A 1153433-nucleotide genomic window follows, 5' to 3' on the forward strand; every position below is an offset into this window, starting at 1 on the left:
CTCATACTTGTTTCTCACAGGATACTTTCTCTGTTTAGAGATATTGTGAATTGCAAACATACATTTTTTGCTAGTCTCTTGCCTTGTTAAGGATGGAAGTGTACATAGTCTCTAGATCAAAAGGACCAGAGGAATGGAAAATATTCATACTGTATGTATATTTATGGTTGTTGTATAATGTTTCAGTCACAGGCAAAACCTAAAACAGGGTGATTTGTAGGTGAGGCTAGATAACATCGCGAGTCCTAGTAGTCGTGTATATTGCCCTGAGTCTATGCAAAGAGTGTCGGACAGAGCCGATCGCCATGCCAGGACCGTTGTCTGGGATCATGCGACAGAACACTACAGGATTTATATTGACAGACAAGAGGATTATCTCCCAGAAAGTCTATGTCAGTCTAGACCCGAGTATCGCCATAGAGAAGCAGTTTAACGTGTCTCAGATCAAGTCACCGGAGATTAGGATGTGGTATCAAATGCATCTTGCTCATTCTCAAGGAAGGATCAAGCAGATATTGGAACCGACCCGGAAGACCTTGTCAAGAGATACATTTTCTCTGAATAAACGGCCAAAACGTGGCCGTGTGTCGGCTGCCAATTCTGTGTCAATCAAGGTTCTTGAACTTGGAATTGCTTCATTGAAAAGAAATCACATGGCTATACATGCCGAAATGGAAAACCAAAAACAACACCTGTCGGATTTGATTACTGTTGTAGAGGACACTATTTTGACTACTAATTTACATTCACAGTTGATCACCCATTCTACAATTTTACATGAGAGTCACGAAATGTTCTAACAAGAACTCATTTTGATAAAGGAACCTATAGACTCGCACTCACAAGTATTCCATGATGAAGTTCAAAACGGTATGGACGACCTCAGAGAAGGACGCATTCCTTTATATTTTGTGTCCTATGACATCATCCGCAAGATGTTGCAACAGGTTGACCAAGGCAGTTTGGAGGATATGCACCTTAATCTAGCCTTCAATATGGGGAGTGCTGTACCATTGTTTATTGACCCAGAAAAGATGGAGAATTGTTTTCTATTATTCATTCCTAATGTTACAGCTAATAACGTTTTTCAGATGAAAAAGGTCCATAATGTAGGTACATGGAAAGATAATTGTAACGCCGAGCGCTCCGGGTCCCGCGGCTTCCCCGGAGCGTTTGCAGCGTTATACCAACAGCAGCGCTCCGGTCTCTGTCTCTGACCATGAGCACTGCTGTGTTCATGCCGGCGGGGACGCGATCCGCGTGGCGGGTCAGACCCGTTCACGGATCGTGCCCCATTCTACTCATCCTCCTCCTCCTCCTCCTGTGGCTGTCTCGTCCCGGCACGCGCGGCCCCGCTCCCTTGGGCGCGCGCGCCGATGTTCTAACATATAAATGGCCAGCGCACTGCTAATTGGTGTCTGTCCCAATTAGTTCAATCACCTCCCTACACATAAATACATACTTCCCCTTCCCTTCCTTGCCGGATCTTGTTGCCTTGTGCCCTGAGAAAGCATTATAATGTTTTCCCAAGCCTGTGTACCCGGACCTTCTGCTATTGCCCCTGACTACGAACCTTGCTGCCTGCCCTGACCTTCTGCTACGTCTGACCTCGCCTCTGTCTAGTCCTTGTGTACCGCGCCAGTCTCAGCTGCCTGAGAGGTCGAGTCTCTACTGGGGAACACGACCTGGTAGTTACCGCCGCAGCAAGTCCATCCCACTTTGCTGCAGGCTCTGGTGAACACCAGTAACTGCTTAGAACCGATTCCCCAGTACAACCCGCATCATCGCCTCTCTGGCACAGAGCATCCACCTCCAGCCGCTAGTCCGGACCCTGACAATAATATCCATGTTAAGATACAGACTCCTGATGTTGTAGCGTATCAACCGTGGAAACTAGACTGGCTTTCTGTACCAATTTTGGATAATTGTGTGACATTTCGGGACAATAATTTTTAATGTGAAGGCAATCCGTTTATCTATGATGCAACAAATGCTTTATGTGGAATAAAGTATAAGAGATATGGTTCAGAAAAATGTCATGTGACAATGTCTAAGAACAATGAGGGCGATGTGGTAAATGCCATCCTAATACAAGATAAGTGGTTGGTTAGTACCCCTCTGCATAATATGTCCGTTTTCTACAAGGACCATGTTATGATGAAAGTCATAGCTTTGCCCTCCCCTGTATCCCTTATTAAGGTTCCTCCGAACTCCAGGATTACTATCGGAGGTCACACCTTATATCCCGTAGAGATAGAGGAAATTGAAGGGGAGGTGGGGAGTATTGATGTTTTTCAGGATCAGGACATAACAATAAATCCCAATTTAAAATTTCTGCTACAACATAAGCCTAATCATACAATACAAATGGTTATCCGGAAAGGAAATGTGACAGTAGATACTTTGCAATATACCTCACTTTACAAGGCCATCTTAAACCCTTCTATTTGGACATGAAGGTTAGAATATTATCCTTGGATGGTTAGGTTATTTATCAAGTTTGTACGCTGGATATCTGTTGTTAAGACTACTTTATCTCAGTTATGGTTCAAACATCATCAGTTAAGTCCTGGATCTTCGATTCCACCTACATTGGATCAAAGGCCCTCTTCTTGTATTCCAATACAATTATTTGGAAACATGATATTGGAATAGGGGGATTATGTCAGACTATATGGGCCAGAATTATTTCAGAAAATCATACTGTGTGGTGTCCATCTTAATTGTTGATACCAAAATCTCCATGTTGTATAACGTTGATTCTTAGTCTTAAATTCCAGAAGTTAAACTCGGGAGGGACCATTAATGTCAGATTCAGATTGAAGACTTGGGAAAATCCCGAAATGTCTGTTGTGAGTTTATGCTATATGCCGAAATCTAATACAGCTAACTATATTTATTGTCCATTAGTTGGAGAGATGACTTGACATGATATTTCTATATCTTAAAGGGGTACTCCGGTGCTTACACATATTATCCCCTATTAAAAGGATAGGGGCTAAGATGCCTGATCCCGGGAGTCCCGCAGCTGGGGACGCCCGGGATCATGCACGCGGCACCCCGTTTGTAATCAGTCCCCGGAGCGTGTTCGCTCCGGGTCTGATTACCGGCGACCGCAGGGCCGGTGGCGTGTGACGTCACGCCTCCGCCCCCCTGTGACGTCACGCTCCGCCCCTCAATGCAAGCCTACGGGAGGGGGCGTGATAGCTATCACGCCCCCTCCTGTAAGCTTGCATTGAGGGGCGGAGTGTGATGTCACACGAGGGCGGAGGCGTGACGTCACATGCCGCCGGCCGTGCTGTCGACCGTAATTAGACCCGGAGCGAATTCGCTCCGGGAACTGATTACAAACGGGGTGCCCCGCGCATGATCCCGGGCGTCCCAAGCTACACATTAGAGACAAGCAAATTTTTTAAAAAATTGGCCGAATTTACAAAAAAAAAAAACTCGATTGGATCCGAATAAATTCACGGCGAATCGATATAATAAAATGTGTGTGTTTTTAACATTTTTCACTGGCCGTAAATGTTGGCACCCCTGAAATTTTTCAAGTCATTATTCTACTGTTTACCGAAAACTGAATGAGGCCTACAAAGAAAAGAACAAAGGATTTTCGGTCACACTGTACAGCCCAGTGTCAGAAAGCTGGGTTTGTGTCCGAGATCTTGGGTCTTCCAGCAGGACAATGACCCCAAACATGTGTCAAAAAGCACCCAGAAATGGATGGCAACAAAGCACTGGAGAGTTGTGAAGTGGCCAGCAATGAGTCCAGATCTAAATCCCATTGAACACCTGTAGAGAGATCTTAAAATTGCTGTTGGGAAAAGGTGCCCTTTCAATAAGAGAGACCTGGAGCAGTTTGCAAAGGAAGAGTGGTCCAACATTCCGGCTGAGAGGTGTAAGAAGCTTATTGATGGTTATAGGAAGTGACTGATTTCAGTTATCTTTTCCAAAGGGTGTGCAACCAAATATTAAGATAAAGGTGCCAATAAATTTATCCAGCACATTTTTGGAGTTTGGTGTGACATTATGTCCAATTTGCTTTTTTTCTTCCCTTTTTTGGTTTATTTCCAATACACACAATGGGAATAAACATGTGTATAGCAAAACATGTGTTACTGCGAAGCCTTTTCTGTGAGAAATACTTCATTTTCAGAAAAAATTTCAGGGGTGCCAACATTTATGGCCATGACTGTATATTATACATATACGGCAATGCAGGGGACCGGAGAAGAGCAGCTGTGCCCTGCATTTATACATTATACAGGACGATCACAGTGGGAGCTGACTGTGCTCCATGTTGGGAGCAGTAGTACCTGCAGTTAAAGCGCAACTGTCACGGATTTTAACTCCCATAAACTAGCCCCAGGATGACAAAGTTGTTAGAAATTACAGTTCAAGCATACCTTTTGCTGCTTTCTAGCAGCTTTAATCAGGTTAAAAAAAATGCTTTTTATGAAAGTCAGCAACAGTTGGATATCCCCTGTCAGCGCTGGGTTGGCTGTGTGATTGACACACAGGTCCCAGCGCATAGGCCCCTTATTCTTCTTATATGCGGGTGGCACATAAACAGTGCCCGATCTCTTGTGCCCAGCAGTGATGCGATGCGGGCGGCCACAGCAAGCGATCGGTCCCTAATGCCCGTAATGTAGTAGCGGAAAGAGCCGGCCGTCCATTCTCCTGTCTTCCTACACTGCACAGCGGTGATACGATGCACACGGCCAGCTCATTCCGCTTCTGAATTATGCCACCCATGGGGAGCGAATGCTTGCTGTGAAAGCTGGCCGCCAGCATCGCATCATTGCTGTGCACAGGAGAGCGGACACTGTTTATTCTTTTTACAGTAAAAAACTCATTACTCACATATAAGAATAAGAGGCCTATGCGCCAATTTTAATCAAAGCTGCTAGAAAGCAGCAAAAGGTATGCTTGAACTGTAATTTCTAACAACTTTGTCATCCTGGGGCTAGTTTATGGGAGTTAAAATCCGTGACAGTTGTGCTTTAACTGCAGGTACTACTGCTCCCAACATAGAGCATACTCAGCTCCATGCTGGGAGCTGTAGTACCTGCATTAATAGACAGATAGCAACAGGTGTCAGAAGTGACACTCGCTGCAATCTGTCTATTAATGCATGTACTACAGCTCCCGGCATGGAGCTGAGTGTGCTTCATGTTGGAAGCAGTAGTACCTGCAGTTAAAGGGGTTATCCAGGAAAAAAATATTTTTTATATATCAACTTGCTCCAGAAAGTTAAACAGATTTGTAAATTACTTCTATTAAAAAATCTTAATCCTTTCAGTACTTAGGAGCTTCTGAAGTTAAGGTTGTTCTTTTCTGTCTAAGTGCTCTCTGATGACACGTGTATCGGGAACTGTCCAGTTTAGAAGAGGTTTTCTATGGGGATTTACTTCTAAACTGGGCGGTTCCTTAGACACTTAACTTCAGAAGCTCATAAGTACTGAAAGGATTAAGATTTTTTAATAGAAGTAATTTACTTTCTGGAGCCAGTTGATATATATATAAAAAAAAAAAAAAAAGTTTTTTCCTGGATAACCCCTTTAACCCCTTAAGGACGCAGGACGTAAATGTACGTCCTGGTGCGGTGGTACTTAACGCACCAGGACGTACATTTACGTCCTGTGCATAACCGCGGGCATCGGAGCGATGCCCGTGTCATGCGCGGCTGATCCCGGCTGCTGATCGCAGCCAGGGACCCGCCGGCAATGGCCGATGCCCGCGATCTCGCGGGCGTCCGCCATTAACCCCTCAGGTGCCGGGATCAATACAGATCCCGGCATCTGCGGCAGTGCGCGATTTGAATGAATGATCGGATCGCCCGCAGCGCTGCTGCGGGGATCCGATCATTCAGAACGCCGCACGGAGGTCCCCTCTCCTTCCTCCGTCCGGCTCCCGGCATCTCCTGCTCTGGTCTGAGATCGAGCAGACCAGAGCAGAAGATAGCCGAAAACACTGATCTGTTCTATGTCCTATACATAGAACAGATTAGTATTAGCAATCATGGTATTGCTATGAATAGTCCCCTATGAGGACTATTCAAGTGCAAAAAATTTTTTAAAAAAAATGTAAAAGTTAAAGTAAAAAAAAAGTGAAAAATCCCCTCCCCCAATAAAAAAGTAAAACATCTGTTTTTTCCTATTTTTTACCCCCAAAAAGCGTAAATGTTTTTTTTTATAGACATATTTGGTATCGCCACGTGCGTAAATGTCCGAACTATTAAAATAAAATGTTAATGATCCCGTATGGTGAACGGCGTGAACGAAAAAAAAAATCCAAAATTCCTACTTTTTTAATACATTTTATTTAAAAAAAATTATAAAAAATTTATTAAAAGTTTTTTATATGCAAATGTGGTATAAAAAAAGTACAGATCATGGCGCAAAAAATGAGCCCCCATACCGCCGCTTATACGGAAAAATAAAAAAGTTAGGGGTCATCAAAATAAAGGGATTATAAAAGCACTAATTTGGTTAAAAAGTTTGTGATTTTTTTTAAGCGCAACAATAATAGAAAAGTATGTAATAATGGGTATCATTTTAATCGTATTGACCCTCAGAATAAAGCACACACGTCATTTTTACCATAAATTGTACGGCGTGAAAACGAAACCTTCCAAAATTAGCGAAAATTGCATTTTTCGTTTTAATTTCCCCACAAAAATTATGTTTTTTGGTTGCGCCATACATTTTATGATATAATGAGTTATGTCATTACAAAGGACAACTGGTCACGCAAAAAACAAGCCCTCATACTAGTCTGTGGATGAAAATATAAAAGAGTTATGATTTTTAGAAGGCGATCATCCTGTATAATATATAGATGTGGGGCACGGCCGCTCTTTTCTGGTCCCCTACACTGCCGTATATATATATATATATATATATATATATATATATATATATATATATACCTATTATTCATATTTCCCACAGAGAGTTGTGATTGACTGGAACCATTTGGCCAATCATTGGAAATATGAATCTGTGATGTGAAGAACTTTACATCGCAGAACATAGTGCAGGACCGTGCAGAAAAGCGGCTGGCCACCCGTATCTATACATTATATAGGAGGATCGGAATGGGTGTCAGACCCCGGGGCGATCTGTCTATTAGTACAGGTACTACTACTCCCATCATGGAACAGTGCATTAGCTGTGAGCGCTCCAGACAAGGACTAAAGGGTTGATATAGGAGGGATTTACCAGGAGCATAAGTACAATTTAAATGGCCTATAAAAAAAATAGGATTGGCCCCACATCACCTAATAACAGGAAATGAAAACTCCAGCATTAGCAGCAATAATTAAAGGTATGAATAATAGCACCAGATTTTAGAAAACTCTTTACATTCTAGTGCAAGATGACAATAAACAACTTGTTATTCCCTACTAAAGAAAAATGTTATTGCTTTTTACTGGATGCCTTCCTCAACCTCTGGGCCCCTTAGAAGCTGAATTGGCTGCTATAGCTATAGTTATGCCTATGAGACTTAAATTACGGTCTGTGACAGTGATGCTGCCTGTGAACACCTCCACTTTCTAGTTGCAACAGTTGTGCCAAATAAAAACCCTCACCTACTACTGAAGATTACATTGTTAAAGGGGTATTCCGCCCCTAGACATCTTATCCCCTATCCAAAGGATAGGGGATAAGATGTGTGATGGCGGGTGTCCCGCCACTGGGGACCCTTGCGATCTCCCTGCTGCACCCGGCGTTCGTTTATAGCATAGGGTGCAGCGCCGGAGGCTTCTGACGTCATGGCCGCGCTCCCTCAATGCAAGTCTATGGGAGGGGGCATGACGGCCACCACGCCCCCCTTCCATAGACTTGCATCGAGGGGGCATATCCATGACGTCACGAGCAGGGCATGACCATGACGTCCCAAGCCTCCACCCCACATTGTTGGTTATCCGACACGGAGCGAAGTTCGCTCCATGCATCGGATGTCTGGGGTGCCGCAGCCGAGATTGCAGGGGTCCCCAGCGGTGGGACCCCCGCAATCAGACATCTTATGCCTTATCCTTTGGAGAAGGGATAAGATGTCTAGGGGCGGAGTACCCCTTTAAGTAAAGAGTTAACTTTTTATGCCACCCGACAACCTCCAGGGGGGCCTGTCCCCTGTCAGCCTGCAATACCAGTGCAGTAGAAGTGGGTCCACCCTTGCCCCCAGATCTACCAATTAGGATTGATTTCACCTGTGGAATGTTTATGTGTGTTTTTTTCTGAATGATGTATTATTTATAATGCATGTTTATGGACTTTAGACATTTCATGTTGTAGCAGGTTGCCCTGAGCTCAGCTGAGTTTCCTTACCGCTAACTTAGTAAGTCTAAACCCGTTTTACATTAACATACCTGCATTAATGTGCTTTAAAATGCATAATAATGTAACAGCATCTAGCAATGTTTTATTAATGCAGAGGAGAAAATGTTAAAAAGGGAATAAAATGTGCAGATCTAGTATACAGACATAAGGTGAGAGGAAGTGGAGCTTGCAGTAAGGTTGCTAATAGCACTGTCTAGGACCTTGTGTTTATGATCTGAAGTTATCTGGTCACCTTAACTTCACCTTTTTCAGTTCTAAATCCTCTGAAGTAAAGAGAGCTTGTACCCTGCCAAGCTTTATAGTGGAGATGATTGCTCGAACACTTAGAAGCACTGTAGTTTTTCATGTGTAAATTGCCGAGAGTGGAGAACTTTTTGCTGTCTGAGTCATGTATCAAGATATTTAACCCTATAATTGTTTACGGCTGCAGTTCTGTTGGGCAATATATATGTCCGGTTTATGGTGACCTCAGGCATTCTCATCAAGGGTTTTTGTAGGTTTCTTGATATTAATGTACTTCTTGCTCTTACATTTCCGGCTTACACACAAATGCCTCATATACTGGATTTTATTGCTGTTATTTAAGGTTTTACCTTTACTGTGAAAGTGTGGACTGTGGACCATCGAGATGTTCTCAGATAATCAAACCCAAACCTCACAAGGTATCTATCATAGGTATCATAAGGTATCTATCACTATATTTTCATCTGGTAAATGAATGTACAGTATAAACAGAAGGGGAATAATATTACTGGTGTCCAGGATTTGATGATGGGCAACAGCTTTACGGAAGGGAGTAATGCAGATTATAGGCAGCTCACTTAGTGTGGATGTGGCGCATGGCGAGAGTCTCCAGAGAACACTCTCTTGGAAATACTGTAGATAGCCAGTTCTGGTTATGGGCAGCGCTCCGGCCATTCATTCTGGCCCTGAGCGCTCCCTCTCTGCCGATACCAGTGGCTCGAGGACTCGTGGTGCAGGGCGTGCCCGCATGCGCTATGGGCAACGCTCCAGCCGTACAGCCCGGTTATGAGTGCACCACTTCCTATGCTTGCAGCAGCCCCGGGACTCATTGTGCGGGATGCGCCCACACACAGGTCCCGGGCATCTCCTTTCCCCGCAGTGCTCCTGGCCTCTCTCTGCACACCACCGGCACGCACGTCCCCTCTCCCTAGGGCACGCGCACTGTCACTGCTAGATTTAAAGGGCCAATGCGCCCTTGATCGGTCTGCTGCAGGGCGGACCTTATTTAAGTCCGGCACCTCCCTATCATTGTGCCGGATCCTTGTGCCTTGTGTCAAGAGAAAGTGTTTCTACTGTGATTGTCTATTTTGTGTTCCAGACCTCCTGCTTGTGACCTGACCTTGCTCCTTTGCCACCTGCCTCCCGACCTAGTGCTCGTGACCTGATCTTGCTCCTTTGCCTCCTGCCCTTCTTACCTGTGCTTGTCCTGACTATGTCTCACCAAGTCTCACCACTATGCAAAGTTACATCTGGGCAACCCGTGTGGACGGATCGTGCCAAGGGTAGCAACCTGGGTGCTGCCTGCCACAGCTTTGCGGCGGGCTCTGGTGAAAACCAGCGGCACCTTAGACTCCGCTCACTGGTACGCTTCAGCCATTGTCCACACAGGCCAGTGGATCCACTACCCAGCCGCTTACAGTAAGATCCAGCCAAGGTTCCTCTGCAAAGTGTTGCCGACCTCTCTATCATTGTTGCACGACAGTCTGCGCAGATTGAACAACAACCTGTGTCTTCTGGTGGCTCCAAGATTCACCTGTCTCTTCCCACCAAATATGATGGAGACCCGAAGTTGTGCAGAGGCTTTGTGACTGAGCGCTCTATGCACCTTGAACTTCAAGCGGATCAGTTTCCTACGGAGCGTGCTAAAGTGGCCTTTATCATTAGTCTTCTTTCGGGGAAGGCTTTGGCCTGGGCTACCCTGCTGTGGGACCGCAAACACCCGTTGTCCTCTGATCTCCGGACTTTCCTAGCAGAATTCCAAAATGTATTTGAGGAACCGGCCTGGGCTTCTTCGGCGGAAAAGGCCTTACTGAATCTCTGCCAAGGAGACTCTTCCCTGGGTGAATACGCATTGCAGTTCCGCATCCTGGCCTCTGAATTTGCCTGGAACAATGAGGCTTTGTGTGCTACCTTTAAAAGAGGTCTCTCAATTAGGATCAAGGATGCCTTGGCAGCTCGAGATCTTCCATCTTCTGTGACAGATCTCATCAATTTAGCCACTCAAATTGATGTGCGGTTCTCTGAGAGACAGGAGGAGCTACGCCAAGAGAGGGAGCCAGTCCGGTCACGGTGTTTTCCCTGTTTGTCTCCCGTGTTTCAACGTCCTCCACAACCAACGAGAACTTGTGCCTCTATTGTGCCAGTCCTGAGCATTTCCTTAAAGAGTGTACTCTACGTCCTCAGCGTCAAGGAAACGCTCACACCAAGGAAATGTAGGAGAGGCATCCCTGGGTGAGAATAGTTCCTCTCCACGTTTGACCATGCCTGTTCAAATCCATACTTCTACAAAGTCTTTGTTCTCTGCCTTCTTGAATTCTGGCTCTGCGGGAAACTTTATTGATGCTATCCTGGTCCAAAAGCACAATTTACCCATGTCTCGGCTTGCTAAGCCACTATATATTTTGTCTGTCAACGGAGAGTAACTGAAGGGTACGGTCTTATACCGCACTGAACCTCTCACCATGCAAGTAGGAGTGTTACATAAGGAGAAGATACAGTTCTTAGTGCTCCCTCATTGTACCTCTGAACTCCTTCTTGGACTACCTTGGCTTCAGAATCACTCTCCGCAATTTGACTGGAACTCTGGAGAGGTTTCTCATTGGGGAACTTTCTGTCAAGGTCACTGTCTGGAGTCCATCTTGCCTAAGGTTGTACCTTCGCCTCTTGTCAAATGGGGCATACCTCCTTATCGTGATTTTGCTGATGTATTTTGTGAGAAACAGGCAGAGACTCTTCCACCACATCATCCTTATGATTGTCCCATTGATCTCCAACCTGGCACTACACCTCCATAGGGAAGAATTCATCCACTATCAGTACTTGAGACAAGAGCTATGGCAAAATATATCCGATGTAATCTGCATCCATGAAGGCAATGAATGGGAAATGGCCTTTAACACCTGAGATGGCCATTTTGAGTACCTTGTCATGCCTATTGGTCTCTGCAATGCTCAATGCTCTCGCAGTCTTATAAGAATTTGTAAAGTACATCTTCCGTGATCTGTTGTATATCTGTGTGGTAGTCTATCTGGATGATATTCAGATTTTTTCTCCCAATCTGAAAGTTTGTTGTTTTCATGTCCGCCAAGTCCTGCAGGAGTCTCCAGGAGATTCATCTGTTTGCCAAGCTGGAGAAATGCCACTTTGAGAGAACAAGTCTTCCTTTTCTGGGTTACATTGTCTCCCATTAAGAACTTCAGATGGATCCTGCCAAGCTTTCTGCAGTATTGAACTGACCACGTCCTTCTGGTCTACGGGCTATCGAATAATTTTTGGGGTTTGTCATTTACTACCGTCAATTCATTCCTCATTTCTCTTCTTTGGTTCCCCCCAATTGTAGCCCTTAGTGTTGAGCGGCATAGGCCATATTCAAATTCACGATATTTCACGAATATATGGATGAATATTCGTCATATATTCGCTAAATTCGCATATTTGTAATATTCCCTTTTTATTTTCGCATATGCGAAAATTTGCATACGTGCAAATTAGCATATGCAAAAATTATTATAAACGAAAATTTGCCTATATGAAAATTTGCACATGCAAAAATTAGCATATGCAAAAATTAGCATAAGCGGAAATTCGCATATGCAAACATTTGCATATGTGAAAATTCGGACGCCAGTCTCACACAGTAGTATTAGAGCCTTCTTTACACCACACAAGCTGGAAGCAGAGAGAGATGATCACTGTGATGTGTACTGTGGAAACAAAAACAACGAATATTCGTAATTGCGAATATATAGTGCTAGATTCGTGAATATTCGCGAATTCGCGAATATCCAATATTCGCTAATAAAATTTGCATTGTGAATATTCGCGAGCAACACTAGTAGCCCTTACCAAAAAGAACAGTAACATCAAAAATTTGATAATTAGAAATGCGGATAAGGGGGGATCCGTGGTGCTGCTCAATGCTGGATTATATAGGAAATTAAATGAAACTATTCTGAAAGACGAGACTACCTATGTCAAGCTTGATGGAGACCCTACAGGTGCATGTCAACGTGAACTAAGCAGGTTGCTGGATATAGGGGTCAACATGGGTGTGCTCAACCAAAAAATCAGGGATTTTCTCTGTGTGGGTGAGCCTGTAACCCCAGTCTTCCACTCTCTCCCCAAGGTACATAAGGGGGAGTTTCCTCCCCCTATGCGTCCGATCGTGGCAGGGATCGGAGCCTTGGGGGAGAGACTGGGAGACTGGGTGGACAGCCACCTGCAACCCTTGGTGGGGGCAACCCCTACATATTTAAGGGACACAAAACATGTATAGGAGATCATGCAACATGTGGGGTGGCAGGAGGGATACGGTTGGGCCACATGTGATGTGGTCTCGCTGTATCCCTCCATTCCAAACCAAGAAGGTTTAAAAGCACTTACCAGACACCTAGAAATATACAGCAATTACTCCACGGACCTGAAGCGATTTATTATAATGGCTACAGAATTTCTCTTGAGCAATAATTTTTTTATGTTCAACGAACAATTTTTCCTTCAGGTCCGTGGAGCTCCAATGGGTGCGAAATACTCCCCGTCATATGCTAATATATATATGACATATTGGGAGGAAATGTACATTTTTGCCCCCAGCAATCCCTTCCATTCAGACATCAAATGGATAGGTCGATATATCGACGATCTGATCCTGATATGGAAGGGGGGTTCTAATAGGTTTGAAGATTTCATCCAGTATATTAATCAGAATGAACTAAGTTTGAAGTTCACTACAGCTATTTCCTATGTTAAAATTCCCTTCTTGGATGTGGTCCTAGAAGGAAAAGGTGAAAAGGTGATAGTCTCCCCATATCGTAAAGAGGTGGCTGGGAATACCATCCTACAGGCAAGTTCTTGTCACCCTCGCCATGTGGTACGTAATATTCCGTATGGCGAATGGGTACGCCTGAGGCGGAATTGTACTGACCAGTCCACTTTTGATGAGGAATCTAACAATTTACATCAGAGGCTAAAAGAGAGAGGGTATGATGAGGGAACTTTACAGGAGGCCCACAGAAAAGCGAAAAATCTAGATAGAGAGAATCTAATTAAAACAAATAATAGGAGACAGTTTTCAGATGCCCCCCAGAGAAACAAAAAATACTTGCCTAGATTTATTACAGCCTACAGTAAACAATTCTATAAAATAAAGAACATTATGAAAAGATACCTGCCCATACTGGAACAGGACCCGGTCCTTCGTAATTTTGAGGTATGTTCCCTACAGGCTGTGGCGAAGCGAGGGCCATCTTTAGGCTCACAATTGTCTCCCAGCCTGTTTGTGGACCCCGAAAAAAACAAAAATAAAATCAAACCTAATTGGTTGAATTTTCCAGGAAGTTGGAAATGAGGACATAAAAAATGCATCACATGTGGCCATATGGAGGTAACCAATACTTTTGTTTCATGCAGTACTAATAGAAGTTATAAAATTAAAACTTATATCAATTGTAATACTACTCATGTAGTCTATATGGCCACATGCGCTGCAAGTAATATACAATACGTAGGCTGTACCGTGAATGCCCTGAAGTGCCGGATTAGGAGACACATTTCAGATGCGAGAGGGACTGGTTTCAATGTGTCTTCTTTGTCCAGGCACTTCAGGGACTTTCACGGAGGGAACACAGATTCTCTGAAAATTATGGGCATAGAAAAAGTATTTAGGCACACCAGAGGAGGTGATCACCGGAGGACCCTGCTAAATAGGGAGTCTTTCTGGATTTTCCAGTTGGACACCCGTCAACCGCAGGGCATGAATCTGAGGCAGGATTTGATCCTATCATGCTGAGGTGGCAATAGGTGGCAAAAAATGCCACATATGGCTCTCTTGCAGATAGGTTTTTTCTCCTTTTTCCTCCTCTGTTTGTTTATTTATTTATTTAATAAATACATTCCCCCCCCCCCCCCCCTTTTTCAACCTGCTTTAAATTAGTGGAGTATCTGCATGTCTCCGTACGGGCTGAAATATTTGGCTTTGAATAATGTTCCATAATCTTTTCTATATACGAGCCATAAGCCCGTGCAGACCATGACAGCATGTGTAAAAGGAGGGTATGAACTCTAGTAGTGATGTCTATTACTATTACTATTATTACTTTTGGTCTCCTTCATAGGCTTTTAGCTTTATTGTATCTATCTTTTGAAATTATGATTTCCTTGTTTGCCGCTTTTTGTCCATGTTTTTTGCATTATACAGATGCTTTCTGAGATCCATGCCATGTTTTCCAGTTTGTCCTACATCTAATTGATGAATGGTCATGTGACCATAACGTTTTATATATATGTATCTCCTTTTTACTGAATATGTATGCCATGACTAAGGACAGAGTGTAGGTCCGAAACGCGTCGGCTTATTGTCTTGTCGGAACTGACCCAATAAAAGAAGAAGCTGTTTTTTACCTGCAAACCTGTGCTGGACCGTTTTTCTTACTTTTAACATCAAAAATTGGTCTCCTGAGGCTGAGGAGGCTTTCTCTTTTGCCTTTGCTTCAGCACCTCTTCTCTCAAGACCTGATGCTAAAAGGCCGTTCTTTTTGGAGGTAGATGCATCGTCTGTAGGAGCTGGCGCAGCTTTGACTCAGAAAACCCCTAAGGGCAAATTCATTCTTTTCCAAGACCTTTTCTCCTGCAGAGAGGAATTATTCTATTGTTGATAGGGAACTCCTCGCCATCAAACTTACCTTAGAAGAATGGCGCCATCTTCTAGAGGGTTCTACACATCCTGCCAGCATATTTACTGATCACAAAAACCTCTCATACCTACAGTCTGCACAATGCCTGAATCCCCGTCAGGCAAGATTGTCGCTCTTCTTCTCCCGATTCAACTTCTTCATTCATTTTCATCCCGCTAAGAAGAATGTTAGAGCCGATGCACTTTCTAGATCCTCCGATATTGTTGGTCAAGATTTCACTCCTCGTCATATTATTCCTCCTGAGTCCCTGGTTGCTGCGGCCCAGGCTTCTCTTCTTCAAGATTCGCCTGGGAAGACATTTGTGCCTTCTCATCTCAGACTTTGTGTCAGCTGGGGACACTCCCTGCTGCTGGCTGGTCACTCGGGGATCAAGAAATCTTTTCAGTTACATAGTTACATAGTTACATAGTTAGTACGGTCGAAAAAAGACATATGTCCATCAAGTTCAACCAGGGAATTAAGGGGTAGGGGTGTGGCGCGATATTGGGGAAGGGATGAGATTTTATATTTCTTCATAAGCATTAATCTTAATTTGTTCCAGGAATGTATCTAATCCTGTTTTAAAGCTGTTAATTGTTCCTGCTGTGACCAGTTCCTGAGGTAGACCGTTCCATAAATTCACAGTCCTCACGGTAAAGAAGGCGTGTCGCCCCTTGAGACTAAACTTTTTTTTCTCCAGACGGAGGGAGTGCCCCCTCGTCCTTTGGGGGGGTTTAACCTGGAACAGTTTTTCTCCATATTTTTTGTATGGGCCATTAATATACTTATATACGTTTATCATATCCCCCCTTAAACGTCTCTTCTCAAGACTAAACAATTGTAACTCCTTTAATCGCTCCTCATAGCTAAGATGTTCCATGCCCCATATTAGTTTAGTCGCGTGTCTCTGCACCCTTTCCAACTCCGCAGTGTCCCTTTTATGTACAGGTGACCAAAACTGAACAGCATATTCCAGGTGAGGCCGTACCAATGCTTTATAAAGGGGGAGTATTATGTCCCTGTCCCTTGAGTCCATGCCTCTTTTGATACATGACAATATCCTGCCGGCTTTGGAAGCAGCAGCCTGACATTGCATGCTATTCTGTAGTCTGTGATCTACAAGTACACCCAGATCCTTCTCTACCAGTGACTCTGCCAGTTTAATCCCCCCTAAGACATACGATGCATGCAGGTTATTAGTACCCAGATGCATAACTTTACATTTATCCACATTGAACCTCATTTGCCAAGTGGATGCCCAGACACTTAGTCTATCCAAGTCATCTTGTAACTTATGCACATCCTCTATAGACTGTACCGTGCTACAAAGCTTGGTGTCATCTGCAAAGATAGAAACAGAGCTGTTAATACCATCCTCTATATCATTGATAAATAAATTAAACAACAGCGGTCCCAGTACTGAACCTTGGGGTACACCACTAATAACCGGGGACCAATCAGAGTACGAATCATTGACCACCACTCTCTGGGTACGATCCATGAGCCAGTGTTCAATCCAGTTACAAACTAAAATTTCCAAACCCAAAGACCTTAACTTACCTGTCAGACGTCTATGAGGGACAGTATCAAATGCTTTAGCAAAATCCAGAAACACTATATCCACAGCCATTCCTCTGTCAAGGCTTCTACTCACCTCTTCATAAAAGCAAATTAGATTGGTTTGACAACTTCTATCCTTAGTAAACCCATGCTGGCTATCACTTATAATACTATTATCCCCTATGTATTCCTGTATGTAATCCCTTATAAGTCCTTCAAACAATTTACCCACAATGCACGTTAGACTTACCGCTCTATAGTTTCCTGGGGAAGACCTAGAGCCCTTTTTGAAGATTGGCACCACATTCGCCTTGCGCCAGTCCCTTGGCACAATACCAGACACCAGAGAATCTCTAAATATCATGAACAGGGGTACAGATATTACTGAACTTACCTCTCTAAGAACTCTTGGGTGTAGTCCATCCGGTCCTGGGGATTTGCTTACATTTATATCACTTAACTTACCTTGTACCAACTCTACATTAAGCCAGTTCAGTACATTACATGATGTGTTACCAGCACTGACCTGGCCAATGTCAGCTCCTTCTTCCATAGTGTATACAGAACTAAAGAACCCATTCAGTAGCTCCGCCTTCTCTTGATCGCCTGTGACAACCTCCCCATTATCATTATTAAGGGGTCCTACATGCTCTGTCCTTGGTTTTTTTGCATTTATATATCTAAAAAAATATTTAGGATTAGTTTTGCTTTCTTTGGCCACCTGTCTCTCATTTTGAATTTTTGCTGTTTTTATTACATTTTTACAGATTTTATTAAGCTCCTTGTACTGTTTAAATGTTATCGCTGACCCATCAGATTTGTATTTTTTGAAGGCTATTTTTTTGCTGTTTATTGCTCTTTTAACATCATGTGTCAGCCATGTAGGATTTAGTTTTAATCGTTTATATTTGTTCCCCTTTGGTATATATTTAGCTGTATAGTTATTTAGAGTTAATTTAAAGATGTCCCATTTACCTTCTGTATCAGTATTTGAGAACACCTCCCCCCAGTCTATGTCCTGTAGTGCAGCCCTCAGCCCAGGGAAATTTGCCTTTTTAAAGTTATATGTTTTTGCCTTCCCCGCCTGTCTTTGTTTTCTACATTTTAAGTCAAAAGTAACTATATTGTGGTCGCTATTACCAAGGTTTTCCCGCACAGTTACATTACCAACAAGCTCTGTGTTGTTGGAAATGATCAGATCCAACAAGGCATCACTTCTTGTTGGGTCCTCCACAAACTGGCCCATAAAATGATCCTGCAATAAATTTAGGAATTGTCGCCCCTTTGTAGTTTTAGCCAACCCCGGACCCCAATCTATATCTGGATAGTTAAAATCTCCCATTATTACCACTGTACCTGCCCGGGCGGCCCTCTCTATTTGTTTATGAGCCGAACTTCTATCTCTTCAGTGATATTAGGGGGTCTGTAGATTACCCCAAATATTATTTTTTCAGTATTTCCCTCCTTTTGTAATTCTACCCACAATGATTCCACATCCTCAGAATCATCACACACTATGGCATCGTTCACACTGACTTTCATACCACTTCTTACATACAGACAGACTCCACCACCTTTTCTGTTCATTCTATCCTTGCGAAACAATGTAAACCCCTGCAGATTGACAGCCCAGTCATGCGAGGAGTCCAGCCATGTCTCAGTGACCCCAACTATATCAATATGTTCCTCCAGTATCAAGGCCTCAAGCTCCCCCATTTTATTTGCTAGGCTTCTGGCATTTGTGAACATACACTTTACATTTCCATCCTTTATGTTATTGGGGTTAATGGGATTCAAGGGTGTAAGTTTTATTTTCCTATGAAGCCTATTCCTATTAACTATTCTAACCCCTCCCTCCGCTCCACCCCCAGGTACATTTATAATTCCCACCTCTCTATCTACACTATCTTCCCCCTCTTTGCTGTAGGTTCCCTCCCCCCAAGTCCCTAGTTTAAACACTCCTCCACCCTTCTAGCCATCTTCTCCCCAAGCAAAGCTGCACCCTCCCCATTGAGGTGCAGCCCGTCCCTACGGTAGAGCCGGTAACCGACAGCGAAGTCAGCCCAGTTCTCCATGAACCCAAACCCTTCCTTCCTACACCAGCTTCTGAGTTAATCTCTCGACACTGCTGATGGCCGCATCTCAAATGGGATGTCATTGACTACGTCAGTTCCTGTACTACCTGTGCTTGTGACAAGACTCTGCGGCTGAAACCTGCTGGACTCATACAGCCCTTGCAAATTCCGGATTCCCCATGGACACATGTAGCCATGGATTTCATCACCGATCTGCCAACTTCCGGTAACAATACCGTCATCTGGGTGGACTTTGATCGGTTCTCCAAGATGGCACATTTTATTCCTTTGCCCGGACTTCCTTCTGCTCCTCTGTTGACCAAACATTTTCTTCAACAAGTCTTTTGCCTGCATGGTGTGCCTTCTGACATCGTCTCTCATTTCCAAGTCCTGGCGTACCCTTTGTTCTCATTTAAAAATCAATCTGGACTTTTCTTCCACCATCACTCACAATCCAACGTGCAGGTGGAGAGAGTTAACCAAATTCTTGAGGGCTACCTGCGACATTTTGTTTTGGCTCAGCAGACAATTGGGTTGATTCTCTGCCTTGGGCAGAGTTCTCTTATAATCACAGAGACTCTGAGTCCACGAATACTTCTCCCTTTTTTGTTGTCTACAGTATTCATCCTCGTCCACCTCTTCCCCTGCTAGATTCCTCTGGAGTGCCCGCTGTAGATGCTCTAGTCTGAAATTTTGTATCCATCTGGCAGGAGACTCGGCGCTCGTTGCTTTCCACTTCCTCTCAAATGAAGTCTCAGGCAAACAAGAGGAGAAGGCCTCCTCCATCTTTTTCTCCTGGTTAACAGGGTTTGGCTCTACTCCAAGTATATACGTTTCAAAATTCCCAGTTACAAGTTGGGTCCTGATTACCTGGGTCCATTCGAGGTACTTCAAAAGATCAATCCAGTCTCTTACAAACTACGTCTGCCCTCCTCCCTTCGCATTCCAAATTCTTTTCATGTTTCCCTGCTCAAGCCTTTTGTCATTTATCGGTTTTCTCAAAAGGTCATTGCTCCCACTCCTGTCTCTGGTTCTTCTGACATTTACAAGGTGAAAGAAATTCTAGCAATGAAAACTGTAAGAGGGAAACATTATTTTCTTCTTTACTAGAATGGGTTTGGTCCTGAAGAGAGGTCTTGGGAGCCAGAGGAAAACATTTTTGATTGCATCCTGGTCCAGGATTTTCTAAGACCCAAAAAGAGGAGGAGACCCAAGAGTAGTGTGTACTGTTATGGGCAGCGCTCCGGCCATTCATTCTGGCCATGAGCGCTACCTCCCTGCCGGTACCAAAGGCTCTGGTGCTCACATGCGAGTCCCGGGTGTTGCTAGTCCCTATCATGGTGCCGGATCTTCGTGCGTTGTGCCAAGAGAAAGCGTTTCTACTGTGATTGCCTATTTTGTGTTCCTGACCTCCTGTTCATGACCTGACCTTGCTCCTTTGCCGCCTGCCTCCTGACCTAGTGCTCGTGACCTGACCTTGCTCATTTGCCATCTGCCCTTCTGACCTGTGCTTGTCCTGACTATGTCTCACCATCTGTGCCAAGTTACAGCTTGGCAACCTGTGTGGACGGATTGCAGCAGGGGTAGCGACATGGGTGCCGCCTGCCGCAGCAAGTCCATCCTGCTTTGTAGCGGGCTCTGCTTAAAACCAGCAGCACCTTAGACTCAGCTCCCTGGTATGGTTCAGACATTGTCCACACAGGCCAATGGATCCACTACCCAGCCGCTTAAAATTCTCTTGCGTAAAATACAAGTACTTCAGGAACACAAGATAAACCATGTCTAATTGTAAATCAAATACAGGGAAAATGCTCTGAAACTGAGGCCTTTTGGACCTTATGGCTCTTTCTTATGGTTAGGTTCCTCAAGAAGGGTCATTAACCACTTAGGGACCAAGAGCATACAGGTACACCTTTGCTCCCCGGCACTTAAGGCCCAAGGGCGTACCTGTACGCCCGTGGGAATTTCGGTCCCCGCCGCGCGTCGGGCAGCATCAGCAGCAGGCATCCCATGCATATTCCCAAGACCCCCCCCATGTTGGCGATCACCTCAAATCGCCAGTGAATTCACACTGGTGATTTGCGGCGATTCCGGTCATACAGGTCACGCTGTGAAAAGCTGTGAAAAGGAGCCAGGGACCTCCCCTCTGCCGAGATCTCTGCCCTTCAGGGCTGAAAAACTGTCCTCCAGTGCCCAATAGCTCAGGGTGAGTTTTATCTGCAGGGACAGGTAGGAGTAATAAAAAACAAATCCCCCCCCCCCCGACCTCCTAATAGGTCCTTAAGGGTCCGCCACAGATTTTTCAGCGTGACCTGGGCCATATTAGGGTTTCATGGCGCTGCATTTGGCCCCCCCATTTTTTTGGGGCCGCAGCATGTTTTTTTCCAATATAACGGTGTGTGAGTTATAATCACACACCGTTATATATAAAGTATACACCAAGCACACACACTACATACTTCCCCCCCCCACACACACATCCTCTACCCCCCCGCCACTGTAGAAAAAAAGAGGGATACGCTTTACTTGCCTCCGACTCTGAATCTGCCAGTGAGGAAGATCCTACTTTTCTGTGTTCTTCCTCATCCTTTTCATCATCTAGCACTGATGATGAGTCCCCTGTACGGCGGCGGAGACGCCACCAGGCGAGGCCACGCACCACCCATGAAAGGGACCCAGTGGCTGACAGTAGTACGAGCGTACCGGAGCCCCCTTCCAGTGAGCCTGTCTGTAGACCCCCAGAGGGATATCAGCCACGGATTCCTGAATTTGTAGGCGACTCAGGAATCCGGATTGCCACGGCCGAATACACTGAAATAGACTATTTTAGTTATTTTTTCAGTGACGGCTTTGTCAATCTAATGGTGGAGCAGACAAATATGTGCTCCCAAATGGGATTAATGGGAATGCTATGTCCCCAAATGGGATTAATGAAAATTGTAATTTTAATGTATTTTTGTAGTATTCTTTATTTTGCAATATTTTCAATGCTGTTCCGATGTATAGATGTGAGTAACACCGTCTATTACTATGTGTAATTGTTCTATATGATTTTAACCTGTAGATGTGAAATCTCGCGGGACTTGTCGGTCCATAAATTGTGGTGGTGGGTGTAATCACGTTAGGCTTAAGAAAGGGAGAGATCCTGAAACGTCGCCAATCAAGCTCACCTGCCGGTGAGCTACCAGACGCTGTTCTAGAGTCAAGCAAGGTTGCAGCTATAATGGACACTCCAAGATAAAGCTCCGGCTGGGGCATGGAAGGTTGAACCAACAGCTGCGTATTTGTCTCAGCGACTGAAAGCACTGGGTGAATATTCATTGTGCTCATGTATAATGTATCCATGTACAAAAGAGTTGTTCTAATGAAGACTGACATGTGAAGTAAAAAGTATTGAATTGGAACACAATTCGGTTGTTGGAGTGCAATTTTTACTAAATCTGTACACCCAGCAGTTCATCACCCACCACCCAAATTTGCTTTTGGCTAGGCCCAATGAATGGTACGCCATTGATGCATCCGAAATGAGGACATTTTGGGGCTTTGTGCTGCATATGGACCTAGTCAAAAAACAAGTGTCAGGCAGTACTGGAGCAGGGACGTCCTCTACCAGACCCTGCTTCACAGTATGGTCATGGCACAGTGGCGGTTCGAGGCAATTCGAAAATGCCTGCTGATTAGAGATGTCGCGAATTGTTAGACGGCGAACAGTTCCTAGCAAATTCAGCATGTTCGCATCACCGGGCGAACATATGTGAAGTTCGATCCGCCCCCTATATTTTAACATTGCAGTAAACTTTGACCCTGTGAGTCAGAGTCAGCAGACACATTACAGCCAATCAGCAGCAGTCCCTCCCTTCCAGACCCTCCTACCTCTTGCATTTTACCCTCATTCAGCATGCTGCAGGCTTAGGAAGTGGAGGGTCAGAAAAGCTGCTCCTGCTGTATAGGGAAAGCGATAGCTAGGTTGCTGCTAGGTGGTGTATTGAGGGTCCAGTTTACTCTTAAAGCACTAGTGTAACATCTGCTTTAAGGACAGCACCCAAAAAAGCAATTTTTAGGGCTGAAAGATATCAGTCCGTGTGTCTTGCAACAGCTGGAGGCACCATGGTTGGGAGGGAACCGCTGGGTAAAAGGGGTACTCCAGAATCCTACTTAAGTTCCTTCAAGCAACTAACTACTACAGTATTCAAAGGGCTGAAAGATATCAGTCCGTGTGTCTTGCAACAGCTGGAGGCACCCTGGTTAGGAGGGAACCGCTGGTTAAAAGGGGTACTCCAGTATAAAACTTAAGTTCCTTCAAGCAACTAACTACTACAGTATTCAAAGGGCTGAAAGATATCAGTCCGTGTGTTTTGCAACAGCTGGAGGCACCCTGGTTGGAGACCACTACATAAGAGAGGAACTCCGCTGGCAAGCTTTTTTTTCTTTAAAGCAACTAACTACTACAGTATTCAAAGGGCTGAAATATATCAGTCCGTGTGTTTTGCAACAGTTGGAGGCACCCTGGTTGGGGACCACTGCATAAAAGGGGAACTCTGCTGGCAAGCTTTTTTTCTTTAAAGCAACTGACTACTACAGTATTCAAAGGGCTGAAATATATCAGTCCGTGTGTTTTGCAACAGCTGGAGGCATCCTGGTTGGGGACCACTGCTTAAAAGGGGAACTCTGCTGGCAAACTTTTTTGCTCATTGTCACACTAGTGCAAATCACATTTGGTGTGATAGTTGTGCAAATAAAACCAGTCGTCACTGTCAGTTCACGTCACAGTTGCCAGTTTTTTTGCCTGCAGGGCAAATTGTGTCACCCTAGTGCAAATCACATTAGGTGTGATAGTTGTGCAAATAAAAAATAAAAAAACCTTTTTTGGCTGTTAAATAAAACCAGTCGTCACTGTCAGTTCACGTCACAGTTGCTAGTTTTTTTTTTGCCTGCAGGGCAAATTGTGTCACCCTAGTGAAAATCACATTATCACACCTAACAGGCAAACATCACAGGCAAAAAAAACTAGCAACTTTGACGTGAACTGACAGTGACGACTGGTTTTATTTAACAGCCAAAAAAGGTATTTATTTTTTTTATTTGCACAACTGTCACACCTAATGTGCAAATAAAAAAAAATAAAAAAAACTTTTTTGGCTGTTAAATAAAACCAGTCGTCACTGTCAGTTCATGTCAAAGTTACCAGTTTTTTTGCCTGCAGGGCAAATTATGTCACCCTAGTGCAAATCACATTTGGTGTGACACTTGTGCAAATTTAACAAAAAAAATGACAGGTAGAGGAAGGCTACCCCGCAGGGGCTGTCGTGGTGCTGGGATTCCCTTTGGCCGTAGAATGGCCAGTGTTAAGAGGCCACGCACCCTGAACCCCCAAAGTTCTGAGGACTTAGTTGATTGGCTATCACAAGACACCCAATCTACTACAGCTTCCGCTCGGAACCTTGACGCACCATCCTTCTCCTCCTCTAGCTTAGCTTCGGGCACCTCTCATGCTACCACTTGCCCGCCTGCCGCCACCACCAACACTAGCACCACAGCAGCTTTACTTGATCCGTCAGAGGAGTTATTTACACATCAGTTTGAAGACATGAGTGATGCGCAACCATTATTGCCACAGGATGTAGTTAACAGGGATATGTCTCAGTTAGGCAGCATTACACACATGGACGTACGGTGTGATGATGATGTTGTACCCGCTGCTGCTCCTTTCTTGAGGTGTCAGTTAGCGGTGAAGGTGTTGATGATGACGATGTGTCCGTGGATACCACATGGATGCCCACTAGAAGAGAAGAAGAGGGGGAAAGTTCAGATGGGGAGACAGAGAGGAGGAGGAGATGAGTTGGAAGCAGGAGGAGGTCGTCGCAAGGAGCTAGTGGCACAGTCAGACAGCATGCATCGGCACCCGGGGTCAGCCAGGTGGGATGCCAATCAACGCATGCTGTTGGCACCACCAGAATGCCGTCATTGCAGAGCTCAGCAGTGTGGCATTTTTTTGTGTGTCTGCCTCTGACAACAGCGAGGCCATTTGCAACCTGTGCCAGAAGAAACTGAGTCGTGGAAGACCATAACCTCCTCGGCCGAGTCCTCTTCCACTGCTGCGTCTTGCTCCACATCACCGGCTCCCCAGGTGCCATTCCACATCTTGGATACGGCAGGGTCACGCCATCTTGGGGTTGACTTGCCTCAAAGCAGAGAGTCACACCGCACCAGCTCTCCTGTCGGCCTGAATGCACAGATGGACCAGTGGCTGACTCCGCACCAACTGGAGATCGACAAGGTGGTTTGGGACAACGGAACAAATTTGTTAGCGTCATTGAGTTTGGGCAAGTTGACACATGTGCCGTGCATGGCACATGTGTGTAATCTGATTGTACAACGCTTTGTGCTCAAGTACCCAGGTTAACAGGATGTCCTGAAGCAGTCCAGGAAGGTGTGTGGCCATTTCAGGCGTTCCTACACGGCCATGGCGCACTTTTGAAAAGGATTTCTTTGTGTTTTTCACCGTCCTGCATTTTAGAGTCTTCTGGACTTTATGATAATTTAAACTTGAACCTACTAACCATTACACAAAGGAACGCTTGTTGCGTTTGATTTTTTAATTTAAATTTGCAAAAGTAAAATACAGAGAGGGAAGAACTCTGTTTCTTTATTTGATGAAAAATTTTATTTAGAAAATAATTTCTGTGTGTGTTTCTCCATCCTGCATTATAGAGTCTTCTGGACTCTTTGATATGCGCTTGTTCTTATATTTCAGCCATGTGTACATGACTAATTTTTCTGGCCTCTGGTGCTGCATTTTTTCTGCTGCTGCAATTTTTCTGGCCGCTGCTTTCATCTTGATTTGATGAAAAATTTTATTTTGAAAAGGATTTCTCTGTGATTTTCACCGTCCTGCATCATAGAGTCTTCTGGACTTTTGGATATGCACTTGTTCTTATATTTCAGCCATGTGTACATGCCTAATTTTTCTGGCCTCTGGTGCTGCACTTTTTCTGCTGCTGCAATTTTTCTGGCCACTGCTTTCATCTTGATTTGATGAAAAATTTTATTTGGAAAAGGATTTGCCTAATTTTTCTGGCCTCTGGTGCTGCACTTTTTATGCTGCCGCAATTTTTCTGGGCGTTGCTACAGCTGCGGTTGCAACAATACCAAATTTTTGAGCCATGTGTACATGCCTAATTTTTCTGGTACTCTCTGCTGACATCTCTGTCCATTTTAGCAACCGTGCATATTAGATGTATGGTAAGGGTAGCATGGTGGCTCAGAGGTTAGCACTGCTGACTTGCAGCGCTGGGGCCTTGGTTTCAAATCCCACTATGTGCTGCCTAAAGGGGGGCTCTAACTATGTGCTGCCTAATATGGGGGAATCTATGTGCTGCCTAAAGGGGGGATCTAACTATGTGCTGCCTAAAGGGGGCTCTATGTGCTGCCTAATATGGGGGAATCTATGTGCTGCCTAAAGGGGGGCTCTAACTTTGTGCTGCCTAAAGGGGGGCTCTATGTGCTGCCTAAAGGGAGGCTCTAACTATGTGCTGCCTAATATGGGGGAATCTATGTGCTGTCTAAAGGGGGGATCTAACTATGTGATGCCTAAAGGGGGGGCTCTATGTGCTGCCTAAAGGGGGCTAAAGCACGTTATTCCAAAGCCTTTAGAAATGTTAGATGATTTATGCCCTTTATGGATTAAAACCAGACTCTGCATCAACTATGTAATTTTCCATGGGAGTTTTGCCATGGATCCCCCTTCAGCACGCCACAGTCCAGGTGTTAGTCCCCTTGAAACAACTTTTAAATCACTATTGTGGTCAGAAAGAGTCCCTGTGGGTTTTAAAATTCGCCTGCCCATTGAAGTCAAAATTTTATCACTACTGCTAATAATGGGGCATGTCCCCCTATGACCGGCTTTACAAAGTGAGGCCGGTCATAGATCCCTATGGGTCCAAATTTTTGTCCTACATACCCCTCAGGGAGCTCTCGGTAGATGAGTCTCTTATCAGTTTTAAGGGGAGACTCATCTTCCGCCAGTACCCCTCGAAGCGTACGCGGTATGGCGTGAAACTCTACAAACTTTGTGAGAGTACCTCCTAGTACACTTACAAGTTTAGAGTATATGAGGAAGGAGATTCCCATATTGAACTCTCAGAAGGTCCCCCCACTCTGGGTGTTAGCGGGAAAATTGTTTGGGACCTTGTGCACCCATTGCTGGATAAGGGTTACCACCTTTTATACCAGCATCTCTCTGTTCACATCTCTTGCCACCAGATCCACGTCCGCTTGTGGGACCGTGCAGAAGAACCAGAGAGGCATCCCTCTAAATTTTGTTAAGACACCTATGCCCAAGGGTGAGTCCTGTGCCCTTACCCATGAAAAGGATAAGGGGGATGTCCTTATGCTGTCCACAATTCATGGTAACGGCAGCACCTGTCTTTGTGCGAGGTACCACAGCAACGGTCCTCATACCTGATTGTATTCTGGGCTACAATCAGTAAATGTGGGGAGTTGATCTTTATGATCAAGTCCTCAAGCCATATAATGCCATGCGCAAAACACGGGTATGGTACAAAAAAGTTGCGGTCTACTTGGTACAGGTTGCCATGTACAACTCTTTTGTACTGTCCCAGTATGCTGGCAACACAGGGACATTCCTCCAGTTTCAAGAAGAAGTCCTAAAGGCCCTGATCTTTGGCGACCGGGAAAGAGCAAAACAGAGTTCTCGAGGAACTGAAGTTATAGGTGCAAGGATCGTTCCAGGCCAACACTTTCCAGGTGGGGTCCCACACACTGGAAAGAAGGGACGATCCCAGAAAAAATGCAGAGTGTGTAACAAGAGGGGGATTTGGAAGGACACCACCACTCAATATGACACTTGCCCTGATCATCTGGGCCTCTGCATTAAAAACTGCTTCAGGGAGTATCACACTTCCATGTAGTACTAAATTTTCCCTATTCATTTTCATTTCCCATAATTTGACCCCAATGTACCAAGTCCAGAGTACATTCCAAATTTTGACCCCATAAAATCACTAAATTGGTATCCAGTATAGGAGATCACCATTGCACCACTACAGCCTCCAGCTGTTCCTAAACTACAACTCCAATGATGGAAGTTGTAGTTTTGCAACAGCTTGGGTACAATCTTTGTAAAACTCTGTTTTAGAGCTGTGTATTCCCCAGCTGTGTGCCTGCAAAACTACAGACAAAGGATGTGTGGGCATGCTGGAAGTTGTAGTTTTTCAACAGCTAAAGGCAACACTGCTCTAACAGTGCTTTATAAACACTGCAACTCAAGCTGCTGCAATGCAAAACTACAACACCGAGCATGATTGAACAGCCAAAGCTTTCTCTGACAAAGAAGCTGATCAGACATTCAGGAGTCTGTGAAGGTTGAATGGCACACACAGTGACAGCTATGCTGATTTGCATCCAGCTTTATGAGGAACAGATAGAAAATGTATGCATAAAAACTACTGTGCATTGATTTGCATACTGCCTGGCTGCTCCCAGACTCAGAGCAGATGAGTCATCCACAGTGAGGGAGAGAGATGGACACGCCCCCTCCATAAGGCAAGAAGACAAAGCTAGTGAGCAACATATAAATTCTATTTGTTAGGGATACATAGGTCCTAGACACATACAAATGATATTTACATGATCAGGATTCGGTACTGAGTAACACATCACTTTTTTTTGCATTATGACAGGTACGCTTTAAGTTCAAAACCCTTCAGAGCATTTTCCTTTCTCTGTTAATTAAACATTTTATAAGGTTTAAATCAAGTGTTTGGATTTTAGAGCTGGCTATCTACTATAAGGGAGGGATTTGTGTTTTGAGGGGATCACCAAGAATAGTTATCTGGAGCCAGATATGTTGATCACTTAAAGCGATTCATAAGAGTGTTTTCCAGTATAAAACAGCAGTGGCATTCTTGTCCTTGGGGTATATCTTGTATTGCAGTCCAGCCAATTAAAGGGGTTATCCAGGATTAGCAAAACAGAGCTGAAATGTTTTTTTTGGGAAACAAAAATACTTTTTATTACTGGATAACCCATTTAAAATCGGTATCGGTCACAAATCATGAATGGCACCATTTGGAAAAAAACAGACTCTCTTTTTACTATACTACATTTTAAGTTACTTATCTTGTTAATTATTCCCCAGTCATGTCTGAAGGATATTTAAAGGGACAAACATTGTCTTGCAGGGATACTATCTCAAATATCTGGCACCAGAGAGTAAGCATCCATTCTTCTGGAGGGTAGCTTTTTATTTTCCAGTGGAACTTGCATAGTCTATAGGTCTCCACATGTATTTTGGCACTCTTCTCAAGGAGAATCTTTACCCCTTTAATAGTACATTATTTAACTTATTCATTCAATAGTCTTAAAATCAGTATAAAAACCAGTGGAATGTTAGAGGAGAAGTTGAGAAAATCTGCTTTAAAATAATGAGATTACAGTATATGGAGCACATCGGGAGTGTGTACATGTAGTTTAAAAAGCAGGGCCATCACCAGCTAAATGTTACTTTTCCTGTGCAATAGGCCCTGCAGCTGTGGCCAGATGGATTGCCCACTTTTGGCCTCATTATCCCTCCTCCTATATGCCTATATTTTGGCCCTCCTCCTTTATGCCTGTTTCGGGACAAATGCACTACTCTGTTTTGCAGATTGGCCAGTTGGCACTATGTTGGTAGAGGATGCAGGATCAGACCATGAATCATTTTATGTCATTGTCCTAGTGCCCTGATTGTAAATGGAGTTCAGATCGCCTCCATTATTTTCTCACTTCATGAGACAGTAGATACAGGAACCTGGAATGATAGATTCTCTTTTATCTGCTATAGCTGACCCCAGTCTCCGAGGTTCCATACTTAATCATTCAGCAGCCTTTGATAAGACATTATGGTCATTTTGTACTCTTGTCTCAAAGATATCAAAGCATTAAATGTTCTCTTGAATTAATGGAAAAAAAAAGCTTCTAGATTGGAAAAAGCTTTAACATTATAAATTTTATATAGAGACATGTTAAAGGGGTAGTCATTTTTTTGCATGGTGATGTGCAGCCACAGTACCAAATACCCGGCAGATTATAAACAAAGACTGGTGTAGGACAGCTGGAGCATCTAGAGTAAATAAGATACTTGTATCTTCTTTTAAGAAATTAGAATCCCCTTTAATGTCTTGATGCCCACAAACCATGTTACGCAAAGTCAGCACTATACACAGTGGTAAAAGAAAACTGATGACTAAGCTGTTCTTGCTTGGTAATATCATTCTTCTTTACTATGAACACTTTAAAGAGTAACTTTACAGAGTGAATTTATTTTGCCTACAGCTCACTCTCTATATAACAAGAATTTTTCTTGCTACTGATTATATTGTTTTCCTGGAATCAAAACTTTATAAATGATCAAAATGCAAGAGGAAGTATTCATTGTATTAGACCTACTAAATAATACATTCTTTAGAAAATCAAAGTAATCAAAGTAAATAAATACACATGGCTAAGAACAACTGTATAAACAAGAAAGACAGTGTGTTATACACAGGTTTTAAAGCAATCACTGAGATGTTCTTTCACTAGCGTCAGGGAGTGAGAGAGCTCTCTGCCTCTATTGGTCGGAGACAGTGCATGCGCAGAGGGGCTGTATGTGGCTCGCACAGGGATGGTTCTTGATGTTTTTTAACCCCTTAAGGACCAAGGACGTACTGGTACGTCCTTGGTCCTGCTCCCGTGATATAACGCGGGGTTACATGGTAACCCCGCATCATATCACGGCGGGCCCGGCGTCATAGTGAAGCCGGGACCCGCCGCTAATAGCGTGCAGCGCCGATTGCGGCGCAGCCTGCTATTAACCCTCAGAGCTGAGCCGCGCGTCTAAAAGCGAAAGTGAAATCATGCCGGTTAACTCAGTGGGCTGTTCGGGATAGCTGTGGCGAAATCACGGCATCCCGAACAGCTTACAGGACAGCGGGAGGGCCCCTTCCTGCCTCCTCACTGTCCGATCGCCGAATGACTGCTCAGTGCCTGAGATCCAGGCATGAGCACTCATGTGGCAGAATCATCGATCACTGGTTTCCTATGAGAAACCAGTGATCAATGATAAAGATCAGTGTGTGTAGTGTTATAGGTCCCTATGGGAGCTATAACACTGCAAAAATAAAGTGAAAAAATAAAGTGAATGAATATCATTTAACCCCTCCCCTATTAAAAGTTTGAATCACCCCCCTTTTCCCATAAAAAAAAACACAGTGTAAATAAAAATAAAAATAAACATATATGGTATCACCACGTGCGGAAATGTCCAAATTATAAAAATATATCATTAATTAAACCGCTCGGTCAATGGCGCGCAAAAAAATTCCAAAGTCCAAAATAGTGCATTTTTGGTCACTTTTTATATCATTTAAAAATGAATAAAACGATCAATAAGTCCTATCAATGCAAAAATGGTACCGTTAAAAACTTCAGATCACGGCGCAAAAAATTAGCCCTCATACCGCCCCATACACGGAAAAATAAAAAAGTTATAGGGGTCAGAAGATGACAATTTTAAATGTATTAATTTTCCTGCATGTAGTTATGATTTTTTCCAGAAGTATGACAAAATCAAACCTATATAAGTAGGGTATCATTTTAATCGTATGGACCTACAGAATAAAGATAAGGTGTTACCGAAAAATGTACTACGGAGAAACGGAAGCCCCCAAAAGTTACAAAACTGCGTTTTTTTTTTTCAATTTTGTCGCACAATAATTTTTTTTTCCGTTTCACCGTAGATTTTTGGGCAAAATGACTGATGTCATTACAAATTAGAATTGTTGGTGCAAATAATAATCAATCATATTGATTTTTAGGTGCAAAATTTAAAGAGTTATGATTTTTTAAAGGCAAGGAGCAAAAAACGAAAATGTAAAAACGGAAAAAACCCCGGTCCTCAAGGGGTTAAGAAAGGCGTGGCATTGCAGACCCCCGGCAATGCCTCTCTGACTCTTTATGACTGTGGATAAAGGTTTTTTGTTTTTTTTAGCATCAAACAGCCACTGGTTAGGCAAACAAAGATATGGCTGTATTACAGTGCTAAACAGCTTTTAGATACTGTGTATAGCTTTAGGAGGGTAAATCCTGGTGACAGTTGCAGTTTAAAGGGGTATTTCGGGCAAGAAACATTTTTCCTATATCCAAAGGATAGGGGATAAGGTGTCTGATCGCGGGCGGCCAGACCCCCCCGCGATCTCCCTGCAGCACCTGCAATCTATGCGGGAACTGTGTCTTTAGTTTCAGAAACCTCCTACATTCATGACTATAGGAGGGGCGTGATGGCTGTCACGCCCCCTCCCATAGACATGAATGGAGGAGGTGTGACGTCACGTCCCCAGTCCCGGAAACCTGGAGGTTTCCAAAACTGGAGATTCAGCACCCGCATAGAATGTGGGTGCTACAGGGAGATCGCAGGGGGGTCTCAGCAGCGGGCCCCCCGTGATCAGACACCTTATCCCCTATCATTTGGATAGGGGATAAAATATTTTTGCCCGGAATACCCCTTTAAAGTCTTGTTCACACCATTTTTAACTTCTCAGCCACAGGCATATGTCAAAGTACAATGAGAAAGATATTTATAAACATATAGGGGGAGATTTCTCAAAACCTGTTCAGAGAAAAAGTTGCTGTGTTGCCCAATCAGATCACATTTTTTTCAGAGGCCTTTTCAAAAATGAAAGAAGCGTTGCTATGGGAAACTCAGCAACTTTTCCTCTGGACAAGTTTTGATAAATCTCCAAGTAACTAAGGAAATGGAAAATGGAGGCACCTAAGTAACACATCCGGAGCAAAAAACTTATGCATATGCAGATAGAGGTCCATGGTAATTATTGGTTCAATGGTAAAGCTGCATGTATTGGTGGTGCAAGGAAGTCCATAGAATCAAATATTGCAGTAAAAAAGAGAGAGAAAGAAGTAAAGTCCAGCAACTCACCGCAATGTGTAGATCAATGTCTTGAAGCCACCATGGATAACTGGGATCGTGCGGGAAGCTCAGAGGCTACAAACCGGTAGGTTTCGTGCAAAAGCACTTCTTCCGGCCTCATCTCATGAGGCCGGAAGAAGTGCTTTTGCACGAAACCTACGGGTTTGTAGCCTCTGAGCTTCTTGCACGAACCCAGTCATCCATGGTGGCTTCAAGACCCTGATCTACACATTGCGGTGAGTTGCTGGACTTTACTTTTTTCTCTCTCTTTTTTTACTGCAATATTTGCTAAATCTCCCCCATTCTGTGCAGTGACTGCGGTGTAACCATTACCAATCCTAGGCCACTTGTGTCTGCTTTATTTCCTTTCTGATTTATTTATTTATTAATTTATGCATTTTAGTTGAGGGATAGAAAAGCATAAGGCAGAAACATGAGATCAATGAGGCCTAACATTCGCTTTGAGCATTCCTCAAACACGTGATGTGGAATGAAAGGTCTACTTGTCTACTGTAAGTATGCATGGATTGCTTATTCTGACACAAATGCGTGATGTTTATGACTTTGGCAATGCATTTAGACTAGCCGCGCACTAAATGACTCATTGGAAGATAGAGACACATGTTGCTTTTTCCTTCTGTAAGTCTTTACTTCTCACAATAATGTTAAATATATTAACCACATTCAGGGTTTGGCCTATTAGCCCTCCAGCATGACTGAATGGGAGACAATTCCTACTGGGGCCTAAATTTCTCAATGAGCCACATATTGAGTAAAGGATTAAACAAACCCTAGGTCTTCTGACCCACAAATCTGTTAATACATGACAAATAGAAGAAGGCTCCTTGACAAACACAATTGAGCACTGTGTATGCTGACGTCAAAGGGCAAGACTGAACATCTCAACCTGGAACCGGATTAGAATTCAACTAAATCATAGTGAAAGGCTTAAAAAAATTCATTCACAGTGAAGGTAATATATATATAGCACATTTTGGAACCTTTGTAAGATATTCTGATATACGCTAAATATATTTTTTTTTCTTGAAAAAATTCTAAGAAGTTCCTAAATTTTTAGGCCATCTTTTTATAGTCGGTGTCTTTGGTGAATGAAAGTTTTGAGCCTGTTTTGATTTTCCATGCTGCCATATTTTATTGTATGGCATTAAAAATCTGAAATGACATATCTGCCGCAGAACTGTAGTAATAAGCAGCAAAATCCACAACTATACATTAAATTGCAGAGTTCACAATCTACTACAACATACATATATAGTAAATATTTATTATATGTAAAAGTGGTTAGAGTGAGGGGACAGAATAAAAATATGGCGTATTCACCTGCCGACAATCTTACTCTGTACTGTTCCAATTGTGCGGTCACACTTATGGGATCTTCCTGTTCTTCATCCCATCAGACAGAAAATGCCCTATCAGTCAACCACACTCTGAGGTGGGACAACCTCTCTAAGGGCTCAGAACCAAAGAACCTGTGCCCAAGAGAAATTCAATGGGGGCAACCGCTAAATATATACATATAACCTACAGAACAAGTGGTTTCCAACCTTTAAGTTAGACCCATGTACAAATAAGGTTATTTATATCAAAATTATTCTAATTTTTTTTAATTATCACAATAAAGTGTTTTTATTTGTTTTACAAAAGCAAATATATATATATATTTATATATATATATATATATATATATATATATATATATATATATATATATATATAAAAATTACCAGAAAAATGGCAGACAAGATGGAGGCTGTAAACAATACCAATGCAGAAATACAGCACCCCTTAGTGGTTGTGGGGACACTCGGAGGATCCCAATCCTGCAGAGGAGATGGATGAAGTAATAGAAACAGTCCTAAGCCGAGTGTTTGGAGTAAGGAGTATTGAAACCTATAGTCACTGGTCAGACCCAGCAACTATAGGTCACATTACTCCTTTCTCCTGACACACGGCTTAGGACTGTTTCTATTACCTCATCCATTTCCTTTGCTGCAATCCGGTCTGAGGAAGGTTTTTATGACCGAAATGTCACCATTTTGTTATTGCTTGTTTCAATAAATATAATCATTTTCACCATATTGAAGTGCCTAGTTGTCCATTTTGTTGTAAACAGTACACACTGCAAACTCAGGAAATCCATGAAATAAGAAAAATAAAGTGCAACATTCTAGAACCATACAGAATACTTATAGGGGTATTCTGGGAAAAAACATTTTATCCCCTATCCAAAGGATAGGTGATAAGGTGTCTGATCACGGAAGGCCCGCTGCTGAGACCCCCCACAATCTCCCTGCAGCACCCACATTCTATGCGGGGACTGCGTCTCTAGTTTCGGAAACCTCTGGGTTTCCGGGACTGGGGACGTGACGTCACGCCACCCCCCCTCCATTCATGTCTATGGGAGGGGGCGTGGTGGTCGTCACCCCCCCCCCCCATAGACATGAATGGAGGGGGCGTGGCGTGACATCACGTCCCTAGTCCCGGAAACCTGGAGGTTCCCGAAACTGGAGATTCAGCTACAGGGAGATCGCGGGGGTTCTCAGCAGCAGGCCCCCCGCGATCAGACATCTTATCCCCTATCCTTTGGATAGGGGATAAAATATTTTTGCCCGGAATACCCTTTTAATATCCAACCTACACTGTCACATAATACCAGGAAAAATATACATGTAAGGTCAATATAAATACAGCTACCTTCTCTACGCCACACACAAGTTATATAGAGCACAAGTGACACATAGGCAATGGCATGATTTATATCATCATTCAATTAGAGTCATTTCAATAAAGTACTCGCACTTTGTAGTTTTGGTCCATATTGAATAATTTATGCAGGTGTTTTGTGTGCTGGGTGAGACATTTTATGCACTACCACTTTGTAGCAATGACTCTTATTGAATAATGATATAAATCATGCAATTCACCATGTGTAACTTTTGCTTTTTAAACTTTGGTGTGACGTAGAGAAGGTAGCTGTGTTTATATTGATCTTGAAGGAAAACTCCAGACCATAAAAATTGTCCCCCATAGTGCCGGCAGTAAAAAAATAAAGATGTACATACCTTCCTCCGCTCCCCCGGGGTCTCCGGTAACCGGCTCCGATCTCCGCCGCAATCCACTTCCTGGTTGCCGGTGGTCTTATAAATCAGCCAATCACCAGCCGAAGCGCAGTCCGACTTGGCCGGCGATAGGCTGAGCGGCAGTGTGAGAACACTTCAGGGCACAAAATGCTTCACTACACCGGCACCTGCGGCCGGGGCCGAAAACGTCACACTGCCGCTCAGCCTATCGCCGGCAACCAGGAAGTGGATTGCGGCAGAGACCGGAGCCGGTTACCGGAGGCCCCCGGGGTAGCGGAGGAAGGTATGTACATCTTTATTTTTTCACTGCTGGCACTATGGGGGACAATTTTTATTGTCTGGAGTTCTCCTTTATGTGTATACTTTTCATGGTATTATGTGACAGTGTCGGTTGAATATTATACTGTATGGTTCTAGAATACTAAATTTTATTATCCACAGTCTATTGTTTATATCCTTTATCTTGTTTGTCACTTTACTGGTACTTTTTATGTATTTTCTGTTGTCACACTAATAAAAGGTAATGATTATGATGATTTAGAAATAAAAAAATCTATTTTTTATAAATACCCTATTTGTACATCTGTCTAAAACACATATGCTTTAAAACAGCTTACAATGGGTAATATTTAAATTCTCTAAGGAACTGCAGCTGCTTTAATGTCTGTAACAGGCAACGGGTTAGGTCTTGCTGTGCTATCGAACTGGTTTGGCTTTGGACCATGTCTGTGAGTGGAGTCTAAATTCTTTATCCATTATCCCACTGCAGGATGCAGGAGCTCACTGGACCGTATGATAACAGTATGTGGTGTCAAGGAGTTGTTAAGTAAGTGCAATCATCAGACTGGGTCAAACACAGGAGGATCAGCATGGTAAATTAGAGATAGGCAGAAGAGTAGTCAGTATCAGGTAAGAAGGTTGAAGCAGGCAGCACAGGTTCAAGGTAAACAATCTGGGATGGCAACAGGAGAGACAATGCTGTACAGGATGGGTCAGGAGAGCAGGATTAGGAATAGAACTAAATCTGCAATGCTCAGAAGAGAAGGAGCAAAATTTGACTTTTTGAAAGAGAATTTAGCTGAAATGGTTTTTGGGGGGCATGTTGCATTTAGGAAGCCCCCTTGGTGCCAGAACAGAAAAAAAAAAGAAAAACACATGGCATACAATTTTGGAAATTGCAATTTTCAAAGCTACCCTTTATACATTCCTGGAAAATAAATTTAGGAAACACCTGTGGGTTAAAAATGTCCTCTTTACCCCTATACCCATTCCTCGGGGGGGGGGGAGTCACATGTGGGTTTTTTATTTTTGTATTTTCCTCTGAATGTATGTAACCGTCAGCTACTGATATGCCATAGGCCTCAAATGCACAGACCTCTATGACTTCTGAGCCTTGTTGTGCGCCCGCCCAGCACGTTACCCCATGTACGGATGTCTTTCCATAGTTAGGAGAAAAGGCCCCAAATGATTTTCCCTCTAACACCCAGAGTGGGTGACATTCTGGGGGTTCAATATGGGAATATTGTTCCTCATACACCATAAACTTGCAAGTGTACCCTGAGGTACTCTCGCAAAGTTTATACATCCTCACGCCATACCCATACACGCTCGCATGGTTGGGATGTATTGCCGCAAGTTGAGTCTCCCCTTAACGCTGATGAGACACTCATCAATAGCGACCTTCCAGGGACATAGGCCTCCCAAAATTTGGCCCTGAAGTGATTGATGACCGGCCTGATTTTTTACAGGCAGTCATATGCGGGATCACTTCGGGGGGGTCATGCCGCATTATCAGCATAATGCAAACATTTCCGAATGGCCTCAAACCGGGGATGTGGCATGGCCATACTCTAGAGCGGGTTCTGGTAGAGGTTGTCCACACTCCAGTATTGCCTGACACTGTTTTTTTAACTAGACCCATATGCAGAACGAGGCCCCAAAATGTCCTAATTTTGGCTGCATTGACTGGGTACCACTCGTTGGGTCTAGCTAAAAATTAGCCCGGGTTTGCGGCGATGAACTGTTGGGGGTACAGGTTCGTCTGGTAAACCATCAGATTGACAAAGTCGTCACTGAAAAAAACCCTGAAATATTCCATTTCAGTGAACCTGACTATGTCAATCTTGATTCCTGAGTCGCCAACAAACTCAGGAATCACGGGCTCGTGGTCCGCTGGCTGGGTCCAGACAAGTTCGCCGGTACGGGGCACCAGTAAACTTGGCTGGTGGGCTTGACTAGTATGAACACCAGGGGGACTCATACTAGCATGGGGCACAGGGTCAGGAGCAGAGGAGGTTTGCGGGCCATTCCCCTACTCTAATGGGGGTTGAAGTGTATATATATGTGGGGGGGAAACTTTATTGGTGTGTTTGTTGCGTGTGCCACGGTGCATGACTTCCTACCCTAACCCGCCCTAACCTAACTAACTAACCCGCCCTAAGAATAAAAATATAAAATAAAACTAAACTAAAAAAAAAGAAAAATAAACTTTAAAAAAAAAAGACTTCTAAAAATCCTGCGCCCCAAAAAAAGCATTTACCTAATCAGTGGTGTGAACACTGATTAGCGCTTGGTGGTGGCAGGGAGCGCAGAAGTCAGTGGGGGGGTCTGGCCACTCAACCCAGAACAGTGGCTGGTGGCACGTACACAGTTCCCCACAAAAAAAACTGAAAAACAAACTATAAAAAGATAAAAACTATAAAACATGAAAAAAAGCACCCGCCTGAACCCAAAAAAAACCGCTGGTCAACGATAAATCACTGACAGCGGTGGGGCAGGCCGCACACACAGGAACGGTCCGTCCACACAGCACAGGCCTTCTACTGGTGGCACGGACCGCCTATAGGTGCAAAAAATAAAATAAAAAAGACGCTTTAATCCCTGAAAAAGCACCTTCACCACAAAAAAACACTGATCAGTACTACGGAACTGATCAGCGGCGGGTGGGCTTTAGCTAACGGCCACATGTTTAGCAAAAAAAAAAAAAAGGTCTGTGCCCCCCCCCCCCAAAAAAAAAAAAGCTGGGGGAAGACCGCAGCGACCCTGTAGGGCTGAGGTCACGCAGCTAAAAGTGCTACAGACCCGCGGACACCTACAGACAAAAATATAAAATAAACAACTGTTTCTTAACTCCTAACTGTCCCTACTTAATCTAATGCTTTCCCTGACTGCTTTCTGTGCCAAGGGGCCACAGAAAGGGGGCACTTTTTTTTACACTTTTTTAAGTGTGAGGGGGGGAGATGGCAGCACAAGGCTCTGTCCTGCACACCAGATCTCTAGGAAATGGTGGGCAGAATGGAGCAACATGCTCCTGCACCCACCTCCCCCCTCCCCATACTGCAGTGATTTGTGCAGTCACCACGGCCGCCCAATCACTGCTGTATGGATGATGATTAGTGGTGTATATTACACCACCGATCATCATCCTTATCCGGGTCATCGGGTCACACGTGACCCAGATGACCCGGAACCACCGCAGACCGCAGGTTAGTATTTACTCAGGATCCCCCTCGGCACTTTGCCGGGATGCCTGCTCAATGATTTCAGCAGGCATCCGGCTCCAATCCCCGCCTGGCGTGCCGACATGTGGTTTCAGCAGGCATCCTGGTCTGGTCCCCACCACTAGCCAGTCGGGGCGTATCCATATGCCCTCAGTCCTTAAGGACTTTAAGACAGGCGCATTTGGATACACCCGGCGCCCTTAAGGGGTTAAGGACAAATTGGTAAAAGTAACACATACACAAATTCACCTTTCATGTTTCCAAAAATTTATTTGGCGATGTCTTGCACTCAGCTCTTGAAAGATATAGTAGTCAAGTGTTTATATAAAGTAATAGCAATGAGCTGCAGATATACATAATTTCCCTTTAATCATAATTAATAACAATGGTGAATGTCAGTTTCCTCGACAGAATTAACATTTCTTCTCATTGACAGAATGTCTTCTCTTTCTAGTGTCAGTCATTGTAAGTGCTACAGCTGTAAGGTGACATCAAAGTTATAGACTCTTCTCCCTCTCCCTTTTATCATATAAAATAACCTGCTCTTCACTATTTATCATTAAAAAAAAAAAACATGTTTGTAACTATTTAACTGTAGAAGGGGTTGTCTTACTATAAAAAAAATCTCCCGAAAATAGGTGAGCGATTCTCCAACTGGGTAAAATAGCTATAAATGTAATAGGTCTCTGTTTCTGCTGGAGTTAAGGTTTAGTTCCCCCGTTTCCATTGCTTTCTACAAGACAGATTCATCTAATCTGCTGCAGGACCCATAATAAGTCAATAAGACCTGTCAGGATCCATTACACAACAGGATCATCATGACCGCTGTAATAAAGGAAGCCATGACACCACAGTAAACATAACCTAAGAGCGATAAAAATGTATCTCATAAAAACCAAATCGAAACAAAAGGTTTACAAATGGCTGTTCTTGAAATCCAAGTACAAACATTATCTCTATTATCAATACAGCATTAATGTAAAATATAACTCTGGTTATCGAGGAGCTGAACTCTCTGTCCGATGGAAAATGTACCTGCGAAGCTGAATGTTGTGTCACTTTGGATGAACCTGTGTTTGGTGTCAATTATATTTCCAAGTGTAATCAGAGTAGAATCTGGTAACTCAATGCACCGGCCATATTAGATTCCGCACTCCGGTAATCTTACTACAAGCCTCATGCTTTATTGCTTTATTTGATTATAAGATTAAACAGCACTTAGAGAAGAATTAAGGAGAGAGATTTTAAGGAAGGAAAGGATATGTAAATACAAAAGGGAACATGATGACTGAACTTTCAACAATAAATCATAAATTGTACACATATGTTCTATCATTTTTACTGATATTATCGGTCCCGGAGCAAGTGTCTCTTTATCAGTGTTTGAGATCATTGAGATGCTGTAAAAAGCACTGTAATGCATCAGGAACTAGCCCATAGCTCATTCTCTGACCTAAAGCTTGTCTGTCAACAGTAGTTTAATTCTCTTTTAATATATCAGGGCCTAGCAATGGCTATTGGTTCAGCTATTTTTTTGAACAATATTTTATTGTTATTTTCCAGTATGTAAGAAAACAGTGGGGAGTTGGGAAAGGGGAGAAACTGGTTGAACTGAAATGAATAGTCGGTTCATGGAAACATGATGCAACATGATATTCAGAGCATATTGTTAAGTGTTAGATACAGTAAGACATATTTAGACTCGTAGACTAGTAACAGCTGTTTTGGGGATCACATCTTAAAGGGAACTTATAAGAATGAGTAGGGAGAAACAGGCTGCTGAGCACTTCTTTCCTCATCTGTCTGCTCTTCCTATCTCACTGCAGAAGTTGGGCTGAATAGATTTAAAGAGTACCTGTCATGAGCTTGATAATTTTTTTAATCCAACAAGGTCACTCCCCTCATCATGATAAACCACCACCTGCCTTTGCTGTGGAGAACTCCCTCCCTCATTCTGCTACACAAAGCCGAATGCAGTTCAGTGTGAGATCAGCTATGATTGGCTGTGACCCACCCTCCAACACTCAGCTCTTGGCACTGAACTCTACTGTGTGCTCAGCTCTTCCCAGCAGCTGCAAAAAGGAGCTGAAATATTCAGCTCTATACACTTTCCTGAGCTGAGATCACACCTGCATTTCCTGACATTTGTCTCTGCCAATCTGCAAGCAGAACTGCAGGCAGGACCAGAAGAAGGACCCCTGGTGGCCAAACTGTTATGGGTTAATTTAACACATAAAGTTACAAAATTTTTAAGAAGTATATTAGAAAAGCAATTCAAATAGGCTAATATATAACATATACATTTTTAATACTAATGACAGGTACCATTTAATATAGAATCCATCTAATGCAGTAAGATAGGGAGAGAAGCCCAAAACCGTGTGCTTCTCCTGGTTCATGTTAAAAAACAGGGTTGTCCTATGATAGTTCTTCAGAGAAACATAGACAACCATTACCTATTATTTTGCCATATTGGAGATCTGGGTTTCGTTATGTGACTGCCACTAGCCAGAAAAAAAAACACTGATTTTATGAGTAATGATAAAGTAAAATTCATGGAGAATGGAGAATGTCTATGGCCATGTCCATATGGCCTGAAAATGCGTGGAATGTTTGCCCAAAAATAGTGGTCATTCTGCGTATTTGCTTGATTCGGCTGCACTTGGACCACTCGGAAATGGGTCGTCTTCATAGACGGCAATGCATTCCAGACTTGAACACTGAGATTTCTGCAGGGAAACACGAACAATGCCTTAAAGGGGTACTCCGGTGAAAAACTTTTTTTTTTTTTTAAATCAACTGGTGCCAGAAAGTTAAACAGATTTGTAAATTACTTCTATTAAAAAATCTTAATAGTTCCTGTACTTATTAGCTGCTGAATACTACAGTGGAAATTATTTTCTTTTTGAAACACAGAGCTGTCTGCTGACATCACGAGCACAGTGCTCTCTGCTGACCTCTCTGTCCATTATAGGAACTGTCCAGAACAGCATATGTTTGCTATGGGGATTTCCTTTTACCCTGGACAGTTCCTAAAATGGACAGAGATGTCAGCAGAGAGCCCTGTGCTCATGATGTCAGTAGACAGCTCTGTGATTCAAACGGAAAAGAGTTTCCACTGTAGTATTCAGCAGCTAATAAGTACAGGAAGGATTGAGATTTTTTAATAGAAGTAATTTACAAATCTGTTTAACTTTCTTGCACCAGTTGATTTAAAAAATAAATAAAAGTTTTTCACCGGAGTACCCCTTTAACGACGCAGGACGTATATTTACATCCTGCGCCGGCTCCCAAGATATGAAGCGGGATTGCGCCGCGATCCCGCATCATATCGCGTCGGTCCCGGCGCTCATCAACGGCCGGGACCCGCGGCTAATACCACACATCGCCGATTGCGGCGATGTGCGGTATTAACCCTTTAGAAGCGCCGCCGCTTCTAAAGCGAAAGTGAAAGTGACCCGGCTGCTCAGTCGGGCTGTTCGGGACCGCCGCGGTGAAATCGCGGCGTCCCGAACAGCTGACCGGACACCGGGAGGGCCCTTACCTGCCTCCTCGGTGTCCGATCGGCGAATGACTGCTCCGTGCCTGAGATCCAGGCAGGAGCAGTAAAGCGCCGATAACACTGATCACAGGCGTGTTAATACATGCCTGTGATCAGGATGAGAGATCAGTGTGTTCAGTGTTATAGGTCCCTATAGGACCTATAACACTGCAAAAAAAAATGTAAAAAAAAAGTTTTAATAAAGGTCATTTAACCCCTTCCCTAATAAAAGTTTGAATCACCCCTCTTTTCCCATAAAAAAATAAAACAGTGTAAAAAAAAAAAATATAAACATATGTGGTATCGCCGCATGCGTAAATGTCCGAACTATAAAAATATATAATTAATTAAACCGAACGGTCAATGGCGTACGCGCAAAAAAATTCAAAAGTCCAAAAAAGCGTATTTTGGTCACTTTTTATACCATTAAAAAAATGAATAAAAAGTGATCAAAAAGTCCGATCAAAACAAAAATCATACCGATAAAAACTTCAGATCACGGCGCAAAAAATGAGTCCCATACCGCCCTGTACGTGGAAAAATAAAAAAGTTATAGGGGTCAGAAGATTACATTTTTAAACATATACATTTTCCTGCATGTAGTTATGATTTTTTCCAGAAGTGCGACAATATCCAACCTATATAAGTAGGGTATCATTTTAACTGTATGGACCTACAGAATAATGATAAGGTGTAATTTTTACCGAAATATGCACTGCGTAGAAACGGAAGCCCCCAAAAGTTACAAAATGGCGTTTTTTCTTCGATTTTGTCGCACAATTATTTTTTTGGGTAAAATGACTAATGTCACTGCAAAGTAGATTTGGCTACGCAAAAAATAAGCCATAATATGGATTTTTAGGTGGAAAATTGAAAGGATTATGATTTTTAAAAGGTAAGGAGGAAAAAACGAAAGTGCAAAAACGGAAAAACCCTGAGTCCTTAAGGGGTTAAGGTAGGAACACCTCTGATCATACAAAGTCTGATGAAATATACCACAAGTTGTATCAGATTACTAAAATACTAATGTATAGTAAATGACTAGAAAGTTTCAGTTCCCAGTTTGAATTATTATAAGTGAACACTTTAATGTACAGTACTGGGGAACTAGATTGCAAATAGAAAGCAGGAACTTCCATCTGTTTTCTCATTTTCCTATGGCTTTCTACATCTCACTGTGTTCCAGAAACTATTTGTAGCGTGACTACACAAAACCACCTTAGACTGTGTTCACATGTAGGAATAAAGTCTGCATGTGTAACCTGCTTTTTTTTCCCCCTGAAAATTTAGTGGGTTGAGAGATTTTGATGTTGAGCGTTCCACTGAAAATCTCATAATACATTTAAACCCAGCCTTAAAGGGAAACTGACAACTCAATACACAGGGTTATAATGCAGGTGAACCAGATTAAAATGAAGTGTAACTTACACAGATCGACGTTCCAGTTATGGCTAATATTTTATTCACCGGCAGGACCCAACATGGAGGCATGGATGCTGGATATGCCAGGTCCCGCCTCTATTGCGATTAGCAATTCCACACTAATAAGGGGTCTATCTCCAGAAGGGAACTGTGGATCCAGTTAACACTTCATTTTAATCCAGTTTACTTGTACTATATGTATAGGGTTTAGTGCGGGTGAACCAGCAGTCAGTTTCACTTTAAACCCTTAAGGACCCATGGCCTTTGGCCTTAAGGACCCAATCAATTTTTGTTTTTGCACTTTTGTTGTTTACTCCTTCCCTTCTAAAAATCACAATGTTTTGCACCTACAGACCCATATAAGGGCTTGTTTTTCTTGCATCACCAATCGTACTTTGTAATGACAACACTTATTTTATAAAACCTAATTGTGGGGTGAAACTACCTTTTTATTTTTTTTTTATATTTTTTTTGGGGGGGGGGCTTCCGTTTCTACACAGTGCACTTATTGGTAAAAATGACACATTATCTTTATTCTGTAGGTCCATACGGTTGCAAGGATATCCAATTTATGTAGTTTTTATTTAATTTTATTACTTAAAAAAAAATTATAACTACATGCACCAAAATTAGTATGTTTAAAATCCTCTGACCCCTATAACTTTTTTATTTTTCCATATACGGGGTTATATATGGCTCATTTTTTGTGCCGTGGCCTGTAGTTTTTATCTATAACATTTTTGTTCTGAAGGGACTTTTTGATTGCTTTTTCTAAATTTTTATATGAAGTGGTATATGAAGAGGTATATGAAGTGATCAGAAATGCACAATTTTGGGCTTTGGTATTTTTTTATGTGTACGCCATCGTCCGTGTGATTCAACTAACCTTACATTTTAATAGTTCGGACATTCATGCACGCAGCGGTGCCGCATATGTTTATGTTTATTTTTGATTACATTATTGAAAAAAATGGGAAATGGGGGGTGATGCAAACTTTTATTAGGGGAGGGGCTTATTCACATTTATTAACTTTTCTTTTTTTACACTTTTTACTTTTTTTTTTTTTGTCCCCATAGGGGGCCATATCATGCCAGCTTTCAAATGCATACACTGTTCAATGCTGAGTTTTGGCTCAGCATTGATCAGTGTTATTGGTGCTCTACTGCTCCAGCCTGTCATTGCTGGCTGGGGACATTAGAGAACTGATCATATGGTGAGGAGGCCCTCCCGCAGTCCTCTCAGCTGATAGGGACATTGATATTTCACAGTGATAGTCCCAATCAGCTCAGCTGAGCTGCTGGAATTGTTTTCTTAACATTTCAGATGCCACAATCAACTTTTGGCCCGACAGGCGATGTCTCGCATTAACACTGAGTCCCTGGATCCACAGGCTATGAAGCGAGCCTAGTCAGAGTGGGTCCCTAACCAAACACTGGCGTAACGCCAGGCAGCGACAACTGCCTCCGAGACACCAAGCCCACCGGGGGGAACGACCCAGTGGCCAGGCCGCCCCACTGCTGCCCGACCAAGCCCCTGGCTTTGGGCTGCACCACCCCACAGACAAATCATCACAGATACAATGGCCGCCACAGAGAACCACACCAGTGTGAACACTTACCATGTGAACACTTACCAAGATACTGCAGATAATGCAAGCCATGAGCAAGAGAATTGGGCAAGTAGAGGATAGGGTCTTAGGCCTGCAGGACAGATTGGAGCTTCTCCTTGGTACTCTATCTGCATTACACAAATTGGTCAATCTTTGGAAACAAAATATAAGATAACATGGAGATTTTTTAACTGTTTTTATCACTAAAAGGGAGTAGCCAAGTGGGAGAACCACTCAATATTGCATGATGTTACAACATTTTTCTCTATGCTTCAAGCAGGCCTATAAAATCCCCTTATTGGTCTCCCTACTATCACTTTTGAGACCTCCGGGTTTTGGAGACATCAAAAGTGCCATATGCAGCCGTCTCCCACATACGCTTTCTGCACTTTAGACATTAGAGATTAGTTGGTGACTGGTGACTATTTATAAAACATGGCAGGACCAGTGTAACAATAAATCACTTTCTGCCTTTTGTCTCAACCCCTTTCCTCATAGTCTGTAAGCTCTCGCGAGCAGGGCCCTTACTCCTCTTGTTTGAATATTTACTGTGTAATATAGTATATTGTTCAATACTTCTCTTTATTTGTACCTTCAAAATCTTAAAGTGCTGCAGAATCTTTTAGCGCAATATACATAATAATATTATTATTATTGCAGCTCTGAGCACATATATTTTTATAATGGCACAGTATGGGTGCTGGCCACATTTAAGGTATGTTCACACATGGCATGAAATTACAGTAAATCATTCACAGATATAACCCCAGTGAGAGCTATTGTACAGATTTTCAGTCACAGAAATAAGTATGTGAATATACCCTAAACATTTCTCCACAGGAATGCAATTCAATGTAATTTAAAAGAAAAAAAATAAAAACAATTAAAATGAACTTTTAAAGGGAATATCAATTTTTTTTAAAGGGCCCTAAATGCATTAAAATAGCAAAGCAGCACTTTACCTCTTTAACTCCATGCCGATCCCTTGCTCAGGCTCCAGTCGACAACCCAACCTTCCTTTTGGAGTGGGGTTCATGTGACCACCATAGCTATTTAGCAGTAACAAAGGTAACGTGCCGTATTCTGGGTATTACTGCTCAGCAATAGGAGCCATGATGCCCGGAGTATGAATTTGTGAACGGAAACCCATTCACTACACTATACATTTTAGCAAGCGGAATTTCTGCCTGCAATTTCAAAGCGGAATTGCAGGCGGAAATTCTGTAGTGTGAACCTAGCCTTAGGCCGGAGATCGAGCCGGCAGCACTAGGACCGCTCGGACTACATTGCCGTCCCCATAGATTTCAATGCATATCTGAGCAGATCTCCCAAAAGATCCACCCAGAAATGCATTGCAGTCTATGGGGGCAGCTATGCAGTCTGCTCGGTCCTAGCACTGCCGGCTCGATCTCTGGCAGAAATTCTGCCCAGAAATTCTGCAGTGTGAACCCAGCCTTAGGCTACTGATTGGAGGAGTTATATATTGTCTGTTCCTAGCACCTCAATGGGGGATCAGTATGGGATCAGAAGGGCAAGGAACATTTTTGTGCATTTGGTGCCCTTAAAAAATAAATAAATAAAAAAAATGATATATATATATATATATATATATATATATATATATATATATATATATAAAACCTGGATAACCCCTTGAAACATGAAGATAATATTCTTGTATTCCTTGTCAATCAGAACAAACATGTTTTCGCATGCTGAATGTTCAGTGAGGATTAATCCTCTCTGTCTGCTTTCCTTGTTTTTACTGGATTCTTTTTAGTGCCATATAAACACAGTTCTATGATTACAATATCATATAATGATTACAATATAATATAACGTAATAAGCAATAAAGGATACAACTACAGTGCAAGGAAATATCCCATCGCTCTCTCATACATGTGTTGGAGGGGATTAGAGAACAGCAGTTGATGCAATAAAAATAAAGTATAGATTTTGCTGATCATGTCGGTGTATATCTATAAACTAACTACAGTATATTGTTAGCCTATATTATATATTATACTTTATAATAAATGATGTTGTAATTGTCACCTATAAATAAGCAGATGCTGAAATCATTTTAGAACTTAAAGTCAGGAAATTGAAGAAAATGTGCATAGTACTGTAATGACTGGGTGAGAGTTCTGCTATAGTTATGAAATCTGTTTTATGTAATTAGTATTTTTCATCAACTCATATAATGACAAGGAAGGAATTAATAGAAAATTACCCACAGTTATGCGAATATTAGGTGCTTCCTATTATAGTAAATGAATAATATATTTAGACTGGAAATATGATCATATTTAACTCTCACATGTACAGATCTGGCAGCTGAGGGGGCGGAGTTTGTCCTGGGCATGCTACCCAACAAAACACTGGGAAGCCACCAGATCTGTGTTATAGCTATAAAATCAAGTCCTAATATTCAGTAATCTGCAATCTTTGGACAATCCGATTTTGCTAAAAGCTATTTAGGTTCACACCCATATAGTAACAGAATACAGAAAAGAGAATGTACATGTCCTAAATTCATTGTGGAATGTGGTGCAAATTTAAAGGGGTATTCCGGGCTAAAACATTTTATCCCCTATCCAAAGGATAGGGGATAAGATGTCTGATCACGGGGGGCCCGCTGCTGAGACCCCCCGTGATCTCCCTGCAGCACCCGCATTCTATGAATCTCCAGTTTTGGAAACCTCCGGGGACTGGGGACGTGAAGTCACACCACGCCCCCTCCATTCCTGTCTATGGGAGTGGGCGTGATGGTCGTCACGCCCCCTCCCATAGACATGAATGGAGGGGGCGTGGTGTGACGTCACGTCCCCCCGGTGCCATATTACAATCATGTAGGTGAAACCACTCCGGTATGCGATGTTCATTAACTACAAAATTTTGCTAATGTTATGGCGACATCATGTAGATAGTGGACATTACATGCAGGTGTGGTTTCACCCGCACACGATGATCGCAATTTTTTATCTGCCCCCCTCTTGTCTCAAAAGGTATACTTTTTAAAAGTCAGCCCTGCCAGAGAGCAGAAGAGTTAAAGGGGTATTCCAGCTTTATACATCTTATCCCCTATCCAAAGAATAGGAGATAAGATGTATGATCGCAGGGGACCGCCGCGGTTTCGGTGCAGCAACCGACATTCTCTGCCGGTGCTGCCTCCGAGACGAGGATGGGACATCACGGCCATGCTTCCTAGTGATGCCATGCCATGGCCCCTCCATTTATGTCCCTTCCCCTGGACAAACCCTTTAATTCAGGTGCAAAGCTTCTGGAAACAGTATTCAGCTCACCTCGAAATCCTCTGTGTGTGAATCTACACTAGCCGAATGCATAAAACATCTTGAAGAAGAAAGGAGCTAGATCCAGCACTTGAATACAAGATACAGCTTTACAGGCCTGTGTGGATTGCATTGCATTTTGGTGTGTTATTCTGCTTTTACGTTTCTACAAATAAAGCTGTATCTTGCGTTCATCTCTTTTTTCTGCAAAGCTTCTGGAGGCTGAACCCCAATGTAACTAATAATAGACAGAAGAAGCAGCACTATTCGATTATACGAGTGATTCCCAACCGGGGTGCCGTTCGGCACTGCCCAGGGTGCCGCGGGATTTTGCAGTCAAATATATATATTTTTTAATTTCCCGCAGGGGGCGCTGCAGGGGGGAAGGGAAGTCTGTGTGTGCTTTGCTGTGCGTGCATCCCTCAGCGTCCCCTAGCGTCCTCCAGTGTCCCCTCCTTTCCTGTGGCCCAGTGAGTGAGTGCCCTGCCAAAAAGGGGAAGAACACGGAAGCTGCACCGGGCCAGTGTAGCGACCCGTGCCCCAGCGTCCCCCTGCGGTGCAGTGAATGAGTGCCCTGAGTCGGTGCCCTGCTGGAGAGGGGAAGAACGTGGAAGCAGCGACGGATTCCTGTACCGCTGTAGTGAAGAAAAATGGCTTGCTTAAGGTACTGTACCCTTTCCACCCCTCTGTTACCCCTTCTCAAACCTGTTTACCCCCCTCCCATCACCCATGTCCATCCCCCCCCTCACCCATGTCCATCCTCCTGTCATCCATGTCCCCCTTGTCCAATCCCGTCCATCCCTGTCACCCATGTTCACCCCCCCTGTCCGCCCCCCAATCTACCCCCCAGTCTACCCCGTCACCTATGTCCAGCCCCCATGTCTGCCCCCCCAGTCTATCCCGTCACCCATGTTCACCCCTCTGTCCACACCCCAGGCTACTCCCTGTCACCCATGTCCACCCCCTATCCACGCCTCTGTCCCTTTGTAATCCCTGTCACCCCTCTTTTATCCCCTTGTCATCCTTATCCACCCTCCTGTCATCCCTGTTCACCCCCATATCTCCATCCACCCCTCTGACCACCCCCAGTCTACACTTCTGTCAACCATGTCCACCCCCCTTTAACCCATCTGTCCCTTTGTCATCCCAGTCCACCCCTCTCTGTCACTCCTGTCCATCCCTTTTAACCACTTGTCACCCTTGTCCACCCCTCTGATCCCCTGTCTCCCATGCTCACCCTCCTGTCATCCATGTCCACCTTGGCCATCCCCCTATCCACCCCGCTGTCATCCCTGTCCACCATGTGTCACTCATGTTCACCCCCAATTGTCCACCCCTCTGACCACATCCTTGTCACCCATGTTCACCCCTCTGTCCCTTTGTCCCCCCTGTTACCACCTTATCACTTCTGTCCACCCCTGTCACTCCCAACGCCCCCCTGTCACCCATGTACACTCTTGTACACCCATCTGTCCCCCATGTACACCCCTCTACACACATATGTCACCCCCTACACCCTCTGCCACCCATGTACATTCCTCTACACCCCTCTGTCACTCATGTACACCCCTCTGTCACCCATATACACCCCTCTGCCACCCATGTACACTCCTCTACACCCCTCTGTCACCCATGTACACCCCTCATGTACACCCCCTACACCCCAACCTGTCACCCATGTACAATCTTCTACACCCCTCTGCCACCCATGTACACCCCTCTGTCACCCATGTACACCCCTCTGCCACCCATGTACACTGCTCTACACCCCTCTGCCACCCATGTACTCTCCTCTACATCCCTCTGTCACCCATGTACACTCTTCTACAACCATCTGTCACTCCTCTACACCCCTCTGCCACCCATGTACACTCCTCTACTTCCCCAACACCCCTCTGTCACCCCTGCACTCCCCTCTATCACCCCCTACACCCCTCTATCACCTATGTACACTCCTCTACACACCTGTCACCCATGTACACTCCTCTACACACCTGTCACCCATGTACACATTTCTACACCCCTCTGTTACCCTTTTAAACCCCTGTATTCCTCTTCACTTGTAAAAGGGGAATCTGGAGGCTGATGCTGGTAAAGTGCAGAGCCTAATAGGTTTGTTTTGCAGGTTTAAGGCTGGAAGGAATGGTGGGATGGTTCTGACCAGACGGAGGAGAACAGGGAATGACACTGATCAGAGAAGACGTCATTTATGAGTTGCTGTTTAAAGCAGCACTGTAACTACATGCCCACAGATAAATAGAAATTGTGCATTGCGTCTTTTTTCCCTTTTTTTTTTGCTCGTCAACTTCGGTAGGGGTGCCCTGCGAAATATTTTTTTTCGAGGGGTGCCCAGAGTCGAAAAAGGTTGGGAAACACTGGATTATAAATTGTCCTGTGTTATAAATGTTTCAACTGTGCGATAGAGTCTTTTTCAAAAAACAAAAAGACTGTTACTGGGTTAAATGTTGTCCTGCCCTGTCTGGTAAATAAAACATAATAGATTGCTTACCGGGAATCTGCCAGCTGTATTTGCTGCTAAGAGTTGCAGACACTGTTGGATAGCTGTTAAAGGGGTACTCCACTGCCCCAGCATTCAGAACATTTTGTTCAGAATGCTTGGTGTGGGATGCGGGGGTCGTGATGTCATGACCATGCCCCTCATAACGTCACACCACACTGCCTCAATGCAAGTCCATGGGAGGGGCATGGCAGCCGCCATGCCCCCTCCCATAGACTTGCATTGAGGGTGTGTGGCGTGACGTCACGACCCCCACAGCCCACACCCAGCGTTCAGAACAAATGTTCCAAACGCTGGGGCAGTGGAGTACCCCTTTAAGATATAAATGCAGGCTGTACCTTTTCTGAAGCTTTTGGTGGTTACCAAACTTTCAGCCAAGTTTCAATGAGAAGGGGTCAAGCAGCTCAAGTGCCACAGCCTGGCACACCTTCTCGCTTATGTTACATGTTAAAACTCCATTTATTAATACTGTACAGTACTATGTTGCAGCATATTGTTTATAGATTCCACAATAAAAATTCTGCAACAAGGCTACAAGGTGTGAATGCAGACAAGGGGTGTCCCATTGATAAGATGACTATGAAGTATTCTTTGAATCCACCCAGTTGTAAGGGGTGCTAAGGAGTGCTGCCCATAAGTGCAGAATGTAGGCAGGGCACTATATCCTTTCGGATCACCAAATGGTGAATCTGGTTTCAGGAAGTGCCACAATAGAGTACAGACAGAATAACACAACAACAAAAAGTAGGCTTCAGTTCTTTCTAGCCTAAAGGCGCACCCTTGAGCATTGAAACAGTACTGCTCTCCTTCTTTATCCCTTAGGGGCACCACCTGAATGTAACTTAAAGTAGACACAATGGCCCTTATTTACTAAGATAAAACCCAGTATATTGCCTTTTCATGAACCCCATTGCCACCCCCTGGAAAGGCACAAAAGCTAAATTTCACTTCCCAACAAATGAACAACCCATGGCACTAGGTTGCTATAGGACCTGGCTGTGAATCCAGGTACCATAACAATCCACCCCTCAAGTGTAAGCTTGACAGCTATATTATACAATAAGTTGGTTTAAACCCTTGGCACAGCATTATATATAATACAGATGTATGGCATATTATGATAGATATTCCGGTCTCACACGTATGAATATTAAAGGGGTATTCCAGGCCAAAACTTTTTTATATATATATATATCAACTGGCTCCGGAAAGTTAAACAGATTTGTAAATTACTTCTATTAAAAAATCTTAATCCTTCCAATAGTTATTAGCTTCTGAAGTTGAGTTGCTGTTTTCTGTCTAACTGCTTTCTGATGACTCACGTCCCGGGAGCTGTGCAGTTCCTATGGGTATATTCTCCCATCATGCACAGCTCCCGGGACGTGACATCATCATTGAGCAGTTAGACAGAAAACTTCAGAAGCTAATAACTATTGGAAGGATTAAGATTTTTTAATAGAAGTAATTTACAAATCTGTTTAACTTTCCGGAACCAGTTGATATATAAAAAAAAGTTTTTGCCTGGAATACCCCTTTAAATCACACATAACAGTATAGTGAAAAGACACTCCTGAGGTTTCTCCACCAGGGAACCCCAATATGAATTCCCAGTACTCTTACACAGTGATGAAAGGAAACTAAGAACATGTTCATTTCCTATGCAGCACCACAGAAGAAATGAAAAGGGTTGTCCCAATCTCTATATATAAAACTCAATGTGTATGTGTGTGTGCATGTGTGTGTATGTATTTATGTGTGTATGTTCCAGCATCACGTCCAAACGGCTAAAGATATTAACATGAAACTTGGCACACATGTTACTTATATGTCAACAACAAACATAAGAAAGTTAATTTAACCTTTACCCATCCCCATTTGCCAGGGTCAGGGTTTATGTTTAAAGTCCCATACAAGTCTATGGGAAATATATGTTACTAGCTGAGTACCCGGCGTTGCCCGATTTTTCCTTCCTAATCCTTGTTGGGGAGGAAAATAAACAAAGGAGGAAGCTTTTGACTTCATATCGCGTCCTCATATATTGTTGTCATATCCCGACCTCCTATCCCGTCATCATATCCCGACCTCCTATCCCGTCATCATATCCCGACCTCCTATCCCGTCCTCCTATCCCGTCCTCATATCTCGACCTCCTTTCCCGTCCTCCTTTCCCGTCCTCCTATCTCGACCTCCTTTCCTGTCCTCCTATCTCGACCTCCTATCCCGTCCTCCTATCCCGTCCATCTATCCCGTCCTCCTTTCACGTCCTCCTTTCCCGTCCTCTTATCCCGACCTCCTATCCCGCCCTCCTATCCCATCCTCCTATCCCGACCTCCTATCCCAACCTCCTATCCCGTCCTCCTATCTCGACCTCCTATCACTACCTCCTATCACGACCTCCTATCCCGTCCTCATATCTCGACCTCCTATCTCAACCTCCTATCTCGACCTCCTATCTCGACCTCCTATCTCGACCTCCTATCTCGACCTCCTATCCCGACCTCCTATCCCGTCCTCCTATCCCGTCCTCCTATCTCGACCTCCTATCTCGACCTCCTATCTCGACCTCCTATCCCGACCTCCTATCCCGACCTCCTATCCCGACCTCCTATCCCGTCCTACTATCCCGTCCTCCTATCCCGGTCCTCCTATCCTGGTCCTCCTATCCCGGTCCTCCTATACCGGGAAGGGACATGAGATTGGGATATGAGGACAGGATATGAGGTCAGGATATGAGGACAGGATATGAGGTCAGGGTATGAGGACGGGATAGGAGGTCGAGATAGGCGGACGGATAGGAGGATGGGATATGAGGTTGAGATATTGGGACAGGATATGTGGTTGGACTATGAGGATGGGATTTGAGGACGGGATATGAGGTTGAGATATGAGGACGGGATATGAGGTCCAGATATGAGGACAGGATGTGAGGTTGGGATATGAGGTCGGGATATGAGGACGGGATAGGAAGTCGAGATAGGAAGACGGGATAGGAATTTGGGATATGAGGACGGGATATGGCGTTGAGATAGGAGGTTGGGATAGGAGGTAGGGATATGAGGACAGGATATGAGGTTGAGATATGAGGACGGGATATGAGGACGTGATAGGAGGTCGGGATAGGAGGTCGGGATATGAGGACAGGATATAAGGACGAGATATGAGATCGGGATATGACAACAATATATGAGGACGGGATATGAGGTCGGGATATGAGGAGGGGATATGTGGTCGAGATATGGGTACGGGATATGGGGTTAGGATATGGCAATAATATATGAGGATAGGATAAAAAAAAGCTCCCTCCTGTGTTGATTTTCCTCCCCAACAAGGATTAGGAAGGAAAAATTGGCAACGCCGGGTACTCAGCTAGTTTACTCTATAAGATCACCCATAATGTAATGCTTTTAGTTAGATTTAGTTTGAAAAAAATTCTCCAGTATTTAGATTTGCACTTCATAAACTGTAAGGCTGATGAGGCGCCCCCTGGAGGTTTGTGAGGCACAGCTGTGGAGTTTTCACAGTGGTTATTAAAAGCTGCAAAACCCTTTCATGGCTGCAGCAATCTCTTGTTTAGCAACATCATTGACTCATTTTTGGCACATTTTAATTTCAACAATACAGTGGGGCAAAAAAGTATTTAGTCAGCCATCAATTGTGCAAGTTCTCCCACTTAAAAAGATGAGAGAGGCCTGTAATTTTCATCATAGGTATACCTCAACTATGAGAGCCATAATGAGAAAAAAAAATCCATAAAATCACATTGTCTGATTTTTAAAGAATTTATTTGCAAACTATGGTAAAAAATAAGTAGACAATTGTAGACCTGCACCAGGCTGGGAAGACTGAATCTGCAATAGGCAAGCTGCTTGGTGTAAAGAAATCAACTGTGGGAGCAATTATTAGAAAATGGAAGACATACAAATCCACTGATAATCTCCCTCAATCTGGGGCTCCTTGCAAGATCTCACCCCATGGTGTCAAAATGATCACAAGAACAGTGAGCAAATATCCCAGAACCACACGGGGGGACCTGCAGAGAGCTGGGATCAAAGTAACAAAGGCTACCATCAGTAACACACTGCGGGGACTCAAATCATGCAGTGCCAGACCTGTCCCCCTGCTTAAGCCAGTACCTGTCCAGACCCGTCTGAAGTTTGTTAGAGAGCATTTGGATGATCCAGAAGAGGATTGGGAGAATGTCATATGGTCAGATGACTCAATTTGTCATGTTTGGATGAAAACGAATGCTGAGTGGCATCCAAAGAACACCATAGGGACCAGGACAACTGATCCGTGTAAAGGAAAGAATGAATAAGGCCATGTATTGTGAGATTTTGAGTGAGAACCTCTTTCCATCAGCAAGGGCATTGAAGATGAAATGTGGCTGGGTCTTTCAGCATGACAATGATCGCAAACACTCCGTTGGGGCAACGCAAGGAGTAGCTTTGTAAGAAGCATTTCAAAGTCTCGTAGTTGCCCAGCCAGTCTCCAGATCTCAACCCCATAGAAAACCTTTGGAGGTAGTTGAAATTTCATGTTGCAAAGCGACAGTCCCAAAACCTCACTGCTCTAGAGGAGATCTGCATGGAGGAATGGATCAAAATACCAACAACAGTGTGTGAAAACCTTGTGAAGACTTACAGAAAATGTTTGACCTCTGTCATTGCCAACAAAAGGTTAATAACAAAGTATTGAGATGAACTTTTGTTATTGACCAAATACTTATTTTTCCAAATACCATAATTTGCAAATAAATTCTTTAAAAATCAGACAATGTGATTTTATGGATTTGTTTTCTCATTCTGTCTCTCATAGTTTGAGGTATACCTATGATGAAAATTACAGGCCTAGCTCGTCTTTTTAAGTGGGAGAACTTGCACAATTGGTGGCTGACGAAATACTTTTTTGTCCCACTCTATAAAAAAAAGTCCAGGAGACAAATTAAGGCAAATTGAGTAATATTTTTAATTTTACTATGGACTTCCATCACAGATGGTGAAGCGTAGGCATCACCTTGGTCTATCCGGTGAGGCCCCAGTAACAAATGTTAGAGACCTGGCCTAAAAATTTATTTTACACATTTGTTTTTGAGTCCCACAGTGTTTTTTGGATTCCAAATAAATGTGTTTAGTGCTGGAAAGAAGGAACTACTTCTAGTGCACTTACAGCAACAGGAATCACAATGCCTCACATAAATCAGCATTGTTTTTAATTAAATTTTTTTGAAGTTTCCCTTGTGGTAGCCCAGTACAGGAGTTGCTCACCTGTATCCTTTTCTGTCCTGTGTGGCGGACTCTATTTCAGTGTCCCCTGAGTTCACCTTCATTATGTGTATCCTAGATGGTTAACAATGTCCTATGTCCTCTATTGAATTGCCTTTCTAATGTTCATATGCCTTTAAATGTTGCTACCAAGTCCTGTGTAACCAGAGAAGATGCCAGTGACCAGGTGACTTGTAGGTGACCTATGGGAGTCTTCCAAATTGCTCCCTTATATACTTGGGAATAGCTAGTTAGTTTCAGTTGAGACCTTGCTGAGGAGCAGTACAGTCAAGACCTGAGAGTGTTTGGTGTTTTACGGGAGACCAAGGCCTAACCACGCAGCCACGCTTCATCACCAAGTGCCCCTTCAGGTGAACATCAAAGCCTGGTAAGCAACCACAGGGGTGAAATCTAGTCAGTCATAGTCAAGTCAGTCAAGTCTGCTAAAGGCAGCGTGGGTCTGCATAATTCAGTCCAAGTCCACTGCAAGTCTCATTGAGCTCGAAGTCTCCTAAGTCACTGGTCATCTCCTTGGGCCTAACTGAGCTGTAAAGACTATTCCATCTGTCTGCCTCAGTAAAGCTGCCATTGTTCCATAACTTTGCATCAGAGTGATTATTTCCCCCGTGCCTATCCCAGGAACCAGCAGCCATACCTCGGGGGGTGTAGAGGATAACCATGCCTCTGCGTCACGAACACAAGGGGTCAATGCCATCTGCCCCTACAGTAATAACATCTGCCCTTTCATTGCACCTTCACCACATCCCCATTTTCACACAAAGAGACTTTGAATTCTAGACATGCAGATTTTTTTCATATAAATAACATTCATTAAATGTTGCAGGAGTGCAGCAGATTTTAAGTGCAGAATTAACCTATTGAAGTCCACAATAAAAAAAATTACACCGCGGTGAATTGAAAAACTTTTTTTTTTTTAGTGTAGAATTGAGGATTATTCCACAATTCCATAATATGTAGGCCCATTATGTAAACATACACGCAGGTGAGACCAGACATGCTCATTTTTCTAAACCCCATCCACTTGTATTTTAGGGTAGTTTTCTGTGGCCTTGCGGTGTATATGTAAATACAGGATATAACACATGCGTTTCTTTTTCATTGTTTTAGCATTTTCTTTGCTGTTTCCCTGCAGCGAACAGCTCAGTTCGTGCCTAGCCACAGTTATGATAAGTTTTATATTACTTTTTGCACTTGTCCACAATGTAGAGCCATTGAAACATGTGGGAGTATAATTAATCAGACTGTGATAGTGCCAGGCACATTAGCATTACGTGGAAACTCCATGGGACCTTTATGAATAACGTCCTCTTTTGTTACACTTACATAGCAGCAAATCATAATGAACAAAGGAAGCAGCTGTGGAAGAAATGACTGTAAATTATTGTTTCTTAACTACTTTCAAGCCATAAAACTCATAGGAAAAAATAGGCTTCATCTTAAGGTGTTTACTCCTATATTAGAAACATTAAGGCACAAGGAACAGTAAAACTGGATAGTAAGACAGTCCTGAAAAATATTACAGGGGACTTGTTCTTTAATGATCCATATTAAGCAGTCTCCAAATATCACCTTCAGAAGAGGCACTGAAGGGGTGTGATGGAGACATGGCTTGTTAGTCACCACTGAGACACATATTTATCACTGTCACAAGACAGAACTTGTCATATAAGACTAGAGCACATGTAGTGAAGAGTAAAACCACACGCCTCTTTGAAACTGTGTCTCTTTTTTCTCGAGTTTGGCGCCCAAGTGGTGGCGCACGTGTCATGGGCCAAATTTTGCGTCCAAAAAATTAATAAAAAAACCTGGACAACTGTCCACTTTTTTTTTTAGCAATCCTGAAAAAGGAGTGTGTGTGTCCCAAAAAGGAGCATGCCTTAGAAGTTTCCAAAAACATCCCAACAACTTTACTAATGTTTCCATATAAAATGTGTTGGATTCATGCTCTGGGAAACCCCACAGCTTAGAGTAGTGGTAAAAACAGCAAAAACTTGGGACATGCACCAAATTAGTTGGAAAATGCTATGGAAAAATACATGTCGGGGAAAAAAAAAAAGACAAAGAAAACAACATTACATTAGTAAATGACCCCCATAGTGTTTTGTTAGCCAAAACCAGGAGTTGGTCTAAAACAAACTAAGATGCCAATCTTTATATAGTTTTCTCTGTGTCAGTTTCATTCCCAGTTTTGGCTACCAATACTGACCAAAATACTACATGAAATAGGCCATATACTGCAGAGTGTTGTATAAGAGACATTAGCCCAAATTTACTAAGCAGCTTATGCCAGTTTTCTGCCCCACCAACTATGCAAAGTATCAAATAGTAATCCCATTAACATCGAAATGTGGAGAAATGTGGAAGTGGTCGCCAAGTTTACAGGCCATGGACACCTTTGAAAAAATATTTTTGTTTTTACTTATTATGGTGTAAAAACATGCAAAATGCCACTTCAATTATTGTTTAAGGAGCTGCTCATTATAGCAGAGCGCTATACTTCGATATCTCCAGCAGCTCTATAGTGGCACATTTGTGATTCGCTGCTCGATTCCAAGGTGACTTTGCCTGTTCTGGTGATGTTTGAGCAATATTGGTAAAGGAGTGTGTGGTGATGATTTGGTAAGTAAAGCTGTGTGCCCAGAAAATACACCATTACACCACCACCAGCATGAACCATTGGTACAAGGCAAGATAAATCCATGTTTTCGCATTGTTTATGCCAAATTCTGACCCTCTCATATTAATGTGCCACCTGGAATCAAGATTCCTTCAGACCAGGCAAAGTTTTTCCAGTCTTCCATTGTCCTATTTGGGGAGCCTGTGCACGTTGTAGCCTCGGTTTCCTGTCCTCAGCTGACAGGAGTGACACCTGGTGTGGTCTTGTGCTACTGTAGCCCATTTCTGCATTCATAGATGGTATTTTGAATACATTGGTTACAACATATGGTTATATGAGTTATTGTTGCCTTTCTGTCATTCAAACCAGTCTGCCCATTCTCTTCTGACATCAACAAGGCATTTTCACTCACACAACTAATCCTCGCTGGATCTTTTCTCTTTTTCAGGCCATTCTCTGTAAACCTTAGAGATTGTTGTGCAGGAAAACCCCTGTAGATCAGCATTTTCTAAAATACTAAGACCAGCCTGTCTGGCACCAACAACCATGCCACGTTCAAAGTCACCTTAATCCTTGTTTTTCCTATTTTGATGCTCAGTTTGAATGTCAGCAAGTTGTCTTGATGATCTCTACATTCTTAAATGCATTGTGCGTTTATAAATACATATATATATATATATATATATATATATATATATATATATATATGTATATATATATATACATATATACAGTATATATATATATATATATATATATATATATATATATATATATATATATATATAGAAAATGGTAGAGCAGCACCTCAAATAAAGGTATAGAAATAGTAAGGGTGCACGTCGGTCTCTGGGACCCTGGTCCTGGATCCAAATTCATAGCATAGAGCAAAAGGGATGACCGCAGCACTCCATAAGGTGAAAAAAGAAGTGTCTTTATTCCATGAACAAAACTTGGTGCAACGTTTCGGTGTCCTCACCAAACACCGAAACTTCGCACCAAGTTTTGTTCTTGGAATAAAGACACTTCTTTTTTCACCTTATGGAGTGCTGCAGTCATCCCTTTTGTTCTATATATATATATGTAGATATATTGTGATATTGTGATAAGGTCAAAGGGATGGTGATTGAAGGACAATATGTGTCACCAAGGCCTTGGTGGAGTAAAGCTGAATAGTTTTCCAGTATTTGTGCTGCGGGGCAGTCTGATGCTGTGTTTTTAGTATGGCTGGAAGGCTAACATGGGACGGCTTTACTGGGAATGACCAACAACATGGTGGGAGTCATTCCCCACAATCTAGGCCTTCTTTTCCTGGCTTTAAAGCGAGGCTCCCTCACCTGGTGAGGGGGATTGTCTTTTGGGAGCTGACACAGCCAGGAGAAGCTGTGTGAAAAGCTCTGTCCTGGATACCAGGAAAAGCCATTGTTGCATGCCACACGACACAAACCTCGGGTGTGAATTAACACCAAAGAAAGTTAAGTTGGACTTTGTTATGCTGATTAATGTTTCCTACGTTAAAGACTGTGTTTGACGATTATTGGAGTGTGAATAAAACACTGGACTATGCTTTAAAAACGCTGTCTCCGTACCTCAATCCTGCTAACTGCACCTCACTGCAAGAACGAGTCATCACATTTGGTGGAGGATGTGGGCAAAGCAGTGAGGCCAGTGTGGGAGTTGCAGTACTCTGTTGTCAAGAGTTTATAATCGGCAGGCTAGGGTACGGAATTTTAACCTGGGAGATTGGGTTCTAGTAAGTTCTTGGCTAGGTGGCAGGGTCCCTACGAGGTGATTAAAAAAGGTAGGGGAAGTGACCTACAAGGTACACCAGACCAGGTGTAGAAAGCCAGAGCAGGTGTACCATGTAGATCTCTTAAAACCTTGGAAATATAGGGAGACTGGTGAGAATGACAGCCCCCGGCCAGGTTTGTTAGGGGAAGAGGTACCCGTCCCTCAGTCTAGTGCAACGGAAGCTGCGGCCACAGTAAAGATTGCTGACAGCCTTTCCACTGCACAAACTCAGGAGATCAGGGAGTTCATCAGTAGGAACACTGATGTGTTCTCAGATCTCCCTGGACGTACTTTAGTCATCCGCCGTGACATGGTCACTGAACCTCAGGTGAAAATACGCTTGAAACCATACCGGGTAGCTGAGTCGCAGCGACAGTTCATCTCGGGAGAAGTACATCAAATGTTGAAGTTGGACGTTATTGAGGAATCGAAAAGTGAGTGGGCTAGCCCTATAGTCTTAATACCCAAACCAGAAGGTACGATACGGCTCTGTAATGATTTCCGGAAACTGAATGAAGTTTCCAAATTTGATGCATATCCCATGCCCTGAGTTGATGAGCTTATTGAGAAGCTGCGACAAGCTCGATACTTATCTGTTTTGGATCTCACAAAAGGGTACTGGCAGGTTCCCTTGACGGAGGCTGCCGAGGAGAAAACCGCGTTTGTTACACCAGAAGGTCTATTTCAATACAAGGTGTTACCCTTTGGGCTACATGGCGCTCCCGCTACATTCCAAAGGTTATTGGAGATTGTGCTCCGGCCACATCGTCGATATGCTTCAGCCTACCTGGACGATATCGTCATTCACAGCACAGATTGGGAAAGTTGGACTTTGTAATGCTGTTTCATGTTTCCTGCATTAAAGACTGTGTTTACCGTTTATTGGAGTGATGAATAAAACACTGGACTTTGCTTTAAAAACGCTGTCTCCGTACCTCAATACTGCTAACTGCACCTCACTGCAAGAGCGAGTCATCACATTAAAGATATATATATATATATATTTATATGAAATTATAATAATATTAACAATAATATATATTACAGATGAGCAAATCGAAGCTGACGGACCAGAATTTGTTACGAATTTCATGAAATATTCGATTTGCATGAATGCTAATATCGACGTAATTCTATCACTCTAATCGCTTCATTAAACTCCATTTACTGCGGTCCAGGCTCCAGGGCATCTAAAATGACGGATCCACATGTCAGTACATGGGGCAAGGAACGCTGGGAAGGCGGAAAGGCAACGCAGGAAGGGAAGTAGGTGGGATGACCCTGAATTACATGCAGGATGCAGCCAATCAGCAGCCAGTCACCCCTGTGATGTCACAGCCCTATATATTCGGCAGCCATTTTGCGGCTCGTCATGTTATTCATTACACTGCATACAGATAGGATGGACATCGCTGTGTGTGTGTTATACAGAAAAGCTCATTCCAGCAGCGTTTCACATCCTAGTCACATCAGCGTTCTGGTGGACAAAGAGCAGTGTTTTTTTCACTGAAAAGGATTTTTACTGCAGTCATTAACCTCCCAGTCACTTTCTACAGCACAGTATTACAGAAAGGGGCAGATAGCTGTGTTTTGCCTCATACCTTTCACCAAGCTGCCTCAACTTCATAAACCTTAGCGGAGGAGGCAGGAAGAATTTTTCAGCGGAATTATGTGTCTTTGTTCCACAACAAATCATCTGCTGGTTATACTAGTCTGTAGACAGTATAATACCCAGCAGTCCATTCCTAATAGTCTTTGACAGAGTGCAATTTTGTGTTTAGTACACAGCTTTTTTTGTGCTGTAGCACTGTTGTGTACTGCTGGTGTTGTGCAAAAATACATTTTTTTTAAGTGTACTGTACCGCATTTTTCTGCCCTCATAAGTGCATAGCACATACGTACATCTAAGTAGTGTATTATTTTGTACCTGTTAATCTGTCAAGGGCCTAGATATTGTGAAAGTCCAGGCAAAAGTAATCACCGGCTGGTGTTTTACTAAAATACAGACTTTTTAAGCGTACTGTACCGCATTTTTCTGCCCTCAAAAGTGCATACCTGATACCACATACCTACACCTTAGTAGTGTACTATTTTGTACCTGTTAATCTGTCAAGGGCCTACATACTGTGAAAGGACAGCTAATAGTACACACCTGATGCTGTTCTAGACAAATATTGTTTTAAGCATAGTGAAGCGTATTGTACTCCCCTGATATACGCAATACGTATGTCAGGTAGAGTAGTGCCAGGATGTGCACAGTGGAGTGGCAGAGGCCTAAATTCATCAGGTGCAGGCAGAGGTGGCAGCAGAGTAGGGGGTGAGAGGCAGCCGTAGTGACAGCGAGAGGTCTGAGCTCCCGGTGTCAGCTAGCAGTCGTGTCTCGACCAGCAACCCAGCAGCCGTGATTCATCAGTTCACTCGGTCATCCACTTTATCCCAAGTGACATCTAACACCCCCAGTCAACAGTCGCTGGGTTCCTCAGACACAACCCTCATTTGGCATGGCCCTCATGCTGCTACTGCCACCTCAAGGCTCTGTCATTGTGCTGCACTATGGTCTCCTCATGGTAATGCTACCACCTCCAGGCTCTGTCATTGTGCCGCCATATGATCTCCTCATGCTGATGCTGCCACCTCCAGGCTCTCTCATTGTGTTGCTTTATGGTCTCCTCATGCTTATGCTACCTCCTCCAAGCTCTCTAATTGTGCTTCTCTATGGTCTCCTCATGCTGATGCTGCCACCTCAAGGCTCTCTTATTGTGCCACCATATGGTCTCCTCATGCTGATGCTACCACCTCCAGGCTCTATCATTGTGCCACTATATGATCTCCTCATGCTGATGCTGCCACCTCCAAGCTCTCTAATTGTGCCACCATATGGTCTCCTCATGCTGATGCTACCACCTCCAGGCACTGTCATTGTGCTGCCATATGGTCTCCTCATGTGTATGCTACCACCTCCAGGCTCTCTAATTGTGCTGCTCTATGGTTTCTTCATGCTGATGCGGCCACCTCCAGACTCTCTAATTGTGCTGCTCTATGGTGTCCTCATGCTGATGCTACCACCTCCAGGCTCTCTCATTGTGCTGCCATGGATACTGCAAAACTTAATTAAGGTGCCGGTCCCCAGTTTCACAAATTCCTCTGCATTAGGGTCACTTTCAGAACTCCTGATGCTGCTGCCACCTCCAGGCTGTCTCATTCAGCCACTATATGGTATCCTCATGCTTCAGCCACCTTCAGGCTGTGGGATTCTGCCACTATATGGTCTATTCATGCTTCAGCCAACTCCAGGCTGTGCTATTCAGCCACTATATGGTCTCCTCATACTGATGTCACCTCCAGGCCCTGTCATTGTGCTGCCATGTGACTCCTTGTTAAATTTGCTCCTTTGTACCCACACGCCGGGGCCGGGGACACTAAAACTTGGGAGTTAAAATTTCTATTTCAAAATCCTCAATTTCAATTTCAAAATCTTAAATCTAAATTTAAAAATCTTAAATTTCAATGGTCTCCTCATGCTTCAGCCAACTCCAGGCTGTGCCATTCAGACACTATATGGTCTCTTCATGATTCAGCCACCTCCAGGCTGTATCATTAAGTCAATATATGGTTTACTCATGCTGCTGAGCCTGGACTTAAATATTTTTCATGGTAGCACTAGCTACCATAAATCTTCAATTTAAATTTAAAAATTCATCTTTTAATCTTAGGGATTGTGAAGCCCTATTGTCTACTCACGCTGCTGCCAGCTCCAGGCTGTGTCATTCAGCAACTATATGGTCTCATCATGCTGCCAAGACCTCCAGGCTGTGTCATTCATCCAATATATGGTTTACTGATGCTTCAGTGTTAAGTTATGCGCTCCGGCCGCACACGTTGGCCATGAGCGCATAGTCCCGTTACCTGCTGCTGCTGGCGGGGCTGGAATTTGTGCCAAAGCTTTAAGATTTAAAGGGCCAGTGCGCCCATTAGTGAAGCTACACCTGTGGATCATTGATAAATTCCTCCACCTCCCACACTTCTCTGCTGGATCTTTGTTGCCCTAGTGCCTGAGAGCAAGCGTTCATGAGAGTTGCCTTGCCGTGTATCATACCCTTTTCTCCTTTGCTGCCTGCCTACTGACCACTTGCTACATTCCTGACTACACTACTGTGCCGCCAGCCCTGAACTTCTGCTATCCTGACCACGAGTTGCCTTATCCCACCTGTGCCTCAAATCTTCTCAGCCACCTGTGTGGTTGAGCCGTGCCAGGGGTAACGACCTGGGTGCCGCCTGCCGCAGCAAGTCCATCCCACTTTGCGGCGGGCTGTGGTAAAAAACAATGGTACCTTAGATTCCGCTCCCTGGTACGGTCCGAGTCATCTACCACACAGATCCAGCGGATCCACTATCATCAGTGTTACAGTCTACTGAAACGTTACTGAGTGTTACATTCAGCCACCTCCAGGTTTTGCCATTCATCCAATATATGGTTTACTGATACTTCAGCCAGCTCCAGTCTGTGTCATTCAGCAACTACATGGTTTAGTGATGCTGCCGGGCCTAGGACATTACTTATATATATATTTATGGTAGCACTAGGTACCATACATCTTCAATGGAAATTTCAAAATTCATATTTTATTCTTAGAGATTGTAGGGCCCTATTGTCTTCTCATCTGCCACCAACTCCAGGCTGTGCCCTTCAGCCACTATATGGTCTCCTCATGCTTCCACAAGCTCCAGGCTGTGCCATTCAGCCACTATATGGTCTCCTCATGCTTCAGCCACCTCCAGGCTGTGCCATTCAGCCACTATATGGTCTTTTCATGCTTCAGCCACCTCCAGGTTGTGCCATTCAGCCACTATATGGTCTCCTCATGCTTCAGCCACCTCCAGGCTGTGCCATTCAGCCATTATAGGGTCTCCTGATTATTCAGCCACCTCCAGGCTGTGTCATTCAGGCAATATATGGTTTACTGATGCTGCTGAGCCTGGTACTAAACATTTTTATGGTTGCACTAGCTACCATAAAACTTCAATTAAAATTTTGAAATTCATCTTTTAATCTTAGGGATAATGAAGCCCTAGTGCCTACTCATGCTGCTGCCAGCTCCAGGTTGTGTCATTCAGCCACTATATGGTGTCCTCATGCTGCCAACACCTCCATGCTGTGTCATTCAGCCACTATATGGCCGCCTCATGCTGCCAACACCTCCATGCTGTGTCATTCAGCCACTATATGGTGTCCTCATGCATCCAACACCTCCACGCTGTGTCAATCAGCCACTATATGGTCTCCTCATGCATCCATCACCTACACACTGTGTCATTCAGCCACTATATGGTCTCCTCATGCTGCCAACACCTCCACGCTGTGTCATTCAGCCACTATATGGTCTCCTCATACTTATGCCACCTCCAGGCTCTGTCATTGTGCTGCTCTGTGGCAGTGATTCTAATAGCAATACCTGTAATCTGCATGTCATACTGAATAATAGTGATGAGCGGCATTGGCCATATTCGAATTCGCTATATTTCGTGAATATATAGACAAATATTCGTCCTATATTCGCAAATTTAGCGTATTTGTTATATTCGCATATGTGAATATTTGCATATGTGAATATTCGCATATTCGAGGAAGAAAACAGAGGCGGTGGGCAACTTTACTATTGGTTGCTAGGGATGTTGTTGATAACCTCTGACAAGTGTATTTGCATAATTCTATTTGGGCCACAAGTGAAAAGAAGGAATATGCGAATATTCACATATGTGAATATATGCATATGCGAATATTCACATATGCGAATATTCACATATGCAAATATTCACATATAGGAATATTCGCATATGCGAATATGCACATATCCGAATATGCTCTGGAAAAATGTGAATATTCGTAATTTCGAATACATAGCGAACATATTTGCAATATTCGCAAATTTGCTATATTCGTGATAAAAATTCAAAATGCGAATATTCGCGCCCAACACTACTGATTAAACGTATTATTTCACTACCTCAGCACACTCCATATGCGTGTTAGAACAAAGCAAAGTGTTCTACACCCCTATTGAGGCTCTCTGTAGGCCAGAAATAGCCGTTTTTAATATAGATTTGCCACGAATAAATTCGACCCAGAACAAAATTTTTCGGAAAATTCGGCTAATCGGCCGAATCAAATCTAAAGTTCGCTCATCTCTAATATATATTAGTATTCTGCCTATTCTTCTCCTGTATTGTGACAGGTTCCCTTTAAGCATTAATTTGCCCTAAGTTACAATATTTTAAGCTCAACTGGAAAATGATTCCTTCATCCTTATTGTGCAGTACAAGGGTCCATTGCTGGAAGACTTGAAAGGAAACATCTATTTCTGGAATACTGCCAATTCTCTCAGTGAGTGAGGCATTTTTCTTCACATTACGGTGATGCATTTGACGATGTTTGTGTAAGCTTATTCATATTAGGCTTTGCTTTTGCTCTTCAGGCACATTACATTTACACAAGAAGCTTATATTAGGTTCATACTTTAAGTTTTTCCAAAGTGAAAAAAATTACAATAATTTTGGCACAAAGCACGGTTTTAGTCTTATGGTCCTTCAGAGAGACGTAGCTAGGTTTAAGTTCACCTGCAGCAAAAATTTGCTTTTCTTCCTTAGCTTTGTATCTCAATAAAATAATAAGAAAATTAGGGAGCGCCGCTATCTGAGCAAACAAGAAAAAAAGGGGGAAGGGAAAGGAATAAAAATGGTTCTATTATAGAAATGGTAAGGACTCACCTGGTGTGAGCAGTGAACACTCAGTTTGTATGGGATTCCCTGCAGACACCCCGGAGCCACATTGACATTAGCATTTGAAGTATTCCTCCAAGCACAACTGGAAAGCCCAGGGATGTAGGTTCGGATGGACTCCGAGGCATCCGTAAGAAGCAAGCAATGTACAGTGACCCCCCCCCGACCTATGATGGTCCTGACATACGATAATTTCAACATGCGATGGCCTCTCAGAGGCCATCGCATGTTGAAGCCAGCATCAACATACGATGCTTTTGTATGTCGGGGCCATCGCATAAACGGCTATCCGGCAGCGCAGACTGCTTCAGCTGCCACCGGATAGCTGTTTACGGTGCCCAGTGTGGTCCGCTGACCACCACTTACCTGTCCTCGGGCTCCGGTGCGTCCTCTTCGGGATCCCCTGCATGGTCGGCGCTCTCTATCGTCATCATCCCGTCACTGCGCACGCCGTCCCGTCATCCAATAGGAGCAGCGTGCGTAGCGACGTGATGGCGGCGACGGAAAGCAAGGATGCCGGGGAAGAGGAGGCCTTGCCGGAGCGTCGGGGACACCCGGGGACGCGGCGACATCCAGGGCAGCGGTGACGGTCCGGAGCGGCGGGGACAGGTGAGTACAACTTCCTATGCCAGTGGTCTTCAACCTGCGGACCTCCAGATGTTGCAAAACTACAACTCCCATCATGCCCGGACAGCCAACGGCTGTCCGGGCATGCTGGGTGTTGTAGTTTTGCAACATCTGGAGGTCCGCAGGTTGTAGACCAGGTCCTATACTTTACATTGCACGGATCCCTCAACATACTATGGTTTCAACAAACGATGGTCCATTTGGAACGGATTACCATTGTATGTTGAGGGACCACTATAATAAAGAAAAAAAATCCCATTCCAGCGCTCAGAGGGTTACCATATAGAATGAGTAGTACACTGTAAGCATAAGGTTCACTTACTCCACAATAATATATATATATATATATATATATATATATATATATATATATATATAAAAACTACAATACTCCACAACAATAATAAACTACATGGTCATCAGCCTCTGACCCATCATTGTATTCGGAATGCCCTACCTGAAATCTGGTGGAATTATGATACGCTAACCTGGAGGGGGGTATGGAAAATTCCCTAATGCTTACAGTGTACTACTCATTCTATATGGTAACCCTCTGAGCGCTGGTATGTGATTTTTTCTTTATTATATTGTTAACTTTGTATCTAGGACTGACCAAAGCAGAGGGCTTTCTTTGTGCCCATCCTTGGTACCCACCAACTTAGGAAAATGCCCCATGGCAAGTGTTTATGCATTTAGCCTGTATAGAGGCAAACAGGGTTCTGGCAGGCCTGTACTATGGTGCCTTCATAAAGCGTCACATTATGGAGATTTTTACTAGTTACATATACTCAGTAGACCAATCGTTCACAATAAAGGCCATTGTGATTAACGTCATGGTGTGCAGATGTATGTATGTCTATTGAATACATTGTAGAAATTAACAACGTAATGAATTAATTCAGATGCATTGTGGCGTCTGATATTTTGAACACATATTCATAATATGTGGACTGGGAATCATAATCCTTCTCATGGAAAATATGGAAAAACAACATTATACATAGTGAACTTTATTTTATGATGTCTAATGAAATCTGTAGAATACACCGGGAATATTCCGTAAGGCAAGTGACAGGCTGAATAAGACACGTGAAGTGGAAGCGCTGGAAGGTGAATATGATCTGTAGAAACATTTGCCTTCCCGAGTCTGGTTTGCAGATTTTTTCAGGCAAGTTGTTGGATTTTTAGGTTCCTGGTGTCAGCGAATCAGCAGTTTCGAGCATGACACTGTTCACAAGTTACATCTGCCGCTGCCCGTCTCCTCACCCATGACGTGTTGGCATTTAATTAAACTCGGCAAAGGTGCAATGTTCTTTCATGAGCAGATCCATGTGCAATACATAGTACAAGACCACTAGCTGAAATGTATAGAATGTCCACCTTAAAGGGAACACACATTATTTAGCTTTTACTGCTTAACAACTTATATTGGGGCATGTTTTATTGTTATATATTTTTTGTTCTAATCTGCTGACCTTGCCATCCATGTGCTTAGCAGAAGCGGAGAAGGGATCTCTACAGAACAAGAAACTTGAGCCCATTATGGGGCGGAGGCAACAGAGAATATTATTGACCTTTAATGACCTTTAACTTTGTGGATACAAAAAAAAAAAAAAAAGAGATCTTACCTTTATATATTTTAACTGCTTTCTTGTTTCACTCCTGGTTTTGTCTTAAAGGGGTACTCCGATGGAAAACAATTTATTTGAAATCAACTGGTGCCAGAAAGTTAAACAGATTTGTAAATTACTTATCAGCTGCTGTATACTACAAATGAAGTTATTTTCTTTTTTTCAATTTAGTTTCTATATGACCACAATGCTCTCTGCTGACACCTCTGTCCATGTCAGGAACTGTCCAGAGCAGGATAGGTTTTCTATGGGGATTTTCTCCTGCTCTAGACAGTTCCTGACATGGACAGAGATGTCAGCAGAGAGCACTGTGGTCAGACAGAAAAAAAAAAAATAAATAAATAAAAAGAACTTCCTGTAGAGCATATAGTAGCTGATAAGTATTGGAAGGATTAAGATTTTTAAATAGAAGAAATTTACAAATCTGTTTAACTTTCTGGCACCAGTTGATTTGAAAAAAAAAAAAAAAAAAACTGTATTCCACAGGAGTACCCCTTTAACTCTGCAATAAACAACACTGCCGCTTAAAATGCATGTGTAATTTCTGTCTAACACCACATTCACAGCGTAATTTGTGCGGAATGTCCGCACGAAAAACACAGGTAGGCATTTCCCACATTTGAGGAATCCGGCGGCCGCCAGGGCCGTTCAAAAATGCGCTGTCTCATGGACGCCAATGCATTTCCAAGCAAAATCGGCAAAAAGAATAGACATGTCTATTCTTTTTGCAGACGCCAGGATTTTTCTGCCACTAAAATTCCACTGCGTGTTCAGGAGAATCCCATTAAATTTAAAGGGACTCTGCTGCAGCAGAATGTTCGTGCTGAATGTTCATGCAGAATTTAGACACTAAAGCTATGTTTACACTGCTCTTTGAGCCATAAATGGCTGAAAGAAAATGAACTAAAAAACTGAACACTGTGTGTAAACAAAAAAAAAATGCTCAAAATAAGTCTCATAAAATGGCGTAGGGTTTTGTGAAACTGCTGTAACTGTAATGGCTATGATGTAGGATTCTGTTCACATTGTATTTGGGCTACAAGTTTTGCACTTATTCTGGGAAAATATCTAGGTGTATGCAGTAAACCTAGACCCCTCCTGTATATCCTATATAGTAGCGTATGAGGCATGTTTGATGCTTAAAAAAAGCAAACATGCCCCAACATTAAGAAACATATTCTTCTACACTTCTGATTACAGTTGAAAAAGGTGACCTGGCACAAGAACAATAAATGGGCCCCTTACTCTCCAATAACTACATAGAGCCGCCCTCATGGTCAACCATCGACCAGTCATTGTGAGCAATGACATCATACGATTAGCCTCATGTATGTAATCTTACAAAAAATTGCTTCTATTAACCCCTTAAGGATTGGGGCAATTTTTATTTTTGTGTTTTCATTTTTTTTCTCCCCACCTTTTCAGAGATATCTCTGTCTAATATTGCCAGTCACTCATCATAATTTTATTTATAATATTAACTTTTTTTGATGAACTACTCCATAGAGATCGTCTTTATAGTTCATTAAAATAAGTATCTGATCTTTGCTCTTTGTAAGTGATCTTTGCTATTCAAACCAAATATAACTAATGGCCGCAAAAAACTCTACAAACACATATTTTGTCCTGTTTTATTAATAACCTTTCAATGAGAAGCAGTAATGTATGAACAAGGATGAAATAGTGACATTCAAGCATAAAGTTGGAGGATATAACTAGTCTTTGTGTGGTCTTTCTAATGACCTGATTTCTAGGATACCCAGAGAAAGATCCAACACCCCATTTCACCTATAGCACCCCTCTTTCCCAAAGCTTCAGTTAGGATCCAGGTACTTATGGTACAAGTTTTCCCAATGGACAGGACTTAAGTAACCCAAGAATATTGGATGCTCTCAAACAAATATTTGTTCGATAGCTATCTCTCATGATACCTCCATAAACCTCAACTGAGTTTCCGTATGTTCTGGATCAAGGTAAGTCGCTGCCAGAGTCTTCTCTTCTCTCTGAAAACAAAAGGATTTAGTTGAAATCTGCCATACCCATTTCTTCTTTTACATGACAGCATTAGAAAGTTGGCACTAGCTAATCCAGTGGCTTATTCTCTGGATAATATAAGATAGCAGAAAACCATTACAAAAAAATGCACATGCACAGATGATTCTTGAAACGGACCAATAAAATGTTTTCAATACAAAGATAAATCCCTGGCAAGTAATACCTTCTCTTCAAGCACAGACCTGTAGCTCTGAGAGCTGTCTAGAAACACTAAAAAAAAAGAGGTGACGATAAAATCCAATTTTTTTCCCCCCAAATGGACAATACAGAGACATGGAGAAAGCAGTAACACACAATGTGAACTGGGGCTTACACTTTTCGAGATTCATTATCACTAAACCTCTCAATCTGTTGACTTGGCTACAACAGTCTGACACTGCTTCACCCACTGCTCTGAGCCCTGGTGGCTCACTTCTCTCCCCACATGCCTTTTTGGTTATTCCTCCATTACCCTTACTCTCTTTCCTCTCTTTCAAGATCCACACCATCAAACTCTTCCAACCATTGCTCGTCACGTTGCTCCGTCACGTTGCTCCGTCCCCTGTATTGCCCGTCATTACGCACAGAGCGAACTCGCTCTGTGCAGTAATGACAGTGGGGTGCCGCAATGGCGATCCCGAGGCAGGGCCGGATTAACGTAGGGGCAGATGGAGCGGCAGCTCCAGGCCCCTGCGTTAAAATAGGCCTGGCGGCCCGCACAGACCGACCGGCGTATAACTTGTATTGCCCGACGCCGAGACATGCAGGCATTTAGCGCTTCAGGCGAGTAGCGCTAAATGCTGGAAGACGTCACTTACCCGGCCCTCCTCCGCGTCTCCGGTTGGCCGGCCTGAGTCTGATGAGGTACGTTGCGCATGTTACGTCCCTCCGCAGACCCGCGCAGGACGTCAGTGACGTCACTCGTCAGGCCGCCGCTGTAGAGGAGAAGCACAGCGCAGGACAGGTAATGTGTCTATGTGTGTGTGTCTGTCAGAGGCGGCCACCGCCTAAGGCCTCGCACTGGTGGGGGCCTCGCTCTGGCCCCCACCCTTTCACTGATGGTGATCGTCCAGGAGTAAGGAGGAAGAAGAACTGGGGGAGTAGATGGCCTCTGTGTGAGGTAACTAGGAGAGTGAATGGGGGGCATGTAGTGGCACTGCCTACATTGTCAGTGCTTTTTGGCTGCCCAGCCTGGCACATAGATTGTAGGAATCACAGCAGTACTTATCTTATTATGCTGCACATGCTCTACAAGCGCTGTCCTGCTGACGGGTCCTAAAGCAGGGGAAGGATCCTCAGAGCACAGCAGCCTGCTAGCATGAAACATGAGAACAAAGTAGGAGGAGAACTGTCTGTGCCCCTCCTCCACATGACGTAATCCTGAGGTCAGAGGTCTTGACTCCTGACCCCCAGCACTGGAAGCCATATATGAGGATCCTGTCAGCATCTCTGAAAGTTATGGTATGTGCACTTATAGTTAGGGTATGTGCATTTATAGTTAGGGTATGTACACTTGTGTATAGGTGTGTGTATCTATATACATATGGATGGAGGTGTGTATGTATTTGTCTTTTTAGGCATCCATGGTACTGTAATTGCCAGGCTGGGTTTACTCTTGCATTGCGGCCTCCATCACTGCATAGAGGGCTATTTTGTCTAGTAATATTCCAGGCACCTTGCCAGAAACCTGCAGAGCCTGTGTAGACCTGGGGGTCACCATTATATGGACCAGTGTTTTCCAACCAGGGTGCCTCAAGCTGGTGCAAAACTACAAATTGCTGTCTGGGCATGCTGGGAGTTGTAGTTTTGCAACAGCTGTAGGCACACTGCTTGGGAAACACTAATATGGGATCTACATGTGGGATATTGGTCTGTATTTAGTATTATCCTGTCACTATATAGTGGTAATTGGAGTGGTCATAGTGTGGCTCAAATATTTGTAATAGTGGTGATATTGGTGATCCTAATCTGTGTACAGTGGTTATTGTTATTTTTTACTGATGTAGTAATATGTAATTCTGATATGGAGGTGTTAATTTGCTAGTAAACCTCAATCCTTGAGAAAATCCCTCTGCGTCCTCCCTTGTGAGTGGTGATACATACACTGAGGGACATTTATCAAAACCTGTCCAGAGGAAAATTTGCCCAGTTGCCCATAGCAACCAATCAGATCACTTCTTTCATTTTTAACAAGACCTCTGCAAAATGAAAGAAGCGATCTGATATGTTGCTATGGGCAACTGGGCAACTTTTCCTCTACACAGGTTTTGATAAATCTCCCCCACTGTGCGTATCACTGTTGTCTTACATTCACCTTGGGGGTGGACTGGGTGCTGCCCACCCATGCAACGTCATAACAGTTCATCAGCAAGGGCCTCATGTTTAAGCCACCTCGGATTTGGATTTAACTAAAATACAAAAGCTTGTGAATGCTATGCCCTATTATCCCCCATATGCACAGCGGCATCACAGTACTAGTACACTCTGTACTGTGACATCACTGTGTATATTATCTCTGTACTGTGACATCACTGTGTATATTATCCCTGTACTGTGACATCACTGTGTATATTATCCCTGTACTGTGACATCACTGTGTATTATCCCTGTACTGTGACATCACTGTGTGTATTATCCCTGTACTATGACATCACTGTGTGTATTATCCCTGTACTGTGACATCACTGTGTGTATTATCCCTGTACTGTGACATCACTGTGTGTATTATCCCTGTACTGTGACATCACTGTGTGTATTATCCCTGTACTGTGACATCACTGTGTGTATTATCCCTGTACTGTGACATCACTGTGTGTATTATCCCTGTACTGTGACATCACTGTGTGTATTATCCCTGTACTGTGACATCACTGTGTGTATTATCACTGTACTGTGACATCACTGTGTATATTATCCCTGTACTGTGACATCACTGTGTATATTATCCCTGTACTGTGACATCACTGTGTATTTTATCCCTGTACTGTGACATCACTGTGTATATTATCCCTGTACTGTGACATCACTGTGTGTATTATCACTGTACTGTGACATCACTGTGTGTATTATCCCTGTACTGTGACATCACTGTGTGTTATCCCTGTACTGTGACATCACTGTGTATATTATCCCTGTACTGTGACATCACTGTGTGTATTATCCCTGTACTGTGACATCACTGTGTATTATCCCTGTACTGTGACATCACTGTGTGTATTATCACTGTGCCCTGACAGCACTGTGTGCACATTAACCCTCTAGTGTGACATCACTGTTCATATGCATATTAACCCTGTACTGTGATGTCACCCTGTTCTTTGAGTGAGTACAGGGTTGATGCACAATGATGTCACAGTACAGGGATAATACACAGTGATGTCACAGTACAGGGTTAATATACACAGTGATGTCACAGTACAGGGCTAATATACACAGTGATGTCACAGTACAGGGATAATATACACAGGGATGTCACAGTACAGGGATAATACACAGTGATGTCACAGTACAGGGATAATACACACAGTGATGTCACAGTACAGGGATAATACACACAGTGATGTCACAGTACAGGGATAATACACACAGTGATGTCACAGTACAGGGATAATACACACAGTGATGTCACAGTACAGGGATAATATACACAGTGATCTCACAGTACAGGGATAATACACAGTGATGTCACAGTACAGGGATAATATACACAGTGATGTCACAGTACAGAAATAATACACACAGTGATGTCACAGTACAGGGATAATACACGCAGTGATGTCACAGTACAGGTATAATACACAGTGAAGTCACAGTACAGAGATAATACACGCAGTGATGTCACAGTACAGAGATAATACACACAGTGATGTGGGGAACCTGCTACTACCTAATGTGGGGAACCTGCTACTACCTAATATGGCGAGCCTGCTACTGCTTAATGTGGGGAGCCTGCTACTGCCTAATGTGGGGAGCCTGCTACTGCCTAATGTGGGGAGCTTGCTACTACCTAATGTGGGGAACCTGCTACTGCCTAATGTGGGGAGCCTGCTACTGCCTAATGTGGGGAGCCTGCTACTGCCTAATGTGGGGAGCCTGCTACTGCCTAATGTGGGGAGCCTGCTACTGCCTAATGTGGGGAGCCTGCTACTGCCTAATGTGGGGAACCTGCTACTGCCTAATGTGGGGAGCCTGCTACTTACCTAATGTGGGGAACCTGCTACTACCTAATGTGGGGACCTGCTACTACCTAATGTGGGGAACCTGCTACTGCCTAATGTGGGGAGCCTGCTACTGCCTAATGTGCGGAGCCTGCTACTGCCTAATGTGGGGAGCCTGCTACTTACCTAATGTCGGAACCTGCTACTACCTAATGTGGGGACCTGCTACTACCTAATGTGGGGAACCTGCTACTGCCTAATATGGTGAGCCTGCTACTGCCTAATGTGGGGAACCTGCTTCTACCTAATGTGGGGAAACTGCTACCTACCTAATGTGGGGAACATGCTACCTACCTAATGTGGGGAACATGCTACCTACCTAATGTGGTGAACATGCTACCTACCTAATGTGGGGAACATGCTACCTATCCTGGTAATTTAATGTGCATAAAACGTGACAAAATTGCTTTGTGTTGCATTTTCATTTTATATACTTTGATAAAAAGGCCCATCACAATTTTCAGCACCAGGCCCATGATGCTCTTAATCCGGCCCTGTCCCGAGGGTCCCCAGCAGCGGGACCGCGGCGATCTGACATCTTATCCCCTATCCTTTGGATAGGGGATAAGAGGTCTAGGGGTGGAGTACCCCTTTAAGGACTTTAATCTTTCCTGGTTTTTGTTCTTACTTTTCTTTTTCAATAGTAAAGTTTATTAAAGATTTTAAACATACAAAGTAGTAAATGTGCAAGTGACCAAGGGGCCAAAATATGTGGTGCACATGCGCCTAAAAGAAATAGACAGGCAGTATGGCAAACAAGTCATATTAGGAGCAGTAACACTAGTCTTTTAGGACTCCAACATGACAACAATAAACACTTAGGCATACATGGCAGACAATAAAATATCAGCACCTAGTCTGGCACAAGTGTTCCTACAAGAAAAAGAGAAGAGAAATAATAAATGAGAAAGGGAGGAGGCTCCCAGGTAGACCGGAAGAAAGACAGGAGGAGTTGGAAGGAGACAGAAAAACACAGGCAGACAGAGAGAGAGAGACAATAAAGAGGACTAACCTTTCAGCACGGTGCACTGGCGAGAACCCCAACATCGGACAGACTGACATCATATGTAAGGGCACACGCTCAAGGCATCAGTCAGTAGACATTTCTTGAGAGTTCAAGTGGAGAGTTCTGTATGTGTCAGAGGAGAGAAAGGATATCCACGGTCCCCGTATGAGATAGTGTCTCTCCACTTGCCCTCTGGAGTCTGCCAGCAACTCCTCCATCCTATGTAGATGGGAGAGTTCCTGGAGCCAAGAAGTGAATGTGGGAGCAGAGGAAGATTTCCACAATCGGGGGATGACCGTACGAGCCGCCAGAAGCATAAAGCTAATTAGTCGGGCGGACCACTTTGGCAAAGAGGGTGGGAGCATGGAGAGAATAAGGGGGCCTGGGGACACAGGTAAACGGATAGACGTCAATTGGTGAATTACATCCAGTACTTGGGACCAAAAAGGAGTCAGTTTCGGGCATAATAACCATATATGGGACATTGACCCTCCTGGCTCACCACATCTCCAACAGGCATCAAACACCTGGGTAAAATTTGGATAAAAGGGTTGGTACCCGGTACCATCTTGTTAGAATTTTGTAATTAGTTTCCTGTGCCCTGCAGGAAATCGACAACTTATGGCAAAGTCGGAATGCTTTCTCCCACTCTTCATCATGGAATGTTGTGGCTAATTCCCTCTCCCAACCGATCCGAAAAGGTAGTGAATCAGTCCGAAGCGTATCAAGAAGAAGGGCATAGATGGAGCTAATTGGACGGAGCGTCCGAGAATTTGAAATACACAATTTCTCAAAGGTGGAAAGGGGGCGGTGTAATTTAAGTGTGTCCCTGGCCTGTACATAAAAGTGACTAAGCTGAGAATATTGAAAGACATTTAGGAAGGAAGCTGGAGCCCCTCCCAAGATGTTGTGAAGTGGTCTCAAAGATGTTGATGCAAGGAGACTAGAGAAAGTGGGGGACTCTGATTCAGAAAGCCCAAGAAAGAGGGAGGTGGAAAGGGCGGGCAGAAAGGATGAGTTGCCAAATATAGGGGTAAGTGGGCCATCGGGAGTGAAAAGGGCCGTGGAGGCCAGGAAAACACTACGGACATGAGCCATACTCGCTAGGACCGGTGGCAAAGCAGCGAGAGACCGTGTTGTGAGCTTACCATCAGGTAGCCACATAATTGTTTTGGGGTCTAATTCAGAGGCATCACGTTCAAGACCTATCCATAGTTTGGCAGGGGAGGGTGAGAAACAGTCCAGGGTCCTGGCCAGAACCGCAGAAATGTGATAAAAGAGGCAGTCAGGCATGCCCAGGCCTCCATCCAATCTACGTCTGACCAGGATCCTGTGTGCCAGTCTCGGGTGTCTATTTGCCCAAACAAAGCCAGAAAGGAGTGCAGAGAGCTCCCTGAAAAAGGATCGGGGGAGGACAACTGGGATTGTGGAGAATAAATACAGGAGACGAGGTAGGATATTCATCTTCAGTATATTGATCCTCCCTATCCATGAAAAGTCCCTGTGCTCCCATCTGGCCAAGTCTGTCCTCAGTAGGTGTAAGAGAGGGGGGTAATTGAGGGTAAACGTGTCTGAGAGGGTAGCAGGGACCTGAATCCCTAGATATGTGATCGATTTGCTACACCATTTGAATGGAAAAGAGTCACGCAGCTGTTGAATAATGGAAGGAGGGAGTGTGACATTGAGGGCCTCGCTCTTTGATGGGTTTAGTTTGTAGTTGCTGTGGTGAGAAAAGGTGTGGATGGTAGAAAGAAGAGATGGTAAAGTAGTGAGGGGGGCGGATAGAAAAAGGAGAAGGTCATCAGCGAAGGCGGAACATTTGCAATGGCACGAGGGAGTCTGGAGTCCCTTAATATTCGGATTTTGTCGTATTGCATTGAGCAAGTGCTCCATACATAGAATGTAGAGGAGTGGGGACAGGGGACAGCCTTGCCTCGTGCCATTGCGAATGTCAAATGGGGTGGAGAGTTGACCATTGATGCGAACCTGTGCTTGAGGGTTGGAATAAAGGGCCAGAATGCGTGCTCTCATCAGGGCACCCAAGCCAATTTGAGATAGAGTGGCGTCTAGGAAACCCCAATCCACGCGGTCAAAGGCCTTCTCCGCGTCTAGAGACAATAAAAAAAGAGGGTGATTGTGCTTACGAGCACAGTGTATAGCTGAGAAGGCGCGAAGGGTATTATCCCTGGCTTCTCTGCCACGGATGAAGCCCACTTGATCCTGATGGATCAGGGCATCCATGTGTGTTGCTAATCTATTGGCAATCAGCTTAGCGAATAGTTTGGTATCGGACTTTAAGAGTGAGATTGGCCGGTAATTCTGGCATTGAGTAGGATCTTTGCCTTCTTTAGGGATTACCGTGATGAAAGCACGCAAAAAGGGTTGTGGTAGAGGAGAAGACCCAGGGACATAGTTAAAGGCAGTGAGAAGGGGAGGGGACAGTTCTGTCCGGAGGGATTTGTAAAACTTGGCTGAGTAACCGTCAGGTCCAGGGCATTTTCCAGCTGGGAGGGCTGATATTGCCAAGTCTAATTCCTCCGAAGAGAATGGTGATTCAAGAGAGGATATGACATCAGTAGGTAAGGTCGGGAGAGCAGTAGAGGACATATATTCACTCAGGGAGGGTTGTGTTGAAGGGGAAAGAGATGAAGGCTTTGGCAAGTTATATAGGGAGGAATAATATTGTGTGAAGGCTGATAGAATATCAGGCGTCAGATGGGAGAGGGTACCAGAGGGGGTAGTAATAGAGGGTACAAAGAGCGAGAACCTCTTCTCTCTAAGTGCTCTGGCCAAGAGCTTACCAGATTTGTTGCCCCATTCATAGAAGAAGCGGCCTGTTAACTGTTTGTAATATCGATGTTTGGAGTTCAGTAGCGTTAATAGGTCATGACGTACACGTAGAACGTCTCTGAGAGTCTGCTCATGTAAGGTTTGTTTATGAAGGGATTCTAATGCATGAAGTTCAGAGTGTAATGAGGACAATTTGGCCGAGTTCTCCCTCTTCAGTCTAGCCCCATGTCGAATGAAGACTCCTCGTAGGACACATTTTAGAGCCTCCCACTTAATGAGTGGTGACGAATCATCATTTTCATGATCAGTCTGAAAAGTAGAGATGGTACTTTTGAGTTCCTGTAGGCATAGGGGGTCCAACAGGAGCGTGTCATTGAGTCTCCAGGTAGCATGTGGCCTGGCAAAAGAGGGTAGCCTGAAGGAGAAATGAACAGGGGCATGGTCAGAAAAGGTAATGTTACGTTCTTACTTTTCTAACCACTCCTTCAGTGTATCATTTGCTAGCTCTACTTTTTCTTCTTCCCTTTCTGTTGGGGTTCCTCATGGATCAGTACTAGGTCCTGTCCTCTTCTCACTCTGAACCCCACCCCGATTGGACAAACAATCAGCAGATTTGGCTTTCAATACCATCTGAACACTGATGACACACATTTCATGTGATTTCTTGTCCGCTAACATCATGTCCTCTCTATATCTAAATATGAATCTTACTAAAACTGAACTTCTTGGGTTTCTTCTGTCTACTTACCTACCAAAACCTGAAATTTCATTTCCATGTGTGGTACTTCCATAACTTTGAGGCAACAAGCCTGCAGTCTTGGGGTTATGCTAGATGCAGATCTATTCAATCACTCTCTTGTCACCGGCATCTGAAAAGCGTCTCCAAAATTTCTCCATACTCTAATCAGCCAAAACTCTTAATGTCACTCTGACTCCAGAATGCTGCAGTCTGACTCATTTTAGCTGTTACACCGATGCATCCACCTTGCGCCAATCACTGCACTGGTTACCTATTCAATGTAGAATGGAATTGAATGTCCTCATCCTCACACACAAAGATCTCAACGGCACTGCATTTCCCAACATCGCTCCCTCATCTCTGTCTACCACCCTACCCAGCCTATACAATTTGCAAATGATCTACAACTAACACCATCAATAATTCAAACCGCACTCGCCCCAATGACACATAATTTAAGCAGGCTTATCAGTAACTCCTAATAGCCACCCCTACAATCGCCATTCTCTCATTGGTTATTCAGGATGCGTCCCAATGCTCCATGCATTTATACCTGTTCACACTGATATTTGCTGGTGACTGGTTCATCCACCTTTGCTTGCACTGTCCTATTTATAAAAGGTGGCTGGACCCTTGTTGAAATCTTATCCTAAAAATACCAATGTGTTGTGTTGTATGAGTTCAGTCCTTCTCATTAAAAGGAGAATTGTGCCTGTAGGAAGACACAGGGGCCTGCGGCTCACACCACTTTAGCAAAGACACAAATTCAACATTCCTAATGGACCAGGTTGTCAGTTTTTCATGCCTCACAACTTCTTAAAAGTAAAATAAGCAAAAAATGGAAGCCTGAGACATCTCCAGAGGACAGAATGTTGAATCAGTGCAGTTTTCCTGGGAACATAATGAAACTCTGACTAAAGCAGATTGTGTGACCTGGACATTCCCTGCTGTACAGATAATTAAATAACCTAAAGTTACATGTTCACACAGGGGGAGATCACTTTATACTTGTATTGCTGCAAAAGTTTCCATGTAGATGGAAAAAGACTATTTTTAAGGACAATACTCTGCATTACAGAGCTTTTAAAGTAAAAAAAGAAGGTTAGGCTGGGTTCACATCAGTGTTGAGCTCCGTTTGCTGAGTTAAATTACAGGAGTTAAGCGGAGAAAAAATACTGCATGTCCGTTTTTTTTCTCTCTCCTGTGAAACAACAGACACCAGACGGAAACGCTATGGACCACATTAAAATTCAATCAAACCTGTCAGGGCCAGTTGGTGTCCATCATGCAACGGACCGATCAGGTCTGCTGTTTGTCACAGGGGCAGAAGACCCCTGTTTAAACCAGGACAAGGTAGAATACCCATGGAAATCTGGGCAAGCTCTGGCCAATGGTCTAATCTGGTGACCTAGAAGATCATGGGGTCTGGGCTCATGGCAAGCAAAAAAGCATTCAACTTGCTATCCTCGCCAGTTTTTCCAAGGGCTCAGCTTGTTCTGCCTCTGACCCATAATGCCAAGGTTGGTTACCATGATCATCATAATTACTATCTTCTTGTTTGGGTTCCTCTATCGCCTCAACAGATTTTATCTCCAAATCCTCCTCAGGTCCCACTTCCCCATCCATCTTCTCCTCAAGAAAAACATTCATACTGCTGTCAGCCAGATGAGAACCTTCCTCAATCCCTCCTTACTCAGTCATCACAGTGAGCGTTGGGTAACAGAGGATACGCAATTCTATGCATGATGTCCGTTGAGGTGGACCTGGATAACGAGGATGAGGTAGGATGCAGGGTCAGAAGTTGAACAGGATCAGAGCAACCGTGGAGGTGTCACTACCTTTTCCAAGCCTCATTGCTGTGGAGCCTGCCTGTGGAAGAGGCCTGACTGCTAGACAGATCAGAGGGATTTGGAGGAGGATCAGCAGAGGTGGCAATGTTTTCTTCAGATTGTGGGATGTCTTGATTGTCCCACGCTGCCTTAAGATGCTGCGCATGTGTCTACATAGGGGGACATTTATCATTGTTTGCTTTGGTAAGCAAGTTTTAAAGGCATTTTTTTTTGCTTTAGTTTTGCCTATGTGCTACATATACATATTTATCATACTATCACAGGGGGTCGATACATTTGGAGCACATAAGCAAAACAAAAAAGTCTCAGCTGAGACATTTGTGAGACTTGTTTGTGACTTTTTAGACAAGGCTGTTTGTAATTGTTTGCTTACCCACAAAAGTCACACAAAAAAGTGCTTAGGGATACGTGCGACTTTTTGTGCACCCGGTGTAAGCAAAAAAGAAAAGAAAAAAAGGCTCTAAGTACCTTGATAAATGTCCCCCATAGTTCCTATAATTATACCCTGGCCACAGTTTACTGTTTGTCAAAACAGCACAGTGCCACATTTTCTGCATCTGATAAGGTAGAAAACAATTTACGCTTGGCAGAATACCGCATTAGTTCAACACCACCTGACATTGCCCCTCCTCTGGAAGTTTTTTTTTCTTGACCTACAGATGCAACAGTGTAACCATCACCTGCTCCTGTGTTGATCAGAACAATAGGCCTATGTCTTGTTTGACAGATGTTCTGACCCTAACTTTGATCCATTCTTCTTCTCTGACAGTACTACTAGCCACCACATCCACCATGATGCCTTACAGTATCACCACCACGCCTACCACCTCAACTCCCACTAGGGCTATATTCCGCCACTGCTTCCACCCCCATCACCTCTGGAACTCACTCTAAAGGCTGGCTGTCCTCGCACAACTCCTTGTGGTTAATGCCATGTTTCTGCTTAGCACAACTGGGGGGAAAGCAAAGACAGAAATGATGGAACAGACCATCTAGCAAGAACATTTCCACTGCGCCATGTAACCATAGATGATGAGGAATCCACTGACACTTGACACTTGTAAAGATAATGATAGCATGGAAGCTAATAATAACTTTCCCTTTATTTTTGACCTTTTTCTTTTTTCTTCCAGATGAAGCTCAAACAATGTTCTTCTGGTGCCTGTTTACCATTGTCTGAATTTTTTTTTAGAGATAATAGGGTTCCTTGGAGAAAATGTCATATTGTTAGACTCTTTCTCCTCCTGAGATGTCCAAAAATGAGCCAACCAGTCCACAAGGCCCAATTACCCTCCAAAACAACACAACCCCTGGTTGCTTGCTGCTGCTGCAGCTACTACTACTACCACCAGGCACATGGCTGCTGCTGCTACCTGTATTGGGCCTGGGAAAATGGGTGGTGCCTACAGCGCCGGTACATCTCTACCAGGTTCACGTCCAACCATTTCTTTTCCAGACATTTTTTTTATTGAAAAAGATTTGTTAGATATTTTTATGTTTTCGAGGCGCTTTTTCACTGCCACTTAACTTTCACTCTCAATGGTAGAAATGCATTACACCCAGGTAGAAATGCTATGTTTTTAAATATACTCAAAAAATTCAGGTAACTTGGTATAAAAGGCCAATTCCAGGTTTATTGTCAATGCTAGAAATGTGGATTTATGTAAAACACAGGTAGAAATGCTATGTTTTTGATTAAACCTAGAAAATACATGCAACTTTCTGGGTTCAAGAAAACTTTATATATATATATATATATATATATATATATATATATATATATGTGCGAAGGTTAATTGATTTACTCATTTAACCTGTGTTTGTGGGAGGGGCGGTACTCACTCTTAAAAGCCGCGGCTCCCCTTGGTCAGTACGCCACGGCTCCCGCGTTGTTTGGGTCCGTGACGTCAGACGCCAGAGGAAGTTCCCCTGTCGAAGCTTTGTCGCAGGTTAGTAATAGGCGCTGGATTAGGGGGTGTTGACGGAGGGTCACCGCTGGTATTCAGGTTTCGCTGGGCTCCGTGGTGACCCCCCGTGCTGTTATGTGCACTCGCTTCCGGCTGCATAGCTCTGCACTCCAGGGGCATGTCTTTGCTGTTTGTCGGGTGCCGGGTACCCTGCCTGTCGCATGCCTGCGTTGTTTTATTATTTAATGGCCACGTCGGGCTGATGTCAGATGTCGCACGCTTCCGGCTGCTCGGCTCTGCACATCGGGGGGGCGGGGTTTGGATTTCCAGATGGAGGTGTCTTTGGAGCTCAGGTTTTTATGGGGTTCCGCAGTTACCTCCCGTCCCTGTTGGTTTACGCTGCTTGTTGCTGCTAGCCTCAGTAGGTTTTCTCAGTCATGTTGTGATAACAGTGCTCGTTATTGCTAATGCTAGTCGCTACCACATGTTTGTGTTTTGCCTTTATAAATGAACTCTGCCTCGTTCCTGTATGTTCTACCATTCATACTATTTATTTCCCAGTCGCTTCTCAAATCCCATGCTATTTCCCATTTCATGTATTTTCTCTTGCTGCTTGCTACTAACTTTTAATCGTTTAGTTATAGCTCATGAGTCTTCCTGCGGTTGTTATTATGCTACTTGCTCTTTACAGCATTGTTAGTCTGTGCCTGCAGTTTGGTGAAAAAAAAAAAAAAAAAAGGGAGAGTAAAGAGTATGGGTTGTTAATGATGTTTGGTTCCCTGGGGGGGGGGGGGGAGGGGCTTCTGCTTAAAAAAAAAAAAAAATAGAGGGATGTGGAATAGTGGACGTCTAGTTTTGTTGGTCTGTACAGTTTAATTGTATATCGTGGTTTCATTTCCCTGCTGCTTTTCTTAGTTCACGGTTAGTTCTCACTATTAAATCACCGTGTGCGTAGCTTCCCAGGTTACGTTCCCACCTCATACGTTGCTGATTCACTACTACTACTCCACTGTTAGTATGATATTATAACTCGGTCTCACATTGTTGGTTTTCCTTTGCTGCTTTACTTCATTGTTATGGTCTGGTCTCCTTATGGCGTTTATGGCTAGTCATAGTAGTTACCATATTCGTTCTTCTGCCAAGTCGGCTAGTAGCCTTATCGCCAAGGTGGGCCGTGTCTGTACTGCAATGATATTCGCTGTTAACTGGTTAAGTATGTTTGTTATGTCTGCTGGCATAAAAAAAAAAAAAAAAAAAAAAAGCTCTGTCATGGTCTCCCGGTATGCTCTGTTGGGTGACGGTCCTCGCCGGCTCTTGTTTAGTCATGTGGTTTGTTTACCTTGTCTTGTTTCTATTCATTTATTTAGCTTCTCCCCTCTCTAGCCCTTATTCGCTGTCTAATTAGGCGCCCACTGTGTACCTGGTACTTGTCTTGTTGCTCCTGCCACTTTCCTCACTAGTCTATTTTTCGCTTTCCTCGCTGTGTTCCTAATCGTCGTCGTGTTCAGTACCCCAGTCGCAAGTATCTGTGGTACTCGTGGTTGCCTACATGCAGTTGTCCATTACAATCTTGTCGAGGTCTAGCTGTGAGTTTACACATGTTTTCTGTTTCAGCATATTTATCAGAAGTCTACCTCCTACATTAGAGAGTCATCTTTTCATTCAGCATTGGTTGTGTATCTGTCTAGGCTCAAAGTTCGTCTTTTCGTGAGTCCGTTTCTTCCTTGTCCCTGGCTCGGTCGCTTTAAAGGTATAATAAAAAAAAAAAAAAAAAAAGGGGTGTTAATAAATAAAGGTATTAGTTAATGTGCAGCTTGGTCTGTTCTCCCCATCTCGCCTTTGGGGCTCGGTACATTTTCTTCCCACTGACTCAACTCGTCCTTGGGTCTTCGTGTGGGTCTGTGTTAGCTGGTGTTTAGTTATATGCCTGTGTGTTTTATCCAGCAGTTGTCCACGCTCGTTCTAGTGGCTTGACGTCTGCCGTCATCTACGTCGTGTTAACATATCCATCCTTGTACAGGTATGTGCAGTCTACGCTGTTGGTCAGTTATGATAAACGTTCTCTTTGTACGGCTTTCCTTTGAGCTCACAGTTGTCACTCCGGTGGTCTCTTCTCGCTTTAGCCTCTACGTTGGTCCAGCGCTCTGTTCGTGTCAAGGTTGACCTACGTCGTTCAGTAATCAAGGTTGGTAAACTGTTCCTCCAGGCGCTGTCTTAAGTAAGATCGCGGTTCTTATTGCTTTTTCTTTTAGGCACAGTTGGTTTGGAACTCTGAGTAGCACAGGTATTCATGTTTTAGTTGTTACCCATCACGTCCTTGGGTATGCCTTTACCCCCTACCCACCACGTCTCTGGGCCAGGGCTTCGTTTGTCACGAATGACTCTCACGTAGCACGCAATTAGCATATTTTCTTCACTACACGTCACCCTTCACTTACTAGTCTAATTACGTTTTAGACTTAGTTCCTTCACTACTGTTGTGTGGCATCCGTGGCTTTGGTTCCAAGTTGGTTTTGCCCTGATTGGTGAATTTCACTGTGGTGGGCTGCTGCCTTCCGGTGTCAGGGTTTGATTGTTATGTGTCTAATTTTTTCAGAAATGTCTCACGCTTCAGACATTGAAGATGCAGCCTCTGTTCTGGACATCGTCGCTAGAACGTCGGATCTGGGTAGCGTCCCCTCACTTCGCAACTGGACTATTCCCAAGCTGACGGCTGAACTCGTCCGCAAAGGCATATCGTTCCCGGCCACTGCCCGCAAGGCGGAACTTTATCGTTTATTGGTCTCGGAGCAGTCAGGACTTTGTGATCAAGCAGGCACTAGCAGCGGAGAAGTGTCCATGCAGACACTTAATACGTCCATCCTGCAGTTGCATACTTTAATTAACTCGCTGTGTTCTAGAGTTGACACTTTGGAGTGCAAGAATTCAGAAGCTCCCGCTTCTGCCCCAGTAGTTGGTTCGGTTCCTGGCGTTCTGCAGACGTCCGTTCCCCCTCAGGTTTCTGCTACTCCGCAGGTTTCAGTGTTACCGGTTGGACTTAACATGCTTGTGCCTAATATCGCACCAGCTCATTTCATTCCGGCTAATCTGAAGAAGGACATTCTCGATGGTAAGGACGTTAACCTCGCTTCCTTGCTTATTGCATCTCACGATGTTTCTGAGAACAAGACTATTGCTTGAGGTGAGGTGTCAGTGATCCTGAAAGCTAAGGACGTTAGGTTAAGTCGCAAGCTTACGCTAGCTGAATTCAGTTTGGCGTTCGCCATTTATCGTGACGTCTTGTGCTCAGTCAGGCCAGAGAGACGCGAAGAGCTTGATATGTATCTGTACAAAGTCACAGAATTGGCTCATAAATACGGTGGGTCCACGTTTTATGATTATCATAAATCGTTTTAAGCTAAGGCTGCGGCCTCACCCACATTTCAGCCTAGGAATCAGAAACAGGCCGGCTTGATTGACAAACTAGGTAGACCCATTAAATATCTCGGTAAATCGCAAATCTGCAATAATTACAATTTCGGGTCTTGCAATTATAACCAGTGTAGACTTTTACATGTTTGCGCAGTCTGTTTCAGAGCCCATCCTAAGTCCAATTGTTCACAAAAGTCGAAAGCATGACTAGCTGTGATAGATGTCTTCTGTTTAGAGTATTTTCTCGCTGATCACCCAGATAAGAATTTTGCTCAATTTTTGCTTAATGGTTTCCGGTCAGGTTTCCATACAGGCTTTGTTACTTTACCCTCTGCTACGTATGAGTGTGACAATTTACGTTCTGCTCTAAGGGACCCTATGGTTGTAGATACCCTGTTACAAGCAGAAGTAGACAAGGGTTTTGTCATTGGTCCGTTTGATGAGCCCCCCTTTGACGTTTGGAGAGTAAGTCCACTAGGGTTGGTGGCTGGGAAATTCAGCAATAAACTACGTTTAATTTATGATTTGTCCGCCCCTTACTCTGCACACACACCTAGTTTAAGTTCTCTTATCCCCGCAGGAGAATTTTCCTTGAAATATGCTTCCATAGATGAGGCAATAGCGGTCATCCTGAGCATGGGCGGTAACACGTGGCTGTCCAAGATCGACATATCTGATGCCTTTAAGCTCCTGCCCATTTTGCCTCAGTTATGGAAGTGGCACGGTATTAGGTGGCGTAATAAGTATTATTTTGCTGTGAAATTAACTTTTGGCGCTAGAAGCAGTCCTTGGTTGTTTGATAAATTTGCACAGGCCCTACATTGGCTCTTGGAAAACAGGTTCGACTGTTCCCATGTTATCCACTACTTGGACGACTTTTTGTTTATTGAACCGGGTAATGAGTGCCCCAGAGATTTGAAGACCTCGTTAGCAATATTTCAGCAACTGGCAGTTCCGGTTTCAGATAAAAAAGTTGAGGGCCCTTGCAAGTCACTGACCTTTTAGGTATTATTCTGGACACACAGGCCATGGAAGCCAGATTGCCGTTTGACAAGCTCTTACGTGTTAGACAGACCATGCATGTTCTTGCCAATTCACCCAGGGTGACTAAGGTACAACTCCAATCCATTCTCGGCATGCTGAACTTTGCCATGCGTGTAATTCCACAGGGCAGGAGTTTTGTGTCCAGGTTGTTAGACACTATGAATTCTGTACCTGGCCAAAACGATGTAGTCAAGTTTGACAAACACGTGCTAGCTGATTTCGCCATGTGGCATACGTTCTTGGCTGACTGGAATGGGGTATCCTTTTTCACCCCTGGTATCGACAATGCCTCTCCTCTAGTTTTCTCTGATGCCTCCCCCTCAGTGGGTTTTGCAGCTATTTGGGAAAACCATTGGTTGGCTAGTGCTTGGCCAACCGTAGTATCCCTGTCTCCAGGTTTTAGCAGGTCATCAGCATTGTTCGAGTTGTACCCTATAGTTGCAGCTGCCGGGGTGTGGGGTCATCTATGGTTTAGGAAGTCAGTCCTGTTCGTTTCTGACAATGAAGCTACGGTGAATATTTTACTCAAAGGTAGATCCACATCCCCACAGGTTATGTCTTTGATGCGTAAACTAGTATGGTTGTCATTGTCGCATAATTTTCACTTCTCTAGTGCTCATATAGATGGTGTTAGATTCAATTTTGCACTCTTCTTCCAGGTGATGCCAGAGGCCGATCCGTCAGGATGCACGGTTCCAGCGTTCCACGATTTGATTTTGAATTAAATGCCTATATGTCTGTTGGTCAGGATTTGATTAATAGTTCACTTTCCCGTAACACTCTGAAAGTTTATCGTACGGCCTTTAATCTGTTTACCAAATTCTGTCAGTCTCACCCGCATGACGATTTCCTTTCTGTGTCTTTTCTTTTAGCCTTTATAGGGTTTTGCCACTCTTCCTTACGGCTAGCATATAACACCATAAAAATCTATTTGGCAGGCATACAACACTTTGTTACCTTGAAGTTCCTGGATAGGGCGTCGTTGTTTACATCACATGCAGTCAAGGCTGCCCTTAAAGGGGTTGCTAAGAGCAGAGTACCAAAGCCTCCAGGTAGGCAGCCCATTTCAGGGTCTCTATTTAGGCAGCTGGCAGATGCCTTGCATCACTCCCTTTTGGTTTACGTAATAGTTTGACACTAAAAGCAGCCCTCTTCTTAGGTTATTACGGCTTTCTGAGACCGGGCGAGTTCACGTGCAAAACTAGCACCGCACCGTTTCTCAAGTTTGGGCAATTGCAGAGTGCCACGGATCATTTCACTCTCGTGTTGCGCGACACAAAGACATCACTTCCCGGTCAGGAGGTGCACGTTAAATATTTTAAAACCTCTCACAAGTGGTGTCCGGTGTTGGTCTTCAATGCGTTACTTGCTCTCCGTGTTCACGACAGTCTAGGGAGCCCGCTGTTATTGTTTGATAATGCTGCTCTTACTTCCTCAGTATTTGTACGTTATTTACGTGTTGTAGTTAAATCCTTGGGTCACGATGCTTCAGTTATATCCGGCCATTCGCTTCGGATAGGGGCAGCAGCATCGGCCTCTCGTCATGGCGTTCCTGCTCATGTCATTAGGAAATTAGGTCGCTGGAAGTCCAGCGCGTATATGCGTTATGTTCCAAACCCGAAGGTGGAGATGCAATATGCTTTTGAATCACTTGTAATGTAATGCCTAATAAAGATTTGTGTGTTGATATCTGAGTTTTGCCCTATTATTTTCCAAGGTGTAGGCTCGCTATTCTATAGCACCGACCACAAGTGCGAAGGTTAATTGATTTACTCATTTAACCTGTGTTTGTGGGAGGGGCGGTACTCACTCTTAAAAGCCGCGGCTCCCCTTGGTCAGTACGCCACGGCTCTCGCGTTGTCCCACCCTGCCCTCCCCTCTCTTTTTTCTACTCCTTTTAAGGTATGCCCTCTTATTTTCCAAGGTGTACCCTTACGCGGCAGTATATGGCACAATTCAGACTGCCTAGTCTTAGCTGAGTTAGTTTTAGTTAGGTAGGCTTGCTATTCTATAGCACAGACCACAAATATATATATATATATATATCTGTATTCATGAATCTAGCCATCACAGTAATCATGAATATCATAGATTACAATTTATTTATTATATCAGATCAGACATGGTCTTCAGATCATAATTTGTTGGCTTTATTTGTGCATCTTCCCATGCAGTTTATTTAACTGTAAAGATAATAATATGGAAGCTAAAAATAACTTTCCCTTTATTTTTAACCTTTTCCTTTTTTCTTGCAGATGAAGTTCAAACAATGCTCTTCTGGTGCCTATTTACCATTTTCTGAAGATTTTTTAGAGGACATAGGGTTCCTTGGGGAAAATGTCATAGGTTAGAACTGAGACGGAAACCGGCTCACCCAGTAATTTTGAGGTTATAGCTTTATATTTGTCATTATTCACTTGTCCTCCTGGAATATGTTTAGTTAAAGTTCACTCAAAGAGTAAATATAAAGAAGAAACAAAAGGTTGCAGTCAAAAATCTATTCCCAGAGTTGGCCATAGGTTGCAGCCAAACAGTCCCCGCACTATTCCTGTTGTTTGTCAGGAGTCGTCATCTTAGAAATCTGTTCATTTTAATATTCAGAATTCCTGACACACAGGAAGATCACTGACACACAGGAAGAGCAAAAGAGATCAAAGAGCTGCAGGTAGAAAAAGAAAGTGCACATCAGCCCTGAAGAACAGTGGCCGGCATTTATCATTGTGTTTACCCTTTTTTTCCATCTATATTTGGTGGTATTTTGGCTCAAATGTCCTTTTTTTGTGCCGTTTGGTTTACACATTTCTGCAGATTTTGAATTGTAATTCACTGATTTTGGCAATACACATGATATGGACGGGTTTTATGAACTGCACCTTTTTGTGAAAAAGGTGCAAAACCACCAAAAAGTCTCTAAAATACACCAGCCCAGACTCAGCTTAGCTTTTTGGTGTATGTGAAGAGTGACCTGCACAACATTTATCAAATGCTCTGCGACCATTTAATACATTTAGTGCTCCTACACATTACCAGCACAAAAAAAGGTGTAGAAAAATGCTTCACTTACACCTACAATGATAAATGCTTCACTTACACCTACAATGATAAATGCTTCACTTACACCTACAATGATAAATGCTTCACTTACACCTACAATGATGAGTGCCCCCCCCCCATGTGAACAAAGGCACACAGGGTCCCTACAGCTGTGTACTATGGAGCCAACAGCATTCCATATGCCTTTGTATGATCCCTCACTTGGAGTAATGCTTCTACTTGGAGAATAGCTGTGTCCAGCATAGCAATATGCAGCTTTTTTTCTTTCAGAAAATACCTGTGTGTGGGTCAATATGAAAGCAGAGGCATATGAAAGGCCTACGGACTTGTGTGGATTCTAGTATGGTTTGTACACGTCATTCAAGTTCCGGTTTCCGTTGGGCTCATTGGAAGTTGCGACTAGAAAAGGGGCACATGCCCGTGAACAATGTGCCACGACTAAGAGCCAGATTTGGCTCGAAACGCATCAGTTTTTCCTTTGTGTGTTTTTTTTATTTAATATGGCTGTTTTTAATAACTATGGAATAAAAGAGAAGTTTTAATTTCTACCATCTACTGGTGGCCCCTGCTTTTTTGCCTTCTCTTCTAGTCTATTTACGGGATACGGCCCGCTGTTTGCCTGCCCTGCTTTCCTACCCACACTGGATCTTCAGTTGTTTCTACATGCTACAGTGGTGAGCTGAGTCTATTTTTCCTATGCTTTTTATAATAGTCCATTGATGTCACATTTAAGGAATTTGACTAAACTATATGTGCTAGGAATTTATAATATAGTGGTCCCTCAACATACAATGGCAATCCGTTCCAAATGAACCATCGTTTGTTGAAACCATCGTATGTTGAGGGATCCGTGCAATGTAAAGTATAGGACAGTGGTCTACAACCTGCGGACCTCCAGATGTTGCAAAACTACAACACCCAGCATGCCCGGACAGCCAACGGCTGTCCGGGCATGCTGGAAGTTGTAGTTTTGCAACATCTGGAGGTCCGCAGGTTGAAGACCATTGGTATTGGAGGTTGTACTCACGTGTCCCTGCCGTTCCGGACCGTCACCGCTCATCACCGCTGCCCTGGATGTCACCCTCCATCACTGTCGCCGCGTCCCCGGGGTTTCCACGACGTTCCAGCAAGGCCTCTGCTTCCCAGGCATCCTCGCTCTCCGTCACCACCATCACGTCGCTACGCATGCCGCTCCTACTGGATGACGGGACGGTGTGCGCAGCAACGTGATGACAACGATGGAGAGCGCCGACGATGCAAGGGATCCTGAAGAGGACGCGCCGGAGCCCCGAGGACAGGTAAGTGATCGTCAGCGGACCACACGGGGCTCTATACAGTCAGCAGTTGAAACAGTCTGCGCTGCCGGATAGCCGTTTATGCGATGGCCCCGACATACAAAAGCATCGTATGTTGATGCTGCCTTCAACATGCGATGGCCTCTGAGAGGCCATCGTATGTTGAAATGATCGTAAGTCGGGGCCATCGTAGGTCGGGGGGGGGGATCTCTGTATTTATAACATAAACATGTATAAATAGAAGTAATACTCACAAATCACATAACATATCTTTTACAGTTTTCACAATTGTTTGTGACACAAAGATAATGCTCAAGATTATTTTGGAGAATATTTATTAAAATGACTTTTAGGAATTCAAAAACAGCTTAAAAGTTTAGAAGAAGAACTTTGAAATGAAAACAAGAATATATGTAAAATGATAAAAGAACTTTGCATATAACAAAACATTAGTAAAAACAATATATTCGTCAACACATTCAGTAAATTGCATCATTCTCGGGAAGGAAATAAGAGCACAATAAGAATAACCTGTAGGGATTATTACATTGCAGGTCATTGTTTTGCTACATTTAGCTCATAACGTTGTGCATAGTAAAGCCACATTACCAATTATACATCACAACAAGACATTTAAGCCAAGCTGCATGTATTAAAGTAAAAAGACTTTTCCTTTTAAACCTGGTTTTACTATCATATAGCCCATGGAAATATGATATGATGTAAAATATACTATATTACATTATATTGGACTGAACCCATTGATTTGACATCTAAAGGGCTCCTATTCTACATTGACTATGTTAATTCTGTCCCTACGAGTCTATCTCAGGGACCGCTGCAGATAGAGAAGGAGCTGAAGTTTGTTTGCAACATCGATCCATATGGATGAGATAGACAAGTATTATCCACACAACTTTATATAGTACATCCTACACAGATGAACAATCTGTGCTGTAAATAAGCTGCCCGACCTCTTCAACTCCAGAAACAGTACTACTCGGTGCTAAGAATCATCTCATTTTTGCTATAAAAATAACAATCCAGGAGATGTTGCACAATTGAGTGTTATATAGGAGTGTTATCTAGACTTAGGTGTAAAATAGGGTATATTACCAAAAACAGTGCCCATGGCAGCAGCATTTCTAGAAATATTTCTGAACAGGATGTGTCTATTTACATATAAAATTCAATCTCTAACCATTTGCTGCATTTACTTATATGCTGCATTAGTATTGTAAAGTTCAGCTTTGTCATTTCCAGACCAGTTTTATCTCTTTACTTGGAAGAAAACCAGCATAAAACTTTCTCTTCTATGTCCCTACCAAAGAGGTTTCCGGGTCTGTTGCTCATCCCCTGACCAATGTCCTCTTCCCACACACTATCTGCTAGTCTTTTGCTCCCAGCACCAGGCCATTTGTTCCAAACCCTTGAGAAAGCCACCTGCTGGTGGTGAAACATTGGGGGTGGGAGGGGGGGCGATGTGATAACGTTTTTAAGATAACAGCAGCGTGGTTTCAACAAACAGGTTGCCTACTAGAGGACTGCAGCCGCAATGTCCGGGCACTATATTAGCATGTAGTGACATGCAATAGGGTACACTATCTAGAGACCTCCTGCTGAATTTTAAATCATAGGCATATAAGAATAAATGAATAAAAGTTACGTTTTATCTAGAGTTTATTGGATCGCAAAAATAGGGTATTAGTGATCACGCAAGTGATCAATTGTTGTAAGAAATTTTTATTCAACCCTCCATCCATAGGTCCCAATCTGTTCAGCACCATGCCTCGACATTGCAAACCAGTTTTGTGGAGACAATGATCAGAGAACTGTGACCATTCTATGTGTATTACAGTAAGAGAATAGAAGCTTGCACTCATCGCTCCTGTAGAATATTTCATACGGTCTTTTCGTTCCGGCAGGGAGACTTCATTGATGTGGGGGTGCTCAGAGGCAAACAGCTGTTTTTGCACAATAGGTGTGTGCTTCTTCCGGCCTCTGAGGCCGGAAGAAGCACACACCTATTGTGCGAAAACGGCTGTTTGCCTTTGAGCACCCCGCATCAATGAAGTCTCCAGGCTGGAACAGAAAGATTGTATGAAATATTCTACAGAAGCGATGAGTGCAAGCTTCTATTCTCTTACTGTATTTTGCATCGTGTCCAGCTATTTTGAGCTTAGCACCCCGCAGTAGTACTATATTCAAGTATACCGGCTGCTATCTTGTTCATCTCCACAAGCGTCTTTTTTATTCACACATAAGGAACAGTCTGATTGTGCCCTCTGAATGTGTCACTGCCTTTGGTTTCTATGTGTATTACTGCAACTGGCGTCCATATTGCGCTTTTATATTTTGTAACAAGCACAGTCGTCTGCATCAATAGATTAAGAGAGTGGGGATCAAGGGCTCGCATGTGTCTGAAACGTGTCCATTACAGCTGAGCGGTGTGACAGCACGGTGGTGTTTTATTCTCCATTTCTATGTTATTTTAAAAGGATTCTGATAAAGTGAAAATTTTAGCAGTACTGAATCGATATCTACTCTTCTTTCGTATACAACGTTTATCACTTGGCCATGTGAGGATCCGGTGCACGCACAGCAGAGGTGAGCTGAAGCTTTTTTCTATTTCTCACTATATGAATGGATTCAACTCAACTTTGTATCAGCTTAGTATTTCTTGAGTAAGAGGAATGTGGGACTACAGTATAAGTACATGAGTGACTAAATGACTGACAATGTCAAGGCAGGGGAGGAAGGAAGGGTGGTCATTGAATATGCAGTCGACCAGGAGTAGCAAGCCTATACAATTTGACGTATCACACACTTATTAATGATGAGTAAAAAAGCAATACAGGTATTGGAAGTCTGGAGAAAACAAAGGAGCACGGTAAGGCTTACATTTTTAAAGGATGTATACTTTATAGAATACCTTTGTGTGTAGGCGATAATTATATGTTCTGTTTGTTGAAGATTTTTAGGGAGTGTACACATTATTTAACACAGCTACAGGCAAAAGGGGACTATGTCACGATGATCACTACATAATTAAAGTAATAAAAGTGCAATATTATCTTTCAAATAAAAAAGCTGCCATAAATTTTCTACGAAATGTAAAATTTTGGGATCTTTATAGATTCATAGCAGCACAGGGGGTAAAAGAATTGTTGGTAACATAACTGGTCTAGAAAGTTGTAAGAAAATGTATCCCATGGTGGGGTGTAAGAATTTGAAAAGGCTAAAAATATCTACATAATATAAACATAAGTCCTATGTTTTTTAAAGGCAGATTTATGCTGTCTGAACCAATGGCAGGATAAAAATACCAATAGGCACTGTGGCATTTTTGAATAAAAAACAAGCTGTGACATGGAGGAAGTGTCCAGGAGGTGGTCTCCCTTGCTTTCTTCCATCTAGTTCAGCTTGACCCACAGGGCTCTCCTTAATCCCTTAAGGACTAGGGTTTTTTCCATTTTTGCACTTTTATCTTTTTCTCCTTACCTTTAAAAAATCCTAACTATTTCAATTTTGCACCCAAAAATTTGCTCCACCAATTCTACTTTGTAATGACATCAGTAATTTTACCCAAAAATCTACGACGAAACGGAGAAGAAAAATCATTGTGCGACAAAATTGAAGAAAAAACACAATTTTGTAACTTTTGGAAGCTTCCATTTCTAAGCAGTACATTTTCAGGTAAAAATGACACCTTCTCTTTATTCTGTAGGCCCATACGATTAAAATGATACCCTACTTATATAGGTTTGATTTGTCATGGCCCTCCTTATAGAAAGGGAGCGGACTGAGGGCGTACTGGTACACCCTGTGTCCTTAACAGGTTAAATGCAAGTTGAGTGAAGGGGGAGGGGTAGTTGGAAAGACTGCCTTGTGGACACTTCTCCGGTGCCGCGGTTTGTTTTAAAATGCGATGTGATTGACAGATGCTCAAAAACAGACATGAGAGACATGCAGATGCTCGCCTCTCCTGAGATGACCCCTTCTACAATGATCTGCTATTAGATGGACTTTCCCAGTTGATCTCTAAAAACAAGTAAGATAAATCCCTTATATTAAAGCAAAAACATGGTTAAAACAATTGTCCCATAGTGGCTCTGAAGACTGAAAGCTTTGGGTTATAAAAGTAGGTACTAAGGTAAGAGGCTGCATAGGTTTAATCTCTATGTTAATATCAGAAATTCCCTACACTGGAAGAGAATGTATTTTAACCCTTTATGGAAAGCAGACCTTTCTAAGCAAGGGTTCTGGATATCTTAGTGTCTACAACATTAAAGGTGTTATCTGGCTAAAGAGCAGCACCAGCATTCTTTTCAGGGCTGCATCACCAGTCTTAGAAAGAAATTTGTTTCTGGGACTGGGGACATGACGTAGCACCACGCTCCTCATGACATCATGCCACACCCCCTCTCTTCATGTCTATAGGAGGAGGTGTGACAGCCATAGACATGAATGGAGAGGTGTGGTGTGCCATCACGAGGGAGCATGGCGTTACATAATGTCCCCAGTCCCAGAAACAAAGAGCTTTCTAAGACTGGTGACGCAGCCCTGAAAAGAATGCTGGGTGCTGCACGGAGATCATGGGGGTCCCAGCGGCGAGCTCCCCGCAATCAGACATCTTATCTCCCATCCTTTGGATAGGTGATAAGATGTCTTTGGCCAGAATACACCATTAAGAACATATAACAATGTAATGTACACAAATAATGGTACAGATATGGTCCAAGACATAAATCTGTATGAAACCAAGGAAAAATATAAGGGTTGACACTACAAGAGAAAGCTCCTAAATGTGTTCCCTTATCAGCCATAGAACCAATTCATACTGTCATATAGTTCAGGATATTATACATTACTCAATTTTGCTTCAGTTTTGCTTTCACACCCATACATGTTTATATCACTGTATATTTTGTTATATGTGTTAGAAGATTAATAGTTACTAAACTGTCGACATATCTGAGAAATATGACCCGACTGAGCAGAACCATCATTTACTGCCAACTCAGTGCCACTTGCTGCCAACAATGTTCTTCTAAAAAGTTCCGTCAATCTGTTTTCTGCACAGCTCCTCCCACCTCGCCTCTTATACTTAAACACATATGACAAGTTAGCTGGCAAAAGAAATAGATACAATATGGTCCTAGCAACTTTAAAGAACTTTACTAGTAAAGCAGAAAACAATTGTATTATAAGTCACAGATGGTTCTGTCTACCCATTGTATATGTAACAGCATAATACAATTGTCATTTCTGTTCTACCTATTCAAATGGAATTAATAATATATTTTTGTAACAATAAGGCCTAGGAATAACTACAACTCATTGTTCAAAAGCTTAGGTGGTCACTGCCACTCGTTTTCTCCCCCATTTATATTGAAGGGTAGATGAGGCAAAGACCACTACATCTAATAACAATTCAGAATAAAAGTAAATTCCTAGTTTAGGGATTCCGAAGCAGAAATTCCAATGGGAACATGATGCAACCAAGCTGTGTGCCTTTGGGCTTAATGGGAATAAGGGACATCTATCATTACATATACACCGTTTTCACTGTCTACATTGTGTACATTTTTTTTGCGCAATTCAGTTTTTTGCATGTTTTTTTGCATACTTTTTGATAGTAGTTTTACTGTGGAATTCTATGTGACTGTGTACGGTAGAGCTGATTATACAGTGTACATCGATTTATCAAATCAACTGCGTCTTTAAAGTTTACACGCACAAACTTTGTGCAAGTCCCGATTAAATTGCACAAATATGCACCATCTAGGAGGACACTTAAAAAGCTGTCAGAATCCGTCCAGCAATATGTAATACAGATTTAGAACAGCCTCCAGTTATTTAATATTTTTGTCATAGACTGACTATTATAATACACTATGTGACAAATATTTACTCAATTTGATCATTTCTCATTTTTTTCATATGCTTTTTCCAATTTATTTATTTATATTTTTTACCCTTTTGGGACATTTACAGTTATAGTTTTAAATTTTCAAAGCATTTTCATTCTGTCATTGTTGAAGTTTACCATGCAGGACTGTCATGATCGGTGGCTTTACTTAAGTCTGTAAGCTTACTTATTTCCAATTATGCAAAAATGCTATGCAAGTGATGCATTCCATGATGACAACATTCCCCAATTTTCCACAGAGATATTTCCATCTGCCTCGTTATCTTTCAATCAATGAAAAGAGCAAGCCAGGTTTACTTGCACAACATTTATCAAAGGGTGCATTTTTAGTACATTTTTTGCAAATTAGACAGGGGTAGATCTGTGTCTCCAATAGACACCTAATTATAAATGTCCCCCTATGAGTACATAGTCTATACCAGTGGTCCCCAACATGTGGCTATTCATATGATGCATTTATTTTTCAGCTGTCTGGGCAAGACAGACATTATGATTTTTCAACACCTGGAGATTCGCAAGTTGACAAACACCCCTCTATACAATACACCCTCATTTTCTAATAATCCTGGAAGCTATATAAGGTATTATTGGTGATGTACTTAGGTCATTGAGCTCAATGTTACTGATAAGGAATACCATGATCCCTTACGATCTTACACTTCATTAGAATCTGTTATTTTTCTAATGACTTCAATAGTACCTGTCATCAAACCATTTTTCCTAAACTAACTCAGATTATGTTCCCTAACTACTCTTAACACCCCCACCCCTGCCCTTTCCAGCTTTTAAAAGCTCTGTATCATACCTTTCCCCTTGCTCTTATTGTGTGAGTTCCTGGCAGGAGAAAGTGGGCGTTTCCCAGCAGGCACGACGTCACTGAAGCCTGCAAGAGCTGTGCCCCACCATGCCCAGCACACACTTCCTGAGTTTGGTCTCCTGTCAGGTTGGGGGGAGAACAAACTAACTATTTGTCTTGCACAGGGCACAGAACAGAGCCAACTATTGGCCTCTTTATCAATCACATTAAAAACATATAAAGGTTGAGAATTTTAACACAAAGTAAATAGCAAAGTGTCTTATAATTACATAAGGAACAATATATTAAAAGTTTAGTTTGGTGATAGGTACTCTTTAAAAGAAGTCCACCAAGTTTCTGTGTGTGCTCTGCTCACAATTGTGTTAGGTTGGGTTAACAATATGTTTGAGGGGTTATCCAGGAATTTAAAAACAGAGCAAATTTCTTTTAAAAACAGCACCACACTTTTTAGGCTGTCTGTGGTATTACTACAGTATATTGATAATACCGGATACATCACAATTCACAGCAGAAATTAGAATCCCCCTCCCTGTAGAACGACCTCTGAAAAAGTCACAATGAATTCCCAGTATTGTCTCCAATTGATTTGAATGGGCCAGGTCCTATCTATCGTTGTCTATGGACCATTGGTCCTGTCTTAAAGCATGTCACTAAATGCTGCCTCCATAATAATGTACAAATAATTATATAATAAAAATTACAACATACCAGAGCCCGCACACCAACGCCAAGGTTTCTCAAATGGCACGGGACCTAACCTTAAACCTGCCTGTGCATGATAACCAAATAACAGGGGCCAGTGCGCAATTACAAAAGCATTTTTGCTTATCATGCACAGGCAGGTTTAAGGTTAGGTCCCGTGCCATTTGAGAAACCTTGGCGTTGGTGTGCGGGCTCAGGTATGTCCTTCATATAAGGATACACTGGCTAATGTCTCAATTTTACATCAGTTTTGAGGGTTAGCTAATGTCATTGTTACATCCACCACAGTGGTGCACCTATATTTATAGTGTTTTTGTACTACTGTACTTTATATGATTTACATCCACACCCATCATCAGGGAAGGATGCCATTGTGGTACTTGTGGTTGGTTGCAGGCATCCTCCATTGTATGCATTTTTTGCTGGTGATTGCCCATAGCAACGGACTACAAGGGCACGACTTGCTCTCACTTAGTATAAATGCACATCCGCATTTTGGTTTTGAGCACTTCCTGCCTGTCATCTTAGACCACGCCCTTGTAGTCGTGTTTACTATAAAAAAAATTACAATCAGAAAATAGAAACACTTTAGAAAAGTATCTGGCTCCCATCAGGAAAAAGATACATTACCTTTAAGTCTTAGCTAGTGTAGGATGTAGGCAACCAATTTTTTTTTTAGCTCTATGACCATGTAAAGGGAAGTGCACATTTAGGATTATAGTACAATTAGAAACAACTAAACAACAAAACTTAAAAATGCTGGTGTTTAAAGGCTGCCTGACTTCATTATGCTCTTAGATATTTCTTACAAGCTTAAAAGAAGCCTAGTGAGTTCACAGTTACTTATAATAAATAGCTGGGGGGTACTGAAAATGACAGCAGCAGACAATGCACTGCCATTTATAGTAAATCAAGTCCTTATTTTACTTCTGTGGTGTTTTATATATACAGTTTATCTTATTTAGGTAACCCATCATTTACAAATGCCATTTATGGATTTTCCTAAACATACTACACCCCCCATTAATTCAGTTTACAATGTAATTATGATAATACTGGTTTATTCTTTACTGTTAAAATGCAGAAAAGTAACATTTAGGCTACATTCACATGGTGGAATGCCCACGTGGAAAATTTCAGTGTGGACATTCAACAAACAGCGGAGCTTCCCCAGAACATGCAGGCGCTAGGACTACTCGAAAATTTGCTGTCTCACAGACGGCAATGCATTTCCTAGTGGAATCCACAAAAACATTGATTTAGGATTTCTGCTGTGTGAACAGAGCAGCAGAATCCCATTGAAATGAATGGGACTCTTCTGCTGTGGAATGTTAGTGCGGAATATTCATGCCGAATTCTGCACGGACATTCTGCTGTTTGAACATATCCTTAGAGATGTAAAATAAAAATAATTCATTCAGATATAGTTCTCTTCTGAAGTTTTCTGAGGATTTACTAGCGGTTCAATGCACATAATATAGGCACATTTCCTTCTTGCTATCGCTAGAACACTGCTCAAAAAAAAATAAAGGGAACACTAAGATAACACATCCTAGATCTACATCCTAGAAATACTTTCGTCTTTACATAGTTGAATGTGCTGACAACAAAATCACACAAAAATTATCAATGGAAATCAAATTTATCAACCCATGGAGGTCTGGATATGGAGTCGCACTCAAAATCAAAGTGGAAAACCACACTACAGGCTGATCCAACTTTGATGTAATGTCCTTAAAACAAGTCAAAATGATGCTCAGTAGTGTGTGTGGCCTCCATGTGCCTGTATGACCTCCCTACAATGTCTGGGCATGCTCCTGATGAGGTAGTGGATGGTCTCCTAAGGGATGTCCTCCCAGACCTGGACTAAAGCATCCACCAACTCCTGGACTGTCTGTGGTGAATGGAGCGAGACATGATGTCCCAGATGTGCTCAATCGGATTCAGGTCTGGGGAACGGGCAGGCCAGTCCATAGCATCAATGCCTTCCTCTTGCAGGAACTGCTGACACACTCCAGCCACATGAAGTCTAGCATTGTCTTGCATTAGGAGGAACCCAGGGCCAACCGCACCAGCATATGGTCTCACAAGGGGTCTGAGGATCTCATCTCGGTACCTAATGGCAGTTAATGGCACCATTACTGACCCACCGCCAAACCGGTCATGCTGGAGGATGTTGCAGGCAGCAGAACGTTCTCCACGGCATCTCCAAACTCTTTCACGTCTGTCACGTGCTCAGTGTGAACCTGCTTTCATCTGTGAAGAGCACAGGGCGCCAGTGGCAAATTTGCCAATCTTGGTGTTCTCTGGCAAATTTCAAACGTCCTGGACGGTGTTGGGCTTTAGGCACAACCCCCACCTGTGGATTTCGGTCATTTTGCAGGACTGAAGGTCTTTTTGCAGGGCTCTAGCAGTGCTACTCCTGCTCCTCCTTGCACCAAGGCAGAGGTAGCGGTCCTGCTGCTGGGTTGTTGCCCTCCTATGGCCTCCACCACGTCTCCTGATGTACTGGCCTGTCTCCTGGTAGCGCCTCCATGCTCTGGACACTACGCTAACAGACACAGCAAACCTTCTTGCCACAGCTCGCATTGATGTGCCATCCTGGATGAGATGCACTACCTGAGCCACTTGTGTGGGTTGTAGACTCCTTCTCATGCTATCACTAGAGTGAAAGCACCACCAGCTTTCAAAAGTGACCAAAACATCAGCCTGGAAGCATAGGAACAGAGAACCACTGCAGAATCACTCCTTTATTGGGGGTGTCTTGCTAATTGCCTATAATTTCCACCTGTTGTCTGTTCCATTTGAACAACAGCATGTGAAATTGTCAATTAGTGTTGCTTCCTGAGTGGACAGTGTGATTTCACAGAAGTGTGATTGACTTGGAGTTACATTCTGTTGTTTAAGTGTTCCTTTTATTTTTCTGAGCAGTGTATATTCCCAAGCTTTGTAACCATCAATAATACGGCAGCCATATAAAATATCTGGGCTTCATACATTTTAGGCCAGAGGTTGTGTTGATATACAGTTTTTTAGAATTTTCTTTTTGCTTTTGGTCCATTTTTTTCAAATAAGTATGGCTCAAAACGTGGCTCAAAAAACCATTCATGCGAAAAGCCTAAAGGCTGGATTCACACATTGTAAAATCAAAACAAGAAAACATATAGCTATAAAAAAAACTGCCTTTTTATTCTTATAACCTGTTTTCATAGTATCTATGGAAGACATTGGGGGACTTATTCAAAACTTTGTGAAACTTGGTAAAAAGTAGCACAAAAATCACATTTTCAAATGCGCTTAAATGAACAAAGCAAAAATTGACACGATGCATTCCAGTTTTGCAAAAGTGGGTATGATCTCGGATTTACTCTAGATTACAGGACATTTTCAAGGGAAAAAAGCAAAGTGTTTAAATGAAAATTCTGTCACAAAGTTTACACTACCTTTTGTGACGTGAAAATATAAAAATAAAATTAGATTTTTTTTCCAGTGCTATGTATTGCATTCTTAAACCTGACATACAGTATGACTGTTATAAGGAATTTCCATCTATATTTATATATTTTTAAATGGTGTCCGAACATACCATCTGATGTGACGTACTATGAACTTGAAGGCAAGTTTGGCTTTGCAGCTTTGCGGTACGTTGCATATTTTTGTCATATTTTTACAGCAAATGAAGAAAATTCAGATCATCGTGGTGAAAACACAGCGGTGCCGCAAATAAAACATAGGGTGTAAACACTGCCCAATGATAGGAAACATATACCTCCCGAACAAGTATATGTTTTTCAGCATGCAAAAATATTGTGTGGGGGAATTCGCTTTTTTGGCTTTTTTTTTTGTAGGTGTGTTCTCACTTACATTATTGGAGTTCAATTATAATGTTAAGATGAATCTTCTTTGGTGAACCTGAACAATCTCACAATTTTATTACATGTGATTTGCATTTTCTCACCAAAATTTTGGGGGATATTAATATAGGCGCAAAATGAAACAAAGTGGTGCGAAACTGAAACCTCCCATATTTTCAAAGAAACACAAGTGAACTAGTGAAATGTGGTGAGAAAAAAAAGGTGTAAAAAATTACTGTAACATAAATTACACAGGTGTTTAAATAAATCCCCCAAAAATGGAAAAACCCTGTGTCCTTAAGGGGTTAATAGAACACATTTTTATCAATCAGCCTGAAACCCTAACAGTTTTTTTTTTCACAACCACCAATCACAGCTCAGCTTTCATATCGAGCTCTTGTAAAATGAAAGTTGAACTGTGATTGGTTGTTAGGGGAAAACCCAGACAATTAGGGTGTCAGTATAATTGATAAATATGGGCCGTTATGTGTAAAAAATAAATAATGCAGTTTTTAATTTACTGCATTTATTTTATTTTGATTAAAACATGTGTGAACCCAGCCTCAAGGTCTCAAACCTCTCCTCATACACTTTATCCCAAAGATTTTGGAATCCATAGGTTTCACTTGTGTTATAACAGGGAGTAAAAAAAATGTTGAATACTATCATAGATTTGGTGGTTCCTTAAAGGGGTACTCCGCCCCTAGACATCTTATCCCCTATCCAAAGGATAGGGGATAAGATGTCAGATCGCCGGGGTCCCGCTGCTGGGGACCCCGGGGATCGCTGCTGCAACACCCCGCTATCATTTCTGCTCAGAGCGAGATCGCTCTGCACATAATGACGGGCAATACAGGGGCCGGAGCATCGTTATGTCATGGCTCCGCCCCTCGTGACGTCACGGCCCGCCCCGTCAATACAAGTCTATGGGAGGGGGCGTGGTGGTCGTCACGCCCCCTGCCATAGACTTGCATTAAGGGGACGGACCATGATGTCATGAGGGGTGGGGCCATGATGTCATGAGGGGCGGAGCTATGATGTAACGCTGCTTTGGCCCCTGTATCGCCCATCATTACGCACAGAGCGAACTCGCTCTGCGCAGTAATGATGGCGGGGTGCCGCAGCAGCGATCCCCGGGGTCCTGAGCAGCGGGACCGCGGCGATCTAACATCTTATCCCCTATCCTTTGGATAGGGGATAAGATGCCGGGGCGGAGTACCCCTTTAAGGAGGGACACAGAACTACCTGGGGCTTTTTCATTTATTACAAGTGTAACTGTTTAAGTCCCTTTAAGAGGTGGGTGTCAGACCCAGTGATTGTGCCCCATGTGCATTTTCCTTAACCCCTGAGTAGAGCACGCTCTATGCTCTTCTAATGGAGGTCCTGCCTATCAATCCCAAGAACAAAGTGACTGAAATCTAGGAATAGGATGCGATGCAGTTACACAGCATCAAAACAAGAGTGCCAGACTTTAAAAAGTAAAGAAGATACAGCATTTACCTGGCTGGGCCTCTTCATTCTTAGGGTGCATTCACACTGCGGAATCTCCGCTCGCTGAATTCAGCGAGCAGACATTCCATCTGGCAGCCACCGCCGAAAATACTTCAGCGATAGGGCCGCGGGGCACTGAGCCGTCACCGTTCGCAAAGAATGAACATGTTCTTTCTTTGCGCAGAACAGTTTCAGCAGCGGAATTATCTGCCGCTGAAATTCCGCATTGTGAACGGGTCTCTCAGAGACCCATTCACACTAATGTTAAGTTCACACCACGGAATTCTGCTTGCGGAATTCCGCGAGAATTCAGTAGTATGAACGTACCCTAAGGAATGGATCCTGGTAGGAGGATCTCCATTGATATCCTAGTTATATCCTATCACTTTTTATAACCGGAAAACCTATTTAATACAAGATTTGAATGATTGCAGCAATTTATTGCAATGTCTTACATGCCATGACATTTTAGGAAGTTTTACTTCTGATGTACATCTGATAACACTTTAGCCACAAAACTAATGACAGTCAGGGGACCATTTACACTGTGGAATCTCAGATTATGAGGGGGGCGGCTCAGACCATGTAGACATGGCCGGTCCCCATAGATGACAAAGTATTCTGCTGAAAGAGTGAGCAAATTCATTTGTTCAGTGGAGGAATTTCAGTGGCGGAAAGCTTGTGTCGCTAAAATTCCATAGTGTGCAGCAGAATCCCATTGACAACAATGAATTTCTGCTGCACCGGAGTTTCAAAGCGGAATTTTGCTTAAAAATTTCATAGTGCGAATGCAACCTCAGGGTCTGTACACACATACATTATTTTGAACAGACCCTCTGTAAAAGATGTGAACAAACCCTCAGGTTATGTTCAAAATGTGTAAAAAAGGTGTTAGATGACTTTTCATTAAAGTCGGATGTATAAATGAATTTTTTTTTTTCACCAAAATGCTGGTTTTCCCCCGAATTTTACATTTTTACAAGGGGTAATAGGAGTAAATGCCCCCCAAATTTGTAACCCCATCTCTTCACAGTATGTAAATACCCCATGTGTGGAAGTCAAGTGCTCTGCGGGCAAACTACAATGCTCAGAAGAGAAGGAGTCACATTTGGCTTCTGGAAAGCAAATTTAGCGGAAATGGTTTTTGGGGGGCATGTCACATTTAGGAAGCCCCAGAACAGCAAAAAAAAAAAAAAAAAAAACAGCAAAAAAATAAAAAACACACACATGGCATACTATTCAAGGAATGTAACATGGTGTACAGTGAGCCTTTACACCCCACCTCACTCCTCTGGGTAAGGGTAAATGGGGCTGTCTCAGACAGCCCCATTCACCCTTTTTTTCTGGGTCACTGAGTCACTGGAGACCCAATTGACCCGGAATCGCCGCAAATCGCCGGTCTGAGAGTAGAAGAGGTTTGCTATGGGGATTTGCTTCTAAACTGGGCGGTTGCCGAGACACGTGTCATCAGAGAGCACTTAGAAAGAAAAGAACAACTCAACTTCAGCAGCTCATAAGTACTGAAAGGATTAATATTTTTTAATAGAAGTAATTTACAAATCTGTTTAACTTTCTGGAGCCAGTTGAGATATAAAAACATTTTTTCCTGGATAATCCCTTTAAGTGGTTAAATACTCAATACATGTAAGCAATACAAGCAGTCTGAGATTTCAATACACTGTGAATGAACACTAAAACATGAGGAAAGGGGCATTATTTACTATATATATATATATATATCTGGCGGTAATATGGACATAATGATGGTCATGAATATAAATTGTGCATAGGTGTGATAAAAAAGTGCAATTATTTTCATATAAAAATTTAAGTAATAGAGACTGAGGCAACTGTATCCAGTTCAATAAGTAGAAGCCAAAGACTTAAAATCTCTGTGTCCCTAGTAAGAGCACTGCAGCTTGTTCTAGTAATTAAGGGGAGTCTTAACCCAAACCCCAACCCCCATAGATACCCTGTTCTATCCTCTTAGCATACCCCTAAATATCCCTATTAAAAAAAATATCAAGTAATGTCATTGGTCCCTGGTAAACTGACAAGCACTATTAACTATAAAATAGTTGGCTCTATGTCCATGTGACTTGTTTATCAACATTTTATAAAAATCCCTTTTTTATCCAGTATAATATTTCACATATTCAACAAAATCTGCATTTAAAAATACAACTACATGTGTACATGTCCCCCTGGCTGGCTGGGATGAGAAGGATTTGATACTCTATCAAGTGAAAAGTCATATTTCCCAAGTCCAAGATCTCCATCTTTTACGTTATCTGTACCCCCTGCCTGTACCGACGTGTGCTCATCTCTGCTCTGCTGTAGAGTAGGGGGCAGAGTAGAAGCTGACAGGGTGTCTTCGTATGCAGAGGTCAGTTCATCATGGCTCACAATGTAGTCCATATCTTCATCCTTTAGCTCCTCCTGCTTGAAAAGAATATCAGACATTCTACATAAGACCACATTTTAACAACAAATATTAAAGGGGTACTCCACCCCTAGACATCTTATCCCCTATCCAAAGGATAGGGGATAAGATGTCAGATCGCAGGGTCCCACCGCTGGGGACCCCCGGGATCTTGGCTGCAGCACCCACCTGTTGCGGCTTCCGGAAACGCTGGAGGCTTCAGCTCCCGACCACGGTGACGTGAGATCGTGACTTCATGATTCCGCCCCGTGTGACGTCACGTCACGCCCCCTCCCATAGACGTGCATTGGGGGGGGGGGCGGGACATCACACGGGGGCGGAGTTGTGATGTCACGATCTCCCGTCACCGTGGTCGTGAGGCGTTAGGCGTTAGGATTAATTAATAACAAAAATCCCTGCTCCCTTTCGATATTGGGGATGTGACCACAAAAGTGACCTCCTGATCACAAAAAAGGCTGTTTTATAAAGACTTTCAATTACTAGACAGCCCTGTTAATAGAAACATATCAGAACATATTATAACATTTGAACCTTAGAAGGTCCTAAAATAAGGGAGAAAAACTACCTAAGATGAACAAAAAAAACATTAAAATCCATTGTGTCATTATTTATTTAACAAAAGCTAGCCAAAAATGGAAAACCCATGTCTGATCAACTAAGTAGACGGCATGAATCTTGTGAAGCCAACTTTTTATCAGCAATAATCTGAAGTAATAGCTTTTTATATGACTATCAGTTCCGGTCAAAAACATTTTATCCCCTATCCAAAGGGGATAAGATGTCTGATCGCGGGGGGCCCGCTGTTGAGACACCCCCCCCCCCCCCGCGATCTCCCTGCAGCACCCGCACTCCCTGCAGCACCCTGCAGCGCACGTCACGTCCCCAGTCCCGGAAACCTGGAGGTTTCCGAAACTGGAGATTCAGCACCCACATAGAATGCGGGTGCTGCAGGGAGTTCGCGGGGGGGGGGGGCTGGGGGGTCTCAGCAGCGGGCCCCCCACGATCAGACACTTATCCTCTATCCTTTGAATAAGGGATACCTTGTATAGCACTACAGTACTCCTTTAATTCTTTTCTTTCTTAGCTATTCTTTTTTAGATTTGCTGGTGTGCCTGGGATCATTGTTCTGTTGCATGACCCAATTTCAATCAAGCTTTATCTGTTTGATAGTTGGCCTCATATTTGTCTCTAGAATTCTTACAAATTTAGAGGAGTTTATGGTCAAAACAATGACTGCAAAGTGTCCGGGTCCGAAGGCTGCAGTACAAGCCCAATCAATCCTCTACACCCCTGTTTGCCAATCAGTATGAGCTGTTTGTACTGTGCCGTGTTTGGTTTTTCCAAATTATGCTCTCCTGATCTGTCAAAAGGACATTGTTCCAAAAGTCTTGTGGTTAGTTTGTATTTAATGAGGTACTCCGCCCCTAGACATCTTATCCCCTATCCAAAGGATAGGGGATAAGATGTCAGATCACGGGGGTCCCGCCGCTGGGGAACCCCGAGATCTCGGCTGCAGGACCCACCTGTTGCGGCTTCCAGAAACGCTGGAGGCTTCGGTTCCCGACCACGGTGACGTGAGATCGTGACGTCACGACTCCGCCCCCGTGTGACATCACGCCCCGCCCCTCAATGCAAGTCTATGGGAGGGGGCGTGGCAGCCATCACGCCCCCTCCCATAGACTTGCATTGAGGGGGCGGGGCGTGACGTCACACAGGGGCAGAGTCATGACATCACGCTCTCACGTCACTGTGGTCGGGAGGCATTAGGATGAGAGCCTCCAACAGATGGGTCCTGCAGCCGAGATCCCGGGGGTCCTCAGCGGCGGGACCCCCGCGATCTGACATCTTATCCCCTATCCTTTGGATAGGGGATAAGATGTCTAGGGTGGAGTACCCCTTTAACTTTGCATAAGCTGTGCTGCCATGTTCTTTTTAAGAAACAAGAGGATTTCTCCTGACAACTTTCCCAAATAACCCATACTTGTCTAGGCCTGTAGAGTCTGTGATATACAGTACGGTGCAAATGTTTTAGGTAGGTGTGGAAAAAAATTCTGCAAAGTAGAATGCTTCCCATTATTAGAGAGGTGTCTGATTGGCTGTAATTTTTTTTTCTGTAGCTGTACAACCATCCCAAGCATACAGCCAATGTGATTAAAGGGAACCTGTCTTCAGACTTTATTATATAGACATATGGTAAAATCTTCTTCCTCCCCTTCCCTGGGAGACATTTCTGGCTGCAGGGATGGTGAGGATTTGATGTTTTAAATTTGGCCACCCATATAGATTGCAATGACACGTTCCAGTATGAGGACAAGAGGGTACTCAAATCCTTTAGGGCATGGTACCAATTTATAGAACAGATTTTCTCCCTTGATAAACGGATTCACCTGATTCACTGTTTTAAATATACCACTTGGCACTGTACTGAGAAACTTAACCCCTTTAGGACAGAGCCCATTTTGGCTTTAAAAGGAACCCGTCATGAGATTTTACTATATATAGTGCGTACCAATGCATTATGTATGGTAATATCTTCATTCTCACCATCCCCCGGGGGTACGTTCCTTTAGAAAGTGTCCCCTGCCGCCCCTGGAAGTTGTTACCTGGGGGAGGAGCTATACTCCCCCAGATCAGCTGCTCTGGCTGTAATCACGCCCCCTCTGCATGACTGACAGCCCGGGCAAAGCCTGCATCATCGCTCTGCTCCATCTGCTTAGGGAGCAGAGCAGTCATGAGGGCTGTCAATCAATCGGAGGGGGCGTGATTACAGCTGGAGAAGATGGGACTTTGTGAGTATAGCTCCTCAACCAGGGGACTACTTAAAGGGCCAGTGGGGGAGACTTTCAAACATAATATCCTCACCATCCCCCCTGGCAGTAATGTCTCCCTGAGATGGTGAGGAAGAAGATTTCTCATCTGTTCACTCACTTAAAATTTTTGTTATTTGGTAAAAATAAACTAATAACACTTCTATATTTTAATGCATTCATACGTTGCAGCATTTTTTCCACACATGCCTAAAACTTTTGCACGGTGCTGTATGTCTATCATAAGATAATAATAAATGTAAAATAATAGAAAAGAAAACTAAATGGACCATTGCTCTATATCTGCTGTCCATCTTCTACTGTATGTTCCTATGTTTATAGCCAGCCTTTTTCATATTTCTGTCTTAATAGATTGCCTTTTTTAATTACTTTTGTTAATAAATCATTCTATCATCCCCAATGTTAATAGATAACTATATTATACCCAACCCCCTTACTGTTTGTGTAATGTATGGGACACTTGTGCAGAGGCCTATTCTGCTTTGGTTGTGTCACACATACCGAAAGTATGTGTCATGGTTACAGTGAGAGGATTTAAAAAAAAAAAAAAACATGTAAAATTGAGAAGCTAAATGAATACTTACCGTATATACTCGAGTATAAGCCGAGTTTTTCAGCACGATTTTTCGTGCTCAAAACACCCCCCCCCCCCTCAGCTTATACTCGAGTGAACTCTCCGCCTGTCAATTCCTTCTCAGGGGTCTTCAACCTGCGGACCTCCAAATGTTTCAAAACTACAGGGAGTCGTAGTTTTGCAACATCTGGAGGTCCACAGGTTGAAGACCACTGATGAAGGGATTGACAGACGGTGATGATGAAGGGGGGGTGATGACAGGGTGATGATGACAGGGGTGTTAATGACAGGGGGGGATGATTACATGGTGGGATGATGTATTTCCCACCCTAGACTTATAGTTGAGTCAATAACTTTTCCTGGGTTTTTGGGGTGAAATTAGGGGCTTCAGCTTATATTTGGGTCGACTTATACTCGAGTATATATATGGTATGGCATGTTTTCACTGTACACCGCAAGTATAAGCCATGATTTTGTCATGTAGTAGTCAAGGGTAGTCTGACATATATTGTGGCATGCCAACAGAATAGCTATAGCGTTCGATAGCCCAAACATAGTCTACTTATAACTACATTTGCTCTATTTTACACCAGTATAGACTATTTTTGAAAAGTGTGATAAACTATGATCTCATGTCTCAAGGTAAAACAAGACTATGTTTGGTCTGGAACTCTATGGGCATGCATCAAGGATAGGAGAACCAAATGATTAGAAAGTCACCATGGAAAAGCTAAAATCATCAAGCAACTGTAAATGTCAGTGTACAGGGGGCCTCATATGTTTTCATTGTATCACCAAGTTGTATACATTTTAATATGGAATACGACATATATATCACATATACTGTATATATCACATTATAGTGTACATTACTATATATAGACTTACTGCGTATGCCCTGGGGCTGGTCAGCACTCTGGCGATAGGACTGCACCACTGCGGCAATGTGCTTGTGAGAGGAGGACCACTATGTGTTAGTATTGGCTTGAGGTATCTGGTTCTTAGTTAAGGATTGGATACCATAATGGAAAAAGAGACACAACAATTTTCTAGCAAGTCATAAAGAATATTTTCCATCCATCCTAACCTCAATCTGCTGTATTCTCTAACAGCATCAAAACGGTGAGGAACCCTGATCTCCTGAACAATGTAATGGAATCTAGTTTTTATACAGAAACCATTGCCAAGATGATGCTATTACATGTCTCCGATACAATAGTGATACAAAGGCATTGTTTCCTTGTGTCTTGAGACCTTGAGAATGAAAAAAGACACATACTGATGAACAACAAATGGAACTTATGAGGCCATCAACAACAAAACTGCAACCCAACCCTATACACTATGGGGGGTATTTATCAAAGGATTTATGTTTTTTTCACGTAACTTTGGCGCAATACTTTGGCGCAGTGTCTTTTTGTGCCAAAGTTTGGCGCATCTTCTCCACTGTCATTTTTACAACTTTCTCAAAATCACACGGTCCTGTGTGTGATTTCAACTTTAGTCAGTAATTCATCATTTGCGCCAATCGATCTTTGGCACAATTTTGGCGCAAATCCCATTTTTTTGGCGCAAATCCCCGCCTAGAAATTTTGCACATGGAAAACACACTTACCAATGTCAGAAAATGTAAAGGCGTCAAAATACATGAAAACATTTTTTTTGGGAAAGCAGCGACGCCTCCAGGGCTGCTCAATACTATCCTACGACATAGTTGTCTCTGAGGGACCTTCACCCTCCATTGAGCCAGCATTGGACATGGCCACACAGGTTCAGGAAAGGTAAGCACTAAAGCAGTGGTCTCCAACCTGCGGACCTCCAGATGTTGCAAAACTACAACTCCCAGCATGCCCGGACAGCCAACGGCTGTCCGGGCATGCTGGGAATTGTAGTTTTGCAACATCTGGAGGTCCGCAGGTTGAAGACCACTGCACTAAAGTAACAAAAAAATAAATAAACTACCCAAGTTGAAAATAAAATCCATTTCACATGGTGGCTATAAACCCCACAAAAGAAAATACCTCACGTCGCTTGCTGATATACTACAGGTGGGACTCCGAAATGGCTGCACTACAGGGTAAAATACGCGTCCTCTGTGGCGGTAAGTTCTGTGTAAAAGGCGCTGTGAACAGCTGATTTCAACATTTGAGCCAAAATTACTAACAACTTGTCCACGAAAACCAAAGTGAAAAAAAAAAGGGTAAAAAGAAACTGTCAACAGGCAAAATTAATAAATACCCCCCTATGACGTTTACGTTTCAGCACTGAAATGCTGTAATGTTTTATTGTACTTCAATGTATTGTTCTCCCAGGTCTTTAATGAGTCGGCCGAAGATTAGCCTAATAAGCATTCAGTATTATAGTTATCTAAAACAAACAAAAATGATTCTGCTATTGTGCTGAAGATGTCAGTTTTGTGACCACCTGGTTAGAAAATTGCAGTTTTGATGATTCTACATGTAAAGCCAGATTTACAAAATGCTGAGAAATAATGAGTTTCACTTAATTATGCAAATTAATAAAAGAATAAGAAAATTAACACTGTATCACCAGAATCTGAGAAGACTAGTCTTAAAGGGGTACTCCGTTGGAAAACAATTTTGGTCATATCAACTGGCTTCAGAAAGTTAAACAGATTTGTAAATTACTTCTATTAAAAAATCTTAATCCTTCCAGTACTTATCAGCTGCTGTATGCTCCATAGGAAGTTATGTAGTTCTTTTCTCTCTGGTCACAGTGCTCTCTGCTGACACCTCTGTCTGTGTCAGGAACTGTCAAGAGTACAAGGAAATCCCCATAGCAAACCTCTCCTGCTCTGGACAGTTCCTGACATGGACCGAGGTATCAGCAGAGAGCACTGTGGTCAGATTGAAAAGAACAACTCAACTTTCCCTACGGGTACACCACCTCTAGACATCTTATTCTCTATCCAAAGAATAGGGGATAAGATGTCTGATCGCAGGGGTCCTGCTGATGGGACCCCCATGATCTCTGTGCACCTGGTGTCACACCCCCTCCCATAGACTTGCATTGAGGGGGCGTGTTGTCACAAAGGGCGTGGTCGTGACATCACCAGCCCCGTCGCCCACTTCAAGCGTTCGGAGCAAAATGTTCTATACACTGGACCCAATATAATTTTTTTACTGCAGGTCAGGAAATCCAAGCTATGGCTCATAAATGATGGGATGAGAAACAGTGTATATGTACACTGAATTCAACAAGTAGCCACATAATTAAAAGGGATCACAACCCCAGTGGTGTACTCAAAGGGGGGGAGGGGGTACCCCTGGGTACAAATGACCTGGTGCCCCGTATAATAAATTGTTTATCTATTGCAATAAGCAAAATCATTTAAATAACTCTACGTGCCCCCACTGTGTTGTAGAGCTATGTGCTCCGTTTCGGTGACCCCTGTGGATGAGAAGATCAGGCAGCCTATTCTAAGGTATGCCTGCATATGGGGTGTGCCTAAATTGTATTGCAGAGCTATGTGCACTGTGCTCCGCCTCAGTGATGTGACAGATGAATGGGTGGGGCAGGGCTAGGCTAGCAGCAGAGCCTTCTGGTATTATGGTCAAATGGTTTTTATTGAATTTTTTCAAGAAATTTTACAATACAATACACAAGGCCATTGCAACATTAAGGCCCAAAAGTATTAACAGTATAAAACAAATAAAATCATAACATATGTTTGAACATAAATATATATAAAGTTATGAAAACATCACTCAGATTAAATGAATGTCCTGTATAGAACAAAAATGTTGCTGGGTCTCTGGTGTTTGTGTGCACAGTTAGTGGGGGAAAGCAACACTGCAGTGACAGTCTGATGACATCTAATTTATCATCTAGGGCCCATTCACATTACAGAATTTTCGAGCAGAAATGTATTCAATGGCTGCGCCATGCACACTGCAGAATTTTAGCAGCAGTCCCGGACTTTATTTTGGCAAAATACCGAGCTGACTGCATTGCCATCATGGGGATGGCATGATGGTTCTAGCACTGACTGATTTTAGCGGCACTAATGATGCCCACAATTCCTCCGGATGAATATTCACCTTATACAAGATGCATGTAGCGGTGGAGTGGAGTAGAAGGTGCTGTTTAAATGTATACAAACCTAAATTGTACCTTCAGTGGTTATAAGTAATAATAAAGAAAACTTAAATAACAGGCCCAAACAAAATGTGTTGTGTTTTTGATTGACCTTCAAAGCTACAGAGCTTTACAGCAGCAGCATTAAGTGCTATGCCTTTTGATGATGACTAGATAACAAAAGTGAAATAAATAAGCACATTGTTGCACTAGGTGAGGAATAAGTATAAAATATTGCAGTATCTGCCCTTTCAGTGTCGGCTGTATAAGAAAAAATAGCTCTCTACCTGTAAATGAAAAAACAATCTTTTATTGCTTTGAATAAAAAACTTAAAACCAGTGGCATACCGGGGGGGGGTTACTATGCATATACCTATGGGGAAGAGGGGGGTGGGTAACTCTGCCTATACTTATGGGGAAAGGGGGGTAACTCTGCGTATACCTATGGGAAAAGATGAGGAAAGAGGGGGTAACTCTGCCTATATCTATGGGGAAGAGGAGTGAGTAACTCTGCCTATACCTATGGGGAAGGGGGTGGGGGGGGGTAACTCTGCCTATATCTATGGGGAAGAGGGGTGAGTAACTCTGCCTATACCTATGGGGAGGAGGGGTGGGTGGGCAACTCTGCCTATACCTATGGGGAAGAGGGGGGGTAACTCTGCCTATACCTAAGGGGAAGGAGGAGGGGTAACTCTGCCTATACCTATGGGGAAAGGTGGGATAACTCTGCTTATACCTATGGGGAAGAGGGGGGGGTAACTCTGCCTATACCTATGGGTGAGAGGGGGGGGGGGTAACTCTGCCTATACTTATGGGGAAAGGGGGAGGGGAGGGTAACTCTGCCTATACCTATGGAGAAAGGGGAGGAGGGAGGTAACTCTGCCTATACCTATGGGGAAAGGGGGGTGGGTAACTCTGCCTATACCTATGGGGAAAGGGGGGGGGTAACTCTGTCTATACCTATGGGGAAGAGGGGGGTGGTAACTCTGCCTATATCAATGGGGAAGAGGCCTATACCTGTGAGGATGGGGAACAGGGGGGGGGTAACTCTTCCTATACCTATGGTGAAAGGGGGGGGGGGTAACTCTGCCTATACCTATGGGAAAAAGGGGGTTTAACTCTGCATATACCTATGGGAACGGGGGTTTAACTCTGCCTATACCTACAGGGAAAGGGGGGGGACTCTGCTGCCGTTCCTATACCTATTTGGAAGGGGGGTTAACTTTGCTGCCTATATCTATGGGGAAGGGGGATTAAGTCTTTTGCCTATACCTATGGGGAAGGGTGGGGGAGCTAACTCTGCTGCCTATACCTTTGGGGAAGGGGGAGTTAGAGGGGGGAGGGTATAATTAAGGGGGGTGCAGGATTTGTTCTTTTTTTTTTAAGGTGGTGCAGGGTTTTATTTTATTAAGGGGGGTAAGGGGTTTTATTAAGGGGGTTAAGGTGTTTTATTAAAGGGGTTAATGGGTTTTATTAAGGGGAAGTGCTGAGTTTTATTTTATTAAGGGAGTGTGCAGGGTTTTAATTTATTAAGGGTGTGTGCAGGGGGTTATTTTTTATTAAGGGGGGTGCAGGGGATTCCAATTAATGAGGGTGTTCAGTTATTATTTTTTTATTAAGGGGGTGTGCAGGTTTTTATGTGTAGGGGGTGTATGAACTTTATGTGATGGAGGTGCAGGATTTTTATATGAAGGGGGAGGGGGTATGGATTTGATGTGTAGGGTGGGTGCAGGGTTTTTGTGTGTGCCGGAGCTGAGTTTTATGGAATAAGGGTGCAGGGTTTTTGTATAAGGGGGAAGAAAGGACAAGGGTTTTCTAGAAGGGGGAAGACCAGAGATTTGTAGACAGGGACAGGGCAGGAGTTTTCTAGAAGTTTTTCACCAGCCCCTTTCTACAAAACCCCTGTCCTGGCCCCCTTCTGCAAAATATTATTGAAAACACTACTTTCTTGGTTTGGGGGGGGGTGGGAGCATACACAGGGTCAGCCCTGGGGGGGGGGGGGCAAACAAAGGGTCCGCCCCGGGTGCCAAATGCTCTAGGTACGCCCCTGCAGAAAACAAACAAGCCTTAGCATCATCAATATGGACACGTTTTGGAATGTCCCATTGGGTAAAGGAAGACACATCCAGTACTATGAACTAAACCTTAGCTGCACATTCCCTTTTCCTACCAGCTTTCACCTGAAGTATACGGTCTAGAATTGTATCAACCATAACAGAGTATGCTTTGAGCTTTAAAGGGGTACTCCGCTGCCCCAGAGTTCGGAACATTTTGTCCTGACCACTTGGAACAGGTGGCGAGGGTTGTGACGTCACCACCACGCCCCCTCTTAGAGACTTGCATTGAGGGTGTGTGTCGTGACATCATGAGGGGCGTGACTGTGACATCATGACCCCCGCTGCCAGCACCCAATGTTCTTAACAAACGCTGGGTGCTGTACCGAGATCGCCGGGGTCCCAGCTGCGGGACCCCCGCAATCAGACATCTTATCCCCTGTCCTTTGGATAGGGGATAAGATGTCTGGAGGCGAAGTACCCCTTTAAATATTACTAAGCCCCATTATTGTTGTCCTCTGCTGATAATACATGAGCCATACCTCATTTCATTGAAGTCCAACGCATACTTTTTGTCATGGACGCAATGTATGATCATAAACTTATTTGCTATAGTGCCAACTTGTAATATTTTCACAAAGACATTAGAGAATCACATAAAGAACTAGTGCAGAAGATAAGTTATGGTATTGATGTTGGCAACCAGTCAATAAGGGTTCTTTGGGACATCACTGCTTTAATGTACACCAGCTTTTATTTTTGGCACAAAATGTTTTTAAACATTCAATAAATTACTGGGACTACATGATGCCAAAACACTGGCTTACTAGTTGTTATTTCCATCCATCTGTTTGAATAAGGACATGATTTATATGTAAACTACAAAGTACTGTATTATTCTTTAAAGGATTATTCCGGCTTTATACATCTTATCCCCTATCCTTTAGATAGGGGATAACATGTATGATCGCAGGGGTCCCGCCACAGGAGACCCCACAATCTAAGAATAAAGGGATGTCCAGCGCACAAGATGCAGAACCTTTTCTTTATTTGCAGGTAAAACTTCACAGCATAGCAGACATGGACACAAACATGTGATGCGTTTCGGCCCTAGCGTCGGGCCTTAGTCATGACTAAGGCCCGACGCTAGGGCCAAAACGCGTCACATGTTTGTGTTCACGTCTGCTATGCTGTGAAGTTTTACCTGCAAATAAAGAAAACGTTCTGCATCTTGTGCGCTGGACATCCCTTTGTTCTTGGTCTACATACAGCGGCGCTGCCCACGCCAGTCTGTGTGCACAGGGCTCGGGAAGTGAGCTGGACTCCGTTTTGTGTTTTCTCTCTCACCCCGCAATCTAGGTGCAACACCCGGCATTCTGTGCCGGGCGCTGCCTCCAAGTAAAGGACGTCTTGGCCACGCCCCTAGTGACGTCACACCACGCCTCCTCCATTCATGTCTATGGGAGGAAGCGTGACGGCCGGGGCTCCACCTAGATATTCTAAGGTCAGTTTAACAGCAAGTAACTCCCGATCTCCAATATTGTAGTTCTTCTCTGCTAGAGAGAAGAGTTCAGAGAAGAAACTGCAGGTAACAAACTTCTCCTTGGAATTTTTCTGTAATGGGATCACTCCTGCTCCGACAGAAGAGGCACTTTGAGTAAGAACTGTTTAGAAGAGTCTGGACGATGTAGAACTGGGGTGGCAGCAAAACAATATTTTAGCTGTAAGAAAGCTGACTCTGCCTCAGGGCTCAACCTCTTTGCATTCACCCCTTTCTTGGTCAGAGCAGAAATTCGAGCAGCCAGGAAGGAAAAGGAAGCAATAAATTGTCTGTAAAAATTAGGGAAACCCATGAACCTCTGGATAACTCGTAGGCCCTGTGGGCATGGCTAATTTAATACAGCAAATACCCTATCTGGATCCATTTAAAAGCCTGTGCTAGAGAAAAGTATACAAAGAAAGGCAGGGTGAACTTTTCAAACTTGGCATATAGGTGGATATTTTAAGCTTGGCATATAGTCTGTTTTCACCTAAACAGATTTGGTGGGCTTGATATATATCTGGTGCTTGAGAGTTTTTAAAATGATTTGAGGATTAACTCTTCATGCACAAGCCTCACAATTCTGATGTTCTCAGTCCTTTTCCTGACTGAGGCGGCCCTACACAACGGGAGAGATTTATCATTAGGTGTCTACTGTAGACACAGATTCAGTCTAATTTACACTTTTGTGCAAAATTTACTAAAAATGCTCAGACCTGTGGCATTTTCCCACGGAAAAATAGAAAAAGCATATGAAAAAAATAAAAATGGTCAAGTTTAGTTAATATTTGTCACATAGTGCAGTATAATAGTCAGTCTTTGGCAAAAAGATTACATTGGAGGTGGCTCTAAATTTGTATTACATATTGCTGGACAGATTCTGACAGCTTTTTACGTGTCCTCCTAGATGGTGAATGTTTGCGCAATTTAATTGGGACATGCACAAAGTTTGTGTGTGTAAACATTAAAGACGCAGTTGATAAATCGATGTACACTGCATAATCATCTCTACCATATACAGTCACATAGAATTCCACACACAAGGGTCTATTCACACGTACAGTATTCTGTGCAAATTTGATGCGCAGGATTTCAAGCTGTGTTCAGTCATTCAGTTTACATTGAAATCTGTACCAGAAAATCCTGCGCATCAAATCTGCACAGAATACTGTATATGTGAATAGACCATAAAACTTCTATCAAAAAGTACGCAAAAGAACACGCAAAAAACAGAATTGCGCAATATAGACAATGAAAACGCTGTATATATATATATATAATGATAAATCTCTCCCAATGTGCCCTTTCCACTGTGAAGGAGACCCAGTAGTGGAGAAAGATCAGATGAGCACAGAGAGGCAAGTAGGGATGAGGTAACATGTCCTATTCCCTAGGTCTTCTATCTTGTCCTTGAGTTAGTTAGAGCTGGCCATGAAGCGGAGGTTAGCATTATGACAAGTTATCTTCTAGTACACAAGTGCATTGCTCCAATTCACTTATCTGAGCTGTGTGTGCAACTACATCGCAGCTCAAATGACTTAGGGATTCAGAGATATTTGCTTCCACAGTAACCTCTATAGAAAGATGTGCACTGATTCACATCTTTCTGATGCAATTTAAAGGAAAACTGTCAGCTTTCTTTCCCGCACTAACCAGCAGTACTGGCTGGTAGTGTGGGGGATGCTGATCAATTTGCTCCTTACAGTGCCCGTTCGGCCGTAATCTTCTATTATCGGTGTATTCAAATGAGGTGCTAACTGGTACCGGCCGGGCTAACTGGCACTCTGACGTCAGTGCCGCTGGCCGCAGCACCGCCCAGATCATCAATATTCCTCTCCACTCTCTTCATTACAGAGTGGGGAGAAGAGGGAGAGGCGGAGGGTAGGAATATTGATGACTTGGGCCACGTTGCGGCCAGTGGCACTGACGTCAGAGTGCCAGTTAGCCCGGCCAATGGCAGTTAGCACCTCATTTGCATCTACCAAAAATAGAAGATTAAGGCTGAACTGCGTGGCGGATCTGAGCACGGTAAGGATCAAACTGACCAGCGTCCCCCGCACTACCATCCAGTACTGCTGGTTAGTGCGGGAGGAGAAAGCTGACAGTTTTCCTTTAAGCCCTGCCTCCCAACTTAAAAAATAAAAAGAGGCAACATTTTCTTCAAGTCATGTGCATTGTGCCACTTTTTCGAACAATCTGGCACAAATTACACACAAAAACAAGCAAATTCAGTTTTGAATACCCTATAGCACTCCCCCTCCCCACCAGGTGACTTCAGATTGAATTGCATTTTCAATATGGTTTCCCAAGGGCACGGAAACAATAAAAGTTACATATTCCTCTTTCAATATGTCACATATTTAAATATCAGAACTATTACTTTGCTTCCAGAAAGTACTTTATGAGATCTGGTACAGTGGATGACGATTCAGGAAATAGTCAGTCTTATATATTAGGTACATTAGTTGGAAGGCGATGAGTTGATTGGAATCTTTACTGACCCACATTTTTCTGACTAGTAAATCACAATCTAATTAAGTCGCCTTCATGTTAATAATTCGTTTTCTAACTCCAAAAATGAATAATTAAATATACACGAATAGAGAACAACAAATAAAGACAATAGTCACAGGATTCTGTAATATCTGTGCAAAATAATTCTTGTGTATAAATTATTGATGCAATTATATATTGTTTACCTAGCTCCATAATGAGAGATGTAACAACTGCACACAAGATTTTGGTCTTCTTTCTATTTTAGGCCTTAGCATAACTTCTCGAAAATGTCTTCATTTTGCATTTTTATTGTTCCACGTTCACAGTCAAATCAGTATTCTCCATAGTTTTTGTTGGTCTACATTTGGTTCTAGCGACCTCAACAATGAGATTGGTTGGATGCCTCTCTCAGCTCCTTAAGTATCTTGCCCACCTTACATTTACATATTAGGTAATGAAGAAATGAGATATGAAGACACTGACCCAGATTAACTAATGGGTGCCAAACATATTATGGTCAGGTTGTGCGACATACATGTACCATTGAGCACCAGACAAAACTGAAGGACCTGACATTACCTCTGGAAACCCATCAAAAGGGGGTTCACACCATTTTCTTTTTTCCCACAAATCTACTAAATGGTTACCTACTAAATGGGTGATTTACATCAAGAATAATCTGACCAAAAAAATGGTGATCAGCAACACAATTTATCTACCTGCCATTGTGGTTTTCATAGAAATAATCTAGGATTTTTTGGGCTAAAGGGTACTCTGATTAAACTGCTTATTTTGTTTTTAAAGAATATTATGTTTTGATATTTTAAAATAATTTTTTATACTTATTTTAGGGGGAAAATTTAAACAACTATACAATATAGATTAAAAATTTATAGAATTTTTCTAAATTCATTTTAAAATATTTAAACTTTCATAAAGTAGATGTCTCACTGTAACAAAAAATGAAAACCTATGTGTACCAAAAATGACCGGCAGATGCAACAAAAGAGTAAATAAGTAGAATAAAACCCCACATAATCCATAAATATTCCCCTTAACCAAAAACTAACACTATTGGGCCATGTTGACACGTCAGACTTTCCGAGCGGAATTTCCACAGTGGAAACTTCTGCCATGGAAATCCTGATTCCGACCTCCATAGAAAGAGTTGGCATATTAATTCTTTCTTAGTGTTGCTCTCGAATATTCGCAATGCGAATTTTTGTATATGCTAATTTTCGCATATGTTAATTTTCGCATACGCAAATTTTCGCATATGCGAAAATAAAAAGAGAATATTACGAATATGCGAATTTAGCGAATATATGACGAATATTCGTCCATATATTCGCGAATATTCGCAAATTCAAATATGGCCTATGCCGCTCAACACTATTCTTTCTGTGGAATCCGCAATGAAGTGCACTGCCGTCTATGGAGCAGGCGCATTTCCAAGCGTTCCTACAAGGGATGAGTGAATCAAATCTGATGAATCCGAATTTGTTACGATTTTCAGGAAAAATTTGATTTGCAATGAATGCAAATATTGCCTCGATTCAATTGCGCAAATTGCTTCATTAAACTCAAGGCCATTTAAAATGGTGGATCCACATGTGAGGACATGGGGCAAGCAATCCTGGGAAGACGGGAACAAGGGTCGGCGGTAGAGATGAGCGAACTTACAGTACATTCGATTTGTCACGAACTTCTCGGCTCGGCAGTTGATGACTTTTCCTGCATAAATTAGTTCAGCTTTCCGGTGCTCCGGTGGGCTGGAAAAGGTGGATACAGTCCTAGGAGACTCTTTCCTAGGAATGTATCCACCTTTTCCAGCCCACCGGAGCACCTGAAGGCTGAACTAATTTACACAGGAAAAGTTATAAACTGCCGAGCCGAGAAGTTTGTGACGAATCGAATTTACTGTAAGTTCGCTCATCTCTAGTCGGCGGGATGACCTTGAATCACATGCAGCCTATCAGCAGCCAGCCACCCCTGTGATGTCACAGCCCTATATAATTGGCAGCCATCTTGCGGCCAGTCACTTCAGCCTTTTTTTTTTTTTTTTTACATATTTTATTGAAATTTTCAACAAACAACAACAATATAAAAACTTGCGATGTCTTGCAGGATCACAAAGTCATCAACTCAGTTTAGGCAGAGTAATATTAGATATTTCGCCTGTTACAAACTAAACCGTTGTTAAGTCAAGATTGAAGTCTGGGAGAGGGGTGGGGGGGAGCAAGGGGACTTGACGTGCTGAGACGTGGAGCATTTGTGGTCCTATTTATGATTGAGGCAGGCGTAGGGATCCCAAGGTATTCCCCATAGATTGTAAACAGTACCACTCTGTGAGGCTGAAGGGTTGGACTATGTCTGCTCTTTCAGGGGTCATATAATGTTTAACAATAAAATGTTTCCACTTGTCAAAAAATTTCTAAGTCTTAGTGTTTTTGTGTCGTTCCGTGTCAAGCCGGTCAACATTACAGAACAGTTTCATTTGTTGGATTACCATTGACAACGTGGGGATAGAGTTAGACAACCATGCAGTAAAAAGGCAGCGTAAGGCTACCAGTAAGATGACATGAATCAGTGTGGGTACCGTCGAGTGTTCTTTCTGAGATATTTCAGGGGGTCTCAGTTGGTGGAAAAGGAAAACCTGAGGTTGAAGGGGTAAGGTCAAGTTCCAAGTGTCTCTAAGATAACTTTGAATCATCGTCCAATATTCCTGAGTAGAATCACACGCCCAAACACCATGCCAAAGGTCAGTAAGCGGTGATGCATATTTGGGACAGGCCGTTATTCTGTCGGGGAAGTCTGGGGAACGGAGTATATTGAATCCATAGATAGCTCTGTGCGCCAATTAAAAAAAAGTCTCTCTCCATCGCTCATTGATTACACATGTGAGTAGTTTTTGCCATCCCTTCAAAATACCATCTGAGATATTGTCATCAGGGATCCACTTTCCCCAGGATGCAAACAGAGAAGAAGGGTCTGTTTTCAAAAGGGTTTGTCTAAATGCTGGATAAAGGTCCGAGATCGACAGGCTGCGTTGGCCCGAACCTATGAGGTCGTCCATGGGATGCGTGTTCGCCTCTCTGGACAGATCGCGTAATCGGTGTTTTAGGAAGGAGTAGATTTGATTGAGAGAATAAACGTGAGACGCCGGTAAGTGAAATTTATCCACTAGTTGCTCAGGCGTGAACCAGGTATGTTCCTGTACGTTCATCAGTTCGTTAGCTGTACGGATGCCATGATCTGACCATATAGTTAGAGTCCTTGCCGTGATTCCATCCGGAAGTTCAGGCAGGCCTGCAAGAGGAAGGTATTTCGATACTAAATAGGGAAGACGGTACAGCTTATGAGTCTCTTTCCATGTCACGATGGTATCCCTTAACAATGAGGAGTGCTTGATCAACGGGGGCAATCTGGAGAACGGCGTATGTAGCAGCGCCGCCAGATTCCATGGGGCTGCTAAGTCTCTTTCTAGGCCAAAGTTGACATGGAAAGAGGTACCGTGGAGCCAATCCACCACAAAGCGGAAAAGACACGCTAAATTGTAACCCCTAATATTAGGGAAATTAAGGCCTCCCTCTTTCCTTGGTATGGTCAATTTTTGAAGCGCTATACGTGGACGTTTCCCACCCCAAATAAATTTGGTAAAGGCTGACTGTAGGGAGCATATGTCCGTATGTCGTAATAATAAGGGGAGGGTCTGTAAGGGGTACAAGAGGCGCGCAAAACTAATCATTTTTATCAAATGACACCTGCCCATGAATGTGAGTGGTATTCCTGCCCACTTTTTCAGTTCTGTTTGTATCTTCAATATCAAGGGGGGATAATTAAAGCAGTACAAGGAGTCAGGGGTGCGTCCTATTTTTATGCAAAGGTAAGTTATAGAACCTGAGGCTAAACGTATCCCTAGGTTCGCTACGTCCGGCAACCAGCGAGGTGGAGAGGCACCCACCGGCAGTAGCTCGGATTTATCTACGTTAATTTTGTAACCAGAAAATTCACCGAACATTCGCAGCAAGGTCAGCACAGTAGGCAAAGAGACAGCTGGTTTGTCGAGAAACAAGAGGATGTCATCCGCAAACATGGTAAGTTTGATCGCGGACGTCCCCACCCGTATGCCCGAGAAAACAGCCGAATCCAGTAGATGTTTGGCTAGGGGTTCTAGGGCTAAGTCAAAGAGTAATGTGGAGAGTGGGCATCCTTGGCGTGTCCCCCTATAGAGACAGATGGGCTGGGAGAGGATACCCGGTGTGTATACTATTGCGACAGGTGAACTATATACCCCATGTAGAAAGTCTCTGAATCGACCATGAATACCGAACTTGTCAAGCACTAGCCACAACCAGTTCCATCGCACATTGTCAAATGCTTTCTCAGCATCCAGGGAAAGCAAGGCTGGTTGTTCGCCCACACGTGGTTGGTGCTGGACTCGATCCAAAACCGCTAAAACCGTGCGGATATTCATGGTCGCTGAGCGCCTCCGTATAAACCCCACTTGGTGTGTTCCTACCAATTCTGGCATAAGTCTAGACAACCTGTCCGCCATGATTTTGGACAAGATCTTGATGTCCTGGTTTATTAAGGATATCGGTCTGTATGATCCGGGGTCAGACAGGTCTTTCCCTGGCTTGGGCAGAACTTTGAGATAGGCAACCGATGCCTCTTTAGAAATCTGGCCCGTGGATATGAATTCATTAAACAGGCCTTTCAGGATCGGGGAGACCTGTGGCAGGAGTGCTTTGTAGAACTCCCCTGTATATCCGTCAGGTCCCGGGGCTTTACCGTTTTGTAGGGATTTTATGGTGTACTGAATTTCCTCCTCCGTAACCTGTGCATTAAGGAGTTCCCTCTGACTCTCTACCAAGCGCGGAAGCTCCAAAGAATCTAGGAACGTCCTACCTGAGGAAGGGTCAGAGGGTGAGTCCTCATAAAGGTCCTTATAGAATTGTGCGAAAATTTTGTTAATTTGGTGAGGGTCACTTTGAAGCATACCCAGTCCATCTTTCAATTTAGTTTGAAGGGACAGTCCAAAGCGACCTCCTGCTAGCCTGGCCATCAGGCGGCCCGCCTTGTTACCATGGCGGAATAAATCCGCTTCAAAATGGGAACGATGAAATCGTTCCCTCCTATCCAGCCATAATTCGAATTGTGTACGGGCTTGGAGCCAATCCTCTCTGTTTGCATCCGTAGGGGTACGTAGATATCCGACATAGGCACGTTGAAGATCAGCGCTAGCCTCGGTAAATTTGGTAGAAGCAGTACGTTTAAGGGCTGAGAAATGAGCTATCAATCTCCCCCTCAGTACTGATTTGCCCGTTTCCCAATATAGCCCTGTGTTAGAGTGGTGGGACCTGTTATCGTTTGCAAACTCTAGCCACCATGCCTGAAGAAGTTCTATAAAGGATTCATCTCTAGACATAAATGTTGGGAAGCGCCAGAGGATATCAGTGCCCTTCGGATATGTGGGAAGTAGGGAAAGGATCACCGGGGCATGGTCAGAAATCACTAAGTCACTTATGGTCACCTTATCAATGCGCTTGCTAAGTTGTCGGTCCATTAGGATATAATCTATCCGGGACCAGGACTGATGGACGCAAGAATAGTGTGTAAATTCCCTATCATTCGGGTGGGAAAGACGCTAGGCGTCAGTCAGGGCTAGGCTTGTCAGGAAGTCGGGTAGCACACAGTCACATTGTCTAGGGGTTGATTGTACCGGGGAGCGACCCTTTCTATCCGTCAGGGGATCTAGAACCGTGTTCAAATCCCCCCCCAATATCCTATGAGGCGTGTCATCAGTCAACATCGTATCTCGGAGACCCTCAAAAAATGTCTTATTTTCCCCATTAGGAGCATAAACATTATACAGACTATAGACCTCCCCATTATGGTCAATCTGTAGGTGGGAGAGCCTACCCTCCTCGTCGGCAGTCTGAGAGAGTAGTGTATGAGTGAAAGATTTATGCATTAAGGTGAGCACCCCAGCCTTGCCGTCAATTGAAGGAGATCCATAAACTTGTCCGACCCACTGCTGCTGCATTCTGAAAAAGTCTTGCTGAGACAAGTGTGTCTCTTGTAACATGACTATATCAGGGCGATGTTTTTTGAGATAACGTAGCAAGAGCCTTCGTTTGTGTGGGGAACGAAGACCCTTGACGTTCCAAGAGATGAGTGTAATCATGGTACCTTAAATAAGTTGATCGGATTGCAGGCGTAAAATAACTGGAGTATGTTTTGGGCGCAGATATCAGGTGCAGCAGCATTGGAGCGGACCTCCCGGACTTCATATTTTGTATGCCATGGGCGAGATACATGTGAAAAAAACAGTAACAAAACAGTATAAATAACGCATAACATAACAATCATAGGTACTATAGTGGAAAAAATAAATCCTGAGTGTGCCACCCGGGCAAGTAGGGCACATTCCAATAGGGTAGTGGACTCCCTTTTTTCAGGCGGTGCAGGTTCAAACATTATACAATATATAAGCGGTAAGAGAATGAGAAGCGACTTCTATTCAAGCATCTCCCCTCCCACGGCCCCATCTGACGGCGAGACAAAGCAGCAACCCACTGCCCTCGGTACAAGTAGATATTACAGTGAGACACGGATATGATCGGGGTGAAATAAAGGAGAAAGGAACAGAGTGAACGAAGGGGGGGGGGGGGGTGGGGGAGGTAGGTGGGTGAGGGGGGGGGAAGGAGGGGAGGGAGACGGTAGACACAGACGGGGAACAGAAAGGAAAATGAGGGGGAAGGGTAAGGAGAGGGGCGGGGGGGTTGATTTAGGGAATCATTATCCAGAGAAATAATTACTATTCGTTAGACAACCACACTCGGAGACCACATCAGACATAATATGCATTAGAGCGATCTGACCAATGAAAGCATGTCAATGCTCGTCGTAGAGTCACTCAAATATCCAGCACCTCTAAGATCAGTCTGGGGATGGTTGTCTGTCTCCTCTGCATCGTCTGGGTGAGCGTGGACGCTTCCTTTGTCCTGTTGGTTCAGGTGAGTAAGAATCATTCCTGGCTGGTACCTTGGGGGTCCTATCTCCTCTGGGTGAGCGAGAACGGCTGCCCGATTTCCTAGGTTGTGGGGTACGGCCCCTGGAGGGGGAACTCGATAAGTTCAGGGAGGCTTCGGCTGCCTCTGGGGTATTATAGATTGAAGAAGAACCATCAGCATTAAACACTCTCAGGACAGCCGGGTACTGCAATTGGAAGCGGCGGTTACGTCTGTGAAGGGACGTGCAGATAGCTCTAAACGCTCTTCGTTTTTTAGCGATTTCCACTGAAAAGTCTTCAAATAACAATAGGCGCATACCTTGAACTACTAGCGGTTGTGACAGACGCCTATATGCCCACAGCAGGTCGACTTTGTCATTAAAGTCCAGAAGACGGAGTATCACTTGGCGTGGGCGATGAGCTAGGGGGTCAGTGTCCCTTTGAGATGACATAGGAGCCAGTCCAATTCGGTGGGCACGTTCCACCCTACAGGGGTGAGGCAAGCCTAGAGTTTTTGGCAGGTCCCTCTCACAGAACCTTTGGAGATCTTGCTGTAACACTGACTCTTTGACCCCAACAATGCGTAAATTATTACGGCGGGACCTATTTTCTAGGCCCTCAACTTTATCAGATAGTCGAGTAATTTCCAGCTCAGCAGAGCGCATCCTGTTGGAAACTTTAGTGTCACTGTCCTCTAAGGAGGAGACCCTCTGTTCAACTTCCCCCAGTCTAGCGGTATGATCAGACAGTTCCAGTTGCAAGTGCTGTAGTGCATTTTTTAGGGCATCCTCATCTATAGCTTTCATACTGGGTGCCATCTGTTGGGACATCTCTAGGGCCAGGCGCTGATAGTCTATGTTTATAGAGCCATAGTAGGCATCACTGCGAACACTGACCTGCAGCTTGGCTTGTCCCTGCCATGAGGAGGCCGGAGAGGATCCTGAGGTTACAGCCTGTAGTGGGGTGTCAGCAGTGTCCATTTCTATTGCGGCTGCATCACCCTGAGTGGCGGTCACCGGTGAGTCAGCTGGTAATTGTGCTTGGGACAGAGGTGAGGGTACTATAGCCTTCTCCGGCGCTCGAGGGCGCAGCGCGGGTGGCTCCTGAGGCAGCGCTGATGCTGTGGCGGCCATCTTGGGCGCGCTGCTGCTGCGTAATGCGGGCGGCTCCGGTGGCTGTCTAGCGGACATTCCTCCCCTCTGAAGGTACCGGTCCATTCACCGGGCGTGTGGTAGTCTGGGGGGTGAGTGGTGTGGCCCCCTGTGTCGCCGGTTCGTGCGGGTAAGAGGCAGGTATGGGCCGCGGGACGGGAGCTCCTTCTCTACACATCCTGCATCCCCAGCGCCGGAACCGGAAGTCCAATTCTAGCAGGCATAGTTTGTTGCTGATAATGACTCATAGTCCTCAGGTAGGAAGGATCTAGGTGGGGTAGCCAAATTTCCTGGAATAAAGCTGAGTACAGGTCACTATGAGGCTCCGCCGGGAGACCACAACTCTTTCTGGTCACTTCAGCCTTTTACTGCAGAGAGAGAGAGAGAGGGACAGAGAGCAGTGTGTGTTGCACAGAAAAGCATTTTTACAGCAGCGATTCACCTCACAGTCACATCAGCATTCTATTGCAGAGAGGGACAGAGAGCAGTGTGTTGCACAGAAAAGCTTTTTTTACAGCAGCGATTCACCTCAAGTCCAAATCCAGCCTAGAAGCACTGATGGGGAAGGGAGTGTGCTGCAGCACTGGTGTGTACAACAACTGAAAATCTAATAGTAGCCAGCCAGTTAGGGTGAGCAGAGTACTAAAAGCATGTTGTCCTCTATTAAGTGTAACTTGTGCATACATCTAAGTGGTGTACCATTTTGTTCCTGTTAAAGTCTTAAGGGCCTAGAAACTGTGAAAGGCCAGGCAAAAGTACACACCTGCTGGTGTAAACAAACACTGTTTTGAGTGTAATGGAGCGTACTGTACTCTCCTCATATACTCACTAAGTATGTCAGGCAGAGAAGTGCCAGGACATACACAGAGGAGTGGATGAGGCCTAAATTCATCAGGCAGAAGTCACAGCAAATAGGGGCGAGTGGCAGCAGGAGTCGCAACGAGAGGCCTGAGCTCCCTGTATTAGCTAGCGGTCGTATCTTGACCAGCAACCCATCTGCCGTCATTGATTGGTTAACACGGTCATCCACTTCATCACAAGGGACATCTGACACCCCCAGTCAACAGTTGGTGGGTTTCTCAGACACAACCCTCAGTTGGCATAGCCCGGGAGCAGTCTTTGTTCTCCCATTGCCTCTGAAGTATCTTATGCTTTGGGTTAAGCTCCATTATTTAGTGAGGACGATCTACTAGAGGATATTCAGCAGCTACTGCCCAGCCAAGAAGTGGAGGAGACATCTGCTACTTCCTCCGCTAGGCAGGCAAGTAGTGATAAGGAGAGTGGCATGGGAGGTAACATAGTAACAAAGTTCATGAGGTTGAAAAAAGACCAGAGTCCATCAAGTTCATCCTATAACCCTAATGAGTCCCTACTGAGTTCCTACTCATGGTAAAAATTCCTTTGCGACTCCAAATATAGCAGTCTGAATAAATCCCTAGATCAACGTTCTGTCCCTATAGATCTAGAATTCACAACCTGTAATGTTATTATTCTTCAAAAATGCATCCAGACCCCTTTTAAATTCTTTTACCGAGTTAACCATGACTACCTCCTCAGGCAGAGAGTTCCACAGTCTCATTGCTCTTACAGTAAAGAACCCCTGTCTGTGCTGGTGTAGAAACCTTCTTTCCTCTAAATGTAGAGGATGCCCCCTTGTTATAGATACAGTCCTGGGTATAACTAGATCATGGGAGAGATCTCTGTAAGGTCCCCTGATATATTTATACATAGTTATTAGGTCCCCCCTAAGCCTTCTTTTTTCTAAACTATATAACCCTAATTCTGATAATCTTTCTGGGTACTGTAGTCCTCCCATTTCCCTTATTATCCTAGTTGCCCGTCTTTGAACCCTCTCCAGCTGCACTATGTCTTTCTTGTGCACTGGTGCCCAGTACTGTACACAGTATTCTGTGTGTGGACTGACTAGTGATTTGTACAGCAGTAGAATTATTTTCTTGTCGTGGGCATCTATGCCCCTATTGATGCACCCCATGATTTTATTTGCCCTGGCAACAGCTGCCCGACACTGGTCATTACTGCCAGGTGGTGTTGTGAGCGTTCAGGCTCCTGAAGCAGACACTGCTGAGGAACCTGAGGAGGACATCAGTGATGTGCAGACAAAACTCGATGATGAAGCCATGGTTGACAGTCAGCATGGTGGCAGAAGTGGAAAGTCTGGAGCCAAACGTGCTCGGGGTAGACCACTTGCTTTGTGGCAGCCTGCCTTCCCGGAGGTAGTGGAACAGGGGTTCATGGAGTCGGCGGCAGTAGCAGTCTATTAGTGCGGGCTGTTGGTGGGAAAATCAGCTACTCTGCGATGTGGTTTTTCATCAAACATCCGGAGGAGGTTAACATGGCAACATGCAAGATTTGTCGGCAGGTGAAGCATGGCCAGGGTCCCAATGTTGGCACCATGGCCCTGTGTCAACATATGCAGCGTCACCATAAAGTGGCCTGGGAGAACTGTGGCTCCGATGTGGTGGTCCAGCCTGCTGCATCAACCAGTGGCACGCCGCTCCCTGTTTCAGCCAGACAAATCTCCACCACCTCAGCCAAAAGGAGCTGTGTGTCTGCTCCTCCTACTTTGAGTCAGCCATTCCACCAACAATCAATCGGCGAAGCCATGTCCAAGAGACAATAGTATGCGCCCACTCATCCAACGACACAGAAGCTGAATGTGCTCCTGTCTAAGTATCTGGTGCTGCAGTCCCTTCCTTTTCAAGTACTGGACTCTGCACCTTTCAGCGAACTAATGGCTTGTGCCGAGCCGTGGTGAAGAGTCCCAAGCCGTCATTTCTTTGCGCAGAAGGCAGTACCAGCCCTGCACAATTTTGTGGAACAGAAGGTGGGCCAGTCCTTGAGCCTGTCGGTGTGTACCAAAGTACACGGCAGCGCCAACGTGTGGTGCTGTAACTACGGTCAGGGACAATACATGTCCTTTACGGCCCACTGGGTGAATGTGGTTCCTGCACAGCCACAACAGCAACCTGGACAGGTCACGCCGCTTCCGCCTCCATGCTCTCAGGCCGTTGGTCCTGTGACAGTGTGCGACTCTGCCTCCTCATCCTCCACCGTGTCCTCAGCCTCCACTGCACAGACAAGTCATAGTGCCCCTCCAGCATACCATGTTTGCAGGGCATGGCGGTGTCACGCTGTTCTTCATATGGTTTGCCTTGGCAAATGGAGTCACACAGGGAAGGAACTGCTGAGAGTCATTCATCAAGAAATAGAATCATGGCTTACTCCACGACAACTGGAAATGGGAACCATGGTGACCGACAACATGAAGAACATCTTGTCTGCGCTGTGACAAATAAGCCTGAGACATGCGTCCTGCATGGCACACGTGTTCAATCTGGTTGTCAAACGGCTCCTGAAGAGTTTCCCTCATCTGCAAGACATCCTAATAATGGGAAGGAAACTTTGCATGAACTTCAGTCACTCGTACACTGCAAAGCACACCCTCCTTGAGCTGCAGTGTCAGAACAGTATCCCCCAACAAAGTCTGATTTGCGACGTTTCCACACGTTGGAAATCCACCCTCCATATGTTGGACCACCAATACAAACAGAGAAAATCTATCGACAATTTATTGATGATCCAAACGGATGGGGGACTCCCCTGTGTAACTTCAATATCAACCAGTGGCAGCTCATACGTGACACCTGCCATTTGCTCAGGCCCTTTGAGGATGCCACATTATTAGTCAGTTGCCAGGATTACAGGATGAACAACGTTATTCTACTGCTTCATCTACTACAACACGTGTTAGAAACGATGGCTGGTCAGGGCACTGGAGACGTGGTGCCTAACTGGAGGAGGAGGGTGAGGGGTACAGTGGAGCACAGTTTATGTTTCGCGAGATGGGCAGTTTTTCTAGTCATCTGACAGGAAAGGAGGAGCAGGAGCAGCTAGAGGAGCTAGAGGGTTATGAGGAAGACGAGACAGAGGGCCCAGACAACGTGGCAGTATGCAGTGGAGATGGAGGCAGGGAGTCCCTCCGAGTAACTTGCACAAATGGCACAATGCATGCTCACTTGCTTGTGTAGTGATCGCCGAATTGTCACCATTCGGCAGCGGGATAACTTCTGGCTCTCCACCTTATTGGACCCTCGCTACCGACACAAAATAGGGGCCTTTTATACACCCACTGAGAGGGAGGGCAAACTGATCTACTACAGAGACATCCTACGTAGTCAGTTGGCCAATGCCTATCTGCACCATCATCCATCCTCGGGGGGCCCTTGGGGGGCCCTCTGTGTTCACCTTCCACTGCCATGGCTGCAGGGGTGGGGGGCAGGAACAGTACCAGCTATATCAGCAGCAGCCTGAGTCTACAGTCGGTGATGAGTAGCTTTGTTCACTCGCATAGTGAAGCAACTCACCACCAGCATGTAGACCTGGAGCAGGACCTGAACCAGCAGGTGGTGGCATACCTTGACATGACCATGCCAACACACCTTGAAGATCTGCTGGGCAGCCAAACTTTATTTGTGGCTGCAACTAGCAGAATTTGCCCTGGAAAAGCTGTCCTGCCCGGCCAGTAGTGTGCCATCAGAGCAGGTGTTTAGTGCGGTGGGGGCCATAGTAACCCTAAGGAGAACTCATCTGTCCAGGAAAAATGGGGAGAGACTGACCTTTGTGAAGATGAATCAGGCATGGGTCAGCCAGGATTTCCACCCACCAATGCCTGACGCATCAGAGTAGATTGACCATGGTGCCACACCAGCACTTCACAAATATGGATAGTGCAAAACATATTTAAGGTGCTGCATCCCAGTTACAGAAATTCCTCCGCATCAGACCACAAGTAAGTATTGAGGATATGCATTACATAAAACTTATCTTTTAATAATATTCTTAGGATAAAATATATGGACCCAAAAACTTTTTCAATCAAACAAACAGAAAGGTGTGCAAAAAACACCATGTGTCACCTACACCAGTGATGAAGACCTCTAAAAGGTGGAAGGGAACAATGCATGGTCCATTGTAACCAGTGGGGGTAAAAACTTCCCCTGTAATGCCCTACTCTCGCATTATTAATTCCCTTCTTGGCAAGTGTTACTCACCCTAAAAAGGGCGGCCTCACACAGGAACCTCTCCCTATTTCCCCCAACAAACACTGACATTTCCCAGGTGGAAATAGAGAGTGTTTCCTGTTTGGGGCCACCAGGGCTGCCGTCAGGGAGGTACAGCCAGTACTCCAGTAAGGGGCCCAAGCTTCCGGGGGGCCCAGGCCCCCACTGCACCCCCCATGCACCTGCCACAGCACATAAGCAGGGGACCGCTGTCTACACAGCTGTCTCCTGCCTCCCTGGCCAGTCCAGGGTGCATTAAACTATAGGTGCGTCTTACAGATGTTCCTATAGTTCAACGCGGCACTTGGGCTTGGCTAATCAACTAAGCGAAGAGTCATTGGCTCCTCGCCCTGTCAATCACTCTCGTGGCCCGCCCACATAATGCAGGTGCCGAAACCCGGTCTTCCGTCCTCTGTGCTCCGGTACATGAATTACTTCATCATCATGCGCCGGAGTACAGACTGGAGAAGAGAGAAGAGAAGAGGCCATGGACCATGCTGGAGCCAGGTAAATATGTTTTTTTTTCCTATTGTTACCTAAGGGGGCTACATATTTCTACCTAAGGGGGCTACATATTTCTACCTAAGGGGGCTACTTATTTCTACCTAAGGGGGCTACATATTCCTACCTAAGGGGACTACATATTTCTACCTAGGTGGCTACTGATTTTTACCTAAGGGCACTACTGATTTCTACCTAAGGGGGCTACTGATAACTACCTAAGGAGGCTACTTATTCCTACCTAAGGGGGCTGCTGGCTAATGATACCTAAGGGGGGCTACTGATTACTGCCTAAGGGGGCTGCTGGATATTACTACCTAAGGGGGCTGCTGGCTATTACTACCTAAGGGGGCTACTGATTACTACCTAACCGGGCTACTGTTATTACTACCTAAGGAAGTGCTGCTGGTTATTACTAACTATGGGGGCTACTGGCTACAACCTATGGGGACTACTGATTACCACCTAAGGAGTGTACTGCTATTAATTCCTAAGGGGGCTGCTTCTATTACTACCTAAGGGGGCTGCTTCTATTATTTACTAAGGGGGCTGCTTCTAATACAACCTAAGGGGTCTGCTTCTATTACTACCTAAAAGGGGCTGCCACTACTATTATGCTTCTATTACTACCTAAAAGGGGATTCCACAACTATTACCTAAAGGGAGATGCTGCTAACACCTACCTAAAATTGGTCTGCTGCTGCTAATACTACCTAAAGGGGGGACTACTACTGTATATGGGGGGCTGCAACTATATACAGGGGGACCTACCTACAGGGAGTAACCCCTACTTATAGGGGGCTGCTACTGCATACAGGGAGTAACTATCTACAAGGGGCAGCTATCTACACAGGGACCTACCTACAGGTGATACCTCCCTCCCTGGGCACCTGTGTTATGAGGGAAACTATGTTAAGGGACCTGTCTACTTTCTGGAGTGACCTGGAGCTGTGTAAGGGGCCCCAAAATATCTGATGGAAGCCCTGGGGGCCGCCCTTTTTAGGGTGAGTAACACTTGCCAAGAAGGGAATTAATAGGGTGAGAGTAGGGTCTTACAGGGGAAGATTTTACCCCCACCTGCTACAATGGACACCTTTTCGAGGAAAAACGTACTCATCTTAAAAAGGGCGGCCCCACACAGGAACCAATCCCTATTTCCACCTATTTTGGGAAATGGCAGTGTTTGTAGGTGGAAATAGGGAGAGGTTCCTGTATGGGGCTGCCCTTTTTAGGGCAAGTAACACTTTCCAAGAAGGGAATTAATAATGCGAGAGTAGGGCCTTACAGGGGAAGTTTTTACCCCCACCGGTTACAATGGACCATACGTTGTTCCCTTCCACATTTTATATATATATTATATTTTATAGGTCTTTGCATCCCATCAATACTTGGTGGTGTAGGTGGCACATGGGGGGTTTTGCACATCTTTCCTTTTGTTTGATTTTAAAAATAATAATTGGGGTCCCTATTTTTCATCCTAAGCATATTATTAAAAGTTACATTTTACGTAATGCATATCCTCAATACTTACTTGTGCACACTTACACTTTTACAAAAGAGCCCGTTTTCTTCTGCCTACCTTCCTCAGCTATTATTCTGATCCTGCCACCAGCCTGATGCCACACATCTGATGCCAAGTTCTACTTTTTTCAGCCACCTTCATCACAGGGTACTGGTATTGCCACCCACTGCACCACTCTGTCACCGGGTCACTTTCAGGACTCCTGATGTTGCTGCTGCCACCTCCAGGCTGTCTCATTCTGCCACCATATGTTCTCCTCATGCTGATGCCAGCTCCAGACTGTCTCGTTCTGCCACCATATGTTCTCCTCATGCTGATGCCAGCTCCAAGCTGTCTCATACTGCCACTATATGGTCTCCTCATGCTTCCGCCACCTCCAGGCTGTGTCATTCAGCCACTATATGTTCTCCTCATGCTGCCGCCAACTCCAGGCTGTGTCCTTCAGCCACTATATGCTGCTGCCAACTCCATGCTGTGTCATTCAGCCACTATATGGTCTCCTCATGCTGCCGCCACCTCCACGCTGTGTCATTCAGCCACTATATGGTCTCCCCATGCTGCCGCCACCTCCACGCTGTGTCATTCAGGCACTATATGGTGTCCTCATGCGGCCGCCACTTCCACGTTCGGTCATTCAGCCACTATATGGTATCCTCATGCTGCAGCCATCTTCCGGCTGTGTAATTCAGCTTATATATGATCTCTTCATGCTGCCACCACCTCCACACTGTGTCATCGTTACACTATAAAGTCTCCTCTTGCTGCCGCCACCTCCATGCTGTGTCATTCAGCCACTATATGATCTCTTCATACTGATGCCACCTCCAGGCTCTGTCATTGTGCTGCTCTGCAACAGTGATTCTAATCTAAAAAAGACCGAACATGTAGTATTTCTGTCCTTCGGTCCGAGCGACGGAGTTCCCTTTACCGGAGCCTTAGTAATCCTACAGCTCTGGGGGACATTGACTCCTACAGATAGACAAGGATCACTTGCCCATTGTTGTCTTCTTAAATGATTTACCAGAAATAGGTGGTTAATAGAATAAATAGACATATTTAGTAAATAAAATGGCACAGCAAAGGACATGGCTGTAATATGGTCATCCTTGGGTCTCAACAAGGTGGACAACATTTTAGAAAGATAAAAGTAGCACTGTGTGCCTTGTTGCTAAGCAACAATTCTTTATCCATAGAGCAGTTTTAGTCTCGGCTGCTTTGAAGTCAGTCAACAGATGTTCTGGATAAATACGTTCAAGCCATATATTTGACAAGATTATTTTTTTCCTATGCTACTGAATTTCAAAATGAGAGTCGCCTGTTAGTTTTAGTGCTGCTAATATAAATTAACTACAAGTTAGATATACTTACTGAGGTAAAAAAAAAAAAAAAAAGCCTTCCTCAGACCTAGATGTTTGATCTAGAGCAGTGGACTCCACACTGTGGACCTCCCGCTGTTGCAAAACTACAATTCCCAGCATGCCCGAACAGGCAACGGCTGGAAGGTGTAGTTTTGCAACAGCAGAAGGTCTACAGTTTGGACACCATTGATCTAGAGGGAGGCAGTACATGCCGGTGCTAGAACTGCTCAGAAATGTGCCGTCTCATAGACGGCAATGCCTTTCCTTGCAGGCTCCACAGAAAAAAAAAAGACTTAACTACTCTTTCTGTGCACAACGGAATCTAAATCTGAGACATCTGATGCAGAAATTCGGCCATGTGGACTTTGAGATCAATGTTGCAACGGAAATTCCATCGTGTGAGCATAGCCTCAAGGTTGACCTACATGGTGCGGTAGTTGCCCCAAATCCAGGCTTGACTGATAGATCTTTACATCTTATTTATGTACAGACAGAGATCTATCAAACAGGGTGGAGAGAAGCCAGCTGGGACAGCCCAGGTGACTTTTTGCCTTTTAATGCAAATTTCACATTGCTGTCGGGCTCCGCTATATGGATCTCCGTTGGCAATTCTGTCAAAACTACGGTAGTTTAGTGGAGAAAAAAAACAATGCATGCAATGTGATCTGTTGGGGACCAAGTGGTGTCCTGTTGGAGTTAATTGTGCTCCAACTCATTCTGAGGACAATTCGGTGAAAAAAAAAGAGCTGAATGGACCCAAAACAGGATGGAGCACAACAGCAATATGAACATAGCCCTAATGGCTAATTTTTAAACTATGGTATTCTTAAAGTGCTGCACAATGTGGAGTAAATCATATATGGTTGTAATTGGGGAGCATGTCCTTGTTTCCTACTGCTCGCAGTTTGGACAACACAAAACTTGCTAGCTGTTACCATATCATAATGTGGCAAAATGTTGTCCTCTGCAAGACACTTTGACTATATATCTTTGGACCATCCTTTAAAGGGGTACTCCGCCGGAAAACATCTTATCCCCTATCCAAAACATAGGGAATAAGATGTCTAATCGCGGGGGGTCCCTTTGCGGCACCCCAGTCATCCGGTGGGTGGAGCGAACGCTGCTCTGTGCCGGATGACTGGCGACTACAGCCATCACACCCCCTCCATTCATGTCTATGGGAGGAGGCCTGACAGTTACGTACTAGCCGTCACACCCTCTCCTATACACATGACTGGAGGAGGCATAGCGTGACATCATGAACACGGAAGCTCCAAGCTCCAACCCTGAGATCACGGGGGTCCCCAGTGGCCGGACGCCCATGTTCAGACATCTTGTCCCCTATCCTTTGGATAGGAGATAAGATGTTTTCTGCCATTGTACCACTTTAATCCTGCAGTGATGGGAATGCATAGGAGAAGTTGGTGAGCTTGAAGAAAAAGCACTAAAAATACTAGAAAGGTCATGAGAAACAAACAGTATAAACTAACAGTTTATTAGGATACAAATCTCCTGCAAATATATTCAGTGAAGATTCTGGCACATACCGGCTGGAAAGCTAAACAACCAGTGTTTCATTATGGCAACCCACATTCGTTTTCAACCATAAAGAGTAAATATACAGATGTTTCTTTGTTCACAGCTTGAAATGAGAAAATATTTCTCTAAATATATTGTATGATCCTTTTTTCTAAAAGTATTGGGGAGAATTTAAATGGGAAGTTGAAATAAGTGATAGATTTAGATTTTCATGGACTATGAAGGTAAACTGAGGATACTGTCATCTTTAGGATGACTGAGAAAATAAAAGGAAAGAATTTAAGATGTTTTGCTTTGTTAAAAAAAAAAGTTTAGAAATTGGAGAGGAGTGACTACGAGATTTATAAAAGGATTTGAAGGTCTTCTTGTAGGGCACGGAGAATCTCTAAAATATGGAAAGGTAGTGAAGAAGGTTTCAAGGTATACTGTATGTAAAATACTGACCGTCAATGCCGTTTTAATATTGGTGCATGATCTAGGTCAGTGTTTTCCAAACAGTGTGCCTCCAGCTGTTGCAAAACTACAACTCGGCGATTCATACAGCGCTCAGCCAATCACTGGCCGCAGTGAAGTCCCAAGTCGGCCGGCACCTGCTGCCGGGGCCGAAAACGTCACACTGCCGCTCAGCCTATGGCCGGCCGAGCCAGGACTTCACTGCGGCCGGTGATTGGCTGAGTGCAGTATGACTCACCGACCACGAGCAACCAGGAAGAGGATCGTGGCGGAGACTGGAGCCGGTTACCGGAGGCCCCGGGGGAGCGGAGGAAGGTATGTACATCTTTATTTTTTTCTGCCGGCAGTATGGGGGACAATTTTTATATTCTGGAGTTCTCCTTTAATGGAACTAAGCTGCAATACCAACCAACCTGTGGACAGGTGTGGTGCTGTTTTTAGAAGACAATAGCTCTGTTGTTCCATTCCCAGATAACACTTTTAGGGTACGTTCACACGAGTGGATCTGCAGCGTATTTTACACTGCAGATCCACCACTGAAGGACCCTGTGTATTCTGCCTTTACATGTACCTGCTCGGAGCGGCAATACGCCGCAACGGGGAGACACACTGAAACGATGTGTGAGTTGCCGCGCATGCGCGGTGAACTCGCACACATCACAGCCACTCCCCCTGGTCAATGAGCTGCCGCGATGTGCGAGTATACTGCGCATGCGCGCGGCGACTCGCACATCGCAGTGTGTCTGCTCGTAGCGGCGTGTTGCCGCTCCGAGCAGGCGCATGTGAAAGCAGAATACAGAGGGTCCTTCAGCAGCGGATCCTCAGCGAAATACGCTGCGAAAATCCGCTCGTCTGAACGTACTTAATGGGTCAGCAAAATCTGCAGGCTGTAACCCAATGAATGTTATATTGTTAGGAACTGTAAAAGTTATATAACCTAGCCTGAGTTGCCATTAGGTGAGCTCAGCACCATAGCCACCACAAGGAGGGAGTATGGGTGAAAAGTAGTGGCAGGAAACTGCAAGGACCTCACAAAATCCTTAGGTGTTGTACAAACTCATAGTGCGGAGTGTAATCATTACCCTTGATGATTTCACTCAATACATGGTGGCTGCCAAGCATGGGGACCCTGGGGGAACAATCACTTTCAGGGGGAACCCAAAAGGATCAATGTCCCCATCCCCAGCTTCACCAATCTGCCCCAGGATTATGACGGTCTGTTTCATACCTGTTTCTGGAGCATTCAGTGAAAGCTGTACAGCTGTTTATTTGGTGTTTCCTGCCGCTTGGCTCTTACAGAATCCTTTTTCTTTTGACGATATGTAAATACAATTACTGGAAATTTCATGTAGAGCCTAGCTACTGAGTATCACGATGTAGGAAGCTTTATTTTTCACTTAGGTTTTGTTTGACATGTAAGAAGCAGACAAACATCATAGTGAGGAAAATACCATATGTAGTTTACTTAACCCCATGACACAAAACACACATTTGAGTCTAAAAATATCGACAGGTTGGTATCAGCAAACAATGGAGATGTGAAAAGACTGTTCTCAAAGCTGTCCACCCCCTGCCCAAACACAGGTGACTTATCCACACAACCATCCATTATGGGGTCATGGTCGTCGTCACACAAAAACGTAATCAAATTGTATAACAGTTAAGGTAAAGTTAACATTTATCTTAAAGTAACACAAAGCTGACTTATCTTGGTTATAAATGTTATTTTTTCTAATGTTTTGCACCTAGCAACCTATAAACGTATGGTTATGATACTACATGGAAATAAAAAGGTATAGAAAAGGGTAAAGGAACAAATTAAAAGCAATGAAAAGTGAAAAGAATAGGGGAATATAGGGAATAAGCCACTCTAGCCCATGTATTCCTGTATAAATCCATGCTATATTAGGGATGTTACACTAGAGTCAGCTCCTCTGTAATTTGGTCAAGATAGTTATCTATGGAAAGTCTGCTGAAGTAGGTTTCTCATTTTAGAAATTTTTTCTCTAGTTCGCAGCAAGTCTGGCAGAGGCTAATAAGGGGATCAAAGAGCTGGTTGAAGTATCAGTCGAGTTAATGAACTCACACTGACAGACATATGGAAAGTTTTTTCATTACCAAAAGTCGGTGTCCCAGAGGTTAGGAGCGAACTCTGGACATTAATTATAGAATGAGAAAAATCACAAATGCCACGAGCCATTTCGGTTCTATCTTTTTACATCACATCTCGTATGTCACGGGGAAGATGGTAAACGCAGCCTACTAACTTGTCATTGAATAAAGCTTTAACTACATCGTTGGTGGGTTTTACTAGTTTTGTATTAATAATGCATAATGATTTTGTCACCTTCTAATATATATAGTTTCCATTCCCATTTTCAGGCTAAGTTTTCACTTGCTTTTTTTTTGGCAGTTTTTGAGCCAAAGTCAGAAGTGGATCCATAAGGGAGGAGAAGTGTAAGTTCTTCCTTTATATGTCCTATTCCCTTTGAATACACTTCTGGCTTTGGCTCAAAAACTGCAGTGGCAGTATTTCAAAAACTGCCAGAAAAAAAAAAAAAACAAGTGGAAACTTAGCCTCAAGATTGCCCCTCACATTTAAAAAATGGAAAGTTCATTGGTTCCATTTAAAAACTCAAAATCAGAAGGACAGCTCTGATCTGCTTAATGAGAACCTGTCGTTTCAGGTAACTGGTCAGGAAGAGCTGTCCTGTGTGTGCACATGAGGAATAACACTATTTCTGGCCGTTGTATAACTTGCATTTTTCATATTACTTGTTTCATATATGGTCTGCAAGCTCCTTCCCAAATTGTTATATCTCTATCCCTGAGCTAGGGGGTGCAGCATAACCTGTCTCCCATACACTGCACATGCAAAAAAGAGGGGATCCTGCTGCTCTTCTATGTCTCCATACACACCCTAAAAAAAAGGAGCAACATGGAAGACATTATAGAGCAGCAGTGGTGTAAGCTGTGAATTAAAATGTACTTCTCAAGCCTCATACATTCACTTCCTCTCCGTGTCTGTGCTGGGTCTCTTTGTCCAATCACTACAGGATGCTCTGTAACTCTCTCCCCTCTGTTGTTATACTGCAGTCTGATTTACAGGACAGGAGTGAGCCCTTACTGGACTTTGTTCCAGCCTGTGCTTCACCTGGTACAAAGATAATGCTGCAGCTGGACATGACCATGTTCAGGATGGTATGGGGACCGCTAGTGGTCCTTTTCTATAAAAAGTTGATAACATTTTATGAAGTTTATTAGAAAAGGCAATGTTCTGCCAAGATGTACAACTTTTAAAAAGTGCCTAAGTCCTGTAGTGAGATCTGATACTCACAGTAAACTCCTTTGTAGTCTTCTTGGAGTCTCTCTGTGTCGGTTTGCTTTTGGTTTCTCCACTCCCTACCATCCTCCTACCTATCCACCCTTTCTATAAATGTGTATGGGCAGCATGTAACTGAACTCTCAGAGCTGCTAGTCTGTCTTGTAAACAAAGGATGGATTTGAACGGAGTGAACAGTAGACAGATTACATGAGAAACAAACATTTTTCCCTGAAAAATGACTTGTATTAATTTGTACTATTAATTTATGCAAAACAGGGACCATTGAACAAGTCATATACCTGAGCGAACGAGACTAGGTCAGGACAGTACGAAGGCCAGGTTCACACAAAGCAGAAGTGTACCACAATGTAAATTACAACACAAAAAAAATTGTACACAATTACAACAAATTGCCACAATATTGTAATGCAGTTAATGGGTGTGTGTTTTCCACGGTGGAAAATGTTTAAAAAAAACGTGTTTCACATTAAAAAATCTCATGGTAAACATGTCAATTCTCTGGGTTGCGTTATAGTTCTTGAATACCGAAACACATGATACATTCTGGACATGTGCTTACAAAATGGCATCCACTGTGAGGGTATGTTCACACAGTGGAATGTATGCAGAATTCCTCCGGAATATTCTGCATGGACAGCAGCGACAATGATTTCAATGGGATTCTGCTGCACTGTGCACACAGTGGAATTTCCACTGCAGATGTTTCTGCTGTGGAAATCCCGATTCCGGCTTCCGACTTGTTCCTTGGTGGATTACACCAGAAAATGCATTGCCGTCTATGAGATGGCGCATTTCCGAGCGGTCCTAGCACCCGCTGGATTACTCAAATGATGCTGAAGTGCTGTAAAGGCGGACATTCCGCACATTTTCGGTTGTATGAACCTGGCCTAATTGTTATATGCCTAAAACAAAAAACAAAGGCGCTCCATGTGGTGTATCTCACGTGCTGGGGTGGAAGGGGAATCGGAGAGGGTACAGGTGGTCGCTTACCAACTCCGGTTGTGTACCGACATACACAACAATGGACAGCACATAGTGAATATCGGAAGTTCCAGTCTGCAGCCTTTCTGGTAAGACTCGAAAAGTGAAGCAAAACTTCAGGGGTAGCAGGAATTTGCGTGGCGCTGACCGGAACGGACACAATGCAGGTGCGGTTACTTGAGATAAAATTCTTTATTAACCAAGATGCAGCGCGTTTCACTGCGCCTGCGCAGTGAAACGCGTTGCATCTTGGTTAATAAAGAATTTTATCTCGAGTCACCGCACCTGCATTGTGTCCGTTCCGGTCAGCGCCACGCAAATTCCTGCTACCCCTGAAGTTTTGCTTTGCTTTAATTGTTATATAAGAATCCAAGTCTTTATCTCTGAAATGCAAACCCTCCCTAAGGTCGAAAGAGATTTCGATTTCGCATGTACACACCGATAATACCGACACAGAGATACTAATACTTTAATTATTTCATCTAGTAGACCAGTATTTCCCAAACATTGTGCCAACAGCTGTTGCAAAACTACAACTCCAGCATGCTGGTATGCTGGAAGTTGTAGTTTTGCAACTGTATTTGACAGTACAAATCATGGGCCTTGCAAATCCGCAAGCTGAAAATCTATGAGGCGTCGCAACACTGAGTGTATTTTGCTCCCCAAATTTGGTGAGCTTCTTCGCTGTACACCAAAACATCTCCTGCTTGTTCTAAATTCCGTAATCTCTTTTTAGCTGTTTTTTTTTTCTTTGCATGATCCTCTAAGAAGCTTTAGATGTGCAGACTAATGTAGTGCTGTATAATTATGTAACAATAGAGGAAGAATAATAATCAGTGCACATAACAGCTCTTCTACCTTTCTCAAGTTTGGTTTATAATTTAACATCTGAATAGAATTCGTTAAACTGAGAGACCTAAGCCGTTCTGTGAAAAGCCTAACGTGAGCATGCGGCACAATGCTCACCGCTCTCATTAAGATCTAATTATAGCAGATATTGTACCGGGCTGAAAAGGCCATTCTACTACACTTTTCACTGACCCGAGCGATAATCTCATCCCGGCACAAGTATGTTTCCCCAACACAAAACCAGGAGAGGGAGAGGCGATGTGCAGAGACACAGCAAACATCAGGTACTGAATTAACAAGCTGGATGACTGAACGCCATTCTCTACAGACAGTATGGTCGCAGATGTGCAGACGATCGTATGTTGGTTGAACAGGAGCCACTATTCCTCAATATCTTGCTATACATCTGTCTTTCTTCATCCCCTAATGCTATCCTATACTCTCGAATCATTATTTCTGTTCTGGATGATCTCCCACAAGAAAAAAACTCACAATTTGTGTTTTTACCACAGGGCTGTTTTTAGGCCATGGTGCAGCATGTCACAAAGTCGGTGGGTGATGAAATTGGACAATAAGTGATGTTTCGCTTTGGATGACATAATGCCTTCTTATAACAAACAAGTCAATTCTGAAAGTTGATATGTATCTGCTATGACTAGTGTTTTTTATCTCCATGAAATTGATTTAGTAAAACTTACTCTGAAGAAGTACCGGTGATTGGCTGAGCGGCCGTCACTGCTGTCAAGGACAAGTGTGTCTTCGAAGGTGGGGGCCGGAGCACGGAGAAGGAGGAGATGCAACTTGTAAGCTTCATTCAGGAGATGGCAAAGGTCCCAGCAGTTGGCCCCCTGCAATCAGACACTTATCCCCTATTCTGTTAGTTTTTCTAAACCAGAGTACCCCAATAGCATAATTTTCTTAGGGTAAACCCACACAAGTGGCCAGCTGCATGAATGTGGAAAATTTGGAAGCCAATGGTCGCACAATTTTGCTGGCAAAAATCATGAGGGCTATTGGCTGCCATGCTTCTGCCACAGGCAGGCAGCTGTTCCTGCAGCTTCACCATTGGTATTTCCCAGTTTCCCATTTGCATCAGTCCTTTTTATGAAATATCCTCAAATTCATATCAGTTGGGGGAGGGGGTCTTAAAGATTTGAGTTGGGAGATACTGCACAATACTGGCATGTGCTAGAGGCATGTTCCATAGAAATATATTTTTACACCAATGGTAGAAAGTGAATCGATTAAAGATGGGGAGAGAGCAGAAAAGCAATAACAACTTCTTTATTGATATAGTTGCACAATATTCTGTAGCACTGCACAGAGCTAGTCTTCACTCTTATCAGTCCCTATTCACAATGGGGACATGAGGAGAATATCGACACTCCTTGCAAATGTTGCTCTGGGTCAGATTAGAACCCAGAACCCAAATGCTACAAGATAATAATGCAAACCACTTAGCAACCGTGTGGAAATAGTAAATGGCCATTGGCATCATGACCTTAGGATGAAACCACTGAAACCAGCACACGGCAAACAAACCACTAGAAATCTGGGATTTAGTAACTAAACCACTGAACACCAGGAAATGGTGCATCAAACCCCTGGAAACCAAGGTTCAGTAACCAAGTCACCGACCAGCAAACTTCTTAAAGGGGTATTCCGAGCAAAAACATTTTATCCCCTATCCAAAGGATAGGGGATAAGATGTCTGATCGCAGGGGGGGCCACTGCTGAGACCCCCCGCGATCTCCCTGCAGCGCCCACATTCTAGGCGGGTCCTGAATCTCAAGTTTCGGAAACCTCCGGGTTTCCGGGACTGGGGACGTGACGTCACGCCACGCTCCCTCCTTTCATGAATGGAGGGGGCATGGCATGACGTCATGTCCCCAGTCCCAGAGGTTTCCGAAACTGGAGATTCAGCACCCGCATAGAATGCGGGTGCTGCAGGGAGATCATGGGGGTCTCAGCAGTGGCCCCCCCCCGCCCCGCGATCAGACATCTTATCCCCTATCCTTTGGATAGGGGATAAAATGTTTTTTCCCGGAATACCCCTTTAATACAAGGAACTAGACAGCTTGCCTTGGACACTGAGTAAGGATCAACTTAGCTCACCCAGTAAGGAACAAGTAGAAGATCAGAAAGCAGACCCTGTGACCGAATAGTGAACTGATAACTGCAGAACATTTGTAGCAAAATAAAAGACTAAAGGTAAAGTTATGTTTAGACAATTCCATGTTGTTCAAAGCTCTGTACTTTTTTCTTCTAGTTAGTTAGGATTTATTAAGGGAAGAACATGAGCCGCGGAGTATATGTAGCTGTGTAGGCCTTTGAACTCCACTCTGAAGAACATAAAAGATTTAAAAGCAATTAATATCAAAGTGTCCTTAGGACTTCTGGGTGAAGCCTCCACTGTGCAAACTGACATTAAAGTCCCCAATTCATGGTAAAATTAACGTTAGCCGCATTATTATTTTAAAATTTAATCTCAGAACTAATTGTGAGGTGAAATTACACGAGTATTGGGCATATTGCCATGGTAACAATGCTCTCATGGTACAATGAATCCATTTTTATTGAAGTTTAGAGGACATTAGACAAATTACCACTTTCATTTTTTACCACTATTTATATGTAGTAAGCATTCTGCATGGATACACAATATATAATAACATAACTATTTATATCATCTTAGAAATAAATTATGAACAGACTATTAAACTACGTACAGAGTTTGGTTTAGTTGAAGAAAATATAATTGTATAAATGTGGGACACTAAGATATTAGCATCTAAGCTTTATTTCTAGTGGGTATCAGTCTCCTGGACCGAGCAAGTAGAAAACTCCCGGACAATACCATAAAAGCTCTTCATCTTATCCACACAGTCAGGATGACTATACCCTTCCCATAAACCCCCCCCCCCCCAAAAAAAAACAGCAGCACATGGTTACAATGTTTTAATAGAACAGGGTAGATGCCTCACCGGGCTTGATCAAAAGACCATTATAGTAGTTCCACTAGAAGAATGGCGCTTGGTTACACAGTGTTCATTGTTTGAAATGTTGTAGGGTGTAAAATAATGGGTATGATGAAGAAAGATGTTGATCCAGCAATTCCATTAAAACATAGGCTTTATTTGTATCCAAAGTTAAAAATGTTGCAACAAACATAGCACACACGACTCACCACCTAGCCAGTGTTACACTGCAAACATGGACACGTTTCGGGCGCATGCGCACCCTTGATCACCACTACACCTGTACGCACCTACTCCTCCTTTATACAGAGTCTTGAGGGAGGCGTAACCAACTGTGAGTTAAGTACAATCTAAAATATCTTAAACTAAAAAACAGGTATGTACACAGGTATATTGCATGTATTCTAGAAAGACTTCATATATAACTTGATATGCGGTATTTTCTCATGTTCCAATGTTCGTATAGTTGATTTTTCAAAGCCACTGAATGCATGTGAATCGCATAAAAAAAACGCAGCCGGCCCTTATAAATGTGCACATGTTCCACCGCTTTGTTGCCCGAAATTCTGTAGCCAGATACAATAACGCTCTGGCTAGGTGGTGAGTCATGTGTGCTATGTTTGTTTATGTTTGTTGCAACATTTTAAACTTTGGATACAAATAAAGCCTATGTTTTAATGGAATTGCTGGATCAACATCTTTCTTCTTCATACTGCGTATCAGGCTGGGCCAGGCCGAGGATCCGTGCAAGACCAGTGGGAGGTGAGCTGAAAATTTCCTTTATATCACATTGTAAAATAATGGGGGCCATTTATTTAGATGGATTAAGGCTCTGCTATTTGCTAGCTATTGGTGCTCTTTCAGCACCCCATAAGTTAATAAGCACATAGGATGTCAACTGGATAGACATTAAAGACCTACCAAAAAGAAGTAAAAAAAATTCAATTATTTAACAATTCTTCTAAAAACCTTTCAATGCCAAAAATGTATATAGCATTTTTCAGAATAAAATACTATATATATTAAGGACATAACCTATTTTGACCCTCATTATCAGGTTCCAAAAAGCTGGAACTTTAAAAAAATGTTTTTGTCAATGTAGCTGTTTGATGGATTTATTTGTAATCCTTTTTTTTCTGGGGGTGGGGGGGTGGGTACATATAATTCATTCATTAACTTTATTGATTTCTTTGGTGTAAATGAAAAAAAAAAGTGATTTTTATTCAACAGTTAATTGCTGTGACCAATTAACATCTTTTGCATAACCCCTGAACTGTGATCAAGTTATGTTCAAAGGGGTACTCCGGTGGAAATTTAAACAGATTTGTAAATTACTTCTATTAAAAAAAATCTTAATCCTTCCAGTACTTATCAGCTGTTGTATGCTCCAGAGGAAGTTGTGTTGTTCTTTCCAGTCTGATCACAGTGCTCTCTGCTGACACCTCTATCCGCATCAGGAACTGTCCCTGGTACGAGCAAATCCTCATAGCAAACCTCTCCTGCTCTGGACAGTTCCTAACACGGACAGAGGTGGCAGCAGAGAGCACTGGGGTCAGACTGAAAATAGTCCCTGTTCGCACCTTGTTTGGGAAAATTTGCAAATGGGCCAGGAGGTACGCCAGTCATATACACTGAACAGTTCCATACATCCCTGAGTATTATATTGGCATTTGTCGGACAGTTGTACACTGTTATACATTTTTCACTGTATATTTGTTGACCTTAACATGCGATGTACTGTATATGTAAGAACACCTACTCATAGGGGGAGATTTATCAAAACCTGTGCAGAGGAAGAGTGGTGTAGTTGCCCATAGCAACCAATCAGATCGCTTCTTTCATTTTCCACAGGCCTCTAAAGAGGCCTGTGGAAAATGAAAGAAGCAATCTGATTGGTTGCTATGGGCAACTGCACCACTCTTCCTCTGCACAGGTTTTGATAAATCTCCCCCATAGTCCCTAAAAACAATAAAAACAGAGCCTTTTTATATGAAAACAGAAAATTCAAGATTTACAAAATATACTGTACTTGAATGTAAATTGATGTAAAATACACAGTCAATGTGACTTATATTGCCCATGATGTTCTGAGACTGAGATGAGATCAAAGTTCTTGGAATAGAAGAGCTATATCTATTTTTTATTGAAACTATTTTATGATGATAAAGATGCCAGGTACCATCTTCATAGCCGCAAATAAATATGGCTCAACTGAAGCCGAAATAAAAAGTGAAACATCATTACGCTCTATGATATCATAGACAGTTGGGATCTAATTTAGATGTGGAGGCCAGGATCAATAATACATTTTCTTTTCAAAGTGTTCCAAAATGACACGGATCTTCTCTTTCATGAGCCGCTATTGCCATGCTTTAAGTTTCTATTTATTTTAATAGGTGAGCAGGGAGCAGACTGTTGTGATACCAATAAATACAATGACAGAAGTGTCCTATTTTCTAAGTCCAGTATAATTATGGGATTTCTTCCATGGTAGACATGACTTATACATTTAGAAGGACCTGGTGAGCTCATAACAATATGAACACAGTGCAGCATTATTACCAAAACCCTTTAACAAGGCCAAAGACAGATCCTTGGCTTTACGCTGCTGGATCTGAAAAGCCTTGGGTGTGGACGGTGTTGCTGGAAACCACGCTGAGAAGCAGAAGAAATGAAATGTGTCTACCATTCATTACAAATGGTGGAAAAATGACATACTGTACTACAGCAGAGTAGGGGACACTACAGTGCAAACTGAATTGCCAAGAGCTGGCTTTAATAGAAACGCTTTACAGCTTAATGCAAAGACAAACACAACACATAGAGATGATTGATGAGATGAAAAACTGGATTGTGAAAAAAGAAAACATTTTGTCATATCTTTTCAACCATAATATAGATGTAGATGTAGCTGAATATAATCTGTACAACTAAGGTAAAGCATTCAAAACCATGTGTACATAGTGTATTTTCGGTCATATTTTTAGCCATAAAAAATTGTGATTGCTGCAGGTTATTTCAAATTTTTACAGCAGTTTTTTCTGTTGTATTGTTAGATTTTGATATTTTGGACATTTGATTATTTTAATGGCCATTAGGAATTACAGCTTTGTCATACGTGTGCACTTCAGACACTTTTCCATAGACTTATATACAGCACATAATGTTGCAAAAATATAGGCATTATTTTACACCATATTCCCACAATTGCAATGAACAAAGTAAAGGAACCAAGCATATTCCATTAAACCTCAATGGAGTCAAGCGGATACAATGTTTGTCTGTCCTTTTTTGGGTCTGACACTACCATCATAGTCTCTATTATTAAAGGGGTATTCCGGGCAAAAACTTTTTATCCCCTATCCAAAGGATAGTGGATAAGATGTCTGATCGCAAGGGGCCCGCTGCTGAGACCCCCAACGATCTCCTAGCAGCACCGCTTTCTATGCGGGTGCTGAATCTCCAGTTTCGGAAACCTCAGGGTTTCCAGGACTGGGGACGTGACGTCACGCCACACCCCCTCCATTCATGTCTATAGTGTGAACAGGGCTTTGCTTTGGCAAATCACACTGGAGTATAATAATAAAGATTATTATCTTATTAAGACAGGATATGCTTGCAGATTACTCAAAATAGGGAGTGTGAGGGCTCAGCAACAAAGAACACAAAAACAGGGTGCTATTGTATGTTCTTATTGTATGCACTCATGCATCTACATTTGATAAGAGTTTTTGGTATTCCTTGTGTATTCTGGATGGTGTTACATTTATGCAGCATGTATATGTTATCTCAAGACCATTGTACCCTAATAGGGTAAGCCTTGTCCCCCATATTGTTGTAGGTTAGCTCCTTTGTGGGCTATTTTTAATTGGTATTAGCCTTTCCCTTTTTGTGTTCCTCTGCTGTCTGTTGTTCTCACACTTGCAGATTAGGTCACAGTTGTGGTTTCCTCGGTAAAGTTAATGGGGAAGGATCATGGGTTACAGGAGCAGACTGCCCTGCTAGCCCGATGCTTTGTATCTTGGGCCTCAAACCAGATGGGGTCAACCAGTCTACATTCTACCTCATACAGTTTATCCTACTTGCTGCCAGAATTCATGTAGCTTCTAAATGGCGTTCCTCCACTCTGTCTGTACCTATAGTGATCAATCGGGTAAACAACATTGTGTTTTCGGAAAAGCAAAACGCTCTCCGTTTTGACATGGTAGAGAGGTTCACTAAGATTCGGCAGCCATGGATTTCCTCTTATCACACTGATGATATGTCCTATAATTTGTTGTGACTATTTCCCTGTATACTACTGTGTGCCCTTCTTTAATCACGCACGCCACTGTGTACGAAATTTTAATATGACATTGAGGGGGAGATTTATCAAAACTAGTCCAGAGGAAAAGTTGCTTAGTTGCCCATAGCAACCAATCAGATCACTTCTTTCATTTTTGAAAAGGCCTCTGAAAAATGAAAGAAGTGATCTGATTGGTTGCTATGGGCAACTCAGCAACTTTTCCTCTGGACAGGTTTTGATAAATCTCCCTCTCATGAATGTCTGTTTTGCTCTCTATTACACTTCAAACCGCCATACCCTCCCCCATCCCTTTCCAGATTGCATCTAGCCGGGTTAGTTCTGTTTCTTTATTGCATTTACTTGCCTTATTTGTACTTGTATTTTATTCTTGGATTGTCAGTACAATTTTTCATTTTGACACTAAAGTCAATAGGGAAAGAAAATCCCCAAAATCGGCACTTAACTGGCACAAGCCACATTCTTTTACCCCATGAAGACCGGGCCGATTTTAGCGTTAAAATGTCCTGAATTTTGACTTTTTGCATTGCAATAATCATAACTTTTAAACAAATTTTGTTCAGCATATGAGTTTGCTGTTCTCTATATGAGACTTGTTTTTTGAAAAACAACTTTATGAAGGTTTCAATTATTCGTTGGCACTTAATTAAATTTTTTTTGTTCATCATCAATGATGGTATAAATGTATTCATGTCTATGTATATGAAAAGCAACTGTATCGTCTAGACTTATCTTGGAAACTCCAAGATTTAAGGGTTGTTATATAATAAAGATATTAAAATGAAAACTTAAAGAGTACCTATCATGATCTAAACTTTCCCTAATCCCCCCCCCCCTCTCATCTGTCCCTGACTCTCACTGACACTATCCCTGTGTTTCTTTTCATTCAAATCCCCCTCTTTCTACATGATTTATTGTCTTCTTGGCTGCTCATTCAGCCGTCCTAGTGTGAGAGAGGAAGGGGGAATTGCCCAGCATAGGAGTGGGGAACACAGCAGATGGCAGCTCTGAATCTTCTCTCTGTTTACAACTGCATGTGCAGAGAGAAGAGAGATTGGAGCTCAGATAGTAAAAGGAATGAGGGCATGCAGTAAGGCAGAGTCAGGAGTAGACCCTACTTTTTTATGAGCACAGTGCTTGCTCCTGCCTGTCTGATTGACAGGCAGGGAACAGTGCTGAGCTTGTCTGTGTCCCAGCTGCTGTCTGAGATTTAGGACTCCAGCATGAGTCTGAAATCTATAACAAAAAAAAGGCTTGCGGCCAGGACTGGTAGGGAGACCCCTAGTGGTCATTTTTTCAAAGTGGAAAATTAAATAGAAAGAAGCATATTTTTTAATAACACGCTAATGGAAAGTTATTCTGCATATATTAATCTATAATGTATCAAAAGTTTTTTTGATGAAAGGTACCCTTTAAAAATAATTTTTTTAAATAATCTTAATAAATATGTCTCACATGAAACTTTATTAAAATGAAGGACATTGGTACTTTTTAATTGATTTTTGTTATTGACTTCTTCAGTTTTTTAAGGGGGATGTTTAAATGTGATTTGTTTTATAAATAATATCTATATGCCGTATGTTAGCCTGTATGAATGCAGGTTCTAATTTATGGACTCTTTCTTCTGCTCATTGGAACTGCTGTGCTCTGACCCCTGGCTTTCTTTCTGGTTTTCTGCTTCTGGTTACTGAATTTGTCCCTGATGTACCCTCCTGGTTATTACCTTGACTTCAGATACTGATTATGGTTTTGGTTCTGACCTGACTAGCTGACTATCCTACCCTTCCTTGTGCACTTTGCTAGGAAGGGACCATCGCCCAGTTGAGGACTGTTATCCAGAGGGGATTATCCGAGTAGGTGGGGACAGGAGTGTGAGGGGAAAGTTGGGCTGCACAACACTGTTCCAAACAATCTTTCTATGTATTTATGTCCACATTCTATAGCCATTTTAAAGAGCTTGAATCCATAAAACCAGGATTTATTTGGGCACATTAAAAAACATAAAGAAACCTCTTACACATTTTGAGCTTCCGAAGCCCTTCCCCGTAGCTTTAATAACATTACATATGATACGACATAGATCGGCTCATGATGATTAATTAACAAAGGCAAAACTATTAGCGTTTTAAATGACAAATGTACGAGCCATTATTTCCTATCTTAATTAGTACATGCGATTTCTAATTGGCCTGCCCATCATTGTGCCAGTTTTGTTTCAATCTGAGTTCCAAGTACAACTGGCACATAAAGTGTCTTTACTAATATGCAGACAATGATGCCAGTCATTACTGTAGTTACATTTTGCTGCCAGTTCAATCCAAAATTTGGGTCCAGGAAATAAAAGACACTTAACAAATGCTGCCTTGCTTGTTCTCTCACATCAGCTGTTTCGTCTGTTTTATTATGCCAGTTTGTCAACTTTTTTCAATAGCTTTTATTGTCAATCTTCTATGTTGAGAAAATCTAAATATAGGAAAGTTTGCTTCACATGGGCTTTGACCAACTTTTCTTTTCTAGTTTACATTAGTCAAGGCCATGTAACCTAGTGTTCTGTGGTGTCGTGCTCAAGGGGCTGTCGTGCTCAAGCGGCTGATAGTTGTTGTAATGTAGACTAGTAGTCCCTTGGGATTGTAAATGTGATGTCACAACGCAGGATAGTAGTGCTAACCTGAGGGTCCCTGCTTCCTGTAGTGTCAGGTGAAGGAGTGAGAAATCCAGACACTTGTGTAACATGGAAACAACATAGAACTTTATGTAACGTTCTTTGCAGATACAAGTAAAATACAGTCACTTTAACACAGGGAGGTTTGTTATGTCATAGGCAGGTGAGTAAGCAGTTGATCACTGTCCCTTTAAGAGTTGCTTTAATAGCAGATATACAGGTTGGGAAGCCTTTGGTTGGCTTTTTGAACTTGTAGGTTGTGTTACTAGTAAAATGCATGGTAAGTGAACTATTATACTCTGTTTAAGTTCACTCTCATCCAATCCTGTCTCTAAAATGGCTGCTGCAGCTGCGTGCATAGTCTTATCTGGTGCATCTGTTCCAACCCAATACTGCCTCCTCATAGGCTGGGAGCTGTATGTATGACATTATTGCCTAACCTGAGGTCATGTGATCTTGCAAGTTGCAAAGTATTCTGGGCTACCCTGACATGATATCTGTGAACTTACCTCTTCCTATGCTAAAATGGTGCCATAGCCATAGGCTCTCCTCCTATGTTCACATGGCATTTGTGCCATGTTACTAGCTTTGGCTGAAGCGAATTGGCAACATTCGCATTTGGGGACAAAGTGAATATTTCCCAAACTTCTGAATCCAGCTTCTACTGGTTTGTTTCGTTTAACACTACTATGATACAAAGATTAAAGCTATTGGAATACTGCATAGACAGCAGTAAATAGGATTCCAATTTATCTATATTACGTACTTGACATCTGCTGTTGGAGCTACTGATTCTTGTCTTCAGCCATGACCAAGGCAAAGAAGTGATACACATCATATCGTCCTATCTTTGCCAAATGCTTCCACTAGCTTGTTTCAGAGAATGGCATCCTATTGTGTGAGCTTGGCTTTCCATCTGAAACTTGGAAAAATGTGCTCTTGTATTGAGATTCCAAAATAGCATGCAGTCTGCTTTGTTTGACAGACAACCAGACAGATTTGCAATAGTATGCATTCTCAATTGGAATTCATCCCAGGGCCCTTGTAACACCTGTCATTGGGAGTAGCAATAGAGGAGGCAAGTAACCACTGGGCTCTGATGGCTGGAGGGATAACAACATTATAAATGGCACATGATAAAGTAGAGGACTGTCACAGGGTTTGCACTGGGGGGGGGGGGACTTCAGGTTTTGCCTAATCCTGGAAGATGACATGAAATCAGGATTTTATGCCTGAGATGACGTAGAAAGCCAGGAGAGCAACAACATGGGGGGGGGGGGGATTTATCAAAACCTGTCCAGACAGAGGAAAAGTTGCTGAGTTGCCCATAGCAACCAATCAGATCACTTCTTTCATTTTTGAAATGGCCTCTGAAAAATGAAATAAGCGATCTGATTGGCTGCTATAGGCAACTCAGCAACTTTTCCTCTGGAGAGGTTTGGATATATCTCCCCCAAAATGTGCTAAAATGGCAGCTTCCTCTCAGGACCTGTAAACCAGAAAGCATGTATCTGTTTCTTAACATGTAGGGCAGCAAAAAGGTTTTCTAAACATTACTATGTTGTAAATTCACATCAGCGAGGGCGAGAACCAGCAGGAGAGTTGGTGCTGAAGAGATGACAGCATTTTGCTTACAATATGGCTTTTCTCCCTGAAGCTCATGAGGCAGAGAACAGAATGGTAGTGTCGATCGGTATGCAGTGATAAGGTGGGATGGGAAAAGCACTACAGCAAAAGCAACTGTTTTGCTCTTGGAGACTAAGAAGAGAACTATGGAACTTAAAAGTACTATAGAGATTTCTATAATCCCCTTTCGTAGAGAACACGCATTGACCTCTCCTAGGCAATAGTTTAATCCAGAGAGAGTATAAAAAATATATATATATAAAATGTTGAGGAACTCCTGTTGGGAAAGACAACAATAGTACTGACCTAACCATTCTATGTTACTTGACTTAAAGTCAATGTTCTCTTTTTCGCAACATTTTTAACAGATCAGTTTCTTGACTGGTTAGATCTCTATTTTTTCATGCATATGTCACATCAGGTAGAGAACAGTGCCGCCCTATACATATGTCACATCAGGAAGATAACTGTGCCAACCCATACATATGTCACATCAGGAAGAGAACAGTGCCGCCCCACACATATGTCACATCAGGAAGAGAACAGTCCCGCCCTATACATATGTCACATCAGGAAGAGAACAGTGCCGCCCTATACATATGTCACATCAGGAAGATAACTGTGCCAACCCATACATATGTCACATCAGGAAGAGAACAGTGCCGCCCTATACATATGTGACATCAAGAAGAGAACAGTGCCGCCCTATACATATGTCACATCAGGAAGAGAACAGTGCCGCCCCACACATATGTCACATCAGGAAGAGAACAGTCCCGCCCTATACATATGTCACATCAGGAAGAGAACAGTGCCGCCCTATACATATGTCAGATCAGGAAGATAACTGTGCCAACCCATACATATGTCACATCAGGTAGAGAACAGTGCCGCCCTATACATATGTCAGATCAGGAAGATAACTGTGCCAACCCATACATATGTCACATCAGGAAGAGAACAGTGCCGCCCTATACATATGTCATATCAGGAAAAGAACATTGCCACCCTATACATATGTCACATCAGGAAGATAACTGTGCCAACCCATACATATGTCACATCAGGAAGAGAACAGTGCCGCCCTTTACATATGTCACATCAGGAAGAGAACAGTGCCGCCCTATACATATGTCACATCAGGAAGAGAACAGTCCCGCCCTATACATATGTCACATCAGGAAGAGAACAGTGCCACCCTACACATATGTCACATCAGGAAGATAACTGTGCCGCCCTATACATATGTCACATCAGGTAGAGAACAGTGCCGCCCTATACATATGTCACATCAGGAAGAGAACAGTGCCGCCCTATACATATGTCACATCAGGTAGAGAACAGTGCCGCCCTATACACATGTCACATCAGGAAGAGAACAGTGCCGCCCTACACATATGTCACATCAGGAAGAGAACTGTGCCAACTCATACATATGTCACATCAGGTAGAGAACAGTGCCGCCCTATACATATGTCATATCAGGAAGAGAACAGTGCCGCCCTATACATATGTCACATCAGGAAGAGAACAGTGCTGCCCTATACATATGTCACATCAGGAAGAGAACTGTGCCAACCCATACATATGTCACATCAGGAAGAGAACAGTGCCGCCCTATACATATGTCACATCAGGAAGAGAACAGTGCCGCCCCACACATATGTCACATCAGGAAGAGAACTGTGCCAACTCATACATATGTCACATCAGGAAGAGAACAGTGCCAACCCATACATATGTCACATCAGGAAGAGAACAGTGCTGCCCTATACATATGTCACATCAGGTAGAGAACAGTGCCAACCCATACATATGTCACATCAGGAAGAGAACAGTGCTGCCCTATACATATGTCACATCAGGTAGAGAACAGTGCCAACCCATACATATGTCACATCAGGAAGAGAACAGTGCCGCCCTATACATATGTCACATCAGGTAGAGAACAGTGCCGCCCTACACATATGTCACATCAGGAAGAGAACAGTGCCGCCCTATACATATGTCACATCAGGTAGAGAACAGTGCCGCCCTATACATATGTCACATCAGGAAGAGAACAGTGCCACCCTACACATATGTCACATCAGGAAGAGAACTGTGCCAACTCATACATATGTCACATCAGGTAGAGAACAGTGCCGCCCTATACATATGTCACATCAGGAAGAGAACAGTGCCGCCCTATACATATGTCACATCAGGAAGAGAACAGTGCTGCCCTATACATATGTCACATCAGGAAGAGAACTGTGCCAACCCATACATATGTCACATCAGGAAGAGAACAGTGCCGCCCTATACATATGTCACATCAGGAAGAGAACAGTGCCGCCCTATACATATGTCACATCAGGAAGAGAACAGTGCCGCCCTATACATATGTCACATCAGGAAGAGAACAGTGCCGCCCTATACATATGTCACATCAGGAAGAGAACAGTGCTGCCCTATACATATGTCACATCAGGAAGAGAACTGTGCCAACCCATACATATGTCACATCAGGAAGAGAACAGTGCCGCCCTATACATATGTCACATCAGGAAGAGAACAGTGCCGCCCCACACATATGTCCCATCAGGAAGAGAACTGTGCCAACTCATACATATGTCACATCAGGTAGAGAAAAGTGCCAACCCATACATATGTCACATCAGGAAGAGAACAGTGCTGCCCTATACATATGTCACATCAGGTAGAGAACAGTGCCAACCCATACATATGTCACATCAGGTAGAGAACAGTGCCGCCCTATACATATGTCACATCAGGTAGAGAACAGTGCCAACCCATACATATGTCACATCAGGAAGAGAACAGTGCCGCCCTATACATATGTCACATCAGGTAGAGAACAGCGCCAACCAATACATATGTCACATCAGGAAGAGAACAATGCCAGCCCATACATATGTCACATCAGGAAGAGAACAGTGCCGCCCCACACATATGTCACATCAGGAAGAGAACAGTGCCGCCCTATACATATGTCACATCAGGAAGAGAACAGTGCCGCCCCACACATATGTCACATCAGGAAGAGAACAGTACCAGCCTATACATATGTCACATAAGGAAGAGAACAGTGACGCCCTATACATATGTCACATCAGGTAGAGGATAGTGCAGCCCCATACATATGTCACATCAGGAAGAGAACAGTGCCGCCCCATACATATGTCACATCAGGAAGAGAACTGTGCCAACTCATACATATGTCACATCAGGTAGAGAACAGTGCTGCCCTATACATATGTCACATCAGGTAGAGAACAGTGCCAACCCATACATATGTCACATCAGGAAGAGAACAGTGCCGCCCTATACATATGTCACATCAGGTAGAGGATAGTGCAGCCCCATACATATATCATGTCAGTAAAAGAACAGTGCAGCCCCATACATGTCATATCAGTAAAAGAACAGTGCAGCCCCGTATGTATGTCATGTTAGTTAGAGAACAGTGCAGCCCCGTATATATGTCACATCAGTAAAGGAACAGTGCAGCCCCATACGTATGTCATGTTAGTTAGAGAACAGTGCAGTCCCCATACATATGTCACGTCAGTAAAAGAACAGTGCAGCACCCATACGTATGTCACGTTAGTAAGAGAACAGTGCAGTCTTCTACATTGGTGATGTCACTTTGGAGAACAGTGCAGCCTTATACATATATCACATCAAGTAGGGAACAGTGCCTCCCTATACTGAACCCTACTGCAGCCCCAACTGGGTGATGGCAGTCTACACTGGGCTAAGTGATCAAAGATATAAGGAAAAGTCAGACAAGTTGGGTCAAAGCAAATGGGCATGTAAAACACAAAATCAGAGAGCTAACAGGAGACAAGAAAGTAAGCCAAGGGGTCAATACCAGAAGAGCAATGCAGCACAGTCAGAACTAAAGGAAGAACAGAAAACAGGCAGCCCTCAAACCAGGAGAGTCATCTCAAGTCCAAATCAGCAGGTAAAATTACCGTCAAATGAATCCAACACAATGCTGAGTAGTACTAAGAATGCAGGTGAAGGCTAATAATAGACCAATCACAGGTGTCTGTGGCCAGCAGATGCGTGTTTAAATATGCAATACTTGGCCCCATGCCATGAATTCCCCCTGTCATTCACAGGAGCAGACAATTGTTCCTCTGGTTAATAGACAGTTTGCTAAAAGACAGGAGCAGTGCCCAGTAATGGGAAGGATGCGGCGCATGAGCGTGGTTGGGCAAGTTCCTGACATCATAGCTACAAGTCTTCTACATAGACAGAGATAAACAACCATAACTGCCTTTGGCCACCACTGGAGGGATCTTGGCTACAGCAAGGCATAGGAGGAAGTAAACACATTGAAATCAAGGCACAAGAGGGTACAAACTGATAAAAAAATAAATAAAACAGAATTTTTTTTTGAGATACCAGCGGTAAATGCTCATGAAATGCTCATGGGTGGATATGGGGTTTTATATGTAAAATACCTTTTTTTTAATTTATGTATTACTTAGCTCACTCTGCTTGCAGACCTCATTAAGGCTGGGGGCGCTTCTTCAGAACTATGACAAACTTTCTCCTTTCCTCCCCCCCTCCCTCTGCCTGCCATGAGGTCTGCACAAACATTTTTACATTTGCAAAGCTTTGTCTAAAGTGCATGCTTTATATAACTCTAATGCAGCCATGTGAACTGATATGGTGCAAACACATGAGAAGTAAGTTAATAAAATGACCAAAGAGAAACCATTTTGCATATTAATAATAATTTAGCACCTTGTATTGCTTGTCAGTGTGCATGAAAATGCACCTCTTCTAAAAAGACTGCAAACTGTCTGGATTTTTACAGGTGTTTAGCTTGCATTGGTGAAAGATGAATTATACACTGCTCTGAGGCACAGCAAGGAGAGAACCACATCCACTCCCCTCAGAAAAATGGTCCAAAAGAGCTAGTTTATGGACCAAAAAGGCTTGGTTTTCAGCGTTCGTTTGCAAAATTAAAGAGACAGAGACCCCTAGTGGTCTTTCTTTTAAACCAATTTTTTTCATCTTTAGCAATCAGATTTTTTAATGAAGTATATAAGGAAAATGTCTAGTTTTTAAAAAAGTATTAGATGAAAAAAAGTTGTTTCTAACGACAGTAAAGCTTTAATATGTTATCAGGCATTGTATGGAATATTAAACTATTTTATATATTTTTCTTCTTTTAACTGCCTTGCATGCTTTAACCCCTTCCCAACCCATGACATGCATGTATGTCATGACCGGGAAAGGTTTTCCTGACCTATGACGTACATGTACGTCATGCAGATACTGGCTGCTACTCGCGGCATCCCGCCACGCCCGGTAAGATGGTGGCTATCACTGATAGCCAGCCATCTTGCCTCGGGACCTAGGGGGGTTTTGTCCCCCCCTCACCGCGATCGCTACTATCAGCAAGTCAAATCTGACTAGCCAATTGCAGCGTTTCGCAATGTAAATCCTGAGCAGAGCAGTGTGTGTGTCCCGATCACAGGGATCGGGACACACACACTGCTCTGCTAAGTGACCTCAGTGTCCCGTCCCCCTTCCCCGATGTCCCTTACTGGTCCTGAGCTCCCTTAGCAGTGCCCTCCTGCATGCTTCACTTCTTGGTGAAGAGAGTGCAGTAATTTTTTTTTTGTGTGTAAATGAGATGTTTAGTTATACAACAGCTCCCCCTAGTGTCCTAAACCTGCTGCTGCATCTTGTGCTTGGCAGGGCAGACACTAGGAGGAGCTGTTCTACAGAAGTATAAAAAAAATTATATATATATATATATATATATATATATATATATGTATAGTAGTTAGGAGTAGCCGTATTAGTTAGGTGTAGCCGTATTAGACTTGATAAAGGGAGGAATCCCGAAAGCTTGTCTCTACAAAATCTTGTTAGTCCAATAAAAAAGGTATTACAGGATACTGCAACTACAGATGATTTTGCATTTTATATATGTATATATATATGAAGTCCAAAAACACAGCACCAGTCAGGTCATGGATCTTAGAGAAGCTGGGTAGTCTTTATTTTCCCCACAACAATAGCAACGCTTCGGCGATAGTAGCCTTTATCAAGCATTGCTTCATAAAGGCAATTATTGCCGAAACGTTGCTATTGTTGTGGGGAAAATAAAGACTACCCAGCTTCTCTAAGATCCATGACCTGACTGGTGCTGTGTTTTTGGACTTCTTGTACATTTATCTTGGGCTGGCTGCCCGGGTAACCACGAGCACAGAGGTCGAGTTTTCTTCGTGACTATTGTATCAGCTGTTTTGAGATAATTGACAAGATCCTCCCATGTAGTTCTGGACTTTCCTTACTGTTCTCATGACCATTAAAACTCCACAAGGTAAGAACTTGCATGGAGCCCCGACCGAGGGAGATTGACAGTAATTTAGTTTTTTTTACATTTGCATATAATCGCACTATATGTTGTAAACTTCTTATCAAGCTGCTTGGCGATGGTCTTGTAGCCCATTTGAGTCTTGTGTAGGTCTACAATCTTGTCCCTGACATCCTTGCTCAAGTCTTTGGTCTTGGCCATGGGGGAGAGTTCGGAATCTGAATAAATAATTGAGACTAGGAGCAGTATGGTGCAGTATGGTGCTCCTATTCTCAACTCATTATTTGTATCAAATCCAGAAATCTTGCTGATTGACAGGGGATCAAATCAATACATAACTTATTTTAAATGATTTTTTTCTGGATGTTTTTGTTGTTGTTTTTTTTGTCTCTCACTGTTCAAATAAACTTATGTTAAAATTATAGACTGATCATTTCTTTGTCAGTGGTCACACGTGCAAAACCAGCAGGGGTTCGAACACTTTTTTTTCCTTTACTTTAACCAGAATTAGTTTTCATTCCAAGCCGTTTTATTCCTCTTTCTAACAAACAGACTGAAGTCAGGAAATTATGCTGTTTAAATGATTAAAAAGACAAGTATTTGTTGTGTATTGCTGGCAACAAAGAGCCATTTAAATCCTTAGAATCCATTACAGTATCCATAAAAATGACTAGTCCTTTAAGATCTACGAAGGGTGGTGCCGATATTCCTGGATCTGCCATATGTATTTTTTTCTACATTAGCAGACTCAGACAATGTCTGCAGCCAAATTGAATAAGTCAATAGTGAAACATTGGCAGAAGTGTCTCAATATGTTCCTGCATCATGAGTTTAGACGTAGCTCATTGAGGTCTAAAATTTTATTATGCAATTACGTAAACTGCATAGATCTGGCACAATTAAAAGGAAATTATAGCAAATCTTATTTTATTTATTTACACTCTCTAAACAAGGCAATTACGCTGTATGTATTGCTGCATACAAGTGGGGGAAATAGTTTCTTCTTCCCTTTTTTAATCAATAATGAATTCTCCATTAGTGATTCTGGTTTCATTGTATTATGGGTACTTGTATAAAAAAGAACATTTTCTTTTCAATCCAATTTTGAACAGTACTTTGCATTTCCCCTATGTTTCTGCAATGACTTTTTTTTCCAGCCCATAAATTAAACAGCGCAGTGAATTGTTCCCAGAGTGTCTCAAATTAATAGGCATCATGGTTGGTTAGTAAAAGCAACACACTGAGTGGCATAGACTTCAAGAGCGACGCAGAAGAAATCTCACATTAATAAGCCCAAAAAAGCAATATCTGCATGTGCATTAGTACAAGGCGCAAGCACAGTACACACATAACTAATGTGGTGCTGTATTACCTCCACAAAATGTATACAAAATGTATACAATGAGTCAAAAGTATAAGCACACACACAGTGTATAGTGTGTATCAATTATACAATAAATGGGAACTCCACTGCCCCAGTGTTTGGAACATTATGTTTCGAACACTGGGTGCGGGCTGCGGGGGTCATGACATCACACCCACTCCCCTCGTGACTACGCCACGCCCCTTCAATGCAAGTCTATGGGAGGGGGCATTACGGCCGTTACACCCCCTCCCATAGAATTGCATTTAGGGGGTGGCGTTGCGTGACATCATGAGAGGGCATGGCTGTGACGTAACGACCCCCGCAGCCCGCAGCCAGCGTTCAGAACTAAATCCGGATGCTGGAGCATTGTAGGACCCCTTTAAACAATATATTTTCCCAAAGCTGGCCTTGGACATCAGATGAATAATTCCAAATCTTTGAAATTATCTAGTGTGTATGGGGTTTCAGTCTTACCCTAGAGATCTGCAAAGAAGTAATGAAGGCTTGAGCCGTACTACGTTTAATCCTGGCTCATGCCGGACATTATGTGCTGGGAAATGGACATCTATCCATGGTGATAGTCACAGGTATGCATCTTAACAGACAGCGGGTGATGCCTCCTAGAGGTTGTCCATAGAGCTGAAGGAATATTTAGCCACTCCAGAAAACATAAATGCCGAGTCTATTTGCCTGTTTACACACATTTTAATGAAGCTGGAACAAACTATGTGTTGAAATGGGGCAGCTATCCTTTTTACTGGTTTTGACCAAAGTAATTTATTTTTCTCTGTGTTATCTGTTACTTTGGGGGAGCCAGTACATCTAGGAGAACTGGTTTAGTGTGGACTTTTGCTTCTTCTGTGTTTTTTTAAAAAGCAAGATTTTCTTATCTAGTTTTGGATTAAAGGGGTTATCCAGGAAAAAAACATTTTTAATATATCAACTGGCTCCAGAAAGTTAAACAGATTTGTAAATTACTTCTATTAAAAAATCTTAATCCTTTCAGTACTTATGAGCTTCTGAAGTTAAGGTTGTTCTTTTCTGTCTAAATGCTCTCTGATGACACGTGTCTTGGGAACCGCCCAGTTTAGAAACAAATCCCCATAGCAAACCTCTTCTAAACTGGGTGGTTCCCGAGACACATGTCATCAGAGAGCACTTAGACAGAAAAAAACAACCTTAACTTCAGAAGCTCATAAGTACTGAAAGGATTAAGATTTTTTAATAGAAGTAATTTACAAATCTGTTTAACTTTCTTTAGCCAGTTGATATATATAAAAAATGTTTTTTCCTGGAATACCCTTTTAACCCCTTAAGGACCAAGGGCGTACAGGTACGCACTTGGTCCTGCTCTCCTGATATAACGCGGGGTTACACAGTAACCCCGCGTCATATCACGGCGGGCCCGGCGTCATAGTGAAGCCGGGACCCGCCTCTAATAGCGCGCAGCGCCGATCACGGCGCCGCACACTATTAACCCTTTAGCCGCGCGCTCAGAGCTGAGCCGCGCGGCTAAAAGCGAAACCGAAAGTGGCCGGCTAGCTCAGTCGGGCTGTTCGGGATAGCCGCGGCTAATCGCGGCATCCCGAACAGCTGACAGGACAGCGGGAGGGCCCCTACCTGCCTCCTCGCTGTCCGATCGCCGAATGACTGCTCAGTGCCTGAGATCCAGGCATGAGCAGTCATGCGGCAGAATCGTTGATCACTGGTTTCCTATGAGAAAACAGTGATCAATGATGAAGATCAGTGTGTGCAGTGTTATAGGTCCCTATGGGACCTATAACATTGCAAAAAAAAAGTGGAAAAAAAAAGTGAATAAAGATCTTTTAACTCCTCCCCTATTAAAAGTTTGAATCACCCCCCTTTTCAAAAAAAAAAAAAAAACACAGTGTAAATAAAAATAAAAATAAACATATATGGTATCACCGCGTGTGGAAATGCTCGGTCAATGGCGTGCGCGCAAAAAAATTCCAAAGTCCAAAATAGTGCATTTTTGGTCACTTTTTATATCATTTAAAAATGAATAAAAAGCGATCAATAAGTCCTATCAATGCAAAAATGGAACCATTAAAAACTTCAGATCAAGGCGCAAAAAATGAGTCCTCATACCGCCCCATACACGGAAAATTAAAAAAGTTATAGGGGTCAGAAAATGCCAATTTTAAACGTATTAATTTTCCTGCATGTAGTTATGATTTTTTCCAGAAGTCCGACAAAATCAAACCTATATAAGTAGGGTATCATTTTAATCGTATGGACCTACAGAATAAAGATAAGGTATCATTTTTACCGAAAAATGTACTACGTAGAAACGGAAGCCCCCAAAAGTTACAAAACTGCGTTTTTTTTTCAATTTTGTCGCACAATGATTTTTTTTCCGTTTCACCGTAGATTTTTGGGCAAAATGACTGACGTCATTACAAAGTAGAATTGGTGGCGCAAAAAATAAGCCATGATATGGATTTTTAGGTGCAAAATTGAAAGAGTTATGATTTTTTAAAGGCAAGGAGCAAAAAACAAAAATGCAAAAACGGAAAAATCCCCGGTCCTTAAGTGGTTAAGGACCAGGCCATTTTACACCTTAGGACCAGAGCATTTTTTGAACATCTGACCACTGTCACTTTAAACATTAATAACTCTGGAATGCTTTTAGTTATCATTCTGATTCCGAGATAGTTTTTTCGTGACATATTCTACTTTAACATGGTGGAAAATTTTTGTGGTAACTTGCATCCTTTCTTGGTGAAAAATCCCCAAATTTGATGAAAAAAATTGAAAATTTAGCATTTTTCTAAATTTGAAGCTCTCTGCTTGTAAGGAAAATGGATATTCCAAATATTTTTTTTTATTCACATATACAATATGTCTACTTTATGTTTGCATCATAAAATTGACAAGTTTTTACTTTTGGAAGACATCAGAGGGCTTCAAAGTTCAGCAGCAATTTTGCACAAAATTTTCAAACTCACTATTTTTCAGGGACCAGTTCAGGTTTGAAGTGGATTTGAAGGGTCTTCATATTAGAAATACCCCATTAAAGACCTCATTATAAAAACTGCACCCCCCAAAGTATTCAAAATGACATTCAGTCAGCATTTTAACCCTTTAGATGTTTCACAGGAATAGCAGCAAAGTGAAGGAGAAAATTCACAATCTTCATTTTTTAGTGAATTTTTACAAGGGGTAAAAGGAGAAAATTTATACTTGTATTTGTAGCCCAATTTCTCCCGAGTAAGCACATACCTCATATGTCTAGGTAAAGTGTTCGGCGGGCGCAATAGAGGGCTCAGAAGCGAAGGAGCGACAAGGGGATTTTGGAGAGTACGTTTTTCTGAAATGGTTTTTGGGGGGCATGTTGCATTTAGGAAGCCCCTATGGTGGCAGAACAGCAAAAAAAAAAAAACACATGGCATACCATTTTGGAAACTAGACCCCTTGAGGAACGTAACAAGGAATTAAGTGAACCTTAATACCCCACAGGTGTTTCACGACTTTTGCATATGTAAAAAATAATAATTTTCACTAAAATGTGTGTTTCCCCCCCAAATTTCAAATTTTTGCAAGGGTTAATAGCAGAAAATACCCCTCCAAAATGTGTAACCCCATCTCTTCTGAGTATGGAGGTACCCCATAAGTTGACCTGAAGTGCACTACAGGCGAACTACAATGCTCAGAAGAGAAGGAGTCATATTTGGCTTTTTGAGAGCAAATTTTGGTCGGGGGGCATGTCGCATAGGGAAGTGAATTTGAATTTGCTTGGAATGGTAGTCAGGGGCCATGTGCGTTTATAAAGCCCCCCGTGGTGCCAGAACAGTGGACCCCCCACATGTGACCCCATTTTGGAAACTACACCCCTCACAGAATTTAATAAGGGGTGCAGTGAGTATTTACACCCCACTGGCATTTGACAGATCTTTGGAACAGTGGGCTGAGCAAATGAAAAAAAAACATTTTTCATTTTCACAGACCACTGTTCCAAAAATCTGTCAGACACCTGTGGGGCGTAAATGCTCACTGCACCCCTTATTACATTACGTGAGGGGTGTAGTTTCCAAAATGGGGTCACATGTTGGGGGGTCCATTGTTCTGGCACTATGGGGGCTTTGTAAACACATGTGGCCTTCAATTCCGGACACATTTTCTCTTCAAAATCCCAATGGCGCTCCTTCTGTTCTGAGCATTGTAGTTTGCCCGCCGAGCACTTTACATCCACATTTGGAGTATTTTCTTACTCAGAAGAAATGGGGTTACAAATTTTGGGGGGCTTTTTTCCTATTTTCCCTTGTGAAAATGAAAAATTTTGGGTAACACCAGCATTTTAGTGAAAATTTTTTTTTTCTAATTTTCCCATCCAACTGAAAATTTGTCAAACACCTGTGGGGTGTTAATGCTCACTATACCCCTTGTTACATTCCGTGAGGGGTGTAGTTTCCAAAATGGGGTCACATGTCAGTATTAATTTTTTTGCGTTTATGTCAGAACCGCTGTAAAATTGGCCACCCCTGTGCAAATCACTAATTTAGGCTTCAAATGTACATAGTGCGCTGTCACTCCTGAGCCTTGTTGTGCATCCGCAGAGCATTTTACGCCCACATATGGGATATTTCCGTACTCAGGAGAAATTGCGTTACAAATTTTGGGGGTCTTTTTTTCCTTTTACCTCTTGTGAAAATAAAAAGTAAAGGGCAACACCAGCATGTTAGTGTAAAACATTTTTTTTTTACACTAACAGGCTGGTGTAGACCCCAACTTTTCTTTTTCATAAGGGGTAAATGGAGAAAAAGCCCCCCAGAATTTGTAGTGTAATTTCTCCCGAGTACGGAGATACCCCATATGTGGCCCTAAACTGTTTCCTTGAAATAAGACAGGGCTCTGAAGTGAGAGAGCGCCATGCGCATTTGAGGACTAAATTAGGGATTGCATAGGGGTGGATATAGGGGTATTCTACGCCAGTGATTCCCAAACAGGGTACCTCCAGCTGTTGCTAAACTCCCAGCATGCCTGGACAGTCAGTGGCTGTCCAGAAATGCTTGGAGTTGTTGTTTTGCAACAGCTGGAGGCTCCGTTTTGGAAATACTGCTGTAAAATACGTTTTTAATTTTTATTGGGGGGGGGGGGACAGTGTAAGGGGGTGTATATGTAGTGTTTTACCCTTTATTTTGTGTTAGTGTAGTCTAGTGTTTTTAGGGTACATTCACACTGGCGGAGGTTTACAGTAAGTTCCCTGCTAGGAGTTTGCCCTGCGGCGAAAAATTTGCCACAGCTCATACTTGAAGCAGAAAACTTACTGTAAGCCTACCCGTGTGAATGTACCCTGTACGTTCACATGGGGGGGCAAACCTCCAGCTGTTTCAAAACTACAACTCCCAGCATGTACTGGAAGACCGTGCATGCTGGGAGTTGTACTTTTGCAACAGCTGAGGCACACTGGTTGGAAAACCTTCAGTTAGGTTCTGTTATCTAACTCAATATTTTCCAACCAGTGTGCCTCCAGCTGTTGCAAAACTACAAATCCCAGCATGTACTGATCACCGAAGGGCATGCTGGGAGATGTAGTTAAGCAACAGCTGGAGGGATCGCAACAACAATTCCTAGCATGCTGGGATTTGCAGTTTTGCAACATCTGGAGAGCTACAGTATAGAGACCACTGCAAACTGTGGCCCTACAGATGCTGCAAAACTACAAATCTCAGCATGCCCAGACAGCAAACAGTTGTGTGGGCATGCCAGGAGTTGTAGTTTTGCAAGATCTGGAAGGCTATAGTTCAGAGCCTACCATATAGTGGTCTCAAACTGTAGCCCTCCAGCTGTTGCAAAACTACAACTCCCAGCATGCCCAAACAGCTGTCTGGGCATGCTGGGAGTTGTAATTTTGCAACATCTGGAGTGCTACAGTATAGAGACCACTATATAGTGGTCTCGGACTGCAGCCCTCCAGATGTTGCTAGGCAACTTACCAGCTTCCGTCGGATCCAGGGAGTTTTCTGCACAACATCGCCGCCCGCCGATCTCCAACGCCGATTGTCGCCCAAAGCCTCCGCAGATCGGTAAGTGGACTCTGGCGCCGGTCCTCTGTCATTTTCCCGTTCTGCCCCGCCTATTGTGGGTGGGCAGGACGGGGAAAACGAAAGTTAACCCCCCACCCCCGATCTGCTATTGGTGGTCGCGTCTAGACCACCAATAGCAGGGGGAGGGGTGGCACCCCTGCCACCTCACTCCTATCTCTTCAGGGGGATCGTGGGTGTCTTAGACCCCTTATATTCCGGGTCACCGGGTCACCATAGACCCATAATGACCCGGAATTGCGCAAATCAGAGTGTGAATTCACTTGCGATTTGCGGCAATCGTCGACATCTGGGGGTCCCGGGACCCCCCCTCGGCGTTTGCCTGGGACGCCTGATAAATGATTTCAGCAGGCGTCCGGTTTCGCAACCCGCCTGGCGCGTGGCGGGATGCGAAATTCGCTGGGACGTTTGAGTACGTCCCTGGTCCTTAAGACCCAGGGCGCAGGGACGTACTCATACGTCCGTGGTCCTTAAGGGGTTAATCTATTGATATAATATGTGTATGTATTTAAGAGTAACACCGGGGAACATAAATAATCCCCTTGCCACAGGATAAGGAAGTGTTTCCAAAACTGGGCACCTCCAGCTATTGTAAAACTACCACTCCCAGCATGCCCAGACAGTCAAAGGCTGTCCAGGCATACTGGGAATTATACCTTTAGGGACGGGGATGAGTGTTTTCTCTCCTGATCTCCTGTGTGGGTCTGTGTCTTGTTGATCAAGTTACCAAACTCCTGAGCACTCCGGAAATAAGAGTGATGGCCCAATCACTCAGGCAGTGATTGACTGAGCAGATTGTCACTCCTGCTTTGCACGAAAGAAGGAGGAGGAGGGGGCTAGACAGGGGACAAGTTGTGTTCCCCAGAGTATCCCTTTAACCCCTTAAGGACCAGGCCATTTTATACCTTAAGGACCGGAGCGTTTTTTGCAATTCTGACCACTGTCACTTTAAACATTAATAACTCTGGAATGCTTTTAGTTATCATTCTGATTCCAAGATTGTTTTTTCGTGACATATTCTACTTTAACTTAGTGGTAAAATTTTATGGTAACTTGCATCCTTTGTTGGTGAAAAATCCCAAAATTTGATGAAAAAAATGAAAATTTTGAATTTTTCTAACTTTGAAGCTCTCTGCTTGTAAGGAAAATGGATATTCAAAATAAAACATTTTTGGGTTCACATACACAATATGTCTACTTTATGTTTGCATCATAAAATTTATGAGTTTTTACTTTTGGAAGACACCAGAGGGCTTCAAAGTTCAGCAGCAATTTGGAAATTTTTCACAAAATTTTCAAACTCGCTATTTTTCATGGACCAGTTCAGGTTTGAAGTGGATTTGAAGGGTCTTCATATTAGAAATACCCCATAAATGACCCCATTATAAAAACTACACCCCCCAAAGTATTCAAAATGACATTCAATAAGTGTATTAACCCTTTAGGTGTTTCACAGGAATAGCAGAAAAGTGAAGGAGAAAATTCACAATCTTAATTTTTTACACTCGCATGTTCTTGTAGACCCAATTTTTGAATTTTTGCAAGGGGTAAAAAGGAGAAAATTTTTACTTGTATTTGAAACCCAATTTCTCTCGAGTAAGCACATACCTCATATGTCTATGTTAATTGTTCGGCGGGCGCAGTAGAGGGCTCAGAAGGGAAGGAGCGTCAAATGGTTTTTGGGGGGCATGCCGCATTTAGGAAGCCCCTATGGTGCCAGGACAGCAAAAAAAAAAACATGGCATACCATTTTGGAAACTAGACCCCTCAGGGAACGTAACAAGGGGTAAAGTGAACCTTAATACCCCACAGGTGATTCACGACTTTTGCATATGTAAAAAAAAAAAAAAAATGTTTTACCTAAAATGCTTGGTTTCCCAAAAATGTTACATTTTTAAAAAGGATAATAGCAGAAAATACCCCCCAAAATTTGAAGCCCAATTTCTCCCGACTCAGAAAACACCCCATATGGGGGTGAAAAGTGCTCTGCTGGCGCACTACAGGTCTCAGAAGAGAAGGAGTCACATTTGGCTTTTTGAAAGCAAATTTTGCTCTGGGGGCATGCCGCATTTAGGAAGCCCCTATGGTGCCAGAACCGCAAAAAAAAAACACATGGCATACCATTTTGGAAACCAGACCCCTCGGGGAACGTAAAAAGGGGTAAAGTGAACCTTAATACCCTACAGGTGTTTCACGACTTTTGCATATGTTAAAAAAAAAATTTTTTTTTACCTAAAATGCTTGGTTTCCCAAAATTTTTACATTTTTAAAAAGGGTAATAGCAGAAAATACCCCCCAAAATTTGAAGCCCAATTTCTCCCGATTCAGAAAACACCCCATATGGGGGTGAGAAGTGCTCTGCTGGCGCACTACAGGTCTCAGAAGAGAAGGAGTCACATTTGGCTTTTTGAAAGCAAATTTTGCTCTGGGGGCATGTCGCATTTAGGAAGCCCCTATGGTGCCAGGACAGCGAAAAAAAAACACATGGCATACCATTTTGGAAACTAGACCCCTCGGGGAACGTAACAAGGGGTAATGTGAACCTTAATACCCCACAGGTGATTCACAACTTTTGCATATGTAAAAAAAAAATAAAAAAATTTTACCTAAAATGTTGGTTTCCCAAAAATTTTTGATTTTTAAAAAGGGTAATAGCAGAAAATACCCCCCATAATTTGTAACACAATTTCTCCCGAGTACGGCGATACCCCATATGTGACCCTAAACTGTTGCCTTGAAATACGACAGGGCTCCAAAGTGAGAGCGCCATGCGCATTTGAGGCCTAAATTAGGGATTGCATAGGGGTGGACATAGAGGTATTCTACGCCAGTGATTCCCAAATAGGGTGCCTCCAGCTGTTGTAAAAGTCCCAGCATGCATGGACAGTCAGTGGCTATCTGGTAATACTGGGAGTAGTTGTTTTGCAACAGCTGGAGGCTCCGTTTTGGAAACAGTGGCGTACCAGACGTTTCTCATTTTTATTGGGGAGGGGAGGGGGGCTGTGTAGGGGTATGTGTATATGTAGTGTTTTTTACTTTTTATTTTATTGTGTGTTAGTGTAGTGTAGTGTTTTTAGGGTACAGTCGCACAGGCAGGGGGTTCACAGTAGTTTCTCGCTGGCAGTTTGAGCAGCGGCAGAAAATTTGCCTCAGCTCAAACTTGCAGCCGGATACTTACTGTAATCCTCCGCCCATGTGAGTGTACCCTGTACATTCACATTGGGGGGAGGGGGAACATCCAGCTGTTGCAAAACTACAACTCCCAGCATGTACGGTCTATCAGTGCATGCTGGGAGTTGTAGTTTTGCAACAGCTGGAGACACACAGGTTGTGAAACACCGAGTTTGACAACAAACTCAGTGTTTTGCAACCAGTGTGCCTTCAGCTGTTGCAAAAGCTACAACCCCCAGCATGTACGGACAGCGGAAGGGCATGCTGGGTGTTGTAGTTATGCAACATCCGGAGGCATACTACTTTGGCTGGGGATGCTGGGGATTGTAGTTATGCAACAGCTGTAGACACACTGGTTTGCTACTTAACTCAGTGTGCCTTCAGCTGTTGCAAAACTACAACTCTCAGCAGTCACCGACAGCCAACGGGCATGCTGGGAGTTGTAGTTATGCAACCAGCAGATGCACCACTACAACTCCCAGCATGCCCTTAAGCTGTTTGTGCAAGCTGGGAGTTGTAGTTACACAACAGCTGAAGGTACACTTTTCCATAGAAAGAATGTGCCTCCAGCTGTTGCAAAACCATAAGTCCCAGCATGCGCATAAGTGCATGCTGGGAGTTGTGGTGGTCTGCCTCCTCCTGTTGCATAACTACAGCTCCCAGCATGCCCTTTTTGCATGCTGGGAGCTGTTGCTAAGCAACAGCAGGAGGCTGTCACTCACCTCCTGCTGCTGCTTGATCGCCGCACAGGTCAGTCCCGCCGCCGCCGCCGTCGTCGCTCCTGGGGCCCCGATCCCAACATTAACGCCGGGGATCGGGGTCCCCAGCACCAGGGGTGCACGTCCCGCACCCGCTCACGTCCTCCGGAAGAGGGGCGGAGCGGGTGCGGGAGTGACACCCGCAGCAGGCGCCCTGATTCGTCGGCCGGTAATCCGGCCGACGAATCAGGGCGATCGTGAGGTGGCACCAGTGCCACCTCACCCCTGCAGGCTCTGGCTGTCCGGGGCCGTCTCTGACGGCCCCGATCAGCCAGTAATTCCGGGTCACCGGGTCACTGGAGACCCGATTGACCCGGAATCGCCGCAGATCGCTGGACTGAATTGTCCAGCGATCTGCGGCCATCGCCGACATGGGGGGGCATAATGACCCCCCTGGGCGATATGCCGCGATGCCTGCCTGAACGATTTCAGCAGGCATCGGGCACCGGCTCCCCTCCGGCTAGCGGCAGGGGGCCGGGAAAGGACAGGACGTACTCCTACGTCCTCGGTCCTTAAGGACTCAGAAATGGGGGCGTAGGAGTACGTCCATTGTCCTTAAGGGGTTAAATATAATATTAGATGTGCAATTACCGTATTTTTCGCCGTATAAGACGCACTTTTTCTTCCCCAAAACTGGGGGGGGAAAAGTCGGTGCGTCTTATACGGCGAATACACCCCTATCGCGGCAGTCCCTGCGGCCATCAACGGCCGGGACCCGCGGCTAATACAGGACATCATCGATCTCGGTGATGCCCTGTATTAACCCTTCAGACGCGGCGATCAAAGCTGACCGCCGCGTCTGAAGGGAAAGTGACACTAACCCGGCTGTTTAGTCGGGCTGTTCGGGACCGCCGCGATGGCGGCGACGGAGAGCGAGGATACCCGGCCGGCAGCAGAGACGTTCCGGAGCAACGGGGACACTGCGACAGCGATGGAGCGACATCCAGGGCAGCGGTGACGGGTCCGGAGTGGCGGGGACACGTGAGCATTACCTCCTATGCAGTGGTCTTCAATCTGCGGACCTCCAGATGTTGCAAAACTACAACTCCCAGCATGCCCGGACAGCCAACGGCTGTCCGGGCATGCTGGGAGTTGTAGTTTTGCAACATCAGGAGGTCCGCAGGTTGAAGACCACTATTGGGTTCAAAATCTTTATTTTTTTAGATTTTGCACCTATAAATTGGGTGCGTCTTATACGCCGGTGCGTCCTATAGGGCGAAAAATACGGTAAATAATGTTAAGTGCAGGTAGATTGATGTTTACTTACTTCTATCCATCAAAGTGGTATACTGAAGTCACAAGTATACTTACATTTTATTTCCGTTGTCGGAAGACTTTTGCTCCCTCCCTACCTATATACGTATCATTTCAAAATCTTCATAGATCATGTTGTTGATATTTGAGGTTTCATTACCCTATGGCGCCATTTACCCCTTAAGGACCAGGCCATTTTACACCTTAGGACCGGAGCGTTTTTTGAACATCTGACCACTGTCACTTTAAGCATTAATAACTCTAAGACGCTTTTACCTATCATTCTGATTCCAAGATTGTTTTTTCGTGACATATTCTACTTTATGTTATTGGTAAAATTTTGTCGATACTTGCATCGTTTCTTAGTGAAAAATCCCCAAATTTGCTGAAAAAATAGAAAATTTAGCATTTTTCTAACTTTGAAGCTCTCTGCTTGTAAGGAAAATGGATATTCCAAATTAAAAAAAAATTTATTCACAAATACAATATGTCTACTTTATGTTTGCATCATAAAATTTATGAGTTTTTACTTTTGGAAGACACCAGAGGGCTTCAAAGTTAAGCAGCAATTTTCCAATTTTTCACAAAATTTTCAAACTCGCAATTTTTCAGGGACCAGTTCAGGTTTGAAGTGGATTTGCAGGGAGTTGTAGTTTTGCAACATCTGGAGGACTACAGTTTGCAGACCACTAATACAGTGGTTCCCAATCTGTGCCATTCCAGATGTTGCAAAACTACAACTCCCAGTATGCCAAAACTGTCCAGGCATACTGGGAGTTGTAGTTCTGCAACATCTGAAGGGTCAGATGTTACAGAACTACAACTCCCAGCAGGCCTGGACAGTAAGGGCATGCTGAGGATGTGTAGTTTTGCAACATCTGGAAGGGCACAGTGGTCTCCAAACTGTGGACCTCCAGATGTTGCAAAACTGCAACTCCCAGCATGCCCAGACGCCAAGGGCTGTCTGGGCATGATGGGAGTTGTAGTATACAGGGTCCCATTACAGCAATGCATGTCGCTTTACGGCGACGTGCATTGCTGTAAAGGGCCCGACCGCGGCTGAAGATCAACTCACCTGTCGCCGCTGCCGCCGTCTGGATCCGGGTCTTCAGGGACGAGGTAAGTACCGGGGCTGGTCCCCAGCACTCCCCCGTCCCCCGCCGCATCCTCCGGTCTTCCTCCCGTCCTCTCCGGACTTCCAGGGGCCGGGCAGGACGGGAGGAAGTAACCGCCCCCCCTCCTGCGATTGGTCGGTTAGTAAACCGAAGGATCGCAGGGGATCGGAGGAGGTGGCAGGCTTGCCACCTCGCTCCGATACTTCAGCATGGTCCTGGCTGTCTGTGACAGCCGGGATCATGCGAAATTACCGGGCGGTCGGGTCCCAGAGACCCGATCAGCCCGGTATCGCCGCAGATCGCAAGGGCGATTTCCTACATGGCCCCCCTCGGCGTTTGCCCTGGATGCCTGCTGAAGGATTTCAGCAGGCATCCAGTTCCGATCTCTGCCCGGCGAGCGGCAGAGACCGGAAATACAACAGGACGTTCTCTAACGTCCTTGGGCATTAAAGCCCAGGTAGTGGGGACGTTAGAGAACGTCCTATGTCCTTAACAGGTTAAAGCATAGATATATGTATCGGAGTATCCGCAGTATTGGTTGTTAACATTCACCTACTTCTTGAGTTGTATGAAAAAAGGGTTAACCATTTATTGTCACTAATGTCTCCTTCAGCCTTTTCCAAGGACTGAGCGCAATAATTCAGATTCCATGACATTCACATTAGTCGGGAGGATATAATACAGCATTTTCTGGTGCAGAGCATATATCCACTTTGTGATGGTATTTATTTACACACACAGAGAAAATTATATTGGATTACTATGGGTGACATGAAATTGGATTACAAAATAGTGTGCAACTGCTTTTTTTTCCATTTTATTGACTCCTGTGTATTACTGCCATATTTGTCGGAATTAGAAGCGTTTCATGTGCTAAATCCCTCCACTGGATATGCCGCTATGGCTTCTCCCTCCCTCCTGTTTTAACTTCAGAAGGTAGTTCAGCTCGAGGACATGTAAAGATGAGAGATCAGAACTTTTTTTCTTTACTCAGGAGTCAGAAATATCTTCAAAGAAATGAGCGATACTATCTATTAAGCACACTCAAATCATTCTTATTCCAGATATTCATTGAATTGTATTCTCTGGATAGAAGCCAAAATATCTTTACTTCAGTTTTTTTTCTACCTCACATCGTGTTCCCATTAATGCACTGCTGGCTGCATCTATAATAATGCTGTTCTTTCTTTATAGTTGTTGACAACAAACAGACATGAAATGATGCTTGACTTCACAAATTGCAATGACTAGTATGATGGATTCCATTGTAACTCTGATAACTGACTACTGCCGGAACATTTTTCTTTTCAGATTACTTTCTTGTGTTTGTAAATTTTGACAAATCTCATAAATAACATAACTATTCTTCAAATACCAAAATGAGTCCGTCCTTGTTCGATAGAAATCGGATTTGTTCTTATGTCTGGGCAGCTGTCAAAGTATTCAGCATAGGATTATAAATTAGAAACTAGGACATGTGGCTGATAGAAGTGTGAAGGTTTATGAAGGTAATAGAACTAGATTAACACAATAATATTCGGCTCATTCAGCTTCACTTTCCTTCAATGCAGTAGCTAGAGGAGATGGCACAGTTTTCTCTATGATCAAAAAACATGGTACATGATCACTAAAGTGGTTGTCTGAAAAGTCTGGCATTACTATGCCCATTTGCCACCAAGGCATTAACATAAGTCTGCTCAGTCCCCGTGTCTTACCTGATAAGTCTGTCATCACACATGGCAGTTCTTGTTTTTGAACAGCCACTGCAGTTTTTGAGCCAAAAATAAGAGTAGATTTATAACGAATGGGAAATAGTAAGGACGGACTTATACTTCTCCTTCCAACTGGATCCATTTCTGGCTTTGGCTGCATATGATGGCAGCCTAATAGTTAATAATGCAGGAGTCAATGCACCCCATACCGTAAGTTAAATAAATATTTTAGGCCACAGTGGAGTATTGCGACTATACAGTCTCTTCTGTCGAGGACTCAGAATTCTAAGGTGATTGATAAATATGTAAGAAGATGTCCAGCGGTAAGAAATTATCCTGCGGATAGGGGATAAATGTCTGATTGCAGGGAGTCCAACTGCAGGGACCCCCCACAATCTCCCATACGGGGCCCTGTCTTGGCCATGTCCCTGTTCAAGGAAGTGAAGTTTCACACCCAGCACGTCAGTGGGCGGAAACACGTCCCCTCCATTTTTTTTCTAAGTGAGAGGCAGAGACACAGCGTTCATGACCAGCTGATGTGCTGGGTACGAAACTCGCTCCAAAATTGCAGAGCTGGGGCTGAGTCAGGAACTTGTAGGGAAGATTACTGGAGGTCCCAGTGGTTGGACCCCCTGCGATCAGACATTTATCCACTATCCTGCGGACCAGGGTACATTTCTTACTACTGGACATCTTCTTTAAATATTCTTATTATTTAGAGGGTTAGGTTCATAAAAAGAGCCCAGTTGTAATAAAAAATCTGACATGAAATACATTTTCTTCAAAACTGCAGCAGCCTCTGCATCTCAGCCTCTCCCATAGAGATACATGGAGGGAGCGTGTCTGCCGCGGCATCATCCTGCAGCCAAAACCACACGTGCATGGGGAGAGCCGCGGCAGAGCTGGGGCGCCATACAGGAGTTTGCGGGGGGGGTCCCAGTGGTCGGACCCTCCGCAATCAGAAAATTATCCCCTATCCTGCGTATAGAGGATAAGTTTTCTGTGGCTACAGTAATCCCTTAAAATCAGTGAAATATGTGCCAAAATATGCGTCAAAATGTTTTTCATGCATGAAGACATGGCCATTTTTGCGAACAAGTTGGGTTTGTCAAGAAAAGGATTTTTCACTGATCAAGACCTTTCAATTTCATGATGGAAATGCAATTTACCCCTATTTCTTAGTGAATTACATCAATTTTCATGAGTAAATTTTGAGAACTACTATGTACACAACAGGTAAGGGTGTATGTGTTCTCCTTGCAGAGAGCACAAAGTTTGGAGAATTTTAAGCCATTTAGCCCTTCACTAAGAACTCTGGGAAGAGGAATATGCAAAGCAGCTCATTAACATGCCACTGGTCCTGCACACAACTTCATAGTTTACAATATAAATTGATGTATAGACTTATGGAGCTACTGATCTTTCAGCACTTGTGAAAAAAAAATGACATTATTACTTCAGAATTCAGTATGTGAGAAATGATATATGTAAAGTGTTGGTGAAGATTTACATACACATATAAAAGAGAGGGGATCCCATAGCAAAGGTCAAAATAGACCCCCTGTATGGTGCCAGCTTTTGCCACCTAGGAAAGAAGGCCCTGGTGTTTGTTTTGTTTGCAGTTCCTAATCCCCTTTCCCGCTAACAATGCAGCTCCACCAGAAAGGGAATTTCTGCACAGATTCTGGTGGGAACAACAGCGCTAAGCCCCTTTCTATAGCCTTTTCCAAAGCACTGATGGATTTGTATGGGCAACAATAGTTGTCATCTCATAATTATTCTTTGTATAGTTATTTAGCACTTTAATGTACTTTATGTATTCATTTTTAGTTTTCAATGTCTCTATGTAGTAATTGAATAATAAGGATGATGTCAATAACGACAGACCACCATAGAGTAGTGGAAACTAGCCAAGCCTTTGCAATGCAATTCCCTATTTCTTTTCTGCCACTTTGTCACAAGACTTTGACAAGGGAATTTATTACGTCAGTTCCTCTCGCTTCAGACTTAACAAAATTGCAATTTTTGGCACAAAACTTCAGGTTGCATAGATATTTCAAACTTTTTTTTAAACTTTAAGCTGTGTTTGTCAATTCAGCAGAGCTTACCCTAAAAAGGCGGCGAAGAGGGCATGACTTTCTATGACACCAAATGTTATTACAATTTACACTAGAAAGCAGGGCTTAAAACACTTGAGGGGAAGCCAGTGAGACTTTAGTAAAGACTATCATGTAAAAGTAAACCATAGAAAGGCCCATTATTAAAATTTAGTGGCAGATATCCATAGATCTCCCTTTGAGAGAGAGAAAACCAATCTTGCATGAACGTTTTCCACTAAAACTTTAGTTAGATCATATTTCAAATGTCTTGAATGTATTTGTCTATGAATTCCTGGCTAGGCAGGACTTACAGCAAAGAAAAAAATATTTGATCCTCGGCTGATTTTGTACATTTGCTCACTGACAAAGAAAGGATCAGTCTATTATTTTAATGTATAGAAAAAACTGGTTGGTTACAGCTCTTCACTTGTGATGTCGGGTTTGCATGGAAGTCTTATCCGAGGTACATGGGACTGGAAGCACACAGCCGCTCTGTGGTAGTCATCAAGAGAAGTGAAAGCTTCAGACCGGAGAAAGTCAAGCACTCGGGGATAACATTAAAACATATCCAGTTTTATTTAAAACCTGGTTTTAAACATTGTATGTTAGTCCACTGGACATTTTTAAGAAGTTTCAATTAAAACTGGATATGTTTTAATGTTATCCCCAAGTGTTGGACTTTCTCCGGTCTGGAGCTTCCTCTTCTATTATTTTAATGGTCAGTTTAATTAAACAGTGGAATACATAAAATCCAGAAAAACTAATAAGTTGTTAATTTACTTGCATTTTACTTAGTAAAATAAGTATTTGACCCCTATCAATCAGCAATATTTATGGCTTCAATGCGTCTTTTATGCAGGTTACCAGCTGAGATTAGGAGCACTCTCTTAACGAGAGAGAAAGCTGTCCATAGAAACAATCAATCAATCAGTTTCAAACCTCTCCACCATAGCCAAGACCACACAGGTGTCCAAGGATGTCAGGAACAAGAAAGTAGACCTACAAAAGGCTGGAATGTACTACAAGACCATCACCTAGCAGCTTGGTGAGAAATGTACTGCAATTATTCGTAAATGTAAGAAACACAAAATATCTTGTCAATTTCCCTTTGTTGGAGGCTCCATGCAAGATCTCCCCTTTTAATGATCATGAGAACAGTGAGAAATCATTCCCGAACTACATGGAAGGACTGCAAGTTCTCCCTACTCAAGAATGCAGATGTACAGGCCCGTCTGAGGTTTGCCAATGTACATCTGAATCATTCAGATGAGTAAAATTAGTAAAATGCCAAACGATTCATAACTTATTTGAAATATGTTTTTCTGGATTTTTTGTTGTTATTCTGTATCTCACTGTTTAAATAAACCTACCATTAAATTTATAGACCGTTAATTTCTTTGTCAGTGGGTCAATGTACAAATTCATCAGAGGATCAAATAGATTAAAATAAAATGATCACATAGAAGTAACTTGTGTAGACTTTACAGGTCTGAGGCAGTATAGGAAATATGTTAAATTAATCATAGAGAATCAAGAAAAACCCTTTCCAACATGAATATTTATTAGTGAATAAACATATGGTTCAATTAGTGACTTAAACACAATTAGTGTAAATAACACTATTGTTATTGCAGCCAATATTATAAGAACAAGGGGCCCTGATCTCGCCCTTGTCTGATAATACCTGCCTAGTAACTGTAGGTCCCCTGTCCTTATGACCTGGGCCTACACCGGGACCTCATAGCTCACCCTTGGCTGAGTAGGCGAAAAAGTAATACAGATATTAAATGCAGGTATATATTGACTGCTAGAAACAACATTCCCATGAACTATAAACAGTTCCTAACACACATTATAAGCATCATAGGTTACATGTGATAGATAATGGATAAATAAACCCACCGGGGTCTCCCAGGGGTTATAATAAAGTATTCAACAATTGAACATAGACTTATCAACCAAGTACATAACCAATAGGATATCAAGATATATATATCCAACTAATTCCATATACATCCAAGTAAATCCAATGCGTTTCGCTAGTCTGTGACAATACAGACAGCTCCTCAGGGATTACTAGGGAATACTTTTGGAGTGGCATAACATCCATGCACGAAGGTAACATGGTTACACATTAAAATAAAATCATGAAAAAACACAACAAAAACCTGTTATCCTAAGGATCAAAATAAGCTGCATCCTAAGGGGATTTACAAGTAGCCCAAAAACATAAAAATAACTCTATCCCAGATGACTCCTGGATGGTACAATTCGAATAAATAGTCTTAAATCAGCTCTGGCCTGAAGCCACTTCCCTCCTGCCACCCTTAGAGGCCACGACTTGTAATAGACTTAAAAACTAAAAGTAATTACAGTGTGAGAGGAGATAAGAATTACTGTGGTTTTCTTATATTAATGAAGTTCATGTATAGTAAATATTAGGATAACCTTTTAGCAATGTAAGTTTATTAAGCTTGGCATTATTATTACACAAGTCCCTTTGCCAGTAAACTGGCCATGGGTACTTAATAAAAACGATACAGAAGCACAAGCAAACCCTCAACATGCTGGCAGGCAACTCAGGGAATGTTATAGATCCAGACAGAACACAAGGGAAGAGTTGGAGTCATGTGACGATGAATGATCAATGGGCTTTTGTCATTGAGCAGACTTTAAAGATGTGAGTCCTTTTGGTTAACAGGCCCCATGTGCAGCTGTGTCACTGCTATCACTTATTTATCGGCTCTGGAAATTCAGTCATGGACTATATTTTTCTACAACAGTACTTGGTAGAATATTCAGTGATAAAACAACCCTATATTTTCTACATAAGAAAAGCTCAAATCTAAGTGCACTCACCATTTTATTTTTATTCATGGTTTATTCAACTATAAACCAATCACATTGCAAAAATGAAGTGTCGTTTTCCTCTGGTTAAAAATGAATACATAGAATGTTCCATAAGAGTCCTTATTAAAATCCATTTTTTTTTTTTGACAGATGATTTGGAGTATGTTGCAGAAATAACTTATTATATTTCACATAGTAACAGCTAACGTGGTACCTATTAATAATAGAGCAGGTATTCTAAGAATATTTCACACTTTCTTTACGTGACAACTAAACTATTATGTTAATAAGATATTCGTATACTTAAGTCTAAGAATGTAAAATAGCAAATAGAGAGGCTCCTGCATATAAGAATATATGTATTCTTCTGAATGTATTATACATTTATACATAGGATAATGCTACATTCCACAACACAATATACATTTACAGTGAATTATGTTGGCTTTTTGAAATAATAAAATAAAAATAAGATATGTTGTCTACCGGTCACCTCAATTAATGACTGAGACCAATGGTCTCCAAACTACAACTCCTCTGGCTGCAAAACTACAACTCCCAGCCAGAGGAGGGTTGCAGTTTGAAGACCACTGACTTAGACAATAAAGTTGCAGAACAAACAATAAATACTTAGATCAGTGCAACAAAAAAATAAATACATAGACCATCAACAGCTTGCCTTAAGTACTTGTGCTCCTCAAAAACATACATTTTATGGCCCTCACTGAACTTCAACCAGAATCTTATACAATCAATAGGATCACAGGATGTAGATAACAAGTCAACGACTGTTTCCTACCTTAGTGCACTTTGAAAAGTTCTTGATGAAGGGTAGTTGTACATGAGATGGCCAATGATTATTTACAGGGACAGTGATGCATTGTATCAAGCTAGTAGGTCTATCCAATTTCGGCCACATAACTGTATACTGTGGGCTGCAAAATATATGGAGGTCCTGAAAAGAGTTGTCTTTAGTGTTATGGCTGGGCTAAATGAATAAAACAAATTGCTGTACTTGGCTCCTTCTTTCCCCTGCTGCTACTACTCCCACTGCTAACCACTTTTTGGTCCCTCGTCTAGACACAAAGTGACTGCTCAACCAATTTACTGGCTAAGATGGGTCAATGCCAGGAAGCATTGAGCAGCCACATTCAGATGGCAAAGAATTTCTCTGGGCCCCTTTAAATAGGAAGGTTATTTAAGGGGTTATGCATTTTTGTTTAAAATGTTTAAAAAGCCCCACATGCAGTAAAACAACATACTGTTAGATCAGCCTCTGGATGACAATCCAGTGTTACTTAAGAAGCGGACATCACATGACCCCTGAAGCCAATCAGGGGCCTTGGCAGTTACGCTTCGTACTTCAGGAATCATGTCTCCCATCACTGAATGGTAATGCCAGGAGTATGAAGTATGACCACTGAGGCCACTGATTGGCTGCGGCAATCACATCACATCCTAAAGTAACACTGTAGTGCCAACTGGAGGCTAACCGGGGAATAAGGGCAGGATTGGATGGGGGAATCCTTAACAATAAGTTAGTCATTTTATGCAGCAACAGTGTGCACCTTTTCATATAATGGATTTCTAAAACTGTTACCAAATGGTGGTGTTTGGTTAGGAATTTTGTCGCAGTTATATATTTACTATGTGCGACATTGCAAACAATAGCATTTTGCTAACGCAACTGGCCCCTAAACATCACAAAGTCACGCCACCTCCAAACACACTCAGGAAACTGACTGTGCTGAATCCAGAAAGTTATAACAACCAAAGTTACATCTGCCATGCAACAAAATTATAACTTTGGTGTTCAGCAGACAAATTTCGAACCAGAAAACATACTACACAAAAAGGATGACAACTACCCGTTTAAGTAAAATCCCCCCCATGATCCATACAGTATCTACCATTAGTGAACAAACAGTAGGCCTCCATAAACAATGGATCATTCGTTCAATCAAAAGTGTATGTTCACACGGAGGAATTTCCGTACGGAATTCCGCCGGAATACTCCCCACAGACATTCTGCTGCAGCAGAGTTCCATAGATTTCAATGGGATTCTGCTGCACTGTTTACATGGTGGAATTTCCACGCCAGATGTTTCTGCCACATAAATCCTGATTTTGGCATCCGTAGAAAGAATAGATTGATTTGTCTATTCTTTTTGCGCTCCTAGTGCACAACACATATTTTACGCAATGTGAACATAGCCTTAGGGTTTGGCTGATTTTGATCAGATGTGTATGGCTAGCTTAACCTGTCCAGGACCAAGGGCGTACAGGTATGCCCTTGGTCCCGTTTATGGGGTTTAAACCAATATCACCAGCGGAGAATGGGTTAAACATGGTGGGTCCCGGTTGCTATGAGCAGCCAGGATCCAAGCCTTTAGAGGAAGTTGATCGCTTCATCTGAAATGAAACTAAAACTATCCCGGCAGCTCAGCGGAGCTCATCGAGACTATCACGACAAATTTGCAATGTCCCGCTCAGCTTACTGGATGACTAGAGGGTCCTCACCTGCCTCTTCATCGTCCGTTTGGCGATCTGCTGCTCCAAGCCTGCTCAGCAGACTAGAGCAGTAGAGCGCCAACAACACTGATCAATGCTATGCTATGGCGTAGCATTGATCAGTATATGCAATCAGAAGACTGAATGTAGTAGCCCCCTGTGTAAAGTGTACAGATAAATTTAATAAAAGTGAATTAACCTTCCCTATTAAAAGTTTAAATCACCCCCCTTTTCCCATTGTTAAAATAAAATAATGTAATTAAAAATAATCATATATGGTACCGCCACGTGGTAAATGTCCGAACTATTAAAATATAAGGGTAGCTAAACCATACGGTTGATGGCGTACACGTAAAAAAAAAAACACCAAAGTCCAAAATTGTGCATTTTTGGTCACTTCATATACCATAAAAAACTAATAAAAAGTGATCAAAAAGTCTCATCAAAACAAAAATGGTACCGATAAAAACTACAGACCACGGTGCCTCATATAGCCCCATATGCGGAAAAAATAAAAAGTTATAGGGGTCAGAAAATTTTACAATTTACAATTTTACACATACAAATTTAGGTTCATGTAGTTAGGATTTTTTTTAAAGTAGTAAAATAAAATAAAACCTACATAAATTGGGTATTTTTGTCACTGTATGGACCTACAGAATAAAGATCAGGTGTAATTTTTACCGAAAAGTACATTGTGTAGAATTAGAGACGCCCAAAAGTTACAAAATGACGTTTTTTTTCAATAAATATATATTTTTTGGTTTTGCAGTAGATTTTGTTATTAAATGATTGATGTAATTACAAAGTACAATTGGTGGCACAAAAAACAATCCCTTATATGGGTCTGTAGGTGCAAAATTGAAAGTGGTATGCTTTTTAGAAGGAGAGGAGGAAAAAACTAAAGTGCCATAATGAAAACTGGCCTGGTCCTTAAGGTGAAAATGGGCTTGGTCCTTAAGGGGTTAAGAGTGGGTTAAGAGTGGGTGAAACCTATTTTACCATGACTACATTTCAGACTGTTTTGCGCAGTAAATTACATAGAAGATACATCTACAGATGTATCAGGTTTAAGCCTCATCCTCCACTAATTAGAAGCATCAGTCTGATTTTCTGGCATTTATAAAATTTGTAGAAACATAAATTTGTTGTAATTATAGCAGCTATAAGTGGGAAGGAGAATTTTATACACCTAGAAGTGTTAACGATATATCTAATGATACTGTAAACACAGCATGAGGCATAGCAAATCTACATGAAAGGCTGAAATAACACAAGATTATGTCACCTGCAGCAGCATATGTTTTCCAATATACACATTTGAGTATAGCAAGTAATGCATATAGTAAGGATCCTTGCTCCGGAACCTCCACCTATATGACCTTATGACACGTCAAATTGCATAATAATGAAACCTCTGAATAAAAATAAAAATACATAGATATTTTGTAATTTGAATCTATAAGTCAATAACATTACATTTTATGAAACATGATTCCTATATTTGACGTTATATGGAAATTTGACCCCTTTATATACCGTATTTATCGGGGTATACCACGCACCGGCCTATAACACGCACCCTCATTTTACCAAGGATATTTGGGTAAATAAAGTTTTTTACCCAAATATCCATGGTAAAATGAGGGTGCATGTGTGCGCGTGCATAACCCGATACACCCCCAGGAAAGGCAGGGGGCTAGAGGCCGTCGCTGCCCGCTTCTCTCCCCCTGCCTTTCCTGGGGTCTATAGCCCTGCTGCCGCCGCTTCTCTCCCGCTGGCTATCTGCGCCGCTGCCCTTTCTCTCCCCCTGACTATCGGTGCCGGCGCCCCATTGCCGGTGCCGATAGCCAGGGGGAGAGAAGCGGCGCCGACAGCCAGGGGGAGAGAAGGGGCAGCGGCACCCATTGCCGGCGCCGCTGCCCCGTTGCCTCCCCCATCCCCGGTTACATAATTACCTGTTGCTGGGGTCGGGTCCGCACTGCTTCAGGCCTCCGGTGTGCGTCCCCTGCGTCGTTGTTATGCACTGCGCGGCGCACTGACGTCACGCGCCGCGCAGCGCATAGCAACGACATTGCCGCGGTCCCATTGCCGGCGCCCCTTCTCTCCCCCTGGCTATCGGCACCGGCGTGGGCAGCGGCGCTGATAGCCAGGGGGAGAGAAGGGCCGGCAGCAGGGCTCTAGACCCCAGGGCAGGCAGGGGCAGAGAAGCGGGCAGCGCTGGCTGTCTCTGCACCTGCAAAGCCTCTGCAGTTCTTTGATTTAAAGTGCCTGCTTGAAATCATTGAACTGCAGCGGCTTATCAGCGTATAACACGCACACAGACTTTAGGCTAAAAATTTTAGCCTAAAAAGTGCGTGTTATACGCCGATAAATACGGTAAGTCAATTGGCAACTTTCAAGTAGGGCCTTTTTCTGGATCAACACTGTAGTATTAAAAGGGTATTCCAGGAAAAAAAAAAATTATATCAACTGGCTCCTGAAAGTTAAACGGATTTGTAAATTACTTCTATTAAAATTTTTTAATCTTTCCAGTAGTTATTAGCTGCTGAAGTTGAGTTGCTATTTTCTGTCTGACAACAGTGCTCTCTGCTGACACCTCTGCTTGTCTCAGGAACTGCACAGAGCAAGAGCAAATCCCGATAGCAAACCTCTAATGCTTCGGACAGTTCCTGAGACAAGCAGAGGTGTCAGCAGAGAGCACTGTTGTCAGCTGCTGATAACTACTGGAAGGATTATGATTTTTTTAATAGAAGTAATTTACAAATCTGTCTAACTTTCTGGAGCCAGTTGATATATGTAAAAAAAAAAAAAAAAAAAAACGTTTTTCCTGGAATACCTCTTTAATGCCTGGTTCACACATTTCCAACCAGAATTCCGCTTCTGAGTTTAGGTCGGAAATTCCGCTGCCTGAAGGTACAATGCAGGTCAGTGGGTTTTCCATTAACCCATTCACACTGCAGGATTTTCTAAGCAGAATTTTGGTCAGAAAATTGTGATAAAAAAATTCCACCAGAACATTAAACCTGCTTAATGCCCTGGCAGAATTTGTGCCACACACCTTGCCGTCTATAGGGACGACAATGTCCAACTGATTCAGTCGACGCTGGCTGCACTTGGTATCTCCGGCTGGAAACTCTGGCAAGAATTCTTCTGGCCTTGGATTTTGATGTGTAAACCTGACCTAAGGGTTTGCCTTGATGGGCCTGTGTTTTCCTTTAACCCAATCAACTATGTTACTATGTAAAGAGCTGTTCTTTAAAGGGGTACTCCACTGCTAGACATCTTATCCCCTATCCAAAGGATAGGGAATAAGATGTCTGATAGCTGGGGTCCCGCTGCTGGGGCCACCGTGATCTCCCGCAGCACCCAGTGTTCTAAATAAACAGCAGGTTCCTGCGGCAGTGGTCGTGGCGTCACGCCAGCGCCAGGACGTTTAGAACCCGGAAGCTTGGAGCTTCCATGTTCATGATGTCATGCCACACCCCCTCCATTCATGTCTATGGGAGGGGGCGTGTAACCGACACGCCCCCTCCCTTAGACATAAATGGAGAGGGTGTGGCGTGATGTTACAAGGGGGCGTGGCTGTGACATCACGATCATGGCCTGCGGCTCCAAGCGTTCTAAACCAAATGTTCAGAACACTGGAGCAATGGAGTACCCCTTTAAGATTCTGGCTTTCACTGAGATGTTGGTTCTTAATGAGCAAAATTATTCTGCACTGTATTGAGTGAAAACAATGTAACAACCCACAGACAACCAATTGGTATTTATCAAGGTGTTTTAACTGGGATCGCACTAGGCTGAAAATGGTAAAACTTGTGGCCCACCAGTGGTTGAAGTTCCTGTCACGTTTAAGGAAAATAACCAATGTATCTTTATTTTATTTTATTTATTTTATTAGAGAGTATTGCACCTCAAGAAAGTCCTGTGAATGAACAGTGATCAACATATGATCACACCCATCAAAGCTTCCTCCCAGGCTCACATCACAGCGGAGAGTCTTTAGCGCACTATGGCCCAGATTTATCAAACTGTGTGAGAGAAAAACTGTAGAAATGTTTCCACAGCAGCCAATCACATCTCAGCTAATGAGCTGTGGTAAAGTGAAAGCTGAGCTGTGATTGGTTGTTGTGGAAAAATCACTCCAGTTTTACTCTCACATAGTTTGATAAATCTGGGCCTATAAGTCTTGTTTGCATCCACAACACATTCTTTACACTGCATTATTATATTTTCTGAAACATTAACGTCTTCACTAGTATTGGTAATAAATCTATTTCAGAGACACTCAAGCACATGGTTTGATGTGAAATGTTTTTCTTTATTGCCTATTAGTCCTATTAACATAAGACCCTGTAAGTATTGTAGTTACCACAGATCAACAGTTGCCAACCTCTGGATCTGACTGGGATCAAAAACGGAAGGGATGTGTATCATCTATATTAGAACAGAGTGATAAAACATGCATAAGTATTCATGAGTATTTTATGCTTAGATGTATTTTTCATAAGCTTGAATAAACATCTCACATGAGCTGTCTAGAGAGATTAGCGATAGAAAGCAACAGCTGGAAGTGAATCCTCCACCAACCAGTTTGGAGCCGGAATGCAGATGGTGCTTGAAGAGAACACTACATACTACATAAACACAAGGTCTCGTAATTATATATGTATGGAAGATGTATGGTTTTCTGTTGTCACTTGTCACAAGCATATACATAAAGACAAGATTATACATAATTTAGATAAATCACATCCAGTTATGTAGAGCAGCATATATATAGTAATAGATAAAAAATGATATCCAACTAGCAACAACAAAATAAAAGGGGGAGATTTTCAAAAACTGGCTAAGTCTTCATCACAAAATTTTATTTCCTTTTTATAGAAATCATAGCTTATAAAAATCATGGCGTTGTCCAAGCTGAAACACAGGTATGGACAAAGTCCAGTAAGTGAAGGTGGGCTAGCACTCCTTTGTGCTCTCTGTCTGATAAGACAGGAGAGAGCACAGAGTAGTCCTATCAGACAGGAGTGAGCACAGAGGAGTGCTACCAGACAGGAGAGAGCTTAGAGGAGTGCTATTAGACAGGAGAGAGCACAGAGGAGTCCTATCAGACAGGAGAGAGCACAGAGGAGTCCTATCAGACACGAAAGAGCACAGAGGAGTCCTATCAGACAGGAGAGAGCACAGAGGAGTCCTATCAGACAGGAGAGAGCACAGGGGAGTCCTATCAGATAGGAGAGAGCACAGGAGTACTATCAGACAGGAGAGAGCACAGTGGAGTACTATCAGACAGGAGAGAGCACAGAGAAGTACTATCAGACAGGTGTGAGCACAGAGGAGTCCTATCAGACAGGAGAGAGCACAGAGGAGTGCTACCAGACAGGAGAGAGAGCACAGAGGAGTGCTACCAGACAGGAGAGAGCACAGAGGAGTACTATCAGACAGGAGAGAGCACAGTGGAGTACTATCAGACAGGAGAGAGCACAGAGAAGTACTATCAGACAGGTGTGAGCACAGAGGAGTCCTATCAGACAGGAGAGAGCACAGAGGAGTGCTACCAGACAGGAGAGAGAGCACAGAGGAGTCCTATCAGACAAGAGAGAGCACAGAGGAGTCCTATCAGACAGGAGAGAGGACAGAGGAGTACTATCAGTCAGGAGAGAGCACAGAGGAGTGCTAACAGACAGGAGAGAACACAGAGGAGTACTGGAGTATTGGATGACGGGACGGCGTGTGCAGCGACGTGATGACGACGATGGAGAGCACCGACGATGCAGGGGATCCCGAAGAGCAGGTCCCGAGGACAGGTAAGTGATCGTCAGCGGATCACACGGGGCACCGTAAACGGCTATCCGGTGGCAGCTGAAGCAGTATGTTGATGCTGCCTTCAACATGCAATGGCCTCTGAGAGGCCATCGTATGTTGAAATGATCGTATGTCGGGGCCATCGTAGGTCGGGGGGGTCATTGTAATTATATTAAAGTATAACATTGCACACACATTATAAACAAGGAACAAAAACAAGTCATAAATATGACTCAACTTGCCCTACCACTAGATATGTACTAGCAGGATTTAGCTATGATGTTAACTAACAGGAAAAAAACAAAGTTGTCAGCTTTAATTCTGCAGATTAATTATTACTGTGGTTAGCATAAATGCTGCAGCCCCAAGCACAGGCACAAGACCTTTCCTGAAACGGCCTTTTACTACTGCCATAAACAGCTTGTTTCATTTACTGAGGATAGCTTAACATGGAGCGACATCACAGGCACACACTGTATTCCAATGTAACATCTTCACTGAATGAAGGGAACGTCTTATTTTATTCCATTGTTCCATTTTGTTTGCATGCAGTATTGCTTAGCTAAGGTATTAAAAAACTATTTGTCAGTGTTGTCATACAGTGTACTGTAGGCAACATTACTAGGGCTCAGGGGAGGCTTCTAAATAAAGCATGATGTGGGGGGTATCAGACATTACACAGGTACAACCTCACAGCAATAGTCCAACAAAATACAGTGAACACTGTCACACACTGTGCTCCGAAAATATCACAATACAGTGCCCAAATAATATACATAAAATGGGGGAGATTTATTAAAACCTGTGCAGAGGAAAAGTTGACCAGTTTCCCATAGAAACCAATCAGACTGCTTCTTAAATTTTTCACAGTTATCTTTAAAAAAGAAATGAAAGAAGCAATCTGATTGGTTGCTATGGGCAATTGGGCAACTTTTCCTCTGCACAGGATTTGATAAATCTCCCCCATTGTTTCTACATAATACTGCCAAATAGTGTCCATAATTAATGCCACATATTAATGCCCTATAATGGAGAAATAATAAATAGCCAAGATTATATATATATATATATATATATATATATATATATATATATATATATACACACAGTAGAATCTCCCAATAGCGGACACTAACGGGCAATAAAAAAAGTGTCCACTATTGAGAGATGTGAGATGTCCCCTAGTGGGAAAAAAGGCTCAAAATTCTCCCTGAATGACTGAATACTGTCCTGTACTCACTCTGTAATGTAACTAGCTATAAAACATGATAAAGAACAATATTACAGTAGAAACTCCCAGTGCCGTTTAGTAGAGATGAGCGAATTTACAGTAAATTAGATTCGTCACAAACTTCTCAGCTCGGCAGTTGATGACTTATACTGCATAAATTAGTTCAGCTTTCAGGTGCTCCGGTGGGCTGGAAAAGGTGGATACAGTCCTAGGAAAGAGTCTCCTAGGACTGTATCCACCTTTTCCAGCCAACGGGAGCGCCTGAAAGCTGAACTAATTTATGCAGGATAAGCCATCAATTGCCGAGCCGAGAAGTTCGTGATGAATCGAATTTACTGTAAATTCGCTCATCTCTACCGTTTAGTCTCCCCTTATCCCTCCCCATATAATTTCATACCCCCTTTATACCCTTTGCCATCTTATTCCCCCTTCTCCTTGTGCCAAATTATCCCCCCTTACCACCTGTGCCACATCATTTCCCCTTGTTCCCCTGTACCATTTCATTCCCCTTTTATTACCCTCTGTGTAAATTCATCACCCCCTCTTTATGAAATAGCACAGGGAAAGGGGGGGACTATTTATGCAGCGGTCTTCTGCTTCTGTGCTGGGGCTACTGCAGAGGGGCTGCATCGAGAGCCTGGGGCCCTTAGGAGCCTGGGCCCATTACTGAGGTATTGGATGTACCCCCTGATGGCAGCCCTGTGTACGGCACATAAGCCTGGTTGTCCCCTATTGGGAGTGTTTGGTCCCCTATTTGGTGTGTCCGCATCTGCTATTGGGAGTGTCCAAGGTTGCACATAAGCCTGGTTGTCTCCTATTGGGAGTGTTTTGTCTCCTATTGGGAGTGTTTTGTCCTCTATTCGGAGTGTTTTGTCCCCTATTGGGTGTGTCCGCATTTGCTATTGGGAGTGTGCCCTATTCGGAGTGTGCAAATACATTAAGTCTTATGGGACTTGCAGAATCATTGATCAATGGTTTCCTATGAGAAAACATGGATCAATGTAAAAGATCAGTGTGTGCAGTGTTATAGTCCCCTATGGGAGCTATTACATTGCAAAAAAACAAGTGAATAAAGATCATTTAGCCCCTTCCCTAATAAAAGTTTGAATCACCCCCCTTTTCCCATAACAAAAAAAAACTGTGTAAATAAAAATAAACATATGTGGCATCGCCGCATGTGGAAATATCCGAATTATAAAAATATATCATTAATTAAACCGCACGGTCAAGGGCGTATGGTCAAAAGAAAAAAAATCCAAAGTCCAAAATATTGTATTTTTGGTCACTTTTAATATCATGAAAAAATTTATAAAAAGCGATCAAAAAGTCAGATTATGACAAAAATTGTACCGCCAAAAACTTCAGATAGCGGCACAAAAAAATTAGCCCTCATACCGCCCCATATGTGGAAAAATAAAAAAAAGGTTATAGGGGTCAGAAGAGGACAATTTTAAATGTATACATTTTCCTGCATGTAGTTAGGATTTTTTCCAGAAGTACGACAAAATCAAACCTATAAAATTAGGGTATAATTTTAATCGTATGGACCTACAGAATAAAGATAAGGTGTCATTTTTACTGAAAAATTTACTGCGTAGAAACGGAAGCCCCCAAAATTTACAAAATGGCATTTTTTCTTCAAATTTGTTGCACAATGATTTTTTTTCCGTTTCGCCGTAGATTTTTGGGTAAAATGACTGATGTCATTACAAAGTAGAATTGGTGGTGCAAAAAAGCCATCAAATGGATTTTTAGGTGCAAAATTGGAAGGGTTATGTTTTTTAAATGGTAAGGAGGAAAAACCCTCCGTCCCCAAGGGCATATATATATATATATATATATACATATATACAGTATGGGGGGTATTTATCATGCGTTTTACTCCGGTTTTTCGGCGGTTCTTTGGCGCATATGTCTTGCGTCTTTGTGTTTTTGAGACTTTGCTTGCGAAAATCGTGGTCCGTAAAAAAATCATGTTGAACCGTAATGTAGCGCGACATAGCTACTTTGGCTGCAGTGGACGCGAATCTATTAGCTGCGACAATGCTGGTTTGGCGCAACATAATTCACTTTTCCCGCAACTTAGTCGCATGTGGCCGCCATGAAATTACATGTCCAGAAAATCGGCTAAATCTGCCCTCTCCACATAACCCTTAGTTATCTTAAACTGTCAACCCGTAAACCTCTCTAGGTACCCCATTAAGCAAGAGTCAATGACAAAGGTTAGCGTTAGCATTTTTGGGAAATGTGTAACATATATATATATATATATATATATATGTATATATATATATATATATATATATATAAAGGACGTTAGAGGAGAACAGTTAAAAGCCCAATTAGTGAGTGACATGTTTAACATCACCAAAATTACATGTTTCAAACCAACAAGCTTCATTAACAAACTAATACCTACTGAAACTCACGATTAAAAGCAGCAGAGAAAGTGGTTTTGAAGCGCGGGAGTTCTGACTAATGTGGTTTTCGGAACTTGCGCCAAAGTTATTAACAGAGGTGAGACAATTGATAAATTTGGCGCACGTCCGTGAAAAACAACATGAAAAAAAGAAGGGTAAAAATTGACAAGGCACAGCAACTATTGATAAATACCCCAATATATGTATGTAAATATAATGGTAGGTTTATTTGAACATACACGTTTATCTGGTGTCAGGATGCCACTGTGGTACTTGTGACCATCTGCAGGCATCCTCCATTGTATGCAATTTTTCCTGGGGATCGCCCCTAGCAACGGATCACAAGTGCAGGACCTCCACCCCAGCGAAGGTGCACAACTGCACTTGGAGTTGAGAGTTTCCTGCTACAATCACCTGCATGTAACTATAATCAAGTATTCTGCTGTTTAAGGCTTATACTAATGCACCCTTTTATCTTATTGGGTAGCATTAAAGTTTCACCTGTGAGGCCGGCTATAAATGAACCAACCAGGGTGGGGCTTGTAGCTTGTCTCCCCCCTCCCATTGTATGTGTGCTTAGCCCACACTGGAGGTAATTGTGGAGCAGTCTGCAAGTCGGACCTAAGGCTGCCGTAATTCGGTTCCTGGCTTTATTTATCTGGCCAGGTAGGTTTAGTGTTAGGTCCCGCACCATTTGAGAAACCTTGGCATGGTGTGCGGGCTCAGGTATGTCTTTCATATAAGGATATACTGGCTAATGTCTCAATTTTACATCAGTTTTGAGGGTTAGCTAATGTCATTGTTTACATTTACCACAGGAGTGAACCCATATTGTGGTCCACAAGTGCAGGTCCTCCACTCCAATGTAGGTGCACAACTGCACTTGGGGTTGAGCACCTCCTATCACCTTAGACCATGATAATGTAATTATTTGAACAGTGAAAGAAACAATTAATAACAAAAACATCCAGAAAACACATTTCAAATAAGTCATGAATTGATTTGCATTTTACTCAATTAAATAAGTATTTGACTCTTTTGACTTAGTAATTGAGGCAAAACCCTTGTTGGGTCAGACGTTTCCTGTAGTTGGCACACATCTCAGGAGGGATTTTGTCCCACTCCTCTTTGTAGATCCCCTTTAAGTCATTATGGTTTCGAGGCTGGTGTTTGTCTCATGGTGTGGACAGTGTTCTTGGGGCCAAAGGCAGCTTCCTTCCTCCTCCAAACACAACCACTTAAATTCATCCCAAAGAGCACAGTCTAGTGTCCTTCACAGTGTAGTGTGTTACCAATTGTTTTCTTGGTTACTATGGTCACACAAACTGTAGCCCATTCCAGCCTTGTGTAAATCTACAATCTCGCCCTTGACATGCTCAGACAACTTTTTGGTCTTGGCCATGGTGAAGTGTTTGGAATCTGATTGATTAACTACCTTATTAAAAGAACTCCCTTTAAGAGAGTGCTCCTAGTCTCAGCTTGTTACCTGTATATACCTGGAAAGGCAAAAATGTTGCTGCTTAATAGGGGATCAAATATTTTTGTAAGTTTAAAACAAATCAATTAATTACTTATTTGAAATGTGTTTTTTTTTTATTTATCTTTCACTTCAAATAAATCTGCCAATAAAATAGACTAATGGGCAAACGTTCAAAATAAACAGGGGATACATTTTTATCTTTCAATGTAAGCTGGAGAGCTGAAGGATATTCAAACATTTTATACAAACACAAAGAAATAGCAGCTAAATGCTGCAGGAACTCTAATTCAAATGAAAGGCTCTCAATGTTGTTTAGTATCAGGTCCTATCCGAATGAAGTGGCCTTGTATACTTTAAACAAAAAAACAAAAACACAGCGTGAAGCTAGTCTAATGCAACTTTTGTTAACTGTTTTCCAACAACACTGCAGAAACAATCTACAACACAGAGACTACAGGCCTCCGTAATTGACCTTCTGTAGCTCGCACAGAGGTGCAGGATTTGTTACAGTTACAATACAGTTATCAGTATAGAGTCAACTATCTGTGCGTCCATCATATGATCAGTGAAGAAGCGGGATGGAGTCCACTGGAGACACAAAAATATGAATATTTGCACAACCATGCACTAGTCAATCTCCATATTGGGAAGTTACCTGGTGATTGGCCTGGGGACTTGGAGCTATGCTCCCAGATGGTATTAAAAGTACAGTGGTTCCTCACCATACGATGGTAATCAGTTCCAAATGGACCATCGTTTGTTGAAACCATCGTATGTTGAGGGATCCGTGCAATGTAAAGTATAGGACAGTGGTCTACAACCTGCGGACCTCCAGATGTTGCAAAACTACAACACCCAGCATGCCCGGACAGCCAACGGTTGGGGGTTGTAGTTTTGCAACATCTTGAGGTTCGCAGGTTGAAGACCACTGGTATTGGAGGTTGTACTCACGTGTCCCCGCCGCTCCGGACCGTCACCGCTCGTCACCACTGCCCTGGATGTCGCCGTCCATCGCTGTCACCGCGTCCCCGGGGTGTCCCCGACGCTCTGGCAAGGCCTCTGCTTCTCCGGCATCCTAGCTCTCCGTCGCCGCCATCACGTCGCTACACACGCCGTCCCGTCATCCAATAGGAGCGGCATGTGCAGCGACATGATGACGACGATGGAGAGTGCCAACGATGCAGGGATCCCGAAGAGGATGCGCCGGAGCCCCGAGGACAGGTAAGTGGTCATCAGCGGACCACACGGGGCACCGTAAATGGCTATCCGGTGGCAGCTGAAGCAGTCTGCGCTGCCGGATAGCCGTTTATGCGATGGCCCCGACATACAAAAGCATCGTATGTTGATGCTGCCTTCAACATGCGATGGCCTCTGAGAGGCCATCATATGATGAAATGATCGTATGTCGGGGCCATCGTAGGTCGGGGGGTCACTGTATTACATTGTGATATTTCGGAGTAGATCATAGATCTTTGTATGAGGGAGTCTGTCTCTGTTACATGCTACCTGTAGTTTAGGCAGCAAGAATTAGCTTTAGCTTGCATCTAAGTGTATAGTAGGAGGCAAATTAGGGGAGACAGATGCTGTAAATTGTTGAGCAAAGTGGAGTACAAAATACTTACAGTGCTGTATGGTAATGTGCTGCAATGCATGCTGGGAACTAGAGAGAAAGTTGCCGTTCAAATTAATCGTCGAATATAAATATTCAGCACTTTCTAACATCAAGGTCTCCTGTACTGCACACTTCAAAGAGTCAGATGAGCAAGAGAAAATCAATAAGTTGAATTAATTTTAAATTTCATCCTAGGGTTTTATAATGTATGATGCTCTAGCATATCTGTAGTCAGCTTATGTATTGATCTTCAGGTCAGGGTCTGTGTTTATAGCAAACATTACCAATATGTTTATAAATGGCACTCCAACCAGATAAAGCCCGTCAAATGTCAATCCCTGATGGATGGTAAAACACATGCTGACGAATACGAAACATTAAAGCAAAAGGTATATCATTGGATGGTTTCCAAAACATTTTGCTTGTGATGAAAAATTAAAAGCTGTTGTACCAATAAAGAGTTTAGTGCCTGGGTCAGGTATAAATTGGGACCTAAATTAGACTAATGGTTAAGCAAGAGAGAACTAGTTCTTCACTACAGAACCCCACTCAATAACCTGTTGTGATAAGCTTCTGAATCCTGCATTACGGGCCAAAATACACACACTTTGGTGCATATAGCCTTAGGAAAAAGGAATCTCTGGTTTTCTAAAAGGGAATCTGTCAGCAGATTTTACTCTTTATAAGGGAGCGTTCACACACTAGTAACTAACAGTGGGCTTCCCGCTGCGGGAAACCTGCTGTGAGTTACGCTACCATTAATCTGAATGAGTCCGCGGACAGTCCGCAAATCTGACACTATTGCGGACTGTCTGTGGACCCACTTAAATCAATGGTAGCATAACTCGCAGCGGGATTCCCGCAGCAGGAAACCCACTGCTAGTAATAGCGTGTGAACTCACCCTAAGGCGAGGTTGACACTGCAGAATCTCCGGACAGAATTTCCACTGAAGATCCAGCAGGTGACACTAGGACTGCGTGTACTGCATTGCCATTCCCATAAACGGCAATGCATTCGTGAGAAAATCTGCTGAAAGATCCGCTCAGAAATGCATTGCCATCTATGGGGACGGTAGCACAAACGCACGGGAACTTTGGTGGAAATTCCATCCGGATATTCCACAGTGTAAATCTGGCCTAACTTTTGTCAACACATTTATAAGGTAAAATCTGTTTTCTTACCATGTCTGGATGTTTTACATTGTGCCCTGTAAAAATGCCCTACGTTGTATGGGAATGAGCCCCAAGTATTCCTAGGGCTGTGCAGTATCCTCAGGTAGTCACAGCAGCTCCGGGCTGTATTCACGCCTATCCGGGATTGACAGTCTGGGTAGCACCAATGTCACCGCTCTGCTTCCTCTGCTGACTGTAATCTTGTACTGCCCAGAAGCATCTACATGGCCAAGGATAGAGCTGCTTCTTGGCCTGCACAAGATTTCAGACAGCAGAGGGAGCAGAGGTGTGATTGCAGGCTGTCAATCATGTTGGAGTAGGCCTGAATACAGCCTGAAGCTGCACACCCCTGGAACTACTTATTTCTATACAGTGCAGGACATTTTTCAAAGACATCTAACAGGAATTAATGCACCTAGACAACTGATTTTACCCTATAATATGTGTTGAATAGTTGAATAGGGTAAAATCTGCTCAAAGATTTACTTTGAAGAGGATCTGTAGCCTCTTCTGACCTTTCTGTTTTAGTAAACACTTGCATCCCCCCTGAAATAACAATTCTGGAACACCTTATAGCTCTGTGCTGTGCCATTCATCTGTTATTCTTACTGGAAAGGTATGACTAAATTGCCAACTGGGTGTAATCAGTTTGGGGCGTGTCACTATACTGTCTGACACTGTCAGCTTTGATTGGATAGTGTCAGACAGTGTAGGAACACGCACACAATTGGTAACACCCCCTTGGCTATTTAGTCATACATTGCCAGTAAGGCTAGGTCCAGACTACGGAATTTCTGCCGGAATTTTCGCTTTGAAATTTCCGGCAGAAATTCCGCTTACTATAATGCATAGTGTAGTGAATGGTTTTTCGGAATTTGTGAAGCGGAAAATCCGGATGAAAAATCCGCTAGAAAATTTCTGCCTGAAGAAAGGGGTTGCTCTTTCTTCAGACGGAAATCCTTGCGGAACACATAGCAGTTTATAGGAGACTGCAGTGTCCGCGCGGTCCTAGTGCCGACTAATTCAGTTGGCGCAGGCGGAACTCGGAATCTCCGGGTGGAAATTTTCTGCCCTGAGATTCCGTAGTCTGAACCTAGCCTAAGGGTCTATTCACACGGCAGAATTTTCACTTGAGTAATTCCGCCTCAAATTGAATCCCATAGACTCCTATGGGATTCTGCACTCCCATTCACACTTCTGAATTTCCATTTGCGGAATTCCGCCTTAAATTAAAGCCCATAGATTTCTATGGGACTCCATACACCCATTCACACTTCTGAATTTCCACTTGCGGAATTCCGCCTCAAATCAAAGCCCATAGACTTCTATGGGATTCCACACTCCCATTCACACTTCTGAATTTCCACTTGCGGAATTCCGCAAGCGGAAATTCAGAAGTGTGAATGGGAGTGCGAAATCCAATAGAAATCATTGGGATTTAATTTGAGGCATGTGAATAGACCCTTAGGATACAGCATAACTTAGAGCCTTAAAGGGTACTCCGCCCCTAGACATCTTGGTGGCAGTCACGACCCCATAGACTTGCATTGGTGGCCGTGACATCACAAGGGAGCGTGGCAGTGACGTCACGAGCCTCCAGTGCGGCAGTTGGCATTCTAAATGAATGCCGGGTGCTGCAGGGAGATCGCAGGGGGGGGGGGGGAGGGTTTGGTCCCCAGCGGCGCGTCCCCCGCGATCAGACATCTTATCCCTTATCCTTTGGATAGGGGATAAGATGTCCAGGGGCAAAGTACCCCTTTAAGAGAAAATGATTCTGAATAGTTTGCAATATATAGTTTTCAAATTGCAATAGACAGTTTATGAGATGTCACAGGATGTCTTTAAAGAGCTGTAAATAGGTCAAGTGAATAAGCAGTAATCTACCTGCAACCAAGAATGGCATGATAACAATAACTTTTTAAGCAAAAAATGCACTGCCCCCTCCAAATGCGTTGGAGCAGGAATTACTTCCATGGTACATGTGCCTGTAGTAAATAACACTTTGCTTTACGTATATTTGTAGCTTAAAAAGAAAAAGGGGGCAGAGAGGGAGAAGAGAAACAACTGCAGCCATGGTCAGACAACAGTCAGAGATTGTATGTAGCCTGTAATCATGGAGGCACATAAGATATTTATAAATAAGCTTAGTTGCAAAGTTACTTTCTTTTATTTTTTAGATGTAGTGGAACAATAAAAATAAATGGTCAGAGTCTTTAGGGAAAATTAGATCACATGGAACAATTTTGTGATGTGCCAGTAAGCTTTATTTTATTCCAAGTGAGATTACTGCACTAACTTTATGTACTGTACTACAGTGTCACACGACTTACTTCATACACGTACATTTTTCCATTCGCTGGTGCTGTCTAGGGGAGGAAATATCACAGCCAATATATATACCCCGTTTATGACCAATACCCTGAGGTTGTATATAGTCTGTTGTCCTTTTATATACACACATTTAATCCTCAGGTTAATAAATTAAATGCTATGTACACAGCTCCACTACTTCAACATTTTCAGTGGAAAACTGGCAAACAAAATACACAGTGTATTTTATGAAAATGGAACGATAACTTGATGAATGGCTCAAGGTAAACCTGAATGAAAAAACCCTACTGATTATTGTAATGAATACCAATAACACAAGCAGGGGGGGAGGGGGATAAGTTTGAGATTGCGGGGGGTTCGACCGCTGGGGCCCCCTGCGATCTCTCTGTACGGGGGCCAGGCTCTCTGTCCAGATAGCGGGTGTCGACCACCGCACAAAGCGGCGGCCGACACGCCCCCTCAATACATCACTATGGCAGAGCCGGAGATTGCCGAAGGCAGCGCTCCGGCTCTGCCATAGAGTTGTATTGAGGGGGCGTGTCGGCTGCCGCTTCGTGCAGTGGTCGACACGCCCCCTTCCCGCGGGCTGTCGGGGCTCCGTACAGGAGATCGCAGGGGGCTCCTGCAGTCGGACCCCATGCGATCTCAAACTTATCCCCTATCCTTAGGATAGGGGATAAGTTGTTTCCCACTGGACTACTCCTTTAATCCTTGTAGTACTTATTAGCTGCTGAATACTACAGAGGAAATTATTTTCTTTTTGGAACACAGAACTCTCTGCTGACATCTCTGTCCATTTTAAGAACTGTCCAGAGTAGGATAAAATCCCCATAGCAAACATATGCTGCTCTGGACAGTTCCTAAAATGGACAGATATGTCAGCAGAGAGCTCTGTGTTCCAAAAAGAAAATAATTACCTCTGTAGTATTCAACAGCTAATAAGTACTGGAAGGATTAAGATTTTGTAATAGAAGTAATTTATAAATCTGTTTAACTTTCTGCCACCAGTTGATTTAAAAAAAAAAAAAAGTTTTCCACCGGAGTACCCCTTTAACACCCCTTAGTACTCCCATGGCATAAATGGGTGGATCATGTAATGCCTGCTATAACAGCAGAAAAGTACAAACACCAATTTAGAAAAAGAAGCATGATTAAAAAAACATATTGACAAAGAGGAATGGCAGCTGAAACAGAGGACATCTGAATAGAGTGCATAATAATGCTACAATGGCAAGTGCCACACTCTATATTGCTATATAGTGAAGTAGGTATATACACGATGAACACAACACGTAATATGTATGTGCCAGTACAAATGGATCTGGACAATACAATGCTGAAAGTGCAAGTAAATATCAGGTATTAAACAACCTATAAAAAGTGCATTAGTACAAAAGGTACAAACACTGCAAAAATACCCACACATACAATGTAAAATGCGCAACCAGGAGACGTCCACCCCTACGGCCGTTTCGGACAGGAGTCTTTCTCCCGTGTCGAGCCGCAACCAGTCTTTTCATCTACAGTATTATCCCATGAATGAAAACGTTGACGCATTACATTAATTCGGGCAACCTTTCTACAAACATAGGAATAGTAATATGTTACAGTAGGAATAGTAATATCTTAAGCCTGGCCCAGCTTGGTACGTAACAGTAGAAAAGAACAGTTGATCCAGCAATTCCTCCTGAAGCACCAATTCTTTATTCCAGACAGTTAAAAGTTGCAGGACGAGCCCACATGACACAACCTAGCCGGTAACACACTCCAAATGTACGCGTTTTGAGCGGGCATGCTACTGTAACATATTACTATTCCTATGTTTGTAGAAAGGTTGCCCGAATTAATGTAATGCGTCAACCTTTTCATTCATGGGATAATACTGTACATGAAAAGACTGGTTGCGGCTCGACGTGTTGCGACCTCGGGCCGAACCACAACATGTCTTTTTCACATACAGCCTTATCGTGGGAGATAAAATGCTGAAGCATTAAAGGGTACTCCAGCCCTAAGACATCTTAACCCCTATCCAAAGGATAGGAGATAAGATGTCTGATCCCGAATGTCCCGCCGTTGGGGACCCCGCAATCTCTCATGCAGCACCCACCTGTCTCAGCTGCACGCAGCGCTTGAGGCTCCGTGCCTGAAGCCTCATGAACATAGGGCCGGAGTATCATAATGTCACTACTCACCCCTCTTGTGACGTCACGCCCCACCCCCTCAATGCAAGTCTATGGGAGGGGGCGTGAAGGCTTGCATAGAGGGGGCAGGGCGTGATGTTACAAGGGGGCAGAGTCGTGACATCACAATAATCTGGCCCTGTGGTTGTGAGGCTTCAGAAACGGAGCCTGCAGCGCTGCGTGCAGCTGAGACAGGTGGGTGCTGCATGAGAGATTGTGGGGGTCCCCCCGCGATCAGACATCTTATCCCCTATCCTTTGGATAGGGGATAAGATGTCTTAAAGCCGGAGTACCCCTTTAAGTGAATGCTGGCCAACCTTTCTGCTAGAACATTGTAATCCCCCACAGCATCTCAACAGAGATGAAGTGCCAACTATTTGCATATATCCTTATGTTTGTAGACGTCGATCACTTAATAGATAGATCAAATTACCTAGCAAACTTTTATTCACCTCTCTGAGTTTACTTATAGCAAAAGTATTAATAATAGGAATTCTCTTAGACAGCAATACATGATGGAATCACTGCTGAAGACAATATAGTGTATATGGTCATATGTGAGTAATAGACACAACAGGACATTATGTAACAGAATTTTTGACCCCATTGTTGGGAAAACGCACAAGTCCTCTATATAGCCGTCTTTATGCACATTTCATTGTGCATATTTACTCTACTTATTTATTGTGTCGTTTTCAAACTAACATCTGAAGTGCCCAAAGACTGATGTACTCTCCCTCCTGGATGATAGAAATGGGAAATCATAAATTGTCATACATTACATCCACAAAATAGAAACCTATTGCATTATTTAGTCATGAAGCTCACATTCCAGCCAAGTGCATTTGTGAATGCCTGTGAGAAAGCATCCCAGTCGACTTACATTCCCAGGAGGAACCGCAAATGAACAGAAGCCATCTGTCAATAGAAGTAAAGTAAGTAAGGTCTTTCTGTCCTGAAAGGATTAAAGAATAGTCGTGTAGACAGTGTCTGCTGTCACGCCAAAGATAAGAGTTTGTAAAATCAGGCAGAATGACATGGACAATCTATGTGCAAAATAAGAAAACCTAATGCAGCCGGCGAACATTCCAGGGAATCATAGCTCTTAATTAGAAAGCCATCAGTAAAAGCCTGGACTTATCAGGGGGCTGCTGATCGATATCAGGAACTCTTTACTCTTGTTCTCGCCTGTTACACAAATGCTCGGCTGAAAAACAAATTAGGAAATTCTGCAGGTTGTAAACTATCATTCCATAAATTATTGTGCCAGATCTTTTCTTCCATTTTACAAACAGTAATGTATAGACTTGAATGCAAAACAAAAACATATACATTGAAAATGAATACAAACATAATTGGTTGTTTTTGGTTTTCAGGGCCCATGCACACTACCGAAATTAAGCGAATCATTTCTTTGCTGAATTCCTTTAACGTATCTGCACTGCGTAGAATCAGTATTAATTTCGCACAGAATTTGCTGTGGAAATTAACCTCTGCAATTCAAAGTCCAATTAACAATGGGTTTTTCCAGCAGAGTTCTGAAATAATAACCATGATCAATCCTTAAGTGAAATCCGGATATGTGTCGGAAGTTTCAGTACGGAACTTTTATAGTGTGTACTTAGGACCCATTGGAGGGCTAATTTGGTGCCAGCACCCACGGTAATTCAAGCTCCAATAGTGTATAATTGTGCAGCGTATAAGTTGCTACAGTAAAAAAGCTCGTACTTGTATCTTAAATTCGAGGTGGCAGTCAAGCGAGGCCAGTTACCACCTGACCCAGCCCTTGCCTCTCAGTGCACCCCCATGCTCATGACTTAGTGTACACTTCAAAAGGGAGGGACTGCAGCCCCAGCAACTGAGACAGGAGCATATTCAGCTTCTGCGCTGTTGGATATGTGGGCGCATACTAGAGATGAGCAAAGTTACAGTAATTTGATTCTTCACAAACTTCTCGGCTTGGCAGTTGCTGACTTTAGCCCGCATAAATTAGTTTAGCTTTCAGGTGCTCCAGTGGGCTGGAAAAGGTGGATACAGTCCTAGAAGAGAGTCTTCTAGGACTGTATCCACCTTTTCCAGCCCCCCAGAGCACCTGAAAGCTGAACAAATTTAAGCAGGCTAAAGTCAGCAAACGCCGAGCTGCGAGGTTCGTGACTAATCGAATCACTGTAACTTCACTCATCTCTAGCGCATACTGCTATAAGTTGCTGCAGTGAAAAAGCTCATACTTGTATCTTAAAATCGAGCTACCGCTCCGCCACAAGGTGAGGTGAGGGGTTCCAGCCCCTGCCTCTCAGCGTCCCCCACCCCCTGACTGTGAAACTGCAAATGTTTCATTTAACCCCTCCCTAAAGGACCAAGCGTTTTTCTGTTTTTGCACTTTCGTTTTTTCCTCCTTACCTTTTAAAAATCATAAGCCTTTCAATTTTGCACCTAAAAATCCATATGACGGCTTATTTTTTGCGCCACCAATTCTACTCTGTAGTGAAATCAGTCATTTTACCGATGTGACAAAATTGAAGAAAAACACCATTTTGTAAATTTTGGGGGATTCCGTTTCTACCCCGTACATTTTTCGGTAAAAATTACATTTTATCTTTATTCTGTAGGTCCATATGATTTAAATTATACCCTACTTATGTAGGTTCGATTTTGTTGTACTTTTGGAAAAAATCATAACTACATACATGAAAATTAATACATTTTAAATTGTCCTCTTCTGACCCCTAAAACTTTTTTATTGTTCTGCGTACGGGGTGGTATTAGGGCTAATTTTTTGCGCTGTGATCTGAAGTTTTAATTGGTATCATTTTTGTTTTAATCTGACTTTGTGATTGCTTTTTATTCCTTTTTTATAGTATAAAAAGTGACCAAAAATACGCTATTTTGGACTTTTTGAATTTTTTTGCGCGTACGCCATTGACCGTGCAGTGTAACTTACAAGATATTTTTATAGTTCGGACATTTACGCATGCGGCGATACCACATATGTTTATTTTTATTATGTTTATATATTTTTTATATGGAATTTGGAAAAAAAGGGGGTGATTTAAACTTTTAATAATGAGGGGGTTAATGTGTGTGTTTTTAAACTTTTTTAAAACTTTTTTTTTAACATTTTTAGTCCCCTTAGGGACTATAATAAAAAACACAATTTATATAAAATAGATAGGTCACATGACCATTCAGCAATCAACTGAGGAGAAAGCTGGAAAAGCCGAAACGGAACTTGAAAACCCTTACTGGAATCAAGAGTACACACCATTCTGTAAAGAGGATTATAAATAAACAAAGCGCAAAAATATATAGACATTGTTCGGACAGAGAAGTGGAGGAGCAGCTTTACTTTACTATATTTTATGTATATTATATCAAAAATATACGTATATATATATATATGTGCACTCCCACACAGAATATAGGAACCCATGTGCAAGTACTAATAAAAACACATTGGGGCCTTATCACTGCACTTTAACAGGACAAAATCAGATCTTGCCGCAGGTTCATACCTTGCGGTTGACGCGTGTCCAATTGGAACATCCAAAATGACTCGCGATTAAGCAGGGCTCTGTGATGGTCCCCACCTCTAGTGTGCCTAAAAACTCTTTCTATACCTATTATCTTTAAGGAGTCAGTTACCTCCATGAACATCCCTGAAGTGCCGGGACAAGGAAGACACATTAAAACCCAAGCCTCTCGCGTCCGAAATATGCCTCCCAATCCGGCACTTCAGGGAGTTCATCGTGCAACCCACATATTGCATCCAGCATGTCTCACAAGTTGCGAGATACACTACGTGGTTCGCATTACAGTTGATATATGATTTAACACTATAACTCCTGTTTGTGCTGCAAGAAGAAAAAGTGTTTGTAACTAGAATGTGATTACATGTGATACATTGTTTATGACCACATTTAAAGCAGCCTGGAAAATTTAACCATGTGGGTTTGGCTTTGGTTTTATTCGGGTCTACAAAAAGGCTGGGTGACAATTGTGAACCCAAAGAGGGTCCCCGTCTGGCCACTGCTTGTATAGAATGGGTTTGAAAATTACATAGTACCGAATCCTGTTCTAAGATAGGTAGAAATTTTTTCATAATATTTTTTATTTCATAAAACTGTTGCTATAAGCTGTAATAAATCTGGTTAAAGATTGTTTGGTTCTCTGGGGATCCTCCCTCCTAAATTTCCTATCATTAGATTTAATGAGCTTATCTCTGTCCAGAACTCTAGCTTTTTGTCGAGCTTCTTGTAAAACTGACTCCTTATAGCCCCTTTCCACAAGTCTTTGCTGTAATTTATCCGATTCCTCTTCAAAGGTCGTGTTGCCGGCGACTTCTTTGGGAAAGGGTGAAACCCCTATTTTACCATCCCTACCCTTTAAAACCACATCTAAAAAGGAAATCTCATTGCATGAAGTGGTAGCTGTGAATCCGAGCTCCATGGACCTGAAGAAAAATGTGTTCATCAAACATAAAAAAGTTATTAAACAGGAGAAATTCCATAGCCTAAATTCCATAGCCAAAATAAACCTCTTCAGGACCGTGGAGTATCCACTGTACATGTCCAGATGTCTGGCAAGGGCCCTCATCCCTTCTCTATTAGGAATGGAGGGATACAGCGAGACCACATCACTTGTGGCCCAGCTGTAGCCCTCCTACCACTCCATTTGTTGCATGACCTCAAGGACGTGTTTGGCATCCCTCAGATAGGTGGGTGTTATATTGACTAGGGTTTGCAGGTGGCTGTCCACCCAGTCTCCCAGCCTCTCCCCCAAGGCTCCGATACTTGCCACTATCGGATGCATAGGGGGAGGGAATTCCCCCTTATGAACCTTGGGGAGAGAATGGAAGACTAGGGTTACAGGTTCACCTACAAACAAAAAGTCCCTAGCTCTTTTATTTAGGACTCCCATACTGACACCTTCTTCCAGCAATTTATCAAGTTCCTTTTGACAAGGCTTAGTGGGGTCATTTCCCAATTTTTTATAGGTAGAATTGTCATTCAAAATGGCCTCATTTAACTTTTTGTAAAGTCCTGCGTTTAGCAACACTACGGATCCCCCCTTATCTGCATTCCTAATAATTAAATCAGGGTTCTCCCGCAGTGCTGCCAAGGCTTTCTTTTCAGCTTGAGACAAATTTGAATGAGAATCATTCTTACCATTTTTATGACTTAATTTCACCAAGTCCTTCTCTACTAATTCCTGGTATCTATCGAGTGCACCCGGTCTAGATGCCACCGGATAGAAACCATGATTAGATATTTTAAAGTCATTATTCAGGTCACAAACCGGCTGGCACTCCATCTTTAGTGCATGTAGTGAAATTATATTACATTGGTCAAGAAAATCCACACAAACTTCATGCTCATTAGAAAGAGGGTTAGACAGTAAATTACTACATTCTTGTAAAGGAGACATAGAAAGGTAATTTTTCTCACATAACGCAAAGTGTCTCTTGAGTGTGACTTTCCGGGCCCAGCGGTTAATGTCCAATATAGTGGGGAAGAGTTTAAAGTCACAGGATGGGACATAATTCAGACCTCGACTAAAAAGAGAGATCTGTGTATCAGTTATAACATAACTGGATAAATTAATAACAGAATGTCCGAACAATGTCTATATATTTTTGCGCTTTGTTTGTTTATAATCCTCTTTACAGAATGGTGTGTACTCTTGATTCCAGTACGGGTTTTCAAGTTCCGTTTTGGCTTTTCCAGCTTTCTCCTCATTTGATTGCTGAATGGTCATGTGACCTATCTATTTATATAAATTGTGTGTTTTTTATTATATGTGTATGCCATGACTAAGGACCTGGTATAGGTCCGAAACGTGTCGGCTTTGTGATGTTCTGTCTGTATATGACCCAATAAAGTCTACCTGCTTTTACCTGCAATCCTGGGCTGGACCGTTCCTTCTGGTATTTCATGTTTGACTTTTCCAAATCCCACTATTCCATTTTCCACCCTCCCACACATCAGCCACCCCACCCATTTAAACATAAATGAGCTGCATCCATCAAAAGACCTGTGATTTTCTATCAGGGTGCCTACAGCTGTTTCATTAGTTGCAGATTGATCCTTCTCCCCACTGAAGCAGACAGGCTCCCTGTCATCAGCTGACTAGTGAGTCAGGTATCGGCCGCATTGCAAACTGGGAAAAATTTGAGACAACAGTAATTTTGCATGCTGATGAAAATAAATATTGGGGTGAAAATCACAGAAGAATTGAGAGAAAACCGTCACACACTGGTACAGACACTATATTATGAACTACACTAACTCTACAGCCCCTGTAGCATAGTCAAATAAAATAAATTCCTGAAATACTTCTTTAATTCCCTTCTTGGCAAGTGTTGCTCGCCCTAATAAGGGCAGCCCCACACAGGAACCACACAGGAACCTCTCCCTATTTCCACCTAAAGTTTTAGTTGGAAATAGGGAGAGGTTCCTGTGTGGGGCCTCCCTTTTTAGGAAGAGTAATACTTGAATCCAAAAGGTAGAAGGGTACAACATATTGTCCATTGTAGCAGGTGGGGGGGGGGGGGGGGGGGCAAAAACTTCCCCTGTAAGGCCCTACTCTCGCCCTATTAATTCCCTGGGAAATGGCAGTGTTTTTAGGTGGAAATAGGGAGAGGTTCCTGTGTGGGGATGCCCTTTTTAGGGCGAGTAACACTTGCCAAAAAGGTAATTAACAGTGCGAGAGTAGGGCCTTACAGGGGAAGTTTTTACCCCCACCTGTTACAATGGACCATATGTTGTTCCCTTCCACCTTTTAGAGGTCTTTGCATCACATTAATACTTGGTGGTGTAGGTGGCACATGGTGTTTTTTGCACAACTTTCATTTGTTAGATTTCACAACATTTTTGGGTCCATATATTTTATCCTAAGAAAAGTTAAGTTTTGTCTAATGTATATTCTCAATACTTACTTGTGGTCTGATGCGGAGGAATGTCTGTAACTGGGGAGCAGCACCTTAAATATGTTTGGCATTATCCATATTTGTGAAGTGTTGGTGTGGCACCATGGTCAATCTACTCTGATGCATCAGGCTCTGGTGGGTGGAAATCCTGGCTGATCCATGTCTGATTCATCTGGACAAAGGTCAGTCTCTCCACATTTTTGGTGGACAGACAAGTACTCTTTGGGGCTAGTATGGCCCCCGCCGCACCAAACAGGACAGCTTTTCCAGGGAAAACTCTGCTAGTTGCGGCCACAAATCAAGTTTGGCTGCCCAGAAGTCCAGTGGATCTTAGAGGTCTGTCGGCATGGTCATGTCAAGGTATGACACTGCCTGCTGGTTCAGGTCCTGCTCCAGGTCTACCTGCTGCTGATGAGTTGCTTCACTATGCGGGTGAAGAAAGCTACTCATCAGCGACTGTAGATTCAGGCTGCTGCTGATGGAGCTGGTACTGCTCCTGCCACCACACCCCTCCCCAGCAGCCATGGTAGTGGATCGTGAGCACAGAGTGCCCCCCGAGTCAGATTTGCGGGAAGATGGACTATGGCGCAGATAGGCATCAGCAAACTGACTATACAGGATGTCTATGTAGTAGGTCAGTTTGTCCTCCCACTCAGTGGGTGTAAAAAAAGGCCCCTATTTTGTGCCAGTAGCGAGGGTCAAACAAGGTGGAGAACCAAAAGTCATTCCGCTGCCGAATGGTGACAATTCATCAGTCACTACGCAAGCAAGTGAGCATGCATCGTACTATTTGTGCAAGTGACTCTGAGGGACTACCTGCCTTCATCTCCACTACATACTGCCACGGTGTGTCTGGGTCCTCTGTCTCATCTTCCTGATCACCCTGTAGCTCCACAGGATGCTCCTGCTCCTCCTCTCCTGTCAGATAAATACAATTTTGCGAAACCTTGCCTGTGCTCCACTGTCCCCCTCCTCCTCTTCAAGTTCAGCCCCCACAGGGCTCATGCGCCACGTCTCCATTGCCTTGACCAGCCATCCTTTTCACCATTTGTTGTAGGAAATTAAGCAATGGAATGATGTAGTTCATCCCGTAATCCTGGCCTGAGCAAACGGCAGGTGTCACATATGAGCTGCCACTGGTTGACATTGAAGTTACACAGGGGAGTACCCCTATCTGCTTGGATAATCAAGAACTCGTTAATGGCTTTTTTCTGTTCGTATAGTCGGTCCAACAAATGGAGGGTGCAATTCCAATAGGTGGAAAAGTCAGATATCAGGCTATGTTGTGCATGCCGTTCTGACGCTGCAGCTCAAGGAGGGTGTGCTTTGCGGTGTACGAGTAGCTTAAGTGCATGCAAAGTTTCCTTCCCATTGTTAGGATGTCTTGCAGATGGGAGGGGAACACTTCAGGAACTGCTTGACAACAAGACTGAACATGTGTGCCATTCAGGGCGCATGGCTCAGGCTTCCTTGACGCAGCGCAGACAAGATGTTCTTCCCGTTGTCGGTCACCATGGTTCCCATTTCTAGCCTTCGTGGAGTAAGCCATGATTCGATTTGTTGATGAATCACTTTTAGCAGTTCCTTCCCTGTGTGACTCAGTTCGCAAAGGCAAACCATGTGAAGAACCATGCGACACGGCCGTGCCCTGCACACATGCTGGAGGGGCACTGAGACTTGTCCATGCAGTGCAGGATGAGGAGTCGCACTCTGTCACAGAACCAACGGCCTGAGAGCATGGAGGCGGAAGCGGCATGACCTGTCCAAGTGGCTGTGCAGGAACGGGCTGTAAAGGACATGTATTTTCCCTGACCATAGTTACAGCTCCAGACGTCGGCACTGCCGTGCACTTTGGTACACACCGACAGGCTCCAGGACTGGCCCAACTTATGTTCCACATAATTGTGCAGTGCTGGCACTGCCTTTTTTGCAAAGAAATCATGGCTTGGGACTCTCCACCTCGACTCGGCACAAGCTATCAGTTCTCTGAAAGGTACAGAATCCATCACTTGAAAAGGGAGGGACTGCAGCATTAGCAACTTGGACAGGAGCACATTCAGCTTCTGTGCCGTTGGATGAGTGGGCACATACTGCTGTCTCTTGGACATGGCTTTGCTGATGGATTTCTGGCGGAATGACTGACTCGAAATGAGGGGAGCAGGAGCACCTGGACAGACAGATGGGTATGACACACAGCTCCCTTCAGCTGAGGTGGTGGAGCCTTGGTTGGCTGAAACAGGGAGCAGCATGCCACTGGGTGATGCAGCAGGCTGGACCACCACATCAGAGCCACAGTTCTCCCAGGCTGCTTTATGGTGACATTGCATATGTTGACAAAGGGCCTTAGTGCCAACATAGGGATCCTGGCCATGCTTCATCTTCTGCCGACATATCTTGCATGTGGCCATGTTAATCTTCTCCGGATGCTTTATGAAAAACTGCCACATCGCCGAGTAGCTGATTTTCCTGCCAACAGTCCGCACTGACTGACTGCTTCTGCCGCCGACTCTAGGAACACCTGTTCCACTACCTCCCAGGAAGGTAGGCTGCCACGAAGCAGGTGGTCTCCCCCGGGGCATGTTTGGCTCCAGACTTCCCACTTCTGCCATGATGCTGACTCCCAACCATGTTACCACCTTGCTGGCTCAGCTGCTGCCTCATGGGCAACCTGCAACACTCTTCTTCTGATGATGATGATGAAGCCCCTTCTGCACCCAGCTCCCAAGTGTGATTGGCTTCATCATCATTGAGTTGTGTCTGCACATCACTGATGTCCTCCTCAGGTTCCTCAACAGTGTTTGCCTAAGGAGGCTTAACGCTTGCAACACCACCTCCCACACCACTCTCCTCATCACTACTTGCCCGCCTAGCGGAGGAAGCGGCGGATGTCTCCTCCAATTCTTGGCTGGGCAGTAGCTGCTGACTGTCCTCTAGTAGATCGTCCTCAATAAATAATGGAGCTAAACCCACAGCATATGTTACTTCTGTGGGGAGGAAACAGCATAGGACAGAGGCTATTGGAGGACAGGGACTGCCAACTGAGGGTTGTGTCTGAGGAGCCCACCGACTGTTGACTGGAGGTGTCAGATGTCACTCGTGATGAAGTGGATAACTGAGTTAACCAATCAATGATGGCAGATGGGTTGCTGGTCAAGACATGCCCGCTAGCTGATACCGGGAGCTCTGGCCTCTCGCTGCGACTCCTGCTGCCACTTGCCCCTAGTCTGCTGTGACCTCTTTCTGCGTCTGATGAATTTAGGCCTCTGCCACTCCTCTGTGTAAGTCCTGGCACTTCTTTTCCTGACATACTTATACACCAGCTGAATGCGTATATGTTACACTTATGAAAGGAGGACTACACGCTTCACTATGCTTAAAACTGTATTTGGCTACAAAAGCAGGTGTGTGGTTTTTCTGGCCTTTCAGAGTAATTAGGCCCTTATGACTTTAACAGGAACAAAATCGTATACCACGTAGGTGTAAGTACAGTTTACACTTATGAGAGGAGGAGAATATGCTCTACTACGCTTAAAACAGTATTTGGCTACAAAAGCAGGTGTGTAGTTTTGCTGGCCTTTCACAGTAACTAGGCCCTTATGACTTTAACAGGAAAAAAAATCTAAACTAATAAGAGGATAATACACTTCGCTACAAACTGTATTAGGCTTCAAAAACAAGTGTGTAGCTTTGGCTGGCCTTTCACAGTAACTAGGCCCTTATGACTTTAACAGGAACAAAATCGTACACCATGTAGGTGTACATACAGCTTACACTTATGAGGGAGGACAATACGCTCCACTATGCTTAAAACGGTATTAGGCTACAAAAACAAGTGTGTAGCTTTGGCTGGCCTTTCACAGCAACTAGGCCCTTATGACTTTACCAGGAACAAAATCATACACCACGTAGGTGAACATACAGCTTACACTTATGAGGGAGGACAATACGCTCCACTACACTTAAAACTATATTAGGCTACAAAAACAAATGTGTAGCTTTGGCTGGCCTTTCACAGCAACTAGGCCCTTATGACTTTAACAGGAACAAATTCTTACACCACGTAGGTGTACGTACAGTTTACACTTATGAGAGGAGGACAATACACTCCGCTTAAAACTGTAATAGGCTACAAAAACAAGTGTACAGCTTTGGCTGGCCTTTAACAGTAATTTAAGTTAAGGCCAAAACTTAGTTTGACAGGAAAAAAATCGTACACAACCTATGTACGCACAGCTGACACTCATAAAAATGAAAGAAGCAAGCTGATTGGTTGCGATGGGCAACTGTACCACTCTTCCTCTGCACCGGTTTTGATAAATCTTCCCCTATATGATTTTTCATTTTAGACTTTCCCTTAAAAAGGTTATCTAGGAATAGAAAAAAAAACTGAGCTATTTTTTTTCCCAAAATGAGCACCACACCTGTCCTCAGGTTGTGTGTGGCATTACAACTTGGCTCCATTCACTTCAGTGGAACTAAGCTGCAATACCACATGCAACCTGAAGACAGGTGTGGTGCTGTTTTTGGAATATTAGAGCAGAGAACTCAGATTGATGGACATTAAACCTTGACATAGTGACTGGAACATCTGTGTGGTTTAGACACTTGGTCACCAAATTTAACCCATTCCCCCCTCCCCCCACTCATGCAATTTCAGGGTGTGAAATGGTTTAATGGGCACTGTCATGGAAAAACTTTAGATATGTAGTAGAGACTGATCACAAAAACAAGCCAAAAGAAGGATGTGTTAAGTTGCCTCCCTCTATCTCTGCTAATTCTCATCATCACTGGGGTTCTGAACACTCAGGCCCTGATCGGAAAAAAAGGAAGATGGGCGTGGCCTGGGAAAAACCCCCATTCCTGCCATCTTATTACTTCTAGTAAAGAATATGGAAATGCAAAGAAATTAATTTATTTACTTCGTTTTTTTTTTTTAAATTATTTTAAGCAGTGAGACATTACAAAAAACTAATTAAAATTTTATAGTGTTGTAATTATACTGAGCCCCGCAAAGAACAAGCCTTTATACACTATGTCTCACAATATAAAAATATAAAAAGTTATTACTCTTGGAAGGCAGGGATAAAAAAAATAAATAAAAAAAAACACTAATGCAAACAAATTGCTGTGAAGAAAAGAGAATGTGCCTGCTGCTTTTCTTAAAGGGGTACTCCGGTGGAAAACAATTTTTTTTTTTAATTAACTGGTGCCATAAAGTTACACAGATTTGTAAATTATTTCTATCACAAAATCTTAATCCTTCTAGTACTTATTAGCTGCTGAATACTACAGAGGAAATTATTTTCTTTATAGAACACAGAGCTCTCTGCTGAATCACAAGCACAGTGCTCTCTGCTGACATATCTGTCTATTTTAAGAACTGTCCAGAGTAATAGAAAATCCCCATAGCAAACATATGCTGCTCTGGACAGTTCCTAAAATGGACAGAGATGTCAGCAGAGAGCACTGTGCTCGTGATGTTAGCAGAGAGCTCTGTGTTCCAAAAAGAAAATAATTTCCTCTAATAAGCTAATAAGTACTGGAAGGATTAAGATTTTTTAATAGAAGTAATTTACAAATCTGTTTAACTTTCTGGCACCAGTTGATTTAAAAAATAAAAATTAACATTTCCACCGGACTACCCCTTAACCAGGGTGCCTCAAGCTGTTGCCAAACTACAACTCCCAGCATGCCCGGACAGCCAAAGGCTGTCTGGGCATGCTGGGAGTTGTAGTTTGGCAACAGCTGGAGGCACCCTGTTGGGAAACACTTTTATAGAGAAATGAAGGACTTCAAATCAAACCTCCAGTTTATAAAAAAAATATATATCTTATGTAGAGATTAAAGCAGATCAAATATTATTAATTAATCGGCAGAATAAGCAGAACTTAATTAAAATGTTCTAAATGATCTGTCCTTTTATCCCCAAGATTATTACAGATCTCTCTATATCTTGCTCTGAGATGTAATAATCTTAATGTACTGATTCTCTACCTCAGCGCTTCTTCTTTCCTTTAATAAAATCAGAAAGTATTTATTAAACAAATACAAATGCAGAACTGGAGACCATTCAGTATATCAGAGAATACCAAATAGGTGTCCCCTATGAGATAAAGATATGTGACATATACACAAGCACAAAAAGAATCTACCCCTGACAATCTCTATTCAGTCTGTGGTTAACTCTAAGTGGTACTCCGGTGGAAAAAAATTGAAAAGTTAAATAGATTTGTAAATTAATAGTAAAAAAGAAACAGAAGTGGCACCGATACCTCAAGCCTCCTAAGACCACGAGATGGAGACGGCGTCCCGCTAGTCTGGAAATCCACCCTGGCAGCGGAGGTGCTTGGACAATAAAGACCATAGTTACCAAATAGCAGTAAATAAAGAACAAAGGTGCTCTGCACTCACCGCTTCAGTCCAGGTAATCCTGCTCGAGGCCGGATGAAGCGCATTCCTATGCGTGAAACCGCCGGCTGTCGCCTCTGAGCGCTCCACTATCCATGTCCTCCGTGTTCGAGTCGTGACCCGAGATGGGAGCAGGACTGAAGCGGTGAGTGCAGGGCACCTTTGTTCTTTATTTACTGAGATTTATAAATTACTTCTATTTAAAAATCTTAATCCTTCCAGTACTTATCAGCTGCTGTATTCTCCACAGGAATTTCCTTTCTGTCTGACCACAGTGCTCTCTGCTGACACCTCTGTCCATGTCATTAACTGTCCAAAGCAGGATAGGTTTGCTATGGGGATTTGCTCCTACTTTGGAAGTTCCTGACATGGACAGAGGTGTCAGCAGAGACCACTGTGGTCAGACAGAAAATAAATTCAAAAAGAAAAGAACTTCCTGTGGATCCTACAGCAGCTAATAAGTATTGGAAGGATTAAGATTTTTAAATAAAAGTAATTTACAAATCTGTTTAACTTTCTGGCACCAGTTGATTTTTTTAATTAAAAAAATAATAATTTTTCCATCGGAGTTCCCCCTTTAACTTAATGGCAAACACCATTTATGCTGATAAGAAAATCTATTTATAAACAATAACATCTTTCAAAGTATATTGATTCTATAGCAGTCATAGGGGGGGGGTCAGGATAATCGTGTTCAAGGAGCTGTCACAACAAGGCAACCATCACCACCAAGACAACAAATCACCAGCGGTTTAGGTTTCAGACCTGTGATCGATGGTTACATGTGCTCGGCCATACATTTCCCCTGCAGGATAAATGTAGCAGTATGTGTCAGTCATTCAAATGAATGGCTGACAATGTCATAGCTAGGTCCTACACAGAGTGTGACAAGCTCAAAACGTACTGAAAACCAATACAATAAAGAAAAATACATGCTAGAATAAACACCATACACTTCTGAAAGTAGAATTATCCCAAGCATTCTTAGAAACAGGACCATTTCTATTAATCTCTAAATGAGCCATCTATTTTGGGCCTTAAAGGAGTACGCCGCCGAAAAACATCTTATCCCCTATCCAGGGATTTTCCTGTACTCTGGACAGTTCCTGACATTTACCGAGGTGGCAGCAGAGAGCACTGTGGTCAGACTGGCAAGAACTACACAACTTCCTCTGCAGCATACAGCAGTATTCCAGTAAGTACTGGAAGTCTTAAGATTTTTATATAGAAGTAATTTACAGATCTGTTTTTAACTTTCTGGTGCCTGTTGATTTGAAAACATTTCTCGGGTTACCCCTTTAGTCTATGCCTTAATTTTGTCTACTGAAGAAAAGACCTGAGGTCTTGAAATGCGTTTAGCCTGGTTTAACTTACCTCTATATTGTGCAAAGGACATTTACCGCAAATATTATCCATTCTATTGCTTAACCACTCGCAACAGCTGAAACCCCCCTCTTACAGTACCACTGTTACAGAGGGTGCACTGAAAAGACTCTGACATCTGACACTGAGATTTGTAAATTACTTCTATAAAAAAAAAATAAATCTTAATCTTTCCACTAATTATCAGCTGCTGAAGTTGAGTTGTTCATTTCTGTCTGGCAACAGTGCTCTCTGCTGACATCTCTGCTTGTCTCGGGAACTGCACAGAGTAGAAGAAGTTTGCTATGGGGATTTGCTTCTTCTCTGGACAGTTCCAGAGACAGGTATCATCAGAGAGCAGTTAGACAAAACAGAACGACTCAACTTCAGCAGCTCATAAGTACTGAAAGGATTAAGATTTTTTTTAATAGAAGTAATTTATAAATCTGTTTAACTTTCTGGAGCCAGTTGATATATATATATATATATATATATATATATATATATATATATATATATATATATATATATATAGATAGATATAACGTTTTTTTCATGGATAACCCCTTTAATCTCCACCTGTATCATTTAGCCTTATTTATTCTACCCCAAACTAATAGTGGGGAACATCTACTATATTGGCTTGCTATTATTGTTTGTACCTATATCTACAATAATTATCTGGAGCCTGCGCAAGGGCCCTGTGCTAGACTTCAGTTATTCTATGTAATACATTGCATACAAATACTCATATTTCATTGTACTAGATCTAAATATCTTCTTATCTTATATACCTTTGAGGACTGGTTACGTATTATTTGTATATATATTTCTATATATCATAATATTAATTTTATACAAATTTCTGGCCTATTTGGGTGTAGGCAACACCAGTAACCTTAGGTATATTTTGTTGCTAAGTGAGCTACACAATTTTTTCTGTCCAGTTTCTGACCAGGCAGAGGTGTCAGCAGAGAGCACTGTTGTCAGACTGGAAAGAACTACACAGCAGAGAGCTCTGTGTTCCAAAAAGAAAAGAATTCCCTCTGTAGTATGCAGCAGCTGATAAGTACTAGAAGGGTTAAGAGTTTTTAATAGAAGAAATTTGCAAATCTGTTTAACTTTATGGCACCAGTTGATTTAAAAAAAAAAAATTCCCCCCCCCCCCCCCCCACCGGAGTACCCCTTTAAGACATCATAGCTGTTTTGGTGGCAAGAATAAGACCTACACAATATATGGCAGGCGGTTTTATTGTTATGGTTGTTCAGTGTATGTGTGATGTGTAGAAGCGCTGAGGATTAAAACTGAATTTGTAGAAAGTTTTCTAGTCAAAGTCTACTTAGATGGCAATTAGTGTCAATATGCGTCTGATGATAGGTCCCTCTGCACCAGTTATAAGCTTTTCGGAGACATGAAATAAGTGGGTCGCAGGTAGCCATCGGTGATTAGATGTTTCCACTTTATTGTCATTGTAAACGCAGAACACGCACAGAGCTCTTCCCTGGTGACTGACAGGTGACCTCCAAATGAGATGCATTGCCCTTATTGTGTAGGAGTAAAAGCTATTTATGTCAAAACCACTGAAATTGGTATTTTAAAGTGTCTCTTGACAGAGCTGTTAACTCAGATACAATCTCAGGGAAAGAGCTGTTAATGTATTGCTATAGAACAGTGACAAGTACATACACAGCTGTGCTATTTACTGACAGACCGACACTATAACTAACATTATGCCAAACCATATTTATTAAGACATTTCAGAAATCCCCCTTGTTCCCTTGAGTTGTTTTTAGTTTTGCAGATATTACAGCCCTGAGTGTATGGCGGCCACTTACAGCCAGCTTCCCATGTTATTGTGTAGTCCTGATGGCTGGAGAAGTGCACCCTATTTTATTAAGTCCAGTTACCATAACAATATATTTACAGTGTTCAACGTTGGCAAAATATAGACTGATAAAATATTTGTCAGGGAAAGGCCTTAACCCCTTAAGGACTCAGGGTTTTTCCATTTTTGCACTTTCGTTTTTTCCTCCTTACCTTTTAAAAATCATAACCCTTTCAATTTTCCACCTAAAAATCCATATTATGGCTTGTTTTTTGCGTCGCCAATTCTACTTTGCAGTGACATTAGTCATTTTACTCAAAAATGCACGGTGAAACGGAAAATAAAATCATTGTGCGACAAAATCGAAAAAAAACGCCATTTTGTAACTTTTGGGGGCTTCCATTTCTACGCAGTGCATATTTCGGTAAAAATTACACCTTATCATTATTCTGTAGGTCCATACGGTTAAAATGATTCCCTACTTATATAGGTTTGATTTTGTCGCACTTCTGGAAAAAATCATAACTACATGCAGGAAAATGTATACGTTTAAAAATGTCATCTTCTGACCCCTATAACTTTTTTATTTTTCCACATACAGGGCAGTATGAGGGCTCATTTTTTGCGCCGTGATCTGATGTTTTTATCGGTATGATTTTTATTTTGATCGGACTTTTTGATCACTTTTTATAAATTTTTTTAATGGTATAAAAAGTGACCAAAATACGCTTTTTTGGACTTTGGAATTTTTTGGCACGTGCGCCATTGACCGTGCGGTTTAATTAATGATATATTTTTATAGTTCGGACATTTACGCATGCGGCGATACCACATATGTTTATTTATTTATTTTTTTACACTGTTTTATTTTTTTTATGGGAAAAGAGGGGTGATTCAAACTTTTATTAGGGAAGGGGTTAAATGACCTTTATTAACACTTTTTTTTAACATTTTTTTTGCAGTGTTATGCTGATCACTGGCGTGTATTAACACGCCTGTGATCAGCATTATCGGAGCTTGACTGCTCCTGCCTGGATCTCAGGCACGGAGCAGTCATTCGTCGATCGGACACCGAGGAGGCAGGTAAGGGCCCTCCCGGTGTCCGATCAGCTGTTCGGGACGCCGCAATTTCACCGCGGCAGTCCCGAACAGCCCGACTGAGCAGCCGGGATACTTTCAGTTTCACTTTAGAAGCGGCGGTCAGCTTTGACCACCGCTTCTAAAGGGTTAATACTGCACATCGCCGCGATCGGCGATGTGTGGTATTAGCCGCGGGTCCCGGCCGTTGATGAGCGCCGGGACCGAGGCGATATGATGCAGGATCGCGGTGCGATCCCGCTTCATATCGTGGGAGCCGGCGCAGGACGTAAATATACATCCTGCGTCGTTAAGGGGTTAAAGGGGTACTCCACCCCTAGACATCTTATCCCCTATCAGTCTCTTATCTCTTAGCACTTACCACCAGCTACCTAACTGAGCTTAGCTACCAGAGAACTCAGGGCAAGTGATCAGTATCTGGAATGCCCAAAAGCTTCAGTCTCTCCAGCAAGTCTCAAGTCTATGTCTACTGTCACAACAAATAGTCAAGTCCTGCACATAGTCAAGTCCTGCACATAGTCAAGTCAAGTCCTTCACATAGTCAAGTCTCATTGCCAGTCAAGTTAATTACAAGTATTGGTCCAGCAAGCTGCGAGGTCCTCTGGGTCCTGGCCACCTCTCTGGGAAATCTGGCCTTAGCTGTGAAGATAATTACACCTGTCTCCTATTCAGTAAAGCCTCCGTTTACCCCTAACTGGTTGTGGACTCTTTATTCCCTACTAGCCCATGGGATAGTGGAGAATCCGGGCGTGTGGTGTTCTGGAACCCGAAAACCACAATGGCGTCACGAACACATAGGGGTTAATATCATCAGATCCCACCACTCGCACCACAACACCCGTGGTCCCGCCATTCACCCAGTGGTTCAACACATATTCATGGAAATAACATCAGGTATTAATGTGTTAATCAGTCAGTCCATCTGCCCTGGGCACTGACAATCCATAACTAGAAGAAAATGAAAGGCAAAATAAAAGTAACAAGATCTCCCACCAGCAGACAAGTTTCAGGTTTGCTTAGAAGTAACTCAGAGCATAAACAAACTAAAAACAAGTGAAAATAAGAGAAAATATATCACATTCATTATAGAGGGTCTAGTATATTTTCTGCCTACATAACCAAATTAAATCTAAATTAAAATTGGAAACTGAGGTTTTCAGTAGCACAGGAGCTAAATTAAAATGCTGAAAAGTGAGGCAGAGGTGACCAGCCTGACCCCCAGACTATGTGAATCCCGGCTTAGCACAACCCTTCATTTGCTAAAACACTGCTTATTCGATATGTCAGAGATCAGATAACCATTTATCCCATAAGCGGTATCACCCCCCACTGTGATCTCACAATCTGTAATATGTACAAGTCCACTATCAGGATCTTCTAGCCATGTATCATTGTGTCACTATTCAGATCTATAATAGCATTTCTGTCTGTAGAATAATAAGCCTTTCACTACCCAAGTGGTCAAGCAGCATGCAATTTCATTTAATGCCCGGATACACATCCCAGGAAGGTTTCATCTCTCAGGTACATTGCTGGTTTGGGATAAATCTTAGATTTCACTTTCATAAAGTGTGTTGATGGAGGAGTGTATGTTATACAGGGGGCATCTGTGGAAAGTCTCTGTGAAGAACAGAACACAAATTAAGACTGAAACAGAAGACCAAGGACATCCAATCCTTTTCTCCTTTTTTATTACACACAAGACTTATTAGTGTAATCCTCTCTTATTCAGGGTGGTACAGTATGTGAAATGCATCTGTGTGTGGTATTCCTAAATGTGAACTGGTATTTAGGTCAATTAAAGGATAGTGTTGCTTTAAAGGGTATTTCTTCCTAAATCAATTAACTACCGTAAAACATGGCCTCATGTACACAATGTATTTGGGCTCCGTACTACTTCTAATCTTTATGGAATGTAATAAGGTATCTATGGAAGCCTTTGGGGTCAAATTGTACCTCAGTATGTCTCTGATTTCATACACAAAATGTGACATGCTTCATCAGATGCCATATTACTAAGGCCAGTGGTGTATTTACAAATAGGCCCACAAGGCACTGGCCTCAGGCGGCAGGTTTAGGGGGGTGGCAGAAATGTTTCCATGATACACCACTGGAAGCAACAAAAGGGACGGACACAGCTTCAGAACATGCTCTACACAGCGGCCAGCAGAAGGCATTAGAAAGTACACTTATCACTAGCCCACAGTGTGCATCCTGCCACCTCGCCCTGGAAGATTAAGTGAAGGAATTCTCTGCCAGCCAATGACAGTGGGCATAAGTTGGTCAGGTAGTTTGTCCGTGTGTGTGGGTGGAGCTGTGAAATTGTTGACTGTTATTGTATTGGTAGAATGAAGGGACTTTGGTGTCAGGCTATGAAATAATGATATAAGATATATAGTACCAGGCGAGCATGGGAGGTATCAGTCTGTTGGTGGTGGTATTCAGCATGTGTACAGGGAGTGGTGTATTGGGGCAGGTATTGCAGCCTGCAGTGCATGCCAGTCATATGACCTTGGCACAAGTCACCCCTGGCATGCTGTGTGTGGTACAGGAACCAGTCTAAATGCTGTTGCATGTGTCCTGCTTCATGTTACCCAACCGTCTTTACAGTCAGTGGTGAGCTACCCTGACTGCATCACAGAAAGGCACAGGACAAGTAATGGACAGCAGAATTTCAGCCTCATTTAGTGAATCACTAGTTATACTTAGTAGATGCAGTGACCCTCAGGAGTAGGGATGGCAATCTCCAAAGATAAGAAGTTTGGTCCCATAAACATACAGGTGGGACAGAGTAAATAACATTATACATAGAGATTTCCCATTGACACTTTTGTAATTAATATCCCTATTATCCTCCAAGGATGCTTGCAGTGGCTGGCAGCTGTGCAGACATAAGTGGTGCCATATGGGCGCTGCTGATCACTGCTGGTAGAACCTGTCACAGATGCTGTCTAAACTGTCACATAAGCTGTCACCAGTCCATACAGTAGGGATCAAAAGTTTGGCACCCCAGGTAGGAAAGATGGAAAAATCTCCAAAAGGCATCAAATTACAGATTAGACATTCTTATAATATGTCAACAAACGTTAGATTTTATTTCCATCATTTACACTTTCAAAATAACAGAAAACTAAAAAAATGCTGTCTGCAAACGTTTGGGCACCCTGCAGAGTTAATATCTTGTACTGCCCCCTTTGGCAAGTATCACAGCTTGTAAATGCTTTTTGTAGCCAGCCAAGAGTCTTTCAAATTCTTGTTTGAGGTATCTTTGCCCATTCTTCCTTACAAAAGTCTTCCAGTTCTTTGATATCTCTGGGCTGTCTGTCACGCACTGCTCTTTTAAGGTCTATCCATAGATTTTCAATTATGTTGAGGTCAGGAGATTGTGAAGGCCATGGCAAAACCTTCAGTTTACGCCTCTTGATGTAATCCCCCGTGGATTTCGAGGTGTGTTTAGGATCATTATCCATTTGTAGAAGCCATCCTCTCTTTAACTTCAGCTTTTTCACAGATCGCATCAAGTTAGCATCCAAAATTTGCTGAAATTTTATTGAATCCATTTTGCCTTCTACTCGTGAGATGTTCCCTGTGCCACTGGCTGCAATACAACCCCATGCTTAACAGTTGGACAGAGGTTCTTTTCATTAAATTCTGTTCCTCCTTCTTCTCCAAACGTACATTTGCTCATTCCGGCCAAAAAGTTAAATTTTAACCACAGAACTTGTTTCAAAAATGCATCAGGCTTGTCTATATGTTCATTTGCAAAGTTCAAACGCAGATTTTTGTGGTGAGGACGTAGAAGAGGTTTTCTTCTGATGACTCTTCCATGAAGACCATATTTGTACAAGTATTTCTTTATAGTGGAATAGTGTACCACAACTCCAGTGTCTGCCAGATCTTTCTGGAGGGATTGTGCAGTCAAATGTGGGTTTTGAATTGTTTTTCTCACAATCCTGCGAGCTGTTCTCTGATATTTTTCTTGGTCTTCCAGATCTTGCTTTAACTTCCACTGTTCCTGATGACTGCCATTTCTTAATTACATTCCGAACAGAGGATATTGACATGTGAAAACATTTTGCTATCTTCTTATAGCCTTCTCCAGCTTTGTGAGCGTCAACTATTTTCAGTTTCAGATTTCTAGACAACTGCTTAGAAGAACCCATGGTGCTGATTGTTGGGGCAAGGTCAGATGACTCTGGGCATTTAAAACCTTTGAGATTGACATCACCTGGTCTCCCCAGATGATGATTGAGAACAATCCATGACACTGGCAGGTCTCAGCTTTGCAAAGAGGCAGTGCATGCTATAAATTCTGCAGGGTGCCCAAACTTTTGCAGACGCCATTTTTTTGTTGTCTGTTATTTTGAAAGTGTAAATGATGGAAATAAAATCCAACTTTTGTTGACATATTATAAGAATGTTTAATCTTGTAATATGTTTAATAAAGTATGGAGATTCACAAGACGTTTATTAGGGATTAAGGGTAGTATGCACTACACACTAATGTGGGGTAATGGAAATTTTCCAGAAATGATGAAACTAAAGGAATATGTTAACTGGGAAAGAAATGGGGTTATTAGAGTTAAATATTTTGTGATAGAAAGCACGCTAAAAGAGTGGAAAACATTCAATAGGGAATTTAGTATTAGTCAGAGCGAATACTTTTCATACTTACAAATCAAAAGCGCTTTTGAGAAGGAGAAGAACAACCCTAGATGGGCAATAAATAGACATGAGTTAATTGACTATATGTTTGGGCTTCGGTCCTTCTCGACAAAGGTATTAGGTAACTTATATAAGGGCCTAGTTAGATTCTCCGTTGAAACATTTCCTCCAAAGAGTAGGGATAAATGGAAGCAAGTAGTAGGTCAGATTGATGGGGAAGAATGGAGGGAAGTATTCATAAATATTTCCCAATCATCTCTCAATATGAACCATAAAACCTCTATGATAAAGCTGATACATAGGATTCCATATACGCCGTGGTTCTTGTATAAGATAGGAAAAAGACTTGACTCTAAATGCCCGAAATGTAATATGGAAGGTGCGGATTTGTCACATATGGTGTGGAGCTGTCCAAAACTGCTTTCCTTTTGGACAGGGGTACACAATATGGTAGAAACAAAATTGGGTACTAAGATAAGCTTTGATATTAAAACGGCCATTCTAGGGATAGGACTTAGGATGCAGTGCAAGAACAGTGTTCTGATAAAGGCTTTCGGATTAGCTAGAATAATTATTCTTAGGAGATGGTTTGCTCCCCAGGGCCCATGTTGGGTTGAGTGGCAGAGGGAAGTTCAACAAATGAGAAGATTTGAAGCTATTTATTATCAGGGAAAAAAGATAGGCCAAAAAGTTGAAAACGAGTGGAAGAAATGGGATGAGGCATCCTAGCTGGTAGTGGGTGGGGGGATAGGGGTGTAGGTGGGATTATTTATATTGTGTAAAGCGAATTTTGAAATGCATTATTGTAATTTTGTAATTTGAAATAAAACGAAAAAAATATATAAATAAATAAAAATAAAAAAGAATGTTTAATCTGTAATTTGATGCCTTTTGGAGGTTTTTCCATCTTTCCTTGGCTTCTTTATGCACATTGATACAAATTTTTATCTGGGGTGCCCAAACTTTTGATCCCCACTGTATGTAATATCCTACCTGCCTTATGGCTGCAGATAGTTTTGGTTTACTTTACATCCTTCTTGACAATTCTTATATGTAAACCACAAACTCAACACAAGAAGAAAAATAGAAGTAGAACAAAGATGTACCTAATCTAATGGTCAATGACAAACAGTGACTTTTTCAGTAAGTGTATGCTATCACAATACAAGCACCAATATTAACAATTAAACCACCATACTGTGATCAGATCCCAGGTCTGCCAGGCAGTCTTCAGAATATTATCATCCTGCAGACTATAGACTACACAACACTGGTCAGGTGCAGTCACAGGCAGAATACAAAACAACGAAGAGAACCTTTCAACTTGATTTTGCTAACTTTATTAAATACAGTAACCCCCCGACATGCGATGGCCCCGACATATGATCAAATCGACATACGATGGCCTCTCAGAGGCCATCGCATGTCAATGTCAGCAACGACATATGATGCTTTTATATGTTGGGGCCATCGCATTAACTGCTATCCGGCAGCGCAAAATGCTTAAGCTGCTGTCGGATAGCAGTGTAATGTGCCCCAGCAGGTTCACTTACCTATCCCCACTGCTCCAGGTCCTCTCCGGGGTTCGGGCCTTGCTTTCTGGCGTCGTTATTACGTAGCTGCGCACGCCGTCCCGGCGCACTAACGTAATAACGTCACCAGAAAGCGAGGCCCGGACTCCGGTGAAGATGGGGAAGACGCCAGAGGACCCAGAAGAAGACGCCGGAGCAGCGGGACAGCATCGGGAGCCCCTGGGAGCCCCTGGGAGATCATCGGGAGCGGTGAGGACGCGGTCCGGAGTGGAAGGGACAGGTGAATATTTGATGCACTTTTTACATTGCACGGATCCCTCAACATACGATGGATTCGACAAACGATGGGTTGTTTGGAACGAATTACCATCGTATGTTGAGGGACCACTGTACTTTAGTAAATTACCGAAGGACACATCTTTTCTTATAAATTGAATCATGCTATTCCTCAATTGACAAATTCCTAAATCATCCTATTTTTGGGGGGATAAGATGCAGTTTCCACTGCTAAAAGTGAGAAAAGTATTAAAATCCAGTCAGGGTGTCTATCACCCTGGGCACTTTCCTAATAATTGGGCAAAGCACTGATTCAGCCCTGTGCCTGAACATTGACAGACCTGAGCAGAGACTAATAGATGCCCGGCACTGACCTGTGTGATCGGGGCAGGAGAGACCTTGATACCATGTGCACATCACATCCAGCTTTTAAAAGCAGAACATCTATATTCTGAAGGGAGGTAAGTGTGTTATTTTTTTTTTTTAAAGATGTTATAGAAAAAAAACAACAACATAAAATCCTCATTCTGTCATTATTTCTGCAATTGCGATCTTTGAATCGCAAGACTTTATTACCCACAATCTGTAGCATTGACACAGTAAGAGATTATGTTCAGAGTCAGAAAGAGCACAAAGCGACAACTTAGTAGTGTCATCAATAGAACAGTTTAAGGTGGAATAAAAATATCATTTAATTTAATGGACCAAAATTGAAGGTGCAGTTCAATAAAGAGCAAAGAATAGCTGAACAATGTGATCTCATAGTGTTAAGATGGAATTATATGTTATTAGGGTCACAGGAATAGGCGAAACAGAGCTGAAGAAAGTACAAAAATATGCTCCCTGAATGTTAACAGCAGAGAAAACATAGTCCGCAAATAAGACATATACAATGGATTCCTAGAGAAAAGCGAAAAGCAATATATAGTATTTATTCTAAGATAGGCAATAAAATACTACCATACAGTACCCAAAAATACTAACATACTGTGATCAAACAATGGCTCCATACATAAAATAACCTAATAATGGTAATATACAATTAATATTTGGATTTGTGGTGTTAGAAGTCTCAGGACCAGCCCTTTCATGTCAACCCCTAAAGCAGAGAAACCACATTGCCTCTTCTGTGTATGACTACAAACCTGTACTGCCTGCCCAACCTGTCTGCTTGTATCCAAGTACGCTAATTTACTGCCTGCCCAAGACCTCTGCCTGTACCCAGACTGGTCTCTGCCTGAACCCACAGTGCTTTACATTGGTGTCTCTTTGCCAACAATGCAGCTGTCACTCATACCATGAACACTTTCAGAGGTAGCGACCTGGTAGTCCTCTTTTTGCCAGACCAGATCCTGACAACAGAGAGTTAAAGGGGTTATCCAGGAAAAAAACTTTTTTTTTATATATCAACTGGCTCGAGAAAGTTAAACAGATTTGTAAATTACTTCTATTAAAAAATCTTAATCCTTTCAGTACTTATGAGCTTCTGAAGTTAAGGTTGTTCTTTTCTGTCTAAGTCATCTCTGATGACACCTGTCTCGGGAAACGCCCAGTTTAGAAGCAAATCCCCATAGCAAACCTCTTCTAAACTGGGCGTTTCCCGAGACAGGTGTCAGCAGAGAGCACTTAGACAGAAAAGAACGACTTTAACTTCAGAAGCTCATAAGTACTGAAAGGATTAAGATTTTTTAATAGAAGTAATTTACAAATCTGTTTAACTTTCTGGAGCCAGTTGATATATATAAACAATTTTTTCCTGGAATATCCCTTTAAAGAGTTCCTCCTGAGATCCGCTGCAATTGCTAGTTATAAGCCTAGAAAGTGACTGGCATCACGCTCACCTCACAGCCAGGTACAACATTTTTGCTGCAAAGACTTATATAGCTAAAAGGTTGGATTTGATTGAAAGTCAGGGAGGTGTACACTGCCGTGAACTACCCCTATAACTAGCTAACGCATCTGTTGCATATTTTTGCTGAATATTTTCTGCAGCTGATTTTGTTACCTATTGAAGTGAATGGTTAGCAAAATCAGCAGCAGAAAATGTGCAAAAGATTCTGTACATGTGAACACACCCTTGAAGGATAAAACCAGGAGGCTACTTCAACATCGCCCTCAGAAAAGTCCCAAAGCCAAACTGTTTAGGTGGTACATCGGATGCTCACACGCTACCTGTTACATATACCGTTCTGCTACCGAATCCCTTATACAGTGACCCCCCGACCTACGATGGCCCCAACATACGATCATATCAATATACTATGGCCTCTCAGAGGCCATCGTATGTTGAAGGCAGCATCAACATACGATGCCTTTGTATGTCGGGGCCATCACATAAACGGCTATCCGGCAGCGCAGACTGCTTCAGCTGCCACTGGATAGCCGTTTACGGTGCCCAGTGTGGTCCGCTGATGATCACTTACCTCTCCTCGGGGCTCCAGCGCGTCCTCTTCGGGATTCCCTGCATCGTCGGCGCTCTCCATCGTCATCATCACGTTGCTGCGCACGCCGTCCCGTCATCCAATAGGAGCGGCGTGCGTAGCGATGTGATGGCGGCGACGGAGAGCGAGGATGCCGGGGAAGCAGAAGCCTTGCCAGAGCGTCGGGGACACCCCTGGGACGCGGCGACAGTGATGGAGGGCAACATCCAAGGCAGCAGAGACGAGCGGTGACGGTCCGGAGCGGCGGGAACAGGTGAATACAACTTCCTATACCAGTGGTCTTCAACCTGCGGACCTCCAGATGTTGCAAAACTACAACTCCCAGCATGCCCGGACAGCCAACGGCTGGGTGTTGTAGTTTTGCAACATCTGGAGGTCCGCAGGTTGTAAACCACTGTCCTATACTTTACATTGCACAGATCCCTCAACATACGATGGTTTCAACAAACGATGGTCCGTTTGGAACGGATTACCATCGTATGTTGAGGGACCACTGTACTAGTATTATGTTTTAGGCTTCTACTACTGTAGATGGCTTTATATAGACACAATTTAAATGGTAAAGGAAAGAAGTATCAGGGAATTTGCATCATTGTCTTATAACTATTATAGTTTCCCACTGTCCTATTCTACCCTTCTTAGGTCACATATATTATGCAATGCCCTACATTCTTATAATAACTCATCATCATTGTGGTGCCCCACCAGAACATCAGGTTCAAGAAACTATCTAGCCAAAGCAAAGTACAAATAATCTGAATATATGTGCAACCTGTGCATCTGCCTGGGAACCACTGTTATCTTAAAATCAGGTTCCTACTGTCTTTTAGATTGCAGGAAGATTAAACAAAAAAGGGGCCCATATACTGTGCTTACACAGGACTCCTATGTTGTCTATGTCTTCACTGTATTGATGAGATAATTTCAGTCTGCCATGAAAACAGCAAAGTTAAAAGAGCATTTTACAATAAATTAGTCTAAGGGCCCAATGTATTGCAGTTCAACAATGTCTCAGTATGTCTTTGTAATTTACAAAAAAAAAAAAAACATTTCTACCATGTGATGGCTCATGTCCTGCTGAACTTTTTCAAACTATTATTTTCCCCGCTTGACCTACTTGAGCATCAGTATACGACTAGTCAGCCATGTGTTAAGATGTGACCCGCTGTCATACAATCAATCTAAGTCAATAACAAATAATGCGACATCTATTTCCGCACAATAGAAAATAACATTGTAATTTGTACCTGCAGAAACACCTTTCTGTGCTGTGAACTACGCAGCAGTTAGACGCTATGATGTGACTTGCCTCTCGTAATAGCATCCTTTCTGAGCTGCCATGTATGACACTACATGTCATGTTACATTTTCCAATGCAGAGGACAACAGTGTGAAATGTCAGACTGATGCAGACAGATATGCACTAACCACTCAGAGGCCTTGTCACTTCGCGAAATTAGGGATGCAGATGAAAATGCTTTTTAAGCCGTCAGATCAAGTCAATGACTTAGTTAGTATTATGCATAATGTATCCGGTTTATTTCTGAAGGGGAATACTGACCTATTCCTTAAAACTAAATATGATAAAATGATAGACATTTCCAAGAAGTCTATTCCCCAGAATGGTTGATACAACTCTCTCTAAGTATTGCATGTTCAAATTTGGCTATTTACTCTATAATATTTTGGCCTATATTGATAAATGGATAGTGTTTTACCCAAAAGAACCACCAACTAAGGCTTCCTTAACACTGCCGTTAGGACACGGCAGTGTGACGGCCGTCGGGGGAGCCCGGGGGTATAGCAGGAGAAAAAATACTGCTTGCACCATCTTTTTTTACCGCTACTCCTACTACAAAATAACGGCACCCGAAGGATCCCATTATAGTAAATGGGATCCATCGGGACCCGTTATTGCCTGTTGTGCCCCGTCCCGATAACAGTCGTTAAAGCTGAAAAAATAAAAAATAAAAGGAGCCTAACGGCCGTTTATGAGCTTGGCGCAATGGCGGTGTGAAAGTAGCCTTACATAATGACTATAGAAGAAAGCAGCAGTCTTCTTATTCTTCACTTATTCTTTATCGATGCTTTATTTGCGAATAATAGAACAGGGCATTTGGTTCCCCTCAGACTTTAGCCTCCATACTATACTGTTATGTAGATATTTTCCCTTTTAGAGTATGTTCACACTAAGGAATTGGCGTGGAATCTCACACGCGGTATGAACCCCTAACATTAGTGTCAATGGGTCTTCCGCAGACCCGTTCACACTGGGGAATTTGGCTTAAATAATTTTTATTGGATTTTTTTTTAGAAATTTACAACAAAGGAAAGATTGGCCAATTTGAATAGCGGAGAAATCCGCTGCTAAAATTGGTCAGCGGATAGAATTAATCTGTTCATCTTTAGCGTGGAATTCCGCGAGCATGGCATTGCCATCAATGGTGACAGCGCAGGGCCGTGTGGTGCTACAGTCTAAGGATTTCAGAGGCGGCCACCAGATGGAATCTCTGCTCGTGGAATTCCACTAAAACTACTCAATGTGAACTTAACCTTAAGCAATGCCAGCAGGGGAGAATGGGGGAGATTTATCAAAGCCTGTGCAGAGGAGTTGTCCAGTTGCCCATAGCAACCAAACAGATCGCTTCTTTCATTTATTTCACAGGCCTTCCTATGAAAGAAGCGATCTGATTGGGCGATATGGGCAACTGGGCAAATTTTCCTCTGCACAGGTTTTGATAAATCTCCCCCAATATCTTTGTTCCGTGGTGTATGATGGAGCATGTTACATTTGTTTTCTGTGGCATGAACCAGATACAACATCTATATATCTGAGTGTTAAATTGGGGACATAGGAGGCGTGGCACACAACCAGAAAAGTCTAGAGATGCCATATTATGGTTCCATACCATTCTACACTCACTTATGGTACTTTCCTGGGCATTAGCCCTGATATGTTTACCTTATGAATGAAAATAAAAATGAAACATATCTATCAAAACACTAAATACTGATTAATAATGCACATAGAAAATGAGGCGGCACTTACCGGTTCGGTTTTTCAGTGTTTTAATATCTTCAGTGCAGTGTCACATAAAAAAAGGGGGACGACAGCGCTGGCTCTACCAGCGTTGTCGTCCCCCTTTTTTTATGTGACACTGCACTGAAGATATTAAAGCGCTCTGCAATGGAAATGGTGAGTGCCGCCTCATTTTATATTTGCACTATTGGACTGTATGCACACTATGCTTTTGAAGCTGAGCACCACGGAAGAGCTTAAGCTTTATGCATGCTGCAAAAACCATTATATCACACACTAAAAGGGATAGCAAGACAGTGAATACCTTTTTTCCCCCTGCTGTATCTCTGTGATTATCTTGCACTAAATCCTGATTATTTTCACTATTCATTTTTTCCACCTCTATCCAAGTTCTGCACTTTCACATATCTATATGGCTTTATTCATATCAAACAAAAATAAGAGAAAAACAGTCACAGATGACAGTACCATGTATGGGGAGGAGAACAAATCTCATCCACATGCTGAGAAATTTTGCAGAGATTCCCCATTGAAGTGACTGCAAATCTGCAACCAGATCATATTGTGGACAGTTGAAGGCTGTACAGGCATTCTGGGAGTCGTAGTTTTACAACAGCTGGAGGCACCCTGGTTGGGAAACGCTACCCTATACCATACTGCCTTTATATAACACAGCACTGTCTGATGGAAATATATTGCTATAATTATATTACTGAAATTCGGCCAAGGTTAGGCTAAACAGGGGCAGATCATTGTATCCAGCGAGAAACGGGTCGTATTTCACCCAACTCCTTCCCACTTTCATCTCACCATAAGTGAATGAATTAATGGCTGGAATATGCATTCAACTATTGAAAAGAAATAAAAAGTAGGAACATCTGAGGTTCATATTGTGTTTAACATCCATTGATGTCCGCCCGAAGAATGTCCAAAGAGGCAAAGAAAGAAGCAGACAAGTCTGAATAGATGTTCTTGTTGGAGGCCTCTGGTTGCTAGTCAGGTGTCACCTCCTTCACATAAAGCCGAATGGTGAAGTGACAGCTATTGAATAATGAGCACATTGTACCCAACCAGAGTCATTAAGAAATGTGTTAGCTGACTTTGGGATGATAAGCTGGGTCGAATAGGGAAAACACTGAATAGGCAGAAACAAAGAACTGAAACGCGCAAATGAAATAAGTTGCGGCGATGAAAAAGTCTTTAGGAATACTTAATGCATCCGAGTATTTCAACAAGCCCAAAGTCTCCTGGGTACTGGTATCTATTTTCACACAAAGTAATTCTGTTCTCCGGGAACTGGGTAATGTCTCCAACTCAAGTGCTTCCAATATCTGCAATATGAACTAAGCACTGAATTACCTTCAGGGCACATATAAAGGCTTCTGAGACATTTACAGTCATAAGAAAAGAATCTCTGAAACTCATGGAAAGCACATGACATGTCTATTAATGAATGGAGCAAAACACGCATGAGGGTCAAGAGTTGAAGCAAGCATAGTAGCATAGTGACTGGTATTGAAGCTTAGACCAGTATTTTCCAACCAGTGTGCCTCCAGCTGTTGCAAAACTCCGAGCATGCCTGGATAGCCTTTGGCTGGTGAGTGTTTTATATATATATATATATATATATATATATATATATATATATATACTGCCAAAAAAATAAAGGGAACACTAAGATAACACATCCTAGATCTGAATGAATGGACTAATCGTATGAAATACTTTTGTCTTTACATAGTTGAATGTGCTGACAACAAATCACACAAAAATGATAAATGGAAATCAAATTTATCAACCCATGGAGGTCTGGATATGGAGTCACACTCAAAACCAAAGTGGAAAACCACACTATAGGTTGATCCAACTTTGATGTAATGTCCTTAAAATAAGTCAAAATGAAGCTCAGTAGTGTGTGTGGCCTCCATGTGCCCGTATGACCTCTCTACAACGCCTGGGCATGCTCCTGATGAGGTGGCCAACTCCTGGACAGTCTGTGGTCTGTTGGTTGATGGAGCGAGACATGATGTCCCAGATGTGCTCAATCGGATTCAGGTCTGGGGAACAGAGTCTATAGCATCAATGACTTTGTCCTCTTGCAGGAACTGCTGACACACTCCAGCCACATGAGGTCTAGCATTGTCTTGCATTAGGAGGAACCCAGGGCCAACTGCACCAGCATATGGTCTCACAAGGGGTCTGAGGATCTCATCTTGGTACCTAATGGCAGTCAGGGTACCACTGGCAAGCACATGGAGGACTGTGTGGCCCCACAAAGAAATGACACCCCACAGCATTACTGACCCACCGCCAAGCCGGTCATGCTGGAGGATGTTGCAGGCAGAAGAACATTCTCCACAGCATCTCCAGATTATGTCACGTCTATCACATGTGCTCAGAGTGAACCTGCTTTCATCTGGGAAGAGCACAGGGCGCCAGTGGCGAATTTGCCAATCTTTGTGTTCTCTGGCAAATGCCAAATGTCCTGCACCGTGTTGGGCTGTAAGCACAATCCCCACCTGTGAATGTCGGGCCTTCATACCACCATCATGGAGTCTGTTTCTGACCGTTTGAGTGGACACATGCACATTTGTGACCTGCTGGAGGTCATTTTACAGGGCTCTGGCAGTGCTCCTCATTGCACAAAGGCGGAGGTAGGGGTCCTGCTGCTGGGTTGTTGCCCTCCTATGGCCTCCTTCACAACTCCTGAGGTACTGCCCTATCTCCTGGTAGTGCCTCCATGCTCTAAACACTATGTTGACAGACACAGCAAACCTTCTTGCCACAGCTCGCATTCATGTGCCATCCTGGATGAGCTGCACTACCTGAGCCACTTGTGAGGGTTGTAGACTCCGTCTCATGCTACCACTAGAGTGAAAGCACCACCAGCATTCAAAAGTGACCAAAACATCAGCCAGGAAGCATAGGAACTGAGAAGTGGTCTGTGGTCACCACCTGCAGAATCCCTCTAACTGCCTATAATTTCCACCTGTTGTCTGTTCCATTTGCACAACAGCATGTAAAATTGATTCTCAATCAGTGTTGCTTCCTGAGTTATCAGTGTGCTTTCAGAGAAGTGTGATTGACTTGGAGTTACATTGTGTTGTTTAAGTGTTATTTTTTTTGAGCAGTGTTCACTAGTGTTCAGTGAATCTACTGTAAATGTGGCTGAACCTGATGGCTCGGCTGTTGCTTTAGCCTCCTTATATTAGGTTTTAAAGTGCCCTGGGTGCCTAGAAAAGATGGATATAGGGGAGATCTATCAAAACCTGAGTAGAGGTAGAGTGGCACAGTTGCCCATAGCAACCAATCAGATTTCTTCTTTCATTTAAAAAAAAAAAAAAAGGCCTGTGAAAAATAAAAGATGCAATCTGATTGGTTGCTATGGGCAACTGCACCACTCTTCCTCTATACAGGTTTAGGTTAGGCTGGGTTCACACCACGTTTTCTTAAATACGGTTCCCGTATACGGTTTGGAGGAGGGGGGCGGGTCTTAATCGCGGCGCCCGCACTCAGCCGTATTCGGGAACCGTATTTAATGCAAGTCTATGAGCCGACCGTAGTGAACCGCAGCCTCCGGTCGGCTTAGTTTTCGGCCGTATGCGGTTTCCCAACCGCAGGCAAAAACGTGGTCGACCACGTTTTTGCCTGCGGTCGGGAAACCGCATATGGCCGAAAACGAAGCCGACCGGAGGCTGCGGTTCACTCCGGTCGGCTCATAGACATACATTAAATACGGTTCCCGAATACGGCTGAGTGCGGGCGCCGCGATTAAGCCCCGCCCCCCCTCCAAACCGTATACGGGAACCGTATTTAAGAAAACGTGGTGTGAACCCAGCCTAACTCTCCCCCAAAGTACAAGGAGACCTAATACTGTCATTTTTGACTTAAAGGGGTATTCCTGGATTTTTTTTTTATTTGCCTATGCTACAGGGGCTGTACAGTTAGTGTAGTTCATAATATAGTGTCTGTACCTGTGTTTGACTTCTCACAATTCTTCTGTGATTTTCACTCCAATATTTATTTTTAACAGCATACAAAATTACTGTTGTCTCGGATTTTTCCCAGGTTGCAATGCAGCCAAGACCTGACTCACTAGTCAGCTGATGACAGGGAGCCTGTCTGCTTCAGTAGGTGGAGTGATCGCTTGGTGGGAAAGAGATTAATCTGCAACTAATGTAAGAGCTGTTGAAACCCTGATTGAAAACCACAGGTCTTTGAATGGATGCAGCTCATTAATGTTTCAATGGGTGGGGTTGCTGATGTGTGGGAGGGAGGAAAATTGAATTGTGGGATTTGTAGTAAAAAAAAAAGAAAAGTCAAACAGGAAGTTCCAGTTCACAAAAAGCTAGCCACAGTGTTATGGTAATCTCCCAACATAGCCATTTAGCCCCAAGACAAGTGCGAATCTTTCCTAAGCATGTTCATTACTGTCTGCCAGGTACGTACTAAAATCACCTTATGGTGGATAACCCCTTTAAGCTGAAAACAGAATTAATTTATGCAGACTAAATTAGCCAACAGACAAACCGCCAAATTTGCGTAACACTACTTTTTACTATGTCTAATAAAAAGTATATATACACAACAGTTAAAACCAATCCCAGAAGACTTAGGATGGGTTATCAAAACATGTGCAGAGGAAAAGTTGTCGCCACGCGCCCTCCCATAGACTTTCATTGAGGGGGCGGAATGTGACATCATGAGGGGGCAGGGCTGTGACATCACGATACTCCGGCCCCTGTATCACATGTCATCAGGCACGGAGCGAACTTCACTCCGTTCAGCAGATGATACATGGTGCTGCAGGAGAGATCGCGTGGGCCCCGCGATGAGACATGTTTTGGATAGGGGAAAAGATGTCTAGGAGCAGAATACTCCTTTAAGACTTACTGTGATTAAGCAATGGACACTCAAGTGCCCAGGGGGCATTTCCCAGCATAGCAAGACCCCAGGTAAGTCCAGCCCCTGTCCTATTTATCTAGTGGCTGTCAAGAAGAGTTGGTAGATACAAGCTAGCTGGGGGCGGTAATAATGGAGACATGGGCTGGACTTATTTGGGCTCTTGTGGTGCTGGGGAACACCCCCTGGGCACCTGAGCAACATAAAGTCTTATATCTCGGCACTGGAAAAGACTTTGGACATTTTAAAAAGAAAAGATATGTCCAAAAACCTGATGACTTACCCCATCCAGCCATGTGTGTATTTATATATATTTTCCTCTTGACAGGTCCACTTTAAGTAAAACACTATGGGAAACATTTATCAAAACTTGTGCAGAAGAACAATGGGGCAGCTGCCCATAGCAACCAGTTAGATTCCAGTCCACTGCTCCTCTATGCACGTTTTCATAAATCTCTCTATATATTTCTTCTATCCACATGCTGACAAACACATACTTAGTGGTCTAAGAGTCAAAAACATAAAAAATTTAAATTTCAATTATATTTGTCAAATTTTCCTTTTTATGTCCAGGAGCATGGGGCATATACAGTAGAATGAATAAGTTCTACAACCATGTTTAGTAGATTTTCTCTTCATCTGTTTTCTTGCCATAAAATATAATGGACATCATTTTAAATAATCTGTAGTCACTAATTATATGATCAATAACTATCTGACAGTTTTCTTGTAGGGATGAGATAGCATGCTGTGTTTTACCAATGCCTATCCCACCCACAGCAAATGCTGTGGAAAAAAACAAAACACCCAAGCAACACAATATAGATGAATGTAGCATGCGAGACTTGATGCTGTGACAGTAAAATGATGTAACGTTATGAAAAAGTGTTATTGTCTGATCTACCGTGTGTTATAATCTATGTGTCATTAAACACACTGAAAGACTTTTATAAAGAAATCTTTCAACTGGAAAACAGAGAACAAAGGTGAAAAATTCTGGAGAAAATCTCCTTTATTTTTAAAGACAACATCTTAACTAGATCTCATGAATGTATATAATACAACTGTTCTCTGTCATGCATTCACAAATTACAGTAAAATGCGCAACAGATGCGCAGCCAGCAGTCAAAGAGCCATGGCAGAGTTACATGTACTGCTGCTAACGTAGCTCTGCGTGTCCACTTGTGACTGGCGTCAGGAAATCCGCAGATACGAGCAGACAAACAGAGCTACGGCAGGAGCAGGGAGCCCACTCTGACATAGCTCTGAGACTGCCAGCAGTGTATTCGGAGCGTCAAATACATGTGACCCTGCCCTTAGGGTGTATTCACACGTACAGTATCTTGTGCATATTTGATGTACAGGATTTGAAGTTGCAGATTTTATGCTGCAGATTTTAATTTAAACTAAATGACGGAACGCAGCTTCAAATCTGCACAGAATACTGTACATGTGAATAATTCAACAGCATCATCTGCACTAACCTGCTGGTACTGGCTGTTAGTGTTGTGCTGCTGATCAAAATAGTCTTTATCTTGTATTCCTAGGTCCCGCTGTTGCTGAGATATCATTAAAAGTCAAAATATGTAAATGAGGCTCTTTGTGCACTCGGGGAGTTCTCTAGCCAGGAGGTGCACTGGTTCTTCTTGGCCAGTGCCCTACTCACTCCCCCTAATGAATATTCATATGTTCCCTCTTCTGCACAAAGCTATCCATCCAATCACTCTTAGATCTAGACTAGATAAGCGCATGCGCAGGATCTTAGCACACTGCAGCTATATCCAGCCGAGGAAATGTATGAATATTCCTTAGGGAGCATGAGTCATTGGAAATGGGGATGATATGGCAGGCAGCATGCATATGGATTTCTGCAAGATATGCTCATGGCAAAGACTATTGCATTAATTAAGTCCTCCTACTTCATAGGAAGTTTCATTGCAACGTTTCAACCACCAACTGCGGTCATTCTCAAGCAAGCCATGAAGCAATGAAACTTGGGTTGATAAACTTCACAGTTTCCACTTATCTTAGAGTGCTGTTGGAACTTTGTTCGTATATATATATATATATATATATATATATATATATTGTGAGAAGTATATCGTATGGCTGGAAAACAAATCCCGGACGGCTCTTACTGGGAAAGGTCAAGTGTTGGGTGGGGGCCATTCCCCACAATCCAGGCCGCCTTTTGTTGGCCTTAACCCCTTAACGACGCAGGACGTATATTTACGTCCTGCGCCGGCTCCCGCGATATGAAGCGGGATCGCGCCGCGATTCTGCATCATATCGCGGCGGTCCCGGCGTTCATCAACGGTCGGGACCCGCGGCTAATACCACACATCGCCGATCGCGGCGATGTGCGGTATTAACCCTTTAGAAGCGGCGGTCAAAGCTGACCGCCGCTTCTAAAGTGAAACTGAAAGTGACCCGGCTGCTCAGTCGGGCTGTTTGGGACCGGCGCGATGAAATCGCGGCGTCCCGAACAGCTGATCGGACACCGGGAGGGCCCTTACCTGCCTCCTCGGTGTCCGATCGACGAATGACTGCTCCGTGCCTGAGATCCAGGCAGGAGCAGTCAAGCGCCGATAATGCTGATCACAGGCGTGTTAATGCACGCCAGTGATCAGCATTAGAGATCAGTGTGTGCAGTGTTATAGGTCCCTATGGGACCTATAACACTGCAAAAAAAATGTTAAAAAAAAGTGTTAATAAAGGTCATTTAACCCCTTCCCAAATAAAAGTTTGAATCAACCCCCTTTTCCCATAAAAAAAATAAAACAGTGTAAAAAAAATAAAAAAATAAACATATGTAGTATCGCCGCGTGCGTAAATGTCCGAACTATAAAAATATATCATTAATTAAACCGCACGGTCAATGGCGTACGCGCAAAAAAATTCCAAAGTCCAAAAAAGCGTAATTTGGTCACTTTTGATACCATTAAAAAAATGAATAAAAAGTGATCAAAAAGTCCAATCAAAACAAAAATCATACCTATAAAAACTTCAGATCACGGCGCAAAAAATGAGTCCTCATACCGCCATGTACGGGGAAAAATAAAAAAGTTATAGGGGTCAGAAGATGACATTTTTAAACGTATAAATTTTCCTGCATATAGTTAGGATTTTTTCCAGAAGTACGACAAAATCAAACCTCTATAAGTAGGGTATCATTTTAACCGTATGGACCTACAGAATAATGATAAGGTGTAATTTTTACCGAAATATGCACTGCGTAGAAACGGAAGCCCCCAAAAGTTACAAAATGGCGTTTTTTTTTCGATTTTGTCGCACAATGATTTTTTTTCCGTTTCGCCGTGCATTTTTGGGTAAAATGACTAATGTCACTGCAAAGTAGAATTGGTGACGCAAAAAATAAGCCATAATATGGATTTTTAGGTGGAAAATTGAAAGGGTTATGATCTTTAAAAGGTAAGGAGGAAAAAACGAAAGTGCAAAAACGGAAAAACCCTGAGTCCTTAAGGGGTTAAAGGCAGGCTGCTCCCCCAGCTGAGGGGGATTTGCATGTTGCAGCTCACACTGACAGAGAGCTGAGTGTTGAGATCTTCCTTGTGGAGTGTGGAAGCTGGTGAGCAGAGTGCTTGGGAAAGACTTGCTTGATGCCGCATGGCATGGACTGAGGTGTGAACAAACACCTAAGGAACGCAGGTGGACTTTTGTCACTTTTTCTTTGATCTGCATTTAAGACTGTTTGCTGTTTGCCAAGTGTGAATAAAACACTGAACTTTGATTTGAAAAGCCCTGTTTCTGTGCCTCTATACTGCAACTGCACCTGTCTGCAAGAGCCAGTCATCACAATATATATATATATATATATATATATAGATATATATATATATATATATATATAGTTACATTATATAAAAAGTTTTTGCAAATGACAGTGCAGCATATATACAAAATATAACAGTAAAAGGCAAATATATTCACCGTATGAGGCTCTTCACAAACTCCGGAAAAAAATAAAAACCTCTCTCAGATTGTCAGGACGTGTTACTGTGCACATGAGATGCTGGTGAGTCTGTCCTATTTAGAGAACTGATAAAACTACAGCACAAAGTCAAAAGGTGAATTCTAGAATGACTTATATGAGGCATGACAGAAGGAAGCAAGATAAAATACACTCTGCTTAGAATAGTGACAGCGGTATTTATTTGGCCAGAAGATACCAGTGTAATCTCTTTAAACTTTTGATCTAGACTATAAAGCTCAGCTTGTTAGCTTGCTACACCAAGGGAAACTCATTTAAAGGAGGTGAAGTTACATATTATAAACTCCAAAAAAAAAGTCTTATCCAATGCTGTGAGTGGCATATCTCCCCAGAAATCAGACAGGCAGGACAAGACATGCTTCGAGATAAATTGTTTTTATGTCTTTGTTGGGAAGTATTTGATAGAAATTTCGTAAACTTCTTAATCTTAACCCTCTGCAGTTATAAATGTCAGTCTAAGCTGCTCTTTCCGTAGCCATCTTTGGATACAAGATAGATAATATTCTTGCAGCAAAACCACTACTTTTGCAACATTACATTGGACTGAATTGGTGATACTACTACTACTATGTACTATGCACATACTATTTTAACTCCCTAAAGTGAAACTGTCACCTCCGGGTACAAAGGTGCAGTTACCATTGCATAGAGCAGAATGTGAAGTAAAAGCAGGTGCTTTTACTCACAGTCGTCATGGTCTTTAAAGGAAAATTCTTACTTTTTCTGTCGCCGGACCACAGTTGGATAAGCCCTGCTTGTCCTCAGTGCACAGAGCCCTGCTTGCCCTCAGTGCGCAGAACCAAGCTTGTTGTAAGTGCAGAGAGCCCTGCTTGTTCTCAGTGCACAGAGCCCTGCTTGTCCTCACTGCACAGAGCCCTGCTTGTCCTCAGTGTACAGAGCCCTGCTTGTCCTCAGTACAGAGCCCTGCTTGTTCTCAGTGCACAGAGGAGCAGCAGGGCTCTGTACACAGAGGACAAGCAGCTGTCCCTACAGCTATTTCTTGTGTGTCTCTATGAGGAGACCACATAAAGGAAGTGACGGCAGGACAAGCAGGGCACTGTGCACTCAGGACAAGCAGGGCTCTGTACACTGAGGACAGGGCTCTGTACACTGAGGACAAGCAGGGCTCTGAACACTGAGACAAGCAGGGATCTGAACACTGAGGAGAGCAGGACTGTGTGGACTGAGGACAAGCAGGGCTCTCTGCACTGAGGACAAGCAGGGCTCTGTGAACTGAGAACAAGCAGGGGTCTGTACACTGAGGACAATCAGGGCTCTGTACACGGAGGACAAGCAGGGCTCTATGGAGTGAAGACAAGCAGGGTTCTGTGAAGTGAGAACAAGCAGGGCTCTGAACACTGAGGACAAGCAGGGCTCTGAACACTGAGGACAAGCAGGGCTCTGTACACTGAGGACAAGAAGGGCTCTGAACAATGAGGACAAGCAGGGTTCTGTGCAGACTCCTGGCTTGTCAATGGTACTGCTGCGTGAGCTGTGTGAGCATGTCACAGAGCCTCAGTGCACAGGGCCCTGTTGTTCTCAGTGCACAGAGCCCTGCTTGTCCTCAGTGCACAGAGGACAAGCAGGTCTCTGTACACTGAGAACAAGCAGGTGTGTGTGCACTGTGGTCAAGCAGGGCTCTGTGCACTGTGGTCAAGCAGGGCTCTGTGCACTGAGGACAAGCAGGGATGTGTACACTGAGGATAAGCAGGGCTCTGTGCACTGAGGACAAGCAGGACTCTGTGCAGGCTCTTGGCTTGTCAATCATCCTGCTGTGCGAGATGTGAGAGCTTCAGTGCACAGAGCTCTGCTTGTTCTCGGTGCACAGAGCCCTGCTTGTTCTCGGTGCACAGAGCCCCGCTTGTTCTCAGTGCACAGAGCCCTGCTTGTCCTCAGTGCACAGAGCCCTGCTTGTCCTCAGTGCACAGAGCCCTGCTTGTCCTCGGTGTACAGAGACCTGCTTGTCCTCAATGCACAGAGCCCTGCTTGTCCAGCCCATACTTCCTGTATTGTGTCTCCACTTGGAGACACACAGGCAATAGCTGCAGGGACAAGCCAAGATTATTTGTGTATACAAAAATATAGACATTTGTTAACTAATGTATATTACAAATATACATATAATGTTATTATCTACATTATATAAAAAGTTTTTGAAATGACAGGTACACTTTAAATACACGTAAAGGGGGCAGAACATGAATGGCAATAGCTGTGAAACACTTGCAGGGCTACTTTGTTCCTATGCATATTTCTTCCAAGTTGGGCTAATTGGAGTAAAATGTAATGAGAGAACTGATGCAAGTGTTATATGATTCAGCAAAAAAATCGAAAACTGTCTCTTAGCTTAGGCCTTATAATTTACACATGCAGGTTACAAAATAACTTTTAGGTAGTTTAGTTATCATGACTACAGAAACTACCGAAGGTGATATTTATGGAATTATACCCATGTGCAGTAAGTTATCATTACACTAAGAATTCCATCTGAGTGAAATTGTTGTTTATTTCAATGTTATCCAGACAGACCATTCTTCTCATGATGTCAGCGTCTATACTTCTTGCATATATTTATAAATTACAGTACGAGACTATCTCAGATCCTGGTATAAAATATACTTAGCCACTAGCACACATAATACGTACATATGCGACTTATAACAGCTAGCCCTCAGCTTTCCTGCCTCACACTTCACACGGCTGTAACTCTCAACCACAGCAGGTCTCAGCACAGAGATCCAGTGTGATCTAAACTTTTGACACATCTGGACAGCATGTTAAATGTTTTTTCAAATGACATTAAGTAACTACTTACTGCCCAGTGAATTTATTTTAAAGAGTGCCTACCATAAACTAATCTGTCCCTAATCCCCCCCCCCACATCTGTCCCTGACTCATCCTGACACTAATCCAGCTTTTTTTTTCTCCTTCAAAACCCCCTGTTTTACCTTATTTCATCCCTGTATGGCTGCTCATGGCTCTGTGCTTGTGTGAGGGAGGAAGGGGGGCGTGGCCCGGAAGGCGCAACATCATATGAAGCCTGCCTGGGCTCACTTCTGCCCTCCTTCCTATATGCTGCACTCCCTCTTGGGAGTGCGCATAGAGGAGTCTGCACAAAAAACGTCCGGCAGCTGCTGAGTCTCCTCCCCTCTGTTTAGCACTGCACGTGCCATATAGAGATGAGGAACATCGGAGAACGGGCTCAGTGTTACAGGAGGTGATAGAGGGGGCGGGCTCATGCAAATTAGGTGCACGCAGCATGTGCCCGTGCACTGCGCTCGCTCTCTGCCTGTTTCATATACAGACAGAGAGCGATCTTTGGCCTGACGTTACATCCTGAGTTTGAACTTCTGCCTGGCCAGCAGCAGTCCAAACTCAATGCGTGTGAGGTGGGGGAGGGGGGGTGAAATGCATGCTGGACCAGTAGGGAGACCCCTATTGGCCAGCATTTTAAAGTAAAAAAAAAAACAGTGTTAAAACTAAATATTTTTTTAAATAAATATATTAGAAAGATTTGTATTTTTTAATAAAGAATAAGATATCAAAAGTTTATTTTAATGAGAGTGCCCATTTAACTGGTTAACAATGACTTACAACTTGCCCACATTTATCCCCTCTAAACATCTCTGTGTGTAGGGAGATATTGTGAGACCTGGTCAATCTTTGTTCCTCACAAGACCTCTGTCAGTGCCCTGCTCACATAACCATCTTTAATATTTATCCTGTTCATCCCCCATACTCTGGTACTGACTGCCCCAACAATTCAAACTCTTACCATCCATCAAAACCAAATTTTAGCTCATCTCTTCAGAGAAGTCTACAACCTAAAATAACCCTACTGCTACTGTAGCACCATACGAAGAGCTGCTGTCCACCTACATTCACCTTGTAGATTGGTTGACCTTGAGTGCAGGGTCCCGTCTGAACCAGTCTGTCTTTTATTTTATTCATGCTTCTTGTACTTGCTTTTGTGTTATGTTATGTATTTTAGCCCCTTATATGTATGGGAATAAATATGATTATATGTGATTATTGGTGCTTTAAAATAAATACCGTAATAGCTATAATGTAGCTGCCCAACAATGTCTTACAGTCCTTTAGAGGGAAGTAAAAACTAGTATACTTCCAAGAACTTCAGGCCCTGATATGACGTGCAGGCTTGTGACTTCTTATGATTGATGAGGAGAAAATAAGATTAAAAGCAAATAACATTTCTAGTGTTTAACAAATGATTTCCTGTCTAAATGTATTGCCTTCTTATATAGTGAAGGGAGGTCACCTTCAATGATATCACTGGCTATAATCCTTAAAGCTCAATTTGATCCATCATATAAGCAAAACTCTCCAAATATCCTCTATCACTGAATTAATTCTTGTTATACTATAGAAGTCATTTATCTACATGACAAACATGTATAAGGTCCTCTCTTCATCAATTCTATATGCAGTCACTGACTCAGTCTACCCCTTTATAGAAGCAGACAAAAATCATTTAGTACTAAGATACTTTTTTGCATGCATACCCCAATGCCCTGCTTCCTAATACAGTGTATTCCACTTATAATATTGCAATGGAATAAAAATCAGCTAGAATGTAAAAAAAATAAATAAACGGGTTTAAACATTAAATGGGTACTCCGCCCCTAGACATCCTATCCCCTATCCAAAGGATTTGGACCCCCGCGATCTCCCTGTTGCACTCGACGTTTGTTTAGAGCGTCGGGTGCAGCGCCAGAAGCTCCTGACATCACGGCCATGCCCCACCCATGATGTCACAGCCACTCCCCCTCAATATAAGCCTATGGGAGGGGGCGTCACGCCCCCTCCCATAGACTTTCATTGAGTGGGCATGGCCGAGATGTCACGAGCAGGGTGTGACCGTGACGTCACGAGCTTCTGCATCGCCGGTTTTCCGGCACAAGGGAAGTTTGCTCCATGCACCGGATGTCTGGGGTGCCGCAGCAGGGATCACGGGGGTGCCACCGCTTGACAATCAGACATCTTATCCCCTATCTTTTGGATAGGAAATAAGATGTCTAGGGGCCAAGTGAAGAAGGAGAATTTTTTAAAGGAATGTATACTAATAGATACTGATAGCATATTACCAGGAAAGACAGAGGTGAGGATAATTTATTAACTTAACCATGCCAGTATTGTGATATTGTAAAATTGTAAGATTAAATCTGAAAATGTTGGTGACTATTGTATCATCAAGATGTGTATCAGTAAGGAAATCATGTTTACAAAGAATGACCTTCAGCGCTCAGGCTGTGAATGGAATGACACAACTAAACCTTGGGCTTCAATAAACAAAACTTTCTTTGGGTTAAAATTCAAGGGTTATCAGATAGATGAGGAATTTTCGCCTTCCTATGCTCATTACAGGAAAGGATACGCATCACTTTGACAAGTTTCAGCAAAGTAGATGTGATTGAAATCTTACAGGTCGTGTTACTTTGGATGACCGGGAGCCACAAACCTTCCAGAAAATTCACCAAGAAGCAGAAATGCTCCTAAGGTTCTAAAAGATAGTGGAGATTATTTTTCTATGATCAATGGGCAGATACCAGGCCTTTAGCTTTAGGAAACAGGCAAACCTTTGAAAGGAAGCACACGGACCAATTTCTGAATTTACTGTCAAGCTTAAAAGTGTCTTCAGGTTTCTCTTTTCTCTAGTTTGAAAGTCTATAGTTCTGTGCTCTCCGAAATGAACAAATGGGTATAGCAAGTGAGAATCCAGTATCCCTCTGTACTGTATGTCCACCTCAATGGAAGAGATATTTATATAAATCTATTGTGCTCAGCACTGTGTTATTGTCCCTTGTGCCATTGTTGCTGGACCATATCTTCAAATACCTGTGCTTACAATGAATCCTGTAGAAAGTTACACAATGTACAGCGAAAGTATAAAGTTTTATTGTCAAACTGTTATGCGTCAGCATGTTAACCCGATCTACAGGAGCAGACCAACAGAAAACTATACATGAAGAGGTTATATACATGATATATACACAATATCCATATGTATCAATATCCCAGTCATTTGTGGGACTGCCCTATAAAGCGGACCTCAGTTGATATCTGTGATCGTCTACAACGTCATTGGCTACATGGCAAACATGATGCATTTTTATATCATAAATAACAAGATTATGCATGTGAACTGGTAATTACTAATATCAAGGAACACAGACTGCTGAAATAAACATGCTAAGTCTATATATGACCCTAACTAGACCATTGTACAGTTTTTGGATTCACTGGTAGGTGTCTCTCTCTCGCTCTCTCTCACACACACACACACACACACACACACACACACACCACACACACACACATACACCAGACTCAATGTTTTGTGGAAGCTTCAGTTTCTGAGATTCCTATCCTTAGGATATGCCAAACCCACAGAACCTTATGATCGGCAGAACATGGGGCTACATTGCTTAAGATGCTGAAGAATACCGCAGTACAGTCCTATTCAAATGACTGAGACTGAGCTACAATACCTGACACAACAGTGTGTATGAGAGGCTCCATTATGTGTACTATGTAAGATGTATGATACCGGTAACAAAACAAAAAAAACATACTAATATAAATGGAAATATTATGAGAAAGCACCAAGTAAAGATACGTCCTATTTTAGAATTGTACGAAAGAGAGAATGAGTTATCTGATGACTTCCATCCAGGCCAACATGCGAATTTAACCACAACCCGGGAACATCATCTAAATCCCATAGTAAAAAATGTGCAAACTAAAATACAGCAATCTGGGTCAGTAAGTGGCGGAAGCGTGCAGTGCTTTACCCCACCTACTCTTCTAATAGAGAAATATGCTGGCAAATACATTATGCCTCAGGGTTCTACATCCTTTTAAAGCGCCAATTCAGTGGTTTCTTTGATTTTTACTCTAAAGGAAATGTATGTAGGTTCTATGGTCACATCAAAGGAACATATCGCTAGAAATATAGAAAGAATGCTTACCTTTGGAAAAAAAATACTCCTGGAGGAGAATCGTAATAAATTGGTTTTTAAGTAGCAAATTTTTTTTTTTTAAATATAGTGGGAAGTCTAATAAAGACTGCAGAAAATATAATATATATAATGTACTACAACATAGAGATAAGTAGGAATGAAGCACTCACCAGGTCTTGATAGGTGACGCCAACTCTTTATTAGTTATTAGCGTGCATCAATCTTGTACATGTAGGAAGAGCGGATAGATGGAGCTGGGTGGGGGAATAAGAAATGGGCGACGGTCCGTTATCGTGCTTGTGCGCTTCATCAGGCCCCTCAGGGGCCGTCGCCCATTTCTTATTCCCCCACCCAGCTCCATCTATCCGCTCTCCCTACATGTACAAGATCGATGCACGCTAATAACTAATAAAGAGTTGGCGTCACCTATCAAGACCTGGTGAGTGCTTCATTCCTACTTATCTCTATGTTGCAGTACATCGTGGACTTTTCTATATGTGAGCACCGGGAAGGTCAGTTTAGCCCAAACAGCCTAGCAAAGTTCATTTCATTTGTGGTGTTGCAGTGCCGGGTGTAATACTCTTGATACTGGACTGTATAATATATATAATGTTTCACAATGTTAATAATATGGACATGGTGTAGTACAAATATATATACATTTAAGGGGTTGGAACAAATCAAACTTTTTTTTCCCCCAAGAGCCCAGTACTCTCAACTTCTGACAAGTTGGTTATGCTCACATAAACCTATGCAGTCTCTTATGTTGTTTCAATCCTGTTCCTCCTATTATGTGCTGTCTTTGAATTACAGTTATTATAGTTGGGAATAAATATAAATTTTGTCATTGGTAGTTTCAGTCCCTACTGAAAGCGAGAATCTCCAGAATCTGTGCAATCATTATGGGGGAGATTTATCAAAACCTGTGCAAAGGAAAAGTTGCCCAGTTGCCCATGGCAACCAATCAGATCGCTTCTTTCATTTTGCAGACGCCTTGTTAGAAATAAAAGAAGTGATCTGATTGGTTATTATGGGCAACTGGGCAAATTTTCCTCTGCACAGGGTTTGATAAATCTCCCCCTATGTGTGCTTTACTGCATGTGCTGTCCCTATGCAGATAGGAAGAGAAGAATGTGCATGAATGGACTGCAAAGGAAGAAAAACATGAATTTAGGGAGGGGTCATGGCAGATAAATGGATTTGTTTTAAGGAGATTATATTGCTGGCTTAAATATCTTGTTTCAGACACTTTTGTGCCTCGCTTTGCAAGGGGACATGGTTTACTGGAAATTTGTTGAAGCTTAACTGGACACTTTCAGATCCAAAAACATTTTATATGTTGTTAATGATGCAAATGAAAGATTTTTTGTAATATGGTTGTTTAAAATTTTTTGAATATTTAATAAAGAAAATGGCTCATGAAAATCCCAGCACTGGGGTCCCCATACCTAGTGGGACACTTACCAGTCCTGCAGAAGCATCAGCAAGTCCATGAGTCATGGACAAGAGATAACTCATGGACAAGGCCACAGAAGCAGACACACCAATAACCTTCCACCACCACAAGGAGGGACATGCCCCCATTCGCCTGAGAAGATTTTTAACACTGTGAGCTATAATAAATATAGGTTATAGAGGCATAAAAATAGAAAAGCGTATCTGTCATTTGGTGAAAAAACAAACAAACAAACCACAAGCCTTACACAGCCTAGCCTACCTATTGCTATTGTTGTGCTATTTAGTTTTAATCAGGCTGCAGCATGGCATTGTACTCACTTACTTTTCATCCAGCAGAGAGGAAGGGTCGTTACCCTTAAAGCAATGACACTCAAAGCTGTAGCCTCCCTCCTCTCTCTCCAGACCAGAGCTGAGCAGGGGGAGCGCGCATGGCCCAGCAGCTTTCCCGCATGACCCCTCAGCCAATTAGTGCTTCCTTTCTGTGGACCTTCTGTGCGATGCTTAGGCAGGGGGATCATGGCTGCACTGACCCTGCGCTCGCTCAGAGGCAGGTTTATGCCCACGTCTATGCAGCAGCCAGTGAAGGTGCAATCTAATATACTAGATACCAACATGCTTTATGGCCAGTTTCCAGAGTGCTGTAAAATACAAAGTCATCAGTGTGGAGGAAGACAGACGACCTCTAGCGGCGGCAATATTTCAGGTAAAATGGGCATTTTTTTAAAATCACTATGAGAGACATTTATTAAAGGGGTACTCCGCCCCTAGACATCTTATCCCCTATCCAAAGGATGAGAGATAAGATGTCTGATGGGGGGGTGCCACCGCTGGAGACCCCTGTGATCTCCCTGCAGCATCCGGCATTCGTTTAGAGCGGCAGGTGCAGCGCCGGAAGCTCATGACGTCACGGCCATGCCCCATTCGTAATGTCACGGCCACGCCCCCTCAATGAAAGTCTATGGGAGGGGGGCGTGAGCCTCCGCCTCCAGTCATCTGGCATGGAGCGAAGTTTGCTCTGTGCACCGAATGTTTGGGGTGCTGCAGCAAGGGTCCCCAGCGGTGGGACCCCCGCGATCAGACATCTTATCCCCTATCCTTTCTATAGGGGATAAGATGTCTAGGGGCGGAGTACCCCTTTAAGGTATTTAGAGCCTTTTTGTTTTTTGCTTACTCCTTGTGCACAAAAAGTTGCACGTGTGCCTAAGCACTTTTTTGTGTGGCTTTTGTGGGTAAGCATAAAGCCTTAAATAAGCAATTTTCAGTTTTCACTTTGCAGTGATCACAAATTTATGATGTGTGAATGTTGCATGTAGGCAAAAAAAAAAATCGCAAACCACTTTAAAAAAAGTCTCAAGTCGACTCTAGGTCTGACCTTGAGAACAAAATGCCTGTGGTAAGCACTTATAAAAAGTCGCAAAAAAGTCTCAACTTTTGTGCTTTGCTTATGTAGCACATAATCAAAACTAAAGCAAAAAAAATGCCTTCAAAACAATGATAAATTTCTCTGTATGTATTTAAAAAAGTAATTTTATTACATGGTCTGCAAAATATAAAACATTTTGTATAATGACAGTGCCTCTTTAAATGCAACAAACAAATTGCCAGATTTCCTCTATGGAGAGGGTAAGCTGCAGCTGGCAGCTGCCGATCTCTTCCGGAATAATAGGGTTGGGTTTTGGAAATCCCACCCTCCCAACACTTTTTTAGACTTCATGTGAGAATCTTGGGACCGCCATACACCTTAGATAGTTTGCTAAAAACACTAATGGGGAGATTTATCAAAACCCGTGGAGAGGCAAAGTTGCCCAGTTGCCCATAGGAACCAATCAGATCGCTTCTTTCATTTTTAACAAGGCCTGTGAAAAATAAAAGAAGCGATCTGATTGGTTGCAATGGTCAACTGGTCAACTTTGCCTCTCCACGGGTTTTGATAAATGTCCCCCTAAATGCAGTTAGTCTTATCAACTTTAGTCTAAGCTATATGGGCATCTGTAGACTAGACAGTCTAAAGATTTGCCAGTTTTCTTAAGCATGCACTATGGCCCAGATTTACCAAAGAATGTCTACGGTAGAGCTATTTTCCCCATGTTTATTTGGGTGGTGGGTTTGACTAGCCTGCATCTTATTTATCAAGAAGGTATAGCAGGATGATGAATTTTGCGCAGCTCTGCTGTGGTGGGAAAAGCTCTACCACATACACTTTTTATAGACACTTGTGGGGGAGGGAAGGAGACACTTTCCCGGGTCCTGAATTTGTCCGGTTAGGTGTTTTTATTTACTTTCACAGAGCTGACGGGACATTTTTACTTAAACCGTGATCGGTGATGTCAGGCATTAGGAGATGGGTCCTGGTGGCAGATAGCCGCCAGGACCACTCAGTTATGACCCACGCTCAGCTCCTGAGCTCGTGTCATAGAAGGGGAGTGGGATGCTGTCGCCCACAAGAGGTTAAAGGTTGAATTGTGGAAAGTAGAAGTGATTCTCACGCCTACTGGTAGGTGGTGTAGCTTTGCGCCTAAAAAAGTACCTTTGCGCACAAAATAGCAACTTTTGACAAAAGTCGCATATGATAAATACGTGACCACTGCATGGTCAAAAAGAAAAAGTTCTACGGGTAGGCAAAAATAGTAAGGGACTGGCGCAAGGCGAATGTGGTACCAATCTTCAAGAAGGGCTCTAGGTCTTCGCCAGGCAATTATAGACCGGTAAGTCTAACGTGCATTGTGGGTAAATTGTTTGAAGGACTTATAAGGGATTACATACAGGAATACATAGGGGATAATAGTATTATAAGTGATAGCCAGCATGGGTTTACTAAGGATATAAGTTGTCAAACCAATCTAATTTGCTTTTATGAAGAGGTGAGTAGAAGCCTTGACAGAGGAATGGCTGTGGATATAGTGTTTCTGGATTTTGCCAAAGCATTTGATACTGTCCCTCACAGATGTCTGACAGGTAAGTTAAGGTCCTTGGGCTTGGAAACTTTAGTTTGTAACTGGATTGAACACTGGCTCATGGATCGTACCCAGAGAGTGGTGGTCAATGATTCGTACTCTGATTGGTCCCCGGTTATTAGTGGTGTACCCCAAGGTTCAGTACTGGGCCCGCTGCTGTTTAATTTATTTATCAATGATATAGAGGATGGTATTAACAGCTCTGTTTCTATCTTTGCAGATGACACCAAGCTGCGTAGCACGGTACAGTCTATAGAGGATGTGCATAAGTTACAAGATGACTTGGATAGACTAAGTGTCTGGGCATCCACTTGGCAAATGAGGTTCAATGTGGATAAATGTAAAGTTATGCATCTGGGTACTAAGAACATGCATGCGTCGTATGTCTTAGGGGGGATTAAACTGGCAGAGTCACTGGTAGAGAAGGATCTGGGTGTACTTGTAGATCACAGACTACAGAATAGCATGCAATGTCAGGCTGCTGCTTCCAAAGCCGGCAGGATATTGTCATGTATCAAAAGAGGCATGGACTCAAGGGACAGGGACATAATACTCCCCCTTTATAAAGCATTGGTACGGCCTCACCTGGAATATGCTGTTCAGTTTTGGTCGCCTGTTCATAAAAGGGACACTGCGGAGTTGGAAAGGGTGCAGAGACGCGCGACTAAACTAATATGGGGCATGGAACATCTTAGCTATGAGGAGCAATTAAAGGAGTTACAATTGTTTAGTCTTGAGAAGAGACGTTTAAGGGGGGATATGATAAACGTATATAAGTATATAAATGGCCCATACAAAAAATATGGAGAAAAACTGTTCCAGGTTAAACCCCCCCCAAAGGACGAGGGGGCACTCCCTCCGTCTGGAGAAGAAAAGGTTTAGTCTAAAGGGGCGACACGCCTTCTTTACCGTGAGGACTGTGAATTTATGGAACGGTCTACCTCAGGAACTGGTCACAGCAGGAACAATTTACAGCTTTAAAACAGGGTTAGATACACTCCTGGAACAAAATAACATTAATCCTTATGCAGAATTATAAAACTACATCCCTTCCCCTTATCCCCTTACACTCTTCCCTTCAATTCCCTGGTTGGACTTGATGAACGTATGTCTTTTTTCAACCATACTAACTATGTAACTATGTAAAACTGTCTATATCAAAAGTCACATAAAAGTCGCTAAATACGCTGCTTGCACCTGAACTGCGCCAAAACATAGACAAAAAAAATGCTCTAAAAGCAATGATAAATCTCCCCCTATGTGTTTTTCAAATAGTATGAAACCAGCCCTGTATATGATTCTGTGAACAATTTAGTGGTTCTGCAATTGCAAATCAGGGAAACCATATAAATGGGATGTAATATAATACCATATACATATTTTACTGTACATTAGATATGAAAGCTTAAAGGAACATTCTGTGAAAAGTTGATACATTCGGTCATACCTAGAGGGGTCTGTACCTTCCACTGATTTGTTCTTTCATAACCTAGAATCCATGTATTATGTTCTGTCCCTTCAGGTCTGCACTAGGCAGAGAATAAAGTAACACTCAAGGCAAAGCTGAGATCAGGCCAGTACTGTACTATGCAATCCTTATGACATCTTCTGCAGAGATTTTGTTTGTAAACAGGAATTTTTCATTATGCAGAAAATGCACTAACTCAATGTAAACAATAAAATACAATATTCTATTTTGTAAACAGTATACGGTATGTAGATGAAATGAACTATACAAATGTCAAGTCATATAACCGCTGCAGAGAAAATTCCAATTCCATATTGTAAAATGTCTAAGCCACAATTTAATCATGAATTTATACAAATCCTGAATTTGTTACAAGACAACCTAGGGGCAAAGCTGATACAACCAAAAAGTATTTAGCTTTAACCATGAGAATATTTCCATCATAAGGTTGTACATCCGAACCAATACCCACATCAGCAGTAGGTAGACAGGAGCCTGGTGCTCTGCCAGTTTCCACTTCCACACCATTGGGCAAGTACGGTAACATGTAGGACCGACAAATGTTGACTAAATATATCATATATATATAAATACATATATCATAATGTGATGGCACATCACTGGGATATGTTGTTGTTACAATGATTGGTGTGGGCTAGTGCTTAACTATATAGGTTGCAGAGGTAGCAGTTGCACTGGGGCCCTGTGACTTAAATGGCCCCAAGGCACCTTTGCCCCATAAAAAGCCACCGGTAGTATAAATGACACATGGGAGACATGGGGCCTTGTTACAGCTTTTGAATATGGGCCCACAAGCTACAGGTTACACCTCTGGACGTGGGTCCATTCTCTGGCACCCAACTGATCCTACAAAAAAAGGGGCAACACTGCACAACAGTACTTCTGATTATCTGGCTATTCAGGGATTTTAGCACATCCCAATTCACTTAAAGGATAGGGGATAAGATGTCAGATCGCGGGGGTCCCGCTGCTGGGGACCCCCGGGATCTCGGCTGCAGCACCCACCTCAACGGCTTGCGGCAATGTTGGAGGCTTCGGATCCCAACCACGCGAGCGAAAGAGCGTGACGTCATGACTCCGCCCCCGTGACATCACCCCCGTCCCCTCAAGCCCCATCCCCTCAATGCAAATCTATGGGAGGGGGCGTGTCGGCCGTCACCCCCCCTCCCATAGACTTGCATTGAGGGGCGGGGTGTGACGTCACACGGGGTTGGAGTCGTGACATCACGCTCTTTCGCTCGCGTGGTTGGGATCTGAAGCCTCCAGCATTGCGGAAGCCGTTGAGGTGGGTGCTGCAGCTGATATCCCGGGGGTCCCCATCAGCGGAATCCCCGCAATCTGATATCTTATCCCCTATCCTTTGGATAGGGGATAAGATGTCTAGGGGCGGAGTACCCCTTTAAATGGGACCACACTGCAGTTTCCTGCACAGCCAGGATTCAGTCATGGAGGGAAAAACAGTGCTAGACCTTTGCTGTAGCCCCTTCATCCTCAGGATCAATGGGGATCCAAGAGGTCCGACCCCCGAGGATCATTAGCTGATGGCATGTCCTACCAATATGTGATACCCAACCAGAGAGCCTCCAGCTGTTGCAGAACTACAACTCCCAGCATGCCTGGACAGCTTGCGGCACCCTGGTTGGGAAACACTGCTATATAATATGGAAATACCTCTTTATGTCCAGACACATGTACAATGAAGCTTTGTCAGAGAAAGCTGCAGTAATATAGACAAAGGATACTTGTGATCAAAACCATACCATATTCTGAACAGACGGGCACTCTCTTCTTTTGTGGAACCTTCAACTGGGATTTCCGTTCTCTGTTGAACAAAGTAAAAAAAAAGTTCATTAACTCCAATTTTAGGACATGGTCCCGTCCAGGATAAAACCCAGCCAAGCAAAGCAACTCAGTACAGACCTCTCATCTGTCAATGCTACTTATATTATTCTAAGTATTTGTACTGTATCTTTTGTTAAAGTAAGCTGAAGTCTGGCTAACATTTTGGAATTTAGCAAAGATATAAGAACAAGAATAATTATCATTAATCCTTTTCTTGTTCATATCATTTGTATGATCAGCCTTCATATGTAGATAGAAAAATAAAAGAACTATGGTTCTTAGAAGGTGAAACTAAAGAAACGAAAACCCCAAAAAAATAACACAACAATCCTGTCATTAAGAGGTTAAAGCTAATATGCCTTTGCTGCTAATAGCTTTAGCACCAGTGGGGTGATACCACCAAGTGGGAAGTAATCCCCTAATGGTGTCACCCCAGTAATGCTAGAATGGTGGAGCAGCAGCTGTCAGCTCCCGCTCCACCATTCACTCTCACACGCTGTAATCACTGTGATGTCATCGCGCCTGCCCGAGATCCCGTCCCCGCGGCTCACACGCTGCAAGGAAGAAAAGAGGGAGAGACCTGCTCAAGGCAACGTGGATTAGATGAGTATAGTTGATGTTTTTTTACTATGTTTTGGACACTGGGGCACTGTATGTGAGGGGCACTAGGGGAATTGTATGTGAGGGGCATAGGGGCATTATATGTGAGGGGGTACAGGGGCATTATATGTGAGGAGACACTGGGGAATTATATGTGAGGGGGCACATGGGCAATACATGTGAGGGGGCACATGGGCAATACATGTGAGGGAGCACAGGGGCATTATATGTGAGGGGGCACAGGGGCAATACATGGGAGGGGGCAAGGGGCATTATATGTGAGGGGGCACAGGGGCATTATATGTTAGGGGCACTGGGGCATTACATTTGAGGGGGCACATGGGCATTTTATGTAAGGGGCATATGACGGGGCATTGTATGTGTGGGGCACATGACGCGGCATTATATGTGAGGTGGCACAGGGGCATTTTATGTGAGGGGGCACAAGGGCAATACATGTGAGGCGGCAAGGGGCATTATATGTGAGGGGGCACAGGGGTATTATATGTGAGGGGGAACAGGGGCATTATATGTGAGGGGCACTGGGGCATTACATGTGAGGGGGCACAGGGGCATTTTATGTAAGGGGCATATGACGGGGCATTGTATGTGTGGGGCACATGACGCGGCATTATATGTGAGGGGGCACAGGGGCATTTTATGTGAGGGGGCACAAGGGCAATACATGTGAGGCGGCAAGGGGCATTATATGTGAGGGGGCACAGGGGTATTATATGTGAGGGGGAACAGGGGCATTATATGTGAGGGGCACTGGGGCATTACATGTGAGGGGGCACAGGGGCATTTTATGTAAGGGGCATATGACGGGGCATTGTATGTGTGTGGCACATGACGCGGCATTATATGTGAGGGGGCACTGGCACATTATTTGTGAGGGGGCACTGGCACATTATATGTAAGGGGCACTGGGGCATTATATGTAAGGGGCACTGGGGCATTATATGTGAGGGGCACTGGGGGATTATGTGAGGGGAACATGACAGAGAACATTATATGTGAGGGGCACATGAAGGGGCATTGTATGTGTGGGGCACATAACGGGGAATTATATGTGAGCGGGCACCGGGGCATTATATGTAAGGGGCACTGGGGCATTATATGTGAGGGGCACTGGGGCATTATATGTGAGGGGCACAGGGGGATTATATGAGAGGAACATGACAGAGAGCATTATATGTGAGGGGCCCATGAAAGAACATCATATGTGAAGGGCACATGATGGGGTATTATATCTCAGGGGCACATGACAAGGGACATTATATGTGAGGGGCACAGGACAAGGGGCATTATTATTATGTGGGGGCACAGAACAGGGGGCATTATTATGTTGTGGGCATAGGATAGGGGGAATTATTATATTTTATATGTGGGGTACAGGAAGGGGCATTATTACTATATGTGAGGGACACATAGGCCCTCATTTACTATTCTAAACCCGACCTCTTTTGTCGGGTTTTTTTGGCGCATCTTTGTCTGCGCCATGTCGCAGACATCGTGCGCCAGTCTGCGACACTATGCGACATTTTTTCCCGACGGACCCGATGTGGATTCTCCAAAACCCGAAAAAGGGGCGTTACCCGACATTTCTGAGCTTTCCCACGTATTTATTAAGGTTTCCAACCCGAATTTGTTGAATTGTTGTGGATTTTTTCCCGACAGCTCAGAGGAGTTGGAAACCAAAACCTACAAAACCCACGTGCGACAAACAGGATGCGACATAATAATAAATACCAGGGGAAAAAAGCAGTCGGGTAAGAAAGCAAGATAGACTTACAACCCGATTTTCTTAGTAAATGAGGGCCATAGTGTTTTGCATTTCAGAGGTATGGTGTATATTAAAAGGAATTTCTGGGGTGGTATGGTTTTTTTTTCCGTTTCACCGTAGATTTTTTGGTAAAATGACGGATGTCATTACAAAGTAGTATTGGTGCAAAAAAATAAGCCTTCATATGGATTTTTTGGTGCAAAATTTAAACGGTTATGATTTTTAAAAGGTAAGGAGGAAAAAACGAAAGTGCAAAAATGGAAAAACCCTCCGTCCCCAAAGGGGTTAAAGGGATAGTCCAGTGGAAAACCTTTTTTTTTTTTTTTAAATGTGCCAGAAAGTTAAACAGATTTGTAAATCACTTCTATATAAAAAATCTTAATCCTTCCAGTACTTATCAGCTGCTGCATGCTCCATAGAAAGTTATTTTCTTTTTGAATTTCCTTTCTTTCTGACCACAGTGCTCTCTGCTGACACCTCTGTCCATGTCAGGAACTGTCCAGAGCAGGAGAGGTTTGCTATGGGGATTTGCTTGTACTCTGGAAATTCTTGACATGGACAGAGGTGTCAGCAGAGAGCACTGTGGTCAGACAGAAAATAAATAAAAAAAGAAAAGAACTTCCTTTGTAGTACACAGCGGCTGATAAGTACTGGAAGGATTAATATTTATAAATAATAGTAATTTACAAATCTGTTTAACTTTCTGGAGCCAGTTGATTTAAAAAATATATATATATACACTGGAGTACCCCTTTAAGTGCAACACCAGAAACACCTCTCAGCTCTTCCTTGACTTACATACAGAGCCCTATAATCAGTCAAGTGGGGCTGGGAGTTGAGGTCAAGCGAGGAAGTATGGCAGGCTGTGGCACTTAAGTAGCTCGGACCCATGCACTTCAATGAGTCCAACAGCAATTTACAAATCTGCCACTATTGCATATTTTCTGCAGACTCATTGAAGAGAATGGTAGCAGAACTTGCAGTGGATTTATCAATGTGTAAACATACTCTTAATGCCCCCTATACTTCTTAAGGTCCCTTTTATTTAAAAAAAAATTATAAATAAGCTTCAACAGGATGCAAAAACATGTGAACATGGCCTTAGAGAGTTATACTTTAGGAGTGCAGAGATCTCCCATACTGCCCTTCCATCTTGACACTACTAATGACCCACAGTGCCTTTGTGTCTTCATCTCATTTCCATGGCATTTGGCCTAATTAAACCCTATTCTTGTCACCTGCAGGGATTGTGGTATACATATACTAAAGTACCTGTACATTTACTTACAGTGGGGCAAAAAAGTATTTACTTAAAAAGATACTTGTAAGAGGCCTGTCATTTTCATGATAGGTATACCTCAACTATGAGAAACATAATGAGAAAAAAAATTCATAAAATCCCATTGTCGGATTTTTAAAGAATTTTCTTTGGGAAATTATGTAGAAAATAAGTATTTGGTCACCTACAAACAAGCAGGATTTCTGGCTTTCACAGACCTGTAACTTCTTCTTTAAGAGTCTCCTCTGTCCTCGTTACCTGTATTAATGGTACCTGTTTGAACTTGTTATCAGTATAAAAGACACCTGTCCACAACCTCACAGTCACACTCCAAACTCCGCTATGGCCAAGACCAAAGAGCTGTCGAAGGACACCAGAAACAAAATTTTAGACCTGCACCAGGCTGGAAAGACTGAATCTGCAATAGGCAAGCAGCTTGGTGTAAAGAAATCAACTGTGGGAGCAATTATTAGAAAATTGCTGCTTAAGCCAGTACATGTCAGGGCCCATCTGAAGTTTGCTAGAGAGCATTTGGATGATCCAGAAGAGGAGAATGTCATATGGTTTGATGAAACCAAAGTAGAACTTTTTGGTAAAAAGTCAACTCGCCGTGGTTGGAGGAGAAAGAATGCCGAGTTGCATCCAAAGAACACCATACCTACTGTGAGGCATGGAGGTAGAAACATCATGCTTTGGGGCTCTATTTCTGCAAAGGGACCAGGACAACTGATCTGTGTAAAGGAAAGAATGAATGGGGCCATGTATCGTAAGATTTTGATTGAAAATCTCCTTCCATCAGCAAGGGCATTGAAGATGAAACGTGGCTGGGTCTTTCAACGATCCCAAACACACTGCCCAGGCAACGAAGGAGTGGCTTCAAGGTCCTGGAGTGGCCTAGCCAGTCTCCAGATCTCAACCCCATAGAAAACCTTTGGAGCAAGTTGTAAGTCCGTGTTGCCCAGCGACAGCCCCAAAACATCACTGCTCTAGAGGAGATCTGCATGGAGGAATGGGTCATTTGCAAATAAATTCTTTAAAAACCAGACAATGTGATTTTATGGATTTTTCTTCTCGTAATGTCTCTCATAGTTGAGGTATACCTATGATGAAAATTTCAGGCCTCTCTTTTCTTATTAAGTGGGAGAACTTGCACAATTGGTGGCTAATTAAATACTTTTTTGCCCCACTGTATAAACTGTAGTTGTTACGCCGAGCGCTCCGGGTCCCCGCTCCTCCCCGGAGCGCTCGCTTCTCTCTCCCCGCGGCAGCGCTCCGGTCACGTCCTCTGACCCGGGGCGCTGCGATTCCGCTGCCAGCCGGGATGCGATTCGCGATGCGGGTAGCGCCCGCTCGCGATGCGCACCCCGGCTCCCCTACCTGACTCGCTCTCCGTCTGTTCTGTCCCGGCGCGCGCGGCCCCGCTCCCTAGGGCGCGCGCGCGCCGGGTCTCTGCGATTTAAAGGGCCACTGCGCCGCTGATTGGCGCAGTGGTTCCAATTAGTGTGTTCACCTGTGCACTTCCCTATATCACCTCACTTCCCCTGCACTCCCTTGCCGGATCTTGTTGCCTTAGTGCCAGTGAAAGCGTTCCTTGTGTGTTCCTTGCCTGTGTTTCCAGACCTTCTGCCGTTGCCCCTGACTACGATCCTTGCTGCCTGCCCCGACCTTCTGCTACGTCCGACCTTGCTTTTGCCTACTCCCTTGTACCGCGCCTATCTTCAGCAGCCAGAGAGGTGAGCCGTTGCTAGTGGATACGACCTGGTCACTACCGCCGCAGCAAGACCATCCCGCTTTGCGGCGGGCTCTGGTGAAAACCAGTAGTGGCTTAGAACCGGTCCACTAGCACGGTCCACGCCAATCCCTCTCTGGCACAGAGGATCCACTACCTGCCAGCCGGCATCGTGACAGTAGATCCGGCCATGGATCCCGCTGAAGTTCCTCTGCCAGTTGTCGCTGACCTCACCACGGTGGTCGCCCAGCAGTCACAACAGATAGCGCAACAAGGCCAACAGCTGTCTCAACTGACCGTTATGCTACAACAGTTACTACCACAGCTTCAGCAGTCATCTCCTCCGCCAGCTCCTGCACCTCCTCCGCAGCGAGTGGCCGCTCCTGGGATACGCTTATCCTTGCCGGATAAATTTGATGGGGACTCTAAGTTTTGCCGTGGCTTTCTTTCCCAATGTTCCCTGCATCTGGAGATGATGTCGGACCTGTTTCCCACTGAAAGGTCTAAGGTGGCTTTCGTAGTCAGCCTTCTGTCCGGAAAAGCCGTCATGGGCCACACCGCTCTGGGACCGCAATGACCCCGTCACTGCCTCTGTACACTCCTTCTTCTCGGAAATCCGAAGTGTCTTTGAGGAACCTGCCCGAGCCTCTTCTGCTGAGACTGCCCTGTTGAACCTGGTCCAGGGTAATTCTTCCGTTGGCGAGTATGCCGTACAATTCCGTACTCTTGCTTCAGAATTGTCCTGGAATAATGAGGCCCTCTGCGCGACCTTCAAAAAAGGCCTATCCAGCAACATTAAAGATGTTCTGGCCGGACGAGAAATTCCTGCTAATCTACATGAACTTATTCACCTAGCCACTCGCATTGACATGCGTTTTTCCGAAAGGCGTCAGGAACTCCGCCAAGATATGGACTCTGTTCGCACGAGGCGTTTCTTCTCCTCGGCTCCTCTCTCCTCTGGTCCCCTGCAATCTGTTCCTGTGCCTCCCGCCGTGGAGGCTATGCAGGTCGACCGGTCTCGCCTGACACCTCAAGAGAGGACACGACGCCGTATGGAGAACCTCTGCCTGTACTGTGCTAGTACCGAACACTTCCTGAGAGATTGTCCTATCCGTCCTCCCCGCCTGGAAAGACGTACACTGACTCCGCACAAAGGTGAGACAGTCCTTGATGTCTACTCTGCTTCTCCACGTCTTACTGTGCCTGTGCGGATGTCTGCCTCTGCCTTCTCCTTCTCTACAGTGGCCTTCTTGGACTCTGGATCTGCAGGAAATTTTATTTTGGCCTCTCTCGTCAACAAGTTCAACATCCCGGTGACCAGTCTCGCCAGACCCCTCTACATCAATTGTGTAAATAATGAAAGATTGGACTGTACCATACGTTTCCGCACGGAGCCCCTTCTTATGAGCATCGGATCTCATCATGAGAGGATTGAACTTTTGGTCCTCCCCAATTGCACCTCGGAAATTCTCCTTGGACTTCCCTGGCTTCAACTTCATTCCCCTACCCTGGATTGGTCCACTGGGGAGATCAAGAGTTGGGGGTCCTCTTGTTCCAAGAACTGTCTAAAACCGGTTCCCAGTAACCCTTGCCGTAACTCTGTGGTTCCTCCAGTAACCGGTCTCCCTAAGGCCTATATGGACTTCGCGGATGTTTTCTGCAAAAAACAAGCTGAGACTCTACCTCCTCACAGGCCTTATGATTGCCCTATCGACCTCCTCCCGGGCACTACTCCACCCCGGGGCAGAATTTATCCTCTCTCTGCCCCAGAGACTCTTGCCATGTCCGAATACGTCCAGGAGAATCTAAAAAAGGGCTTTATCCGTAAATCCTCCTCTCCTGCCGGAGCCGGATTTTTCTTTGTGTCCAAAAAAGATGGCTCCCTACGTCCTTGCATTGACTACCGCGGTCTTAACAAAATCACGGTTAAGAACCGCTACCCCTTACCCCTCATCTCTGAACTCTTTGATCGCCTCCAAGGTGCCCACATCTTCACTAAATTAGACTTAAGAGGCGCCTATAACCTCATCCGCATCAGAGAGGGGGACGAGTGGAAAACGGCATTTAACACCAGAGATGGACACTTTGAGTATCTGGTCATGCCCTTTGGACTGTGCAACGCCCCTGCCGTCTTCCAAGACTTTGTCAATGAAATTTTTCGTGATCTGTTATACTCCTGTGTTGTTGTATATCTGGACGATATCCTAATTTTTTCTGCCAATCTAGAAGAACACCGCCAGCATGTCCGTATGGTTCTTCAGAGACTTCGTGACAACCAACTCTATGCCAAAATTGAGAAATGTCTGTTTGAATGCCAATCTCTTCCTTTTCTAGGATATTTGGTCTCTGGCCAGGGACTACAGATGGATCCAGACAAACTCTCTGCCGTCTTAGATTGGCCACGCCCCTCCGGACTCCGTGCTATCCAACGCTTTTTGGGGTTCGCCAATTATTACAGGCAATTTATTCCACATTTTTCTACCATTGTGGCTCCTATCGTGGCTTTAACCAAAAAAAATGCTGATCCCAAGTCCTGGCCTCCTCAAGCAGAAGACGCCTTTAAACGACTCAAGTCTGCCTTTTCTTCGGCTCCCGTCCTCTCCAGACCTGACCCTTCCAAACCCTTCCTATTGGAGGTTGATGCCTCCTCAGTGGGAGCTGGAGCTGTTCTTCTACAAAAAAACTCTTCCGGGCATGCTGTCACTTGTGGTTTTTTCTCTAGGACCTTCTCTCCAGCGGAGAGGAACTACTCCATCGGGGATCGAGAGCTTCTAGCCATTAAATTAGCACTTGAGGAATGGAGGCATCTGCTGGAGGGATCAAGTTCTCCTGTTATTATCTACACCGACCACAAGAACCTCTCCTACCTCCAGTCTGCCCAACGGCTGAATCCTCGCCAGGCCCGGTGGTCTCTGTTCTTTGCCCGATTTAATTTTGAGATTCACTTTCGTCCTGCCGATAAGAACATTAGGGCCGATGCTCTCTCTCGTTCCTCGGATGCCTCAGAAGTTGAACTCTCTCCGCAACACATCATTCCACCTGACTGCCTGATCTCCACTTCTCCTGCCTCCATCAGGCAGACTCCTCCAGGAAAGACCTTTGTTTCTCCTCGCCAACGCCTCGGAATCCTCAAATGGGGTCACTCCTCCCATCTCGCAGGTCATGCGGGTATCAAGAAATCTGTGCAACTCATCTCCCGCTTCTATTGGTGGCCGACTCTGGAGACGGATGTTGTGGACTTTGTGCGAGCCTGCACTATCTGTGCCCGGGATAAGACTCCTCGCCAGAAGCCCGCTGGTTTTCTTCATCCTCTGCCTGTCCCCGAACAGCCTTGGTCTCTGATTGGTATGGATTTTATTACTGATTTACCCCCTTCCCGTGGCAACACTGTTATTTGGGTGGCCGTTGATCGATTCTCCAAAATGGCACATTTCATCCCTCTTCCTGGTCTTCCTTCAGCGCCTCAGTTGGCTAAACAATTTTTTGTACACATTTTTCGTCTTCACGGGTTGCCTACGCAGATTGTCTCGGATAGAGGCGTCCAATTCGTGTCTAAATTCTGGAGGGCTCTCTGTAAACAACTCAAGATTAAATTAAATTTTTCTTCTGCATATCATCCCCAGTCCAATGGACAAGTAGAAAGGATTAACCAGATCTTGGGTGATTATTTGCGACATTTTGTTTCCTCCCGCCAGGATGACTGGGCAGATCTCCTCCCATGGGCCGAATTCTCGTATAACTTCAGGGTCTCTGAGTCTTCCTCCAAATCCCCATTTTTCGTGGTGTACGGCCGTCACCCTCTTCCCCCCCTCCTTACTCCCTTGCCCTCTGGTCTGCCCGCTGTGGATGAAATTTCTCGTGACCTTTCCATCATATGGAGAGAGACCCAAAATTCTCTCTTACAGGCTTCATCACGCATGAAGAAGTTCGCGGATAAGAAAAGAAGAGCTCCCCCCGTTTTTTCCCCTGGAGACAAGGTATGGCTCTCCGCTAAATATGTCCGCTTCCGTGTCCCTAGCTACAAGTTGGGACCACGCTATCTTGGTCCTTTCAAAATTTTGTGTCAAATTAATCCTGTCTCCTATAAACTTCTTCTTCCTCCCTCTCTTCGTATCCCTAATGCCTTTCACGTCTCTCTTCTCAAACCACTCATCCTCAACCGTTTTTCTCCCAAATCTGTTCCTCCCACTCCTGTTTCCGGCTCCTCGGACATCTTCTCGGTCAAAGAAATTTTAGCTGCCAAAAAGGTCAGAGGGAAAAATTTTTTTTTAGTGGACTGGGAGGGTTGTGGTCCTGAAGAGAGATCCTGGGAACCTGAGGACAACATCCTAGACAAAAGTCTGCTCCTCAGGTTCTCAGGCTCTAAGAAGAGGGGGAGACCTGTTACGCCGAGCGCTCCGGGTCCCCGCTCCTCCCCGGAGCGCTCGCTTCTCTCTCCCCGCGGCAGCGCTCCGGTCACGTCCTCTGACCCGGGGCGCTGCGATTCCGCTGCCAGCCGGGATGCGATTCGCGATGCGGGTAGCGCCCGCTCGCGATGCGCACCCCGGCTCCCCTACCTGACTCGCTCTCCGTCTGTTCTGTCCCGGCGCGCGCGGCCCCGCTCCCTAGGGCGCGCGCGCGCCGGGTCTCTGCGATATAAAGGGCCACTGCGCCGCTGATTGGCGCAGTGGTTCCAATTAGTGTGTTCACCTGTGCACTTCCCTATATCACCTCACTTCCCCTGCACTCCCTTGCCGGATCTTGTTGCCTTAGTGCCAGTGAAAGCGTTCCTTGTGTGTTCCTTGCCTGTGTTTCCAGACCTTCTGCCGTTGCCCCTGACTACGATCCTTGCTGCCTGCCCCGACCTTCTGCTACGTCCGACCTTGCTTTTGCCTACTCCCTTGTACCGCGCCTATCTTCAGCAGCCAGAGAGGTGAGCCGTTGCTAGTGGATACGACCTGGTCACTACCGCCGCAGCAAGACCATCCCGCTTTGCGGCGGGCTCTGGTGAAAACCAGTAGTGGCTTAGAACCGGTCCACTAGCACGGTCCACGCCAATCCCTCTCTGGCACAGAGGATCCACTACCTGCCAGCCGGCATCGTGACAGTAGTAAATTGTCCTGGCCAGCTGTATCAATACTTGCCATCCTCTGCATCAAGCCATCAACCTAACCTTAGTTTTTGGGATATTTCTAATTATATATTAGATTTTTTTATGACTTTTATATATTTATGATTTAAGTTTGTATACATTAATTTCCCTTTTCTTTAAGTTGTACATTTTACTATTAGTTGTTGCATATTTATCTTTATTTAATGAGCTATGAATTGATACTTGGTCATGTTACACTTGCACTTTATTATGTCCTGAGGAAATTATTATGTCCTGAATTATTATTAGTTATTTATTGTTAAAAACATTAGTTTAACCTGTCCTGTGTGGGTATATGTTTTCATCTGTGATCATGTGAGTATTTGTTTTAATACAGTATTTGAGAATCATTATTTGGTAAAATAACTCAGGTTTTATTAGTGAACGGTATAGGTTAGGTGCTGTTGATATGAGTTTTTGTGATATAATGGGATTTAGTCTTCTTATGTAGGTGGTGTCTCTTGTGATCTACTAGGGAATGGGTAAACAGTACTATAGTTTTAGATGGCTAGGGATCTCAGAATCAACAGTGATCAAAGTTTAAAGTACTTTAAGGTAGTTCAGTTATATAAACTTTATATTTCAGTTTTTTTTTATTTTTTATATATAACATTTATGATTATTCGCCGAGACACCATAATGATCTAATTCAATACTGGTTACCAATATGAATGCACAGCATGAGACTCATTATTCATAAATCACATCTATGTAATAATCTACATATACAAATTGTATGTCAATGTATGGCTCAAAAATGAATTGCACTTACCAATAGATTTTTTCTCTTTTGCATACGCTTATCAATCTTTACAATTTCCTTTACAACATCAAATTGCAAGCTGTGCAAGGTTAATCGAATCCATTTTTTGACAATGTGTATAATTCAATAATAACAAGCTTGTCATATGATAGCTAAACATTTACTGGTATCTTTTCTTGTTGGCTTGCAATAAATGTAATATAATCATTGTGGTTGAGAAAAAGAGAGTGATCATTTATCGAACACCCAATTTGATATGAATTTAAATGAATATTCTCAACTTGTCATGTTACATAATATTGCTAGGATATGTTATAAAATTATGACCAGTGGAGGTCCGACCTCTAAGATCCCAGTCAATTCAGAGGACAAAAGTCTCTTAACTTTTCTCGTGTACAACATAATTCCCCTTGTTGCACAAGGAACTGCAACACAGACCTATATATTCTAGAGAATTGCAATTCTCTGTGCAGTGGAAACCATGTAAAAACCAAGAAAACCATGTAAAAACCACAACACTTGGCTAGCACAGTGGCCATGGGTGTCCGCAGAGAGCGGCAATGAAGGGTACCTTCTTTGCCCACCTCAGAAAATTCTCATTAAAAAAGGGAAAGGCAGCCCAGCTGGGATCAAGGATATACACTGTTCAAAAAATAAAGGGAACACTTAAACAACACAATGTAACTCCAAGTCAATCACACTTGATTGACAATCAATTTCACTTGTTGTTGTGCAAATGGAACAGACAACAGGTGGAAATTATAGGCAATTAGCAAGACACCCGCCAATAAAGAAGTGGTTCTGCAGATGGTGATCACAGACAACTTCTCAATTCCTATGCTTCCTGGCTGATATTTTGGTCACTTTTGTATGCTGGCGGTGCTTTCACTCTAGTGATAGAATGAGATGGAGTCTACAACCCACACAAGTGGCTCAGGTAGTGCAGCTCATCCAGGATGGCACATCAATGCGAGCTATGGCAAGAAGGTTTGCTGTGTCTGTCAGCGTGGCTGTAGGAGGGCAGCAACCCAGCAGCAGGAGCACTATATCCGCCTTTGTGCAAGGAGGAGCACTGCCAGAGCCCTGCAAAATGACCTCCAGCAGGCCACAAATGTGCATGTGTCCACTCAAACTGTCAGAAACCGACTCCATGAGGGTGGTATGAGGGCCTGACATCCACAGGTGGGGGTTGTGCTTACAACTCAACACTGTGCAGGACGTTGGGCATTCCAAGAGAACACCAAGATTGGAAAATTCACCACTGGAGCCCTGTGCTCTTCACAGATGAAAGCAGGTCCACATTGAGCACATTTGAAAGATGTGACAGAGTCTGGAGACACCGTGGAGAACGTTCTGCTGCCTGCAACATTCTCCAGCATGACCGGTTTAGTGTTGGGTCAATAATGGTGTGGGGTGGCATTTCTTTGGGCGGGAGCGCACAGCCCTCCATGTGCTTGTCAGAGGTAGCCTGACTGCCAATAGGTACCGAGATATTATCCTCAGACCCCTTGTGAGACCATATGCTGGTGCGATTGGCCCTGGGTTCCTCCTAATGCAAGACAATGCCAGACCTCATGTGGCTGTAGTGTGTCGCAGTTCCTGCAATAGGAAGGCATTGATAATATTCAATAGTAGAAAGGAACAAACTCGGCACTGCTTCCTTAATTATTAGCACCTGACATCCAATGCCTCTGCTGGCTCAACCACGTCTGATGGTACTCACTGGTAAATAGCAAAGTCCAATGCAAATAATCCGTAGAGAAGAGAAAAGAAAACCAGGGCAACTCACCAATTCCGTAAACTTCAAGCTTCTTTATTGATCCATGAAGGGTATAAACTGTGCAAGACACGGGTGGACAAACAACAGGGGGACGTTCGTTCGGGGCTACGGTGCCGTTTCGCAAGATATGCTTCAACTGGCCCACATCGTCTTCCAGCCGGAAACACATTTAAATAACCCTCCCCTCCGTTGCCATAGAAATGAGCCAAACAAAAGGTAAGTGCAATTAAAAATGTTAAAAACAACTGTGTGATACTCCTAAGATTTTCATTTATGTTAGTAATGCACTGAGCTCAGTACGTTCATTAAGACCTAAAGGCCCCATTGCTTCCAACCGAAGAATCCATTTAGTTTCATTTCTTAACAGTATTTCTTCTCTATTTTTCCCAGCAACACCATGTTCGATCCTTTCAAGTCCGGCAAAACGGAATCCATATTTTTCTTTAGAATGAACTTCATTAATATGCTGAATAAATCTAGTGGCTCCGATGCCGGTCCTGAGGGATCGAACATGTTCGCGGATTCTGCGAAATAAGGGCCTTTTTGTCTTCCCAATATAAAATAATTTACATTTACATACCAATGCGTACACCACATGAGAGGATCTGCATGTAATACATTGTTTCACATTAATAGTATTACCTGCTAATTCTACAATTCTACATTTCATATTTAGAGAGCAAAATGAACATGAACCGCATATAAAATTCCCTTTTGGGCGTAATTCAGACAACCAATTCTGTCCCGCTGCGTTTTTTCCTTTTTTCAATAAGTCTCCAATTGTTTTCGTTTTTCTATATGTAACAATCGGTTTTTCATTAGTAATTACTGCTATGTCAGCATCTTCTTGTAAAATATACCAATTATTCGTAATAGCTTTTTTCACTACATTATTAATAGGAGTATTTGAAAAAGAAAAAACGCAACGTTTATTGTTTTTTCTATCTTTCGTTTTCAGCAACACTTCTCTTGGTACTCGATCTATTTTCTTTCTTGCATCTAAAATTAAATTAAGAGGATATCCTCTCTGTTCCAAACGATATTGTAAGTCATCTGCCTGTTTTTGAAACAGTATGGGATTGCTGTTAATTCGTTTTAGTCTGACTAGCTGACTGTATGGGATACTATTTTTGACCTGGGGGGGATGGGATGAATGATAATGTAACAATGAATTTTTGGCAATCGATTTTCTAAAACCAGATGTCACTATATTGCTGTCCACAATATCTATCTGTACATCTAGAAATTCAAGATGTTGATCTCCAAATACATATGTAAAAAACATATTAACTCCATTCACTTGGTTGAGATATTCAACAAAGGCAGCAAATTCCTTCTCTGAACCGTCCCAAATGATAAAGAGGTCGTCCACATATCTGAGAAAAAGTTTAATTTTACCAATAAAGGGGTTCTTGGATGTGAACACCCATTTGTCTTCCAACATGGAGAGGAAAATATTGGCATAAGCACATGAGGTGGGAGACCCCATGGCTGTACCATGTGTCTGTCTATACCAATCCCCTCCAAACTGGAAGACATTATTACTCAACACGAATGTAAGGGCTTCAGTAACAAATTCAATAAAGTCAGGTGACTTACCTGTTTTCCGTAGGATAGTGGTCATAGCCTCCACACCCGAATCCAAAGGGATTCGGGTGTATAGGCTCTCCACATCCACGGAACACAGTTTTAACCCAGGTTGCCAATGAAAATTATTCAAAATTTTAATTAAATCTCCGGTGTCCCTGAGATAAGAAGGTAATTCTCTCAATAGAGGCGACACTAACCAATCCACATAACTGGACAAATATTCTGTCGGTGACCCAATCCCAGAGACAATAGGACGCCCCGGGGGCTGGGTCACCGACTTATGGACTTTCGGCAAAATATACCAAGACGGTTTTTTAATGTTCCTAGGGAGGAGGCGTTCAGCACTTTTTCTACTGATAACTCCTTTCTCATGGAATTTTCTAAGTAGCGATCTCAAGTTGTTGATTATCTGTGGACAGGGATCTTTTTTTAATTTACAGTAAGTATTCTCATCTCCTAACTGTTTAAGAGCCTCTGTGTTGTAGTCAGTAGTTTTCCATAGAACAACCCCCCCACCCTTATCAGCCTTGGTAACAACAATATCTTCCCTTTTTCTTAATTTATCTAGGGCTAATTGCTCTCTATCTGAGATGTTGCTCTGGACCTTCGGGTAAATGAGGGCTTTAACTTCTTTTAAAACTGACTTCTGGAATATATCAAGTGGACTCCCTGGTGTAACAGGAGGATTAAACACCGAGGGATTACCTCCTAATAAAAACTTATCACTAGTATTCTCTGTTCTATCAGACACCTGATCATTAATATCAGCAAGGAACGTGACTAAATCCCGCTCCTCCTCATTAAATTCACTAGGTACACAAAATCCTAAAGGTCCTATTTTACAGCTCGTTTCACCTTCAAGTAAGACTACATTTTTATTTTCATTATTTACTGTAGAAAAAACTTTTTTTAAATTTAATTTACGGACACCCTTGAATAAGTCCTCTTGGAACTGGACATAGTCGAATTTTTCTCTAAGACCAAAGACCGAACGAACGTCCCCCTGTTGTTTGTCCACCCGTGTCTTGCACAGTTTATACCCTTCATGGATCAATAAAGAAGCTTGAAGTTTACGTAATTGGTGAGTTGCCCTGGTTTTCTTTTCTCTTCTCTACGGATTATTAGGAAGGCATTGATGTTATTGACTGGCCCACCCATTCCGCAGACCTGAATCCGATTGAGCACATCTGGGACATCATGTCTCGCTCCATCCACCAACGCCACATTGTACCACAGACTGTCCAGGAGCCACCTCATTAGGAGCATGTCCAGGCATTGTAGGGAGGTCATACGGGCACGTGGAGGCCACACACACTACTGAGCCTCATTGTGACTTGTTTTAAGGACATTACATCAAAGTTGGATCGGCCTGTAGTGTGGTTTTCCACTTTGCTTTTGAGTGTGACTCTATATCCAGACCTCCATGGGTTGATAAATTTGATTTCCATTGATTTTTTTTGAGTGATTTTGTTGTCAGCACATTGTACTATGTAAAGACCAAAGTATTTCATACGATTAGTTCATTCATTCAGATCTAGGATGTGTTATCCTAGTGTTCCCTTTTTCTTTTGAGCAGTGTATATGTTAGGATTCGGCAGGCTGGATGTGGATCCCCTGTGTCAGCGAGGGATTGGCGTGGACCGTGTCGGTGGACCGGTTCTAAGTTGCTACTGGTATTAACCAGAGCCCGCCGCAAAGCGGGATGGTCTTGCTGCGGCGGTAGCAACCAGGTCGTATCCACCGGCAATGGCTCAACCTCGCTGACTGCTGAGAAGGCATGGAACAGAAGGACTAGACAGAGGCAAGGTCAGACGTAGCAAAAGGTCTGGGCAGGCGGCAAGGTTCGTAGTCAATGGCGATAGCAAGAGGTCAGGAACACTGGTAAGGCAAACACTATAAACGCTTTCTCAGGCACAAGGCAACAAGCTAGGAAGTGAAGGGGAAGTGAGGTTATATGAGCAGGGAGCAGGTGGAGGCTAATTAGACTGATTGGGCCAGGCACCAATCATTGGTGCACTGGCCCTTTAAATCCTAGAGAGCTGGCGCGCTCGCGCCCTAAGGAGCGGAGCCGCGCACGCCAGGACGTGACAGCCGGGGACCGGGAAAGGTGAGTGACTTGGGATGCGATTCGCGAGCGGGCGCGTCCCGCTATGCGAATCGCAGCGCTCCCGGTCAGCGGGTCTGACCGGGGCGCTGCAGAGAGAGGAACGTCGCGAGCGCTCCGGGGAGGAGCAGGGACCCGGAGCGCTCGGCGTGACAGTATATCCCAGATCTCAGGACAAGCATGCCTTTCAGCTGTGTGTACTGAAAGTTACTGTTACTGCTATTTCATAGCTTAGGGTGTCCTTTTTACACATTCGTGACACGCCATTCCGTTCCAGAAATATGTAGGTTCATAGTTTGTCTGACAATTCAGAGAATCAGTCACATGGGCGTGAATGTGATTTTAATAATGGAAGTGACTATCAGGTAATGGGCAGGGTTTTATAGAAAGGAGGTGTGAATATTGTATGCTATGGGGGAGCGATGTGACAGGGGCCACACCTATTGTTCAGTATTGAATATGTGTTCCTAGCAATATATCTTGACTTACTATGGTAAAAAAAAAAAAAACTTAAAGGGCTACTCTGGCCCTAGGGAGGGTGTGATATCAAGAGGGGGTGTGTGGCCATGATGTCATGAGCCTCCGGCGCTACATCGCTAGTCATCAGGCACTGAGCAAAGTTCGTTCCATGCACTGGATGACTGGGGTGCTGCAGCAAAGATCACCGGGGGTCCCAGCGGCGGGACCACTGCAATCAGATATCTTATCCCTCTTGTCTAGGGTCCCAGTACCCCTTTAAGTATAGCAAAACACAGCATGAATGATGCTGTGTCGACCAGGGCACAAAGCAGTGGTCAACATACCCCCTCCATGCCTCATACAACAGTAAGTATAAAACCATGATCAACAAAGCAGGACAAAAAATTTATGGTGGCCTTAGATCTGTTTAATGGTGACAATAAAAAAGGATCCATTGACTTTAATGGGTTATGTCCCTTTTCTGTCATGGCCTCCAGTATTTTACCAGACAGAACAGGGCTGATTGCTGAGCTATTTTGTCCTGTACCTTTGATGGAATGTGTTACAATGATTCGGAACAGAATCTCCCATGCAGGTGTGAATGAAGCCTTACAATTCTCTGCCTGACCTTGACTCCCACAATGTATGTAAAATTAGTAGTGGTGGATATGCTGCAGATTTTTCTGTTGTAGAAAACCTGCAGTGTATTTGTCCTGTGTGAATATACTTGGATTTTGCTGCAGATCCATAACATATTGGCTGCAAAATCAGCAACACCTGTGAACTTGCAGATATTAAATTCCTTATTGAAGTCAGGAAATAAAATCTGCAAACCCACAGCAGATCTGACAGTGCAAATATTATGCTGCAATAGGCTTAAATCCACACTGTAGGTCAATTTCAGCTGCAGAATTGCTTGTCCCCAAAGAGTCTTTGCTCAGCATATATTTATTGCTCATATTGACACCATTTGTTTCCCAGATTGTGTTTATCCAGCCTATATTACAAGGATACTAAAACTAAATAAGCATATATGGTCCAGTCCAACCTTTTACTGTGTACCGTCAAAATGTGTGCCATGTGATTGATTTAAACTTCTTACATCATTTTTTGAAGAGCTACGGATGAAGGGTATAGGCTATAACCCCAAAACATGTCAAGTTAATTAAGTACCATCACAACTTTAACTACAATTTATACAACTATAATATACCAGAAGCCCTGGGGCTGGCAGTCACACACAAGAAAGCGGCATCTCCTAACCAGAGGCACACCAATATCAAAGTCCATTTCTAACAGCTCGTGCGGCAAATAAGCTAGACTCTTACTGCTGGCAGCAGCTGTTCACGTTGGTTGTCCCCACGAAAAAATGGAGGGACTTTGGATACAGCCTACCTACGTAAAGTGGTGGTGAGAGCTGCATTTACTTATTCTGCTGTGTTCATTTTTTTTTAACATGGAGTGAACATTATTACAGACTCATCATTTTATGAGTTTTATATGTAAGAGACATTCTGGCTTCTCTATACAATAGAAGTATGAATGTATGCATGAAATAAAATGATTGTATATGAACTTTATATGAACTGTACATGAATTTTATATGAACTTTACTGTAACATCATATGATTTAAGACTAAGTTGTGATTTAAGTCTAAGTGCGCGTTATGGACTTTTATTTAAAGTGTACTGTACATGTTATTTCCAGTGACTTAGTGACTTTTCAAAATAAGCTGCCCTGTGTGTACATGAGAAGCAGCAGTATTTCTGCCCATTATATAACTTATATGCATTATATGACATATATGGAATTTTTTGTAAATTTCTGCTCTATATGCTTTATCTATAATTTGCAGTTCTTCCCCAGCACCCAGAGAAAGAGATTCCGCATTTTTTGCCCAGACTAAACAGCAGAAGCCACATGGAAGGAAGAAAACCAGCAGTGAGCATTCTAAACTGTGCATAAAGCCCTGGGATGAGGTCTCTTACTAACAGATCTGCCTGTATTATAACCAATAGTAGACAGAAGGACCGCACTCACCGGTATCTCAGGTTATTTCTTTATTCACATACTCATGGCAGGGAGTACAAACATGGATCAATGTTTGTACTCCCTGCCATGAGTGTGTGAATAAAGAAATATCCTGCGGTACCGGTATTTGCGGTCCTTCTGTCTACTATTGGTTGTTTAGTTACGTTACTTCTGTGAGGACATAGCACCTCTGGTTGCGATGAAGCTGACGGCTCGTGACTTCTATGCAACATTTGTTTGAATGACATGGTCTACTGAAAGAGGACATGTGCAGAACTCCCGAAAATGACATTGCATTAGATTAAATAGCTTAGACTAAATAACTTTGGGTGCCCTGATCACAAATCCACTTTATAGTTTCTTGATACACCTTTCCGTTCTCAAGATATGATTTTTTAAAGTTTGTCTGACAATTCAGGGAATCAGTCAGATGGGTGTGAATTTATTTTAATAATGGGGGAGTGACAGTGATCAGGTGATGGGCAGGATTATACAGTCAGGGGGTATGTATTAGGCAGACACGCCCCCTAATATATAAAATTTACACCCCCCTGACTGTTTAACCACCCGACTTTACACACTTTTTACATACTTTTGTAAGAAGATTTTTTGAATACAATGATCATAATCGTAGGGAAAATCCTTCAGATTGTAGTACAAATCGCAACAGTCATTTACAGCAATATTATTTTTATTTGCATTAAATGAGGCATATCCCCCCTGAGTGAACAAACCCATTCACAGCGACATTGTTTCCCCACATTTCTTTAAAGGTACTGTAATAATATGAAAGTTATGTCTCAGAAAAAAACACATCTGTGTCTCCTGCTACCCACAGGTGACCCATAACGCCGGTGTTTGGCAACTGCTGTTTACCTCCGCCGTGCTGGGGTCCCCTTCTTGGATGCAGGATCCAGGCTTCCTCCTCTGGCTACTCTTCTGTTTCCACCATGATTGCAGTCCCTGGTTTGCCACGGGCATGCAATGGCTGCAATTTTGAGGGCCAGTGCGCGCTTCTCTTATGTGTCCCCCACTTATCCTTATCTGGTCTTCCTTTTTAAAACTGCTCCACCCACTTACATGTTAATGACGAATTGTGTTGTTTCTACTAGCAAAGGTGCCTGTATCTGTTTTGCTGATCTGTTTTGCTTGATATCCTGACCCTTCTGTACTTCACTGACCTCCTGTGCCTGACCGGGACTGTCAACTATTCCTTTGTATCCTAATCCAGCTTTCTGTCACTTGGCTGTTCCTGAGCCCACTCAGTTCTGCTATGCTACCACCACCTCCAGCATCAGCCCACTCCTGCTGCCTGAATGCCTGGTGTACCCGGTCACCATCACCTAACCAGGACCTGATAACACCTAATCAGGACCTGATTTCCAGAAGCGGGATAAAGGGTGAAAACAGGGGAATACTTGAGCTCAAGTTTGGCCCAAATTCCAACCAGTAGATGGTACAGAGGGGCCACACCCATTGGAGCATCAGCTAAACATAGCTAAAAACCCTAGAGGAGCATAGAGCTTTCGGGAGGATTGGAACTGAAACATGCACTTAAAAAGCATGTTATATCTGTAAAATGTTTATCAAGTTGCTCCACATATTTTAATATATCAGAAAAACACAATAAAAACTGTTAAATGGTAAAGTTTTCTGTTATGAGCATTTGTGTTCAGAAGAAATGCGAAGAAAAGAAGGCAAAGTCAAGGAAACCGGCGTGTTTGTCTCAAGAGGGAGAGCGCTGGCACTTGAAGAGTTCCCCTCTAGGAAAAGCTATTCACATTTGTTCTAAAAAAGATTTTGTTGCCATGGGTACTGATGTAACAGAGAGAATTGAAAAGGAATAAAAAGCTTTTAAGGAGCATGGATCAGGTTTGTTCAAACCATTTTACTTTCCTTAAATTTGCAATTAACCCTCTGACTTTTTTTTTTTATTTCTCCCCTGTTCATACATACAACTGCATATGGAATATGAAATCTCAATATATTTCTTCAGTGCTGAAGGGCATGCAATAGGCATCATACCAGAATGCTTCAGGTTTTAAAAATACAGGTCAGATCTCCTTGTTGTACTGTGTATGGCAGTGGTCTCCAATCTGCGGACCTCCAGATGTTGTAAAACTACAACTCCCAGCATGCCCGGACAGCCAACGGCTGTCCGGGCATGCTGGAAGTTGTAGTTTTTGTAGTTTTGCAACATCTGGAGGTCCGCAGGTTGAAGACCATTGGTGTATGGAGTGTGACTGAATTTCTTAGCATGCCAACTACTGCACATATTAAAGGGGTACTCCGGTGGAAAACTTTTTTTATTTATTTTTTTTTTTTTATCAACTGGTGCCACAAAGTTAAACAGATTTGTAAATTACTTCTATTAAAAAAAAATCTTAATCCTTCCAGTAGTTATTAGCTGCTGAATACTACAGATGAAATTCTTTTCTTTTTGGAACACAGAGCTGACATTACGAGCACAGTGCTCTCTGCTGACATCTCTGTCCATTCTAGGAACTGTCCAGAGTAGGAGAAAATCCCCATAGCAAACATATGCTGCTCTGGACAGTTCCTAAAATGGACAGAGATGTCAGCAGAGAGCACTGTGCTCGTGATTCAGCAGAGAGCACTGTGTATAAAAAAAAAATGAATTTCCTCTGTAGTATTCAGCAGCTAATACATACTGGAAGGATTAAGATTTTTTAATAGAAGTAATTTACAAATCTGTTTAACTTTCTGCCACCAGTTTTCCATTTTATTCATTTCAATAATTATCAGCTGCTGAAGTTGAGTTGTTGTTTTCTGTCTGGCAACAGTGCTCTCTGCTGACGTCTCTGCTTGTCTCGGGAACTGCACAGAGGTTTGCTATGGGGATTTGCTTCTAAACTGGGCGGTTCCCGAGACACGTGTCATCAGAGAGCACTTAGACAGAAAAGAAAAACTCAACTTCAGCAGGTCTTAAGTACTGAAAGGATTAATATTTTTTTATTGAAGTAATTTACAAATCTGTTTAACTTTCTGAAGCCAGTTGATGTATAATTTTTTTTTTTTTTTCCTGGATAACCCCTTTAAGGTTTTGGCAATGCATACCATTGTTATGCTTATAGATTAAAAAATAAGCCTATAAAGAAAAGCACACTCTACCTACAGAGAAACCTGTTAGAGGATCTATAATGTGTAACCGTGAACCTGTTTAAAGGGGTACTCCGGTGAAAACCCTTTTTCTTTTAAATCAACGGGTGGCAGAAAGATAAACATATTTGTAAATTACTTCTATTAAAAAATCTTAAACCTTCCTGTACTTATTAGCTGCTGAATACTACAGAGGAAATTATTTTCTTTTTAGAATGCTCTCTGATGACATCACGACCACAGTTCTCTCTGCTGACGTTATTATAATAATAATAACACTTTATTTATTGTTGTCCTTAGTAAGATTTGAACCCAAGTCCCCAGCACTGCAAAGCAGCAGTGCTAACCACTGAGCCACCATGCTGCCCTTAGCATACATCTGCTATGCATGGTTGCTAAAATGGATAGAGATGTCAGCAGAGAGCACTGTGTTCGTGATGTCATCAGTGTTCCAAAAAGAAAGGAATTTCCTCTGTAGCATTCAGAAGCTAATAAGTACTGGAAGGATTAAGTTTTTTTAATAGAAGTAATTTACAAATATGTTTAACTTTCTGCCACCAGTTGATTTAAAAGAAAAAAGGTTTTCACCGGAGTACCCCTTTAAGTAACTATAAAATCAGAGAATTATTACAGCATTCTAGAGTGAAATGTGCTTTCAAGTGTAAGAAAATTAGTTTTGGGTTAAACAAAATGGGTCCTACAGCAGGAGAGAGACCCAAAGTACAAATGTACATACAAATAGCTAATAAGGATAAAATTGACTGTTTTAAACTGGTCACCAATATGTCCTCATTTCAGTCCCAATCTTTGAAGAAAGCTGAAAATAAACCTTGCAAAGATCCATTGTAGTGGAAGAAACTAGACGTCTCACAGCGTCCCCAGACCTGCCTGCAGATATAATGGGAGCCTGATCATAAACAACTGATGCCAACTGATGCCAACAGGTGCACTCTGCCATCAATTGTGCTATTATTGGTGGCCAATTGTAGGCTGGATTCACCGAGCCAGATATTTGTAAACCTAGTCTAAACAATTAAGGGTGCCAATAATATTGACTGCAAATGTTTTCCATAGATGAACCTTATGATCAATTATTTACATGAAAAGCTAAGGAAAGCTATAGGCACATTCAGATGAGCAGGACAGTGACAGACCGATTGGTTGCTATGGGCAACTGGTCATCTATTACTCTGCACAGGTTTTGATAAATCTCCCCCAATGACTAAAATTTATCAAACCTCACTAAGACAAAAACGGTTTGATTTGCCTATAGCAACCAATCACAGCTCAGCTTTCATGAACCACAGACCTCTATTTTTTCCTTTAAAAAAAAAAAAAATAATAATAAGAAGAAGAAGAAGAAAAATTGTTAAATGTGTGTTGTGGTATTTTCACACTAAGAATTATGTGATTTAAAGAGAAATGATCACATCATAAGGTTTTTGAATCACACGCTTTGTCATGTGAAAAAAACAACTAAAAAATAAGACATCAAACAACACAGATATTAAAACATCAAATCACCGCAAAAAATGCCAGAATAAAATGCATGTAATAAAATGCTTTAGCCATAGTGTTGGTCGCGAATATTCGCATTGCGAATTTTATTCGTGAATATCGCATATTCGCGAATATAGCACTATATATTCGTAATTACGAATATTCATTTTATTTTTTTTTTCACAGTACACATCACAGTGATCATCCCTCTCTGCTTCCAGCTTGTGTGGTGTAAAGAAGGCTCTAATACTACTGCGTGAGACTGGCGTGCAAATTTTCGCATATGCGAAAATTTGCATATGCTAATTTTCACTTATGCTAATTTTGTATATGTAAATTTTCGCAGACGCAAAGTTTTCGCATATGCGAAAATAAAACGCGAATATTGCGAATATGCAAATTTAGCAAATATATGACGAATATTCGTCCATATATTCGCGAAATATCGCAAATTCGAATATGGCCTATGCCGCTCAACACTATTTAGCCATGGATTTGCAGGAAGCTGATGGCACGTGTACACCCCTAAGAGCCGATCATGATCACCAGGACTCCATGTAGCCGTGTGTTTATACTGAAAACATATTGGACTGAACACAACATACAGTGACCCCCCGACCTACGATGGCCCCGACATACGAGCATTTCAACATACGATGGCCTCTTAGAGGCCATCGCATGTTGAAGGCAGCATCAACATATGATGCTTTTGTATGTCGGGGCCATCGCATAAATGGCTATCCGGCAGCGCAGACTGCTTCAGTGGCCACCAGATAGCCGTTTACGGTGCCCCGTGTGGTCCGCTGACGATCACTTACCTGTCCTCGGGGCTCCGGCGCGTCCTCTGCGGGATTCCTGCATCGTCGGCGCTCTCCATCATCGTCATCACGTCACTGCGCACGCCGTCCCGTCATCCAATAGGAGCAGCGTGCGTAGCAACGCGATGACAGCGAAGAAGATCGAGGATGCCGGAGAAGCAGAGGCCTTTGAGTGGCGGGGACACATGAGTATAACCTCCAATACCAGTGGTCCTCAACCTGCGAACCTCCAGATGTTTCAAAACTACAACTCCCGGCATGCCCGGACAGCCGTTGGCTGTCCGGGCATGCCGGGTGTTGTAGTTTTGCAACATCTGGAGGTCTGCAGGTTGAGGACCACTGTCCTATACTTTACATTGCACAGATCCCTCAACATACGATGGTTTCAACAAACGATGGTCCATTTGGAACGGATTACCAGTGTATGTTGAGGGACCATTGTACAGTATAAATGCTAAATATACGGAGCTAATTCATTCCAGACTGAAGGTCTTCGCGGACTGTACCTGATGCTTTATTTTGGCAGTGCATTTTGTTGGCTTGAGCTCTTATAATTCTGACAGGTTTTATAATGATCTCCCAAACTGTTACCTTTATAAATCTGTCTTTCCTCAACCCTTAACCAATGTAGACATAAGTAATAAAGTGTCTGCTCCCATTTATCTGTGTCAGAGAGTTGTGATTCCCTCGTGAGCTTTAGATTTTCCTTTTATATTAAATATTCAAGATTATCAGATCCTCCTGTTTTAAAGACTTGGTGGTCACCGAGTTTCCTTCTCTGACATAAGGCAAATACATTCCCCCCAAATTCAAATCAATAGATTCAAATGGAGAGGAGAATAATCGACTACCAGGTTCCTCCAGCCATTGTGATGTAAGCCAAAAAGTCACTGGTGACCATGGATGTTATATTGTATGGATCCTTGTGTGTATATTGGGGGGGGGGGGGGGGGCACTGAGTGTGAGGAAGGATTACTATTAGATCTATATATAGCTGTTGCATGGAGCCTCATATAGCTAAATATTTACATCCTTAATCCTCCATTTTATACTATTCGCAGTATAACCAAGGCTAGGTTCACACTATGCTTTGGCATTAAAGGGGTATTCAAAGGATAGGGGATAAGATGTCTGATCGCTGGAATCCTGCCGCTGGGAACCCCCACGATCTCTCCTGCAGCACCCTGTGTCATCTGCTGTATGGAGCAAACTTCGCTCCGTGCCTGATGATGGGTGATACAGGGGCCGGAGTATCGTGACATCACGCCCCGTACCCTCAATACAAGGCTATGGGAAGGGGCGTGGTGGCCATCATGCCCACTCCCATAGACTTGTATTGAGGGGACGGACATGAAGTCACAAGGGGCGGGGTCATGACATCATGATACCTAGACCCCTGTATCACCCGTCATCAGGCATGGGGCGAAGTTCGCTCCGTGCAGCAAACAACACGGGGTGCTGCAGGAGAGATCGCGGGGGTCCCCAGCAACAGGACCCCCGCGATCAGACATCTTATCCCCTATCCTTTGGATACCCCTTTAATGCCAAAGCGAATGCGAATAGTGTAAAATGGAGGATAGGGGATAAAATGTCTAGGGGTGGAGTACCCCTTTAAACTCTGCTAGACATCTTCAAACAAATGTATGTATTAGACATATGCAAGTATATGCTTGTATATGTAAGTATGTATGCCTTTAGCTTCTGTTTTATTTTTTATTTATATAATATATATATATATATATATATATATATATATATACAGAAATCATGAGGCCCCATAGCAAAACGTAGACTCCATCCTTCTAGAGAATAGTGGTAAATGTAATGTAATTTGTTTTTTTTCCACTAATAATAGATCTTTATAAGAAGAGCTCTGTTAATATTGATGTGAAGGACAGTGTCCCCTCTGTGTACTCAATTTCTTTATGAGCATGGCACTAACACTGGGCATTATAATATCCAGGAAGAGATCACTTGAAAAAATCCATAGTGAAAAACTCCAGCACTTCCAGAGTGGATAAAAAAGTATAGAATTTATTCAATCTCCGTGAAGGTAAAAAGGTTTTTTACCTCCACGGAGATTGAATAAATTCTATACTTTTTTATCCACTCTGGAAGTGCTGGAGTTTTTCATGTGATCTCTTCCTGTATTATTTGCCTCGTGGAGCGGCCATGTTTCCTGTGCACCCAGACTGGATGAGCAGCAGAGACCGAACACTATGAGGGTGAGCTGTTTATATTTTCCAGTTTCATTATAATATCCAGCTGTACTACCCAACCAGTTTGACTTCGGACCAAATTCAGGAGTGGAGTCTAAGTACTCTGTAAGTTTTCACCATTTATTCCAAGATTTGGAAGCTGGATTACTGCTGTTAGACGGTACCAGTCTGCCTACCAAGAGTGGTCCCAGTGTGGGTAGGGGCCAGCCAGAGCCACCCTGCCAGGGAATGCATGTGAAACCTATGGTCCAGACCAGGAACTAGAGTGATAAAGGAGGAAGAAGAAGTAGGACTGTAGGATAAAGCCTGGACCTGGTGGTGGTCATGAGACAGAATAAAAGAAATCACATTTTAAAGGGGTACTCCACTGCACCAGTGTTCAGAGCAATTTGTGCTGCGGGGGTCGTGACGTCACGGCCACGCCCCTCGAGGCGTCACACCATGCTTCCTCAATGCAAGTCTATGGTAGGGGGTGAGGCGAGTACCCCTTTAAACCCAGCTTTTCCCCTTGTATTAATAGGAGATCATAGGGATAAGAGAAATTGCCCCAGAATGCCCAGTGCTCTGGCAACTTTGGCCAGAATCACACACAAAATAACTACATAATAGATCACAACAATGTTGTCATTTCAGGTCATTAGACACAGGGCTCAAGTCCTGCAGGAACGCATGGGAACGGAGTTCCTACACTTTTTCCACAGCAGGAACACTGTTCCTATTAGCAGGAGGCCTACAGGACCAGTTCTTGAGTGGAAATCTTGGACGAGTTCCCTCACTTTTTCCAAGGACTTAACTTGATTAGACACAACAGTTAGGCTGGGACTTGTGGTCATAATATAGACGCAAATGATACGCCCATATTATGTCTAGGTGAATGGTTTCCTGCAGTTTTGATAATGATGTTTTTACAACTGAGATAATCTATTGTTGTGCTGTTAATTCTTCCACTTTGTTCCTTGCGAAATCTAAGACAGTATGCGCTTTGGTGCCAAGAGGAAATGCAGAAAATTACTAACAGCTTCTGTTATTTACAAACAGTATAACCATATTTACCACGGTGCAGACTAAGACATTTAGATATAATGCATTTACTTGTGCAGATTTTGTGATCTTTTGGGGTCTAAATTTGTGCAAAATCACAGCAAAAACAAGTTAAACAAAACACTAGAAGAAAATCTGTATCTAGCTACAAAGTTTGTGAACTGATATAGTACGTTACTGTAAGGTACAGTGTCCAATGCATTAAAATGTCACAATGTAGTACATTCATTGAAAGCTCCCCTTCCAAATCCCAAATCACTTCTTCATAAAGTCAGGTAGATTAGATTAGTAGTTTTCTTTTGTAAACCAGTCTCACTGTTGGCTATTATTACCTCATTTTTCGTCGTATAAGACGCACTTTTTCTTCCCCAAAACTCGGACCGACGGCTAATACTAGACATCACCGATCGTGGTGATGCCCTGTATTAACCCTTCAGACACAGCGATCAAAGCTGACCGCCGCGTCTGAAGCGAAAGTGACACTAACCCGGCTGCTCAGTCGGGCTGTTCGGGACCGCCGTGGTGAAATCGCGGCGTCCCGAACAGCTTACAGGACACCGGGAGGGGCCTTACCTGCCTCCTCGGTGTCTGCTCCGTGCCGGGATCCCCTGCATGGCCGGCGCTCTCCTTCGACGTCATCGCGTCATCCAATAGGAGCGGTGTGCGTAGCGACGTGATGATGGCGATGGAGAGCGTGGATCCCGGAGAAGAAGACGTCCGGAGTGTCGGGGATACCACGGGGACGCGGCGACAGCGATGGAGTGACATCCAGGGCAGCGATGACGGGTCCGGAGCGGCAGGGACACGTGAGTATTACCTCCTACCAGTGGTCTTCAACCTGCGGACCTCCAGATGTTGCACAACTACAACTCCCAGCTTGCCCGGACAGCCAACGGCTGTCCGGGCATGCTGGAAGTTGTAGTTTTGTAACATCTGGAAGTCCCTAGGTTGAAGGTCACTGTTGGGTTCAGAATCTTTTTTTTCTAGATTTTGCACCTTTAACATTGGGTGCGTCTTATCTGCCGGTGCGTCTTATAGGGCGAAAAATACGGGTATCTTTCTAGCTTAATATGTTTTATATACTGATTTTTAGTTGCCCTGTCTTGACTCAAGTCACTTTACAGTAAAACAAAAAAAAGCACATTCTAGCTCAAACACAATGTGGATGCTTTCAATGTTTTATAACTTGTTTAGTATATAGTCATATAAATAATAGTATGTGGCAAACATGCTATAAATACTAAAGATAAGCTAAATGTTCAAAAAGATCCTTATACAAGGAATTGCTGTGTGGTGTTAATAATATAAATAGTCAAAATGTGAAAGAAAGTATTTCTAAAAGGGGTATTTTGATTTATTTTAAAACCATGCTACAGCCTGCTCTGTGCATAAAATAAACTAGCTTATACTCACCTCATTTGGTCCAGTGTGCCACTTTGCCCTGCTGCCTGTGTTTACTTACCTTGATGACACATTTTCTCCATTCTGCTGCTGATGTTCTGGAGTTGTTGCAGCCCATCATTAAAGGGGTATTCCAGGCAAAACCTTTTTTTTATATATATCAACTGGCTCCAGAAAGTTAAACAGATTTGTAAATTACTTCTATTAAAAAATCTTAATCCTTCCAATAGTTATTAGCTTCTTCTTCTTATTAGCTTCCCAAAACACATCTTCCCCATAACAGACCAGTAATATAATTGGCACATGGGGCCCTGTTGCAGAATTTACATTGGGGCCCATGAGCTACAAGTTACACCTCTGGCTATGGCAACTTTCTCCATCTACTTCTTTTCTCCACAGAGCCTCCTGAACAAACATCAGATTTCCAGCACCCTCCCCACCTTTATTTTCCAACAATAGTTCTGGAAAAGATAATAACCCTTGCTCCCTTTGTTTACCTGACATAGTAGTTAGTTCCCTTTCTGCCCCTTCATAATAGATAGCCCACTTTGTGTCCCCTCACAGTAGTTAGCAGTCCTTGTGGGCGAGTCTCCAGCTGCTTCCTAGGATGTTATCCAACTTGTTGCCACAGGCTTTACAGCCATAGTTGTATGGCAGGGATTTTACTGTTATAACTGATCACAACTCTCTACATTGGTTGGACAGAGTGTCAGGTGAGGGTTCACTCAGACTGTGTATCTGTTTTTTTTTTGTGTATTGCAATTTTATGGGGGGGGGGGCGGTTTGTGGTATACTTCCTTTGAAGTCAAGAGCCTTCTTAGCAGCAGGATATGAGATGTCTCTGGTTCCCATCAAACTGAGACCTGGAAGAGAGATGCCCCCACCTGGTGGGATCAGAGGGGAGAGGGGAATGGAGTTTTCCCTCCAGAAAAGCAGCTATAAAACTTAGATGCTGGTCACAAACCTTTGTTACAAGCATGCAGCAAAAAGCTGGATAACATCCTAGGAAACAGCTGGAGACTCACCCACAAGGACGGCTATACAACCATTATGCTGTAAGGACTTTATTTTTGTTTTCTGAACATGTCTTGCTGAACTCTTTTATATATGTGTGTACCTCTATGTCATTTCTGTATTTTATACATAGCACTGTGATACCTTTTTTCAGATTAAATGTTTAATTAATCAGCTCTTGTCTTTGATCTCTAAATATAGGAGCTCACCTTTCTGAAGGAAGCTCTGGTGAAACACGTTTATCAAAGGGTTAATTTGGTGACTTGCTGGGACCAGTAGTGGATACCCAGAGGTCTGGTAGCTTTAACCCTTGCACCATCACACTCTCTCTAGAATCTTGGCTGGACCGATAAGGTGTGATCATGACATGCCCCAAACAGTAATAAAGCCCTAAATGCTAATAGTACTTCTGCCCTTCACAAAGTTGTTTGGTAAGAGTCTGGTCAGATGGTACATAAGGTATATTATAGTCTATTTCAGTCTAGCCCCTAAGCTTAGATCCATATTAATGTCGAGGTGTATATAATGAGAGATAAGGTTTTACACAAAAAATAGTTGCTGTGGGACATGGATCTATGCTTCCACAATGGTCCTGAAAGGCAGCAAGTAAATACAGAGGCTCGTAAAAGATTGCTATCTGGCCACCCCTGGTATACAGTATAGTATCTTTTGATTTAGTGCATACAGTATAGTATCTTTTGATTTAGTGCATCTTTTGATTTAGCTCTAGACAGTTTCTGACAAGGACAGAGGTGGCCAGACTGTGGTTAGACTGGAAAGAACCACAAAACTTCCTGTGGAACGTACAGCAGCTGATAAGTACTGGAAGGATTATTAGTTAAAAAAAAGTTATTTACAAATCTGTTTAACTTTCTAGCACCAGTTGATTTGAAAAATTGTTTTCCTCTGGAGTACCACTTTAAGTTCCTCAAATAAGTGGTAACCTGTTAGAACAGTTTTTCTTAATGTATTAAATTGTCTTACTAATTCATGGAACCTCTCAGGGTAAATATTACAAAATAAGAAAAAAATTATTGGTAAAGACAAAATAATGACATTTGTGTGCCAGGAAACACATGACGGAGTCACATGAATCTCACACCACATTAAAGAGGTAATAAAAAGTCAATTTAAAGTACATTAGCATTGGCCATATATGATTTAATGCATTTCATTCAGCCTATTTAATTATGGATCTTTAACCCTTTGCTGTGAGGTGGTGTTGTCAAATATGCATCTCTGCTATAATTTTTTTTTGTTTAAACCCCTATCCACTGGGCTTTGACAAGTCCCCTTAACTAAGTTTTGTAAAAGGAAAAAGAAACACCAAATGAAACAAAAACTTCAAAGAAGAATTTCAGGTTTTTTATTTATATGTTTATTTTTTTGGGCCTATATTATGAACTCTTACCTTCACTATTCCTACAGTGCCATCTGTTTTATTCCAGCATAGCTGCATTGATGTGCTTCATTACTGTATCTGGGTCATGTGACCAGACATCAGGCTCAATGGGGGAAGTGTAGTTAATAAGATTTTCAACTGCTGCCTATGCTTACCATAATTCCTCTGGCTTTGCAGAGAGAGGGGGTAGAATCTTATCACTGCAAAGCCAGAGGATTTATGGCAAACTGTGGCAGCAGTGGGAAACCACTTCAGTGGGGAAATTTTAAACAGTATGGCTGAAAACTCAAGGATGCCACATCAGCCAATACAGGTAAGCACGCTAACCTCTACATTATTCTACACTATGCTTCAATGTGTGTGTGTATATATCTTTATATATAGATAGATAGATAGATAGATAGATAGATTTTTTTTCTCTTTACATTATTTGGCGGGGAAAAAAAAGCTTTTAAGGGGTACTCCGCTGGAAAACATTATTATTATTATTATTTTAAATCAACTGGTGCCAGAAAGTTAAGCAGATTTTTAAATTACTTCTATCTTAATCCTTCCAGTATTCATCAGCTGCTATATGCTGCACAGGAAGTTCTTTTCTTTTTGAATTTCCTTTCTGTCAGACCACAATGCTCTCTGCAAATCCAGTTTAACATTATTTTTATTAGGTTTTTCATAATCCCATAGCAAACCTATCCTGCTCTGGACAGTTCTTAAAATGGACAGAGGTGTCAGCAGAGAGCACTGTGGTCAGACAGAAAAGAAATACAAAAAGAAAAGAAGTCCCTGTGGAGCATATAGCAGCTAATAAGTATTGGAAGGATTATGATTTTAAAATAGAAGTAATTTACAAATCTGTTTAACTTTCTGGCACCAGTTGATTACATTTTTTTTTTCCAGTGGAGTACCCCTTTAAAACTTTAAACTTCCTCTTTGACTTTGCACTTTACCTTTAAATAAAATTTTTGTAGCTATATCAGTATAGGAGAAGCATTTACTTGTATATCCCCAATATATTTTGTGTATTCATGAAATGTAAAGCACTTTGTTCCTGAGCATTTTCTCCACAGTGAGAAAGGTGAATTCCAAACAGCTACTTCAGCTTTCTAAACACAATGATATGGTTGCGATTTCCACAGCTAGAGAGACATCAAAGAATTTCCAGCATTCATTAGAAAAAGCAACAATGGCTTTAAATACAGCGTACTGAAAAGGTGCTATAGCTAATAAGCCTCGTTAATGCACTAGGGTGATAGAGGACAGAACAAGAATGTAGCACTGTCCTCTTTATAGTCTCCCAAACAATTCAATGTTCTGTAGCAACTAATAAAATAATAGATGTCGGAGAAAAGTTTATAAAAGAACTCTTGCCTTAGATACTCTGTTCCCCACAGCTGGGGATAGAAGCTTTCATCATTTTCATGACAAACTGATGATTTTGCTTTATAAAAGATCACCTAGCCCTAGAAATGTCCAAACTAAACTTTTTTTTCAGATTTTCTGTCCCACAGAGCAAATCTGCTTTTAGTGCCACGAAGTACAGGTAAAAGTTAGTAATACATGCCATGGATTTTTTTGCATTGTTCATTTGCTTCCTAAATGCAAAATTAAAGGGGTACGGTACTTCACTGGAAAACATTATTATTATTATTATTTTTTTTAAATCAACTGGTGCAAGAAAGTTACCGTATATACTCGAGTATAAGCCGAGTTTTTCAGCACGATTTTTCGTGCTGAAAACACCCCCCTCGGCTTATACTCGAGTGAACTCCCCCACCCGCAGTGGTCTTCAACCTGCGGACCTCCAGAGGTTTCAAAACTACATCTCCCAGCAAGCCCGGGCAGCCATCGGCTGTCCGGGCTTGCTGGGAGTTGTAGTTTTGAAACCTCCGGAGGCCCGCAGGTTGAAGACCACTGCGGCCTTCAACATCATCCAGCCCCCTCTCACCCCCTTTAGTTCTGAATACTCACCTCCGCTCGGCGCTGGTCCGGTGCTGCAGGACTGTCCGGAGAGGAGGTGGTCCGGTGGGATAGTGGTTCCGGGGTGCTATCTTCACCGGGGAGGCCTCTTCTAAGCGCTTCGGGCCCGGCCTCAGAATAGTCACGTTGCCGTGACAACGACGCAGAGGTGCGTTCATTGCCAACGTACTTCTGCGTCATTGTCAAGGCAACGCCTCTATTCCGGGCCGGAAGCGCGGAGAAGAGGCGCCCCCGGTGAAGATAGCAGCCCGGAACCACTATCCCACCGGACCACCTCCTCACCGGACAGCCCTGCAGGACCGGACCAGCGCCGAGCGGAGGTGAGTACTCAGAACTAAAGGGGGGTGAGAGGGGGCTGGATGATGTTGAAGGCCGCAGTGGTCTTCAACCTGCGGACCTCCGGAGGTTTCAAAACTACAACTCCCAGCAAGCCCGGACAGCCGATGGCTGCCCGGGCTTGCTGGGAGTTGTAGTTTTGAAACCTCTGGAGGTCCGCAGGTTGAAGACCACTGAGGGCGAATGATGAGAAGAGGATGATGAAGGGGGGGGTGTGGGGATGATGAAGGGGGGTGGGGATGATGAAGGGGGGGGTGTGGGATGATTACAAGGGGATGATGAAGGGGGTGGGGATGATGACAAGGGGATGATGAAGGGGGGATGTGCGGGATGATAAGGGGATGATGAAGGGGGGATGTGTGGGATGATGACAAGGGGATGATGAAGGGGGGATGTGTGGGATGATAAGGGGATGATGAAGGGGGGATGTGTGGGATGATTACAAGGGGATGATGAAGGGGGGATGTGTGGGATGATAAGGGGATGATGAAGGGGGGATGTGCGGGATGATAAGGGGATGATGAAGGGGGGGATGTGTGGGATGATAAGGGGATGATGAAGGGGGGATGTGTGGGATGATGACAAGGGGATGATGAAGGGGGGATGTGTGGGATGATAAGGGGATGATGAAGGGGGGATGTGTGGGATGATAAGGGGATGATGAAGGGGGGATGTGTGGGATGATGACAAGGGGATGATGATGAGGATGTTAATGACGGGTCTGGATGATTACATGGGGGGATGAGGTATTTCCCACCCTAGGCTTATACTCGAGTCAATAACTTTTCCTGGGATTTTGGGTTGAAATTAGGGGTCTCGGCTTATACTCGGGTCGGCTTATACTCGAGTATATACGGTAAACAAATTTGTAAATTACTTAAAAATTACTTTAAAAATCTTAATCCTTCCAGTACTTATCAGCTGCTGTATGCTCCACAGGAATTTCCTTTCTGTCTGACCACAGTGCTCTCTGTCCAGCAACTGTCCAGAGCAGGATAGGTTTGCTCTGTTGATTTGCTACTACTCTGGACAGTTCCTGACATGGACAGAGGTGTCAGCAGAGAGCACTATGGTCAGACAGAAAGGAAATTCAAAAAGAAAAGAAGTTCTGAACATATAGCAACTGATCAGTACTGGAAGGGGAAGGATTAAGATTTTGAAATAGAAGTATTTTACAAATCTGTTTAACTTTCTGGGGCCAGTTGATAAAAAAAAAAAAAAAAAATATATATATATATATATATATATATATATATATATATATATATATATATATATATCCCCCCCCCCTCCACCACTGGAGTACCTCTTTAAGTGCCACACTAGAAACACCTCATTTCTCAGCTCTTCCCTGACTGAGTATATATTTACAAAGATGGCTGCGCTACTGCTTTTGGATTTACATCACATGTCAAATCAGGGCTAAAATAATTTTCTCTCCCCCTCCCTTCTTTTAAGTTTTATAGATTCCAACAGTGTTCGGATGGGAAAGAGAAAATGTTGTATTCAACAGAAAAAGCTGCAAAAATGAGAGAGAGAGAGAGAGAGAGAGAGAGAGAGAGAGGAAAGGATAGAAAGAGAGAGGAGGGAACCTATGGTATTTGGGGGAACGATTGCATAGACCAGTGTTTCTTAAGCACGGTTAGGCTAGGTTCACACTACGATTTGTAACTACGGTTCCCGTATACGGCTGGGAGGAGGGGGGTGGGGCTTAATCGTGGCACCCGCACTCAGCCGTATAGGGGAACCGTATTTAATGCATGTCTATGAGCCGACCGGAGTGAACCGCAGCCTCCGGTCGGCTGCTTTTTCGGCCGTATGCGATTTCCCGACCATAGGCAAAAACGAGGTCGACCACGTTTTTGCCTGCGGTCGGGAAACCGCATACGGCCGAAAAAGCAGCCGACCGGAGGCTGCGGTTCACTCCGGTCGGCACATAGACATGCATTAAATACGGTTCCCCTATACGGCTGAGTGCGGGCGCCGTGATTAAGCCCCTACTCCCAACCGTATACGGGAACCGTAGTTACAAATCATAGTGTGAACCTAGCCTTATTAAGTACCTCCAACAGGTCATGTTTTCTGGATTTCCATAGTCTTTCACAGGAGATATAACCACTTTAGGACCCAGGGCATACATGTACGCCCTGATACTTAGGGACCTGGGGCGTACCTGTACGCCCGTGGGAATTCTAGTCCCGGGATGCCTGCTGAAATCATTCAGCAGGCACCCCGTGCACACCCCTGGGGGACTCCAGAGACCCCCCCCCTCCACCATGTCAATTCAGACCGGCGATCAGCGGCGATTTCGGGTCAATTGGGTCTCCGGTTATTCGGTGACCCAGAAGAAAAGGGTGATAGGTGGTGTCCGAAATGCCACCTATCACCCTTTACCAGCAGGAGTGAGGCAGCACCGGATGACCGATCAATCACTGAGTTCCTTACCTGTCCATCGGGGCAGGCAGAGGTCCCTGGCATCGACGTGGAGGGTCACCAGAGTCGGCGGCGGCAGCAGTGTCCTCAGTGGAGGCAGCAGGATACAGCAGGAGGTGAGTTGTTTGCCTCCTGCTGTTGCTAAGCAACAACTCCCAGCATGCATAGTCAAAGGACATGCTGAGAGTTGTAGTTTTGCAACAGCTGGTGGCAAAACTACAACTCCCAGCATGCCCTTTGGCTGATTGTGCATGCTGGGGCTTGTAGTTATGCAACAGCTGGAGGCACTATTTTTCTATGAAAATGTGTGCCTCCAGTTGTTGCATAACTGCAACAACCAGCATGCACAAACAGCCAAAGGGTATGCTGGGCGATGTAGTAGTGCGCCTCCAGCTGTTGCATATCTACAGCTCCCAGCATGCCCTATGACTGTCAATGCATGCTGAGAGTTGCAGTTTTGCAACAGCTGAAGGCACACTGGTTGCGAAACACAGAGTTTGTTACCTAACTCAGTGATTCACAACCAGTGTGCCTTCAGCTGTTGAAAACTACAACTACCAGCATGCATTGACAGACCGTACATACTGGGAGTTGAAGTTTTGCAACAGCTGTAGGCACACTGGTTGTGAAACACTGAGGTAAGTAACAAACTGTGTTTTGCAAGCAGTGTGCATCCAGCTGTTGCATAACTAAGCCAAAGGGCATGCTGGGAGTTGTATTTTAGGAACAGCTGGAGGTTTGCCCACCCCCACCCTTACAGGGTACATTTACACAGGCGGGGGTTTACAGTGAGTTTCCTGCTGCAAGTTTGAGCTGTGGCAAATTTTCCACAGTGAGCATTTACACCCCACTGGTATCTGAAAGATTTTTGGAACAGTGGTCCGTGAAAATGAAAAATTAAATTTTTCATTAGCACAGCCCACTGTTCCAAAGATCTGTCAAACGCCAGTGGGATGTAAATGCTCACATTACCCCTTATTAAATTATGTGAAGGGTGTAGTTTCCAAAATGGGGTCACATGTGGGGAGGTCTACTGTTCTGGCACCACAGGGGCTTTGTAAACGCACATGGCCCTCAACTTCTATTCCAACCAAATTCTCTCTCCAAAAGCTCAATGGCGCTCCTTCTCTTCTAAGCATTGTAGTTCGCCTGCAGAGCACTTTACATCCACATATGGGGTATTTCCTTACTCAGAAGAAATGGTGTTACAAATTTTGGGGTCCTTTTTCTCCTATTACCCAATGTGAAAATGAAAAAATTGGGGTAATACCAGCATTTTAGTGAAAAAAAAACCAAATTTTTCATTTTCACGTCCAAATTTAGAGGAAATTTGTCAAACACCTGTGGGGTGTTAAGGCTGACTATACCCCTTGTTATGTGCCTTGAGGGGTGTAGTTTTCATGTAGTATGCCATGTGTTTTTTTTTGTTTTTTTGTTCTGGCACCTTAGGGGCTTCCTAAATGCGACATGCCCCCCCAGAAACCATTTTAGCAAAATTTGCTTTCCAAAAGCCAAATGTAACTCCTTCTCTTTTGAGCATTGTAGTGCGCCCGCGGTGCACTTGACATCCACACATGGGGTATTTCCATAATCAGAAGAGATGGGGTCACACATTTTGGGGGACAATTTCTCCTATTACCCCTTGTAAAAATGTAAAATTTTGGGGAAAAAACTGCATTTTAGTGTAAAAAAAAATGTTTCATTTACACATTCAACTTTAAAGATCAACTGGTGCCAGAAAGTTAAACAAATTTGTAAATTGCTTCTATAAAAAATCTTAATCCTCCCAGTACATATTAGCTGCTGAATACTACAGAGGAAATTCTTTTCTTTTTGGAAAGCAGAGCTCTCTGCTAACATCACGAGCACAGTGCTCTCTGCTGACGTCTCTGTCCATTTTAAGAACTGTCCAGAGTAGGAGAAAATCCCCATAGCAAACATATGCTGCTCTTGACAGTTCCTAAAATGGACAGATATGTCAGTAGAGAGCACTGTGGTCATGATGTCAGCAGAGAGCACTGTGTTCCAAAATGAAAAGAATTTCTTCTGTAGTATTCAGCAGCTAATAAGTACTGGAAGGCTTAAGATTTTTTAATGAAAGTAATTTACAAATCTGTTTAACTTTCTGGCACCAGTTGATTTAAAAAAAAAAAAAGTTTTCCACCAGAGTACCCCTTTAACCCCTTAACCCCTTAAGGACACATGACGTACTGGAACGTCATGTGTCCACTCCCGATCTATAACGCGGGGCCACGGCGTGGCCCCGCGTCATAGCGGGTCGGGCCCGGCCTCTAACAACGGCCGGGACCCGTGGCTAATAGCGCGCGGCATTGATCGCTGTGCCGCGCGCTATTAACCCTTTAGACGCGGCGTTCAAAGTTGAACGCCGCGTCTAAAGTGAAACCGAAAGCATCCCGGCTAGCTCAGTGGGCTGTTCGGGATAGCCGCGGTGAAATCGCGGCATCCCGAACAGCTGACAGGACAGCGGGAGGGCCCCTACCTGCCTCCTCGCTGTCCGATCGCCGAATGACTGCTCAGTGCCTGAGATCCAGGCATGAGCAGTCATGCGGCAGAATCGTTGATCACTGGTTTCTTATGAGAAACCAGTGATCAACATAGAAGATCAGTGTGTGCAGTGTTATAGGTCCCTATGGGACCTATAACACTGCAAAAAAAAAGTGCAAAAAAAAAGTGAATAAAGATCATTTAACTCCTCCCCTATTAAAAGTTTGAATCACCCCCCTTTTCCAATAAAAAAAAAAACACAGTGTAAATAAAAATAAAAATAAACATATGTGGTATCACCGCGTGCGGAAATGTCCGAATTATAAAAATATATCATTAATTAAACCGCTCGGTCAATGGCGTGCGCGCAAAAAAATTCCAAAGTCCAAAATAGTGCATTTTTGGTCACTTTTTATATCATTTAAAAATGAATAAAAAGTGATCAATAAGTCCTATCAATGCAAAAATGGTACCGTTAAAAACTTCAGATCACGGCGCAAAAAATGAGCCCTCATACCGCCCCATACACGGAAAAATAAAAAAGTTATAGGGGTCAGAAGATGACAATTTTAAACGTATTAATTTTCCTGCATGTAGTTATGATTTTTTCCAGAAGTCCGACAAAATCAAACCTATATAAGTAGGGGATCATTTTAATCGTATGGACCTACAGAATACATATCAGGTGTCATTTTTACCGAAAAATGTACTACGTAGAAACGGAAGCCCCCAAAAGTTACAAAACAGCATTTTTTTTTCAATTTTGTCGCACAATGATTTTTTTTCCCGCTTCACCATAGATTTTTGGGCAAAATGACTGACGTCATTACAAAGTAGAATTGGTGGCGCAAAAAATAAGCCATCATATGGATTTTTAGGTGTAAATTTGAAAGAGTTATGATTTTTTAAAGGCAAGGAGCAAAAAACGAAAATGCAAAAACGGAAAAACCTCCGGTCCTTAAGGGGTTAAGGACCCAGCCATTTTACACCTTAGGACCCGGCCAATTTTTGCACATCTGACCACTGTCACTTTAAACATTAATAACTCTGGAATTCTTTTAGTTATCATTCTGATTCCGAGATTGGTTTTTCGGGACATATTCTACTTTATTTTGGTGGTAAATTTTCGGCATTACTTGCATCCTTTCTTGGTGAAAAATCCCCAAATTTGATGAAAAATTTGAAAATTTAGCATTTTTCTAACTTTGAAGCTCTCTGCTTGTAAGGAAAATCACATATACAATATGTCTACTTTATGTTTGCATCATAAAATTGACATGTTTTTACTTTTGGAAGACACCAGAGGGCTTCAAAGTTCAGCAGCAATTTTCCAATTTTTCACAAAATTTTCAAACTCACTATTTTTCAGGGACCAGTTCAGGTTTGAAGTGGATTTGAAGGGTCTTCATCTTAGAAATACCCCACAAATGACCCCATTATAAAAACTGCACCCCCAAAGTATTCAAAATGACATTCAGTCAGTGTTTTAACCCTTTTGGTGTTTCACAGGAATAGCAGCAAAGTGAAGGAGAAAATTCACAATCTTAATTTTTTACACTCGCATGTTCTTGTAGACCCAATTTTTGAATTTTTACAAGGGGTAAAAGGAGAAATTTTATACTTATATTTGTAGCCCAATTTCTCTTGAGTAAGCACATACCTCATATGTCTATGTAAATTGTTCGGCGAGCGCAGTAGAGGGCTCAGAAGCAAAGGAGCGACAAGGGGATTTTGGAGAGTATGTTTTTCTGAAATGGTTTTTGGGGGGCATGTTGCATTTAGGAAGCCCCTATGGTGCCAGAACAGCAAAAAAAAAAAACACATGGCATACCATTTTGGAAACTAGACCCCTTGAGGAACGTAAAAAGGAATTATGTGAGCCTTAATACCCCACAGGTGTTTCACGACTTTTGCATATATAAAAAAAAAAATCACTAAAATGTGTGTTTCCCCCCAAATTTCACATTTTTGCAAGGGTTAATAGCAGAAAATACCCCCCAAAATTTGTAACCCTATCTTTTCTGAGTATGGAGGTACCCCATAAGGTGACCTGAAGTGCACTACGGGCGAACTACAATGCTCAGAAGAGAAGGAGTCATATTTGGCTTTTTGAGAGCAAATTTTGCTCTGGGGGCATGTCGCATTTAGGAAGCCCCTATGGTGCCAGGACAGCAAAATAACCCCCACATGGCATACTATTTTGGAAACTAGACCCCTTGAGGAACGTAACAAGGGGTACAGTGAGCATTTACCCCCACTGGTGTCTGTCAGATCTTTGGAAAAGTGGGCTGTACAAAATTTTTAATTTGCACAGCCCACTGTTCCAAAGATCTGTCAGACACCAGTGGGGGGGGGGGGTAAATACTCACTGCACCCCTCATTACATTCCGTGAGGGGTGTAGTTTCTGAAATGGGGTCACATGTAGGGTTTTGTTTTTTTTTGCGTTTGTCCAAACCGCTGTAACAATCAGCCACCCCTGTGCAAATCACCTCAAATGTACATGGTGCACTCTCCCTTCTGGGCCTTGTTGTGCGCCCCCCGGAGGACTTTGCGCCCACATACGGGGTATCTCCGTAGTCGGGAGAAATTTCATTGCAAATTTTGGGGGGCTTTTTTCCCTTTAATCTCTTGTCAAAATGAAAATTATAGGACAACACCAGCATGTTAGTGTAAAAAAATAATTTTTTTACACTAACATGCTGGTGTAGACCCCAACTTCACATTTTCATAAGGGGTGAAAGGAGAAAAAGCCCCCCAAAATTTGTTAGGCAATTTCTCCCGAGTATGGCGATACCCCCTATGTGGCCCTAAACTGTTTCCTTGAAATACGACAGGGCTCTGAAGTGAGAGAGCGCCATTAGGCATTTGAGGCCTGAATTAGGGATTTGCAATAGGGGCGGACATAGGGGTATTCAACGCCAGTGATTCCCAAACAGGGTGCCTCCAGCTGTTGCAAAACTCCCAGCATGCTTGGACAGTCATCGGCTGTCCGGCAATACTGGGAGTTGTTGTTTTGCAACAGTGACGTACCAGACGTTTTTCATTTTTATTGGGGAGGGGGGCTGTGTAGGGGTATGTGTATATGTAGTGGTTTTTACTTATTTTATTTTGTGTTAGTGTAGTGTAGTGTTTTTAGGGTACAGTCACACGGGCGGGGGATTACAGCGAGTTTCCCGCTGCGAGTTTGAGCCTCCGCGCAAAATTTGCTGCATCGCAAACTTGCAGCCTGATACTCATTGTAAGTCCCCTGCCCATGTGAATGTACCCTGTACATTCACAGGGGGGGGGGGGGGGACCTCCAGCTGTTGCAAAACTACAACTCCCAGCATGCACAGTCTATCAGTGCATGCTGGTAGTTATAGTTTTGCAACAGCTGGAGGCATACGGGTTGGGAAACACTGAGTTAGGAAACAGACAATGTTTCCCAACCAGTGTGCCTCCAGTTGTTGCAAAACCACAACTCCCAAACATTCTCAGGCATGCTGGAAGTAGTAGTTCGGCAACATCTTTAGAGCCAGATGTTGCCGAACTAAAACTCCCAGCATGCTTGGAGTTGTAGTTTTGCAACATCTGGAGGACTACAGTTTGCAGACCACTAATACAGTGGTTCCCAATCTGTGTCCTTCCAGATGTTGCAAAACTACAACTCCCAGTATGCCAAAACTGTCCAGGCATGCTGAGAGTTATAGTTCTGCAACATCTGAAGGGCCAGTTGTTACAGAACTACAACTCCCAGCATGCCTGGACAGTAAGGGCATGCTGAGGATGTGTAGTTTTGCAACATCTGGAAGGGCACAGTGGTCTCCAAACTGTGGACCTCCAGATGTTGCAAAACTGCAACTCCCAGCATGCCCAGACGCCAAGGGCTGTCTGGGCATGCTGGGAGTTGTAGTGTAAGGGGACCAGATGGAGCAGTCCAGATCGCTTTACGGTGGTCTGGACTGCTGCAAAGGTCCCGTGACGCCGCCGAAAATCAACTCACCTGTCGCCACCGCCGCCGTCTCCGCCGCCGGGATCCGGGTCTTCAGGGATGAGGTAAGTATCGGGGCCAGGCCCTAGCACTCCCCCATCCCCCGCCGCGTCCTCCGGTCTTCATCCCGTTCTCTCCGGACTTCCAGGGGCAGGGCGGGAGGAAGTAAACCCCCCCCACACTGCGATTGGTCGGTTAGCTAACCGAAGAATCGCAGGGGATAGGAGGAGGTAGAAGGCTTGCCACCTCGCTCCTATACTTCAGCATAGTCCGGGCTGTCTGTGACAACCGGGATCATGCAAAATTACCGGGCGGTCGGGTCCCACAGACCCAATCAGCCTGGTATCACCGCAGATCGCAGGGGCGATTTCCCTCGCGATTTGCGACGATCGCCGACATGGGGGGCCTACATGGCCCCCCTCGAAGTTTGCCCTGGATGCCTGCTGAAGCATTTCAGCAGGCATCCGCTTCCGATCTCTGCCCGGCGCGCGGCAGGGACCGGAAAACGCCAGGATGTCACAGGACGTCCTGGGTCCTTAAAGCCCAGGGTGCCAGGACGTCACAGGACGTCCTGGGTCCTTAAGGGGTTAATGAAAAGTTGTCAAACACCTGTGGAGTGTAAAGGCTCACTGTACCCCTTGTTACGTTCCATAAGGGGATGTAGTTTCCAAAATAGTATGCCATGTGTTTTTTTTTTTTTTTTTGCTTTTTTGGCACCATAGGGGCTTCCTAAATGTGACATGCCTCCCAAAAACCATTTCAGAAAAACTCACTCTCCAAAATTCCATTGTCGCTCCTTCCCTTCTGAGTCCTCTAGTGCACCCACAGAGCACTTTACATCCACACATGAGGTATTTCCTTACTAAAGAGAAATTGGGTTAGGAATTTGAGGGTGATTTCTCTCCTTTTATCCCTAACCTAAAGGGTTAACACACTTTCTGAATGATATTTTGAATACTTTGAAGGGTGCAGTTTTTATAATGGGGTCATTTATGGGGTATTTCTTATATAAAGGCCCTTCAAATCCACATCAAAATTGAACTGGTCCCTGAAAAATTCTGATTTTGAAAATGTTGTGAAAACTTGGAAAATTACTGCTGAACTTTGAAGTTCTCTGATGTCTTCCAAAAGTAAAAACACGATGCAAACAGAAAGTAGACATATTGTATATGTGAATCAATATATAATTTATTTGGGATGTCCATTTTCCTTATAAGCAGAGTTTCAAAGTAAAAAAAAATGCAACATTTTCACATTTTTCTTCAAATTTTGGAATTTTTCAGCAAGTATCGACAAAAATGTACCACTAACATAAAGTAGAATATGTCACGAAAAAACTATATTGGAAAAAGAATGAAAAGTAATAGCATCCTATAGTTATTAATGCTTAAAGTGACAGTGGTCAGATGTGCAAATAATGCTCGGGTCCTTAAAGGGGTACTCCGGTGGAAAACTTTTTTTTTTTTTAATTAACTGGTTCCAGAAAGTTAAACAGATTTGTAAATTACTTCTAGTAAAAAATCTTAATCCTTTCAGTACTTTTTTAGCAGTGCTCTCTGCTGACGCCTCTGTCCGTGTCAGGAACTGTCCAGAGTAGCATATGTTTGCTATGGGGATTTTCTCCTGCTCTTGACAGTTCCTGATATGGGCATCAGGTGTCAGCAGAGAGCACTGTGGACAAAACAAAAAAGAAATTTAAAAAATTAAGATTTTCTACTGTAGCATACACTGCTAAAAGGTAGTGAAAGGATTAAGATTTTGTAATAGAAGTAATTTACAAATCTGTTTAACTTTCTGGCACCAGTTCATTAAAAAAAAAGTTTTCCACCGGAGTACCCCTTTAAGGTGAAAATGGGCTGGGTCCTTAAGAGGATAACTGTGGTGATGCCTGATCTACTGACCATAATTATATCACCTGTGAAAGACTAAGAAAATCCTGAAAACATGACCTGTTGGGGCTACTTGAGGACTGGCATAGACTGTGTTGTTAAACAGGAGACCCCACAGCAGATTCTACATGATAAAACATCACACATAAGCTGCCCAAAAAGAGAAAAGAGAAGGCACTGCCACATTTTTGGAGGAATAGATCACAGAGATCTATAACAGAGATCACACTCTTCTCAGTATCATGTAAGAATGTCGATGCCAGGGATAGCAGATCTCTTATGGAATATAGAGGGCAGTTAGCAGCACAGGAATGAAGCTAAGCTAAAACATGACAGCTAATAAAGACCGCAGCATGAAAAACACCATCCAATATGAAGTACAGATAGCATTGGCTATTTTCAGTGTGTTAAACTGACACAGTAATGTGTTTCATTGGGATATGCTAATATTCCAGAAATCAAGTTATTGGCCCTGATTTACTAAGGGTGCATTCAAACCACGTTTTTGCAGTACAGTTCCCTTATACGTTTTCTATGTGAAAACCGTATGGAACCGTATTGAAAACCGTATGCATTTTGACTCTCCATTGAAAACCGTATGCCAAAAGATGCATCAGGTTGTGTACGTTTTGCATCCTGTAAGGTTTTGTCAGTTTTTTTCCTGTACCCAAAACCGTAGTCTACCACAGTTTTTAGTCCGGGTGACAAACTGTATTCGGCTAAGTTTCCACTTGGTTTTTTTTCTGGCAGTTTTTGGAATACTGCCACTGCAGTTTTTGAGCCAAAGCCAGAAGTATATTCAAAAGGAATAAGACATATAAAGGAAGGACTTTCACTTCTCCTCCCTTATGGATCCACTTCTGACTTTGGCTCAAAAACTGCAGTGGCAGTATTCCAAAAACTGCCAGAAAAAAAAAAAAAAACAAGTGGAAACTTAGCCTTAAACCATACACATTTTTTTTTTTTTTACATGGGAGTAAATGGGAACCGTACAGAACTGTATGTGCGTACGGTTCCATCCGGTTTTTACCATACGGTTTTTGACTTTGCACAGTTTTTTTCTTGGAATTTCAATCAAACAAGTGAAACTTTATTCATAATGGAGTGAAAAGTTTAAAACATACACTTTTTTTCAGAAAAAAAGGATGCAACCGGACATCATTTTTTAAACTGTATACAGTTTTTAACTGTATACGGGTTAACATTTGTACACACATTTTGATACAGTTTAGTTCGGTTTTGAGGAATCAGTTTTTCATCAAAAACCTTATACGGGAACTGTATTGCAAAAACGTGGTGTGAATGAGTGGAGTTTTCTTTGTGGGCTTTAATTCCCTACAAGTACTGTAATTTTCCCTACATTTTGCACTTTAAATCAGGACCAATGTTATACTTAGATGATATTGTACTACACTCCTGAACTTGGAATAGGATATCCCAACATGCCAGGGATTAAGATAAGCCTGGTTACATCTGTATTACTTGGAGAAACACACCAGCATGAGGAAAGTTTGAAACTAGGAGCAAGTTGCAAATTGCATAGCAGGTGATCTGAAAGAGAATGATGGAATGGAGACAGCAGCCTGAAACTTAACCATTAAAAGATGCAATATAAATGTGTCCATAGTCTTTAAAAATCACAGGCTAAGGCTGTGTTCGCATGTTGCAGCTAATTAGCAGTACCACAACGAATTACTGCATAGGTTTTTCATATGTTTTACCACAAATGACTAAAATCACCGCCAATAAGCCACAATGTGTAAACACAGCCCTAAGTGATTCCTAGGTCTGGTTAATAGATGGAGATGTCAATAAGAGGATCTTGTTCTATTACCATAACATGCTCTTATTAACTGTATTTTTACAGAGGGTTGTCTACAATGGAAATGTGTCATTTTTCAGTCATGAATATAATTTGATTTCCCTAAAGCATATATCATTGTTCTTCCTTCATTGTAATAGGATTCAGTGATGATGTGAAAAAGTAAGCGTTGTTATATAGCTGGTTCATTGTTAGGAATTAAATCAAGCATTCCCCATTTAAAGGGGGTACTCCACCCATAGACATCTTATCCCCTATGCAAAGGATAGGGGATAAGATGTCTGATCGCGGGGGTCCCACCACTGGGGACCCCCGCAATATAGCATGCAGCACCCACAGTATCTGCTTCCGGAAGCTCTGGAGGTTCTGGCTCCCGACCACGGGGACGGAAGATCGTGAGGTCACAACTCCGCCCCGTGAGACATCAGGCCACGCCCAATCGATGCAAGTCTATGGGAGGGGGCGTGATGGCTGTCAGGCCCCCTCCCATAGACTTGCATTGAGGGGGCGGGGCCTGACATCACACGTGGGCAGAGTCCTGACGTCACGATCTTCCATCCCTGTGGTCGGAAGCCAGACCTCCAGAGCTTCCAGAAGCAGATACGGTAAGTGCTGCATGCTATATTGCGGGGGTCCCCAGCGGCGGATCCTTTGGATAGGGGATAAGATGTCTAGGGGTAGAGTACCCCTTTAAACATACAAGCCTAGAAGTATGCAAGTACAGTATATGTCTTACTATGTAGAGAAAAGCTATGTTTTAAGTCTATGTCTTACTATGTAGAGAGAATTAACACCATAGAGGCTCACCTGATTAGCAGGTAGATCCTTTAAGTCCTGGTCTGGATCAACACCAACTCTGTAAGAAGACAGACAAATAAATCACATGAAACAGCTGTTCAATAAATAAATTATGTTTTTTTTCTCTTTCCTTTTCATGATCTTATACTTGCTACAGCGATGTAAATAAAAGACTCTAATACTTCCACACATGCAATGCTTTAAAAGGATAAAAAAAAAAAAACTTTACATAGAAGAAGAAAAATAAAATGGACAACAAACCTCTGCCAGGTCAGTGAAGGTTAAAATGGACAAGTAAATAAAAATGAAGCAGTATACATGTGTTAAATGTATAACATATTGTTCTGATATTGTATATAGTACTTAACCAAAACCATAATGCTACCTACAAAGTCTGGGATGACAGTCTTAGGTCTCCTAGGACTGTGTCCACCTTTTTCCAGGCCACCAGAGCACTTGGAAATCTGATCTAATTTATGCAGACTAAAGTCATCAACAGCCGAGCCGCCAGGTTCGTTACGAGCCAATGTACTGTCAGTTCGCTCAACTTAATACCCACATGTTAAAATATATTACCAGTATAAAATGACAATACAATGAGGCATGAGATGATACAATCCGCACACTCATGGATGTAGGTTTTTGGGACTCGGCGCTTACTAGATGAGAAACTAACTATTAGAAAGTACCTTTCAAAACAGAATGCCTGGATCCTGTTTTTAAACAAGATAGAAAAATGGGCCTGAATCATACCTGTGTCCTTTTTTTATCATGTTCTAATGGAAAATTTGCCAAGCAAAACATTATTTCAAAAGGATGCAAAAATGTGATGAGAACCTAGTCTAAGGTATATATAAGGCCCTGTTCACATCCTGTTTTTGCATCCTGTTGCTGTTTATTACATTATAATATCCATAAAAACTAACGTGTTTCCAACCCGGACTGGGTTCTTTATCAGGCAAATGGATGTTAGGGCTCGTTCAGATTACCAACTGTACCTGTAATCTCATGCCCGCTATTAAATCCGTTCTTGACCTGTTCAAACCGCTTGCAAACGGCATTGATGTCAATGGGATTTTTTCACAGTCCTTTGCAAGCCATTTGCACCCGTTTGGTTCCTAATCAGTTATTTTTGACGGCAGAAAGACGTTGAATGCAGTATTTTTTTCCCCATCAAAAATAACGGAATAGAAACGGATATTATAAATTTAACATTGAAGTCTATGGGTAATGGATTGAAAACAGATGAGCCTTTAAAGGGGTACTCTGGTCCTAAGACATCTTATCCCCTATCCATAGACGCCCCCTCCCATAGACATGAATGGAGGGGTGGTGGTGTGATGTCACATCCCCAGTCCCGGAAACCCGGAGGTTTCCGAAACTGGAGACGCAGCCCCGCATAGAATGCGGGTGCTGCAGTGAGATCGCAAGGGGTCCCAGCAGCGGGCCCCCCGCAATCAGACATCTTATCCCCTATCCTTTGGATGTCTATAAGCTAAAATAAAAAAAGGTCAACAAACACTATCAGGTCAGATGGTAAATGGGTCAGTGATGACGTCATGAGGTTAAAATGAACATGTAAATAAAAATGTCATCCTGATTTAATGGTAAATTTGTGTAGCAAAAAATGTTTTCAAGAGGATACAAAAATAAGATGAGAACCGAGCCTAAGGTATATATAAGGCCCTGTTCCCACCCTGTCTTTGCATCATGTTTAAAGGTGCTGATTACTAAAAAATTACTTTTAAGAACAGGGAACCCATCCTGTTGCCATTGACTTCTGTGTTACAAAACGCAAGGCATAAAACCTGCACCATTTTGTGTCATGTTGCATTCCATTGTAGTTGTAAATTTTCTCATCAACAAACTGAACCTTTTAACAGAATGCATAATTACAGTGTGAACTTAGCCTAAGACTCCAATAGCCATCTCAAAATACATAACTGATTTAAAGTGATAACTCTAAAAACTGTAGAGAGTGGAAGTGCGTTAAGCTTGTATTTACAGCGATGTTCTCAGGAGCTCATGTTAGTCTTGAGACATAATAACCGCTGATAACAGGACATTCTAATGACACCGGCATTAGAGAATCATTACTCTTGCAAAATGTCGACAAGTTTGCCGGGTGGTGATGATTTTTAACATTGCAATACAGATTAGAAAACTGTCTTGTATATATGAAGAAAGCCTCAGAAAGTGCTTATACAGATCATACAGTACATCAGACAAAAATCGGATCTAAGTGCACAAGATAAAGAGCAAATTATCAGATTTCTCCATCTTTCATAAATGTAGGTACAGGCTCCAGAGATATTACTGTTAATAAAGGCACCGGATAAGAAAAGAATGTACTCAGAATGGTTACAGAGATGCATTGTTACAGTGTTTCAAAAATTCACACAGTTGCGGCATTAAATTTAAATGGGCACTCTCATTCAAACAAATTTTTGCTATTGCACTCCTTATGGTAAATAGAAATTCTTTCTAATGTAAAAAAAAAAAAAAAAAACCTTCATGTTTAAAAAAAATGAAGTTTTCTATGTTTTGTTTGTGTTTAAAAAAGCTGCCACTTGGAGTCTCCTTACTTGTCCAGAGCACATTTCCCCCTATCTCTTGCACAGACTTTGGACTCCTGTTAGCCTGGCAGAAGTCCAAAATCAGGAAATGCAGTCTGGATGGGTGCTGAGGGGGGGGGGGGTGCAGTCTCATCCAATCATAGCTCATCTCCCACACTGAACTGCTCTGGGCTGTGTGTAGCAGAGTGAGGGAGGAAGTTCTCCCCTGTATGTCTTCAGATGATGTCACACCTGCTGAGGAATGCCCCATCCCAGTCTGTGAATCTGGCTAAGACTGAGCAGAAAATACAGAGCAATATCAAGGTAGAAAACTAAGAAATAATTAAAATAAAGGCAGGGGGTGGTTTATCATGATGGGGCAGTGAACTGGGAGGAGTATAAAATTTAACAAGATAGGTACTCTTTAAATATGCATTTGCATTTTGCCACATGGTGTTAGTGCTACGTAATTTACTTTCCTGCATTACTTTTACAGATCTGTAGACCTCAAGCTTAGACACTGCTATATAGAAAAGTATACAGAGTATTGCTGTATTAACAGCATCATACCATAGATAATACATTATTAATAGCAGGGATAAGTACCTATGTCAGAATACATAAATTGTATTGTTCTTTGGTTGCTTTTTATAAGCACTAATTATTTTTTGTATTTTTAGCTGTCGCACATTGGTATATTTTATAGACAAAAGGACTACATATTACAGCCACAGGAACATCTAGGACATTTCATTCTAAATCCATAGGCAGAAACATGGAAGTGATCCTTATTTTTGCTGGTAAAATAGCTTCTGCTCTTCCGGGAAGACTTTCTACATGGTTTGGAAGTATTTCTGTAGGAATTTTTTATCCATTTATCCAGAAAAGCATTTGTGAGATCAAGCACTGATGTTGGATTAAAGGGGCCTCATTGCAAAGGTGTTTTATTGGGTTGAGGTCAGAACTCTAATTCTTCCACATCAAACTCACCCAAACATGAATTTATGGACCTTGTTGAGTGCACTGGGGCACAGTCATTCTGGATCAGAAATGGGCATTTTCCAAAATATTACACAAAACAAATTTGGAAGCATGCAGTTGTCCAAAATGTGGCCTAGGTCAACTCTTAAAAAACCAACCTATAGCATTAGACTTCCTTGACCAACTTGATTGGTCAAGTTGGTTTTAATGTCAAATGAGGTTTGAAACTCTTAAGTCAGCAGAGTATTGGCGACTTTATGTGATCTGCCGCTTTGTAGAAGAGTTGCCTTGGTTCCTAAATGCTTCCATTTTTAAATAATACCATCATTGTTGGTCATGGATGATCTAGGAGGGAAGACATTTTACAAACTGACTTGAGATGGGTTTTCCAACATATGTATGGCCTGCATCATTGTTTCCCTCTGTTGCCTGCTAAAAAGTACTGGAGGGAAACTGATGTTAGAACTGAACCCATTACTTTGAATGGGACAGTTCACATTTATCCAGCATCTTTCTGCGCTCCTCTGTCTGGCATTCAGAAATAATGAATACCGGATGCTATACAACTGATGACAACTGATGCATGTTGCCATTAGTTGTAGCTTCAGTTGCATTGAGTTTTAGGCTGGATTCACGGCGGAAATATGTGAACCAAGCATTACAGTACAATGCTACAACTCAGTGAGCTCTTTAGGACACCTCATTCTTTCACAAATGTTATCAAATGTTTTCACACTCGGAAGAATTGTTGCAGATTTGATGCAGATTTTTGCTTCCTTATTGAGTTTAATTGGGAAAATCTGCAGTAAAACCCCACCAGACGGCATTGCTAGGAGATTGATTTTATACACTTGTAGACTGAATTAAACACCTACATTAAGAGGTGTATCTGATTTGTGTTGACATCAGATCATTGTTTTCAATGGGATGCTGCTGCACCTTGCACATGATGGAATTTCCACAACTGAAACATTTGTCGCAGAAAACCTGATTCTGGCCTCCGCCAAAAGAATTGACATGTCAACTCTTTAAGCCAAATCTGCTCAGAAATGCATAGTCGTCTATGGAGACAGAGCATTTCCGTGTGTCCCCAGTGTTTTCATCATATTGTAGTATGCTGCTGGGTGGCACCAATGCAAATTTGTAACTGCAATCTGCCCAATAAAACAATACATAGTGACTCTAAAGCCTCGTTTAGAATGCTATATTTGCTGGAATGCTTCCACTATTATTTATTTACTTATTTATTTTTGTATGACTGATGAGTGTGTTTCTGCATTGCATTGAGTGATTTAAAAAAAATTACAAAAACCTAAGCTCAAACACAAAAAATAAATAAAAAACATACTTTTTGAACAGAGTACATAAACAGATCTGGATTGTTAGAGATTAAAACCCAGAATTTTTCTTTTTCTCTAAACCCCCCCTCCCCCCCTCTTTATGATGAGCTCTACGAATGACCCAGAAAGATCTCCTTAGGTAGAATTAATCTAGTTCCTCTGCAGTACTTTGCCAACAGGCTGCAGGTTGTGACTGATTATGTGTAAAAAGCTTGTGATGGGTTTATTATTGACATTGCTGAGAAAACACAACTCGTTTTTGTGCTAATTTAAAAAACGGCACTACTTGATGTGAAAAGCTATTGATTCTGACAAGTATGAGGAGTCCCAATTTCTTTCTGAGCTAAAATTTGCTTTTACATTTCCAGGCTGGATGTAACACCATGAAACTGTGCTATTTTTTTATTTTTTTTTTGCTTATAGTTCCATGGTTTAAAAAGATAATTACTCATACAATGTAATTATTCTTGTAAGCCAATAAAATAATAGGGACACTTCTATAACCACAGAAAAATGCACACTACTTGAATATGGATCAACCTCTGGAGGTTTTCATTAAAGCCTCATGGGCAAAAGACAACTGAAAATATAGATTTTTAAAGATTTCTAAATATGTTCTTATATATATGCACATAACGTGTTAATTATAAATAACTATGATACTTTATTATCATTAAATAATTTTTCTTACATGCAGCTACAGGAAATTCAAACACCCCACTGTGACCCCGCCAATCCATCAACAGGATAAAAAGGTTTAGTATGGAGGAAAGAATTGTGCATAAAATAACAATAGTTTGCACTTTGCTAGTCAATGGTAGAAGGATATTAAAGGTAATATCATTGAGCCCCAACATGATTAGAGGGTGTTTTTCGACAGGGTTTAAACGGGTTATCCACCCCTTAACTATGTACCTGTCAGACAGTAATGGACATGCTCAGGAAGGATACGTGTTTGTCTTGGGCCTAAACGTCCACAATAATCTTGTGAGATTACCATAACACGCTGGCTATCTTTTTGTGAACTGGCTATTTCCTGTTGGAGTTTGTTCCCTTAAAGGCCATCTGTGACCGAAAACAACTTATGCTCTATCCACAGGATAGGGGATAAGTGTTTGATCATGGGGGGTCCGAACGCTGGGAACCCCCGCAATCTCCTGCACGGGCAATCTTCTGCCGCGGCTCTCCTGTGCAGGAGGCGTGCCGGCCGAAGCATGATGTTACGGCCGACACACCTCCTCCATGTAGTTCTATGGGAGAGGTGGGGAGGCAGCATTTGTGCCTCCCCGCCTCTCCCATAGAAATGTATGGGGAGGGGGTGTGGAGGGGGCATACCATCGACCTCTCTAGGTCGACGCTACGTGCATTAGCTCTCTCACTGAGCGCTAATGTGGGGGCCCCATTCAGGAGATTGCGGGGGGTCCCAGCGGTCGGACCCCACACGATCAAACACTTATCCCCTATCCTGTGGATAGGGGATAAGTATTATAACGCTGCAGATGTCCTTTAAACTACAAATCCCATGACTCCTTGTTTGTAAATGTGACATCCCTCCCAAACATCAGCCACCACACCCATTGAAACACACCTGTGATCCCTTCAATGCAATGCAATAGTCCAGTGTTTTCTGACCAGGGTGCCTCCAGAATGATCTTCCTCCCACCCAGCTATCACTCCACCCACTGAAGCAAAGACAGGCTCCCTATGATCACCAGAATGATGTAATGTCTCGGGCCACACCACAACCTGGGAAAACCTGAGACGGCAGTCATTTTGTATGCTGTTAATAATAAACCTTGGGGCAAAAATCATAGAAGAATTGTTAGACCATCATGAAACACAGGAACAAACACTATATTATGAACTACACTAACTTTACAGCCTCTGTTGCATAGTCAAATAAAGAAAATCAAGGTATACCCCTTAAAGTAGTTTTCCTGATTAGAGACAGATACTGAAACATTCTTCTTTCTAATCTGTTTATTTTTTGCAATTTGCAATTTTTCTTCCTTAAATTTTTTGCCTTAACAGCATTTAGTGATATGCTTTACAGCAGTCCCATGGACATTGGTGATAATGGAAAGGAGCTAACCCATTCATATGAATTGTAGATGCTACTGGTTCATTGTGTGTTGCATTTTCAGAGGTCATTCTACATGAGGTCTTTTCTTAATTCTCATTTTACAAAAAATAAATACATGCAGCCCTGGATGGCGTATTAAAACACCTCTCCTTAGGCTGGATCTTTTTGTGGGTTCATGATCGATCTTTTAGGTTTGTAGGACCCACCTTTCCCCCCCTACCCCCTCCTTTTCTCCTCCCACCCTTTATTTGTTGGTCTTGTTTGTCTTGTAGTGTATCTGTGGATGTGTCTTCTTTTCCTGGGATCCCTGGGATTTTCCATGTTTAAGTAAGGCTATTTGGTTAGTCAGCCTTTATGAACCTATGGCCAGGTTTATTTTGTCCTCCATTATGCTCAGAGGTGTACTCTCCTTTTTAGTTCCCGGGAAGGACCCTTAAGATCTTACGCTTTTTCTCGCTCAACACCTCTATTTCCGATGTTGTGTTGTATTAATGCTGCTTGTTGTTCTACTATATTTATTGTAGTCTACGTAAAAACTCAATAAAACTTTTTGAAAAGAAAAAAATGACATCAAATTACTAACTGCATATATTAATCAGGCTTTCATAAACAATTAGAGAGAATCCATATAAATGCAGAGTACATATCTCCATAATCTACAACATTGCACAAAAAAGGATATGTATTTGCCTAAAGTCCTATATACTTGCATCTGTAAATTGATAGTCTACCCCACAAGGGTTTAGTTCTCTAAAATGCTTTAAAGTGTACAATATTAGCTCACAATTCCCCATAGTAAAGTCCCAAATCACAAAGTTTTCTCGGTATCACATTGAAAGGAGGATGTGGTGTTTCTTCAGCTATCTGGCATCAGGGCTGAGGTTTAGTGCACAGTCGTCAGTCTCATGGAAAGCTTAAAGGATCGAGACACAGAGTCCTACCAGCTTGTAACACAAGAATACCCACTCCAAGTTGTCTTAAAGCCAATTCTAATCCACAAAATGTTATAAGAGGCGACGATGCACAGAAACTAAATTACTTGCTAAACTGTAAGTAGAATTTAAGCCTAAGAAAGCCTAAGAGAAACACATTTCATATTCTAGGCAAAGCTCTACACACCAAAGTGATAAGATTCCACACAAATTTATCACTTTTCCTTTTTCTTTAGATGGTCAATAAATATGTAAAGTCCTCATGTTGTGCCCACAAAGAGAATAGGGGGAATAGTCTGGCTTGCTAATGTTAGTAGTCCCTCTGAAAAAAGTATTTTATAGGGTTCCATGTGGTGGGCTGGTTTTGTTAACCTGATGGGTCCCTCTCTAAGCCAACGCAACTTTTGTAACTGGGGGTCTAGCATTGTTTAGACAGTCCATGACCCTGGGGTATACTAGCTGTAGTGTCTAGGGTTGTACCCATGGTATTGAGTGTATTAATAAGGCTTTAGTGACTCCAATAACTTGCAAACAAAATTGAGCTTTATGTAATGTCACTGTGCAGAATTCAGATATTAAAGTCACTTTAGCACAGGGTTGCATAGTTACAGTACTTAGAGTCTCTAATAAGCTTCTCGCATTTTGGTTGCTAGTGGTGATGTGCAGATAAAGATGTAGATGCAGAAACACATGTAATCCAATTACCTCAAAATGTACCGAGAAGGGTCTACACTGGTATATATTCCATGGACCTATACACATCTGTGTCATTTTCTTCACATTACATGGTTTTTCCTCTAATTTGGTTGGACACTGGTAAATTCATAGGACATATAAAGAAGCTTTAGTCATTTATATGAAAGCTGCAATCTGATTGGCAGATAAGACCTAACTGCTCTATTTCCCTTTAGCACCAGATTTGAAAAAAATTGGGGGCATTTTAATATAATGAATGTCAAGGCGCAGATTTATCATTAAAGGGGTACTGCACCGGCCAGCGTACGGTAAATTTAGTTCAGAATGCTGTGTGCACGCTGCGGGGGTTCGGTCACACCCCCTGGTGATATCACGCCCCCTCTATGCAAGTCTATGGGAGGAGGCGTGGTGGCGGTCAACAAGCCCCCTCCCATAGACTTTCATTGAGGGGGCATGGCGTGATGTCACGAGGGGGCATGGCCAACCCCCGCACATAACTAAATGTTCCGAACACTGGCCAGTGGAGTACCCCTTTAAAAAATCTTATACCACTTTTTTGCAGCAAGTTACATACATGAAAAATAGGGTGGTAAACTGGGTGGGAAAAAAAAACATATTTAAGAACCCCCTTTAACATTTCAACATTGAGCTTGGACTCCCATATTGCTGAGTGACAGACAACAGAGGGTTGTAGTCAATGGAGAATATTCAGAGCAAGATCTTGTTACCAGTGGGGTACCTCAGGGATCTGTACTGGGACACATTTTGTTTAATATCTTCATTAATGATATTGCAAAAGGTCTCGATGGTAAGGTATGTCTTTTTGCTGATGACACAAAGATATGTAACAGGGTTGATGTTCCTGTAGGGATCCGCCAAATGGAAAAGGATTTAGGAAAACTAGAAGAATGGTCAGAACTCTGGCAACTGAATTTTAATGTGGATAAGTGCAAGATAATGCACCTGGGGCGTAAAAACCTTCGGGCAGAATATAGAAGATGTGACACAGTCCTGACCTCAGTATCTGAGGAAAGGGATTTAGGAGTAATTATTTCAGAAGACTTAAAGGTAGGTAGACAATGTAATAGAGCAGCAGGAAATGCTAGCAGAATGCTTGAATGTATAGGGAGAGGTATAAGCAGTGGAAAGAGAGAAGTGCTCATGCCGCTGTACAGAACACTGATGAGACCTCACTTGGAGTATTGTGCGCAGTACTGGAGGCCGTATCTCCAAAAGGATATATATATATACTCTAGATAGAGTTCATAGAAGATACCAAACTAGTACATGGATTGCAGGATAAAACGTACCAGGAAAGGTTAAAGGACCTTAACATGTATAGCTTGGAAGAAAGAAGAGACAGAGGGGATATGATAGAGACTTTTAAATACGTAAAGGGAATCAACACGGTAAAAGAGGAGAAGATAAAAAAAAGAAGAAAAACTACCACAAGAGGACATAGTTTTAAATTAGAGGGACAAAGGTTTATGCAGTAATATCAGGAAGAATTACTTTACTGAGAGAGTAGTGGATGCATGGAATAGCCTTCCTGCAGAAGAGGTCATTGCAAATACAGTGAAGGAGTTTAAGCATGCATGGGATAAGCATAAGGCAATCCTTCATATAAGATAGGGCCAGGGACTAATGATAGGATTCAGATTATTGGGCAGACTAGATGGGCCAAATGGTTCTTATCTGCTGACATATTCTATGTTCCTATGAGTAAGATGTGATGGAAAACAGCTTTAGGTCAATGCCAGAGGCATTACCTGATACACACCGTTCTCCAGTATTACTAAATTACACCATTATTTTGATGTTTTTCCAAAAGATCTAAAAAAAAATGTAGTAAAAAAAAATCTAAGCATTCATGCACATTGCCATATCCAGTTGTCCAGGAATCATGAACAATGTAAGGCCCACTTCACATATGTCTAGAGATCCCGCATAGCTGCCATCTAGTGTACACACCCTGGATCAAAAAACATTGCATGCAGTATTTCTTGATCTGTGATGCCACACCAAAGAGCAACAATGCTGGGGGGTGGGGGTTGGGTTATTGATCTAGCACAGTTGCCCATTTTGGCCATATGGGGAAACAGATGAAACATTGGATGCAAAAGATCCAGCTTGCTAGATGTTTTCAATGGGATTCTGCTGCACTGTGCACATCATGGATTTTCACTTTGGAATGTCAAATTCCATACTTAGCTGAAAGAATAAACATGTTCATTCCTTTGCAGAGTCCGCTCAGAAATACATTGCCGTCAGTAGAAACGGCACGTGTCCAAGTGCCGAATGATATTGATGATATGATATCGGCAGCCGCTGCTACATGCAGAATATCTGCCCGGAATTTCTCTTGGCTGATATTCTGTAGTGTGAATGGGCCCCATGCAAGCAAGAGGCAAATGGTATTGTGAACAGAACCTTCGGTGGTTAATTTGATGAAATAGTAATACCCCTTTTACCCCCAATAAAATCCTTACTTTGTGTGGTTGAAATTCCTTTGGGAGCTGATGAAATGTAATACTGAATATATAATGTCATCTATAAACTGTGACTAGCAGGCGTCTTCATGAAAATGAATGAGATGGGGGAAGCTTGATTACATGTCTAATATATGCTAATACCAAGTGCTGTCAGCTTTCCTGAGAATTTATAAGAAAATGGCATGTGTCATGTACATCAGGCACACCGAACTTCAGAGAGGTACCGCACGGAAGACATGAAAAAAACATTTGTCCTGTTAAAAATAACAGAATGTCAATACAACTTGGGGATCAATAGAAGGGAATGGATACTAAAGCACTTTGATGGCCTCTGTATGCATTACCAGCTGATCGATGATGACGGGGGGTCACATGTTCTCTATTCTCACTCTATAATATAGTATATGCAAATGAGATGTATAAAATAGGAAATCCCATTATAGTAAATTATTGTACTCTATTTTCTTTTCTTTTTCTCTAAATAAGTAAAAAAAAAAAAAAAAGGAAAGGTTGGAGACCAGTTTTACTGATACATTGCTACATTTCCCTGTATAGCCATAGAGTTAAATTATAAGATTCTGTCTGTTTGTTGCTGCCACCCCCAGGGAAGTTTCCCTGTATACGGATTTATACAGCTCCCAATACACTCAATAATAAAATAGTGTAAAGGAAAACAGGGGAATCGGAGCTCTGCATCAGACAACTGGAGCTCTAACCCTTATTAAATTAAATGGCACAGAAATATGTGCCTGAAAAACAAAGGGTACTAAGAGGGCGATATTCACAGTAAAGTATTGAGCCACAAGGTTTAGTTCACATTCCTCTAAAAAAAAAGAATCCCGAAAGAAAACCATTACTGGAGGACAGCGAGACAGCAATTGTAAAGTTCTATTTTCTTAGCATTCATGGAATATTTATAGAATTCAGCCTTTAATGCAGGCATGTCAAACACGGTGCCCCAGAGCCACAGGTGCCTCTCTCTCGCCATCTCCGATCACATTTTCAATATAAAATACAACAGTTTCAAGTCAAGCTTGGAAAGGATACTGCCTTTAATATTTATGTGTTTAAAGAAACTTGAGGCAGTGTTATATGCACAGATCCTGTAGACACATCCTAGATCTATACCAATGGCTACAGTGTCCCTCCTCTATCTGTACAAGTGTGTGCTCTATACTAATAACCTTGGCTGGTGCACAGGGGTGGAGGAGTAGAGGGGCGCCAACTGCACGATCATAAAGTTACCACCCCATCCCCTGGACTAAGGTACTAGACTGACTCTGCCAAATGGAGGAGCAGGTGGCGCCAAATTCAATAGTGCTGTACTAACTACTACATTACAGTATACGCAATACAGTTAGCACCGGTGGGGCTTCTATTCAATACTTGGCTTTATTAATCAGGAGACGGCAGCTCAGGCTGAATCCTCACTGGATTATAGGGGTAGGCTTCTGTGTCCGGCAGGAGGCATCAGTAGAGACAAGGAGAGCCTAAGGCTAGTGAAGAGCAGAGCACAGGAGCTGACCGCATGGCCGCAGGAGTCCAAGAGGCAGCCAGTGTCCAGACTCAGCTGAGCCAATCTGAGTAGTGTTACAGGCTGCATTTAGTGTTAGGTACTATCTTCTATTCCCCTCTCCCTAGTAGTAACACTCTTAACCTAACAAAGTACAGTAGTCCCTCAACATACGATGGTAATCCGTTCCAAATGGACCATCGTTTGTTGAAACCATCGTATGTTGAGGGATCCGTGCAATGTAAAGTATAGGACAGTGGTCTCCAACCTGCAGACCTCCAGATGTTGCAAAACTACAACTCCCAGCATGCCCGGACAGCCAACGGCTGTCCGGGCATGCTGGGAGTTGTAGTTTTTCAACATCTGGAGGTCCGCAGGTTGAAGCCCACTGGTATTGGAGGTTATACTCACATGTCCTGCCACTCCAAGGCCTCTGCTTCCCCGACATCCTCGCTCTCCGTCGCCTCCATCACGTTGCTACGCACGCCGCTCCTATTGGATGATGGGACGGCGTGCGCAGCGACGTGATGACGATGATGGAGAGTGCCGACGATGCAGGGTTCCCGCAGAGGATGCGCCGGAGCCCCAAGGACAGGTAAATGATCGTCAGCGGACCACACGGGGCACCGTAAACGGATATCTGGTGGCCACTGAAGCAGTCTGCGCTGCCGGATAGACCACTGGGATAGGAAGTTGTACTCACCTGTCCCCGCCACTACAGACCATCACCGCTCGTCACCGCTGCCCTGGATGTTGCCTTCCATTGCTGTTGCCAAGTCCCCGGGGTGTCCCCGACGCTCCGGCAAGGCCTCTGGTTCCCCGGCATCCTTGCTCTACGTCGCCGCTCTCCATCACCGCCATCATGTCGCTACACACGCCGCTCCTATTGGATGACGGGACGACGTGAGCAGTGACGATGGAGAGCGCCGACGATGGAGGGGATCCCGAAGAGGACGCACTGGAGCCCCGAGGACAGGTAAGTGATCGTCAGCGGACCACACGGGGCACCGTTAAAGGCTATCCGGTGGCAGCTGAAGCAGTCTGCGCTGCCGGATAGCTGTTTATGCGATGGCCCCGACATAAAAAAGCATTGTGTGTTGATGCTGCCTTCAACATGTGATGGCCTCTGAGAGGCTATCGCATGTAGAAATTATCGTACGTCGGGGCCATCGTAGGTTGGGGAGTCACTGTACATTTTGCCCCCATCCTTAAAGGGGTTGTCTGAGGATCAGAAAGGGTCCCATCTGTTTACTGTGCTTACTTCTGCCCACTTGCTGTCTAAGAAAACCTTCAGAGATGACAGGAGGCAAGTGGCAGTCTTGGTCATTGCATGTAAATGAAAGGTCAGAAGTTACAATCGGAACAGGGGTCAAACCTAGAGGATCACTTAGTACAAAATGAGCAGGCAAAAGGCTATGTCAGAGAACAGGCAAAAGGCAAGGCCACATGAGATTAGATCAGGAAAACAGTCACAGGGAGAATGGGATTTCTAGTATAGGGAAAAACCTCTATCGCAGCACAGTATAGAGCAGCTGGGAGGTTTAAACCTCCTGAGCAACCCTGCAATGGTAAATCTCCTCTGTTATTTTAAATGGGCACTGTCAGATCCGAAAACTTTTTATATGTTGTTATTGATGAAAATGAAAGACATTTTGTAATATGGTTGTTTAAAATGTTTTGAATATTTAATAAAGAAAGCAGCTCCTAAAAATCCCAGTAGGTGTCCCCATACCTACTGGGATACCATCCAGATGTGCAGCAGCAACAGGCTTGTCAATGAGTAATGGACAAGAGATGACTCATGGACAAGGCTGCATGAGCAGAGGCACCAATCACCTCTAATGACCACAAGGATGGACTGAGGATTCCTAACACTGTGACCTAATGAAAAGAGGCATTTTTATAATAAATATAGGTGAGAGAGTCATACAAATTACATGTACATGTTCAGGATTAGGTACTGAGTAACATATAAAAAAAAAATTGTAGGATCTGACAGGTACACTTTAAATTCTTGGTTGCACATCTCCTGATACATATTAAAAACCCTTTACAGATTTAGGCTGGGTTCACACACATATATTTCATTCAGTTTTTGTAACCAAAACCAGGAGTGCAACCAACACTTTTTCGTGTTTTTTTTTCTGTGTTGCTTTTACTTCTGGTTTTGGTTACAAATACTGAGCAATATACTATGTGTGAACCCTGAGGTACTATTTACTTTCCATTTAGTGTGAAGAGATTTACAATATATATATATATATATATATATATATATATATATATATACACACAGTAGAAAGATAGATTTCTGTTGGACAACAATTTTCAAATAGTTGTCAATGTTTGTGTAACTCCACTGTGGACCAAAATTGCTAAGCAATTATGAAGAAATTTATATCTAATGTTAAGTGTGGGGTCACACATTTAGGTTCTTTAATTGCAATTAAAAACTTTTTTCAGATCCATTCATGGCTTTGTATCTCATAACTGCAATTAAAAATCTGAAAATTTCCAATTCAGAAAATGAGCAAATAGATGGGCAGTTCCATAACTCAGAATTGTAGCGGTTGCCCATCCCCCACTGACTGCAGACTGTTGGCAGCACTGTATGAGAGCCTGTTATCAGCAAGAGAAATGCTAACTACAGGCTAAAATAACATTTTAACCAACTGCAGTTGGGTGCCTGTAAGAATGTAAAAAATCTAAAGCTTTAGGTTCGCTACAAAAATAGAGCATATTTGTTATATCTAGTGAAGGATATTGAAGGATATGCACAAAGTCAATGGCTATGCTTGGTAAGTAAATCACCTGAAAATCTAAAGGGCTAGAACCATTACTGTCCATTTTATCATCATTATACTGCATGTAAGTAATATTTACTGGAACCAATAAAATTATTCTGTTTTGTTCTTTTGATGGTGAAAGTTAGATTTCACATCTGCTATTATTCTATAGCTAAAGTATAGGCAGCAGCATTATCAGCTCCACAGATAGGTAACACAGGTCTGTAAAATCAGGTAGGTTCTAGACACATGGCTTTAGGCAGCCAGACCAAAAGATGTTTAGTATATTACGTTAAAGGGGACATTAAAGAGGTACTCTGGTGGAAATAATTTTTTTAAAATTAACTGGTGCCAGAAAGTTAAAGGGGTACTCCGGTGAAAACCTTTTTTCTTTTAAATCAACTGGTGGCAGAAAGTTAAACATATTTGTAAATTACTTCTATAAAAAAATCTTAATCCTTCCTGTACTTATTAGCTGCTGAATACTACAGAGGAAATTATTTTCTTTTTGGAATGTTCTTTGATGACATCATGACCACAGTTCTCTCTGCTGACGTTATAATAATAATAATAATAATAATAATAATAATAATAACACTTTATTTATTGTTGTCCTTAGTGGGATTTGAACCCAAGTCCCCAGCACTGCAAGGCAGCAGTGCTAACCACTGAGCTACCATGCTGCCCTTAGCATACATCTGCTATGCATCGTTGCTAAAATGTAGGAAGATGTCAGCAGAGAGCACTGTGCTCGTGATGTCATCAGTGTTCCAAAAAGAAAGGAATTTCCTCTGTAGCATTCAGCAGTTAATAAGTACTGGAAGGATTAAGGTTTTTTAATAGAAGTAGTTTACAAATATGTTTAACTTTCTGCCACCAGTTGATTTAAAAGAATAAAGGTTTTCACCGGAGTACCCCTTTAAACAGATTTGTAAATTTCTTCTATTTAAAACTCTTAATCCTTCCAGTACTTATCAGCTGCTGTATGCTACACAGGACATTCTTTTCTTTTAGAATTTATTTTCTGTCTGACCACAGTGCTCTCTGCTGACACCTCTGGGGATTTGGTCCTGCTCTGGACAGTTCCTGATACGGACAGAGGTGTCAGTAGAGAGCACTGTGGTCAGACAGAAAAGAAATTCAAAAAGAAAAGAGATTCCGCTGGAGCATATAGAAGCTGATAAGTACTGGAAGGATGAAGATTTTTAAATAGAAGTAATTTACTAATCTATTTAACTTTTTGGCACCAGTTGAAATTGTTTTCCACCAGAGTACCCCTTTAAAAACACTGTTATTCATATGTCATGACCAGATTCTAAGCAGAATCAGCAAGGTAGAATTCCAGATGTTAAGTAGATAATATGAAGACATGAGCAGGGTTATTTGTTATTTAAAGGGTACTCCGGTGAAAAACTTTTTTTTAATCAACTGGTGCCAGAAAGTTAAACAGATTTGTAAATTACTTCCATTAAAAAAATCTTAATCCTTCCAGTACTTATTAGCTGCTGAATACTACAGAGGAATTTTTTTTAACACAGTGCTCTCTGCTGACATCACGAGCACAGTGCTCTCTGCTGACATATTTGTCCATTTTAGGAACTGTCCAGAGCAGGATAGGTTTGCTATGGGGATTTTCTCCTTCTCTGGACAGTTCTTAAAATGGACAGAGATGTCAGCATAGAGCTCTGTGCTCGTGATTTCAGTAGAGAGCTCTGTGTTCCAAAAAGAAAAAAAATGTCCTCTGTAGTATTCAGCAGCTAATAAGTACTGGAAGGATTAAGATTTTTTAAGAGAAGTCATTTACAAATCTGTTTAACTTTCTGGCACCAGTTGATTAAAGAAAAAAAAGTTTTCCAGAGTACCCCTTTTAAAGAGATTGTCCAGCAAAACATCTAAACAGCCAAATGAAAGCTATGAGGGAGCGAAGAAGGCGAGTTAAAGGTTTTATTGGTTCATTTGTCATCCTGGGCACACTTATATTTAAAAAAAATTATGTGCCCAATAAGAAAAATAAAACCTTTAACTTTCCTTCTTTGTTCCCCTGTAGTATCAGGGCACCCTGTCTGCAGCTCCGGCTCTGGGAAAGCAAAGTTCAGCAGTGAGGAGGCACAGACAAGGTGCCATGATATTGAAGGCTGCAAGAGTGAAAACAATAGTTCTTACTGTCTATTATGTTGTATGTCAGAGTCTCTGTAGGATGACTGTAATGCTGGGTTCACATATGTCCGGTGTCCAGCATAGGTGAACTCAGACTAGATCTCGATGCAACTGATGCCATAACTGATGACAAGGTGCATCAGTTATCATTAGTTGTATGGCATCCGGCATCCATTATTTCTGTGGCGTCAGGCGTGTCCAAATTGAGACGCTGGATGATTGTGAACTGTCCCAGCATGAATGGAATCAGTTCTACCATCAGTTTTCCTCCAGTGCACGACAGAGGGAAACTATGCCGGGCATATGTGAACCCAGCCTTAGAGAGATATTCCGCTGTAAAGAGAGGAGCTATCAGTTAGACATGTGCAGAACCATAAATTTTTTCGTTTTGTTCGTTTTAGTTTTTTTTTAATTTCCGGTTCTGTGAATATTCGGAATGCTGTGCATTCATCATATTCGGTTTTCGGATGCATCCGCAAAATTTTTTTTTTCGTTTTCGGATGCATTCGTTAAAAACAACGAATGCATTCGTTAATTCTGATTTTTGGTTCTGCACATGTCTAGTGATCCCTCAACATACGATGGTAATTCGTATGTTGAGGGATTCGTGCAATGTAAAAAAGTAAAGTCCTATTCACATGTCCACGCTGCTCCCGATGGTGTCCCCGGGCCTCCGCTGGGCTCTCCTAGTCCTCTTCGGTACTCCGCTGGGCTCTGCTGGGCTCTCCTGGTCTTCTCCGGTCCTCCGTTGTCTGCCGCAAGGCCTTACTGGGCCTCCGTAGCGACGTCATCACGTCGCTGCAGCACGCCGTTCCTACTGGATGACGGGACGGCGTGCGTGACGGCGTCATGACGACATCAAAGGGAGACCCGTATGAAGGCCCGGGACCAGCCCAGGACCCACCGGAGGAAGGCCCGGTGAAGCGCGGAAAGGTGAGTGAACCTGCCCGGGCTGGTTCAACTGCTATCCGGCAGCAGCTTAAGCATTATGCGCTGCCGGATAGCAGTTGATGCATGGCCCCGACATTCGGTTTATTGATAACGAATGCATTCGTTGTTCGTTAACATGCATATTCGTTATGCGTTAGTTAACTAATGCATTCGTTAACTGTATATTCGTATTCGTATGCTTTTTGGGGATTTTGTTATTTTTTTTTCATGCATTCTTTTCGTAACGAACATCCGAAAACGGGAAAAAAAATTTGTTCCGTGTTCGTTACGAAACAAATTGCACATGTCTACTATCAGTCCCTGAACATTCATTTATTAGAAAACAAGGACCTGGTATACACTGGGGAACTACAACCTGCAGATATAACTAAGACTGAATTCATTGTATAGGGAAATAGATGGCTAGCTTTGGAAAATGCATATCCTTGACTTTTTTTTCTCATTTCATTATTAGTTCAGATTCACGGTAATGTATTATAAAAAAAATCCTTTACTGATACATTCTCCTAAAGAATATTGTTCAGAGATGCTGGTTAGAATCAGATATGGCTATTATGGTTTCAATGATAAGCTGAATAATAGAAGCCTTCAAATACTAAAAGCTGATACAAAATCTGCCAATTGTATGATTATAATACATGTCTCCATTGCCAACATTACATGACTCTAAACTGAATCCCAAAAGCAATAACATGGCTGCTTCCAAGTAACATTTTTATGCCTTTCACAGTCCAGAAACCTCACAATTTCGGTGAACTGCCAATATCTGCAGTCCCTTGATTCCCCGGGGCTTGGATTGGAATCTGTAGAGTCCAACAAGCGCCAGATGTTGATGTAACACAGTTATATCTATAACAGCCCTCTACATTTATTTAGGTTGGAACTATTCAAGCAGACATGGAGAGTTTTTCCATACTACGGCACTGACAGCCATGGGAATTGTGTGATTCTGTTACTTACCAGGGGTTTGTTCTTATAATAAGTCTACTTAGAAAATCTTGTGAGTGGTGCAGCATAGTCATTCTTATTTATGTACTCAAAAATGTAAAGAATGAGCACAATCCTTCATGTACCGTATATACTCGAGTATAAGCAGAGTTTTTCAGCACGATTATTGGTGCTGAAAACGCCCCCCTTGGCTTATACTCGAGTGAACTCTCCGCCTGTCAATCCCTTCTCAGTGGTCTTCAACCTGCGGACCTCCAGATGTTGCAAAACTACAACTCTCAGCATGCCCGGACAGCTGGGAGTTGTAGTTTTGAAACATCTGGAGGTCCGCAGGTTGAAGACCACTGCGGCCTTCTTCATCATCCAGACCCCCTTCAGTTTTCTTCTCACCTCCCCTCAGTGGGAAGGGTGAGCTGGTCCGGGTCATCTATGCTGCAGAAACCGTCCAGTGGGGAGGGTTAGTCGTTCTGGGCTGTCCATCTTCACCGGGAGGCCCTCTTCTCCACTCTGGGCCGGCCCCAGACTAGTGACGTTGCCTTGACGACGATGCACAGGGACGTTCATGCGCAGGGACGGACGTCCCTGTGCGTCGTCGTCAAGGCAACGTCACTAGTCCAGGGCCGGCCTGGAGCGGAGAAGAGGGACTCCCAGTGAAGATGGACAGCCTGGAACAACTAACCCTCCCCACCGGACGGTCTGTGCAGCATAGATGGCCCGGACCAGCTCACCCTTCCTTCCCATCAAGGGGAGGTGAGTAGAAAACTGAAGGGGGGTCTGGATGATGACGAAGGCCACAGTGGTCTTCAACCTGTGGACCTCCAGATGTTTCAAAACTACCGATGGCTGTTCGGCCATGCTGGGAGTTGTAGTTTTGCAACATCTGGAGGTCTGCAGGTTGAAGACCACTGATGAAGGGATTGACAGGCGGTGATGATGAAGGGGGGGGATGATGACAGGGCGGATGATGACAGGGTGATGATGAAGGGGGGATGATGATGAAGGGGGGATGATGAAGGGGGGGTGATGATGAAGGGGGATGATGATGACAGGGTGATGATGAAGGGGGGATGATGAAGGGGGGATGATGAAGGGGGGTGATGACAGGGTGATGATGACGGAGGTGTTAATGACTGGGGTCTGGATGATGACAGGGAGGGGATGATGTATTCCCCCCCCAGGCTTATAGTCGAGTCAATAACTTTTCCTGGGTTTTTGGGGTGAAATTAGGGGCCTCGGCTTATATTCGGGTCGGCTTATACTCGAGGATATACATTAAATGTTTTTTTTTTTTTCATGGGTAACAAATGCTATGTGAATTTTGATAACAGCCATTGACATTTACTTCTCAGCAGATACTCAATGATAAATAATCTGCTTCGTTTCTTTATATACCTTTCTTTTCCTGTATCTTCACCATTACTTTACATTTTAATTTACATTACTTATATAAGCTCTGATGCACCTAAGCCATGGGTGCATAACCATAGCAGCTGTGATGGGGCCCTGAGGCTGAGGGTACACTATGGGGCAAGAACATAGCTGCTTCTCAACAAGTTGGCGTGAGTTGTTGGTACTATAGTATTTGGGTTCTCTGATACTTTGAATTATTATTCATGTCACTTTCTTGTCACTAGATGATGGGGGCCCCATCTCATTTTGCTGTAAGGTCTAATAAATTCTGTTTACACCTTAGCACATGGCTATATTGTAGCTTTGTACAACCTTCTAGTATAATGCACTTCCATATACCTTTGATTTCCTATACAAAAGATGATAATGAATCTGATGGAAACAATGTAAATGTGGCATGTTTCATTGAATGCAATATTATAAAGTTGTTCTCCTCTAGAAGCTTTGCATGTGGGAAGGGACATCACGATCAGTGATCTCCAAACTGTGGACTTCCGTATGCTGCAAAACTACAACTTCCAGTATGCTTGGATGGAGGCCCAAAGTTAGGAGACCACTGATTTACATTAAACAGTGCTATACTGTGCCACTATAAGGAGACACAAGGGGTTCCTAGGGCTCCACAGTATGGAAAAACAGGAGCTCCATATGTACATATTCTCTACACATGCCCCTCCAAGACACCTGTCAGTCTTCACTATAGTTTGTAGGATTCTGTTCATGGATTCATGCTATGGCCGTGGTGAATGATATAGTTGTGGTGTCCCAGCACTAAAGGCTGTACTGTGGCTTCGGACTGCCTTGGGCAGATCTGCACCAGAGGTGTTTGGCCCACTAAAAGGCTTATTGCTGTATTAATTATGTTTCAGCACTTTCCCAAGAGTTAATATATATTTTTTATTATTTTGTTATGTTGTTCCTATGTGTTATTTAAAAGTGTTATGGTACCTTTAAGAAAGGAGCAGTGTAAGCCCCATATGACCCTGCCTGCCAAGGCAGTTCATCTCCTATTGTTTCTGAGTAAAGGTGAGTTGTGTGTTGAAAGCTCTAAGGGAAGGCCCAGATCAAATCTACTTTATCCCGTCATTCTGCAAGGATCAACCGCACGGTGGAAGCATGAGGAGAACATATAGTGGCTGAATGACACAGCTTGGAGGTGGCAGCAGCATGAGGAGAACATATGGTGGAAGAATGAGACAGCCTGGAGGTGGCATCAGCATCAGGAGTCCTGAAAGTCACCCGGTGACAGAGTGGTGTGGTGGGTGACAAAACCAGTACCTGGTGACAAAGATGGGTGAAAAAAAGAAGAACTTGGCATCAGATGTGCGGCATCAGGCGGTGGTCAGGATCAGAAGAGTAGCTGAGGCAGGTAGGCAGAAAAAAACTGTCTCTTTTGTAAAAGTGTTAGTGTGCACAAATAAGTATTGAGGATATGCATTACATAAAACATAACTTTTAATAATATGCTTAGGATAAAATATATGGACGCAATTATTTTTTTTTTTAAATCAAACATAAGGAAAGGTGTGCAAAAAACACCATGTGCCACATACACCACTAAGTATTGATGTGATGCAAAGGCCTCGAAAATGTGGAAGTGGAGTTTTAAGTGGAAATAGGGATTGGTTCCTGTGTGGGGCTGCCCTTTTTAAGAAGAGTAACACTTTCCTCCAAAAAGTGGAAGGGAACAACGGGTTGTCCATTGTAGCAGGTGGGGGTAAAAACTTCCCCTGTAAGGCCCTACTCTCGCTCTATTGATTTCCTTCTTGGCAAGTGTTACTCGCCCTAAAAAGGGTGGCCCCCTTTTTAGGGCGAGTAACACTTGCCAAGAAGGAATTAATAATGAGAGAGTAGGGCCTTACAGGGGAAGTTTTTACCCCCACCGGTTACAATGGACCATACGTTGTTCTCTTCCACCTTTTAGAGGTCTTCGCATCACATCAATACTTGGTGGTGTAGGTGGCACATGATGTTTTTTGCACACCTTTCCCTTTGTTTGATTTAAAAAAAAAATGAGTACATATATTTTATCCTAAGAATATAAAAAAGCAGCTATTTTGGACTTTTTTTTTTTACGTTCACACTGTTCACCGTATTGTATCATTAACATTTTATTTTAATAGTTCAGATATTTATGCACGCGGCGATACCAAATATGTATATAAAATACTTTTTGGGGGTGAAATAGGGAAAATGGGACAATTTACGTTTTTATTGGGGGAGGGTGTTTTTCACATTTTTTTTTACTTAATTTTTTTAAATTTTTTACTTTTATTTTTACACTTTAATAGTCCCCATAGGACATAGCACTGATCAGGGTTATCGGTCATCTTCTTCTCTGGTCTGCGGGAAGGCAGATCAGAGCAGAAGACACCGGGAAGGTAGCGGAGCCAGGTGAGGGGACCTCCGTCTGCCATGCTGGATGAACGGATCGCCTCGGCAGCGCTGCGGGCGATCCGATAATCCATTTTAATGACCGTGATGCTGCAGATGCCGTGATCTGTATTGATCACAGCATCTGAAGGTTTAATGTCCGCGGGATCGCCGCGCATGATCCGGGCATCGATCCGATGCTCGCGGTTATGCTTAGGACGTAAATGTACTTCCTGGTGTGTTAAGTACCACCTCACCAGGACATACATTTACGTCCTGAGTCGATAAGGAGTTAAGACCTTAACAGGAACAAAATAGTACACCACTTAACCCCTTAAGGACCGAGGGGTTTTCCGTTTTTGCATTTTCGTTTTTTCCTCCTTGCCTTTAAAAAATCATAACTCTTTCAATATTGCACCTAAAAATCCATATTATGGCTTATTTTTTGCGCCACCAATTCTACTTTGTAATGACGTCAGTCATTGTGCCCAAAAATCTACGGCGAAACGGAAAAAAAATCATTGTGAGACAAAATTGAAAAAAAAAAAAAAAACATCTAAAGGGTTAATAGCACGCGGCACCGCGATCAATGCCGCGCGCTATTAGCCATGGCCCCCCGTTATAGATCGGGAGCGGACACATGACGTTCCAGTACGTCATGTGTCCTTAAGGGGTTAAATGTACGCACAGGTTACACTTAAAGGGGTATTTCGGGTATTTATTTTATTTGACTATGCTACAGGGGCTGTATAGTTAGTGTAGTTCATAATATAGTGTCTGTACCTGTGTGTGACGGTTTTCTCACAATTCTTATGTGATTTTCACCCCAATATTTATTTTTAACAGCATACAAAATGACCGCTGTCTCAGATTTTTCCCAGCTTGCAATGCAGTCGAGACCTGACTCACTAGTCAGCTCATGACAGGGAGCCTATCTGCTTCAATGGGTGGAGGGATCAATCTGCAACTAATGCAACAGCTGTAGACACCCTGATTGAAGACCACAGGTTTAACCCAAGACAAGCGCAGATCCTTCCTAAGCATGTCCATTACTGTCTGCCAGGTACGTACTAAAATCACCTTATGCTGGATAACCCCTTTAATATGCTTTTAGTGCTCTGCTCACCCTAACTGGCTTGTATCTGAGACGAGTGCGAGCCAGAGGAAGCGCCCACGTGCGCAAAACTAGTTGCCGCCCCCCTGCACGCCCCCTGCCTGTTACCATCCACAGCTCCCTGTTCACCTTGTCTCTGTAACCAGCACAGCACTTGAATAAAGCTACTTCATTGGTCTCAGCAAGAACTGGGTGAGTGCGTTTTCCTTACTGCTTGTCTCTGATACATGCCATTGCTGTTCCAGTTCATTGAATACTGCACTACTCCAGGAGACACTGCTTAGCGCTAACAGAGACATATAGGAATTGCCTTGTATCCTGTTCATTGTCCTTTGCCTTGGGACTAGCGGTGCCGGACATACCTTTTTTTTCTCCATTTCTATTGAGAATCACCCTAACTGGCTGGCTACTATTAGCTTTTCAGTTGTTGTACACACCAGTGCTGCAGCACACAGTCGCTGTGTACTACACCCAAAATTGCACTCTCAATCTTACTCCCTTCCCTATCAGTGCTTCTAGGCTGGATTTGGGCTTGAGGTGAATCGCTGCTGTAAAAAATCTTTTCTGTGCAATACACACTGCTCACTGTCCATCTCTGCAATAGAACGCTGATGTGACTGGGATGTGAATCGCTGCTGTAAAAATGTTTTTCTTTGCAACACACACTGCTGTCTGTCCCTCTCTCTGCAATAGAACACTGATTTGACTGGCCGCAAGATGGCTGCCGATTATATAGGGCTGTGACATCCCAGGGGTCACTGGCTGGTGATACGCTGCATGCTGCATGTGATTCAGTGTCATCCCGCCTACCCTTGTTCCCGCCTTCCCAGGATTCCTTGCCCCATGTCCTCACATGTGGACCCGCCATTTTAGATGCCCTGAAGCCTGGACCGCACTAAGTGGAGTTTAATGAAACGATTCGCGCGATTGAATTGCGGCGATATTCGAATTTGTTGCTAAATTAATTTTGCCTGAAATTTGTAAAAAAAATTCGGATTTGTCAGATTCAATTCGCTCATCCCTAATTACTACATTACAATTGTTGTTCTATTACGTTGAGGGATCACTAAAAATTATAACCTATCCCAGCTTCCCACAGCTCCTGTTCCAGCAACTGTCGGTTCCCCTCTTGTCACAGCTTGTTGCTACTTCAGAGAAAAGCCAGGACCTGCCCCGTCATCCAATCACTGATAGAGGTGGGATACCTCTGCAGCCAGTGACTGGCTGGGGGGGGGGGGGGGGGGGGGTCAGGTCTGGCTTTGACGACTGGCTTTGGCAGGTCTGGCTGAGATGACTCTTAGCAATGAGCTGTGACCAAGGAGGAAGACTAGGAGTTATTTGAATGGAAGCTGAGGGGGACAAAGGTAGGTAAGTATGTATATATATATATATATATATATATATATATATATATATATATATATAAATATGATGCTGTAGTATCCTTTTGATTCCACATTGAATAATTAATATACAGACATATTATAAAATGAATGTTTGAGTTGCTGCATGATAAAACCATGAAACAATTTTCTTCCCAAAATACATTGTTGAGTTTGTTACTACACTGCAAGAAAGCAGAACAATTACAATCTCAATCATTTATTTACTGAAGAGGTTGAACGCAGACTGGAAGGAGGTGAAAATCCAATTTAATTTATTGCATAAACCTCTGGTAACTTGTTTCAAGAGATTGCTTTAGGATAATGAAGAAAAGGATTCCTGACTTTTCCTGGATGTGTCCTTAGCAAAAAAAATAAAAAATACACTTCAGCAGAAAGCCATCAGCCATGTCAGTGACAGCCATATCTCCTGCTTCAAGCTATCTGCTTCTCAAGATAAATCCTGCTGCCCCACAGTTTTCATGGTCCAGCGGTCAGTCCTGCTGACTTTTGCAATGTCGCCTTTATTAAAAGAACGCGGCTCTCAAGCCAACTAAATCGCTACATAAGCCAAGGTACAGGTTCACGCACCTGATCACTGGGTTACAACAGCCGGTCACTGGCCCATAGGAATTCTTGTTACCACCAAATCTACTTTCTACTGATAGCTCAATAAAATTACGCTTTTACTGTTGTTTATTAGCTTATCTCCAATGAAAACAGGTAAAATTAAGAGGGTTTTCCAGGATTAGAAAAACAGAGCTAATTTCTTTAAAAAGAAAAAAAAAACACCAACAAGAATACAAAAAAAAAAAATTATCTTTTGTCCTCAGGTTGTGTGTGGTATTGCAGCTCAGATCCATTGAAGTAAATGGAGCCAAGTTGTAATACCACACTCAACCTGAGAACAGGTGTGGGGCTGTTTTTGAAAGAAATTAACAGTTTTTCTGGATAAATCTAGGAAAAATGACGGGTAAATGCACAGACTGATTTCTCTTCGGCTATTTTACTAAGAATTGTATAGATTAAGGAAAAATAAAATTAGTGTAATGTAAAGCATATCTATGGAATAGGTGTGCACATTACCTATTGGAGCAATGTTCCCCATCATGTCTTTGGCTTTTGAAGCCTGATGAGCATCAATTTTTTGCTGCAGCTGGACAGGCATCATTTTGGGGAAACACTGTATAAGGGTACGTTCAGATGAGCGGATCCACAGCGTATTTTACGCTGCAGATCCACCACCGAAGGACCTCTACATGGTGACTTTAGATGTGCCTGCTTGGAGCGGCCACATGCCGCTATGAGCAGACACACTGGGATTTGCGAGTGACCGGGCGCATGCGCAGTATACTGGCACATCGTGGCAACTCACAGCCAAGCTCATGGAGCAGGAGGAGCGGCCACAATGTGTGCGAGTATACTGCGCATGCGCGGCAACTCGCACATTGCTTCAGTATCTGCTCGTAGCAGTGTATTGCCAATCTGAGCAGGCACATCTAAAGGCACCATGCAGCGGTCCTTCAGAGGCAGATCTGCAGCGTAAAATAAGCTGTGGATCCGCTCTTATGAACGTACCCTAAGAGCATATAAACCTCACAGAGGGGGAAACCCCTGTTCAGACCTTCTCATTGAGTAAGAATAGAGAATCAGCTGTTCGCGATAACAAAAGCTTTTGGCGGCTTCATGACACATTAATACCCCACATCAGGAAGGTACTTAGGTATCATTTGGCAAATGCATTCAGACATGTGACAGCTAAGCTTCTCTTAGGTTAATATGTGAATATTGAATTGTACATCACCTGACCAACACTAATAATACGGCATGATACATTTACATTTTTATTCCAATAATCACTTGGATCCAATACCAAATATATACATGTACAATTTTAAAAAGACTGAAGATTTTCCTTAAAAAGGTTGTCCAGGATTAGGAAAACATGTCCCTTTTCTTCTAAACCAGTGCCACACATGTCCACTGGTTGTGAGTGGTATTGCAACATGGCATCATACCCTTTTAATAGACACTGTCAGATTCAAAAACTTTTTATACATTGGACATTTTGGCAAAACATCAACTTTTATGCTTCATAAAAAATTTTATCTCCTTTTCATAGAAAAGACCACTAGGGGTCCCAATACTATCAAGAACATGGACCTGACCAGCTTCAGCATTTTATTTGTCCCAGATGAAGCACAGGCTAGGACAAAGTCCAAGAAGTAAGGGTGGGACTAGCACTCTTATGTGCTCACACTGACAGACTGCAGCATGAAAACAGAAAGGAACACGGCAGACTCAGGGAGGAAGTGAATGCATGGTGAGTGAGGGCGGGCTCAGTGCTTACCTTGGACACATCCCTTCCTGAGCAGTGAATGTCAGAATGAGTGAGCAGCAGAAGGGAGGGCTTTGAGAGTCAGAGAATCTAGACACATAAACTGCACATGTAAAGCATCTGTATTACTTAGTAATCCAGTAACATAATTAACAAAGAAGCATCATTTTTATTCTGTGATATGACAGGTACAGTTAAAGGGGAACCTGAACCACAAACAAACAACGCATTTCGAGTAAACAACACACCTCTTTGTCAGGTCCTTTCTCTCCAGTCATACGACTTATAATACTGACAACAATTCCCAACAACAATAGAACATAAAATATACTTTTCACTTAGATTTATCTGAGCCACATGCGTACCTGTACGGGACAACAAAAGCTGAGCTCAAGCTGATATGTTTTTGTTCATTGTGCCATCTCACTGAGCTAGTTCAGAAGGTTTACTAGCTTCCCTAGGCTACACCATGCATAGCATCTTGATTTTGCAACCGTCACCATTCACTTGAATGAGGCTGTGCTGCAATTTGCCTCTCAGTGGGTGGCCAGGGCGCTGATGTGTAGGGAGAATGACAATGAAGGGGATGAAGAAATACGCTATAGAATTGTGTCCCCTTTATTCTGTGGATCTGTAAGAGTGTCAGAGGTTGAATCTCCCACTGATCATAAAGTGATGGCATTTCCTATCCATCCTCCACTTGAGAAAATGAGAAACCTCTTTACATTGTGTATAATTAAACCATATTACATAGTCTTCCCATGTTTTATCCATGGCAACTTCAAAAGTAGTGCGTCTCTGGGTCTTCATGCAATATCTGTAAATAATTCAGAAAGGTATATAAAAACAGTTAAAACACTGTTAATTAAATTGTGTATATATATATATATATATATATATATATATATATATTTATATTGTAAAGGGTTTCACTCTGGGATCATCCTTTGCCATTGCCAAAGGACACGTTTTTCCACAATAAACCGGCAAACAGCGAATGCTTTCTGCAATTCTGGCTCCTCGCCAGGTTTATTAAGCGGGGTGCAGGATAAGCAAAATAAACAAAACATAAAAATAACTCCTAGGCCGTCTAGCCACTCACTACACATGTAGCATGCCCTGACTAATAACTGTTGGGCTTTTCCCTGCCAGTTTAAACACAATAAGTCCTGCAGTCTTATAAGACACAGTTCACATTTGAACATAAAGTCCCATTCGTACAGCCACCTGCTATATGTTACAGGAGCCGCATCTCTCACTCCGGGAGTCCACACTTGTGTCCTCAGCAGCCCTTGCTGTGCCCGCCAGGCGGGCACTCTAACAGCCACTTCTGTCTAGGGGAGAGCCCAGATTATTCTGTTTCTCTTGCTTTTAAGGACCTTTCCCCTTTCTGCTGCCTCATTGATTAGTCCACAGGTGGAGATTTCTGCAGGATCAGTGTGGGAAATGCACCCTTTCCTTATATATATATATATATATAAACTAAAGAGGATGAGTATTTACCTCAGGGCGAGGCCACCACTCCTGGTGTAACGGAGCTTCAGAAGGCCATTTAGCACTCCGCGGGCATTCTGGGTAGGGGAATATGCAAAGCAGCTCATTTTCAGGTAATGTTCCCTGGTATCAGCTTACCTCCTGTTAAGGAATATAAAAAGCTGATCGGGATTTTATGCCAAGCCAGACTACTCCCCAAAAGGGAAGTCTCTACCCATCTGCAGACAGCTGTTTCGTGGTTTTTGCCACTCGTCAGTACAGAGCAGGGTGATCTGGCTTGGCTGGGGTAAGAGAGCAGCTAAAGGGGATGAGTATTTACCTCAGGGCGAGGCCACCACTCCTGGTGTAATGGAGCTTCAGAAGGCCATTTATATTATATATATACACACACATAAAAAATAGGTGCGGTTTCCATGGCATATATGTCAATATACTAGAGAGGTTAGAAAAATAAATATTATATATATATATATATATATATATATATATATATATATATATATATATATACATATATATAGATTAAAAATAAAAAAAGGATAAGTTGGCAGCACATACTGATACCAAACTATTGCATGGACCTGGCATACAGGTGCATGCTTCTAGGCTAAATATACACAAACAGGAGAATACAGCAGCACACTGCTAGCACAAAGATACAGATAAAACCTGTATGCGGGGTCCATGTAATAGTTTGGTATCAGTATGTGCTGGCCAACTTATCCTTTTTTGTGTTATACATATGGGGGAGTGGCTACCTCCATGTTGGTTTTTGCACCCTACCCATCTTATAAGGTGCTGGATGTTCCAGACCTTGCAAGCCTGGTAACTGATTGCACAGAGGCACATTCACAGTGTAGGGTCCGTCCCAATGAGGTCAACTTATCGCAGTGGGATGGTCCAAACTATTTGGCCAAATGGTGAGCAAAGCATCTAAATTTTTCCTTCATTCATTCATTCATTGTAGCAATATAGCATTCCATGTTTTATCTATATCTTTGTGCTAGCAGTGTGCTGCTGTATTCTCCTGTTTGTGTATATATATATATATATATATATATATAGATAGATAGATAGATAGATAGATAGATATTTTTTTAAACATATTTTTGGTTTGTTGACATATATTCTGCGGAGGCCTTGAGCACCAGTACCTCTTTGTTTATTTTTCTATTTAAATTTATATCACCTTGGGTATAGGGCTGAGGGAAGGGGTCTTTGTTTAGTGACTATTTTTAAGTCATCTTTCACAGTAGTGCTGCATTTCGCATTCAGGGTGCCTCCAACTGCTGCAAAGCTACAATTCTCAGCATGCCCGGACAGCCTTTGGCTGTCCGGGCATGCTGGGAGTTGTAGTTTTGTAACAGCTGGAGGGACACTGGTTTGGGAAAGACTGGTGTAGTGTAAAGCTGGAGTAGCCTAGAAAGCCATAGACCATAGTAAAATATGATAGTTCAGTGACAGAACATGCAGTATCTGGTGACCAGACACTAATACACTAATAGACACAGGGCAAGAATTATGTCTTGGAATCTTGCGCAGAAAAATGCTGCCATCCAGGGGAACACCAAAATGGAATAAGTTAACTTGACAGAGCTGCTAATTCAGCACCCAGCCGAACCAATGGAGCGGAAAGTTGTCAGAGAACAAAGTCATTGGGAGGTAAGTGTGATGGAGCACATTCTGGTTAAACATGGAGGCCAGGAGGAAATCTGATTAACAATGTATTAGGTCTGACATCTGATCCGATTTTAGTCAACGCACACAAATACAAGGGAAAGTTGGTTCAGAATATTCTGGGTAACACGAAGACATGACCTGGGAAAATCACACGGGCAAATCATCTACCGACACTTAGACTCGGGTTATAGTTATAGATTTCGGAAATATAGTGGCCCATATTTATCAAAGAATGTCTACGGTAGAGCTATTTTCCCACGTTTATTTGGGTGGTGGGTTTGACTAGCGGGCATCTTATTTATCAAGAAGGTGCAGCAGGATGATGAATTTTGCGCAGCTCTGCTGTGGTGGGAAAAGCTCTACCACATACACTTTTTCTAGACGCTTGTGAGGGAGGGAGACACTTTCCCGGGTCCTGAATTTGGCAGGTTAGGTGTTTTTACTTACTTTCACAGAGCTGCCGGGACATTTTTACTTGCATTTTAGATGATACAATAAAATTTGATTGCGGTGTCTAAGGGGTTAAAGCCGGGCATCACCGTGATCGGTGATGTCAGGCATTAGAGATGGGTCCTGGTGGCAGATAGCCACCTGGACCACTCAGTTATGACCCACGCTCAGCTCCTGAACACGTGTCATAGAAGGGGAGTTGGACACTGTCGTCCACAAGAGGTTAAAGGTTGAATTGCAGAAGGTAGAAGTGATTCTCATGCCTACTGGTAGGTGGTGTAGCTTTGCGCCTAAAAAAGTACCTTTGCGCACAAAATAGCGACTTTTGACAAAAGTTGCAAATGATAAATACGTGACCACTGCATGGTCAAAAAGAAAAAGTTCTACGGGTAGGCAAAAAGAGTGAAACTGTCTATATCAAAAGGCGCATAAAAGTCTCAAAATATGCTGCTTGCGCCTGAACTGCGCCAAAACAGACAAAAAAAATGCTCTAAAAGCAATGATAAATCTCCCCCTGTACATCACAAGTATCACAAGTCAAGGACAAGAATAATAGCCTACACTGTTTGTATGAGGTTGATATGAATACTTCAGTATGTAAGGAATGTAATTCTTCTGTCACACAAACACAGCTCTGCTACATCTGCTAGAACTTCTATACCACCGATACCGCAGGGGTAAACAACAGGCTGGCGGCAATACAAAAACAATAATGTCAGCTCTGTTTTTATATGACTCACGACTGACTGTATCTTCTGTTTGAAGCAATTTAATCTTGAAAAAAAAAATCTTTAATCCGGCTGAGACTTATGACAGCAGAACATGAAGCGATTCCACAAATGATACCATGCGGCTGTTCCATCGGCCCACAGCGGCAGCAGCTGGAGGCGTATGTACTGTACCAGTATTTATCCGGGAAGACACTGCAAGTATTGCACAATTAATAAAGATTGGGGGTGATGGAGATGACACAAGTCTCATATATGGAAGAAATGCTTGGTAGTACGCTGGTATAGAGAAGTATTCACTGATACCAGTGGCACAAAGCGGACATGTGCAAAAATGGCTTTACATAGGCTGAAATACATATTGGCATAGATCACAAATATTGAACTCCCTTATGATTATCAAATATTGAACTCCCTTATGATTATGTTCTGACATATTCTAAAAATAACATTATAAAATGGAGAGTTTTTACAGGGTACAACCTATTCAAGCTATTAGATGTTTTTATTGAGCATTTTGTAAACTAAAATATATTCCTGAATTGGGCCTACAGCATAGCTATAGCGTCACATAGGTGAAACCTCAAGAGAAACTTTAAGTGTACGGGTCATATCACATACATGCTTATATACAGTACAGACCAAAAGTTTGGACACACCTTCTCATTCAGAGATTTCTTTATTTTCATGACTATGAAAATTGTAGATTCACATTGAAGGCATCAAAACTATGAATTAACACATGTGGAATTATAGACATAACAAAAAAGTGTGAAACAACTGAAAATATATCATATTCTAGGTTCTTTAAAGTAGCCACCTTTTGCTTTGATTACTGCTTTGCACACTCTTGGCATTCTCTTGATGAGCTTCAAGAGGTAGTCACCTGAAATGGTTTTCACTTCACAGGTGTGCTGGTGTGGAGGAGGAGGTGTGATGGTGTGGGGGTGCTTTGCTGGTGACACTGTTGGGGATTTATTCAAAATTGAAGGCATACTGAACCAGCATGGCTACTACAGCATCTTGCAGCGGCATGCTATTCCATCCGGTTTGCGTTTAGTTGGACCATCATTTATTTTTTCAACAGTACAATGACCCCAAACACACCTCCAGGCTGTGTAAGGGTTATTTGACCAAGAAGGAGAGTGATGGGGTGCTCCGCCAGATGACCTGGCCTCCACAGTCACCGTACTTGAACCCAATGAGCTTGCCCTCACTCACCGTGCATTCACTTCTCCCCTGAGTCTGCTGTGCTGTGCTAGGTCTCTTCATTCAATCAATACAGGCTGCTCTGTAACTCCCTCCTCTCTGTTTTTATGTGCTGCAGTCTGATATGACAGGAGTGAGCACAGAGCAGTGCTAGTCCTGGCCCCCTCAATGCAAGCCTATGGGAGGGGGCGTGACAGCTGTCACGCCCCCTCCCATAGGCTTGCATTGAGGGGGGGTGGGGCGCAATGTCACACGGGGCGGAGCCTTGACGTCACAACGCTCCGGCCCCGTGATCGACAGTAATCAGACCCGGAGCAAACACGCTCCGGGGACAGATTTTAAAGGGATGCGGCGTGAGAGATCACGGGGGTCCCCAGCGGCGGATCGGGGATAAGATGTCTAACCACCAGAGTACCCCTTTAAAAAGATACTGGTTTCCTGCAACCTCTACTTGAGAGTTCTTACAATCTTACAATATCCTGTTTGATTATTAAGTTCTAGGTATAAGAAGCATAGGCACACTGAAATTACAGCCCAATCTGCAAGCATTATGAGCAGGGGGAGCTGCTCATTACTCAAAAAAAAGAAAAAAAATGACCCAACAAAAAACGCCATTAACTCTGCAGGCAAATTTTACCTGACAGTCAATAGGGAAATATTAAACGCCATACCCACGTGGTACTTTCTTTTTTACTCTTTGATGGCATTTTTAGGCTCAGTGGCAGTTTTCAAAATCACAACATGCTCTGGCTTTGGTGTTTCCTCCAACACATTATGGAACTTCTCATCCCATAGACCTTTATAGGTAGAAACAAATGGCAGAAAAACGCCAAGTGTGCATGTATGTGGGCACTTTTTTAAAGGGTTTCCCCCAATTCATCAATAGAAATCCTTGCACCACATGATTTCATTAAATCACATGACTTGTAATGAAAAAAACAAGTGAAAATATGTCCACCCCCCCAACAAAAAAAAAAATAAAAAAGCCTATACAAATACACATGTTTTTTTAAACATTACGGTAAATAAAAATGCCCTGCGCCGTTACCCCGCGTCATAGTGGGTCGGTCCCAGCAGCTAATGAAAGCCTGGGCTAATAGCGTGCAGCACCGATCGTTGTGCCGCGCACTATTAAAAGGGTTGTCCAGGAAAAAACTTTTTTCTATATATCAACTGGCTCCAGAAAGTTAAACAGATTTGTATATTACTTCTATTAAAAAATCTTAATCCTTTCAGTACTTATGAGCTTCTGAAGTTAAAGTTGTTATTTTTTGTCTAAGTGCTCTCTGATGACATGTGTCTCGGGATAGCAAACCTCTTCTAAACTGGGAGTTTCCCGAGACACGTGTCATCAGAGAGCACTTAGACAGAAAAGAACAACCTTAACTTCAGAAGCTCATAAGTACTGAAAGGATTAAGATTTTTTTTACTCGGTGATCAAAGTTAAACGCAGCATCTAAAGTTGAAAAAAATTGCATCCCGACAGCTCAGTTGGGTTGATCGGGCAGGGTCCTGCTTCCTCGACGTCCAATGGTGATTGACTTCTCCATGCCTGAGATCCAGGCAGGAGAAGTCAAGCCCTGATAACACTGATCATCCGCATGTAGTTCTATGCCGATGATCAGTGTTAGGAATCAATGTAATGCATGTTATAGCCCCTAAAGAAAAAAAAAGTTACTAATGATGAATTAACCCCTTCCCTTTTCCCATTTTCACTGTGTAATAAAAATAAAAGTAAACATATGTGATATCGCCACGTGCGGAAATGTCCGAACTATAAAAATATATCTTTAATTAAACCGCATAATCAATGGCGTACATGCAAAAAAATTCAAAAGTCCAAAAAAGCGTTTTTGGTCACTTTTTATATCACAAAAAAATTAATAATAAGCGATCAAAAAGTCAAATGAAAACAAAAATGGTATCGATAAAAACTTCAGATCACTGCATAAAAAATGAGCCGGCCTGTACGCGGAAAAACAAAAAAGTTATAGTGGTCAGAAAATGACAATTTTAAACATATTAATTTTCGTGCATGGAGTTATGATTTTTTTTCTAGAGGTAAGACAAAGTCAAACCTATATAAGTAGGGTATCATTTTATCCATATGGACCTACAGTATAAAGATAATGTGTCCTTTTTACTGAAAAATGCACTGTGTAGAAACAGAAGCCCCCAAAATTTGCCAAAAGGGAATAAGCCATAATATGGAATTTTAGGTGCAAAATTTAAAGGGTTATGATTTTTAGGTAAGGAGGAAAAACGAAAGTGCAAAAACGGAAAAACCCTGCCTCCTTACGGGGTTAAGTCTATACATTTTTAGTTCTGTATCAGAAAAATGGAGCTCCAAGTGTTATAAATCAATCCACAAATAATTGAAAAAAAAAAAAAAAAAAGTCATAATGATGTCCAAAGGCAGAAATTTGCTTTAACTCTTTCCAAACATCTGACATACATGTACGTCAAGATGTTGGGTCAGAGACTGTGGAGACAGGCCCAGGAGCAGAGCTTTCTCCATATGCAGTGGGTGTCATCTGAAAATCACAGCTGACATCTGGTCATGATTGGCGATAACTCTCATTCTTGTTGTTTAACCCTCTAGATGCTGTGGTTAACAAGACTATTGCAGTATATTATTCAAACTAAAAATAAAACAACACCAGAAACATAAAAAAAATAATAATAATCTTTTCCCATTTATTATTTAGTTACCAATAACATTTATAGTTCTAGCTATAAGTTTGCAGAAAGATATATATATATATATATATATATATATATATATATATATATATATATGTATATGTAAGGTCATTAATACCATATGCTGTCGGAAGAGAGAAAAAAAAATACAATTGCCAAAAATCACTGCATTGGGAGGGGGTAAATGGCCCTATTACAAGGGGCAACTACAAGCCAAATATCACCCTGTGTAATAGATCAGATAACAAGAAAGTAAATGCTTGTTTGTCAGCTGACTGCCTTACTTTAACCAGCTGGAAAGCCACCATTCATCGACGATACATCTCCCCAAGTAATAGTAAAGAGCGGCCTATAAAAGATGAGCTCCATAAACTATCTGGGGACCAATAATGGGACTCTCCCTGCACAGTAGTCTAGCCCTGTTGGCTTTCTAAAAGAGCGCTGATCTATGGGATTAGAGCTCGGTTACACATTACGAAGGCCAAAAGAATAATAGGGTGAACATTGTTCCCATTCCATGGCAATTCTAAGCTCAAGATGGTCACTAAAATCTGCAAATGTGGTTGTATCATATACCACCATATAGGTATGAACTGTCAATTAGAGCCTTTTGAACAATACATATCTATATAGTTGGCTGGGTAATACATGATATGCCAACATGGCAATGCTATAATGTATTTATAGCAAGATAACTCAATATATAGAACTCTGAGTTTGATGTTGGAATGGCCGGGCAGCATCTTTACCAAATGATTTTGTTATTCACTCATTCACTTCTGACTTTAATCTCATTCCACTCTGCAATCTGTTCAGTACTGTATGTGCCAATGTGAGGAATGCCATGATGTGGATGGGACAGATGGAGAAGGGTCCAGACTGCCTGCAAGCATTTGCGTGCGGTTTATGGAAGACTGATTTGAAAAGGTGGATCTGATGCATAAACAAGCCAAGGTCCTTTGAATGTTATCCTTCAAACCATTTACATAGAAATCTGGACACACTACCATAAACTAGCCCTCTTTAAAGACATAATGCAGTTTAACCTGTTCACAACTAACAGCTTCCAAACATACAGCCAAACCACAGACTACATTTTCCATGCGCTTTAAGCAAGACACCTTTGTCCCAAAATATAATCCCTGACGAATTTATCACTTGATCAGAGGCTGCCAAATGTATAAACATGTCAGATGCTTCTAATATATGGCCATATGCCTTCTCTGCTGTATCCACCAAGCTGGTTTAGAGTGGGACCAGGGCCAGACTTTAAATGTAATTTGCAAGAGTTACAGGAATTAACTATGACCCTTGTGTATTCCTTAAATCCAAACAGACTTGTAAAGGGGGAAAGACATCAGCTGATGTAACTCCACTTCGCTAGTTAATAACCAAATGAGAAAATATCCTTATTTCAGAAAATCCTTGTGTCTGGAATCCAAAAAAGCGTGAAAAATGTGACTGCAGGCCCGGCTCATCCATCCTAAATGCTGAAGGAAAACTTGGAACCAGCAAATGTAATGAAACAAGAAGATTCGTCGAGCGTGCCGTACTCATGCATATGGATGTTACAGGGTTTACGCTGAAGCCACAAGGATCTGAATCATGGGCACATGGCAATATACAAAGATAAAGAAACTTCTCTATATACATAATTCAGAATTGACCGGCTGTGACCCACAGACATATAACACCAAAATCCAGTCCTTCTCAACGCTTCCAATGCTGACATAACACAATGTGAATTCATGGCACCGTTTTCTTTTGCAGAATCCAAACATCTTGAACTTGTATTGTTCAGCTCGACATGTAATACACAGGCCAACCAAGCATCTAACATAGTACATTAATACAACTTGCAACTTTTTTCTGTTTTCAAATTCGTTTAAGCCAGGGGTCTCAAACTCACGGAACGAGATTTTGCGGCCCACACCAGGGATGTATAATTTGTATTGCCCGATGCCCGGAACATGCAGTTCCGGGCGCCGGACAGGTGACTTCTTTAGGCATTTAGCCCTGCTTCTGGCAAACAGCACTAAATGCTGGAAGACTTCAATACCGCCCCGTCCAATAGAGGCCATTACCTTCACTTACCCCACCCTCCTCCCCTCCATGTGTGTCTATGTGTGTGTGCATGTGTGTGTGTCTGTCTGTGTGTATCTATGTGTGTGTGTGTGTTCTCATGCTACCTAATGTGGGGAACACAATGCTGCCTAATGTGGGGAACACAATGCAACCTAATGTGGGAGAAACAATGCAACCTAATGTGGGTAACACAATGCTACATAATGTGGGTAACACAATGCTACCTAATGTGGGTAACACAATGCTACCTAATGTGGGGAACACAATGCTACCTAATGTGGGGAACACAATGCTACCTAATGTGGGGAACATGCTACCTTCCTAATGTGGGGAAATTGCTACCTTCCTAATGTGGGGGAACTGCTACCTTCCTAATGTGGGGAACATGCTACCTTCCTAATGTGGTGAACAGGTGAAAATTGTAAGTATGTAAGTGTCTAGCATGGTAAGCAAAATGTGCCAAATCTTTCACTCAGAATTCAAGACTGTGATAAATTTGACTGGTGTGTCTGGTCTAGATTTAAGCTGTTTAAGTATGTTTTATTATGAAATTAATTATCTTTGTTATATATATATATATATATATATATATATATATAAAACATACATTTATTTCGTTCAGAGATTATGCAGTTAAAGGTGCCTTACGCTACCCTGACAAAACCTTGCAATACTCCTCAGGTTTTTCATATGGACTCTTTTACCTGTAGGTAAACATATTACAATTTAATTATCACCTTAGAATTAAAATTTTCTTGTAGATTTTGTTTGTCAAACACATAATCCTGTTCTGAACGCTGTTATACCTCAACGTGTGATAAAATTGTTGGAATCTAAATTACATTCAATGTATATAATTAACAAGCAACAACAGGAACCGAAATATGTTATTATCCGAAAAATATAACAACCCTAAGAAGGAAATGGGGATGTAATGGAACAGTTAAGTCCATCTGATGAACACACTAAAATGTTCACCAAACAAAAACTGAAGCCAAATGGTAATAATAGTCAACAGCTAATTTAATTTCATTTTATTCATTTATATAACACCAACATGTTACGCAGTGCTGTACAGAGCTTGTCATTACTCATATCAGTCTCTGGTCCTATCGAGGCTCCTAATCTAAATTTCAGAGTAAGGGTGCATTTACGTCACATTTCTTCCCCTTTTTCGGACTCTACATCAGCTTCATGACCCAATTTAACATTTTTGGGCCCATTAACACTGATAATGCTCCAATTGCAGGATTTATAGCCTGAGACTAGCCTGAGACTACAGTGATCAGGATGCAGCATTGCTTGAAGTACCAAGCAAGTCTATGGGACTTCCGGCAAATTCATATCCAGATTGATGCTGTGTCAGGGAAGTCTAGGGCTACAAAGTTGCCAGGAAGTTTAAAACGAATATCCTGTCATTGTAGCATCAATGGAGTTATGCTTTGGGCACCTCAGGCTTCATGGCGGCTCGCTATTTTGACAGATTTCCTAACTTAAAGGATATAACGTTATGTGAATGCAGCCTAATCCATCAGTATGTTAGTTAGTGGGAGGAAACTGGAGTACCCAAAGAAGACCTACACAAATCGGTAATTTTATTTCTAACTTAACTTGTGAATAAATATACTGTATACAAATACGAAACAATTATCTGTAGTGTTGTAGGATTCATGCATTTCTGAGTTGTAAAAATGGTGCAAACTGATCAAAATAACGCATACAGCATATTTAGTAACATTTTCTGAGGTGTGTAAGACATATCTCTTTCTTATACTACTTCATGTGTAATAAAGTATGATTTTTTTCGATGCACACCCTTGGCATTAGTTTATTATGTCTACAAATCCCTTGTATGTGTATTACATAAAGGTAGATGGTTGAATGTGTACAGTGGGGATCAAAAGTTTGGGCACCCCAGGTAAAAATTTTGTATTAATGTGCATAAAGAAGCCAAGGAAAGATGGAAAAACCTCCAAAAGGCAACAAATTACAGATTAGACATTCTTATAATATGTCAACAAAAGTTAGATTTTATTTCCACCATTTACACTTTCAAAATAACAGAAAACAAAAAAATGGCGTCTGCAAAAGTTTGAGCACCCTGCAGAATTTATAGCATGCACTGCCCCTTTTACAAAGCTGAGACCTGCCAGTTCTCAATCATCATCTGGGAAGACCAGGTGATGTCAATCTCAAAGGTTTAAAATGCCCAGACTCATCTGACCTTGCCCCAACAATCAGCACCATGGGTTCTTCTAAGCAGTTGTCTAGAAATCTGAAACAGAAAATAGTTGACGCTCACAAAGCTGGAGAAGGCTATAAGAAGATAGCAAAATGTTTTCAGATGTCAATATCCTCTGTTTGGAATGTAATTAAGAAATGGCAGTCATGAGGAACAGTGGAAGTTAAAGGGGTACTCCGCCCCTAGACATTTTATCCCCTATCCAACGGATAGGGGATAAGATGTCAGATAGCCGGAGTCCCACTGCTGGGGACACCCGGGATCACCGCTGCGGCACCACGTTATCATTACTGCACAAAGCGAGTTCGCTCTGTGCGTAATGACGGGCGATACAGGGGCCAGAGCAGTGTGACGTCATGGGTCCGCCCCTTGTGACATCACGGCCCGCCCCCTTAATGCAAGTCTATGGCAGGGGGCGTGCTAACCGCCACACCCCCTCCCATAGACTTGTATTGAGGGGGCGGGACATGATGTCATGAGGGGCGGAGCCGTGAAATAACGATGCTCCGGCTCCTGTATTGCCCGTCATTACGCACAGAGCGAACTCGCTCTGTGCATTAATGATAGCGCGGTGCCGCAGCGGCGATCCCAGGGGTCCCCAGCAGTGGGACCCCGGCGATCTTACATCTTATCCCCTATCCAAGGGATAGGGGATAAGATGTCTGGGGCAGAGTACCCCTTTAAAGTAAGATCTGGAAGTATAAGAAAAATATCAGACAGAACAGCTCGCAGGATTGTCAGAAAAACAATTCAAAACCCATGTTTGACTGCACAATCCCACCAGAAAGATCTGGCAGACACTGGAGTTGTGGTACACTATTCCACTATAAAGAGATACTTGTACAAATATGGTCTTCATGGAAGAGTCATCAGAAGAAAACCTCTTCTACGTCCTCACCACAAAAATCAGCATTTGAACTTTGCAAATGAACATATAGACAAGCCTGATGCATTTTGGAAACAAGTTCTGTGGACCGATGAGGTTAAAATTGAACTTTTTGGCCAGAATGAGCAAAGGTACGTTTGAAGAAGAAGGGGAACAGAATTTAATGAAAAGAACCTCTGTCCAACTGTTAAGCATGGGGGTGGATCAATCATGCTTTCGGGTTGTATTGCAGCCAGTGGCACAGGGAATATCTCACAGCAAATTTTGGATGCTAACTTGATGCCATCTGTGAAAAAGCTGAAGTTAAAGAGAGGATGGCATCTACAAATGGATAATGGTCCTAAACACACCTCGAAATCCACGGGGGATTACATCAAGAGGCGTAAACTTAAGGTTTTGCCATGGCCTCACAATCTCCTGACCTCAACATAATTGAAAATCTATGGAAAGACCTTAAAAGAGCAGTGCGTGACAGACAGACAGAAATTTCAAAGAACTGGAAGACTTTTGTAAGGAAGAATGGGCAAAGATATCTCAAACAAGAATTGAAAGACTCTTGGCTGGCTACAAAAAGCGTTTACAAGCTGTGATACTTGCCAAAGGGGGCAGTACAAGATATTAACTCTGCAGGGTGCCCAAACTTTTGCAGACGCCATTTTTTTGTTTTCTGTTATTTTGAAAGTGTAAATGATGGAAATAAAATGTAACCTTTGTTGACATATTATAAGAATGTCTAATGCCTTTTGGAGATTTTTCCATATTTCCTTGGCTTCTTTATGCACATTAATACAAATTTTTACCTGGGGTGCCCAAACTTTTGATCCCCACTGTATATGCTTATTATTATATATGTACATATCAGACCCAGAACATCTAGTTTTATAGAAGGTTAGGGAAAGTGAGTGTGTAATAAACAGAAAGACACAGAGCATTCTAGTATCAAAGTAAAGTTTTACCCCTATAGGACCCATGTTGTAAATGTACATCATGGTGCCTGGTACTTAGCGCAGTGGGCTGTGTTCAAGTAGGGTTAAAAAAGCACACAGTGATGAGTTTACTGGTATACGAAAGTGTTTATGACAAAAGGAAAAATAACTCTTCTGAGGAATTCTAAGATTGACTCATATTGGAGAAAAATTCCTTCCTAATTCTAATATGGCAATCCAAAGAAATCCCTGGATCAACACAATCCATATGAGAAATACACCCTTCTAATGAGACATAGATGGTTAGACATCCAAACCACGGTAACCAAGGAAGCCAATCCAGAATCCTTCTTAAAGTGTACCTGTCGTTAACAAAAACTTTTCATATAATGTAGATAATACCATAATATGTATATTTGAAATATTCATTTATTTAATTTTTTATTTATTTATATTATTGGGTAAAAACATGCTGTTCATGCAGCTATTGCCTGTGTGTCTCTATGAGGAGTCCAAATACAGGAAGTGAGGGCAGGACAAGCAGGGATCTGTGCAGGCTACTGGCCTGTCAATCATCCTGCTGTGTGAGCTAGGGGTGTGTCAAAGAGCCTCACTGCACAGAGCCCTGCTTGTCCTCTATGCACAGAGACCTGCTTGTCCACCCAAACTTCCTGTATTTGAAAATGAGAAGAAAAAGAGGAAAAAATGCAGGGTGCTCTCTATTGTAGTATGTTGATTCTTTGTGGTAGATAAAGAAAGAGAAGTAGAGGATCTCCACCACCACACCCATACTGTGGAACTGACCTCTGGGAGCTGTGCGTCGAGATAGGCACAACTCGTAGGTCTAGGTTGTAGGTGGGATAGTACAGCCTGCTGCTCGGTTCCCCCTTGTCCGTCGCCCTCAAAAGGGTACGGAAAGGACAATTGAAGAAAGGAAGCACAGAAAAAATTTGGGTTCTGTCCTCCGAATGCTACTGTTAGGGTAGTGGTGAAAATACCTCAAGATGCTAATGGGTACACAGGATTCTTTGTATTGGATCATAAAAAGTTGCAACTGGACAACGCATTTCAGCGTGTTCTCACACCTTGCTCAGGTCCACAACAATTGTTTTAGAGTGTCCTGTTCGGGGTCTCCTGTGTGCTGGCAGGTTTAAAGCTTAATGTTTAACCATTCTTAGCAACAATGCAGTTAGGTCTCCTCCACACGCACAATTTTTCTAGTATTTTGAAACATGTGTAAAAGACTTCACAAAGTTTTTCCATAAAACTTCCAAAAAGTGTTTTTATTTTGTTACATTTGTATTGTGTTTTTGTGTTGTTTTCAAGTTCACTGAAGAAGCCTTTAGCAAGAATATTAGAGAAAAAGACTAAAATGTCATACCCATCTTTTTCTGCATGCTGGGTAAAAATAAAAATGATGTGTATAAATCCAAAAGAGATTTGGTATTTATAAATGGGTTTTAACACAATCTGTGACATTACCATGGACTGAGAAAGGCTTAAATGGTCATTATCATTTCAATCTACATTCCTCTATTTTACACTTTAGGTAATTCTTAACATATTTGTAAATTACTTAATTTATTAAAATAAATAAAAAGATAAATAAATAAGTAAATAACACCCTAGCCTCAGAAAAAAATAGCTCTAAAGTTTTGGCCACTAGGTGTCAAGCCCCTCTGTAATCTGCTGCCCATTGGCTGGCTCTAGTATCTAGCTGACTGGCTCTAGTATCAAGGAGGCTTCAGAAAGGACACCAGCTCCACGAGGCGCAGGATGAACTCAGAAGGAAACCAGGTATAATCAAAGGAGGTTTATTCCCAAGATGAAATGTGTTTTACTGCAGGTTTGCAGCTTCATCAGGCATAAAAAGGGGCATATGGGTTACAGCTTTATAGGAACAACAATTAATCCTGTCAGTGTAGTGATGGGGTAAGAGAAATTTATAAAAATGTATATTGGTCACAAAAAACCTTATTAAATACATCACATAAAAATTATACAATAAAAAAAGAATATATATATATATATATATATATATATATATATATATATATATATATAATAAATTATAACTAAAGATAAAATACATACATGTATGCAAAAAACATTAGCGCACATAATATATCCAGCACATGAACATGTCAGAAATACATAAGTTCAACAAATGTCCAAAGGACCAGAACATAATACAAGAATATAATAATTTTTATGAATTAAATAGGCACTGTCAGGTACAAAAACTTTTGATATGTTGTAAGGCATGCAAAACCAATAGGTTTTGCATTTGCTTTCATTAAAATAATAACCAAAAAAGAGGGGCACAAAATACTGACCTATGGTCCAACCTTGTCTCTGGCATACAGAGAAATACAAGTAATACCCAAGAAAATTACACAGAGACATAAAACAGTGAAAAGGTGTATATAGTCTTTATTAATAGTGACTGATTTTTAAAAACAGAATTTAAAAGGAACGACAATGGACAGACTACTGAGGCGTCTGGATGAGGGATAGAAACAGAACTGGGCTACAGAACATCAATAAGAAATGGGAGATAATAAAGTGACCCCCATCCGGGTGTATATACATGTAAAAGGTATAGGCTGTACAGAAATATACTAGCAATTAAATACCAACATATGTAAACATATACACTCAGGATAACTATGTAGATGTAAATCCCGTATTGCACAATGCCCAGAGAAAAAAATATTTTTTATGACCGCACCATGGAACAAAATAAAGTATGCAATTATGAGAGTGATAAACGGGTGAAAGAGTAGAGAGTCCCAGGAACCGGGATAAAACCATACACCAATGTTCAGCAATCACCAAGGTCCTGGAAAATATGACTCAAATATAAATCACCCATCTCACATCACAAGAGCATACAGCGGACATCTTACCCTAATACAGAACGCCACCCCTACAACGTTGTTTCGCAACAAGCTTCCTCAGGGAGTGAATGAGGACATACTGTGAATGAGGACAAGCTGGGAGTTGTAGTTTTGCTAATGCTAGGGGAGATGTGAGCAGACAGCATACTGAGGGAGGGGGCGGAGACCTGCACAGTGAGGCCACGCCCCCTCCCTTTGAGAGGAATTCAGACTAGTGAGCTAAATTAAAAGTGTAATAAAAAAAATTATTGTAATGTAAAACTATTTTTAATATTGGACCTATGTTTGCACATTTGAGACCGTACAGTTTGAAAAGTGCATCCAATATATTGAAATCTTCAACTGCAGGACAAAAAATATATTGCATATTGTGTATCACAATTTAAAGATTGTGTAATGGAGTTGCTCATTCTTCAGGCGGAAATACTCGCGGAAAACATTGCAGTCTATTGGAGACTGCAGTGTCCGCGCAGTCCTAGTACCGACTGATTCAGCCGGCACTGGCCGCACACGGAATATCTGGGTGGAAATATTCTGCCCGGAGATTCCATAGTGTGAACCTAGCCTAATACTCTAGTGGGCCAGTCTGACCTTTACTCTACCAGATGTCAGATGGGTTCTAATCTTGGCAAGACACAATTCTTTCATTGTCACTTTCTGAATTATCCCTTAACATGCTTGTTGAGTTATATTACTGCAAAGGTTTAAACTGTGAATGGAGGCCACCCCGTCTCCTTACATGTTGTAGCATGTTAGTAAGCTGAGATGAACAACATATGTTTACACCATTCAATAACGACAGCAAGCTAAGACTAGCTGCAAACAGCTTTTAATAAAAGGTGAATAAGCCACTAAATGGGACTTGATATGCCTTGGATTCTGCTGAATTATTGGACAGCCATTGAAAACTATATAATACACTGAGTTTCAAACTAATATACTAAAGTGTTTATGATAAAAGACAAAGGAACCCTCCCACCATCCTATTTTTTATTTTTTTGCTAGCCCGTTCCCCCCCCCCCCCCCCGCTATGGCACTAGCCTGTTCCCTCCTCCCCCCCCCCCGCCCCGCATACCCCGTTCCCTCATTACACTTGCAGTTACTGCAGAGTCCGGCAGCGGGCGTGCAGGGACAGCGGCGGCAACGAGGCGGCGGCGATGTGTGGGAGGAGTGGCCTCTCAGCCAGTGGCCGGGGAGCCAATGCGCTCGCTCCCGCCTGTCTGATTGACAGGCAGGGAGCGAGTGCAGCCTAACTGAAAAAGGACTGATTGCTACTCCAAAATCAGTCCATTTTCAGTAGCCGGTTTTTAAATGTAAATTAAACCTTTTTAATGAAAAAAATTAATAATAAAAGTATATTAGAGATATGTTGTAGTACATAAGTACTACAACATATCAAAAAATAAAGTTGGTGACAGTGTCCATTTAACGTTAAGCCATTCTTAGCAAGACTAGTGATTGAACAATGCAGTATAGTTAGGCCTTCTCCACACACATTATTTCCCAGTGTTTACATATGCTTGTGAAAGACGCAATAAAATTCCAATGTTTTTACATCACTTTTATAAAGGGTTTTATTGGTAACATGGATTTTTTTTATGTGTTTTAATGGATTTGTAAGGGCGGAAAACCTTTAGAAAGAAAATATATAGTTCAAAGGGTCTAGCAGCAAATCCAGTGATTGGATCCAGTCCTATTCTCTATAGTCACTGGAGCCTGGAAAAACGAAGACTAGTGGGGGCTCAGGGTTTAAAGGTTTATCAAGGCAATACAACTTATCGCCTGCCACTTCTCATCCAACATATTCTTTGACGGCCTGCAATCTGGCTTCCACCCCCACCACTTTTCTGGCCAATGATCTGTTGACAGCAAAAACCTTGCACCAATGCTTTGTTCTCTTTCTCCTTGACCTATCCATTGCCTTTGACACAGTCGACTACTTACTCCTGTTACAAACTCTCTCATTCCTAGGCGTCACAAATTTTGCCCTTTCCTGGATCTCCTCATACCTCACCAATCACACATTCAGTGTTTCCCACTCTCATGCTACCTCCTCACCTCGCCCTCTTACTGTCCTAGGGCCCTACTCTTCTCTATCTACACCCTTGGCTGGGGACAGATTACTGAATCCCATGGCTTGAAGTGTGACTTCTATGCTGATGACACTCAAATCTACTGCTCTTGCCCTGATGTCACCTCCCTCCTATCCAAAATCCCAGACTGTATGTCTGTCTGCCATATCTTCCTTTTTCTCCCGCTTTCTTAAACTCAACATTGAGAAAACAAAATTCATATTTTTGCCCCATCTTGTTCCACCCCCACTTTCCCACCTGGTCTATCTCATGCAGTCAGTGGCTCCACTCTTTCTCCAGCCCCACAAGTCCGCTGCCTTGAGGTCACCTTCGACTCAGCGCTGCCTTTCAATTCACACATCCAGACTCTTATACCCGCAAAAACATCTCTTGAATCTGCTCATTCCTCAACTTTGACTCAACTAAACTACTGGTACAAGCTCTCATAATCTTCCACTTGGAGTGTTGCACCATCCTCCTCTGTGGCATTTCATTAACTCCTTGAAGACAATGGACATATATTTGTATTCATTGCTCGCTCCAGTTATATAACGCACACTCAGATACTTGGTGGGTCCCAGTTGATATCAGCAACCTGGACCCGCCGCTAATGCTGGAGATTGTATATCGGTCTGATGTCTGGTATTAACCTTTTAGACTCTGTGATCAAACATTGCGGCTTCTAAAATGGGAGAAAACTAATCTCGGCTAGCTCAGTTTGCTGATTGGGACCCAATGCTGCAAAATTGTGCTGTCTTGATCAGCTGAGAGGACAGCAGGAGGTCCCTTACCTGGCTCCTCGCCGTCTGATCAGTGCTCCAGGGCTTCAGTCAGCCATGGCAGGCTGGAGCAATGGAGCACTAATAACACTGATCAATGGTATGCAATGGCATAGCAATGAAAAGTTTATGCAATCCACTGATTGCATGTAATAGTCTACTATGAGGACTTAAAAAAAAAAAGTTAATAAATGTGAATTAACCTCTTCCCTAATAAAAGTTTGAGTCACCCCCCCCCCTTTCCTATATTGTAAACAAAAATAAACATATGTGGTGTCACCATGTGCGTAAATGTCCGAACTATTAAAACATAATGTTATTTAAACCCCACGGGCAATGGCGTGCACATAAAAAAAAAAAAATATATTCTGAATTGCGTCTTTTGGTCACTTCATATATCATAAAAAACTGAATAAAAAGCGATTAAAAAGTGATTACAATAAAAATTATACTGATAAAAACTATAGATCACGGCATATAAAATGAGCCCTCATATAGCCCCATATACAGAAAAATAAAAAATTTATAGGGGTCAGAAGAGGACAATTTTCAGCATATCACATTTTTGTACAAAAAGTTATAATTTTTAAAAGCAGTAAAATAAAGCTAAACCTATAAAACTTGTATATAATTTTTTTGTATGGAGCTACAAAATTTAAATAATGTGTCATTTGTACTTAAAAGTGAACAACATAGAAACAGAAGCCCCCAAAAGTTGCAAAACGCGTTATGATTTTTAGAAGGGTAGGAGGAAAATACTAAAGTGCAAAAATAAAAAATCCCTGCCCCCCCCCTTAGGGGGTTAAAAACCCTTGCTCCCTTCCAATTCATCCTCAACTCCACTGCTCAACTAATAACCTTTAAAGAGGCAATGTCATTGTTAAAAAAAAATTCATATTTTTAAGTTTTCCTGAAATTCAAGCTCAAAATAGCCACCACAAGGGGTCGCCTGTCTTTTAGCCAGACAGACTAGTCTAGATTTTACAGCATACTGGATACCGGCCGTAAAGCATACCGGTATCCAGTATAGGAGATTTCTATTGTGTATGCAAAACTACAGATAAAGGATGTGTGGACATGCTGGGGGCTGTAGTTTTAAAACAGCTGGAGGCAACACTGCTCTAACACAGTTATTTACAAACATTGCAGCTTCAGTTGTTACTAAACTACAACTCCCAGCATGCTGAAATAGTCAAAGCTTTCTCGGACTCCTGAATGACAAAGAAGTTGATCAGACATTCAGGAGTTTGTGAAAGATGAATGACACACATAGTGACAGCTATGCTGATTAGCATCCAGCTTTACTAGGAGAAGATACAACAGATAGAACATGTATTCTTAAAAATGCTGTACTTTTATCTAAAAAAAATCCTTGCACTAATTTTATAAAGATCTATTCTTATATTTATATATTTTATCCTGTTATGAATTCACCATAATGTCTTCTGATTACTGCAGGCAAGCTCCAAGTATCTTCCTCTGACACATGAGACAGCATAAAACCAGAGAGGAAAGGGTTACAGAGTAGAGAGTACTGATTGGCTGACTGCCCAGGCTTGCTCCTGTGAGGGAGACAGACTGACACGCCCCCTCCAGCCTGCACAAAAGTAACTCACCAGCAGATAAATGCTTATATATCTGGATATATAGGTCCGAGACACATAAAAATGATATGCACATGATCCGGATTGGGCCCTGAGTAACATATCACTTTTTTCTTTTTTTTGGCACTATGACAGGTACGCTTTAACCTTGTTTTTCCTCTGCCTATCCGATTTGCCAATCCCTTCACTGGCTACCCATTGTCCAATGAATTCAATTAAAACTGTTCACCTTGACATACAAGGCCATTCACAACCTGTCCCCTCTATACATCTCTGACCTGATCGTCCGATACCACCCTCACATAATCTCCGATCATCTCAAGATCTCCGCCTATGCTTCCTCCTAGTCCGCACTTCACATAACCATCGTCAAGACTTCTCCCGAGCTTCCCCCATACACTGGAACTCACTACCCTGACTCATTCAACTCTCACCCACCATCAAGACCTCCAAAAGCAACCTGAAGACCAATCTATTTAAGCAAGACTACGGCCTTCAATAATCCTGCTGCCACCGCACTATAAATGGTTTTTACCACCTGCTCATAGATGACCTGCTGTCCCCCTCACCAACTGTTTCCTTACGAACAGGGCCCTCTCCCCCGCTGTGTCAGTCAGCAGGTTAATCTGCGTAATACTCAATGTTCCTATGTTAGTGTTATGTACTGTTACCATTATCATATGTAAAGGTGCCCTGGAACCAAGGGAGCTACATAAATAAATAAATAATAATTATAATCTCCTTGTCTACTAAAGTGGTCTGACCGCTGGGACTTTTACAATCTCCAGAACAGGGCCACTCCGTCCCCCACCTTCTAAGACCAACTGGTCTTGGCAGTGACAGCCTGCAGAGTAGGTGGGGTCTGAAGCACCGTGAGGTAGGGAACGAGCCTCATTCTGCAGTTGGACCCTGTATCCTGTAGATAGAGGATACGTTTTATTCCCCAGATAACCCTTTAAAGGGAACTAGTCATCACTTAAATCGGGTCAGTCATCAAGTCATAGGTGCAATCCTTGGTCTCTCTGTGCTACTGGTCTTGACTGATAGATCTCTACGTATAATCAAACAGGGAGAGAGGTATCAAGGAGAGATGCATCAATCAAGGCTGATGAGGTGGAGAGAAGCTGATGAAGACCACCCCAATGACTCGTAGTTTGGGCAGCATGAAAGTGATGACAGGTTCCCTTTAACATGTTACTTCTTCACATTTTTTTACCTTAAATACATGTTCCAGAATTTATCTCTCTGCTCAGTTTTTTGCTGTGCTGGAAACATTTTTAGATTTGCGGATTTTTTGATGCCAGATTAATGGAATTTTTCTTTACAAGTAATATCCAGTAAAAGTGCACTTGAGGCCTCAGCAGTGGCATCTATGGAATAAATATATATTCCAACTTTAGCAAAAAAATTAAATATACAAGGACAACACCCCTTGGAATAGAACAATTAGTCAAAGATATTTTAAAGAATATATTTACAATGGCAACTGTGGCCAATATAATGGCAACTGTGGCCAGAGCTAGTTTGTGGACCGTTATGTTGTGAACTCTTATACAAATAAGTACAGGGTCTAATGGACACAAATTTATTAGAGTACCAATGACAATACAATGACAATACAAACAAAATATAAAACAGATGTAATATGAGGAATACAGCACAAAAAAGGTTATATCACCGGCTCCGCCCACTAAAATTTAGTATATACTCATGAGTTATACAGATAACATTCAGTCCGTATCTAGGGACAACCAAGGATAATAACCAGGTTGAGGTATGTAAACATCAATAGTAATATATATATATATATATATATATATATATATATATATATATTTTGCACCTAAACATCCATAGCAGCCGTGGCAACAAACCTCAAAATGAGGTAAAAGGTGCTACAAAAGACAAAGGGGTAGATTCATCAAAACCTGTGGAGAGGCAAAGTTGCCCAGTTGCCCATAGCAACCAATCAACTCTCTTCTTACATTCTTAACAAGGCCTGTGAAAAATGAAAGAAGCGATCTGATTGGTTGCTATTGGCAACTGGTCAACTTTGCCTCTCCACAGGTTTTGATAAATCTCCCCCAAAGTGTCATGAGCATAATGGTGTAAACAAATACCAGATACAAGACAATAAGAATATTACCAGGTTAAAGAGGCTGGTGAGCAGACGCCGGGATAGCACCACACAAACGCACGTTTCGGTACGTCACCTTCGTCTGGGAGTGGCTCTATCCCGGTCCGTCTGTCTATTTAAGTGTGGAACCACCAATCAGGACACTGACCTGAAGATTATATCCAGCAAACACCTGTGGCAACCAGCGGCGCATGAACGCCGTTACATCCCACCGCTGGGGAACCCGGAAACAGCCGCATCCCATGACCGCGGCACATGATATCTCACATGACCGCATCATGACATAGACGTGACCGCCCGGATCCCCGGCAGAGTCGGACCGCTGCATGTGCACGTGCGACAAGTTAAGTGGCCGTAACGCGTACAGCACACTGAAGCTGATTCTGGGAGAAACATTGCATATATAACAAATATTTATCAAAAATAATAACATATAGAGGGCACATAAGGGCATCATTAGGCTGGACTCTTACACTGAATATGTCAAACGTGTATTATGCATCAATATTAGCAATATGTATTCTAGGTATATAGAATCACAACTAGACTGATATCTAATAGGGTCATAAGGCTATTGATGAAAACACTGTATGTAATACAGGGGGACTTAAGCAAAAGTAGCTCTCTGGTCACATGCCTCTACTTTGACTATTTCCCGATCCAACATAGCATGTAATGTAATTCTCTTATACAATTTTATGATGTCTTTTGCTCCACTTAGTTACAGTAGAGTTCTGATAATAACAGGGCTATGGGAAATTTCCTACCGTTAAAAGCTTTCCTGCTGGCCCATTAGCCGTCAGCACTGACCAAGTGCAGGACTGGGGTTTTATTATTACCATACTCCTACAACTACTGGAGAGATTCTAAGAAGAACAAAATACTTCTAGAAAATGATTATGTGTGACCTAAAACACTCCAAAAGTTTATTTTTTAGGGTACAGATGTCCTGTGTATATGACACAAAACAACATCTTCATGTACCTTCTAAAGCATGTGAATAGCAGCTTTATCCACATATTACCGTCAGCAGTACAGAGTGGATTTGTTAGTTACATTATAATGTATTTATGAATTTATCTCATTAAAGGGAAGAAGCTTTTTTTGAAGTCAAATCTTCTCTGCCCTTAAGGGACCTGATTCTGCAGCGATAAGAAGCTACAGCATAGGGGACAATATTGAACTTGCTGCAAGGCATCTCTAAATGCTACCTAGCACTTATTATTAGGTCAATTGCTTATAATTGCATTATTGTTTTGATCTTCAGCCTCAATACACTGTCATTTTTTTTATCCCTTGTACTTGAGATGAGATTTATACATGAGTCATTGGCAATAGTTTTGTTCTGCTATTTAAGGTTGTAGGGAATTATCTGGCTATAAATAACAAATTAATCCAACGCCAGCCAGAAAACTTGATGACTGATGTTTTATCTAAGTGGCACAGCTATTTTACTTCTATCCTTCTTCTATACCCCTGTGCTAGCTTTCTTTGTTATTTCTAATACTACAGGTGAAAATAGGAAATAAAGCTTTATATCTGGTCTGCTATAGGCAGGTAATTATCTGACTTTTGTGTCACCATGGCTATTAACTATGTACAAACCTTTTGTAGTCAGATCCTGAAGTTTTTTGTAACTTTTCTGTGTTTATGAGGTAGCAAAAAGTGGAGTATCGTGACTGCGGGACCAGTCTGTAACAACCATGGAAGGATAGAAGTATGTTTCCGAGATGGGTAAACAAAATGGCAGAATATGTTTATTTTAAATTTTTATAAAGAGTCTATATGCAAAGTGAGTTCATTTTTTGTTTGAGAGAGAAATTCTAAAATAAATTCTAAGTAGAGTTGTGGGGAGCAACTGGTGAACAGTAAGTGTCTATTCACACGTACAGTATTTAGCGCACATTTCATGCTCAGGATTTTCTGCTGAAAATTTTCATGCAAACTGAATGACTTGAAATCCTGCGCATTAAATCTGTGAAGAATACCGTACGTGTGAATAGACCCTAAATATGGCACTACTGGTAGGTGCTGCGCTCTCTTCAAGCATCAGCAGCCGAGGATCCGTTAGTAATGGCGGATGTCAGCGATTGCGCTGATGCCCGCCATTAATGCTTCATCTGCAGCAGCTTTGTATGGCCCATCAGATCACCAGGTGCACAACCATGGAGATTCGATGAGCCAAGTTGGCATCCAAAGGTCCCCTCCCCTACATCTGGCCACTCTTACTGGGTAGATTGTCGATTATACTGATCAGTACTATGCATATGCCTTGCACTGAACAGTATTAGCAATCTAATGATTGCTATAAAAAATTTAATAAAAATGGTTAAAAAAAAGCCCCTCCCCCAATACAAATTTAAATTACCCCTTTTCCCATTTTACCCCCAAAATGTAAAAAAAAAAAAAAAAAATGAACCTATTTGGTATCAGGGCATGCTTAAATGTCCAAAATTTTTAAATATAATGTTAATGATCCTCTACTGTGAATTGCATAAACAAAAAAAAGTCCAAAATTGGCAATAAAAAAAAGTAATTTTTTTTTTACAAAAAGCAATAAAAATGTCGCAGACGTAGTACCAAGAAAACTACAGATCATGGCACAAAAAAATTAGCCCTCATTCAGTCCCATATAAAGAAAAATGAGAAAGTTTTGGGTGGTCAAAACAGGGCAATTTAACCTTAAGGACCAGGCCAATTTTCACTGTAGGACCAGAGCGTTTTTTGCACATCTGACCACTGTCACTTTAAGAATTAATATCTCTAAAACGCTTTTACCGAATATTTTGATTCTGAGAATGTTTTTTCATGACATATTCTACTTTATTTTGGTGTTAAATTTTCGTCGTTACTTGCATCCTTTTTTGGTGAAAAATCCCAAAATTTCATGAAAATTTTGAAAATTTTGCATTTTTCTAACTTTGAAGCTCTCTGTTTGTAAGGAAAATGGATATTCCAAATAAATTTTATTTTTATTCACAAATACAACATGTCTATTTTATGTTGCCATCATAAAATGGACATATTTTTACTTTTTGAAAAAATTAGAGGGCTTCAAAATAGAGCAGCAATTTTCTAAAATGTCATGAAAATTGCAAAATCTGAAGGGACAGATGTTACAGAACTACAACTCCCAGCATGCTTGGGCAGTCTAGGCATGCTGAGAGTTGTAGTTTGGCAACATCTGGAGGGCTACAGTTTGGGCACCACTGTAACAGTGGTCCCCAAACTGTGACCCTCCAGATGTTGCAAAACTAGGCAGTTTGGCCTTCCTAGTGGTTGCCACAGTAAAGATCACTTTACTTTCACTTTCATTTCCCCCCCCCATGTCGATTCTCTACCTGAGCCAGGATCCATCAGTCTGCAGCAACGATCAGCTGTTCCCAGGCATCTTCTCCTGCAGTTACCGACCTCCATCTTCTCCGCATGTTCCCCGCGACATCCAGGGATGGGCAGATCGGGGGGTTGCCATGGCAACCCACTGTCCTGCTCTGCCATTGGTTAGAATCAATTTTCTAGGTGATTGGGTCACCTAAGACCCGATCAGCCCGGAACAGCAGAAAATCTCATGTCTGAATTGACATGCGATTTTCTGCGATCGCCGACATGGGGGGTCTCAGGACCCCCCTCGGCATTTGCCTCGGACGCCTGCTGAACGATTTCAGCAGGCGTCCGGTTTCGCATCCCGCCTGGCACACGGCGGGATGCGAAATTCCCACGGACATATGAGTACGTGCCTGGTCCTTAAGACCCAGGGCGCAGGGACGTACTCATACATGTCTGGTCCTTAAGGGGTTAAAACACTTATTTAAAAAAAAAAGTTAGATTTTTTTTTTTAAACAGTACATTGTACATGTAACCATGGTTATAATTGTATTAGTATTGTCTTTTTTTGTGTTATACATTTTATGGTAAAAAGAAATGTGTCATTAAAAAGTACAAGAGTTATGGCTTTTCAGTGGCGAAGAAGAAAAAAAGAAAAGAAAAATAAATTATAATTTGTCTCAAAAAATAAAAAAAATTCTCAAAGCCAAAATGGGCTGTGTCCTTAAAGGGGTACTCTGCCCCTAGACATCTTATCCCCTATCCAATGGAAAGTGGATAAGATGTCTGATTGGGGGGGGGTACCGCTGCTGAGATCCCCACGATTTCTGTGCAGCACCCGGCGTTCATTTAGAATGCTGGGTGTGGGTGGCAGGGGTCGTAACATCACAACCACATCCCTCGTGATGTCAAGGCCACACACCCTCAATGCAAGTCTATGGGAGGGGGCGTGGCGCCCATCACGCCTCCTCACATAGACTTGAATTGAGGGGGGTTGGTGTGATGTCTTGAAGGGCCGTGGTCATGACATCACAATCCCGGCCACCCGCTCCATGCATTCAGAGTACCCTTTTAAGGGGTTATTGGTCCCAAAACATAAATACATGTCAAAGGTCTTTAAGGGGTTAACTTGATTTAAACAAAAGTACAAAAAAAAAAGTCCATATGATTGTTAGAAACTGGTTCTGTTTAAGAGGTTCACTGATATATAATTTTAAAGGAGTAGTCCAGTGGTGATTCAGTGGTGAGCAACTTATCCCCTATCCTAAGGATAGGGGATAAGTTGCAGATCGCGGGGGGTCCGACCGCTGGGGCCCCCTGCGATCTCCTGTACGGAGCCCCGACAGCCCGCTGGAAGGGGGCGTGTCGACCTCCGCACGAGGCGGCGGCCGACACGCCCCCTCAATACAACTCTATGGCAGAGCCGAAGCGCTGCCTTCGGCAATCTCCGGCTCTGCCATAGAGATGTATTGAGGGGGCGTGTCGGCCGCCGCCTCGTGCGGGGGTCGACACCGGCTATCTCGGCGGAGAGCCGGGGCCCCGTACAGAGAGATCGCAGGGGGCCCCAGCGGTCGGACCCCCCGCGATCTCAAACTTATCCCCTATCCTTAGGATAGGGGATAAGTTTTTCACCACTGGACTACCCCTTTAAATCCAGAAAGCTGCCAAAAGCTGTTTTATTAGTAGTCTAGCTAGTAATCAAAATACATTATTTTTTGTTTCCATGTGATTCCTTTCTGCAGCTGTTTATCTGGGTTACTGGGGAAGGGCTCTAGAAAGAATCAGTCTCCTTCTTCCTCTTGCAGCGGACAATGTAGTCTTTTACTACTTTTCCTCCAGGAGTCATCTCAGCTATACTGCCAGGCTTTGATTTTATTCTGATAAGCTGGGCGGAAAGTATTTTCTACTGGCTGCTCCTCAGTAAACAAAGGATCACTATGCAGAGATTGACTGTGTGGAGAAGGACTAAGCATGTGTGTCCACCAGCACCTAGCTAAGTAGGCGGAAATGCAGACTGCTATATACTTTCAACACCAGGTGGCACCATACTATGTACATGTAATAACTCACTTAATTTTTGGAGCATCATGTAATTGGAAAACATATTTTTTCATTCCATTAATTTAGAAATAAATGAAATCATTGTGCAATTTAATGATTAGATATTAGCCAGTGCAGCTCCTCCTTTGGAGCCATTGGCAGGGTTTCTGATATAGTGATCTCTGTTCACCAATTTATTCTAGGCCATCTTAGAAGTTGCAGGTAATCAAAACCTATAAAGAGTTTATACATATCCTATATTGAAGATGTGAATACCTCTGAAAAACATTACAAAACTATTTTTTATTAATATAAAAAAAACTGAACTATACTGGCCAGTGTAGGAATGCAATGTATTCAGTGGGTGCAATTATTACTGAACGCGTCACCATTTCTGTTAGTAAATATATTTACAAAGGTATTGATATGACATTTTCACCGGATGTTGATGAAAACCCAAGTAATCTGTACATACAAAGAAACCAAAACAAAGATGCTCAGTAATTAAGTTATGTGTAATAATGTGAAATGAAACAGGAAAAAAGTATTGAACACATGAGGTAAATGGAAGTGTAAAAAGTCATGGAAAGCCGAGACAACAGCTGTAAATAAAAAGCAATCAAGCCCCTTGTCAGTGCAAATTAATGTCAGCTGGTTCAGTCCCAACTGGTGACCTACATAAAGGTCTCATTGCCAAAGTGCCAAACAAGACACATGGGTAAAAGCAAAGAGTTGTCTCAAGATCTTCACAACCTAATTGTTGCAAAACTTAACAATGGCATTAGTTACAGGCAGAATTCTAAGATTCAGAATGTTCCAGGGAGCACTGTTGGGGCCATAATACGGAAGTGAAAGACAATCATTTCACCATAAATTTGCCTTGACCAGGTGCTCCTCACAAAATTTCTGACAGAAAAGACTAAGCTTGTTTAAAGTTTGTTGCACAACATTTGGAAAAGCCAGTGAAATACAGTGGTCCCTCAACATACAATGGTAATCCGTTCCAATAGAACCATCGTTTGTTGAAACCATCGTATGTTGAGGGATCTGTGCAATGTAAAGTATAGGACAGTGGTTTACAACCTGCGGACCTCCAGATGTTGCAAAACTACAACACCCAGCAGGTGGGATTTGTAGTTTTGCAACATTTGGAGGTCCGCAGGTTGAAGACCAATGGTATTGAAGGTTATACTCACGTGTCCCCGCCGCTCTGGGCTGTCACCGCTGCCCTGGATGTCGTCTTCCATCGCTGTTACGCGTCACCCTGGGGTGTCCCCGATGCTCCGGCAAGCCCTCTGCTTCACCGGCATCCTTCGCCAGCATCATGTCGCTACGCACGCCGCTCCTATTGGATGACGGGACGGCGTGCGCAGCGACGTGAAGATGACGATGGAGAGCGCCGACGATGCAGGGGATCCCGAAGAGGACGCGCAGGTAAGTGATCGTCAGCGGACCACACAGGGCACCATAAACGGTTGTCCGGTGGCAGCTGAAGCAGTCTGCGCTTCAGAGACAGAGAAATTATCCTTAAGGTCTGATTAATTCTGCTATCGACAAAGTTGCAATGAAAAGAGAAGATCTTCTACAAGATAAAAAATCAAAAAACCCTAGGTATAATAAATATGGGTCCCGTGATATTGTTGCCAACAGTAATAATAAAGTTACTTTTGTCACTACATATAGTCGACAATATAATAAAATTTAAAATATTGTTGGTAAATATCTTCCTGTCTTAGAACAGGACACTGTTCTTAAAAATATTATACATAAGTGTTGCAGATTTTCAGCCAAACGGCCACCCAATTTACAAACTATACTTGCACCCTCACATATAACAGCAAATAGCTCCCATAACACGTGGCTTAATATTAAGGGCGGTTTCAGATGTGGCGGTAACCGTTGCGGTTGTTGTGCGTTTTTCAAACAAACTAAAGAATTCAATGAAACTATTGCGGGTATTTCATATACCATCTCATCCTTCATAAATTGCAATACCACTAGGGTTATTTACTATATACATTGTGGTATTTGCAATTAGGTTACGTGGGTTGTACCAGCAGACGTATTAAAGACAGATTCAGAGAACATGTCTACCGAGCCACCCACGTTACCAGAAACCCTTCTAATGTCTCCAAACATTTTTCACACGTGCATGCAGACGATGTAAGTGCCCTTACGATTACAGGAGTAGAAAGGGTTACTAAGCCACTACGTGCAGGAGACAGACGTTCTAAACTTTTGAACCGTGAAGGTTACTGGATACTGATGTTTAATACCTCGTTCCCTAAGGGCATGAATCATAGGCTTGATTTGGTTATGAGCTATTAATCTTGTCTCCCTTTTTTTCTGAGTGTATTCATAATTTGTGTACTGCGTTTGTATTTTTGTGTCTTTTTATTTTTTTGAATTTTAGTCACTCCCTATTTTGGGTGGAGCTATATGCTCCTTAAATACCGAGCAATACTATCCTCTGTATCTATGATTAAGGCCCGGTAGTGCGGAAACGCATCAGAGAGGAGGAGGTTGTTACCTCCACACTTGCCGGTTGCACCTGTTTGTATCGTATGGATTTTAATATGGATTTCGATTAAATCTGTTTAACTTTCTGGAGGCAGTTGATATATATAAAAAAGTTTTTTCCTGGAATACCCCTTTTACCCCCTTAACGATGCAGGATGTATATTTACGTCCTGCGCCGGCTCCCGCGATATGAAGTGGGGTCGTGCTGCGACCCCGCATCACTTCGCGTCGGTCCCGGTGCTCATCAATGGCCGGGACCCGCGGCTAATACCACACATCGCCGATCGCGGCAATGTGCGGTATTAACCCTTTAGAAGCGGCGGTCTAAAGTGAAAGTGAAAGTATCCCGGCTAGTCACTCGGGCTGTTCGCGGCATCCCGAACAGCTTACAGGACACCGGGAGGGCCCTTACCTGCCTCCTCGGTGTCCGATCGACGAATGACTGCTCCGTGCCTGAGATCCAGGCAGGAGCAGTCAAGCACAGATAACACTGATCACAGGCATGTTAATACATGCCAGTGATCTGTGTAAGAGATAAGTGTGTGCAGTGTTATAGGTCCCTATGGGACCTATAACACTGCAAAAAAAAAGTTACAAAGAGGGTTAATAAAGGTCATTTAACCCCCTCCCTAATAAAAGTTTGAATCACCCCCCTTTTCCCATAAAAAAATAAAACAGTGTAAATAAAAATAAACATATGTGGTATCGCCGCGTGCGTAAATGTCCGAACTATAAAAATATATCTTTAATTAAACTGCACGGTCAATGGCGTACGCGCAAAAAAATTCCAAAGTTCAAAATAGTGTATTTTGGTCACTTTTTATACCATTAAAAAATTAATAAAAAGTGATCAAAAAGTCCGATCAAAACAAAAATCATACTGATAAAAACTTCAGATCACGGCACAAAAAATGAGCACTCATACCTCCCTGTAGGTGGAAAACTAAAAAAGTTATAGGGGTCAGAAGATGACATTTTTAAACGTATACATTTTCCTGCATGTAGTTATGATTTTTTCCAGAAGTACAACAAAATCAAACCTATATAAGTAGGGTATCATTTTAACCGTATGGACCTACGGAATAATGATAAGGTGTAATTTTTACCGAAATATGCACTGCGTAGAAACGGAAGCTCCCAAAAACTACAAAATGGCGTTTTTTCTTCGATTTTGTTGCACAATGATTTTCTTTCCTGTTTTGCCGTGAATTTTTGGGTAAAATGACAAATGTCACTGCAAAGTAGAATTGGTGATGCAAAAAATAAGCCATAATATGGATTTTTAGGTGGAAAATTGAAAGGGTTATGATTTTTAAAAGGTGAGGAGGAAAAAACGAAAGTGCAAAAACGGAAAAACCCTGAGTCCTTAAGGAGTTACTCCCTTACACTACAAAACAAAGTAAAGTGAGACACCATAAATACAAAAAGGTGCATAATATAAAACAGATATAGTTAAATACAAAATGACAACATAGGTACAACACCTCAGGTATGAATATGTATGTGCATGTGTAGAAAGTACACCGCACATACATAAATCCATATAAATGAGACATATGCAGAATCACTTATGTATATACAAATTATTGTGATCATGAAAATGAAAATCATATGTCCTGTTATTAGAGATGTCTGTAATTTTCAAGTGTAAGGCGCTTGTGTGAAAGAATGGGCCAAAATCCCACCAGAGTAATGCATGTGACTAGTTTATCCATTCAGTTTATCCAACAAAGGCTTTTCTACAGAGTATTAAACAAATGTCATTAAGTCTGTTAAACTTTTTTCTAACTTTTTTCCTGTCATTTCACATTATTACATACATCATCATTTCTGAGCTTATTTGTTTTGGTTTCTTTGTATTTATAGATTACTTGGGTTGTTACCCACAACTTAGTGTTAAATGCTTACTGAGTGGACTGTATACTGTGCACATAACAATTTTTACATTTTCGTATTGAAATTCCCATTTGCTTTTTTTTTAAGTTCTTTTCTTTCAGATTTCATTAATATCTCTGACAGAATGAAGCCAGTTATTCAAATAGAAAACAAGAAAATAGGCCTCTATTCCCTAGATAAGAGCGACATTAGACCTTTAAGTGACAGAAAAGAAAGTCTTAGGCTGAGTCTGAGAATTCTAGAAATTCAGCATCCAGCTTTTAACAATTCAGATTGATAGAAACTTGTCCATGAAGTTAAAAACATAATAGCACATGTTTCACACAGCACAATTGGTTTATTAAAGCACGACCGTCAGCACCGAACCACAGTCTGTGAAATGTGTTTAGAATATTTATCCAGCATTAGGGTCTATTCACATGGCAGAATTTCTGCTTACGGAATTCAGCCTCAAATAAAAGACCATAGACTTGCGTGGGATTCCACACTCTCATTTACACTTTTAGCGGAATTACGCAAACGCAAATTCAGAAGTGTGAATGGGAGAGCGGAATCCCATAGAAGTCTATGGGAGTTAAAGGGGTTATCCAGGAAAAAAACTTATATATATATATATATATATATATATATATATATATATATATTAGGTTGTTGTGCTGGCTATTTTTCTTTTTGCTTGTATTTACAACTCAGGGGGAATGGCACCCTCTTTAGCTGTACACCCCTCCCCCTTTCTCACAGGTAGTGTTTTAAATTGTATATGGATCCAGCATGTCACCCTGTCAGAGGCTATATGCCCAGCAGAGGTGAGTTGGTATCTGAGTGTTAGGCTCAGAATTTGTGCTAGGGTCCCATCCTAAATGAGGCCACCTCCCCGTGGTGGATGGGGAACATGTTTTGATCAAAAAGTGCACTAAGAGCCTCAATTTTTTGACCAATGTGTGCTGCTGCAATCCTCGTATATATATATATATATATATATATATATATATATATATATATATATATATATATACATATATCAACTGGCTCCAGAAAGTTAAACAGATTTATAAATTACTTCTATTAACCCCTTAAGGACTCAGGGTTTTTCCGTTTTTGCACTTTCGTTTTTTCCTCCTTACCTTTTAAAAATCATAACCCTTTCAATTTTCCACCTAAAAATCCATATTATGGCTTATTTTTTGCGTCGCCAATTCTACTTTGCAGTGACATTAGTCATTTTACCCAAAAATGCACGGCGAAACGGAAAAAAAAATCATTGTGCGACAAAATCGAAAAAAAAACCGCCATTTTGTAACTTTTGGGGGCTTCCGCTTCTACGCAGTGCATATTTCGGTAAAAATTACACCTTATCATTATTCTGTAGGTCCATACGGTTAAAATGATACCCTACTTATATAGGTTTGATTTTGTCGCACTTCTGGAAAAAATCATAACTACATGCAGGAAAATTTTTACGTTTAAAAATGTCATCTTCTGACCCCTATAACTTTTTTATTTTTCCACGTACGGGGCGGTATGAGGACTCATTTTTTGCGCCGTGATCTGAAGTTTTTATCGGTATGATATTTGTTTTGATCGGACTTTTTGATCACTTTTTATTCATTTTTTAATGTTATAAAAAGTTACCAAAATACGCTTTTTTGGACTTTGGAATTTTTTTGCGCGTACGCCATTAACCGTATGGCTTAATTAATGATATATTTTTATATTTCGGACATTTACGCACGCGGCGATACCACATATGTTTATTTTTTTTTTTTTTTACACTGTTTTATTTTATTTATGGGAAAAGGGGGGTGATTCAAACTTTTATTAGGGAAGGGGTTAAATGACCTTTATTAACACTTGTTTTTTACTTTTTTTTTGCAGTGTTATAGGTCCCATAGGGACCTATAACACTGCACACACTGATCTCCTATGCTGATCACTGGCGTGCATTAACACGCCTGTGATCAGCATTATCGGCGCTTGACTGCTCCTGCCTGGATCTCAGGCACGGAGCAGTCATTCGTCGATCGGACACCGAGGAGGCAGGTAAGAGCCCTCCCGGTGTCCGATCAGCTGTTCGGGACGCCGCGATTTCACCGCGGCGGTCCCGAACAGCCCGACTGAGCAGCCGGGATACTTTCAGTTTCACTTTAGAAGCGGCGGTCAGCTTTGACCGCCGCTTCTAAAGGGTTAATACCGCACATCGCCGCGATCGGCGATGTGTGGTATTAGCCGCGGGTCCCGGCCGTTGATTAGCGCCGGGACCCACGCGATATGATGCGGGATCGCGGCGCGATCCCGCTTCATATCGCGGGAGCCGGCGCAGGACGTAAATATACGTCCTGCGTCGTTAAGGGGTTAAAAAATCTTAATCCTTTCAGTACTTCTGAGCTGCTGAAGTTGAGTTGCTCTTTTCTGTCCAAGTGCTCTCTGATGACACCTGTCTCGGGAACTGTCCAGAGTAGAAGCAGATTTCCATAGCAAACCTTTTCTACTCTGTGCAGTTCCCGAGACAGACAGAGATGTCAGCAGAGAGCACTGTTGTCAGACAGTGAACAACCCAAATTCAGCAGTTGATAATTATTGGAAGGATTAAGATTTTTTAATAGAAGTAATTTACAAATCTGTTTAATTTTCTGGAGCCTGTTGATATATAAAAATATTTTTTTCCTGGAATACCCCTTTAATTTGAGGCAGAATTCCGTAAGCTGTGAATAGACCCTTACTTTTATCTTTTTTATTGCAAATTTTATCCCCCCAAAAGACGCTTTGACATCCTATCAAAAGCACCAAAAACCCACCAAAGGGGAGTGGTTTCAAATTAGCATTGAAAAGCTTTTTATTGTCATGCAGTACAATTGTCACAAGCGCCAAATCTGTGTCAAAATTTCCTAACAAAAGTGCCACATTAGTAAATAACATAAAAACATGACACACGTTAAAAAAAATACACAAAATATAACCCCAATCCTCTTATTAAATGAGGCCCAATTTGTAAAAAATGCAGACACATTTTTACACGTGAAATACACCTAAAAAAACACTGTGTGAACCTAGCCTTATAGTCCCAATATTTGCTTCTTACAGAGAACTGCCAGATATTTAGCAAACTAGACTGGAAATAAAAGACAAAGCTGAGACAAGCAATCTGAGTTCTAACACAGAAAACAACCTGATAGAAGCATCATGACAGATGGATTTATTTGACATTTCCATTTCAGCTATCTATTCTAAAAAGCATTCTCTTCTGGCTTTTGTCATGTTTCTAACACTCTTATGAAATATCCAAAGCAAGTAAACAGTTCCAGCATTAAGAGATCTTGATAACCCTTCAATTGATAAAAAAAAAAAAAAAAATCATATCACTTGTTTTACAGAAAATGGCATTTATTTGCTGAATCCGTAAAACTTCTTTAAAGGATAAGTATCATGAAGAAAAACTTTGAATAGGGGATAAGTTTTAGATCGCAGTGGGTCCGAGCGCTGCCATCCCCCCCCCACCCCCCACGATCTCCTGTTTAGTGCCCAGGTTCTCCAGCACAGGAGCGCGTCGCGACCCCTGCCCAAAGCTTTATGGTTTGGCAATCTTCGGACCTCCCAATGAGCTTTATGGAGGAGGCGTGGCGGCCTACGATTCGGGAGGGTTTCGTGACGTGCTCCTGTGCTGGAGAACAGGGGCCCCAAACAGGAGATCGTGGGGGCTCCAGCTCTCGGACCCCCAACAATCTAAAACTTATCCCCTATCCTTTGGATAGGGGATACGTTTTTCTTCATGATACTTATTCGTTAATACTTCCCTTCCTTATTTATGGTAATAAATTGCCCCTTTTTCCATCTGGCCACTTTCATAGATTGTCCATGGTCTCTTAACCCCTTAAGGACCAAGCCCATTTTCACCTTAAGGACCAGAGGGTTTTTTGCACATCTGACCACTTGTCACTTTAAGCATTAATAACTCTGGGATGCTTTTACTTTTCATTCTGATTCCGAGATAGTTTTTTCGTGACATATTCTACTTTATGTAAGTGGTAAATTTTAGTCGATACTTGCACCATTTCTTGGTGAAAAAATTCCAAAATTTGATTAAAAAATAAAAAAAATTAGCATTTTTCTAACTTTGAAGCTCTCTGCTTGTAAGGGAAATAGATATTTCAAATAAATTATATATTTATTCACATATACAATAGGTCTACTTTATGTTTGCATCATAAAGTTGACATGTTTTTACTTTTGGAAGACATCAGAGGGCTTTTTTCACAAAATTTTCTAAATCCAAATTTTTCAGGGACCAGTTCAGTTTTGAAGTCGATTTAAAGGGCCTTCATATTAGAAATACCCCACAAATGTCCCCATTATAAAAACTGCACCCCTCAAAGTATTTAAAATGACATTCAGTAAGTGTGTAAACCCTTTAGGTGTTTCACAGGAATAGCAGCAACGTGAAGGAGAAAATTCAAAATCTTTTTTTTTACACTCGCATGTTTTTGAATTTTTACAAGGGGTAAAAGGAGAGAAATCTTCCTAAAATTTGAAACACAATTTCTCTTGAGTAAGGAAATACCTGTTGCATGTCAAGTGCTCTGCGGGTGCACTACAAGGCTCAGAAGGGAAGGAGCGAAAACGGGATTTTGGAGAGTGAGTTTTTCTGAAATGGTTTTTGGGGGGGCATGTCCCATTTAGGAAGCCTCTATAGAGCCAGGACAGAAAAAAAAACACACATGGCACATTTTTCACTAAAGTGCTGGTCTTCCCCCAAATTTAACATTTTTACAAGGGTTAATAGGAGAAAATGCCCCCCAAAATGTGTAACCCCATCCCTTCTGAGTATGGAAATACTCCACGTGTGGACGTCAAGTGCTCTGCGGGTGCACTACAATGCTCAGAAGAGAAGCAGTCACATTTGGCTTTTGGAAAGCAAATTTTGCTGAAATGGTTTTGGTGGGGGGCATGTCCCATTTAGGAAGCCCCTATGGTGCCAGGACAGCAAAAAATAAAAAAAATAAAAAAAAAGACATGGCATACTATTTTAAAAACTACACCCCTCAAGGAACGTAACAAGGGGTACAGTGAGCCTTAACACCCCCCCTGTCACGATGCCGGCTGGCAGGAGGTGGATCCTCTGTGCCAGAGAGGGATAGCGAGGACCGTGCTAGTGGACCGGTTCTAAGACACTACAGGTTTTCACCAGAGCCCGCCGCAAAGCGGGATGGTCTTGCTGCGGCGGTAGTGACCAGGTCGTATCCACTAGCAACGGCTCACCTCTCTGGCTGCTGAAGATAGGCGAGGTACAAGGGAGTAGGCAGAAGCAAAGTCGGACGTAGCAGAAGGTCGGGGGCAGGCGGCAAGGTTCGTAGTCAGGGGAGATAGCAAAGTTCTGGTACACAGGGTATAACACACAAAAACGCTTTCACTAGGCTCTAGGGCAACAAGATCCGGCAAGGAAGTGCAAGGGAGGAGACTAGATATAGCCAGGAAACAGATGGGAACCAATTAAGCTAATTGGGCCAGGCACCAATCATTGGTGCACTGGCCCTTTAAGTCTCAGGGAGCTGGCGCGCGCGCGCCCTAGAGAGCGGAGCCGCGCGCGCCAGCACATGACCGCAGGAGACGGGAACGGGTAAGTGACCTGGGATGCGATTCGCGAGCGGGCGCGTCCCGCTGTGCGAATCGCATCCCCAACGGCCATGACAGGGCAGCGCTCCCGGTCAGCGCTGACCGGGGAGCTGCAGGGAGAAAGGCGCCGTGAGCGCTCCGGGGAGGAGCGGGGACCCGGAGCGCTAGGCGTAACAGTACCCCCCCCCTTAGGTCTCCCCTTCTCTTTATCGGGTAACTGCCTCCCCTGGGATGAGGACACCGGGAAAGGAAGGAGGGATTCCTCAACGGCAGGCAGAACCGCAGGAGTAGGAATGGGGAGAGAGGGCAGAGGGCGAGACCTGGCACGGGGCAGTGTGACACCAGGACGGGGGCCATGGGGTGGCACAGAGGCTTGCCTGACGGGACTGGGAGGGGGGGAGGGGCATTTCCTGTGGCAGGCAGAGTCCTTAATGACCTTAGGGGGACCGGAAACAGGAGGAACCACAGGGTCACGGCAGGGAGTACTGGGAACCGGTTTTAGACAGTTCTTGGAACAAGAGGACCCCCAACTCCTGATCTCCCCAGTGGACCAATCCAGGGTAGGGGAATGAAGTTGAAGCCAGGGAAGTCCAAGGAGAATTTCCGAGGTGCAATTGGGGAGGACCAAAAGTTCAATCCTCTCATGATGAGATCCGATGCTCATAAGAAGGGGCTCCGTGCGGAAACGTATGGTGCAATCCAACTTGGCTCCGTTGACCGCGGAAACGTGGAGTGGCTTGACAAGACGGGTCACCGGAATGCGAAATTTATTCACTAGGGACTCTCGAATAAAATTTCCAGAAGCTCCAGAGTCCAGGCAGGCCACGGCTGAGAGAGAAGAGCTGGCTGAAGCAGAAATCCGCACGGGTACCGTGAGACGTGGAGGAGCAGACTTGGAACCAAGAGACGCCACACCCACGTGAGCTGGGTGCATGCGTGCGTTTCCCAGGCGTGGAGGACGGATAGGGCAATCCACCAAGAAATGCTCGGTACTGGCACAGTACAGACAAAGATTCTCTTCCTTACGGCGATTCCTCTCTTCCTGGGTCAGGCGAGACTTATCCACTTGCATGGCCTCCTCGGCGGGAGGCCCAGGCGTAGATTGCAACGGATACTGTGGGAGAGGTGCCCAGAGATCTAAGTCTTTTTCCTGGCGGAGCTCTTGGTGTCGCTCAGAAAAACGCATGTCAATGCGGGTAGCTAGATGGATGAGTTCTTGCAGATTGGCAGGAATCTCTCGTGCGGCCAGCACATCCTTGATGCGACTGGATAGGCCTTTTTTGAAGGTCGCGCAGAGTGCCTCATTATTCCAGGATAATTCTGAAGCAAGGGTACGGAACTGTACGGCATACTCGCCAACGGAAGAATTACCCTGGACCAGGTTCAACAGGGCAGTCTCAGCAGAAGAGGCTCGGGCAGGTTCCTCAAAGACACTTCGGATTTCCGAGAAGAAGGAGTGTACGGAGGCAGTGACGGGGTCATTGCGGTCCCAGAGCGGTGTGGCCCAAGACAGAGCTTTTCCAGACAGAAGGCTGACTACGAAAGCCACCTTAGACCTTTCAGTGGGAAACAGGTCCGACATCATCTCCAGGTGCAATGAACATTGCGAAAGAAAGCCACGGCAAAACTTAGAGTCCCCATTAAATTTGTCCGGCAAGGACAGGTGGAGGCTAGGAGTGGCCACTCGCAGCGGAGGAGGTGCAGGAGCTGGCGAAGGAGATGATTGCTGAAGAAGTTGCGAATGTTGGCGCACAATGGTGGACACTTCCGACAGCTGGTGGGTTAGATGGGCGATCTGTCGGGCGATATCAGAGACAACTGGCAGGGGAACCTCAGCGGGATCCATGGCCGGATCTACTGTCACGATGCCGGCTGGCAGGAGGTGGATCCTCTGTGCCAGAGAGGGATAGCGAGGACCGTGCTAGTGGACCGGTTCTAAGACACTACAGGTTTTCACCAGAGCCCGCCGCAAAGCGGGATGGTCTTGCTGCGGCGGTAGTGACCAGGTCGTATCCACTAGCAACGGCTCACCTCTCTGGCTGCTGAAGATAGGCGAGGTACAAGGGAGTAGGCAGAAGCAAAGTCGGACGTAGCAGAAGGTCGGGGGCAGGCGGCAAGGTTCGTAGTCAGGGGAGATAGCAAAGTTCTGGTACACAGGGTATAACACACAAAAACGCTTTCACTAGGCTCTAGGGCAACAAGATCCGGCAAGGAAGTGCAAGGGAGGAGACTAGATATAGCCAGGAAACAGATGGGAACCAATTAAGCTAATTGGGCCAGGCACCAATCATTGGTGCACTGGCCCTTTAAGTCTCAGGGAGCTGGCGCGCGCGCGCCCTAGAGAGCGGAGCCGCGCGCGCCAGCACATGACCGCAGGAGACGGGAACGGGTAAGTGACCTGGGATGCGATTCGCGAGCGGGCGCGTCCCGCTGTGCGAATCGCATCCCCAACGGCCATGACAGGGCAGCGCTCCCGGTCAGCGCTGACCGGGGAGCTGCAGGGAGAAAGGCGCCGTGAGCGCTCCGGGGAGGAGCGGGGACCCGGAGCGCTAGGCGTAACACCCCCACAGGTGTCTGACGACTTTTCGTTGGATGTGTAAATAAAAAAAAAAAAATTTCCCTAAAATGTTGGTTTTCCCCCCAATTTTATATTTTTACAAGGAGTAATAGGAGAAAATGCCCCCCAAAATTTGTAAGCCCATCTCTTCTGAGTATGAAAATACCCCATGTGTGGACGACAAGTGCACTGCGGGCACACTACAATGCTCAGAAGAGAAGGAGTCACGTTAGCAAATTTTGCTGAAATGGGGGGGCATGTCGCATTTAGGAAGCCCCTATGGTGCCTGAGCAGCCAAATAAAAACAACACATTGCATACTATTTTGGAAAGTATACCCCTCAAGGAACGTAACAAGCAGTACAGTGAGCCTTAACACCCCATAGGTGTTTGATAAGTGTTCATTAAAGTGGCATGTGAAAAAGGAAAAATTTGATTTCTTACACTAAAATGCTGGGGTTACCCCAAATTTTTCATTCTCACAAGTGGTAAAAGGAGAAAATGTCACTGTAAATTTGTAAATACATTTCTTTGGAGTAAGGACATACTTCATATCTGGGCGTAAACAGCTCTGCGGGTGCACACCGGTTTTGGAAGAACAGGAGCGCAGTCAGGGGCCTTGAGCTTCTACATAGCTGCCTATGGAGCCATAACAGTGGGACCCCCCCTCAAGGAGCGTTACATGGGGTTAATTACTAAAATGGGGTACAGTGGAACAAAAATTCATAAATCAGGTTATGTTCCCAGAATGATGACCCAGAGCATAGCCAAAACTAAAATATATGCCCACCCCAAACCCTATGCTCTGAATCATTATTCTGGGAATCTGATGTGTGTGGCCGTCCCTAACCTGTTGCCTCAAATGTGCACCCCGATCAGGTGGCGAGAGTGCTATGTGAATTTGAGGCCACATAGAAAGTCCCCGATGATAGTGACTCAGTGACCCATGACCCATTTTTGGAAAAAATACCCCCAGAGGTCTTATCAGGTTTTTTTTTTTTATATGAGTTTTTTTGGACAATTTTGTGGTTTATGGGGTTAAAACTTGGAATGTACTCTGGACTTGGTACATTGGGATCAAATTATGGAAAATTTTAATGTAATGAAAAGGGAAAATGTTGTTCTGCATGGAAGTGTGATACTCCCTGAAGCAGTCTTTAATGCAGAGGCCCAGATGATCGGGGCAAGGGTCACATTGAGTGGCTGTGTCCTTCCGTATCCCCCTCTTGTGACACACTCTGCATTTTTTCTAGGATTGTCCCTTCTTTCCAGTGTGGGGGACTTGACCTGGAACGTTTTGGCCTGGGACAATCCTGGCACCTATATTTCCAGTTTCTTGGGAACTCTGGCCTGCTCTTTCCCGGTTGCCAAAGATCAGGGCCCTTAGGACTTCTTCTTGGAACTGAAGGAATGTCCCTGTGTTGCCAGCGTACTGGGACAGTACAAAAGAGTTGTACATGCCAACCTGTACCAAGTAGACCGCAACTTTTTTGTACCATACACGTGTTTTCCGCATGGCCATGTATGGCTTGAGGACTTGATCAGAAAGATCAACTCCACCATATACCGATTGTAGTCCAGAATACAATCGTGCTTGAGGACCATTGTTGTGGTACCTCGCACAGGGACAGGTGAGCTGCCGTTACCATGAATTGTGGTCAGCATAAGGACATCCTTCTTATTCTTATACCTGACCAGCAACAGGTTTTCATGGGTTAGGTCATAGGTGTCTGAACAAAATTTTGAGGGAGGCCTATATAAATTAGGTATCTTTGTGACCGTATGAACCTACAGAATAAAGTCATGGTGTAATTTTTATCGAAAATTGCACTGTGTAGAAACGGAAGCCCCCAAAATTACAAAATGGCGTTTTTATTTTTAATTTTACCGCACAAATATATATATATATATATTTTTGTTTAGCAGTAGATTTTCTTATTCAAAGAGTACCTATCATCAACTACACTTTCCCTAATCCCTCTCCCCATCTGTCCCTGACTCTAACTATCTCTATCCCCTGTAAATATCTCTTTTCTTCTGTCTTCGGTAGCTCAGTTTGGAGTTGTGTGTGAGGGAAGGAAGTGGGCATGGCCTTGCAGGTGCGACGTTATCTGATGCCTGCCAGGGCCGGCTTACACCCTTCTTCCTGTATGCAGAGCTCCTTCTCAGGAGTGCGCATACAGGCTCAGTACAGGGCAGGGACGCTTTTCGCATACCATACAGAGAGGAGGAACGGCAGAGGACAGAGCTGCCGTGCCCTGTAGGGAATATATTCATCAAAATGGTGGGCTCATAAAAGAATAATTATACATTTTTATATATATATATATATATATATATATATATATATATATATATATATATATATAAAAAGAGAGAGAGAGAGAGAGAGAGAGAGAGAGAGAGAGAGCACTGTAAACAGTAGAAAATTAATGGATGCAGCACTACAATATAAATGCTGATGAATGATAATAGTGAATTTATCCCAACCAAAAATCTGCATAATTTTGGGATGGAATAAATCACCATATATACTTGATTGCTGCGGTTTTACCTATTACAAGAAAAGATGTAAGCAGTAAGCCCATGTAGAAGGTAAAATTGCAGCATTACAGTATAGATGGTGATGATCATAATGAATTTATCCCATCAACAAATATGCATATTTCTTAATGGGATAAATTCACATTTTTCATCACCTTCTATCCTGGATTGCTGAGCTTTTACTATCTATATTTTTATCTATTTATTTCTGAACAAAGAGGTAAACATAACACCATCCCCTCCCCCCAATAGAATAAATGTACTTTTTTTTTATCACCATCTATACTGGAGTAATCCGGTTTTACATTCAATATAGCCTTACTGGATTACACCATTCATGTAAAAGTTAAAGGAGTAGTCCAGTGGTGACTCAGTGATTTACAACTTATCCCCTATCTTAAGGATAGGGGATAAGTTGCAGATCGCGGGGGTCCGACCCCTGGGGCCCCCCGCGATCTCCTGTATGGAGCCCCGACAGCCCGCAGGAAGGGGGCGTGTCGACCTCCGCACGAAGCGGCGGCCGACACGCCCCCTCAATACAACTCTATGGCAGAGCCGAAGCGCTGCCTTCGGCAATCTCCGGCTCTGCCATTGAGATGTATTGAGGGGGCGTGTCGGCCGCCGCCTCGTGCGGGGGTCGACACCCGCTATTTCGGCGGAGAGCCGGGGCCCCGTACAGAGAGATCGCGGGGGGCCCCAGCGGTCGGACCCCCCGCGATCTCAAACTTATCCCCTATCCTTAGGATAGGGGATAAGTTTTTCACCACTGGACTACCCCTTTAATGCTATGCATGCTCAATATCTTGAAAATGAGCATGCATAGCATGCTTTCTCATTACATGATATTGAGTGTACATAGCATGCTGGCTCATTACATGTAATGAGCGTGCATAGCATGCTTGCTCAATAATTGATATTGAGCATGCATACCATACTGGCTCATTACATGATATTGAGCGTGCATACCATATGAATATGAATATCACTATATATGTTGTGCTGTGAAGAAATAAACTTACATTTATTATGAAATTATTTTTCAAGACCTCGGCAGACATCTATTGGGGTATTATATGCAAATAGAAGAGCAGCGCTCCACTGACTCTGGGCCAGCACACGCCGACTCTCCTTGTCAGGGGGCAGGGCCTGAAGACGTGGCCTGAAGACGCGGCTCGCTCCCACCTGTCTGATTGACAGGCTGGGAGCTGCGCTGAGTCTGCGATTTCGGACTCACACGCCAGGCCGGCGTGAGTCCGAAATCAATGAAAAATCTTTCAGCCAGGGACTCCTAGGGAGATCCTCAGTGGCCACAATTTCAAAATGAAAATAGACATAACAGGAATAATTTTTTTAAATACAATCCTATTAAATAGTTGATCTATATAGAATAAGAAAAAATATAAAAAAAAATTTTGATGAAAGGTACTCTGTAATGATTGATGTCATTACAAAGTATAATTGGTGGCACAATAAACAAGCTCTTATATGGGTCTGTTGGTGCAAAATTGAAAGTGTTGGGATTTTTAGAAAGGGAGGAGGAAAAAACGAGAGTGCAAAAATGAAAATTGGCTTGGTTTCTTAAAGGGGTATTCCAGGAAAAAAAAATTATAATTTTTTTTATATCAACTGGCTCCAGAAAGTTAAGCATATTTGTAAATTACTTCTATAAAGAAAAATCATAATGCTTCCAGTAGTTATCAGCTGCTGAAGTTGAGTTGTTCTTTTCTGTTTGACAACAATGCTCTCTGCTGACACCTCTATCTGTCTCGGAAACTGTCCAGAGCAGAAGTGGTTTCTATGGGCATTTACTCCTACTTTGGACAGACAGAGGGGTCAGCAGAGAGTGCTGCATATAAGTGCTTCATATGGGCCTGGTAAAAAAAATCAAGTGTCAGGCAATACTGGAGTGGGGACGTTTTCTACCAGACCCCAATTTAAAGTATGGCCATGGCACAGAGGTGGTACGAGGCCATTCGGAAATGCCTGCATTACGCTGATAATGCATCCCCCCCCCCACCCCCCGAGGTGCTCCCGCCTATGACCGGCTTTACAATGTGAGGCCGTTCATAGATCACTTTGGGGTCAAATTTTGAGAGGCCTACGTACCCCTCAGGGAGCTCTCTGTAGATGAGTCTCTTATCAGTTTTAAGGGGAGACTCATCTTCCGCTAGTACCACTGCAAGTTTAGAGTATATGAAGGATGAGATTCCTGTATTGAACCCCCAGAATGTCCCCCCACTCTGGGTGTTAGCGGGAAACTCGTTTGGGACCTTGTGCACCCATTGCTGGATAAGGGTTACCATGTATACGTGGACAACTTTTATACCAGCATCCCTCTTTTCCGCCAGATCCACGTCGCCAGATCCACATCCGCTTGTGGGACCGTGCGGAAGAACCAGAGAGGTTTTGTTTTATTTTACTACTTCAAAAAAATAACTACATGTACCAAAATTAGTATGTTTAAAATTGTTATCTTCTGACCTCTATAACTTTTTTTTTTCCGCATACAGGGCAATATGAGGGCTCATTTTTTGCGCCATGGTCTGTAGTTTTTATTGGTACCATTTTTGTTTTGATGGGACTTTTTGATAGATTTTTATTAGTTTTTTTATGGTTTATGAATTGACCAACAATTTTGGACTTTTATATTTTTTTTACGTGTACGCCATTGACCATGTAGTGTAGCTAACCTTACAATGTTATAGTTCAAACATTTCTACACGCGGCGGTACCAAATATGATTAATTAAAAAAAGTGGGAAAAGGAGGGTGATTTTAACTTTTAATAGGGAAGGGGTTAATTCCCTTTTATTAACTTTTGATTGCTTACACTGATCAATGTTCTCGGAGCTCTGCTGCTCTAGCCTGATGAGCAGGCTTGGAGCAGCAGATCACCGAACGGACAACAAGGAGGTAGGTCATCCAGTAAGCTGATCGGGACATCGCAATTTTGTTGCGATAGTCCCGATCAGCTCCGCTGAGCTGCCAGGATAGTTTTAGTTTCATTTTAGATGCTGCTATCAACTTTGATTGTGGTGCCTAAATGGTTAATGCCAGGCATTGGCCATATCGGCGGTGCCCGGCATTAGTCGTGAGCCCTTGCTGCCTGTAGCAACCAGGACCCACCAGGTTTAACCCGTTCTCATATTGTGAGAACGGTTTAAACCCCGTTAATGGGACCAGGACGTACAGGTACACCCTTGGTCCTGGACATGTTAAGCATAGTCGTTTTTCTACAAAAAAGTTATAGAGGGGAATTTATCAAAGCTGGTAAGGGACTTTTTTTTGCTTATTCTATGCGCATATATTGTCGCATGTACGCCAAAGCAACTTTCCGTGCAACTTTTTGAAGGCAGTGGCTTTTAAGCTAATTTTTTTCTAAACCCTAGGTAAGCAAGTTTTCAATATTTCACTTTTCAGTAGTAGTGAATTAAATATAGCGACATTCGCCAAAAAAGTTGCACGGAAGTAAAAAAATACCACATAGCAAAGCAAAATAAAAATCCTGTCTTTTTGAAAACCACTTATGTACGCAATATCAATGGGCCTGTAAGGTATGTGAGGTGATTTTTAAAGTTTGACTTTCGTGCGCAAAATTTACCAATGCCGTGCAACATTTTGATACATTTTGTGCACGAAAGAAAAACCAAAGCAAAAAAGAAACTACTTATATAATGACTTTCTGAAGTAACCTTTGATAAATTCCCCTCATAATTTTTAGTAGTAGTAAAATTAAACAAAACCTATATAAATTGGGTATCGTTGTAATTTTATGGACCAACAGAATAAACATAACATATAATTTTTACTGGAAAGTGCACTGCATAGAAACTGAAGCCCCACATATTTTAAAATGGACAGGAATGCACTGCACAAAAAGTGCATAAAAACTTTGACAAGTACCGTGCGCTTCTTTAATGAATAGGCTATTAAATATAGTATAAGAATTCCAATTTATTTAGGAACGTGTTTGGAATTCAGGTATAATTCTTTGTCAGGCAGGATAGGCTTAAACATCGCAGCAAACACAGACAACATGCATCATGTTGTGTTTATGTTGTCTGTGTATGTGTAAGACTATCTTGCCTAATGAAGAATTATGCCTGAATTTGAAACACGTTGATAAATAAATGGGAATTCTTATATTACACTTATGAGCCTATCCACTGAAGAAGCACCTGGCACTGGTTAAAGTTTTTATGCACTGTGCAGTGCATTTCTGTCTATTGTTCCTGTCGTGATTCCTGGGAGGATCTGGATTGACCTGCAGGCGGCTGATCATCTCTTATTGACTCTTAGTGCTTGTTCAGGTGTTGCACCCTCAGGGCAACACAATCCGGTAAGGAGCTTTTTTTACTTTGTGTTTAGCTTTACCACCGCAGGGTACTACACGAGGGCGCACACCTCTTTTTTTTCATTTTTTGTCAGTAATTACAAACAAAATTGCAAAATGCCTTTATACTTTTCAATTTCGCCCCACAAATAATTGTTTTTTGGTTTTAGGTAACGTTTGTGGTAAAATAGGTGATGTCCTTACAAAGAACAATCGGTGGAACAAACAACAAGCCTTTATACGAGTCTGTAGGTGAAATATTGAAAGCGCTATGGCTATTAGAAGGCGAAGAGACAAAAACAAAAGTCCAAAATTGGAAAATTCTGCCGCTACAAGTAGATACAATGCTGCAGTGTGTGAGTCGCAGGGCGCATGTGCGGTGTACTAGAACACATCGCGCCACTCCCCCTGCTCCCTGAGCTGGGCTGAAAGCAGCCGCAATGTGTGCTAGTATACTGCACATGCACGCGGCGACTCGCTCATCGCAGTGTGTCTGCTCATAGCGGCGGATTGCCGCTCCGAGCAGGCACACCTGAGACACACTGTAGGGGTCCATCATCGGCAGATCCGCAGTGTAAAATACGCTGTGCATCCGCCTGTGTGAATGAGCCCTGAACGGGATAGATAACAGTCATTTCACTTTCAATTAAATTTAACCATGAAAAAAATCTATAGTTTACAACTCCAATTAAGTTTTAATCATGTTACTAAGAAAATGTCTGTGTCATCTGTGTATTGTTGATTTTTTGTTTTACTTTGTGTTTTCTAATGTGGTACATTTGTGAATTTGGCATCTGGTTCTATGTATTATTAGAACCTGAATATATTAATAAAATTATATTATTTTCAGCTTTTAGCCAAAATAGAACTAACAGCAGAGAACCATGGTACAATGTATATTTCATGAATTATTTAGAGAGAACATTCCGGCATTAAGATTTTATGGAAGGAATTTTGTAAGATATAATGCAGATATGGTGGTTTTACGAGGGTCCCAGGTCTGCAAAGATCTTTTAAATAAAAAAATAAAAAATCTAAATACTTCAACGGCCAGGGGATGTAGGACATTACAAATCTCAAGATACATATTTGAAAGACTTCCTATCGCTGCCACCAGATATATATATATATAGGTTATGTTATCCTTCACTGGAAATTAATAGTAGGCAGCATCTCAATTTCCTCGAAATCTCAGCTAGCATGTGAGCGCTACATGACAGATGGTCGGGCTGAAATGACTTATTTATTCCATATTCTGAATTCTATTAGTGACCAATTAATACGTCCCTTTCAGCAGACCTTAAAGACACTGTAATGTGGGGCTACTGCTGACTCACGCTTAGAGCTATTACATGGAAAGCAATTTTTTTCTGTTTCCATAGTGACAACGACCGTCATTATCGTCTATAGGAATGTCCTTAAGCAAATGCCAAGTAGAGTTTCAATAAAATGTTTACTGTGTAGACAAATATCTCATAGATGCCAGTACTCAGAGTTTGCCATCTGCACTGGTAGCACATGAAGCCTTCGCTACAATTACTTAAGAGATTACCTAATGCTAATTAATGGATTACCCAAAGACATGGAGGATTTCCTGCACTATATTAACTTTTTTTTTATTACAGTAGCCAGGCAACATAGCAGTATATTAGCATCCCTTACAAAAAGAAGCTGAGGAATTATAAAGTAGGAGTGCCGTTCTCTATTTATTTATTCTATTTATTTATATGAAGCTGAGCAGAGCTTGTCATATGGTACAACTCAATGTGTTAAAATATGCAACAGTATCACAAGTTTGATGTTATGTGAAAATTCAATTGAGAAATGTTTTTAACCCCTTAAGGACCAAGCCCATTTTCACCTTAAGGACCAGAGCATTTTTTGCAAATCAGACCACTGTCATTTTAAGCATTAATAACTCTGGGAAACTTTTACTTTTCATTCTGATTCCGAGAATTTTTTTGTGGCACATTCCACTTTATGGTAGTGGAAATTTTTCGTCAAAACTTGCATAATTTCTTGGTGAAAAATTCCAAAATTTTATGAAAATTTTAAAAATTTAGAATTTTTTTAAACTTTGAAACTCACTACTTATACGGAAAACGGACATCCCAAATAAATGATATATTGATTCACACATACAATATGTCTACTTTATGTTTGCATCATAAAGTTGCCATGTTTTTGGAAGACATCAGAGGGCTCCAAAGTTCAGCAGCAATTTTTCACAACATTTTCAAAATTAGAATTTTTCAGGGACAAGTTCAGTTTTGAAGTGGATTTGAGGGGCCTTCATATTATAAATACCCCATAAATGACCCCATTATAAAAACTGTACCCCTCAAAGTATTCAAAATGACATTCAGAAAGTGAGTTAACCCTTTAGGTGTTTCACAGGAATAGCAGCAAAGAGAACGAGAAAATTCTAAATCTTAATTTTTCACACTCACATGTTCTTGTAGACCCAGTTTTTGAATTTTTACAAGGGGTAAAAGGAGAGAAATCCCCCTAAAATTTGTAACAAATTTCTCTCGAGCAAGGATGTACCTCATATATGGATGTAAACTATTCTGTGGGTGCACTAGAGGGCTACAGAAAGGAAGAAGCGACAATGGGATTTTGGAGAGTGAATTTTGCAGAAATGTTTTTTTGGGGGAAGGTCGCATTTAGGAAGCCCCTGTGGTGCCAGAACAGCAAATAAATAAATAAAAACCACATGGCACACTATTTTGGAAACTACACCCATCAAGGAACGTAACAAGGGGTACAGCGAGCCTTAAAGGGGTACTCCGGGCAAAAAAATTTTATCCCCCCCCCCACGATCTCCCTGCATGTCTCTGGGAGGGGGCGTGATAGAGAGAGCAGATAAGCAGTGCAGATATAATTAGCCATGTGGAAAGTGGATAGAGGGGAGAGGAACTGAGAAAAAGAGAAGAGGGAATGTATCCTCTCTGTTTGCTCCATGCTTATGTATGAGCTGAGTGCTCCCCCTCCATCCTGCCTGTCTGACTGACAGGCTGGGAGCTGCACAGAGCAGATTTCAGACTCACTCACTGAGTCCAAAATTCTTGCTGACAGGATTGCTAGGGAGACCCCTAGTGGAGAAGTTTTTAAAGTAAAAAAAAAACATGAAAGGAGGAATTATTTTTTTAATAAAAGCGATGAAAGAGTTGTTCAGTAGGGCCTTATCTTTAATATATAAAAAGTTTTTTCACTTTAAGATTTTGAAATTTTAATTTAAGATTTTGAAATTCAAATTAAGGATTTTGAAATAAAAATGTCAATACTCTGCCTGACATACTTATTGCGTATATGAGGGGAGTACAATAGGCTTCACTATGCTTAACCCCTTAAGGACCACGTGTTTTTCCATTTTTGCACTTTAGTTTTTTCCTCCTCACCTTTTAAAAATCATAACCCTTTCAATTTTGCACCTAAAAATCCATATGATGGCTTATTTTTTGCGCCACCAATTCTACTTTGCAGTGATATCAGTCATTTTACCCAAAAATCTATGGTGAAACGGAAAAAAAAAATCATTGTGCGACGATATTTAAGAAAAAAAAATTTCGGTAAAAATGACACCTTATCTTTATTCTGTAGGTCCATACAATTAAAATGGTACCCTACTTATATAGTTTTGTTTTTGTCGTATTTCTATAAAAAATCATAACTACATGCAGAAAAATGTATACGTTTAAAATTGTCATCTTCTGACCCCTATAACTTTTTTATTTTACTGCTTATAGGGCGGTATGAGGGCTCATTTTTTGTTCCATGAACTGAAGTTTTTAGCGGTACCATTTTTGTATTGATCAGACTTTTTGATCGCTTTTTATTCATTTTTTCATGATATAAAAAGTGACCAAAAATACGTTATTTTGGACCTTGGAATTTTTTTGCACGAACACCATTAATCGTGCGGTTTAATTAATGATATGTTTTTATAGTTCAGACATTTACGCACGCGGCAATACCACATATGTTTATATTTATTTTTATTTACATGTTTTTTTTATGGGAAAAGGGGGGTGATTCAAACTTTTATTAGGGAAAGGGTTAAATGACATTTACTAACTTTTTTTTTTGCAGTGTTATAGCTCCCATAGGGAGCTATAACATTGCACACACTGATCTTATACCCTGTTCACTGCAAAGCCATAGCTTTGCATTGATCAGTGTTATCGGCGGTCGATTGCTCAAGCCTGCATCTCAGGCTTGGAGCAATCAATCGCCGAAGGGACACGCCGGAGGGAGGTAAGAGGACCTTCGCTCGTGTCCCAGCTGATCGGGACACCGCATTTTCACTGCGGTGGTCTCGATCAGCCCCACTTAGCAGCCAGGCAGCTTTCACTTTTGTTTTAGACGCGGCATTCAACTTTGAACACCGTGTTTAAAGGGTTAATAGCGCGGCACCGCGATCGCTGCCGCGCGCTATTAGCCCCGGGACCCGGCTCCAGATACATGCTGGGACCAACCCGATATGACGCGGGGTCACGCGGTTATATCGCGGGAGCAGGCCATGGACGTAAATATATGTCCTTGGTCGTTAAGGGGTTAAAACAGTACTTGTCTAGAACAGCAGTAGGTGTGTACTATTGGCTGTCCTTTCACAGTATATAGACCCATGACAGATTAACAGGTACAAAATAGTACACTACTTAGATGTAGGTATGTGGTATACACTTATGAGGGCAGAAAAATGTGCTACAGTATGCTTAAAAATACTTATTTTTACCTGTTGCCCAGATTCCAAAATTCCTTTACAATCAGAAAATGTCAGAATACCACCTGACATTCAAAATAAGAAAATGATACATACTTTCTCTGAAGAAAAGGATCCTTCATTAGATGACAATATGAGTATTGTGTGTTCGAGTGACATTAGCTCATCGGAGGTACAGGAAAACATAATACAACTTAATTCTGCAACTGAAGAACAACAACAAAGAATTAATGACCTAAAGCCTACTGGAACAGAGGAACTTCAAAACGGTAAATCTACCACCTGGGATAGTCAGCCAATTCCAACAGCCGGTGGTCAGTATCCACAGTTCCCTGTTTCTGCTAGTCCCTGGCAATATTCCATTTATGACTGGTATCAACATGGCAATAATGCTTGGAGAGGAACTCAAGGATAGCCACATGTTTCCTACAATACACAGTCAATTTATGGAGACCATATAGTGGCTGAATGACACAGCCTGGAGGTGGATGAAGAATGAGGAGACCATATAGTGTCTGAATGACACAGCCTGGAATTGGCTGAAGCATGAGGAGACCATATAGTTGCTGAATGACACAGCGTGGAGCTGGAAGCAGCATCAGTAGACACTAGGGCTTCACAATCCCTAAGATTAAAAGATTAATTTTGAAATTTTAATTGAAGATTTAGGGTAGCTAGTGCTACCATAAAAATGTTTAGGCCCAGGCCCAGCAGCAGTAAACCATATATTGGCTGAATGACACAGCCTGGAGTTGGCTGAAGCATAAGATTTAAGATTTTTAAATAGAAATTGAGGATTTTGAAATAGAAATTTTAACTCCCAAGTTTTAGTGTCCTGGGCCACGGCGTGTGGGTACGCAGGACCAAATCTAACAAGGAGTCACATGTCACATGGCAACACAATGACAGAGCGTGTAGGTGGCATCAGTATGAGGAGAACATATAGTGGCTGAATGGCACAGCCTAGAGTTGGCTGAAGCATGAGAAGATACCCTATAGTAGCTGAATGAGACAACCTGAAGGTGCCATCAGTATGAGGAGACTATATAGTGGCTGAATGACTGCCTGGAGTTTCTGGCAGCATGGGGAGACAATATAGTGTCTGAATGGCACAGCCTGGAGGTGGCTGAAGCACGAGGAAACCATATAGTGGCTGAATGACAGCCTGGAGTTGGCGGCATATGAGGAAACAATAGGGCCTCACAATCTCTAAGAATAAAAGATGAATTTTGCAATTTCCATTGAAGATTTAGGGTACCTAGTGCTACCATAAACATATATAGGTAATGTCCTAGGCCCAGCAGCATCACTAAACCATGTAGTTGCTGAAGTACACAGACTGGAGCTAGCTGAAGCATCAGTAAACCATATAGTGGCTGAATGATACAGCCTGGAGTTGGCTGAAGCATGAGAAGAGACCATATAGTGGCTGAATGAGACAGCCTGGAGATGGCAGCAGCAGTATCAGGAGTGACCCGGTGAGTGGTGCAGTTGGTGGCATTGGTGGTTGGAGATCCTGGTTGATCCATGCTTGATTCATCTTCATAAAGGTCAGTCTCTCCATATTTTTCATGGACAGATGAATTCTCCTTGGGGTGACTATGGCCCCCGCCTCACTAAACACCCGCTCTGATGGGACACTACTGGGCGAGCATGACAGCTTTTCCAGGGCAAACTCTGCAAGTTGCTACCACAAATCAAGTTTGCTGCCCAGAAGTAAAGGCGGACCTTCAAGGTGTGTTGGCAGGGGCATGTCAAGGTATGCCACCACCTGCTGGTTCAGGTCTTGCTCCAGGTGTACCTGCTGCTGATGAGTTGCTTCACTATGCAGCTGAAGAAAGCTACTCATCAGCAACTCAGGCTGCTGCTGATGGAGCTGGTACTGCTCCTGCCACCCCGCCCCAGCAGCCATGGCAGTGGAAGGTGACCGCAAGGGGCCCCCTGATTCAGACCTGCGAGAGGATGGACGATGGCGCCGATAGGCATCGGCCAACTCACTGCATAGGATGCCTATGTAGTGGGTCCCTTTGTCCTCCCTCTCAGTGGGTGTAAAAAAATACCCCCAAAAATACCCCCATAATGTGGAGATCCAGAAGTCATCCCGCTGCCAAATGGTGACAATTCAGCTGTCACAACACAAGCAAATGAGCATTAATTGTGCCATTTGTGCAAGTGACTAGGAGGGACTCCTTGCCTCCATCTCAACTGCATACTGCCACAGTGTGTCTGGGTCCTCTGTCTCGCCTTCCTCATAGCCCTCTTGCTCCTCTGACTGCTCCTGCTCCTCCTCTCCTGTCAGATTAATAAAAAAAACTGCTCATTTGGTGAAACCTAAACTGTGCTCCACTGTGCCCCTCCCCCTCCTCCAGTTCAGCCCCCACAGGGCTCATGTGGCCGTGAGATGTAGGCGCCACGTCTCCAGTGCCCTGACAAGCCATTACGTGTAGTAAGAAATGAAGCAGTGGAATGACGTTGTTCATCCCATAATCCTGGCAACTGGCTAATAATGTGGCTTCCTCAAAGGACCTGAGCAAACGGCAGCTGTAACGTATGAGCTGCCACTGGTTCACATTGAAGTTATACAAGGGAGTACTCCTATCCGCTTGGGTCATCAAGAAATCAGTGATGGCTTTTCTCTGTTTGTATAGTCGGTCCAAACTATGGAGGGAGGAATTTCAACGTGTGGCAACGTCACAAATTAGACTATGTTTGGGGATATCGTTCTGACACTGCAGCTCAAGGAGGGTGTGCTTTGCGATGAACGAGTGGCTGCATGCAAAGTTTCCTTCCCATTGTTAAGATGTCTTGCAAATGAGGGGGGGTACACTTCAGGAACTCCTTCAAAACCAGATCGAACACGTGTTCCATGCAGGGCGCATGGCTCAGCCTTCCCAGTCGCAGTGCAGACAAGATATTCTTCCCATTGTCAGTCACCATGGTTCCCATTTCTAGTTTTTGTGGAGTAAGCCATGCTCCGATTTCTTTACAAATGTCTTTTAGCAGTTCCTCCCCTGTGTGACTCAGTTCGCCAAGGCAAACCATGTGAAGAACAGCGTGACACCGCCGTGCTCTGCACATGGTATGCTGAAGGACCACTGAGATTTGTCTGGGCAGTGGAGGCTGAGGACACTGTGGAGGATGAGGAGGCGGAGTCACACACTGTCACAGGACCAATGGCTTAAAAGCGTGGAGGAGGAAGTGGCATGACCTGTCTAAGTTGGTATTGTGGCTGTGCAGGAACCACATTCACCCAGTGAGCTGTAAAGGACATGCATTGTCCCTGACCATAGTTACAGCTCCAGACGTCGGCCCTGCAGTGCACTTTGGTACACACCGACAGGCTCAAGGACTGGACTACCTTCTCTTCCACAAAATTGTGCAGGGCTGATACTGCCTTCTTTGCATAGAATGACAGCTTGGCACTCTCCACCTCGGCTCGGCACAAGCCATCAGTTCTCTGAAAGGTGCAGAGTCCCCCACTTGAAAAGGGAGGGACTGCAGCACCAGTCATTTGGACAGGACCACATTCAGCTTCTGTGCCATTGGATGAGTGGGCGCATACTGTTGTCTCTTGGACATGGCTTCGCGATGGATTGTTGCCGTAATGGCTGACTAAAAGTAAGAGGAGCAGGAGCATCTGGAGCGACAGAAGGAGGGTATGACACACAGCTCCCTTCGGCTGAGGTGGTGGAGCCTTGGCTGGCTGAAAGAGAGAGCGGCATGCCACTAGGTGATGCAGCAGGCTTAACAACTACTACATCCGAGCAACGGTTCTCCCAGGCCGCTTTATGGTGGCGAAGCATATGTTGACGCAGGGCCATGGTGCCAACACTGGGACCCTGGCCATGCTTCACCTTCTGCCGACATATCTTGCATGTGGCTATGTGAACCTCTTCCGGAGGCTTGATGAAAAACTGCCACACCGCCGAGTAGCTGATTTTCCCACCAACAGTCCGCACTACTTGACTGCTACTGCCGCCGTCTCCAGGAACCCCTGTTCCACTACCTCCCGGGAAGGTAGACTGCCGCGAAGCATGTGGTCTCCTCCAGGCACGTTTGGCTCCAGAATTTCCACTTCTGCCACCATGCTAACTTGCAACCATGCTACCACCTTGCTGGCAAAGCTGCTGCCTCACTGGCAACCTGCAACTCTCTTCTCCTGATGATGATGAAGCCCCTTCTGCACCCGGCTCCCAATTGCGATCGGCTTCATCATTATCAACAAGTGTCTGCACGTCACTGATGTCCTCCTCAGGATCCTCAACAGTGTCTGCTTCAGGACCCTAAACCCTGGCAACAACGCCTCCCACGTCACTCTCCTCATCACTACTTGCCTGCCTAGAGGAGGAAGTGGCAGATGTTTCCTCCACTTGTTAGCTGGGCAGTAGCTGCTGACTGTCCTCTATTAGATCATCCTCAGTTAATAGTGGAGCTGAACCCATAGCATAAGATACTTCTGTAGGGGAGGGAACAACATAGGACAGAGGCAATGGGAGGACAGGGACTGGTCCCGAGCCATGCCAACTGAGGGTTGTGTCTGAGGAACCCACCGAGGGTTGATTGGGGGTATCAGATGTCACTTGTGATGAAGTGGATGACCGTGGTAACCAATCGATGACGGCAGATGGGTTGATGGTCAATACATGACCGCTAGCTGATACCAGGAGTTCAGGCCTCTCGCTGCAATTCCTGCTGCCTCTCGCCCCTAGTCTGCTGCGACCCTCTGCCTGATTAATTTAGGCCTCTGCCACTCCTCTGTGCACGTCCTGGCACTTCTCTGCCTGACATACTTAGTGCATATATGAGAGGAGTACAATACGCTTCCCTACGCTTAAAACAGTATTTGTCAAGAATAGCAGCAGATGTGTACTTTTTCCTGGACTTTCACAGTATTTAGGCCCTTGACAGATTAACAGGTACAAAATAGTACACTACTTAGATGTAGGTATGTGGTATAGTGCATATGAGGGCAGAAAAATGTGCTACAGTACGCTTAATAAACGTATTGGAGTAAAACACCAGCCGGTGATTTCTTTTGGCAGTCCTTCCACAGTATGTAGGCCCTTGACAGTTTATCAGATACAAAATAGTACACTACTTTGATGTACATATGTGGTATGCACTTATGAGGGCAGAAAAATGCACTACAGTACACTTAAAAAAGTATCTGAGTAAAAACACAAGCCGGTGAGTAGTTTTGCCTGGTCTTTCACAGTATCTAGGCCCTTGACAGATTAACAGGTTTAAAATAGTACACTACTTAGAGGTAGTTATGTGGTATGCACTTATTAATCAGAAAAATGTGCTACAGTACGCTTAATAAAAGTATTGGTGTAAAACACCAGCCGGTGATTACTTTTGACTGTTCTTCCACAGTATGTAGCCCCTTGACAGATTAACAGGTACAAAATGGTACACTACTTACATGTAGGTATATGGTATGCACTTAAGAGGGCAGAAAAATGTGGTACAATACGCTTAAAAAAACATATTTTAGTAAAACACCAGCTGGTGATTACTTTTGCCTGGACTTTCACAGTATCTATGCCCTTGACAGATTAACAGGTTTAAAATAGTACACTACTTAGAGTTAGGTATGTGGTATGCACTTATGAGGGCAGACAAATGCGCTACAGTACGCTTAATAAACATATTGGAGTAAAACACCAGCCGGTGATTACTTTTGGCTGTCCTTTCACAGTATGTAGGCCCTTGACAGATTAACAAGTACAAAATAGTACACTACTTAGATGTAGGTATGTGGTATTCACTTATGAGGGCAGAAAAATGCGGTACAGTACGCTTAAAAAAAAATATTCGTTTTTTTTGTTGTTTTTTTTCCATAGTACACATCACAGTGATCGTCCCTCTCTGCTTCCAGCTTGTGTGGTGTAAAGAAGGTTGTAATACTACTGTGTGAGACTGGCATGCAAATTTTCGCATTTACGAATTTTCGCATATGCAAATTTTTGTATATGCTAATTTTCGCATATGCGAAAATAAAACGTGAATATTACAAATATGCGAATTTAGCGAATATATGACGAATATTCGTCCATATATTCGCGAAATATCGCAAATTCGAATATGGCCTATGCTGCTCAACACTAGTAAGTATGTGGTATGCACTTTTGAGGGCAGAAAAATGTGGTACAGTACGCTTAACCCCTTAAGGACAAAGCCCATTTTCACCTTAAGGACCAGGCCAATTTTATTTTTTTAAATCTAAAACTTTTTGTACAAAATCTGTAATCTAAAATCGCCCTATTTTGACCACCTATACATTTTTCATTTTTCTGTATATAGGGCGGTATGAGGGCAATTTTTTTGCGCCATCATCTTTACTTCTTATCGATACCAGATTTGCATATATAAATTTTTTGATCTTTTTTTTTATTTTTTGGGGAATAAAATATGACAAAAAAGCTGCATTTTTTGACTTTAAAAAAATTTTGTTACGTTTACGCCGTTCACCGTACGGGATCATTAACATTATATTTTGATAGTTTGGACATTTACGCATGTGGCAATACCAAATATGTTTATAAAAAGAAATTACGCTTTTTGGGGGTAAAATGGGGAAATCTGACAATTTTCATTTTTATTGGGGGAGGGGATTTTTCACTTTTTTTTTTAATTCTACGTTTTTCAACTTTTTTTTTTTTACACTTTTTATGTCCCCATAGGGGACTATCTATAGCAATCATTTGATTGCTAATACTGTTCAGTACAATGCATAGGACATAGCACTGATCAGTATTATCGGCTATCTCCTGCTCTAGTCTGCTCGGTCTCAGACTAAAGCAGGAGACGTCGGGAGAGGGATGGAGGCAGGTAAGGGGACCTCCATCCGCCATTACAGATGATCGGATCGCAGTGCTGTGAGTGATACGATCATCTGATTTGCTATGTGCATTGATCTGTGCGCGATCGCGGATATCGGCCATTACCGGCGGGTCCCCGGCTGCTGATAGCTGCCGGAACCTGCCGTGTATGACGCGAGCACCGCTCCGATGCTCGCGGTCATACACATGACGTAAATGTACTTCCTTGTGTGCGAAGTACCGCCTAACCAGGACGTACATTTACGTCCGTGGTCGTTAAGGGGTTAAAAAGAGAAAGTTTTTTTGCACAACACCAGCAGAACACAACAGTGCTGCAGCAAAAAAGCTGTGTACTAAACACAAAACTTCCCTCTGTCAAAGACTATTAGGTATGGACTGCTGGGTATTATACCGTCTACAGACTAGTATAACCAGCAGATGATTTGTTGTGGAACAAAGACACAGAATTGCGCTGAAAAGTTCTTCCTGCCTCCTCTGCTAAGGTTTATGAAGTTGAGGCAGCTTGTTGAAATGTATGAGGCAACACACAGCTCTCTGCTCCTCTCTGTAATACATTGCTGAAGAAAGTGACTGGGAGGTTTATGGCTGCACCAGATCTCTGTCCACCAGAACGCTGATGTGACTAGGATGTAATGAATGATATGACGAGCTGCAAAATGGCTGCCGAATACATAGGGCTGTGACATCACAGGGGTGACTGGCTGCTGATAGGCTGCATCCTGCATGTGATTCAGGGTCATCCCGCCTACTTCCCTTACCACCTTCCCAGCATTCCTTGCCCCATGCACTGACATGTGGATCCACCATTTTAGATGCCCTGGAGCCTAGAACGCAGTAAATGGAATTTAATGAAGTGATTTCATGAAATTCGTAACAAATTCGGGTTCATCAGCTTTGATTCGCTCATCTCTAATAGTAAACTATAACAACATTTATATAAATTATGTATCGCTGTAATTGTACTGACCTGCAGGAAAAAGTAAACATGACCTTTTTTTTATATCACACATGGTGAAAAACCAAAATGTAAGAAACGTTATCCTAAAAAGCCTCAGTTTATTTCCAGGACTGTAGTCTTCTGCTTGTTCTAATGTCCTGTTAGGCTGCTATGTCACACGGCAGAGCTTCTCTATATTCCACGTTATTAGATCCATTCATGTATTCAATAAAGAATGAAAAATGCTTGAACAAATCGCTGGAGCCTAAAGACCCTCATATATCATGCACTGAGTTTGATGGGTGGCACCTAATGTACAAAATTAGATTCATTTACATTGATTTTTTAATCGGTTGCCAATGAATCTAATAGGAAAAGACTATCAGGGTTTATTACAAACCAAATTTTTCAATGTATAAGACGCACTTTTTCTTCCTCAAAACTGGGGGGGAAAAGTTGGTGCGTCTTATAAGGTGAATACAAACCTATCGCGGCGGTTCCTGCGGCTATCAACGGCCAGGACCCACGGCTAATACAGGACATCACCGATTGCAGTGATGCCCTGTATTAACCCTTCAGACTCGGCGATCATAGCTGACCGCCTCGTCTGAAGCGAAAATAACACTAACCCGGCTAACACTAACACTAACAGCTTACAGGACACCGGGAGGGACCTTACCTGCCTCCTCGCTGTCTGCTCCATGCCGGGAGCGGCGTGCGTAGCGGCGTCATAGAGTGGGGACGGAAAGCGAGGATACCGGGCAGCAGAGGCGCTCCGGAACGACGGAGACACGGCGACAGCGATGGAGGATGACATCCAGGGCAGCGGTGACGGCTCCGGAGCGGTGGGGACACGTGAGTACTACCTCCTATACCAGTGGTCTTCAACCTGCGGACCTCCAGATGTTGCAAAACTACAACTGGTTGTCCGGGCATGCTGGGAGTTGTAGTTCTGCAACATCTGAAGGTCTGCAGGTTGAAGATCACTGTCCTATACTTTACATTGTATTTTCTAGATTTTTATCCTATAAAATTAGGTGCGTCTTATATGCCGGAGCGTTTTATATGACGAAAAATACGGTAATCCCTAATCCCAACAGATCTGCTATTCCCATCATTGACTCTGATAGATCAGAATTTTTCTTTTCAATTCTACAGCAAAAAATGCCTAAAAATATAAAACCCAGCCTAACTAAGGTATATTAGTGCTCCATATAAACAGCTGAATTACACATTCAGATCTGCTACAATGGTAGGTTATGATACTGCTACTATTTTAGCATGAAATGTTCCTACAGAACTTTGCATTACAAAGCAAGCAGGTGCGGATATGTCTATCTATCTGCTATATTGTCTTCCAAAAAACAATGACAGAAGCAATCTGTTTTTGCATTACAGGAATGCTGCGGAACCTGTCGGCTCCCACGCATTTTACATTAAAAAAATCAGGAAGGAAAATGTAAGAAAGAAAACTAAACTCTTATAGTAATAATGGCATACACTTATTGGCCACTTTATTAGGCACACTTGATTGTTAATACAAATAGCTTATCAATCAGCCAATCACATGGCCGCAGCTCAATGCATTTAGGCATGTAGAAGTGGTCAAGATAACTCGTGAAGTTCAAATCGAGCATCAGAATGGGGAAAAAGGGTATTTAAGTGACATGGCATGCACGTGGCATGGTTGTTGGTGCCAAATGAGCTGGTCTGAATATTTTAACTGAGATTTTCATGCATAACAATCTCTAATGTTTACAAAGTATGGTCCCAAAAAGAGAAAATATCCAGTGAGCTGCAGTTGTGTGGACATAAATGCCTTTTTGAATATATGTAACAATGATACCAACAAGTTGACCCTCTATACTAAACAACAGAACAAAATGAAAACAAATTTTCAGCCTTTTTGATATGTAAAGTTACAACAAGCAATCCAGCTCCTGTTGCTATTGCAAATGCACTGGGAGCCTTTTATATTTGGCCACAGTGGTAATGTCACAATAAATGGAAAACATTGGGAATTATTTACTAAGAGTGGAATGCAGGTTACTTTGTGGGTTTTAAAGGAGATGTCCGGTGCTCACTTTTCTTATTTTATCCGTTCCGGGCTGAAAAATAAAAGAAAACAAATTTTCTCTTACCTGCCTAGGCTCCCCCGTGGCTTCGGTACAGGTGTTCAGTCCCCGGGCTGTATTCTTCTTACTTCCTGTTAGCCCGGTACGTCACACGGAGCTTCAGCCTATCACCGGCCGCAGTGATGCCCCGCCTCGGCCAGTGATAGGCTGAAGCTCCGTGTGACGTGCCGGGCTAACAGGAAGTAAGAAGAATACAGCCCGGGGACCGAACGCCTGTACCGGAGCACCAGGGGAGCGTAGGCAGGCAAGAGAAAGATTATATTTTTTTTTTTTGCAGCCCGGAACGGATACAATAAGAAAAGTGAGCACCGGACATGTCCTTTAATTCCCTACAAATAATTTTCCACGGTATTTACTAAGGTTTCCCTACATTTTCCACTTTCCCTACACTTTGCTTTTTTTTTTTTTTTACACATGCTCTGACCTGTCAGGTTTTCCTCAGCTGAAATCCACCACATTTTCTGTGGAAACCTTAGTGTTGGGTTTTTGTGGAAATGTTGGGAAAACGCCCCTTTCCGTCGGCCACGCCCCCTTTTCCCAATGACCACGCCCTTTTTTGGGGCTTTCTTAGTAAAATGGAGAGTTAGGCTGGATTCACACCACGTTTTTGCAATACAGTTCCCGTATCAGGTTTTTGATAAAAAACGTATTCCTCAAAACCGGACTAAACTGTATCAAAACATGTATGCAAATTTTAATCCATATACAGATGAAAACCATACACAGTTTGAAAAATTATGTCCGGTTGCATCAGTTTTTTAAGAAAAAAAAATGTTTTTAACTTTTCATTCAATTATTAATAAAGTTTCACTTTTTTGATTGAAAATTCAAGAAAAAAAAGGTCAAAAACCATATGGTGAAAACCGGATGGAACCGTACGCACATACGGTTCAGTATGGTTCCCATTGACTCCTATTTAAAAAAATTAAATAAAATAAAATGTATACGTTTCAATACGATTTTTAACTCGGACCAAAAAACCGTGGTAGGCTACGGCTTTGGGTACGGGAGAAAAACTGACAAAACCGTACAGGTTGCAAAACGGATGCAACCTGATGCATCATTTGTCATACTTTTTCAATGGAGAGTCGATGCATACGGTTTTCAATATGGTTCCATACAGTTTTCAAATTGAAAACTTAAACAGGAACTGTATTGCAAAAACGCTGTATGAACCCAAGGCGCCCCTGCACGACTGTACCCGCTGAATATGCTTGAATAAATGATGCTGCTACAGAGTGGTGAGAGCGATTGCTTTACTTCTTCATACCTTTATAAATGGAAAACAACTGTGGTCATCTGAAATATCAATACAACAGACAGTATGCTAGAGCACAGGGAAGAACAACAGAAGTTACAGGAAGACCAGTGATGGTCAATAAGTGAACTCCATTGTGGCAGGTTGGGGTTTGGTCACCGAGCCGATTTCTCAGTATCTTGATTGGTTAATGCGCCCATCATTAGGAGCGATTCCATCGTATATGAAAGATACTAAACAGTTACTAACTATCTTGGAGGATTTGGGGTGGCAATCTCACTTTTCCCAAGCCAGTATCAATATGGAGAGCCTGTACGCTGGCTTCTCGCAGGATTTCGACCACGAATGTGATTCGTTGGGTCCCCACTTATATAGTTATAAGTGACATGACTAGCAAAACAAAACATCTACATAGTAAAAACCATTACACCAGTTTCAGTGAACATCTGCGCTCTTAATATACAGGAAAAGGTTGCCCCCTTTTGATTCACCAGGTAAAAAACAATATATGACAACCATATTAATTGCTAAAAAAAAAAAAATGTATTGGTCCATTACCTGCAGGAGGTGACCAACACAGATTGCTTCTCCAAACAACCAAACAGTGACAGAATTAATATTAAAAAGTGAAGCACTAAGATTGCGAGAAGTTAGTTCTTCTAATGCAAATTTGTGCCGGTCAATTCCTGTAGTTCCATATAGAGTTATTATCACAACACTAGTTTAATTAAGGTTTTAAAATGTTTTTAAATGGGACATTTGTATGTTTCTAATAAAGTTTTTGTGTATATAATGGAAATTAATTAGCTGTGATGTCAGAAACTTAGAAAAAGGGCCCAATGCGCAAAACTGTTCTGTCCCCTTGTATTGTCTGCTATTTGTATATCCTAGAATGGAGAATTCTTGAAAAGTTCCACTAGCTTCTTCTCTGAACTGTGAGTTTATCCGATCTTCTTCGCTTCTACTATAGAGTGTAGCACCATCGAATGGACTCTGTAACTAACCCCAAGTAGGGCACAGCTAGTGTAACCCCATAGGTACTATAAAGGCGGTGGCAGTGCTGGTACTTTTCTCTTATTCTCTGAGTAAATAGGCACAAAATAAAGATATTTTAAAATCCCAGAAAACCTTTTTAATGCCAACTTCCCTGGTTGTTTATGTTATTTGTGGTGTTAATGGGAGCATAACCTAGAGGTGGAAGTGTCAATACTAGTTTATTGGGGGAGATTTATCAAAATCTGTCCAGAGGAATAGTTGCTGAGTTGCTCATAGCAACCAATCAGATTGCTTCTTTCATCGTTCAGAGGCCTTTTAAAAAAGGAAAGAAGCGATCTGATTGGTTGCTATGGGCAACTCAGCAACTTTTCATCTGGACAGGTTTTGATAAATCTCCCCCATTGTGCATATCTCAGCTTTCCCTTCCCCACACTTATCAGTAATGAGTGACAGTGTGCTGTAGTCATTTACTAAAGTGATCCCAACACTTTTTTCTCGGGTTTTGCATCCAAATTCTGTCACACGCTTCGTGCGCCAAAATGCACCATTAAATAAATCCAGCAGACCCTGTGGTCTACTACTCACTACCTCTTGTCCTTTCCCTTCAATACTCTTCCTTCTCCTTTTTTATTTATTGTCTATTATTTACTGCTCTTTTCCTGCTGATATGATTTTTGTATAAGTGTTTCCCTTTGTTTTGGAAAATAAAAAAAATTGTGAAAATAAACAATTATAAAAATAAAATAAAAAATCCAGCAAACCCGACCAACTCTCCATTTTACTCAGAAAACCCAAAAAGGGTGGCGTGGTCACCAGGGAAATGGGTATGTCCTTGACACTTTCAAAAAATCCCCCCACCCCCAAAAAAAGGGCCAATGTGTGCACAGACAACCCATCTTCCATAGACTGACATAGAGACCATTAACATTAAAAATGTGGACGCAATTTGACTACGATTTTGCAGACGCATTTTTATAAATGAAAAATGTCTGAAATAACACTGGACATAGCCTAAGACTTGTTAGCACTTTGGGAGACCTTTTGGACTAAGAGGCTATGTTCATACAGTGTATTTTGAGACTCAGAACAACAGCTTATTGTATGAACAAAATGAGTCTCCTATTTTCTGGAATTTTTTCTTACATTTGGACAATCTTTTAGCTTCTTTCTAACAGTTTTTCATCGATTTCTTGCTTATTGGGCTACTGCCCAATTCAACACTAGCCATTATATGAACTTCTCTCTCTAGTCTGAAAAACTGCATATTTTTTAAGATAATTTTATATTATTAGACACTGTGATACAATGGGTCGTACCGTTGGCTTATAATACAACCATTTTGTACTTTTATAGACGATGGTATCTGTTGTTTGGTAGAGACAGCTTATTTTTCAAATATTATGAAACCATTTGTAATACTGTAATAACTAACTAAATCTCATTACTTGGCCTGCTATCACGTTACACACAGTCCATGGATTTCGGCTCCGAGCTGGATAGAAATTAAACAGTCAATTGTTCAGATATTGTAGAAATACATGACTGATCATCTTAATGAAATCAGGACTGAAAATACATTTGTCTCATCAGGCAGCACTATTAAGGTCACACTAATATGAAATTGTTGGAGATTACTATATCATTTACTGGCTCAAATGCCATCAGCTATGCTTTCCCTTCCATTGTACAAGTCATAGAACACACATTGGGTCTGGAGACGGTGGCTCTATAAGCGTCACCACGGGCGACCATTGTCTTTTACAATGCAATTAGTTAATGAGCCCAGACACCACCTGTCTAATGCGGCCAATCCTATTAATACATAATAGTGTCAGCTGCGATCCACCACTTCACTTCTGTTAAGAAAAGCTAATGATTTCTGCACAGTATTGTAATACAATTCAATCAATGGAGGCCTAAAGACCGAAGATAATTTTCTATATATGGCGCTATTACTCAGTAGTTGTATAAGATTAAAATGAGAAAAAGCAGATAGAAACACACACACATACACATACACATATATATATATATATATATCCACACCAAAATGAAAGAATCCTGCAGCACTTTCAATTGCGTGAAACTTTAGTGTAGTTTTATTCAATCCAATACAAAAAGACAGGGGTTCCAGCTCCACCAAAAAATATTTGAAAATAGGTAACTTTAATTCATATCATATAAAAAAAAAATGATGAAAGGAAAACACACATAACAAAAAAGTGCTCTAGTGAGTTAAAAACCCACGTCCACCGACGTATTTTGAACAAATATGTTCTTAATCATGGCTGCCATAGCGCCATGACTGTGGGTGAATAAAACTACAATAAAGTTTCACGCAAATGGGGGTGCGGCAGGATTCTTTCATTTTGGTGTGGATATCTTTTATGACCCAAGACCTTATTGGATCCTATATAACAATTTGCCACCAGTTATATAGGACAAAACCTGGTGACTGGTTTCCTTTCAAACTACATATTCTAAAACTTTACTTATTGAGAAAAAAAATTAACGTTTTGGTTTTCATAGATGAGTCCAATAAAATTTTCAGAGCCTCACTTATGATCTTATGGCCTATAAAAAGCATAAAAAACACCCAACAACATAGACCATGTAGATTTTTCATCCTGGAGAGCAAGAAATGTAATTGACGACATTCATTAACATGTATCTGTAAAGTATTTTAAAAAAAGGAACTTCTCAATATAGAATTTTGTCTATTGTTTAGGGCAGTGGACTCCAAACTGTGGACCCCCAACAGCTGTCCGGGCACGCTGGGAGTTGTAGGTTTGCAACAGTTGGAGGTCCACAGTTTGGAGACCACTGGTTTAGGGGAATCCATAGCCAGGGGAACAGACACTGTCTACATCTTGGGTGGCATGATTTGAATTTCTGTGCACCTGCTCTTATCCTATACCCTGTATAAAAAAAAAGATTGCTTAGGTATCAGAGATGGCATTTATGGGCATTGTTTGTTTTACTTAAAATAGGTTACTACATGCCGTTCTATAACTGGTATAACTGGTACACATTTAGCTAACGTGCTATAACTCTGCTATATCTCCGTGAATACTTTAGAGGGCTAGACATTTTGATAATCACATAAAGACTATCAAAAAGGTTGGCAGCATAAATAATAGTAATGAAAAAAACTTACAGCCTATTGCAGCTGTGCATTACATCTCCGTGGTACATTTTATAAAATAAAAGCATTTGTTTGGTGATGTATTTTTACCAGGCTGTGCAACAAAACATTACAGGTAGTAACCAAAAGAGAGGGGCACAATATACTGACCTATTGTTTAACCATGTCTCTGGTACACAGAGAAATACAAATAATACCCCCAAAAAAATTTTTTCACAGAGACATAAAATTGTGAAAAAGTGTATATAGTCTTTATTATTAGTGACTGTATTTAAAAACAGAATTTTAAAAGGACTAAAAAGTATAGGCTGTACAAAAACATACCTCTGTTGTTCCTTTTAAAATTCTGTTTTTAAATACAGTCACTAATAATAAAGACTATATACACTTTTTCACAATTTTATGTCTCTGTGAAAAAAAATGTTGGGAATTTTTTTTTTTTGGGGGGGTATTAAAACATTAAAGGTGTATTTGTTGTCAGTTGCCTCCATCATTTCAAAGAAGTGCACCCTCCATCAATCAATGCTGAGAAAGGTCAGCACTGCAGTCAGATATTGGGCATTTCTTTACATTAAGGTGGAGCAGGAAGTGGTGAGCAGCAGGGACCAGACACTAGCGGAACATTAACAGTGGGGACCACATCAAGTAAGTACTTTTTTTTTTCAGCCCATTCTTGCCAATTTTAAAAAGTAAATTTATGAACAACCCCTTTAATCCATTTTTCTACTGTGTTGTATGGCATATTAGTTTCATAATTAATACTATACTGCTTTTTGTTGCTATGCTGTCATTCTTCTAATGTTATATTTAAGCAAATCTATAAAACAAAGAGATCAATGTCCTGTATTTTACTGTTGTTGAGGAAGATACATGAAATAGATTGCTGACCAGAAATGTCCTTGTCACACTGCTATTGTATCTTCAGGTTATTACTGCAGTTAGTTTAATTTGGTTAAATCAATTTGACAATTTAATTAAATTGAGGATGAGAATTCACAACAGAGGCCAATCTCCAGAACGCTACAAATGTGGCTATACTTGTTATTTCAACTGAGAAACAGCTCCTGCCTACAACCTCATTCACATGGCTTTATTGTGGCCAGTATTTTGCTTTAGTATTTTCAAAAACCAGGAGTGAAACCTACAGTACAGAGAAAAACCATAATGAAAAGAATTGCACATCTGTATAAGTTCCACTCCTAGTTTTAAAGAGTACCTGTCATGAGCTTGATACATTTTATAATCCTCCCAGTTCACTGCCCCATGATGATAAACCACCCCCTACCTTTATGCTTATTATTTTTTAGTTTTCTAGCTTGATATTGTTCTGCTCAGTCTCAGTAAGCTATACAGACTGGGAAGGGGCGTTACCCAGCAGGCGTGACATCATCTGAAGCCATATGGGGAGAACTTCCTCTCTCACTCTGCTGCATACAGCAGAGAGCAGTTCAGTTTGAGATCAGCTGTGATTGGCTGAGGCCAAACCCCCCTAACCTTCCCCCGGTTTGCAACTCTACAGTGTGTCAGTTCTCCCCAATAGCTTTAGGAATTATTAAAGTGGTACTCTGCCCCTAGACTTCTTATCCCCTATCCAAAGGCCCCCTCAATGCAAGTCTAATGGAGGGGGCATGAAGGGCTGTGACATCACGATACCCCAGCCCCTGTATTGCCCATCATCAGCCACGGAGCAAACATAGCGGGGTGCTGCAGGAGAGATCGTGGGGCTTCCAAGCGGCAGGTCCCCCGCATTCAGACATCTTATCCCCTATCCTTTGGATAGGGGATAAGATGTCTAGGGGTGGAGTACCCCTTTAATAAGGGGGTTTTATCATTGCAAATTATATGGAATTATGTTTATTGATATGAGTATGAAATCTCCTTTTTTGGACTTGTTTCTTACTTTTTGTATGTAAAAAAAAAAAGAAAAGAAAAAAGAAAAGTTATTCAAATAGGCTGATCTGTAACATATTCATTTTAGTACCATGTAACTACTGTATATTCTCAATGTTACATTATAAAAAGTGCACCAAACAAAACATATATTGGGGAATTGATCAAGGTTTGTACAAAGTCTGCATATTTTTCCATAATTCTCAGGCAAATTATTCTGTGGCCTCCCAGAATATATAATCATATACAGCTAAAATCTAGTCCAGTTTATGGATCTGAAAAATTTATTAAGAGGCACTCACTTCTTTCCTCACCTTTCATCTAAATTGGTGTTTCCCAACCAGTGTGTCTTCAGCTGTTGCAAAATGACAACTCCCAGCATATCCGGTCAGCCTTTGGCCCACAGTGTGTACCGTACCCTTTAGAAGCATTTTCCCATTTAACCCCCTTTCTCCTTGCCTAAATAATGGATTTATGTCCACTTTTCCCATTAGTCTGTTAATTCATGTTAAAGGAGTCCTTGGCTGGAAAAAAAAATATAATTATAAACTGGTGCCATAAAGTTAAAAAGAATTGTAAATTACTTCTATTTAAAAATCTTAATCCTTCCAGTACTTATCAGCTGCTGTATACTCACCAGGAAGTTCTTTTCTTTTTGGATTTCTTTTGTGTCTGACCACAGTGCTCTCTGATGACACCTCTGTCCATTTTAGGAACTGTCCAGAGTAGGAGCAAATTTCTATAGCAAACCTATCCTGCTCTGGACAGATCCTAAAATGGACAGATGTGTCAGCAGAGAGCACTGTGGTGAGACAGAAAGGAAATTAAAAAGAAAAAGAACTTCCTGTGGAGCATACAACAGCTGATAAGTAATGGAAGCATTAAGATTTTTTAATAGAAGTAATTTACAAATCTGTTTAACTTTCTGGCATCAGTTGATTTAAAAATTTTTTTTTCCAGTGGAGTACCCCTTTAAGTTTTGTATTTCTGGGGACAGAAACTATTGCTCCTGCATTCAGGTAGAAGCCATGATGACATTGTAAGTGTTACCAAAGGCCCTCTCCTGCATCTTGCAATAGGAGTCTCATACTTGCCCCTCACTCCCTCACACCTTGGAATACTAATGCTGCCACCACTTCTTGAAAATGGGCAACACGTTCCAACACTTTACACAATGTACTTACCGGACCGAAATGTAGAAGAGAGGTAACATGGACAACTTACACTCTACAGAGAGATTATAAATATTTATGGTAACAAGTCAAAACTATAATGTACAAACACAGTAATGTGAGCATTTATTGCCCAATCTCTGTAACGAAGTTGGATGTGGATCCTCTACCTTTGTGGCTGATGACTCGGACCGTATCGGGGAGCAGAGTCTAAGGTGCCGCTGGTCTTCACCAGAGCCTGCCGCAAGGCCGCTACCCCAGACACGGCTCGACCACACAGGTAACTGGGCAAGGCGAGGTACCGAAGGAGGAGGCTGTAGCGTAGTCAACGTAGCAGAAGAACAAGGCAGGCGGCAAAGGTTTGTAGTCAAAAAACGTAGCAGGAAGGTCTGGATATGCGAGTGTGGAAAAACAGGCAATAGGGAACGCTTTCTCTCAGGCAATAGGCACTGAAGATCCGTCAGGGAAGTGTGGGAGGTGCATAGTCTTATAGGATAGTGTCATGCGTACACAATAATTATGGGCGTACTGGCCCTTAACATTTTTGACCTCCGGTGCGCATGCACCCTAAGGGACGGGGACGTGCGTGCCGGAGCTGAGACAGAGCGGAGGCAGCAGGAGGTGAGTGACAGGCTGGGATTCTCATGCGGGTGCGTCCCGCAATGCAAATCCCAGCCCCGCCGGAGCGCGGGACATGACAATCTGAAGCCCCACAAAAAAACAACCTTAAAACAAAACATATTTTTCCAGTTTAGAAACTGCTCTTTTTATACCAGGTTTATTTTTACAATCATCATTGTTATGGATGTCCAGCCTCTTTTTTCAGCTGTTTATGTCAATGTACTACTGTAATTTGGCAAATCATTTGGGATGTATTTTGGTTGTTTTAAGTAGCCATTTTTGGGGCACAGCTTGAAAATACATCCCATGAAAACAGGCAAAAAGAAAAAAATCTGAATAAAAATTCTGAAAGTTTCAGACGTAAAATACAGCTCAAAGAACATTGTTGTAAGCTTTGATATACAATGGTAGAGTGCCTAGATGTTACAAAAAGGAAACAAGGGACAGGGCACAGCTCTGGCACATATGGAGAAAAATTTTGTTAACAGTGGCAATGGTGTGCACAACCACCTATATAGGGAATAGCAGAAAATATTTCTGCACTTGCATAAAGCTATGCACACAACAAAATAAATTGCAAATGCACTTTGGTGATGTGTTGACAAATATTTATCAGACAAAAAAAGATAAATAGATAGATTGCCCTAACAAATAATTTTGTACGGATCAGTAATCTCAAGTTTGACTATAATATTAATACATTTTAAATAAATTCACACTAATTGACAAAAACAAATGCACCAAGATAAAAATGTTGGATTGCTGCAAACCTCATCACACAGTTATGTCATGGGCAGATACATTAATGATCATACTCTGTGAACTGATTAGACACAGGGTCTTACCACAAGACAGCTTGGAAGTACTTTCCCTGCTGTACTATTAAAAGGCTCTCAGGTGCTACTTTTGGGCAGTGTAGCTCTTGGTGAGACATGTCTCTACAAAGACATTTTGCCTAGTAGACAGACTTGGAGAGGGGTGCATAATTGGAATGAGAGAAGCAGAAGGATCCTTTTGATAGTCAGTCATCTAGACCATTCTGCCTAATGAGGTGTTAAAAGTAATACTTATTTCAGGTCACATACCCAACATGTTCTGAACAGACCACCAGTACAGAGGATGGTTTCATTCACTGGCAAGCATGACAGCTCTCACAGTTTGCTTGTACACCATCCAGACACGGATGGCACCTTCATTGCACACTCCTTTCTCTGACCATTTCCAGGCACTTAGCAGTTTTTATGGCACCCACGAAGTGTCCTTATAGAGACAGGCAGCCACCATTACTTTTGTTTTACAGTTCTGTCATGAACAAGAAACCTGGACCATATCTAGCTCCTAGGTTCTTTCAATCCTTTAGGGCCTGGCACCAAAGGCCCTCAGTTATGTGCCAGGCCACATACAAAGTCCTGATGATAGTGCCAGGAGTCAGATGTTGTGTGCGGCACTGCATACAACATCTAGTGTACAAGGCTGGCCTGCAAGCGAGTCAGCTAAGCACAGGGGAAGGAACGCATGCATCTGTCAAGCCTGTCTGGCAGACAAGAGGTAACAGAGGATTCAGAAAGGGGGGGGGGGCATGACAGGCCCAGTGAGGGTGGGTAGGGGGAATATGACACTAGGGGAGGGGTGCTGAACAGACTACACAGGATGCACATTCCTCACTGAAGGAAGAGACTTTGTAAATGTGTAGAGGCATTGTTACTATCAATATGGGCAGCACTAAACAGCCTCTATTACTATGTGGTGTACTGTTAACTTGTGGTGCACTAAAGGAGGTAGCAAACTCTTCAGAGACGCATGCTGGTCATGATAACTGAACCAGATGGGGAAATCAAACGACACCACTCAGAAAAGACACCACCTGAGAGATAGTGAAATCCATGTTTATCCTGCCTATGACTGTGTCTGATCATTTAATAATTTGTCCAGTCTGCAGTGTAGTAATGGTGCACAGACCACCTGTATGGTATCGTTCTGATATAATCACTATATTTAGTCTATTATCCGGTCACAGTATGGTGGTGTTATTCAGTCATAGTATAGGGGGTGTTATCCAGTTTTGGTATGGTGGCATTACCCAGCATGCTATGATGATATTATTCAGTAACATAATTAGTGTGTTAATAAGTTACAGTATCAGGGATCATTGGCCCCAATTAAAGTATTCTGCATTGGGCCCAACACTTTCCAGGCATTGTATACACTTGGCTATGTACTCTACTGAACTATCATATGAAATAACATGATTGGAACTTTACAGCAGTAGCATCTAATAGATGAATGCATCCAGTAACATCAAATATGTTAGAGATAGAAAGAGAGGGAGATAGATATGGGTTGTTGTATCTCACATCTTTAGGCTTCAGTCATAGTTTTTGTGTGACATTTTTGACACATAACACCATAACTGTCATTCATTCATTCATTTTTGGGGAGTGGCGTTTTTTTATATTATTGGGACAATTTTCAACATTATCTTTTTTTCTCACATTTTCATGTTCTATAAAGAAACCTATAAAATTGCCAAGTATTGTTTGCACTGTTTTATATTTCACTATTACCTTTCAGTAGGAACATTTTTTCCTAATAAGACTATGTGTGAAACCATTTCAAAAGAATGAAAAGTAGCAACAAAAAGAAATGCTTCTGTTTCTATTTTCTGATTGTAATTTGTTTTCATTTCATTTTTAGTACATTGTTGTAAGAGTTGTTTTTATCAGCATTTAGAGATATGCATTACATTAATCCCCATAAACATAGACACAAAAGAACTGTCCCAGACCCTGTAGAACAATAAGGTTTTCAGGACATGCTTCATAATCTGTCCAGAGGTCATTCCTTTAGGGTAGGTAAGTTTGAGCTTCAAGATTCATTTGTTGTGAACGGGGCGGACTGACTGGCTGGTCTGAGGGCCCAGCCGGGTAAAGGGCCCACCGCCTCTGGGGATCCAGGACACTTGTCCTCGATCCCCAGACAAACGAGTACTGTTTTCAGCTGTATGTGCATCTCACGTGCATACAACTGAAAGCCTCCTCTCTGTTTGAGCCACATCTGCAGCCAACACAGAGAAGTGACACGACCTCCGCCCCCCCCCCACGCACCACAGGCGCCGATGATGTCACTCATCGACGCCTGCACTATGGAGGAAGGAAGCTGTGGGCCAGCGGGGGAGCTGAGGAGATCGCTTCATGGGACAGGTGAGTATCTATTTTTGTTTTGTTTTCTACTTTTTATTTTTGCATTTCAACCTGGCCCACATACCTGGCTGTCCCTACATACCTGGCCCACATACCTGGCTGCCCACTCATACCTGGCTGCCCCCCCATACCTTCCTGCCCCTTACATAGCTGGCCCACATACCTGTATGCCCCACATTCCTGGCCCACATAACTGCCTGCCCCCACACACCTTACACACATACCTTGCTGTCCCCACATACCTGGCTGCCCCACATACCTGGCTACCTGGTTGCCTAACTTGGCCCACATACCTGGCTGGCAAACCTGGCCCACATACCTTGCTGCCTAACCTGGCCCACATGCCTGGCTGGCTAACCTGGTCCGCATACCTGGCTTCCTAACCTAGCTCACATACCTGGCTGCCTAACCTGGCCCACATACCTGGCTACCTAACTACTTAACTTCATACCTGGCTACCTAACTCCATACCTGGCTACCCAACTACCTGGCTACATAATTACCTACCTACATACATACATAGCTATGTAACTAACTAACCACCTATATACCTGGATATCTAACCATATACCTGCCTACCTAACTACCTTCATACCTGGCCTACATACCTGTCTGCCTAACTACCTACCTACATACCTGGTTACCTAACTCCATACCTGACTATCCAACTACCTGGCTACATAATTACCTACCTACATACATAGCTATGTAACTACCTAACCACATATATACTTGGCTACCTAACTATATACCTGGCTGCCTAACTACCTACCTATATACCTGGCTACCTAACTACCTACCTATATACCTACCATTGACGCATATTGGCTATAAATTTGTTCTGAATTTTCATGTGGCATTCCATGCAGAATTCCATGCAGACATTCTGGCATGTGAACACAGCCTTATCCTGTCTGTGATGATAAGCAGGACACTACTGGAAAGTAGTTTGTAACAAACAGGGTGTGTCAGGCCCAAGGCCTGATTATTAAAATCCTATATGTGTATTATAAATTATATCTGTGTATAAACTAAGAAATGGGTGAGGGGTCATTCAGACTGTGTTTTGTGTATTGCATTTTATTGGGGGGTCTGGCTGTTTGTTTGTATCTCCTTTGAAGTCATGCACTCTGGTCTCATAATATAATCTAAGAGATAAGGGGTCAGGAAGAGAGAAGACCCCCTGGTGGGATCAGAGGGGAGAGGGAATGGAGTCTCCCTCCCAAGAGAGCAGATATGATATTTAAGCAATGCTAGACTAAAAGTTGGTTGTTAAAAGCTGGGCCACAAGCTGACAAGACCATCCTAAGAACAGCTGAAACTCACTCTCTTGGAACTGCTATACCATCATGCTGTAAGAACTTCATCTTTTGTTTTCTGAACTTGCTTTGCTAAACTCTTTTATATATTTTTGTACCTGTATGTAATTTATTTCTGTATTTTTTTATAGTCAGCACTGTGATACCTTTTATCAGATTAAATGTTTAATTAATCAGCTCTGGTCTTTGATCTCTAAATATATGAGCTCCCCTTTCTGAAGGAGGCTCTGGTAAAACACGTTTATCTAAGGGTTAATTTGGTGACTTGCTGGGACTTGTAGTGGATACCCAGAGGTCTGGTGGCTTTAACCCTTGCACCATCACACTCTCTCTAGTGTCTTAGCTGGACTGATAGGGTGTGATCGTGACAGGGTGTCTAAATATTAAACGGGTATTCTGACAACAGTACTCTCTACTGACACCTCTGCTTGTCTCATTAACTGCCCAGAGTAGAAGCAAATCCCCATAGCAAACCTCTAATGCTTCGGACAGTTGCTGAGACATGCAGTGGTGTCAGCAGAGAGCACTGTTGTCAGAAAGAAAAGAACAACTCAACTTCTGTAGCTGATAACTACTGGAAGGATCCACATTTTTTAATAGACATAAATTACAAATCTGTTTAAATTTTTAGAGCCAGTTGAGATATATATATATATATATATATATATATATATATATATATATATATATAAATAAGTTTTTTTCCTGGAATACCCCTCTAAGCCTAGTGGCCAGAATTAAAACTGCAAGATTTCATGATTATAGTATAAATGGTAAAATGAAAGAAAGAAATAAAAAATCATTTATAACATATGGTTAAAAAACTTGATTTAACCCCTTAAGGACTGGCCCATTTTTCATTTTTTCATTTTTGTTATTTCCTCCTCACCTTCTAAAAATCATAACACTTTCAATTTTGCACCTACAGACGCTTATGAGGGCTTTTTTTTGCGCCACCAATATCACTTTGTAATGACATCAATCATTTCACTACAAAATCAACTGCGAAACCAGGAAAAAATATTTGTGGGGCAAAATTGAAAAAAAAGCCATTTTGTAAATTTTGGGGGCTTCCGATTCTACGCAGTGCACTTTTTGGTAAAAATGACAATTCATCTTTATTCTGTAGGTCCATATGGTTACAAGGATACAAAATTAATATAGCTTTTATTTTATTTTACTACCTAAAAAAATTATAACTGTAAAAGGTATACAAAGTGACCAAAAATAGGCAATTTTGGATTTTTGGTATTTTTTTATGTAAACGCTATTGACCGTGCGGTTTAATTAACATTATATTTTTATAGTTCGGACATTTGTGTACGCGGAGATACCACATATGTTTATTTTTATTATGTTTACATATTTTTTATAAGGAATTTGGGAAAAGGCGGATGATTCAAACTTTTAATATGGAAGGGGTTAATGGGCGTTTATTTACACTTTTTATTCAACTTTTTTTTTTTTTTTTTTAACACTTTTAGTCCCCTTAGGGGGCTTTTAGGTGGAATCAGTAGATTCCTCATATAGATTAATGTGGTTCCATAGAGCCATATTGATCTGTGTGCTCTGCGCTCAATTGATAAAGCCTGGTTCAGACAGACTCTATTAAATGGGTACTTCGCCCCTAGACATCTTATCCCCTATCCAAAGGATAGGGGATAAGATGTCAGATCGCCGCGGTCCCGCTGGTGGGGATTCCCGGGATCCCCGCTGTGGCACCCCGCTATCAGTACAGCACAGAGCGAGTTTGCTCTGTGCGTAATGACGGGCAATACAGGGGACGGAGCAGTGTGACGTCATGGCTCCGCCCCTCGTGACATCACGGCCCGTACTCTTAATGCAAGTCTATGGGAGGGGGCGTGACGTCACGCCCCCTCCCATAGACTTGTATTGAAAGGGGCGAGCCGTGACGTCACAAGGGGGCGGAGCCGTGACGGAACGATGCTCCGGCCCCTGAATTGCCCGTCATTACGTGCAGAGCGAACTCGCTCTGTGCTGTAATGATAGCGCGGTGCCGCAGCGGGGATCCCGGGGCTCCCCAGCAGCGGGATCGCAGCGATCTGACATCTTATCCCCTATCCTGGTACACTATGACTGGTTGAAGGTCCCTTTAGACCGCGGCCTACTATTTACCCTTTAGATCGCTGTTGTCAAAGTTGACAGCGGTGATCTAAAGGGTTAATAGCTTGCCGCAGCAATCATTGTATGTCGGCTATTAACGGCGGCCTCCAGCTACAGGAATCAGCTGGGGGTTGGCCGGTATGGCGCGGGCTTGAGTCAGCAGCCCGAGCCATACACCGCTTGCCGTTGCAGGATGAGCGGTCTCATCCTTAGACGGCAACTGGTTAAACAACATGCCATTTTGTGATGACACATTCCCTTTAACCTGTTAAGAACCCAGGGCGTAAACTTACGCCCTGAGTCCCGATCCTGCGATATAATGCAGGGTCACACGGTGACCCCGCATCATATCGCAGCGGGCCCGGCGTCATAGTGAAGCCGGGACCCACCGCTAATAGCGCGCGGCACTGATCGCGGCTAAAAACGAAAGTAAAAGTGCCCGGCTAGCTCAGGGAGCTGTTCAGGATTGCCGCGGTATAATCGCAGCATCCCGAACAGCTGTAGCACAGGAGGAAGGTCTCTTACCTTCCTTCCTGTAGTCCGATCGCTGAATGAATGCTTCAAGCCTGAGATCCAGGCTTTAGCAATCAATCGCCGAAAACACTGATTGATCCATTCCTATGGGGATGCATCAATCAGTGTTAAAGATCAGTAAATGCAATGTTATAGCCCCTTATGGGAGCTATAATATTGCATAAGAAAAGTGTAAAAAAAATCATTAACCCTTTCAATTATCCCTTCCCCTAATAAAAGTTTGAATCAACCGGCATTTCCAAGAAAAAAAAAACAGTGTCAATAAAAATAAACATATGTGGTATCGCCGCATGTGGAAATGTCTGCATTATAAAAAATATACCGCTTTTTAAACCGCACTTTCAATTGCGTATGCGCAAAAAAATTCCAAAGTCCAAAATAGCGCATTTTTGATCACTTTTTATACCACAAAAAAGTGAAAAAAGTGATCAAAAAGTCTGATCAGAACAAAAATGGTACCGCTAAAAACTTCAGATCACAGCACAAAAAATGAGCCCTCATTGCGCCCTGAACACAGAAAAATAAAAAAGTTATAGGGCTCAGAAAATGACAATTTTAAACGTATAAATTTTCCTGCATGAATTCATGATTTTTTTCTGAAGTAATACAAAATCAAACCTATATAAGTAGGGTATCATTTTAACTGTATGGACATACAGAATAAAGATAAGGTGTCATTTTTGCCGAAAAATTTACTGCATAAAAACGGAAGCCCACAAAACGTATAAAATAGTGTTTTTTCATCAATTTTGTCGCACATTGATTTTTTTCCCGTTTCACCGTAGATTTTTGGGTAAAATGACTAATGTCATTACAAAGTAAAATTAGTGTCGCAAAAAATAAGCCATCATATAGAATTTTAGGTGAAAATTTTAAAGAGTTATGATTTTTTAAAGTTAAGGAGGAAAAATTGAAAATGAAAAAAACGGAAAAAGCCCGGGTCCTTAAAGGGTTAAAGTTTATAGGAAAAATGCATGCACAGTTTACAAAATCTTGTAAAGTCTACACATCATAGATTGTAAGCTCTTACAAGCAGGACCCTCACTCCTATACTTTGAATTGTGCTGCAGAATTCATTGGTGCTATAGAAATATTTATTACTACAGTGGTCCCTCAACATACGATGGTAATTGGTTCCGGGCAGACCATCGTTTGTTGAAACCATCGTATGTTGAGGGATTCATACCATAGATTAAGTTCACTGCCGCTCCTGCTTCATTATTTTGCCGCTCCACTGCTGCCGCTGCTCTGCACCATCGCTCTCTGTCGCCATCATCACGTTGCTGCTCATGCCGCCCCTATTGGATGACGGGGCGGCCTGAGCAGCTACATGATGACAACGCAGAGAAGCAGCAGTAGTGGAGCGGCGAAATGATGGTCCGGCGGGGACATGTAAGTATCATTCAGCGGGGCACATGGGGCACATTAAACGACTATCCAGTGGCAGCTAAAGCAGTCAGGGCTGCATGATAGCTGTTTTTGCGATGGCCCCTGACACACAGAATTAGCGTATGTTGATGCTGCCTTCAACATAAGATGGCCTCTGAGAGGCCATCATATGTTGAGATGATCGTATGTCGGGGGACCACTGTATTACACATTTAGAGGTTTATTTACTTATGTGATCCCAACTCTTTTTTTCTTGGGTTTTGCACCCAAATTGTTTAGCACATTCCATGCGACACAATTTGCGACCAAAAAAAACAAACTCCTCCATTTTAGGAGGAAAACTCGAAAAGGGGGTGTGGCCATGAGAGAAAGGGGGCATGGTCCCGTCAAACGGGGCGTATCCCCAACCGTTTTGAAAAATCCCAACATATTTTCTATGGTTTCCACAGAAAATGTGGTGCATCTCAGCTGGGAAAAACCTGACAGATCGGAACAGTTGTAAAAAAAAAATAAAAAAATAAAGCAAAATGTAGGGAAAAGTGCAAAATATAGGGAAACATTAGTAAATACCTTGGGAAAATACCTGTCGGAAATCAAAACCCACAAAGAAAACTACAATCCACTATTAATAAATAAACCCCATAGTGATTTAGTTTCAGCCATTTATGTTGTGTCTTTTCAATGGCATTTGTAAAATGCAGCATGACCTTAGTACGTACTGTATTACTTTCAAAAGATGCCACTGAAAAAAATGGAAAAATGCATGGTGTTGTCAACAAATGTTTCAAAATACTGAAAACAATGGCCCTGATTTTCTATTGTAAATCTGACTTGTTTTGTCGGAAAGTGTGCCAGATTCTGGTGCAATGTGCTAGAAATTCTGTCTGCACCAGAATTTGCGCCAAAATTGAAAAAAACAACCAACTCTTAATTTTACTGAGAAAACCCGAAAAAAGGTCATGGCCATCAGGAAAAGGGGGACATTTTCAAAAAATCCCAACCTATTTACTAGGGTTTCCACAGAAAATGTGGTGGATTTGAGCTGAGGAAAACCCTACAGATCAGAGCATTTGTAAAAAAAAAGCAAAACTTAGGGAAAAGTGTTAAATGTAGGGAAACCTTAGTAAATACCGTGAAAAAATATCTGTTGGGGGAAAAAAAACACAAAGAAAACTATAAAACACTTTTAGTAAATCAGGGCCAATGTATGTGCAGGAACCCATACAAACACATAGGCCCTCATTTACTAAGAGTGTCGGGTTTATCTCTGGGTGTTTCTTGATTTACTCTGTGTATTTTTTCCCTGAGTTACTAATGTGTCGCACGAGAAAAAAATTTGTGTCGCACGGGTTGAAAATTGTGTCACACGGTAAATTGCATATATGCCCCCCGCACAGCACAATCATATGCCCCCAGCAGCGCATGTGTATATATATATGCCCCCTGCACAGCGCAATCATATACCCACCAAAGTGCATTTGTATATATATATATATATATATATATATATATATATATACCCCCCACACAGCGCTATCATATCTCTACCGCAGCGCATGTGTATATATATGCCCCCCTCGCACAGTGCTATCATATACATACCGCAACGCATGTAGATATATATTATATATGCCCCCCGCACAGCGCATCTATACACATATGCCTCTGAAACGCTATCAATGACTAATGCTTTTGAGTGACAGCGCTTCAAAGGTATATGTGTATAGAATCGAAGTGGGGACCAGACATATGGGGGGAGATTTATCAAAACCTGTGCAGAGGAAGAGTGGTGCAGTTGCCAATAACGACCAATCAGATTGCTTCTTTCATTTTCCACAGGCCTCTAGAGGCCTGTGGAAAATGAAAGAAGCAATCTTATTGGTTGCTATGGGCAACTGCACCACTCTTCCTCTGCACAGGTTTTGATAAATCTCCCCCATGGTCCCCACTTCACTTCTATACACAATCCTCCTGAGTAAAACACCACAGCTGCCCCATCGCCTCCCCCATCCCCGGTGTTATAATTACCTGGGCCCGGGGTCCGCGATCCTTCTGGCTCCGGCGCTGTTGCTGTGCGCAGGTAATTTATAACATTTTGACGGGTTTAAAAAACACTCGGAGTGATGATATATTTTGTCGGGTTGTGCGACCAAATTTGTGTCACATGGGCTATGCCACACAAATTGGTCGCAGATCCCGACAAAAAAAGTCGGGTTGACATTAGTAAATGAGGGCTATAAGGTGCTGTACTACACTATGTACATGGGACTATAGAATGCTGCTCTGTTTTCTGAACTGGAAAATGATTTCAAATTCAACTAAGAGATAACAGAAATATCTAAACAATGACCTCATTGTATTTCTCATCTGTGAGGATTCTCAGAAATGACTCAAAACAAACAGTAATCTTGGGGTTATTTTCCTAAGCTTGTAACCTCTTCTGAAGTTTAAAGTTCAGCGTTCGGTTATGGGAATAACTAAGAAGGTTATAGCGTTTAATGTTGTATTGTTTCACAGGGAATTTCATTATATAGCGCTTTCTCTTAACTGTTGGGGGGAAAAAAGATACTTGTCAGGGAAAACAATTGTAAATTAATGAGACGTACAATGCGGAATGCACATGTGAGCCTGATGGAATCCAATTAAAGAGCTTGTCTTTCTGTCCAAGCAACTAACTGCGCCAAAAAGCCCATAAAATCAGCAATGCTATACAAAGCATTTCCAGGAAAATAAAGGTTAACTAAAGGGGTACCAAAAAGCATCATCAAACAACTGAATTACAGCAACAAAATGTCCTCTACCCTTTGTTCTGGGATCTACTCTCCTCTACTCTCTATTCCTTTCTTGTTGTTTTTGTTTTCATGTTCGCCTGAAATTTTGACTATTATCATTGTAACAAATAAAAATTCCATTTTAAACATGAACATACCATCTTTCAGTGAATGACGGCAAATGTAAGCCAAGAAGACTGCCATGCAACATGTAATACAATAATCAGGTGAAAGGCAACAACAAAAAGGCACTTTAGGTATCTACAATGGAGCATTTGCTACTGTAAAAATACAGGAGGAAAAATGTGAAATGTTAAATATCGTATTATAACGACAATAACCTGACATTAAAAAACACAACAATCTGTGTAAAACAGATTGTATTGTGATAAAATGTTAACAAAGAATTTATAAATACAAGGTATCAGTAGAAAATAAACTCATTATTATATTAGGATTAGAGAACCCAGCATCTGCTAAAGAGAATATTTGTCTGGTAAACAGCCATATTGGAGCTCTTCGGGAGACTGGGAAATCTGCATGCCACCCAGCTTTCCTAGTCTCCTGAAGCCCCAGCATTGATAAGCTGCTCATCCTCTCTGCATTCCAGCATTGCCATGCCCTCTTCCCATAGACTTGCATGGGATTTTCGGTTCATCTCCTGTTTGCATTACTCTCTGATTGCGGAGACACCTTGAAACTCTATTTTTATTTGACATATAAAAAAAAAGTAGTATCAGGTATAATTGAATTATCTCAAGTCATTTGGAAGTTATGCTGGAACATACATACATACATACTACATATACATACACACCTACATACACATACATACACACTTATGTACATATACACATACATACACACATACATACATATATACATACACATACATACATATACACACACATACGTACATATACAAATACAAACATATACATACACCCATACATACACACATACATACATATATACATACACATACATACATATACACACACATACGTACATATACAAATACAAACATATACATACACACATACATACATACATACTGTATACACATACATACATCTTCTCATTCAGATTTTTCTTTATTTTCATGACTATGAAAATTGTAGATTCACATTGAAGGCATCAAAACTATGAATTAACACATGTGGAATTATATACATAACAAAAAAGTGTGAAACAACTGACAATATGTCATATTCTAGGTTCTTCAACGTAGCCACCTTTTGCTTTGATTACTGCCTTGCACACTCTTGGCAATCTCTTGTTAAGCTTCAAGGGGTAGTCACCTGAAATGGTTTTCACTTCACAGGTGTGCTGGTGTGGAGGAGGAGGTGTGATGGTGTGGGGGTGCTTTGCTGGTGACACTGTTGGGGATTTATTCAAAATTGAACCCATACTGAACCAGCATGGCTACCACAGCATCTTGCAGCGGCATGCTATTCCATCCGGTTTGCATTTAGTTGGATCATCATTAATTTTTCAACAGGACAATGACCCCAAACACACCTCCAGGTTGTGTAAGGGCTATTTGACCAAGAAGGAGAGTGATGGGTTGCTGCGCCAGATGACCTGGCCTCCACAGTCACCGGACCTGAACCCAATGAAGGCAAAAGGGCCAACAAGTGCTAAGCATCTCTGGGAACTCCTTCAAGACTGTTGGAAGACCATTTCAGGTGACTACCTCTTGAAGCTCATAAAGAGAATGTCAAGAATGTGCAAAGCAGTAATCAAAGCAAAGGGTGGCTAGAACCTAGAAAATTACATATTTTCACACTTTTTTGTTATGAATATAATTCCACATGTGTTAATTTATAGTTTTGATGCCTTCAGTGTGAATCTACAATTTTCATAGTCAAGAAAATAAAGAAAACTCTGAAAGAGGTGTGCCTAAACTTTTGGTCTGTACTGTACATACACACATACATACACACATATGTACATATACATACACACATACATACCTATACACATAAATACATAAATACACACATACGTACTAATATACATGCATACACACATACATACTGTATACACATACATACACACATACATACCTATACACATAAATACATACATACACACATACATATATACACATACACATCCAATGAGCTTATATAGATACATTTAAAAATTAAATCTCATTAAACTAAGGAACCTTACGGAGCCAGAAGCACAGTGTGATGTAAGGATATGTTCACACTTGAGTGATGGTTTTCATTTATAATTGAAATCTTCATGTAATGCCAGATTCATTGCATGACTTGCAGTGGGGACCGTAGGTTTTGTTAAGGTTGCAGTGGTAGTTATGTAACATTCATCCAGTGCTATTTTTCCTGTCAAATGTGAAGAAACTACTGACTAAGACTCCAAATGAAGTCTTATCATCAGTATTTCTTGTTTCGGATTGACTATAACTATGATTGTCCATTGAGAAAAAAGAGAAATACATAAGATCCCAGGCTATGATTTTTTAAACCATCGAATGTTTCTTAGACTGAAGAGATTGGGTCAGCAGTCTCCTAACCCTTATGTATATTTCCTTGGGGGTTCAGTTATTTCTGTATCTGCACTGATTAGTAGTGCACTAGAGAAGAAGCTGAGAAGAACAAGTGCTATTTCAACAGGGACTGAAAGACCTTAATGTATTCAAAATAAACTCACCTACTGTATATTTGCTATAGGCGCTATAAATACCACTGCTATTACACAGCAGTCAATCATATGGCCGTGAGAGTGTTAATGACATTGTTTGGCCACCGAATTTTTGCTCTACACAATATTGTAAAAATAACTATTTATTAACACCCAAGTTCTCTACCCCACAAAATCTTTGAGCATGTGCTCTTTTGAGCTGGCAAGAAAAGGTGGGAAAAACCCTTATACTTACCAACCCAGTGGTGCCGTTCCCAGCTGTGCAGAGCATCTTGCTTTTGTCTAGCGTAGCAAATCACTGTTTCAGTGGTAAAATCAGGGAGTGGGGTTCTGCTGAATGGGGACCAGGCTTTATTAGGACAGGTGGTGGGGGATCAGTACAGGTGAGAATAACTTGTTTTCCCTATAGTCGTCAGAACCAGTAGAATCTAAAATGTTATTAATACTGAGGGGTATTTTGACTAAAATGTACCTATTCCCTATCCACAGGATTGGGAATAAGTGTGAGATTGCTGGCAGTCCAACCGTTGGGCCCCCCACTACTGGCGTCCCAACAGGATGCCTTGTGTGCTGCCACTCCATTTATTGTCTATGGAGCAAGATGAAAATAGCCGGGTGCTTTACCCCTAGTGGTGACTGTATACAGACAGAAATTTATTAAAGGCACATTTTGACAGCAGACTAAGTGTCAGGGACTGACCGAGGGACAGGGAGAGAGAGCCCTAAACTGACCCTAAAACCATGTCTCCCTGCTTACTTACCCATCCACCCTAAACGGTGAATCAACAACTGGGCGCCGGTCCCTCCCTGAACTAAAGAGCTGGGGCCTAATAAAAACACACACTACTAAATAGTCGGTCGCCAACCAGAAAACTAACAGGAACACACAACTCTACAGTCTAAGTTCAGAGGGCACAGATCAGAGAGGAGTACAGAGGACACAAATCAGCGGTCGTGAACAGAGGACACCAAAGATAAGTGGACATGAACAGGGGGCTCAGTGGCCGTGAACAGAGGACTCTATAGACCTGTGGTCATGAACAGAGGACTCATAGATAAGTGATCATGAACAGAACTCCAAAGATCTGAATAAAGAACTAAATAACAAATACAGTTCAAAACACAAGACAGGAAAACGGATAAGTCACCAGACTATAGGAACAGACAAGAATATAGCATAATTCCCCAGAACGTCCAATAGACACAAAGTCCCACTGGACCAGAAACAGGGATCAATAGCTAAACAGTAATTATCACAATCCCCCAAATAACCTCCAGTAGAAACAGGAATGTCTTGAAACTAGAACGCAATCTCCCAGAGTCCACCTTGGAGCACGGATATATTGTACTAATTCTCAATTCTCCAGATTCCCAATGGACAGGTAACAGGGATATCTAGATACACATGATATAATTATAGAACACAGTACACACTGAACAAGACAGAAATCGCAATCCCTCAGATAACCTCCAATAGAAACAGGAATGTCTTGATACTAGAACGCAATCTCCCAGAGTCCACCTTGGAGAACGGAGATATCTTGTACTAATTCTCAATTCCCCAGATTCCCCATGGACAGGTAACAGGGATATCTCGATACACAGGATATATTTATAGAACACAGTACACACTGAACAAGACAGGAATTGCAATTCCTCAGATAACCTCCAATAGAAACAGGAATGTCTTGATACTAGAACGCAATCTCCCAAAGTCCACCTTGGAGCACGGAGATATCTTGTACTAATTCTCAATTCCCCAGATTCCCCATGGACAGGTAACAGGGATATCTCGATACACAGGATATAATTACAGAACTTCACATAAACGGATACAAGAGAATACACAGTGTGAACAGACACATAACAGAAAGCCTGCATAAATTAGTCTAGCTTTCAGGTGCTCCGGTGGACTGGAGACTCTATCCTAGGACTGTATCCACCTTTTCCAGCCCACCGGAGCACCTGAAAGCTGAACTAATTTATGCAGGTTAAGGTCGGCAGCTGCCGAGCCAAAAAGTTTGTGACAAATCGAATTACTGGAAGTTCGCTCATCTCTAAGAAGAATAATAGGATAATCCACTGGAATGGTAGATGAGGGTAGTTAATGGTAGTTGAGGGTAGTTAATGGTAGTTGAGGGTTGTTAAAGGGTACCTGTCACCAAACTAAACTTTTTATATATTGTTCTTTATGTAATTATAAGACACACTAGTCACAACCTTTATATGTTTTTAATGTGACTGAAAAAATGGCCACTAGGTGGCTCTGTTCTGTTCCCTTCCACAAGTCAAACAGTTAGTTTGGTCTCCTCCCGGCCTGACAGGAGACCAAATTCAGGAAGTGCATGTGGAGCATGGCAAGGCACAGCTCTTTCAGTAAGTTGGGCCTGCTGGGGAATGCCCACTTTCTCCTGCTGGGAGCTCACACAATGTAAGCAAGGGGAAAGGTATGATACAGAGCTTTTTAAAGCTTGTAAAAAATGTTAAGGGCAGGAGGGGCGTTAGGAGTAGTTAGGGAATATAATCTGAGTTACTTTAGAAAATATGGTTTGATGACAGGTACTCTTAAATGGTGTTTGAGAGTAGTTAATGGTAGTTGAGGGCAGTTAATGGTAGTTATTGGTATTTGAGAGTAGTTAATGGTAGTTGAGTATAATTTTAAATTACTACAAGTAACTGTTCCAAAGTTTACATAGTTTTACATTTAAGTTTTCATGCTGAGGGTTATTGAATAGTAATGTGGTAAGAAAGCCGATGCATTGGAAATGAACCATTTGTTTGTATTCTATGCAGGTTCAGACCACTGAGCCAAACCTACCCTACAAATTTAATTTGATTACTCAAATACTGAGGAAGCATGATAACATAGTAAATGTCATTAGCGGAATTTCAATTGTGGCAATATTTCCTTTCCAAGTTAAATCTCTAAAAGATAAGGCGTTTAGCTACCAGGGGATTTTTTTTTTATATAGGGAATGATGATGACTGTAGTTTTTCATGCAAATTTCTTTAATGTTGAACTACTTTGTTGTGTAAGGAGAAATATGAAATGAATATACAATCAGGCAAAAAAAAAAAACATATCCATTTCATTTGAAGAAATATACAGCACAGGAAAGCTGTGGCACTTCCAATGCTAGTCATTTCCCAACTGTAATTTTCTTTCAGTGATATACTGCATTATTTTAAATATGATGTAGAAATGAACGGTTCGAAATTGTTATAATTAAGTTCTGAAGCATCTCTATTGGCAATCATTTAACACAAACTGCGCAGAAGTCTTAGAACGCAAAATTATTTACTTGCATAATAACACATATTCCTAAAGCTGTTTAAAACTCATTCCGTAGACTGGTAATTGCATTAGGCTTTATATTAAAGTCAATTGTGAATTACTGACTGGTTGTGCCAGCTAGGCCACTAAATGGGGCAAACAGTTAACTTTCTATATCACAAATATGGTTAGGGGCCCTGCAGCGCGGTTTACAGTATCTGTTAAGGAGTTTAAAAAAGAGGCATTATCACGATTGTGAGCATAAATATTGTAAATGTTGTAAGTCTGATCATAGTGTTCCAGCTGCATATGAGATCGGCATCCTTCAGAGTCACTCTCATGTGAAAGCAAATGGTGGGGTGAAGGATTTATGTATTAGCGTCAACACTTCCGTTTTGCAATCCACTGCTGGTGAGCCCACAACCCTGCCCACCCACAATTTCTGCATTCTATGAAAGTCACTTTCTGTAAGATGAGTCTCCTGTAAGAGGACAACATCTGGGTGCAAACGCTTCAGAAAACGCAGAACAGACATGCACTTTTGTGGGGACCGCAAACCCTTTACATTCCAAGAGATCACCCTACACATAATGTACAATGGTCCCCAAGGGACACGGGAGGGGAAAGAGGGGTAGCTGCAAAGTCAATAGAGGACATGGTTGGGAAGTGGAAGAGGGAGCAAGGAGAGGGAAAGGGAGGTAGATGGAACGGGAGGAGGGAGCAAAAGATCACATAAAGGCCATCTACAACATAGAAACCGTGCTGTCCAGAGGGGAATCAGCAAGGTCAGGGACACCAGGGCAAAGAGCACCAAGGATGGGACACAAGAAAAGAAAAAAAAACACAAAAGGAAGAACAACAAAAACAGGTAAAACCCATAGATAGTAGGCACCCTGAGTGGAAAATAGGCAGCCTTCAAGTGGGTATGGGACTTCACTTTTTTCAGACATATGAGGAGACAAGGCCAACCCCCCATACCCCCCTGAGCAATAATGCTCGACCCATCTGAAAAACAGAATAGACATGCACGAAACCTTAGCTGTAACAAAGGGCCCGCCCGGGGAAAAACCAAAGACTACCCACAATGGGGGGGAGAATGAAACACTAACTATCAAATAAAACAAGCAAATAGTAAATAATGCTCATTGAAACAGGAACTACAATGCAATGCGAGAATCAGCACCTAAATTTCCGGTCCCCTATTAGCAAGTAGCAAACATAATAAATGCAATAAAGTAATTCTCAGTTCGCGGAAGAGGATCTATTGCTGTGGCTTCTGCTACGTCTTCCCGCTGGCTTCCCCTGTTTCCTGGTGTCTCCCGGTGAGCGAGTATAATCCTTTCTACATCGGAAGGACCTGGATGTTGGTTCTCCACTCCCCTTTGGTGATGGAGAGCGATGTAGAGGGGAGCGAGAAGGGTGAGAGATTTCTGCCAAGTCCTGGAGAGCTGCCTCCGCTGCTGTCAGCATCACGTAGGTTGCAAAAGTTCCATCCAGTAGAAAGACTTTCAGGGTTAAGGTTATTGCAGCTGGAAGCGTTTCTTTGCCTTGTACAGTGCTGTGCAAACTTAGCTGTATGCTCTGCTCCTCTTCGCAACCTCAGTAGAAAAATCCTCAAAGATCAGTAACTTTCTGTTACGATATGTTAGGGGGGAAGTATGCCTGCAGAAGGCTCTGAGAATTTAAATTTAATCATTATAGTCCAGTAGTTTCAGTATCACCTGGAGTGGTAGCTTCAGTATGAGACTGTACGTGAGAGGTGGTTGGTTGTCCCAGGCGGTGTGCTCTTTCCACCCAACACTTATGCTGGAGGCCTAGAGCTTTAGGAACATCGCTCTCACAAATATCCTGCAGACGGAGATTATGGCACCTGGAGTGGTACTCTAAGTCCTCAAGTTTTTCGCTAACATAGCAGAGATCTGTCTCGGTTTGCCGTAGTCTAGTAGCCAGACCACTGTTTTCATCTTCCAATGCCAGAATACGTTGCTCGGCCTCCCCTAGCGGCCATCCTGAACCTTCAGGCCATTCTGTATCTGTGTCATCGTGTCATGTATTGTATAGTAGGGGTAATTAACGTGACAAGTGCAGCTGCTAAGGACTGAAGATCCATTGGGGTGGGTAGGGCAACCTCCATCCCCATTGTTGATGTGGGTGGGGGTTTGAAGGAACCGCAGGTTGCTGGACTGCGTCTGGCTGAAAGAATAGTAACTGACTGCCCACTACTTGCATTGCTGTTGGTGAGGATTGCGGTGCTGGGGTAGTGGGTGGCACAGCCGGAGATGCCGATGGTAAAACAACTGGTAATATGGTCATAGTAGTAATATGCAACAAAATGGTCCAATAGACAGGCAGAGAGATGGATCAGGCACAGTGGGATATCACCCAGCTGCTGTAGGCAATAGTACTGATGATATTGATGTAGCCAGCACAGGCACCACGGGAATTCAGTGATCCCCTTGAAGGAATGTAGAAGGTGGAGAGCAGGTAGGGTTGGGCTCTAAGGTAGTGCCAGGAGCGCTTTCTGCAATGCTTTCTCGCCTGAGACTGTGGAGCTGCGGTTAGCCAGTGTACTGTAGATGGAGGGGCTGCGTAATGGCAATGCTCCCTGAACTTCAGGAGTCACCCAGGTGCATTCCCTGTGCAGAGTGGAAACCTCAGGAGGAGCACTACTACCCCCTCTAATCAGACTCTGAGAGGGATCTTTTTGTTGTGCCTGCAGGCCATGGACTGCAGAAGACCCGAAGTACTGAAGATCCCCAGCTGGAGGGGCAGCGTGACCGAGCGGCACTGTGCAGCGCAGGAAGGTGGAGGACAGAAGATGGCGGCTGGTGGGAGCTGCTGAAGGCCGTGGCAACTGGCGCGACTGTTCCAGAGCCTTGGTGGGAGATGTCATCCCACTGTCGTGTTCCGCGGATGCAGCATGGCTCAGGAGCCTGGAAGTGGCGAAAGCATAAGGGGACCATATATATTGGTAGAGTCGCACAGCGTGGAGGTGGCAGCAGCATGAGGAGACCATATAGTGTCTGAATGACACAGCGAGGAGGTGGCGGAAAAATTATGAGACCATATAGTAGATGAATGACACAGCCTGGAGGTAGTGGAAGCATGAGGAGACCATATAGTGTCCGAATGACACAGCGTGGAGGTGGCGGCAGTATAAGGAGACCATACAGTGACTGAATGACACAGCATGGAGGTGGCATCAGCATGAAGAGACCATATAGTGTCTGAAAGACACAGCGTGGAGGTGGCAACCACATGAGGAGACCATATAGTGGCTAAATATTACAGCCTGGAGATGGCGGAAGCATGAGGAGACCATAATGTGGCAGAATGGCACAGCCTGGAGGTGGCAGCAGCATGAGGCACTGAGCAGTCATTTGGAGATCGGAAAGCATGGAGGCAGGTAGGGATCCTCCGGCTGTCTTGTAAGCTGTTCGGGATGCCGCGATTTCGCTGCGGCGATCCCAAACAGCTCCCTGAGCTAACCTGCATTGTTTTACTTTCACTTTAGATGCGGCGTTAAACTTTTAACGCTGCGTCTAAAGGGTTAATAGCGCGCGATCAATGCTGCGCGCTATTAGCCACGGGTCCCGCGTTATAGAAAGGGAAAGGACTCAGGACGTACCGGTACGTCCTTGGTCCCGTAAATATGTTTTGCACTATCCATATTTGTGAAGTGTTGGTGTGGCACCATGGTCATTCTACTCTGATGCATCAGGCATTGGCAGGTGGAAATCCTGGCTGATCTATGCCTGATTCATCTTGACAAAGGTCAGTCTCTCCACATTTTTGGTGTACAGACAAGTACTCCTTTGGGCTAGTATGGCCCCCGCCGCACTAAACACCCCCTCTGATGGCACACTACTTGCTGGGCAGGACAGCTTTTCCAGGGCAAACTCTGCTAGTTGCGGCCACAAATCAACTTTGGCTGCCCATAAGTCGAGCGGATCTTCAAAGTGTGTTGGCAGGGTCATGTCAAGGTATGCCACCACCTGCTGGTTCAGGTCCTGCTCCAGGTCTACCTGCTGCTGATGAGTTGCTTCACTATGCGGTGGAAGAAAGCTACTCATCAACAACTGTAGACTCAGGCTGCTGCTGATGGACCTGGTACTGCTCCTGCCACCCCAGTGGCCATGACAGTGGAACATGAGTGAAGAGGGCCCCCCGAGTCAGATCTGCGAGAGGATGGACGATGGCGCAGAAAGGCATCGGCCAACTGACTACATACAATGTCTCTGTAGTGGGTCAGTTTGTCCTCCCTCTCAGTGGTTGTAAAAAAAAGGCCCCCATTTTGTGCCCATAGCGAGGGTCCAACAAGGTGGAGAGCCAGAAGTCATCCCGCTGCTGAATGGTGACATTTCAGTGGTCACTACGCAATCCAGTGAGCATGCATCATGCCATTTGTGCAAGTGACTCGGAGGGACTACCTGCCACCATCTCCACTGCATACTGCCACAATGTGTCTGGGTCCTCTGTCTCGTCTTCCTCATCACAAGTTAGCTCCACAGCCTGCTCCTGCTCCTCCTCTCCTGTCAGATGACTATAAAAACCACCCATATTGTGATACCTTGCCTGTGCTCCACTGTCCCCCTCCTCCAGTTCAGCCCCCACAGGGCTCATGTGGCTGTGAGATGTAGGCGCCACATCTCCAGTGCCCTGACCAGCCATCGCTTCCACCATCTGTTGTAGAAAATGAAGCAGTGGAATAACGTCATTCATCCCGTAATCCTGGCAACTGACTAATAATGTGGCTTCCTCAAAAGGCCTGAGCAAACGGCAGGTGTCACGTATGAACTGCCACTGGTTGACATTGAAGTTACACAGGGGAGTCCCCCTATCAGCCTGGATCATCAAGAAATCGGTGATGGCTTTTCTCTGTTGGTATAGTCAGTCCAACATATGGAGGGTGGAATTCCAACATGTGGAAACGTCGCAAATCAGACTATGTTGGGGGAAGCCGTTCTGACACGGCAGCTCAAGGAGGATGTGCTTTGCTATGTACGAGTGGCTGAAGTGCATGCAAAGTTACCTTCCCATTGTTAGGATGTTTTGCAGATGGGGGGAACACTTCAGGAACTGTTTGACAAACAGATTGAACTCATGTGCCATGCAGGGCACATGGCTCAGGCTTCCTTGACGACGCGCAGACAAGATGTTCTTCCCGTTGTTGGTCACCATGGTTCCCATTTACAGTTTTTGTGGAGTAAGCCATGATTCAATTTCTTGATGAATTACTTTTAGCAGTTCTTTCTCTGTATGACTACGTTCGCCAAGGCAAACCATGTGAAGAACAGTGTGACACTGCCCTGCACAAATGGTATGCTGGAGGGGCACTGAGACTTGTCCGTGCAGTGGAGGCTGAGGACACGGTGCAGGATGGGGAGGCGGAGTCGCACACTGTCGCAGGACCAACGGCCTGAGAGCGTAGAGGAGGAAGCGGCGTGACCTGTCCAAGTTGCTGTTGTGGCTGTGCAGGAACCACATTCAACCAAGTACGCCGTAAAGGACATGTATTTTCCCTGATCGTAGTTACAGCTCCACACGTTGGCTCTGCCGTGCACTTTGGTACACACCGACAGGCTCAAGGACTGGCCCACCTTCTGTTCCATATAATTGTGCAGGGCTGGTAAGGCCTTTTTCACAAAGAAATGATGGCTTGGGACTCCCCACCTCGGCCATCAGTTCTCTGAAAGGTGCAGAGTCCACCACTTGAAAAGGGAGGGACTGCAGCACCAGCAACTTGGACAGGAGCACATTCAGCTTCTGCGCCGTTGGATGAGTGGGCGCATACTGTTGTCTCTTGAAAATGGCTTCCCTGATGGATTGCTGGCGGAATGACTGACTCGAAGTAGGAGGAGCAGGAGCATCTGGACCAACAGAAGATGGGTATGACAGACAGCTTCCTTGGGCTGAGAGGGTGGAGCCTGAGCTGGCTGAAACGGGGAGCAGTGTGCCACTGGGTGATGCAGCAGGCTGGACCACCGCATCAGAGCCACCGTTCACCCAGGTCGCTTTATGGTGATGCTGTATATGTTGATGCAGGGCCATGGTGCCAACATTGGGACCCTAGCCACGCTTCACCTCCTGACGACACATCTTGCATGTGGTCAGGTTAACATCCTCCGGATACTTGATGAAAAACTGCCACATTGCTGAGTAGCTGATTTTCCCCCCAAGAGTCCGCACTAATTCACTGCTAGTGCTGCCGACTCCAGAAACCCCTGTTCGACTACCTCCCGGGAAGGTAGGCTGACGCAAAGCACGTGGTCTACCCCGGGCAGGTTTGGCTCCAGACTTCCCACTTCTGCCAACATGGTGACTCCCAACCATGCTGCCACCTTGCTAGCTAAGCTTAAGCCTAAAGGGCAACCTGCAACCCTCTTATTCTTCTGATGATGAAGCCCCTTCTGCACCCGGCTCGCAGAAGGGGCTTCATCATCATGATGTCCATCATGTCAATGATGTCCTCCTCAGGTTCCTCAACGGGGTCTGAAGCGGAGGAAGCGGCGGATGTCTCCTCCACTTCTTGGCTGGGCAGTAGCTGCTGACTGTCCTCTAGTAGATCATCCTCACTAAATAGTGGAGCTGAACCCACAGCATATGATACTTCTCTGGGGGAGGGAACATCTTAGGACAGAGGCAATTGGAGGACAGGGACTGATCCCAGGCCATGCTTACTGAGGGTTGTGTCTGAGGAACCCACCGACTGTTGACTGGGGTTGTCAGATGTCACTTGTGATGAAGTGGATGACCGAGTTAACCAATCAATGACGGCAGATGGGTTGCTGGTTGAGATACGACCGCTAGCTGATACCGGGAGCTTAGGCCTCTCGCTATGACTCTTGCTGCCACTCGCCCCTAGTCTGCTGCGACCTCTGCCTGCGCATGATGAATTTAGGCCTCTGCCACTCCTCTGTGCATGTCCTGGCACTTCTCTGCCTGACATATTTATACACCAGCTGAGTGCGTATATATTATGCTTATGAGAGGAGGACAATATGCTCCACTATGCTTAAAACTGTGTTTGGCTACAAAAGCCAGTGTGTAGTTTTGGCTGGACTTTCAGAGTAACTAGGCCCTTATGACTTTAACTGGAACAAAGTTGTACAACCACGTAGGCGTAGATACAGTTTACACTACGCTTAAAACTGTATTAGACTACAGAAACAAGTGTGTAGCTTTGGCTGGCCTTTCACAGTAACTAGGCCCAAATTAGTTTAACAGGATAAAAAAAAAAAACTTAAAAATAAAAAGGACACCACGTAAGTGTACGTACAGTTAACACTTATCAGAGGTAAACAATACGCCCTGCTTAAAACTGTATTAGGCTACAAAATCAAGTGTGTAGCTTTGGCTGCCCTCTCACAGTAACTAGGCCCAAATTTGTTTGACAGGGAAAAAAAAACGTACACCACCTATGTACGCACAGGTTACACTTATGAGAGGACAATATGTTCCCTACACAACCTGTATTAGGCACTAAAATCAGGTGACTATGGCTTTTAGTGCTTACCCTAACTGGCCCCTATTAGTTTTAGAGTTGTAGTACACACTAGTGCTGCATCACAGAGTCACTGTGTAGTACAGCCCATTACAGTATTATTATGCACTAATAGCAGGTGACTATGGCTAATAATACTACCCCTGACTGGCCCCTATTAGCTTTAGAGTTGTTGTACACCACATTGCAACAGAACAGAGTCACTGTTTAGTACACCCAAAAGTTCTCTCTCTCTCTCTCTCTCTCTCTCTCTCTCTCTCTCTCTCCCCACCCCCTTCCCTGTCAGTGCTTTTCTGCAGTGTGGTGAATTGCTGCTGTAAAGCTGTTTTTCTGTGCAACACACAAACTGCAATAAAACGCTCTCTCTGAGCTAAAACATTAAAATGGCTGGCTGCTGATAGGCTGCATGCTGCGTGTGATTCAGGGTGATCCCGCCTACCTGCTTTCCCAGAGTTCCTTGCTCCATGTATTCACAAGTGGAATGCACCATTTTAGATGCCCTGGACCGCATTAAAAAGGAATTTAATGAAGCAATTTGTTGTTCGGATCCATTACAAATCGAATTTGATATTCGGATTCGTTACAAATCGAACTTTACATGAAATGCGCAAGGAATTCGCATTCATCAGATTCCATTCGCTCATCCCTAATTTTCATGTTTACCATATAAATGTTTGTAAAAATGCTGCATTTTTGGACATGTAAGATTCGATAAGCATAATGGCCCCATTTTCAGATACCAAAGAATGCCAGTGGAACTGCTGACTTCCTAAAGGGGTTTTAATGGAAAGGTAAAAGCTGTTTTCGATATCAGAAATTTTGGTGGAAAGGCCATAATGTCAACATAATCAGATGATAACACATATGAAATAAAGGATTTGGAAAAAGAAAACAAACAAACAGGTGATCCCTTGCATAGATGTATAGGGCTTCATTTTACTACCACCTTACCACAGGTGTCCACTAACCTTGTGTGGTTGTGCTATTACTAGGCACAACTATACTCTGAGAACACAGAGGTATATGCATGTTTACAATTCAAATGGTAGATATTACCTAGTGTACCAGGGAACACCAAAATGTGCTGTCTAAATCTTTTTAAATAAATGTTTCCACTTTGGTGCTTTCTCTTTGTTAAATTCATGAATCTACTAGCAACAGTGCCGGTGAAAAGACCCTGGTTTTTCTGTTTTCACTTGGATCCTCATATTAAAGGGGTGCTCCAGTGGAAAACAATTTTTTTAATCAACTGGTGCAATAAAGTTAAATAGATTTGTAAACTAACCAAAGGAAGAGCAGACAGCTGCAGGAGGCAGCGTTCCATGCCCAAGCAGAGATCAGAGATGAAGACAAAGAGATGTCCAGCAAAACTTCTTGTAGAGCATACAGCAGCTGATAAGTACTGGATTCTTAAATAGAAGTAACTTACAAATCTGTTTAACTTTTTGGCACCAGCTAATTTGTAAAGAATTGTTTTCCACCAGTGTACCCCTTTAAATAATAACTTGCACAACTGGATAAGTCAGGGTATATGAATGAAGGAATGGTAGTCCAGCTCCTAAGCCTAGTGGGTTCCAGTTAAAACATGACATAATACATCCGGTTAAAACATGGTGCAAAAAACTAAAATCATAAAGTGCATAAAAGCACATGCTCCCTGAATTATTGCCATGATTAAGAGCTTATCATAAGCTCGAAACACGTCCGCTCGTGTGTTTTTATGCACTTTATCATTTTTGTTTTTTGTATGATGTTTTAACCGGATTTATTAAATGTAAAATTTTAAATGGAACTTACTAGGCTTGAGAGCTGGACAACCATTCCTTTTTCTGCTATTCAACACGGGAAGCGGCCCGCATTGTCCAAGCTCCAGCGCTGCACGTACTGTGGATGTCCGTCAACCACTGTTCAGACTGGTGAGTGAGCTGAGTTGCGACTTCTGTTTCATTTAGCCTATATGAATGAAGGTAAACTGGGAGAGCCAGATAAAGCAAAATAAATCCTGTTTCTTCTGGAATTGCATTAGCATGGTCAAGCAGTGGTACTTCTGCCATATTGAAATAAATGATCATTGAGGCATGGGGATCTGTTGTGTGCATACAAACTGTTTATACTACAGTATAATACTTGTATATTACAAACATTTCATTAGAATAAATGTCTCCATCTGGTGGATGCCTTAAATCAAAAGTCTCTACAGGCATCGAAAACATATCAAGAGCAGTGGCATGAGCTTTCAGTAACTCAAAAAGATAAACAATAAAATGTATTTACATATGCCTAACTTCATAACAAGCTTTACTCAAACAGATGGAATGGAAAATTACTTTAAGATGCATAAAAGTGTTCCTGTTATAGTTGTAATGCTAAATTCTCCATGCTTTTACTGAACCAAACCTACTGTTGATCCCCATAGGGTTCCAAGGCAATCTAAGTTTGGTTTAACTGAAACACATGAGGTCCAGGTATTTTCACCAAAATATGGATAAGTATAATATAACTTTACAATTTGTCTATAATTGTTTCTGGTAAAGAGAGTACTTTTTGTCCAAATTGCAGATAGATATGAATGCAGTCAACAGGGTTCAGAAGAAATAATGGAATAGTCAAGCTATGCAGAAAGGTGGGAAACTGATGCTTTAGAGCAGTGATCTCAAACTGTGGCCCTTCCCATGTTGCAAAACTTCAACTCCCAGCATGCCCGGACAGCCGTTGGCTGACCGGGTATGCTGGGAGTTGAAGTTTTGCAACATCTGAAGGGCCACAGTTGAGACCACTGCTTTAGAGGCAGGGAAAGTTATATCAATCTCATTCAGACACATGAGATGAGACAAAAACAGGTAAATGATTGCTTATAAAAAGAACAATTTTCCTCTTCCATCATCTCACTTAGGCTGGGTTAAAGGGGTATTCCAGGAATATATCAACTGGCTCCAGAAAGTTAAACAGATTTGTAAGTTACTTCTATTAAAAAATCTTTATCCTTTCTATAATTATCAGCTGCTGAAGTTGAGTTGTTGTTTTCTGTCTGGCAACAGTGCTCTCTGCTGACATCTCTGCTTGTCTCGGGAACTGTACAGAGTAGAAGAGGTTTGCTATGAGGATTTGCCTCTAAACTGGGCGGTTCCCGAGACAGGTGTCATCAGAGAGCACTTAGACAGAAAAGAACAACTCAAGTTCGGAAGCTCATAAGTACTGAAAGGATGAATATTTTTTAATAGAAGTAATTTACAAATCTGTTTAACTTTCTGGAGCCAGTTGATATATAAAAAAAAGTTTTTTCCTGGATAACCCCTTTAACATATATCAGGCGTCCAGCACAGTTTCGGAGTCATCGAGATTGGTTAAGTTTATAACCTATGGAAATGAACATAGTAAGATGGGAGACACAAATGCACCTCATAGTTGTGATTGAATAAAACGATATCTAAGGGCCAATGGTGAGCCATTAATATGTCTGACTTGTGAAGTAGGAAAGCTTTGCAGTGGTGGACATGTGCTAGTAGTAGCCAGTGGACAGCAGGCAGTAGTGGAATGGTGGTAGTAGTAGTAGTAGTAGTAGTAGTAGTAGTAGTAGTAGTATCCAGCGACAAGCAGGCAGTGGTGGATTAATGCTAGTAGTAGCCAGCAGACTGTAGGAAGTGGTAGACTGGTGGTAGTTGTAGTAGCCAGTAGAAAGCAAATAGTGGTAGACTAGTACTAGCAGTAGCAAGCAAACAGCAGGCAGTGGTGGTCTAGTAATACTTCTAGCCAGGCCACGTGGTGCTTATGTTAAGCCGTGATTCCTAAGCTCGGACCCTGGCTATGCTTTACGTTTAGCCACCATGCTACCATGATGCTTAACAATCTCACCACCACTACGAGTCCCACTAGTGCTATGCTCAGCCATTGATTCTACCTTCAACACTTCTGCAACATCCTCCAATGTCTGTTTTCTAACTCAGTGTTCCATGTGCCTCCTGCTGTTGCAAACCTAAAACTCCCAGCATGCACTGAAAGACCATGCATTCTAAGAGTTGTAGTTTTGCAACAACTGGAGGCACATGGGTTGGGAAACACAGAGTTGGGAAACAGACAGTGGTGAGGAAACACTGTGGTAGTCTGTTACCTAACTCAGTGTTTCCCAATCCCAACCAGTGTGCCTCTAGCTGTTACATAACTACAACTCCCAGCATGCATGGTCTGTCAGTGCATGCTGGGAGTTGTAGTTTTGCCCCCCCCCCCCATGTGAATGTACAGGGTACATTCACATGAACGGGGGTTTACCGCAAGTTTCCCACTTCAAGTTTGAGATGAAGCTAATTTTCTTCTGCAGTGGGAAACTCACAGTAAACCCCTGCGCGTGAGAATGTACCCTAAAAACACTACACTACACTAACCCTAAATAAAGAGTAAAACACTACATATACACTACACCCTTACACTGTCGCCCCCCCCCCAAATAAAAAATTAAAAATGTCTTGTACATCAGTTTTTCCAAAACAGAGTCTCCAGCTGTTGCAAAATAACAACTCCCAGTATTGCCGGACAGCCATTGACAGCTGGAGGCACATTGTTTAGGGAAAACTGACGGACAGTATTTTTGGTTGAGGAGGCAAGTGTAACGCTTGCATCCGGTTACACCCCTATGAAAATCCCTAATTTAGGCCTCAAATGGGCAAGGCACTATCTCACTTCGGAGCCCTGTCATATTTCAAGGCAACAGTTTAGGGCCACACATGGGGTATCTCGGTACTCGGTAGAAATTGCGCTACAAATTTTTGGTGGCTTTTTCTCCTTTTAACCTTTATGAAAAGGTAAAGTTGGGGTCTACACCAGCATGTTATTGTAAAAAAATTAAATTTTTTACACTAACATGCCGGTGTTGCCGCATACTTTTCATTTTCATAAGAGGTAAAAGGAAAAAAAATTGTAACACAATTTCTCCTGAGTACGGAAATACCCCATATGTGGACGTAAAATGCTCTGTGGGCACACATCATGGCTCAGGAGTGAGAACCCACTATGCACATTTGAGGCCTAAACTGGTGATTTGCATAGGGGTGGCTGCTGGTTACAGCGGTTCTGACATAAACAAAAATAAATAAATACCTACATGTGACCCCAATTCGGAAACTACACCCCTCACGGAATGTAACAAGGGGTACAGTGAGCATTTACACCACACAGGTGTCTGACAGATTTTTGGAAAATGTAAAATGTAATTTTTCATTTGCACAGCCCACTGTTACAAAGATCTGTCAAATGCCAGTGGGGTGTAAATGCTCACTGCACCCCTTGTTACGTTCCATGAAAGGTGCAGTTTCCGAAATGGGGTCACATGTGGGGGGGTTCACTATTCTTTGTAAATGCACATGGCCCCACACTTCAATTCCGACCAAATAGGCCCCACTCTAAAATTCCATTGTCACTCCTTCACTTCTGAGCATTGTAGTGCACCCACAGAGCACTTTACATCCACATGAGATATTTCCTTACTCGAGAGAAATGGGGTTACAAATTTTGAGGGACATTTTCACCTCTGACCCCTTGTAAAAATGAAAAATTTGGGGTAACATCAGCATTTTAGTAAAAAGAAAAAAATTTAATTTTCATTTCCAACTTCAACGCAAAGTCGTCAGATACCTGTGGGGTATTAAGGCCCATTGTACCCCTTGTTACATTCCTTGAGGGGTGTAGTTTCCCAAATAGTTGCTATGTGGGGTGTTTTTTTTTGCTGTTCTGGCACCATGGGGGCTTCCTAAATGTGACATGCCCCGCAAAAACCATTTCAGCAAAATTTGCTCTCCAAAATCCCATTGTCACTCCTTCTCTTGTGAGCCCTCTAGTGCACCCACAGAGAACTTTACATCCACATATGAGGAATTTCCTTATTTGAGAGAAATTGGGTTACAAATTTTGGGGACTTTTTCTCCTTTTGCCCCTTGTAAAAATAAAAAAATATGGGTCTACAAGAACATGTTAGTGTAAAAAATGAAGATTTTTGCCTCCACTTTGCTGCCATTCCTGTGAAACACCTAAAGGGTTAAATGGGCACTGTCAGATACAAAAACTTTTGGTATGTTCTAAAGCATACAAAACAAATAGGTTTTGCAATTGCTTTCATTAGAAAATTTTCAGTATTTCACTGCTACTGTCAGTGAGGAGAAGCTGGGAGTTGTAGTTTTGCTAATGCTAGGGGAGATGTGAGCAGACAGCGTACTGAGGGTGGGGGCGGAGACCTGCACAGTGAGGCCACGCCCCCTCCCTTTGAGAGGAATTCAGACTAGTGAGTTAAATTAAAAGTGTAATGTGCTAGACACATAAAAATGTGTACATGGTCAGGATTAGGTACTGAGTGATATATTTAAAAAAAATATTTTTGTTGGATCTGACGGGTATGCTTTAACAAACTTTCTGAATATCATTTTGAATACGTTGAGGGGTGCAGTTTTTAAAATGGGGTCCATTGTGGGGTATTTCTAATATAAAGACCCTCAAATTCACATCAAAACTGAACTGGTCCCTGAAAAATTCAGATTTTGAAATTTACTTGAAAAATTGGAAAATTGCTGCTGAATTTTGAAGCCCTCTGATGTCTTCAAAAAGTAAAACATGTCAACTTTATGATGTCAACATAAAGTAGACATATTGTATATGTGAATCAATTTATAATTTATTTGGGATGTCCATTTGCCTTACAAGTAGAGAGGTTCAAAGTAATAAAAATGCAACATTTTCTAATTTTTCACTAAATTTTGGAATTTTTCGCCAAGAAATGATGCAAGTATCGACGAGAATTTACCACTAACATAAAGTAGAATATGTCACGAAAAAACATTCTCAGAATCAAATTCATAAGTACAAGCATCCCAGAGTTATTAATGATTAAAGTGACAGTGGTCAGAATTGCAAAAAATGCTCTGGTCCTTAAGGTCAAAATTGGCTCGGTCCCCAAGGGGTTATAGTGCAAAAGATATATAGGACCTATATATCCCTAACAAATAGGATTTATATGTAGCTCACTTGCTTTGTCTTCTTGCCTTGTGGAGGGGGTGTGTCCATCTCTCTCCCTCACTGTGGATGACTCATCTGCTCTGAGTCTGGGAGCAGCCTGGCAGTATGAAAATCACTGCACAGTAGTTTTTATGCATACATTTTCTATCTGTTCCTAATAAAGCTGGATGCTAATCAACATAGCTTTCACTATGTGTGTCATTCAGCTTTCACAGGCTGTTCAAGCATGCTGGGAGTTGTAGTTACTGCTGGTATCTAGTATGCTGCAAAATGCAGAGTAGTCTGTCTGCATAAAGACAGATGACCCCTAGTGGTGGCTATTTTCATTTTTGATTTTTTCTAGTAAAATTTACTTTTGTTTTGTAAAAAAATTGTAAATCACTTCTATTAAATAATCTTAATCCTTCCAGTACTTTTTAGGGGCTGTATACAAAAGAGAAATCCAAAAAAGAAATGCATTTCCTCTGATGTCGTGACCACAGAGCTCTCTGCTGACATCACGACCACAGTGCCCTCTGCTGACCTATGCTGTCCATTTTAGGAACTGTCCAGAGGAGGAGAAAATCCGAAAATGGACAGCAGAGGTCAGCAGAGAGCACTGGGTTACCCTGACATCATCTCAGTGTTTGTAGTACTCCAATCATTCAGATGCCAAAATGCAATGTGTTTCTCATCTCAACTGCTAATAATAGCGCTGATACCGGGTTCTCCAGAGCCTAGCCTGGCAAAGTTTGAAAGTTCTGCAAGCCAATTTAACCAAAAGTTATAAGTGAAACAAGGTTTGTTAGGTTTAGCTTGCTCATCTCTAATTCTTAGGATAAAATACTCATGGGTCACACCTGCACAGCAGCTATGATAATAAAGGCATGTCCAAGCACCAGCACTTGAAAAACAGTGAAGAGGATGCAAAGCTTTTTAGAGCATCATAGCCCCTTCAAACAGCTGTGTGCTGGGAATTTGACCCCACTGATCTAATATTAATGGCCTATCCTGAGAATGGGCCATTAGTTTTGAAAGCCCAGGCAACCCCTTAAGTGTGAATCCTATAATAGCAGAATCATGTGATAGACTCCTACTAAGAAAACTGGCTATTCTCATAAACCTATAATACATTGGCGTTCTGTATATTAAATCTATAAAATGACACCTGTACAACCATGGAAATAAAAATGCTTCGATCATATATTATTGGATGCAAACCAGCATTCCATTTTATTCAGACCTTATAATATTCAGTTACCGAATTCTTGATGTTCTATAACTTCTTTTAGAGCAGATTTGCCATCTTTTAATTAATTTCTTACCCGGTTGGCTACCCTGCAGGAGATATTGTTTAGCTGGGATTTTGTTTTCCAGAAGGCAGCCTCATGGTCATGGTCTAATAAGGTCACAAAAATAAGGAGATGGCAGTAATCCTTTTCAGTTTTAAGCAGAAAAGGGATTTAGGGATCTTAACTACGTAAACCTAAAAGTGTACATCAGAAGCTTATTTACCTGAATTAATTGTTAAAAAGCAGCTAAAAATAAGATGCTTAAATAAAAAATGGAATTGTCAATGAACTAGCTATACAAATAGTGCTTAATAGCAGGACTGCTGTCTGCTGTATTGCACGCTATTATCTAACAATCAGCCCAATCTTGCTGCAATCTTGTTTATATGAAAGAAAATGTAATAATAGAGCAAAATAGTGACAGGTCCTCATCAATGTGTTATGGGGGCTGCAAGCAAAATACAGGTCAAGTGTAGGGATGCACCCTGTTGATAAGAGGGCTGTATAAAATAAATGCTATGTAAGGGCTGGAATAAAAAAAGAATACAAATACTCACTTGACCATACTGTATAAAAACCTGTCCTCCCCCTTTCATTGCTCCTTCATAGACCAAAAAAATCACTGATAAAAAACAATCCTGTGATACTTACGTCAATGAGAGGTAAACTATAACTTTTACTAAGAACTATCTTTAAAGGGGTACTCCCCCCTAGACATCTTATCCCCTATCTAAAGGATAAGGGGATAAGATGTCTGATCATGGGAATCCTGCCGTTGGCAACCCCCGCAATCTCCCTGCTGAACCAGGTGTTCCTTTAGAGAGTCAGGTGCAATGAAGGAGGCTTGAGACGCCACGGGCAAGCCCTGTCAATGCAAGTCTATGGGAGGAGGCATGACGGCCATCATGCCCCTTCCCATAGACTTGCATTGAATGGGCGTGGCCACGAGGTCACGAGCAGGGCGTGCCTGGTCACAAGCCTCCACCACGCATCACCAGTCATCCGGCACGGAGCGAAGTTCACTCCGTGCACCAGATGTCTTGGGTGCCGACGCTGGTAACCCCCGCGATCAGACATCTTATCCCCTATCCTTTGGATAGGGAATAAGATGTCTAGGGGCGGAGTACCCCTTTAAACTAAAGTTGAGAATAACAAAAATCACTAGGTATGCAGGGGTAATATGAGAGAGTGAAAAAAATGGTAGAGGTGAAGACAGTGTGAATAACCCTAAACAAAGAACCTCCCACACCACTCGCCCTCAACCTGAAAACTTTTCCTTTCTAACTTGGGTTTTCCAAACTATAGATGTAAAGATAAGGGAGAAAAGGTGCTTAGATGCTTAGAAAAGGAGATTAGATGTCACAGCATAGAAGTCCTGTAACTAAGGGCTACCAAGTTATAAGCAAAAATCTAATAATTAAGCCACTGAGAAATTGTGCAACCAACTACATTGGGAAAGAGGACATTTACTGTAGATTACAACACATTTCCCCTGTCCAATCAAAATCTGGTTAATCAGAGAACCAGCCTTACATAATTCTCTACAATATATAATTATTTAGACAATAGTTATACTTTCATCAACTCACTTTCCCCAAAGACTTTTGTCACTCGTTATGATGAGGTTATGTTTCAGCCTGGGCAGATACTACTAGGAACTAGCAAATCAAATCTGGCGAATCCGAATTAGTTACCAATTTCAGGAAAAATTTGCTTCATTAAACTCCATTTAGTGTGGTCCAGGCTCCAGGGCATCAAAAATGGCGGATCCACATGTGAGGACCTGGGGCAAGGAACCCTGGGAAGGTGGGAACAAGGGTTGGGGGGATGACCCTGAATCACATGCAGCATGCATGCCATCTTACAGCTAGTCACTTCAGCCTTTTATTGCAGAGAGAGAGAGGGACAGATAGCAGTGTGTGATGCACAGAAAACCATTTTTACAGCAGTGTTTCACCTCCCAGTCACATCAGCATTCTACTGCAGAGAGGGACAGAGAGCAGTGTGTTGCACAGTAAAGCTTTTTTACAGCAGCGATTCACCTCAAGGCCAAATCCAGCCTAGAAGCACTGAAAGGCCAGGCAAAAGTACACACCTTCTAGTGTTGTAGACAAATACTGTTTTAAGCGTACTGGAGCACATTGTCCTCCCCTAATAAGTGCATACCACACGAAGACATCCAGGGTTATGAGGAAGGCGGGAAAGAGGACCCAGACACATCATGGCAGTATGCAGTGGAGATGGAGGCAGGGAGTCCCTCCAAGTCACTTGCACAAATGGCACGATGCATGCTCACTAGGACCACCAAATTGTCACCATTTGGCAGCGGGATGACTTCTGGCTCTCCACCTTATTGGACCCTCCCTACCGACACAAAATGGGGGACATTTTTAAACCAACTAGGACGGAAGACAAACTGACCTACTACAGAGACAGCCTATGTTGTCAGATTGCCAATACCTATCTGCACCATCGTCCACCCTCTCGCAGGTCTGACTCTGAGGACCCTCTGCGCTCACCTTCCACTGCCATGGCTGCTGGGGAGGGGTGGGGTGCCAGAAGCAGTACCAGCTCCATCAGCAGCAGCCTGAGTCTACAGTCGCTGATGAGTAGCTTTCTTCACCCACATAGTGAAGCAACTCAGCAGAAGGTAGACCTGCAGCAGGTCCTGAACCAGCAGTTGGTGGCATACCTTGACATGACCATGCCAACACACCTTGAAGATCCGCTGGACTTCTGGGCAGCAAAACTTGATTTGTGGGTGCAACTAGCAGAGTTTTCCCTGGAAAAGCTGTCCTGTCCGGCCAGTAGTGTGCCATCAGAGCGGGTGTTTAGTGCGGCGGGGGCCATAGTAACCCAAAGGAGAACCCGCGGAGAGACTGACCTTTGTGAAGATGAATCAGGCATGGATCAGCCAGGATTTGCAACCACCAATGCCCGATGCATCTGAGTAGATTGACCATGGTGCCACACCAACAATTCACAAATATGGATAGTGCTATACATTTTTAAGGCGCTGCTCCCCAGTTACAGACATTCCTCCGCATCAGACCACAAGTAAGTATTGGGGATATGCATTACGTACAAGTTAACTTTGAATAACATTCTTAGGATAAAATATATTAACCCCAAATTTTTTGGAACTCAAACAAAAGGAAAGTTGTGAAAAAAAAACACCATGTCCCACCTACACCACCAAGTATTTATTTGATGCAAAGACCTCTAAAAGGTGGAAGGGAACAACGTATGGTCTATTGTAACCAGTGAGGGTAAAAACTTCCCTTGTAAGGTCCTACTCTCACATAATAATAATTCCCTTCTTGGCAAGTGTTACTTGCCCTAAAAAGGGCATCCCCACACAGGAACCTCTCCCTCTTTCCCCCTACAACACTGCTATTTCCCAGGGTTTTTAGGTGGAAATAGAGAGTTTCCTGTGCGGGGCCGCCCTTTTTAGGGTGAGTAACACTTGCCAAGAAGGGAATTAATAAGGCAAGAGTAGGGCCTTACAGGGGAAGTTTTTCCCCCACCTGCTACAATGGACAATACGTTGTTCCCTTCCACCTTTTCAAGGAAAGTGTTACTCATCTTAAAAAGGGCGGCCCGACACAGGAACCAATCCCTATTTCCACCTAAAAACCCTGGGAAATGGCAGTGTTTGTAGGTGGAAATAGGGAGAGGTTCCTGTGTGGGGCCACCCTTTTTAGGGCGAGTAACACTTGCCAAGAAGGGAAATAATAATGCGAGAGTAGGGCCTTACAGGGGAGGTTTTTACCCTCCACCAGTTACAATGGACCATACGTTGCTCCCTTCCACCTTTTAGAGGTCTTTGCATCACATCAATACTTGGTGGTGTAGGTGGCACATGGTATTTTTTGCACAACTTTCCTTTTGCTTTATTTAAAAAAAAAAAAACTGGGTCCATATATTTTGTCCTTAGCATATTATTAAAAGTTAAGTTTTACGTAATGCATATCCTCAATACTTACTTGTACACACTAACACTTTTACAAAAAGAGACCATTTTCTTCTGCCTACCTGCCTCAGCTACTAGTCTGATCCTGCCACCCGCCTGATGCCACACATGTGATGCCAAGTTCTCCTTTTTTCACCCACCTTCATCAGCGAGTACTGGTGTTGCCACCCACCGCACCACTCACCGGGTCACCACTCACTGATGTTGCTGCTGACACTTCCAGGCTGTCTCATTCTGCCATCATATGTTCTCCTCATGCTGATCCAGCTCCGGGCTGTCTCATTCTGCCACCATATGTTCTCCTCATGCTGATGCCAGCTCCAAGCTGTCGCATACTGCCACCATATGTTCTCCTCATGCAGCTGCCACCTCCAGGCTGTGTCATTCTATCACTATATGGTCTCCTCATGCTTCCGCCACCACCAGGCTGTGTCATTCAGCCACTATATGTTCTCCTCATGCTGCCGCCAACTCCAGGCTGTGTCATTAAGCCACTATATGGTCTCCTCATGCTGCTGCCAACTCCAGGCTGTGTCATTCAGCCACTATATGATCTTCTTATGCTGCCACCACCTCCAGGGTGTGTTATTCAGGCACTATATGGTCTCCTCATGCTTCCGCCACCTCCAGGCTGTGTCATTCAGTCACTATATGCTGCCGCCAAATCACGGCTGTGCCATTCAGCATCTATGTGGTCTCTTCATGCTGCCGCCAACTCCAGGCTGTGTCATTAAGCCACTATATGGTCTCCTCATGCTGCTGCCAACTCCATGCTGAGTCATTCAGCCACTGTATGTTCTCTTGCTGAAGCCACCTCCATGCTGTGTCATTCAGCCACTATATGATCTCCTCAAGCTGCCGCCACCTCCAGGCTGTGTCATTCAGGCACTATATGGTCTCCTCATGCTGCCGCCAACTCCAGACTGTGTCAGTCATCCACTATATGGTCTCCTCATGCTTTCGCCACCTCCACACTGTGTCATTCAGTCACTATATGCTCTCCTCATGCTGCCGCCACCTCCAGGCTGTCTAATTCTGCAACTATATGGTCTCCTCATGCTGCCGCCACCTCCATGCTGTGTCATTCAGGCCCTATATGGTCTCCTCATACTGATGCCACCTCGAGGCTCTGTCATTGTGCCGCTCTGCGACAGCGATTCTAACAGCAATGCCTCTGATCTGCATGTCATACTGAATAACAGTATTATTTCACTAACCCAACACACACCCTATGCGTGTTACAGCAAGGCAAAGTGTTCTACACCCCCATTGAGGCTCTCTGTAGGCTAGAAATAGCTGTTTTTAATAGCGATATAGGTAGAATAAATATATCTGCCGAGGTGTGTCACTTTAAGTATAATATATCATATTGCCATTAAGTGATCTTAAATGGGCACTGTCACAATTTTTTTTTCATATATATATATGTTGTAGTACTAATGTACTACAACATATCTCTAATACACTTATTTATTTATTTATTTCATTAAAATGGTTTAATTTCCATTAAAAAAAAAAACGGCCACTAGGGGTCTCCCTTCTAGTGACCGGCTGCAGCCTGGCGTGACGTCACGCTTGAATTCGCACCGATGTCGGCCGGGCATCAGTCCGAATTCAGTCAGGCTGCGCTCGCTCCCTGCCTGTCAATCAGACTGGCGGGAGTGAGTGATTTGAAGGAAGAGGATGCGCGCAGACTCCCTGGCCTTCCACGCCGGCCCTGGCTCCCGGGGACAGGTAAAATATTATGCGCAGCTGTGACTGGGGGGGGGGGAGTGGGTTGAGCGGAGCGGCGTGGCGGGGCCCGGGGGGGGGGGGGTTGCGGGCTGCGCGGCAGGGAGCAGGATGTGCGGCCATCACAGATATGGTGTTTGCCTATACAGTATGCCCCCAGTTGTTTCCCCACTACAACTCCCAGCATGCCCTGACAGCCAATAGATGTCAGGGCAAGCTGGGAGTTGTAGTGGGCAAACAGCTGGAGGTACACTGAATAGCTGAACTAAGGGCGGAATAGTGCCACCCCAGCAGGCATCAGTGACGTCGTGCCTGCGGGGGAAGTCTGCCTAGTAGTGAGCACACTACCAGGCAGACAAAAGGCATTTTTAACATGTTTAACATGGGGTTAGGGATAGATGGGCAATAGGCAGGGACAGAAAAAAAAGGATGGTGGGAGCTACCCTTTAAAGGAGGACTCTGCTGCTAGACATCATATACCCTATCCAAAGGATAGGGGATAAGATGTCTGATCGCGGGGGTCCCACTGCTGGGCCCCCCGCGATCTCCCACAGTACCCAGCATTCTAAACAAACACTGGGTTCCTGCAGCAGTGGTCGTGACACGCCCCTTCCTATAGAAACATAGACTGTGTCGGCAGATAAGAACCATTTGGCCCATCTAGTCTGCCAATAATCTGAATGAATGAATGAAGGGGGCGTGACATGTTTTCACGAGGGGGGTGTAGCCATAACGTCACGATCACGGCCTCCGGTTCCGAGCGTTCTGAACACAATTAAAGAGGTACTGGAGCATTGGAGTATCTCTTTAATGCTGTATTCCAATTCTATAAACATCATTATGTGATGGCCACAATACATTGGTATACAAAATGACTGAACCAATAAGAAACAGTCATAAGACACCAGGGAAGGCCATTTCTTCTACACATTATCTTCAGCATATATGTCAGAGAAAGAGAGAAAAACTATACGAGCCCCTGGTGAAGTATGTTTGGATCCCAGTGATGTAGTAGATGAAAATCCACTTACTGAGTAGGGTTGCGTTCGGAGCACAACACCTAAGACGAGATGTAAAACAATATACAAACATACAAACAGCTGGTGGTATGGGTGGACCAATTGTATTTCCTATTACTAAGCTACTTGCGTAAGTCCCATGTATTCCTATAAGGCCATATTGCTGGTATGGACTGGAAGTAGTACAGGAAGTAGTACAGGACCTGCTGCTCCAGAAACACGTTGTTTTAAGTGCTAATAAAACACCTTTTGGACATAACCTTGTGTCTGAGTTCCTATTCAGTTGGACCAGTGCCAAGAAAAGCTTGATTTGTTCTCTACTGCAATCGTTCAGCATATGACTTTTTATAATCAAAAGGTCAATTAGCATGATCAATGTGTACAGAAAAATAGGTGTAAAATAAATGGCGAAGATTTTTTTCTCTATATATGTAAGAAAATTTTAAAAAATGGAATGAAGCACTGTGTAAATAATGTTTGATTACCAATACAATTTTTACAATAATTTTTTTCTCATTTCATTTTTTCTTATTTAATAATTAAACAAATGTTCGAATTTTAATTGTAAATGTTACTTTTTGTATCACTGTCAATTTTAAATATTTGGAAATCTTGCAATTTTTACACTCACAACAGGCTGACTCTTCCTACTACATCACTAGTAGGATTACAATGGAAGGTGACACCTCCATTATAAAGTTTGAGGCAGATATAAAAAGATTTATCATTGAAAATAGTTGATGTTACAGCTCCCCTCCTTCCCATCTCTGCACAGTGACTTCTACACAGGTCATAAAGTATACCTAGAAAACTCTCCCATAGACGTCAATAAAAACCTCGAGACTGCAAAATCCAGTGACCACTGCAAAACATTTCTGAATGCCATTAACAAAAATTCGGAAACGATGGTTTCCCCTATAATAATCTACAGAAAAAAAAATCTACAATCAGAAAATATAAACAAATTAGAAAATGGAAAATGTTTCACTATAACATTTTAATTAGTAAAATATATTAGATTTAACCTGCGGCATCAAAAGAAGCTTCTGGACACAGCGTCTGAATGCTGTACATCTAAAAGGTACAGGGGAGGGCCAACAGCACTTAGGGGCCCTGACAGGTTTCCTTTAAGATGACCATCAGCAGAAAAAAAAATCAATATTGTGAAATTTCCTCCTAAAGATCAAATTCCGTTGCTTTCTCAAGCTCTGTATAGAAAAAAAAGTGTAGAGCAGAGCTCCTCATTGGGTGAATAAGTCAGGTATACAGTCACTGGTGAGTGTTTTTACATGAAACAACTCACCTCGGAATGTAGTAGAAGAGAGATCTTCCATGTATTCTGGATGGATCTCTTGTAATGGTTTTGCAACCTCCTGGTGGTTGGCGTAACAGGTGTCTCCTTGCCGATATGAATACAGGATACTGTGTCTCCACTGGAGAGATGGTATGAAAAATAACCAGTTTTTAAGGTGCTTCCACTCATAATGACAATCAGGCAGGTGCAGAAGGTTTAAATAAGTCTTCCTTTTATTGCCATAGACATGCATTTCGGTTCCCAAAAAGTCCCTCTTTTTAATGGCGGTACAGTGCAGGTACAAGCCTGTACCTGCATTGAAAAGGGACTATTTGGGTCTTGAAACGCGTTTGTGTCTACGGCAATAAGAGGAAGACTTATTTAAACCTTCTGCACCTGCCTGAATTTCATACTGAGTGGAAGCGCCTTAAAAACTGGTTATTTTTCATACCATCTCCCCAGTGGAGACAAGCAAAAGAGAAATTGACCTAGCAGCACCAATCAGATACTGTATGTGAGATGGTGCACTATAACTGCTGACACTGGCATCCTTCTATTTTTTCTGATTCTTCACATTGCATTTATGCAGCTTCAGCCTTGTGATATCTGATTCCCGAGCCTAGAACAATGGATTTATGAAGGCAATTGCCATGTCCAGAGTAGTCAGCATAGTCAGACAAACCAGGTCGGTAACACGCAGACAAAACCAGGTCAGTAACACACAGTGCAAAATCATAAAACTAGAATCAGAGTCTGGACAAGCAATGGGTCAAACCTGGTCAGTGGTGTAGTACAAAACCCACAGGCAAAGACAAGGTCAAAAAACAGGCAGAAGGTCAGGTAACAGAAGATCAGAAGTCTGGCACAGGGAATACAGGTGATGGAAAGAACCTTTATCATGACACCTAAAGATAGAGACAGTAAAACTTTCATTTACGTTGACCAGGGGCCCAACTCTATGTCCAAAGTTTCCCATCAAGGAGGCTACAGTATTTTATATAGTTGATTGGATTTCCTAAAATAAGAACCGTACAAATATTCTTTGGTTTTCCTAAAACCCGTCTACTATATGTTGACTGAGTATACACTAATACCTTATACAGCTGCATTCGCATTATACATTCCGCCTTTTAGTGAGGACTACTTAGTACCAGTAAATACAGCAGGCAACAATTTACTTCTCCTTTTCTTTATCTGTAGGATAAAACTCCAGCAATCCATCAGGTGTAATTCATCCAGCATTGTTTAGCTCTTGAGCACAGAATCATTCAGACATAATCAATCTCTAGGAGACAACAATAAACTAAAGGAGCCTGAGGCAGCAGAATGGTCTACTCCCAGAAGGGCAGACACTAGCATTGGCTACAATCATTTCAATTAGGATTTCTGAGGATGAAACCTACTGTTATGAAACCAAATACCTATATAATGGCGGTCTGTGAACCATCTTCAATAACACTAGAACTGCTTACTAACTAGATAACAAATATAAAGCCATAGCGAGTTATTAACATTTTTCACCAACTTACAAAACAAACTCATAAATAAAAACAATGGCGACATTCAATGTAGATTAAGGCTCAGATACAGTATGTAATTTTGCAAGTCACATTCTATGTGCACTGTTTGCTAGTAAAAAGCCCAAAATAGCTTTTTAGCAACAAGGGTGACAGTGTACACTTCTGAAATTCCACCATTGCTGTAATTTACTTTGCATCAGGAGGGCTACTATTATTTATTGAATTAGTTTGTGAAATTATTTTTTTTTTATATTCCCTTGTATGATTAATCTATGCCTATTAAAGAGGGAGGGGGACCTACTTACCTACTTGGGGGAACCTACTTAGTGGGGAAACTACTTGCCCACTGTGGAGTATGTACCTACCTACATAATACGAAAAAACAAAAACAAAGAAAAAACAAAACAGAAAAATAGCCAGCACAACTACCCAATACACAGATGCACACTAATAGAAAATGTACCTACGTACTGAAGATGTACCAACCTAATGGGAAATCTATCTGCCTACTGTGTAAGACATACCTAACTAATGGTGGGACTACCTGCCTACTGTGAGGGACATGCCTACCTAATGGGGGATATGTCTACCTAATGGAGGAACTATCTACCTACTGGATGATGGGGGAACAACTTGCCTATTTTGGACGATGTATCTACATAATGGAGGAACTACCTGCTTACTGTGGGAGCAGGGATGGACTGACCAATTGGTCTGCTCGGCCGCTGCAGCCGCTATTGAGGATCCAGGACACTTGTCCCGGATCCCCAGCAGACAGCGCTGCATTTTCCTGTATGTGCTGCCGACACCTACTGGGGGGGGACCCTGCTGCCTAAACCTACTGTGGGGGGACGTCGCTGCCTACACCTACTGTTGGTGAACTCTGTCGCCTACACCTACTGTGGGGGAACTCTGCTGCCTACTGTGGGGGAACTCTGCTGCCTACACCTAATGTGGGGGCACTATGCTGCCTACACCTACTGAGGGGGGACCCCGCTGCCTACACCTTCTGTGGGGGAACTCTGTGGCCTACACCTACTGTGGAGGAACTCTGCTGCCTACTGTGGGGGAACTCTGCTGCCTACACCTAATGTGGGGGAACTCTGCTGCCTACACCTACTGTGGGGGAACTGTGCTGCCTACACCTACTGTTGGGGAACTCTGCTGCCTACACCTACTGTGAGGGAACTCTGCTGCCTACACCTACCGTGGGGAAACTGCTGCCTACACCCACTGTGGGGGAACTCTACTGCCTTCTCTTACTGTGGGGGAACTCTGCTGCCCACACCTACTGTGGGGGAACTCTGCTGCCTACACCTAATGTGAGGGAATATCTACTATGTTCCTGCCTAGCTAATATGGGGACAAACTACCAAACTAATAGGAGGGCTACCTACTACCTAGATAGGGCATTTTCATACAGGGGCAGCTATCTGGGGGATTTACCCACAGGGGGCATAACTACCTACCTGGGGGGACATTACTACCTGGAAGCATGATCTACTAGGGGCCACTACCTCCTGGGGACACTACCTACCTGTAAATTCTGTAAGCAACACCTTATTTTTTGTCCGCTAACACAAAATACTTTGATAGTGCTCCTCCCGAGAATAGACTCTGGATCTGCCACTGGGTGGAGGGGGGTGCTGGCTACATATTTGACTAACTACCTGGCTACCTAACTTTATTCCTGGATAACTCACTTCTTACCTATGTACCTGGCTATCTAACTACCTACATACCTGGCTGCCTAACTACCTTCCTACATATCTTTCTACCTACCTACATGCCTGGCTTCCTAATGATGCTCATACCTGGCCTTCATACATGGCTACCTAAGTTCCTAACTAGTCACCTACCTACATATCTGATTTTCTGATCTACCTACCTAGTTACCTACTTACCTGGCTACCTACCTACCTACCTGCCCTTTTTCTGTGCAGTACACCAAGGAGGGCATTATTACAGTTTGTGGGCCTATAGATGGGAAAATTGTGTAGAGGAGGGGAGGGCACTGAAAAAATGCAGAGTCTAACATATTTGTCCTGCAGATAAGATCGACATGGCGGTCTGATCCAGATGGAGAATTAAAGGAAAGAGGACGTCGCTGATAATAAAAGAAGTAATTGTGAGTCCCTTTATGTAACTGTAATCACTTCTACGGTGTACAGATCCTGTGTAGAGCTGATCTCTAGCGCCATATGGTCCTGTATATAATCACTTATATGTTATACAGCTGGTATGTACCGTTATATGGGCACTATATATAACCACTTATATAGTATACATACCTTTTATAGTATACTAGTCTATATACAGACCCTGTGTAGTATACTGGTCTGTGTATGGTGGTTTTATTTAGTATGGCAGAATTATCCAGTTAGTGTAGTGGTATATATTTACTCATTGTATACTGGTATTATTGGTCATGGAAAATTATTTTACCTACGTTAAAGTGTTTCCTATATATAAAATGTAGTTTATTTTGTGTGTATGGGTGCTGGAGGGATTTGTGTGGAATAGGGGCAGAAGTGTGACCAGCGGCGGAGCATCACAGGGGGCCCTTGCTTTTTTTGGTCCGGAGGCCCTGAGTGTTGTCAGCCCACCCCTGTGTGGGAGACATTACTACCTAATGGGAAAACTACCTGCGTATTGTGGAGGGAATACCTATTTATTGAGGGAGTTTTCTACCTAATGGGGGACCTATCTACTTAATTGGGAAAATACATGCCTACTACAGAAGGGCTAGTAACAGTTAGACCATTTCGGAATGTTGGGCGAAAATTCCGATGCCTGAGGATAAAATGCAGGTAAATGAGTTTTCCGTTAACCTATTCATAATGCTGAATTTTCTAAGTGGAATGTCCGTCAGAAAATTTCGATCTAAAAGTTCTGCCAGAACATTGAACTTGCTGGTCATAGGCCTTACTGATTAAGTTTAGTTCTGGACTCACACACCCAGCCAGTATTAGTGCCAGGAGGACAAAGCCAGTATTGCATTTAAATCAATTGTAATTGCAGGTAATAGAGCAGATCAAGGTGCAGACCAGCGATGTTCAAAAAATCCCATTTATTGGATGTAAAACTCACATAACAGTGACAAGCAGGATAAAAGCTGAACCACAGAACGAGGAGAAACAAAGATGACACATTTTATGTGATCCTTTGTATATATCATTGTAGGATGGCCCCATTTCTCTACAAGTCTGAACCCAGAATATCCCTTTAACTTCTCCTGACTCGAGATTCTTTGAAATATAATGATTTATATTACAGCCTTCTCTGCACCTATTGTGGGCAGGTCTTTCTGTGACATTTTTAATAAGCCATTGATTTATAATGACAATATGTGACAACTTATTGAGGCAAGGTAACGTATTATTTTGGGGCAATTAAAAGTCTGGCCTTGGTGTTATTTCTATAAAATATAATATGTCATTCCTGTTTGTCACTGCTTTGTTCATTACAAGAATCGAAAAAAATCACTACATGACAAATGTTTTAAAAAGATTCTTAAGGATAGATCATAATGAACATTCTTACGAAATGAATTGACTTGGAAACATTGATCTTCCCAATCTATCTGTTCTAGTGAGAGTTTCTTAATATCGGGAGCCAGAAAATATCCACATAGATGTCAAAGTGCAAACCTGGCGTCCTGGGTAAGGTTTGGCAATCGAACCCCTAATGTAACTAAAAATCTATCATGCGCAAGAATTAGTGGGATTTTTTTTCCCGTGTGAATATTTTCTATGCTTGGTATGATCTCTGCCAATAAAACAGGCCTCATTTCTAAAAGGAATAATGCAGACACCAATGAATAATTCAGCAACAGTATTTAGAGTGTACCTGCTACAAAGCCTTTTTCTTTCCAAAAGTTTCTCAATTATTTAGGGCTGTGTCAGAGGTGAAAAGAGAATGTTGTGTGACCAGATAAGTCATTATTAGAACTTAATACTTTCCAAAGAGATGGGATTTCCATGCTCCTGTCAGGGCCATATATACAGCTCAATAGGGCCATTCCATTAAATGCGGATTTTGTTGCAGATTCAATGAGAATGCCACCCCTTTACACAGAAAGTGCTGAAATCTATCACAGATCTACAACGTAGGAGAAGCTATAAATCTGCAGGTAAATTTATCAGAAGTTCTAAACCATGTGGACTCAAATTCTGCCCCTCTACACTGCTGCCCTAGGCACATGGCAAACAAAGCCCTGGTTACTGTATGTGTCATAAAGAATTGTCAGACATTGGGTCATTCTTCATTAAGATGTAGATGTCAAGCCATTTATGATTTAAAGAGGTACTCCAGTGGAAAACAAAATTTTCACATCAACTGGCTCCAGAAAGTTAAACATTTTTTTTAATTACTTCTATTAAAAAATCTTAATCCTTTCAGTACTTATCAGCACCTGCATGCGCCAGAGGAAGTTGTGTAGTTTTTTTTCTGTCTGACCACAGTGCTCTCTGCTGACACCTCTGTCTATGTCAAGAACTGTCCAGAGTAGGAGAAAATCCCCATGGCGACCTCTCCTGCTCTGGACAGTTCCTGACATGAACAGAGGTGTCAGCCAAGAGCACTGTGGTCAGACTGAAAATAAATTCTAAAAGAAATGAACTTCATTTGTAGTGCACAGCAGCCTTCTGGATATAGATATTTTGGAGAGAGTTCAGAGAGAGCTACTAAACTAGTACATGAAGGATAAAACTTATCACCTTGGGGGATGTTCCTGCCCGCAGGGATGATGAGGATATGAAGTTAGTAAGTTTGCCCCGCCACCCTGTCAGTAGTCCCCTGGGCAAGGAGCTATACTTACCTAGTGCCGCCACTCCGGTTGTAGTGATGCCCCCTCAGCGTTACTGACAGCATGTATCTCCGCTTTGCTTCATCTACTTAGGGAGTAGAGTGATTATGAGGGCTGTCAATCACGCCGAGGGGGCATCACTATGGCCTGAATGGCGGTAATAGGTAAGAATAGCTACCTGTCCAGGGAACTACTTACAGGGTGGTGGGGAAGACTTACTAGCTTCATATCCTCACCATCCCTATGGGATGAAAATTTTACCATATATAATGTGTTGCCAAGCTTTATATATGTTAAAATCTAATGCTTGATTCCCTTTATATTGAAAAATACAAGAAAACTGTCAGTTCTATGTGCTGGTAATGGCTGCTGACACCATTGCATAGCTGTTTGGGTATGAAAGCAAACTGCAACTTTTCTGGTGGTTGCCAAAGGCTGTGGTACTAAAGCAGCTCAGACCCTCTTCCTTGACACTTGACTGAGAAATTTTTATTTTTATTTTATAACTATGGCAACCACCAAAAGCTCCAGGAAAGGTACAGCTTGCTTTCATACCCTTACAGCTATCCAACAGTGTTTGCAGCTCTTAGCAGAAAATAGAGCTGACAGATTCCCTTTAAACAAAGACTGCAGTTACAAGATAGCGAAGAACGACTCTCCAGCTGAAATACATAGGCTGCATGTTCAAAAGTGTGAAGGAAAAAGTCACAGAAGGGGGAAAACTTTAAAACTACACCATATATAATGTATAACTAATACAGGTGAAGCCTTTGCTTGTTAGCTATGTTCTAAAGCCTCAACAGAATGTGCTAATTATATACAGCTACATTACACACCTAATGCTCAAAATATCCTGAGACAAAAGGAAGACTGTATTTATATCCCACACAGACACTTTGTATGTGTCATGCTGACAAATCTGATTAATCTTTAAATCTATTTTTGTATAGGCAATTTCTCAGCAGTCTGCTCGAAAAAAAAAAAAATCACTTTAATACAATAGTATATGTAAAATTAAATTTTCATAAGCCTCTCCGAACCCGCAATTGAATTCTGCAAAAATGAAATTACAGAGTACAGAATGTTCCTACATCACACAGCGAGTGAACTGTAACAAATAATACACTTGCAGTTCAAGAACACTTGAAGCAGAAAACAATGGAGGGGGGGGGGGGAGGGGGATAAATTAAAACAGCTACACTGTCTGGCTTTCCCTTAGCAACCAATCACAATTCAGATTTTATTTTACCAGAGCCTCTTAAGATATAAAAGCTGAGATCTGATTGGTTGCTTAGGGAAAGCCAGGAAGTTTTGCTGTTATTCCTTTTTATTTATTTGCCCTTGTGTTTCCTAATAATTACACTCATGACCGATCTGTATTTCTTTTAAACAAATACTTTTATACTACAAGGAAATAAAATGAAACCATTGATGTTCAGAAGGAATACATAGTGTTGGGAATAATTAGTATTGTTGTTCTGCACTGTACAAATAGATTTAAATGTTCTATATTCAGGTTATAGCAAAACACTGCTAAACTATGGCGTTTCAGAACTAGAAAGAGAACTGATTCCATTGTAACAAAATCAAACCCTGATACCCCCAATACTAAGATTATTGTTTAGACTAGAGATAAGCATCTTCATGCAAATACACACGTGTCTGGTATGTGGCCCCCAGGGTAAGGCAACCTTGTGCAACTGCCTTCCTCAGGATTTGATCAGCCATAAGTGCTCCTGGTCACCAGTTTCATATGGTATAAGATGAGTCAGATCTGGGTTGGATCATGGTGATCATGGCACCATGTGGCATTCAGGAGGCTTCATCCAAGACTGTCTCAAGTCTATGCTGAGAAGGCAATCATCTACAGAATTCTGCTTCTCCGAGGAGAATTATCAAGTCAGAAAAGGGAATAGCTGAGCAAGGTCTCTTCTGCAAATACTTAACTCCTTGTGGGTTTCCAGCCAGAATAAGTGCAGCATGACTATCCTGTCACAATCAATTTTAGCATACACCCGATGAAAGGGCTTTGTGCCACACTTAACCCCTTAACGACACAGGACGTAAATGTACGTCCTGGTGATGTTGTACTTAACGCACCAGGACGTACATTTACGTCCTGAGCATAACCGTGGGCATCGGAGCGATGCTGGCATCATGCGCAACAGGTCCTGGCTGTGGATCGCAGTCAGGGACCCGCCAGTAATGGCGGACACCCGCGATCCTGCAGATGTCCGCCATTAACCCCTCAGATGCCGTGATCAATAGAGATCACGGCATCTGCAGCATCGTGGTCACTTAACAGGATGATCGGATCGCCCGCAGCGCTGTCGCGGCGATCCGATCGTCCTGCACGGCAGACGGAGGTCCCGTCACCTGGCACCGCTGCCTTCCAGGAGTCTTCTGCTCTAATCTGCCTTCCCGCAGACCAGAGCAGAAGATGACCGATAATGCTGATCAGTGCTGTGTCCTATACATAGCACTGAACAGCATTAGCAATCGAATGTTTGCTATAAATAGTCCCCTATAGTCCCCTGTAAAAATAAAAGTAAAAAAGTAAAAAAATAAAGTAAAAAAAATTTGAAAAACTCCCTCCCCCAATAAAAACGTAAATTGTCCCATTTTCCCTATTTTACCCCCAAAAAGTGTAAAAAAATTATTTTATATACATATTTGGTATTGCCGTGTGCGTAAATATCGGAACTATTAAAATAAAATGTAAATGATCTCGTACGGTGAACGGCGTGAACGTAAAAAAAAATCCAAAATAGCTACTTTTTTATAACATTTTATTCCCAAAAATTTTTTATAAAAAATGTAATAAAAGTTTTGTATAAGCAAATATGGTATTAATATAAAAAGTACAGATCACGGTGCAAAAAATGAGCCCTCATACCACCGCTTATACTGAAAAATGAAAAAGTTATAGGTCTTCAAAATAGGGGGATTTTAAACGTACTAATTTGGTTAAAAAGTTTGCAATTTTTTTTAAGCGCAACAGTAATAGAAAAGTGTATAATCATGGGTATCATTTTAATCGTATTGACCCAGAGAATAAAAAACACATGTCATTTTTACCATAAATTGTATGAAAACAAAACCTTGCAAAATTTGCAAAATTGTGGTTTTCTTTTTAATCTCCCCACACAAATAGTATTTTTTTGGTTGCGCCATACATTTTATGGTAAAGTGAGTGATGGCATTACAACGGACAACTGGTCGTGCAAAAAACAAGCCCTCATACTAGTCTGTGGATGAAAATATAAAAGAGTTATAACATTTTGAAGGGGAGGAGGAAAAAAACGAAAACATAAAAATAAAATTGTCTTAGTCCTTAAGGTCCAAATGGGCTGAGTCCTTAAGGGGTTAATGGGGCATTCTGGGCAAAAACATTTTATCCCCTATCCCTAAAGGATGGGGGATAAGATGTCTGATCGCAGGGGGCTCACCACTGGGACCCCCTGCAATCTCCCTCTAGCATCCGCATTCTATGCGGGAGCTGCGTCTCCAGTTTCACGCCCCCTCATATAGACATGAATGGAGGGGGCGTGGCTTGACATCCCATCCCCAATCCCGGAAACCAGGAGGTTTCCGAAACTGGAGACGCAGCTCCCGCATAGAATGCGGGTGCTGCAGGGAGATCGCGGGGGGTCCCAGCGGCGGGCCCCCCATGATCAGACATCTTATCCCCCATCCTTTGCATAGGGGAAAAAATGTTTTGTCCGGAATACCCCTTTAACTGTAAGTAAGGTGTTTGCAAGGCAGTGAACCAACTTGTTTAGGTGCTCTATAGCAGAGAAGCACCTTATTGGACTGTACACCTATCTACACTAGCAGCACAAAAGTACTAAAAACATAACAAAGACTTTTAGTCAGTGCAGCTGCAACTGTAACTCTGTTATCTTGTGATTAAAATAAATTATAATGTTTGGATTCTGCAGAAAGGATTTCTGTAAAGCTTAATCTTGTTTACAAGTTACATTTGTGCCTGAAGTATTATTGCAGCACAAACCATAAAGGATACACCCCAGAAACCTCACCAAGTATACCAGTGGTCAAGGTCTTGTGTAAGACCACTCATTTACAAAAGTTTACCAGGCTCACAGGGGTGCCGACAAGTTTAGCAAAACTGCCCACCCATTTGTGACACTACTATAAACTTTTCCCAAGGGACTACAACCCTTAGCTACACCAGACCATTCCACCCATCCTCCTCACTTCCACAGATAATGGCCCTCATTTACTATTGCAAACCCGACATGTTTTGTCGGGTCGTGCGCCAGTTTCGGGCGCATTGCGCCTGAAATTCTGTCTGCGCCAGAATATGCGCCTGAAATTCTGTCTGCGCCTGAATGTGCGCCTGAAATTGCGCCTGAATTGAAAAAACCCCAACTAACTCTCCATTTTGCTAAGAAAACCCAAAAAAAGGGGTGTGGCTGTTGGGGAAAGGGGGCGTGGTCACATAAAAGGGGCGTGTTCCCGACATTTTCACAAAATCCCAACATATTTACTAAAGTTTCCACAGAAAATGTGGTGGATTTCAGCTGAAGAAAACCAGACAGATCAGAGCAGGTGTAAAAAAAAAGCAAAGTGTAGGGAAAGTGGAAAATGTAGGGAAACCTTAGTAAATACCGTGGAAAATAAATTTTAGGGAATTAAAACCCACAAAGAAACCTACACAAAACTCTTAGTAAATAAGGGCCAATGTTGTGCATTGTATTTTCTTCTTCTCAGATCTACCGTAGTTACATTTGTATGGGGAGGAACTAGGCCAAGGATTGACATCAGTACTCTCTCTAGACATGGCATCTAAAATATGGCCTTTGTATTAAACAGAGGTAGATTTTGAACAAAAGTTGACTCCAATGCCTATAGATTACATTTCTTGGCCAGCCTTAGTAGTAGACACCTACAGTGACTTAATAAATTGGCTTGTCAGTTTTATTATTATTACAATAACGATTTGGCATTTAATCTGGCAGCCAAGGAGTGTGGACTGGAATACGCATAAAAAATGAGTTCACAGTACAAGTAAGTGGGGGCGCTATACACTGTTGAGTGAACATGTGTACAATGTGGCCATTTCATTCAAATGAGCGATCAGAGCAATGAATCTTTAATACATTTTGCATTAAGCTTCAAAATTTATCTACAGAAAATATTTGGATGATTCAAAAGGCTTTGGGGAATGATGAAATGAGTGCAGAGTTTTTTGGGTGAAACATTAGATCACCCAGGTGAGTGCCCCTACAGCCCCGAATTTTTTCAAATTACATGGTTAGATACTTTGGATTACATTGCTGGATACTTAGGATTACATGGTTAGATACTTAGGATTACATGGCTGGATACTTTGGATTACATGGCTGGATACTTTCTGAAAAGGTCTGTCAGGAAAGTATCCATCCATGCTATTTGAAAAAAATAAAATAATATATATATATATATATATATATACCGTATTTTTCGCCCTATAGGACGCACCGGCGTATAAGACGCACCCAATTTATAGGTGCCAAATCTAAAAAAATAAAGATTCTGAACCCAACAGTGGTCTTCAACCTGTGGACCTCCAGATGTTGCAAAACTCCCAACATACTACTGGTATAGGAGGTAGTACTCACGTGTCCCCGCCGCTCCGGACCCGTCACCGGTGCCCTGGATGTCGCTCCATCGCTGTCGCCGCGTCCCCGTGGTGTCCCCGACGCTCCGGACTTCTTCTTCCCCGGGATCCATGCCTTCCGTTGCCGCCATCATGTCGCAGTCATCACGCCGCTACGCACGGAGAAGACACCGAGGAGGCAGGTAAGGTCCCTCCCGGTGTCCTGTAAGCTGTTCGGGACGCCGCAATTTCACCGCGGCGGTCCCAAACAGCCCGACTGAGCAGCCGGGTTAGTGTTATTTTCACTTCAGACGTGGCGGTCAGCTTTAATCGATGCGTCTGAAGGGTTAATACAGGGCATCACTGCGATCGGTGATGTCCTGTATTAGCGGTGGGTCCCGGCCATTGATGGCCGCAGGTATTCGCCATATAAGATGCACCAACTTTTCCCCCCCAGTTTTGGGGAAGAAAAAGTGCGTCTTATACAGCGAAAAATACGGTATATATAAAATGTTGTACTTCCTCTGTAAAATTCAGGTTATATAGTACTCATTACCACTTAAAATATTGATAAACTATATATATATATATATATATATATATATATATATATATTTAAATCATCATTTAGTTTGAATTGCTTATGTGCACTTCTCAGGCATACATGTCAAAGCTTCTCTCTTACCTGTCTGACTGTCATCTGAGCTCCCACAATGTTCTACTCACTATTAACCATAATTCAGAGTTTTGTATTTTGTCTCTTTGAACAACCCTTTTGTGTTTGAAGGCTCCTCTGATGAGGGGCAGATCACAAACTATCCTGCTGCTAAGACCCCACAGTCAGACGTACTCGGTAGATTAAGCTGGCAAGTATCCAATTCTCCTACAGTGACCACATAGGGTAAATAAGGGATTACAGGTATATGTTTGCATTAAAGGGGTACACCGGTGGAAAACCTTTTTGTTTTTACATCAACTGGTGCCAGAAAGTTAAACAGATTTGTAAATTACTTCTATTAAAAAATCTTAATCCTTCCAGTACTTATTAGCTGCTGAATACTACAGAGGAAATTATTTTCCTTTTGGAAAACAGAGCTCTCTGCTGACATCACGAGCACAGTGCTCTCTGCTGACATCCATTTTAGGAACTGTCCAGAACAGCATATGTTTGCTATGGGGATTTTCTCCTACTCTGGACAGTTCTTAAAATCGACAGAAATGTAAGCAGAGAGCACTGTGCTCGTGATGTCAGCAGAGAGCTCTGTGTTCCAAAAAGAAAATAATTTCCTCTGTTGTATTCAGCAGCTAATAAGTACTGGAAGGATTAAGATTTTTTAATAGAAGTAATTTACAATCTGTTTAACTTTCTGGCACCAGTTGATAAAAAAAAAAAAAAAAAAAAAAAAGGTTTTCCACCGGAGTACCCCTTTAATGGACTATTTGTGTAATGCATTAACATGCTAGGCACTCTTCTAATAATGGATGGGGTTCTGACTGGGGGCCTCATCTGTTAACTGTATACAATATTAACATTTCCTAATAATGTTTCTAAATATGGGTTTGCTATACCATTTTATCTATTTTATATAATCATTAAAAATCTGTTCTATATAATTAAATCTAAGAATCTGACAATCTATTTTATACAGATTTTGACATATTTAATGCCGATATAAATTACATAACTATAGTGATTAAAAATGTTTCAATCCTCCCTGACTTCTTTTTGTCTCCTGGGCAACATTGTAGACATTGTAAGCTTGGTCCCACATGTTCTTTTCTTCAGTTGACTACCAATCCTGGTTTCTTTCTTAGCTTTATTGACTTTACTTCTGTTACATTTCTGTACTGGGATCAGATGTTACAAAGTGAGAGTCACTATCACTGTCACTGCTTTCCAATAGAGAACTCCATAGGTGACAGGCTGACCTATGGCTGTCTTTCCTCTTTCTGTAGAGATAATGGCTGTCTGCCAAATTAATCAACAGCAAAGCTTTAAAGTACAGTGACCCCCCGACCTACGATGGCCCCGACATACGATCATTTCAACATACGATGGCTTGTCAGAGGCCATTGCATGTTGAAGGCAGCATCAACATATGATGCTTTTGTATGTGGGGGCCATCGCATAAACGGCTATGCGGCAGCGCGGACTGCTTCATCTGCCGCCGGATAGCCGTTTACGGTGCCCCGTGTGGTCCGCTGACGAACACTTACCTGTCCTCGGGGCTCCGGCACGTCCTCTTCGGGATCCCCTCCCTCGTCGGCGCTCCCCATCATCGTCATCACGTCGCTGCGCACGCCGTCCCATCATCCAGTACGAGTGGCGTGCGTAGCGACGTGATGGCGGAGACGGAGAGCGAGGATGCCGGGGAAGCAGAGGCCTTGCCGGAGCATCGGGGACACCCTGGGGACGCGGCAACAGCGAGGGAAGGCGACATCCAGGGCAGCAGTGATGAGTGGTGACGGTCCGGAGCGGCGGGGACACATGACGGATCCCTCAACATACAATGGTTTCAACAAACGATGGTCCATTTGGAACCGATTACCATTATATGTTGAGGGACCACTGTATAAACTTTGTGTTCTAGGTTTGGGGTGTGGGTATGGTTAAATAAAGGGTCTGGTAAATAAGACCAACACAGTGGGCCCCCGTTCTGTATAGTGAGAATGTAGAATTTCTTACTGCACATGGTTTCCATGTAGGAATACATTACTATACAACAGCATTTTTTAGGCAATAAGAGTAAATATATGACCTTCGTGTACTGTCCCAATAAATAATTACAGGAACATAATGCACTATTTATATGGATACAGGAAAGAAATGGATACTGCATTCACAAATTCTTTAAAACACTAACCTGATTTGGAGCCAAGTCAGCATTGGTGTCGTACCCCCTCCAAATACCCACACTGTGAAGAAGACAACCAACAACGTTGTGGTGAACATAATCTGTTTTGGCTGAGAATCTGTATCTCGAATAGCAAGTGCAAAAGCAATAGCACCACGTAAACCTGTGGAACAAAATTGTGTATGATAAAGAATTTATATGATAACAATGAAAAGAGATTTCAAACTAATAAATGACTTTAATAGATTAAAGGGGTTTTACTATGAAAAGCATTATGGATTATCCAGAGGATAGGTTACAAATGTATCATAACTGGAAGCCCTAACAATCACTAGAACACTAGGAAGAATGAAGTGTCATGGGCGGACAGACAATGCCTAACAACTGCTCCATTCAAACTGCTCCTAACAGTGATTAAAGAGAAATGGGGGGCTAAGGATCCATTCTAGTGCTTAATGGGGGTCCCAGTGGTTGATCATACATTTATCACCTATATGGTGAGTAGCCTTTCATAGGATAATTTCTAGCATTCAGTCATACTATATTTGACAGTGTACTATATGGCATAGTGGAATGTGATACATAAAACAGCTAGAAGATTTACAGTTTTATTCAATGTGACGCCTATACAACAAATTTCACTTGTACAATAACATTAGATAAAATTAGATTTAAAGTGTACCTGTTGTTAGCCGAAACTTTTGAGATAATGTAGATAATACTATTTTATGTGTATTTATAATATCTAGAGATGAGCGAACTTACAGTAAATTCGATTCGCCACAAACTTCTCGGCTCGGAAGTTGATGACTTATCCTGCATAAATGAGTTCAGTTTCTGGTGCTCCGGTGGGCTGGAAAAGGTGGATACAGTCCTAGGAAAGAGTCTCCTAGAACTGTATCCACCTTTTCCGGCCCACGGGAGCACCTGAAAGCTGAACTAATTCATGCAGGATGTCATCAACTGCCGAGGCGAGAAGTTCCTGACGAATCAAATTTACTATAAGTTTGCTCATCTCTAATAAGATACATTGGTTAAAAAAAATGTGTCTATTTTTGGGTGAAAAAATGCTGTCCTTGCAACTGTTGCCTGTGTGTTTCTGTGAGGAGTCCAAATACAGGAAGTGAGGGCTGGACAAGAAGGGCTCTGTGCAGGCTCTTGGCTTGTCAATCATCCTGCTGTGTGAGCCTGGAGCATGTCACAGATCCTCACTGCACAGAGCCCTGCTTGTCCTCAGTACACAGAGCCCTGCTTGTCCACAGTGTACAGAGCCCTGCTTGTCCTCACTGCACAGAGCCCTGCTTGTCCTCAATGTACAGAGCTCTGCTTGTCCTCAGTGCACAGACCCCTGCTTGTCCTCAATGTACATAGTCCTGCTTGTTCTCAGTGTACAGAGTCCTGCTTGTCCTCAGTGCACAGAGCCCTGCTTGTCCTCACTGCACAGAGCCATGCTTAACCTCACTGCACAGAGCCCTGCTTGTCATCAGTGTACAGAGCCCTGCTTGTTCTCAGTGCACAGAGCCCTGCTTGTCCTCAGTGCACAGAGCCCTGCTTGTCCTCAGTGTACAGAGCCCTGCTTGTACTCAGTGTACAGAGCCCTGCTTGTCCTCAGTGAACAGTGCCCTGCTTGTCCTCAGTGTACAGAGCCCTGCTTGTCCTCACTGCACAGAGCCATGCTTAACCTCACTGCACAGTGCCCTGCTTGTCCTCAGTGTACAGAGCCCTGCTTGTCCTCAGTGCACAGAGCCCTGCTTGTCCTCAGTGTACAGAGCCCTGCTTGTCCTCACTGCACAGAGCCCTGCTTGTCCTCAGTGTACAGAGCTCTGGTTGTCCTCAGTGAACAGAGACCTGCTTGTCCTCACTGCACAGAACCCTGCTTGTCCTCAATGTTTAGAGCCCCGCTTGTCCTCAGTGTACAGAGCCCTTCTTGTCCTCAGTGTACAGAGCCCTTCTTGTCCTCAGTGTACAGAGCCCTTCTTGTCCTCAGTGTACAGAGCCCTGCTTGTCCTCAGTGTACAGAGCCCTGCTTATTCTCAGTGCACAGAGCCCTGCTTGTCCTCATGGCACAGAGCCCTGCTTGTCCTCATGGCACAGAGCCCTGCTTGTCCTCAGGGAACAGAGCCCTGCTTGTCCTCAGTGTACAGAGCCCTGCTTGTCCTCAGTGTACAGAGCCCTTCTTATCTTCAGTGAACAGAGCCCTGCTTGTCCTCAGTGTATAGAGCCTGCTTGTCGTCATTGTACAGAGCCCTTCTTGTCCTCAGTGAACAGAGCCCTGCTTGTCTTTAGTGAACAGAGCCCTGCTTTTCCTCAGTGTACATAGCCCTGCTTGTCATCAGTGTACAGAGCCCTGCTTGTCCTCAGTGTACAGAGCCCTGCTTATTCTCAGTGTACAGAGCCCTGCTTGTCCTCAGTGTACAGAGCCCTGCTTATCCTCAGTGCACAGAGCCCTGCTTGTCCTCAGTGCACAGAGCCCTGCTTGTCCTCAGTGTACAGAGCCCTGCTTGTCCTCAGTGAACAGAGCCCTGCTTGTCCTCAATGTACAGAGCCCTGCTTGTCCTCAGTGTATAGAGCCCTGCTTGTCCTCAGTGAACAGAGCCCTGCTTGACTTCAGTGAACAGAGCCCTGCTTTTCCTCAGTGAACAGAGCCCTGCTTGTCCTCAGTGTACAGAGCCCTTCTTGTCCTCAGTGTACAGAGCCCTGCTTATCCTCAGTGCACAGAGCCCTGCTTGCCCTCGGTGTACAGAACCCTGCTTGTCCTCAGTGAACAGAGCCCTGCTTGTCTTCAGTGAACAGAGCCCTGCTTGTCCTCAGTGTACAGTGCCCTGCTTGTCCTCAGTGTACAGAGCCCTGCTTGTCCTCACTGCACAGGGCCCTACTTGTCCTCAGTGTACAGAGCCCTGCTTGTCCTCAGTGTACAGAGCCTTGTTTACCACCCCCACTTCCTGTATTTGGACTCCTTACTGAGACACATAGAATCTTATCCATGCTGGAGTTCTTTTTACATGCATCTTAAGTCTCTTATGCACACATCTTATTTTTATTTTTTTTTGCCTAAAAGGGCCTATTTAAAGGGCCCAGAAAGGTGACTAATATTGCCAGCATGCTGGGAGTTGTAGTTTTGCAACAGCTGGAGGCATCCTGGTTGGAAAACACTGCTTTAACCCCTTAAGGACACATGACGTACTGGAACGTCATGTGTCCACTCCCGATCTATAACGCGGGGCCACGGCGTGGCCCCGCGTCATAGCGGGTCGGGCCCGGCCTCTAACAACGGCCGGGACCCGTGGCTAATAGCGCGCGGCATTGATCGCTGTGCCGCGCGCTATTAACCCTTTAGACGCGGCGTTCAAAGTTGAACGCCGCGTCTAAAGTGAAACCGAAAGCATCCCGGCTAGCTCAGTGGGCTGTTCGGGATAGCCGCGGTGAAATCGCGGCATCCCGAACAGCTGACAGGACAGCGGGAGGGCCCCTACCTGCCTCCTCGCTGTCCGATCGTCGAATGACTGCTCAGTGCCTGAGATCCAGGCATGAGCAGTCATCCGGCAGAATCGTTGATCACTGGTTTCTTATGAGAAACCAGTGATCAACATAGAAGATCAGTGTGTGCAGTGTTATAGGTCCCTATGGGACCTATAACACTGCAAAAAAAAAGTGCAAAAAAAAAGTGAATAAAGATCATTTAACTCCTCCCCTATTAAAAGTTTGAATCACCCCCCTTTTCCAATAAAAAAAAAAACACAGTGTAAATAAAAATAAAAATAAACATATGTGGTATCACCGCGTGCGGAAATGTCCGAATTATAAAAATATATCATTAATTAAACCGCTCGGTCAATGGCGTGCGCGCAAAAAAATTCCAAAGTCCAAAATAGTGCATTTTTGGTCACTTTTTATATCATTTAAAAATGAATAAAAAGTGATCAATAAGTCCTATCAATGCAAAAATGGTACCGTTAAAAACTTCAGATCACGGCGCAAAAAATGAGCCCTCATACCGCCCCATACACGGAAAAATAAAAAAGTTATAGGGGTCAGAAGATGACAATTTTAAACGTATTAATTTTCCTGCATGTAGTTATGATTTTTTCCAGAAGTACGACAAAATCAAACCTATATAAGTAGGGTATCATTTTAATCGTATGGACCTACAGAATACATATCAGGTGTCATTTTTACCGAAAAATGTACTACGTAGAAACGGAAGCCCCCAAAAGTTACAAAACAGCGTTTTTTTTTTCAATTTTGTCGCACAATGATTTTTTTTCCCGCTTCACCATAGATTTTTGGGCAAAATGACTGACGTCATTACAAAGTAGAATTGGTGGCGCAAAAAATAAGCCATCATATGGATTTTTAGGTGTAAATTTGAAAGAGTTATGATTTTTTAAAGGCAAGGAGCAAAAAACGAAAATGCAAAAACGGAAAAACCTCCGGTCCTTAAGGGGTTAAGGACTGTCATCCATAATTTTCACTACTGAACCTTAGTGTTGTCCTAGGAAAATCAGATCTACTTTTAGAAGCATTTATTATAAAACTAACATTTATTTGGAAACTTTCCAGGGACATAGATAGGAATGAATTGTTTTGTCTATGTCTGCGTCTGTTGCATATCTTTATTATGAATAAATTATTCTAACCAAAGCGCATGTACAGCTGACATGATACAGATGCATATTATTATTATTTTCATTTCATACAAGCAAAATAATGAGCGTTGTCTTTTACACTGTATTTATTATCTTCTTGATTACCAGTCACATTGTCTCTTTCTTACTGGGTGACATATAACAAGAAGGTAATGGAATAAACATCCACAATCCCTTCTCTCCAAGCCCAGCTAATGACCCATTCTTGACAGGCGGCTGTGTATGCACCTCACACAATAGCCAGCAACAGTACTGGCAGACAAATAGTCCCAGGAGAAACAATCAGTAGGTAAATGCCATAACAGACAATATACAGACTCTCATAATTACAAGTAGTACACTACGCAGGAGGTTTATATATCAGTCAAGACCTTAGTTTATCACATAACCAGTTGTTTTACTAAATGCAAGATATGTTGGATTGTATATTTAACAAATTCATTTGCAGAAGGGACATTCTCTACTCATTACTTTTCTAGTTTGTGTGTTCTCTTCAAGTACTGCTTTACCATTCTATGACATAAAGTTTTGTCACTATTTGTATTATAGAGAAAAGTCCAACCAGCTCACCCCGCCTGGACAACAGGAGCACGGATCCAGGTGCTGGACAACACCGAGAATGTAGAAAAGAAAGCAAAGTTGGATCCAGCTTCAATAGCAATAAAACCGCTTGAAACGCGTAACCTCTGCTGTTCCTCGTATGTCCCTTAAATAAAGACGGTTTTATTGCTATTGAAGCTGGATCCAATTTTGCTTTCTTTTCTATTTGTAATATAGTTTTTATTAGTACTACATGTGATTGTGTAATCAATCGGTGCATCCATGCAATTCACATGTCAGATCTAGAGCAATAATTTCCAACCTTACTAAGGAGGAAACCTTAAAGATGTTTGGCACTCCCAAGAAACCCCTATTTCCATTCTTAATTTAAAGGAACCTAGGGGTCTATAAAAAGACAAATTTCTTAGTGTTTTATATCTTGCGTTTACAAGACAGACCATCAACTAACTGGAGGATCAAGTTACATGCTGCTCATACAAGTCTAAACTGAGAGGAGGGATGAGAAGGAAGATAGGTGGGGGGGGGGGGGGGGTTGAAAGAGACAGAATTTGCAGTAACTGCAAAAAGACTGAACAAGAGCTTAGTATTAGCTCTTATCCCAGGGCTTGATTCACTCAGTACTATTCTATAATGTCCTGTATGCTGTTACACCTTCTAAGGGTGTGTATAAAGACATAAAAGAGCAGGACCGATCCTTGTATGTGTGTGAGGTGTATGGGAGCCATCATAGGCTAGGCCCACCTATCAGCTCAAGACCTGCAGAGGAGAAATCTTTAGAAAAATGGCATATACAAGATACATGTTGGCCAGACAAGAGTGCTATTCCTCATGCACACACACAGTTTACACAGGGAAGTTACCTGAAATGGTAGGTACATTTTAAGTACTGTAGATATATCTCAATGGTTTTTTTTCTAAGTATTGTAAGGTCCTTTTTTGAACAGATGGCATTGTTTAAAACGTCCCATCATTTGGAATTTAAAAGTTCTGAGATATACCACATTCCACAGATAATGCAATATTATTAACAAAGAAGAATGGAAGCAAACTGAAAGTTGTTTCTCTCCCAAGGAGACATTGAACACAAGGAGAACACCCCTCACTTCTCCCTGTACATCCCTTGGTCTATTTCATATACAAATAAGGTTTCCACTTTGTTATATGACATTTTTCACTTTCCACTCTTCTGATCTGCAGTTATGTAACATCTCATAATACTTAACGTTTCACGGAGATTTCATTTCATAAGTAGTGGCTACCAGCTGTAAATGTTATACTGGTGTGTCTGCAAAGCACAAAAATATCTTTGCTACTTCTAGTCATCACCTGCGTATCACTTAGAAGGTCAAGAAAAGTGCTGAAAGGTAAAATGGCTGCAAAGTTGATAGTAAAATAGTAAAGTCATGTTAAATAGCCATCACTGTTGATGCACTCTGCGGTGCATGGCATTATGTAAAGAGCGAAAGAGAAGGTTCTTCTGGCTGAGATTTTGAATGTGACAAACAAAGAGCTTGGGAAAGAAACAAAGTGCAACACCAGACAGTAGAGAATGACAAGGGAATGCTAAGAGAAAATAATAGATGACTGCAGGTTGTTGATAAAGACAGATTTCAACCTTTTAAAGCCTTGAAAATAGCTGCCAGACACCAATGCAGATAAATGAAACGGCGGCTTTTAGAAGGCAGATATCGGATCAGTTTGTGCAAAGTGCCTGAAAAGGCTTTAAAATGGTGGTGTACGCAACATTAAATATGAATAAGGGTGATGAATAAAAAGCAGAAAAACAAGTCTGCACATTTCATTAGCAATCTAACAGAGCAGATAGTCATTTAGAGGTGCTTCGGTACAGACAAAAGACAGACTAAAGCACAGGCCTCTATATGCTTACGCTGGATAATTCCAGCTATATCAATAATTGTGTAATAGCATAAGATTTTATGTCTTACATTACATTAAATATAATCCCAAGTAGGATCTAATAGATAGATTTCAGGTTTTGTCAGATTTCACTGCATTTTATCACTCTTCCAATCGTCACAGACGATTTTATGGGGAAGTGTTGATTTAACATGTAGTTATGTTAAATAGAAGAAGATGGCTTGCAATATATCACAAGGCCCTCTAATAACTAACTCACTAAATCCTTATTATTGAGACAGCAAAGTCTTACTTTAAAGGAATGGAAACCTTTTTCTCTGCTGCTAGTCTTCACAGTTTAAGGCCATGTTCACACAGCCAATTCCGTGCAGCATGTCCGCCCGGAAAACATAGGCGGACATTCAGCACATTTGAGTGATCAGGCAGGTGCCAGGACCGCACAGAAATGTGCCCTCATATAGAGAAATGCATTTCCGTGCGGAATCTGCATATCTCTATGGACATGTCTATTCCTTCTGCATACACCTGAATCGGGATTTTCATGGCAGAAACATCCACCGTGTGCACACTGCAGCAGAATCCCATTGAAATCTATGGGACTCACAACAGAATTTTCTGACAAGGAAATTCTGGGGTGTGAATGGGTTACCAGAAAAATCCATTTATATTAATGTTAAATTCATGCAGTGGAATTTCTCATGCCCCTGAGGAAGCTCTGTAGTCTGAGTGAAACATATGTTGGGGTCTGTACACTGACTGGTAAGACTTGCTTATTTACTGTAGACTCTGGGATTCTTAAGTATTACTATATGTCTGATAGTTCCTTGCACCATGAACTTTATGTATTTAGTTTACAGACTTACATTACTTGAACTAATGGCTGCTATTGATTATATGTATTTTTGCTAAGAGTCTATATATCATAACTACATGAGTACTATGTCCTTACCTGCAGTGTTCTTCCAGTTGTGACGGTTTTTGATGTAACACTACACCTGTAGGTGTCGGTTGGTGGGACTAATTTCCCACTTTTTGTTTTTTGGTGTATTATTATGTAACTGTTTGACTATTATATAAAGCTATACAAAACACTAAGCTTGTACTATTATACGCTGCAAATTTACAGAACTCAAATGTTTCTTTCTTATGATTTTCAATCGAGAAGGTTGTGTGCCGTTTCAGTTTTCACCTTAGGCAGCAGACAAGCTAGAATTGGTCCAGTCTGAGTTGAAAACTTTATTGTAAGTAACAATAAATCTGTCAGAATAATGGAGACTTTGCCCAATATTTAAAAGCATTAAGAAGACATAAAAGGCCCAAACTATTGCACAATTTTAACGTTTGCTATAATTTGCTACTTTTTATGCCACTTTGCCAACTTTTTATCCCTCCGGACACTGAAGAGCCAACTAAACTGACACAGGTGCATAGCTTGTTAACATGTATTAGAGTGCTTGTAATGAGAGTGGAGTAAATCATAAATTGACAAGTGTGGCAACAAGTTGTGCGGCAACAAAATATACAAAACATGGACAAAGAAAGACCAGCTCACCGCCTTGTAGATTCTTTGAATGGAGGAATTTCAAGTGTCCTTTAGGAAGTACGGAACAAATATCCAAGCCGTATGCTTAGTATGAACAGATCCTTAAGAAAAGTTGTATATTTCCAGCTCCCAAAAATACTGATTAAAAGTCCAAAATTTGGACTTTTAATCAGTATCAGTATTTTTGGGAGCTGGAAATCTACAACTTTTTTTAAACAAATTGTGCGGCATCACCATTTCTTGGGGTAAATGGTAGGGTGCAGCCTGCCTTGCACATGACAATAAAGGGGTTATCCAGGAAAAAACTTTTTTTATATATATCAACTGGCTCCAGAAAGTTCAACAGATTTGTACATTACTTCTATTAAAAAATCTTAATCCTTTCAGTACTTATGAGCTTCTGAAATTAAGGTTGCTCTTTTCTGTCTAAGTCCTCTCTGATGACCTGTGTCTCAGGAAACTCCCAGTTTAGAAGCAAATCCCCATAGCAAATCTCTTCTAAACTGGGCGTTACCCGAGACAGGTGTCATCAGAGAGCACTTAGACAGAAAAGAACAACCTTAACTTCAGAAGCTCATAAGTACTGAAAGGATTAAGATTTTTTTATAGAAGTAATTTACAAATCTGTTTACATTTCTGGAGTCAGTTGATATATATATATATATATATATATATATATATATATATATATATATATATATATATATATATATAAGTTTTTTCCTGGAATACCCCTTTAAGGTCCTTAAGAGAGCCAAAGAACAGTCCGGCCTGGTTTTAAAGCATACCTTACCAGGTTCACCTTAACAAAAACACAAGCTAGAGATATAAGATTTAAATATTTCCAAATAGTGGACCTGCAGTGGCTTGCATTAAAGATTTTAACATTCTCTACTTTAGTGTCATACAAATGCCTCTTCAGCAGGCACAATGCCACAGTAATAATGCAGTAGTAAATATTTTAGCATTTGGTCAGTGATAGAGCCAGACTGAAAATCCCTGTGTAAATTGTTAGCTCTGATAGTTGTCCAAACAAGGAATTATCAATACATAAGTCTGATGAAAGTCAGCTCCAACACTGATACTAGGTCCAGTTAATGTGCATATGTTCTATGGATGAATGAAAAGTGAATGGCTGTTGACTAAAGGTCAGTCTCCACATATATGAATGCCCTAGGTTCCAATATATTTGGCAAAAGGCTAAACTATTCTAAAGGATTTAGAGATTTTCTCCCTTTAAACATTATATAGGGATCTCTGAGGTCACTTCCGTCATAGATGTATCTGTTATCATTCTTTTGAACAATTGACAGGTATTGCTATCAAAACAGGTTATGAGAATAGTAGTCAGATAGACCAAGGACAATGCAAGCAGAGTTTACTACCACGGTAGATTACCAGACGGTCAGGGCTCAAAATGGTTAAAGAGTAATGGTCACCAAGTAAAACTTTTTTTTATATATATGTTACATGATGAAATTTCAAGGCACATTTCTCTCCTTAGGCGCTAGGCGGGGCAGGAGACCAAACTCAGGAGTTGCATCGGCAAAGAGCGAGGCACAGCTCTCGCTCACTGCTTGTCAATCAGATGGGCGGGAGCAAGCGCTGTGCCCGCCGCACTCCCTGACATCGCCACCATCATCCGGCCCCCCTCTGAAAGGGAGCAGGTGGGCAATGCACGCTGGCCGAAGCTCAATGCAGCGCTCGAGGCAGAAGAGGAGTTCTGAGCAATCAGGTGTACAGGGAGCAACAGGGGGCACAGCAGAGATGTGAGGGCAAAAGCTTTCCCCCAGCAGGCTTCGGTGACGTTGCGCCTGCTGGGGCATGTCCACATCCTCCTACTGGCAGCTCACACTATGTAAGAAAAAAGAAGGGTAAGAAACAGAGATTTTTAAAGCTCAAAATAAAAATTAAGGGCAGTTGGTATGGATATGTTGAAGGCACGGCCGGATTGGCCATCGGACATTGCACTTGTCTAAATAAAACATATATATATATATATATATATATATATATATATATATATATATATAGGCCCATATTTTTGAGTAGCTGCATTATTTTGTATTTCTATAGTTGTTGAGAGTCTACAGTTAGGTTTGTCACACTTTGAGGATATTTTCTGTGACGGTATTCTAGCACTGCTGTTTGACAGACTACTTATCATTCCGTATAGGGTTTCATCCCCTTTTCTGTGTATTGTTCCTCTTTGTTGCTCTTACCTGAAGCTCTGCATGCATGATGGGAGTTGTAGCTTTGCAACAGTTGGAGAGCGACTTGAACCAAGACGATTTTAGAGTATGCAGCCAATTTTATTTATGTGAGGGTCCGACTGCTGGGACCCCCTACCGAAAAAAAATGGGCTGCATAGTCTAATATGCACCGGGCCTATTTTTGAGAGTTGAGAGTCTGTTACTGTCAAGTAGGCAGCGACAGAGTTCTTAGTTTGCACTTTCCCTGCCCTGTTTATCCTAATGGAAGGAACTAGTAGGGAAAATTGTTATTAAGCCATTTTTTTTTCCTTAGATGACAATCTAGGGTGTTTTATTGCTGTCAACGGCTAAGACTGGCAATTCTGATAAAAACAAAAGGATAACTGGTTATAATATTTATACAATTATTAAAACCACAATAAAATTGCACACTTGTACTTCATTTCAAGGTTACACGCTTGTGTAAACTCCCTTAATAACTTGCCTAAATAATGTGTTAGTCGCTAAACTCTATATAGACTGGGTATTATCTATAGTGAAGATACAAGCACAGATCAAAATATACACAGTTATTGTATTTAAAAAAAAAAGATGGTGCCTATTTTTTACCAAATATATTGACGTTCACAGGCACAACATGGCCATCACAGAAGAATAAAGGGAGGAATTTTTCATTGCATGTGCAAATAAAAGCATTTTTCTGGTATAGTTTAGAGACTTTTTTCACAAAAAGTCTCAGCTGATAAATTTATTACCACTGCACAAGACTGACCTTAAAGGGGTACTCTACCACTAGACATCTTATCATAAGATGTCTGATTGCGGGGGTCCCGCCACTGCGATCTCAGCTGCGACACCCCAGACATCCGGTGCTCACAGTGAACTCTTTGCTGGATGACTGGTGATGCGGGGCAGAGGTTCATGACGTCACGGCCACACCCCCTCGTGACATCATGGCCACTCCCCCTCAATGCCCCCTCCCATAGACTTGCATTGAGGGGGAGTGGCCGTAACGTCACAAGCCTTCAGTGCTGCACCCGACACTGTAAACGAACGCCAGGTGCAGAAGGGAGATCGCAAGGGTCAGACATCTTATTTCCTATCCTTTGGATAGGGGATATGATGTCTAGGGGGGGGGGGGAATACCCCTTTAACAGCTGGTCTGTACACACTTTTTTAAAAGAAAGAGTAAACCAAGAAGGCGCAAAAAGTTGCCTGAAGTACAGCGCTGCGCCAAAATGTGAAACAAATATACACACAAAATCAGCTCTGAAGACAATGATAAATGCCCCGCAACGTCCTTGGGGATTTTACTGCAGATGTTCCTGTTCTCATGATGGGCAGCTTTTAAGCCCAATGCTAAACAACCCTCTTTACTATCTTATGACTTGGTTGTGACAAGTGCAGTGAGGTTCCTCCATGCCATAAGCATACTTTCCATTGACTGCAGAGGTTTTCCCTACAGAACAGTGCATAGAATTAAGAGGCTACCCCTTGTATTTATAAGACTTGTGATGAGAGATCCTGTGATCCTTTATTGTAGCTGTATTGTACTGCTGAAATAAAGATCTCTCAGTATTTGGTATTACTGGGAAATGAATCCCACCGTACAGTGTGTAACAAATATATCACTTACTTAATTGGCCATCTTCATTACAGACATGTTGCAAATTGTAATTAGCTACAACATTAAGATGCAGAAAAATGTTCTGGCCCGGGCCTAAGCTTTCCGTAGGAACTTCTACATTTTTTACATTATTATGCATATTTTACAAGTCTTTCAAATTTAATTGAATAGAACATTAGGAAAAGACAGTGACACAGCCATGGAATAAAGAATGCTATATATCTGTCTGCTGGCACAAAGTCAGGAGACAGCATCTAGAAATTCCATGTCAAGAACAGGAACTCACGAAATATGACATCTCTATTCATTATCAACCTATGTATAAAACCAATTACAGAACTAGTGTTCAACAATGGCTTAAAAACATATACGGACCTACTGTAATTCATTATGTTTAATTGAATGTCTAGACAATTGTATACTAGGCTGCTAGGATCACCATCATTAGTGTAGGTGGCAGTATAGCTACAAGATGTTATAGTTATAATAACAATTTATCTATTTATACAAAAAAGTCTCTTAACAAGATACAGTTTAGCAAAACTTTCCTTTGACTCATCCTAAAAACTTTTTTCCATATTCTCTATTATGGAGTGAGGATGTCATAAAGGTCGGTCCCCTACTTTGGACCCCTCTAGGGAGTTTTCTGTATCTCCTATCTGGTAGACCTGATCCCCTCATGTATTACATACTCATTTGAATGCCTGCATGTAATACTAAAATATTGGAGTGGTCATGACAGAGGAATAATGACTAATGTTTACTTGTTAGGATATACAAGGGAATTTTTTAGGGTCACTGGGGGACATTTATCATTATGTGTCTATTGTAGACACAGATCAACCCCTTTATACTGCTGTCTAATTTACACTCTTGCTCAAAATTTACAAAAGTTGCGCACGTCCTTGATGAATTTTGTGCAAATATAGAAAGCCCCCCCTCACTCTACCGTACACTCCTTCTCTACCTCACACTTCACAGAGCTGTAGTATTTTCCCGCTGTACACTGCTTACATAGCTAGAAGTGACATGAGCAGCAGCACTGCACAATAGTAAAATCATAAATCTTTATAAAGTACACAGAGGGGGAATTTCTAAAAGAATTTTGAGCACAAAAAAATCAATTTTGTGCCAAAATTTTGGCGCAAAAAGTATCGACCACATTTTCAAAGAGCTTTTTGCTGCGGTTTCCACTGTTCACATCAGTTTTGTAAAAGTGGGCGTGTCCACATATATTGTCTTCTTTATATGATATTTTCAAAGGGGTGAGAGTCCAGTTTACATCAACATTTTTCACACCAGCTTTTTCATTGAAATGGTTGTAGTTTTATTGTTTTTTTTTTAATTATAAAAAAAAGAAAATAAATAATTATTATTGAAAAGGGTTATTAATATATATATATATATATATATATATATATATATATATATATATATATATTTTTTTTTTTTTTTTTTTTTTTCTTGGTCACTGAACCTACACTTATTGTTTGTTCAGTAACTACAGTTATTGTTTGTCTGGGCACTAGTAACCATGGAATATTTTGTTAGATGTTTCCGGCAGAATATTCTGGGATGTAAAATTTTGGCGACAAACTGCAATTTTGTTGGGAAAAAAATACAATATGGCTGCAATCCCCCAAAAAAATTTTGTGCAAAAAAAATTAATCGCGCAAAAATGAAGAAAATTAATTTTCACATGTTTTCAAAGCAGCAAAAGAGACCTTTGAAAAATTTTCTCCCCAAAAGCCCAATGGCACTCCTTCTCTTCTGAGCATTGTAGTTCGCCCGCAGAGCACTTTACATCCACATATGGGGTATGTTCTTACTATAACTTTTTCCTATTTTCCCTTGTGAAAATGAAAGATTTAGGTTAACACCAGCATTTTAGCAAAAACATGTTTTTTTTTTTCATTTTCCCATCCAACTTTAACGAAAATTTGTCAAACACCTATGGGGAGTTAAGGCTCACTGTACCCCTTATTACATTACGTGAGGAGTGTAGTTTTCAAAATTGGGTCGCATGTGGGTATTTATTTTTTATCGTTTATGTAAGAACAGCTGTAAAATCAGCCACCCCTGTACAAATCACCAATTTAGGCCTCAAATGTACATAGTGTGCTCTCACTCCTGAGCCTTGTTGTGTGCCCGCAGAGCATTTTACGCCCGTATAATGGGCATTTTCGTACTCAAGAGAAATTGTGTTATACATTTTGGGGTCCTTCTCTCTTTTCCTTTTACCTCTTTTTTTTTTTTTATAATAACAGAGTACGGAAATACCCCATATGTGGCACTAAACTGTTGCCTTGAAATACGACAGGCTCCGAAGTGAGAGAATGCCATGCGCATTGGAGGCCTAAATTAGGGATTTGCATAGGGATGGACACGGATGCAAGAATTACACTTGCCTCCTACACTAAAATTACCCTACGGCTGTGTTTCCCAAACAGGGTGCCTCCAGCTGTTGCAAAACTCCCAGCATGTCAGGACAGTCAATGGAATGGCTGTTCGGCAATACTGGAAGTTGTTGTTTTGCAATAGCTGGAGGCTCCGTTTTGGAAATACTGCTGTAAGAGAAGTTTTTCATTTGTGTTGAAGGGGGGGTAACTGTGTAGGGGTATATGTATATGTAGTGTTTTACTTTGTTATTTTGTGTAGTGTAGTGTTTTTAGGGTACTCTCACATGGGCGGAGGTTCACAGCAAGCTTCCCGCTAGGAGTTTGAGCTGCAGCGGAAAAATTGCTGCATCTCAAACTTGAAGCCAGAAACTCACTGTAAACCTCAACCTGTGTGAATATACCCTGTACATTCACATGGAGGGGGGGAAAACATCCAGCTGTTGCAAAACTACAACTCCCAGCATGCCCTTTGGCTGTCCGTGCATGCTGGGGGTTGTAGTTATGCAACAGCTGGAGACACACCGGTTGTAAAACACTGACAGTTTGTTACTTAACTCAGTATTTAGCAACCAGTGTGCATCCAGTTGTTGCAAAACTACAACTCCCAGCATGTACGGTACACCAGTGCATGCTGAGAGTTGTAGTTTGTAACATCTGGAGTCACTGGTTGCCAAACACTAAGTTAGATAACAAACTCAGTGTTTTACAACCAGTGTGCTTTCAGCTGTTGCAAAAGCTCTCAGCATGCACAGACAGCCAAAGGGCATGCTAGGGCATGTAGTTAAGCAACAGCTGGAGGCACACTACTGCAACTCCCAGCATGCCCTTTGGCTGTCCGTGCATGCTGAGGGTTGTAATTATGCAACATCTGGATGCAAAAAAAAGTGCCTCCAGCTGTTACTACAACCCCCAGCATGCACAAACTACCAAAGGGCATGCTGGGAGTTGTAGGTGTGCCTTCTGCTGTTGCATAACAACAACTCCCAGATTGCCCATTTGTGCATGCTGGGAGTTGTTGCTAAGCAACAGCAGGAGGCCAGCCTTACCTCCTGCTGCTGCGCTCTGTAGATCCACCTGCTGCTGCCACCGCTGTCTCCACTCCAGGGGCCCTGATCCCCACACCAGGTAACGACTCCCGGCACCCGCTCTCACCCTCCGAAATAGCAGGAGTCCTGACTCATCTGCTTGAGTCCTGATTCGTCAGCAGGAGTCCTGATTCGTCTCAGACGGCGCCTATCATCCTTTTTTTCTGGGTCACCGGGGAACCGATTGACCCGGTTTTGCCGCAAATCGACGATCTTAAATGATCTGCGATATACGCCGATCGACAACATGGGGGGGGGGGGTCTCAGGAACCCCCCCAGGCATTGTCACAGGATGCCTGCTGAATGATTTCAGCAGGCATCCCGATCTGGTCCCCGCCCAGCGAGCGGCGGGGACTGGAAATACTCAGGGCATACAGGTACGCCCTGTGTCCTTAAGGATCCGGGATGCAGGGCGTATGCATATGCCCTGCCTCCCCAAGAGGTTAAATGAAAGATTGGATTTCAGTGTCTTCTTGTACATAGTATAAGTACATTGCATGCATTGGATATGTAGTTATTTTTCATTCGATATTATGTTGTTTTTAAGAGATGTTTTAATGATAACTTTAGAACCTCCTTTCGGGTTTGTCACCAGATAAGAGTATTTAATGGTGACATACATGGAAGAAGGTAGGGTCTGATGAAGTGTGCATGCGCACGCGCAACAGCTGTCACCCGTGGATGATTTGACTCATGGAGTCTATACCATCTTGTGCGTCCTATTGCAACTGATGTTTTTACTGCACTTTTGAAAATAAAGAACAGCGCCTGTTTCATGCTTGAATCCAGTGAGTGCGGCTAATTCATTCTTCTTTGAAAAGTCTATCTAGGACAGTGTTTTCCAAACAGTGTGTCTCCAGCTGTTGCAAAACTACAACTTCTAGCATGCCCAGACAGCCTTTGGCTGTCTGGGCATGCTGGAAATTGTAGTTTTTCAACAGCTGGAGACACACTGTTTAGAAAATACTAAGCTAGGCAATATAATAAGTACTGAAATCATTGGACTATCCATTATTTATCAAGACAATGTATTCAATATTTATCTGGACAATGTATTCACTGTTTGGGTACTGTATGCACTATTTATACAACACTGTGTTCAATATTTACCTGGGTAAAAAAGGAACGTTTACCACAAAATATTAATAAATATTAATATTCACATTAACACAGTATGTACAGTATTTTTAACACCATTTTCTATACATTACTTACTGTAACAGGCATGGATTTAAGAATTGATCCAAACTGTACAATGTTATAATTACAGCTATATTGTTCTGTTACAACATATTTGTGGCAAGTGAACAATCTGCCAAGGCATCAAACATGACAATCAAAATAAATCTTCTCTCTAAATAAAGTCACTTCTGCTTTATGAATTAGTTGCAAGTGATCAATAAGAAATAGTAATAAATAAGGAAATATTTTTTATTCTAGGATTCAGGTCTAACTTGTACTCACCAGAGAACATCATCATGTGTTGGAAATTCCGTGGAATTCTTCTTTTACGACCCAAATTCAAGAGAAATGTAAGCGGATATATGTTACAAGCTCTTGCAACAAAGATTGATAGCTGTGTATCTTGAATTAAGGAACAATACATGGGTCGTTGAGCATTTCATTTCCAATATCACACATATAGCAATCTATGAAATGACTGTTGCTTGTAAAAAGGAACATAAAAGCTTCATATTTCTTACACAGTATAAAGCAGTGGTTCTCAACCTTTTTTGGTGACAGTACCCCCAAAGGCTGAAAGTATGTCCGCTGGTACCCCCTCGGACAAAAGTCGTGTTCTTACCTTTATACTAATACGATACTTAATCCCCTTGTGCCAATATAATCCGATATGGCAAAAAGGGATCAGAGGAAGTTTTTTTTTTGTACTTTTAAGCCACCTGAGGTTAAAGGGGTTGTATATGTTTTATGTAAAATTGCAAAAGACCCCAAACCGTTTTAAAACAACAAGCTAGCTGATACTTACCTCTGGGATCCCACGCTGAGCCCACGTTCACCCTCCGTTCAGCACTTCCCTCTTGATTTAGGAGCAGAGGTCATGTGACCGCCGCAGCCAATCAACTGCCTCTATGGTTATGCTCTGTACTCTTGGCATGACCGCGCATTCATGACCGGAGTACTGACCAAAGGGTGAACGGGGGCTCAGCATGGGATCCTAAAGGTAAGTATCAACAAGTTTGTTGTTTTAATATGTTTTGGGGCCACTTACAATTTTACTTAAACATGGATAAGCATTCTTCTGGGCTATGAATTACTGTCGTATCAAGCTTTTCCCATCTTCCTGTGCAGCTCATCTTCCATGAGAAGCCAGTAAGTTATAGCCCAGAAGAATGCTGAAACTCGAGGGGCATGAAAGTACAAAAAATTGACAAAGAATTATTCTTTCATAAGTCCTATGAGCAAAGTATACTAATATAAATAAAGCCTATGTCTGATTTTGGCTGCACTTATCTATCCCCTTGAAGCTGTCTACTTTTTAATTGCGTATCAACTTCAACCGGCTCTACAGCCCTAACCTCCTTGCGAATTTTACTGATAGATCAGTTTACATGCTTTCCATAACATTTTATGGAAAGGGTAGAGGTAGAATGTACAGTTACAATGGCTAAGGGAAAACTGAGATAGAACCTGAAGAGGGAAATATGATGACAAAGCCCAGACACAAAATGTTTAAATTTAATTCAGGTAAATTTTATTTAGTTTAAGTAACTTTACCCATGAATGTTGGAGTACTGGTTAGCCATTATATGTTTATGGAGGTGAATGAACATAAGGACCAGGCATGATGGATTTTAACATGCTCAAACATTTTGTTCTCTTAGAACAATGGTCTACAATCTGTGGTCAGCCGCTTGCTGCCTGGGCATGCTGGGAGTTGTAGTTTTGCAACATCTGGAGGGCCACAGCTTGGACACCACTAATAGGACTCTACCTAATGTACTGTAAAAGAGGGGTGCAGCATGTCCATCTGAAACTACATACCTAGATGATCTTAAATGATTAAAACATATTAAGAAAAAAACTATATTTCTTGCTAAAATATTGTAAACCATTTACAGTTCATTTATCTACAAAGGTAAAATACTTCCTGTCATCACAAAGCATTAAATACATATTATCTCTTTAATTCCATCCACATGTGGTTGAGTTTTAATCAAAGAACAAGCCCGTAATATCAAACCTGACGCGACCCTGGAAACATCTGAAAGGGAAACCGTGCCGATTTAATTACATTTCAATAAAATGCGCTTTGGATTAACATCGAAACTTGGATTATGTTTTCTGATTTCAATCTCTATTCTTGACTCTTAGGAGAGCAGAACTGGCTTGGTTTGGATTTTTTGGATGAAAAGGATACAACTGCACCACATATAAAGAGAGCATTATAGATGTGGTTCTGGAAGGTAAACAAGGCCAGCCCCATGTAACAGAAGATGAAGTTCTCTGCCAGGAAGTTCATGAATTCAAATAGCTGTGAGGGAAATCAAAAGAAATACAATGAGAGTCATTACATTAGGAGCCTAAGATAACATGGACATGGAGATGAGACAACATAGTCATGCATGTATGATAAAATGGTTGTACGACTATAAAGTGATAATCCTATACAACTTCCTTAGTGATTCACTTCTTCATGCCTTCTCTCAGTTCTCTCAGGCAGAGACTAATGAGAATATTTATTCAGAATAGAATTTCAGATGTAATTCATAAACCAAAATAGATTGGAGTAAATTGCCTCAAATGTATTAAATAAGTAGAAAACATTTAATAAATCAAAAGTACAATAGAAACTTTACAATGGGTCTTTTTAGGCTTCTTCTCCCTACACACCTCTTGCACTGATCATCTACTCTTATTTCACTTTAAAATTTGTCTTGACAGACAAGACAGTTTATAAGGTTAGCCATCAGTTGTTGATAGTTCACTGAGAGATCAGGTCACGTGCTGCCCATATAATTTTATGGCGAGGTAGGGGGAGAAGGTACAGTCAGAGTTACTCAGAGAAAACTGAGATAGAGGTTGCAGAGGGAAAAACTGATGACAAATCCCAGATATAAGTTATATAAATGCCATAAATAGTGCTATTTCCCAAGCACACACATGACAGCTTAACAGTCAGCTGAAAGTACATCTTTAAGTGAGTGCCTCTTAATAAATGTAATACATCTTTGACTGTCCTGGGACAGAATTTTAAATATAGATTTGCGCTATAATTTGTACCAGTTTCTTATTTTGGAAATGATAAATCTGTTGGGATGCTACTAACCAGAAACCCTCACATAACTCTCAAAACTTTTCAAAAGTGAAGATAAAAACAATACATTTTAAAGCAAATATGGCATGCACCAACATTTGCAACTTAATTCTTCCTTACTATGATTGACTGTTGCCTAGCAGTAGCCACTGCAGTCAGCAAGTGACCATTTTCTCCTTACGCCTGTGATAACAGGTCAAGTCCCCAGTTAGGCTATAGCAATGCCCATGACATTGTATGGAAATTATAGATTTAGCATGAATACTATTTTTACTTTCTCACTAATAAAAACAACAAAAACATTTTCTCAACTGTATATCTTGAATAAGTAAGATGAAGGGATATGGAGTTGAGCAAGACAATACCACAAGAAATACATATGAATATAAATGTATGTGTTATGTACATACCAAATTAAGTATAAGATATCCATGTTATTAGCAGTAGCTAAAGGAAAAATATAATTAAGATTTTATAGTATAGAATAAAAGTATGAGAAGGGGTTTTTCTCTCACAAACAAATATGTTAGATCCAAAGGAAATGAGAAAAGTTACAAACTCTAATAACGAGAGTCTTGTGATCCCCTACTTCTGGATACTTTTCTCTACCCATAGAAGTCAATGGTAGTTATGGAACAGACTAATCAAGCAACAAGCATGGTGTTGCTGACTGGAAAGACTACACAACTTCCTACGGGGCATACAGCAGCTGATAATTACTAGATGGCTTGAGATTTTTTCAGTGTACCTCTGCTGATGGTCTGGTGACAAGATATCTGTTTAAATCTTCCAACAACTTGGCAAGACTACAACAATCAGGATACATATTTGCCAGCTGCTGGGCCCCTTGCAATCTCCCATGCAGCGCCATGCACTCCTTATGAACAGAGAGGTGCCAAACCCTGCACAAAGCCACCAACACACCTGAGATCTAGAGATTCAGCATTCGTGTATCTCCGGCTCTGCCGTAGAGATACATGGAGGGGACATGTTGACCACCGCTTCATGTGAGGTTTGACAGTCCCCATGCAGGGAGTTGAGATTGCTTTGTCTACAAGTATAGTGGAGCACCAGGCAGGAGATTGTGGGGGTCCCGGTGGTTGGCACCCCTGTGATCAGACACTTATCCCCTATCTTTTGGATAAGGGTTAAATTGTTTAGCACCACAGTACTCCTTTAAGGTGAACATTTCACTCTGTCATTATTAGCCACTGCTCAGGAGCTGTTTTTGGAGTCAAAGGTAGCTTAGAGTTGGTGGGCATTGCCAAAGCATGTGTCCGGAGAATAAATTAAGTGAATGACACAAATACAACAAATCGAAGTGCCTGTATACTCCACTGGAATGCCAATGACTAAGAGCCTATGGCCACTGGGGAACTGCAGTTCTAGAGATAGGTATTGATCTTGTCCATATGCCTTACATGTCTAAGATGGGAATACCAATTTTATTGCATTGCAATCTGCACGACAGGTCTTCTTTTGCATAACAAATATACAAATATGTTAAAAAGTGTTTTCCCAGTCATGGCTTCGACAAATGCTTAACAAAAGACTTCTGCAATCCCTCCACACTTAGATGGTGGTGATAAGGAAGAACAGGGTACTCAGGATACCAGTGAGCTCCCTATTATGTTTTTCTCTACCACATAAATTTCACAAATATCTATTGTATGAGTGTTAAATGTACCAACCAAGTCCCCAATGAGTGCCAAAATGCCTCAATTTTTATCCGTACCAAATGAATCTATGTTCATTGCAATTGAGGTGGCTACAGAACTGTTTTGTGAGAAACATACAAGAGTGATCATTCAAGACACATTTTTTCCCCTCTATTTACCATTTCTATAATGTGATTTTTTTCTTCAATTGTATGACTATAATAAAGAGGAATTTGAATGCAGGGGCAGTTGTCAATATTCTTTCCACCCCATTCATACTCTGTGGGACTAATGGAAATGGCTGAGCGCCTGGTTAGAATTGCCCTGATTCAAACATCAGAAACATGTATTACAGAAGGGTGACACCAAAAAGGGTGAAACATATCCAGTATTATTGATGATATAACTTTCAAACCATATGGTATGTCAGGCTGAGTTAAACTATTACAATTAAATCAATTAACTAGCAAATTAATTTCACACTATTTTATAGGCGCATAACTGCCTATGAAACAATAAATGGATGCTTTACATTCCAGCCATAACTCAAGTGTATAAACCTACCTAAGGACATGAATAAGTTGCCTATTGTGCTGTAAAAGTTACCCTAACAATTGTTATCTATGAGGCTTTGTCACGTCTCCTGTGCAGTGAAAGCTAATTCCTTATCTCGCTGGAACATGCACTTCTTACCAATAACTCCCGCCGCTTAGCAAATGGCAGTTGCTTAATTGTTTAGCTTTTTTTGGCATTCTAGTTTTTATTTCCAACTGAGATCATTACTTGCCTTTCATGATCAAAACATAGTGATGCATTCAATTTATTGTAGAAAAATTAAGTATTTTTAACCCTACACTTTGAACGTGTAAAAAAAAAGGTGGGTCAGTAAGAGATTATACCAACATAACGTGCCCATGGCAAAAGGACGTAGAACATAAGGTTATATCATCCAGTCACTGATATTGTAATTTTCTTAGGGATGCATTGATTTTCTGATTATTGTAGTTCAGAAGTGGTATAAGTGTTGGTGAAAATGGCTATTGTCTCTTTCTACATGAGAAAATAACCTGGAAAAAATGTGTGGGTCTTTCCAACCCGACACAGTGCTCCTTCTGTCATTGTCAGAGAACAAGAGTTTTGGTCTGGCAGTTTGTTCATGCTCTGGACAGTTCCTGCCATGGACAAAGGAGGCAGCAGAGAGTACCCTGTTGGATTGGAAAAAACTACATCACTTTCTCTGTGGCATACAGCAGCTGAGAAGTACTGTAAGGCTTCATTTTTTTAAATTGGAATAATTTACAAATCTGTATAACTTTATGCCACTATCTGATTTTAAAATATTTTTTTTCTTCTCCTCGGAATAGCCCTTTTGGAATAGCCATAAGTATCTGTCAATACATATGTAAGATACCTGCCCAATACCAAGTTGGAATAATATCAGAAAGCAGTATTTATTATAAATAAATATAATTTCATGCATAGAATACACCTTGTACACCACTACTAAACTGATAGAACTGCCCAAAACACCTTAGCACTCTTTCTATTTGATAGAACATGCTCAGGAATTTTGGTGCAGATTTTAGGACTTTAAATTTAAGCAAGCGTAAAAAGAGGGCATTTAAAGTGAATAACAAACCTGAAGCCCTTGTGCAATTTTCTGACACCAATTCGTAGAAAAATTGGATCATACAAAGGTGATCACAGCAACTAGCGTCGCTCTTAGCCAATGCCAGTTTCATCAAACCTATTACATGCCCGCTCCGCCATCAAATATAATTCCAACTAATAAACATACATAACCTTGTCACGTCTTAATGCTTTCAGGGAGCATAAATAGCTGTCTGTTATAAAACATGCCTAAGAAAAGAATAAACTGAAAAAGGATCAAGAGCCAACATTCTTATGTATTAGCTCAGCCATCTGCCACAGTTTGCACTATTATTACTCTTAATAGACTTTTCAAGCAAATTTGAATTTATATTTGTGTTCCCTACAAAGCTAACTGAAGTAAGAAGAGAGAAAAAACACCCAGGAGTCACTTCTACATTAATAGCTTGTGGTCCTTGATGTATATTTTACATAGTAAGAAAACATTATAATCTTATTAGTAAGAGACACCTTAAGCATTTGCTATTTTTAACTTAAACTATATAATCCTTTATGTATTTTAATTTAAACTTTATCGGCTGATGAATAATCTTTAAGAAGTTGTGTCTCATTGGGACAGAATGTTATTATTACCATGAAGGATTGATCGAAAGCAATGGTTTTATTCTAAAGTACAGTAATGGTTTTATTCTTTGTTTATGTTAGTTAGATGATAGAACATAAAAAAAAAAAAAACATTTTAAAATGTTAAAGGGGTTATCTAGGAATAGAAAAGCAGAGCTAATTTCTTCCAAAAACAGCGCCACAGCTCAGGTTGTATGTGGTATCACAACACTGCTCCATTCCCTTTAATGGAACTGAGCTGTAATACCACATACAACCTGAGGGTAAGAGTGGCACTGTTTTTGGAAGAGAGCATTCATGTTTTTCTACTCCTGGATAACCGTTTTAATAGTTTGTATTTAAAAAGGGTTTCCCATAAAGCAAACTTTGGAAAGTCCGATGTGCACCACATACAGATGTAAAGCTCAATCCATCAACTCCCTATACAGTTAGGGGCTACATCAATTATTATCATTACAATTTCTCTTTCTTTTATCAGCAACATAATTAGCCTATCATACACACCATCTATATACCAGATATTCAGGTTTTATTGTACAAATGAGCAGCAGGGAGAAACCCCAGAGGAAACTTTGGCTGTGGAGATACTACAATACACTGTTGTGTTTTCATCGCAATAAATACTTTCTTTACTTTTTTTCTACAATAAAGATCTACTGTAACCAGAACCACTTTTATATAAGAAAACCAATCTTAATAAAGTTATTATAAAGAGTTTTATGTTTATAATGAATAAAGATAAGATTTATAGAATAGGTTTCACAGACCATGAGCTCTAAACTCACCTTTAAACATCTCTCCCTGCCTATTTGTCCATCCATCCTAAACGATGGATCGACAACTGGGCGCTGGTTCCTACCTGCGCTAAAGTGCAGTGGCGTAAAAACACATAATATACATAGTCGGTCACAGGCCAGAATAGAAACTGAAAACTACTAGACAACCAAAAATACCAAACAGGATACAAATACAAACGGGGAAGAATATAAACAGGCAAACTGTTACAGGAACATACAACACTGTTCTCAAACAGGAACAAGTACAAGGAAAAAGATCAGATCAACCAAACAGGATATAAATATAGGACACTGTTCACACTGGAACACAGAACAAACAAACTGGACACCCCACTCCACAAAAGAAGTAGCCATTAATAATAAAGCCAAATAGGTTACTGGCCAGCCGACACACTCGACCATGTGGACAAGATGCTGACCCAGTAGGAAGCAGAAATATAATACATGAAACACTAGACTAGCACCAGATGAGTCTGAATAGGCTCCAGGATACCAAACAGGAATATAAATATACAGAGCACAGGTAACAAGATACATAGTGTTAACAGATACATAACAGAAAGGATTTACAATCCTAAAACAGACAAATGTAACACAGACTAAAATCTACAAAGAACAAGATTATTTAACCATGGCTAAAACTCAGATAAATACAAGGTAAATGCTCAAGCAGACTTGAAAGTGTATTTCACAATAACCAGCACCAGAATGCAGGAGAATTCTGGTTAAATAACTCCACCCGAGTTCTCATTCGTTCAGAGCATTAACTATTCCCTATCCAGGTAGATTAGCAAACTGCTCTGAACAAACTAGTGTGTGAATACACACCTAAACAGAAAAATACAGTATAGAATACTAACCATGGTATTCACACCCAAGATGTATAAACTGTGTTCTATCTACTGTTTACCTTTTACTTTTTTCCTTCTCTATTGACCAATAGAATTTGAACTTGTTGTAATTGAAACTTCATAATTTGCATATTCTTGCAAAATATCATGTATTATTGTTTACTTGACACATGACACAAGAAATATTGTTGTTTATTGTCTAATGTTTAAAAAAGTTAAGTAAAATGACCTACATCCCTGTACTATTTTTCTACCTCATAGATGTAATCACTTTCTGGTTTCTTCTCTGAACTGTGACTCTGTTGTTGTCATGCACTTTCCAACAGTCCCCTTCTTGCATACACAGGGAATTAATAAGCAATTTGTAGTTAGATTGAGCATGCCAGACTATATCAGTGAATAGCCTTAGATGGTCATAGCCAAGGGCGACAGGGCAAATCAAAAAGAGCACATGGGGGATTAATTGTATATCTCACATTTTCAGAAATCCATGTACATTGTTTAATTTCACATAATTAATCAGTTTAGACTTAAAACGCCTTTAAGGTAATGAAAATAACAGGATGTATGATGAGATTAAGGGTTCCATTTTGCCTGTCTGCCTTATGCGTCTATCCAGACTTTCCCGCTACGTTCTTTGACTGTGCACCTTTGCCGCCTGCTCTGACCCTCTGCTACGCCTGACTACGCTATTCCCTTATGCTTCGGTGCCTTGCCTTTCCCAGCTACCTGTGTGGTCGAGCCGTGTCAGGGGTAGCAACCTGGGTGTCGGCTGCCACAGCAAGCCCATCCTGCCTTGTGGCGGGCTCCCGTGACCTAAGGCACAGAGCAAACTTTGCTTTGTGCCGGATGACGGAGGATCACTGCCGTCACGCCCCCTCCATTCAGGTCTGTCAGAACGTTGCACCCCCTCCCATAGGCATTAATGGAGGGGGCGTGGTGTGACGTCACAAACTTGGAAGCCCCTAGCTTCTGTGTTTATGAACACAGCAGTGCCTCCCCTTTGGATAGGGGATAACATGTCTAGGGGGCGGAGTACTCCTTTAAGTGTAGGGTCACTCATAACATATTTTTCATTGTATTGGTCAATGGGTAACAAAATCAACTGCATATTTTGCTTTCCATTGACTTTAATGGGTAGGAAAATATGCAGCAGCAATTACACAGCAAAATATGGTAACAAATTAAACAAAATGTTTGTTTTGTTAAACAGCACCACAGACAAACATGAAGAGAAATAGAATGCATGGAAAATTGGGTATTTCTTTATTTTTTCGTAATGTTGAGCAGTGGGATACAGTTGTGTAATGTATTTTTGAAGCGAAGAAAGGATACTTTCAAAAACCTATTTTTAATATCCTATGTCTGGAAGTAAAACATAGTGATTGTAGTTGCTTAAGGATTGAAACAGAAAAGTTTCTCTTCCTTTCAATCAAACCAATTTGAGAACAAATAGAAAAGCATTGGCAGGAAGATTGAAGATAGGCTGGCACAGCCCATAGCTATGCTTTGGTGAAAAATACTCCGGAGAGCACTAGGTAGAGTACACAGTTGTTGCCCATTGCCTTTCATCAGCTGTCACTACATAAACTGAGAGTGAATTATAAGAAGAGTTCTGTATTCTACAGCCTTGCAGCCTTATATAAACTGACATACGATGAAATGTAGAAATACAGTTCAAAGGGAACAGCGTACCTTCTTCTCACCTTCCCCTTTATAGTTCTGGTGTAATCTGCCGCAAGAGCTATCTGTCTATCATTCCGCAGCTTTCTACTCACACCACTTACATCTCAGTTTTGGTTTCAGATTTTCCTTTTTTAACCTGTGAAAGCTTTTAAAGTTTGAAACTCTGCTGCTCCCCTTTATACTTCTGGCTATGTCTGTCCTAGTTCATTTTTGTCTGTCCTAGTCTTTCTTTGCTTTAAACTATTTCTAAGATCTTTCTAATGTATTGTCTCTGTGTCTGCTTCAAAAGCTGACCCCCATTGTATAGACATCCAAACCACATGTATGTTCCACATTATATATATATATATATATATATATATATATATATATATATATATATATATATATATATATATATATACAGTATATATATATATGTATTTATATATTTACTTTGAAATAGGATGCCTATTTTTAAAACATTCTGGTTCCAATGGGCTCCGCTTTTTCTCTGCACAGGTTTTGATAAATCCCCCCCTCCCCCAATATATTTACTACTATCTTCCAGACAGCTTCTCTTACATGGACATGCAGGGAAGTAGTGAAGCATAGACTCATTGGTTTTCATTTCTATCATGGTTCCAGTGTTCTTACTGGCTAGAATAGAATAGTTTGCAGCACCGTTCTAGTGATCTAAACACTGACGTAACAGAACCTGAAAGGCCTTATAATAAGTCAAAAGACCTCAACAGAAATTTCACAGATTGGTTCAAAAATTGATCTGACATACCGGTGAGACCACCTAGTAGCTACAAATATTTTACTTATGACAGCAATATAGGAGAATTGCCAATGTTACGCCGAGCGCTCCGGGTCCCCGTTCCTCCCCGGAGCGCTCGCCTCATCTTCGTTGTTGCAGCGCCCCGGTCAGATCCACTGACCGGGTGCGCTGCGGTCCCGCCTTCAGCCGGGGTGCGATTCGCGATGCGGGTAGCGCCCGCTCGCGATGCGCACCCCGGTCCCCGTACCTGACTCGCTCTCCCTCGGTCCTGTCCCGGCGCGCGCGGCCCCGCTCCCTAGGGCGCGCGCGCGCCGGGTCTCTGCGATTTAAAGGGCCAGTGCACCAATGATGGTGCCTGGCCCAATCTTCCCAATTAGCTTAATTAGTTTCCACCTGTGCACTCCCTACTTATACCTCACTTCCCCTGCACTCCCTTGCCGGATCTTGTTGCCTTAGTGCCTAGTGAAAGCATTCCCTAGTCTGTTCCTAGTCCGTGTTCCTGACCTCCTGCCGTTGCCCCTGACTACGATCCTTGCCGCCTGCCCCCGACCTTCTGCTACGTCCGACCTTGCTTCTGCCTACTCCATTGTACCGCGCCTATCTTCAGCATCTTCAGCAGCCAGAGAGGTAAGCCGTTGCTAGTGGATACGACCTGGTCACTACCGCCGCAGCAAGACCATCCCGCTTTGCGGCGGGCTCTGGTGAAAACCTGTAGTGGCTTAGAACCGGTCCACTAGCGCGGTCCACGCCATCCCTCTCTGGCACAGGGGATCCACTACCTGCCAGCCGGCATCGTGACAGTAGATCCGGCCATGGATCCCGCTGAGGTTCCCCTGCCAGTTGTCTCTGATATCGCCCGACAGATCGCCCATCTAACCCACCAGCTGTCGGAAGTGTCCACCATTTTGCACCAACATCCCCTGCCAGTTGCCTCTGATATCGCCCGACAGGTCGCCCTTCTAACCCACCAGCTGTCGGAAGTGTCCACCATGGTGCGCCAACATTCGCAACTTCTTCAGCAATCATCTCCTCCGCCAGCTCCTGCACCTCCTCCGCAGCGAGTGGCCACTCCTAGCCTCTGCCTGTCCTTGCCGGACAAATTTAATGGGGACTCTAAGTATTGCCGTGGCTTTCTTTCGCAATGTTCCCAGCACTTGGAGATGATGTCGGACCAGTTTCCTACTGAAAGGTCTAAGGTGGCTTTCGTGTTCTGCCTTCTGTCTGGAAAAGCCCTGTCATGGGCCGCACCGCTCTGGGACCGCAATGACCCCGTCACTGCCTCTGTACACTCCTTCTTCTCGGAAATTCGAAGTGTCTTTGAGGAACCTGCCCGAGCTTCTTCAGCCGAGATTGCCCTGCTGAACCTGGCCCAGGGTGTTTCTTCCGTTGGCGAGTACGCCATTCAGTTCCGTGCTCTTGCTTACGAGTTGTCCTGGAATAGTGAGACTCTCTGCGCGACCTTTAAAAAAGGCCTATCCAGCAACATTAAAGATGTTCTGGCCGCACGAGAGACTCCTGCTGACCTACATGAACTCATTCATCTAGCCACTCGCATTGACATGCGTTCTTCCGGATGGCGTCTGGAGCTCCGCCTGGATATGGACTTTGTTCGCACGAAGCGTTTTTTCTCTCCGGCTCCTCTCTCCTCTGGTCCTCTGCAATCTGTTCCTGTGCTTCCCGCCGCGGAGGCTATGCATGTTGACCGGTCTTGCTTGACACCTCAAGAGAGGACACGACGCCGCATGGAGAATCTTTGCCTGTACCATGCCGGTACCGAACACTTCCTGAAGGATTGTCCTATCCGTCCTCCCCGCCTGGAAAGACGCACGCTGACTCCGCACGAAGGTGACACAGTTCTTGATGTCAACTCTGCTTCTCCACGCCTTACTGTGCCTGTGCGGATATCTGCCTCTACCTTCTCCTTCTCTACTATGCTCTTCTTGGATTCCGGATCTGCAGGAAAATTTTTTTTGGCCTCTCTCATCAACAGGTTCTACGTTCCTGTGACCAGTCTCGCCAGACCCCTCTACATCTATTGTTTTTACAATAAAAGATTGGACTGTCTCGTACGTTTCCACACAGAACCCCTCCTAATTTGCATCGGACCTCTTCACGGAAAAATTGAGTTTTTTTTTCTCAGGTTCTTTGGCCCCAAGAAGAGGGGGAGACCCAAGGGGGGGGGTACTGTTACGCCGAGCGCTCCGGGTCCCCGTTCCTCCCCGGAGCGCTCGCCTCATCTTCGTTGTTGCAGCGCCCCGGTCAGATCCACTGACCGGGTGCGCTGCGGTCCCGCCTTCAGCCGGGGTGCGATTCGCGATGCGGGTAGCGCCCGCTCGCGATGCGCACCCCGGTCCCCGTACCTGACTCGCTCTCCCTCGGTCCTGTCCCGGCGCGCGCGGCCCCGCTCCCTAGGGCGCGCGCGCGCCGGGTCTCTGCGATTTAAAGGGCCAGTGCACCAATGATGGTGCCTGGCCCAATCTTCCCAATTAGCTTAATTAGTTTCCACCTGTGCACTCCCTACTTATACCTCACTTCCCCTGCACTCCCTTGCCGGATCTTGTTGCCTTAGTGCCTAGTGAAAGCATTCCCTAGTCTGTTCCTAGTCCGTGTTCCTGACCTCCTGCCGTTGCCCCTGACTACGATCCTTGCCGCCTGCCCCCGACCTTCTGCTACGTCCGACCTTGCTTCTGCCTACTCCATTGTACCGCGCCTATCTTCAGCATCTTCAGCAGCCAGAGAGGTAAGCCGTTGCTAGTGGATACGACCTGGTCACTACCGCCGCAGCAAGACCATCCCGCTTTGCGGCGGGCTCTGGTGAAAACCTGTAGTGGCTTAGAACCGGTCCACTAGCGCGGTCCACGCCATCCCTCTCTGGCACAGGGGATCCACTACCTGCCAGCCGGCATCGTGACAGCCAACCAGCTGTTCTTGCAAATACCAATCCGTATGCTGAAAACAATTGTGTGATGACATACTCCCGGGAAAACATTTTTCTTTTTTAATCAACTGGTGCTTTCTATTAAAAAATCTTAATCTTTCCAGTACTTATCAGCTGCTATATGCTCCACAAGAAGTTATTTTCTCTTTGAATTTCCTTTCTGTCTGACCACAGAGCTCTCTGCTGACAACTGTCCATTTTAGAAACTGTCCAGAGTAGAAGCAAATCCCCATAGCAAACCTCTCCTGCTCTAGACAGTTCCTGACATCGAAAGAGGTGTCAGCAGAGAGCACTGTGGTCAAACAGAAAGGAAATTCAAAAAGAAAAGAACTTCCTGTGGAGCATATAGCAGCTGATAAGCACTAAAAGGATTAAGATTTTTAATAGAAGTAATTTATAAATCTTCCAAGGCGAGAAAGAAATTCACAGGGCACTCACCAATGCTGCAAATGTGTCCTTTATTTCACAAGTTCATACAGGGGTGTTTCTACAAGCTACAGTCCATTTCTCACGATACTTCGCGCTTCAACAGGCTTACACGTCACTGGTCTCAGAACCGTATCTTAAATAGTACCTGCCTCCGCTGCCATGGAAACTCCACAACAACGACCAGACAGGTGAGTGAATCTAAAACCATTCTAAAAACAATGTAGAACTGTGGGGATTACAAAAGTGCATTTAATTCGGTCTTATCGTTAAGATCTAAGCAGCCCATTGCGTCTAGGCGTAAAATCCACCTTGTCTCCTTCCTTAGCAGAATTTCATCCTTGTTCCATCCTTCGCGAGCACACTCGACCCTTTCAATGCCGGTAAATTTGAAAGGTTCTGATTCTCCCTTATGTGCTTCAACTATATGTTCAATGAAGCGCAGGGCTCCTGTCCCGGTTTTCAAGGATCGAGTGTGCTCACGTATCCGATGGAACAAAGGTCTCTTGGTTTTACCAATGTAAAAACGATTACACTTACAGGTGAGTGCGTACACAATATGAGATGACCTGCATGTAATGAGCTGCTTAATCTGGATGTCATAACCATTTAAAGTCAAAGTTTTGGCTTTGGAATTAAATTGGCAGAAAGAACAGGAACCACACGGGTAATTACCTGTTGGTCTCTGTTCAGACAACCAATCTCTGTTTTTGTTCCTCTTATTTTGTTCTTTTCGTTTTTCTAGGATATCCCCAAATTGTTTTATTCTTTTTATATGCTATTAAAGGGGTACTCTGGTGATTAATTTTTTTTGACTATATGGCATCTTCTCTGTAAGTTTAGTTTTTTTGCAATATACATGTGTTATATGTTTTGGCAGCATGTGTGTGTTTTTCTTACCTGTTTGTTGGGCAGGAAGTTCTGTAGTTCAGAGGGTTTTCTTTTACTGTTGTCCACAGTTCTGAGTCTGTTGTGGACAAGATGTCACAGCTTTTTTTTTTCTCTGTCTGCATGAGAAAAATAAGCCACGCCCCCTCATCTCATCTCGCTGAGTACACAGCTCCTCCCCTCCCCCATGCTCTGTATTCTAAGGACACAGGTCTGCACAGGAGAAGGAACACAGAGAAGATAAGTGTTATCTGAAGGGGAGGATGAGAAGGTGCACGGGCTGGGGATGTATAGACTGCAGGGGAATAAATCTCATACTGGGAATGATCTCTATAGGGGGAGATTTATCAAACCTGTGCAGAGGAAAACTTGTCCAGTTGCCCATAGCAACCAATCAGATCGCTGCTTTCATTTTTCACAGGCCTTCATAAAAATGAAAGCAGCAAGCTGATTGGTTGCTATGGGCAACTGGGCAAGTTTTCCTCTGCACAGGTTTTGATAAATCTCCCCTATATGTGAAGGGGGAGGGGGGGGGACTCCTGAATGACACATGCTGGGAGTTGTAGTCCCTGCTGTGTGTGTATTACAAACCAGTGTGTAGTCCCTGCTGTGTGTGTGTTTTACAAACCAGTGTGCCTCCAGCTGTTGCAAAACTACAACTCCCAGCATGCCCTGACAGACTTTGGGCATGCTGGGAGTTGTAGATTTGCAACAGCTGGAGGTACACTGGTTGGGAAACACTGTTCTAGCCTATTCAGCATCATGTTACACCAGTGTTTCCCAACCAGTGTGCCTCCAGCTGTTGCAAAACTACAACTCCTAGCATTCCCAAAGGCTGTCAGGGCATGCTGGGAGTTGTAGTTTTGCAACACCTGAAGGCACCCTGGTTGGGAAACACTGGTGTATGCCCTACAGAGGTGTGGTGAACTACAACCCCCAGAAGACTACAGAGGCAGCATGCTGGTGTTATACCACAGACTGAAGACTCCTGAATGACACATGCTGGGAGTTGTAGTCCCTTTTGTGTGTGTATGACAGTGTATCCCAACCAGGGCTGATTATATTAGTGTGCTGTGTATAAGGGGGCTGACCCGGGAAAATAGTAGGATTGGTAAAGGGCGGAACAAACAAACAAAAAAAAGGAGCCACCCCAAACCAGCAAGGCATGTGGCATGCTGAGATTTGTAGTTTTCAGCACAGCAAGAAACAGGAAATAGAAGCAATGATAGGAAAACAAAGTGGGGGATAAAAAGGCAACAAAGAATGTAAATAGAGTAGGCTAAACAACAAGAATAGAAATTAAACAAAACAAATAGGGTAAGTCAAAAACGGAAAAACACATTGACCACTGGAGTACCCCTTTAATGGTCTTTCTGTTATCAGTGTAGCTAGATCCTCATCAGTCTGCAATAAGTTCCAATTATTATAGATGGCGTTTTTGATTGTGTCATTTAAGGGTGAGTTTTCAAAAGCAAATATGACTCTTTTATTTTCTTTCCTCTTTTTTACTTTTTCAGACTTTCTTTCTTTTAGTAATTCTTCCCTGGGGATTTTAGTTGCTTTTTCTCTAGCTTTTTTTTATTAACTCTTTCGGGTATCCCCTGTCTGTAAAACACTTCTCTAATTCATTAGCTTGGGTATTATACTTCTCTTGATTACTGTTAACTCTTCTTAACCTGAGAAATTGGCTATATGGTCTACTGCGTTTAACATGAGCTGGGTGGGAGGAGTCAAAATGTAACAATGCATTTTTTTGCAATTTTCTTCCTAAAACCAGATGTCACAATGGTATCATTTACGATATCTATCTGCACATCTAAAAATTCAAGATGCCTGTTCCCATATTGGGACGTGAACCACATATTCATGTCATTTGTCTCATTCATGAAGTCAACGAAATTGTTGAATTCACTTTGCGTCCCGTCCCATATGATGAACAGGTCATCAACAAAACGTAAGTACATTTTGATCTTATTAACAAAGGGGTTTCTAGTTGAAAAAATATACATCCTTTCCAGTATGGCGTGGAATATGTTGTCATAGACACATGAGGTCGGAGACCCCATTGCTGTTCCAAGTATCTGCGTATACCACTCCTCGCCATACTGGAAAGCATTGTTAGTCAAAATAAACAGAATTGCATCAGAAACAAAATTAATCAATTCTTTTGATTTATTGGTGTGGGATAGGAATAGACGGATAGCCTCTATACCCACATCATGAGGGATACGGGTATAGAGGCTCTCAACGTCTATAGCCGCAAGACTGTAGGTTGGTTGCCACTGAAACTCACTGAGGATTTTGATTAAGTCCCCAGTGTCTTTTAGAAAAGATGGTATACTACTTAGTAACGGGGATATTAACCAGTGTATATAACTTGACAAAAATTGTGACGGAGAGCCAATCCCCGAGACGATAGGTCGTCCCAGGGGTTTGCTCTACGATTTATGGATTTTTGGCAGTATATACCAGGAGGGTTTCCTAGGTTTTTTAGGGAGTAGATGCTCTGCAGTTTTATCAGATATTACCCCTGTTGCAACATATTTGCATAGAAATTATCTTAATTTCTCTAATATTTTATTAGTGGGGTTTGCTTGTAATTTTTCGTAGACCATTATGTTGCCCAATTGATTCATTGCCTCATTATCATGGTCCTTCTTTGGCCAGAGCACAATTGCTCCGCCTTTATCGGCTTTAGTGATAATGATGTCTTCCCTTTCTTTTAATTTATCCAGTGCCCTCCTCTCTGGAAAGACAGGTTGTCAGTGGGCACTGGGTAAATCAATGAATGCTTTCTTTCAGTACTGTCTTGTTGAATAGATCCAAAACACTGCCTGGAGCTATTGGGGGGTTAAAGGTTGAAGGGTTACCACCCATAAATACATCCCTACCCTCTCCTACATCAGGATTAATATGTATTTCAGCAAGAACGCATAATTCGAGAAGACTTTTCACATCACCATCATCAAATTCCTCAGGAACACTAAAGCCTATTGAACTAATTGCACAAGCTGTTTCTCCATCACTCCTGTTTTCACTGCTTACACCAACATTTTTATTTTTAGCAAAATATTTCCTCAGATTAAGTTTGCGTAACCCCTTCCACCAGTCCTCTTGAAACTTAGTATAGTCAAAACTCTCCACTACACCAAAATTTAACCCCTTATTTCGGAGTGAAATCATGTCTCTGTCCAGCACCAAGTCTGTCAAATTAACAACAATATTGTTATATACTGTCTCCACGTCACATTTTTCCTCTTTGGTCTCCTCTTTCTTATTCCTCCTTTTCCTGCCTCTTCCCCTTCTGATTCTTTTCCTAAAGGGCCGCTCGATGTTCTGGCTTTATTGCCTTCATCATTCTCGGATTCATTTGATCCACTCGTATCAGATTCATTTGTCATGAAGTCTGTACTCTTAGATTTTTTATTATATTTCTTCGATTTGTTGCGATTGTTGTATTTGTTAGCTTGTTTTCTCTTATTTGCTCCTTCTCCTTTCTTTCCCCAAGAAAACACTTGGCACAGTTCAAAATCTCTCCGATCTCTTACAAACTTATCTCTTTTCACAGCTTTTATAGAATCTTGCAAAAAAATTATTTTATTTTCCACATTCTGCAGGAATTTGTTATATTGTGTTTCGGTCACTCTGGTCCGTAATTCATGTTTCGCTTTGCATGATTCACTAGTTACAATCTCGTACTCTTTCATGTTCCTTTTCAAGACCAGCTTTTGTACATTTAATGAGTGTTGAATATGCAGTTCATCCCAATCACGAACAAACTGCGCATCTTCTGTGAATTGGGAGGGCGCCTTATATACACGCAACCCTCGAGGCACTCGATTAGCTTCCATGTATGCTTTAAGCAAATTTATCGTCCAAAAGAGACGTGTCTCCTTATCTGCCAAGGTATTAATTTTAAATTCAAGGGCTTTGTTGCTGAAAAGTTGTAATTCATCCCTTTGTTCTACAGACGTAAAAAACATCCCTGCATCTACACTTCCCGCACTGATGGCTATGTCAGATGTGTACAGCTGCGTGTCCATATCCATGTTAATGCTGACTCCCGCGGCGTGCTCAGGGTTAAGTTAAAAGTTCACACAACGTAATCCAAAAAGAGGCACCCGATACTGCCAAAGCTGCGGCTGACACGCCCCCTCCATTCACTTCTATGGCAGGGCCGGAGATTGCCGAAGGCAGCACTCCAGCCCTGCCATAGAAGTGTATGGAGGGGGCGTGTCGACCGCAGCTTCGGCTGTGGTGGAAAATGCTCTGCTCCTGCTATGAACAGGAGCGAGCTGGGTCCCCGTACAGGAGATCGCAGGGGGCCCCAGCTGTCGGACCCCCCCGCAATCTAACACTTATCCCCTATGCTTAGGATAGGGGATAAGTTGTTTTTTCCCACCCATACCAGAGTTCTCCTTTAATAACATATAAAAAGAATAAAACAATTGGGGATATCCTAAAAAAACGAAAAGAACAAAATAAGAGGAACAAAAACAGAGATTGGTTGTCTGAACAGAGAACAACAGGTAATTACCCGTGTGGTTCCTGTTCTTTCTGCCAATTTAATTCCAAAGCCAAAACATTGACTTTAAATGGTTATGACATCCAGATTAAGCATCTCATTACATGCAGGTCATCTCATATTGTGTACGCTCTCACCTGTAAGTGTAATTGTTTTTACATTGGTAAAACCAAGAGACCTTTGTTCCATCGGATACGTGAGCACACTCGATCCTTGAAAACCGGGACAGGAGCCCTGCGCTTCATTGAACATATAGTTGAAGCACATAAGGGAGAATCAGAACCTTTCAAATTTACCGGCATTGAAAGGGTCGAGTGTGCTCGCGAAGGATTGAACAAGGATGAAATTCTGCTAAGGAAGGAGACTAGGTGGATTTTACGCCTGGACGCAATGGGCTGCTTAGGTCTTAACGATAAGACCAAATTAAATGCACTTTTGTAATCCCCACAGTTCTACATTGTTTTTAGAATGATTTTAGATTCACTCACCTGTCTGGTCTTTGTTGTGGAGTTTCCATGGCAGAGGAGGCAGGTACTAAGACACGGTTCTGAGACCAGTGACGTGTAAGCCTGTTGAAGCGCGAAGTATCTCGAGAAACGGACTGTAGCTTGTAGAAACACCCCTGTATGAGCATCTCTGCACTGATGTATGGACTCATGAAATAAAGGACATATTTGCAGCATTGGTGAGTGCCCTGTGAATTTCTTTCTCGCCTTGGAAGCTTTATTGGAATGAACTGTCTTTGTGAACTCAGTGAGCACCACCTTATATGCTGAATATTGATTGTGGGACCTGTAGAAAGGTGTCAGTGTGCAGTGATTTATTGCTTGAGCCGGGCAGTGCCTCTTTTGGATTACGTAATTTATAAATCTGTTTAACTTTCTGGCAACAGTTGATTAAAAAAAAATGTTTTACAGGGAGTACCCCTTTAAATACAGGAACAAACAAACACACCCAAGGCGCTCCTATGTGAAGGATCCTAATAATTCAATGCAATGATGTCACCCTGCTTATAGGCCAGATCCCATTGTGTGGATACAAGCCACAACTCTCGATATGGTTGATATGATAGTATGACCTCTAAGGCACAGCTCGGTCACGATGGGAGTAGTAGTCGTCTTCTTAGATCAGCAGGTGATAAATTGCAAAACAGTGGCTGCAGCTCCCCTTTGCTACCATACAAATGGACAGAACGTAATGGACCCAAAATAAGTATCAATGATACTGAAGGCAAGGGTTGTTGCAGAGCGTTGCCACAAGGATTAAAGCTTCATGTGAATAGGAACAAACAAATTAATTAAATTCATGTAACGCGTTTCAGGATCGTTCTGACCCTTTCTTCAGATATGATTAAAAGACAAACCATAGACACATTATATAGGAGTCACAAAAAAAGGGAAGGAAATGAGATCACAGGTCACAGGTGAAACAGAGATCACATCACTCGATACCAAATATTCTCATAAATAATACATATAATAAATAAACAGATAAATAAAGATAGATTAATAAAATATCTATTAAATAGTAGTTTTCTTAATTGTTTCATTAAGACCATCAGGCCATAAACAATTCAATTTAAAAATCCAGTAGGACTCACGATTTATCAGTCTCTGGTATCTGTTCGGACAAGATTCTGGGATACTTTATATAATGCAAAGTTGTAGACAATATGTTTCATTATTATGGACAAGTGAAATGTCCATAATAATACACTATGTAGCATAAATCTTTTAGCAATATTGCGTCTATGTTTATTCATCCGAGAGCAAACCATTTGAACAGTGTGCCCTATGTATTGCATACTGCACTTGAATATGAGTAAGCAGATAACATGAGAAGTTGAGTAGTCCAAATGTTCTTTAATATGAAACAGTTCACCTGTCGAGAAGGAAGAAAAAGACACAGTACCCGAGGCTGGAATCCATTAGCAACAGAGACAACGGACACTCCGACAATGAAAGGTGCCCATTTAAATATAAGAGATGTTTTTTTTGGGGAGTATCTTGTTCTTAACAATGGACCAATGTTTAGACAAGAAATCCCGAATTCTCTTGGTCATACAGTTAAAATTAGTGATAAAATTTTATCTAAAATGGATTGCTCTTTACCCTTGTTTTGTAAAATTTGTATTTTCGTCATTTACTTTCTTTTTCTCCATTTTATCTTTATTCCTATTTTCCATACATTTTAAAATATCAGTTCAGGTAGATTTTAATACTCTTTGATATGCTTTGTTCAGAATTTTTTTTTGGGGTACCCCTTTTCCCTAAATCGATTATAAAAAACTTTTGATTGAACAATATAATCATTATCAGAGGTACAGTTTTTCCGCAATCTCTGGTATTGTCCATATGGTATCATAACCCAAAAAACTATTAACATCTACACTCTTAAATGGGTACTCCGGTGAAAAACATATATTTTTTTTTAATCAACTGGTGCCAGAAAGTTAAACAGATTTTTAAATGACTTCTATTAATAAATTCGCTTAACTTGGTGCGAAGCTTATAAATAATATCATTAAAACAAAAAATATTATGATTTAAAATTAATCTTATAGAGTCAATACTAAATTGTGACTGGTGATCACCCATAAATTCATCTAGATCTAGAAAATAGATATGTGCAATTCGTTTTGGCACGAATGTCTAATTTACCGAATTTTACCGTTTTCGGGCATTCGGGCCGATCCGAATGCATGAAAACATACTTTGAACATTCCCGAATAGCCACGATAATGCATTCATTATTTACCGAATACATGCGGTAAATAACGAATTAATTCGTTATCCGTAAACGAACGTAAAGAATTCATTCAAACAAAAATAAAATAATAAAAAAGATACAGTAGTGATGGAAAAAATTGTATCTAACAAAATGTATCTTTTTTATTATGAAATGTTTATACATTTTTAAACAGGGATCAATTTATGTGAGTGGGTAAAGCACTAAAAATGTAGCCGACAATAATAGAAATGTAGTGTGTGCGTGTTTTTCACTTTTTTATTTTTGTGTGTGTTCCATGATGGGAGTAGTAGTTACCTGTACTAAATGACAGATCGCCGGGGTCACTTGCGATCCTCTTGTATAATGTATAGATGCGGCGGCCGCTCTTCTATGGTCCCCTGCACTAATGTATATTTACACATATTTCCCGCAGAGCTGTGATTGGCCAGATGGTTCCAGCCAATCACAGCTCTCTGTGAGAAATAGGAATATGTGTATATATACGGCCGTGCAGGGGACCATAGGAGAGCGGCCGCTGCATCCATACATTATACAGGAGCATCACAGCGGGTGTCAGGAGTGATATTTCCTTAACTACAAGTACTACTACTCCCAACATGGAGTATACTCTGCTCCATGCTGGGAGCTGTAGTACCTGCATTAATAGACAGATCGCATTATGTGTCAGAAGTTACACTTGCTGCGATATGTCTATTAATGCAGGTACTACAGCTCTCAGCATGGAGCAGAGTGTACTCCATGTTGGGAGTAGTAGTACCTGCAGTAAGGGACAGATCACAGCGGATGTCACTCCTCCTGACACCCGCTGCAATCCTCCTAATGTGAATGTCGGGATCAGCTGTTCTCAAGGCTACAGAGCCGGGAGAACAGCTGACGCTGAGCCGTAGGTATACATCGTATATCTACTGCCCAGCAAGAACTTACAGTGAGCCTGCAATGTGTATACAGTATACACATTGCTGGCTCACTTAACCCCTTGCTGAGCTGTGCACTAAGCCAGCCCGGCAAGGAAAGAGTTAACTTACACTGCTGGACAGTGTAGGTTAACCCTTTGGGCGGTATACACTATATACAGCTATCTATAGATAGCTGTATATGGTGTATACTGAAGACAAAGTCCACTTACTTCCCTCGAGTCCCAGGCAGGTCTGTGTAGCTCCGCTCCCTAGTGATGAAGGCATTAGGGGCGGAGCTACAGACGAGATTCAAGCTAGTCTGAAGCTGTGTTCACATTGTCCGTTTTGGATAATGGGAACAGACCTTTCTGCCAGTGTCTACCCAAACAGGGAGACTCCAGCTGTTGCTAAACTACAACTCCCAGCATGCCCAGGCAGCCAAAGGCTGTTTGGGCATGCTGGGAGTTGTAGTTTTGCACCAATTGGTGGCTCCCTGTTTTGGTAGACATTGCATCATGGGTGCTATCCCCAGCGGACAGCGCCAAAAATGTCATAACCAATTTTTTGTGTTTTTTTTCTTCTCGTTTCAGATCAGTGTATGCAGAGGATTATGGCAGATTTGATTCTTTTAATAAAAATGGTTAACGAGGGCTGTCGGGGAGTGTTTTTTAAAATAAAATAATTTTTCAAATGTGTTGTGTTTTTTTTTTTTTTATTGAATTTTCAGGCTTAGTAGTGGAAGCCAGTCTTATTGACGGAATCCATTACTAAGCCAGGGCTTAGTGCTAGCCCCAAAAATAGCTAGCGCTAACCCCCAATTATTACCCGGGTACCCACCGCCACAGGGGTGCTGGGAAGAGCCGTTACCAACAGGCCCGGAGCGTCAAAAATGGTGCTCCTGGGCCTAGGCGGTAACAGGCTGGTGTTATTTAGGCTGGGGAGGGCCAGTAACAATGGTCCTCGCCCACCCTGGTAACGTCAGGCTGTTGCTGCTTGGTTGGTATTGTGCTGAGAATAAAAATACGGGGAACCCTATGCGTTTTTTATTTATTTATTTAAATAAATAAAAAATAAAAAAAGTATAGGGTTCCCCGTATTTTCATTCTCAGCACAATACCAACCAAACAGCAACAGCCTGACGTTACCAGATTGGGCAAGGACCATTGTTACTGGCCCTCCCCAGCCTAAATAACGCCAGCCTTTTACTGCATAGGCCCAGGAGCGCCATTTTTGACGCTCCGGGCCTGTTGGTACCGGCTCTAATAATTGGGGGATAGCGCTAGCTTTTTTGGGGGCTAGCGCTAAGCCCTAGCTTCGTAATGGATTCCGTCAATAAGACCGGCTTCCACTACTAAGCCTGAAAATTCAATGAAAAAAAACACAACACATTGGAAAAATTATTTTATTTTAAAAAACACTCCCCCACAGCCCTCGTTAACCATTTTATTAAAAGAAAAAAAATGAATCCGTCGTAATCCATCAAATCCGCAGTAATCCTCTGCATACACGGATCTGAAATGAGAAGGAAAAAAAACAAATAAAATTGGTTATGACATTTTTGGCGCTGTCCGCTGAGGAGAGCACCCATGATTCAATGTCTACCCAAACAGGGAGCCACCAATTGCTGCAAAACTACAACTCCCAGCATGCCCAGGCATGCCTTTGGCTGTCTGGGCATGCTGGGAGTTGTAGTTTAGCAACAGCTGGAGTCTCCCTGTCTGGGTAGACACTGGCAGAAGGGTCTGTTCCCATCATCCAAAACGGACAATGTGAACAGAGCTTCAGACTAGCCTGAATCCCGTATGTAGCTCTGCCCCTAATGTCGCCATCACTAGTGGTCAGAGCTACACGGACCTGCCCGGGACTCGAGGGAAGTAAGCGGACTTCGTCTTCTGTATACACTATATACAGCTATCTATAGATAGCTGTATATAGTGTATACCGCCCAAAGGGTTAACCTACACTGTCCAGCAGTGTAAGTTAACTCTTTCCTTGCTGGGCTTGCGCATAGCACACAGCTCAGCAAAGGGTTAAGTGAGCCAGCAATGTGTATACTGTATACACATTGCAGTCTCACTGTAAGCTCTTGCTGGGCAGTAGCTATACAATGTATACCTACGGCTCAGCGTCAGCTGTTCTCCCGGCTCTGTAGCCTTGAGAACAGCTGATCACGACATTCACATCAGGAGGATTGCAGCGGGTGTCAGGAGGAGTGACATCCGCTGTAATCTGTCCCTTACTGCAGGTACTACTACTCCACACATGGAGTACACTCTGCTCCATGCTGGGAGCTGTAGTACCTGCATTAATAGAAATATTGCAGCGAGTGTAACTTCTGACACCCGCTGCGATCTGTATATTAATGCAGGTACTACAGCTCCCAGCATGGAGCAGAGTGTGTAGAGTGTGAGTAGTAGTACTTGTAGTTAAGGAAAGATCACTGCGGATATTACTCCTGACACCCGCTGTGATGCCCCTGTATAATGTATGGATGCGGCAGCCGCTCTCCTATGGTCCCCTCCACGACCGTATATATACACATATTCATATTTCTCACAGAGAGCTGTGATTGGCTGGAACCATCTGGCCAATCACAGCTCTGTGGGAAATATGAATATGTGTATATATACGTCAGTGCAGGGGACCATAGAAGAGCGGCTGCTGCATCTATACATTATGCAAGAGGATCGCAAGGGACCCCGGCGATCTGTCAATTAGTACAGGTACTACTACTCCCATCATGAAACAGTGTGTTCCATGCTGGTAGTAGTAGTACTACCTAAAAAAATCTTTAAAAAAAATGTGAAAAACACGCACACACTACATTTTTATTATTGTCGGCTAAATTTTTAGTGCTTTACCCGCTCACGTAAATTGATCCCTGTTTAAAAATTTATAAACATTTCATAATAAAAAAGATACATTTCGTTAGATACAATTTTTTCCATCACTACTGTATCTTTTTTATTATTTTTTTTTATGGTACCCTACAGAATTTTAATAAAAAATGTATCTCCATAATTTTTTAGGATCGCTAAAGTCCAAAAAAGAATAAAAAGATTTACCCGAATGTACCCGAATATCAAATGTATCCGAAAGAAAATAAAAACCCCAATACCGAATGTATCCGAAAAATCAAACCGAACACCCGAATACCGAATGTATCCGAAAAATAAAACTGAAAATATTATCGAACCCAAAATTTTATCCAAAACGAAAAAACAAGACGAAATGAAAATGTTTCTTGTGCACAAGTCTACTAGAAAATATTTAATAGCTTTACTACCTTTTTCTTCCAAAATATTGGAATATAAGGCACTCACATCAAGTTTGAGAAAAAGGCATTCAGTGAGATCTACTATAAGATTATGTAATTCCTCAATCAGTTGAGAGGAACCCTTCAAATAGGCAGGTAGATCCATCATATATTGCTGAAGATATAGATCTTCAGAATGTGAGAGGTGGATAGTAATTGCACCAACGCCCAAAATTATTGGACAACCTGGAGGTTTTTTAAATACAGGGGCATTCCTCGGAGTAATGAAAAAAATCTGTGTTCAGCATGGAACACCTAGGGCAACAGTGATTGCCCAGAGTTGGCATCTTAGCTTTTAGCCTTGAGCAGATATATGCATTATGAAAAATCATAAGACCATAGACCTGTAACTGTCATATGGCAAAGCCAAAAAACAAGGCCAAAATGAATCCTAATGTTATCATTTGTCACTAAGTTTTTGTGCACTGTAGCAACATATACAGTCCTCAAATGGGCATGAAAAGTGTGACCTCTGTAACCAATAAAAAATAATAAAAACAATATTTATTAAAGAATATATGCAAAAAAAATGGAAAGGAAGTCAAAATGCAACAAATGGGTGACAACCCAGAGAACCAACCAGAGCAAAAAAATTGTACTGAATATCATAAAAAAAATACCATACATACAAAACGAGAAAATAACATAATGATAATCAAAAGCACCAGAAAATACAGGCAAGTGCAAAGAAAATTTTAAAGGGGCATACACACTGGGCAAAGCAACAGATGTGTATGTGTATACTGGGAGAGCTCACAATGTACATGCTAAATGTGTCCTTAGCTTTCCATTGCTCAATGGAGAACAAAATGTGTCTTTTTTTGTCTCTATCTGGCCGCTATACATCAGTATGTAGTAAAATACAATATTTTATACTGCAGAGACAAGTAAAAATGAAACACATATGTTATACGTATACATTTACATGGTTGTCACAGGCATCTGTTAAACTAATGTCACAATATAAATGTCATTAATGTCATTAACATCCACTTCCCAAAGGCTATAATAGCATCATTTTAATATATCTGTCATGAAACGCTATTGAAAAATTATTATATAAGTTAAAGGGATATCATTATATCCCCTCAAATACATTTTAATTGTGAAATATATAATAAATTCTCATACTTGTGAATAACGTGCCTTCATATGTCAAGCATTGTGGTTTGATGTATTTTAGAGGTGAGTAACTCAGGGAAGCACCATTTGGTGGCATGTAAAGTGCAATACAAGTTAAACTCTGGGCATTTTATGATGCAGTTTTTAGACACATGGCTTCTGCAGGTAAAAAATGTAGAAAGCAAACGTTTAACCAATAGATAACATGCTTTCAAAAACACCATCACAAAAAAATACTGTCATTTTCAGGAAAAGATGCAAAGTTTTGCAGTGTAGTACAAAGACAGTGGTAGCTTTAACTTGATGTCATTCTTTACGCAATTCAGGAAAAATTCAAATCAATTTGAATCAAATTTTTTCCAGAAATGCGTAATGAATTCGGATTCATCAGATTCAATTCGCTCATCCCTTCCTATGACATCATCAAGTAAAAGCCACCACTGTCTTTGTACTGCACTGCAAAACTTCATTAAACTCTATTTACTGCGGTCCAGGCTCAAGAGCATCTAAAATGGCAGATCCACATGTGAGGACATAGGGCAAGGAATTCTGGGAAGGCGGGAACAAGGGTGGCGGGATGACCCTGAATCACATGCAGCATGCAGTGATGTCACAGCCCTATATAATCGGCAGCCATCTTGCCTTCACTTCAGCCATTTATTGCAGAGAGAGAGAGAGAGAGAGAGAGAGAGAGAGAGAGAGAGAGAGAGAGAGAGAGAGAGAGAGAGAGAGAGAGAGAGAGAGAGAGAGAGAGAGGGGACAGAGAGCAGTGTGTGTTGCACAGAAAAGCATTTTTACAGCAGTGATTCACCTCCCAGTCACATCAGCGTTCTATTACAGAGAGGGACACAGAGCAGTGTGTTGCACAGAAAAGCTTTTTTACAGCAGCAATTCACCTCAAGCCCAAACCCACCCTAGAAGCACTGATAGGGAAGGGAGTGAGATTGAGAAAGAAAGTGCAATATTGGGTGTAGTACACAGCAACTGTGTGCTGCAGGACTGGTGTGTACAACAACTGAAAAGCTAATAGTAGCCAGCCAGTAAGGGTGAGCAGAGCACTAAAAGCATATTGTCCTCTATTAAAGGGGTACTCCAGTGAAAACCTTTTTTCTTTTAAATCAACTGGTGGCAGAAATTTAAACATATTTGTAAATTACTTCTATTAAAAAATCTTAATCCTTCCAGTACTTATTACCTGCTGAATGCTACAGAGTAAATTCCTTTCTTTTTGTAACACTGATGACATCACGAGCACAGTGCTCTCTGCTGATATCTCTGTCCATTTTAGCAACCATGCATAGCAGATGCATAGCAGATGCATAGCAGATGCATAGCAGATATATGCTAAGGGCAGCATGGTGGCTCAGTGGTTAGCACTGCTGCCTTGCAGCACTGGGGACTTGGGTTCAAATCCCACTAAGGACACTAAATAAAGCGTTGTTATTATTATTATAATAATGTCAGCAGAGAGCACTGTGCTCGTGATGTCATCAGAGAGCATTCCAAAAAGAAAAGAATTTCCTCTGTAGTATTCAGCAGCTATTAAGTACAGGAAGGATTACGATTTTTTAATAGAAGTAATTTACAAATATGTTTAACTTTCTGCCACCAGTTGATTTAAAAGAAAAAAGGTTTTCACCGGAGTACCCCTTTAAGTGTAACCTGTGCATACAACTAAGTGGGGTACCATTTTGTTCCTGTTAAAGTCTAAAGGGCCTAGATAATGTAAAAGGCCAGCCAAAAGTACACGCCTGCTGGTGTAGACACTTAGGCCCAGATTTATCAAACTGTGTGAGAGAAAAAGTGGAGTGATTTTCCCATAGTAACCAATGACAGCTCAGGTTTCACTTTACCAGAGCTTGTTAGCTGAGCTGTGATTGGTTGCTGTGGGAAAATCCCTCCACTATTTCTCTCACACAGTTTGATAAATCTGGGCCATACTGTTTAAAGCGTACTGGAGTGCATTGTCCTCCCCTCATAAGTGCATACCACATACGTACATCTAAGTGGTGTACCATTTTGTTTCTGTTAACGTCTAAAGGGCTTAGATACTGTGAAAGGCCAGGCAAAAGTACACACCTGCTGGTGTTGTAGACAAATAACGTTTTAAGCATACTGGAACACATTGTCCTCCCCTCATAAGTGCATACCACATACGTACATCTAAGTGGTGTACCATTTTGTTTCTGTTAACGTCTAAAGGGCTTAGATACTGTGAAAGGCCAGGCAAAAGTACACACCTGCTGTTGTTGTGAACAAATACTGTTTTAAGTGTAGTGGAGCGTATTGTACTCCCCTCATATACGCACTAAGTATGTCAGGCAGAGAAGTGCCAGGACGTGCACAGAGGAGTGGCAGAGGCCTAAATTCATCAGGCAGAGGACGCAGCAGACTAGGAGCGAGGGGCAGAAGGAGTCGCAGCAAGAGGCCTGAGCTCCTGGTATCAGCTAGTCGTCGTGTTTCAACCAGCAACCCATCTGCCATCATTGATTGGTTAACACAGTCATCCACTTAATCACAAGAGATATCTGACACCCCCAGTCAACAGTCTGTGGGTTCCTCAGACACAACCCTCAGTTGGCATGGCCCGGGAGCAGTCCCTGTCCTCCCATTGCCTCTGTCCTATGCTGTTCCCTCCCCCATAGAAGTATCTTATGCTGTGGGTTCAGCTCCACTATTTAGTGAGGACAATCTACTAGAGGACAGTCAACAGCCGCTGCCCAGCCAAGAAGTGGAGAAGACATTGCCGCTTCCTCCGCTAGGAGGGCAAGTATTGATAAGGAGAGTGGCATGGGAAATGGTGTTGCGAGCGTTCAGGCTCCTGAAGCAGGCACTGTTGAGGAACCTGAGGAGGACATCAGTGACGTGCAGATACAACTCGATGATGATGAATCCGATCAGGAGAAGATGCACAATTTTGTGGCAGCGCCGACATGTGGAGTTGTAACTCCACATGACAACTTGGACAGGTCACACCGCTTCCGCCTCCATGCTCTCAGGCCGTTGGTCAGGCCTCATCCTCCCCTGTACGACAATTCTCAGTGCCCCTCCAGCATACCATGTGTGCAGGGCATGGCGGTGTCACGCTGTTTTTCACATGGTTTGCCTTGACGAACGGAGTCACACAGGGGAGGAACTGCTAAAAGTCATTCATCAAGAAATTGAATCATGGCTTACTCCACGAAAAGTGGAAATGGGAACCATAGTGACCGACAACGGGAAGAACATCTTGTCTGCGCTGCGACAAGGAAGCCTGAGATTTAAAAAAACTATTTTGGGTCCATCTTTTTTATCCTAAGCATATTATTAAAAGTTAAGTTTTACGTAATGCATATCCTCAATACTTACTTGTGCACACTAACACTTTTACAAAGGAGACCATTTTCTTCTGCCTACCTGCCTCAGCTACTATTCTGATCCTGTCACCCGCCTGCCACACATCTGATGCCAAGTTCTCCTCTTTTCACCCACCTTCGTCACCGGGTACTGGTATTGCCACCCACTGCACCACTCTGTCACTTTCAGGACTCCTGATGCGGCCGATGCCACCTCAAGGCTGTGTCATTCTCCCACCATATGTTCTCCTCATGTTGCTTCCACCTCCAGGCTGTGTCTTTCAGCCACTATATGGTCTCCTCATGCTTCCGCCACCTCCCGGCAGTGTCTTTCAGCCACTATATGGTCTCCTCAGGCTGCCGTCAACTCCATGCTGTGTCATTCAGCCACTATATGGTCTCCTCATGCTTCCGACACCTCCAGGCTGTTTCATTCAGCCACTATATGTTCTCCTCATGCTGCCACAAACTCTAGGCTGTGTCATTCAGCAACTATATGCTGCCGCCAACTCCAGGATGTGTCATTCAGCCACTATGTGGTCTCCTCATGTTGCCGCCAACTCCAGGCTGTGTCATTCAGCCACTATATGTTCTCCTCATGCTGCCGCCTTCTCCACGCTGTGTCATTCAGCCTCTATATGTTCTCCTCATGCTGCCGCAAACTCCAGGCTGTGTCATTTAGCCACTATATGGTCTCCTTATGCTGCCAAGACCTCCACGCTTTGTCACTCAGGCACTATATGGTCTCCTCATGCTGCCGCCACCTCCATGCTGTATCCTTCAGCCACTATATGGTCTCCTCATGCTGCCACCAACTCCAGGCCCTGTCATTCCGCCACTAAATGGTTTACTCATGCTGCCGCCAACTCCAGGCCATGTCATTAAGACACTATATGGTTTCCTCATGCTGCTGCCACCTCCACGCTGTGTTATTCAGCCACTATATGGTTTGCTCATGCTGTCGCCACCTCCATGCTGTGTCACTCAGGCACCATATAGTCTCCTCATGCTGCCACCACCTCCACGTTGTGTCGTTCAGCCACTATATGGTCTCCTCATGCTGCCGCCACCTCCACACTGTATCATTCAGGCACTATATGGTCTCTTCATGCTACCGCCACCTCCACGCTGTGTCATACAGCCACTATATGAGCTACTCATGCTGCCGCCACCTTCACGCTGCGTCATTCAGCCACCATATGGTCTCCTCATACAGAAGCCACCTCCAAGCTCTGCCACTGTGCAGCTTTGCGACAGTGATTCTAATAGCAACGCCTCAGATCAGCATGTCATACTGAATAACAGTATTATTTTACTAACCTAGCACTCACCCTATGCGTGTAACAGCAAGGCAAAGTATTCTACACCCCTAATGAGGCTCTCTGTAGGCCAGAAATAGCCGTTTTTAATAGCGATTCACCACAAATAAATTCGTAGCCCAAAAAAACTTTGGGGGAAAAATTTGGCAAATCGGCAGAATCAAATGTTTCAAAAATTTGCATGTCTTTATATAGGACTGTATTCATACATGAAAGGGATTAGGATTATCCATCTTAAAAAATGGATCCCCTATGCACAGGATAGGGTATACGTGTCTAATCATGGGTAGTCTAATCAATGGGACCCCTTCAATCTCCAGAGTTTCAGCCGAGTCTTTTCAATCCAGCAGCCACCTTTTAAGATAAAATGGTTTAACCAGTGACAGTGACACCAACCACTGACTGAGACAAAACACTGCTACAACCAGAGATTGGTTTTGGAAGGTGGGGGCCAAAGCACTCAGTGATCGAGACTGAGATGACCTACCTGATCCTTCTATAGCAGACATTATGTGGTGGGAAAAGTTAGAAGCCTTCATACACATTAGATGGTTAGCCAATCTCTCCAAATGTCAGGTTCCACTGACATTTCACTATTTTGTAGGGGGCCCTTTAGGCAAGTACGTTAGAGGGGTAATTAAGAATGTTCTGCCCCAGAAGGTTGAAAGACAAACTTCAATATTATAAGGAGAGCCAAGAAAACAGAAAGGCAAACCAGAAAGCAATCACTATGTCAGAGGAAGGGGGAGGGGAGCAAGTCTAAGGTTGCGTTGCAATTTTGACAGGTTGATCACCAAGCCAGATAATACTCTAAAGGCCCTTCAGGAGATTTAGCGGAGAAGAGAGAAAAAGGTAAATAAAATATCACCCTCAAATAAAAGTATTTTTTGCTTGACTAGAGATGACTAGAGATTTCCAATACACATGTAATAATTCCATATTAAACAGGCTAGGGGGTTCAAGGGCTAGGTAAAAAAAATAGAGGTGACAAAGGGCAACCCTGTTGGTTACCTCCACATATGGGAAATGTGTTAGATACCTAACTACTATAATGGACAAAGACCTTAGGAGGACCATGCAAAGTATCAGCCACTGTAGAAGTTCCCTAGAGAAAACCTAACAGCAGAGGGTGGTAGAAAATAAGGGCAAGGGCAGGAAGGGTTTGTGTCTCTTTAAATACAAAGTGATAAGAAAATAACATATTTGATGATTTCATCAATTAGTGCAGATGTTGAGCATATTAGAAAAGTGGTTAACAGATTTCCCATCAATAATCCTGATAACTAAACTCTGCTTCCCGAGGAAAAAAAGATGTGTAAGATCAATAAAGCTGTAATGAATATTTTGCACAAACCTCCTTTGCCTAACCATGATATAAAACTGGTACTTGCCTTTTCACAAAAGCTCTCGAACATCTCACAAATCTGCTAAGCTTTCTTTTCTAATCTTTTTCTGCTGTCTCTACTGAAGTGAAAGAAGTGTTTAAATTGTTTCTATATATTCAATTATTGGTTATTGTATTGAGAGTTTTATTGTAAAGGGAACTCCATTTAAACTCCATCTAAAGGTCATACATCAGTACCAAGATGGAGACCAGGAATCATGGGGCACGACTGCTGTAAAACTGCCTTTCCCCTCCTTTGATGTTAGCAAACTACCAATGAATTTTGGATTTGACATTGTCTATAAAATTGCATTACATATTATATATATATATATACATATATATATATATATATATATATATATATATATATATATATATATACTAACTGAGTACCCGGCGTTGCCCGGTTTTTCCTTCCTAATCCTTTTTGGAAAAAAGATTTAGAAGTGCCTAAAATCAATAATTTTTATTGGGGTCAAGTTAAAATCCACCAATAACATAAATCAAGGGTGATCCCTTCTCCAAGAAATGAAAAAGCGTGCTCCGAAAATGATAATGTGTGCGGGAACTGTTCAGTTTCACAGTCCCAGACAATTCACCTTATTGCACATATGCCACAGTATAGGTCCACTGTTCACTAGAGTCTAAGGCCAGTACAATAATACAAAGTTATATAAGTAAACAAATAATATTCTCATGACGCTCTCAACACGTTTCTGCTGGTACGTTGTAACCAGCGTCCTCAGGAGAGTTTAGGTTGCCCACAAGTATCATAGTAAGCTCATTAGGACAGAACACCAAGTTTTAGGTGATCTGAATAAATACTTAAGGGGAAGGGGAATGTAAACACAACACACAGTTCTCAGCTATTGCACAAACCCAAAGTAAACAATTAGGTATTACACCATAGAGTATAGCACATTTCAAATATTGCACATAATCCCCAATTACATTGCACCAGTTCCGGTATTGCACTTACTGTATTGCACTCTATGATTATTGCACAAATATTCAGCTGAAAACACAATTCCCCACTGGGTTCTGGCTGGTCAACGCCAGAGCCCAGTACTCATGGTTCTCCCCTTAGTACAGCTCAGTGGAGTCACAGGAGTTTCAGTATGGTATCCTGGCTGCACACTCTGCATCCATACCCGGCGTGTAGCAGGGATAGCCTCATTCGCGACGCGCGTCTTATCCTATGCGCGCCGGAAGTTCGCGGCGCCTCCAATACTGGTAAGCCCCGCATCACCTAGCAACCAACCAAGCTTGCGCCGCTGTATTACACGCCCGCTGCCGCATCGCGAAGCGTGTGCCCGCAGTCTGGAGTCTCCAGTGCTGCAAAGTATACACCGGCCATTGCAAGCTAGGTGAGACAAACATCAGTATTTAACCGCTGTTATTTAGATATTTAGTACTACAATTGATGAAATTATGGATCTTGTGAGACCCACCCGTCTGAATATTCGATACTGCTTGTGACTTCACCATATAGGTACATGCTTTACAATGCCCACACTTGTGGTTGCCTATGATATTGCTCCTCCCCAGCCACACGTCAATATTAGGTTGTTCTCTCTCTAGTGGTAGTAGATGACTCTGTGTGAGCTTATCACTTAAATTGGTTCCTCTCCTGTATGTTATCTGTGGGTACTCTCCAATGTAGTCAGTGAGATCATTATCCATACAGAGTATATTCCAATGTTTCTGAAAGATAGAGCGGATTTTGCGTGCAGCTCTATCAAAGGTTCCAATTATTCTTGCCACTACTTTGCTCTCTTCTCTCTAATGAGGAACAAGTAATTGGAGGAGGAGCGAGAAAACTTGCAGGCCGCGCAGAAAAAACTAGAGGAACAAAAAGAGATTACTCTCAAATTTAAAACAGACCCAGAGTTTGGGGCTAAGGAGACTCAGTTAAAAACACTATTGAAAGATTTCAATGTAACCTTAAAGAACGGAAACATCAACAATTTCTGCGCGACCTACAGGATTTCAAAGAGAATAAAGTCTACAGTGTTCTGGAGAAGGGTAATAAAAGAGACACAGAAACAGACTTATCATCCTCTGAAACAGATTGGTATGAGACAGAAAGGGGAAAGAAGGGTAACAGGGGTAGAGGACAAGGTATAAGACAGGCTCAGAGGGGTAGGAATAACTATCAGAGGTCACAGATTCAAACTCGACAACAACAAAAATATAATCAAACATGTGGCGACCCTCAGGCCTTTGGTTCCTCTACACCGTCCTCATCACCTTTTTTAGGAATGGAGGCACCGCAAGCCCAACCTCCCAGAAAGAAATACGAGGGGAGTCTGACACTTTACAAATTATAAATCTGTCAGGGAGAACTCTTTCTGATGAACAGGTGCGGGTCCTAAAGCATGGTTTGTCCTTTGTGCCCACCGAGGAGTTTAGCGCGTTTAATTGGACAAAGGACCTACACCAGTTCGTCAGGAAACTGCAGTGGCACAAGTTTCACAAAATAAGAGAGCGTAGAGAATGTGAAGAACTGGGCATTTCTATCAGTGACCTCCCCACAGTTAGAGAACTGGCGGGTATGCTAGACTCTAATGAAAGGGCCAGTGGGGAAGGTCCATTTAGTGACTGTAGACCCAAAAGCACGAAATGTCCACCGAGTAGTAAGATCTCGTGCATCGAAGTGTTTCAGGAACTGGTAGAAAATGACTTATGCACATTGAACTCTACACTGTCTGAACATGGATCTAAAAAGAACCTTACTAATCTAGAGAGACATGCCCTTAATGATCTCAAGAATGACCGGGATCTCATCATCAAGAAGTCTGATAAAGGCGGTAACATTGTGGTGCTAAATAGAGAACTGTATATTGAGATGTGCAGCAGACTTCTTCATGACAGAGACACTTATGAGATTTTGCTAAGAGATCCGACGGAGGAGTACAGTCAGGAATTGTTGGAAATTCTTAATGACGCCAGAAGCTGTAAAGTGATTAATGAAGATGAATATGCATTCCTGTACCCATCCACTCCGGTTACTCCTGTATTTTAATTGCTACCCAAGGTCCATAAGGGGCTGAGGCCCCTAAAGAGTAGACCAATAGTGTCCGGAATAGGGAGTATGACATACAACCTAGGCACTTATGTGGACAAGGTGCTGAGAATTTTTTTTTGGCACTTCCTTCATATATTAGGGACACTATGGACTTATTGCAGAAAATTGAAGATGTAATAGTGGATGAGGGTACTAAGTTATGCAGCATTGACGTAGAAGCTCTGTACTCCTCTATTCCGCATGAGAAGGGTCTTATGGCAATAAAATTCTATCTATCCTCTCGAGGAGTACAATTTAAAGAACATAATGATTTTATCCTTCGTGCTCTTGAATTCATTTTAACTAGGAATCACTTTCTTTTTAATGGTCGCCTATACCACCAGCGCAGGGGCACAGCGATGGGGAGCCCTTGTGCCCCCGCGTACGCTAACCTGCTCCTGGGCTGGTGGGAGGCGACCCAGGTTTTTAATAATGACCGGGAAATCTATGAAGGTCATACTCTGTTATGGTCTAGATTTATAGATGGCGTTTTTATCCGGTGGGCAGGTTCAGAACATGATTTTAACTCCTTTGTCAATTCTCTGAATGTCAATAACATTGGCCTGCACTTTACTTCTGAAGTCAGTGATAGGTCGCTCCCATTTCTGGATGTCATGATTACTAAGGGACTAGATGGGACTCTACAGACTACTGTACATCGTAAAGAGATGGTGACTAATAATCTCCTGAGATGGGAGAGCTGCCACCCAGTCCGCCTCAAGAGGGGGATCCCTAAGGGGCAGTATCTCCGTCTCAGGAGGAACTGCACCAACCTCACTGACTTCAGGGAAAAGGCAGGGGATCTTAGAAATAGATTTTTAAATCGGGGATATCCAGACTATATCCTCAAGAGAGCGTATAAGACTGCTCTGGAGATCCCAAGGAAAAATTACTTGTTTCTCATAAGAGAGAACAGAGCAAAGGAGTGGCAAGAATAATTGGAACCTTTGATAGAGCTGCACCCCAAATCCGCTCTATCTTTCAGAAACATTGGAATATACTCTGTATCGATAATGATCTCACTGACTACATTGGAGAGTACCCACAGATAACATACAGGAGAGGAACCAATTTAAGTGATAAGCTCACACAGAGTCATCTACTACCACTAGAGAGAGAACAACCTAATATTGACGTGTGGCTGGGCAGGAGCAAGATCATAGCCAACCACAAGTGTGGGCATTGTAAAGCATGTACCCATATGGTGAAGTCACAAGCAGTATCGAATATTCAGACGGGTGGGTCTCACAAGATCCATAATTTCATCAATTGTAGTACTAAATGTGTTATCTATGTAGCTACCTGCCCATGCCCACGTCAATAAGTGGGTAAAACCATCAGAGAACTAAAGATAAGGATTCTTGAGCACGTAGGAGATATACGTAATGGATGTGATAAACCCCTGGCAAAACACATGCAGTTATACCATGGGGGGGGATCCGAGAGGACTTAAGTTTCAGGGAGTGGAGACAGTGCGCCCCTCTAGTAGGGGAGGGAATCTTGACAAGATTCTATTACAAAAAGAATGTAAGTGGATATACCAATTGGATAGTTTGGCACCTAAGGGAATTAATGAGAATACTAACTATACTTGCTTTATTTAATTTCTGGGGGACGGACTGTTAGGGTGACCGAGATTGTTATAGGTAGTGAGGGAGGTCTTAGGGGGCCTCATGAGCTAGCATCGGTCATAATGGTATGTATAGGGCGTAGTAGGGCTGGTTAGCCTTAGGTTCCTGAGTGGGTCCGCCCTTTTAAGGACGACCACCCCACCTAGGCATAGGGATGTAGGCTAGGGGGTAGCAGGGCACTATAGGATAGGCCCCGCCCACTGCTAATACCCGACACCTTGTCCCACATTAACAGGCATGTTAGGGTATAATTACGTCCCCCATGTCACTATGTGCCTCTTTATTATTTGATATACTATTGTCCTAATTGGCTTTTATCTATCCTCATCTACTTGTACTCCGAACCGCTACTCCCTGTCTGTGTTGATTATTGTATCACCCCTGATGTCACTCCGTATATTGTTTCAATAGTAATCAGAGTTTATATGATCCGATAAATCCTAAATAACAGCGGTTAAATACTGATGTTTGTCTCACCTAGCTTGCCGGTGTATACTTTGCAGCGCTTGAGACTCCAGACTGCGGGCACACGCTCCGCGATGTGGCAGCGGGCGTGTAATACAGCGGCGCAAGCTTGGTTGGTTGCTAGGTGATGCGGGGCTTACCAATATTGGAGGCGCCGCGTACTTCCAAGTGACGCTTGATGACGCGATCTGCCGCCCGGCGCGCATAGGATAAGACGCGCGTCGCGAGTGAGGCTATCCCTGCTACACGCCGGGTATGGACACAGAGTGTGCAGCCAGGATACCATACTGAAACTCCTGTGACTCCACTGAGCTGTACTAAGGGGAGAACCGTGATTTCTGGGCTCTGGCGTTGACCAGCCAGAACCCAGTGGGGAATTGTGTTTTCAGCCGAATATTTGTGCAATAATCATAGAGTGCAATACAATAAGTGCAATACCGGAACTGGTGCAATGTAGTTGTGGATTATGTGCAATATTTTAAATGTGCTATACTCTATGGTGTAATACCTAATTGTTTACTTTGGGTTTGTGCAATAGCTGAGAACTGTGTGTTGTGTTTACATTCCCCTTCCCCTTAATTATTTATTCAGATCACCTAAAACTTGGTGTTCTGTCCTAATGAGCTTACTATGATACTTGTGGGCAACCTAAACTCTCCTGAGGACGCTGGTTACAACGTACCAGCAGAAACGCGTTGAGAGTGTCATGAGAATATTATTTGTTTACTTATATAACTTTGTATTATTGTACTGGCCCTAGGCTCTAGTGAACAGTGGACCTATACTGTCCCATATGTGCAATAAGGTGAAGTGTCTGGGACTGTGAAACTGAACAGTTCCCACACACATTATCATTTTAGGAGCACACTTTTTCATTTCTTGGAGAAGGGATCACCATTGATTTATGTTATTGGTGGGTTTTAACTTGACCACAATAAAAATGATTGATTTTAGGCACTTCTAAATCTTTTTTTCTGTATATTTATTTGCCGAGAAGTTTGTGGATCTGGGCATTCCGCTTGATACTGCCTATGCATATTTTTGCTAATCCTTTTTGGGGAGGAAAATAAACAAAGGAGGAAGCTTTTGACTTCATATGCAGTCCTCATATATTGTTGTCATATCCCAACCCCACATCCCAACCTCCTATCCTGTCCTCCTATCTCGACCTCCTGTCCTGACCTCCTATACCATCCTCCTATCCCGTCCTCCTATCCCGACCTCCTATCCCATTCCTCCTATCCCGTTCCTCCTATCCCGTCCTCCTATCCCGTCCTCCTATCCCGACCTCCTATCTCGACCTCCTATCCCGTCCTCCTATCCCATCCTCCAATCTCGACCTCCTATCCTGACCTCCTATCCCGACCTCCTATTCCGTCCTCCTATCTCAACCTCTTATCCCGTCCTACTATCCCGACCTCCTATCCCAACCTCCTTTCCCGTCCTCATATCTCGACCTCCTATCCCATCCTCCTATCTCGACCTCTTATCCTGACCTCCTATCCCGACCTCCTTTCCCGTCCTCATATCTTGACCTCCTATCTTGACCTCCTATCCCGTCCTCCTATCTCAACCTCCTATCCCAACCTCCTATCCAGACCTCCTATCCCGTCCTCATATCCCGTCCTCCTATCTTGTCCTCCTATCCCGACCTCCTACCCGACCTCCTACCCGACCTCCTACCCGACCTCCTATCCCGACCTCCAATCCCGACCTCATATCCCGACCTCATATCCCGTCCTCCTATCCCGACCTCCTATCCCGTCCTCATATCCCGTCCTGCCATCTTGTCCTCCTATCCCGACCTCCTACCCGACCTCCTATCCCGACCTCCCATCCCGTCCTCATATCCCGACTCGTAATATGTGTACCAGGTAATGAAATAGCTCCAGCCGTACGGAAATTATATGGGAACATACATTTCCCATTGATTTGCATGGGACTTTAAAAAAAAAAAAAAAAAAAACTGACCCTCAAAAATGGGGGTAGTTAAGGGTTAAATTAACTATCCTATATTTTAAGTGGACATATAAGTAACATGTGACCAAGTATTATCGAAATATCTCCAGCCGTTTGGAAGTTATGCAGTAACATATATTTCCCATTGACTTGCATGGGATTTTAAAAATAAACCCCGCCCCTGGCAAATGGGGGTGAGTAAGGGTTAAATCACCTATCCTATGTTTGTTCTTGACATATAAGTAACATGTGGGCCAAGTTTCATGTTAATATCTTTAGCCGTTTGAAAGTTTTTGTGGAACATACATATATACATACATACATATATACATACACACACGTTGAGATATATATATATATAAATATATATATATATATATATATATATATATATATATATATATATATATATATATATATATAGGCTTTCTTTTGTCTTTTCATGTGTCTTTGTCTTTTCTGTTTCCCTTTAATAGATTTCCTATTACACAGGAATGAATGTACTTACTAGTTGACTACACTAGGTCCATTGAACTCAATAGTCCTGGCTAAAACTCTTTTACGGATATTATTTCCTGAACTGTAAGTAACTAAATATTGATTCTGCCTCTCATCATTTAACAAGGCTTTTCTGCGCACTATATTTTAAAACTTCGTCTTCAGGAGTGCAGTTTAAGCAGCAAAAAAGCAGCATTCTGACAATACTTGGTACTGTACTTTAAGCATAACCAGAACATGAATGGCATTGATGTGTTGTCACCTGTGAGCACCATCTAAGTTCCCATTACCACTGAGCTCTTTTCTGTTCAGGAAATGTTCAGTGCCAAACAAAGCTGAACGGACCCTTTGCACAACAGACACTGCCGAGTCCCGATTTATCTCATTGATTTGAATTGAGAGTCCGTTATTTTAGGGGAGTTGAGCAGAGAATAATACCAGACATTCAGTTTTTTGTTTTTTTTTCTGCTCAACTCCCTTTCTTGGAGCTCAGCAGATATGTGAACAAGCCCTTACCAGGATACTTAAAAGGCTACATCTCACCTAATGTGTTTTGGCTATATGGTGAGCAGTTGTCCAATACAATCATGTGTTATTATCCAAAGGATATATTATTTCCCTGTTATCCTCCTTTTCTTAGAGCAGTGCACACCTGCAAATGGATTTCTTCATATTAAAGAGAGAGAATTTTGCCTTTCATAACTCTGTGTGTGTTATGTAAATGTGTACAACGTATTATACTACCAAACTTCATCCTTCACATATGTGTTGTGTGGGTGGCACAAGATCTACCTGGCAGTTGTGAAGTGCCTCAATAGGAATAGATTCTATTTGAGTCTACACTGAGGAATTAATTTCTTGGCTTTCACACTTCAACCCCTAAATAAGTATCTGGTCTTCACTGCTGGGAATCCCCAGGTGGCTACCCTCAGAGACTACCCTGTAGTCTCAAAAGTAAAAACTGAAAGTTCCAAAGTACTAAAGCAAACAACAAACAGCATAGTCAGATAAACAAAGATCAAGGAAGGTGGAGTTCTCTTAATACGGAGGGCATGGCAATATCAGGAAAGGAATAGTTTCTTCATATAAAGTGGTCAGATGATGGGGACAGTCATCAGAAACTGAGTAAGAAACATAAGAACAAGCTCTTTGTACTTAGGCAGGAAACCAGGGGATAGAATGAGGTAAAGGACGTTGGTTGTGAAAGAAGAAATTTATAAAAGATGGTGGAGTGTGACAGGCAAGGCATTGAGTGGAGAGACCAAGGGCTGCAAGTGAATACAGAAGAAAGGAGTGACAGTATGGAGGACAGCAAAGAAGAGCAGTGGTGGCCATGATCATAAGAAGCCATAACACTGTGCATTCATTCTCACTGTGCATCCATTCATCAAATGTAGCCTCATAAGGGTAGACAGGCAGGCACTATATATAGGTGCACCTAGTGAGCACAATAATATGCTATAAAAAATCGGAATTCCCTAATACAATACATACAAACCACGCATCTTAACTGTGGAAAATCCCAGTGCTCCCATACAGAAAAGCTGGAGGCACATATAAACACATTTCATTCCAAAACAGCTAGATCTGTGGAAATACTTTATATTTGCTACCTAAACTATTATAATCCCTGGAGATCTGATCATGGCTATGCCCGAACAGCATTAGCCAAACGTAGTAACATAACATTTTTTTATGACCATAATTAGACATCTGCCTAACATACAGTCATGACCCCAAATTTTGGCACCTCTGAAATGTTTCAAGAAAATGAAGTATTTCTCATGAAAAAGGATTGAAGTAACACATGTTTTGCTATACACATGTTTATTCCCTTTGTGTGTATTGGAACTAAACCGAAAATGGGAGGAAAAAAAGCAAATTAGACATAATGTCACACCAAACTCCAAAAATGGATTGGACAAAATTATTGGCACCCTTAACTTAATATTTGGTTGCACACCCTTTGGAAAAAATAACTGAAATCAGTTGCTTCCTTTAACCATCAATAAGCATCTTGCACCTGTCGGCCGGAATGTTGGACCACTCTTCCTTTGCAAACTGCTCCAGATCTCTCTTATTGGAGGATCACCTTTTCCCAACTGCAGTTTTAAGATCTCTCCACAGGTGTTCAAGGGGATTTAGATCTGGACTCATTGCTGGCCACTTCAGAACTCTCCAGCACTTTTTTGCCATCCATTTCTTGGTGCTTTTTGACGTATGTTTGGGGTCATTGTCCTACTGGAAGACCCAAGACACAGCTTTCTGACACTGGGCTGTACAGTGCAACCCAAAATCCATTGGTAATCCTCAGATTTCATGATGCTTTGCACACATTCAGGGCACCCAGTGCCAGAGGCAGCAAGACACCCCAAAACATCATTGAACCTCCACCATATTTCACTGTAGGTACTGTGTTCTATTCTTTGTAGGCCTCATTCCGTTTTCATTAAACAGTAGAGTTATGTGCTTTACCAAAATATCTCTATCTTTCTATCTATCTATCTATCTATCTATCTCTATCTATCTGAATCTGTCCACAAAAAATTTTCCCAGAAGGATTTTGGCTTACTCAAGTTCATTTTGGCAAAATGTAGTCTTGCTTTTTTATGTCTCTGTGTCAGTAGTGGGGTCCTCCTGGGTATCCTGCCATAGCGTTTCATTTCATTTAAATGTTGATGGATAGTTTGCGCTGACACTGATGCTCCCTGAGCCTGCAGCACAGCTTAAATATCTTTGGAACTTGTTTGGGGCTGCTTATCCACCATCCGGACTATTCTGTGTTGACACATTTCATCAATTTTTCTCTTCCGTCCACGCCCAGGGAGATTAGCTACAGTGCCATGGGTTGCAAACTACTTGATAATGGTGTGCACTGTGGACAAAGGCAAATCTAGATCTCTGGAGATGGACTTGTAACCTTGAGATTGTTGATATTTTTCCAAAATTTTGGTTCTCAATTCCTCAGACCGTTCTCTTCTCTTTTTGTTGTCCATGCTTAGTGTGGCGCACACAGACACACAATGTAAAGACCAAGTGAACTTCTCTCCTTTTTATCTGCTTTCAGGTGTGATTTTTATATTGCCCACACCTGTTACTTGCCCCAGGTGAGTTTAAAGGAGCATCACATGCTTTAAACAATTTATTTTTCCGCATTTTTGAAAGGGTGACAATAATTTTGTCCAGCCCATTTTTGGAGTTTGGTGTGAAATTATGTCCAATTTGCTTTTTTTCCTCCCTTTTTGGCTTAGTTCCAATACACACAAAGGAAATAAACATTTGTATAGCAAAATATGTGTTACTGCAATCCTTTTCCGCGAGAAATACTTTATTTTCTTGAAAAATTTCAGGGGTGCCAACATTTACGGCCATGACTGAATATCTATTATTTTTTACATCCTGCATTTACAATCATATAAGAGTACCTAGTTCTTATCTATGGAAGCATTCATGTGTATGATATGTGAGTGTATACAAAAACATATAATTTTCCTCCAATAATGTATTATTGGAGGAACTATATTATTGAACTATACAGGTATTGCATTATACAAGTAATATATGGGATGGTGTTTGCAAGTTGCAATCCAAAGTATCTGTAGGTGTCTTTCGACTTGTACTAATACAACAAGTGAGATTTATTCCCTCTATTGATTCAGGATTTATGTCTTAATTTTGCATCAATTTCATCAGCAATCTACTGAAATCATTTTGTTTAAAGGGAACCAATCAGCAGATTTTTGCATATATAACGCTTGGCAGAGCATTATATAGACTAAAATCATTATCCTCACCATCCTCGGGGGACCTTTGTGCCCCCAGGGATGGTAAAGATATTAAGTTATAAAGTCCCTCCCAGTCACCCGGCAAGTAGTCCTTACCAGTCCTACTTACCAGCTCCCGTTGCTCCAACCATGGCCCCACCCCGATGGCTTGAATGACAGCTCGCATCACTGCTCTGCTCTCTGGTTCCCTTTAAGGCCTATTGTCATGTGTTTACAAAAAATCCATATTTTTTTTATCTGAAGCATGTTGTTGTTCTTGACAAATCCGTTCTAAAGAGCTGTGGATTACCTTAAAATCCCTAAATTTCATCTGTAGATTTCTGTCGTAAATTGCACAGAAAATATGCTATGTGGTGTTTGGGCATCAAGGTCGCTTATTGGTTAGTAATACTGTCTTGCAGTACTGAGTATATGGGTTCAAATCTGGCCACAGCATGATCAGCATACTTCTATGGCCTAAGAATGTTTGGGTTGGTTTCTCCTCACACTTTAAAATCTCTCTCATTTGGAATTTAACGTAAAGCCCATTGCAAGGCCGGATGGAGTATGTTGCTAGCCACCCATATTGAGTCTATAACATCAGGTGACAGAATTAAGGTGCAAGATAAATGGCTGAAGATAGACATGGATAAACCAAATCAGCAGAGAAAGGTTAAACCCAAAAATGATCCAGTCATTAAACAAGGAAAACATGGATAAACCAAATCAGCAGGCAAAGGGTAAACCAGAGAGGTTCCAGAGTCATTTAACCAGGAGAGCATGGATAAACCAAATCAAAAGGCAAAGTGTAATCCAAAGTGAATGGTTATGGAGCCAGGATACATAGAATCACAGGCACTTACCTTGGGGAAGTATCTGGTTTAAATATGGTCCTAAGGCCAAGCATCAAACAAGGACCAGTGACCCAATTGGCTTAAGTCCCAAGATGGTGAAAGGCTTACATGATTTGACATGGCAAGCCCCCTTGATTGCGCCCAGCACTGCCGCAGCACCAGAGCTATAAGAGGAGGGGAAGACTACACAGAAACACAGAAGGTAATATCCTGATATTAGCGCCTTGTGAATGAATAAAAAAAAATATGCAAGTCCTGACTATCTGAACATCGTCTAAAGGAATTTGTTTTCTCTAAACAAATTCAATTCTGTCATACACACAGAGCTGAGGTTCTGACTTCCACACTAGCGATGAAGATGTGACATAAAGAAGCACCACCCCATGTAGCAGTGCCTGTTGTTTACAATACTAAGGAGAGAACAAGCAACATGCTGAATATCTTTCTGTCGAGACAAATATTACATCAACTGTAATTAACTGTGACTTTTTCCAACATTCATCTTGGAATTAATTATCTTGTGTAGTTGTAAAATATAGAAAGGTTTTATGGTTGATGATTGTGATTACACGTTTCTATTTATATGCATCATTAATTCCTATAACTCTGAAGTATCAGTTCTAATTAAACACTATTCCAATATATCTCTTACAATTAATGCAAATGAATTATGTGATGAAAAAGTTTAATACAATTTTATAATGTAAGCAAAATGAGGAGAAAGTAACATTATCATAAAGTTAACAGAGTTGTTTTCAGACGTAAAGGTTGTCTCTGAGCAAAATTCCAATTAATTTTACATATAATGAAAAGACATTGGATTTCATAGTCTTTTTTTTTTTTTTTAAGAGGAGTTCAAGGTGGCATCCGTGTTAGAAATTTGTAATAAAATACCTTTGGTAATTCTGGTAATCTACAGAACATTTATCGTTCTTTTATCTTAGCTTAGCTGGGATTCATAGACTAGAATTGACACTAATGCTGGAGAAAAAGACCAAACATGCATGCTGTTGGGATCACTGAGGGTCTCAGCTGTTGGACCTCCATTGATCAGACTTTTATGCAACATTCAGCTTACAAAAGAATCACTAGTGCCCTGGTTCCAACAAATGAAATGTGCCCAGCGTAGCTGCCAATAGTATGCCAGTTATGAGATGTAGCAGGTGTATCTAGGAAATATAACTGTGATACTCTAGCCCCATCTACACTAAGATTCTTCATGATTAACTATGACTTCTTAATGGTTTTGGCCGGAGTGCCATATTCTGCTTTTTTCTAAATGAGTTGTGAAGATTTGTACATGCCCCTAAGCAGAGGGTCCCTACGCAGACCCATCATCTTCCTTATCCACTCATTATCCCCAAATGATATGACAATATTGGAAATATAACTGGATTAGCTTCAGGCATTGCCATCTCCAAGGGTGAGAAGTCTGACTGCAGCAGAAGCCAATTTTAATATTTTCAATATAATAGAATACTACTAGAGTGGCAGTCTAATGTCCAGCATGGACCACACAGTGGGGAAGATTTATCATAACCTGTCCAGAGGAAAAGTTGCTGGGTTGCCCATTGCTATGGGCAACTCAGCAACTTTTCCTCTGGACAGGTTTTGATAAATATCCCTCAATGTCCATACAGTTTCTATACACCACCAGCAAATCTTAGTACAGCTCCAAACTGCTTAACCCCTTAAGGACCGGGGTTTTTTCCGTTTTTGCATTTTCGTTTTTTGCTCCTTGCCTTTACAAAATCATAACTCTTTCAAATTTACACCTAAAAATCCATATGATGGCTTTTTTTTTGCGCCACCAATTCTACTTTGTAATGACGTCATTCATTTTGCCCAAAAATCTATGGTGAAGCGGGAAAAAAAATCATTGTGCGACAAAATTGAAAAAAAAAACGCTGTTTTGTAACTTTTGGGGGCTTCCGTTTCTACGTAGTACATTTTTCGGTAAAAATGACACCTGATATGTATTCTGTAGGTCCATACGATTAAAATGATACCCTACTTATATAGGTTTGATTTTGTCGGACTTCTGGAAAAAATCATAACTACATGCAGGAAAATTAATGCGTTTAAAATTGTCATCTTCTGACCCCTATAACTTTTTTATTTTTCCGTGTATGGGGCGTTATGAGGGCTAATTTTTTGCGCCGTGATCTGAAGTTTTTAACGGTACCATTTTTGCATTGATAGGACTTATTGATCACTTTTTATTCATTTTTAAATGATATAAAAAGTGACCAAAAATGCACTATTTTGGACTTTGGAATTTTTTTGCACGCACGCCATTGACCGAGCGGTTTAATTAATGATATATTTTTATAATTCGGACATTTCCGCACGCGGTGATACCACATATGTTTATTTTTATTTTTATTTACACTGTGTTTTTTTTTTTATTGGAAAAGGGGGGTGATTCAAACTTTTAATAGGGGAGGAGTTAAATGATCTTTATTCACTTTTTTTTTGCAGTGTTATAGGTCCCATAGGGACCTATAACACTGCACACACTGATCTTCTATGTTGATCACTGGTTTCTCATAAGAAACCAGTGATCAACGATTCTGCCGCATGACTGCTCATGCCTGGATCTCAGGCACTGAGCAGTCATTCGGCGATCGGACAGCGAGGAGGCCGCGACTATCCCGAACAGCTCGACTGAGCTAGTCGGGAACTTTCACTTTCACTTTTAGCCGCGCGGCTCAGCTCTGAGCGCGCGGCTAAAGGGTTAATAGCGCGCAGCGCCGATCGCGGCGCTGCGCGCTATTAGAGGCGGGTCCCGGCTTCACTATGACGCCGGGCCCGCCGTGATATGACGCAGGGTTACTGTGTAACCCCGCGTTATATCAGAAGAGCAGGACCAAGGACGTACCGGTACGTCCTTGGTCCTTAAGGGGTTAAGGACCACGGGTTTTTCAGTTTTTGCACTTTTGTTTTTTCCTCATCGCCTTCTAATAATCATAACGCTTTCAACTTTGCACCTAAAGACTCATATGGGGCTTATTTTTTGCGTCACCAATTGTACTTTGTAATGACATCAATCATTAGACCACAAACTTTACATCAAACCCCAAAAAAAAATATTTGTGGGGCAAAATTGGGGGAAAAAAAGCAATTTTGTAACTTTTGGGGGCTTCCGATTCAACGCAGTGCACATTTCGGTAAAATGACACCATATATGTGTTCTCTAGGTCCATATGGTTACAAAGATATCAAATTTATATAGGTTTTTCTTTATTTTATTACTTTAAAAAAAATTATAACTACATGCACCAAAATGGATATGTTTACAATTGTCCACTTCTGACCCCTATAACTTTTTTATTTTCCGTATATGGGGTGGTATATGGCTCATTTTTTGCGCTGTGATCTGAAGTTTTTATTGGTACCATGATTGTTTTGATTGAACTTTTTGATCACTTTTTATACATTTTTTAGGGTATAAAAAGTGACCAAAAATATGCAATTTTGGACTTTGTAATTTTTTTTTTTACGTGTACGCCATTGACCGTGCGGTTTAATTAACATAATATTTTTATAGTTCGGACATTTACACATGCAGTGATACCACATAAGTTTATTTTTATTTACCTTTTATTTTTTTATGGGAAAAGGGGGGTGATTCAAACTTTTATTTAGGAAGAGGTTAAATCACATTTTTTTTAAACTATTTTTAAACTAGGAGACTATTATTTGCAATCCTTTGACTGCATACACTGTTCAATGCTATGCCATAGCATAGCATTGATCAGTGTAATCTGTGCTCGATTGCTTTAGCATGGATCTCAGGCTTGGGGCAACCAAGCGACGATCGTACAGCGTGGAGCGAGGTAAGGCACCTCCTGCTGTCCACTCAGCTGTTCGGCATGCCGCGATTTCACAGCTGCGGTCCCGAACAGCTCCGCTGAGCTAACCTGCATTGATTTCTCACGTTTTAGATGCCGCAATCAACTTTTATCACGGAATCTAAAGGGTTTATACCAGACATCACCCCAATCGGCGATGTCCGGTATTAGCTGCGGGTCCTGGTTGCTGACAGCAAACAGAACCCAGCAGATACGAAGCAAGCTCAGCTTCTGAGCGCGCTTGACATTAGGAGAGCCAGCCATAGACGTAAATATATGTCCGTGGTCGTTATGGGGTTAAATATAAGGATCTTTCCAGACTGTCTTAGTAGAATGGATAATTCCCTTCTCTTAACCCTCTCCCTCAAACAATCAGGAGTTTGCCCTGGGCTTTCTACCAATCCTGACTTACAGAAAGAACACTCTTTCTGCCAACACTTACTTTCTGGCTGTGATACAAATGCCTATTTGTATACATTGGGGAGATACATTCTCATTTTCTGTCTCTGAAGCAAACCTCATACTTTACCAGCAATAAAAAGATATGTGATGGTGCTGTCATCTCCTGTGTGTGTCCCAGTGGTGTTAAAGCCAAGCGAGTCATGTGGGATTCTCTATGGAATTGATCTTTGAATATTTTCTGAACACTGTACTTGTACAAGAATAATGCTATGGAGGATATTTCGCTTCATATGTGATCCAAAAATATGTTTAGTATAAACTAAATAAACAAACTAATAAAGAAAACAAACAAACAAACAAATAAACTGAAATGGTCAATTCCCAACAGTTGTAAGCAATACCCACCATTTCACTTTCCAACCATGGCTTCTGAGATCAGCCTGTTCTGATCTGTGATTATGGATTGACTAGAAACGAATATTACATTTTAGTTTTGGCGCAGTCCTTACAACTGTATTTAAAGAATGGCCTCTAGTATTGGGTAGACTATCTTAAAGGGGTACTCCGGTGAAAACCTTTTTTCTTTTAAATCAACTGGACGCAGAAAGTTTAACATATTTGTAAATTACTTCTAATAAAAAATCTTAATCCTTCCAGTACTTATTAGCTGCTGAATGCTACAAAGGAAATTCCTTTCTTTTTGGAACACTGATGACATCACGAGCACAGTGCTCTCTACTGACATCTCTGTCCATTTTAGCAACCATGTATAGTAGATGTATGCTAAGGGCAGCTTGGTGGCTCAGTGGTAAGCCCTGCTGCCTTGGAGTGCTGGGGACTTGGGTTCAAATCCCACTAAGGACAACAATAAATAAAGCATTATTATTATTATTATTATTATAACATCAGCAGAGAGAACTGTGCTCGTGATGTCATCAGAGAGCATTCCAAAAAGAAAATAATTTCCTCTGTAGTATTCAGCAGCTAATAAGTACAGGAAGGATTACGATTTTTTAATAGAAGTAATTTACGAATAAGTTTAACTTTCTGCCACCAGTTCATTTAAAAGAAAAAAGGTTTTCACCGAAGTACCCCTTTAAGACCCATACCATTATTGTCTGGATCACTCAGGCATACTTTTCCCACAGGCCTCAACATTACTATTTAGTAGAGCTGGGCGGTATGACCAAATATGTGTATCACGGTATTTTTGTAACTTATGGCGGTTCCACGGTATATAATGGTACCCGCCAGCGCTGTTCTACTCCCCCGCCCAATTAATTATCAGCCCAGCGGGGTACTATTCACATGTCACCCACGAGCACTGCCCTCCTCCTCTTTGTTGCGGCCGCCGGTGCTGGAACTCTATACTGTACGCCAGTGGTCTCCAACCTGCGGACCTCCAGATGTTGAAAAATTACAACTCCCAGCATGCCCGGACAGCCAATGGCTGTCTGTGTATGCTGGGAGTTGTAGTTTTGCAACAGCTGTAGGTCTGTAGGTTTGAGATCACTGCTGTATGCTGTATCCCTATGCCCGGGATGCAAAATATAAAGAAAATAAACTTTAACTTACCTACATCGGCCTCACACTGTTCCTTGGGGCTGGAACGTCGGACAGCTGTCAGCCTATCAGCCGTTCCCGTCCCCAGCGTAAGGCCGATGTAGGTAAGTTAAAGTTTATTTTCTTTATCTTTTGCAGCCCGGGCATAGGGATACAGTGTACAGCAGTGGTCTCAAACCTGCAGACCTCAAGCTGTTGCAAAACTACAACTCTCATCATGCCGGGAGTTGTAGTTTTGCAACGTCTGGAGGTCCGCAGGTTGGAGACCACTGGCGTACAGTATAGAGTTCCAGCGCCGGCGGCCGCAACAAAAAGAAGGAACAGTGGGTGACATATGTGAGTAATACCCCGCTGGGCTGATAATTAATTGGGGGGGGGGGAGCAGAACAGCGCTGGCGGGTAACATGATTTTGGGGGGGGAGCAGAACAGCGCTGGCGGGTAACATGATTGGGGGGGGGCAGAACAGCGCTGGCGGGTCACATATGATTAGTTCCCCGATGTGGGAACAGCGCTGCGCTGGGCTGATAATTCATTCCGAAAGGGGAGGGGCCCAACTGGTGCCGTATGGGAAAAATTCAAATTGTGCAGCCCAAAAATTTCGGTATTCGGTATGAACCGGTATACCGCCCAGCCCTACTATTTAGCCATACTTTGTATAAGTGCTACATGTTTCTAGGCAGCTATCTACAAAGAGAAAATGTATCAAGTGACTGACAAGAGAATCGTTTGCTGGATTTAGTTTATTGAAGTACAATTTCCCTGGCACTGAACAGCAAACATTTTGTAACTTGTAAGTTATGAGTGCAGCCCGGGTAAACAATGCTGATGAATTCAGCTTTCTTTAGAATGAATCAGAACAATATACTTAATTATCCATGTTTCTGCAATTATCTCGGTTGGCAGGAAGCAGATGGACACTCAATATTTTAGCGAGAAATAGATTTATCTGGGATATAAATTCAATTTTAAAAATGATTTCATATAAATTTACTTTTCTAGCTCTTCCATCAGCAAGAGCCCATTTCTCTGAATAATCTTTTATACATTGAGTAAAAACAATAAAACCGTTCATTTTCTATTTTTACAGTGCTGACATTCTGTGCACACTCTGTCTAACAACCCGAGCAAGGCCACAAGTCAAGCGTAACTAATGGACACACAAGATGAAAATGTATTGTGTCAATGTATTCAAACTAATATTCACAAATCAGTCACCGTATGCAAAATGATTGCTTTAAAATAGATTGTTCTGTGTTTCTTTATGGAGTCCATAAAATATAGCAAACACCAGGAAAGTCTGGTAATCTTGCATGCAGATCAGGAAACATTGGTTATTGTCCATGAGAAAAATGTAGCAACCATCTGACCTGAGAAAAACATGAAGACATTTCTAGTTTACAGGATTGTTTCCTATTCATTTAAGATGATGTACCGTATTTTTCGCCGTATAAGACGCACTTTTTGTTCCCCAAAACTGTGGGGGGGGGGGGGAGGGAAAGTTGGTGCATCTTATACGGCGAATGCACACACCTATCGGGTCGGTCCCTGCAGCCGTCAACGGCCGGGACCCGCGGCTAATACAGGACATCACCGATTGCGGTTATGCCCTGTATTAACCCTTCAGATGTGCCGATCAAAGCTGACCGTCGCGTCTGAAGCGAAAGTGACAGTAACCCGGCTGCTCAGTCGGGCTGTTCGGGACCGCCATGGGGAAATTGCGGTGTCCCGAACAGCTTACAGGACACCGGGAGGGATCTTACCTGCCTCCTCGGTGTCTGCTCCGTGCTGGGATCCCCTGCTTGGCCAGCGCTCTCCTTCGCCGTCATCACGTCGTCGCGCACGCTTTCCCGTCATCCAATAGGAGCGGCGTGCATAGCGACGTGATGACGGCGACGGAGAGCGTGGATCCCGGGGAAGAAGACGTCCGGAGCGTCGGGGACACCCCGGCGACGCGGCAACAGCGATGGAGCAACATCCAGGGCAGCGGTGACGGGTGCGGAGCGGCGGGGACACCTGAGTATTACCTCCTATCCAGTGGTCTTCAACCTGCGGACCTCCAGATGTTGCAAAACTACAACTCCCAGCATGTCCGGACAGCCGTTGGCTGTCCGGGCATGCTGAGAGTTGTAGATTTGCAACATCTGGAGATTCGCAGGTTGAAGATCACTGTTGGGTGCAGAATCGTTTTTTTTCTAGATTTTGCACCTTTAAAATTGGGTGCGTCTTATATGCCGGTGCGTTCTATAGGGCGAAAAATACGGTATATGCTTTGAGTTAAGCAGCAGGACTGAATACAGAACGAGGACTGTGTTAAGAAAGGTGTATGTGTTCTTTAATCCTAACATTTTTTTTCTTTATAGCATTTTATAATTATACCATCAAATATTTTTCAGTTAGTATCAATTACAATGTATTATTGATCTGTCAAATGGGTCTTGTTTCTCACAGTCTGAGAGCCTTTAAAGTGTTTTTTGTTTTTTAACCTACAGTTGGGTTTCCATGAGTCTTTTACTGAGGAAAAGTATCTTTCTAATCATTTTGCCATGAAGCCCAGATTGGTGGAGTGATAGGTGATCTTCTGGAAGTTTCTATGATCTGGACACAAGATCTTGGGTTCTTAGTAGTAATTGGGTTCTTAGTCACTTCTCTTACCAAGGTTCTTCTTCCCCGATTACATAGTTTGTTGGGGCAGCCAGTTGTGCCCTTCTCCAATATTGCCTCTGAGCTCTACAGGTAGTTCTTTCCACCTCATGGCTTGGTTGTTGCTCTGGTAAGACAGGCCGGTGTCTTTCCAAACTATGTCAATTCAACTAAATTAAGGCAACTCATCTAAATTCATATGCCCATGTGAAATTTTAGTTTTTCACTTTCAATACATTTTGAAAAAAATCTAAAATTATGTGTTCACAGCTTAGATTTATATTATAATTTTTTTTTAAGCTCAAGGGCACAACATAACAAAATATGAAAGATGAAATCCAAATATCCATATATATCCATATATCCATATATATATATATTCACTGGCCACTTTATTGGGTACACCTTGCTAGTACCAGGTTTGACCCCTTTTGCCTTAATTCTTCTTGGCATACTTTCTACAAGGTGTTGAAAAAATTTTCAGACATCCATGAGGACATGATGGATTCAGGTATTTGCTGCAGATTTGTCGGCTGCCCATCCATGATGTGAATCTCCCATTCTGCCGCATCATTAAAGTGCTCTATAGGATTAAAGGGATACTCTAATGGAAAAAAAAAAATTAAATCAACTGGTGCCAGAATGTTAAACAGATTTGAAAATGACTTCTATTAAAAAATCTTAATCCTTCCAGTACTTATTAGCACCTGAATACTACAGAGGAAATTATTTTCTTTTTGGAACACAGAGCTCTCTGCTGACATCACAAGCACAGTGCTCTCTGCTGGCATCTCTGTCCATTTTAGAAACTGTCCAGAGCACCATATGTTTGCTATGGGGATTTTGTCCTACTCTGGACAGTTCTTAAAAGGGACAGAGATGTCAGCAGAGGGCACTGTGTTCGTGATGTCAGCAGAGAGCTTTGTGTTCCAAAAAGAAAATAATTTACCCTGTAGTATTCAGGTTCAATACTGGAAGGATTAAGATTATTTTTATAGAAGTCATTTACAAATCTGTTTAACTTTCTGGCACCAGTTGATTTAAAAAAAAAAGTTTTCCACCGGAGTACCCCTTTAACCTGTTGGAGACCACGGGCGTATGGATATACCCTTGCGTCCTGGTACTTAAGGACCAAGGGCGTACCTGTACGCCGGTGGGAATTTCGATCCCCGCCGCTAGCCAGATGGGGATCGGAACGGGATGCCTGCTGAAATCATTCAGCAGGCATCAGTTCAGATCGGCGATTTGCGGCATTTCCGGGCTGATCATAACAAGGGGTATAGTGAGCCTTATCACCCCACAGGTGACTGACAGATTTTTGAAAAAAGTGGTCCGTGAAAATGAAGAATGTAATTTTTCATTTGCACAGCCCACTGTTACAAAGATCTGTCAAATGCCAGTGGGGTGTAAATGCTCACAGCACTCCTTGTTACATTCCTTGAGGGGTTTGGTTTCCCAATTAGTATGCCATGTGGGGTGTTTTTCGTTGTTCTGGCACCAAGGGGGCTTCCTAAATGTGACATGCCCCCCAAAAACCATTTAACCAAAATTTGCTTTCCAAAAGCCCAATGTCGCTCCTTCCCTTCTGAGTCCTCTAGTGCACCCACAGATCACTTTACATCCACATATGGGGTATTTCCTTACTCGAGAGAAATGGGGTTTCAAATTTTGGGGGACATTTTTACCTATTACTCCTAGTGAAAATGAAAAATTTGGTGTAACATCAGCATTTTAGTAAAAAAATAATAATTTTTTCATTTTCACATGCAACTTTATTGAAAATTTGTCAAACACCTGTGGGGTGTTAAGGCTCACTGTACAACTTGTTATGTTCCTTAAAGGGTGCAGTTTCCCAAATAGTATACCATATGGGGTGTTTTGCCAGCTGTTCTGGCACCATAGGGGTTTCCTAAATGCGACATGCCCCCCAAAAACCATTTCAGCAAAATTCGCTCACCTAAATCCCATTGTCGCTCCTTCCCTTCTGAGCCCTCTAGTGCATCCACAAAGCACTTTACATGCACATATGAGGTATTTCCTTACTCGAGAGAAATTGAAAAAAAAAAATGTCTTGTACGGCACTGTTTCCAAAACGGAGCCTCCAGCTGTTGAAGAACGACACAACTCCCAGTATTGCCGGACAGCCACTGACTGTCAAGGCATGCTGGGAGTTTTGCAACAGCTGGAGGCACCCTGTTTGGGAAACACTGCTGTAGGGTATTTTGGATGGGATACAAATCAAATGCGCATGGCACTCTCTCACTTCAGAGCCCTGTCGTATTTCAAGGCAACAGTTTAGGGCCACATATTGGGTATTTCCGTACTCGGGAGAAATTGTGTTACAAATTTTCAGGGGCTTTTTCTCCTTTTACCCCTTATGAAAAGGTAACGTTAGGGTCTACACCAGCATGTTAGTGTAAAAATGTTTTATTTTTTACACTAACATGCTGGTGTTGCCCCATACTTTTAATTTTCACAAGCAGTAAAAGGAAAAAAAAAGACCCCCAAAATTTGTAATGCAATTTCTCCTGAGTACGGAAATACCCCATAAGTGGGCGTAAAGTGATCTGCGAGCGCACAACATGGCTCAGGAGTGAGAGCGCACAATGTACATTTGAGGTCTAAATTAATGATTTGCACAGGGGTGGCTGATTTTACAGCGGTTCTGACATAAATGCAAAACAATAAATACCCACATGTGACCTCATTTTGGAAACTATCCCTCTCATGGAATGTAACAAGGGTTATAGCGATCCTTAACACCCCACAGGTGTTTGACGAATTTTCGTTAAAGTTGGATGTGAAAATGAAAAATGTATTCAAAATTCTAAATCTTCATTTTTTACACTAACATGTTCTTATAGACCCATATTTTTCATTTTCACAAGGGAGAATAGGAAAAAAGCCCCCCAAAATTTGTAGCCCCATTTCTTCTGAGTAAGAACATACCCCATATGTGGATGTAAAATGCTCTGCTGGCGAACTACAATGTTCAGAAGAGAGGGAGCGCCATTGGGCTTTTGGAGAGAGAGTGTGTCCAATATTGAAGGCCATATGTGTTAACAAAGCCCCCATGGTGCCAGAACAGTGGACCCCCCCCCATGTGACCCCATTTTGGAAACTACACCCCTCACGTAATGTAATAAGAGGTACAGTGAGCATTTACACCCAACAGATTTTTGGAACAGTAGTCCGTGAAAATTAAACATTACATTTTTCATTTGCACAGCCCACTTTTCCAACGATATGTAAAAGGCCAGTGGGGTGTAAATGCTCACGGCACTCCTTATTAAATTCTGTGAGGGGTGTAGTTTCCAAAATGGGGTCATATGTGGGGGGGGGTTGACTGTTCTGGCACCATGGGGGCCTTTGTAAACGTACATGGCCCCCGTCTTCCATTCCAACCAGGTGTTACAAATTTTGGGGGGCTTTTTCTCCTATTACCCCTAGTGAAAATGAAAAATTAGGGGTAACACCAGCATTATAGTGAAAAAAATCAAATTTTTCATTTTCACGTCCAACTTTAGCAGAAATTTGTCAAACACCTGTGGGGTGTTAAGGCTCACTGTACCCCATGTTACATTCCTTGAGGGGTGTAGTTTCCAAAATAGTATACCATGTTGTATTTTATTTTTTATTTTTGCTGTTCTGGCACCATAGGGGCTTCCTAAATGTGACATGCCCCCAAAAACCATTTCACAAAATCCCATTGTCGCTCCTTCCCTTCTGAGCCTTCTACTGCGCCTGCTGAACACTTTACATACACATATAAGGGATTTACTTACTTGAGAAAAATTGGGTTACAAATTTTGGGGGGCTTTTTCTCCTTTTACCCCTTGTAAAAGTCTACAAGAACATACGAGTGTAAAAAATTAAGATTTAGAATTTTCTCCTTCACTTTGCTGCTATTCCTGTGAAACACCTAAAGGGTTAACACACTTTCTGAATGTCATTTTAAATACTTTGATGGATGCAGTTTTTTTTATAATGAGGTAACTTGTGGGGTATTTCTAATATGAGGGCCCTTCAAATCCACTTGAAAACTGAACTGGTCCCCGCAAAAATTCAGATTTAGAAAATTTTGGTAAAATTGGAAAATTGCTGCTGAACTTTGAAGCCCTCTGATGTCTTTCAAAAGTAAAAACATGTCAACTTTATGATGAAAATATAAAGTAGACATATTGTATATGTGAATCAATATATAATTTATTTGGTATGTCTATTTTCCTTATGAGCAGAGAGTTTCAAAGTTGAAAAAATGCTAAATTTTGAAATTTTTCATCAAATTTTGAAATTTTTCATCAAATTTTGAAATTTTTCACCAAGAAATGATGCAAGTATCGACAACAATTTACCATCGACATAAAATAGAATAGGTCATGAAAATACTATTTCAGAATCAGAATGAAAAGTAAAAGCATCCCAGAGTTATTAATGTGCAAAAAATGCCCAGGTCCTTAAGGTGAAAATGGGTTGGGTCCTTAAGGGGTTAAAGGGCAACTCTGGTGGAAACAAGTAGAATTTTTTTTTTTTTAATCAACTGGTGCCTGAAAGTTAAACAAATTTGTATATTACTTCTATTAAAAAATATTGATCCTTCCAGTACTTATTAGCTGCTATATAAAACAGAGAAATTTGTGAATTTGTTTTCTGTCTGACAACATTGCTCTCTGCTGACACCCCTGTCCATGTCAATAACTGTCCAGATTAGAATAATATCCCCATAGAAAACCTATCCTGCTCTGGACAGTTCTTGACACTGACAGAGGTGTCAGTAGAGAGTACTGTTGTCAGGCTGGAAAGAACTTCCCAAATTTCTCTGTAGTATATCTGTAGTATACAGCAGCTGATAAGTAGTGTTGAGCGGCATAGGCCATATTCGAATTCGCGAATATATGGACGAATATTCGTCATATTCGCGAATATTCTCATATTCGTAATGTTCTCGTTTTATTTTCGCATATGCGAATATTCGAGTGTGCGAAAATTAACATATGCGAAAATTTGCATATACAAAAATTAACATAAGCTAAAATTCGCATATGCGGAAATTATCATATGCAAATTTTCGCATATGCGAAAATTCGCACACCAGTCTCACACAGTAGTATTAGAGCCTTCTTACACCACATAAGCTGGAAGCAGAGAGGGGTGATCACTGTGATGTGTACTGTGAAAAAAAATAAATAAAATAAAAAAAATAAAAACGAATATTCGTTACGAATATATAGCGCTATATTCGCGAATATTCGCGAATATGCGATATTCGCGAATAAAATTCGAATTGCGAATATTCGCGAGCAACACTACTGATAAGTACTAGAAAGGTTAAAGGGGTATTCCAGGAAAAAAACTTTCATATATATGCTTGAGAAAGGCTGCATGGCAGCTGAAACGTTGCTCTGTATTAGTATGGAATAAAGCATTTTATTTTTGCACCTACTCCTGGAGTGCTGCGGATTACTACCTTTGATGTGTGACCGCCCTGACCGGGCTATTTCGCCGCTGGCACCGCTTTACTTACCTGCTTTTTGGATGTGCTGCTCTGTTGGTATTTTGGAAATATATATATATATATATATATATATATATATATCTCAACTGGCTCCAGAAAGTTAAACAGATTTGTAAATTACTTCTATTGAAAAATCGTAATCCTTTCAGTACTTATGAACTGCTGAAGTTGAGTTGTTCTTTTCTGTCTGGCAACACTGCTCTCTGCTGACATCTCTGCTTGTCTTGGGAACTGCACAGAGTAGAAGAGGTTTGCTATGGGGATTTGCTTCTACTCTGGACAGTTCCCGAGACAGGCGTCATCAGAGAGCACTTAGACAGAAAAGAACAATTCAACTTCAGCAGCTCATAAGTACTGAAAGGATTAAGATTTTTTAATAGAAGTAATTTACAAATCTGTTTAACTTTCCGGAGCCAGTTGATTCTGGAGCCATTATATTTTCTACCTACTGGTAAAAGAAAATATGGCATCCAAAGCAGGATATTTTTGGCTGAAATTTAAGAATATGAATAATTTTTTTATTTTTTTTATGAATTAATATAAAGGCTACTAGTAAAGATTATACAGAAGGAGAGAGAGAGAGAGAGAGAGAGAGAGAGAGAGAGAGAGAGAGAGAGAGAGAGAGAGAGAGAGAGAGAGAGAGAGAGAGAGAGAGACATTGAGAGTCAAATAGAGGGTGAAGAGAGAGAGAGAGAGAGAGAGAGAGCGAAAAAAAATCCTGCTACTCCAGATGTCCTATATTAATACAGATACACTGTCTAAGTATTAGATAAAGGGGGTCTCAATGAATGCACATTTCCCATATCACCTACAGTAAAAGGATCTAACTGCTTATAATGCTGACAGCACCTCTAGTGGCAATAACTACAATCTCTTCCTATAAATGCATTTTACTCTTATATATGGCTATTAAGCAGGTTGATCAAAGTGACACACAATCATGGTACCAGATGCAATCCTGTTCATCACAATTATATAGATCAAAGTCAAAATGTAGTCTTTAGTTTGTCTTTGGTCGAGCAGACATATGAGGTAGAGGAGTCACGCCCCCTCCCATAGACATGAATGGAGGGGGCGTGGCGTGACGTCACGTCACGTCCCCAGTCCCGGAGGTTTCTGAAACTAGAGACGCAGTCCCCGCATAGAATGCGAGTGCTGCAGGGAGATCGCGGGGGGTCCCAGCAGCGGGTCCCCCGCGATCAGACATCTTATCCCCTATCCATTGGATAGGGGATACATGTTTTTGCCCGGAATACCCCTTTAAGTGCCCATGGATTTTACTTCCTGGTTTAAGGATATGGGAGTTAAGCAAAGTTAATGAAATGTGGATCAATTGCCCAGAATTCTGCACAGATTTGAGGGCATGCCGTAGATTTTAACACTTGCAAAATACGCTTCTTTGCCCTTACTTTAATTTCAGCATATAAACCTACATGCAGATTTACTGAAGGGTCCTACTGCAGACATAATCATTCTAGTCTAAAGGATTATTAGACACTAACCAGGAATCTTCGTGACAAAATATATCCTTGAACAAAGGAATACTCACAGTGGGGTAAAGTGTCAGTGCACTTTTAACATCATACTGTATATGTCATAGATCGGCGCTTGTTTCATGAGCCCATGACAAATCTTGGCGATTCTGTCAATAGGGCCACATGAATATTCACTGGATCATCTGGACCTTTGCGCCATGATTTCTTGGCCGAACAAGGACATGTGCAGCCAATAACCATTATTTTTATGACAGCTTCAAATACAAAGATCAGCCAACAATTCACATTCACTGCTGATCTCTGGCCTTATTACACAAGGTGATATTGACCTTATTGGCTAATAATGGCCCAGTGTAATAGGGCTCTTAGGTTTAACCTCAAGACCAATTATATGATACAGAATTTTTCAGAGGTTCAAAATTCAGTAAAAGATGTTCCTTTAGGCAAAAGAAGAACCTCAGAGGCAATATGAAAAAGTCCACTACCATGTATATTGCTCTGCCTTGCTTACCCTAAAACTGAGGTAACTGTTTTGGTGCTGTATTCTGGCAATGTCAATACAGTCTCATTGATATGAAAATAAAGCGTTGCATACCAAAAGAAGGGATTAAATTCCTAGGCACAGAGCGCTGTTTTGGAATGGCGGCATTTCATCTATGAGCGCTAAAGCTTAATCTCACGATGCCATTTACAGCTGAACTCGGAGATAGTAGAGCTGTGAATGAGGGTTAGCTATTATATTGCCATTCTGCTGATATCAATTCCATTTCAGAGGAGCAAACGTACAATCTATTGAACTACAATTTACTGAAATGTGCTGGAAAATGCCCCGAGTTTCTCTTTGAAACACATTCAAAAACAATTTCTCTTTCCAAGCTTAAAATTGTTATGTCTAAGCGATCAGTGAAGCTGTTTGGGAGAGATTCGGGCCTGGCACCGACTGTTGAGGCTCTATCTTAAGAAAGTGTTCAATGTAGCCTTTGTTCTCCTGTGAAAGACATGCTTTTGGCAGACAATGGACCTAAATGGCAATAAGAGGACACTAAGAGATGAACTAAAGAAAGCTTTCCCACCATGCCCTGGGATTACCGCAACATTACACTGGCATTCAGGCCATTCTTTACTTTCATTGAATGTGGACATATTTAGGGATACTTGACTATGTCATGCATATCTTTATATGTAAATGCTTAATCCCTTCAATGAGATACATCCAAAAATAAATGCATGTTCCTCACTGAATGGCCAGGTAAATAGATTACAGTATTTTTCACCGTATAAGACGCACTTTTTCTTCCCCAAAACTGGGGGGGGGGGGGGGGGAGTTGGTGCATCTTACATGGCGAATACACACACCTACCGCGGTGGTCCCTGCGGCCATCAACGGCTGGGACCCGCGGCTAATACAGGACATCACCGATCAAAGTGATGCCCTGTATTAACCCTTCAGACGCGGCGATCAAAGCTGACCGCCGCGTCTGAAGGGAAAGTGACACTAACCCGGCTGCTCAGTCGAGCTGTTCGGGACCGCCGCGGTGAAATCGCGGCGTCCCGAACAGCTTACAGGACACCGGGAGGGACCTTACCTGCCTCCTCGGTGTCTGCTCCGTGGTGGGATCCCCTGCATGGCCGGCGCTCTCCTTCGACGTCGCACATGCTGTCCCGTCATCCAATAGGAGCGGCGTGCGTAGCGACATGATGGCAGCGACGGAGAGCGTGGTTCCTGGGGAAGAAGACTTCCGGAGCGTCGGGGACAGCACGGAGATGCGGCGACAGCGATGGAGCGACATCCAGGGCAGCGGTGTCGAGTGGTGACGGGTCCAGAGCGTCAGGGACACGTGAGTACTACCTCCTATACCAGTGGTCTTCAACCTGCGGACCTCCAGATGTTGCAAAACTACAACTTCCAGCATGCCCGGACAGCCAACGGCTGGAGGTCCGCAGGTTCAAGATCACTGTTGGGTTCAGAATCTTTTTTTCATAGATTTTGCACCTTTAAAATTTGGTGCGTCTTATACACCGGTGCGTCCTATAGGGCGAAAAATACGGTACTTTATATTCGGGTCCATTAAATCCCCACAGAACTGAGATCCTACATATAAAAGGAAAGTTCTCAGAAGCATTTTTGTAAGTTAATACTTTATGGCCATTTTTCGGAGATCACAGGTCTCCATTCTCAGAGGACAGGCAAGTCCTTTTATCTGAGAGAGAGAGGAGATCTGTGATCTCCCAAAACAAGTTCATTTTGGACAATACATTTTTACTGCATTTTATACTTTATACTACATTCATAGTATTGGGCTCCAGTATCATTTGGTGCAATTTGGAGATATAATTTTATCTTAAATTGTCATATTTGTGTGCATTTCCAGTCTGGTGTGCAGGTGCCTATATTATTTGCTGCACGTTCCTAGAGCCCTTTTTCTTCCCATAGTGGGATTAATAAGCATTTATCTGTGTTGTGGCTTCTGCACCCTGTTGCTATATAACTGATAGATTTGTGATTGCTTTTACAGTATTACCCTATGTGGCACTCCATATTTATTTAGCTTTTCATATTACACCTTTTAAGAAAATTGTATTTAAAAGACCATCACCCAAGACATATACCTTACTAACATAGTATTGTCACACATTGTACTGACTTCAGCATGCTTTAGCTTGAAATACTGCCAACAGGAACTTGTTTAGTTCTTTAATTGTCAGTGTGGTATTGTCTCAGCAGCTCCTGATTCCTCCCTCCAGAGAAGGCACTTCATCTGCTGTCTCAGGAAGCTTGGCTGGATCTTGCATCAATTCCCACCCCCAGAGTGATGTCATCACCTCTGACCAGCCCCTCCAGCTTACATCACCATCTCCCACTCATATACACATAGTATCTTTAATGAGAAGAATGAAGTGTGGCAACAGCATGCTGCTTCATGCTGAGCAATACCACAGGCAGAGGAGCAGACAGAATAGGTAATGAATACAACAGGTTCTGCAGATTGTTCTGTTCTGCAGAGCAATGTTCTCCTACAGTTCGGGGTGAGGAATTGGCAGGAGTGCAGTGCAAGGGAATTAGACAGGGAAGGAAGGCTGTGATGAAGAGCTGTGAAAAACCAATGCATACTGGGAATTGTAGTACTGAGCATTTGTTCAACCAGAAAGTAGTGTTTCTAACATGATAGGAAAGAGGACTAAAAATGCACAGGACAAATAAATTATTGATTGTTTCTGAACCAGGACAGAAAGGTAAGAAAAGCGTTATGCTTTTGCAGCATTTTCTTTTTATTTTTTCTGATGTCAGAATACCCCTTTGATTCCTCTTTGTGACAGAACATCCGGGATCTTGAAAAGGCTTTGCTTCTAATTTGTCTCTTGGAGTTGTAATAGTTCCTATCTATGCACTTTGTACAGACAAAAGATGATTCTAAGAAGGCTCTATGATGTCTATAGAATTTTCTCCTGATGTATTCTAAAGTTCAAAGAGGTCTTGATAGAATTTGTGCTTGATTTTAGATGCACAGGGAAAATCTAGAGTTTTATCAGAAAACCACATTGTATTTGATGAAAAGACTGAGTGAGATAAACCTTTTCTCATGGAATCAGATCCAGCGCACTGACAGGTGGTAAACTGTAATGGCAGGAAGCAGTTAAATCAAACACCCGCTACATAGATAGGGGGATTGTTAGTCTACAGTTAAAAACAGCCAACACAAAGTGGGAATGTAATGTAGGTAAAAGAAGAATATCGAGTTACGTCTTTATCAGAGGGAAAATAATAGACCTTCTATGTGGAATGATAACATTAATGCCCCAACTTAGAATAAGCAAGTTATGTCCAACCAATGCATAACATGAGTTCAGATTTAAATGGATATAGGTGATGTCATTTGGATGGATCAACTAACTCCATACCAGAGAACCACTGAAGACAGAAACAAAGTTAGGGAGATCCAGTACATTATAACACTTTTTGTATTTGTTTTCCAAGCTTTAGCATGTTCTTCAATTCCTACAATGAGGCTGGATGTTTATCCTATCATTCCTATACTAAAAGAGAAACTGTCCTCAATGTCACCTGGACTAACCTGTTGGTACAGGCAGTGGTGGCACTGATTATAATGATACTTACCTAACCCGATTTACGGTCCCATTTATCTGTTATCTTCTTTAATCCGTCAGCAGGATGGTGAAGCAACATGGGTGAGGTCAGTATGCTGGTGACGCCCTTCCCATAGACTTGCAATGAGGAGGTGTGGTGTGACGTCACAAGGCACTTGGCCATGACATTACGACCCCCACAGCCCGCACCCAGCGTTCAGAACAAAATGTTCCGAACGCTGGGGCAGTGGAGTACCCCTTTAAATACAATAGAGGAAATGTTTGTAAGAGGAGAGTGAAAGCATGGAAATGATCATCTTTTACATTTGTAGTAGTACCCACACGCTTTGGCAGCATGAAAACAAGTGTTCACGACATCACAGCCCACATCACAGCCCACACCCAGCGTTCGGAACAAAATGTGTGAATGCTCAAACAATACCATTATAACTCAGTTATTTTTATTTTTTTATATCTTGCCCAGTTCTGTGCAGAACACTTGTTGTCATGCTGCCAGAGCTTGTGGGTGCTACTACCGATGTAAAAGATAATCAATGCCATGCTTTCTCTCTCCTCTTACAAACATTGCCTCTACTGTATTTAAAGGGGTACTCCACTGCCCCAGCGTTCAGAACATTTTGTTCCGAACACTGGGTGTGGGCCGTGGGGGTTGTGATGTCATGACCATGCCCCTTGTGACATCACGCCACACACCCTCATTGCAAGTCTATGGGAGGGGGCGTGGCAGTCTCTTTTACATTGGTAGTAGCACCCACAAGCTCTGGCAGCATTAAAGATGAATATTAAAAAATAAAAATAACTGAGCAAAATTTTCTGAATGCTGGGGCAGTGAAGTACCCCTTTAAATCTCCCCATAATTTCAGTCCATGCTGTGTTAGGGACCCAGACTGAATACAACCCATTAGAATAAGCATTGGAATTGTGTCATGTAGATCTGTCACAAACATGTTTTTTATTTGCAGATTCACTGTTGATCTCTCCCTTATACACAGAAAGTGGTAAAATCTATCACAAATCCACAACATAATGAGTAGGTATGAAATCTACAGCACTGAAGTGCTGCCGCTTCAACACTTCTGCCCCAGACACAGGACGTCACTCATCAGCGCCTGCACGGTAGCGAGAGAAGAACGCAGCCAGCTTGTGCTTCCGAGGAGATCCCTGCCTGGCTACTGGAAATAGGTGAGTAAAAGTTTTTTTTTTTTCTTTTTCTTTATCATCCTGGCCTCAGCAGGGGAGGAGAAGTGATGAAAGGGTGTGCAAGTAAGGGGGGGGGGGTGCAGGGGTGTGTGTGTGCAGGTAAGGGGGGGTGTTCAGGTGAGGGGTGGGTGTGTGCAGGTGAGAGGAGGGTGATGATGTGGAGGAGGTGAGAGGGGGGATGCAGTTGCAGTTGAAAGGGGGTTGTTCGCAGGTGAGAGGGGGTGTGCGTGGGTCAGAGGGGGGTGCAGGTGAGAGGGTGTGTGCAGGTGTGCAGGTGGTGCAGGTGAGAAGCGGGTGTGCGCAGGTGAGGGGGGTGAAGGTGAAAGGGGGAGTGATGATGTGGAGGAGGTGAGGGGGGGGGTGCAGGTGAGGGGGGGGGGGGTGATGATGTGGAGGAGCACTGGCTACTTCCCTACCAGGTTAACTACCCAATTACCTACTTGGCTACTTCCCTACCTGGCAACCTACTTCGTTACCTATCTGGCTATTTCCCTACCTGACAACCTACCTAGTTACCTGTCTGGCTATTTCCCTAACTGGCAACCTACCTAATTACCTGCCTGGCTACTTCCCTACCTGGCAACCTACCTAATTACCTGCCCGGCTACTTCCCTACCTGGCTACCTACCTTATTACTTTCCTGGCTACCTACCCACCTACTTAGCCTCCTGGCTACCTACCTACATATCTACTTACCTACATAGCAACCTAATTGCCTACCTATCTAGCTAGCTACATAGCAACCCACTTACCTACCTGGCTACCTTGCTACCTACCTATGAAGTTACCTCCAAATCTACTTACCTACCTACTTGCATAGCTACCTACCTACCTAATTGGCTGCCTACTCACCTAGCTAGCTACCTATATCCAAGGAAAATTGCAGCACACCAAAATATAAAGTGCAGAATTCAGTGGAGTTTATTCCATTTCAAACAGTGTTACAGTGTTCTGGGGTCTGTATTATGGTGGGAGGTCTGATTCTGGGGTCTGTATTATGGTGGGGTCTGATTCTGAGGTCTGTATTATGTATGGAGGTTTGATTCTGGGATCTGTATTATGGTGGCGTCTGATTCTGTATTATGTAGGGAGGTCTGATTTTTGGTTCTGTATTATGAAGGGGTTTGATTCTGGGGTCTGTATTATGGTGGGGTCTGATTCTGAGGTCTGTATTATGTATGGAGGTCTGATTCTGGGGTCTGTATTATGGAGGGGTCTGATTCTGGGGTCTGTGTTATGGAGGGGTCTGATTTTGGGGTCTGTATTATGTTGGGGTCTGATTGTGGGGTCTGTATTATGGAGGGGTCTGATTCTGAGGTCTGTATTATGGAGGGGTTTGATTCTGGGGTCTGTATTATGGTGGGGTCTGATTCTGAGGTCTGTATTTTGAAGGGAGGTCTGATTCTGGGGTCTGTATTATGGTGGTATCTGATTCTGGGATCTGTATTATGGTGGGGTCTGATTCTGGGGTCTGTATTATGGAGTGGTCTGATTCGGGGGTCTGTATTATGGTGGGTGGTGACTCTGGGGTCTGTATTATGGTGGGGTTTGATTCTGAGGTCTGTATTATGTTGGGAGGTCTGATTCCGGGGTCTGTATTATGGCGGGGTCTGATTCTGAGGTCTGTATTATGGTGGGGTCTGATTCCGGGGTCTGTATTATGTAGGGAGGTCTGATTCTGGGGTCTGTGTTATGGTGGGGTCTGATTCTGGGGTCTGTATTATGGAGGGGTTTGATTCTGGGGTCTGTATTATGGTGGGGTCTGATTCTGAGGTCTGTATTATGAAGGGAGGTCTGATTCTGGGGGTCTGTATTATGGTGGTATCTCATTCTGGGATCTGTATTATGGTGGGGTCTGATTCTGAGGTCTGTATTATGAAGGGAGGTCTCATTCTGGGGTCTGTATTATGGTGGGTGGTGATTCTGGGGTCTGTATTATTGAAGGGACTGATTCTGGGGTATGTATTATGGTGGGGTCTGATTCTGGGGTCTGTTTTAGGTAGAGAGGTCTGATTCTGGGGTCTGTATTATGGAAGGATCTGATTCTGGGGTCTGTATTATGTTGGGTGGTGATTCTGGGGTCTGTATTATGGTGGATGGTGATTCTGGGGTCTGTATTATGTTGGGTGGTGATTCTGGGGTCTGTGTTATGGTGGGTGGTGATTCTGGGATCTGTATTATGGTGTGGTCTGATTCTGGGGTCTGTATTATGGTGGCGTCTGATTCTGGGGTCTGTATTATGGTGCGGATTGATTCTGGGGATTGTATTGTGGTGGGGTCTGATTACGGGGTCTGTTTTGTGGTGTGGACTGATTCTGGGGTCTGTATTATACAGGTCTGAGTTAAAACAGTTGTCTTCACTTTAAGGTCCTTACAGTGAGGACAATATCAAGGGACAATTCTAAAAATATCTCACCCTTTGACAAGCCACACCCCACAAACCCCACCCACAGCAAGCCACACCCATGAACAACCACACCCATATTGCCGGCACCCCAAGTGACTTGTAGGCACATGCGCATGCGCAGCGAAACACGTTGCATTATTGTCAATAAACCTGATGGATGCTATCCCCCATCTGTTAGTCCTGTGTCCTATTCAGAGCCACGAATCCTGGTTTGAACAAAGCCTGTTCCTCTACAATATTCAACACACATCCAGCAAGGCTGCAGATGGACCCTATCTAACTACACACCTTTACCATTGCTGTGTATGTTGTTGCACAACCTTATCTGGTAAGCGGTATTGAATCTCCCATTTTTCCTACCCTTATCACCTACGTTACTCCACAAGGAGCGTCTTTGTCTTTCTTTTCAAACTTTACATAGAGGATGATTAGAAAACTGCAGTCTACCACTCTATTGTGCCCACAAGTGTACTGGCATCATACATGCCAAGCATATTCACAAATAGATCTCACTGGTCTTCTGAACCCTATGGCTACACCATGGGCACACTGCGGTATACATCAGAATACCTTTTTATCACTATACTTATGAACACTCGGGGCAAATGTGATGTGAATGGCCCCTTATGATGTATTTCCATCACTGACCCAGCTGTTTACAGGGCTTTGTTTTTTTTAGTTTTATATCATATGCAGAAATATTTCTGAAACAAATTGTTCTATTGAATTTGAATTTCTGTATAAATGCTTTGTTTTTATTTGAGAACAATATAAAGCACATTTACACAGTCGCCGCTATACCAAGCTTTTTCACCTGAACATATTTAGTGGAAATATTTCATATGCTGCCATTACTAGAATAATAGTTTATAGGATTATTTTATGCTAATCTTACATCTGTACCTTGTTGTTGCAACTATTTCAATTTTGCTACACCCACATGCAGGTTTTCATATCTAAAATTATTATCTGTATATGTATCTTCTAAATCATAAAGTGGTGAATAGTGAAATCCTACAAAAGCCGTCTATGCAACTGCATAACCAGTGTCCGTCATCACCGGCAAGTACCTTAAAGGGGTACTCCGCCCCTAACCTACGGGGTGTCCGGGGTGCCGGAGCCGAGATTGCGGGGGTCCCCAGCGGCGAACCCCGTGATCTCAGCTGCACTCCGTGCCAGATTACTGGCAATGTGGGGAGGAGGCTTGAGACGTCACGGTCACACTCCGCTCGAGACGTTATGGCCATGCCCCCTCAATGCAAGTCTATGGGAGGCAGCGTGACATGCTCCCTCCCATAGACTTGCCTTAAGGGGGAGTGGCTGTGACATCACGAGCGGTGCACGGCCGTGGTGTCACGAGCCTCCGGCGCTGCATCCGATGCTCTAAACGAATTCTGGGTGCAGCAGGGAGATCACGGGGGTCCCGATCAGACATCTTATCTCCTATCCTTTGGATAGGGGATAAGATGTCTAGGGGCAGAATACCCCTTTAAGTCAGGCTATGGAGATCAGAGATATATGAAGCTTTTTGGTGCAAAGTGAAAATCTGCTCTCGCATCCTATTAATGGGCAATTTGTTACATTGTGGATCAATTCTAGCAGGTCTCCGAGCTGGTATATGAAATCTGTGAATTGCTCCAAAGTACCAGTATATTAAGATTTTTACTGTAGCTGTTAAACAAGATAGTGCTGAAAAGATAAAAATTAATGATTGAAAATATTTTGGCGTAAGATAAAAATGCATTGGCATTATAATACTAGGAACAGTGATTTGAATCCAGTGATGTGCGTTGAGTCCACACAAAGGCTCTGATTTACTAAGAGTGTTGTGTAGGTTTCTTTGTGGGTTTTAATTCCCTACAATTTTATTCCCCGGTATTTACTAAGGTTTCCCTACATTTTCCACTTATCCCTAAGTTTTCATTTTTTTTTTTTTTACACATGTTCTGATCTGTAGGGTTTTCCTCAGCTCAAATCCACCACATTTTATGTGGACACCTTAGTAAATATGTTTTTTTTTTTTTTTTTTTTTTATGTCGGAGACACGCCCCCTTTTTTGACAACCACACCCTTTCCCTTTTTGGGGATTTCTCCATAAAATGGAGAGATAGTCGGGTTTTCTTCAATTCTGGCGCAGACAGAATTTCTGTCTCAATGTGCCAGAATCTGGCGCACAACCCGACAAAACATGTCAGATTTACAATAATATATCAGGGCCAATATGTTGTTCTAGCGTCCTCCTCTCCCCCATATGACAGATAAAGGATTGTGAAGTCACTGGTTTTCATTGCAAACTTTCTGTATTGAAGTCCAGAGCAGAGCACTTTGGCAGAAATTATTATTGGCTCTGAGAGTGTTTTCTCTCAGAGCCAATAATAATAAAACTAAAAAAGTAGCACATCTTGCAGGTTTGTTTATTTTACTTTTCTTTTTTTTTGCAATAAATGTGCAAGTGCAAATGTCCTTTGAAAAAAAGTGAATGTGGGTTAGTGAAGTGGCCGGGCCAATGATCAGTAGATTTACTAATATTTATGTTGAAATTATTATATTAATTATTTATGAAGAAATTGTAGCTGAAATTTACTCTAGCTCATAGCATAGTAGAAGAGGTTTTCTATGGGGATTTGTTTCTACTCTGAACAGTTCCCGAGACAGGTGTAATCAGAGAGTACTTAGACAGAAAAGAACAACTCAACTTCAGCAGCTCATAAGTACTGAAAGGATTAAGATTTTTTAATAGAAGTCAGGCTATTATTTTGGATTTGCATATTCGAGGAAGAAAACAGTGGGGGTGGGCCACTTTACTATTGGTTGCTAGGGATGTTGTGGATAACCTCTGACATGTGTATTTGCATCCTTCCAATAATTATCAGCTGCTGAAGTTGAGTTGTTACAACAGTGCTCTCTGCTGACATCTCTGCTTGTCTCGGGAACTGCACAGAGTAGAAGAGGTTTTCTATGGGGATTTGTTTCTACTCTGAACAGTTCCCGGGACAGGTGTAATCAGAGAGCACTTAGACAGAAAAGAACAACTCAACTTCAGCAGCTCATAAGTACAGAAAGGATTAAGATTTTTTAATAGAAGTAATTCAGTTGATATGTATATATATATTTTTTTTCCTGGATAACCCCTTTAATACATTTGGCACAAGTTATGACTCCTCTTACCATGTCTGCTTTCCTTGACACTTTTTGAAACAGCTTGTACACAACTAGCAGCATTATATGGTCACTGTATGGTGGTATTATTACTGAGGAACAGTATGATGGTTTTATTCAGTCATAATGGTTTATTGCTATTTTTGTATGGTGTTTTCGGGGGGGCATATATCCTTATAGATTCTAACCAGCGAGGCCTGCACATCCCAGAAAAGGGCTAGATACAACATTTTCCCCAGGACCTATAGGTCTTTAGTTATATCCCTGGTAGTATAAGAGGAAAAAGCTTTCAAAGAAAACTATTCAGAACATGATGGACAGTAGTTCTAAAAAAAAAAAAAAATACACATTTAATCTACTAAATTCTTAAGTAACAATAAAAGATAGGCTTTGATGTCAATTCTTGTGAAAATAAAAACAGTTGAGCAATAATTTTTACATCCCTATGCATCATTAAATATCAGTAGCTCAGATGTTCAGAATAATGAAATCTAATATAAGTTTTAGTGCTGCGGTTATAAGCAGGTGCTCATAACTTTACTTAGAGGAAAGCTACTGTCAGAATATTACCTATTCTTGAAATCAAGTTTTTTACGTTAAAGGGGTATTCCGGCCATATACATCTTATCCCCAATTCAAAGGATAGGTGATAAGATGTCTGATCGCGGGGGGGGGGGGGGGGGGGCTGTTGCTGGGAGCAGGCAGTAGTAGCAGGCGGAATTTTGGCCTCAAATTAACCCCTTAAGGACCAAGCCCATTTTAACCTTAAGGACCAGGCCAATTTTATTTTTCCGTTTTCGTTTTTTCCTCCTCGCCTTCTAAAATCCATAACTCTTAGATTTCCATCTACAGACCCATATAAGGGCTTGTTTTTTGCGTGACCATTCGTACTTTGTAATGAAACCTCTAATTTTACCATAAAATGTACGGCGAACCCAGACTCCATGTATCTCTATGGGGTACATGGAGGGGGCCGCGTCATGCGGGGAAGGAACGCCCCCTTTCCAGCATACTGCTGCGGCCCCATCCAGGAGATCTCGGGGGGCCCCAGTGCTCAGACCCCCCACGATCTATAACGTATCCCCTATCCTTTGGATAGGGGATAAGTTATATTGTCCTACAGATCTCCTTTTAAGAGGTACTCTGGTGGAAAACATTTTTTTTTAATCAACTGGTGCCAGAAAGTTAAACAGATTTGTAAATTAGTTCAAAAGAAGAGTGTGATGTCCGGCACTGCTGCTGATATTATCACGTTACTGGACTATGGGACGTGTAGGAGTGTTCCCCGAAGTGTTGTGGGTGCTCTGACTTTAAGTAGTGAATCACAAATCTTGAAGCAAAGAGGAATGGTAGAAAAAGTCGGCAGACTCACCATAAACTTCTTTTCCAGGGTAAATTCTTTATTTCATACTCACATATAAAAAAGTTGATACAAAAGGTGGGAGAGAGGGATCACAGTGGGGGGTATTCACTGTCTGGCGACAGACTCTGTTTCGCTCGGTGCTCAAGCTTCTTCTGGCCTGAACAACTAGGAATAGTGGGCTGGTTCTTATACAGGTGGGTTCACAGATCTAATTTCTTAGTACCTCCCAACTGTAGTGACGTCTGGTGTGAAGGCGTTAGCTTAAAGACAAGCGTCGATTACGCCTTCATTATACCTTCTGTCATAAGAAAACAGCTTATTATAAAAACAATCAAAAGAAAAGAAAGTGTAATTTTAAAAACATGGGGCATAATCCACTTTGTCATTCAAGCCTAAAGGACCTGTTGCTGCGGTATGAATAATCCAATATGTTTCTCGCTGCAACAGGAGGCGGTCAAGATCAATACCTGGTCTAAATTTAACTCTCTCCACTCCGGAAAAGGTAAGTACTTCTGGTTTTCCCCCGTGGGCTTCCACTACATGGGATATTAGACGTGGTGCACCTTTCAGTGTGCGCAGTGAGTACATATGCTCACGTATTCTTGCGCATAACTGGCGTATAGTTTTTCCAATGTAGTAGAAGCCACACGGGCAGTATATAACATATACTACATGTTTGGTACGACATGTTATTAAATCTGTAACAGTGTGGGTTATTGGGCCCATGCACATAGTTTTCAATTGTGCATTGAATTTACAGAAGTTACAAGACTTACAAGCATAATTCCCCTTTGGTATAGAACTCTCTAACCATGTTATCTCTTTCTTAGGGAGTGTTTTTCGACTTTTTTGCAGAATATCACCTAAGGATTTATTTTTTCTATATGAAATAAGTGGTTTGCGGCTGGCTACTTCTTTTATGTCGGGATCCCCCTCTATAATGTGCCAGTTCCTTCTAATCGCCTGTTCAATTATGTAATTTATAGGTGAGTTCTGGAAAGTGAAAGAGAATCGTTTTTTAGTTGGTTCCGACTTTCTCCACTTTTTGCCTACTAAAAGATTTATTCTATTTAAATTGTCTGCTCGCTCTCTTCCATCTTTTATCAGCTTACTAGGGTAGGAGCGTTCTAACAGGCGTTTAGTTAAATCTTCTGCTTGTGTGTTATAAGACTCATCAGATTCATTGTTTCTCCGTAATCTTACGAACTGTCCGTATGGAACTCCCTTCTTCACTGAACTAGGGTGAGAACTGTTGTAGTGAAGAAGGGTGTTCTTAGATACGGGTTTTCTGTATCCTTCACTTGTAAGTCTGTTGCCTGTTACTAATAGTCTCAGGTCCAGAAATTCAAGTGAGGTACCGCCGTAGTGAGAGGTGAAAGACATATTTACTGTATTTGTTAAATTAAGATGGGTGACGAAATCATTGAACTGAGATTCAGAGCCTGACCATGCTATGAGGATATCATCTACATAACGCATGTACAATTTCACTTGTGAGATGTATGGGTTCTGGGATGAGAAAATAATTTGACTTTCTAAGACTGCTAGGAACAAATTTGCATATGTACAGGACACCGGGGTACCCATCGGGGTCCCGGTGTCCTGTCTATACCACTGGTCAGCAAATTGAAATGTACTGTTACTTAGCAAGAAAGTGAGTGCCTCCTCTACAAATAGAATGAATTCTGCAGACTTATTAGACCATTTTAGGAACTCTTTTACAGCTCCTATACCGGCTTCATGGGGAATTCTGGTATAGAGACTGACCACGTCAATGGAGCATAGGTTCCAACCTCGTTCCCAATTCAGTGTTTGGATTGTTTGTAGTAAATGTAAAGTATCTTTGATGTAGGCTGGTATGGAGGGGAGTAGGGAGGATAATAGCCATTCTAAGTAGTGAGACAAGTATTCGGTAGTAGACCCCACTCCCGAGACGATGGGGCGTCCCGGGGGTGGGGTCTGTGCTTTGTGTACTTTGGGAAGGTGGTGCCATGTTGCAGGTTTGGGTGTCTCTGGTATGAGGCGTTCCGCATTCTTTTTTGACAGCATCCCTTGTTCAACGAACTTGTGTAGGAGTGTAGTTAGACCTTTAAGAATTTTAGGAGTCGGATCAGTTTTGAGGGGAGTGTATGTTGACCTATCACTTAATTGCCTTTCGGCTTCTTGTGTGTATATGGTCTTGTACATAAGTACAACACTTACTTTCTTGCTAAGTAACAGTACATTTCAATTTGCTGACCAGTGGTATAGACAGGACACCGGGACCCCGATGGGTACCCCGGTGTCCTGTACATACGCAAATTTGTTCCTAGCAGTCTTAGAAAGTGAAATTATTTTCTCATCCCAGAACCCATACATCTCACAAGTGAAATTGTACATGCGTTATGTAGATGATATCCTCATAGCATGGTCAGGCTCTGAATCTCAGTTCAATGATTTCGTCACCCATCTTAATTTAACAAATACAGTAAATATGTCTTTCACCTCTCACTACGGCGGTACCTCACTTGAATTTCTGGACCTGAGACTATTAGTAACAGGCAACAGACTTACAAGTGAAGGATACAGAAAACCCGTATCTAAGAACACCCTTCTTCACTACAACAGTTCTCACCCTAGTTCAGTGAAGAAGGGAGTTCCATACGGACAGTTCGTAAGATTACGGAGAAACAATGAATCTGATGAGTCTTATAACACACAAGCAGAAGATTTAACTAAACGCCTGTTAGAACGCTCCTACCCTAGTAAGCTGATAAAAGATGGAAGAGAGCGAGCAGACAATTTAAATAGAATAAATCTTTTAGTAGGCAAAAAGTGGAGAAAGTCGGAACCAACTAAAAAACGATTCTCTTTCACTTTCCAGAACTCACCTATAAATTACATAATTGAACAGGCGATTAGAAGGAACTGGCACATTATAGAGGGGGATCCCGACATAAAAGAAGTAGCCAGCCGCAAACCACTTATTTCATATAGAAAAAATAAATCCTTAGGTGATATTCTGCAAAAAAGTCGAAAAACACTCCCTAAGAAAGAGATAACATGGTTAGAGAGTTCTATACCAAAGGGGAATTATGCTTGTAAGTCTTGTAACTTCTGTAAATTCAATGCACAATTGAAAACTATGTGCATGGGCCCAATAACCCACACTGTTACAGATTTAATAACATGTCGTACCAAACATGTAGTATATGTTATATACTGCCCGTGTGGCTTCTACTACATTGGAAAAACTATACGCCAGTTATGTGCAAGAATACGTGAGCATATGTACTCACTGCGCACACTGAAAGGTGCACCACGTCTAATATCCCATGTAGTGGAAGCCCACGGGGGAAAACCAGAAGTACTTACCTTTTCCGGAGTGGAGAGAGTTAAATTTAGACCAGGTATTGATCTTGACAGCCTCCTGTTGCAGCGAGAAACATATTGGATTATTCATACCGCAGCAACAGGTCCTTTAGGCTTGAATGACAAAGTGGATTATGCCCCATGTTTTTAAAATTACACTTTCTTTTCTTTTGATTGTTTTTATAATAAGCTGTTTTCTTATGACAGAAGGTATAATGAAGGCGTAATCGACGCTTGTCTTTAAGCTAACGCCTTCACACCAGACGTCACTACAGTTGGGAGGTACTAAGAAATTAGACCTGTGAACCCACCTGTATAAGAACCAGCCCACTATTCCTAGTTGTTCAGGCCAGAAGAAGCTCGAGCACCGAGCGAAACAGAGTCTGTCGCCAGACAGTGAATACCCCCCACTGTGATCCCTCTCTCCCACCTTTTGTATCAACTTTTTTATATGTGAGTATGAAATAAAGAATTTACCCTGGAAAAGAAGTTTATGGTGAGTCTGCCGACTTTTTCTACCATTCCTCTTTGCTTCAAGATTTGTAAATTACTTCTATTAAAAAATCTTTACCCTTCCAGTACTTTTAAGCAGCTGTATGCTACAGAGGAAATTATTTTCTTTTTTGTCTTGTCCACAGTGCTCTCTGCTGACACCTGATGCCCGTGACAGGAACTGTCTAGAGCAGCATATGTTTGGTATGGGGATTTTCTCCTGCTCTGGACAGTTCCTGATACGGGCATCAGGTGTCAGCAGAGAGCACTGTGGACAAGACAAAAAAGAAATTAAAAAAGAAAAGAATTTTCTATGTAGCATACAGCTGCCTAAAAGTACTGGAAGGGTAAAGATTAATAGAAGTCATTTACAAATCTGTTTAACTTTCTGGCACCAGACGTCATGGCTCCGCCCCCGTGTGATGTCACGCTCCGCCCCCTCAATGCAAGTCTACGGGAGGGGGCGTGATGGCCGTCACGCCCCCTCACATAGACTTGCATTGAGGGGCGGGTGTGATGTCACACGGGGGTGGGGTCGTGACGTCACGCTCTCACGCTGGCGTGGTCGGGATCCGAAGCCTCCAGCGTTGTCGGAAGCCGTTGAGGTGGGTGCCGCAGCCAAGTTCCCGGGGGTCCCCAGCAGCGGGACACCCGTGATCTGACATCTTATTCCCTATCCTTTGGATAGGGGATAAGATGTCTAGGGGCGGAGTACCCCTTTAAGCCAGTTATAAGGTTCTGACTTCAGTCCTCAAGCTGTGTCAATAAGGATGAAGCTAAATTATTACTCGTAATGATGTCCCTTTTACTACCACTACATCCATCACCCATACTGTATGCGGTTACTACTAAACTTCGCCATATGTCGCAGATTGCCACATGTAAAGGGGTTATTACTCATACCCTCCTACAAAAACCATATGCTATTATAATACACCTTTTGGCCTAGATCAGTGGTCTCCAAACCATGGATCTCCAGATGTTGCAAACTTACAGCATAATAACAAGGATCATAACATTACAATATAAAACATTTTAATCTTTTCACTCTTTTTGTTTGGAATCTAAGATGAAGGGCAGTCTGCACCGTGATAGCAAAAATATAAATAATGCAAAGATTCTGAAAACTGAAATTCAGCAAAATATGGAAAACAAGACGATTTGCAGGAACTATTACATATCCATCTGGGAACCTTTAAACATGCATAGTTAAGCATCTACTTTTTTTTCCTTTTAACTTCTGTTTTGTAGAAGAAAGAGATTTAGATTTAAATTACAACTGGAAATTAGGCCGTGATTACAGCGATTGGTATGAGCGGCGAATGGAAATGACTTGCCTGAAGTGTCATATGCAGATTCCTCACCCGAGTGACATCCTGAACTCACCAGACCACTCTGAAATCAGCCTCCAATCTGATTGCAGTGATGACGCCTCCAGCTAAATCATTAGCAACTCAAGTATTTAGACTCATCTCCATTGTCTACATAATCATAATTTACACTGAGGATGAATAGCCAGAAACCATAGAAACATGGAGGATTGACAGCGGAAAAAGACCACCTGGTACATCCAGTCTGCCCTCCTATTAAACCTTTTATTTTTATCTCAGAATAGATTTATGTTTATCCATGTTTAACCCCTTGAGGACACTGTTTCAGTGCAGAGCATTTTTTCAATGAAATTCACATATTATCCTTATTTTCTAGGTCCATATGATTACAACAAAACCCAATTTATGTACCATATATACTCGAGTATAAGCCAACCCGAATATAAGCCGAGGCCCCTAATTTCACCCCAAAAACCCTGGAAAAGTTATTGACTCGACTATAAGCCTAGGGTGGGAAATACATAATCCCCCCATGTCATCAACCCCCCCGTCATCATCCAGACCCCCGTCATTATCACCCCTGTCATCATCACCCTCTCATTTTCACCCCCGTCATCATCACCCCGTCATCATCCCCCTGTCATCATCACCCTGTCATCATCCCCCCTGTCATCATTCCCCCCCCTTCATCATCATAGCCTGTCAATCTCTTTCAGTGGTCTTCAACCTGCGGACCTCCAGATGTTCCAAAACTACAACTCCCAGCATGCCCGGACAGCCATCGGCTGTCCAGGCATGCTGGGAGTTTTAGTTTTTAAACATCTGGAGGTCCGCAGGTTGATCACCACTGCGGCCTTCGTCATCATCCAGACCCCCCTTTAAGTTTTCTGAGCTGGTCCGGGCTATCTATGCTGCAGGGACCGTCCGGAGGGGAGGGCTAGTCGTTCCGGGCTGTCCATCTTCAAAGGGAGGCCCTCTTATCCGCTCCGGGCCGGCCACGGCCTAGTGATGTTGCCTTGACGACAACGCATAGTGACATTCATGCGCAGGTACGTCTGCTGTACACAGACGTCCCTGTGCGTCGTCGGCAAGGCAACATCACTAGGCCAGGGCCAGCCTGGAGAAGAGGGCCGGCCTGGTGAAAATGGAAAGCCCGGAACGACTAACCCTCCCCACCGTACGCTCCCTGCAGCATAGATGGCCCAGACCAGCTCACCCTTCCTTCCCACCGAGGGGAGGTGAGTAGAAAACTTAAAGGGGGGTCTGGATGATGATGAAGGCCGCAGTTGTCTTGGCTGTCCGGGCATGCTGGGAGTTGTAGTTTTGCAACATCTGGAGGTCCGCAGGTTGAAGACCACTGAGAAGGGATTGACAGGCGTTGAGTTCACTCAAGTATAAGCCGAGGGGGGCGTTTTCAGTACGAAAAACTCGGCTTATACTCGAGTATATACAGTAGGTTTTATTTTGTTACTTTAAAATTATAATTTTTTTTCTGTATTATAATTAGTATGCTTAAAATTGTCCTCTTCTGACCCCTATACTGTAAATACAGGGCTGTATGGAGATTTATTTTTTGCACCATGATCTGTAGTTTTTTATCAGTACCGTTTTTGTTTTGATGGGAATTTTTGATAATTTTTGATAATTTTGATTTATAATTTAGTTTGTTTTGTTTGAAGTGACTAAAAATTTGCAATTCTGGACTTTGGTGATTGTTAACGTTTACGACATTGACCGTGCGGTTTAATTAGCATAATATTTTAATAGTTCAGACATTTACCTGAATGACAATACCACCTATGTTAATGTTTACTTTTGTTTATATTATTTTATTTGATATATGGGAAAAGGGGAGTGATATAAACTTTGAATAGGGAAGGGACTTATTAACATTTATTTTTAAATTATTATTATTGTTTTTTTTTTAATGTTTACACTTTTTAGTTTCCATAAGGGACTATTACTTGCAATCTTTCGATTGCATACACTGTTCAATGCTGTGCTATAGTGCTTCAAATGGCGGGAGCGGGTGCCGGGCGTACATATATGGGAGGAAGTAAGAAAAGACAGCACTACACAGCTTCCAGGGCAAGGGTGAGTACTCAGTAGATGTATATAGTTTCCAGTATAATTGATTCTCTGAGTAACTTTAGAGGAACTGAAGCACCCATATGTACTGGAGACAAAATTTGTCTTAACTGTGTCAAAATGAACAAGTCACTGCAAAAGAGTATAGCAAAAAGGTAGTAGAAAAGAAGCAAGGGTTAACATGGTGGAATAAAATGCAGCTTTTAGGGCCGACATTGCAGGCAAAGTCAAACTTGCCAAGTTTGAGAAACAGAGAAGGTCAACAATCCAGATAATGCACAGGAGAGAGTCATAAACAAAAAGCAAAGTCAATCAATCCAGGTTATACACAGAAATAGCTATGGACGGGAACTGTGCAATATTGGTAATGTACATGGAATTAACTAGCATAACTGACAATGACAGTAAACCACAGGATGTTTGAAATATAGCGGACTGTTTATTGATTTGCTGTGCACACTGCAATGATTGTTGAATTGTGGTAAAAAGAAATATTATAAAGGTAATTTACCATGACTACACAGAAAAGGCATGTTCACACTTACTAAAAAAAAAACAAAAAAAAACCACCATAGAATCTACAGGGCACATTCTGTTGCTATTTTTGATGTGGTGCATTAGTGTGATTTTGTTGAAGCTTTGTTGATTTGAAGGGTAGTTCAAAGTAGAATTGTGCAGTAAAAGTGACAAACACAATGGCCCTGATTTACTAAGAGTGTTGTGTACAGTGACCCCCCGACCTTTACGATGCTTTTGTATGTCGGGGCCATCGCATAAACGGCTATCTGGCAGTGCAGACTACTTCAGCTGCCACAGGATAGCCGTTTACGGTGCCCCGTGTGGTCCCCTGACGATCACTTACCTGTCCTCGGGGCTCCGGCGCGTCCTCTTCGGGATCCCTGCATCGTCGGCACTCTCCATCGTCGTCATTACGTCGCTGCGTAGCAACGTGATGGCGGCGACAGAGAGCGAGGATGTCGGGGAAGCAGAGGCCTTGCCGGAGCGTCGGGGACGCGGCGACAGCGATGGAAGGTGACATCCAGGGCAGTGGTGATGAGCGGTGACGGTCCTCCAATACCAGTAGTCTTCAACCTGCGGACCTCCAGATGTTGCAAAACTACAACTCCCAGCCGTTGGCATTCCTGGCATGCTGGGTGTTGTAGTTTTGCAACATCTGGATGTCCGCAGGTTGTAGACCACTGTCCTATACTTTACATTGCGCGGATCCCTCAACATACAATGGTTTCAACAAACGATGGTCCATTTGGAACGGATTACCAGCGTATGTTGAGGGACCACTGTAGTTTTCTTTGTGGGTTTTAATAGCCTACAAGTATTTTTCCACAGTTTTTACTAAGGATTCCCTACGTTTTGCTTTTTTTCACAACTGTTCTGAGCTGTCAGGTTTTCCAGAGCTCAAATCCATCACATTTTCTGTAGAAACCTTAGTAAATATGAAAATTTCGGTAACACCCCCCCCCCCCCTTTCGATGACCACTTCCCCTTTTCCAGATCACCATGCCCCTTTTTGGGGGGATTCTAAGTAAAATGGAGAGTTGGTCGTGTTGTTTGAACTTTTTGACACAAATCCTGGCGCACATCCTGACAGGTCGAGTTTACAATAGTAAATCAGGGCCAATGTGTTTTTTAAGAATTATTCAGTTTTCCTAAAACTGCATTTTAAATTGTTTTTATCCAAAAATCTATATTAAAATGCTACCCTCGGCTATGGGCATCACATTTTTAGATCTGCCCGATGGCCAAATCGATCAAACTGATATTGCCATGCTAGTAGAGGTCCAGAAGATAGACCACATAGTGGTCTTGCTTTGGTTGCAGGGTTATAGAGTCAGGTGATGTAATAGGTCACGTGATATGCATACCAGAGGGATGGATCACTAATATGAGCATGCGCAGTAACACATTTCACAAGCTATCGGCGCAATGTCAGGCTGACAGTGAGTTATTCCTCTCCACCATACAAATGATATCAAAGTGCATGATCACGTCTTTATGCCTTGTTAACATGCACAGATGTGCGATATTGACCAGTTTGTATGGGATTAAACTCTTGTTATAATGTTTTTAATAGAGTTGTATGGCACTTTAGCATCATCACTTTAGCATCAGTATACACACTCATATTCACTCATATATGTATTTCTGAAATAAGCTCACTGTATAAATTGTATTCATTAGCATGTATGCACTTTATTGTTCTGATGATTGACACTGGGTATTTACTTGTATGTACCACACGCTTGAGAATGGTTCAATTTTTGAACTGAAACGTTGCAGCTGACACTGAAAAAATCACTGCGCCATTGTATTGTTATTTTAACCCCTTAAGGAAAAAGCCCATTTTCACCTTTAGGACCAGAGTGTTTTTTGCACATTTGACCACTGTCACTTTAAGCATTAATAACTCTAAAATGCTTTCATTTTTTCATTTTGATTCAGAGATTGTTTTTTCGTGACATATTCTACTTTATGTTAGTGGTAAGTTTTCGTCGCTGCTTGCATTCAATCTTGGTGAAAAATTCCAAAATTTGAAATTAAAATTAAAATAAAATAAATTTATCTGGTGTAGGTTTCTATTGTGGCACTTGTAGTCCACTGCAGGCATCCTCCATTGTATGCATTTTCATGCTGGGGATCACCCCTCGCAACGGACTACAAGGGCAGGATCTGCTCCCCCAGTATAAATGCACAACTGCATTTGGGGTTGAGCACCTCCAGCCATTTGAGACCACGTTTTTTGTTGTTGTTTAAAAATGTATACTTGGAGGTGTGTAAACTCCATATGTTAATGCACCTTGAACATTTTCCAGGCAGCATTAAGGTTGCCCCTGTGCAGCCATGCACCTATATCAGCCAACTTGGGTGGGGCTTGTAGCCTCTCTCCCTCCTCCCATTGTATGTGTGCCCAGTCACGCTGGAGGGAACTGGGAACAGGCTGCATGTCGGCCTAGTGCTGCTGTAATTGCCCACTGGCCCCTGGTTTTTGCTTTTCACGCCCAGGTAGGTTAGCGTTAGGTCCCGTGCCACTTGAGAAACCTTGGCGTTGGTGTGCGGGCTCTGGTGTGTCCTTCATATAAGGATACACTGGCGAATGTCTCAATTTAACATCAATGTTGAGGGATAGCCAATGTCATTGTATACATCTACCACAGTAGTGCACCTAAATTTCTGTATTGAAGCTCTCTGCTTGTAAGGAAAATAGATATTCCAAATAAATTATATATTGACTAACATATACAATATGTCTACTTTATGTTTCCATCATGAAGTTGACATGTTTTTACTTTTGGAAGACATCAGAGGGCTTCAAAGTTCAGCAGCAATTTTCCAATTTTTCACAACATTTTCAAAATCAGAATTTTTCAGGTACAAGTTCAGTTTTGAAGTCAATTTGAAGGGCCATCCTATTAGAAATATCCCATAAATGACCCCATTATAGAAACTCCACCCCTCAAAGTATTCAAAATATCATTCAGAAAGTTTGTTAACAGCAGCAAAGTGAAGGAGAAAATTCTAAATCTTCATTTTTTACACTTGCGTGTTCTTGTAGACCCAGTTTTTTTATTTTTACAAGGGGTAATAAGAGAAAAGGCCCCCAAAATTTGTAACCCAATTTCTCTCGAGTAAAAAAAATACCTCATATGTGTATGTGAAGTGTTCGGCGGGCGCAGTAGAGGGCTCAGAAGGGAAGGAGCGACAATGGGATTTTGGAGAGTGAATTTTGATGAAATGGGTTTTGGGGGACATGTCACATTTAGGAAGCCCCTGTTGTGCCAGAACAGCAAAAAAAAAACAAAAACTTGGCATACCATTTTGGAAACTACACCCCTCAAGGCGCGTAACAAGGGGTCCAGTGAGCCTTAACACCCCACAGGTGTTTGACGACTTTTTGTTAAAGTCAGATTTTTTTTCACTAAAGTGCATTTTCTTCCCAAATGTACCATTTTTGCAAAGGGTGATAGGAGAAAATGCCCCCCCAAATTTTGTAACCCAACCTATTCTGAGAAAGGAAATATCCCATGTTAGGACGTAAAATGCCCTAAAGGGCTCAGAAGAAACCAAATTTTGCTAAAATGGTTTTAGGGGGGCATTTAGGAAGCTCCTATAGTGCCAGAACAGCAAAAAACAAAACAAACAAACAAAAAAAAAACAGACGGCCTACTATTTTGCAAACTACACCCCTCAAGGAATGTACCAAGGGGTACAGTGAGCCTTAACACCCCACAGGTGTTTGACAACTTTTTGTTAAAGTCGGATGTGTAAATAAAAAATAAAAAACATTTTCACTAAAATGCTGGGTTTTCCCCAAATTTTACATTTTTACAAGGGGTAACAGGAGAAAATGCCTGCCATAATTTGTAACCCCATTTCTTCTGAGTATGGAAATACCCCATGTGTGGACATCAAGTGCTCTACAATTCTCAGAAGAGAAGGAGCGTAATTGAGCTTTTGGAGAGAGAATTAGTTTGGAATGGAAGTCAGGGGCCAGGAGCATTTACAAAGCCCCCCTGTGGTACCAGAACAGTGGACCCCCCCCCCCCCATGAGACCCCATTTTGGAAACTTCACCCCTCACATAATTTAATAAGGGGTGCAGTGAGCATTTACATCCCACTGGCGTTTGACAGATCTTTGGAGCAGTGGGCTGTGCAAATGAAAAATAAAATTTTTCATTTTCACAGACCACTGTTCCAAAAATCTGTCAGACACCTGTGGGGTGTAAATGCTCACTGTACCCCTATTTACATTACGTGATGGGTGTAGTTTCCAAAATGGGGTCACATGTGGGGGGGGGTACATTGTTGTGGCACTATGAGGGCTTTGTAAACACACGTGGCCTTCAATTCCGGAAACAATTTCTCTCCAGAAGCCCAATGGTGCTCCTTCTCTTCTGAGCATTGTAGTGCACAGAGCAATTTACATCCACATATGGGGTATGTTATTACTCAGAAGAAATGGGGTTATAAATTTTGGAGGGGCTTTTTTTCCTATTTTCCCTTGTGAAAATGAAAAATTTAGGGTAACACCAGCGTTTTTTTATTTTTATTTTCCCATCCAACTTTAACTAAAATTCATCAAACACCTGTGGGGTGTTAAGGCTTGCAATACCCCTTGTTATGTTCTGTGAGGGGTGTAGTTTCAAAAATGGGGTCACACGTGGGTATTTATTTTTTTGCGGTTATGTCAGAACCGATGTAAAATCAGCCACCCCTGTGCAAATCACCAATCTGGGCCTCAAATGTACATGGTGCGCTCTCACTCCTGAGCAATGTTGTGTGTCCGCAGAGCATTTTACGCCCACATATGGGGTATTTTCGTATGGGAGTTGTTGTTTTGCAACAGCTGGAGGCTCCATTTTGGAAACACTGCCACACGATAAGTTTTCATTTTTATTGGGGGGGGGGGGGGGGGAAGGGACAGTGTAAGGGGATGTATATGTAGTGTTTTACCCATTATTGTGTGTTAGTGTAGTGTAGTGTTTTTTAGGGTACATTTGCACTGGTAGAAGTTTACGGTGAGTTTCCCGCTAGGAGTTTGTGCTGCGGCGGAAAATTTGCTGCAACTCAAACTTGAAGCAGGAAGCTCACCGTAAACCGCCCATGTGAATGTACCCTGTATTCATATGGGGGACAAACCTCCAGCTGTTGCAAAACTACAACTCCTAGCATGCACTGATGGACCGTGCATGCTGGGAGTTGTTCTTTTTCAAAAGCTGGAGGCACACTGGTTGGAAAACCTTCAGTTAGGTTCTGTTACCTAACTCAGTATTTTCCAACCAGTGTGCTTCCAGCTGTTGCAAAACTACAACTCCCAGCATGTACTGATCGCCGAAGGGCATGCTGGGAGATGTAGTTATGCAACAGCTGGAGGTACGCAACTACAACTCCCAGCATGCCGAGACAGCTGTTTGCTGCTGGGAGTTGTAGTTTTGCAAGATCTGAAGGGCCACGGTTTAGAGACCATTGCACAGTGATCTCCAAACTGTAGCCCTCCAGCTGTTGCTAAACTACAAATCCCAGCATGCACACACAGCAAACAGCTGTCTGGGCATGCTTGGAGTTGTAGTTTTGCAACATCTGGAGGGCTACAGTTTAGGGACCACTGTATAGTGGTCTTAAAACTATAGCCCTCCAGATGTTGCTAGTCAACTACTCACCGCCTTCCGTAGGATCGCCGCATGTCATCGCCGCATCGCCGTACTCTGCCACCTGCCGCCGATTGTAAGTGGACCTTCGGCGCCGTTCACTGTCGGTCCCCCCATTCTGCCCGGACTACTGTGGGTGGGCAGAACGGGGGAACCAATCTTTTACCCGATCTGCTATTGGCTGGTCGCTTCTGATCGACCAATAGCAGGGATAGGAGGGGTGGCACCCCTGCCACCTCACTGCTATCCTTTCAGGGGGATCGAGGGGATCTTGGACAACCCCGATCGCCCTTATTTTCTGGGCTACCAGAGACCCGTATGACCCGGAATCGCCTCAAATTCACATAGGCGATTTGCGGCGATCACCGACATGGGGGGGTCTCAGGTCTCATAGATATCAGCAGTCATCCCAGTCCGGTTCCCGCCCGGCCTGAAGCGGGGACTGAAATTCCCACAGGCGTACAGATACGTCCTTTGTCCTTAAGTACCAGGGCATCAGGGCGTAAAATGGAATATTACCAAAAACATCAACAAAAATTCTTTAATATATATATTCAGTATAAAAACTTAATTTAGGGTATGGTCACACATTGAAATGCGCAGCATATTTAACGCTGAACAAAACCCGATGTACAGTGGGAAATATGCTGCATATTCCTACAACGACAGCTCTGTGTGCCCGGTGAGGTTTGGCGGGTAACCTGTCATCAGATTTTACCCTATATAACTGTTGCCAACAGGTTACATAGGGTAAAATCAGCTTGCTTGTCATATCTGGAAGTCTTCAGGGCCGGCAGCGATCCTGGAGAGAAAAAGTACGAAAGTTGTTACATGCTGTATGTAAATCAGGTGTAAGTGGTCCCCCGGGAGTTCTTCATCCTGAGGTAGTCACTTCTACCTAAGGTAGTCATTGGGCTATAACTACCCCAGAGTGATTGACAGCCGGGGCAACACCAACATCACCATCACCATTCTGCTCCCTGAAGTCTTGTTAACACAGAAGCAGTGTTTTGGTGCAGAGCGGTGACGCTGACGGTGCCCGTGCTGTCAATCACACCGGGGTAGAAGTGATTACAACCTACAGTGCAGTGACTACCTCAGGAGGAAAAACACCTCAGGGACTACTTACACCTGATTAACATACTGCACAGGGCAACTATGAAGCTTATTTTCTCCAGAATTGCTTCTGGCACTAAAGACTTCCAGATATGGTGAGCAAGCTGATTTTAATATATATTACCTGCTGCTAATGGTTACAGAGGATTCAAGCTGATGAAAGGTTCCCTTTAAAGGGTACTCTGCTGCTCAGCATTTGGAATAAACTGTTCCGAACGCTGGAGCCGGCGCCGGGAGCTCGTGATGTCATAGCCCCGCACCCTCATGACGTCACACCACGCCCCCTCAATGAAAATCTATTGGAGGGGGCGTGACGGTTTGTTCCAAACACTGAGCAGTGGAGTACCCCTTTAAGCAATAGGCTGTTCTCTGATGGCACATTCTTTTTATGTTGTTTATTTTGCCTCCCTCTTAAAAATATGATGAACATTGGTCTTATTTCCATCTAAATAACTGCTTGCACAGGTAAAGACTGAAATCCAGTAAGTTGTAGGAATAGGAAGAAATCATGTCCTAGTAAAGATGCCACTCTCAATGAGTATTTATTTAAAGGGGTTATCCACCATAAGGTGATTTAAGTAGTGTCAGGCCCAAGGCCTGATTATAAAATCATACATGTGTATTTTAATTGTATTTGTGTATAATGTATAAATCCAAGACCTGGGTGAAGGTTCACTCAGACTGTGTATCCAAATAGTTTTTGTGTATTCCAGTTTTATTGGGGGGGGGGGGGGGGTTGGGGTCTGTCTGCTTGTGTTATACTTCCTTTGAAGTCAGGCACTCTGGCCATCATAAAACAAACTGAGATAAGGGACCAGGAAAGAGGGATAGCAGTCCCCCTCCCCTCCTTCCACTCAGATGAATTCCCTTTTCCCTCCTAAAAATCCACTACAGTGACCCCTCGACCTACGATGGCCCCGACATACGATCATTTCAACATGCGATGGCCTCTCAGAGGACATCGCATGTTGAAGGCAGCATCAACATACAATGCTTTTTTATGTCGGGGCCATCGCATAAACTGCTATCCGGCAGCGCTGACTGCTTCAGCTGCCGCCGGATAGCCGTTTACGGTGCCCCGTGAGCTCCGGTGATGTCTCTTACCTGTCCTCAGGGCTCCGGCGTGTCCTCTTCGGGATCCCCTGCATCGTCGGCGCTCTCCATCGACGTCATCACGTCGCTGCGCACGCCGTCCTGTCATTCAATAGGAGCGGCGTGCGTAGCGACGTGATGGAGGCGACGAAGAGCGCGGATGCCGGGGAAGAAGAGGCCTTGCCGGAGCGTCGGGGACACCTCGGGGACACGGCGACAGAGATGGACGGCGACATCCCGGGCAGCGGTGACGAGCGGTGACGGTCCGGAGCGGCGGGGACAGGTGAGTACAACTTCCTCTAACTGTGGTCCACAACCTGCGGACCTCCAGATGTTGCAAAACTACAACACCCAGCATGCTTGGACAGCCAACGGCTGTCCGGGCATGCTGGGTGTTGTAGTTTTGCAACATCTGGAGGTCCGCAGGTTATAGACCACTGTCCTATACTTTACATTGCACAGATCCCTCAACATGTGATGGTTTCAACAAACGATGGTCCGTTTGGAACGGATTACCATCGTATGTTGAGGGACCACTGTATAAAACGTAGATGCTTGGCACATTCTTGAGTCACAAACCGAAGTCACAAACCTCTGTAAAAGCCTTTGGCAAAAATCTGGAGACTCACCCACAAGGACTGCTTTCCGGGACTGGGGACGTGACGTAATGCCATGCCCCCTGGTGATGTCACACTACGCCCCCTCCATTCATGTCTATGGGAGGGGGTGTGACGGATGGCATTACATCACATCCCCAGTCCTGGAAACAAAGAGCTTTCTGAAACGGGTGCTGCACAAAGATCGTGGGGGGGGTCCCAGCGGCAGCCCCCTGCAATCAGACATCCAAAGGATAGGGGATAAGATGTCTTTGGCTGGATAACCCCTTTAAGATTCTACTGCTAGCTGTTTCTGCTGGGAAGCAAATTCGCCATAGTTGGAGAAGCACAAACAACATATTGTGATCCAGCAATGCAGTTCTCTCACCAGCTTCAGGAAGAATCCCCCTTGCTAGTGTGGGTTATGTTTATTTATACCTAACAAAGGGAGGGTTTATAAAGCCACTCCCACATACACCGTACAAAGCCACGCCCATCCATACAGTCAGCATTAGGTTACAAGGCTATTATTCAGCCTACAAAAGATATGTGCACCTTTGGTACCCAGTTGGCAACACATGAATCTACGCAATATTGCACAATATGAAGCCGACATGATGGAAGAGAATTCTTATAGGTGAAAACTGCTGCGCACTGGTCACCTCCAAAGACCTGTTGCTTTCCACCTCTTGTTAACAAGTGCAATGCTTCTCTGTCAGATAGATATATTTCTCTTCTTTATCAAACATTAGTTGTTATAAAGAGCCATTTTCCATTGACAGTGTCAGACAGGTTCCCGAGATTTCTATGTTTTTGCTCTTATTTCTACTGTGTACTTTGGAAATTATTGAGATAATTATTTGGCTTCATAACTAAAAGTGAAGCATTATTATGACTCTGTTGTTTGGCTTGTCTACAGGAAAATTACATTAGTCTAAAGTTACTTTCCAATATCCTGATTTCTAGCTGCTTCTAGGAATATTGACAGTAATAAAAAGCATTTACATTCTTATATGAGGCTTTATGAGCGACATCTTCTTAGAAAGGAGAAGAACAATCAAGGGGTATTCCAGGATTTTTATTTTTTTATTTGACTATGCTACAGGGGTTGTAAAGTTAATGTAGTTCATAATATAGTGTCTGTACCTGTGTGTATAGCAAAACATGTGTTACTGCAATCCTTTTCTGTGAGAAATACTTCATTTTCTAGAAAAATTTCAGGGGTGCCAACATTTATGGCCATGACTGTATCTATCTATCTCATATCTATCTATCTCATATCTATCTATCTATCTCTCTATCTATCCCATATCTATCTATCTAGCAATTCAGAAAGTAGCGGCACACAAAAATTGTGGTAAAAAAAGGTGTAGATTTATTACATTATTCCAGGTCAAATATCATGAGAGCAACGTTTCTGCGGCCTCTCGCCACCATTATCAAGCCCTTGTGTGTATTGGAACTAAACCAAAAAAGGGAGGAAAAAAAGGGATTTTTGTCTTACCGTCAAATCCTTTTCTCGGAGGATCCATTGGGGGACACAGACTTTGGGTATATGCTGTTGTAACTAGGAGACTTGACACTATGGAAACCAAAAAGTCGGCTCCTCCCAGCAGGATATACCCGCCTACAGAGCCTGAGGTAATCAGTTTAGTCACCAAGCAGTAGGAGATGACAGAGTGGTAGAGAACCAAGACCAGTCTGAGGCAACCAGAACAAAAAATAACTGAACACATCCTCGGACAGGTAACCAAACACAGGAACACCGAAGAAAGGGTGGGAGCTGTGTCCCCCAATGGATCCTCCGAGAAAAGGAGTTTACGGTAAGACAAAAATCCCTTTTTCTCTATCGGCTCCATTGGGGGACACAGACCTTGGGACGTACCAAAGCCTTCCCTTGGGTGGGTAAAGAATCAGTCAGGTGAATGGCTGGATCACCGCCGCCTGCAACGCCTTACGGCCCAGAGTAGCATCAGCTGATGCAAAAGTATGAATCTGGTAGAACCTTGTGAAAGAGAGCAAAGACGGCCACGTGGCCACCGTACAGAACTGCGAGGCTGAAGCCACGAAGAGAAAGGCCCAAGATGTCCCGAAAAACGGGCAGAATGAGCCAAAACCCGGAAGGGGGAATCTACCCCTTGCAGCGGTAAGCAGACCGGATCCACCGAAAAATGGTGGCCGTAGAAGCAGGTCGTCCTGTAAGACGACCTTCCAGAAAAAAACGAAAAAAGGAGTCACACTGCCGAAAGGAAGTGACTGAGAGATAAGTCCGAACAGCCCTCTCCACAACCAGTTTGTGAAGCAAAACTCCCTGGGATGAGAAGGGGTCGGATAAAAAAGACGGCAGGACGATGTCCTCATTGAGATGAAAAAGTCGAAACCATCTCAGGTAAAAAGGACGGACCTGGATGGAAAACAACTTGTCCTGGTATACAAACAGGAAGGCAGAACGGTAGGAGAAAACTGCCAACTCTGACACCCACCTAACAGAGGTAATAGTAATAAGGAACGCCACCTTCCAGGGAAGGAGGTGAAGAGGAACGTCCCTGAGAGGTTCAAAAGGAGCGCCTTACAGGGCACCTAAGACCAAGTGTAAGCCCCAAGGGGGAGAAGGGGACCGAGAAGGAGGGGCAGTGTGTGCCACTCCCAAAGGCAGCCTCGGACCTGAGAATTGAACGCCAGAGGACTTTGAAAAGGAATGAAAAAGGGCCAAACTTTGACCCTAAAGGGAGCTGAGAGCCAACCCTTGGGCCAACCCCGACTGGAAAGGGAAAAGGGGTTGGGGAAGGAAAACCACGACCAGAGAAAAAGGGCCGAGATTCACACCAATGAAAATAAGACCGCCAGGTATGGTGGCAAATCTCCACGCCATCAAAACCTCCAACCTCCACGCCATCAAAAGCCGAGGCGGTAAAAAGGGCTGGCACAGGGGACCTAAGATAGGAGGTCTGGGCAAGAGGGAAGGCACAGTGGTAGGTTATTAGGAGCCTGACCGCGACGACGTACCACACCCGCCGGAGCCAGTCTGGGCCACGAGAATGGCGGGAACGCCCTCCGCTGTGAGTTTTCTCAGGACTCTGGAATGAGAGGAAGGGGAGGAGGTCACTGCAAACACCTCCGGATGTGGGAAACACTCGCCTTGGACGGCTGAGGACCAGCTGAGACAGACCACCTACCAGTTGAGTATGTCCGGAATGAAGATCGCTGAAATGGTCGGAAACATGAGTTCCGCCCAGAAGGCAATTTCCTGAAGAAGCAAGCAAAGATAGAATTGCCCTAGTCCCAGCATGTTGATGGGGAGAAGGGCTTCTGGGGGGACCAAGGCCCCAGACCGGTCGGTCCTTGAGAACACCTCCCCAGTCCAACAGACCGGCTGGAAGGGGCAGGAAGGAGCGCCCCTGAAAGGCAGGGGGAACTGTCATACCGGAAGAGAATCACCAGTTGAAGAGGTCGGTGATGAAACTGGACGAATGGCCCGGCCTCCACGGCCGCCAGCAACCGACCCAGGACAGTATGCAAAAGCGAATGGAAACTGGAGCAGAATGCCGAAGTTATCTGATCCTGACAAGAGAGTCAGCTGAATGTCTGCCGCGTCGAACTGGAGCCCCAGGGGAGAGGTTGAACTTGTCACGATTAATCATCCAACCGAAGAGAACAAGGGTTGGAAGTTGAGACTAAGACTCCCCAGAGTCTGAGCCCTGGATGGGGCTCAGATCAGGAGGTCGACCAAGAAAGGAATCATTGAAACAACTGTCGTCTGTAACAGGGCTATCACAGGCGTCAGGTCCTTGGTAAGGACCCGCGGAGTAGTGGTCAGACCGAAAGGGAGAGCCACAACAGAAAATGGCCGTCCGGAATTGCAAAGCGGAAGTACCGCTGATGACCGGGAAATATTGGAATGTGGAGGCAGGCATCCTTGATGTCCACTGAGGGAAGAAAAACTCCCCTTGAACCATGGACTCCAGCACCGAACGGAGAGACTGCATTTGGAATGGGAAGCAGAAGATGCTGGTGGAGATGCTCGAGAACCAAGATTGGGCAAACAGCAATACCCGTCTTGGGGACCACAAGGAGGTTGGAATAAAAAACCTCGAACACGTTCCCCTGAAGGAACAGGGACAAGAAAGGGAACTGGAACGCGCCCCGAAATGTCTCCGCTAAAGAGGAGGACCGGGGGGTCCGGGAAGAAAAAAGACAGTCCCATGAAGGGAGGCAAATTCGACCCTGTATCCGTTGGCTACAACATCCCTGACCCAGGAAACCAGAAAGTGCTTGTCCAGGCATCCCGAAAGAGTAAGACGACCAACCACATGAGAAAAGTCGGCGGGTGGGGGCGACCCCTCAGGCCGTGGTAGGCCTACGGTGCCTGCTGGGGCCGCAAAACAGCCGGAACGATTAGCCGACCTTCGGGATGGACGGGTCAGGAAGGAGGGAGCCCTCTCCCCGTGAAGGCGCCTGGCTGGACCTTTGTTGGCTTTGAGGACCGGAAGGAGGAGGACTTCCAATGGAAAGTGGTTCTGTGAGCCTTATCCAGAGGTATAAGGAACTCTTTCCGCCCGTCGCCTCACTTCTTGAAGGCTGTGTCCACATTCCAGGCTATAAGCCACATGGAGCGAAAGAGGGCTACCAGGTAGCCTGTGGCAAAGGCAGCACAGCGGCTGCGCATGGAAGCAGAACCCAGAAAATCTCCGGCATAGGAGCCTCGGAGAGCTAGTTTAGATAAATCCCCTGGAGGGATCCTGAATACTACCACGGCGGAGTTGGGAGACCATACTGAAAGGGCATCTGACACCCAGGCAGAAGCAAAAGGAAGAAAGGAAGAACCTGCTGTCTCAAAGGCAAATTTTTCCAAGGTCTCCACCTTCTTGTCCGCTGAATCCTGAAAGGCAGCCGCAAAAGCCAACGGCAGGACAGTCGCCTTAGAGAGGCGGGAGACCAGTAGATCCACAGTTGGAGAGGAGGTCCACCGAGCAATGAGGTCCTTTGCGAAGGGATACCACGCTAGAACCTTCTTCGTTTTCTGAAACTTTTAGTCAGGGTGCCTTCAGTTGGATTCCAGCAGGGCGTCAAATTCAGCGAGAGAGCTGAAAGTCTTGGGTGCCGGTCGGGTACGAAGAAAGGAGACCTCTGGAGCCATGTCCGAAGTTCCTGGGTCCTTTAGCTGGAAGGTGTCTCTTATGGCCGAAACCAATGAGTACACCACATCAGGCATATCCGTGCAGCCCTCTGCGTCGGAGGCCGAATCAGAAATCTCATCCACAAGTTCTTCAGGTGAATGAGAACTAGGTGAGGCAGCCCTGGAAGAGGTCAGTTACGATGAAAGGTAACTTCTGGAGCCACGTCCGAAGTTCCTGGGTCCTCTAGATGAAAGGTGTCTCTTATGGCCGAAACCAATGAGTTCACCGTGTTGGCAGAATCCGAGCGGTCCTCTGAGATGGGTGCCGATTCAGAAACCTCATCCACAAGCTCTCCAGGTGAATAGGAACACATTGAGGCAGCCCTAGATGAGGAAGAGACTGACCCGGTACGCAGCTCTGGAGAGCCAGAGCCGTGACTGCGGGAGCGTCCTCTGGAAGAGGGACGCTTGTGATCAGCTGAGGTAGTGGGGCAAAACCTAAGATGGGAACGCCCGTACCTGTCCGAAGACCCTGGGAATGATTCAGATAAAAACACCCCTAATGCGCTTGTGAAAAGCGTAGGGAGAAGGGGAGCGAGTCTCCCTGGAGGGTCGACGGAGGGAGGACCTCTCCGAGGAAGTCACCACAGAACGGGAGACTAGCGCCAAGTCGGATATAGACTGTGAGAGGGAAGAAACCCAGGCTGGAGGGAAGGCCGAACCCACCGGGTCTGGTAGAACATCCCGGGTAGAAATAGCCGGGGTGTCTGGAGAGCAGTGGTGCAAGCAGAACAAGTAGGTTCAGCAGAACCAGACATTTTTGTGTTACAGCTATTACAGGTGTAATAAGGAACTAAGGACCTAGTATCTGTCTAGAGGAAGAAACAGTACTGGGCACGGACATAGTAATAAAAAGGAACAGTCTCACCCTGGTTTGTGTCCCTCAGACTGCTGCTGTGAGCAGAGAGAGGGAGAGAGAGAGAAAACTCTGGACCAATGGCCAGAGTGGGTGTGTCAGTTACAATGACACTTTGATTGGCACTGCAAACCCCCTGCGCACGCACAGCGCTGATTGGAGGGTATCTGCGCCACCCTGAAAGGCTTCGGCGCGAAGAACTAATAACCCAGATAAAGATGGTGCCCGCTCCCGGCCCCGAGCGCACCTTTTGAACGCATGTGCGCCTCGGGGGAACGGAGCGGGCGAACGCCGTCGGCAGAACACTGTCAAAAATTAAAGTAAAAACGTCTATGCGGTTGGGCTGAAGGAGCGCCCGCCCGCCGAACAGATACGCCGCGGCTGCGGTGGACAGCCGCCTCATACATACTGTGCACCAAACACACACATGCCCGCAATATATAAATGCCACTGCTCAAACCCCAATAAAAACTTCCCCCCATAGAGTAAAAAGGGGGGTAGAACCCCTCCTGGCCAGTCCCATAAACCCTTATAGAAAAAAGGGTGCCTCCAGCTGTTGAGAGTCCAGTACCTAAGAAAATAGGGGAAACAGTGAACGCTATGTTCCTGAGTCCCCACCTGAAAACAGGAAAATAAAAGGAAATAAGAAACTAAACGTTCCTATCTGAAAAAATAAAAAAGTTAGACCAAGTCTGGGGAGAACCCCAGATTAGTGTCCATCTCCTGCGACACTAAGCTTAAACTGATTACCTCAGGCTCTGTAAGCGGGTATATCCTGCTGGGAGGAGCCGACTTTTTGGTTTCCATAGTGTCAAGTCTCCTAGCAACAACAGCATATACTCAAGGTCTGTGTCCCCCAATGGAGCCGATAGAGAAAAAGCTAATTGGAAATAATGTCACACCAAACTCCAAAAATGGGCTCGATAAAATTATTGACACCCTTTCAAAATTGTTGATAAATAAGATTGTTTCAAGCATGTGATGCTCCTTTAAACTCAGCTGGGGCAAGTAGCAGGTGTGGGCAATATAAAAATCACATCTGAAAGCAGATAAAAAGGAGAGAAGTTCACTTAGTTTTTGCATTGTGTGTCTTTGTGTGTCACACTAAGCATGGACAGCAGAAAGAGGAGAAGAGAACTGTCTGAGGACTTGCGAACCAAAATTGTTGAAAAATATCAACAATCTCAAGGTTACAAGTCCATCTCCATAGATCTTGATTTGCTTTTGTCCACAGTGCGCAACATTATCAAGAAGTTTGCAACCCATGGCACTGTAGTTAATCTCCCTGGGCGTGGTTGGAAAAGAAAAATTGATGAAAGGTGTCAACGCAGGATAGTCCGGATGGTGGATAAGCAGCCCCAAACAAGTTCCAAATATATTCAAGCTGTCCTGCAGGCTCAGGGAGTATCGTTGTCAGCGCGAACTATCCGTCGACATTTAAATGAAATGAAACGCTATGGCAGGAGAGACATAAAAAAGCTGACACAGAGACATAAAAAAGCAAGACTACATTTTGCCAAAATGAACTTAAGCCAAAATCCTTCTGGGAAAATGTCTTGTGGACAGATGAGACCAAGATAGAGCTTTTTGGTAAAGCACATCATTATACTTTTTACCAAAAATTTAATGAGGTCTACAAAGAAAAGGACACAGTACCTACAGTGAAATATGGTGGAGGTTCAATTATGTTTTGGGGTTGTTTTGCTGCCTCTGGCACTGGGTGCCTGAATATGTGCAAGGCATCATGAAATATGAGGATTACCAACAAATGTTGGTCACACTGTACAGCCCAGTGTCAGAAAGCTGGGTTTGAGGCGAGATCTTGGTTGTTCCAGCAGGACAATGACCCCAAACATACGTCAAAAAGCACCCAGAAATGGATGGCAACAAAGCGTTGGAGAGTTCTGAAGTGGCCAGCAATGAGTCCAGATCTAAATCCCATTGGACACCTGTGAAGAGATCTTAAAATTGCTGTTGGGAAAAGGCACCCTTCCAGTAAGAGAGACCTGGAGCAGTTTGCAAAGGAAGAGTGGTGCAACATTCCAGCTGAGAAGTATAAGAAGCTTATTGATGGTTATAGAAAGCCACTGATTTAAGTAATTTTTTCCAAAGGTTGTGCAACCAAATATTAAGTTAAGGGTGCCAATAATTTTGTGCAGCCCATTTTTGGAGTTTGGTGTCACATTATGTCCAATTAGCTTATTTTCCTCCCTTTTTTGGTTTATTTCCAATACACACAAAGGGAATAAACATGGGTATAGCAAAATATGTGTTACTGTAAGAAATATATTTCTGTGAGAAATAGTTCATGTTCTTGAAAAAGTTCAGGGGTGCCAACATTAACGGCCATGACTGCATATCTCAATGTTTCCTGACCAGGTTGCCACAAGCTATTGCACAACTACAACTCCCAGCATGCCTTTAGCTGTCCGGGCATGCTGGGAGTTCTAGTTTTGCAACAGCTGGAGGCACCCTAGTTGGGAAACACGAATCTACACAACTATCTATCTATCTCATATTTATCTATCTATCTGTTTGTCTGTCTGTCTCACTATCGCTGACAATTAGACACACCAGTGTCAGATTAGCTAATTAACCATAAAAAGGCTTGCATATAATGAACTTATTGTACCGGTGTTATTTGTAACAGTTTGTAACATCTCTTTTCCATCTTGTAACACTATTCCCCAATCCATGTGTATATATACAATTTTTCACTTGTTTTTTGTGATCCCCTGATGAACCACTGAATATTACAAAATACATGGTATTTTGGGGCGTTGGGGTATACAGGTATTCATCATAGGAGAACTTATTTTTTTTATTTTTTTGCTATATTTGTTTGGTTGTTTTTTGATTATTACGGGAGTTATGAGTTTTAAGGATATTAATAACTTGATGTTTTAGCTCTATGCGATTTTGGTTACCGTATTAATTGTCTGTCTGTCTATCTATCTCATATCTATCTATTTGTCAAGCCTTTAGCTGTCTAGGCATGCTCGAAGTTGTAGTTTTGCAACAGCTGGAGGCACCCTGGTTGGGAAACATGGATCTATCTATCAATCTTTCTCTATCTATCTCATATCTATTTATTTATCCCATATCTATTTATCCCATATCTATTTATCTCCTATCTATCACTATCGGCACTATCTACTGGGTGTATTACCTACCTCGAGGCATTACCTACTGGGGTATTACCTACCTGGGGACATTACCTACTGTGGGCATTATCTACCTTGTGGCACTACCTACTGGGGCATTACCTACCTGTTTTGGTCATTACTTACGACCTATTTGGGGACATTACATACTACCTAATGGGGGCATCACCTACAACCTACCCACTGGGGGAATAACCTACTGCCTACCTACTGCGGGCATTACCGACCTAATGGGGGCTACTTTATAGGGGGAATTCCCTACCTACCTACTGGGGCCACTCCCTGATACCCCCCCCACCACCCAATCCCTCTACCCTTTCCCCCCAACACACATATAATAAATCCCATCACTAGGGGTCCCTATACCTACTGGGACACTAACCAGCCCTGCAGCAGCATCAGCTTGTCCATGAGTCATGGACAGTGCCCATGAGTAATGGACAAGAGATGACTCATGGACAAGGCTGCATGAGCAGACAGACCAATCACCTCCCACCACCAAAAGGAGAGACACGCCCCCTTCCCCTGAGAGGATTTCTAACACTGAGAGCTAAGGAAAAGATGGATTTTTATAATAAATATAGGTGATAGAGGCATAAATATAAGATGTACATGGTCAGGATTAGGTGCATATATATTATTTCTTTTTTTTGTGTGGAATCTGACAGGTACACTTTAACACTTTAAGGCTTCTTTTATAGTACCCTTAGGATGTGATAAACAGGGACAAACAAGCTGGATATGGAACTTTATTAAATGGTCATTGTAGTTTTAGCAACTGTATAAATCAATAATACAAGTGTTCACAAGAAAATATGTAAAAAATCTTGTTAAGGTAAAAATGCTTTTGTCTCCCATTAGCAGGCTACCATAGAACCCACCCTCCCCCCACCACCACCCCCACCAATAAAATAAAAATAAATAAATCATTTACTCTGAAAAACAGCTCAATTGTCTTCACAAGACAGACTAGCAGCTCATTGAGGGATCAAGTTACATGCTACTTATATATGTTTATGAAGAGGAGAGGGACAAGGAGGGAGATTTGAGTAAATGGAAAAAGGCAGGAGCAAATAAAAAGGACACACATTTACTGTGAGTATTAGATGTCACCCCAACGCTTAATTTAGAGCATTGACCTCTGTAGTGCTCTACAATGTCCTCCATGTTGCTTCCATAAAAAAGCAGAGGTGCAGAATCCCCTTTTCTGTGTGTGCAGTAAATGGGAGACAATTCACCTTCACCCACTATCTCAGTGTAATGTCCCAGTATAGGACATGGTCCTGCACCACACTTAGGCCCTGTCAGGTTGAGTCCCTCAGTGACCTGGGAGCTCTTCTGCAGTGTCTCCGCTGCTGTTACTTAAATGTTATTTATTGTACTATTAGTATACTAATGTATAGACAGTATAAAGGACCTTTGGAGGACTAATGAGATGTCTAAAGGACCTGTGAGATGTTACATGATATGTTCACATGATGTTATCACATGTTACCCAGAGAGCACCAGCTTAACACATGACCCGCAGCTTGACCTATTTTCAGTCACTTCCAGTAAGTCAAGTCTATGTCTGCTGTCACTATCTACAGTCTAGTCAAGCCTAAAGTCAATTATCTAAAGTCTATTACAAGTACAACTAGTCCCAGCAAGCTGTGAGGTCCTTCTGTGTTCCTGGCCACCTCTCTGGGGTTGTGGCAGAGCTGTAGAGACTATAAAAACTGTCTGACCTCAGTAAAGCCTCTGTTAAACCATAACCTGGTCGTGGACTCTCATTTCACTGCCTAGCCATTGGGATAGCGGAGATATCATCTGTGTGGTTCCCGATACTCAAAAACCACTCTGGCGTCACGAACATTAGGAGTTAATAACACCTTACTCCTGGGGTTAATACCATCTTCCCCCTTCACCTACACCACTACACCCCGAGGTCCCGCCATTCACCATGGCTCATCACAACTTTGGCATCACAAACAGGATATGGGTGTGTGCCTTAACCACTTAACCACCAAGTCAAGTCTCCGTTATCAGGATAAGGGCATGTGCCATAAGCATTATGCCGCAAGTCCTTCCCCCCAGTCTGAATTGTGTCCAGGAGAGAAATCGAATGCAGCTGCGAAAAAGCGTGTGCCAGAAAAGTGTATAGGACTTTGTCATTGAAATTTGTTTTTATAATGGCACTGAAAAAGTGGGGGGGGGGGAGGTGAAGAAAATTGTGCAGTTTAATGTGTGAGAAGTCTGCAAAAGTTGGATTAACAATGTGCAAGATCAGAACAGAGGCCAAGTTGCCCACCAAAATGTCTGCTGTACCTGCAAGGGTTAACTTGATGGTCGAGAAGCATGCAAAAGGTTCCCGCCAGAGCCAGTGTCCCGCCCCCTTGGCGTGGGGACCATGTTTCTGTGTCCAGTCTGAGGTGGAACTTGAAAGGTCCGACCCTTGTTTCCAGGGGGGAGATTAAGAGGATGCATCGCTGAGTCGCTTCTGGTCCCAGTCCCTGCTGATGACGTCCTTCCAGGCCGGCGGCCATCTTGTTGGAGAGCGATATAAAAGGCGATGCGGAGCCCAACCTCTTTGAGTTGCAGAAATCCACGTGTGCCAGGAGTCCCAAGATGGAATCTAAGCCTGTTGCCAAGGGGACCAAATCAGGAAGATCCCTAGAATCAGCCGTGCAACGAATCCCGGTGGCCCTTTTATTCACCCTTTAGTGCCCAGCAGTGCCCCGAAAGACTCGCACCCTAGGGGCAAAGCACTAGAAGGGGGGTCCAACCTTGTCCAATCCAGGCCGCTGAAGCCCCAATGATCCAGGCCACTGCAGCCCCAAACTAGGCCTCCTAAAGGACCTGTAGCCCACAAGCTATCAAGGGGTCCAGCCACAGGAATAAAATGGTGGGCCAAAATTGAAGCACATGCTGCCTTGCCAATGGCAGATGGCTACCTTCTCGGTCTCAGCTGCACTGCATCCCTAAAGAAGCATAACAATCAGGGCAAGAAGACATCTCCTGCCCAGTATCAACAAGTCTGTCAGCTCCGCAAAAAGATGATGGAAATTCTGATCCGAGAGGTGCAAACAAATGTCCTGAAGGAAATTGTTAACAAACTGATTCCAGGCAGCATAGGCCTAAACATTGTAAAGGCCTGTCAATCTACCTACCTTTCCAAAATGTCTATGTTCCTAAAGTCAAGATGCTGACCCAATTGCCCAGGGGCCTGACTCGGCCAACTCTAGCAGTCACAGAGCTGAGGCCGGGTCTACAGGCCTCCACAGGCGTATCCGAGGAGCTTGCCATGGCTCCACCATACTTGTCCAAGCCAAAATATCCCTCAACGATGGATCCCCAGTATCTGCGTCAAGGATCCTGTACAGATGTGCCCAGGCCTAGTCCAAGGAAGTTTGGCCTAACCAGCGGGCACCCACACAATTACCCAGGCCTACTCCAGCTGTCAAGGAGGTTTGGCCTAACCCACGGGTACCAACTCAAGTGCCTCGGCCTACTCCTGCAGTGGCGAAGGTTTGTCCGGATCAGCAGGCACAAACAGGTAATCCCTCAGTGGCGCAAGCCGCTGCAGTACAAGGAGTGGTTACAGTCAGTCCAACCATTACTAATTCCCAATTGTCCCATGTGTCTTGGAACACTCATGTAGACCCCATGCAAGGGGCCCAGTCTCACAACCCCAGGTTCATCTCACAACCTAGGGCCCAGCCCGACAGGCGAGACTAGGAAAGAAAATTGCCAATAAGAAAGTTGTCTATGTAACTTTGTGTATAGAAAAACTTTAACCAGACTTGGTTGCCAGACTAATTGACTGTCGTGCGCTAGCACACTTTTGTTGTTCCAGGTTATTGCAATGTTCAACCATTGTGCCTGACAGACTTGTCAAGATAAGTTCACTGCAACCAAGATTGGTAAGTATTGTGCCCGGCTTCGACCGAGAGACTCCTTGATAAAGGACATTCACTATAAGCTTGAGCCACATCCATGAACTCTTTAATGAACATGGACTACTGAGCAGTACATGAACTGTTATGTAAATATCCAAAGTAATATATTCTGTTCTAATTAAAATGGTTACGGAGGTACACTGAAATGTTACGGTCCTGTATTATGTTTGCTAAGGTCTAATAAAATGTATATAATATATTGTACACCAAAAGTCACAGTGTACAGGCATTCTGTGATGTCTGGTTGTATTCCTACAGGGGTTTGTCCTGAGCCACTCAGGAAAAGCAATATGTCACCCCACCACCAGCATCTTATACAATGTGCCGTATACCGTAAAGTACTACACATAATGTACAAATAAAAAGTACACATAGTTATGTACACGTACAAGTCATGTACAAGTCATCAAGTCACATACAGAAGAACTGTATAACTCAAAATTACACAGTCTTCTTCAATGTCATATGTCAAATATCTAACATCATAGGTTCTTGTGTTTGTGCACAGGATACTTTACTGGCCAGAAGGTATTCCTGATATTGAATAACGCACGTAATCAAGTCTACGGTAACAGAAATGTCAAATGTTACCAACATAAAATGTCTAACATAAAGTTAATACAGTGTTCTGGGGAGAAGTGTTTTAAATGCCAAGGGCCCCCAGTAGACAAGGCATTGAGCAGAGAGCCTCAGGTAACCCAATCCGCAAATGTCTAGTACAAAGTATTAAGTCTAGTCAGGTATAGTATATTGCATGTGTAGTTAAAATGTTATGTTATGTCTAGTCAATTATTATGCATAGTCAAGCATTATCAAATTCATAGTTATAGGTCCTTAAGTGAAGTTATCAGTACTAGTCATAGTCCTTATTAATTGTGTTCTCAGTTGAGTAAACAAAAATAAGAGCATGTATGGACATAATGGACAATTATACAGAGGCTCTTATGTTCTCAGTTTTTTCCAAAGCATATTACCAGCCTGGAAATGGAGGTTTGTTTGCAAAAATGCCCCAGGACTGCACCCAGGCCCCAAGGCCGCTTTGACCCTCAATCCTGACAGAACCTGTGTCGAGGGCGACTTTCATTAAGTATGGGGGTTCGTAAAGTCCCAGTACAGGACATGGTCCTGCACTACACTTAGGCCCTGTCAGGTTCAGTCCCTCAGTGACCTGCGGGCTCTCCTGCAATGTCTCCCCTGCTGTTACTTTATTGTTATTTATTGTACTATATGTATAGTCAGTATACTAATGTATAGACAGTATAAAGGACCTTTGGAGGACTAATGTAATTGTCTAAAGGACCTGTGAGATGTTTCATGATATGTTCACATGATGTTATCACATGTTACCCAGAGAGCACTAGCTTAACACATGACCCGCAGCTTGACCTATGGGCTTCTAGTTCAGCCCCCCTCTATAGGCGCTGTAATCTTTTTCTTTTGCTCTTCTCTTGCTGAGAAAAAGTGGAGACCAGATGTCTCAGTGCTAGTGTCCAGCTACCTAGAAGGCCTCAAATCTACAGTCACAGTCTATGTCTGCTGTCACTATCTACAGTCCAGTCAAGCCTAAAGTCAATTATCTAAAGTCTATTACAAGAACAACTAGTCCCAGCAAGCTGCGAGGTTCTTCTGTGTTCCAGGCAACCTCTCCGGGATTCTAGCCGAGCTGTAGAGACTATAACAACTGTCTGACCTCAGTAAAACCTCTGTTAAACCATAACCTGGTCATGGACTCTCATTTCACTGCCTAGCCATTGGGATAGCGGAAATATCGTTTGGGTGGTTCCCGATACCCAAAAACCTCTCTGGCCTAACGAACACCTACAGCTACGAACAGCCCCCTCCACCTACACCACTACACCCCATGGTCCCACCATCCACCTACACCACTACACCCCATGGTCCCGCCATTCACCGTGGCTCACCACATCAGATACAATAGATAATTAGGGATGTAGCATAACTTTCTGGTGAAAAATGCCATATACAAATTATACAATGTTCAACAATAGTGCCATTTCTTCCATACACACACATAACAGCTTAGCCTGAAAAGTTACCTGAAATCTCAGGCACACTTTGAGCACAGGCTTCCCTGTCTCTAACCCAATAGCTCTTTAAAAAACAAGCCAAGCATCTTTGTTTAGGAGGCACTTGATTTATGAGATCAATCTGTATCTAGACTGTGGACTTTATTTGTGTACTAGAAAGACGAGAAAAATCACAAATGCAAATAAAATTAACTGGTAAACATTATCATTAAACATCATGCAGTACTCAATATTAATTGGCCATATGGAGGATTTTCATAGATGACCTAAATTTTATGTTTACAACTGAAAATTAATCTTTGTGAGGATTTACACAGTAATGCACAATTTCAGATATCAGTACTTAGATCTGCCTTCGCATCTGTCATGATAACCAGAGAAATGGCATTAATTTGCACAGAAATGTATATTTATAAGGATGCTAGACCCTAAATTCTAAATTGACTGCATGCGCTGACATTAGTTTAAAACTTTTCTTAAAAACACATTTGACATAGCCATGAACTGTGCGCTAGACAGTTCAAAAGAAAGACTTCTGAGCATCCTAAGAGGATAATTTATAGAAGCAGGCTCTGTAGGTGCAAAGCAGATGTACGGATGAAGGTCACATGTAAGAGCCTTGTTATAGCCCTATTTCCAAAGGTACGTTTGTAGATGCAAAGCAGATATACAGACAAAGTACAAATGTAAACAACCCTACTATGGCTCTGTTTTGTGCATAAAGCCTCTTTTGCACTGAATTTTTTCTCCTAAATGCTGCAGCCTTTAACCCCTTAACGACACATGCTAAGGGGCTTTGAGGCAAGCTCAGGAGCCTTATACGTGGAAGTTACCAGCTGCCATCACCAGCCAGGGCTGACCACTAATGCAGGACATCCACAATCAAGCTGATATCAGATATTAACCCTTTGGATGCCACGATCAATGTCAAGCGCTACATCCAAAAGCTATAAATACTGTATTTAGTTAGATTAGGGGACTGGCTACGTAAAAATAAAAAAAATTAAAAAGTGGCAAAAGCATAATTGGATTCGTTATACAACGAGCCCTCATATTGTCACATAGGACAGGGAAAGATGAATCCCTGCACCCACCCACAACCTCTTTCCTATTGTGTATCAGCCCTAGATGACGGATCCACAACCACAAAGGTGGTGCCTGCCTATCTAGGAGCAGGGAGTGCAGAGTCAGGGGGTTGTCAGGAATACCAAAAGGAAGACAAATACTAACAATACAGAGGTAAACCGACAAATAAACTGATTAACCAATATCAGCAAACCAAATTCAGAATGAAGAGAACCAGAAAAATATCGAATCCAATAGCAAAGGAAATTCAGAAATACAGAGCAAAAGTCAAATACCAGAAAGCAGAATATCATACAGAATCCTAGCTTCAGAAGTAAACCTCTTTCACTGGCAAGGACTAGAAGCATACTGCAAGTTTAAACAAGCAGCTAAACAGGTGTGGACACAGCATTGGCCAGATGTCCACAGCTCCAGATTGGCTAGGGCGTAGCCACAGTTACCAAGCCATACCAGAATTTAGGAAAGTTTAACCCCATGGATAAGACTAGGACGAGTCCTTATAGATATAGCCCTGTAGGTGGAAAATTGAGGGGAGACATGGCTTTTACCAAAGCTGAGGAGAAAAAAATAAAAATGCAAAAATGAAGAATTACTGTGTCCTTAAAGGGGTTGTCCAGAAAAAAAGAAGCAACCTGTGTATGGTGTCAAAACATATAATAAAGAAGCTTATTAATATAATATTATTAGCCATAGTACAGAGATTTTTCCATATCTTATAACCTGTGATATCACATCACATGCTTTGAAAGCTGTCTGCTCTGCCCTCCTCCCCTCTCTCCCCTGTCAACATGGGATATGACCAGTGATGTAAAAGTGGGGAACTGGTATTACTGCTCATTGGATTTATGGCAATAACATAGGGCAGCAGGGAGCCTGTTCTGATGGAAACTACTGTGACTAAGTACTACTTATGAGCAGTAATACCAGCTCACTACCTTCACATCACTAGTCTTGTCCTGTACTGACATGAGGGGAGGGTGAAGGAAGGGGCAAGAAGACTCCTTTTAGAGCCTGTAATTTGACATCACACCTTACAAGGGAAAGAGCACAGCTGATATGGAAGATATCTGCACTATGGCTAATAAAATTATATAAGTAAATTGGTTTATACACCATACACAGGTTGTTGTTTATTACTGCACAATCCTTTTAAGGGGTTAATATATGGATGTTGTATGTTGCTAATATATAAGTAATTTATTAACTGTACCACTTACCACTGTAGGAAAGATATAATTACTATCTGAACATAAAATATTATGTGTATTACTAGCACTAGACACAATATAACAATAAAGATAACTTGCTCCAAACTTGAACTGCATTTTATGTACAATGTTTCTAGCAGAGCAGAGAACATCTAAGTAGTACCTCAGATGATAAAGCATACTGCAATTTCTATTTTCCTGCATTGTAGCCCACTATTAAAAATAAAAAAGAAGACCCTGCTTTGAAATATTGAGCTGGTTTACTGAACAGCAATGGATTTGTTTATTGACTCATCTTCTTTGTAAGATATTTTCTGGATAGAGTTGAGCTAGCTTTCTGAAAGTCCCAAATTAAGTTGCGCTGCTGCACAGCACAACTTAGCTCTTTTTTCACAGTAAACCAGTGAATTTGCTGGTTTAAGGTACGTTCACACATACAGGATCCTGTGAAGATTTGATGTGCAGGATTTGTAACTGCAGATTAGAAGCTGTGCTCAGGCATTTAGTTTACATTGAAATCTGCAGCAGAAAATCCTGTGCATCAAATCCTGTGCATCAAATCTGCATACATATCAACGTACCCATACACTAACATCTTGCTGGGCTGAGCCCTATTGGAGAAGTTAACTCCTTGGGGGGGAGGGGAGGTGTGCATACATTTTACAGCCATCTATAAGAGGCTGTATAATGTATACAGTGAAGAGAGTAATACTTACCATCTCTTCGATGGTCTGGGTCTCTTCTTTAATAGCCCTGCCTCTAGTGATGATGATGGGTGAGGGGTGGGGCTACACAAGAAGAGGCCAAGACCAGCAATTGGATGGTAAGTTTCACTCTCTTCACTGTATACAATTTACAGCCATATAGATGGCTGTATAATGTATATACCCCCTCCCCCACCCTCCAAAGGAATTAACTAGCACAGTTAACACCCTGTGTGCATGAGGCTTTAGGATACACTGAGGGCAAACATAGGTGTTGATTCTGAGTTGTGAATGTCACAGATCCTCTATGAAAAATTTAGCAAGGAAATGCCATGCTGAATATCCATGGTGTGAACATATTCTTAAAGCATAACTTAAAGGTACACATGCTGAATTTTAAGCTAAGTGTTTCCTAACCAGTGTGCCTCCAGATGTTGCAAAATAACAACTCCTAGCATGCCCGGACAGCCAAAGGCTTCTTCCATATGCTTGGTGAGATAAACCCTATTTGTTCAATGTCTGTAAATAAATTATTTTCCTCAACCGTTAAAATAAATCTAACTGACTGAGCTTAAACTAATAATTAAAAAGTTTACATCTCAGCAAAATAAAACTTTTTTTTTTTTAGAAGATTTAAGAGTTCCACTGGATGACGATAATAATAGTAATAATAATAAAAAAGCTCTATTTTGATTAATTGTAGCCAGGACTAATCTGTGTTTGTAGCTAAGAGAAATGTATTTTGGCAGATGTTATATGGGCAGATGGCTAATTACAAAGACTCAATAAATTGAGAATGACGTCAAGTCTTTAGCTTTTAAAAGCCTTCATGAGTACAAGGAAAAGCTTGAAATTTGATATAAACATTTAATTACGGCAAATTCATTATCAAATTAGCAATGAGATGTTTTCTATGAGTTCTATTAGTAATGGTCTCTCTCTCCCTCGCTCTCAAAATTATTAATGCAGAGCTCCTTTTACTTTCTGCACATACAAAGCAGGTTTTTTTTTTTTGTTTTTTTTTATATAAAACATAGCCATAATTTTCTAAAGTTCCATTATTGTTACTTAAAGAGTACCTTTATATGTTACTCAGTACCTAATCCTGATAATGCATATATACCGTATTTATCGGGGTATACCACGCACCGGCCTATAACACGCACCCTCATTTTACCAAGGATATTTGGGTAAAAAAAGTTTTTTACCCAAATATCCATGATAAAATGAGGGTGCGTGTGTGCGCGTGTATACCCCGATATACCCCCAGGAAAGGCAGGGGGAGAGAGGCCGTCGCTGCCCGCTTCTCTCCCCCTGCCTTTCCTGGGGTCTAGAGCGCTGCTGTCGGCCCTTTTCACCCCCTGGTTATCGGCGCTGCTGCCCGTTCTGTCCCCCTGACTATCGGTGCCGGCGCCGATAGCCAGGGAGAGAGAAGCAGCGCCGACAGCCAGGGGGAGAGAAGGGGCAGCGGCACCCATTGCCGGCGCCGCTGCCCCCCCCCATCCCCGGTGGCATAATTACCTGAGTCCGGTCCGCGCTGCTCCAGGCCTCCGTCGTGCGTCCCCAGCGTCGTTACTATGCACGGCGCGGCGCTCTGATGTCATGCGCCGCGCCGTTCAGCGCATAGCAATGACGCCGGGGATGCACGACGGAGGCCTGGAGCAGCGCGGACCGGACTCAGGTAATTATGCCACCGGGGATGGGGGGAGGCAACGGGGCAGCGGCGCCGGCAATGGGTTCTCTCCCCCTGGCTGTCGGCGCCGCTTCTCTCTCCCTGGCTATCGGCGCCGGCACCGATAGTCAGGGGGACAGAACGGGCAGCGGCGCCGATAACCAGGGGGTGAAAAGGGCCGGCAGCAGCGCTCTAGACCCCAGGAAAGGCAGGGGGAGAGAAGCGGGCAGCGACGGCCTCTCTCCCCCTGCCTCTCCTGGGGGTGTATCGGCGTATAACACGCACACAGACTTTAGGCTAAAAATTTTAGCCTAAAAAGTGCGTGTTATACGCCGATAAATACGGTAATTGTTATGTGCCAGGCACCTATATTTCTCTCATAAACACCTTCTATCTGCTGCTCACTTGGTTTGTCATTCTGTGCTCTGGAGGGGGCATGTCCTCACTCTGTATGATTCATCTTTTTCACTGAGTCTGCTGTGCTGGATCTCTTCTTCCAATCCCTGCAGGCTACCCTGTAACCTCCTCTCCGTTTTTGGACAGGAGTCTGATAGACAGGACAGAAGAGAGCACAGTGGAGTATGAGTCCAACCCTCACTTACTGGACTTTGTCCATGCCTGTACTTTAGTTGGACAAAGATGAAGCTACAGCCGGACAGGATTATGTTCTTGGTGTGATGTGGACCCCTAGTGGTCTTTTCTTTTATAAGCCATGAATACAATTTTCTTATGAAGTATATTTGAAAGGTTAATGTTTTGCATCTGACAGTGTCCATTTAGGTGGGACTATGTACCACGTGATATTTATTTGTTTGCTGTACAGATTGCAGATAATGTTGACAATCCCTTTTTCCTGTAAGAATATTAGGTAATGTTCACACGTCTGAATTTTGATGCGGAATTCCGCTTGGGATTCAAAGGGATGTTTCTGGTATGGAAATTCTGTTTTCTGTATCTGCAGAAAGAATGAACCTGTTCATTCTTTCTGCGGACTCTGCACGGAATGCATAGCCGCCTATGAAATGTCATATTCTTTTCGGTCTTGCGCCGACATGTTATGCCAGAGCCTTTTCTGTGCAGAGATTTTCTCTGCGGACATTCCAGCATGTGAGCATAGCCTTAATCTAATTGAGCAGGTATCTACTAACATATTAGCAGTAGCATTGCTTTGGGGGCTACCCAAGTGGGATGACACCATCAAGCAGGATAAGTAATCTCTAATCCCGCGATGGTGTCACCCAGCAACGCAAGCAAGTGTACTGTCTCTGGGAACGCAGAGGCAATACACTAGAATGGTGGAGTGGGAGCTGTCAGCTACCACTTTTCCATTCACTCACACGCTGCAGATACTTCTGGCTTGCAGCTTATGAGCTGCAGAGACGCGATCCCCGGCAGGCCAGCACGACGATGGGACGTCCTCGCGCCTGCCGGAGATCCCGTCCCTGTGGCTCGTATGCTGCAAGCCAGAAGCAAGGGAGAGACCTGCTTGTGGGAACGTGGATTAGGTGAGTATAATTATTATATCTGAGGGGCACATTACAGGGGGCATTAGATCTGAGGGGCACATGACAGGGGGCATTTTATGTCAGTGGCACAGAACAGGGGGCATTATATGTGAAGGACACAGGACGGGAGGCATTATAAGTGAGGAGCACATGATGGGCATTATATGAGAGGGGAACTTGACAGGGGGCATTATAAGTTAGGGGAACATCACAGGAAGCATTATATGAGAGGGGCACATATGACAGGGCATTATATGTGATGGACACGGGACAAGGGGCATTATATGTGGCACATGACAGGGGGAATTATATGTGAGGGGCACAGGGTTACGTGAAGGGGAGGATGAGGGCATGAGCATTAAATGTGGTGGCACAGGACAGAGGGAATTATGTGGGGGGAAGAGGATGAGGCATTATTATGTGGGGGGGGAGAGGACGAGGCATTATTATGTGGGGGGGGGAAGAGGAGGGGGCAAAATTATTATGTGTAGGCACAGAACAGGGGGCATTATTATTATTTTGGGGCACAGGACAGGGGGCATTAACATGATGAGGGCACAGGACAGGATACAGTGTGTGGTAGTATTATATTCAGAGGGTACAGTGTGTGGTAGTATTATATTCAAAGAGTTCAGTGTGTGGTAGTATTATATTCAGAGGGTACAATGTGTGGTAGTATTATATTCAAAGAGTGCAGTGTGTGGTAGTATTATATTCAGAGGGTAAGAGGGTACAGTGTATGGCAGTATTATATTCAGAAGGTACAGTGTGTGGTAGTATTATTATTATTATTATTATCAATAGAAAGAGAGAAGTGCTCATGCCAGCTCTACAGTACTGAATAAAGTAGGATAGTAACACTTTGTGCATAGTTAGGCTGAGTTCACATATGTTCAGTGTCCGACTCAGTAAACCCAGCCTAAACTTGCGGCAAATGATGCGACAACTAATGACAAAAGTGCATCAATATGTATTGAATTTGGCGTTCATTAATTGTGCATGAAAGTTGCATTCCCCTTTTTGGCACCCATGCGGCATGTTCCACCATCCTGCCTCCAACTTGAGATCAGGGCCGTTTGAAGGAATTTGGGGTCCCCAAGCAAAATGGACATGGAGCCCCCCCCTGATGTCACGCTCTAGGACCGGCGTCAGGATGTAGTAACGCAGGCCCTTGAATTCAGGGAGCGCGACGTGAGGGAACGTCGATACGAGGCCTCCACATTAGGTGCAGCAGAGTTCCCCCCACATTAGGTAGGCAGTGTTCCCCCCACATTAGGTGCAGCATAGTTCCCCCCACATTAGGTTGGCAGTGTTCCCCCCACATTAGGTAGGCAGTGTTCCCCCAAATCAGGCTGGCAGTGTTCCCCCACATTAGGTAGGCAGTGTTCTCCCACATTAGGCTGGCAGTGTTCCCCCACATTAGGCTGGCAGTGTTCCCCCCACATTAGGTAGGCAGTCTTCCCCCCACATTAGGTAGGCAGTGTTCCCCCACATTAGTCTGGCAGTGTTCCACCACATTAGGCTGGCAGTGTTCCCCCACATTAGGCTGGCAGTGTTCCCCCACATTAGGCTGGCAGTGTTCCCCAACATTAGGTTGGCAGTGTTCCCCCCACATTAGGCTGGCAGTGTTCCCCCCACATTAGGTAGGCAGTCTTCCCCCCACATTAGGTAGGCAGTATTCCACCACATTAGGCTGGCAGTGTTCCCCCACATTAGGCTGGCAGTGTTCCCCAACATTAGGTTGGCAGTGTTCCCCCCACATTAGGCTGGCAGTGTTCCAAACAGACATACAGCCTCCAGCCATATACCGTGTATGGCTGGAGGCTTTATGCCTGTGTACTGCCCAACTTCAGTGCTCTGACCACTGTTCCTCTGGTCCGCCATAGCATTAGTTCCCGGGACCAGAGAAGCGGTGGTCGGAACACCGAAGATGACGGACCGCTGGTCACTTACCAAGCTGGCCAGTGCACGTCTTCCTCCTCCTCTATGCTCCGATCTTCTGCGCCTCCGTTGCTATGGGCGCACGCACGGGACGTCAGTGACGGCGGCCCCTGTGTTTTTAAACTTAATGCAGGGCCGCAGAGAGTTAACGGGGGCATGTCGGATGTCCTTAATAGTGAAGGGCAAGCACCGGGCAAGAACTGGCTCTGTTCGAGGCCCTGCGTCAGCTCGGGGCCCCAAGCAATTGCTTGGTTTGCCTGTCCTGTAGCGACGGGCCTTCTTGAGATGCTGGATGAATGTGAACTGTCCCATTCAAAGGAATAGGAACTGTGCTACAATTAGTTTCCCTTCAATATGCCACTATTTTGGAGGGACGACACACATATGTAAAGGGGGCCATAAGGGTTTGTATGCTGTTATCCTGTTACTCTTTATTTCTGGGGGAGGAGGGTGCATTCCATCACTTCTTAGAGATTGTAATAGTCGATCACATTACCTTGTCTATTAACATCTATTTTCCTCTAATTGAATTTAATACAGATAGGTTTTTCACCCCAGATTTACTCATTTTGCACACAACATGGTAAATTGTGGCACATCAATAAAAAGTGTGCATTTTAAACAAACCATTTAAAATTATTATACAACAGACTCCACAGTAAGTTTCCCTACTTACACAATTCTTTTGGCTTTTCACTTTAACTTATTAAAGAGTAATGGTCATCAAATCATATTTTAAAAACTACCTCAGATTATATTCCCTAACTACTCTTAACACCCCTCCTGCCCTTAAAAAAAAATTCTGAGCTTAAAAAATCTGTGTATCATACCTTTCCCCTTGCTCACATTGTGTGAGCTCCCGGCAGGAGAAAGTGGGCGTTCCCCAGCAGGCGTAATGTCATGGAAGTCTACGGGAGCTGTGACTCATCATGATCCACACGCACTTCCTGAGTTTGGACTTCTGCAAGTCCAAGTGGAGACCAAACTAACTGTTTGACTTGTGCAGGGAACAGAACAGAGCCACCTAGTTTTTTCAATCACATTAAAAACATATAAAAGGTTGAGAGTTTTAACAGCAAGTAAATAGTAAAGTATCTTAAAATAACATAAGGAACAATATATTAAACGTTTAGTTTGGTGACAGGTACTCTTTGATGACTGCCGCTAAATATATACAGCGCAGCCATGCGGCAGGTCTATGAAGGTCTCATGAGCTGAGTTTGCTTCATATATACGTTTGTTTCCAACTGCTATCAGCAGCCAGGAACAGTGGCTAATTCCAGACTTCGGCAATCAGGTTGATATCAGGCTTTAACCTTTTAGACGCCTCAATCACTGCTAGTAGCTCAATGGAAATGATCAGGACACCCACTGCAAAATCGCAAAGTTCTGATCAGCTGAGAGGAAAACAGGAGGGCCCTTACCTGCCTCCTCGCCGTCCGATCGGCACTCCAATGCTTCAGTCAGCCATGGCAGGCTGGAACAATGGAATGCTGATAACTAATCAATGCTCTTCTATGGAGCAGTATTCTTCACTGTTTGCAATCTAAATATCGCACGTAATAGTCCCATGGGGGACTAAAAAATTGTGAAATAAATGTAATTTTTTTTTTTTTTTTTTTTTTTTACAAATGTGAATTAAGCCTTCCCAAATAAAAGTCAAAGTTACCCCCTTTTCCCCATTTTGTAAATATTTTTTTTTAAATAAAATACATTTGTGTTGCCTTTTTTTTATTTTTTAAATTTCTCCCCACCATATTTTTTTTTCCGTTTCTGCATATATTTTATGGTAAAATGATTAATGTTCTATTGATGTACAATTGGCTCACAAAACAAGCCCTTATATAAGTCTGTTAGTGGAAAATTGAAAGTGTTATGGCTAGTAGAAAGCGAAGAGGTAAAAACAAAACCCCCCAAAAAATTGGCCTGGTCCTTCAGGGGTTCAGATTTGTGAAAAAAAAAACTGCATTGTGTAGGTTTCCAAAATAAATCTGTAGGGTTTTGAGAATGAACTGTGGGCAATTCCACTTCATCTGGATAAAAATACAAGGTGTGATATTATTCAGGTTTCCTCTTGTGAAGTGTTATTCCTTCTACAGCCATATAAAATTAATAAAGCTTAAGTTCAATTAATCAGATGTTATTTTTAACCCTTACTAAAAATAAGGCAAATAGAAGACTTTCTCTTAAAGAGGACCTGTGGCCTTTCTTGACCTCTCTGATTTAGTAACTACTGAAATAACAATTCTAGAACTTTTCGTTTTCCTTTTTTATTCTTACTAAAAATGTATGACTTAATAGCCAACCTAGAATATTGCACCCTGTATCACTTAAACTATAATTTTGGGCTATAATAAAGTGTAACCCTTAACCCTCAAAGTCTAGCCACAAGACACATTTAAAGATTAGATATTCAGCCAAAAGTGGTAAAAAAATAAAATAAATGATATACATATATATGTGTGTGTATATATATATATATATATATATATATATATATAAATATACTGTATATATATATATATATATATATATATATATATACACTCATGACTCCACAAGGCATCCTAGTTGATTTCTTTCAAAATCATACCCCCATAAAAAGCCTTTGAAAATCCATTGAGGCAAAAACTACACAACCCATGAGCTCTTTCACTTGTTTCCTGTGTATGCTGCAGACAGGGGCAGCCTTTAGAGAGTTTGCAGTGAATATAAGTAAGGGAGGTGTGTGCCTCAGCCAATTAGGGACGATCACACGGCACATTAAAATACGGCTCTCTGAGATGAAGAGAAGAGTGTCATTTGTCGTCTGCGCTAGAGATCATGTGTGATAAGATCAATTTGACTTCCTGTCTGGAGGAAAAGCTAAGAGAAAGAGGGTATATGCTTAGCAAAGATACATTACTTTAAAATGTGCCGCTATATAAAGGTGATTTCATTTAGTTGGAGTTTTCCTTTAAAGACATGGTAAATTAAACAATGTCCATTGATGTGAAAGAGTTTAAGGGAAATAGTTGCTTAAGTTTGTCAAGCAAGTAATACTGCTTTATCTTAGGGCATCACATAGAAACACAAAATGTGTTGACAGATAAAAAACCATTTGGTCCATCTAGTCTGCCCAATATATCATCAATATCCTCTGGCCCTATGGTATATCAAGGACAGCCCCATGCCTATACCATGCATACTTAAAATCACATAATACAGTAAAGACACTAAGCAAATCTATAGTTTATAGATGTTTATTTAAATGCTATTGTTAAGGTTTGTGCTCCAGCCACACACGCCGGCCGCAAGCGATTTGCCCCTACTGCCTCCGCTGCTGCTTCTCAGCTTCGGCACGCATGTTCCCATCCCCTAGGCCACGCGCGCCGGAGCTCTGAAATTTATAGGGCCAGTGTGCCCATAATTATGTCACACACCTGACACTTGTCTATAAGTTCCTGCACCTCCCCCTCTTCCCTGACGGATCTTCAGTGCCACTAGCCTGAGATAAACCGTTCCTTGTTGCCTGTTTGCCTTATCCGTGTATCCAGAACTTCTCACTATGTTATTTGACTTCGCACCTTTGCTGCCTGCCTTGACCTTCTGCTACGTCTGACTACGACACTGCCTTATCCTTCGGTACCTCGCCTTGCCCAGCTGCCTGTGTGGTCGAGCCATGTCGGGGGTAGCAACCTGGGTGTCGCCTGCCGCAGAAAGCCCATCCTGCCTTTCGGCGGGTTCTGGTGAAGTCCACCTTAGACTCCGCTCCCCGATACGGTCCAAGTCATCAGACACACAGGATAGAGGATCCACATTCAGCTCCATAACAGCTATATAGATATACAGTCATTGCCGTAAATGTTGGCACCCCTGACATTTTTCAAGAAAATTAAGTATTTCTCACAGAAACGGATTGCAGTAACACATGTGTTGCTATACACGTTTATTCCCTTTGTGTGTATTGGAACTACACAAAAAGGGAGGAAAAAAAGCTAATTGAACATGTCAGACCAAACTCCAAAAATGGGCTGGACAAAATTATTGGCACCCTTTCAAAATTTTGGAAAAATAAGATTGTTTCAAGCATGTAATGCTCTTTTAAACTCACCTGGGGCAAGTAACCGATATGGTAATATAAAAATCCCTCCTGAAAGCAGATAAAAAGGAGAGAATTTCACTTAGTCTTTGCTTTGTGTGTCTGTGTGTGCCACACTAAGCATGGACAACAGAAAGAGGAGAAGAGGACTGTCTGAGGACTTGAGAACCAAAATTTTGGAAAAAATATCAACAACCTCAAGGTTACAAGTCCATCTCCAGAGATCTAGATTTGCTTTCGTCCACAGTGCGCAATATTATCAAGAAGTTTGCAACCCATGGCACTGTAAGCTAATCTCCCTGGGTGTGGACGGAAGAGAAAATTTGATGAAAGGTGTCAACGCAGGATAGTCCGGATGGTGGATAAGCAGCTCCAAACAAGTTCCAAAGATATTCAAGCTGTCCATCATTGCACGTGAGTTAAAAAAATTCCCCTGTAAGGCCCTACTCTCGCCCTATTATTTCCCTTCTTGGCAAGTGTTATACGCACTAAAACAGGTGGCCCCACACAGGAAACTCTCCCTATTCCACCTAAAAACCCTGAGAAATGGCAGTGTTTGTAGGTGAAAATAGGGTGAGGTTCCTGTGTGGGTTTGCCCTTTTTAGTATAAAAAATGCGCGAGTAGGGCCTTACAGAGGAATGAGTTGTTCCCTTCCACCTTTTAGAGGTCTTTGCATCACACCAATAGTTGGTGGTGTAGGTGGCACATGGTGTTTTTTGCACACCTTTCCTTTTGTTTGATTTCAAAAAATATTTGGGGTACATATATTTTATCCTAAGAAAAGTTAAGTTTTAGCTAATGCATATCCTCAATACTTACTTGTGTTCTGATGTTGAGGAATGTCTGTAACTGGGGAGCAGCACCTTAAATATGTTTTGCACTATCCATATTTGTGAAGTGTTGGTGTGGCACCATGGTCAATCTACTCTGATGCATCAGGCTCTGGTGGGTGGAAATCCTGGCTGATCCATGTTTGATTCATCTTCACAAAGGTCAGTCTCTCCACATTTTTCGTGGACAGACAAGTTCCGCACTAAACACCCGCTCTGTTGGCACACTACTGGCCGGCAGGACAGCTTTTCCAGGGCAAACTCTGCTAGCTGCGGCCACAAATCAAGTTTGGCTGCCCAGAAGTCGAGCAGATCTTCAAGGTGTGATGGCATGGTCATGTCAAGGTATACCACAACCTGCTGGTTCAGGTCCTGCTCCAGGTCTACCTGCTGCTGATGAGTTGCTTCACTATGTGGGTGAAGAAAGCTACTCATCCGCAATTGTAGACTCAGGCTGCTGCTATTGGAGCTGGTACTGCTCCTGCCACCCCACCCCTCCCCAGCAGCCATGGCAGTGGAAATTGAGCGCATAGGGCCCCCCAAGTCAGACCTGCTAGAGGATGGACGATTGTGCTGATAGGCATCGGCCAACTGACTACTTAGGATATCTCTGTAGTAGGTCGGTTTGTCCTTCCCCCATTTTGTAGGCCCCCATTTTTTGCCGGTAGCAAGGGTCCAATAAGGTGGAGAGCCAGAAGTCATCCCGCTGTGCAAGTGACTCATAGAGACTCCGTGCCTCCATATCCACTGCATACTGCCATGATGTGTCTGGGTCCTCTGTCCCACCTTCCTCATAACACTCTAGCTCCTCTAGCTGCTCCTGCTCCTCTTCTCCTGTCAGATGACTAGAAAACCCACCCATCTCACGAAACCTAAACTGTGCTCCACTGTGCCCTTCCTCCTTATCCTCCAGTTCAGCCCCCACAGGGCTCATGTGGACATGAAATGTATGCGCCACGTCTACAGTCCCCTGACCAGCCATTGTTTCCAACATGGGTTGTAGTAAATGAAGCCGTGTAATGACATCGTTCATCTCATAATTCTGGCAACTGACTAATAATGTGGCTTCCTCAAAGGGACTGAGCAAACGGCAGGTGTCACATATGAGCTGCCACTGGTTGACATTGAAGTTACACAGGGGAGTGCCCCTATCCGCTTGGATCCTCAATAAATTGGTGATGGCTTTTCTCTGTTCGTATAGTCGGTCCAACATATGGAGGAATTCCAATGTGTCGAAACGTTGAAACGTTGCAAATCAGAATATGTTGGAGGATACGGTTCTGACGCTGCAGCTCAAGGAGGGTGTGCTTTGCGTGGTATGAGAGGCTGAAGTGCATGCAAAGATTCCTTCCCATTGTTAAGATGTCTTGCAGATGGGGGAACACTTCAGGAACCGCTTGACAACAAGATTGAACATGTGTGCCATGCAGGGCGCATGTCGCAGGCTTCCTTGTCGCAGCACAGACAAGATGTTCTTCCTGTTGTCGGTATGCATGGTTCCCATTTCCAGTTTTTGTGGAGTAAGCCATGATTCGATTTCTTGATTAATTACTTTTAGCAGTTCCTCCCCTGTGTGATTCCGTTCGCCAAGGCAAACTAAGTGAAGAACAGCGTGACAACGCCGTGCCCTGCACACATGGTATGCTGAAGGGGCACTGAAACTTGTCCGTGCAGTGGAGGCTAAGGACATGGTGGAGGATGAGGAGGCAGAGTTGCACACTGTCACAGGACCAACTGCCTGAGAGCGTGGAAGTGGAAGTTGTGTGACTTGTCCAAGTTGCTGTTGTGGTTGTGCAGGAACCACATTTACCCAGTGGGCAGTAAAGGACATGTATTGTCCCTGACCGTAGCTCCATAAGTCAGCGCTGCTGTGCACTTTCCTACACACCGACAGGCTCAAGGACTGGCCCACCTTCTGTTTCATAATATTGTGCAGGGCTGGTACTGCCTCCTTCGCAAAGAAATTACGGCTTGGGACTCTCCACCTTGGCTCGGCACAAGCCATCAGTTCTTTGAAAGGTGCAGAGTCCACCACTTGAAAAGAGTGGGACTGCAGCACCAGCAACTTGGACAGGAACACATTCAGCTTCTGCGCTGTTGAATAAGTGCGTCTCTTGTACATGGCTTCGCAGATGGATTACTGGCGGAATGACTGACTCGAAGTAGGAGGAGCAGGAGCATCTGGAGCGAAGATTGGTATGACACACAGCTCCCTTCAGCTGAGGTGGTGGAGCCTTGGCTGGCTGAACCAGGGAGCGGCGTGCCACTGGGTGATGCAGCAGGTTGGACCACCACATCAGAGCCATGGTTTTCCCAGGCCGCTTTATGGTGACGCTGCATATGTTGACGCAGGGCCGTGGTGCCAACTCCGGATACTTGATGAAAAACTGCCACACTGGCGAGTAGCTGATTTTCCCACCAACAGTCCGCACTGATTGACTGCTACTGCCGCCGACTCCAGGAACCCCTGTTCCACTACCTCCCGAGAAGGTAGGCTCCCGTGAAGCAGGTGGTTTACCCCGGGCATGTTTGGCTCCAGACTTTCCACTTCTGCCCCCATGCTGACTGCCAACCATGCTACCACCTTGCTGTCTCAGCTGCTGCCTCACGGGAAACCTGCAAACCTCTTCTCCTGATGATGATGATGGCTCCCAAGTGCGATCGGCTTCATCATCATCAAGATATGTCTGCACGTCACTGATGTCCTCCTCAGGTTTCTCAACAGTGTCTGCTTCAGGAGCCTGAATGCTCCCAATAACGTCTCCCACGCCATTCTCCTCATCACTACTTGTCAGCCTAGCGGAGGAAGTGGCGGATGTCTCCTCCACTTCTTGGCTGGGAAGTTGCTGCTGACTGTCCTCTAGTATGTCATCCTCACTAAATAGTGTTGCTGAACCCACAGCATAAGATACTTCTGTGGGGAAGGGAACAGAGGCAATTGGAGGACAGGGACTGCTCCCGGGCCATGCCAACAGAGGGTTGTGTCTGAGGAACCCACCGACTGTTGACTGGGGGTGTCAGATGTCACTTGTGATGAAGTGGATGACGGTGTTAACCAATTGATGACGGCAGATGGGTTGCTGGTCGAGACATGACCACTAGCTGATACCGGGAGCTCAGGTCTCTCGTTGCAACTCCTGCTGCCACTCGCCTCTAGTCTGCTGCGACCTCTGCCTTATGAATTTATGCCTGTACCACTCCTCTGTGCACGTCCTGGCACACTTAGTGCATATATGAGGGGAGTACAATATGCTCCACTATGCTTAAAACAGTATTTGTCTACAACACCAGCAAATGTGTATTTTCACTGTATCTAGGCCCTTAAGACAGGAACAGAATGGTACACCACTTAGATGTATGTGTTACTTAATGCGCTCTGGCCGAACATGCTGGCTGTGAGTGCTTGGTCCCGTTACCTGCTGCTGCCGGCGGGGTTGGGATTCGCATCGCGGGATGAGCCCACATGCGAATCCCAGCCCATTACTCACCTGCCTCTCTGCTCCGGTGCGCATGTCCCCGTCCCCTAGCCGGAGCTTTGAGATTTAAAGGGCCAGTGTGCTCATTAGTGTAGTACACCTGTGGCTCATTGATAAATTCCTCCTCCTCCCACACTTCCCTGCCAGATCTTTCTTGCTTTGTGCCTGAGAGAAAGCATACCTGAGAGATGCCTTGCTGTGTATCTGATCCTTTGCTCTGTGACCTGACCTTGCTCCTCTGCCGCCTGCTTACTGACCTCCTGCTACGTCCTGACTACGCTACTGTGCCGCCTTCCCTGACCTATCCTGACTACGAGCTGCCTTATCCCTCCTGTGGCTCGCATCTCATCAGCCGCCTGTGTGGTCGAGCTGTGACAGGGATGCAGCGCCCTGGGTGCAGTCTGCCACAACAAGTCCATCCCGCTTTGTGGCGGGCTGTGGTGAAAACCAGCGGCACTTTAGACTCTGCTCCCTGGTACGGTCTGAGTCATCTGCCACACAGGTCCATCGGATCCACCGGTGTTCCTGTCTTCTGAAATGTGAGTGTTACAGTACGTATGTGGTATGCACTTATGAGGGGAGGACATTGTGCTCCAGTACACTTAAAACAGTATTTGTCTACAACACCAGCAGGTGTGCACTTTTGGCTAGCCTTTCACAGTATTTAGGCCCTTAAGACTTTTTTTTATTTATTTTTTTATTACAAATTTCACATACAAAATAACATTGACAAAATAAGAATATGATACATAATTACACAACCCCCCCCTCCCCAACCCCCTGTCAGAAGGAGAAAAGGGGGGGGGGGAAGGCCCTTAAGACTTTAACAGGAACAACATGGTATACCACTATACCACTTCGATGTACGCACAGATTACACTTGATAAAGGACAATATACTTTAGTGCTCTGCTCATCCTAACTGGCTGGCTACTATTTTCAGTTGTTGTACACACCAGTGCTGCACTCTCTCTCTCTCTCTAAATCTCACTCTCTTCCCTATCAGTGCTTCTAGTTTGGATTTGTGCTTGAGGTGAATAGCTGCTATAAAAAAAGATTTTCAGTGAAACACACTGCTCTCTGTCCCTCTCTGCAATAGAACGCTGATGTGACTGGGAGGTGAATCCCTGCTGTAAAAATGCTTTTCTGTGCAACACACACTGCTGTCTGTCCCTCTCTCTGCAATAAAAGGCTGAAGTGACTGGCCACAAGATGGCTACCGATTATATAGGGCTGTGACATCACAGGGGTGGCTGGCTGCTGAAAGGCTGCATGCTGCATGTGATTCAGAGTCATCCTGCCGACCCTTGTTCCCGCCTTCCCAGGATTCCTTGCCTCATGTCCTCACATGTGGATCTGCCATTTAGATGCCCTGGAACCTGGACCGCACTAAATGGAGTTAAATGAAGGGATTTGCATGATCGAATCGCGGAAATATTCACATTCGTTACTAAACAAATTTTTCCTCAAATTCGTAACAAATTCTAATTTTTTAGATTCGACTCGCTCATCCCTAACAGAGACATAAAAAAGCAAGACTAAATTTTGCCAAAATGAACTTGAGTAAGCCAATATCCTTCTGGGAAAATGTCTTGTGGACAGATGAGACCAAGATAGAGCTTTTTGGTAAATTACATCATTCTACTGTTTACCGAAAACGGAATGAGGCCTACAAAAAAAACAATACCTACAGTGATATATGGTGGAGGTTTGATGATGCTTTGGGGTTGTTTTAATGCCTCTGGTATTAGGTGTCTTTAATGTGTGCAAGGCATCATGAAATCTGAGGATTACCAACGGATTTTGGGTCGCACTGTACGGACCAGTGTCAGAAAGCTGGGTTTGCATCTGAGATCTTGGATCTTCCAGCAGGACAATGACCCCAAACATATATCAAAAAGCACCCAGAAATGGATGGCAACAAAGCACTGGAGAGATCTGAAGTGGCCAGCAATGAGTTCATATTGAAATCCCATTGAACACCTGTGGAGAGATCTTAAAATTGCTGTTGGGAAAAGGCACCCTTCCAATAAGAGACCTGGAGCAGTTTGCAAAGGAAGAGTGGTCCAACATTCCGGCTGAGAGGTGTAAGAAGCTTATTGATGGTTATAGGAAGCCACTGATTTCAGTTATTTTTTCCAAAGGGTGTGCAACCAAATATTAAGCTAAGGGTGCCAATATTTTTGGAGTTTGGTGTGACATTATGTCCAATTTCCTTTTTTTCCTCCCCTTTTTTTTTGTTTTTGTTTAGTTCCAATACACACATAGGGAATAAACATGTGTATAGCAAAACATGAGTTACTGCAATCCTTTTCTGTGAGAAATACTTCATTTTCTTGAAAGATTTCAGGGGTGCCAACATTTACGGCCATGAACTGTATATACACGTCATAATTTTTCAGAAAGAAAACTCTAAAGCTCTGGCGTGCTGATAACCCATGTTTTGTTCTGTTCATTCTGAATGTATCAATCAATTATTTAGCATCAAAAACCTTAAAAGAATCTTCCAAATTAGGTACCAAACAGTATGTTAATTTAATGTCTATTTGTGATTTTGATGCAAGGTTTCCATTTCTTTCTCCATAATTATGATGAAAAGATACACTCAGTAGGTGACCTTGCCTTTGTATCTCTCTGTAATTGAGCGGTAATATTATTTCTTATCTTATGCAGTCCAAGGCTACACTGCTGTGAGCCAACACAATAATGAGACACAAGCTTTTGGCACCAACCTGCATCTCACATTGGTCTTTCCTGTCTGTAAATCCTGTAACTATAAGCTTTGTATAAGGAGTCCTTCAATGAGCCAAATGGTAAATAAGATTGTCTCCTTTTCTAGAGCAGAATTTTAGGATAAGTGTAAAGGCATACGTTCCGAAGATATTGGCAAATTATTTGGATGTGTTATCAGAAAACAGTCTTTAGTCTATTATGAAGTAGACTATTACTTTTTTATTTTTAGTAAAACATTCAAAGTAAGGGTGCATTCACACCACGTTTTCTTCATACGGTTACCTTATCCAGTGTGGGGATGTCAAAACCGGCCTTTACCGTATCCCCGCAGGACCCAGCATGCATTTTATTCATTTAAATAAGCCGAACGAAGTCAGATAGTTACTCCAGTCGGCTCATTTTTGCACCAGAATGTTTAAAGGGGATATCCGACCAAAGAGCAGCACCCGCATTCTATGTGGGGCTGCACCTCCAGTCTCAGAAAGCTTTTTGTTTCCATGACTGGAGACGCCACACCCCTCTATTCATGTCTGTGCGATATGCCTAATTTGGAAATCTTTGGCCAGATAACCTTTTTAAAGTTTTAAAGGAAATGCTCTATTGGATGAAGTAGGCAAATATGTTTGTTTTTTTTTTCCAAAAGGAAGAAAAAGGTCTCTTTAGTTTCAACTATAGACGGCTACCTGGTAATTTGATGCTTTATCCCTAAAAGAGTTGTGAAACATGACTAGGGATACTAGCAAAACCAGAATCTCGTCCAAAAGTTAAAGGGCCCATCTGTAAACATATGTATTTGAGGTTCTTGCCCCTTAACAGTGCAGAGCATAGTGCTGATTTGCTAGATGAGATTCCTTTTACACAGCTCTTGATGGGTATATAGAAAACAGAGGACACAGTATTGGGGAAAATATGTATACACTATACACCTGCGGTACTACACTCAATACTGAGCACTGTCAAATGACACTCCAATTCAAGGTACAGGCCATGTATCTATGAACTCCAATCTAAGGCATCAAAAAACCAAGAGAACACAACAGAGTCTTTTTTTAAAAAGAAGTGTGTGTCCAAAAGACACAAATTTTATTATTTCCATAGAAAAAATATATATAAAAACTTTTTATTTCATTTATATTTCATTCTTTTCAATCTTTATTATTTTTCATCCATTACTACTTGTGTTTTTATTATTATTATTTTTATCATTATTATACATTTTTGTATGTAGGTATATTTGTATAAATGTATGCAGCATTGTACCCCTATTCTGCCCCATTTTTTTGATACAAATATATTGTTTCCAGTGACCCTCATGTGATATGTAGCCCAATGCACCAAATTGTAATTATTAATATTATTGTAATTTTGTCATTTTGTGCATAGTATTATCCCCAATTTGTTATTTAATATATACTTTGTCTGCTCCTGCGGGAATATATGGCTGTACAGCTATTTCAGTGCCTTATATATTATAAGCACTGCTCCTGTTGCCAGTGCGCATGCGCCGGTCCGGCGCCGTCGGGGATCCGGAGCGTTGCGTCTACGTCATTACGGAGTCATGTGATTTCACGCGTGACTCGGTCATGTGACTCTTCCGGCTTCCGGGAGGTAGCTTGTGACGGCGTTCATGCGCCGATACCACGCCACAGGTGTTAGTTATGAAGCTATTAAGGTTGGTGATCCGATTGGTGCTCTGGTCCTTAAATAGACAGTTTGGACAGGGATAGGACCACTCCCAGACGAAGGTGACGTACCGAAACGTATGTTGGAGTGGTGCTATCTCGGTCTCTGCCAGTGTATTCTACCTTGTTGACACGGTTGGATTAGGTCTGTATCCCATATACCTGCTTTTCAGGTTGTAGCTATATGCACACTGCACCTTAGTTACATGTTAACATTGTAGGCTCACAGGAGCTGTTATATCTGCAATGTGTAATATATATTGATGTGCAATAAGTGCAACACAGTTATCTTTATATGTGCTATAAGCGTGTTGTCGCCATCTTTATTAAAGCTTTTTTTATTCTTATACTCAATTTGGGACATACCTTATAGATATAATTATCAGTATTATTACCACTATGTGTGCAGATCCGGTGATATCACCGTTTTGTTGCTGTATTCCTCTTTTTTCAAATACGTGTTTTTTATTTCCATGGAAATAATAAAATTGATCTTTTGGACACACACTTCTTTTTAAAAAATGACTCTGTTGTGTTCTCTTGGTTTTTTGACAGCTCTTGATGGGACTGGTTCTCAGTTGGGGTGCTGCTGTAGTGCAACACAAAAAAATTGTCAAAAGGTTCTTATAAATAAACACAATTTTTCAAGCACTGATGTTTTTATGTACCATTGGATATATTTTTATTATCTTATTATTTTGCAAAATAGTGTACGTTTCCATAAGTAGTCAATAGGAAAAAATACTTGTAACAAAGCTTAAACCAATAAATAATGTTGACATTAAACAGAGTGTCAGAAAAAAGGAGCTCACTCTATGGTGCCACCTAAGAGGGCTACTTTGCATATTCTCCCAGTGGAACTTGCATGGCCTATAACTCTCCACAAGCCTTATGATGCTTTCCTCAAGGAAAAAAATGGACCTCGTCAGTCCCACACGTCCCTATCTGCCAACCAGCACTCTGTTATGTACTGAAAAGAGAATAAAATCCCTGAGACAGCTGTCTATAGATAGGTAAGTCTACCTTCTGGGAGAGATTCTGGCTTTGCTTATTACCTCCAGTCATGTTTCAAGGCTCTTTATGGCAGTTGAACATTTGTTGCAGGAAAGCTCCCTCAACAACAGTGCGTACACCCCCTTTCTTCTAGAGCAGGGTAACCTTGCTTATAGAATTTGAACATGTCTTTTTTTTTTCTTCCACAGACTGTGATTGTATAAGACTGTAACAGCTGTTTGTACATGACAAGGCAACATGGCTGTTATATGTAACATTGCACTGCCATACGACTCTTCATGTATGCACAGTTTGTAAATATTTCCTTTCATTGTCAAAATCTGAAGAGATATAGTTTCCTGAATATAAATAAAGAACCACAGACTGATATTATTCTGACAGAACATCTTGACACAAAAAGACATGTGACATTTACTAGAAGCTTCCTGGTTAGTCATTGCACATTATCATGATATTATTTCGCATTTGAAAAATGTCAAATGATGACACCCAGTAAACAAGTTGCTGATTAATTCGGTATAACATGAACGATGCCTAGAATACAACAATACCATCTACATCACTGTAATCTGCTAAAAAGCACAAAAAATGACAGACTAAGTGGTGACTGTGAGGCATAAATCATTTTGTGGGGGGTTTTGGGCTGCTAGAAAATAACTAATGCCGTATTATGATTTTTAGGAAGAAAAATATACCAAAAGTCAGCATACTCGACTTTAGCCAGGCACTGCTATTTCTACAAACTTTGCACAACTCAATAAATATTGACCTTGACCAGCATGCAGCCCCACTGCACCTGCAACATCGGAGACAATGATAAAATTTCCCGTAGAGCGGAAAGAAGAAGGGGTCTGTAGCCAATGCAGTTAAACTTAGAACAGAAAAGACTCACAGAGATACTGAACATTGTAACGGTCTTACCGTGACGGCAGGGAGGTGGATCCACTGTCCTGTGTAGACAATGACTTGGACCGTACCAGGGAGCGGAGTCTAAGGTGGTGCTGGTTTTCACCAGAGCTCGCCGCAGAGCTGGATGGACTTGCAATGGTAGGTGGCACCCAGGTAGCTACCCATGGCACGATCTGTCCACACAGGTTGCCCAGATGGAACTTGGCACAGATGGTAGCATAGTCAGGACGAAGCACATGTCAGAAGGCAGGCAGCAAAGGTGCGTTGTTGGGTCACAGGCACAAGTTCAGGAGGCAGGTGGCTAAGGAGCAAAGGCTGGAGGTAACACTTTCTCAAAGGCACAAGGCACAAAGATCCGGTACCATACTAGGGAGGTGCCAGACTAATATAGGGACCACCCAGCAGGGAACCAATTAAGGGCGAACTGGCCCTTAAAATCTAGCAACGCCAGCGCATGCGCACTAAGAAAAGGGGATGCGCACGCCGGCAAAGCAGAACAGGAGAAAAGCCAGGGATGGAGGAAGGGGAGGAGATGCCCGGGGCTCGCATAGCGAGTGCCCCGCATAGGGAGTCCCGGAGCCAACAGGACAACGTGAAGGGGTGCACTCACAGCCGGACAGCACAGCCGGAGCATTGCCCATAATTACACCTGGGACACGCGTGAGGGTGCATCCCGCACTGCGAGTCCCAGAGCCAGGGATGTTAAGGAGGGTGGGGAGCGCTCATGGCCAGAATGAATGAACGGAGCACTGCCCCTAACAAACATAAGCATCAACAACACATAAAAAAACCTGATATGGTTAACTGGAGGTATGGATTAATGTAGAATTCTATCAGTGTGGTTCTGCATTTGTCTTAATGGGGTTGTCCAGTAAAAGAAACCACCTGTGTATGGTGTCAAAAAGTATAATAAAGCAACTTACTAATACAATGTTATTAACCATAGTGCACAGATCTGCCATATGAGCAGAGCTGCCTGGCTTGTGGCTGTGACATCACATCATAGACTGTAATTACAAAGGTCCCGTCTCTGCTCCCTTTCCACTCCCCTCCTGTCTGCTGAGGAACACTATTTTAAGACAGCAGGAAGCCTTTCTCAGATAAGGCAGCACTGAGCCTATTCTGATGGAAACTACTATGACTGAGAAAGGTTTCCTTCTGCCTCAGGGTAGGGTCACACGTAACGGATCCGCAGTGCAGCTTTTGTTCACAGCTGGAGGCACACTATGGATCCAGTTACCGGGTGATCCGCAGCGTATCTGCCGGTGACACGATTCATAGTGTGCCTAAAGCTGTGACCAAAAGCTCCGCTGTGGATACGTTACGTGTGACCCTACACTTAAAGGGAAACTCACAGCCGGTTCACCAGTACTAATCCCAATACACAAGGTTATTGTGTGGGTGAACTGGATTAAAATAAAAAATATAATTTTCTCCTATCGGTGCCGCTGTTCAGGAGATACAAGAAGTACGGTTTGTTGCTAACATGTCAACTATAATAATTTTTCAACAAAATTCAATTTCTATGGCTCTGCATTTTCCTAATACTGTACTCCTGGGGCAAGTTACATGTCAACTACAGACTACTGAAGTTATCACTTTTAAGGTCTGGACAATACACAAGCAATGGGGCTTAATTATCAGGAGTATAAAGAAAGTTGGGACATTCCCTGGAGCAGGAAAGCAGATGTCTTTGCTTCTAACCCACAGTAGTAAAGTAATGGCAGGATTCCAAATAAAAAAAGAGTATTCAATTATAATTCCCTCCATCTGGACTTCTATTTATCACTTGATTTACTTGTCATGTAGAAAGCTGATCACACGGGTGTTTCTCTACAAGAATCAATCTGACTTGATCTCTGTATGCTGTATAAAAACCAATTGTAGACTCCTAAATATTGCATGCAGCTGTTCCAGAGTTTTCCCTTTTAAGATGATAACACAAGCTTACAATTACACAAAGTGCTTCAGTAAGGCTATATTTCCTCTAGTCAATTGGATGTGCGTACAAAAACACCAGCGGAGATTGATAGTGTAGTAAAATGCATGAATTTTGTCGAAGAAAATGCCTATAACTGTCTCAAATTTGTCAAAATGGCATACTTGGCATAATGTATTTGGTGCAACTGACTAGGCATGTTAGATATACCTCTTTTCCATATGCCATCTTATGGCTAGTGCATATCAGTAATTTGATATTTATTGATATGCAAATTGTAGAAAATCATAGTCATGCATTGTTTCTAAACTTCTTAACACAGTTGAAGGAAAAAGGGTCAAAATCACATGGTAAAATTGCTGTGTTAGGCTTTTTTTGTCATTTTGGAGCAATTTCTAGCACAGTTATGTCAACTGCTCTTCTAGGCAAAGAGAAGTCAGGCCTGGAGCAAGGATTTTTGCCACCCTAGACGAAAGCTAATTTTACCGCCCCTTGACCCTGCCCATTGTCTTCTCCCGATGTATGGAGGTGTCAAGATGTTGGACGGACGTAATGGGGATGAGTGATAGGGAGTTGGCTGTAAAGCAGAAAACTGTGTCCCTGTGGGGAGGGTCAAATTCTGCTACAGGGCCACAGTATTCTTCATAAAAAAATGTTAACAGCATGGGCATGCTTCTCTCTCCCTAAAAAAATCGCTTTAGGAAAAACAAAGGAAGTCTATACTGTAGAATGAATTCACACAAATAATTTGCTGCAACTGGAAATCAGCTCCATTCATCTGACTGGTGTTTTGGTGACAGGTACATAGAGTTCTGTTAGCTCTTTTCAGACTTATGGCACAATTGAACATTTCTGTCACGTGTGACTTTCCCTTTATGTCTTTCTATCAATATGTACAGTATACAGTGGTTGGCTGAATAAGTGCTCCAGATTGTGGAAATGCAACTGCTATGTAAGACTTATGTCAGACTTTGAAGAATGTAAGTAAATCTAAAGGAGGGCACAGTCATCTGAAGTTTTGGGACCCACTCTTTAGAGCAAAGGTGTAAGTGTAGTGTAAGTATAGGTTTCTTGCGTTAGATAGTATAGAATGGTTCACTATATATTATACATCCCACATTGCAAGTGAAGACTAGAATCAATAGTAAAATTCATCCTACCTGCTTAGTTCTGAGTTTGGACTCCTCCGATAAGTTGTTGTATGTGTAATGGGCTTGGGTCACTCCACAAAACAGGACGGCAACAATTCCTGCAAACCAAGTTGTAGAATCCAGTATGAAAGCAATATGTGAGTGTTACAAAAAGTATATTCAAGATCAACATATACAAACTCATCCCCAATAAATTTTAAACAGACCACTTCTTTGAGAAACCCACCCTCATCTCGACCTCCTATCTCGACCTCCTATCCCGACCTCCTATCCCGTCCTCCGATCTCGTCCTCCGATCTCGTCCTCCTATCTCGTCCTCCTATCCCGTCCTCCTATCCCGTCCTCCTATCCCGTCCTCCTATCCCGTCCTCCTATCCCGTCCTCCTATCCCGTCCTCCTATCCCGTCCTCCTATCCCGTCCTCCTATCCCGTCCTCCTATCTCGACCTCCTATCTCGACCTCCTATCCCGACCTCCTTTTCCCGACCTCCTTTTCCCGACCTCCTATCCCGTCCTTCTATCTCGTCCTCCTATCTCGTCCTCCTATCTCGTCCTCCTATCTTGTCCTCCTATCTCAACCTCCTATCTCGACCTCCTATCCCACCCTCCTATCCCGGTCCTATCCCGGTCCTCATATACCGTCCTCCTATCCAGTCCATCTATCCCTACCTCCTATCCCGACCTCCTATCCCATACTCCTATCCCAACCTCCTATCCCGTCCACCTATCCTGTCCTCCTGTCCCGACCTCCTATATTGTCCTCCTATCCCGGTCCTCCTATCCCGTCCTCCTATCCCATCCTCCTATCCCATCCTCCTATCCCATCCTCCTATCCCGACCTCATTTCCCGACCTCCTATCCCGACCTCCTATCCCGGTCCTCCTATTCTGACCTCCTATCCTGTCCTCCTATCCCGGCCCTCCTATCCAGACCTCCTATCCCAACTTCCTATCCCGTCCTCCTATCCCTGTCCTCCTATCCCGACCTCCCATCCTGACCTCCTATCCCGACCCGTAATATGTGTAACAGGTATTGAAATATCTCCAGCCGTACAGAAGATATGTGAGAACATGCATTTCCCATTGATTTGCATGGGACTTTAAACAAAAACCCTGACACTCACAAATGGGGGTAGTAAAGGGTTAAATTAACTATCCTATATTTTAAGTGGACATATAAGTAACATGTGACCAAGTATAATCAAAATATCTCCAGCTGTTTGGAAGTTATGCAGTAACATATATTTCCCATTGACTTGCATGGGACTTTAAACATAAACCCCGCCCCTAGCAAATGGGGGTGAGTAAGGGTTAAATCACCTATCCTATGTTTGTTGTTGACATATAAGTAACATGTGTGCCAAGTTTCATGTTACCTTATATACTCGATTTTTCGTGCTGAAAACACCCCCCTCGGCTTATACTCGAGTGAACTCTCCACCCGCAGCGGAGGCGAGTACTGTACAGAACTAAAGGGGGTGAGAGGGGGCTGGATGATGTCGAAGGCCGCAGTGGTCTTCAACCTGCGGACCTCCAGAGGTTTCAAAACTACAACTCCCAGCAAGCCCGGACAGCCGATGGCTGCCCGGGCTTGCTGGGAGTTGTAGTTTTGAAACCTCTGGAGGTCCGCAGGTTGAAGACCACTGAGGGCAGATGATGACAAGAGGATGATGAAGGGGGGGTGTGGGATGATGACAAGAGGATGATGAAGGGGGGGTGTGGGATGATAAAGGGGAGTGGGGATGGTGACAAGGGGATGATGAAGGGGGGGTGGGATGATTACAAGGGGATGATGAAGGGGGGTGGGGATGATGACAAGGGGATGATGAAGGGGGGGTTGTGGGATGATGACAAGGGGATGATGACAGGTGATGATGATGAGGGTTTGGATGATGACAGGCGGTGATGATGATGAGGATGTTAATGATGATGAGGGTCTGGATGATGACAGGGGGGGGATGATGTATTTCCCACCCTAGGCTTATACTCGAGTCAATAACTTTTCCTGGGATTTTGGGTTGAAATTAGGGGTCTTGGCTTATACTCGGGTCGGCTTATACTCGAGTATATACGGTAATATCTTTAGCCGTTTGGAAGTTTTTGTGGAACATAAATACATACATACACACGTTGAATTTTATATATATATATATATATATATATATATATATATATATATATATATATTTGTCTTCTCTAAGGGTACAATAGAATTTTCTCCCAACCGCACCAATTCCACGTCCGCATTCATTTGGGTGGTTTCTGGCTTGTGCGGATTCTGTGCAGAATCAATGTGGAATCCTCATGCTCAAATTCTGAAGTGTGAATGGGAGTGTGAAATCCTATTAAAGTCTATTGGGCTTTAATTTGATGTGGAATCCGAATGAGGAAATTCTGCTGTGTGAATATAGCCTAAGATTTTCTATGTATTTTGGTCTCTCTGTATTTTACCCCTATAAGACAAAGCTTCACTGCAATTTTTTATGTGGATGATCTAAAAGTGTTTTCCAGGGAGGCAACAACATTTTTTGTACCATATGGAGCCAGCCCTCTTTGGTTATTTTTGCGTTTTCATTTTTCCTCCTTGCCTATTAGGAGCCCTAACTCATTTATGTTTCCATCTACAGACCCATATGAGGGCTTGTTTTTTTGCAGGACCATTTGTCCATTGTAATGACACCTCTTATTTTACAAAAATATGTATGGCGAAAAACAAAAAGTATTATTTGTGGGGGGTTTTCTTTTTACGCAGTGTACTTTATGGTAAAAATAACATGCTCTCCTCACAATTTCTTTTATTGTACTATTAATTAAAAAAACACTGTATCAGGGCTCATTTTTTTGTGTTGTAATCTGTAGTTTTTATCAGTACACTTTTTGGTTAAATGAGACTTTTTGATCACTTTCATTTTTTTTTTTTTTACGTTAACGCTGTTCACTGTGTGGAATCACATACATTATATTTTTATAATTTAGACAATTCCACATGCAACAATACCAAATATGTTTATTATTTTTAAAATGAATTTTTAATATTTAAAAACTTTTTATTTTATTTTACACTTTGTAAATCCCCACAGGGGACTATTATATGCAAACATTATATTGTGTTCAATATATAATGCTATACTATTGCATAGCATTGTCCAGAGAGATTGGCGCTCTACTAAGACAGCCTGGCTCTACCAGGCTGTATTATAGAAACGATGATCTGGCGGCCAGTGGCTGGGTAAAGGGACCTCTGCAACCATTGTAACTCATCAGACCCCCATCAATGTGCAGTGGGGGTCTGATGAATACCACCACTTTGTCACCGTATTTCTTTCCTTTAGAAGCCACAATCGGCATTAATCAGCAGCCATTTCTCAGCATCTATGAAGCTAGTGTAGCACCAGCACTCCTTCATGACATTAATATATGTAATTTTGCGTTAACGTATTCCCGTCCATTATGTAAATATATACGTCATAGGTTGGGAAACGGTTAAGGCACCCTGACACCTCTTAAAATGCTTTCTCTCTCTGGAAAACCTCCATAAAATGTGGTGGAAGGATACATGTTTAAAATTGCCAGCAACTTTGTAGCCAACAAGTGTTCTACTTCTAAAGTGAAGTCTTCAGAGTTCCATAAGAAACAATATCAAAATACACCCGGATGCGGGGACGGGGAGCTGCTCCTGGCAAGGAGACTAGGAGCGGCTGTCAGGAACAACAGTACCGTTTCGCGTTATCCACGCTTCTTCCGGTTCCTGAGCCGCTCCTAGTCTCCTTGCCAGGAGCAGCTCCCCCTCCCTGCACCCGGGTGTATTTTGATATTGTTTCTTATGGAACTCTGAAGACGCTAATAAAGCATATCCAATTTTCTACGGCATGGTGAGTGCGGACATCATTTCCTTCTTCTCTTGATATTTGTCAATTACTTCTATTAAAAAATCTTAATCCTTCCTGTACTTATTAGCTGCTGAATACTACAGAGGAAATTCTTTTCTTTTTGGAATGCTCTCTGATGACATCACGACCACAGTTCTCTCTGCTGACATTATTATAATAATAATAATGCTTTATTTATTGTTGTCCTTAGTGGGATTTGAACCCAAGTCCCCAGCACTGCAAGGCAGCAATGCTAACCACTGAGCCACCATGCTGCCCTTAGCATACATCTGCTATGCATGGTTGCTAAAATGGACAGAGATGTCAGCAGAGAGCACTGTGTTCGTGATGTCGTCAGTGTTCCAAAAAGAAAGGAATTTCCTCTGTAGCATTCAGCAGCTAATAAGTACTGGAAGGATTAAGATTTTTTAATAGAAGTAATTTACAAATATGTTTAACTTTCTGCCACCAGTTGATTTAAAAGAAAAAAGGTTTTCACCGGAGTACCCCTTTAAGTTTGAAGTGGATTTGAAGGGCCTTTCTATGAGAAATACCCAATAAATTACCCCATTATAAAAACTGCACCCCTAAAAATATTGAAAATTAAATTCAGAAAGTTTTTTTTAACCCTTTAGGTGCTTAACATGAATAGCAGCAAAGTGAAGGAGAAAATTCAAGATCTTCATTTTTTACACTCACATGTTCTTGTAGAGCCATTTTTTTTTAAATTTTTAAAAGGGGTAAAAGAAGATATATCCACCCAAAATGTGTAACCCAATTTCTCTCGAGTAAGTAAATACCTCATATGTGGATGTAAAGAGTTCTACAGGCACATTAGAGGGCCATGGGATTTTGAAGAGTGAATTTTGCTGAAATGGTTTTTGGGGGGCATATCGCATTTAGGAATCCCCTATGGTGCCAGAACAGCAAAAAAAAAGTACATGGCATACTATTTTGGAAACTACACCCCTCAAGGCACGTAACAAGGGGTACAGTGAGCCTTTACATCCCACAAGTGTTTGACAAATTTCCGCTAAAGTTGGACGTGAAAATGAAAAATTAGATTTTTTTCACTAAAATGCTCATTTTCACGAGGGGTAATAGGAGAAAAAGTCTCCCAAAATCTGTAACACCATTTCTTCTGAGTAAGGAAATATCACATATGTTGATGTAAAATGCTCTGACGGCGCACTACAATGCTCAGAAGAGAAGAGCGCCTTTGAGCTTTTGGAGAGAGAATTTGTTTCGAATGGAAGTCGGGGGCCATGTGCATTTACAAAGCCCCCACGGTGCAAGAAGAGTAAACCCCCCCCCCCCCACATGTGACCCAATTTAGGAATCGAAACCCTTTACAGAATTTAATAAGGGGTGCGGTGAGAATTTACACCCCACTGGCGTTTGACAGATCTATGATGGAACAGTTGGCTGTGCAAATGAAAAATTACATTTTTAATTTTCATGGACCACTGTTCCAAAAATCTGTGGGGCGTAAACCTGTGTGGCATAAATGCTCACTGCACCCCTTATTACATTATGTGAGGGGTGTCATTTCCAAAATGGGGTCACATGTGGGGGGGTCCATTGTTCTGGCACCATGGGGGCTTTGTAAACACACGTGGCCTTCAATTCCGGACAAATTTCTCTTCAAAAGCCCAATGTACTCCTTCTCTTCTGAGCATTGTAGTGCGCCCACAGAGCACTTTACATCCACATATGGGGTATGTTCTTTCTCAGAAGAAATGGGGTTACACATTTTGGGGGGCTTTTTTCCTATTTTCCCTTGCGAAAATGAAAAATTTAGGAGAACACCAGCATTTTTGTGATTTTTTTTTTTTTTTTTTTTCATTTTCCCATCCAACTTTAACGAAAATACGAAACACCTTAGGGGTGTTAAGGCTCACTATACCCCTTGTTACGTTCCGTGACAGGGGTAGTTTTCAAAATGGAGTCACATGTGCGTATTTATTTTTTAGCGTTAATGTCAGAACCGCTGTAAAAATCAGCCACCCCTGTGAAAATCACCAATTTAGGCCTCAAATGTACATAGTGCGCTCTCACTCCTGAGCCCTGTTGTGCGTCAGCATTTTACGCCCACGTAATGGGTATTTTCGTACTCAGGAGAAATTGTGTTACAAATTTTTGGGGTCTTTTTTTTCCCTTTTACCTCCTGTGAACATGCTGGCACAATACAACAGGGCTCCGAAGGAAGAGAGTGGCATGCACATTTGAGGCCTAAATTAGGGATTTGCATAGGGACGGACCCGGATGCAAGAATTACACTTGCTTCCAATACCAAAATTACCCTACGGCAGTGTTTCCCAAACAGGGTGCCTCCAGCTGTTGCAAAACTCCCAGCATGCCTGGACAGTCAATGGCTGTCTGGCAATACTGGGAGTGGTTTTGCAACCGCTGGAGGCTCCGTTTTGGTAACTGTGTAAGGGTATAATGTATATGTAGTGTTTTACTTTTTATTTTGTGTAGTGTTTTTAGGGTACATTCACACGGCGGGGGTTTACAGTAAGTTTCCTGCTGGGAGTTTGAGCTGCAGTGGAAATTTGTTGCATCTCAAACTTGCAGCGAAAAACTCACTGTAAACCCCCGCCCGTGTGAATGTACCCTGTACATTCACTTGTGGGGGGGGGGGGTGCCTTCTGCTGTTGCATAACAACAACTCCCACTATGCCTTTTTGTACATGCTGGGAGTTGTTTCTAAGCAACAGCAAGCCAGCCTTACCTCCTGCTGCTGCACACACCGGATCCTCCTGCCTGCCGCCACCACTGACTCCGCTCCTGGGGCCCCATTCCCACCGCCGATGCTGGGGATCTGGGGCCCCAGCCTCTGGTACTAACTTCCGGCACCTGCTCTAGCCCTCCGGAACAGGGGCGGAGCGGTTGCCATTAGGGACACCCCCACAGCAGGAGTTCTGACTGAATCAGGAAGATTGTGAGGTGGCACTAGTGCCACCTCACTCCTGCTGCTAAAGGGTGATAGGTGCTGTCTCAGACGGCACATAGAACCCTTTTTTCCTGGTCACTGGGGACCCGATAGACCAGGAATTGCCCCCAAGGAGTTGTCACAGGATGCCTGCTGAATGATATCAGCAGGCATCCCGGTCCTGTCCCTGTGAGTAGCGGTGACTGAAATTCCCCCAGGCGTACAAGTACACCCTGGGTCCTTAAGGATCGGGGTTGGAGAGCGTATGCATACACCCTGCGTCCCCCAAGAGGTTAACTTTCTGACACCAGTTGATTTAAAAAAAAATGTTTTCAAGCAAAGTACTCCTTTAAGTCTCTTAGACTAACAAGGGACTTTTGGCAAATCCATAGATAGCTCGCTACAGCGGCAGACAACTCGCGTGCCACGGATTTGCCCCCTTTAACCTCTTAAGGACCCATGGCGTACTCGTATGTCATGAGTCCGCTCCCGATCTATAACGCGGGTCGGGCCCGGCCGGGACCCGTGGCTAATAGCGCGATGAACCCTTTAGACGCGGCGTTCAAAGTTGAACGCGCGTCTAAAGTGAAAGTGAAACCATGCCGGTTAGCTCGGGGAGCTGTTCGGGATCGCCGCGGCGAAATTGCGGCATCCCGAACAGCTTACAAGACAGCTGGAGGATCCATACCTGCCTCATCGCTGTCTAATCGCCAAATGACTGCTCAGTGCCTGAGATCTAGGCATGAGCAGTCAAGCGGCAGAATCATCGATCAGTGGTTTCTTATGAGAAACCACTGATCAATGTAAAAGATCAGTGTGTGCAGTGTTATAGCCCCCTATGGGAGCTATAATACTGCAAAAAAAAGTGGGGAAAAAAAGTGAATAAAGACCATTTAAAACCTCCCCTATTAAAAGTTTGAATCACCCCCCTTTTCCCATAAAAAAAAAACAACTGTGTAAATAAAAATAAACATATGTGGTATCGCCACGTGCGGAAATGTCCGAATTATAAAAATATATAGTTAATTAAACCGCACGGTCAATGCCGTACGCGCAAAAAAATTCCAAAGTCCAAAATAGTGCATTTTTGGTCACTTTTTATATTATGAAAAAATGAATAAAAAGCAATCAATAAGTTCCATCAATGCAAAAATGGCACTGCTAAAAACTTCAGATCATGCCGCCCCATACGCGGAAAAATTAAAAAGTTATAGGGGTCAGAATATGACAATTTTAAACGTATATATTTTCCTGCATGCAGTTATGATTTTTTCCAGAAGTACGACAAAATCAACCCTATATAAGTAGGGTATCATTTTAACCGTATGGACCTACAGAATAAAGAGAAGGTGTCATTTTTACCGAAAAATGTACTGCGTAGAAACGGAAGCCCCCAAAATTTACAAAATGGCATTTTTTTTTCAATTTTGTCTCACAATGATTTTTTTTTCCGTTTCGCCGTAGGTTTTTGGGTAAAATGACTGAATGTCATTACAAAGTAGAATAGTTGGCGCAACAAATAAGCCACATGTGGATTTTTAGGTGCAAAACTGAAAGAGTTATGATTTTATAAAGGTAAGGAGGAAAAAAAGAAAATGCAAAAACGGAAAAAACCCGGTCCTTAAGGGGTTAAACATGTACCTTCCGCTCCAACATTACTACAGTTGTGCTTCAACTGTTTGCATATGCTTTACCATACAAGTGTGGAATAATGTGTGCAACTCATATCTATATTATCTATGAATCTAATGTCTATAATTTGTTAAACAAACATGATGTCTCTACTTATCTAGCTGTTACATTTTTGTGTGAAAAGAGTTTCCCAAACATGACGTTCACAAGCCCATAGGTAACATGTTATCTTCTTGAAGTCAACCCCCAAAGTGTAGCCTTGTTTGGTGAAATGCAGGACTTTGCAGCTGTCAGGCATGTGGGTAGGAGCACAGCTCTTGCTGTATGAAGTACCATACCGATGAAGCAGAGCTCATCATCAGCCGAAAAACCACATCTAATTAAGTATTTTTAAACATCATTAACTTCAAACAGCTGTTGGAGAGCTATTGACAGCGGAGGGAATCACAACATCTGAATCCACCATCACACTGCTGGGAATCATCGCACTGTAAGCCGCTTGATATGATGAAATGAAGCAAGCAACACTTGGTGTTATTCTCGAAATGTATCATAGTAATGTCTTTGTAATTCCTGAAAGGCTAATACTACTGAATATTGAATTATAATTACATATAACCTTGGGCAATATGAAGAGTTAGGTCAGAAAGGTCACATGTTGCTAAGAATGCTCTGTTAACAGCACAAATCTATAAGCATTCACTGTAGGACAAGTGTCATAAAGGAGCTAAACACGTCCTTGAAGAAACGTAGCTTCAATTCTAAATGCCATTTTATAATAAGAATATAATATAATAGTATAAAATGGGTAACTCTGCAATTAGATCGAATGACATTTCTTGTACTGATACTGCGAGTATTGTATCCAAGGCCAGCTTTATCTTATGGCACAGTAGGCATGCACCTTTGAACATGTACAGTGCATTTGGAAAGTTTCCAGACCCTTTCATTTTTTCACAATGTTATGTTGCAGACTTGAGCTAAATATAAATCAATTTATCCCCAAAATCCTGTGCTATGACAAAGTGAGAAGAAAAAGTAAGAAATCTTTGCTAATTTATTGAAAATAATACACTGACAAAAGTATTCAGACCATTTACTCAGTACTCAGCTGAAGTCCCCTTAGCACTTATGTTACAGCCTCCAGTCTTCTAGGGGATGATGCCACAAGGTGTGCACACCTGGATTTCGGGATTTTCTGCTATTGAAGTCTAGGCATGCTGAGAGTTGTAGTTTTGCAACATCTGGAGGGCTACCGTTTTGGGCACCACTGTAATAATGGTCTCCAAACTGTGACCCTCCAGATGTTGCAAAACTACAACCCCCAGCATGCCCAGACATCCTTTGGCTGTCTGGACATGCTGGGAGTTGCAGTTTGGCAACCACAAGGAAGGCAGCAGTAAAGATCGCTTTACTACCACCTTCCTTGATGCTCCACGCCGTCGCCTCCCTACCTGCGCCGCTGATCTCCGTTGATGTCACCGATGATCGCCAGTCCCCACCGCATCTTCTTTACAGGTACCGGCCGCCATCTTCTCCCCCCGTTTTGCCCGACATCCAGGGGTGGGCAGAGCGGGGGGTTTCCATGGTAACCCCCCGTCTTCAACTGCCATTGGCCAGTACTCATTGCTGACTAATGGCAGGGGATAGGAGGAGGTTGCACCCCTGCAACCTCGCTCTTATCCCTTAGGATGATCGGGGCTGTCACTGACAGCTCTGATCATCCCTATTTTCCGGGCGATCAGGTCACCAGAGACCCGATCAGCCCGGAATAGCAGAAAATCGCATGTCTGAATTGACATTCGATTTCCTGGGATCGCCGACATGGGGGGGGGGGGGGTCTCAGGACCCTCCTCGGCGATGTGCCAGGATGCCTGCTGAATGATTTCAAACTTTTAATAGGGGAGGGGTTAAATTATCTTTATTCACTTTTTTTTTTTTTGCAGTGTTATAGCTCCCATAGGGACCTATAACACTGCAAACACTGATCTTTTACATTGATCACTGGTTTCTCATAGGGAACCAGTGATAGATGATTCTGCCACTGGACTGCTCATGCCTCGATCTCAGGCACTGAGCAGTCATTCGGCGATCGGACAGCGAGGAGGCAGGTAGGGGTCCTCCAGCTGTCTTGTAAGCTGTTCGGGATGCCGTGATTTCGCCGCGGCTATCCCGAACAGCTCCCTGAGCTAACTGGCATGCTTTCACTTTCACTTTAGACACGGCGTTCAACTTTGAACGTCGCGTCTAAAGGGTTAATAGCGCGCGGCACCGTGATCAATGCCGCGCGCTATTAGCCACGGGTCCCGGACGTTGTTAGAGGCCATGGCCCCGCGTTATAGATCGGGAGCGAACTCATGACGTAAGGTTACGTCATTGGTCCTGAACAGGTTAAGGACTCACCCTTTTTTGCAATTCTGACCACTGTCACTTTATGCATTAATAACTTTGGGATGCTTTTACCTTTAATCTGATTCCGAGATTTTTTTTGTGTGACATATTCTACTTTAACATAGTGGAAATTTTTTGTTGTTACTTGCATCCTTTCTTGGTGAAAAATCCCCAAATTTCATGAAAATTTTGCATTTTTCTAACTTTGAAACTCTCTTATTGTAAGGAAAATAGCGATTTTGAAGTGGATTTGAGGGGCCTTTCTGTGAGAAATACCCCATAAATGACCCCATTATAGAAACTGCACCCCTCAAAGTATTCAAAATGACATTCAGAAAGTTTGTTAACCCTTTAGGTGTTTCACAAAAATAGCAGCAAAGTGGTGGAGAAAAATCTTCTTGTAGCCCCATTATTTTCATTTTTAAAAGTGGCGTAAGGAGAAAAAGCCCCACAAAATGTGTAGCCCAATTTCTCTTGAGTATGGAATTACCTCATATGTTGACATAAAGTGCTCTGTGGGCTCACAACATGGCTCAAGAGGGAAAGAGCATTTTAATTTTCACATGGTGTAATAGGAGAAAATGGACCCCAAAGTTTGAAGCCCAATTTCTCCCGATTAAGAAAATGCCCCATATGTGGACGTTAAGTGCTCTGCTGGTGCACTACAGGTCTCAGAACAGAAGGAGCACCATTGGACTTTTGGAGAGAGAATTTTTCTGGAATTGAAGTCGGGGGCCATGCGCATTTACAAACCTCCCATGAAGCCAGAACAGCAGAAACTGCCCACATATGACACCATTTTGGAAACTACACCCCTCCAGGAACGTAACAAGGGTTACAGTGAGTACTTACACCTCACAAGTTTTTTGAACCATGGGCCGTAAAAGTGAAAATTTAGATTTTTAACACTGAATTGCTGGTATTAACCAATTTTTTTGTTTGTTTCACAAGTAGTAAGAGAAAAAAAGCTCCACTAAATTTTTAGCCCAATTTCTCCCTTATAAGGAAATACCCCATATATGGCGGTAAAGCACTATTTGGGTGCAAAACAGGGCTTAGGAGTGAGACAGCACGAATGAGATTTGAGGCCTAAAGTGATGATATGCACTGCAATGGTTGAGGTTCTGACATAAAATCTAAAAAAAAGAAAAACCCTGGCAAGTGACTACAATTTTGAAACTACATCCCTCAAGGAAGGTAACAAGGGGTACAGTGAGTACTTATACCTCACAAGTATTTTGAACAGTGAATGGGAGAAATTGGGTTACAAATATTGGAGGGCTTTTTCCCCTGACTATGGAAATACATCCACATATGGGGTAACGTGCTCGGCGGGCGCACAACAAGGCTCAGATGTCATAGAGGTCTGTTTGCATTTGAGGCCTATGGCATATCAGTAGCTGACGGTTACATACATTCAGAGGAAAATACAAAAATGAAACACCCACATATGACACCATTACAGAAAGTACCCCCCCTGAGGAATGGGTAAAGGGGTAAAGAGGACATTTTGAAAGCACAGGTGTTTCCTAAATTTATTTCCAGGAATGGATGAAGGGTAGCTTTTTGCAATTTTCAACCTATACTCTGCTTCATCTTTCTGGGAACAACTAACACGTGACTCCGAATTGTCGCCTGGAAATACGACAGAGCTCAGCGAGAACTCTTCGCATTTGAGGATGATGTTTCTTAAGGACCTAACAGTTACATACATTCAGAGGAAAATACAAGAAAGGAACACCCACATGTGAGAATACTACAAACAGTACACCCCCTAGGGAAGGTGTATAGGGGGTGAAGTGGACATTTGGAACAGACTGGTGTTTCCAAAATTTATTTTCCAGGAATGGATGAAGTGCAATTTTATTACTGATATGCCAATTATTTCCAACTTTTTGAAAGGGGTTTGCGACTTCCTTTTGTCTACATGTGACATTCACACATCATAAATATCTGACCACTGCAAAGTGAAAACTTAAAATTGCTTAGATAAGGCTGGGTTCACACTGCGTTTTCTCCCATACGGGAGCGCATACGGCAGGGGGGAGCTAAAACCTCGCGCTCCCGTATGTCATTCATTTCAATGAGCCTGCCGGAGTGAAACGTTCGGTCCGGTTGGCTCATTTTTGCGCCGTATGCGCTTTTACAACCGGACCTAAAACCATGGTTGACCACAGTTTTAGGTCCGGTTGTAAAAGCGCATACGGCGCAAAAATGAGCCGACCGGACCGAACGTTTCACTCCAGCCGGCTCATTGAAATGAATGACATACGGGAGCGCATACGAAGGCATACGGGAGCGCGAGGTTTTAGCTCCCCCCTGCCGTATGCGCTCCCGTATGGGAGAAAACGTAGTGTGAACCCACCCTAAGGCTGTTTGCAACTTTTTTTTCTTACCCACAAAAGTTGCACAAAAAGTTCTTAGCACAGTGAGCAAAAAGAAAAAGGCTCTAAATACCCTGATAAATGTCCTGCCAATGAATTTTCTTCTCCACTGTTCCCCACCAATGTATTCTCAATATTTGTGTTTCCTTTATGTATTTTAATCAGCCTCTAAAGGTTAAAGAAAAATAGATCCATTCTTTTTACGGGAGATATATTTCTATGAATTTCTCTGTAGTACTATTTTCTGTATTTTTATATATCCAGGCTTATGGGGGTGCACAAAGGACATACAGAGGTACAAAGGTATCAGTACACCTGGTGAGATGAATTTTAGAGTATGTATAGACATTACTGGTCTAAGGTAATATAGGAAATATATGTTATTCATAGAAATATCAAGAAAAACATTTTCCAGTGAAAAATGTTATTGATTCTCAACATAATCATAATAAAGGTGGTTCAAAACAATTTATAAACACATAAGTAATATCACGCAATAAGCAGCCCAGCAGCCCAGTCAGGTGGGGAAATCTGATCCTATCCCTATCCCGCATGGACTGCGGACAGACTTATATCCCCAGACACTAACTACCATCGTAAAAGGGTGCGATTCTCTCGCTGGTCGCCAACTGGGTTATCTTGGCCATACCGTGCTCTCATCCCAGGGACACTACCAGACCAGCTGCCTTCATCCTGGATACAACACCTATTCTAAGGATTTACATAGCACCTAGTTATTCATCTATAGGATTCTTATGATACCCACCTGAACTGTCCAAAAGTCTGCTATTATTCTCTTTTATAACCAAAGTGAGGATTATCCATTGTATGCTCGCCATCAAGCATCATTTGTTTATACATGTCAAGGCACGCTGACTGCCATGCGGGGTCCCTGGTGACCCGCCATAAAGTATTCCTTACTAATACCTGATGAGCTACCTGCAGTAGTACAGAGTAGCGAAACGCATTGGATATTTATTGTTTTACTCATATATGCATAATGACATCCTAAGTTATGCTATGTTGACAACTGCTCATGTCTTATGTATGAATACTGTGCTACACGCCTGGATAACACCCACAGGTACTTATTGCTACCTTATCTATCACATGTTATTTTCTCTTATGTAACCATCCTGTGCGTCTGTACTGACTATTGATGATAAGGGTTTTTACCTGTTGCACCCAAACATACCTGTATACCATATCTACTATCTGTATCCCCAACCTAGCCTAGGGTCTACCAGGAGGTAGGACAGGGGACCTACAGTTTTGACAGGCAGGCATCTAACATAGGGATAGGATCAGATTTCCCCACCTGACTTGTTCCTGTACTTCTTATTGAGTGATATTACTTATGTGTTTATAAATTGTCTCGAACCACCTTTATTATAGTATTGGGAATTATTATTATTATTTTTTTTTTTGGGGGGGGCGGGGGGGTTTGGTTTTAAAATTTGGAAAACACTGTACTCTGGACTGCTAAGTTGCCGTCGAATTCTGGGGAATTAAAATCAGGGAAAACGATTAAAAATGTTGTGCTCCATGGAAGTGTAATACTCCCTGAAGGGCAAGTGTCACACTGAGTGCATAGTAACATAGTTCATGAGGTCCGAAAAAGACCTGAGTCCATCAAGTTCAACCTATAACCCTAATGAGTCCCTACTGAGTTGATCCAGAGAAATACCCAAGATGGCAGCGCCACTTCAGCAGGCTCCTCTCTGGCAGGAAGTGACGGTCCTCCTCCAAGTCGGCAGCCGGCGGGCGCTGAATCCCAGGTAGGCTTCGGGCTTGCTCTCTCTGAGCCTATACATGAACTGCCTCTTAGTGCTGGGCTCTCTGTGGGGGGGGGGGGGTTAGATCCTGCTGCTACCTCCCTGCATTCATCTAATAGGGACCCTGTAAAAGCTGGCCTGCATCCCCCTACCCTGAATGCTGCCCTCCAGCCTCCATTAGCTCTAGTGAGGCAGGTCTCTGCTGACCAGGCTGCAGTGGGGCTTAGGCCTGATTTGGCCCCTGAAGATTGGCCCCCTGTCTCTATGCATTGCTCCACTCCTATACTGGCATTCTATGCTGTGCCTGGCATTGTGCAAAATTCGCCTCAGGGGACTGTTGCATCCCCTACTGGTCCTCAGGCTCTCCATGGGACTCTCCCTCTCATTGCTCCCCTTGTCCCTCTGCTGTGGACTCCATGGTGCCCCTCCATCCAATGCCCTCTGGGGCTGCAAACCTTGCTAAAGACAACCTGCAAGCTCCATCTCAAGGCTCCCTTCTTAGCCTGAGGGGTACCTCCATCCATATTTGGGGCCCCTTCTCCAGATTGTGCCCCCTTGATCTTCTCACAAGCAAGGTCAGGAATCCCCCCCCCCTCCAGGATGCTGTCTCCCTCCTCCTTCTGACCGCCCTGTTACACTGACGGATCTGCACTCCTTGGTTGCATCACTCCCCATGAAGGATGATCTCTCTTCCTTGGCTAAACAAATGGTAGCGGAGTGCAAGGAACAATTTGTTCAACTTCGTCAAGAAGTCTCCGTTTTGTCTACGCGGGTGGCAGCAGTGGAAATCACACAGGAATCTTCGTCTTACTCTGTTCAAGCTCTCCAAGAAGTGGTGAAGCAGCACAGTGCTCAGTTCTTCACTCTACAACACCACCTGGACGATGTTGAGAACCGTAACAGAAGGAATAATATTCATTTTTGTGGTTTACCTGAAGCGGGGGCCCTGAGGAGCTGTATCCTGCCTTATTGTCCATCTTCAATGACCTCCTGGAATGTGCCCCGAATGCCCACATTGAACTGCATAGGGCACACGGGGCTCTTCGGCCAGCTAGTCCTGAAGCTGCCAGGTACATTTCTACGCCAAGAGGACTTCCTCCACTCAGGACACACCTGTAGGCGCATTTTCTACAAGGATGTACAAGTTCAATTGTTCCCGGACTTGTCCCGGCATACCCTGGCACAGAGGCCTGCTCTCAAACCCACCCTCGAGGTTCTGCGGGAGTATGATTTCTCTTACCATTTGGGCTTTCTCTTTGGCCTTTCGGTCCGCCGGAACGGAAAGACTTTCACTATATGCTCTCCGAATGAATTGCCTGGTTTCCTGCAGGACTTGGACTTGCCTTCTGTTCCCCTGCCTGAATGGCCCCAATTGTCATCTGGAGCCCCTAAGAGACCTCTCCTGGGGTCCCTGCAACCCTCCACCAAGCAGTATCACCCTACTCCAGCTCCCAAGGGCAGTCGCAGGCAGTGTTTGATCACCCAGTGGGAGACTGTCCCTTCTGAGTCCCGGAATTGACCCCTTAGGCCTCCTGACAGCCGTATAGTCATTGTTTAAAGTGTTTCCATTGTTAATTGTGTTTTTCATTACTACAGGTTGGCCCTTTCATTACAGTAGGGGACTCTGCTTATCGTTTTGATGACCAGGTGACATTGCGTTCCATGTCTTTCTCTTCCTCTCTTTGTTCTCCTCCCCACTTCTCCTCTCTTCTCCCTCTTTGCCTTCTTTCCGTCCCCCTTTCCCCTAATCTCCCTCTTCCTCTTTCCCCTGCCCCCTTGTTCTCCTTCATTGTCTCTTCTCCAGCTATGCTCTCTTCGGTTCTCCCCATCTTCATTTCCTCTTTTTCAGGCCTTTCTATTTGATCGCCAAATGTCCGCTTTACTCCTTACTTCCTCCTCATGTATTGGGTGCTTCCCCGGGCTCCCCTTCTGGTTTTGTGACTTCCACTTCCCCCTACTAGGTTGCAGTCTCTACCGGTGGTATCCTCCGGTGTCCGGTTCTCCTGTTGCTTACGCTACTGTGTTTAGTATGTGCCACAGCAGTTCCTTTTCTGCAGCTACTTCTCTGGTTTCTAATGCTCCTTTTCTCATCTGCTTGTTGTTCCCTCTATTTGTCTTGTGTCTGTTTATTGTTTATTTCTGTGCCCGCTTGAGCGGACCCGGCTAGAAGCGATACCTCACCATCCCTTCTTCTCATGGCAGACCTCAATATCCCTTCTTTCAATGCAAAAGGCTTCAACATACCGGGGAAGCGAACACAGATCCTTCACCATCTTCATAAGCGTAAGGTACATGTTGCTTGTTTCCAGGAAATCCACTTCAAGGAGGGACATGCCCCTAAAAATAGGTACTATCCTGGCTGGTTTTGTGCCAATAATCCCAATTTCAGATCTAAGGGGGTAGCAATCGCCCTACACAAATCGTTAACTCATCAAGTCCTTGATGTGGTCCTTGACACTCAAGCTAGGTATATTATCCTCTCCCTGTTAGTTGGTGGTAGGGCTTTCACCCTCATTAATGCATATGCCCCTAATCAAGGACAGTGTGACTTCCTTGTTAACCTTATTGACCTTGTGTTGCCAGCGGTGCGGGGGGCTGTGGTGCTGTGTGGAGATCTAAACCTGACTCTGGATCCTATCCTGGATAATTCCACGGGCACTCCAGACTTTCCTACTCTGCTATTAAACTAGTTAAACAGTCCCTCGCTCAGCTTCAGCTCTGTGACTCCTGGTGTTTGCAGCACCCTTTTGATAGGGACTACAGTTTTATTTTTCACATGAGTCCTACAGTCGCCTGGATTAAGTCCTGGTTCAACACAATGCCCTTTCCTGGTGGTCTACCACTGCAATAGGCAACATTCATTGAATGAGTCCCTCTTTTTTGATACAGTCTGTGTCGCTGATCTCACCAGAATTGCTTCTGACTTTGTGTCTGATCATGTAGCGGATCCAACTGCTCCATTTTCTTCAGTGGGAAGCGCTCAAATGTGTCCTCAGGGGGGTTCTCATTAGACATGGCTCTCAACTGAAACGTGAAAAAGCCCATGCCCTTAGTCAGGCATTATCTAAAGTCTCTTCGCTTGAACTAGCACACAAACGTCCACCCTCGCAGCCTGTTCTGCGTGACCTGAAGCTGGCTTGTCTTGAGGTGAAATGCCTTTTGGAGGCCTCTTGGGCCGCTGGCTCCAAATGATGCATTGTAAATTCTATGAATATGGCAACAAGAGCGGATGTCACGCCTCGGCCGGTGATAGGCTGAAGCTCCATGTGACGATCCGGGCTAACAGGAAGTAAGAAGCAAACAGCCCGGCGACCGGAGCTCCGGGGCCGCGTAGGCAGACAAGAGAAAGTTTGTTTCTTTTTTTGCAGCCTGGACCGGATAAAATAAGAAAAGTGCGTGCCAGACTACTCCTTTAATCTTTTTGGAGGTTGGTTCTCAAGGTTGTCCATGAAGTGACGGGGGTTCGGGTCCCCCCACTCCGGAGGCTGCCCTGCTCTACATGTTTCCTATGGCACAAGCAAAGTATAAGAAATCCCTTGTCCAACATCTCCTCCAGGGTACTAAAACTGTTATTCCAAGACACTGGAAAAGTCCAGACCCCCCCTCCCTAGAAGAGTGGTTTGCTGAAGTTGCACACATCAAACATATGGAATAACTTTTAGTTATTCATCCTTCTGATGTTACCAGATTGGGTGCTACTTGGCTTCCTTGGTCTACCTTTTGTTCATCCTCTGGATACCGACTTTTGTGCTAATGTCTGTCTGGATCTGCTCGGCCTTCCCTGGTGCTGCCGCTTTGGGTTTGGTGTCTGGCCGGTCTCCGCCCTGGCGGGGTTCTCCTGTCGAGTGTGCCTTTGTCCGGTTTCTCTCTTTTATGTCTTCTTTTTATTCTCTCATTGTCTCTCTAGTATTTTCCTTTGTTGTTTTCTTCTTAGGTTTGCTATGCCTTGTAGAATATATTGTGTTCCTCATCTACGTGTTGTTTACCATTCCCTGCTTCTTTGCCTTATTGCCTGAGCTGCCTTCACTCCCTGTCTACTTTGATCCTCTTATCTTTTTTCTTTGCAGCCCTTCCCTGGCATTGAGGTGGGCGTCTCATAATCCCATGCTCTCGGATTTATTGTTATATTAACATACCAATTTTATTGTTATGCATTATGTTACATTCTACTCTCTTGACCCGTTTTGTATTTCGGCCTACTAGGCCTTTGCGTTACTGCTTTGTATGATCATTTGTGTCATTGTAATCTTTGGGCCTGTTCAATAAACTTTGTTTGAATTTGAAAAAAAAAAAATTCTGTCTGTTCAAAGTGCTCTCTGCTGACACTCCTGTCCATGTCAGGAACTGTCCAGAGCAGAAGCAAATCCCTCTCCTGCACTGGACAGTTCCTGACATGCATAGAGGTGTCAGCAGAGAGAACCGTGGTCAGACAGAAAAGAAATAGAAGAAAAAAAAAACTTCCTGTGGAGCATACAGCAGCTGGTAAGTACTGGAAGGATAAATATTTTTTAATAGGAGTAATTTACAAATCTGTAATAATTTACAAATTTTCTGGCACAAATTGATTTAAAAAAATGTGTTTTCCACTGGAGTACCCCTTTAAGCCACACTTATGTTGTCTTAGGGTCATTGTCTTGTTGGAAAGTGAATCTTCGGCTCAGTCTGAGGTCCAGAGCCCTCTGAATCAGGTTTTCATTAAAAAACATCTCTGTACTTTGCTTCATTCAGCATTCGCTCAAGAACTACTGTACAAATTGCTGAAAAATAAAGGCTATTTTATATAGGTGTCAAAAAAACGACAGTGCATTTCAGCTTGCTGTGTATGAAGCTATGTAAACCCAAGCTAAAACCTGAACAATGTGAAGGTCACAGGAAAAAAAATAGGGCATCTATCGAGACACTTCTCTAGTGAAACAAGAAAGAAAAAAGGGAAAACAGAGCGCTCCAATGTGTAGGACGAATAATAGGAAGGGGAGAGTCCCTGGGTTTAAGAAGGACTCACCAGATAAAGTTGTGCGGCAAATAGAGGCACAACTCCCATAAACATGATCTCCTTTCCGAGGTGAAGGTGGATCCAATGTGGACTGCAGCTAATCCCACCCAGGCAGCAGCGTGGGAAGACAAAGAAGCAAAAGTTCACACCGGTCCGGGGCAAACAGAATGGGGATGTTTCACAGTGCTGTATTTCAGCGAAATTCTGTATTTCAGTACATGTAACGCGTTTCAAGGTTGCTCCGTCCTTTTCATCAGACATGTTTAAAATGGATAAGAACAGGGATTCTATACGAACTGTCAGGCAACACCGTAGGAACGGAAATGACCTCACAAATGATTTGCATAAAATAACGTCTTACATGTAGAGTCAAAAATATTAAATAGTACAATAAAAAAAATAAAAAAATGAATAATAAATGACAAATAGTAATAAATAGTTACATAGAAATACATAACTTATTTCCTATATTGCTCCGAACATATTATTAACTTGTTTTTTCTATGGTCCTTTCTATGGTCCTTTTTTTTCTATGGTCCTTTTCTTCGCCCGTAGAAAAGGACGTTACAGAATCCTCCATGCGATTCTGTAACGTCCTTTTCTACGGGGGAAGTTTTTTCCTCTGAAAGAAAAATTAGATTGCTCCGATTCTTTTGTTATATATCTTCTCATATGTGAATGCGGGCTTCAATATGTGGGCCGTACGATACAAACTTTACGAGCCCGCATAAATAAACATAGGTATAATATTAAAAATAATTTTGTATTACATAGTGTGTCGAGACATACCATGGCTCAGCATAACAGTAACCAGAAATGTTTAAAATTGATCATCCTGGAAAGCATCTCTTCAGAACATAGCAATCGCTTCCAAAAGCTAGTAAATAGGGAATCTTTTTGGATTTATTCCCTCAACACGTTGTGGCCGAGGGGTTTAAATGAGACCATAGAAAAAACAAGTTAATAATATGTTCGGAGCAATATAGGAAACAAGTTATGTATTTCTATGTATCTATTGTTACGCTGAGCGCTCCGGTCCCCCTGCTGGCCTCGGAGCGCTCACAGCATGTGTCCCCAGGCAGTGCTCCGGCATCACAGCGTGTGCATCCCTGCTCTCTAGGGCGCACGTGCACCGGGACTCTTAGATCTAAAGGACCAGTGCACAGGTGATTGGTGCCTGGTCCAAAGTGGTTCATTAAGGGTTAAGCTTTGTGAGAGGGAGTGCTCTTTGGACTTAATTAAGCCTCACCTGTGCACTGCCTATAAGTAACGTCTCCTCCCACAGCCTCCTGCCGGATCTTTGTTGCCTTTGTTCCTTGAGAGAAAGCATTCCTTGTTCCTGTGTTACCCTGCCTGTTGCCGTTACCGTTGCTACTGACTTCCACCTGCCCTGACCATTTGCTACGTCTGACTACGCCTTTGCCTGATCCTGTTGTACCTTGCCTTCTCTCAGCAGCCAGAGAGGTTGAGTCGCTACTGGGTAGAACGACCTGGGGGTTACTTGCCGCAGCAAGTCCACCCCGCTTTGCGGCGGGCTCTGGTGAAAACCAGTAACTCCTTAGACTCCGTTCTTCTGGTATGGCCTACGTCATTACCTCTCTGGCACAGCGGATCCACCACCAGCCTCCGCTACCAGCCCTGATCCTGACATCAATTTATTACTATTTGTCATTTATTATTAATTTTTAGTTTTTTTTTATTGTACTATTTAATATTTTTGACTCTACATGTAAGTCGTTATTTTATGCAAATCATTTGTGAGGTCATTTCCATTCCTACGGTCTTGCCCGACAGTTAGTATATAATCCCTGTTCTTATCCATTTTAAACATGTCTGATGAAAAGGACGGAGCGTCCTTGAAACGCTTTACATGTACTGAAATACAGAATTAAAAGAACTTTCATTTACCTGAGTGTGGACAGCGCTGTGAAACATCCCCATTCTGTTTGCACCGGACCGGTGTGAACTTTTGCTTCTAGTGAAACAAGGGAAACCTTGTGTCCTGCCATTCAAATGGATGTTAGTACCATTTAACCATCAAATTCTGCACATACTTCATGGCATTGGTAATCACTAACAGCAGTGGCAGCCGAATAATACACCATGTCACACTGCAAAAATTGTTAACCAATGGTTTGAGGAACATGACAAAGAGTTCAAAGTGTTAACTTCGCCTTCAATTTACCCAGATCTCGATACAACTGGGTATCAGTGGGATGAACAGTAATCCCACCTTAAAACTTAGAGAAATAAGGAATCCACAGATCTCCTTTAGCGGTCTTGTGAAGTCAATGCTTTGATAGGTCAGATCTGTTTTTAGCAGTACAAGGTGGACCTACACATTATAAGGCAGGTGGTTTAAATGCTATAGCTAAACAGTGCACATCCGGCTTGAAGAACTGCTGTAGTACAGTATTTGTAATCACTTCATTACAGCACAATTCACAAGATGCTCATGACTCGTGCAGATTTGCAGAAGAGCAGATGTTAAATTGCTGCAAAAATGCCATAAACAAGCAGGGAGTTGACACATCAGCTGGACACGGTTTGTGGATTATGAGGTTTAGGAATTGTCTGAGGTCTCTTAAAATATGAATTTTAACAAGATCAGCGGCTCAACCTTACCATTAAAGTTCATTTAGTCAGCTATGGAGGTCTCCTTGGGGCTGGCAGTAATTGCAGCCGCTGATGACATCATATGCTGTAGTACTGCAAGCAATCTCATAAAGTGTTTGGCAGCTGGCTAACACACAATGCAATATGCCTATAGCCTTCCAGACCCAGCTGACTTTGGGAAACAGCATCTTCAGGTGCACTAGGATTGTAGATCACTTTATCTAATGCCATTAAAGGGGTACTCCGGTGGAATGTTTTATTTTTTATTTTTAAATCAACTGGTGCCAGAAAGTTAAACACATTTGTAAATTACTTCTATTAAAAAAAGCTTAATACTTCCAGTACTTATCAGCTGCTGTATTCTCCACAGAAAGTTATTTTCAAATTTATTTTCTGTCACACTACAGTGCTCTCTGCTGACACCTCTCTCCATGTCAGTAACTGTCCAGAGCAGGATAGGTTTGCTATGGGAATTTGCTCCTGCTCTGGACAGTTCCTGGCATGGACAGAGGTGTCAGCAGAGAGCACTGTGGTTAGACAGAAAGGAAATTCAAAAAGATAATAACTTCCTCCGCAGTATACAGCAGCTGATAAGTACTGGAAGGATTAAGATTTTCAAATAGAAGTAATTTACAAATCTGTTTAATATCCATTGCTAAACATATGTCCTATAATAAGTTGTGCTTTAAAGGGAACCAATCATCAGATTTTACCCTATATAACGCTTGGCAAAGCGTTATATAGGGTAAAATCTTTATTTTCACCATTCCCGGGGGATGCTCCTGCCCCCAGGGATGGTGAAGATATGAAGTTATAAACTAGTCACTGCCGCCACCGTAAGTAGTCACCTGGGCGGGGAGCTCTTCTCATCTACTCCCGTTCTTCGGCCAGGAGCGACGCCCCCTCCGCTTGATTGATGGGCCGCGTCATTGTTCCGCTCCGTCTGTTTAGTGAGCGTAATATAGGGTAAAGCGTTATATAGGGTAAAATCTGATGATTGGTTCCCTTTAAATAAAGCCTGGTGATAGCACAGACACCGTAACTGTGTGAGTATCAGCATAAGTGCTATGGTAATTGACACTTGAGCTCATGATTTTACAGCTTGGACCAAAGAAATTTCTGACACTGGTTAATTAACCTTCCCTTAATTTTTAATTTATCGAGACCACTTAAGGACATATTCACTTAGAACAAAAGAATAAACAAATGCTTCCTCGAACTTAGACATAACATTTTTTATGTCTAAGTTTGAGGAAGCATTTGTTTATTCTTTTGCTCTAAGTGAATATGTCCTTAAGTGGACTCAATACGTGGATGACGTATTTTTGTTATCGGCAGGTTTGGTTGAACAGCTGAGAGAATATGTACAATTGCTGAATAGTTGTCATCCGCTTATCAAGTTCACTATGGAAGTACATCACCAGCAGTTTCACTATTTAGACGTAGAAATATCTAAAAATGGTACGAAATCGGAGTCTACACTTTAAAAAAAAAAAACAAGCAGATAGAAATAATGTTCTCCTTAGACAAAGTCAACATGCACCACAAACATTTAATGGAATACCGAAAGGTCAGTTTATAAGAGCGATACGAATATGTAGTAAAGATGAAGAATATGTAAAAAAATTAAGAAATGTTGATAAAGAAATTTGTTGAATGTGGATATAATGAAAAAGTAATAAGAAAAGTAGGAGAGGAGGTGCAAAAAATACCAAGAGCTAATTTAAGACAGAGGAAGGATAAAAATAAAAAGAGAAATGAAGATAAGAATTTTTCTTTCATGTCTACGTATGACTGCCATGCACCACTAATTAAAAAACAGTGAACAAATATTGGGGATTGCTACGTGCGGACCCCAAATATGGAAAAAATGTTTGAAAAATTACCAAGATTTATATATATAAAAAAGGTAAATCGTTGGCAAATTATCTAGTCCGTGCAGACATGAAAGAGAAAAGAAAAACAAAACAATAATTTTTATGTGCAAAAAAGAAAGGTACATTTCCGTGCTTGGGTTGCCAAAACTGTAACAGCATTATTAAAACTGATGCTATTTGTCATCCTCTTAAAGGTACTAAAATTCCAATAAAAGGCTGATACAGTTGCAACTCGAAGCACGTCATTTATATGTTGAAATGTCCCTGTGGACGTGTCTATGTGGGACAGACTATGAGAAATGTCAAATACCGGATTAATGAACATCGTTCGGCAATCCGGAAGGTGAAGAATAAGTAAGATCAGAGCCAGGTTTAAAAGGGAAATAAGTTCGGTGAAACTGGAGTGGCAAAGCATTTCCATGAATATGGACATACAGTTAGTGAGTTGGAGGAAGAAGTGGAGGAAGAGTCAGAAGAAAAAAATTAAAGGAAATTACTCCAACGAAAAGTATATTGGATAGAAGCCCTTAATTAACTGAGCCCGGACGGGCTGAATGAATTATGCAATTTTTCAGTTTTTTTGTAAGTGGTGTTAACATCTGATTAAATGTTACTGTAACGATTTGAACATATATATGTGTTTTTAAATTTCTCATTCCAGAAATGAGTTCTCGCGAGAGATGATTACTATGTAATAGGTGATGGGTGCACGATAGGGTCACTTGAGAAATGGGGCGTGTCCTCTGAAACGTCGGAAGTGTCCAGCCTACACACCTGCTTTTCCCCTTCGTGAGAGGAAGGAGGATCCACTCCGCTATGCCCGTGCAAGGGCGAAGATAGATCGGCAGCTGGATCAGGAGATGTCGGATGTTCTTTAGTCTGCACTTGGGGTGCAGTACTATTTTTGTGACAAATGCAATTGAAAAAAGTGGAACATCCACCAAGTTTGTATGAATTATTAAGAATTTAGCAATTTTAAAACGCACATACGTGTGGGGGCAGCTATATTGCCGAGCTTCCGCTCTGTTATAAGAGCATTCAGAGATATGCCTTTCAGCAGTCACATGGACCACAGAAAACAATGGTCTAGAGCTGATTCATTGACTTCTATCAAAGAGTTTTCTAGGCATGTTCTGTGATTGTGCAGACACAACTGTGCAGGGATAGGGAGGTGCTGAGCTCTGACCATCTTCTATTGTCTGTATTTGTTTTTTTGTTTTTATATACCCCGACATACGATAATTTCAACATGTGATGGCCTCTCTGAGGCCATCGCATGTTGAAGGCAGCATCAACATACGATGATTTTGTATGTCGGGGCCATCGCATAAACGGCTATCCGGCAGCGCAGACTGTTTCAGCTGCCGCCGGATAGCAGTTTACAGTGCCCCGTGTGCTCCGGTGATGGTCTCTTACCTGTCCTCGGGGCTCCGGAGTGTCCTCTTCGGGATCCCCTGCATCGCCGGCACTCTCCTTCGTCGTCATCACGTCGCCGCGCATGCCGTCCCGTCATCCAATAGGATCACCGTGCGTAGTGACTTGATGGCGGCAATGGAGAGCGAGGATCCCAGGGAAGCAGAGATGTCCGGAGCGCCGGGGACACCCCGGGAACAATGGAGGGCGACATCCAGGGCAGCGGTGAGGAGCGATGACGGGTCCGGAGCGGCGGGGACAGGTGAGTATAACTTCCTATTCTTTCCATTGTATGGATCCCTCAACATACGATGGTTTCAACAAACGATGGTTCATTTGGAACGGATTAACATCGTATGCTGAGGGACCACTGTATATATATTTCACCTGTCATTGTAATCCTGTCTATGATAGTAGAGGAGACAGAGGAGACAGCTAAGAAGTGATCTCTATAAAACTGAAAGTGTCAGCTTATCGTAGATCAAATTTAAAGGGTTATACTCTTCTGGCTGATTACCTCTCTCTATTTCTCCAGTCAGTTCACACTCCCTGGTAGAAGTGGCTGTGGCTTCTGTATCTGACAGTTTTCAAGCTAAAAGCACTATCCCTGTGACTGTCAGGCATGTTGAATGTGCCGACACAAGCCTGCGCTCAAAGCTACAGCCTCAGAGCAGAGTTGGTGGACGGGAACCATGACTACCAGCAGTCAACAAGAGGGGAGATAAGAAGAGATATCTACAAAGCAAAATTAAGCCAATTGCAAACTTGTATATGCTGCTATTCTCAACACATAGAGACATGAAGTTGTACTGTCATTAAAAACAACTTATGACAAGTTGATCAAACAAGTCAGAAGCTGCACATGGTCTCACTCCTTCATTCCTAAGAGCTGCTACAATTGTGAGTTATTAACTGGGGAAGTGGAAAGCAATGCCGAGAGACCCATACATTTCTTTGCAAAGAAGTCTATGCAGAGAAATGTAAAGCTCTCTCGCGCCACCGGGGAGTGCAATGCCAACAGCTTTCCCAGCTTAAAACTTACAATTGTAACTGGTCTCATGAAGAAGACCCAGTGTGACCAGCAACTTTTGCCATGTCTGATCTACATGTTAAAAGTTGTTTTAAATGACAGTAACACTTTAATGAGTCGGGAACACCAATTTCAGGATTATTAAAAATGTAGATAGTAAAATTGAAAATTATTTTAAAAAAACATGACAAAAAAAAAGGCCATGAATTGTTAAACAAAAATATGTTTAACATACAACCTTAATGGGTTGCCAAGATATAACTTTTTTTCTGTCTAGGATGTGTGATAAAGAAAAATCTCTACTTACCTCCCTCAATTAGCCCCCCCCCCCCAGCTGGCACATCACATCATCGTTCAACCAGTCACTGGCTGCAGAGGTGTCCCACCTTAGCCAGTGATTGGCTGAGCAGTGAAGTGATGTATCGTCTTCAGTTCTGTGAAGTGTGGTGGAGACTGGGCACAGAAACTGGAGGCTGTGTGGGACTGAGGGAGGTGAGTAATTACTTTTTGTTTTATTACACATCCTGGGCACATTGCTTAAAAAAAGATTTTGCTGGATAACCTTTTTCATTTCAACAATAGCTCATTTTCTTCAAAAACACAATAGAAACTAATTGTTGAAATAACAACCAAAAATAAAGATAACATGTTATTGAAACTGCATGGTGAACACTTTAAAAAAATAAAAAATATGGCAGATTCCACCAAAAAAGCAAAACAAAAAAACCCTGAAAGATAATAATAATAAAAAAAAAAAAACTATGGATGAAAAATTATACAAATTACAGCTCTTGGAATGCAGGGACACAAAAACTAATTCTTTATATTGTAAGTGTTTTATTGTACAAACATACTAAACAATTAAAACCTATTTATTATATCAGCATAATTAAACTGACCAATATAATACAGATAACATGTTATTTATGTCACAAAAGTGTCACAAATTTCAAACACATCTTTCCCAATAAAAATAGAAATCGTACAACGAAAAAACAAAATAAATAAATAAAAATATAACAAATAAATAAAAAAAAAGGTTATTGATCTACTTCTATGGACAGGCATAATGTGGTAAATAAAAAAGCCCCAAAATCTGGATTCAAAAAAACATTTTATGAGGAAAAATTGCTCAGCAAAGGACCTATAGGCAAATACTGCCACACAACACATAAAAAAGCACACGAAGGGACTCTCAAGATCTCAAGGAAACTAGAAGACTAACAGTGACAATCTCCAGAAAACAGACAAGGTCAAACAATAAATAAAGGATGCACAAAGCAGGACTGGAGGGAGCACTTACTTTACTGCCTATAAAGTATCTATGCATTATGTACAAAGTGACTCTTGATGGTGTACACAGAACACTCACAGCTCTTGTATTAAATCACAGAGTGAATGGGTATCTAGGAAATCAAAGATGAGAATGACTCAACCACTACATTGTTTTGAGATGGCAGCAGAGAGCGCTAATAGAGACAGAGAAGAGCATTAAAAGCATGCTAGAATGAGATTAAAAAAGCACAAAGGTAATTTTCTATGTTTTCCTAATTACACATGAAGAAATAGTAGATTTTAATTATACATTTGGAGTTGGTTAGTGGACTTGAAGTACTTGGAAATCATTATAACTTTGCTGCGGAAGCATGGCTAAGCGGTGGAGATGGGTAATCTGACTGAAAACAGTAAACACTGAATTAGAGTAGTAGTGGAGATAGCTAAATAGTTTTTAAGTGTTAGTTATACATCTCTTCTTCACTGAAATTAATAGAAAACTTTTAGTGACTTCTTATTGTGCTAAAATAAAATAATTCACATAGAGATCATCTTTTAAAGGCAACCTCTCAGTACCTATTACCCTACAAACTACCCCATTAACTGATAGCAGTAATATACAGCTTTAAAATGCTGTGCAAATGTTTTCTCCGATACGCACTTTAGATAAAAACAACTTTGATCAGTAAGCTCAGCATATGGTAAATAGTACCGGAGGAGGAACGGCAGCAGAATTAGGTCATGCTGTCCTACTCCAGCCAACTCAGGTTTGACTGATATCCAGAGTGATGGGCTATGCATGAAGTGAATCCTGAGTGGGCAGGTAGAGGGCATGGGCAGAGTGACAAGATGTTGCTGATGCTCCTCCTCCTTCGTGACTACTTACCGATCAAAGTTCAGAGTAAAAGAAAACATATAGAATGCTGCACAAATATTGCTCTTACATATTTCACTTCCAATTTCAGTGTTCATCAGGATACTCATTCAACATAGTGTCTAAATGCAGGTATGCTGATAAAACTCCTGACTAATGCTTCAACTGGCACCATAATAAGATACAGGGGTCCTTTGGGCACCACTCACATCCATTATAGTCATAATAGAGATGGGAATGCAGCTGTAAAATGTAGAAACATTACAGAGTAAAAAAGGGGAGAAACAAGGTTAGACTTCAAGGGACTATAGATCCTGGAACTTCTGAAAGTTTTAATACTGATAAATATTCCAAATAACATTATAGTTTATAGGTCAATTTATAATGTAAATTGTAAACTTTGTTGAGGACAGGGAATGATGTGAGTAAAAACAAGTTCTGGATAATGCTGCAGAATATGTTGGTGCTATATATATATATATATATATATATATATATATATATATATTATATATTATTTTATTTAAATATCATTTACAGTACTTTCCTTAAAGAGGTTGTCTGGGGAATAACTTTCTCAATCAAATTGGTCAGAATGAGGTAAAAAAAAAGAAAAAACTGACGTCACATCGGGCAGGGATAGAGTGCAGCCCTGATCTAACCCACTCATTCTGTCCCTGCCTACTTGTGTACCAGTCCTAGAGAGCGGATCCACAATCACGGTGATGGTATCTTCCTAACTAAAGGAGGGACAGTCTCTGGTCAAAACAATAAACTGCAAAAACAGACAAAGGTCTGAAACAGCTGGAGGCACACAAAACTAACCTAAAACACACACACACACTGAATGCGAAGTCAACGAGCCGAGTCTAAGCCAGGAGGGAACAAAGCACATTAACAGAGTCTCAAAGGGTAGTCAAAAGCCAAGCCAAAGAGTCACAGAACCAGATAAGACAGTATAAGTACAGAGATAACTAGTGGACTTTCACAGGCAAGGAAAGACTGAGAAAGACTTCCTTATATATCCCTGTGCTGCTAGCAAGAGGATACTAATTGGCTCAGCAAGCTGAACCACACCCAGGAGCACAGAGGCGTAGTCCCAGCAACCAAAAAAAAAACAACAGGGCTAGAAAGCATTAATCCTGCGGGTTCTGTCAGAACCAGTCATCAGAACTCATAGGCTTTGCATTCCTTTTGTTGAGACCAACGTCAGGGAGTGCTGCACAATTTAGAGTGGGCACAACCCCTCCTGGCCACATTTAATTATATGGCAGAAAAATGGTAGAAAATCCTCAAATCCAGGTGTGCAAACTTTGTGGCATTAACCCTAACTTGTTTAACCTGTTGGGGACAAAGGGCATATGCATACGCCCTTGCGTCCTGGTACTTAAGGACCAAGGGTGTACCTGTACGCCCTGACTCCTTAAGCGGCTGAGCTCGCTTTAGAACAGTGAGTGTCGGCTACTATCAGTAGCCAGACACTCACCATTAATATCAGGTAGCAGCGATCCTGACAGTCATCAAGTATTTTAACTTGACATCATGTGTGACCAAAGGTATGTTCACTATGACCTGAACAACCAGGTTGATGCATGCCTATGCTGTGCCTATTCTCTAACAGACACTGATGCGTTTTAGACCTCACAGGGTCCTTAGTCATGGCATACTATACACTAAAACTTAACACATATTAATAGTAAAAAAATAAGTCCCATAACCACAAATTCCCCTCAAAATAGTCTGAAAAACCAAGAGGGAATTGTATGCATTAGGGAAAGATGAGTACTGGATAGCAACACTCTTAAACCCTCAATATAAAGCCAGAATGGGTGAATTTTTCCTTTTCCGAGAAGGAGGCTAAATTAGGTTTTTATAGAGAAAAGCTACACAGCCAGCTTGCCACAGCTTTCCAGCACCAAACACCTGCACACGGGGATCCACTCCTCGCTTCCCACTAAGTCAACACTCCACTCCCTCTGCCAGCACTTTCCCCTGCAAGAGGCAGGAGCAGCAGCAGTATCTTTATGTTAGAGTACATGATGACAACATTTTGACATCCAGTATTCCAAACTGACATTAATTCTCACCAAAGGGATGTACTGCTACTACCAGTCAGGTCTACAAATACACAACCCGCAATGGTCCCAAAATAAGGGTATGATTTTTTTTAACGTTTACAAAAGCAATTTTTTGAAACACTCACCAATTGCAGCTGTTTAAAAAAAGGGAGATTTTTTTTTTCAATGTTTACAAAAGCTATACCTTCTTGACTACTTTGGGAAAACATCACCAATCCTGTTGCAGCTCCCAAAACAAAGAATAATGGTACGCTTGGAAAAAGCCTTTGCCTTTTCCAATACTTCCAACACAGGAAGGCATCTGCCAACAAATAAGGATACTTTACACTTTTATTTTAATGTTAAAAAGCATACAAAATCCGCTAGTGCTGTGTGTTTTTAAACAAGTTGTTAGATACCATGGGTTACCACATGTCGCAGTAACTTTGACATTAACAGCCTTAACCCCTTAACGACACAGGACGTAAATGTATGTCCTGGTGCCCTGGTAGTTAACGCACCAGGATGTACATTTACGTCCTGTACATGACCGCGAGCACCGGAGCAGCCAGGGACCTGCCGGTAATGGCGGACATCAGTGATCGCGCTGATGTGCGCCATTAACCCCTCAGATGCCATGATCAATACAGATCACGGCATCTGCTGTCGGTAAAATGGATGATCGGATTGCCCACGGTGCTGCCGTGGGGATCCGATCATCCATAATGGCGGATGGAGGTCCCCTCACCTTCCCCGGTCCGTCTCCAGGGTCTTCTGCTCTGGTCTGAGATCAAGCAGATCACCGATAATACTGATCTGTTAAATGCCCTATGCATAGCACTGAACAGTATTAGCAATCAAATGACTGCTATATATAGTCCCCTATGGGGACAAAAAAAAGTGTAAAAAAATAAAAATAAAAGTACATTTTTTTGAATAATCCCCTCCCTTAATAAAAATGTAAACAGTCCCTTTTTCCCATTTGTAAAAAAAAAAAATAATAAACATATTTGGTATCACCGCATGCGTAAATGTAAAATATTATGTTAATGATTCCATACGATGAACGGTGAAAACATTTTAAAAAAGGCCAAAATTACAGCTTTTTTGTTACATTATACCCCCCCCCCCCCAAAAAAAATTAATAAAAATACAAATAAAATGTTTTCAAAGTTTCATATATGCAAATGTGATATCAATAGTAAGTAAAGTGAAGATCACGGCACAAAAAAATTAGCCCTCATACCACCGCTTATACACAAAAATGAAAAAGTTATAGGTCATCAAAATAGAGGGATTTTACACGCAATAATTTGGTTAAAAAGTTTGATATTTTTTAAAGCGGTACAATAATAGAAAAGTATGTAATCATACTGACCCACAGAATATAGAAAACATGTCATTTTTACTGTAAATTGTACATCGTTCCAAAATTTGCACACAAATAATATATTTTTTTTTATTTCGTCATACATTTTATTGTAAAATGAGTGATCTCACTACAAGGGACAACTGGTTGCGCAAAAAACAAGCCCTCATACTAGTCTGTGGATGGAAATATAAAAGAGTTATGATTTTTAGAAAGTGAGGAGGAAAAAACGAAAATGCTAAAATAAAATTTGCTGCGTCCTTAACCCCTTAAGGACAATGGACGTACTCCTACGCCCCCATTTCCGAGTCCTTAAGGACCGAGGACGTAGGAGTACGTCCTGTCCTTTCCCGGCCCCCCGCCGCTAGCCTGAGGGGAGCCGGTGCCCGATGCCTGCTGAAATCGTTCAGCAGGCATCGCGGCATATCGCCCAGGGGGGTCATTATGCCCCCCCCCATGTCGGCAATGGCCGCAGATCGCTGGACAATTCAGTCCAGCGATCTGCGGCGATTCCGGGTCAATCGGGTCTCCAGTGACCCGGTGACCCGGAATTACTGGCTGATCGGGGCCGTCTCGAACAGCCAGAGCCTGCAGGGGTGAGGTGGCACTGGTGCCACCTCACGATCGCCCTGATTCGTCGGCCGGATTACCGGCCGACCAATCAGGGCGCCTGCTGCGGGTGTCACTCCCGCACCCGCTCCGCCCCTCTTCCGGAGGACGTGAGCGGGTGCGGGACGTGCACCCCTGGTGCGTTAATGTTGGGATCGGGGCCCCAGGAGCGACGGCGGCGGGACTGACCTGTGTGGCGATCAAGCAGCAGCAGGAGGTGAGTGACAGCCTCCTGCTGTTGCTTAGCAACAGCTCCCAGCATGCAAAAAGGGCATGCTGGGAGCTGTAGTTATGCAACAGGAGGAGGCAGACCACCACAACTTCCAGCATGCACTTATGGGCATGCTGGGACTTATGGTTTTGCAACAGCTGGAGGCACATTCTTTCTATGGAAAAGTGTACCTTCAGCTGTTGTGTAACTACAACTCCCAGCTTGCAAAAACAGCTTAAGTGCATGCTGGGAGTTGTAGTGGTGCATCTGCTGGTTGCATAACTACAACTCCCAGCATGCCCGTTGGCTGTCGGTGACTGCTGAGAGTTGTAGTTTTGCAACAGCTGAAGGCACACTGAGTTAAGTAGCAAACCAGTGTGTCTCCAGCTGTTGCATAACTACAATCCCCAGGATCCCCAGCCAAAGTAGTATGCCTCCCGCTGTTGCATAACTACAACACCCAGCATGCCCTTCCGCTGTCCGTACATGCTGGGGGTTGTAGCTTTTGCAACAGCTGAAGGCACACTGGTTGCAAAACACTGAGTTTGTTGCCAAACTCGGTGTTTCACAACCTGTGTGTCTCCAGCTGTTGCAAAACTACAACTCCCAGCATGCACTGATAGACCGTACATGCTGGGAGTTGTAGTTTTGCAACAGCTGGATCTTCCCCCCCCCCCCCCCCCCCAATGTGAATGTACAGGGTACACTCACATGGGCGGAGGATTACAGTAAATATCCGGCTGCAAGTTTGAGCTGCAGCAAATTTTCTGCTGCAGCTCAAGCTGCCAGCGAGAAACTATTGTGAACCCCCCGCCCATGTGCTGTACCCTAAAAACACTACACTACACTAACACAAAATAAAATAAAAAGTAAAAAAACACTACATATACACATACCCCTACAATAAAAATGAAAAACGTCTGGTACGCCACCGTTTCCAAAACGGAGCCTCCAGCTGTTGCAAAACTACAACTCCCAGCATGCACTTATAGACCCTACATGCTGGGAGTTGTAGTTTTGCAACAGCTTGATGTCTCCCCCCCCCCCCCCCCAATGTGAACGTACAGGGTACACTCACATGGGCGGAGGATTACAGTACACATACCCCTACACAGCCCCCCTCCCCTCCCCAATAAAAAACGTCTGGTACGCCACTGTTTCCAAAACGGAGCCTCCAGCTGTTGCAAAACAACTACTCCCAGTATTACCAGACAGCCACTGACTGTCCAGGCATGCTGGGACTTTTACAACAGCTGGAGGCACCCTATTTGGGAATCACTGGTGTAGAATACCCCTATGTCCACCCCTATGCAAGTCCCTAATTCAGGCCTCAAATGCGCATGGCGCTCTCACTTTGGAGCCCTGTCGTATTTCAAGGCAACAGTTTAGGGTCACATATCGGGTATCGCCGTACTCGGGAGAAATTGTGTTACAAATTATGGGGGGTATTTTCTGCTATTACCCTTTTTAAAAATCGAAAATTTTTGGGAAACCAACATTTTAGGTAATTTTATTTTTTTTTTTATTTTTTTTTACATATGCAAAAGTTGTGAATCACCTGTGGGGTATTAAGGTTCACATTACCCCTTGTTACGTTCCACGAGGGGTCTAGTTTCCAAAATGGTATGCCATGTGTTTTTTTTTTTGCTGTCCTGGCACCATAGGGGCTTCCTAAATGCGGCATGCCCCCAGAGCAAAATTTGCTTTCAAAAAGCCAAATGTGACTCCTTCTCTTCTGAGACCTGTAGTGCGCCAGCAGAGCACTTCTCACCCCCATATGGGGTGTTTTCTGAATGGGGAGAAATTGGGCTTCAAATTTTGGGGGGTATTTTCTGCTATTACCCTTTTTAAAAATGTAAAAATGTTGGGAAACCAAGCATTTTAGGTAAAAAAAATTTTTTTTTAACATATGCAAAAGTCGTGAAACACCTGTAGGGTATTAAGGTTCACTTTACCCCTTTTTACGTTCCCCGAGGGGTCTGGTTTCCAAAATGGTATGCCATGTGTTTTTTTTTGCGGTTCTGGCACCATAGGGGCTTCCTAAATGCGGTATGCCCCCAGATCAAAATTTGCTTTCAAAAAGCCAAATGTGACTCCTTCTCTTCTGAGACCTGTAGTGCGCCAGCAGAGCACTTTTCATCCCCATATGGGGTGTTTTCTGAATCGGGAGAAATTGGGCTTCAAATTTTGGGGGGTATTTTCTGCTATTATCCTTTTTAAAAATTTAACATTTTTGGGAAACCAAGCATTTTAGGTAAAACATATATTTTTTTTTTTTACATATGCAAAAGTCGTGAATCACCTGTGGGGTATTAAGGTTCACTTTACCCCTTGTTACGTTCCCTGAGGGGTCTAGTTTCCAAAATGGTATGCCATGTGTTTTTTTTTTGCTGTCCTGGCACCATAGGGGCTTCCTAAAGGTGACATGCCCCCCAAAAACCATTTGACGCTCCTTCCCTTCTGAGCCCTCTACTGCGCCCGCCGAACAATTAACATAGACATATGAGGTATGTGCTTACTCGAGAGAAATTGGGTTTCAAATACAAGTAAAAATTTTCTCCTTTTTACCCCTTGCAAAAATTCAAAAATTGGGTCTACAAGAACATGCGAGTGTAAAAAATGAAGATTGTGAATTTTCTCCTTCACTTTTCTGCTATTCCTGTGAAACACCTAAAGGGTTAATACACTTATTGAATGTCATTTTGAATACTTTGGGGGGTGTAGTTTTTATAATGGGGTCATTTATGGGGTATTTCTAATATGAAGACCCTTCAAATCCACTTCAAACCTGAACTGGTCCATGAAAAATAGCGAGTTTGAAAATTTTGTGAAAAATTTCCAAATTGCTGCTGAACTTTGAAGCCCTCTGGTGTCTTCCAAAAGTAAAAACTCATAAATTTTATGATGCAAACATAAAGTAGACATATTGTATATGTGAACCCAAAAATGTTTTATTTTGAATATCCATTTTCCTTACAAGCAGAGAGCTTCAAAGTTAGAAAAATGCAAAATTTTCATTTTTTTCATCAAATTTTGGGATTTTTCACCAAGAAAGGATGCAAGTTACCATAAAATTTTACCACTAAGTTAAAGTAGAATATGTCACGAAAAAACAATCTCGGAATCAGAATGATAACTAAAAGCATTTCAGAGTTATTAATGTTTAAAGTGACAGTGGTCAGAATTGCAAAAAACGCTCTGGTCCTTAAGGTGTAAAATGGCCTGGTCCTTAAGGGGTTAAAGGGGTATTCCAGGAAAAAAAATGATATATATATATAAATATATATATATATATATTTATATATATATATATATATATATATATATATATATATATATATATATATATATATATATATATATATATATATATATATATATCTCAACTGGCTCCAGAAAGTTAAACAGATTTGTAAATTACTTCTATTAAAAAATCTTAATCCTTTCAGTACTTATGAGCTTCTGAAGTTAGGGTTGTTCTTTTCTGTCTAAGTAATCTCTGATGACACGTGTCTCGGGAACCGCCCAGTTTAGAAGAAAATTCCCATAGCAAACCTCTTCTAAACTGGGCGGTTCCCGAGACACGTGTCATCAGAGATTACTTAGACAGAAATGAACAACCTAAACTTCAGAAGCTCATAAGTACTGAAAGGATTAAGATTTTTTAATAGAAGTCATTTACAAAGCTGTTTAACTTTCTGGAGCCAGTTGATATATTAAAAAAAAGTTTTTCCCTGGATAACCCCTTTAAGACCAAAATGGGCTGTGTCCTTAAGGGGTTAAAACCACTTTAAAACTACTTGAATACATTCCTAGTTTACCCTAACACTGTTATACGGGGCTTTGGAACTAATAGCCAGTGTTATACACAAGTTCTGAGGGGTATTACATTGCCGCTTCACTGCAACTTTTCAAACAACCCTACTCTTGGTCTACGTTCTGCTTCATTGTATGTTTTTAATGAGTTTATTGTCCAGAATAGTTTCATCTTCTTTTCGGATAATTGATAAATCCTATTTTCCAGTGTCTTTGTATTACTTGAATTACTTCCAGTTCTTCTTTCAAATTACATTGTGCAAAAAAAGCGCTTACATTCTCACGCCCTGCATTTATTGCAGTCAAGCCAGATGTAACCTAAGACATGCTCCATCTATATTTATTATAGTGAAGTAGAATGCTCTAGCCCAGGGGTCCTCAAACTTTTTAAACGGGGGACCAGTTCACGGTCCCTCAGACCGTTGGAGGGCCGGACTATTGATAACAAAACATGAACAAATTCCTATGCACACTTATATATCTTATTAGTGGACTACCACTTTAAGTACACAGCACAGTTCCCCCCACATTAGGTTGGCAGCATAGATCCCCCCACATTAGGTTGTAGTTCCCCCACATTAGGGTTGGCAGTACAGTTCCCCCACATTAGGTGCAGTACAATTCCCCCACATAAGGTGCAGTACAATTCCCCCACATTAGGTGCAGTACAATTCTCCCACATTAGGTGCAGTACAATTCCCCCACATTAGGTTGTAGTTCCCCCACATTAGGTGCAGTACAATTCCCCCACATTAGGTGCAGTACAATTCCCCCACATTAGGTGCAGTACAATTCCCCCACATTAGGTTGTCAGTATAGTCCCCCACATTAGGTAGTAGTTCCCCTACATTAGGTTGTAGTTCCCCCCCATTAGGTGCAATATAGTCCCCCACATTAGGCTTGCAGTATGTTCCACCACATTAGGTGCAATATAGTCCCCCACATTAGGCTGGCAGTATAGTTCTCCCACATAAGGGGCAATATAGTCCCCCACATTACATTGGCAGTATAGTCCCCCCACATTAGGTGCAATATAGTCCCCCCACATTAGGCTGGCAGTATAGTTCCCCTACATTAGGTGCAATATAGTCCCCCACATTAGGCTGGCAGTATAGTTACCCCACATTAGGTGCAATATAGTCCCCCACATTAAGCTGGCAGTATAGTTCCCCCACATTAGGTGCAATACAGTCCCCACCATTAGGCTTGCAGTATGTTCCCCCACATTAGGTGCAATATAGTCCCCCACATTACGTTGGCAGTATAGTTCCCCCACATTAGGTGCAATATAGTCCCCCACATTACGTTGGCAGTATAGATCCCCCACATTAGGTCCAATATAGTCCCCCACATTAGGCTGGCAGTATAGTTCCCCCACATTAGGTGCAATATAATCCCCCACATTAGGCTGGCAGTATAGTTCCCCCACATTAGGTGCAATATAGTCCCCCACATTAGGCTGGCAGTATAGTTCCCCCACATTAGGTGCAATATAGTCCCCCACATTAGGCTGGCAGTATAGTTCCCCACATTAGGTGCAGTATAGTCCCCCAAATTACGTTCGCAGTATAGTTCCCCCACATTAGGTGCACTATAGTCCCCCACATTAGGCTGGCAGTATAGTTCCTCCACATTAGGTGCAATATAGTCCCCCACATTAGGCTGGCAGTATAGTTCCCCACATTAGGTGCAGTATAGTCCCCCACATTAGGTGCAGTATAGTCCCCCACATTAGGCTGGCAGTATAGTCCCCAAATAACGTTGGCAATATAGTTCCCCCACATTAGGTGCAGTATAGTCCCCCACATCAGGCTGGCAGTATAGTTCCCCCACTTTAGGCTGGCAGTATAGTTCCCTCACATTAGGTGCACTATAGCCCCCCCCCCCCATTACGTTGACAGTATGTTCCCCCACATTAGGTGCAATATAGTCCCCCATATTAGGCTGGCAGTATAGTTCCCCCACATTAGGTGCAATATAGTCCCCCACATTACGTTGGCAGTATGTTCCCCCACATTAGGTGCAATATAGTCCCCCACATTAGGCTGGCAGTATAGTCCCCACACATTAGGTGCAATATAGTCCCCCACATTAGGCTGGCAGTATAGTTCCCCCACATTAGGTGCAAAATAGTCCTCCACATTATGCTGGCAGTATAGTTCCCCCACATTAGGTGCAATATAGTCCCGACCACTTGCCTTGGACTATATTATATTGGGTACGTGCACACCAAGCATTTATAGTATGTTATCCTACAGCGATGAAGAGGCTAATAGGATTATTTCTCTGACACCTACTGCTGCGGAATTTCTGAAAACCCCGGTGGATGAATTGAAACGCCGGGGACTTGAGAAAGAGAGCCGTCGCCTTGTTGCATATGAGCTACATAATGTAACTCTTGCTGAGTACCACAGAACGAGTCGTATCCCCCGCGGCCTAAGGGTTAACCTGAGACCGACTCTGTTTGCTGAGGACGAAGTCTTTTGCAAAGACTTTGAACGTATTCTGAACAAGTGCTCTTTAGATATTATCGTTCTGACGGTACAACGTTTGCAGAAAGCAATAACGGACCTGAAGGAGGAAATTGCGGCTTCTGAACAGCAGCATAAGGACATTTTGTCAACCGAGGACTTCACGAAATTCAATAGAACTTGGATTCGAAGATCGATACTTTGCGCAAGGATCTGGAACAGCGTAAAAGGAAGAAATACCTACGTGACACAGAGGACTATCTGGCCAATAGAGTGTACCGATGGCGGGAGCAGCCCGGATTCTACAGGCGGGGTGGAGCATTCCCCCGTGGTGGCTATTCCTCCTCGAGTTCCGGCAACGAGCAAGGAGCTCGCAGAGCTGGGCGTCCCACTTTTCGCGGACCAAGGCGAGGACGCCAGGACGCCGAGCCGGCAGAAATCATCGGCACTCTGGCAGGACCGATTGTCACGAGATCACAGGTATGGACTCCTTAGTTATTAATATCTCCTCACGCACTTTGTCACCCGTGGAGACCTCGGTCTTACAAAAGGGATTATCCTTCAGTCCGATTGAGAGACTAAATACCTTTCAACTAGACTTGGATTTGGAGCGTTTGTTCAGACGCATCAGACTTAAAACGCACTTTTCTATTAACCTGATAGAGAGACAGCCTGAAATTGTGAATACGGAGGTTATTTCTCTTGATAATTATGATTTACGTAATAAAAGTGTTTATATGCCTCCTAAGTGTTACCATCCGATTGAGACCTACTGTACAATTGTGAGAAATCAGGTTAGTGAAGTCACAAGGAAATTATTAAGGGGGGACTACTGCACATATGGAAATCTTACTAAAATGGAAATGTCTGCTGTAAAATCTCTGTCCGCTGATCGCTCCATAACTATTAAAGCTGCTGATAAAGGCGGTTCTATAGTCGTCATGGATACTATGATGTATAGGAATGAAATATTGAGGCAACTAGCGGACAGAGATACTTACATGCAGGTGGAAAGGGACCCCTTAACTAGGATACAGAAAGAAATTAAAACACTCCTAGATAGATATCTGGAGGAGGGGGTGATAGATACGAAAATGTATAAATATTTACAGAAGGAAGATCCCATAACCCCGGTGATATATGTACTTCCGAAGGTGAATAAGAGTTTGAGGGATCCACCGGGTAGGCCGATTGTGGCGTCGGTGGATTCGGTGTTATCCCCCCTTTCTATAGTTTTGGAAAAAACTTTAACCCCATTTGTGAAACAGACTCCAGCGTTTCTGTTAGATACCACGGACTTCCTAAACTCTGTTGGGAATATCACTGATATCTCAGAAACCACATTATTGGCCACGATTGATGTAACTAGCTTATATACAAGCATTACACATGTGAAAGGTTTAGAGGCAGTTGTATGGTTATTACAAAAGAGTTCATATACGGAGAAACAGAAGGAATTTTTTCTGGATTTATTGAAGGTGGTTCTGTATGAAAATTATTTTCTATTTGAGGATAATTTTTATATTTAATGCAGAGGATCGGCGATGGGGGCGAACGTGCCCCCCCCCCCCCCTATGCAAATGCTTATATGTCCTGGTTTGAAGAACAATTCGTTTATAATAATGATTTATTTTTACGACATGCCAAAATATGGTGTCGATTCATTGATGACATCATTTGCATCTGGGAGGGGCCACGTTCGTCCCTGGAGGAATTTTTTCAATATCTGAACAACATCTGGGATGAATTGAAATTTACGATAACCATAGATGACAGACAGGTCAGTTTTCTTGATACTCTCTTGATAAAGAATGACATGGGTGGTTTTGTCACAGATCTTTATCAAAAACCCACGGATAAAAATAGTTTGCTCTACTTTCACCTTTCGGCCTCTATTAAAAAAAATCTATCCCTTTCTCCCAAAAGAAGAGGGTACAGAGAATTGTTACTGAACCCTCTTTGAGAGAAAAACGTACTATTGAGTTAGTGGAGAAATTTAAAGCTAGGGAATACCCGGAGAGGATTATTAATGCTATCCCCCAGGATAGACCCCGAGATACAACCAAAAAATGTGATATAATACCATTTGTCAGGACCTTTCATCCCCAGATGAACCTAATTGATAATATAATCCGAGAGAACTGGTCGATTCTAATTAATGCATACCCTGATATCTCAGAATTTCAGACTGCTCCTTTGATTTGCAATAAAAGGCCTCCGAATTTACGTGATAGGCTAGTTAGGGCAGATTTGGGGTCCAGTAAGAGAAGCAAACAAACGTTTTTAGGTTCCCGGAAAAACGGGACATATCCATGCCTGAATTGCGCCCAATGTTCTAATGTATTGAAGGGGGATAGGATTGTACACCCGCATAGTGGTAAGATTTTTTATTCAAAGGGCTTTTTCACCTGTAAGACTAAAAATGTGGAGTATTTGATTAAATGTCCATGTGGTCTCCTGTACGTTGGAGAGACTACCCAACGTATAGGAGACCGGATTAATAGACATAAATCCACTATACGGTGTGACAATCTATTGTTCCCGATACCTGCACATAAAAAAAAAAATGGGTCATAACATTGCACAGTTACAATATCAGGTATTGGAGGAGATAGTGCCTCCTCGTAGAGGGGGGAGTTTGAAGAAGCTCCTCCTGAAGTGGGAGGCCCACTGGATCCACAAATTAGGGACCCTCGAGCCGAGAGGGTTGAATCGCGAATAAGAAATAGCGAGATTACTCTGAAGTTTTTTTATGTTTGCTCATTCTGTCGGTAATATAATATATTTTTTTGATTTTATATCTAGAGACCAATTAGACTACTTAGACTCCTCCCATTGTGAGCTTATAGCAGGAGAATGCTAGAGTCAGGCCCAAGGCCTGATTATGGAATCATATATGTGTATTATAATTGTATTTGTGTGAAGGTTCATTCAGGCTGTGTATCTGTTTTGTGTATTCCCGTTTTATTGGGGGGGGGGGGGGACTGTTGGTGGTATACTTTTTTTGAAGTCAAAAGCCTTCGTAGCAGCAGGATATGAGATGTCTCTGGTCCTATCATCAAAACAATCTGAGATAAGGGACCAGGAAGAGAGATGCCCCCCACCTGATGGGATCAGAGCGAAGAAGGGAATGGAGTCTTCCCTCCAGAAAAACCACTATAAAACTGAGATGCTGGACAAACCTTTGTTCAAGACTGTGGCAAAAGCTGACAAGACATCCTAAGATACAGCTGGACTCTCGCTCACAAGGACTTGGCTTGGCTGGACAGATAGGGTGTGATCGTGACAGCTAGTGAGTAGAAAGATAAACATTACAGCATAATGGTATATAGAGAGTGTGATGGTGCAAGGGTTAAAACACCCAGACCTCTGGGTATCCACTACTAGTCCCAGCAAGTCACCAAATTAACCCTTTGATAAACGTGTTTCACTAGAGCTTACTTCAGAAAGGTGAGCTCCTATATTTAGAGATCAAAGACCAGAGCTGATTAATTAAACTTTTTATCTGCAAAAAGGTATCACAGTGCTACGTATAAAATACAGAAACAAATTGCATACAGGTACAAAAATATATAAAAGAGTTCAGCAAGACAAGCTCAGAAAACAAAAAGAAAGTCCTTCAGATTCAGAATCACAATTTTTTTAACTATTTATGTTATTTTTAAGTAATTAAATAAACTAGAAAGTTTTTTTTAAATACTGTGTGTAAATGCAGTCTTCTGTGAAGGTTTTATGTTCGATTTGAGGAAACCATAAAGACTTTTTGGTTTCCTCAAATCCCACATAAAACACTCATAGAAGACTGGATTTACACACAGTATTTGAAAATCTTTCCAGTTCTTTCCTGTGTTGGTTCCACTCCTGGCTTTGGCCAAAACCAAATGATTATGTGTGATCTAAACCACACTAAGATCAAGATCAAAAGCCTCCGGTCATTACAGTTCTGATGTTTTAGTACATCAAAATATACTTGCAACTATCTAAATTAGGCATACTGAATTATCACGAGATAATAGTTTACACCTAATACACTTTCTCGATATTGAAACTGAAAATGATAAAATATGGTAACAAAACATTCAAAACATCTTGACTAATATAGTATTGGATATGACTGTTGCGTGCAGAAATATACACATTCACACCATTGGATGCTATCAATAAGGTTATAAATGATTGCCTAAGGAATATTCTGCCATTCTGACTACATTTCGACAAACCATCAAGATCTGCTGCTAGTAGTGCCCTTTGCAACGGTCAACCAATGGCATCTCAAATGTGCACTATAGTAAACAAGTCTAGAGATGCTTCAGGGTATGCCAGCACATTTAGGCCATGCAGACTGCTCACAAGGAACATGGAGCCTGCTGCTGTCGTGTAGAAAAATGGCTTCTGGGAGAAATGGCTGTACCACTGGTTCTAAAACCAAATCAATGTAACAGCAAGTTGTTAGCGTACCTGGAATAAGACTAGAGGGGTTCTGCTAACATATATTTTACCCCCTGTACATTATAATCTTGGAGGTAGAACAGGTGTGACCTTCCCTCGTGAAGGCCTGTTTATCTGTTTATGGTAGTAGAGAAGGAAATAGCAAGACCGGGTTTCAGCGCAATCCACCAATTAGAGGTAATCCATCAGTCAAAGGCAAGGTACCAAATAACTGTAGTAAAATTTATTCAGCCAGATATTGACGCGTTTCAGGGCTCTAGGGCCCCTTCTTTAGAATAATAGGCATAACATACACACATTCAGATATGTTTTAAATACACTAAAATGGCGCCAAGGGGAATAGCTCCGCCCCCTGGGCGTGTTCAGACAATACAACATGACATACATAGTTTTGTTTATAAAACACATAGATTCATATGTTTAAAATTCTCACCTACTGTACCTTTATATGTAGGGATAGTGGGAACATGAACATTGATCTTAGAAGAGTAATAAACAGTTAATATATCGTGACTCCCCCGGCAGTGCGCATGTGTCGGGGGATCGTGACATGATACTGAGGTTTGAGCCGCACGCTGTGTTGACAGCAGTGTAGATCTCATCACTGCGCACGCGCCCGTAGCGCCGAGTTGGCCGGCGCCTGCGCAGAGAGAGGGGGAGGAAAGCATACAGGAGCCACTAGATGTATTAGTGTGTGTGGCGCGTGTGCAGGATCCATCATCTAGCGCCTGCGCAGGTCAGATAGAACCAGCACGTGGAGACTACGCCGCCGTGTTTAAATCACACGGCGCATGCGCTGGGCAAAGATTTGGAAGTGGGGCAGGCGAGAATCAAGCCTAATTCTCCTAAGGCAGCTAAAAACAGGTATATATAAGGATAAAAATACATAAAAGCAACCTTCAATAGTGACAGAGAAAGGATAGGACATATATTGCATATACGTATGCATAGTGTAAAGGACTAGATCTGGGGTGTAGAACACAATGATGATAATGTGGCATATAAATACCATAGGATAGAAAATACTTATATAAAAAAATATATTAATAGTACTAAAGGCCCTAATACAACAACAATATTATACATGAATAAAACCTACACTTCTGAGCCATTGTGTGTCCATGATAGGGCATAATGTGTAGGGATGCTCCTGACGTTAGGTGGGTGTAGGTGAATGTGGGGGAATGATAAGCATTTAGCAAGATCAGCATTTGTTAGATACTGGATAAATAGTCTATGGGAATGTAAGAAACCGGATGGTGATTTCCGGATAATATCGTCGACTTCATTTAGGCCCACTGGATTTAGACAATTAATTTTATAAATCCAGTATGATTTGCGCCTTTGGAGCTTGTCAAACCTGTTTTGAGTATTATGGGGAATGTGTTCAATGGCAGTTAACCACTTAAGGACCTAGGGCGTATGGATACGCCTTGACGTCCTGGTACTTAAGGACCCAGGGCGTATCCATACGCCCGTGGGAATTTCGGTCCCCGCCGCGCGCCGGGCGGGGACCGGGCCGGGGTGACTGCTGATATCTATCAGCAGGCACCCCGTGCAAATGCCCAGGGGGGTCATCAGACCCCCCCATGTCGGCGATCGGCGCAAATCGCAAGTGAATTCACACTTGCGATTTGCGCCGATTCCGGGTCATACGGGTCTATTGTGACCCGGTGACCCGGAATAGAAGGGGGATCGCGGTTGTCCAAGACACCCACGATCCCCCTGTAGGCATAGGAGTGAGGTGGCAGGGTTGCCACCCCTCCTATCCCTGCTATTTGTCTGCTATTGATCGTCAGAGGCGACGACCAATAGCAGACAAGGGGCGGGGGGGTTAACTTTCGTTTTCCCCGTCCTGCCCTCCCACAATAGGCGGGGCAGAACGGGGAACCGAAGGGGACCGGGCGCCGACGTCCACTTACCCGTCCGGAGGCTGCGGCGACGTTGATCGGCGGGCGGCGTCACGTGCGTTTTGAAGAGGACGGCTGCCGGGATCCTACGGAAGCCAGTAAGTAGATCTGGAGGGCTACAGTCTGAGACCGTGGTCTCTAACTGTAGCCCTCCAGATGTTGCAAAACTACAACTCCCAGCATGCCCAGACAGCTGTTTGGGCATGCTGGAATATGTAGTTTTGCAACAGCTGGAGGGCTGCAGTTTGAGACCACTATACAGTGGTCTCAAACTATATCCCTCCAGATGTTGCAAAACTACAACTCCTAGCATACCCACATAGCTGTTTGTTGTCTGGACATGCTGGGAGTTATAGTTTTGCAACATCTGGAGGTCCACAGTTTGGAGATCACTGTGCAGTGGTCTAAAAACTGTAGCTCTCCAGATGTTGCAAAACTGCAATTCCCAGCATGCCCAGAAAGCAAACAGCTGTCTCGGCATGCTGGGAGTTGTAGTTGGGTACCTCCAGCTATTGCATAACTACATCTCCCAGCATGCCCTTCGGTGATTAGTACATGCTGGGAGTTGTAGTTTTGCAACAGCTGGAGGCACACTGGTTGGAAAATATTGAGTTAGGTAACAGAACCTAACTGAAGATTTTCCAACCAGTGTGCCTCCAGCTGTTGCAAAACTACAACTCCCAGCATGCACGGTCTGTCAGTACATGCTGGGAGTTGTAGTTTTGAAACAGCTGGAGGTTTGCCCCCCCCCCCATGTGAACGTACAGGGTACATTCACATAGGCGGGTTTACAGTAAATTTCCTGCTTCAAGTTTGGGCTGCGTCAAATTTTTTGCCGCAGTGCAAACTCCTAGCGGGAAATTCACCGTAACCCGCCAGTGTGAATGTACCCTAAAAACACTACACTACACTACCACCTAATAAAGAGTAAAACACTACATATACACCCCCTTACACTGTCCCCCCCCCCCAATAAACAATTTAAAACGTCTTGTACGGCAGGGTTTCCAAAACGGAGCCTCCAGCTGTTGCAAAACAACAACTCCCAGCATTTCTGGACAGCCACTGACTGTCCAGGCATGCTGGGAGTTTAGCAACAGCTGGAGGCACCCTGTTTGGAAATCACTGGCGTAGAATACCCCTATGCAATCCCTAATTTAGTCCTCAAATGCGCATGGTGCTCTCTTACTTCGGAGCCCTGTCGTATTTCAAGGAAACAGTTTAGGGCCACATATGGGGTATCTCCGTACTCGGGAGAAATTACACTACAAATTTTGGGGGGCTTTTTTTCCTTTTACCGCTTGTGAAAAGGAAAAGTTGGGGGCTACACCAGCCTGTTAGTGTAAATTTTTTTTATTTTTTTACACTAACATGCTGGTGTTGCCCCATACTTTTTATTTCCACAAGTGGTAAAAGGAAAAAAAGACCCCCAAAATTTGTAACGCAATTTCTCCTGAGTACAGAAATACCCCAGATGTGGGCGTAAAATGCTCTGCGGGCGCACAACAAGGCTCAGGAGTGAGAGTGCACCATGTACATTTGAGGCCTAAATTGGTGATTTGCACAGGGGTGGCTGATTTTACAGCGGTTCTGACAAACGCAAAAAAAAATAATACCCACATGTGACCCCATTTTGGAAACTACACCCCTCACCGAACGTGACAAGGGGTATAGTGAGCCTGAACACCCCACAGGTGTTTGACGAATTTTCATTAAAGTTGGATGGGAAAATGAAAAAAATTATATTTTTTCACTAAAATGCTGGTGTTACCCTAAATTTTTCATTTTCACATCGGGAAATAATAAAAAAGCCCCCCCAAATTTGTAAACCCATCTCTTCTGAGTAAGAACATACCTCATATGTGAATTTAAAGTGCTCTGCGGTTGAACTACAATGCTCAGAAGAGAAGGAGCGCCATTGGGATTTTGTAGAGAAAATTTGTCCGGCATTGAAGGCCACATGTGTTTACAAAGCCCCCATAGTGCCAGAACAATGGACCCCCGACACATGTGACCCCATTTTGGAAACTACACCCCTCACGTAATGTAATAAGGGGTACATTGAGAATTTACACCCCACAGATGTCTGACAGATTTTTGGAACAGTGGTCCGTAAAAATGAAAAATAAACTTTTTCATTTGCACAGCCCACTGTTCCAAAGTCCTGTGGGGTGTAAATACTCACTGCACCCCTTATTAAATTCTGTGAGGGGTGTAGTTTCCAAAATAGGGTCACATGTGGGGGGTTCCACTGTTCTGGCACCACGGGGGGCTTTGTAAACGCACATGGCCCCTGACTACCATTCCAAACTAATTCTCTTTCCAAAAGCTCAATGGCGCTCCTCCTCTTCTGAGCATTGTAGTTCGCCAGCAGAGCATTTTACGTCCTAACATGGGGTATTTCCATACTCAGAAGAAATGGGGTTACACATTTTGGGGGTCATTTTCTCCTATTACCCCTTGTAAAAATGTAAAATTTTGGGAAAAAACTGCATTTTAGTAAAAAAAAAAAAATTTTTCATTTACACATCCAAATTTAACGAAAAGTCGTCAAACACCTGTGGGGTGTTAAGGCTCAGCGGACCCCTTGTTACGTTCCTTGAGGGGTGTAGTTTCCAAAATAGTATGCCATGTGGGTATTTTTTGCTGTTCTGGCACCACAGGGGCTTCCTAAATGCGACATGCCCCCAAAAAACCATTTCAGCAAAAGTTGCTTTCAAAAAGCCAAATGTGACTCCTTCTCTTCTGAGCATTGTAGTTTGCCCGCAAAGCATTTTACATCCTAACATGGGGTATTTCCATACTCAGAAGAGATGGGGTTACAAATTTGGGGGGGCATTTTCTCCCATTACCCTTTGTAAAAATGGTAAATTTGGGGGAAAAACTGCACTTTAGTGAAAAAAATTTTTTTTTCATTTACACATCCGACTTTAACGAAAAGTCGTCAAACACCTGTGGGGTGTTAAGGCTCACTGGACCCCTTGTTACGTGCCTTGAGGGGTCTAGTTTCCAAAATGGTATGCCATGTTGGGGTTTTCTGCTGTTCTGGCACCATAGGGGCTTCCTAAATGTGACATGCCCCCCAAAAACCATTTCAGCAAAATTCCCTCTCCAAAATCCTATTGTCGCTCCTTCCCTTCTGAGCCCTCTAGTGCACCCGCCGAACACTTGACATACACATATGAGGTATTTCCTTACTCGAGAGAAATTGGGTTACAAATTTTGGGGGGATTTTTCATCTATTACCCCTTGTAAAAATTCAAAAACTGGGTCTACAAGAACATGCGAGTGTAAAAAATGAAGATTTTGAATTTTCTCCTTCACTTTGCTTCTATTCCTGTGAAACACCTAAAGGGTTAACACACTTACTGAATGTCATTTTGAATACTTTGAGGGGTGCAGTTTTTATAATGGGGTCATTTGTGGGGTATTTCTAATATGAAGGACCTTCAAATCCACTTCAAAACTGAACTGGTCCCTGAAAAATTCTGATTTTGAAAATTTTGTGAAAAATTGGAAAATTGCTGCTGAACTTTGAAGCCCTCTGATTTCTTCCAAAAGTAAAAACATGTCAATTTTATGATGCAAACATAAAGTAGACATATTGTATATGTGAATCAATGTATAATTTATTTGGAATATCCATTTTCCTTACAAGCAGTGAGCTTCAAAGTAAAAAAAATGTAAAATTTTCAATTTTTTCATCAAATTTTGGAATTTTCACCAAGAAATGATGCAAGTATCGACAAAACTTTATCACTAACAAAGTAGAATATGTCACGAAAAAACAATCTCGGAATCAGAATGAAAGGTAAAAGCATTCCAGAGTTATTAATGCTTAAAGTGACAGTGGTCAGATGTTCAAAAAATGGCCGGGTCCTTAAGGTATATTTGGGCTGGGTCCTTAAGGGGTTAAGGAAAAGCCAGAAAAAATCTTTATTGTGTGCCATAGCAGCGTGTCTAGATATGCCATGGCTCATGAATCCATTTGATATATTGAATCGATGTGTATTCATCCTCGACGGTAATTGTTGAATGGTCCGTCCCACATATTGCATTTTGCATGGACACTCTAATAGGTAAATGACGTATGTGCTGGAACAGTCAATCCTGGATTTTATGGAAAATAATTCTCCTGTGATGTTGCTTTTACATTTTAAGGTGGCATCCCTAATATTTAGACAGCATTTACATCTTTTCATATTACAATTAAAAGTGCCCGATTTCAGGTTTGGAATGGTTGGATTTTCTTGTTTGTCTCGTAGTTGGCTGGGTGCTAAGGTGTTCTTCAGGGTCTTTGCCCTCCTATGTATTATTCTGGCTTGTAGGGAAATTCTGTCTTTTAGGAAAGGATCTTGGAGAAGAATGTTCCAATGTTTGTTCAGTATCTTCCGAATTTCATGATGTGAGGTGGAATATGTGGTTATGAAGTTGTGTTTAAATGATTCAGTTTTAGTCTTAGGGTCGCTCCTGGTGGGTTCCATAGGTCTGGTTTGGGGGATGGCTTCCAGTAGGTTCAGTGTGTCCAAGACTTCCTTGGGGGTTCTCTACGGGTTTTCCTTTCAAAGCACGTAAATATGCTGCTTTGATAATGCTGTTAGGATAGCCCTTTTCTTGAAGTCTCTGAGTCATAATTTTACTTTGAGTTTTATAGTCCTTAATTTTGGTGCAGTTCCTTCTAAGCCGATGGAATTGACCGTATGGCAGATTCACTTTCCATTTTTTGTAATGGCAACTATGATAGGATAAGAGGCTATTGCAATCTACTGGTTTGAAATATGTTCTGGTGATAATATTAGGATCTTCATGAGAAAGTTCTAAATCAAGATATTCTATTTTAGTGTCACAGCATTTTCCAGACAGTGAAATATTGAATTTATTTTTGTTCAAATATTCTGTAAATAGCTTGAATTCTTGTTCTGTGCCGTCCCAGATGAAGAGAAGATCATCGATATACCTTTTATAAAATATTATGTTGTCAGACCACTCATGGTTGGTGTAAATGAGTTCGTTTTCATATGCTCCCATGTAGATATTAGCAAACGCAGTCCCCATAGTGGTTCCATGGGTCTGCCAATATATTCTGTGTTCAAATGTGAAATAGTTGTGATTCAACCATTTGACATCCTCCAATAGTTAGAAATGATTCCAATGAAATTACATATTTCTGTAAAATAATATCTATGTATTTGGACATATTGCTGGAAATGGATCCAATACCTGCAATGATAGGTCTGCCTGGGGGGGGGGGGGGGGGGGGGTTCACAATGTCTTTGTGAACCTTTGGTAAGTGGTAGAACAAGGCTGTTCTAGGATTTTTGACTATCATGAATTCCTTTTCTTTTTTTGCTTATTACACCATCAGTGTACGCTTTGTTTATTAGTTCCAAACATATTTTTTTGATACTCAGTTGTAGGATCGTGTGGGAGAGTGATATAGTACATCTGATCTCCCAAGATTTTCTCTGCTTCCTTCAGATATGTCTGTCTGTCTTGTAGTACGATCCCACCTCCTTTGTCTGCGCTTCTTATAATTAGGTTGTGGTTGTTTGACAGCGATTTGAGTGCTATTTTCTCATTGATGGATAAGTTAGGGTTCTTGGAGGGTTTTTGGTCTAGACCTCTAAAATCTGCGGCCACTAAGTCGAAAAAGGTCTCAATGAAGTGACCCCTATGATAAAGCGGATAGAAATTAGATGGGGGTTTCAGCTCTGTGTCTATAGGAGAGGGGTGTATGTTAGGTCTTGATTCGTCTGTTTCCCCAACCAATTTGATATGATGGTTGGGTAAAGAGAAATGTCTTGTAAGTGTAAGTTTTCTGGTGAACTTATTCAGATCAACATATAAATCAAAGTCATTAATTTTGTTTGCAGAGCAAAAGGAAAGACGTTTGCCTAATAGGTTCAATTCCGGATCCTTGAGTACATAGGATGAAAGGTTGAAAATTTTCACACTCTTAGCAGATATTTTTTCTGCTAGTGTTGTACCGTTTTGTTTTTCTTTAATTTCGGTAAGTGTGAGTCTTTTCTTCTTGCTCCTCCTACCCTTGCAGCCCCTTTTGGTTTTTCTCTGTCTTTCTCTTCCTCCTCTCGCTCCCTCGGTTTTAGTGATTTTGGACTGAAATAATTGGTTATCAGTTCGGTCTTGATAGCTGAATACGTAGGGGTCGGAGTTAGTGCAATGGGTAGGTATGAAAAAAGGGTAGAGTGATTAGCTTGTCGATCTGTCACTGGTGTAACTGGTGTGTGATCGCTGGATAGTTTATGGTGATCCAATGAAGAATCCGGATCCGAATGCAGAGTTTCACATATGGTGAAAAGTGAATTATCAAGTTGGAAAGAGGTGGATGGGACTTGTAGATCCGATGGAAGGGTATCTGGGAAAAAGGTGGGAGGTAAAGACAGGGATGAACGGAGAGTGGCTAGTTCATATAGTTTATCCAGTTCTTCCATATTCAGTATGGAAGTAGATTCGGGTTTGTGTGTAACTCCATCGGGTCTATTGGTAGCTACATCAATTTGCAAAGGTCTTTCCTTTTGCCCTGCAAACAAAATTAATGACTTTGATTTATATGTTGATCTGAATAAGTTCACCAGAAAACTTACACTTACAAAACATTTCTCTTTACCCAACCATCACATCAAATTGGTTGGGGAAACAGACGAATCAAGACCTAACATACACCCCTCTCCTATACACAAAGAGCTGAAACCCCCATCCAATTTCTATCCGCTTCATCATAGGGGTCACTTCATTGAGACCTTTTTCGACTTAGTGGCTGCAGATTTTAGAGGTCTAGACCAAAAACCCTCCAAGAACCCTAACTTATCCATCAATGAGAAAATAGCACTCAAATCACTGTCAAACAACCACAACCTAATTATAAGAATCGCAGACAAAGGAGGTGGGATCGTAATACAAGACAGACAGACATATCTGGAGGAAGCGGAGAAAATCTTGGGAGATAAGATGTACTATATCACTCTCCCCCACGAACCTACAACTGAGTATCAAAAAATATGTTTGGAACTAATAAACAAAGCGTATACTGATGGTGTAATAAAAAAGAAAAGGAATTCATGATAGTCAAAAATCCTAGAACAGCCTTGTTCTACCACTTACCAAAGGTTCACAAAGACATTGTAACCAACCTCCCCCCCCCCACCCCCCGGCAGACCTAGACCTATCATTGCAGGTATTGGATCCATTTCCAGCAATATGTCCAAATACATAGATATTATTTTACAGAAATATTTTCATTGGAATCATTTCTAAAAGACACCCCGACACTTATCAAACTATTGGAGGATGTCAAATGGTTTCCATCATACAAATGGGCTACGTAGCACTATACTCGAATATACCCCATTCATTGGGTATAGATACCATAGGCAATATATTGGAATTAGACACAGATATCCCCCCCCCATCAATTTATTTGTGATTGTATCTCTTACATCTTGAATCACAACTATTTCACATTTGAACACAGAATATATCGGCAGACCCATGGGACCACTATGGGGACGTGTTTTGCCACTGTGTTTGCTAATATCTACATGGGAGCATATGAAAACGAACTCATTTACACCAACCATGAGTGGTCTGACAACATAATATTTTATAAAAGGTATATCGATGATCTTCTCTTCATCTGGGATGGCACAGAACAAGAATTCAAGCTATTTACAGAATATTTGATCAAAAATAAATTCGATATTTCACTGTCTGGAAAATGTTGTGACACTAAAATAGAATATCTTGATTTAGAACTTTCTCATGAAGATCATAATATTATCACCAGAACATATTTCAAACCAGTAGATTGCAATAGCCTCTTATCCTATCATAGTTGCCATTACAAAAAATGGAAAGTGAATCTGCCATACGGTCAATTCCATCGGCTTAGAAGGAACTGCACCAAAATTAAGGACTATAAAACTCAAAGTAAAAGTATGACTCAAAGACTTCAAGAAAAGGGCTATCCTAACAGCATTATCAAAGCAGCATATTTACGTGCTTTGAAGGGAAAACCCGTAGAGAACCCCCAAGGAAGTCTTGGACACACTGAACCTACAGGAAGCCATCCCCAAACCGGACCTATGGAACCCACCAGGAGCGACCCTCAGACTAAAACTGAATCATTTAAACACAACTTCATAACCACATATTCCACCTCACATCATGAAATCCGGAAGATACTGAACAAACATTGGAACATTCTTCTCCAAGATCCTTTCCTAAAAGACAAAATTTCCCTACAACCCAGAATAATATATAGGAGGGCAAAGACCCTGAAGAACACCTTAGCACCCAGCCAACTATGAGACAAACAAGAAAATCCAACCATTCCAAACCTGAAATCGGGCACTTTTATATGCAATATGAAAAGATGTAAATGCTGTCTAAATATTAGGGATGCCACCTTAAAATTCAAAAGCAACATCACAGGAGAATTATTTTCCATAAAATCCAGGATTGACTGTTCCAGCACATACGTCATTTACCTATTAGAGTGTCCATGCAACATGCAATATGTGGGACGGACGAGGATGAATAAACATCGATTCAATATATCAAATGGATTCATGAACCATGGCGTATCTAGACACGCCGCTATGGCACACATTAAGATTTTTCTGGCTTTTCCTTAACTGCCATTGAACACATTCCCCATAATACTCAAAACAGGTTTGACAAGCTCCAAAGGCGCAAATCATACTGGATTTATAAAATTAATTGTCTAAATCCAGTGGGCCTAAATGAAGTTGCCGATATTATCCGGTAATCACCATCCGGTTTCTTACATTCACATAGACTATTTATCCAGTATCTAACACATGCTGATCTTGCTAATTGCTTATCATTCCCCCACATTCACCTACACCCTACTAACGTCAGGAGCATCCCTACACATTATGCCCTATCATGGACACACAATGGCTCAGAAGTGTAGGTTTTATTCATGTATAATATTGTTGTTGTATTAGGGCCTTTAGTACTATTAATATATTTTTTTATATAATTATTTGTATCCTATGGTATTTATATGCCACATTATCATCATTGTGTTCTACACCCCAGATCTAGTCCTTTACACTATGCATATGTATATGCAATATATGTCCTATCCTTTCTCTGTCACTATTGAAGGTTGCTTTTATGTATTTTTATCCTTATATATACCTGTTTTTAGCTGCCTTAGGAGAATTAGGCTTGATTCTCGCCTGCCCCACTTCCACATCTTTGCCCAGCGTATGCGCTGCGAGATGTAAACACAGCGGCGTAGTCTCCACGTGCTGGTTCCATCTGCCCTGCGCAGGCGCTAGATGACGGAGCCTGCGCACGCGCCACACACACTAATACATCTAGTGGCTCCTGTATGCTTTCCTCCCCCTCTCTCTGCGCAGGCGCGTGCGCAGTGATGAGATCTACACTGCTCAAGCCCTCGGCGCGCGCTGTCAACACAGCGTGCGGCTCAAACCTCAGTATCATGTCACAATCCCCCGACATATGCGCACTGCCGGGGGAGTCGCGATATATTAACTGTTTATTACTCTTCTAAGATCAATTTTCATGTTCCCACTATCCCTACATATAAAGGTACAGTAGGTGAGAATTTTAAACATATGAATCTATGTGTTTTATAAACAAAACTATGCATGTCATGTTGTATTGTCTGAACACGCCCAGGGGGCGGAGCTATCCCCCTTGGCGCCATTTTAGTGTATTTAAAACTTATGTGAATGTGTGTATGTTATGTCTATTATTCTGAAGAAGGGGCCCTAGAGCCCTGAAACGCGTCAATATCTGGCTGAATAAATTTTACTACAGTTATTTGGTACCTTGCCTTTGACTGATGGATTACCTCAAATTGGTGGATTGCGCTGAAACCCGGTCTTACTATTTCCTTCTCTACTACCACTATCATATCGGTAGGTCCATACCTTGACCGATCCAGGGAAAGCAGCACCCCTATACCTATACGCTGATACTGTGGTTGTGTCTGACACACAACCCGACCAGGTGAGCATACTGGAATTACTCGGCTAGTCAGCCCATCCTTCTATGCTGTGTACCAGATGGTACTGTTCTATGAGGAGCTCTGCCTTTTTGTCTCTATAGATTGCATGTTTATCTGTTTATGGCACACCAATCTCCGGTTATCAGTGCATCCAATAAAAAAATGTGACTCATTGGTGACCAGGTTAGACCTCTATTTCAGCTTCTTCTGGCTCATAGCCCAATGTCAAGCGTGCATCTTCTGGTGGTGTGTGTAGACCAGTGATTCCCAACCCCGGGGTCCCATCAGGCCCTGCCCGGGGTACCGCGACGCTCCTGCCCCGGCCAGCGCCTGTGAATCATGGCGGCGCAGGGAAGGGAAGTCTGCGTGTACAGTGCTCACACAGCGTCCCACTCCCCCCTGCAGCACCATGAGTGAATCAAAGGCGCGCAGGCCGGGAAGGGGATATATGCAATGGGGATGGTGCGCCGGACCATCCTCCTGGCCCCAGGACCATCCTCCCGGCCCCAGCATCATCTTCCTGGCCCCAGGACATCCTCCTGGCCCCAGGACCAGCTCAGCTTAATTAAGGTACTGCACCCTCTTCCCTCTGTGACCCCCCTTTGTTACCCCTCTGTTACCCCCTTTCACCCTTGTCCACTTTCCTGTCACCCATGTTCAACACCCCTCTGATCACCCCCATCTACCCCTCATCACCAATGTCCAATCCCCACTATTCACCCTCTGTCCCTTTGTCACCCCTGTCTACCCCTCTGTTACCTTCTTGTCACTCCTGTCCACCCCTCTTTCACCCCCTACTCTCCCTGTCACCCATGTATACTCTTCCACACCCATATGTCACCCATGTACACCCCTCTGTCACCCATGTACACTACTCTATACCCCTCTCACCCATGTACACCCCTCTGTCACCCCCTATGCCCCGCCGTCACCCATGTACACTCTTCTACACCCATCTGTCACCCATGTACACCCCTCAACACCCCACTGTCACCCATGTACACTCCTCTACACCCTTAACACCCCTGTTGCCCATGTACACCCCTCTGTCACCCCTGCACCTCCCTATCACCCATGTACACTATTCTACACCCATGTACACCCCTCTGTCAACCCTATGCCCCTGTCACCCATGTACACTCTTCTACACCCATCTGTCACCCATGTACACCCCTCAACACCCCTCTGTAACAGATGTACACTCCTCTACATCCCCAAAACCCCTGTTACCCATGTACACCCCTCTGTCACCCCTACACCCTCTGTCAGCCATGTACACCCCTTTGTCACACCCTACGCCCCCCTGTCACCCATGTACACTATTCTACAACCATCTGTCACCCATGTACACCCCTCAATACCCCTCTGTCACCCATGTACACTCCTGTCACCCCCTACGCCCCCCTGTCACCCATGCACAATTTTTTTTTTCCGAGGGGTTCCCCTAGCCGAAAAAGGTTGGGTAACACTGGTGTAGACATAGCTTAACTCCTTAGGCTCAATACAGTATGTGACCAGTGTCCAGTGTCACTCACAGTACAAAGCAGATCACTATATGCCTTCCTTCTAATCTGATGATCCATTTGTATGGAGATTCTTCTAGTTTATTTTTGGTTTCTCACTCACAAGGACATGCAACATTAAACAGTGTGGACATCTCAGATCTATATGCATAGAGATATGCAGGAATGATAAACCAAAATCTCTCATGTCAAGGATTCTGTCCCTAACAGTTTGTGACAAGTTAGCACCAACATAGTGTGGGGGTACATAAACTATAGACCTGGTAATAAGGTCCTGTGGTTCTATACCTTTACCCAGGATAAAGCCCCGATCGGGCGAAACGCATCAGAGGTGTGGTGGGTGACTGGGAAACTTACACCCTATTACTTTATCCATCAGCAGGTCCACTTCCTTTAATGGCCGGCTCTGATCTTTTGTCTTAACTTACCTTTTACCTTATCTGCATCAGCAGTTTAGCATTTTACATTGCTAACATTTTCACTATACCATTGGGTTTTGCACAATTGTGCTGCTATACATGTCCTCCTCGGAGGTTGCTGCTAGATACTTTTGCACCTTACATGAATAGACACGTATGTGTTTATTTACCTACCTATATACTTTTGTTGCATGAATTTTCTACATATATAAAACTTTTTTCTCTGTGTTAGCACTTTACTGCTGAATTTGCATTGGACCTATGCAGTGTCTTTTTCTCCCCCCCCCCTTTCCTCAACCCCCCACCTATTTGTCTGTGTCCTTGCCACTTGTGTGTTTTTACATTTTCCCCATCTTTTGTATTTGTCTCAAATTTGACATAATAAAATAAAATACATTGATTTTATATTTTGGTCCCCTTGTGTAGTGGTTCCTTTTCTGGATAGGTTATAAGTTTGTGACAAGTGTCAATAACTTATAATGAATAGGAGGCACAGCACAACCATACTGTACTACCTGATCTATTTTCTGAGATTTTATGTCACATGAATGAACTTTTTTTCCTCCATTTTTTAAAAGCATTAAGCCCCTTCCACATGCCACAGACAGGGCCGGATTAAGAGCATCATGGGACTGGTGCTGAGGATTTTGAAGGGCCTATAAGCGTCTGTGATCCATCAGCTGCATTGCGGCCATTTGTGGGTCACAGTGCGATTCCATTTACTAACATTATGTGCGACACAGCATGATACATACAGTGTGAGATAGGTAGGTAGCCAGGTAAGTAGGTAGTTAGGTAGGTTGTTAGCTAGGTAGGTAAGTAGCCAGTAGCCAGGTGTCCCTATGATTTTATAGCATTAAGTGGACTAGCAACACTCGGGGCCCCCCGGACCATAACACAAAAAAGGATAAGTTGGCCAGCACATACTGATACCAAACTATTGCATGGACCCGGCATACAGGTGCACACTGCTAGGCTAAATAAACACAAGCAGGAGAATACAGCAGCACACTGCTAGCACAAAGATACAGATGAAACATGAAATGCTATTTTGCTACAATGAAAAATTGTAGTGCTTTGTGCACCGTTTGGCGAAATAGTTTGGACCATCATTGTAGCATTATAGCATTTCATGTTTCATTTGTATATTTGTGCTAGCAGTGTGTTGCTGTATTCTCCTGCTTGTGTATATTTCGCCTAGTAGCGTGTACCTGTATGCCGGGTCCATGCAATAGTATGGTATCAGTATGTGCTGGCCAACTTATCCTTTTTTGTGTTATACATATGGAGGTAGTGGCTACCTCCATGTTTGTTCCTGCACCCCACCCATCTTTATAAGGTGCTGAATGTCTCAGACCTTACAAGCCTGGTAACTGACTGCACAGAGGCACATTCATAGTGTGGAGTCCGTCCCAATGAGATCACTTTACCGTGGTGGGATGGTCCAAACTATTTGGCCAAATGGTGAGCAAAGCACCTCAATTTTTCATTTTTCACTGTAGCAATATAGCATTTCATGTTTCATCTGTATCTTTGTGATAGCAGTGTGCTGCTGTATTCTCCTGTTTTTGTATATATATTGTGAGAAGGTGAAGGGCATTGTGGTTGATGGTCGGTATGTGTAACCAAGGCTCCTGGCCTTGGTGAAGTAAGAGCCGATAATTGTCCAGTGTCTGTGCTGTGATGCAGACTGACACTGTTGCTGTAGTATGGCTGGAAAGCCAATCCTGGACGGCTCTTACTGGGAATGGTCAAATGTTGGGTGGGGGCCATTCCCCACAATCAAGGCCGCCTTTTGTTGGCCTTAAAGGCAGGCTGCTCCACCAGCTGAGGGGGATTTGCATTTTGCAGCTCACACTGCCAGAGAGCTGAGTTTTGAGATCTTCCTTGTGGAGTGTGGAAACTGGTGAGCAGAGTGCCTGGAGGCTTGGAAAAGACTTGCTTAATGCTGCATGGCATGGACTCAGGTGTGAACAAACACCTAAGGAACGCAGGTGGACTTTTGTTACTTTTTCTTTGATCTGCATTTAAGACTGTTTTCTTTTTGCCAAGTGTGAATAAAACACTGAACTTTGATTTGAAAAGTCCTGTTTCCATGCTTCTATACTGCAACCGTGCCTGTCTGCAAGAGCGAGTCACCACAATATATATATATATATATATATATATATATATATATATATATACATACATATATATGACGCTTACATAGTTAAAGGGGTACTCCGCCCCAGACGTTTTATTCCCCATTCAAAGGAGTAGTACACAGCCATCACACCCCCTCCCATAGACATGAATGGAGCGGGCGTGAAAGCTCTGGTCGCCAGTCATCCAGCACGGAGCAGAGTTTGCTCTGTGCAGCGGATTTCTGGGTGCTGTTCCGGAGATCGTGGGGGGTCTTTTGTATAGGGGATAAGATATCTAGGGGAGGAATACCCCTTTCAGAAAATTTCCCATGAACAATAATACCAGTATACAAGGAAGAATTTTATTGCCATACATATTACCATCATACTGTTTCTGACCAAATTCTTTATACTGAGACCAACATTACCAATAATACCAGTATACAAGGAGGACAACTATCACCATACATATTACCATCATACTGTTACTGACCAAATCCTGTATGCTGACACCAATATTACCAATAATATCAGTATACAAGGAGGAATATTATCATCATACATATTACCCTCATACTGTTACTGACCAAATTCTAAACACTGAGACCAGTATAATACCAGTATACAGGGAGGAATATTATCACAATACCTATTACCATCATTCTGTTACTGACCAAATCCTGTATAGTGCCACCAATATTACCACTAATACCAGTATATAAGGGGGTATATTATCACCATACATATTACCATCATACTGTTACTGATCAAATCCAGGGTATTGGGACTAATATTACCAATGACAACAGTATACATGGAACAAATTATACCGTCACACAAAGCCTGGATAATAGCACCATACTGGATAAAACCATTATAAACAGACTAAAAATACCACTGTACTGAAGCAGGACACAGGGGGGAAACAGCTGGAGGCACACTATAGGGTTGAGTCATCCGTGGAACAGCAGTGTAAAGGGTACGTTCACACATACACGATCTGCTGCATATTTTTGTGACCTATTAACTTCAATGAGAAGCAAAATCAGCTGCACAAAACATGCAGCAGATCCTGTACGTGTGAACGTACCCTTAGGGTACATTCATGCTTGCATATTTTCTAATGCAGACTTGCTGTAGAAGATTTTGGCACCCATTAAAATCAACAGGCAGCAACCTGCAGCAAAAATACACACATGGTCTGCTATTTAGCCAGGTTCCGTAGCACTCCAGAATTGATTCTCAGTAATTTATTTTCCTATGTGAAAGATACAACGTTTCACTGGCCTCATGACGGCTTTTTCAAGCATGTAAGGCAGGTGAAACATTGTAATTGATTCTGGAATGCAGCGGAACCTCTTTTTTGCATATAGGTAGTTAGCTAGCTAAGTAGGGGCCAAAAACGAAAACCATAACTGACTTGTCCTTCCCAATACTAGTTATTGGTCAGCTTCAAAGCTATAGGCTTTGTCAGGGTATGCTGGGAGTTGCAGTTAGTTATTGACTACAACTTCCAGCATGTTCTGATTTAGCCTATAAGAAGAGGAAATCAGGATATCCTGGCAAGAAATCCTGAGGAGAAAATCCGAATTGCAGCGCTTTTCCTATAATCAATGTCCAGTAGGGATTTATGGTACAAGTAAAAGTTGCTTTATTTCAGGTAAAGCATACAGGATAAAACAGGGCTGTATACTGTACCTGAAATAAAGTAACTTTCACTTGCACCATACATCCCTACTGGACATTGATTATTGGAAAAGCGATGCAAGCCACAATTCTGATTTTCTCCTCTGACTCATTGCTATGATATCCTGATTTCCTCTTCTCTTCTGCTTAAGGCTCCTATATGGAATCAGGTTAGACGGCTAGCTGCTTCCACATATATGCCTAACCAGCAGTAAACACCTATTGCACTGCGCCTGCCTGAGCACCTTAGAAGGTAAGCACTCAAGAAATCTATGTAGTCTTACTGTATTTCCTTGACCCAGTGACCCAGCACTGTCAAGTGCCGTTCCTGTCTTCACCTCATTTTTCTCTATTATACATTTCTGTTATAGCCTATAGGATTGTAGCTGACCAAATCCTAACTACAACTCCCTGCATGCTCTGATACAGCCTATGGCTCAGCAGCTCACCCTAAACAACAACTCCCAGCATGCTGAACTTTCACTTGACTAACCTTAACATGGTGTCCAGCAATGCAGAAGACACCTGATGCGTGCATAACATGCCACCACCCTTCCATATAGGCCACGCCCCTACATTTAGGACTCTTTTTTTTTCCGTGGTGGCTGGCTGGGCCTATTTTCAAGAAGAGGCCTGGAGCTGCAGCTCCAATAGCCCCTATGTTAATCCGGCCCTGGCCACAGATTGCAGCTAGGTGCTTGGATATTTCCAGATCTTAGCAACATCTACTTTCTCAATTTGCATAACCTTACAGTTTGTCCTTCTACCTTCTTCCTGTTTCAATTTATCCCCAATTCATATTCATTCCGTGGTAAGAAGTTTAAATACAGCGGGTCTCAAGCATGCATACTGTAGCTCAATTCAAAGTCAATGGAGTTCACAGTAAGAGTTGAGCACTGGGTTGTCTGAAAACAAAGGGTTCCTTTTTGCTTATTTGAATGGGGCTGAGCTGCATTACCAGATACAATTTGATGATATTTTTTTAAACCCCTTGAAGCCCTTTGCTGCCGCTTGGCTAGATCAGATATTGGATCAGCAGCTGGTGTGTTAGAGTATGTTATTGGATTCAGACATGCAAGAAAAATAGCAGCGAGTCCTCACTTATTCAAAGTAATAAGGAGCCTGTGGTGCTGAGGCGTCATTTGTAAAGATTTAATTAAGAAATTGAACATTTTGTTTCTCCTGGAATTCTTGATGAGAATGTCACAGCTGGACAAATGGCGGAGTTTTGCAGCACAAGACATATATTACATGGTAGATGTGAGATAATGTCAGGTGCCCACTTAATGCTTAGCTATTCAGTAGCTCCAAGAAAAGTTAAGATTTGCCTTATTTCCATCTGTTAATAATCTCTTCCCACATAAACAGTGAAAGAACTGTAAGCGTAAGCAACACTGTTTATTCCAGGTCATTGCACACATTCTTCAGGCCTAAATTGTGCAATGGAGGGGGTGAGGTGTGATGTTACGAGGGAGCCTGGCATGACATCACGTCTCCAGTCCCAGAAACACAGAAGTTTCCTAGACTGGAGAAGCAGCCCCGCATAGAATGCGGGTGCTGCACAGAGATCGCGGGGGGGGGGGAGGGGGGTCCGCGCTGCCGCACAGGATGCCCGGGCTGGAGTGACAGGACAGAGCCGCCATCTCCTTCCTGTCATGTCAGCCGCCACAGCCGAGCGCACGCTCGACACTGTGTGCGTTTTAAAGGCCCACTCAGTATTGAAATCTGCGGTCGCGCGAGGATTCGGGACAGGTCCCGAATCTGCGGGTGCTATCCCCCTTCACCTGCTGGCCCAGTCGGAGGGGGCGCGATGGGGCCCGCAGGTGTAGGGTCCAGTTATGCCCATGCAACAGGACAGCACAGGTCCCAGCATGTGGCAACCCTAGGGCCCCGGCCCTCCTGGGGGCCCGGGGCCCCTTACTGGGGTACCACTCCACTGTACCCCCCTGATGGCGGCCCTGACTGTACAGTATTAAAATTAGGCTTTTTTTTTTTGAATATGTGTGGCAGGTTAACATCTGAATATCTAATATTAACTATATAGAAAAGTGTGGGTGGAAAACAAATTACAATAAAAAAAAAAGAATATGTTACAAATAATAGAACAAGCTAGGTCAATGGCAGATGTATCCAAACATACGGTTAGATTTCAGCAAACATTAATAAATAAAATAAATTATATTGTATCTGTTTGAAAAAAAGATAGAGGACAAGAGAAAAAAGTTAATTATTCTTGAATAAAACAAAAAAAAAAAAAAAAACAAAAAAAAAAAAAAAATATATATATATATATATATATATATATATATATATATATATATCAAACAACTGCCAATTTAGACTTTACAAATTAGAAATCACAAAATATGACAAATTTAACATATTTTTTATTATAGTCATTGGCAGATTATTTAAACATATTGGTATATGTTTTGCACACATTTACAAGGTATAAAATTGGATCTGTCTGAAAAAAAAATGTTCCCTTTCATTTTGAAAAAAAATAAATAAAACAAAAATAGATTCATTAAACACATGCTGACTATATAAGACAAATACATAAAAAGTATACAGTGTGTTCTTTCGTAATACATTTTTAGTTAAAAAAGGGAAGGCGTATGCTGTTAATCTAGTGAAAATATTAGATATTTAATATGATCTATAGTATATGCCCATTCGTAAATCATTAGCAGATTACTTCTCTTTTACTTAGGAGTTATAGTAGAAAGCTTCACATCTTAATGATTAATTACTTCTCTAAACCCAACCTAAGAAATACTAAAATAATCTATAGTGTCCTCTCCATGCAGCCCAAATTAATGAGCAGTGAGGTGAGGCCTAATGACCTGTTATGAATCCTTTAATCAAAATTCAATTCATTCTCACCCCTTGAATTCTTCTAAAGGTACAGAAAACTTCTTCTTGTAGAGAACAAAGTATAACCATCATACCCATAAATTCCTAATTCACAAGGACTAAGATCCCTTATTAATAAACTGATCACAAAGGATCCTGCAGCTGGATGACCTAGCAATCCGTTGTGATCTGGGGGGGGAACCAATCAACCAGTGTTACAGGCGTAATCAAGCATCTAAAGGATAGGGTATAAGTGTCTGATCACTGGGGGTCTGACCTCTTGGACCCCCAGCAATCTCCAGGGTCAGAATTTCCCTGTTGTACAGAACACAGGGTCGACACACCTATCTTGTATATCTGATGCACCCATAGAGAATGCATGGAGAATGCATGTGCTTCGTGCCCAGGGAGATTCCAGCCCCGTTCTGGAGATTTTAGCGATTATACACCCCCCCCCCCCCCCCATGATCAGACATTTATCTTCTATCTTTTGCATAGGGAATACGTTTGGAGATCAAATTCAGTTTACCAAGACCAACATTACCTATAATACCAGCATACAAGGGAAAAATTATATTGCAATGCCATGACCATACAGCATTGTAATGGCTGGAGTGTGGATCTGCTGTACCACTGTGGACGATGGTGAGAGCCACACCAGGCAGCGGAGTCTAAGGAGCCGCTGGTTTTCACCAGAGCCCACCGCAAAGCGGGGTGGACTTGCTGCGTTAGGCGAACTCCCAGGTTGCTACCCCTGGCGCGACTTGCCTACAGTGGCGGCCGAGATGAGGCGAGGTACAGATTTGTAAGGCAACTCAGAGTCGGGGACTGGCAGGAAGGTCAGGGCAGGCAGCAAGGTTCAGTGGTCAGGAAATGTAGCAAACGGTACTGGTACACGGTAAGGCAGAACACAGTAAGGTAATGTTTTCTCTACGGCCAGTATGCACAAAGATCCGGCAGGAAACCAGGGGAAGTGCTGGCACTTTATAGATCAGCGTCCGGCAATAACCAATTACCGGTGTGCTAGCACTTTAAATTTCAGAGAGTCGGCACGCGTGCACCCTAGGAAGCAGGCACGTGCATGCCAACTGTCAGGGAGGACAGAAGAGCCAGGAGCACAGAAGGGTAAGTATATATTAGGGGACTGAGTGCGCACGCAGCCTGGCATGCGGGACGCGGCACTGCCCGTCCCGGGAACAGTAAAGGAAAGTGGGCTAGGAGTGCGCCCGCAGCCAGCATACAGGGCTGCAGCCCAACTCCTACCAAGCATAACAATGTATATCTAAAGAAAAATAACACCATACTGTTTCTAAAGAGAACCCCCTATGCAATGACCAAAAGCCCATATAGTGACCATACAGCAGTAGATACCTGCTCTACACAGGCTCTGCAGACCATATAAGTGATTGTAGTTACCGCAGTATGGGGGTAGTGCAGCTACATCCAGTGACTTACATGTGACATCTAGTATGATCCGATCTATTTATCCTCTTCCCGTTCCTTCTTCATTTTGCCAAGACCAATACAATGCTTTTTCCAGCTACAACTCATATCAACATATCTACAACAGAATCTGTCAAACATCTTAGGCTTTGCACTTTTCCAACACCATCTTCACCTTTTCTTTAGCAATAGTTCCCCAAATGGTAACAATGCCCCTTTTATTGATAGTTACCCCCAAAGAGGTAGTCAGGTGCCCCCAATAGGGAGGTGCCCCCATTAGGTTCTATATTCTCACTAGGTATATGATGCCCCCAGAAGGTAGTTGTCTCCCAGTAGGTACTCAGGTGCCCCCCCCCCCCCCAGTAGGTAGGTAGGTAGGTGCCTCCTTTAGGTAGTTATCTTCCAGTAGGTAGATAGGTGCCCCAAGTAGGTGGAAGGCCCCTTTAGGTTTTCATTCCACAGTAGTTAGATGGGTGTTCACAATATGTAGTTGCTTCTTCCGTATGTAACCAGGTCCCTACAGTAGCTAGAAAGGTGATCCCAGTATAAAGCTGCCCTCAGGATATAGCCAGGGCCCCCAGTAGATAACTTCCCCCCAGAGAACATAGTTGTCTCTCAGTAGGTAGCCAGGTGACCCAATAGGGATATAGGTTGCCCCAGTATAGAGAGACATCAAGTAAATAAAAACTACATACTCACCTCCACATCGCTTTCTCCTCAGCATCTCTTCCTCCTTGCCCTGCTGTACTCACGTGTATACACAGTAAGTGATAATTTATGTGTCTGAGCCTGGAGCAGGGTGCAGAGGATGCTCACCAACTTCTGTAGGCCACAGACCCAAGACAGCCCTCAGCCTCTTTGTTCTGTCAGCTTTCATTTGTATGTGCGTCCTAAGGATACGGCTGTGTGCAAGAAGCCCTAATAGATGAATGTCCTTAACCCACTACAATTAACTCATAATTCTCTAATGTTTTCTAAACAAGATAAACCCTTAAATAATATGACAGAGCATTTCTTATAAATAGATATTTGTAAGAATACTGATAATTGTTTTACATCCTTGACACACAAATGTATCAACTGTCTTATGTTGCCATTTGTGTAATGATATATGTTGTCCTCTTTACTCATGTTTATATGTCAATACAATATTTGTATTATATTACAGCGAGGCATACTCAGGATTTTGTTAAGAGAGTTCAAGGCAATGGAAATTCAAGTGTGTGTCATACAGAACAATGCTGTCATACTGTACAGCTACACAATGCTGCCATATATACAGTATATAGCTAATAAGCTTAACAATGCTACTATAGTGTACAAGTAACTAAGAGTAAATTAAACTGCTGCCATATAGTATAACTCAAAAATACCATAGTGGTTTCTTTAAGATGACTACCCAAAATTGTGTTAAAAGGTGGTCTTTTAGACAACTAGTCTTCTAAAAGAAGATGGCCAGCATGCATAATATAATAATTAATAATTCTTTATTTACCACACACAGATTTCGCAGTGCTATACACTCAAATTGGTCCCGGTCCCCATTGGGGCTCCCAATCAAAATTCATTAATCAGTGCTGTAGGAAACCGGAGTACTTGGAGGAAACTCACGAAAACACGGAGAAAACATACAAACTCTTTGCAGATGATATCCTCCGTGGGATTTACTACCCAATAATAAAGAATGAAACTAGAATCTAGTATAAAAAATGTAAAAGGGATGAGGGGGTGGTCTTTCTTTAAGGGGTGGTCTTCTTCAGAAGCTTTAATGTACAGTAAATAAAGATGTCATATTTGCAGGGAATTGTTTTGATGTATTTATACAGCTGTAAATAATTTCCTTACAAACATGTTTCTTTCAAACTGTAGAAATGATTGATTTATACCATACATTCTCCCAAGAAGACACAATGAGGGTAATTTACCAAACTGCAAAACTATTGGCACAAACTGTATCCCATTGCATTGTGGTATATAAATTACTATGTTGGAAATATAATTTAATAAAAAATAATTTACTCAGATGTACAGGGAATAAAATTATACCTGTGGGCAATACTACTATCTGCTATTTATTTCTTTCAGTATTTGCTGTCTATGTGTTTTTTCTTCCATTTATGATTAATTTGCTCTATACATGAGTAAAGGTTTATTGCAGTGAAAAAAATAATGTTTAAAGCAATATGTGTCCTGAAAGGGAATCTGTCATCAGTGTCACTTGTAATAACCTGTTTGTAGGGAGGGTGACATTGATGAAAATCATACTTAAAGGGGTACTCCAGTCCTAATACATCTTATCCCCTATCCAAAGGATAGGGGATAAGATGTCTGATCGCCGGGGTCCCGCTGCTGGGGACTCCCACAATCTGTCATTCCGCACCCACCTTTGTGAGCTCTCTACAGCGCTGGAGGCTCCGAGTGTGAAGCGTGACGACCACAGGGAGGATCGTGATGTCTTGACTCCGCCCCCTTGTGACGTCACGCCCCACCCGCTCATTGTAAGTCTATGGGAGGGGGTGTGACGGCCATCATGCCCCCTCCCATAGACTTGCATGGAGGGGATGGGGCACCCAGTCCTGGGTGTGGGGGCGGGGTCATTATGTCACAATACTTCGGCCCCGTGGTCGTCACGCTTCACACTTGGAGCCTCCAGCGCTGCAGAGAGCTCACAAAGGTGGGTGCGGAATTACAGATTGCGGGGGTCCCCAGCAGCAGGACCCTGGTGATCAGACATCTTATCCCCTATCCTTTGGATAGGGGATGAGATGTATTAGGGCCGGAGTACCCCTTTAAATGGGTTATTCAGCAATAGGAAAAAAAAAATTCAATAAACTGCACCACATTTGTCTGCAGATTGGGTATAGTTTTGCAGCTCAGTTCCATGTGAATGGAGCCAAATTGTAATACCACAGACAAGCTGCGGAGAGGTGTGGTCAGGGCCGGCTCTGCCTATAGGCAAAATAGGATGCCTAGAGTGCCATCTTGATGGGGGCATCACTCTGCCTGCCACAATAAAGTTAGGCAGCCAGCAGCACCACCATACCCCCCCCCCACCCCTGATTTATGTCACCACAGTAGTAAGGTAATTACATAATGAGGGGATTTGTTACAGTGTGTAAATCCAGTAGTAAGCTAATTACATGAGGAGAGAGCTTGTTACAGAGTGTAACCCCAGTAGTAAGGAGACTACATGAGGAGGAGGTTTGTTACAGTGTGTCACCCCAGTAGTAAGGAGACTACATGAGGAGGAGGTTTGTTACAGTGTGTAACCCCAGTAGATATCTAGTTACATGAGGTGAGGGTTTGTTACAGTGTGTCACCGCAGTAGTAAGCGAATTACATAAGGAGGGGCTTGTAACAGGGTGTCAGCCCAGTAGTAAGGAGATTACATGGGGAGGTTTGTTACAGTGTGTCTCCCCAGTAGTAAGGTGGGGCATATCAAAGGGCGGACAATTGTCAGAGCCAAGGGGTCGGCAGAAGTAGCTTTTTCCTAGGGTGGCATAACTCCTTGCACCAGCCCTGGGTGTGGTGCTGTTTTTTGAAGAAATAAGCTCTTTTTATTGCTGGATAACCCCTTTAACCATGGCTTTTCTGCCATTCAAAAGTTTTAGAAAGCTAAATGACACACATGGGGACAGTGATATCAGAAGGATCAAGATGGCAGACCCGGGCCCTTAGACATTTTGCATCCGCTTCTGTCTTGTCCTCCGTGTCAATGCTTCAGCATTTATTTCTCCTCATACTTCTTTTTTCCATCCATGAGGAAGAGAAGCCTGTGTATGTACCTACCGGCATGCACTGCGAGGGACGATCCCCACTAGTCAAAAGCGGAATGTGGAAAATATGAGCGGAGGAGTGGAGAAGGAGGGGGCTGTGACAACTGTATAGAATGTGCTGACTATTGTGCTAGTATGGTCACACTGTGTACATCGGTGGTGAGTGAAGCAGGGGGCCTATGGAGCTAGAGGGAGAAAAAATGGGGGGTGGGGAGCTAGGTAGAGGAGCAGGGGGCAATGAGGAGATAGGGAGAGAGCAGGGGACCTAGAGGAGATATGGAGAGGAGCATGGGACCTAGAGGAGATAGGGAGAGGAGCAGGGAACCTGGGGAGATGGGGAGAGGAGCAGGGGATCTAGGGAAATAGGGAGAGGAGCAGGGGGCCTAGGGAGATAGGGAGAGGAGCATGGGGCCTGTGGAGATAGGGAGAGGAGCAGGGGACCTAGGGAGAGGAGCAGGGGGCCTGGGGAGAAAGGGAGAAGAGCAGGGGATTTAGGGAAATAGGGAGAGGAGCAGGGGGCCTAGGGAGATAGGGAGAGGAGCAGGGTATCTAGGGAAATAGGGAGAGGAGCAGGGGGCCTATGGAGATAGGGAGAGGAGCAGGGGACCTAGGGAGATAGGGAGAGGAGCATGGGGCCTGGGGAGATAGGGAGAAGAGCAGGGGGCCTCGGGAGATAGGGAGAAGAGCAGGGGGCCTGGGGAGATGGGGAGAGGAGCAGGGGGCCTGGGGAGATGGGGAGAGGAGCAGGGGATCTAGGGAGAAAGGGAAAGGAGCAGGGGGCCTAGGGAGATAGGGAGAGGAGCAGGGGGCCTGGGGAGATAGGGATAGGAGAAGTGGGCCTGGGGAGATAGGGAGAGGAGCAGGGGATCTAGGGAAATAGGGAGAGGAGCAGGGGGCCTAGGGAGATAGGTAGATTAGCAGGGGGCCTGGGGAGATAGGGAGAGGAACAGGGGGCCTGGGGAGATAGGGAGATGAGCAGGGGGCCTGGGGAGATAGGGAGAGGAACAGGGGGCCTGGGGAGATAGGGAGAGGAACAGGGGGCCTGGGGAGATAGGGAGATGAGCAGGGGGCCTGGGGAGATAGGGAGAGGAACAGGGGGCCTGGGGAGATAGGGATAGGAGAAGTGGGCCTGGGGAGATAGGGAGAGGAGCAGGGGACCTAGGGAGATAGGGAGAAGAGCAGGGGGGCTGGGGAGATGGGGAGAGGAGCAGGGGGCCTGGGGAGATAGGGAGAGGAGCAGGGGATCTAGGGAAATAGGGAGAGGAGCAGGGGGCCTAGGGAGATAGGTAGATTAGCAGGGGGCCTGGGGAGATAGGGAGAGGAACAGGGGGCCTGGGGAGATAGGGAGATGAGCAGGGGGCCTGGGGAGATAGGGAGAGGAACAGGGGGCCTGGGGAGATAGGGAGAGGAGCAGGGGGCCTGGGGAGATAGGGAAAGCAGCAGGGGACTTAGGGAGTTAGGGAGAGGAGCAGGGGACCTAGGGAGATAAGAAGAGGAGCAGGGGGCCTGGGGAGATAGGGAGAGGAGCAGGGGTCCTGGGGAGATAGAGAGAGGAGCAGGGGACTTAGGGAGTTAGGGAGAGGAGCAGGGGACCTGGGAAGATAGGGAGAGGAGCAGGGGACTTAGGGAGTTAGGGAGAGGAGCAGGTGGCCTGGGGAGATAGGGAAAGGAGCCGGGGGCCTGGGGAGATAGGGAGAGTAGCTGGGAAGATAGGGAGAGGAGCAAGGGGCCTGGGGAGATAGGGAGAGGAGCAGGGGACCTAGGGAGATAGGGAGAGGAACAGGGGGCCTGGGGAGATAGGGAGAGGAGCAGGGGGCCTGGGGAGATAGGGAGAGGAGCAGGGGGCCTGGGGAGATAGGGAGAGGAGCTGGGGAGACAGGGAGAGGAGCAGGGGGCCTGGGGAGATAGGGAGAGGAGCTGGGGAGATAGGGAGAGGAGCAGGGGGCCTGGGGAGATAGGGAGAGGAGCAGGGGGCCTGGGGAGATAGGGAGAGGAGCAGGGGGCCTGGGGAGATAGGGAGAGGAGCAGGGGGCCTGGGGAGATAGGGAGAGGAGCAGGGGGCCTGGGGAGATAGGGAGAGGAGCTGGGGAGACAGGGATAGAGCACAGGACCTAGAGGATATAGGGAGAGCAGAAGGGAGTCCGGGGATAAAGGGAGATGAGCAGGGGACCTAGTTAAAGGATATGTAGTAAAGAAAGGTATATACATCTGAAATTACAACAACTATATTAATTACAAACATGCAGCTAATATGGGGAGTGCAATTTTTGGAAATGGGCTGTCAAGGTGTACTCGGGCAAAAAAGGTTGGAAACCACTGGCCTAAACCAATTTGTTTCAGTGAAGGGGTTATCACGAAAGAGAGATAAAAAGAGCCAATTTCTTCGAAAAACAGCATCACACCTGTCTGCAGGTTGTGTGTCCATGGAATTGAGATGCAACCACACACAAACTGCATACAAATGTTAAGCAGTTTTTTAAAGAATTCAGCTTTCTTTTTTCTAATCCTGGATAACCCCTTTAATGCTTCAGATTTTGGACAATTGTATGTTTTGAACTTTGTTGGAACAGCCTAGGTTTGGCCCTTTCTGTTTAAGAATGACTGTGCCCCAATGAACAAAACAGGGTCCACAAAATCATGGTTTGGGGGAGTTTAGTGTGGAAGAACCTGACTGGTCTGCACAGAGCCCTGACCTCAACCCATTTAACACCTTTGGGATGAGCTAGACGTGAAATTGCAACCAAGGCTTCCACATTAGTGTAGCACTAGTTCTAGTAGCCGATGGCCTCTCTGGATTGTGCGGCTTTGCACTGTAAGGGTAATGTGTGTCTTGCTATATAAATGGCATTCTTATCAATTCTTCCATGAATCCAATTAAATTTTGTAGTGATTAACACAGCGCTCATTCTGATAAGAGGAATGTTGGTACAGAGTCAAAGCTATTAGGACTCAGAAAACGCACTGTAATTAACTATGCACGCTATATCAGTCATTACTGCTTCCTGCATTTAGCGTCAAATCCTAAAAAAAGAGACTGTGAACTGTTCCAAGGTTAATAGTAACTAGCGCTTAGCAGCATTACTGGTGCATGAATGAAGAGGACAAAAGGAACAGGCTCACAAAACTGAAATTGATGGCTCCCATTAACATCTGCCGGACAAGTATACGGTACTCTCTCCATTAACTCACACAGCCATTGCCCATACCAAATCACATGCAATGTACTGTGACATATTGACAATGGAAGAAACATTCTCCAAATGGCTCTTTTAATATCAAAACAATCAATATGGGAGTTTAATGTATAGCCTGTGCTGTCAGTTAAAAACTGCGGGCTCGATGCTTAATTCCTAAGCCTATTTTATTGCTACTTGCTTTTAAACCACATTTGTCAGCAGAATGTAATGGAAATATTTCCCATGAAAATCAAATCAAGTCTAGTGATCCTTTCTCAACTTGTTATAGTGCCTGAATGTTTATATTATTAACTAGTGATGATCAATATGAAGGGCCATATTTACCAACTGACACTGGAGGACCAGTGCCTATAGAACTTGCAGGGAACAATGCAAAGCAAAATTCCCAGGCTGCTAAATTTTGGTGGGGTGATGCATGGGGGAAACTATTTCTGTACAGCAAGCACTAGGCTGAAAGCAATGCAGACTTTTAATGTCAGGGAACTAAGGGGATACCATTACTGTGTTGGAGTGCCATTACTGTGCAGGGACACTATACTTGGAAAATAGGCTAGAGGCACTACTACTATAGAAGACACTTAGAAGCTGCTTTTATTGTGTGGAAGACTATTATTAAGTGGGGCAGCAAACTATAGAGACGAGTAGTGGCTGGAAGAAATCATAATGGTGGTCTGGGCCAGAAAGAGAGAAAAAATAAGAACTCCAATCAAAAAGGGCATTACATATAAGGATTCAATTTTTCACTCATCTGTAGTACTGATCCGTACTTTAGTAACATTTAATGTGAACTTAGCTTAATTTGCTTTGTCTTGTTACCCAGTCTCAGCATGGTAATAATTAACATATATGTATGTGTGTGTGTGAAACTCAACACATTTATTTGTATGTATGTATGTTCCAGAATAACTTCCAAATGGCTGGAGATGTTTTGATGAAACTTGGTACACATGTTACTTACATCTAAAAATATAGTAGAGTTAAATCAACCCTAACAACCCCCCCTATGCGAGGGTGGGATTTTTTTCCTCTGAAGTCCAATGCAAGTCTATAGGACTTCATGATTACATAGTAACATAGTTCATAAGGTTGAAAAAAGACCAGAGTCCATCAAGTTCAACCTATAACCCTAATGAGTCTCTACTGAGTTGATCCAGAGGAAGGCAAAAAAAACCTCATACTAGAGGTATACATTCCTTCCCGACTCCAAATATGGCAGTCAGGATAAATCCCTGGATCAACGTTCTGTCCCTATAGATCTAGAATTCATAACCTGTAATGTTATTATTCTCCAAAAATGCATCCAGACCCCTTTTAAATTATTTTACCGAGTTAACCATGACCACCTCCTCAGGCAGAGAATTCCACAGTCTCACTGCTCTTACAGTAAAGAACCCACGTCTGTGCTGGTGTAGAAACCTTCTTTCCTCTAAACCTTCTTTCCTCTAAATGATTGTGTTGCTCTCGGGCAGAGATTGCCCAAGACTTTTAGGCTAGGGTCACTAGTACCACATCCGCAGCATATTTGGCATGGCAAATGTGATGATAACTGTCTATAGAGTGAGCCTCCTGCTGTACCCGTGTGTCCTGTGTTGTCTGAGCTAGGCCTAGAGTGGCTGCAATGTCTGTGAGTAAATTGTGCATGTGCGCGACTTGTAGATCCCTGTGTGTTAGCTCATAGTGGCAGATTGCTGCTACGAGCAGACAACACAGGACACATGGGCACAGCAGGAGGCTCACTGGTGCTACTGTTTGATTTTTAACTGTCTGGCAAGCAAATGCAGAGATAGTGTGGATTGGATAGTGAGGATGGCATATGAGGTCGGGGTATGAGGTCACATACGATGACGGGATATGAGTTCAGAGGTGTAACTTGTAGCTTCAGGGCCCCAATGCAAAATCTGTAATGGAGTCCCATGTCTAGAGTGTAATGAGACAGAGGTGCCTTTGGGTCCCCTTAAGCATCAGGGCCCAGGTGCGACTGTTACCTCTGCACCTCCTATAATTATGCCCCATATGAGGACAGAAATAAGGATGGGATATCTGTATATGAGGTAGGTATATGAGGATGAGAAATATGGATATGAGGATGGGAGATGAGGACAAGAGCATCATTGTTGATTTTTCTCTCCCATAAGGTTTGTAATGAATGGGCAGGGAAACAGTCCACTCTAGCACTCACCTAGAACTCCTGTTCCTGCAAATTGCCAGGCCCGTCGGAAGAGGACAGACAAACCAAGCAATTGCTTGGGGCCTCGAGCTGGCCCGGGGCCCCGAAGCAGAGCCTGTGTTTGCCTGTCCTCCTTCCCTATCCCTTTCAGCAGGCAGCTCGCCCTGTCGGCCTGCCGGGCCAGCAGTGCTAGAGCTTGTCTGGAGCGGGAGGCAGAGACTGAAGTCGCTGCCTCCGGCTCCTTTTTGTGCCCCGCCCTGGCTCACCTCCAGTCCGGACTTCATACGTTCGTGTGTCACATGACGTCACGCTGAGTACAAGGGCGTCCTAACGCCGGCCCTAGAGCGTGACGTGAGGTGTCACGTGACTGTGCTCGTCGTGTGGCGTTAGTTACATTTCAGTGACTCTGACTGGGGTCAGTACCCCTAACTACTTGCCTACTGGGTCTGGGGGGAGGGGTTTAGTCTGGGGTACTACCTGCCTATTGGGGGGAAGGGGGCTAATCTGGGGTACTACCTTCCTACTGGGGGAGGAGGGGGTTAATCTGGGGGTACTACCTGCCTACTGGGGGGATGGGGGGGTTAATCTGGCCCCCTCCAGTAGTCAGGTAGTACCCCCAGATTAACCCCCTCCCCCCAGTAGGAAGGTAGCACCCCCATATGAACCCCCTCCTGGGGTACAGGGGGTACTACCTGCCTACTGGGGGGGGGGGTTAATCTGGGGTACTACCTTCCTACTGGGTGAGGAGGGAGTTAATCTGGGCCCCCCAGTAGTCAGGTAGTACCCCCAGATTAACCCCTCCAGTAGGAAGGTAAAACCCCCAGATGAACCCCCTCCTGGGGTACAGGGAGTACTACCTACCTACTGAGGGGGGTAATCTGGGGGTACTACCTGACTACTGGGGGGAGGGGGTTAATCTGGGGTACTACCTGCCTTCTGGGGGGGGGGTAATCTGGGGCCCCCCAGTAGGTAGGTAGTACCCCCAGATTAACCCCCTCCCCACCAGTTGGAAGGTAGTACCCCAAGATTAACCCCCACCCCACCAGTAGGAAGGTAGTACCCCAAGATTAACCCCCACCCCCACCCTGTAAGAAGGTAGTACCCCCAGATTAACACCCTCCCCCCAGTAGGAAGGTAGCACCCCCAGATTAACCCCCTCCTGGGGTACAGGGGGTACTACCTGCCTATTGGGGGGGTTAATCTGGGGGTACTACCTGCCTACTGGGGGGGGTTAATCTGGGCGAACTACCTGCCTACTAGGGGGAGGGGGTTAATCTGGGGTACTACCTGCCTACTGGGGGGGGGGGGTAATCTGGGGCCCCCCAGTAGATAGGTAGTAACTCCAGATTAACCCCCTCCTCACCAGTAGGAAGGTAGTACCCCCAGATTAACCCCCACTCCCCCACCCTGTAGGAAGGTAGTACCCCCAGATTAACCCCCTCTTTCCCCCAGTAGGAAGGTAGCATCCCCAGATGAACCCCCACCTGGGGTGCGGGGGGGTATTACCTGCCTACTGGGGGAGAGGGGGTTAATGTAGAGGTACTACCTTCCTACAGGGTGGGGAGGGGGTCAATCTGGGGGTACTACATTGTATCGAATATACATTAAACATTTGCAAAAAACACCACTGTACCATACAATTTGTATGGTACAGTGGTGTTTTTCGCAAATGTTCATTTATTGAAAATGTTCAAATTTCATGCACATTAAATGCAACAGCAGTATTTGCACAGTGCAAATACTGCTGTTGCATTTAATGTGCATGAAAATTGCAATGTTAACCTCCTTTTTTATTTATATAAATTGTGGGTAAACTTAAACTGTATGGCTATGATGTGGTTCCTGTAGGCTTTGCGTGGGGGGGGGGGCCTCCATGTCTATTTTGCTTGGGACCCCCAAATTCCTTCAAACGGCCCTGCAAATTGCGTAGTGGCTTAAACATTGACTCCACAACTATTTGATGGTATTGGTCCCCAGTCAGGATATTGTAGTATTATCCACTAACAGTACGTAGATGTTATCAAGTCCCGATAAGGTGCTGTTATCCAGCCACAGTATGGTTGTAATATCCTGTAGCAGTATGCTCACACCACTGAATGACAAGTAATGGCTCTGCACTAGGCAAGAATACTAAGTCTAAAAGTCCCTGAGTGGCATTATCACCTACTGTGATTAAGTGAGTGCCCACAAAAATGAGGCCACAAAGACTTATATAATTTTAGAATTGTCAAAAATGGTGACCTTTTGATCAGAACGTTTGCTGGTGTACAAGGATGCTTTTGCCAAGTCATACATCTAGAGGAGGTACTGCCCCATTTCCAGGGCCTGGACCTTAAAGAATAAACATGCTGGCCAAGCTCACTTCCAGGATCACCACGTGAGCATCACTTCCCACATTAATGGAACAAATGAGAAATAATAAAAAGAGAATTTGAATACAACAAACATGGAAGTCAGCACCCTAATTATAACAGACAAAGGATAATAGACAAATATAAATACATTTTCTATAATCTAAACAGTAAGCAGATATAAATAATAACTTAAAAACATTCTAGAATGATAATAAGCACCCTTTCACTCATATAAAACATTAATAAATCCAGCTATTATGTCCTGCAGACCTGGAACAATGGAACAAAAATAAAGTAGTCCATCACAAAGTTAATAGCAGGATATCATGCGGAGTTCTTTTTGTGCAGCTTACAGCGTTTTAGCCTCTGCTTTCAGCAAATTAATGTTCCCCCTACTGTATATGAGAGCAGTCCTGCTGTATACCGCTCTCATTATGGACAGCACGCCACCCCGGAGCTAAGTCACAGCTCCAGAAATCTTGCACATAATCCATGATTTACAGCCAAAGTTTAACATTACACAGCAATATATTAAATTCTCCATCATTTCTCAGCTCACAAAACTCAGCCGAGTATCCTGAATTATATCTCACTGCATTTTTATCACTGCAGTATAGTTCTGTGAAACAGATCATACTGTAAATGGAAAACTTTTGTGACTAATCCACTATTCTTTTTTGCATTAACAGGAGTGACAGCAGTCCAACATGCAGATCATGTATGTTTTTATTTTTATTTTTTTTATTAGAGGGCATAGTAGACTTTATTTCTGTGAAAACATTATTATTTTGCATTCTACACACTCCTCGGCATTAACAAACAGATGAACTATTCGCCACCTTTTTGTGTAAGTCAGCTTAATACTCTTTACAAATGCCTATGAGTAAGGTCCCGACACAAAAATATATTAGGAATCCATTTCACAAGGATCCTGAATAGATGCTTATCAAAGGGGCCATGCACACCATTGTATTGCATGGTGCATCACAACAGTAGATATGTAAGAAACAAATTAATGGTACTTTGGATACCCCAACAGGTAGGACTGGACTGTCCTGTACAAGTTAAATACGTTTTTGATTTAAGTGTTTTATGTAAAATTTCCTTTAAAGGAAAGTCAAATATGATTTGACAGAATTCAAATTTGATGGAATCCACCTGGAATACATTGTCGGCTATGGGAAAGGCAATGTACGCGTGTTCCTAGCACTGACTGATCCAGTTGGTGCTGCAGCACTCGGTATCTTTGGCCACAATTCTTCCTGCAGGAGACTTACTCTAAGGGTACGTTCACACGAGCGGATCCCCAGCGCGTATTACGCTGTGGATCCACCGCTGAAGGATCGCTGTATGCTGCCTTTACAGGTGCCTGCTCGGAGCGCCACTACGCCGCAATGAGCAGACACACTGCAATGTGCGACATACTCGCACATCACGGCAGCTCTTGGCTAGCTCATAGAGCAGGGGGAGCGGCTACGATGTGTGCGAGTACACCACGCATGCGCAGCTACTCGCACATCGACATCGCTTCAGTGTGTCTGCTTGTAGCAGCGTATTGCTGCTCCAAGCAGGCACCTGTAAAGACAGCATACAGCCGTCCTTCAGGGGCGAATCCTCAGCGTAATACGCGCCGGGGATCCGCTCGTGGAACGTACCCTTAGGGTGTATTTACATCCCAGTTTGTGCCTCCTTGGGAAGGATACGATTTCTAAAGCTTGTACTAGGCTGCACTGTATCTATGCACAGACCAGCATGGGCCCCATTCAATCATAGGACTTCGGCGTAGTCAGCTAGGGACTATTTTTAGTTCATTTTCCAAGTGTATCTGACTTTTGGATCGGACAGAATATCATGGTGTCGCACATTTTTCAGTCTGATCTAAAAGTCAGATATGCTGGGAAAACAACCCAAACCTAGTCACTAGCTGACTACGCTTGAGTTGTAGGATTGAATGTGGTCTGTGCCACTCCATGTGCCCATATCGGTTGTGATATGAATGTAGCCTTAAACATGCTATCTCAATAAGCATATTATTGTAGTAAAGTAATAGTAATTCTAGATTTTTTAGCTTTGTTTAATTAATTTAGCATATTTAAACTTAATTTAAGTGTGCATACCTAGCTCCAAATTAAGGATACTCTCTGAAATAAAATAAAAACTAACTTCTAAGGATTAGTCTAGTTAAATGAATAAATTAATAAATAAAAAGCATCAAACTAAAAGGCTTAAACTAGGAGCAATAAAGGTAATTGCCAGACATTTGTGGTTCACCTTACTTCCACTGGAACGTCATCCAAAGAAAATATGATGTTGGCAAATCCCTTCCATGCATGTTGTGCTTGAAACTACAATTCCCTGCAGCCCTGTGGAAACTGATCTCCCTCCCACTTAGTGGTCGCTGCACCCATTGAAGCACAGACACTCTCCCTTTCAACACCTGACTAGTGATGCATTATCTCGGGCCGCAATGCAATCTGGGAAAGGCCTGAGGCAACACTAATTTTGCATGCTGCTAAAAATGAACATCCAGGACAAAGATCACATGAGAATTACCATCAAACACAGGTACAGACACTATATTATGAACTACACTCACTTTACAGCACAGTCAAATAAAAAAATCTCAGAATACCCTGTTAATCACACACACACACAAAAAAAAAAAAACATTTTCAAAGAATTTCAGCCCTTCCACAATATGACCTGCTAACTACATTTTAAGTGCCAGGAGTCTGGACTATATCCTTAAGATGATTTAGCTACAGGATCGGTTCAACAGTGCAAAAGCTTGCTCGACAAGCAGGCAGGTGTCAGTGCATCTGCTTGCACAGTGAGGCAAAGGCTTTTGGTTTCTGTCCTGGAAATTTTGAGTCTATAGCCAAGAAAATCCCATTGAGAACCGGTAGAGAAGATGTAGGTGGACAAAAAAAAAAAAAAGAAAACACACAAAAATAGTGATAAACTCCAAGCAATGATTAGTCAACAATGGCTTATCTTTCTTCAGTATATGGCCCAGAAGCTCATATCCAGGATGCCAGAATTGCAGAAATCTTGAACAAAAAGACTGTAAATATTAAGTCTTTGCATAAACTTTAGATATTTATCATTAAAAGTTCAAACATGTGACAAAAAGTTCTAAAAACACTGGGGCAGCAAATGTGTGTGTGAAAACCCAAATTTGTGTCATTCTCATAACTTTTGGCCACAACTGTACATTTCACACTGCAAAATTTTCTCAATGAACTTTAGCTACTTCTTCATGTACAAACAATGACACACAAGTCATTTGAAGCAGACTGAAGAAGAATTTCCATTTGGAATCAAAACCCCATTGATGTCCATGGAAGTTCCTGATGAGGATTATTTTCTGCTTCAAAAATTGACATGTCCATTGTTAGAACAGAAACTAATTCCACATGGAAATTCTGCTTCAATCTGCTTTAAATAACTTGTGTGACATGGATTCTGCATGGAGAAGTGAGGAAATTAAGCAATTAAGGGCCCTTTCACACAGCAGAATTTTGTCACAGAATTTTCTTCAGTGAGAAAATTCTGCTTTGTGAAAGGGCCCTTAAAGGGGTTTTCTGATCATAACATATTAATGGCCTATTGTCAGGATAGGTATAAATTGGTGGGGTGCCCACATGGGTCCTAAGTTTTTTATGCACAAAGTTACAAAGCAAGAACCAGATGGGTCCCTTCTCTGTCTAGTGGCCTCAATGGCACCTGAGCTGCAGTAACTCATCGCAGCCACTTCACAATGAAACAAGGATGAGATGACCGTAAAATCAGGAGTTTGTCTGGCGCAGAAAGGAACCGTCAGGAAGCAGGATAAAATCAAAGGATTTATTGAATGCAACGCGTTTCGCTGCGCATGCACAGCTTCTTCAGGCATGACAAAATGTGAAATGCTTTGCATTCAATAAATCCTTTGATTTTATCCTGCTTCCTGATGGTTCCTTTCTGTGCCAGACAAACTCCTGATTTTATGGTGATCTCATGCTTGTTTCTACTCTACTAAGGAGGACTGCAGTGGACTGACATATACATTTCACGCCTTGTTGTGTGTGGGCGCACAACCAACTTTGGTAAGTGGCGTGGGATTACCTCCCTTCCCCCCACTCACAAGATCTGCTGATCCAGCACATGAGGCGCCTTCTCCCCTCTCTCTAGACTTCACAATGAAGGGAGCTGTCTGCTTCTGACTAAGTTCACTGTATATATATATATATATATATATATATATATATATATATATATATATATATATGCTGAACCTGGGGCTCAGATAAGCAACTGATCAGTGGGGTCAGCTAGTATCAGCACTCAACCATCCTGCCATCTTGAAGATATGCCATCAATATGCTATGACCTTAAAGGATTGTACCAGGAATAAAAAAAACTGGCATTTTGTCTTTCAAAGACAGTGCCCTCCTTGTCTCCACTTTGGGTGTGGTATTACAACTTGGCTCCATTCACTTCAACGGAACGGAGCTGTAGAACCACACCCAAATGGGAGACAAACAGCAAGATGTCTTTGAAAGAAAAAAGGCCTGCTTTCTGATTCCTGGAATATCCCTTTAAACCCTATTTAGTCTCTCAAATAACCTTTTAGCTTACAGAACCATTGTGGACCACTTTGTAGCATTTACCTATAATCTCCAGTAATTACCTTTTATGTCACTGGAAGAACCTAGCCTGAAAAATGTGAAGCCAACAATAAATAACCACAATATTAACATCCCATGGATTATTGAATTAATTAAACCTGTATGGTTTTTAAGATTTAAGCAAAGAAACATAAGAAGAAAAGCTTGACGCCTGTTGGAAACCAGATGCTACGTGGCAGAATATCAAATGAATATCTGCATTGTACATGCTAGACCTCATTGTGGAAAAAATAGTTCTACAACACAAAATCTGAGCCTGGCAACAGTAAATCAATTCATAAAAGAACAATGGAGAATAGGATCTGATAGGAACATTGTTTTATTTGCATTGTCCCATTACTGTAGATGTACTGTTTGTTCTTGGGGTTCAGAACCATAATATTGCTTACAGGAGTGGTGGTTAAAGGGGTACTTTGCGGGGTCATGACGTCTCAGCCCTGCCGCTCGTGGTGTCATTCCCCACCCCCTCAATGCAAGTCTATGGGAGGGGGTGTGGCAGCCTCATCGCGCCTTCCCATAGACTTACGTTGAGGGGGCGGGACTCCACGAGCCGAGTGGCTGAGATGTCATTACCCCGCCTCCCGCACCCAACATTCTAAACGAACGCCAGGAGCTGCACAGAGATCGCGGGGGTCCCAGCAGTGGGACCCCTGCAATCAGACATCTTATCCTTTGGATAGGGGATGAGATGTCTAGGGGCAGAGTACCCCTTTAACTAGGCATTTTATACTGTAGGAGCCTCAAATGGAGAACATAATCCCACCAGAGGATGTAGATCACATATAGAAGAGAAGGCACATGCACATATAGTATGCATTACTTTTTTGACATGTATTTTCTATATTAGCTAGAACATGATTTAAATCGGTAGAAGAAGGAGATTTTTTAAGCAAAACACATATAAAGAGAACACAGGCATGACAACAGGCATATAAAAAAGCTCATTCACAAATATAAACAACCCGAGAAATTCACATTAGAGTCCTGGCTCTGGATCAGCCATGGCTATGGTGGCAGATTCATTTACAGATGGATCCAAATGTACGCTGGCAAATCCCATTGTAAAGGGTCAACCAGGGTTCTGATATTTTTGACAGCAAGAATAGCATTGAAAAGCATTCTTGGCATCAAAAATACTGGAAAGCTTGATGGAAACCCACAACAAATTCTCTGGACACCCGTCTGACAAATCTATTTGTGGATGTGAAGCAGAGCAGTCAGCACATAGTAACGCTAATGCCTGATCCTTAGCCTGCAGAAGGCAGATGGGCCATATTGTGTACATATGCATCTGGGTGTCACTGACAGGTAACAGTTTTATGATTCACAATGTTGTTTATATTCAGTTCAACATAAAAAGAATTTCTTATTTTCGATGCTGAGGTGGTGAGACCAAATTACCAGGATCCAGCACTTGCTTCTCTATTTTGAGCACAATGCTTCTTTATTAAAAAATAGAATCCGTAGTCTTTATTTTGTTTTATTCCTATCTGCATAATGAAATTTGCCAATAAGCAACTTACCTGTCAGTCCTGCTGCTTCTGCAGATAGGAAGGCGCTCCATGACAATAGGAAAAAAAGTCCTGTCTCCAACATAGGGAATTCACATAGCTTTGTAAATTTTGTCAAGTAACAAAAAGGTATTAAGGAAAACAAATATTACCATAATTGAGAAATGTCTGTTTTTACAAGCCCACAATGGGAAATGAAAAGTGTAAAAAGCATTACCATTTATCTAGCAGTGTCTTGGAAGCATAACTTGTTTATCTGTTACATTTCTCAACAATATGAATAACAAAACGTCTTTTTACTTATACATTCCACCTTGTACAGTTTTTTGTGAGTGGACTGCACAATTTCACCCCAGTTTATCTTTCGAAAATCTTGTGTTTTGTAGGGAGCATGTATTTTTATTTTATTTTTTTGTGAATAAAAATGAAATTTATTGGGAATATCCATTTTCCTTACAAGAGAGCTTCAAAGTTAGTAAAATGCAACATTTTCTAAATTTTCAGGATGTTAAATACATTAAAGTGAATAGTTAAAGACATGACAATTCAAACATCAATTAGTCAACTCAAGGTACATGGTCCGAGCAGGGAGCATGTATTAGGGTGTGTTTACCTGCTGCAAGTTACGCTAACATTGATCTCAATAGGTCCATGGACAGTCCGCAATAGTGTCAGATATACGGACTGTCCACAGACCCATTCGAATGAATAGTGGCGGAGCTTGCAGCACACTTTATGATGCTTGAAAAAAGGCTCACATGGAGCCGAAACATTGCTTTTGTCATCAATAAACTCCAGCTCTTTTTCCATTGAGCGGAGCCTCCAGATTGATGCTGCGGCCTTTGCATTCCTCTATGGTAACTTGCAGCAGGAAACCCGCCGTTACTTACTAGCATGTGAGGGCATCCTTAAGGGGTAAATCCAATTATGCAGCCAATTTATAAACAATATGAAGCAGACCCACGTGTCTCCATAGATACAGACAACAAACACACTCTGTGTAGTCTGATCTAGCCTTTGAACTTCCATTCCTTCCCTAACTGCTATTATATTTCAAATATATGTAAGTATGGACAGCTAGAAGCAGAGGTGGGATTTAGACATTTGTCGCCATGTTCTTGTGATCCAGTATAAAATAAAATAAATAAAAATAGGGGTAAAAAGAACCCTGACTTACTTGGAACACTTCTACCCCTTTCAAATGCTGCTAGCTGAATAATTTAGAAATGCATGTTGGCTATGTAATGTACATATCAATGTCCACTTTCAGAATGCTGAATGTTTATGTATGGTGGTTCGGCAGAACATTCCTAAACTTTACTGCCAGTCATATGAAGGTGCAACCTTTGCCTATATCCCAAGCATTAAGTGGTGAAATTGCCAGCATACGCTGAACCCTGAAGTCATTATTAAGTGACCAGTGACATTAACTGAGCACAATATAATATCACTGTAGGTGTGTATTCTAGGTATAGATGAGAATTTTATAAAGGTATTAGTTAACCCCTGTAGAAAGGTGGGATTGGGTACTGTACTGGGCTATAATGGGCAATATTCTAGTATAACAATTTTTGAAACAGAAATAAAAGGTGTGTTACATTTTGAAGACCAACCAACAAAATATAGCCCCTAGGTAAAGGGAATGGCGCTACTAACACAAAAACAACAAGGTGCCCAAAGGAACTAACCTACATACCCCTCCACCTACTAAAACATAAATTATCTTAAGTATGCTGTAAAATAATGTAACACCGTGGATTACACTTTGAAGATCATAGGCATTCCATTACCACCTATTGTTCCCATCCCTGGATGAAAGGGAGAGCTGCAATACCATGCACAAACTGAGGACAATAGTGGTGCTGTTTCAGGAAGAAAGCAGCTATGTTTTTTTTCTAATCCAAGATAACACCATTAAAGATTCTCAGAGGACTGCTGACAGGGGAGTTTAAAGTGGTATTCCGGGCAAACTTTTTTTTATCAGGTGTCTGATCGCAGGGGGCCTGCTGCTGAGACCCCCCGCGATCTCCCTGCAGCACCCGCATTCTATGCAGGTGCTGAATCTCCAGTTTCGGAAACCACCCCCTCCCATAGACATGAATGGAGGGGGCGTGGCGTGACGTTACGTCCCCAGTCCCGGAAACCCGGAGGTTTCCGAAACTAGAGACGCAGTCCCCACATAGAATGCGGGTGCTGCAGGGAGATCGCGGGGGGGTCTCAGCAGTGGGCCCCGCGCGATCAGACATCTTATCCCCTATCCTTTGGGTAGGGGATAAAATGTTTTTGCCTGGAATACCCCTTTAATACTAAGTAAAGATTAGTATCAGCTGTAAATTCTAGCACTGCTGGGGAATATAATGTCCGTTGCTTTGAACTGCAGAGATCTACTACAATTAGGGATGAGTAAATCGAATCTGACAAATCCGGATTAGTTACGAATTTCAGGAAAAATTTTATTTGCAATGAATGCGAATATCGCCGCAATTCGATCTCACTAATCGCTTCATTAAACTCCATTTAGTGCGGTCCAGGCTCCAGGACATCTAAAATGGCGAATGCACATGTGAGGACATGGGTCAAGGAATACTGGGAAGGTGGGAACAAGGGTCAGTGGGATGACCCTGAATCACATGCAGCCTATCAGCAGCCAGCCACCCCTGTGATGTCACAGCCCTATATAATTGGCAACCATCTTGCGGCCAGTCACTTCAGCGTTTTATTGCAGAGAGAGAGAGAGAGAGAGAGAGACAGACAGCAGTGTGTGTTGTACAAAAAAGCATTTTTACAGCAGCGGTTCACCTCCCAGTCACATCAGCGTTCTACTGCAGAGAGAGAGGGACAGAGAGCAGTGTGTTGCACAGAAATTTTTTTTTACTGCAGCGATTCACCTCAAGCCCAAATCCAGCCTAGAAGCACTGATAGGGAAGGAAGTGAGATTGAGAGAGAAAGTGAAATTTTGGGTGCAGTACACAGCGACTGTGTGCTGCAGCACTGGTGTGTACAACAACTGAAAAGCTAATAGTAGCCAGCTAGTTAGGGTGAGCAGAGTACTAAAAGCATATTGCCCTCTATTAAGTGTAACCTGTGCGTACATCTAAGTGGTGTACCATTTTGTTCCTGTTAAAGTCTTAAGGGCCTAGATACTGTGAAAGGCCAGCCAAAAGGACACATCTACTGGTGTTGTAGACAAATACTGTTTATGTGTACTGGAGCACATTGCCCTCCCCTCATAAGTGCATACCACATGTGTACATCTAAGTGGTGTACTATTTTGTTCCTGTTAAAGACTTAAAGGCCTAGATACTGTAAAAGGCCAAGCAAAAGTACACACCTGCAGATTTTGTAGACAAATACTGTTTTAAGCGTACTGGAGCGCATTGTCCTCCCTTCATAAGAGCATACCACATCCGTACATCTAAGTGGTGTACCTTTCTGTTCCTGTTAAAGTATTAAGGGCCTAGATACTGTGAAAGGCCAGCCAAAAGTACACACCTGCTGGTGTTGTAGACAAATACTGTTTTAAGCGTAGTGGAGAATATTGTACTCCCCTCATATACGCACTAAGTATGTCAGGCAGAGAAGTACTAGGACATGCACAGAGGCGTTGCAGAGGCATAAATTCATCAGGCCGATGAAGACACAGCAGACTAGGAGAAAGTGGCAGCAGCAGTCGCAGCGAGAGACCTGAGTTCCCGGTATCAGCTAGGGGTCATGTCTTGACCAGCAACCCATCCGTCATCGATTGGTTAACATGGTCATCTACTTCATCACAGGTAACATCTGACACCCCCAGTCAACAATTGGTGGGTTCATCAGACACAACCCTCAGTTGGCATGGCCCGGGAGCAGTTCATGTCCTCCCATTGCCTATGTCCTAGGCTGTTCCCTCCCCCACAGACGTATCTTATGCTGTGGGTTCAGCTGCACTTTTTAGTGAGAACAATATTCTAGAGGACAGTCAGCAAAGCAACTACTGCCTAGCCAATAAGTGGAGGAGACATCCACCGCTTCCTCCAATAGGCGAGCAAGTAGTAATGAGGAGAGTGGCATGGGAGATGGTGTTGCGAGCGTTCAGGCTCCTGAAGCAGACAATGTTGAGGAACCTGAGGAGGACATTAGTGACGTACAGACACAACTCGATGATGATGAAGCCGATCGCATTTGACATCCGGGTGTAGAAAGGGCTGCATCATCATCAGGAGAAGAGGGTTGCAGGTTGCCTGTGAGGCAGCAGCTGAGCCAGCAAGGTGGTAGCATGGTTGGCAGTTAGCATGGTGGCAGAAGTGTAAAGTCTGGAGCCAAATGCGCCCAGGGTGGATCAACTGCTTTGCGGCAACCTACCTTTTTCGGGAGGTAGTGGAACAGGGGTTCCTGGAGTCGGCGGCAGTAGCAGTCAATCAGTGCGGAATGTTGGTGGGAAAATCAGCTACTCGGCGTGGCCGAATGTTTTTCATCAAGCATCCGGAGGATGTTAACCTGGCCACATTCAAGATGTGTCAGCAGAAGGTGAAGCATGGCCAGGGTCTAAATGTTGGCACCATGGCTCTGTGTCGACGTATGAGTCGTCGTAATAAAGCGGACTGGGAGAACCATGGCTCCGATGTGGTGGTCCAGCCTGCTGCATCCCCCAGTGGCACGCTGCTCCCTGCCAGCCAAGGCTCCACCACCTCAGCCGAAGGGATCTGTGCATCATACCCTCCTTCTGTCGCTCCAGACACTCCTGTTCCTCCTACTACGAGTCAGTCATTCTGCCAGCAATCCATCTGCGAAGCCATGTCCAAGAGACAACAGTCTCACTCATCCAACGGCCATGTCCCACTCATCCAACGGCGCAGAAGCTGAATGTGCTCTTGTCCAAGTTGCTGGTGCTGCAGTCCCTCCCTTTTAAAGTGGTGGACTCTGCACCTTTCAGAGAACTGATGGCTTGTGCCAAGTCAAGGTGGGGAGTCCCCAGCCGTCATTTATTTGCGAATAAGGCTGTACCAGTCCTGCACAATTTTGTGGAACAGAAGGTAGGCCAGTCCGTGAGCCTTTCGGTTTGTACCAAAGTGCGCGGCAGCACCGACGTGTGGAGCTGTAACTACGGTCAGGGACAATAAATGTCCTTAACGGCCCACTAGGTAAATGTGGTTCCTGCACAGCCACAACAGCAACTTGGACAGGTCACGCCGCTTCCGCCTCCACGCTCTCAGCCCATTGGTCCTATGAGCAACTCCGCCTCCTCATCCTTCACCGTGTCCTCCGCCCCCACTGCACGGACAAGTCTCAGTGCCCCTCCAGCATACCATGTGTGCAGGGCACGGCGGTGTCACGCTGCTCTTCAAATGGTTTGCCTTGGCAAACAGAGTCACACAGGGGAGGAACTGTTATAAGTCATTCATCAAGAAATCGAACCATGGCTTACTCCACAAAAACTGGAAATGGGAACCATGGTGACCGACAACGGGAAGAACCTCTTGTCTGCGCTGCAACAAGAAAGCCTGAGACATGCGCTCTGCATGGCACACGTGTTCAATCTGGTTGTCAAGCGGTTCCTGAAGTATTCTCCCATCTGCAAGACATCCTAATAATGGGAAGGAAACTTTGGATGCACTTCAGCCACTTGTACACCGCAAAGCACACCCTCCTTGAGCTGCAGCGTCAGAACGGCTTCCCCTCAACATAGTCTGATTTGTGACGTTTCCACATGGAATTCTACCCTCCATATGTTTGACCAACTATACGAACAGAGAAAAGCCTTCACTGATTTTTTGATGATCCAAGTGGATAGGGGGACTCCCCTGAGTAACTTCAATGTGAACCAGTGGCAGCTCATACGTGACAGCTGCCGTTTGCTCAGGCCCTTTGAGGAAGCCAAATTATTAGTCAGTCACCAGGATTACAGGATGAACAACATCATTCCACTGCTTCGTCTACTACAACAAGTGTTGGAAACAATGGCTGGTCAGGGCACTGGAGACGTGGTGCCTACATCTCATGGCCACATGAGCACTGTGGGGGATAAACTAGGGTGAGTAACACTTGCCAAGAATGGAATTAATAGGGTGAGAGTAGGGCCTTACAGGGGAAGTTTTTACCCCCCACCTGCTACAATGGACAATACGTTGTTCCCTTTCACCTTTTTGAGGAAAGTGTTACTCGTCTTAAAAAGGGCGGCCCCACACAGGAACCAATCCCTATTTCTACATAAAAACCCTGGGAAATGGCAGTTTTCTTCTGCTTATCTGCCTCAGCTACTATTCTGATCCTGCCACCCGCCTGATGCCTTGTTCTCCTTTTTTAGCCCACCTTCCTCACCGGGTACTGGTATTGCCACCCACCGCACCCCTCTGTCACTGGGTCACTTTCAGGACTCCTGATACTGATGCTGCCACCTCCGGGCTGTCTCATTCTGCCACCATATGTTTTCTTCACGCTGATGCCAGCTCCAGGCTTTCTCATTCTGCCACCATATGTTTTCCTCATGCTGATACCAGCTCCAGGCTGTGTCATTCAGCCACTATATGTTCTCCTCATGCTGCCCCCAACTCCAAGCTGTGTCATTAAGCCACTATATGGTCTCCTCCTGCTGCCGCAAACTCCAGGCTGTGTCATTCAGCCATTATATGTTCTCCTCATGCTGCAGCCCCCTCCACACTGTGTCATTCAGCCACTACATGGTCTCCTCATGCTGCCGCCAACTCCAGGCTGTGTCATTCAGCCACTATTTGGTCTACTTATGCTGCCGCCACCTCCACGCTGGGTCATTCAGACACTATATGGTCTCCTTATGCTGCTGCCACCTCCATGTTGTGTCTTTCAGGCACTATATGGTCTCCTCATGTTGCTGCCACCTCCATGCTGGGTCATTCAGCCACTATATGGTCTCCTCATGCTGCCGCCAATTCCAGGCTGTGTCATTCAACCACTATGTGTTCTCCTCATGCTGCCACCACCTCCACGCTGTATCATTCAGCCGCTATATATAGTCACCTCATGCTGCCGCCACCTCCGTGCTGAGTCATTCAGCCACTTTATGGTCTCCTCATGCTGCCGCCACATCCACGCTGTCATTCAGGCACTATATGGTCTCCTCATGCTGCCGCCACATCCACGCTGTGTCATTCAGCCACTATATGGTCTCCTCATGCTGCCGCCCACTCCAGGCTGTGTCATTCAACCACTATATGGTCTCCTTAATGCTGCCGCCACTTCCACGCTGTGTCATTCAGCCACTATATGGTCTCCTCATGCTGCCGCCACCTCCCTGCTCTTTCATTCAGGCACTATATGGTCTCCTCATGCTGCTGCCACCTCCACGTTGGGTCCTTCAGTCACTATATGGTCTCCTCATGCTGCCATCAACTCCATGCTGTGTTATTCAGCCACTATATGGTCTCCTCATACTCCTCCTCCTCATACTGCCACCTTCAGGCTCTGTCATTGTGCTGCTCTGCGACAATGATTCTAATAGTGACGACTCTAATTTTCAAGTCATACAGAATGACAGTATTATTTCACTAACCCAGCACACACCCTATGCGTGTTACAGCAAGGCAACGTGTTCTACACCCCTATTGAGGCTCTCTGTAGGCCAGAAATAGCTGTTTTTAACCCCTTAAGGACCGTGCTTTTTTTCCGTTTTTGCGTTTTCGTTTTTTGCTCCTTGCCTTTAAAAAATCATAACTCTTTCAATTTTGCACCTAAAAATCCATATTATAGCTTATTTTTTGCGCCACCAATTCTACTTTGTAATGACGTCAGTCATTGTGCCCAAAAATCTACGGTGAAACGGGAAAAAAAATCATTGTTAGACAAAATTGAAAAAAAAAAACGCTGTTTTGTAACTTTTGGGGGCTTCCGTTTCTACGTAGTACATTTTTCTGTAAAAACGACACCTGATATTTATTCTGTAGGTCCATACGGTTAAAATGATACCCTACTTATATAGGTTTGATTTTGTCGTACTTCTGGAAAAAAATCATAATTTCATGCAGGAAAATTTATACGTTTAAAATTGGCATTTCTGACCCCTATAACTTTTAAATTTTTCCGTGTATGGGGCGGTATGAGGGCTCATTTTTTGCGCCGTGATCTGAAGTTTTAAAATGTACCATTTTTGCATTGATAGGACTTATTGATCGCTTTTTAATCATTTTTTCATGATATAAAAAGTGACCAAAAATGCACTATTTTGGACTTTGGAATTTTTTTGCGCGCACGCCATTGACCGCGCGGTTTAATTAACAATATATTTTTATAATTCGGACATTTCCGCACGTGGAGATACCATATATGTTTATTTTTCTTTACACTGTGTTTTTTTTATGGGAAAAGGGGAGTGATTCAAACTTTTAATAGGGAAGGGGTTAAATGATATTTATTAACTTTTTTTTTGCAGTGTTATAGCTCCCATAGAGACCTATAACACTGCACACACTGATCTTTCACATTGATCACTGGTTTCTCATAAGAAACCAGTGATCGATGATTCTGCCGCTTGACTGCTCATGCCTGGATCTCAGGCACTGAGCAGTCATTCGGCGATCGGACAGCAAGGAGGCAGGTAGGGGCCCTCCCGCTGTCCTGTAAGCTGTTCGGGATGCCGCGGCTATCCCGAACAGCCCCCTGAGCTAACCGGCATGGTTTCAGTTTCACTTTAGACGCGGCGTTCAACTTTGAGCGCCGCGTCTAAAGGGTTAATAGCGCGCGGCACAGCGATCAATGCCACGCGCTATTAGCCACGGGTCCCGGCCGTTGTTAGAGGCCGGGCCCGACCTGCCGTGGCCCCACGTTATAGATCGGGAGTGGACACATGACGTTCCAGTACGTCATGTGTCCTTAAAGGGTTAATAGCAAAATTCGGCGAATTGGCCGAATCAAATTTTTCAAAAATTCACTCATCTCTAACTACAATTACTAGGGTATATATAAAAATCAATTAACATCACATTACATATTGAATTACAAGTGACCTTATCTTTTTGCTGACAATGTGGTTTGTAATATGGTGACCTTATTCTTTTATCCTCCAACATGACAGCTATAAATGATAAAAGCAGAAATTCCCAGAGTGAAATGAGATAACCTGCAGCACTTAAAGGACTATGGTCCTCATCACACCTATAACTTCTCATAAATTTGTCATTCTATCATTCTCATTGCTTAGACGAGTATGCTCTTTTCTTAATGTAGAGTGGATTGTAAGTCTTAGTAGATATGGGCTTATGACTTTTGCAGGAACAGTTAAATTGCCCTGCAACAAATTTACAGTTTCCTTTAGGCTGGGATTCCATTTGGCAGATTTTGTGGAATACTGCCATTGCAGTTTGCAGGCCAGACAGAAGTGGATCCAGCAGGAATAAAAAGTGTAAGTCCTTCCTTTATAACTTTCCTTTCTTATGGATCCATTATTTGCTTTGGCTCAAAAACTGCAGTGGCAAAATAAAAAAAAAAAAATTAAAAAAATTGTCACGTGGAATCTCCGCCTTATAGATCTAGTAGGTAGATCTTGTAGGTAGATACATATAGTCAGCTAATGCTAATCTGCATTGATCTTTGAGATCACATGTTTCCTGGATAAACCAGATTGTCTAAGTATAAGGCCAGTTTTAGGCTGGTTTTTTTTTATTTTTTTTAACTACCACTGCAGAAAACTATCAAAGCCAGAAGAAGATTCAAAAAGAATGAGAAATAGAAAGGAAGGACCTAGACAACTTCTTATTGATCCACTTCTGGCTCAAAGTGGAAACTCAGCCTCACATAAGTGTAATATGGGTGTATTGCTCTGTCTATATATCAGACACACAGCCTAGCCCAACCATGGGTCTAAGAAGAGCACCATAGGGATTTATAACACTGTCTAATTAAATCACTAGAACCTCAGTAGTGCTGGGATTTGTGTCTGTAATACAAAACAAAAATGTGCTTATATTATGCGCTAGTTTGCCACGCATTGGTTCATATTTTGACTCCATGGGTTGGGTACTTGTGTAGCGTCACTATAACTACAATACTGTCATATGAAGCTACCTATATTAGGACTTTTCATGCTGTTATATTTGTCAGAATAAGTTTTTTTTTTCTCAATAAAGATGTTGTCCTGAGAGTGTTGTTTCATTTACTTATCTATTTATGTATTCATTCATTCATTTAGTCAGTCATTCATTCATGTATTTATTTATTTATCTATCTATCTATTTTTTTTGCCTCTAAAGTAAAAAAAAAAATGTTGAGAAACATTGCACTTGATGTAAACGTATTTTCAAAATCACCATAACTATGCAATACCTATTATAGTGCCATGTGACAATGTTTAGAAGTAACAATGTACATACTTTTTTTTTTAAGTTAAACCAAGTGAATTTGTAACTTGTAAGCAAAGCAATATTAAGTTATTTAAAACCATCAGCTTCTAAATAAAGGGACCATGTTTAATATCATTTCTACAAATGTCCCATAATGCAATGCGTTATATAACTATAAATATTTATATATATATTAAATACACAGAATGCTAGTTAAAAAAAACAAACATATATATATATATCTATATATATATACCCATTATCAAAGGATATTAAGGCGGTGATGACAGCATATCCGGAGCCCATAGCAAAGGATCCAGCAAATATTCCCAGGAAATTGCCGACACATTGGAAGAAAGCGGCTGCATCAAATGTATTTGGGTTCTCCTTTGGGCTATAAATTGATATAGAGCTAAAAGATATCAAAAGTAAGAAAGACATTTAGTACATTGTCTGTTTTTAAAGAGGTAACTTTCATTTCTAACAATGACAAAGACAACAAACGTCTTGATAACATGCCAGAAGAAATGGATATAAACCTTTAAAATTGGATATATCATCGTGTATTTACTATGACAGGTTTTCCAATCATAGACAATTCTACTTTAAATAAAACACATCAGGATATGGCTATTTAAACTCAGCAATTTTCAAATCCATCTCCCATGACAGGAAAATGAAAAGTAGACGGTTAATGGCACAAGGATCACACATGTCTACGGAGGAAAGAGACATTGAAATGTATATCAAAACAACTACATAATCTGTAGCCTGTCACTATAGGTAATGTGTAAACGCTACTGTTTCCTAAGAGCTACTCTATGAATTGTTATAGAACAAACAGAAAATCCATGGAGAACCGGGACAGAATCAGGCATGGCATGGAGAAAAGATCAGGAATAACATTTAAAGGGGTTGTCCATGAATCAAAAGCCAGACCAATTTTCTTTTAAAGACCGCTCCCTTTCTGTCTCCACTTTGGGCGTGGTATTACAATTTGGCTCCATTCACTTCAATGGAACTGAGATGCAGAACCACACCCAACCTGGAGACAGACAGGGAGCAGTCTTTGAAAGAAAATAAGTAATTCCTGGACAACCCCTTTAAAGGTAAAACCAAAATCATGGAAATGCAGACACATGTGAAGTTTGCAATTAATGGCAGATTAAATGAATCCATCAATGGATTTCTGCCTTTTAAAAACTAAATGACTAAAAAAATATAATGTTTGCTGAAAGCAGCACTTTCACCTTCATTTTGGAGCCACATGCCTAAAGTAAACTACATTTGACACTTTTCTTGCTCATCTTATACTTACTGTAATACCTTGGTATGTTGTCAGTGATTAGTTGGCCTGTCACATGGGACTGCCTAATAATCTGGAATCTTTCAAAACCAGAGAGTCTTACCTGATGTGTATATATTCCTGCCATTTTCCTTGTATCTCTACTGCCTCTCTCTTATATGACATACAAGGAAGTCCACAGCATGTCCTCTCCATATCTATGTATGATATATTGCTACATATATTCTTCATTCGGGAAAAATACCTTGTCTCCCACCATTGTCTCCAAAATGCCTCCCTATCCAATGTGGAGCTCAATACCCGAACACACCTTCATTCTCTCCATCCAAATGTTTAAAAGCAACTTGAAGTCCCATCTCTTAAGAAAAGCTTACAACCTGCAATAACTTTTACTACACATCTGTATAAGTGGTTTCTATTCTTATCTATCAAAATTGTTATTGATATCACATAAATAAATAGCTTCAAAAAGAAGAAAATCCAAACATACTCCAGTGAAAAAAAATTGTACAAAAGAGAGTATTAACAATGGTATTTAAAAACTAATACAATGGTGTTTAAAAAAATAAATTTGTATTCCATGTCACCAATACAAACAACTATGAGTGATGTTTCCACCCACACAGATGACTTAACAAAGACCCCTGCGTGGGTTGAAACATCGTAGTTATTTGTATGTGTCCTTGACATGGAATACAAATGTACATTTTTCAACACAATTGAATGCAGGCAGAATACTTGGTTTTTGATCATGTAACTGAAAGTCCACCAGAGAATGTATCATAAACTAATATTGACTACACCCCAAAAATACCTTAGCATTAAAAAGATTGTTTGCACTTGTATACCACACAGAAATGTCTAATAATCTGGAATTGTACAAAACCAAAAGTAGTCTGGCGTATGCTTCTGCCCTTTGGGTATTTCACTGTTTCTGTATAACCTCCCTCCTCTGCTAGTTCCTTTATTGGCTACCCTTTGCCCTGCAAATTCATAAACAAACGGAAAAAAAAATGCAGTGACATGCAAGGTGGTCCACATCCTGATTCCTCTATATCAATGCCTGATATAGAGGGGACCTCGCTCCCTGGGTCTGCATGTATAGCATTCATCGATGCACATGACCACGGCATACACCACCAAGCTTCGCCGACCAATGGAAGCACATGACCAGCACCTCCTCCTTAGATGTACATCACCAGCCCAAATGCACCCCCCCCCCCGATAGATGCACATCACCAGCATACCCACACCCGCACCACATGGATACACATCACCAGCACACCGGCACCAATCTCCCCTCATGAAAGTACAGAACAACCAAAGAGTGGGGACTGTCTGGTCAAGACCAGAGTGGGTGCCATTCCTGGGCCCTCTCTCTGTACTTTTCAGTGTGCATGTGCCCAATGCCAGGATTGCAACATCTATAATAACAGTCGCCAGTGTGATGAAATGTGAACATGAAGAGGAAGGACATTATGCCCGATATCTCACTGTATGAAGTCTCTGGTCATTTCAAGACCTCACATCAGTTCCTTCCCCCCCCCCCCCCCCCATTGTCTCTAAAATACCCCACACCACTTTGAGGCTTTCTATTCAAATAATTCAGATTCTTTACCATCATCCAAACTTTTAAAAGCAACTTGAAAACCCATCTCTACAGGAAAAGCTAATAACCTGCAATAACCTTGTCTCTGCTACATAACTATATGAGCAGCTTTAACCCTTATCTACTAAAAAGTCAAATATATCATGTAACTGAATGTCCAGTTACACTGCAACCCAAAATTTGGTGACATATGCATTTTAACAGCATTGCATAATGTAGTTTATTATAGATTTCAGATACCATCACTAGGGGAAGCAGAACATGAAGACAGATTGCTACAGCCTAGGGCTCTCCTCCCAACGTATATAGAGCTCCAATGATATGAACAAATGCTTTATTATTAGATCCTGAAGTACCTTTCTTTTGGGAAAGCTTTTTCTGATCTCATAGGGCTGGATTTGATCCATTCTTTGACTTTAAATATACAGTAAAAAATAATAATGCCATTAGGCTGTGCCAGAAGGCTTCCTGGTTTCATGGCTTCCATTTTACAGGAGCCTTGTCAGATATGATATATTTTTTATGATTTGTTTTACAACGGATCCCAATAGTTCCTGATAGATCTCAATAACTTATATTGGGTCAGTCAGATTTCTGTTTTATTTTTTATATTTTTCTTTTTTTTCTCTTTTAAATATATAAATAGGACTCATCACTTGAAAAAATATAGCTATTGATGAAATAAAAAAATGAAATAAAAGCTTCTCTTTACATTTTCTGGATATACACCTAATGGCACCATTAGTCATACAGTACATTCTTTAGAATTGTCAAACAACATCAACTTATCTTTTCCCCTTAGAAGCATCAACATTTTCTAAGATGTTTAAAGTTTGACATACGCCAAGAGTTTATTATTACTCAGATCTTATAGAACATAAGGAAGGTATCAAACATTTATTTAATAGAAATGTCACTGAAAAACTTGTCCCAGATCCCCCAGTACCGTAGGTGTGTAAGTAAAACACAGCACAAATAGACAGCTTTGCATTATTTATCGTCCATATGTCTTCTCTGCTGTTTGGAATTTATAAAGGCCCTTGTTATTATGTAGCTCTAGGTAATCGGAACAAATAATAACACAAAACATTGCAAGCATTTCATAAATAGAATCTTCCTTGTTATACACCAAGCTGTTCCATTTTTCTCGGGCAACTATTTCACCAGAGAATATATCTCCTGCCAGAGCAGCTCCACGCATTAGCGCTTTATATAATGACAACAGGACTGTAATGGAATAATTCTGATAGAATCCAACGCGTTTCAGTCACATAATGTGGGTTCCTCAGGGACTGACCAGATAAAAGAGTTACAGTAAACAAACCAACAGCGTGACCAAATACAAAACACGGTGTACGCAGCCGTAGGAAAACAGTCACTATGGGTACACCAAACTAACAAAATACCGGTGTATTAGATATCTTCCTCAGCAATTACAGAAAGAGGAATCTCAGCACTGTGCAACAATAGCCCAAAAGGTATATAAATAATATGCCCATAAAAATCATTAAGATAAATGCTGCAGCAGTGGAGTCCCACCGTCGCCACCAAACGGGTTACTCACTGTACCGGTCGGCCACAGTAGCCATTACCCAGGCTAAGCTCCAGGACAACTAGCAGGTGGCCTAACAATTGGATTGGAAGAATCACCCAGAATCTATTGGATCCAACCTCTAGTACAGCTGAGGAAAACTAGTTTGAGCTGGATTAGTGGTAACTGCTACAACAACGGTACAGTACTGTGCCTTGCAAGCAATACATGGTCAATTGTACATGGAAAATGTAATCTGTTGATCCTCAAGGGTCCTGAGAGTTGGACCCACACTGATCTGATATTGATTGCCTATCCTATGTAATAACTTAACACAGAGAGGAAAAAGTAGTGGAGCGCTCACTGTTCTAGTTGCAGGCAGACAGATCGGATACAATAAACCACGGACCTTACTGGTCCTAGCAGGGAGGCGGCAGGTGGATCCAGGGGGAGCTCAGGCTTTGGGCCACGGACCGTATCACGTGTGGCCCGACGTCTGAGCTCCCCCCGGATCCACCTGCCGCCTCCCTGCTAGGACCAGTAAGGTCCAATGATTATTGTATCGGATCGGTCTGCCTGCAACTAGAATGGTGAGCTCTCTGCTACTTTTTCTTCTCTGTGTGAAGTTATATTGAGTTCTGTGACTCTCCTGTCATGTAGCGCCACCTTGCTATTGCTTGATTCACACACCTGGACCCGATATCCCGAGCTGAGTTTGAGTGTTGGATATACAAAGCGGCAGTTCGTCTTTGAGACTATAGATTTGTAAATTACTTTTATTAAAAAATACTAATCCTTTCAGTACTTTTTACCAGCTGTTTGCTACAGAGGAAAATCTTTATTTTTTTAATTTATTTTTTGTTTTGTCCACAGTGCTCTCTGCTGACACCTGATGCCCATATCAGGAACTGACCAGAGCAGGAGAAAATCCCCATAGCAAACCTATTCTGCTCTGGACAGTTCCTGACATGGACAGAGGTGTCAGCAGAGAGCACTGTGGACAACACAAAAAAGAGATTCTAAAAGTAAAGAATTTCCTCTGTAGCATACAGCTGCTAAAAAGCACTAAAAGGATTAAGATTTTTTAATAGAAGTAATTTACAAATCTGTTTAACTTTCTGGCACCAGTTCACTTTAAAAAAAAAAAAAGTTTTCCACCGGAGTACCCCTTTAAAAAGTGTCCAGTTTCACCAAATTCTGATGTATAGTGTTTGGTGAGTTGGGAGTGTAAGGGTAGTGGAGGGTAAAGGTTTGTGGTCAGAAGCTGTAACTTTTTTTTAGTCTTGCTGATTTCACGCAAAACATCTAAAACTGTCAGTTGCTTCTTAGCTTCTTATTTAAAACAACAGAGAACGTTGAATAAGGGCTCGTCCACACTACAGACATCCCACTAGAATTGCCAAGAGATAATTCCAAGTGAATTTAGCCTGCAGTAGCTTCCTATTGATCTCAATAGGACACTGCTGCTTAGTTCACACATTGAAAGTTCTTTAGTGGAATGTCCATTCTTTGTTTGTTACATTTCTGAGAACAAAGGATCCAGATGGTCAACATCAATATCCAAATTGGACTTGGTTCCAGACAATTACCTTTCACCTAGTTATAATGATATAACTATAATGTGTACTTATGTGATGTTTCACATTTTAATTTGAATATTGTAACCACCAAAAACCTCCCAGTTACTCCCATTATCATAAGGGTATAATAATAAAGATTATTTGGGTGATCTCTTGTATGTGTCTTTGTAAATTGATTGCTTTAATTACTTTCTTCCTGACTAATTGAATGACTCTCACAGACAAAATCCCTATGAAGAAGCTCATTAGTCAATGGGACTCTGAATTTCAGGGGTTACTGCAAATTCCACACAAAATTAAAAGGGGTTATCCAACATAATGCAATTTTAGTACTTACCTGCCAGACAGTAATGGAAATGCTTAGGAAGGGCCTAATGGCTGTGTTGTGAGTCACCATAATGCTGCTATCTTTTTGTGAAATGGCTATTTCCTTTTGGAGTTCCCTCCCTCCAACTACAAGTCCCAATATCCCTTGTTTGTAAGTGTAAATCCCTTTTCTTCCTCCCACACATCAGCTGGGACAGAAAAAAACGTTATTGGTAAAAAAACAAACAAAAAAAAAACCTGTGCATGCGCCGGAAGAGGCCGCAGATTCGTCGCTGAGCCAGAGAAGAAACAGGAAGAAAAGATTTGCCTCGGACGTCAGAAAATAGGAAGGACAGGAGCAAGAACACACCCCCCGACATCCCACTTACCGAACACAACATGGCGGAGGCCGAGGTTACATAGCAAGCCGCTGGAAGAAAAAGGGGCCAGCTTCCGGATCTTCACAAAAGGTAAGAAAATACATATATACATAATCCCAACACACATAAAAAACACATATTTATACACACATAACACACAAACATAATAACAAAAAACAGTATAAACAAGGGAGAACCCCTTTAACCCCTACAGGACCCATGACGTAACGGTACGTCCCGACACCCTGGGTCTTAAGGACCAAGGACGTACATTTACGTCATGGGCAGTTCTGATCCTCGCCGTGCGCGGATCGGACCGGGATGCCTGCTGAAATCATTCAGCAGGCATCCCGTGCAAATGCTCAGGGGGGTCATTAGACCCCCCCATGTCTGCGATTGCCGCAAATCGCATGTGAATTCACACATGTGATTTGCGGCTATTCCGGCGATGCGGGTCACGTGCGACCCGCTGACCCAAAGATACAAGGTGATAGGGGGTGTATGATACACCCCCTATCACCCACTGTATCTATGGGGAGGTGGCGATTTCGCCACCCCCCCAGGATCGCTGCTATTAGCTGGACGATCGTCCAGCCAATAGCAGCCGGCAGGGGAGGGGTTAACAGCATCTTTCCGCAGCTCCCGCCGCTGGCTGAGTTCAGTCAGCAGTCAGAGCTGCTGGAGGAAGACCGGGACCCCCCTCTGCCAAGATCGGAGCCCCCAGAGAAGAAAAGAAGTCCCCCATAGATCAGGGAAAGCATACAGCCAAGGGAAAGGTAGGGTAAATAGTAAAAAATAAAGTTAAAAAAAGTTTTAAAAATTTCCCCCCCCCTGACCCCCTAATAGGTCCCCAAGGGTCTTCTGCAGTTTTTCAGTGTGACCCGGGGCCTATTAGGGGTTCAGGGCGCTGCATTAGCCCCCCTCCCCCATTTTGTGGGGGGCTGCAGCATTATTTTCCCCCCATATAACGGTGTGTGATTTCTAATCACACACAGTTATATATAGTATACACCAAGCACACACACAGTACATAACCCCCCCCCCCCCGCTACGCCACCGAACCCCCCCCCCCCCACCACCACTGTAGAAAAAAGGCGATGGCTCGCCGGACATGTTCGGTAGCGGAGGCATACGCTTTTCTTGCCTCCAACTCCGAATCTGTCAGTGAGGACGATGAAGATCCAACATTTCTGTGTTCTTCATCGTCCTCCTCATCATCTAGTACTGATGATGAGCCCCCTGCACGGCGGCGGAGACGCCACCAGGCGAGGCCACGCACCCCCCATGATAGTGGCCCAGTGTCCGGCACTAGTGCGAGTGGTGATGCCGCTCGTACTAGGAAGTCCGACCCCCCAGACAAGTTTACCGTAGCCCCCTTCCGGAGAACCTGTCTGGAGACCCCCAGAGGGTTATCAGCCACGGGTTCCGGAGTTTGTTGGCGACTCCAGAATCCGGATTGACAATTCTGGATTCACTGAAATTGACTATTTCAGTTATTTTTTCAGTGACAGTTTTGTCAATCACATGGTGGAGCAGACGAATCTGTACGCCAGGCAGTTCATCGCCCACCACCCTGATTCTTTTTTGGCCAGGTGATTGATGCAGCAGAAATGAGGACATTTTTTGGGCCTCTTGCTGCATATGGGCCTGGTCAAAAAGCCAAGTGTCAGACAGTACTGGAGCGGGGACGTTCTCTACCAGCCCCCCTTTACAGTATGGTCATGACACGGAGGCAGTTCGAGGCCATTTGGAAATGCCTGCATTATGCAGATAATGCGGCATGTCCACCCCGAGGTGATCCCGCCTATGACAGGCTTTACAAAGTGAGGCCGGTCATTGATCACTTAGGGGCCAAATTTTTGGAGGCCTATGTACCCCTCAGGGAGCTCTCGGTTGATGAGTCTCTTATCAGTTTTAAGGGGAGACTCATCTTCCGCCAGTATATTCCCTCGAAGCGGGCGCAGTATGGTGTGAAGCTCTATAAACTTTGTGAGAGTACCTCCGGGTACACTCTCAAGTTTAGAGTGTATGAGGGACGAGATTCCCGTATTGAACCCCCAGATTGTTCCCCCACTCTGGGTGTTAGCGGGAAAATCGTTTGGGAGCTTGTGCACCCATTGCTGGATAAGGGTTACCACGTGTTACTTGGACAACTTTTATACCAGCATCTCTCTCTTCACATCCCTTGCCGCCAGATCCACGTCCGCTTGTGGGACCGTGCGGAAAAACCAGAGAGGCCTCCCTCTAAATTTTGTTAAGACACCTATTCCTAAGGGTGAGTCCCGTGCCCTTGCCCATGAAAACCAGTTGCTGGTCAAGTATAAGGCTAAGAGGGATGTCCTTATGCTGACCACTATTCATGGCAACGGCAGCTCACCTGTCCCTGTGCGAGGTACCACAACACCGGTCCTCAAGCCCAATTGTATTCTGGACTACAATCGGTATATGGGGGGAGTTGATCTTTCTGATCAAGTCCTCAAGCTATATAACGCCATGCGGAAAACACGCGCATTTGAGGCAACAAGTTAGGGACGGCCACACATATCACATTCCAGAATGATGATTCAGAGTATAGGGTTTGGGGCGGGCATATTTTTTTGTTTTGGCTGTGCTCTGGGTCGTCATTCTGGGAACATAATCTGTTTTATAATTTTATGTCCCACTGTACCCCATTTTAGTTACTTAGTGTACCCCAGTTTTTAACCCATGTAATGCCCCTTGAGGGGGGGTCCCACTGTTCTGTCTCCATAGGAGAAAGCCAAAGCTCAAGGACCCTGACTGATCTCCGACACCTCTGAGACCGGTGTGCAAGCTGTTTACGCCCAGACTTGAGGTATGTACTTACTCCAAAGAAATGTATTTACACATTTACAATGACATTTTCTCCTTTTACCACTTGTGAAAATGAAAAATTTGGGGTAACCCCAGCATTTTAGTGTAAAAAAAATCACATTTTTCATTTTCACATCCCACTTCATGAATATTTATCAAACACCTGTGGGGTGTTAAGGCTCTCTGTACCCCTTGTTATGTTCCTTGAGGGGTGCAGTTTCCAAAATAGTATGCCATGTATTTATTTTTTGCTGTCCTGGCACCATAGGGGCTTCCTAAATTCGACATGTCCCCCCCATTTCAGCAATATTTGCAAATGTGACTCCTTCTCTTCTGAGTATTGTAGCGCTCCCGTAGTGCATTTGACATCCACTTATGGGGTACTTCCATACTCAGAAGAGATGGGGTTACAAATTTTGGGGGGTATTTTCTGCTATTAGCCCTTGCAAAAAATGTGAAAATTGGGGGGGAAACACACATTTTAGTGACATTTTTTTAATTTTTTTTTACATATGCAAAAGTCGTGAAACCCCTGTGGGGTATAAAGGCTCACTTTATTCCTTGTTATATTCCTCAAGGGGTCTAGTTTCCAAAATGGTATGCCATGTGTTTTTTTTTTTGCTGTTCTGGCACCATAGGGGCTCCCTAAATGCGACATGCCCCCCAAAAACCTTTTCAGAAAAACATACTCTCCAAAATCCCCTTGTCGCTCCTTCGCTTCTGAGCCCTCTACTGCACCCGCCGAACACTTTACATAGACATATGAGGTATGTGCTTACTCGAGAGAAATTGGGCTACAAATATAAGTATACATTTTCTCCTTTTACCCCTTGTAAAAATTCTAAAATTGGGTCTACAAGAACATGCGAGTGTAAAAAATGAAGATTGTGAATTTTCTCCTTCACTTTGCTGCTATTCCTGTGAAACACCTAAAGGGTTAAAACGCTGACTGAATGTCATTTTGAATACTTTGGGGGGTGCAGTTTTTATAATGGGGTCATTTGTGGGGTATTTCTAATATGAAGACCCTTCAAATCCACTTCAAACCTGAACTGGTCCCTGAAAAATAGTGAGAGTTTTAAAATTTTGTGAAAAATTGGAAAATTGCTGCTGAGCTTTGAAGCCCTCTGGTGTCTTCCAAAAGTAAAAAACACGACAATTTTATGATGCAAACATAAAGTAGACATATTGAAAATGTGAATAAATTTTTTTTTTTATTTGGAATATCCATTTACTTTACAAGCAGAGAGCTTCAAAGTTAGAAAAATACAAAATTTCCAATTTTTTCATCAAATTTGGGGATTTTTCACCAAGAAAGGATGCAAGTTACCATAAAATGTTATCACTATGTTAAAGTAGAATATGTCACGAAAAAACAATCTCGAAATCAGAATGATAACTAAAAGAATTCCAGAGTTATTAATGTTTAAAGTGACAGTGGTCAGATGTGCAAAAAACGCTCTGGTCCTGAGGTGTAAAATGGCCTGGTCCTTAAGGGATTAAGGGGTTAACCCCTTAACGACGCAGGACGTATATTTACGTCCTGCGCCGGCTCCCGCGATATGAAGCGGGATCGCGCCGCGATCCCGCATCATATCGCGTCGGTCCCGGTGCTAATCAACGGCCGGGACCCACGGCTAATACCACACATCGCCGATCGCGGCGATGTGTGGTATTAACCCTTTAGAAGCGGCGGTCAAAGCTGACCGCCGCTTCTAAAGTGAAACTGAAAGTGACCCAGCTGCTCAGTCGGGCTGTTCGGGACCACCGCGGTGAAATCGCGGCGTCCCGAACAGCTGATCGGACACCGGGAGGGCCCTTACCTGCCTCCCCGGTGTCCGATCGGCAAATGACTGCTCCGTGCCTGAGATCCAGGCAGGAGCAGTAGAGCGCCGATAATGCTGATCACAGGCGTGTTAATACACGCCAGTGATCAGCATAGGAGATCAGTGTGTGCAGTGTTATAGGTCCCTATGGGACCTATAACACTGCAAAAAAAATGTAAAAAAAAAGTGTTAATAAAGGTCATTTAACCCCTTCCCTAATAAAAGTTTGAATCACCCCCCTTTTCCCATAAAAAAATAAAACAGTGTAAAAAAATAAAAAATAAACATGTGGTATCGCCGCATGCGTAAATGTCCGAACTATAAAAATATATCATTAATTAAGCCCTACGGTCAATGGCGTACGCGCAAAAAAATTCCAAAGTCCAAAAAAGCGTATTTTGGTCACTTTTTATACCATTAAAAAATGAATAAAAAGTGATCAAAAAGTCCGATCAAAACAAAAATCATACCGATAAAAACGTCAGATCACGGCGCAAAAAATGAGTCCACATACCTCCCTGTACGTGGAAAAATAAAAAAGTTATAGGGGTCAGAAGATGAAATTTTTAAACGTATAAATTTTCCTGCATGTAGTTAGGATTTTTTCCAGAAGTGCGACAAAATCAAACCTATAATAAGTAGGGTATCATTTTAACCGTATGGACCTACAGAATAATGATAAGATGTAATTTTTACCGAAATATGCACTGCGTAAAAACGGAAGCCCCCAAATTTACAAAATGGCGTTTTTTTCCCGATTTTGTCGCACAATGATTTTTTTTTTCCATTTCGCCGTGCATTTTTGGGTAAAATGACTAATGTCACTGCAAAGTAGAATTGGCGACGCAAAAAATAAGCCATAATATGGATTTTTAGGTGGAAAATTGAAAGGGTTATGATTTTTAAAAGGTAAGGAGGAAAAAACGAAAGTGCAAAAATGGAAAAACCCTGAGTCCTTAAGGGGTTAAAGGGGTACTCCGCTGAAAAACATTTTTTTTACAATCAAATGGGTGCCAGAAAGTTAAACAGATTTGTAAATTACTTCTATTTAAAAATCTTAATCCTTCCAGTACTTATCATCTGCTGTATACTACAGAGGAAGTTATTTTTGAATTTCCTTTCTGCCTGAACACAGTGTTCTCTGCTGACACCTCTGTCAATTTTAGGAACTGTCCAGAGCAGGAGCAAATCCCCATAACAAAACCTATCCTTCTCCAGACAGTTCCTAAAATGGACAGAGGTGGCAGCAGAGAGCACTGTGGTCAGACAGAAGGAAATTCAAAAAGAAAAGAATGTCCTCTGTAGTATACAGCAGCTGATAAGTACTGGAAGGATTAAGATTTTTTCATAGAAGTCATTTATAAATCTGTTTAACTTTTTGGCACCAGTTGATTTAAAAGAAAATGTTTTCCAGTGGAGTACCCCTTTAACATCCCACTGCTTAGATGAGGTCCTGCCTATATACTTTATGTACTACTTTTGCTGGATTGTTGTGAACAGCACACTACTACTCACTGCTGCTCTAAACACATAAGGAAGCAGCTGTTCCTTAGTCTGCATATAACAAGGTTTAGAAATGACTGCAGAGATGTTTTTCTCTTGGTGCTGCACCTTGAATGCCAAGCATCAGTGCAGAACATCTGTAAAATACCCATTTGTGAAATTGCCAATTATATATAAACAAGCTTTTAAGTCAATCTTTACATGTGCATCAGATTCTATGTGACTAGCACATCAATCACCAACAAAACTAAGTGATGGGGAGGCAATGCCTGGAAAAGACCCCCTGCCATGCTTACAAGCCTAGCATTCTCGATTGGTTTCACACACAGTAAACAATGCATGTAAAAACACAATAAAGATGACAAAATATTTATACAATGCTTACAATTTTAACGACATGGCTTACAGTGGTATACAGTCATGGGGTGTGAATATTTTACATTAAGGGGAGTGTATGCATACACACCCCCTAACTGTATAATCCCACCCATTACCTGATATTCACTCCCATCATTAAAATTAAGTTCTGCCCATCTGACTGATCCGCTGGACTGTCACTATAAACTATATGATACAAACTATGATATGTACCATCTCTGATATAAACTATATGAAGCAGGGGGCCACCACATCATATATCTCTGTTGGAGAGCCGTTCGGCTATCTTCTGCTTTCCCATAGAGATATATGAAGAGGGAGTGGCGGCCCCTGTTCCGGGCGGGGGCTGTGATGAACCACTCCAGGGGAGATCCAGGGCTCAATAGAGGAGATCGCGAGGGGCCCCAGCGCTCAGACCCACCACAATCTAAAATGTATCCCATATCCTGCGGATAGGAGATACATTTATTTGCATGATACTACTCCTTTAAATTACATGTACAGAAAAATTACATGTACAGAAAAGGGGGGGGGGGTGCCTTTAACAGATTTTGCATTAGGGCTCAGACATTTCCATCTCAAATCAAGTATGTCTACTTGACTAACTGTTCACTTTATTTCTGGAAAAAGTAAGCTTTATCACACTATAAAAGCCAATTGCTATTATAGTCTTATAAAATGTAGAGACTTTGTTTCAGTGGTTTGGATAACAAATGCTTGTCCAATTATACCAGCATTACTATTCTGCATATACTGCCCTCGGACTGGAGAGTATAGGAAACTCTGGCTGCATATAGAAAGATCACATTCAAGCCACTTCCAAACAGCTTTACGGACAGATTTCACAGCTGCAAATGGAATATTCTAAATAAAAGAATAAAGTTCTAAACATTGTGCATTTCCCTAAAAGGCTTATTGGCAGTTTCAAATGTTATAGATTTTCTATTGCAGCATTCTCGGAAACGACCGAGTTTTCCTCCCTAAGGAATTTCAAACAAATCCAACTGGGAAATATGCTTATAGCCATTTTCAAAAGAAGACAATTTTCGGAGCTGGCAGTGTCATTTTGGGCTGTAATGCGTCAAATCAAATTGCATTATTCATGTCACCAGGGGAACCACAGACATCTAGTGTTTCAGAAATTCAGAGGCTGACAAGTGATAACAGCAAAAATGGCTCAGTCTGCATGTCTCATATAAGCGGAAGCTAATGATTCTCGGCTGATATTCTATGGGAGAAAATACTAATTCTAAAAATAATGTCTTCTAACTGCGAAATTGAAAAATAAGAAGCCTTGTATTTAAATTAGCCAATATAAATGCAATCTTACAGAAAACTTGTCGGGCTTCATTTACATGACACAGATCAAAGAAATAACATAAAATAGCAAGTAACAGGTAAAAAGGAGAAACAGCGATGAGGACAACTGTATAGACATTGACTGGAATTGGGCTTGATGTAACATAATATGTGATTGGATACTGTACATGGGTACTTGGTGGAGAAAATGCCGATTTAGAAGAGGCTTTCTTCTGGGATGACAGCCATGCAGACAAAATTGATGCAGTGTGCTGCGTATGGTCTGAGCACTGACAGGCTGACAAGGCTGGCAGCTCTAATATGACTATTTCCAAAAGACAATCTCTTTATATGATGCTAAGCATGTACTCAACTTCTTTGATCGACGATCGTGAAGCCTTTTCTGAGTGTAACATGTGCTGTGAAACCTCTGTATGGTTTTGCCCACCAGGCTACAGCGCAGTTTCAGGGTTTCGGTATATATCTACAAAATTTCCGAAATCACAGCACCAGCCAGGTCATGGATCTTGAAAAACTGGATTGTTTTATTTTCCCCACAACAATAGCAACGTTTCGGCAGTAGTAGCCTTTACCATGCTTGATAAAGACTACTACTGCCGAAACTTTGCTATTGTTGTGGGGAAAATAAAACAATCCAGTTTTTCAAGATCCATGACCTGGCAGGTGCTGTGATTTCGGAACTTTTGTATATTGATGCTGGGCTGGCTGAATGGGTAACCACGAGCACAGAGGTTGAGCCCCGATGCTGTCTCACATTTTCTCTCTCTCTCTCTCTCTCTCTCTCTCTCTCTCTCTTATGAATTTGGTATGTAAAAAGAAAACCATCATTTTAACCTCACTAACCAAGCAAAATACTGTAGAAAATAGATATTAATATATTTGGGTCTAATGCCACCAGTGAGCAGAGCACTAATGTCTGATGTCATGATACCAGCTTTGCTAGTTCTATTTCCAAATAGTTATCATTGAGCATTGATGAAGCCCATTGGCTTGCAATGGGTCTGTCAGATTATTCAGGTTTGTCATATACACTGTGCTTTTCTTAAAACATTAATTTTAAGTAAACTTACCAGATTGGCAAAAACAGCAGAGTGAACACAACCTAAATTAAGTTTACCAGCCTTGCCTGAAAGAAGCAACTAAATTGAATAAATCTAAGTGTACAAAGATGAAGAAGTTGAAGAAAAAGGCCACACATGTACAGAATAATATATGTGTCTGTTTCTACATATAATACCATCGCTGGGACATTGAGGTTCTCGTTAGCAATCTGTAGGTTTTTCTAAAAGTTTCTCTCATTCAGTCTTTCCTACTTTGGGCAACATGAAGCCATCGATAATTTCTCAGTCTAGTCATAGTGCCCACAGGTATGATAGGCAGGACTGTGATGAATAGTGATGATTTAATGCACCTTTTTTTATTTTACAAAGTGTTGTTATATATTACAGAGGTGTTAATGCATTTTTTTTTTCACAGACCCTCCTTCAGCTTTCAGAGGATGATGGTGTTTTGCTTTAGTTTAAAAAAAACAAAAACATTCAATAATAATGCCCCCCCCCCCCAACTTCTCTACATAGCAGCCATGAATAGTACAAATCACTTATCACTGAACAATACAAAACCAAAATAAACCCCACAAAATCACAAAGCAGTTATCAGTCTGGATGAAGAGGAAGGGGTTAATCATGGCAGAAATTTTTATTTGATATTAATATTCACGGTTACATTTTGTGATCTCTTCAACATCTTTTCTCATTATATAAGCACAATGCAAGGTTACATTTAATCGCTTGGAGGCCCAAAAGCATTTGTGGAATGTCATGAATCTATTGTAATCTTCTACAAAGATGGTCTGCCAGGGAGCTATAAAATATCAGCAAAAATAAATTTATATTTGATCTTAAATCTTGAATTTTCTCTTTTTTTTTTTACTTCACAAAGCCAGCTGAGCCTCCGGCCATAGCAAAAGTACGTCAAGAAAGGGATGTTAATCAATTGCAAGCAATAACTCAGCACAAAGGATACTTGACCTAAATGGAACAATATTACTTCAGTTCCTGGGTATAAAAGACAACAGACAGCATGCTAAAGAACGGCCTCACAACACCTGAAGCAAAGTGTAAGTTATGAATTTTAAGTGTTCCCATACTTCTGCTATGCTGTATAGTCACGGCTTTAGCATGATGTAGATGAACATACTGTATGATAGGTTTTTGATATTGACGTTGGGACAGAAATTGCTAAAATCCATAAACCAGGAAAATATAACATAGTACCGTATATACTCGAGTATAAGCCGACCCAGATATAATCCGAGGCCCCTAATTTCACCCCCAAAAAACAGGAAAAGTTATTGACTAGACTATAAGCCTAGGGTGGGAAATACATCATCCACCCTGTCATCATCCAAACCCCCATCATTAACACCCTCATCATCATCACCCTGTCATCAACCCCCCTTCATCATCACCGCCTGTCATGATCACCGCCTGTCATCATCCCCGCCCTTCATCATCCCGCCTGTCATAATCCCCCCTTCATCATTACCCTGTCATCATCCCCCCCTTCATCATCACCGCCTGTCATCATCACCACCTGTCATCATCCCCGCCCTTCATCATCACCCCCCCTTCATCATTACCCTTACATCATCCCCCCCTTCATCATCACCTCCTATCATCATCCCCCTATCATCATCCCACACCCCCCCTTCATCATCACCGCCTGTCATCATCCCACCCCCCACCCCCTTCATCATCACCGCCTGTCAATGTCGTGGTCTTCAACCTGCAGACCTCCAGATGTTTCAAAACTACAACTCCCAGCTTGCGAATGGACATCCCTGTGCGTCGTCGTCAAGGCAACGTCACTAGTCCGGGGCCGGGCCCAAAGCGTGGAGAAGAGGCCCCCCCCTCGGTGAAGATGGACAGCCCGGAACGGCTATCCCTCCCCACAGGACGGTCTCTGCAGCACAGATGGCCCAGACCAGCTCACCCTTTCTTCCCACCGAGGGGTGGTGAGTACAAAACTAAAGGGGTCATGGATGATGACGAAGGCCACAGTGGTCTTCAACCTGCGGCCCTCCAGATGTTTCAAAACTACAACTCCCAGCATGCCAGGAGAGCTGATGGCTGTCCGGGCATGCTGGGAGTTGTAGTTTAGCAACATCTGGAGGTCCGCAGGTTGAAGACCACTGAACAGGCGGAGAGTTCACTCGAGTATAAGCCGAGGGGGGTGTTTTCAGCACAAAAAATTGTGCTGAAAAACTCGGCTTATACTCGAGTATATACGGTACATATCAGAACACCTCAGTGTTTTAACTTTCTCACTTCCATGCAACCTTTTTGAAAAATATGGCACTTACATGGAAAACCTTGGAGTCTTGCTTGAACAGAGAACTGTCAACCACTATGTAGTGGTGGAAGAAGCAGGGCTATTTTCACGCGCTTCTGTCGTGCCCCGTCTATAAACGACAATTATGTACTTTTTTTTTCCCAGCCCTTAACGTCCGTTATCTGGACTGTGCACAATGGTCAATAGCGGGCCCCCTGGATCCCATTTACTATAAAGGGGTCCTTCGGACACCCGTTATTTTGTAGCGGGCTAGCGGGAGAAAAAGATGGCACAAGCAGTAATTTTTCTCCCGCTATTTCCCCCACTCCCCCGACAGCCGTCACACTGTAAAAGAAGCCTCACTGGCATCCTATGAATTCTGGTAACATTTAAGTGATAGCATTTAGCTTAAATACCCCATCCTTTTATTATCAGAGAGGGTCCGACCTCTGGGACCATCCCTGGCCCTATGAATGAAGAGATTGTAGTAGTGATGTAGCATCGTATTCCCTTTACTCTATTTCTACTGAACAGTGGGGTGCCACAACTCAGTTGTGCAGAGAATGGTAGTGTAGCCCCATTAAAAGAGTAGTCCAGTGAAAAATAACTTATCCCCTATACAAGGATAGGGGATAAGTTATTGATCTCAGGGGGTCCAAGCGCTGGGACCTCCCGTGATCTCCTGCACGGGGCACCAGCAGCTTGCCGGAAGGTGACATCCAACCCCCGCAGGAAGCCGTTGCTGGCACACCCCTTCCATGTATCTCTATGGATTACATGGAGGGGCGTGTCGGCCGGCGCTCCGTGCGGGGGTTGGCATGCCCCTTCCTGCCGGGCCCCTGTGCAGGAGATCGTGGGGGGCCCCAGCAAGGAGCCCCCTGACAATCTATAACTTATCCCCTATCCTTGGATAGGGGATAAGTTATTTTTCACCAGACAACTCCTGGTGAAAATGGGGATAAATGCACAACTGGGTGACTGGTAGTATTACTGTGGGGGGTATAACTCATAAGGAGAAACAACTGTACACAAGTGTTGCTTCTTACTGATACTCATGATCAGTACGGCCCACCAATCATAAAGGAAAGACATGCCGATGTGGAAAAAACTGTTGGTAACCTTCCGTTAAAGAAAGAAATACGAACAATGCTCCCTGAAAGAACCTGAAACTGGCAAATGTAATGATGAATAAAAATTCACTGAATATTGACTACCTACTATAAAGCATGGAGGGGGCTTGGTTATGTTTTAGGACTGCTTTGTTACACCTGGCACAAGGTGTATTTAATCTGTACAGGGTACGCCCCCTCGTGACATCACGCCATGCCCCCTCAATGCAAGTCTATGGAAGGGGGCATGGTGGCCGCCCCTTTAAGACCAGACCATCCAGGAGCAGGATCTTATAAGAAGTGGGCTAAAATACCTGGAGACAAGTGCAGAAGTCTCATTGGGAGTTAAAAAAATCACCGGATTGCAAAGACTGCCTTAAACGGTTATGCAACAAAATATTAAGTTCAGGGACCATCATTTTTGTCTGGGTCAGTTTTATTTAATTGTTTTTGTTTTATGATTCTGTTAAACCTAAATTCAAAAGCAATGTCTGATTTTCATCAATTTCATTATATTTTTATTCATTATTACTTTTGTCAGTTTCCAGATATTTCAGGGAGCATTGTGTTTTTTTCTGTCTTTAACGGAAGAGTACCAACAATGTTGTCCATGTCTGTATCTTAGTAATATGCCATCACTGTACAAATCACTAGTCAGACCACACATGGAATACTGTCTACACTACTGGGCACCAGTGTACAAGAAAAATATAGTGGAGCTGGAGAGAGTTCAAAGATGGGCAACCAGAGTAATAATGGGAACAGGAGGACTACAGTACCGAGAAAGATTATCAGAATTAGGGTTATTTGCTTTCGAAAAAGACAGCTAATAAGTGACCTAATAGCTATGTATAAATATATCAGGGGGCAGTACAGAGATCTTTCCCATGATCTATTTATACCTAGGACTTTATCTAAAAGGGGGCATCCTCTATGTCTAGAGGAAAGAAGGTTTCTACACCAGCACAGACAGGGGTTCTTTACTGTAAAAGCAGTGAGACTGTGAAATTATCTGCCAAAGGTCATGGTGAACTATATAAAAGAGTTCAAAAGGGGCTGGATATATTTCTGGAAAATTATAATATCACATGTTATTGATACTGGATTTATAGGGACAGAACGTTGATCCAGGGATATATTGAAGTCGGAAAGGAATTTTTCCTCTGTCATGGGGCAATTGGCTTCAACCTCATCCTATGTCAAACTTATATTGGCTAATACAGAAGACTTTGTATTGCAATACTCCTATCAGATTTTAAGTGCAGCTTTACAAACATGTTTTTTGTATTTATTTATTTATTTTAAATACATTTACCCAAAATCTAATTTTGTTCTTGCTACTTGTAATTCAATTTATCAGAACCAACTCCTGTTCAGGGACAGTGGAAGTACATTAAACTTCACATTCTGGTAAAAATGCCAAGTGCCAGACTTAATTATGTGGCTTTCTCTGCATTCTTTCTACCATGCTAGTAAAAGAGATCATGGATTCACCAAAATGTTATTTCCTCAAACAATATGCACATCAATATGCACATTAGGCAATCAGCCATAAAATTAAAATCACCTGTGTTAGGAATCAAGGCAGGTGGACAGCAGGTGGTGAATCATCTGGGCCTGTGTGGAAGTAGGCTTGAGCCGTGCCAGGGAGCGGGGTCTAAGGTGCCACTGGTTCTCACCAGAGCCCGCCGCAAAGCGGGATGGTCTTGCTGCGGAAGGCGGCACCCAAGTCGCTATCCCTGGCACGACTCACCCACATAGGTAGGTGGGGGGTGGCGTGGCACAGAAGATGACTGGCCAGACGTGGCAAGATGGCAGAAGGTCAGACAGGTAACACAGGCATAGGGTATCTAGGAACGAATACACAGTAACAGGAGCACAGGAACACAGGACTTCACAATGGCATAGACTACCAAAGATCCAGAATAGGGAACAGGGAGGAGCAGATACTTATGGACAAGGGACAGGTGCAGACACTTTAATAAATTGGTACTGGCCCTTTAAGAAACAGAGCTCCGGCGCGCGCACACGAACATTGTCCATTTTTCCTGCATCCAGCACATCAGCTTGGCTGACTCTTTGCCTACTGCCCAACACATCCCACCCCTAATATATGTCATTGTAATGAGATAATCAATGTTATTTACTTCACCTGCCAGTGGTTATGGCTACTCAATGTATATGAATATCTATCAACACCGGTTTACCAATACAATAGACATATCTAGCACGACTTATCAATAACCATGTCTCTCTATCAAGCCGAATCAATATCTATTACCTGTAAATCACTATCAGTCTGTTTTAATCATTGCAATCTTTTCCAAAGAAAAATGGTCTATATATATTATTTTAGAATAAAAAAAAAGCAAAAGCAGGTTTTGAGAATGCTGCATGCCATACATCTTTCACTACAATATGTTTGAGACTTAACCAGTACAGAAAACGGAATGTAATTTAGATGTTCTGGGTTATTATAATGTACAGAATCATTAGTGTTTCTGATCTTCTACGAATGGCTGTTCAGTATTCTGTAGAGACTATATTATATTTAGAAGTGATGGATTCCCTTAATTACAACTTCTTAACACCCCATGATGTTTGTGAATGCCTTGCCGGTGTTAAAGTGTACCTCCAAAGTTCAGCTCCCACTTGATCTTAAGTTACAAAATAGAAAAATGCATTTCACGCTGGGCTGTACAGTTGACAAGGTGAGCAGGCGAGTACCGTGTATGAGTGTATCGTGTATAGAACAATTGTCTTGGTAACTCAAGAGCCTTGTGTGGACTACTTCTCTCAAAACCTAATGTAAAGTTCAGGTAGGAGCTGAACTATGGACATAAACTTTTAGGAAGTGTGGAGTGGGTTCAGTTGCTAATCCTACTTCATACATGTCATGTCATGGCCATTACCAGTAGTTGACATTGTCAGTGCCTGTGTTCAGAGATAACTATGATCCCTGCCATTTAACCCATACAGTAAAAAGTGACAGATATTTACACAAATAGTGAAAGACTTTTTGTCTGCCATGATTGCACTCCTAATATACCCTCGGTAACGCTTGTCTAGGTGATGTAAAAGTCACATGATTCAGGCTATATTTTGCTATATTTTTTCATGATATTTTGCACTTTTCTAATGTGTCAAATTATGTAGCAGGTATATTACTAACAAACATACATAATATACATTATAACAGGACTTTCACCCCAGTATCCATATATATATATATATATATATATATATATATATATATATATATGCATAAAATTTTTTATGACTTAGTGTGATTTTTATGTAATGTTTTTAATATATACTTTTTTGTTGATTAAATACAATTCTTTATTATTTTATGAATCATTGTCTTTGGGGGTTAGTTGTTTTTGCACCTAGTACATTTATATGTGTTTATATCCTACTAGCTGAGTACCCGGCGTTGCCCGGTTTTTCCTTCCTAATCCTTGTTGCGGAGGAAAATAAACAAAGGAGGAAGCTTTGGACTTCATACCCCGATCTCATATATTGTCCTCCTATCCCAACCTCCTATCCCGTCCTCCTATCTCGACCTCCTATCCCGTCCTCCCATCCCGACCTCCTATCCCGTCCTCCTATGTCGACCTCCTATCCCGACTCGTAATATGTGTACCAGTTATTGAAATATCTCCAGCCGTACGGAAGTTATGTGGGAACATACATTTCCCATTGATTTGCATGGGACTTTAAACAAAAACCCCGACCCTTACAAATGGGGGTAGTTAAGGGTTAAATTAACTATCCTATATTTTAAGTGGACATATAAGTAACATGTGACCAAGTATTATCAAAATATCTCAAGCCGTTAGGAAGTTATGCAGTAACATATATTTCCCATTGACTTGTATGGGACTTTAAACATAAACCCCGCCCCTGGCAAATGGGGGTGAGTAAAGGTTAAATCACCTATCCTATGTTTGTTGTTGACATATAAGTAACATGTGTGCCAAGTTTCATGTTAATATCTTTAGCCGTTTGGACATGATGCTGGAACATACACACATACATACATACACACATACATACATATACACACACACACGTTGAGTTTTATATATATACTAGCTGAGTACCCTGCGTTGCCCGGTTTTTCCTTCCTAATCCTTGCTGGGGAGGAAAATAAACAAAGGAGGAAGCTTTTGACTTCACATCCCGTCCTTCATATTGTTGTCATATCCCACCCCCATATCCCGACCTCCTATCCCGTCATCCTATCTCGACCTCATATGCCATCCTCACATCTTGTCCTCATATCCCGACCTCTTATCCCATCCTCATAGCCCATCCTCCTATCCCGAACTCCTATCCCGTCCTCCTATCTCGACCTCCTATCCTGTCCTCCTATCTCGACCTCCTATCCCGTCCTCCTATCTTGACCTCCTATCTCGACCTCCTATCCCGACCTCCTATCCTGTCCTCCTATACAGTCCATCTATCCTGACCTCCTATCCCTTTCTCCTATTTTGACCTCCTATCCTGACCTCCTATCCCGTCCTCCTATCCCGACCTCCTATCCCGACCTCCTATCCCGACCTCCTATCCCGACCTCCTATCCCGACCTCCTATCTCGACCTCTTATCCCGAAATCTTATCCCGTCCTCATATCTCGACTTCCTATCCCATCCTCCTATCCTGACCTCCTATCCTGTCCTCCTATCCAGTCCATCTATCCTGACCTCCTATCCCTTCCTCCCATCTTGACCTCCTATCCAGTCCTCCTATCCCGACCTCCTATCTCAACCTCCTATCCAGACTTCCTATCTTGACCTCCTATCCTTTCCTATCTCGACCTACTATCTCGACCTCCTATACCGTCCTCCTATCCAGTCCATCTATCCTGACCTCCTATCTCGACCTCCTATCCCGTCCTCATATCTCGACTTCCTATTCCGTTCTCCTAGTACCTAGTACCAGGTATTGAAATATCTCCAGTCGTGCGGAAGTTATGTGGGAACATACATTTCCCATTGATTTGCATGGGACTTTAAACAAAAACCCTGACCCTCACAAATGGGGGTAGTTAAGGGTTAAATTAACTATCCTATATTTTAAGTGAACATATAAGTAACATGTGACCAAGTATTATCGAAATATCTCCAGCCGTTTGGAAGTTGAGCAGTAACATATATTTCCCATTGAATTGTATGGGACATTAAACATAAACCCCGCCCCTGGCAAATGAGGGTGAGTAAGGGTTAAATCACCTATCCTATGTTTGTTGTTGACATATAAGTAATATGTGTGCCAAGTTTCATGTGAATATCTTTAGCCGTTCGGAAGTTTTTGTGGAACATACACACATACATACATACATACGTTGAGTTATATATATATATATATATATATATATATAGATTATACCCTGCCATAATAGAAGTTCAGCAAAAATGTAATAGATCGGCAACATGGCAGTACATTGAAATGCACTTGTATTGCAGTGTATTGGAGAAGCAATCAAATTATTATGTTTTCAAGTTAATAAAAAAAACAGTTACAATGAAAATACATTTTTGTGCCAATTTTGCTTTTTTTTAAGGCAATTTTTTTTTTATTTTTCGGCCAAATTGGATTTTTTTGCACCAAAATTGCAGTGTGCGGCCAAATTTTACATCCCAGAAAATTCTAGTGCCCATACAAGTGATAATTGTATAAATAAAACATTTCTGAGCTTAAAGGGGTATTCCAGGCCAAAACATTTTTTTATATATCAACTGGCTCCTGAAAGTTAAACAGATTTGTAAATTACTTCTATTAAAAAATCTTAATCCTTCCAATAGTTATTAGCTTCTGAAGTTGAGTTGTTGTTTTCTGTCTAACTGCTCTCTGATGACTCACATCCCGGGAGCTGTGCTGTTCCTATGGGGATATTTTCCCATCATGCACACCCGGGATGTGACATCATCATTGAGCAGTTAGACAGAAAAAAAAAATCAATAATAATGATATCTTTTTTTAATAATTACTTAACACCTTTTCCCAGAGAAAAAATAAATAAATATAAAACTACAACTATTTCTGTGATTTCCACAGTATCAAAAAGCTGGTGTGAAATTTTTGATGTAAACTCACCTCACTCACCTCTTTGAAAGTATCATGTAAAGCAAACAATATACGTGGACACGCCCAGAATTTTTGCGCCAAATAGATTTTTTGGCCACAAAATTATTTGAGACTCTCCCCATTGTACCCCAAATGTTTTGCATTTAAAATTACTGTTCAATAGGGATGAGTGAAACAAATGTGAAGAATCCAAATTCTTTACAAATTTCAGGAAATTTTTATTTAAAACGAATGCGAATATCGCTGCGATTCTATCACGCAAATCGCTTCATTAAACTCCATTTTGGGTGGTCCAGGCTACAGGGCATCTAAAATGGCGGATCTGAATGTGGAGACATGGGTCAAGGAATCCTGGGAAGGTGGGAACAAGGGTAGACGGGATGACCCTGAATCACATGCAGCATGCAGCCAATCAGCAGCCAGTCACCCCTATGATGTCACAGCCCTATATAATTGGCAGCCAAATTGTGGCAAGTCACTTCAGCCTTTCACTGCATAGAGAAAGATAGGGACAGACAGCGCTGTGTGTTGCACAGAAAAGCTTTTTTCCAGCAGCGATTTACCTCCTAGTCAAGTCAGCATTCTGTTGCACAGAGAGAGGGACAGAGAGCAGTGTGTTTCACAGAAAAGCATTCTTACTGCAGTGATTCACCTCTCTGTCACTGTCTACAGCTTTCTTAACAGAGAGGGACAGAGAGCAGTGTGTTGCACAGAACAGCAGCGATTCCACTCAAGCACAAATCCTGCCTAGAAGCACTAATAGGGAAGGGGGTGAGATTGAGAGAGAAAGTGCAATTTTGGGTTTAGTACACAGCGACTATGTGCTGCAGCACTGGTGGGTACTGCTGGCATTGTGCACAAATACTTTTTTAAGCGTACTGAAGCTAATTTTTGTCCCCTCATAAGCGCATACCACATACGTACATTAAGTGTTGTACTATTTTGTTCCTGTTAAAGACTCAAGGGCCTAGATACTATGAAAGGCCAGGCAAAAGTATTCACCAGCTGGTGTTGCACACAAATCCTTTTTTAAGCATTCTGAAGCGCATTTTTCTCCCCTCACAAGTGCATACCACATACGTATATTTAAGTGATGTACTATTTTGTTCCTGTTAAAGTTTGAAGGGCCTAGATCCTGTGAAAGGCCAGGCAAAAGTACTCACCGGCTGGTGTTGTACACAAATACTTTTTAAAGCATGGTGGAGCATGTTGTACTCCCTTCATATACACACTAAGTATGTCAGGCAGAGAAGTTCCAGAACATGCACAGAGGAGTGGCAGAGGCCTAAATTCATCAGGCAGAGGTCGCAGCAGACTAGGGGTAAGTGGCAGCAGAAGTCACAGCGAGAGGCCTGAGCTCCCGTTATCAGCTAGCGGTTGTGTCTCGACCAGCAACTGATCTGCTGTCATCGATTGGTTAAAACCGTCATCCACTTCATCACAAGTGATATCTGACACCCCCAGTCAACAGTCGGTGGGTTCCTCAGACACAACCCTCAGTTGGCATGGCCCACGAGCAATCCCTGTCCTCCAATTGCCTCTGTCTTATGCTGTTCCCTCCCCCACAGAAGTATCTTATGTTGTGGGTTCAGCTCCACTATTTAGTGAAGATGATCTAGAGGACAGTCAGCAGCTACAGCAAATTCAAGAATTGGATGGGACATCCGCCGCTTCCTATGCTAGGCGGGCAAGTAGTGATGAGGAGTGTGACGTTGGAGGTGGTGTTGCGAGCATTCAGGCTCCTGAAACAGACATTGTTGAGGATCCTGAGGAGGACATCAGTGACATGCAGACACAACTCGATGATGATGATGAAGCCGATCGCACTTGCAGGTGCTGAAGGGGCTTCATCATCATCAGGATAAGAGGGTTGCAGGTTGCCCGTGAGGCAGCAGCTGAGCCAGCAAGGTGGTAGCATGGTTGGCAGTCAGCATGATGGCAGAAGTGGAAAGTCTGGAGCCAAATGTGCCCGGGGTAGACCACCTGCTTTGCGGCAGCCTACCTTCATGGGAGGTAGTGAAACAGGGGTTCCTGGAGTCGGAGGCAGTAGCAGTCAATTAGTGCGAATTGTTAGTGGGAAAATCAGCTACTCGGCGGTGTGGCAGTTTTTCATCGAGCATCCGGAGGAGGTTAACCTGGCATGGCCAGGGTCCCAATGTTGGAACCATGGGCCTGCATCAACATATACAGAGTCACCATAAAGTGGCCTGGGAGAAAAGTAGCTCCAATGTGATGGTCAAGCCTGCTGCATCACTCAGTGGCACACCGCTCATTGTTTCAGCCAGCCAAGGCTCCACCACCTCAGCCGAAGGGAGCTGTGTGTTATACCCTCCTTCTGTCGCTCCAGATGCTCCTGCTCCTCCTACTTCAAGTCATTCATTCCCCCAGCAATCCATCGTCGAAACCGTGTCCAAGAGACAACAGTATGCGCTCACTCATCCAACGGCGCAGAAGCTGAATGTGCTCCTGTCCAAATTGCTGGTGCTGCAGTCCCTCCATATTCAAGGGGTGGACTCTGCACCTTTCAGAGAACTGATGGCTTGTGCCGAGCTGAGGTGGAGAGTGCCAAGCCGTCATTTCTTTGCGAAGAAGGCAGTACCAGCCCTGCACAATTTTGTGGAACATAAGGAGGGCCAGTCCTTGAGCTTGTCGGTGTGTACCAAATGGCACAGCAGCGCCGATGTGTGGAGCTGTAACTACGTTCAGGGACAATACATGTCCTTTACAGCTCACTGGGTGAATGTGGTTCCTGCACAGCCACAACAACAGCAACTTGGACAGGTCGTGCGACTTCCGCCTCCACGCTCTCAGGCCGTTGGTCTTGTGACAGTGTGCGACTCTGCCTCCTCATCTTCCACCATGTCCTCCAACATACCATGTGTGCAGGGCACGGTGGGGTCACGCTGTTCTTCACATGGTTTGCCTTGGCAAACGGAGTCACACAGGGGAGGAGCTGCTAAAATTTAATCATGGCTTACTCCACAAAAACTGGAAATGGGAACCACGGTGACCAGCAATGGGAAGAACATCTTGTCTGTGCTGTGACTGGGAAGCCTGAGACATTCGCCCCCCGCATGGCCCATGTGAACAATCTGGTTGTCAACCAGTTCCTGAAGTGCTCCCCCCATCTGCAAGACATCCTAACAATGGGAAGGAAACTTTGCATGCACTTCAGCCACTCGTACACCGCAAAGCACACCCTCCTTGAGCTGCAGCGTCAGAACAGCATCCCCCAACCTATTCTGATTTGCAACGTTTCCACAAGTTGAAATTCCCCCCTCCATATGTTGGACTGACTATACGAACAGAGAAAAGCCATCACCGATTTCTTGATGATCCAAGCCGATAGGGGGACTCCCCTGTGTAACTTCAATGTCAACCAGTGGCAGCTCATATGTGACACCTGCCATTTGCTCAGGCACTTTGAGGAAGCCACATTAGTCAGTGGCCAGGAATATGGGATGAATGATGTCATTCCACTGCTTCATCTACTACAACACGTGTTGGAAAGAATGGCTGGTCAGCTGGAACCAAATTTTTTTCAGAAATTCGGCAAATTGGCCGAATTGTATTTTTCTAAAATCCCTACTGTTCATCTCACAAAAAAAAGCCAATTTGCTGCTAAGGATTTTTTTCTGTTTATAAGTTTGCTACAGCTGTAATTGTACTGACCCACCGAATGAAGTTAACATGTTTTCTTACATGGTAAACGTCCTTAAACAAAATCATGGCTAAATCTCAGTTTTTTATTTCATTGCATCCCACAAACAATTTTTTTATTTCTCAATACATAACATGGCAAAATAAAGAGTGTCATTAAAAAGTACAACTTGTCCTGGAAAAGCAAGCCTCCATATGGCTGCCAAGAGTCACAAAAGGCGCTATATTTCTTAAAAGGATAATAAGAAAAAAAGATTAAGGAAATTAAAATTGATTACATTCGTAGGCCACATTCACACAACATTACAAAAAATACAGAAAAAAAAAGAAATGCTAAAGAAATGGATGTAACGTTAAAACAACATTTTTTTTTTACCATTTACAACTGAAAGAAATAGACAATTTTACAGTGTGTGAACATGGCCTCAAGGGGTTAAACAAGATGTACATAAATCTAGTAACTGGCCCTATTTAGGCTGCATTGAAACTTTAGTTCTTTCTGATGAGGGGGATGAACCTGTGTTTTGTTAAAAATATACAAATCATACTATTAAGGCTTTATGCATGGGCCGTATACTAAGTTCCAAGTATGGGATTGAATCCCGTCCTGGGAGATCATGAAAGCCTTCACCAAAGACTTAGGAAATGTAGGAACTGAGAAAAAGTTTTACTGGTCTGCACAGGGCTATAATACAGTCATAAGCAATGGCCTTAAAGGTAACCTGTCATGTTGTACATGTAATCTGATCTACCAGCATCATGTTATAGAGCAGGAAAAGCTGAGTTGATCGGTATATATCTTTGTGGACAAAAAAAAAAAAAAGTGTCTTTTACTGATTAAAATCTCTGATCTTTCCATGCTTAGGAGTCCAGTGGGTGGTCATATCACTGAGTGACACCATCCACAGGATTCCTAAGAACAGAAAGAGCTGGGATTTTACTCAATAAGGTACAAGTTATATTGAATATTTGTCTAAACACTATTTATCAATATGCCCAACTCCTCTTGTTCTATAACATGTTGGGATGATGGGAGATTAGTCAGCATTTTCCCTTTAAGAAATGCATCTATGGTTGGAATTTACATTTTATATGCCAGTCTTATGGGTACTTTGGAGTAAGATGTGTGCCTCAAAACAGCTACACTGAGTAATTCTGGCAAATTATAGCACCTCAGCCATGCCTCAGGAGGTCATGTGGCTCCCTCTAATCCCCATCCACGGATTTAAAAAGTGTCAATATGTGCATGAAACAAGTAAAAAGTCAGAAATTTTTTCTTGACATAAAAACTGGTATACATTTTTGCAGATTTCAGACAGCATAAATGTAATATATGTTGTAATAAAACAAAGAGAATATGTAAGACATAAAAACGGTAACATGGTTTGGCTCTATCCACATTCCCAAGGAAGAAAGCAGAAGATATTAATTTTTACATGTCAGTCAGACCTAGGAGGCTAGTGTACCAATAGCTTGAAAGGAGAAAGCAAGATGAGATGTATGGCTATTTTGCTATCATTATATACTTTTGCTTCCAACAAACAGTTTATTGTTACGTAGCCGAAAGAATGATCTTGAAAAGAAAAGCAATATAGTAGAACTGTAGTGATATAAGCTCCCATCCACACAATACTTCATTCTTTTCCTGTAAATATGTTTATGTTTATACTTTGGTACAAAAACTGTTACAGTACTGATGCCTGGAAGATGCAACTTTGTGCTCTAGGAAACTATCAAGAAATAATACAAAAGGGAAGGAAATGTGATATATTAGAGACTATTGTAGATACAGAGCAGCCATTATATTCAAGAAAATGTTTTCTAGACAATGGTTCACAGTATCTTGGGTATTTGTGTAGCTATACTTTTTAACAATAGTACTCCAAGAGATTGATACTGATATCTAACAAAAAGTCAGTAAACCATGGCTCATTCTACTTCTGTCTAGCTATTTGTAGAAGTCTATGGGTATAATATCTGTCTTTTGCATACCAAGAAAAATAGATAAGGTCACTGTATGTGGAGAAGGCTATTATAAGCTGTAACTGTCTTGATTTACGCCTTAGAGGCCATGGTCAATTGTGACTGTTGCGTTAAAGGGTTATTATGGTGTTCCCATAAACTTCATATAATATATATAATGCTGGGACTGTAAAAAGAAGTGATACCTACCTAGCCCCAATTCCCCACAGGACCAGCTGCAGCTCCTTCTGATGCTCATCTCTTCTGCTTGCTTCACGGACGAGATGTAGAAGCAGGACCTTTAAATTAAGCCAATGACTGACTGAAGCAGTGATTGGCTGAGTGGACAGGTCCTGCTCCAACTTCTTGGAAGCATGCAGAAGAGATGAGCAGCAAGGGATTAGAAGGCACCGCAACAGGAGCTGCAGAGGTACTGGGATAGGTATCCCCTTTTTTTCTTTTTTCTACAGCCCCAGCATTATATTAGGTTTTTTGGGACACCAGAATACCCCTTAAAAAAGCCAGAGGGAGAGGGCTTCATATATCAGCTGATTGCTCAAGGAGTGCTGATGGGTCTCCATGGCAGCCAGGAGCCTTATAAAAAAGACTCCTAGATCTGCTAAATGCATCTGCCTGCTTGCTGTGCATAAAAACCAAAACATTTAAAAACTAATAAAAAGAACACATAGAAAAAATCTGCAACACTTCTTCACTTCTCCAATATAAGCAAAAATACATTGGCAGCAATAAATAAAAACCTGTTCTTGTTCTTGGCAACCAATCGGACCACATCTTTTATTTTACCAGGAAAGTTTAAGAAATGAAAGATGAGGTGTGATTGGTTACAATAGGAAATTAAGTTTTTCTTTTAGACTTTTTTTTATTTATTCCTCCCATTGTGTTTTTTTTATGATTAAGACCATGTGGTATTATTGTACCTAGTTTTCACCAGTCTCCACCTCTCACACCCATTTAAGGTGGAATCAAATAAAAATAAAAAAAACATTAGTCCAAAAAGTTCAAAATAGGTTAGTCCTTGAGGGGTTTAACAAACACAAAGGGATTTTTAGTTTTCAACTGAATTGACATTTGTTGCTGTATAGAAAGAATACACCTCACAATCCTGACTGCAGTCTATTGTGGTCCATGGACAATACTAAGTACAGATGTGGTTTGTTTATGCAATGGGAGGCTGTGTGTACAAGTACGGATATTCAATGTATTAGTATTGAACAAGTTTGTATCACCGCATTGACATTTAAAGACTAACAATAAAATGAAAACTTCTATTGTTTGCTGTTACAACATGTAAATGTGACAAACTTTATGAGTAAGCTCACATTTTGTTACTACAGAAAACTCTAATTGTTCATTAGAACATCAGCGAGAGAGTTTTAAACTTGAGCTGGAAAAGAAAAATGAGTTTCTATGCCAACAGACCTATTGTCAAGAGAAAATTGTTTCTGCCTCATAGCAACCATAAAATGTACTTGTTTCATTGCTTTATATCACAGTAAAAACATACAGTAAAAAAGTCAATTTCTCTTCCAACAATAATAAAAAAAAAGTATGCATTAAAAACATTACCATACATCATAACCTGCAATGTATTTATCAGGTAGTTTTGCAGGTCATTTTTAAATTGGTATAAAAATATGTTAATGTTATTAGCATCATGAAGTTTAAAATGAACAAGTTAAACAAAGTGGAAAAAGTTAAACAGCACTTTCATTTTCTAGTATTCTCGCACAGATAAAGCTTTCCTGTCAATAAAAACAACTTATGGCATGTCAATCAGACATGTGGTAGACACTGCACCTTCAACAAACGGCATAAATCAGTAGTACGAGGGAATATAAGACACTTTGTAATATATCTTATCATAGGAGACACTATTTCTCTTCCTTCCACCTCCTGCACTAGTCATTCACTCTCAATTAACAGAAAAATTGGTATTGTCCAAGAATGGTGATCAGTTTAAAGAGCAATCAGTTTACAGCTGCCAACATAAGTCTATGGAGAGGTGAAGGGACATGGTTGCTAGATGGAGAAATTGGAAAGGAAACACAGAGACGGGGAAGAGACTTGTAATAAATAAGTCTTCTATCCCCTAGAGCTGTATTTACAGCTACACTGTTCATAGCTGCTTTATAATGTCATTAAGCTGCTGCATCTGCAGATGTGCTACAGAGTTACAGAGAAGCTCCATCTCCTTTTCTGTGTGCAGGGTATCAGAGCCATTAGGCAGCTAGGCTCCCAATGTGCATCAACAATCCTTGAATACATATGTTCGGTCACCGGTTACCCAGTTGTCCTTGTTTGAACTCTTCTTGGCTGCAAATGTATCTCTGAAGAACCACATGCTCTACTAAGCATTTATCAGATCCCACTGGAGTTGGCTTATAATGACATAACCTGCTATATCTGATAATATGCATCAAACCAGCTTGTAGAACGGCACCACCCGATTATCTCTTTAGTGGGAATTTGTTAACACTTCTTTTATTATGTAATGAAGCAAAAAATGTAAACAATGTAAAAGGACATGTTTATAAACATATTACTGTTCAGTACAAGGAACTGGTGGTGGTTTAGAGATAGGAAATGTCCAGATACCCTTTGATTTATAAGTGAGAGTGACCATAGTTTACACAGAGGACAATTTTGTCCTTTCTGTTTTTTTTTTTTTTTGTTTTTTTTTACAGTATTCATGAAGGAGGATAACAATATTCAGCGTATACTGCTTAGTCTACTTTAAGAACAAAATAAAGAAACTTTATTCCACACTGAAAACATTATTCTAGTTATAAGGCATGAATACAATTATATGACTCTTTCTGATAGTTTCCTGTTAATATAATGTATTATTAAAATAAAAAGTGATTCCAACTAGTAGATTGCGCTGTATAACACAGCATCGTGTTCGTGGATAAATTCTGTTCTGACAAAGGCTGCACCGGAATGCATTAATAAAACAAATATTGTTGGATGCTACAATATTTGAGTATCCAAAACCAATTCCAATCTGCTTTATTTCCCCAATTTATTTTAGCCTGGAGCACCCGATGAATAGTGCATATCTTTTATAAGAGCCACCGTAAATATTGCAGCAACATCAAAATGGTTCGTGGAACTTGTCAACTAGTAATTTCAACATATCCCTATTCTACATGGGCCAGGATGTTGGATGTAAATGTAATGTTCACTGCAAACACTGGGAATTGAACACTCAATAAAACTGAGCTTAGACATATCGTCTGCTGGTTTCAAGATAATAGACAATTCCTTACATTTTTAGAATACAGAGTTTGCTTGTTTAAACTTTGTCCTTTTAGCATTATTTACAGTTTATATTTATCAACATAAAAAGTCCATCAACATAAAAGCTTATGTTGATTTCACATTTATACACATTTTTACACATTTTTTTATGTATTTCATATATTTTTATATACACACTTTTTTATTTATTGTTTCACACACATAATAATATTCAATATTTTTTTTTTCTTTCTGCAATTATTTATTCACATATTTCATGAATACGGAGTAAAAGAAGTAGGAGGAGTAAAAAGTTAAGTTTTTATTGCAAAAATGTTAATTTGCTGGATTGTTAAGGGATTATGATATTTTAAAAAATTACCCTTTGTGAGTATTTCTCAGTCACACCTTCAGTCTACAGACAGAATAGACAAATAACTACAGAAACCAACACAAACCTATTACTTATATATGTTCTTTACAATTTCTGATTTTAATTTAGAACGAAATATATATAATGTGAGAAATATTAACTTCTACACAGGCAGTAATGTTAAAATATTAACAGTTTAATATTGAAATGATTGATTTTAAGCATAATAAAATATTATATACTAAAAATTCTTGACTAGGGGATTAATGAACAGCCCCCTGCCCCCCCCCCCCCAAATAAAAAAAAAAAGAGATACAGAGGGCCTCATTTACTAAGCTGAAACCGACCAGTTTTTGTCTGGTTATTTTGGCGCAAAGTGTCTGCGATATGTCTACGCCAGTCTGCGCCTGTAAAATCCGACAAACCTGACATTGCACTGTGAAAAGCCAAAAAGGGGGCATGGTCTGTCACAAAAGGGGTGTGGCAGGCCCAAAAAGGGGCATGGTTGCACAACCCGACCAATTTACTATTGAATTCACAGAAAATCCTGTGGATAAATGGCTGGAAGTATTTACTTAGAAAAAGCTTGTCAGAAAATGTTCCCTACTTTTCCCAATAGCAAATAGAGAGGAATCCTGCAAGTCTGAAACAACATTTCACACTAGTAAAAACCCGACACTCTTGGTAAATGAGGCCCAGAGACTTATGTAGTGGAAAGGTCATGGCAGCCATTTATTAACAACAAAAGAATAATACAAATGTTACACTATATTATAAGAACCATATTAAATAATACAGTTGAAAACACTTACTAAATTAATAAAGAGTCCTTTTACCACAGATAATAAGGCATCTCCATCATTCTCTGGCTGATGTCCTTAAAGGGGTACTCTGCCCCTAGACATCTTATCCCCTAAACAAAGGATATGGGAAGATATGTCTGATCACTGAGACATCCTGGGATGTGTGGCCCGGCATCCCAGTAATCCACATGCACAGAGCAAACTCTGCTGGATTATGAGCGACCAAAGCCGTCATGCCCCCTCCATATATCTCCCATAGACATTAATAGAAGGGGTGCAACGCCAACGGCTGCTTGAAGCCTAGCACAGCTAGAATTCTGAAAATAAACGTCCAGAACGCAGAGGTGCCAGGCTGGACAGAGCTGGGGTCCCAGCGGCCGGATCCCCATGATCAAACTTTATCCCCTATCCTTTGGATAGGGGATAAGTGTTCTAGTGGCAGAGGACCCATTTAACTGTAAACACCTGGCCTGAGGATCAAGTATGGCACATAGATCCCCCCTCCTTCTAGGGCCCCTACCTTCAAGAAACCAAAAGAAGAAATCGCTATTACCCTTTTTATAGTCCCTACCTTAAAGATAGCTTTTATTAGACCTCATTAAATGTAATATTGCACAACATATCCATGTCAGCCAGCTAGATACAGTATGTACAAGACTGTTTGCTATGGGCATGCAAACAACCCAACAGACTGAAAAATACTGTATGTTTTGTTATGTTTACTGTTATTAAATTATATGTAAATTTTCCTTTTATTTGGGTATTTTGATGTCGGGTAAAAAAAAAAAAAAAAAAAAAAAGATGCTAGAGAAGCATCTAGCATTGCTTATCTGTCTGCCCCAGCCCTGAAACTACAAAAAAATCAAGTTCTTTGGTGGGTCTTTTCCTATGTCAGATAATCACTGTGCTTCCTGGTTGAGCAGTACAATACTACAATTCCCAGAATATATTGCTCTCCCTTAGCTCTTCATTAAAGTCCTCCCACACTACGTACTCTCCTTCCTCAGCACTTCTACAAGTGTCCCACAAGTTGCTCTACACAGCAGGCTCTCTTTCTTTACAAGTCTGCAGAAGCTTCTTTAGTCATTCTCCGTCTGCTCCTCTGCCCACACATTGTTAAGCACAAGGCATCATGCTGTTATAACACCTCACTCTTCCCTAAATATTCCGATAACAATATATATATATATATATATAGTGGTGATATCACTCAGGGGGTGGGGCTTGAGACAAGATCCAGGATGATGAGTTGTCTGAGTGAGGGGAGATGCTAGGTGCAGCTGAGACAACACTACACTGACAGAACTGCACTACTAAATCATACAAGACCATGCTAAAGACAGAGTAAGTAATATGTCTTGGGGGTGATAGTTTTATTTAAATAAATATTAGCATATTATAGACCCACATTTTTCCTTCCCCTAACAATGCCAAACAACACACAGCTATATCCTCCAGCAGCAGCAGAAAAAAACATCATGTCATATATCTGCTTAGCTCGGTAAGACAAGACCTTGATGTGAATGGATGAAGGCTAAAGATCTGAGGACAAGGGAGCATAGCATACTGCAAGCCCTGATCACTATCACTGTGACTATATAACAGCACAGTACGGAGCAATGCTTCTAGTTGTAAATACCTCTGTACATGAAGCCTGGTGGAGCATACTGCAATCTTTTTCTTTCAATTTACAGAGTACCTGACAGACAAAGACTGCACATGCTTTTATATAATATGGACAATATATGAGGGTATAGTAGAGAACTCATGCATCTCTATGGCAGCCTTATTATGGCTTCATTCAAAACAGAGCTGTGATACGGTCATATGCATGAGCTTTTGGACATTCATATGGAGTTGCACGATACTGTTCTCTTATGGATTACAAACCATACCTACATAAATATTCCTCATGTCTAGGTGCACAGCCTTACATCTGGACCACATTAGTAGGTAGCCCATTAGACCGGCTTTCTTATTTGTACTGTGACCCTTTCAGGACAAATATCAGTTACACTCCCACTGGCTGATAATGGATTGCATGGCAAGTTAATTCCTTAATGTCTATACGGACATGAAATGCATCTGTTAAACAGTCAAAATTGGTAAGTGGAGAAATGGGAAAAGAAAGCTCCAGATGTTATCTAGTAGTTCCTGGCAGATGAAGTAAATATTGCTACAGTCACATTGATGAAGCTTTGCCAGGAAAGTGTTCCATGTTCTTATCAGAAGTGAGTTTTAGATTTCCTTAATCTTCTGGCCTCTGAACCACAAAGGAGACAAGATGTAAGTTCTAAAAGTAAGTTGGGGCAGTATTAAGAGACCACTCATATGACAGACGTTGACAGCTTGACAATCATTTGGCTGCCCTCTGTCCCATACGGACTTTCTTTCATGCACAGTAATGCATGAGCGGCTCTCTAGTACTCCAGAGCTCAGCCTGTCAGGAACAATGATCACTTGGGCACTTTGATGGCAGGACTATATCAGCGCAACAATAAATTCCCAGTCAAAAATGTTTAAAACCCTTTCTCTTCTAAAACATATTATATAAAAATAGCATAAGTAGTAATATGGTCTTAGTAACACAGCCTTATTCTTTTATGCTTTTACACCTTTCTCCAGAGCTAATATTCCTGATATGTTCTAGGTCCTGTCAGTGACCTTATTTTCCTGGATGGGAATTAAGAATTCAGTCAAAGGTTTCATCCCTCCTTAATTTTATTATGTTTTTTAAATGCATTAAAAAAGGTATCTGTCTCATTTAAACACACTCCATATTTTTTAACTATGTTTTGGGAAGACAAATTCTCCATATTTGGCTTCTCTGTTGAGAAATTAGTGGAATGGGTCCACCTGACCTTCACATTACACAGCAGCTATTATTAGAAAACCAACTGACTGGGTTGGGAAACCTGACCACAAATGGTGGTGGTTTTACTATTCCCCAGTTTCGTTAATAACACTTGCTTTCCTTAATAATCTCTAAGCACCTACTACCGACAATTTTTAACAAACTAACCAAAACACTTTTGATACTTGGCTACTATATAGTAAATTCGGAAAGTTTTCAGGCCCTTCGACTTTTTCACATTTTGTTATGTTGACGCCTTGTCCCTACAGCATGATGCTGTCACCACCATGCTTCACTGTAGGGATGGCGTTGGGCAGGTGATAAGCAGTGCCTGGTTTCCTCTAGACATGATACTTAGAATTGAAGGCAAAATCTTTTATTTTGGTTTCATGAGACCAAAGAATCACAGTCAGTGTCCTTTAGGTGCTTTTTGAAAACCTCATGTAGGCTTTTATGTGACTTTGTATCCTCTTATTTTTTTCCTTATATCATTTTTATTGATGGTATTAAAAATATGCACCTACAAGTTTCAAACTTATCCAAGAGACAAGAAAAGGATGATGTAGAGCATAAAACATCAATATGCAGGTATACAAGTCCGTGCAGTCCCATAATGCATTAAAGAAACCCATCTTGGGAAGCTTACATTTCGGACAGTGTCTGAGATAATTGCAGGAGCTTCCTGGTAAGTAAAATTAAAGGTGCATCTCCTTTTGTCTCTCATTTACAATATATATTCACACACATAGCATTAACTTGTCAGTATTTTATTTTAAACCTCTGTAACTTGGAGATCAGATTTGCAGCATACAATAAACTCTGAGCTTCGTATTATGGCTGATAAGGAGTCTTCTCTGTCCCTTTATCCCAGTAATGCAACAGACTCCCCCTGCTGTCCCACTGTTGCAAAATCCCTCACAATATGTACAATGGCTCCTTAAGTGGTAATAAAGCAGTGCCTGGTTGAGGGCAAATTAAACCAATCTGAGACTTGTTCCCAGGTAAGCAATACTCCCTGTTCAACTTCTAGGAGGTCTCCCACCGCATGAAATTTAGCTCTTCTCCATCCCTCAAACAAGTTCTTCTGATCACCCATAGGAAATAAGGGGGGACTCCAGAAAGACATGTTTTTTGATAAACAAAAGGGAAGCTTATAAAGTCTGCGTACCACCTTTCAGGCCGTTATGGTATCAGTAAATGGAAGGCTCATTTTTCCTGGAGTACCATACCCAAATCCCATGAGTGAGCTAATTGGGAAAAATTGAGTCTCTTACCCGTCTTAATTGGGCAACAAGATTACAAAGTCTGAAATACGGAAGTTGTAGTCCACTAACTTAGATAAACATAACTTTGCATAGGCAACATTGTTTACCTCACTAAAAGAAAGTAAAAAAGAAGGACATAAGGGTCCTAAGATCCAGATTATGTGCCTGAGATCCAGGCATGAGCAGTCATGTGGCAGAATCGTCGATCACTGGTTTCCTATGAGAAAACAGTGATCAATGATGAAGATCAGTGTGTGCAGTGTTATAGGTCCCTATGGGACCTATAACACTGCAAAAAAAAAGTTTAAAAAAAAAGTGAATGAATATCATTTAACCCCTCCCCTATTAAAAGTTTGAATCACCCCCCTTTTCCCATAAAAAAACACAGTGTAAATAAAAATAAACATATGTGGTATCACCGCGTGCGGAAATGTCCGAATTATAAAAATATATCATTAAATTAAACCGCTTGGTCAAAAAAATTCCAAAGTCCAAAATAGTGAATTTTTGGTCACTTTTTATATCATTTAAAAATGATATAATAAGTCCTATCAATGCATAAATGGTACCATTAAAAACTTCAGATCGCGGTGCAAAAAATGAGCCCTCATACCGCCCCATACACGGAAAAATAAAAAAGTTATAGGGGTCAGAAGATGACAATTTTAAACATATTAATTTTCCTGCATGTAGTTATGATTTTTTCCAGAAGTACGACAAAATCAAACCTATATAAGTAGGGTATCATTTTAATCGTATGGACCTACAGAATAAAGATAAGGTGTAATTTTTACCGAAAAATGTACTACGTAGAAACGGAAGCCCCCAAAATTTACAAAACGGGGGTTGTTTTTCAATTTTGTCGCACAATGATTTTTTTTTCCGTTTCACCATAGATTTTTGGGCAAAATGTCTGACTTCATTACAAAGTAGAATTGGTGGCGCAAAAAATAAGCCATCATATGGATTTTTAGGTGCAAAATTGAAAGAGTTATGATTTTTTAAAGGCAATGAGCAATAAACGAAAATGCAAAAACGGAAAAACCCCCGGAGGTGTAATTCAAGTAAAGCCATATACCTTCACATTTCAGGGTCATGCTCTAACATTAGTCAATTCTGCGACTCCATTCTCCCACTTATTAGCCAGATATGTGACTCTTAGATCACATTCACCCAACCTTTACTTTCCTAAACCTATCAATACTCAATGTTAACAAACAAACTAACCTACTGATTAATTTCCTTCTCGCTGAACCAAAGTTGTTTATCCTCTTGCTATAGTGTTCACAGTCATACCTATCCATAGCCCGATGGCTTCATAAGATTTACTAGATATATAACAATGGAGAAATTGCCGTTTCCATGGAAAGATATTGTAGGAAATTTATCAAGTCTGTGGTGGACATGTTATACAGTCAATAATTTTCAGCTGCGAAAGTGCTGATGTGTGCCAAATTTATAAAATGGTGCACACCATATGGTAAATTAGTTTGAGCAATATACAGCTAGGGGAAATTACCTCAGCATAGCCAATTTCAAACTGAAAGGAAAAGTGGTTGTGCTTATTGCTGTGTGTTGCTGTATTGCATTGCTTATCTCAAGGCATGGTGGTAAAAGGTGTTTACAATATTTCAAACTCTGTTTTTCAAAGCTGATACCATTTGCATTCATGTCTGTGGACGAAACTGTTGATGGTAATGGTGGAGATGACATTTCTAATAGCAAAACGTTTATTCTTTTCATGATAATTTCATTTTATATTAAAAAAAAAATGCCAAACAATGCTGCAGCTAGTCCTTTTTTTCATAAAGCTGCTGTGGACAAAAAGTCTCAAAAAAAGTTGCACGCAATGCACATGCAACCTTTTTGCGCCAAATGACGAGAAAAACAACATCTAAATACATTGATAAACTCCCCCAATATGCTTGGTTCACTTTCGTTTGGACAACCACTTTACCATGACCTCACATTTTATGTTCCTGTTACGCATTTAATACCTAGATTGAAGTTACCCTTGGATAATTGTCTCCTTCCTTCCCGCCATCATGATTTTTCCCAATCTCTTAATCTCTAAATATTTACTCTCACTTGATACATGACAGAACCATTGTTTGCACCTGTAACATGTTGCGCTCTGGCCACTGACTCTGGTTGTGAGCGCAGCGTCCCCGTGTACCCGACTCCCGGCGGGGCTGGGATGCGCATTGCCCATCTATTACCTTGTTCCGCTCCTGCTCCTTCCTCTCAGCCCCGGTGCGCCTGTCCCCGTCCCTTAGGGCGCGTGCGTGCCAGAGCTTTGAAATTTAAAGGGCCAGTGCGCCCATAATTAGTGAATGCACCTGCCCCTATGTTATAAGTTGTTTGCACCTCCCACACTTACCTGCCGGATCTTCAGTGCTAAGAGAAAGCGTTCCCATTGCCTGTTTTGCCTACCTGTGTTTCCAGACCTATCTGCTATGTTTTTGACTCCGAACCCTTGCCGCCTGCCTAGACCTTCTGCTATGTTGACTACGACTCTCCCTCATTCTCCGGTACCTCGCCTTGCCCAGTTACCTGTGTGGTCGAGCTGTGTCGGGGGTAGCACTCTGGGTGTCGTCTGCCACAGCAAATCCATCCTGCTTTGCGGTGGGCTCTGGTGAAGACCAGTGGCACCTTAGACTCCGCTCTCCGATACGGTCCGAGTCATCAGCCACACAGGTAGAGGATCCACATCCAGCTCTGTGACAGCCTGCATTCAGGTGCGTGACAGCACCTCTTTTTGTCACTTGGATATTTTTTACTGTTACACTTGACAACTTGCTTTAAGCTCGTATATGCTTGAATGCTATTTTCATGTGTCTAGCATCCTCTTTTACAGATTTGATTCATTGTTAAAACTCAATAAAAAGAATATTGAAAAGAAAAGAAAGGTTTTCTCAAGAAGACAGTTTCTTTAAAAAAATAAAAAATAAAAAACCCTTACATTGATCCATCTCCTGTATAACAAATTTACAACTAACTGAACAAGCAGCCACACTTTACCACCCGGCTCCTCCAGGAGATGATGCAATACATGGCTTGACCGTGGCATCTTATTCCCTGTTCACTTGGAATCATAAAACTACTCTACATAATTTCTTATTAACCATTTATAGATATCAGGACTACAACACATGTATAGTGCTAATTCTGCACAACTCATTTAGTTGACTTGAATATGTTCACACTGCTGTTATGGCTTGAATTCAGCAGTCTATCTGAGGGCAGCATAAAGCAGTGAAATGGCAATTCCAGCAAAGTGTCATTTACCTTTCTTCAAACAGTAGGAGTTTAAAAAATCAGTTTTGTCACCTGCAGGGCAAGCCAAACATTGTAGTCCTAGGCACAGTATAGGGAAAAAGCTGTCAACAAGCAGATGTAGGAAATGGAATCTGTCACTCATAAATACTAGTTACATAGCACTTGACTAGTCTTGCACTTGAAAACTACCACAAAAGTATATTCCCACATTAAAGCCCCATTAAAACATTAAAAATAGCTTTTGATAGATCCTTGAAATTGGTTTCAAAATATCAAGAAGTAAACATGTGAAAGACTTTCAAAAGCCCTCCCCATCATAGCCTATAATGGTACGCACAGTTTATGGCAAGGTCTATGCTTTCTTGATATTGCATACACTTTAATGTAATCAAACTGTATATATATATATATATATATATATATATATATATATATATATATATATAGATAGATAGAAAAAAATGAGAAAAAATTCAAGGGAACCTTTAAAAAACTCAATTTTATTTTAGTTTCTGGATAAAAAGTCCTTCACCCTTTTTGTGATGTGAAAAGTCAATATTGTTGACACCAGCTTATTATTTTTCTTATGCTATCAGTCCATCAGTTTTTGTGAGCATCTAGGACCGTCGGGTCACACTAAGCCTCTTCTGTTGCGTTTTTTTGTGTTTGAGGTGTGTTGAGATGTCACTGGCAGACTGATTGGTGTGCTAGCGTATGTATCAGAGTGCGTAGTAATCACATGTATTATGACGTTGTGCTGATCCCAACATCTATCAATGTATATTCAAGATAGACAAATCATATATATTGCACAGTCCACTTATATATATTGCACAGTCCACTCTATTATTGCACATATAGTCCCATGGTGATTGCAAAATATTGTATACACTGTGATCAGTATGTTCTAGCACACAATGGTTTGCACTTAGCTGTGATAGCGTAGCTATGAGATGATAGTCCGTATTCTTGAGGGCAGTTCACATAGTGGAGAATGCCGAGAATAGGATCGGCATTCTCCACTATGTGAACTGTCCTCAAGAATATGGACTATCATCTCATAGCTACGCTATCACAGCTAAGTGCAAACCATTGTGTGCTAGAACATACTGATCACAGTGTATACAATATTGTGCAATCACCATGGGACTATATGTGCAATAATAGAGTGGACTGTGCAATATATATAAGTGGACTGTGCAATATATGATTTGTCTATCTTGAATATACATTGGTGGATGTTGGGATCACACACACCTGAATCTCTACTATCAGTAACCGGCACAACGTCATAATACATGTGATTACTAGGCACTGTGATACATACGCTAGCACACCAATCAGTCTGGCAGTGACATCGCAACATACCTCAAACACAAAAAAACGCAACAGAAGAGGCTTAGTGTGACCCGACGGTCCTAGATGCTCACAAAAACTGATGGACTGATAGCATAAGAAAAATAATAAGCTGGTATCAACAATATTGACTTTTCACATCACAAAAAGGGTGAAGGACTTTTTATCCAGAAACTAAAATAAAATTGAGTTTTTTAAAGGTTCCCTTGAATTTTTTCAAATTTTTTTCTACTTATTTTGGGAGACCTCAACTTGATGCTAATACACGTATATCTGACAGCATAGTATATATATATATATATATATATATATATATATATATACACGGTTAACTCACCCTTATAGGTAATGGTTTTGGATGGGTCATTAGGCTATTGGGATATCCACAGACCTCTTTCTTTGAACAGTTCAGATCTGGTATGACAATGGTCTTTATATTCTCCAAGGAGAAGTACATAACAATGTATTCATCATTCGGGTGCCATGTGGTTATTGCTTCAGTTGGGGTCAGGCTTGTCTCATCTTTGCTGTTAGGCACACGTAGATGAACTTACTAATGGCTGATTATTTCCCTAGTGCTGCACCTCCCTTCTGAGCCAACAAGTGGAGCATCTCTCTTAAAAAGGACAACCCCATTACTATGTTTCTATATTTCTATGCATTGACCCTCCTATAACTACCACCAATAAATTAGCACACACAGATCAAATTTACATAAGTCCCAGCTTGCAAACAGTCATGCTTGCTTCCTAAGGGGAGAATAAAATATTTATAAGGTAGATAGACAGAGATCAGGATACATAGGGTACATGGTAACCCTAACGCATATGGCGTCCCCATTGAGGTAACTCGCAAGGGCTTTAAATATATATATATATATATATATATATATATATATATATATATATCCCTCCAGGTTATTCCCCTTCCTGGAAGGAGAAAAAAATAGGGGCCAAACAGTTGCCCAGGTGGCCCCACAGAAAAAAAAAAAGTAGATGACAACGAAGCTTGAAACTGGTGGCAGATTCCCTGACATTTTTTCAAAGTTAAAGAATGAACACATGTATGAGCAATGCCTTGGGAGTGCATAGTGTTTAAAGGATATACTATAGTTGTCTAGAATGATTGGTGTGCACAACAGAGAATACATGGAGCACTGGCCATGAATGTGATTTGTGCACTGTTTATTCCAGGTACTCTGTTCTCAGGATCAGTGGGAGTCCCAATGTGTATTTGGAAAACCTCATTAGATGAAAATAGCTAATAAGGCTCCTTGCAAAATAATTGCTTTTAAGGTAATATTATCGGTGGGGGGTCTTAATGGTCATACCACCATTGATCAGCTTGTTATCGCTTATCCTGTGGATAGGTGATAACTTCTTCAGATGTGACTACATCTTTAATACGTGGAGAAGTTAATGTTGGATCTTCGCCCTTTTTTTATTCTTGCATTTACATTCATCTCTTTTCAAAGTAATTCTCATTTAATCATTAATAACAGATGCTATTAGCTTAGTCTAGGTTTTATGATATCTCACAGCTCCAATAAAGAGTAGTACAAAACAGAGACTGGACCATTAGCGCAGTTATAAAGCACCACCATAGCGCGCCTTATATCTAAGTTAATTAATACGACACAGTCAATTCTGTGCTTTCTGTAGGGAGCCAGTCCCAGTCCGGACTTGTACAGAAAGATTAAAATGAACAGATAATAGATATCCCCACATGTGTACTATATTAGAGGTTTTAATAAGCTAAAGTTAATTCATTTGATTTCAGTGAACTCTGAAGCACAATATCCAATATTTGCTAATTAAATTGGTTTCTCATATAAATAGGCACAGCACCAAAATCCTCAAACAAGTATTAAATAGTAAGCACAACCATCTGACGTAAAATGATATTGGATAAATATAATTTATCATTTATAGATATAATAACAGTATATGAATATTTGTAATATGGTTAAAAATGTGTATATTTTTTAGGAAAAAAATGCTCTATACTTTTTACCACTAGGGGTCTCTACACTGTCCAAAACACTGACTTGTCCCTGCAGTTATTGCCTGTGTGTCTGGGCTGGGACAAAATACAGGAAGTGTGGATAGGACAAGTAGGGCTCTGTGTAGGCTCCTGGCTTGTCAATCAGCCTAATCTGTGAGCCTGAAGCGTGTCACAGTCTGCTTGACCCACCCACACTTCCTGTTTTATGTGCTGCAGGGACAAGAAAGCATTTTTTTTAACAACAGGTACACTTCAATTCCATAATGGTTTCAGCTATAAAATTAAGTGACAGGCACATTTTTTTGGGCCAATTATATGACATGATACCAAAATTTGTCTATATGTATTTTACATGAATTTGGGGAACATGAATTTTTGGGAACATGAAATAAACTGAGATGGAGAGAACAAGAAATAGCTGTGCATCATGGAAGGGACTCTCAGGGCTCAATAACAGGTTCTAATACAAAACTGGTCTAAAGAGTTCCTACAAAACATCTTTACCTACCTACCTGAAGTAATATAGTAGTGTTTAAAAAAAAAGTAGTATGTTATACAAAGAAGCATCCAAATTAGACCAAGTGGCTTTAAAAGCATATGCAGCCAAACAGTAGAGCCATTCAAAGGTTTGTTTTAATTTCAATATGATGACTGAAGAGGGTAATGCTATGTGAATGGGTAGTATAAGTACATGCTGTCCACTGTAATGTACTGTAATGTAAACCAGCCACATTCTAGTATATAACACTTACATACTCTACAATGCTGCACATACTTTAACTACTTACTTAAAAGCTGCATTTTTTATTTACTCCATTCTTTTACCTAATGTTCCTCTTCACTTCTGGTGCTACATTTGTGGAGCACTCTCCGATCGACAGCCCCATTTATTTACATGACCTTTTTACATTCCTAGGACACCGACTTATAATAATGGCATGTGAATACTTCTGCTTAATATAAAAAGATTAATCAGTCACTGAAAGCACAGGCAGATTTATCCCCTGCTTCAGCGAATAACATATAGGGATGCCTGTGTATCGATCGAGCTCTATCCCATAGATATTTATTTGCAAGTATGCATCTGTCCCAGATCAAAGGCATGCACTATTACTGTAATAAAAAAAAGCCAAAATTACACAATCAAGGACCTAAACCAACATGACACGAGCTGTAACTCACCTATAAATCTCTTGGGGTCTTCATTCCACATTCTATATCCATTCAGCTACCCCAAACAGCAGTGAATAAAAAGCTGGTATAGGCCCTGTACACGCAGGGTCTGTGACTTATGTTGGAGGTATGCCAATGCAAGGGTATACATTGGAAAACATATGGACACATTGGCCCTCGTTTATTATTGCAAACCCGACTTGTTTTGTCGGGTTGTGCGCCAGATTCTGTCGCATTGCGCCAGAAATTCTGTCTGCGCCAGATTTTGCACCAGAATTTGCGCCAGAATTTAATTTGAATTGAAATTGAAAAAACCTCGACTAACTCTACATTTTGCTAAGAAAAGCCGGAAAAGGGGCGTGGTCGCTGGGAAAAGGGAGTGTGGTCTCCAAAAAGGGGCGTGTTTCTGACATTTTCACAAAAAAACAACATATTTACTAAGGTTTCCATATAAAATGTGGTGGATTTGAGCTGAGGAAAACCGGACAGGTCAGAGCATGTGTAAAAAAAGCAAAGTGTAGGGAAAGTGGAAAATGTAGGGAAACCTTAGTAAATACTGTGGAAAATAAATTGTAGGAAATTAAAACCCACAAAGAAACCTACACAACACTCTTAGTAAATAAGGGCCTTTGTTTAAAAAAATAAATAAAAAGATATGCACAGTATACCTCGGATGCCTTCTGTAAAAGGAGGCATAGTGTCACGATGCCGGCTGGCAGGTAGTGGATCCTCTGTGCCAGAGAGGGATTGGCGTGGACCGTGCTAGAGGATCGGTTCTAAGTCACTACTGGTTTTCACCAGAGCCCGCCGCAAAGCGGGATGGTCTTGCTGCGGCGGTAGTGACCAGGTCGTATCCCCTAGCAACGGCTCAACCTCTCTGGCTGCTGAAGATAGGCGCGGTACAAGGGAGTAGACAGAAGCAAGGTCGGACGTAGCAGAAGGTCGGGGCAGGCAGCAAGGATCGTAGTCAGGGGCAACGGCAGGAGGTCTGGAACACAGGCTAGGAACACACAAGGAAACGCTTTCACTGGCACTAAGGCAACAAGATCCGGCGAGGGAGTGAAGGGGAAGTGAGGTGATATAGGGAAGTGCACAGGTGTAAACACTAATTGGAACCACTGCGCCAATCAGCGGCGCAGTGGCCCTTTAAATCGCAGAGACCCGGCGCGCGCGCGCCCTAGGGAGCGGGGCCGCGCGCGCCGGGACAGAACTGACGGAGAGCGAGTCAGGTACGGGAGCCGGGGTGCGCATCGCGAGCGGGCGCTACCCGCATCGCGAATCGCATCCCGGCCAGAGGCGGTATCGCAGCGCCCCGGGCCCGGAGCGCTGCAGTGAGAGGAGTGTAGCGAGCGCTCCGGGGAGGAGCGGGGACCCGGAGCGCTCGGCGTAACAGTACCCCCCCCCTTGGGTCTCCCCCTCTTCTTGGAGCCTGAGAACCTGAGGACCAGACTTTTGTCCAGGATATTGTCCTCAGGTTCCCAGGACCTCTCTTCAGGACCACAACCCTCCCAATCCACTAAAAAGAAGGTTTTCCCTCTGACCTTTTTAGATGCCAAAATTTCCTTGACGGAGAAGATGTCCGAGGAGCCGGAGACAGGAGTGGGGGGAACAGATTTGGGAGAGAAACGGTTAATGATAAGTGGTTTAAGAAGAGAAACATGAAAGGCATTAGGAATACGAAGAGAAGGAGGAAGAAGAAGTTTGTAAGAGACAGGATTAATCTGGCGCAAAATCTTGAAAGGACCAAGATAGCGTGGTCCCAACTTATAGCTAGGGACACGGAAGCGGACATATTTGGCGGAGAGCCATACCTTGTCTCCAGGGGAAAAAATGGGAGGAGCTCTTCTTTTCTTATCCGCGAATCTCTTCATGCGTGAAGAAGCCTGTAAGAGAGAATTTTGGGTCTCTCTCCATATGATGGAGAGATCACGAGAAATTTCATCCACAGCGGGCAGACCAGAGGGCAAGGGGGTAGGGAGGGGGGGAAGAGGGTGACGGCCGTACACCACGAAAAACGGGGATTTGGAGGAAGATTCAGAGATTCTGAAATTATACGAGAATTCGGCCCAAGGTAGAAGATCTGCCCAGTCATCCTGGCGGGAGGAAACAAAATGTCGTAAATAGTCACCCAAGATCTGGTTAATTCTTTCTACTTGTCCATTGGATTGAGGATGGTATGCAGAAGAAAAATTTAATTTAATCTTGAGTTGTTTACAGAGAGCCCTCCAGAATTTAGACACAAATTGGACGCCTCTATCCGAGACGATCTGCGTAGGCAACCCGTGAAGACGAAAAATGTGTACAAAAAATTGTTTAGCCAACTGAGGCGCTGAAGGAAGACCAGGAAGAGGGATGAAATGTGCCATTTTGGAGAATCGATCAACGACCACCCAAATAACAGTGTTGCCATGGGATGGGGGTAAGTCAGTAATAAAATCCATACCAATCAGAGACCAAGGTTGTTCGGGAACAGGCAGAGGAAGAAGAAAACCAGCGGGCTTCTGGCGAGGAGTCTTATCCCGGGCACAGATAGTGCAGGCTCGCACAAAGTCCACCACATCAGTCTCTAGAGTCGGCCACCAATAGAAGCGAGAGATGAGTTGCACAGATTTCTTGATGCCCGCATGACCTGCGAGATGGGAGGAGTGACCCCATTTGAGGATTCCGAGGCGTTGGCGTGGAGAAACAAAGGTCTTTCCTGGTGGAGTTTGCCTGATGGAGGCTGGAGAAGTGGAAATCAGGCAGTCAGGAGGAATGATGTGTTGAGGAGAGAGTTCAATTTCAGAAGCATCTGAGGAACGAGAGAGAGCATCGGCCCTAATGTTCTTATCGGCAGGCCGAAAGTGAATTTCAAAATTAAATCGGGCAAAGAACAGAGACCACCTGGCCTGACGAGGATTCAGCCGTTGGGCAGACTCGAGGTATGAGAGGTTCTTGTGATCGGTGTAAATAATAACTGGAAATCTTGATCCCTCCAGCAGATGCCTCCATTCCTCAAGTGCTAATTTAATGGCTAGAAGCTCTCGATCCCCGATGGAGTAGTTCCTCTCCGCCGGAGAGAAGGTCCTAGAAAAAAACCCACAAGTAACAGCATGCCCGGAAGAGTTTTTTTGTAGAAGGACAGCTCCAGCTCCCACTGAGGAGGCATCAACCTCCAATAGGAAGGGTTTAGATGGGTCAGGTCTGGAGAGCACGGGAGCCGAAGAGAAGGCGGACTTGAGTCGTTTAAAGGCGTCTTCCGCTTGAGGAGGCCAAGACTTGGGATCGGCATTTTTTTTGGTTAAAGCCACAATAGGAGCCACAATGGTAGAAAAATGTGGAATAAATTGCCTGTAATAATTGGCGAAACCCAAAAAACGTTGGATGGCACGGAGTCCGGAGGGGCGTGGCCAATCTAAGACGGCAGAGAGTTTATCTGGATCCATTTGTAGTCCCTGGCCAGAGACCAAGTATCCTAGAAAAGGAAGAGATTGGCATTCAAACAGACATTTCTCAATTTTAGCATAGAGTTGATTGTCACGAAGTCTCTGAAGAACCATACGGACATGCTGGCGGTGTTCTTCTAGATTGGCCGAAAAAATTAGGATATCATCAAGATATACAACAACACAGGAGTATAACAGATCACGAAAAATTTCATTAACAAAGTCTTGGAAGACAGCAGGGGCGTTGCACAGGCCAAAGGGCATGACCAGATACTCAAAGTGTCCATCTCTGGTGTTAAATGCTGTTTTCCACTCATCCCCCTCTCTGATGCGGATGAGGTTATAGGCGCCTCTTAAGTCCAATTTAGTAAAGATGTGGGCACCTTGGAGGCGATCAAAGAGTTCAGAGATGAGGGGTAAGGGGTAGCGGTTCTTAACCGTGATTTTATTAAGTCCGCGGTAGTCAATGCAAGGACGTAGAGAGCCATCTTTTTTGGACACAAAGAAAAATCCGGCTCCGGCAGGAGAGGAGGATTTACGGATAAAGCCCTTTTTTAGATTCTCCTGGACGTATTCAGTCATGGCAAGAGTCTCTGGGGCAGAGAGAGGATAAATTCTGCCCCGGGGTGGAGTAGTGCCCGGGAGGAGGTCGATAGGACAATCATAAGGCCTGTGAGGAGGTAGAGTCTCCGCTTGTTTTTTGCAGAAAACATCCGCGAAGTCCATATAGGCCTTAGGGAGACCGGTTACTGGAGGAAGCACAGAGTTACGGCAAGGGTTACTGGGAACCGGTTTTAGACAGTCCTTGGAACAAGAGGGCCCCCAACTCTTGATCTCCCCAGTGGACCAATCCAGGGTTGGGGAATGAAGTTGAAGCCAGGGAAGTCCAAGGAGAATTTCCGAGGTGCAATTGGGGAGGACCAAAAGTTCAATCCTCTCGTGATGAGATCCGATGCTCATTAGAAGGGGCTCCGTGCGGAAACGTATGGAACAGTCCAATCTTTCATTGTTTATACAATTGATGTAAAGGGGTCTGGTGAGACTGGTCACTGGGATGTTGAACCTGTTGACGAGAGAGGCCAAAATAAAATTTCCTGCAGATCCAGAGTCTAAGAAGGCCACAGAAGAGAAGGAGAAGGCAGAGGCAGACATCCGCACAGGCACAGTAAGACGTGGAGAAGCAGAGTGGACATCAAGGATTGTCTCACCTTTGTGCGGAGTCAGGGTACGTCTTTCCAGGCGGGGAGGGCGGATAGGACAATCCCTCAGGAAGTGTTCGGTACTAGCACAGTACAGGCAGAGGTTCTCCATGCGGCGTCGTGTCCTCTCTTGAGATGTCAGGCGAGACCGGTCGACCTGCATAGCCTCCACGGCGGGAGGCACAGGAACAGATTGCAGGGAACCAGAGGAGAGAGGAGCCGAGGAGAAGAAACGCCTCGTGCGAACAGAGTCCATATCTTGGCGGAGCTCCTGACGCCTTTCGGAAAAACGCATGTCAATGCGAGTGGCTAGGTGAATAAGTTCATGAAGATTAGCAGGCATTTCTCGTGCGGCCAGAACATCTTTAATGTTGCTGGATAGGCCTTTTTTAAAGGTCGCGCAGAGGGCCTCATTGTTCCAGGATAATTCAGAAGCAAGAGTACGGAATTGTACGGCATACTCGCCAACGGAAGAATTACCCTGGACCAGGTTCAACAGGGCAGTCTCAGCAGAAGAGGCTCGGGCAGGTTCCTCAAAGACACTTCGAATTTCCGAGAAGAAGGAGTGTACAGAGGCAGTGACGGGGTCATTGCGGTCCCAGAGCGGTGTGGCCCAAGCCAGGGCTTTTCCAGACAGCAGGCTGACTACGAAAGCCACCTTAGACCTTTCAGTGGGGAACTGGTCCGACATCATCTCCAAGTGTAATGAACATTGGGAAAGGAAGCCACGGCAAAGCTTAGAGTCCCCATCAAATTTATCCGGCAAGGATAGTCGTAGTCCAGAAGCGGCCACTCGCTGCGGAGGAGGTACAGGAGCTGGCGGAGGAGATGGTTGCTGGAGCTGTGGTAGTAACTGTTGTAGCATAACAGTCAGTTGAGACAGCTGTTGGCCTTGTTGCGCAATCTGTTGTGACTGCTGGGCGACCACCGTGGTGAGGTCAGCGACAACTGGCAGAGGAACTTCAGCGGGATCCATGGCCGGATCTACTGTCACGATGCCGGCTGGCAGGTAGTGGATCCTCTGTGCCAGAGAGGGATTGGCGTGGACCGTGCTAGAGGATCGGTTCTAAGTCACTACTGGTTTTCACCAGAGCCCGCCGCAAAGCGGGATGGTCTTGCTGCGGCGGTAGTGACCAGGTCGTATCCCCTAGCAACGGCTCAACCTCTCTGGCTGCTGAAGATAGGCGCGGTACAAGGGAGTAGACAGAAGCAAGGTCGGACGTAGCAGAAGGTCGGGGCAGGCAGCAAGGATCGTAGTCAGGGGCAACGGCAGGAGGTCTGGAACACAGGCTAGGAACACACAAGGAAACGCTTTCACTGGCACTAAGGCAACAAGATCCGGCGAGGGAGTGAAGGGGAAGTGAGGTGATATAGGGAAGTGCACAGGTGTAAACACTAATTGGAACCACTGCGCCAATCAGCGGCGCAGTGGCCCTTTAAATCGCAGAGACCCGGCGCGCGCGCGCCCTAGGGAGCGGGGCCGCGCGCGCCGGGACAGAACTGACGGAGAGCGAGTCAGGTACGGGAGCCGGGGTGCGCATCGCGAGCGGGCGCTACCCGCATCGCGAATCGCATCCCGGCCAGAGGCGGTATCGCAGCGCCCCGGGCCCGGAGCGCTGCAGTGAGAGGAGTGTAGCGAGCGCTCCGGGGAGGAGCGGGGACCCGGAGCGCTCGGCGTAACACATAGCCTTCTGTGCTTTCCTATAGAGTTTCAAAAAAGTATGGTGATATTCAAGGATATTTTTCTTTGTATATACTCAATTTTCTCACTGATTTATTATTTAAATTTATTGATTAATTAATTTAAAAAAATTAAATATGGCATACTGACCTGAGAGAGCCTCAAAGGACACTCCTTAGAGAGGTATTCCACTGAGAAACTTTATTTTTATTTTTTTTTATTAACTGGTGCCAGAAAGTTAAATAGATTTGTAAATTACTTCTATTAAAAAATCTTAATCCTTCCAGTACTTATCAGCTGCTGTTTTGATCCACAGGAAGTTCTTTTTTTTATTTTTATTTCCTTTCTGCCTGACCACAGTGCTCTCTGCTGACACCTCTGTCCATTTTTGGAAATGTCCAGAACAGGATAGGTTTTCTATGGGGATTTGCTCCTACTCTGGACAGTTCCTAAAATCGACAGAGGTGTTGGCAGAGAGCACTGTAGTCAGGCAGAAAGGAAGTTCAAAAAGAAAATAACTTCCTGTGGAGCATATAACAGCTGATCAGTACTGGCAGGATTACGATTTTTTTAATAGAATTTACAAATCTGTATAACTTTCTGGCACACATGGATTTAAAAAAAAAAAAATAAAAAATTCCAGAGGAGTAACCCTTTAAGTCTCAATCGTGTGAATAGATCCCTATGAGCTTTTGCCTGAATGTATATTATATATATATATATATGGCTTTTTAAATTATTATTCATATTACCAGAATATACATTAAACATACGGTATATCTTTTTTAATTATTTTACATAACTTGTTTATTGACAGATTTCATTGTATAGTATGTGGTAGCATTATCTGTATAAGGAGGTGGGTTTATTTCAAGCACATGACACAGATGTTTGATCATATTGAGAGCTGGTGGAATTTAACCTATGTTTAACATGAATACACATTGAAAGCTTTTAGAGTGAACGCAGAATATGCATTTTAGGCCAAGTTGTCTGTTTTTCCCGGGCTTATTCAGACATATGGGCCCTCATTTACTAAGAGTGAAGTATAGTTTTCTTTGTGGGTTTTTGTTTCCAAAAGGTATTTTTCCATGGTATTTACTATTGTATCCTGTATTTTGCAATTTTTCCTACGTTTGCTCTTTTTACACCTGTTCTTTCAGGTTTTCCAGAGCTGAAATCCACCACATTTTATGTGAAATTTTTTTTTTAATGGAGGGCACACCCCTTTTGCCTTATGACCACGCCTCTTTGTATTTTTTTTTTTTTTTTGTAAAGTGGAGACAATAGGGTTTTTAGGATTTTTTTTGTCAGAAAATAATGGCACACGACACATGTGACAAAAAAACCTTACAAAATGTACTCAGAAAAGCCTCAGTAAACGAGGGCTCCTGGTGTCTCTACCTATTTTTAACAAAAATGCACATTAAAAGTGTTGAGAGTGAATGCAGAATACGCCTTTAGGCTAAGTTGCCTGCATTTTCTGAGTTTAATTCGACAAGTGGTGTTTCCATTTGTGTTTATGATAAATATGCATTGAAAACGTTTAGAGTGATCGAAGAATACGGATTTAAGGCAAAGTTGCCTTTTTTTTATGGATTTAATCTGACATATAGGGCCTTATTTAGATTTCATTTCCAACAGGTATTATTCCATGGTATTTACTGTAGTATCTTGCATTTGGCATTTTTCTCTATGTTTTGCTCTTGGTACACATGCTTTGAACTGTCAGGCTTTCCAAAGAATCCACTACTTCTTTCCACATGGAAACATTAGTAAATTAGAAGTTTTTGCCAAAATTTTTCTTTTTTTTTTTTGGGGGGGGGGGGGGAGGGGGGCGCCCCTTTTCCCTAATGGTCACACCCCTTTGTAGTTTTTTTTTTTTTTAGTAAAGTGGAAAGTTAGTAGGGTGTCTGGATTTTTTTTGTCAAAAATTCGAACACACGGCACATGCAAAAAAAAAAAAAAAACTACAAAATCAGCTTGGAAAAGCCTTAGTAAATGAGGCCCTTAGTGTTTCTACATGTGTTTGACATAAATATGCATTGAAAGTGCTGAAAGGGAAAGTTGATTGGCAATTTCTCCTCCACTTGACTACTTAGTGAGTGCCAAATCATCCTGAAAAATAATAATAATAATACAAGAGGGAGAATTTGTGGAATACTTGGAAAAAGCCATTGAGTCTTCTGAAGGAAATATAGAAAAAGAAGAGGTGCGCTCCTAGTGGAGAGTTATAAGTTGGAGTGACGTGTGCACGTGTAATTGCACCTTACCATGTGGCGTTGTGCTGAGGGCACAACACCTCGGTGGGCCTGTAGACTCGCTGGGTCTGTAGTCCAAAGTACGGGCGGCAGCCTGGGCATCCTTCACCGTGACCTCCAGGTCGCGGTGCAGAAGATGAGGTAGAGAAAAGAAAAAATAGGACTTTGTGTACCCTCTGGCGCCTATTCCCCGGAGACCAAAAAAGCCAAAGATTATTGTTTAAAACAAAAACTGGCATTTATTGGTACAGAAAGAGGGGTGCAACACATTGGTTTCGAACCCGGGCCAGGTTCTTCATCAGGCAGTGGGTGTTACAAATGAATATTCCCACTTATTTAAATATACGCATGCTGACGGGCATTCAACTACTGCAGGGTCACCGGTTCACAGTACATCAAAAAAATATATATTTTTAAATTTGCATAAAATTACATTTCCATTAATAATCATTAAAACAACATAAAAATCATAAAAATCCACACTTCATGATATGGCAACTTTGTAACCTTTCAAACTTAAATTTTGTGACATGATGCCATTTCTGGGAGGCGCTGAGGTCTCTCATGCAGGCGCCCACTGCTGGCAGGCTGTGGGCTTGTGAGACGTTGTCTGCGCTATTGGTTACTTTTCATAGTATAGTTAGTGTGTATCCCTGGACGGATACGTTGATCTTATACTGCCCCAGCAGAGTGGTGAATAGGGACACAGCGAGACGTATTCTCCCCAACAAAGAGAAGAAAAAGCGGGTATGTGATATCGCTATGCTGGTACATTTAGCTGCAATTTAACAATGCTGGAATAGCCAATATAGGAGGACGTGATGGCTATCTGTATCTCCGGTATGATGTTTGTTATCAGGTGGGTGGCCGGGTCGTCAGGTGTCCCCGAACTTCAAGTTGCAGTTAAAGCAGGATCCATGGGTTTCCAGCCTGATCATTCATTCTGGAAGGTAAGTCGGCTAGTTCGAACTAGTAGCAGGATGCTCCGGATATGTTTCTAATTTGAAACTAAGAATTTCCAAACTGGAGTCCAGGAATGCCTTCATGGTTAGGATCGATATCGGGGCCGAAGTAGGTGTATAGCCTTTTGTGGGTGGCATAATCGTTGTGTTTGATAGAACAAGATGGATCTCAATTGCCACTCACAGTATTGCTGTAGTGCTGAAGCTGATCCTGCTCTAGCAAAAACTTCTCAGATGTTAGGTTGGCGAGAATACATTATGGTGCTGAGGGAACATATAGGGGGAACCTAAATGAAGGGCTTAGTTATAATTTCCCTGATGCGACTATTTTACAGCAGGATGGTGTGGCGAATATATGCTGAGACCCTACCAGAGGGGTAGAGTGACAATGTAGATAATGGTGTCTTCTGACACATATGTGTGCCCTTTAATACTGGTTACTTTATTCAAGCTGCGCGGTTACCGCATGTCTCTATAGCTTTGGCATTAAATTAGGCTTGAAACCACATTAAAACTACAAGATCACATTTCTATATGACCATAGCAGTGGTTTATAGGACTTTAGAGCTCTTAGGCAATGTTATACATGTGTTTTGACACTTATTTCATTGCTGGTTCTCAGGGAACCAAACTTTTTTGAAAAGTTTGCTGAACTCTAATATACCAGAGAAGCAAACCTTTGGCCCCTTTAGTGGTCATTAAGCCTTGTGGGGACCATGACCCTGTTACAAGTTCAGCATCTGTCCTTCATTGGCACCTTTATTGAGTACTATTCACATACCAGAAACACCCCACAAGAGACCTGCAGTTTTGAAGATGCTCTGATCCAGTTGTCTAGCCATACCTGTTTGGCTTTTATCAAAGTTGTTAAGGTTCCTACACTCACACATATTTCCTGCTTCCAACACAATGGAGAACATTTATTAAAGTCAGTGTGGGTGCACTGAGTATACACAGGTTTTGATGTTGTAGTTTGAGTCTACATGCCCCAAATGTATTACATGGTAAAGGGAATGTGATACCATATTTTTTGCCGTATAAGACGCAGTTTTTCTTCCCCAAAACTGGGGGGAAAAAGTCGGTGTGTCTTATACGGCGAATACACCCCTATCGTGGCGGTCCCTGCGGCCATCAACGGCCGGGACCCGCGGCTAATACAGGACATCACCAATCGCGGTGATGCCCTGTATTAACCCTTCAGACGCGGCGATCAAAGCTTACCGCCGCGTCTGAAGGGAAAGTGACACTAACCCAGCTGTTCAGTCGGGCTGTTCGGGACCGCCGCGATTTCACCGCGGCGGTCCCGAACAGCCGGGTTAGTGCTTACAGGACACCGGGGGGGACCTTACCTGCCTCCTCGGTGTCTTCTCCGTTCAGGGATCCCCTGTATGGCCGGCGCTCTCCTTCCTCATCATCACGTCGTCGCATGCGTGACTACGTGATGGCAGCAACGGAGAGCAAGGATACTCGGCCGGCAGCAGAGACATTCCGGAGCGACGGGGGACACGGCGACAGCGATGGAGCGACATCCAGGGCAGCGGTGACGGGTCCGGAGCGGCGGGGACACGTGAGTATTACCTCCTATGCAGTGGTCTTCAATCTGCGGACCTCCAGATGTTGCAAAACTACAACTCCCAGCATGCCCGGACAGCCGACGGCTGTCCGGGCATGCTGGGAGTTGTAGTTTTGCAACATCTGGAGGTCCGCAGGTTGAAGACCACTATTGGGTTCAAAATCTTAATTTTTTTTAGATTTTGCACCTATAAATTGGGTGCGTCTTATACGCCGGTGTGTCCTATAGGACGAAAAATACGGTAAATATGGTGCTAGTTCACATTTCTTTAAAATTTTACTTCAGAACACCAGTTTGTATGATTCCTTCTGAGACTTTTTCCACCTGTGCCATTTTAAAAAAATGCAAGTTTTGTAAGCCAAGTCTAGGCTGGTGAATGTTTGTAGTGTAACTGAGGGCATTGCAACAACTCTGTGACTTTCTGAGAAAAGCCGCAGTTCATAAATCTCTTACCGCTGCAAAGTGAAAAAAAAAAAAAAAACAGAGTACATCAGCGGGAATTGCAAAAGTAACATAGTGAGTGTAAGTCAAAAAGTCACACAGTTTTAGCGCAATTGTGACAAACTTGCGGCAAATTTATACAGAAAAACCCGTGTATAGGCCTCGATAAATGTCCCCCAAGGACTTCAAGAACTAAGTATTCTCTTGCTGGCTTATACATCCACCTCCCTCTTTCCAAGGGCCACTATAATGAAATAATCAACCTTCGATATTTACACATGAATAACTGGTGATTGTAAATTCTGTTAAATGTAAATTGTGCATCAATATATTTTCAAAATCCGTATATGTACAAACACTTGTATAGTTCACGGTCATCAAAACAAATGTAAAAACATCCCCTGTCCTAGTTACAACACAAGTGAAGACACAACATTAAACCTCGCACCCTGCCAATCACTGGATTGTGTTAATATTCTATGGCTGCTCTTCTGAATATCGTGTGACAAAACCCTTGCTTCTCTCAGATTAATGGTCCTTTTAAGTTTAATGTCCCTGAGCACAAACTGAAATTAGGAATGCAAACAAGAGCCGGCACCTACGACAACCTAATTAAAGTCAATAGCATGCGGGCCGCTGAACCGCTGTCTGAACCGAGAGATGAGAAAACAAAGGAACTCAATGACTTGTACTGGTGCCCAATTTTTTTTCTTAATAAAAAAGCCGTTACAATTTAGATGCCACTATAAAGGAACTTATATACATTCTACATCCAATGAATGTAGAGGAGGTCAATCCAATATATTGTAGCAGCCTCTAATGGGTAGGCAAATGCAGGCATGTATGCTTTTTACACAGCTACAGTATACCTTTAGAAATCTGCTTTTATTTAGCAGTTTTCTGGCAAGTTTTTACCTATAGGTACCAAATTGAAAAAAGTATACCTACAAAATAATAACCGTAGTGATGAGCTAATATCAACCAAAAGCAGCTATGCTGCCTCCCAAAAAAAACAGATGCTTAGGAAAAGGTAGAAGAGGTAGCAAAAAAAGTGATTCTTGCAAAATATGTTGCTTTGTATAACTATAGTAAACTGTAGAGGAGGAGGAAGGTGAGGGCAAAAGAATAGAGACGAGAGGAAAAAAGCATAGAGAAGAGAGAAAAATGAAATAAAAAGGATAGGTGTCAGGGGGATATTACAGAGATTTTAGCAGTCTTAGCCTTAAGGAGATCTGCAGCCGTAGACATTTATAGCTGCAGATAGGGGATATGTCTCTGATCGCAGGGGGTATGAACGCTGGGAACCCCCGAGATCTCCTGCACGTGTCCCCATGTCTGCCGCAGCATGAAGCCGCAGCCAACACGCCCTCACCATGTATCTCTATGGGAGAGGTGGATATGCAGCATCTATGGGAGAGGTGGACATGCATCCCCGCCTCTCCCATAGAGCTGTATGGAGGAGGCTGAATGAGATCGACGACACACGCATTAGCTGCACAGAGAATCTGTGTACAGGAGATCGCGGGGGGTGGGGGGTGACGGGAAGGTCGCAGCGGTCAGACTCCCCCGTGGTCAGACACTTTTCCCCTTTTCTTCAGATAGAGAATAAGTGTCTATGGCTGCAGTACTCCTTTAAGCACAAGTCAATACAGGTCAAGTTTTGAAAAAGGAACTTGATTTAAGGGTGCATTCACATCTTGTTTTGTGCAACTGGATATGACGGGAGACTTTCAGACCTCCTGCCATATACCTGTCGGACACATGCCATTTTCTAATTATTACACTAAGCCAACTGTAGTCAGCTAGGGACGCTGGTTGGTTAATTTTCCTACTGTATCTGGTTTTTAAATTGAAATGAAAACGGTTGTCTGCTGTGGTTTTCAGTCCAGTTCATAAACCAGTTGTGGTTGAAAAACGCGACATAAATAAATGGAGTAAGCCAAGGGTGCGGCAGAGTTATGGCAGGAGGCGGTTTTTACATTTTCCCACCATATCCAGCTGCACAAAACGAGATGTGAATGCAACCTTACACCAGGTCTGAACTATTGTGATTTTTTACTATGAATTTGTAACAATTGTAAATATGTTCATATTTCTGGCATTACACAAACATTCTTTTGTTACTCCGGATGCAAAGTAATAACTATGTAGGCTTACCTGTCTGAACCAGTTCTGAAATCCCCAAAAATCTGTTTGTACTTCCTGGTTGTACTTTCTGAATGAGAAGTTGCCCAGTACTACAATTCCTAGAATGCATAACTTTCTTCAGTTCTTCATCACAATCCCCCCACCCTGCATACTCTCCTCCCACAGCAATGCTACCAGCCCCCCCCCCCCCCCAGAGCTGTTGCAGAACATCTCATTTTACAGCAGATTATCAGAGAATCAGTGAGGTTGTAGCACCTGCTGCAGCCATTACCTTCTCTTCTCTGCCTGATTCACTCTCCTCATTCTTCATTAATGTCCCAGTAAACATATATATATACAGTAGTATGTATATGTGTATATGACAGGGAGATGGTGATGTAAGCTGTAGGGGCAGGTCAAAAGTGATGACATGACATGACTCAGGGGGTGGGACTGGAGATTCAGTCACACCATATGATACGGCAGAGGATGATGTGTCGTCTCTGAAGAAAAGGAGGAGCAGGGGAGCTGAAGACAACACCACACTAACAATGAAAGAAGACTACACAATTTCCTGTCAGGGGTCAATCATGCAAAAGCCAGAACAATTTGTGATAACACTATATTAGTAAGTTGTACACCTTGGGGGTAATAGTCTTATTTAAATACTATTTTCTGTAACTGGAATACCATTTTAAGCTGTGGGTATGGTTAGAAGTGTAGGCACATTAACTGAACTTTTATTTTAGCAAAATGTAAAATAGAAGTATATGACCACAGTGGACACTGCTAAAGTCAATGTAAATACAATCTAGTTTTATTATTTTGCAGTGCAAGTTATATCAAAGCTAAAAATTACAGACCAGGAATCTGCATGTTTTCACCTATTTAGCCATTACAGTATTTGGAGGGGGGGGGTCACATTAAATGAAGTAAACCATCTGGTAGGACTTAGCATGGCATGTGGAAACAACATGCTTTGACAGTGTTTCAACAGTAAATTTCAAATCAAAGTAAGCTTTGATACCAAACCTGCCCTTGTACAGTATTAAAATCATGGCAGAATAATTACTTAATGCATACTATATCGGTTGGCATAATATACAAGTCATTGCCTGCTTTTCATCTTTTAAATCTCATTTGTAGATACATGAGCAGCAGATCTGCCGTACCTCTGATGCATTTTACAATGATAAATACACATATCCTCTTTCGAATTGAACTAGCCCATATTTGTTTCTACCTAAGAGAAAGCCATAGTCTGAAATGCTTTCACTTTTTGCTGCTTTCTCCATTAACACACAGGGATGCTACACAAATAAGATAATTGCTTAGGACAACATCGGTAATAAAAGAAAGAAGCTACATTATAATACTGTGCACATGTAGGGCTTACAATTCTAATTCGATAGATCAGAAAGCAATTTGGCTCCGGCATTGTGTATGCTCAGGGCTACTTACATTTACATAAGCTGATAAACAAAAACCTCACAAAAATATTTAATTATCCTGACTCCTAGCTCTTATACACATTCATAGTAACATGCTACTTACTATTCATATGCTTTCCTTCCCACCCAAAACAATATTTTTAAGCTTAGTGTTTACCAAGAGGCACTACAACATACATTTATTTTAGATATTAAAATCTTAAAGGGAACCTGTCATCGCTTCAATGTTATCTGTCATAGAGGTGGTCACTGTTGACTTCTCTCTGATTAATGGATCTCATTCTATACCTAAACAGAAAAAGACCTACCAATCGAGACTGGCGAGACTGGGAAAAGCCATGGGAGACCTTCCTGATGCCCCGTGGTTCAGGCAGCATGAACGTGATGACAAGTAACCTTCAAGATGAGTAGCTCTCACATACAGGAAGTAGCCCAAAAAGGCACTTTGGGATCTGCTGAAGATCTCAGGGACAGCTTCAGATGATGTCCTGCTCATCCAATCACAGAGCTGCGAGGGGTGGGGGGTCACAACATCATCGGAAACTGGCAAAGGGGATGAAATTCAGGGCTGGAGCATTAGGGGGAAGGGGAAGGAAGTAAACATGTGCTCTGTTATTATTTTAATACATGGAATGACAATAAGGAAGATGTTATATTTGCCTGAAATACCCCTTTAAGGTATTGGTGGATTTCCCCAAGGCCAATAATGTCTAAGCAACAGTGGACCAAACATTGTTGCCATCCCCTCCCACAACAAAAAGAGCACCATCAGCATAATATACCCATTGGCTCTCCATACAATCTTCTGGATAAAAACAAGTGCATCTGTCAGGAGATACGGTAAAATGGCACAAAGCTTTGCATATTGTTATACAGATAACAGGAGGTCACGTTAGTTGGACTCAAACCACATTGTCACGATGCCGGCTGGCAGGTAGTGGATCCTCTGTGCCAGAGAGGGATTGGCGTGGACCGTGCTAGTGGACCGGTTCTAAGCCACTACTGGTTTTCACCAGAGCCCGCCGCAAAGCGGGATGGTCTTGCTGCGGCGGTAGTGACCAGGTCGTATCCACTAGCAACGGCTCACCTCTCTGGCTGCTGAAGATAGGCGCGGTACAAGGGAGTAGGCAAAAGCAAGGTCGGACGTAGCAGAAGGTCGGGGCAGGCAGCAAGGATCGTAGTCAGGGGCAACGGCAGAAGGTCTGGAAACACAGGCAAGGAACACACAAGGAACGCTTTCACTGGCACTAAGGCAACAAGATCCGGCAAGGGAGTGCAGGGGAAGTGAGGTGATATAGGGAAGTGCACAGGTGAACACACTAATTGGAACCACTGCGCCAATCAGCGGCGCAGTGGCCCTTTAAATCGCAGAGACCCGGCGCGCGCGCGCCCTAGGGAGCGGGGCCGCGCGCGCCGGGACAGAACAGACGGAGAGCGAGTCAGGTAGGGGAGCCGGGGTGCGCATCGCGAGCGGGCGCTACCCGCATCGCGAATCGCATCCCGGCTGGCAGCGGAATCGCAGCGCCCCGGGTCAGAGGACGTGACCGGAGCGCTGCCGCGGGGAGAGTGAAGCGAGCGCTCCGGGGAGGAGCGGGGACCCGGAGCGCTCGGCGTAACACACATTGGGCTGAATACAACTAGTAAATGTCTATCCTTAGCTATTGTTGGAAAATCTGACATGACTAGAATGCCTCTCCCCACTGTCTGCCCGTCTCAAACATACAGAGAACAGACCACTGATCGATACCTCCCTTGAGATGACTGCAACTCTCTACCAGGCATTCATTTTGTTAGACGAGAGTTCTGTCATTACATTTATTTTTAAGAAAGTGATTACAATAGATTTTCCAATCTATTTTAACTTCTAAAGCGTAAGAGGTGAGAATCTAAAGTAAAGTTATTTGAAGAAAGCCGAAGAAAGAGTTTAACATGATATCGGGTTTGTGGAGAGAGAAAAGATTAAATCCTGCTGCAGACTATCACGACCCAACAGGTTGTTCTCACTTCAGTAATTTAATAAACAACATACATCGGGATGACAAATGATCTGAGTCAAAGTCATATAGTGGAACAGGTACAGCAGCGTTTCATGTCCTCTCTGCTGCTCAGGCAACTGCTTAAAATGAATATATCCTATAGTGAGCTAAGCATGGGGCGCATGTAATGCAGAAAATACATGTCACTTGTAATAGATAATCAAATGCATAGAGGAAGCCAAACAGCAGAAGACTCCACTTCTTCTATTCATTTTAAAACGGAAACAATGCACAACCTTTTCGTAAGAGGATATGAATACTTTGTAAAGCCAAGTAAAATGCATTCAGATATAGAAAAAAAAAACATGTTTATCCTTTCGTATTTGTCTAGGGAAGGAATGTAATAAGAAAGGATTACTCCTGGTGTCTTCTCTGTCATACTAATGAGAATATGTAACTTCTACATCTTTATTGTCACAGTTTTCTTTCTTCTATTCTTGCTCCATTCAAAGCAGTTTCAAAGACTTTTTTGTGTTGTGTCAGTCAAATGTGGGGTCTAACCTAAACAACCAGGAGCCTTTCTGCTAACTAGATTGTGAATGTACAGTGACCCCCCGACCTACGATGGCCACAACATACGATCATTTCAACAAACGATGGCCTCTCAGAGACCATCGCATGTTGAAGGCAGTATCAACATACGATGCTTTTGTATGTTGGGGCCATCGCATAAACGGCTATCCGGCAGTGCAGACTGCTTCAGCTGCCACCGGACAACCGTTTATGGTGCCCCGTGTGGTCCGCTGACGATCACTTACCTGTTCCCTGCATCGTCAGCGCTCTCCATCGCTGTGAACGCCGTCCCGTCATCCAATAGGAGCGGCGTGCGTAATGACGTGATGGCGGCAACGTAGAGCGTGGATGCCGGGGAAGAAGAGGCCTTGCCGGAGCGTCGGGGACACCCCGGGGACGCAGCGACAGTGATGGAGGGCGACATCGAGGGCAGCAGTGACGAGCGGTGACAGTCCAGAGTGGCGGGGACACGCGAGTATAACCTCCAATACCAGTGGTCTTCAACCTGCGGACCTCTAGATGTTGCAAAACTACAGCTCCCAGCATGCCCGGACAGCCATTGGCTGTCCGGGAATGCTGGGTATTGTAGTTTTGCAACATCTGGAGGTCCACAGGTTGTAGACCACTGTCCTATACTTTACATTGCACGGATCCCTCAACATACGATGCTTTCAACAAACGATGGTCCGTTTGGAACGGATTACCATCGTATGTTGAGGGACCACTGTATAGGAATTGTAGATACCTGGAATTTATAAATATAATAATAAGTTCCCTTAGCTGCCGGACCTCTCTAGTTATGACTTTGATTGACAGTGTAATTGAATTGATACTGACTGTCATTGAAGAAGTGCAGTGATGTATGGAAATGCATTTTTAGGCAATGTAAGTGGAAAAAGTTTGCAAAAAATTGCTGTTTCTAAAAGGATGAAAGCTAAACCAGTATCTCCCTCAAAAGCAAAAGTCGTCCATCTTGCCCCTCATTATAATAGGACATGCTATTGGATGCTTGGGATGCCTTAGACACAGTTCAGAGCGTACTGATTCTCACTTAAGAGATGTAGTGTATGGAGACCTATTTCCAAGCAATGCAACATGGGCAAATTCACTTTCCTACAAATGGAAGAAAACAGACACTAACCAAACTAGAATGTTCTCCAAAAGGAAGTGTCCCACATCTGTAGAATGCGGTTTCAGGTTTCTTGCCCTTGTCAGCACAGAGTAGGCTACTGGTTGGCTAGAAAGATACCTTAGATGCAGCTTTACTGGAGGTGGGTGTGGGGTGGTATGTTTAGTACTGATTATCTTTGCAGTCAGCTTTCCGATTGAGCATTGTCTGAAACAAAGTCTTCATTAAAGAAGCCCTCAGTTTTTTCTCATATAATGCAAACCCACTACCCATATTCCTGCATTGTCATCTGTTTCACTCCAGCTCTGCTGCATCTATAAATTGGTTAATGCAGCTGGGTCATGGAACCAAAAGTCATAATCAGAAAATGACAGTGCTTAAAAGAGTACTCCAGTGGAAAACTATTTTTTTTTTTCAAATCAACTGGTGCCAGAAAGTTAAACTGATTTGTAAATTACTTCTATTTGAAAAAAATCTTAATCCTTCCAATACTTATCATCTGCTGTATGTTCCAGAGGAAGTTCTTTTCTTTTTAAATTTCTTTTCTGTCTGACTATAGTGCTCTCTGCTGACTCCATTTCAGGCACTGTCCAGAGCAGGAGAAAATCCCCATAGCAAACCTCTCCTGCTCTGGACAGTTCCTGACTTGGACAGAGGTGTCGGCAAAGAGCACTGTGATCAGACAGAAAATAAATTCAAAAATAAAAGAACTTCCTGTGGAGCATACAGCAGCTGATACGTACTGGAAGGATTATGATTTTTAAATAGAAGTAATTTACAAATCAGTTTAACTTTCTGGCACCAGTTGATTTAAAGAAATATTTTTTCACTGGAGTACCCCTTTAAGGTTTCACAGAAAGTGATCTGTCCTGTGTCACCTGACTTCCTGTGAACTACATGATTACATCTTCACCTATCAGATCCCTCCTGACACTTCACATCCCTCCCCTCTCAGCCTCACTTTCCTTGTTGATCTCTAGGTTACTGAAGATCTTATATATACCCTAAGGTAGTGCTGGGCGGTATACCGATTCATACCGAATACCAATGTGTTTTTTTCTGTGCGATATGAATTTTTCCTTATACCGCAATATATCAGAAGCTCTGCAGCACCCGCGGCCCACTGGCTTTCTGCGCTTGCAGGGGGAGTTGACAGCTTCCGTTCTCCGAACAGAAGTCCTGCGCCCGCGGATCACAACTCATTCATTTCCAGCACCGCAGCTCACAGGAGGAGAAGGAGAGCAGCACCTGCGGGTAACATGATTAGTCCCCTGATGTGGGGAGCGCGTGCTGCGGCTGATAGTTCATTTGGTGGCGGTGAAGAAAAGCAGAGCAGTGCCCGCAGGTCATATATGATTAGTTCCTCAGCGCACTGCGTCTGATAATTCATTTGGGAGGCGGGGGGGGGGGGGGGGGGGGTTAGGGGGAAATGCGTGGGGAAAAAATACCGTCAAACACCGTGGAATAGGTTTGAAAAATACTGTGATACACATTTTTGGTCATACTGCCCAGCACTACCCTAAGTGATAGGGAGCTCAGTATCAGTAGGTGAGTTCATACATCATACAACATCACATACATCATACAACTGATCTCACTGCCTGTGACTCCTGTGTGCAGGGAATCCTGTTTGGAACAGTCTATGTAAGAGCTGAAAGAATGAAATTGAAGCAGGTATGATACAACTGCTGTATGTCATACACTATAGTGTGAGTGGAAACCAGATCTATGCCACTTACTGCAGTGAGATGTAGTGCAAATGCAGTTATGAGGCTCCGTGCTTATTGTGCAAACCCAGAGGCATCTTGATTTTGACAAGACAGTGAATAATGCCGGAAACACTGTGACTACTAGAGATGAGCGAACTTACAGTAAATTTGATTAGTCACGAACTTCTCGGCTTGGCAGTTGATGACTTTTCCTGCATAAATTAGTTCAGCTTTCAGGTGCTCCGGTGGGCTGGAAAAGGTGGATACAGTTCTAGGAGACTCTTTCCTAGGACTGTATCCACCTTTTCCAGCCCCTGGAGCACCTGAAAGCTGAACTAATTTACGCAGGATAAGTCATCAACTGCCGAGCCGAGAAGTACGTGACGAATCAAATTTACTGTAAGTTCGCTCATCTCTAGTGACTACTTCAAAGATGTCACCGCCCACATGAACTTGGGGCTGATTTAAATAGAACGCAGGTTACTTTTAATGATTATTCTTTTCACTTATATAAATAGGGCTGATTTGAGAGGTGCACTAGATCATATACCGTATTTTTCACCCTATAGGACGCACCGGCATATAAGACGCACCCAATTTTAAAGGTGCAAAATCTAGAAAAAAAGATTCTGAACCCAACAGTGATCTTCAACCTGCGGACCTCCAGATGTTGCAAAACTACAACTCCCAGCATGCCCGGACAGCCAACGGCTGGGAGTTGTAGTTTTGCCACATCTGGAGGTCCGCAGGTTGAAGACCACTGGTATAGGAGGTAATACTCACGTGTCCCCACCGCTCCGGACCCGTCACCGCTGCCCTGGATGTAGCCCTCCATCGCTGTCGCCGCGTCCCCGTGGTGTCCCCGACGCTCCGGATGTCTTCTTCCCCGGGATCCATGCTCTCCGTCGCCGTCATCACGTCACTACGCTACTATTGGATAACGAGACGGCGTGCAAGATGACGTCGAAGGAGAGCGCCAGCCATGCAGGGGATCCCAGCACAGAGCAAACACCGAGGAGGCCGGTAAGGTCCCTCCCGGTGTCCTGTAAGCTGTTCGGGACGCTGCGATTTCACCGCGGCGGTCCCGAACAGCCCGACTGAGCAGCTGGGTTAGTGTCACTTTCCCTTCAGACGCGGCGGTCAGCTTTGATCGCCGCGTCTGAAGGGTTAATAGAGGGCATCAACGCGATCAGTGATGTCCTGTATTAGCCGCGGGTCCCGGCCATTGACGGCCGCAGGGACCGCCGCAATAGGTGTGTGTACTCGCCGTATAAGACACACCGACTTTTTCCCCCCAGTTTTGGGGAAGAAAAAGTGCGTCTTATATGGCGAAAAATACGGTAGTTGATTTTGTGTTGCAGGTGGTTAAGGACAGATTCCCGTTAAACATCAGATTAAATAGGGAGCATTTATTAATTAAACAGACTTTTTTTCTCGATCGACATAATAAAGATTAATTCCATTCCGAGTCCCAGGAACCCTTGTTACACCCCTGGATAATTTTTACCCATCATTACTCTTAGTGGTTGTCGTCATTTTACCAGTGGAATGTGATTAATGGTATCACAAGACAAAAGAATAAAGGGGTTTGGAGGATTACAGCCTCCGCTGCTCCACTGGTAAGAACTGCTCTCAACCAATGGAGATTGTATTTGTTTTATTAAAATCTTTTGTGGCTTATTATGTGAATTGATATAGTAAGATTTTAGATTAACCACCTACACATAAATAGCATTCTGTGTTCTCAGTTTATCAACTCTTTAGATATTAGCTCTATTTATTATAACCTGAGCTGTCTGCTCTACCGCATGCGTCTCCATTACTTTATGCACAATGCTACACAGATTTTGGAAAAAGTCAAAGAAGAGTAATTTCTATTATTTTATTAGGAGAATTAAACAAGCTGATATTTTGTTTACTCAATACAATACATCGGCATTTAGTGTTGGCACCCGCCAGCCTGGCACTGAATGAATACTAACATTCTTGAGGAAAGGCCTGAAGCTCTGGACCTTTGTAAACTCACAAGCTGTAACAGTAAAGGGTTTCTATCTTGTTTTTATTATTTAGGAAACGTTTGTAAGTGCATTTTCTTTTATGTATTAATGTATTTATGTATTTACAGTGGTCCCTCAACAAACGATGGTAATCCGTTCCAAACGGACCATCATTTGTTGAAACCATCATATGTTGAGGGAGCCGCGAAATGTAAAGTATAGGACAGTGATCTACAACCTGCGGACCTCCAGATGTTGCAAAACTACAACACCCAGCATGCCCGGACAGCCAACGGCTGTCCGGGCATGCTGGGAGTTGTAGTTTTGCAACATCTGGAGGTCCGCAGGTTGAAGACCACTGATATAGGAAGTTGTACTAAACTGTCTCCGCCACTCCGGATCATCACCGCTCGTCACCGCTGCCCTGGATGTCGCCTTCCATTGCTATCACCGCGTCCCTGGGGTGTCCCCGACGCTCCGGCAAGGCCTCTGCTTCCACGGCATCCTCGCTCTCCATCGCCGCCATCACGTTGCTACGCACGCTGTTCCTATTGGATGACGGGACAGCGTGCGCAGCGACGTGATGATGCCGATGGAGAGCGCCGACGATGCAGGGATCCTGAAGAGGATGCGCCGGAGCCCCGAGGACAGGTAAGTGATAGTCAGCAGACCACACGGGGCACCGTAAACGGCTATCTGGCAGCAGCTGAAGCAGTCTGCGCTGCCGGATAGCTGTTTATGCGATGGCCCCGACATACAAAAGCATCGTATGTTGATGCTGCCTTCAACATGCGATGGCCTCTGAGAGGCCATCACATGTTGAAATTATCGTATGTCGGGGCCATCGTAGGTCGGGGGGTCACTGTATTTAGTTTCTTTAACTGTAAATGAAGTGCTTCCCCAAAATGGCAACCTCAGCACTGAAGTTCATACAGGCAAACACTTGTAATTTATTGGCTGTGATAAAATGACATTATTAAGAGAACTACCGTATATACTCGAGTATAGGCCGAGTTTTTCAGCACGATTTTTCGTGCTGAAAACACCCCCCTCGGCTTATACTCGAGTGAACTCCCCCACCCGCAGTGGTCTTCAACCTGCGGACCTCCAGAGGTTTCAAAACTACAACTCCCAGCAAGCCCGGGCAGCCATCGGCTGTCCGGGCTTGCTGGGAGTTGTAGTTTTGAAACCTCCGGAGGTCCGCAGGTTGAAGACCACTGCGGCCTTCAACATCATCCAGCCCCCTCTCACCCCCTTTAGTTCTGAGTACTCACCTCCGCTCGGCGCTGGTCCGGTCCTGCAGGACTGTCCGGTGAGGAGGTGGTCCGGTGGGATACTGGTTCCGGGCTGCTATCTTCACCGGGGAGGCCTCTTCTAAGCGCTTCGGGCCCGGCCTCAGAATAGTCACGTTGCCGTGACAACGACGCATAGGTGCGTTCATTGCCAACGTACTCCTGCGTCATTGTCAAGGCAACGCCTCTATTCCGGGCCGGAAGCGCGGAGAAGAGGCGCCCCCGGTGAAGATAGCAGCCCGGACCACCTCCCCACCGGACCACCTCCTCACCGGACAGCCCTGCAGCACCGGACCAGCGCCGAGCGGAGGTGAGTACTCAGAACTAAAGGGGGGTGAGAGGGGGCTGGATGATGTTGAAGGCCGCAGTGGTCTTCAACCTGCGGACCTCCGGAGGTTTCAAAACTACAACTCCCAGCAAGCCCGGACAGCCGATGGCTGCCCGGGCTTGCTGGGAGTTGTAGTTTTGAAACCTCTGGAGGTCCGCAGGTTGAAGACCACTGAGGGCGAATGATGAGAAGAGGATGATGAAGGGGGGGTGTGGGATGATGAAGGGGGGTGGGGATGATGAAGGGGGGATGTGTGGGATGATAAGGGGATGATGAAGGGGGGATGTGCGGGATGATAAGGGGATGATGAAGGGGGGATGTGCGGGATGATAAGGGGATGATGAAGGGGGGATGTGTGGGATGATGACAAGGGGATGATGAAGGGGGGATGTGTGGGATGATAAGGGGATGATGAAGGGGGGATGTGTGGGATAAGAGGATGATGAAGGGGGGGATGTGTGGGATGATGACAAGGGGATGATGATGAGGATGTTAATGACGGGTCTGGATGATGACAGGGGGGGATGAGGTATTTCCCACCCTAGGCTTATACTCGAGTCAATAACTTTTCCTGGGATTTTGGGTTGAAATTAGGGGTCTCGGCTTATACTCGGGTCGGCTTATACTCGAGTATATACGGTACATCCATATTTAAAGGGTACCTCTCATGAAATAAACTTTTGATATATTTTAGATTAATGAATGTTGAATAACTTTCCAATAGCATGTTAATGAAAAATATGCTTCTTTCTATTGTATTTTTCCCGATCAGTCCTGTCAGCAAGCATTTCTGACTCATGCTGGAGTCCTAAACACTCAGAGCTGCCAGCCTGCTTTGTTCACAGCCAAACAGGCTGTGAACAAAGCAGGCTGGCAGCTCTGAGTGTTCTCCTTTGTGAACAAAGCAGACTGGCAGCTCGTAGTGTTTAGGACTCCAGCATGAGTCTGAAATGCTTGCTGCCAGGACTGGTAGGGAGACCCCTAGTGGTCATTTCTTCAAAGTGGAAAATTAAATAGAAAGAAGCATATTTTTTAATAACATGCAATTGTAAAGTTATTCTGCATACATTATTCTATAATATATCAAAAGTTTTTTTGATGAGAGGTACCCTTTAATGGAAAGAAACAACACTGCATTGCATATGTAACTAAATCAAATTAAAAAGAATATCCGAGTACAAAAGGAAATAGTCTGGTCCTCGAGGCTTCGGTGGAAGAGAGCGAAGATACATGTCTGCAGACAAACAGAACCAGGGAAGAGGAATATGAATGTCATATAGAAAACCGGGACTTTGGTCAGGGGAACTTTCCAAAAGTACAGTCCAAACTGTTTTAGCTGAAGCGTACGGCATCAGCTAAAACAGTTTGTACTTTGATAAAGCCCCCCGACCGATGAGATGGTTTTCTGTATGAACTTCATACTGCTCTTCCCTACTGCCAGATTTCCATATCTGTAAAATTTTCTGGTACGAAAAAAAAAAAAAAATTAAATGTTTTCCTCTGGATTACCCCCTTGGGTACATTCACACGGCAGAATTTCCGTGCGGAATTTGGCATAAAAATTCTGTATGGAAATTCCCAATGGGGTTCCACTGCACTGTGAAGATTGATAGGTGTTCACTCCTCTGGGGCTGTGTTTACACTTTGCATTTCTTGCTGCCTTTTTTCTGTTTATGCTGTGATTTTCCCCAAATCATGGCAAAATGGAGATTGTACGGTGATTGTGCATAAAATTTTAAAATGTGTAATTTTTTACAGATGTAGGAGAATAACTAAAAAACAGCTAAGGTTGTGTTCACAGGTTGCGACTCATTAGTCGTACCGCAGCTAATTCCCACATGTTTTTGCAGCAAATTGCCAAAATTGTGGTAAAAATAGCTAATTTAGGCTAGGTTTGCACTTGATTTTTTTTTTTTACAAAATGCCAATAAAAACTCCCATTCTGCCGCATGGCGTTTTTTTTGTGAAAAAACGCTGCGGCCAGATGTTAGCTGCAAGTCAATAGTAAACTGCAAAATGCCAAATCCACTTGGCATTTTTCAGTTTGGCGTTTTTTTCATCCTTTTGGCGTTTTTGGGCTCCTTGGCAGTTTTTAAAAAACGACCTCTTGTCGAGACTTTGGCGTTTTTTCGGGAAAATCTTGGCGTTTTTCTCCCATAGAAGTCTGTGGGAGTGAAAAAACGCCAAGAAAAACGCCATGTGGGTTTTAAATTTGGCGTTTTTTCAGGCGGTTTTTATTCTCTTTTGGACTTTAGCGATCCAAAAAAGTGTTGGAGATCCCTTTTTTATAAAAATTTAGTAGGGTACCATTAAAAAATAATAATAAAAAAGATACAGTAGTGATGAAAAAAATTGTATTTAACGAAATATATCTTTTTTATAATCAAATTTTTATAAATTTTTAAACAGGGGTCAATTTATGTGCGCGGGTAGGGCACTAAAAATGTTGCCGACAATAATAAAAATGTAGTGTGTGTGTATGTTTCACTTTTTTTTTATATTTTTTAGGTAGTACTACTACTCCCAGCATGGAACACACTGTTCCATGATAGGAATAGTAGTTACCTGTATTAATTGAAAGATCGCTGGGGTCCCTTGCGATCCTCCTGTATAATGTATAGATGCGGCGGCAGACAATTGGCGCAGACAGAATTTCTGGTGCAATGTGCCAGAATCTGGCAGACAACCCGACTAAACATTTCAGGTTTACAATAGTAAGTCAGGGCCACTATTTTTACTTAGACAAAAACACATGTAAGAATTAGCTGTGATACTGCTAATTCGCCGCATAGTGTGAACTGACAGGGGCAAACATTAAACTTCCCACCTAAAGCCAGAGGATTCATGGGAAATGTGGGCTGCATTACACAACCCACATCATTGTGCATTTCTAAACCAAGAGGAAGCTTATCCCATGCCTGCCACATGAGCAAAAAAGGTATATACAAGAAACTCTACATTATTCACTAGCTCATACTTAAGAATATAAGCAAAAAAAATTATATTGAAATATTCTGAAATACTTCTTTAAGGTCGGGACTGTCTTGGCCATTCCAAAACTTTAACTTTTTTCTTTTATAACTATTCTTTGGCAGATAAACTTGCTTGCTTAGGGTATGTCCACACTGCTGAATCTCAGCTCGCAGTATTCCACGAGCGGAGATTCTATCTGGTGGCCACCGCCGAAAATACTCACCGAGTGGAATTTCGCAGGGATTCCGCATTGTGAATGTACCCTTAGAGTTGTTGTCTTGGTGCATGATCCACATTCTCTTGTTCAGGAGATCTCATTCATTTTGTTGCTACTGTAATATACTGTGGATTTTCTGCTTGTGAATCCATTGTGGAAAATCTTCAGAGAATCTGTCCCATTTGAACATACGCTTTGAGATTCTTTTATCATTTGTAGAAAATGGAGCACTTGTGCCAACCTTATTTTTTTGTAGACCAGCTTTTTTTGCTTTCTATTTGTTATATAGTGCCAACACATTCTGCAGCACTGTACAGAGATTGTCATCATTCACATTAGTCCAAGTCAAAGTCTAATCTCGGTGTGTCAGAATGTCACATACTTTCTTCCCATTTAAAGGGGTATTCCAGGCAAAAACTTTTTTTTATATATCAACTGGCTCAGGAAAGTTAAACAGATTTGTAAATTACTTCTATTAAAAAATCTTAATCCTTCCAATAGTTATTAGCTTCTGAAGTTGAGTTGCTGTTTTCTGTCTAACTGCTTTCTGATGACTCACGTCCCGGGAGCTGTCCAGCTCCTATGGGGATATTCTCCCATCATGCAAGGGATATTTTCCCATCATGCACAGCTCCCGTGATGTGACATCATCATTGAGCAGTTAGACAGAAAACTTCAGAAGCTAATACCGTATTTATCGGGGTATACCACGCACCGGCCTATAACACGCACCCTCATTTTACCAAGGATATTTGGGTAAAAAAAGTTTTTTACCCAAATATCCATGATAAAATGAGGGTGCGTGTGTGCGCGTGTATACCCCGATATACCCCCAGGAAAGGCAGGGGGAGAGAGGCCGTCGCTGCCCGCTTCTCTCCCCCTGCCTTTCCTGGGGTCTAGAGCGCTGCTGTCGGCCCTTTTCACCCCCTGGTTATCAGCGCCGCTGCTCGTTCTGTCCCCCTGACTATCGGTGCCGGCGCCGATAGCCAGGGGGAGAGAAGCGGCGCCGCGCCGTGCATAGCAACAACGCTGGGGACCAGCGTCGTTTCTATGCGCGGCGCTCTGACGTCATGCGCCGCGCCGTTCAGCGCATAGCAACGACGGAGGCCTGGAGCAGCGGAGCAGCGCGGACCCGACTCAGGTAATTATGCCACCGGGGATGGGGGGAGGCAACGGGGCAGCGGCGCCGGCAATGGGTGCCGCTGCCCCTTCTCTCCCCCTGGCTGTCGGCGCCGCTTCTCTCCCCCTGGCTATCGGCGCCGGCACCGATAGTCAGGGGGACAGAACGGGCAGCGGCGCCGATAACCAGGGGGTGAAAAGGGCCGACAGCAGCGCTCTAGACCCCAGGAAAGGCAGGGGGAGAGAAGCGGGCAGTGAAGGCCTCTCTCCCCCTGCCTTTCCTGGGGGGGTATCGGCGTATAACACGCACACAGACTTTAGGCTAAAAATTTTAGCCTAAAAAGTGCGTGTTATACGCCGATAAATACGGTAACTATTGGAAGGATTAAGATTTTTTAATAGAAGTAATTTACAAATCTGTTTAACTTTCTGGAGCCAGTTGATATATAAAAAAAAGTTTTTGCCTGGAATACCCCTTTAAGACAATGTTATTTGTGTATTTGTTGGTGTGACTTTTTGAGTAAAACAGCTAGTGTCACACTTTAAAATACATATTATATGTCTGAAATTATTTTTCTATTGTTTTACAATGAATTTAATAGGTAAAAAGTTGCACAGTTCACATGTTACATTTTACACATGTGATTTTTACAGACATAAAGATGTCAAATGTTGCTTCCTTTAAGGTGAACTGTATTTGGCTCTATTCTAAACAAAACAAACTTTTTAGCTTTAGCTTTTAATGATCTTTTAACCCCTTAAAGGGGTACTCCAGTGCATTTTAAATCAACTGGTGCAAGAAAGTTAAACAGATTTGTAAATTACTTCTATTTTAAAATCTTAACCCTTCCAGTACTTATCAGCTGCTGTATACTACAGAGGAAGTTCTTTTCTTTTTGAATTTCCTTTCTGTCTGACCACAGTGCTCTCTGCTGACACCTCATCCCAAATCCCCATAGCAAACCTCCCCTGCTCTGGACAGTTCCTGACACAGACAGAGGGTCAGCAGAGAGCACTGTGGTCAGACTGAAAAGAAATTCAAAAGAAAAGAACTTCCTGTGTAGTATACAGAAGCTCATAAGAACTTGAAGGGTTAAGATTTTTAAATAGAAGTCATTTAAAAATCTGTTTAACTTTTTGGCACCTGTTGATTTAAAAATATTGTTTTCCATTGGAGTACCCCTTTAAGGACACAGCCTATTTTATTTTTGCTTTTTCATTTTTTTCTTTCTAAGGGCCATAACTATATTTCCATCCACAGACCCATATTAGGGCTTGTTTTTTGCATGACTTAGGGCAAGTTTGGACTTTTTTTTTTTCTTACGTCCATTTCACCATATGGGATCATTAACGTTACGTCCAATTCACCATATGGGATCATTACCATTATATTTTGATAGTTCAGATATTTAGGCACACAGCGATATCAAATGTTTAAACAAATTATACTTTTCTTTTGGGGGGGGGGTAAAATGGGAAAAAGGGGACATTTTAGGTTAAAATTTACATTTTCATTATTATTATAATAATAATTGTGTAATAATTATTATATAAACATAAGAGTAAATTTAAATACAAATAGTAAACAGTACTTACTATGTAAGGACAATAGCGACAGCATCGTTTAGGACACTCTCTCCAAAGAGTAGGGTGTACAGATCAGTATCCACATGTAGTTCATGGAAAATAGCCAACACGGTTACTAAAATAAACAAAGCAGAGCAATTACTTTTATAATTACACCATCAATGACAAGGAGAAATACAGCAATGTACATCTATCATAGCTAGAACCTGCCAGTAGCCTTCCCATCATATCAAGCCAAGACCTTGATGCATTCACATTCATGTACTAATATTAAATAAATCAGTCAAACCAACATTAAAACAGCTTGTGACAAATGTGGGTATGTGCACATAACATGACATCACCGACTGACTCGTCCTTTTTTTCCCAGCAATTTTACAATCCTTAATAAACCCCCTTGGGTTAAGGTTTAGTAAGCCACGTTCCTTTCATTTTATAGCGCCAAATTCAACAGTGGTTAATCACAGCGTGGTCCTGATAAAAAGCGAGTGGCTGCATTATCCTGGATGTCTGCTTCCATAATAGCGCTCTTATGTGCAATGGTCCATGGCGCTAACGAGATGTTAATGAGCCAAGAAAAGGACACTTGACTGTGTGTTCTTCTCTGCTCTATAAATGTTAATGCCAGGAATTATGCATAGGTTACACATTACAGCCAAAATTTTCAGCCCTTCTAAAAAGTTAATTTAAATGACAAACAAAATGTAGATAAATATAGCATATGCGTTTCTATGTAAAAATAGCAACTTCAATAGGTCACAGTAAGATGACCTAAAAGCCTGTTAAGAAATTACTCATGGAGCTAAACAAACCCCAGAGCTATTAGAACATGATTTACAGTTTTAGCATTACCGCTAACTTGCTTGAAAAATTTATTAGATGTAGTTGTAACTTCTTTTTCCCTGAACCTTGTTCAAGAGGTAAGTGTACCTTTTGGAATTACCTGGATTTTTGCATTTATTACTAATATAATGACAATACAGTGATAAACACAATCTAGTTAAATCAATAACATACAAACAGTTGTATTGTGCATGTCTTTTATTGTAGTGACAGTAGAGATGCACCGAAATTTTGTTGGCCGAAAATGGTGTTATCTGCATTTTGCAGCAAGAAATAAAAGTGGAAAACATAGAGGGCGTGGCTTGCAAGCAGGACTGACACATCAACCCTGTACGCAGAGGTGCTGGAAGTACTTAATCCTCGGGCTGACACCTTTCTGCATTTCAAAGGCTCTCCTTCTCACATCTACTCTCCAGGGAGACATGGAGGCCACTGAGCAGTCCGTGGCCAGGCTCAACACTGTCTCTAAAGAGTAACTCCAGCACTTACTGCCAGTGGCTTCCTCTAAGCACTGCCGCTCATTACTTTTTCCTCCCTAGGCTTTGGCAGTGGCTACCTACAGGTTCAGGCCCACAGAGGTCTTACTATTAAGTCTTTATTACAATCTATAAAAACATAAGGCACCCAAGCCCAGTCTGATATTCTGCCTCTATAGCAGTAAGTTCATAGCAATGATCTGCAGCTGAAGTCTGTTAGGGCATGCAGGGAGTTGTAGTTTTGCACCAGCTGTAGAGCCACAGGTTGCAATCACTCCATTCTCTGGAATGGACTCTGTGATGAAGCTCCTAAAATGAGCTCCACTTATATCCGTGGATAACAGTGGAAATTTGCAGTACGTCTACAGCAGAAATCCGATGATCAGCCTCAGAAATATGCAAACAATTTCAGTGATGTGTGAACACACCCTTATGCAGTGTGAAATCCAGGTTCTATCTCATAAGAGACCTGATGGTCTATTTCTTCCTCGGGCGTCTTTTGGAAAACTGCAACTGCATTTTTTGAGCCAAAGTCAGAAGTGGATCCAGTAGGAAGGAGAAGTATAAACTCTTCATTTATATTACCCATAATTTTTTAATACACTTCTGACTTTGGCTCAAAAACTGCAATGGCAGAAAAAAAACCTGTGTGGAAACCTTATAACAGCGGCTGATAACAGGGCTCTAAAATACTGGGTGGCCCCCAGTGACAGATCTCTCTATGTGTGTTTAGGAAGAAATCTATCATTAAAGGCCTGCAGGGCAGGAAGAAGCCACCAGTGACCACCTTGATGACTTTGTCCCATTTCTGACAGGTGTTTTAACTAGGATTCCTTTTAAACACTGCAGTGTTTTGTGTAAATCCCAAATTATTGTAATAAGATAACCGTTCCTTTTTTTATCCTGCCCATGGTTGACAGGTTTTCTTTAAATGGGCACTGTCATTTGCAAAAACTTTTCATAAAATGTAGAAAATAACATTATATGTATATATAATGCATATATATATATATATATATATATATATATATATATATATATATATATATACACCGGTTAAAAATGTGTATATCTTTGGGTGAAAAAAAGGCTCCATACATCTTACCACTAGGGGTCCCTTCACTCACTTGTCCCTGCAGCTACTGCCTGTGGGTCTCAGTTAAGACAAAATACAGGAAGTGTGGGCAGGACAAGCATAGCTCTGTGCATGCTCCCGGCTTGTTAATCAGCCTGCTCTGTGAGTTGGGGGCATGTCACAAAGCCTCAGTGAATAGAGCAGCCAGTTGTCAGTTCTGAGCAGCGAGGGAGAAAATTCCCACATGTGTACATGTGGGAGCATGCATGGAAACACCCCTTCCTCCTCATTGAACTGCATGCAGAGTTATAACATGAACTAGGGAATTAGGAGCCATAAAAGTATGAAAACCATGAGTAAACCACACAGCCATGATCTGCACCAGTTAAAGAATAAGCCAGGAGCATTTATTTTATTTTTTTTAATCTTTTGACCGGTTCTCTTTAAATCTAAACTAAAGTGGGAGGGGGTTATCACTGGTTTTTGTCTTCGTTTTGGTGTATATATTTTGTGGTCAAAATATTTGCAAACCTACACCACCTACACCAACCCAAACAGAGTCCAAGAAAGGGGCTTTGCGTATACATTTTTAGTCTCACAGCATTCTTTTGGGCATTTGTGTGAAATATACCACACATCGTGCAAAATAATACTACATTTGCTTCAACTCTGCAAAATGTAATGCAAACAGAAAGCGTGGAGAAAAGCAGCTACAAACAACGACCAATCACCCATTTTTATTTCTGCTCTACTTAAATTTTTTTTCTTAAAACCATTCTTCTTTTCTTCTGTCAATGTTACACTGTTTTCATTGAGGCTTTCCATGTCCAGTGACATAAAGTGGGAACAGTAGCCAACAAATATCGGTTTCAAGTTATCTCCAATGTTGTGCCTATTAGCACATGTGAGCGAGGTGCGTCTGTTTTATATTTTAGAAAATTTCGCCTGATTATTCTCTACACAATGGAGTGCTTTGTGTTACTTGTTTCTGTTTAGATTAATATTTGTTGTAGCATATGTAAATAATCTAGGAGTTTGTACAAAGAATAAAAAACACATGTTATGTATAAGACAGCGGGGAATATCAGAAGTAGAGCAAACGGTGTGAAATAACACTGAAGGGCAGAGGAAGTTGAAAGTAGAAAGAGAACCTAAAAAAGTGTCAGACATGAAAGTTAAGAGAGTTAATATGGGCATAAAGACAATTTACAGCAGATGGAGAACCATATACAGTTGGGAAGACAAGTGCTTGTGAAGTCATCACATAAAAATACAAAGCCCAAGCCTAATGCAAAGCTGAGTTTCAGGCCCTACAAAGATTTAATAGGTATGTGGGTCAAACCTAAAACCCCAATTTGTGATGCAGTAATAAAAGCTGAACATCTGTGATTAAGGACAGTTTCACTCTATTAGTGCATGGAGTGTTTCCAGGATGTAAGATACCGCCTGAGACAAAGCATGGTGTAATGACCTTGGATACATATTTTTTTCTCTATTTAGCAGCGAACTGGCACAGTTAGGTAGAATACATACTGAAATAAAAAAAGAATGTTATGCCAACTGTTTGCAAATTTACTTTGCATCAATATTTTGTGCCAAGGTTTTGGCATAATCTTGCAACATTACGCTATACCACTGAAGGTTCTACACCAGAGTCCCTAAGTGGACTTGTATCTGATTGTACAGTGATTTCCAAGTTCCCACTCTCCACCAAAATGTTACTTTTTTAAACAGTGCCAATTCCCCTTACACTAACGTACACCAAACCTGCTGCATGTAGTGGTGTATGGGGGGGGGGGGGGTCTCCCCATCCACTCTACACCAATGTTGGAGGGAAGTGTTGTGCATGTTGGATTTTGGAGGCTAGACCCTTTTGCTCTTGGAGGAATAAGCACACGCCAGAACTGTCTGGCTGAAGCTCCCCGCCCCTAACCCATGGACGAGACATAAACATTAAGTCATGGGGAGAAGCCACTGGGGAGGTCAGGAGAGAGAATTTTAGGCAGAATAAACATTCGGACAACAGATATTAAAAAACAAAGTATGCCTCCATCAGCCTGTTAGCTTTATGGCAGCACAAATGGCACTAAATATGGCACCAAATAGACAAGCTATTGTCTAAATATACTGTATGTTACAAAACGGTTAGCTTGGTTTGTGTGGAGTGGTTTGTCTGGAGCATTTGTTTATACTGCTTATATTGTTCCTTGTGTTGTTCCTTTCTTTTTCGGCATGATATTGTAATGTCCATTTATTTGTTTTTGTATTTTTCTGTTTAGGTGTGTATTCACACACTTTGATGTTCTGAGCAGTATGCTATTCTCCCTGGATAGGGAATAGTTAAGGCTCTGAACCTATGAGAACTCGGGTGGGGTTATTTTAACCAGAGTTATCCTGCTTTCTGTGCTGGTTATTTGTGCAATACACTTCCATGTCTGCTTGAGCATGCACCTTGTATTTATCTTGTGATATTATCTGAGTTTTAGCCATGGTTAAATAGTCTTGTTTATTGTAGATTTTACTCTGTGTTACATCTTTCGGTTTTTAGGATTATATATGTCCGTTCTGCTTAGTCTGTGTTCCCACTGTGGTAGTCTTCCTTGTTACCTGTGCTCTGTTTGTTATAATTCCTGTTTGGTATCCTGGAGTCTATTCAGACTCATCCTGTTCTAGTATTGTGCTCTACACTGCTCAAAAAAATAAAAAGTCTGGATATGGAGTCACACTTAAAATCAAAGTGACAAACCACACTACAGGCTGATAGAACTTTGATGTAATGTCCTTAAAGGGGTATTCCAGGAAAAAACTTTTTTTTTATATCAATTGTCTGCAGAAAGTCAAACAGATTTGTAAATTACTTCTATTAAAAAATCTTATTCCTTCCAATAATTATCAGCTAATTGTTATGATTCGGCTAGCTGGATGTGGATCCTCTGTGTCAGCGAGGGATTGGCGTGGACCGGGTCGGTGGACCGGTTCTAGGGTTGCTACTGGTTTTCACCAGAGCCCGCCGCAAAGCGGGATGGTCTTGGTGCGGCAGTAGCAACCAGTTCGTATCCACCGGCAACGGCTCAACCTCGCTGACTGCTGAGAAGGACTAGGCAGAAGCAAGGTCAGACATAGCAGAAGGTCGGGGCAGGCGGCAAGGTTCATAGTCAATAGTAATAGCAGGAGGTCAGGAACACAGTAATGGTAAACACAGTAGTAGCTTTCTCTAGGCACTAAGGCAACAAGATCCGGCAAGGAAGTGCAGGGGAAGTGAGGTTATATGGACAGGGGGCAGGTGGAAGCTAATCAGACTGATTGGGCCAGGCACCAATCATTGGTGCACTGGCCCTTTAAATCTTAGAGAGCTGGCGCGCGCGCGCCCTAAGGAGCGGAGCCGCGCGCGCCAGGACGTGACAGCCGGGTACCGGGACAGGTGAGTGACTCGGTATGCGATTCGCGAGCAGGCGCGTCCCGCTATGCGAATCGCATCCCCGCCGGCAGAGTCAGTGCAGCGCTCCCGGTCAGCGGGTCTGACCGGGGCGCTGCAGAGAGAGGAACGCCGCCAGCGCTCCGGGGAGGAGCAGGGACCCGGAGCGCTCGGCGTAACACTGCTGAAGTAGAGTTGTTCTTTTCTGTCTGGCAACAGTGCTCTCTGCTGACATATCTGCTTGTCTCGGGAACTGCACAGAGTAGAAGATGTTTGCTATGGGGATTTGCTTCTACTCTGGACAGTTCTCAAGAGAGGTGTCATCAGAGAGCACTTAAACAGAAAAGAACAACTCAACTTCAGCAACTCATAAGTACTGAAGGATTAAGATTTTTTTATAGAAGTAATTTACTATTCTATTTAACTTTCTGAAGCCAGTTGATATACATTTTTTTCCTGGATAACCCCTTTAAAATACGTCAAAATGAGGCTCAGTAGTGTGTGGAGCCTCCACATGCCCGTATGACCTTCCTACAATGCCTGGGCGGATGGTCTCCTGAGGGATATCCTCCCAGACCTGGACTAAAGCATCATGATGCAACGTGGTGTTGTTGGATGGAGCGAGACATTATGTCCCAGATGTGCTCAATCGGATTCAGGTCTGGGGAATGGGTGGGCCAATCAATAGCATCAATGCCTTCCTCTTGCAGGGACTACTGACACACTCCAGCCACATGAGGTCTAGCATTGTCTTGCATTAGGAGGAACCCAAGGCCAACTGCACCAGCATATGGTCTCACAAGGGGTCTGAGGATCTCATCTCGGTACCTAATGGAAGTCAGGCTACCTCTGGCAAGCACATGGAGGGCTGTGCGGCCCCCAAAAGAAATGCCACCCCACACCATTACTGACCCACTGCCAAACCGGTCATGCTGGAGGATGTTGCAGGCAGCAGAACATTCTCTTCTTGGTGTCTCCAGACTCTGCCAAGTCTGTCACATCTGCTCAGTGTGAACATGCCTTCATCTGTGAAGAGCACAGGGCGCCAGTGGTGAATTTGACAATCTTGGTGTTCTCTGGCAAATGCCAAATGTCCTGCATGGTGTTGGGCTGTAAGCACAACCTCCACCTGTGGATGTCGGGCCCCCATACAACCCTCATGGAGTCTGTTTCTGACCGTTTGAGTGGACACATGAACATTTGTTGCCTGCTGAAGGTCATTTTGCAGGGCTCTGATAGTGCTCCTCCTGGCACAAAGGCGGCGGTAGCGGTCCTGCTGCTGGGTTGCTGCCCTCCTACAGCCTCCTCCATGTCTCCTGATGTACTGGACTGTCTCCTGGTTGCGCCTCCATGCTCTGGACACTATGTTGACAGACATAGCAAACCTTCTTACCGCAGCTCGCATTGATGTGCCATCCTGCATGAACTGCACTACCTTGTGTGGGTTGTAGACTCCATCTCATGCTACCGCTAGGGTGAAAGCATTGCCAGCATTTAAAAGTGACCAAAATATCAGCCAGGTAACATAGGAACTGAGAAGTGGTCTGTGGTCACCACCTGCAGAACCACTCCTTTATTGGGGGTGTCTTGCTAATTGCCTATAATTTCAACCTGTTGTGAACCAGTATGTGAAATTGATTGTCAATCAGTGTTGCTTCCAGAGTGGACAGTTTGATTTCACAGGAGTGTGATTGACTTGGAGTTACATTGTGTTGTTTAAGTGTTCCCTTTATTTATTTTTTTGAGCAGTGTATGTTTTATATATTTGTTTCCTACTAGGTCAGCATCCTGATTTATAGGACTAGTAGTCTATTTGGCTTTATTATGCTGTCTACTCCCTTTGTGGAGTGGGGAGTCCAGTTTGTTTCTGTTCTGTGTCCCAGTGTGAACAGTGTCCTATGTTCCTGATCAGTTTAGTGTTTTTATTCAGTTCCGTCCATCCTCTGCATCTCCTGGATTCTGCTGTATACCTGTTCCATACCTAGCCTTGTTCATTTTATCATGTCTGCCATTTATCTGGATTACAGTTTGTGAACTGTTTGTTAAAACACTATATTCTGCCCTGTTGGTATAGTATTATTAAGTCTAGTTTTTGGTAGTTATCCCGTTTTTGTTTCTGGCCTGTCACCGACTATGTATATGATTTGTTTTTATGCTCACTGCACTTTAGCACAGGAAGGGATCGGCTCCAAGTTGTTGATTCACCGTTTTGGGTGGATGGGCAAGTATGCAGGGAGAGTGTTACTAGGGATAGCTTAGGGCTCTCTCTTCCTGTCCCCCCAGTCGGTCATGACAGATATTTGGGATATACTTGTATACTTTAGGTATAATGTCAGCTATTTGACATGTCTGCCATATGTGTCAGTCATTTAATATTCCCTAATGTCACAGGTAAAGGGTAAACAGTAATAAACTTTGCCTGACACATTAGATGTACATTTCTGGTTTAAAGGCCTCACAACAATATAAATAATAATACTATGATTATTATTACAGTTATTATTATATGGTGAGAAGAAATGTTCTCACATAACTTGCAGATGCAGATCTACTTCTTTCTTATTATCAAACACTTAACACGAATAATCAATCTGGTATCTGTAGATGTCTATTAGCATTTCTTGAGAAATAAAACTTAACACTGAAGATACAATAATGAATAGACTCTGGATTATTAGAGTCTGGAAAAGGAACTTCTCTTATTAAGGCTCTTGTATAAAGAAAATAATCTGAGTTTAAGGTTCTTGTACTTGAGAAAACCTTCACAAGTTACCTTCCACCTTATTTTGTAAATTCAAAATGGTTCTAATCTGCTGAAAACGTATCATTTACACCGTGTACTTGGTGTCATTAGTCCAGACGTGATCATATACTCAAAGCCAGAAGGTCCTGAAAGGTCCAGGGGCAAATAACTCACCACTCCGTGGTCACTACTGCAATTTGAGCTTTTGAACTAATAATTCCATGGCTTTGTTCTGTTGTCTCCTGGTCACCTATGAAGGAACCTTTGAACCCCTAAAACTTAGAAACCATACCACAATATACTCATTCCATTCAATATCAATAGTCTGTCATACCATTGATAAGAAAATACAATATAATTGATCTTGGCTAAAACTGCACTGTTACCTTCAATGAGGAACATGTACTTCTTGAATTGTTGACTTTGATCTTAGACTCATGTTGCAGCTCATGTTGCCAATAATCTCCCTTAGTGATATGCCCCAGTGATCAGCTGACATATAAGCAAACTCTTCTTTATCAGCTGATCACTGGGTTTAGGCAGGTTTAACAGTTCTCATATATCGACTGCACATTGCCCTGTGTAATAGGGCGAGTGCAGCTAAGGAAGGAAAAAAGTAATCGGTAATTCCAGGATTACTGCAATCCGTACTAATAGGGGAAGATTTATCAAAACCTGTCCAGAGGAAAAGCTGTCCAGTTGCCCATAGCAACCAATCAGATCACTTCTTTCATTTTTAGGAAGGTCTCTGCAAAATGAAAGAAGCAATATGATTGGTTGCTATGGGAAACTGGGCAGCTTTTCCTCTGCACTGGTTTTGATAAATATCCCCCATAGGGTCCAAAAGGTGTGTGTCTTTGGCTTACTAAAGCTGGCCATACTCATTAGATAGCTCATCCTGTCCAGCTCCCTTGATACATATATATGCTTTGCTTGGCCAAACATGCATGTGTATTTAATAGAGAGAGGGGCCACACTTATGAAAAAGATCAGGCAGTTAAAATCCGACTGGACTAATCCCTTTCTCCCTGCCATCTTATTTTAGGGGGCCACCCCACTTATTAGATAGTTGGCTGATCCTGTAAAATTTTGGAGGTTCAGCCATTATTCTCCTAATGTGTATGGCCAGCCTCCTAATTAAGTCATGTTATGAAACTATAGAGTGATACATTCATTTACAGTAATAGACATGTGCATGACACTTTACAGGTAAGTCTCTTGTTAACTGCAAAGGTAATACAAAATAACCATAGATGTTGGGCACTTGGGGGACAATATGTGAGAATAATCTAACATTTCACGATAACGTGAAGTTGTGAATATGAAGCATTCATTAGAAACTATCAGTCATGTGCAAGACTGAATGAATACTGTTATCACACGCCATAAAACTGATTCTTGAAAATGATATGTAGGCAATCTGAGAACATAATCGGGCCAAAAATGGAAATCACAACATTTTATTATCATATCATTGCATGAGGATTATACATGGTCCCCATCTTAGAAAACTCTTCTGCCTGTCGCAAAAACAAAAAGATCTTCATGAGGTAAAAGTGCCTGTCATTAGAAATAAAAAGAGGATTCAATTTGGCAGCTATAAATATGTATCTGTTCTATTTGTGTAAATGTTCTATACATTTCCTTCCACAACCGTATAGTATGCATATTATGCATACAGGAAAGACTGTCAATCACTGAGTAGGACCCACTGGTCTCCTACTATTAGAATAAGACCAGATTTATTGGGTTTTGCTATCACACACGCTTGTCTCCTACTGAAAGCGGAAATGTGTCTAGTTGTGGGGGAGAGGGGGATCTGACCACTCTGACACCCCCACACTCTTAAAAATGATTGTCAAAGCTCACATCTCAATAAACGATAACGTTTATCTGGTCACTGTGGTTACGCATAGCTCTCTGGGATGGTCAGCTGGCTTTTCACCTTTGTATCTGCCTATTTAAAACTGCAATATGCTTTCAGACTTCACCTGCGAAAGAGGTTTCTCCAGTAGCTAGCGTTATTTCCTGTATTTCTGATCATCTGGTATTTCTGACTTTTTGGCTTGGCATTCTGACCTTTCTTCTGTATTTGCGACTTGGCACCTTTTGACATTTCCTGGTATGGACTCGGCTAGTGGACTTTGATTAATTGTGTGTGACTGTTTAGTATTCTTTTTGTTAGTTTGTATCCCGACCTGTGTCTGTTTTGTAGTTTATTTTGTTGACAGTGACTTCCATTACTTATTAAGAAAGGGACCCTCACCGTGGTTGTCGATCCGCTGTTTAGGGCAGATATGCAAGAAGGCAGGGTCAGAAGGAGTGGGTGGGATCATGGCTGCACTCCTTTCCTGCCCGTACGTGACAGTAGTTATTGCATGTGTGTTTCTGCGAGGAGGCCAAATACAGGAAGTGTGGGAGGACAAGCAGAGCTCTGTGCACTGAGGACATACAGGGCTTTGTGCACTGAGGCTTTATGACATGCCCCTGGCTCACACAGCAGGATGATTGAGAAGCCAAAAGCCTGCACAAAGCCCTGCTTGTCCAGCCACACTTCTTGTATTTGGACTCTTCATAGAGACACACAGTCAATAGCTGCAGGGACAGCATTTTTCACACAAAATATACACATTTTTTAATCAATGTATATTACAAATATACATATAATGGTATTATCTACATCATATAAAAAGTTTTTGTTGATGACAGGTACACTTTCAGATTGAAATATATGCAAAGTAAGCGCCATGCACTGCAGGTCCTGGCTGCTATCAGCAGGCGGGGACCCACCGATAACGGCAGACATGAGTGATCGCGCTGATGTCCACCATTAACCCCTCTGATTCCATGATCAATACAGATCACGGCATCTGCGGCAATGCGCATGTTTAAAAAGACGATCGGATAGCCCACGGCGCTGCCACAGGGATCCAATCATCTAAAATGGCGGCCAGAGGTCCCCTTACCTGCCTCCGGCAGTCTCCAGGGGTCTTCTGCTCTGGTCTGAGATCGAACAGACCAGAGCAGAAGATCGCCAATAATATTGATCAGTGCTATACCCTATGCATAGCATTATACGGTATTAGCAATAAAGTGATTGCTATAGATAGTCCCCTATGGGGACATAAAAAGAGTAAACAAAAAAAAAGTTTAAAAATGAAAAGTAAAAAAAATTTAAAAATCCCCTACCCCAATAAAAATGGAAATTGTCCCTTTCTCCCATTTTACCGCCAAAAAGCGTTAAAAAAAATTTATAAACATATTTGGTATTGCCGTGTGCGCTAATGTCCAAAATATAATGTTAATGATCCCGTACGGTGAACGGTGTTAAAGTAAAATATATAAAAAATGCAAAATTGCTGCTTTTTGTCACATTTTATAAAAAAAAAAAAATTATAAAAATGATTTAAAAGTTTCATATACGCAAATGTGGTATCGATAAAAAGAACAGTCCATGGTGCAAAAAATTAGCCCTCGTACAGCCCCATATATGGAAAATCTTATAGACCCACAGAATAAAGAAAACATGTCATTTTTACCGGAAAGTGTACTGTATGAAAACGAAACCCTCCAATATTTGCGAAATTGTCTTTTTCATTAAAATTTCCTAAAAAAAAAATTTCCCTAAAAAAAAAAAAATTTTGCTTTGCCATACATTTTATGGTAAAATGAGTGTTGTCATTACAAAGTAAAATTGGTCATGAAAAAACAAGCCATCACATGGGTCTGTTTATGGAATTATAAAAGAGTTGTGGATTTTAGAAGGCGAGGAGAAAAAATGAAAACGCAAAAATAAAATTGGTCCTTAAAGGGGTACTCCGGCCCTACGAAATCTTATCTCCTTTCCTGTTTGCGTGGGTCCCACCACTGAGAACCCCCACAATCTCTCATGCAGATACCCACCTGTGGCAGCTGCCCAGAGCGATGTTCGCTCTGTGTCTGAATGGTCACAACTACGGGGCCAGAGTTTTGTGATGTCACAACTACGCCCCTTGTAACATCACACACCCCCAATGCAAGTCTATGGGAGATTCCCATAGACTATTCTTATGTGGAAATTAATACTAGATTATACAAATGGACAGAAAAAATAGACCACAGACACTGGGATTGAGGAAATGCAAGACACCATTTGCTAAAGAAAAATATAAAATGACAGGTTATGCATACTCGATTTATAGGGATAGAAGGTTGATCCAGGGATTTATTCTGATGGCCATATTGGAGTCTGAAAGGAATTTTTCCTTTGTTATGGGGTAATTGGCATCAGCCTCATGGTTTTTTGTTTTCTTCCTCTGGATCAACACAGTAAACTTTTAGGTTGAACTTGATGGACTCAACCTTACAAACTATGTTACCATGTAAAGATACAGATTAGGAATAAATGAGCCTTTGCCTGTGGCTAAATAGATATTACTCCACTCATGCACATCATATTATTCCAGTAGATCATAAACATGCCCAAGTAATAAGTGAATAATGAGTTACTTACTTCTGTGTCCTTAGTTGTTCGCCTTGAAATGGGGATCTACAAAAGTGTAAAGTGCTGCATGAGTTCACTTCTGTATAGGGCCCCTGATATAGGGAGTGCCGCATGGTAGGTTAAAAGTCATAATGTGTGCTGTTTCTACATTTTTAATAAGACCTGAGCTGTTATGGATATTTCCTTGTTTTGGTGCAGGTCTCTTCTTCCTTGCTATGGACTGAGTAGGAGTTGAGTACTTATGTTAGGCTGTTTATTTTGCATATGTGCCTTTCTACTTTATATGTGTGGTATTCTTTTTCCTGCTTTGCAGGTAGATGTACAGGAGGTCTAGTGGGATTTGTTATTTTTTGTTATTTTTATTGGTTTGTAAATTTAGAAAATGTTAATGAAAAAAAAAATAATAAAAATAAAAATATATAGAAGAAGGTGGTGGGACAGCACCGGGGTTCGACCTCTGTGCCCGTGGTTGCCGAGGCAGCCAGCCCAGGATATTTGTACAAGCAGTCCAAAATCACAGCACCAGATAGGTCAAGGATCTTCAAAGAAACTGGGTAGTCTTTATTAACCCCACAACAAGAGCAACGTTTCGGCAGTAGTAGCCTTTGTCAAATAAGGCTACTACTGCCGAAACGTTGCTCTTGATGTGGGGTTAATAAAGACTACCCAGTTTCTTTGAAGATCCTTGACCTGTCTGGTGCTGTGATTTTGGACTGCTTGTATATATATATATATATATATATATATATATATATATATATATATAAGAATAATAAATGCACAAGTAGAACTGAAAATTATGTGAAATTAAAATATAGTGTTTAGATTAGTAACTGAAAAGAAGAGATGACCGACTGCTGCTGCTTTAAAAGAAAGTGTGATATTGTATATTTAGTCCCCAGAAATTGCTGTGCAGCAGACTATTACAGTACACTGTTACGGATCACTGAGAACAAAATTGCATTGGACACTTTGTCTTGTACCATTGGTTATGTTTACAACACTTTACAAATTATCCTTTAACACTCAGCTCTTTAACAAAAAGTGTTTACTTTTCACAGCAGTTAAAAGTTTCCAGAAACATATAGTTATTTTCATAACAGAGAGAAATAAAAGCTTGTTTACAAACGGATACAGAACAGGCACTTGGCTTGGTAAGAAAGAGGCGATCGCCCGTTCCTGAGCCGATAATTACCTGGATCTGTCGCAGACATCAGCGAGCCAAAAAACAAACAGTCAGTGAAATGAAAGTCACCCGCCTGGATCTGTCCCAGCTGTATCATGGCCTTAACAAAGCCATACATTATCAACCTGTAAAAGACAAAAAGGAAAAATCATACACTCTTTCACAGGGTTGGAGATAAAGAACATTTACAGACTAAAATAATACAGATAGAGATCTCACTTTAAATTTATAGTTTACAGACTACGACATCTCACAATGAAGAAAGATTCTGGGGGTCAATCCAGCATATAACTATACAACAACAAAAAAGGAATGATGTCACAAATAGACTGGTTTGGTTTCAGTCAATAAAATAGAAGTTGGATACAAGGTTTGGACACACATTTGAGTGGTTAAACTTAAAGGAGTTTCCCTATCTCATAAACGAATTACATTTTGCATCCCTATATTAAAAGGGTACTCCGCACCCCTAGACATCTTATCCCCTATCCAAAGGAGGTCTGTCAAGCCCCCTCCCATAGACTTGCATTGAGGGGGCAGGGCGTGACGTCACACGGGGCGGAGTCGTGACGTCCCGCTCGTCCGCCATTGTGGTCGGGCTCCGAAGCCTCAAGCCACCAGCAGCGGAACCCTGGCGATCTGACATCTTATCCCCTATCCTTTGGATAGGGGACAAGATGTCTAGGGGTGGGAAGTACCCCTTTAATTTGTTTATTAGAAATGTCATAAAAATTACAACAATGCTGATTAAGATATACACATCACAGTGGTACACATCCAATCTTCAATTTTTCACTACATTGCTGTATAAACCAACAAAACATTCCTCTTGCACATTTTATATTTTTTCCCTACTACCTCCCACCCAACCCCGATCCCATTAGAAAAGGGAGAAATCAAGTTACAATACCATGAGAGCAACATATATTTCCTAACTCCCAATCATTTTATCTTCCATAACATTGTTCATTTTTACAAAATGAAGATTCATCTCTTACAATTTCATTAATAAATCGAAAATTACAAAAACAAAAAAATAATTAACTTCTGGCTGTCCTAGAAATCCTGCAGACATTATACAGTATGTGTAAGAAAAACATCTTTGAAACAAAACATGAGCAAATGGTTTATCTACTTCACCTTCGCAAGGTTATGCACGCAAACTGGTTTCACTAAAGTTATCCGGAAGGCATTTTACAATAATTTATTCATAGTGTGAGCTGTAAATGACTTTCATTGTAACAATTGATTATTGGAATTTAGCAATAACTCCACATTCACACTGTTATATCATTCAGTTTGTTATTCAATGCAATTCAACTCATCGATTTTGTTAGTGCAGTCAGCTCTTTGAATTTGAAATAATCTACAACCTGATCCAACAGGCCAACCTGCGAAACCTTGAGAATTTCAGCTAAAAAGTAAATTATGGTTTCAGTACATACAAGCAGTCATTGGAATAATAAAAATGAAAAAAAAAATATATAATTATCCATTCCTCGTGGTTTTCAAGATCTCTTCCTTCTCCATCTAAACTTTGGCTTGCTTTTTGTTTTAAGATAACAATGTAAGAAGTAGTTTAGCACGTTTTTTCCAGTGAATGGTAGATGTATATATATCTATTGTGATCGCTCTTGCAAATAGGTGCGGTTGCAGTATAGAGGCAAGGAAGCAGTATTTTCCAAATGAAAGTTCAGTGTTTTATTCATACTTGTCACACAGCAAACAGTCTTTAAATGCAGAACAAAGGAAAATGTAACAAAAGCCCACCTGTACTCGCCATGCTGCATCAAGCAAGTCTTTTCCAGGCCTCCAGGTAGGCTGCTCACCAGCTTCTAAACTTGGAGCAAACGTAGGGAAGAACTCCACTCTCAGCTCTCTCTGGCAGTGTGAGCTGCAACTAACAAATCTCCATCAGCTGGTAAAACAGGTTGCCTTTAAGTCCAACAAAAGGCAGCCTGGATTGTGGGGAATGACCTCCACCCTGCACTTGGTCATTCCCAGTAAGAGCCGTCCTGGATAGTCCTATGCAAATCAATGGGAAATGTATGTTCCCATATAACTTCCGTATGGCTGGAGATATTTCAATAATACCTGGTACACATATTACTTCTATGCCAAATAAAAAGATATGATAGTTAAATTAACCCTTACCTACACCCTTATATAAAAGATAGGTTTTTGTTTCAAGTCCCATGCAAGTATATGGGACTTCCAGTACCTTACTCCACAAGCTCTGATCTGCATCTCCTGGTGAATGTGTCAATCCAGCTTGCAAGCCACACCCCATCTCAAAAAGACATGCACAAATTTTAAGCCCAACCCCTTTTATTATCTACGCTTTTTTGTGTATAGTCTGGCTTGCAAATCACGCCCAGTCCCACAAAGCCACGCCCCCTTCTATTTTAAGCTTACAATATCTTCATCACTAATCAGTCCCACCTGAGGACAGGATATGAGGATGGGATATAAGGACGGTATATGATGTCGGGATATGGAGATGAGATGTGAGGACAGGATATGAGGACGTGTTGTGAGGTCGGGATAGGAGGACGGGATATGAGGTCGAGATAGGAGGTCGGGATATGAGGTCGAGATATGAGGATGGGATATGAGGTCAAAATATGAGGACGGGATATGAGGTCGAGATAGGAGGATGGGATATGGGGACAGGATATGAGGTCGAGATATGAGGACGGGATATGAGATCGGGATATGAGGACAGGATATGAGGTCGAGATATGAGGACGGGATATTGGGTTGGGATATGATAACAATATATGAGGACAGGATATGATGTCAAAAGCTTCCTCCTTTGTTGATTTTCCTCCCCGATAAGGATGAGGAAGGAAAAAACAGGCAATGCCAGGTACTCAGCTAGTATATATATATATATATATATATATTAATCAAAATGCTAATAATCTGAATATTTTATTAGAAGGGTGGAAGAGCCCAACAGTACGTGCTCAATTTTTATGCTGTGCCCGCACAGGAGAAATTAAAGGAGAACTCCAACTAAAGTCATCACAGGGAGATCTAACCGCTGCCCCCCCCCCCCCCTTGATCTCTGGGAAAGGACCCTGGCTCTCTCAGGCTACCTTCACAATAAGAGTATTCATCCGTTATTAAACATCCATCTTCTGTGTAAAGACAGATGTATAATAACAGATGAAATAACGGGTGCTAACGGCTGAATAATGTCCATCAAAATAACGGGCATATTCATCCGTTAAGACCCGTTATAACATCCTTCATGTACAGCCATTTTAACACCTCTGCCTACAGACTCCCACAGCTGGGACTAATACTACTCCCATCATGGAACAGACTTGTTTCCATGATTGGAGTAGTAATTCCCCAGCTGCGGGAGTCTGCAGACAGCTGGGAGGCTACATTAGTGTTTGTACTACTACCCTAATCATGTAACAGACTCTGTTCTATGATGGGGGTTGTAGTACAGGGGCTGAGGGATTGATTACACTGGGTCTCACTTCTGAGACCCCAATGCGATCAGAAGTTATAACACAGGTGAGCTGGTGGCATGCTGCGCTCCCCTGCGATGTATCATGTGTTTTTACTTCCATTTTTAAATCCCCCACGGGGAGCCCTGAATGGCCAGTACTGAGGAGACATTCAGGGCTCTCCGCAGGGTTTTTAAGATGAACATTGTGATTGGCAGCGGGGGCCATATGAATATTAAAAGCGCTGTGGGGGCAAGATATATAGCGCTGCAGGGGGGGGGGCAGACATATAGCCTATATATCTAGCCCTCTCAGCGCATTTATAATATGCCCCCCGCAGTGCATTAATAAAGATATGACCTCCGCCGGTGCATTTATAAATATATACCCCCCCACCAGCGCATATATAATGTACCCCCCCTCCCCCGATAGCGCATTTATAATGTGCCCCTAGTCGGCGCGTTTATAATGTGCCCCCCCGCCGGCGCATTTATAATGTGATGGGAGTCGTAGTAGTCCCTCAGCACTGCAGGAGTCTGCTGTCACCTCTTCTGAGCATGCTCAGAAGTAATAACGGATATTATAAACCAGGTGCAAACGGATGACATAAAGGCTCATCCGTTTGCCATAGACTTCAATGTTAAAAATAACAGCCCTTAATTTACCCGTTTCTTGTGACGGAAGAAAAATTAGTGCATGTGCTGTTTTTTCATCCGTCACAAATAACGTCCGTTATTCATGACAGGCTATAACAGGTCATAATGGATAATCAAAAAATCCCATAGACTTTAATGGGATTTTGTAACGGACGTTTAACATCCATTTTTAAGGAGTTTCTAAAGGATGTTTATAACAGATCTTTTAACGGAACAACTTTATAGTGTGAAAGGGGCCTAAGGAGCGCGTGTCGTCTACTGGTAGACGGCACACGCTCCATTCATTTCGGCGCTGCTATAGAAATGAATGGAGCATGTGCTGCCTGGCGCTCCTCACTGAGTGCCAGGTCCTGTCCTGCTGACCGTGGGGGGTCCCAGCACTCAGACCTTCAGGTACTAGCTCCTTATTACCTATCCTGTGGGATAAGTTGTGGAAGTTGTTGTGTAATATACTGACATGCTGAGTCCTTCAGAGCTGTACATTCTTTTATTTGTAACCACAATCCACTCTGGTTAATAGTTTAGAGTGTAATATGTGTCTCTTAAAGGGAAAACTCATTCATAACCTATTCACAGGATATATCATCAATAGCTGATTGGCAGGCTGCATATTCCAAGCACCACCCACAGATCCTGCACACGTACGGCACCAGAAGTAAACAAAGTGCAGGGAGTTGGAAGTCTTGGCTGCCTACATTGTGTAATAGTGAAGAGTTCCACAAAAAGAAAACTTATATAGTGGCACCGATACCTGAATGATTTCAGCTCTACGAGATGGATAGTATCACACCTGAACGCGCACAAGAATAAGTCAGCTGACGGCAGTGCTAGGACGATAGGAAACCCAGTCAATGCAATGAATAATACAAAGAAAAACAGGCGTCCTGCACTCACCGTCCAGATTCTGATCAAACAGCTCCCATCTCGGGCTGGTTCGTCCGGCACATCAGGCAAGCATAGAGTGGGGCGCTCAGAGGCCTTTGAGCGCCCCACTCTATCCTTGCCTGATGTGCCGGACAAACCAGCCCGAGATGGGAGCTGTTTGATCAGAATCTGGACGGTGAGTGCAGGACGCCTGTTTTTCTTTGTATTATTAATAGTGAAGAGTTACTGCTGCACAGTGAAGTGAATGGAAGCTGCAAGGCAGTAACCCGGCACCACCACTATTCAACTATGGAGCTGAGGGTTCAGGCTCCATACACTGTATTTACATTACTTTCAGAGCTGCGGCTCATCATAACAGCTGATTAGGAGGCAGGTGTAAGTACCCTACTGATCAGCTATTGATCTTATGGATAGGCCATCAATGGGTTTTCTCTGTAAAGCTTCCTTAACTCAGAATGTCCCACTATGGCATTTGAAAATGTTTTTTTTTTTTAAATATAATTTCTATAACTTGCACGAGGATTAAAACCAGTAGATAATATTGAGTCTATCGCTGTTGGTCCTGATATATGACATGACTTCCCTTTAGTGCATTTGTCACACACAGATTTCACTAAAGCCTACTGTAGTGGGAAGTAAGTGACTGAACTAAGGATTTATGGAAATAGGAATGATGTTACTCATATTATTCATCATCTATATTTCAGGACTTGTCACCCTACCACATTTTTAGATATATAGCAACAGACCACACTCTTATTGAAATGACAATCTGCACAATCTGCACAATCTTTGTGAACTTACCTACTTGTTTAGTGCTCAGCTATTTAACTTGCTTGGACATTAACTTTGAGTTCAAAACCTCACACTATACTTCATTCTGCATAGCTGAATATTCACTTGCTTATATTTCTGTATTAACATTAAAGGGGTATTCCAGGAAAAAACTTTTTTATTTATATCAACTGGCTCCAGAAAGTTAAACAGATTTGTAAATTATTTCTATTAAAAAATCTTAATCCTTTCAGTACTTATGAGCTTCTGAAGTTAAGGTTGTTCTTTTCTGTGCTCTCTGATGACACGTGTCTCGGGAACCGCCCAGTTTAGAAGGAAATCCCCATAGCAAACCTCTTCTAAGCTGGGCGGTTCCCGAGACACGTGTCATCAGAGAGCACTTAGACAGAAAAGAACAACCTTAACTTCAGAAGCTCATAAGTACTGAAAGGATTAAGATTTTTTAATAGAAGTAATTTACAAATCTACCAAAAGAGCTTATCCCGTCATTGAATAGATTTTGCTTAATAATCAAAGTGTTACTGTAACAGAAAACAAACTCTGGGCAGTCTGATCCCGCTAAGTTACTCTCTTTAGGCTCTCTAGATTTCCAAACAGGTTTTTTGGTCTTTTTTTTTTTTTTTTTAAACTGTCACTGTAGTTTGTGAGCCAAAGTCAGAAATGGATTCAGTATGAAAGAGAAGTTCAAGTCCTTACTTAATATTTCCTATTCCGTTTGTGTGGAAACCTTAGCCAATTCTCTGTTAACATACGTTCAAATAGCTAGCAAGAAGTAGAGGACAAATGAAGAGAGCATCACTGCAGGATAGGACTACACAGAGTCTGTAGTCTGTTACCATAGAGACCTCAGGTTTGGATAGAAGCTGAAGACACAAAACAATAGATTTTACATAAAACATTTTAACAAAGCTGTTAAATGTTTTATTTTAGATATGCTGTAATTACCCTGTAAGGTAAAAAAAAAAAAAAAAAAAAATGGAGAATACAGCAGCCCACTGCTAGCACAAAGATACAGAGAAAACATGAAATGCTATATTGCTACAATGAAAAAAATGAAAAAAAACAATTAAGTACTTAGCTCATAATTTGGCAGCTAAATAGTTTGGACCATCCCACCACGATAAGGTGACCTCATTGGGACGGATCCTACACTGTGAATATGCCTCTGTGCAGTCAGTTACTTGGCTTGTAAGGTCTGAAACATCCAGCACCTTATAAAGATGAGTGGGATGCAGGAGCCAACATGGAGGTAGCCACTCCCCCATATGTATAACACAAACAAGGATAAGTTGGCCAGCACTTACTGTTACCAGACTAATACATGGACCTGGCATACAGGTGAACGCTGCTAGGCTGAATATACAAAAACAGTACAATACAGCAGCACACTGCTAGCACAAAGATACAGATAAAACATGAAATGCAAAAAATGAAAAAATGAGGTACTTAGCGCACAATTTGGCGGCCAAATAGTTTTGTTTTTGTATATTCAGCCTTGCAGTGTGCACCTGTATGCCAGGTCCATGTATTAGTTTGGTATCAGTAAGTGCTGGCCAACTTATCCTTGTTTGTGTTATACATATGGGGGAGTGGCTACCTCCATATTGGCTCCTGCACCCCACCCATCTTTATAAGGTGCTGGATGTTTCAGACCTTACAAGCCTGGTAACTGATTGCACAGAGACACATTCACAGTGTAGGGTCCGTCCCAATGAGGTCACCTTATCGTGGTGAGATGGTCCAAACTATTTGGCTGCCAAATTGTGAGCGAAGTATGTAATTTTTTTCATTTTTTGCATTGCAATATAGCATTTCATGTTTTATTTGTATTTTTGTGCTAGCAGTGTGCTGCTGTATTCTCCAGTTTTTATATATTCAGTCTAGCAGCGTGCACCTGTATGCCAGGTCCATGTATTAGTTTGGTATCAGTAAGTGCTGGCCATCTTATCCTTGTTTTTGTTATACATATGGGGGAGTGGCTACCTCCATGTTGGCTCCTGCACCCCACCCATCTTTTTAAGGTGCTGGATGTTTCTGTTACGCCGAGCGCTCCGGGTTCCCGCTCCTCCCCGGAGCGCTCGCTTCACCTCCTCCGCTGCAGCGCCCCGGTCACGTCCTCTGACCCGGGGCGCTGCGATCCTGCTGCTAGCCGGGATGCGATTCGCGATGCGGGTAGCGCCCGCTCGCGATGCGCACCCCGGCTCTCCTACCTGACTCGCTCCCCGTCTGTTCTGTCCCGGCGCGCGCGGCCCCGCTCCCTAGGGCGCGCGCGCGCCGGGTCTCTGCGATTTAAAGGGCCACTGCGCCGCTGATTGGCGCAGTGGTTCCAATTAGAGTTATCACCTGTGCACTCCCTATATTACCTCACTTCCCTTGCACTCCCTTGCCGGATCTTGTTGCCTTAGTGCCAGTGAAAGCGTTCCTTGTGTGTCCCTTGCCAGTGTTTCCAGACCTTCTGCCGTTGCCCCTGACTACGATCCTTGCTGCCTGCCCCGACCTTCTGCTACGTCCGACCTTGCTTCTGCCTACTCCCTTGTACCGCGCCTATCTTCAGCAGCCAGAGAGGTGAGCCGTTGCTAGTGGATACGACCTGGTCACTACCGCCGCAGCAAGACCATCCCGCTTTGCGGCGGGCTCTGGTGAAAACCAGTAGTGGCTTAGAACCGGTCCACTAGCACGGTCCACGCCAATCCCTCTCTGGCACAGAGGATCCACCTCCTGCCAGCCGGCATCGTGACAGTAGATCCGGCCATGGATCCCGCTGAAGTTCCTCTGCCAGTCGTCGCTGACCTCACCACGGTGGTCGCCCAGCAGTCACAACAGATTGCGCAACAAGGCCAACAGCTGACTCAACTGACCGTTATGCTACAACAGTTGCTACCACAGCTTCAGCAGTCATCTCCTCCGCCAGCTCCTGCACCTCCTCCGCAGCGAGTGGCCGCTCCTGGGATACGCTTATCCTTGCCGGATAAGTTTGATGGGGACTCTAAGTTTTGCCGTGGCTTCCTTTCCCAATGTTCCCTGCATCTGGAGATGATGTCGGACCTGTTTCCCACTGAAAGGTCTAAGGTGGCTTTCGTAGTCAGTCTTCTGTCCGGAAAAGCCCTGTCATGGGCCACACCGCTCTGGGACCGCAATGACCCCGTCACTGCCTCAGTACACTCCTTCTTCTCGGAAATCCGAAGTGTCTTTGAGGAACCTGCCCGAGCCTCTTCTGCTGAGACTGCCCTGTTGAACCTGGTCCAGGGTAATTCTTCCGTTGGCGAGTATGCCGTACAATTCCGTACACTTGCTTCAGAATTGTCCTGGAATAATGAGGCCCTCTGCGCGACCTTCAAAAAAGGCCTATCCAGCAACATTAAAGATGTTCTGGCCGCACGAGAAATTCCTGCTAATCTACATGAACTTATTCACCTAGCCACTCGCATTGACATGCGTTTTTCTGAAAGGCGTCAGGAACTCCGCCAAGATATGGACTCTGTTCGCACGAGGCGTTTCGTCTCCTCGGCTCCTCTCTCCTCTGGTCCCCTGCAATCTGTTCCTGTGCCTCCCGCCGTGGAGGCTATGCAGGTCGACCGGTCTCGCCTGACACCTCAAGAGAGGACACGACGCCGTATGGAGAACCTCTGCCTGTACTGTGCTAGTACCGAACACTTCCTGAGGGATTGTCCTATCCGTCCTCCCCGCCTGGAAAGACGTACGCTGACTCCGCACAAGGGTGAGACAGTCCTTGATGTCTACTCAGCTTCTCCACGTCTTACTGTGCCTGTGCGGATGTCTGCTTCTGCCTTCTCCTTCTCTACAGTGGCCTTCTTGGACTCTGGTTCTGCAGGAAATTTTATTTTGGCCTCTCTCGTCAACAGGTTCAACATCCCAGTGATCAGTCTCGCCAGACCCCTCTACATCAATTGTGTAAATAATGAAAGATTGGACTGTACCATACGTTTCCGCACGGAGCCCCTTCTTATGAGCATCGGATCTCATCATGAGAGGATTGAACTTTTGGTCCTCCCCAATTGCACCTCGGAGATTCTTCTTGGACTTCCCTGGCTTCAACTTCATTCCCCAACCCTGGATTGGTCCACTGGGGAGATCAAGAGTTGGGGGTCCTCTTGTTCCAAGAACTGTCTAAAACCGGTTCCCAATAACCCTTGCCGTAACCCTGTGGTTCCTCCAGTAACCGGTCTACCCAAGGCCTATATGGACTTCGCGGATGTTTTCTGCAAAAAACAGGCTGAGACTCTACCTCCTCACAGGCCTTATGATTGCCCTATCGACCTCCTCCCGGGTACTACTCCACCCCGGGGCAGAATTTATCCTCTCTCTGCCCCAGAGACTCTTGCCATGTCCGAATACGTCCAGGAGAATCTAAAAAGGGGCTTTATCCGTAAATCCTCCTCTCCTGCCGGAGCCGGATTTTTCTTTGTCTCCAAAAAAGATGGCTCCCTACGTCCTTGCATTGACTACCGCGGTCTTAATAAAATCACGGTTAAGAACCGCTATCCCTTACCCCTCATCTCTGAACTCTTTGATCGCCTCCAAGGTGCCCACATCTTCACTAAATTGGACTTAAGAGGCGCCTATAACCTCATCCGCATCAGAGAGGGGGACGAGTGGAAAACGGCATTTAACACCAGAGATGGACACTTTGAGTATCTGGTCATGCCCTTTGGACTGTGCAATGCCCCTGCCGTCTTCCAAGACTTTGTCAATGAAATTTTTCGTGATCTATTATACTCCTGTGTTGTGGTATATCTGGACGATATCCTAATTTTTTCTGCCAATCTAGAGGAACACCGCCGGCATGTCCGTATGGTTCTTCAGAGACTTCGTGACAACCAACTCTATGCCAAAATTGAGAAATGTCTGTTTGAATGCCAATCTCTTCCTTTTCTAGGATATTTGGTCTCTGGCCAGGGACTACAGATGGATCCAGACAAACTCTCTGCCGTCTTAAATTGGCCACGCCCCTCCGGACTCCGTGCTATCCAACGCTTTTTGGGGTTCGCCAATTATTACAGGCAATTTATTCCACATTTTTCTACCATTGTGGCTCCTATCGTGGCTTTAACCAAGAAAAATGCTGATCCCAAGTCCTGGCCTCCTCAAGCAGAAGACTCCTTTAAACAACTCAAGTCTGCCTTTTCTTCGGCTCCCGTGCTCTCCAGACCTGACCCTTCCAAACCCTTCCTATTGGAGGTTGATGCCTCCTCAGTAGGAGCTGGAGCTGTTCTTCTACAAAAAAATCCTTCCGGGCATGCTGTCACTTGTGGTTTTTTCTCTAGGACCTTCTCTCCAGCGGAGAGGAACTACTCCATCGGGGATCGAGAGCTTCTAGCCATTAAATTAGCACTTGAGGAATGGAGGCATCTGCTGGAGGGATCAAGATTTCCTGTTATTATCTACACCGACCACAAGAACCTCTCCTACCTCCAGTCGGCCCAACGGCTGAATCCTCGCCAGGCCCGGTGGTCTCTGTTCTTTGCCCGATTTAATTTTGAGATTCACTTTCGTCCTGCCGATAAGAACATTAGAGCCGATGCTCTCTCTCGTTCCTCGGATGCCTCAGAAGTTGATCTCCCTCCGCAACACATCATTCCACCTGACTGCCTGATCTCCACTTCTCCTGCCTCCATCAGACAGACTCCTCCAGGAAAGACCTTTGTTTCTCCACGCCAACGCCTCGGAATCCTCAAATGGGGTCACTCCTCCCATCTCGCAGGTCATGCGGGCATCAAGAAATCTGTGCAACTCATCTCCCGCTTCTATTGGTGGCCGACTCTGGAGACGGATGTTGGGGACTTTGTGCGAGCCTGCACTATCTGTGCCCGGGATAAGACTCCTCGCCAGAAGCCCGCTGGTTTTCTTCATCCTCTGCCTGTCCCCGAACAGCCTTGGTCTCTGATTGGTATGGATTTTATTACTGATTTACCCCCTTCCCGTGGCAACACCGTTATTTGGGTGGTCGTTGATCGATTCTCCAAAATGGCACATTTCATTCCTCTTCCTGGTCTTCCTTCTGCGCCTCAGTTGGCTAAACAATTTTTTGTACACATTTTTCGTCTTCACGGGTTGCCTACGCAGATTGTCTCGGATAGAGGGGTCCAATTCGTGTCTAAATTCTGGAGAGCTCTCTGTAAACAACTCAAGATTAAATTAAATTTTTCCTCTGCATATCATCCCCAGTCCAATGGACAAGTAGAAAGAATTAACCAGATCCTGGGTGATTATTTGCGACATTTTGTTTCCTCCCGCCAGGATGACTGGGCAGATCTCCTTCCATGGGCCGAATTCTCGTATAACTTCAGGGTCTCTGAATCTTCCTCCAAATCCCCATTTTTCGTGGTGTACGGCCGTCACCCTCTTCCCCCCCTCCCTACCCCCTTGCCCTCTGGTCTGCCCGCTGTGGATGAAATTTCTCGTGACCTTTCCATTATATGGAGAGAGACCCAAAATTCTCTCTTACAGGCTTCTTCACGCATGAAGAGGTTCGCGGATAAGAAAAGAAGAGCTCCCCCCGTTTTTTCCCCTGGAGACAAGGTATGGCTCTCCGCTAAATATGTCCGCTTCCGTGTCCCTAGCTACAAGTTGGGACCACGCTATCTTGGTCCTTTCAAAATTCTGTGTCAGATTAATCCTGTCTCTTATAAACTTCTTCTTCCTCCTTCTCTTCGTATCCCTAATGCCTTTCACGTCTCTCTTCTCAAACCACTCATCCTTAACCGTTTTTCTCCCAAATCTGTTCCTCCCACTCCTGTTTCCGGCTCCTCGGACGTCTTCTCGGTCAAGGAGATTTTGGCTGCCAAAAAGGTCAGAGGAAAAAATTTTTTTTTAGTAGACTGGGAGGGTTGTGGTCCTGAAGAGAGATCCTGGGAACCTGAGGACAACATCCTCGACAAAAGTCTGCTCCTCAGGTTCTCAGGCTCCAAGAAGAGGGGGAGACCCAAGGGGGGGGGTACTGTTACGCCGAGCGCTCCGGGTTCCCGCTCCTCCCCGGAGCGCTCGCTTCACCTCCTCCGCTGCAGCGCCCCGGTCACGTCCTCTGACCCGGGGCGCTGCGATCCTGCTGCTAGCCGGGATGCGATTCGCGATGCGGGTAGCGCCCGCTCGCGATGCGCACCCCGGCTCTCCTACCTGACTCGCTCCCCGTCTGTTCTGTCCCGGCGCGCGCGGCCCCGCTCCCTAGGGCGCGCGCGCGCCGGGTCTCTGCGATTTAAAGGGCCACTGCGCCGCTGATTGGCGCAGTGGTTCCAATTAGAGTTATCACCTGTGCACTCCCTATATTACCTCACTTCCCTTGCACTCCCTTGCCGGATCTTGTTGCCTTAGTGCCAGTGAAAGCGTTCCTTGTGTGTCCCTTGCCAGTGTTTCCAGACCTTCTGCCGTTGCCCCTGACTACGATCCTTGCTGCCTGCCCCGACCTTCTGCTACGTCCGACCTTGCTTCTGCCTACTCCCTTGTACCGCGCCTATCTTCAGCAGCCAGAGAGGTGAGCCGTTGCTAGTGGATACGACCTGGTCACTACCGCCGCAGCAAGACCATCCCGCTTTGCGGCGGGCTCTGGTGAAAACCAGTAGTGGCTTAGAACCGGTCCACTAGCACGGTCCACGCCAATCCCTCTCTGGCACAGAGGATCCACCTCCTGCCAGCCGGCATCGTGACAGTTTCAGACCTTACAAGCCAAGTAACTGACTGCACAGAGGCATATTAACAGTGTAGAGTCCGTCCCAATGAGGTCACCTTATCGTGGTGGGATGACCCAAACTATTTGGCTGCCAAATTGTGAGTTTAGTACCTCAATTATTCATTTTTTGCATTGTAGCAATATAGCATTTCATGTTTTATCTGTATCTTTGTGCTAGCAGTGTGCTGCTGTATTCTCCTGTTTTTGTATATTCAGCCTAGCAGCGTGTACCTGTATGCCAGGTCCATTTATTAGTTAGGTATCAGTAAGTGCTGGCCAACTTATCCTTGTTTGTGTTACCCTGTATGGTAGGTACACAAACATATGGATTTGAAAGGAAGAAAACTTTCCATTCATGGATGTCAATTTAAACAGATCACATTTAGACCACTGTGCTTTGCTATCTGTATCCCTAAATTGATTTGGAGAAACCATACTGCATCTGGAATGGGTTGGGAATCATTATACACAGATCCAGAATCATCTATAACTATCTGAACAGTTTTATGCTTGCCTCCCATATGTTTCATAAGGATACAGCTTGCCTCTAAAACAAATGACCAACACCAGACATTCATTTGTTTTTTGTTTGCTTTTTTCATATCGTAACAAGTCATTCTTACTTTTTTCTTTAACCAATTCTTAGAAGATTGAAATAGGCCATTGATTTCCTATTAAGGTTAATTAGTAAAACAACTTTAAAGGGGTATTCCGGCTGTATACATCTTATCCCCTATCAAAAGGATAGGAGATAAGATGTATGATGGCAGAGGTCCCGCTGCTGGGGGCCCCCGCGATCTCGGTGCACCGAGATCGGGGGGTCCTCAGTGGTGTGACCCCTGCCATCATAAATCTTATCCCCTTATCCTTTGGATAGGGGATAAGATGTATAACCCCTTAAGGACTTAGGACGTACCTGTGACCCCGCATCACACCGGGTCGGTCCCGGCTGCTAATCATAGCCGGGACCCTGGGCTAACAGCGTGCGGCATCGATCGTTGTGCCGCTCTCTGTTAACCATTCAGACGCGGCGATCAAAGTTGACCGCCCCGTCTGAAAGTGAAAGTAAATGCTTCCCGGCAGCTCAGTTGGGCTGATCGGGACATTGCGATAAAATCGCGATGTTCCGATCAGCTGGGACGCAGGCGGAGGTCTCCTTACCTCTCTCCGCGGCGTCCGATCGGGGTTCGATTGCTCCAAGCCTGAACTACAGGCTTGAGCAATCGAGCCCCTATCTCGCTGATCTGTGCAGAGCTATGGCTTTGCAGGGATCAGCATTGGAGATCAGTGTGTGCAGTGCTATAGCTCTCTATGGGAGCTAAAGCACTGCAAAAAAAGTGAAAAAAAAAAGTGAACAAAGGCCATTTAACCCCTTCCCTAATAAAAGTTCAAATTTCCCATAAAAAAAAAAACTGTGTAAATAAAAATTAACATATGTGATATCGGCGCGTGCGTAAATGTCCGAACTATAAAAATATATCATTAATTAAACCGCACAGTCAATGGCGTACGTGCAAAAAAATTCCAAACTCCAAAATAACGTATTTTTGGTCGCTTTTTATATCATGAAAAAATTAATAAAAAGCGATCAAAAAGTCATATCAATACAAAAACTGTACCACTAAAAACGTCAGATCACGGCGCAAAAAATTAGCCCTGATACCACCCCATAAGCAGAAAACTAAAAAAGTTATAGGGGGCGGAAAATGACAATTTTAAACGTATTGTTACGCCGAGCGCTCCGGGTCCCTGCTCCTCCCCGGAGCGCTCGCGGCGTTCTCCTCTATGCAGCGCCCCGGTCGGACCCGCTGACCGGGAGCGCTGCACTGACATTCATGATGGGGATGCGATTCGTATAGCGGGACGCGCCCGCTCGCGAATCGCATCCCAAGCCACTTACCCGTTCCGGTCCCCGGCTATCATGTTCTGGCACGCGCGGCTCCGCTCTCTAGGGCGCGCGCGCCAGTTCTCTAAGATTTAAAGGGCCAGTGCACCAGTGATTGGTGCCTGGCCCAATCAGTCTGATTAGCTTCCACCTGCTCCCTGTCCATATAACCTCACTTCCCCTGCACTTCCTGGTCGGATCTTGTTGCCTTTGTGCCTAGAGAAAGCTACTACTGTGTTTACCTATACTGTGTTCCTGACCTCCTGCTATCACTATTGACTACGAACCTTGCCGCCTGCCCCGACCTTCTGCTACGTCTGACATTGCTTCTGCCTAGTCCTTCTGTCCCACGCCTTCTCAGCAGTTAGCGAGGTTGAGCCGTTGCCGGTGGATACGACCTGGTTGCTACCGCCACAGCAAGACCATCCCGCTTTGCGGCGGGCTCTGGTGAAAACCAGTGGCAACCCTAGAACCGGTCCACCGACACGGTCCACGCCAATCCCTCGCTGACACAGAGGATCCACATCCAGCTAGCCGACTCCTCACACGTATAAATTTTCCTGCATGTAGTTATGCAGTCCGACAAAATCAAACCTATATAAGTAGGGTATCATTTTAATCGTATGGACCTACAGAATAAAGATCAGGTGTCATTTTTACTGAAAAATGTACTGCATAGAAACGGAAGCCCCCAAAAGTTACAAAATGGCGTTTTTTCTTCAATTTGGTTGCACAATGATTTTTTTATCCGTTTCGCCGTGAATTTTTGGGTAAAATGACTAATGTCACTGCAAAGTAGAATTGGTGATGCAAAAAATAATATGGATTTTTAGGTGGAACATTGAAAGGGTTATGCAAAAGGGTTATGCAAAAACTGAAAAACCCTGCGTCCTTAACCCCTTAACGACCACGGACATAAATGTACGTCCTGGTTTGGCGGGACTTCCCGCACCAGGACGTACATTTACGTCCTGTGTATGACCGCGAGCATCGTAAGGGTGCTCGCGTCATACACGGCAGGTTCCGGCTGCTGGCAGCAGCCAGGGACCTGCCGGTAATGGCCGACATCCGCGATCGCGCGGATGTCCGCCATTAACCCCTCCGATGCCGTGATCAATACAGATCACGGCATCTGCAGCATTGCGGCACTTTGATTGGATGATCGGATCGCCCGCAGCACCACAGCGGGGATCCGATCATCCAGCATGACAGCCGGAGGTCCCCCTTACCTAGCTCCGGCCGTCTCCCGGGGTCTTCCGCTCTGGTCTGCGATCGAGCAGACCAGAGCAGAAGATCACAGATAATACTGAGCAGTGCTGTGTCCTATTCATAGCACTGCATAGTATTAGCAATCAAAACGATTGCTATAGATAGTCCCCTATGGGCACATAAAAAGTGTAAAAAAAAAAGTTGAAAAATGTAAAATAAATAAGTTAAAAAAAGTGAAAAATACCCTCCCCCAATAAAAATGAAAATTGTCCGTTTTTCCCATTTTACCCCCAAAAAGCGTAACATTTTTTTTTATAAACATATTTGGCATCATCGCGTGTGTAAATGTCCGAACTATCAAAATATAATGTTAATGATCCCGTACCATGAATGGCGTAAACGTAAAAAATTTAAAAAGTCCACAAATGCTGCTTTTTTGTCACATTTTATTCAAAAAAAAATTATAAAAAATTATCTAAAAGTTTTATATATGCAAATGTGGTATCTAAAAAAGTACAGATGATGGCGCAAAAAATGAGCCCTCATACCGCCCTATATACGGAAAAATGAAAAAGTTATAGGTGGTCAAAATAGGGCGATTTTAGATTACTGATTTTGTACAAAAAGTTTAAGATCCTGTGGATAGGGGATAAGTGTCATACCGCTGCAGTTGTCCTTTAAGGGGTTAAGCAAAGACGAGGCCTCATACCACTCATTGCACTATGCAGTACAGTCACGCGGAGCGACATAAAGCTTTACAAGGGTATTTGAAGTTCAGAGTTGTACAAGAAGTCAACAGCACATTAGCCTAATAATCCATCCAGAAGATCCTTGCTGCTGAATTTCCTGCGCAATAAACCCTTAAGAGAGGAGGATTCTTGTTTAAGAGCTAAATCTGCTGATTAACTTCAGTCTCCGCTCTGCAAACACAAATCAGCAAAATTGCTGACAGCCCATTTCCTGCATTAGAACTTCCAAAAGCTCATTAAATATTTTACTCATTCGTATACTTTAAAAGTCTTTATTTATATGCTATTAATTAAGTGGAAAGGGAAATGGAGTTTAGTAAAAACAGTTCACTTTTAGTAGCACGCATATATTATTCTTACCGTGCAGAAGCTTTAACACGTTTTATAATTATTTCCTCTTATCGGGAGAACAATTTTTTTCCTGCTCCCTCAATTACGAGACATAAACCTGAAACTGTATAAATGCATTAAAAAGCTAAAGTTTAATTACTCAGTTTAATGCTTATTTAGCTCACCGTCACCAGCCCATTTAAAGATTTAAGGAATTGTATAGGCAAGTGGTTTGGTTATCAGCAAAAAGCACAGAACTGTACTTGTACATTCAATATTGCCCAGGCAATGGAATTACTGAAGAAATGTCGTTCAGGTTCTGCAATGGCCTCTAATCGTTGAATATTGCTCTTTTTACTGCATTGAAGTTAGAGGTTAATGATCTCGTTGCTCGAGTGAGTAAAATATATTACGTAGTATAAAAAAGTATAATTTTCTGATTTTTGGCAACATGGTAGTATCAGTGTGTGGGTGCAAGTACCTTTACGAAGAAAGTGTAAAAGGTGTAAAGGCTCCAGCACATGGCAGAGTCTGTAGACTCCTTAGTTAAAGGGTTACTCCAGTGAAAAACATTTTTTTTCATAACAATTGGTTCCAGAAAGTTAAACAGATTTGTAAATCACTTCTAATAAAAAATCTTAATCCTACCAGTACTTATCAGCTTCTGAAGATGAGTTGTTCTTTTTTGTCTGACAACAGTGCTCTCTGCTGACACCTCTGTCAGGAATTGTCCAAAGTAGAAGCAAATCCCTATAACAAACCTCTTCTGCTCTAGACAGTTCCTGAGACAGACAGAAGTGTCAGCAGAGAGCACTGTTGTCAGACAGAAAAGAACAACTCAACTTCAGCAGCTGATAAGTACTGGTAGCATTAAGATTTTTTACTAGAAGTAATTAGGAACTTAGAAACATGTGTCGGCACATAAGAACCATTTGGCCCATCTAGTCTTCCCAATAATCTGAATCCTATCAATAGTGCCTGGCCCTATCTTATATGAAGGATAGGGCCAGGGACTATTACAAATACGTTTAACTTTCTTGAGCCAGTTGATATGAAAAAAAATAGTTTTTTTACCGGAATACCCCTTTAAGACTTGCACAGTTTCCTTGTTCTGTCATACAGGCTCCATAGATACTGTATGTACCAAGTAATTTGCCATTCCTGTCAGCTAAGCACATAGAATTGAAGTAATGATTCGCACAGGCCCACCAAAATTGGACAATAGAAGACTGGGGTAATGTTGGCTGCCTGGTCTGATGAGTCCTGATTCCATCTGCGATATTCAGATGGCAGAGTTAGAATTTGGTGTAAACAACATGAAAGCATGGATCCATCCTGCCTTATATCAATGGTTCAAGCTGGTTGTGGTCGTTTAAAGGTGTGGGGGACATTTTCTTGGGAAAATGTAGGCCCCTTAGCACGAATTGAACATTGTTTAAACATGATAGCCTACCTGGGTATTGTTGCTGACCATGTCAATTCCTTTATGGCCACTGTGGACACATCTTCTGATGATACTTTCAGCAGGATAATGCACCATGTCACATCATATCATATCATACATGACAATGAGGTCACTGAACCCCATTAGTCTCCACAGTCACCAGATCTCAATCCAATAAAGCAACTTTGGGATGTGGTGGAATCGAATCATGGATATATAGCTGACATATCTGCAGCAACTGCGCAATGTCATCACGTCCATTCAGACCTAAATCTCTGAGGAAAATTTCCAGCACCTTGGAGAAATTATGCCAGCTGTAACCAATGTCAAGCCATGCTTCTAAATTGTAGTAAGTTCAGTGCATGGGGCGACCACATCCACTTCACATGAAGATTTGACTCCTCTGCACAAACTCCATCCACCTGGCGAGCACAACACAGACCACCCAAAAATTTAAAATGTTTGTGCAAAACCCCTGGCTTGTGCAAAAATTAGTGACTTTTGGCTGATGGGCACCAGGCGCAGACCTTTATAATATGTGTTTAGTACCATTCTTTTAGGAACACTGAGGGGAATTTATCAAACCATTTAGACTGTTTTTTTTTTGTCTAAATTTGGCGCATGACTGGTCTCATTTCTGCAACATTTCACTTAGAACATTTAAATTTCATTGCCATGAAGTGTTTTTATGTAGAGCACTTTGTGACATGGTCACTGATTTATCACATGAGACTTTTTGTGAAATGTAGCAAAAATGTTGCATTGACCAGATTTAGAAGTTATCACAGAGCAGGTCAACTCTGCCCTATTGAACTATCGAAATGGCTCTATGGAACAATAGTATTAACCTCTTCAGGACACAGGGCGTATGGATACGCCCTGCATTCCGAGTCCTTAAGGATCGAGGGCGTATCCATACGCCCGTGGGAAATCCGGTCCCCACCGCTAGCCGGTTGGGGACCGGAGCCGGATGCCTGCTGAAATCATTCAGCAGGCACCCTGGCACATCGCCCAGGGGGTCCTGAGACCCCCCCATGTCGGCGATTGGAAAAAATCGCCGTCAATTCAGACATGCGATTTTCTCCAATTCCGGGCTGATCGGGTCTCTGGTGACCCGATCAGCCGGAAAATAGGGCTGATCGGAGCTGTCAGCAACAGCCCCGATCAGCCTAAAGGATAGGAGTGAGGTCGCAAAGCTGCGATCTCCTCCTATCCCCTGCCATTACTCAGAACGGAGTTCTGACCAATGGCAGCGCAGGACAGGGGGTTGCCATGGCAACCCCCCATTCTGCCCGCCCCTGGATGTCGAGGGGCTCTGGGAAAAAGATGGAGGCCGTACCTGCAGGAGAAGATACCTGGGGACCTGGGATCTTCGCTGGAGCCTGCTGGATCTTTGCTCAAGTAGGGAATCGATAGTGGGGGGGGGGGGGGGGGGGGATTGAATGTGAAAGTAAATCGATCTTTACTGTGGCAACCACTAGGGGGGCCAAACTGCAACTCCCAGCATGCCCAGACAGCCAAAGGCTGTCTGGGCATGCTGGGAGTTGTAGTTTTGCAACATCTGGAGGGTCACAGTTTGGAGACCACTGTTACAGTGGTGCCCAAACAGTAACCCTCCAGATGTTGCCAAACTACAACTCTCAGCATGCCTCGACTGCCCAGGCATGCTGGGAGTTGTAGTTCTGTAACATCTGTCCCTTCAGATTTTGCAATTTTCATGACATTTTTGAAAACTGCTGCTCTACTTTGAAGCCCTCTAATTTTTTCAAAAAGTAAAAGTATGTCCATTTTATGATGCCAACATAAAGTGGACATATTGTGTTTGTGAAGAAAAATAAAATTTATTTGGAATATCCATTTTCCTTACAATTAGAGAGCTTCAAAGTTAGAAAAATGCTAAATTTTCTAAATTTTCATGAAATTTTGGGATTTTTCACCAAAAAAGGATGCAATTAACGCCGAAAATTTGCCACCAAAATAAAGCAGAATATGTCACGAAAAAACAATCTCAGAATCAGAATATTCGGTAAAAGCGTTTTCGAGTTATTAATTCGTAAAATGACGGTGGTCATAATTGCGAAAAAGGGCTCAGTCCTTAAGGTGAAAAAGGTCTGCGTCCTTAAGGGGCTAATACTACGATGCTCAGCGTTTGAAACAAACTGTTCCGAACGCTGGAGTCACGAGCTTGTGACGTCATATCCCCGCTCCCTCATGAAGTCACGCCCCGCCCCCTCAATGCAAGTCTTTGGCATTGAGGGGGCGGGGGGTGACATCATGAGGAGGCGGGGCTATGATGTCAGGAGCTCCTGGCGCCGGCTCCAGCATTCGGAACAGTTTGTTCCAAACACTGAGCAGCGGAGTACCACTTTAAGGCCCATGTGGCAATTGTAGCAAATGTCGCACAGACCTTAATACTATTGTATTGCCACCAATTCTCTGTGACATTTAACCAGACTAAAGTAAAACAGTTCTGTGGGGGTTCATCTAAGTCTATGCGCCATTTCATAAATTTGGCACACGTCCGCCACTTCCTCCACAACATTTGTGGACTAATAACGGCCAAAACTCACACCAGATTTGATAGATTCCCCTCACTTTCTATACAGTACTATTGTTTTTAACCCCTTAAGGACCAAGCGTTTTTCTGCTTTTTTCCATTTTCGTTTTTGCACCTAAAAATCCATATGAGGGCTTATTTTTTGCGCCACCGATTCTACTTTGTAAGACATCAGTCATTTTACCCAAAAATCTACGTCGAAACGGGGAAAAAAATCATTGTGCGACAAAATTGAAGAAAAAAACACCATTTTGTAAATTTTGGGGGCTTCCATTTCTACGTCGTACATTTTCGGTAAAAATAACACTTTATCTTTATTTTGTAGGTCCATACTATTAAAATGATAACCTACTTATATAGGTTTAATTTTGTCGTACTTTTGGAAAAATCATAACTACATGCATGAAAATTAATACATTTAAAATTGTCCTCTTTTGACCCCTATAACTTTTTTATATTTCTGCATATGGGGTGGTATGAGGGCTCATTTTTTGCGCTGGGATCTGAAGTTTTAATTGGTACCATTTTTGTTTTGATAGGACTTTTTGATCGCTTTTTATTCCTTTTTTATGGTATAAAAAGTAACCAAAAATACGCTATTTTGGACTTTGGAATTTATTTGCGTGTACGCCATTGACCGTGCGGTTTAATTTATGATATATTTTTATTGTTCAGAAATTTAAGCACGTGGCGATACCACATATGTTTCTTTTTATTATGTTTACATATTTTTTATATGGAATTTGGGAAAAGGGTGGTGATTTAAAGGGTAGCTCCCACCATCATGATTTTTTTTTTTCTGTCCCTGCCTATTGCCCTTCTATCCCTAACACCCTCCCTGCCTTTATTAATTTTTTTTACTATTTTTAAAATGGCATTTAGTCTGCCTGGTAGTGTGCTCACTACCAGGCAGACTTCCCCAGCAGGCACCACGTCACTGATGCCTGCTGGGGGGGACTTCCGCCCTTAGTTCTCCCAACAGGGTGCCTCCAGCTGTTTCACCACTACAACTCCCAGCATGCCCTGACATCTATTGGCTGTCAGGGCATGCTGGGAGTTGTAGTGGTAAAACAACTGGAGGCACCCAGGACAGGAGTTTCATGGGGGAAGGAGTGAGCCAGGAGCCGATGCGGGAGGGACGGATGCGGAAGAGACTCTTCCTGCCGCTCGGTAAGTAAACCCAAACACCCCCCCCCCCCCCGTAACTTGCAGCAGCGCCCCCCATCCTCCCCCGTACCTTGCAGCAGCGCCCCCCATCCCGCTCGTACCTTGCAGCAGCGCCCCCCATCCCCCCGCACCTTGCAGCAGCGCCCCCCATCCCCCCCGTACCTTAGAGCAGCACTCCACGCACCTTGCTGTAGCAGCCAACCCCCCCCGCGCCGCCCGCACCTTGCAGCCCGCACCTTGCAGCAGGGCCGTCAGCCGATGCGGAGCCCTGGCTGTTACTGCGCCTGCGCAAAATTTCGACTGATGCCCTGCCGGAATCAGTCGGAATTTTGCTGTGACGTCACTCTGCACTGCATTCGGCCACTAGGAGGGCGCCCCCTAGTGGCCGAATTTCAAATTGCTTTTAAAACGTTTTAAAAGCATTTTTTTTAATAAAAGTATATTAGAGATATGTTGTAGTACTTGAGTACTACAACATATCAAAAATTATTTTTCATGACAGTGCCCATTTAAACTTTTAATAAGGAAGGGGTTAATGTGTGTGTGTGTTTTTAAACTTTTCTTGATCTATCCCATTGATCTGTGTGCTCTCCGCTCCATTGATAAAGCCTGGCCCTGCCAGGCTTCATCATTCAGAGTGCAGGAGCTGCCGCAGCAGGATTGGTAAGCCCTCAGGCTACCTCAGCAGTGGATCGCCCCCTGCGATTGCACTGCGGGGGGGCGATCCATCCGACTGGACCATCAGTAGTAGGACAGGATAAAGGCACTTTTAGACACCGCTGTCAACTTTGACAGTGGCGATCTAAAGGTTTAAAAGCCGGCTGCGGTGATCGCCACATGTTGGCTATTAACGCCGGCCCCCAGCTACAGGAATCAGCTGGGGGCCGGCCGGTATGACGCAGGCTCGAGTCGGGAGCCCGCATCATAACCCGTAAACGGCCATTACACTTTATTTTTTTTATGGGAAAGGGGGGGGTGATTCAAACTTTTATTAGGGAAGGGGTTAAATGACCTTTATTAACACTTTTTTTTGAACTTTTTTTTTGCAGTGTTATAGCTCCCATAGGGACCTATAACACTGCACACACTGATCTTTTACACAGATCACTGGTAATATTAACACACCTGTGTTCAGTGTTATCGGCGCTTGACTGCTCCTGCCTGGATCTCAGGCGCGGAGCAGTCATACGCCGATCGGACACTGAGGAGGCAGGTAAAGGCCCTCCCGGTGTCCTGGAAGCTGTTCTGGATGCCGTGATTTCACCGCGGCTGTCCCGAACAGCCCGACTGAGCCGGGATACTTTCACTTTCACTTCAGATGCGGCGGTCAGCTTTGATCGCCATGTCTGAAGGGTTAATACAGGGCATCACCGCGATCGGTGATGTCCTGTATTAGCTGCGGGTCCCAGCCGTTGATAGTCGCCGGTCCCGACCCAATATGACGCGGGGTCACTGCGTGACCCCATGGCATATCGCGGGAGCCGGCGGAGGACGTACATATATGTCCTTCGTCGTTAAAAAGTTAAAGTTTCATTTATGGTTATTATTCTGTCCCATTACTTTTGGTCCCTTAACAAGTGGGAGGCACATATGCAAACTGTTGTAATTCCTACACCGTTCACCAGATTTGGATTTAAATACCCTCAAATTAAAGCAGACAATCTGCAATTAAAGCACATCTTGTTTGTTTCATTTCAAATTCATTGTGGTTGTGTATAGAGTTAAAAATGTTAGAATTCTGTCAATGTCCCAATATTTATGGACCTGACTGTATATGCACAGAGATCATGTAGCTATAAAATCCTCCCAGCTCAGTAAGAATTGGCCAGTCTCTATAATGCATCAATTTATAGATAGCTTAGGTATCATCTCCATCACATACAATGTTCTCAATAAAATGATAAAAAAAGAAAATGTATTTACCGTATATACTCGAGTATATGCCGACCCGAATATAAGCCGAGGCCCCTAATTTCACCCCAAAATCCCAGGAAAAGTTATTGACTCGAGTATAAGCCTAGGGTGGGAAATACATCATCCCCCCCTGTCATCATCCAGATCCCCGTCATCATCCAGACCCCCATCATTAACACCCTCATCATCATCACCCTGTCATCATCCCCCCTTCATCATCACCGCCTGTCATCATCCCACACCCCCCCTTCATCATCCCCTTGTCATCATCCCCTTGTCATCATCCCCACCCCCTTCATCATCACCGCCTGTCATCATCCCACACCCCCCCTTCATCATCCCTTTGTCATCATCCCCTTGTCATCATCCCCACCCCCCTTCATCATCCCCTTGTCATCATCCTCTTGTGAACTTTCCGCCCTCAGTGGTCTTCAACCTGCGGACCTCCAGAGGTTTCAAAACTACAACTCCCAGCAAGCCCGGGCAGCCATCGGCTGTCCGGGCTTGCTGGGAGTTGTAGTTTTGAAACCTCTGGAGGTCCGCAGGTTGAAGATCACTGCGGCCTTCGACATAATCCAGCCCCCTCTCACCCCCTTTAGTTCTGTACTCACCTCCGCTCGGCGCTGGTCCGGTGCTGCAGGACTGTCCGGTGGGGAGGTCGTCCGGTGGGATAGTGGTTCCGGGCTGCCATCTTCACCGGGGGGCCTCTTATCCGCGCTTCGGGCCCGGAATAGAGGCGTTGCCTTGACGATGACGCAGAGGGACGTTGGTAATGAACGTACCTCTGCGTCGTCGTCAAGGCAACGTGACTATTCCGGGGCCGGGCCCAAAGCGCGGAGAAGAGGCCCTCCGGTGAAGATGGCAGCCCGGAACCACTATCCCACCGGACAGTCCTGCAGCACCGGACCAGCGCCGAGCGGAGGCGAGTACAGAACTAAAGGGGGTGAGAGGGGGCTGGATGATGTCGAAGGCCGCAGTGGTCTTCAACCTGCGGACCTCCAGAGGTTTTAAAACTACAACTCCCAGCAAGCCCGGACAGCCGATGGCTGCCCGGGCTTGCTGGGAGTTGTAGTTTTGAAACCGTGCTGAAAAACTCGGCTTATACTCGAGTATATACGGTAATTGTGATTATATGTCAAATCATTTTCAACTCATGGCAATATTTCTCTAAAAAACACACTTTGAACAAGAAAACACATAATAACTGCTCATCATATGAACTGACCTTAACCCACTTATGAGTCTAATGAGTTTACCTGTATGAAATCCAGCACTAGCAGCTTAATTAGATGACCAGCTACAGTGATCAAACACCACACCTCAACCAGAGGAATGCTTTAAAGGCAAGGCATCGAAACTATATAATTTTACAGATCACAGAGATAATATTATAATATGTAATGTATTCTTTAACAAGTTTATCAAAGGAGAATTGTAATTGGATCATTGCAAAATAGCAGAGAAATTGGAAGCCACAATATCCATCCCGCCAAGCAGCAGGAAGTTTATGATCATGCAGCAAGTTACTGTACAAATTGAATAGTGTGCGATCATGACAGTCTGGTATTTACTCCCTCTGAGGCAATATCTTCCCGAAGCAAACTGTTCCCAATCTCGGAGCTTGGTAATTGACTACCCTGTTTTACTGTAATTTGTGTCACCGCTGGTGGCCTGAGTAACAGAGCTGAGACCTTGAAGATACCACCCATGCACTTGTACAGTAGACCTAAATATACACCACCTGCCAGCTTGATATGCCCTTTACTCCTATAACTGAAATGCTGCTGTATCATATTAAACACATTCTGAAAGAAGTACATCATTCTGGTTTATATTTGAGGAAATTGGTGCAGAGATCATCAGTAATCTCACATACGCTATATATCCAGACAACATGCAGCATTTTTTCTAGGATACAGATAGTCACAACAAATTGAATTTGTGTGAACTGAAAAGGATCATTTAAGGACAAGTTAAAGGACAGTTCCCTTCCTGTTCAAATAAAACTAGTTTTGTTTAATCAGTCCTTTAACTTGTCCTTAAATTATTATAATTTTTTCATCATCTGCTGAAAGCCACACAATCTTCTACATTGATTACTGGAGAGGGTCATACCTAAGCACAACATCAGGAGTAGACAGTGCAGTAATGTAGCGTACTGCATCCTCATAGCCCATGCAACCCTAACTGAAGATTATTACTCTTATCCTTATGTCTTTTTTTTTTTTGCTCTTTTATATGATCACAGTTTGATCTCTTTAAAGGTATCCTCTGTATTAGATTTTTATGAATATGTGAAAAAATTGTGTTACCGTATGTTCCATTGCTCAGGTAACTTCCTGTATGCATACGTTAATTTAGAGAGACTTGACAGCATAGTTTGTTACACGTATAACTCCATATCAGCATGGCTTTATGAGGGATCGGTCCTGTCAAACTAACCTGATCAGCTTTTATGAGGAGGTGAGCTCCAGACTGGACCAGGGGGAATCACTGGATGTTGTATATCTGGATTTTTCCAAAGCATTTGATACGGTGGCACATAAAAGGTTGGTACATAAAATGAGAACGCTTGGACTGGGGGAGAATGTGTGCAAGTGGGTAAGTAACTGGCTCAGTGATAGGAAACAGGGGGTGGTTATTAATGGTACTTAATCTGATTGGGTGACTGTTACTAGAGGGGTACCACAGGGGTCAGTCTTGGGTCCTGTTCTATTTAATTATATTCATCAATTACCTTGTAGAGGGGTTGAATAGTAAAGTAGCAATCTTTGCAGTTGATACTAAAATCTGTAACGCAGTAAACACAATAGAGGATAGTGCACTGTTACAAATTGACCTGGATAGGCTGGAGGTTTGGGATGAGAAGTGGCAGATGAGGTTCAACACTAATAAATGCAAGGTAATGCACATAGGGAAGAAAAATCCGGGCTGGGGTTATTTATTAAATGGGAGAACACTTGGGACGATTGATGTGGAAAAGGACATGGACTTGATCTTAGATAATAATAAATTTAGCTGTTGTGACCAGTGTCGGGCAGCTGCTGCCAAGGCAAATAAAATCATGGGGTGCATCAATAGGGGCATAGATGCCCACGACAAGGAAATAATTCTACCGCTTTACAAATCACTAGTCAGACCACACATGGAATACTCTGTACAGTACTGGGCACCAGTGTAAAAGAAAGATATAGTGGTTGTTTAGTTTAGAAAAACGAAGGCTTAGGGGCGACCTAATAACTATGTATAAATAAATCAGGGGACCTTACAGACATCTCTCCCATGATCTATTTATACCCAGGACTGTATCTATAACAAGGGGGCATCCTCCATGTTTAGAGGAAAGAAGGTTTCTACACCAGCACAGATGGGGGTTCTTTACTGTAAGAGCATTGAGACTCTGGAATTCTCTGCCTGAGGAGGTGGTCATGGTGAACTCTGTGAATGAGTTCAAAAAGGGTCTGTACGCAATTTTGGAGAATAATAACATCGCTGGTTATGTATACTAGATTTATAGGGACAGAACGTTGATCCAGGGATTTATTCTGATGCCATATTTGGAGTCGGGAAGGAATTTTTACCTCTAGTATGAGGGTTTTTTGCCTTCCTCTGGATCAACTCAGTAGGGACCCATTAGGGTTATTGGTTGAACTTGATGGACTCTGGTCTTTTTTCAACCTTATAAACTATGTTACTATGTTACTATGCTACATTTAAGTCCACTTATCACCAAAGAAAGCAAAACTGCCCAAACATTGGGAAAATAGAATGTGCCTACTAAATCGTAAACACCCCCCAAAAAAAGTCAACAGACAGAAGGGAAAAGCACACAAAAAACTACCAAATACTATAAAAATGTATCTTTATTAATCAAAAAATATATATATTAAAAAAGAACATTAAAATTTGACACCAGAGTACAGACAGGAAGGTACATATAGGCATAGGTAGATAAACATATAGGACCTCAGGATGCAGTCCAATACACCAGTATGAAGTAATAACAAAGTACAATCTGCCAGAGCTCCCGCTGTACATAACAGCAGTGATACGGATCAGGTGCGTTAGGAGGTGCATTTTGATTGAGTATCTTTTTACAATAGGAGGTTTGATATGTCACTCTATCTTGCTGCAATATGATTGGTTTTATGGGTGTATATAGAGGTGTAACAGACATGAAGTTAGCCACGCCCCCTGAAGAAGCTCACAATAGCGAAACGTACGTTGGGGTAGGTGCATATGGACTGGGTATCACAATAGATTCTATTTTCTGTGTTCCTCGGGCTCTGTATTTTGTGGTTGTCTGTCATTTTCATATTTAGTCTCATCTATATATTATATTTTGTTATTGCTTCATACTGTTGTATTGGACTGCACTCATATCTGCATCCTGAGGTCCTATATGTTTGTCTGCCTATGCCTATATGTACCCTCCTGTCTGTACTATAGTGTCAAATTTTAACATTTGGGTCTAACTAGATACAGTATCTCTCATAAGTGAGAACATCCCTTACATTTCTGTAAATATTTTATTCTATCTTTCTATTTGAAGAAATTACACTCTGCTACAATGTAAAGTAATGAGTGCACAGTCTGTATAACAGTGTTTAATGTTATGTCCCCTCAAAAAAAAACTCAATACACAACCATTAACCCCTTCCCTCTTTGGTGATTTTTTATTTTTGCACTCTTGTTTTTTCCTCCTCACCTTGTAAAAATCATAACACTTTCAATTTCCCACCTAAAAATTCATATGAGGGCTTGTTCTTTATGCCAACAATTTTACTTTATAATACCATTAATAATTTTACCACAAAATCTACCGTGAAACCAGAAAAAAATTATTTGTGGGGCAAAATTGAATTTTTTAGCGGCTTCTGTTTCTACGCAGCGCAGTTTTCAGGTAATAATTGAAACTTATATTTATTCTGTAGGTCCATACGGTCACAAGGATACCCAATTTATATAGGCTTGATTTTATTTTAGTACTACTCCTTTTTTGCGCCGTGATCTGAAGTTTTATCGGTATCATTTTTGTTTTGGTCAGACTTTTTGATTACTTTTTATAATTTTTTTTATTATATAAAAAGTGACCAAAAATATGGTTACTTAGGACTTTGGAATTTTTTTATGTGTATGCCATTGACCGTGCGGTTTAATTAACAATATATTTTTATAGTTCAGACTTTTACGCACGCGGCGATAATACATAAGTTTATTTTTATTTAAACAGTTTATTTTTTTATGGGAAAAGGGGGGTGATACGGGGTTAAATCACATTTTACACTTTTTTTTTGCAATGTTATAGCCCCCATAGGAGACTATAACATGCAATACACTGATCTCTTACACTGATCAGTGCTATTCCATAGGATAGCATTGATCAGTGTTTCTGCCGCTTGACTGCTCCTGCCTGGATCTCAGGCATGGAGCATTCATTCTGCGCTCGGACAGCGAGGAGGCATGTAGGGATCCTCCTCGCGTCCCTCAAGCTGTTCGGGACATTGTGATTTCATTGTGGCGTTCCCAAACCGCACCGCTGAGCTAACCGGCAATGTATACTTTCGTTTTAGACACGGCGATCAAGTTTGATCGCTGCGTCTAAAGGGTTAATCGGGCCGAGGGTCCTGGTTGCTTATAGCAACCGGGACCCACCGGTTATAATGCACACTCACCTGCTAAGCGTGCATCATACCTCGGGAGCCTGATACCAAAAAGTTTCAAATATTGAATTCTATGTACTAGCTACAGACTCTGTCCACATACATTGTTAGAAGGTGATCAAAGGCGAACGTGTACTTTAAGCAGGATGAAAAAGGCATAGGCCGTACAATATAAAAAACTGCTGGAATGTTACAGAAGGTGAAGAAGCCCTACAAGCCCTCCAGATATGAATAATGACTAAAATCTGATAATTACTCAGGCAAATGAGCCAGAAATAGTGTCAAATGTGCGGTGTCCAAAATCTGCTAGCAGAGAATTCTTTATCGTCCCAGCAATCTGCTGCATGAATCCTAAACCTTAAATCAAGGACTCGCAAATAAAGGGAAGACTACAAATCTGCCAGCGGTAATGACACATCCTTTACAATTAGTAAAACAAAAACCAAAGTACAAATGTAAATGTCATAAGATAAGATTACGGAGTATAAAATAACAATGACAGCAATAATAGTAATAATACTTAATAAAAATGATACATTTACATCAGTAGGTCCTTGAAACAAATGCTGTAGTTCATACTGCTGTATTTTAGTTATGGTAATGAAACAGTTAAATGGCAGTATTTTATTTTCTTCCACTGTAGAAAGGCAGCTTACTACACATCAATGTCTGCTATATCATTCTACCAAATGGCACAAAAATATGTTGACAGAAGGGAAACTGTGGTGAAACTGAGCTGAAGAGGACGAAGAGGATAGTTGGATCAATAAAAGGGATGATGAGGGGCAGGGACAATATTTTGAGATGATATAGCCCAAATGTAACATGGTATGGACATCAAACCCTTTAACATTAATCCCTTAAAGAGGTATACCGGTATTATGCTAAAGGGGCTGTAAAGTTAGTGTAGTTGATAATATAGTGTCTGTACCTGTGTTTCATGGTGGTCTTGCACTTCCACCGTGATTTTTGCCCCAAGGTTTATTTTTAACAACATACAAATTGAGAGTCGTCTCAGGCTACAGTGCGGCCTGAGACATTACATCACTAGTCAGGTGATCATAGGGAGCCTGTCTTTGCTACAATGGGTGGAGTGATCAATGGGTGGAAGGAAGATCATTCTGTTTTTGCAATAGCTGGAGGCACCCTGGTCAGAAAACACGAATCTATTGTATTGAAAGGAACACAGGTCTGTTTCAATGGGTGGGGTGGCTGGTGTGTGGGAGGGAGAAAAGTGACTTCATACTTAGAAACAAGGAATCATGGGATTTGTAGTTTAAGAAAACAAACTCCAACAGGAAATAGCCAGTTTAAATCTTTATGGTAATCTCACAACATAGCCATTTAGCCCAAAGACAAGCACAGATCCTTCCTAAGCATGTCCATTATTGCAAGTGAGTACTAAAATCACCTTATGGTGGATAACCCCTTTTTTTTCCATATCAACTGGCTTCAGAAAGTTAAACAGATTAGTAAATTACTTCTATTAACAATCTTAATCCTTTCAGTACTTAACAGCTGCTGTATACTACAGAGGAAGTTGAGTTGTTCTTTTCTGTCTGACCACAGTGCTCTCTGCTGCCTCCTCTGTCTGTGTCAGGAACTGTCCAGAGTAGGAGCAAATCCCCATAGCAAACCTCTCCTGCTCTGGACAGCTACTGACATATACAGAGGCATCAGCAGAGAGCACTGTGGTCAGACAGAAAAGAACAACTCAACTTCCTCTGTAGTATACAGAAGCTGATAAGTACTGGAAGGGTTAATAATTTTTAATAGAAGAAATTTACAAAACATTTTTTTAACTTTCTGGCACCAGTTGATTTGAAATTTTTTTTCCCCACTGGAGTACCCCTTTAAGGAAGCAGCGATTTTTCATTTTTATTGTTTAACCCCTTCAGGACCAAGCCCATTTTGGCCTTAAGGACCAGAGCGTTTTTTGCACATCTGACCACTGTCACTTTAAACATTAATAACTCTGGAATGCTTTTAGTTATCATTCTGATTCCGAGACTGTTTTTTCGTGACATATTCTACTTTAACATGGTGGCAAATTTTTGTGGTAACTTGCATCCTTTCCTTGTGAAAAATCCTAAAATTTGATGAAAAATTTGAAAATTTTGCATTTTTCTAACTTTGAAGCTCTCTGCTTGTAAGGAAAATGTATATTACAAATAAAAAAATTTTTTATTCACATATACAATATGTCTACTTTATGTCTGCATCATAAAAGTGACGAGTTTTTACTTTTGGAAGACACCAGAGGGCTTCAAAGTTCAGCAGCAATTTTCCAATTTTTCACAAAATTTTCAAACTCACTATTTTTCAGGGACCAGTTCAGGTTTGAAGTGGATTTGAAGGGTCTTCATATTAGAAATACCCCACAAAAGACCCCATTATAAAAACTGCACCCCCAAAGTATTCAAAATGACATTCAGGTCATCATTTTAACCCTTTAGGTGTTTCACAGGAATAGAAGCAAAGTGAAGGAGAAATTTCACAATCTTCATTTTTTACACTCGCATGTTCTTGTAGACCCAATTTTTGAATTTTTACAAGGGGTAAAAGGAGAAAATGTATACTTATATTTGTAGCCCAATTTCTCTTGAGTAAGCACATACCTCATATGTCTATGTAAATTGTTCGACGGGCGCAGTAGAGGGCTCAGAAGGGAAAGAGCGACAAGGTGATTTTGGAGAGTACGTTTTTCTGAAATGGTTTTTGGGGGGCATGTTGCATTTAGGAAGCCCCTATGGTGCCAGAACAGCAAAAAACCCTCACATGGCATACCATTTTGGAAACTAGACCCCTTGAGGAACATAACAAGGAATAAAGTGAGCCTTAATACCCCACAGGTGTTTCACGACTTTTGCATATGTAAAAAAAAATTTTTTTTTTCACTAAAATGTGTGTTTCCCCCCCAAATTTCACATTTTTCCAAGGGTTAATAGCAGGAAATACCCCCCAATATTTGTAACCCCTTCTCTTCTGAGTATGGAGGTACCCCATAAGTTGACCTGAAGTGCACTATGGGCGAACTACAATGCTCAGAAGAGAAGGAGTCATATTTGGCTTTTTGAGAGCAAATTTTGCTCGGGGGGCATGTCGCATTTAGGAAGCCCCTATGGTGCCAGAACAGCAAAAAAAAAAACACATGGCATACCATTTTGGAAACGAGACCCCTTGAAGAACGTAACAAGGGATATAGTGAGCATTTGCCCCCCACTGGTGTCTGACAGATCTTTGGAACAGTGGGCTGTACAAGTTTTCATTTTCACGGACCACTGTTCCAAAGATCCGTCAGACACCTGTGGGGGGTAAATTCTCACTGCACCCCTCATTACATTCCGTGAGGGGTGTCGTTTCCGAAATGGGTTCACATGTGGGGTTTTGTTTTTTTTGCGTTTGTCAAAACCGCTGTAACAATAAGCCACCCCTGTGCAAATCACCTCAAATGTACATGGTGCGCTCTCCCTTCTGGGCCTTGTTGTGCGCCCCCAGAGCACTTTGCGCTCACATATAGGGTATCTCTGTAGTCGGGAGAAATTGCGTTACAAATTTTGGGGGGCTTTTTTCCCTTTTACCTCTTGTGAAAATGTAAAGTATAGGGCAACATCAGCATGTTAGTGTAAAAAATTTAATTTTTTTACACTAACATTCTGGTGTAGACCCCAACATTTCCTTTTCATGAAGGGTTAAAGAAGAAAAAGCCCCCCAAACCTTGTAACGCAATTTCTCCCGAGTACGGCGATACCCCATATGTCGCCCTAAACTGTTGCCTTGAAATACGACAGGGCTCCAAAGTGAGAGCGCCGTGCGCATTTGAGGCCTAAATTAGGGATTTGCATAGGGGTGGACATAGGGGTATTCTACGCCAGTGATTCCCAAACAGGGTGCCTCCAGCTGTTGCAAAACTCCCAGCATGCGTGGACAGTCAACGGCTGTCCGGCAATACTGGGAGGTGTTGTTTTTCAACAGCTGGAGGCTCTGCTTTGGAAACAGTGGTGTACCGGACGTTCTTATTGCGGGAGGGGGGCTGTGTAGGGGTATGTGTATATGTAGTGTTTTTAACTTTTTATTTTATTTTGTGTTAGTGTAGTGTAGTGTTTTTAGGGTACAGTCACACGGGCGGGGGATTACAGCGAGTTTCCCGGCGTAAAATTTGCTGCATCTCAAGATGCGAGAAACCCACTGTAAAAGCCTCGCCCATGTGAATGTACCCTGTACATTCACAGGGGGGGGGGGGGGGTGCACCAGCTGTTGCAAAACCACAACTCCCAGCATGCATGGTCTGTTAGTGCATGCTGGGAGTTATAGTTTTGCAACAGCTGGAGGCACACAGGTTAGGAAACACTGAGTTAGAAACAATGTTTCCCAACCAGTGTGTCTCCAGTTGTTGCAAAACTACAACTCCCAGCATGCCCAGACAACTGAAGGGCATGCTGGGAGTTGTAGTTCGGCAACATCTGAAGGGCCAGATGTTGCTGAACTAAAACTCCCAGCATGCCTGGACAGTCAGTGCTTGCTGGGAGTTGTAGTTTTGCAACAGCTGGAAGAGCACAGATTGGAGACCATTATACAATGGTCTCCAAACTGGGGCCCTCCAGATGTTGCAAAACTACAACTCCCAGCATGCCCAGACAGCCAAAGGCTGTCTAGGCATGCTGGGAGTTGTAGTTTTCAGACTCCTAGAAGCAGCAGTGAAGATCTTCACTGCTGCTTCTGAGGACCATATACTCACCTGCCGGTCCCTTCGCTGCTCGTCCACGTGGCCGGTCCCACGCTGCTCCTCGGTCCTGCTGGATCTGGTAAGGCTGCCGGTCCCCTTGTGTTCCCCCCCTATGCTGCAGGTCCCCGCGAGCCCCTGCAGCCATCGTCCCCCGTTCTGCCCGACTTCCAGGGTCGGGCAGTGCGGGGGATCTGAACTTTCACCCCAGATCACTGTGATTGGTCCACAGGGACCAATCACAGTGATCGCTGGCCAGGACCATCAATGGATGGTCCTGGGGGTGAAGCAGAAGTTGTCCCCTGCTGGAAACAGCGGGACTTCTGCCAGTTAACCCGTGCGATGCTGCGCATTGCCGGGTTAACTGAATGTCATTTATAAACGCCGGGATGCGCGAACGCACTGCACAACCCGGCGTTTATATATGACATTCTGCGGGAAGGGGTTAATTATTTTCCCCCTTGCCTTCTAATAGGCATAACATTTTCAATTTAGCATCTACAGACCCATATGAGGGCTTGTTTTTTGCCCCACAAATTGTTCTTTGTAACGACATTTAATCATTTTAAGAAAATCTATGGCAGTGCACTTTTCGGTTAAAATGACATATTGTCCCAGATATATCTACAGAATAAAGATAATGGCCCAGATTTATCAAATGGTGTGATAGAAAAAGTGGAAAGATTTTCCCCCAGCAACCAATCACAGCTCAGCTTTCACTTTAGCAGAGCTCGTTAGCTGAGTTGTGATTGGTTGTTGTGGGAAAATCTCTCCACTTTTTCTCTCACACAGTTTGATAAATCACGGTCATTACCTTTATTCTGTAGATCAATACAATTACAACAAACCCAAATTGATATAAGTTTTGTTTCATTTTACTACTTTTAAAAATGTATAACTTTTTCGAAAAAAAAAATTTGTATAATTAAAATTCTACTCTTCTGCCTACCTAAAAACATTTATTTTTCTGTATACGGGGATGTATGCGGGCTAATTTTTTGAACCGTTATCTGTACTTTTTATTGGTACCATTTTTGTTTTGATGGGACTTGTTGATTGCAACTATGTTTTTTCCTATTTTTTTTTTTACATGATTTTATTGGAAAATGGGAATAAAGGGGGCGGCTTAATCTTTTGTTAGGGGAGGGGCTTATTTAAAAAAAAAATTGCCATAGGCCCAACAACCAAGATTCACCGGGTATGAAGCGTGCTTCACACAGCAGGACAGGTGGAGGGAATACATAATGTATGCCCTTCATTCTTAAAGACATCTAGACATCTTATCCCTTGTCCAAAGGATAGGGGATAAGATGTCTGCTTGCTGGGGACCCCCACAATCTCTCCTGCAGCACCCCCGTTTCTCAGCTGCACAGAGCACGGATCGCTCTGTGGCTGATGACGGGCGATGCAGGGCATGGAGTATCGTGAACCCATGATCAGACATTTTATCCCCTATCCATTGGATAGGGGATAAGATGTATCGGGGTGTAGTACCCCTTTAAGTAGTCAAGTAATGGGGACCGCCCTCTACAGTCCATAGTCTTATTTAAGAGACTAACAATTGTGGCGGTCACTCAGATTAGGGCATGAACCTGCACGTTCTCCCAATTTGGAAGTGAGCAGTGGTGTCCTGTTGACAATCTAGGGGCTTATCAGCATTTTAAATGCCAGAACTAACAGCACCAATAACTAATAACGGGGTTGGCCACGGGAACCAAAAAGCAAATTAATCAGAATAGTTGCAGCTATCAGTGTTGTCCTCTGTTCAGACCTATCCAGCATGGTCAAAAAATAATAAAACAGTATAAACTTGCAAATGTACTCAATGCAATCACTTTTAGACTTTGTTCCACATATTAAAATGAATGAGTCAGATGGGAACACACTGTGACATATGTCAGTATCCAATTCACTAAGGTTGCCAACATAAACCACAGAATTTCACGTAGGATAGGTTTGAACATAGCCCAAGGATGAAGTTAGCTGCTATCCACAGTGGTGGGGGTATCTCAATTCCCTTGTTGACATCCGTTGAACGTGTACAGTGGATCAGCAATCAGGGAGTATCAAGATAGCTCAAGAGCTGAGCTGGCTCCATAAACAGTGAGTGTTAGCTAAAATCAGCAGCCAACACTCACCGTCAGTGACCATCATTGGATATCATTCTGAAGCTTGTTATTTAAAGGGGTAGCCTGGTGAAAGACAACTTATCCCCTATCCACAGGATAGGGGTTAAGGGTCTGATCGCGAGGGGTACGACCACTGGGACCCCCTACGATCTCCTGCCCAGCTCGGCCCCAGCATTTTGAGAGGAGTGTGTGCTACACACTCCATTAATTCTTTATGGGAGTTCCTAAGAGTCCCATGTGTTGTACTCTAGTCTCCCCAGCACTCCCAGTGGTCAGATCCCCAGCGATCAGACACTTATCCCCTATACTGTAGATAGGGGATACCTATTTTTGTCAGACTACCCAAAGGATAGGGGATAAGATGTCTGATCGTGGGGGGTCTGGGCCATGAATGGAGGGGGCGTGGTGTGATGTCACGACCATAGCGGCCTGAAGCTGACGTTCTGAACATAAATGTTTAGAACGCTAGGTTGCTGGCCCCAAGATCACGGGGGGGGGGGGGTCCCAGCAGCCAGACCCCCGCGATCAGACATCTTATCCCCTATCCAAAGGATGTATAGGGGCGGAGTACTACTTTAAGGTGATATACTTCAGTTTAGGTGCCTGGCTGGCATCACCTCTATCTTTCAGTATGACAGGTTAAAGAAAACTGGTGCATTATTTGGTGCCCAAAAATATTGCCTTCCACAATCCACCAGAACGAACCAAAAGCTGCATAACATACAGTACATGGATCACCATACCCTGCACAGGCTATATTTGTCTACTGGTGGATGAAGTTAAATATCAATGCTGTCTAGACTGTATCTCCGTTCAGTACCAGCAAATGCCAAGAGGGTTTAATAACACAAACACATTGATGCAATAATGCAGACTTTGGTCTATGAGGCAACTCTTATGAGAGTAGCAAAGCAAAGCTGGATCTGGCATCTGTTGAGAAAGCTGTTCCTGTGTTTCTTTCTCTATTCTCCAGAGAAAAATGGAAATGACTAAGATCACTAAGAACTTTTGCATTTTGTCTGCCATGAGAAGTTGTTCATATACATTTCTTATGCTTTGGATGATGAGGAAAAATGAAATCTCCACCTTGCAATAATATCAGAGGTGACATCACTTAGTAGTCAGAAATGTAAATCCAGGTTTAGTGTTGATTCATCTTTCCCACCCCCATATTATTCCTGTGTCCGCTGCATCATGCGTAATTTTCTTATTTTGTAACGCATAACAATACTCCTACTGCTTGATGGTTGATGTCGGTGAATGGAGATGCGGAGACCAAGAAAAGAGTAAAAGCAGGAGGCATCGGAGCATAAAATGAATCTTAATTAAATGTAACACCTACGGCTGTGAGTCAAATCTACGGCACTTTGTTTTCTCAGTGGTATGGCGGAGAGAAAACCGAACAGATAGCGCTACTTATGTCTGGAAGTAAACAAATTCAAGGATTTGAAAACCTGGCACCATTGTTTGAAGAATAACATTAAGCTATATAAACCTATATGAAATTATGTGTACAATACAGATTTGAAATTTAGGACTTTACCGTACCAACAAACATTGTCAAACAGCATCAAAGTACTAAATACTTTGAAGGGGTACTCCCCTGGAAAACATTTTTTTTAGATCAACTGGTGCCAGAAAGTTGAACAGATTTGTAAATGATTTGTATTAAAAAATCTCAACCCTTCCAGTACTTATCAGCTGCTGTATGTTCCAGAGGAAGTTCTTTTCTTTTTGAATTTCCTTTCTGTCTGACCACAGTGCTCTGTTGACACCTCTGTCTATTTTAGGAACTATCCAGAGTAAGCAAATCCCCATAGCAAACATATCCTGCTCCGGACAGTTCCTAAAATGGACAGAGGTGTCAGCAGAGAGCACTGTGGTCAGACTAAAGGAAATTCAAAAATAAAAGAACTTTCTTTGTAGTATACAGTAGCTGATAAGTACTGGAAGGATTACGATTTTTAAATAGAAGTAATTTACAAATCTGTTTAACTTTCTGGCACCAGTTAATAAAAAAAAATGTTTTCCAAGGGAGTACCCCTTTAAGAAGTCATTGCCTAGATTTACTTTTTTACAAAACCCTTAGGGTAGTGTCTCACAATAGCAGCTAAGGGAAGAATTGTATTTAGGTTTTGTGCTGCCCTAGGCCTGACTAAACTCATGTACTCCCGTAATGTCAATTTGCCCAACCCTTCTTATTAAACCACACCTTTCCTAGTTTAAGACCCACCCTTCCTAGTTTAAACCAACCTCCCCTCTTTATGGTTCACCCTTTCCTCTTTTAGCTTTACTTTTTTCTATTTGTGTAAAAAAAAAGTGTAAATTCAACCATTTTTAGCAAGAGAAGTCATCTATGTCATGTGGAAAACTTATATATTTTTTTTAATCAGCTGGTGCCAGAAAGTTAAACAGATTTGTAAATAACTTCTATTAAAAAATCTTAATCCTTCCAGTGCTTATTAGCTGCTGAATACTACAGAGGAAATTATTTTTGTTTTGAAACACAGAGCTCTCTGCTGGCATCATGAGCACAGTGCTCTCTACTGACATCTCTGTCCATTTTAGGAACTGTCCAGAGCAGCATATGTTTGCTTTGGGGATTTTATATTACTCTGGATTTTCTTAAAATGGACAGAGATGTCCATTCATATCTATGGGAGGGGCGTGGCAGCCTGCCCATAGATAGGGGATAAGATGTCTAGGGGAGGAGTACCCCTTTAAGCTTGGAAAGTTCCACGAGTAAATGCTTAACCCCTTAAGGACACAGGACGTAAATGTACGTCCTGGTGCGGTGGTACTTAACGCACCAGGACGTACATTTACGTCCTGTGCATAACCGCGGGCATCGGAGCGATGCCCGTGTCATGCGCGGCTGATCCCGGCTGCTAATCGCAGCCAGGGACCCGCCGGCAATGGCCGACGCCCGCGATCTTGCGGGCGTCCGCCATTAACCCCTCAGGTGCCGGGATCAATACAGATCCCGGCATCTGCGGCAGTGCGCGATTTGAATGAATGATCAGATCGCCCGCAGCACTGCTGCGGGGATCCGATCATTCATAACACTGCACGGAGGTCCCCTCTCCTTCCTCCGTCCGGCTCCCGGTGTCTCCTGCTCTGGTGTGTGATCGAGCAGACCAGAGCAGAAGATCACCGAAAACACTGATCTGTTCTATGTCCTATACATAGAACAGATCAGTATTAGCAATCATGGTATTGCTATGAATAGTCCCCTATTCAAGTGTAAAAAAAAAATGTAAAAAAATGTAAAAGTAAAAGTAAAAAAAAAGTGAAAAATCCCCTCCCCCAATAAAAAAGTAAAACGTCCCTTTTTTCCTATTTTACCCCCAAAAAGCGTAAATTTTTTTTTATAGACATATTTGGTATCGCCGCGTGCGTAAATGTCCGAACTATTAAAATAAAATGTTAATGATCCCGTACGGTGAACGGCGTGAACGAAAAAAAAAAAAAGTCCAAAATTCCTACTTTTTTAATACATTTTATTAAAAAAAAATTATAAAAAATGTATTAAAAGTTTTTCATATGCAAATGTGGTATCAAAAAAAAGTACAGATCATGGCACAAAAAATTAGCCCCCCATACCGCCGCTTATACAGAAAAATAAAAAAGTTAGAGGTCATCAAAATAAAGGGATTATAAACATACTAATTTGGTTAAAAAGTTTGTGATTTTTTTTAAGCGCAACAATAATATAAAAGTATGTAATAATGGGTATCATTTTAATCGTATTGACCCTCAGAATAAAGAACACACGTCATTTTTACCGTAAATTGTACGGCGTGAAAACGAAACCTTCCAAAATTTGCAAAATTGCGTTTTTCGTTTTCATTTCCCCACAAAAATAGTGTTTTTTTGTTGCGCCATACATTTTATGATATAATGAGTGATGTCATTACAAAGGACAACTGGTCGCGCAAGAAACAAGCCCTCATACTAGTCTGTGGATGAAAATATAAAAGAGTTATGATTTTTAGAAGGCGAGGAGGAAAAAATGAAAACGTAAAAATTAAATTGTCTGAGTCCTTAAGGCCAAAATGGGCTGAGTCTTTAAGGGGTTAAAATGTAAAAAATATTATAACATAAAGTGAAAAATGGAAATATGCTATGTTAATACACTCAGACAAACTATACCTGGCGAATCAATCATGTTAACACTACACTGATGGCAGCAATTCTAAATTAGTAGGTCCACACTTGCATAAGAAAGTTATCAGCTGAGAGAGTACTTGTGATGTTGTCAGACAGGCTGAGAATATAATATGTGACATGTATAGAAAAACTTCTTACAAAAAAGTTCCAGACAAATCCTGAAGTTTCCTGCGGGCAGTGTGATATTATATAAAGAGACATGGGTACGGGGCTTTGATCTTGGGAAGAAATCATTTTAATTTCAGTGAAAATGCTTTGGATAGTTTTCTCCAATGAGGAAATGTCAAGATGAAACAAGTAAAGTTATCAAAGTCTTACAAGACCCTGCTGCTACGATGCAAAGCTGATTCTATACTGATCATGACATAAATATCAATCTAAATAAAAGTCTATTTTCTCAGTCTGCTTTCCCAGTCTCCTGCTTGTCCTTCCTGCATCACTCACTGCAGTGTTGCCATGCCCTCTCCCTGCCCCTGCACTGATGTCTTCCCTGGGCTTTCACTCTTTTCTCAGCTTGAAAAAATGTTTCTCTGTTCTGCCCTTCCTGAGCCAACTTCCTGGCCCCTCTTTGCACCTGCTTGCCAGACAGTTAAATCATACTTTACCATGATGTTGTTCCGATGGAAGGATGTTTAAAAACTCCCGGGAAATCTTCACAGCCCAAGAGAAACACGATCAGAAGATGTACTGTAAGTCTAATGCCCCAATACTGACAATCTCTGCAGCCCAAGAGTAAAACTGAGGAGCCTGGACAGTCAAGTCATACTTTACCATAACGTTTGTTTAAAACTCTCGAGCATTCTTCGCAGAGATGTATGGGAAGTCCCATAGACTTGCTGTTCGGGCTCTGCTGTTTAACTCTCAGGCTGTAGAGTTTCGGTTTTAGGACATCACTAAACTCTACTATATATATTTTTTGGACATATAAGAAACATGTGTACCAAGTATAAGTGAAAGATCTGTAGCCGTTTGGAAGCTATGCTGGAACATGCATACACACTTAAGACACAGCCATCAATGTCTAAACCTTTGGCAACAAAAGTGCTTTGTGCTCCAATAAAGGGAACTACAATGCTCAGTCCATCCCGTTTATGGTCTGTTCTGTGCAAAAGAGCATTACAAACTGAAAGTAAAAGAGCACAAGGTCTCTAACATCCACCAGCTCTGTGATGTTGAGCAAACTTACAGTAAATTTGATTCGTCACAAACTTCTCGGCTCGGCAGTTGATGACTTATCCTGCATAAATTAGTTCAGCTTTCAGGTGCTCCCGTGGGCTAGAAAAGGTGGATACAGTCCTAGGAGACTCTTTCCTAGGACTGTATCCACCTTTTCCAGCCCACCGGAGCACCTGAAAGCTGAACTAATTTATGCAGGATAAGTCAGCAACTGCCGAGCCGAGAAGTTAATGACGAATCGAATTTACAACCACTACAATATGAGGGGGCTCAGCGACATCAATTAGAAAAGGGGTGCTGCTATACGTATCAAATGTAACACAGTATCCAAAAAGAAACACGCAAAACAGCGCACACCCATAAATATCAAAATGTTCTCTTTATTAATACATAGATCAAAAGGACAGACAAGATTATTAAAAACATTTAAAACAGGCCTAAAGCAGCCAAAGCACAAAACAGGGTGAGCCCCCTCAACAAGGGAACCCCACCCAGGGCACCTGCCTATTACAATACATCAATAACATCACTGTGATATACACACCCCTGAGGAAGTTGCCGACGGGCAACGGAAGGCGTGGGGTCTTTAGGGGGACACTTGCCTGGTAACTCCTCCATTAACCGTCCTGTGTCATTTCATCATAACCTTGCTACATGAAAATACAGGTTGTATATGGGCTGTTGAGATGAATATAGTGTTATGTGGCAGCTTATATGTATATCACAGTGACGTTATTGATGTTTTGTAATAGGCAGGTGCCCTGGGTGGGGTTCCCTTGTTGAGGGGGCTCACCCTGTTTTGTGCTTTGGCTGCTTTAGGCCTGTTTTAAATGTTTTTAATAATCTTGTCTGTCCTTTTGATCTATGTATTAATAAAGAGAACATTTTGATATTTATGGGTGTGCGCTGTTTTGCGTGTTTCTTTTTCTTTTTGGATACTGAATCGAATTTACTGTAAGTTCGCTCATCTCTAGTTGTCATAATGGAGTGGAAGAGGAGCCCAGTGACAATGTGTGAAGCTCTGGTGAACTCCATACCCAAGAGGCTTAAAGGAGTACTCCGCTGCTCAGCGTTTGTAACAAACTGCTCTGAACGCTGGAGCCGGCACTGAGCGCTTGTGACATCATAGTCTCGCCCCCTCATGACATCACGCCTCACCCCCTCAATGCAAGTCTATGGGAGGGGGCATAGCGGCTGTCACGCCCCCTCCCATAGACTTGCATTGAGGGGGCGGGGTGTGATGTCACGAGGGACAGGGCTATTACGTCACGAGCTCCCGGCACCGTCTCCAGCGTTGGAACGGTTTGTTCCAAATGCTGAGCAGCGGAGTAACCCTTTATGGCAGTGCAGAAAAATAATGATGGCCACACAAAATATTGACATTTTGGGTCCAGTGTGGACATTTCCACTAAGGGGTGCACTCACTTTTATTGCCAAGGTTAAGACATTAATGGCTGTGTGCTGAGGGACAGGCTGTGCACTCACTACTTTACACTGTAGCAGAGGGTCATTTCTTTAGTGACACATGAAAAGATAGAATAATATATTTACAAAAATGTGAGGGTTTACTCACTCACTTATGTAATACACTGTATATACACACACTTAAAATAATTATTTCCTTATCAATGCACTAAAGAGGGTACCTATTATACTCCAGCATTATCAGCATCTTGGACACTATGTTTTATTGGTTATACAGAGGCCTAGATAGCTATCTACCCAACGGTCCCAGCATGCTAGGAACAGTTAATAGCAGTCAGCAGAACTGACTCAGGAAAAAAATTGAGACTAAGACTGATTATACATGGACCATAAGGAACATAAAGCCGGTGTAAAAGACATAAAAAGGCAATATGTCACATCCAAAAGAAGATACGATTTCCAAGCAGATGGCAATAGTAGAGGTCCATCTAGTGGATTTAGACAACTTCCAACCGTACACGATATCAAAGCAATATAAAAGTACTTTAGTTTGAGAAATAAAAGGCAGAAAAAGTATTTAAAGCACAAGATAAAAAGTAGAGATTCTATTACTGTAAGTGAATAATGACTTGTGTGGATGTAATTAAATCTTTTTATAGAACCTAGACACCAAATAAAACATAGCTGTGAAGCAATGCAGAGTTGAAGGCAATGCGGTTATTACATGTCAACAAATTATATGTTTGTACAAAACACTCCGAAAGTTTAAAATATCTCTCTGAGAAGTACACAAACTGGAAATTATGCTTGGAAAAAAAATGGTTTCTTACACAAAACATTTTACACTACTAGAAGACATGTGGAGCCACAGATGTTGCAAAACAACCAGCCCCAGAAGCACTCATTCATATTCCTAGTATTCCGTAAACTAACTCTGTGTGTACAGTAATACACCAACAAGATCAACAAATGGAATTTTCGAAGTTATATTGTCACCAGTATTCCGGTACGACTTTAGTACAAGTAACGGTATACCACCAACTATACTTCAAGTATTGATGAAACACAATTACACAGCTAAGTCCAAACCAAAGAACTGGTCACAAGATAAAACAGCTTCTCACAAAACACCAAACACAATAGAAATGTCAATGAATCAATGCGTTACAAAGTCAGGATCTTAGCAACAGGACTGGAGGGATACGTAAAGGGGTACTCCCGTGGAAAACTTTTTTTTTTTAAATCAACTGGTGCCAGAAAGTTAAACAGATTTGTAAATCATTGATCAAAATAATAGCTTATACCTCAAGGGCCTCACCAATCCAGGTGCATAATGATATGGATGGAAATGAATATAACTAACAGCATCAATATAAAAATGTAATGAATATAAAATAATTTATACACATAAGGCACTAGAAAGGATAACTCCACTGGGCCCTAGTGGGTTATCAGATAATATTGATGTATACAATAAGCTGCTAAAAAAATGGTAATAAAAATAATCCGATGGTCCAACATAAGCAGATACAGTCCGTTGGTACGGTAACTGTGTTAAAAAAGTCCCGCTATATATCGGACGGCAAAAATAGGCTTAATGAAAATATTGCAGAGTAAATTTCCAGATGGGTGGTATAATATACAAACAATAGTTGAATTTCTCACTGTCTATGGCCGCCTGGTTCTCACAATGTGGACCGATGTATGGTGGCTACAGAGTCCTCTCCCGTATGTCCTCAGATGGTTAATAGCGATCGCACGCTGTGACTCGCAACCCGGGTGGCAGTGGGGTGCGACGTGATGTTCCGTGCAACAGACTGCGGCCGCTCTCTAGCTGCTTGCTGGTGGTATGATACCGACACTCTGGCAGGAGTGACGGTGAGAACGGGAGCGGCGTCCCACGTGGAGACCTGGACTGCGGGAGGTAATTGGAGGTGAGATACCGCCAGGCAAGGCGGAAAGAGAGTGGATTAACTCCTCAGATGCTGGGACTTTCCCAGTTAGGTACGGACACTGGTATGAGTAAGATGTGTGAACAGTGCCAAAACCTAGATGCGTTTCGGGGTGCTGGGAATAGTAGTCCTCCGACCCCTTCCTCAGTAGATAAATGTGTAACATACATCATACATCAGTCCACATAGTGAGAACCAGGCGGCCATAGATGGTGAGAAATTCAACTATTGTTTGTATATTATACCACCCATCTGGAAATTGACTCTGCAATATTTTCATTAAGCCTATTTTTGCCATCTGATATATAGCGGGACTTTTTTAACACAGTTACCGGACCAACGGACTGTATCTGCTTATGCCGGACCATCGGATTATTTTTATTACCATTTTTTAGCAGCTTATTGTATACATCAATATTATCTGATAACCCACTAGGGCCCAGTGGAGTTATCCTTTCTAGTGCCTTGTTATGTGTATAAATTATTTTATATTCATTAAATTTTTATATTGATGCTGTTTGTTATATTGTCACGATTCGGCAGGCTGGAGGTGGATCCTCTGTGTCAGCGAGGGATTGGCGTGGACCGTGCCGGTGGACCGGTTCTAAGTGGCTACTGGTGTTCACCAGAGCCCGCCGCAAAGCGGGATGGTCTTGCTGCGGCGGTAGCAACCAGGTCGTATCCACTAGCAACGGCTCAACCTCGCTGACTGCTGAGAAGGCGTGGGACAGAAGGACTAGGCAGAGGCAAGGTCAGACGTAGCAGAAGGTCGGGGCAGGCGGCAAGGTTCGTAGTCAATATGGATAGCAGGAGATCAGGTAACACAGGCTTGGACAACACTAAACACTTTCACTGGCACAAGGCAACAAGATCCGGCATGGGAGTGCAGGGGAAGTGATGTGATATAGCCAGGGAGCAGGTGGAAGCTAATCAGGCTAATTGGGCCAGGCACCAATCATTGGTGCACTGGCCCTTTAAATCTCAGAGAGCTGGCGCGCGCGCGCCCTAGAGAGCGGAGCCGCGCGCGCCAGCACATGACAGCCGGGGACCGGGACGGGTAAGTGACTTGGGATGCGATTCGCGAGCGGGCGCGTCCCGCTATGCGAATCGCATCCCCGCCGGCAATGTCAATGCAGCGCTCCCGGTCAGCGGGTCTGATCGGGGCGCTGCAGGGAGAGAAACGCCGTGAGAGCTCCGGGGAGGAGCGGGGACCCGGAGCGCTCGGCGTAACAGTACCCCTTAGGTCTCCCCCTTTCTTTGTCCGGCAACTGCTTCACACAGGACGAGGACACCGGGAGTGACTGTAGGGTATCCTCAAAGGCCGGCAGTACAGCAGGAGTGGGAATGGGGAGGGAGGGCAGAGGGTGAAGCTTGGCACGGGGCAGGGTGTCACCAGGACGGGGGCCACGAGGAGGCAAGTCACAGTCCTGATAAGCCTTGGGGAGACCAGATGTAGGAGGAGGCACCGAGGCTTTCCTGACGGGACTGGGAGGGGGGGAGAGGCATTTCTTTTGGCAAGAAGAGTCCCAGTTCTTGATCTCCCCGGTGGTCCAGTCAAGGGTGAGAGAATGAAGCTGGAGCCATGGCAGACCGAGGAGGACCGGGACGGGTAAGTGACTTGGGATGCGATTCGCGAGCGGGCGCGTCCCGCTATGCGAATCGCATCCCCGCCGGCAATGTCAATGCAGCGCTCCCGGTCAGCGGGTCTGACCGGGGCGCTGCAGGGAGAGAAACGCCGTGAGCGCTCCGGGGAGGAGCGGGGACCCGGAGCGCTCGGCGTAACATATATTCATTTCCACCCATATCATTCATTATGCACCTGGATTGGTGAGGCCCTTTAGGTATAAGCTATTATTTTGATCAATATTTTTCCTGACGCCGGTGGGGACTGGTTATAGCTTTTATTACCTCGTTCCTTTTGTTGTGAGCTGCACCTTTTTGAGATTTGTAAATCACTTCTATTAAAAAAATGTAATCCTTCAAGTTCTTTTTTAGGGGCTGTATACTAAAGAGATCCAAAAAATAAATGCATTTCCTCTGATGTCATGACCACAGTGCTCTCTGCTGACCTTTGCTGTCCATTTTAGGAACTGTCCAGAGCAGCATATGTTTGCTATGGGGATTTTCTCGTGCTCTGGACAGTTCCTAAAATGGACAGCAGAGGTCAGCAGAGAGCACCAAGGTTATGACATCAGAGGAAATGTATTTCTTTTTTGGATTTATGTGGGGGACTGTCACGATTCGGCTGGCTGGAGGTGGATCCTCTGTGCCAGAGAGGGATTGGCGTGGACCGTGTCGGTGGACCGGTTCTAAGTTGCTACTGGTATTCACCAGAGCCCGCCGCAAAGCGGGATGGTCTTGCAGCGGCGGTAGCAACCAGGTCGTATCCACCGGCAACGGCTCAACCTCTCTGACTGCTGAGATAAGCGCGGTACAAGGGAGTAGACAAGAGCAAGGTCGGACGTAGCAGAAGGTCAGGGCAGGCAGCAAGGATCGTAGTCAGGGGCAACGGCAGGAGGTCTGGAACACAGGCTAGGAACACACAAGGAAACGCTTTCACTGGCACAATGGCAACAAGATCCGGCGAGGGAGTGCAGGGGAAGTGAGGTATAAGTTGGGAGTGCACAGGTGAGGATACTGATTAGGCCTGCTGCGCCAATCAGTGGTGCAATGGTCCTTTAAATCGCAGAGACCCGGCGCACGCGCGCCCTAAGGAGTGGGGCCACGCGCGCCGGGACAACACAGACGGGGAACGGGTCAGGTACGGGAGCCGGGACGCGCATCGCGAGCGGGTGCGTCCCGCGTCGCGAATCGCGTCCCGCGTCGCGAATCGCATCCCGGCTGGGAGTAATATCGCAGCACGCCCGGTCAGCAGGTCTGGCCGGGGCGCTGCGAATGAGAGGACGCTGCGAGCGCTCCGGGGAGGAGCGGGGACCCGGAGTGCTCGGCATAACAGGGACATGGGGCTATTTATTGCAATCTTTAAAGGAAAACTGTCAGCTTGTTCACCCACACTAAACCCAATACACTGGGTTATAGTGTGGGTGAACAGAATTCAAATGAAGGGTCACTTACTTTTTGTCAACTGGCTGCCGAGATATATGCTTCTAAAATTCCAGGATTTCAAAAATGAATAACAGTGAAGGCGTCTCCCCCGCCTGCTGGACACCTCTCTGTCCCGGAGTAAAGCATCTAAGCCCGCCCCTCCACTTTGCATATTCATTAGCTTAAACTCCTCGTCCTTGTGATGAGGAGTCACAGCCCATGTGATCACAGCGCTCTGTGTTGGTCCCTCGCTACACCGCCCCGAATGCTCTGCGGAATGACATCACACCTAAGCCAGCTCTCCCCCTCCAATCACCCTCCTCTACCTCTGCCTTAGTCCCGCGCCTCCTACCAACGCATGATGATTGGTTTCCTCACAGAGCGCAACCAATCGCCGTGCCCCCTTCTTCCTCTCTTGCGCCCTCAGAGCAGAGCGCTCCCCTTACGCTGTCCTGAAGACGTGAGAGCTGGGGAAAATATAGCGGCGCATGCGTTCTTTAGACAGAGCACTGCGATCATGTGACCTGTGACTCCATGTCACTAGGACTTGGAGTTGAAGCTAAGTAGTATGCATAGCGGAGGGTGGGCTTAGAAGCTTTACTCCGGGAGAGAGGCAGCCGGCGGGCGGGGGAGATGCCTTCACTGTGCTTAATAATTTTGAAAATCCCGGAACTTTAGAAGCATATATCTCGGCAGTCAGTTGACAAAAATAAGTAAATGACCACTCATTGGAATCCTGTTCCCCCACACTATAACCCAGTAGTGGGTTTAGTGTGGGTGAACAAGCTGACAGTTTTCCTTTAAATTGCTAATACTGATCAGTGCTATTTATAGGCATCCACTGAATCCAATCGATCTGAAGAAACATGGGGGTTTTAGTACTTCACTGTTCAGCCACTGCATATTTTAGGTTTGTACACAATTTATTGATTTTATCATTTTAGAACTCACAAAAGCTGTCTACACATGCACGCACGCAATGATTTATGGTCTTCTACCTCCTCAATGCTGCTGAAATTCTAGAATGAAGAATATCATTTGCCGAACCTAATAACTTCTGGCACATACCTAGGTTTGTATGATTCATTATTAGAGGACATTGCCCAAATATGACACTGACCTAAAGCAAAACATTTACTTTGTTAATTGATAGTGTTGAGCGGCATAGGCCATATTCGAATTCGCGAATATTCGCGAATATATGGACGAATATTCGTCATATATTCGCGAATATTCGCATATTCGTTATATTCCCGTTTTATTTTCGCATATGCGAACATTCGCGTATGCGAAAACTATCATATGTGCATATTAGCATATACAAAATTAACATACGCGAAAATTCGCATATGTGAAAATTCGCATGTGCTAATTTTCGCATATGCTAATTTTCGCATATGCGAATTTCGCGCGACAGTCTCACACAGTAGTATTAGAGCCTTCTTTACACCACACAAGCTGGAAGCAGAGAGGGATGATCACTGTGATGTGTACTGTGAAAAAAAAAACAAAAAAAAAAAAACGAATATTCGTAATTACGAATATATAGCGCTATATTCGCGAAATTCGCGAATTCGCGAATATGCGATATTCGCGAATAATATTCGAATTGCGAATATTCGTGAGCAACACTATTAATTGACTTCATTAAGCCAAAAGAGGGAAAAAATATAAATAGTTCTTTAAAAATAAAGATCTTTCCTATCCCTTTACTCGTCATGTATCCATCTCTCCACAGCGTAAAGTCTGCACAACCATCTTATGCATTATTTATTTGGAATGCGCCTCAGTTTCTGGTTTAAAGGGGACAAAAGGTAAAATATGAGTTTAATATTTCAAGCTTACATAGCATAGAGCACAATAAATTATAAATCTTCTCTCCCATCTGAGATTTTACCAGTTTTAAGTCAAGAGCGGTGTCCGTAGATACTCTACCCAATAAATGCCAGTCCCAGTGTGTGTGCACATTAGCACAAGTCTCTCTGTCTGAAAGACCTGACTTACAAAGTGACAGCTTACAGGTCAAAACACAGCTAAGAATACAGTGATCATCGGATCTGCGAGACAGAGTGTTCAGAGTTCAGGCATCAGTCAAATGATCCGATGCCTCTGAGAAGACAGCCATCAGCCTACTGTATCTGAGAAGGGAATGACATTGAGATCACAGACTGTACTTCCCCATGTGCCTGATAAATGATATTGGATATATGAAGTCATTTAAAGTAAACGTCCATGGTGTCGTGATAACAAGGCATGTTTAAAGAAGTACTTCAGAGAATTGCTTCGATCAGCAAGATAGAAAGGTGCGGAACAAAGGGGACTAAAAGTGGATATGTTCTCAGAGTAAATATATAAATGAGTGCTGTTTATTATAACGGTTCTCACTGGAGAAATAACTATCTTGGACCACATATTTCAAATGCAATGCTCATTTTACCACAAATGTATTTAAAGACATACTCCAGCATTCGGAACATTATTTTCCGGACGCTGTGTGCGGGTTGCGAGGGTCGTGACGTTACACCATGTCCCCATAATGCAAGTCTATGTGAGGGGGCGTGACGGCGGTCCTTCAAGGTCCATTGAATCTTCCTTACTTTTGATGCAAGAGTAGCGCCACATGCTGATGTATGCACTGAATGGAGCCTTTAATGCAGATGTGAACACAGCTTAAAGGGGACCTTTCAGAAGGTTTTTATGGTATACAATAAGTTTGTGGCTGGCTGGGGCTTTTGATCCTGAATATGTACATACCTCTCATCTGATAATTGATCTCTCCAGCGCAAGATATGCAAATTAAGCATCTCAGCTTCAAGAGCCCAGCCCACCAGTCACTTCCCTCTCTGCAGTGGTCACTTCTTCTACCCTCCTAAATGAAAAAGCAGTGACTAACTGGTAAAGGGACCAAACTGTGCTGGGCTATAGCAGGCGAGGGAAATGACCAGTGGGCTCCAAAGCATAATTTGCATATAATTTTAAACTCTGATATCTCGGTTCTGGAGGGGTCAATTAACAGAGGTATGTATGGATATGTATTAACAGAGGTATGTATGGATTCAGGATCAAAGGCTCTATACAGCCATGCCCTTACTTTATACCCTAGAAACTGCTGACAGGTTCACTTTAAACCTGGATGTGTATAACCAACTTTCCCAGGCAGATATGCTGCACTCTCCACACTGTCCTAAATACTGTTTTGAACCAGTTTCATTACTCAATAATCGCACCACTTGATGTAGTGATGTCTGACTCGATAAACAAGTTCAAGGGTGGCCTGGATGTTTTTTTTTTTTATTTTTTTTTTCAAAAATATATTACAGGTTATGAATACTAGAATTATGTGGCTAGAGCGTTGATCCAGGGATTTATTCTGATGCCATATTGGTGTCGGGAAGGAATATGGGGCAATTGGCATCAGCCTCATGGGGGTTTTGACTTCCTCTCAATCAACACAGTAGGCATCTAGGTTGGATGCGATGGACTCTTGTCTTTTTTCAACCTGATAAACTATGTTACTATGTATAATAATTATGTGGTTATGACACCTGTCATGAGATGATATAATACAGTGTTGCTCTATTCATTGATATTCTGTCCAGCCTAGTGCATTAGAATCTGAAAAAGGATGTTAAAATGAAGGTATTTTTTTTTAGAAATGACTAATGCAATTGAACTTATTTTCTTTTCTTAAATTGTAGCAAAACATACTGTTAAGAGAATCACATGTATGCATATACATGCAAGAAAATACCTATAGAGGACAAAAACCATTCAGAACCATGACTTTGTGTGTCCTAAACAAACACTGAATCCACAGACATAATGTTATGGATGAAAGTGAGAGTAAATGGAACACTTTACATGAGGAATGATCCACAAGAGCTAAAATACTCTGGAGAACAGTTGTTGTTGTTATAGATGCTTTTTACTGGAGCATTTTTTATTTCTTGAGGTTTATTCCCAAACCAGCCATGTGTCTTAATGTCACAGATCTTTTACAGGTTACCACCTTGTGTGCTAATATAGGAAATTCAAAAGGCTTTAAAGGAGCTTTGCCTTTAAAAAAGTCATTTCACAATTGTCATCATGGAGGTTCTATGATAAAGATGCATTTAAAGAGTACCTCTCACGATCTTGTTAAATTTTATAATCCTTCCAGTTCACTGCCCCATCATGATAAACCACCCCCTGTTTTTATTTTTATTATTTTTTAGTTTTCTACCTTGATATTGCTCTGTATTTTCTGCTCAGTCTCAGTCAGGGAAGGGTCGTTCCCTAGCAGGCTGTGACATCATCTGAAGCCATACTGGGGAGAACTTCCTCCCTCACTCTGCTACACACAGCCCAGAAAAATTCAGTGTGTGGGATGAGCTCTGATTGGATAAGGCTGCACATACCCCCCTCAGAATTTCCTGATTTTGGACATCTGCCAGGCCAGCAGGAGTCCAAAGACTGTGCAAGAGATGGGGAAATAATGTGCTCTGGACAAGTAGGGAGACACTTAGTGGCAGCTTTTTTAAATACAAATAAAACATAGAAAAGTTCATTTTTTTTAAACAAAGTACATACGTTTTTTTATTTACCATAAGGAGTGCAATAGCAAAAATTTGTTTTAATGAGAGTGCCCATTTAAATATGGACCCTGGAATAAAATTAATGTTCCTAACCATAGATTTCAACCTTTATTCTAATGTATTTTGATCTTTTTCACCAATTATATATATATATATATATATATATATATATATATATATATATATATATATATAAGGGGATGAGTATTTTCTCAGGGAGAGATTACCACTCCTGGTATGACGGGGCTTCATAAGGCCATTTTGCACTCCGCGGGCATTCTGGGTAGGGGAATATGCAGAGCAGCTCATTACACCACCTTATTCAGGTAGTGTTCCCTGGAAATGACTTGAACTAAATTGGCTGCTCAAGTCAACCCCCCCCCCCCCCCCAACCCTCTCAGTGGTCATCTGACTATGCCAGATTAAGATGTCTTACTTGGATATGTGCACCTGAAGAAACACACGCTTGGCAGTGTATTAAAATGGTTTTACTCAGCCCAGCTTGGCTTTGCAGAGAGAGGGTGTGGCACTTTATTATTTCACCTGGACAATTAATGACACGTCTGGTGAAGGCGTTCAGCCAGATAACTAAATAGACTCATAAGTCGGTTGAGGTCACTTCACATTATAAAGCAGTTTGACTCAAAGTTTTTTGCATTTTTTTATTTAAAGTAAATTTTTTAAAGAAATATTGACATAAGGTAAAAATGATTTGACCTACAGTATATTCAAACTTGAGGTGTTGTATGAGGATTTTAAGTCTTTAGGCTATGTCTTTAAACATTACATTTTTATAGCACTTTTCACATGTAGTTACTTAATTTGGCAGTTTCTGCAGCGATACTCCAAAATTGTGGTAAAAATGTGACAGTTCAATCGCAATATTGGAAAACCCCAGTCATTTGTAAATGTGTGGTGTAATTTTTGCTGTTTTTGCTGATTTGGGAAAAAGAAGGAATTTTTTTTTAACAAAACAAGGAGAAATACAATATAAGAACACAGCCTCAGGAGAGGTGTATATCTACTATAAATTCTGATCCCATACAAAAAGCAGCAGTATACAGATCTGGTGGGGAGGGATCTGTGAGCTCCCAGGAGTGATATAACGGGTTTTGATCATCCAGAAGTTCACAGGAAGTCAACTGACCCATAACTTGACTTCCTTTTGACTCATTAAAGGGGTACACCATTGCCCTAGTGTTCGGAACATTTTGTTCCGAACTCTTGGAGCAGGTGGCGGGGTCGTAATAACATGACCACGCCCCCTCCCATTGACTTGCATTGAAGGGGCGTGTCGTGTCACAAGGGGCGTGGCTGTGACATCGTGACCCCACTGCCCGCACCCTGCACAGAGATCGCGAGGGTCCCCAGCGGCAGGACCCCCGCCATCAGACATCATATCCCCTAACCTTTGGATAGGGAATAAGATGTCTAGGAGCGGAGAACCCGTTTTAGCTATGTCATTTTCTGTGAGTCAAACTACTGATCACATGCCCAAGTAATGAAACGCCTAGATGCAGTTGTGCTGAAATGAAACAAATGGCTTTGTATGACTAGTGTATGACTAATCATGGTGAGAGTACAGGATATGAACACAAAAAATAACAACCCGACATGCTTCTTTAAAATACCCAACTTTCTACTTAATCCAATTAACACTATCAAAGATATTCTCAAGTCACATATCTGTCTATCTTTTTTTCAAAAGCCTTGAATAGAACTCACTGTACTATACCGTTATTTACTAGAATACGTAACATACGTAACAAATCCAGCCAACAGCATGTCCTATTCCATTATCTTCACATTAATGTTTATAGACCTTTCATTAGACAATTCCATGTAATGCAAGAAAAATGAGCAAGGTCGTAGTAAAGATTTATGTTTACCGCTAAGTGTGCAATAACCTTCACTGTTATTTGTCTTTGGCTGTGCCGTCTTTCACGCTGTCACTCATCAGCTTTCTCCTCAAGTATTATAAGATGCAACATGAGGATAAATGTCTCAGCAGTGCCAAAGGCAACACTATTTCATTTCAAAATTGTTCATACAGAGAAATACAAGCACCAAAACCCAGCTTTTAGCCACTGATAACTGGTAGACACAACACAAGGCCTGAATAGGAATACTGCTTGCAGGGCCCTTAACATATAGCAATGGTACATACTGAAAGCTTTCAGTTCCATGCTGTTCACAATGCTGGATGTTACAAAACATATTCCATTAAGGGGAAGCTAATAGACAGCCACGATCAACATATGTCAAGGTTAAATATGAATAGGCAAAATATAACTGTGAAAACATACACCCTGGACTAGTGTGTCTCTATCAGAATAAATCCCTGGATTGATGTTCTGTCCCTATAAATCTAGTATACATAACCTGTAATGTTTTTACACTCCAAAAATGCTTCCAGGCCCCTTCTGGAATCTTTTATTGCGTTCACCATCACCACCTCCTCGGGAAGAAAGTTCCATAGTTTCACGGCTCTTACAGTAAAGAACCCCCATCTGTGCTGGTGACCTACTATGTTCTCTGATCCTGTGAAATTTTGGTCGAATGGTTTTACCTATGTAGACTCTGCCACAATTGCAGATTATATTGTACACCCCATAATTAGATCTACAGGTAATACACTGTTTTACCTGGACATCGTAGCCACCCAATTTAAATTGGTTACATTTGGCATTATATTTACAGAAGGAACATGATGCACAAGCAAAGTTGCCCACGGGGCGACTATCTGTTAACCAGTTTGATTTTGTAGTCCTATTAGTTCTGTAATGGATTGTAATATTCTTTTTATAGGTAATGCAAGTGTGTTTCTTTAAATCCTCATCCTGCTGCAACATATGCCAATGGGACAAGATTGCATTTTTAATGGTAGGATTCATCGGTGTATTTTTGAATGAGAATACTATTCTGTGTTTTCTTTTCTTCAGTTTTTTGCTAGCAAGTTTTCTCTAGGGATGTTATTTATTTAACTTCTAGCATTTTTTTTTCCGGACATTAGGTGGATAGCCTCGTCGTGCTAGACTAAATTCAAGTTCTTCTGCCTGTTTATGAAAATTATTAGGGTCATTGTTAATCCTTTTGAGGCATACCATTTGACTGAAAGGAATGCTGTTTTTCGTGTGGACCAGGTGGGAAGAACTGTAATGTAAGATGGAGTTTTTAGAGGTGGATTTTCTATAACCTGAAGTTATCAAAGAATTATTCATGACTTCTATTCTCACGTCTAAGAAGTCCAGGGCACAAAATCAGATGTGAATATTATATTGACATCATTGACATTGTTAAGGTATTGGACAAAGGCCAGGAAATCTTCCTCTGTTCCGTCCCAAACAACAAAAATGTCATCCACGAAACAAAGGAAATCTTTTAGATGTTTAGCAAAAGGGTTCTCAGTGGAAAATATGTACTTCCTTTCAAATATGGCCAGGAACAGGTTAGCGAACGAGCACGAGACAGGAGTCCCCATTGCCGTGCCCGTTTGCTGCCTGTACCACTGGCCATCATACTGAAAGACATTGTTATACAAAATAAGGGCCAGTGAATCAGATACGAAATTTATGAACTCATGTGATTTGTCTGTACACATCAAAAACTTGCGGACTGCCTGTATACCCGCATCCTGTGGGATGTGGGTATATAGGCTTTCAACGTCAATGGAGGCGAGTTTGTAGCCACTTTGCCATCGAAAGTCTTCAAGGGCAGCAATTAAATCCCCTGTGTCACGGATAAAAGTTGGGGTATGTTTTAAAAGAGGGGAAATGAGCCAGTCTAAATAGCTTGACAAATGTTCCATAGGGGCTCCTCGGTTTGGCAGGTTTTCAGGGATGACGTTTTTCTCTACGTATGAACGTAAATGGCTTCTCAATTTGTCCATAATTTTATTGGTGAGATAAGAATAGTTTCTCATAAACCACCATGCCAAATTAGTTGGCCACCTCCGCATTATGATTGGTTTTGCCCCACGCCACTACTCCCCCCTTGTCCTATTTAGATATTACAATATCATTGTTTTCAGCTAGCCATTTCAAGGCCAATTTTTCATCAGGGGATATGTTAGGTGTTTTCGTTTGGTAAATGAGATCCTTAAAGGGGTTATCCAGGAAAAAAACTTATATATCTCAACTGGCTCCAGAAAGTTAAACAGATTTGTAAATTACTTCTATTAAAAATTCTTAATCCTTTCAGTACTTATGAGATTCTGAAGTTAAGGTTGTTCTTTTCTGTCTAAGTGCTCTCTGAGGACACGTGTCTCTGGAACCGCCCAGTTTAGAAGAGGTTTGCTATGGGGATTTGCTTCTAAACTGGGAGGTTCCCAAGACACGTGTCATCAGAGAGCACTTAGACAGGAAAGAACAACTCAACTTCAGAAGATCATAAGTACTGAAAGGATTAAGATTTTTTAATAGAAGTAATTTACAAATCTGTTTCAATTTCTGGAGCCAGTTGATATATATAAAAAAAAGTTTTTTCCTGGAATACCCCTTTAGCATCCTTGCCTACTGATCTATAGAGCAGATCAATTCAGGGGCGAATTGGGGATTAAAATTGGAAGCATTTCCCCCTGAAAAATACGTATTAACTTCAAAATTGCCATCATCACTACCAGTATCCCCTCCCAGCATCATTAACATGCATATGACAGACTCATCTTGTATATCAGCTTCCTTAGTTACTCTAAATCCCAATGGGCCGATAACACAAGGAGCCTCTCCTTCTTTTTGCTGCAATTGTGACACATTTTTGTTGCATAAAAAATGAGTGGCAAAAAAATGTCTTAGACTGATGTTACAAATGGCCCTAAATAGGTCTTCTTGAAAGAAGGTATAATGAAAGCCAAAATGTAGGCTTTTGTTCAGAACTGAAATGCTAGCATCACTCAGAACATGCTCTGTGAAATTACTATATTCTCAACTGCTACTTCTTCCACATTACGAATTTCCGTTTCTGCTGTGGTTTTTTCATGTTTCCTATTCCTTTTTCGCCCCCCCCCCCCCCCCCAGTCTTGTTCTCCGCTTGGAGGGATCCCTAAAAAATTTGTGGTATCAGCTTGTCCACACATGACCATCATCTCCTCTGAACCGCTCGATTCTGACTCGGTGGTGAAGTAGTCAGATTTCTTTGGAGGTTTTCTGTTTCTTCTATTTTTGTTATATTCAGCTCCTCTTACGTTTCCAGCATGTCCCTTGCTTTGTGGAGGACGTGATTTATTCCAGGTAAATTCCGGAATAAAATCAAAATCCCTCTTGTCCCTCAGAAATGTGTCCCTTTTGGACTCTTTGATGGTTTTCTGTAAGATACTTATTTTTTCTCCCGATTCATCATAAATAATTTGAATTGTTGTTCCGAAAACCTGGTTCTTACTTCACATTTCCCTTTGCATAGGTCCTCTGTGATGCAGGCATACTCCTGTCTATTTCTCTCCAAGATCAGTTTTTGGAGGTTTAAGGAGTTTTGCAGGTGTTCCGCTTTCCATGCCTCAATGAACATTTCATCTTCCGTAAATTGGGAAGAGACTTTGTACATTCTGAGTCCCCGGGGGTTTGATTGTTGTCTACATAAGCCTGGAGAGAACTTATAGTCCAAAACAGTCGTGTTTTATGGCCAGCTAGATTATTTATTTTACATTCCAGGGTATTATTGTTCATAACCTGGATTTCCTCTTGAGCCTCACAGGACATGAAGAACTGTGTTCACTCTCCCCATACTGATGGCATTATCCCAGTCATTAGGATTAATGTCCTCCATTTTAGCAATATGTGATTTACCCAGTCCTATAACACGCAGTCCAAGGTGTGCCAAGGTAATTCAATAGAATAGGTAACATATAGTGTATGCAGGTAGAGTCTCTTACCGGAACCATCCAAAACTAGCAACGGGTGCAAATGGGGTATAATTCACATGGAGCGGGTGTGTTATGCCTTAGCCACAATAAATGACTATGGTGCATGGGCATCAAAGAAACGGAAGTATGGGCGATAATCAACTAGGTAAAAGAATGTAACACAGCACTCGCCAGGTATTTCATTCAAAGGTGCGTCTTCTTTATTAGGTTAAAAGTCCAGCGGCATATACACAGGTGGGGGAGCAGTTGAACAGGTGTGCAGGGGGGAAGGAGGAGGTGACGGACTGTTACGCGCATGTAGCGATTCGACAGGCCATGCGTCATGCCTTTAGTGGGTGTGCTCTTAAACCTGCGCATGCAAGTATCTCTATGGTTACAGGTAAACATATTGCAAAACACCAAACATAAAAAACACACAGAGATAGCAAAATACATTAAAAGCAAGGACCTACTACATATGTGAGTTCCAAGAGGTCTTTGGTGGAATTAGGAAATAATAAAAACTCCCATTTTGTTTTGCTTCGCTTTAATTCCCAATTCGCCTCTGGAGGCACAATTGATCTGTTCTACAGATCAGTATTCAAGGACGTTAAGGCTCTCATTTACCCCAACGATAACACCTAACATATCCCCTGATGAAAAATTGGTGTTGAAATGGCTAGCTGAAAAAGATTATATTGTAAGGGGGAGTAGTTGTGTGGCGCAAAACCAATAATGATGCGGAGGTGGCCAAATTCTCGGCAACATGATGGTTTTTGAGAAACTACCCTGCGATCCCACCAAAAAAATTATGGACAAATTGAGAAGCCATTTACGTTCATACGTAGAGAAAAATGTTATCACAGAGAAAACAGCGGAACGCCTTATCCCTGAAAAACCTGCCAAACTGAGGTGGTACATATTACCTAAAAGCCATAAGAATGTACTCCCCCCCCCCTCCTGGCCGTCCCATCGTGGCGGGTATAGGAGCCCCTATGAAACATTTGCCAAGCTATTTAGACTGGCTCATTTCCCCTCTATTAAAACATACCCCAACTTTTATCCGTGACACAGGGGATCTAATTGCTGCCCTTCAAGACTTTCAATAGCAAAGTAGCTACAAACTTGTGTCCATTGACGTTGAAAGCCTAAATACCCGCATCCCACAGGATGCGGGTATACAGGCAGTCCACATGTTTTTGATGTGTACAGACAAATCACCTGGGTTCATTAATTTTGTATCGGATTCACTGGCCCTTATTTTGTATAACAATGCCTTTCAGTATGATGGCCAGTGGTACAGGCAGCAAACGGGCACGGTGATGGGGACTCCTGTCTTGTGCTTGTTCACTAACCTGTTCCTGGCCATATTTTCCACTGAGAACCCTTTTGCTGAACATATAAAGAAATATATAGAACATTTCCTGGCCTTTGTCCAATACCGTAACAATGTCAATCATGTCAATATGACACTTACATCTAATTTTGGAGACAGTACCCTGGACTTCTTAGACGTGAGAATAGAAGTCATGAATAATTATTTGATAACTTCAGAATCCACCTCGAAAACTCCACCTCTAAAAACTCCATCTTATATTACATCTGTTTCAGTCAAATGGTACGCCTCAAAAGTATAAAGGGGTACTCCGGCGCTAAACATCTTATCCCCTACAAAAGGATATAAGATGTTAGATTGCGGGGATCCCGCTGCTGGGGACCCCCGTGGTCTCTCCTGCAGCACCCTACTTTTTCAGCTGCACAGAGCGAGGATCATCCTGTGGCTGATGAAAGGAGGTTCAGGGGACGGAGTATCGTGATGTCACGGCTCGGCCCCCTCATGATGCCCCACCCCGCCCCCTCAATGCAAGTCTATGGGAGGGGGCATGGTGGTCATCTCGCCCCCTCCCATAGACTTGCATTGATGGGGCGGGGTGTGACATCATGAGAGGGCGGAGCCGTGACGACACTATACCCTGTCTCCTGCACTGCCCGTCATCAGCCACAGAGCGATCCTTGCTCTGTGCAGCTGAGAAACAGGGGTGCTGCAGGAGAGACGGCAGGGGTCCCCAGTGACAGGATCCCCGTGATCTAACATCTTTTCCCCTGTCCTTTTTATTGGGGATAAGATGTTTAGCGCTGGAGTACCCCTTTAAGATTTAACATGTTCATTCTTCAGACAAAATTTACATGGAAATTCTTTGCGTAAAATCCTTGTGGAAATTCTGCTCATATACCGCACAAATTGGTCCTGATTTATTATTGTAAACCCGCCAAGTTTTGTTGGGTTGTGCGCCAGATTCTGTCGCATTGCGCCAGAAATTCTGTCTTCACCAGAACGCGTGCCATAATTTGCACCAGAACTGAAAAATACCCTACTAAGAAAACCCCGTAAAAAGGGTCTTGGCCGCTGGGAAAGTAGGCGTGGTTGCTGAAAAGAGGGCGTGTCCCTGTCATTATCACAGAAACTCAAGATATTTACTTAGGATTTTCACAGCTCAAATCCACCACATTTTCTGTGGCAGAGCATGTGTAAAAAAAAAAAAAAAAAGCAAAATGTAGGGAAAAGTGAAAAATGTAGGGAAATATTAGTAAACACTGTGGGGAAAAATGTAGGGAATTAAAACCCACAAAGAAAACTAACAACACTCTTAGTAAATCAGGGCTGTTCTGTGCAAATCCATCAAAAGGGAGAAAATGGCAAAAATCTAGATTTTCCTGACCGAAATTATTCCTCTTCAATTCTTCTCCAATTCCTCAGTGTAAACATACCCTAAGGTAAAATTAAATACTCTATTTTGTACACCTACAGGTTGTATGTTTGTCTATATACATACTGATCATATGGAAGTGCAGTACATTGAATAGAACAATGCACTATTTAGTGACGAATGGCAACATTACCCATTTTATTGCTTGAGTCTAACCATTACAGGGGTACTCAGGTGGAAAACTTTTTTTTTTTTTTTTAAAGGAACTGGTGCCAGAAAGTTACTGTATTTTTCGCCGTATAAGACGCACTTTTTCTTCCCCAAAACTGGGGGGGAAAAGTTGGTGCGTCTTATACAGCGAATACACATTTAAACCCTGTCCTATCGCGGCGGTCCCTGCGGCCATCAACGGCCGGGACCCGCGGCTAATACAGGACATCACCAATTGCAGTGATGCCCTGTATTAACCCTTCAGATGCGGCGATCAAAGCTGACTGCCGCGTCTGAAGTGAAAGTGACACTAACCCGGCTGCACCGGGAGGGACCTTACCTGCCTCCTTGGTGTCTGCTCCGTGCCGGGATCCCCTGCATGGCCGGCGCTCTCCTTCTTCGTCATCACATCATCGCGCACGCCGTCCCATCATCCAATAGGAGCGGCATGTGTAGCGACGTGATGGCGGTGACGGAGAGCGAGGATACCGATCAGCAGAGACGTTCCGGAGCGAGGGGGACACCCCGGGGACGCGGCGACAGCGATGGAGGGCGACATCCAGCGTAGTGGTGACAGGTCCGGAGCGGCGGGGACACGTGAGTATTACCTTTTATACCAGTGGTCTTCAACTTGCGGACCTCCAGATGTTGCAAAACTACAACTCCCGGCATGCCTGGACAGCCATCGGCTGTCTGGGCATGCTGGGAGTTGTAGTTTTGCAACATCTGGAAGTCCGCTTGTTGAAGATCACTGTCCTATACTTTACATGGTATTCTAGATTTTCCTCCTTTAAAATTGGGTGTGTCTTATATGCCGAAGCGCCCTATATGGCAAAAAAAAACGGTAAACAGATTTATAAATTACTTCTATTTAAAAATGTTAATCCTTCCAGTACTTATTAGAATCTGTATGCTACAGAGGAAATTCTTTTTTGTCTTGTCCACAGTGCTCTCTGCTGACACCCCTGTCCGTGTCAGGAACTGTCCAGAGCAGCATAGGATTGCTATGGGGATTTTCTCCTGCTCTGGACAGGATAAGACAAAAAAGAAATTGAAAAAGAAAATAATTTCCTCTGTAGCATACAGCTGCTAAGAAGTACTGGAAGGACAAATATTTTTTAATAGAAGTAATTTACAAATCTGTTTAACTTTCTGGCACCAGTTGATTTGAAAAAAATAAAAAATAAAATGTTTTCCACCAGAGTACCCTTTTAACATAGACTGTCAGCCTTTTCTTTAATCTCTCACCTTTTCAGATTAGCCTTTATGTCTCTATTAACCTCTATATAACAGGAGCTTGCAAGTGTGTGACCTAATATGACCTTTAATACGTGACATTATTTGCAATATTTTTTTCCCACACATGCTCAACAAATAACAGTTTAGAAAGGACCTAGGATTGGAGTAAGCACTTAAAGAGTTGGGTAGACAAGATCTCACTGGTATAATGCTATAATAAATAGTACTAAGCTATGTTTGCACAATATTTTCAATATTTCCATATTGAGTGGTCCCTCAACATATGCTGGTACACCGTTCCAAACGGACCATCGTTTGTTGAAACCATCGTATGTTGAGGGATCCGTGCAATGTAAAGTATAGGACAGTGGTCTACAACCTGTGCGGACCTCCAGATGTTGCAAAACTACAACACCCAGCATGCCCGGACAGCCAACGGCTGTCCGGGCATGCTGGGTGTTGTAGTTTTGCAACATCTGGAGGTCTGCAGGTTGAAGACCACTGGTATTGAAGGTTGTACTCACCTGTCCCCGCCGCTCCGAACAGTCACCGCTCGTCACTGCTGCCCTGGATGTCGCCTTCCATCGCTGTTGCCGTGTCCCAGGGGTGTCCCTGATGCTCCGGCAAGGCCTCTGCTTCCCCGGTATCCTCGCTCTCCGTCGCCGCCATCACGTCGCTACGCACGCCGCTCCTATTGGATGACGGGACGGTGTGCGCAGCGACGTGATGACAACAATGGAGAGCGCCGACGATGCAGGGGACGCGCCGGAGCCCCGAGGACAGGTAAGTGATTGTCAGCGGAGCACACGGGGCACCGTAAATGGCTATCCGGTGGCAGCTGAAGCAGTCTGCGCTGCCGGATAGCCGTTTATGCGATGGCCCCGACATACAAAAGCATCATATGCTGATGCTGCCTTCAACATGCGATGGCCTCTGAGAGGCCATCGTATGTTGAAATGATCGTATGTCGGGGCCATCGTAGGGCGGGGGGGTCACTGTATTCTATTATCCCCCCTTATGTAAACAGTTAGGCATAGACAGAAACATACATCCAAACAACAATGCACCAATGCATATTCTGTTATTACAATATTAAATGCATTAGGAAAGTCTTCATACCCTTTCACTTCTGTTTCACATTTTTCATTTTATGGCATGGAGAGAAGATTTTTGGGTGGGGGAGAACTTTTCACTTAAGCACAAGGCCTCAACATGTCAAAATGTGAAAAAAAAAATTCACATGTATAATTTTTTTCCTTCCAGACTATCACAAGCTTTATCCATAAGCAGACATTCTAAGGGAGGTCCAGTGCAGAAATGCAATTAAAATCCAAGCAAGAAGATAAAGAATCATATTCTAAGCCAATATGACATTACAGGAACAATATTATCCACTTTAAACTTAGTTATAGAATGTCAGCCCTTAGTCATAGAATAGAAACATATGACAAGCACAGTCTTTCAATTTACCAAATACAAGAGTAGGACAATTAACCCCTAAGTGGTAAGGCGAAGGTGAGTGACGGGCTGGAACTTGCATGCGAGCGCATCCCGCGATGCGAATCCCAGCCCCGCCGGCAGGAGACATGAGAGGGGAGATGCGCTCACGGCTGGCGTGTCCAGCCGGAGCGCAGTGTGTAACAGTATGTGATCTCTACTGTGCCAAATTTACTACAATTTACACTTTGTAACATGCATAGATTGTAGGTAATATTTAGGGCAGCTTTAAGCTGGTGTAGACTTCTAAGGCCAACACAAAGGCAGCCTCAGATACGTGTGCCTTTAAAATAGTCCAGCATTCCAGGAACGGCACAAGATTTTATATAAGGCCGGCATATCAAGGCCATTTTGACTACATGTAGCTGAACAAAAGATCCAATTTCTTAAAAAGTCTGCATTGGGCCCTGTCATTCCTCTTAGGAACTGAAGGAATTAGGACTAGAGATGAGCGGATTTACAGTAAATTCGATTATTCACGAACTTCTCGGTTCAGCAGTTGATGACAGGTGCTCCGGTGGGCTGGAAAAGGTGGATACAGTCCTAGGAGACTCTTTCCTAGGAATGTATCCACCTTTTCCAGCCCACCGGAGCACCTGAAGGCTGAACTAATTTACGCAGGATAAGTCATCAACTGCCGAGCCGAGAAGTTCGTGATGAATCGAATTTACTGTAAGTACGCTCATCTCTAATTAGGACCCATTCACAGCTATTCAAGTGTACACTGCCGTATATTCATAACCTGTAATAGGCCAAAAATGGTTGAATTGTAATTCCATTTGGTTTACTTTACACCGCTATGCGTTAGATTTCAGGGATAAAAAAAACATATACTACCAAATTTTTATATCCCTCAAATATAGCTCACGCAGACTTTCTGATGTTTTTCAAACATATACCCCCAGCTGAAGTGTAAATGCTTTTTGTACGTATAATACACACAAGACCAGACTATAATAAGGTGACCAATATCATCAGCATGAAGCACACACAGAAAACCCTACGAAAAACATAACAAATATGACAAAACAAAGAAAAAATTGTGCTGGAGAATGGAACATCTATCTGGCCCATACACACACAACATCCCCCTATTAGAATTTATCTTATTACCATCTATTCCCATCATTTGTAAACTTTACAAATGCATCCAAAAACTTTAAGCAGCTATATTAGTCTAAATTTTCTAGTAAGTATAATATATTAGCAGGGGCGTAGCTATAGAGGTAGCAGTTGCACCAGGGCCCTGGTGCCTAAGGGGCCCAAAGCACACCTACCCCATAAGAGACCAGTTTTATAATTGGCACACGGGGCCCTGTTGCAGATTTTGCATCAGGGTCCAGAAGTTACAAGTCACGCCTCTGGTCATCAGTTTTCTAAATTGTTTCAATGCAGAGATTTCTAACATGAACACGTGTCATGGATCATCCTGATTCAACAATCCACTCTGCATTCTGGAGGAATGAGGAACGAATACAGTCCAAATTCATTTCTACGCTGCTGCCTCGGATAACATAGTTTACATAGTACAGTTGACCAACTTTAAAACATATATTATTATGCAGAGAATGAAGCGCTCGCCACCGGGTCTTGCAATGGTTCTTGTTATCGGGGGTAACTGTATCTTACACTTGGGCGGTGCAGTGCGCTTAGACAGAGATGCGACAATGTAGAAAGAAAGAATCACAGCGCAGCACTCACCCTTTAAAGTGGTTTATTTCAGATCCGTAAACAATCCATATGGTGATCCAGGTACAGTGGGGTTCGTGGGGAGGACAGGAAAGAGAGCTCCGAGGAGCCCTTGCGGCAACCAAGCGTTGATTGACCAAGCGTTTTTTTCCGCGAAACGTTGCCGCAAGGGCTCCTTGGAGCTCTCTTTCCTGTCCTCCCCACGAACCCCACAGTACCTGGATCACCATATGGATTGTTTACGGATCTGAAATAAACCACTGGAAGGGTGAGTGCTGCGCTGTGATTCTTTCTTTCTACAACTTAAAAACTTGCTTCCCTGAACTTATCCAGAAGTTAGGAAAGCCATAAGATATGAACCAAATGAAGTAAAAAAGGGAAAATGTCCCTGATCAGACTAGATCAACGTTCAAAACAAGAATTCTATACATTCTATAAATAAGGTGATTTTAGTATGTACCTGCCAGACAGTAATGGACATGCTTAGGAAGGATCCGTGCTTGTCTTTCGTTTTGTGAAATGGCTATTTCCTTTTCGAAGTTCCCTCCCTCCAACTACAAGTCCCATGATACCTTGGTTGTAAGCATGAGTTTACTTTTCTCCCTCTTACACATTAGCCACCCATTAAAGCACACCTGAGCTCCTGTGCTATTTAGAAATCTTAATCCTTCCAGTACTGATCAGCTGTTGTATACTACAGAGGAAGTAGTTTTCTTGTTTAATTTCTTTCCTGTCTGACCACAGTGCCCCCTGCTGACACCTCTATCCATGTCAGGAACTGTCTGGAGCAGGAGAAAATCCCCATAGCAAACCTCTCCTGCTCTGGAAAGTTCCTGACATGGACAGAGGTGTCAGCAGAGAGCACTGTGGTCAGACATTAAAGAAATTAAAAAAGAAAATAACTTTCTCTGAAGCATACATCAGTACAGGAAGGATTAAGATTTTTAAATAGAAGTAATTTGCAAATCTGTTTAACTTTCTGGCACCAGCTGATTAAAAAAAAAAGGGTTTTCCACCGGAGTACCCTTTTAAAAACAAACGGGGCACATAAGAATTGCTAGACCACCATCAAAAGAAAGGAATGCCCAGCGCAGCATCTCTTATAGAACATAGTCACTTTATTGGAGTAAAATCACACAATACATGGGTCTCCGGTAAATGGTGATGCGTTTCGGCTAGTGTGTCTAGCCTTAGTCATACTATATTATAAACTACACTAACTTTACAGCCCCTGTAGCATAGTCAAAAAATAAATAAAAAAAATCCTGGAATACCCCTTTAAGCATATAACATATTTCCTTTTTTTTTTTTCTTTGACAGATGAGCTGAAAACAGATCTGTTGAGAACAGTGATAGCCACATACTGACTCGTATCTTAGTTGTGAAGAAATGACCTTGTCTGATGTGATCGCTTAATGTTATATGGCCTTTTGGTGTTTAAGATATCTTCTTTATGTATAGGAAAAATAGTAAAGCGCTTGTTTCCACAACAAAACTATATACAAACAATGTAATATACAATGGTGTTTAATTTAAAGTGTACCCGTCGTCAACAAAAACTTCTCATAATGTAGATAATACCATTATATGTATATTTGTAATCTACATTGGTTAAAAATTGTGAATATGTTTAGGTTAAAAAATGCTGTCCCTGCAGCTATTGTCTGTGTGTCTCTGTGAGGAGTCCAAATACAGGAAGTGAGGGCAGGACAATCAGGGCTCTGTGCAGACTCCTGGCTTGTCAATCATCCTGCTGTATGAGCCTGGAGCATGTTATAGAGCCTCAGTGCACACTGCCCTGCTTTTTCTTAGTGCACAGACCCCTGCTTGTCCACCCTCACTTCCTGTATTTGGACTCATCATAGAGACACACAGACAGTAGCTGCAGGGATAAAAATATACACATTTTTTTACACCAATGTATATTACAAATATACATATAATGGTATTATCTACAATATATAAAAAAATTGTTGACGACAGGTTCACTTTAACTAAAATTAGAGAACTGAAAAGAATAACAAATTTACAGCTATGTTCACAGAATACATTCAAATAGTGGGACACGAGCAGAGAAATAATAATAGGGTATTTTTTACCTTCTTAAATCTTGTAAATAAACTATCTATATAATCTATGGAATCCGTGGGCATCTGATGGTGTTCAGCGTGCAACGGAACCTCCGCTTTTTTTTTTTTCAATGAACAGAGTCTGTGACTAAGTTTACGAAAAAAGCTCTGACGCAGATGTGAACACAACATATCTGACTTATCGAGTTTAACCTGATAACGACCATGGACGTCTATACTCGTCCAATGGCTATTAACGGGGTATGACGTGGGCTTCCGACTTAAGCCCGCGTCATACCGAACGGCAACCAGCTGATTCCTGTAGCTGGGGGCCTGCGTTAATAGCCGACATGCGACGATCGTCACGGCCAGCTATTAACCCTTTAGAACACCGCAGTCAAAGTTGACAGCAGAGTCTAAAGGTGCCTGTATCCTGTCCCTGGTGGTCCAGTGGGGTGGATCGTCCCCCCAAAGCGCGATCACGGGGGGGGGGGCGATCCGCTACTGAGGTAGCCTGAGGGCTCACCAATCCTGCTGCAGCGGCTCCGACACTCAGAATGATAAAGCCTGGCAGGGCGAGGCTTCATCAATCGAGCGCAGAGAACACAGATCAATGGGATTGTATGTAATACCATTGATCTGTATGAGCAATCAAATGATTCCTTCTAAAAGTCCCTTAAGGGGACTGAAAGTGTAAAAAAAAAGTTTAAAAAAAGTTTAAAAACACACACATTAACCCCTTCCTTATTAAAAGTTTAAATCACCCCCCTTTTCCCAAATTCCATATAAAAAATATGTAACCATAATAAAAATAAAAAATAAACATATATTGTGTCGCCACGTGAGTAAATGTCTGAACTATAAAAATATATCGTAAATGAAACCGCATGGTCGTATGTGCAAAAAAATTCCAAAATTCAAAGTCCAAAATAGCGTATTTTTGGTCACTTTTCATACCATAAAAAAAAGGAATAAAAAGCGATCGAAAAGTCTGATCAAAACAAAAATAAAAAAAAGTTATAGGGGTCAGAAGAGGACAATTTTAAATGTATACATTTTCGTGAATGTAGTTGTGATTTTTTCAAAAAGTACGACAAAATCAAACCTATGTAAGAAGGGTATCATTTTAATCGAGTGGACCTACAGAATAAAGATAAGATGTCATTTTTACCGAAAAATGTACCACGTAGAAATGGAAGCCCCCAAAATTTACAAAATGGTGTTTTTTCTTCAATTTTGTTGTACAATTATTTTTTTTTCCGTTTAGCCGTAGATTTTTGGGTAAAATGACTAATGTCATTACAATGTAGAATTGGTGGCGCAAAAAATAAGCCATCATATGGATTTTTAGGTGCAAAATTGAAAGGGTTATGATTTTTAAAAGGTAAGGAGGAAAAAAAATAAAGTGCAAAAACAGAAAAATGCTTGGTCTTTAAGGGGTTAGAGGAATTTTAAATAATAGTTCCTGTTTTTGGAATGGCCTTTAGTTTTTTTATGGCCTATTAGACTTGCCATTGCGCTTTTTTCTTCTTCTTACAATTTGGAAAAGAAAAGAAATAAGCTAGGAAATTTCAAACAGACATTCTGCAGTCTAAACATCCCGGTAAGGATATGTTTACATTACCGATGTCCTGATACCGATACTAGTATTGGTATCAGGGCCGATACTAGCCATTTCCATGGTATCGGGGACTGTCCCCAATACCAAAGCCGATACCTGCTACCGCTCTGCTGCCCCGTTCTGCCGTCCACATCATGGCGTTCTATGGAGGAGCATGTGACACACACGTCACTCCACCTCCTCCACTGCGCCCAGCGAAATGCTACGGAGGAAGCAGAGTGACGTGTATGTCACATGCTCCTCCATAGAACACCATGATGCGGACGGGAGAACGGGGCAGCGGAGCGGCAGCACCCGTCAGAGGATGCCGTCTACAGGTAGGGGCTGCTAGTAACGTCTGCAGGGGGCTACAGTCTACAGGGGGGCCTGCTACTAATGTCTAAAGGGGGGGGGGCTGCTGTCTAAAGGGGGGCCCTGCTGTCTACAAGGGGGGGCTACTGTTTACAAGGGGGGCTGTGGTCTACAGGGGTATGCTACTAATGTCTACAGGGGGGCCGTCTACAAGGGGGGGCACTGTCTACAAGGGGGGGCCTGCTGTCTACAAGGGGGGGCTGCTGTCTACAAGGAGGGGGCACTGTATACAAGGGGGGAGGGCACTGTCTACAAGGGGGGAGGGCACTGTCTACAAGTGGGGCCTGCTGTCTACAAGGGGGAGCCTGCTGTCTACAAGGGGGGGCCTGCTGTCTACAAGGGGGGGCACCGTCTACAAGGGGGGCCTGCTTTCTACAAGGGGAGGCCTGCTGTCTTCAATGGGGGGGCACTGTCTAGAAGGGGGGCCTGCTGTCTACATGGGGGGCGCTTTCAACAAGGGGGATGCTGTCTACAAGAGGGGGATGCATTCTACAGGGGGCTGCTGCTAATGCCTGCAAGGGGATACTACCCAATCTTACAGAAGAGTTACCTGTACTAACTTGAATTTATAGGTAGATAGTGCAGGTGACCCAGTTCCACTGCTCACCATGTGTTCCTCGGTCTCGCCGCCAATGTAAATTCTTTGTTCTGCCCAATAGAGGAAAGAGAAATCTGTGCTCATACTACAGAAGCCGCCTCCATTGCATACAAAAGGGAACCCACATATCAGCATGGTAAGCAGCGCCAGAAATCGGGCTACTATGGTGTCAGATTCCCTTTAAAATAAAAGTACTCATAATTGGTATCGGCGAGTACTAGAATTAAAGTATCGGTACTCAGTCTTAAAAAAATGGTATCGGGACATCCCTAGTTCACATGCCAAATTTCTGCAATTCCACCCCAAAAAGCAGACTGTAGATCTTTAACAGTTTTTTTTAATTTGAGCAGAATTTGGACGATTCCAATTGAATTTCTGTGCGCTCAAAATATAGAACTCTGCCGAAATTGAAATCCCCATTGACTTCAAAGGGATTCCGCCACAGCATTCCACAAAATTATAGACAGGTCTTATATTTTTGCAGAATGGGAAATTTCCGCCATGGAACGGGCCAACATAATCGTACCGAAAATAATGTGCATTAATTTCGTAAAAATTTTCGGCCATGTGAATATAGCAAAACACTGAAACACTCTATCCTGAAGTTTGGTAAGAAAGGCAGGGTGCCACTTTCCCTCCATAGAGATGAAATGCACCTTTTGGTTACATTCCTTTTTTTTATAGGTTTGTGCATTAAAGGGGTACTCCGGTGGGGGAAAAAAATTCAAAATCTACTGGTGTCAGAAAGTTAAACAGATTTGTAAATTACTTCTATTTACAAATTTTAATCCTTCCAGTACTTATTAGCTGCTCAATACTACAGAGTAAGTTCTTTTCTTTTGAATTTCTTTTCTGACTGGCCACATTGCTCTCTGCTGACACTTCTGTCCATGTCAGGAAATGTGCAGAGCAGGAGCAATTCCCCATAGCAAACCTATCCTGCTCCGGACAGTTCCTAAAATGGACAGATGTGTCAGAAGAGAGCACTGTGGTCAGATAGAAAATAAATTTGAAAAGAAAAGGCATTCCTCTGTAGTATACAGCAGCTGATAAGTACTGGAACGATTAATATTTGTAAATAGAAGTAATTTACATATCTGGTTAACTTTCTGGAACCAGTTGATAAAAAAAAAATAATAATAATTCCACTGGAGTTCCCCTTTAAATAAGGAAAGACAATTAAACAGTAATGCATTACTTAACACACACCAAAAATAAATTAAATAATAATAATAATTATAATAATGATGATAAAATGCACATTTGAAAATACACTTGTTAAATAGGTAATTCCTATGTCTTTTTTAAAGAATTGATACAAATTTAAGCTATCTATTTGTCAGTATTGCCCTCCTCTGCCCTTATATTTCATCAACCCTTTTAGAAGGTCTGATGCTCCCAAGCATTACATGGAGAGCCATTAGTTTGGCAATGTATCCCACCAGGGATATGTTTTCATAGGACACTGCTTTTAACCACTACCCTAGTATATACGTGTGTTCCTTAATTCCAGTAAGATAGGAAGGGGTTCATTTGATTTCTATCTAGAAAGCCCATTAGTCTAGCCTTGGGCATCAGAACCTTCTAAGTCATGAAGCTCCTGTGAATATATGCATAATATCTACAGGGTCCCCCCAAATACCACATGCCACTTATAGTGACTTTTATTGGCAGAGGTGCGGCTGCTACCTCTGCATTTTTTGTGTCTACACCCCTGTGCACATTGCTACATACATAGTTATTAGGGTATTGATATTATGAAAAAGAACCTCCACTTGGAAGTAGACGAAAATGTAAGACATTTAGAAACCCAGTTAAAGGCTATGGATATTGTCCTGAATAATAATTTCAGGTCTCGCAGCATCTTACTTCTTCCATGGAAAGCTGACGCAGGAAAAAGTAGTTTCACCCAGACAACAGTGATGGATGCTACCAATGACCCAAAGGTGACATACTCTGTATCATCATTGCCTGCAGGGTAACATGTTCCTAAACCCCCTCCACAGACGGTGATGCTGCCATTGCTTGGTACAGAAATAACCGAGGTCCACGATCTCATGAAGAAATAAGAGAAGGGGCCAACAAAAAAGCAAGCAAATCAATCATAAGTGTCACTGGAGTAATAATCTGGAGTATATGAGGTTAATAAATTGCAAGGTGTGACTGATGCAGTAAAATAGTGAGACAGAAAGCAGTACTCTAGCACCACCTGCTGGATAAAGGTTCACACAACAACTTTTTGCAGACATTCATTGACATTACAAAGCAAGTCCTTGCATTCAACTAAAAAGTGTTGTAAATACTATGCACATATGAATTTTAAATCTGCAATAAATATTTGGTTAATTCTGTCTTTTTTTCTGTTTCCATGTGTCTTCTCTAAACTATATATTTCACCATGCACATAATGTCACAGATAATAGGATGTCTGCCCTCCCCCAAGATACCAATACAGCAGTGATATAAGTCCATATACTGTTTGGCTGCAGTTATTAGAGGGGTGCTATAGGTGAGTCTTAGCACCCCTCTGATCACCCTGCCTGTCTCTGCTCTGCACTGTGCACACATTCTGTAGTGATCTTAATGATGCACAGTGCACACTACGGAGTTTTCGAGGTGGACTTTCAACCTGGAAATCCACTTGAAAAATTCTGCCAGAACATTAAACTTCAATTAAAGTTCAATGTTCTGGCGGATTTCCGCTGTGCAGTCATTGCCATCTACAGGGACGCCAATACCTGCACGGTCCTATCGCCTAGCGTTACCCACTAGGTCATGCACATTCTTTACATGTCTTTTTATGTATCTAACTTCTGTATTTGGTTCACAACCCACGCATTCCACATCAAAGACCAGTGGTGGGTGTTATTTACTATGCACAACTCTCAAATATGAAAACCTTCAAAAAATGTTGCTTAAGCAAAGTGATGTAAGGAACATAAACTGTACCTCTAAAGTCAAAAATACCATGCTAAAAAGCTAATGAAGCAGAACAACTGAAATGAATAATTGCTAAAGGGGTACTAGAGCAGTAAGAGTATCATAAAAGGGAAACTAGAGCAATTCTCACAGAAAAGGATTAACACATGTTTTGCTATACACGTTTATTCCCTTTCTGTGTATTGGAACTAAACCAAAAAAGGGAGGAAAAAAAGCAAATTGGACATAATGTCACACCAAACTCCAAAAATGGGCTGGATAAAATTATTGCCACCCTTTCAAAATTGTGGAAAAAGAAGATTGTTTCAAGCATGTGATGCTCCTTTAAACTTTCCTGGGGCAAGTAACAGGTGTGGGCAATATAAAAATCACACCTGAAAGCAGATAAAAGGAGAGAAGTTCACTTAGTCTTTGCATTGTGTGTCTGTGTGTGCCACACTAAGCATGGACAACAGAAAGAGGAGAAGAGAACTGTCTGAGGACTTGAGAACCAAAATCGTGGAAAAATATGAATATCAAGGTTACAAGTCCATCTCCAGAGATCTAGATTTGCCTTTGTCCACAGTGCGCAACATTATCAAGAAGTTTGCAACCCATGGCACTGTAGCTAATCTCCCTGGGAAGAGAAAAATGTATGAAAGGTGTCAATGCAGGATAATCCGGATGGTGGAAAAGCAGCCCCAAACAAGTTCTTAAGATATTCAAGCTGTCCTGCAGGCTCAGGGAGTATGAGTGTCAGCACAAACTATCCATCGACATTTAAATGAAATGAAACGCTATGGCAGGAGACCCAGGAGGACCCCCTGCTGACACAGAGACATTAAAAAGCAAGACTACATTTTGCCAAAATGAACTTGAGTAAGCCAAAATCCTTCTGGGAAAACGTCTTGTGGACAGATGAGACCAAGAGAGAGCTTTTTGGTAAAGCACATCATTCTACTGTTTACCGAAAACGGAATGAAGCCTACAAAGAAAAGAAAACAGTACCTACAGTGAGATATGGTGGAGGTTTGATGATACTTTGGGGTTGTTTTGCTGCCTCTGGTACTAGGTGTCTTTAATGTGTGCAAGGCATCATGAAATCTGAGGATTACCAACGGATTTTGCGGGGCCAGAGACCTCCGCCGCCGCCCGCTTCTCTCCCCCTGCCTGTCCTGGGGTCCTCCCTAATCAAACCACCACCTCCGCTGCCCCATTGTCTCTCCCATCCCCAGTTATATAATTACCTGTTCCTGGGGTCCATGCTACTTTTCTGGTTCCGGCGGCGGCCTGAGCTGTCACTGTGCGCACTGATGGTGACGTTGCGTTGAGGACGTCACTCATCATTGCGCTGCGCAGCACACAGCAATAGCGCAGGACATCGCAGGAGCCAGAAATAGCGCTGACCCCGGGCCCCAGGAACAGGTAATTATAAAACCGGGGATGGGGGCGGCAATGGGGCAGCGGCAGTAGCGGTCCCTGGCTGGGGGGGGGGGGGAGTGGGGGGGACATGGTAATTGCTGATACCGATAATGTCCAAAATCGGGAATATCGACCGATAATATTGGCCAAACCAATAATCGGTCAATCCCTAATGGTTAAACAACATGTTTTGTAGGTTTTTATTATAAAATGTGATAACATTTCCGATGTGGATTTGTAAATCTGTATGGCAGATATACTTCGTAATGTATATTTTTGCACAAAACCATGTTAGTTAGCCTAGATATGAATCACAAAAAACAAATGAAAAATCCAGTGAGGATATGCATTGGATTTCTGCTGCAAATCCTAATAAGATTTCCCCACCCTTATTTTGTGCCATTTAAACAGAGCTAGAGACCATATTCACACTGCGGAAATTCAATGAAAAATCCAGCCGAAATTTACTGCCCATTGATTTCAATGGGATTTTACAGTCCCATTCAGACCGGTCTTATATTTTGCGAAATCCTATAGAAGTCAATGGGGCTTGAGTTTCTGCGGATTTCTGTGTTCTGAGAACACAGAAATTTTCCCGCAATTCTGGCAGAATTCCCCAATTTTGTTCAGCAAACTTGCAGAAATTCCACCATGTGAACATAGCCTAACTGTGCTTGCCCTAACCCAAAACCACTGAATCTAATACTACAAAGTTCAATCACTTCAACAGGACACAGCTTTTAATGTTTACTATCATTATACAAATTTTTTGACATATTGCAAAGACATGTCAAAAGTTTTGATCTCTAGATATCTCTTTGATCTCTTGCTATAGCCGGGAGAAGCATGTGGAAGCAGATTGCTTCATTTCCCGGTTTGGTGGTCAGTGTTTCTTATTCAAGGTGACGAGCTGTGACCTTAGACTTTGGGTTTAAATGGGCACTGTCATTAAAGGGGTTGTGCGCTGCCCTGACTTTCGGAGCTCCACTTGCAGCGTCCGGAAGTTCATTTCTCGGAACGCTGTTTGCGGGCTTCTGTGTTCGCGGCCGCCCCCTCGTGATGTCACGCCCGCCCCCTCAACGAAAGTCTATGGGAAGGGGGCGCGACCGCTGTCACGTCCCCTTCCCATAGACTTTCGTTGAGGGGGCGGGCGTGACGTCACGAGGGGCCGGGCGTGACGTCACGAGGAAGCGGCCGCGAACATGGAAGCCCGCACACAGCGTTCGGAGTAATCAACTTCCGGACGCTGCCAGAGGAGCTCCGAAAGGCAGGTCAGCGCACAACCCCTTTAAAATAAATTTTTGCTATTGCACTCCTTATAGTAAATTCAAAATCTTTCTAATGTACTTTGTTTAAAAAAAATTAAGTTTTCTATGTTTATTTTTTGTTAAAAAAGCTGCCACTAGGTGTCTCCCTACTTGTTCAGAGCACATATCCCCCCAATCTCTTGCACAGACTTTGGACTAAAGGGTGTGTGTGCAGCTTTAGCCAATCATAGGTCACTTCACACTGAAACTCTTTTAGGGTGCGTTCACACGGAGTAATTCAAGAGGAATTTACTCAAGTAATTCCTCTTGAATTCTCTGCTACAAACTAATGCACATCCCCTCTGCCCATTGACTTTAATGTTTTTTTCTGCTGGCCTGTTCACACTGCGGAAATTCTGCTAGCAGAATTCCGACGCTGAATTCCGTTCCGCTTGAAGAAAGAACATGTCCTTTCTTCAAGCGGAATCCGCTAGCAGAAATCAATTGAAGTCAACGGTAAAAAAATATTCCGCCCGACATCGTTTTCGCGCGCAATTCGCGTGCAATTTGCGTGCAATTTGCACAGAATTTGCGCGCAATTTGCACGGAAATGGCTGAAAAACCCTTCACTTCTTTCTCCCCCATGTCCGTGTGCAATTCCGCGCAAATTGTGCGCGAATTGCGCGTGAATTTCCCACGAATTTTGCGCAAATTTATGTATTTTTTCTGCCCGTAAATTTTTCAGCGTGAATTACTCTTCATTTACTCCGTGTGAACGCACCCTTATTATAAAATTAAAATTACACAAAAACATGTCCAATTGACTGTAACAAAAATGAGCAAAACTGAACATAAATACAAACTTTCCGTTTCAAAATAACAACTCAAACTTTCCCTAACCAGCCAGCCCAGGTAAACGAACAAATAATAACCTACCTATAACATTCAACACACACAATCCTTATGAACATAAATAAAGCTTTACTCGCCGTGATCATAACTAAAATTAACCAAACTAGGAAATATAACCTCCCAAATTTTTTTTTCTAATAACAAAAGAAAAATATGGCTAACTGCCATAAATGATCCAACTTGGAAAAAAGCATTTTTCCCCCTCATTTACACTTATTCCTTAACTTACAACAAACCAAAAGTGTTTTTTTTTTTTTTTAAACTAAAGAAAAATATGGTTAACTGCCCTAACTAAAGATAATCTAACTTGGAAAAAGTTTTTTCTCCCCCGACCATCCATCCCCCACATACCCACTAACAAAAACTAATCCACACTAGGATACTAACATAAAAATACCAAAGAAAATCATGACATCACGCACATGTAACTAAAGAAATTAATCCTCTTTTTTGGACACTATACTATAATATTAATTGAAAACTGGGCCTTTCTCCCAAAATAACTATAGCATTATACAAAAATACTTAAACATAAGAACATACAATATACATAATAACAGAATAGCAACCTATACTAAACTATCTCATCACCCACCACCCTCTCTGGACATGGGTCAGAGTCCATAGTTCACAGTTTTGTCCACTTTTTGTCCATAACTGACCTATACCAGACCCCAAAAATAATACCCACTGGAAAGAGAGTCCAGTCCTGGAGTCCCTTTCTGCTCCAAGGACTCAAGCCAGGGTGCACACCACCACCCTCAAAATGCCCACCCAACGTAAACTGCCCGGTCTCGGCCACTCAAGTTCCTGAATGCCCCAAAAGCCCACTCCGGATAGGTAAGGCCAGCAAGTTGACTCCAGCCGATGGATGCGCCCACTCGGTTGTAGACCCCTATGTTAAAAGGGACAATGAAGCAGGAAGTGGCCCATGCTTTCCAGTGTGTTCCCACACTCTTCTCGGGGACATCCCCAGTCATCAGAGTTCCTGTACTTCAGGTTGTCCCTTACATATAGCTTCCCCTGAAAGCAGTGCCAGGCCAAGTCCCAAAACTTTTGGGGGATCCTTTTCATGTTTAAAAGGTACAATTCCACCCTCAGATCCCAACCTGGGCAGTCCCTGAGTGCCAGAGGCTTCTGGAAGTGGGTCAACAGAAGCCGTTTGTCAAGGAACTGCCTTGACTGGGTCCTGATCTCCCACACTCCCAGACCCCACCAATATATCACCTTCAGAGTTGGGGTAGTGTAAGCTGGAAGATATCCATGGGCGGAGGTCCTTCACTCACCCTCCTCTCTCCCATTCCTGGAAGAAAGGCCAAAACCATTCCCTGCAGGAGATTACCCAAGGACGAGCCCTCTCTTTCCAGAGGTATGCAATGTTAGCTCTCAAGAAGGTGCTTGCAAAGAACACCACAGGGTTCACCATAGATAAACCCCCTAGTCTCCTCGTGCAGTACATAACCTCCTTCTTGACTAGGTTCAACCTGTTTCCCCATAACAGTTGGAAAAACAGACTGTAGATCCTAATGTAGTAAGCCTCTGGCAAGATACATATGCTGCCCGGATAGATAAACCAGGGGAACAAGTACTATTTGATAATGTGTACCTTTTCCCTGAGGGTCAAAGACTAACCCTTCCACTGGTTCACCCTCTGAGCGGCATCCTGGAGCTTACCATCCCAGTTTTTGGTGGGAGAATCATCCTGGTCGAATGAGATGTCTAAGACTTTTGCTGATTCTTGGGGCCCTGGAAGGGTGTCCGGGAGATCAAACGTGGGATCTCCCCCTTGTAGCTAGAGACTTTCACACTTATCCCGGTTGATCTTGGACCTGGATTCCTCCGAGTAGCGGACCACCTCCGACATCACCACATCAACCTCCTCCATCGAGGAGATGAAAATAGTGACATCGTCAGCGTACGCCACCAGCCTCCGGCTCCACCAGACTCATTCCAACTCCCACCAATGGTCGCAAATCCCCCTCCTAAAGAAGGGATTGATCGCGAACACATATAAGGGCGGGCTCAAAAGACAACCCTGACGGACTCCGGACCCCACTTCAAAAGAGTGGCCAGACCAATCGTTCACAAGCGGGAAACTCTCTGCCCCTGCATACAAGATCTTAAGCCAATTAACAAAAGTACTATGTAAGCCATATCTCAGGGGGATGGACCAGAGGTACTCATGGTTCACCCGATCAAATGCTTTAGCCTGATCCAAGGACAGCAAGTACCCCTTCCAGAGACCTGCACTACTCTGCTCCACTGCCTCCCTGACACTAAGGACAGCACTTAACCCCTTAAGGACTCAGCCCATTTTGGCCTTAAGGACTCAGACAATTTAATTTTTACGTTTTCATTTTTTCCTCCTCGCCTTCTAAAAATCATAACTCTTTTATATTTTCATCCACAGACTAGTATGAGGGCTTATTTTTTGCGTGACCAGTTGTCCTTTGTAATGACATCACTCATTATATCATGAAATGTATGGCGCAACCAAAAAACACTATTTTTGTGGGGAAATTAAAACGAAAAACGCAATTTTGCTAATTTTGGAAGGTTTTGTTTTCACGCCGTACAATTTATGGTAAAAATGACGTGTGTTCTTTATTCTGAGGGTCAATACGATTAAAATGATACCCATTATTACATACTTTTATATTATTGTTGCGCTTAAAAAAAATCACAAACTTTTTAACCAAATTAGTACGTTTATAATCCCTTTATTTTGATGACCTATAACTTTTTTATTTTTCCGTATAAGCGGCGGTATGGGGGCTCATTTTATGCGCCATGATCTGTACTTTTTTTTGATACCACATTTGTATCTAAAAAACTTAATACATTTTTTATAATTTTTTTTTTAATAAAATGTATTAAAAAAGTAGGAATTTTGGACTTTTTAAAAATTTTTTCGTTCACGCCGTTCACCGTACGGGATCATTAACATTTTATTTTAATAGTTCGGACATTTACGCACGCGGCGATACCAAATATGTCTATAAAAAGGTTTTTTTACGCTATTCTAGTTTTTTCTACTATTCATAGCAATACCATGATTGCTAATAATGATCTGTTCTATGTATAGGACATAGAACAGATCAGTATTATCGGTCATCTCCTGCTCTGGTCTGCTCGATCACAGACCAGAGCAGGAGACGCCGGGAGCCGCACGGAGGAAGGAGAGGGGACCTCCGTGCGGCGTTATGAATGATCGGATCCCCGCAGCAGCGCTGCGGGCGATCCGATCGTTCATTTTAATCGCGAACTCCCGCAGATGCCGGGATCTGTATTGATCCCGGCACCTGAGGGGTTAATGGCGGACGCCCGCGAGATCGCGGGCGTCGGCCATTGCCGGCGGGTCCCTGGCTGCGATTAGCAGCCGGGATCAGCCGCGCATGACACGGGCATCGCTCCGATGCCCGCGGTTATGCTTAGGACGTAAATGTACGTCCTGGTGCGTTAAGTACCACCTCACCAGGACGTACATTTACGTCCTGCGTCCTTAAGGGGTTAAAGGGGTATTATAGGAAAAAACTTTTTTTTTATATATATCAACTGGCTCCAGAAAGTTAAACAGATTTGTAAATCACTTCTATTAAAAAATCTTAATCCTTTCAATAAATATCAGCTGCTGAAGTTGAGTTGTTGTTTTCTGTCTGGCAACAGTGCTCTCTGCTGATATCTCTGCTTGTCTCGGGAACTGCACAGAGTAGAAGAGGTTTGCTGTGAACAAAATCCACAAAGGACTGTCTTACCTCCGCTTCCTCCAGGAGGGACGAATTCAGGTTCTAACAACCTTTACCCATCCTCACTAGCCCTGTTGTGCTCCCATCCCTGCCCGTAACCTCCCCAGCCGAGGCAATTTCACAGCTCAGCCGGAGCGGCTGCTCCACGGGCGAAAGCGCTAGGACAATGGCTAAAAGGGTGCCCGAGGACACCACACAGGTGGCAGATGTGGCCAGATAACCCACTCCACCACACAAAGCACAGACTTGCTCAGTACAGGCTGCGCTAAAATGGGTGGGACTGCCACACTTGTGACAGACCTTAGGCTGCCCCTGGGAGGAGACCTGGATCCTATCACGTCCAAGGAAGGCAGCTGACAAAATGTTGGCAACCGTACTCCCTGAACGCTTGAGTTTGACAGAAAACGTCCAGGCCCCGGACCAGATGCCATGCTCATCCAGGTCCATCACATCCCCATACTGACCGAGCCAGGTCATGATATCATAACAAGAAAGCAACTCATTATGGGTCAAAACAATTACTTTCTTGATTGAGTTCTGACGGGAAATCGCCTTCAAGGCGAAATCCCGCCAGCCGGGCTTGTTCTTTGCCACTTCGTAGTTTGACCAGAAGAGTTCAAGACCCTCTGGCTGAACGAAACTGACTTCAAATTCGGACGAACCATAGGGGTGAATCAGGGCAAAGATGTCACTCGCCCTCAATTCCATCTGGAGGAGGAGCTCAACCACGAGGTGGGCATGCATCCTCGCCCCTCCAAATCAGATGGACCACATTCCTACGGTTATTGTCCTGCCCGGGTGTCGGGAGGGACCAGACCACCTCCCCAAACCGTGCCTCTCTATCCAGAAAGACAGGTCGACCTCACTCCTCCCCTCTACCTGGATCGACCTGTCGCCCCTGTTGCAAATGGCCTCCAGAGCCGGACGGAGATGGGGACCACCGAACCCCCGGCAGCAACATTAGCATAGCTCCTAGGAGCAGTCCCTACCGTAGGGAGGCCCGAAACAGACCCAGAACCATCAGTACAACCACTCACACCACTACTCCCATCATCTTTATTCCCATCCATACCAGACTTCCCATTCATACCACTACTAGTCCCACCATCATTTACTCCACTTACACTCCTCTTATCCACAACACGACTACACTCAGCATTCTGACATCCTCCACTCTTTTCCTGCCTAAAAGATTTTGGGCTGGCTGGGACCTGTAGTACTGCTGGTTTTAGTAACAGTTTATGTGCTGGCTTAGCTGTTGGAGTCGGCGCATATGGCTCCTCCTCCATGGCTGTTGTCACCCCCTGAGTCTGGGTCTGCCCCTCCGAGCGCACCCTAGCTCCTCCCACAGTGCCAGTGCAAAGTTTGCCTGACAGCACAGGTTCTACAGCTGATACTGGTGCCCGGACACTCCCCCCTCCCCCTCACAGAGGAGTGCCACGCAGCACCCGAAGAACACACAATACTCGGAGGACCACCCCCCTGAGTACATGGACCCAATGCTCTGCGGCACCTGGACACTCCCCCCTCACAGGGGAGTGCCCCGCGGTGCCGGTAATGCCCACAGCACTCAGGGAACTGCACCCTGAGCACATGGCAGCGTAACTCACCTCTGGCATTTGGACACACCTCCCGCCACCCTGGTGCGGTCCTGAAGTTCCAGAACTGCCCACCATAAGCTTATCCTGCCCATCCCTACCGGCAGGATGGGTGGGCTTTACATTTATTGTGACTGCAGCCATCTCTGACGCCATGCTGTACCCCCATGCTGGTTCCGTTCCACCACAGGAACAGGGTCTGGCAGTCTGGGGGGCCCAGCAGCCTGAACCAGCTTTGCAGCTGGCCCAGACTGCTGGAAAGGAAGAAACATGTGCTGCACTGTTTCCTGAGTCTTCTTAGCTTCACGCTTCAGTGCCACATCCTCACACTGGTTGTCTCCAAAGGTAAAGTGCTGGGGATGGGTTGGGGACTCCTGCGTCACAATCGCCCTCAATAATCCCCCAACCTCACTCTCCCCATCCTCCTCCTCGCTCTCACTAGAAGGAAGCGCCACCTGGGCCGGTTCAATGTAGCTGTCCTGGGTGGTCTTGGTGGTCTGGGTGTCACAGGGAGCAGCCACCGGCACAGCATCTTCCTCCACCCTCTCCTCCTCCTTTTCTTCTTCACCACCATCCTCACTTTCTTCACCGCCACTACTCTCCCCATCATCCACCTCCACCTTCACCTTACCTGGGGATTTCAAGGTGGCAAACCGCTCTTCATCCTCCAGTTTCTCTCTGAAGAGACCACTCCCCTCCAGGATCTCTGCTCTCCTCTCCTCCAGCTTCATTATCTCAGCTTTCAGGGCAGTGATCCTCTTTTTCAGCTCTGGCCTGTTTCTCTTGGACCCAGGAGTTTGCCAGACTCCCACGCCAACCTCAACTCCCACGCAGGTCTTCTCTCGCCTACCTCAGCTCCTTGCCACACTGGTCGTATTCCGCAAACCGTGCAGTCATGCGGGAGCAGTAACTAAAGCTGAACACTATGGGCCCTCTCTCAGCCCACAACTCCACACTTTTCCTCCTCGCCTTCCTTCCACCAGATCTCTGGCTGGTACTCGTCGCCTGGGAAGCAAAGCCTGCATTGCTGCAGACTCTGCTTGATCTTCTCCCCCTGGCCGGAACAAAGGCTGTTGCTGTTTGCTCTCTACCCCCCGCAAGCCTAGAACGGGAAGTGGAGGCCCAGGACTCCATGCAGGAAGGTCCCTCCCAGGAGGCTGCCACACTCCATGGAAAGGGCTGATGGAAACACTGCTTCTTTGCCTGGAAGTCTGTAGAGCACAAAAGGACACACCTGAACACTCCGAACACTGAACTGCTCTGGGCTGTGTGTAGCAGAGTGAGGGAGGAAGTTGTCCCCTGTATGGCTTCAGATGATGTCACACCCCTTCCCAGTCTGTGAATCTAACTGAGACTGAGTAGAAAATACAGAGCAATATCAAGGTAGAAAACTAAAAAATAATAAAAATAAAGGCAGGGGGTGGTTTATCATGATGGGGGCAGTGAATGGGGAGGATTATAATGTTTAACGAGATCATGATAGGTACTCTTTAATTCACATTGCCCAGACAGGATTAAACTGACAGGAGACAATCTACAGCCACACTACAATCTATATACTTCAGCAACATGTAGGCGGGTACCAAAACATTGCATGAACATGGTCTAATACAGCTGTACAGTGCCTAAATAATAGTACTGCACACAGATCATACTATAAACAGGACATACAATAAACCCCTTTTCTAGCTTTGAGCTCTCTAGCATTGTGCAGAGATGCCATAACCTGTAGCCAACATATATCTGAAAAGAAAGTGTTCTATTTTTGCATTGTGTCACTAAAAGAAGGTCAAAGCTACAAGGATCATTAGTTCATAATAACAATTGTCTCAGTGGGCAAAAACCTTCACAAATATAAAATAAATTCTGACAGATTTTGCATGAGTTTCTGTTTATAGAATAGGAGTGACACCTAGTGGCACATTTAGTGAAGTGTCACAAACTCTACAGGATATGTGCCGAGTATTAATGGAAAATAAAGAAGCTTAATGTAAAAAATAATGTATTTGTATATTATGGCGCACACACACACACACACAAAAAGAAAACTTAAATGACCAGGTCAGTGTTCACACATTTGATGCTCAGACTTTTTGCTTTTTACACCTTTATTTTGTAACTCATCAATTTAAAGACACCAGCGTTCTATTTATTTACTTACCTTTTTTGCTGCTATACCAGTGGTCCCTCAACATACGATGGTAATCCGTTCCAAACGGACCATCGTTTGTTGAAACCATCGCATGTTGAGGGATCCGTGCAATGTAAAGTATAGGACAGTGGTCTACAACCTGCGGACCTCCAGATGTTGCAAAACTACAACACCCAGCATGCCCGGACAGCCGTTGGCTGTCCGGGCATGCTGGGTGTTGGAGTTTTGCACCATCTGGAGGTCCGCAGGTTGTAGACCACTGTTAGAGGAAGTTGTACTCACCTGTCCCCGCCACTCCGGACCGTCACCGCTCGTCAACGCTGCCCTGGATGTCGCCGTCTATCGCTGTTGCCGCGTCCCCGATGCACCGGCAACGCCTCTGCTTCCCCGGCATCCTCGCTCTCCATCGCCTTCATCACGTCGCTACGCACGCCGCTCCTATTGGATGACGGGACGGCGTGCGCAACGACGTGATGTCGTCGATGGAGAACGCCGACGATGCAGGGGATCCCGAAGAGGACGCGCTGGAGCCCCGAGGACAGGTAAGTGATCATGAGCGGACCACACGGGGCACCGTAAACGGCCATCCAGTGGCACCTGAAACAGTCTGCGCTGCCGGATAGCCGTTTATGCGATGGCCCCGACATAAAAAAAAGCATTGTATGTTGATGCTGCCTTCAGCATGCGATGTCCTCTGAGAGGCCATCGCATGTTGAAATTATCGTATGTCAGGGCCATCGTAGGTCGGGGGGTCACTCCTCCTCCATGGCACTTTACCACTCGTATTATAATGTATTAGTGGTCTATCAGGATTAACGATAATAAACCCCTTTTAGAACATATGTGTATCATGGCTGTATAAATATTTTGGCACTGCACCATTCACGTAATAGATACAATCTTATACACATACACTTTCATAAGTTTATGTCAATTTCTTAGGAGTTAAGCGATGTTTTGCTCCAAGGATTACTTACACATCAATTGTATCAGCTATCATTGCACACCTATTCTACACTTTGGGAATATGATTACCTGTACACGGCACATATTTTGGTTTCATACTACTCACAGATAAACATTTTCTATGTAAATTTTTGACATATTGTATTCACAGCACCACATAGGGAGTTACTTAGCTACTTAGTTTACCCAAAATTCAGATAATAACCTGCAATAACCTATTTTTATTTACCTATCTTATAGCGACAGGTAGGCTGTGCTACCGTGTGCATATTATTTAAGCAGCGGATGCACATCACGTCACCTACCAGCAGGCATTACTATTGGCCATGGCTTATAGGGATGGTGCATAAGGATCTCATATGATTCCACTGTGGGTAATGGAGACTATCGGGTGACTTACCATATATATATACTGATCAGCATGAAGGGTTAAACATGCCCCCCTGAGGAAGCCATTTTGGGTAAAATGATCGTTGGGGTAGGTGGTGCAGTGTTTGCATACATGCTGGCTGGTATTTCCATCTTTTCCCTTTTCCATATCTTTACTATTCTTATGTTTGTTTACCCAGCGCACATAGGATTTGTTCTTACATTGCTATGGTCCTTGTTATATTGTGAAATACTGCCATCTGCCAATTTTTTTAGTCTGTCTAAACATTCTACTATTATGTATATCCAACACTAGCCCCACCATATTCTGTATTTGTTTGTTTATTGCTTTTGCCACACTCTCTTTTACATATGTATGTGCCATTTTTATATATTTGTTGAATCAATAAAGTCTTTCCTACATTTATAATTAGTGACTGGTGTCTGTAAATTGGTGAGTTATGTTATGACGACCCAGTAACAGCATCCATCTTGGCCGTTGTTTCTTTTGGAGTAACCTTTATTTTGTAGACTAGCTGAATACCCGGCGTTGCCCGGTTCAACAAAGGAGGAAGCTTTTGACTTCATATCCAGTCCTCATATATTGTTGTCATGTCCCAACCCCATATCCCCTCCTCCTATCCCCTCCTCCTATCCCGACCTCCTATCCCGACCTCCTATCCCATCCTCCTATCCCGACCTCCTATCCCGACCTCCTATCCCGACCTCCTATCCCGACCATCCCGTCCTCCTATCTCAACTTCCTATCTCGACCTCCCATCCCGTCCTCATATCCCGACCTGTAATATGTGTACCAGGTATTGAAATATCTCCAGCCGTACGGAAGTTATGTGAGAACATACATTTCCCATTGATTTACATGGGACGTAAAACAAAAACCCTGACCCTCACAAACGGGGGTAGTTAAGGGTTAAATTAGTTATCCTATATTTTAAGTGCACGTATAAGTAACATGTGACCAAGTTTTATCGAAATATCTCCAGCTGTTTGGATGTTATGCAGTAACATATATTTCCCATTGAATTGTATGGGACTTTAAACATAAACCCCGCCCCTGGCAAATGGGGGTGAGTAAGGGTTAAATCACCTATCCTATGTTTGTTGTTGACATATAAGTAACATGTGTGCAAAGTTTCATGTTAATATCTTTAGCCATTTGGAAGTTTTTGTGGAACATACACACATACATACATACACACACATACATACGTTGAGTTTTATATATATAGATTGAAGTGTAACTGTGGCACTGCAGAAAAAAATAATGCCTATGTTACCCACTAGTTCATGCAGATTCTTTACATGTCTTTTTTAAGTGTCTAGCTTCCGTATTTGGCCATCTGATCTGCTACTCACTCCTTCTGACATCCACTGCTTAGAAAAGGGTGTGTCTGAGGTCTGAGGCAAGCACTGAGCCTGCCCTCACTCACCATGCATTCACTTCCTCCCTGAGTCTTCTATGCTGTGCTGTGTCTCTTCATCTAATCACTGCAGGCTGCTCTATAACCCCTTCCTCCATCCTTCATGATTTCACCACAGTGTTAGTCACATTCACACTATTGAGCTGCTCTTAGTAACCAAATGTGACGTCAGTGTAGTTGATAGGGGTTTGTATGTGAGCTTGTCCTTCCAGAACTTCACATTATTTTACTGCATTCATTCTACTCTCCATCTTGACAGGCTTACACAGGCAGCTCCAGGGATGTGTCCCCAGGGCAATAATAAGTGTGTGTTTTTTTCATGAGCCAAAAAACATAGCTGTGGCACAAACACAACAGTGGTGGTGGGATTATTATTACCGAAAAGAACACTGGCCCACATTTATCATTGCAGGGCAAGGGAAGCATTTTTTTGCACCTTTTTTTTTGTGTGTTGATAATGTGTAGGAGCACCAAATTTGTTAAAAGGTAAAAGAGCCTTGATAAATTTTGTGCAGGTCACATTTTCTGAAATTTCTGTCTACACATACACCAAAAAGCTACACCATGTCTGGGCTGGTGTTTCTGGTGTAGTTTTAGACTTTTTAGTGGCTTTGCGCCTTTTTTTGCTCCTTTTTATAAAAAGGCGCAATGATAAATCCCTTCCATATCATGTCTATTGCTAAAATCAGTGGATTGCAACTCAAAATCAGCAGAAATTTGTAAACAAAAAGGGGCAAAAAAAGGCGCAAAAAACCCTGCTTGCGCCTTTTTTGCCCCTTTTTTAGACACAAAAAACAGTCTAAAGACAATCATAAATGTGGGCCACTGCACCTGTCTCTCCTCCAAGGCACCATGCACAAGATTCATCCACAGGGGACAAGCCAAAGGCTGCCCGGGCATGCTGGTAGTTGTAGTTTTGCAACAGCTGGAGGCACCCTGGCTGGCAAACACTGGTCTGGGGTGTCACATTCTAGAAAACTGCTGCAGCAGGAATAAAGTATAGAAGATGAAAGTTGAATCTTAAAAGTGCAGAACATAGAGTATGGTAAGACTGTAGACTGCGCAGAATATAGAGTATAGTAAGACTGTAGACTGTGCAGAACATAGAGCATGGTAAGACAGTAGACTGCACAGAATATAGAGTATGGTAAGACTGTAGACTACACAGAATATAGAGTATGGTAAGACTGTAGACTGCGCAGAATATAGAGTATGGTAAGACTGTAGACTGCGCAGAATATAGAGTATGGTAAGACTGTAGACTGCGCAGAATATAGAGTATGGTAAGACTGTAGACTATGCAGAATATAGAGTATGGTAAGACTGTAGCCTGCGCAGAATATAGAGTATGGTAGGACTGTAGACTGCGCAGAACAGAGCATGGTAAGACTGTAGACTGCGCAGAAAATAGAGTATGGTAAGACTGTAGACTGCGCAGAACATAGAGCATGGTAAGACTGTAGACTGCGCAGAACATAGAGCATGGTAAGACTGTAGACTGCGCAGAATATAGAGCATGGTAAGACTGTAGACTGCGCAGAACATAGAGCATGGTAAGACTGTAGACTGCGCAGAACATAGAGCATGGTAAGACTGTAGACTGCGCAGAACATAGAGCATGGTAAGACTGTAGACTGCATGGTAAGACTGTAGACTGCGCAGAACATAGAGTATGGTAAGACTGTAGACTGCGCAGAACATAGAGCATGGTAAGACTGTAGACTGCGCAGAACATAGAGCATGGTAAGACTGTAGACTGCGCAGAACATAGAGCATGGTAAGACTGTAGACTGCGCAGAACATAGAGCATGGTAAGACTGTAGACTGCGCAGAACATAGAGCATGGTAAGACTGTAGACTGCATGGTAAGACTGTAGACTGCGCAGAACATAGAGTATGGTAAGACTGTAGACTGCGCAGAACATAGAGCATGGTAAGACTGTAGACTGCGCAGAACATAGAGCATGGTAAGACTGTAGACTGCGCAGAACATAGAGCATGGTAAGACTGTAGACTGCGCAGAACATAGAGCATGGTAAGACTGTAGACTGCGCAGAACATAGAGCATGGTAAGACTGTAGACTGCATGGTAAGACTGTAGACTGCGCAGAACATAGAGCATGGTAAGAATGTAGACTGCGCAGAACAGAGCATGGTAAGAATGTAGACATAGATGAGGGGGGAGATATATATTAAGGTGCAGCACTGTAGAAAGCTCTGTGGGTGAGTGAGGAGTTTTAACTATTCTTAGCTAAATGGGCACCAGAGTAGTGACTGGCACAGAGAGAAGGCATCAATGTAAAGGCAGGAAAGAGAGAAATCGGGCTGAGGCATTTAGGATTAACTGGACAGGCGATTGTTTGGAGCAGGGAAAATCCATTAGTAATAAGTTACAGTATTCAAGATAAGAATGTATCTGGGCCAACATATGGGTCTTGTCTGTTTCCAGTGTAGGAAATTGGCAGATTGCTGTACAGTGTCAAACATTGCATAGAAATCCAAAAGAATCAATAGAAAGTAGATATCATGAGATAAGAGGGGTTATCAAGAAATAGAAAAACAGAGCTTTTTTTTTTCCTCCCAAAAACAGCACCAGGTTGTGTGTGGTATTCTAACTTTCAATAGTTTAATGGAACTGACCGGGGCCGGGGTTTCTCTCCCAAGGTCTTCAGGAGGAGTCTGCTCCAAACTCTTCAATATCCAAGGGAATAAGAAGAGACATTTGCCCTGATTTACTAAGAGTGGAGTTTTCTTTGTGGGTTTTAATTCCCTACAATTTTTTTACCATGATATTTACTAAGGTTTCCCTACATTTTGCACTTTTCCCTACGTTATGCTTTTTTTTTTTTACACATGCTCTAAGCTGTAGGGTTTTCCTCAGCTCAAATCCACCACATGTTCTGTGGAAACCTTAGTTAATATGTTGATATTTTTAGAAAATGTTAGGGACATGCCCCCTTTTCGATGGCCATGATGCCTCCTTTCCCCAATGGCCATGCCCTTTTTTCAGGTTTTCTCTGTAAAATGGAGAGATGTTTTTTTATTTTATTTTTTATTCTGGTGCAAATTCTGGCACAATAACCCGACAAAATAGGTCTGGTTTACAATAGTAAATCAACTGGTGCCAAGTAGTTAAACAGATTTGTAAATCACTTCTATTAAAAAATCTTAATCCTTCCAGTCCTTTTTAAGGGCTGTATACTAAAGAGAAATCCAAAAAAGAAATGCATTTCCTCTGATGTCATGACCACAGTGCTCTCTGCTGTCCATTTTAGGAACTGTCCAGAGCAGCATATGTTTGCTATGGGGATTTTCTCCAGCTCTGGACAGTTCCTAAAATGGACAGCAGAGGTCAGCAGAGAGCACTGTGGACATGACATCAGAGGAAATGCATTTCTTTTTTGGATTTCTCTTTAGTATACAGCCCCTAAAAAGTACTGGAAGGATTAAGATTTTTTTTTAGTAGAAGTGATTTATAAATCTGTTTAACTTTCTGGCACCAGTTGATTAAAAAAAAAAAATAAAGAGTTTCCACGGGAGTACCCCTTTAAGTGCCAGGGGCATTCCCCAACACAGCAAGAGCCTGGGGTTAGGCAACCCATCTCCTCTTACTCACTCCCTTTGCGCCTACTTACATAAGCCTATGCTCCTATGTTTAAGCTTAATTAAGCTTAATTGGCAAACAAAGGGGGTAAATAAGAGGAGATGTACTGGCTATGGGCACCTTAAAGTGGTACTCCTGCGCAAAACATCTTAACCCCTATCAAAAGCATAGGAGATAAGATGTTAGATCGCGGGGATCACGCCACTGGGGACCCCCGCAATCTCCGAGGCGGCACCCCAGTCATTTTGCACAGAGCAAACTCTGCTCCGTGCTGGATGACTGGCGACTACAGCCGCCGTGCCCCCTCCATTCAGGTCTATGGGAGGAGGCGTGACTGCTGCGTACTATCCGTCATGCCCCCTCCCATAGACATTAATGGAGGGGGCGTGGTGTGAGCTCCACGATCTTGTGTTCTCGGGGAGACGCAGCATCGCATAGAATGAGGGTGCTGCAGGGAGATCGCGGGGGTTCCAGCAGTGGGACCTCTGCAATCTAGCATCTCATCCCCTATCCTTTTGATAGGGGATAAGTTGTTTTGCACCAGAGTACCCCTTTGATATTTTGGTGCTGGGAAGGACTATGGAGATAAAAAAAGGTATGCCTGGAATTCTGATGAAATTCTGTCTTGCAGATGACTCATTTTTTAACCCTGCCTAGCTGCCGATAGCTCCACTTTAAGTTCGCCTCCCATAGTGAAGCTGATTTTTACTCATTGCCTTCCCCTGGTACAACCACATAGTATAGAATCATCCATTCCAGAGTTAATTTATAAAACCATCTCTCTAAACATCCCCTTGTCAGAGCAAAAATCAGGAACATCCTACCTTGATATTCTTATTACAAAAGAGTCAGAGAAATAACATACAATAATAGATTTCAGTCAGTTTAGTGTCTGCAGGCACTACAGAATGGAGACCATTTTCTCTGTGACCAGTGACCTAGACCAGGCAAACACATGACAATGATCAATTTACACAACATCAACCTGCAGGTTTCCATTTTCCTGCCTCATTTGAGAACGGTTTCCCAGCTCCAGGGCACCATCAAGCCTCTTCAATTTGTCTCCTTACCATTTGGGATTTACGTGCCTCACCTAGTGTTTAATCAAGATAGCTTTGTTATCTACCCTTAAAAGGAAAACTGTCAGCTTTCTCCCCCCGCACTAACCAGCGGTACTGGCTGGTAGTGCGGGGGACGCTGATCAGTTTGGTCTTACCGTGCCCGGATCTGCCCCGCCGTTCGGCAGTAATCTTCTGTTTTTGGAATATGCAAATGAGGTTCTAACTGGCACCGGCCGGGCTAACTGGCACTCTGACGTCAGTGCCGCTGGCCGTAGCGCCGTCCAGCTCATCAATATTCCTCCCCTCTCTCTGCCTCTCCCTCTTCTCCCTGCTCTGTAATGAAGAAAATATTGATGAGCTGGGCGGCGCTGCGGCCAGCGGCACTCACGTCAGAGTGCCCGTTAGCCCGGCCGGCGCCAGTTAGCACCTCATTTGCATATTCCGAAAAATAGACGATTACGGCCAAACGGCGCGGTGGATCCGGGCATGGTAAGGACCAAACTGATCAGCGTCCCCCGCACTACCAGCCAATATCGCTGGTTAGTGTGGGGGGAGAAAGCTGAAAGTTTTCTTCTAAGTTAAAGGAAATGTGTATAATCATCTAAATGACTTGCTTACAAAAACCCACTTGGAATACCAGGTTGGACTACATCTTTAGGGGACACTACTCTTTCTTTCCAGCTCTTGCTTTATTGTCTAATAAACTGGGAAAATCCAGCAGCTCTACCTCACAGGTAAGCTTTTTCTAGAAGTTATAATAGATTTTAGCTTTCTTACGGTTTACTCTCCCAGGATTTGGGAAAATATGGCAGGTTTGATCGTCTGACACAATTCCTTGTACAAATGAAAGTTCATGTGGTGTTGACGATCCTTATTTAGAATTGCCAAAGTTGGAATATCACATAGAAATAAATAGGTGATGTGGCGTCTGCAGCTCCAGGATGTGCAGAGAGCTGGGACCCTGTTCTGGAAATCGCAGAGGTCCTAGCGGTTACTTATCCCCTATTCTGTACATAGGGGAAAAGTTGTCTCTGGCTAGAGAAACCCTTTAATCATCCAACTTCTTCTCACTAAAAGGAGCATCTATTCAGCAATAGCGAGTCATTTGGAATAAGGCAGACCATGGTTTTCAGTCCTGCAACAATACCGTATCCCATCCAAAAATGAGCCGAGCGGAGTCACTATCTGACTCTGTTTGGCTCATTCAAATGAATGGGATATGGCTGCCAGATTTGGTGGGGAAATGTAAAAACCGGCCACTGCTGTATTCCCGCCGGATCCAGCAGCCGTATGACACAATCCTGATGTGAATGTAACCTTAAAATATGTGTGGAATTTCAGGTAACATTTCAGGATACGTTGTTGTGTGTGTGTGTACATGAGGAGTATTTCTGCCCATTATATAACATGTATATGGCATTTCATTAGATTTCTGCTTTGCCTTAACTGGACAAACTGCTCTTCCATATCTCCATACACACCCTAAGAAGCAGCAGTAGCGACAAGGACAGTAGTGAACAGTCTCAGTTGTGAATCAAGCCCGCGTGTGAGATCTAATATGAGGTTTCTGTCTATCTGGCTCTCTGAACTCACTCCCAACTCCCTCCTCACACCCTGGGCAATATGAAACCTGATCTCTCAGTGACTTGACAGCCCATTTTGTAAAGACTGTATGAAATGGAGCTTTTTTTTTTTTTTTCTTAGTGAATCAAATTTTATCGGAGGGAGAAATAAGCACTTTTTTTTCTGATAAGATATGTTTCAAAGTTTCTTACATTCACTTGTATTACACTTGACTGCAGAAACCCCAATTAACCTGTACCTTACCCCGTTGATATTCCATTCCCCCTTAAATAATAAATAAAGTCAAACAACTATTAACTTTTGTTAAAAGTAAATGGGGCTCAAGGGTCAAAGATATCTGGTTTAAAATAATTAATATTTATTAATATAGAATTCTATATTCTATATTAATAAATATTAATTATTTTAAACCAGATATCTTTGACCCTTGAGCCCCATTTACTTTTAACATATTGTTCCTATTTTTATACACCGTGGGTATAGGTGTTTGTTGGGTTGCTCGGGTCCTTAGTGACGGTCAGACAGACAGGAGCCTCTCCATTGTGTTTAAACTATTAACTTTTGTCTGTGGGTGAGGGTAGGCCACAGCTTTATTATAAATATATAAATAACTTTTTTTAAATAACTGTAAAAACAAGACACAAATTTATCTTCCATTCAAACTGAGAGGTCTGCCACACCCTCCGGTGTACAGGTCTATCCCAGAATGAAAAACTCTTCTTTCTTCTTACCGCCAGCTGTGACTTGAAAAACACACAAACATAAACAAAAGGGAGGGAGGGTGGGACAAAGAAACTCCGGGTCCAGGGGCAGAGTGAGTAAGAGGGGGGGGGGGGGGTTGCCCAGCCTTATAACTGGTGGGAGGGGTAACAAAAAGCCCGGGAAACATAGGACCCTCCTGATAGGGTGAACTAATGGCCAGACTAGGAGAAGAGGGAAACAAGAAGGGGGGGGGAGGGAAAAAACCATATTTAAAGGGACCTTGACAAACTTAAAGCTCTACAGTGAATGGGCAAGCAAGTTATACACAGCTTGCCACAACAGTCCTATAGATATCTGCAAAGTTTGTTAAAACAACTGTGGTGTCCCAGTACAGCTATATTGTGTCAAGGTATTGTAGGCCCTGACAGATTGAGACCTCCAGTGTCCTGGGGGCTCCCCTGCAGGGACTCAACCATTTCTAATGTGTATTTGCACTGTTATAACTTAATAATCTGTTATTAGGTATCTGTAGCTTTAAGTATGTTACCTAGCAACCTCATGCTCAGTCAGGGTATGTGAGAGTGGAGGTCTGAGGGCTAGACTAAACTTTTGTGTAAGGTATTATGTTATTACTTGTATGTAACTTTATTGTTAATCCCAAAAGGAGAGACAAACAACTCTATGGTCCTCAGCTGCCTGGCCAATGGGCTTTAGTTTAGTCTTCCCTCATAAGGGGTGGCATTTCCTGAGTAGTTGAGTCTAGGTGGAGTTCAGTGGAGTTGAGGAGCACAGTCCAGGGGTCAGCAGTTCTGGAGAGTTCAAGTGTGGAGAGAAGCTGAGTGGAGTGGAGTGCAGGAGTTCAGGAGAGAAGTCGAGTTCAGAGTAAAGCAACTCATTTTCAAGTCAGAGTACAGAGTGGAGAAATATCAAGCCTTTACTTCTGCCTTGATCAGAGAATTCCTAAAGGACAATTCATTATCTTCTGGCGAAAAGCCACAAATCTACCGACACTTCAGTAAGTGACTTTAATCTCAAGCCTAATATAGCACAGAGCTAAAACTCCTAGTCCGGCCGTAAGAGCCACGCATATATGCAATATAAAGTCCAGGCACTGCAAGCTGTGTAGTCCTCTAGAGACTGTATGTTAACCCTTTGGGAGACTTAGGTGGTACAATCTTCACAGCGCTCAACCAATCTTCAAGTTAGTAAAGCCTCCGTTAAACTGCAACCTAGTGTGGAGTCAATTCTTTCCTTGCTAGCCTGTGGGGAGACGGAGTTCCCCGGACCTGTAGTACCCCGGGAGATACCAAGACTACAGTGGCGTCACGTGACATTAAGGGTTAATACCATCCGACCCTGGGTTAATAACCCCAAGAACCAAGTGGCTAACCCCAGCGTAGCGGTTGCTGCGGACCTCACCCGTGGCCACCACACAACGGCAACCATTTGCCATGTCTACATACTGGACAGAATAACCTAGCATGGTATAATAAATGGGATTACGAAACAACAGTGCTACAGTCCTCTGATTTTTTGTAGTCTTTTGGGAACCTGACTCACAGCCTATGGTAAGTATCCACTTGTTGTACTGCTAGGGGACATAAGGGAAGAATTATCTTTAGAATGTAAATCTGTTTTCACTTGGTCCCAGCAGCTGCAAAAGTCTACCCTCCTTAACTCTTTCTTTTCTTATCTCCTTTTTAGCATTCGGAGCTTCTGTTATTTACAGAAAGAGGAGAGGTTTATATAGGCACTATGCCAGATACGGATTTCACATGTCCTATCGTAGTAAACTCCCCATATCCTGTGCTGCTACTGGGACTAAGGGAAAACAGATTTACACTTATATCTAAATATCCAGATCTATACATACAATATAAGACTAGATGTTAATTACTGTGACAGGAGGAAATGTGTCTACTGCTGCACTTGTCTCTCCAAAGCAATTTTCTGAATGACTGCATACAGCTGTACTTGATGTTAAAAAAATAAAAATAAAATTATGCACAAAAATGACAATATACACATCACAATGAAGCAAAACATACGAATGTGGGGGAGCTAGTATCAGTTATGTTAACTCCTTAGTAGATAAGTCATATGTGTGTTTTATGGTGGTCACAAAGGGCACTTTAGCTAGTCTTCTGTGTAGGGATCGTGGGAACTCGGCTGTCATGCCATGCCTGTCAGTTTAACCCCTTGCGTGTCATGGTCATATAATGAACGCTGCATGTAAAGAAACTGTAAAGGCTCTGTCAACCCATCAGCAGCCTGGCAACAGGGTCGCTGAGTGCCGACGCTTTTTCGTGGCCCCTGGGGGCCTGCCATGATTGTCCCACATTAAATAAACCCAAAATGGTGCCATTAGAATTACAACTTGCCCCGCAACAAACAAGCCCTCATACAGCTTTGTTGACAAACAAAAAAAGTTATGGATTTTACAATGTGACAATGAAAAATGTGACATGTCATGAATGGAGGGGGTGTGGCGTGATGTCACGAGGTTTCTGAAACTGGAGACGCAGCCCCGCATAGAATGAGAGTGCTGCTGGGAGATTGCGGGGGGTCCCAGCGGTGGGCCCCCCATGATCAGACATCTTATCCCCTATCCTTTGGATAGAAGACAAGATGATTTTGCCCGGAATACCCCTTTAACCCCTTAAGGACAGAGCCCATTTTGACCTTAAGGACCAGGCCAATTTTAAGGACATTTTACATTTTTATTGGGGGAGGGGATTTTTCACATTTTTTTTTACATTTTTTCTTTTACTTTCATTTTTACACTTTAATAGTCCCCATAGGGGACTATTTATAGCAATCTTTTGATTGCTAATACTGTTCAGTGCTATGCATAGGGCATAGCACTGATCATTGTTATTGGTCTTCTTCTGCTCTGGTCTGCTCGATCTCAGACCAGAGCAGAAGACCCGTGGAAGGCGGCGGAGGCAGGTGAGGGGACCTCCATGCGCTGTTCTGGATGATCGGATCATCGGGGCAGCGCTGCGGGCGATCTGATCATCCATATTTCTGATCACACTCCCGCAGATGCCGTGATCTGTATTGATAATGGGATAATGGCAGACATCCGCGAGTTCGATCAGCAGCCAGGACCAGACGCGCATGATCCAAGCATGGCTCCGATGCTCGCGGTCATGTACAGGACGTAAATGTCCTGGTGCGCTAAGTACCACAGCACCAGGATGTAAACTTACGTCCTTGGTCGTTAAGGGGTTAAAATTTGTTTGGTTACTAGAGGGTTAAAATATAAATTAGCGGGCAAAAGATAGAGAGAGTCCAGCACTGCTGTAACCACAGCAAATAGAAAACCACAGGTATGCAACATAGAAGCAAACCACCCCTTTAGGTGCTATGTTCAGAGAGAGCAGTAATAAATCCAAATGTACGTAATGCAGAAGCACTCACCAAGGTTGAAGCTTCAATAGGTTCTTTATTGTACAAACAGAGTGGCGGTGTCAAGCAGGTGAAGGAACAGGAACGCCGAGGACCTCAGCGTGCACGTAACAGCTGTGTCGTACTTCCGTACTTCGTCAGACCAATTACGGAAGTACGAAGTATGACACAGCTGTTACCTGCATGCTGAGGTACTCCGCGCTCCTGTTCCTTCACCTGCTTGACACCGTCACTCTGTTTGCACAATAAAGAACCTATCGAAGCTGCAACCTTGGTGGGTGCTGTCCATATTTCTGTATTAAAATATAAATTATTTTTTATTTTGGTATGCAGCATTTATAAATGCTCCTTCTTAATAAAGGAACAACTCTGGAACAAAGAAGCTAAGACCTAGATCCAGTCTGCCCATCCTTATTCAGAGTTGAAGTGCAGTTTGTAAGCATAGGGGATGATGGATGAACAATGTAGGGCCACATTCTGACAGAATCTTCTAACTCTCAGCTGGCAACAGATTTAAAATGAGGTTTTCTATAGATCATTCACCAGCTAAGAAAAATATCTGTGCAAAATAATAAATGCATTGTAAATTCTAAAATCCACAGAAAACTCATCATTCCTGTGAATTCTGAGCGGAATTTATACCGATCTAGAGGTCAACCCATGGCAATAAGTCAGGTCCCATCTGCACATTTATATTATTAAGTAATTTTGTCCCATGTGACCATGGCCTAAAACTGAATGAAGATCACTGGGATACCAAGGAAAGGAAGAAAAAATAAAGAGGGCAGAGTAAAGACCAAAACAATCATAAACCTTTCCAGTGTTAAATCCACCAGCTGTGATGGGGTCAGGCACGGTTCCTCTAATCATAAATGTTGTGCAAACAAATGTATATCTTAAATAGGCACTGTCATTTCAACAAACTTTTGCATACTGCAAATCAATAGTAAAAGCAAATATAAGAAAGTTTAAAATATATCTTATCACAGAAAAATGCTTCTTTCTCTACTAATAAGGATCCCCCACCAAACTTTAATTCACTCTAAGAAACAGCAAAACAAGCTAGCATTTAATTGAGGGATCAGTTACATGCTGCCCATATCAATCTATGCAAAGCCAATGGAATGAGGAGGGAGATTGGGGGTGATTTGAGAGAGATCCAAAAGCTAACAGAGACTATCGAGACCGTACATAAGTTTACTGTGAGCATTAGATCTCAAACCAGAGCTTGACTCATGGCATATACTGTTCTGTACAGCTCTACAACATCTTTCATGTTGCTGCTGATTGTTAGGTTGTTTATGGAGACATAAAAGTACAGGTTCATGTCCTCTGTGTGTGCAGTGTATAGGAGTCATGACGGTGGCTAGGTTTCATCCACCAACTCAGGGACAACAGAGAATCAAGGATTAAAAATGTCATATTTAAAAAAGTAAAGTAATGGCCAGAAGCAGTGACACCCTCATGTACATACTGGGCATATTATTCTGAAAAGTTACCAAAAATGTCAAGAACAATTTAAAGAAACAAGGAAGAAGTAACAGTTAACATTTTTGCAAACAGTTGCTCTCTATGCCTGTGGGTGATCAATCACACCACTTGTACTATGATGGACACACCATAGATGTCTCTATACCATGTATGGTTGCTGAAGAAAGTCTCTATTTTAAAGCTTAGGTCTGAGCTTGTCTAGAGCTAAACAGATGATCTAGTACCATTGATTGATTAATGACAACATTTTAAGGAAGTTTCTCCTAGTAGCTAACTAGGCTCTTGGGTTCCCAGTCTCATAAATGATTCTGCTGTTTACCACCTGGTAGTTGACCTCAACTTGCTCTAGCGCCATCCTTCTGCTGAGAAGGCAGCCACCTGGGCATCCCTTTTTTAACAGACTCAGTCACACTATAGAATGCCCCCAACACACCACTACTGCATCATGAATGGTACCAAACCCAACCTCTCAGACACCACCCAGTATGGTGCAATGCTCTAGTGCCATGAAATCCACTGTGCCTCTTAAGCAATGGTTCTAATCCAAAACACATTGTAGAGTATGTCAAGGTAGAATGCCTTTAGTTGCTTGAAGTGTCCCTGCCATTATCATGTCTAAAGTTTTAATTAGCCGGAATCTGAGTGTTCAGACCCCAACCAATCTATAGATACAGCTGGGTAAAGCACACAGTAATGCCCTTTACCCACAGATGGCCTTGATCTCCATCGAGTAGCAGGGGACAGCCCCATAGACCTTTAACTGTGCTGTCTCCTGCACAATGAAAGGGACACTATACAATGAAAAGGACACTTTAAAATGAAGATGTTCTGGATGAATAACTAATAAATGTTGACATTTTAGAAGATTTTAAATAAAGGTTTGAGGTTTCAGAAAGGTTCATTTTAAGCATTATTCAGGACTGACCGGTGTTGTTTTCACAGATTAAAGTGTACCTCTCATGAAACAAACTTTTTATATATTAAAGATAAAACCCTACTGAACAACTTTTTAATTACTTTTATTTAAAAAAATGTCCTCCTTTTATGTCTTTTTTACTTTAAAAACTTCTCCACTAGGGGTCTCCCTAGCAATCCTGTCAGCAAGAGTGAGTCTGAAATAAGCTCAGGGCATCTGTCAGACAGGCAGGAGGGAGGGAGCACTGAGCTGTACACAAGCAGGGAGCGAACAGAGAGGGTACATTCCCTCATCTCTTTTTCATGTTCCTCTCCCCTCTGTCCACTTTCCACATGGCTAATTATACATGCAAGGCTTATCTTGCTGGACTTGCAGTTGCTATAACATCCTCCCCTGCTCTGTGCCTACAACTGAGCTACTGAAGAGCAAAGAAAAAAGGTATTTTTAGGGGGAACTGCAACCTAATGTGGGGGAACTACAACCTAATGTGGGGGAACTATACTGCCTACCTAATGTGGAGGAACTACAACCTAATGTGGGGGAACTATACTTCCTACCTAATGTAGGGGAACTGCAACCTAATGTGGGGGAACTATACTGTCAACCTAATATGGGGGAATTATACTGCCTACCTAATGTGGGGGAACTATACTGCCTACCTAATGTGGGGGAACTGCAACCTAATGTGGGGGAACTATACTGCATGCCTAATGTGGGGGAATTATACTGCCTACCTAATGTGGGGGAACTACAACCTAATGTGGGGGAGCATGCTGCCTACCTAAGTTGTTTTTTCTAAACTTAAACCTCAGTATTCAGATTTAATTGCTGTGCTGGCACTTTGAGGGGGAAAAAGTTGGCGTACATTACGGTTTGGGCACTCGGGCTCAAAAAGGTTCGCCATCACTGCCCTAGAGGGTCCATTGTCATCTGCTGTCATTTTTTTTTGCCCAACAAAAGGTGCCTTCCCAGAGTAAGCTTTGTAAAATAGAAACAGATAGACAAACTAGATGAAAAAAACTAGATGTATAGACTGCAATCTGTTCTTTTTGGCACTGCTGTATATATACAATATTTTTCCATTTAATCACAAATGATGTCCCTTGTCACAACAGATGAAGACAGATGCTTCTGTAGACAATTATGTTTATAAATAGAATCCAGCCAAAATCATTTTAAACATCTGTTTCTAAACATCTTTTAGTTACAAAAGAAGAGAGAAACTGGCCTAAAATTGAACAGGTGTGAACACAACTTTAGTATGTTAGTAGTAGTATTCTCAAAACTTTTAAAAAGGGGTTTTCCAGGACTTTAATAAGGATGGCCTATCAGCAGACTAAAGCGGTTACAGCGTTTTGATGAGCATTATGTCTCTTTCATTGTTCACCAGTCAAGTGTTCTATACATATTGTAGTGCCTGTGCCTGGTACTGCCTCTGTCTTCAGCTCGGTCACATTCAAAGTGAATAGTATAGAGCTGCAGTACCAGACACAACCATTACCAAATATAGGGGGAGCATGTAGGTAAATAGTCATTGGTCAGAAGCCCTGGGCAGACCCGATAGCTTCAGGAGCTTCGGCAACAGACACTGCATAAGGAAGACGGTGATAGGCAAATTATCCCAGTGGTGGCGTCCTCCAGAGTGAAAAGATTTATTCCAAGATAAATAGCATTAAAAAAGTAAGATAGCACACCGAACGCGTTTCGGGTCCGAACCGGACCCTTTCTCAAGTGCGTGCATGCACGCACTTGAGAAAGGGTCCGGTTTGGACCCGAAACGCATTGGTTGTGCTATCTTACCTTTTTTATGCTATTTATCTTGTAATGCACCGTCTTCCTTATGCATTACCAAGTATAGGGAACTCTGGTGAACAATACAGAGACTCAGCACTCACCGGATCAACAACCCTCTCCCAAAATAAAAATATGGACAGAATATAGATGAATTCCACATGAAACAAATCTAACAATAAGGGTGCTTTCATACAGGACTGGTCCGCAACATACCCACATGTAAATCCATAAGTATGGGTTTTCTGTAGAAAAGTTGCAGGTCAACAGCAAAATTGACATCTGCAGATTTCTTTTATTATGTTTTAATTTTTATTATTTTCTAAATCTACATATCCTTAATTGTATCTGCATGGGGCAAATCTGCATTGTGGTAGATTTTTTGCGGCACATTTACAAGCGGGCATGCTGTGGTTTCTTTTGCTGAAAACTTTGAGTGAAAGATTCTTAAGGATCTATTCACACGTACAGTATTCGGCACAGAATTGATGCGCAGGATTTGAAGCTGTGTTCAGTCATTCAGTTTACATTGAAATCTACAGCAGAAAATCCTGTGCATCAAATCTGCGCAGAATACTGTACGTATGAACAGACCCTAATACTGCTATTTACCAATGTATACACAAACAATACATACTCACTGCACTAAAACTGAGGGAAAAGAAGAATAAGGGTATGTTCACATAGCAGAATATTCTGCATGGGAAGTCTGCTGCAGCACAGTGCCATTGATTTCAATGGAAATATCTGCAGTGGAAATCCTGATTCTGGCATTCGCAAGCAGAATACATTTGTCTATGCTTTTTTACAGTTTTTGCTCGTAAATGCATTGCTGTCTATGAGTGATCTTAGCACCTGCTGGATCGTGCAAATGTGTAAAATATCCGCATGTGTTTTCCGGGCTAAAATTCTGCATATTTTATGCCGCGTGAACATGGCCTAAGACTGCAATAAGAAATTCAACTTATTAGAAATGCTGCTGAACAATGCAGAAAACCTAGTTGGCCACAAGATGGCAGTGCATTGTCAAACAGATATCTTTATCCATCATTGAGGTGCAAAACGGCCGGTGTTGCCACTGAGTACTCCTCTGCGTCTGCATCCATGACCCCATGATTCTGGGCTTCTAGACATCTAGATACATTCTGAGCGGTGATTGCAAGTATATTCTTGTTGTGATGTAATCATTCATTACCATTATAAATGTAAAATAATGACATCATGTTAATTAGATTTTGTTTCTCTAACACAATATTAAAAGTGCAGCAGTTGCATCTTATGAATATTATGACATAATGAATCTGATCTCTTCTGGCAACCTCTTTATCGATAGATCAAATGTTTATGATTTATTTTCTATCACACATGTAGTCACAACACAATCTGCAGCAAAGTATTACATCAGATCACAAACACACTGGTGGCAAAACACACTGTATAATATTGCACATAGGGCATTGTGCAATCCTTTAGTATTTTTGTCTTTATATCTCAGGTAGCACTTGCACTTTAAAGGGGTACTCCACTGGGCAGCCTTCCGGCTGCATTTGAACTAATGCGTGCGCTGCGGGGATCAGCCATGCCCCCTTGTGATGTTAGGCCACACCCCCTAAATGCAAGTCTATGGAAGGGGGCGTGGCAGCCATTATGCCTGCTCCCATAGACTTGTATCGGGGGCGTGGCCTGACATAGCAAAGGGGGCGTGGTCGACCCCTGCAGAGCGCGCACAGTATTCAGAACTAAATGTTCCGAACTCAGCCGGAAGGCTGGCCAGTGGAGTACCCCTTTAACACTGGAAACAGTTATTATTTCAGTTTCTGGTATGCTTTTGGATACTGGCACATTTATGGATCCTAAATTGACTAATAATGAAATATATACAGTGGTCCCTCAACATATGATGGTAATTGGTTCCTTGAGGTCCATCATATCTTGAAACCATCATATGTTGAGTACATATGTCTATGGAAAACTGATAATTGGTTCCGGAGCCCTGAGACCATCATATGTTGAGTACATATCGCTATGGAAAACTGGTAATTGGTTCCTGAGTCCATGAAATTTAAACCAGGGGCCAGGCCTGAGGTGGGGGCTTTGGGCCAGCCCAGAGGGGGGGCTTTGGTCCCGGCCCAAGTTGGGGGCTTTGGGCCAGGCCCGAGGTGGGGGCTATGGGCCAGGCCTGGTGGGGCTATGGGCCAGGCCTGGTGGGGCTATGGGCCAGGCCTGGTGGGGATTTCTGCTACGCTTAAGAGAGGGGGGTTAACGCTACCGCTGCCATGGGGTGAGGGGTTAACTTGACCCTTCACCCCATGACAGCCGCAGTTTTATCACTGCCGCTGCCTGAGGTGTTAACACTGCCATGGGGTGAAGAGTTAAGTTAACCCCTCACCCCATGGCAGCGGCGGCATTAACCCCTCACCCCGCGGCAGTGATAACACTGCCGCTGCCATGGGGTGAGGGGTTAACTCCGCCGCTGAGCATGGGGTGAGGGGTTAACGCCGCCGCTGCCATGCAAATGAGCACTCACCAGCTCCGCGTCTTCCTCTCCCGGCGGCGCTCCTCGACTGAGGCGCAGGCCGGCAACGTCACTGTCATTTGACAATACATTGTCACATGACAGTGAGGATCCGCGTGCCGCAAGGAGGCTGCACCGGCACCACGGGGGTTAGCTGCTCTGGCATGCACCGGTATGTAAACCTGCTTGATAGCCCAGCGGCGGTCCAGTAGCAGCTGCGGCAGCCAGCGCTACCGGAGGACCGCAAAATTTAATGATGGCCCCGACAAAAAGTATTGTATGTCGATACTGCTTTCTGAGACGCCATCGTATGTTGAAAATAACGTATGTCGAGGCCATTGCATTTCGAGGGATTACTATATATATATATATATATATATTTATATACACAGCGGTCCCTCAAGTTACAATATTAATTGGTTCCAGGATGGCCATTGTATGTTGAAACCATTGTATGTTGAGACCATAACTATGGAAACCTGGTAATTGGTTCTGAAGACACCAAAATGTTAACCAAAAATAGAAAAATGTGAGGATTAAAGAAAAATAAGTAGATAACTAATACAGATACAGAAAGAGCTACGGGAAGCTGTAAAGCACTGTTTATGTAGAGGACAGGAGCTTCTTCAATGCACACAGTTTCCTAAAAAAGTAAAATGGAGCCGCCCTCACCTGGTGTCCAAAGGAGCAGCTAAACCTGGGACAAAGAGTAGTACAGAACATGTAATACCTGCCTGTTCTCTAGGGAGGCGCTACCAGACAGCCAGTCAGTGCATGCACTTCAGTAATACAGGGGTTTTACCAGTGTATGCTCATTCTGATTGGTCAGTTCTTCCGGCCATTGACATGTTTCACAGATCTGGACTATCTGTACATTGTATGATAAGTCTGGTTTCAAGTTACAATGGTCCAGAAAAAAACATATGTTGCAACTATTGTATTTTGGGCCATTGTAATTGGGGGATCACTGTATGTATGATGTATGTGTATATATATATATATATATATATATATATATATATATATATATATATATATTCCCAAAATAAAGCAGCACTACTTATCCAGTCCAGTAAGAGAATTGGTGCCAGCATCCCAAAGGACTTGATCAAAGACCATCCAAGATAAAAAACAAAAAACAGGCGCAGCACTCCAACAAAAAGGTGATTTAATGTCTCATGTCAGCATGAGGCTGACATGAGACATTAAATCCCCTTTTTGTTGGAGTGCTGCGCCTGTTTTTTTTATATATGAGAAAAATGCAGCACATCCAATAATACTACCATGGGTGCCCAGCGTCCAAGGCCCGATCCTGGCCTATCTAGACAGTCCACAGAAATCAATGGCTCAGCACTCCAACAACGTTCCAATCAACAAGTGAATTTATTCAAAGCATGTCTCCAGTAGCAACGTTTCAGCTCTACACTAGAGTTTTTTTCATGCTTGATTGATTGGAACATTGTTGGAGTGCTGCGCCATTGATTTCTGTGGACTATATATATCTGAACATGAAGTTTTTGGTGTCAAGTATAGTTTATTAAAGTAATAGGAGAGGAAGCAGGGAGTGCTGCTTAGCAAGTACTAATCTTCTTCATCTCTTTAAAGCAAAATGGTCACCCGTTCACCCACACTAAACCCAATACACTGGGTTATAGTGCAGGTGAACAGGAGACCGATGCGGGGTCTCTGACTAATATATGAACCTGCAATCTGGCTCTCGGTCCCTCTGAAGATTGGCTTCTATCTGCGCTGAATTGCACGCTGGAGGCGGGCCTGTCGGCTGGATTTGAATATTCATGGTCTCTGGTCCTGTGAGCGATTGTGCCTACTGAGCGCTCACGTGACACGCAACCATGAATATTCAAATTTAGCTGACGGGCCCAGCTCCACCAGTGCAGAATGAAGCTGATCTTCAGAGGGACCGGGCGCCGGACTGCATGTATGTATATTAGTCAGATACCCCACATCGGTCTCCTGTTCACCCGTACTATAACCCGATGTATTGGGTTTAGTATGGGTGAACGGATGACTATTTTCCTTTAATGAGAGAGGGGGCAGTGCTGTGGCTCCCTGACTTTTTTATTGTGGGACTACTAGAGTAGTGTATAACCAAGAGAAAATCGCCACACTGGCATAAAGGGAGAGATTTATCAAACCCTGTGCAGAGGTAAAGTTGCCCAGTTGCCCATAGCAAACAATCAGATTGCTTCTTTAATTTTCCAGAGGCATTGTTTAAAAATGAAAGAAGAGATCTGATTGCTATGGGCAACTGGTCAACCTTTCCTCTGCACAGGGTTTGATAAATCTCCTCCATAGGGTCTTACAAGCTATGCACTCTTCCATGAGAAAAAGATATGTAAAGTAGCTTATTTTCAAAAGGAAAAGAGCTTGCTGTACAGTGCCATCTACTTAAAATAGCTTTGCCTACAATGTTCAACCCTTAAAGGGGGGTACTCCGGTGCTCCATCGTTCTGAACCTGCAGAACAGATCCTGCAGCAGTGGTCGTGACATCACATAAATGGAGGGGGCGTGGTGTAATGTCACGAGGAGGCGTGACAGTGACATCCTGACCCCTGCCGCAGGAACCCAGCATTAGTTTAGAACAAATGGTGGTGCGGGAGATCAGGGGTTGCGGGGTGCAACATCTTGGATAGGGGATAAGATATCTACCAGCGGAGTATCCCTTCAAAACGCATCCATCAACATTTTTTTTTTATATATATATCACTCAGTACATAACCCTGACCATGTACATCTAATTTTTGTGTCTAGCACCTTTAGTTATTTTTTTATTACACTTTTAATTTAGCTCACTAGTCTGAATTCCTCTCCAAGGGAGGGGGCGTGGCCTCACCGTGCAGGTCCCCGCCCCCCTCCCTCAGTATGCTGTCTGCTCACATCTCACCTAGCATTAGCAATACTACAACTCCCAGCTTGTCCTCACTGACAGTAGCAGGACACAAACTGATAGTGGGAGGATTTTTCTGCCAGCTGTGAGCCCTGTGCTCACAGCTGTCAATCAAGGAAGTGTGTCCATGACATAGGTGATGACGCATGGACACAGCAGGACTAGTATGTGTCCAAGCAGGCAGGGGGGGTAGGTGTTTGACTGAATTTTTCATTATGAAATACTAAAAAATTTCTAATTAAAGCAATTGCAAAACCTATTGGTTATACATACTTTACAACATATCAAAAGCTTTTGTATCTGACAGTGTCCATTTAAAGTGCCTTAAAACATGATGAGGGATTAAATGCCAAGCCTTTAGAGCAGGGGTCTCAAACTGGTGGTCCTCCAGATGTTGCAAAACTTCAACTCCCAGCATTACTGGACATGCCCAGACAGCCATTTGCTGCAGCTAATGGCTGTCGGCAATGCTGGGAGTTGAAGTTTTGCAACATCTGGGGGGCCACCAGTTTGAGACCTCTGCTTTAGAGCAAGCTCCTTCCTTCTATAAATTAGCTACTTTGAATATTCTAATATTTTCTGTGGAGCATTGCACAGCTTGTAAAATTCCATATGCCAGTTTAGCGTTCTCCTCAGGGACATACACTACTCCCCTAGTCCCATGTTGAAAGCCTCTGACCAGCCAGCACCCTGCTCTGTAATGATAAGGGGCATAAACCCAGAATCAGCTTTTACAGTTTGGCAAATCACCCTTTTTAAAGAAAATTCTGGTTTGGCACTGAGGGTATCATGTTTTAAGGGTCAGACATGTTAAAGGGGTACTCCGGCGGAAAACATTTTTTTAATTTTTTTTTAAATCAACTGGTGCCAGAAAGTGAAACAGATTTGTAAATTCCTTCTATTTAAAAATCTTAACCCTTCCAATACTTATCAGCTGCTGCATATTACAGAGGAAGTTCTTTTCTTTTTAAATTTCTTTTCTGTCTGACCACAGTGCTCTCTGCTGACACCTCTGTCCATTTCAGGAACGGTCCAGAGCAGGAACAATTCCCCATAGCAAACCTATGCTGCTCTGGGCAGTTCCTAAAATGGACAGAGGTGTCAGCAGAGAGCACTGTGGTCAGACAGAAAATAAATTCAAAAAGAAAAGAACTTCCTCTGTAGTATACAGCAGCTGATAAGTACTGTAAGGATTAAGATCTTTAAATAGAAGTAATTTACAAATATGTTTAACTTTCTGGAGGAGAAGGAGGAGGAGAAGGAGAAGGAGAAGGAGAAGGAGAAGGAGGAGAAGGAGGAGGAGAAGGAGGAGGAGGAGGAGGAGAAGGAGGAGGAGAAGAAGGAGGAGAAGGAGGAGGAGAAGAAGAAGGAGAAGGAGAAGGAGGAGGAGAAGAAGGAGAAGGAGAAGGAGGAGGAGAAGGAGAAGGAGGAGAAGGAGGAGGAGAAGGAGGAGGAGAAGAAGGAGAAGGAGAAGAAGGAGGAGAAGAAGGAGAAGGAGAAGAAGGAGGAGAAGAAGGAGAAGGAGAAGGAGAAGGAGAAGAAGGAGAAGGAGAAGGAGGAGGAGAAGAAGGAGAAGGAGAAGGAGGAGAAGGAGAAGGAGAAGAAGGAGAAGGAGAAGAAGGAGAAGGAGAAGAAGGAGAAGGAGAAGAAGGAGAAGGAGAAGAAGGAGAAGGAGAAGGAGAAGGAGGAGAAGGAGAAGAAGGAGAAGGAGAAGGAGGAGAAGGAGAAGAAGGAGAAGGAGAAGGAGGAGAAGGAGAAGGAGAAGAAGGAGAAGGAGAAGGAGGAGAAGGAGGAGAAGGAGAAGGAGAAGAAGGAGAAGGAGAAGGAGGAGAAGGAGGAGAAGGAGAAGGAGGAGAAGGAGAAGGAGGAGAAGGAGAAGAAGGAGAAGGAGAAGGAGAAGGAGAAGGAGAAGGAGAAGGAGAAGGAGAAGGAGAAGGAGAAGGAGAAGGAGAAGGAGGAGAAGGAGAAGGAGGAGAAGGAGAAGAAGAAGAAGAAGAAGAAGAAGAAGAAGTTTTCCAGTGGAGTACCCCTTTGAGTGAAATGACCTTCAATATGTGGCACTGTAATTAGAAATTTAAAGTTTTCAAGAATTTTTAAGCATCATTTCCATGGTAGGGAAGCATCATTTCCATGGTAGGGAAGCATCATTTCCATGGTAGGGAAGCATCATTTCCATGGTAGGGAAGCATCATTTCCATGGTAGGGAAGCATCATTTCCATGGTAGGGAAGCATCATGTCCATGGTAGGGAAGCATCATGTCCATGGTAGGGAAGCATCATTTCCATGGTAGGGAAGCATCATTTCCATGGTAGGGAAGCATCATTTCCATGGTGATTCTCTGTGAGTCCAGTACTGTATGTAGACATGTAATGCATAAATGCGTGCATTATATGGCACTAGTCTGCTTGTCTTGTATAGTATCATAACAAAAGAGGTAGATCATTGACATAGAGGGTTTAAGAGGAGCTCTGTGTTGTGTAGAAGAAAAATAAGATGCAATGTAGGCGCTCACCAAGGCAGTAATTAGAAAACCTGCTGTTTATTTATATTAGCTTAGTAGACCTGTCACTATAATATGCGGTCCATCAATATGATATTCTATTATCATGATAAATATGATACTCTATAACAGTGGTTCCCAACCAGGATGCCTCCAGCTGTTGCAAAACTACAACTCCCAGCATGCCCGGACAGCCAAAGGCTGTCCGGGCATGCTGGGAGTTGTAGTTTTGCAACAGCTGGAGGCACCCTGGTTGGGAAACGCTGCTCTATTATCATGATAAAACTGCATGAATTCATTAATATTCTTGCCCTATCTTACAAATTGTATTCTTTGAGCAGTGAGTGTGAAATGTGCTGCGGAGTAGACTATAAACTGACGTAGGGAAATCTGTGTTTCTGATGTTCATCTTCATTTGACTTTGCATTAAAATAACTCTGTTTAATTTTCCCATTTGGATAAATGGGTTTGTTTTCTGTCGTTTCCATATTTTAAATAGACTCAGGAGGATTCACAGAATTCAGCAGCGCCACTACAACCGCTAGCCTGTAACATTTATGGCTCTGGAACTCTCTCCCTGACTTTTAAATATGTTAATCCTTTTATATAACCAAATAAATACATTCCTTGTATCAGAACGCCAGTGCCTTGGCAAAACTCAGAGTAGAACAAGCACAGACAGCTGTATCTTCAGAGGCTGATGTTGTTTCGTGTGAACGAAGTATTTTAACTTAATTACTTAAATAGATAAATTCATGTGAAGAATACATGAAATGGAAAAAACTGGATATACTGGCTACCAGCAAGCTAACAGTACGGCTCAATGCCAAGCAGCAGCCGCAAAATCAATAATAAGGTGCATAAAAAGAGAGGAAATAACCTGTGATTTAAAGAAAATATTATTCCACTATAAATCACTTGAAAGGTCATATATCCACTGCAGGTCACATAGTGAGTCTGTTGGGCGATATTCACTCATTAAAATAAATGGAAGAAATGTAATATATATATATATATATATATATATATATATATATATATATATATATATAGGCAAAATCATAGGATGTTGCAAAATTGTAACACTCACGGAGGAAGTGGATCCGCTGTACCTGTGTGGAAGATGACGTGGGCCGTACCAGAGAGTGGAGTCTAAGGTGCAGCCAAAGCGAGATGTACTTGCTGTGTCAGGCGGCACCAAGGTCGCTACCACTGTCACGACTAGTCCACACAGGCTGCTGAGATGTAACGTAGAACAGGAAGGATGAGGCAACTCGTAGTCAGGACTAGCAGAAGATCAGGGCTGGCGGCACAGAAGTTAGGTCAGGTCATGGAGCGGAAGGTCAGAACACAGGCAGGCCTATACACAGTAACGCTTTCTCTTGGGCACAGGGCACACAAAGATCTGGCAAGAGGTAGAGGGAGGTGCACATACTTATAAGGAAGGGACTAGTGCAAACACTAATTAAGGCGCACTGGCCCTTTAAAGCTGAGAGCTACTGCGTGCGCGCACCCTAGGAGGCGGGAGTGCGCATTCTGGGGAACAGAACCAGGGGAGAAGCCAGCAAGAGCAAGGGGTAAGTGACGGCCCGAGATTCGCATACGGGAACGTCCCACGATGCGAATCCCGGACCCTCTGGAGGAAGGAGGAGGAGAGTGCTCATGGCCAGAGTGAGTGGCCGGAGCGCTGACCACAACAAAAAGAAAAGCTTTTGGGATTCCTCCCTTTATTATAAAGTCAAAAGCATTTACAAGATTCTGCAACATCCTATGATTTTGCATTTGCATCACTAGACTAATACGGCTACTCTAAACTAATATATATAATGTATAGTGATCCCTCAAGTTACAATATTAGTGGTTCCAGGACGACCATTGTATGTAGAAACCATTGTTGAGACCATAACTCTATGGAAACCTGGTAATTGGTTCTGAAGCCACCAAAATGTCATCCAAAAATAGGAAAAAGTGAGGATTAAACAAAAATAAGTAGATAACTAATATAAATAAAGTAAGTCCTTACATATAAAAGTAAGAAAGATCTGCTGGGAGCTGTAATCACTGTCTATGTAGAGGACAGGAGCTTCTTCAGGGTCCTGTACAGTACACGCAATGTCCTAAAAAAGTAAAATGCAGCCGTGGCACAGGTAAAGCGTAGTACAGAACATGTAATACCTCCCTGTACTGTAGGGAGGCGCTACCAGACAGCCAGTCACTGCATGCACTTCAGTAATACAGGGGTTTTACCAGTGAATGCCCATTCTGATTAGTCAGTTCTTCCAGCCATTGAGGTGTTTCACAGATCTGGACTGTCCATAGCATTGTATATTGAGTCTGGTTTCAAGTTACAATGGTCCAGAAAGGACCATTGTATGTTGAAACCATTGTATGTTTAGGCCATTGTAAATTGAGCCATCACTGTATATAAATATTTTTCCATAAACTATACAATGGACTAGAAGACATATTTTGTTTCTGCATAGAAGGCATCCCCATTACCAGTGTAGGAGGGGGTTTCGGGTTCTTTTAGAGAAAGTGAACTAAAGATTTGGAATTTATTGTCAAAAACAGTCTAAAGATAAAAAAAGAGGACCTGTCACCGCTCCTCACATGTCTATTTTAGTAAACACTCCCAATGAAAAAACTATTCTGGAGCATCTTTTCTTTGAACTCTGCATTGTGACGTTCTTTTGTTTTTACTACTAAACACATGAATAAACTTACAACTGGGTATTGCCACTGGATTTGTCAAAGAGGTGTCCCTACACAGTCAGTGATGATGGAATACACCTCCTGCAGGTTAAACCCTGCTGTTTATTCACAACTTTTTTGGAGGAAATATCTGGAGGAACTATCTGATCATGGGGGTGTCAGAGTGCTGGGTTCATCCCACAATCTCTAAAATGTTGAAACAGGGAAAAATGGGGGAACAAATCTCCCCAGAGAATGGAGTGGCAGTTGCATACAGTGGGGATCAAAAGTTTGGGCACCCCAGGTAAAAATTTGTATTAATGTGCATAAAGAAGCCAAGGAAAGATGGAAAAATTCTCCAAAAGGCATCAAATTACAGAGTAGACATTCTTATAATATGTCAACAAAAGTTAGATTTTATTTCCATCATTTACACTTTCAAAATAACAGAAAACAAAAAAAAATGGGGTCTGCAAAAGTTTGGGCACCCTGCAGAGTTAATATCTTGTACTGCTCCCTTTGGCAGGTATCACAGCTTGTAAACACTTTTTGTAGCCAACCAAGAGTTTTTCAATTCTTGTTTCAGGTATCTTTGCATATTCTTCCTTACAAAAGTCTTCCAGTTCTTTGATATTTCTGATCTGTCGGTCACGCACTGCTCTTTTAAGGTCTATCCATAGATTTATAATTATGTTGAGGTCAGGAGATTGTGATGGCCATGACAAAACCTTCAGTTTACGCCTCTTGATGTAATCCCCCGTGGATTTCGAGGTGTGTTTAGGATCAGTATCCATTTGTAAAAGCCATCCTCTCTTTAACTTCAGCTTTTTTACAGATGGCATCAAGTTAGCATCCAAAATTTGCTGAAATTTTATTTAATCCATTTTTCCTTCTACTCATGAGATGTTCCCTGTGCCACTGGCTGCAATACAACCCCAAAGCATGATTGATCCACCCCCATGCTTAACAGTTGGACAGAGGTTCTTTTCATTAAATTCTGTTCCCCTTCTTCTCCAAACGTACCTTTGCTCATTCGGGCCAAAAAGTTCAATTTTAACTTCATCGAACTTGTCTCCAAAATGCATCAGGCTTGTCTACATGTTCATTTGCAAAGTTCAAACGCTGATTTTTGTGGTGAGGACGTAGAAGAGGTTTTCTTCTAATGACTCTTCCATGAAGACCATATTTTTACAAGTATCTCTTTATAGTGGAATAGTGTACCACAACTCAAGTGTCTGCCAGATCTTTCTGAAGGGATTGTGCAGTCAAACGTGGGTTTTGAATTGTTTTTCTCACAATCCTGCGAGCTGCACATTAATACAAATTTTTCCTGGGGTGACCACTGTATATGCACCACTGCTCCCTTTATTTTGTATGGGAGCCGCCAGAGACAGCTTAAAGGGGTACTCCACTGGAAAACATTTTTTTTTATCAACTGAAGCCAGAAAGTTAAACAGATTTGTAAATTACTTTATTAAAAAATATTAACGCACTCCAGTAGTTATCAGGTGCTTTTTTTATTTTATTTTCAGTGTAATGTGGTCAGACAGAAAAGACATCTAAAAAGAAAAGAACTTCCTGTGGAGCATACAGCAGCTAAGTACTGGAAGGAATAAAATTTTTTGATGGAAGTAATTTACAAATCTGTTTAACTTTCTGGCATCAGCTGATTAAAAAAAAAAAAAAAACGTTTTCCACTGGAGTACCCCTTTAAGGAAAGAGCTATCTGAATCACTGCCCAATAGACTAAAGCCTTAGGCTGTTACTATGAGTATATGGAAACTGTGAGTGTTATCCACAGGTGTGTAAACCATGGGAATAGTCTATAAATACTCTGTTCTACTTGTAATAGATATTTTACTCTAAATCAGTTTTTCCCAACCAAGGTGTCTTCAGCTGTTGCACAACTACAACTCCAAGTATGCCCGGGCAGACTTAGGCTGTCCGGGCATGCTTGGAATTGTAGTTTCATTATCACCAAACTACACAGTCGGCTAACTGGCAATGGAATCTATGCTGATCCCAAAGATAGACTAAATGCACCAAACAAGGAAAGGAATCAGCATAATAAGTATTGGGAAAATAGTGTACAAACTTTATTATAAGTGAAATACATAAAAGCATACAATTAAAATAACAAGGTACAAGAATGATGGCAGCCACAGAAGAAAGGTAAAGGCTCTAACTTGGTAAGTATCTCTACAGGACTACACATTGCACAGTTCCCATAAGATACACATAAAACATGAAAAGTAATAGCAGCATATAAATTATATAGCAGCATCATTAGGGCATATTGCCTGTGCATCCACCCATATATTGCACAATGCCCAAAAATGTCATAATGCACTCACATGCAGAAAAATATACACAGTAATGACCACAGTAATACAATTGAAATACCTGCCGTGCACCAAGTTAGGTTACCTGTACCCAAACCCCAACGCACGTTTCGCGTCTAGGCTTCATCAGGGGGTGTCCTCCTGACGAAGCCTAGACGCGAAACGTGCGTTGGGGTTTGGCTACAAGTAACCTAACTTGGTGCATGGTAGGTATTTCAATTGTATTACTGTGGTCATTACTGTGTATATTTTTCTGCATGCGAAAAACTGTATATATTTTTTGCAAAAGCTGGGGGCACCCCACTGCACGACAGTATACACACAAGCAGCACAAGAATACCAGATCCTTCTAAATTAGGCTTTGTTCTATGAGATGGCACATTTCCGAGTGGTCCTAGCACCCACCAGATCGTGCAAATGTGCGGAATGTCTGCCCGTGTTTTCTGGGCGGACATTACGCACATTTCTGGCAGTGTGAATCCGCCCTTACACTTTGTTCAAGGAAGAAATAGAAACTCTGCTAAACAAGCATCACATCTGAAGTACACAAACTCAAAACACCCAATACATATTACAAAATGAAAGGTCCTGTCTTCACACAGAAATAGCAGTTGTGACAGGAAAAACCTTATATTAAGTCAACTCACCCAATAACAATGCAAGAGATGGCAGTACCCAGGAAGGCGTAGGTTAATATTGTTCCCAAATTGCGGAAGAAATGTCTCTGCAGCACAAAATGTGAGACAAATTGTTATAATAGGTCGATTGCAAACAGCAACAAAAGGTAACAATGTGTGCAAAATAGTCACAGTGATTCATAATACAGCGATCCCTCAACATACAATAGTTTCACTATACAATGGTCTTTTCTGGAGCATCATAACTTGAAACCAGACTCAACATACAATGCTACGGACAGTCTAGATCTGTGAAACATGTCAATAGCTGAAAGGACCGACCAATCAGAATGGGCATTCACAGGTAAAACCCCTGTATTACTGAAGCGTATGCACTGACTGGCTGTCTGGTAGCGCCTCCCTACAGTACAGGAGGTATTACATGTTCTGTACTCTTTACCTGTGCCACGGTTAGCTGCTCCTTTGGACACCAGGTAAGGGCGGCTCCATTTTACTTTTTTTGGGACATTGTGTGTATTGTACAGGACCCTGAAGAAGCTCCTGTCCTCTACATAGACAGTGATTACAGCTCCCAGTAGATATTTATTACTTTTATATGTAATGACTTGCTTTATCTATACATTAGTTACCTACTTATTTTTCTTTAATCCTCACTTTTCCCTATTTTTGGATGACATTTTTGTGGCTTCAGAACCAATTACCATTGTGTTATGGTCTCGACATACAATGGTCGTCCTGGAACTAATTAATAATGTTACCTGAGGGACCACTGAACACATACAGTTCTTTACAGTAGTAAATGGTACATAAAGCTTTTATGCACTACAGACACATAACAGCAGGCAGTATGTAGGCTTATACCCCATTGGCATCACAATTCTGCATTACGTCTGTGGTATGAATTTGAATACCTTCCATTGGCTTCAATAGACACAATGTTGTCTACTAGAGACTCAGTTAAGGGCAATTTCCATTTTATTTTTTTTTTATTCTTTTTTTTTTTTTGCAGGGCTCAAAAACGTGGTCTACCACACACTGACATACCGAAAGAAAAAGGATTCGTCTGGAAAATAAACAAAACTGAGTCTCCAGTAGACAACGGTCAATAGGCCCACCACGGGTGTGCTACGGTGTACGTTGGAATACATTTTTGAAGGCTTTCTGACATAAACCTTAGAAGTAAAGCAGAAACATATTGTAAATGGGACATTACAAAAGCTTTTATAGATGGTATTACGTCTGAAATAGAACATTATTTAGTGGTGAAATTATATTAGCCCAAAGCAAACATCGACAATACATCTATTAGATATTTTCATGAAAAAGGTTCAGAAAAGGTGATTTTTTTTTTTTATTATTCTCTTTAATAAATGAGACTGGGAAATGTTACATAGCCTTGTCTAAGAATTGGCCTCCACTGAACCACAGCGAGAGCAATTATCTCCAAATGTAGATGACTTGCAAAAGAGCAAGTTGGTTCCATAGCCTGTCTGACAAATTAATAGCAAAGGTACAGCAGCCTCGCATATATCATCTTTAAAGGGGTATTCCGGCCATAGACATCTTATAGCCTATCCAAAGGATAGGGGATAAGATGTCTGAACGCGGGGGGGGGGCGGGGGTGTCACCACTGGGACCCCTGTGATCTCTGTGCAGCTCCCTCATTCTATGCCGAGCTGGTGCTCCAGTCTTGGAAATCTCTGTGCTTTCGGGACTGTAGACGTGACGTCATATGCCACATCCCCTTGTGACGCCGCGCCCCCTCTATTCATGTCTATGGGAGGGAGTGTGCGGCCGTCACGCCCCCACCTATAGACATGAATGGAGGGGACGTGACGACACGTCTCTAGTCCCGGAAACACAGAGGTTTCTGAGACTGGAGCAGCAGCCCGGCATAGAATGCTGGTGCTGCACGGAAATCGTGGGGGGGGGGGGGGGGGGTCCCAGAGGTCACACCCGTGATCAGACATCTTTTCCCCTATCCTTTGGATAGGAGATAAGAGGTCTATGGCCGGAATACCCCTTTAATACTTGGTGATTATGTCAATAGCCACACAAACCAGTTCAGGTGGGCTTATTATAGGGAAATTGTCATCAGACTTTACCATGTATAATGCAGGGCAATGTCTTATGTATGGTAAAATCTTCTTCCTCACTAGTGATGCTCGCGAATATTCGCAATGCGAATTTTATTCGCGAATATCGCATATTCGCGAATATAGCACTATATATTCGTAATGACGAATATTCGTTTGTTTTTTTCGTTTTTTTCCACAGTACACATCACAGTGATCATCCCTCTCTGCCTCCAGCTTGTGTGGTGTAAAGAAGGCTCTAATACTACTGTGTGCGCGAATTTTCGCATATGCGAAGATTAACATATGCTAATTTTCGCATATGCGAATTTGCGCTTATGCTGATTTTGGATATGCTAATTTTCGCATATGCTAATTTTCGCATATGCTAATTTTCGCATATGCGAAAATAAAACAAGAATATTACGAATATGCGAATATTCGCGAATATATGACGAATATTCGTCCATATATTCGCGAATATTCGCAAATTCGAATATGGCCTATGCCGCTCAACACTATTCCTCACCATCCCTGGGTGATGTTATGGTAAAATCTCATCACAAGTTCCTTTTAAAGAAAGCAAGGGTCAAACTCAGGCGGACTGTAGTTACTACGGCCTACCGATGTTTGACCCAGCTTTTATATTGTGACCAATAATAATGATGACAATAATAATTATTATAATTATAATGGTATTGATAATAATAGAATTCATATTTTTTAATAGAAGTAATTTACAATTCTGTATAACTTTCTTTCACTAGCTAATGTGAAAAAAGAAAGTGTTTTCCACCAGAGTGCCCCTTTAGCAATATATATTTAATAAATTGAGCCTTAACATGTTTACCGTACCTTATGACCAGATAGTCACATGTAGGCTGGGTTCACACAGCATAATTTGTGCAGAATGTCTCTACAGAAAACACGTGCAGACATTCCACACATTTGCCTTATCCGGTGGGCACTAGGACCACTCGGAAATGTGCCGTCTCATAGATAGCAACAAATTACCTTGCAGAGGCCACAGAAAGAAAGGACTTGTCACTTCTTTTACGATCATGGTTCAAGCATGCCATGGTTTTTACTTAACACGATTTTTGGGAGCTTCACTTATTAAAACCAATAGGAGGGGAAAAACATGTTTTTGTGGTGAATATCCGTGTGTCAAAGATGTGCGCTTTTCTTTTTACTGTTTGACCATTCAGCTTGCATTTACCTTGTACTACAAAGAATCGGATGTAAAATATTTATGTTGTGTTTGTTTTGTACACTGCATCAAGGGATTGGTGGCGTTTTTATACTTTTCAGGAATATAATCATGGTTTGTAAAGAGAAAACCCTAAAAAAGCAATAATACAGTAAAGTGTATGAGACATGCAGTCATTCCCATCTAACTGTCATGGTTATAATCTTTATAAGTATTTAACTTTTCAGTGTCCAGAACGTGAATGATGCGCTGTCTCCCTAGACGTCTATGCATTTCCAAGCGTAATCCGCAGAAAGAATTGGCATGTCAATAATTTGTGCAGAGCCCGGAATAAGAATTTTCGCTGCAAATGTTTCTGCCGCCGAAATTTTTATGCGTGCATGGTTCAGCAGAATCCTATTAAAAACAATGAGACTCTGCTGCATCAGAATTTCCAAGTGGAATTTTTCTGACGGATTCTGCTTAGAAATTCCACCGTGTAGACATCATTTTAAATTAGAGGGGCAAAGGTTTATGCAGTAATATGAGGAAGTATTACTTTACTGAGAGAGTAGTGGATGCATGGAATAGTCTTCCTGCAGAAGTGGTAGCTGCAAATACAGTGAAGGAGTTCAGACATGCATGGGATAAGCATAAGGCAATCCTTCATATAAGATAGGGCCAGGTACTATTGATAGGATAGGATATTGGGCAGACTAGATGGGCCAAATGGTTCTTATCTGCCAACACATTCTATGTTACATAGCCTTTACCCCAAGGGTAGCGTCACACGTGTTGTTTTTTGTGGCGCAAAATATGCAGAAGAATAAAGCACATGTGACCCTATGCTAAAGCAGTATTTCCCAACCAGGGTGCATTCAGCTATTACAAGAGTACAACTCCCAGCATGCCCGGAGCCAAAGCCAAATGGGTGGGGGTCTCTCTATTAACATTTGGCACAGGCAACTTTAAAGGAGTACTCCAGTGGAAAACTATTTTTTTTCAAATCAACTGGTGCCAGAAAGTTAATGTAAATTACTTCTGTTTAAAAATGTTGATCTTCCAGTACTTATCAGCTGCTTTATGTTCCACAGGAAGTTATTTTCTTTTTGAATTTCTTTTCTGTCTGACCACAGTGCTCTCTGCTGACACCTCTGTCCATATCTAACAGGTCCCTGGGGCATAGTGCCCATATAAATGGTATTTGTCAAGTTTCATATGTCACAGAGACATATCAAAATGTTTCAATAGATGGAATCTGTGTGTTCATACCCAAGTGATCATGAGAACGAGCACTTAGCACATTTTCTCCCAGCTCTGTGTCATTTGACCTGGATGGACTTGCAATGCAAATCTTTGGGACTGTCCAGGTCTTATAGATACAGAGTAGGGAGAGCAGTGTGCAGCAGCGCAGTTCGCTCCCCACTCGTTCTCTGTCAGTATCTAAACACTCAGATGCTGACCGATAAAAAACAATACAGGACATGTAAAAAAAAAAAAATAATAATTATAGGTACACTTTAAAGAGCTATTCCAGTGAAAAACATTTTTTTTTTCATATCAATTGGCTACAGAAAGTTAAACGAATTTATAAATTACTTCTATGAAAAAAGTAATCCTTCCAGTACTTATCAGATGCTGAAGTTGAGTTGTTCTTTTCTGTCTGACAGCAGTGCTCTCTGCTAACACCTCTGGCTGTCTCAGGAACTGTCCCGAGTAGGAGCAAAACCCCATAGCAAACCTATCATGCTTTGGACAGTTCCTGAGACAGACAGAGGTGTCAGCAGAGAGCATTATTGTCAGACAGAAAAGAACAATCAACTTCAGCAGCTGATAGGTACTGTGAGGATTAAGATTTTTAATATAAGTAATTTACAAATCTGTTTAACTTTTTGGAGCCAGTTAATATGAAAAAAAATTTTTTTTACTGGATTACCTCTTTAAGCTTTTTTGTATGTGCATCTGTGTCTGACATTGAAGTTCAATTCTATTGACATGAATGTTGTTTGGACTACATAGACCACATGGCCTTAAATGGGCACTATCATTTGCAAAAACTTACATAATGTAGATAATAATATTATATGTATAAATGTACATGAGTTAAAAATGTGTATATTTTTCGGTGAAAAATGTTGTCCCTGCAGCTATTGCCGGTGCGTGGAGACAAAATACAGCAAGTGAGGGTAGGACTCTGTGCGCCGACGACAAGCAGGGCTCTGTGCGCCGACGACAAGCAGGGCTCTGTGCGCCGACGACAAGCAGGGCTCTGTGCGCCGACGACAAGCAGGGCTCTGTGCGCCGACGACAAGCAGGGCTCTGTGCGCCGACGACAAGCAGGGCTCTGTGCGCCGACGACAAGCAGGGCTCTGTGCGCCGACGACAAGCAGGGCTCTGTGCGCCGACGACAAGCAGGGCTCTGTGCGCCGACGACAAGCAGGGCTCTGTGCGCCGACGACAAGCAGGGCTCTGTGCGCCGACGACAAGCAGGGCTCTGTGCGCCGACGACAAGCAGGGCTCTGTGCGCCGACGACAAGCAGGGCTCTGTGCGCCGACGACAAGCAGGGCTCTGTGCGCCGACGACAAGCAGGGCTCTGTGCGCCGACGACAAGCAGGGCTCTGTGCGCCGACGACAAGCAGGGCTCTGTGCGCCGACGACAAGCAGGGCTCTGTGCGCCGACGACAAGCAGGGCTCTGTGCGCCGACGACAAGCAGGGCTCTGTGCGCCGAGGACAAGCAGGGCCCTGTGCGCCGAGGACAAGCAGGGCCCTGTGCGCCGAGGACAAGCAGGGCCCTGTGCGCCGAGGACAAGCAGGGCCCTGTGCGCCGAGGACAAGCAGGGCCCTGTGCGCCGAGGACAAGCAGGGCCCTGTGCGCCGAGGACAAGCAGGGCCCTGTGCGCCGAGGACAAGCAGGGCCCTGTGCGCCGAGGACAAGCAGGGCCCTGTGCGCCGAGGACAAGCAGGGCCCTGTGCGCCGAGGACAAGCAGGGCCCTGTGCGCCGAGGACAAGCAGGGCCCTGTGCGCCGAGGACAAGCAGGGCCCTGTGCGCCGAGGACAAGCAGGGCCCTGTGCGCCGAGGACAAGCAGGGCCCTGTGCGCCGAGGACAAGCAGGGCCCTGTGCGCCGAGGACAAGCAGGGCCCTGTGCGCCGAGGACAAGCAGGGCCCTGTGCGCCGAGGACAAGCAGGGCCCTGTGCGCCGAGGACAAGCAGGGCCCTGTGCAGCCAAGACCCACATGCAATAGCTGCAGAGACAAGAAAGCATTTTTACCCAATAATATACACAGTTTTTAACCAATGTATGTAGACAATATATATTTCAAGTCATTTTCTACTTTATATAAACGTTTTTGCAAATGACATGTACACTTTAAAATAAAGTGACTTATTTCTATGTAAAATGACATTGTTACCTTCTTTAGACTGTATCCAGCATGGAAAATTATTGGAGGTAGCAGCACATTAAAGAAAACTTCTGGGTCAAAAGTCATCTGTAATAAAATGACAATATATAAAAAAGATGATATTATAGGTCATAGGAAGTAATATGTTATGGGATAAAACACCACATTGCATGCAAGAGGCCATAAGAGCCTTCATCTTCACTTCTTTACATGGTGTTATGTCCCATCAGTTAGACGGGTGATACACGTGTGATTGATGACATCCTGTATGTTTAAACCCCCAGGACACCTAGTTTCCTGTTCCAAACCCAGCGGATTCACTGTCCATTATGGTAAATGTAAGACGACAGCTCAGTACATTCACTCTGTATCGAATATAAACTTGAGTGAAGATGAATATGATATAGTAGGGGCGTCCTTGAGGTTGGACATAAATGCCATAAATGTGTATAGGGAAAACCCTTTAATATTTTCTATTCATGCTAAATAAACATGTGATTTAAAACATTCTCACATTTTTTTTTTTTATTCATTTTTTCTTCCTGTCAATTTAGCAAGTTACAGGATGTCTATAGCTAAGCTGCGGAGAGTGTGTAGATAAACAGGACGTGCTATCTCAGCACCCTCTGTATACTATGCGGTGCACAAGTCTCATCACCATTTCCTAAAACACTAATGTATCGCACAGCCAGCAAATTCTGCTGTTAAATCAGGTTCCAGCAGATAAGTTATCACAAGGCACTTTAGCTCTGTGCCCTCCACATTCAGGCATACAGAATGGAGTTAGACCTCATGTGGTTATGGACATTAGGAATAAGGGTTGTTGAAGAAAGTGTGGGCGTTCAGGGAGAGAAATTTCATTCTAAGTAAATTATTTAAAATAAATAAAATAAATTATATATACCAGGGGTTACCAGGGCTGGCAGCCTGGGTAACCACTGCCATATATCAGAAGATGAGCCAGCACCGGGGATGGACCTCTGTGAAAGTGGTTACCCAAGCTGCCAGCCCGGGATTAAAATGCACCAACTCCAGAAATCCCTGCACCAGTCAGGTCTTAGATCATAAAGAAAGCTGGAAATGTTTATTCCCAAATAAAGTGCAACGTTTCGGCAGCAGTAGTAGTATGCTTGACAGAGGCTACTGCTGCCGAAATATTGCACTTTATTTGGGAATAAAAATTTCCAGCTTTCTTTATTATCTAAGACTTGACTGGTGCAGGGATTTCTGGAGTATAACAAAGATGTCCAGCGGCACACCAAGATTAAAGTTCAATAGTGCTCTTTATTTAGCCCCTGTGCATGGTGGAGGCAACGTTTCAATGGCCTCTCGCCATCTTTCTCCATGCTTGAGAAAGATGGCGAGAGGCCATTGAAACGTTGCATCCACCATGCACATGGGCTAAATAAAGAGCACTATTGAACTTTAATCTTGGTGTGCCGCTGGACATCTTTGTTTGCTGTATCCACTTCTGGTCTGCGACTGGGAACGGTCTCTGGTCTGCGTGCACCCGTCTATTGGAATACTATTGCTCGGTTGTGTGACCTTGAAAGTTTGTTTTGCTATATATATATATATATATATATATATATATATATAATATATTTATTTTTATTTATTTATTTTTATTTTTTTTTTAAATTTAAGAAAAGGAAAAAAAAAGTTAAATAAAAATTTCTGAACACCTACATCCAGTACAAACTCCTTTAGCATGTTTTGACATTTGAAACAAAAAGTTCTTAAGTTTTCAGTTGGGAAAAGTACAATACAACCCTTCTTAGTGTCTCCGGCACTGTGAAGCCCATTATTTTAGGATCGAGAATTGGCAGCGAAAAAATAGTGCTTGCACTGTCTTTTTCCCAGCAATTCTCTCCAAAATGAATGGCGCCTGACGTACCCCATTCACTATAACGGGGTCCATCGGGACCCGTTATTGGCCGTTATGACCCGTCAAAATGAGGGCTGTCAAACTGCAAAAAAAAAAAAAAAGGGGAGTTTGACGGTTGTATTTGACGGGGCATACCGGCAGTGTGAAAGGGGCCTAAGGCCGTTTTGCTCTGCATATATTTCAATGTATAGTTACAGAATGAAAAACAAGATCAGATTAATTTTTTTTAACTGTGAAATCCATTGTCTGGACAATAACACAGAGCTGCCGGGAAGTGTTTTCACAGGTATACAAGTACAGTTCTTTTTATCACGGATTACCTGGAACTGTCTTGAAAACAGGCTTAAAGGGGTACTCCACTGGCCAGCATTCAAAACATTTAGTTGTGAACGCAGTGTTTGTGCTGCAGGGGTTAGTCATGCCCCCTTGTGCCATCAGGCCACACTCCTTCAATGCAAGTCTATGGGAGGGGCGTGATGCCTCCTCCCATAAACTTGCATTTAGGGAGCGTGGCCTGATGACACAAGGGGGTGTAGCTAACCCCCGCTGCGTGAACATAGCGTTCGGAACTAAATGTTCTGAACGCTGGCCAGTGGAGTACCCCTTTAAGAGTCTTTTATATCAAAATATGAACACGCTCCTCTAAAATTAGAATCAGACATCTTACTTTAAAGTGTTTCTTCAGGCATCTAAGTTAACCCCTGTGTCTGAGGTCGTTTTGGGGAAACATCGAAACTCTATTCGGCATCACAAAATGGAGTAGGACGGTCCATTGAACAACGGACACCAAATGTATAATCTTAGTATAGTATAAGGGTGCTAACAAGAGATATCTAAACCACAAAAATTGACCTTAGCAAGAAGCAAACACCTCATATATAAGCAGCAAACTTAAAAAAAAAATAGTATATTCAAAAATAACTTTATCATACAAAAATGGACAGACAGACAATTAAAAACACTAAAAAAACAAATAAATGGGGGAGGGGGGGTAACACTGCTACGAGAGGGGGCTGGAGAGAGCTGGAGAGCACAACCTCTAGTAGGCAGCCACCCTAAATGCAATATACTGAGTGAATACAGCGCCCCCCCCCCCATCTTTAAAAGACAGTATTATGCAGTGATGTATCCCTCTAAAAAATAAAAGGATCCCATGAGACCCCACTGATTTCAATAGGCTATATCTGGTTTATGTCTGGTGTCCATCTATTTTTCAGGATTTGGCCGGACAAATAAATGACTGCTTGCAGTATCTTTTTGTCTGCTCAGGTCTCTTAAATTAAGCAGATTTTGCAACAGAGCCCTGATATAGGTGTTTACTGAGCCAAAAGTGATTACAAGAGGTGCAGCTAAAAAAGTCTTTAGTCTTATTTCTGATGTAACCTTACTAGGTTAGAAGCCTTCATGCAATAGAGGCTTCTGACATTATATGGTTAAAGAAGACGCACTAAAAATGTAGTTCAACCTGCAGGCACCGTGTTTTACAGCAAAAAGAACTGAATAGACATATCCCTATTTGTAAAAAAAAAATAAAATATTATAAGAATGAGCAATAATTTCACTTAGATGTCTGCTCACTCTGGGCTTAGAAGTCTAATTAGCAGAACTACTTAGTGACTGAGAGCTATCTCTGTATATACCGTATTTTTCGCCCTATAGGACGCACCGGCGTATAAGACGCACCCAATTTATAGGTGCAAAATCTAAAAAAATAAAGATTTTGTACCCAATAGTGGTCTTCGACCTGCGGACCTCCATATGTTGCAAGACTACAACTCCCAGCATGCCCGGACAGCCGTTGGCTGTCCGGGCATGCTGGGAGTTGCAGTTTTGCAACATCTGGAGGTCCGCAGATTGAAGACCACTGCATAGGAGGTAATACTCACGTGTCCCCGCCGCTCCGGACCCGTCACCGCTGCCCTGGATGTCGCTCCATCACTGTCGCCGTGTACCCGTCGCTCCGGAACGTCTCTGCTGCCGGCCGGGTATCCTCGCTCTCCGTCGCCGTCATCACGTCGTTACGCATGTACGCGACGACGTGATGACGAGGAAGGAGAGCGCCAGCCATACAGGGGATCCCTGAACGGAGAAGACACCGAGGAGGCAGGTAAGGTCCCTCCCGGTGTCCTGTAAGCACTAACCCGGCTATTCAGTCGGGCTGTTCGGGACCGCCGCGGTGAAATCGCGGCGGTCCTGAACAGCCCGACTGAACAGCCGGGTTAGTGTCACTTTCCCTTCAGATGCGGCGGTCAGCTTTGATCGCTGCGTCTGAAGGGTTAATACAGGGCATCACCGCGATCGGTGATGTCCTGTATTAGCCGCGGGTCACGGCCGTTGATGGCCGCAGGGACCGCCGCGATAGGTGTGTATTCGCCGTATAAGACGCACCGACTTTTTTCCCCCAGTTTTTGGGAAGAATACGGCGAAAAATACGGTACACTGTTTTTTCTTGGATTGGGGATAAGATGTGGATAAGGGCGGAGTACCCCTTTAACTACTAGGCATGTGTGTTTGCTGACTCTGAACACATTAAGCGGATCTTCTGTGATAGAACCAAAACAACACTAGCGACATCATGACAAATATTTAACGGCAATATCTAGATACTGGAGCATATTAGAAAAAAAAATTATAATAATTTATTTTAAAAAAATTATTTTCATATCTTTAGCTTTATTTGTGAGGTTTTGCATTATTAATTCTCTGGCTCCTGGAATCTACTTTATTTTGCCCACACAATAGTACAGAAGTTTACATGACAAAAATCTCATTATTTCACAATCTTAGAATTCTATTTTTATACTGTGTATTCAGTAAATTGTATGCTAACAAACCTGACATTGTATTACAACAGTGCACTTGACACCAGGGAATAAAAGACCTTTTGTGCGCCTTATAGAGTTTCTTCTCCAATGTTTATTTATTTTCTATCTAAATATTATCTTCATTTGCGGTATATGGAGTCATGTGATTAAGAGATCCAGCACTACAGTTTGCTTAAAAACAATCCATCTCTATTTAGTGACTAATAAAAGGTAGTTTAAGCCCCCACACACGTGAAATGCAGTGTCCAACATGTTATTTAAATGGCCCTTATTTATAGCGATAATTAAGTGCAGTAAAGTAGAAAAGGGCACTAACCATAATACAAGTCTTCTTAATCTTTATCCCGATGATACAAGCTGTGGGGTGGTATCAACAGACGCATTCAGGGCACTCAGAGGCTACAGCCATTTCATTCGTAATGACGCACTTCTTCCGGCCTCACAGAAGAAATGGATGCTGGAAGAAGTGCATCATTACGCATGAAACTGCTGTAGTCTCTAAGCGCCCTGAATGTGTTTGACGACGTCTCCCCGCAGCTCCGATCATTGGGATGAAGATTAAGAAGACTTGTATTATGGTTAGTGCCCTTCTATTTTACTGCATTTCACTTTTTTGCTTAAAGAATGTCTAATCCATATGGCATGACTAAGGGTCCTTGACTCGAAACGCGTTGGTTTGAAGGGACCTATCTCCAAGCTGTCTACTGTACGTGATTTTGCCTGATGTACCCCCCTACATGCCTTTCTATGTAACTTTTAACAAGATATCAATAAATTCTGAATTTTAATGTGCTGGCTTCATTCTTCTATTGTGCCGTTTGTCCTGAGGATTGCCGTGCACTGGAGGCTCAGGTGAGCTGATCAATCCCTTTTTACTTCACTAATTTACAAATCTGTTTAACTTTCTGGGACCAGTTCATTTACTAAAAAAAAAACAAAAAAACATTTCCACCGGTACCTCTTTAAGTTGGCCATAGACTTCATATAGCTGTTATTCCCTGGAAAAAGCTAAAAGCGAAACAGTTGTTGGAGTCTGTACGGGGTGAACTGTAATGTTAAACTCTTCATGATCTACAATTCTCATAGTTATTTTATCTTACTAGTGTATTGTACCTATGATTCATATGGAACTAGAGCGTTCCTGTTTGCTTGGATTCTTTATTGTTGAGTAATGTGTACTGATTCCATTGTATGGCGCTTTCCAGACTACCCTATTATTTCTATCTGTGTGCCACATTGCATTCTATTATTTGTCTTTTATAACTATATTTATATATTTGATAAAATATCATTTTTTATCTACATTGTTGTTGTGTGCAATATTTTGGACTATATATTTGTGCTGTGAACACTACTGTATTATCATTTTTTTGGATAGGTTCTAATACATTTAAAGGTGTACTCCGGTGAAAACATTTTTTCTTTTAAATCAACTGGTGGCAGAAAGTTAAACATATTTGTAAATTACTTCTATTAAAAAATCTTAATCCTTCCAGTACTTATTAGCTGCTGAATGCTACAGAGGAAATTCCTTTCTTTTTGGAACACTGATGACATCACGAACACAGTGCTCTCTGCTGACATCTCTGTCCATTTTAGCCACCAAGCATAGCAGATGTATGCTAAGGGCAGCATGGTGGCTTAGTGGTTAGCACTGCTGCCTTGCAGTGCTGGGGACTTGGGTTCAAATCCCACTAAGGACAACAATAAATAAAGCATTATTATTATTATAACGTCAGCAGAGAGAACTGTGTACGTGATGTCATCACAGAGCATTCCAAAAAGAAAAGAATTTCCTCTGTAGTATTCAGCAGCTAATAAGTACAGGAAGGATTAGGATTTTTTAATAGAAGTAATTTACAAATATGTTTAACTTTCTGCCACCAGTTGATTTAAAAGAAAAAAGGTTTTCACCGGAGTACCGCTTTAAGATAGGTGATGGTTAAGTGCTCATTTAAGCCATCTCTCCTGAGAAACATTTTTAGTGTTTTATATAACATCTCATTGCGCGGCATTAGAAGCAGGACCGATGACGATAAACTGAGATTTCCCATTTAACGTGATTTTTATTGGGTTTTTCCAAAGAATTAAACAAAAGGAAAATTTCAACAATGAATTTGGAACGTAATATAGAACAAATTAATATGTGTTTGTCCATAAAAAGACATAAAAGTTAATAATGCATTTGTTGTAAAAATGTTGCACTATATATAAACTTATGATCGTTTATGTCATAACATCATTTAGCCTAAAGCTACTGAATGTTTAACATAAAAATCACCAATGTTAATTCATAGTTATGAAAGGCTGAAGGCTTTATTAAGCATATGAAATTTGAGCTATGTTGTTAATTTCTATATCTATTTGTTGTTGTAACTTACCGGAATAATTTTTGATGTAGTTGTTGTATTTCGCCTAAGACGCTTCTTCCTCCTCCCTCATAGATGCAGTTTACAATCTTACGTACATAAAGCATCAATAATGTACAAAGCATTGCAGTAGGTATAGGAGAACCATGTATGTAGGATATAAGGTGTAGAACGAGATTTCCCATACCCATGTACAATATATCTATATACTTACCTTTTGAAGCATGGCATTCCCTTGGTCATTTTTAATGTTGTGCTTGTTGATTTCTCCCCGGTACTCATACTGATAAACATGGTTGGTGACATTAATAAGCAGCGATGTAGGGTTACTCCTCAAGCTCTCACAGTCATACACAGCCCCATCCTCGGGTTCATAGGATTTTGTGGCATAACGTATGATTAATCCCATCACCAGACCTGCAAGTAAAACAAAGAATGTGTGTTTATATCCATGGGGTAGAACATAAAAGCTGCTGCAATGCACACACCTCTCAAATATTCAAAAATAAAATAAAAACTGGTACAACTAGAGGACATGGAAGCTTAGGAGACAAGCTTTGCATATTTTAACACAAATTGAAATAAAAAGATGTTATATTATAGGCTAAAAGTTTAAGTACACCCAAAAGGTCTACTGTTCTTAAAGCCTTATTGTTATTTATTTGAACTTTTGACATGTATCACAGACAAGCTGAGACCCTCACGATCATTAGAAATATCTGGGTGAAGCACGTGACAGCTCAGTGCGTCTGATTACAGATAGAGTAAGCAATCTATGGATCTAGTCTCCGTAATCAAATAAATATTGCTATTTAACTAGGGAGGTCATCGCAAGGGCCCTGTGGTGTCCCCCATTCTCTGCTGCACATATATACTTTTATATTGTTTAATAAATATTTGTATTACCTCAATGGTCTTTTCACATCTGTTTTTTACATCTGTTTTTACTTAATTTGATTTGCTTCTCTAGTTTTCTACTTCTCCTATTTTATCTGTTTTCTATGTATTTTTTATTTGCTCCTCCTGTACTAATCCTTCCCCTCCTCCCCCCTTTTTTATTTCTTCTTTTTCACTCTCTCTACCAGATATCCCAGAGAGTATCTGAGGACTGTACATATTTTATTTTGTATACAGTCTCTGTAATCAGTCGGATGAGGGGCAAGCCACGGAGTGAATCACAATTTCACGCACTTCACCCGCCTAGTGAATGACTGGAGGAGATCTCAGCACTGAGACCCTGACCTATGTAAACTTTTGACATCTCTGCAACGTTTCAAATAATTAATTGAATGACAATAACACTTTCAAATCAGATCATTGGGGGTCTGTATATATCTGCCCACACTTTGCTTCCTCTAGTGGAGACTAAATTTACATTGCAATGGTCACTGTTGTCTCAACAAACCTTGGGTAAATCAACAGTACAAAATAGAAAACTTTGTATCTTAACAGAGAAAAATGACCATTTATTTTCTTATCTGGCTGCTCCCAAACCCCCCCCGACACACACACACCTTCCCCGACTTTACCCCAACTCAGCTCACTGAGGGATCAGTTGCATGCTGATGATAGAAGTCTACAAAGAGGGGTGAGGGGAAAGAGGGGAGTGAATGAAGAAGTGTGATTACAGGGGCTTACTGTGAGTATTACCATCTTACCCCAGTGCCCGATTCACAACATTCACTGCTCAGCACTGCTCTACAATGTCCTCTATGCTGCTGCTTCTTTTCAGGTTGTACATAGAGTTATACGAGAGCAGGATTCCTCTTCTCTGTGTGCAGTGTTTGGCAGACAATACAGACATTAGTCTCCACCTACTAGCTCAGGGGTAACTTAAAATTGGAAATGAAGCCTCCAGAGCAGAACTCTGGTGAAAATACCATATACAAGTTACATGGCTAGAAAGCATGCTTCTAATGCACACACGCACACACACACACACACACACACACAACAGCTTATCCTTAAGGTGCCTAGAATAAGAGTTACACTCTGTTTATGCTAATTATTATACAGTAATATAAAAAATTATACTAATAATACACAAACTATCCTGAAGAACAATGTACAATGCACTCTGCCTTCACTGGATTAAATAAACTCATTTCTGGTTGCTCTGCGGGAGAGAAATCTCACTATTTCCAGTTCTTGTAATGACTTTATGCTTCCAGTGATGTTCTAGGCAATGTATTCTACCATAGCACCCCTGACACTTTTGTATTTACCTCTTATGGCTTTATTACATAGATTACAAAAGCTTTTGCCTACACAGTAATGCCAGGCCTTGATAGGTTTTGCTACGTGCTTTCTTTGTCTATCTTCTCTCAACCATGTTTCCCTATATCGACACACTGTATAAAATAAATGTGCTAATAATGCGCTCCTTGTTTTGCAATCCGCTGGTGGTGAGGGACATTTCTGCTCCGTGCTGTGTTTCATTTCAAATCAGTCACAAATGAGATATGACGCTGTGAGCTGATAATGTGGAGAAAAGAGCAGCCCTGCCGCCACAATCACTTAGCCTGGCTAAAGACACCTCCTGCTGCTCGCTGGTACAGTTCTCACAGTCATCTGGCGCACATCCATACCCTTCAAGATGACAATTTAAAGAGGAGATGTTGGCTGTCTTAGAGATTTACAGCTCAGAGAGGTGCCAGGGCTTTATGGTGCTTTTCTTAGGTGCGCACAGGAAAGAGTTGGGACAGGACATCAGATAAATTGCTTTTGAGTTTATAAATAACTGGTCACATGGAAATGCTTTAGCCCCCAGCATGGTGGAAGTGATGCTAATATGTACTATGACAGGCAGGGGGGGCAGGCACAGCAAGGGTAAAAATAGAGGAGCAAAAGTATAGTACTGACAGCAGAGACTCATGTAGCATTGTCCATCATGACCGGATTTAAATGGCCGCTGTCAGATTCAAAAACTTTTTATTTACATCTTGGCAAAACATTAAATATACTTCATAAGGAAAATGTATTTCCTTTTTATAGAAATCATGGATTATAAAATAATGGCTTTGTCCAAGCTGAAGCCCAGGCATAGACAAAGTCCAGTAAGTGAAGATTGGCTACCACTTCTCAGGGAGGAAGCGAGTGAGCGAAACGACGTAGGGGTAGGCTCCTGACCTATGTAAGTATAGCTGGGTGTCAGATGGCTAGGTGCATGGACAGTCTTATATGATTATTTCCATCACAGGTACAATCGATGCTCCAACTCTTATTGAGGTGGTTTCCTTCCCCTCAGATATGTATGGTTAACATCCTTGTCTCCCTGCATTTATACTGCCGATAGCACTGGGCAAATGACACTTTACTAGCTATGCTTTTATATATATGTCCTTTCTGTTTACATTAGTGTACTGGGTTTACTGAGGCATTTTTTTAGGTGTATCCTTATATATATATGTACTGTGGCTTGCTTTTAAGTCCACCTCTTATTGAGTATCATATGCCTATATTTATGTGCCATTCCATGCACCCATTGGACATTATTTGATATTTGTGTTTGGAGTCTTTTTCTTTCTAACTGCTGCTGATTTTTATCATGTTTTATTCTATTTGATTATAATAAAGATTTATATCTATTCATTATATTGTGTAAGTTTGGTGCATCTCTATAGGTTTTCCAGCCCAGGATCAAGCGGTATACCTTTGGGTAGTATTGAGGATAAACCACGCCCTGGCGTCACGAATACAAGGAGTTAATGTCATCTTCCCCTAGGGTAATTCCATCTGCCCTACATCACACACCCCATACCACACCATGATTTCTATAAAAAGGAAATAACATTTTCTTATGAAGTATATTAGAAAGGTAAATGATTTGCCAAGATGTACAGCATATAAAAATATTTTGTATCTAACAGTGCCCATTTAGGGTTAATGCACACTAGATAGATTTGCTGCAGATTTTCCACCTAGGCATTTGTATGGCAGATCTCCACAGATTAAAATACCAGTAAAGTAGATGTGATTTTTGAAATCCTATCTTTGCGCAGAATTTTTCCTAACTGAAATTGCGCTATAGGTTGCAGTACATTTATTCATGGTGCTGAATTTTCACTAAAATCAGTGGGGGAGGGAAAATTTCCCTTCACAGCATTTCTGCACAAATGCATCTTCATGGATTTTCATGCAAACATGCTGCAGATTTTTTCTGCTAGTTATCTGTCTAGTGTTCATTTAGTGTGCAGAAAAAAGGCCCGTTGCTGCCAGCTCCGTCATTGTTTTTTTATTATTATTATTTTTTACATAGGCATCAAACAAGGACCCCTGGTACCTCCTCCTCCCCCACCCGCTCGCTTGCTTGATCGTTCCTTCCCCTGCAGGCCCACTCATTTCTGAAGGCCCACTCGCATCAAACAAGGACCCCTGGTACCCCCCTCCTCCCCCGCCCGCTCGCTCGTTCCTTCGCCTGTGGGCCCACTCGTTTCTTCACACGTCTGTGCAGAGCGGGCCCTTTAACAACGCTGACGCTGCTCTTAACAGACGTGCGTATTACACGCAGGCACGTCTATTACAAAGAAGACGTCAGTGATGTCACAAGTCTCCCAGAGGGGAAAGCACGGGAGTTCGTGCCTCTCTGCATCTCTGCATTTTTTCAGTAAGAAGGAGAGAGTGGGTGCAATGTTTTAAATATTGGAAGTGATAATTTTTGGTCTGCTGCAGCGCTGTTGGATGTATCAGGGAGTGTTGTAGTTAGTAGCCTCAATGCTCGGCATTCCATAACACAGCCTATTGTTACGCCGAGCGCTCCGGGTCCCCGCTCCTCCCCGGAGCGCTCGCTTCACTCTCCCCGCGGCAGCGCTCCGGTCACGTCCTCTGACCCGGGGCGCTGCGATTCCGCTGCCAGCCGGGATGCGATTCGCGATGCGGGTAGCGCCCGCTCGCGATGCGCACCCCGGCTCCCCTACCTGACTCGCTCTCCGTCTGTTCTGTCCCGGCGCGCGCGGCCCCGCTCCCTAGGGCGCGCGCGCGCCGGGTCTCTGCGATTTAAAGGGCCACTGCGCCGCTGATTGGCGCAGTGGTTCCAATTAGTGTGTTCACCTGTGCACTTCCCTATATCACCTCACTTCCCCTGCACTCCCTTGCCGGATCTTGTTGCCTTAGTGCCTAGTGAAAGCGTTCCCTTGTCTGTTCCTAGTCCGTGTTCCTGACCTCCTGCCGTTGCCCCTGACTACGATCCTTGCCGCCTGCCCCCGACCTTCTGCTACGTCCGACCTTGCTTCTGCCTACTCCCTTGTACCGCGCCTATCTTCAGCATCTTCAGCAGCCAGAGAGGTAAGCCGTTGCTAGTGGATACGACCTGGTCACTACCGCCGCAGCAAGACCATCCCGCTTTGCGGCGGGCTCTGGTGAAAACCTGTAGTGGCTTAGAACCGGTCCACTAGCGCGGTCCTCGCCATCCCTCTCTGGCACAGAGGATCCACTACCTGCCAGCCGGCATCGTGACAGTAGATCCGGCCATGGATCCCGCTGAAGTTCCTCTGTCAGTTGTCGCTGACCTCACCACGGTGGCCGCCCAGCAAGCCCGACAGATCGCCCTTCTAACCCGTCAGCTGTCGGAAATGTCCACCATTTCGCACCAACTTCAGTCGCAACTTCTCCAGCAATCTTCTCCTCCGCCAGCTCCTGCACCTCCTCCGCAGCGAGTGGCCACTCCTAGCCTCCGCCTGTCCTTGCCGGACAAATTTAATGGGGACTCTAAGTATTGCCGTGGCTTTCTTTCGCAATGTTCCCAGCACTTGGAGATGATGTCGGACCAGTTTCCTACTGAAAGGTCTAAGGTGGCTTTCGTGTTCTGCCTTCTGTCTGGAAAAGCCCTGTCATGGGCCGCACCGCTCTGGGACCGCAATGACCCCGTCACTGCCTCTGTACACTCCTTCTTCTCGGAAATTCGAAGTGTCTTTGAGGAACCTGCCTGAGCTTCTTCAGCCGAGATTGCCCTGCTGAACCTGGCCCAGGGTGTTTCTTCCGTTGGCGAGTACGCCATTCAGTTCCGTGCTCTTGCTTACGAGTTGTCCTGGAATAGTGAGATTCTCTGCGCGACCTTTAAAAAAGGCCTATCCAGCAACATTAAAGATGTTCTGGCCGCACGAGAGACTCCTGCTGACCTACATGAACTCATTCATCTAGCCACTCGCATTGACATGCGTTCTTCCGGATGGCGTCTGGAGCTCCGCCTGGATATGGACTTTGTTCGCACGAAGCGTTTTTTCTCTCCGGCTCCTCTCTCCTCTGGTCCTCTGCAATCTGTTCCTGTGCTTCCCGCCGCGGAGGCTATGCAAGTTGACCGGTCTTGCTTGACACCTCAAGAGAGGACACGACGCCGCATGGAGAATCTTTGCCTGTACTATGCCGGTACCGAACACTTCCTGAAGGATTGTCCTATCCGTCCTCCCCGCCTGGAAAGACGTACGCTGACTCCGCACAAAGGTGACACAGTTCTTGATGTCAACTCTGCTTCTCCACGCCTTACTGTGCCTGTGCGGATATCTGCCTCTACCTTCTCCTTCTCTACTATGCTCTTCTTGGATTCCGGATCTGCAGGAAAAATTTTTTTGGCCTCTCTCATCAACAGGTTCTACGTCCCTGTGACCAGTCTCGCCAGACCCCTCTACATCTATTGTATTAACAATGAAAGATTGGACTGTCTCATGCGTTTCCGCACTGAACCCCTCCTAATGTGCATCGGACCTCATCACGGAAAAATTGATTTTTTTTTCCTCAGGTTCTTTGGCCCCAAGAAGAGGGGGAGACCCAAGGGGGGGGGTACTGTTACGCCGAGCGCTCCGGGTCCCCGCTCCTCCCCGGAGCGCTCGCTTCACTCTCCCCGCGGCAGCGCTCCGGTCACGTCCTCTGACCCGGGGCGCTGCGATTCCGCTGCCAGCCGGGATGCGATTCGCGATGCGGGTAGCGCCCGCTCGCGATGCGCACCCCGGCTCCCCTACCTGACTCGCTCTCCGTCTGTTCTGTCCCGGCGCGCGCGGCCCCGCTCCCTAGGGCGCGCGCGCGCCGGGTCTCTGCGATTTAAAGGGCCACTGCGCCGCTGATTGGCGCAGTGGTTCCAATTAGTGTGTTCACCTGTGCACTTCCCTATATCACCTCACTTCCCCTGCACTCCCTTGCCGGATCTTGTTGCCTTAGTGCCTAGTGAAAGCGTTCCCTTGTCTGTTCCTAGTCCGTGTTCCTGACCTCCTGCCGTTGCCCCTGACTACGATCCTTGCCGCCTGCCCCCGACCTTCTGCTACGTCCGACCTTGCTTCTGCCTACTCCCTTGTACCGCGCCTATCTTCAGCATCTTCAGCAGCCAGAGAGGTAAGCCGTTGCTAGTGGATACGACCTGGTCACTACCGCCGCAGCAAGACCATCCCGCTTTGCGGCGGGCTCTGGTGAAAACCTGTAGTGGCTTAGAACCGGTCCACTAGCGCGGTCCTCGCCATCCCTCTCTGGCACAGAGGATCCACTACCTGCCAGCCGGCATCGTGACACCTATGGCCCTGAAGTTGACCCAAAACTACAACTCCCAGCATGTTTCACTATATAGTAGAAAAGTATACTACTATAAAGTGCAACATGCTGGGGCTTGTAGTTTAGGTTTAGCTGCAGAGCCACAGGCTGCATCAGGACATATTGGGCATTGTAGTTAGTAACTGCAGCTCCCAGCATTCCTGAACACAGCCTATGACTCTGCAGTTGACCCAGAACTACAACTCCCAGCATGTTTCACTATATAGTAGTGTAGTATACTTCTATATAGTGCAACATGCTGGGAATTGTAGTTCTGGATCAGCTGCAGAGCCATAGGCTGTATCAGGGCTTGCTGGACATTGTAGTTATTAATCAACTCTCAGCATTTCTAGACATCCTATGGCTCTGTAGCAGACCCAGAATTACAACTCCCAGCATGTTTCACCAATACCTATACTATACAGCAACATGCCCTTGTAGTCTGTTGCTAGGGGCGATCCCCAGCATAAAAATGCATACAATGGAGGATGCCTGCAGCGGACTACAAGTGCCACAATAGAATTCTACACCAGATAAACGGTGTGGATGTGTAACAATTAGAATAATACAATACAGAAATGTAGGTGCACTACTGTGGTAGATGTATTCAACGACATTAGCTATCCCTCAACACTGATGTTAAAATTGAGACATTAGCCAGTGTATCCTTATATGAAGGACATACCTGAGCCTGCACACCAACGCCAAGGTTTCTCAAATGGCACGGGACCTAACGCTAGTCCTACCTGTGCGTGATAAGAAAAACAGGGGCCAGTGGGCAATTACGGCAGCATTAGGTCGACTCAGAGTCCTCCCTTCCAAAACATCTACTAAGTACCATTTAAAGGGGTACTCCGACCCTAATACATCTTATCCCCTATCCAAAGGACCGTGGCCCTGTGAGCAAGCAAAAACGCAAAATGTGCGTTAGGGTGGTGTTTTCCTGTGTACCTGCAGGTAGTGATTGGCGACTGATGAGACTTCCCTTGTTGTAGTGGTGGAGTGGTGTATTATGTGCCTGTCATTTATACTGAATTGGGATAGGATATACCCATTGCACTTAGATAGTATTCTTTGTGCTCCATAGGAGGCTTTAACTTTTTGTGCAATATTCCTTAAGTGCAATACGTTCATATGTACTGTACTGTTACCTTGTCATGCTTTTGCACTGATGCAATTAGTCACTTTCATGCCTCTGATTGGTTCTTTTCCCCCCATTACGGATACATAGTTTGCATGTGGCACTTTAGCTCCAGACATATAGGCCCAGATTTATCAAAGAATGTCTACGGGAGAGCTATTTTCCCACGTTTATTTGGGTGGTGGGTTTGACTAGCGTGCATCTTATTTATCAAGAAGGTGCAGCAGGATGATGAATTTTGCGCAGCTCTGCTGTGGGTGGGATAAGCTCTATCACATACACTTTTTCTAGATGCTTGTGAGAAAGGGAAGGAGACACTTTCCCGGGTCCTGAATTTGGCCGGTTAGGTGTTTTTACTTTCACAGAGCTGCCGGGACATTTTTACTTGCATTTTAGATGCTACAATAAAATTTGATTGCGGTGTCTAAGGTGTTAAAGCCGGGCATCACCGTGATCAGTAATGTCTGGCATTAGAGATGGGTCCTGGTGGCAGATAGCTGCCAGGACCACTCAGTTATGACCCACGCTCAGCTCCTGAGCACGTGTCATAGAAGGGGAGTGGGACGCTGTCATCCACAAGAGGTTAAAGGTTGAATTGTGGAAGGTAGAAGTGATTCTCCCGCCTACTGGTAGGTGGTGTAGCTTTGCGCCAAAAAAGCACCTTTGCGCACAAAATAGCGACTTTTGACAAAAGTCGCAAATTATAAATACGTGAGCACTGCATGGTCAAAATGAAAAAGTTCTACGGATAGGCAAAAAGAGTGAAACTGTCTATATCAAAAGACACCTAAAAGTCACTAAATATGCTGCTTGCGCCTGAACTGCGCCAAAACAGACAAAAAAAATGCTCTAAAAGCAATGATAAATCTCCCCCATACAGCCCAAGAGAAAAAGAGATTACTTTCTCTAAATCAGTCTGTCCAACCATTCCCTGTTTGTCATGTTCTGTATCATTTTTATGTGATTTTATTATTGTGTAATTATTTGTGACCAATAAAAATTGTCCTTATTTTGTACATATATTTTGAGTCTACCGATTCTTTGTAGGAGTTATATATTTATGGGTAGCAATACTGCTACGGTGGATATTTTGTAGGATTTATAAGCATTAAAATGTAAAATAAGGTTAGAGATAGATTCTAGGCTATTCTTAATGTGAGTTTTGCCCAGTCTCTCGTTAATCCCCCCCCCCCCCCAACTTATCTATTGTACTTTCCCCTACCACGACTGCTTACTTATCTCCCCTAACCCGGCACCTCTTCCAGGCGCTAAGGAAGCATGTCACCCACCATCATCTCACATGCAGTTTTAGTGGATACAAAAATGTTAAGACATTAATGGAGAAAAGTTATCAACCCTTGTGCAAAGGAACAGCACAACAACCAATCAGATTCCAGCTTTCATTTTTTAGAGACATTTTTAAAAATGAAAGACGCAATTTGATTGGTCTCTATGGGCAACTGTTCCACTGTTCCTTTGTATAAATCTCCTTGATTATTTCCTCCTTTGGCCACATGAAGTACAGTATTACATATGGATAATTCATATTCGGAATAAACATGGAATAATCCATTAAACATGATATCACATCGCTTCCTTCCACATATGCATATCTGAAGCAGAAAGTCAACATTTGAAGATCTACAACTTAAGTGGTCAAAACATTCGCTGTCTCTGGTCTGTGCCATCGTTTCTTTAAAAAAAATGGCAAATACTTTCATAAAGATACGGATCTATTCACACCATGTTTCAGGTTTCTGCTGTGAGTACAGTGATCCCTCAACTTACAATGGCCTCAACATACAATAGTTTCAACATACAATGGTCTTTTCTGGACCATTGTATCTTGAAACCAGACTCAACATACAATGTTACGGACAGTCCAGATCTGTGAAACGTGTCAATGGCCAGAAGAACTGACCTATCAGAATGGGCAATTTACTGGTAAAACCCCTGTATTACTGAAGCGTATGCACTGACTGGCTGTCTGGTAGCGCCCCCTACAGTACAGGAGGTATTACAGGTTCTGTACACTTTACCTGTACCAGGGTTACTTGCTCCTTTGGACACCAGGTAAGGGCGGCTCCATGTTACTTTTTTCAGACATTGCCTGTACTGTACAGGACCCCGAAGAAGATCCTGTCCTCAACATAGACCAGTGTTTCCCAAGCAGGGTGCCCCCAGCGGTTGCAAAACTACAACTCCCAGCATGCCCGGACAGCCTTTGGCTGTCCGGGCATGCTGGGAGTTGTAGTTTTGCAACAGCTGGCGGCTCCCGGCTTGGAAAACACTGTAATAGACAGTGATTTACAGCTCCCAGCAGATCCTTATTACTTTTATATATGGAAGGATTTGCTTTATCTATATTAGTTATCTACTTATTTTTCTTTAATTCTTACTTTTTTTATTTTTTGGATGACATTTTGGTGCTTTTAGAACCAATGACCAGGTTTCCAAAGAGTTGTGGTCTCAACATCCAATGGTTTCAACATACAATGGGCGTCCTGGAACCAATTAATATTGTAACTTGAGGGACCGCTGTATTCTGACATATAATGCAGATGTCTACAGTAAACACACAGGGGGAGATTTATCAAAACCTGTCCAGAGGAAAAGATGCCCAGTTGCCCATAGCAACCAATCAGCTCGCTTCTTTCATTTTTACCAAGGCCTCTGCAAAATGAAAGAAGCGATCTGATTGGTTGCTATGGGCAACTGGGCAACTTTTCCTTTGCACAGGTTTTGCTAAATCTCCCCCATAGACTATAATAGCCCAAACAGGGGGAATACTACTGACTGCAAGAGCAGTGTGCCATGCTTTTGTATTGCAGAAATAAAACATACTGTACACCGACATATAGCAGTCCAAACATAGTCACAAGTACGGAGCATTCGGTCATTCTTCCTATGGTTCCAGATGTGACCTTCCTATGTACCAGACATATACGGTACATGCAGTTGATGTCTCAGAATACCCATTTAGGTTTAATTGCAGGCCCATGATAACTTGATCAAGCAGAAAATGTTTATTTTTTATTTCATCTATTTGGATGATGCAATAAAAATAGTCATGGACCATATCTGGAGAACCTACACCAACCTAGTATATTATGGGGTCATCATATGCCGCCTTTAAATCCAAACAAGGACCTCACATAAGATTCAATACACTTTTGCAACAGAGAGAGGGCCACTCATATATGTGGTTACTTTCCATCATAGCCTATGGGAAGTACATACCGTATTTTTCACCGTATATGACGCAAAACTGGGGGGGGAAAGTTGGTGCATCTTATACGGCAAATACATCTCATATCGCGGCGGTCCCTGTGGCCATCAATGGCCGGGGACCACAGCTAATACAGGACATCACCGATCACGGTGATGCCCTGTATTAACCCTTCAGACGCAGCGATCAAAGCTGACCGCCGCGTCTGAAGCGAAAGTGACACTAACCCGGCTGCTCAGTCGGGCTGTTCGGGACCGCTGCGGTGAAATCGCGGCGTCCCGAACAGCTTACAGGACACCGGGAGGGATCCTACCTGCCTCCTCGGTGTCTGCTCCGGGCCGGGATCCCCTGCATGGTTGGCGCTCTCCTTCAACGTCATCACGTCGTTGCACACGCCGTCCCGTTATCCAATAGGAGCGGCGTGCGGAGCGACGTGTTGGTGGCTACGGAGAGCGAGCAGAGACGTTCCGGAGCGACTGGGATGCGGCGACAGCGACGGAGGGCGACATCCAGGGCAGCGGTGACAGGTCCGGAGCAGCGGGGACACGTGAGTATTACCTCCTATACCAGTGGTCTTCAACCTGCGGACCTCCAGATGTTGCAAAACTACAACTCCTGGCATGCCCGGACAGCCAACGGCTGTCCGGGCATGCTGGGAGTTGTAGTTTTGCAACATCTGGAGGTCCGCACGTTGAAGATCACTATCCTATACTTTACATTGTATTTGGTTCTGAATCTTTTTTTTTTCTAGATTTTGCACCTTTAAAATTGGGTGCGTCTTACATGCCTGTGTGTCTTATATGACGAAAAATACGGTACATAACCAAGAGAACATGCTAAGACTTTTCTGTTTCTTCAATTTTTTTCCTGTAGACTATAGGAAAGAAAAAAGTAAAAACTTTACGAACAGCACGTCCGCGCGATACTGAGATCGCTCTTGAGAGTGTTATGTAGATATTCCAATTTCCTGCTATTGGCTTCAGTTAGGAAACCATTAGATGCAGTTCGTATCACATTAATGCCATACAGTAGCATTCGTCACCCATAGGGAACCATTGTAAAAAAAAAAGAAAACCTTAAATTGTTTTTATAATAAGAGGCCATTTAATGTGTCTTGGCAGCTGAAAACTGTCGAGGCATCTGGGTGATGGCTGCCATACAATGGCATGTATCCCCTAAAGGGTCCTTTCATTAAAAATGTATACATCATATATATAATATACATATAATGGATGGCCTATGGCCAAGGAAAGTATGTGGTCTATGTAAGGCTGCATTCACATCTTGTTTTTGCAATACGGTTCCCGTATTAGGTTCTTTTTTAAAAAAAAAATAAAAAAAATGTGTCTCAAAACTGGACCCATCCGTATACAACCGCGTACAACCGTATATACCTCTGTTTGAAAACTGATGTCTGGTTGCATACGGTTTAATACGTTTAAAAAAAACAGATACGGTTTTATGTTTGTCCTAAAGTTTTTCTTGTTCTATTTGTAGGAAGAACTTTCGACGTGCACTGCGCATGTGCAAACTGCAAAACCGTATTGTGCAAACCGGATGGAACCGTACGCACATACAGTTCTGTACAGTTCCCATTGACCGGTAGACTACGGTTTTGTGTACGGGAAAAAAACGGATAAAACCGTAAATGGTGCAAAACGTATACAACCAAATGCTACGTTTGGTATACGGTTTTCAATGACATGTCTATACATACGGTTTGCAATACAGTTCCATACAGTTTTTACACTGAAACCGGATACGGGAACCGTATTGCAAAAACGAGATGTGAATGCAGCCCAAATCATAGTGTACTGGACAAGGGCATAACACTTTAAAGTTTACCAGGCACAGCTTCAGCATAGTGAAGTACGGTTACAAAAGAGGAAACCATTAGCCTCCTCTCTGCAGGAAGAATGACCTTGTCAACCATACAATGCTATCAGATATAGAGGAGCGCCTCTTACATCTCCTCTGCTTAGACAAACACAGCGGAGTATAAAAACCGATGTAGATGAGCTGAGCGCATCACTTAATATAACTCATAATATCAGGAAGCTATATGGGATTATCATGATTCATGAACAACAAAAGAAAAAATCCTCAATCACTGCTCATCGCGGGGGCCGCTTATAATAACGGAATATGACTTTCATGTCCCAATGCATCGTGCCATCGAACTGTGATACCACTAGAAGAGGATTTGAACAGAATTAAACAGTCATTAAAGGGGTTATCCAGGCATAGAAACACAGAACAAATTTCTTCCAAAAACCGCATTAGGTTGTGTGTAGTATTGAAGCTCAGTTTCACTGAGGTGAATGGAGCCAAGTTGTAATACCACACACATCCTGAGGACAGAAGTGGTGCTGTTTTTGGAATAAATTAGATCTGTGTTTCTATCCCTGGATAACCCCAATATGTATTTTGCTTGTTTTTCCTCATCTTTTGTCCTATTGATTTCAAAGAAGAAGAAAAAATGTTGCTTTTCCATTTGCTTCAATGGAGATAAAGATTTTCCCATCTTTTGAAGTGAATAAGACACTGGATAGAAAAATTGATGCAGCAGATGGGAGTCCCATCAGTACTATCTATTAGTTCAGTCATTTGTTATCACTTCTGTGATGTCCCAGTACGGGATATGCTCTTACAGTCCTGTCAGGTTGAGTCCCTGTATGTCCTCAGGGCTCTCCTGCAGGTTGTATATTAAGTGTTAAGGACCTTTGAAATGGGTCACATGATTGTTAGTCACATGACAATGTTTGTCACATGTTTAAGTCATATGTTTGTTACCCAGAGAGTACCAGGTGACCCGCAGTTGGCCTCTGGGCACCTCCCCCCTTTATAAGAGGAGGAGGTACTACAATCTCTCTCTTGTGTTTCACTTTCTGCTGAGGAGGTCAAGTCCAGTCCAGACGTCTCAGCACATCTGGAGGCCTCAGCCTAAATTGCAGCCACAAGTCAGTAAGTCAAGTCATCTTTATCAACTGTCATCATCTTCAGTCAAGTCAAGTCAATTGTAGTCAGCGTGGCCTGCACCTATAGACTCTCAAGTCACTGCAAGTCCCAGCAAGCTGCGAGGTCCCTGTGTTACCGGTCACCTCTCTGGGATCCTGGCCAAACTGTATAGACTGTGTCATATGTCTACCTCAGTAAAAGCTACCATTAACCTTAACCTGGCCTTGGACTATTAATGCCCCTGCCTAACCTAGGACTAGTGGTACTACCATCGGGTGGTTACATAGCCAAACCACACCCTGGTGTCACAAACATGAAGGGGTTAATACAATATATCCCTGGGAAACACCATCTGCCCCTTATACCTCACATCACACCCCGTGGCTCACGACAACTTAACTTTGGCATCACGAACAGGATGGGGTTAATACCATCTACCCATGGGCAACACCATCTGCCCCTTACACCTCGCCTCACACCCTGTGGCTCACCACACTTCCGTGACAGAACGGACACATAAAGAGGTTGTATGAAATGACCAGCTGAAATATCACACATAGGATGTTCATTTCATAATTTACATAGTGCCATATGCATAAAAACAGACAGACATTTGCTGTTAAAACCTTTTTTGACATGTATTGTGCGTGAAACAACAAGGCCAGACATGGGTGATGGCCATGTCCACTGATTCCATTCTAAAGCAATTAATACTTTTTTGCATATGTGATATGGCTAGGATATTTTATGACCTCCAGGTAAGGCTATATTCATATTGCTGTCGGGCTCTGTCGGCAATGCCGTCAAAACAATGGGAGTTTAGCAGAGAAAAAAAATTGTGCATGCATTATTTATTTATTTTTTCTCCAGTAAACAACCAGATCGCCGACCCCATTCGAGTCAGTTCTGCACCAAACCATTTTGGTGCATTCCGTAAAGTACGGGTGCCGGAACAGGTCAGAGCACAACGGCAATGTGAACCTAGCCTTATGCGGACTTTGCTGCACATAACAGACTGTTAGTATGATCCACTTGTTATATTCACAACAGATGTAGACAATCAATATAGTCCATTATACAAGCCTTGCAGGCTCTTTATGTAGCCTCTCGAGAGTTATAATGTATCAGCTCATAGCTGGTAGACGTAAAACACACAGACTTATACTAATATAGGTCACTTAGGATTGTAGCCTGAACCCCACAGGATTCAGGCTCCTTTCAAGCTCTGTGGTTTTTCATATATCTATCATTATTTCATAATTTATTTATTATTATTTATGTCACAATGTATTTTACCCTATCAATACACCAAAATAGTGGTCTCCAAACTGCTTCCTCCAGCTATTGCAAAACTACAACTTCCAACATGCCCGGACAGCCAACGGCATATTACAGCTGCTCAATCTCTTTTACATCTTGTCATAGGAAGGGGGAGTGTCCATCTCTTGCCTGCACTGTGATGACTCCTCCCCCTCCCTCGTTCTGCCTACAGCTTTTGCAAAACTATAACTCCCAGCATACCCAAACATCCTTTGACTGATTGGAGTTGTAGTTTTGCAACAGCTGGAGCCACATGTTTGGTAAAAGTCTTTGTTACAGCAGTGTTGCTGCAAGTTGTGTTCCTCCTGCAGCCATCTTAAGTCCATGACCCTTGGACGCACTCATGCTACTGTGGGACTCATCAGTGTCCCAATAGGTATGGGGACCCTTAGTGGTAGGATTTTCAAAGGCAGTTTTTTTAACCCCTTAATGACCTCGAGCGTAAACTGACGCTCGTGGCCATCTCCCGTTCTGTGAAGCACGCTCAGGAGCTGAGTGCGCTTCATACCCGGCAGGTCCCGGTTGCTATCAGCAGCCAGAACCCATGGCTAATACTGGACATCGACAATCAGGCTGATGGCCGGTATTAACCCTTTAGACGCCCTGATCAAAGCATCTAGAGCACAGCATCTAAAACGTGAGAAAAGTGAAATTGCGGCATCCTGAACAGCTGAGAAGACAGCGGGAGGTTTCTTACCTTGTCTCCCACCATCCGATCGTCACTCTGCTACTCCGTGCCTGAGATCCATTATAACACTGATCAATGCAATGCTATGGCTTTGCATTGATCAGTGTCTGCAAACAAGGTATTGCATGTTATAGCCCCCCTATGGGATTTAACCCCTTCCCTAATAAAAGTTTGAATCACCCCCCCTTTTCCCATTAAAAAAAAAAATGTAAATAAAAATAAACATAAGTGGTATCGTCACGTGCGTAAATGTCGGAACTATGAAAATATAATGTTAATTAAACTGCATTGTTAATGGCGTACACTTAAAAAAATTTCCAAAGTCAAAAATTGCGTATTTTTGGTCACTTTGTATACCCTAAAAAAATGTATAAAAAGGTGATGAAAAAGTCCCATCAAAACAAAAATTGTACCGATAAAAACTTCTGATCATGGCAAAAAAAAATTAGCCCTCAAATATCCCCGTATACAGAAAAATTCTAAAGTTATAGGGATCAGAATATGACAATTTTGCACATACTAATTTTGGTGCATGTAGTTATAATTTTTTTTTAAGTAGTAAAATAAAATAAAACCCATATAAATTAGGTATCTTTGCAACCATATGGACCTACAGAATAAAGATATGGTGTAATTTTTACCAAAAAGTGCACCCCAAAATTTACGAAATGGCATTTTTATTTTTTATTTTGGCCCACAAATATTTTTTTTTTGGTTTCGCCATAAGCTTTGTGATTAAATGATTTATGTCATTATAAAGTACAATTGGTGGCGCAAAAAATGAGCCCTCATAATGGTCTGTAGGTTCAAAATTGAAAGTGTTATGATTTTTAGAAGGTGATGAGGAAAAAACGAAAATGCAAAAACTGAAAAACCCTGCATCCTTAAGGGGTTAAATAAAATGTGATTTTTTTTTTTAAAGACGTATATTAGAAAAATTATTGTTTTGCCAAGATGTACAACATATAAAAAGTTTTTATATTTGACAATGTTTAACAGATGACTCATCCTCGGCATAGGCCATCAATATGTGATTGATGGGTGTCCGACATGTGGCGCCAATGCCAATCAACTGTTTGCCAGAGATGCAACACCCAGTGAATGGAGGCAGAAGCAGACAGCTCCGCCTGTTGTGTAGAGACTTGGCTTGGTTATTGCAGACCAGCTCCCATTTAGGTAAATTGAAAATTAGCTCGAGCTTCAGTAACCCATCATGACCAATACCCAATGTATGGAGCCTTATGCTTCTGGATCTGTTCACTGTATGCGGGCACCATGGCTCTGGGTCCAACCCCCAAAAATCAAATATTGATGGCGTATCCTGAGGACATCTGCAGGTGTACATTTTAGTAAATCCGGCAGGTGCAGCAAACCAAGCCTCTTTAGCCTATCCCTATGACATAAAATTGTAAAAAGTCACAAATTTGTTTGTAAAACGGGGGCCTGCACAAAAATGTGTATATTTTTTAAGCTAAAACACTGGCAAACTTACCGTATTTTTCGACGCACTTTTTCTTCCCCAAAACTGGGGGGGAAAAGTTGGTGCATCTTATAAGGCGAATACACCCCTATCACGGCGGTCCCTGTGGCCATCAATGGCCGGGACCTGCGGCTAATACAGGACATCACCGATCACGGTGATGCCCTGTATTAACCCTTCAGACGCGGTGATCAAAGCGGACCGCCGCGTCTGGATCACCTGCATGGCCGGCGCTCTCCTTAGACGTTGTTGCGTGATGACAGCGAGCTTGGATCCCGGGGAAGAAGACGCCCGGAGCGTCGGGGACACCACGGGGATGCGGCGACAGTGATGGAACGACATCCAGGGAAGCGGTGACTGTTCCGGAGCGGCAGGGACATGTGAGTACTACCTCCTATAGTTGTAGTTTTGCAACATCTGGAGGTCCTCTAGGTTGAAGATCACTGTTGGGTTCAGAATCTTTTTTTTCTAGATTTTGCAACTTTAAAATTGGGTGCGTCTTACATGCCGGTGCGTCCTATAGGGCGAAAAATACGGATACATTCCATCTATAACTCTAAAACTGTCAGGGAAAAAAATTGAGGATTCTGAGCAAGCAAAGCTATACATAGAAGGTCCCCAAAGCAACACACAAATGTTTATGGGTACTGATAACTATTGATCCAGGACTAAGAAGACATTAGTTTGTGAACTCACAAGTTGGAAGAAGCAGAAAAAGAAGTCTAAAATAATATCTATCTATCTATATTTATTTTCTAAATAGAAAAAATCCCATGAGGTTCTTGCAGTTGATATACAGGACATTCACAAAGGCTGCTGTATACAGTTTGCATATTAGTCACTGCAAACAGTGTGAAGAAATATAGTACCACACAGGAAGAGGATCAGTTCATGCATATAGCCTGAAATTGCACTAATATTACTTCTGCAGTAACTGTTTGTAGACTTACTCATTGTGAATCATAATAACTCTCACTGGGCTTACTTTGTCAACTATAAGGCTGTATTCACACAGCAGATTTTCCATGTGGAATTTCGCATTGGAATTCCACACGGAGATTCTGAAGCAGCAGAGTCCCATTGATTTCAATTGGATTCTGCTGTGCTGTTCACAGAGCAGAATATCCGCACTGGAAACATCTGGAGCGGAAATTCAAATTCCAGTGTCCGCAGAAAGAATAGACAAGTCTATTCTTTCTGCAGACTCTGTACGGACTGCATTGCCATTTATAAGACTGCGCTTTCCCGAGTGGTCCCAGCGGAGATTTTCCATGCGGACATTCCCCGACAGTGGAGTGCAGGCAGAACATGCCAGCGCTAGGACCGCTCAGAAATGTGCCATCGCATAGACAGAGCATTCCATGCGGAGTCAGCAGAAAGAATAGACATGTCTATTCGTTCTGCGGACACCTGAATTTAAATTTCCGGCGGCACGGTAATTTTGCTTTGTGAACAGCGCAGCAGAATCCCATTGGGACTCTGCTGCTGCGGACTCTCCGTGTAAAATTCCAATGTGGAATTCCTTACAGAAATTCCATGGTGTAAACATAGCCTAAGGTTTCACCACTTTGTCAGGTCCCCTCAGTTGTCAGTACCCTGGACAGAACCCTGCCCTCTTCTCTTGCAGTGTGTAGAGGCATGCATGACTGAATCTAGACCAAACACCAGAAAATGCTTGTATATTTATCAGGGATGTGTTAAACAGACCAGAACCTTTACCCTAAGGCCACATACAAGGTTGTATTTGTTTGTTTTGCTGAATTTATTTTATCTCTGTTTGTAAATGTATAAGTGGGGTAAGTGCATAGGTTTGCTAGTGTATAATCCTAGTGGGGGGGGGGGGGGGGTTGAGCTGCAGGGACCCTGTGATTTAAAGAATGGAGTCTCCTGTCAGAATGGAGCGGTGGTCACACATTCATTTCATAGTCTAAGGGAGCTGCCAGAGAAAGGCGAGCAGTTGGACCCCCTGCGACCATACATTTATCTCCTATCCTGTGAATCAAATAAGGATAGGGGTAAATTAATGTGCATGTGACTGTATAAGCTATACAGAAAACACAATGCACATAATTTATGTGAACATACCAAAAGGGTATCACAACTTACACCCGAAAATGGCACAAACTGTCAGGAATCTACTCAAGCTCAGAGATCTTAAAAATAGGGACCAGAGTTACACCAGAGAATGGAGCGCCATGTCACAAGTGCATGAGGCCGCTCCCTATACTGTTTGGCACTACCACAGAGAAAAGATAGTTTGGCCTTGCGCATGCACCACCCACCTGTCATGTATGGACAGGGAACAGTGAAGTCCTAACTCATCCACAGTCTCTGTCCCTACCTTTTGCCTATCCGCCCTAAGTGATGGATCAACAACCACGATGACAAACTAAGTGCAGGGGCAGTGTTGTCAAAATAATAAAATACAAAAACACTAGGAGTCGGTGAACAGCTGGAGGCACACAAACTAACAGAGATACACTAAGACACACACGGTCAAATCAATGTCAGTCTATGTGAGGTCAGTACCGGGAAATAGCGGAGTACAGGAATGTAGAGCAAGAGAAGAGCCAAGGGAAAAGCCAAAGATCAATAAACAACGGGTATACGGTAAGCAGGAGGTGTCAGCTAAGGTATAACCTTTCACCAACAATAAACTGATCATTGCTTCTAGCTTATATAGGCAGTTGATCAGGGATACACCTTCCTGATAGGTAGCAGAGCTGAGAACCACACCCGGATGACACAGTTACACCGCCACTCCATTCCAATTTAGGGGACTTTAGGGGTCCCCATTCCCAAGATTGCAGGGGGTCCCAGTAGGATACAGTAGGCAATAATGACAATCCAGAAATATGTACTGCAGCTTTAACAGCCAGTAGTGCTGGCATCCAGGGACAGTCCTATGTATTTCAATGTGGCAGTAAGAATCGGTCATAAATAAGGTGGTTTATCAGTGTGTGCCAGCAGTGTCAGCAGCTTCCTCATACGGTTATACTCTGACACACAGTCAGTTCATTCAGGAAATAGAAGTAGGGCAGCACACTAAGGGTGCATGCACACCACGTTTTTGCAATACAGTTTCCGTATCAGGTTTTTGATGAAAAATTGATTCCTCAAAACCGGACTAAACTGTATCAAAACGTGTGTACAAATTTCAACCCGTATACGGTTTGAAAAATGATGTCCTGTTGCAACAGTTTTTTAAGAAAAAAAAAAACATATATGTTTTTAACTTTTCACTCCATTTTGAATAAAGTTTCACTTGTTTGATTGAAATTCCAAGAAAAAAAAAACTGCAAAGTCAAAAACTGTATGTGAAAACCGGATGGAACCCTACGCACATACAGTTCTGTACAGTTCCCATTGACTCCCATGTTAAAATAAAAACATATAAGTTTAATACAGTTTTTCACGCGGACCAAAAAATGTGGTAGTCTACGGTTTTGGGTACGGGTAAAAAAAACGGACAAAAATGTTTAAGACGCAAAAGGGACAAAACCGGATGATGCGTTTGATATACGGTTTACAATGTTAAGTCAATGCATACGGTTTGCTATACAGTTCCGCACGGTTTTTAACTTGAAACCATACGGGAAATGTATAGCAAAAACGTGGCGTGCATGCACCCTAATAATATGGAGGGACCCACACATACATAGGTATAGGTTCCCCTACTTATTAGGTATAAACTATTTATATGGGCTTTTATTAGGATCTTTAACATTTTAGACAGAAAACAAGTGATGTCAATGAGAAGAAATCTAACTATCTAATAGAATGGTCTGGAATAGAGATGAGCGAACTTACAGTAAATTCGATTTGTCACGAACTTCTCGGCTCGGCAGTTGATGACTTATCCTGCGTAAATTAGTTCAGCTTTCAGGTGCTCCGGTGGGCTGAAAAAGGTGGATACATTCCTAGGAATGAGTCTCCTAGGACTGTATCCACCTTTTCCAGCCCACCGGAGCACCTGAAAGCTGAACTAATTTATGCAGGAAAAGTCATCAACTGCCGAGCCGAGAAGTTCGTGACAAATCGAATTTACTGTAAGTTCGCTCATCTCTAGTCTGGAAGTCCAAGGTTAAAAGGAAAATGGTCACCCATCCACCCACACTAAACCCAATACACTGGGTTATAGTGCTGGTGGACAGGAGACCGGATCATATATGTTCCTGCAGTCCGATGCCCGGGTGCCAGACTGCAGGTACATATAGGAGTCCAGGACCCCACATCGGTCTCCCGTTCACCAGGACTATAATAGGGGGGAGATTCATCAAGACCTGTGCTGAGGAAAAATTGCCCAGTTGCCCATAGCAACCAATCAGATCACTTCTTTCATTTTTCACAGGCCTTTTCAAAAATGAAAGAAGAGATCTGATTGGTTGCTACGGGCAACTGGTCAACTTTTCCTGTGCACAAGTTTCGATGAATCTCCCCCTATAACCCGGTGTATTGGGTTTAGTGTGGGTGAACAAGTGACTGTTTTCCTTTAATGGGGTACTCTTTTTTTAAACCCACTGGTGCCAGTAATTTAAACAGATTTGCAAACTACTTCTATATAAAAATCATAATCCTTCCAGTACTTATCAGCTGCTGTATGCTCCACAGGAAGTTCTTTTCTTGTTGAATTTCCTTTCTGTCTGACCACAGTGCTCTCTGCTGACATCTCTGTTCATCTTAGGAACTGTGCAGAGTAGGAGAAAATCCCCATGGAAAACCTATCCTGCTCCTGACAGTTCCTAAAATGGACAGAGGTGTCAGCAGAGAGCACTGTGGTCAGACAGAAAGGAGATTCAAAAAGAAAAGAACTTTTTGTGGATCATAAAGCAGCTGATAAGTAATGGAAGGATTAGGATTTTTAAATACTGTAGACGTAACTTAAAAAATCTGTTTAACTTTCTGGCACCAGTTGATTTAAAAAAAAAAAAATGTTTTCCAGTGGAGTACCCCTTTAAGGCTCCATCTGAAGCCAAACTATATGGTAAAGCTGCTGCGCCGAACAATGCTGTAATGGAGAGGTGCCCAACCTTCTGTACCATGTGAGCCACGTTCTGGAAACTAGAGAAGCCACACCATGAACTTGCAAACAACTGCACATAAATATTTCAGCCTTAAATTTGACACTGGTATTATACTATTTATACTGGGATGACTGGTGGTTAGGATATGTGAAGCCACAAAGCTGGGGATCAGTAGCCACTAGCCGAGCGCTCCTGCTGTAATGTAAGCGGAACCTGATTCTGCATTTCATCTGCACTGGTCCTTACATAATGCAGGTTTATATAGACCAGTGGTCTCCAACCTGCGGACCTCCAGATGTTGCAAAACTACAATTCCCAGCATGCCCGGACAGCCGACAGCTGTCCGGGCATGCTGGGAGTTGTAGTTTTGCAACATCTGGAGGTCCGCAGGTTGGAGACCACTGATATAGACCATGACGCTGCAACCGGACATGAACTGGAGAGATGCTTTTCCCACAATCATGTTTTTCTTTTTTCTGCACAACACTGCCCCATTTTTGCCCATTTAATGTATTTAAGGGGTATTCTCATCTGGGACATTTTTGTCATATTCACTGGACGTGGCATAAATGTCTGGTAGATGCAGGTTGCCCCTCTGGGGATCTAGTGGTCTTCTGCCTTCTTGGCAAATATTCCAGATGGGGAATACTTAAAGGGAACCTGTGATCGGTTTTATTTTTGACACAGGAGATGCGCTGTGTTTACATTTATAAAAGGGCACTGCAGAATGGGCACTTCTAATCTGTCTTCCTGTCTGTCTGCCCTGCAAATGTCTAAAATACCTCCTATTAACCTATTCACTGCGGGACCAGCCACCCTTAGCGTCTGTCCAAGACATTGGCACTGTCTACACACAGCATGCCTGGCAGACTGTCACCGCTTACCATACACCACCAGCCTGAGAGCCAGCCATACAAGACACTGGCACAGCACATATACAGGGATGTCAGAGAGACTGCTGACACTCACCATACACCAGCCAGCCTGAGAGCCAGCCATACAAGACACTGGCACAGCACATATACAGGGATGTCAGAGAGACTGCTGACACTCACCATACACCACCATCCTGAGAGCCAGCCATACAAGACACTGGCACAGCTCATATACAGGGATGTCAGACAGACTGCTGACACTCACCATACACCACCAGCCTGAGAGCCAGCCATACAAGACACTGGCACAGCACATATACAGGGATGTCAGAGAGACTGCTGACACTCACCATACACCACCATCCTGAGAGCCAGCCATACAAGACACTGGCACAGCTCATATACAGGGATGTCAGACAGACTGCTGACACTCACCATACACCACCAGCCTGAGAGCCAGCCATACAAGACACTGGCACAGCACATATACAGGAATGTCAGAGAGACTGCTGACACTCACCATACACCACCAGCCTGAGAGCCAGCCATACAAGACACTGGCACAGCACATATACAGGGATGTCAGAGAGACTGCTGACACTCACCATACACCACCATCCTGAGAGCCAGCCATACAAGACACTGGCACAGCTCATATACAGGGATGTCAGACAGACTGCTGACACTCACCATACACCACCAGCCTGAGAGCCAGCCATACAAGACACTGGCACAGCTCATGTACAGGGATGTCAGACAGACTGCTGACACTCACCATACACCACCAGCCTAAGTGCCAGCCATACAAGACACTGGCACAGCTCATGTACAGGGATGTCAGACCGACTGCTGACACTCACCATACACCACCAGCCTGAGAGCCAGCCATACAAGACACTGGCACAGCACATATACAGGAATGTCAGAGAGACTGCTGACACTCACCATACACCACCAGCCTGAGAGCCAGCCATACAAGACACTGGCACAGCTCATATACAGGGATGTCAGACAGACTGCTGACACTCACCATACACCAGCCAGCCTGAGAGCCAGCCATACAAGACACTGGCACAGCACATATACAGGGATGTCAGACAGACTGCTGACACTCACCATACACCACCAGCCTGAGAGCCAGCCATACAAGACACTGGCACAGCACATATACAGGGATGTCAGACAGACTGCTGACACTCACCATACACCACCAGCCTGAGAGCCAGCCATACAAGACACTGGCACAGCACATATACAGGGATGTCAGACAGACTGCTGACACTCACCATACACCACCAGCCTGAGAGCCAGCCATACAAGACACTGGCACAGCTCATATACAGGGATGTCAGACAGACTGCTGACACTCACCATACACCAGCCAGCCTGAGAGCCAGCCATACAAGACACTGGCACAGCTCATATACAGGGATGTCAGACAGACTGCTGACACTCACCATACACCAGCCAGCCTGAGAGCCAGCCATACAAGACACTGGCACAGCACATATACAGGGATGTCAGACAGATTGCTGACACTCACCATACACCACCATCCTGAGAGCCAGCCATACAAGAAACTGGCACAGCTCATATACAGGGATGTCAGACAGACTGCGGACACTCACCATACACCACCAGCCTGAGAGCCAGCCATACAAGACACTGGCACAGCTCATATACAGGGATGTCAGACAGACTGCTGACACTCACCATACACCAGCCAGCCTGAGAGCCAGCCATACAAGACACTGGCACAGCACATATACAGGGATGTCAGACAGATTGCTGACACTCACCATACACCACCATCCTGAGAGCCAGCCATACAAGAAACTGGCACAGCTCATATACAGGGATGTCAGACAGATTGCTGACACTCACCATACACCACCAGCCTGAGAGCCAGCCATACAAGACACTGGCACAGCTCATATACAGGGATGTCAGACAGACTGCTGACACTCACCATACACCACCAGCCTAAGTGCCAGCCATACAAGACACTGGCACAGCTCATATACAGGGATGACAGACAGACTGCTGACACTCACCATACACCACCAGCCTAAGTGCCAGCCATACAAGACACTGGCACAGCTCATATACAGGGATGTCAGAGAGACTGCTGACACTCACCATACACCACCAGCCTGAGAGACAGCCATACAAGACACTGGCACAGCACATATACAGGGATGTCAGACAGACTGCTGACACTCACCATACACCACCAGCCTGAGAGCCAGCCATACAAGACACTGGCACAGCTCATATACAGGGATGTCAGACAGACTGCTGACACTCACCATACACCAGCCAGCCTGAGAGCCAGCCATACAAGACACTGGCACAGCACATATACAGGGATGTCAGACAGACTGCTGACACTCACCATACACCAGCCAGCCTGAGAGCCAGCCATACAAGACACTGGCACAGCTCATATACAGGGATGTCAGACAGACTGCTGACACTCACCATACACCAGCCAGCCTGAGAGCCAGCCATACAAGACACTGGCACAGCACATATACAGGGATGTCAGACAGACTGCTGACACTCACCATACACCAGCCAGCCTGAGAGCCAGCCATACAAGACACTGGCACAGCTCATATACAGGGATGTCAGACAGACTGCTGACACTCACCATACACCAGCCAGCCTGAGAGCCAGCCATACAAGACACTGGCACAGCTCATATACAGGGATGTCAGACAGACTGCTGACACTCACCATACACCAGCCAGCCTGAGAGCCAGCCATACAAGACACTGGCACAGCTCATATACAGGGATGTCAGACAGACTGCTGACACTCACCATACACCAGCCAGCCTGAGAGCCAGCCATACAAGACAATGGCACAGCTCATATACAGGGATGTCAGACAGACTGCTGACACTCACCATACACCAGCCAGCCTGAGAGCCAGCCATACAAGACACTGGCACAGCTCATATACAGGGATGTCAGACAGACTGCTGACACTCACCATACACCAGCCAGCCTGAGAGCCAGCCATACAAGACACTGGCACAGCTCATATACAGGGATGTCAGACAGACTGCTGACACTCACCATACACCAGCCAGCCTGAGAGCCAGCCATACAAGACACTGGCACAGCTCATATACAGGGATGTCAGACAGACTGCTGACACTCACCATACACCAGCCAGCCTGAGAGCCAGCCATACAAGACACTGGCACAGCTCATATACAGGAATGTCAGACAGACTGCGGACACTCACCATACACCACCAGCCTGACTGCCAGCTACACATGGATACGGATAAGATAAAAAAATGCAGGCGCTCAGGATCCAAGAGGAAGCAGTCACAAGGTCATAAAGTGGCCAAGTGCAGCAACTTTATTTGATGTTCAGCAATAAAACAATGACGCGTTTCTGGGTGAAACTACCCCTTCATCAGATTGACTGTAGTACAGCTACACATGACATTGGTACAGTCACATAGAGGGATGCCAGACAGACTGCTACGACTCGTCATACACCATCCTGCCCAAGTGCAAGCCATGCATGACACTGGCACAGCTTACACATAGGATGCCAGGCAGAATACTACCACTCACCATACACCAGCAAGGTCAAATGCCAGCCATGCATGATGCCATAAGACTGCCACCACTCACCATACACCAGCCAGTCTGAGTGTCGGCCATACATGATGCCAAGCAGACTGCCACCACTCACCATACACCAGCCAGTCTGCCAGCCATATATGATGCCATGCAGACTGCCACCACCCATCATACACCAGCCAGTCTGAGTGTCAGCCATTCATGACACTGGCACTGCTCACACATAGGATGCCAGGCACAGTACTGCCACTTACCATACACCACCAACCTAAGTGCCACCATACATGATGCCATGCAGACTGCCACCACTCACCATACACCATAGCTCCGCCTGTCTCATGCAGGAACCTGAAGCGACGGTTCTTAAAGAGCCAGATGGTGAGGATTGTCAGGATGAGCAGAAAGTTGAATACGAGCAGCTCCAGAGCCCCCTGATGCTGGAAGAACTCCAGAGTCCTGGCAGCGCCCGATGTCCTGCCGCCCCTCATCCCGGCCGCACACTTCAGCACTTTAGGAAGAGTCTATAAGACATGTAAGTGTCACATAGCGGATCCTGAGGAGGGGCTACACGGGCTGCTTGCTCAATTTATGGGAAGCTGCTTCTCCGCGCAATGCAGGCTGGGAGTTGTAGTTTCCAAGCAGCTGTCAGTCTGCACTTGACATAGGAGCTTTGGCAGTCAGCGGACTACAACGCCCACATGTGCCGGGGATGCCCATTCATCAGACGCCAGGTACGGAGCGCTATGGTGATGGTTACCTGGCATCACTGTTATGTCATGGGCACCACAGCTACTGCGTACAGAGCCGGGCAGTGCCAGGATAACCGCACCACACGTGTCACCTCCGCCTCCACTACAGGTACAGGACTTTGGTCCGTGCCTTTATTCACCTTCATGCAGGGTTTCCCAACCAGTGTGCCTCCAGCTGTTGCAAAACTACAACACCCAGCATGCCCGGACAGCCTTTGGCTGTCCGGGCATGCTGGGAGTTGTAGTTTTGCAACAACTGGAGGCACCCTGGTTAGGAAACACTGACTCTCCCTCAGCAGTAATAGGACACAATACACACCTCAAGCTTACTGCTACCAACTACTTCCATCTAATCATGTGACCGGAGCGGCTGATTACGTCGGCTAGGGGCGTGGCCTACTGAACCCAGAAGTTAACCCTTTTAGTGCACAATATAGGAAACGGTGGACCACACAGTACAGTGCGTTCTCACATCGGATCCTGAATAATAACCAATGACTATAATACCCCTTCATTACATAATCCTAAACATGCATTCAAATTGTACAACAGTGTTTCCCCCACTTGGGTGTCTCCAGCTGTTGCAAAACTACAACTTCCACCATGCCTGGACAGCCTTTGGCTGTCCAGGCATGCTGGGAGTTGTAGTTTTGCAGCAGCTGGAGGCATCCTGGTGGGGAAACACTGTTCTAGAATAAGGCTGGGTTCACACCACGTTTTCGCAATACAGTTCTTGTATCAGGTTTTTGATACAATTTTTTATCGGTATACGGTTGAAAAATGATGTCCGGTTGCATCCGCTTTTTAAGAAAAAAACGTATATGTTTTTAACTTTTCACTCCATTATGAATAAAGTTTTACTTGTTTGATTGAAATTCCAAGAAAAAAAACTGTGCAAAGCCAAAAACCGTATGGTGAAAACCGGATGGAACCGTACGCACATACGGTTCTGTACGGTTCCCATTGACTCCCATGTTAAAAAAAAAATGCATACGGTTTAATAGTTTTTTACCCGGACCAAAAATTGTGGTAGGCCACGGTTTTCTGTCCGAAAAAAAAAGTTAAAAACCGTATGGTTTGAAGAACGGAGACAACCATATACATTATGGTGCATACGGTTTTGAATGGCAAGTCTATGGGCACGGTTTTCTGTACGGTTGCATACGTTTTTTTTTTTATGAAACCGTATGCCGAAACCGTATAGTAAAATTGTGGTGTGAACCCACCCTAAGAGATTCCACTGGGCTTTTTTGTTTGTTTGTTTGTTTTGAGGGGGAGGGGGGGGGATCATTTTTTTTTTTTTTACACTGTAGTGGTGTTTTTAGGCCCACAGGCATTTATTTTTTTTAGTTTTTTGTCTTTTTGTTCTTCAAATCACAGCATGCAGTATTTTCTCTCATAGACTTCTATAGATTGGGGGAAAAATGTCAAGAAAGAAAAAAAAAAACTCCATGAGGCAGGGTTTCCACTTTTTTTTTTTACCTGAAAAAACACCACAAAAACTTCCCTGACACTTCACATTCCCAATTAGCAGTTGTGTGGCTTTTTTATTTTATTTTTTTTTTTAAATGGCACAGTCTAACCCCTTAGGGACTCAGTTTTTCAGTTTTTGCACTTTCGTTTTTTTTTTCCTCTTCACGTTTAAAAAATCATAACCCTTTCAATTTTGCACCTACAGACCCATATGATGGCTTTTTTTTTTTTGCGCCACCTATTCTACTTTGTAATTACATTTTGTCTTACTTCATGAAAAGATCATAATTACATGTACAAAAATTAAAATGCTTAAGATTGTCCTCTTCTGACCCCTTTAACTTTTTTATTTGTCCGCATATGGGGATGTATGAGAGCTAATTTTTTGCGCTGTGAGCTGAAATTTTTACAGGTACCATTTTTTTTTTTGATCGGACTTTATCACTTTTTATAAATTTTTTGATGGTACAAAAAGTGACCAAAAATACGCTATTTTGGACTTTGGAATTTTTTTACGTGTACGCCATTGACCTTGCGGTTTAATTAACGATATATTTTTAGAGTTCGGACAATTACGCATACGGTGATACCACATATGTTTATATTTATTTTTATTTACATAGTTTTTTTTCTAATGGGAAAAGGGGGGGGGGTAATTCAAACTTTTATTAGGGAAGGGGTTAAATCACATTTATTAACTAATGTTTTTACACTTTTTTTTTTTGCAGTGTTATAGCTCCCATAGGGGACTATTAACATGCAGTACATAGATTGCCAGCACTGATCAATGCTATGCCATAGCATTGCTGTTACGCCGAGCGCTCCGGGTCCCCGCTTCTCCCCGGAGCGCTCACAGCGTTCTCCTATTCGCAGCGCCCCGGTCAGACCTACCTTGTCAGATCCAACAATTTTTTTTTTAAATATATCACTCAGTACCTAATCCTGACCATGTACATCATTTTTATGTGTCTAGCACCTTTATTTATTTTTTTATTACACTTTTAATTTAGTTCACTAGTCTGAATTCCTCTCAAAGGGAGGGGGTGTGGCCTCACTTTGCAGGTCTCCGCCCCCTCCCTCAGTATGCAGTCTGCTCACATCTCCAATACCATTAGCAAAACTACAACTCCCAGCTTGTCCTCACTGACAGTAGCGGGACACAAGCTGACAGTGGGAGGATTTTTCCTCCAGCTGTGAGCCCTGCACTCACAGCTGTCAATCAAGGAAGTGTGTCCAAGACGCATGGACACAGCAGGACTAGTATGTGTCCAAGCAGGCAGGGGGGGGGGGGGGGGGGGGGGGGGCAGTTGTTTGACTGGCTTTTTCAGTATGAAATACTGAAAATTTTCTAATGAAAGCAATTGCAAAACCTATTGGTTGTGCATGCTTTACAACATATCAAAAGTTGTTGTATCTGACAGTGTCCATTTAAGTTAGATTTGGGTTCTTCAATAACATGCACATTTTCAACTAAATATTTAGGCAAAAATCTGTAATTGTGATTACGCCATTGACTGTGCGGATTAATAAACAATTTATTTTAATAGTTTGGACATTTATGCATGTGGCCATACCAAATAGGTTTCTGTTTTTTTTTAAGTGTAAAAAAAAAATAATAATAATAATTAAAAGGGGGTGATTACAATTTTTGTAAGGAAAGGGGCTTAATCACATTTATTACCTTTTTTTTTTTTTTTTTTTTACATTTTCACAATTTTTTTAGTTCCCACAGGAGACTATTACCTGTGATCTTTAGATTGCATACACTGAACAATGCTGTTCTATAGCTCAGCATTGATCAGTTTTATTGGCGCTCCATTAGTGCAGGCTGCTGAGGAGAATGATTGGACAGGGAGGAGGTAGGTAAGGGCCCTCCTGCCATCCTCTCAGCTGATCAGGACCCCACACTTTTGTAGGTTGTTCCCATTGTAGATGCCGCTATCAATTTTGATAGCAGCGTCTTAGGGGTTAATGCCAGATATCGCCCAGCATCAGACTCCTCATTGGTTGATGATGCCAAGCTCCCTAGCACAGCAGAAGTGCATGGGGGCCCCATGATCCTCTATTGCCTGGGGGCCCCATGAGTTGTCGGTCTACCCTTGGTATTTGCTAGTAAAGTGGTCTCAAACTGTGGTCCTCCAGATGTTGCAAAACTTCAACTACCAGCATGCCCGGAGTTGATGTTTTGCAACATCTGGAGGGCCACAGTTTGAGACCACTGCGCTAGTATGCTGGTTAAAGTTCCCTGCTCTGACTGGATGCATGCTGTTGAAACTTTTACAAAAGTGTGAAGCAGACAAGCTCTCTGAATGCTATATCATCTTACAGCCATGTAAAGATTTACCGACATGGTATGGGTGATCCTGTTAATGTAAAGCAGATCCTGTTATAGTCCATAGAGACCATTCTAGTTTGTGGATGTCATGGATTTACTTTACATGGCCATAATGATTATGAGCCCTTACAGCCAGACAAAATCCATTGTCAAAATGTGGGAAAGTTTAGGACACTATTGTGTTAATGCCGGGCATAAAATGTTACAATAGTAACAACTTGTGCTACAAATGGGACGTACATCAGTTGGGAAACTCAGAATAAAACATTGTCCGTGGCCAATACTCAGCTTTATAAAAGAGTTAGAGCAGGTAAACAGTTTTCTTATCAGCGGACCTCCGGGATGTCCGGGCATGCCGGGAGTTGTAGTTTTGCAACATCTGGAGGTCCGCAGGTTGAAGAACACTGGTATAGACAATCATGATTTTCCCCAATTCATTCCTTTTGTAAATAGAAATGGAAGACACTTGGCAGAACCATTCTACATAGCCTTTCAGTATTCGATATTGAAGTCAACTACCTCAGAGGTAAAGGATATGATGGTGCTGGCAGCATGGCAGGAAAATGTTAAAGGGTACCTTTCATCAAAAAAACTTTTGATATTATATAGATTAATGTATGCAGAATAACTTTCCAATTGCATGTTATTGAAAAATATGCTTCTTTCTATAAAATTTTCCACTTTGAAAAAATGACCACTAGGTGTCTCCCTACCAGTCCTTTTTTATAGATTTCAGACTCATGCTGAAGTCCTAAATCTCAGACTGCAGCCGGGACACAGACAAGCTCAGCACTGCTCCCTGCCAGGGAGTTTATCTGTGTCCCGGCTGAAGTCTGAGATTTAGGACTCCAGCATGAGTCTGAAATCTATAAAAAAAAAAAGGACTGGTAGGGAGACCCCTAGTGGTCATTTTTTCAAAGTGGAAAATTAAATAGAAAGAAGCATATTTTTCAATAACATGCTATTGGAAAGTTATTCTGCATTAATTAATCTTTAATATATCAAAAGTTTTTGGATGAAAGGTACCCTTTAAGGTGCTCAAATGTACATTACTCAACAGCATCCAACTACTTTGTATATTTATTGTTGTTACTCCTAAGTAAACTCAATTTCTGACTTATGACATACCGGAAGTCAGAAATTATCTAGCTGTTGTTGAGAAACCATATCCCATAGAGAAACATGGAGGAGGCACATTGGCCGCGGCTTCCTATGGGGTCGGCATGCCTACTTCCTGCACACTGCCGAGGCTTCGTACAGGAGATTGAGCGGTCCCAGTGGTCAGACCCCATGCGCTCTATAACTAAGCGGCTATCCTTTGGATAGGGTATACGTTTTTTTTCCACTACAGTACTCCTTTAAAGGGGTATTCTGGGCAAAAACTATTTAGCCCCTATCCAAAGGATGGGGATAAGATGTCTGATCGCGGGAAGCCTGCTGCCCACGTCTCCTGTCCCGGAAACCCGGAGGTTTCCAAAACTAGAGATGCAGCCCCGCATAGAATGCGGGTGCTGCAGGGAGATCGCGGAGGGTCCCAGCAGCGTGCCCCCAGTGATCAGACATCTTATCCCCTATCCTTTGGATAGGGGATAAGATGTTTTTGCCCGGAATATCCCTTTAACCCAGGGGTGTATTGGATATTTGTCTCCTGAGCATAATTTCACTGTTTGGAATGCTGCATTCTAAGGCTAAGTTCACACGATAGAATTTCCGTGCGAAATTCCGCATTAGAATTCCTCAGCAGAGTCACAATGATATCAATGGGATGCTGCTGCACTGTTTATACTGCAGAATAGACATAGACATGTCTATTTTTTCTGCAGTCTCCGCACTGAAATGCATTGCCATCTATGAGATGGAGGTTCTAGCACCAGCATGTTCTGCCTGCACTCCGCTGTCAGGGGAATGTTTTCACGGAGATTTTCCATGTGGACATTCCCCCGTGTGAACATAACCTAAAGATTCATATTTTCTGCACCAATTTTACCAGATATTTTTATGCTATATTTTAATGCAGTTTGTTCAATGAACAATATTTACATAAAAGCTAAATCCTCTAGCTCTCCTGAAGTGCCCCATTGAGTGAATTTCCAGCACTACATGGTTGTTCAACAGATATCCCCCCCCCCAAATGAACCTTATTGCTGTTATGTTATGTTCCTTTATTGCTGTATCCATCGACATGTGTTTAAAGATGTGATCCTCCAGTTATAAAAAATGTATCCTTTAAAGGGGTACTCCGGTGCTTAGACATCTTATCCCCTATCCAAAGGATAGGGGATAAGATGCCTGATCGAGGAAGTCCCGCTGCTGGGGACCCCCGTGATCTTGCACGCGGCACCCCGTTTGTAATCAGTCCCCGGAGCGTGTTCGCTCCGGGACTGATTACCGGTGACTACAGGGCGGGCGGCATGTGAGGTCACGCCCCCGCCCCCATGTGATGTAACGCTCCGCCGGTCAATGCAAGCCTACGGGAGGGGGCGTGACAGCTGTCACGCCCCCTCCCGTAGGCTTGCATTGACCGGCGGAGCGTTACATCACATGGGGGCGGGGGCGTGACCTCACATGCCGCCCGCCCTGTAGTCACCGGTAATCATTCCCGGAGCGAACACGCTCTGGGGATTGATCACAAACGGGGTGCCGAGTGCAAGATCACGGGGGTCCCCAGCGTCGGGACTCCCGCAATCAGGCATCTTATCCCCTATCCTTTGGATAGGGGATAAGATGTCTAAGCACCGGAGTACCCCTTTAACCAGCCTTCGATAAGGTAAGGTATTGCATTCTATGGTAGCTTTTACTCTGACATTTTTATTTAAAGCACAAAAGCGAAAAGGATCAGGACAGAACAAGCTAAAATTGGCAGCTGGAGAGGATTATTATTTGTTTGGCATAATGTACATTCTGCGTGACATGAACATGTTAATACCTGAGCAGTGAGCACCTTAAACCTATGCCAAAAAGTGTCCATGTCATGCAGGATATCTAAAATCGGCTGTGTTTCAGTTGCAGTTTCAGTTTTGTTTATATTAATTTTTTCTAATCTTTTTTTATTTTTTACTCTATTTATATTTATGGTATTTATAAAATTTTCTCTGGATTCCCAGAGCTGTAGTAACCACATTCACAGTAAAAAGACTGAAGCAGGCATCTCTGTACGTCATGTAGTGGCCAGTTCAGCTCCCATTCCCTTTTATGGGAGCCAAGGTAACTGACCCCACTGATCAGATATTAATGCTCCGCAGTGGTAACCCTTCTGACCCAGGGGCTGAGTTCCTGCATTAATGGGACATCAAAGGAAGAAGTGGAAGCAACTGGTACCAGGCACTAATCGAAACAATGACAGGGGGGGGGATCAGAGCAGGTGAGCATGGTTTATTTTTTTATTTTACACCACCCACACTCATTTATATATATAAAAAAAATATCCCTGCAAAACCCTGTTAATGGCCCCTTAAAAAATGAGTGGTGAGTATTTCTTGTAGTTGCCAAGCCCAGTCCAATATCAGTTCCTTTACTGTGAAAAGAGCATTGTTAACAGAATGTAGGCTACGAATAGACTCTGTGAACAGTCATTTGTCATCAGTATTGGAGACCTGCTAAAAATTGGCATTCTGTCCCCATATTCAAGAGTTGTTGTAGATAATAATTACTCTTCCAGTAATAACAAGTACAAGTGAGTGGTCATTTTCTGCTATGAAGAGACTAAGATTGTACTTGAGAAACACAATGGTAGATGAGAGAATAAATGACTTTTCTCTTTTGAACATCCATCGCCATCTATTTCTTGTGAGAAAGTCCTTTCAGAACTAAAAAAGGAAAAAAGAAACCTAGAACGCTGAATTTTGTTCTATGAGGTAAGTGAACGTGTGGCTATTTTTCTTTATGTATTGTTAGTGAGTGGTGTACCATCCAGACCTCCTCACATAAATACCTGAAGGAATTGTATGACGAGTCTGAAGGTACATCACTGCGTACAAAATACATTAACTGCAACACATTAATACTACACTTACCTAACAACCTGTCCTATGAAGTCCTTTTTTCATGTACAACATTGTACCTTTGTTCCTGGGCACCCACCCCTACCGCCTGACAGAAACTCAGTCTCTTTGGGAGAGATATTGGTTTGGCTATTAATCCCTGGTTATGTTCTAAGGCTTCTTAAAGGAGTTAAACATTGACTTGTAGGGATGATATCTCCATTAGATAACAGTAGATCAGACTCTTTCCTTTCTGGGAAGGACCTACTTTGCATATCTGATTCCTGACAGAAATGTTTCTGGGTATCGTTCCTTCTTGACAGCAATGTTCTTGGGCATCCCTGATGCCAGACAGCAGTGTTATTCCAATGTAAGTTGTTTTGGTGGAGTAAATGCTTTGATACCATTTCTTAAAGATATAGCCCAGTAGTCTAATGGAGATATATATTTCATTGTAGATATAGCCCAATAGTCTAATGGATAACCTTACAGCCACCACAACTTTTACCACAAAACCTACCATTTGGGGAAGAGAGGGTTTATTTCTATGCAGTGCACCTTATGTTTAAAATGACATATATTTATTCAGTAGGTCAATACAAGTATGACCATACACAATTTGTATAGTTCTTGTTTTATGTTACTGCTTTTAACATTTTTTTTTACTTTTTGTTAGAAAATGGGTATTAAAATTTTTCTCGTCTGACACATAACTTTTTATTTATAACATTTTTCATAAACGGGCCGGTTAAAGGGCTAATTTTTTGTGCCATGATCTGTAGTTTTAATGGTAATGATGTATACTGTTGCAGCCCCATTCATTTTAGTGACTCAGACTGAGTCACCTGTTAGGGCTGCTTCCGTATACGCTATTTTGAGGGTACATAATAGTATAGTCTCATACACAATACATACAAGGGGAAAGTGGACCTAATGGAGGGCCTAGGTTACTCTGTTTGAGCCACTGAAATGACTAGGGCAGCTACAGGCACGTCCTAATACAGGCAGGAGCCCAAGGCAGAAATGGGAGCTAGACAGAAACTCCCTTCCGTGGCATGGAAGGGATGAGCTATGTGTAACATATCCATTATCAGACGGAAAGGGGTTGAGCTTTTATGAGGGGAGGGTCTTATTTAAATTTATTAACGCATTTTTCAAAAATTATTTTATTCACTATTATTTAGTCCCCAATAGCAAAGAATTGATCAGTATTATCGACATTCTTCTTGTGCAGCCTGGCTTAGCAAGCCTGTACAAAAAGAGGATCAAACTGAGATAAGTTGTCGACCTTTGGCCGTCATCTTAGCCAATCAGGGCCCCACAATTGCTCTGCAGAGGTCCTGATCAGCCCCTCTGAGTTAACGTGCATATGTATTTTACATTTTTAGATCCTGTGGTTGACTTTAATTGCCAGACACTCTAAAACATAACCTGTCAACTGGCATCATTCTACCTAAAACACAAGTCTTTAAGAAATGGAGGCACAGTTCAATTCCTATGAATAATTAGTCCAACACTTGGAAAATTATTCCATGTGACACAGCTCTATTGAAATAAGGTTGGGTGGTGCTAGTAGTGCATGGATAACTAGAAAACAGGAAAAAATACAGTACTAAAAAGAGAAATGAATCCCGCAATCACCGCGTCCACCGCTGCATAGAGCTTCATGGACTTCATAGAGCTTCATAGGCTTCATGGAGGGGAAAGACGTAGACGGGGGCTCAGAGGCAACGACCGGTGGTTTTGTGCTAATGAGCACTTCTTCTGGCCTCAGCTTACGTCATCGCTTCCCGACATTTTATATGTATCTTGTAGTGTTCACGTGATCCAAACTAAAAGAAGAAAGAAAAATAGATAAACATCAAAAAGTGAGTGTCCTACAAATATGGAAGATATATTCATACACAATGTGATACAATGCAGTCACTAATCCAAAAAGGGGGAAAAATCTATTCTATCATTGAGTCCAATTGGGCCCTGCATTTGTAGGCGTAATATCCATTTAGCTTCACTGCGCAGAAGCGCCCAGTCTTGATCCCCACCTCCTCTTGGTGTTTGAACTCTTTCCAGGCCACCAAACTTCAGTCCATTTATGTTGCCCTAATGAAATTTGCGTTTATGCGTTATGAATCATGGGGCACCTGAGCCAGTTTTTATAGAATGTAAATGCTTGCGAAACCTAGTACACATTTGATGTTTAGTCTTTCCAATGTAGAATCTGCCACATTCACATTCTATAAAATATGCAACATTAGTAGATCTACGGGTAATCAATTCCTTTACAGTGTGTGAATAGCCACCTAAGTTACAGGTAGTAGAAGCAATATTATATTTACAATATGAACACAATCCACATTTCTTGTTATCTGTAGGAAAAGAATTAGTGAGCCAGGTCTCATGTCTGGAGTTTTTATATTCATTTTTCTTACTATTGATATATAGTCTCTCTCTAAAATAAACCAGTTCTTTCTTATAACTTTATTAATAAGTGTGTTCATTCAGCCAAATGAACACACTGACTAATAAAGTTATAAGAAAGAACTGGTTTATTTTAGAGAGAGATAACCAAAATGATGGCACAATATACTATATATTATTATAATTAGGGATCTATGATACCTATATATGGTGTTGTTACATATGGCACTACTATACACTCCTTATACTAAGAACAAATACAAAGGAATGGGATGGAGTAATAAATGGATAAAAATATGACTTTATTGATAATTCATTACATATTAAAAACAAAAAAAGACATCATAAAAAGGGAGAAAACAACTTGTGGTGGAAAAGAGGGCGTCACTCCAGAAAGTCCACAATGTAAACTATAGTATTAAATACATTTCATAAGTTGTACTACTGCTCATTCTATTGCACAATCCCATAGAGGATATACATCAACAACTATAAAGTGCCCCCAGGACAAAGGACAACCCGAAACGTACGTTGGGGTGGCGTCTCTCCAGCGGTCCCTCTTGTGTTTGCACCTTGATTCTATTTATTGGTATGTATACTGTCTCTAGGCACTTTATAGTTGTTGATGTATATCCTCTAGGGGATTGTGCAATAGAATGAGCAGTAGTACAACTTATGAAATGTATTTAATACTATAGTTTACATTGTGGACTTTCTGGAGTGACGCCCTCTTTTCCACCACAAGTTGTTTTCTCCCTTTTTATGATGTCTTTTTTTGTTTTTAATATGTAATGAATTATCAATAAAGTCATATTTTTATCCATTTATTACTCCATCCCATTCCTTTGTATTTATTTTAGAGAGAGACCAAGATATCTCTGCAATAGCCTGTAATAAATCCATTATCACTTCACTTTTAAGAAAAACCACACACTTGGAGAATATATCAATAGTAAGAAAAATGAATATAAAAACTCCAGACATGAGACCTGGCTCACTAATTCTTTTCCTACAGATAACAAGAAATGTGGATCGTGTTCATATTGTAAATATAATATTGCTTCTACTACCTGTAACTTAGGTGGCTATTCACACACTGTAAAGGAATTGATTACCCGTAGATCTACTAATGTTGCATATTTTATAGAATGTGAATGTGGCAGATTCTACATTGGAAAGACTAAACATCAAATGTGTGCTAGGTTTCGCAAGCATTTACATTCTATAAAAACTGTCTCAGGTGCCCCAAGATTCATAACGCATATTTGCAAATTTCATAAGGGCAACATAAATGGACTGAAGTTTGGTGGCCTGGAAAGAGTTAATACACCAAGAGGAGGTGGGGATCAAGACAGGGAGCTTCTGTGCAATGAAGCTAAATGGATATTATGCCTACAAACGCAGGGCCCAATTGGACTCAATGATAGAATCGATTTTTCCCCCTTTTTGGATTAGTGACTGCATTGTATCACATTGTGTATGAATATATCTTCCATATTTGTAGGACACTCACTTTTTAATGTTTTTCTATTTTTCTTTCTTTCTTCTATTTATTTGGATCACGTGAACACTACAAGATACATATAAAATGTTGGGTAGCGATGATGTAAGCTGAGGCTGGAAAAAGTGCTCATTAGCACGAAACCACCGGTCATTGCCTCTGAGCCCCCGTCTACGTCTTTTGCCTCCATGAAGCCTCTGCCTATTCAGCGGTGGATGCGGTGATTGCGGGATTCATTTCTCTTTTTTAGTACAAGTCTTTAGGGCAGTCCCTAGTGACTTTCCCTACTGGCCTTGATAGCTCTCTCTTTATTCCAAAACAGGGAGATATTTGTCAAAGCCAGTGGGGCTGGTAGAAGCCACCAGAAGCTCCCCAGTGACTTGTAGGTTAGGCAGCATGCAAGTGAACTGGGTCTCTTCAAGTATCCCAAGTTTGCAATATATATGAATTATTTATGCTGCTATATGATAGAACAATACTAAGAAAAAAGTTAACAAGCAGCAACAAAATATATGCTAAAACAAGCGCCTGCTGCTGATGATTGTGCTGATGATGTGGATAATGATGCTGTTGTCAGTGTTGATGACATTGTTGACAATGATGATGATGATGATGTTTTTTATCTTGATGTAATGCTTTCTCTGATATTCTTATTATGTACATTATGCATTATACATTTATACAGATGATGTTGGTGTTTTAAGACAATGAGCTTGATGTTATGTAAGGACTGTTTTTGTCTTTTACACGGTGATTGATGTTTCCTGCATTTCAATATCTTTCTCATGAATATCCACAAATGGGCTCTGTTAAAAAGTAGAAGAGAAGATGCTATAAATTGCTACAAATAATATATTTGACTATGAATGTACTAATAAAGTGTTTTTAAGAAAGGGTGGGGTTGGAGGAACGGAATAGCTACAACAAAGCAGTGCTAAGCCGTGAAACTGCAATCTCCTTATTCTGCTATCCTATGACCAATAGTCATAATAAAAATATTTGTTTGATGGTATGGAAGGTTCCACAGAGGATTTTTTTTTAGCTTATGCAGTATATGTAAATACGATACTGCACTTGACCCTGCTGAACACCATGCAAGATCATCATTGCTGAACCTTCTATACATGCATATGGATACTTCAGGGGCACTGTGTAGTGCTAGAGCACTGGGTTACTATTTTTGAAATTATAGAAAAAAGGACATGTTTTAGTATCTGGCTCTAATCGGTAAAAACTAATTCTGCTTATTGTCACATAACCTTAGTAACTAAAATGTAATATCCAGAGCAGATGTTCCCTTTAAGTAAATAAACAATGAAAATAAAAGAAAGCAAAAACTTTTAAATGTAACATACATGAAAGATCAAGGCACTATAATATACATACTGCAGTTCACAAGAATAAGTCGCTACTATCTAGTCACTAGATACTACTACAGATACTGGAAGCCTGTGCTAGCATTTCTCCTGTGGTGTATATAGTAGTATATAGCAGTGTATACGGATACTGGAAGCCTGTGCTAGCATTTCTCCTGCGGTGTTGCTATCAGTGTGTGAAGAGTGAGAGAAGAGGGTTACATTGACAATCCAACACAATGGGCAGCACATTGAACACATTTTATAAGTGGTCAGAAACTTGTAAATAACTCATGAAAGAATAAAGTTATGCTAAAACCAAGCACATCATTGTTTTTCTTGTGAAATTCCCAATAAGTTTGATGTGTCACATGACCCTCTTCCTATTGAAAAAACAAAGGTTGGATTCAAAATGGCCGACTTCAAAATGACCGCCATGGTCACCACCCATCTTGAAAAGTTTCCCCCCTCACATATACTAATGTGCCACAAACAGGAAGTTAATATCCCCAACCATTCCCATTTTATTAAGGTGTATCCATATTAATGGCCCACCCTGTACATTGATTAACAAATGTGTATATTTTTGGTGAAAAAATGCTGTCTTTGCAGCTATTGCCTGTGTGTCTGTGAGGAGACCAAATACAGGAAGTGAGGGCGGGACAAGCAGGGCTGACATCCTGCTGTATTTTGCCAGGAGCCCTGCTTGTCCTCAGTGTACAGAGCCCTGCTTGTCCTCACTGCACAGAGCCCTGCTTGTCCTTACTGCACAGAGCCCTGCTTGTCCACAGTGTACAAAGTCCTGCTTGTCCTCATTGTACAGAGCCCTGCTTGTCCTCAGTGCACAGAGCCCTGCTTGTCCTCAGTGCACAGAGCCCTGCTTTTCCTTAGTGCACAGAGCCCTGCTTGACCTTAGTGCACAGAGCCCTGCTTGTCCTCAGTGCACAAAGCCCTGCTTGTCCTCACTGCACAGAGCCCTGCTTGTCCTCAGTCTACAGAGACCTGCTTGTCCTCACTGCACAGAGCCCTGCTTGTCCTCACTGTACAGAGCCCTGCTTGTCCTTAGTGCAAAAAGACCTGCTTGTCCTCAGTGCACAGAGCACTGCTCGTCCTCAGTGCACAGAGCCCTGCTTGTCCTTAGTGAACAGAGCCCTGCTTGTCCTCACTGCACAGAGCCCTGCTTGTCCTTAGTGTACAGAACCCTGATTGTCCTCACTGCAAAGTCTTCAGTGTACAGAGCCCTGCTTGTCCTCACAGCACAGAGCCTTGCTTGTCCTCAATGCACAGAGCCCTGCTTGTCCTCCGTGTACAGAGCCCTGCTTTTCCTCACTGCCCAGAGTCCTGCTTGTCCTTAGTGCACAGAGCCCTGCTTGTCCTCTGTGCACAGAGCTCTGCTTGTCCTCACTGCACAGAGCCCTACTGTTCTTTAGTGCACAGAGCCCTGCTTGTCCTTAGTGCACAGAGCCCTGCTTGTCCTTAGTGCACAGAGCCCTGCTTTTCCTCAGTGCACAGAGCCCTGCTTGTCCTCACCGCACAGAGCCCTGCTTGTCCTCACTGTACAGAGCCCTGCTTGTCCTCAGTGCAAAGAGACCTGCTTTTCCTCAGTGCACAGAGCACTGCTCGTCCTCAGTGCACAGAGCCCTGCTTGTCCTTAGTGCACAGAGCCCTGCTTGTTCTTAGTGCACAGAGCCCTGCTTTTCCTCAGTGCACAGAGCCCTGCTTGTCCTTAGTGCACAGAGCCCTGCTTGTCCTCACTGCACAGAGCCCTGCTTGTCCTTACTGCACAGAGCCCTGCTTGTCCACAGTGTACAAAGTCCTGCTTGTCCTCAGTGTATAGAGCCCTGCTTGTCCTCAGTGCACAGAGCCCTGCTTGTTCTCAGTGCACAGAGCCCTGCTTTTCCTTAGTGCACAGAGCCCTGCTTGTCCTTAGTGCACAGAGCCCTGCTTGTCCTTAGTGCACAAAGCCCTGCTTGTCTTCACTGCACAGAGCCCTGCTTGTCCTCAGTCTACAGAGCCCTGCTTGTCCTCACTGCACAGAGCCCTGCTTGTCCTCACTGTACAGAGCCCTGCTTGTCCTCAGTGCAAAGAGACCTGCTTGTCCTCAGTGCACAGAGCACTGCTCGTCCTCAGTGCACAGAGCCCTGCTTGTCCTTAGTGAACAGAGCCCTGCTTGTCCTCACTGCACAGAGCCCTGCTTGTCCTTAGTGTACAGAACCCTGCTTGTCCTCACTGCGAAGTCTTCAGTGTACAGAGCCCTGCTTTTCCTCACTACACAGAGCCCTGCTTGTCCTTAGTGCACAGAGTCCTGCTTGTCCTCACTGCACAGAGCCCCGCTTTTCCTTAGTGCACAGAGCCCTGCTTGTCCTTAGTGCACAGAGCCCTGCTTGTCCTCTGTGCACAGAGCTCTGCTTGCCCTCACTGCACAGAGCCCTACTTTTCTTTAGTGCACAGAGCCCTGCTTGTCTTTAGTGCACAGAGCCCTGCTTGTCCTTAGTGCACAGAGCCCTGCTTTTCCTCAGTGCAGAGAGCCCTGCTTGTCCTCACTGCACAGAGCCCTGCTTGTCCTCACTGCACAGAGCCCTGCTTGTCCTCACTGCACAGAGCCATGCTTGTCCTCAGTGTACAGAGCCCTGCTTGTCCTTAGTGCACAAAGCCCTGCTTGTCCTCACTGCACAGAGCCCTGCTTGTCCTCGGTGTACAGAATCCTGCATGTTCTCAGTGTACAGAGCCCTGCTTGTCCTCAGTGTACAGAGCCCTGCTTGTCCTCGGTGTACAGAGCCCTGCTTGTCCTCAGTGTACAGAGCCCTGCTTGTCATCACTGCACAGAGCCCTGCTTGTCCTCCGTGTACAGAGCCCTGCTTTTCCTCACTACACAGAGCCCTGCTTGTCCTTAGTGCACAGAGTCCTGCTTGTCCTCACTGCACAGAGCCCTGCTTTTCCCTAGTGCACAGAGCCCTGCTTGTCCTTAGTGCACAGAGCACTGCTTGTCCTTAGTGCAAAAAGCCCTGCTTGTCCTTACTGCACAGAGCCCTGCTTGTCCTCAGTCTACAGATCCCTGCTTTTCCTTTAGTGCACAGAGCCCTGCTTTTCCTCACTGTACAGAGCCCTTCTTGTCCTCAGTGCACAGAGACCTGCTTGTCCTCAGTGCACAGAACACTGCTTGTCCTCAGTGCACAGAGCCCTGCTTTTCTTTAGTGCACAGAGCCCTGCTTGTCCTTAGTGCACAGAGCCCTGCTTGTCCTTAGTGCACAGAACCCTGCTTTTCCTCAGTGCACAGAGCCCTGCTTGTCCTTACTGCACAGAGCCATGCTTGTCCTCAGTCTACAGATCCCTGCTTGTCCTTAGTGCACAGAGTCCTGCTTGTCCTCAGTGCACAAAGCCCTGCTGGTGCTCACTGCACAGAGCACTGCTTGTCCTCGGTGTACAGAGCCCTGCTTGTCCTCGGTGTACAGAGCCCTGCTTGTCCTCAGTGTACAGAGCCCTGCTTGTCCTCACTGCACAGAGCCCTGCTTGTCCTCCGTGTACAGAGCCCTGCTTTTCCTCACTACACAGAGGCCTGCTTGTCCATAGTGCACAAAGTCCTGCTTGTCCTCACTGCACAGAGCCCTGCTTTTCCTTAGTGCACAAAGCCCTGCTTGTCCTTAGTGCAAAGAGCCCTGCTTTTCCTCACTACACAGAGCCCTGCTTGTCCATAGTGCACAAAGTCCTGCTTGTCCTCACTGCACAGAGCCCTGCTTTTCCTTAGTCCACAAAGCCCTGCTTGTCCTTAGTGCACAGAGCCCTGCTTGTCCTTAGTGCACAAAGCCCTGCTTGTCCTCACTCCACAGAGCCCTGCTTGTCCTCAGTCTACAGATCCCTGCTTGTCCTCACTGCACAGAGCCCTGCTTGTCCTCACTACACAGAGCCATGCTTGTCCTCAGTGTACAGAGCCCTGCTTGTCCTTAGTGCACAGAATCCTGCTTGTCCTCAGTGCACAAACCCCTGCTTTTCCTCACTGTGCAGAGTCCCGCCTGTCCTCAGTCTACAGATCCCTGCTTGTCCTAACTTCACAGAGCCCTGCTTTTCCTTACTGTACAGAGCCCTTCTTGTCCTCAGTTCACAGAGACCTGCTTGTCCTCAGTGCACAGAACACTGCTTGTCCTCAGTGCACAGAGCCCTGCTTGTCCTCAGTGCACAGAGCACTGCTTGTCCTTAGTGCACAGAGCTCTGCTTGTCTTCACTGCACAGATCCCTGCTTATCTTAAGTGTACAGAGCCCTGCTTGTCCTCAGTGTACATAACCCTGCTTGTCCTCACTGCGAAGTCTTCAGTGTACAGAGCCCTGCTTGTCCTCAGTGTACAGAACCCTGCATGTTCTCAGTGTACAGAGCCCTGCTTGTCCTCAGTGTACAGAGCCCTGCTTGTCCTCGGTGTACAGAGCCCTGCTTGTCCTCAGTGTACAGAGCCCTGCTTTTCCTCACTGTACAGAGCCCTTCTTGTCCTCAGTGCACAGAGACCGGCTTGTCCTCACTGCACAGAGCCCTGTTTGTCCTTAGTGTACAGAACCCTGATTGTCCTCACTGCAAAGTCTTCAGTGTACAGAGCCCTGCTTGTCCTCACAACACAGAGCCTTGCTTGTCCTCAGTGCACAGAGCCCTGCTTGTCCTCCATGTACAGAGCCCTGCTTTTCCTCACTGCACAGAGCCCTGCTTGTCCTTAGTGCACAGAGCCCTGCTTGTCCTCTGTGCACAGAGCTCTGCTTGTCCTCACTGCACAGAGCCCTACTTTTCTTTAGTGCACAGAGCCCTGCTTGTCCTTAGTGCACAGAGCCCTGCTTTTCCTCAGTGAACAGAGCCCTGCTTGTCCTTAGTGCACAGAGCCCTTCTTGTCCTCACTGCACAGAGCCCTGCTTGTCCTTACTGCACAGAGCCCTGCTTGTCCACAGTGTACAAAGTCCTGCTTGTCCTCAGTGTACAGAGCCCTGCTTGTCCTCAGTGCACAGAGCCCTTCTTGTCCTCAGTGCACAGAGCCCTGCTTTTCCTTAGTGCACAGAGCCCTGCTTGTCCTTAGTGCACAGAGCCCTGCTTGTCCTTAGTGCACAAAGCCCTGCTTGTCTTCACTGCACAGAGCCCTGCTTGTCCTCAGTCTACAGAGCCCTGCTTGTCCTCACTGCACAGAGCCCTGCTTGTCCTCACTGTACAGAGCCCTGCTTGTCCTCAGTGCAAAGAGACCTGCTTGTCCTCAGTGCACAGAGCACTGCTCGTCCTCAGTGCACAGAGCCCTGCTTGTCCTTAGTGAACAGAGCCCTGCTTGTCCTCACTGCACAGAGCCCTGTTTGTCCTTAGTGTACAGAACCCTGCTTGTCCTCACTGCGAAGTCTTCAGTGTACAGAGCCCTGCTTGTCCTCACAGCACAGAGCCCTGCTTGTCCTCAGTGCACAGAGCCCTGCTTGTCCTTAGTGCACAGAGCCCTGCTTGTCCTCTGTGCACAGAGCTCTGCTTGTCCTCACTGCACAGAGCCCTACTTTTCTTTAGTGCACAGAGCCCTGCTTGTCCTTAGTGCACAGAGCCCTGCTTGTCCTTAGTGCACAGAGCCCTGCTTTTCCTCAGTGCAGAGAGCCCTGCTTGTCCTCACTGCACAGAGCCCTGCTTGTCCTCACTGCACAGAACCCTGCTTGTCCTCACTGCAAAGAGCCATGCTTGTCCTCAGTGTACAGAGCCCTGCTTGTCCTTAGTTCACAAAGCCCTGCTTGTCCTCACTGCACAGAGCCCTGCTTGTCCTCGGTGTACAGAATCCTGCATGTTCTCAGTGTACAGAGCCCTGCTTGTCCTCAGTGTACAGAGCCCTGCTTGTCCTCAGTGTACAGAGCCCTGCTTGTCCTCAGTGTACAGAGCCCTGCTTGTCCTCACTGCACAGAGCCCTGCTTGTCCTCCGTGTACAGAGCCCTGCTTTTCCTCACTACACAGAGCCCTGCTTGTCCTTAGTGCACAGAGTCCTGCTTGTCCTCACTGCACAGAGCCCTGCTTTTCCTTAGTGCACAGAGCCCTGCTTGTCCTTAGTGCACAGAGCCCTGCTTGTCCTTAGTGCACAAAGCCCTGCTTGTCCTCACTGCACAGAGCCCTGCTTGTCCTCAGTCTACAGATCCCTGCTTTTCCTTTAGTGCACAGAGCCCTGCTTGTCCTCACTGCACAGAGCCATGCTTGTCCTCAGTGTACAGATCCCTGCTTGTCCTTAGTGCACAGAGTCCTGCTTGTCCTCAGTGCACAAAGCCCTGCTGGTCCTCACTGCACAGAGCACTGCTTGTCCTCGGTGTACAGAGCCCTGCTTGTCATCAGTGTACAGAACCCTGCATGTTCTCAGTGTACAGAGCCCTGCTTGTCCTCAGTGTACAGAGCCCTGCTTGTCCTCGGTGTACAGAGCCCTGCTTGTCCTCAGTGTACAGAGCCCTGCTTGTCCTCACTGCACAGAGCCCTGCTTGTCCTCCGTGTACAGAGCCCTGCTTTTCCTCACTACACAGAGCCCTGCTTGTCCATAGTGCACAAAGTCCTGCTTGTCCTCACTGCACAGAGCCCTGCTTTTCCTTAGTGCACAGAGCCCTGCTTGTCCTTAGTGCACAGAGCCCTGCTTGTCCTTAGTGCACAAAGCCCTGCTTGTCCTCACTCCACAGAGCCCTGCTTGTCCTCAGTCTACAGATCCCTGCTTGTCCTCACTGCACAGAGCCCTGCTTTTCTTCACTGTACAGAGCCCTTCTTGCCCTCAGTGCACAGAGCCCTGCTTGTCCTCACTACACAGAGCCATGCTTGTCCTCAGTGTACAGAGCCCTGCTTGTCCTCACTGCACAGAGCCCTGCTTGTCCTCACTACACAGAGCCATGCTTGTCCTCAGTGTACAGAGCCCTGCTTGTCCTTAGTGCACAGAATCCTGCTTGTCCTCAGTGCACAAAGCCCTGCTTTTCCTCACTGTGCAGAGTCCCGCCTGTCCTCAGTCTACAGATCCCTGCTTGTCCTAACTTCACAGAGCCCTGCTTTTCCTCACTGTACAGAGCCCTTCTTGTCCTCAGTGCACAGAGACCTGTTTGTCCTCAGTGCACAGAACACTGCTTGTCTTCAGTGCACAGAGCCCTGCTTGTCCTCAGTGCACAGAGCCCTGCTTGTCTTCAGTGTACAGTGCCCTGCTTGTCCTCAGTGTACATAACCCTGCTTGTCCTCACTGCGAAGTCTTCAGTGTACAGAGCCCTGCTTGTCCTCAGTGTACAGAACCCTGCATGTTCTCAGTGTACAGAGCCCTGCTTGTCCTCGGTGTACAGAGCCCTGCTTGTCCTCAGTGTACAGAGCCCTGCTTGTCCTCACTGCACAGAGTCCTGCTTGTCCTTAGTGCACAGAGTCCTGCTTGACCTCACTGGACAGAGCCCTGCTTTTCCTTAATGCACAGAGCCCTGCTTGTCCTTAGTGCACAAAGCCCTGCTTGTCCTCACTGCACAGAGCCCTGCTTTTCCTCACCGTACAGAGCCTTTCTTGTCCTCAGTGCACAGAGACCTGCTTGACCTCAGTGCACAGAGCACTGCTTGTCCTTAGTGCACAGAGCCCTGCTTGTCTTCACTGCACAGAGCCCTGCTTGTCTTCAGTGTACATAGCCCTGCTTGTCCTCAGTGTACAGAACCCTGCTTGTCCTCAGTGTACAGAACCCTGCTTGTTCTCAGTGTACAGAGCCCTGCTTTTCCTCACTGCACAGAGCCCCTGCCTTTCCTTAGTGCACAGAGTCCTGCTTGTCCTCACTGCACAGAGCCCTGCTTGTCCTCAGTGCACAGATCCCTGCTTGTCCTCCGTGTACAGAGCCCTGCTTTTCCTCACTGCACAGAGCCCTGCTTTTCCTTAATGCACAGAGCCCTGCTTGTCCTTAGTGCACAAAGCCCTGCTTGTCCTCACTGCACAGAGCCCTGCTTTTCCTCACCGTACAGAGCCCTTCTTGTCCTCAGTGCACAGAGACCTGCTTGACCTCAGTGCACAGAGCACTGCTTCTCCTTAGTGCACAGAGCCCTGCTTGTCTTCACTGCACAGAGCCCTGCTTGTTCTCAGTGTACAGAGCCCTGCTTTTCCTCACTGCACAGAGCCCTGCTTGTTCTTAGTGCACAGAGACCTGCTTGACCTCAGTGCACAGAGCACTGCTTGTCCTTAGTGCACAGAGCCCTGCTTGTCTTCACTGCACAGAGCCCTGCTTGTCTTCAGTGTACAGAGCCCTGCTTGTCCTCAGTGTACAGAACCCTGCTTGTATTCAGTGTACAGAGTCCTGCTTGTCCTCAGTGTACAGAACCCTGCTTGTCCTCAGTGTACAGAACCCTGCTTGTTCTCAGTGTACAGAGCCCTGCTTTTCCTCACTGCACAGAGCCCTGCTTGTTCTTAGTGCACAGAGTCCTGCTTGTCCTCACTGCACAGAGCACTACTTGACTTCAGTGTACAGAGCCCTGCTTGTCTTCAGTGTACAGAGCCCTGCTTGTCCTCAGTGTACAGAACCCTGCTTGTTCTCAGTGTACAGAGCCCTGCTTTTCCTCACTGCACAGAGCCCTGCTTGTTCTTAGTGCACAGAGCCCTGCTTGTCTTCACTGCACAAAGCCCTGCTTGTCTTCAGTGTACAGAGCCCTGCATGTCTTCAGTGTACAGAGCCCTGCTTGTCCTCAGTGTACAGAACCCTGCTTGTCCTCAGTGTACAGAACCCTGCTTGTTCTCAGTGTACAGAGCCCTGCTTTTCCTCACTGCACAGAGCCCTGCTTGTTCTTAGTGCACAGAGTCCTGCTTGTCCTCACTGCACAGAGCCCTGCTTGTCCTCAGTGCACAGAGCCCCGCTTGTCCTCCGTGTACAGAGCCCTGCTTGTTCTCAGTATACAGAGCCCCATTTACCAATGTACATTACAGATATACATATAATTCAATTTTCTACATTAAATAAGAGGTTTTTGCTAATGATAGCTACACTTCAACTATACCTGTGGCATTGCTTACTATGGATTCTCTTGCTTGAGATTCACTATCTGCTCTGGTTTGCTAATTCCAACTTTTATTCAGAGTTTACAGGTTAGTACATTGTTCTCTGGTATTCCGCTAAATGTATACATTAACTTTGGCTTTAATGCTTGGATGGTATAATTCCACCAGATGAATCAGTTAGTTTTCATTTATGAAATAGCTTTTTGCTTTAGGGAGTGAATTACTGACAAGCCTTTCCATTGGTCCTAGGCCTCTGTTGAGACTATGGGAGAAAGCTGTATCTAGGAAACCTCAAAGCCTATTGGGAACATTTTGACTAATCTCAGTTTGTCTTATTCCTCTTCATTTCTGTATAAGATTTTACTTCTATGATCTTTTTTTGTGGAAGCAGAAAAGTTACAGTTTTTCCATTTCTGCACTAAGGAGATACCGGGAATTCCATGGGGAAGTTCTGGCAGTCAAATGACAAACTGCCCTTAAAGGGGTACTACCGTGGAAAACTTTTTTTTTTTTTTTTAATCAACTGGTGCCAGAAAGTTAAACAGATTTGTTAATTACTTCTATAAAAAAAATCTTAATCCTTCCAGTACTTTTTGGGGGCTGAATACTACAGAGGAAATGTTTATCTTTTTGGATTTCTCTTATGTCACAAGCACACTGCTCTCTGCTGACCTCTGCTGTCCATTTTAGATACTGCCCAGAGCAACATATGTTTGCTATGGGGATTTTCTCCTGCTCTGGACAGTTCCTAAAATGAACAGCAGAGGTCACCATAGAGCACCTTGGTCATGACGTAAGAGAAATCCAAAAAGAAAAACATTTCCTCTGTAGTATACAGCCCCTAAAAAGTAATGGAAGGATTAAGATTTTTTAATAGAAGTAATTTACAAATCTGTTTAACTCTTTGGCACCAGTTGATTAAAAAAAAAAAATAAAGTTTTCCACTGTAGTACCCCTTTAATATCCCCTGATTGGGTAAACTGTAGATGGCTGTAAAGGTCCTTTCCTATAGTTTGAAAATTTGCAAAAAATATTAGCTGCTATAAAGTCATGAAACTTAAGTCACGGATGAATGACCTTTTTATGGCTGTCAATAATGGGTTTCATTCTAGCCCATACACCTTTTTTCCTTGAGGCAGAAATACGCCCCTTCCTGAGCAGTGAGTTTCAGAATGAGTGAGCAGCAGTACAAAGGAATTTGTAAGCCAAATACAAAAGCAAGCTGTTTTAGTGAAAAATAAACTTACGCATCCTGGAATGAGACGATGGGAAAAAAATGAAGAAAACTGCTTGGTCCATAAGATCTAAAATAGGCTGGTCATTACAGGGTTAATGGTAATTCACAGGACATCAATATTTCTTTATTTTATTATTTAGTTTTTTTAAAGCAATTAACTTGATGGCCTGTGGATAGCGCAAAATACCCTGAAAAAACTGAAAACCCTTTAAAAATATGAAAACATAATAGAAATAATGGTCATTGGTGAATTTCGATATTGATCTTGTTCTACTAATTCTTTTTAATAGATGCAAATGTATAAAAGGATTTTCTCACTTTTGACATAGATCTGCTATACATCTTTAAATTATATCTCGGCACCTGCAGTCCTAGTTAATGTAGTGAATTAATCCCACAATGAACATACATTAAGAAGTGGGAGGATTACTGCTTGGAGAATAATATCTTGAAGAAAACAGTTTCTGCATTGCAGTGAGAAGTTCATTCCCCAGATGCCTGAAGAAGCCAGAAGGAAATGACCTTTCTCACTGTTTCTCCTCATGGGGATGGTAATGCTGTGTCAGACGTAATAGACTCCGAATCTTTATATCTGTCCTGCAGGTGCTAGTACCTGGGAGACAGGATAATAATGGAATACACCAGTTAACATTTTTATTACATGATTATACATTATTTAGTTGATCATATATATGTAACTTCCCGAAAATGTTACTTAGTTTGAGCATGTGGCATGATCTATGTCTCCACTATTTTGCTCCCTCTGCTGTTTAAACTGCAAAATACTGCAGAGAAAGAGGAATTATACTTGCATTTAACCCCTTAAGGATCACGGGTTTTTCTGTTATTGCACTTTCATTTTTTCCTCCTCACCTTTTAAAAATCATAACCCTTTCAATTTTGCACCTAAAAATCCATATGAGGGCTTATTTTTTTCGCCACCAATTCTACTTTGCAGTGAGATCAGTCATTTTACCCAAAAATCTATGGCAAAACGGAAAAAAAAATCATTGTGCGCCAAAATTGAAGAAAAAATGCCATTTTGTATTTTTGGGGGGCTTCCGTTTCTACGTAGTAAATTTTTGGGTAAAATTGACACCTTACCTTTATTCTGTAGGTCCATACGGTTAAAATGATACCCTACTCATATAGGTTTGATTTTGTCGTACTTCTGGAAAAAATCATAACTACATGCAGGAAAATGTATACGTTTAAAATTGTCATTTTCTGACCCCTATAACTTCTTTATGTTTCCGCTTATGGGGCGGTATGAGGGCTAATTTTTTGTGAAATTATCTGAAGTTTTTATCGGTACCATTTTTGTATTTATAGAACTTTTTGATCGCTTTTTATTCACTTTTTCATGATATAAAAAGTGACCAAAAATACGCTATTTTGGACTTTGGAATTTTTTGAATTGACCGTGCGGTTTAACTAATGATATATTTTTATAGTTCAGACATTTACGCATGCATCGATACCACATATGTTTATTTTTATTATGTTTATATATTGTTTATATGGAATTTGGGAAAAGGGGGGTGATTTAAACTTTTAATAAGGAAGGGGTTAATGTGTGTGTGTTAAACTTTTTTTTTGCCTTTTTTTTTCTTTTACACTTTTAGTCCCCTTAGGGGACTTTTAGGAGGAATCATTTGATTCCTCATACAGATGAATGGGATTACATACAATCCCATTCATCTGTGTGCTCTGCGCTCGATTGATAAAGCCTGGTCCTGCCAGCCTGTATCATTCAGAGAGCCGGAGCCGACACAGGCTACCTCAGTAGTGGATCGGGATCGCTCCCCCGCAATCGCGCTGCGGGGGAGTGATCCACCCCTCTGGACCACCAGGGACTGGATACAGGCACCTTTAGACGCCACTGTCAGCTTTGACAGCAGCGATTTAAAGGGTTAATAGCCGGCCGCGGCGATCACCGCATGTCGGCTATTAATGCCGGCCCTCAGCTGCAAGAATCAACTGTAGGGCTGGCCGGTATGACGCGGGCTTGAGTCGGGAGCCCGTGTCATACCTTGGTAACGGCCATTGGACGTGTATACACGTCCATGGTCGTTAAGGGGTTAATATTATAATGTTAAAGGGGTACTCCTCCCCTGACATCTCGGCCACACCCCCTCAATGCAAGTCTATGGGAAGGGGTGTGATGTCTGTCACACCCCCTCCCATTGACTTGCATTGAGGGGGAGTGGCCATTAAGACATGAACTGGGCCTGGCCATGATGTTACGAGCCTCCGGCGCTGCACCCAACGGCGAGACCCCCTGAGATCAGACATCTTGACTCCTATGCTTTGGATAGGGGATATGATGTCTAGGGGGCGAAGAACCCCTTTAAGGTCTTCAATAAGGTTTTACATATAAGCATTTCTGGAACTTCTTTATCCAGATGATAGTTGCACCAAACAAGTGCTTCTTTCTTTTGGACTTACTATCTGGATGTCTGCTGATGTGTAAAATAGCATAAGGGAGAAAACTGAAGCTTTAGTAATGTGTTACCATATGGATGTGATGTTTAACTCCATAGTGTTGGTCATTTTGTACATTGACCATATAAACAACTATCTGGTTAATATATAATAAAATACTCTATGTCTAGCATAGTAAACACAGACAACTACAGTTTTGGCCAAACATTTTGAGTAGAGATGAGCGAACTTTTGAAAAATTCGATTTGCCGAACTTTCTCAAAAAATTGGATTCAGCTCGAATTTATTTCCCATTTATCGTCATTAGAATCACTGCCGCAGAGCAGCACAATGACAGAGCCTGGAGGTGGCATAAGTATGAGGAGACCATATAGTGGCTGAATGACAGCGTGAAAGTGTTGGCAGCATGAGGAGACCATATAGTGGCTGAATGACACAGCCTGTAGATGTTGGCAGAATGAGGAGACCATATAGTGGCTGATTGACACAGCTTGGATGTGGCTGAAGCATGAGGAGACCATATAGTGGCTAAATGTCAGGGTCTGGAGGTGTTGGCAGCATGAAAAGACCATATAGTTGCTGAATGACACAACCTGGAGCTGGCAGCAGCATGAGTAGACACTAGGGCTTCACAATCCCTAAGATTAAAAGATGAATTTTGAAATTGAAATTGAAGATTTATGATAGCGAGTAGAGATGAGCGAACTTACAGTAAATTCGATTTGTCACGAACTTCTCGGCTCGGCAGTTGATGACTTATCCTGCCTAAATTAGTTCAGCTTTCAGGTGCTCCCGTGGGCAGGAAAAGGTGGATACAGTCCTAGGAGACTCTTTCCTAGGACTGTATCCACCTTTTCCAGCCCACCGGAGCACCTTAAAGCTGAATTAATTTATGCAGGATAAGTCATCAACTGCCGAGCCAAGAAGTTCGTGACGAATCGAATTTACTGTAAGTTCGCTCATCTCTAATAGCGAGTGCTACCATAAATTTTTTTATTCCCAGTCCCAGCAGCATCAGTAAACCATATATTGGCTGAATCATGAGGAGACCCTATAGTGTCTGAATGGCACTGCCTAGAGGTGGCTGAAGCACGAGGAGACCATTGAAATTTAAGATTTTGAAATTTTAGGTTTTGAAATTGAGATTTTGAAATTAAAATTTTAACTCCCAAGTTTTAGTGCCCCAGGCCCAGGCAGGTACAAAGGACAAGTCACATGGCAGAACAATGACAGAGTCTGGAGGTGGCATCAGCATGAGGAGACAATATAGTGGCTGAATGACTGCCTGGAGTTTGTGGCAGCTTGTGGAGACCATATAGTTTCTGAATGACAAAGCCTGGAGGTGGCTGAATCATGAGACCATATAGTGGCTGAATTGCACAGCCTGGAGGTGGCTGAAGCTATAGGAGGCCATTGAAATTGAAGATATTTAGATTTAATATTTTGAAAGTGAAATTAAGGATTTTGAAATTTTAACTCTCAAGTTTTAGTGTCCCGGGACCTGGCATGTGGGTACAAAGGACCAAATTTAACAAGGAGTCACATGTCACATGGCAGCACAATGAGAGAGCCTTGAGGTGGCAGCAGCAGCATGAGGGCCATGCCAACTGAGGGTTGAGTCTGAGGAACCCACCGACTGTTGACTGGGGTCGTCGAATGCCACTTGGGATGAAGTGGATGACCGAGTGAACCGATCAATCACGGCTGCCGGGTAGCTGGTCAAGACACGACTGCTACCTGACACCGGGAGCTCAGACCTCTCGCTGCGACTCCGACTGCCACACACCCCTACTCTGCTGCGACCTCTACCTGCGCCTGATGAATTTAGGCCTCTGCCACTCCATTGTGCACGTCCTGGCACTACTCTGCCTGACATACTTATTGCCTATATGAGGGGAGTACAATACGCTTCACTATGCTTACACACCTGCTGCTGTCTAGAACAGCAGCAGGTGTGTACTCTTGGCTGTCCTTTCACAGTATATAGGCCCTTGACAGATTAACAGGTACAAAATAGTACACTACTTAGATGTAGACTACTTACTTTCTGGCCCCTTTTGTGCCACTTTGCCATACAATTATGCAGATCCATCCTCTTCTTCAAATCAGAATCCAGTGCCAAATCCATACTCTTATAGTTCTACTGGAAATACAGGTTGGCCATGGAGTTCTTGGCAATAATGAAGAAAACTTGAAGAAAGATGAAAAGATGAAACAAGACAATGATCTCTGGATTCAATATCTGAATTTTTAATTGCAAAAAATTTGTAGTTGACTACTTGCAGTAGTACTATTTATGCCAATGACATTTGTAGTGTTTGGCACATTTCTTAACTGTGCTAACTTTTTTGTATGTTTTTGCATTATATTATCTAAAGTTAACGTGTCTCGCCAGTATTTCATTTTGCTGTCTTTTATTAGAAAACTGAATGGACACTTTTTAGCTCTTAAGTGAAAAATGAAGTCAGCACACTTATCATCTCTTGAGCAGCGATTGAAAAGTGAAATAGTTAGTTTAAGAAAACATACTCTTTGAAAAAGTTTGGGTGGTTTGGTGTTCCCCAACAAAGGGGAAAAAAAACACACACACATATTTTTGCACAACACCAGCAGTACACAACAGTGCTGTAGCACACAGTAGCTGTTTAATAAACTCTATCACAGACTAGATTAGGAATGGACTACTGGGTATGTATTATAACATCTACAGACTAGTATAACCATCAGACTATTTGTTTTGGAACAAAGAGGGCATAAAAATGTGCTACAGTATTCTTAAAAAACGTATTGGAGTAAAACACCAGCCGGTGATTACTTTTGGCTGTCCTTTCACAGTATCTAGGCCCTTGACAGATTAACAGGTACAAAATAGTACACTACTTAGATGTACGTATGTGGTATGCACTTATGAGGGCAGAAAAAAATGCAGTTCTTTACATTTAAAAAAAAAACATATTTTAGTAAAACACCAGCCGGTGATTACTTTTGCCTGGACTTTCACATTAGCTAGGCCCTTGACAGATTAATAGGTACAATATAGTACACTTCTTAGATGAAGGTATGTGGTATGCAATTATGAGGGCAGAAAAATGCGCTACAGTACGCTTAATAAATGTATTGGAGTAAAACACCAGCCGGTGATTACTTTTGGCTGTCCTTTCACAGTATGTAGGCCCTTGACAGATTAACAGGTACAAAATAGTACATTACTTAGATGTAGGCATGTGGTATGCACTTATGAGGGCAGAAAAATGTGCTACAGTACGCTTAAAAAAGTATTTTTGCACAACACCATCAGTACACAACAGTGCTGCAGCACACAGTCGCTATGTACTAAACACAAAATTGCACTCTTTCACAGACTTTTAGGAAAGGATTGCTGGGTACATATTATACCGTCTACAGACTAGTATAACAACCAGCAGACCATTTGTGGTGGAACCAAACAGGGCAGAAAAATGCGCTACAGTAAACGTATTGGAGTAAAACACCAGCCGGTGATTACTTTTGCCTAGGCTTTTACAGTATCTAGGCCCTTGACAGATAAATAGGTCCAAAATAGTACACCACTTAGATGTAGATATGTGGTATGCACTTATAAGGGCAGAAAAATGCGCTACAGTACACAAAAAAAAAATATGCCCACAGCACCAGCAGTACACAACAATGCTGGAGCACACAGTCACTGTGTACTAAACCCAAAATTGCAAAAAGACTCTCTCTCTCAAATACTATTAGGAGTGGACTGCTGGGTATGGATTACCGTCTACAGACTAGTATAACCAGCAGACCAGTTGCTGTGGAGCAAAGACACAGATTTGCCCTAAAAAAATTATTTCTCCCTCCTGTGAAAACGTTTCTGCAGCTGAGGCAAAATACAGCTCTCCGCACCCTTCTGTAATACAATGCTGTTGAAAGTGACTGAGTAGTTAATCGCTGCAGTAAGAATTAATTTCTGTGCAAAAATGCTGTGCTCTATGTCCTACAGAGGTGACTAAGAGGTGAAACGCTGCTGCAACAAGTTTTTCTGTGTAACACACACACGTAACACACACACAGTGATGTCCGTTCTATCTCTCTGCAGTGCAATGAATGAAATGATGGGCCGCAAAATGGCTGCCGAATATATAGGGCTGTGACATCACAGGGGTGACTGGCTGCTGATAGGCTGCATCCTGCATGTGATTCAGGGTCATGCCGCCTACTTCCCTTCCCGCAGTGGCGTTGCTAGGGTTGGTGTCACCCGTTGCGGTAGAAAATGGTGTCACCCCATACCTCCCCCCCCCCCCCCCCCCCGAGTAAGTTTTTAGCCTGTTGTGACAGACACCACTGTTGTAGCGCATTGTGAGAAATTCCAGTATAATAATCAGATATACCAGTTGCCTCAGAATGGGAAAGTGTTAAAGAAGTTTTCACCATTTAAATATACAGCTCCCAGAATTACTTAAAGGGGTACTCCACTGGAAAATATTTACTTTTATATCAACTGGTGCCAGAAAGTTAAACAGATTTTTAAATTACTTCTATTTAAAATCTTAATCCTTACAGTACTTATAAGCTGTTGTATTCTCCACAGGAAGTTGTGTAGTTCTTTCCAGTCTGTCCACAGTGCTCTGTCTGTCCATGTTAGGAACTGTCCAGAGCAGGAGAGGTTTGCTATGGGGATTTGCTCCTACTATGGACAGTTCTTGACATGGACAGAGGTGTCAGCACAGAGCACTGTGGTCAGACAGAAAATAAATTAAAAAAGAAAAGAACTTCCTGTGAATCACGTATACAGCAGCTAATAAGTACTGGAAGGATTAAGATTTTTAAGTAGAAGTAATTTATAAATCTGTTTAACTTTGTAGCACCAGTTGATTAAAAAACATTTTTTCCAGTAGAGTACCCCTTTATGCAGTGGTGAGGTTATGCTGGGAGTTGTAGTTTCACTCATCATAACTGTAGAACTGACAAGTGACTCCAGCTCTGATAGGACATAGTGAGGAGAATGTACAACGATATCAGTGACTACAGGTGATGTCTTCTCTATAGTCTTCCCTTATCTAATTCAGATAGTACATACCGCCTGGTCCAGCTAAAACTTCTGTCTGCAGAATGTGACGCCCAGACGTCTCCTCACTATGTCAGCGCATTCTCATCCTCTATATGAAAACAATAATTATTATAAACCTGCCAGACACTGTATCCTCTAAATATAATACTACTATACACTATACTCTTTGATTATAAACCTTCCATACACCGTACCCACTGAATATAATACTACCACACACTGTACATTCTAAATATAATACCAACATATACTGTACCCTCTGAATATAAATCTGCCACATACTGTACCCCTGAATATAATACTGCCACACACTGTACCCACTGAACATAATACTACCACATACTGTACATTCTGAATATAATACCATCACATACTGTACACTCTGAATATAAATCTGCCACATACTGTACCCCTGAACATAATACCGCCACACACTGTACCCTCTGAATATAATACTACCACACACTGTACATTATGAATATAATACCATCACATACTGTACCCTCTGAATATAAATCTACCACATACTGTACCCCTGAATATAATACCGCCACACAGTGTACCCTCTGAATATAATACTACCACACACTGTACATTCTGAATACCAACACATACTGTACACTCAGAATATAAATCTGCCACATACTGTACCCTCTGAATATACCGCCACACACTGTACCCTCTGAATATAAATCTGCCACATACTGTACCCTCTGAATATAAATCTGCCACATACTGTACCCTCTGAATATACCACCACACACTGTGCCCTCTGAATATAAATCTGCCACATACTGTACCCTCTGAATATAAATCTGGTGGTGTTGCTAGTTGATGATGGGGGTGCTAGTACTGGGGAGGTGTTGCTGGAGGATGATGAGGGTGCTACTGGCCATCCCCCCTGGCAGTATCACCCCCATCGTCCATCGGCAGGATCATCCTCCTGGCAGGAGCACCCCCATCATCCACCATCAGGATCTGCTGATGGAGGTGCTGCTGCTGGGGGGGGTTGCTGGTGGATGATGAGGGTGCTACTGCCAGGGGGGGGGGAGCATTAGGTAGGCAGCAGTTCCCCCACTTAAGGTAGGTAGCAGTTCCCCCACATTAGGTAGGTAGCAGTTCTCCACATTAGGTAGGTAGCAGTTCCCCCACATTAGGTAGGTAGCAGTTTCCCCACATTAGGTAGCATAGATTCCCCACATTTGGTACCAGTTACCCCACATTAGGTAGTAATTTCCCCACATTAAGTAGCACAGATTCCACACATTAGGTAGCACAAATTCCACACATTAGGTAGCACAGATTCCACCTATTAGGTAGAAGTTTCCCCACATTAGGTAGCACAGAATCCCCACATTAGGTAGCAGTTTTCCCACATTATGTAGCAGCCTTCGCACATTAGGTAGCAATTTTCCAACATTAGGTAGCAGTTTCCCCACATTAGGTAGCATAGATTCCCCACATTTGGTAGTAGTTTCCCCCCATTAGGCCGCAGGTTCCCTTGCATGTTCCCCACAATAAGTCAAAGTCTCCCCACATTAGATTGCTGGTTCAAACAAACCCCCCCTTCCCCCACACAAAAAAAAACACACACACACAACATAGACACACACACACACACACAGATAGATAGAGAGAGACACACACACACACACAGTCAGAGAGACACACACTCACAGAGAGACACACACAGAGTCACACACACACAGAGTCACACAAAGACAGAGAGTCACACACAGACAGAGAGCCACACACAGACAGCGATTGCGACAGACACACACAGTCACACACACACAGAGACACACACTCACAGACACACACACAGTCACACACAGACAGTCACACACAGACAGAGAGAGACAGACACTCACTCACCCATCCAGCGCAGCGCTCCTTCTCTCCGGTCGCTCTGCGAGTGACGTCACGTCCTCCTGCGCCGGCCCTGCGGAGGGACGTCGGACCGGCGCAACAGAAGACGTGGGGGCGCAGGCCGCTTCACTGTGCAGGTGACGGGGGGGGGGGGGTGCTAGTACATAGACGCAACAAGTGAGGACCGGGGGGAATGCTCTTACAGAGGCAGCGCAAGTGGGGGCCGTGGGGGGCTGCTAGTATGGAGACAGGCAGCGCAACTGAGGACCGGCGGCGTACCTGGTGTCACCCCATCAGGATGGTGTCACCCGGTGCGGGCCGCACCCCCCGCACCCCGGTCGCAACGCCACTGCCTTCCCGCATTGCCTTCCCAGCGTTCCTTGCCCCATGTACTGACATATGGATCCGCCATTTTAGATGCCCTGGAGCCTGGACCACAGTAAATGGAGTTTAATGAAGCGATTTGCGTGATAGAATCACGGCGATATTTGCATTTGTTGAAGATCCAATTTTTCATTAAATTCGTAAAGAATTTGGGTTCGTCAGCTTACACTTCTTACACGTCCAATTTACACCTCTCCATCTGTGTGGTTGATACAAACCAAAATTACCCTATCCCCAATTTTATTTTTTTTTGGTGCGTCCTGGGGTGTGTTGCTGTGCTTTTGGTGGCACCAAAAGCACAGCAATACACACCAAGATGCACCAACTTGATTGTTTTGTGGACCTGAGGAAGGCGAGTGCCAGTGCCGAAACGCGTTGTCCGCAACCATTTAATAAATATCGTAACTTACATAACTGTCTCCTAGGTTTCTCCTGTTCATACCCCATACTCTGGAATTTGTTACCCTTCTTGATCAGACTGTCCTATGTTAGAAACTTTTAAATCCAGCCTGTAAACCCATCTTTTTAGAAAAACCAACACCTACAAAAACCTGCCACTACACTGCTATATGAGCCACTACTTTATCCTAGTGTGCTCTTCCCTTTTCACTTGTATATTGTAAGCCCTTACAGACAGAGTCCTTCCTTCCTCTTTACCAATCTGTAACTGATTTATTTCCTTCGCACCTACATGTGTGAAGACCACACCAAACAAAGACCCACATAAAAATAAAAGTAATAAAGATAATAAATGAATGTATAAATGTCTAAATATATATATTTTTATTATTGTAATTAATTCATATAAAATATGTTATACATACAGGACAATATTGTTTATTGATAAAAAAAAAAAGAACCGAGTATAAAATCAATATGCTAAAATGGAAATAAAAAGTGGGGGTACTGGGGTTAAATATCCTGGGATAAAAGTATGTAATGTAGCTGTATAATAGACTACTGGTCAGCTGCTGGTAGTCCAAACAATGCAAGGGGAGGTGAACAAAATCAATACACAAGATGAACAAAGTGTACATGTGAGTGCGACTAGTGAGAAAACCAACACTTTATAGAAAATTGTGTATATTTATATAACATAATCACTTAATAGTGGAAAACCAAACATAAAGTGCATGAAGTGCAACACAAATAGCAGCAATGGTGGGACATACAGTCTAGCAGGAAAAGGTAGAGGATAGCAGGTAGAGGATACAGACCACTAATGGGGAGGCAGGATTCACCCCAGGCACCACACTCCAATGCGTTTCGCCGGAGCGGCTTTATCAAGGAGTGGTGTGAACTGGGATGTGGATGGTACATATATATATATATATATATATATATATATATATATATATATATATGTGTAAATCCAACAAAGCAGAAATAATGGGCCGCACTCACCAGCTTAAAAGTGCAAACAGTGCTTGATTCTTTATTTTCAGAGGTGAATTACATCAATAGGCAGGACATCTCACAAGAGCTTCAGCATATAAAATGAGTGACAGCTGTTGCGCGTGCGCATGCACGCTTCATCAGACCCTCTGATCCTTTTAAATCTCCTTACACTTCTTTTGCTAACTAATGCAGTACTGCAGCCATTTCCATAACTAGTGGGCACATCAGTCTGACCTGACAGTAGTTCTCCTCGGAGTAAGACACATGCTAACAGCTTCAGTAACCGTGAATACAAATGTCTCAATGAGTTACAAACAGTTGTATAGTCACCAGCCTGTTAGCGCTGCATTGAAAAGCTTTTTTATGATGCAGATCAGTAATTTACACTTATGGTGAAGATACCAGACACTCACTGTCACACTTGTATTATAGTGCAGAACCACATTCATAGTTCAGCTGAATGAAAACCTACAATCGCTAAGCATTCCGTGCTGACTCAATGTCTACACGGCTTGCATCGTTGATTTGCATTCGCAGAAGGATTGTCTTTATACCAGGCACTGCACAGCATTCTGATGTGAGAAACACTAAGGGTCCCACTGTATAATGTACAAGCTCAGCTAAGCTGTTAGGCATATGTGTGAAAATAAGCTTGTTGGCAGTTTTGAATAGCATCCTGGAGAATTATGAATGCAGCTCTGAAGTAGGGCCGGGGTTAGGGCGGGGCAATCCGGGCAATTGCCTAGGGCCCCCAGATTTTTCGGAGCACAGGGATGTCCCTAATGTGACTGCGCCCCCTGCAGGCTGCTCAGTGGCGGATCCCCTCCCCCCTGCACTGAGCAGCCTGCCACATTAGGGACATCCCTGTGCTCCGAAAAATCTTTTTGGGACACAAGGATGTGTTAACTTTAAAAACGTAGGGGCCGCCGGGAGGTAGCACACGCAGGGACGACACTGACATCTCCTGCATGCGCCTGTAGGAACGAAGGAGCGGAGCATTGAGGAGGATGACGCGCGCACATGGTAAGTTACCTGCACGTCATCTTCAGTGCTCTGACCACCGCTCCTCCGGTCCTGGGACCTACCTCTATGTCCTATAGGCCATAGCAGTAGATTGTGACCCCTGACCGGAGGAGCAGTGGTCGGAGCACTGAAGTGGGGCAGTACACAGGCATACAGCCTCCAGCCATACACTGTATATGGCCGAAGGATGTTTGTCTGTGGGGGAGCTCTACTGCACTTAATGTGGGGAGCTATACTGCACCTAATATGGGGAAACTATACTGCACCTAATGTGGGGGAACTATACTGCACCTAATGTGGGGGAACTATACTGCACCTAATGTGGGGAACTATACTGCACTTAATTTGGGGGAACTATACTGCACCTAATGTGAGGGAACTATACTGCACCTAATGTGGGGGAACTATACTGCACTTAATGTGGGGGAACTATACTGCATCTAATGTGGGGGAACTATACTGCATCTAATGTGGGGGAACTATACTGCAACTAATGTGGGGGAACTACACTGCACCTAATGTGGGGGGACTACAACCTAATGTGGGGGAACTATACTGCACCTAATGTGGGGGAACTATACTGCACCTAATGTGGGGGAACTATGCTGCACCGAATGTGGGGGAACTATACTGCACCTAATGTGGGGGAACTATACTGCCAACAAAATGTAGGGGTACTAAAACCTAATGTGCGGGAACTATACTGCCTACCTAATGTGGGGGAACTATATTAACCTACAATTGTCACCTCAAAAATAGCGCAATTTATCATACAAAATTCAGCTTTATTGAAGATCCATAATAATATAACAAAGGTTACAAAACCGGACAGACAACCCCTAACCCCTGAAAAACATATACCCCAAAATAGCACAGGTACTCCTGCCACATATATCACAATGGTAAAGAATATGACCAATGATTACCAATCCTCCATAAATAGTAAGGTAATGACCACAAACTTGGAATAATATACAGGGTAATCCCATCACATAGTGAAATCACACATTACTTGTAGCAGGCATATTCCCAGTGGCCATCAGGGGACCGCGTGCCCCCTTAACGGATGTCGTTTCGTGGGTCTCCACACTTTGTCAGGAGGTAAGTAATGCTCACTCATCCACATTATTTAGGCGCCCTCCCTCCTATCGGCGCACGAGCCGATCGCCGGAACCGGAATTGTGATCACACAGCGCCACTGAGTTTCCGCCGTCATGGGACCATGACAGCTTCTGCCCCTATGTGGCATTTAGGTATCGGAGTTCCACCCGGAGTATGGGCGCGTGCGCTCCGGGATGTATGCGCATGCGCATCTAGGTAATATTTGATGCGCAAAAGGGATTTGCATATCAGTATTAAGTTTTTAGAATTCTTGTTCCCCAGATGGCCAGCAGGTGTCTCCCTACTACTACAAACTATTATCCCTGCCTAATGTGGGGGAACTGTGCTGCCAATCTAATGTGGGGGAACTACAACCTAATGTGGGGGAACTACAACCTAATGTGGGGGAACTACCACCTAATGTAGGAGAGCTATACTGCCAACCTAATGTGGGGGAAATATACTGCCAACCTAATGTGGGGGAACTATGCTGCCAACCTAATGTGGGGGAACTACCACCTAATGTAGGAGAGCTATACTGCCAACCTAATGTGGGGGAAATATACTGCCAATCTAATGTGGGGAACTATACAAAAATATAAAATTGTTTTATTCTGATCCCTATAACTGTTTTATTTTTCTGTATATGGGGATGTATGAGGGTCATTTTTTGCGCTGTGATTTGTAATTTTTATCGGTACCATTTTTGTTTTGATGGGACTTTTCAATTGCTTTTTAGATATTTTTTTATGGTATTTGAAGTGACCACAAATGTGAAAATCTGGTTAGTGCACTATTACGACTTTTTGGGCTCCACTTTTGATATTGCCCAAGGCCACGCTAAGCCTAAAACCAGACCAAGACACAAGCCTATGGTGCCCCATACAGGACTTATGGATTTCCCCACACTGTTTCTCAAAATTAAAAATAAAGAACTCTTTGCCCTTAAAAGGATTGTGCACTGAAAGGTAACTTTTTTCCTATCCCAATGGTTGGACCCCCGCAATCTCCTGAATTGGCTCTGGCTCTGTGAAAGCATTCCATTCATTTCTATTGGAGCGCCGGAGATGCCCGAGTACAATGCTGTACACTCCCACTGAGAATGAATGGAGTGTGTGCCATTCCCAGCATGCGCTCCTCTCAAAGAGCTGGGGCCCGTGCAGAAGATCGCAGGGGGTCCCAGCGATCGGAACCCCAAACCCCTCCCCACCCCCACGGCCTGACACATATCCCCTATCTTGTAGATAGGGGACTAGTTACTTTTCGCTGCACAACCCTTTTAAAGGTCAGCATAACAGCCATCCTATATCTAATACTTTATTTAATGTTCCTGTGCCCCTGGTCCCCACTTTTTTGCACACCAATTACTACAGTTCCAAATTACAATATTACATACTTATTATTTTCCACCATAGTTGTGCGTTACCTGCCACTTCCATTATCAATACATACAATACAATCTGTTCTACAAATAAATTTGTGCTTCCCCATGTCACCCTAGGTGTCTGCTTAGGCTAGGCTGACTCCTGTCTGGAGGCTAAGTTTGCCTTACTTTCCATTCATCTGCTCTGCTTGGGAGAAGAAGAACAAAAAATAAAAGCGCTGGAGCATCTGCTGTATTGACCATTGACTGATAAGGTTTCCAGCTGGTGTCATTTTACTGGACTTTAACTTAACAAAAAAATAATAATTATTTCTTCTTACTCCACCTACCCTGTTCATCCCAGCCCAGATGTAAAAAAGTCACTTTTTATGTACTGCACAAAATGTCTCTTTATTTAGAGACAGTCACACTACACAATTTCCAAGTGGAATTGCGTTGTATGAATCAAACATTGGTGTGAATGGATTTTCTGTTGACCAATACACACTGCGGAATTTCTGTATTAAAGGGGTACTCCGGCCCTAATACATCTTATCCCCTATCCAAAGGATAGGGGATAAGATGTATGATCGTGGGGCTCCCACCGCTGGGGACCCCCGCAATCTGTCATTGTCTGGACGCTCCGAGTGTGTAGCGTGACGACCAAGGGGCCGGAGTATCGTGATTTCACGACTCCACCCCCGTGTGATGTCCCCTCCGCCCCCTCAATGCAAGTCTATGGGAGGGGGCGTGACGGCCGAGCAGCAGGTTTTGCACAGAAATCTGCGCTAATGATAAATCCCCCAATATGTATATAAGGTTGTTTAGGTTATTTATGTCAGGCAAAATGTTATTGCTGTGTTGTTTTTGGTTAATGTTGTTTCATAATATTGTTAAGGTTGTTTAATAATAAAATAGAGGAATGATATAATCTTTAATTGTGTTCTTGTCCTCATGTTTAGGGGTCCCATGGTGGAGGAGTAACAGGATAATAATTCGGGCCCATGTATTTAATTTTATGTGAAATATAGGGTACCACTTTGGGAGCCAGGTTTGGACATATTTTCACAGTAAAATATGTAGCTTCAATACAGCAATAGGATGGTAATGGGTTACTGCAGCCCACAGGTGCTTTTGGGTTCTGATAGTAGTAGCAGCAGCATGGCTGACTCTTCACACAATTGCATAGTTCCACCTATTTGATTTCTTGCCCAGTAGTCTATATTCCAGCACTGAGGATCAAGGCTAATTTCCTCTTTTGTCTTGTCTCCGGCATCATTGACATATTATGAATTATTAATCTGCATATTATCAAGAATAGCATCTCCCATGTATTGATCCTCCTGGCCTTCATAAAACATTTTCTTACTCATAAAGCAACATTTTCCCTTCATCACACAAAGAATATATTATTTTGTTTTGCAGAGAAAATGATGCTGTAGATGGAATGTTGTTGTCTAGAACTAATCTGGAAGAAGAAGAAGAGAGCAATCACGCTGCATTTTCCTTCTTGAATACAAAATTTCCATATGCATGATATCCGCATTGTCAGCCAGGTGTCACATCTTATCCATTCCAATTACATCTCACACAGCACAACCCTAGAAAGCATGGACTTGTCACCTCTCATTTTCCTGCTTAGCTTCAGCGGTTCACATAAGATTTGTATACAGTAATTACGTGCAGAAATGTCAAATTTAGTGTTACTAAAAGAAAGTGGGATCTTAAACTGTGGAGATATGTCACCCTATAATCTTTATAGGAGCTTCCCCTTTTGATAGTTTGCCTAGAATAAGAAAAATTCTTATGCAGATCCATAGGTGGCTCACGATTATGATGCTAGATTGTACACTGTGGTGGAAGAGTCTCTGCCTGTTTTTCGCAGAATACATCAACAAAATCTCGATAAGGGGAAGGTATGCCCCACTTAATAAGGGGTGATGGTACAGCTTAGGCAAAATAGACTCCAGACAGTGACTTTGAAAAAAAGTTCCCCAAAGAGAAACCTTACCGGAGTTAGTCAAATTGCGTAGAGTAAAGCTGAAGCCAAGGTAGTCCAAGAAGAAGTTCAGAAGTACAATAGGGAAGCACTAAGAACTCTTATCTTCTATAGTAACACTCCCACCTGCATGATGAGAGGTTCTGTGCGGTATAGGACCGTACCATTCAGGTACTCTCTGTCGACAGACAAAATATATAGTGGCTTAGCAAGCCGAGACACAGTTATATGATGCTTTTGGACCAGAGAAGCATCAATAAAGTTTCCCGTGGAACCAGAATCCAAGAAGGCAGAGGTGGAGAACGATGACTTTGAAGAAGTATAGATTTGAACGGACATGGTCAAACATGGAGAGGTACTATTCACACCCAGGGACGCCTCTCCTACATGCCCTAGGTGCGAGCGTTTCCCGGACGCTGTGGACGTAGAGTGCATTCTTTAAGAAAGTGTTCAGGACTGGCACAATAAAGGCACAAATTCTTGTTGCATCGACAGGTTCTTTCTTGTGAAGAAAGTCTAACGTGATCCACCTGCATGGGCTCCTCTGCTGGTAGAGATGGAGACTATTGTGGAGGACGTTGAAACTCATGAGCCAAACGAGGAAAATGCTGTGACCGGACTGGCTCTCTCTCCCGGCATATCTCCTCCTGACTCTCGGAGAACCGTACATCAATTCGAATGGCTAAATTAATTAGATAATCAGAGAGGATGGAATATCTCGAGCCACCAAAGCATCCTTGATCCTACTGGAGAGACCTTTTTTTAAAGGTAGCACACAAGGCCTCGTTGTTCCAGGCAAGTTCAGAGGCCAGGATGCTTAACTGTACTGCATATTCTCCCACGAAAGAATCTCCTTGGCAGAGATTCAATAAGGCCGTTTCCGCCAATGAAGCCCGGGCCGGTTCCTCAAATACATTACAAAATTCAGCAAGGAAAGTCCGGACATAAGAGGACAACTGGTCATTGGGGTCCCACAGCGGGGTAGCCCAGGCTAAAGCCTTCCCAGAAAGAAGACTGATGATAAAGGTCACTTTGGCACGCTCCGTAGGAAACTGGTCCGCTTGTAGTTCTAGATGCATAGAACACTGAGTCACAAAGCCTCTGCACAACTTCGGGTCACCATCATATTTGGTGGGCATAGACAGGTGAATCTTGGAGCCACCAAAAGGAACAGGAGCAGAAGATGCTGAAGGTTATGCCAATGTGGATTGAGGCTGTTAAGAAGCTAGGAGCTGCTGCACAAGTGCAGAAATCTGAGACATCTGCTGTGTTTGCTGTTCTATCTGCGCAGACTGCCATGCAACAATGGTAGAGAGGAAAATGGATCCACTGGCCTGTGTAGACTATGGCTGAACCGTACCAGGGAATGGATTCTAAGGTGCCTCTGGTTTTCACCAGAGCCCGCGACAAAGCGGGATGGACTTGCTGTAGCTGGTCACTACCCCTGGTAAGGCTCGACCACACAGGCGGCTGGGGAGTTCGAGGCACAGGAAGGATACAGCAACTCATGGTCAGGATAGCAGAAGGTCAGGGCAGGTGGCACAGTCACATAGTCAGGAACGTAGCAAGTGATCAGTAGCCAGGCAGCAAGGAGCAAGGTTAGGTCATGGATCAAAGGGTATGATACACAGCAAGGCAATGCACTGGAACACTTTCTCTCAGGCACTAGGGCAACAAAGATCCAGCAGGGAAGTGTGGAAGGATGAGTTTATTAACTGAGCAACAGGTGATTATTTAATTAATGGGCGCACTGGCCCTTTAAATCTGAAATCTGCGGTGCGCACGCCCTAGGGGATGGGGCACAGAGAAAGAGGAAGAAGCAAGAGGAGCAGGAGGAGAGTGACGGGCTGGGATTCGCATGCAACAATGGTAGAGAGGAAAAAGACGGAAGAATCTTCCTGATAAATGTAAGTTATTTCATATTTTTACTCACAGAAAATACTGTTTAAAAATTGGCGTGCTGCTAGTACCTTAATAGCCCTACAGACGTGTTTAACTAAGTATCTCGTGATGCCTTTTGGTCTCTGCAATGCTCCAGCCATTTTTCAACAATTTGTCAATGACATCTTCCGTGATCTTCTCTACACCTGTGTTGTCGTATACCTAGATGATATCCTGATTTTCTCTACCAACCTAGAGAAACATTGACTCATGCTTGTCTCGTTCTTCAACCTCTATGGAAGAATCATCTCTACGTCAAACTGGAGAAATGCCTATTCGAAAAATCTAGTCTTCCGTTTGTGTTTGCCTACATTGTCTCTTATCAGGGCCTGCAGAAGGATCCACAAAAATTGTCTGCGGTATTGGATTTGCCTCGTCCTTCTGGCCTACGTGCTATTCAATGCTTTCTTGGATTTCCTAACTATTATCGTCAATTTATCCCGCATTTTTCTTCCTTGGCTCTTCATTGTGGCTCTCACGAAAAATACTTCTAATCCTAAGTCTTGGCCTCATGAGGCCGAATTGGCCTTCTACCGTTTGAATTCTGTGTTTGCCTCTGCTCCCGTGCTTGCAAGACCTGACCCGGAAAGGCCCTTTTCATTGGAGGTTGATGCCTCATCTGTTGGAGCTGGTGCCGTTCTTACACACAATAATGCCAGAGGTAAGACTGTAACTTGTGAATTCTTCTCCAAGACCTTCTCTCCTGCTGAGAGGAATTACTTCATTGGAGATCGTGAACTTCTCGCTATCAAGCTAGCTTTGGAGGAATGCTCAGCGTTTGAACCCTTGTAGGGCAAGGAGGTCACTGTTCTTTCCTAGGTTCAACTTATTTATTCACTTCCGTCCAGCAGACAAGAACATCAGGGCAGATGCCCTCTCCAGGTCCTCTGACCTCATAGGTTTGATCTCCATGCCTAGGCATATTATTCCTCCAGACTGTTTGATTTCTACCTCTCCTGCCGAAATTCAGCAAGTTTCTCCGGGAAAATCCTTTGTGCCCGCCATATTGAGACGTAAGGTACTGAAATGGGGTCATACTTCCTTGACAGCATTCTTCCTTGTCATCCTGGAATACGTAAGACTCTACTTCTAATCTCTTGGCACTACTGGTGGCCCCATCTTGAATGATATGTTTCTGATTTTGTTCGTTCCTGTGATACTTGTGCCCGTGACAAAACACCTCGCCAGAGACCTGCAGGACTCTTACAGCCTTTACCAATTCCGGAGACCCTCCTGGCCCCATATCACCATGGATTTTATCAGTGATTTGCCACCATCTCGTAATAACAATGTAATTTGGGTCATTGTAGATCGGTTTTCCAAGATGGCTCATTTAATTCCCCTACCAGTTCTTCTTTCTGCCCCGCAGCTGGCGAAGTACTTCTTGCTGGACATCTTTCGCTTACATGGGCTTACTCAGCATATCGTTTCGGATTGTGGAGTGCAGTTTGTCTCTAAGTTCTGGCGAGTCCTTTGTACCCGTCTGGACATCAATCTGGACTTCTCCCCGGCCTACCACCCTCAGTCCAACGGTCAGGTGGAGAGGGTTAACCAGATTCTTGAGACTTACCTTCAGCATTTTGTTTCAACTCATTAAGACGATTGGGTCGACCTTTTTCCCTGGGCTGAACTCTCATATAATCATAAGGATTCAGAGTCCACAAGGTCGTCTTTTGTTGTCTATGGACTCCATCTCCGTTCTCCTCTTTCACTCCCAGTTTCCTCTGGTGTGCCTGCTATTGATGAGCTGGTCCATGACTTCTCCACCATCTGGCAACAAACCCGACAGTCGTTATCTCAGGCTTCCTCACGCATGAAGGCACAAGCTGAGACCTCCTCCGTCCTCCTCTCCTGGTGACATGGTGTGGCTTTCCTCCAAGTTCGCTTCAAGATCCCCTGCTACAAGCTTGGTCCTCGCTACCTTGGTCCTTATCAGGTTCGGCAAAAAATTAATCTCCCACAAACTCTGTCTGCTTGGTATGTTATGTATTCCCAATTCCTTCCACTTCTCTCTCTTCAAGCCTCTTGTCATAAACCGGTTTTCTCAAAAGAATCTTGTTCCCACGCCTTTCTCCCGAATTTCTGATGTTTACAAGGGTAAAGAAATTCTTGCCACAAAAACTGTGAGAGGTAAAAAAAAATCCGGTGGACTCGGAGGGTTACGGTCCTGAGGAGCGTTCTTGGGAGCCAGAGGAGAATATTCTGGACCGTGACCTTCACAGGAGTTTTCTGAACCGGAAAAGGAGGGGGTAACCAAAGGGGGGAGGTACTGTTATGCCCCACGCTCCGGCCGCACATGCTGGCCATGAGCGCATGGCCTCACTTCTCTCTGCTGCCGGTGGGGCAGGGATTCGCATTGCGGAATGTGCCCGCATGCGAATCCCAGACCATCACTCACCTCCTGCTCCTCCTGCCTCTTCCTCTGCCTCTGTGCTCCGATACGCATGACCCCATCCCCGGAGCTCTCAGATTTAAAGCGTACGTGTCAGATCCAACAACATTTTTTTTTTTTATATATATCACTCAGTACCTAATCCTGACCATGTACATCTAATTTTTATGTGTCTAGCACCTTTATATTTTTTTTATTACACTTTTAATTTAGCTCACTAGTCTGAATTCCTCTCAAAGGGAGGGGGCGTGGCCTCACTGTGCAGGTCTCCGCCCCCTCCCTCAGTATGCTGTCTGCTCACATCTCCCCTAGCATTAGCAAAACTACAACTCTCAGCTTGTCCTCACTGACAGTAGCGGGACACAAGCTGACAATGGTTTTTTTTTTCCCTCCAGCTGTGAGTCCTGCAATTACAGCTGTCAATCAAGGGAGTGTGTCCATGACATAGGTGATGACAAGTGGACACAGCAGAACTAGTGTGTGTCCAAGCAGGCAGGGGGGGGGCAGTGTTTGACTGGCTTTTTCAGTATGAAATACTGAAAATTGTCTAATGAAATCAATTGCAAAACCTATTAGTTTTGCATGCTCTACAACATATCAGAAGTTTTTGTATCTGACAGTGCCCATTTAAAGGGAACCAATCATCAGATTTTACCCTATATAATGCTTGGCAAAGCATTATATAGGGTAAAATCTTTATTTTCACCATTCCCAGGGGATGCTCCTGCCCCCAGGGATGGTGAAGATATGAAGTTATAAACTAGTCACCGCCGCCGCCTTAAGTAGTCACCTGGGCGGGGAGCTCTTCTCATCTACTCCCGTTCTTCGGCCAGCAGCGACGCCCCCTCCGCTTGATTGATGGGCCGCGTCATCGCTCTGCTCCGTCTGTTCAGTGAGTGGAACAATGACGCGGCCCATCAATCAAGCGGAGGGGGCGTCGCTCCTGGCCGAAGAATGGGAGTAGATGAGAAGAGCTCCCCGCCCAGGTGACTACTTATGGCGGCGGCGGTGACTAGTTTATAACTTCATATCTTCACCATCCCTGGGACAGGAGCGTCCCTCGGGGATGGTGAGGACAACAATTTTACCCTATATAACACTTTGCCAAGCATTATATAGGGTAAAATCTGATGATCGGTTCCCTTTAAAGGCCAGTGTGCCAATTAATTAAGTAATCACCTGTGGCTCAGTTAATAAATTCCTCCTCCTCCCACACTTCCCTGCCAGATCTTTGTTTCCCTAGTGCCTGAGAGAAAGCATTCCAGTGTGTTGCCTTGCTGTGTATCATACCCTTTGCTCCGTGACCTGACCTTGCTCCTTGCCTTCTGACAACTTGCTACATTCCTGACTACGCTCCTGTGCTGCCTGCCCTGACCTTCTGCTATCCTGACCACGAGTTGCCATATCCTTCCTGTGCCTCGAACTTCTCAGCCGCCTGTGTAGTCGAGCCGTGCCAGGGGTAGCGACCTGGGTGCTGCCAGCTGCAGCAAGTCCATCTCGCTTTGCTGCGGGCTCTGGTGAAAACCAGCGGCACCTTAGACTCCGCTCCCTGGTACGGTCCGAGTCATCTGCCTCACAGATCCACATTTACCGGTGTTACAGTGTTACAGTGGCTTTAGAATAAAAACTATAGGGAGATTTATTAAAACTTGTGCAGAGGAAAAGTTGACTGGTTGCCCATAGCAACCAATCAAATAGCTTCTTTTATTTTTTAAAAGGTCTCTGTAAAATGATGAAAAGCAATCTGATTAGTTACTATGGGGAACTGATCAACTTTTCCTCTTCACAGGTTTATGATAAGTCTCCCCAATGTGCAAAAATGCTAGTGCAAAATCATGGAGTCAAATAATCAAATTTAGATCAAACAGATTTCTCAAACAGCCTGATCCACTGTGATAAATTTAGTACATTCTAAAACTGTTTTGTCTAAATCTACACTGTCTACAAACTGTGCAACACAAAAAGAGAAACACAGCCGCACATCCACCATTTGTAATTTGATCTACTTGCTTCTCAGCATAATTTAAAAAACTAACAGGTTGTTAGTATACATTTTGATCAAAAAGTACAAGCCCACTTGCCACGTCAAGGCCACCTCTGTTAGGATTCGGCTAGCTGGATGTGGATCCTCTGTGTCAGCGAGGGATTGGCGTGGACTGGTTCTAGGGATGCTACTTGTTTTCACCAGAGCCCGCCGCAAAGCGGGACGGTCTTGCTGCGGCGGTAGCAACCAGGTCGTATCCACCGGCAACGGCTCAACCTCGCTGACTGCTGAGAAGGCGTGGGACAGAAGGACTAGGCAGAGGCAAGGTCAGACGTAGCAGAAGGTCGGGGCAGGCGGCAAGGTTCGTAGTCAAAGAGGATAGCAGGAGATCTGGAACACAGGCTTTGGACAACACTAAACGCTTTCACTGGCACAAGGCAACAAGATCCGGCAAGGAAGTGCAGGGGAAGTGAGGTAATATGGACAGGGATCAGGTGGAAGCTAATTAGGCTGATTGGGCCAGACACCAATCACTAGTGCACTGGCCCTTTAAATCTTAAAGAGCTGGCGCACGCGCGCCCTAAGGAGCGGAGCCGCACGTGCCAGGACGTGACAGCCGGGGACCGGGACAGGTGAGTGAGTTGGGATGCAATTCGTGAGCGGGCACGTCCCCCTATGCAAATCGCATCCCCGCCGGCAATGTCAGTGCAGCGCTCCCGGTCAGCGGGTCTGACCAGGCGCTGCAGAGAGAGGAACGCCGCGAGCGCTCCGGGGAGGAGCAGGGACCCGGAGCGCTCGGCGTAACAGTACCCCCCCCTTAGGTCTCCCCCTCTTTTTGTCGGGATGTTTCTTCATCCGGGATGAGGCCTGTATGAGGGATTTTTGAGTCTCTTTCCAGATGGTGGAGAAGTCCCGGGAAACCTCATCAACAGCGGGCAAACCAGAAGGCGTGGGAGTGGGGAAGGGGGGAAGAGGGTGAAGCTGGGCACGGGGCAAAGTGTTACCAGGACGGGGGCTATGAGGAGGAGACACAGCATAGTCCTGATAGGCCTTGGGGAGACCAGGTAAAGGAGGAGACACTGAGGTTTGACTGACGGGACTGGGAGCAGACGTGAGGCATTTTTTATGGCAAGAAGCACCCCAGCTCTTGATCTCCCCGGTGGTCCAATCAAAGGTAGGAGAGTGGCGTTGGAGCCATGGCAGACCAAGGAGGACTTCAGAGGTGCAGTTGGGCAAAACAAAAAGTTCAATTTTTTGTGATGCCGTCCAATACTCATGAGCAGGGGTTCTGTGCAGTAACGCACAGTGCAGTCCAATTTCACTCCGTTGACCGAGGAAATGTAGAGCGGCTTGACGAGACGGGTCACCGGGATGCACAACTTATTCACCAAAGAGGCCAGAATAAAATTTCCAGAAGAACCAGAGTCCAAGAAGGCCGCGGCTGAGAAGGAGGAGTTGGCAGAAGGAGAAATCCGCACAGGCACAGTGAGACGTGGAGAAGCAGACTTCGTACCAAGAGACGCCACACCCACGTGAGCTGGGTGCGTGCGTGCATTTCCCAGACGTGGAGGGCGAATAGGGCAATCCACCAAGAAGTGTTCGGTACTAGCGCAGTACAGACATAAATTATTATCCCTACGGCGAGTCCTCTCTTCATGGGTCAGGCGAGACCGATCCACTTGCATAGCCTCCTCGGCGGGAGGCACAGGGGTAGATTGCAAAGGATACTGTGAGAGAGGTGCCCAGAGATCAAGGTCTTTTTCCTGGCGGAGCTCCTGGTGTCTCTCAGAAAAACACATGTCAATGCGGGTGACCAAATGGATAAGTTCTTGCAGGTTGGCAGGAATCTCTCGTGCGGCCAGGACATCCTTGATGTTACTGGATAGGCCTTTTTTAAAGGTCGCGCAGAGAGCCTCGTTATTCCAAGATAATTCGGAAGCGAGAGTACGAAATTGGATGGCGCACTCACCTACTGAAGAATTACCATGGACCAGGTTCAGCAGGGCAGTCTCGGCAGAAGAGGCTCGGGCTGGTTCCTCGAAGACACTTCGAATCTCCGCGAAGAAAGAGTGTACGGAGGCAGTGACAGGATCATTGCTGTCCCAGAGCGGTGTGGCCCATGACAGGGCCTTTCCAGACAGAAGACTCACTATGAACGCCACCTTAGACCGTTCTGTAGGAAATTGTTCCGACAACATCTCCATATGTAGGGAACATTGAGACAAGAAGCCACGGCAGAGTTGGGAGTCCCCATCAAATTTGTCCGGCAGGGACAAAAGGAGGCTAGGAGCGGCCACTCGCTGCGGAGGAGGTGCAGGAGCTGGCGGAGGAGATGGTTGCTGCTGTAGCAGTGGCAGAAGTTGCTGTAACGTGGCTGTCAACTGCGACAGCTGCTGTCCTTGTTGGGCAATTTGCTGCGATTGCTGGGCGACCACCGTGGGTAGGTCAGCGAGACATGGCAGCGGCACCTCAGCGGGATCCATGGCCGGATCTACTGTTAGGATTCGGCTAGCTGGATGTGGATCCTCTGTGTCAGCGAGGGATTGGCGTGGACCGTGTTGGTGGACCGGTTCTAGGGATGCTACTGGTTTTCACCAGAGCCCGCCGCAAAGCGGGATGGTCTTGCTGCGGCGGTAGCAACCAGGTCATATCCACCGGCAATGGCTCAACCTCGCTGACTGCTGAGAAGGCGTAGGACAGAAGGATTAGGCAGAGGCAAGGTCAGACGTAGCAGAAGGTCGGGGCAGGCGGCAAGGTTCGTAGTCAAAGAGGATAACAGGAGATCTGGAACACAGGCTTTGGACAACACTAAACGCTTTCACTGGCACAAGGCAACAAGATCCGGCAAGGAAGTGCAGGGGAAGTGAGGTCTAACCGGGGCGCTGCAGAGAGAGGAACGCCGCGAGTGCTCTGGGGAGGAGCAGGGACCCGGAGCGCTCGGCGTAACAACCTCGTTAGAGTGGGTCAATAACCTGACACTGGCGTAGCACCCGGCAGCGACCACTGCCTCCGAAACCCCATGCCCAACGGGGGGAGTGACCCAGTGGCCAATGCTGAGAAGCAAGTAGATCAAATGGTGGATGTGCGGCTGTGTTTCCCTTTTTGTGTTGCACATTTTTAGTCTCTCCCTTCTTCCATGGCCAGCACTCCGCTCCACCCATTTGTCCCAGGCGTTTTTAATTAGCAGGAAACTGCTTAAGGGTTTCCTCCTACCATTCTCCCAGCCCTCTGGCAGTGAGCACATGGTAGGTTTCATACTGGTGTGGTTCTCTGTGGTGGCCATTGTTTCTGTGATGCTTTGTCTGTGGGGTGGAGTGGCCCAGATCCAGGGGCTTGGTTGGGCAGTAGTGGGGCTGCCTGGCCACTGAGTCGCTCCCCCCGTTGGGCATTGGGTCTCGGAGGCAGTGGTCGCCGCCGGGCGCTACACCAGTGTCAGGTTAGGGACCCACTCTAACGAGGTGGCCTTGACGTGGCGAGTGGGCTTGTACTTTTTGATCAAAATGTATACTAACAACCTGTTTGTTTTTGAAATTATGCTGAGAAGCAAGTAGATCAAATTACAAATGGTGGATGTGCGGCTGTGTTTCTCTTTTTGTGTTGCACTGTCTACAAACTGTCACCTATAGACGGTTTTTGTAAATCTGAGCCAATAGGGATCAATAATAAATTGTCTTATACTAAGAATGCGCCAGATTTATCACAGTGACTCAGGCTGTTTAATATATCTAGCACATGTTTAGACTGACAATCATCTAGTAGTCAGCTTAGTTTTATGGCAAAAATATGTCCCAATATTTGGTGCATTTTTGGCTCTTCTAAGCTACACCCCTTTTCTAGGAAGTCCAGCCCACTTTCTGGTAACCAAGATCCCTTGGAGCAAAAATGTCTTACAAGTATCTAGAACAGATTGAAAATGTAGCACAAATCAAGCAAGCCATTTTTGGTGCAAACTGTGCCAGGTTTTCCGCCTAGGTACTTTTTATGTCTCACTTAGTGGTCTATTTGCACTCCACAGAGCCCCACGTGTTCTGTGACACCCCTGAGGAAGTTGTCTAATTTATCAAAGAATCTCTACGGTAGAGCTATTTTCCCACATTTATTTCGGTGGTGGGTTTGGGTGGTGGGCCTGACGAAGCGCCAGTGGGCGTGTAACGGTCCGTGGCCGCGTCTGAGCTCTCCCCTGCCTCGTTCCATCTCCGCCCGTTCCCGTACTATGGACTAACCGGATCGTCTGCCGTCGGCTACCACAACTTTACAGCTGGGTGAGTGACTCGCCTTTTCTATTTGTGGATTGTTGTCTATATCAAAAGACGCATAAAAGTCGCTAAATATGCTGCTTGCACCTAAACTGCACCAAAACATAGACAAAAACAAATGCTCTAAAAGCAATGATAAATCTCCCCCATGGATTTGGAAAAAATAGCTTTGAACGAGCAATGGGCAAAATTATTTGACAGACATGTTTTGCTTTAAATATTCATTTACCTTTTTAGAATCCCATTTACATCTACTACATTTACAATAATATTAATAATACCCGATAATAGGAAAGATGTGACAGGAATACCAATCTGAGCTAAACAAACCTGCATTTCAAAGCACTGTCCACAAGAGGTCTCTGTTTGCCTGTTAAAGTTAGAAAGACATAAAATAACACAAAAACATTTTTTAAAGTAATCAGGGAAGTTATAGAGGAAAAGAGTTTAAGATATGCTTTTTCCTTTTCCAGAACTGATGAGGAGTTGTACTATTAGGGATCACTATCAGAGTAATTTGTCAATTTATATATTTCTGCTTGGCACAGCAAACTAAAGTCTCCCTGACTCACAATGATAATCTTTGTGCATAATATGCTGTTTTATATCTAAATGGTTATCTGGTTCCTGGTGACTGTATGAATACTGCATGAGCTATTATTTCTTTAAATTAACATGCATCAAGCAGTGATAGAAATATAAAGAGAGATAGGAAGGTATACAGATATACTCAGGGATAGAAGCCCAACTAGCCATGATCAGGATTAATGTTGTGTTGTAATTGGATGTCCATGGGCTGTTTAGTGTGAAGTCAGCTGCATTATGTAATACAGAGTGTGGCAGAAAGTGGCTTAAGTCCATAATATCAATCCATGTGCATAGGGTACACACTGCTGCTTAAATGTGCTTTAAATGGCCAGAACAAGTTATGTAGTTAACCCCTGTGCTAAACCTATAATAGCATAGAATCCAGGAAGAATGAGATGCCTGAGTGAAATATGAAAGCTTTATCATACTATATATATATATATATATATATATATATATATATATATATATATAGTACTAGGTCTTTTAGATGTTAAACACACACTCATGGGTCTTGTACAAACCATTTACTTAAGATATAGGGACCACAGTTCTACCTACCTTTAACTTTCTGCCACAATATTAAGCAGATGGACAATCACTTTCATCCCAGTCACAAAATCTTGTAACTCCTTAAAGAGGTACTCCGGTGGAAAACTTTTTTTTTTAAATCAACTGGTGCCAGAAAGTTAAACAGATTTGTAAATTACTTCTATTAAAAAAATCTTAATCCTTCCAGTACTTATTAGCTGCTGAATACTGCAAAGGAAATTCTTTTCTTTTTGGAACACAGTGCTCTCTGCTGACATCTCTGTCCATTTTAGGAACTGTCCAGAGCAGCATACGTTTTCTATAGGGATTTTCTCCTACTCTGGACAGTTCTTTAAATGGACAGAGATGTCAGCAGAGAGCACTGTGCTCGTGATGTCAGCAGAGAGCTCTGTCTTCCAAAAAGAACGGTAAGATACACAGCTTTTTAAAGCGCTGAAACATTTTTTAAGGGTGGGAGGGGTGTTAGTAGTTGTTAGGGAACATAGCCTGAGTTAGTTTAGAAAAGTTTATTTGATAACAGGTACTCTTAAAGAGTCTCCATAAATCTTACCTCCATGAAAGTGCCCTTCATGTATATTCAACAATAGGAATATTTAGGATGAGGCACCTGGTGTTCTAAATAAATGCCGGGTTCCTGCCGTAGTGGTCGTGTCACACCATGCCCCCTCGTGATGACACGCCCCTCCATTCATGTCTATGGGAGGGGGGGGGGGTGTCTGCCACCTCCCATAGACATGAATGGAGGGAGCATGGCGTGACATCACGAGGGGACGTGACAGTGACGTCACAATCACTGCCTCCGGCTCTGATCGTTTTGAACAAAATGTTCAGAATGCTGGAGCCCTGGAGAACCCCCTTTAAATAAAACAGGTCGTTCACTCCCACCTGATGGCCATCTTATTGAATGAAAATACCAGACTCTACTTTCACCTTCAAATTATCTGCTAATCCTAAAGGCTCACATATTTTACTGCTCACAGATATGTCATATTGGATCATTAGCCTCAATAAATAAATGGCCAAGTCATATTTTTGACTCATTTTTTTTTATTTGGTTCTCTTTACCTACTAGTAGGACGTGTGTGAAGATCTGATGTAGTTTTATGTCACATTTTTGCAGAAATATAAAAAAAGATGCAGGGTCCATAAACTTTTGAGGACCACTGTATATCAGAAAATACTTATATCTAGTAGAGCCCCCCCCCCCCCAGCAGCAGAACCCCCACAATCAGACATCTTATCCCCTATCCTTTGGACAGGGGATAAGATATATAGCAGCGGAGTACCCCTTTAAAGAACAGGGAATCTATCATAGATACTATTTTTCTCAGAGTTCTTAAATGCACTGCACAAGAAAACAAAAAAAACTATAATGTATTACAGGTTTCTATCTTGATGGCAGTTTATCTGGTTTCTTTTATACCCATTAGATAAAAGTTTTCCAAGCCACCTAATTTCGGTAGAACCAGAAACCCATCTAATGTGCACGGGGGTGGGGGTCTAGAATGGTTGGGCGCGTTGAATTTAACCTGCCTATTCTTTATGTTCTGGGGGGAGATAAGCCACTGCCATAGCTTTACCTTCTTGCCATTCAGAGGGATGGGGAGACATTTAGCTAAAATGTATGGCTAACTTTAGAGATTTTAGACTAGATATTGCTGCAGTGAGGAGAAAAAACAACTCCAAGTGCAAGTATATATGTGCCATAAATTCAGACCAAGGGCCCCAAGAGATAGGGGACTCAGTCCTATTGCTTGTTCTCTCTTCTCTCTGCACAGACTTGTATTGTAGTGCTGTAAAGAACCAGCTAAAATACCTCCTTTAAAATTAAAGGGTTATTCCAGGAAAAAAAAACTTTTTTTTATATATATATATCAACTGGCTCCAGAAAGTTAAACAGATTTGTAAATTACTTCTATTAAAAAATCTTAATCCTTTCAGAACTTATGAGCTTCTGAAGTTAAGGTTGTTCTTTTCTGTCTAAGTGCTCTCTGATGACACCTGTCTCGGGAAACGCCCAGTTTAGAAGAAGTTTGCTATGGGGATTTGCTTCTAAACTGGACGTTTCCCGAGACATCAGAGAGGACTTATCAGAGAGGACTTAGACAAAAAAGAACCACCTTAACTTCAGAAGCTCATAAGTACTGAAAGGATTAAGATTTTTTAATAGAAGTAATTTACAAATCTGTTTAACTTTCTGGAGCCATTGATATATAAAAAAAGTTTTTTCCTGGATAACCACTTTAAGAAAATAATCTCAGCTATGGATCTGAAATCTTTTGTCCTTCATTCTACCTATACATCAAACCATTTTAGGCCAAATATCCCAATGTATAATAGATGAACAATACAAATAGATATTGCTATTGTGCACATTTCCAGTACAGTGATCCCTCAACTTACAATGGCCTCAACATACAATAGTTTCAACATACAATGGTCTTTTCCGGACCATTGTAACTTGAAACCAGACTCAACATACAATGTACAGACAGTTCAGATCTGTGAAACGTGTCACAACTGGAGGAACTGACCAATCAGAATTAGGCATTTTACTAGTAAATCACCTGTATTACTGAAGTGTATGCACTGACTGGTGTCTGGTAGCGCCCCCTACAGTACAGGGAGGTGTTACATGTTCTGTACTACTCTTTACCTGTATTACTGAAGTGTAAACACTGACTGGTGTCTGGTAGCGCCCCCAACAGTACAGGGAGGAACTACAAGTTCTGTACTCTTCCTTACCTGTGCCAGGGTTAGCTGCTCCTTTGGACACGAAGTAAGGGCGGCTCCATTTGGGACACTATGTGTACTGTATAGGACCCTGAAGAAGCTTCTGTCCTCTACATAAACCATTGTTTCCCAACCAGAGTGCCTCCAGCTGTTGCAAAACTACAACTCCCAGCATGCCAGGACAGCCAACAGCTGTCTGGGCATGCTGGGAGTTGTAGTTTTGCAACAGCTGGAGGCACCCTGGTTGGGAAACACTGACAGACAGTGATTTACAGTTCCCAGCAGATCTTTCTTACTTTTATATGTAAGGACTTGCTTAATCTGTATTAGTTATCTATTTATTTGTCTTTAATCCTCACCTTTTCCTATTTTTGGATAACATTTTTGGGCTTCAGAACCAATTACCAGGTATCCATAGAGTTCTGGTCTCAACATACAATGGTTTTAACATACAATGGTCATCCTGAAACCAATTAATATTATAACTTGAGGGACCACTGTATTGCTAATAGCTTTCTATGCTGTTTCTTTACATTTCTGACCTATATGGAGTACTGCAACCACAGACAACCTATCCCCTACCCGCAGGATAGGGAAAAAATGTCTGATCACGGGGGTCCGACCGCTGGGACACCACAATCTCCCGAACAGGACCCCGACACTGCCGCGGCTCTGCGTGGCTGATGCTCGTGTCATCAACCTCACTAAGAGGTTGACAGATACGCCCCCTCCATTCAGCTCTATGGGAGAGGCAGGGGTGCATGAACACTGCATCTCTGCCTCTCCCATAGAGATACATGGAGGGGCGTGTTGGCCGTGGTGTCATGCTGCCGCCAAAATGCCTCCTGCACGGAGAGAGCCGCAGTAGAACTGGTGCCCCGTACAGGATATTGCGGGGGATCCCAGCGGTCAGACCCCCCACGATCAGACACTTATCCTCTATCCTGCAGATAGGGGATAAGTTGTATTAGGCTGCAGTACTCCTTTAATACCAAGTCTTTTCTTGCTATCCAATGAAAAGACCCAAAAACCTATCTTAAGTAGAGAAGTCTTTTTTGGGAGAAAACAGTCACAGCACAAATAATTGTCAAGCATAAGTATAAGGCTGGGTTCACATATTGTAAAATAAAATAAAAAATAAATAAATAAATAAAACTTCAGCTGTAAAATAATTGCAACAGAACTATTTTAAAATCTTAAAAGGTGTTCTGTAAAAGTCTGTGTAATAGCGACCGTCAATGAACAATATTAGATTGGCCATTTTTTAAAAATACCTATTTTACCGCTGTATTTTTCTTTTGATTTTATGACGTGTGAGGCTATCCTAATAGAATGTACGTAGCCCAAGAAATGTTATAGAGACGTGTTCAATGTCACATTGGCATAAATAGGAATATGCGGGAATCAGTACAAACCATTGATTTGTGATTTTAACCGTGATCTCTATTCATGAGCCGTGAACTTAAGAATTTTACAAGGATTCTATAATAGGACATTAGAGACAAGTCGTTTTCTTTCTCCTTTCTTATGTCCTTTTTCTTATATTTTTGTTCCTTTTCACCCTGCTTCTGCTCTCACATTTGTGCCTTTAATATGGTGACGCTGGCCAGTGCTGCCAATCCCACATCTCAGTCTGTGAGCCAAGTTATATCGTAATTGGCAACTTGTGACCACGTTGGTTGCAGCCAGTTATTGAGGAGACAAGATGGTTGAAGAACATCATCCTCTATATTTAGAAAGCCTCATTATTGGGCATGAGGATTGTCTTAGCGCACATACACAGCGTGCCCGTTGTCTAGTGTTGCTGCGATTACCACACTATGACTGTGCCCAGCATTAGAATGGATTTTGTCCAGCCTGAATGTATACATATTCCTCTGTCAATGGATAGTTTGCAGGATTGGGATCACTAAAAACTCCACTTACAAACAACGTCACATTTTGAAACTTGAGTAAATAAGTAAAATGTTACATATTTATCTTTTAGGCTAACTTTCCACTTGTTTTTTTTTTTTCTGGCAGTTTTTGGAAAACTGCCACTGTAGTTTTTGAGCCAAAGTCAGAAGTGGATCCATAAGGGAGGAGAAGTGTAAGTCCTTCCTTTATATTTCCCATTCCTTTTGAATACACGTCTGGCTTTGGATCATTGACTGCAGTGACAGTATTCCAAAAACTGCCAGAAAAAAAGTGGAAACGTAGCCTTACAAATTCAAAGCCATGTGTTGTTTTCTTATTCATTTGCACCCAAAGAGAAATTATTTGGATAATTTTTTTTTGTATCAATATATAATTTATCTAAACATTGCATGTCATTTGATAGCCCCCTGCACTCATTTCTAGAATAAACTGATTGATCCGAATTCCCTCTATTTTACCAGATTGTTACTCTGTAGTTTGACTATACAACATCATTGTTCCTTGCCTATACAGTGGTCCCTCAACATACGATGGTAATCTGTTCCAAATGGACCATTGTTTGTTGAAACCATCGTATGTTGAGGGATCCGTGCAATGTAAAGTATAGGACAGTGGTCTACAACCTGCGGACCTCCAGATGTTGCAAAACTACAACACCCAGCATGCCCGGACAGCAAACGGCTGTCCGGGCATGAAGGGAGTTATAGTTTTGCAACATCTGGAGGTCCGCAGGTGGAAGACCACTGGTATTGGAGGTTATACTCACATGTCCCCACCGCTCCGGACCGTCACCGCTGCCCTGGATGTCGCCTTCCATCGCTGTTGCCGTGACCCCAGGGGGTCCCCGACGCTCCGGCAAGGCTTCTGCTACCCTGGCATCCTCGCTCTCCGTCGCTGCCATCACGTCGCTACACACGCCGCTCCTATTGGATGACGGGACGGGACGGCATGCGCAGCGACGTGATGGCGACGATGGCCGATGATGCAGGGGATCCCGAAGAGGACGCGCCGGAGCCCAAAGACAGGTAAGTGATCGTCAGCAGACCAAACGGGGCACCATAAACGGCTATCCAGTGGCAGCTGAAGCAGTCTGCGTTGCAGGATAGCCGTTTATGCGATGGCCCCGACATACAAAAGCATCGTATGTTGATGCTGCCTTCAACATTCGATGGCCTCTGAGAGGCCATCTTATGTTTAAATGATCGTACTTCGGGGCCATCGTAGGTTGGGGGGGTCACTGTATTCCCTTTTGAGCTTCCATATACCTACATAACCGCATAGTCAAATGGCCTACCAGATCCACATGTTTTTAAGGGTTATCAACTTAAAATAAAAAAACAAAATATGGCCTACTAGGGGTATAAAATAATAAAATGCACCATACTCATCTTGCAAAGTCCAGCACTGGCGCTCTAGTCCATTCAGGAGCCTCTGTTTACTTCCCCTGATGATGCACTGAACTCAGCAATGTTTAGAAGCGCCATAAAGAATGAATGGAGAGGTGGCCAAGCATGCATTGCTGCTGCTCCATTCACTTGGGGGACAATTGACCTCCATTCTTGTGATCAGTGGGGGTCCCAAATTTTTGACCTCTACCAAACAACTAGTTATTTCCTATCCTGTGGATAGAGGGTATCTTTTAATCTTAAAATAACCACTTTAAAGGGGTGATTCCAAGATTGCCATTTATCACTTATCCAAAGGATGTATATACTACTTGGGTATTGTGCGCAGTACTGGAGACCATATCTCCAAAAGGATATAGATACTTTGGAGAGAGTTCAGAGAAGATCTACCAAACTAGTACATGGATTGAAGGATAAAACTTATTAGGAAAGGTTAAAGGACCTTAACATGAATAGAAGAAAGAAGAGACAGAGGGGATATGATAGAAACTTTTATATACATAAAGGGAATCAACACGGTAAAGGAGGAGAAGATATTTAAAAGAAGAAAAACTATCACAAGAGGACATAGTTTTATATTAGAGGGGCAAAGGATTATGCAGTAATATCAGGAAATATTACTTTACTGAGAGAGTAGTGGATGCATGGAATAGCCTTCCTGCAGAAGTGGTCGCTGCAAATACAGTAAAGGAGTTTAAGCATGCATGGGATAAGCATAAGGCTATCCTTCATATAAGATAGTTAGAATATTGGGCAGACTACATGGGCTAAATGGTTCTTATCTGCCTGCACATTCTACGTTTCTATATTTCTATGCTCCATTCACTTGCTTTGGGACTGAGTTTGATATCCTTGTACAGTGCTCCACTTTCTTTGGCAGTTCCATAGCATATACATATGGGTAACATTTATCATCCTGGAGTCTAAATTGTTAAGTCTACACAGTGTTACGTAGGCTGGATACAACTGTAGAAAATCCTGAGCTATAAGAATAACTTGATCTGCACATCTTTTCTGCCCCTGAAGTGTTAAACAAGAATATTCTTGTTCACTGACAACAAGCAGAGATCTTGAAAGAAGCTTTTATTATAGAGTGATTACGATTTAAAGGGGAATTCAGGATTAGAAAAACATAGCTGCTTTCTTACAGAAACAGCACCACTTTGTCCGCTGTATTGAAGCTCCGTTCCATTAAAGTAAATAAAGCCGAGTTGTAACGTCGTTTACAACCTGAGGACAGGTGTGGTGCGGTTTTTGTAAGAAAGCCGACATGTTTTCTACTTATGGTTAACTCCTGTAATTTATAGGAAAAATAAATCTGTTGTACTTTGGATATCGGCTGTACAAGATGTAGGGTTACCGATGTGATTATGTAACATGGGATTATGAGGAGGTCACAGTATTTTTACATTGTTTTATAAACATGGGAAATGTTGATATAACTCATTCCTTTTATGTTAACATTGTTTGCAAAGTGTTTTATAAACAGATATATCAGTTCCATCAACTATTTCATGAAGTGTCACTGTTACCATGAGAACAGGGACCCATACTGTGAAACTCCTAGAGGAGTTCAGCACCCACTGCTGCGTTACGTGACAGGAGGAAAGCATTTCCATTAATGGAGGTGAAAGCTGGGGGACAAATGAGAGGATCTCATACCCCGACTCAAGGTCATCGTGTACCACAATCCTCTCACACTCTCATATTTACACAGGATTATTTCACACAATCATTGTGAACATTAGTCTATATCTGCATTTACAGTCATGGCCGTAAATGTTGGCACCCCTGAAATGTATTAAGAAAAGGAAGTATTTCTCACAGAAAAGGATTGCAGTAACATGTTTTGCTATACACATGTTTATTCCCTTTGTGTGTATTGGAACTAAACCAAAAAAGGGAGGAAAAAAGCAAATTGGACATAATGTCACACCAAACTCCAAAAATGGGATGGAAAAAATTATTGGCACCCTTAACTTAATATTTGGTTGCACATCCTTTGGAAAAAATAACTGAAATCAGTGGCTTCCTATAACCATCAATAAGCTTCTTACACCTCTCAGCCGGAATGTTGGACCACTCTTCCTTTGCAAACTGCCCCAGGTCTCTTATTGGAAGGGTGCCTTTTCCCAACAGCTATTTTAAGATCTCTCCACAGGTGTTCAATGGGATTTAAATCTGGACTCATTGCTGCCACTTCAGAACTCTCCAGCGCTTTGTTGCCATCCATTTCTGGGGGCTTTTTGAGAAATAATTGGGGTCATTGTCCTGCTGGAAGATCCAAGATCTCGGATGCAAACCCAGCTTTCTGACACTTGGCTGTACAGTGCGACCCAAAATCTGTTGGTAATCCTCAGCTTTCATGATGCCTTGCACACATTCAAGGCACCCAGTGCCAGAGGCAGCAAAACAACCCCAAAACATCATTGAACCTCCACCATATTTCACTGTAGGTACTGTGTTCTTTTTTTTTTGTAGGCCTCATTCAGTTTTCTGTAAACAGTTGTGGTAGCCCTTTATTGCCCACACCTGTTACTTGCCCGAGGTGAGTTTTAAGTAGTATGACATGCTTGAAACAATCTTACTTTTCCACAGTTTTGAGAGGGTGCCAATAATTTTGTCCAGACCATTTTTGGAGTTTGGTGACATTGTGTCCAATTTGCTTTTTTCCTCCCTTTTTTGGTTTAGTTCCAATACACACAAAGGGAATAAACATGTGTATAGCAAAACATGGGTTACTGCAATCCTTTTCTGTGAGAAATACTTAATTTTCTTGAAAAATTTCAGGGGTGCCAACATTTACGGCCATAACTGTATATAGTCTCTACAAAAGAATGAATCACATGTCCTTATCATGGGATCATTCTCACTTTTATCAGATACTACAAGGTGAATTAAATTAGGATTGATGTTAATCTGGAGCAATAAAAAAGTTACCCATCCATATTTGCCTTTTATATTTACTGAATTTTTTTTTCCTTTAAAGAGTACCTGTCATATATCACAAAAAGTGTTATCTGTTGCTCAGTACCTAATCCTGATGATATACATACATTTTTGTGTCTAGCACCTATACTTTTCACACAAATACTATATTTTTAGTGCTCCCTTGGTTTTTCATCCAGTAGATTTACTTCCTTCCTGAGTCTGCTGTGCTGTGCTGGGTCTTTTCATCCAATCACTGTAGGCTGCTCTGTAACACCACAGAGGAGTGCGTGTCTCACAGAGGAGCACAGAGGAGTGCTAGTCCCACTGAGGAGCACAGAGGAATGCTAGCCCGCCTTCACTTACTGGACTTTGTCCATGCCTGTGCTTCAGCTTGACCAAGCTGGAGCTGCAACCAGACAGGATTATGTTTTTTTTCATAAGCCATGATTTCTATAAAAAGCAAATACATTTTACTTATATAGTATATTAGAAAGGTTAATATTTGCCAAGATGTAAAACATATCAAAATATTTAGAATCTGACAGTGCTCATTTAAGTGTTGCAATTGCAATTTGCAGCCTGTATGATGCAGTGTAATGACAAGCTATCTGAATCATTAGAACATGAGGACATAAAAATGGAAATGGATTCCCTGGATAAAGGCGCTTCTTCCAGGTATGATAGGTATGAATCTTCATTTCGTATAGCAACGTGTTTCGATCCCGGACTGGCATCTTCGTCAGGCATCTTCATGATGCCTGATGAAGATCCCGGTCTGGGATCAAAGCGCATTGCTATACTAAATAAATATTCATACCTAGCATACCTGGGAGAAGCGCCTTTATCAAGGGAATCCATTTCCATTTTCATCAGGCAGAACACTTCATGAGCCCTTTGCCAGATCAATAAGGAAGCAGTCATGGAGATCTGGTACTACAGGCACTTTCTGACTTAAGTATAAGGTATAAGGTAAGGTGAAGTATAAGGTAAAAAATGTGTCTTACTGTCCAAACAATGTTATACTTAATTTTTTCACTGGATTGCAGAAGATTGTATTGAATTGCTATCATGATAAACTGTATACCAATGTAATTGAAGACAACTTAAGGGTGCATTCACACTGCAAATCTCTGCCTAGAGACATTATGGGAGGAGAATAAGATCCCGTCGGCAAAAAACAGTAATAGTCAGAACCTCCATTAATAAGATGAAGACAAATGTGTAGGTGCACACTATGGCAAATGCAAAAAATACATAAGAAAAGGTTACAGTAGCACTCTGCTAATACAAAGGTATATGAGTTCTGTAGATATAGAATATTTTAAATGCCATTACTGCTATATTTATTATAAATGTAAATTTATGGCTTCTAGCAAATTTTTTGATCAAAATGAGTCCCCCATTAACCACATGTAGGTGACCTCATTTATAATGAGACCCTAATAATCTATTCACTCACCTCTCTGGGGCTTAAAGGGGTATTCCAGGAAATTTGTATTTGACTATGCTACAGGGGCTGTAAAGTTAGTGTACTTCATAATATAGTGTCTGTGCCTGTGTTTGATGGTGGTCTCACAATTCTTGTGTGATCTTTGCTTCAATGTTTATTTTTAACAGCATACAAAATGACTTTTGCCTCAGGTTTCTTTTCCGGTTGCAGTGCGGCCCGAGACATTACATCACTAATCATGTGTTCAGTGGCAGGCTATCTTTGCTTCAATGGGTGGTGTGACCCCTGGGTGGGAGATCACTCTGCAAGAATTGTAGTTTTGCAACAGCTGGAGGCACCCTGGTCAGAAAACACTGGTCTATTGCATGGAAAGAATCACAGGTGAGTTTCAATGGGTGGGGTCCCTACTCTACTCTAACAACAACCTTTAGAAAACTAGAAATCCCCCCTTAAAATGTATAATTTTATTATGATCTATTAAAAAGCAAGATCTCTTGCACCCACTACGTGTCTGACGAACTTTAAAGATATAGCCTCTGCTCAGATCATGACCTCAATCAATCCCTGAATGAACTCATCTATTGATGGATATACATTGTAAACTGATGGTTATGTAGCATATATGGTATGAGTTGTTCACACTGGCAGTAGTACGACTACTGATTAAAATACACATCCCATTGGGAGGCAGAAGCTATGTTTTTAAAGTTAGTCAGACACCCAGTGGTGCAAGAGATCTTGCTTTTTAATAGATCATAATAAAGATTATACATTTAAAGGGGGGATTTCTAGTTTAGGGCTCGCCCCTTGGGGAGTGACCCCTAAAGGTTGTTATTAGTGTCATTGCACCCTGGAATTCCTTAGGGATTGTGTTGTTTATAATCAATGAGTGGGGTGACTGATGTGTGGGAGGGAGAAAAGTAACCTCATGCAAATAAGGAATCATGGGACTTGATTGAGGGAACGAACTCCAACAGGAAATAGCCGGTTCATAAAAAGATAGCCTCAGCAATATGGTAATCTCACAACATAGCCATTTTGCCCCAAGACAAGTGCGGATCCTTCCTAAGCATGTCCATTACTGTCTGCCAGGTACGTACTGAAATCACCTTATGGTGGAGAACCCCTTTAAGGCCTGCAAATTGGGTGAATGTAGGATCCAGCCAACTGATAAAAAAACACCATCTGAATGTGTTGAATGCATGACTAGTCAGCACCTCCATTAATGAGATGATAAGGCACATGGCACTGTAGATATGGAATATTTTAAAAGATAATAATGCTATAAAAACTATAATAGTACATTTGGGGCTCTAAGCGCACGTTACCTATTAACAAACTTGCATTTGTAGTTAATATAGCAGTAATCTAATGTAAAACATTTAATATCTACAGTGCTCATGTGCCTTAGTGTTTGCAGAGTGCTACTGCTACCTTTTCTTTTGTGGAAGATCCAATCTGCCGCAGCAATGCTGAAATATATCAGCGCTAGGACTGTGTGGACCTGCGCCGTCCCCATTGAAAACAATGCAGTCCACGTGCAATTCTGCTGAAAGAATAAACATGTTATACGGGATGTGACATCTGTACATTGTACATAACAAAAATGAATTCTATTAAGCCAGGAGAATGGGACAGCTGCACTCCACACACAAAGTGGTATATTTTAGAAGCTGAGTGTATTGGTTAAGGACCCCTACTAATGTACAGTGGGGCAAAAAATATTTAGTCAGCCACCAATTGTGCAAGTTCTCCACTTAAAAAGATGAGAGAGGCCTGTAATTTTCATCATAGGTATACCTCAACTATGAGAGACATAATGAGAAAAAAAAAATTCATAAAATCACATTGTCTGATTTTTTTAAAGAATTTATTTGCAAATTATGGTGGAATATACTTTGTTATATACCCTTTGTTGGCAATGGCAGAGGTCAAACGTTTTCTGTAAGTCTTCACAAGGTTTTCACATACTGTTGCTGGTATTTTGGCCCATTCCTCCATACAGATCTTCTCTTGAGCAATGATGTTTTGGGGCTGACGCTGGGTAGCACGGACTTTCAACGCCCTCCAAAGGTTTTCTATGGGGTTGAGATCTGGAGACTGGCTTGACCACTCCAGGACCTTGAAATGCTTTTACGAAGCCACTCCTTCATTGCCCGGGTGGTGTGTTTGGGATCATTGTCATGCTGAAAGACCCAGCCATGTTTTATCCTCAATGCCCTTGCTGACGGAAGTAGGTTTTCACTCAAAATCTCACGATACATGGCCCCATAAATTTTTTCTGTTACACGGATCAGTCGTCCTGGTCCCTTTGGTGAAAAATAGCCCCAAAGCATGATGTTTCCACCCCCATGCTTCACATTAGGTATGGTGTTCTTTGGATGCAACTCAGCATTCTTTCTCCTCCAAACACGATGAGTTGAGTTTTTACCAAAAAGTTTTACTTTGGTTTCATCCAAATGCTCTCTAGCAAACTGCAGACGGGCCAGGACATGTACTGGCTTAAGCAGGGGGACATATCTGGCACTGCATGATTTGAGTCCTTGGCGGCGTAGTGTGTTACTGATGGTAGCCTTTGTTACTTTGGTCCCAGCTCTCTGCAGGTCATTTACTAGGTCCCCCCGTGTGGTTCTGGGATTTTTGCTCACCGTTCTTGTGATTATTTTGACACCATGGGGTGAGATCTTGTGTGGAGCCCCATATCAGGGGAGATTATCAGTGGTCTTGTATGTCTTCAATTTTCTGATAATTGCTCCCATTGTTGATTTCTTCGAACCAAGCTGCTTGCCTATTGCAGATTAAATGAGGATCGGTAAGGCTTCAAGCAGGACGCCGGCTCCAAAATAATTCTACAATAAAACACCACAAATTAGGAAAAGGTAAAAATCCATAAACACACTTATAATCAAAAAGTGATTCTCTCTCTCTCTCTCTCTCTCTCTCTCTCTCTCTCTCTCTCTCTCTCTCTCTCTCTCTCTCTCTCTATATATATATATATATATATATGTTATATATAACTGTCCAGAGGAAAAGTGTCCCAGTTGTCCATAGCAACCAATCAGATCACTCCATTCATTTTTAACAAGGTCTCTGAAAAATAAAAGAAGCGAGCTTATTGGTTGCTACGGGCAACTGAACAACTTTTACTTTGCACAGGATATGATAAATCTCCCCCAATGTGTGTATGTGTGTGTGTGTGTGTGTGTGTATGTGTATGTTTCAGCATCACTTCCAAACGGCTAAAGATATTAACATGAAACTTGGTACATATGTTACTTATATGTCAACAACAAACATAGGATAGGTAATTTATCCTATATCCACCCCCATTTACGAGAGTCAGGTTTTATTTAAAGTCCCACACAAGTCTATGGGAAATATATGTTAATGCATAACTTCCAAACAGCTGGAGATATTTCGATAATACTCGGACACATGCTACTTATATGTCCCTAAAAAATATAGGATAGTTAATTTAACCCTAACCCACCCTCATTTGAGAGGGTCAGGGTTTTTGTTTAAAGTCCAATGCAAATCTATGGTAAATGTATGTTCCAGCATAACTCCCGTACGGCTGGAGATATTTCGCTAATACTTGGTCACATGTTATTTATATGTCAAATAAAAATATCTAATAGTTAAATTAACCCCTAACCTACCCCCTTAAGTGAAGGATGGGGTTTTGTTTCAAGTCCCATACAAGTATATGGAACTTCCAGTACTTTACTCCACAAGCTCCACTCTGCATCTCCTGGTGAATGCGTCAGTGCGGCTGGCAAGCCACACCCTCCACGCATTCCATGCCCCATCTTGCAAAGACATGCCCACACTTTAAGCCACACCCCTTTTATTTTCAGCTTACAATATCTTTACAACAACTCAGCCCCACCTGAGGACAGGATATGAGGATTAGAAATGAGGAATAGATATGAGGACAGGATATTAGGACAGGATATGAGGTCTGGATATGAGGATGGGATATGAGGACGGGATATGAGAACGGGATATGGGGACGGGATATGAGGTCGGGATATGGGGACGGGATATGGGGACAGGATATAAGGACAGGATATGGTGACGGCATATGGAAACGGGATATGGGGACGGGATATGAGGTTGGGATATGAGGTCGGGATAAGGTAGGAAAAACTGGGCAGTGCTGGTACTCAGCTAGTTACTTTATATTTACTGCACTGTGCATTGGAACATGAGGTCTAGGATTAACAAAAACATGAAAACACGATGGAGATACAAACTTTCCCGTACCATAGGTAGGTACAGCATGGTTATACATCTAATGCTCTATAGTATCACTAATGAGACAATGCACTAAGCAGTTGTGCAGTACCCAAGGGTACTTGCTATTGGGCAATATAACAATATAGGGTTAACTCCATCAACTTTCTTTTTGCAACTTGTACTTGTTTTGCTGATGGAAAGATTGTAACTACTGAATGACAAAAAACACCAATGTAAAAAGTGCACCAGCGCTCAATCCAACTTTCATTGTACAAAGACTAATATGTACTTACTGGGTCTATGTGGGGGTAACAGATATATTTCCACCTACCCTCCCCCACATCAAGTAGCCAAGATCATTAATCTTGTCTACACCAATCCTCTGTCCACCTATAGGGTCCATGGATCCACCAAATCGATGGCCATAACGGTAAGCCCAAAAAAAAAACTAATGTAAAAATAGAAAATGAGTATTAAAATATTCAGTGGATGACTTACTGATGTGGGGGGATGTAGAATACTGGCCCTCGTATATATTGGTGAGGAACAATATTTCAACTGTATTTTCTATTTGCAATACTGTACGTGCTGAAGAAGGTAGTGTTTTAACACCTCCAAAACATGTTCTCTTTAAAATACATATTGGAAGAAAAACCTATAAGATGCTGGGCGTTCACTGGATCACTAATCCTGTGAGTGCTGGGGCTTTTTGTCGTTCTTTTTTGCAACTGCAGGATTGAATTCCACTGAGGTTGGCGACGCTGTCACTATTTTACACAAAAATGACCAGACTCATACAGCCAGACAGCATTAAAGATTCCTATACATGGTCAGCCCAGAACTTGCCGCCATAATATGAACACAGTAATGATGAGACTTGTGGTGAAGATCCCCTGAAGCTGCCAATAAATGCTTTTGAAGATCATCCACTTCATGAGTTTATCAGTGACTGGTAAAGTCACTGGTCCCGATATGGGCCTTAAGTCACTCATCTGTACACCCAATCACAACTTCTATAATGCAGCATTACTTACTGCTACATTTTCTATATAGTAATATCATTGATCGTTGCAGAAGAGAGGGCCAAAGGAGCCGTTTGGAAATTGCTGATACCAACTTGTCATTCCAGGACAGAATTTTTTTTTTTAGCAATTGATGAACAGCAGTGACTTATAGTTGTGAATAATGTGCTCACAGGTTAACAGGTGCTTTCTACACCAAACGGACCACACGGGGTGTTAAAGGGGTACTCTAGAGAAAAAGCAATGTTTTAAAATCAACTGGTGCCAGAAAGTTATACAGCTTTGTAAATGACTTCTAGTTACAAATCTTAATCCTTCAAGTATTTATCAGATGCTGTATGCTCCACGGAAGTTGTGTAGTTCACAGTGCTCTCTGCTGACACCTCTGTCCATATCAGGAACTGTCCAGAGTAGAAACAAATCCTCATAGCAAACCTCTCCTACTCTGGACAGTACCTGACACAGACAGAGGTGTCAGCAGAGAGCAATGTGGTCAGATTGTAAAGAACCACACAACTTCCCTGGAGCATACAGCAGCTGATAAGTACTAGAAGGATTAAGATTATTAAAAAGAAGAAATTACAAATCTGAATAACTTTCTGTCACCAGTTGATTTGAAAACATTTTTGTTCTTCCAAGTACCCCTTTAACACCCCGTGTGTGGTCTGTTTTGCGCAGAAAGCACCTGTTAACCTCTGAGCACATTATTCACAACTATAAGTCCCTGCTATTCATCATTTGCTAAAAAATAAATTCTGTCCTGGAATAACAAGTTGGTATGAGCAATTTCCAAACGACCCCTTTGGCCCTTTCTTCTGCAATGAACAATGATATTACTATTTAGAAAATGTAGCAGCTTACATGTGGCAGATTGTAATAATAATGGCAAATATTATCAGTCTTTTTTCCCCAGAACCCATTATTCTGCGATACTGTATTGTGTGTCTATATTTTATGAGAAACTACATTGTACAAAGTCCATACAGTTAATTCCTTTTAGGCTCCATAGAAATAGCTTGGTTTCTTTGTGTACCTTGTTACTATAGTGATATCATATGGCTCAGAAGTCAGTCACTTTGATTGTTATTCTTTCAGTCTCCATGGAAATTTCATTTGGGAATGTGTTCTGTAAACCTCTCCAAAGGCCTAGTCTAGACCTTTTTATGCACAGATTCACCTGTAAAGAGATTTTTGGCATACAGGGCCGCAAGATGAAGGTCTTCCTACAGAAAACATAATAAAAGATTCAACAGCTTAGGAAAAACACACTGTACATAGCATGCAGCTGGCTAACTAAATCCAAAGACATCCACACCAGTGAAGAATGTTTCAAGCCATTTGGAGGTAGACGCTATAGTACATAGCTAACAATAGTATAACACGTATTGAGGCCCCTGAAGTATAGCCCATTGGTTTATTATAATTTGTATTGACATCCTCTAAACAATGAGAGATTAAAATGGATAGTTTAAACGGAACTTGTTTAGGGTAAGATATAAAGTTAACTGCGTAACAGTGCGTACATAGAGATCAATGTATATTGTGCCGTCATTTACAGCAGGACCAGTGTCAGATAAAGCACCTATATCTGGCCCATGAGGTACACATTTGCAGACATTTCTGATGGGCTGTGTGCTCCCAAAATGCTAGAACAAAAAAATAGCCCAGAGTAGGGACAGGGATAACCAAAACTAATTAACTAAACCCCAATCACCCTAGGGTAATGGGGTAAAAAACCCCTAAACCAAAATATCCCTCTCTTGTAATGACCTATAGGTATATTCAAACTTCCCTTTTATTATATCCAGTAAAAGGTTCAATACAATGCTTAAAAACAGTAGCACAGTCCCTATAATACTGTAATTCAATCCTCTGTAGGATATGTATTTGTCACAGGATGCCTGCAGTGCGTCACTACTGAGGGACTAGTAGCTAATTGTTAAAACCAATGAACTATGTCTCCCCTACATGTTTCGTGGTACCAACAACGTCCTCAGGGGCTTGAGACATACTGACACGTGCAGCCTTCTAGGATTCCTTTTATAACATATCATGGACCTCCCCCAAGTTGTTAGCCAATCCTGTGCATGATAACTTTAGGTGCTTTAGCACTTCTCCTTTAATGGAAAACGGTCATCCTGTTTACCCACACTAAACCCAATACACTGGGTTATAGTGCGGGTGAACAGGAGACCGATGCGGGGTCTCTCACTAGGCTACAAACCTACAGCCGGAAGCTGTGACCCTCTGAAGGTCCGCCTCTTTCTTTGGTGAATTGCGCACAGAAAGTAGGCCTGCCGGGTGAACCAATGTATATTACAAATATATTTATAATGTTATCTACATTATATAATTAATTATTCACATGACAGTGGCCATTTAAATTTGCAGCATTTTAGTGTTTACATTTATAAAAAGTATTATAAAAAAAACCTAGCAGCACCTCGGTTAGCGCCTTGTTGCACACAACTACAAGAGAATGGATTTAAAGTTCTAACAAAATGGTGCACTATTCCTGCTAAGCTTCATAAAATTGATGGAACACACAGGGACATCTGTTGGAAATGTAAGGGGGCACCTGGCTTTGATACTACCAGCAACGATAGTTGCTTGCAGCGGCTCATCCGCTTTTAGCCAATACCTCAAAAGCTCCAGCACCCCCACCCATCAAACTTGGCAGTGGAAGAAAACAAAATTTTCAGGTTAGAGATAGCATTTTGGGAGTACCAATTAACTGAACGCCAATCAACCTAGGGTGATGGGGTAAAAAAAAAACTAAAACAAAATATCCCTCTCTTGTAATGACCTATAGGTATATTATTATTATATTCAGTAAAAGGTTCAATACAATGCTTAAAAACAGTAGCACAGTCCCTATAGTACTGTAATTCAATCCTCTGTAGGATATGTATTTGTCACTGGACACCTGCAGTGCGTCACTACTGGGGGACTAGTAGCTAATTGTTAAAACCAATGAATTATGTCTCCCCTACATGTTTCGTGGTACCAACAACGTCCTCAGGGGCTTGAGACATACTGACACGTGCAGCCTTCTAGGATTCCTTTTATAACATATCATGGACCTCCCCCAAGTTGTTAGCCAATCCTGTGCATGATAACTGATATGTCTCTGGCGAGGACCTATTAGGACTTACCTTGTTTACAGAGCCCCCGGTCACTGACGTTGTTCCGGCTGTGGCTACTGATGAAGTTCCGTAGCGTAATAAACCATCTCTTCCTATTTACAAAACAGAGCGGTCATGTGAGTCCCGATCTCGTGCATGCGCTGGGACTTAGACATCGGTATCAGCGATCTACATATAGTCGCAGGAGTTGGTAAACAACCCGCGCCTGCGCCAGAACTTCAATAACAGAATCCAGGATTCTTCCTAGTGCGCATGTCAAATGACTTAAACACTGAACCGGTCATCATTCTCTGTTATTGTTATGATAGACAATATATAATATACACTTCATACCAGGGGATAGGGTGGTGAAGATCATATATGTTATAATTAATTAGGTAAGTATTTATTAGATCATGCTAATTAAAGGGGTTCTCCGGTGCTTAAACATTGTATCCCCTATCCAAAGGACAGGGGATAAGATGCCTGATCGCGGGAGTCCCGCAGCTGGGGACGCCCGGGATCATGCACGCGGCACCCCGTTTATAATCAGTCCCCGGAGTGGGTTCGCTCCGGGTCTGACTATGGTCGACCACAGGGCGGGTCGCGTGTGACGTCACGCCTCCGCCCCCGTGTGACGTCACGCTCCGCCCCTCAATGCAAGCCGATCGGAGGGGACGCGATAGCTATCACGCCCCCTCCCATCGGCTTGCATTGAGGGGCGGAGCGTGACGTCACATGGGGGCGGAGGCGTGACGTCACACGCCGCCGGCCCTGCAGTCGCCGGTAATCAGTCCCGGAGCGAACACGCTCCGGGCACTGATTACAAACGGGGTGCCGCGTGCATGATCCCCAGCGGCGGGACTCCCGCGATCAGGCATCTTATCCCCTATCCTTTGGATAGGGAATAAGATGTTTAAGCCCCGGAGTACCCCTTTAAAGATGCTCAGCCAAAAAACTTTAGCTGATTATCACTGCTCACACAAATATGGGATCAGACTATGCAAATTAATAAACACTATAATGACATTGAAATCCAAATTATTATTATTGTGAAATCATAATTAGCATGGAAGAAGGGGGGGGGAGGGAACACAAGGTAACAAATGTCAGTTATGAACCTACGTAAATATTACCATAAATCTGTGTATAGTACTTGGACCAAAATAATACACCACATCCGACTATCATTCAAATAATGTAAAGTCAAACTAACTAGATAAAGGCTCCAAACGAGAAACCCTCATTCAATCCATAAGGGCTCCTAGTGCACAACCTATAAATCCATCTGGATTCCTCCTGTAATAGGAGTCTATCTAGGTTGCCTCTGCGTTGGCCCACACTCTTCTGACACACACCCCAAAATTGCAAATCGAACATGTTGGCAGGATGTGCTGTCCTCATATGTCTCGCCAAAGGCGTATCGGTGTTCGTACAGACAGTACTGAGATGTTTGGAAATTCTCCTCTTAAATTCTTGTGTTGTTTTGCCAACATATAATTTATCACATCCGCATTTAGCAACATAAATTATGCTCTTAGTTGAACAATTGATAAACTGGCATATCTCATAATTGTGTCCATCCAGTGGGTTCACAAATGACTGTAATTTAGGTAAGTATTTGCAAAATTGGCAGTGGCCACAGGGGTATGAGCCCCTTATTCCTGATACCGTGGTGACCTGCTTACTAATGGACGAAGAAAAGTGACTTCTAACTAGTATTTCTTTCAGGTTGGGTCCCTTCCTGAACGTCACCTGGGGTCTATCCCCTACTACCAGCCTAAGTTCTGGGCCCGAGTACAAAATTGTCCAGAACCTCCGTAGAATGTTGTAGACCTTCGTACTATATCCATCATAGGCGCCAATGCACCTTATTAAAGGGGAAGTTTTCTTTTCCCTGGTGGAACAAAGTAAGGTCCTTCAATCACTCCTTTGTGCTTTGTCACAGGCCTTTTTCACATAATTATAACATATATGATCTTCACCACCCTATCCCCTGGTATGAAGTGTATATTATATATTGTCTATCATAACAATAACAGAGAATGATGACCGGTTCAGTGTTTAAGTCATTTGACATGCGCACTAGGAAGAATCCTGGATTCAGATATTGAAGTTCTGGCGCAGGTTGTTTGCCAACTCCAGCGACTCTATGTAGATACCGATGTCTAAGTCCCAGCGCATGCACGAGATCAAGACTCACGTGACCGCTCTGTTTTGTGAACAGGAAGAGATGGTTTATTACGCTACGGAACTTCATCAGTAGCCGCCGCCGGAACAACGTCAGAGGGTCACAGCTTCCGGCTGTAGGTTTGTAGCCTAGTGAGAGACCCCGCATCGGTCTCCTGTTCACCCGCACTATAACCCAGTGTATTGGGTTTAGTGTGGGTAAACAGGATGACCGTTTTCCATTAAAGGAGAAGTGCTAAAGCACCTAAAGTTTCCTAAATTCAGCTAAGCTGCTTGAAAAGTGCTGTCTAGGGATAAGCGAATTGAATCTGATGAATCCGAATTTGTTAAGAATTTCAGGAAAAATTTGCTTCACAACGAGTCCGAATATCACCGCGATTCGATCGCACTAATCACTTCATTAAACTCCACTAAGTGCGGTCCAGGCTCCAGGGCATCTAAAATGGTGAGTCCACATGTGAGGACATGGGGCAAGGAACTCTGGGAAGGCAGGAAGGAGGGTAGGTGGGATGACCCTGAATCACACGCAGCATGCAGTAGCCAGCCACCCCTGTGATGTCACAGCCCTATATAATCGGCAGTCATCTTGCGGCCAGTCACTTCAACGTTTTATTTCAGAGAGAGCGTTTCATTGCAGGGAGAGATAGAGCATTGTGTGCATACAGAAAAACTGCTTTACAGCAGCGATTCACCACAAGCCCAAATCAGAGAAAGTACACTTTTGGGTGTAATACACACTCCACTGCTAAAGTGGGGGTGTACAGCAACTCTATTGTCCTCTCATAAGTGCAACCTGTGTGTACACAGGTGGTGTACATTTTTTTCCTGAAAAACTAAATTTGGCCTAGTTACTGTGAAAGGCCAGCCAAAGCTACACCCTTGTTTCTTAGCCTTATACAGTTTTAAGCAGAGCGTATTGTCCATCCCTCATAAGTGTAAACTGTAGGTACTTCTAGGTGGTGTAGATTTTTTTTCCTGAAAAAATAGTTTTGGCCTAGTTACTGTGAAAGGCCAGCCAAAGCTACCAACTTGTTTCTGTAGCCTTATACAGTTTGTAGTGGAGCATGTAGTCATCCTCTCATAAGTTTAAACTGTACGTACACCTACGTGGTGTAGATTTTTTTTCCCCCTGAAAAACTAATTTGGGCCTAGTTACCGTGAAAGGCCAGCCAAAGCTGCACCCTTGTGTCTGTAGCCTTATACAGTTTTAAGCAAAGCGTATTGTCCAGCTGTTATAAGCGTAAACTGTAGGTACACCCACGTGGTGTACTTTTATTTTCCTGAAAAAATTGCTTGGGTCTAGTTACTCTGAAAGGCCAGCCAAAGCTACAGTTTTAAGCGGAGCATATTGTCCAGCTCTCATAGTTGTAAACTGTACGTACACCTATGTGGTACATTATTTTCTTCCTGAAAAACAAATTTTGGCCTAGTTACTGTGAAAGGCCAGCTAAAGCTACACCCTTGTTTCTGTAGCCTTATACAGTTTTAAGCTGAGCATATTGTCCAGCTCTCATAAGTTTAAACTGTTGGTACACCTACGTGGTATACGTTTTTTTTCCCTGAAAAGCTAATTTTGGCCTAGTTACTGTGAAAGGCCAGCCAAAGCTACACACTTGTTTCTGTAGCCTTATACAGTTTTAACCCCTTAAGGACCAAGCCCATTTTCACCTTAAGGACCAGAGCGTTTTTTGCACATCTGACCAGTGTCACTTTATGCATTAATAACTCTGGGATGCTTTTACTTATGAATTCGATTACAAGAGGGTTTTTTCGTGACATATTCTACTTTAACTTAGCGGTAAAATTTCGTCGATACTTGCATCATTTCATGGTGAAAAATTCCAAAATTTCATGAAAAATTTGAAAATTTAGCAATTTTCTAACTTTGAAACTCTCTGCTTGTAAGAAAAATAGACATACCAAATAAATCATATATTGATTCACATATACAATATGTCTACTTTATGTTTGCATCATAACGTTGACATGTTTTTACTTTTGGAAGACATCAGAGGGCTTCAAAGTATAGAAGCAATTTTTAAATTTTTCACAAAATTTTCTAAATCTGAATATTTGAGGGACCAGTTCAGTTTTGAAGTGGATTTGAAGGGTCTTCTTATTAGAAATACCCCACAAATTACCCCAATATAAAAACTGCACCTCTCAACATATTTAAAATGACATTCAATAAGTGTGTTAACCCTTTAGGTGTTTCACAGGAATAGCAGCAAAGTGAAGGAGAAAAGTCAAAATCTGCATTTTTTTTACACTTGCATGCTCTTGTAGGCCCAGTTTTTGAATTTTTATAAGGGGTAAAAGGAGAGAAATCCCCCGCAGTAGAGGGCTCAGAAGAGAAGGAGCGACAATGGGATTTTGGAGAGTGAATTTTTCTGAAAGGGTTTTTGGGGGGAATGTCGCATTTAGGAAGCCCCTATGGTGCCAGAACAGCAAAAAAAAAACACGTGGGATACTATGATGGAAACTACACCCCTCAAGGAACATAACAAGGGGTACAGTGAGCCTTAACACCGCACAGGTTTTTGAAGACTTTTCGTTAAAGTTGGATGTGTAAATACATTTTTTTTTCACTAAAATGCTGGTTTTCCCCCAAATTTTACATTTTTACAAGGGGTAATAGGAGAAAATGCCCCCCAAAATTTGTAACCCCATCTCTTCTGAGTATGTAAATACCCCATGTGTGGACGTCAAATGCACTGCGGATTAACTACAATGCTCAGAAGAGAAGGAGTCACATTTGGCTTTTGGAAAGCACATTTAGCTGAAATGGTTTTTGGGGGCATGTCACATTTAGGAAGCTGTTATGGTGCCATAACAGCAAAAAAAAACCTCACATGGCATATTATTTTGGAAACTACACCCCTAAAGGAACGTAACAAGGGGTACAGTGAGCCTTAACACCCCACAGGTGTTTGATGACTTTTCGTTAAAATCGGATGTGTAAATGAATTTTTTTTTCAATGAAATGCAGTTTTTTTCCCCCAAACTTACCATTTTTACGAGAGGTAATAGGAGAAAATGCCCCCCAAAATTTGTAACTCTGTTTCTTCTGTGTATGGAAATACCCAGTATGTGGATGTAAAGTGCTCTTTGGGCAAACTACAATGCACAGAAGAGAGGGAGCGCCATTGGGATTTTGGAGAGAGAATTTGTTTGGAATGAAAGTCGGGGGTCATATGCTTTACAAAGCCCCCCGTGGTGCCAGAACAGTGGACCCCCCCACATGTGACCCTATTTCATAAACTACACCCCTCAAGGAATGTAATAAGGGGTGCAGTGAGCATTTATACCCCACTGGCCTTTGACAGATCTTTGGAACAGTGGGCTGTGCAAATAAAAAAATTAATTTTTCATTTTTACAACTGTTCAAAAAATCTGTCAGACACCTGTGGGGCGTAAATGCTCACTGTGCCCCTTATTACATTCCTTGAGGGGTGTAGTTTCCAAAATGGGGTCACATGTGGGTGGTTTTTCTTTGTGTTTATGTCAGAACAGCTGTAACGATCAGCCACCCCTGTGCAAATCACCTCAAATGTACATGGTGCTCTCACTCCTGAGCCTCGTTGTGCGCCCGCAGAGCATTTTACGCCCACATATGGGGTATCTCCATACTCAGGAGAAATTGTGTTACAAATTTTGGGGGTCTTTTTTTTCCTTTTACCTCTTGTGAAAATGAAAAGTATGGGGCAACATCAGCATGTTAGTGTTAAAAATGTAAAAAAAAATGTACGAAGACATGCTGGAGTAGACCCCAACTTCGCCTTTTCATAAAGGGTAAAAGGAGAAAAAGCCCCCAAAATTTGTTAGGCAATGTCTCCTGAGTACGAAAATACCCCATATGTGGCCCTAAACTTTTGCCTTGAAATACGACAGGGCTCCGAAGTGAGATAGCGCCATGCGCATTTGAGGACTGAATAAGGGTTTTGCATAAGGACCGACCCAGATGCAAGATTTACACTTGTTTCCTATACCAAAAATACCCTATGGCAGTGTTTCACAAACAGCGTGCCTCCAGCTGTTGCAAAACTTCCAGCATGCCTGGAAAGTCAATCGTTGTCCGGCAATACTGGGAGTTTTCTTGCAACAGCTGGAGGCTCTGTTTTGGAAACAGTGTCATACGAGAAATTTTGTATTTTTATTTGGGGGGTGGGCTGTGTAGGGGTATGTGTATATGTAGCGTTTTACTTTTTATTTTGTGTAATGTAGTATAGTGTAGTGTTTTTAGGGAACGCTCACATAGCCGGTGGCTACAGCGAGCTTCCTGCTGGGAGTTTGAGCTGCGGTGGAAAACTTGCTGCATCTCAAACTTGTAGCAAGAAGCTTGCTGTAGACCCCCGCCCGTGTGAATGTACCCTGTACATTCACATAGGGGGCAAACCTCCAGCTGTTGCAAAACTACCACTACCAGCATGCCCTTTGGGTGTCCGTGCATGCTGGGGGTTGAAGTTATGCAACAGCTGGAGGCACACTGGTCGCAAAACACAGAGTTTGTTACTTAACTCAGTGTTTCGCAACCAGTGTGCTTCCAGCTGTAGCAAAACTACAACTCCCAGCATGCTCAGACCGCCAAAAGACATGTTGGGAGTTAGTTTTGCAACATCTGGAGGCCCACAGTTTGGAGATCACTGTGCAGTGGTGTCCAAACTGTAGCCCTTCCAGATGTTGCAAAACTTCAACTCCAAGCATGCCCAGACTGTCCAGGCATGCTGGGAGTTGTAGTTCTGCAACATCTGAAGGGCCAGATGTTACAGAACTACAACTCCCAGCATGCCTGGACTGTCTGGGCATGCTGGGAGTTGTAGTTTTGCAACGTCTGGAAGGGCTACAGTTTGGACACCACTGCACATTGGTCTCCAAACTGTGGGCCTTCAGATGTTGCAAAACTATAACTCCCAGCATGCCCAGACAACCTTTGGCTGTCTGGGCTTGCTGGGAGTTGTAGTTTGGCAACTCCTGGAATGCAGCAGTGAAGATCGCTTACCGCTAATCTTTACTGCTGCGTCCGCCGCTGCCTCCGCCGGTCCCGCGCCGCCTGTCCCGATACCGCCATGTGTCCCGCCATGATCGCCGGTCCTGCAACCCTCTGCCATCTTCCCTCCACTCTCCCCCGACATCCAGAGGTGGGCAGAGCGGGGATTTCACCTTTAACCTCTCGCCCCCCTCCTGCCATTGGTCGCTAGTCCTAACGACCAATGGCAGGGGTTTATCCCTTAGGATGATCGGGGCTGTCTCTGAGAGCTCCGATCATCCCTATTTTCCGGGCGATCGGAACCCTGCAAGTACTTGTCATTAGTCAGTCACTTACTGACTGACTAATGACAACGATCAGCAGCAGGGGACCAGTCTGATTGGTCCCCAGCTGCTTAGTGTCATCGGTCAGCTGTCCAAAACAGCTGAGATGACGTTTCTATCACCATGCCAACGGACATGGTGATAGAAAATGTATTGGACGTGTATATATACGTCCATTTGCGTTAAGTCACAGGAAAAATGGATGTGTATACACGTCCATTTGCGGGAAGGGGTTAAGCTGAGCATATTGTCCAGCTCTCATAAGTGTAAACTGTAGGTACACCTACGTGGTGTACGTATTTTTTTTTTCCTGAAAAGCTAATTTTGGCCTAGTTACTGTGAAAGGCCAGCCAAAGCTACACCCTTGTTTCTGTAGCCTCATACAGTTTTAAGCTGAGCCTATAGTCCAGTTCTCATAAGTGTAAACTGTAGGTACACCTACATAGTGTACATTTTTTTTCTTGAAAAACTAATTTTGGCCTAGTTGCTGTGTAAGGCCAGCCAAAGCTACACCCTTGTTTTTGTAGCCTTATACAGTTCGTAGTGGAGCGTATTGTCTACCTCTCATAAGTGTAAACTGTACGTACACCTACGTGTTGTACATTTTTTTTCCCTGGAAAACTAATTTGGGCCTAGTTACTGTGTAAGGCCATCCAAAGCTACACACTTGTTTCTTTAGCCTTGTACAATTTGTAGTGGAACGCATAGTCCTCCTCTCATAAGTTTAAACTGCACGTGCACTTATGTGGTGTCCTTTATATATTTTAGTTAAACTAATTTGGGCCTAGTTACTGTGAAAGGCCAGCCAAAGTTACACACTTGTTTCTGTAATTTAATACAGTTTTAAGCGTACTGGATCACATTGTACTTCTCTCATGAGTGTAACATATACGCACTCAGCTGGTGTATAAGTATGTCAGGCAGAGAAGTACCAGAAAGTGTACAGAGGAGTGGCAGAGGCCTAAATTCATCAGGGGCAAGCAGAGGTCGCAGCAGAGTAGGGGTGTGTGGCAGCAGAAGTTGCAGCAAGAGGTCTGAGCTCCCAGTGTCAGCTAGCAGTCGTGTCTCGACCAGCAACACAGAAGTCATGATTGATTGGTTCACTCGGTCATCCACTTCATTTCAAGTGACATCCGACACCCCCAGTCAACAGTCGGTGGGTTCCTCAGATTCAACCCTCAGTTGTTTTGTAAACTTAGTGCTGAGTCATTTTTGCTATTTTTTATTAATGTTATTATGTGACATATTTCAACAACCATTTGGATCAACACAATGTTTATCATGCACTATTCGTTTATTCTTGTTTTTGTTTCTATTAGGTAATTCTTTCTTTGTTCTCTCACATTGGGAAATCCCTATATGGGTGGGAGGCCTTGCCGGTCCGGCACCACAGGTGTGATTCCACAGGTGTGGACTAATAGGAGAGCATCCTCCCCCTGATAAGGATAGAATGGCAGTCTTACTGTTATATGAGTAAGCCCGGGTTGCCACTGGCCGAAACGCCTCACCATCATGCATCTACATTGTACTGTGTGCTTGATACAATAAACCGCACGATCTGCTTTTATTACACCATGCTAGACTTCAATTTCTTTCTTATATTTTCCCTCCGGAGAGGTGCGCACCTGTCCGTGTCGCGGTTGGGAGTCCTGGGTGAGCTAACCACTACTTTCTCGTTATGTATCCCCCAATATAGTCTGATTTGCGATGTTTCCAAACGTTGGAATTCCACCCTCCATATGTTGGACCCACTATACGAACAGGGAAAAGCCATCACCGATTTCTTGATGATACAAGCGCATAGGGGACTCCCCTGTGTAACTTCAATGTCAACCAGTGGCAGCTCATATGTGACACCTGCCATTTACTTAGGCCCTTTGAGGAAACCACATTATTAGTCATTCGCCAGGATTACGGGATGAACGACATCATTCCACTGCTTAATATCATACAACACATGTTGGAAACGATAGCTGGTCATGGCACTGGAGACGTGGCGCCTACATTTCACAGCCACAAGAGCCCTGTGGGGGCTGAACTGGAGGGGGAGGGGGAGGGGGACAATGGAGCACAGGCAAGGTTATGCAAAATGGATGGTTTTTATAGTCATCTGACAGGAGAGGAGGAGCAGGAGCCGGCTGTGGAGCTGCAGGGAGATGAGGAAGATGAGACATAGGACCAAGACACACCATGGCCATGTGGTTACAAAATATCTCTAACCTTTTTAATTGTGAGGCCCTATGGTCTCATCAGGCTGTTTCCACCTCCAGGCTGGGTCATTCTGCCACATTATGGTCTATTCATGCTTCTGCCACTTCCAGGCTGTCATTGTGCCACCATATGGTCTCCTCATGCTGTTGACACATTAAACTTTTAATCTATGGAAAATCTTCAATTAAAATTTGACAAAATATTTTTAATCTTTTTCAATTGTGAGGCCCTATGGTCTCGTCAGGCTGTTGACACCTCCAGGCTGGATCAGTCTGCCACTATATGGTCTCCTTTTGCTGTCGCCAATTCCAGGCTGGGCCATCCTGCCACATTATGGTCTCCTCATGCTGCTGCCACCTCCAGGCTGTGTCATTGTACCATCATATGGTCTCCTCATGCTGTTGGCACATTAAATTAAACTTTTAAAATTTAAATCTATATAAAATCTTCAATTAAAATTTAAAAAAAATATCTTTAAACCCTTAATGACGAAGGACGTATATTTACGTCCTCCGCCGGCTCCTGCGATATGCCGCGGGGTCACGCGGTGTCCCCGCGGCATATCGGGTCGGTCTCGGCGGCTATCAATGGCCGGGACCCACGGCTAATACAGGACATCGCTGATCGTGGTGATGCCCTGTATTAACCCTTCAGACGTGGCGATCAAAGCTGACCGCCGTGTCTGAAGTGAAAGTGACCCGGCTGCTCAGTCGGGCTGTTCGGGAATGCCGCGGTGAAACTGCGGCGTCCCGAACAGCTTACAGGACACCGGAAGGCCCTTACCTGCCTCCCCGGTGTCCGATCGACGAATGACTGCTCCGTGCCTGAGATCCAGGCAGGAGCAGTCAAGCGCCGATAACACTGATCACAGGCGTGCTAATACACGCCAGTGATCTGTGTAAGAGATCAGTTTGTGCAGTGTTATAGGTCCCTATGGGACCTATAACACTGCAAAAAAAAGTTAAAAAAAAGTGTTAATAAAGGTCATTTAACCCCTTCCCTAATAAAAGTTTGAATCACCACCCCTTTTCCCATAAAAAAAAAAATAAAACAGTGTAAATAAAAATAAACATAAACATATGTGGTATCACCGCGTGCATAAATGTCCGAACTATAAAAATATACCATTAATTAAACCACACGGTCAATGGCGTAGACGTAAAAAAATTCCAAAGTCCAAAAAAGCGTATTTTGGTCACTTTTTATACCATTAAAAAATGAATAAAAAGTGATCAAAAAGTCCGATCAAAACAAAAATGATACCAATAAAAACTTCAGATCACGTTGCAAAACATGAGCCCTCATACCGCCCTGTACGTGGAAAAATAAAAAAGTTATAGGGGTCAGAAGAGGAAATTTTTAAACGTATAAATTTTCCTGCATGTAGTTATGATTTTTTCCAGAAGTACGACAAAATGAAACCTATATAAGTAGGATATCCTTTTAACTATATGGACCTACAGAATAATGATAAGGTGTCATTTTTACCAAAATATGCACTGCACTCGATTATGCACTCGATTTTGTCGCACAATTATTTTTTTTTCCGTTTCGCCGTGAATTTTTGGGTAAAATGATTAATGTCCCTGCAAATTAGAATTGGTGACGCAAAAAATAAGCCATAATATGGATTTTTAGGTGGAAAATTGAAAGGGTTATGATTTTTAAAAGGTAAGGAGGAAAAAACAAAAGTGCAAAAACTGAAAAACCCAGCATCCTTAAGGGGTTAAGGACATAGCATTTTTCTGTTCTCGCACCTTTGGTTTTTCCCAAAAATCTACGGCGAAACAAAACAAGAAAAAATCATTGTGCGACAAAATTGAAGAAAACATGCTATTTTATAAATTTTGGGGGCTTCCATTTCTACGCAGTACATTTTTCGGTAAAAATGACAACTTATATTTCTTCTGTAGGTCCATACAATAAAAATGACACCCTACTTATATAGGTTTGATTTAGTCTTACTTCTGGAAAAAAATCACAAGTACATGCACAAAAAATGTATACATTTAAATTTGTCAATTTCTGTCCCCTATAACTTTTTAATTTTTTCATGTATGGGGCAGTATGAGGGCTCATTTTTTGCGTCGTGATCTGAAGTTTTTATCAGTACCATTTTTGCTTTGATCAAACTTTTCAATCGCTTTTTATAAATTGTTTATGGTGTAAAAAGTGACGAAAAATATGCTCTTTTGGACTTTTGAACTTTTTTACGCGTACGCCATTGACCGTGCTGTTTATTTAAAAAAAAATAATTTTATAGCTTGGACATTTACGCATGCGGCGATTTCACATATATTTTTTATATATACACAGTTTTTTTTTTTAATGGGAAAAGGGGGGTGATTCTAACTTTTATTAGGGGAGGTGTTAAATCATCTTTATTAACTCTTTTTTTTTTTAAATGTTATAGCTTCCACTGATTGCAGGCACTGATCAATGCTATGCCATAGCATAGCATTGATCAGTGCTATCGCCGCTTGACTGCTCCTGCCTGGATCCCAGGCACGAAGCAGTCATTCGGCGATCGAGGAGGCTGGTAAGGAACTCTCCTTGTACGTCCTAGCTAATAGGGACACCGAGGTTTCACTGCAGTGGTCCGGATCAGCCCGACTGAGCTGCTGGTAAGCTTTCACTTTAGACGTGCAGATCAACTTCGATCGCCGCATCTAAAGAGTTACTTCCGGACATCGCCGATCAGGAAGATGTCCGGAAGTAACTCTTTAGATGCGGCGATCGAAGTTGATCTGCACGTCTAAAGTGAAAGCTTCCCAGCAGCTCAGTCGGGCATTAGCCATGGGTCCTGGATGCTGATATCAGCCGGGACCATGTGGGTATGATGTGAGCTCAGCTCCTTAGCTTGCTTCATAACCCCGATGTGCTCAGCGCCGTTTATAGACGGCGTTCTGCAGCAAAGGGTTAACCTTTTCAATTGTGAGGCCCTATGGTCTCGTTGGGCTGCTGCCACCTCTAGGCTCTGTCATTGTGACTCCTTGTTATATTGGGTTTTGTGGTCATACAGTATGAGTTCAAAGTAAACGCTTCGGGCAACCGGGATATTAAACTTGTGAATCTAATCAAAATCTTCTATTTAAATTTTTTAAAATCTCTTGAATTTTTTCAATTGTGAGGCCCTATGGTCGTCGTCATATATTACCTTTGTAATTACCACAAGAATCCAATAAAACAGGTTGGATAACAATGAACCATAATTGATTAAATGGAACATTCGCACTTTCACAATTGGGGGGCCCTAAGAGGCAGGGGCTGGAACAGGTGGTAGCTCGACTCATGGTGGACCACCAACTTGATGCTCACCAGAATGGGACCTCAAAAAAGGATTTAAAAAAATTTCAATAAATTAAAATTAAATTAAATAAAAATGACATTAAAAAATCTTTTTATTCTCTTCAATTGTCACACTATTTGGTCTCCCAACCCTGCTGCCACATCCAAACGCTCTGCGGCATTGATTCTAAAAGTAATGCCTGTAATCTGCATGTCATACTGAATAACAGTATTATTTTGCTAACATAGCACACTCCCTATGAGTGTTACGACAAGGCAAACTGTTCTACACCCCTATTGAGGCTCTCTGTAGCCCAGAAATAGCCATTTTTAATAGTGATTCACCGCAAATAAATTTGGCAAAAATTCGGCGAATCGGCCGAATCGAATTTTTCAAAAATTCACTCATCTCTAGTGCTGTCTAAAAGGGAGAGTGACCAAATATCCATTCTGCTGACTCCTAAGTTGTAACCAATGAAGTGACTTCACTGACAAAAAATGATGAGTCCCAAAGGGACATTGGATTAGTACCACTCTACCTCGTGACATTGTCATCAGGGACTACTACACCTAACATAACCCTTACCATTGTGCCTAGTGACTTCCACATAGTTTGTCAGTTCCAGAATCCATAACAGGTTAAAAAGACCTTGGAGATGAAATTATTGGTGTGCTATTTTAGAACGTGAACCTGTATAACTTTGCCTTTCATTATCTGTTTATAAAGGTCTCAATGGCGTTCTCGACAAATAAGCTACTGTATGAGAAATATTTCAATTTCCCCAATTATGGTAATGTAACCACTATGGCATTCTGTGATATTCATTGTGATTTATTAACTAAGGGGCATACTTCCTGGCTTCTCTGTAGCTGACATTTTCATTTGACCTCAGCTGTGAAATCTGTATTGCACATCATTTAAATTGAAATATCCTAAAGATATGAATGTCTGTGAAACTTAACTGAATGGGAAATTCACATACCGCGGGATGTAATTATATTTACACAACTTCACAGTAGGGAATTCTGATGACATGTATGGCAGGTGTGTCAGGAGGTAAATTGTGCTATTTGGTTTTCTTGGGATTTAATATTGAGTCTTCATTTTTAGTTTGCTGATAATTTGATGAGTTTATCTCAGTGTGTGCATTGTGGCCAGATCCAGAACTTTGGGTTAGTACCGTTTTGATTTTGATAAATCTTAACTATGAATACCAGAGTCAGATTAAAGGAGAGCAAAAAAGGAAATTGCCTTGGGACCTCCAACTCTCTAGTTTCCTTATAAAAGATGTCCAGTGGCAAGAAATCTAACCTATATTCGCAGTATATGGGATTAATGTCTGATTGCGGGGGGTCCGACAGCTCCCAATCTCCCATATGGGGCCCAGGCTCAGCCCCGGTTTGGTGCTGCTAGAGTACGTTCATACCCAGCACGTCAGCTGGTCGAAACATGCCCCTCCATTTATCTCTAAGGGTGAGCTGGAGACATAGGAACACTGTCTCTTCACCTCTCCCATCAGGGACGTGCACACATGGGGTAAAAGGGGGCTGGAGCCCCTGCCCTTTTCCTCACATGCCCTTAAATGCCCTCACAAAAGGAGCTACAGACTTGCTGGGGAGTTGTATGGGGTTTAATGGAGGGTGCTGTGCCCTCCCTGCAGTAAGGGGGCACCACTCACCCTGTCATTATCAGCTATTTCTCTGCTCCTCTCCACACGGAGGAGACAGGAGCAGAGGAGGCAGAGAGAAGCCCCGCCCACAGCATGTCCCGGCCACAGCATGTCCCGGCCAGAAACTTTAGTCTATGCAGAGGGGTTGGTTACTGTAAGTAACTGTAAATATATGTGAGTGAGTGATTGTATGTCAGTGTGTGTGTATGTATATGTGTGTGTGTATCTCTATGTATGTGCCTGTGCAGAGAGGGATGGCTGGGGCCTTAGTGTAAGTGACTGTGCATATATGTGAGTGATTGTATGTCAGTGTTTCTGTATGATGTGTATATATGTGTGTGTGTGTACCCAGCGCTCGGACCCCCCCCACCCCCACCCCCGCAATCTAAAACTTATCCCCTTTCCTTCGGCTAGGGGATAAAGTTCAGAGCCCTACAGATCTCCTTTAAGTAGTATTAAGGATTGAATCTCCATTCTCCATTTATGGTAGTCTGATTTCCCCAGATCTACCTGCACTATTAACCAGAATAAATCTGTTGATCCTTAGTGCTTGCTTATTGTAATGCTGAGTTGATTAAGCACTTTCCAAGCACCTTCTTGCCTGAAAGAACATGCATATTGAAAGATTTGGGGGTAATAGAGTTATCCTAATACACTTTGCTTCCAGATCTTCTGCAGGTTCTCCACCGGCTTTGATAGGGCCATGTTCAGCAAAGTTAAATGGGTATTGGGGAGGAAATAGTGTTAGTTAGAGAGTCTTATTTGTCATGCAGTAACTTTTACCAGCTTGAAGGAACCACCCAAATCCTTTAAAAAAAAAAATCACTTGAAAGAGGAGCATTACAATACATTGATTCAATCTTTTTCAACACTGTAAGATCTCCTCTAGTGCCCTACCACAGAGGTAATTTTCTTTCTGTATATAACTAGAGAACACTAAATCCAGTAATTCCCCATATGTGTTTAAACCGCATTGTGTTGAAGGAGAATGAAAGCCATTTGCACTTTTTAAAGCCTATACCTGCACACATTTGGGTATATCTTCAATGGCCCAGGCCATTATACACGTCATTTATTTTATAATTATACTCTTCTTAATACAGTGTCAAAAGTAAGAGCTTGCTTTCAGGTTCATGGTTTGTGCAGGAAATGTAAGCCTTCGGTACTTAAATACATTAACATCATGAGCTGATGTACATTAGTGAGATGTGAACCAGAAAGTGGAAATTTAATTTTTTGTAAGTGCTAAACAAGTTAACCTGCTAATTCAGGCTGCACCACTCTGCTAGTTACCAGGGATGTGCTTTCTCAATACATATTTATTCTGCACATGGAATATTGTATACAGTTTTGGGCACAGCTGAGCTGGAGCCGGTACAGAGGATGGCGGCCAAAGTAATTATAGGAATGGGTGGATTGCAGAACCAAGACAGATTATCAGATTTATTTAGTTTTCTAAAAATACAGCTTAGGAGCAATCTAAGCACCATCTAAAATGATATCTAAGGGCCATACAAAGATCTATCTAATGATACCCAGGCCTGTAACCAAGACAAGGGGGCATCTTCTACATGTAGAAAAAAAAAAGGTTCAACAGAAGCATGGCTTGAGGTAAAAAGCATGACACAAAGATTCACAGATTCACAAGATTCACAGTTTGGCAAACCTGGCACCCTCCAGAAATACATGCTTGGGGGGCAAACACTGCCAAATAGATAAGGCCTTGCAACTAGATCTATTCAGTCGGCACACCAACTGAGACCTTGTGAAAGCATGCTCTATTTAGAGCTGAATGAAGCCTTGATTTTCCAGGCTATTATTCTTTGTGATTCGGTCTGTGCCCAGTGTGTGCCCGTTGACCTTAGGCACACGCCAGGCACAGACAAGAGCTTGGAAAATCAGGCTTCCTCAGCTTCTAAAGAGTTCACAGTGGCCGGCAGCCGATAGCTGGTGAAGCTGTTCTTGCCGATATATGTCCGCTTTGCGATAATAAAATTGACGCTATGAAGTAGCATCCTTCTTCTAAGGGACTGTTCAGAGTATATTATGCTACTATTGGCATGTACTCCCCCCCCCCCCTACCCTTTCTTAAATACTGAATGATTCTCCACCAGAAATCTCCAACTACATGATGATCAAGATTGGACCGCCTAAATCCAGAACCAACTCTCCATATCGTAAAAAAGGCACAATAGATATCTTTGTGAGACGTTACGGGCATTCCGACCCCACAAAATCCTCAGACATGACATCCAAACAGGATAAACCGCAGACTCCTAAATCTCACAAGGACGTGACGGCAGACTGTACGCATGACTCAGAGGAAGTAGTTCTAGACAATGCATTACCGCTTTCTCGCACATTCATGGACAGACTGCTTAGAAGTGCCTTGGAACCGGTCTCTAAAGACTTACAAGAGCTGAAGTCTGATGTCAAACAAATAGGCCACAGAGTGGAACAGCTGGAATCCACCCAGTCACAGGTAGTCGCGTACACGGCATCCGCGACCACAGCTTTAGCTTCTTGTCAAACCCATCTCAACAAAGTTATTGATTGGCTTGAAGATCAAGATAATCGCGGTAGACGGAACAATCTACGCATCAAAGGCCTTCCAGAAAGTGTCTTACCCGAGTCTCTCCACTCCACACTGAAACTCATCTTTATACGCATCCTGGGGGACACATATCCCCTTGAAATCCAAATTGAACGGGTCCACAGATCACTACAAGCTAAACCTAAATCCCAAGACCCTCCCAGAGATGTGATATGCCGCCTCATGAATTCTACAGTGAGAGATGAAATATTACGGAAGGCGAGATCTATATCTGACCTCTCATTCGAGGGCTCACCACTAGCCGTATTCCAAGATCTGGCTAGGATTACCTTATCTAAGAGAGGGATGCTGCGCCCACTGACAACGTTCCTACGCTCCAAAAACATCATATACAGATGGTTGTTTCCATTTGGTATTTCCTTTGTAGCGAAAGGCAAGAGATACACCATCAGGTTGCGACAAGACCTGACACCTGCACTAGAAGCCCTGGGTCAGGGCGACATGGACATTCCAGACTGGTCGGCGGTGACCGACCTAACAGACTTGCCTACAATAACCCCCCCTTTGCCTTGGGAAGAAGCAGAAACCCACAAGCCGCAAAGGAACAAGAAGAAGACCAACAAAATGACCCCGAAACGCATAGATATGGACTCCGCATAAGACCTTTCTTTTCGTATTGTCTTATTGTGTTTTCTTGCAGGATCCATCCGAAAGTCTGATGGACATTTATGGGGACTCTACAAACCCACTCTGGGAGAAGACAGACTGCACTACCTCTCTAAGGTTTGACTACTCGTGCTTGACTCTAGTGATGGACTCATTGCTATAGTTATATGACTAGCTGATTTACCGCTGATGGGATGCCTGGGAGTCGAAGGTGTCGACATGGAGTGATACTTAGGCACTCATCTCAGTGGTGGATTGGAGCTTGCACTAATCTCAGGTTATCTCATGTCTCTTATGTGTTTCAGTTTAAACTAGTCAAAGGTTATTGTTACTTTAGTTGTACCACATCTACTCAAACATCTCATCCACTGAACCTCACACATACCACCCACTGATACTGCAACTGATTTCCTCCCCATACTCCCATTTCTCATACTGCTGGAATCGCTCGTTTTTTGTTTTTTTAGGTGAGTCGCGGGGCTACACCCGTAATCTTCACTGCATTTCTGTGTAAAGATCAAATGGTTTAGATGGATGTTTTTTTAAGCACTCTCTTTAACCTCAAGACTGAGAGGGCATGCTTGACTCCCATTAACAAGGTCTACATTATCATTTTGGGACGTTGATACCTGGGCATGTGAGTTTTTATCACTTAACAGTTGTCCCCTTTGGATTCCGACTTCTTTATTCTGTAGAGCTGAGTACCTCTGGATCATTATTAACACCTACTCACTGCCCCATACCTTAAATATCTTGCTCCTTTTATCCTCACCAATTTCCCCCCACCTATTCCCCCCTTCTTTCCCTATTCCACCTAACACCCATTCCCCCTACCCTCCTCTTTCCCTTTCCACTTCTTTCCTCCTCCCCTTTAATTGCTGGTGGATCCTCTGCCCCTCTACTCTACTCCTCTGGCTTAGTTCCTTGCTAGACTCCTTACCTCCTACCATCACCCCCCTCTCTCTTCTCTCCTCCCTCTTCTCCCCTCACTTCCCCCTCCCCATCTCCCCCTCTTCCTCACCCGCCCTTTCCCTCCTCCTCCCCTCCCTCCCCCCCCCCCCTTTTTCCCTCGCTGGTAGACGACTACTCGTAATATCTGCTTTCAAGACACACTCTACAGCCCTAGAATGTTGTTTTCTTTCTCAATGATAATGTGTTTTATCCTAACCTTAGTAATTGATACAGTTATTTGTTTGTTGACGCTGTTGGTTATCATGGTGAATCAAGATGAAGCTGGTTCTCCCTCCCCTCCCTCTGTCCTGACCAATACCCCCGACACATGCAAAGTCACTAAGAAGCCCAACGATAGCTGGTTCCTGATTTTCAAATTACCATGGCCACGTTAAAATTAGTGTCCTACAACGTAAAGGCACTCCACTCCCCAAACAAACGTACTCACATTCTTACCCTGCTCAAAAAGGAGGCTGCCTCCATTATTTTTCTTCAGGAAACACATTTCAAAAGGGGATCAATTCCCAAATTGCCCACCAATTTCTATAACATGTGGTTTCACGGCACTGGCCCCACCTCAGCTTCCTGCGGAGTTTCAATTGCCTTCCATAAGGATGTCCCCTTTGTCCATACCGATAAAAGGGAATCAGATGATGGTAGAACGTTATTTCTTAAGGGTAAACTGGGCAATGCAACATATACTTATGCCAATTTCTACGCACCCAATAAAGGTCAGGCACAATGGTTATTATCCGCGTTGGAGTGTCTTAGGACGTTCGCAGAGGGGCCTATAGTTATGGGAGGCGATCTAAATGTCGCCTTGGAGCCTCTCCGGGACTCCTCAAGGCATCGCTCAATCCACTCTTTTGCTGCACTTAGTAAACTTAGACGCAAACTTCAAGAGTTGGGCCTGGTGGACACGTGGAGAGTACTCCACCCGTCCGACACTGATTATACTTTTTTCTCAGCTCCACACAGGTTGCACCAGAGACTGGACTATATCTTTGTTCACTCAAGCCTGCTCCCTTTTTTGCTTGCAGCTAACATTGGCATTACTACCCTATCTGACCACTCACCCATAGATATTAAGATAACTTTCCCCACTTTACCTAAAAGAGACTTCACTTGGCGCCTAAACGACACACTCCTTGACTCTTCTGCCGATGTGCTACATTTGTCCTCCCACTTAAACGAATATTTTTTATTGAATGCCACTCCGGAAGTGGACTCTACATATGTATGGGAAGCTCATAAAGCTGTTATGAGAGGCCATCTTATAGCCTTAGGCAGTAGAGTAAAAAAAGAGAAACTGCGCAAAATGAATGATTTATTGAACCAAATAGCTGATCTTGAAAAGGCGCATAAAAAATCGTCTGCTCAAGCCGTTTATGATCAATTAAACCACCTTAGAGACCAACTTAAAGACTCACTTAACGCAAAAAGTGCAAAATCCCTACTGTATCTCAAACATAAAATATACGCCCATGGAGATAAAGGTGGCAAAATGATGTCGGCGCTGCTGAAAAAACAGAGGGAACGATCGTTCATTCACACCATTAAAACGTCAGATGGAGCTCTACACGTGTCTACACCAGACATAGCTAAAGCTTTTACAGATTATTACTCCTCCCTATACAACCTGCCCAATACCTCTGCATCTCCATCAGACAGAGTTGATTTGATATCATCCTTCCTTGAGAAACTTAAGCTTCCTTCTGTGTCGCCTGAGGAAGCTGCGAGACTAACTGAACCAGTGACGCAGCAGGAGGTTAAAAACATAATCTCTTCCTTCCCTGCGGGTAAAAGTCCCGGCCCAGATGGTTTTACTATTGCCTAATATAGAAAATTCTTGGATATATTGTCCCCTTTTTTAACAAAAACATATAATTCTTTGCTGAGCGGTGGTCATTTTCCCAGGCAATCGCTAGAAGCAAACGTCACAGTTATACCGAAAGAAGGCAAGGACCCTACATCTTGCGCTAGTTATAGGCCAATTTCACTCCTAAACCTCGACATCAAAATTTGGGCAAAACTCCTGGCTATAAGAATGGGTGAATTGCTACCGAAATTAATCAACCCAGATCAAACGGGTTTTGTGAAGGGGAGGGAGGGGAAACACAACGTGTTAAGGGTGCTCCACGCTATCCAGTATGCTCATGAAAGCGGCAAACCGCTGCTGCTTCTGGGCACAGACGCTGAAAAAGCCTTCGATAGAGTGGCATGGGATTTCATGGAGAGCACCCTATATAAATTTAACTTCCCACCCAAATTAGTATCTGCAATACTTTCCCTTTACGATGAGCCATATGCAAAAATAAAGATTAACGGCACACTGTCGCCACCCTTTATGATACGCAATGGAACCCGACAGGGCTGCCCCCTCTCGCCCACACTATTTGTCTTGACGGTCGAGACGTTTTTGCAAAGTGTCCGCCAGGACCCTGGGATATTTGGCTTAAAGGTTGGTAAACATACCCACCTTGCTTCAGCATTTGCTGATGACATATTGCTCCTTCTTACGAGACCAAGTCAATCCTTGCCTGGAGTCCTCTGGGCCCTGGCGACATATAGCGAGGTATCTAACTTTAAGGTGAATTACACCAAATCCAAAATCCTAAATATTACAGTCCCCACTAAATTGACCACGTATTTGAAGACATTAACCCCCTTTTTATGGCCCCAAACTTCTATGAAGTATTTGGGAATACAGTTACCTAAATCTCTCTCCCTACTGTATGAGTGTAACTACGTACCCCTCTTACATAAACTTACTGATACACTTAAATCATGTGACTTGCCCTTTATCTCATGGATGGGATGTAAAAATATCCTCCACACTTACGTATTTCCCGTTTACTTATACACATTGACCCTCCTTCCAATCCATTTACCTAAACATTTCTTTCAAAAATTGAAACGCCTGTTTTCCAACTTTTTGTGGAGAAATAATAGACCCAGACTAGCTTATTCCCTTCTGGCCCGTAAGAAACATATGGGGGGACTAGGACTACCGGACCCTGAATCGCAGTATAAAGCTATGCATTTAAAGCGCTGGGTGGCATTGGTTACGGACACTGGATTGTTTTAGGGCCCCGATATCGAAACTGTGCAGTTGGGAATAAAAAAAACTGAGCCTTTTATGGGTAACGCTTAAAAAAGATGTGGCCACCTTAGCAAACCCCCTGTTAAGGGGTACTCTACTAGTGAAACAAGAATTTCATACCAAAACACAATCAGCACACCTAATCACTCCCATAGCACCAGCGGCACTTATTCCACAGGTGATGGACATTTCGTCATACTCAGGGAACTCTGTGTGGCCTTTGCTAACTACGGTGGCACTGGAGGACTTCCTACCTAACAATACACCCCCTACCCTGGAGTTACTCCAGTCTCTGGTGCATTCACACCCTTCTGCTGCAATGCATAGTTATTCTACAAGACAGACGTGCATTGCCTTTCTAAAAGAGTTTACGATTGCCCGATCCACCACATGGCTAGATGACATCTATTCTACCAACAAAAATACTAAGATGAAACTTGCTGTTTTTCATAAGTCCCTATTAACAGATACTAGCGTTGGTGACACTCTGTACTTGCACTCTTGGGAAACAGAATTAAAAATACAAATCACAGATGAACAGAGGAGGTTTGTCCTTCGCAATTCTCATGGATTCTCTCGGTGTGTCAAACTACAAGAGAACCATTTTAAATTACTCTCTCGATGGTACAAAACACCTGTCACGATGCCGGCTGGCAGGTAGTGGATCCTCTGTGCCAGAGAGGGATTGGCGTGGACCGTGCTAGTGGATCGGTTCTAAGTCACTACTGGTTTTCACCAGAGCCCGCCGCAAAGCGGGATGGTCTTGCTGCGGCGGTAGTGACCAGGTCGTATCCACTAGCAACGGCTCAACCTCTCTGACTGCTGAAGATAGGCGCGGTACAAGGGAGTAGACAGAAGCAAGGTCGGACGTAGCAGAAGGTCGGGGCAGGCAGCAAGGATCGTAGTCAGGGGCAACGGCAGGAGGTCTGGAACACAGGCTAGGAACATACAAGGAAACGCTTTCACTGGCACAATGGCAACAAGATCCGGCAAGGGAGTGCAAGGGAAGTGAGGTATAAGTAGGGAGTGCACAGGTGGAAACTAATCAAGGTAATTGGGAAGATTGGGCCAGGCACCATCATTGGTGCACTGGCCCTTTAAATCGCAGAGACCCGGCGCGCGCGCGCCCTAGGGAGCGGGGCCGCGCGCGCCGGGACAGGACCGACGGAGAGCGAGTCAGGTACGGGAGCCGGGGTGCGCATCGCGAGCGGGCGCAACCCGCATTGCGAATCGCATCCCGGCTGGAGGCAGTATCGCAGCGCACCCGGTCAGTGGATCTGACCGGGGCGCTGCGGGAGCGAGAGTGTAGTGAGCGCTCCGGGGAGGAGCAGGGACCCGGAGCGCTCGGCATAACAGTACCCCCCCCCCCCCCTTGGGTCTCCCCCTCTTCTTGGAGCCTGAGAACCTGAGGACCAGACTTTTATCCAGGATATTGTCCTCAGGTTCCCAGGATCTCTCTTCAGGACCACAGCCCTCCCAGTCAACCAAAAAGAAGGTTTTTCCTCTGACCTTTTTGGAGGCCAGTATCTCCTTTACAGGAAAGATGTCAGAAGAACCGGAGACAGGAGTGGGAGAGATAAGTTTAGGAGAGAAACGGTTGATGATGAGTGGTTTAAGAAGAGAAACGTGAAAGGCATTAGGAATACGAAGAGAAGGAGGGAGAAGAAGTTTATAAGAGACAGGATTGATCTGGCGCAAAATTTTGAAAGGACCAAGATAGCGTGGTCCCAATTTGTAGCTGGGAACACGGAAGCGGACATATTTAGCGGAGAGCCATACCTTGTCTCCAGGAGAAAAAATGGGGGGAGCTCTTCTTTTCTTATCAGCAAACTTCTTCATGCGTGATGAAGCCTGTAAGAGAGAATTTTGGGTCTCTTTCCATATGGTGGAAAGATCACGAGAAATTTCATCCACAGCGGGCAAACCAGAGGGCAAGGGGGTAGGGAGGGGGGGAAGAGGGTGACGGCCGTACACCACGAAAAATGGGGATTTGGAGGAAGATTCAGAGACTCTGAAGTTATACGAGAATTCGGCCCATGGTAGAAGATCTGCCCAATCATCCTGGCGGGAGGAAACAAAATGTCGTAAATAATCACCCAAGACCTGGTTAATTCTTTCTACTTGTCCATTGGATTGAGGATGATATGCAGAAGAAAAGTTTAATTTAATCTTGAGTTGTTTACAGAGAGCCCTCCAGAATTTTGACACGAATTGGACGCCTCTATCCGAGACGATCTGCGTGGGCAACCCGTGAAGACGAAAAATGTGTACAAAAAATTGTTTAGCCAACTGAGGCGCTGAAGGAAGACCAGGAAGAGGGATGAAATGTGCCATTTTGGAGAATCGATCAATGACCACCCAAACAACAGTGTTGCCACGGGATGGGGGCAAGTCTGTAATAAAATCCATACCAATCAGAGACCAAGGCTGTTCGGGGACAGGCAGGGGATGAAGAAAACCAGCGGGCTTCTGGCGAGGAGTCTTATCCCGGGCACAGACAGTGCAGGCTCGCACAAAGTCCACGACATCCGTCTCCAGAGTCGGCCACCAATAGAAGCGAGAGATGAGTTGCACAGATTTCTTGATGCCTGCATGACCTGCGAGATGGGAGGAGTGACCCCATTTGAGGATTCCGAGGCGTTGGCGTGGAGAGACGAAGGTCTTTCCTGGAGGAGTTTGCCTGATGGAGGCTGGAGAAGTGGAAATCAGGCAGTCAGGAGGAATGATGTGTTGCGGAGAGAGTTCAACTTCCGAGGCATCCGAGGAACGGGAAAGAGCATCGGCCCTAATGTTCTTATCGGCAGGCCGAAAGTGAATTTCAAAATTAAATCGGGCAAAGAACAGAGACCACCTGGCCTGGCGAGGATTCAGCCGTTGGGCAGACTGGAGATAGGAGAGGTTCTTGTGATCGGTGTAAATAATAACTGGAAATCTTGATCCCTCCAGCAGATGCCTCCATTCCTCAAGTGCTAATTTAATGGCTAGAAGCTCTCGATCCCCGATGGAGTAGTTCCTCTCCGCCGGAGAGAAGGTCCTAGAAAAAAAACCACAAGTAACAGCATGCCCGGAAGAATTTTTTTGTAGAAGGACCGCTCCAGCTCCTACTGAGGAGGCATCAACCTCCAATAGGAAGGGTTTAGATGGGTCAGGTCTGGAGAGCACGGGAGCCGAAGAAAAGGCAGACTTGAGCCGTTTAAAGGCGTCTTCCGCTTGAGGAGGCCATGACTTGGGATTGGCATTTTTTTTGGTTAAAGCCACGATAGGAGCCACAACGGTAGAAAAATGTGGAATAAATTGCCTGTAATAATTGGCGAACCCCAAAAAACGTTGGATAGCACGGAGTCCGGAGGGGCGTGGCCAATCTAAGACGGCAGAGAGTTTGTCTGGATCCATTTGTAGTCCCTGGCCAGAGACCAAGTATCCTAGGAAAGGAAGAGATTGGCATTCAAACAGACATTTCTCTATCTTGGCATAAAGTTGATTGTCACGAAGTCTCTGAAGAACCATACGGACATGCTGGCGGTGTTCTTCTAGATTGGCAGAAAAAATCAGGATATCGTCCAGATATACAACAACACAGGAGTATAAGAGATCACGAAAAATTTCATTAACAAAGTCTTGGAAGACGGCAGGGGCGTTGCACAGGCCAAAGGGCATGACCAGATACTCAAAGTGTCCATCTCTAGTGTTAAATGCCGTTTTCCATTCATCCCCCTCTCTGATGCGGATGAGATTATAAGCACCTCTTAAGTCCAGTTTGGTAAAGATGTGAGCACCTTGGAGGCGATCAAAGAGTTCAGAGATGAGAGGTAGGGGGTAGCGGTTCTTTACCGTGATTTTATTAAGACCGCGGTAGTCGATGCAAGGACGTAGAGAGCCATCTTTTTTGGACACAAAGAAAAATCCGGCTTCGGCAGGAGAGGAGGATTTACGGATAAAGCCCTTTTTTAAATTTTCCTGGATGTACTCAGACATAGCAAGAGTCTCTGGGGCGGACAGAGGATAAATTCTGCCCCGGGGTGGAGTAGTGCCCGGGAGGAGGTCAATAGGACAATCATAAGGCCTGTGAGGAGGTAGAGTCTCAGCTTGTTTTTTGCAAAAAACATCCGCAAAGTCCATATAGGCCTTAGGGAGACCGGTTACAGGGGGAACCACAGAGTCACGGCAAGGGGTACTGGGAACCGGTTTTAGGCAGTCCTTGAAACAAGAGGGCCCCCAACTCTTGATCTCCCCAGTGGACCAATCCAGGGTTGGGGAATGGAGTTGAAGCCAGGGTAGTCCAAGGAGAATTTCGGAAGTGCAATTGGGGAGGACCAAAAATTCAATTTTCTCGTGATGAGGTCCGATGCACATTAGAAGGGGCTCCGTGCGGAAACGTATGGTACAGTCCAATCTTTCATTGTTTACACAATTGATGTAGAGGGGTCTGGCGAGACTGGTCACCGGGATGTTGAACCTGTTGACGAGAGAGGCCAAAATAAAATTTCCTGCAGATCCGGAATCCAAGAAGGCCATAGTAGAGAAGGAGAAGGCAGAGGCAGATATCCGCACAGGCACAGTAAGACGTGGAGAAGCAGAGTTGACATCAAGGCCTGTCTCACCTTTGTGCGGAGTCAGCGTACGTCTTTCCAGGCGGGGAGGACGGATAGGACAATCCTTCAGGAAGTGTTCGGTACTGGCACAGTACAGGCAGAGATTCTCCATGCGGCGTCGTGTCCTCTCTTGAGGTGTCAGGCGAGACCGGTCGACCTGCATAGCCTCCACGGCGGGAGGCACAGGAACGGATTGCAGGGGACCAGAGGAGAGAGGAGCCGGGGAGAAAAAACGCCTCGTGCGAACAAAGTCCATATCCTGGCGGAGCTCCTGACGCCTTTTGGAAAAACGCATGTCAATGCGAGTGGCTAGATGAATGAGTTCATGTAGGTTAGCAGGGATTTCTCGTGCGGCCAGAACATCTTTAATGTTGCTGGATAGGCCTTTTTTAAAGGTCGCGCAGAGGGCCTCATTATTCCAGGATAGTTCTGAAGCAAGAGTACGGAATTGTACGGCGTACTCGCCAACGGAAGAATTACCCTGGACCAGGTTCAACAGGGCAGTCTCAGCAGAAGAGGCTCGGGCAGGTTCCTCAAAGACACTTCGAATTTCCGAGAAGAAGGAGTGTATAGAGGCAGTGACGGGGTCATTGCGGTCCCAGAGCGGTGTGGCCCATGACAGAGCTTTTCCAGACAGAAGGCTGACTACGAAAGCCACCTTAGACCTTTCAGTAGGAAACTGGTCCGACATCATCTCCAAGTGCAGGGAACATTGGGAAAGAAAGCCACGGCAGAATTTAGAGTCCCCATCAAATTTATCCGGCAAGGATAGTCGTAGGCCTGAAGCGGCCACTCGCTGCGGAGGAGGTGCAGGAGCTGGCGGAGGAGATGATTGCTGAAGCTGTGGTAGTAGCTGCTGTAGCATCACGGTCAGTTGAGACAGCTGTTGGCCTTGTTGCGCTATCTGTTGTGACTGCTGGGCGACCACCGTGGTGAGGTCGGCGACAACTGGCAGAGGAACTTCAGCGGGATCCATGGCCGGATCTACTGTCACGATGCCGGCTGGCAGGTAGTGGATCCTCTGTGCCAGAGAGGGATTGGCGTGGACCGTGCTAGTGGATTGGTTCTAAGTCACTACTGGTTTTCACCAGAGCCCGCCGCAAAGCGGGATGGTCTTGCTGCGGCGGTAGTGACCAGGTCGTATCCACTAGCAACGGCTCAACCTCTCTGACTGCTGAAGATAGGCGCGGTACAAGGGAGTAGACAGAAGCAAGGTCGGACGTAGCAGAAGGTCGGGGCAGGCAGCAAGGATCGTAGTCAGGGGCAACGGCAGGAGGTCTGGAACACAGGCTAGGAACATACAAGGAAACGCTTTCACTGGCACAATGGCAACAAGATCCGGCAAGGGAGTGCAAGGGAAGTGAGGTATAAGTAGGGAGTGCACAGGTGGAAACTAATCAAGGTAATTGGGAAGATTGGGCCAGGCACCATCATTGGTGCACTGGCCCTTTAAATCGCAGAGACCCGGCGCGCGCGCGCCCTAGGGAGCGGGGCCGCGCGCGCCGGGACAGGACCGACGGAGAGCGAGTCAGGTACGGGAGCCGGGGTGCGCATCGCGAGCGGGCGCAACCCGCATCGCGAATCGCATCCCGGCTGGAGGCAGTATCGCAGCGCACCCGGTCAGTGCATCTGACCGGGGCGCTGCGGGAGCGAGAGTGTAGTGAGCGCTCCGGGGAGGAGCAGGGACCCGGAGCGCTCGGCATAACAACACCCGAAGTGCTGTGCAGACTTGGTCTCCTGAACTCTAACTCCTGTTGGAGATGTGGGGGAGGCTTGGGCGATCTAACACACATTTGGTGGAGTTGCCTAATGATCCAACCTTATTGGAAGGCGGTAGAGGATACAATTAATACGGTGTGTAAAAGTTCGATCACGCTCTCAATGGCTGTTATAGCCCTTGCCCTACCCATACCTTCCTTAAAACCCTCAAACAAATCCCTGCCTACCCACATGATAGCAGCAGCTAAGGCTCTCATTCCCCAATTCTGGCAACAAACCGTACCTCCCACAAAAACACAATGGATGGAGAAGTTGAATCAAATATGCAGAATGGAGGAACTATCCAGCTGGTCATCCCTCACCCATGACAAGTTTGAAATGTTATGGGGACTCTGGCTCTCGTATAAGCGCCTTTGCATGACACAGTCCCTCTCTACGCCATTGCCCTCTTATTAAACAGATTCAAAGTATCTGGACCTCACGAATAGACCACCGCAGTGTACAACCTCTAGGAATGCTACGCCACACAGGACTTCCTGGTATATCCCTCCCCCCCTCCCACTCCCCCCCCCCCCTCCACACTGATATACTTATCTAGCTTTCATCCTCCTAGAGATCATATTTTAACTGATAAACCCTTAGCTGTCCTAGCTAGCTCACCAGTCTATTTCACTCAAGGGTAACAAATTCTTTACCGGCTCGATTCACGTGACTTGTTTTGTTTGTTGATATTTGTGTTTTAATAATGGGATCTTTCCAGGATTACATATCTGTGCATGTCTCTTTTCTATGTAAAAGGCTATGTATACGGTGCACATGTACCATTCCGATTGCTTATTGCTCTATCCGGCAAAGAGAATACATTGTGTAGATCCTATTCATTGTTATCATTGTATTTTGATTACTGTTATGTAAAAATAAAAACAGACTTGTTAATTTAAAAAAAAAAAAAAGAGTTCACAGTGGCCGGCGCCCACCTGCTTGCCTGTTTGTGAGCGGCCTTAGCTGATACAGCACGTTGCCATGGATGCAAGGGGCACTGGGTGCGCTTAGTCATGCGCCTTCCCCTCAGGTGCTGCACTGGGCCCAATTTACTATATAAGTAAATAAGGAACCTGTGGGGCTGCCTGGCCACTGAGTTGTTTCCCCTGTGGGCTTGATGTTGTGGCGGCGGTGGTTGCCACCCAGCGCCACGCCAGTGTTAGTTTTGGGACCCACTCTTATCAGGTGTGTGGTGTCCGGTACCGCATCCTATATAGTACCTGTATAGAGGTCCCCATAGCCTGAGTCCCTAGGACGTCGGGGTCCTTCATATCTAGTCCGCCCCTTGTCACCTCTCATCTAGGTATTAGTTATCTAACAGTTTATTTAGGATTTATATAAATATAATTGTACAAATGTATATAATTGGTTAATTATCTGTACGGAGCGTAGCAGGACCTGCGGGTCACGTGATCAGGTAAACTCTATGGTTTTTGCTTAAGGACTTTTGGAGGTCCCTATGATGTATTTCACCCATCATTCCCTGTAACGGTGAGTGACAGTTATTCGGACCAATCAAAGCGGCCCTGCCCCTGCCCATATAAGGGAGCGGCGGCCATTATTAGCTCTCTTTCCTCGGGGGCTGTTGTTAGAGAAGGATCTGCGCTGCTGTCATCCGTGAGTTAGGCCCGAGCGTTGCGGCGACGGCTGATCATTACAAAACTGTGAGTGTAATCAATATCTAAGCACTCTGCAAGATCACCAGACCATATCTATCCTCTAAATCCGGACGGATCTTCACAAATTATCCTGAATTTTGAGACTTATAACAAAAGTCAAGGTCCGCAACAACTCAGTCACTGAAGTGTATGGAGACTGTTGAATGAGACTGTTACTGTTCATTGGATGTACCGCAAGCCTTTGAGTAAAATTTATCCAAGTTCAAGTTCAACTACCTTGTGGACCTTCAGTCATTATTTGCATGCACCTATCGTTACTGGGAAGGGCGGCGATAGGCCGGAGAATTACCGCAGCATACCAGCCCTCAGCCTGGCATCACGAACAATAGGGTTAACCTTAACCCCTGATATACTGAAGCAATACCCTGACTACACTACCCCTACCCCAGAGGCCTACCACAGGTGGCTTTGACATGGCAAGTGGGCTTGCACGTTGTGATCATAAGGTACATCAACAAGCTTTGAATTATGCTGAGAAGCAATTTTATCATAGTACATGTTGTGGATGTACGGATATGTTCTGTTTCTCCATTTGTGATTTATAGTTTACTATATAAGCTCTGTCAGAAGCAGGGGCATCACTGGCGGGGGGTGTTGGGCTAACAGGGCTGTAGCCACGTGTGGAGCATCCACACGTGGCAGGCCGTCTAGCCAGTTATGTTTTTTTTCTTTCTCACACCTCCTTCCCTGTGACTTTCTGGTCTAGTGCAGAGGGGGCATGAAGCTATGCTGAAATACTCTACTTTAGGTGACTCATATTATATACCTGTTTTTTGAACCTTTTGATCCCAAGACCTTCATTCTAATCCTGGAAAAAGAAGAAATGTATCTTGCTGGTCACAGAATTAAAACCATAGCTTCTAGGCTGTTTAAGGACATGTGTAAGAAGAGTGTTTATCTCCCATTGAGTCCTGAAATTAGATTTCACAGTTCTCTATACAACATTGATCAAATCTTGGGCAGGAGGTCTATAATATCATTGTGCCAGCCCCTGGTAATATGCCCCATACAAAGACTCAGGCCTCGACATGTACCGTATATATTTTAGGATTTAGCTGAAATGAAGAATGGGTTTAGTTCCCTTTGAACTGGGCATAATATAGGTCAGAGCAGATTATTCATTAAAGTAACAATTTGGCTCCAGGCTTTGTGGTAACAAACTACATATCTAAAGGCTAAGGCAGAGACGTCGTTGTGTATAAACACTTCTGGATCTTTAGCATTGCCTCATTTACATTGAGACGCTACAGTGTTTCTCCAAGCAGCATGAAGAAAACATTATCAGCACTTGAAGATCTTGTATCGTAGCATTGACAATGTTTTGCAGAATGATTAATCCCTGCAGTGCTGTAGGGACCAGCAACTCGATGCAGAATTTGCATTTATTTGCTCAGTTTTTTTGGGCAGTTTATGCATAACAATTCCCGGAGAGGCTTATGTGTATTTTATCTACTTCATGGATAAGATTAATAATGACAGCAATTCTGTATGTGTCCTTTCATCAACTTTTTATGCTTTTGAAATATTGGAACCATTGTAAGTACAGAACAACACAGTGGATTTTTTTTTAAAGTGTAAGCAAAAAGCTTCTCTCTATTAATCATACTAGAACGCATACCAATAGTGAGGAGGATCAATTCTTAAAGGGCCCCTGCCTTATACAGTGGTCCCTCAACATACGATGGTAACCTGTTCCAAACGGACCATCGTTTGTTGAAACCATCGTATGTTGAGGGATCCGTGCAATGTAAAGTATAGAACAGTATAGGAAGTATGCTGGGTGTTGTAGTTTTGCAACATCTGGAGGTCCGCAGGTTGTAGACCACTGGTATAGGAAGTTGTACTCACCTGTCCCCGCTGCTCCGGAGTGTTACCGCTCGTCACCGCTGCCCGGGATGTCACTGTCCATCGCTGTCGCTGCGTCCCCGACGCTCCGGTAAGGCCTCTGCTTCCCCGGCATCCGTGCTCTCCGTCGCCGCTCTCCATCGCCGCCATCATGTCGCTACGCACGCCGCTCTTATTGGATGACGGGACGGCGTGCGCAGCGACGTGATGACATCGATGGAGAGCGCCGACGATGCAGGGGATCCCAAAGAGGACGCGCCGGAGCCCTGAGGACAGGTAAGTGATCGTCAGCGGACCACACGGGGCACCGTACACGGCTATCTGGTGGCAGCTGAAGCAGTCTGCGCTGCCGGATAGCCGTTTATGCGATGGCCCCGACATACAAAAGCATCGTACGTTGATGCTGCCTTCAACATGCAATGGCCTCTGAGAGGTCATCGCATGTTGAAATTATCGTATGTCGGGGCCATCGTAGGTCGATGGGTCACTGTACTGCCGAAAATACTTGATTTAAGCTACAAATGAAAGTGAATGGTGTAGTAGATTTAAATATTCAGATTGCAGCATTGACAGTCATTCTCATTTCTGAAGGCGTTCATCTCACAAACTAAAAGCAGTGGCGCAAAGAGTCCGTCAGCTAGAAGTAACTAGGCTAGCAGGTTACTATTTATTTATATATATATATGTTCGGCATGATTTTCCCCAAACACATAAAAGCAGCAGTACTTTAACATTTGTGCACTCCAAAGTGTTTTGGAAGTGAAGTACGTTCTTACTCATTGAATTCCATAAGTAAGAATGTTAATGTTTGAAACACCAAGTATAACACGAGTGTACTGTACATTAAAGTATTGCTTCTTTTGATGCATTTGGAATAAAGGGGAAGTTTTATACATTACAAATGCACTGGACACATAAGTGTGCTTATTGGATTGCATCTACCCGGCCAAGACATAAGGGAGATTTATCAAAACCTGTGTAGAGAAAAGCAACCAACTAGATGTTTTTTTTTTTTCATTTTTAAAAGGCCCTTTTAAAAACAAAATAAGTGAACTGCTTGGATGCTATGGACAACTGGTCAACTTTTCCTCGGCACAGGTTTTGATAAATGTCCCCCATGGTCCCTGCTTTTGACTGCAGGATCTCTGTAGGTGGTGAACTGATGTATTTTTTCTGTTTGCATTTTGATTCATACCTGGGATCAGGCTCCTGTAGGCCTACCGGGAAACAGGCATGCCCCTGAATATAGCCAAGAGATCTACAATTTTGTTGCATCCTAAAGGGCTAAACATGGTAAAACAGGTAATGTTTGCATATATCTTTAGAGTCAGTTCTACTGGTGGGCCTTTGGCACCCGCCTGATAATGCCCGGCATATTGTAAATTTTATCCTTAAAATGAGCCCTTCTCATAATGTACCTTCTGAAATGAAACTGTACCTCCACGTTTACCAGTTTTGGAGATATTTTTCTCTCAGCTTACAGCTTTCTTTGAGGGTTTGGTGACTTGATGTGACACACAAGCTCATCCAATCAGTGGCCGCAGCAATGTTCCTTCTCAGCCGCTGATTTTCTGAGCAGGCATGTGGCATTACGTCCCCGAACCCGGAAGTGCCGGACAGTAGGGAGGGGAGCTCCATTATACTGGCAGCTGTGCAGGAGTGAGGAAGGTTAAAGGAGTACTCCATCGCTAGACATTTTATCCCCTAACCAGAGGATAGGAAATAAGATGTCTGATCGCGGGGGTCCTGCCCCTGGGGACTCCCGCGATCTCTGCTGCAGCACCCCGAGACATCCGGTGCAGGGAGCGAACTTTGCTCCATGCCGGATGACTGGTGATGCGGGGCGGAGGCTTGTGACATCACGGCCATGCCCCCTCAATGCATGTCTATGGGAGGAGGAGTGACGGCTGCCACACCCCCTCCCATAGACTTGCTTTGAGGGAGCATGGCCATGAGGTCACAAGCCTCCGGTGCTGAACCTGATGCTCCAAATGAATGCCGGGTGCAGCACAGAGATCCCTGCATTAAGACATCTTATCCCCTATCTTTCAGATGGGGGATAAGATGTCTATGGGCAGTGTACCCCTTTAAAGACAGTTGGTTTTTTAACTAACCCTCTCCCTGCTGATACTGTGTAGAAAAGATTTTCGGCAGACTACTCCTTTAATGCATTACTGATGCACCAAATAGACTAGAATGGAAAACATCAGTCATATCTGGGGGCTGGCCGGGGAGTAAAGCCCACAACCATGAGCTTCAGTAGGTTATAACTCACAATCACAGCGGGTTTTAAGACTGAGAACAGGTGTGATCTAAATTTTTGACATAACTGGACGACACATCAAAGGTTTAAATTAAACTATAGTAACGCTTTAAAACATTTTATCCTTATGAGCAAATGTCCCATATTTCCAGCACTGGTTAAGATCACAATGCAAACTTTTAAAAAGCTGAATTAAAATTTGTATCAACCTTCCTAGGACAACAATTTTTACCTTTTATGTTTTCATGGGGAAGGGGAGCGACAGACTCAGTTATTTATTTATTTATTTTAATCTGTGAGACGTATTTGCTGCTAAGAGTTTCAGACCCATTTAGATTGTTGTTAAGCTATAAAAGCAAACTGTACCTTTTATGATATCCGTGAAGAGAAATGAAAATATCGGCACTCACCAGTGTGGCTGCAGGGTCTTCTTTATTGAGACATACTCACATGCGGGGTACAGAAGAGAGGGGAGTGGGGGGGACAAGTGGTGGCGACCGAGCTCTAGTTTCGCACACTTGGTGTGCCTGATGAAGCTGCGCATGCGCAGCAAAACGCGTTGCATCTAATAAATCCATTGATTTTATTTGGCTGTCTGATGGTTCCTCTCTGCGCCAGACAAACTCCTGACTCCCTGGTCATTCGCTTTTGTTCCTTTGTGAATTGACAAACTGTACCTTTCCTGGAGCTGGTGGTGGCCTCCAAACTTATGAAAATTTTATTTCTTAGCCAAGTGTCGAGGGGTGTCTCATCCGTGACTAATGATCATATCCCTGCTTGTCAGTTGAGGAGGAGCTGGGAAGAGAGGGCAAGCAAGAAAGCATGCCAAGCTGTGGCACTTGAGCAGCTTAGTGCCACCTCCATGACACCTGGCTGAGAAATAAGAGAGATTTTATAAAGGTTTATCGCCACACAGCTCCATGAAAGATAGAGTTTGCTTTATATCCCAACAGCTATCCACCACTGTCTGCAGCTCTTAGCAGCAAAAAGAACTGTCAGATTCCCTTTTACTTTTATTTGTTATTTATATAAATCTAGAGATTTGTATTTTATGAAACTGAAGTAATGTTCACTGTTCAGTTATTGTACATGTTTAGTATTGTTACGCCGAGCGCTCCGGGTCCCCGCTCCTCCCCGGAGCGCTCGCAACATCCTCGCTACTGCAGCGCCCCGGTCAGATCCACTGACCGGGTGCGCTGCGATACCGCCTCCAGCCGGGATGCGATTCGCGATGCGGGTGGCGCCCGCTTGCGATGCGCACCCCGGCTCCCGTACCTGACTCGCTCTCCGTCGGTCCTGTCCCGGCGCGCGCGGCCCCGCTCCCTAGGGCGCACGCGCGCCGGGTCTCTGCGATTCAAAGGGCCACTGCGCCACTGATTGGCGCAGTTGTTCTAATTAGTGTGTTCACCTGTGCACTCCCTATGTATACCTCACTTCCCCTGCACTCCCTCGCCGGATGTTGTTGCCATCGTGCCAGTGAAAGTGTTTCCTTGTGTGTTCCTAGCCTGTGTTCCAGACCTCCTGCCGTTGCCCCTGACTACGATCCTTGCTGCCTGCCCCGACCTTCTGCTACGTCCGACCTTGCTCTTGTCTCCTCCCTTGTACCGCGCCTATCTTCAGCAGTCAGAGAGGTTGAGCCATTGCTAGTGGATACGACCTGGTTACTACCGCCGCTGCAAGACCATCCCGCTTTGCGGCGGGCTCTGGTGAATACCAGTAGTAACTTAGAACCGGTCCACTAACACGGTCCACGCCAATCCCTCTCTGGCACAGAGGATCCACCTCCTGCCAGCCGGCATCGTGACAGTAGATCCGGCCATGGATCCCGCTGAAGTTCCACTGCCAGTTGTCGCCGACCTCACCACGGTGGTCGCCCAGCAGTCACAACAGATAGCGCAACAAGGCCATCAGCTGTCTCAACTGACCGTGATGCTACAGCAGCTACTACCACAGCTTCAGCAATCATCTCCTCCGCCAGCTCCTGCACCTCCTCCGCAGCGAGTGGCCGCTTCCGGCCTACGACTATCCTTGCCGGATAAATATGATGGGGACTCTAAGTTTTGCCGTGGCTTTCTTTCACAATGTTCCCTGTACTTGGAGATGATGTCGGACCAGTTTCCTACTGAAAGGTCTAAGGTGGCTTTCGTAGTCAGCCTTCTGTCTGGGAAAGCTCTGTCATGGGCCACACCGCTCTGGGACCGCAATGACCCCGTCACTGCCTCTGTACACTCCTTCTCGGAAATTCGAAGTGTCTTTGAGGAACCTGCCCGAGCCTCTTCTGCTGAGACTGCCCTGCTGAACCTGGTCCAGGGTAATTCTTCCGTTGGCGAATACGCCATACAATTCCGTACTCTTGCTTCCGAATTATCCTGGAATAATGAGGCCCTCTGCACGACCTTTAAAAAAGGCCTATCCAGCAACATTAAAGATGTTCTGGCCGCACGAGAAATTCCTGCTAACCTGCATGAACTCATTCATCTAGCCACTCGCATTGACATGCGTTTTTCCGAAAGGCGTCAGGAACTCCGCCAGGATATGGACTTTGTTCGCACGAGGCGTTTTTTCTCCCCGGCTCCTCTCTCCTCTGGTCCTCTGCAATCCGTTCCTGTGCCTCCCGCCGTGGAGGCTATGCAAGTTGACCGGTCTCGCTTGACACCTCAAGAGAGGACACGACGCCGCATGGAGAATCTTTGCCTGTACTGTGCCGGTACCGAACACTTCCTGAAGGATTGTCCTATCCGTCCTCCCCGTCTGGAAAGACGTACGCTGACTCCGCACAAAGGTGAGACAGTTCTTGATGTCAACTCTGCTTCTCCACGCCTTACTGTGCCTGTGCGGATATCTGCCTCTACCTTCTCCTTCTCTACTATGGCCTTCTTGGATTCCGGATCTGCAGGAAATTTTATTTTGGCCTCTCTCATCAACAGGTTCAACATCCCGGTGACCAGTCTCGCCAGACCCCTCTACATCAATTGTGTTAACAATGAAAGATTGGACTGTACCGTACGTTACCGCACGGAGCCCCTCCTAATGTGCATCGGACCTCATCACGAAAAAATTGAGTTTTTGGTCCTCTCCAATTGCACTTCCGAAATTCTCCTTGGACTACCATGGCTTCAACGCCATTCCCCAACCCTTGATTGGTCCACAGGAGAGATCAAGAGCTGGGGTACTTCTTGTTTCAAGGACTGTCTTAAACCGGTTCCCAGTACTTCCTGCCGTGACCCTGTGGTTCCCCCTGTAACCGGTCTCCCTAAGGCTTATATGGACTATGCTGACGTATTTTGCAAAAAACAAGCTGAGACTTTACCTCCTCACAGGCCTTATGACTGTTCTATTGACCTCCTCCCGGGCACTACTCCACCCCGGGGCAGAATTTATCCTCTGTCCGCCCCAGAGACTCTTGCTATGTCTGAATACATCCAGGAAAATTTAAAAAAGGGGTTTATCCGCAAATCCTCCTCTCCTGCCGGAGCTGGATTTTTCTTTGTGTCCAAAAAAGATGGCTCCCTACGTCCTTGCATTGATTACCGCGGACTTAATAAAATCACGGTAAAGAACCGCTACCCCCTAACTCTTATCTCAGAACTCTTTGATCGCCTTCAAGGTGCCCACATCTTTACCAAACTGGACTTAAGAGGTGCTTATAATCTCATCCGCATCAGGGAGGGGGACGAATGGAAAACTGCATTTAACACTAGAGATGGACACTTTGAGTATCTGGTCATGCCCTTTGGCCTGTGCAACGCTCCTGCCGTCTTCCAAGACTTTGTTAATGAAATGTTTCGTGATCTCTTATATTCCTGTGTTGTTGTGTATCTGGACGATATTCTGATTTTTTCTGCCAACTTAGAAGAACATCGCCAGCATGTCCGCATGGTTCTTCAGAGACTTCGAGACAATCAACTTTATGCCAAAATGGAGAAATGTCTGTTTGAATGTCAATCTCTTCCTTTCCTAGGATACTTGGTCTCTGGCCAGGGACTACAAATGGACCCAGATAAACTCTCTGCCGTCTTAGATTGGCCACGCCCCTCCGGACTCCGTGCTATTGAACGTTTTTTGGGGTTCGCCAATTATTACAGACAATTTATTCCACATTTTTCCACTATTGTGGCTCCTATCGTGGCTTTAACCAAGAAGAATGCCAATCCTAAGTCCTGGTCTCCTCAAGCGGAAGACACATTTAAACGGCTCAAGTCTGCCTTTTCTTCTGCTCCCGTGCTCTCCAGACCTGACCCATCTAAACCCTTCCTATTGGAGGTTGATGCCTCCTCAGTGGGAGCTGGAGCGGTCCTTCTACAAAAAAATTCTTCCGGGCATGCTGTTACTTGTGGTTTTTTTTCTAGGACCTTCTCTCCGGCGGAGAGGAACTACTCCATCGGGGATCGAGAACTACTGGCCATTAAATTGGCACTTGAGGAATGGAGGCATCTGCTGGAGGGATCAAAATTTCCAGTTATCATTTACACCGATCACAAGAATCTCTCCTATCTCCAGTCTGCCCAACGGCTGAATCCTCGCCAGGCCAGGTGGTCTCTGTTCTTTGCCCGTTTTAACTTTGAAATTCATTTTCGCCCTGCCGACAAGAACATTAGGGCCGATGCTCTCTCTCGTTCCTCGGATGCCTCGGAAGTAGAGCTCTCTCCGCAACACATCATTCCTCCTGACTGTCTGATCTCCACTTCTCCAGCCTCCATCAGGCAAACTCCTCCAGGGAAGACCTTCGTTTCTCCACGCCAACGCCTCGGGATTCTCAAATGGGGTCACTCCTCCCACCTCGCTGGCCATGCGGGCATCAAAAAGTCCTTGCAACTCATCTCTCGTTTCTATTGGTGGCCGACTCTGGAGACGGATGTTGTTGATTTTGTGCGGGCCTGTACTGTCTGTGCCCGGGATAAGACTCCTCGCCAGAAGCCTGCTGGTCTCCTTCATCCTCTGCCTGTCCCCGAACAGCCTTGGTCTCTGATTGGTATGGACTTTATTACAGACTTACCCCCATCCCGTGGCAACACTGTTGTTTGGGTGGTCGTTGATCGATTTTCCAAGATGGCACATTTTATTCCTCTTCCTGGTCTTCCTTCAGCGCCTCAGTTGGCAAAACAATTTTTTGTACACATTTTTCGTCTTCACGGTTTGCCCACGCAGATCGTCTCGGATAGAGGCGTCCAATTTGTGTCAAAATTCTGGAGGGCTCTCTGTAAACAACTCAAGATTAAATTAAACTTCTCTTCTGCTTATCATCCTCAATCCAATGGGCAAGTAGAAAGAATTAACCAGGTCCTGGGTGACTATTTACGGCATTTTGTTTCCTCCCGCCAGGATGACTGGGCAGATCTTCTACCATGGGCCGAATTCTCGTACAACTTCAGAGTCTCTGAATCTTCTTCCAAATCCCCATTTTTCGTGGTGTACGGCCGTCACCCTCTTCCCCCCCTCCCTACTCCCTTGCCCTCTGGTTTGCCCGCTGTGGATGAAGTAACTCGTGATCTTTCCACCATATGGAAAGAGACCCAAAATTCTCTTTTACAGGCTTCATCTCGCATGAAAAAGTTTGCCGATAAGAAAAGAAGAGCTCCCCCCATTTTTTCTCCCGGAGACAAGGTATGGCTCTCCGCTAAATATGTCCGCTTCCGTGTCCCCAGCTACAAACTGGGACCACGCTATCTTGGTCCTTTCAAAATCTTGTGCCAAATTAATCCTGTCTCTTACAAACTTCTTCTTCCTCCTTCTCTTCGTATTCCTAATGCCTTTCATGTCTCTCTTCTTAAACCACTCATCATCAACCGTTTCTCTCCCAAACTTGTTTCTCCCACTCCTGTTTCCGGTTCTTCTGACATCTTCTCCGTGAAGGAGATACTGGCCTCCAAGACGGTCAGAGGGAAAACATTTTTTTTGGTTGATTGGGAGGGCTGTGGTCCTGAAGAGAGATCCTGGGAACCTGAGGACAATATCCTAGACAAAAGTCTGGTCCTCAGGTTCTCAGGCTCCAAGAAGAGGGGGAGACCCAAGGGGGGGGTACTGTTACACCGAGCGCTCCGGGTCCCCGCTCCTCCCCGGAGCGCTCGCAACATCCTCGCTACTGCAGCGCCCCGGTCAGATCCACTGACCGGGTGCGCTGCGATACCGCCTCCAGCCGGGATGCGATTCGCGATGCGGGTGGCGCCCGCTCGCGATGCGCACCCCGGCTCCCGTACCTGACTTGCTCTCCGTCGGTCCTGTCCCGGCGCGCGCGGCCCCGCTCCCTAGGGCGCGCGCGCGCCGGGTCTCTGCGATTTAAAGGGCCACTGCGCCACTGATTGGCGCAGTTGTTCTAATTAGTGTGTTCACCTGTGCACTCCCTATGTATACCTCACTTCCCCTGCACTCCCTCGCCGGATCTTGTTGCCATCGTGCCAGTGAAAGCGTTTCCTTGTGTGTTCTTAGCCTGTGTTCCAGACCTCCTGCCGTTGCCCCTGACTACGATCCTTGCTGCCTGCCCCGACCTTCTGCTACGTCCGACCTTGCTCTTGTCTACTCCCTTGTACCGCGCCTATCTTCAGCAGTCAGAGAGGTTGAGCCGTTGCTAGTGGATACGACCTGGTTACTACCGCCGCTGCAAGACCATCCCGCTTTGCGGCGGGCTCTGGTGAATACCAGTAGTAACTTAGAACCGGTCCACTAGCACGGTCCACGCCAATCCCTCTCTGGCACAGAGGATCCACCTCCTGCCAGCCGGCATCGTGACAAGTATTTGTCACATATTCATTTAAAACATTGGTTGGACTTCCTCCTATGTGGGAAAAAACATCCAACATTGCAGCAGACACCTCTGAATGCAGAACTGTCTAGAGCAGAGATTTAGGGGCACCTACAGTATTTCGTAGATATAATACTTATTAAATTTGGGTTAAAACATTTCATTCTTATAGTGACAATACTGCCCACGATCTGACATGTGGCTGAGGAATGTTCATGATAATCCTGCTATATGATTATCAGGAAAGAACATTTCCCTGCACGCTTATGAAGGGCTATAATTTCTGTTTTACTGTGGCAATAACCTTATTGCTTGTAAAGAGTATTCTTAACTTGTACCCTGTGCTATGACCATAGACAGACTCTTTAATCATATTACCACTGGCGGTTGTCATCTAAAATAGACCTTTTCCTTTTCTTATATACTCAGATGGGTAAACTTCTTCCTCTGATAAATATCAGCCCCTTGTTTGAAATACAATAGATTTGCTTTGTAAAAAGCAGCGCAAGGGCAAGTGTGTCATCTGGAGTAAAACAGCAATTTTTCATGTACATTTCATATTCAAAGGACACCTCTACCTGTAGTCATGTCTTCTTTTATTTGTATCACAAGCTATTTGCTGTAGAGGTATAGAGTTATCGTAGTATATAGTAGTAGTATAGAGTTATCGTAGTATTACACAGTCCCAAACAGAGAAACAACCGGCACTGCTACTCTGTAATCCAATAATCCGCTATGCTCTTCTCCAGTACTAGACCATTTCGGTGCTCACATTATAAGAATACGAATGCAAGTCCCAAGCAGATAACAAAGAAATGGAGCACTCACCAGGTCATTCAGGGTCATCAAGCTTCTTTTATTTCATGGAGCTTGGCAGCATGCTGCCAAGCTCCATGAAATAAAAGAAGCTTGATGACCCTGAATGACCTGGTGAGTGCTCCATTTCTTTGTTATCTGCTTGGGACTTGTTATCATAGTATTAGTTGCATCCAGGAAACTTTTTACATTTTTTTTTTTTTTTATGAGTTGAAAACTTGGCCTCCAACTGAGGAAAACCCACATGCCAAACTAGCCGCAATATGCTTACTGTACTCATACTACTATATTGTTCTCTTGTCCCCTTTGCAGCATTCAGCAGTGTGTATGATTACTATTACCATGCCTACTATTCCGGTGCATTGAGTCAGGGGAGGATGGTTCAGGACAAACACACTGCCACTTGTTATTTAGTGTCAGCTAGGAGACGGGGCATTAATAATAAGAGTATAGTATGGAAATGCAGGTGGTATTACTTTGGGGACTAAAGAGAGATGAAAGGAGTTATCTGTTGGGAGGGAGGGGGGAGGGGTTAGAAGTATGCACATTGTAGAGTTCACAGATAAGTAGGTCCTGCTTTGGAAGACAACCCCACCAGATTCATGATCACCACAGCTAAACTACTAATGCCATTGGATGAAAGTTCCAGATCCCCCTTCCATATGAACTAGGAGGTACACAGTTAACAGCCAATGAGGAATAGAGGAAAACACCAGCTGGGAACATAGACAACATGGTGTTAGGATTCGGCAGGCTTGAGGTGGATCCTCTGTGTCAGAGAGGGATTGGCGTGGACCGTACCGGTGGACCGGTTCTAAGTTGCTACTGGTATTCACCAGAGCCCGCCGCAAAGCGGGATGGTCTTGCTGCGGCGGTAGCAACCAGGTCGTATCCACCGGTAATGGCTCAACCTCTCTGACTGCTGAGACAGGCGCAGTACAGAAGGACAAGGCAAGAGCAAAGTCGGACGTAGCAGAAGGTCAGGGCAGGCAGCAAGGGTCGTAGTCAGGGGCAACCGCAGAAGGTCTGGAACACAGGCTTGGGACATACACAAAACGCTTTCACTGGCACAAGGCAATGCTGGGAAGGGGAAGTGAGGTTATAAAGGCGTGGAGCAGGTGGGAGCTAATTACACTGATTGGGCCAGGCACCAATCAGTGGTGCACTGGCCCTTTAAATCTTAGAGAGCTGGCGCGCGTGCGCCCTAGAGAGCGGAGCCCCGTGCGCCAGGACGTGACAGCCGGGGACCGGGACAGGTGAGCAGATTGGGATGCGATCCGCGAGCGGGTGCGTCCCGCTATGTGAATCGCATCCCCGCCGGCAGTGTCAGAGCAGCGCTCCTGGTCAGCGGGTCTGACCGGGGCACTGCAGAGAGGAGAACGCCGCGAGCGCTCCGGGGAGGAGCAGGGACCCGGAGCGCACGGCGTAACACATGGCAAACATACAAGAACTGGTCACAGACATGTAGTCAACTTCTTTACTCCCTCTCACCCTATCCAAACCAAACAATTCTTTCTTCAACAAAAAACCATGAAAAACATCCCATCTTCATATAAACTTTACCACCAGTATAGACTCCTGTATATAGATCCCTGTTCTTTTCATGCTACACATGCTCCTAATTTCACCTGTATTGTATTGGATGCAGATTTGTCCTGGGATTTTGAACGGATTTGTACAGACTAAAAGATGTATTATTTTTTATTCTGTTTTATTTGAGATCTTTGGACATCCTAGCAGATACATCTGAATGCAGAACAGTCTAAAGCAGACATTTAGGTGCACTTACAGTATTTCATAGATATAGATAAAGAAATACTACTTAATAAACGTAGGTTAAAGCATTTTATTCTTATAGTGACAATACTGACCACCATCTGGCATGAGGAATGTTCATGATAATCCTGCTATATGATTATTGGGAAAGAACATTTCCCTGCACGCTTATGGAGGGCTATAATTTCATTTTTACTGTGGTAATAACCTTAAAGCTTGTAAAGAGTATTTCTAACTTGTACCCTGTGCTTTGCCTATGGGTAGACTGATATAATCATATTATCACTGGCTGTTGTCATCTGAAATAGACCTTTTTCCTTTTCTCATCTGCTCAGACTTGTAAATTCCTTTCTCTGAAAAAAATGTGCCCAGATTAAAAAAATAAATAAATATGCTTTATAAAAAGCAGTGCAATGGCAAGCTTCAACTTTAACCCCTTAAGGACACTTTTCATTTTTGCATTTTATTTTTCTTCTTCTAACCCTTTAAGAGACATAACGTTTCATTTTTGCATGTTTTTTTATTGTCCAACCCCCCCAAAAAAATGTTTTTTTAATTGTATCAATAAGTTAAATTAACCCCAAAAGGGGCTAGTAGAAATAACAACTTGTCCTGCAAAAAGAAAAGAAAAACAACCACTCATTTGGCTATTTTGAAGAAACATTTTAACCCCTTAAGGACGCAGGACATACTCAAACGGCCCCTTTTCCGAGTCCTTAAGGACTCAGGACGTTTGAGTACGTCCTGTCAAATCCCGGCCCCCCGCCGCTAGCTGGAGGGGAGCCGGTGCCCGATGCCTGCTGAAATCGTTCAGCAGGCATCGGGGCATATCGCCCAGGGGGGTCATTATGCCCCCCCATGTCGGCGATGGCCGCAGATCGCTGGACAATTCAGTCCAGCGATCTGCGGCAGATTCCGGGTCAATTGGGTCTCCAGTGACCCGGTGACCCGGAATTACAGGCTGTTTGGGGCCGTCTCCGACGGCCCCGAACAGCCACAGCCAGTAGGGGTGAGGTGGCACTGGTGCCACCTCACGATCGCCCTGATTCGTCGGCCGGTTTCCCGGCCGACCAATCAGGGCGCCTGCTGCGGGTGTCACTCCCGCAACCCGCTCCGCCCCTCTTCCGGAGGACGTGAGCGGGTGCGGGACATGCACCCCGGGAGCTGGGGACCCCGATCCCCGGCGTCAATGTTGGGATCGGGGCCCCAGGAGCAGCGGCGGCGGCGACGACGAGGGACTGACCTGCGCGGCGTGGATCGTTGGAGGTGAGTGACAGCCTACTGCTGTTGCTTAGCAACAGCTCCCAGCATGCAAAAAGGGCATGCTGGGAGCTGTAGTTATGCAACAGCAAGAGGCAGACCACCACAACTCCCAGCATGCCCTTATGGGCATGCTGGGACTTGTAGTTTTGCAACAGCTGGAGGCACATTTTTTCTATGGAAAAGTGTACCTTCAGCTGTTGTGTAACTACAACTTCCAGCTTGCACAAACAGCTAAAGTGCATGCTGGGAGTTGCAGTGGTGCATCTGCTGGTTGCATAACTACAACTCCCAGCATGCCCGTTGGCTGTCGGTGACTGCTGAGAGTTGTAGTTTTGCAACAGCTGAAGGCACACTGAGTTATGTAGCAAACCAGTGTGTCTCCAGCTGTTGCATAACTACAATCCCCAGCATCCCCAGCCAAAGTAGTATGCCTCCAGCTGTTGCATAACTACAAGACCCAGCATTCCCTACCGCTGTCCGTACATGCTGGGGGTTGTAGCTTTTGCAACAGCTGAAGGCACACTGGTTGCAAAACACTGAGTTTGTTACCAAACTCGGTGTTTCACAACCAGTGTGCCTCCAGCTGTTGCAAAACTACAACTCCCAGCATGCACTGATAGACCGTACATGCTGGGAGTTGTAGTTTTGCAACAGCTGGATGTTCCCCCCCCCCCCCCAATGTGAATGTACAGGGTACACTCACATGGGCGGAGGTTTACAGTTAGTATCCGGCTGCAAGTTTGAGCTGTGGCCAATTTTCTGCCGCAGCTCAAACTGCCAGCGAGAAACTACTGTGAACCCCCGTCCGTGCGACTGTACCTTAAAAACACTACACTACACTAACGAAAAATAAAATAAAAAGTAAAAAACACTACATATACACATACCCCTACACAGCCCCCCTCCCCAATAAAATGTCTGGTACGTCTGGTACGCCACGGTTTCCAAAACGGAGCCTCCAGCTGTTGCAAAACAACTACTACCAGTATTACCAGATAGCCACTGACTGTCCAGGCATGCTGGGAGTTTTACAACAGCTGGAGGCCCCCTGTTTGGGAATCACTGGCGTAGAATACCCCTATGTCCACCCCTATGCAAGTCCCTAATTTAGGCCTCAAATGCGCATGGCGCTCTCACTTTGGAGCCCTATCGTATTTCAAGGCAACAGTTTAGGGCCACATATGGGGTATCGCCGTACTCGGGAGAAATTGTGTTACAAATTTTGGGGGTATTTTCTGCTTTTACCCTTTTAAAAATGTAAAATTTTTACTTCTCTTCTGAGACCTGTAGTGCGCCAGCAGAGCACTTTTCACCCCCATATGGGGTGTTTTCTGAATCGGGAGAAATCGGGCTTCAAATTTTGGGGGGTATTTTCTGCTTTAACCCTTTGTAAAAATGTAAATTTTTGGGGAAACCAAGCATTTTAGGTAATTTTTTTTTTTTTTTTTTACATATGCAAAAGTTGTGAAACCCCTGTGGGGTATTAAGGTTCACTTTACCCCTTGTTACGTTCCCCAAGGGGTCTAGTTTCCAAAATGGTATGCCATGTGTTTTTTTTTTGCTGTCCTGGCACCATAGGGGCTTCCTAAATGCGGCATGCCCCCAGAGCAAAATTTCCTTCAAAAAAGCCAAATGTGACTCCTTCTCTTCTGAGACCTGTAGTGCGCCAACAGAGCACTTTTTACCCCCATATGGGGTGTTTTCTGAATCTGGAGAAATTGGGCTTAAACTTTTGGGGGGTATTTTCTGCTATTACCCTTTTTAAAAATGTAAAACTTTTGGGAAACCAAGCATTTTAGGGAAATTTTTTTTTGTTTTTTTTTACATATGCAAAAGTCGTGAATCACCTGTGGGGTATTAAGGTTTACTTTACCCCTTGTTATGTTCCCCAAGAGGTCTAGTTTCCAAAATGGTATGCCATGTGTTTTTTTTTTGCAGTTCTGGCACCATAGGGGCTTCCTAAAGGTGACATGCCCCCCAAAAACCATTTGTCGCTCCTTCCCTTCTGAGCCCTCTACTGCGCCCGCCGGACACTTTACATAGACATATGTGGTATGTCCTTACTCGAGAAAAATTGGGTTTCAAATACAAGTAAAAATTTTCTCCTTTTTACCCCTTGCAAAAATTCAAAAATTGGGTCTACAAAAACATGCGAGTGTAAAAAATTAAGATTGTGAATTTTCTCCTTCACTTTGCTGCTATTCTTGTGAAACACCTAAAGGGTTAAAACGCTGACTGAATGTCATTTTGAATACTTTGGGGGGTGCAGTTTTTATAATGGGGTCATTTATGGGGTATTTCTAATATGAAGACCCTTCAAATCCACTTTAAACCTGAACTGGTCCCTGAAAAAAAGCGAGTTTCAAAATTTTGTGAAAAATTGGAAAATTGCTGCTGAACTTTGAAGCCCTCTGGTGTCTTCCAAAAGTAAAAACACGTAAATTTTATGATGCAAACATAAAGTAGACATATTGTATATGTGAATAAAAATAAATATTTGGAATATCCATTTTCCTTACAAGCAGAGAGCTTCAAAGTTTGGAAAATGCAAAATTTTCTAATTTTTCATCAAATTTTGGGATTTTTCACCAAGAAAGGATGCAAGTTACCACAAAATTTTACCACTATGCTAAATTAGAATATGTCACGAAAAAACAATCTCGGAATGAGAATGATAACTAAAAGCATCCCAGAGTTATTAATGTTTAAAGTGACAGTGGTAAGAATTGCAAAAAATGGTCCTTAAGGTGAAAAAGGGCTCAGTCCTTAAGGGGTTAAAAGTTATCTTTAGAATACTGAAATTGAAAAAAAAATTAACAAAAAACAAAATACTGTTAGAGCCCATTCACACTACGGATTTATCGAGCGGAATTCCTGCTGTGAAAATACGGTGGAGCAGCCTCCCATTGTTCTCAATGGCATTCTGCTACACCGTTCACACTACAGAAATTCTGGACCATAGACTCTGCCGAAAGAATGAATATGATGGTTCTTTCGGTGGTATCCACTAAAATGCACTGTTGTCTATTAAGTCACCACATTTCCCAGCAGTCTAATCTCCACCCTTAATATCTCCAGGTGGAGATTCTGTAGTGTGGATGAGCCCTTTAAGCTGAAAGGCCCAAATTGGCTTGGTCACCAAGGCTATGTTCATATGGCAGGATGTCTGATCGCTTGGAAATATGCCATCTCCATAGAAGGCAACGTATTTCTGAGTGGATTCCGCTCAGAAATTCCACTGTGTAAACATAGCCTCAGGCAAGGTTCACACAGTGGAATGTCCACACGAAAAATCTCCATTTCACCAACAGCAGAGCACCAACACAAGCTGGTACTTGGACTGCTCAGAAATGCACCATCTTAACCCCTTAACCCCTTAAGGACACATGACGTACTGGAACGTCATGTGTCCACTCCCGATCTATAACGCGGGGCCACGGCGTGGCCCCGCGTCATAGCGGGTCGGGCCCGGCCTCTAACAACGGCCGGGACCCGTGGCTAATAGCGCGCGGCATTGATCGCTGTGCCGCGCGCTATTAACCCTTTAGACGCGGCGTTCAAAGTTGAACGCCGCGTCTAAAGTGAAACCGAAAGCATCCCGGCTAGCTCAGTGGGCTGTTCGGGATAGCCGCGGTGAAATCGCGGCATCCCGAACAGCTGACAGGACAGCGGGAGGGCCCCTACCTGCCTCCTCGCTGTCCGATCGCCGAATGACTGCTCAGTGCCTGAGATCCAGGCATGAGCAGTCATGCGGCAGAATCGTTGATCACTGGTTTCTTATGAGAAACCAGTGATCAACATAGAAGATCAGTGTGTGCAGTGTTATAGGTCCCTATGGGACCTATAACACTGCAAAAAAAAAGTGAAAAAAAAAAGTGAATAAAGATCATTTAACTCCTCCCCTATTAAAAGTTTGAATCACCCCCCTTTTCCAATAAAAAAAAAAACACAGTGTAAATAAAAATAAAAATAAACATATGTGGTATCACCGCGTGCGGAAATGTCCGAATTATAAAAATATATCATTAATTAAACCGCTCGGTCAATGGCGTGCGCGCAAAAAAATTCCAAAGTCCAAAATAGTGCATTTTTGGTCACTTTTTATATCATTTAAAAATGAATAAAAAGTGATCAATAAGTCCTATCAATGCAAAAATGGTACCGTTAAAAACTTCAGATCACGGCGCAAAAAATGAGCCCTCATACCGCCCCATACACGGAAAAATAAAAAAGTTATAGGGGTCAGAAGATGACAATTTTAAACGTATTAATTTTCCTGCATGTAGTTATGATTTTTTCCAGAAGTCCGACAAAATCAAACCTATATAAGTAGGGTATCATTTTAATCATATGGACCTACAGAATACATATCAGGTGTCATTTTTACCGAAAAATGTACTACGTAGAAACGGAAGCCCCCAAAATTTACAAAACAGCATTTTTTTTTCAATTTTGTCGCACAATGATTTTTTTTCCCGCTTCACCATAGATTTTTGGGCAAAATGACTGACGTCATTACAAAGTAGAATTGGTGGCGCAAAAAATAAGCCATCATATGGATTTTTAGGTGTAAATTTGAAAGAGTTATGATTTTTTAAAGGCAAGGAGCAAAAAACGAAAATGCAAAAACGGAAAAACCTCCGGTCCTTAAGGGGTTAAGGACCAGGGCTTTTTCCGTTTTTGCACTTTCGTTTTTTCCTCCTTACATTTAAAAAATCATAACCCTTTCAATTTTGCACCTAAAAATCCATATGATGGCTTATTTTTTGCGCCACTAATTCTACTTTGTAATGACATCAGTCATTTTACCCAAAAATCTACGGCGAAACGGAAAACAAATCATTGTGAGACTAAATTGAGAAAAAAACACCATTTTGTAATTTTTGGGGGCTTCTGTTTCTACGCAGTAAATTTTTCGGTAAAAATGACACATTCTCTTTATTCTGTAGGTCCATAGGGTTAAAATGATACCCTACTTATATCGGTTTGATTTTGTCGTACTTCTGAAAAAAATCATAACTACATGCAGAAAAATGTATATGTTTAAAATTGTCATCTTCTGACCCCTATAACTTTTTTATTTTACCGCATTTGGGTTGGTATGAGGGCTCATTTTTTGCGTCTTGATCTGAAGTTTTTAGCGGTATCCTTTTTGTATTGATCGGACTTGTTGATAACTTTTTATTCATTTTTTCATGATATAAAAAGTGACCAAAAATACACTATTTTGGACTTTGGAATTTTTTTGCGCATACGCCATTGACCATGCGGTTTAATTAACGATATATTTTTATAATTCGGACATTTCCACACGCGGCGATACCATGTATGTTTATTTTTCTTTACACTGTGTTTTTTTTTAAATGGGAAAAGGGGGGTGATTCAAACTTTTAATAGGGGAGGTGTTCAATAATCTTTATTCACTTTTTTTCTCACTTTTTTTTTGCAGTGTTTTAGCTCCCTTACAGTCTAAAGGGTTAATAGCGCGCGGCACCGCGATCACTGCCACGCGCTATTAGCCACGGGTCCCGGCCGTTGTTAGAGGTCGGGCCCGACCCGCTATGGCTGTTATAGAAAGGGAAAGGACTCAGGACGTATCTGTATGTCCTTGGTCCTTAAGGGGTTAAAGACGGCAATGCATCCTATGCGGACTCTGCAGAAACATTAAACATGTTCAATATTTTTGTGGATGCCGGAACCAGGATTTTTTTTTAGCAAGAAACATCTGGCACGGAAATTCTGCTGTCTGCACAGTGCCATTGAAATTTCTTCTGCGAAATTCCGCACGGAAATTCTGCCATGTGAACATACCCTGCGAGGGTTTGGATGCAATGTACTGAAAATGATGTAACTAACTACATAAACAAATAAACATATAAATAATAAATAAATACATAAAAATAAATAAATACATACTAAGTAAATAAATACATAAATAAATAAATAAATAAATAAATAAATACATACATACATAAAAAATTAATAAACAAATACATAAATAATTAAACAATATGGTATTACTCTTGTAGAGTAGGGATAAAAGAAATGCCAACTGCATTGGTAACTGGTTAAACATCCAAACTATTGGGTCCTCAGCTCTCCATAGATTGAAATGAAGCACGGTATACGTCCAATTTAGATGTTGTACTGCAAGATGATTATGATTGCCCCCTAACTCAGTGCTTACCTGGGGCGCCTTCAGCTGTGGCAAAACTACAGCTCCCAGATTGCCCGGACAGCCTTCGGCTGTCCGGGCATTCTGGGTGCTGTAGTTTTGCCACAGCTGGAGGCACCCAGGTTGGGAATGACTGTAACCGTATGGTGTTTTTGTGTAACTGGCACGGTGATATTGTAATTATAGGTGCTTGTTTTCTTACAGCAGAAGGATAGATTGAAAGGCGGCCTTACCAAGAGTAATGTAACCTCCCTGTGGCTGCTTGTGAATACTTCTCTATTCTATGGCCTTTTGTTATAATTCATGCTGCAGCAGATGCGGAGTCACAGTTATTTTCCCTGTTAGGAATTCATTTATGGAGCTGTAAGGGCACTGCGACTCCTTACTCATCCACCAGAGCATATATTCAATGAAAAATCTACTGAATAGTGTATGTGCATATTTCTCGCTTTCAGTAGCAACAGTGAATAAACTCAGTAGTTCTGAATAGTAAGAATTCTAATAAGATGGACACAATGAGACATAAAAAGAACAATGAGCGGATTCCTGGTACATGAAGAGGTTCCAGCAAAGTAAACAAAATAAATCTTAATGCAAAGTGATCCACTTCCCGGGCATCCGCCTAATAACAGATCTTTTTTTTTTTTTTTTTTTTTTGTAATGATGTGGATTCATGGCTAAGATTCATGCCAAGAAGAATAAATCTGGATGACAATAGAGTAACCTGACACAGTGGATTTTTCATAACATACATTTTAACATCTTCATGGCCAGATTGTTCAAGATTTAAGTACCAAATGTATATGCAGATGTTGTGAGTACGTGCAGTATAATTTCTATTGAGATAAATGATATCAGATGTGCGGTACCCGGGAGGGTAATGGTGTCTGGGGTGTTGCGGTGATAGTTTAGGGTATATTGGTGTTAACCCTTAATTGTCGTGACGCCAGGGTGAGGTTTTCTCAATGTAATCCAATTCTTCGGTCCGCCAACCGCCAACCGTCCCAAAAACGGCAGGGAGAAATAACGGAATGTCCACAGCAGACTTTATGAAGCAAACTTGAAGTAACTTTACTGCATATTTTATGCAACGGCATGGAACATAACAGTCTTTGCGAGAGAGAGAACCGTGGTACAGGTTCCTCATAGGTTTGCTGAGACTCCGGGATCAATGAGCTTTGGTGCTAGCCCCTGTGCTACTATTTTTTAGAAGAATTGGATTTGTAGTAGTCACACAGGATTTAGTAGATTGAGCTTGGATAACTCACGGTTTTGTGACTGCTAGGTTTTAGGCTAGCTTGAATTGATGCTGATGATAGATTGTGCTTCTTTAATGTCCAGAAGGAAGAGAGCAAATTTAGTGGCAGCAGCCCCTTATATATTAAGGGCGTGGGACAAAGCTTATTGGTCGGCAGACATGTAAATCCTGACCGAGTGAACTCTGGGTATCACATGACCCGAAGGTCCTTAAACCCTAATACAATTTAATTAAAGGCACCTGACCTCTAAGGTCCTATACAGAGGTATTCCGATATAACATGTTAAATATATTTTATTTATGCATTAAATACCATTTATATGAGGCGATTTATATGATCAGAAGTCACAGTGTGGGATCCAGAGGCATACGCAAGGGAACAGTTAAATTATATTATTAAGTGGGCTTAAAAGAGAAGTAAAAAGTGGTTAAAAAATCCAGGCATGAGCAGTCAAGCGGCAGAATCATCGATCACTGGTTTCCATTGCAAAAAAAAGTCCAAAATAGTGCATTTTTGGTCACTTTTTATAACATGAAAAAATGAATAAAAAGTGACCAACAAGTCCGATCAATACAAACATAGTACCGCTAAAAACTTTAGATCACGGCACAAAAAATGAGCCCTCATACTGCCCCATATGCGGAAAAATAAAAAAGTTAAAGGGGTCAGAAGATGACAATTTTAAACTTATAAATTTTCCTGCATGTAGTTATGATTTTTTTCAGAAGTACGACAAAATCAAACCTATATAAGTAGAGTATCATTTTAATGATATGGACTTACAGAATAAAGATAAGATGTCACTTTTACCGAAACAGAAGCCCCCAAAAGTTAAAATTTTTTAATTTTGTCTCACAATTATTTTTTTTCTGTTTCGCCGTAGATTTTTGGGTAAAATGACTGATGTTATTACAAAGTAGAATTGGTGGCGCAAAAATTAAGCAATCATATGGATTTTTGGGTGCAAAAGTGAAAGAGTTATGATTTTGTAAAGGTAAGGAGGAAAAAAAGTGCAAAAACTGAAAAAACCCTGGTCATTAAGGGGTTAATAAAAGGCGATTAAAAAGTCCAATCAAAACAAAAAATGGTACCAATAAAAACTACAGACCACAGCGCAAAAAATAAGCCCTCATACCACCCCATACACAGAAAAAGTAATAGGGGTCAGAAGATGACCATTTTAACCCCTTAAGGACATAGGGCGTATCCATACGCCCCCGTTTCCAAGTCCTTAAGGACCGAGGGCGTATGGATACGCCCTGAGCATTTCCGGCCCCCACCGCTAGCCGGAGGGGAGCCGGGGCCGGATGCCTGCTGAAATCGTTCAGCAGGCATCCCGGCATATCGCCCAGGGGGGTCATTATGTCCCCCCATGTCGGCGATTGCCGCAGATCGCTGGACAATTCAGTCCAGCGATCTGCGGCGATTCCGGGTCAATCGGGTCTCCAGTGACCCGATGACCCGGAATTACTGGCTGAGACGGCCCCGAACAGCCAGAGCCTGCAGGGGTGAGGTGGCACTGGTGCCACCTCACGATCACCCTGATTCGTCGGCCGGATTACCGGCCGACCAATCAGGGCGCCTGCTGCGGGTGTCACTCCCGCAACCCGCTCCGCCCCTCTTCCGGAGGACGTGAGCAGGTGCGGGAAGACGACCCCCGGTGGTGGGGACCCCGATCCCCGGCGTCCCTGTTGGGATCGGGGCCCCAGGAGCGATGGCGGCGGCGAGGGACAGTCCTGCAGTGTGGATCGTTGGAGGTGAGTGACAGCCTCCTGCTGTTGCTTAGCAACAGCTCCCAGCATGCAACAAGGGCATGCTGGGAGCTGTAGTTATGCAACAGCAGGAGGCAGACCACCACAACTCCCAGCATGCCCTTATGGACATGCTGGGACTTGTAGTTTTGCAACAGCTGGAGGCACATTCTTTCAATGGAAAAGTGTACCTTCAGCTGTTGTGTAACTACAACTCCCAGCTTGCACAATCAGCTAAAGTGCATGCTGGGAGTTGTAGTGGTGCATCTGGTGGTTGCATAACTACAACTCCCAGCCTGCCCGTTGGCTGTCGGTGACTGCTGAGAGTTTTAGTTTTGCAACAGCTGAAGGCACACTGAGTTAAGTAGTAAACCAGTGTGTCTCCAGCTGTTGCATAACTACAATCCCCAGCATCCCCAGCCAATGTAGTATGCCTCCGGCTGTTGCATAACTACAAGACCCAGCATGCCCTTCCGCTGTCCGTGCATGCTGGGGGTTGTAGCTTTTGCAACAGCTGAAGGCACACTGGTTGCAAAACACTGAGTTTGTTACCAAACTCGGTGTTTCACAACCTGTGTGTCTCCAGCTGTTGCAAAACTACAACTCCCAGCATGCACTGATAGACCATACATGCTGGGAGTTGTAGTTTTGCAACAGCTGGATGTTTCCCCCCCCAATGTGAATGTACAGGGTACACTCACATGGGCGGAGGATTACAGTAAGTATCCGGCTGCAAGTTTGAGCTGCGGCAAGTTTTTCTGCTGCAGCTCAAACTGCCAGCGAGAAACTACTGTGAACCCCCGCCCGTGCGACTGTACCCTAAAAACACTACACTAACACAAAATAAAATAAAAAGTAAAAAACACTACATATACACATACCCCTACACAGCCCCCCTCCCCTCCCCAATAAAAATGACAAACGTCTGGTACGCAACTGTTTCCAGAACGGAGCCTCCAGCTGTTGCAAAACAACTACTCCCAGTATTGCCAGATAGCCACTGACTGTCTAGGCATGCTGGGAGTTTTACTACAGCTGGAGGCCCCCTGTTTGGGAATCACTGGTGTAGAATTCCCCTATGTCCACCCCTATGCAATCCCTAATTTAGGCCTCAAATGCGCATGGCGCTTTTACTTTGGAGCCCTGTCGTATTTCAAGGCAACAGTTTAGGGCCACATATGGGGCATCGCCGTACTCGGGAGAAATTGGGCTTCAAATTTTTGGGGGTATTTTCTGCTATTACCCTTTTTAAAAATGTAAAATTTTTGGGAAAACAAGCATTTTAGGTAAAAAAATAAAATAATTTTCACATATGCAAAAGTCGTGAAACACCTGTAGGGTATTAAGGTTCACATTACCCCTTGTTACGTTCCCCGAGGGGTCTAGTTTCCAAAATGGTATGCCATGTGTGTTTTTTTGCTGTCCTGGCACCATAGGGGCTTCCTAAATGCGGCATGCCCCCAGAGCAAAATTTGCTTTCAAAAAGCTAAATGTGACTCCTTCTCTTCTGAGACCTGTAGTGCGCCAGCAGAGCAATTTCCCCCCCCATATGGGGTGTTTTCTGAATCGGGAGAAATTGGGTTTCAAATTTTGGGGGGTATTTTCTGCTATTACACTTTTTAAAAATGTAAAACTTTTGGGAAACCAAGCATTTTAGGTAAAAAAAAAAAAAATTTTTACATATGCAAAAGTTGTGAAACACCTGTGGGGTATTAAGGTTCACTTTACCCCATGTTACGTTCCCTGAGGGGTCTAGTTTCCAAAATGGTATGCCATGTGTGTTTTTTTGCTGTCCTGGCACCATAGGGGCTTCCTAAATGCGGCATGCCCCCAGAGCAAAATTTCCTTTCAAAAAGCTAAATGTGACTCCTTCTCTTCTGAGACCTGTAGTGCGCCAGCAGAGCAATTTTCACCCCCATATGGGGTGTTTTCTGAATCGGGAGAAATTGGGTTTCAAATTTTGGGGGGTATTTTCTGCTATTACACTTTTTAAAAATGTAAAATTTTTGGGAAACCAAGCATTTTAGGTAAAAAAACATTTATTGTTTTTACATATGCAAAAGTCGTGAAACGCCTGTGGGGTATTAAGGTTCACTTTACCCCTTGTTACGTTCCCTGAGGGGTCTAGTTTCCAAAATGGTATGCCATGTGTGTTTTTTTGCTGTCCTGGCACCATAGGGGCTTCCTAAAGGTGACATGCCCCCCAAAAACCATTTGTCGCTCCTTCCCTTCTGAGCCCTCTACTGCGCACGCCGAACAATTAACATAGACATATGAGGTATGTCCTTACTCGAGAGAAATTGGGCTACAAATAAAAGTAAAAACTTTCTCCTTTTTACCCCTTGCAAAAATTCAAAAATTGGGTCTACAAGAACATGCGAGTGTAAAAAATGAAGATTTTGAATTTTCTCCTTCACTTTACTGCTATTCCTGTGAAACACCTAAAGGGTTAAAATGCTTACTGAATGTCATTTTGAATACTTTGGGGGGTTTAGTTTTTATAATGGGGTCTTTTATGGAGTATTTCTAATATGAAGACCCTTCAAATCCACTTCAAACCTGAACTGGTCCATGAAAAATAGCGAGTTTGAAAATTTTGTGAAAAATTTCAAAATTGCTGCTGAACTTTGAAGCCCTCTGGTGTCTTCCAAAAGTGAAAACTCATAAATTTTATGATGCAAACATAAAGTAGACATATTGTATATGTGAACCCAAAAAAAATATTTTGAATATCCATTTTCCTTACAAGCAGAGAGCTTCAAAGTTAGAAAAATGCAAAATTTTCATTTTTTTCATCAAATTTGGGGATTTTTCACCAAGAAAGGATGCAAGTTACCATAAAATTTTACCACTAAGTTAAAGTAGAATATGTCACGAAAAAACAAACTCGGAATCAGAATGATAACTAAAAGCATTCCAGAGTTATAAATGTTTAAAGTGACAGTGGTCAGAATTGCAAAAAACGCTCCGGTCCTTAAGGTGAAAAAGGGCTCGGTCCTTAAGGGGTTAAACATGCTAATTTTAGTGAATGTAGTTATAATTTTTTTTAATGTAGTAAAATAAATATAAACTACATAAATTGGGTATCTCTGTAACCGTATGGATCTACAGAGTAAAGGTAAGGTGTCATTTTTACCAAAAAGTGCACTGCGTAGAAACAAAAGCCCTAAAATTTGCAAAATGGCATTTTTTCCCCATTTCACGCCACAAATAATTTTTTTTTGTTTTACCGCAGATTATGTTATAAAAAAAAGTGATGTCATTACAAAGTACAATTGGTGATGCAAAAAACAAACCCTAATATGGGTCTGTAGGTGCAAAATTGAACGAGTTATGATTTTTAGAAGATGATGAGGAGGAAAAAACGAAAGTGCAAAAACAAAGATTGTTTTGAGTCCTTAAGGTGAAAATGGGCTGAGTCCTTAAGGGGTTAAAGGGGTACTCCCCTGTAAAACATTTTTTATTAAATCATCTGGTGCCAGAAAGTTAAACTGATTTTAAAATCTCAACCCTTCCAGTACTTATCAGCTGCTGTATCCTCCATAGGAAGTTAAATTCTTTTTGAATTTCCTTTCTGTCTGACCACAGTGCTCTCTGCTGACACCTCTGTCCATTTTAGGAACTGTCCGGAGCAGGATGAGTTTGCAATGGGGTTTGTCTCCTACTCTGGACAGTTCCTAAAATGGACAGAGGTGTAAGCAGAGAGCACTGTGGACAGACAGAAAGGAAATTCTAAAAGAAAAGAACTTCCTCTGGAACTTACAAAAGCTGATAAGTACTGGAAGGGTTAATATTTTTAAATAGAAGAAATTTACAATCTGTTTAACTTTCTGGCACCAGTTGATTTAAAAAAAAAATGTCTTACAATGGAGTATCCCTTTAACCCCTTAAGGATTGGGGTTTTTTCCGTTTTTGCATTTTCGTTTTTTGCTCCTTGCCTTTAAAAAATCATAACTCTTTCAATTTTGCACCTAAAAATCCATATGATGGCTTATTTTTTGCGCCACCAATTCTACTTTGTAATGACGTCAGTCATTTTGGCCAAAAATCTACGGTGAAACGGGAAAAAAAATCATTGTGCGACAAAATTGAAAAAAAAAACCGCCGTTTTGTAACTTTTGGGGGCTTCCGTTTCTACGTAGTACATTTTTCGGTAAAAATGACACCTTATCTTTATTCTGTAGGTCCATACAATTAAAATGATATCCTACTTATATAGGTTTGATTTTGTCGTACTTCTGGATAAAATCATAACTACATGCAGGAAAATTAATACGTTTAAAATTGTCATTTTCTGACCCCTATACCTTTTATATTTTTCCATGTATGGGGCGGTATGAGGGCTCATTTTTTGCGCCGTGATCTGAAGTTTTTAACGGTACCATTTTTGCATTGATATGACTTATTGATCGATGACTTTTTATTCATTTTTAATTGATATAAAAAGTGACCAAAAATGCACTATTTTGGACTTTGGAATTTTTTTGCGCGTACGCCATTGACCAAGCGGTTTAATTAATAATATATTTTTATATTTCGGACATTTCCGCACGCGGTGATACCCTATATGTTTATTTTGATTTACACTGTGTTTTTTTTTATGGGAAAAGGGGGGTGATTCAAACTTTTAATAGGGGAGGAGTTAAATGATATTCATTCACTTTTTTTTCACTTTTTTTTTTGCAGTGTTATAGCTTCCATAGGGACCTATAACACTGCACACACTGATCTTTATCATTGATCACTGGTTTCTCATAGGAAACCAGTGATCGATGATTCTGCCGCTTGACTGCTCATGCCTGGATCTCAGGCACTGAGCAGTCATTCGGCGATCGGACAGCAAGGTGTCAGGTAGGGGCCCTCTCGCTGTCCTGTAAGCTGTTCGGGATTCCGCGATTTCGCCGCGGCTATCCCGAACAGCCCACTGAGTTAACCGGCACTTTTTACTTTCGCTTTTAGCTGCTTGGCTCAGCTCTGAGCGCGCGGCTAAAGGGTTAATAGCGCGCGGCGCCGTGATCGGCGCTGCACGCTATTAGCGGCGGGTCCCGACTTCACTATGACGCCGGGCCTGCCGTGATATGATGCGGGGTTACCGTGTTATATCACGGGAGCAGGACCAAGGACGTACCGGTACGTCCTTGGTCCTTAAGGGGTTAAGTTTTTATTGCCACCACTTTTTGCTTATATGTGACTTTGAATAGTTTTTATAATTTTTGGGGAATGTGATGTGACAAAAAAGAGAAATTTTGACTTTTTTTTTAATAATGTTTACACTGTTCACCATACAGGATAATTCACTTGATATTTTCATAGTTCGGACAGATACGCATGCGCCGATAGTAAACATGTTTATTAATAATTTTTTACGCTTTCTGGGGTAAAATGGGAACCATTAAAAATGTTATTGGGGGGGGGGGATTTTTCTATTTTTTTAAAAACTTTTTTTTCCATTTTATTCTTACACTTTTTATGTCCTCACAGGGGAATATTTTTGCAATCTTTAGATTTCAGATACTGATCAGTACTATGCATATGTGTAACACTAAACAGTGTTATAGGCGATCATCTTATCTGGTCTGCTAAAAGGCAGACCAGAGAAGAAGATGCCAAGCAAGTGGCAGAGGAAGGTGAGGAGACCTCCATCTGCCATCTTGGATGATTGGATCCCTGTGGTCGTGCTGCGGACGATCCGATCATCCATAACAAGTACTGCAGATGCTGTGATCAGTATTAAAAAATTACGTTTTCAAATTATTACAGGCTTGGCTGAAAGTAGCAGCAGAAAGGGTGATGGCGGACTAGGGGGACTTGTATTAGCCAGCGTACAACAGGAGAAGGTGGACTGGTAATAGTTATGAAAGCCTGCATACAGCAGGAGGTTTAAAAATTTAGTTTTTTCAAATTTTGCCACACGGCACATGATTGTGCACTGCGGGGACTAGTGTTAACTATAGCCAGTGGACAGCAGGAGGAGGCAGACTGGACGTCCCAGGTCTGGCTGGAAGTAGCAGCTGCAACAGGGATGGCAGGCTAGAAGAACCGGTAGTAACCAGCGGACAGCAGAAGGTTAAATAAATTTCATTAAAATTTTGCCAGCCAGGTGGCCCAGGCCAAGCTGAAAGTAGTCAAATTTTGTACTGCATGCACTGTGCTGCACACCGACAACTGCATGGAGTGGCCCACCCTCTGCACCACGTGAGTGTGCACAGCTGGGACTGGTTGTAATTGTAGTCAGTGGACAGCAGGCAGTGGCAAGGTAGTGTTAGCTGTAGCCACCAGACAGCAGACATTGATGGACTAGGTATACTTCTAGCCAGGCTTTGTGATACCTATCCATGTGCTGACTTAGAGGCCTAATTCCTAAATTCAGACCCTGCCTGTGCCTTACTTTCTCTCAGGCATTGTGCCTGGTTTCCTGCATCTGGAATGTCCATGTGGCAGGATAGTATAAAGAGCTAGGTTCACTACCACCCGACTGTGCCTCTGTTCTAGAACGTTTTTATTTCAAGTCTGCAGATCCAGCCAGTGGCGTCTCCAGCATTCATATTTAGGGGGGGCACATGGGGGGCCAGTGACAAAAGTGGGGGGGCAATTTTAAAATGTGTGTGTGTATGTATGTATATATATATATATATATATATATATATATATATGTATATGTAAATAAATACACACACACTGTACAGAACATGTTTAATTAAAAAAAAATGTAAAAAAATGTAATTTAATATCTTCATACATTCTTTTTGCACAATGTTTTTTTTTCCGTTTTTACCGTAGATTTTTGGGTAAAATGACTGATGTCATTACAAAGTAGAATTGGTGGCACAAAAAATAAGCTATCATATGGATTTTTAGGTACAAAATTGAAAGGGTTATGATTTTTAAAAGGTGAGGAAAAAACAAAAGTGCAAAAACGGAAAAACGCTATGTCCTTAAGGCGTTAAAACTTTTGGATACTGCCATCAACTTTGATAGCGGCATCTAAAGTGTCAATGTCAAACATCAGCCTGATTGGCATTAGCTGAGGGTTCTATACAACACAGTGGGAGCAGGCACTGTGCGTACACATACGCCTTGTGTCCTTAGGTCTCATTTATACGTATAGATCCCCAGCATATTTTACGCTGCGGATCCCCCAACAATGGACCCTACAGTGCTGCCTCCATCTGTGCCTGCTCATAACGGCAATCCTCCGCCACGAGCAGACACGCTTTGATGTGTATACTCGAACACATCGCGGCTGCTCTCGGCCTAGCTTAGAGAGCAGGAGCGGCCATGATATGTGCGAGTATACACATCAAAAGCGTGTCTGCTCGATGCGGAGGATTGCCGTTATGAGAAGGCACAGATGGAGGCAGCACTGTAGGGTCCATTGTCGGTGGATCTGCAGCGTAAAATACACTGTGGATCCACCCCTGAATGAGCCCTTAGGGTACGTTCAGACGTACAGGATCTGCTGTATATTTTCTGCATCTGATTTTGCTACCTATTGAAGCTAATGGGTTGCAAAATCAGCTGCACAAAAAATGCAGCAAAATTATACAGCAGATCTTGTACATGTGAATGTACCCTTAAGGGGTTAACCATAAACTAGCAGTGTGTTCACATGTTGTCCTTCCAGAGGGGTCACTTTCCCTCCTCCAGTGTCCACAGGTCACCAACAGGTCACATTACCAGAACAATTTATGGAAAATCGCGGCAAAAATTGCGTGGTTTTACCGCGATTTACGAAAAATTTCCCCAAAAATTGTTCTGATAATGTGACCTGTGGACACTGAAGGAGGGAAAGTGACCCCACTGGACTGCTACTATACACATGACCCAGCCCCAGGATATACTGCTGATCAGGGGGGAGAGAGGGAGGACACGGGACATCCCTAACCTCACATGAAGCTGCTCTGTGTTCCGGAGGCCTGTCAGCTCTCGGCCCCCGTCCTCTCCAGTGCTGGGGGCGGAGCCATCATCAGGTACCTTCATCCCTGCTCTGCCTGTCTCTGCTAATACGCAGACCAGGAGCAGCGCAGGGATATCCTCATCAGCTGCAGCGGGCTCTTTACCCAGCCCGTCAGTCCGCCCCTGGCCCCGATACTAGCATCGGGACATCCCTATTTATTTTAAATTGGGGGGGCCCAAGGGGGGGGCACAGCCTGATCTAGGAGGGGCCATGGTCCCCTCTGCCCCCCCTAGCAATGCCACTGGATCCAGCAAATGCGTTGCTATCACCTGCTCCTGAGCTGCTTAGACCAAAAGGCCTGCTGACATCCTCCTATTTAAACTCCTCTTCATCATCCCCACCACTCCTCTCAGTAAGAACTTCTGATGTGTGATCATGGCCTCCTTGTTCCCCCTCAACATATCCACCATGATGCCTGACAGTATCCCCACCACGCCTACCACCACCAGTCTCACTAGTGCTATGCTATGCTACTGCATCTGCCTTCACCATCTCAGCAACACGCTCCAAAGGCTGACATGCTCCTCGTGGCTAGTACTATTCATCTGCGTAGCAGTAGGAAGGGGGAGCAAAGACAGAGATGAGGAAACAGAGCATCTAGGACCAACAATTCCTGTACCACATAATGTTCCACTTTAACGCTTTAAACTGCATTGTTATCTTACAACCAGGTAGGTATAAAGCAAGTTTGATGAAACCAAGAATATAAATGAACAATCGCATTAGAAGACTAATGCGTGTTGAATGCACATGCTTGTTAGTGCGCTGCTATGTCCCAAACAGGAAGATATAATGCGTGTTTGATGAAACCAATGATAATCACGAACACTGTGCTTACAAGGCAGATGCGTGTCACTTGCATGCGCTTTTAACTTTGCTGCCATCACCTAAATAAGAAGTTATAATTAGTGTTGAGCGGCATACGCCATATTTGAATTCGCGATATTTCGCGAATATATGGATAAATATTCGTCATATATTCGCAAAATTCGCATATTCGTGATATTTGTGTTAATATTCGCATATGTGAAAATTTACATAAACGAAAATTCGCATATTTGAAAATTAGCATATGAAAATTAGCATATGCAAAAAATTTCAGATGCGAAAATTAGCATATGCAAATTTTTGCATATGCGAACATTCGTACGCCAGTCTCACAATGTTAGTATTAGAGCCTTTTTTACAACACACAAGGTGGAAGCAGAGAGGGATGATCACTGTGATGTGTACTGTGAAAAAAAAAAAAAAAATATTCGTAATTGCGAATATATAATGCTATATTCGCGAATATTTGCGAATTCGCGAATATGCGATATTCGCGAATAAAATTCGAATTGCGAATATTCGCGAGCAACACTAGTTATAATGCGTGTTTGATGAAACCAAGAATATTAATGAACACAGAGTTATTTATCAATAATGGTCTTGGCTAGATCATTTTTGTTGTTTGTCTAGATGCGGTTTTTTTTGGCGGTGCTGCTTCAAATTTATCATATTGTCGCAGTGACCATGATAAATTTCACGCGGATCTGCACCCAGATCATCTTCTACCAATGCTTTCAGATCATGTCTACACTGCTTCTGAGGAGCTTGTTTTTTCTGTGTGTTTGGCTTTATTTGTTTTAGTTTTAATTTTAAGGCAAATGAATGTCTAAAAGAAGGTCTGCAAAGAGAGTCTCCCTCACATTTAAACAGTAGTTTACCTTGCCGCAGGCCAGGAACAAAAAAAACTGAGGTTTTAGTTGAACAGGTATTTTTTTTTTTTTTTTTACCTTACACCTTTTCTTTTTTTTCTTTTTTTTTTCTTATGTTATCATCACTTTGTCCGATATTTTTTTAAACTTGGGCACATCAAATTGTGAGATGCTGGCCATTGCTAACAATCTTTGTTTCTTACATCTTTACCATTCCTTTTTTGTACCTTAAAAAATATATCGGATTGTTTCATATAGACAACTTTTCCTTTGCATGTTTTCCTCAGCTGTTAGGACATGAGGAGGGTCCCTACCTGCCTCCTTGCTGTCCAATCGTTGATTCACTGCTCTGTGTCTGAGATCCAGGCAGGAGCAGTGGAGCACCAATAACACAGATCAATGCTATGCTATGCCATGGCATAGCATTTATCAGTATCTGCAATCAATGTACTGCATGTTATAGTCCCCTATGGGAGCTATAACATTGCAAAAAAAAAGTGTAAAAAAAATGTTAATAAATGTAATTTAACCTTTTCCCTAATAAAAGTTTGAATCACCCCCTTTTCCCATTTAAAAAAATATGCAAATAAAAATAAATATAAACATATGTAGTATCACCACGTGTGTACATATCTGAACTATAAAAATATATTGTTAATTCAACCACACGGTCAATGGCGTACACTTAAAAAAAATTCCAAAGTCTAAATGTCACGATGCCGGCTGGCAGGTAGTGGATCCTCTGTGTCAGAGAGGGATTGGCGAGGACCGCGCTAGTGGACCGGTTCTAAGTCACTACTGGTTTTCACCAGAGCCCGCCGCAAAGCGGGATGGTCTTGCTGCGGCGGTAGTGACCAGGTCGTATCCACTAGCAACGGCTCACCTCTCTGACTGCTGATGACAGGCGCGGTACAAGGGAGTAGGCAGAAGCAAGGTCGGACGTAGCAGAAGGTCGGGGGCAGGCGGCAAGGATCGTAGTCAGGGGCAACGGCAGGAGGTCAGGAACACGGACTAGGAACAGACAAGGGAACGCTTTCACTAGGCACAAGTGCAACAAGATCCGGCAAGGGAGTGCAGGGGAAGTGAGGTGATATAGGGAAGTGCACAGGTGGGAGCCAATTAAGCTAATTGGGAAGATTGGGCCAGGCACCATAATTGGTGCACTGGCCCTTTAAATCGCAGAGACCCGGCGCGCGCGCGCCCTAGGGAGCGGGGCCGCGCGCGCCGGGACAGGACCGAGGGAGAGCGAGTCAGGTACGGGGACCGGGGTGCGCATCGCGAGCGGGCGCTATCCGCATCGCGAATCGCATCCCGGCTGAAGGCGGGACCGCAGCGCACCCGGTCAGTGGATCTGACCGGGGCGCTGCAACAACGAAGATGAGGCGAGCGCTCCGGGGAGGAACGGGGACCCGGAGCGCTCGGCGTAACAGTACCCCCCCCCCCTTGGGTCTCCCCCTCTTCTTGGGGCCAAAGAACCTGAGGAAAAAAAACTCAATTTTTCCGTGATGAGGTCCGATGCAAATTAGGAGGGGTTCTGTGTGGAAACGTACGAGACAGTCCAATCTTTTATTGTAAAAACAATAGATGTAGAGGGGTCTGGCGAGACTGGTCACAGGAACGTAGAACCTGTTGATGAGAGAGGCCAAAAAAAAATTTCCTGCAGATCCGGAATCCAAGAAGACCATAGTAGAGAAGGAGAAGGTAGAGGCAGATATCCGCACAGGCACAGTAAGGCGTGGAGAAGCAGAGTTGACATCAAGAACTGTGTCACCTTTGTGCGGAGTCAGCGTACGTCTTTCCAGGCGGGGAGGACGGATAGGACAATCCTTCAGGAAGTGTTCGGTACCGGCATAGTACAGGCAAAGATTCTCCATGCGGCGTCGTGTCCTCTCTTGAGGTGTCAAGCGAGACCGGTCAACTTGCATAGCCTCCGCGGCGGGAAGCACAGGAACGGATTGCAGAGGACCAGAGGAGAGAGGAGCCGGGGAGAAAAAACGCTTCGTGCGAACAAAGTCCATATCCAGGCGGAGCTCCAGACGCCATCCGGAAGAACGCATGTCAATGCGAGTGGCAAGATGAATGAGTTCATGTAGATCAGCAGGAGTCTCTCGTGCGGCCAGAACATCTTTAATGTTGCTGGATAGGCCTTTTTTAAAGGTCGCGCAGAGAACCTCACTATTCCAGGACAACTCGTAAGCAAGAGCACGGAACTGAATGGCGTACTCGCCAACGGAAGAAACACCCTGGGCCAGGTTCAGCAGGGCAATCTCGGTTGAAGAAGCTCGGGCAGGTTCCTCAAAGACACTTCGAATTTCCGAGAAGAAGGAGTGTACAGAGGCAGTGACGGGGTCATTGCGGTCCCAGAGCGGTGCGGCCCATGACAGGGCTTTTCCAGACAGAAGGCAGAACACGAAAGCCACCTTAGACCTTTCAGTAGGAAACTGGTCCGACATCGTCTCCAAGTGCTGGGAACATTGCGAAAGAAAGCCACGGCAATACTTAGAGTCCCCATTAAATTTGTCCGGCAAGGACAGGCGGAGGCTAGGAGTGGCCACTCGCTGCGGAGGAGGTGCAGGAGCTGGCGGAGGAGAAGATTGCTGGTAAAGTTGCGACTGAAGTTGGTGCGAAATGGTGGACATTTCCGACAGCTGACGGGTTAGAAGGGCGATCTGTCGGGCTTGCTGGGCGGCCACCGTGGTGAGGTCAGCGACAACTGGCAGAGGAACTTCAGCGGGATCCATGGCCGGATCTACTGTCACGATGCCGGCTGGCAGGTAGTGGATCCTCTGTGTCAGAGAGGGATTGGCGAGGACCGCGCTAGTGGACCGGTTCTAAGTCACTACTGGTTTTCACCAGAGCCCGCCGCAAAGCGGGATGGTCTTGCTGCGGCGGTAGTGACCAGGTCGTATCCACTAGCAACGGCTCACCTCTCTGACTGCTGATGACAGGCGCGGTACAAGGGAGTAGGCAGAAGCAAGGTCGGACGTAGCAGAAGGTCGGGGGCAGGCGGCAAGGATCGTAGTCAGGGGCAACGGCAGGAGGTCAGGAACACGGACTAGGAACAGACAAGGGAACGCTTTCACTAGGCACAAGTGCAACAAGATCCGGCAAGGGAGTGCAGGGGAAGTGAGGTGATATAGGGAAGTGCACAGGTGGGAGCCAATTAAGCTAATTGGGAAGATTGGGCCAGGCACCATAATTGGTGCACTGGCCCTTTAAATCGCAGAGACCCGGCGCGCGCGCGCCCTAGGGAGCGGGGCCGCGCGCGCCGGGACAGGACCGAGGGAGAGCGAGTCAGGTACGGGGACCGGGGTGCGCATCGCGAGCGGGCGCTATCCGCATCACGAATCGCATCCCGGCTGAAGGCGGGACCGCAGCGCACCCGGTCAGTGGATCTGACCGGGGCGCTGCAACAACGAAGATGAGGCGAGCGCTCCGGGGAGGAACGGGGACCCGGAGCGCTCGGCGTAACACTAAAATTGCGGGGTTTTTTTGTGTTTTTTTTTACTTTTTCCTGTATGTAGAAAAATAAAAAAAGTTATAGGGGTCAGAAGAGGACATTTTTAAACGTACTAATTTTCGTGCATGTAGTTATGATTTTTTCCAAAAGTAAAACAAAATCAAACCTATATAAGTAGGGTATCATTGTAATGGTATGGACCAACAGAATAAAGATAAGGTGTCATTTTTTATGAAAAATGCACTGTGTAGAAAAGGAAGCCCCAAAAGGGCTTTCGGTTTTGCCACAGATTTTGGGGTAAAATGACTGATGTCATTACAAAGTAGAATTGGTGGCAAAATCGAAAGGGTTAGGATTTTCAAAAGTTAAGGAGGAAAAAACAAAAGTGCAAAAACGGAAAAACGCTGAGTCCTTAAGGGGTTAAACATTCTTATTCTCTACCTTATTCTCTCTCTCTCCCCCTCTCTTTCACTCTGGCTGTTGATTTTTTATATATACACACAGGAGTAGTAATCTTTTTTAGACCTGGTCAGGAGGTGGTCTAGGTTTGCAGTTTTTTTTGTGGCAGTAGCGGCAAAATTTGCGCAAAAATCTAAAACACAGAGATAGTAAATTTGTGACCACTGCATCCGTCACTTCAATAAATGGTCTAGCAACACCAAAAGGTCAAAATGAGGGATTTTAGAACTTTGAAGAAAAAAAATGCAAAAAAACACACAATTACCGCAAAAATAATAGAAATTTGCAAATGTAGAAAAAAAAGCAATAGAACACTGTGTTTACAGGCAAAAGCGTGTCACTCGAAGACGCTTTTTAGTTCGCTGCTAAGATATAATGCGAGGAACATACAATGGGGGAGATTTATCAAAGGATTTAGACTGGTTTTTCCAATCTAAATTTTTCGCACAGAAAGTCGCAGTCTAAATATGTGCGACTTTTTTGCGACTTTTGCTTTAGAGGATTTTCAGAACATGATGCATTCTAGTCTATTTTAGACTGAAAAAGACATTGGTGCTGAATTTATCAAAAGCAACTTTTCAGCGACAAGTCACATCGGCTTAAAGTACTCTGAAATGTCAGACCATGTTGGAGCAGGTTTAAGTACATTGTAAGCATAGATCTCGAAGCCTGTTCGCAGAATTTATTAAGAGCCGTGCGAATTTTGATAAATTAGGCGCACAATAGACCAGCCTAACCCTCTGTAGTTTGGTCTATATTGATGCGGGACAAAGAAAGCTTTGAGAAATCTCCCCCAATGCGTGTCTCATTAAACCTAAAAAATAAACGTACAGTATATTTTAATTTAAGGGATGGGCCGCCATGGACACTGAGTTCTGTCGGGGGTTCCATTCTATCTGCTTGAAATTGCATCTCTTGCTAGACCTCCAGACAGATCCCCTACTATTCAGGGTGGGCCATTTATATGGATATACCTTAATAAAATGGGAATGGTTGGTGATATTAACTTCCTGTTTGTGGCACATTAGTATATGTGAGGGGGGAAACTTTTCAAGATGGGTGGTGACCATGGCGGCCATTTTGAAGTTGGCCATTTTGAATCCAACTTTTGTTTTTTTCAATAGGAAGAGGGTCATGTGACACATCAAACTTATTGGGAATTTCACAAGAAAAACAATGATGTGCTTGGTTTTAACGTAACTTTATTTTTCATTGGTTATTTACAAGTTTCTCTTTGTTTACAGCCATTGACATGTTGTTGAGGTTTACATGTGAGGAGCGGATAGAAATTGTGTTGATGTCTGGTGAACGCAGTAACCGGGTCATTGCAGCAGATTTCAATGCAAGACACCCTACGAGATCACCCATCTCCCATGCTACAGTTAGCAAACTGCTTGCTCAGTTTCGTGAAACTGGTTCAGTGTTGGATTTGCCAAAATGTGGACACATGAAATTTGTCACTTATGAAGAAACATCAGTGGCTGTCCTAGCTTCATTCAGCAAGAGCTCACAGCGTAGCAGTCGCCGCATGTTACTGGAGAGTGGCATTAGTCGAACATCCCTTCGGCAGATATTAGCTACTCACAAATGGCACCCTTACAAACTCCAGCTACTGCAGCATCTCAAAGAGGATGACCCAGATCGGCGCACTGAATTTGCAGAATGGGCAAAACAAAAATTGGAACAGGACCCTCAGTTTACGCAGAAGATGTTGTTCAGTGATGAGGCAAACTTTTATGTGAATGGTGAAGTTAACAAACAAAACCACCGCTATTGGTCTGACACTAACCCACATTGGATAGATCCCTCCAAGACTGTTGGAACACAAAAATTTATGGTATGGTGTGGTATATGGGGTACAAAGTTAGTGGGGCCATTCTTCATCAATGGAAACCTCAAGGCCACTGGATATGCAAAATTGCTACATGATGATGTGTTTTCCTCTTTATGCACTGAAGCTGGCACGTTCCCTGAGTTTTTCCAGCACGATGGGGCACCACCACATTATGGGTGCCAGGTCCGAGCATTCCTAGATGAACAGTTTCCTGGAAAGTGGATTGATCGTCGTGGGCCCCCAAGGTCTCCAGATCTGACCCCCTTAGACTTTTATCTTTGGGGTCATCTGAAGGCAATTGTCTATGCTGTGAAGATGCGAGATGTGCAGCACCTGAAACTATACTGATACTGGAAGCCTGTGCTAGCATTTCTCCTGCTCTTGCTATCAGTGTGTAAAGAGTGGGAGAAGAGGGTTGCATTGACATTCCAACACAATGGGCAGCACATTGAACACATTTTATAAGTGGTCAGAAACTTGTAAATAACTCATGAAAGAATAAACTTACATTAAAACCAAGCACATCATTGTTTTTCTTGTGAAATTCCCAATAAGTTTGATGTGTCACATGACCCTCTTCCTATTGAAAAACAAAAGTTGTATTCAAAATGGCTGACTTCAAAATGGCCGCCATGGTCACCCCCCATCTTGAAAAGTTTCCCCCTCTCACATATACTAATGTGCCACAAACAGGAAGTTAATATCACCAACCATTCCCATTTTATTAAGGTGTATCCATATAAATGGCCCATCCTGTAGTTCTAAAGTGTCTGGCCTGGAAAAGGTTCAAGCATCTCTTGCAGCGCAACTGTTGTACTGATGTGCAAGTTTGAGAGAAAAACAGGGGATCATTTCCCTTTTATGTAGAGATTTGCTTTCTAATTTCCAGAGCTGTTATCATCTTTCGCTCGAGGATCAGTGGACTTGTGATGTGAGTAGGGGCGTAGCTAGAAACCACAGGGGCCCCTGATGCAAAAAAATGCCTTAGGGCCCCCCTGCGTTCCTGAAACCAAGGACTGTTTGGCGGCCTGAGCCCCCACCAGGTGTACGCTTTTGGCGGGGGCCGGGTTCGGCGGGTTCGTGGGTCCGCAGTTCTGCAGCAGAAAATACACTGTCACGATGCCGGCTGGCAGGTAGTGGATCCTCTGTGTCAGAGAGGGATTGGCGAGGACCGCGCTAGTGGACCGGTTCTAAGTCACTACTGGTTTTCACCAGAGCCCGCCGCAAAGCGGGATGGTCTTGCTGCGGCGGTAGTGACCAGGTCGTATCCACTAGCAACGGCTCACCTCTCTGACTGCTGATGACAGGCGCGGTACAAGGGAGTAGGCAGAAGCAAGGTCGGACGTAGCAGAAGGTCGGGGGCAGGCGGCAAGGATCGTAGTCAGGGGCAACGGCAGGAGGTCAGGAACACGGACTAGGAACAGACAAGGGAACGCTTTCACTAGGCACAAGTGCAACAAGATCCGGCCAGGGAGTGCAAGGGAGGAGACTAGATATAGCCAGGGAACAGGTGGGAGACAATTAAGCTAATTGGGAAGATTGGGCCAGGCACCATCATTGGTGCACTGGCCCTTTAAATCGCAGAGACCCGGCGCGCACGCGCCCTAGGGAGCGGGGCCGCGCGCGCCGGGACAGGACCGAGGGAGAGCGAGTCAGGTACGGGGGCCGGGGTGCGCATCGCGAGCGGGTGCTACCCGCATCGCGAATCGCATCCCGGCTGAAGGCGGGACCGCAGCGCACCCGGTCAGTGGATCTGACCGGGGCGCTGCAACAACGAAGATGAGGCGAGCGCTCCGGGGAGGAACGGGGACCCGGAGCGCTCGGCGTAACAGTACCCCCCCCCTTGGGTCTCCCCCTCTTCTTGGGGCCAAAGAACCTGAGGAAAAAAAACTCAATTTTTCCGTGATGAGGTCCGATGCACATTAGGAGGGGTTCTGTGTGGAAACGTACGAGACAGTCCAATCTTTTATTGTAAAAACAATAGATGTAGAGGGGTCTGGCGAGACTGGTCACAGGAACGTAGAACCTGTTGATGAGAGAGGCCAAAAAAAATTTTCCTGCAGATCCGGAATCCAGGAAGACCATAGTAGAGAAGGAGAAGGTAGAGGCAGATATCCGCACAGGCACAGTAAGGCGTGGAGAAGCAGAGTTGACATCAAGAACTGTCTCACCTTTGTGCGGAGTCAGCGTACGTCTTTCCAGGCGGGGAGGACGGACAGGACAATCCTTCAGGAAGTGTTCGGTACCGGCATAGTACAGGCAAAGATTCTCCATGCGGCGTCGTGTCCTCTCTTGAGGTGTCAAGCGAGACCGGTCAACTTGCATAGCCTCCGCGGCGGGAAGCACAGGAACAGATTGCAGAGGACCAGAGGAGAGAGGAGCCGGGGAGAAAAAACGCTTCGTGCGAACAAAGTCCATATCCAGGCGGAGCTCCAGACGCCATCCGGAAGAACGCATGTCAATGCGAGTGGCTAGATGAATGAGTTCATGTAGGTCAGCAGGAGTCTCTCGTGCGGCCAGAACATCTTTAATGTTGCTGGATAGGCCTTTTTTAAAGGTCGCGCAGAGAACCTCACTATTCCAGGACAACTCGTAAGCAAGAGCACGGAACTGAATGGCGTACTCGCCAACGGAAGAAACACCCTGGGCCAGGTTCAGCAGGGCAATCTCGGCTGAAGAAGCTCGGGCAGGTTCCTCAAAGACACTTCGAATTTCCGAGAAGAAGGAGTGTACAGAGGCAGTGACGGGGTCATTGCGGTCCCAGAGCGGAGCGGCCCATGACAGGGCTTTTCCAGACAGAAGGCAGAACACGAAAGCCACCTTAGACCTTTCAGTAGGAAACTGGTCCGACATCATCTCCAAGTGCTGGGAACATTGCGAAAGAAAGCCACGGCAATACTTAGAGTCCCCATTAAATTTGTCCGGCAAGGACAGGCGGAGGCTAGGAGTGGCCACTCGCTGCGGAGGAGGTGCAGGAGCTGGCGGAGGAGAAGATTGCTGGTGAAGTTGCGACTGAAGTTGGTGCGCAATGGTGGACATTTCCGACAGCTGGTGGGTTAGATGGGCGATCTGTCGGGCTTGCTGGGCGACCACCGTGGTGATATCTGAGGCAACTGGCAGGGGAACCTCAGCGGGATCCATGGCCGGATCTACTGTCACGATGCCGGCTGGCAGGTAGTGGATCCTCTGTGTCAGAGAGGGATTGGCGAGGACCGCGCTAGTGGACCGGTTCTAAGTCACTACTGGTTTTCACCAGAGCCCGCCGCAAAGCGGGATGGTCTTGCTGCGGCGGTAGTGACCAGGTCGTATCCACTAGCAACGGCTCACCTCTCTGACTGCTGATGACAGTCAAGGGAGTAGGCAGAAGCAAGGTCGGACGTAGCAGAAGGTCGGGGGCAGGCGGCAAGGATCGTAGTCAGGGGCAACGGCAGGAGGTCAGGAACACGGACTAGGAACAGACAAGGGAACGCTTTCACTAGGCACAAGTGCAACAAGATCCGGCCAGGGAGTGCAAGGGAGGAGACTAGATATAGCCAGGGAACAGGTGGGAGACAATTAAGCTAATTGGGAAGATTGGGCCAGGCACCATCATTGGTGCACTGGCCCTTTAAATCGCAGAGACCCGGCGCGCGCGCACCCTAGGGAGCGGGGCCGCGCGCGCCGGGACAGGACCGAGGGAGAGCGAGTCAGGTACGGGGGCCGGGGTGCGCATCGCGAGCGGGCGCTACCCGCATCGCGAATCGCATCCCGGCTGAAGGCGGGACCGCAGCGCACCCGGTCAGTGGATCTGACCGGGGCGCTGCAACAACGAAGATGAGGCGAGCGCTCCGGGGAGGAACGGGGACCCGGAGCGCTCGGCGTAACATACACACATGTGAACATACCCTTAAGGTAGGGTCACATGTAACGGATCATAAGTGTATGTTATGCTGCTAATCTGTCAATGACCTGACCCTATAGTGTGCTCCAGCTGTTTTCCCCATGTCCTGCATGCAGCAGCAATCTGCTGCTGAGACGCTCCGCGATGTCTGTGAGTACACAACATGTGCCTGCAGCAACTCGCAGGTCCCTGTGTGGCTGCTCATAGCGGCAGATTGCTGCTGCAAGCAGCACACAGGGGGGAAAACAGCTGGATGCACCCTATAGGTTTGGGTCATCGGTGGATCCGTAGCGTAAAATACGCTGCAGATCTGTTACGTGTGACCCTACTCTAATGTTAATCATTACAAAATGTTTCATGATAATAAAACATTATATTTATATATGTTTTTCTATAAGTTAAGACATTTACTGTAAGCCAGTGTTTTCCAACGCTGGTGCATCCAGTTGTTGCAAAACTACAACTCCCATCATGCCCAAACAACCTTTGTCTGTTCAGGCATGCTAAGAGTTGTAGTTTTACAACAGCTGAAGGCTGATAGGAAACCACTGGCTTAAGGTGTCTGAGGATGTCACTTTGCACAACTACTATGAAGGGAGCGCAGGAGCTCGTGCGCTAACTTCATAGCCATGCTGTAAATGAACGGCGCTGCACTCTGCAGCACTGTACATTTATATTGCTCAGTGTTTTAAGTAATACCTGGCGGGATATCGGGGTCGGCTGGCCAGAGGGAAGGGAAAGGTCCATACTGAATGGGTGGGCGAATGAGCAGGCAGGCGGCCGAGCAGATGCAGATGAGAGAGTGGTCAGAGAGCCGTCAGGCTACACTACGGAAGGAGAGGGGCAGGGGACATAAGGCGCAGAGTCCAGGAAGCCCTGCCCCTCTCCTTCCGTACTGTAGCCTGACTGCCCGCTCATCCACCTGACCGTCCGCTCATCTACATCTGCTCGGCCTTCTCCACCTCCACTTACTTAATGCGGCGGCAGCAAGGTAGGGGTGGGACAGTCACGGCGTGATGATGCCGCCATCCTGTCCCCAACTATTCCAAGTCCTGATGCTGCCGCGCTGTCCGCAGGTCCTAATACAGACTCTGCTGCTGCCGGACGGACAGGTCTGAAGGAGCGGCGGTCATATTGATTTATTAACATGATGATGGCACCGGCCATCATTTGACTGTTGCAAGGGGGGGCCTGCCCCTGGCTAAGGGGCCCGGTCACAATAGTGACTGTTGCAACCTATATAGCTACACCACTGGATGTGAGTCCTTTGATGCAGGTGCAGTGGTGCAGGACCTTAGCAATGACCCCTCAACTTCCTGTCTCGGAAGTTCATAGATTGTTTAATGCACCAAGTGTACCACATTCCAAAATTTCTACACAGTATCGGGCTACATGCAGACTCCTGCTGTCCATTGCTGTCCAACATGAGCCAAATGACAATGTTAGAAAACATGCAAAATGATAAACCAGGAGAGTAGTGTTGTACAAGGTGAGAAGGTTGATCATGACACAGACAGAGGTTAGGTCACAGGTTTACAAACTAACATAAACACTAGTGTAGGGAACAACCACTTTTACAGATAACTCTGGCTGTGAGCTTCCCATTCAACACCCCCCCCCCCCCCACAGATTGACCACAACTTACAGTGTCACTAGTAACAAATGACCCTGCAATGTGTTTGGCCATCATCCTGACAGTGCCAGAGATGGCAACCTCAGTGCCCAGACAGGTACGAATGTTATAAATTCCATATACAAATAGTTCAAAGTCAGGTTTAAGATGGAATGAAATTCTTGAAATTTTCTTGTATAATTTTTCCAATTATACAACATGAAGGGTGACTTATGGCGGTACCATGTTACAGTCCATGGGGCATTGCAAACATATTTCTTTGCCAAAATAGAAATAAATGTGTGATAGAGTTGGTCAGTTGTAATGCAGCCTGAGAAGAAATCCTATCAACCTCAAGATACACCTGGCAGGCAGTAAGTATTTCCTTGTGTGGGATGTTGGAATACAAAGATTCCACACCCATGATGTAGAGCATGCTACTTGTATATTCTTCTCTAAAAGTGGTTAAAGAATATGAGCCAAGTCTTTTGGCAGATACACTCGTTCTCTGGTGAGTGATTGATATTGTGTGATAATTATGGTAAGTGATGAAAGATAAAAAATTCAATAAACAGTCTCCAGATTTACCGGATATTGGCATGGACATCTAAGAGTGAAATGAAGTAAAAAAACAAGATCATCAGGCTGAGAAATTGTTTCTCTAATCTACATTTTACAGGATTTGGTATAGGGTTTTAACTAAGAACTGTCACGATGCCGGCTGGCAGGTGGTGGATCCTCTGTGCCAGAGAGGGATTGGCGTGGACCGTGCTAGAGGATCGGTTCTAAGTCACTACTGGTTTTCACCAGAGCCCGCCGCAAAGCGGGATGGTCTTGCTGCGGCGGTAGTGACCAGGTCGTATCCCCTAGCAACGGCTCAACCTCTCTGGCTGCTGAAGATAGGCGCGGTACAAGGGAGTAGACAGAAGCAAGGTCGGACGTAGCAGAAGGTCGGGGCAGGCAGCAAGGATCGTAGTCAGGGGCAACGGCAGAAGGTCTGGAATCACAGGCAAGGAACACACAAGGAACGCTTTCACTGGCACTAGGGCAACAAGATCCGGCGAGGGAGTGAAGGGGAAGTGAGGTGATATAGGGAAGTGCACAGGTGTAAACACTAATTGGAACCACTGCACCAATCAGCGGTGCAGTGGCCCTTTAAATCGCAAAGACCCGGCGCGCGCGCGCCCTAGGGAGCGGGGCTGCGCGCGCCGGGACAGAACTGACGGGGAGCGAGTCAGGTACGGGAGCCGGGGTGCGCATCGCGAGCGGGCGCTACCCGCATCGCGAATCGCATCCCGGCCGGAGGTGGTAACGCAGCGCCCCGGGTCCGTGGAACCGACCGGGGCGCTGCAGTGAGGGAAGTGTAGCGAGCGCTCCGGGGAGGAGCGGGGACCCGGAGCGCTCGGCGTAACAGTACCCCCCCCCTTGGGTCTCCCCCTCTTCTTGGGGCCTGAGAACCTGAGGATCAGACTTTTGTCCAGGATATTGTCCTCAGGTTCCCAGGACCTCTCTTCTGGACCACAACCCTCCCAATCCACTAAAAAAAAAGTTTTTCCTCTGACCTTTTTAGAGGCCAAGATCTCTTTGACAGAGAAGATGTCCGAGGAGCCGGAAACAGGAGTGGGAGGAACAGATTTAGGAGAAAAACGGTTGAGGATGAGAGGTTTAAGAAGAGAGACGTGAAAGGCATTAGGGATACGAAGAGAAGGAGGAAGAAGAAGTTTGTAAGAGACAGGATTAATTTGACACAAAACTTTAAAAGGACCAAGATAGCGTGGTCCCAACTTATAGCTCGGGACACGGAAACGGACATATTTAGCGGAGAGCCATACCTTGTCTCCAGGGGAAAAAATGGGAGGAGCTCTTCTTTTCTTATCTGCGAATCTCTTCATGCGAGAAGAAGCCTGTAAGAGAGAATTTTGGGTCTCTTTCCATATGGTGGAAAGATCACGAGAAATTTCATCCACAGCGGGCAGACCAGAGGGCAAGGGGGTAGGGAGGGGGGGAAGAGGGTGACGGCCGTACACCACGAAAAACGGAGATTTGGAGGAAGATTCAGAGATTCTGAAATTATACGAGAATTCGGCCCAAGGTAGAAGATCTGCCCAGTCATCCTGGCGGGAGGAAACAAAATGTCGTAAATAGTCACCCAAGATCTGGTTAATTCTCTCTACTTGTCCATTGGATTGAGGATGGTACGCAGAAGAAAAATTTAATTTAATCTTGAGTTGTTTACAGAGAGCCCTCCAGAATTTAGACACAAATTGGACGCCTCTATCCGAGATGATCTGTGTAGGCAACCCGTGAAGACGAAAAATGTGTACAAAAAATTGTTTAGCCAACTGAGGCGCTGAAGGAAGACCAGGAAGAGGGATGAAATGTGCCATTTTGGAGAATCGATCAACGACCACCCAAATAACAGTGTTGCCATGGGATGGGGGTAAGTCAGTAATAAAATCCATACCAATCAGAGACCAAGGTTGTTCGGGGACAGGTAGAGGATGAAGAAAACCAGCGGGCTTCTGGCGAGGAGTCTTATCCCGGGCACAGATAGTGCAGGCTCGCACAAAGTCCACCACATCAGTCTCTAGAGTCGGCCACCAATAGAAGCGAGAGATGAGTTGCACAGATTTCTTAATGCCCGCATGACCTGCGAGATGGGAGGAGTGACCCCATTTGAGGATCCCAAGGCGTTGGCGTGGAGAAACAAAGGTCTTTCCTGGAGGAGTTTGCCTGATGGATGCTGGAGAAGTGGAAATCAGGCAGTCAGGAGGAATGATGTGTTGAGGAGAGAGTTCAATTTCAGAGGCATCTGAGGAACGAGAGAGAGCATCGGCCCTAATGTTCTTATCAGCAGGCCGAAAGTGAATTTCAAAATTAAATCGGGCAAAGAACAGAGACCACCTGGCCTGACGAGGATTCAGCCGTTGGGCAGACTGGAGGTAGGAGAGGTTCTTGTGATCGGTGTAAATAATAACTGGAAATCTTGATCCCTCCAGCAGATGCCTCCATTCCTCAAGTGCTAATTTAATGGCTAGAAGCTCTCGATCCCCGATGGAGTAGTTCCTCTCCGCCGGAGAGAAGGTCCTGGAAAAAAAACCACAAGTAACAGCATGCCCGGAAGAGTTTTTTTGTAGAAGGACAGCTCCAGCTCCCACTGAGGAGGCATCAACCTCCAATAGGAAGGGTTTAGATGGGTCAGGTCTGGAGAGCACGGGAGCCGAAGAAAAGGCAGACTTGAGTCGTTTAAAGGCGTCTTCCGCTTGAGGAGGCCAAGACTTGGGATCGGCATTTTTTTTTGTTAAAGCCACAATAGGAGCCACAATGGTAGAAAAATGTGGAATAAATTGCCTGTAATAATTGGCGAACCCCAAAAAACGTTGGATGGCACGGAGTCCGGAGGGGCGTGGCCAATCTAAGACGGCAGAGAGTTTATCTGGGTCCATTTGTAGTCCCTGGCCAGAGACCAAGTATCCTAGAAAAGGAAGAGATTGGCATTCAAACAGACATTTCTCTATTTTGGCATAGAGTTGATTATCACGAAGTCTCTGAAGAACCATACGGACATGCTGGCGGTGTTCTTCAAGATTGGCAGAAAAAATCAGGATATCGTCCAGATATACAACAACACAGGAGTATAGGAGATCACGAAAAATTTCATTAACAAAGTCTTGGAAGACGGCAGGGGCGTTGCATAGACCAAAGGGCATGACCAGATACTCAAAGTGTCCATCTCTGGTGTTAAATGCCGTTTTCCATTCATCCCCCTCTCTGATGCGGATGAGATTATAAGCACCTCTTAAGTCCAGTTTGGTAAAAATATGGGCACCTTGGAGACGATCAAAGAGTTCAGAGATGAGGGGTAGGGGGTAGCGGTTCTTAACCGTGATTTTATTAAGACCGCGGTAGTCAATGCAAGGACGTAGAGAGCCATCTTTTTTGGACACAAAGAAAAATCCGGCTCCGGCAGGAGAGGAGGATTTACGGATAAAGCCCTTTTTTAAATTTTCTTGGACGTATTCAGACATGGCAAGAGTCTCTGGGACGGACAGAGGATAGATTCTGCCCCGGGGTGGAGTAGTGCCCGGGAGGAGGTCAATGGGACAATCATAAGGCCTGTGAGGAGGTAGAGTCTCAGCTTGTTTTTTGCAAAAAACGTCCGCAAAGTCCATATAGGCCTTAGGGAGACCGGTTACATGAGGAAGCACAGGGACACGGCAAGGTTTACTGGGAACCGGTTTTAAGCAGTCCTTGGAACAAGAGGGCCCCCAACTCTTGATCTCCCCAGTGGACCAATCCAGGATTGGGGAATGGAGTTGAAGCCAGGGAAGTCCAAGAAGGATTTCAGAAGTGCAATTGGGGAGGACCAACAGTTCAATCCTCTCGTGATGAGATCCGATGCGCATTAGAAGGGGCTCCGTGCGGAAACGTATAGTACAGTCCAATCTTTCATTGTTTACACAATTGATGTAGAGGGGTCTGGCGAGACTGGTCACCGGGATGTTGAACCTGTTGACGAGAGAGGCCAAGATAAAATTTCCTGCAGATCCAGAGTCCAAGAAGGCCACAGCAGAGAAGGAGAAGGCAGAGGCAGACATCCGCACAGGCACAGTAAGACGTGGAGAAGCAGAGTAGACATCAAGGACTGTCTCACCTTTGTGCGGAGTCAGCGGACGTCTTTCCAGGCGGGGAGGACGGATAGGACAATCCTTCAGGAAGTGTTCGGTACTAGCACAGTACAGGCAGAGATTCTCCATGCGGCGTCGTGTCCTCTCTTGGGGTGTCAGGCGAGACCGGTCGACCTGCATAGCCTCCACGGCGGGAGGCACAGGAACAGGTTGCAGGGGACCAGAGGAGAGAGGAGCCGGGGAGAAGAAACGCCTCGTGCGAACAGAGTCCATATCCTGGCGGAGCTCCTGACGCCGTTCGGAAAAACGCATGTCAATGCGAGTGGCAAGATGGATGAGTTCATGTAGGTTAGCAGGGATTTCTCGTGCGGCCAGAACATCTTTAATGTTGCTGGATAGGCCTTTTTTAAAGGTCGCGCAGAGTGCCTCATTATTCCAGGATAATTCTGAAGCAAGGGTACGGAACTGTACGGCATACTCGCCAACGGAAGAATTACCCTGGACCAGGTTCAACAGGGCAGTCTCAGCAGAAGAGGCTCGGGCAGGTTCCTCAAAGACACTTCGAATTTCCGAGAAGAAGGAGTGTACAGAGGCAGTGACGGGGTCATTGCGGTCCCAGAGCGGTGTGGCCCAAGCCAGGGCTTTTCCAGACAGCAGGCTGACTACGAAAGCCACCTTAGACCTTTCAGTGGGGAACTGGTCCGACATCATCTCCAAGTGTAATGAACATTGGGAAAGAAAGCCACGGCAAAACTTAGAGTCCCCATCAAATTTATCCGGCAAGGATAGTCGTATTCCAGAAGCGGCCACTCGCTGCGGAGGAGGTACAGGAGCTGGCGGAGGAGATGATTGCTGGAGCTGTGGTAGTAACTGTTGTAGCATAACAGTCAGTTGAGACAGCTGTTGGCCTTGTTGCGCAATCTGTTGTGACTGCTGGGCGACCACCGTGGTGAGGTCAGCGACAACTGGCAGAGGAACTTCAGCGGGATCCATGGCCGGATCTACTGTCACGATGCCGGCTGGCAGGTGGTGGATCCTCTGTGCCAGAGAGGGATTGGCGTGGACCGTGCTAGAGGATCGGTTCTAAGTCACTACTGGTTTTCACCAGAGCCCGCCGCAAAGCGGGATGGTCTTGCTGCGGCGGTAGTGACCAGGTCGTATCCCCTAGCAACGGCTCAACCTCTCTGGCTGCTGAAGATAGGCGCGGTACAAGGGAGTAGACAGAAGCAAGGTCGGACGTAGCAGAAGGTCGGGGCAGGCAGCAAGGATCGTAGTCAGGGGCAACGGCAGAAGGTCTGGAATCACAGGCAAGGAACACACAAGGAACGCTTTCACTGGCACTAGGGCAACAAGATCCGGCGAGGGAGTGAAGGGGAAGTGAGGTGATATAGGGAAGTGCACAGGTGTAAACACTAATTGGAACCACTGCACCAATCAGCGGTGCAGTGGCCCTTTAAATCGCAAAGACCCGGCGCGCGCGCGCCCTAGGGAGCGGGGCTGCGCGCGCCGGGACAGAACTGACGGGGAGCGAGTCAGGTACGGGAGCCGGGGTGCGCATCGCGAGCGGGCGCTACCCGCATCGCGAATCGCATCCCGGCCGGAGGTGGTAACGCAGCGCCCCGGGTCCGTGGAACCGACCGGGGCGCTGCAGTGAGGGAAGTGTAGCGAGCGCTCCGGGGAGGAGCGGGGACCCGGAGCGCTCGGCGTAACAAGAACCAAAATGTTACAAAAAGGAAAACATCTAGCTCATCTTCTTGAAGTGTCTTTTGATACATTACCAGTAGGCTGTCAACAGATCTAATTCTGTGCCTGTGTGAGAACACATGGAGACTGGCCCGGAACAGGCTGTAGACACAGAATTGTCAGATTCTCTACATCTGTTTTCAATTTAGGTCAACAGAAATCTGAACAGAATATATCTAGTATGACATTTCCAACATGATCTTCATGTTTCTTTGAAATCCAAGAGTGGCAACTGATAAAAATGAAAGAGCCAGATAGAAAGAATTATAACAAAGTAATCAGATTTTCCTGGCCGATAACCTGTTATTCTTAAATAATGCAGGAATGACTGATTACACCAAGTAAAAATGATTCCATTAGATCCCTAATGTACTTATCAACAAGGACAAAAATACAGGAAGATAAAAATAAACTGTCAAAAAGACACATTCACTTCTACACATGTCACATAGATTTGCTCCAAAATAATAACCATAGCTACAGTAATGATAGAATAGTTCACTAGAGGATGTCCTGGGGAAGGGGGGTCCAGGATTTATGTAGTTGCACAGTGCACATAAGCTATTCCTGTGTAAGGTGATGCTACTAATGGCCTGGTGCTGCCAATTTGTGTTTATATGGAATCGTAATATAAATGACATAACGCTTTTATTTGGTCACTGTATCTTGTGTGAGATAGGGATCGCAAAGGAATTTGGGTGATGGCTTTTTACAGGCCAGTCTAGGTTTTTCAGTTTTGCTCAAATCAGCTCAGGTGCTGAAGACCACTTATTACTGGACTTACAAGAGAGGGTGTAGCTCTGTATGCAGGCTTAGAATGACAGGATCCTGACCCTCTGATGAGAGTTGTAATTCTAAAGGCTGCAGCCTCAAAAAGGTACTTTGGGACCTGTGTGAGTAACACAAATTGTTGATTGTTTTGTTGGGTGGCTGGTAGTAAGCCATCTGCATAGATGGGAGAATTTATGTATAGTCAGTGCTTGACTTTGTTTTGTTATTGAAAAATAAAGCCAAGAGAAGCCCTGTTTGAACTATACATCTATGTCACTGCCTCTGCCAGCTGTTTTGCCCTTATATACCTGGCTCTGTGGAGCTAATACCCTGCCTTTAGTAGTATGTGAGCATTGTATAGTGATATTTACCTGCACAGTATATATTTTTTGAAGTGGACTGTGTTGTAAACACTGCATAGCACTTGTCACGTATTGGCAGGGAAGGAGTGCACACTATTCTTGCCCACTCCCCTATCCCTGCCTACTTACGTACCTGCCCTAGGTGACTGGTCCATAACTACGGTGACAGTCCCTCCCTAGACAAGTTAGGGGCGTAACTGTCAAAATAATACAATACAAAAATACAGACACAGGTCAAGGTACAGTAGGGAGCAGATAGACTAACAGAAGCAAAACTAACACACACAATAAGTCGATGTCCACTATCAGCGTAAAAAACTAGGAATTGTCAAAGTACAAAATCGCTAATACCGGAGAGAAGTCGAGAAGATAAGCCAGAAGTCACAGATGCCGGGTTAACAAGAATAAACAGGGTAAACCACTAGCTACTGGAGTTGGACTCTGTCACAGGCATTGAATGAGAGCAAAATGCCAGGTTTAATAGGCAACCCCGCAGGTGCTCTCATCAAAAGGTCAGCTAACCAGCCTGACAAATAAGCATAACCTGGCAACAAAAAACCTGTCAGAACCTTTTAACCCTATAGGTTCTGACAGTACTGCTATTTATGCAATTAAATGGAAGGGTTATTAGGCCAAAGTATAGTACTCTTATTTAGGGACTTTTAATGAGGCAAAAACTTATACACTGTACTGTAATTTTTAATTTGGCAGTGCAAAGTATTGAGGGAGATGTCAACAGATGCTACTTATTCACACTGAATTCTCTAGGAACCTTAAAATATAACTTTTATTATATTCCAATAAAATCGATTAATTACTTTGTTTATGTTAGGTCACCACCAGTTAAGCTATTGTATTGCACCCACTATATTATTTTGCACAAGTACTGTTTAGTCCTATGAGAAAAAACACAAGGATGAGTACAAGTCTAGGAAATGCTGTTAGGAAAAGCACATGAAAATTTACTGTGTATAACACAATGCAAAATAAATGGGAATGTGATGAATTTGGAGCCATGACTAACCAACTTATGGCCGCCTGACTAACTACTAACACAAGGGTTAAAACTGTGAAACAGAGTTGCAACCCACTATTTATTTGTTCTGGAACTTTCATATGAAAACTACTAATCTGTTAAATGCAGATGATTCTAAGTAGAAATATTCCTGTTTTTGTTTTCTTTTCTGCAACTTTTTGCACTTTATATGGATTTATAGGGGTACTCTGGGCCTAACACATCTTATCCCTTATCCAAAGGATAGGGGATAAGATGTATGACTGCGGGGGTCCCACTGCTGGGGACCCCCACAATCTGTCATTCCGCACCCACCTTTGTGAGCTCTCTGCAGCGCTGGAGACTCAAAGTGTGAAGCGTGACAACCACGGGGCCGGAGTATAGTGGCGTCACAACTCTGCCCCCGTGTGACATCACGCTCCAGCCCCTCAATGCAAGTCTATGGGATGGGGCATGACGGCCATCACGCCCCTCCCATAGACTTTCATTGAGGGGGCGGGGAATGATTTCACACAGGGGTGGAGTCGTGACGTCGCAATACTCCGGCTGCGTGGTAGTCACACTTCACACTCAGAGCCTCCAGTGCTGCGGAGAGCTCACAAAGATGGATGTGGAATGACAGATTGCGGGGGTCCCCAGCGGCGGACCCCCGCGACCATACATCTTATCCCCTATCCTTTGGATAGGGGATAAGATGTATTAGGGCCGGAGTACCCCTTTAAGGGACAAACAGTACTCAAAGAGTTCCTGTCATTTGTAAAACTTTTGACATGTCTTAGCAAAATAATGATATCAGGCATAAGTATTCCAATAAATCAAGCGGAAATTCTGTATCACGGTAAAGGACAACAAAATATCCTAATCCTCTAGTACATAATTTACATTAGCAAAATAATGTGAGATTGAATATTCAAAAGTACAAGCATTTCTAAAAATATGCTGGGTGAGAGATATATACTAACTAATCCCTATTGTGCCTGCATTGGTTAAATAACCCGTTGACCTTGGCTATTACCACCTTATGGAATCCGCTAGGTGGTCACACATCCTCAGTCCAACTACAGTCTACAGAAGTTCTGGCAGTTAGCGTCCACTGTTCATGCAAGCAAGGTGGTTTATGTGAAAGTGGGTAAAATGTCACAGAGCCACAGTTCAACTAGATTTATGCAGGAGAAAGATGGTACAATGATATGCATTATTTTACCTAAAATACATTATTTTACCTAAAAAATGGCACATTTTGTACTTCCTAATATTATGTAATATTATTGGTAATATTATTACCAACTTTGCTTAGTGGAAATACCTTTTTTCAAGCCAACTCTTGATCACTTTTATAACTTTGTATGTTTTTGTTGCCCCTCCCCCCCCCAATATCCAGTCCTAACTGATGATATGACCACAGTATCAACAACTTTGTCAGTCTCTACAGAAACTGAAGTTACTAGGCTCTATTAAGACTGCAATAGAGACTTCAGTTGGGAGGGTTTTCTAATGTATATCTTAAATAAAGGACTCTGATGCATGTCCCTGAATAGGCATACAATGTCATATAGTGCCCATAGGCTTCCATGTACAAAACGGTATATAATTCATGTAATGTCCATTTCTGTGTTTTTGCTTTTTTTCTGTTTTAGGTCCTATTCAGACCTTGTTTTTCTGCATGAATGTTTTCTGTGCTATTCTCCCTGGCTAGGGAATAGTGAATGCTTTTACCAATGGGAACTCGGGTGGGACTATGTAAACCCGAGCTCTGCTGAACTCTGGGCTGTTGATTAGTTCTACTATGACTATGGTTTATGATTCCCTTTTGCTATATCTGACTGTTAATATCTGTGTTTTAACCATGGTTACATTCCTGTTATGATATCGATTTTAGTCTGCTTGGTTTTAAGTACATCTGTCGTTTTTTAGGATTATGTATGTCTGTTCTTCTTTAACCTTTATATCTTAGTCTGTTTTCACACTGTGAGACTTGTGCATGTATCCCTGCTCAGTATTTAGTATTCCTGTTTAGAGTCCTGACCCGTATTCCTCCATGTTTTGAAATTTGGCTTTTGTAGTTTTCTTTGGAGCCTGTTCAGACTCATCTGGTTCTCAGTCCAGTGTTCTGTGTATTATATTTCTGTCTCCTTCTAGGCCAGTATCCTGATCACACGGTGGAGTGTGTCAGCTGTCTAGGAGTCTATTTGGTATTGGTATTGATGTCCATCCACGTTTGGAGTGGGGAGTCTAGTTTGTTCTTTCTTCAGTGTCCAGTGTGAACAGTGTTCTAGTTCTGTTTTCTGACCCGTTTAGTGTTTGACATTCAGTTCATCTGTTCATCCACTCCATGTCCTGGTTTCTGCTGTATACTTATTCCGTATCTAGTCTTGTTCATTTAGTCATATCTGCCGTTTATTTTGATTACGGTATTTGAACTGTATGTTAGTATGCTATATCCTGCCTGGTTTATCTTGTTGTTGGATATTCCTGTTACGTTTCTGACCTGCCCCCGACTATGTACTGTATTATTTGTGTACCTTTACGTCCATTGAACTTTAGCGCAGGGAGAAACCAAGTTGTCAATCCGCCGTTTAGAGTGGATGGGCAAGTAGGCAGGGAAAGTGTATCTAGGGACAGCTTAGGGCTCACTCTCCCTGTCCACCCCGAGTCATGACAATCCAGAGTCTACATTTGGGTGTCGCTGAATAGAAAAGCTTAGTCAACCATGCTTATCTATTTAGTAAACAAAAGTATATTGATATATATATATAGAGCCTGCCAGAGGACAAAAGGCCTTTGTTTCCCACCATTGGGTAAATTGGGGCTGGTTACATTTGGTGAATGTGCCGTGAGTGTTCTCAAACAGTGAATGTATTCACAGAAAATGAAGTGAACAGAGGCTTAATATAGGCTTACTTGCTGTTTTTAATGTAATATGTAGTTTTGACACTTTGAAAGAAAGGCAAATACACAGACAGAATTGCAGAAGAAATCGGAAAGGCTTGTAAAGATATGATCCATTCAGTCTAATAATATAATTTTAGAATTTTTTTAATGTATAATTTTTATAAATGTTATTAACAGAAATTCTTAATTAAATCCAACACTTACCAATAATGATCTCAAAGAGTAAGACATTAGAGGGGCTGAATATTCAGGAAACTTTTCAAGTGTAAGTATGCAATGCAGCTAATTCATTCTTTATCATTTGCAATGCAAATCCTCACAATCAATGGATCTTACAGTTTCTCTAAAAAAACACGTGTAATATAGACGTTTCCAAGTAAGTTTGGATATTTTTGTATGCTCAAGATGGACTGTCAAGAATGTGCGTATTTGCATATTACTGCATATGCTAATTAGGGATATTACTGCCATTTATACTCATTCATCTACAGAAAGCCCTGACAGACATTGATGCAGTGAGAGCTGTCACTTAAGGAGATACATTTTGAGTTTAATGTAAATTAATGACAACAATTAAAAGACGCACATTGCTAGGCAAAATATATTTGGAGCTACATATCAGCTTAAAACACATGTTTAAAGACATAGTGGGAGAACAATGTTTAAAAGACAGGCTAATGCCTCCAAAATTATCTATCTTAGACTTTATGAAGAAAGTTCACCTAGGACATGTCAATTATATCAATTTATGTTGAAGTAGATGGGGTAAAAAGATATCAATATCTATATGGGTATCCCTACACCAGATGAGCCATAGTAATGACATGTGGTGACTAGTGTTGCTCGCGAATATTCGCAATTCGAATTTTATTCTCGAATATCGCATATTCGCGAATTCGCGAATATTCGCGAATATAGCGCTATATATTCGTAACTACGAATATTCATTTTTTTTTGTTTTTTTTTATCACAGTACACATCACAGTGATCATCCCTCTCTGCTTCCAGCTTATGTGGTGTAAGAAGGCTCTAATACTACTGTGTGAGACTGGTGTGCGAATTTTCGCATATGCGAAAAGTTGCATATGCTAATTTTCGCATATACGAATTTTCGCTTATGCAAAATTTTGTATATGCAAATTTTCGCATATGCTAATTTTCGCACACGCGAATATTCGCATATGCGAAAATAAAACGAGAATATTACGACTATGCGAATATTCGCGAAGATGCCGCTCAACACTAGTGGTGACCACATGTGGTAACCCGGGGCTTCTATATCTTGGACACCAGTACAGGGTTTTCTAGTTGTGACCATTTCAGAGGCTGCAGTGGGGACATGCTCTCTGTGCAATGTGCAAGTGTCCCATATACTGCATATACAGTGAGAAGGGAGGACCGTGTAAAGAACTAGGCAGCACTGCAATGTGTACATTCTGCAAAGCTTAGGTTTAATGGTTCCATTGAGATGGAGTAAATACTGTTCAAAACAAGTAATGGGAAGCCCTCTTATTCTTTATGATTAGTAGGGCTTACCAAAAAAAAAAAAAGAGAAAAAATATAATAATTTCAAGTCAGTAGTGAAAATCAATAGAGTCTGACAGTCCTTATACATTAGATAAAAAATGAAGGTTTCCTGTACATGTTGGGTACAGGAAACCTCAGCCTTACATAGTATAGTATAGTGTGGACAATGGACAACATTTATAAAATAATAAATGACAAATTCACTTCTATTCTTTTATTTATGCTACAGGTCTGTAATTAATTGAATACTGAGCCAATGATGTGCTGGAACATTAGATCACATATTTAGTACTGCTACAGCCAGTTATGATGACACAACCCTTGGCACTGGATGTTTATGTGAAGACATTTCCAAAGTCTCATGAACCTACAACATGTCTTTATTAAGTGGAATACTAACTGTGCTGGAACATTTCTACTTGTATACAATGCCACATGTTGCTTTATAAACGTTTTAACCACAGTATTGATTGGGAGCCATATTCGGCCCATGACCCTTTTTTGTACAGCTCAACAAATCTCATGATAAATTAGCATCTAAAATGTATTTAGAAAGTAAAAGTATGATGGTCAATGGTGGAGCCCTGGTGCCTAAGGGGTTCCAAAGGCACCTCTGCCCCACAATAAAAAAACTGTATAATAAATGGCACTCAGTAGATACGGGGCCCTGTTACAGATTTTGCATTGGTGCCCTGAAGCTACAAGTTACACTTCTGATGATTTGTATGGTGATAATATTCCTCCTTGTATACTGGTATTATTGGTAATATTAATCAGTATACAGGATTTGGTCAGTAACAGTATGATGGTAATATGTATGGTGATAATATTCCTCCTTGTATACAGTGACCCCCCCGACCTACGATGGCCCCGACATATGATCAAATCAACATACGATGGCCTCTCAGAGGCCATCGCATGTCGATGTCAGCATCGACATACAATGCTTTTTTATGTCGGGGCCATCGCATTAAGTGCTATCCGGCAGCGCAAAATGCTTAAGCTGCTGCCGGATAGCAGCTTAATGTTCCCCGTGTGGTGCGGTAAGTATTACTTACCCCTCCACGATGCTCCGGGGTGCCCTCCGGGTCCAGCGCTGGTCTTCCGGTGTCTTCTCGGCCCTCTCCGATGACGTCAATATGCTTCTGCGCACGTCATCCAATAGGAATGGCGTACGCAGAGGCGTAATGACGTCGCTACGCAGGCCCAGTAAGGCCTTGCGGAAGACAGCGGAGGACCGGAGAAGACAGCAGAGGACCGGAGAAGACAGCGGAGGACCGGAGATGACCAGGAGAGCCCGGGGTCACCATCGGGAGCGGCGGGGACACCATTGCGAGCGGCGGGGACAGGTGAGTACAGCTTCCTATACTTTACATTTTGCACGAATCCCTCAACATACGATGGATTCGACAAACGATGGCTCGTTTGTAACAAATTACCATCATATATTGAGGGACCACTGTACTGGTATTATTGGTAATATTAACCAGTATACAGTTTTTGGTCAGTAACAGTATTGTGGTTATATGTATGGTGATAATATTCCTCCTTCTCTACTGGTATTATTGGTAATATTGGTCTCAGTATACAGGATTTAGTCAGAAACAGTATGCTGGTAATATGTATGGTGATAATATTACTTCTTGTTTACTGGTATTATTGGTAATATTGGTCTCAGTATACAGGATTTCGTTAGAAACAGTATGATGGTAAAATGTATGGTGATAATATTCCTCTTTGTATACAGGTATTATTGGTAATATTGATCAGTAAGTAACAGTATAATGGTAAAATGTATGGTGATAATATTTCCTTCTTGTATACTGGTATTATTGGTAATATTGGTCTGGTATAGTCAGTAACAGTATAATGGTAATATGTATTATGGCAATATTTTCTCTTTACAGGGGTCCATGGGTGTTCCAGGCCTTGAGCTGGGTAAGGGACCCCACCATTTTTGATAGCACCTGCACCTGTGCTCTGTGTAGGCTGTACACTTGCATTTGCAACCAAGGCTATTGCCTAAATACACCTAGCACAAAAAATGAAGTACCTTTGCAACTATGGTGACTTTTATGAAGTCTGATCCAACAGTGTTAATCCTTTCCATTTGCATTTTTACTTTCTATAGTTTAGCAAAAATAATGAGGCACATGGCATGGTGCACACCCGATTATTGGTTCAGATTATTGCTTGTATTCCGTAACCATGGAGATACATCTGTAACGGAGCTGCAAAGTGAAAAGGGAATGGTATTTTTAATCAACACTATTTGCTTCTAGTTTTCTGCTGCGTGCAAAATAGTGATGGTAAAAATTGTACAGAGCCTTTAAATGATCTTTATGTGCCTAGATCTAGATCCCCTTGAATCTGGAAATGAATGAGAGAGAGTAGGATTGAGATAGACAGCGAGTGTATAATATAAAGTGCAGAGAGCATAGCCTTTCTTAACTGTCTGGAAAGAGCGGGTTAGATAAACATAATTAACCATGCCTTGCACTGCTAACAATGTCAAGCAGAAACATCTGGGTATATAAGGGGTAATACATCACCAAGTGTTATGTTTATCTACAAATCAATTCGAGTCACTTAATATCTCTGGGATAAAAAAACAATAGCTGCTAAATGGCAGTCCACGTCATCTGGACATGTAAAACACATGACATCACTATCCATCACTTTGTTGTGTTATAAGGGCCATTCACAAACCAGTGACGTCAGTGGCTATATATTTGCAGATTCCTTTGGCTGGGCTGCAGTCCTGTTTTATGTGCTATTAAAATGTTATTGTCGAATGTGGCATGTGCAAACATAGTTCATTTATCACTCTCTTATCTTTACGAACCATTACATTGTTAGTTGTAAGTCTTGGCCATATCATGTTGGGACACACTCTGAATATAAAGATTCTTCCTATCCCTACATATACAAATGGCATACTGTAAATGAGAGGTGTTATTTACTTAATGATGCCTCGGTCTGGGCAGCATTAAACTTTTTGGCAGCTAAGGAGAGCTGGAGACGTTGTACATTATTTATGGCTTCAGTAAATGCTGAGTTGTGCACTGTAACATTAGTGATGGGGCAATAAAAAGAAAAAGTTTGAAGAAAATGAAAAAGTTTAGAACACTATTTTTCCCCATGATTTGGCTGTGTGTTTTGTATTTTTGCCTGTTTTATTCTTATGAAAATTAAACATTTGTCATTGTTAGTATTATTATCTGACTGGCCTTATGAGAGCTACTGGGAAGTTGGCACTATGGTAATACTAAGGCCCCTTTCACACTACAAAATTACTCCGTTTTAAAGATCCATACGAAGTTCCGTCTGAAAATCTGCTGTAAAACGGCAGTTACAAAATCCTATACGGCAGTTGGAAAATCCCATTAAAGTCTATGGGATTTTTCTAATAGCCATTTTAACCCGTTATAGCCCGTTATTAATAACTGCCGTTATTTTGTGACGGAAGATAGTAACGGGAGAAATAGTGCATGCACTAGAAAAATCCCATAGACTATAATGGGATTTTCTAAATGCCGTATAGGATTTTGTAACTGCCGTTTTACAGCTGATTTTCAGACGGAACTTCTTACGGATCTTTAAAATGGAGTAATTTTGAAGTGTGAAACAAGCCTAAGAGCAATCAGAATTTTCACTACTGACTTAAAGGGGTACTCCCGTGGAAAACGTTCTCTTTAGTATACAGCCCCTAAAAAGTACTGGAAGGATTAAGATTTTTTAATAGAAGTGATTTACAAATCTGTTTAACTTTCTGGCACCAGTTGATTTAAAAAAAAAAAACTTTTCCACGGGAGTACCCCTTTAACCCCTTCCCGACCTATGACATACCTGTACGTCATGAGTGGCAAGGTGTTCCCGACCCATGACATACAGGTACGTCATGAAAATCCCGCAGCGCCCGGTAAGATGGTGGCTATCACTGATAGCCAGCCATATTACCATGTGACCACGGGGGAATTTCATCCCCCCCCCCCAGCGATCGCTGCTATCAGCTAGTCAAATCTGACTAGCTGATAGCAGCGTTTCGCTACCAGAATACTTAGCAGCGCGGTGTGTGAGTCCGGATCACGGGGATCGGGACACACACCGCTCTGCTAAGTGTCCCTTATCCGTCCCCCGGCGTCACTTACCCGGCCATGTGGTGTCCCGAGCGGTCCCGGCGCGAGCGGAGTCCTCCAGGCGGTCCCGGTGGCGCTACATCCCAGAGGTGAGTTTCCGGCAGCAGTGCGGCATCTTCATTGGCAGCAGTGAGATAGTCGTAAAGCGATCTCACTGCTGCCTCTGGGAGTTTCAAAACTGCAACTCCCAGCATGCCCAGACAGCCTTTGGCTTTCTGGGCATGCTGGGAGTTGTAGTTTTGCAACATCTGGAGGTCCACAGTTTGGAGACCACTGTATAATGGTCTCCAATCTGTGCTCTTCCAGATGTTGCAAAACTACAAATCTCAGCATGCTCAGTCTGTCCAGGCATGCTGGGAGTTGTAGTTCTTTAACATCTGGAAGAGCACAGATTGGAGACCATTATACAGTGGTCTCCAAACTGTGGACCTCCAGATGTTGCAAAACTACAACTCCCAGCATGCCCAGACTGCCCAAGCATGCTGGAAGTTGTAGTTCGGCAACATCTGATCCTTCAGATATTGCCTAACTACAACTTCCAGCATGCCTGGGCAGTCTGGGCAAGCTGGGAGTTGTAGTTCTGCAACAACTGGAGGCACACTAGTTGGGAAACATTGTAAGTTTCCTACCTCAGTGCCTCCAGCTGTTGCAATTGTTGCAAAACTATAACTCCCAGCATGCACTGACAGACCATGCATGCTGGGAGTTGTAGTTTTGCAACAGCTGGAGGCACACTGGTTTGGAAACACTAAGTTTGGTTGCAAAACACTTGAAAGTTTATTACTTAACTTAGTGTTTCCAAACCAGTGTGCCTCCAGCTGTTGCAAAACTACAACTCCCAGCATGCACGGACAGCCAAAGGGCATGCTCGGAGTTTGCAACAGCTAGATGTTTGCCCCCTCCCCCAATGTGAATGTACAGGGTACACTCACATGGGCGGAGGTTTACAGTGAGTGCTGCAAGTTTGAGATGGCGCAAATTTTGCGCTGCAGCTGAAACTCCCAGCGGCAAACTTGCTGTGAACCTTTGCCCATGTGACTGTACCCTAAAAACACTACACTACACTAACACTAACCTAAAATAAAAAGTAAAAAACACTACATATACATATACCCCTACACAGCCCCCCTCCCCCAAAAAAATGAAAAACGTCTGGTACGCTACTGTTTCCAAAACGGAGCCTCCAGCTGTTGCAAAATAACAACTCCCAGTATTGCCGGACAGCCATTGACTGTCCAGGCATGCTGGGAGTTTTGCAACAGCTGAAGGCACCCTGTTTGGGAATCATTGGCATAGAATACCCCTATGTCCACCCCTATGCAAATCCCTAATTTAGGCCTCAAATGCGCATGGCGCTCTCTCACTTTGGAGCCCTGTCGTATTTCAGGGCAACAGTTTTGGGACACATATGGGGTATCGCCGTACTCGGGAGAAATTGCCTTACAAATTTTGGGGGGCTTTTTCTTCTTTAACCCCTTATGAAAAGGTGAAGTTGGGGTCTACACCAGCATGTTAGTGTAAAGAAATAAATTTTTTACACTGACATGCTGGTGTTGCCCTATACTTTTCATTTTCACAAGAGGTAAAAGGGAAAAAAGACCCTATAAATTTGTAATGCAATTTCTCCCGAGTACGGAGATACCCCATATGTGGGCGCAAAGTGCTCTGGGGGCGCACAACAAGGCCCAGAAGGGAGAGTGCACCATGTACATTTGAGGTGATTTGCACAGGGGTGGCTGATTGTTACAGCAGTTCTGACAAACGCAAAACAATAAATATCCATATGTGACCCCATTTTGGAAACTACACCCCTCACGGAATGTAACAAGGGGTGCAGTGAGAATTTACACCCCACTAGCGTATGACAGATTTTTGGAACAGTGGTCTGTGAAAATGAAAAATAAAAGTTTTCATTTGCACAGTCCACTGTTTCAAATATCTGTCAAGCGCCAGTGGAGTGTAAATGCTCACTGCACCCCTTATTAAATTCCATGAGGGGTGTAGTTTCCAAAATGGGGTCACATGTGGGGGGGTCCACTGTTCTGGCACCATAGGGGCTTCCTAAATGGGACATGCCCCCCAAAAACCCTTTCAGAAAAACTCACTCTCCAAAATCCCATTGTCGCTCCTTCCCTTCTGAGCCCTCTACTGCGCCCGCCGAACAATTAACATAGGCATATGAGGTATTTCCTTACTCGAGAGAAATTGGGTTACAAATTTTAGGGTGATTTCTCTCCTTTTACCCCTTGTAAAAATTAAAAAATTGGGTCTACAAGAACATGCAAGTTTAAAAAATGAAGATTTAGAATTTTCTCCTTCACTTTGCTGCTATTCCTGTGAAACACCTAAAGGGTTAAAACACTTACTGAATGTCATTTTGAATACTTTGGGGATGCAGTTTTTATAATGGGGTCATTTATGGGGTATTTCTAATATGAAGACCCTTAAAATCCACTTCCAACCTGAACTGGGCCCTGAAAAAGTACGATTTTGAAAATCTTAAGAAAAATTGGAAAATTGCTGCGGAACTTTGAAGCCCTCTGATGTCTTCCAAAAGTAAAAACACGTCATTTTTTTGATGAAAACATAAAGTAGACATATTGTATATGTGAATCAATATGTAATTTATTTGGAATATCCATTTTCCTTTCAAGCAGAGACTTTCAAAGTTAGAAAAATGCAAAGTTTTCTAAATTTTCATGAAATTTTTAGATTTTTTACCAAGAAAGGATGCAAATATCAGTGAAATGTTACCAATAACATAAAGTAGAATATGTCGCAAAAAAACAATCTTGGAATCAGAATGATAAGTAAAAGCATTCCAGAGTTATTAATGTTTAAAGTGACAGTGGTCAGATTTTCAAAAAATGCCCTGGTCCTGAAGGTGAAAATGGGCTTTGTCATGAAGGGGTTAAAGGTGTACTCTGCCCCTAGACATTTTATCCCCTATCCAAAGGACTTCCGCGATCTCCCTGCTGCACCCAGCATTCGTTTAGAGCATCGGGTGCAGCATCGGAGGCTCGTGATATCACGATCACACCCTTTGTGACATAATGGCCACACACCTTCAATGCAAGTCTATGGGAGGGGGCGTGACTGCATCACGCTCCCTCCCCCAGACTTGCATTGAGGGAACATGGCTGTGATGTCACAAGGGCATGGCCATGATGTCACGAGCCTCTGACCCCGCATCGCCAGTCATCCGGCACGGAGCGAAGTTCGCTCTGTGCTCCAGATGACTGGAGTGACGCAGCCAAGATCGTGAAGGTCCCCTTTGTATAGGGAATAAGATGTCTAGGGGCGGAGCACCCCTTTAAGGGTATAACCAGGAGTGAAGTAAAAAGTAAGACTTCTGCCTGAAAAAGTTTTATAGCGCTATGGTGCTTTTCAAAGTCCAATGTGGGGAAGTGCACTATTCCAGTTTTTATTTTAGAAAGTTTATAGTCTAGTATCCCTTTTCCATAAAATGTATTGTCCTTGCTAGGTGACTCCACCAACAACAGTGACTAGGAATGTAGGCAGGATAGGGCAAGGAAATATGTTATGTCCTATCATAAAGTGTACTTTCTGGGGTAATATTCACTTTATGGAATGTATGTGAACTATACATTTATGTAACAATGGAAGCAGGTCTCCAGAAGCCTTCCTGCCATTTGTCATGTTTAGAATGGCTGTGAGAACATGGTACATTGTTATGCTCTATACAAAACATAAGCAAAACATAAGGTCCCAATGTTGTTGTTTGTTTAATTCTCTTTGGAAATCTCTTTTTATTAAAGATTAAACAACAAATGTAAGAACAGTTTAGGAAAGCATGATAGAGTGATGCAACCATAAAAGGACATGCAAGTCTCAGAAATACAATAAATGGTGTGAACAAGAACTGAAAGTTCGAAATGCATCACATGTTTTGTACTTTTTATCATGCACCATCTTTTCATTTGCTGAAATTAAAAGAAGGTGTCCATGCCCCATTCTGGAACTAAGAACGATCCAGGCTGCATTATTCCCATTGCAATTAGTGCATAATACTTGCTAGGGATTATGAAAAATAACAATACAAGTACAAGGAGTTGGGGTGGAGAGTTTTTGTAGTTAGAATGCATGTTAAATAGCTTGTGAGAAAAGAAGAAGCATAGTTAGATCAGTTTGGATCGGCCATATGGGCTGTAAGAAGTGAGGGAAGCAGGGTAGGCATTGTTAGATGATTGAAAGGTTGCCCATGGATCCCAAGCGTGTTGCCTTAGCCACCAGTCATCTGTTTTAAAAGATTATTACTATGACACTGGTATTATCTAGCTATTTTTCCTTAAAGGGGTACTCCAGTAGAAATTTTTTTTTTCTCAATTCAACTTGTTCCAGAAAGTTAAACACATTTGTAAATTACTTAAAGGGGTTCTCCGGTGCTTACACATCTTATCCCCTATCCAAAGGATAGGGGATAAGATGCCTGATCGTGGGAGTCCCGCCGCTGGGGACGCCCGTGATCATGCACTCGGCACCCCATTTGTAATCAATCCCCGGAGTGTGCCGCGTGCATGATCACGGGCGTCCCCAGCAGGGGGACTCCTGCGATCAAGCATCTTATCCCCTATCCTTTGGATAGAGGATAAGATGTGTAAGCACCGGAGAACCCCTTTAAAAAAAATCTTAATCCTTCCAGTGCTTATCAGCTTCTGTATACTCCAGGGCAAATTGTGTAGTTCTTTTCTGTTTGACCACAGTCCTCTCTGCTGACACCTCTGTGCCTGCCAGGTACTCTCCAGAGCAGGAGAGGTTTGCTATGGGGATTTGCTCCTGCTCTGGAGAGTTCCTGACATGGACAGAGGTGTCAGCAGAGAGCACTGAGGTCAGACTGGAAAGAACAACTCAACCTCCTCTTTAGTATACAGCAGCTGCTAAGTACTGGAAGGATTAAGATTATTTAATAGAAGAAATTCATAAATCTGTTTAACTTTCTGGAACAAATAGTTTTCCACTGAAGTACCCATTTAAATCTCCTAATATAGAGGGATATATTAATTGGGATTTTTATTGAAATGTTTTTTACACAGAATTAGAGTATGTAATTTTTATTTTTTATTTTTTAACAAAAAATACTAAGCTAGAACGCTAAATGTAATTGCTCTCTGTTGTTCAACTTTATCCCCCTTCAGGGAAATTAGCAGTTAAAGGGTTGGCCACCTCTTTGGCACCTTAATGGAACATGTATCAATGATAATATGCCACATTCTGCATAGTGATGAAGCTCTGCACCCTCGATCTCCCATGCTTTTGATCAGACCGGACGGCTCTGCTGGCCATAAAATTGTGGACTTTGGCAGGAGCATGCAATCATTACGACACTCATGCTTTTCCATAGGAACACACTGTGTGCAAGGAACTAGCGCAGGCACAGAGGAGAAGGCTGGGTGATGCTGTGTGGCCACATGTTTCTCCACTGGATGTCCTGTTATGGATGAGAGAGCTGTCCATCCACATGCAGAAGGAGCGAGCCAGTACTGTATTATATGCACAGTATGTAAGTGGAATACTATTATTATTATTATTATTATTATTATTAAACAACATATTTCATTATATCACTGAAGAAGTAGCCAACCCCTTTAAGGTTCCCAGAACCATCTTCATATGGCTGTGACTGCCATGATAAAGAAGTATGAAGCCTTTAAACACACAGCATATCAATGAAGGTGACAGAAGATGCACCTAAGGACTACAAGAAGACATCTGGAGTCTAGTAATGAAGCAGATGTCAGGACCACTGTCTCTCTGAGCTTTGTGCTCTAGAAATAGAGTTAAAAATTCCACACCCTGCAGTCAGCTAAATTTCTAATTGAGCTTATTACCCTCATTACAAAATTTTTTTTACTCTTTCCTATCCAGAGCACTCAGCTTAGACAGAACACTGGTTCATTATTGCTCAGTCTTTAAATCTTCATAATACAGAGTAAGACTGTCATGGAAGGGGGCAGGGAACAGGGAGTTATTGAGCCCTAACTGTCCCTACAACTGCTGTCCCTTCCTATTGACCATCCGCCCTAAACGCCGGATCAACAATCACGAGGACGGACCCTATACTGCACTTAAGTGCATGGGCGTAAGAGTCAAACAAAACAAACTGTACATGTCAGGAACATAACAGGAATATTTCAAAGCTACAAACATATAAACCAGGCAGGATATAGCATACTAACAAACATTCAAGAACCAGGATCAAGATGAACAGCAGATATGATAATATGAACAAGATTAGATATGAGGCTAAGTATACAGCAGAATATACCAGGAGATGCAGGAGGATGAACAGGTTAACTTAATGTCAGAACAATAAATGGGTAAGGAAATCAAGAGCACTGTTCACACTGGACTCTAAACAAGAATCACACTGGACACCCCTCTCCAATCATGAATGGACAACAATACTAAAGCCAAATAGGCTCCTAGCTAGCTGACACAATCACCAGTGTGAACAAGATACTAGCCTAGGAGGAAACAAAAATCCTAAATACAAGCAAACACGGGTAAAGACACAAGACTAACTCACTCCTAGATAGACGGATTAGCACAAGGCTCAGAATAGGATTCTATCCTAGGAGATCAAGGATCAATCAAGGTCAAAAACAGGACTGACAAAATGCACAGTGTGAATATGGACTCAGGAAACACAAAGCATACGCAGAATGAACAATACAAGAATACTTAAACCTGACAAAGGTACTAAAAGAAGGAAAGCTAAAATCTATATCAAATAACTATAAACAACTAAAAACATTAGTGCACACACATAGACATAGAAAAATAATGCAAATATAGTCAGAGGAATAGGTGTAATTACCAGCCCAGAGCATTACCTGAAGAGGTCTTATACACACTCCTAGTACTGAAGGGCTGGAAGGTTAACTCTTCCCAAACCAGGGAGAATAAACACAAAAACTGTTTTGACATAAACATAATGGGGGTTATTTACTAAGAGTGGAGTGGAGTTTTCTTTGTGGGTTTTTATTCCCAACCGATATTTTTCCAAGGTGTTTAGTAATATTTCTCTACATTTTGCACTTTTCCATACATTTTGCTCTTTCTATAACTGTTCTGATCTGTCAGGTTTTTCCCAGCTCAAATCCACCACATTTTATGTGGAAACCTTAGTAAATATGTTAGGTTTTTCTTGAAAAATGGAGGGTTTTTTTTTTTTTTTTGGCCCCAAAATTGTGCAACACAATTTGGGTGTAAAACCCGAGAAAAAGAGTCGGGATCACGTTAGTAAATAAACCCCAATGTCTGAACAGTACCCAAAGCAGAAAAATGCAAAATACAGATAAACGGATATTACAAAGACCATGCAGGAAGAAAATGGAAAATTCAAAATAATGACTGATGGATGCATTTCAGACCTTGTGGTCTTTACTCACAGCATTTATTGTACATTTTTGAACAAAGCTAAAAGAACTTGTCTTTATGCCCCATGACTTCTCTCTACAGTGCTGAGGCAAAGATGAATGAGCATTTGTCATGTACCACCCAACAAAATATATGTTTCACATGCACTCACTGGCTGCTTTATTAGGTACAGTTGTTCAATTTCTTGTAAACACAAATAGCTTAGCAAGCTAAGCAGTCAATGCAGCTCAATGCATTTAGATAACCGAGCTCAGACTGGTGAAAAAAAGGGATTTAAGTGACTTTGAATGTGGCATGGTTGTTGGTGCCAAACCGGCCGGTCTGAGTATTTCAGAAAATGCTGATCTACGCTGATTTTCACACACAACCATCTCTAGGGTCCAAAAAAGAGAAACTAACCAATAAATGGTGGTTGTGTGGACAAAAAGGCATTGTTGATGTCAGAGATCACAGAACAGGCAGACTGGTTTGAGATGATAAGAAGACAACAGTAACTCAACCACTCAATATAACAAAGATATGCAGAATACCATCTGTAAATGCACAATGTATGAACCTTGAAGCAGATGGGCTACAGCAGCTGGAGACCACACTGCATGTCACTTCTGTCAACTATTTTTGCTCACCAAAATTTGGCAATCGAAAAGTGGAAGAAAGTTGCTTGGTCTGATGTGTCTCAATTGCAGCTGCAACATTTAGCTGGCAGGATCAGAATTTGGCGTAAACAACATGAAATCATCTTCTTGCCTTGTATCAACGGTTTAGGCTGTTGATGATGTAATAATGTGGAGGAAATTTTCTTGACTCACTTTGGGTCCCTTAGTTCCAACTAAGCATAATTAAATGCAACATCCTACCTGAGTATTGTTGCTGACCATGCCCATCCCTTTAAGACCACAGTGTATCTTCTGATGGCTACTTCCAGCAGGATAATGCACCATGTCACAGAGATCACATCATCTCAAACTGGTTTCTTGAACATGACAATGAGTTCACTGCACTGAAACTATGTCACAAAGAATGAAGGCAAAAGGGAGTCCAACGTGATTCTAGCATGGTGTTACCTAATAAAATGGCCAGTCATTTTATATTGCTTTTGAGTTTTGTCATATGAGTCACAGAAAGCATTGACTAGCCTAGTAACAAAGTAATTTTTCTGATGGTTCTATTCGTTCTTTTAGCCCTTATTCTGTATACTGGAGGAACATGTTAAAAAGGGGTTATTTCTGAATCATGTGCATAGATTTCTACAAGTTTTATTCAGATGAATGGGACAGGCACATACATGTGTATGAATATGCCTCACAGGCTAGCAAATAGCTCTTTTCTTTTTCCACTCAATTTCTAGGTGTCCATTAGCGCTTTGTCTAAACATTTTACTGTTACTTTAAATATCTTCGAAAAATAAACAGGAAAAGTAAAAAATGTATTCTAATAAAGACTAAAGCCATATGTAGAACATATAAAACATGCCAGTATGGTAACCTGGGCAGTGGCTTTGTCATTGACTAATGGTACCAATGTGAAGGATTGTTTATACAGAAAGCCGATCCATTCAAGCAGCGGTATCCACACATTTTTATCTTGTTAAAGCACATTAATCTCCCGATGTATAGAATATGTCAGGAACAAGTCACACATGACAAATTACCCCAGGTGTCAAGACATGTTGATCAAGCGTTACATTCTTTCAAGGAATATTGTATGCACAATACCACTTCATTTTCCCAGATAGGCCTTTGAATGACCATTTGCAGATGCTAGATTTATGGCACCAGAACTTCATTATGATGATGTCTTTAATATTTAATGGAGAATATGGACATTTGGGACGCAGAAGACCAGGGGGACAGTATAGTAAAGGTAGTAGTTACTGTTGGATATGACAGCTGGCTAAGTGGTATTGAGTTGACCCCCAAATGTTCCTTCTGTGTCCCCACACACATTAATTTTTATGTAAATTGTTCCCACACACAAGGCTAGAAATTAGACTTCTAAAAACCAGGGTTGTGGTAAACAGATTTTATCTTGACTTTACTCCTGATGCAATCCAGTACAGTACATAAAGTTGAAGATAGCTGGATACAGTACAGCTTTAGGATACAACTTTAGGCTCAGGAGAAGCAGAATCTAATCACTGTCCCGTTAAGATAATGCCACTTTTGCAGAAAATGTTTTTGTAGAAATATGACTTTGGTGCTTTGGCATGTGAATGGGGATGTCTAAATGCAGATATAGACAGGTGAAGACAGGTCTCTTTGATTCACTAGATTCACAAGACTCTTTGCTGCATTAATTTAATGTCCAAATTACAGAAACTAACTGAACAAGGATCTCACAAGGGGGTGAAGATGACAAAACTGTAGCACTGCACCTTGTGGTTAACTGTGACACAACACTCAGAGAAGTGTATCTAGGTGACATCTCCCTGACTTAACTGGTGGGTAAGTCTCTCTTTAAATATCCCAACCTTTTGCAGTCCAGTGTGGATTATAGCATATGCTTTGGGCATTTGTATCCAGTGTTCTTGTTTTTTCTATGCCTTGTCCTAATTTAGTTTTGTCCTACCTAATCCAGTTGGTTCTTATTTGCGTAGTCCTGGCATTTGTATTTTTAGTTGCAGCTGTTTAATTAAATTTTTCTTGTTGCAACTTTTTGGGGGAGACTTATCTGTTACACTATGCGCTCCGGCCTCACACGCTGGCCCCCTTACCTTCTACTGCCGACTGGGCTGGGACTCACATCGCGGGACGCACCCGCATGCGAGCCCCAGTCCGTCACTCTCCGGGTGTTTCTCCTACCTCTGCCTCCACCTCTCTGCTCCAGCACGTGTGTCCCCGTCCCTTAGGGCATACGCGCACCGGAGCTGTGAGATTTAAAGGGCCAGTAAGCTCATTAGTGTAACCACCTGTGGCTTGTTTATAAATTCCTCCACCCTCCTCAGTTCTCTGCCGATCTTTGTTGCCTTGTGCCTTTGAGAAAGCTTTCCTTTGTATTGCCTTGCCGTGTACCAGATCTCCTGCTCTTGTGACTTGACCTTGCCCTTCTGCCAGCTGCCTATTGAACTCCTGCTACGTCATGACTACGCTACTGTGCTGCCTGCCCTGACCTACTGCTATCCAGACTACGAGTTGCCTCATCCCTCCTGTGCCTCGCATCTCCTCAGCTGCCTGTGTGGTCGAGCCGTGCCAGGGGTAGCGACCTGGGTGTCGCCTGCAGCTGCAAGCCCATCCTGCTTTGCGGCGGGCTCTGGTGAAGACCAGCGGCACCTTAGACTCCGCTCCCTGGCACGGTCCGAGTCATCTGCCACACAGGTCCAGTGGATCCACATACACCGGAGTTCCTGTCTTCAGAAACGTGAGTGTTACATTATCAAAATCTGTCCAGAGGAAAAGTTGCTGAGTTGCCCATAGCAACCTATCAGATCACTTCTTTCATTTTTTGAAAAGGCTTCTGAAAATGAAAGAAGCAATCTGATTGGTTGCTATGGGAAATTCCTGTCTGCTTATAAAAATTAACTTTACAAAAGGCTATAGCTGGCCATACACATAAGATAAAGAGTCATCAAAATCTGATGATGTTATCAGGATCAGCTGACAATTTCATGTGTATGGTAACCTCCAACTCTTATTTATAGGCAGCATTCTTTTTCCCTCTCCTCATTCAGAATATAGGAATGCTTGGCCAAGAGTGCAGATGTATGAAGTAGGGATTGATAGCTGTTGGCCAAGCAAACATATAACCAACCACTATCTGACATGAACAGTATGACCGGTACTACTGGTAAATAACCGTTTATTTAGCTTGCATACACGGCTGTAAAACCGATTGTCATAACAAGGACCCATAAAATCTGTGGGCCTCTATGTACAATTCTAATGGATTTTGTAGGAAATAAGAATTATGAGATGGCTCAGTACATGCTGTATTATGATGCATTGCTTCTAGGGGTGGATATTGTGCCTATCGTGCCTTTATATGGCACCACAAAGGAATATGGCTGCAGCCATGTAGGTCCATGCACAGGGTATACCTATATTCTGTATTTATTACCACTGAATTTGTCAGCATTATGTTTAATGGAGCAAATGTTCTGAGGTGAGGAATTGCTGTGAGTAAAAAAAAAGCAATTAACCTGGGAAACCAAATAACCGATAGACCTAGTATTAATACTAAAATTTTATTGCAGCAATTTAGTTTGTATGTGAAATGAGTGGATTCGGCAGCGGTTCCGTAAGCTGTAAACACTAATATCAAACTTATGCGCTTTAACATCCTGTCGTTTATGTCAGACATGCTAATAGCATTTCTGATTGAAACCTGCAAAGCACGTGGGAGATTTCAACAGTTATTCTATAATGAATAATTCATATGGAAAGTTATCTCTCCGACCATCCTTGAAGTTAGGTATGAAGAATGATTTATGGTTATGCTAACAGGAAAAAAAATGGTTCTCAGTCTTGGAGAATTGTTTAAATTGCATCTTAATGAAGGCATTATAAAAATCACAGGAATATGGGACCTCATTCTCACACAGTGAACATATGGGATATTGCAATAGTTTGGTTAAGTTTAGAGATGGTTAACATAATCAAAATTATTTCCAATTTGTTGCATAAAAAAAGTCAATCATGTCAGCAAATATGCTGATAGGACCCAAAGCCGGGGGATCGCTTGGGTCAGCTGATTATACAATAGTAGACAGAGCTGGCACAAGCCTTGCTAGGCTTTGCAAATATATCTGTTATATGGTGCGAGGGTGCACCACAACAGAGACAAATGTTTAAGCTATTGAAGCGGGTTTGATCAGATGATATATTCCGTGAAAACAATGACAGCCTAATTTGTGGTTTTCTGTATTCACACTAAATTAAACTTTGCTATTATATGTGAGACACAGAATACATTTTATGACAATGATTCACACTGTTAATGCTGGTTAAGAACTACAGGTCAAGATTTAATATAAATTGTTTCTTAAGAGAAGAAGAAGCTGAGGGAGTTCAATAAATAGTCCTATTGATAGCTGTTTAAGTGGTCTGTCAGAGATCATTTTACATGGCCCGAAGGGGGCATGAGAATGAGCGCCAATCTTCAAGATTAGTTTTCATTAAATAAGCCTTTACATTGCTCAGTTAATAGAAGTTTCTTTTTCAGCATGCACTGACAGCCAAAGGGCATGCTGGGAGTTGCAGTAGTGTGCCTCCAGCTGTTGCATAACTACAAGTCCCAGCATGCCCTTCGGCTGTGAGTACATGCTGAGAGTTGTAGTTTTGCAACAGCTGAAGGCACGCTAGTTGCAAAACACAGTCTGTTACCTAATTGTTTCGCAATCAGTGTGCCTCCAGCTGTTGCAATCTACAACTCCCAGCATGCACTGAAAGATCATACATGCTGGGAATGTAGTTTTGCAACAGCTGGAGGCACACTGGTTGTGAAGCACTGAGTTAAGTAACAAACTCTGTGTTTTGCAACCAGTGTGCCTCCAGCTGTTGCATAACTACAATGGACAGCCAAAGGGCATGCTGGGAGATCTAGTTTTGCAACAGCTGGAGGTTTGCCCCCCCCCCCCCCCCCACATGTGAATGTACAGGGTACAAGTTTGAGATGCAGCAAATTTCCTCTGCGGCTCAAACTCCCAGTGGGAAATTTGCTCTGAACCCCCACCTGTGTGAATGTACCCTAAAAACACTAAACTACACAAAACTAAAAGTAAAGCACTACATTTACATGTAGCCCTGAATAGGAAAAGTAGGGGTCTACTCCAGCATTTTATTGTAAAAAATACAATTTTTAACACTAACATGCTGGTGTTGCCCCAAAATTTGTAACTCAATTTCTCCTGAGTACGGAAATACCCAATATGTGGACGTAAAATGCTCTGCGGGCGCACAACAGGGCTCAGGAGCGATTTGCACAGGGGTGGCTGATCATTACAGTGGTTCTGACATAAAAGCAAAAAAAAACACTCACATGTGACCCCATTTTGGAAACTACACCCATTACGGAACTTAACAAGGGGTATAGTGATCCTTAACATCCCACAGGTGTTTGAAGAATTTTCGTTGGACATGAAAATGAAATTTTTTTATGTTTTCACTAAAATGCTGGTGTTATCCCAAATTTTTCATTTTCACAAGGGGTAATAGGAACCCCTCCATTTGTAACCCCATTTCTTCTGAGTATATAAATACCCCATGTGTGGACGTAAAGTGCTCTGCTGGTGCACTACAGGGCTCAGAAGAGAAGGAGCGCCATTGGGCTTTTGGAGAGAGAATGTTGCTGGAATTGAAGGCCATGTGCGTTTACAAAGCCCCCATGGTGCCAGAACAGTGGACCCCCCCCCCCCTCACATGTGACCCCATTTTGGAAACTACACCCCTCACATAATGTAATAAGGGGTGCAGTGAACATTTATGCCCCACAGGTGTCTGATTTTTTGAACAGTGGTCCATGAAAATTAAAAATTTTATTTTTCATTTGCACAGCCCACTGTTCTAAAAGTCTGTAGAATGCCAGTGGGGTGTAAATGCTCCCTGCACCCCTTATTACATTCCATGAGGGGTGTAGTTTCTGAAATAGGGTCACATGTGGGGGGCTCCATTGTTCTGGTAGCAAGGGGACTTTGTAAATGCACCTGGCCCCCCGAATTCACTCTCCGAAAGCCCAATGGCGCTTCTTCTCTTCTGAGCATTGTAGTGCGCCCACAGAGCACTTAACATACACACATGGGGTATTTCCACACTCAGAAGGAATGGGGTTAAAAAAAATTTTTTTTTGGGGGGGGGGGCATTTTCTCCTATTATCTCTTGTAAAAATGATAAATTTGGGGAAAAAATGCATTTTAGTGAAAAGAAAATCATTTACACATTAGACTTTAACAAAAAGTCGTCAAACACCTATGGGGTGTTAAGGCTCACTGTACCCCTTGTTACATGCCTTGAGGGGTGTAGTTTCCAAAATAGTATGCAATGTGTTTTTTTTTTTTTTTTTGTTATGGCACCATAGGGGCTTCCTAAATGCGATATGCCTCCCAAAAACCATTTCAGCAAAATTCACTCTCCAAAATCTCATTGTTGCTACGTCCCTTCTGAGCCCTCTAGTGCACCTACATAGCACTTTACATTCACATATGAGGTACTTCCTTACTCGAGAAAAATTAGGTTACACATTTTGGGGGGCTTTTTCTCCTTTTACCCCTTTTAAAAATTCAAAAACTAGGTTTACAAGAACATGTTAGTGTAAAAAATTGAGATTTTGAGTTTTCTCTTTCACTTTGCTGCTATTACTGTGAAACACCTAAAGGGTTAACAAACATTCTGAATGTCATTTTGTATACTTTGAGGAGTACAGTTTTTATAATGGGGTCATTTATGGGGAATTTCTAATATGAAGGCCCCTCAAATCCACTTCAAAAGTGAACTGGTCCCTGAAAAATTTTGATTTTGAAAATGGTGGGGAATTTTTCACCAAGAAATGATGCAAGTATTGTCAAAAATGTACCACTATCATAAAGTAGAATATGTCACGAAAAAACAATCTCGGAATCAGAATGAAAAGTAAAAGCATCCCAGAATTATTAATGCTTAAAGTGACAGTGGTCAGATTTGAAAAAAATGCTCGGGTCCTTAAAGGGGTACTCTGGTGAAAAACTTTTCATTTTTAAATCAACTGGTGCCAGAAAGTTAAACAGATTTGTAAATTACTTCTATTAAAAAATCTCAATCCTTCCAGTACTTATTAGCTGCTGAATACTACAGTGGAAATTCTTTTCCGTTTGAAACACAGAGCTGTCTGCTGACATCATGAGCACAGTGCTCTCTGCTGACATCTCCGTCCATTTTAGGAGCTGTCCAGGGTAAAAGGAAATCCCCATAGCAAACATATGCTGTTCTGGACAGTTCATAAAATGGACAGAGATGTCAGTAGAGAGCACTAGGCTTGTGATGTCAGCACAGTTCTGTGTTTCAAAAAGAAAAGAATTTCCACTGTAGTATTCAGCAGCTAATAAGTACAGGAAGGATTAAGATTTTTTAATAGAAGTAATTTACAAATCTGTTTAACTTTCTGGCACCAGTTGATTTAAAAAAAAAATAAGTTTTTCACTGGAGTACCCCTTTAAGGTGAAAATGGGCTGAGTCCTTAAGGGGTTAAACACTGTTATACAGGCTGTTCACTCACTACTTTACATTGCATCAGAGGTTGTTATTTCCGCAGTGTTGTCACATGAAAAGATACAATAAAATATTTACAAAAATGTTAAATACTGCATATGTTAATATTGTGTCTAGTTCTTTAAGAAATTTGGTATCATAAACCAGTATGATTTACTATATTAATTAAAAGGAATGAATTACGTGCGTCATGCTGCCTAAACCATGGACAACATTAAACAGACATAGGCTTCCTTATTACAATGTACTACAATTTAGTGTTTCAGTGACATCAGTTTACATATGAGCCAGGAATGGGGTGAAAAGTCAAGGAGGCCAGCTATTTGCTTGTTACTCCTTGCCCCACTGGGCTTAACTGACAGGTCTCTTACTGTTTCTGTATAGGAAGAGACTTGTCAATCAAGCTCAGCAGAGCGAGGAGAAGCCAGTGGAGTTCTTACCAACCTGACTTTGTTTCAGTCCTGGCTCGTGTTTTAAATAGACACTACAATTTCAACCAACTTTGCATAAGTCAATAGTACAAGCTAACCTAAGATACTTTCTCATCAGAGAAAAATGCCTTTTTCTTCTTGTCAGGCTACTTTTCTGCTCCTCCCAGGAAAGTAGCCTGACAAGAAGATCCCTCGCTCTGCAAAAGCTGCTCAGATTTATTAAAAGACCAATTTACTAAAGCATCAGGTTACAGCTCTAGTAGAGAGGCTGGAGACAAAAGTGAAGAAATACACAGAGGTGATCTGGTGTTATTTTTCACCCAGTTGCTAGATTCACAGCTAAGGCTACTTTCACATTGCCATTGTGCCCAGTCCTTAACCTGTTTGGGGCGGAGGGTGTACAGGTATGCCCTCCTGTCCTGGTACTTCAGGACAGAGGGAGTACTTGTACGCGCTCCGTATTTCTGATCACCGCTGCTCGCCGTGCGGTGATCGGAATGGGATGACTGCTGATATCTATCAGCAGCCATCCCGGCACATCGTCTAGGGGGGGTCCTGAGACCCTCCCATAACAGCAATCGCCATGATTCGCCGGTCAATTCTGACCATCGAATCATGTTTTTTCTGAGCTAATCGTGTCTCTGGTGACCTGATTGCCCGGAAAATAAGGGCGGATCACCCTGAAGGATAGGAGTGAAGTGGCAGGGGTACCACCTCTTCCTATCCCCTGCGATTGGACGCTCAGGACTGACCTTCCGATAGCATATTGGGGGGCAGAGGGTTAAAGTTCAGTTCCCCTGCTCTGCCCACCCATGGAAGTCCAAGTGAAGGATGCAGAGAAATATTTTGATCTGCAGTGGTGCTGCCTTTTAGAGATCAAATTGATTCCAGTCCAATATAAAATATAAATTCACATTTATTGGCTAATAAAAATGAGAAACAGACATTTCGGGAGCAAGTTCCCCCTTTCTCAATTGCAGAAGTAATTACAGTTGGCGCATCCAAATGTAGGCATCCACTTGATTGGTCAAACAAGTTTTTTGAACCGATAAAGTAGCAGTTTTCCCACTATGTAAAATCACCATAGACATCGGGGCTACTACTATTGGCTGGCTACATTTTGAAGATTTTTACCAGGCACCACTCATTGGTCACCATTGGAACACGTGACTATATAAATAGAAGATCTCAGCTCCGATCCTCCGCTCAGAAGATTACGTCACGCTCACCTATCCATTGATTGGTTACCCGATTTTATCAATGAACCGGCGCAAACTACCCATTTACCACGTACATAACCACTCCAAGCCCTGTCCTCAATACTAAATTTCCAAGCCTAATACACTACATCCACACTTGAAAGTGACTATAAATACCAATACACTAGAACAATTGAAACCATACATGTGTTGTTTTATTATTTATTTCAAAGATTTTTTAACTGTGTATCTCTACATTTTGACATGTTTTTACTAAAAGTGCCATACAACCCCTCTTGTCATGTCCCCCCCCCCCATACCCCCTGCCCCGCCCGGGCTGACCCGTGTTTTCTTGGCGCCTTTTTCTGTTATTTAAATGACATTTTAATGTTTGTGTTTAGACATTACTTCTACAATTGAGAAAGGGGGAACTTGCCCCCGAAATGCTGTCTGGGCATGCCGAGATTTGTAGTTTTGCAAGATCTGGAGGTCCACAGTTTGGAGATCACTCTAGCTGTTGCATAACTACAACTCCCAGCATGCCCTTCGGCTGTCAATACATGCTGGGAGTTATAGTTTTGCAACAGCTGGAGGCACACTGGTTGGAAAACACTGAGTTAGGTTCTGGTACCTAACACAGTGATTCCCAACCTGTATGCCTCCAGTTGTTGCAAAACTACAACTCCCAGCATGCACTGACAGACCGTGAAGGTTGGGAGTTGTAGTTTTGCTACAGCTAGAGGCACACTGGTGGGAAAACGCTGAGTTAGTCTGTTATCTAACTCGGTGTTTCCCCAACAGTGTTCCTCCAGCTGTGTCAAAACTACAACTCCCAGCATGCACGGTCTTTAGTGCATGCTGAGAGTTGTAATTTTGCAACAGCTGGAGGTTTGCCCCCCCATGTGAATGTACAGGGTATGTACAGGCGGGGAATGTACAGGTGGGGGTTTACAGTGAGTATCCCGCTGCAAGTTGGAGCTGTGGCAAATTTTCGGCTGCAGCTCAAACTCCCAGTGGGAAACTCGCTGTGTTAAGGCCCCCCAAAAACCATGTCAGCAAAATTTGCTCTCCAAAAGTTCAATGTCGCTCCTTCCATTCTGAGCCCTCTAGTGCACCCACAGATCACTTTACATCCACATATGAGGAATTTTTTTACTTGAAAGAAATGGGGTTACAAATGTTGTAGGGCATTTTCTCCTATTACCCCTTGTGAAACTAAAAATATGGGGTAACACCAGCATTTTCGTGAAAAAAAATCAATTTTTTTTTATTTTCACGACCCATTTTAACGAAAGTTTGTCAATCACCTGTGGGGTGTTAAGGCTCACTGTGACCCTTGTTACACTCCTTAAGGGGTATAGTTTCCCAAATAGTGCACCATGTTTTTTTGTGCTGCTCTGGCACCATGGGGGCTTCCTAAATGCAACATGCCATTTCAGCATAATCCGCTCTCCAAAAGCCTATTGTTGCTTCTTCCCTTCTGAGCCCTATACTGCACCCAAAGAGCGCTTTACATCCACATATGAGGTATATAAGGGGGCTTCTTAACCTTTTACCCCTTGTAAAAATGGGGAAAAAATGGGGCTACAATTACATGTTAGTGTAAAAAATGAAGATTTTGAATTTTCTCCTTCACATAGCTGCTATTCCTGAGAAACACCTAAAGGGTGAATAACATTTCTGAATGTAATTCTGAATACTTTAATGAGCGCAGCTTTCATAATGGGTCCATTATTGGGGATTTCTAACATAAAGACCCTCAAATTCACTTCAAAACTGAACTGGTCCCTGAAAAATTCAGATTTAGAAATTTTTGTGAAAAATTGGAAAACTCTTTCTATACTTTGAAACCATCTATGTCTTCAAAAAGTAAAAACATGTCAACTTTATGCTGCCAACATAAAGTAGACATATTGGGGGAGATTTATCAAAACCTGTGTAGAGAAAGAGTGGTGCAGTTGCCCATAGCAACCAATCAGCTCGCTTCTTTCACTTTTAAAGAGGCCTGGGAAAAATTAAAGAAGCAATCTGGTTGCTATGGGCAACTGCACCACTTTTCCTCTACACAGGTTTTGATGAATCTCCCCCATTGTATATGTGAATCAATAAATCATTTATTTGGAATGTCCATTTTCCTTACGAGCAGATCGTTTCAAAGTTATAAAAATGCTAAAGTTTTAAGTTTTTCAATTTCGTCTTTGATGCAAGTATAGAAAAAAATGACCACTAACATAAGTTAGAATATGTCACGAAAAAACAATCTTGGAATCAAATTTATAAGTAAAAGCATCCCAGAGTTGTTAATGCATAAAGTTACAAAGGTCAGATTTGCTCTAGTACTTAGGGTCAAAATGGGCTTCGTCCCCAAGGGGTTAAATGGCCCTTTTTTTCCCCCAGCCTTTAACTGCTGTTATCGGGACAGGGAACAATGGGCAATAACCGGGCCCAATGGATGATACCATTTACTATAATACGGTCCTTCGGGCACCGTTATTTTGTAGTAGGAGTAGCATGCAAAAGTATTTTTTCTCCCAGGCTCCCCCAATAGGAGCATCCATAATAAACTGCAGTAAAGAGAGCCATGACACTTTTTTCTTTCTTTTAATCAACTGGAGATATAGTATTTTTTAGGTAAAGCAAACCATCATTGGAGGTACGCTTTAAAGGGATTCTCCCGTGGAAAACTTTTTTTTTTTTAAATCAACTGGTGCCAGAAAGTTAAACCGAATTGTAAATCACTTCTATTAAAAAAATCTTAATCCTTCCAGTACTTTTTAGGGGCTGAATACTAAAGAGAAATCCAAAAAACAAATGTATTTCCTCTGATGTCATGACCACAGTGCTCTCTGCTGACCTCTGCTCTCCATTTTAGGAACTGTCCAGAGCAGCATATGTTTGCTATGGGGATTTTCTCCTGTGCTGGACAGTTCCTAAAATGGACAGCAGAGGTCAGCAGAGAGCACTGTGGTCATGACATCAGAGGAAATGCATTTCTTTTTTGGATTTCTCTTTAGTATACAGCCCCTAAAAAGTACTGGAAGGATTACGATTTTTTTAATAGAAGTGATTTACAAATCTGTTTAACTTTCTGGCACCAGTTGATTTAAAAAAAAAAAGTTTTCCACGGGAGTACCCCTTTAAGGGTATTGTTACATGGGAAAAGACACTCTAATGAATCCACCTCAAAAGTAGTGCAGAATCTACTATGCTGGTTTTGATGTTGTTTTCATGTGGCTTTTATGCGTTTCCATTGATTTCAATAGGAGCTTCCATAACAAACTGCAGTAAAGAGAGCCATATCACTTTTTTTTTTTTTTCTATTAATCAACTGGAGATATAGTATTTTTAAGTAAAACAATACAGTTTATGAAGTGGAATGAAACATGTCAAAAACCACACAGTTTTTGCCTGTGTGAACAAACCCTAATAAATACAAGTGATACACTTCTTAGATACACCTACTTCAAAAAACGGCCAAGTGAGGTTAAAATAAGCATCCAAAATGTTCACATACTTTCCGAAATCTGCTCCAAAGTTTCCTAATTTAGTGCATAGAATTTATAGAAGTTTTAGAGATTTTTTGACCTCTCTTAGGAGGATTTTAGTTGTTAGTTCAATTTTCATGCCTAAATAGTTACAGGAACTTTGTTGATCTGCACCCAATTATCCAGAATTTTGAGCAAAAAAGACTGATAGAATAATACAGCAGTAACACCAAATAGAGCTTTCCAGGGAATAATAAGAAGTCGGATCAGAATGCGGTGTTTGTAAGTTTATATGGGACTGGGATATGTATTTTTTGCAGTTGACATATTTTATTGATTTGTTATGAAGAGATTAAATTCAGAAATATTTAGTCATTAATAAGGGAGCCCATTGCCTAAGCCTATACGCTGTGAGAGGGCCATGCTGCATGAAATTGCTTTCTTTGTCATGGATTGCAGCCTCTCATATATGGATGGGATTAAAACGAAAAAATCGGCATTAGTAAGATTAGGATGATACTTGCAGGTGATATTTTTTTAGGTATTTATTCTCACTGTGAATATTATCCTGCTATGGTCTAAAAATAATCTCATGTGGAGGAAATTTGCATTAGGTTCTAAATGACATTTTAACCTTTCACGGTTGATATCATTCTGAGTATATTATTCTCAACTATGAAATTTGATAACATACCTCAGAATGAGGAATCCAGACAAAAGTGCATATTATTCTTGCAGCGCTCATCCTTTAGGATAACCATTAAGTTTAGTTAGCTTCTTGCAGAATGTTATATATAAAGCAACATTGTACGTGGAATAAATTGCTTACAATTATTCAGGTCGCACCAGCTTCACGAAAATGTTCTTCAAGCATCCAATTATATTTGTTACGTGATATCTACAAAAGGGAACTCATCTGATGGTTTTCTTAAAAGAAAATTGGTAATAGTTGGTATTAGTATTAGGTATTAGTGACAGCTTATCCTTGACATTGATGCTCTTTTTAAAGTGAACCTATCGTTTGCAAAAACTTTTTATATAATGTAGATAATAATATTATATGTATATTTTTAATATACATTGCTTAACAAATGTCTATTTTTGGGGTGAAAAAGTGCTGCGTCTGCAGCTATAGCCTGTATATTTCTGGTAAGTCAAGAAAGTGAAGGCAGGAGAAGCAGGGCTCTGTGCAGGCTCATGGCTTGTCAATTATCCTGCTGTGTGAGTCAGGAGAGTGTCACAGAGCCTTATTGCTTGTCCTATGTGCACAGAGCCCTGTTTGTCCTCAGTGTACAGAGCCCTGCTTGTCCTAAGTGCACAGAGCCCTGCTTGTCCTCAGTGTTCAGAGCCCTGCTTGTCCTCAGTGTGCAGAGCCCTGCTTGTCCTCAGTGTACAGAGCCCTGCTTGTCCTCAGTGCACAGATCCCTGCTTGTCCTTAGTGTACAGACCCCTGTTTGTCCTCAGTGCACAGAGCATTGTTTGTCCTCAGTGTGCGGAGCCCTGCTTTTCCTCACTGTGTGAAGCCCTGCTTATCCTCAGTGTACAGAGCCCTGCTTTTCCTCACTGCGTGAAGCCCTGATTATCCTCAGTGTACAGAGCCCTGCTTGTCCTTATTGCACAAAGCCCTGTTTGTCCTCAGTGTACAGAGCCCTGCTTGTCCTCAGTGTACACAGCCCTGCTTTTCCTCGGTGTACAGAGTCCTGCTTGTCCTAAGTGCACAGAGCCATGCTTGTCCTCACTGCACAGAGCCCTGCTTTTCCTAAGTGCACAGAGCCCTGCTTGTCCTCACTGCGCAGAGCCCTGCTTGTCCTCACTGTGCAGAGCCCTGCTTGTCCTCACTGCGCAGAGCCCTGCTTGTCCTCACTGCACAGAGCCCTGCTTGTCCTTAGTGCATAGTGCCCAGCTTGTCCTCAGTGCGCAGAGCCCTTCATGCCCACAGTGTGTGGAGCCCTGCTTTTCCTCACTGCGCAGAGCCCTGCTTATCCTCAGTGTACAGAGCCCTGTTTGTCCTCAGTGCACAGAGCCCTGCTTGTCCTCACTGCACAGAGCCCTGCTTGTCCTCAGTGTACAGAGCCCTGCTTGTCCTTAGTGGACAGAGTCCTGCTTGTCCTTAGTGCACAGAGCCCTGCTTGTCCTCAATGCACAGAGCCCTGCTTGTCCTCAGTGTGCAGAGCCCTGCTTGTCCTCAATGCACAGAGCCCTGCTTGTCCTCAGTGTACAGAGCCCTGCTTGTCCTCATTGCACAGAGTCCTGCTTGTCCTCAGTGTGCAGAGCCCTGCTTGTCCTCAGTGCACAAAGCCCTGCTTGTCCTCAATGCACAGAGCCCTGCTTGTCCTCAGTGTGCAGAGCCCTGCTTATCCTCAATGCACAGAGCCCTGCTTGTCCTCAGTGCACAGAGCCCTGCTTGTCCTCAGTGCACAGAGCCCTGCTTGTCCTCAGTGTGCAGAGCCCTGCTTGTCCTTAGTGCACAGAGTCCTGCTTGTCCTTATTGCACAGAGTCCTGCTTGTCCTCACTGCACAGTGCCCTGCTTATCTTCACTGCACAGAGCCCTGCTTCTCCTCACTGCACAGAGCCCTGCTTGTCCTCACTGTACAGAGCCCTGCTTGTCCTCAATACACAGAGCCCTGCTTGTCCTTAGTGCACAGAGTCCTGTTTGTCCTTAGTGCACAGAGTCCTGCTTGTCCTCACTGCACAGAACCCTGCATGTCCTCAATGTACAGAGTCCTGCTTGTCCTTATTGCACAGAGTCATGCTTGTCCTCACTGCACAGTGCCCTGCTTATTTTCACTGCACAGAGCCCTGCTTCTCCTCACTGCACAGAGCCCTGCTTGTCCTCATTGCACAGAGCCCTGTTTGTCCTTAGTGCACAGAGTCCTGCTTGTCCTCACTGCACAGAGCCCTGCTTGTCCTTACTGCACAGAGTCCTGCTTGTCCTTACTGCACAGAGCCCTGCTTGTCTTCAGTGCACAGAGCCCCGCCTATCCACTCATACTTCCTGTATTTGGACTCCTCACAGAGACACATAGGCAATAGCTGCAGGGACAAAAAATATACACATTTTTAACCAATGTATATTACAAATATACATATAATGTTATTTTCTACATGATACAAAAAATGTTGCCAAGTGACAGGTACACTTTAAAGAAAATTAGTAATTGATCTACACATGACGATATGCACATCAAACTTTCCTGAATATTGTATTATTTTACAATACATAGCAACAGGTCTTAAAGGGTGTAATAGATTACTTTCTGCCATTTCTTTTACTTCTATTCCCTCAGGGGAAAAGTAACCCCCACCCAATAAAGTTTAGCTTCATGTTAGCTTTGTATTTAAAAGTTAATATTAAAGGGGTTTTCTGGGCAAAACTAATTAATGACCTATATACAGAATAGGCCATCAGTCAGTTATCAGCAGGGTGCAATATGTACAATATGTGAGGAGCGGCATCCCTTTAAATTCTGGAGCAGGATCAAGTCTGAATCTTCTGTATTCTTGTTAACAGTGACATACATTACATAGCAATACACAATGAGGCTACTATTGGGCTTGAGGTAAAAAAGAGGACATGGTACTAAACTGTTTTCCTACTTCCTGCAACAATTGTAGGATTCTGCTATAGTTGCCTCAGGATGTTTTGGTTTGGTAGTATAACACATGGGGTTCTTTGTCCTTACAATATCATGCTACTTACCTTGAATAAAGGACTTTGTGTTACATTTGGATATATCCTATACATTTCTTTAGGTGTTTGTTTAGGCGTCTTAATACAATTGCATTTCATATTTAGTTATATGGGGATTTTCTGCATTGCTTAATTGTTATTGCCTGCATTACTGTCCGATAGTTGAGTGTTGCATTTATACACCGGTGTATGTATTTTTTTATTCATTCATTTTGGTGTCTTTACCCTAAGGAGGGTATTGTAGGCATATCCGTCCCCCACTTAGTGTGTCTTTTTAAATCTTATTTATTTGTCTGTTTCTGATAAAATGTATACTTTGTATATACACCCTGTTCCAAATTATTATGCAAATTCTATTTAAGTGTCACAAAGCTTTAATATTTTGTTTTTCAGTTTAACTCATGGATGGCATTGTGTCTCAGGGCTCTTTTGATCACTGCAAAAGCGAAGAAAAAATTTAGTCATTTACTCAAAATACAAAAACCATAATTTTATTAATGCACTTATTTAAAAACACATAGAGAAATTCCACAAAAGTGGGGGAAAGACACCAAGAAGTGTCACACTGGACCCTGGCAAAACACCTCACAAACTTAAGACCATACTATAACATATATGAATGCTGCATATATCAAGTGCATACAACTTATGCTACATACGACTCAGATGAAAACATACATTACATTGTAGTAATACATACTTAACAAAAAGGAAAACAGCGGGTTCCAGGGAGAGGCGTGACACCACCCCAACGCAGCGTTTTGGAATCAACCTTTGTCGAGTGGTAATGTTCACCAGAATGGGCTGAGTATTTATATTTCTATCCACTAATGAACATGCTGCAAAAATAATTACCTCTTACCCTCACACCTGCAGGCGCCCGGCTTGTATTGGCGCATGTGAAGACGGGATCTTCCAGGCTTCGTTCACTTCCTGAGACACATCACAGAGAGCAGGTCAGCTGACCAGGTAAGCATCAGCTGACCAGGACAGCCGACCAGCCCCCCTGAAATGGCGTGTGCAGCAAGGAACGGAGGCCGGCGGCCCGCACATGCGCACTAGCCAAAAAATGGGACTTAGTCTGCGTAACACTGTAAAAGTGCTTAGTGCATAAATTGCATTCCCCCAGGGCCGGCCCTCTTTACACAGTACTTAGCTATTATATATAAAAAACATATAGCAGCATTATTGGGTAGGACTGAGAGTGCAATTAATATGTACATATAATGTGACAGTTATATATATATATATATATATATATATAGGAATAAGAACATAATAAAAAAATAATAATAGAATGGCATATATAATTTAATAGTAGGAAATTAATAGCTAATAAATGGTGCAACCATAAAGACATATATGAATAATAATAAAATAATGAAAAGAGGGGGCAAAAGCATGTACTAAATATGAACGAGTGAATGAATAAGTGATATAAGGTGATCATACATCTTTCCTGGATCTGTGTGTGCATGTCACACATGCGTCCACACACACACACACACACACACATCCCCATTATGTGGTTAAATATATAAACATGAAAAAAATGGGGATCTTTTGATCACTGAAAACAATCTTGGACACCTGTGATAATTAGATTGCCAGGTGAGTCCGATTTAAGAAAAAATTACTAATGGTTTAGTGCACCATTTTCTGGAGATAAAAACACATTTCTGCCAGATCCATGCATTGGATCAAGAGAGCAGCTGCTAAAATATCATTACATAGCAGCAAACAGATATTTGAAGCTGCTGGTGCCTCTGGAGTCCCACGGATATCAAGGTGTAGATTCTTGCAACTGTGCATAAACCTTTTATTCGGCCACCACTAACCAATGCTCTCATGGGCAGAAAAATGCATGAAGACTAATTTTCAAACAGTCCTGTTCACTGATGAGTGCCGTGCAACCCCGAATGGTCTAGATGGATGGATTAGTGGATGGTTAGTGGATGACATAAATTATGTAGGTAAATGAGAAAAATATAATTTACATAATAATTTGGAACAGGTTGTATATTACAATTAAGGATATGCAATAGTTTTTTTTTTTGCTTTGCTTTCCCTGTTTTGGTTACACACTGCAATACTTATGCACAGCAGTGTATGGGTATTTTGCTGTTCTCTTATTACAGTCTAAGGAGCACAATCATGTCTGCTGCAGAGCCTTTCCGAATGTCCCTGGTTGTCATGATAACCAATCAGTACACTTCAATTGTGTTTATAAGGGGATTGGGTGGTCAAAAGGGATTGGCATGTCACATAAATCTAACCACCTAGATGCCGCCGCTACCATCAACTATATTATTTAGTTAGCTAAACAGACAAAATCTGCGTTATCTCAATCTGTGACAGGGGTTGTCAGCTGCTGATAGCAGCTGTCAACCACCGCATATGGATTGTACTCAGCTTTTCAGTTGCTCATGTGTCTCCTTTTCTGATATGGAGCAGCATATTTTCATGCCCAATGTTGCAAAGGGGTTAAAATAATTCAAACATCGAAATTAAGTCAGACCTCAGATCAAACCAAACTATTTCTCACAGACTGCTCCAAATGCCCCTTGTTGCATACAATGTCCCCCAAAAGTCGCCCCTACTTTCTTGAACAGAAAGCTCATTATGTACATTTCTGAAATATGGGGTTTTGCCTCGATTTTCCACACATTGCAGCAAAATTGCAAAGTTAAACCTAGTGGCTCAGGGGCCCACCAGAGAATTAACCAGCTCTTAGGTGGGCCAGTTTGGGCCCAAATTCACCTCAATGTATGCTATTTCTGCTTCTGTTCACATGGGTTAAATCCACCGATGTCAGAATAGCCTCCCAGAGCTGCTGTTTGGATTTAAACTGCCTCCCACCCTCATAGATCTTTTGCTTGAAGATGCTCCAAAGGTTCTCATTAAAGGAAAATTGACAAGTATCTTCAAATTGTAGCGACATTTACACATACTCTAGGCTGTCTAGAGGGTTGCCCTTATTTGCTTCTGTTGCATGTACACACATCATTTTACTTCCTCTTGACAAATGGTGCCTTTTTCTACTAAACTGGATGGTAGGTAAAGCAGCCTCTTTATATAGAATATTTTTTGTTAAAGGACAGAAAGAGTTTGTCAGAAAACGTCAAAATGTGCAGCCGTTTTTGGCATCCATTCATAGAACAGGCAATAAAAAAAACAGAAAGAATTTAACCAGCAAAATGAATAGAGGTAATGGAGGGTTTTAGTTATAGCAAAGACTAGCCAAATTGGGCTTACGTGCTTTTGTAAAAAACACACCTGCTCAAGGTCAAAGCAAAAAGTTCTCAGGAGAACCCATGCATGAGTAAATGACCCATTTATCACCAGCAATAAGGAATCAGCTTAGAGAAATGTTTCATTTACCCAGCAAAAACAATTTGCATCTAAGCAGAGTTACACTAGGTACAAACTAGACATTTTGGTATTTTTTGTTTGCAATTGATTGGAAAATTGTAAACTTATTAGGTTAAAAATGGATACAAGTGAATCAGTTTTAATCGTTTCTGTTAAATTATTTACGTATTTACATATCCATTATATTTATTATGTCTTTATATCATATATAACTCCAGAGCTGCTATCAGAAACTTCGGGGCCCCTCACAAAGTTCAAGGCCTGCCCCCCCCCCCCCTGTTCCATGTAGAGATACATGGAGGGGGGGTGCTGGCCGTAGCTTCCTGCGGGGTACAGATGTCAGCTTCCAGTAAACTGCCAGGGCCTGTGCAGGAGATAGCGGGGGGGTCCCAGCGCTTGGACCCCCCTGCGATCTATAACTTATCTCCTATCCTTGGATAGGGGATAAGTTATTTTTCACCAGACTACTCCTTTGAAAGAGGGGCCTAGCCAAACTATATGGAAGCAACTATTAACAGAGGGGCCTACCCAAACTATATAGGGGGCTCCATATAGTTTTCGTAGGCCCCTCTGTTAATAGTTACCCCCATAGTTGCGGTAGGCCTGGGCCCCTCTCAGAGAGACCTAAAACTATATGGGGGGAAAACTATTAGCAAAGAGGGGCCTACAACAACTATATGGGCCGGGGCACAATTTGCCACTATATAGTTGTTGTACGCCCCTTTCTGCTGTTAACCATTGCCCCCAATGCTGTATCAATGCGCAGCAGCCGTGCGCAGGGGTGTAGCTAGAAACAACAGGGCCTGAAATTACCTTGGGGCTCCCTACCCCTTCCCCCTGACTCCCGCCCAGGGCCTGGGAATCTTATAATAAGCAGCCCATTTTTTTGGTGGGGTCCGACTGCTGAGACCCCCACCGATCACCTCGGTTGAAGTGGTTCTCCAGCTGTTGGAAAGCTAAAACTTCCATCATGTCTGGAGAGCCTCTGGCAATGGGAGTTGTAGTTTTGTAACAGCTGGAGAGACACAGATTGGACACAGTTTTACCCATCATCACTGCAGAACTTACAAGTGACTACAGCGCTGATGGGACAGTCAGGAGAACACGCAATGATATAAGTGACCTGAATAACGTCTTCTGACCAGAGTGAGTCTTCTCTGTTATCTTTTCTTCTTCATCTGGTCCAGAGACCAGGTCTTCCTCCAGCTCCATCTTCTCTGCAGAGTCTGACATCCAGACATCATTGGCTCCTCACTTTGTCAGCAGATCCTCATCTTCTGCATGAAGACAGTAATCATTATAACCTTGCCAGAAAGTGTACCCTAAATAAAATACTGCCCCACACTGTACCCTGAATATAATACTGCTACACACTGTACCCACTAAATATAATGCTGCCCCACACTGTATCCTGAATATAATGCAGTTATACACTGTACCCACTAAATATACTGCTGCCCCACACAGTATCCACTGAATATAATACTGCCACACACTGTACCCTGAATATGATGCTGCCCCATACTGTATCTACTTAAAATAATCCTGCCACACACTGTACTCTGAATATGATACTGCCACACACTGTAACCTGAATATAATGCTGCCCCACACTGTACCCTGAACATAATGCTGCCCCACACTGTATCTACTTAAAATAATCCTGCCACACACTGTACTCTAAATATAACACTGCCACACACTGTACTCTGAATATAATACTGCCACACACTGTATCTACTGAATATAATCCTGCCACACACTGTACCCTGAATATAATACTACTACACACTATACCCCTGAAAATAATCCCACCACTCACTGTACCCTCTGAATATAATACTGCCACACACTGTACCCTTTGAATATAATACAGCCACACACTGTAACTTGAATATAATACTGCTACACACTGTACCCTGAATATAATCCTGCCACACACTGTACCCTGAATATAATCCTGCCACACACTGCACCCTGAATATAATACTACCATACATGCATACACATCATATATACATATACACCCCCTCTTATCCTCTGTGTCCTCATCCCTCCCTGCAAAACCTCTTCTCATCACCCCCATAACCCCCCTGCACCTCTCATCACCCCCCTGCACCTCTCATCACCCCCCTGCGCCTCTCATTACCCCCCCCCCCGCGCCTCTCATCACCGCCCTTTGGATCTCTCATCACTGCCCCCTGCGCCTCTCATCACCACCCCCTGCGCCTCTCATCACTGCCCCCTGCACCTCTCATCACCCCCCCTGCACCTCTCATCACCGTCCCCTGCACCTCTCATCACCCCCCCCGCACCTCTCATCACCTCCTGCACCTCTCATAACCCCTCCTTGCACCTCTCATCACCCCCTGCACCTCTCATCACCCCCCCTGCACCTCTCATCAACCCCCCGCACCTCTCATCACCCCCCTTGCACCTCTCATCACCCCCCTGCACCTCTCATCACCCCCCTGCACCTCTCATCACCCTCCCTGTACCTCTCATCACCCACCCCCTGCACCTCTCATCACCCCCCCTGCACCTCTCATCACCCCCCTGCACCTCTCATCACCCCCCCTGCACCTCTCATCACCCCCCTGCACCTCTCATCACCCCCCCCACCTGCACCTCTCATCACCCCCCCACCTGCACCTCTCATCACCCCCCCACCTGCACCTCTCATCACCCACCCCCTGCACCTCTCATCACTCCCCCTGCACCTCTAATCACCCCCCTGCCCCTTTAATCACCCCCCACCTGCACCTCTCATCACCCCCCCTGCACCTCTCATCACCCCCCTGCACCTCTCATCACCCCCCTTGCACCTCTCATCACCCCGTGCACCTCTCATCACCCCCCCTGCACCTCTCATCCCCCCTGCACCTCTCATCACTCCCCTTGCACCTCTCATCACCCCCCTGCACCACTCATCACTTATTACTCCCATAACACCACCCCCGACACTCAAGTTCACCTACCCTGCCGGGGATCGGTGACACCACGTGAGGCTTCTGCAGCTCCTTTCACGGCAAGAGAGCGCGCGGGGACGTAGGCAGGGACAGGTCAGGTGATTGGAGAAGACGTGCATGCCTGTGCGGGGTACGTGACGTCCCTACTCCAATCAGCCCCTGGCCTGTCCGGCCCTGCCATAATTCTTAAGGGGCCCGCGCCATAGAAATAGATAATGTTATAGAAATGTGCGGGCCCCCTTGACTGAGGCCCGGTCATAGTCCTGGGGGCACCCAGCAGTCAGTGAGTGACAGTTGCAGTCACTCACTGACAAGCAGGGCCCGCCAGTAAAAAAAAAAAAAAAAAAGGTCCAGGGACGTCCAGGGCCTTCTGAAGCTCCGGGCCCCATCAGGTGTATGGGTTGTACCCCCCTAATGGCGGCCCTGTATAACTCAGGAGATCAACTGAAGAATCAAGAAGAAGCACCATGTTCAGGATTCTAGATCCGTCTGGCTGCTCCGCTTCGGGAAAAGACCAACTCCCGACATAATATCAAAGATAAGGTAGAAGCGGCACCCCAAATGTAGTAAAAAAAACGTGATATTTATTTACACATAGTGTAAAGCAACGTTTCGGCTCAACAATAGAGCCTTTCTCAAGCATAATCAACCGTGTATCACAATGCATATATATCAGCCCCCTAATCACACATGCAAATGAGGGGGGGGGGGGTCATTCACGATAATCACAACAGTCTACAAAATACTCAGGAGACCATCATCGTCATATAAAACAGTGTTGTAGATACAATCATATGTTCTTACAGCGGGCATCAAAAGTTTGGGCACCTCAGGTAAAAAATTGTATTAATGTGCATAAAGAAGCCAAGGAAAGATGGAAAAATCTCCAAAAGGCATGAAATTACAGATTAGACTTTCTTATAATATGTCAACAAAAGTTAGATTTTATTTCCATCATTTACACTTTCAAAATAACAGAAAACAAAAAAATTTGGGGCACCCTGCAGAATTTATAGCATGCACTGTAAACTGCCAGTGTCATGGATTGTTCTAAAAAAAAATGGCATCTGCAAAAGTTTGGGCACCCTGCAGAATTTATAGCATGCACTGCCCCATGGATTGTTCTCAATCATCATCTGAGAAGACCAGGTGATGTCAATCTCAAAGGTTTTAAATGCCCAGACTCATCTGACCTTGTCCCAACAATCAGCACCATGGGTTCCTCTAAGCAGTTGTCTAGAAATCTGAAACTGAAAATAGTTGATGCTCACAAAGCTGGAGAAGGCTATAGGAAGATAGCAAAATGTTTTCAGATGTCACTGTCCTCTGTTCAGAATGTAATTAAGAAATGGCAGTCATCAGAAACAGTGGAAGTAAAAGCAAGATCTGGAAGACCATGAAAAATATCAGACGGAACAGCTCGCAGGATTGTGAGAAAAACAATTCATAACCCACGTTGTCAGGGTCCGGACTAGTGGCTGGTGAGGACACTGGAGGTGGATCCTCTGTGCCAGAGAGGCGATGACGCGGGTTGTACTGGGGAATCGGTTCTAAGCAGTTACTGGTGTTCACCAGAGCCCGCCGCAAAGCGGGATGGACTTGCTGCGGCGGTAACTACCAGGTCGTGTTCCCCAGTAGCGACTAGACCTCTCTGGCAGCTGAGACTGGCGCGGTACACAAGGACTAGACAGAGGCGATTTCAGACGTAGCAGAAGGTCAGGGCAGGCAGCGAGGTTCATAGTCAGGGGCAACCGCAGAAGGTCTGGCTACACAGGCTTGGGAACACACTATAACGCTTTCTCAGGGCACAAGGCAACAAGATCCGGCAAGGGGAGGAAGGGGAAGTGGGTTTTTATAGGAACGGGAGTGATTGGGCCAGGCACCAATTAGTGGTGCACTGGCCCTTTAAATTTTAGCAAGCCGGCACGTGTGCCCTAGGGAGCGGGGCCGTGTGCGCCGGGAGGAAGCAGACGGTGGCGAGAGGTGAGTGACATGGGGCGCGATCCAAGGGCGGGCACGACCCGTGCCTCGGATTGTGTCCCCTCCGGAGACCAGGGAGCAGCGCTCGCGGTCAGCGATGCCGACCGGAGCGCTGCAAGCAGAAACACGCCGTGAGCGCTCCGGGGAGAAAGCGGGACCCACGTTTGACTGCACAATGCCTCCAGAAAGATCTGGCAGAAACTGGAGTTGTGGTACACTATTCCACTATAAAGAGATACTTGTACAAATATGGTCTTCATGGAAGAGTCATCAGAAGAACACCTCTTCTATATCCTCACCACAAAAATCTGTGTTTGAACTTTGCAAATGAACATATAAACAAGCCTGATTGTTACGCCGAGCGCTCCGGGTCCCCGCTCCTCCCCGGAGCGCTCGCAACATCCTCGCATTTGCAGCGCCCCGGTCAGACCTGCTGACCGGGTGCGCTGCAATACCTCTCTCAGCCGGGATGCGATTCGCGATGCGGGAGGCGCCCGCTCGCGATGCGCATCCCGGCTCCCGTACCTGACTCGCTCTCCGTCAGTCTTGTCCCGGCGCGCGCGGCCCCGCTCCTTAGGGCGCGCGCGCGCCGGGTCTCTGCTATTTAAAGGGCCACTGCGCCACTGATTGGCGCAGCAGTCTTAATTAGTGTGTTCACCTGTGCACTCCCTATTTATACCTCACTTCCCCTGCACTCCCTCGCCGGATCTTGTTGCCATTGTGCCAGTGAAAGCGTTCCCTTGTGTGTTCCTAGCCTGTGTTCCAGACCTCCTGCCGTTGCCCCTGACTACGATCCTTGCTGCCTGCCCTGACCTTCTGCTACGTCCGACCTTGCTCTTGTCTACTCCCTTGTACCGCGCCTATCTTCAGCAGTCAGAGAGGTTGAGCCGTTGCTGGTGGATACGACCTGGTTGCTACCGCCGCTGCAAGACCATCCCGCTTTGCGGCGGGCTCTGGTGAATACCAGTAGCAACTTAGAACCGGTCCACCAGCACGGTCCACGCCAATCCCTCTCTGGCACAGAGGATCCACCTCCTGCCAGCCGAACCGTGACACTGATGCATTTTGGAAACAAGTTCTGTGGACCGATGAGGTTAAAATTTAACTTTTTGGCCGGAATGAGCAAAGATATGTTTGAAGAAGAAGGGAAACAGAATTTTAATGAAAAGAACCACTGTCCAACTGTTAAGCATGGGGGTGGATCAATCATGCTTTGGGTTTGTATTGCAGCCAGTGGCACATGTAACATCTCACGAGTAGAAGGAAAAATGGATTCAATCAAATTTCAGCAAATTTTGGATGCTAACTTGATGACATCTGTGAAAAAGCTGAAGTTAAAGAGAGGATGGCTTCTACAAATGGATAATGATTCTAAAAACACCTCGAAATCCACGGGGGATTACATCAAGAGGCGTAAACTGTAGGTTTTGCCATGGCCTTCACAATCTCCTGACCTCAACATAATTGAAAATCTATGGATAGACCTTAAAAGAGCAGTGCGTGACAGACAGCCCAGAAATCTCAAAGGACTGGAGGACTTTTGTAAGGAAGAATGGGCAAAGATACCTCAAACAAGAATTGATAGACTCTTGGCTGGCTACAAAAAGCATTTACAAGCTGTGATACCTGCCAAAGGGCGCAGTACAAGATATTAACTCTGCAGGATGCCCAAACTTTTGCAGACGCCATTTTTTTTATGTTATTTTGAAATTGTAAATGATGGAAATAAAATCTAACTTTTGTTGACATATTATAAGAATGTCTAATCTGTAATTTGATGCCTTTTGGAGATTTTTCCATCTTTCCTTGGCGTCTTTATGCACATTAATACAAATTTTTACCTGGGGTGCCCAAACTTTTGATCCCCACTGTATATCAATATATATATATATATATATATGGGGCAAGGAACGCTGGGAAAGGTCGGAAGGCAAGGCGGGAAGGGAAGTAGGCGGGATGACCCTGAATCACATGCAGGATGCGGCAGCCCTATAAGAGCAGTGTTTTTTTCACTGAAAAGGATTTTTACTGTAGCCATTAACCTCCCAGTCACTTTCTTCATCAATGTATTACAGAGAGGGATATACATAGCTGCTGAAGAAAGGACTGAGACAGTCCTGAAACGCGTCCAGCGTCCCCCTGTGACCACTGAGACCATTTTCATATGGAATTCATATAGCTACATTCCATTTCTAAAGCAACCAGACAGTAGCGGAGATACCTGTCAATCAACCTACTATCTCTATGCGCGCCTCGCTGCCACGAGGACGCTACCAACATTGCCACTTACCTGCTGGCGGCAGCGCTGCGGATTCACCATCTGAAGATCACCGCCACCTTCTGCTGTCCGGACGTAGGAGCTGTGGGACCGCTGTCTTGACGCCACTTGCAGGCGCTGCAGGTCCGCGACTCGGCATCCGCCGCCACTGATACGTATACAATATACTGCGAGGACTGCATCTTAGAAGGGATCGCAGAGGTGATCGCAACCGAACATACCCGGGAGTGGTGAGATACAAAATTACCTGTCATAACTGCCAGTATCTCTTGCATAGTTGACAATCATCATAGACTTTATTTGCTGCAGCAGTATAAATCTGTACAACTTGTTACAAATTGATTGCGCTAGAGACTTGAACTCAAAGTATGTGTTGAAACAAAATATCTATGCTGGCCAGCATTTTCTATATCCTTTTCTATATCTATCGTTGATTAAGGACTGAAGGAACTTATTAAGAATTACTACTACCGGCTGACAGTCTCATATATGGTTGCTACTGGTTACAGCCATTGAGTTGCTATTTGTATAGTTTGCGCCAATCGGAAAAAGAAAAAAACAAGCGCATCATTTAGAGGAATATATCTACCTTCCTATAGTGGTCACAATTTTTAATATTTTAATATTTTATTATTTGCTATACCATTTTATTGATATACTTGTTGGAGTGGTGTCATCACAAGGGCCCTGTGGTACACCTATCTCCACTAGTTTTTTTATACATATATAATAAATAGTTGTTTATTTATCAAACTATATCCTATGGCCATTTGTTCAAGACCTTGAGCCCCAATTTACCTTCTATTTACATATTACAGAGAGGGTCAGAGAGCTGTGTGTTGCCTCATACATTTCAACAAGCTGCCTCAACTTCATAATCCTTAGCAGAGGAGGCAGGAATAATTTTTCAGCACAATTCTGTGTCTGTTCCACGACAAATCATCTGCTGGTTATACTAGTCTGTAGACGGTATAATACCCAGCAGTCCATTCCTAATAGTCTTTGATAGAGTGCCATTTTGTGTTTAGTACACATCTTTTTTGTGCTGCAGCACTGTTGTGTATTGCTGGTGTTGTGCAAAAACCTTGGACTGTACCGCATACCAGATAC

The 1153433-nt window shown here is 43.1% G+C and overlaps 1 protein-coding gene and 1 long non-coding RNA gene across 6 annotated transcripts; both read right to left on the minus strand.

Moving 5' to 3' along the window:
* Positions 1 to 69973: 69973 nt before the first annotated feature.
* Positions 69974 to 74681, minus strand: LOC130361602 (uncharacterized). Its single transcript, XR_008891076.1, has 3 exons — positions 74655 to 74681; positions 72503 to 72574; positions 69974 to 70320 (listed from the first exon to the last, which is right to left on the minus strand). It is a non-coding gene; the product is annotated as an uncharacterized LOC130361602 (long non-coding RNA).
* Positions 74682 to 106481: 31800 nt separating this feature from the next.
* On the minus strand, positions 106482 to 955450 carry SLC9A9 (solute carrier family 9 member A9). 5 transcript variants are annotated; one of them, XM_056564816.1, is made up of 16 exons: positions 955392 to 955450; positions 926707 to 926909; positions 919420 to 919497; positions 912750 to 912826; positions 796407 to 796522; positions 782186 to 782291; positions 705334 to 705472; positions 694787 to 694892; positions 611078 to 611166; positions 481990 to 482103; positions 480075 to 480186; positions 462668 to 462821; positions 306325 to 306373; positions 258717 to 258796; positions 113448 to 113553; positions 106482 to 109156 (listed from the first exon to the last, which is right to left on the minus strand). In XM_056564816.1, exons 2-16 carry the CDS (start codon positions 926899 to 926901, stop codon positions 108899 to 108901), a joined length of 1779 nt encoding a protein of 592 aa, XP_056420791.1. In that variant the 5' UTR covers positions 926902 to 926909; positions 955392 to 955450; the 3' UTR covers positions 106482 to 108898. The 5 variants fall into 5 exon arrangements, with proteins under 5 accessions (XP_056420791.1, XP_056420789.1, XP_056420788.1 ...); XM_056564814.1 differs by lacking the exon at positions 955392 to 955450 and adding an exon at positions 955081 to 955124; XM_056564813.1 differs by lacking the exon at positions 955392 to 955450 and adding an exon at positions 954637 to 955042.
* Positions 955451 to 1153433: the final 197983 nt, after the last annotated feature.

Source organism: Hyla sarda, chromosome 3, assembly GCF_029499605.1.
Source record: "Hyla sarda isolate aHylSar1 chromosome 3, aHylSar1.hap1, whole genome shotgun sequence".
Lineage (NCBI taxonomy): Eukaryota > Metazoa > Chordata > Amphibia > Anura > Hylidae > Hyla > Hyla sarda.

Excerpts from the sequence above, each read along its gene's own strand:
- SLC9A9 (XM_056564813.1), bottom strand. The coding sequence starts at position 954,811 with ATGAGGGGCGGCAGGACATCGGGCGCTGCCAGGACTCTGGAGTTCTTC. Across the intron at positions 611,167-694,786 it reads AGAAGCAGCAGGACTGACAG|GAATTGTTGCCGTCCTGTTT; the intron begins GTAAGTTGCTTA and ends CTTGGTTTGCAG. Across the intron at positions 480,187-481,989 it reads TCTTTATATGTGGTGCAGTT|CTATCAATCTTTGTTGCAAG; the intron begins GTATCCTTTTCA and ends CAAGATACACAG.